This window comes from Ambystoma mexicanum, chromosome 12, assembly GCF_040938575.1.
Source record: "Ambystoma mexicanum isolate Mex_15411 chromosome 12, UKY_AmexF1_1, whole genome shotgun sequence".
Classification (NCBI taxonomy): Eukaryota; Metazoa; Chordata; class Amphibia; order Caudata; family Ambystomatidae; genus Ambystoma; species Ambystoma mexicanum.
Window position 1 is genome coordinate 1,226,668,320 of NC_090936.1, and position 1,153,433 is coordinate 1,227,821,752.

At 48.5% G+C, this 1,153,433-nt stretch overlaps 2 protein-coding genes across 4 annotated transcripts; one reads left to right on the top strand and one right to left on the bottom strand.

Moving 5' to 3' along the window:
- Positions 1 to 62,320: 62,320 nt before the first annotated feature.
- ALDH1L2 (aldehyde dehydrogenase 1 family member L2) lies at positions 62,321 to 898,494 on the top strand. 2 transcript variants are annotated; one of them, XM_069629899.1, is made up of 23 exons: positions 62,321 to 62,421; positions 154,634 to 154,778; positions 197,705 to 197,939; positions 275,574 to 275,739; positions 327,891 to 327,992; positions 419,799 to 419,888; positions 447,489 to 447,623; positions 459,349 to 459,474; positions 543,448 to 543,539; positions 556,374 to 556,518; positions 608,983 to 609,102; positions 664,953 to 665,080; positions 677,401 to 677,551; positions 686,379 to 686,449; positions 686,544 to 686,649; positions 704,801 to 704,888; positions 714,078 to 714,171; positions 740,679 to 740,778; positions 853,256 to 853,354; positions 857,710 to 857,875; positions 859,310 to 859,415; positions 880,585 to 880,784; positions 896,792 to 898,494. In XM_069629899.1, the coding sequence occupies exons 3-23, from the start codon at positions 197,851 to 197,853 to the stop codon at positions 896,845 to 896,847; spliced, it is 2,430 nt and encodes an 809-aa protein (XP_069486000.1). In that variant the 5' UTR covers positions 62,321 to 62,421; positions 154,634 to 154,778; positions 197,705 to 197,850; the 3' UTR covers positions 896,848 to 898,494. The 2 variants fall into 2 exon arrangements, with proteins under 2 accessions (XP_069486000.1, XP_069485999.1); XM_069629898.1 differs by lacking the exon at positions 62,321 to 62,421 and adding an exon at positions 62,631 to 62,832.
- A 139,794-nt stretch (positions 898,495 to 1,038,288) lies between these two features.
- NOPCHAP1 (NOP protein chaperone 1) lies at positions 1,038,289 to 1,124,146 on the bottom strand. 2 transcript variants are annotated; one of them, XM_069629900.1, is made up of 4 exons: positions 1,123,938 to 1,124,146; positions 1,113,999 to 1,114,085; positions 1,093,203 to 1,093,339; positions 1,038,289 to 1,040,085 (listed from the first exon to the last, which is right to left on the bottom strand). In XM_069629900.1, exons 1-4 carry the CDS (start codon positions 1,124,035 to 1,124,037, stop codon positions 1,039,897 to 1,039,899), a joined length of 513 nt encoding a protein of 170 aa, XP_069486001.1. In that variant the 5' UTR covers positions 1,124,038 to 1,124,146; the 3' UTR covers positions 1,038,289 to 1,039,896. The 2 variants fall into 2 exon arrangements, with proteins under 2 accessions (XP_069486001.1, XP_069486002.1); XM_069629901.1 differs by lacking the exon at positions 1,123,938 to 1,124,146 and adding an exon at positions 1,116,502 to 1,116,644 and having other exon boundaries at positions 1,039,325 to 1,040,085.
- Positions 1,124,147 to 1,153,433: the final 29,287 nt, after the last annotated feature.

Here is a 1,153,433-nt window from a genome sequence, read left to right on the forward strand (position 1 = left end):
GTGGACACGCAGGTAGGAGCAAGCGCTAGGGGAACACACAAGATGGGGGCCGAGACACCCTTATCGCACATTTGTAAGAATTTACCAGGCTACGCGGAGCGGATCAAAAAATATCATGACCAATGGGTGACCGAGTTAAAGGGGGAGGGGTTACCTCAGATTTGGCCAGAGGGAGGGTCATTTGATAAAAGTGTTCTAGATACGGTAGCCACATGCATTTTCCTAAAGTACAAGGGGAAGCAGTTGCAGAACAGAAGAGAGGTATTAGACCTATGGAGGTTATTTGAGGAGATACCACCTCCTAAAGCACCAGTGGTAAATCCTGACCTCCCGTCCACCACCGACAACCCGTTGATGATACAGAAAGATGTTAACGACATATTAAGTGTAGCGCCGCCAATGGAGGTAATAAGTTTGTACCCGATACTAAACAAGCCTGTGCCCGCAGAAGGGTACAGTGACCCCACTTATGTACCTCCCCCGACAGCTATTACACCCCACCGACCCACGGCACCCCCGCCATATGAAAGCACAAGGGAGCGCGCCCAGGCAGGCGCACAAAGGGGAGACATAGAGAAACTTACAAATGATTTACAATCAAGACTTTCGATAGCAAAAGATGAGCTCTCAAGGATAAAAGACATATGCGAACGAACAGCATTAGATGCAACTAGAGCAGGGTGCACGTCTAGAGCGCCAGGTGAAAGTAGAAAGCCCGAAGAGGGGTGGAAAAAGGGCGAGATCCTGTTCAGAATTGAGGAAGAACCGACACGAATAATAGAAGTAGGGGCACGAGAGGGAGATGTTGATAACAAAGAAAGGCTTGGGGGGATTAGAGAGGAATTACTATGTGATATAAGGGACGAGCTAGAAGAAAGCGACAGGTTGAGTATGGCGATGGGAGTGGGAAGCGAAGGGGAGGAAGGTACATGTTCGATGAGAACATTGGACGATGAGTGGACTGGGCGATTGAGGAACAGGGTGGGGAAAATGGCATCACTGGGTACGTCAGCGATCAAAGCGTGTCCAAATGAAACGACAAAAGGAAGGCTACAGCTCCCATTGATACATAGGGGAGGAGGGAGGCCTAACTATATCCCATGGGCTCAGATGGATAAAGCCAATCTACTAAAGTTGTTGCCCCCGTTGTCAGGAGGGGCGAGCAAGTGGATATACGCCTTTGAGAAGCACACTGCCGGGGTACCCCTAGCAATAGGAGACGTAAAAAGCTTGCTCGTCTCAGCGGTGGGGGATTAGGCTGAGAGAGTATGGGTTAAGGCCGGTTTCCCGGGAGTAACACTAGACTGCGACCGCCACGATGGAGCCTCCTTTAACACAGTGCGTGCAAGGGTGTGGGATGCCTTGCGGGAAACGTTACCGGATACGCCAGACTTACAGTCCGTAATGCAGTGTACAATGAATGATGGGGAGGAGGCTATGGATTACATTTTTCGGGTCCAAGAGATGTGGAGAGCAGAAACGGGTACGCCCTGGTATCAATCGACATCCTTATTCTATTTTATTATAAAAAGAGGGCTCCCCAAGGAAGTGCAAAAAGCGCTCGATAAGATAGCTGGTATTGAAGCAAAGGGGTGGCCTGAGATCCAAAGCATAATAGTACACCATTGTAAGAGAATAAAGGAACGGGAGAAGGAAGTGGCACAGAAGAGATTGGCAGATGAAGCAAAGCTAGTACAGACAAAGTTGGTGAAGGTCGCAGCGGCTGTAGCCGCACTCCCCCACTGCAGGGAGGGAGACGAGGAGGAGGAGGGGCTGACAGCAATACAAGGAAGAGTGGCAACTAATTGGGCAGGAGCAGGACAGCGGCAGTGGAGCGAGCAGGAACAAGGTGGAGGTCCGCAGTTGCAAGAGTGGACCCCTCGAGGGGGACGAGGTGGGTACAGGGGCCGAAGAGGAGGTGGAACGGGATATGGAGGAATGGGGGGAAATGGATGGCAGGGCCCTAGAGGTGCGCAAGGGAGTTGTTGGAACTGCGGACGATGGGGGCATTACTCTAGGGAGTGCAGAACCAGGCCCAACAATGGGTTCCAAGAAGGAGGACAGTACGGCCACCCCCATCCGGGGAGCCCATACGGTCTTCCCATGGGACAGCAACAACCGAGAAACCCAGGACAAGGTAACTCTGAGCAGCAGCAGGGGCCCCAGTATAGAACACAGGCCCACCCACAAAATAATGACAATATGGCATACACGTCAGGCAACCCTTTCGCAATAACAGCAAACGGAGCCGCTGGCCCAGCACCCTACAACGGAATGTCAGTGGTTTCAGGAAATGTCTTTAATCAAGGGGGGGGCGATGAGACATCCCGCATAGGACAGCCCACAGAGAACACTTGCGTGTCCAGTTCTATCTACAACCTACAATGCCGCAGAGGAACCATTGGTTGGGGCGCAGATAGGAGACAAGCAGTTCATATTCATGGTCGATTCGGGAGCGGAGAAATCATGTATTAGAGAGGGCCGGTTCCCGTTATATAACAGGAAGTTAGAGACGCAGGGGTTCTCTGGGGCTGTAATTGAAGTTCCTTATACAGAAGCATTGGATGTAACGGTGGGGGGTAAAACTGTGAAGGCACCCCTAATGTACTACGAACACTCACCTATAAATTTATTATGGAGGGATCTCCTAAGCAAACTTAACATGACCATATCATTCACTGAGAGAGGTATAGTGTGCTCTACACCCGGGATATGCCCCTTGCGTGCAATGTTGGTAGTGCAAGCCTACACGACCACACTGGAAGTACGAGGACTACCAAAAAATGAGGAAATGTTTATTGAAGGGCTAAAGACATTGGCCCTCATAATTCCAGAACTAAGAAGAATGAACTGGAGGATTCCAGCGGAATTCCTCTTCCGTCCCATAGTGTGCCCTGAAACCGCACCCGGAGCAGCAGTACCATTAGACTTGCACGCTGTACAGGTGTCAGCAAAAAGAATTGCTGTGATTGGAGTGGATAGGGAAGGCTGTGAGTGGCGCACAGTACTATGTACAAATGCCAACATCGCCCTACGGGAGGTAACGGATGAGGATCTCTTCTCAGACACAGATGGGGATGGTGAGATAGTAATGGAAATAGCGATGCCCTGTGACATTGTAATTCAAACCAGGGAAACCCCCGCCCAACTGATGGCAGTGGTAGGAGCACCACCGTCATTCTTTGATGACGACATGAGGCTCGTACCAAAGAACTTGTGGACAACAGGTCCCCATGATGTAGGGCTGTTGCATGGAGTACAACCTGTGGTAATAAAACTAAAGCAAGGAGCAATTTTACCCCGAGTAAAACAGTATCCATTGTCCCGTGAGGCTGAAGAAGGGATAAAAGACACCATCAATGCACTATTAGCACAAGGAATCATAGTGCCCTCGACCTCCCCATGTAACACATGCATTTATCCAATTAAAAAAGCAAAAGGAGGATCTTGGAGGATGATACAGGACTTACGTCCCTTAAACGATGTAATTCAGAAAGAGTTCCCTTTGGTCCCTAATCCTGCATCCATATTATGCAGCATTCCAAAGTCGGCATCACACTTCACAGTAGTGGATTTGAAAAACGCATTTTTCTCAATACCCCTTGCCGAAGAGAGTAGATACCTTACAGCCTTCACACTAGGGGGTAAAAGGTATGAACACTGCAGACTACCACAGGGATACTGTGAGAGCCCGAGCATATTCAACCGCATATTGCATGAAGACTTGGGAAACCTATCAGTTGAGAGTACAATCATTCAGTACGTAGACGATTTGTTAGTGTGTGCACAAGATGAAGAAGTGTGTAGAAAGGACTCAACAACGCTCCTGACACTATTGGCCGATAAGGGGTACAAGGTAGACAAAGAGAAATTACAGTATTGCCTGACAGAGGTCTTATACCTGGGACAGCTGATATCAAAAGATGGAAAAAGAATAATTCCCGACAGGGCAGAAGCGATAAGGTCAGTAGCGGAACCCACAACAGTAAAAGAGATGCAGAAATTTTTGGGAATGTGCAACTATTGCCGAGCTTGGATATTAGATTATGCAGCATACACCAGACCCCTACTGCAAGCACTTAAAGAAGCACAACAGGACAATACAAAGATCAAATGGTCAGAAGAAATGAGCACATCATTTCAATCGTTAAAAACGTTAGTTTCAAGCGCTCCAGTGCTAGCTAACCCTGATTATGGACGCAAATTTTACCTATTTTCACACTGCAAGGGAACACTCATGACAGCTGTCCTGACACAAAAGACATCCCTAGGACACAAGCCCTTGGCGTACTATAGTGGTACTTTGGATGCTGTAATGCAAGGCCATTTCGCGTGTGAGCAATCGCTCGCTGCAGCCGCGTTCGCGATTGAGAAAAGTGCCACAATAGTAATGGGTTGCCCAGTAACATTGTTTGTGGAACATTCATTGTTTGCAATACTTGAGAGGTCAAAAAGCACACTAACAACACAGCGGGCAACAGCATATGAAATAATATTGTCCAGCCCCAACATCCATGTGGTAAGATGCAAAACAGTAAACCCCGCAACATTCATTTCAGAAACCTGCACATTAGAGGACATACAAGCCCACGATTGCGCAACCTACACAGGTGAAAGAGAGGGGGACACAGTGGTGTGTGAGAACGCTCTAAGCGAGGGGGAAGTGTACTTCGTGGATGGGTCTGCATCAATTAATGTGGACACGGGAGAAAAGCATGTTGGGATGGCGGTGGTGAGATTAGAAGACGGTGAGTATGAAACACTAGTGCAGTACCGCCTCCCATCACATTACTCCGCACAAGCAGCAGAACTGATTGCGCTCATAGAAGCGTTACATGCAGCAAAGGGATGCGCAGTAACCATATACACGGACTCAGCTTACATGACTACAACAGTACACGGAGGTCTAGCAAGATGGGGGCGGAGGGGATTTCGGCGGGCAGACGGAACACCAGTACAGCATGCAGAATTGCTGAAGGAATTAATTGAGGCCCTACAAAACCCTACTGCAGTGGCAATAGTTAAGTGCCAAGCACATACGTCCAACACAGACGTTGTGTCTTTGGGAAACGCGGCAGCGGACGCTGCCGCCAAAGAGGCTTCCTATTTTCAGAAATATGAAGTAGGTGAGTACATGATGAAGCACAAAGCGAACGAAGAGCCCCCAGAAGGGTACAATATGATGCCCATATCCCAAATACTAGAATTGCAGGACGGGGCTAGTGAAGACGAAAAGTTGACGTGGACAAAACGAGGGTGCAGCAAGTCGGGAACAGACTTATTGTGGCGGCAAAATAACTCAGGAAAGCTAGTAATGCCAATGAAGCTACTAGAAATTGCGTTCCAGCAACTACACTTCCCTGCGCACAATACCAAACAGCACATTGCAGCCGAAATACAAGAAGAATGGTACGTACCCTGTCTCCAGGAGCACGTGTCTCGACTAGCAATGGAATGCACAACATGTCAGATCTATAACTCAGGAATGACATTACGAACACTCCGGGGAACTATCCCAAAACCCACTGGCCCATTCAGAGAGCTGCATATTGATTATGGGGGAAAGATGTAATAGCGCACGGTACATGATCGTGGTTGTGTGCCCATTTTCAAGGTGGGTGGAAGCAGGCCCGTGTGCACGACCTGATGCCAAGAGCGCTGCAAAATTCCTGGTAAGGGAAGTGTTCCCGCGCTGGGGGATTTGTGATGTAATCCGCTCAGACAACGGCACACACTTTGTGAATGAACTGTTCAAGGAGGTGACAACATTATTGGGTATAAAACATAAATTGTGTTCGATTTATCAACCCCAAAGTAATGGCGTAGTAGAAAAGATGAACGGACTGTTAAAGGGCAGGCTATCAAAACTATGCTTTTCATTGAAAAAGAACTGGATCTACTGTCTGCCCCTTGCACTATTTGAATTGAGAAATCAGCCGAGTAAAGATCACCATTTGTCCCCGCACGAAATCGTGACTGGGAGGCGAATGCACACAGCACACTCCCCGCTACGCGAGCACTCAGATGCACATAGAAGCGCCGCGATATTAGGAGAAGAATTCACGGACTATTTGAAAAAACTAACAAGGGCAGCGCGCGTAATATCAAGGCAGCTCTCCCCACCCTTCACTAGAGAGGAGGGAAACATGACAGGATCTATCACAGAACCTGAGCAGCAACTACAGCTAATGCCAGGCGAACTAATATATGTCAGGAGTTTTGTGCGTCGATGGAATGCACCACGGTTCCACGGCCCATACGAAGTAGTGTTCTGCACGCCCACAGCTGTAAAAGTAAAGGGATTGCGCTACTGGATACATTTGACGGATGTGCGAAGAGCTTATATTAATGTGCAAGAGGAGGCAGATGAGGAGGCACAGACAACAGCAACCAATTTAAGTGAACAAAATGTCTGAAAATAGACTTGTGTGTGTGCGTCAGCAGTGAACACGAATGGGAAAGTGTCTGGAAAAAAAATATATATATATATATTGTTGCATTTTTGTTTGATTATTTGTGTGTTTTTTTTTGGTGTGTTATCCCATTATGTGATTAATGAAATGATCAAATTATAACTTGTTACACCCTTGTCTGTGAATTCCCCTCCCTACAGCCCTACCCACCTCCATTTCCCGTCAACATATAACGGCCCTAATGGTGCCAACAAAACGTTTACATGCATGCACTTAATGCACTTTTGTATCTTAAACAGGAACTACCATGGCATCTAACAGGCAGCCTGCAACGGATAGAATTAGTAGAATGAGAGAAATATTAAATGAGAGATGCAGATATTCGTATGAGTGCGGATTATCTATATGTATTACGATGTTTTTTATTCTAATGTTTGGCTTGGTTACATATTGGTTTATAGCGTTCATCTCTATCGAGATGAACGAGGGGGGAGGGATTAACAGCACTGGGATTAACAACACTACTGGGACCAATGTAACGTAACTGTAAGTGTCAATATGAGGGAAGGTGATTTTCTGGTATGGGACGGAACTAAACTTGTGTGGGGTTATCACACCACACCATCCAACACTGTCATATCTGAAAAGAAAAGGCCACAGGGTGAAATGCAAAACAACACAATGTCCCCACCTGGGATGCAGAGGTTTAATGCTCGTAGTTTAAATGACCGAAACCCATCCGCTATATCATGGTTGTACAATACGCCTACCAGTCAACCAGCCCCCGTCTTAAAAAACAACCTGCAAGAAAAAGTAAAAAACGAAAGTGAAAAAATGCTAGCAGCACACGAAATATTATACGAGGATTGGGCCAAGGGGGGCGGGAATGAGAAAGGGGGGTCTATCCTACCCATCGCCCAGGAAGTTGGGAAGTACATGAGCCACAGACGAAAGAGGGAAGCAGGGAGGAGGAAGTATGATGAGTACTATGGGTTAGGCCTAGATAAGATGGAAGACCCACAACACCCCCACCAAGCAAATAAGTGGTATGCAGATATGAGTGCCATGGCTAAGCAAACAACAAACGAGAGCTGTTATGTTTGCTCCCTCATCCCGCACGCTTCAGGTACACCCAAAGTATTATTACCCAAAGAGTTGCCAATTATAGATGCCCAATGTCTCCTTCATCTCACGTTATGCAGAATTAAGAACACCTTCCAGGCACACAAAGTTTCTTTTCAAATGCTGCAGAACGAGAAAACATGCTACCCAAAAACGGCAGGGGTAGTATGTTTGACAGAACCATTTTTTGTAATACAAGGGACACTTTTTTCGGATAACAAGTGGAAGGATGAAGAAGTAATGTGCAAGGCGGAGGCACTGAGAGGTGTGGCACCAGAGAAATTGCAGTGGATAGAAGAAACATGCACACCGGTATGGAAAGAACACATTTCAAAACTAACTTGGGTAACCGCCATCGAAAAACCTTTCAAACTACAGAGCCAAATAGACTATGAACTGTGTTTCAAAGGGGAGGGGAAGACCTCCATGGGAACAAACAAGAACTGTAACAAGACCCTCACCATCCCTGATCTAAGAAAAGGGACAGCAGCCCTTATGGACACGTACTGGGTATGCGGCAACCAGGCATACCTGCATCTCCCCCCGTCGTGGAGTGGCAGCTGCTCAATGGCCACTCTACACTCAGCCCTAATGGTAATACCGGAGAGCCACATCGACGGGAGCAAAAAGACACAGGAACGCCGGCAACAGAGTGCAGCCCAGCCAACTGCGAAGTCGCAAATGTACGTCCTATCTTCCGGAAGCAAGGGAGAAGTGCTCACCCGTAACAGACGTGCATCGAACTACATATCAAAGGAATCATCAGAATTGTTGGCCCAGATCCCAGATAAATATAGATTATTCAGCTCAGCAGAAACATTCTTTGTCTCACTGGTCTCAAGTGTCCAAACAAGAGCAAATGCAAAATGGCTCCAGATAACACGCTGGGAACTAATTCAGCTGGCGAACGACACTGAAGAAGGGTTTAACGTAATCAAAGTGGAACTAAGAGCTTTACGACTGATGACCATGCAAAACAGGTATGTCCTGGACCTGTTAACGGCGATAGACGGAGGTGTTTGCCGAAAAATAGGGAGTGCCTGCTGCACTTTCGTACCTTCTGAAGACGCGGAAAATTGCTCCCTATCCCATGTGATCGAAGCAGTCCATAACCTAGGAGAAAAAATGAAAATAGAAGGTGGGGCAGAAGACAGTACATGGTTCGATAACATCTTCTCCTGGGTCCCCTCATGGCTTGGAACAACTGTGAAATTTTTGATGCCAGCTGTGGTGTTCCTCCTTTTAATTTTTTGCCTGTGCCAGGTGGGTCTTCGGGTTTGTGCTAACGCAGTACCGAATGGTGCAATGATGATGGTGACAATGGGCAACACCCGGGGTACAATGCAAGCCACAATGCAAGGAAGTACAGGTACAAACAGGGACTGATGACACACCTAGGTATCAACTAGTGCCTAGATACCACGACAAGGATATTATAGACAAACTATGGCACACCACCATCAGAGAGCCACGCATACTAGAATGGTATGAGGAGGTATGGGTAGACTTGGAAGGAGACAGCGGATGTATATACCTGACCTGTACCCCAGATGAATATGCTAGGAGGGGTGAGAGCTTAAGGGGGGTGTGCAGAGCCTGGATGCCCATAAAAGGCACACCAGCATGGGATGAGGCAGTCATGAACGAAGAAGAGTGCAGGAGACTGAATGAGTTAAAGGATTCGTTACGTAAGTAACGAAAGGGGGGAAATGTAGGGGAGGATTGGTCCAAAGGACCCTCCTCGCCCACGTTTTCTCCTCAGGTGAGGACCATGGCTCATTGGGTGACCCCTCATACCACCCGGGCCCAGGTGGTGAAGGGTCCACCTGGTGACGACATTGCCCACACGTATCAATTACATATATATATATATATATATTGATATTAGCTAGGCCCAGAAACCATTTTCGCCTACCAAGGATGGGGTGAGCTCAGCGCACTGTAGCGCGGCCCCCACCTTTGGAGGGTTTTTCGATTAAGCCCTGTTGCCGCAGCTCCCTGGCAGATCCGCTGCAAGCACGTTCCCACGAGCAAGACGGACATGAGCTAGCACAATACACTGACACTGTATCATTTCACCGTCCGCAGTGTATCACTGCTCCCTGAATGGCCTGGTCGGCAGGGCCTGGCTGATGGGAAGGTCTGCTGAACGGTCCTCTGAGAGAAGAGGAAAAGTACCCAGATACGAATGTAAAAAACTACTTGTTGTCTTCTCTCCATACACACCATGTATACCAAAGATACCTGTAGAATTGTGTAGTTAGTATATATAACACCAGCCATGAAGGACCCATACCCCTATAGGGGTGTGCCGATGACAAAAGCATTCCAGGGGAGTGGTCCTAAGATGCATTATTAAAAACAGAACACCCTGCGGTCCCGCGCCATAACTGAACTAATGCTGCTAGAGTACACAAGAAAACGAATGTAACCATACGGGGGGCGCCTGTGAAGGGTGTGCGGGAATGTACTCGTCACGCATGAATGTTTAAAGCCCCTTGCGTGCCACCACCGTCACATACAGTGACGGTTCATTTTCTATGTGCTACACCAACCTCAATGCTACCTCACTTACTGCAATTGTATATGCATATAGCTAAATACTGTAGTTGTAGAACCATAGTGTACGGATAAGGTGCTTAGGCTGGATATAAACTAAGACACCTCCAGCGAAGTGAAATGTATGTTTTCAAGTAATTCAAACAAATATTATAAAGTGTTCTAATGATTGTGATGTTTTCGCCTCTAAAAGCCGGCAACACGCGAGGAAGATACCTTTGTAAGAATGTGCAAGGCCATTTTCCCTCCCACCCTGCAGAGGCTGCCAAACATGAGAGCAGAGGCCCGCGCCGCGCTGCCCCACCTCCCCCAACCAGACTGGAGCCGCTTCAATGATGTGCAACCCCCTCTGCCTCACCCAAGGCCACGGGCCGCCACCTGCATTATTTACAGCACAGCAGTAAACCTCTGCCTGAACCCACACTTCCAAGGGAGCCCCCTCGTAAACCCCACAACCCACCAGATCATCCTAGACTTATGGCCCTGTGCAATCAGGACACCCAACACTGTGGCAACACACCGCGGCGCATTTATAACCACATCTAACAAGACAGGGAGGCTTGTACCGTCCGTCCCATGCCCTGAAGCTTAGCCCCTCAACCTATGACACTGGTCAACAGGACGCTGGTAACCATGCCCTGATGAACGACCATTAGACCCCTTACAAGGTGCATTCCTCCTGTGTTGCATTAACCTGTAGAGTAACCTATTGGAAGATTTACTAAAGAAGATAATATTGCAATGACTGAATGACTGCGGTGTGCATGGCCTAGGGCAGATAAGTCAGGAAAAGACATTCATCTCTGACACTGGCCGCAATGGCACACCAACACCGCCCGGATGAACTCTGCCAACCTGCCAAGCCCAGCCCAACCCACGAGGCTGACCAGTGACGTTCTCCAGCCACGGCCAACCACATCGCAGAAGCACCTATAGTTAGTCATCGCCGCCCAATCCCATTGTATTTGTGCCCCCTATAGTATGTAGGTTCTTATGACGTTTTTTGTAAATATATACGCCTGTCTTTGCTATTGTCAGACAGAGCGCTCTCGGAGTTTGCAGAGTTCTTTGCATGCCCTATTCTGATTGATAAACTCCCATTTAAGCTCACCCGCACTCTGTCTTGGCTTCATTCCCTACCTGGGAGAGTCCTTCATTGTCTCTCATTGCGGGGAGGATCGTGCTTGCTAGGGACGCTCGCTTTCAGCTGGCAGAGAGCCGAAGGGGATGCAAGAGAGGGAGGAAGGCTGAAGAGGAAAAGCAGAAAAACAGAGTGGATCACTGCTAAATGAAATGATACCTGGAGCACTCGCAACAAAGGGGAGTATAGAAACATTGCAACGCGCCGGCCGCCGTGGAGTTTCTGAAACAAAAGCACCCGGCGGTGGCCATGTTGCAAAACCACTAGACCGCTACCCCCTACGTAAGGAAAACGTAACAGCTAATTCAATGGAGGCGAATTCTCCATCTATTCCATACGCGCCACCTCCCCCGGGGTATGACACTTTCACATTCTTCAAATTTCATCTGCCTGTTTATAAAGATATTTGTATCACTCATTGTCCCTCCTACACGAATGAACCCACTGACCCCTTCCTCTCATCAGAATTCAAGAATTACCCACAGCAGACACATTTGATCCTCGTCAAGATTTCTTCTTAAAGAGCTACTGCATTCCCCAACTGCTTCTTCTCTTGACCCTCTACCGTCCTCTCTTAATCCCTCTATCTACCCCTTCCTATTCCTTATCTCACTGGTCTTATTTCTCTCTCTCTCTAGTGCTGATTTCCCTTCCTTGTTCAAAAATAACATCATCCCCATCCATAAACATCTAATCTAAGTCCCTGCACTTCTGCGAACATCCCCCTGATCTCTATGCTTGCTTTCCTGTCCAAACTTCTACTAAACGAGAGCTTCTCTTTTTTACAGCTAATACTCGGCTGCCTCCTCTTCCTTCACCTTCCTCCTCTTCCCTCCTACTCCTCTTACCTTTTCAACCACTGCTAAAAATCTAGGTGTCATCTTCAAATCTTCTTTATGCTTTTCCATTTCTCTAATCTTTGTCGCGCTCGCCCTTTTCTATCCTTCTCTGACACTAAACTCCTCATTGCCTCACTTATTTTTTCTCGTGTTGACCATTGTTCAGCCGTAGTCGGTCTTCCTACTTCTCATCTTACACCACTTAGCTATTTATAATGCTGATATTTGTCTTCTATTCCTTCTTCCCCCTCGTACTTCCATCACTTCCTCTCTTTTATCTATTTATTTTCTTTTTTGACTCTCATCTCTTGTTTCACTTTCTAGTCTTTTTCCTTAAGTGTTTTCATGGTCTTGCTCCTCCCTTTGTTCTCTTATCTCTATAATCCTTCTTGCACTATGGTCGCAGTCTCGATTTCTCCTTGCTGTTCCTGCTCCTCCTAGTGCCTCCTCTCTTTTCTGTTCTTTCTTAGACGTAAACTTTGGAACTCTCTCCTTCTCAACATTCACTCCTCTCCCTCACTGCATCTATTCTACACTCGCCTCAAAACCCATCTTCTCTCTACTCTCGAACGAAATTGTACTTTTCTTTCTTCCTGCATCCTTTCTCATGAATTGCATCGCTCATAATGTTTGTATAGTTATTACCAATTGTGCAGTGCTTTATGTGAGGGGTCAGAAATGTGAGCTGGACACATAGGTATAGTTTTCTCACAAGTCACCATTTTATTAAATGATAAGGGGTGAGACAAACGCCTATCTTTCCCTAGCCTAACAAGGATTTCCCTACCTGACAAAGTAAGGTTAAGGGAAAATGACCTAATGTCCAAAAGTATCTGTCCCTCGCACTAATACATACAACAAAATCAGACAGGAATTATTAGGCTGTTTATACTTCATAAAAAAGACATATAAATTCACACATAAAAGTTATAACCAGGAACCTTGTGACCAGGGCTGGATCCCCTTCCCCTGGATCAATTCAGGATGTTTCAAATGAAAGTTAAATTTCAGGAATGTTCTTTTCACTAGCCAATTTCCACTCCAGGTAGAATATAAAGTTCTTTTCATTCAATATGTCCTTCACTTGGCAAAGTGATTACCTTATTTCCAAAGGGTTTTTCACACTCAAAGACAATTGTTAAAGTTTCAACAACCTTCTGCTTTGCAATCCAAAAAGTCTTTCTCTTCGCACCTTGTTATTAGTTTTCGTCTGATTGAGGGTTTGGTGTGAGGTTGGTGGTTACTTACCTGTGGGTTTAGTTGATGTTTTCCTGATGCAAAGGGACCCTTATGTAGTGCTTGTTGTTTAGGATTTTGGATGGCCGGGAGGGTCCATGTCCTGTGGGTTGTGCTCCGGCGTGGCAGGCTGGAGGTCCTGGGGTGGCAGCCTGGGGCAGAAGGTTATTAGTGCACTGATGGCTGGGAGTGTTAGTTCTGTTTAGAGTGTCAGGTGTGGCAGGCTTGTTCTCCGAGGGGCAGCTCGGAGTGGGTTCGTGTTGGGGTTGGTGTCCTCATTGGTGGTCCATGGTTGTAGGTGTAGGAACATGGGTGTGCTGAACTGATGTTTTGTGGTGCAGGGTGTGTTGATGTTTTAAGTGGGTATTGGTTTGGTGAATGTGAAATGTGCAGGTTGCTTATCGTTTTGAGGTTGTTCCTTAGGCGGCGAGTTGGTATGGTGGTTGCCAGAGGATAACGATCTGGTTGTGGTTACAAGTGTCTTGACACATGGATTCCTTTCACATCATTTCACATATACTGTGGATTTCTATCGGAGCAATTATGTTTGTGGGGTTTTGCAATTTTCAGGGATTATTATGGAGTGCACATCGTGGTGGCCACAGGGTGTGCATTCTATGGTTAGTCGGTTTTGTCCTCTTTCAATTCGTGATTAATGAAAGGGGGGAGAAGTGTTATAATCTGTGATTGTGGGCTGTCATTACTATGGAACGTAAATGGAGTGGAATGCACGCGCCTGCAGGAATGCATTGTATGATTTGAGTGCGTGTGTTCTGAAGAGTCAGTTGATGAGTGCCCGCCGGGTGGGAAGCCGGTGTCTGTTCTCCTATGAACTATCTTGTACTTGGAGACATTAAAGACGTTGTTAATAACCAATTTCTTCCTTAACACTCAATCTACTCCTCACCCTCAGTGCTGGCGGATGGATAGCACAATCAAAGAGCAGCCTACCTTGTCTTCGGAACTGCAAGAAGTGATGAGAGTTCACCTGCCACACTCTCCCTGCGCTTATAAATAAAGCACTTGGAGACCACAGCAGGGAAACCCTCGAACGGGAGAAAACCCTGAGCGGTTTGAGTGCGCTGGTCTGGAGGAACTGGGGAACGTGGCTAGTGAGCGTAGTCTTCCCCTTTACTCGTAAGTATATTCTACTTCTCGTGGATGTAACTAGAATAACAAGAAGAGAATTAATAGAGGGTCTTACAGGAAGGAATATCAGAAGGGAAAAGTGAATGAAGGTACCTTTCTGGGATGCAGGTTTGCTGAACGAGAGAGAAGAGGGATAGGAAGTCTTGCTGTTGGTAAACACGCTCGATTCCTTTAATAAACAGAGTAAGAGAAAGGAGAGGTTTCAAGTGGCAGATTAGAAAGCTCTACTCTATTACTACTCTATTGAGGATTCCATTTACCTAGGTTGGTAAAGACACTGTCCGTGACTTGCGGAGAAAGAGTTGTGGGTAACGTAGTCTTGTACCAAGGATCCTCGTTAGCAGCGAGGAATGCTACCTGAAAAGGCGAAGAGTTATTGCCGGCTAAATAGCAGCAAGACACAAACCTGATCTCCGATAAATTACGAAACCTACTTGAAAAGGGTCTCGGGTTATGCTATGAGCGGGGAGAATCGCGTCTACGCTTAGTGGGCGCGTAGGAGGGAACTGCCTGTAATACAAAGGAAACGGGAGGTAAGGAAAAGTGGAAAGTTGCAGAAAGGTAAGGATTCGGTAGAGAGTTTGTAAACTATCCGATTACTCACGTAACGTGGCTACAGTAAGCAGTAGCAATGCACTGCTGTCCCGGCTTCTGGTTCAGATTAACTGTTTCCGGGTAAGAGGGAGGAGCCTCCTGTCTGCCGTTCTGTAGGTCTAGAATGCAGCTCTCAGTGAGATGCGCCATCTTGGGAGAACGATACGCCATCTTGGGTGTAGCGCGATATATTGATGAGATATGACGCCAGCGGTGCCAAATCGACCAGGTCCGCCGGCGATTCATAACAGTCTGCCCCCTTCCAAGGGAGGCACATCCCGGTTTACCCGGATGACTCCGGTAAAACAAGCGAACCAGGCGCGGGGTGTGGACTGCAGAAGCGGGTTCCCAAGAGCGCTCAGCAATGGAATACTCCTTCCAGTCCACCAAAAACTGAAGGACCCCACGATAGTAGCGGGCGTCACAAATTCCGGAAACCTCGTATTCAGGGCCAGAGTCCCGAAGAATAGGGGGAGGCGCACCAGAGGGTTTAGGATGAAAATGACTCCTCACATCCTGTTTTTGCTGAGATACATGAAAAGTAGGGTGAATGCATCTCCATGACAGCAGTAGCTGTAAACGATAAGCCGCTGCCCCCTTCTTTTCCAAAACTGTGAACGGCCCATAAAATTTGGGTGACAATTTGGAAGGGACCAGTCTTCTGGGCAGGAACTTGCTTGCCAACCATACCCTATCTCCGACATGTATAAGCGGAGTGGGAGTCCTGTGCTTGTCCGCTTGCCTCTTGCTCGCTTCCTGGGCAGCTTGTAGTGCTTCAACAGCCTTAATGTGTCCTTGTTGGATCCCATCCACGAGTCTCTCCAAATTGGGAAAAGGCAGGGATTGAGGTAAAGAAGCAAGAAACACTGATGGATGAAATCCATATGTACAAAAGAAGGGGCTCGAGCGGGTAGCAGAATGTCGTGCGTTATTATATGCAAATTCGGCTAACGGTAGCAGTTCCTTCCAGTTGTCTTGGGCTGAAGACACATAACATCTGAGGCAACCCTCCAGGGTCTGATTAAGACGCTCGTTCTGTCCATTAGTTTGTGGGTGGTAGCCTGAAGTCAGAGCTCGAGAGATCCCTAAAGCATTACAAATGTGGCGCCAGTAGTTGGAGGTATATTGTGGACCACGGTCCGAGATAATCGTGTCTGGTAATCCGTGTAGTGAGAAAATACGGTCCAAGAAAATTCCAGCCATCGTAATTGCTGAAGGTACAGAAGGGAGAGGAATAAAATGAGCCATCTTGGTCAGAGAGTCCACCGTGACCATAATCGTGGTACAACCTTCTGATAAGGGGAGATCCACAATGAAATCCGTTGAAACTATTTGCCACGGTTTAGTGGGAAGTGGCGTTTGAGTCAATTCCCCAATGGGGGTCGGCGTGATGACTTGGTTTGAATACAGATTGGGCAGGAACTGATGTATAGTCGTACGTCCTCTTGCAGCGAAGGCCACCAGAAATGTCTCTGGATCAATTCCATAGTGTTTACAAAACCCTGATGTCCAGCAACACGGGAGTCATGGCACAGTCGTAATACTTCTTTTTGCAGGATTTCCTCAGGAACAAACATCCTTTCCTCCTTGAACAGCAAACCTTTGCTAAACGTAAGACCATGTTGTGTGATAACCTCGGGATTCGAAAGGGCCCAATTCCTGCTTCTGTCTTCCATCTTTTGCAAGAAGTTATGGATAACCGGAATGAAAAGTGCCTTGGGAAACAAAGGTTCTGGTCGAAAGGCTGTTTTCTCCCAAGGATCCCGTCGAGATAGTGCGTCCGCCTTTCGATTAATCCTTCCGGGAATGAAGGTGAAAACGATGCAGAAAGGAGAAAAGAAATGTGCCCATCTCGCCTGCCTGCTATTACATGTTTGCGCGTATTGTAGAGTGCAGAGGTTCTGGTGGTCCGTTCTCACCTCTACAGGATGTTGTGCTCCTAATAAGAGATGGCGCCATTCCTCGAAGGCACGTTTGATTGCCAAAAGTTCTTTCTCGAGGACTGTATAGTTGATTTCTGCTGGGGTCAGAGTCTTGGATAGGTAGGCGATGGGTTTCTCATTGTTTTTCCTATGGTCTGGTTGCAAAAGAATAGCGCCTATGGCGTGATGTGATGCATCGGATTCTACAATGAAACACCTCCTTTGATCAGGAACAGACAAGACAGGAGCGACTGTAAACAACCCTTTTAGGTCTTGGAAAGATCTTTGTGTCTCAGAAGTCCAATTGAAGGTAACTCCCTTTTTTAACAAGTGAGTCAAAGGCATAGTAAGCATAGAAAAATGGGGTATAAAGCGCCTATAAAAATTGGCGAAACCTAGGAATCTCTGGATGTCTTTTACAGATCTTGGTGAGGGCCATTCTGTGATAGCGGACACTTTTGTCGGGTCCAAGCAATACCATGAGGAAATAGTATATATCCCAGGTATGCAACACTTGTCTGATGAAACTCGCATTTCTCCAATTTTCATAATAACCGATTTTGTTGTAGTCGGTGTAAGACTTCACGCACATGTTGAATATGTTCAGATAGAGAATGAGAAAACACCAGGATATCGTCAAGGTAAACAATAACATAATGAAGAGAAATGTTGGAAAAAATATGATCCATAAATCTTTGAAAGACTGCTGGGGCATTTGCTAAGCCAAAGGGCATTACTCAATACTGAAAATGTCCAAAGGGTGTTCGAAACGCTGTCTTCCATTCATCTCCCGTTCGCATGCGAATCAGAAGATACGCTCCCCGTAAATCAAGTTTAGTGTAGATTTGGACACCACAGATCGCCTCCAAGATGTCTGGAATAAGAGGCATGGGATACTTGTCAGGGACCGTGATTTTGTTCAGTCCTCTATAATCGATATACGGACGAAGTTCCGTTGTGTTCTTCTTTGGAATGAAGAACAATGATGCAGCCGCTGGTGAAGTTGATTCCGTGATCAGGCCATTTTGTAGATGAGTGTGAAGATATTCTTTCAAGACTTCTTTCTCTTTGGCTGATAGAATATACATGCGACCGAAGGGTAATGGACAATCAGGAACCAATTCTATCGCACAGTCATCTTTTCGATGAGGTGGGAGTGAAGAGTATTCTGACTGGGAGAAGACTGACTGATACTTCTGGTATTCTGGGGGCACTGAAGATACCTGATTGAGTATTTTGCTGGTAATGCTATCATTTGGGGATCTTTTTGTATGTCCTAGACAGTGGTGAACACAATGTTCCGAACCCAGAAAAAGAGTACCCGCCAACCATTTGATGTAGGGGTTGTGTCTCCTCAACCAAGGTAATCCGAGTATGATCGGATAATGTGCAGTCCGGATTGTATCTAGAACCACTGTCTCCTGGTGAGCAGAGATGTTAAGACCAAGGGAGCAAGTCTGTTCTTTAATGGGACCAGATATTAGTGGACTCCCATCCACGCTTTCTACTGGAATTTCCATGGGTTTCGCTTCTCTAGGTATCCCATGACTTCTGGACCAGGAATCATCTATAAAATTTCCTGCAGCACCACTGTCTATCAATGCGGATACCTTCTCTATTCTGATGTTATTCCAAGATAAGGATATTTCAAGAACGATCATGGTGTTCTCCATGAGATCGGGAAGATGAGATGAATCCATGAGTAGGGAACCGGTAACTGAAAGAAAGCCCTGCCCCGTCGTTCCCTTTACGGTCGGGCTTTGGCGTTTCCGGGCTTCCTTTGTGGTGCCACAGTACATTCCTTCACTGTGTGGGTGGCTGACCCACAGTACATACATAGACCCTGTGTCTTTTGCCTATGTCGTTCTTCCGCCGAAAGGGGTCCTCTGGTAATTCCTAGCTGCATAGGTTCTTCAGACGAGGTACTTTTGTTTGAGGGAGTACTACTTTCGGTCTGCTGTCTGAAAGTGCGTCCTTTTTTTCTTTCTCTATTCCGTTCTTGCAAACGAAAATCCAGTTGTATTACTAATGCAATGAATTTGGACATATTATGTGGTCTAGGTATTCTGGATACTTCGTCCTTGAGTTCCTGCGAAAGACCTCGCCGAAATATGGTGATCTGGGCATCGTCTGCCCAGGAGGTGTCTGCCGCCATTTGTTTAAATTTGGTTATATATGTTAGAAAATCTTGATTTCCCTGTTTGAAATCCAGTAGTTTCTCTTGGGATGCAACGGTAACTTCTTGTCTCCCGAACATATTTTTAACACTATTACAAAAGGTGGGATAAGAGTGGAGAATGGGATTGTTGTTGTTCACAAGAGGTGTGGCCCATGCCAAAGCGGCTCCCATCATTTGTGCAATCATGTGTCCTACTTTATCCCTGTCGGTAGGGAAAAAGGCTGCTTTAAAAGCGAATTGGACCGTGCAGGATTCTAGGAATTCCTTAACCATATGAGGGTTTCCATCGAATCTGCCACAGGGCAAAGGGCCCGGGGGAACCCCCGAACTCTGAACTGACTGTCCTACAGATTGACGTATACTAAGATTTTCCTGTTTGAGTTGTTGCATTTCTGCCGAGAGTGTCTGCATGGCAGAAACTAACTGTTGCACTTGTTGTTCCATGGTGAAAAGCTACACCCGGTTGTACTCTCCACCCGTCAACTCTCAGTGAAGGTGATAATTTTTAGGCGTTGCTATCTGTTAATAACCAATTTCTTCCTTAACACTCAATCTATTCCTCACCCTCAGTGCTGGCGGATGGATAGCACAATCAAAGAGCAGCCTACGATGTCTTCGGAACTGCAAGAAGTGATGAGAGTTCACCTGCCACACTCTCCCTGCGCTTATAAATAAAGCACTTGGAGACCACAGCAGGGAAACCCTCGAACGGGAGAAAACCCTGAGCGGTTTGAGTGCGCTGGTCTGGAGGAACTGGGGAACGTGGCTAGTGAGCGTAGTCTTCCCCTTTACTCGTAAGTATATTCTACTTCTCGTGGATGTAACTAGAAACACAAGAAGAGAATTAATAGAGGGTCTTACAGGAAGGAATATCAGAAGGGAAAAGTGAATGAAGGTACCTTTCTGGGATGCAGGTTTGCTGAACGAGAGAGAAGAGGGATAGGAAGTCTTGCTGTTGGTAAACATGCTCGATTCCTTTAATAAACAGAGTAAGAGAAAGGAGAGGTTTCAAGTGGCAGATTAGAAAGCTCTACTCTATTACTACTCTATTGAGGATTCCAACGTAGTCTTGTACCAAGGATCCTCGTTAGCAGCGAGGAATGCTACCTGAAAAGGCGAAGAGTTATTGCCGGCTAAATAGCAGCAAGACACAAACCTGATCTCCGATAAATTACGAAACCTACTTGAAAAGGGTCTCGGGTTATGCTATGAGCGGGAAGAATCGCGTCTACGCTTAGTGGGCGCGTAGGAGGGAACTGCCTGTAATACAAAGGAAACGGGAGGTAAGGAAAAGTGGAAAGTTGCAGAAAGGTAAGGATTCGGTAGAGAGTTCGTAAACTATCCGATTACTCACGTAACGTGGCTACAGTAAGCAGTAGCAATGCACTGCTGTCCCGGCTTCTGGTTCAGATGAATTGTTTCCGGGTAAGAGGGAGGAGCCTCCTGTCTGCCATTCTGTAGGTCTAGAATGCAGCTCTCAGTGAGATGCGCCATCTTGGGAGAACGATACGCCATCTTGGGTGTAGCGCGATATATTGACGAGATATGACGCCAGCGGTGCCAAATCGACCAGGTCCGCCGGCGATTCATAACAGACGTATAAAGAACTTACCTTGAGTGCGGAACCTACCTTATTACACACCTCAAGTCAGAAGTCAAGGTAAATGGTATTTTCTCTGAAGTTTAATCACATCTTATTTCTCCTTCATAAATAACCCCTTATTCAGGATGGTTGTACAACAGTTCATCGAAACACAGTAGTGGAATGGCCACCTTTTTTCCACCACATTAACATTACTTCAAGTTATCTTCTTCCTGGCCTACTCGCCTGCCAGGACTAACCACTATTTGTCCCTTTCCTGGTTTACTCGCCTGCCATGATAAAGCTCCTACTACTACAACTTGAACTCTGTGGTAAGGTTTGTTCCGAACTTTCCCCACTTAAATCCTCAATGGGGAAAGTGAAACAACAACTGCTTCTTGGTTTAGACTTCCAACACAATTGCTGTACAACTTCCTCCACAAGTATACTGCACAAAAGAACAATTATTCTCATATTGATCTATTTGCCATAGGCAAAGCAGGTCACAGTTCTCTCCCCCTTTATCCTCTTTACAAGAAGGGCTTTTCTCCTGCAATCTCTGATTTCTATTTGTACACCATTTTGGCTATTGGTAACGAGGTTTGCAACTTCCTACCTCGAGATATCTCGTTCTGGGACTGTTACATTCAAATTGCCTTCGTGTCACTATCAGCTTTCTTTGGCTCTGGCAATGCAGGTTATAAAGTCCCCTTATTGGATATCCCTCTTCAGGAAGGTTGTGTTCCGTTTGTTTTATTATTGCCTTTCTTTGGATTTGGCAATGCAGGTTGCAATATTCCCTTATTGGGTATTCTCCTTTTTGACTTTGGCAATGCGGATTACAATATTCCCTTATTTGACATCTCTTAATTGGAGAGTTGCACCCAGTTTGTTTAAATTCAAATGTTCGGTATTCGAAATTACACAGCAGTCTCCTTCAGAATTCCCCAGGGTCACCTGCATCAGGCCAACCCACCGGTTTGTCCTGGCATCTCCTACTGATTCACTGATTCTACTTCTTCGTTCGTTGGGTTTCCTGCAGCGTGAGAAAGCTCCTGTCAGCATACCGCTGCTCACGCTGATCGTCAATGGAGCTTGTACAGCCCGTACGCTCACTAGTGAAAAGCTTACACCGTAACAGATTTCAGTATGTAGTTTCTCTCTCCCTCGGGGTAGCTTGCCTCAATAGTGCTTCTTTCTGTATGTAACAGGAATCCTGACCCCCGTCACTTTCCCTGCATGGCGTCCTACTGTCAGCACAGCAGCAAATCCAATTTCTGTTTCTTCCTGCTGCTCCTCTTTGGCCCGCACCTGAAAGTCCTTTACATGTTTAAATGTCCCGCTGTAACGCTCACCTGATTCCCACGGAGGTGCTGATCCCGGCTGGGCTGCTATCATTTCTTCAATTGAGAAGCGTAGAGCTCGGACGACTCTCAGGACTGGGCTTCCTCTTATCTAATGTCTGACTTGCAGGGTAAGTTTTCTGCAGGTGGAAGAAAAAGGGTTAATCACCGTTTGATGGGATTCCTTCTCCCACCAATCGCCAGTTTCTCCCACAGCCTAGCTTTCTACTTGTCTCGGCGAGATCTCACCTTAGGCGTATAAATGCTGAGCTTCCATCCTGCGTCTGGTGCAGGGGTGCATGGATTCCAGTTACGTCACTAGATGAGTTCAGTGTTGAGGCTCAAGTCTTTTGCGGCCTTAGTTGTGGCACTGGTGCTGGGATGCCGAAGAGCGATGCCACCGTTACTGCACAAGCGGATGCCTGTAAGTATACTGTAGTCTTTAGGCTTTAAAAGATGGGCACCTCAATAATGTCCCTTTTCCTTTGTTTCAGGCCTCAGGATGCTGTGGGCGTAGTTTTCCGTTGCCGCTGCACGTGCCGATGCACGTAAGTATAATGTTCGTTGGCCGCTTTTAATGGCACCTCTAATAATGTCCTTTTTCTAGTTTTCAGGTGCCGGGATGCTGCGGGCTTTATATCCGTTGCCACTGCACGTGCCGATGCACGTAAGTATAATGATCGTTGGCCGCTTTTAATGGCACCTCTAATAATGTCCTTTTTCTAGTTTTCAGGTGCCGGGATGCTGCGGTTGATGCGGCCGCTTCTGCGCGTGCAAAAACTGGTAAGTTAAGATGAATGCAACTGCCTTCACCCGAACCCCTTTTTAATTATGTCCTTTGCCTTTCAGGTGCAGAGAAGCTGCTGAAGAGAAGGCCGCGGTTAGCTCCGTTGCAATCACGGATGGATCAGGTAAGCGGGCGCGGCTGCGAGCAAGTTGCACTTTTCTAACCTTATGTTTATTCTTTGCAGGTTTTGCCGGTGACTGGATTCCGGGATCTGGTAAGTATTGTTCTGTGTCTTTCTTCATCCACAGGTTGCTGCGCGGAAGCTGAAGATGACTCTGGACCTGGAATGCAGGAGCCGACTCGGTGAGCGTCCTGCTGCTGCTGCAGAATAACGCGAAGCACGTGTTTTCCATCGGGCGTGGTTTAAATAGCAGAGAAGTGCTTCCAGTGTGTGTTCTTCCACCGGTTCCACCCAGGTAAGAAAAGAGTTCCTGAATGGAGGGAATAGTTCCTCCCATCCCTGATGGCTGGGGACTTCAGCCAGACTGGATTGTTCTGGGTAAATATGCAGCATGGTCTGCCTCAGGTAAGTCCACCCAAGCATTATTACACTGTTTATCAATATGAGCCCGGCGCCTATGGTGCCGGGACTGAAACCCTTCATGGACCTGGTGCCAAAGGCACCAGGACACGGTCCAAAGGGCCCCTGTAGGGGTCTGCTGGGTCCGGAGTAGTGGAAGACGGGTCTGCTTCCGAGGGTGCTGGGCCAGTCCTGGCCCCTCGGGAGTAGCGCCCATGACAGCACCCCCCCTCAAGGCCCCTCCCAAACTTGTCCTCCCCGGGGGTTTTGGTTTATCGGGAAAGGTTCGGTGAAATTTCTGGACTAGACGAGGAGCATGGACGTGGTCATAGGGTTCCCATGACCTTTCCTGAGGTCCGTAGCCTTTCCAGTCGATTAGGTAGAATATCTTCGATCTGATGATTTTAGAGTCCAAAATGTCTTTCACTTCAAATTCGGGCACCCCATTCACTTGAATGGGCTCTGGAGGATTGGTCAATCTGGTTCCAGGTTGCATGGGTTTCAAAAGAGATACGTGAAATACAGGATGTATTCTCATATGGGTTGGCAATTCTAATTTAACGGCCACTGGATTAATTATGGCCGTAATTGGATATGGTCCCAGGTATTTGGGGTTGAAGGTGCGAGGCCCTTTAAGCGATAAATGTTTGGTGGACAGCCAGACTTGATCCCCAACCTGGTATTGAGGGGCATTGCTTCGGTGTTGATCTGCTCCTTTTTTGTACCTCTCTTTAGCTTGTTGTAGATGTGCAGTCGCTTCCTTAAAAGCTTGGGTAATAACGGTGTGCAATAGATCCACGGCGGGTGTTCCAAGATCTTGAGGTGGAACAAGGTTGGAGGTTCAAGGATGAATCCCATACAAGATGTAGAAGGGACTCTTCCCGGTACCCGAATGAACTGAATTGTTGTAAGCATATTCAGCTATCCAAAGGATGTCCTTCCAGTTACTCTCCGACTGTTGTAGCATACATCGTAAATATTGCTCGAGAGTCTGGTTTGTTCTCTCGGTTTGCCCGTCGGTCTGGGGATGATGGTTGGTCGAAAGTCTTACATCGATTTGAGCTAATCGACAACAGCTACGCCAAAAGTGGGAAATAAACTGGCTCCCCCTATCTGAGATTAGTACTGACGGGAAGCCATGTAGCCGGACGATGTTTTCAAGAAATCCTTTTGCTAGGACTGATGCTGAAGGTAAGCCTTTTAGCGGAATGAAGTGGGCCATTTTAGAAAACAGGTCCACAATAACAAGAATGGTGTTGTACCCGGAACAGGAGGGTAAGTCTATGATGAAATCCATGGAAAGGGTATGCCAGGGACACGGTGGGATGTCTAATGGTTGCAGAAGACCAGCCGGCCTCTTCTTCTGACCCTTGTTTTGAGCGCACACACCGCAGGACATCACGAATTCCTTTATGTCTTTTCTCCACCATGGCCACCAGAAGTGTCTCTTCACCTTTTCTGTGGTTTTGGCAATGCCAGGGTGACCCTCAATTAATGAATCATGATAGCAGGAGATTACCTGTCTTTGTAAATCGGCGTGTGGTAGGAACAATCGTCCTTGGAAATAAGGCAAGTCATTGCTTACGGTGAAATCTTTTCCTTTTTGTAACCAGTTCAGTAAGTCTGGTGAGGTTACAAGTTGTTTAGTTTTTTCTTCAAAATCCTCAATGGATTGTGAAGAAATCAGACCCACGATCATTTGTTCAGGAATTATTGGTACAGGTTCTGGATTGGCAACGTTATCTCCCATTCCAATTCGGGAAAGAGCATCCGCTTTGCCGTTCTTGTTGCCGGGGCGATAAGTGATCACAAAGTCAAATTCAGCAAAGAATAAAGCCCAGCGAAGCTGTCTGGAGGATTGAGCCTTGGCGGTTTTCAGATAATGCAGATTTCGATGATCGGTGATCACTGTGACGGTGTGTCTGGCCCCGAGGAGATAATGCCGCCATGCCTTAAAGGCTGATTTAATCGCTAGAAGCTCTTTGTCTGTGATGGTGTAGTTGATCTCAGGCGCCGAGAACTTCCGAGACCAGAATGCCACAGAATGCAGTTGGTTAGTCTCTGGATCTCTTTGTGATAGGACTGCTCCCATTGCTAAGCTGGAGGCGTCGGTTTCAACGATGTAAGGGAGGTCCGGGCGTGGGTGTTTCAGTATTGGCGCCGAGGTGAATTTAGCCTTTAGCTCTTGGAAGGCTTGTTCTGCTTCTGCGGACCATTCAAAGCGTTTATTTTTTCTTAAGAGGGCGGTGATGGGTTGTACCACTCGTGAAAACTCTGGAATAAATATACGGTAAAAATTGGCAAAGCCTAGCATGCTTTGAACGCCTTTCACGGAAGTAGGAGACGGCCATTTGAGGATAGCGTCTACTTTTCTCGAGTCCATGTGGACTCCTTTGGGTGTCAGAATAAATCCCAAAAATTCGACCTCAGTGACATGAAAAACACATTTTTCGAGCTTGGCAAAAAGTTTATGTTGGCGAAGTTTTTCAAGGACCGCCCTAACATGATTTCGGTGGTCAGCTTCTGAAGATGAGTACACAAGAATGTCATCTATGTAGACGGCAACGCAGACATCAATGAGCTCTCTGAGGACATCATTCATAAAATATTGGAAGGCAGCCGGTGCATTGCATAGTCCAAAGGGCATCACTTGGTATTCAAATAGCCCATACTTAGTGCGAAAGGCCGTCTTCCATTCATCTCCTTCCTTGACCCGTACCAAGTGATAAGCTCCCCGGAGATCAAGCTTAGTATAAATACAGGCGTTTTTTACCTGGTCAAGGAGTTCCGGGATCAGAGGTAAGGGGTACCGGTTTTTTACTGTTATCTGGTTCAGAGCACGATAATCTATACAGGTTCTGATGTCATCTTCTTTTTTTGGTACGAAGAACAGAGCCGAGGATGCAGGGGACTTCGACGGACGGATAAAGCCATTGGCCAGGTACTGGTCTAAATACTGTCGCAGATGAAGGTTCTCAGGCTAGGTAAGGGCGTAAATCCTACTCCAAGGGGGAGTTGCACCGGGTAGCAAATCTATCTGACAATCGTATGATCTGTGGGGTGGCAAGGTGTTAGCCTGTTCCTTTTGAAAAACATCTTGGAACTCTCGATACTCTAGAGGTAATTGTGGACCGTCAGCCGTTACTGACGCTAGGCCAATGTTGGGTCGTGGATAACAAGTTGGTGTGCACTCTGGGAAGTTTATCGTCTTTGCTCGACAATCAATCTGAGGATTGTGTTTCTCCAACCAAGGAATCCCTAGAATTACTTGGAATTGAGGAGCCTTGATCATGTCGAACACAATTACCTCCTGATGCCCGTCTTGGCCTAGTATCGTCACTTCAGTAGTGGTATGGGTCACTGGTCCGGAGGCGATTTCCGTCCCATCCACCGTGGTAATGACGTCTTTAACCACCTTTGGACAAAGAGGTAAGTTCATCCTGGAAGCCAATTTGCGGTCCACATAATTTCCAACTGCTCCGCTATCAATGTATGCCTTAATTGCATGCAAACGATCCGGTTGCTCTGGGTTTACGAGGACCATTGGCATTATGAAGTGCGAGGTCAAAGAACTGGTTTTTACGCTTGGCAAGCGGACCTCTACACTTGTCGGGCGAGGTCGTTTCCCGGCTCAGGCTTTTCAGAACTCTTATCAGAAGCTCCCACTGTCTTCTTACGTGGTTTCACCGGGCAATCTCGAAGAAAATGTCCTGAATTTCCACAATAGAGACATAGTTGCATTTGTCGTCTCCTGTCGCGTTCTTTCTGGGTTAGGGGACCCTTTACAAACCCAATTTGCATAGGTTCGACGGCTTCAACTCCTTTATTGTGACTTTGAGGCTTAGGGAACACTTGTGTTTCAAACCTGGATAGATCCGCCTTTCTGTTTTGTAGTCTGTGATCCAATTGGACCACCAAATCAATGTACTCTGAACAATCCTGAGGAGGATTCAGTACCTGGGCAAGGACATCTTTGAGTTCGCCACGCAAACCCCTGTGAAAAAGCGTGATTCTTTTGTCCTCAGGCCATCTGGTTTCCACGATTAGCCTATTGAATGATGCAATGTAGGCCAAAAGATCTTGATTGCCCTGTCGTAGGGAAAGGAGTTCGTTGTCCAGGGCCTGCCCCTGGGAATGCCTTGCAAAAAGTCTTTCCATATTTGCCTGGAAGGTCGGGAAATCACGAAGGATCGGGTCATCCTGTGTAACCAGAGGGATCGACCAATCAGCGGCACTGCCGCTAAGATACGAAAGCACAAAGGCTACCTTAGTCTGGTCAGTCGGAAAGGCTGCAGGTCTACAAAGAAAGTGCAATCAGCATTGATTTATAAACACCGCAAACCTTTTAGGGTCACCAGACAAGCGTTCAGGCGGTGCCAATGGCACATTTCCGGGTAGGTTGATTTGAACAGGATTGGCTGAGGCCGCTGGGATATAGCTCCCTCCTGAATTAGGTAGCGGGGTTTGCCCTGCTTGTGTCTGTAATAACTGTCTGGCAAGATCATCAGTTCGTTCTTTTGATATTATCAATTCCCTCCTAAGGGCATTAGTTTCCTGGCGGGCAGCATGAACTTCAGCTCTTAATTCCCCTAATAACTGGGCCAGTTGGTCTGTGTCGGAAGTTTCCATAGTGCCTGGGTAGGAGGTTATTGGTGGGCTTCGCGTTCTGTAACGCTCACCTGATTCCCACAGAGGCGCTGACCCCGGCTGGGCTGCTATCGTTTCTTCAATTGAGAAGCGTAGAGCTCGGACGACTCTCAGGATTGGGCTTCCTCTTATCGAATGTCTGACTTGCAGGGTAAGTTTTCTGCAGGTGGAAGAAAAAGGGTTAATCACCGTTTGATGGGATTCCTTCTCCCACCAATCGCCAGTTTCTCCCACAGCCTAGCTTTCTACTTGTCTCGGCGAGCTCTCACCTTAGGCGTATAAATGCTGAGCTCTCCATCCTGCGTCTGGTGCAGGGGTACGGGTTACGTCACTGGATGAGTTCAGTGTTGAGGCTCAAGTCTTTTGCGGCCTTAGTTGTGGCACTGGTGCTGGGATGCCGAAGAGCGATGCCGCCGTTACTGCACGAGCGGATGCCTGTAAGTATACTGTAGTCTTTAGGCTTTAAAAGATGGGCACCTCAATAATGTCCCTTTTCCTTTGTTTTAGGCCTTGGGATGCTGTGGGCGTAGTTTTCCGTTGCCGCTGCATGTGCCGATGCACGTAAGTATAATGTTCGTTGGCCGCTTTTAATGGCACCTCTAATAATGTCCTTTTTCTAGTTTTCAGGTGCCGGGATGCTGCGGTTGATGCGGCCGCTTCTGCGCGTGCAAAAACTGGTAAGTTAAGATGAATGCGACTGCCTTCACCCGAACCCCTTTTTAATTATGTCCTTTACCTTTCAGGTGCAGAGAAGCTGCCAAAGAGAAGGCCGCGGTTAGCTCCGTTGCAATCACGGATCGATCAGGTAAGTGGGCGCGGCAGCGAGCGAGTTGCACTTTTCTAACCTTATGTTTATTCTTTGCAGGTTTTGCCGGTGACTGGATTCCGGGATCTGGTAAGTATTGTTCTGTGTCTTTCTTCATCCACAGTTTGCTGCGCGGAAGTTGAAGATGACTCTGGACCTGAATGCAGGAGCCGACTCGGTGAGCGTCCTGCTGCTGCTGCAGAATAACGCGAAGCACGTGTTTTCCATCGGGCGTGGTTTAAATAGCAGAGAAGTGCTTCCAGTGTGTGTTCTTCCACCGGTTCCACCCAGGTAAGAAAAGAGTTCCTGAATGGAGGGAATAGTTCCTCCCAGCCCTGATGGCTGGGGACTTCAACCAGACTGGATTGTTCTGGGTAAATATGCAGCATGGTCTGTCTCAGGTAAGTCCACCCAAGCATTATTACACTGTTTATCAATATGAGCCCGGCGCCACTGCAACCCTTCATGAGCCTGGCGCCAAAGGCGCCAGGACACGGTCCAAAGGGCCCCTGTAGGGGTCTGCTGGGTCCAGAGTAGTGGAAGACTGGTCTGCTTCCGAGGGCGCTGGGCCAGTCCTGGCCCCTCGGGAGTAGCGCCCATGACACCCGCTCAGGAGTGGGTCATTACAACAACTAGACCGCTCATCGTCTCAATACTAAGAGCATTATGGGACTCGAAGTCCATAATGTTCTTCTTTATTTTACCCTTCTTTAATCCACTCTGTTTGATTGATTTAAAGGATGCACTTTTAAGGTGAAGATTTCAAATGCAGTACTGGTTTTCCTTTGGATCTATAGTCCATACACAATGTAAACTCATAACTACTAGAAGTATTATTATTAACTCCCTCATCATTTTCATGTTTACAAAAAGAGTTTGTATACTTGGCAGTTTGGGAAAGTCTGGGAGGGGAAGCCATACTGTAACAACATGCCATTAAATAATCAGGCACTATGGAAACCTCATCCTCAGAAGAGGATGAACACTGCGTCTCCCCTGGTGGAGTCTCCACATTCCCTTGACAGCCTTGCCCTCACATGTGATCCTCCCGGCTAATACCGCCCTCAGGGTTAGGATCAGGTACCAGCTGCCTTTCCCTGGCCACATGCGAGGAGACTTCAGGCTGGGATTTGGTGATGACTCTGCAGGATTCATGTGATCCTCCCTCCTAATACCGCCCTCAGGGTCAGGATCAGGTAGCGGCTGCCTTCCCCTGGCCACATGGGAGGAGACTTCAGGCTGGGATTTGGTGATGACTCTGCAGGATTCATGTGATCCTCCCTCCTAATACCGCCCTCAGGGTCTGGATCAGGTAGCGGCTGCCTTCCCCTGGCCACATGGAGGAGACTTCAGGCTGGGATTTGGTGATTACTCTGCAGGATTCATGTGATCCTCCCTCCTAATACCGCCCTCAGGGTCAGGTAGCGGCTGCCTTTCTCTGGCCACATGGGAGGAGACTTCAGGCTGGGATTTGGTGATGACTCTGCAGGATTAATGTGATCCTCCCTCATGATGCCACCCCCAGGATTAGGATCAGGTAGCGGCTGCCTTTCTCTGGCCACATGGGAGGAGACTTCAGGCTGGGATTTGGTGATGACTCTGTCGGATTCATCTGATCCTCCCTCCTAATACCGCCCTCAGGGTCAGGATCAGGTAGCGGCTGCCTTTCCCTGGCCACCTGGGAGGAGATTTGAGGCTGGGATTTGGTGAGGACTCTGCAGGATTCATGTGATCCTCCCTCATGATGCCACCCCCAGGGTCAGGATCAGGTAGCGGCTGCCTTCCCCTGGCCACATGGGAGGAGACTTCAGGCTGGGATTTGGTGATGAATCTGCAGGATTCATGTGATCCTCCCTCCTAATACCGCCCTCAGGGTCAGGATCAGGTAGCGGCTGCCTTCCCCTGGCCACATGGGAGGAGACTTCAGGCTGGGATTTGGTGATGACTCTGCAGGATTCATGTGATCCTCCCTCCTAATACCGCCCTCAGGGTCAGGATCAGGTAGCGGCTGCCTTTCTCTGGCCACATGGGAGGAGAATTCAGGCTGGGATTTGGTGATGACTCTGCAGGATTCATGTGATCCTCCCTCATGATGCCACCCCCAGGATTAGGATCAGGTAGCGGCTGCCTTTCTCTGGCCACATGGGAGGAGACTTCAGGCTGGGATTTGGTGATGACTCTGCCGGATTCATCTGATCCTCCCTCCTAATACCGCCCTCAGGGTCAGGATCAGGTAGCGGCTGCCTTTCCCTGGCCACCTGGGAGGAGAATTCAGGCTGGGATTTGGTGATGACTCTGCAGGATTCATGTGATCCTCCCTCATGATGCCACCCCCAGGATTAGGATCAGGTAGCGGCTGCCTTTCTCTGGCCACATGGGAGGAGACTTCAGGCTGGGATTTGGTGATGACTCTGCCGGATTCATCTGATCCTCCCTCCTAATACCGCCCTCAGGGTCAGGATCAGGTAGCGGCTGCCTTTCCCTGGCCACCTGGGAGGAGATTTGAGGCTGGGATTTGGTGAGGACTCTGCAGGATTCATGTGATCCTCCCTCATGATGCCACCCCCAGGGTCAGGATCAGGTAGCGGCTGCCTTCCCCTGGCCACATGGGAGGAGACTTCAGGCTGGGATTTGGTGAGGACTCTGCAGGATTCATGTGATCCTCCCTCCTAATACCACCCTTAGGGTCAGGATCAGGTAGCGGCTGCCTTTCCCTCGCACATGGGAGGAGACTTCAGGCTGGGATTTGGTGATGACTCTGCCGGATTCATCTGATCCTCCCTCCTAATACCGCCCTCAAGGTCAGGATCAGGTAGCGGCTGCCTTCCCCTGGCCACATGGGAGGAGACTTCAGGCTGGGATTTGGTGAGGACTCTGCAGGATTCATGTGATCCTCCCTCCTAATACCATCCTTAGGGTCAGGATCAGGTAGCGGCTGCCTTTCCCTCGCACATGGGAGGAGACTTCAGGCTGGGATTTGGTGATGACTCTGCCGGATTCATCTGATCCTCCCTCCTAATACCGCCCTCAAGGTCAGGATCAGGTAGCGGCTGCCTTCCCCTGGCCACATGGGAGGAGACTTCCGGCTGGGATTTGGTGAGGACTCTGCAGGATTCATGTGATCCTCCCTCCTAATACCGCCCTCAGGGTCAGGATCAGGTAGCGGCTGCCTTTCTCTGGCCACATGGGAGGAGAATTCAGGCTGGGATTTGGTGATGACTCTGCAGGATTCATGTGATCCTCCCTCATGATGCCACCCCCAGGATTAGGATCAGGTAGCGGCTGCCTTTCTCTGGCCACATGGGAGGAGACTTCAGGCTGGGATTTGGTGATGACTCTGCCGGATTCATCTGATCCTCCCTCCTAATACCGCCCTCAGGGTCAGGATCAGGTAGCGGCTGCCTTTCCCTGGCCACCTGGGAGGAGAATTCAGGCTGGGATTTGGTGATGACTCTGCAGGATTCATGTGATCCTCCCTCATGATGCCACCCCCAGGATTAGGATCAGGTAGCGGCTGCCTTTCTCTGGCCACATGGGAGGAGACTTCAGGCTGGGATTTGGTGATGACTCTGCCGGATTCATCTGATCCTCCCTCCTAATACCGCCCTCAGGGTCAGGATCAGGTAGCGGCTGCCTTTCCCTGGCCACCTGGGAGGAGATTTGAGGCTGGGATTTGGTGAGGACTCTGCAGGATTCATGTGATCCTCCCTCATGATGCCACCCCCAGGGTCAGGATCAGGTAGCGGCTGCCTTCCCCTGGCCACATGGGAGGAGACTTCAGGCTGGGATTTGGTGAGGACTCTGCAGGATTCATGTGATCCTCCCTCCTAATACCACCCTTAGGGTCAGGATCAGGTAGCGGCTGCCTTTCCCTGGCACATGGGAGGAGACTTCAGGCTGGGATTTGGTGATGACTCTGCCGGATTCATCTGATCCTCCCTCCTAATACCGCCCTCAAGGTCAGGATCAGGTAGCGGCTGCCTTCCCCTGGCCACATGGGAGGAGACTTCAGGCTGGGATTTGGTGAGGACTCTGCAGGATTCATGTGATCCTCCCTCCTAATACCATCCTTAGGGTCAGGATCAGGTAGCGGCTGCCTTTCCCTCGCACATGGGAGGAGACTTCAGGCTGGGATTTGGTGATGACTCTGCCGGATTCATCTGATCCTCCCTCCTAATACCGCCCTCAAGGTCAGGATCAGGTAGCGGCTGCCTTCCCCTGGCCACATGGGAGGAGACTTCCGGCTGGGATTTGGTGAGGACTCTGCAGGATTCATGTGATCCTCCCTCCTAATACCACCCTTAGGGTCAGGATCAGGTAGCGGCTGCCTTTCCCTCGCACATGGGAGGAGACTTCAGGCTGGGATTTGGTGATGACTCTGCCGGATTCATCTGATCCTCCCTCCTAATACCACCCTTAGGGTCAGGATCAGGTAGCGGCTGCCTTTCTCTGGCCACATGGGAGGAGACTTCAGGCTGGGATTTGGTGAGGCCTCTGCAGGATTCATGTGATCCTCCCTCCTAATACCACCCTTAGGGTCAGGATCAGGTAGCGGCTGCCTTTCCCTCGCACATGGGAGGAGACTTCAGGCTGGGATTTGGTGATGACTCTGCCGGATTCATCTGATCCTCCCTCCTAATACCGCCCTCAAGGTCAGGATCAGGTAGCGGCTGCCTTCCCCTGGCCACATGGGAGGAGACTTCCGGCTGGGATTTGGTGAGGACTCTGCAGGATTCATGTGATCCTCCCTCCTAATACCACCCTTAGGGTCAGGATCAGGTAGCGGCTGCCTTTCCCTCGCACATGGGAGGAGACTTCAGGCTGGGATTTGGTGATGACTCTGCCGGATTCATCTGATCCTCCCTCCTAATACCACCCTTAGGGTCAGGATCAGGTAGCGGCTGCCTTTCTCTGGCCACATGGGAGGAGACTTCAGGCTGGGATTTGGTGAGGACTCTGCAGGATTCATGTGATCCTCCCTCCTAATACCACCCTTAGGGTCAGGATCAGGTAGCGGCTGCCTTTCCCTCGCACATGGGAGGAGACTTCAGGCTGGGATTTGGTGATGACTCTGCCGGATTCATCACATGTATAAGCTCAAATAAATACAAAATAAATACAAATGCATGGCCCTTAGTGCCATTATTGCAGCTGCTCTGGAGTATCAAGAACATTTTTGATCACCTGTCCTTCGGTAAAACGTAAATTGCTGATTCTTCCAGCAAAATTAAATCATTGGCAATTGGAAGAGAGCACAAGGCCCCAGGCAGTGCACTGGACAAATCGGAAAAATAAATAAATGCTGAGCCTTCAATGACGCCAGCGGAAAACTTTGCCATCTAGCTTTATATGTTCACTTTTATAAGACCCCTCCGGCCTGTAAAGCCTTAAGCTGAAGGTAAACATAAGCAGTTGTATTATCATGCCATGTACAATTATACCCCAGGAAAGATTGTTGTAGGCAGTAAAAAGGCTCTAGGCTTTTTAACACAAAATACCAAATAACATTATACGTATTATGATTCCCAACAGCAGGTGTGCTGCTTATCGTTGCTCTGCGCTTTTGAGCCCTTGGGCCAAACAAAGGAAGGTTATCCTTAGCCACCAGTGTGCCACCAGTGTGACGACAGTCTTGCAGTTGCATTCCCAGGTCTGTGCCAGTCGTACCTGTTATGAGATCTGGCTGCTGCTGCACTCCGTTGCCTGATGGCAGCTTCCTTCCTGGCCCAGGTCGCAAAACACCCGGGCGGGTCCCCGGCAACTCAGGTTCCCAAATTAACTCTGTTTACATCCCCTCTCACCTAGGGCGATCCCTATAGAAAACCTTTCTATCCCTTTTATTTTTAGGTGTGTCCCGTCCTTGGGGTACAAGTCCGGGTTGGACATTGATATACCCCAGTGTTTCATGAAATTTAAACCCATGCTCCTGCAAAAATGTTCGATGCATTTGTTGAGTTTTTTTCTTGCTATGTCTACGGCATTGTTAGATATGGCCCTCCCTGTGATGTGGTCGATCGTGGACCTCCTCACGCTCGTACTCGAGTGTCGTTCTCTCACTCATGCACACCAGAAAGGAGAGTCGGCACAAGGAGCTGGGGTGCAACACGTCTTTATTCCTAAAGACCCTGCATCAGACTAACCCCTGGGCGGTAACCCCGCCCCTCAACATACGCGGGTCGCAGCCGGCAGATCAAACATAAACAGAGGACTGTCGTCCATGGATAAGGAAGTGAGGACATCACATCCCCCCGTTACTAAACCTTAAGTCCAACTTAGCTCATTTCCTCAATGAGGCGGTGGGGCTTTTTCCTCGTCCTTGTTGGTCGACCTTCTATTCTTGTCGAAAGATCTGTCCATGTCTCAGGATTCACTTCTCCTTCGGAGTCTTCTCTATCTCCTTCATATGGAGCATCCCATGGCGTGAGCTCATCACTCAGGTTTGTGTCACCTAAGGCTGGGGCTCTCGACACCCTTCTGAAGTGGGATGAGTTCCTTGTTATGGTCCTGCGGTCTCCTTCCGCGGTGATGAGTGATCCTTTCTTGCGGATGATGAGGAGAGGCTCCTCGCTGAATGGGGCTACGTTTTTCCGAGGCTGGGGTTGGCGGACTATCACCATGTCTCCTGGCGCCAAATCATTTGTCTTGGCTTGTCGTTTTGTATCCGCGGCCCTTTTCATGGTTTCCTTCATGCGTGCATCCTTCACCCTCATTTCTGCGTCCCTTGCATAGTGGTCTTCCTCAATGGCCACATGTGGTATTCTTGTTCTTATTGTTCGCCCGAACATCACTTCTGAAGGTGTTTTCCCCATGGTGCTGTGTGGCGTATTTCTGTAGTCTCGCATGAGTTGGTATAACAGTTTCTCGACAGGTTCTCCTGTGATACGAGCAATTTGTGTGGTGCGTTTGATGTTGCTCATGAACCGCTCGACGGTCCCATTGGCTTGTGGCCATAGAGGTGTTACTTTTCTGTGTCTGAAGCCCATGTATTCGGCAAATCTTTGGAAGTCCTGTCCTGTGAATGGAGGTCCATTGTCAGATTTAACTACCTTGGGTACTCCGTACGTTGCGAACATCCGATCTAGGACTGGTATGGTGTGGTGTGCAGATGTTGATGGGACTATCTATAGATCGGGGTATCTTGAATACTCATCTACTGCCACCAAAATGTATTCTCCTCCTTCCATGGGCCCAAAGTGATCGATGGCTATCTCTTCCCATGCCCCTTCAGGTAGTGCGGTCATGTTTAGAGGTTCTGGGGAGGTGTGTGGCTTCACGAGTGCACAGGTGGGGCAGTCTTGTAGCAGTTCTTCTACTGCAGTATTTAGCTGTGGGAACCATATTTTCCGCCTCAGCATTCTTTTGGTGGACACAATTCCTCGGTGTCCTTCATGGGCGAGTTTGAGTACCTTCTGGCGCAGACTGCGCGGTATCACTAGCTTTGTTCCTTTTAGCAGCATCCCTTCATCTGATTTTGCCAGTTCTTCTTTCACAGCTAGGAAGCAGGTGAGATCCCGCTTGACATCTTCGTTCATGTTTTCTCGAATTTGTTTGGCATGCTTCCATTGCCCTGTCTCTAGGCATCGGAGGATGGTTTGTATCCCTTGATCAGTGTTTGATTCACTAATGATGTGATCCATGTCCAGCCCTTGCGGTGTGTTGCTGTGAATAACATATCTTATGTACTGGTCAGCTATGGATGGTTCTGGTCCACACGCGTCCTTCGGGTGTCTCGAGAGGAAGTCGGCAGGGTTCTGTTCTTTTCCGGGTCTATGAGTGATGGAGAATTGATAGTCCTGTAGCCGGAGGGCCCATCGAGCTATGCGTGGTGGCATTTTTGCTTGAGGGTTGCCATAAATGAAGATGAGGGCTTGGTGGTCCGTTACAACTACGAAAGGTTTTCCATATAGGAACAAATGGAAATGTTCACAGGCCCACACTACGGCCAGACCTTCTTTCTCCGCCTGGGAGTAGGCTTGCTCGGTCTTGGAGAGGCTTCGACTGGCATAGGAAATGATATGCTTTTTGTTTTCTTCTCTGTCATCGAGTTGTGTCAGGATGGCGCCTAGGCCTACTGGACTGGCGTCGACAATGAGTTCTGTCGTTCTTTTGGGGTCGAAGTACGCCATATTCTGGGTGTCGGATATGCGATCTTTGATCGCTTGGAATGCTTCTTGGCACTGTGGGGACCATGTGAACTCTGTGTTGAGTTTGGTGAGTGCTCGGAGGGGTTCACTGATGGATGCGAAATCTCGTATATATCTGGTGCAGTAACTCGCAAGGCCCAAGAAGGACCTGAGGTCTGATGTGGTGGCGGGTGGCGGGGCTTCTCGGAGTGCGCTCACTTTTTCCGGGTCGGTGTCATTCCTTTTTCAGAGAATATGTGGCCAAAGAAGCAGAGCGTTTTCTTGCGAAATTCACATTTGTCTTTGTTTAGTGTGAGTCGTGCCTCTTCCAGGGCCATGCACACTCTCATTAGTGTATCATCGTGTTGCTCTTGAGTTTGCCCGAACACCAGGATGTCGTCGCTGTAGTTCAGGCAGTTGGGTACATGTTTGATGATATTGTGAATTTCTGCCTGAAAGATTTCAGCAGCGGACGACACATCGAAACTTAGCCGCTTGTAGCGGAAGAGTCCTAGGTGGGTGGCGAAAGTTGTTATATATCGAGAGCTTTTGCAGAGTTCCAGCTGATGGTACCCTTTGTTAAGGTCCAGTTTAGAGAACACAGTTGCCCCGTTTAGCAGATGTACCATATCTGTTATCCTAGGGGCTTGATGGCGTTCCCTTAGTATGGCCTCATTTGGCCTTCTCATGTCCACACGTATTCGGATGTCTTGAGAGTCCTTTTTGGGTACGGGTACAATTGGGGAGACCCATGGTGTGGGTCCTTCTGCCGGCTCAATGATGTCTGCATCCAGTAATTTTGTTAGTTCCTTTTCCACTTGTTTTTGAATGTTTATGGGTATTCCTCGATAGTGTTGGGCTATGGGTGGGACCTTGGCGTCAATGTGGAGTTCTATTTGCCTGTCCTTCAGCTTCCCGAGGCCTTTGAATAGTGATGGGAACACCTGCTCTATGCTTGCTGTGGGGTCTAGGTATTTGCGTACCATAAGACGGTACAATATGTGTATTAGTCCCATTTCTATTGCTGCCTGATAACTCAGTATGCATCCGCTCTCAGTCGCTGCCTCGAGGACGTGCATGGGTATCTTCTTTTCATGTTCTTTGTATCGGCACGAGGCCATGAAGAAACCTTTACATGCGAGCGGGGTCTTTGATCCATAAGGAAAGATGAGTGTTCGAGCTGGTTGCAGGCGGGGGGCATTAGGTATGCTCTCGTAGACTTTCTCACTGATCACGTTTACGGTTGCTCCCGTGTCAATTAGAAATTCTGCTGCCGTTTGATTCATTTGTATTCTGAGGATTGGGCTGTGCTCTTTTGCTGTGCTGTTTCCTAGAGCATATCGGTATCCTTTCCTTCTTGGTGCTTCCGGGTGTCTTTCTGATTTAGATGTTTTCTCATCCGACGAAGCACTGGACGCGCTGTCAGACTGTGATTGTTCGATGAGGCACCGTACGTATCTTCGTGGTCTTCTCCTTGACCTGGGAAGTGGTGTCCTGTTCTCCCTCCATTCTCTCTTATCATGCCTTCTTTCCGTCTGGTCGTCGTGATGTTTGTGGCGCCCTTGTTCATGGGTCTGGTGTGACCCTCGATGGTTGCGGTAGGGTGTTGTTTGATTTTGTTCTGGTTCTGGCATGGGCTTGTGGCTCCTTCCAGCCCCTCTCATCTTGCTGCGGAAGATCAGACATACGGCTTTGTAGTGGTCTTCACCACCGCACGCGGAGCAGTTTTGTCCTATTGCAGGGCATGTTCCTTCGTGGGGATATTCGTGTCCGCACCGGTAGCAGAACGGATCACTGTTTCTTGCAGTCCCTTCCAGTTTGTTGAGGCATTCGTGTTTTCCATGTGTAATCTTTATGTCGTCCAAACCTTCCACTTGTGCGGCTAGGGCCGCATCCGAGCGAGCCAGTCGAAGGATTTCGTCAAGGCTGCGCGGTTGTTGCAGGAGTCGTCTGCGGAAGTCGGCACTTTCACATCCCACTATGATCTGTGACCTGAGGGCCTCCTCATTTCAGTAATTATTGAAATCACAGTGTTTCATTTTTGCTCGTAGTCTCATGACGAATGCGTCTATGGTTTCACCTTTTTGTTGTTTGGTGGTATGGAAAATGTGCCGCTCATAGTCCACATTGGTGTGAGGTGTGAAATATTCTGTGAGCGTTGTTTTTAGCTTGACATACGTGTCTATGCTGTCCTCGGGAATTTCGTCGAGAATGTCTCGGACATTTGGTCCTACAGCATGATTTAGAAGATTGAGTTTTTGGTCATCTTCTAGTGCGCCTGCCGCTTTCAGGCATACCTCTAAGTCCCTCAGCCACCTCTTCCACCTTGATCCAAGGGTGCCAGAGTCAGTGAGGTCGAAATTTGCTGGTAGCTGTGTTAGGAGGCTGTCGGTCATTTTCTTATGGCCTGTGCTGCTTGGTGTTACTGGGATGGTTAATGAGTCTTCCTCTGAATTACTCATGAAAATGTTTCTGTGGTTATTTGGCTGAGCCGGGTGTGATTGTCACTCTGCAGCTGGGGGGCGCTGTAGTTCAGAGTCTTAGTAGAAAGTCTTGGCGCGGTGGCACCTTGTTGCCAGCAGGGGGCGCTGTGATTTCTATTCCTAGCGCGGTGGCACTTTGTTGCCACCAGGGGGTGCTGCAAATGGGTCCTTAGCTGCTGATGTCGACAGGTGCGTGGTGTGATTTAATTTGTGCCGGAGGGGAGAGGGCTCGCTCTTACCCCTTTGTGTTGGACTGTTGGAGCGGGAGTTTTTCGCCTCCACCGCTCATGCGCGTTGCCGTTGGCGGGAGGCCACTCCTCCACCGCCCGGTGATGTATCCGCGGGGAGCTAGCAACTGCTCCACCCGCGCGGGGAGTCTCTGCTCCACCCGCCGATTTCTTCGTGTGCTGGGCCGGGCCTCCGCAGGCGTTGCCGTCGGCGGGAGGAGTTGTCCTCCACCGCCCGGAAGGGTGTTTGCGCGGTGAGCTGACAGCTGCTCCACCCGTGCGAAACACTCGCCTTCGCGCTCCACCCACCGATATGGGCCCACGTGCGATCGAGGTCCGGGCTCCCAGTGGTGACAGGGGACGTCCCACGAGCAGCGGACCGACGATTTCGGGCACGGCGGGAACTTTGTTTCCCTCGTCGCCAGTGTGATGTGGTCGATCGTGGACCTCCTCACGCTCGTACTCGAGTGTCGTTCTCTCACTCATGCACACCAGAAAGGAGAGTCGGCACAAGGAGCTGGGGTGCAACACGTCTTTATTCCTAAAGACCCTGCATCAGACTAACCCCTGGGCGGTAACCCCGCCCCTCAACATACGCGGGTCGCAGCCCGCAGATCAAACATAAACAGAGGACTGTCGTCCATGGATAAGGAAGTGAGGACATCACACTCCTCCTTTGCTTTCTGGGTAAATAAATGTTTGTGTCTTTCCAGCAGTGTAGGATGTGCGTCAAAGGGGAGCATATATCGTGCATTAACTGTTTCCTCCCCAGCTTCACCAAGTCGTTGCTCCCCAGGTGTATTACTAAGCACTCAGAGGGGACCCTGAATCCCACTAAGTCAGCTAACTTGTCATGTATTTCTTCCCACTGCATGCTCGGGGTGCCCCACCACGAAGTGATGGCGTTTTTGAATGGCAATCCTTCCCCTAGGTCCGCAGTCCATCTTGTTGTCTTTGACACAAAAAGAGTGCCCTACGATCCAGGCTGAACTGTGGGGGCTGTCATCATCTGTCAAAAGAATGTATTGTGTTAGATGAGGTTGGGCCTTATGTATCTTTTGTTTGATTTTTTACTTTCTTTCTTTTTTTTTTCCTTTACAAGTAAACAAGCAACAACAGTACTGCCCCCCGCAATATATCCCTCCCCCTTCCCCCTCTCGAACTACTGACTCATAAGTATTCTGCGTATGGCGTTTGTGTCCCAGTTCGCACTTTGTAGAGGATCAGGGCTCGTTTACGTTAGTGGCATCTCCGTGACTCTGCATTTTCGCTCTCCGTTATTTCCAGTGTACATGGCAATTCTTTCTAGTTAAAAGTTTTCTGTGAGTCCATGCTTTGTTACATAGTTTTCGCTGCACTCATCTGATATTTTTAACTGTAGGGGTCGCCCCTTCTCTTGCCATGGGGCTCGTGACTCATGAGCCTTCCCCTTCTTTGGGTTCCCCTTGTTTCCACTCAGTGTAGTATTGTCAAAAGGGGGGCCAGAAATCGATTGGTCGGCTACTGGCCGGGAGCGTTAGCCCGTATCTAGTTCCCTTTGCTCACACATATTCATAGTCTCCATCCATCCCCCAAACCTCGTAACAGTGTGTTTCCCGCACACCCGGGCTATCAGGTATCTGGCAATCACAGTGGCCATCCCCAGTAGCTTGGTCTCACCTCGCGGGCCTTTCTCAATAAGTGCTAGGAGCCATACTTCCGGTGTATAGTTCCACTTCGATTGTAATATTGCAGACTTTGTTTCCTGGATTCTCCCCCAATAGGGTCTCAACTGAACACATTCCCATGCCACGTGGTAAAAGTCGGCCTCTTACATATTACATCTCCTACAGGCAGAAGAAGACCTATCTGGTTAAATCCTATTTCGTCTGGCCGTTGAATAGTTAACCTGGTGTGGGAACTTTTAATGGATTAGTCCAAACCGGTTATTTATGGATATGGTCGGCATTTGCATGCAGATGGTCTTCTAACGCTCTTCCTCTATTGCCTTTCCCAATGTGCTTTCCTAGATTCACCTATACTCCTGCCCCGCAGTGCCCTACTCCCTCTCGCCATCTTATATATGTTTGACACCAATTTCTTTGTTGACAAACGGTTAAGTACATATTGGAGTATAGGGTGTGGAGTGGGTGATAGGGGAAATTCGGGCCATTTGGATCGGAGAATCTCCCTGATCCTATAGTACATGAGTAGGGTTACAACTGTCCATTCCCCCTTCGTTCGTAGGGTTTCCCATGTGATAAACCGGCCTTTGTGGATCAAATCTCCTAACTCTTGAATTTGTAGCCTCTGGAGGTGAATCTGGAAAGATCTCTCATGTGTGAGCGGTATACTGTGCATGTTGTATAACGGAAGGCTGGGGGAGTAATGGTTCTCTGTGTTGGTCATACATGCCATCTGTTCCCAAGCCTTACATGTCACCACCGTGGTTTGGATCTCGGCTCGAGGCGCTCTCATCGGGGATCACCATACCAGTCCCAGCAAATTATCCGGACTCGCCACTTCTTATTCCAAAAGAGCATGGGGAAAGTTTGAAGCATGGGGTCCCCACCCATTCATATATTGAACCTGTGGCGTCAGATAGTACAGCTTTAGGTCCAGGTATTCTAGTCTGCCCTGGTCATACAGGAGTGTAAGGGTGTCTCCGGCTATCTTGGCGTGCCTGCCTGCCCATATCATTAAAACTTTAGTGCATATCCAAAATCGCTTGGAGGCCAAATAGGTATATTATTAAAGTAACTCCGACAAAATAACAATTTTTGCTAGTGAGATGCGCACCACTTGTGATATGGGTACGAGTATTCATGATTCTACTCTATGTTCTAAGTGTTCTAGCATCTTCACATAATTGTGCACGCAAAGGTCTCCCACACTTGTATTCAAGAATATCCCCAGATATCGTATTCCCTGCGGAATACAACTCTGACATTTGCACTTTGCACTCCTGGAGTCAAGGGCAGTACTTCGGGTTTACTGCAGTTGATTCTTAACCCAGAGAATTCCCTGAATTTAACTATTTCTTGTGTTAATGGGGGAGATTTACTCTAGGGTTTTTAACATAAAGTAAATATATCATCCGCATATAGCGATATAATGTTGAGTTGTGATTGTAGCCTCACGCCCCGGTGTGCATGCATTTCCCTAATATGACAGGTAAGTGGTTCCATTACTAGTGCAAACAATATTGGTGTGAATGGGCACCCTTGACGGGTGCCCCTCGTTGGTTAGATATAGTCGGCCACTATCCCATTCATATACACAGCCGCTTTAGGTGCTGTGTATAGGAGTTGGATCCACCGTATAAATGTTAGGCCAAGTCCCGAGCGTCGGAGCACCTCAAAGAGAAAAGGCCTTTTTAGCATCAAACGCTGCCACTATATAGGAATTTTGGGATCTATATTATGTATAAGCATAAATAGTTGTCTCAAATTATGTTGAGTGGAACGGCCAGGTATGAATCCTGCCTGGTCCGGGAGGACCAGGCCTGCCATATGTCGGAGTAATCTATCCGACAATACCTTTGCGAGAATGTTATTGTCAATATTAACTAATGATAATGGTCTCTAGGACGTGCACTTTCGGTGGTCTTTATAAGGCTTGAGCAGGACCAAGACCAGAGCGGTTCTTGTGGATTCCGATAACACTCCTTAAAATAGTGCATTCTCATACATGTTGTGTAGGCTAGGGAGTAATAAGTCTATGTATATTTTATAGAATTCTGCAGTCATCCCATCATTACCTGGGGCCTTCCTGTTCGGGAGGGAGAGTATTACAATGCAAATCTTCTCCCCAGTTATCGGCGTATTTAATACTCCCCCTTGTTCAGGGTCCAACCATCCCAGGGCCACCATGTCTAAGTATTGTATCATCGTATCGCATTCTATCGTAGAGCGGAACGTGTACAGTTAGTTATAATATTCTCTGAATACACCATTAATCCCTGTCAGATCTTGGATGAGGTTTCCGGACTGGTCTTCCACCTCCATAATAGGTGTTAACTTCCGTTCTTGTTTGATTTCCCAAGCCAGTGTTTTACTGGAACGGTCCCCCTTTCTGTACTTTGCTGCTACAATTGGGTCCCCCATAAATCTTTCCTGCCTTACTGCCAGTGGTGCATTTCCTCCCTTTGTTCTCTCAGGCGATCACGTATATCCCGAGTCCCGCTCCACCTGTGTGTTCTCGAGGTTCTTAATGGACCCTTCTAACCACTGAATGGACCCCTGTATGGCTTTCAGTACACCCCATTCCTTAGACATACAACATTCCCTTACAAATACCTTAAAGGCTTCCCAGATTATGCCAGGGTCTGGGCCCGAGTCTATATTAGTTGTAAAGTAAGTCTTTATATCTAGGCTGATTTCCTCCTGGAATGCCCCATCTTCCAGGGCCGAGGCTTTGAACCTCCAGCGTAGTTGCTTCAGGGCACTCACTGAGCCTGTTAAACGAACTAGGACTGGCGAGTGGTCAGATAGGGTACGGGGGAGTATTTTAGAATCGACGAAGCATCTGGCCACGTTGTAGGAGGTCATAATATAATCGATTCTGGATGAGCTTCCATGTAGCCTGGAGAAAAAGGTATACTCCCTGTCTATTGGGTGGTTTGCCCGCCAAATATTGTGTAAGCCATGATATTCCGCTATGTCTGGCCAGGCCTGCGCCGCTCGTGGTAGGGTTTGCTGTGCTGTGTTGGACCTATCGAGGTCCAGCGAGAGGGCCATATTGAAATCCCCTGCCCAAATTATATCATACCCCGGGAATTTATGTATATGGTTAGCGCATCTGTGATCAAATTCAGGGGAGTCAGTATTTGGTGCATTTATATTTATCAAGGGGAGTTTCAGTCCTAGGGTTTCCCCAGCTAGTATTATATACCGACCTTCCTCGTCCCTTATCCGTTCATGTAGTCTGAAGTCAAGGGAGCTATGAATATAGATGGCCACCCTGCTAGGATGCCTTGTGTACGAGGAGCCGTATCCGTGTATGCCCCAACCTGCTAATCGAGGTGGGGGTGTTTCACGGGCTAGATGCGTTTCCTGTAAGGACAGTATGTTCACCCCATGGTTCTTACTGTAATTTGCTATGAGTCGTTTTTTTCTGGTTTGTGAGGCCCCTTATATTCCAGGACATTATTGAGATCCTACTAGTCACCCTCTCTCCCATGGCGGGTGTCCCCATCGTGTGTAATCGGATGTGCAGCTTCTACTCGTGCTGTGTTTACGGTTCATCCGAGTGCGGTATGCTCCTATCTTTACATTGTCATCTAACAGTGCCTTAGTTGAGTACCTTTCTAGTGCATGTGTCCCTGAGTCTACAATTTTGATACCAGTTTCTTCCCACTTGTGCAAACTCCTTCTTCTCTCGGTCCCCTTCCCCAACCCACCCATGCCAGAAACAGTAACCTACCACCCTCCCACCCCCACTCAACAACATCCCACAATAACAAATTTTCATCATCCTCCCTCCTCTCAATCCACAACTTTGACTGAAACTGAACAATGCTGCAGTATCTGCGGGTTCTGGAGCACTGTGGGCGGCTGTTTACTCCTATTGGCCTCGGCCACTATGTATCACCCTCTGACTCCGACTCTACCCCTGGGTGCACAGTCTTAAAGTGTAGAGGTTCCCTTGTAGTTGCTCATAATTGCAATTAGACGTGGATTAGGCGTCAAGGTGAGCGTCGGGGCGCTCTCCCCGGGTCCGGGAGGTTAATGGCTGACTCCGGTATTCCCAGGATACAATATTATTTTGCCTCAATCGGCCCTCCAGATCCTCATTTTTAGCCAATACTTTCTTGACTGACTGCCGTAATTCCACCACTTCCAGCTGGAGGGTAGCGACTTTGTCTTCTCCATCCCCTATTCTTTGCTCTGCTACCGCCGTGAGGCCACACAATTTGTCAATCTGTATGGCCGAAATGTCCACCTTGCATGTGATGGCATCAGTCTTTGCCCCCAAGTTGTCTGTGCTACTCTTCAGGGCAAAGAGAGTCTGGTTCAAGGCAGTAATATCGATTTGTGTCGAGGTCTGGTTCTGCGCAGGGAGTGATGTTGGTTGAGGTGGATCGGCACGTGCAAATTGGTCAATTTTTGCTTGTTTCTTAGGATTGACCATTATAGCGCTGCATCCAGGTTGCCCTTCGCGTACAGATCGACAGATGAACGTCACTGGTGTACTGAGGTTACAGCCAGACCAGTGGTCTCGTATTATCAAGGGATGTCTCCGAACGCGCTGCTACGTTGTCCCCGTCGTAGACAATGGTGGGATCTTGGATTGCAAATTTGTAGGGCGTCTGATGTCTGTTTCAGCTCCTCCCTCTCGTCTAGGGAGTGTATATCTCCACTGGGTCCATCCGCTGTCCCAGTGAGGGCTTGGTTATAAAGGCATATTTTCTTCCTGCCCAATTGCGTGGGTTCTGTGGTAGCACAGAGGATTGGGTGCCTATCAGGGCATTGTTGTATGTCCTCTAAAGTCCCCCTCAGGTAGGAGTATGAGTCAGTCCTAGATTTATTTGAGGTGAGATGTCCCTGGGTTAATATTCGCTTCTTCTCCCCAATTTTTTCCCTGCACCCTCTCATACATTTAGCCGCACTCTGTGCGCATTCCGAATCGCCACGGTTCTTCCCTGTCTGGTTTCCCGGAGGACCTGGTTCAGTGGTTACGTTGTGGTGCCCAATATAATTTTGGTTTTCAGGGGATATTGACTGCTTTATAGATCAGTGCGCCCAGATTATTGAGGGAGCATTAATTTTATGACCCCTCTGCCATATCCCGTTCTTGCTTGGGGAGGGTACGACCTTCGACTGGATGGGGAGAATGTGGAATAGTTCTTTTCAGTATGACTTTCATGCTGTGAGGCTGTTTGTCGTTGGTAGCTAGCTCCGTGTGGCGTAGGACTGTGCTGTCTCTGTTTTTAGTGGTAGAGTCTCAAATTTAGGCTCCCTGATCCCATGCTTAGTGGCCTCAATTTATTAATTCCCGAGCCCAGCCACACTTCACCTATTGCGAGAAGCAGGGGTGTCTCCTGATCGCCCCTCGTCGGTGTCTCTGGTGTTTGTAGTAATTAATTGGGTTGTAGTCACTGGGGGCCAAAGTCAGTGACCTCCGCATGGTGCCGGACCGCGTGCTGCAGGATCTTGTCAGAGGAGTTGTGGAGCAGCACGGCCCGTTGTGAAGTTTCGAAGGTATCTGTGGGTTCTCTTCCTGTCAGCGCCGCTTTTCCGCTGGTGTTGGGGGCTGAATGGCCTACAGTGAGCGGCCGGTCCTCGCTAATCTGGGTCCACAAGGAGCAGGGGGCTTATACTCATCATCCACTTAAATTGGGTACTGATATCGTTGTGGTCTGGCCCCAAATCGCGGCGGGTTGTGTTATACCCTTTACAAATCATCTTTCCTTGTAGGGCCTTACATAAGCCATGCCAAGTTGATTACAGGGTCCCTCTCATCAGTGCATGCAAGGACAGTATTTGCTGGACCCTAACCTGGGGGCTCAGGTTCGCAGTGTCTGTGGAGGGCCCAGGATCACCTGGCTTCGACAGTTGGCCAATGGACCGTCTGATATTTCCCTCCGGCTGAAGTCTGAACACGCTTAGTCCAGGGCGCACCAGTCACCAGAGTCTCTCCCACGGCGCCCCCCGGATTGATGTGCAAGGAGCAGCAGCCCCATTCTTCAAGGGGTGCAGAGCACAGGGGTTAATTGGGGGAACTTTACAGCAGGAAGGGAACTGATGTCCTCAGGAGTAGCCCTCGAGAACCCGAGGTGCCGGTGTCGTTCTCGTTGATCACCCGTTACGTGCAACTGTGCAGCAGGAGGAGGAAGTGCTGCTCTTAGGTGAACGTTCCCCGTACGTCTGCCCCACCTTTGTACCCGCGCCTGGCGCTATGCGGGCCCTCCGATGTGGGCGAGGTGCAGGCCGCCACGCAGTGTCTGCTCCACGTACACAGGCACAGGGCCCATACTCCGACCGGTCGTCCCAGGAAGTGGCTTGGGGACCATTCCACACCCCTCCAGTGTTGTCTTGTGCGGTCGCCTCTGCTCCCCAGCTCTTTGCGAGTCTGCGTCTGGTTATCTCCGCCTTCAGCAGTCTTTGTCCGAGTCGGGCCGAGGGTCAACTGTGACGTCACCCACGCCGTCCAAAGGAGCTTCTCAGCAGTTCTGTAACCTGCTCAGATGATGGCTTCCACGTTCATAATTATATATATCTGCCCCTGGGGCATCATCAGGGCCGCGGGGCTAAGGATTTTAATAAGGATTTGTCTGCTATCACCGGAGCCTCTCAGGCGGCGGCCAATTTGGTTAGCCGCGCAACAGCGCCCCTTATGTATCTTTTGTAACAGCCCGATACCCAACCCAGCAGCTGTTTCACACCCTGTGGGCCCAGGCCTCCCTTCCATGCTGATGTTCCTGCCACTATTCTAAAAGAGTGGGTGTGTCAAGTACCTGGTCTCGTCACTGCTGGCTTCGTGGCCTTGTGACTTTCCACATTTGCTCAGTGATCCAGACTGCTTAGGGCTGCTAGGATGACACCACCCGTGCCCTTCTGTCACGCCAGTGCCACTGGCGCACACATTGGCAACCATCATGGACGATATGGTACTCGTTTATCTTCATATTACTTTTTAAACAACCCCTACTCACATTTTGGTCATTAATTTCCATTTGTATGAAATTGGTACTTTCCTATTTAATTCAGCTAACTACATGTACCATAATGCACCTTGCTTCAGCTATCAATTCCTGGCCATTCACATTCGTCTGTATTGGAACCACGATCCCCAGAAGCCCTAGCAATCAGTGCTGCTTCCACCATCTCAGGACCAGAGAGGGAGGAGGCAGATTATCTTCAGGTGTGCTGCTCCAGGTGCTGCCAATTAGCCTGCCTCAGTACAGGGCAGGGCTGTATTTAAGCAGCTGCCTGCAGGAGCTCAGTCTCTTGCATCAAGAGTCCTCCCAGCCCCTTTTTGCCTTGGGACTTGAATTTGTATGCTGTTCCTGCTGTTGCATTTTCCTGCTTTGATCCAGTGCTCTTTCGGGGCTGCCTGCCTTGCAGCCTGCTACACTCTGCTGCCTTCAGCCCTAGCCTTCTGGGCCCTCTGCCTCACAGCCCTGGTCCTCTGGGCCCCCTGCCTTGCAGCCTGTTACACTCTGCTGCCTTCAGCCCTAGCCTTCTGGGGTCCCTGCCTCGCTGCCCTGCTCCTCTGGGCTCCCTGCCTTGCAGCCTGCAGTCCTCCGCTGCCTACAGCCCGGGTCCTCTGAGCTCCCTGCCTTGCAGCCTGCTACTCTCTTCTGCTTTCAGCCCTGACCCTCTGGTCTCCCTGCCTCGACACCCTGTTCCTTTGGGTTTGCTCCTTGCTGCCCTACTCCTCTGGGCTGTCTGCCGCCTACTACAGCTCTCAGTCCTGCTCCTCTGGACTCTCTGCCTTGCAGCCTACTGCAGTCCTCTGCAATCCACTACAGTTTTTGTGCACCTTGTGCCATCCGGTACTGCAGCCCTGCTTCCTTGTTTGCAGCCCCCCTATTTCCTGGCTGCCGCTCCCTTGCTCTCTTCCTTGTTTGCAACCCCTTGTTCTTGATCCCTGTCCTTCTCTTCCTTGAGTCCTCTGTCCTCCCCTTTAGTTTACCCATTTCTATTGTGCTGTTTTTTCCTTCATTCCCTTCTGCTAGATTTCTCTTCGACTTCCTTTTCCCTGGTTATTTCTGTTCTTGTCTCTCTTGTGTCTTATGTTGATCCTTTGTACAGAGCTTGACTGTTGGTTTCCGGCAGGCAACCTCTGCCCCTTCCCTTGTCGCGTTTTCTGTGTTACAGACACCTACAGCTGTTGTTCCCAGCCATGAGCAGACAGAGTGGGCCCCTGTAATAGTAATCTGTGCAGAAGGCTGGAGTTTCCAAAGGTCCGTGGAACACTCTTTTCCATTTCTGCATACACCCCAAGAGGGAATCGTTGTTTTGTATCTTTGCATTTCCTGCCCCTTTCTGTTCACAACTACAGTTGCCTACTTTTCTTTCTTGTTGAGTTTCCTGCTGTGTGTGTACTTATCTGTCACCTTACATCATCACAGCCACCCAAACCCTACCCGGGGGACCCGTGCCACTCTTGACAGAGTGCCATCCTTGACACCTTCACCTACGGAAACTGACAGGGAGAGAAACCGGAGACCAGCTCTCCACGCCACGATACAGCTTTCCCGGATTAATGTGACGTGGAGACAGCGCAAGCACTGGCCGGGAAAGCTGGGTGTTGAATGTTCAACATAATCAAGGCACACCAGTTTGTAGATGAGATGTCTGTCAACTTGAACCAAGGTAGAGAGGCAGGAAGAAGGCAGCACAGGTAAGGCAGAGCAACAGTGGCTGGGAGGAGACAGCAGTACAGGTAAGGCAGAGCAACTGAGGCTGGGGAAGGGAGTAATGGCACAGGTAAGGCAGAGGGAGGAAGAAAGAACAGGAGGAAAAGTAGCCCAGGAAGGATGGAAGGTCTGGCGGAACTAGACAAGGAAAGGCAGGGCAGAACAAAGTGGAAAGCAGAATCCTTCTGGGTCCAGCACAAAGAAAAAGGATACGCACCATACGGGGCGTACTGCGACGCATCTGTGAGTGGACTAGGCAGACTTTAAATAGCCTGCTGCTCCTGCATTGCGTTCATTGCAGCGGGCGTTACCCCCATGGCAACGGAGAACGCTGCGTAAGCGCAGCTGACTTTGGGAACCCACACAGGCTACTCGCATGCGCACGGACAAGCCAACATTGCCGCGCACAACACGGACGCGCCAGCGCAATGACTGCCTTTGGGACGCTGTCCCATGTCGCCTGTCTGCCCGTCCCACCAGCCGGTCCTCCTGCGCCGCAACCGCCAACAAGGGTCCATCCTCCAGGTAACATATTTGGTGGGGATTGCCTTGACAATCGCTTTCTTCATGACTGCCTGAAATGGGAAACGGCTGAGTGCTTAACCATCTCTGTGAATAAGGAACTGCCCCTGAGATAGAGGAATGTCACGAGGAAATTGTGACACATACTGGGCAGCTATCTCTATCATCTATGCAATAAAGGTTAATCAGTCCACATTTCCCTTCTTGGTCCTATTTTGATTTGCTTATTAAGATTGTCATGCTCTCTTTTCCCACGTGTACATCCTCCATAGCTAGCCCGTCTTCTGCTGTTGTACTACTGGCTATCAACTCACTGACTCCAAAGGCCCCAAAATATGCCAGTGAAAAAGCCTCCCTGAATAACTTTGTTTCATATGTGTGGGTGCATACGTCCTGCAGTGATGCCATTAAAACTATTTGTTTCTTAAAATTCAGTGGGTATCTCTTATTCTTGGTTGGACGCTCCAGCCCCGCCCATCCTTTGAGGGCGTATTTTCCTAGTGTGCCGTGAGCTGTCTTTTCCTCCTGCTAGTTTCACATAGTGTGCTACTGCAGATAGGTGTGCCCTTACCTGGGATTTCCTCTTTTTCTGGCAAAAGGCCCATTCCACAAAATTGCTAACAACATTTTCATTTATATCTTTTGTGTTCTCCACAATTGCTACTTGTTTCACTGCAGCCAAGCACTTACTGTATTGCTTTGATGTTCTTGATGCTAGCACATTGGTCCATTAACATGCTTGTGGAGGCCTCTGGTTTTCTGTCTGGATGGAAGATCTTATTGGCACCCTTACTGCGGTGCGTTTTTTATGCTGTCTTGTTTTCCTCGTTGCCTCCGCCATTCGGTCTGATCTGGCACCTTTGTTATATGCTGGTCTGCATCTGAATGTTTCCCATTGTAGGCGAGACAAAGCATCTGCAACATCATTCTCTTTACCCACAATGTGTTTTCCCTTTACCTCTATTTTGTTATTCAGAGCAATTTTAGTCATTGCCCTTAGGACATTCAAAACCAGCTGACATGACGTGGTTCTTCTGTTAATGATGCTGACCACTGCCATGTTGTCCGACCAGACAACCAGCGCCTTGTTGCTTAAATCCCTGATCCATAACCACATGGTGATCCAAATGGGGAAGATCTCTGGTAACTTAATGTTTCTGGTTCACTGTTGCAGTGCCATGCGCCTGTGTCTAGAGCCCACCCCGCAATTTCTTTCACCAGAATTACTTCAAAACACTTGCTGGCGGCTGCATCTGTGAATAGCACTCTCCTCTCTTCTTCAGTTAATGGTGTGCACCATATTACTGATCCGTTGAACTTCTTCAAAAACTCTTCCCATGTTGCAAGTCTTTTTTACGTTGTTTCCCAACCTTATATGTTGATGTGGTTTCCTAAAACATTTGGTTTTTAGTTCCAGTCTTCTTAGAAAAATCCTACCCTGTGGTGTAATCCTAGCTGTGAAGTTAAATTTGCCTTCTAACGACTGCAGTTATGTCATTGTCCCTTTCTTTATTAATGCTGTGATTGTCTCCAGCATTCCCTCCACCTTGTCTTCAGGGATCTGGCATTCCCCCTTTTATAGTGTCGATTTCTATCCCTAGAAATGGTATCACGTGTGCAGGGCCTGCCGTTTTCTCGTGGGTCACGGGGATGCCCCATTCTTCGGTTAATATTTCACATTTTCTTAATGTTTGTCTGCATGCGTCAGAGTTTTTGGCCTGATAAATAGGAAATCGTCCAGGTAATGGACTGTAGAGGCTTCTGGCATGGACCTCTGGTAGGCTCATTGCAGGAGGCAGCTGAATTTCTCAAAGAGGGTGCAGGAAATTGCGCAGCCCACGGGGAGGTATTTGTCAAAGTAAAATGTGTCTTCAAACTGAGAACATAACCAGGGTTCTGAATTTGGTTGTATTGGTAGTGGCCTAAAGGTGGCTTCAATATCCGCCTTGGCATGTAGGGCTCCTTTCCCTCCTTTCCTTACTAACTTGATAGTTTCCTGGAAGCTGGTGTAAGATACTGCTGAATCTAGTGCTGAAATACCATCATTCACTGACCTGCCGGGGAGGAAGGGTAGGATAGGTGGTGTATAATCCTGTATTCTCCTCGTTCATTTTTTAGGGACAGGCCCAGCGGGGAACAAATGAAATCGGGGAATTTTACTTTCTTCCATGGGCTACATAGCCTTCCTAGATCTAGTTCCTTCTGTAGTTTGCACCTTACAATTTCCGGTTTATTCCCTGCTGATTTGAGGTGATTCTGGCAAGTTTGGTGAGCTACTCCCTTTAAAAGGGATGATGAAGCATTTTGTCTGGGTATAAATTTAGCCATTTTGCCATTGACTGTACCTTTATTGGTGATCTGCCTATGCGTGTTTCTGCTCTAAGGGTCTTCTTCTGGTTTAACGTGCCTGGATATGTTTTTTGTGCAGTTGGCACTGTGTTTCCCCTCACATTTACTACATTGAGGCCTGTATCTGCACTCCTTCCCCCAGTTGCAAAACTCCTTCTCGAATTTCCAGCATGCTGTTGTGGTTCCACGCTGGGGGCTCCCTCTGGGGGTTGCAGGGTGGAGGGGCGTGTCGCTGGTGTATGGCTTAGCCCTCCAGGGCTGCTTCTTACGAAAGGGCTGGTACCCCTTGTCATGTTGTTGGTAGCTGTCATTGTGTTTCGATGTGTACTGTTGGGAGGTTTTGCCTGCCTGCTGGGCCCTAAGTGTTGCTGCCTGTATTGATTTGTTTTTTAAAATATTCAAAATGCACAGGTTTGCTTCTACCTTACTCTGTCCATTGTCATTCTGAATTCACTATCATAGTTGAGCCAGGCCTCACCCCCGAAGGCCTTGTTAAATTCCACAATTTTGTCCTAGTATGCAATCAATGCTACCCCTTCTTCTGGAAATGTGTCTAGGATTATGGTTGCTAGGATGTGGAAAGCCCTTGCCCAGTTCCTGAAACTTTGTTCCATTGGCACTTTCTTTGCTACGTTTTTGTGCTCATCCTTCTTCTCCTCTTTAGTCACATCATAACCCCTTTTTGGAATTCTAGCAGTGTGAAGATATCGATAAATTCTTTCCTCCATATTTTCTTTTTGCCTTTCTTTTCTATATAACATGCTAATGTTGTTTTGATTTTTTTCTGGGGCTCGTTGACGGCAGTGGCTCTGCCGAATTCTTTATTAAAAGCTCCTTTGCTTTCTATATTCTTAGACCATATCTCACTCTCTCCAACAGATCCCTTCTGGCATCCTCATTAATATACTCACGCTTGGATTACTGCAACAGTTTATTGATTTGGACAACTCAAGGGAATTTGAAATGGCTTTAAACTGTTCACACTGGATGTCACGACTCGCTCCCTTCGCTCCCGTTCCCACCACTTGGGGGCACGATTTGGGGTTTATTCACTACTGGACTTTTCCTCCGAACCTTATGCTACAGTGCTGTGATGAATTGGGAGCGCTAAATTCCTATTTTCCAAGCTACTTCCCTTCCGGATCCATTCCAGGTTTTTGGCAGCCAGCATGCTTCTTTAACCAAATGACTATGCTTCCCAGAATGCCTGGCCCACTGCTCCACCTCCACCCTTGCAGGACAAGGTTGGGTGGAGGATAGGTAACAGCTGTGGCTGCAGGTGCAGCAATCAGCACACCCGAGGCGTGTGCTCGTTAAGCAGCTTTAAAAGCCTCAGTCTTACTTCAGTCCAGCGCTGGTCATCGTTTGCAGTGTTCCTGTTGTGACTAGTCCCTTGTTCCTTGTTCCTTGCCTTTGTACCTAGTTCCTAGTTCCTGTTTTCTTGTTCCTCCGCCCTGAATCTCAGATTCATGCGCTAATTGATTTCTGCTCCCTTGATTCCCTTTTTGTCTTCCTCTGTTTGCAGGCAGCATTTCTCAGTGCTTTCCCCTTTTAGATGCAGCCCAGTTTGTCTGTGTTCTATATTTCTTTGACTCTGTCCTTCGCTGCTGTAAACCCGTTTGCCTTAGCCTTCCTCTTAGTTTAGCTTCCTGTCTTTTCCTTGGAGGGGTAGGGAGAAGTTTGCATTGGTTATTTCGTTTTTCCCTGCTCCTGATCCTTACTTTCTAGTGGGATCCATTCCATGTTTTCCATTGCACTTCTGCATTTATTTTCCCTTTGATTATTAGGTGTGGTGTGCGGTTGTAGCTAGCTCCTGTGTGAATGCTTATGTTTTCCTCACTATTTTGTAATCACTATTCCAACTTGGGTATTTAGTTTTCCTCCCATTGCTGTTCTAGCCTTTCGGGGTCCCAGTTTCATCAACAGGATTCGTGGGCTAGCTGACATTCAAGAGGTTTATCTCGTCCTCGTGAGTACAGTTCTTTAGTTCCCTTATTTAATACCATCAAGAGTGTTAGTACACAGATCCTGTCATTGCTTGCCCTCCACGTGGGTTTAGCGCTGTCAGTACCTGTAACAGCAATTGGGGGTAAGGCGCTTGCCGACTTTCCTCGCGGTCAGGTGCTTACCCCACATCCCTTTTCATATATTGGTTTTGATGTCACACTCTATTTGCACTCCTGGGTTCTAGCATACATGAGTCGTTGTTCCTGGGTGCACATTTCCCTTGCCATATTCGCTGCCTTTGTACTCGCCTGACTAATCCTGACAGAATGACCAGCCCAAAATACCCATTGAAGATGGCAAGTTTAAGAAAGAAAGGCAGCAAGGCCTCTAACAAGTTTGTACAAAAAGCTTCCCCTACGTTTACCTGTGACAATCAAATCACTAGTCCTGACTTAAATGAACTCCTTGTCACGAATGGGCATTTACGTGCAAAGTATTTTTCCCATAGGATGGCACATCCTACATTGCCTGATCCTAGTTCTATCTTTTGTTTTGATCCCGATTCTATGTCAGCGCACGCCTTAGCCGCAGAAAACAACACACTGTTAGACTTATTATACAAGAGTCCCTCTGTTGTTGAACCCCATGATTCCAGTTGTGCTTCACCTCAGATAGAACAGTTTCATGATACAAACATAAAGAATGGAGGGGTTTCTTGCATAACTTCTGTTTTCTACCCTCAGTCTAAAGCATACTCCGTTGCACAGGTACATACTGTAGTCCCTAATGCCAAGAGGTCTAATGTCAATAGTTTGTTTAAGGGAAACACAGACCAAGTTGGTAAGAGAAACTATAAATCACAGAACCTGCAAGCAGTAGAGGACAATGTACAATCGGTGCACATCCAGATTGCTAGTGCAGGATCCAGCCCTGATGCCACTATGCCTCCCCCTGTGCCTACTGATAGTGATGTACAGTTAATGCAGGGCATGCTAAGAGCTAAGCTTGAGGAGTTAAGACAAGAATTCATTTCTTTACAAGAGGAGAATAAAACCTTACACTCTTTACTGAATACACCTCAGACTTTATCTGTTGATGTGGAGGAAGTGAACACTGTTCAGCCCCTGAGTGCAGAGACTTTGGTAAACCATGATATTTGTCGATATGTTAGATCTATTGGGAGTGAAGGTCTTTCGTCTAGCACAGCGCTTAATCTGGGCACAGTTTCTAACAATTGTTCTGCTGTTTGTCAGGGATTGCAGTTAGCTGAAGATTCACAAGCCACTCCTTTACCAGAAATTACCTGTGTAGCAGTTGGTCATAATTCTGAGCTAGCACACATACAAGCTACTGATTTCCAAACACAATCCACAATGGTGGCATACACAGATTCAGTCACTACAGTAGGCTTAGGCCCTGCTCTTGATACAGCTGCTGAGACTGAAGTAGATGTTAAAGCTGATGTGGAAAACGATGTTACCTCTGGGTTCACTCTTCCTTCTGCCAATTCTGATCAATACGAACAGTCAGAGACAGTACAGATTTCATGTTCTGATGGACTCATTCCACAGTATACAGAACCAAAAAACCGTCAGGCGGTTCCTGAACTGTTGATTGATAATCTGCCTCTTTCAGAAGCTAAAACAGAGGAATGGACAATTGACGAAATCCTGATTAACAGAGACTTTACTATGGTGATTCCACTGGTTGATTTTGACTTCTACAAAGAAAGAGACTCTGTGTCACCCACTAAAGAAAGGGACTGCAAGGGTACAGCTCAGTCTTTGGTTACTGGTGCCAAGGAGTCTACTGCCCTAAAGGTGCCCTTCATTCCTGAGCCACCAATGTGTCTGTCAACTTCTGAGACTTCTGTCTGTCCTCCTACAACCATTGACTCTTCTATGATCCAATCCACAGCCCTGCAGTCATCTTTGGCACACGTGTCTTCAACCAATGAACCGCTGCCATGTCTGCCATTTACTCAAGAGCCAGTCCCAAAGACCTGGACATGTTGGTATCCAGCAACCGAGATTGCTTCAGCTTGCATGCCTTCAGCCTCAAGGTTTCCCCTGGCCTGCCTGTCTTCAGCTACAGTGACTCATCCTGCAGATCATCCTTCAGCTTTAGAGCCTCCGGTAGTCCATCAAAAGTGCATGTCTTCAGTCCCGGAATATACTGAGTATTTGCCTTCAGTTCATGAGACGCCTGTATCCTGCTTAGCCTCGCTGCCAATATCAGAGGTATACCTGTCTACACCATCAGATCCTGCTGTATTTTCTTCTGCTCCAGCGATTCCTCCTGAATCCCAACCATTTACTGTCGATGAACGTCTAGCTTGCCTTTCTTTTGCTTCAGGAGGAGCACCAGAATGCCTGCCTTTTCCACAAGACGATTCTCCCAACTGTTTCACTTTAGCATCAGAGCCTCCTAAAGATGCAGCATCAGAGTTTGAGACTTTTGCCAGCTCCCGCTTCAGAGTCATCAAACTGGACCAAGTGGTGAGTCAGAACCACTCACCTGGGTGTACACAGGGGGTGGTGCAGACCGGCATATTACCTACAGGACTTGTGCAACAGAATTCCGCCAAGAAGCACCAGTCGGGTGCTAGTAGCCAAAGGAAGGGAATGACTGCTGCAGTTCAAAATGTGTCTGTTATTGCTCCTTCTGCGAGTCTGCCTGAAATACCAAGTACTGCGTCTATCACTCCTATCAGTATGCCAAACGTCCCTGCTGTTGTATCCCACGTGCAACAAAGTGGCTACACGACTGTCACCAGGAGTACCAGCCTTGTACAACCCATTGGACTTCCAGGTCTCCAAGGCGTAGAACATGTGCAGTCAAACCTTAATCACTTTCAACCACAAGCCTTTTCCCAGATGGATGACAGAAGGAAATCTGAACCTCTACCTCAGCCGCCACCTTCTCTAATGGCTGAACATAAACCTTTCCTGAAGCCAGCAATTTCCTCACCTCCCGCATGTCCACTCTCGGCAGAAAGGCTAACAGAGCTTCTACCATTGTCTAAGGCATGTTGCACCAGCCTGCCTCCCTCCTCAAAGACTTATAAGGGTCCACTCCCAGTGACTGAGCTTCCTGGACCTTCCAACTCTGCTTCTGGTCCTGCAAGTCCTTCATGTCTTTCTTCGAACCATGAGTCTCTTCCTCACCAGAAGCCACCGTTTCCATCAGTACCACCTCCAAAGACAAAGCACTCCTATCATGGAAGTCCATCTGCCTTTGCCCACAAGCCACCATTTCCATCAGTGCCACCTCCAAAGAAAAAGCACTCCCATCATGGAAAGAAGATGTCTCGTGCGGGTGGCGGGCACCCGAAGACGGCCGTAGGAGGGGGTATACTGTCACGACTCGCTCCCTTCGCTCCCGTTCCCACCACTTGGGGGCACGATTTGGGGTTTATTCACTACTGGACTTTTCCTCCGAACCTTATGCTACAGTGCTGTGATGAATTGGGAGCGCTAAATTCCTATTTTCCAAGCTACTTCCCTTCCGGATCCATTCCAGGTTTTTGGCAGCCAGCATGCTTCTTTAACCAAATGACTATGCTTCCCAGAATGCCTGGCCCACTGCTCCACCTCCACCCTTGCAGGACAAGGTTGGGTGGAGGATAGGTAACAGCTGTGGCTGCAGGTGCAGCAATCAGCACACCCGAGGCGTGTGCTCGTTAAGCAGCTTTAAAAGCCTCAGTCTTACTTCAGTCCAGCGCTGGTCATCGTTTGCAGTGTTCCTGTTGTGACTAGTCCCTTGTTCCTTGTTCCTTGCCTTTGTACCTAGTTCCTAGTTCCTGTTTTCTTGTTCCTCCGCCCTGAATCTCAGATTCATGCGCTAATTGATTTCTGCTCCCTTGATTCCCTTTTTGTCTTCCTCTGTTTGCAGGCAGCATTTCTCAGTGCTTTCCCCTTTTAGATGCAGCCCAGTTTGTCTGTGTTCTATATTTCTTTGACTCTGTCCTTCGCTGCTGTAAACCCGTTTGCCTTAGCCTTCCTCTTAGTTTAGCTTCCTGTCTTTTCCTTGGAGGGGTAGGGAGAAGTTTGCATTGGTTATTTCGTTTTTCCCTGCTCCTGATCCTTACTTTCTAGTGGGATCCATTCCATGTTTTCCATTGCACTTCTGCATTTATTTTCCCTTTGATTATTAGGTGTGGTGTGCGGTTGTAGCTAGCTCCTGTGTGAATGCTTATGTTTTCCTCACTATTTTGTAATCACTATTCCAACTTGGGTATTTAGTTTTCCTCCCATTGCTGTTCTAGCCTTTCGGGGTCCCAGTTTCATCAACAGGATTCGTGGGCTAGCTGACATTCAAGAGGTTTATCTCGTCCTCGTGAGTACAGTTCTTTAGTTCCCTTATTTAATACCATCAAGAGTGTTAGTACACAGATCCTGTCATTGCTTGCCCTCCACGTGGGTTTAGCGCTGTCAGTACCTGTAACAGCAATTGGGGGTAAGGCGCTTGCCGACTTTCCTCGCGGTCAGGTGCTTACCCCACATCCCTTTTCATATATTGGTTTTGATGTCACACTCTATTTGCACTCCTGGGTTCTAGCATACATGAGTCGTTGTTCCTGGGTGCACATTTCCCTTGCCATATTCGCTGCCTTTGTACTCGCCTGACTAATCCTGACACTGGAGCCGTGAGGGCAGTATTTGGTTTGGCTAGGAGGGACCATGTCACTGCCTTTAGGAAGAAACTTCACTGGCTTCCAGTGAGGCTGAGAAATAGGCACAGCATTGTATCGCTCACCTATAAATGCCAGAATGCTGCGGCACCACATTATCTCTCTAATAGACTGGTGAAGAAATCATCATGCAGAGTGTAATGCTCATCTGATACTCTTCAGCTCATCCAGCCAAGAACTCGCCTAATCGATTTTGGCGATTGCAGTTTTGAATGTAATGCTCCACTTGAATGGAATACCTTGCCAATGAACATTAAAACATCCCAATCAATTCCTGTTTTTAAAAAACATGTAAAGACGTTTTTCTTCAACCTACCCAAATGGACCTTATACTTAACCTTCTACTGTTTTTCCTCAACTCTTTTGGAGCGCTCTGAGGCCTAACGGCATGTAGCGCCTTATACGAAATAAAATTAATACATTCTGGGCTGTGTCTGTGTAACCCTTCATTTTTGCTCTGCTACCTACCCATGCCTTCAAGTGGTCCCTCTCGTCATCCTCACTATCTGTTCTGTCTGTGTCCTGCTTATTGCTTTTCTTCCTATTTTCCCCTATTTTGAAAACATTTTCTCAATTATTTCCATTTTCACTAGAATGTTTTTATCTTGCTGTACATTATGCGCTTGCAAAGCTTTCTTAATCCTTTTTCCCACTCTGTCCCTTTTATTACCTGTGTTCTTCTTTTTCTCTGTATAATTATTTCCAGAGCAGCTGCTAGCTGGGCTTCTGGTCTTTGAAGATCTCCTCTCCTTTTCTCTTCAGGCCTTCTTGCTGGGTGCCTGTGAGAAACCTGAAGGTGTCTCCTGTCTAGTCCCCGAGGATCTGTCATCCAGGTGGCAAGGACATGGCCATCGCTTTTGGATCCAGTTCCTGGGGGTAGAGCAGTGCAGGAGGATCACCTGGATGAGGGGTCCTTGGGGAGTGGGACACTGACAGGTGAGGCGCCGTATACCCATTCTTTAAACACCTTTTCCCCATCCTACCACATAGTATGCTCCAAATCACTGCCCCCCTTTTCTGACACGAAAACTTTTGCACAACACGAAAGACAACGGATTAACACCAGAGCCGTTTACCTGACATGTCCCAATACAGGGGTTAGGCAACTGATCAGAATCACACACAACTAACGGCCCGTTCCCTTCCCAACAGGGATAAAAGGTGGAACACAACCGCACAACGTGAGAGCTAACTCAGCACGGCAGTTCAAGAGAAGGAGAAAGACGGCGCGAGTCGAGAGGATACCCAGGGGAGAAGTGACCTTGCCCTTATCTACAGAGACCTGCGAAGTCTCAAGAGAAGGAATCGTAAGGCCGCGGACAATAGCCAGAGTGTTTTGCTATCAGATGTCAACGGTACCCAGGCGCCTCCTCCGCTGACAGCCTAGCCAGGGAGAGATGCATGGCCCAATGGTACCGGCCTTGACTCTAATGACAAGAAAGCAAAGCAGTTAATCACAGCCAGTGAGTCGAGGGGCACGCCGATACAGAAACTGAGCTGTGTTCAATGAAAGTAGCAAGCAGCTAATTGATGTTTGAATGAACAAAGAACTATTGATATGAGGAAAGGGGAACGCCAGCATTACAGAATCGAACACCACGTGGGTGTTTGCTTGAGAAACGCTAGCCGATTACCCTGCTGTTGAACTACGGTAACCAGAAGGCCTTAGGAAAAGGGGGTCAAAGTGGTCATAAGGGGGTCTTGTCAAATCCTCCATACAGTCGAAATTCTTTGACCAGCAGAAGATTGGGAAACAAAAGGGGAACGAATACTGCATGGTAATAAGAGTGCACGCCCGGTGTGGTGTCAAGGTGGGCAGGAGTGAACCTGGCGGAGGGATGCTAACCACAGGGGACGGAAGCTGAAGTCCCATGAACATTGTGTTGTCAGGAGTGAAGCTGAAGAAGGGAGCCTGTAAATTGAAGAACGCGTAAAAGAATAGTTACCTGGGCAGCGGTGCATGTCTAAATTCGACCGAAAGACCCCAACCAGCTATGCAGTGCCCATCCGTTAGGGATTCGTTTTTTTCTGCCTACGTATGCAGGAAACAAGAGTGGGGAGAACAAACCGAGGAAGGCAGTTCGCTGCATGTGCAACAAGGTATGGAGGAGCAAAAACACCACTTGGGACGGCGTCAGAGAGCCACGTGCAGGGCATGGACAGCGGCGTGAAAGAAAGATACACTAAGTGGGGAGGTGAAAAAATACGAAAAGATGGCATTGAACTCTGTGCTCAGTGCTGGATTCTGCTTCTGTGCCTTGTGAACCTGCTATTTAAGGGCTAAATAAGCCAAAGGCACATCCTTGTGGTAGGCGTGGCTGCTTGATCCAAGCTGCCCTGCTTTGCATTTCCATAGGCCTGGGCACAATGAGCACCTAGGCGTGCTACTCCTTTGTTTCCATGCCTGCTCCGCTCCCCCTTTGAAGCGGGAAGAGTTGGGCCTCTTGGTGCACCCTGTCCAGCACAGTTGTCCATTTGGCCGTTCCCCCTCCCCCCAGCCTATGGGGGGGGCGGGTGCGCCTGTCAGTCACCCTTTTGGCTTCTTCGTTTTACCCTCTGACCACCAACTCCGGACCTGGGGCTTTTTCTCATCTTAAAAGCTCCTGGGGTGCCCCATTCCGCGGCGCAGGGGCAATGTCCCGGCAAGAGGCCGAGCTGACTGAAAACCAGATGGCAGGCCCCGTCACTGAGAGCGCGTGGGGGCGCAGGTGCGCGCCGCGAGGCCTCGGGGTCACGTCTGAGGTGACACGCCGTCACGGTGAGCGCGTGGGGGCACATGCACTGCGCAGGTGCGCCCCGCGAGGCCTGGTGACACGTACGTCCAGTCAAAGGGGAGCGCGTGGGGCACAGGCCCGGGGTCCCCGGGGTCACGCCCTGGGTGACACGCCGTCACGGTGAGCGCGTGGGGGCACAGGCACTGCGCAGATGCGCGCGTGGGGGCACAGGCCTGGGGGCAAGCCCTGGGCGACACGCCGTCAACTGCCGCGGCTGTCAGCCATCAGGCCCACGCATGCGCCGTGGCGTCAGTGCGCGTGTGCCTGGCACGCGGCCAGCGGGGGCGGGGCGGGCTTGCGTCAGCCGGCGCCGGGCCTCTCCGCCCCTTTCCTCCCTCCCTCCCTGGCAGGGCTCCTTCTCCCCCTCTGCCGCCTGGGAAGCCCGGGCCGTGCGCGAAGCCCCTCAGAACCCCGGCAGCAGCAGCGCGAGCCCCCGCGAGGAGACCGAGCGCCCCCTCCCCGACCTCTGCCGCCGCCATGCTGTGGAGAGCCAACCAGGCCCTGCGGAGGAAGTTCTCCACCGCCACCACGGTGAGTCCCGCCGCGGCTGCCTGCCTGCCTGGCTGCCCGCGGCACGTGTACATGTGCGCGGCACATGCGCCGGGGCTGCTGCCAGTCCTGCCGTGTACCTGACAGCTGTCAATGCTGATGTGTACTCTGTGTGCACGCACCCTGCCTGCTGTCAGCGCCACTCCGTGTGTGCACGCACCCTGCCTGCTGTCAGCGCCACTCCATGTGTGCACGCACCCTGCCTGTCAGCGCCACTCCGTGTGTGCACGCACCCTGCCTGCTGTCAGCGCCACTACATGTGTGCACGCACCCTGCCTGCTGTCAGCGCCACTCCACACGCACCCTGCCTGCTGTCAGCGCCACTCCGTGTGCACGCACCCTGCCTGCTGTCAGCGCCACTCCATGTGTGCACGCACCCTGCCTGCTGTCAGCGCCACTCCGTGTGCACGCACCCTGCCTGCTGTCAGCGCCACTCCATGTGTGCACGCACCCTGCCTGCTGTCAGCGCCACTCCATGTGTGCACGCACCCTGCCTGCTGTCAGCGCCACTCCATGTGTGCACGCACCCTGCCTGCTGTCAGCGCCACTCCATGTGTGCACGCACCCTGCCTGCTGTCAGCGCCACTTCATGTGTGCACGCACCCTGCCTGCTGTCAGCGCCACTCCGTGTGCACGCACCCTGCCTGCTGTCAGCGCCACTCCATGTGTGCACGCACCCTGCCTGCTGTCAGCGCCACTCCATGTGTGCACGCACCTGCACGCACCCTGCCTGCTGTCAGCGCCACTCCGTGTGCACGCACCCTGCCTGCTGTCAGCGCCACTCCGTGTGCACGCACCCTGCCTGCTGTCAGCGCCACTCCGTGTGTGCACGCACCCTGCCTGCTGTCAGCGTCACTCCATGTGTGCACGCACCCTGCCTGCTGTCAGCGCCACTCCATGTGCGCACTCACCCTGCCTGCTGTCAGCGCCACTCCATGTGCGCACGTACCCTGCCTGCTGTCAGCGCCACTCCATGTGTGCACGCACCCTGCCTGCTGTCAGTGCTCCCGTGTGCACAGGTACACACACCCTGTCAATACTGATGTGTTCTTGTGCACGCACCCTGCCTGCTGTCAGTGCCACTCAATATGTGCATATACACCCTGGCTGCACTGTCAGTGGTGCTCTGTTAAGGCACGTGCATCCTGTGATGTCCGTATACAAGTACATTCCCACTGACTGTTCCCAGGCACATGCAGTCTGGCTGCTACCGGCGATGCTGTGTAGAGGTGTGTGCTCCTTGATTAGTGTCAGTGCTGCTGTACAGGGTCATGCCCCTTCACTGCTGCCGGTGCTGCTGTGTAGAGGTGCGTGCTCCTTGATTAGTGTCAGTGCTGCTGTACAGGGTCATGCCCCTTCACTGCTGCCGGCGCTGCTGTGTAGAGGTGCGTGTTCCTTGATTAGTGTCAGTGCTGCTGTACAGGGTCATGCCCCTTCACTGCTGCCGGCGCTGCTGTGTAGAGGCGCGTGCTCCTTGATTAGTGTCAGTGCTGCTGTACAGGGTCATGCCCCTTCACTGCTGCCTGTTCTGCTGTGTAGCGGCGCGTGCTCCTTGATTAGTGTCAGTGCTGCTGTACAGGGTCATGCCCCTTCACTGCTGCCGGTGCTGCTGTGTAGAGGCGCGTGCTCCTTGATTAGTGTCAGTGCTGCTGTACAGGGTCATGCCCCTTCACTGCTGCCTGTTCTGCTGTGTAGAGGCGCGTGCTCCTTGATTAGTGTCAGTGCTGCTGTACAGGGTCATGCCCCTTCACTGCTGCCGGCGCTGCTGTGTAGAGGTGCGTGCTCCTTGATTAGTGTCAGTGCTGCTGTACAGGGTCATGCCCCTTCACTGCTGCCGGCGCTGCTGTGTAGAGGCGCGTGCTGCTTGATTAGTGTCAGTGCTGCTGTACAGGGTCATGCCCCTTCACTGCTGCCTGTTCTGCTGTGTAGAGGCGCGTGCTCCTTGATTAGTGTCAGTGCTGCTGTACAGGGTCATGCCCCCTGACTGCTACCGGCGCTGCTGTGTAGAGGTGCGTGCTCCTTGATTAGTGTCAGTGCTGCTGTACAGGGTCATGCCCCTTCACTGCTGCTGGTCCTGCTGTGTAGAGGCGCGTGCTCCTTGATTAGTGTCAGTGCTGCTGTACAGGGTCATGCCCCTTCACTGCTGCCGGTGCTGCTGTGTAGAGGTGCGTGCTCCTTGATTAGTGTCAGTGCTGCTGTACAGGGTCATGCCCCTTCACTGCTGCCGGCGCTGCTGTGTAGAGGTGCGTGTTCCTTGATTAGTGTCAGTGCTGCTGTACAGGGTCATGCCCCTTCACTGCTGCCGGCGCTGCTGTGTAGAGGCGCGTGCTCCTTGATTAGTGTCAGTGCTGCTGTACAGGGTCATGCCCCTTCACTGCTGCCTGTTCTGCTGTGTAGCGGCGCGTGCTCCTTGATTAGTGTCAGTGCTGCTGTACAGGGTCATGCCCCTTCACTGCTGCCGGTGCTGCTGTGTAGAGGTGCGTGCTCCTTGATTAGTGTCAGTGCTGCTGTACAGGGTCATGCCCCTTCACTGCTGCCGGCGCTGCTGTGTAGAGGTGCGTGTTCCTTGATTAGTGTCAGTGCTGCTGTACAGGGTCATGCCCCTTCACTGCTGCCGGCGCTGCTGTGTAGAGGCGCGTGCTCCTTGATTAGTGTCAGTGCTGCTGTACAGGGTCATGCCCCTTCACTGCTGCCTGTTCTGCTGTGTAGCGGCGCGTGCTCCTTGATTAGTGTCAGTGCTGCTGTACAGGGTCATGCCCCTTCACTGCTGCCGGTGCTGCTGTGTAGAGGCGCGTGCTCCTTGATTAGTGTCAGTGCTGCTGTACAGGGTCATGCCCCTTCACTGCTGCCTGTTCTGCTGTGTAGAGGCGCGTGCTCCTTGATTAGTGTCAGTGCTGCTGTACAGGGTCATGCCCCTTCACTGCTGCCGGCGCTGCTGTGTAGAGGTGCGTGCTCCTTGATTAGTGTCAGTGCTGCTGTACAGGGTCATGCCCCTTCACTGCTGCCGGCGCTGCTGTGTAGAGGCACGTGCTGCTTGATTAGTGTCAGTGCTGCTGTACAGGGTCATGCCCCTTCACTGCTGCCTGTTCTGCTGTGTAGAGGCGCGTGCTCCTTGATTAGTGTCAGTGCTGCTGTACAGGGTCATGCCCCCTGACTGCTACCGGCGCTGCTGTGTAGAGGTGCGTGCTCCTTGATTAGTGTCAGTGCTGCTGTACAGGGTCATGCCCCTTCACTGCTGCCGGCGCTGCTGTGTAGAGGTGTGTGCTCCTTGATTAGTGTCAGTGTTGCTGTACAGGGTCATGTCCCCTGACTGCTGCCGGCACTGCTGTGTAGAGGGGCGTGCTCCTTGATTAGTGTCAGTGCTGCTGTACAGGGTCATGCCCCCTGACTGCTACCGGAGCTGCTGTGTAGAGGCGCGTGCTCCTTGATTAGTGTCACTGCTGCTGTACAGGGTCATGCCCCCTGACTGCTACCGGCGCTGCTGTGTAGAGGCGCGTGCTCCTTGATTAGTGTCAGTGCTGCTGTACAGGGTCAAGCCCCCTGGCTGCTACCGGCGCTGCTGTGTAGAGGGACGTGCTCTCGTCAGTGCTGCTGTACAGGGTCATGCCCCTTCACTGCTGCCGGCGCTGCTGTGTAGAGGTGTGTGCTCCTTGATTAGTTTCAGTGCTGCTGTACAGGGTCATGCCCCCTGGCTGCTACCGGCGCTGCTGTGTAGAGGCGCGTGCTCCTTGATTAGTGTCAGTGCTGCTGTACAGGGTCATGCCCCTTCACTGCTGCTTGTTCTGCTGTGTAGAGGCGCGTGCTCCTTGATTAGTGTCAGTGCTGCTGTACAGGGTCATGCCCCTTCACTGCTGCCGGCGCTGCTGTGTAGAGGTGCGTGCTCCTTGATTAGTGTCAGTGCTGCTGTACAGGGTCATGCCCCTTCACTGCTGCCTGTTTTGCTGTGTAGAGGCGCGTGCTCCTTGATTAGTGTCAGTGCTGCTGTACAGGGTCGTGCCCCCTGACTGCTACCGGCACTGCTGTGTAGAGGCGCGTGCTCCTTGATTAGTGTCAGTGCTGCTGTACAGGGTCATGCCCCCTGACTGCTACCGGCGCTGCTGTGTAGAGGCGCGTGCTCCTTGATTAGTGTCAGTGCTGCTGTACAGGGTCATGCCCCCTGACTGCTACCGGCGCTGCTGTGTAGAGGCGCGTGCTCCTTGATTAGTGTCAGTACTGCTGTACAGGGTCGTGCCCCTTCAATGCTGCCGGTGCTGCTGTGTAGAGGCGCGTGCTCCTTGATTGGTGTCAGTGCTGCTGTACAGGGTCATGCCCCCTGACTGCTACGGCGCTGCTGTGTAGAGGCGCGTGCTCCTTGATTAGTGTCAGTGCTGCTGTACAGGGTCATGCCCCTTCACTGCTGCTTGTTCTGCTGTGTAGAGGCGCGTGCTCCTTGATTAGTGTCAGTGCTGCTGTACAGGGTCATGCCCCTTCACTGCTGCCGGCGCTGCTGTGTAGAGGTGCGTGCTCCTTGATTAGTGTCAGTGCTGCTGTACAGGGTCATGCCCCTTCACTGCTGCCTGTTTTGCTGTGTAGAGGCGCGTGCTCCTTGATTAGTGTCAGTGCTGCTGTACAGGGTCATGCCCCCTGACTGCTACCGGCGCTGCTGTGTAGAGGCGCGTGCTCCTTGATTAGTGTCAGTGCTGCTGTACAGGGTCATGCCCCCTGACTGCTACCGGCGCTGCTGTGTAGAGGCGCGTGCTCCTTGATTAGTGTCAGTGCTGCTGTACAGGGTCATGCCCCCTGACTGCTACCGGCGCTGCTGTGTAGAGGCGCGTGCTCCTTGATTAGTGTCAGTACTGCTGTACAGGGTCGTGCCCCTTCAATGCTGCCGGTGCTGCTGTGTAGAGGCGCGTGCTCCTTGATTGGTGTCAGTGCTGCTGTACAGGGTCATGCCCCTTCACTGCTGCTTGTTCTGCTGTGTAGAGGCGCGTGCTCCTTGATTAGTGTCAGTGCTGCTGTACAGGGTCATGCCCCTTCACTGCTGCCGGCGCTGCTGTGTAGAGGCGCGTGCTCCTTGATTAGTGTCAGTGCTGCTGTACAGGGTCATGCCCCTTCACTGCTGCCTGTTTTGCTGTGTAGAGGCGCGTGCTCCTTGATTAGTGTCAGTGCTGCTGTACAGGGTCATGCCCCTTCACTGCTGCTTGTTCTGCTGTGTAGAGGCGCGTGCTCCTTGATTAGTGTCAGTGCTGCTGTACAGGGTCATGCCCCTTCACTGCTGCCGGCGCTGCTGTGTAGAGGCGCGTGCTCCTTGATTAGTGTCAGTGCTGCTGTACAGGGTCATGCCCCTTCACTGCTGCCTGTTTTGCTGTGTAGAGGCGCGTGCTCCTTGATTAGTGTCAGTGCTGCTGTACAGGGTCATGCCCCCTGACTGCTACCGGCGCTGCTGTGTAGAGGCGCGTGCTCCTTGATTAGTGTCAGTGCTGCTGTACAGGGTCATGCCCCCTGACTGCTACCGGCGCTGCTGTGTAGAGGCGCGTGCTCCTTGATTAGTGTCAGTACTGCTGTACAGGGTCGTGCCCCTTCAATGCTGCCGGTGCTGCTGTGTAGAGGCGCGTGCTCCTTGATTGGTGTCAGTGCTGCTGTACAGGGTCATGCCCCCTGACTGCTACGGCGCTGCTGTGTAGAGGCGCGTGCTCCTTGATTAGTGTCAGTGCTGCTGTACAGGGTCATGCCCCCTGACTGCTACCGGCGCTGCTGTGTAGATGTGCATGTCCCCTGACTGCATTGTATGTAACGGGGATCGGGACATATGGTATGCATATTGTCTGTCATTTTTGCTGTATATGGGCCAGATTAGTGCCCTGTCTGCCCTGCTGCGCACAGGGCATGGCGCGGCGCATACGCCCTGACTCGTGTGCAGAGAGCCTGGTTACTGGCGCGTCCTATTACAATAACTGAATTGCGTGTTGATGTCTTAATAATATCTCGGGTTTATTCATAATATCAACCTCTGAAGGATGGAAGGTTGAGTTGCAGTCAGAGGTAGTCAAGCCTGTGGCCAGAAGGTTGCACGCACACATATCTGCCCGGCCGGTGCATTAGCTCCATGAGGTATCTCATCAGCTGGAGCTATAGTGATTATCAGCAAGCAGTTCTTTTATTTCAAGCCGTAGGAATGGCTTGGCCTGGAGCAGCGTGGCAGGGTCAGTGAGGCAGGAATTGCAGTGCTTGCAGAACACACATTCCCGGGGCTCGCGGCCTCCGGGTATTATTAGTACGCAGAGCATGTGGGGGGGAGGGGGGGGGCGCCGGAGAGTGGGCCGAGGCTACACATCCAATTCAATGTATCATGGCCTCACTCATTCTGCTGGCATTACCGCCGGAATGTGACTACGCTAGGAAGGGTGTTTTCAAGCCCAGTTTTTGGAGTACGTCGTATTGCATGAAGATATTGGACTCATTCTTGTGGTGGTAATAATACCGCTGGGACTTTTTTGCTGGTATAGTGGAAGAGGTGTCTTAGGCAACATGCTAGCGGTATCTTCTCCACATTTCCTTCAGTGCGGAAATTCAGCGGTACAGAAAAGTGGTAGTAAAGGAACGGGAATTACTACCACGTAACTGCCATGTTGAACCCGCCCAGTCAAGCAGAGAGGGTGTAAACAGTGCATGGTCTCAGCCAGGAGCATAGCAATCCACGTGAGAATTTGTGGAGTGCGAAGCTAGCGCTGTGAAGCAAGGAGCACTCTAACGAGGAGGGGGTCCCCTTTCCCTAGGTCAAAAAAGTGCCGGCCCCACACGTGGGCAGTGCCCACCCCGCTCTATCCTTTGCGCACATGCGATGTGCCTGGCAGTGCATGCCCTGCGAGCCGGCCCACACCCGGTGCCGGCCCCAGATGCCCGCTCCGCCCTGTCCTTTGGCAGTGCATGCCCTGCGTTTGCGAGCCGGCCCACACGCCACGTCGAGGCGCCGGCAGGGGAGCTTGACTCAAGCGCGCCTTGGAATTGCATCAGCACACGCCGCGCATGGGAGCGCGACACGTTGCAGGCAGCAGCAGAGGGCCGCACAGCCCGCCACTGTGCACTGAGCCCACCATTGCCCTCTCGGACCCTTCTGCGAAACAGCAACTGCTTTTCCACACTGGCTCCTACGAGGCCAAGGCTTGTTCTGTGTTCCACACAATGGAAGCCTTGCTTTGGAAAGTTAATCCTTTGTTTATAGGTAAGAGCACACGTGGCTGTATTGAGAGAACTTTTTAGACTCCAGTTGAAATCTTTTTTTAAATGAAAAGGGTGTGACCTGAGAGGCCTGTTCTGAGATCTAGTGCCCTCTTATGGGTGGCGAGAAGGCCCGTTGATCTGAGTATCGGGTGTGCTGGTGCCCTGCCCACTATTGGCACACACTCAGCAGTGGGCAGTGTAATGTTGCACCCAGTTTCGCAGCTGGGTCTGCTGTCTCATTGAGCCCAGTTAAATCATTGGAACCGCTTCACTACACTATGGCATTTAATGTGGTATTAAACTGGCCACTAGTGTATAGCCCCATCACACGCCTGAGTGAGAGAGCCTATCAACGAGTTCATAAGATACATTCCTGCCACAGCATGTTCTGATCTTAATACGACTGCTATATTAAAACGCCTGGAGGGCAGGGTGACATATAGAACGCTATGGTATTCTTATAATTCTGTCTAACCGGCAGTAGGCAATGTGGGAGCACCTGGATTCTCGGTGCTTCTGGCGCTTTTGCCAGAGAGAGGCGTCTCTCAGCAGAGCACATGGTTATCAGTGAGAAGCAGCACACGTCGAAGGTCATGCAGCATCTGCTGTCGAGACAGCATCTCATCCAGGTGTGCATATTGCTGCTGATGAGACAGCATCTCGTGCATATTGCTGCTAGGTGCCAGCATCTCATCCAGGTGTGCATATTGCTGCTAGGAGTCAGCATCTCATCCAGGTGTACACATTGCTGCTAGGAGTCAGCATCTCACCCAGGTGTACATATTACTGCTAGGAGCCAGCATCTCATCCAGGTGTGCATATTGCTGCTAGGAGTCAGCATCTCATCCAGGTGTGCATATTGCTGCTAGGAGTCAGCATCTCATCCAGGTGTGCATATTGCTGCTAGGAGTCAGCATCTCATCCGGGTGTACATATTGCTGCTAGGAGTCAGCATCTCACCCAGGTGTACACATTGCTGCTAGGAGCCAGCATTTCACCCGGGTGTACACATTGCTGCTAGGAGTCAGCATCTCACCCGGGTGTACATATTGCTGCTAGGAGTCAGCATCTCACCAGGGTGTACATATTGCTGCTAGGAGTCAGCATCTCACCCAGGTGTACATATTGCTGCTAGGAGACAGCTTCTCACCCAAGTGTACATATTGCTGCTACGAGTCAGCATCTCACCCAGGTGTACACATTGCTGCTAGGAGCCAGCATCTCACCCAAGTATACATATTGCTGCTAGGAGCCAGCATCTCACCCAAGTATACATATTGCTGCTAGGAGCCAGCATCTCACCCAAGTGTACATATTGCTGCTTGGAGTCAGCATCTCACTAGGAGCTGGCAGAATCTCACCCAGGTGTACATATTACTGCGGATGAGACAGCATCTCACTCAGATGTACATATTGCTGCCAGGAGCCAGCATCTCATCCAGGTGTACATATTGCTGCCGATGAGACAGCATCTCACTCAGATGTACATATTGCTGCTAGGAGCTAGAATCTCATCCAGGTGTACATATTGCTGCTAGGAGTCAGCATCTCACCCAGGTGTACATATTGCTGCTAGGAGTCAGCATCTCACCCTAGTATACATATTGCTGCTAGGAGTCAGCATCTCACCCAGGTCTACATATTGCTGCTAGGAGTCAGCATCTCACCCAGGTGTACACATTGCTGCTAGGAGCCAGCATCTCACCCAAGTATACATATTGCTGCTAGGAGCCAGCATCTCACCCAGGTGTACATATTACTGCTTGGAGTCAGCATCTCACTAGGAGCTGGCAGAATCTCACCCAGGTGTACATATTGCTGCGGATGAGACAGCATCTCACTCAGATGTACATATTGCTGCTAGGAGCCAGCATCTCATCCAGGTGTACATATTGCTGCGGATGAGACAGCATCTCACTCAGATGTACATAATGCTGCTAGGAGCTAGAATCTCATCCAGGTGTACATATTGCTGCTAGGAGTCAGCATCTCACCCAGGTGTACATATTGCTGCTGATGAGACAGCATCTCACTCAGATGTACATATTGCTGCTTGGAGTCAGCATCTCACCCAGGTTTACATATTGCTGCTAGGAGCTGGCATCTCACCCATGTGTACATATTGCTGCTAGGAGCTGGCAGAATCTCACCAAGGTGTACATATTGCTTCTGATGAGACAGCATCTCACCCAGGCGTACATATTGCTGCTAGGAGTCAGCATCTCACCCGGGTGTACATATTGCTGCTAGGAGTCAGAATCTCACCCGGGTGTACATATTGCTGCTAGGAGTCAGTATCTCACCCGGGTGTACATATTGCTGCTAGGAGTCAGCATCTCACCCGGGTGTATATATTGCTGCTAGGAGACAGCATCTCACCCATGTGTACATATTGCTGTTAGGAGTCAGCATCTCACCCAGGTGTACATATTGCTGCTAGGAGTCAGCATCTCACCCAAGTATACATATTGCTGCTAGGAGTCAGCATCTCACCCAGGTGTACATATTGCTGCTAGGAGTCAGCATCTCACCCAAGTATACATATTGCTGCTAGGAGTCAGCATCTCACCCAGGTGTACATATTGCTGCTAGGAGTCAGCATCTCACCCAGGTGTACATATTGCTGCTAGGAGCCAGCATCTCACCCAGGTGTACACATTGCTGCTTGGAGCCAGCATCTCACTAGGAGCTGGCAGAATCTCACCCAGGTGTACATATTGCTGCTGATGAGACATCATCTCACTCAGATGTACATATTGCTGCTTGGAGTCAGCATCTCACCCAGGTTTACATATTGCTGCTAGGAGCTGGCATCTCACCCATGTGTACATATTGCTGCTAGGAGCTGGCAGAATCTCACCAAGGTGTACATATTGCTTCTGATGAGACAGCATCTCACCCAGGCGTACATATTGCTGCTAGGAGTCAGCATCTCACCCGGGTGTACATATTGCTGCTAGGAGTCAGAATCTCACCCGGGTGTACATATTGCTGCTAGGAGTCAGTATCTCACCCGGGTGTACATATTGCTGCTAGGAGTCAGCATCTCACCCGGGTGTATATATTGCTGCTAGGAGACAGCATCTCACCCATGTGTACATATTGCTGTTAGGAGTCAGCATCTCACCCAGGTGTACATATTGCTGCTAGGAGTCAGCATCTCACCCAAGTATACATATTGCTGCTAGGAGTCAGCATCTCACCCAGGTGTACATATTGCTGCTAGGAGTCAGCATCTCACCCAAGTATACATATTGCTGCTAGGAGTCAGCATCTCACCCGGGTGTACATATTGCTGCTAGGAGTCAGAATCTCACCCAGGTGTACATATTGCTTCTGATGAGACAGCATTTCACTCAGATGTACATATTGCTGCTGTACATATTGCTGCCAGGAGCCAGCATCTCACACAGGTGTACATATTGCTGCTAGGAGCTGGCAGAATCTCACCCAGGTGTACATATTGCTGCGGATGAGACAGCATCTCACTCAGATGTACATATTGCTGCTAGGAGGCAACAGCTCACCCAGGTGTACATAGTGCTGCTAGGAGGCAGCATCTCACCCAGGTGTACATGGTGCTGCTAGGAGTCAGCATCTCACCCAGGTGTACATATTGCTGCTAGGAGCCAGAATCTCACCCAGTTGTACATAGTGCTGCTAGCAGGCAGCATCTCACCCAGGTGTACATAGTGCTGCTAGGAGTCAGCATCTCATCCAGGTGTACATATTGCTGCTAGGAGCCAGCATCTCACCCAGGTGTACATATTGCTGCTGATGAGACAGCATCTCACTCAGATGTACATATTGCTGCTAGGAGCCAGCATCTCACCCAGGTGTACATATTGCTGCTAGGAGCTGGCAGAATCTCACGCAGGTGCACATATTGCTGCGGATGAGACAGCATCTCACTCAGATGTACATATTGCTGCTAGGAGACAGCATCTTACCCATGTGTACATATTGCTGCTAGAGGCAGCATCTCACCCAGGTGTACATATTGCTGTCAGGATCCAAGATTGGAAACATTGGAATCGCTGGCGGTTCCGGCGGAGAACGGTCTAGTCCTCACCCAACATGGCGCCGGAGCTTATATAATCTGGCTCCGCCCACTTCTCGGCGCATTGTATCTGTTGTTTCACTCTCTCAACGCTCCGACTTTTGGATTATCGCCATCCCGTGTATTACTCTTCTAGTCTTTATTCCCCTTGTTCCTTCCCTGTATCTCTTTTCCTCTATCTTTACTGTTGTCTTCGTGCTCGCTAACTTTCTACTTTTTGTTTGAGGTTGCCGCTGCTAATTCTGGTACGGTGCCTCTCCGCTTCCCTGTTCTTCCCTCGCTCTAACTTTCAATCTACCTTTTTTCTTAACGCCACTGCTGCCTGGTCTGCATCCTTACTCCGGCCGCGAGGCTGCTTCTTCGCACTGTGCTCCGCGTCCATGAACAGGAGCTTCCCAGCTGGTCTCGCTATCGGCTGTTCTCTCAGCCCTTCTGTCTGGTGTTTTCTTTCTTTAACGGGCGCGGAGGCGCTGCGCTTCGCCGCTTCTGCGTTCCCTTGAGCCCCTGTTGCTAATCCTACCTTCCTGCCTTTTCGGCGTGCTGCCTTCCGGCGGGTTGTTCCTTTCCTCTCCGCCGTGGTGGTTCAGCGCTGCTTCTGAATACTTGGGGCATTCCTGCTTTCGTCTCCCTGACTTGGCACAGTAGTCCCTTCTTGTTGTATCTAACTCCTGTGTATCTTTTCTTTACTATACCTTCCCTTAACTACCTTTCTCCCAGGGTCTGATACCCTTCCACTCCGTATCTTGGCATTTGCTTCTTGGATTCCTGCCTTCAGCTACACTGAGTACGTCATCATACCTGGTATCTTGGAACTGCAACCTAAAGATCTGTACCATCTAAAGGACCTGTCTTCTGAACCCATCTACGGACTAGGGTTTTTTCTGCCTTCAGGCTTTTTTCCCTAGAGCTGAGGCTGGCCCCCTGGGGTTCCCCGGTGACAGGTCCACTCCTCTGTCAAGGTGGCCTCCGGAGGGGCCAGACCTTACCTTCACGGAAAGAAGACCAGAACACCGAAAGGCAAGGGGCCAGGGGCTAAGGAGAAGCCAGGAAGATTGAGACGGACTCTTGTGAACTTACCTCGGAGGAGTCCGGTGAGGAGAAAGGGGAGGTGGACTCGGATCTTGACAATTGCTGCTAGGAGGCAGCATCTCATCCAGGTACACATTGCTGCTAGGAGTCAGCATCTCACCCAGGTGTACATATTGCTGCTAGGAGTCAGCATCTCACCCAGGTGTACATATTGCTGCTAGAGGCAGCATCTCACCCAGGTGTACACATTGCTGCTAGGAGTCAGCATCTCACCCAGGTGTACATATTGCTGCTATGAGACAGCATCTCACCCAGGTGTGCATATTGCTGCTAGGAGCCAGCATCTCACCCAGGTGTACATATTGCTGCTAGGAGCCAGCATCTCACCCAGGTGTCCACATTGCTGCTAGGAGTCAGCATCTCACCCAGGTGTACATATTGCTGCTAGAGGCAGCATCTCACCCAGGTGTACACATTGCTGCTAGGAGACAGCATCTCACCCAGGTGTACAAATTGGTGCTAGGAGTCCGCATCTCACCCAGGTGTACATATTGCTGCTAGGAGTCAGCATCTCACCCAGGTGTACATATTGCTACTAGGAGGCAGCGTCTCATCCAGGTGTACACATTGCTGCTAGGAGACAGCTTCTCACCCAGGTGTACATATTGCTGCGGATGAGACAGCATCTCACCCAGGTGTACATATCACTGTTAGGAGCCAGCATCTCACCCAGGTGTACATAGTGCTGCTAGGAGGCAGCATCTTATCCAGGTGTACATATTGCTGCTAGGAGTCAGCATCTCACCCGGGTGTACATATTGCTGCTAGGAGCCAGCATCTCACCCAGGTGTACACATTGCTGCTAGGAGCCAGCATCTCACCCAGGTGTGCATATTGCTGCTAGGAGCTGGCAGAATCTCATCCAGGTGTACATATTCCTGCTAGGAGCTGGCAGAATCTCATCCAGGTGTACATTTCGCTGTTAGGAGCCAGCATCTCAACCAGGTGTACACATTGCTGCTAGGAGGCAGCATCTCATCCAGGTGTACATTTCGCTGTTAGGAGCCAGCATCTCACCCAGGTGTACATATTGCTGCTAGGAGCTGGCAGAATCTCACCCAGGTGTACATACTGCTGCTAGAGACAGCATCTCATCCAGGTGTACATGTCGCTGCTAGGAGTCAGCATCTCACCCAGGTGTACATATTGCTGCTAGGAGGCAGCATCTCATCCAGGTGTACACATTGCTGCTAGGAGACAGCTTCTCACCCGGGTGTACATATTGCTGCTAGAGGCAGCATCTCATCCAGGTGTACATATTACTGCGGATGAGACAGCATCTCACCCAGGTGTACATATTACTGCTAGGGGCCAGCATCTCATCCAGGCGTACATATTGCTGCTAGAGGCAGCATCTCACCCAGGTGTACATATTGCTGCTCGGGGCAGCATCTGAACCAGGTGTACATATTGCTGCTAGGAGCCAGCATCTCACCCAGGTGTACATATTGCTGCTAGGAGCCAGCATCTCACCCAGGTGTACACATTGCTGCTAGGGGGCAGCATCTCAACCAGGTGTACACATTGCTGCTAGGAGTCAGCATCTCACCCAGGTGTACCTATTACTGCTAGGAGCCAGCATCTCATCCAGGTGTACATATTTCTGCTCGGAGGCAGCATCTCACCCGGGTGTACATATTACTGCGGATGAGACAGCATCTCACCCAGGTGTACATATTACTGCTAGGGGCCAGCATCTCATCCAGGCGTACATATTGCTGCTAGAGACAGCATCTCACCCAGGTGTACATATTGCTGCTCGGGGCAGCATCTCAACCAGGTGTACATATTGCTGCTCGGAGGCAGCATCTCATCCAGGTGTACATATTTCTGCTCGGAGGCAGCATCTCACCCGGGTGTACATATTACTGCGGATGAGACAGCATCTCACCCAGGTGTACATATTACTGCTAGGGGCCAGCATCTCATCCAGGCGTACATATTGCTGCTAGAGGCAGCATTTCACCCAGGTGTACATATTGCTGCTCGGGGCAGCATCTCAACCAGGTGTACATATTGCTTCTAGGAGCCAGCATCTCACCCAGGTGTACATATTGCTGCTAGGAGCCAGCATCTCACCCAGGTGTACATATTACTGCTTGGAGTCAGCATCTCACTAGGAGCTGGCAGAATCTCACCCAGGTGTACATATCGCTGCTAGGAGTCAGCATCTCACCCAGGTGTACATATTACTGCTAGGAGTCAGCATCTCTACCAGGTGTACACATTGCTGCTAGAGGGCAGCATCTCAACCAGGTGTACACATTGCTGCTAGGAGTCAGCATCTCACCCAGGTGTACATATTACTGCTAGGAGCCAGCATCTCACCCAGGTGTACATATTGCTGCTCGGAGGCAGCATCTCACCCAGGTGCACATATTGCTGCTAGGAGCTGGCAGAATCTCACCCGGGTGTACATATCGCTGCTAGGAGTCAGCATCTCACCCAGGTGTATATATTGCTGCTAGGAGACAGCATCTCACCTGGGTGTACATATTGCTGCTAGGAGTCAGCATCTCACCCAGGTGTACATATTGTTGCTAGGAGACAGCATCTCACCTGGGTGTACATATTGCTGCTAGGAGTCAGCATCTCACCCAGGTGTACATATTGCTGCTAGGTGTCAGCATCTCACCCGGGTGTACATATTGCTGCTAGGAGCCAGCATCTCACCCAGGTGTACACATTGCTGCTAGGAGCCAGCATCTCACCCAGGTGTACATATTGCTGCTAGGAGCCAGCATCTCACCCAGGTGTACATATTGCTGCTCGGAGGCAGCATCTCAACCAGGTGTACACATTGCTGCTCGGAGGCAGCATCTCAACCAGGTGTACACATTGCTGCTAGGAGGCAGCATCTCATCCAGGTGTACATATTGCTGCTAGGAGTCAGCACCTCACCCAGGTGTACACATTGCTGCTAGGAGCCAGCATCTCACCCAGGTGTACACATTGCTGCTGATGAGACAGCATCTCACCCAGGTGTACACATTGCTGCTAGGAGTCAGCATCTCACCCAGGTGTACATATCGCTGCTAGGAGTCCGCATCTCACCCAGGTGTACACATTGCTGCTAGGAGCCAGCATCTCACCCAGGTGTACACATTGCTGCTAGGAGCCAGCATCTCATCCAGGTGTGCATATTGCTGCTGATGAGACAGCATCTCACCCAGGTGTACATATTGCTGCTAGGAGTCAGCATCTCACCCAGGTGTACATATCGCTGCTAGGAGTCCGCATCTCACCCAGGTGTACATATTGCAGCTAGGAGGCAGCATCCCACCCAGGTGTACATATTGCTTCTAGGAGTCAGCATCTCACCCAGGTGTACACATTGCTGCTAGGAGCCAGCATCTCACCCAGGTGTACATATTGCTGCTAGGACCCAGCATCTCATCCAGGTGTACATATTGCTGCTAGGAGTCAGCATCTCACCCAGGTGTACATATTGCTGCTTGGAGTCAGCATCTCAAAAGGAGCTGGCAGAATCTCACCCAGGTGTACATATTGCTGCTGATGAGACAGCATCTCACTCAGATGTACATATTGCTGCTTGGAGTCAGCATCTCACCCAGCTGTACATATCGCTGCTAGGAGTCAGCATCTCACCCAGGTGTACATATTGCTGCTAGGAGTCAGCATCTCACCCAGGTGTACACATTGCTGCTAGGAGCCAGCATCTCACCCAAGTATACATATTGCTGCTAGGAGCCAGCATCTCATCCAGGTGTACATATTGCTTCTAGGAGTCAGCATCTCACCCAGGTGTACATATTGCTGCTAGGAGCCAGCATCTCACCCAGGTGTACATATTGCTGCTTGGAGTCAGCATCTCACTAGGAGCTGGCAGAATCTCACCCAGGTGTACATATTGCTGCGGATGAGACAGCATCTCACTCAGATGTACATATTGCTGCTAGGAGCCAGCATCTCATCCAGGTGTACATATTGCTGCGGATGAGACAGCATCTCACTCAGATGTACATATTGCTGCTAGGAGCTAGAATCTCATCCAGGTGTACATATTGCTGCGGATGAGACAGCATCTCACTCAGATGTACATATTGCTGCTAGGAGTCAGCATCTCACCCAGGTGTACATATTGCTGCTGATGAGACAGCATCTCACTCAGATGTACATATTGCTGCTTGGAGTCAGCATCTCACCCAGGTGTACATATTGCTGCTAGGAGCTGGCAGAATCTCACCCATGTGTACATATTGCTGCTAGGAGCCAGAATCTCACCCAGGTGTACATATTGCTTCTGATGAGACAGCATCTCATCCAGGTGTGCATATTGCTGCTGATGAGACAGCATCTCACCCAGGCGTACATATTGCTGCTAGGAGTCAGCATCTCACCCGGGTGCACATATTGCTGATAGGAGTCAGCATCTCACCCGGGTGTACATATTGCTGCTGATGAGACAGCATCTCACCCAGGCGTACATATTGCTGCTAGGAGTCAGCATCTCACCCGGGTGTACATATTGCTGTTAGGAGTCAGCATCTCACCCGGGTGTACATATTGCTGCTAGGAGTCAGCATCTCACCCAGGTGTACACATTGCTGCTAGGAGCCAGCATCTCACCCAAGTATACATATTGCTGCTAGGAGCCAGCATCTCATCCAGGTGTACACATTGCTGCTAGGAGCCAGCATCTCACCCAAGTATACATATTGCTGCTAGGAGCCAGCATCTCATCCAGGTGTACACATTGCTGCTAGGAGCCAGCATCTCACCCAGGTGTACATAGTGCTGCTAGGAGTCAGCATCTCACCCAGGTGTACATATTGCTGCTAGGAGCCAGAATCTCACCCAGGTGTACATATTGCTGCTAGGAGCTGGCAGAATCTCACCCAGGTGTACATATTACTGCTAGGAGCCAGCATCTCACCCGGTGTACATATTGCTGCTAGGAGCTGGCAGAATCTCACCCAGGTGTACATATTGCTGCTAGGAGCTGGCAGAATCTCACCCAGGTGTACATATTGCTGCGGATGAGAAAGCATCTCACTCAGATGTACATATTGCTGCTAGGAGGCAGCATCTCACCCAGGTGTACATAGTGCTGCTAGGAGTCAGCATCTCATCCAGGTGTACATATTGCTGCTAGGAGCCAGCATTCCATCCAGGTGTGCATATTGCTGCTGATGAGACAGCATCTCACTCAGATTTACATATTGCTGCTAGGAGCCAGCATCTCACCCAGGTGTACATATTGCTGCTTGGAGCTGTCAGAATCTCACCTAGGTGTACATATTGCTGCTAGGAGCTGGCAGAATCTCACCCAGGTGTACATATTGCTGCCGATGAGACAGCATCTCACTCAGATGTACATATTGCTGCTAGGAGCTGGCAGAATCTCATCCCGGTGTACATTTCGCTGTTAGGAGCCAGCATCTCACCCAGGTTTACATATTGCTGCTAGGAGGTAGCATCTCACCCAGGTGTACATAGTGCTGCTAGGAGGCAGCATCTTATCCAGGTGTACATATTGATGCTAGGAGTCAGCATCTCACCCAGGTGTACATATTGCTGCTTGGAGCTGTCAGAATCTCACCTAGGTGTACATATTGCTGCTAGGAGCTGGCAGAATCTCACCCAGGTGTACATATTGCTGCCGATGAGACAGCATCTCACTCAGATGTACATATTGCTGCTAGGAGCTGGCAGAATCTCATCCCGGTGTACATTTCGCTGTTAGGAGCCATCATCTCACCCAGGTTTACATATTGCTGCTAGGAGGTAGCATCTCACCCAGGTGTACATAGTGCTGCTAGGAGGCAGCATCTTATCCAGGTGTACATATTGATGCTAGGAGTCAGCATCTCACCCAGGTGTACATATTGCTGCTAGGAGCCAGCATCTCACCCAGGTGTACATATTGCTGCTAGGAGTCCGCATCTCACCTAGGTGTACATATTGCTGCTAGGAGTCAGCATCTCACCCAGGTGTACATATTGCTGCTAGGAGCTGGCAGAATCTCATCCCGGTGTACATTTCGCTGTTAGGAGCCAGCATCTCACCCAGGTTTACATATTGCTGCTAGGAGCCAGCATCTCACCCAGGTGTACATATCGCTGTTAGGAGCCAGCATCTCACCCAGGTGTACATATTGCTGCTAGGAGCTGGCAGAATCTCACCCAGGTGTACATACTGCTGCTAGAGACAGCATCTCATCCAGGTGTACATGTCGCTGCTAGGAGTCAGCATCTCACCCAGGTGTACATATTGCTGCTAGGAGGCAGCATCTCATCCAGGTGTACACATTGCTGCTAGGAGACAGCTTCTCACCCGGGTGTACATATTGCTGCTAGAGGCAGCATCTCATCCAGGTGTACATATTACTGCGGATGAGACAGCATCTCACCCAGGTGTACATATTACTGCTAGGGGCCAGCATCTCATCCAGGCGTACATATTTCTGCTAGAGGCAGCATCTCACCCAGGTGTACATATTGCTGCTAGGAGGCAGAATCTCATCCAGGTGTACATATCGCTGCTAGGAGTCAGCATCTCACCCAGGTGTACATATTACTGCTAGGAGTCAGCATCTCAACCAGGTGTACACATTGCTGCTAGGAGTCAGCATCTCACCCAGGTGTACATATTACTGCTAGGAGCCAGCATCTCACCCAGGTGTACATATTGCTGCTAGGAGTCAGCATCTCAACCAGGTGTACACGTTGCTGCTAGGAGTCAGCATCTCACCCAGGTGTATATTGCTGCTAGGAGACATCATCTCACCCAGGTGTACATATCGCTGCTAGGAGTCAGCATCTCACCCGGGTGTATATATTGCTGCTAGGAGTCAGCATCTCACCCAGGTGTATATATTGCTGCTAGGAGACAGCATCTCACCTGGGTGTACATATTGCTGCTAGGAGTCAGCATCTCACCCGGGTGTACATATTGCTGCTAGGAGTCAGCATCTCACCCGGGTGTACATATTGCTGCTAGGAGTCAGCATCTCATCCAGGCGTACATATTGCTGCTTGGAGGCAGCATCTCAACCAGGTGTACACATTGCTGCTCGGAGGCAGCATCTCATCCAGGTGTACATATTGCTGCTCGGAGGCAGCATCTCACCCAGGTGTACACATTGTTGTTAGGAGTCAGCATCCCACCCAGGTGTACATATTGCTGCTAGGAGACAGCAGCTTACCCAGGTGTACATATTGCTGCTGATGAGACAGCATCTCACCCAGGTGTACATATTGCTGCTAGGAGTCAGCATCTCACCCAGGTGTACATATTGCTGCTAGAGGCAGCATCTCACCCAGGTGTACATATTGCTGCTAGAGGCAGCATCTCACCCAGGTGTACACATTGCTGCTAGGAGGCAGCATCTCACCAAGGTGTACATATTGCTGCTAGGAGACAGCAGCTTACCCAGGTGTACATATTGCTGCTGATGAGACAGCATCTCACCCAGGTGTACATATTGCTGCTAGGAGTCAGCATCTCACCCAGGTGTACATATCGCTGCTAGGAGTCCGCATCTCACCCAGGTGTACATATTGCTGCTAGGAGCCAGCATCTCACCCAGGTGTACACATTGCTGCTAGGAGCCAGCATCTCATCCAGGTGTACATATTGCTTCTGATGAGACAGCATCTCACTCAGATGTACATATTGCTGCTAGGAGCCAGCATCTCATCCAGGTGTACATATTGCTGCTAGGAGCTGGCAGAATCTCATCCAGGTGTACATATTGCTGCTAGGAGCTAGAAGAATCTCACCCAGGTGTACATTTCGCTGTTAGGAGCCAGCATCTCACCCAGGTGTACATATTGCTGCTAGGAGCTGGCAGAATCTCACCCAGGTGTACATACTGCTGCTAGAGACAGCATCTCATCCAGGTGTACATATCGCTGCTAGGAGTCAGCATCTCACCCAGGTGTATATTGCTGCTAGGAGACAGCATCTCACCCAGGTGTACATATCGCTGCTAGGAGTCAGCATCTCACCCAGGTGTATATATTGCTGCTAGGAGTCAGCATCTCACCTGGGTGTACATATTGCTGCTAGGAGTCAGCATCTCACCCGGGTGTACATATTGCTGCTAGGAGTCAGCATCTCACCCGGGTGTACATATTGCTGCTAGGAGTCAGCATCTCACCCGGGTGTACATATTGCTGCTCGGAGGCAGCATCTCACCCGGGTGTACATATTGCTGCTTGGAGGCAGCATCTCAACCAGGTGTACACATTGCTGCTCGGAGGCAGCATCTCATCCAGGTGTACATATTGCTGCTCGGAGGCAGCATCTCACCCAGGTGTACACATTGTTGTTAGGAGTCAGCATCTCACCCAGGTGTACATATTGCTGCTAGGAGACAGCAGCTTACCCAGGTGTACATATTGCTGCTGATGAGACAGCATCTCACCCAGGTGTACATATTGCTGCTAGGAGTCAGCATCTCACCCAGGTGTACATATCACTGCTAGGAGTCCGCATCTCACCCAGGTGTACATATTGCTGCTAGAGGCAGCATCTCACCCAGGTGTACACATTGCTGCTAGGAGGCAGCATCTCACCAAGGTGTACATATTGCTGCTAGGAGACAGCAGCTTACCCAGGTGTACATATTGCTGCTGATGAGACAGCATCTCACCCAGGTGTACATATTGCTGCTAGGAGTCAGCATCTCACCCAGGTGTACATATCGCTGCTAGGAGTCCGCATCTCACCCAGGTGTACATATTGCTGCTAGGAGCCAGCATCTCACCCAGGTGTACACATTGCTGCTAGGAGCCAGCATCTCATCCAGGTGTACATATTGCTTCTGATGAGACAGCATCTCACTCAGATGTACATATTGCTGCTAGGAGCCAGCATCTCATCCAGGTGTACATATTGCTGCTAGGAGCTGGCAGAATCTCATCCAGGTGTACATATTGCTGCTAGGAGCTAGAAGAATCTCACCCAGGTGTACATTTCGCTGTTAGGAGCCAGCATCTCACCCAGGTGTACATATTGCTGCTAGGAGCTGGCAGAATCTCACCCAGGTGTACATACTGCTGCTAGGAGTCAGCATCTCACCCAGGTGTACATATTGCTGCTAGGAGACAGCAGCTTACCCAGGTGTACATATTGCTGCTGATGAGACAGCATCTCACCCAGGTGTACATATTGCTGCTAGGAGTCAGCATCTCACCCAGGTGTACATATCGCTGCTAGGAGTCCGCATCTCATCCAGGTGTACATATCGCTGCTAGGAGTCAGCATCTCACCCAGGTGTACATATTGCTGCTAGGAGACAGCAGCTTACCCAGGTGTACATATTGCTGCTGATGAGACAGCATCTCACCCAGGTGTACACATTGTTGTTAGGAGTCAGCATCTCACCCGGGTGTACATATTGCTGCTAGGAGACAGCATCTCACCTGGGTGTACATATTGCTGCTAGGAGTCAGCATCTCACCCAGGTGTACATATTGCTGTTAGGTGTCGGCATCTCACCCGGGTGTACATATTGCTGCTAGGAGCCAGCATCTCACCCAGGTGTACACATTGCTGGTAGGAGCCAGCATCTCACCCAGGTGTACATATTGCTGCTAGGAGCCAGCATCTCACCCGGGTGTACATATTGCTGCTCGGAGGCAGCATCTCATCCAGGTGTACATATTGCTGCTAGGAGTCAGCATCTCACCAAGGTGTACATATTGCTGCTAGGAGCCAGCATCTCACCCAGGTGTACACATTGCTGCTGATGAGGCAGCATCTCACCCAGGTGTACATATTGCTGCTAGGAGTCAGCATCTCACCCAGGTGCACATATCGCTGCTAGGAGTCCGCATCTCACCCAGGTGTACACATTGCTGCTAGGAGCCAGCATCTCACCCAGGTGTACACATTGCTGCTAGGAGCCGGCATCTCATCCAGGTGTGCATATTGTTGGTGATGAGACAGCATCTCATCCAGGTGTACATATTGCTGCTAGGAGCTAGGATCTCACCCAGGTGTACACATTGCTGCTAGGGGGCAGCATCTCAACCAGGTGTACATATTGCTGCTCGGAGGCAGCATCTCAACCAGGTGTACACATTGCTGCTAGGAGCCAGCATCTCATCCAGGCGTACATATTGCTGCTAGAGGCAGCATCTCACCCAGGTGTACATATTGCTGCACGGGGCAGCATCTCAACCAGGTGTACATATTGCTGCTAGGAGTCAGCATCTCACCCAGGTGTACACATTGCTGCACGGGGCAGCATCTCAACCAGGTGTACATATTGCTGCTAGGAGTCAGCATCTCACCCAGGTGTACACATTGCTGCTAGGGGGCAGCATCTCAACCAGGTGTACATATTGCTGCTCGGAGGCAGCATCTCAACCAGGTGTACACATTGCTGCTAGGAGCCAGCATCTCATCCAGGCGTACATATTGCTGCTAGAGGCAGCATCTCACCCAGGTGTACATATTGCTGCACGGGGCAGCATCTCAACCAGGTGTACATATTGCTGCTAGGAGTCAGCATCTCACCCAGGTGTACACATTGCTGCTAGGGGGCAGCATCTCAACCAGGTGTACATATTGCTGCTCGGAGGCAGCATCTCAACCAGGTGTACACATTGCTGCTAGGAGCCAGCATCTCACCCAGATGTACATATTGCTGCTCGGAGGCAGCATCTCACACAGGTGTACATATTGCTGCTAGGAGCTGGCAGCATCTCACCCAGGTGTATATATACATATTGCTGCTAGGAGTCAGCATCTCACCCGGGTGTACATATTGCTGCTCGGAGGCAGCATCTCACCCGGGTGTACATATTGCTGCTAGAGGCAGCATCTCACCCAGGTGTACATATTGCTGCTAGGAGTCAGCATCTCACCCAGGTGTACATATTGCTGTTAGGTGTCGGCATCTCACCCGGGTGTACATATTGCTGCTAGGAGCCAGCATCTCACCCAGGTGTACACATTGCTGGTAGGAGCCAGCATCTCACCCAGGTGTACATATTGCTGCTAGGAGCCAGCATCTCACCCGGGTGTACATATTGCTGCTCGGAGGCAGCATCTCATCCAGGTGTACATATTGCTGCTAGGAGTCAGCATCTCACCAAGGTGTACATATTGCTGCTAGGAGCCAGCATCTCACCCAGGTGTACACATTGCTGCTGATGAGGCAGCATCTCACCCAGGTGTACATATTGCTGCTAGGAGTCAGCATCTCACCCAGGTGCACAAATCGCTGCTAGGAGTCCGCATCTCACCCAGGTGTACACATTGCTGCTAGGAGCCAGCATCTCACCCAGGTGTACACATTGCTGCTAGGAGCCGGCATCTCATCCAGGTGTGCATATTGTTGGTGATGAGACAGCATCTCATCCAGGTGTACATATTGCTGCTAGGAGCTTGCAGCATCTCACCCAGGTGTACGTATTGCAGCTAGGAGGCAGCATCTCACCCAGGTGTACACATTGCTGCTAGGAGCCAGCATCTCACCCAAGTGTACATATTGCTGCTAGGAGTCAGCATCTCACCCAGGTGTACATATTGCTGCTAGGAGTCAGCATCCCACCCAGGTGTACATATTGCTGCTAGGAGCCAGCATCTCATCCAGGTGTACATATTGCTTCTAGGAGTCAGCATCTCACCTAGGTGTACATATTGCTGCTAGGAGCCAGTATCTCACCCAGGTGTACATATTGCTGCTTGGAGTCAGCATCTCACCCAGGTGTACACATTGCTGCTAGGAGCCAGCATCTCACCCAAGTATACATATTGCTGCTAGGAGCCAGCATCTCATCCAGGTGTACATATTGCTTCTAGGAGTCAGCATCTCACCTAGGTGTACATATTGCTGCTAGGAGCCAGTATCTCACCCAGGTGTACATATTGCTGCGGATGAGACAGCATCTCACTCAGATGTACATATTGCTGCTAGGAGCTAGAATCTCATCCAGGTGTACATATTGCTGCTAGGAGTCAGCATCTCACCCAGGTGTACATATTGCTGCTGATGAGACAGCATCTCACTCAGATGTACATATTGCTGCTTGGAGTCAGCATCTCACCCAGGTGTACATATTGCTGCTAGGAGCTGGCAGAATCTCACCCATGTGTACATATTGCTGCTAGGAGCCAGAATCTCACCCAGGTGTACATATTGCTTCTGATGAGACAGCATCTCACCCAGGCGTACATATTGCTGCTAGGAGTCAGCATCTCACCCGGGTGTACATATTGCTGCTAGGAGTCAGCATCTCACCCGGGTGTACATATTGCTGCTGATGAGACAGCATCTCACCCAGGCGTACATATTGCTGCTAGGAGTCAGCATTTCACCCGGGTGTACATATTGCTGCTAGGAGTTAGCATCTCACCCGGGTGTACATATTGCTGCTAGGAGCCAGCATCTCATCCAGGTGTACATATTGCTGCTAGGAGCCAGCATCTCACCCAGGTGTACATAGTGCTGCTAGGAGTCAGCATCTCACCCAGGTGTACATATTGCTGCTAGGAGCCAGAATCTCACCCAGGTGTACATATTGCTGCTAGGAGCTGGCAGAATCTCACCCAGGTGTACATATTACTGCTAGGAGCCAGCATCTAATCCAGGTGTACATATTGCTGCTAGGAGCTGGCAGAATCTCACCCAGGTGTACATATTGCTGCGGATGAGACAGCATCTCACTCAGATGTACATATTGCTGCTAGGAGGCAGCATCTCACCCAGGTGTACATAGTGCTGCTAGGAGGCAGCATCTCACCCAGGTGTACATATTGCTGCTAGGAGTCAGCATCTCATCCAGGTGTACATATTGCTGCTAGGAGCCAGCATCTCATCCAGGTGTGCATATTGCTGCTGATGAGACAGCATCTCACTCAGATTTACATATTGCTGCTAGGAGCCAGCATCTCACCCAGGTGTACATATTGCTGCTTGGAGCTGTCAGAATCTCACCTACGTGTACATATTGCTGCTAGGAGCTGGCAGAATCTCACCCAGGTGTACATATTGCTGCGGATGAGACAGCATCTCACTCAGATGTACATATTGCTGCTAGGAGGCAGGATCTCACCCAGGTGTACACATTGCTGCTAGGAGGCAGCATCTCACCCAGGTGTACACATTGCTGCTAGGAGTCAGCATCTCACCCAGGTGTACATATTGCTGCTAGGAGCCAGCATCTCACCCAGGTGTGCATATTGCTGCTAGGAGCCAGCATCTCACCCAGGTGTACACATTGCTGCTAGGAGTCCGCATCTCACCCAGGTGTACATATTGCTGCTAGGAGTCAGCATCTCACCCAGGTGTACACATTGCTGCTAGGAGTCCGCATCTCACCCAGGTGTACATATTGCTGCTAGGAGCCAGCATCTCACCCAGGTGTACACATTGCTGCTAGGAGTCCGCATCTCACCCAGGTGTACATATTGCTGCTAGGAGTCAGCATCTCACCCAGGTGTACATATTGCTACTTGGAGGCAGCATCTCAACCAGGTGTACATATTGCTGCTAGGAGCTGGCAGCATCTCACCCAGGTGTACATATTGCTGCTAGGAGTCAGCATCTCACCCAGGTGTACATATTGCTGCTAGGAGGCAGCATCTCATACAGGTGTACATATTGCTGTGAGGAGCCAGCATCTCACCCAGGTGAACATATCGCTGCAAGGAAAAAGCATCTCACCCAAGTGTACATATTGCTGCTAGGAGCCAGCATCTCACCCAGGTGTACATATTGCTGCTAGGAGCCAGTATCTCACCCAGGTGTACATATTACTGCTAGGAGCCAACATCCCAACCAGGTATACATAGTGCTGCTAGGAGCTGGCAGCATATCTCTCCTCAAACACAATCCGTGCCAAGGAAAGGCACCACTGTACTCAAACTCTCCTAGGTGCCTGTTTCTCGCTCTCTGTATCTCGCAGATGTCACCCCTTGTCAGTTTTTAGATCTTGCTCTCTTTGTGCCTGTCTCAGTATTTCCCTGAGTGTCTCCTTTTCTGTTGCTCTTCTGTGGCTGGCCTGTGGTGCCCTGTTTGCTTCTCGCGCTGTATCTGTTCCTTTTTAGTTTGGCTGTTAGGTGGCGCTTTAGTGCCACTTATAAGCTGAAACTATTGCGTTAAGAGTACAGATGGGGAGCAGGGGCACATGAGGAGGGGCACACAGCAACTAGGTGTTATTTGGTTATTTGAAAACTGAGATGAATAGGTTAATGAAGTGGCAGTGCACCAACCCCAAATGTTTAAAGGCTCTTAATTAAATATAGGGGTTCAATATGGACTCTGCTGCATTACTTACAAGTGGGTTTCCTTCACTCTTTGGACAAGTGAAACATAGCGATACAAGAAGAATCAGATAGCAATAGTGTGCTGGGCCAATCTAATCACTTTATTACAAATCCAAATAGAAAACATATTTACAGTTCCCATAAGCCAACACAAACCAATTGGGGCACGTGCTTGAGTTTAACCCCTGCAGGGGTTTTGTCAAGACTGAAGCAAAGAAATGATACATGTATACAATTCTTCAAAATTCATTGTATGTGGAAAAGAAAATTACTTTCACCATTTTCCACCATTAGGAATGTTTCCTTTGTGACTTGTTTATCCTATTTCAAATCAACCAGTATCATTTTCTGAGACCAATTCTAAACGCAAACAACAATCCCATCCCAAGAAAATCCAATCTTAGATTGACTACTTAATTCCATAAATAGTCCCACAAACCTCTGTGAGCAAACACAGATTATAAAATCATAAAGAATTACCCAGAACTACTGCAATCATTTCGTGCAAGGTCCCAATGACTTCACTAGTGCCAGTTCACAATTCTGCTATCATAACATAGCAAGGGCTGTCCCTGTATCAGTGGTATAATGGCTTCTTTCAAGAACGGCCATGCTAATCCCTATGGCCATCCTCACCCAAAATGCTTGCTTGAGCTTGCTTTAATCAAGACTTGCGATCAAACATTGCACTCTAAGTGACTGCCAGTGTTTTTTTGAAAACATCTTCTGAGAGTTAATTACTTATTGGGAGCCATAAAAACACTACTGGTGTAATAAATGTCTTAACCAGGTCTACCTTCAGCCACTCGATGTATAATCACATCCGTGTCCATCACTGAAGTCCTGTTAAAAACGAACATTGGCAAAGCCAACTGTGTTGGCATGTGTATAAGTATTGGCTATTAGATGCTCAGGTACTCGTACCATTTTGCACCTGCTACCATCAATGGCCAGTTGATACCACTACGGCTGCGCCTGGCAAGTGCCTTTCCCATGCCTACACAAAAGCCCAAACATTTGCCATGGCTTGTTATTTCTTGTTTCTGCTGATCTATATCGGTCTTTGACTTTCTCTTGTCCTGCCTCTCCCGCTGTGCATATCTGTGACAATCTTACAGCCTAAAACCCATTTCAGACTGCACATCACATAGCCACATTCTCAGAATCCCACTGGGTTACTTTTGGTGGCACTGCATTTTGTGCAGGGGGACCCCGCACATGTGTTCCCATGGCTCGTTTAAAGCATCCTTGACTTGCCATTTGGTAGCAGAGCACAAGCTCAGCGGAGATTCATAACTGCTAAGTAGCACCATGTCATACATGAAACCATCAGCCAGTCCTGGCCTTTTACTTTTGTATACTATGCTGGGTCTTGTAGTTTCTTTTACTCCTACATCCTGTCCCCTTTACCCCATACTTATGGGACATTCCTCCGTCTTGTGGGACGAGACCAGAGCACTTTGTAAAAGCATCAACATTTTGCAAAAATGTTAGTCCTTCCTCTCTTTTACACGGGGTACTGCACGCAGCCGTAACCCCGCCCATCTCAGCTCTGCCCCACGCATCGCCCATCAGTCCTTTTCTCCGCTCGTTCGAGACTGGACGCACTTAGCATCTGCGGAAGGTTTTTTCTTCCAGCTTCCTCCTCTCTGGCTCTCGCTTGCGATCGTGTGATAGTCTGTCTATGCCTTTTCAGCTAGACTTTCCGAATTGTTCTTCCTGTCAGCGACGCTTCGCTAGGGTGGATCCCCATCCTCTTTGTTTAGAGTGTTTGGGTCCTGACCACCGGTGGGACTTGTGTTTTTATTGCGATTCCCTTTCGGTCCGGGTGCTCCAACGTCGGTTAGAGCGGTGGGAGGTGTTTCAGCACACTCCTCCTACGCATTTCCAATCCTTCATCGACGAGAAGAAGAAACGCCCGGTATGTTCTTTGCTTTTTAGGGCACCCCGGCCGGGGGACTCCTTTCCAGGGTCTTCCCGGTCTGGGAGGAGCGTCAATGGCTCTGTTACCGGGGCGTGCCCTGAGGTGCCGCCTGGGCCTAAAAAGTGTGCCAGAGTTTTCTCCGAGGGTCTCCATAAGGGGCCTGTTGACACCGGATCACAATCCTCGGCCCCTCCTGTGGGGGCTGTTAGTAGACCTAGCTCTACTGAGTCGTGGGGTACCTGAGCTCACTCCGAGGCCATCCTTGATTGGAGCTTCCCTCATTTGTACCGGGGTGCGCCCCAAGGCCTCGGCTGGGCTGGTCGGTACCGAACAGAAGTTCGAGGCCCGGCGTGAAGAGGCTTCTACTGGACGCGGGTCTGAGGTCCCTCGTTTAGAGGCTAAGGTGACCAACAGTTCTGAGAGGCCTGTTAGGGCCTTGTCGGTGAAAGGTGTTCCTCATCGTTCCCGCTCTTGCGGTGACCCCAGAGCTGTTTAGGGGGCAAGGAGTGAGGTTTTGAACCGTAATTCCTCCTTTATCGGCAGTGCCGAGGTCCTTCCTGCGAAGGCTAGTTTGGCTATTAGCATGTCACAAAAACATCCTAGGCCACACAGTACCGGCTCGGCTAAGGTTCCTTGTGTTAAGGGTAAAATGAAGACCCCTGACCCACTTGTGGGGACCCCTGCCTCACTTCCACACGTGTCGCAGTTCTCCTCAGGTGCCAACAAAATGGCGGCCATTCCCGCCAAGACCACGGCAGCCATTTTGGATACAACCCTTACAACTACGCCACCGGCTTTAGGTGTAGGGGGTGCTCTTTCAGGTGAACATCAGTTTCCTTGTGCACATCCGTTTCGTCCAGTTTATGACTGGAACGCTCGGATGCCTCTACCGCACAATGTCTCGCTGCCGGCGGCATCGGCGCCCTTGATTTATGTGGACAACAGCGGGGAAGGGCCCTCTTGGCAACCCTCTCCCCTGCGCCCTTGGAATTACCCTCCTCATGAGAGGCCTCCTCCTGTCACGCCTAAGACATCGGCGGAGGACGCCTTTTTCGGCAAGTTTCAAAAACGTATGCGTTCCGACCCCATGAAGGAGTACTTTAAGGGCCTGTTTAGGGAGATATGCCCGCCTGCGCCAAAGGTCCCGGCTACGCTGCCTGTGCCTCCGCCGGCACCGCCTTTACCGGTTGGGCCTCCCACAACTCTTCGACCCCCGCCACCATTGTCCCCAGTGGACAAGGTGATTGTGGTGCCGGATGTGACTGAGCCTGATCCGGACTTATCGGATGATGTACAGGGCGATCAGGACAGCGAAGACCAGCCCCGCTCTATCAGAGCTTTTCACGACCGGGTGCTGGACATGATGTGTCTGTTGAATGTTCCAGTACCCGAGGCACCCGTTCCGCAGGAGGGCGTGCTTTCGGGGACATTCACATTGTCTCCTTCGAAGCGTACCAGCTTGTTCTTGCAGAAGGACGTTTTGGCCGAGGTCCGTAGAGTATGGGAGAAACCACACACTGGACTGTTTGTCAATAAGAAAATTGACGCGCGCTATTGGCTTCATTCTTCAGAAGAGGTGGCTTTAGCATCGTGTCCACCCCTCTCCTCTACGGTCGTGGCTGCGGCCACTTTGCAGTCCAGACCTGCGGCATCCTCCACTTCGACGGCTGCACAGGTCCTGGGCAAAGAGGATAAACTTCTTGACTCCCTTGGGAGGAAGATTTTTGCTAACTCAGCCCTGCAATTGCGGTAGGCCAATGCAGAACTGGTGTTAGCGGGGGCGAATATGAAAATGTGGAAAGGTCTGTCGGAGTTTGAGGAGTTTATCCCCGCTGAAAAGTTTGAGGACTTTAAGGCGGGCTTGTCGGATGCCAGGGTCCTGGCTCAGGATCTGCTGGAAGCGGCGGCTCATCACGTCGACACTTCGGCCCGTGGCCTTATGCTTGGTGTGGATACTTCTCGTCAGGCTTGGCTACACGCCACCAAGTTCTCTAAGGAGGTACAGGATAAGGTTTTGGATCTGCCGTTTGACGGCAAGGAGCTTTTTCATTCCACAACAGATGTGGAGCTGACCAAAACAAAGGATAGCACCCAGACCGCCAAGTCCTTGTCTGTCCTGGTGAAACCACCTTTTAGGACACAGAGACCGTTGTCACAGTCCCAGCCCTCTTCTGGCTTTAAGGGGTTTCTGGATCAAAAATCCTGCAGAGTCGATACCCCTTTGGGGAATTCCCGCCGGAGGCAGCAACGGAGTCGATATTTCTCCCGCTCATCAACCTCCTCCTCAGGTTCATGTGGTGCCGCCACCGAGAAACCAGCAAAATGAGGGTTCTCTGTGCTCGCACGAGACCCCGGTGGGAGGACGCATTGCGTCTCATTGGGAGGCATGGCAGACCATTACCGAAGACCGGTGGGTCTTGTCGCTCGGACGGGCTTCCGCTTACTCCTTTCCCCTACCCCACCCCTCAATCCTCCTTTGCAGCAGTCACCGTCACCCTCCCTCAAGGCCGAGATCCAGAAGTTGCTGGATCTCAGAGCAGTGGAACCCGTTCCCCTAGGGGAGCGAGGGGAGGGCTTCTACTCCTGACTGTTTACGGTGCCCAAACCCAACCAGGCTGGCCTGCGCACCATTCTAGACCTTTCCCAGTTCAATCTTTTCCTAACCCAAGAGAAATTCAAGATGATCACGCCTGGTCAGATAAGGTCCCCTTTACAGATGGGCGATTGGCTGAGCATGGTGGACCTTCAGGATGCATACATGCATATTGTGATCTGGAATCCACACCGGAGATACCTGCGTTTCTCTGTGGGAGAGGAGCATTTCCAGTTCCGAGTGCTTCCTTTTGGCCTCAGCTCGGCTCTGCGTGTCTTTGCGAAGATGTCAGTGATTGCAGCTTATCTTCATCTACAGGGTATCCATGTGTATCCCTACTTGGACGATTGGCTGTTGCGCAGCCCTTGCCCGCTGAAAGCCGCGTGCAATCTTCAGTCTCTCCTCCAGCTCCTGTTCCATCTTGGGCTGTCGGTGAACTGGCGGAAATCTTCCATGACGGTCTCTCAGGACTTGGATCTTCCTGGGTTTTCGCTGGAACACGTTAGACTGCAGAGTTTACCTGACCGGGGACAGAATTCCGGATCTGTTGGCCATGTGTCAGATATTTGCGCAGTTGGAGCTCGTCTCAAGATGAGGCGGACTCAAATGGCTCTTCGGAGTTCTTGGCGTCAGGCCAGTGGATCCGGACTCGAAGATGGTTTTGATTCCGGCTTCCATGAGAACGGACCTGGTGTGGTGGTCATCTCTCAGCAACCTGTCAGTAGTTGCAGGGTTTCAAGACCCCCCCCTGATGGTGACGGTCACGACAGACTCCTCCCTCCTAGGGTGGGGTGCAAAGTTGAATCTTCTTCAGGTCTTGGACCTTTGGTCGCCCCAGGACAAGCTCCTTCACATAAATCATCTAGAGCTTCTGGCGATTTTCCTAGCACTCAAGGCGTTCAGGCCGGTCATTGCCAACAAGGTGGTCCGTATCCGCACGGACAATGTCGTGTCAATGTATTACATCAACAAGCAGGGGGGCACCAAGTCTCCTCCTCTTGTGGATCTGACCATGCAGATTTGGGAGTGGGGTTTCGGCATGGTGTCTGGCTGGTAGCATTACACATCCCGGGCCAGGCGGATGCCCTCAGTCGGCGGACAATGGTCAGCTAAGAGTGGGAATTGAAAGCGGAGATCCTCTCACGGATATTCCAGTGTTGGGGCACTCCGGAAGTGGACCTCTTCGCAACATCAGCAAACAAGAAACATCCTCTGTATGCTTACAGAAATGGGCTGGGAGCCTCCTCTCTGGGGGATGCTCTCGAGATTCCTTGGCACAACATGAGGGCCTATGCTTTCCCGCCTCTTCCTCTGATTCATCGGACGATTTGCAAGCTGAGGAACACGGTGAACTGTTATCTCCTGCTCATAGCCCCGTGGTGGTCGGCCAGGTTCTGGTTCTCAGAACCTCAGCATCTGTCGGTGTGTCCACCGTTCAGGCTACCGGTGAGTCCCGATCTGCTTCACCAGAACGGTCGTCGGCTGTGGCACCCCTTCCCACAATCATTCAGCCTGGCAGCATGGTGCCTGAGTTCAGGTCTTTAGAGCATCTCAAGCTGTCGGCTGATAACATGCGAATAATTCAGACAGCCAGGAAGCCCTCGATGAGGTCTCAGTATAAGAGCAAGTGGCATTGGTTCTGTCACTGGTGCTTAGCCTCACAGCTGGACCCCACGGTGGCTACGATTGACACAGTGCTGTCCTTCGTGTCTCACCTAGCAGAATCGGGCGTTCATGTTCTGTCATGCAGAACCTATCTTTCGGCGGTAGGCGCCTACCTGTCTACGGACCAGTGCTCCTTTTCACTGTCAAATCCGGTGATTAGGAGGCACTTCGCAGGCTTGACGCGTCTTTATTCCCCGGTTCGCAAACCGCAACCGACGTGGGATCTGAATGTGGTCCTTACCGCTTTGTGCCATAAACCGTTCAAACTTATAGCTACGGTGGACCTTAAGCACCTTTCGTGGAAGGTGTCTTTTTTGGTTGCCGTTACCTCAGCAAGACGTGTGAGTGAGCTCCAGGCTCTGTCGGTGGAGCATCCCTTCTTGGTTTTCCACAAGGATAAGGTGGTCCTACGGACAAATTCCTCTTTCCTGCCAAAGGTGGTCTCTAATTTCCATCTAAATCAGTCAATCTCCCTACCGGTCTGCTTTCCAAACCCTGCTTCAGAAGCAGAAAGGGTTCTACATTGCTTGGATGTTAGAAGGGCTCTTAAGTTCTATCTGGACAGAACATCTGAATTTAGGAGCTCTTCTCAACTATTGGTGACCTTTGGTAACCCACAAGGTAGGCAGGCCTCTAGGGCGACTATCTCCAGATGGATCGCAGCCTGTATTACGGAGGCTTACACTGTTCAGGGTCTGCAGCCTCCTAAAGGTATTCATGCGCACCCGGTGCGGGGCAAGGCAGCTGCGGTTGCCTTTCAGAAATATGTGCCCTCGGAGACCATCACATAGGCGGCTACATGGGCCTCCCCATCAGCTTTTTGTAAACATTATCGTCTAGACCTGAGCTCCAGATCTGATGCTCAGTTTGGCCAGGCTGTGCTGAAGAACCTTTTCAATAAGGGTCTTTTTCCATCCACCCATAGTTCCTGTGAGGAGTGCTTGGGAATCTCCCATAAGTATGGAGGAAAGGGGACAGGACGTAGGAGTATAACCAGGTTACTCACCGTTGTGACCACCTTACTCCTAGTCCATAGTCCCCTTTCCTCCATACGCGCGCCCGCTGTCCCCTCTAATAAGGTTCCTCTATTATAGCTTAAAGGTCTCTGACCTGGCGATAGAAATGGACTGATGGGCGACGCGCGGGGCGGAGCTGAGATGGGCGGGGTTACGGCCGCGTGCAGTACCCCGCGTAAAAGAGAGGAAGGACTAACATTTTTGCAAAATTCTGATGCTTTTACAAAGTGCTCCGGTCCCATCCCACAGGACGGAGGAATGTCCCATAAGTATGGAGGAAAGGGGACTATGGATAGGAGTAAGGTGGTCACTAGGGTGAGTAACCTGGTTATTTTCCATTATAAGCATGGGCCTACTAAACCCACTATGCAAAGTGAAAAGCCAGGACTGGATCATGATGTCAACCATGGCATGGGGCTACTTGAAGGTAGGGAGTGTATGGTGTATGCTAAGATGTAAGGCAGGAAGGGGGTTCCTGTACTGAATTATCAGAGGGTGGATAGAAACACAAAATTGATTGTGTGCTTCTTCCTAGCATTGTATGTATTGTCACAAGATTACAGATGGTATCAAGGATGTTACGACCATCTGTCAATGTTTACTATCTTTATTGGGGCAATGTTACATGACCGGGGAAACGCAAAATGTATCCGGATGTTCCCAAGTAAGTAAAAGTCATGATGGTCCTCTTCACAGTGGTTTTGAGATGCGGGTGTGGGAATGTTGGCTTCCTTGGCAGCTAAAGCAAGTGAACCAGTTTGTATAGTTCAAGATGGGAGACTACCCGATGGGAAGAGAGTGAGCTCATCTGGAATTTATAGAAATCTCTCATAGGAACATACCACGTGATTATCAATTAAACAATCATGACAGATATGATAATAACTATAAAATGAAATGAGAATTGGTAAAAATATTTTCTATAGATGCAATTAACAGAAAGGTGTTAGTGACAGAAGTGAAGTTGAATGTTCCCGAAACGGGTAGAGCAATTGCAACAGTGAAACACTAATTTTCTGGTTATATGTAACAAGAATTTGATACCATATTAAGATTATTGGTGTTATTTTGTGTGCTAGATGAACTATGAATATATGTTGAACTGGTACGATTACAGAAAGATGATAACTCATCCCATGAACTCATTGTTTATATTTACATTGATATATATATTTTTTTTTAAAACTTTTTTTGAAAATAGATAATTGAATGCCTCTCATTAACATAAACAAAACATTGTTGATTGTATCACAACATTGTTGATTGTATCACAATACATATAGCTGTGCAGGGGACTGGACATCTGCTGTTTGTCTACTAGTTCAGGATGTGTTACCTTAGCCTGACAGTCATTGGAGGCGTTTAAGGTGACCCCAAACCATCTTCTTGGTCTGAACACGTTGCAGGCTTTCTGAGGGCCCACATCCCCCTACGCACTCAGTAACAGTCTTGTGAGCAGGCGGGTCAGTGGATGTAGCCGGCATGGACAGTTAGAGCTGTAAAGTCTCATCCATCTTCCTTACCCCAGCCTGTACCTCCTTCCTCATCGGGTCCTGCCCACTGAAATCTTAGTACTCTTTCTAGATCAGTGTGGCTAATGTCTTTACTCCTAATGCACTTCCTTTCCTCCTGATGTTCGCGTTTCAGATTTCCTTTCTCCGGTGTACCGCCCTTGAGTACCACTGCCACCTCCTCTTCAGCCTCTCAAATGTCTGCCTCTCCCCTTCCCGATGATGTTTCTTCCTCTGTGTCAATATAAGTCTGTGGTGGTGTTAGATCCTCCTCCTGGTGGTTCACCTCCTTCTCACTGTTGTTTCCACTTCCTTCTGTCTACTCCTGCCCTTTGTTGCCTTCACCTTCTTAATTCCTAACCATCCCTTTTGCTAACTCTCACCCTCTGATGCCAACACCTCTTCCTCCATGCGCTTAGCTCTCGCCACCTCTTCTTCGCTCTCCGTGGATGCCACTTCTTTGCTCTCCTTTGGCTCTTCAGCTCGTGCTTCTTCCACCAGTCTCCAGCCTTCTCCAAACACAAGTGTCCTGCTCCTACAACTGATTGGAGCTAGGACTGGAGCTAAGGGCTTTTACTGAGTGTTCTCCCCCTCTCCCTAGGTGGGTTCTACTAAGGATCTGCGCCTGTGGCTGGTAATGCAGTGAGGATTGTGATAGGCTGTCCTCCCTTTGTACATCTGTGGGGCTGCTTTGGGTTCAAGGGGCTTTGCCAAGTGTATAATTGGGCTGGCCGCCATATTTGGTTTCATTAATTTTCCTCTGACCCTCCCATTTTCTGTCTGTTGTGCTGAGCTCTCTGATATTTTGATCTTGTGGTTTAAAGGGCAGAAATACATTTGGTAATCCTTTGGACCACTTGCATCCATTGATTGTAAAGGAACTAGCCAGGGAACTCGTGCCAGGCAACAATGCAGCTGGGACTCTTTTCCCGCACTGAACTCTCAGCGTTTAGGGAGTTGCAAACTTGCAACATTGCATCTAGGGTTCTACTGAGTTCTTCGCAGATCCCGCACACTCTCGGATAACAGATCTTTGATGTATTGAGAAATGTTGTAACAGTATCTAAACACTCACTATAGTCGATGAGAGCAGAGAAACCCCTTTCATTAAACGGAGAGATTTACCTCACTGTTATAAGCTTGGGTCTGTTCAGGGAGAGCTTCCGGCTCCCGCAGTTCGGGTGGAGGTGTAGCAGTGTTATCACGCAAGGTCGCCCTACAGATTTGGGTAGAGGCAGAGTTGTTGGGACTAGGCTGCCCTACCAGGCCAGTGGACTGGGTTAGCTCTATACTCCCCAGACAGCACTGAGGTGTGGCACTGTTATTGTCACTTGCTATGTGATAGGGACCCAAGGTGGGGTAACCAGGGGATCCTCCCCATACCAACGCCAGGCCCCTCCTCAGCTGGCTCGGGTAGCCATCCGACACCACTAGGTAGGTGGTCAAACAGAGACTAGTCATACGTGGTTGTGTAGGCGAGATATGGGCAAGCCTAAGCATGATTTGGAGAGCTTCATCGCCGTTTCTTTGCTGAATTGAAAGCAAGTAGGTGCTCTTCTGGTTGCAGCCAGCATCCTGTCCCAGTGCATAACAAGAGAAGGCTTGTCTCATGTTTTTGTTTCTTTGCCATCTATCTTTGTTTGAAGTCTGGCTACAGTGTGGCTCCCATTGAGGTGTGATCTGGTCATGCCATGAGTATGGCAGTGAGTGAGGTGTGATCTGGTCATGCCTTGAGTATGGCAGTGAGTGAGATGTGATCTGGTCATGTCATGAGTATGGCAGTGAGGTAGGCAGTAGTTTTGTTGTGAGGGCCTGGTAGGACTTGCAGACAATCTTGAAGATGTATCGGCTGGGGAAGGAGCCACTGAAGTTTGGTTTTCGTTTGGTTGTATTTTAGGTACGTACTGTCATCCACGTTTGGGTCAATGACTGGCATTCCCTGAAGTGGATAAGATCCTGTGCATATTTGCGTTTGTCATATTTATATATTGAGATATTTAGGTTCTTCAAGATTATCCAGAGGAACACCATTTTAAAGACTGAAGGTGACTGGTGAGGGGATGGATGTCCGTACCTGAGTACAAGCTGACTGGCTCTGTTTGGACAGGATTCTGGGTGTCACTGCATAGTGAATGTGCAGAAAGGCTAAAGGGGGTGAGGAGTTTTGTCTTTGTCCATTCTAGATAGAGTAAATTTGAGTCCAGAGCCTCCCCCATTCAAACTGCCTGTCAGTCGTTGGATAGGAATGTGGTGTTGGGTTATGCTGGTACAAGGTTGATCGTGAGGAAAACATAGTCTGTAAGGGAGAGAAGTGAGTGTTAATGGGGTGTGCAGTGTCTCCCCATCCCTTCCACTCCACCACTTGATCGGTGACTAACTAGTTGTTGATGGACCAGCTGTCTTTTGGTTTGAAGGTGGGCTGGAGGATTCACAGGGGGAGGGTGTACACAGAAGCCACTGAAAAGGAAAAGAGAAACGAAATCCTATCTATGAGGAGAGGGGCTCGTCCCAGCTTTACCCTATCTAGGAAGTAAACTTGCAAGGTGTTTCAGAAGCCATGACAATCCTGAAGCATCTTTCTGGAAATATCTGTTTCTATGGTGGCGGCCCATTCACTCTGAAGAAAGGGGTCTCCGACGTTGAGCAGATGGTGCTCCCTAGCCGTCCTATCAGCTTTGAGCCGAGCTGCCAGAATGATCTCATCAGCTTTGCGGTTGCGGTCCATCTATGTGTTTTTCCTGACAACCACCATGTAGTGCGCAGGTGCCTGTGGGTGAACGGGTACCTGCAGACCATGGCGATTCGGGTGCATGAAGCAGCATAGGTGAGGAGAATTGTTTGTGTATGCTCCAGGGTTTTGTGTCCTTACAGGCTGTTCTTACCCAAGTTTCCACTAAGAGCCTTGTTTCTCTGGATGTTGAGCATGATAGGTGTTTTGCAGTTGTGGTGCATGTACGCTTGATATGGGTTCCCATTCTAGTAGGTAGCATAGGTGTTTACCTTGCCATCTGCAATCTAGGATTTCAGAGTTCACGTACTCAGACTCGGGGTCTGGTTGGACAAACTGGTTTAGAATAGTATTTTTGGTGTTGGTTTGGGTGGATCAGCATGGCTGTAGTAGGGACATATGAAAACTGGGTTTAACATAAGGTAGGGTGATAATCGTATTTTCATGGATACTGGGTTGACAACCTTGAGGATGGGGGTCCGACATACAATGAATGTGCAAACCTAACCAGAGATCTGTTTTTCGTGGATAACCATACTTCTGGTCCTTTATTGTAGTTGCATTATGGCTGCCCCTGTACTTCTCTGTATTTCTTGGTCTCTGTTTTACACTTGAAGATATTTTTGCAAATCCTTTGCTCTTCTGAATAATAATAATCAATGCGGCTTCTGTGGTTACCATCGAGGTGGGAGTTGGGATTGAGGGCAGCATCCTTCGGTGTTAGTCTATGTCTATTTCTATGAGTTTGTAACGCGCCGTAAGCCCGCAGGCATCAGGGCGCAGAGAAACCGGTGGTGTAAAATTCACGGATATGCAAGACTTTCCAGATTCTTAGTGTCCTGGCAAACCTGAAAGAAACCATGAATTCTTTAAAACGTATTGGAATAAGAGTGTTTTCAATGCTTTCCTGAAACTAAGGTAGTTTCCATCTTGTCTCAGGGCAACGGGTAGCCTACTCCAATAATTTGCGGCCTTGAACAGAAAAGATCTGCCACGTCCAGATGCCAGTTTATTTTAAGCCAGTGCAACTCCTTTCTTCCTGCTGATATATGATCTCTGTGTTTCGTTTTCTTAATTATGCGACCTGCATCATTTTGCATTACTTGGCATCTTTGTAACTCTCTCTTTTGGTGGCTCCCAGCAGCAAGGCGTTTCCGTAATCTAAGCGAGACAACAGGATTGCTCTCGCGATGGTTGCAGTATTTGCTTCATTTATGAAGGGTCTGATAGCTCTTAGAAGGCGCAAGTAGTACACATTATTTTTGTACATATAATTGACCTGTGCTTCAGAGCCTACTGACGCTTCGACCATCATCCCCAATGTTTTTACTTGGGGCAATACTGGTATGATGGCTTCTTTGATAGGGAAGGCTTTATATTGTGTTCCAAGTTTGGATCTTGCCTGACGGGATCCAAAGACCATTAGTTCTGTCTTGGTATTATTTAGACACATCCAATGTCTTTGCATCCAGATATCAATGATATTATAGACCTCCTCTATTTTAGCGCGGTCAGTGACATAGTCTCCTGTCAAATCGAAAATAAGCTGCGTATCATCGGCGTAGTTTGTAAAAAAAAACACCGATGTTTTCCAGCAGGTCGCAGAGTCTTCTCATATTTAAGTTAAAAAGTAATGGGGACAAACTGGCTCCCTGAGGAACTCCGAACATGATCGGGGCTGCCTCTGAGAATTTGTCGCCCCAATGTATTCTTGCCTTCCTGTCCTTCAGGAAAGAGGCTATCCATGCCAGCGCTATTGTAGAACACCCAGCGATTTTGTCAAGTGCTGATTGGAGTAACTGGTGGTCTACCAGGTCAAACGCAGCGCTGAGATCCAGCAGCATGAGTAACCCGGGTTTGCCTTTCTCTATCCGCTCCAGCATATGAGTCTGTAAATCCAGCATGGCTGACTCTGTGCTGTGAGTTGCCCGAAAGCCCGATTGCTATTCATGGAGTGTGTTAGATGCTTCCACTTGTTTTTGTATCTGATTTGTGGCTATTTTATATAAGATTTTCAGGATGAAGTTCGAGTTAGTGATGGGACGTAAATTGCTTGGATCCTTTGGATCCAAACCCGCCTTCTAAACAGGGGTTATCGTAACATCCTTAATAGGTTTAGGAACTAATCCCTTGGCGAAGGATGCGTTAACTATCCTAGTCAGAGTGGGTGCAAAGAGTTCTTTGTGGACCAATATGATCTTTGTGGGAAGGATGTTTTCCGCACATGATGTTGGCTTCATTTTGGACAGCACCAGTGTGAGGATGTGTGGGTGGGCGGAGAGCGGGACGCACGGCCAGAGGAGCCCGCTGTGCCGCGGGCGTGTGCAGCGCCGAGCGCGGGCGCCGGGGAGGCATCCCTGTTAAAGGGAGAGCCTTGTCGGCGTCCCGCGACAGTGCCGGCGTTACGGCCGCTGCGCCGCGGGTGCTCACAGCCGCAGCGCAGCGTGTGCCCGCGAGGACCGGGTTCACTGGCGCTGCGGCTGGGAGACCCGCGAGCACAGTGTACCTCGGCGGCCTCCGGCGGCGAGGCTCGGGAACTAGAGAGCCCGACTCGTGCCGACCGCTTGACGTCGGAGGTGCGCCAGACAGCTGGGCAAGAACCCATCAGGGGCAACCAACCAGAACCCCCTCCTTACCTCATGCAGGGCAGACGCAGAACGGTAGCCTGGGGCCTCAAGCAGGACGGGCCTCCGGGAGACATGCCTCGAGGGAGACACCATGTTGGGGGGGCGGGGCCAATGGAGAGGGTGTGGCTGACAGCAGGGAGGGGAAGCTAGAGCCAGGCAGCCAGAATAAAGGAGGAGGTGGGGAGGAAGCAGCACTATTCATAGAGGGTGGGTGCCTAGGGTCCCCACCAATCAGACAGGGGGGGAGGGAAGTTGTCCCCGATTGGCCCTTTTTCCCTCCAAACACCAGGTATAAAAGGGACTGGCCTAATGGCGTTTTGGTTGCTTTTTGCAGGGAGAAGGAGAGGAGAGTGAGGGCAACTGGTGGGCCTATCCGGGTCCGTGAGAGTAGGAGACACTCAAAGAGAAGAGGAACTTCTGGTGCCTTTTAATCACAGTGAAGTAACTGTGGGGTCAACCTGGAGTCCAACTACCTTGGTTAAGACATTGTGTAATAAAGGTCTACAAAACTCCACTTCGGCTACTGTCCTGATTTCTACAAGTGGCGTAGTCGCAGGATTAAGGAGAACGCGATGGAGAAAATAATACAGACACTGTCAGAAGGGCAACAACAGTTACAACAGCTCTTCCAACTTCAGGCCCAGCAGGCGGCCGCTGATCGCGAAGCCTTTCAGCAGGCCATACAATTGCAAGGTACCCTGCAGTCCACTTCTCAAGACAAACACCAAGAGACGATAAAACACCTGACAGATGCTGTCACCGGCACCCGAAACCAGCCCATGGTCCCTTCCGCAGTGTTGCAAAAATTCAAGGAAGGCGAAGACCCGGCTTTCTTTTTCACCACATTCGAGAGAATCGCCCGAAATGCTCAGTGGCCGGTGGACCGCTGGGGCCAGTTTGTTGCTCCCCTTTTGTCTGGCATCATGCAAGGTGCCTACCAGGCCGTTAACCCAAACGGAACCACGCCTTACGCTGAAATTAAAAAGGCAGTATTGGACCGGTTGGGACTTGACGAAGAGGCCAACAGAATGAGGCTGCGCGAGACTAAACTCAAACCGGGTGAGAACCCCCGACAACTCTCCTACCGGGTTAAGGACCTCACCGAGAAATGGTTACAAGTACCGGGAACAGGCCTCCAAGATGTCTTAGATAAAGTCACCCTCGAGCAGTTCATTGAGGCCCTACCCCCTCCGATGCAAAGATGGGTCCGACAACATCACAGGCCCACCTTATCTGAGGCGGTGGACATAGCGTCGGCCTACCAAAAGGCAGGGGGAGCGGGTAAACCCTTTGGAGTCGGATCTCCCATTCGCAATCCGATGCCACCGTTGGAACCCCTCCCAACCAAGAGCCTGCGAGGAGGGCTTCCCAAATGGAGAGCAACGGAAGGACGCCCTTCTGGATCCGAGGGGAAGAGGAGAGGTCCCGACCTGCGATCCACCCAGTTGTCCACGAGATACCGACAACCGCAATGTTATGACTGTGGCAAGTGGGGCCATATCGCCCGGTTTTGTCCCCGGAAGAGAGGCACTGAGCCGATGGAGATCGGATTCATGAGGACCGAGCAAGGACCAAGATGCCAAGGTCTCTACGAGATGGACGTCCGGGTAGACGGGAACCAAGCCAGGGCCCTACTCGACAGTGGAAGTCGACAGACGGCGGTACTACCAACCGTAAATGATTCTCCTTACCTCGCCAATGTTAGTATCCCGATTCGGTGTATACATGGGGATGTGAGGACCTACCCCAGGAAATCCATAACAGTAGAGGTGGGCCCTAACATTGCAGAGATGAGAGCTGCCGTCCTCCCCTCCTTACCCGCCTCAGTGGTGATTGGGACTGATCTACCCGACTTCCACCAGACTATCAAGGCCCTAGACCAGGGATGGTGGGAAGAAGCACCCTTTGCCAGGGAGCCCATCCCCCCGAACACCCAGGGACGAGAGAGACCCACTAGGAAAAGAAGGGAAGCTCGCCTTGCTCAGTGCGCATCCATGTATGCCACCCAACGGATAGCCTGGAACCCGGAGGACCATGAGGATTCCATCCGGGGAGAAACCCTGACGGACCCTACCTTAACATTGGCCCGCGAAAGGGCCATCACTGATGGGGACCCAGACCTGACCAAGGGAGCCGGTTTTATATCTAGACAGGGCCTACTCTATCGGGTTTACCAAGAAGAGGGAGGTGCACGGAGGGAACAACTACTCCTACCCAAAACACACAGGGGCATTGCCCTCCAGTTGGCACATAATCACCCTTGTGGCGGCCACATGGCCTCCCTAAAGACACAGCAAAACATTCTAAAACGCTTCTATTGGCCGGGGGTCTATGGGGAGGTGGCGAAATTCTGTAAGGAATGCAAAATCTGCCAGTTGACGAGTGGGGAAAAGCCAGCCAAAGCGCCTCTGCAGCGGATGCCCTTGATCACCATACCCTTTCAAAGGATAGGTATAGATCTGGTAGGCCCGCTCGAGCCAGTCAGTCGTGGATATCGATACCTGCTGGTCATTGTGGGCTATGCCACCCGGTACCCCGAGGCCTTCCCCCTAAAGGGGACGTCGGCTAACCAAATATGTGACCAGCTCATCCCCTACTTCGCACGGGTAGGCCTACCCACCGGAATCCTCACCGATCAGGGTACAAACTTCATGTCAGCTGTCATGCGACAGGTCTGTGAAAGACTACAGATCAGACGTCTACGTACCTCAGTCTACTACCCCCAAACGGATGGGTTGGTGGAAAGGTACAACCAAACAATGAAGAAAATGATGAAGAGGGTAACAGGCCCGGAGGGGAAGGACTGGGATAGAGTCATACCCCTGATCCTAATGGTATTAAGGGACACCCCCCAGTCCTCGACAGGATTCTCCCCATTCGAGCTACTGTTTGGAAGACAGCCCAGAACAATCCTAGATCTGGTTAAAGAGGATTGGGAAAACATTAAGGAAACATCCCTCACCGAGTACGTTGAGGACCTTAAGAACCATCTATCTACTTTAAGGGAACTAGCGGAATCCCATCTAAGTATAGCCCAAGACCGACAGGAGAAGACATACAACAAGGGCTGTCGCCTAAGAAAGCTAGAACCAGGGGATAAGGTACTGGTGTTACTACCCACCAGTACGAACAAAATGTTGGCTCGGTGGAGAGGTCCTTATGTGGTGAGGGACGTGGTGGGACCAGTGAATTACCGGATATACCAACCTGACCGAAGCCCATCATATAAGGTTTACCATATAAACCTACTAAAGAAATGGACCGAGCCTGCACCGGTCGATATTCTGGCCACCCAGGATACGGGGTTGTTACACGCAACCGGCCAATTGGATGCGGTGCAGTGGGGTGAAACACTCACTGAACACATGAAGAAAGAGATCCTGGAGACGCTTAAACCACACCGCAACACCTTCTCCCATTTACCTGGAAGGACCGACCTAATGGAGCATTGTATCGAAACCCTAAACGGACAGATAGTCCGGCTGAGACCCTACAGGATCCCAGAGGCCCGAAGGTTGATCATTAAGAAAGAGATCGAAGAAATGATTAGGTTGGATATCATTGAACCCTCAACCAGTGCGTGGTGTTCTCCAATCGTGCTGGTACCCAAGCCAGACAGGGCTGTACGATTTTGTATGGACTTTGGGCAACTCAACCTGATATCCCAATACGAAGCCTATCCCATGGCCAGGATGGATGGATTGCTGGAAAGGCTGGGTGCTGCCCGTTACCTCAGTACCTTGGACCTGACCAAGGGATACTGGCAGATCCCGCTACGGGAATCTGACAAAGAAAAAACCACATTTGCTACACCCCAGGGGCTCTTTCAATATAAAGTGCTACCATTCGGGTTGCATGGGGCTCCGGCCACCTTTCAAAGGCTGATGGACGTCCTCCTACAGCCCCACGACCAATACGCTGCAGCCTACCTGGATGACATTGTGATATACAGCGCATCATGGAATGACCATCTAACCCATCTACGCAAGGTGGTCGGCAGCCTGGCCCAGGCCGGACTCCACATCAACCCAGTGAAATCGGTACTAGGGACCCAGGAAACCAAGTACCTCGGACATATAGTCGGTGGCGGCGTGATTCGGCCACAGGTGTCCAAAATCGAGGCTATTCAGGGGATCCCAGTACCACACTAACAGAAAACAAATTAGGGCCTTCTTGGGGTTTATAGGGTACTATAGGCGCTTTATTCCAGGTTTTTCTTCCTTGGCTACGCCACTGACCGAGGCGTTGAAAATCGGGGGTTCCCCAGACCTGTCAACCAATCACGTAGCCATACTGGCCGTTGAGGGGCTGAAGCACAGTATATCATCCCACCCGGTGTTGGTATGCCCGGACTTCCGGAAGCATTTTTTCCTGCAGACGGATGCCTCTGGCATGGGGTTGGGGGCGGTCCTGACACAAGAGGTAGACGGGTTCCTGCGACCGATCTGTTTTGTCAGTCGGAAGCTCCTTCCGCATGAGTTAGCGTATTCCACTATCGAAAAGGAATGTCTCGCCATTAAATGGGCGCTGGATTCATTGCGATACTACCTACTGGGGAGGAAGTTTACGTTATATACCGACCATGCACCACTGCAGTGGTTGGCGAGACACAAGGACACCAACCAACGTGTTCTACGGTGGTTCCTGTCCCTCCAGCCCTTCGACTTCGTTACCTTGCATAGACCTGCCAGCTTTCAGCTGGTGGCGGATTACTTGTCCAGGAGTTTGATCCGGCCCGACCGGCCTGGATCTGTGGTGGGGGTGTGTGAGGATGTGTGGGTGGACGGAGAGCGGGACGCACGGCCAGAGGAGCCCGCTGTGCCGCGGGTGTGTGCGGCGCCGAGCGCGGGCACCGGGAAGGCATCCCTGTTAAAGGGAGAGCCTTGTTGGCGTCCCGCGACGGTGCCGGCGTTACGGCCGCGGCGCCGCGGGTGCTCACAGCCGCGTGTGCCCGCGAGGACCGGGTTCACTGGCGCTGCGGCTGGGAGACCCGCGAGCACAGCGTACCTCGGCGGCCTCCGGCAGCGAGGCTCGGGAACTAGAGAGCCCGACTCGTGCCGACCGCTCGGTGTCGGAGGTGCGCCAGACAGCTGGGCAAGAACCCATCAGGGGCAACCAACCAGAACCCCCTCCTTACCTCATGCAGGGCAGACCCAGAACGGTAGCCTGTGGCCTCAAGCAAGACGGGCCTCAAGCAAGACGGGCCTCCGGGAGACATGCCTCGAGGGAGACACCATGCTGGGGGGGCGGGGCCAATGGAGAGGGTGTGGCTGACAGCAGGGAGGGGAAGCTAGAGCCAGGCAGCCAGAATAAAGGAGGAGGTGGGGAGGAGACAGCACTATTCATAGAGGGTGGGTGCCTAGGGTCCCCACCAATCAGACAGGGGGGGAGGGAAGTTGTCCCCGATTGGCCCTTTTTCCCTCCAAACACCAGGTATAAAAGGGACTGGACTGGCCTAATGGCGTTTTGGTTGCTTTTTGCAGGGAGAAGGAGAGGAGAGTGAGAGCAACTGGTGGGCCTATCCGGGTCCGTGAGAGTAGGAGACACTCAAAGAGAAGAGGAACTTCTGGTGCCTTTTAATCACAGTGAACTAACTGTGGGGTCAACCTGGAGTCCAACTACCTTGGTTAAGACATTGTGTAATAAAGGTCTACAAAACTCCACTTCGGCTACTGTCCTGATTTCTACAACCAGACATAATTCCTCCTGTGACAGCTGAGAAACTAAATCTCTCTCTCTCTCCCTTTGAGGTTTTCTCCCTGAGGGGTTTCTAGCAGCTCTAGCTAGTATGACATTATTCCTAGCTTTTAAGATATTAGCGGCAAAGGCTTCTTGCACCCTGTCACAGTCTTCCTTAGAGGGGTTATGTGGTGGTGAGAGCACCTTGTGTTTTTCGATGTCCTTGAGCATTTCAAAAAGTCTACTGGTCGAATTAGGAGCTGCCTCTATTTCTTTGTTGTAATAGTTAGATTCTGCTTCTTTAACTGCCGTTCTGTACGCTTCATCAGAGCGTTTCCAGTCCGCCCTATTTTCCTGGGTTTGGTTCCGTCACCCAGTTCGTTCCTTGGCACGTTTTACTTGTTTGAGTTTGTTGGTTTCCTCATTGTACCATTTACATTTATTGTTGTTTTTTCTAACTAACTTGCTTTTCAATGGAGCATTCTTGTCTACCATCGCCTGCATATGTTTAGTGTGTTTCAATAACATGTGTTCTCAGTCATCGTTGTCTGTAAAAGACTCGAGGATCTGCTGTAAGCATGGTTTCAATTGCTCCGACCCAATGTCCTTAAAGTTTCTGCTCCAAGCTTTCACATGCGGGTTCTCTTGCCGTTTAAATGGGGGACTAGTAGTATCTCGAAAGGGACCAAACTATGGTCAGATCAGATACATGGCTCTGTTTTTACCTGTGCTGATTGTAAGTGATTCGTGCAGATCCAATCCAACTGGTTTCCCTGCGGGGTGGTGGGTTCATTATTTATTATTTGGAAGCCCATGTTGTTCATGGTGCTTGCCAGGGCCATGGCCTCTTTGTCTACTGGGTACCCCCTCTACCGGTTTATGTCCCCCACTAGTAGGGTGGATGAGTTGTCTGAAACCAGTTTACTTATTTGCGAGGATACTTCGTTATCAGTCAGAAATTAAAGAGGGGGGTCTATATACCACAATAATGTTCAGGCAGTCGTTTGGTGTGTGGGCCAGTTTTAATTGAATGGTCTCGCACCCCGTGCATTCAAAATTAGCTTTGAGGAGATGTGATGCCTCCTTGGCTATTACTGCTACTCCTCTGCCCTGTCCCTTTTCTCTATTTTTATTATATAATGTACATCTTTCTGGGACTGCGTTTATACCTACTGGGCCGATGGGGTCCTTCAGCCATGTTTCAGTAATGCACATAAGTTCTATGTCCCTGTCTCTGATAAGATCATGGACGCTATGTGCATGTTTGTTTAATGAACGTGTTTTCAACAGTCCCACTTTCAGGGTTACTGTGTCACTTGTGCGAGCTTTTATCTGACATGACTCCCTGTCTAACTGTTGTGTGAACCTCTCCTCTTTAGCCTTTCTTCCTTTCACATAGGATTGTGCTAGGTAGCTATTTGGCTGCTGCGATGGTTACCCCCTTCCTGCTTACTCACTCCCCCGTTCGATATCACCATTGCAGCGTGCCTAAGGGGTTGTAGATTGTTCTAGGGGTCAAATAAAGCTGAGGTTTTTCTCTGCTAATCACTTAATGGCTCCTGTGCGCGTGAAATACAATACTAACTTGCTTACCTCGGGACTCTCCTTTCACCTTCTTGCACAGACTGAAGCAGATTGTGCCTGCCCGTGCGCGTTGGCGCCGGAAGGGAAATGGAGTTCAGGAACTACAAACCTGCTGGGGATTGTAGTTTCTTACAGCCCTGAACGCGTGTAGAGACGGAAGGTTTCTCTAATTCAGCTTGCATTATGTGCTAGCAGGTTGAGTTCCTAATGCTGACACTTAGCTTCACATGTAAACTGGCACAGAAGATTGGCACAGTATTGCAGTTACAACAAAGTTAAAATAACAGGTAAAAATAATCAAGTGTTTTAAAATACCTCTAAGAGGAAAATGTTACATAGAGCAACATTTTACAATGGATTCTAGATCAGTGTGTTTATCCATAGAAAGGGGGATACCTGTGGAAGTATGTATGATGTCGTTGTCTGTAAACTGTTGAAGTGTGTCTAATTCTGTTTCTGTTGGACATAATAGCAATAGAACTATTGCTTAAATAAATTATGACGGACATGCTCAATTTGTCTATCACTTTGGGGGTGAAATTATGTGGATAGATGGCCTGTGATGCCCGAATGCTTTTGGAGGGCCATCCTGTAATGGGATACGCACTGCAGCTGAAACCATTGACATGCGCCGGAATACTGTCTTGAGGTAGATTTGCGCCAGATCTACGGCTATAGGGATGCTTTTATAGGATCAACGTGGGCCAGTTCGGTATAGGGATCAGCAACTGAACCGATGGTACCAAACCCATTTGACATGGGAGATTGATGCGGGAATCATTGCTGATGGAACATTACTGGCGAATGTTAATGGGCTTAATTCTTAATTGGCCCATTGGTGACTGATGGAGGTTCCTTCTTGCAATCAGTCTACATACCGTGCAACATTGCATAATATGTTAGTTCCCCAGGCATGCCCGCTAACTAGGTTGACTGTCTATCTTTGGTCCTACTGCCCGACCAACGAGCTAATGGCACAAGTCCAGGACTTGCTACTGTTTTTTTTCGGTTGGGGCAGGGGGAACAGCATCTCCTGCGCTCCTTGAAGGTTATGGTGATGTGTTTGTTTAATCTTTAAGAAGTGGATGGCTTACTCTGTTTTTGAGTGTGCTGAGGAATATTGCTTGTAATTGTAATTTGGTTATTTATAACGCGCTTGATGCCCAGAGGTTTCTAAACGAGGACCTGGGGCTCGAACCTGTGTTGCTCTGTGTCTTGCTTCCAAGGAGAGCGCATTTCCCCTGAGCTATCCTGCCGAGACTTGCAAAAGAGTTGTTGTTCTGGGGAAGTAAGGTGAGTGCTGTATTAGGGGTGCCCTTCGTGAAGGGGGCGGGCTCATGCCATGTTTATATGTTGTGGGTTAAAGTGATGAATCAGAGAACTTACGAGACAAGATGCAGACAGAACTAAATTGAAAATATTAAGATTATTTCATTTGTCTTTTCACGATATTGCCATAGAAACCCTTTTCTCAGAACAAATAATCCAGTGAAAGAGGTGCTGGATCTTGGATCACACGGGGGTTCCACCATCTGACAAAGGAGGGCGGCATAAACCTGGGAATCTTTGACATACCCTGCATACAGGAATACTGGATGACGGATAAACCTGCAATGGACGGCTATGACATATCCTTTGTCCCGGCAAAAAAAGGGGCACAGGGGCGCGTTCTCAGGCCTAGTCACAGCGATACGCTCGGGCAGCAGGTTGCACCTTCAAAATACATTGATTACAAATTTGTACCTACTTGTTACGTTACTACGCTGGGAACAATATACGAGCAAAATGGACAAGACCTCATCAACCCCGATGATCATCATGAACACCTATTGGAATCCTCAAGCCATGGACGACAAGACCTTTCTATTGATGATCGAACAGGCCATTGACGAAGCCTACACAGAACATCAGGTTTCAATCGTGATCATATGCAGAGATTTAAAAGCTACATGCCGCCCTCAAGACAAGTTGCTGTGGAGGTCTCCTATACTCCATAGAGAAGAGAAAGGAATAAAGTGGTCAGATCTCATGTCCTCAAGAGACCATTTGAACGTAGGAGACGTATTTTCCCGTCTAGATCGGGCCCCAGCGTGGTAAAGGGACAGCTCCCACACAGACATAGACCACATTTTTTCAACAAGGTCACTAGCCTCCCTAGCCGTTTCATTTGAGGTTCTAAAGTCAACCGCTAGCGACCACAATCTCCTGTCTTTCACGAGGAAATCTCGCTCTGCACAGAAATTGCAAATGACAAATCGAGTAGAATGTAATCCGCAAAGAAATCGTCTTAAATTGTCCGCTAGATCTATAACAGACATAACAACCAACTACCTCAAGAGGACAGAGGCACTATACCCAAACGACGCCCCAGTAGTGCCGGACTACCAGCCACTCTTGGTTCCGTACAAATCCACTGACAAAAAAGAAAAACCACCCTCAAATTCCCGCAACCATGCCTACTGTAAGACTTTGGTAGGGAAAAGACGCGACCTCCGGAAAGTGAAGCGGTTGGCTCAAAAGCATCCCTCCACATTCAATCTCGAACAGCTGCGCTTAGCGGAAAAAAACCTATAAATCTTGGGCAAAGAACCATCGCCTAAGTCTATATCAGCAGGACGTGGATGAAATGCTGAGGAAAGTGAGCGGCCACAACCCTCGTGAGTTTTGGGCCCTAATTAGATCCTTTGACTCAACTTTGGAGGCAGCTCTGCTAAATAACATTGGCGAGGAGATGAAGTTTTTCAAAACACTATTCCAGCAGATCCCAACACCCACGATTGCAGAGAAAGAACGCCAAACAGAACAATGGGCAGACTTGAGCGATAAAGAAGACATAGCAGATGACATTCGTAGACTCAAACCATCTAGAGCCCCGGGACCGATGGCATTACTAACAGTGATCTTAAACAGTATTCAGAGGAATGGGCGACTCTTCAGTGCAATCTTCAAAAGATGTTCAGAGTTAGTCTATTCCAAAATCTTGGACCTCATCCATCGTTGTTCCTATATTTAAAAAGGGATGTAAAGAAGAGCCAAGCAACTACCGCCCCATCGCGTTATTAGACGTGATTGGTAAGGTCTTCGGGACCCTCCTCTTAAAACTATTCCAGCTGTGGGCGAAAACTGCACCTTGCGCAGACCCATTCCAAACAGGATTTACAAAAAATATTGGGACCACCGTGAACATCATGTTCATGAGCGCATTGAAGAGCAAGATCCTTGAAGGGGCTCCTCGAGTCTTCGTGGCCTTCATTGACCTCGCTCAAGCCTTTCACCAGGTCAATCGAGAAACACAATGGAAGAAACTAGGCGTGCGGAAATGCCCTTCCGACATTCTCCAACCCATTCGCGCTCTCCATGAGAACACCAAACTGAGAGTGCGCTTAAGCCAACAGGGTTGGCTCTCTGAGGAAATTCCAGCTGCAAGAGGAGTTAAGCAGGGCTGCCCCCTAGCACCTGCTTCTTCATTGCATATATGGGCGACCTCAAAGACTCTGAGGCTACCATAAGATCTTTCCCGCCCACAATGGGCCCGACACAAACCATGCGCATGCTGTACGCCGATGATTTGATACTAATGGACCACACACCAATCGGCCTACAGCGCCAACTTGACAACCTGGCCTCCTATATACATGTGAACGACTTGCAAATCAATGTTGGCAAAACAAAAATCCTGTTCTTGGAAAAATTACAAAAGAGAAACGAAAGGCTGAAATGGTTTCTCGTAGGTTCAGAACTTGAAAAGGTCCACAAATTCAAATATCTTGGTGTGACCCTCGACTCTTCAAGCACAAACACAGCAATGCAACAAACTCTTTTGGATAAAACGAGAAAGCTGTCTGCCCAAGCGAGAGCTGGACAAAAAAATACAGTTGTTTCTCTTTAGTTCCCACGATCAGATTCTATCGATCGAAGGTGGTGCCATCCCTAACTTACGGCATGGAGGCCATGGCTCAAACACCCGAAAAGCTATGGATCAGGCTTGAGGGCTTCTTTTGGAGATCTGTGTTGGGTCTCCCGAAATCCACATCTATGGTGTTAATTAGACGGGAACTAAGCCTCCTCTCCCTCCAAGCTACCATTGAAAGAAACAGCATGATGCTCTACAGAAAAATGCTGCTGCCCAATTGCCCCTGCATATTAAACATGATTAGAGCAGAAACAACGGGAAACGGGTGCAATATGCTGAAAGCATGGGAATAAGGCTGCAAAGCTGAACCAAATTCAAACAAATGAGGCTGAGCTGATTCAAAATCCCATGAAAATAAAAAGGAAAATGGAAGAACTAGATTGGATAAACACCCTGGACTCCGCTGCAGAGTTCAAATCGACATCCCATCTTCCGCCACAGTCAAGGAAACTAAACTGTGTACAGAACTATCTAAAAAAAGTTTCCAAACAAGTTGGTAAGGAACACCTTCATGAGAGCTTGTCTCATTCTTCTCGAAACCAACGAGATCCTGGCAGTGAGAGGCTTAGCTAACTCAAACAAGTGCCGTTTTTGCACAAAAGACTATCAGATCGAAACAATACGGCACCTGCTTCTCAACTTCCCTGGAACTAAGACCATAAGATCGAAATACCTGTTGGCGCACCTGACCTCTTGATACACTCAAGAAGAACCGGTGTGGTGGGATAGATTAAATTGGCGAAGGAAAAACAACCTGCACAATTGCAACTGTGCCGCTACTGAGACACATTCTTGGGACTTTTAATCATTAAGCAAAAACTGAACTTGTCTCCTACGTAGAGAAAGCGTTTTCTTTTTTATTTTTATTTCTACTTTTTACACTTCTGTTTCTTGCCCTTTCTTGTAAAAATCACTAATCTGATTTAAACCAGGTAAATAAAAATAAAAAATCACTTTCCAGTGAAACAGTACACACATTATATTTTTCGGAAAATGTTTGCTTTGTAGTACTTCATTTATCAGGGCGCTTTATATGCCATATCTAATCAGTAGCATTTGTAAAATCCTTTTGTGCAAAGTTTCCCTCAGTAGGATTTATATGGGGTCCAAAACCCCACTATTGAGTACTTTGGGGCTTTGTGCTCCAGATAGATGTTGCAGTGAGAGGATATTACCCCCTATTTTTTTAAAAAAATTAGTTTTTAGGGAGCAAGGGTAATTCCCCTTACCAATAGTAATATTTTTAGACAAGTGATGTATTTAAAGTCTAATATATGCAGCTTTGCACCTGTTCATGTATGCAAATGAAGGATGCATTTTTATCCTTGGTCCTCTTCAGATCAGGCACTGATCATACTCATGCTCCTTCTTGTGGCCCTGCTCTGAGGTTCCCCCGACCCAAACACATCATTGAGCTGTGTCTTTGGGGGAAGCAGAGGGCAGGCTCCTCCTATGTGTTTCTTACTTTTGAGGTTTTGTTTTAGGGAGCGAAAGGGTGTTTACGCCATTTATCACCCTGTGACGTCATCTTCCGGGGCTCCAGTGGTCCAGGGATGAATATCGGTTTCTAAACCTTCAATCAGCCCCACACCTCTAGCACACCAGAAGGGATCCGAACAGATTGGAAACGCAAGCAAATTATAAACCTCCTTGTCAAATTTTGATAACGTGGACGGAATGTGAGGGTTCCGCAAGTTCGTGGATCGTTGGCTAGTTGCAACACTGTGAAAATACAATTATTACCCAATGATAAAAGGGATTGTCCAGTCAAGGTGGTATAAAAATATCTACTTTATTATTCAACAGACAGTTGTAGCACACTACAAAATACAACCCACCCTGTAAAGGAATGCAGAAGACAGTTTCAAGAAGGAAAAGGGATGCACTCTGGATACTGCCAGGAGGCTAGTCAGTAAAGTAATTAATCGCAATAGTTCAAAGATACTTGGTTTCAACACAAGGGCAGCAATGGGTCACTGGGGGTCTTCGGAGAGAGACCAGGGGGACAGAACCACAATTTACCTTGTGCTTGTAGAGGTTCTTGGTGCTTGACAGCGTTGAGTCAGTTTCAGGGCGCTTTGCAGCTTCTTTGACAGAGTTCAAGACGGGAAACAGCTAGGGGTATCAGGTGGTAGGCAGTGACAGACTGCTGCAGGCTGGCCTACACAGCGGCTCGGGGTCAGGAATCGTTGTCTCAGTGTTGGTTGGCGGGTCCGAAGCACTGGTTGAGTTGTCTCGGGTGGTGCGAGTGACTGCGGTGTGACAACAGTCAAGGGTGCAATCGACTGCAGCTCGAGGGGCTCGATTGGCTTGAAAATGTTGATAAGGCAGACGCTGGTTGATGCTTGTCGGTGCACATCTCCTAGCTTCTTCACTGGGCCTGTGCTTTAAGTCAGACGGGCCAAAGCTGAGGAGAGTGTTGCAGGCAACAGACTTGTCCTTGGTTTGGTTCAGAGACTCTCTGGCACTTCCCACCTAAGAAGCTTGTTTGAAGAGCTTAGCAGGGATCGCTGTGTGCTGGTTCGATACCAGTTCTGGAGCTGCTGGAAGGGTCCTCTGGGTTCAGTATCTCACTCTGTTGCCTGGGAGATGTTTAGGGGAGGGATCTTGCTTACCTCTTGAAGTTCCTGGCCTTACTACACTGGTGGAAGATGTAAGGCAGACTGTACCTTTAGCCAGAGTCCCAATGAGTTATTCTTCCTACTCCTTGCAAAGACTTCAGATGATCTGCCAAAACAGGCTCTCAACCCTCTTTTAAAGCTAAAAGGGCCCCATTGATTGCTGTAGGGTAATTCTACCGTAATGATCCAATCCTGGGTCCCCACCAACAATGTTCTGTTATCCCTGAGGTCATAACCAGAGTTCTTTGCAACAGGAAAGGTAAAGGAGTGAAAACATGTACTACTAAGTCCCACCCATCTTCCTGTCTGTTGTGGATCAAAGGGTCTCCCTGATTAAAGGCAGGTCTCCCTTGAAATTGTAGCGAGAACAGAATTTCTCCATCAAGTCACATGCTCTTACCCTCTGAATGGGGTCCTCCTGCAGGGGTTGTCTACTGTAAACACATGTACCAGACATGACAGCTCATAGTCATTGATACTGAGAGGTGGGGGCTGGCTTTTGGTTGACATACATGCATATTAAAGGTGCTGGAGTTTCCTGTCTCTTTTGTCAGACCTGCGACCCGGCCTCCTGTGGGCCTGCTAGAATTAACTCTGTTTAGTATACGAGGCTGTCACCAGCAGAACTGACAATGGATAGGGCAGATCCATGGAGCCTTTGTTATTTAATTAGGCTGGCCATGGCAGGAGGAAGGTTTTGCCCTCCCCCTTTTTAGATAGCTTGATGTACTCCTGGGTGTCACATCCCAACTAAATGTGACAGGGAGGACTCTGCCTGTAGGCTGTGTCCACCCAGAGTACACGGGTCTATGTGTATGCTGTGCGGTGAGCATAGGAAAATGTGTGCAGATTAGCCCCACACATTTTCCAGAGGTTGACCTACCTTCATTCAATTTCATACAAAATTTCAAAAAAGCCCAGGTGAGCGCACACCCACAGTGTGGATGGTCGAATTCCTTACACACTCCCCTTGTGCTCAATCACAATTCCGTTCTTTTACTTTGCTTACGCCACGTTACTGGAATTCTCTCCCTCTTCGTTCTATCACTTCTTATTTCGTACTTCTCTCAAGACCTATCTTCTTCAGTCTTAAAGGAAACTCGGTGTACATTATGTATAGCCTGTGATTTTACAGTTTTACAAGTTTGCCATAAAGCACTAGGTAAATTACAAAGAAAATACAAAAATCTCTGGGCTGACCTAAAACACCCATGGCATTAAACACAACTTTAAAAGGGACATCTTAATGGCAATATTCGTCCCAGAATTCCTTCTGCACCTGACTTGGCTGATTTTTCTAATCAAGAGTTATTAGAAAGAAGACCTGAAAGGTTCCTCCCAGAACGGCAGGCAGCTGATGGGGACAGACATGGGCCCTCATTACAACCCCGGTGCTAAACCATGGCGCTATTAGCACCATGGTTGGTGCCGGTGTTGTAACGAGTCAACCATTCCAAGGTTGGCGGGGCGGTATTTCCCCATTTCACCATGGCCCTTCCCCATTCCCATTTTCGCCCCATAGGGCTCAATGGGACTGGGGAAGGCGCTAAGTACGGTACCGCAAATTGCGGTACCGTAATTAGCACCGAGGTCCCTTTGCGGCACCCTACTTTAACGGCTGGTAAAACCTCGTAATCAGGCGTTAAGGGTTAACGGCGCCGACACCTTTTACGGCGCTGTTAAACCCTTAACGCCAGGGTCGTAATGACCCCATGGTAAGTATCACACATATGCAGCCTCCTATCTCCAGGAGTAACTGGATTCACATTTGGTGGGGCGCCGGAGGCACAAATCAAAAATATTCCAATTAAACCTCTTCCAAAAGATGATTGACCTCCCAACCCCCTATCATCTGCTTTCAAATAGAAGTACAGCTGACTACCTCTCTGTTTACTGCAAATAAACATGTGTAAATGCCATATTTTAAAACCATACAGAGTTTAAAATGTATTAATCGATAAACCCAGTGTGATCTCGAAGTTTTTACAGACAGTCGCCATCCAAGTTCTTCACCTTCTGAAAACTACTACTCTGGATCCTGTAGATGCTGCACATTAACAACTCTTTATTGCGCTTTCTTTTTGCTCATGTAAGGTGTGAAGACCTGAAAGGTTCCTCCCAGAACGGCAGGCAGCTGATGGGGACAGACATGGGCCCTCATTACAACCCCGGTGCTAAACCATGGCGCTATTAGCACCATGGTTGGTGCCGGTGTTGTAACGAGTCAACCATTCCAAGGTTGGCGGGGCGGTATTTCCCCATTTCACCATGGCCCTTCCCCATTCCCATTTTCGCCCCATAGGGCTCAATGGGACTGGGGAAGGCGCTAAGTACGGTACCGCAAATTGCGGTACCGTAATTAGCACCGAGGTCCCTTTGCGGCACCCTACTTTAACGGCTGGTAAAACCTCGTAATCAGGCGTTAAGGGTTAACGGCGCCGACACCTTTTACGGCGCTGTTAAACCCTTAACGCCAGGGTCGTAATGACCCCATGGTAAGTATCACACATATGCAGCCTCCTATCTCCAGGAGTAACTGGATTCACATTTGGTGGGGCGCCGGAGGCACAAATCAAAAATATTCCAATTAAACCTCTTCCAAAAGATGATTGACCTCCCAACCCCCTATCATCTGCTTTCAAATAGAAGTACAGCTGACTACCTCTCTGTTTACTGCAAATAAACATGTGTAAATGCCATATTTTAAAACCATACAGAGTTTAAAATGTATTAATCGATAAACCCAGTGTGATCTCGAAGTTTTTACAGACAGTCGCCATCCAAGTTCTTCACCTTCTGAAAACTACTACTCTGGATCCTGTAGATGCTGCACATTAACAACTCTTTATTGCGCTTTCTTTTTGCTCATGTAAGGTGTGCAGCACTACAGCTTAAAAATCCCTTTTCTTCAGGTCTACCTATCTGGGTCGTGTCCAAAATGTATCGGTGAGACAGGAACGTCTGGCATGTGCTTGATGGTGGGGGCTCCTCTTAGCTTGCGTGCCTTGCTCTCTCGGCTCCATTTGACACCTTTGAGTATGGGCCGATAATGTCCATTCTGTAACGCATATGGGTTTGGAGGGTCTTGTCTCTTAGCGGTTTTCATCTTTCCTGTCTACGGGTATTTGGCTCAACCAGTTGGGCTCCTCAGTCTGATATCGTACTGTTGCATGTTGTTTGCCCCAGAGTTCAATCCTGCCCCCCAGGTTATTTAATGGCTACATGGAGCTACGGGAGGATGTATTCGTGGCAAGCTTTGGTCTTCTCCATTTACAGGTAAACAGCAAACTCTCTTAAGGATGTAATCGCTGGCCGACATCCCTCCCATCTCAAAGACTCAAATCCAATTCCTCTATGGCTAAGTTTGCTCTTATTTCTTATGTTAATTAACAGTCGGCTGTTCAGCACAGTCTTGCCCCCTTATCATCCATTGGTGTCTCTCTCACTCGGGTGCATTGTTTCAAATCGCATGTCTTTACAATCGACTCTCGTGTTAATTGTCGGCTTCATGTAGCCCTTATCACTATGTTTTGAGGTTTTTATCATCATCTTTTGAAGAAGATGAAAAATATTTTCCACCTTCCGACTTTAGGCTGGATAGTGAGAATACCATATCCCCCCTGCTTCAACACTTGCCCACCTCAAACCTTTCCTACTCTCTTCTGCTCAATGTATCTCTGGTGCTCACAGGTTTGCTCTCATCTCTCCAATCCTTCTCATCTTTGCAGGCTGCCCATACTCTATCAACTTCGTTGTAAAATTTTCTGCATGACCTTCACAGTAGTTGCCTTAAGGAACCTTCATATTTGGGAGAGAAACGCAGGATCTCTGGTGGATCTCTTGCTACCCACAGCTGCAAAGTCTTTCGTTTGGAAAGTGCCAACTTCCCCACTCTAAATTTTCAAACCAAGCACCTTCTCAATGTGGCCGAGTGGCTATGGGATGCCTTCTCTTACTCCTGGACCCTTAAATTCTCCAGGCTTATCTGCCGGCTGGATCATAGTTGTTTTTCAACCAGCTTTTACAATTTATTTATGTTTCTTTTTTTTAGTATTATTTAATTTGTATAATTTTGTATTTCGTTTTGTTTTTATGATTGGCCTTCATTAATGATCCTCCTTACATCTTGTTCAGTGCCTTGTTACCTTCTACATTAACGTGTGTTTTTACTAAATTGAAATTAAATAAAATCCATAATAAGATTGCGATTTAGCTCCTGGCTCATACCCGTCCTACAGAAGTGCAATAGGTAGTGCAATAGGTAGGAGAATCCTGCCATTTGTGGAAGATCCAAAAAACGTGTACATTTCAAAACCTGTATTTAATTGTCAGGATATGGTTGGGGAGCAACTCCTGCGGTGAATATGGGTTCATCACAGCAAAACAGGGTATTCATATCTCAGCAAGCTACACAAATGGTGTCTGGATGGCAAAAACTATAGGTTGTTAGAATTCCTAATCTTTCAGGGATACGGGCCTTCCTCAGGTTCTCTAATCTATTACACATTTTCAGGGACATAGCGGCCAGCTGCTTCTTTGCTACAGCTTGTAGCTGCAGTTATATAGGACAGTTCACTTCTTGGCATTCTCATACTAGTAAGTACTTCTTCCCCCTAGCCAGTCAATGATATTCCTTCCCTCCGGGGTAGACCGGGATCCCACAGTTTCAGCAGGTCCAGGAGGTATAAATTGCAGCACCTCCTTCAGAGCTCATGGGTGATGATTACCACCTCTGCTGCCTCTAATGGTGGTATCTCCCGTTTCCACTTCTCTCTCAGGCTGAGGAAGCAGAGCTCCTTCTAACCTCGCTGAGCCAGTGTGATGAAGCTCCTTGCCTGATCATGCTGGTGTAGGGTGGGGTCGCCGCGCATGGTAGCTGGCACCACAACCGATGTGAGACTGAGACCAGGGTTAGCATGGGGAGGATCTCACATCTGATCCCTCAATGCGATGTGCTGAAGGCAGGCGTACGTCACATAATTAATGGTAGCTTCTTCGACCCCTAGATGAGCGCCATTCTCGCAGTGCTAATTGGCGCCTAACACGGTTGCTGATGCTGCTCTGGATTCCATGCAAACGAAAAGGGGGGATCTGATCTGATCTTGACCAAAGTTCCACCGCTATTAATTAATCTTTTCTAGCACGCTTAATATCGGTGACCAGCCCCCAAAAGCGGGACCTGGATTCGAACCTGTGTTGCTTCTAAGACAAATACGTTCCCCTGAGCTATCTTCCCGAGATGGTCAGCAAGCAGCTAAAGAACAAAAGCGCGTTGGGAACATCAATTTGGCGGACATGGTTCTCGAAGCTTTGGTCCAAGCCCACAGAACTACAACTTCCAAGTGCCCTGTTCCAATGCACCACACTTGATTCCCACACCACTAGAGGTAAACTGTACGGAGAGGCAAAGCCCTATTAAACCTCACAGGCTCAGTAAGTAGGCATGGAGTTCAGAGGAAGAGCTCAGCTGGTGCTGGCTACCGAGGAGTTGAAGACCGGAGACTGGAGCAGAGCCTGGGGAGAGCAGTATACAAGAGGCTGGCTGAGATATCCAGCAGTGTGGGGGTAAGGAGAAAACCGGCAGCTGCAGGGAGGAGCTAGGAGGCTGGGTAAAGGCTGACTCAAAAGGTGGGAATTTACATGACTCAGTGGGCTGGGAGAAAGACCCAAGAGGGTGCAAAAACGTAGTAGGTCCAGAAAGTGGCTGAGACAGCAGAGAAGGGGAATGTGTGAAGATGTTGGGAAAGTTGAAAGAGATTTGGAGTACCTTAAATGTTGTGAGAGATGAGTGCAAAGGGGTGAAGGAGAGGATAATAAACAGATTTTTCAAGGAACTGTTAGTGAGAGATGGATAAGTAAGGAACAGGTGATAGAGGAAAGTGAAGCAGAGTGGTCGGAAGAAGTACTGAAGGACGGGGGAAGAGTGGAGAAACCTCTTGAAGGTGGAGGAGGTAACTGGAAGAAGTGAAGGCGGAACCATGGGTATCCTAAGAGGTGAAGGTTGAGGTAGGGGGGAGGAACTGAAAGGGTGAATGAGAAGACAAGGACTAGGGCAGGAAGTATTCTAACAAAGTGGGGGGTGGAGATAATTAATACGGGTGGTGTTCCCTAAGACCAAAGAGGGCACAACCAAGATGACAGTCAATATAGGGCAACCATTTTTAGAAGCGAGGCTTGAGGCGAGACTGAGCGGAGGAGAGAGAGATTGGAGCAGGTGGCTGGATGAGCTTAACCCTGCCAGAGAGGGAGGAAGTGGGGATCTTAGGGAGAACCTTGTCCAGCTTTAGTGCAGCCTCCTGTCACCCACTGGCTCCATCTTGGAATGCTTGCCGCCCACGTCCCCACTTATACAATCCACCCCAGGCTCCAAGGGCAAAGCAAACACCTGGGACTGGGAACCAAGAATCTCTGAGAACTGGGGGAAGCGGGGTGCAGGAACCCTTACATTTGTGACAGAAAACTCAGGAGAAGTGAGCCAGAGAACTGTGATTAATAGGATGTGGGAACCCCTTCAAACCTGGTACTGTGAGCTCTTGATTTATAGTGTGGATTTGCCAGGGGATGCCAGAACCTTTGTTGGGACACTTTACTTTCAATAGAGACTCTTTTCTTTGGATACATTTTCCCACAGCACTGCCCCAGTGGAGTTTAACTCTGCCACAATTTGTTTATTTTGGTCAATCACGTACATATGTATTAATTAAACCCTTTTGTAACCCAAATCCCTGGTGTTAAGCCAGAATTCCAATTTTGGAGGAGTCTAGGGCCACTCCTTAGCGGCCCTCAATGTTTTGCTGTTTTCTCCTTATTTTTTGGATCACTGACCTATTGTTGGTGACCAACCTTTCTTGCTTTACTTTTGTTGTATTCGGTCCCAGCGGTGCCTCTTGGGCACTGTATATTTTCCCTTTGGTGATTATATTGCACTGCATTGGTTTTAGGGAGCAGGATGGTGGCAGTTGTACTTTAGTTTTGGCTTCCTTGGGGATGCAAGCTATTTTGCCATTTTGGTAACCCAATGTACCCTTTTACCAATGTGTTTTATTTATTTTAAGTTTTGTAATCCTGCTCTCAGCCATGCTTGTATTTTACCGTGTTCTTTGGCCACTGCAACCAAGAGGTAGGCTCAGAATGGCCGTTCTAACCACAAGCTCTTTGTGAGCCTATATAGCAACCTCCATATTGGTTTAAACTGGTTTAGACCAAATGTTGTCTTGTGGAACTCCCTCTCACTTCTGTGGGGGTAGACTAGGCTGAGTGGCAGTCCTGCTGAACAACCAATATGGTTGGTCATCTGACCATTTTCCCCCAGCCCACTCTATTGATTTGTTGGCTCACCTTTGGCTATCCCCTTTTGGCATGAGTACTTGAGGCTCTTCCTAGTCCTGCAGCTTGGAAGGAGCAAGTCTTACCGACCTGCTGAAGGAGTTTCCAGCCATTTGCCGCCAGGATCTTCTGCTTGGCTGTGGGCCGCTTCCATTGCCTAGAATGGTGGCAGGACACCAACACCCCGCTTCTTGGGACTTCTGGATTAGCCCTCACAGTTAAACCTGTATTGAGATAATTTTCTGCTTAGCTGTCATCCTGTGTTTTCCTCCGAGTTGCCGGAAGCCATCGTCCCGTGTTTGCTTCTCTTACCAGAGTCTTTTTCTCTGGATTCTTTGCTCGTAACTCAAAGGTCTTCGTTTTGGCTCTGGGAATCAATGTTGGCTTGGTGTTCATGCCCCTGGGCACCAGATCCTGTAAACTGTCCCTAGGAAAGATGCCTGTAATTAACCGGGTTGTTTCACTTTACTGGAGCCGTGCCTGCCAAATCTGCTCATCTGAGGACTTGCATCTGAGTCCTGGGCATGGTGATTATTAAATATACCCCCCCAGGGGTCCTCTGGTCCAGATCAAGATTCTTTGGAACGGAGCCTCAACACGTTTGCCATTGTCTTACATTGGGGGTCATCCTGCCTTGCTGCAACTGCTCCTGGGGTGTCTTTTTCTTCAGATTGACTGTATGTCTTCATTGGTCTCTTATGGTCTTCTTTGGGGCTGTTTGTCATTGAATCCGCACATACCAGTGACTTTGTCCCAATTACTTCCATGGAACTTTCTACGTGCCTTGGACCTCTCCTACAGTGACTCTGGAGGTACCTTCCTGCCACTAGAAATGTATCTTGTATGTACCCAGATCACCGATCTATATTTGGGAGAGATCAAATGTATATATTTTTCAGTATATTGATGTGGTGTATTGCATTTATTTAGATTTTTAAATATTGCGCTACATGCCCAAAGGCCTCAGAGTGCACATTAAGTCAGACAGGACAAACATGGGTAACAAGTAAAAGTAGTGGGGGAGATCCTATAATCGGAAGAGTTTGAGAAGGCAGTGAAAGTTCAACAATTATTACAGAGCAGAGGTTTCAGTCAGGAGGAAGGTTGAAGAGATGGGTCTTCAGCCTTTTTTTAAACTCAGTTGATGTTTCTGTAGTTCAGAGGACGTTCGGTAGTGCATTCCAGGCAGTTGGACCCAGAATGTCAAAGCTGTAGCCTCCAGCTTTGACCAGCCTAAACCTAGACTGCACACGTCTGAGTTGATCCTTTGATATAAGAGCCTGTGAGGGAACATAGGGCTGAAGGCAGTCAGAGAGGTATTTTGGAGCTATATTACACATTTGTGGGTGAGAGTAAGAACCTTGTGTGTAACTCTGTGCTTCACGGGAAGCCAGTGGAGTTCCTGCCTGGAATCTGCTATGTGAGCCCGTTTGGATAGGCCAGTAATGGCTCGAACAGTTCCATTCTGTGCTATGTGTAATGCCGATAAGTTGGACTGGAAGAATCCGCTCAGGAGACTATTGCAGTAGTCCAGGCAGGATTTAACAAGGGCAGAGGCTAGAATAGAGGCATTGTCATGTGACACAAAAGGCCGGATGTTACAGAGCAGTTTATTGACGAGGCCACATAAGGATCGAGTCTTGGCGACATGCTGATTCAATGTCAGTTCGGGGTGTCCAGTATGACACTGAGGGTCTTCACTTTCTTGGCCACGGGAATGACAGTATTCGAGATAGAAAAGCTGTTATACTCCGCCGGTAGAGTTTTAAGTTTAGGGCCAGAAGCTACAATCAGTAGTCCGGTCTTTTTAGTATTGAGGGCCAAAGAATTGATTGCCATCCAGTCATGGATGGCCGAGTAGATAGAGTTGAGGTTGAATAGATCCTGGGAATACAGGCCCGAGAGTTTCATGACAACATGAGTGTCGTCGGCTGAGTTGGTATAGAGGACACCCAGGCCGTCTAGAAGTCTCAAAAGGGGATGATACAGATATTGAACAAAGAGGGTGAAATACAGGACCCCTGAGGGATGCCATATGTGATGGGTGCGGACCTGGGACATGCCTCACCAAAGGTCACTCTAGCATTGCCTGGGCCGAGGAAAGCGGCGATCCATTGTGAGGCCAGGCTAGAGCAGCCTACTGTGCAATGGAGTCTGTCCACCAATAGGGCGTGATCCACCAGATCAACAGCTCAGCAGCAGCGTGCTCACCTTGGAAACAAGACGACACGAAGCTACACAGGTTTGATCCCCGGGTCTATGCTTAGAAGCCTCTGGGTATTAAGCGCGTTATAAATACGCAACTAAGACATATTCATGTAACGGCGCCTCGATGCCCCCGGGTTGTGTGAGCGCTTTAAAAAATTATTTTTTTTAAATGCGGCGCATAAGTCGAGGAGAATTAATGGTGCTGGTTGGCCGTGATCAACAATGTTTTTAACAGGTTTGCTTTGAGGTCCAACATGGCGTTCTCAGTGCAATTTCTGGCTTGGAAGCCTGGCTGATGTAATCCAAGGATATTATTCAGTTCAATGAAGCTCTGGAATTGTAAATAAGCAACCTTATCCAGAATCTTGAGGAAATTGGGACATTGGTTATAGGGCGGTAGTTTTCTGCAGATAATGGATCAAGGTTGTCTTTCTCCAATGAAGTAATGACTCCTCCCATGTGTTCCTCCCTCATATAGCCACCCCCAGGGTCAGGATCAAGTGGCGGCTGCCGTCCCCTGGCCACATGGTAGGAGCTCACCGCCGGGAAAACGGGGATGAGTCAATTGAATTCATCACACATGTCTGCAGTTTTTATAATAGCAGAGCAAAGAGAACTTGTCTAAAGAACAGTCTTGTGTGACACATATAAGTGATGTTTTTCTTCACATTGGGAAATCCAGAAATGATCCATTTAGTGTGATTCTTCTATTCTGCAAATCAACTGTAACCCCCTCCAGGTCTAAAGTGCCCTAAAAAAGGGCGGTACAAGTGCAATGATAAAGCAAAAATAAAATCAGCTTGCATGCCCATGAAGCATAAGCAGCAAAATGGGAATCGCTTTTCTGCATTGCTTTCTCTGATTGTGAAGGTTGTGGCTGAGTTTTTAGCAGAATGGCCTTCCACTTGCTGCATTTCTTATCAAGCGAGCACCCATACGTGGTGGCCTGAGGCGGAGCTGCAGTGGCCTGGCCTGCTGCGCTCATGCCGTGGGTCCCCGTCAGCTGCTCTGGTGGGTGGGGGGTGGGTGGGGTTGCGCACCGGGTGAAGTACGAGAAGTACTGTTGACTGGCTCATCGTGCTGCTTGTAGCCGTATCTGTGGACTTGGATTTTGATTGTAGCATTGATTCTGCATCTGCAGCTAAGTGCTGTGAACTTGCTTTCGGAGGACCTCAGGAGGACGTCTTTGCGGGGAACACCGTTGTTGCCTGATTCACTGGAAACAAACAAAGGCTTCCCTGCCGGGTTCTGCCCCCTTGGACTTGGACGCCCCTTCTTTGTTTCTACTTAATCCCAGCAGCCGCGTGCACCGGGTGAAGTACGAGAAGTACTGTTGACTGGCTCGTCGTGCTGCTTGTAGCCATATCTGTGGACTTGGATTTTGATTGTGGCATTGATTCTGCATCTGCAGCTAAGTGCCGTGAACTTGCTTTCGGAGGACCTCAGGAGGACGTCTTTGCGGGGCACCATTGTTGCCTGATTCACTGGAAACAAACAAAGGTGACTGTTGTTCATACGGGTGTGCCCAGCGTGTTCGCTGTGCACAGCGTGTTTGTTGTGGTGCTTGTTCTTGCTGAAGCACTGATAAACTGAATACTTGTTTGTTTCTTTTTTTGGTTTAAGGCTTCCCTGCCGGGTTCCGCCCCCTTGGACTTGGACGCACCTTCTTTGTTTCTACTTAATCCCAGCAGCCTGCGCACCCGTGCGCGCACCGGGTGAAGTACGAGAAGTACTGTTGACTGTTCACGGTGCGCGGTGCAGGGTGCAGGCTGCGGGCTTTGGTCTTATTGTATGACTGTATCAAAAGCTTTGTTAGAATTGTATATATCAGGTATTTAACATGGTTAACGGTCTTCGTAGTGGGCGTAAAATTTGTGATAATACTAGTGAGGCTACGAATGACTTGATAGGAAATCATACTATCATGACAGATACGACTGCATAATTTAACAATGAAATGAATCTTTCCAATGAGGTGGGAACGTCTGAGTGTGTTGAAGTACAGGGTGATTTGAGCTATCATTCATCACAATGTGTGGTGGCAACGAAATATTGCCGCTGCAAACTATTCTTAAAACTAATCCTTTACTGGTACCGGAAACCTATAAACTCAAAGAGATGAACCAAGATCTGGGTAATGGGGCTATGTGTGGGGGTCAAGGAGCTCCGCCAAATGGAGAACTATTATCCAAGATGGGTATTATGACTACCATACCTAGATTTTCTGATGTTTCTATTATTGCCCCGGCTATTGAGGCACTTCTGGACAAGAGGATGCGATTCTCCAGAGGGTCTTCGACTCTGGTTAAAGTTAATAAATACTGCATGGAAGATGTACATGTGCACACTGATCCTGGTCATTTTCTTGCGACGCAAGCCCAGGTACATACTTTTTTTGGTGATCACGCTGCAAACAATGAGGTGAATAGGGGGTTCAAAAACCTAGAGACTAGCTCACCTTCAGCAATAGAAAATATCTGTGATTTGGCTGATGCGGCCTCCGGGTCTATTCCGGTGATGCCGCCCTCCCATGCTGAACAACAAACGAGCCTATCTGAACTCGAAGTTGAAGCAGAGCGTAATTTAACGGAGTCCTCTGACATCGGAGTCGACTTTCCGGTCTTGGCTAGGATTCTTAATCTTCTTGATAAAGGACACGAACATACTCATGCGCAAATTATATATTCGCATAGTATGATAACTGAGCTTCTGACTAAGGTTAACCAAATCGAGGGGCTCCTATTCACTTGTGATGCTGTGGCTGCCCTCTTGAAGGGGAAACAAAGGGTGAGCACCCAAATGTCTAACAAAGCTTCCCAAACCCCAGCTGATTCAAGAATGGGGCCTAATGCAACGACTACCTTTGCTGCAGTTACTGCATCTGACTCTAGCAAAGAAGTTGGGGCTGCAGCTCTGGTAATGAATCAGCTAACTGAGATGGTATTGGCAAATGCAGTGGCTATACAACAGATACTATTAAGTATAGCTAAGACCAATCCAATTGAACAATTACCGGGAGTTCCGACCTCCAAGGCCGATGTGATGGCTGGACCACTTCCACAGGTGCCTAGTCCAAATATAGATGCGCCCCTAGATAGCCCTTCGGCATTGACCAACTTAATTGATTTAGAAGATGATGCACTCTGGATCATTAAAAGAGAAAATGGTAGAGGATCAGGCTTATGAACCGGTGCTATCAAGGAAACAAAAAAGACTTCTGTTGAGAGCTACCAAACGTAAGATCAAAGAAGCCAAAAATTTGAAGTTGAGGAATAAACAAAATCCACCGAAGGGTATCTTAGATTCCCTAAAGGTTGATGCAAAGGACTCCTCGCTTGAAGAGGAGAAGATTGATCTCCTGCAACTTAACCAAGAATCAAGGGCTTTATTGAATATTGAAGCCACTCAGAGCCCCGCTGATACGCGAAAGTTGCCGGCGAACAAACTTACTGGGAAAGGGCTTGGAGTAGCGGCTCAGGTAGAAGACCGTTGTGTTGTCAAACAAAAGCAAACTGATCTGGTAACATTTTTTCCGGCCCTATACATGAAGAAGGCTTCCAATAAAATCAAAGTAGCAGGGCCCAGCAAATCTCTGAACAAAATATTGGTGAATAAACCTAGGCAATCTAGATCTAATGAGATGACCTCAAATCCACATATTAGTCAGGACTGTGACCTGACCAACAACTCGTCCACTCAGGAGGTGTCACCCAACAGTGCGGTGAGAGAACTTGTACATAATTTGGTCAATGATGATGGTGTTAAAGTGGAAGTGTAAGGTTCGTCCCATTTTAAGAACAATATAAATATGACTAGGGATAGACCTAATTCAGAAGCTCAGACTCGGGCAAATGAATCACACTTTAATATCTATGAGCCTATGCCCGAGACTGAGGTAATGATTTTAACCCCCGAGATGCCATCTATTATGGGCTCGGAAACAAACCAACCAACTTCTGCAAAAGTGAGCCTAAACCGTTCTGCAATGCTGAAGGCTTTTCAGGTGATCCCAGCACTACATACCATCCGAAGCGATGATATTGACTGGGTGCGTCTGTCCGATAATAATCCAACTCGAATGATTTGTGGCGATCATTCACACATCATTACAAGATTAATTTGGGCGCAGTGCGATGACTTAGAACTTCTGGGCTTATTCCTTTGTCTATTTAATTCTGATGAACTCGCTGAAATTTTCATTGCGACCCTGCCAGAACCTCCACAGATCTCAAACTCAGCAGGAACTCTACCGTTGATTAATGAGGAGGTATTGAAACAATTTATGAATTTTGCTGCTTCTCTATCAGGCATGATGGGTATGGGGCCTTTGAACCCACCTCCAACTCCAACCGTAATGGATAAAAAGTAGGATAAAAATCTTGGGATGACCTTATTGTCATGCAACTCATGTGGTAGTTCCAACTTGAGGTCATGGGACGCTTCGCTTGATAATTGTACTCGCCCAGGGATCTGCTTGATCCAAGAAACTATGATTACGGGTGATCTAGAGTTGGAGGGGTTCGATTCTTATCATCAGCCTGCTGAAAGAGGGACATTAAGCCGCCCGGCTGGAGGTCTTGCTATCTTAATTGATAAAAACTTGAGATTGGAATCCTCTGTTTTGTGGGCTGATGAGGCGTTGTTGGTTGTTGAAATTCTGTGCAAAGATTTACTATGTCAGGTTTTTCTTGTAGTTCACCTGCTTTGGAATAATGTTAGAATTTCCTTTGAAACGATTACCAATCGTTTGAACCTCATCATTGAACTGGCACTGCTCCACAAACCAAGTTTGAATGTAATCATTGGGGGAGACTTTAATTCTGCCTGTGCATCTGTAGAAAAGGATGGGAAACATTGCAATCACGATCTGAAGAAAAAATCTCATGTGAATGGCATGAAGTGGTTGGAATATTTCATGACATGGGATATCCAAATGGTTCCTTTTGAAATAGGAACATATCATCATACTTGGGCGAGAGGTCCTTGGACGTCATTGATTGATTATATCTTTGCTTCCACAGGGTTGTTACAACTTATTGATCCAATACTGATCAGCAACTTATTTAGGGGAGATCATTTTGCTTTAAATGCTAATCTTAGATTGAAAATCGGTAGCCTTGTTGTTGCTCTGATTTTATCTGCTATTGAATTTGATCGAGTCCGATTGTCCGTTAAGTGGACCTCTAAAAGGTGCAAGAAAGTCAGCACTAATATTCAAGAGGATCCCTTACTTATTTTGAGTAAGTTGTTAAGTGGAGTATCCTGTGTTGTAGCAGAGCTACAGAACGCCATAAGAGTTGCTGTACATATGTTACTTATGAGGACCTCTACGGACTCTAGTTGTTCGACCACGCATCGACATCATTATAATCAAAAAGTGGTCGATTTACGAAAAGAGAATCGCCAACTGATTAGGCAACTCGGCTCTCTAGACTTAGCTACTAATGAGTTTCATGTGGCGAAGGCCCAAATTATTATGACCTACAAAAGACAAATAAAAATTCTGAAGCATGAGTTAATTAACACTGATAATCAGAATCTTATTACTCTATTACTACGGAAAAATACTAGACCGGTTTGGGCTACGATTCGTACCTTCATTGGAACCTCAGAGATGAATGAAGAATCAGCAATCTCTGCTGTTATGTGGGTGAATCATATTAAATCCAAGTTTACAAAGTCACGTGGTTTTTGTTTGTATGTAGATAATACGTTATTTAGTCCCACTACTAGGCCCGTGGACCATCGAGGACATACATATGGCCATTATGAAATCTAAAGGCTCCAGGGCTCCGGGGCCTGATGGAATTCCAACATGCCTTATTAAACTCAATCCTGAATTGTGGGCGGGCATATTCAAAATTAAATTTGATCCTATTTATTATCTTGGGCACATTCCTAGTTCCTGGTGTTCGGCCACTATTATCCCGATCTATAAAAAGGGTCCTGTGAATGAACCGGCGAACTTTAGGCCGATAGCGCTGATGGATGCCTCAGCAAAGATTTTTACAAGTATCCTACTGCAATTTATCCATCAGCATATCATTAAGTCTAATCTATTGCCTAAATTTCAGATTGGGTTTCGTCGTTACATGGGATGTCAACTAAATGCCACTATTATTGCCCATGTTTACCAGCAGACCAGATCATCTAATGCAGGGCCAGTTTATATGACAGCCGTGGATCTTACTGCTGCTTTCGACTCGGTTATTAGAGAACTATTGTGGATAAAATTGATCAAATATGGCTTTTCTGTTCAGCTTGTTTCAATCATTACTGCCCTACATAAACAAACAACCTATCGAATCCATCTCACTAAAGCCGGTGCGGTTACTGACAACATTCCCAGTGAAATCGGATTAAAACAGGGCTGTAACCTTGCCGCAGTCCTGTTTAATTTATACCTATTAGATCTGGATGAGCAATGGAAGGCGGCCATTATTTTCCCAGTGAAATTGGGATCATTAGCACTTAACTGGCTAAGTTTTGCCGATGACCTACTGTTTTTTGATCGGACCCCTTTCGGGCTTCAGATGCAGCTGGGCTTATTTCACACATATGCCAGTAACCACAATCTACAAATCAATCCGGAAAAATCCTTCATTATTACGTTTTCTGAAGGACGGAAAAGATTCACCAAATGTGCATGGTGCCTTAATGGGACTTCCATTCCCAGGTCACCTTCCATGCGTTATCTAGGTTACCATCTTGCAAGCACATACTCCCTTGATGGGTGGAAGATGATCTTGAATAATAAAGCGAAATCGCTTACTGTACAGATAAAATTGATACACCATCGTTTGGGAAAATTCTCTATGGTCCCTATGCTCAAATTCTATCTGCAAAAAATCGAACCAATTCTACTTTATGCCCTGAATGTGTGTCTTCATGAACTTGATGGAATTCTAGACGTTATCCAGGGTAAAATGTTGAAAAGTGTTTTGGGTTTGGCATCTTCCACGCCGAATGCCATTGTTTGTCATGAGTTGGATCTGTTACTGCTATCTGTCAAATGGCATTGGCAATCACTCACAAATGATGGGAAAATGTTATCTCCCCCGAAGGACTCATTATATGAAGAGCTAGCGAGTATGATAGAGAAAGGACATCCACCTTCTTTTCTGAAATTCAGGAACAGGATGGAAGAACTGTTATCTAGCGCTATGATTAACCATGATGACCTAGTACTAGGATTACCGTCATGCAAACTTAAATACTGTCGTTATTATTGGTGCTTGTTGATTGAGAAGATTAATCATTATCAATCCTTCTATGAATATGCCAAATTTACCCGGCAGTGGGGTTATCGTTCAAAGTACCAGATTATTTTCCCATGTAATTATGCTAGGAAAACCTATTTGAGATTTCGTTTGAATCAGTTACTCACAAATGAGAAACTGATGTTGTGGAACCAGTATAAAAATAAGGCAAACAGAGGGCAATGCAAATTTTGCAATATAAATATGACAATCGAAACCTTGAAACATCTTACGGTGTACTGTTTGTATTTTGAATCTGATAGGAAACATCTATTTGGCGAACATCTCTACACAGACTCTAACATGAGTAGAGAGACGCTTTGGCAAAGATGTATGTGGGGAATGAGCCAAACGCTCATTCTTAGCTTAACAAACTATCTGCTAATTATCGAAGAAAAATTATCTGAAAAGTCAAGAATTTTAGTTAATGAATACTTTGAGTAGGTAGAGTATATCAGCTGAATTTGTAATTTTGTTCTGGAGATTCAGATCACGAATGTATGAATCGCTAGGGTCTGGAAATTTTTTATGATGGCCAGGGATGAGGAATTGCAACCTTGCTGTTGACTTGTTTCTGTTTTTATTGGTTTTAGTGAATTTTGATTAGAATTAAATATTGACTTCATATTTTTGAAATGTTTTATATTTGATGAAATAGTATGTTGGTATATGGTGCTAAAGATAGTTTCTTATATTTGTGAATTGTATGTTTTATGTTTAATGTCGATGTTCTGAGCGATATGTATTTATATTCCTTTTGAATGTTTTTTTTTGTTTTTTGTTTTGTGTGATTTTAGAATATATAATTTGTAAAGGTTTGTAAAACCATAAACAAAAAAATTAAAAAAAAACCTCCTCTTCTAGGAATCTTCCACGAAACGGCTGTCCGTGTTTAGGAAAGCATTTCCTTTGCAGGAAAGCTGCACGGTAGCGGGCTAGAAGCTACTGTATGATGCCCTAAACCAGGTGCTCTAACATCCTGCGCAGCACGGAGAGGCAAGTGTTGGCTAGCAAGCCCTCTGTAGAGTAACGCATGTGAAAAGGCCGGCCTATAACTCATTCAGATCATTTCAGACTCTGCGAATACCAGACATTTCCACAAAAAAAAGCCTTCCAACAACTATGCTTCCGACAACTGAACTATTTGGCAAGTGGACCAGAACACACACGTTTCATGTCAAGGGTCACAAACAGGCCGAGTTTCCACAGACAGCCTTGTTTCCATAACCAAAATGGAAGGGGGCGCCCACATGGAATGTCGAGTAAGAGAAGGCTCGTGGCCAGTTGTTGGCTTGGCCTGACCCAGATTCGCGGTCCAATGAAGCATCAATTGGTCTTTGTCTTGGGTTTGCGGGGTGTTGCCATGACTGCCAGGCAAACACATCACAGGTTTTGCAGAGATGTAGTGTCTCCTCCAGTATCGCAGGTCGGTGCTTTTCCAAGGCTGGCTTGCTCTCCCAAGGATGTAGGGACGTTCAACGGTGGCTCTTTGTCTCCTGACCACCTCACTTTTCTAGGGCTTTGGTCCCTGGGGCACTCCCCTCCTTGCTATGGTACACCCCTTTTCGGCGCAGCCAGTTTGGCGTGGGCCGGTATTGCGCGCCCCGTTTGGCGCGGCCAGTCCGGCGCAGGGATCTTTTGGCACCAGCATGTTCTGGCGCAGCAATGTCACTATTTTAATAACATTTTATAAATCTAGAATTGGGGCGTCACGAACCCTGGCCTGCAGGGCTGCCAGACCGAAGAGTGAACCACAAGGCCATAGAGATCTTACCATTGTCATATGCATCAGTTACTTATATTATATATTCAATGAAAAAACTTTGTTAAGGGAACGTTATGGTTAACTTGCACTAATAAAAACCTATGAAATTCTGTGAAAAAACGTTGTTAAAGGGACATTATGGTTACAAGTAAAACTGAAAAACCCCTGAAATTCGCCAGTTATGGTAAGCTAAGCAACTATAACTCGCGCCACCACCGTGCACTGCTAAGAATAACACCCATGACATCAAAGATGACATCACAAATATGATTGATGACATCACTGATGACCTCACATGTCTAGCCTCTTCTTTTTTTGTTCACTGATATATGTAGACCAGGTGAGTTTATTCACTGACAGTCAAAAACGTAAAATTCAAAAGGTATTACATTTGTAGATGTTGCTATTATCACATGTTCTTACAGTACTTTCCTTAGACGTCAATCACATCTTATGATGCACATACATAGGGGAAGAAGCAGGCCTGAAACACAGCAATCATTTCTGTGCGTAAAGATAATCATGTTGGTTATACACAGTGGCTCATGATGACTTTCTCTGCCTCTAATATGTAGGTTTTAGTAAAGTGGAATCTGGCAGTCTGGTCAGTAGGTATTTTGCTGGAAGGGGGGAGGTTATTTGATTGTGGTGGTAAATTCAGAGTCTTTTTTTGGGGCAATTTTATTTTGTAGAGTGGTTATTTTATTAGATAGTGCATGTTAAATATCTGAACACCATGCCTTACTTTGAATTTTTTTTTAAATTATCTTTTTATTGGTTACAACATGAATCAACATCGAACCCCCCCTGCACACCCTCTCCCCCTCCCCCTAGTTCCCTAAGACTCGAGATGACCTAACATAGCTACCAGTCTAACTTTTGATGCAGATGTCAGGTGTAGGAATCGGAGACTCTAGTTCTTTTTTGGGGCATTTTATTTTGTAGAGTGGTTATTTTATTAGATAGTGCATGTTAAATATCTGAACACCATGTCTTACTTTAAAAAAAAACATTTTTAATTATCTTTTTATTGGTTACAACATGAATCAACATTGTACCCCCCCACCCCCCGTATGGTGAATAATTCCTTCATACTAGAGTTTGCTTTGGTAATGCGTTTGTTATAGGAGTTTTGTTTTACCAGGCAAATTTCATTTTTGTATTGCAAAGATATTTTGGTTAGCTTAGATTTGTTATCATTGGAAGGGAGTAGTCTCCAAGTGGTTTCACGTTTCCTTTTTAGAAGACGTAAGTCCTTTAACTGGTGGGTGAATCACTTATTTAGATGAGATTTAGGTTTTCTAGGTCTAATTTTGAGTGGAGCAATTTTGTCTAGTGTGGTATATTCTTGGACTGATGTATCAGGGTCTAGGACCAATGTAACAGGGTCTATGTAATGTAACAATGTAACAGGGTCTAGGTTATCAGTCAATGAGGTTAAGGTGGGGAGAATGGCAGGGGTCACTTTGTCCACTGTGATATTCTTTTTGTTCATTGTAGGGCAAGGTGGGGCAGTAGGTAGGGCCATCGGAGGTGGTCTAATAGTTGATAATGTGAAAGACACAAGGGAATGGTCTGTCCACAGTTGCGGTGTGATGGAGGTGATAGTGGCAGTGCAATTGTAATGAGCTGCCAAGTCTAAGGTTCTCCCTTTATTGTGGGTAGGTTCGTTCATTTTTGTGACAAGCCTAATTCTGAGAGAATATTAGCTAATTTTAGGGCATGCTTATCCGCTGGATCGTTAAATCCTAAATTGAAGTCACCTAGTAATAGCAATTGGGTGGTTGTTTTAAGATTAATGTTTTGTGTGTAGTAGTACACGTATGTAGTAAGTGATGCATTATTACCTACTTAGTTTATGTCACAGTACGCGAAAGTGTGATACAGAAGCATTCACCATTTTACTATACAACATTGGAAAGTTAGAAATATTACGTCTCTATGGTGTATGCCGCAGCCAATGCCTATGTTTCTGTATGAGTAGGTTCTTGTACTAGAAACAACCCTGCAATGGAATGTTCTTTGGAGCAATACATTGCATATTCAAGTATGTAATTCATCACACATCTCCAGATGACCCCTGAAAATGTATTGCCAACATTACATTCACAACCCCTTGTAGGGACTTCTATGAAAAGTAAATGCATATGTGATGTCATCAATCATATTTGTGATGTCATCTTTGATGTCATGGGTGTTATTCTTAGCAGTGCACGGTGGTGGCGCGAGTTAAGGTTGCTTAGCTTACCATAACTGGCAAATTTCAGGGGGTTTTCGGTTTTACTTTTAACCATAACGTCCCTTTAACAAAGTTTTTTCAGTGAATTTCATGGGTTTTTACCAGTGCATGCTATTTTCCTACAACTTACTAATATTGTCCTTACCCAATATAGCAATATTTCTTTGTCCATTTTACATAGTGTCACCTTAAAACGTTTCAATTTCCCACCTTCTAGAATCATTTTTAACACTTCTATACACTTTTTCCAACAATTGCAACTAGTTTTGCATCCGTAGAAGTCTACGAACATCTGACTTCATTGCGAAACTTCCGGACAGTTCCACATGACCATACGCTGGTGCGCGGCATGATGACGTGTCCGCGAACCCGTCCGCACTTCAGGATAAAATCTATACTTCGCGGACAGTTCAGAACTGCATTTGCTACTGATCTAGGAACTTTCAACTTCAAAATGTCCCTTGCACAGCTCCAACACCTAGTCTTACTCATCCATTAACAATCTAGTACACGGTACATACTTTTAGCAAAACTGCTATTTATCTTAAAATGGAACCCGCTAATACCATCCCTCCTCCCAAAGACACACCACCACTGCTGTAATCAAGGAGCATGAGAAACACTGCCCCCTACCTTAGAAATAACACATGCGCAACATTTTCCCCTATCCACCTGCCCCTCCATATTAGTGTTTGGTGCCTCTTCCCTCATTTCCCTCCCCATCTTTCGTTCTAAGCTCGCCACATCCAAAAACAATAAAAGAAATGTTCCTTCAGGAACCACTTTTTCACAGTTAAAAAATAGAGCTAAAAAAACATATAGACTCCATCTATTTTATATTTCTCAGTAAAGTACATCCCCATCTTTCCCATCTTTCGTTCTAAGCTTGCCACATCCAAAAACAATAAAAGAAATGTTCCTTCAGGAACCACTTTTTCACAGTTAAAAAATAGAGCTAAAAAAACGTATAGACTCCATCTATTTTATATTTCTTAGTAAAGTACATAGACTCAATAAGATTTTCCAACATTTCTGTTTGCATTTTCTGTTATGCTAATGGAAATATTGTGGCGTTTATCCCCCGTTCCAGGGACTAGAACGGCGGGTACCAGCCTGGCAGCCCAAGTTATCAGCCCAAGCGAAGCAAGGGTGGATAACGAAGTCTCTGGACCATTACCCCACATTCGAGCCCCTGCAATGGGGGATGAAGGCCATTAGCACCCTAGGTTCACAAAGCGGGAACCCGAGGTGCTAAAAAACACATTTTTCTTCCCACACCTTCCTACCGGTGTAGGAAGGAAAATCCTTTTCCAAGGTGGCCACCATAGAAAGGGACGGCAGGGTTCCGTTCAGGGCCCCTCTTCGCTTTCCATGGCAGCCTGCAGAAGGCGAAAAGAGAACCCTATGACCATATTACCACAAGCACATTTTTCTTCCCTTTCAAAACTATCCGAATAACTATTTCGAATAACTTTACCACAAAGTTTAACCCCATGTGTTGTCCCTTGTGGTCATGGCCAGTAGCCAGATTGTCCGGATCATGACCTTATTCCATGACCCGGACAATCTGGCCACTGCCCATGGCCATAGGCTACACCTCATTCACCAAAGGTATATCACTATTTTGTGTACCTACATTATGACACTTGTCAAAACATAAAACACGGGCACATTTGCAAAACCATGTTTTCAGGTCCTTGCCAATGTTCCTTACACAAGTTTGCTGGAAATCCACCCACGTATAATTTTTTCAAAAGTGTCAAATGTATGCACATACAATAGTCCTATAACCGAACCCTCACTTCACAAAATCCATTCTGACTTTACGAAAACATTTATATCTAGATCTATAATCTTTTTACAAACCTTTGTGTAGATTTCTCAAATGGCACCACATTTATAAGCCTTTACAATATTTTGGAACCCCCCCCCCCATCTAATTTTGCCCCCTCTTGACAGAATCCCACCAAACTTTGCAAACTCATTCGGAATTAGGTCAGGAATAAAAATGTTACATTTCATGTATTTTCATTAAAGGAGTAGTGCACTAAAAAATATTATATTCCCAAGCATTCGGGCATGTGTATTTAAGCATACGTTGATCGATCGTAAAAACTTTTCCCATGCACCTTACCGTGGTTTTCCTCACTTTTACATATGCGAAATCAGGTAGCAGGGCGCGGCCATTTTGTGCTAATCTTATCCGTTGATGCATCGCCCTAGGCTCAAATGCCCCTTCGGCACTAAATCATAGTCCCCGCCCCTGAAGCTGACATCACCATTCCTAGCGATATTCTCCGCCTATATCCGTGATGCTACTGAGCAGCGTAGCCAAACGCAGCCAATCATCACCTACGTCCAGACGTCAGTTGACGCAAAACCCGGAATATCAACACACATCCTTTCACAGCACAGCGCGTCCCAATTTTGAATACAAAACACTGTCTTTAAAGGAAACCGCAATACTCTACAATTTAGAATGTGCTTTTATTTCACAATAAAGGCTCTGAGAACATCCGCCGATTTCCATATTCAACCACATTTTTTGTTTCTTTCTTTGTTCTCGATACACATATGTTTAGCTTGAGTCACAGAGTGTTCCTTTGGGTCTAAGCTCATTGGATGGAGGCACCGTGATTCGCAAGGCTTCGCCATCAGCTTGTTGCTACACCACCGTAAATGATGTCAAGGTACTCCTTATTGCCGGTACCGCAAAAGGGCATATGGGCCCGGGGAGATCATCCCAAAACAGAGTGATGCTCATCCAACCAGTGAGGTGCATCATCAACTGCCGGCTGAAGAAGCCATCAATTGGTGTCTGGAAATTATGACATTCGCAGTAGGGCAGGATGTGGCTGTGTAGAAAACATAACAGAAATGTGTCTCAGTAGCCGTTCTTAATACTCCTACGCCCCGTCCCCTTTCCTCCATACTTATGGGACATTCCGTCCTGTGGGACGGGACCGGAGCACTTTTGTAAAAAAGCATCATCAAATTTTTCAAAAATGTGTCCTTCTTCTCTTTTTACGCGGGGTACCGCACGTTGTCGTAACCCGGCCTCCTTAGCTCCTCCCAGCGCATCGCCCATCAGTCCTTTTCTCCGCACGGTCGGGGGAGGATGCACTTGCATCTTTGGAAGATTTTTTTCCTTCTAGTGCCCTTCTCTCCTGCTCCGGTTTGGCAGTCGCGTAGTAGTCCGTCTATGCCGATTCATTTAGAATTTCCTTCTTGTTCTTCTTGGGAGAGACGCTTTGCTAGGGCAGATCCCCATCATCTTTGTTTTGAGTGTTTGGGTCCGGATCATCGGTGGGACTCGTGTTTTTACTGCGATTCCCTCCCGGTCCGGGCACTTCAACGTCGTCTGCAGCGGTGGAAGGAGGTGTTTCAGCGCGCATTTTCAGAGTTTCATCGACGAAAAGAAGAAATGCCGGTAAGTTCTTTAGTATTTAGGGCACCCCCACCGGGGGACTCCTTCCCGGGGTCTTCCCAGTCTGGGAGGGGCTTCATAAGGGTTCCCCCTGAGGTGCATTCCAGGCCTAAAAAAGATACCAGAGTTTTCTCCGAGGGCTTCCGTAAGGGTCCTGCCAAAACCGGATTACAATCCGAGGCCCCTCCTGTGGGTGCTAATCGATGACCAAGTTCTACTGAGGCGGTGGGTACCGGAGCTTGCTTCGAGGTCTCCTTGTCTGGAGCTTCCCATACATACACCGGGGTTCGCCCTGATGCCTCTGTAGAGGCTTTCTGTACCAAACCAAGGTTCGAGGCCCCTCTTGAGGGAGCTGTTACCGGACTCTTTTTTCCGATGCTCCTCTTTCAGAGGCTAAGGTGACCGACAGAACTGAGAGACCTGTCCAGGTCTTGTCTGTGACGTGGATTTCTCATCGTTCCCATCTTTGCGGTGATACCGGTTCTGTTGAGGGGGCAGAGAGTGAGGTCGCTGACCGTAATTCCTCTTACCGGCTCTGCCGAGGTTCCTTGTGTCAAGGCTAAAGTCAAGGCCCCTGACCCGTCTGTGGAGACTCCTGCCTCACTCACACATGTGACGCAGTTCTCCTCAGACGCTGACAAAATGGCGCCCGTTCCCGCGCGAACTACAGTGGCCATTTTGGATTCCTCCCTTACACCTATGCCATCGGCGTCGGGTCCTGTGAGCATGTTTTCAGGTGAACATCGACTTCCTGGGGTGAATCCGTTTTGTCCAGTTTATGACTGGAATGCTCGGATGCCATTACTACACAGTCTCGCTGCCTGCTACATCGGCCCCCTTGATCTATGTTGATCTGGCCGGAGGAGGTCCTTCTTGTCAGCCCTCGCCCTTACGGCCTTGGAGTTAACCCTCTTACGAGCGGCCTCTCCCCACTCCAATCCTTTGGCGGAGGATGCCTTTTTCCGGAAGTTTCAGAGGCTCGTGCACTCTGACCCCATAAAAGAATATTTCAGAGGTCTTTTTAGGGAAATCTGCCCTCCAGCACCTACTCCTGTGCTGATGGTTCCAGCCGTGGCGCCGGTGGTTCCGGCAGCTGTTCCACCTCTACCAGTTGGCTCACCTCCAGCCCTTCTGCCCCAGCACCCCTTGTCTCCATTAGACAAGTCTTCGGGAGAGCGAGATGTGAAGCAGGTCGATCAGGACGCATCGGATGACACGCAGGGGGATCAGGATAGCGAGGACCAGCCCCGCACTTTTAGAGCGTTCCATGACCGGGTTCTGGACATGATGTCTCTTCTGGATGTACCAGTACCTGAGGCACCCTCTCCCCATGAGGGGGTGCTTTCTGGGGCGTTCACCTTGTCTCCTCAGGAGCGTACCGACTTGTTCCTCCCAGAGGGACGTTTTGGCTGAGGTCTGCAAGGTCTGGGATAAGCCATACTCTGGACTTCACGTTAACCGGAGGATTGATGCTCATTATAGGCTTCACACTTCGGAAGAGGTATCCTTAGCGTCTTGCCTGCTCCCTTCCTCCACAGTGGTGGCAGCCGCCATGCTCCTATCCAGACCGGCTTCCGCGTCTTCTAAAGCGGCAGCTGAGGTTCTGGCCAAGGAGGACAAGTTGCTTGACTCCTTGGGGAGAAAGATCTTTGCTAATTTGGCCCTGCAGTGTCGCCAGGCGAAGGCAGAGGTCTTCTTAGCGGCGGCAAATATGAAAATGTGGAAAGGCCTATCTGAGTTTGAGGAGTACATTCCTGCGGACAAGCTGGTTGATTTTAAAGGTGGCTTGTCAGATGCCAGGGTTCTGGCGCAGGATATGCTCGAGGCCGCGGCTCATCATGTCGACACCTCGGCTCGGGGCCTCATGCTTGGTGTTGACACCTCTCGTCAGGCTTGGCTTCATGCCACAACATTTTCTAAGGAGGTCCAGGATAAGGTTCTGAACCTGCCTTTTGACGGCAAGGAGCTGTTCCATTCATCAACGGATGTGGAGCTGACTAAGACTAAAGATAGCACTCAAACAGCCAACTCCCTGTCCATGTTGGTGAAGCCGATGCTCAAAGAACGCCATCTCAGCCTCGGCCCTCTGGTTTTCGAGGGTTTCTGGATCGGAGGACACGCATCGACCCTCCATCTGGGAACTCCTTGTTGGAAACAGCAGCGAGGCTGATTTTTCTCTCGGTCCTCTGCCTCCTCTTCAGGATCAAGCTGCCTCTCTGCCGCGAAGTCAGCTAAATGATGTTTTTCGGCGCTCGCACGAGACCCCGGTGGGAGGGCGCATTGTGTCTCACTGGGAGGCGTGGCAGACCATCACAGAGGATCGGTGGGTCTTGTCCATTGCTCGGGTGGGCTTCCGCTTGCCCTTTCCCCCTACCCCACCCATCAATCCTCCCTTCCAGCAGTCAAGGACGCCCTCCCTCAGTGCCGAAGTCCAGAAGCTTCTGGATCTCAAGGTGGTGGAACCCGTTCCTCTGGGGGAGCGAGGGGAGGGCTTCTATTCCGTCTGTTTACGGTGTCCAAACCCAACCAGGCTGGCCTGCGCCCCATCCTAGACCTTTCCCAGTTCAACCTTTCTCTTCCCCAAGAGAAATTCAAGATGATCACGCCCGGTCAGATAAAGTCCTCTTTCCAGAAGGATGATTGGCTCAGCATGGTGGACCTTCAGGATGCGTATATGCATATCCTCATTTGGAGTCCGCATCGGAAATACCTGCGGTTTTCTATGGGGGAGGAGCATTTCCAGTTTGTTTCGTGTGCTCCCGTTTACGTGTGCTCCCGTTTTCTCTCAGCTCGGCACTGCGTGTCTTTACGAAGATGATGTTGGTCATTGCAGCTTTTCTTCGGCTACAGGGAATCCATGTGTATCCGTATTTGGACGACTGGCTGCTGCACAGCTGTTAGGGAGAATTCTCATTTATGGCTAATTTCCCTTACCTAGTGAGTCCCTCAGCAGCTTTACTGGATTTCTGGGGTTTATTTTTTCCACCTGGTAAGAGTGTGAACCTTTTTCCCACTCTTACATGTGTTTTGCCATGTGTATTTCAACTGTTTCTGTGATCTTGGGCTCTGGAGCCACACAACTCCATGAGCCCAACGTTTTGTGTGTGTTACACAGCACCTTCAGTGCAGTGACACAGGGTTGTCTCTAAGACTTCCCACTGACTCCATTTTTTCTGGGGCTGACTACTGTCCCCCAGAAACAGGTAAAGTTGCCATTTACTTTATTTAGTCATTTAAACTGCAGACCCAGTACACCCCATCTTACATGGAGTACTGGAAAGGGTTAATTCCTACTCCTTTTTGTCTGCACTTCTTGGAGCTTTGTTTCGCTCCCTTAACACTGGCAGTGGTACCTACCCTATCTATTCTACCACGATTATATTATATATACGTGTTACTGTTTTAGGCTATTGTATTAGCCTCGAACTCAAACCTGCTTGACCAAATATTTTTTAATTTGGCTCTGTCGGTTTTTCACCATTTCTTTTTGTTAAAATCCTTCTTGTGTTTTACTTTGCGGGGCAAACCAGGTTTGCCTTCTTTGTTCGCCGACCTTTGGCTGGCTTCTGTCCAGAAACCCTCCTTTGGCGTCTGGTGTCTAGGTGGGCTGAATGTGAGGGAGGGGTGTAGTCACCCCGTGCAGAGGGTCTCATTGGAGACCCAAGTCGCACTTTGTATTGATTGGCTGAGGTGGTTGTCCGGGCCGGACAACCCCCCTGCTGAGTGATTGACAGCCAGGCTGTGTGAACGGGGGATTTTGGCTTAAAAGGGAGGTCTCTTGAGCTCGAAGTCAGTCGCCACTGGAACTGCAAGGAACCGAAGAGAAGCAGAGAAGAAGACGGCTGCTACAACTCCCGAGTCCCGATGAAGCCCTGCTGCAGTCCTGAGCTATCTACCCTTCAACGGCAAGAGAAGACCCAGTCCGGAGTCTTCTTCCCTTGAGCCTGGTGGGATCAACCAGCTCACCTTCTACAGCCAGAGGATCCTCTTTTTGGTCGAAATCGCTGCACAGAGCTGTAGTGGTCCGGATAGCCATCTGAAGAGCCTCTCCTGTTTTAAAGGAGCGCACCTTTTATTCACTGTTGCTTTGCTGCTGCTGGTCTCATCCCTGGGTAGTGCAGATCGCTCCAGACGTCCCCCTTCTTGTCCCCACGACTGAAGCTCCAGGAACCCATCCCTGGGTAGTGCAGATCGCTCCAGACGTCCCCCTTCTTGTCCCCACGACTGAAGCTCCAGGAACCATGAGTCTGCAGGAACTACCAGGAACAACTGCCGTGGCACCAGCTTTTCTTCAAACGAATAAGGTACTGTGTCCGACTTTGAGGAATTGGGGTGAACCATTTTCTCCTCACCAAAGGCTTGTCCTTATATTCCTTCCCTCTTATAACTTTTGCCTCCCCTTTGACAATATCTAAGTACTCCTGATAATCTCGAATTGTGAACTGTTCTAACCTTGTGATCCTCGACAACAGGACCCCTGTCCCATTTGACACTGAGGCAGGCCTATTGACTTTTATCTACGTTTAAGAAAGTATCCTCTGATTCTATCTGCCTTGACAAAGTATTGCCTATGATTTTTGTCCCCTATTTTCTTGTGTTAATTCATGTGCTAAGTGTGTTTTGACTTCAGTAACATTTCTTCTTGCTGGTGCGCCTTTCTTTAGTAAAACCGAACTGTCATTACTGTCAAAAAGTGATCGCGTATTAACTCACAGTAACGTCTTTGTTTCACAACACCGGTCCGTCAAAGCCAATGTACTTACCTTGAATTGAACTACACAAGGGGAATTGGTTGTGTGTAGTATATTTGAAATGTGGTTTTAATTTAATAGAAGTAAAGTATTTTATGAACAGATGGTTTAAAAATAAATGTACTTATATTTCTTAACCAGAAACCTTGAGTCAGTGTTTGCTTGAGTCACAGTAATTGTGGTCTTTTGTGTAATCTCTACTACTGCTCATTTGCTCTTGAGATAAGTCTGGCTGCTCCGCTACTGCTACCACTATAACTGTGTAGTACAGGCTTGTACCAAAGGTGAAATTCTTAATCCTGTGTAGTGGTCCCTAAGGGCACTGCCCAGGATTCTGCCCGTGCCCACTGAAAGCCTCGAGCAACCTTCAGTCTCTCCTCCAGCTCCTGTTCCACCTTGGGCTGTCGGTGAACTGGCAGAAATCCTCCATGACGGCTCTCAGGACTTCATTTTCCTGGGTTTTCGTTGTAACACGATCAATTGCAGAGTGTACCTGACTGGGAACAGAATGCCGGATCTGTTGGCCACGTGTCAGGTGTTTATCTAGACGGAGAGCATGTCGGCCTGGTGGTACCAGACGCTTCTGAGCCTCATGGCTTTGTGCGTGCTGGCTGTGTCTCTTGCTCATCTCAAGATGAGGCAGACCAGATGGCTCTTCGGAGCTCATGGCTTCAAGCAGTGGATCCAGATTCCAAAATGATACTGATTCCACCTTTCATGAGGATGGACCTCTTGTGGTGGTTGTCTCTCAGCAATCTGTCCACAAGGACCCTTGCCCACTATTGACTGTCACAACGGATTCCTCCCTTCTGGGTTGTGGTGCGACGTTGGATCATCTTCAGGTTTTCGATCTTTGGTCGCCACAGGACAGATAGCTTCATGTACATTATCTGGAGCTCCTGGTGATATTGCTGGTGGTAAAAGCTTTCAAAACAGGCATTGTAAACAAGGTGGTCTGTGTCCGCATGGACAATGCAGTGTCCATGTTCTATATCATATCAACAAACAGGTGGGGTACCAGGTCTCCTCCTCCTTGTGGATCTTGCCATTCAGATTTGGGAATGGGCCATTCAGCATGGTATCTGGCTGGTAGCAGTACACATCCCGGACCAGCTGAATGTCACTTCAGATGCCCTCAGCCGACGAGCAGTGGTCAGCTATGAGTGGGAACTGAACACTAGATCTTCTTGGATATTTTTCACTGTTGGGGCACTCCAGAAGTGGACCACTTTGCGACATCGACAAACAGGAAGCTTCCTCTGTATGCCTCCAGGAACGGCCTCAGAGCCTCCTCTGTGGGAGATGCTCTCGAAATTCCATGGCACAACATGAGGGCCTACGCTTTTCCGCCCCTTCCTCTGATCCATCGTGCGCTTTGCCAGCTAAGGAACACAGTTAATTGCTCCCTCCTGTTCATAGCCCCTTGGTGGCCGGCCAGGTTTTGGTTTTCGGAGCTTCAGCATCTATCGGTGTGCCCGCTGCTCAAGCTTCCGCTGGTTGCCGATCTGCTTCACCAGAGCGATCAGCAGTTGTGGCACCCCTCCCCACAATCCTTCAGCTTGGCGGCCTGGCGCCTGAGTTCAGATCTTTAGAGCATTTCAATTTGTCCGCGGATAACATGCGCATTATTCCGGCGGCCAGGAAACCTTCGACAAGATCTCGGTATAGCAATAAATGGCTACGGTTCTGCCACTGGTGTTTAGCTAGGCAGCTGGAACCCAGGGAGGCTACTATCAAACATGGTCCTGTCTTTTGTCTCGCATCTGGCAGAATCGGGCATTCATGTCTTGTCTTGCAGGACTTATTTGTCGGCTGTCGCGGCTTACCTGTCCACTGACCAGTGCTCTTTTTCACTGACGAATCCGGTCATTAAAAGACGCTTTGCGGGCCTATTACATCTTTACCCTCCTGTTTGCAACCTGCATCCAAGGTGGGATCTGAATGTGGTCCTTACGGCCTTGTGTTATAAGCTTTTTGAGCCCATGGCTACTGTCGATTTTAAGTACCTTTTGTGGAAAGTGTTATTTTTGATTGCTGTGACTTCGGCAAGGCGTGTAAGTGAGCTTCAGGCCTTGTCGGTAGTGCATCCTTTCCTTACTTTTCATAAGGATATGATTGTCCTGCGGACGAATCCCTCCTTTCTTCCGAAGGTGGTCTGTGATTTTCATTTGAATCAGTCAATTTCATTGCCTGTCTTTTTACCAGACCCGGCATCAGAGTCCGAAAGGGTTCTGCTCTGTTTGGACGTTAGAACAGCCCTCAAGTTCTATCTGGACAGATCATCTGAACTTAGGAACTCTTTTCAGCTTTTTGTGACCTTCGGAAATCCGCAAGGAAAGCCGGTCTCGAAAGCAACCATCTCCCGGTGTGTTGCTGCCTGTATTTCGGAGGCATATACCATTAAGGTTCTTCGGGACCCAAACGGAATTCATGCTCATCTTGTGGGGGCAAGGCGGTTGCTGTTGCTTCCAAAATTATGTTCCCTGGGAGACCATCGCGAATGCGGCTACGTGGGCCTCCCCATTGGCTTTTTGTAAGCATTACTGTCTGGACCTGAGCTCCAGGGCTGATGCTCAGTTCGGTCAAGCTGTGCGTAGGAACCTGTTTCAGTAAGGAGTTTCCCATCCACCCGTAATTCCTGTGAGGATTGCTTGAAAATCTCCCATAAGTATGGAGGAAAGGGGACAGGACGTAGGAGTATAATAAAGTTACTCACTGTAGTGACTAGCTTACTCCTAGCCGCCTTTCCTCCATACGCCCACCCGCCGTCCCCTCTAATAAGTTTACTCTGTTATTGCTTAAAGGTCTCAGACCTAGCGATAGAAAAGGACTGATGGGCGATGCGCTGGGCGGAGCTTAGGAGGGCGGAGGTACGGCCACGTGCGGTACCCCGCGTAAAAAGAGAACGACACATTCTTGAAAAATGTGATGCTTTTTTACAAAAGTGCTCTGGTCCCGTCACACAGGACGGAATATCCCATAAGTATGGAGGAAATGGGACTATGGACTAGGAGTAAGGTAGTCACTACGGTGAGTAACTTTATTATTCTATTCTAATCGATCCATTACTTATGCACCGTGTCAAAACTAAGGATGAACACACACGAGAAACAATGCAAACTCAGAGAAAACAACGTGCAATGTTGGAGTCAACAATGTGATTGAGAGGTTAGTGCTATGCAGTGTGTTTAGCTCGCAATGGGAGGCCGATGTATAAGTTGACTGAAGAATTCCAATAACACATAGACAGCATTTTAACGTAACATTAGCCTAGAATTGGGCGTTGGTGGAACCTGTGCGAACACAGATGTGGACTCCATGCATTTCGGTGCTGGACTGCCCACGTGCCATGGGACAAATACAAGTACACACCGGTTGTTTCTGAGTCTCCTCACCAATTGCCAAAAACAAGAAGCTACTGCAATGTTAGCCAGCCATCCATACCGGTCCTAAAATGAAACCTTGACTCCTTTGTCTACAAATTTGTCTACAGTAAAACTTGCATAATAATCAGCATTTCCATTCTCTTGGTGTAACGCAGAATGTCTGTTCAGATCAATGATTTTTCATCAAATTAAATGAAACGTTACTTTGTCCAGTTTTGGAATGCTGACCCTTATGTTTGACGTTTTTACATACCTCATTCCATTCCTTTCCTTTCCTTACGAATCCTCCCTTTATTTCCAAGGACAAAAAACAATACAGGCTTATGCCTAGCTTGCTTTTGGTAAATGGAAGCGACAAATTCCCTCGGCAGGACGCGAGAGAGTAGACAACTCAAGGCAATGACCTTGAGGCCCACGGCATAGATTCATTCCCACGTGCAGCACTGTAACATTAGGAATATTTATGAAAAACAAATAAATTGTTTGCTTGCATACAACAATGCTGTGCAAAATTTCCACAGATTTACTTATTTTATGAAAACACTAGGAATTCATAATCCACCTGTCAGCTGAGCACGTCTCCAGTTTTCTGCTAGCGAGCTCTGCGCACAGGGAGCACCAACAGCCCCCACCTTTGCAAAGGCTGCGCACAGCGAACAGTGACTGCCCCCCACCTTTTTCCTCCAGCGCCTGTGTCAAACTAGCCTATTTGTCACGGCTGGTCCACCGCGAAGAGTTATAATTCAAACAGTGTATTGGTTTTGCTTCCACTCATAAGGTCTTTGAAGAGCAGTACCCCTGTAACCCCAACCCCTGCAATCATTTGGAAATGGAATGTGTTTGATATAATGTTTTACAGGGCAGCAGAGTTATCGTTATGCTGAATCTCTATGAAGACTTTATTCTTCTCAATGCCACTCTCATACTCTCACTCCCTTATGGATGTGTACAATAATTATTATAATATTTTGTATTTTGGGGGCCTTGCGCCTTTAGACCCTACCCCCGCACCACCTCAAAATCACCTCCCATACACCTAATATCACGGTCTTTCGCAGTGAAAAACACCCGCTTATTTGCTTCTTGCAGCCATATCCCATCCCATCCTCATCACCCCTCCCCTCCTCAGAGATTATTTGATAAGTTTGACAAGTGCAATGTTGTGTTTTTTTTATATGTTTACTGCGGTGTCCGCGAATCCAAGATCCGACGCACTTCATGCTTTTCACCAACCAATCAGTGGGCGCGTTCGATGTCCATGGACACCACGTTGCCTTCTAAACCAATCGGAGTCCTGTCCGTGGAGCAAACAGGGAAGTGTGTCCGCGGAGCATACATAGATATCACTAATTTTTTGGGACCTACTTTTTGGTCGTTTTAAAAAAAACTACTGGACGGATTTCCACCAAATTTTACAAAAGCACGTTTTTGGAACCAAGACGCCGCTCCTGCTGCAATTTTGGTGAAAATCCATCCAGCAGTTTGGGTTGTGGGCGTGTGCAAACTTTTTTTTCTCCATTCAGTCTATGGGGAAAAAAGAAATTTTGGGACTCCACCCCCCCTATAACTTTGCACCCCTGCCCCCTTGACCAAACTTAGCAAAAACATTCAGAGTCGGCCATATACTTGTTCTGCAAAGTCCGGTGAGGATTCATCCAGGGGAAGCGAAGTTATAAGCCGCCCAAAAAGTGCTCTTCCTATGGGTTTAGCAACTTAACCATAACTACATGGCTGCTGCCGCAGGCCATGTAATAATATATATAATGTTTTAAACTAGTGAGCTGTGCTATTAATGGAATAGCCACCTAATTCTAATTACTATTTGCATGCAATGCTTTTATCTCCATGTTTGCGGGCATTCCTCCTCCACAGCGCATTGAAACCATAATAATGGCAGTAGGCGCTATCCAAATATGATGGCATTGTTGTATTGAATGATGTATGCCAGATGTTGAAGGGGTAAGAATAGGAACATAGACGAGGGACGAGGGATGAGGAATGGAGGACATTCCATTAAGCAGTCTGAGGGCTGAGGGCGGAAGGCGGGAGAGGTGGTTTGGGTAGGAGGTTGGGATGCTGCTTCCATTGCAGAAGGTGGAGCATAAAGTCTTGTTTTTATGACTTCCTGGAAGATCTGGCTTTGAGAGCGTTCCAGTGCAGCAGGGTAAGCAGTAAAAAAGGACCTAAAGTGGGAGGCGTCACAAGAGGTCGGGACTGCTGGTTTTTGTAGATTCAGGGAACCGAAGGTTCAAGGGAGAGTGTGTAGAGGAGCAGGTGGATGCCTCTCCTCTGGTCTCCGCCCCCTCAGCACCGTCCTATTGGAGTAGCAGACAAAGAACTACCTTTGCAGCGCTCCTGCAGCTCCAGGATTCCGGCGACACCACAGAGAAGCCAGAGTGAATCCAAGATTGTGGCGAGACCATAGAGAAGCTAATAGAATTCAAGGTCATGGAGAGACCCAAGAGAAGCCTGCCGGAACCCAAAGTCGTGGAGAGACTTAAGAGGGCTGATGCTCTAAAGAAACAAGAGACTAACAAATCTTTGTTGACCAGAGATCCTGAAGAAGGCAGAACTGTGAGTAAATCCAGGAGGGGTCTGCGGTGTGGGACTGAACCGGCACAGCCTGCCGGCAGTGCAAGCAACAAGGTGGTTAGTCGCCACACGGCCAATCAGACCCTAGCAAGGGCAGGGCCTTACATGGAGGCATAGGGTGCTGTGTTGGGGTGTAAGCGACTGTTCCATCGGGGTAGCTCTTCTGACCTGGCATTAGCATGTATGTTGGCAGAAAGGTGCCAGGCCAGCTTCATACTCTGTCATGCGATGGGAGGGAGCATTAATCCTAGCTCAGCAGCCCTTCAGGTCCTTGGGGACAGACTATCGAAGGGGTGTCCATCCCAGGAGAGGGCACTGGCATGGTGGAGTGTCTATGCGTAGTGGGTAGAACGGAGCCATGGCGATCAAGGTTCTCCGAAAGGGCTCTCCCTTCTTCTATTGGACTGTGCAGGTCTTCTGATGCGTGTAGGAACCCAGATTCTAGCAGGGTGTATCCAAAGGGCGGTGGCTTGAAGGAGAGGATGAAGCATTGTCTATGGGAGGATAGCTCGGGGGCAACATGCTCGCCTTGGACGCAAGACAACACGTAGCACCAAAGGTTCGATCCCCGGGTCCGCGCTTAGAAACCTATGGGTATTAAGCGCTTTATAAATAACCTATCATAATATTAGATGGTAATCTCAATATCAGGGGCGGGGGGCAAATCTTTTTGCTTTCAGTTTCGAACATCTTTAAACTGCAAAGGCCTCTTCCTTCTCTTTATGGCCACATAAAATGGGGCCTAGCTTGCAACGCCAGAAGACATGCTTCAGGCTGTTTTTCCCCCCGGAAAAGCCAGAACTAAAAAACTGCTCCAATGATTTGTTTACAAAATGGCACAGGCTGGGGTCGTAGCTACTTCCCTATTCTCTGGGGGTTAAAAAGTCCTGAAAGTTGTTCTGTGTCCTTTGATCTTAGATCTAGCACACCAGGTGTCCTTTGATCTTGGATCTAGCGCACCAGGTGTCCTTTTTTCTTGGATGTAGCGCACCAGGTGTTCTTTGATCTTGGATCTAGCACACCAGGTGTTCTTTGATCTTGGATCTAGCACACCAGGACTTTTTTTGATCTTGGATCTAGCGCTCAAGGTGTCCTTTGATCTTGGATCTCTAGCACGCCAGGAACATGATTTGCATTAAACATTGTTTTTGACGTGACTTGTGTGAGTTGATACTGAATATTTAAAAGTGGAGTTTCAGAAAGAACCAGAATAGCTTTGGTATCGCAGCCATCCAGTGCAAGACTCAGACAATGTTTTTTCAATGTTATGTCTCTGCCTTAATGCCAGTAAGACTGAGATCCTCCACATTGGGTCGCCTGCTCCCTCCTTTCCTCTCTCTGTCTGGCCGCCCACACTGGGCCCTCTTCCTGCTCCTTCTTGTGAGGCTAAGAACCTTGGTGTCATCTTTGACTCCACCCCCTCCTTCTTTCCTCACATCTCTGAGGTCTCTAAGAAGTCAAACTATCAGCTGCACCTCCTCAGAGGTATTCTTCCTTTTCCCACTTTCCCCCAGAAGCACACTGTCTCCAGAGCCGTGGCCCTCTCTAGGCTGGACTACTGCAACAGCCTCTTTCTAAATCTTCCTGCCTCTACTCTCAGCCCTCTGCAACTCATCCAGAACAGGACTGCGAGACGTGTCCTTGGCCTCAAGCCCAGGGATCGTATCTATCTCTCCAGCCACGAAATATCTGCACCGGCACCAAGTGGCTGCAGGGATCAAGTGCAAGACCCTTTGCATTGTCCACAAGGCTGTTCTGGGTCTTGAGACCGCTCTACCTCCAACTTTCTCTACCTAAACATCTTCCTTCACAAGCTCTCCGCTCATCCACCTCCAACTCTCTGAGGATCAGACGCTTCTCCAAGCAGAGAGTTGGGGGCAGATCTCTCTCTTCGGCTGGGGCCTCCCTCTGGAATGGCCTCTCTGCCTCTCTCAAACTTGAGCAGAACCACCTCTGGTTCCGAAAGCAACTCAAGGCCTTCCTTTTTGCTTCCGCTTTCTCTCTTCCTCTCCACTGCTGATGTCCCTGACTGCTCTGCGCACTGGTCACCTGGCTACCCTCCGAATTCGGGGCCAGGCTCCTGCATGTCCAGTTGCCTTTGCACTTCCTTCAGACTCCCCCAGCGCTTATGGCTCTTTACCTGCAACCCTACAGTCCTCTCTGCAATGAGCCACCCGCTGGCTGCCCTTATTGAGTTACTTGGACTTCTTCTTTCCCCTCCCCCTGGCACTTATTCTCTCACCCCCCACCCCCCCCCCCCTTGCGCGTGCGCGATCTGAATCACAGAAGGCCTAGTAAGATCGTTGTTTTGTTTACAGGCGCGTTATAAATGCCACATCAAATATGATATCATGTCTGCTTTACTTTTGACAGGTCTACTACCAGAATAAACTCCGACTGGCCTTGATTGGACAGAGCCTTTTTGGACAGGAAGTGTACAGTAACCTCCGGAAAGAAGGTCATAAGGTGGTGGGAGTGTTCACGGTCCCGGACAAGGATGGGAAGGCGGATCCTCTGGGTAAGACCACTACCCACGCGTGCTTGGGATCCAGGCCGGCTGCTCCATGTGAATATTATATCATTCAGTGTCTTATTCCTTTATAAACAACACGTGCTGTGACTGAAAATAAACAAGCGAAAGGGGCATGGCAGAGCCTCTATGAGGCCCAGGGAGAGCAATGCGGGCAGCAACAGTCCAGTGCCTCTGAACTTCCGGCCATCTGGGGAGGGGTTGGGGGCCGCGGTAGAGCGCGGCTGGAAGAGCCATCATGCTTGGCTAGACACCGGAAGATACGGCAGGAGGGTGGGAATAAAATGATGATGCTGATCCAAAGGGCTGCACAGGAAATACCGACTGCAATCTTACCTGCGTGTTGAAAGCACACCTGTGCACCTGTGCACACTAGACCTACACGGGCTTAAAAAACGATGACTTCACCAATCCTTGCATGTCAGGAAAGCGTGCAAGGGGCACTTGCAGAATGTGATTTGGATGCCAATGACCTCTCTTGCTGAATGGGCTCCAAAAGAAGTGGCATGGGAGTACTTTCTGGGAGCTGGGCGAAATGGTATTGCATATAGACATTTCGTAATGGTGAGGATGCTGATGGCCCCTGGTGCTTGCCGTACATCACCAGACGCTGTTCAGGACCCCCATTCTTCTATGATTACAATCATTGGTGGTGTGTATAGGGCTTCGTGCCGCACTCCAGCTTCTAAGCGCTCCACTTGGGGGGTGGGAGGGGCATCGTGTTGTTCCCCAGGCACTGAAAGCTTCAATTCTAAAGACCGCCACGATTGGGGAGAGGGGGTGGGGGTCGTAGCTCAGGTCCTCCTCATAAAGAGCCCAAGATGTGTTGCCTCTTTATAGTCCAGAGAAGGGGTGCTCCCATAACTGCCCTGCCTTTACACCACCCCCAAGGGAAGCACATGATTGTGTTGTGTGCTTTTCTGCATTATGTCGGCAGAGGAAGCAGTCTGTGACTTCAGAAACCCGCATCTGAAGGGTTAAGCGCTGGCCTCTGCCGTGGGGCCCGCCTCCGGTTTGAGAGCAGACTTTCCCATTCGCTGTTCAGAGGTAGAAGAGCTGTCCAGGACTGGTGATGCCAACCTGCTGTTATTGGTAGCGACATCATGCAAGAATACTCCTTCCATACCACCTCGTATGGGCACTTGTAAACGCAAATGGTGCTTGCTTTATCGTCTGGCATGTATGGGAGGTGGGCGGGCGCACCCTGCACTTTTTATAATTATAATTGGTTATTTATAACACGATTAATACACAGAGGTTTCTAAGCGCGGACCCGGGGATCGAACCAGTGCTCCGCGCCGTCTTGCCCCTAAGCTATCCTCCCGAGACTTTTTCTACACGTGTGTGCAATAGCCACACAACCGGCTGAGCTATCTTTCAGAAGTCATGACTCGTGTCAAGTGATGCATTCACCCGGGCCACCAGCAGCACCACACAGACTCTCATTAACACCAAAGTGCGTTTCCAGCCTGTTAGGGAGAATTATCATAAATGTGCCAATTCCTCCCACCTTAGAACCCTCCAGCTAAAACTTTGGGACTTTGAACTTTTCAATTCAATGGGCCTCATTACGACCCAGGCGGACTTCGCGGTGCTAAATGCACCGCGAAGCATGGCGGAAAGCCGCCGATAGCGCCATGGGGGTTGGCGGATTTACCGCCCCATTCCGACCTCGGCGGAGCGGTAAATCCCCAATCCCCATTCTGCCCTTCCCCATTCCCATTTTCGCCCCATAGGGTATAATGGGAGTGGGGAAGGAGTTAATTACGCCACCGTAAAATACGGTGGCGTAATTAACAACGAGGTCCCGTAGCGCCATGGTTTTCTCCGGCTGGTAAAACCAGGCGGAGAAAACCTCCATGGCGCTACGGGAACTCGTAGTATGGCGGAGAGGTACGCCATGCACTACGCTGGCGTAATACCCTCTCCGCCAGGGTCCTAATGAGGCCCAATGTGTTTTCTGTGTTTTTCTTTTTGGTTATGATATGAATCATCTTTTACAATTGTGTCACAAAGCACCTTCAGTGCAGTGACACATGGAAGTCTTTCAGATTTCCCAAGGTTTAAATACCTTTTCTGGGATCAACTACTGTTTCCCAGAACAGTGGAGTGAAATTGACTTCACTTAGTCCTGTACATTTCTAGACCAAGCGCACCCTATCTTACAATAGAGTGCTGGAGGGGTTCATTAGAATCCCCTATCCCTAGTTACTCATGTAACAGTCAAATGTTACCCTTTCCTCTCAGAATGGCTGGTGGCAATGGGTTAACAATGAACTACCATAATTTACCCCGACCGCAAACTGTTCGCAGCTCCGGTAACGTTAAATCACGGGATCCATGATTTTCAAGATGGCGTCTGAGCCTCCTTTGTTAAAACGGGTCCCGTCTTCTTTTTTCGCCATGTCTTTGTGGAAAGGTCCTTCTAGATTTTTTCTGTGCGTGCCAAACCTGGTTTGGTCTATTTTTTTAATTCGCCTTTGGTGAGTGAAACCCACCTCTGGCTCCGTGTCTGGGGTAGGCAGGAAGTGAGGGAGGTTCCGAAACTCCCTGTGCTTAGTCTCCTAGGACACCCAAATGCACACTGTGGTGATTGGCTGACTGACTGTCCGGCAAGGACACCCACCCTGCTGGGTGAGTGGCAGCTAGGCTCGAATGAATGGGAGAGAACTGAATAAAAGGCGAGCCTCTTAGCTTGGAAGGCAGAGTCGACCACTGGACGAAGGAACCGAAGAAGAGCTTGAAGAGGACGGCTGCTTCAACTCCTGGACCGTTGGTTTACCCGTTGAAGCCCTGCTACAGGTCCAAATCGCCAAGTTCGCATCGACAGAGAAGCCCTGCAAAGGGCAACTTCTCCCTTTCAGTTGGTAGAACCAATCAACTCCCAAGTAAGCCACCTGGACACCCATCTCGGAGCTAGTTGCTGCAGGAAACCATAGAGCTAGGGAGAGGGACACCAGATTGTGTGCGTTGCTTGTAAGCTGGCCTAAAGCTTTTGGAAGATCTTCTGGACTCCCACAAAGCAGGACTGACTGGAGCCCCCTTAGCAGAGTGGGGGACCCCAGACGTGAGGAAAGTCCACCTTGACAGCCAGGAACCGCGCTTATTGCTATTTGCTGAACCGCAAGGAGCTGAAACGCGAAACAGCCACTGAAGTAAAGTTTGCCAGCTTTGACAGTGCCAGTACAGTGCAGGAGTCCCCTTAAGTCCTCCCTCTTGTCCCCACGACTGAGGCCCAGGAACAGTGAGATCTGCAGAGCTGTACAGGAACAGAAGTCTTCAGCTGGATCTTTTTCTTCTTTACTAAGGTACTGTAAAACTAGCCTAAGAGAACCTTACCTCTTACTGTGGAAGTGCTTGTAACTTCTTCAACTCACAAGTCTAATCAGCTTGTGAGCCTACATTTAATTCTTCTTTTTACCAAAGACTCCTAAGAACTTGTGCAAATACTTTTACATTACTTACCAGAAGTGCTTTATCCTATACAAAGACTTTGGCCTATTGACTTTGGCTTAGCCTATTGAATTGAATGACTCTTCTCTTGCTATCTAATAACTTTTGCCTTTTACTTACTTTTTAAAGAGTATTCTGTGTGTCAACTGTAAGGCATTAATGTCCCAAGCACCGTTGTTACTGAAGTCAACTGTGGGTGTAGGTTGTGTCTGTGGGCCATCCCAAAAGGGCCTTGTCTGATCCAGAAACTCAAAGTGTACAGTATTGAAGTATATTTGTGTTTTACTATTCTATTGCTCCCTTCTGAAGAAGGCTTTATAACTGACTGATACATTATTACTTGATTATGCAAGAAACCTTGAGTGTAAGAGTTTATTTGAATACCTGCAACTGAATCTTTGTGTAACTCCACTATAGCTCACATTTCCCCTCTTCAGATAAGCTTGGCTGCTCAACACGCTACCAAAACTGTGTAGTATAAGCTTATAACAAAGGTTGGGTTACCTATACCTGTAGTCATAGTTGTTTGTAGTGTTCCCAGAGGGTACTGCATATAAACTTTGCCTAACACAACCACACAAGGGTGGAGAAAATGCCAAAAAACGGCTTTGGTGGCCCTTTGCCTCTGTTCTGGCTTGTCCCCTTTCATTGCCAGGGCCGGCCTGAGGCATGGGGGTCCAGTGCCCCGCTGCCAGGGGGTCCCCCGCAGGCACCAGTACCTGCCTCGACTATACTAAGTAACATTGCTGCAAAGAGGGGCTGTGCTACTTCCATGTAAGGGAACGTGTCACTTCTCTACCCCCTGCTGCGACGCTCTGTAGAAACATGACCCCTGCCCCCTCCCATTACCAGAGGCCCCCCAGACTCGTAAGTACTGCTTATCACTCGCTTCCTTCTAACATAGGGTGGGGCGATCTACATGTGATGGCCCATGTAAGAGACTATTGCTTTGGAAACGCTGTAGTTTCCGTGTTAAGAAAGTAAAGCAACCATTTTATTTTGAAAGCGCATGCAAAGCTCCAGTTAGCTGCCTACATGTATGCCCAATAGCCTATATCACACAAAACAGTTTAAAACGAGCTGCCTTATTTTCACATGTTCATATTTAACACACCAAAATGCGTTAACACAAAAAAGACCCCAACCTCTCCCGTCGGTTGTTATGTAAAACGGGGGCTTTCACCCACACTTTACCCACCCACCACCCCTTCCCAGCACAACATACACCAAGTCCAAACACAGGCACACGACTTTCGCCTGAAAAGCTGCAATGACTCCTCTGTGTCTCGCCATGCCTGTCAGCCCTAGAAGGACTGCTTTGTGCGGTCACAGATCTTTTTAAATCGATCTTTTTTTGTTTTCGGTTTAGTGAAATCTGTGTTTTTCACCTAGAACTACCATTTGCCTCACATTACATGTGAAGCGCTCCTTAGTCAAACATTCAAATATTTCACGCATTACCTTGTCTTATGAGTCTTTACGTCTTTAAAGTACATTTTCATAAAACACAGGCAAACCTTTTGCCGTCAGCTGAATTGCATTCTCGTATTTGTAGTCTTCTATTTTTCACTCCTTGAAACACTTGTGTATAGGCGCATTATAAATGCCATATCATATAATTCCATTCAAGGTGTCGGGGGGGGGTGGGGGGGGGCTAATGCCACAATTGTACACCTTTTGCCTAGCATTTTTTTGTAAGGATTTATATATGTGTGTGATTACTTCACTATGGATTTGTATTTCTCAAGTCATCTTCACAAAACAGAGTATTGTTCAAAGCCACACATGGGAGGGTGAAGAGCAGAAATTATGAGAGGGCAAGTGAGTCATGAATATTTGCCTAAAATGTGGCAAGATAGGTTACCGTCCTGGAGACTGGAGGGGTTCTTGTCCCTTGTTAGGACCCTGTGCTGATTTTCAGGCCACAAGTCGAGGATATATGTGGCTGGACAGCATCTGCCCACTTTTTTCAGAGGGTGGACACTACCCCTGTTGGGTGTTTTTGAGGCTGGCATTCAAAACAAAAATGTGCTTTTTCAATATTGGGCTACTGGGATTTCACCCGAAATAGTCCTGTTCCCAGTGGAGAGGCTTACCCACAAGACTACATAAAAGTGACATCAGAGCACATGTCCCTTATTTGGATATTGTTTTCCAGTGAATATGCCATCATCAACAATTGAAACCCCAAGTTCCCAAACACACATGCAAAAGGTCTGGGAGCCCCTCTACCGAGAACGAACACGGCCAAATAACATGTTCTATGAACAAGGGAGCTGTTCCCATTCACAGGTCGAAACAACACAATTCATAGCATGTTTTGCAGCAGGAATAGGGGAATTGCCATATAATTTACAGGAAGGTCCAAACATAAGACATCAGTCTCACAAAAAATTTCCATTTGTAAATGAGGGCCACTTTTTTTTTATTGCTTCCCGAGAACACTTTAGCCCCCAGTCGGACTCTGCCTATCGCGCTTCTCCACCTTGGCACTCTATGCTCTCCACTGCTGCTGTCACCTCTTCATGGCGCTTCCTTTATTGTGCTTCTCCTGTCGTGTTTACATTCCTGTGCTCCTCACCGCCACCATGCTGCCTGGCTCATCATGCAGCCACCTTACCCATTTAAATTCCTTATCCTGTATTTTAAATTCATTCATCTATGGACCAACCTTCCCACCCTTCCCCCACTACGTGGCCAATTATATCACCCACATCTCAACAAATTGGACACTTTGCTTGAATGCCCATCTAAACCCTTTGTTTCCTGCCACCTCTGCCATCTCCCGATTTTCCTCTTTCTCACTCCTCGCCCCTCTCTGCTGTTACTGGAATCCCTTTCCACCTGACATCTGTAGAGGAGCAGGTAGACACGTCATCCCAGACTCCCGCCCCCTCACCTCCATCATACTGGAACAGCAGAAGAGCCCTAATCCCAATACTGCATCGAGTGTATGAGAGAAGGTATGCACTCTTACAACCGTATCAAATGTCCTCTCGCACTGAGAGGGTGGAAGGATGTCTGTACACACCATTGGACATCGAAGAGCTATAAGTGAAATCTGATGAGAGCAGAGTGACATCATGCGGGAAAGATGCAAAGATGCACTGAAATGATATGCAAATACTTAAAGAATGAAGATGTAACTGAAGTAACAAGAGAGACATATGATCGAAAGACGAAGAAATCCTACGCACCAACGAATTAGTGAGTAGAGACAGTTAATGTATATACGCAGAAATGCAAGGTAGATATGATATGTCATTTAGAACATGACTGTAGACAATTTTTGCTAGGCGCGACAAGACAAGGGAGGGAAGACCGAGGGAGGACAAGACAAATGATCTTACTAGGCCTTGTGTCAATCAGATCGAGCATGTGCGAAGCACAAAGTGCAGGGGGGAGTGGGAAGTGCCAGGGAGAGGGAAGTGCAATCAGGGCAGAATTGCTCTGAATATGTGCAGCCAGGGTAGCACGGATCTGGGTAAGTGCAAGGAGGCAGGGGACTGTAGGGTTAAAGTTACAACTACTAAGTGTGCAGTAGGCTCGGAGGTAGTGCAGGGGAGACTGAACATGGTGGAGCCTGGTACCCAGTGGGACTCGGAGGGTAGCCAAGCAACCAGTCAGCGCAGCAGAAAGGTAGGTCAGCAGGTATCAGACATATAGAAGCTTGCTGCAGAAGAAAACATAACATGGCTAAACTGGCCATGATGGAAAGATGGACGTCTGACTCATGTTGAAACCAATCAAGCTACCTCAGAGACAGACCAGGGCTGCAGAGTCAGGAGGATGTGGAAAAACAGCTTTGTGTGAGGAATAAAGAGGAGTCTATTGGCTTGGGTTCAAGGATGCTACTTCAAGGAATAATTGCAAGGCACAAAGGGAGTCGAGAGGATAAGTCATGTCCGTAAGACCTATTTCTCTTAGATTAAGCAAAGAAGAAAACCTCTGCAGTAGCCAAGTAGTGGACAATCAAAGGTGTGAAAACCCTATGCAAGGTGGAGTAAGCAAGTCTCCCGAGGCCTAGAGGAGTAATGACACCCAGTTTAATTAAATCAAATAGCAGTAAATGGAAGGTCGAAATTGACAAAATTGTGGTTTACTCACACATGATTCAGAAGTTGAAAACAAGGGCTGTTCATTAAGCTCCAGATGAAGATAGTGGTGTGCTCACTCCCTTGAATGTCCCAGAACAGACTGCAAGGTCAACGATAAAGAAGCGGCCTCAGCTTGGGGCCTGACCGGTGAGAGATGATGGACTAGTTGGGCAAGTGGGTAGTAGTCTGACGTTGCTCTCTGTACCCGAGTTTCATTTTGCTTACGTACTGCTAACAAGCCAAAAGTCCAAGGTTGGGAAAGAATGCCAACCAATCAGAGGGTCTATGTAGCAACATGCTATACAATGTTGCACAGGCCAACCCGTTGCTGTTATTCTGCTATAATCTGTATTACACGTGTTTAGAGGTGGTTCAAGGTGTGCCTATAAGAAAAGGGCATCCAGTGATATTACTAATTCTTATGATATTTAGGTACATCTGCTCCCTTAACCAATCCCTCCCTTCAATAGGTTTTTACAGTTTGCCACGTAGGAGGATGACGTCATAGCTGACGTACATTGAGGTATAAAACCTTTGTGTGAACGGAATTTGAGTGCGAGTGCGTGAACTGCAGTTTGTTGTTCGCCAGATTGCCCTACTTTATTTTATGCTGATGGTAAAGTAGTACTTTGATATATTCTTTGAGTGTGGCCGGTTATTTGGGGCTGAGATCATTATTGGTAATTCCATCTAGCACATGAGACGCTTCAAGGTGCTAGAAAACTATCAATAACTAGGCAATGTTCCAGAATGCAAAGCCGCCCTGAAAAATGTACTTCTTTTTCCTGGATGGGTCTCCTACCCCGACCTACTCCGTTTAACCTCTCCCTGAACCCCTTCTCTCCTGCTCCCATCCTACGCAGATTGTTTTGATTGATTTATTTATAGAGAGCTTTATGCCAAAGCGCTGTACATTGTAACAACAAATACAGAGAAATAACAACAATTAACATTGTGAGCAAGAATTACAGCATGAATCATTCTATAAAAACAGTGCAAAGAGCAATTAATGGAGGGTGGGGGAGTGAAGTGAGAATTAGTCAAGTGGAGGAAAGGGTAGAGGGTGAAGGGAGAGGGGAGAGAGGAATTAAAGGGAGGGGAAAATCAGGGGGGGAGTTGAGAAGGCAGGGAGGGCTTCATGGAGGGGAATGAAGGAGAAGGGATTTAAGGGAAGTGCGAAATGAGGTGAGGGTAGTGGAGGAGCGGATTGGGAGGGGGAGAGAGTTCCAGTGTAGAGGAGCAAGAAGATGAAAAGAGCGGAAGCGGGAGGAAGCACAGGGGAAGGGGGTACAGTGAGAAGGAAGTGGTCAGCGGAGCGGAGAGAGCGAGAGGTGAAGTAGGAGAGGAGGGAGGAGAAATAAGGAGGAGCAAGACCATGGAGGGATTTGAAAACGAGGCAGAGAAAGTGGAATTTTAGTTGTAGGTGGAAAGGTAGCCAGCCGAGATGAGAGAGCGAAGAGGAGATAGAATCACGGGGGTTAAGGAGACAAAGCGTACGAATAGCACAGTGGTAAATGGATTTGAGAGGGGTAAGCTGAGAGGAGGGAAGTCCAAAGAGTAGAGAGGAGTAGTAGAAAAGACGGGAAAAGATGATTGAGGAGATTAGGAGTTTAGTAGCGTGGAAAGTGAGGGAGGGACGGATTTTGCAAATGTTGTAGAGGTGGAATCGGCAGGAGCGGGAGGTGAGTGAAATGTGTTGCGAGAAGTTGAGAGGAGTCAAATAGAATGCCTAGGTTGCGAGCATGGGTGGAGATAGGAAGATCAGTGGGAGGAAAATGGATAAGAGGGGGGAGAGGGAGGGGGAAGAGTATTAGAGGGGAAGAAAAGGACTTTGGTTTTACCAGTGTTGAGAGAGAGAGAAAGCGGGAAGACATCCAGTTCTTAATGGCTGTGAGGCAGGAGGAGAGTTTAAGATGGATGTCAGGTGTGAAGGAGGAGAATGAGAGAAGGAGTTGAGTATCATCCGCATAAAAATGATGGGAGCTACCAAAGGAGGAGCTAAGAGGGGCAATGAGGGAGGTGTAGAGAGAGAAGAGGAAAGGGCCAAGTACAGAGCCTTGAGGAACACCGTAAGATAACGGGAAGGAAGAAAGGTCTGGCCACCCCATGAAACAGCAAAGGAACGGTTTGAAAGATGAGGGGATAGCCATTTTAGAACAGGGCCTCTGAACCCCAAGGAGGAGAGAGTATGGAGCAAGAGTGGGTGATCAACAGTGTCGAAAGCAGCAGAGAGATCAAGGAGTATGAGAATAGAGGATTGCTTAGCATGACGAGCATAGAGGAGTGAATTGAGAATAGAGATGAGAGCAGTTTCAGTGGAGTGTTTGGGACGGAAGCCAGATTGATAAGGAGGAAGGAGAGAGGAAATAGACACAAAGGAAGAGAGTTGGGAGTAGGCAAGGCATTCAAGGAGTTTGGAAAGGAAGGGTAGGAGAGAGATAGGTCTGTAGTTAGCAGTGAGCAGTGGATCAGCGGAGGGTTTCTTGAGAATAGGAATTATAGTTGCATGTTTGAAGGCAGAGGGAAAGGTAGATGAGGAGAGACAGGAGTTGAAGAAAGAGGAGAGGTAAGGGATAATAAGATGATAGACCTTAGGGATGAGAACAGAGGGGAGAGGGTCAGAGGGGGCAGACGTGGGGTGGGCTTTGGGTAGAAGGGAGGAGATATCAGAAGGGGAAACTGATGAGAAGACAGACATGTTGGAAGATGGAGGAAAGGGGGGGAGGGAGGGAGTCAGAGAGGGAGTTAAGTTTTTGCCTAAGTGTGAAGATTTTGGAGGAAAAGTAGTTGGCAAAATCAGAGGGAGAAAGTGTGGAATTGGACGAGGGATCGGGAGTGGGAGGAGAGAGAAGACGGGAAAGAGTTTGAAAAATCTGACGAGGAAGGGAGGCTTGAGACTGAAGAAGGTTAGAGTAGTAGGCGGATTTGGCCGCAGTACGACAAGAATTGTAGAGTGTATAGTAAGAGAAGAGGTTTGATTAGGAAGCGAGGGAGTTTTGAGCCAGAGTCTCTCAAGCCGCATAGAACGAAGTTGGGAAGTAAGCCAGGGTTGAGAAGGTTTTTGAGTAGGGCGGAAGAGAGAAAGGGGGTAGAGTTGGTCAAGGGCAGTGGTGATTGCAGATGAGAGGGCGGAGAGAGCATCATCGGGAGAGAGTCGTTCAAAGTCTTAGAGAGTAGGAAGAGAAGAAGAGCAAGTGTGGTAGAAGAGGGTAGTATCAAAATCACGTAGGTCACGACGTGAGTAGATTGGTAGGGAGGATTAGTGTTAGAGGGTGGTGAGAGAGGAGAAAGTGAGAACGAGAGTAAGGCATGGTCAGAGAGATAAATAGGAAGAGAAGAGACAGGAGAGGAGGGATAGGAGGAGTTAAAGATGAGGTCAAGAGTGGAACCAGAGGAGTGCGTAGGGGATGAAGGAAGGGGGGAAAGGAGATAGGAATCAAGGATGGAGAGGCGAGGAGGGGAGAAGATTGGGGGGGAGAAGGAAGATGAATATTAAAGTCACCAAGTACAGTTAGAGGAGAGGGGGAGGGAGAAATGAGTGAGAGGAGTTGATCTAGGTCTTCAAAAAAGGAGGAGATTAGGCCAGGAGGCTGATAGATTATCAGGAAGGAAACAGATTGTGTATAGCTGTGCTCGGCCTGCATAGTATGTCTTCAAGATCCTGCCTCCACTTATTCTCACCGCTATGCTTGCCCCTTCAGCCGGTCAATAATGTACCATTAATCACCTGGCCTCTCGCAAAGCAGCTCCTTGAGCAGGGAATGTCCTGGCTGCTGCCCTCTTTGTTATGTGCAGCGTTTCAGGAAGGAGCCCTTTCCTGCGGCCAGGAAATCATGGAAGGATTCTCTTTGGTTTTCCGAGTGGAGAGCAGAATCCGGGGAAGTGGGAACATTGCAGTAAACGCGGGCGGTGCCCTGTGTAGTCCCGGTGGGGGCTGCGTTTCTCATCCCCCATCGTCGCCCTGTATCTTGCTCCTGGCATATTTGACTGCACGCCTCATTGCGTCTGACCTGCTTCCCCGCCACCCGGGGCACACTGGCAGCAACTCCCTCCACCTCAAGGGACTCCTAAGGTTCATTAATCCAAGTGTTCATCCGTATCAAGCCCCCGCGTTCCCCCACTGTGATGGCACTGCGGCAGAATAGCGTGCCATCCTATTCTGATTACATCTGGACTCCGTGCCCGGGCGAGTGGCATCAGCCGGGCCAGTGCCCGCAAGCAAGGTCATGGCAGCAGCCAGGTGCTGGGCGCCTTTGATTGGCTCCTGGGCTTTGTGGCTTCTCTTGCTTTGAAGGGCACCGAGAATCTGTGCTCGGTGGGGACAGATGGGGACGCCCCCCTACGCCCCCGCACTCCTGCCCAGGAGCCAGGGTTCAGCTGCAGAGTCGCCCGAGCGGCTAATTAGCTTCCAGCCCCCCATTAAATCTGGAGATCTGCGCTAACGCTCGTCATCAGACTGGGGGGGAGGTGCAAGATGCACGGTCCTCGGCCATCCTTCTCACTGAGAGGTACTGGGCCTAGCTCTTCTGCCTCATAATGGTCCGGGAGGACGGGCCCCTTTCAGTCGCAGGATACGTCCTAGTGGCACCCCCCCCATCCCCTCTTTCTTTTTCGTTTAGATAGAGCTTTGCTGAGTCAATCACTGATTTCCCTTGCACACTCTGGGTATTCCAGCTTCCTGGTTCACGCCTTGAAGCCCCCACGGGGATATACAAGCACTGAGGCTGCAGCCTTAAGCCTGGAAGTGTTTTAGTGTGGTGGGGGTGGGGGGCATGCAGGGTGTGACAGGTGACATTAATGACAGTAATAACAGTGCCATTAATGAGGAGGCCAGACAAGAGGTAAGGTGAATACACTTTAGCAGGGGAGTTGCTAGGTCTGGAAAATACCCGGGGCTATGCTGATGTCAGAACTGTTGGGACTGGGGACTAGCTAGTCTTTTGGCTGTAGCTCCTGAGATTCTATCCGGGGCTACAACCAAAAGATCAGGGGCTATAGCCCCCTTAGCCCCCCCCCTAGCAACGCCCCTGCTGACTTTAGCCACACGTTTTATTGTATTCTGAGCTATGGTTCAACGAAAACCAACAAACCAAATGATAAAACATAATGAAAAACATAACACAAATATTTTGGGGATCAGGTGAGCGAGGACCCTACTCCCACGTAAGGCCAACTCAAAGCTGACCCCTGCCGCCCTTCATACAAAAGCTTGTGACATTCTGAGGACCCGGCGTGTGAGCTGTGTGCGCTTTATCTTCATTGCTCACTCTGAGGACCCGGCGTGTGAGCTGTGTCCGCTTTATCTTCATTGCTCACTCTGAGGACCCGGCGTGTGATCTGTGTCCGCTTTATCTTCATTGCTCATTCTGAGGACCCGGCGTGTGAGCTTTGTGCGCTTTATCTTCATTGCTCACTCTGAGGACCCGGCGTGTGAGCTGTGTCCGCTTTATCTTCATTGCTTACTCTGAGGACCCGGCGTGTGAGCTGTGTCCGCTTTATCTTCATTGCTCACTCTGAGGGCCCGGCGTGTGAGCTGTGTGCGCTTTATCTTCATTGCTCACTCTGAGGACCCGGCGTGTGAGCTGTGTGCGCTTTATCTTCATTGCTCACTCTGAGGACCCGGCGTTTGAGCTGTGTGCGCTTTATCTTCATTGCTCACTCTGAGGACCCGGCGTGTGAGCTGTGTGCGCTTTATCTTCATTGCTCACTCTGAGGAGCCGGCGTGTGAGCTGTGTCCGCTTTATCTTCATTGCTCACTCTGAGGACCCGGCGTGTGAGCTGTGTCCGCTTTATCTTCATTGCTCGTTCTGAGGACCCGGCGTGTGAGCTGTGTGCGCTTTATCTTCATTGCTCGTTCTGAGGACCCGGCGTGTGAGCTGTATACGCTTTATCTTCATTGCTCGTTCTGAGGACCCGGCGTGTGAGCTGTATGCGCTTTATCTTCATTGCTCGTTCTGAGGACCCGGCGTGTGAGCTGTGTGCGCTTTATCTTCATTGCTCGTTCTGAGGACCCTGCGTGTGAGCTGTGTGCGCTTTATCTTCATTGCTCGTTCTGAGGACCCGGCATTTGAGCTGTGTGCGCTTTATCTTCATTGCTCGTTCTGAGGACCCGGCGTGTGAGCTGTGTGCGCTTTATCTTCATTGCTCGTTCTGAGGACCCGGCGTGTGAGCTGTGTGCGCTTTATCTTCATTGCTCGTTCTGAGGACCCGGCATTTGAGCTGTGTGCGCTTTATTTTCATTGCTCATTCTGAGGACCTGGCGTGTGAGCTGTGTCCGCTTTATCTTCATTGCTCATTCTGAGGACCCGGCGTGTGAGCTGTGTGCGCTTTATCTTCATTGCTCACTCTGAGGACCCGGCGTGTGAGCTGTGTCCGCTTTATCTTCATTGCTCACTCTGAGGAGCCGGCGTGTGAGCTGTGTCCGCTTTATCTTCATTGCTCACTCTGAGGACCCGGCGTGTGAGCTGTGTGTGTTTTATCTTCATTGCTCACTCTGAGGACCCGGCGTGTGAGCTGTGTGCGCTTTATCTTCATTGCTCACTCTGAGGACCCGGCGTGTGAGCTGTGTGCGCTTTATCTTCATTGCTCACTCTGAGGACCCGGCGTGTGAGCTGTGTGCGCTTTATCTTCATTGCTCACTCTGAGGATCCGGCGTGTGAGCTGTGTCCGCTTTATCTTCATTGCTCACTCTGAGGACCCGGCGTGTGAGCTGTGTGCGCTTTATCTTCATTGCTCACTCTGAGGACCCGGCGTGTCATTGCTCACTCTGAGGACCCGGCGTGTGAGCTGTGTGCGCTTTATCTTCATTGCTCACTCTGAGGACCCGGCGTGTCATTGCTCACTCTGAGGACCCGGCGTGTGAGCTGTGTGCGCTTTATCTTCATTGCTCGTTCTGAGGACCCGGCATTTGAGCTGTGTGCGCTTTATCTTCATTGCTCATTCTGAGGACCCGGCGTGTGAGCTGTGTCCGCTTTATCTTCATTGCTCATTCTGAGGACCCGGCGTGTGAGCTGTGTGCGCTTTATCTTCATTGCTCACTCTGAGGACCCGGCGTGTGAGCTGTGTCCGCTTTATCTTCATTGCTCACTCCGAGGAGCCGGCGTGTGAGCTGTGTCCGCTTTATCTTCATTGCTCACTCTGAGGACCCGGCGTGTGAGCTGTGTGCGCTTTATCTTCATTGCTCACTCTGAGGACCCGGCGTGTGAGCTGTGTGCCCTTTATCTTCATTGCTCACTCTGAGGACCCGGCGTGTGAGCTGTGTGCGCTTTATCTTCATTGCTCACTCTGAGGACCCGGCGTGTGAGCTGTGTGCGCTTTATCTTCATTGCTCACTCTGAGGACCCGGCGTGTGAGCTGTGTCCGCTTTATCTTCATTGCTCACTCTGAGGACCCGGCGTGTGAGCTGTGTCCGCTTTATCTTCATTGCTCACTCTGAGGACCCGGCGTGTGAGCTGTGTGCGCTTTATCTTCATTGCTCACTCTGAGGACCCGGCGTGTCATTGCTCACTCTGAGGACCCGGCGTGGGAGCTGTGTGCGCTTTATCTTCATTGCTCACTCTGAGGACCCGGCGTGTCATTGCTCACTCTGAGGACCCGGCGTGTGAGCTGTGTGCGCTTTATCTTCATTGCTCACTCTGAGGACCCGGCGTGTGAGCTGTGTGCGCTTTATCTTCATTGCTCACTTTGAGGACCCGGCGTGTGAGCTGTGTGCGCTTTATCTTCATTGCTCACTCTGAGGACCCGGCGTGTGAGCTGTGTGCGCTTTATCTTCATTGCTCACTCTGAGGACCCGGCGTGTGAGCTGTGTGCGCTTTATCTTCATTGCTCACTCTGAGGACCCGGTGTGTGAGCTGTGTCCGCTTTATCTTCATTGCTCACTCTGAGGACCCGGCGTGTCATTGCTCACTCTGAGGACCCGGCGTGTGAGCTGTGTGCGCTTTATCTTCATTGCGTCCTGGTGCAGTCTTGATCACATCTTAAATCCCTTTTTGGGACTGCCCCTTGATGGGCTTTATTATTTTCTTTTGCATCCCAGAGTGGCATTTTGCCTTATCTCCTGATTTGATGCATTTCGCCCTCATCTTGAGGTCTGTATCAGCATTTATTTTGCTCTTTGATCCCCTTTTGGGGTTTGACCCCTTGAGGGGGGTTAGTCATTCTTCCATTAGCGGTGGATTCCTGGGCTGTGGCTTTCATCAGACTTGATTAGTTTGGCAACCTGCCCATGTGGTTTGGTTATTTATTTGCCTTTGTGTTTACATTCTGCCTTTATCACGTTGATGGATGATTCCTGGGCCAAAGACTAGCAGCCTCAAACTTAAACAAGTTTGGCAACCTGCCCTATTGGTTCAGCTATTTGCATGATTCCTTTGAGTTCTATGATGCTTTTTTGCTTTAGATCATCCCTATGCTCCCGCCTCATTTATTTGGTACCTGCTTTATCTTGAGATTTTCCAATGTTCAATAGGTAATTGTCCTATTTGATCACTATGCATAATTCATTAGTATGTCTATTCAGTGGGAGGGAGGGTGGTTTTGAATTGTGCCACAGTGCTCGAGTTGAGCTGAAGCAGAGGGGGGTGGAGGGGGAAAGCAGATAACTGAGGATTACCCTGCCCTCCACAGATGTAGGCCAAAACTGGCCTGAGGGCAAGGTAGCCCCCTTTGATGCATCAAAAGGCCCCTTGTCTCCGCGTCCGTCCGGATGGCAGGGGGGCCTTTGATGTGGGGTGTCAGGGACAGGGACTACCTTTTGTCACCTGCCCCTGTCTCCTTCTCGCAGCTGGGTCGCCGAGGTGTCTGAGCCCCCATTGTTACTGGGACCTGGTGGCCCTCCTTAGCACCCGCATGCTAGTGGGCCAGCACCTGGAAGGTGCTGCCCAGACCGAACCCACAACAAGCCCACCTCCCCTCTTATGCACCTGGGCCTTCCACGTCCGCAGGGCCCATGTCTATTCATGCGGTCTAGGCCAGGCGGGCCTTGGCACCTGTAACCGGCGCAGGGCAGGCATGTGGCAATGTAGTACCAAGATGCCAGGCGGCACGCACCCCTCAAGGTTCCTTAGGTCAGGTGACCAGGGCAAGCAGCAGGGTTGAGACCTTGAAGATGGGGAGCGAATGCCACTTCACAGGAACTGCATCTCTTCTCAAGGCCAAGTTCAGGAATTCTGCTAAAATGCCCACAGCTAGCACCCCAATAAGGTATAAAAAACACTCGTTTATTCAGGGGAGTTATTGCTTCTTTTGGTTTAAACAGGGACATGCTGCACACTGTTGTATTACGCTTCAATGCAATATAATGTCTCTTCACACACTTTACATGTTCACGGTGTGGGCTGGCCTGTCTTCTACGAGCCCCTGGTGCAGGTGCATAGCGACGGCCCACCTTTAAGGGGCTTCAAAGTGCTGTTCCTCCTTTTTAGTTTAGGCCACTAGGGGGCACTTGGGCCCCCATAAGCTAAACTATTGCATTTGAGTACAAATGGGGTGAAATTGAATAGGAGGAGGGATACACACCGCTCGTAGGTGGTGTTTGGTTATTTACCCACCCATGGCTGCCCCGTGCTAATCCCTATGCCCGTTCCCACCCAGTTCCTGCCCCTCCAACCCCAAAGCACCTCCTCATGGCAACTCCGTGAGATCACTTTAATCAAGCCTTACCATTATACTTTAAAGCAGTCTCCTGGGAGTTAATGAATTAATTTGAGTTGAAAAGAGTTGAAAACCCGCTACTTGTGTATGATATGATATGGCATTTATAACGCGCCTATACACAAGTGTTTCAAGGCGCAACGAGGCAGGGAGGGGGAACAGAGGGAAGACAGACCACGATCATACTACGCCAAGTGTCAAACAGACCGCGCAAGTGCAAGGGAAGGGGGAAAGGGAAAAAGTGCGGGGGGGGGGCGACGGTTTGGGGAAGGTGCAGTACATGAAATAAGAAAATAACGAGATAAATAAAAACGGCCACCTGGTGGCAAGTGCAGGGTGAGTGCAGACATAAGTGCTGGTAGGGGGGCTGTAGGGATACAGAACAGACCCCAGGTGCAGGGGTTGCTAGGGAGGCAGTGCAGGTGTGCAATTGGCGGGGCCAGGGCCAGAGATCAGAAGGGTGGCCAGGTAGCCAGTGCAGTTTCAGCCAGGAATTCAGCAGGGTAGAGGGGGAGAGAAAGCAGAAGCAAAGAGGAAGGTTTTGAGATGCTTCCGGAACCGGAGATGGTTCTCCTCAAGTTTCAGGGAGGCAGGAAGGCTGTTCCAGAGGGAGGCCCCTGCCGAAGAGAGAGATCTACCACCAACTTGTTGCTTGGTGAAGCGACTGACCCTGAGGGAGTTGGAGGCGAGCATAATGTCTTAACCAGGTCTGCCTTCAGCCACTCCATTTATAAGCACTGTGCGTGTCCTTCACTGAAGTCCTGTTAAAAACAAGCATTGGCAAAGCTAAAAGTTCTGGCTTATCTATGAATATTGGGCATCTGTAGGCACTGCTATTAGATGCTCAGGTACTCGCCCCGCTTTGCACCTGCTACACTGGGTAGCTAATACCACTATGGCAGAGGTCTGCAAATGCCTTTCCCATGCCTACACAACAGCCAACACTTATTTATTTATTTATTTATTTATTTATTTACATTGGTTGAGCGCACAGGCAGCCCCTCGTTTTTGCGGAAGGCATAGAGAGAAGTTTCAGATCTGAGGGTACTGGGTAGTGCATTTCATAGCTTAGGTGCAAGATAGGGGAAGCTTATTCCACCTGCTCTGACTCTTTTGATGCGTGGTACCCTAAGTTGGTTGGTGTAGCAAGGTCTGGTGGAGTGTGTTCTTGTTAGGGAGAATTCTCTAACCTAGTGAGTCCCCCAGCAGCTTTGCTGGATTTCTGGAGTTTGTTTTTTTCTCCTGCCAAGAGTGAGACTCTTTTTCTCCCACTCTTGGACATGATTTGTGGTATTCCTTTGAATGTTAATGTGTTTTATGGGGTATGGGGTCCTTTACTCCATAGGGTCTCATGTGTTTTTCCTATATGTGTTACACCGCACCCTCTGTGCAGTCACACCGGGGTGTCATAGTGACCCCCCACCATAGACTCCATACCCTGGGACTGACTACTGTCTCCCAGGGCATGTAAAGTCACCATTGGCTTTACTAGTCCCAAATTACTAACAGAACCAGTACAAACCATCATATTGTGGACGTGCTGGTAGGGGCAATTCGATTGCCACTGGGTCTGTTATTCGAGGGGGCTCTGTCCCGTCGCCCCTCGTCGAGTTTTGGCTGGTGGCAGTGGATACTACTTTTTATATTCAACCGCGAATATATCTCTATGGGATTTTCCCATTGTTCGAGGCTAATACTTTTTTTACATAGCCTCTAACATACCGCCGGTTTATTTTATATTAATTCACCGGTTGGTATTTTCTGCCAGAACTCGGTTTTAAAATGGCGTTTGTGTTCGCCTCTGTAACTCCAAACCAAAGGTCGAGCCCTTTGTTCCACTTTTGGCGGGCTTCTACGCAGAAGCCCTCCAAAGTGGTGCCACTCTGTCTGGGTACCACTGTCTGGTGTGGGAGGGGGTTTAGGCACCCTGGACTGAGTTGCCTTGGCAACTCAAGTCGCACTCTTGTGTGATTGGCCCAAGTGGCATGTTAGATTGACAGCTAGGCTGAATGAATGGGGGTTTCTTGCATAAAAGCAGGGCTTTTTGGACTGGAACTTCAGAAGTCGCCACAGGACCTGAAAATCCGACGAGGGAGAAGCTGAGCCGACCTGCTACGACGACACCACCGGTGGAGCCCTGCTGAACCGACTCACCACTTCCCAACGACAGAAGAGATCTCCCTGCTGGAGAGTCTTCTTCCCTTGACTGGTGGGCACAACCAGTTTAACTTCTTTTCTCGCATCCCAGGACGTCTTGTGGTCGAATTGCCGGTGCCAAGCAACCCGGCAACCGGATAGCCACTTACCACTGGCCCGCGAATAAAAGGACCGCTCCTTTTAATTGAGAACTCTGCGGCTGGTTTCTTCCCTGGCAGTGCAACGGACTCCTGTTTTCCTCCCCGACGAGATCCTCTCTTCCTCCGGACGAAGCACCGACTTGCACCCGCTGCCAGGAACAACTGCCCCCGCTGGAGCGTTCTCACCATTTTAAGGTACCGTGTCCGCCAGGCCTCCCTTTTCTAAAGATTGCTACAAGGTAACAATAATCCCTTAACCTTCTGGACTGGGCTGGCCGCCTTGACCATCTAACTGGCCCCTTTCTGTTGGTCCAACTCTTTCTGAACCTTGTGCAAGACTTTTGGGCACTTTCAACCGTGTGACCTTGGACACATTTCGACCGGAGCCTCTTAAAGTGGGTCCGGCCTTGTTAACTTTGACTTTACGGTTTTAACCTGCCTTTCTCTCCTACTGTGTTCGTCCGAAAGTGTTGGGATCTGTTTCTATCTTTGCTCTGCCTTTCTCTCCCTTTTAAACCGATTGATTAGAGTGCCATCTTCGTTAAGCGCTCACCGCTGTCTGAAAATAAGTGTTGCTTTACTTAAGACTTGTCTAATAATCGTTGAAGGGAGTGTATATCTTTTAGTGACCGTGTTTTTTGAACTGCTAAATATTGGTGCCAGTGTGTTTAACTAGATGTGTTTTTAAATAAATAATTATATCTCTTTTACGCCAAGCTCTGGTCAGTGTTTGCTTGTCCACTGTGTTCTTTTGACTTATTGTGAATACTCTGTATACTGCCTAACTCTTCTTGAGAGAAGTCTGACTGCTCAGCCACAGCTACCAGGTAAATCTGGGTGGTACAGACTGCTACCAATTGGGTTTACTGCCAACCACCTGTAGTCTTAAATCTTTTGCACTGGTCCCAGAGGGAACTGCACAGGTTTCTGCCTAACAATTCTGGTAAGAGTGTCAGAAAGGTATGAGGGGGCTGAGTGTTTGATACATTTGTGTGTGGTTATAAGAATTTTAAATGTGATACAGTCTTTAACAGGGAGCCAATGCACTGTTTTTCTAGCTTGCGTAAAGTGGTCCCTTTTAGGTACATTGAGGGCTGCTCTGAGTGCGTTGTTTTGGGTTGTTTGGAGTCTATTTAGTTTTTTTTTTTTTGAGGTGCCCGCTAGTAGCGCGTTACAATAATCTAGTTTGGCTCCAATGGTGGCTCTGGCAATAGAAAGGCAGTTATCCTTAGTTAAGAATGGTTTAATGGCGGCGATGAGTTTAGTGCTAAGAGCGGAGGCAGAGACAATGGCGCTGACTTGCTTGTCCATAGACAGTGAGGCGTCAATGTGGACTCCTAGCGTTTTGACAGAGGATAAAACTGGGATGACACAGTTGTCAATGCAGAAATTGGAGTAGAGCGAGTCGAGATTGAGTGTGGCCTTTTGACCAAGGATGAGGATTTCGGTCTTGTCTCCATTGAGACATAGCCCATTAGTGGCCATCCAGGCTTGGATGGTGGAGTAGATCTGCTGTAGTGTAGCAGCATCTTGGTGGTAAGACCCTGTAAGGGGAAGGAGCACTTGGGTATCATCTGCATAGTTCTATATGTGATCCCAAGTGCATCCGGCTTGTCAAAGAGAGGTTTAGTGAAAAGATTGTATAGGGTAGGTGCCGTACAGGAACCCTGTGGGACACCACAGTGGATGATGGCGGGCTCTGCATTTGCAGTATTGGAGAACACGTTCATCACACTTCCTTCGAGGAAGGAGGTGATCCAAGTCGCGGCTTGATTGGAGAAGTGCGCAGCATGTGTGAGGTGGTTAGTGAGGGTGTTGTGATCAACCAGGTTGAACGCTGCTGAGAGGTCTAGGAGGAGGAGGACAGGCTTACCGTTGTCTAGGATCTGAGTGATTTGGTTCTTCAGGTCTAGTATGGCGGTTTCAGTACCGTGTCCTTTACGGAAGCCTGACTGTCTCTTTCCTAACAGATGGTTGTTCTCAAGGTATAGCTGGATCTGCATGTGTGCAGCCTTGCCTAGGATTTTAAGGAGAAATGGAACCGTTGTGATGGGTCGGTAGTTGTTAGGTTGGGCAGGGTCTAACGTAGGTTTTTTTTAAGAGCGGGCGCACCCATGCCTCTTTGAGGCTGTCAGGCACTTCGCCTGTCTTGAAAGAGGCGTTAATGAAAGCCGTAAGTAGAAGAGCGAGAGAACACTGTTGGCATTGCCAGTGCTTGTTTGTGGATGGTGGAGAGACGCTTTCCCGTGCTAAATTTCGTCTCTGTAAGCTCTCAAAGTCCTTTGAACTTCATTGTTTCTTAAAGGATCTGCAAATCAACGTGTTTTAGGTGGCGCACACTAGAACCCGGTCACTGATTTGATTAGGTGTGGGCTTGGTTTACCTGCACTAGATGATGGGTTCCTCATGTGCAACTCCACTACAGTCTTCCAGACTACTCGGTCAACATCCCTTTGTGTTTGTGCCTTTTGAAGGTGGAGTTTGATGGGCCATCCCTGATTGGATTGCCACCGACACATTAAAGTTTGCACAGATTCTGATTGGAGGACTTGTGTAGTCCCCAGTCCTCTGTGTGTTTATTCCTTTGGGGACCCTGAGCCATGAAAGGAAACCATCCTGGAACTGCATCCTGAGTAGCTGAAACAAAGAGGGCCTTGCTGAAGCTGTATTGCTGACCTCTGACCCCCACCGGTGAAGACCTGCCTCTCTTCCTACCAATGTGAATCCCACCACAGGCTCTTCCTTTTCTGATCCGACCAGGATCGTTGTATCCTTCATCACTGCAGCCCTGTGTGCGCCGCTAGCAGCTCTTGCGCCACTAGAAGCTCTTGTGCCGCTAGAAGCTCCTGCACCCCCTAGAAGCTCCTGCTGCATGTTCTTCAACTGGAACAGGAGTGGGTTTCTATGCTACCGCTGCTTGAATCTAAATGACTGGCTGCTGTTATTAAGTGCCAGATCCCTCAAGATGCATCCTAGCCTGGACCTCTGCAGTTGCCCTTCTCTGAGTACCCGCCTGCCCCCTGTCCTTTAGCCACTTGTCCTGGTGGTAGCATCACTGGCCTTTTCTGGAGGGCCCGTATTGTAACTTGAAGTGAGGGTCTTCTTCTGTGAAGCTGCAGACCTTGCCTGCATCGACTATGTCACCGGGGTCTTCATGTGCATTTCTTGGATTAGAAACCAGAACCGCAAACTGCAGAAGCCCTGACCCCTAAACTCCACCTTGCACCCTCAAACCGTGGAGTGTTTCTTCAGTGCCCAGCATCCGTTTCCACTTATTTGGCTATATTGGGTCTCAAATTCATTGCTGGTGTCTGTCAGTCTTCAGTACCTCTGTGCTCCGTGTGCAGATTGTCTTCCCAGGTGCCTCCACTGTAACTCCATCTGCTACCAACATTGTGGGTCATCTGTGCTTGCTTCCTTCCAGGGCTTCGGATCATCGAACCTGGCTCCTGATTTCCTTCTGTGAGGGCCCCATCCTCACCAGCCTAAAGGTTGCCTCCTCTGCAACTCTCCCAGAACTCTGATAACACTTGCCTGTATTTTCACTACAACCAGGAGCTGCCTACTGGCTTTATATTAGACTGTGTGAGATATTTAAACTACATTAACCTCCCTGGGTAGGCTCATCTCCTACAGCTTTCACTACCACCTCTTTGACAATTACATATTGATATTCTTCTCCTTTCCGTCCTCCCCCACTGCCACCTCTCAAAACCCCCACCAACTGCCTCACAGCCACCTGCCACTGGATGCCACCACTCTGCCTGCTGCTGAACTCTTCCAAAACGGATATGATATTTCCCCCCACCCCAGCAGCTAACCCCACTCTCCCATTTTCTTCCCACTGGACACCCTCACTCTGTCACCCAAGGCTCACGCCCATGGGTCCTCTTTGACAGCGACTTTAGACTCTAGAAGTTCATTGCAGCTACTACCAGGGCTGCAAGAGTCATCCACAACATTAGAAAAATTTACCCCAACTCTCCCAGCACTCAGCTAAAATGCTACTCTCTGCCCTTGTGCTCAATAAACTCGATTACTGCTAGTGAATACTCCTTGCTCCCCCTCTACTCCGTTTCTCCCCTTAATAAAAGTTCTGAACTTTCTACTCCCAACCTCTACAACCTGCACCCCTCATCTCCGCATACGGCTACCTTCCTGGTTTGCTGCCAGGAGATGCACAGGGCACCCTAGGCAGATTTGGGGCTGATATGCTGATATAAAGGGGCAGACAAGCACATACCAAGGAGGGCAACCAAGCAGGAAGAATGGACAAGGTAAATAAGAGCAATGGAACAGGAAGAAAAGGCAGACTGCAGTGGGGAAAAAGGGATGGGAAGCATGCATTGGGCCAACAATCAGTAATATCAATGGGAATGTAAACAGCTTGGACTTGAGACTGCCCACAGATGTAAGCTAAGCTCAATGCCTCTGTGCAGGTTACTCTAACAGATACCACCCTGCAAGCCTGAGGGAAAGAGCGACAAGAGCAGCTTCTGTGACTGGATCCTAAGGCACAAACAACAAGTGTACTTCAACGTGACAAGCCTATGTGGGTCCAGCTGGAACATAGAGTGGATGCCTTCTGTGGGAACAGCAAGCAGCACACTGTTACATGCACTACACTGTAGACAACAGGTAGAATGAGACAAAGGAAGGAGATGACCTCCTAGGGCATTTGAGCCAGTCTCTGTACAAAGGAATACACGGGCATGGGTGCAGTCACCATAGAACACTTCCAGACACTAGGAGCCCAAAAGGGAAACCGGAATTCATATCACGAAAGCAGTAACTAGGAATGCAGAAAACAGCGCACGCATCTGTGTGAGAAACCAGAAGGTGTCTCACCCACTAGTGTCCGGGGATCTATCATTCAGGTGGCCAGGACACGGCCATCGCTTTTGGATTCAGCTCCTGAGTGTGGACCAGTGCGGGAGGATAACCTGGAGGGGGGTTTTCGGAAATGGGAGTGGTACACCGCAGGGTGAGATGCGGTATCCCCTTTCCTGTAACACATTTAACAATCCTACAGGTAGGATATTTAGGAACTCAACCACCCCCTTTTAAAATACGAAAATATTCTCACAGTCAAGCGCTAAGAGAGAAATCGGAAAACACCCGAGCCATATACCTGACGTGTCCCTATACAATGGTCAAGCCAGGTCAGGCAATTGCTGACCATCACACACACACACACACACCTGACTTCCATTACACTTCCCCACACGGTAGAAAGGCGGAGCCCGAGAGCATACTTTGAGCGAGGCAAAGCACACAAGGAAACAGCAGTTCCAAGATGGCAGTATAACAAGAGGAGAAAGACGGCAAAACAGAAGGGGGATCAGAAGGAGGGAAGTTCCCTTGACCTTTTCAACAATAACCGTTACTCTCACGAAGCATCGCGAGTAGAAAGCATAACACCGGGAAACCAAACTGAGGAATCCTGGATTGTGTGTCGGAGGTACCCAGGGCCATCCCGTGTCGATAATCAAGACGGGGAGAATCGCCAGCTGCAGTGGTACTGTCCGTAGCTCCAACAACAAAGCAGCGTCAGTAAACTTTGAAACAGTATTTTCTTCCTGTATAAGCGCCTTACAAGTGAAGATAAATAAAAATAAATAAATCAACACAGCCGGTGAGTTGGGGAGACCGATACAAGACCGGTCTGTGTTGAAGCCAAGGTTGCAAGCGACAACATAGTATGGTGAGCGCTGGAACGCCTATGGTATGAAACGCGTGTGATTACCAACGCAAGTAAAGTTGAACTGCAGGTGAGTGATTGAACTTTGAAACCAAGATGCAATACCTTTGACAGAGTGGTCTGGCACTGCACACATGCTCAATTGAAGGTCTCTGCAAGGTATCCAGTTGAGCGTTGACAAAAGTTAGAGTGGCAAGCAACTGTGAATCGAAGTGGTCCTGCGACGGGTCAAGCAAAATCATGCGTACAATCGAAAGTCTTTGCTGTTGATACAGTAAGGAACATTTCTAACCAAATGTAGATAGTTGTTTCCGAGCCCGGCAGAAGGAGATCAATTGCAAGCTTTGTGTCAAAGCAGACCTGAGCCCGGCGGAGTGGGATCCGGGCTGAACAGTGAATCACCCGAGAAGATGCGTGAAAATCCTGAACATTGTATTAGTGTATCTGAAAATTGTGTATATGTGAAATACAAAAAGGAAAGGAACTTTATTGTTTGTTGCATCAGGCCCTCTGAAAGAAGAGACTTTGAATGGCAAAGAGACTTTGGCACAGAAGGCCGTCATGCTGAAGTTTTTAACTGCACCCTCGTGCTAGAGAAACCAGAGACTGTGGTAAGCTCGACTGTGCCTCCTTGTCCCGTGCTGAAAACGTGGGGAAGGGAAGCCAATGGCTTGAATATCCTGACATATCATTTCCTGAACACTTTTCTTTTGCATAACATTGTTTCCCACATTATTTGCATTTAGAAGAAAGGATTGGCAATAGGTTTATTAGTATAAGCCCTTTGACAAGACACCACTAGGACTGCGTTATTATTGTTTGATGCTCGTAGCTTGCTCCCATCTTTTAGATGTAGGATTAGAGGCGTTTTTCAAACCCAATTGAAGTTCAATAAACACCCTTGAACTGTGGTCATGTGTCTGTCTTACTGTTGATATCATGCTTTCCTTCCAACTGGCACAAGGTAACTGAGTCAAGGAACTGGCACAAGGTATCCTAGGCAAGGGACTGGAACAAGGTAACAGAGGCAAGGGACTGGCGCGAGGTAACCGAGGCAAGGAACTGGCACAAGGTAACCGAGGCAAGGGACTGACGCGAGGTATCCTAGGCAACAAAATGGTCCAAGGAGCTGGTACAAGGTAACCGGGGCAAGGGACTGGTACAAGGTAACCGGGGAAAGGGACTGGTACAAGGTAACCAAGGCAAGAGACTGGCATGAGGTAACTGAGGCATGCAACTGGTACAAGGTAACGGAAGCAGCAGACTTGTTCAAGGTATCTGAGGCAAGGGACTGGTACAATGTAACCAAGGCCTAGGAGCTGGTACAAGGTAACCGAGGTAAGGAGCTGATACAAGGTAACCAAGAGACTAACTACCATAAACGTTTGGCCCTAGTGTGCGTGGAGCTCAGTACCTTTAACTACCCTTTCTTTTAGTGGTGTCGAAGGAAAACCAAATATACCTTTAGACACACGAAAGTTATAATAGCATCACGTTATACAGATTAAAACAACTGTTTGAATAAATACATGAAAACACAAATGCAACAATTGTCAAATAATTAATTGCTATAAACGTACATCATCAATAACAAATCATAATACACCACCTTATATTAGTTGAAAAACAAGTAACCACCCAGTGTGGAACCTAGCACCAAGAAACCAAATGCAGTCTAACTAATATATTTAAAAAATGTTTAAAAAAATAGGAACTGTGTATATCTCTCCAACACTGGTAGGTGTTATTGGAATTCCTATGACACTGCCCAACATGTTTCAATCCCCAATGTAGCTGTTGGGATTTTCTTCAGGGGCTGAGATAAATTGAAAGTGCAAGGTGCCTCGCAAGGCTTTCTTTCAAAAATTCATTTTAATGTTGGTCTGGTGATGTGTTAATCTGTGGCTCAATCACCAGTAGCCAGTATTTATTCGATTTATTCGAAATGTCTGGGACACTGAACAGTAGCAGTGAACCTACCGTGCTGTAATGCTGGGCAAATAATATCCCATGGTCCCAACAGGACGAGCGGTCTGCGCTGGTCTGTAAACTCAGCTCCATTCACAGTTAACTAGTAGCCGCTCTCATTAGCCTCTTGTGTGCTGTAAGTGCACTGTCGTAACCAAGGTAAGGAGCTGGAACAAGGAAACCGAGGCACGGAACTGGCACAAAGTAACAGAGGCAAGGGACTAGTAAAGGCATACGAGGCAAGGGACTGGTACAAGGCAACCGAGGTAAGGGACTGGTACAAGGTAACCGAGGCAACGTACTGGTACAAGGGAACCGAGGCACGGAACTGGCACAAGGTAACAGAGGCAAGGGACTAGTAAAGACATATGAGGCAAGGGACTGGTACAAGGCAACCGAGGTAAGGGAATGGTACAAGGTAACCGAGGCAACGTACTGGTACAAGGGAACCGAGGCACAGAACTGGCACAAGGTAACAGAGGCAAGGCATACAAGGCAAGGGACTGGTACAAGGCAACCGAGGTAAGGGACTGGTACAAGGTAACCGAGGCAGCGTACTGGTACAAGGGAACCAAGGCACGGAACTGGCACAAGGTAACAGAGGCAAGGGACTAGTGAAGGCATATGAGGCAAGGGACTGGTACAAGGCAAACGAGGTAAGGGACTGGTACAAGGTAACCGAGGCAACGTACTGGTACTAGGTAACCGAGGCACGGAACTGGCACAAGGTAACAGAGGCAAGGGACTAGTAAAGGCATACGAGGCAAGGGACTGGTACAAGGCAACCGAGGTAAGGGACGGGTACAAGGTAACCAAGGTAAGGAGCTGGAACAAGGAAACCGAGGCACGGAACTGGCACAGGGTAACAGAGGCAAGGGACTAGTAAAGGCATATGAGGCAAGGGACTGGTACAAGGCAACCGAGGTAAGGGACTGGTACAAGGTAACCGAGGCAACGTACTGGTACAAGGGAACCGAGGCACGGAACTGGCACATGGTAACTGAGGCAAGGCACTCGTACAAGGTAACGTACTGGTACAAGGTAACAGAGCCAAGGAGCTGGTACAAGGGAACAGAGGCAAGGAAGTGGCACAAAGTAACAGGCAAGGAACTGGCTCTGTGAGGGGTCAGTAATGTGCAGCAGACAGCAGTTTGATTTATCAAAGTATGCCATTTTATTCTTAAAATAATATTAAAAAATGCCTCACTGTCCATACTCTGCTGAGGAATCCCCTGCCTAACCAAAGCTAAGGGAATACACTCATAACAGAGGACTACTGGCCATCACACTAAACAACAAACATACAAAGAAAATATATGGCAGTACAACATGACATGAATACCATTCACAGTTCCTAAATGACCTTCTAATGTCCTGGATGATTTCTCTTCCCCAGGATTCAAAGTCACTTCTGCAAATGTTCAACCAAAGAAAGAAAATGTCTAGAATCTGTTCTTGGTGTTTCACAGTCAAAGTAAAAGTTAATTAAATAAAGTTCCACTGACAGCCAATCTCTTCTCCTGGGTGAAATATCCACTTTCCACTTCTAGCCCAAATAGCACCAATAGTAATCCTGATCACAATGCTTTATCACCTCTTTTGGAAGAATTTCCACAGTTCAAAATAAAATGCATCACACCACACTGTCAACAATATACAGTATTTGGTCAACAGTTAGGACCTCTTGAGTTAAAGGTTTTAGCACCCAAAATGGTGTACTTGTCAGGATGAAATTTTAGTGTTGTTGCTTCCACTTCCAACAACCACACTACTACTTCTTTTACCATGAGAACAGTTAGCTCTTATCTCACAGTACTCCACCTTGTTTAGTCTACTGCAGTGTTGCATCCACTGACATTTAGATATACCACCACAGCTTCACTATTTTGGAACTACTACCACAGCTTCAATGATTTAGACTCTTAGACAGGCTTCAACAAGATATTCTTAAAAGTACTTCAACACCTTCTGGTAGGCAAGGCACTCTTCCACTGAATAGCTCCTTTCAAAAGTGGCAGCCTATTTGCCTCTGTCTGTCTTGGTAACCTGTATTTGCCTTTTAGACTTACTTCTATCTCTTTTCCACAGTGTTTGGCACTACAGCTTGTATCTACTTCAAAATAGTCTTTACAAGCAAGTTATTACCCAGAAGCCTTAGTGCCACTCTCTTAGTTTCAGATAATGCGTGTACACTTCTAACCTAGGTCAATGAACTCTTAGTAACCTTCCAGTACAGTTAGATTGCTTTCCCACTTCAAGAAAGGTTGCTTGGTCTCTTCTTCAATGATTTCTACACTTAAACTTCTCATTCCTTGTAGTTTTCAGAGTTTAAAGATGTTAAAGTTTGGTATAAAATTGTATTCCCTTGTAACTTAAAGGATAGAGTGCAGTCCTCCTTTGGGAACTACATTTAGGCCCACGCGACCACTCCTTGTTATTGTTTTCAAAAGTTAAAGACATTGATAGTGGACTGAATAAGATTAGGTATTCAGCAATGGTCTTTGCAATGTTCACGTTCTTTAATTGGTTACAAGCAACCACTCCTTCAATTAGTATCAGTTGTATAATGGATGTAAGCAGCATTCTTTTTCCGACACGAGTAAACAGTGAGTAAACGGCCTTTTCATTCACACCCGCATGCTACATTTCCCATTATTCGGGTACTTCAGATTTAATAGACAACTTCTACTTGCTTTACTCATACGCAAGTAAATGGGTGGGGGGGCTGCACACTGTTGCTGTCAATTCTCGCACAAGGTATTATAACACAGAGCTTCACTCACTGGCTTCTTCAACACTTGCTCTGCAGATTGCACTGCTTCTACGACCTCCACCTTGACTTCTGCTGCTTAACGACCCACATGCTTCCTCCGTGAAGGTGTCTGGTCCCGCCACACATTTCCAGAGCCCTTCTCGCTCTTGAGACTGAGACAGGCATGGTATCAAGAGAGATGACACAGACAACAGATATATATATATTTCTGAGTCTTGTGGAATCTGCTTAGATCACATGCTGTGCGTAGGCCGACATCTAGTGGAAGCTGCGGAGTATTACAGTTTGTTTTTCAAAACTCGAAAATTGGCGTTGACACAGGGCGTGCCAGTAATACTATCCCTAGTGTGACATCCACTGTACCCAAGATCCCTCACGCATCTAGGATCCTCAGATTGTTTTTTTCCGCCATACTGGTCAGAAGCATTTTGCGGAGTCCCCTGGCCTTAGCCATACTTTTGCTAAAATATTGATTTATTGACATCCTTCCCCATCCCAACGTCGAACTTCGACACTCGACACCGGCTGGAGAAGAAATCGACCGTCGGCTGCTGCACGACGGATTTGGGCCTCGGAAGGCCTCTGGCCTCGGCCCGGGCCTTGGAAGGCCTCTGGCCTCGGCCCTGCAAGTAGGGAGAGTGGGGGGTTGGACATACTCTACACTCTTGGTATATAGGTACACCTGATACATTTCCTACACTTATCAGCCCGCTGCCTCAAGGTGCGTATGGAGGGTACCCCTTTTCAATTCTGCCCCAAGTGCAATCGCAAATACCCTTGGGTCGACAGGCACGCCACGTGCAATCTCTGCTTGCCGAGGGACCACCCCGAAGCGAACTGCAGAGCGTGTAGTAGGTTTAAACCTAAGACACTTAAGGACCGTTCGACGAAGCGTTGGGCCCACCACGCCAGGCAGGCGGCCATGGCAGCGGAGGGTGCCTTCAGCGATGGCAGCGACACCGTGCTTTCGGACGGCGAGGGCATTACGGCGTCGAAAGACAGCCGAGCGCAGGTCCCCGACCTCGGAAGGTCGTCCGACAGGGCGGCTATGGGAAAGACCCCCGGCGACACAGGCGCTTCACACACCACCCACATTAAACACACAAAGTCCAACCGAGACTCGACGACGTCGAGTGCTCGGAAAGAGGCACAAACAGAACGGTCCGAATCGGTGTCCTCTGGGCGTTCGAGATCGCCGCATGACTCCAGGCAATCATCCACTCTTGCCAAGAGTGCCTTGCTCCCTAGGCTAACGGAAGTTCGATCGTCGGAAGACGAAGACGACTTCCACCCCCAGCCCGCACTCCAGGAGTCGGAGCCCGCAGACAAGATCAGCACGGCCCCACGTTCGAGGGACAGGGACTCTACCCCCGAACCTCGACGCCAGGCGTCGAAAACCTCCGGAGCCACAAAGGGACAGGGAAAACACTTTTCCACTCACGGGGAGGGGGGAAAACAGCAGAAGAAGCAGCCTCTGCACTCTTCCACACCTGTAAAACACTCCACTCCTCCTAAACAGGCAGACAAGACCAGGTCTGCTGATATTTCAAAGAGCAAATCTACTCAAGATAAATCTCCAAAACTTTCTGGAGAGTCATTCCCAGTTCCAGAAAATGGTCCAGTGATGACATAGATAGGGTCATGTCAAGGATGTCTTCCTTGGCAGACTTTTACGATAAAAATCCAGACCATTTCCTTTCATATGATCCACAAGGGGCTACACCCTCAGGCTCTAATGATCCTATCCCCCCGAGTAAGAAGCCCCGGTTTGAGACATTGATGAGGTCTTCAGACCCCTTCGAGGTACAACCATACTCACGACCATACTCACTATATCAAGGAGAGACTTCCTTTGGTGAGGACCAAGATTTTGGCATGGTTGAAGAGCAAACCGGGACGGGCTACTATGGGGACGATGAGGACCAAGAAGAGGAGGAGGAAAACCCCGAAACCTACAGAGTAGATTCCCCGGTAGAAAAGGAAGCCCCGGTTACCGACTCCCCTGTCGATAACCAACCCCTCCTGAACGAGGTTCTCGCACGTGCAGCAGAACATTTCCATATTGACACCCACGGTGTCCAGGAGGAGAGGGACTTCGCCGAGGAGTTAGTAGGAGAAAGGAGGCTTGTTGCCCGACCATCCCTATCCTCAAGTCTATTCAGCGAAGAATAGACCCGTCCCTGGTGAACCCGAACCTCACCAGAGCAGTCAATCCCAGAATTGAAAAACTTTTCAGGGCAGCCCAGTCTGACCCTCTCTATATAAGAGGACATCTGAAGCCAGACTCCCTAGTTGTCACTAACACTCGTAAGAGGGCTGGAACACCCTTGTCATCGTCCGAAGCTCCTCCAGACAAAGAGAGCAAAAAACTATATGGTTTTGGCAGGAAAGTAGCCTCAACGTCCGCCTATCAGGCAAGGATTGCAAACTCAACCACCCTGTTGGCCAGCTACAACTGCCATCAGTGGGAAGAAGTCGCGGCACTCATAGCCTCTGCTCCGGAACCCTTAAAAGGCCAGTTAGCTCGGATTTCCGCAGAGGGTAGAGCCGTGTCTGGTTGCATTTTAAAAGCAACCTTTGACGCTGCGGACAACGCAGGCAGATTGATAGCAGAAGGTACTGTTATCAAGAGACATGCGTGGTTACGGCAGTCTGGTTTTAAGGCAGAAACCCAGGCATCATTGTTGGACAAACCGGTGGAGGCCGATCTGTTGTTTGGTAAGGCGGTCGAGGACGCACTGAAGAATGCCAAGGACGAATACGAGACACTCAAGTCCCTTGGCCAGTTAACCAATAAATCCCCTAACCAGAGAGGGAATAGTAATTTTCGTCGCCCACGCGGCCAAAATTCCCAGAGAGGATCTAACTATTCCCAGGGGCAGGGTACACAGTGGAACAACAGCCAACAGTCTACCCAGGGTTACGGCAGGGGTAATAGGAGAGGACGTGGTAAAGGCAGAGGCAGCCCCAGCAAAGGAGGCGGCACGCCTCCACCAAAGCAGTGACGCTCAGTTCAGGGTCCCTTCTCACGCAACCCCAGTAGGGGGGCGCATTTCCAACTTCACCCAGGCTTGGGAAGGGATCACATCAGACAGATGGGTTCTGTCAACAGTATCCACAGGGTACTGTATAGAACTACTGCAGCGTCCCCGAACCATCCTCCACGACAAAGAGTACACTCTTTAGAACATCAGAAGATTCTCCTCGAGGAGATCGCCATTCTGCTAGAAAAGGACGCGATAGAACTCGTCCCGGGGCACCAGGTAAACAAGGGTATTTATTCAACTTACTTCCTTGTGCCAAAAAAAGATTTGACAATGCGCCCAGTATTGGACTTACGGCCTGCCAACAAGTATGTCAAGCTCCAAAAGTTTCGTATGACTACGCTACAAGAGGTAATCCCCCTCCTAAAAAAGGGGGATTACATGGCAACCTTGGATATGAAAGATGCCTATTTTCATATTTCCATGTTCCCAGCGCACAGAAGGTACTTGCGCTTCAAGGTGGACAGTCGGCACTACCAATTCAAGGTACTGCCCTTCGGGATAGCTTCGGCACCAAGGGTATTCACCAAGGTACTGGCAGTGGCGGCTGCACACCTACGCAGGGAGGCAATCCCGGTGTACCCTTATCTGGACGACTGGCTCATAACGGGGGAAACCCCAGTAATTTGCAGGACAAACATTCAAAGGACTATCGACCTCCTCCACGAATTAGGCTTCTCAATCAACGAGAAAAAGTCAAGCCTGGTGCCAAGCACCTCCAAACATTTCCTAGGAGCAATCCTAGATACTCAAGAGGGGTTGACCTTTCCTTCAGAGGAAAGAATTCGGAATATACTACTGCAAATTCCGCAATATCAGTCCGGTCACCAAATAACGGTACGCAAAGCAATGCGTTTACTGGGCATGATGGCGTCATGTATTTACCTGGTCCCCCACGCGCGCCTGCGCATGCGTCCCATGCAGGAATGGTTGGCGAAACAGTGGTCACAGGCAAGTGGTCAGTGGGACAATCTAGTGGTCGTTTCGCCAACACTAGTACAAAGCCTTCACTGGTGGACAAGAGAGAATCTTGCACAGGGAAAACCCTTTTACGATCCCGAAGTACAGGCAGTAGTCACTACCGATGCATGTCTGATGGGGTGGGGAGCTCACCATCTCCACCACACAGCTCAGGGTCTCTGGTCTCCCTCAGTGGCCAAGAACCACATCAACCTGCTAGAGCTTCTGGCAGTATTCAGAGCGCTTCAAGCGTTCGAGCCCCACCTACTAAACCGGTCAGTGCAAATGGACGGACAGCACAACAGCCATGTTCTACCTGAACAAGCAAGGAGGGACTTGTTCGCCAAATCTGTCCAAGCTTGCCCAGAAAATCTGGATAGGGGCACTCAGACGGAACATCTTCCTGTCATCACAACATGTTCCAGGGGAGCTCAATTCCCTAGCGGATGCTCTGAGCAGAGACTCTCTCCCAGAGGAACACAAATGGGTTCTACACAGAGAGGTCGTAGAAAATATCTTCTCTCAGTGGGGTTTCCCTACTATAGACTTATTCGCCACAAGCGAAAACAGACAATGCCCAGGATTTGCATCCAGGTTCCCCCAAACAGACTCCCAGGGGAACGCCCTGTGGATGAACTGGTCAGGGATGTTTGCGTACGCTTTCCCACCAACTCCTCTCATCAGGAAGGTGGTGAACAAGATGAACAGAGAGTCGATGACGCTCGTCCTAGTTGCTCCCATGTGGGCAAGACAACCGTGGTTCCCACACCTACGCAGGATGGCGGTGTGCGACCCCATCAAACTTCCAGCCTGGTACAACCTACTGTCCCAGCACCAAGGTCAAACAGTGCATCAGCAACCCAACTCAATGAACCTGGCAGCATGGCTCCTGAGGTCATAGAGTTTGGACATCTCAATTTACCACAGAGGTGTATGGACATCCTAAAGGAATCTAGGAAACCAAACACAAGGCACTGTTACTTTGACAAGTGGAAGAGATTCGTTATCTGGTGCCAGAGTAGACAAATCAACCCAGTTGATTGCACTCCTTCCACTATTGTTACATACATGCTCCACCTGCTAGACGCAGGATTGGTTTTTAACTCACTGAAAGTACACCTGGCAGTCCTGTCGGCATACACCACTTCCCATAACAAGGTCTTGTGGTGGAAAGTACCAGTAGTTAAAGCCTTCATGGAAGGAGCAAAGAGACTTCACCCTCCTATTTCAAACCCACCACTAGGGTGGGACCTTAATGTGGTGCTATCTAAGCTCATGGGACCCGCTTTCGAGCCCATGCATAAAAGCAGTCTCAAACACCTGACTTATAAAATGGCCTTCTTAGTAGCTATTACTTCTATAAGAAGGGTCAGTGAAATTCAGGCTCTGTCAGTGCAGGATCCCTTCTTTACGGTCCATAAAGACAAACTGGTTTTACGCACACACCCTAGGTTGTCACCTTTATATCTAAATTCCACGTAAACCAGTCCATCGAGCTTCCGGCTTTCTTCCAGGACCCTCAAAGCTCGGCTGGGGTGAAACTACACACCCTAGATGTGCGTAGGGCGGTCCTCTACTATGTAAATAAAACTAGACCGCTAAGGAAAACAGATCAACTGTTTGTCTCCGTAGCTACAGGCAGAGAGGGGGATCCCGTCTCTAAAGGTGCCATCTCGAAGTGGATTATTAACTGTATCCAGCTGTGTTACTCACTCTCTGAAAGAACTCTGCCTTTCACGCCAAGAGCCCACTCTACTAGAGGCATTGGGGCCACTCTGGCTTTCATTGCAAATGTACCCCTTGACACCATTTGCAAAGCAGCTACTTGGAGCTCTATTCACACTTTTACTCAGCATTACTGCATTGACACCCATTCCAAGGCAGATACACAAGTGGGACAAGCGGTTCTAAGACACTTATTTGCTCATGACCCTTCTCACATCCCACCTCCTTCTTCAGGTACTGCTCGCTAATCTATGCACAGCATGTGATCTAAGCAGATTCCACAAGCCTCAGAAGGGATACATTACTCACCGTAATCGTATTTCTGATGCTTGTATCTGCTTAGATTCACATGCGACCCACCCTTCCTCCCTTCTGAGAGAAGGCGCATTGTTGCTTGTAGTCTTACCTTTCTATCTATCTGCTTGGATTATCTGTACTCAAGCTACTCCTCATGCTTCCTCATGTCAGAGAAAATACAATCTGAGGATCCTAGACGCGTGAGGGATCTTGGGTACAGTGGATGTCACACTAGGGATAGTATTACTGGCACGCCCTGTGTCAACGCCCATTTTCGAGTTTCGAAAAACAAACTGTAATACTCTGCATCTTCCACTAGATGTCGGCCTATGCACAGCATGTGAATCTAAGCAGATACATGTCATTTACTGTCAATTCACAAAGAGTGTAAGTTGTAGATTGGGCACACAGAGGTACTAAACCATACCCGCTCACCTTGGCGATAGAAGACTCCAATTGGAAGACCCAAAGCAGATAGGAAGATTTCCCGGAACAAATCCTGACGCCTCCGCCCGAGGTAAAGTAACCCGGGTGAGGAGACAGGACTCCCAGGGAAACCCTCAAATGGGAAGAAAACCCTAGCCGACTTCCACTCGAGATGGTCCGGTAGAAGGCAGTGGATTGGATGGCTCCGGCAGGAACCCTCAAGAATAACCCCGGGAATCTGGTCTGCAGAGTTGAACAAGGGGAAAAAACAGGGAAGAAGGTTTAGAGGAGAGAGCCAGGTAAGAAGAGAAATTAGGAGGTAATGGTAAGATTCTCACCATCCGAAGATGGATCGGGAGTGATTATCCGGAGCTTCGTGGAGTAGAAGAGCTTCGGGAGAATCTAGATAGGGATAGACGGGAATAAGAAACTAGGGTAGAGGCACGAGAACCCCTAAAGATTGGGAAACTTACTCAGCTGGAGGGAAGGCAGAAACGGGAATCAATGGAGAGAGATCCGTGGAACCGGCTGCGAGCGGGATTAGCGGGAATAGCGAAACCGGAGAGACGGCTCTGGAGAGGATCGTAAATACAGGTAAGTCAGAACTGTTAGTTTGATAGAAAAATGAGTTTTAGGAGAGAGAGAGAAATCCAGAAGCGAACTCACGGAGCGCCAAAGGCAGAAGCGACGCAAAGTGCCGGTCGCTTGGTTTCCGTATAAAGGGTCACATGATCTCCATGCCGCACGTGATCGCCTGTTCGCACGGCAAGGGAGCGTGCAACAACTAGACAGCTACTAGCCGGATGAGGAGAACAGGAAACTTCCCGCACAGCGGGATGTGTAGTCAAGGCACCGCACAAGCGGGTCCGAGCCCATAGGGACCACTTGCGGCAATGTGTAACAGTATGCCCCCTCCTCCGGGAGGGCGCCCCGGGTTTACCCGGATGAAGTAGGAAAAAACGCCGTACAAGACGAGAAGCATGAACCCCAGAGGCAAGCTCCCTGTAACGCTCACCTGATTCCCGTAGAGGCGCCGGTCTTGACTGGGCGTATACCGTATCTTCAAAGGTGATGTGTAACACACGGCTGGCTCTTTGGGCTGGACCTCTGTGCACTGTATGTCCGACTCGAAGGGTAAGATGTCTGCAGATAGAAAATATGGGATTAATGAACTGGGTTATTGAATGTCTCTCTCTTCTTCCCTTTCTCTTCTCCTGTAGAAGCCAAAGGTTAACGCTCTCATCTTAGGTAAGTGAACGCCGTGCTCTCCATCTGCCTTGGGGCAGGGTGCTGTAACCAGTTTCTTCACTGGATAAGGGGAGCAGGCCTCTTGACTTCAGAGGACTGCTGTCCGTCGTTTACTGCACGAACGGTAAGTTTCGAGTAATTCTAATGTCTTTAAAAGTCTTTAGGAGTGATGTCTCTTGTTTTGCAGGGTTCCGGCGATGGCGGATGACGGGCTGAAGTGAGTTGAAGATGGAGCCCGTGTGATGAATAGAAGCGCCTGGAAGCACGTAAGTAAGCGCTTGTTGCCTGCTTCACGATGCGCTCTAACTGTCTTTTTATTTTGCACGTACAAGTTCGGAGCGGCTGCAGGGTGCCGGAATACCCACTGGGTTAGATGTGGAAAGGAGTAATGGCACGTGAGTATTAAAGTTCCCCAATGTCTTTAAACGCACCTTGTTTTGTCTTTCAGATGCGGGATGCAGCACCAAAGGCCTCCGGAGCGCACGAAGAGTAGGTAAGCCTTTGTCTTTCAGATGCCGGAATGCAGCGCGAGGCGTTGGTGACAGCCGATGGACCAGGTAAGTGAAGCGCTGTCACTAAAGACCGTAATGCAAACCTGTTCTTTCTTGTCTTTATAGGTGTTGCTGAAGACTGGATTCAGGATGGTAAGCCTTTTTCCTTAGGCCCAGGATCAGATGCAGAAGACACGATGAGCGTTCTGCTGCAGAGGATGCAGAATAACGCAAAGCAAGATTCATCCATCGGGTGTGGTTTAAATAGCCTCCTGTAGTGCTTAGGTGTCTGCTTCCACAGCCACGCCTAGGTAAGAAAAGAGTTCCTGCTTTCCAGAAGAGTTCCAGTGTTCTGAACCTAGGGAGTGGCTCCTGCCCCACCCAACAGGAAAAGTAGTTCCAAACAGAAGAGGATCAGAGGCTCAACTGGCAGGCAAGTAAGCAGCATGGTCTGCTGCAGGTAAGTCCACCCAAGCATTATGAGCCCGGCGCTTCCAGCGCTGGGACTGGGCATATTTATGAGCCTGGTGCCACTGGCGCCAGGACTGGGTCCAAAAGGTCCCAATTGGGACTGGTTGGCACTCGGAACCTGGGTTATGGATCTGCTTCCAAGGGAGTTGGGAAAACCCTGACCTTTTGGAAGCAGAGATCATGACAGTACCCCCCCTCAAGGCCCCTCCCAAGCCGGGCTTCTCCGGGGGTTTTGGCTTGTCAGGAAATGTTCGGTGAAATCTTTTGATTAGGCGAGGAGCGTGGACATATTCAGCAGGTTCCCAGGATCTCTCTTGGGGGCCGTAGCCTTTCCAGTCAATTAGGTAAAATAGTTTAGATTTGGAGATCTTGGAGTCCAGAATGCTTTTGACTTCAAACTCGAGTTCTCCATCAACTAGAATAGGTTTTGGAGATTTAGTTAGTCGGGTTTGAGGTTGCACGGGTTTTAATAGAGAGACGTGGAAGACCGGATGTATCTTCATGTGCGGGGGCAAGTCCAACTTGACCGCTACTGGGTTTACTATGGTAGTGATGGAATAGGGACCAAGGTATCTTGGGTTGAATGTGCGTGGCCCTTTTAGAGGTAGATATTTGGTGGATAACCAGACTTGATCCCCTACTTGATATTGAGGGGCTTCCTTCCGATGTTGATCTGCTCCTTTCTTGTATTGTTCTTTAGCCCTTTGAAGGTGAGAAACAGCTTCCTTAAAGGCTTGGGTGATTGTAGAATGCAGGTAGTCTACTGCTGGTGTTTCAAGATCTTGGAGGGGATCCAACTCCGAGGTTCGAGGGTGACTGCCGTATAAAAGAAAAAACGGGGTTTTCCCAGTTCCCGAATGGACAGAGTTATTGTAGGCATATTCGGCTATCCAAAGGATGTCTTTCCAAGTTTTTTCAGTTTGTTGCAGCATGCAGCGTAAATACTGTTCCAGAGTTTGATTGGTCCTCTCGGTTTGTCCGTCGGTCTGAGGGTGGTGACTGGTCGATAGTCTCACATCAATTTGAGCCGACCGACAGCAACTTCGCCAAAAATGAGAAATAAATTGACTACCTCGATCCGAAATTAGAACCGAAGGAAAACCGTGCAGTCGGACGATGTTTTCGAGAAATTCTCGGGCCAGAGTTGCTGCTGTTGGCAAGCCTTTGAGCGGAATGAAATGCGCCATCTTGGAGAATAAGTCCACGATTACTAGAATCGTATTGTATCCGGAGCATGGAGGTAGGTCGGTGATGAAGTCCATAGAAAGCGTATGCCAAGGGCGAGGTGGGATGTCAATAGGGCGTAAGAGGCCTGCTGGTCTTTCATTTTGACTCTTGTTTTGGGCGCATACTCCACAGGACATTATAAAGTCTCTGATATCTTTTTTCCAAGACGGCCACCAGAAATAGCGCTTGATCTTTTCTGAGGTCTTGGCCATACCGGGATGTCCTTCCATTAAAGAATCGTGATAACAAGAGATTACTTTTTTCTGTAAATCTGTGCTGGGCAGGTATAATCGTTCTTGGAAATACAATAAGTTGTCCTTTACTGCAAAGTCCTTTCCCTGCAGATGCCAATTCTGTATGTCTGCTGGAGTTACACGTTGCCTGGCTTTATCCTTAACTTCCTCTATGGATTGTGTGGCGATGACACCCAGAATTCTTTGTTCGGGAATGATTGGTACAGGTTTAGGGTTCATCAAATGTTCTTCCACTCCCATCCGAGAAAGGGCATCAGCTTTACCGTTCTTTGTACCAGGTCGATAGGTAATTATGAAGTCAAACTCGGCAAAGAATAATGCCCAACGGAGTTGTCTAGAGGATTGGGCTTTTGCGGTTTTCAAATATTGCAGGTTTCGGTGATCCGTAATCACAGTAACGGTGTGTCGGGCCCCCAGCAGATAATGCCGCCAAGCCTTGAAGGCAGACTTGATAGCCAGAAGTTCCTTGTCAGTGATCGTGTAATTTTTTTCAGGAAGCGAGAATTTGCGGGACCAAAATGCCACGGGATGCAACTGATTGGTTACCGGGTCCTTTTGTGATAGAACTGCCCCCATGGCAAGGCTTGAAGCATCAGTTTCCACGATGTAGGGGAGTTCGGGGCGAGGGTGTTTTAAGATTGGTGCAGAGATAAATTTAGTCTTCAAATCCTGGAAAGCTTGATCCGCCTCGGTAGACCATTCAAAACGTTTGTTTTTCTTTAACAGGGCAGTGATGGGCTGGACTATTCGAGAAAATTCGGGGATAAACCTGCGGTAAAAGTTAGCGAAGCCTAACATGCTTTGCACACCTTTTACGGAGGATGGTGATGGCCATTTGAGAACTGCATCGACCTTCTTTGAATCCATACGCACTCCGCTAGGTGATAATATGAATCCCAAGAATTCAACTTCAGTCACGTTGAAAACACATTTTTCCAACTTAGCGAAAAGTTTGTGTTGACGCAATCTTTCGAGGACCATTTTCACGTGTTTCCGATGTTCAGATTCCGATGAAGAATAAACGAGGATGTCGTCAATGTAAACAACAACACACACATCTATGAGCTCTCTGAGGACATCGTTCATAAAATATTGAAAGGCGGCCGGGGCATTGCAAAGTCCGAAGGGCATGACCTGATATTCAAATAGCCCATATTTGGTGCGGAAGGCCGTCTTCCATTCATCGCCCTCTTTCACTCGTACCAAGTGGTAGACTCCTCTAAGATCCAGCTTTGTATATATGCATGCTTTTCTGACTTGGTCCAGGAGTTCAGGGATCAAAGGTAACGGATATCTATTCTTGACGGTGATCTGGTTCAGGGAGCGATAATCTATACAAGTTCTAAGGTCTCCTTCCTTTTTTGGAACGAAGAACAAAGCTGAAGAAGCAGGGGACTTGGAAGGACGAATAAACCCATTTGCCAGGTATTGTCGAAGGTGAAGGTTCTCAGGCTCGGTGAGGGCATAAATTCTACTACAAGGAGGAGTAGATCCAGGTATCAGGTCTATCTGGCAGTCATAAGACCTATGAAGAGGTAGAGAGTTAGCCTGATCCTTCCGGAAAACATCTTGGTATTCTAGGTATTCGGGAGGTAACTGGGGAGTCTCTGAAGAAATTGCTGCCAGTGCAACACCAGGTGGAGGGTGACAAGTAGAGACACATTCTGGAAACTGGACCGTTCTTGCTCGCCAATCGATCAGAGGATTGTGTTTCTCTAACCAAGGTATTCCTAGAATAATCTGAAACTGAGGGGCCTTGATCACATCGAACACAATCTTCTCATGGTGTCCATCTTGACTTACTAGCGTCACTTCTTGAGTGGTATGCGTTACTGGTCCGGAGGCTATCTCCGTACCATCCACCGTAGTAATGACGTCCTTTACAGCCTTGGGACAAAGAGTTAGATTCATCCTCAAAACCATTTCATGATCCCTCTAGTAAATCAAGATGATCCGGTCCTCCATGATTTTCAAGCTTTTCAGCTCAGTATGGAAAAACTGTTCGCAAGACATTCACAGGGGCAGGCCTTGGACAATGAGCTTCTTTCGTTGCGACAAGGTAATCAAGACCTTTTGGCTTATATTGCGTCTTTCAACAGACTGATAGTGGAAACCCAATGGCCTGAGGACAAAAGGATTACGCTGTTTTATAGAGGTCTACGTGGAGAGCTCAAAGATGTGTTAGCCCAAGTAGTGAATCCCCCACAAGATTGTTCGGACTATATAGACTTAGTCGTTCAAATAGATCACAGACTGCAGAACAGGAAGGCCGATCGTTCCAAGTTTGATGCTCGAGTATTTTCCAAACCGCCAACTCCTTCCAAAGGAGTAGACTCCGGGGAACCCATGCAAATAGGGGGCCTGAAAGGTCCTCTTACACAAAAGGAGCGGGAAAGGAGAAAACAGTTGCAATTATGCCTCTATTGCGGAAACTCAGGGCACTTTCTTTGAGACTGTCCGGTGAAACCTGCCAAGAAGGCAGTAGGAGCTGCAGTTACCAAAGTTACAAACTCTGAGCAGGGAAACGACCTCGCCCGACAAGAATAGAGTGAAAACTAGTGAAAAAGGGTACATTAATTAAGGAAATTGTCAGCTTGAAATATTTTTAAAACATGTTTGTTGTTCAGTATTTATAGTCTTGTTGATCAATTTCCAAGCATTTGCAAATGTTGAATATAATCAGGCCTCACGCTGGGAAAGTAAGAAATGGTGTGCTTTGTATGTCTGAAGAATTGATAGGGTAACTGACTTTTTATGCCTGCCTAGTAGCTTGCAGCTTGAAACTTTCACCCCAATATAATTCAGAATTCTCTTCTTTCCTTGTTATTTAGCTGTGGCGGCCGAGAAAGATGGAACCCCAGTGTTTAAGTTCCCTAGATGGCGAGTTAAAGGGAAGCCAATCCAGGATGTGGTTAAGGCATATAAATCCGTCGGAGCGGAGCTTAACGTACTTCCCTTCTGTTCCCAATTCATCCCCATGGATGTGATCGATCACCCCAAGCACGGCTCCATTATTTATCATCCGTCGCTCCTTCCCCGGCACAGAGGAGCTTCAGCTATCAACTGGTAAGAGAAAGCCATTTTTGAACTTAATGTTACCTTTGGTTGTAGAACATAAAGAAAAAAGTGATGGCTACAAAATGAATACGTTATTGGTATAAATGCCTGTGAATTTAGGAATGTATCATGTACTACATATTTGGGACATCCAGTAAATAATACCCTCACTGGACCCAATGAATCCACAACTTTAGAATACACTAAGGAGCTGTGGGGTAGTACATATACATTTGAGTTAGCCTGCAGGCGATCTGATTTATTTAATTTGCATTATTCTGAAATTAATCCTATTCTTTCCTATGTGATTTCTTATTTTTTAAATTTTTATTAATCACTTCTGGGTGACAATATCTTTTTCCGGAGCTTAGAAGCTTCTGGGGCATCCCTTTGTAATTATTTACAGTGCCAGTTGTGGAGAACCAGAAGACAGACTCTGACAACTATGGTCATGGTATAGATGGGGTTATTCATATAAAAGGAAACATGCCTAACTGGCCCTATCGCTATGAGGGAAATTCCCTGCCTTCTAAAACAAAATCATAGTTACTAACTGGCTCTACCGCTTTAGAAAACCTAACTTAAAAGAAAAGGAGGCTTGCACAATAGCCTCGGAAAAAGGCTTCTGCCTGGCCCAGGTCTTGGTGGACTTGTCAGTCTCAACGTTCCGTTGGAATGTCGCTACACGGTGGTCAGTCCTCTTTTGCAGTTCACCGGTTCAAATTATAAATGTCTTCTATAAATGTCTTCTAGACAGTTCTCTCTTCCCCTCTCTTGCAAAATAAATATTCTTCTTCCTTTATGTTGTTCTGCTGTTTACCACTGGTTAAATTCCTCCAGAATCACTTCTGCTTTTTACCAGGAGTAACAATTCCTCCAGGATTACTTTGCATGCACTTTTCTGTATCCCACCTTTGTGGCACTGGGACTCTGCACAGTCCTTTGGCTCTTTGGTAGGATTATTGGTTCTCAGTCCAATCACTTTCATACCCTTGTTGGCTTTCTCAGCCTTGGTATGGAGTACACATATTCCTTCCACTCCCTGATTCACAGGATGTGTGACCATACAATGTTCTCATCACTCTTACTCCATATTACCTGGGTCTTGTGCCAGTTCCAGTTTCCTAGCTTCTCCTACCATAAACATCTTTGGCAGTCTTTGACCCCACAGTTTACAGCCCTTGTTACCGTCCTCATAGTGAGAGCATTTGCTTCCATGTTTGTGCTTGTCTTGCTAGTATCGACACTTGCCATGTGGAGCTCTGGGACTCGGGCTCCTTGCTTTCTCCTGGTCTCTGCATCGGTTGGTGGGCACCCGTCCCACCACTGTGCTCTAGTGTTCACGCAACCTGGAAAGACGGTTTGCTTCTTGTGTAGGCTCCTTTCCTGACCGTAGTCTATTACTCCGTCGGCATACCTGCTTCGTAGCCTCCAGCTATCGGGTATCGCTCCTGCTACGCCACCGCTGGCTCCATGTAGCTCTGCCCGTCCAGGATATGTTTATAGAGGCTCAGCATCTGAGGTCTCTCCATTCACAGTTCTTATTTTATGTATGTACGTCATCACAATAAAAAAGGTGTCCTTCTTCCTTTACGGCGGCCTTCAGATGAAAGTCTGCATTATCTGAAGCCAGCAGGGTGGAAGGAGAATTGCTGGTATTTTTAGTTAAAATCTGAGAACAAACCGTTCTTTCAAGTCCCATGTAGGCAGACAATGTAGGCAGACAATATAGTCCGTTCAGGTAGGTTCTAGTTGGACTGGGAGTCCCTCCCAGTGAAGTATCACTTCCCCAGGCCCTTAGGGAGGGTCTTGCTCACCTCCCTAAGGGCCTGGGGAAGTGAGCCTAGCCTTTCAGGGGGTGTCTTCCCCATCTGAGGATAAGGTTGGAATTGTCCAGATTTGTCACATAGTCTTGAGGCTTACCCTCCAGTCAGAGTGGCATATTTCCTTCCTGAAGCCCTGTTGTGATTCTAAAGCAATGTTTGGGCATAGAATAGCACCTGCCCCCATGAAAGCTACTCCCTATTTTGTCCATTAGCCCTGTAAATCCTTCAGAGCCTATATGTCACCCTAAAGCTTTACTTTAGTCCTGCAAGCATAAGTATGGGGGTGAGGGGGTATGAGCATCCTGTACCTCTGTCGCACAAACATTTGTCTAATACTGGGTGGTGTAAACATATATGGTCCTGCCATAGTTTGTATGCGGTCTAGCACCCCTCACCCATTATTATATGTTGTGTCTTGCCATACCTTTGGTAAAAGTGTAGCAAACCCTTCAGTGATTTGCTTTTACACACTATGAACATGAACGTGAAGCATGAAAATGACAACATGAATGGCTGCTCTGGTTACCGGGCACCCTGCAGTTGTCTAGGCCCCAGCACTGTTGCACTAACCTGAGGAACTGGGCCCAGAATGTCACGGTTTATTACACGGTCACACCTAAGTCAGGGAGCGCCTTCCCCCACAAGGAATGTGGTGCACAATGAATCGCTTTTGTTGATTTCAGATTTGCTTTTGATAAGGCCTCCAACCAGTCTCACACACAACCCCAACAAATACCCAGTGCCACAATGGACTAAGAACCAGGCCGGTGTGTATTAAGAATAATTTATTAATTAATGTATTTAGCCAAATATTACAAATAGATTACATCAGCCACCAAAGTTGTGGCAACACAAAAACACAGTGACTTCCGTAAAGGCGCTAATTAACAAGGGGGGTCCTGGGAGTCCCTCTGCCAGACATTAGTCCTGGATATAAGAGATTTACCCATAGTGTTTAGCTCAGTATCTTTCACAGAGAAGAAATATCCCAAACATATCAGTCTTTGTCCTGCCCTCGGGCAGTCCAGAACCGAAATGCTAGGCAATTCTCCTCTGAACAAGAGTACCAACAGCAACCCCAGACACGTGTTTCGGTCTGGTTGGACCTCATCAGTAGGGTGGAGCCTTGCCTCTCTAAGAATAGTGAGCAAGGGGTCCACATCTGGATTCCCCTAGTAATGTAGGGTGAGACGCAAAGTTACTTAAATATGCAAATTAACAAGTGAGGGTCCTGGGTGTCCCTCTGCCAGACATTAGTCCTGGTTACAAGAGACTTACCCAGAGTCTTTAGCTCACTATCTTTCACAGAGAAGAAATATCCCAAACATATCAGTATTTCTGTAAAGGCGCTAACATAGAGATATGCTGTCACAATCAATTTCTTTTAAATCGCCCACCATGACAGAAGAACAATTAAATACACAGTGATAGCAGATTTGTTAAGCGTTCTCCCAGCAACCCTCACCCTCCAAACATCAATTCGACTTGACTCTTTTGAATGGAAGGCAGTGGCAGGAAGTGGGAACACAATGGGAAAATCGGATTTGTGGTCTAGTTCACAGAAACAATATGGGAGACAGAAAGGTAATGGGATGAACCGTTTTGCAGAGCACAATGGGAAAATCAGTTTTGAATTACTTAGCAGAGCTGCAATGGGAAGAATAGAAAGATATGGGACATTTGTTTTTCTACACCTAAAAAGGACAGGCAGGGCTTAGGGATATTAGTGAGCACACAATGGGAACATCGTTTTTTTGGGTTGGTATCACAGCTGCAATGTGAGAAAGACAATGCAAGTAGGAACAATTTGTTTTGCAGAGTACAATGAGTATACAGGGGCAATTCTGGTTTGCATCTTGTATAGGCAAAGGCACTACTGGGCTTCCCACTTCAGGTATAACCTGAAGGGGATCAACGGGGAATCTTGTTTTGGCACCCTGCGCACACACATGGAAGCAGGGGCGGGGTTAATTCTTTAGGCAAATCTTTATGACTATACCGGCTCACAACACACTTGGAAAAGATTGTTGGTTTTGAATACCAACAATACAGATCCTGTGAATCAAATAGGGGAATGAATTGATTTATTTTGATAAATATGCTAAGGATCTACAAAGGCAAACAGGATCTTTCAATGGGGAGAGGACTGAAACAATGCTGAAACATATGAGGCCTACACACTCTATGGCTTTTTGGGGTTGGTTCTACTTACAGGAGACGTCTGGACTGGGCATCGGGAAGCATCAGTGCATACCGATGAGACAGCCAAGGGGGGTGAGTCAAGAATCTCCTATTTCCTTCAAGGGGTCTCAATCAGTTTCTATGTCTCCTGGCACCTGTCTCCACTGCATGATTAGGGCTCCCTCTGCTGGGATGTTCCCGCCAGATTTTGGCAGCAGGTCGCCTTTTGGAATTAGTGGAAGAAATCCAGTTCTCAAGCAAACTGGCCTAGTTATAGGACAAATGACATCACCAATGTGTTATGATTCTCGCTAAGGGGATTGGCTGATTTACCCATACCCCCCTACCACCTGTGTGCTGAATTGGTCAAGGGGATGGGGGAGTACTTTGGGTTAGCAGTGGGAGGAGAGAGCTTCATCATCCCACTTTGACAGGCGGGCTCGGCATGCTTTTAGGACATAGAAATCGCACTACATGGCTTGTACCCTTAATTTTCACATCTTGACATGTATGAATACAGTTGTGACCACTATATTTCATGGCGAATCAGATGAGACTAGTATGGACTCTCCACGTCCTTTGTGTGCAGAGATACAGTTTTTCTTAATTTACTCAGTATCAGTGAAAAATATGGCACTTTACGGGTGACATTTTAATAATTACCAGCACGATCATACCAACTTTTACATCTCTGGCAATCATGGAAAGGACCAAATCACATAATAACTTTAGTTATGTTTATCCCACCAAAATCGTTTTAGCATGGCTAGAAGGGGTTAACTGTCACCTTTTAATTAAAGCCTAGAATTACTGTTGTGCGATGTACATTGTCAATTTTATGCGATTAAAATTCGATTCTCCCATTTAAAAGCAATGTGCAGGGCCACTCCTCAATGGATAGACCCCCACCTTTTTTAAGTTTCACTTCTCCCCTGTTAGGCACATGACATTAGCAGTGGGATCTGTGTTTATATTAACTTACCCCTTCAAGATCTAATGGCCATACTAATGCACTTGACCTAACCTTATTTGGTCTTTCCCCCGTTTCTGATCTAAGAAGTAATTCTTTTTTTGTATACTTAAGGAATGGTTCTGATGGATGAAGTCAGCCAGGGATGAATCTCCAGGGCAACAGGGAGGCCCTGGAGTTTGGTTTGTCATCTGAAGAAATCACTGTCCCTGTCCCTTGCATCAAACAGCCTGTAAACTCGTACAGAAATGCATTTTAAATGACATAAGGTGCACACTTTATAAAAATCCATGCGAGTTGCTGTAAACTTTTCCGTGTGGATGAGCTTGTGACATTTTGAAAGTCTAGCAAACATTTTGCTGAGCATATTATTACTCTAAATGATGGAAAAACAAAATGACATGCTTTTATCTATTTGCCATGTGAAATGCTTCGTTTCACCTTGACTGCTTGGGAACACAATCTGGTATTCCATTGAAGATACTGTGCACTGCGGTTTCCATATCTGTCGGTGCAGCTTTCCATAGATTAGTCAGACATCATTGCCACGTGTCTTTCTTTTTGATTTGCGTTCCATAGGCCTTATGACCGACATCATTTCTGCGCTGGCCCTTTATTTTGGTGAGCCCACCAATGACTCTGACCTCTTGATTTCTGGCATTGAGGGGCTATTTCACCCCACAAGAAGGATGGATGTTTAGCAAAGGAGACGATGGGGAGCAGTCTGTTTGCCCTACTCCATTGTACATGTGTCATATTTTATTTTCGGTGCTGGTGAATGGGGCAAGTCTTTTTTTGCCCACCCTCATTAGTTGATTGGATTTGATTTTGTTATTTGTATTTCACATATTTCCTTCAGCAGGGGAGAAAAGCCTCACAGAAAACTGTATCTAGGCGCAGATGATATTCAAGGTGGAAGAACAGTGATATAGAAATTATTGGAAGAGGTAGGTTTTATTTTACAACATGTAAAATGGGAATCCATTTTACGAAGATCAATAGGGAGTGATTTCAAATAAGGGAGGATAGCTCGGGGGCCACACTCGCCTTGGAAGCAAGACGACGTGGAGCAACACAGGTTTGATCCCCGCGTCTGCACTTGGAAACCTCTGGGTATTGAGCACATTGAAAATAACCAATCATAATCAAGGGGTCCTATCACTGAGGATCATCTATCACCTTTGTGCACAAAATGGGATGATTATACGACTAAAAGGTGTTTTTCTGTAGACCGTACAGGGTGGTAAAGTACACGTTTACTTGCGAGATATGTAGGAGCAGAGCCATTAAGGCACTTAAAAAGAAGACAGAGGATCTTGAAAAGAATCCTCTGTTGTACTGGCAACCAGTGTTGTGCTTTATGGTGAGATGAAATGGATGTGAATTTCGGCACATGGAACAAAAGTCTTACAGCTCCATTTTTGTTTTTTGTGTAGACGGTAAATGTGTTTTGCCAGGACCCCTGAGTAAATGGCATTGCAGTAATCCAGTTTAGAATTATCAGTTGGCCAACCACTACCGGTCTATTCTTCACTGGAAGTATGTGTTGGTGTAATCCAGAGCGCGCATGTGATCGAGCCCGAGACAGCCATTTCTAACCATCAGGTTCTTACTATATGAATATTATTTTATCTCTGGATTACACCAACACATACTACTAGGCATTCAATCTGTTGCACCTATTGGGACGTAACGGAAGAATTGAGAATATTCATTAAATTGGGTTACTTTATTCGTCGTGAATCCATTTTGGCGAATATATTCCAACCTACTTCTTCCTATCAATTCTGTACGACTGCCTTGAGAACGACGCTCGTCGAAACATGTGTTGGCTGACCTCTTTTGCTAATAAAAATATTATGACAAACTTCCAATGAAATGTATATTGAAACTCTATTTAGTAATAATAACATAAATTTGTTCATATGTATAATCCGTAGGTAGAGCGCACTATGCCAGTCATACATTAGATTATACTGTATATTTTGTGGGTGCTTATGACTGCACCCACCTTTTGATCTTGGCAACGCAGCTTCACCCAAGCTCTAGTTTCAGTGGGCATAGCACACATACTGTGGTCCTTCACCCATACCCTCATTCAGTGTACATCCTAGGGCATTCAATGGTCTCCAGTCAAGTGACCTCACATGCCACAGATCTACTTTCCATGCGATGGAGGTCCAGCCAGGAGCTTCACAGTACAGATATGTAGGCACCAATAGCAGCAGAAACAGAATATTGGGGGAGGATGTTTTCTAATGTTCTGGCAATCTAACTTATAAAGGGTCCTCCTCCGCAGGAATGTATAACCTGCGACAGACGATGGTTTGAGGCCTGCCTCTGGTAAGGACTGAAGCAAGGGTAATGTGGGGGAATGCATCCAAGATTCCCCAAAGGATAGGTGAGGTTGAGGAAAGGACATGGCAGACCTCAGACTTAGTTAAGTCATGGGAAAAAGCCGAACAAAGCTGATCTGGCAGGTTGTACCCTTGAAAGGCGGGCTGACCAATATGGAAATGCAGGAGAGGTGTAACGACCCCTGCCGATTCAAATCCCAGACCCTATGGTGATCCTTAAGTTCTAGAGATCCGTAAGCCCAAGGCTGAATTAAGGCACGTCCCCGGGCAACTCCTAGTTTGATTTGTAAAGCAAACTCTCAGCGAAAAATAAATCCCATTTCTAGCATAGCGAAAGATATTTCTAGCATAGCGAAAGAGGAAATCTAGCAGGGAGGCAAAGAAATCATGTTCCAGGTATTCAATTGTGGAGGAATTTTAGAGCAACAAAAGCAGTACAGAAAGGGCTTGCAAAATCTACTAGCCACTCGCATTATGCAAGGAGATTTTATGAAGGGAGAGTACCATTTGCATGATGCTACTCGCCCTTCAAAAAATCTTGTTGAGTATGGGGATGTTTGAAACTTTTGGCAATTACTGCAAACAAACTGCAGTAAATAGCAAATAACATTTTCACTGTGCACGACTGAACTTTGCCTGGCAGCATTGCGCCATATGTGAAGTGTGCTTATGATGGCATGTGCCGTTTTACAGAATGCACTGGTAAACAATTTTTCTTCTTCTTCCATAAAAGTCAGCAAAATACATTCTGATGTTTGTTAATCTGCTTAGAATCACATGCTGTGCATAGGTCCGACATCCAGTGGTCACTGCGGAGTATTGCATTTTGTTTTTCGTAGTCGAAAAGGGGACGTCGACAAGGCGTGTCTGAAACACTATCCCTATAGTGACGTGCGTTGTACCCACAATCCCTCACGCGTCAAGGTCCCTCAGATTGTTTTTTTCCGCCCAGCTACTGGTCGCCTTTACGCGGAGCTCCTCGAGAGACATTGCAGATTTCATCTTCTCGACCTTTGGTCGTTTTCTTATAATATATAACACATAGATCCCTCCCTCGACGCAGTTGTGAAGCTGTTCTCCGCCGAGCAAGATCTTCGACAGAGGGGACGAGCGGAGGAGATCCTTCGGCATTGCCGAACACGTGGCCTGGTCTCGCAGGCCAAATACAGTAGGGAGAGTGGGGTCGTGGGACATCTCTTGTTTCCTTTCTGAGAATGCCTTTCCCTTTCCCATTCCTTTCCCTTGGGGTCGTTATCACGATTTACTGCCTCAGCTATGGAGAGGACACCCTTTAGGTTTTGCCCGCGTTGCAAGGGCAAATTCACTTGGAAGGACAAGCATTCACGGTGTACCCGCTGCTTGCCCCTCGATCACAAGGAGGAGGGTTGCACGGCTTGTCGGCTTCTTAAGCCAAAGACTCTAAAAGACCATAGGGTCAAGAGGTGGGCGGCCTACGCTATGTCGAAGGCCGATTTCTCACCCGCCGCCGCTACCACCGACAGTGACGAGGAATGTGATAACACGACCGCCGCTACGGAAGTCGTAGACCCCTCTAAAGAGCGCTTGCGCTCTTCGTCGTCTGTCCCCGGCCCCGACGGGCTCGGCTTACGCCCTGCTTATGGGGATGAACACCCCGGCGACACTGACGCACATGATACCACCCATAAGCACACAACCCACAGCTCTTCTTCGTCGAAGACGAAGAAAGCATCAGCGCCCAAGGAGACGCAGGTTCCACCGGCGGCCTCCTCGGACCGTTCAGGTTCGAAGCCCCTCTCGCAACCGCAGCCGCGACCAGCGACTGGGCTTTCGGCAAATAAGGGCGCCGCCCCCAAACCATCGGCCGGCGCGCACCAGCAGAGAGCGCACGCCGCCGTAGAACGATCGACACCCGTAACGTCGAAACCACAGCCCTCCTCTGACAAACTAGTCACAGAGAGCTTGGCGAGGATCGTTGTAGCCGACGCCCAGAAGCGTACGCCTAAAGACACGTCGAGCGCTACGCAAAGGTCGAAAGACAAGCCGAAAAGGGCCGAAGAAGGACAGGGACTACACCCTTCAGTCGGGGGGACCCCCAGCACACCGGAAGGCTTTTCTGACGGCGACGGGAAACTTTCCTCGACGTTATGGGAGAGGTCGAGCCGTTTTCAGGCGGAAGACACTAATTTTCCCCCGCTAGACCGCTCAGGGGTACCCCATGAGACCATGGAAAGGCTCCATCTCTGCATGGAGAGGATGGAGAGGTTCATGAAGACCCAGAACCCTCCCACTCCCAAGAGAACAAGAGAAGGGCCTCAGGAGGACCCCAGGGCTAAATATCCGAGACTATTCAACCCCTCCCAGCAGGACAGAGCCTCAGATTTCCATAATGTGTATGACCTCACTGGTGAGGAGCAATACTTGGAGGAGGAGGATGAATTTGTGGACGATGAAGAGGGACAGAACCAGGAGGAAGGTCTGGAAGACAGCCCAGACATGGTAGGAGAAGGCTTCGGAGAAAATCCAGAAGAAGGGCCTTCACATCCCTGGCAATCCCCATCAGTATATTCGGACACTGATGTCCTGAACCTAAATCCTCCTGACAATTCACCTGTTAGGAACACGTCTCCCATAGACGATCAGCCCACATTCAATGCCCTGTTGCGCAGGGCAGCAGCACATTTCGAACTGGACACTGGGGAGATCTCTCCTGAAATAGACTTTGTGGAAAGAGTAATTAAGGAGAAACCCCCGGTCAGCCATACCATTCCCCTCCTCGCTTCAGTGAAGAGAAGAATCATCCCTTCGCTATCCACGCCCGCACTAATCAGAGGAGTTAATCCAAGAATTGAAAAACTTTTCACTCCTTCACCCTCAGACCCGCTGTACATCAGGGGACATTCTATTCCTGACTCCCTTGTGGTAACTAATACAAGGAAGAGGGCAGGGGTGCCGCTGTCCACCAGCGAGGCACCACCTGACAAGGAGGGCAAGAGATTATATGCCCTTGGAAAGAGAGTCACATCCTCGGCTGCCTTTTCTGCAAGAATTGCGAACAACAATTTCTTGCTAGCTAGCTACGCGGACGCGCAGTGGGCCAAACTGTGCAAAGACGCCGAAGAAGCGCCGGAACCGCTACGGACACGCCTGCTATCAACTATTGGCGAGGGAACCCAGGTCAACCAGAGCATTGTGAAGAACTCTCTGGATGCTGCAGAGACAGCGGGACGTTCCCTGGTTCAGGGAATACTCCTAAAACGCCATATATGGCTGCGTAACTCAGGGTTCAAACCGGAGACACAGGCGTCTTTAATAAATAAACCTATTGAAGACTCAAACCTCTTCGGGAAAGCGGTGGATGAGGCTCTGGAGATGGCTAAAAAAGAGTTCGATACTATCAAAACTCTTGACCAGATCTCTAAGCCCACTACCAGACGCGGCTATGGCAACAAACGCTTTTTTCGTGGCCAACGCCAACAACAGAATCAGCAGCAACAGTACCCTGCCATCAATTACCAGACCAATAGTGGGCAGTACAGCCAAAGAGGCCAGCGCCGTGGCAAAGGGAGAGGTCGGGGGTCTACCCCCAGAGGTTCCCAAGCCCCCAACAACACCAAGTGACGCGAAGATTCGCGTCCCCTCCCATGCAACACCGGTCGGGGGCCGGCTAACATCCTTTCTTCCAGCATGTGAGGGAATAACGTCAGACCGCTGGGTACTTTCCACCGTAGCCCATGGATACTGCATCGAATTCAACAGTTCCCCAACATACAGACCCCCGAGGGGACGACACATGACACCAGAACACCTTGCCATCCTTCTCCAAGAAGTAGACCAACTGCTGGAAAAAGGAGCCATAGAAGCCGTGCCTCTATCTCAGGTAACGGAAGGTATTTATTCAGTGTACTTCCTTGTACCCAAAAAGGATCTAACCATGCGCCCTGTATTAGATCTGCGCCCAGCGAACAAGTTTGTCAAACCCCAGAAGTTTCGTATGGTGACCTTACAGGAAGTGATCAACCTGCTATCACAAGGAGATTATATGACAACACTAGACATGAAAGATGCATACTTTCATATTTTAATGTTGCCAGCGCACAGAAAATACCTCAGGTTCATGATAGAGGGCAAACACTACCAGTTCAGAGTGCTACCCTTCGGCATAGCATCTGCACCAAGGGTATTCACGAAGGTACTGGCGGTGGCAGCGGCCCACCTGCGCAGGTTGTCCATCCCAGTTTACCCTTACCTCGACGACTGGCTCATAACAGGGGATTCTTACGAAACATGCTTCTCCAATACCCAAAAGACTGTAGACCTTTTGTTCCAGCTGGGCTTCTCCATCAACGAAAAGAAGTCCAGCCTAGACCCCAGCCAGATCAAACAATTCCTAGGGGCTCTAATTCAAACAAAGGACGGCCTCGTCTTCCCCTCCAACGAGAGGGTCCAAAACATGCTGTTCCAGATCCCTCAATATGTGGCCGGTCGAGAGGTGACGGTACGCAAAGCAATGCGCTTGCTAGGAATGATGCGTCGTGTATTTATTTGGTACCTCACGCGCGCCTGCGCATGCGCCCAATGCAAGAGTGGCTCAACAGCCAGTGGTGTCAGGCCAGCGGACAATGGGACGATCTAGTGGTGGTCTCGCAGGCCTTGGTTCTCTCGCTACGGTGGTGGACAAAGGAAAACCTGGTAAGAGGGAAACCCTTTGCCACACCCGCGGCGGAAGCCACTCTAACCACAGACGCATCCCTCACAGGATGGGGGGCTCACCTATCCCATCAGACTGCTCACGGAGTGTGGACTCCGAACGTAGCATCCAAACACATAAATCTACTGGAGCTACTAGCTGTGTTCAAGGCGCTAAAAGCCTTCCAGGAACACCTACAAGGCAAAACAGTGATGGTCCTTACAGACAGCACCACAGCCATGTACTACATCAACAAGCAGGGGGGCACCCACTCTCCAGGACTGTCCAAACTGGCCCAAAATATATGGAAGTGGGCTCTCAAACAAAACATGTTCCTACTGTCACAACATGTACCAGGGGAACTCAATCTGCTGGCAGACAAACTCAGCAGAGATTTCCCCCTGCCCGAAGAGTACGAATGGCGACTGCACGAAGACATCCTCTTCGACGTCTTCACGCAATGGGGATTCCCAGAAATAGACCTGTTCGCAACCCTGGAGAACTCACAATGCCAAAGTTACGCCTCCAGGTACCCCCAGAACCAATCCAAGGGGAACGGTCTGTCGATTCAATGGTCAGGGAAATTTGTTTACGCTTTTCCCCTGACTCCCCTTCTCAACAAGGTGGTGCACAAGATGCACCAGGAACAAGTGACCATGATACTGGTGGCCCCAATGTGGGCCCGACAGCCATGGTTCGCTCACTTAATGGAGATGTCTCTATCTCCCCCAGTGAAACTCCCCTGCCCGTACAACATGCTGTCACAAGACAAGGGCAGGACTCTGCATCCATGCCCCCAGAACATGAATTTAGCAGCCTGGCTCCTGAGATCATAAAATTTGGACATCTACAGCTCCCGCAGAGATGCATGGACATCCTCAGGGAAGCCAGAAAAGCTAACACTCGCCACTGCTATTCTAGCAAGTGGAAGAGATTTGTCATCTGGTGCAGAGGAAAGAGCATCAACCCGAATGACTGCTCTCCCACACATATTGTTCTATACCTGACCCATTTATTGGATTCAGGTCTAGTGTTCAATTCCATTAAAGTCCACCTAGCGGCACTTTCTGCATACACCACTTCCCAACTCAGTGTCGTGGTGGAAGATCCCTGTTATAAAGGCCTTCATGGAGGGAGTAAAGAGAATACACCCCCCGATAGCTGACCCAGCTCCCGGATGGGACCTTAACGTGGTACTTACCAGACTCATGGGCTCACCATTTGAACCCATGCACAAAGCATCTCTTAAAGACCTTACTCTTAAGACTGCTTTTCTAATAGCTATCACCCCCATCAGGAGAGTAAGTGAACTACAGGCTCTTTCTGTTCTAGACCCCTTCGTTACAGTTCACAGAGATAAGGTGGTTCTACGCACGCACCCAAGGTTTGCACCGAAATTCATCTCGAAATTCCACGTAAACCAGTCTATAGAACTACCAACGTTCTTTCAAAATCCTTCCAACTTGGGAGAAAAAAGTCTGCACACACTAGATGTGCGCAGAGCGGTCATGTTCTATATGGAAAGAACCAGACCACTGAGGAAGACTAATCAGTTCTTCGTCTCGGTGGCAGCAGGAAGAGAAGGGGATGCAGTTTCAAAGTCCACTATTTCTAGATGGATTGTTCAATGCATCACTCTCTGCTATACTCTTGCTAAGAGAGAACTGCCCTTTAAGCCAAGAGCACACTCTACTCGAGGCACGGGGGCGTCCATAGCATTCATTGCAAATGTTCCCCTTGAGTCCATCTGCAAAGCGGCTACCTGGAGTTCTGTGCATACCTTTACAAAACACTACTGTCTAGATGCACACTCGAGATCTGACTCCCAGGTGGGACAGGCAGTATTAAGACATCTTTTCTCTACTGTTCCTTCTCATAACCCACCGCCAACTCCGGGTACTGCTCGCTAGTCTATGCACAGCATGTGATTCTAAGCAGATTAACAAACATCAGAAGACAATGCATTACTTACCGTAAAAGCATTTCTGATGGTTGTATCTGCTTAGATTCACATGCGCCCACCTTTCCTCCCCGCTCGGATGGAAGGAACATAGACTTCCTTTTATATCTCTCTTTCTGTACTCACTCATGTCTAGAAGGCTCCCTCAGGGCAGAAAAATACAAACAGAGGGACCTCGACGCGTGAGGGATTGTGGGTACAACGCACGTCACTATAGGGATAGTGTTTCAGACACGCCTTGTCGACGTCCCCTTTTCGACTACGAAAAACAAAATGCAATACTCCGCAGTGACCACTGGATGTTGGACCTATGCACAGCATGTGAATCTAAGCAGATACAACCATCAGAAATGCTTTTACGGTAAGTAATGCATTGTCATTCATGAGCATGTGAATCCACTCCAGACCCCATGCTGGAGAAGGAACAAGTTACTTACCTGTAACTATTGTTCTTCAGCATGGGTCTGGCATGGATGCACATGCGAACCCTCCCGCCTACCCCTCTGCGGCTCTTCTCTTGGTCCTACTGCCACTTTACATGCTACCAAATCTGAAAATGGCTGCCAGATGAGGGGCTTAGGTAGAGGGCAGTCATTGGCTGGGGGCAGTATGACCCAGAGACCAGTGATTGGTTATTAGGAGAAAGACAGTTCAGAAACGAAACTGAAACTGTTTTTTTCTGTTACTGAGGATTCCCAGCCTGAAGACCGGCAATATTCACGAGCTTGTGAATCCATGCCAGACCCATGCTGCAGAACAACAGTTAAAGGTAAGTAACTTGTTCCACACTACTGCTCCAAATCATGCAACTGTATGGATAAAACCAGGGGCACAGGGTCCTATGTGGCTGTTTCTCATTTTTTGTTGAGAGTATTTTGACTCCCTATTTTTATTTTTGGGGAGGATTTGCCTATTTTTAGGGAGTTAAATACACCCCTTATTGGAGGGCTGACTATATGGTTAGAAAATGCACTGTGAGGTTTTGGGATATAATACACTGTCTCAGTAGTCATATTCGTGGTACATGTGGAGGGGTTTACATGGTCTCCGAACCGCCCCGCCCCCAGCGCCCAACTCTGAGTTCGCATAACTGTGCCAGGGCTGGTTCTGACTTTTGTATCAGCAAGCCTCCCGCCCTAGGTTGGGAAGCCACGCCAGCCCCCTTTTGACAGGGTCATGACCCTGTCACAACTGTCTTGAAATCTGAATGGGTCTGTAGGGGCACATAAGGAGATGGTAGACCTGAAGATTGGTGCCAGTTCAGTTTGAATGGTGGGGGCGAAATACAAGAGAATGGAGGGGAATGAGAGTTTACGGTTGTTCAGCGAAGGAAGTAGGTAGCTAACTGGAGTGAGGATCACTGAATTTTGAGATTTTAGTGAAAATATAGTAAGCGAAAGCATGGGCCGGGAGAGGGAGGCATGGAGTGGTCTGGGTTGGGAGTACGCAAAGACTGGAAGGTCCTGGCTACCGTGTAGGGGTGCGAACAGAAAAAAGAGGTGCAGTTGATGTTCTAGGAGGAGTTGGCCGAGGAAGAGTCGTTTGTTGTCAGCTGCTTGATGGCTGTGGTATTCAAGGTTTGAGGACCGGGCACTAAAGAGTGAAGGTGCTAGCGACATAGTGTTGTTCAAAGTGGGCAGCAAATGGCAGAGGCCATGACTCGCTTTAGAAAGCATGGCAAGTCGGAAAGGACAAGCTCCTGTCTTCCATTTTGGAATATTCTTTATTAAAAGAAAAAGTGAAAACTTTGTAACTTTCCATAAACTACTGGTTTTCCCTACCTAACACAAACTAACTACGGTGCTCCTCAGTCGTGAGTCCAAAAGGAAGATCTCTCCTCTGTCCAAAAGGAACCTATTCTGTCCCTGCCACTATCATAACTAACTAAGGCACAGGCAAATGACTCCCTTCTTCTGTGGTCTGCTTCTCAGCAAGTTCACTTTAGGAACGTATTCGTAGTGTAAGGCGTAATCCTTCATCACAACCCAAGATCCCCAGGAAGATCTTCACTTTGGTCCCACGACTCGTCAAGGAGTTTCTCAAAGGACTTTTCCGATCCTTCCCACCAATGAAGGCTCCTGCACCGGCGTGGGAACTCAATGTGGTACTGACGAGGCTCATGGGGGCTCCCTTCGAGCCTATGCATCAGGCCCCATTCAAGTTTCTTATGGAAAACCGCTGTCCTTGTGGCCATCACCTCTGGCAGAAGGGTAGGTGAGATCCAGGCCCTATCCTGTAAGCAACCGTATCTGACTTTCCACGAATCGAGGGTGGTGCTGCATATGCACCCCTCTTTAATGCCAAAGGATCCGTCAGAATTCAACCTCAACAAGCCTTTGGTGTTACCTGTTTGTTCCCGAAACCTTTGTTGCCGGCGGAAAGGGCCTTGCACTTGGTGGACGTTCCTTGTGCCCTGAAGTTCAAAGTAACACGGCCGAAGATTTTATAGAAGACTTCACAACTGTTTGTGAAGTTTTGTCCTGTGACCCATGGGAAGGCCTTGTCTAAGGCTTCCATTTCAAGGTGGCTCCCCGGCTGCAACATGTTGAACCGACGGCTGCCCGGCCGTCCGAGAGCCCACTCCACCAGAGCGATGGCTGCAACAACGGCGTTCCTGTCTGGTGTACCCCTACTGGACATCTTCAGGACTGCTACGTGGAGGTCCACGTACACCTTCACAAAATGTTACTGCGTCAACAGGGATTCCAGGGAGGAGTCCAGTGTCGGCCAAGCATTGCCAAGCAACCTGTTTGCTTGTGTTGATCCTGTTCCAGAGGTAAGAGTTATGTTGAGCCTTGCCACCTCCCATGGTTGTGTAATGTTGTACTGCTATGTATTCGTTATTCATGAGCATGTGAATCTAGTGCTAGACTCCATGCTGGAGAAGGTTTAAGTTATTTACCTGTAACTATTGTTCTCCAGCATGGGTCTGGCATGGATTCACATGCAAGCCCTTCTTCCGACCCCTCTACGGCTCTTCTTGGTCATACTGCCAATTTACGTGCTTATCAAAGCAGAAGATTGTTGCCAGAGGAAGGGCTTAGGGAGCGGACTGTCATTGGATTGGATGAACAAGAGGACACTGATTGGTTTAGAGGAGAAATACAATTTTAAAGTGAAACTGTTTTCTCTTTCACCGAGGATTCCCAGCCTGACAATGGGGAATATTCATGAGCATGTGAATTCATGTGAATCCATGCTGGAGAACAATAGTTACAGGTAATATCGTCGCTCACGCCCCAACCCCCCCCGGCCCTTCTCCGCCCACCAAGGGGAACTCTTTTCTATCAGGCAAGGGTGGTGAGGCTGCAACCCGATAGTCCCCCTGGGGGTGGTATAATGCGGGACGATCGCATGGGCAGGGATTCCATTCTTTCCTCCCCAAGGAGAAGGATGACCATCTAGGGTATAGTCCTTATCACACCCCCACACGCTCTAGCCTCTCCTTCCTCTACTAACTACTTTGTAGACAAGCGGACCTTTGTACTGTTGTAAAGTAGAATACCTCAGGGTCCTGGAAAGTCCGGAGACGAAGAAGAACATCAGGAACATAGGTAATCCAAGTACCGGAACAATGAAGAGCAATACCAAGAAGGAACTGCAGTGGCATAGACTTCCATGGAGACATGGTTCCTTTTACACGATAATAATCAAGGAAGGACTGCCTGTCGGAGAGACAGAACCAACCGGGACGAGAGACTGTGAAGCCCAGGAAGCACGAAGGAGACGCAAAGAAGGCCAGGACGTAGCCGAGGGCAGACCGCTCCCAGAGTCAAGAGGACAATGGGACTCCTTTGCCCGGCGGCTTCCAGATGGTAACGTGAGGCTGGCCAATGATGAGGCGAACGCAAGTGGCAGCGTCCAGAACGTCGCTCCAAGGGCTGGGCAGGAGATCTGCGAGGCGAAGGTACTGAGACACGGAGATGCTGCGCAGAACACGAAGTAGAAGCGAGGCCCCAGGAAGAACCGGATGTGCATCTCAGGAGCACAGAAGGTAACAGGAGAAGTATGGGACTGGTAGGTACAAGAGGCAAAAACCCTGTACAAATATAATGAACACGACTATCTTCCTTGTATCGGTACTTGGCAAGCGAGGCAGCCAAGGGGTCATAAGGGGAGGGGAAGAGGACTAAGTGTCGGGGACCCAAACCAAGAGAGTGGTGTAAGTCCTATTCCTCATGTCAGTACTTGACAGGGAAGTGGGCCAAACCAAAGAAGAGAGAAGCCAGGGTTGCGGACCCTCCTAACACTGAGTTGGGTGTTGCAAGAGTGAAACCACCAGGGGAAGGGAGTAATTCCCCCTGGTTGTAAGAAATTGTGTTACAGTTACCAGGAGGAGGGTACCATGGACCAGGAGGAAGGTCCAACACCCCTGGGGAAAGGAGTCATTCCCGTGTGTCTTTTTGAGACCGAGACCAAACGCCAGGAGAGGGGAGGCATTCTCTTGGCCCACCAGAGAAAGTAAATATTGTTTTGGAACTTTATGACCTGGTGGGGGGAGTCATTCCCTAAGGCCTTTTTGAGACTGACCACCAGGAGAAGGGAGGCATTCTCCTGGCCCACCAAGGAAACCTAGTGTGGAACTTTGACCTTAACCCAGGAGAAGGGACTAGATTCAATGTAAGGGCACCTGGCAAAACCCTGAAAAACCCAGGCGGGCGTACTTAAGTAAACAAAAACGAAATTTCAGGGTGAAGAGGTCACACCAATCCTACATATTAACACATATCACAGTCACAAGTAATACATTTCTGAACTGAATGTATTTAATAACATTTAACAAAAAGTGATGGGGATAAAGGACCCAGGAGTATTTAAAAAAGACCAATACAGGTACGTATAATCCAGTAAGCAAGAGCTGGATTTGAATGTGACCAACATGAACAGAAAAACTGCCAAAACTTAGTCAAATGTTTCAGTTGTGCAGTTACAGAATGAACATAAACATGGTTTCATGAACATATGGAAGAAAAGCAAACAACAACAATGCTTGTGCTGTGCATTATTCAGATGGTATGATCGTCGACACAACAGTGTTTCGGCCTAGAAAAAAGCTGTAGGATGCAGCTATGTGGGCAGGCCTTCATCAGGACGTGTGATGGTGTAGTCCCGGGGTCTCTATCTAGAAATAACAAATGGAGTGTAATGAGTAAAGGTGTGACCTCGAAATAAAATCATGATTCATTAAGCTCCCAAAGGATGCTTCATTAAAACAAAGAAAAAGGCTCCACGAGAGTGTAGCCTGGTTCTTACCAGTGGCTTATCCAGTGCATGGATGAGCAGTAATATCCATCATGGGTGTAGATATCTGGATGGCAAAAAGTATGCCAATGAGGGAACAAATATGTACCTAAATCAAAATGATAGGATCTATAAGGATATTGTACAAATCCTAGTACTATTTCTCAGTTCATGGAAACATAGGGAAAGTCTTACCTCAAGCGGTAAGAGGTGTCTTCTTTAGTGGAGACAGCCACTTTGTATAAATGGTGTCTTGTATGGTTGAAATGGTGAAGACTCTCACTGTGCTTCAAGGCTGCTAAACCTGGCTGTCCATATGTGACAAGACCTGTGTGTCAAAAAATGCATGTCTGTGAGGTTATGGCGGTGCGTATGACAATGAAAGCACCAAAACTTGTTATAGAAAAAACTTGTTATAGAAAAAAGTTTGAGCCTCAATAAGAGTGCACTTATTCGGGAGAATGATGGAATTACCATAAATCTAGGCACGGACGAAGCATGTCTACTCAAACTTACTTACAACCCGTTTCTTCCGTGCTCGGCTGGAGCTGAGCTGCACGGCGTCTCCGGCAACGAGAGAATGAAACCGTTTCTGCGGAGACGGCGGGTAAACATACCCGCAAAGCACCCTGATTGGATAGGCCTTGGCGTTCCCCTGCTGGCGCGTCATTTGACGGATGGCAAATGATCAGCTGCCACGTAGGAGGAGGGCCGGGCCTTGAGGGTAAGCAGCAAGAGACATGAGAAACAAAAATGTAAACGTGCCCTGGGCGCGTGTGCTGCAAAAAGCTTGGGGAAGGAATTTAACCTGCACCTAAGCCAAGTGTACCTACTGACGGGAAGGCCAAATGTAAAACGCATGTGCTTCCGCCTCAAAATATCGGCTAACATGTTGAACGCTGCACAAAGAATTCGGTGTGCACGAATGCCCGAGCGTAGGGCAGTGTGCGTGTACTGCATTCTATGCTGTAGTGGAGTTAGGCTGAATGCGAAGGAGCTGGCTATGAGGCGGAGGGATTCCGCAGTGTCGCTAAATAACGAAAAAAGACCCAAACATGGTCAAAATTCTCTTATGTGGTAGGGACAAACTCCAATGAGTAAAAAAGGAGTTTTATGTAATATTATGTGAATATAATGGCATGCCCCACTACTGGACTACATAATGCCCTCAGATATATTGGTTGAGTGTATAAGGGTCATATATTTATATCTCCTAAACCACAAGGCCTTGATTAGCGCTCTGTGTGTATGAGGTCGTGTATAAGTGTAATCACAAATGCATGAGTATAAAAGCACTCCGATGTTTTGCCCCACTTAATGCCTCAATTGTCAATTCACATCAACAGCTTTTTATGACACAATTATAGAACGCTTGTTTTTAACAAATAGATAATTCTCCCCGGCTTGCGTTGGACTAACACAAATATACTAACATGATTGAAACCACATGTTCCTAGGTACACAATGAGTATGCAAAAGTATACATTTTTTATAGGCTATAATGATAGTACATTTTGGAGGATTCAAAATTCAGCGGTACAATCAAACATTGAAACAATGTTTAATTTGCCATGTGTTTTTCAGAACTGACTAAGTCAGAAAAACTGATGTATTTTTCTACATACACACCCACTTCTTAAAATAGAAGACATCCTGTGGGAGCCCAAAGCAGCGTTGATATATGTATCAATGGGGATCTAAGGAGGTACTGATTTTATGCCACCATCACAAGCAAGTCTCATGTAGAATGGTGGGCACCCCTCTTGGGTACACAATGTAGATGTCTTGCTAAGGTGAAAATATCAATAGCTATTCACTCGCTATAGAAGTGTTTCCATTCCACTGAGACATTCAGTCCTGTTTTCACAGTGTCTAATTTATGGACAAAATGCGGTTCGAGCCTCGTAAGGGCTTTGTCCCTGTCTCCTCCTCTCTTTTGTGGATTTAGTTGTTGGATGATGGTCCATGAGATGTCTTGATTGGTGTGTCCTAGTCGGCTGAAATGTTCGACCATGGGCTTCCCGGTATTTTGTTCTTAATGCAAGACCTATGTTCAGATATTCGCTGCTTTACTGGTCTTGCGGTCTTGCCTACGTATAACAGATGGCAGGGGCATTGTATCCCATAGATCACAAATGTACTATTGCAGTTGGTATGGGTCTGCAGATTGTGATGATAATCTGTTACGCTCACCTGGTTCCCACGGGGGCGTCGATCGGAACTGGGCCGCTGTTGTTTCCACCAGCGTGACGCGTAGCGCCGAGATGACTGACTGGACTGGCCCGCTCAGCCTAGTTTGTCTGGCTCGCAGGAATATTCTTCTGCAAAGGAGAAAGGGAATTAACCACCCGTGGAATTGAGTGTCAACCCACCTTCCCCACTCCCGTTGTCTTCCCACAGATCATTCTTGATGTCCCCTGCTAGTCTCACCTTATGGTTTGGAAGGATGAGCTCTCCATCCTGCGTCGAACGCAGGGGCGCGTTGATGACCAGTTACTTCACTGGCGTAGAGGAATTGGTGAGTTCCAGTATTGACTCTAAAGTCCAATTGTTCATAAGAGTTCAAATGTCTGATCTTCACTCTGTCTGATTCCTTGCAGGTTGCCGATTAACCACTCGAAGATTTCCAAATGGCAATTGGTAAGATTCAGGTAAGTCTATTGTGGTTTTCCCCTTAGGGGCCGGGGTACGGCGATGAAGCAGAGTTGACTGCGCCGACCCGAGATGAGGTGAGTACCCCCCGTGGTAAATCAGGTAAGTCTTTGGGGGTAGCTTGTATAGTCTTAGAGAGTCCCCTTGCTCACCTTGCTGTCTTTGTCTCCTTAGGTGTCTGAGGGCGACCGCGAGATGGAGAGAGCGTGATGGAATGCTGAAGTACCGCCAAGCAGGTGAGTTCAGCGCGGTGCTGTAGGAATGCGAAGCGATGCTTCAAAGACTTCTGTCTTTCAGCTCCGTGGCGAGATGGATCAGGATTCAGGTAAGGATTAAAGTTAAAACTCCTGTTCTAACCTTTATCTTTCTTTTCTTCTTGTTTCAGGTGTCCCAGGACTGAAGCGGGCGTGGCTGAAGACTGGAGCTGCTGAAGACACGTTGAGCGTTACGCTGCAGCAAGCAGAATAACGCGAAGCACGTGTGGCTGTCTGGGCGTGGCTTAAATAGCCTTGGAAGAAGTCCCAGGTAAGTATTCTTCCACAGCCCCACCCAAGTAACAAAATAGTCCCTTCAGTAAAATAGTCCCTCCTAAGCCTCATTTGGCTTGGGTCTTCATGCAGCATGGTCTGCATCAGGTGAGTATGCAGCATGGTCTGCTTCAGGTAAGTTACCACTGATGAGCCTGGCGCCCATGGCGCCAGGACTGACTTTATCCTTATGAGCCTGGCGCCATAGGTGCCAGGACTGCACCCAAACAGCCCCTAACTGGGGCTTTTGGGCATGCTCCAAGTGGCATGATGCCTGCTTCCGGGGCTGCTGGGCCTGGTCGGGTTTCCCGGGGGCAGGAATCATGACATAATCCTTATAGACAAAAGTTTTGGTGGGGGTAGTCTAGCGCCATGCCACACAGTTCCCACATCGATAATGTCCAACAACACTGGGAAGATCCCACAGTGTGTTTGGTGTTTTGTTTTCTTTGATGTAAGTGTTGACCAAAGAGTCTCTCAAGTTTTTGTTCTTTTTGAAGGCAAAAATGGGCTTTCTCTCTAGAGTACCCTTATTTTTTATCAAATGCCAGTATTTGTTAATAGTTTGTTTGGTGAGATTGCTCACAGGGCTGTATGTAGTGACGCATTTCTTTTTTCTCCTTTGGTGTCAAGCACATTGTTCTGTCTGTTTTCAGAGCCCTTTTTCTGGCTTGTTTTATGGATTTTTTCAGATATCCCCTCTCTTTTAAACGATTTTGTATGCCGTCGGCATGTTGCTCGAATTTTTCTTTATCTGAACAATTCCGTCTGATTCAAAGGAACTGGGGGTGATAACTAGATAAATGCAGTAAGCTATTCCGGTCAGTGGGTTTCCTGTAAAGTTCAGTTTTGAGGCTGTTTACTGATCTGTGTATGTGCAAATCCAGAAAATCCACAGCCTGGTAGCTCCAATCGATAGTGAACCGAATAAGATCATTGCAAGCGTTCAACCAAAAGATGAAAACGGCCCAAATCTTGTACCAGTCCATATCAGTAAAACATTGTCAATATATCGACGCCACAGAAGTATGTTAGACTTGTAGGGGTTGTTGTTGTTGTATACATGGACTGTTTCGTATTGAGCCATATATAAATTGGCGACATCAGGGGCAAAGGTTGCCCCCATGCTGACACCTTTTATTTGTTGATATAGTTGGTCCTTGAATAAAAAAAAATTCTCTGCCATGCTGGGCTCTACAAGAATTATGATACCTAAATATTTGCTTTTCTCATGTCCAAATTGAACTCTGTATCGCTTTTAAATCCGTATGCCTGCAGCAACTAAAATGTCTTCCAGTCAAATTGCTTATTTCTGAAGGCTTTCAAGACACTCAAGCAAATTGTTGGCTTGACTTGATAGTCCCCGTGCTGGGAAGTTGCCCGCTGCAGCTCAATCAAGCTTTTCCAGGGCCTTCCCTCGAATCTGGAACTGCCATTCCGTTTCTTATCTTCTAGCTCTCATTCTTTTCATGTTTTTCATAGGGAATTAAATAATGTTATTTCTCCTAAGAAAATTCTGCAGATTATGAAATTGGGATAGCAATTTTATATTCTTTTTTTTGTTTTTGCTTTAGCTGGTAAAATGCATTTTATTGTACTGGACTGTATTTGGATCATTTGCCATTTTGTTAAATTTGCTCTTAATCAAATGTTTGTAATAATAAATACAATAAATGGAATCATCTCATATAGGTTTATAAATAATTACATATTTGACGACTAAGACTTGGTGTTGATCAGTGTAACGCTCACCTGATTCTCGCAGAGGCGCCGGTCTTGACTGGGCGACTACCGTATCTTCAAAGGTGATGTGTAGCACCCGGTTGGCTCTTTGGGCTGGACCTCTGTGCACTGTATGCCTGACGTGTAGAGTAAGATGTCTGCAGATAGAAAATATGGGGTTAATGAACTGGGGTTATTGGGGTGTCCCTATCTCTTTCCTCTTCTCCTCTCCTGTAGACCCCCAAAGGTTAACGCTCTCACCTTCGGTAAGTGAATCCCGAGCTCTCCATCTGCCTCGGGGCAGGGTGCTGTAACCAGTTTCTTCACTGGATAGGTAGCGCAGGCCTCTTGAATTCAGAGGACTGCTGTCCGTCGTTTACTGCACGAACGGTAAGTTTCGAGTCATTCAAATGTCTTTAAAGTCTTTAGTAATGATGTCTCTTGTTTTGCAGGGTTCCGGCGATGGCGGATGACGGTCTGAAGTGAGTTGAAGATGGAGCCCGTGTGATGAATAGAAGCGCCTGGAAGCACGTAAGTAAGCGCTTGTTGCCTGCTTCACGATGCGCTCTAACTGTCCTTTTATTTTGCAGGTACGAGTTCGGAGCGGCTGCAGGGTGCCGGAATACCCACTGGATTAGATGTGGAAAGGAGTAATGGCACGTGAGTATTAAAGTTCCCCAATGTCTTTAAACGCACCTTGTTTTGTCTTTCAGATGCGGGATGCAGCGCCGAAGGCCTCCGGAGCGTGCGAAGAGATGGTAAGCTTTTGTCTTTCAGATGCCGGAATGCAGTGTGAAGACCTCCGGAGCGCACGAAGAGTAGGTAAGCCTTTGCCTTTCAGATGCCGGAATGCTAACCTGTTCTTTCTTGTCTTTATAGGTGTTGCTGAAGACTGGATTCAGGATGGTAAGCCTTTTTCCTTAGGCCCAGGACCGGATGCAGAAGACACGATGAGCGTTCTGCTGCAGAGGTTGCAGAATAACGCAAAGCAAGATTCATCCACCGGGTGTGGTTTAAATAGCCTCCTGTAGTGCTTAGGTGTCTCCTTCCACAGCCACGCCTAAGTAAGAAAAGAGTTCCTGGTAACAAAAGAGTTCCTGCCTTCCAGAAGAGTTCCAGTGTTCTGGATCTAGGGAGTGGCTCCAGCCCCACCCAACAGGAAAAGTAGTTCCAAACAGAAGAGAATCAGAGGCTCAACTGGCAGGCAAGTAAGCAGCATGGTCTGCTGCAGGTAAGTCCACCCAAGCATTATGAGCCCGGCGCTTCCAGCGCTGGGACTGGGCATATTTATGAGCCTGGTGCCACTGGCGCCAGGACTAGGTCCAAAAGGTCCCAATTGGGACTGGTTGGCACTCGGAACCTGGGTTATGGATCTGCTTCCAAGGGAGTTGGGAAAACCCTGACCTTTTGGAAGCAGAGATCATGACAGTACCCCCCCTCAAGGCCCCTCCCAAACCGGGCTTCTCCGGGGGTTTTGGCTTGTCAGGAAATGTTCGGTGAAATCTTTTGATTAGGCCAGGAGCGTGGACATATTCAGCAGGTTCCCAGGATCTCTCTTGGGGGCCGTAGCCTTTCCAGTCAATTAGGTAGAATAGTTTAGATTTGGAGATCTTGGAGTCCAGAATGCTTTTGACTTCAAACTCGAGTTCTCCATCAACTAGGATAGGTTTTGGAGATTTGGTTAGTCGGGTTTGAGGTTGCACGGGTTTTAATAGAGAGACGTGGAAGACCGGATGTATCTTCATGTGCGGGGGCAAGTCCAACTTGACCGCTACTGGGTTTACTATGGTAGTGATGGAATAGGGACCAAGGTATCTTGGGTTGAATGTGCGTGGCCCTTTTAGAGATAGATATTTGGTGGATAACCAGACTTGATCCCCTACTTGATAGTGAGGGGCTTCCTTCCGATGTTGATCTGCTCCTTTCTTGTATTGTTCTTTAGCCGTTTGAAGGTGAGAAACAGCTTCCTTAAAGACTTGGGTGATTGTAGAATGCAGGTAGTCTACTGCTGGTGTTTCAAGATCTTGGAGGGGATCCAACTCCGAGGTTCGAGGGTGACTGCCGTACAAAAGAAAAAACGGGGTTTTCCCAGTTCCCGAATGGACAGAGTTATTGTAGGCATACTCGGCTATCCAAAGGATATCTTTCCAAGTTTTTTCAGTTTGTTGCAGCATGCAGCGTAAATACTGTTCCAGAGTTTGATTGGTCCTCTCGGTTTGTCCGTCGGTCTGAGGGTGGTGACTGGTGGATAGTCTCACATCAATTTGAGCCGAACGACATCAACTTCGCCAAAAATGAGAAATAAATTGACTACCTCGATCCGAAATTAGAACCGAAGGAAAACCGTGCAGTCGGACGATGTTTTCGAGAAATTCTCGGGCCAGAGTTGCTGCTGTTGGCAAGCCTTTGAGCGGAATGAAATGCGCCATCTTGGAGAATAAGTCCACGATTACTAGAATCGTATTGTATCCGGAGCATGGAGGTAGATCGGTGATGAAGTCCATAGAAAGCGTATGCCAAGGGCGAGGTGGGATGTCAATAGGGCGTAAGAGGCCTGCTGGTCTTTCCTTTTGACTCTTGTTTTGGGCGCATACTCCACAGGACATTATAAAGTCTCTGATATCTTTTTTCCAAGACGGCCACCAGAAGTAGCGCTTGATCTTTTCTGAGGTCTTGGCTATACCGGGATGACCTTCCATTAAAGAGTCGTGATAACAAGAGATTACTTTTTTCTGTAAATCTGTGCTGGGTAGGTATAATCGTTCTTGGAAATACAATAAGTTGTCCTTTACTGCAAAGTCCTTTCCCTGCAGGTGCCAATTCTGTATGTCTGCTGGAGTTACAAGTTGCCTGGCTTTATCCTTAACTTCCTCTATGGATTCTGTGGCGATTACACCCAGAATTCTTTGTTCGGGAATGATTGGTACAGGTTTAGGGTTGATCAAGTGTTCTTCCACTCCCATCCGAGAAAGGGCATCGGCTTTACCGTTCTTTGTACCAGGTCGATAGGTAATTATGAAGTCAAACTCGGCAAAGAATAATGCCCAACGGAGTTGTCTAGAGGATTGGGCTTTTGCGGTTTTCAAATATTGCAGGTTTCGGTGATCCGTAATCACAGTAACGGTGTGTCGGGCCCCCAGCAGATAATGCCGCCAAGCCTTAAAGGCAGACTTGATAGCCAGAAGTTCCTTGTCAGTAATCGTGTAATTGACTTCAGGAGGCGAGAATTTGTGGGACCAAAATGCCACGGGATGCAACTGATTGGTTACCGGGTCCTTTTGTGATAGAACTGCCCCCATGGCAAGGCTTGAAGCATCAGTTTCCACGATGTAGGGGAGTTCGGGGCGAGGGTGTTTTAAGATTGGTGCAGAGATAAATTTAGTCTTCAAATCCTGGAAAGCTTGTTCCGCCTCGGTAGACCATTCAAAACGTTTGTTTTTCTTTAACAAGGCAGTGATGGGCTGGACTATTCGAGAGAACTCGGGGATAAACCTGCGGTAAAAGTTAGCGAAGCCTAACATGCTTTGCACACCTTTTACGGAGGACGGTGATGGCCATTTGAGAACTGCATCGACCTTCTTTGAATCCATACGCACTCCGCCAGGTGATAATATGAATCCCAAGAATTCAACTTCAGTCACGTTGAAAACACATTTTTCCAACTTAGCGAAAAGTTTGTGTTGACGCAATCTTTTGAGGACCATTTTCACGTGTTTCCGATGTTCAGATTCCGATGAAGAATAAACGAGAATGTCGTCGATGTAAACAACAACACACACATCTATGAACTCTCTGAGGACATCGTTCATAAAATATTGAAAGGCGGCCGGGGCATTGCAAAGTCCAAAGGGCATGACCTGATATTCAAATAGCCCATACTTGGTGCGGAAGGCCGTCTTCTATTCATCGCCCTCTTTTACTCGTACCAAGTGGTAAGCTCCTCTAAGATCCAGCTTTGTATATATGCATGCTTTTCTGACTTGGTCCAGGAGTTCAGGGATCAAAGGTAACGGATATCTATTCTTAACGGTGATCTGGTTCAGGGAGCGATAATCGATACAAGTTCTAAGGTCTCCTTCCTTTTTTGGAACGAAGAACAAAGCTGAAGAGGCAGGGGACTTGGAAGGACGAATAAACCCATTTGCCAGGTATTGATCCAGGTATTGTCGAAGGTGAAGGTTCTCAGGCTCGGTGAGGGCATAAATTCTACTACAAGGAGGAGTAGATCCAGGTATCAGGTCTATCTGGCAGTCATAAGACCTATGAGGAGGTAGAGAGTTAGCCTGCTCCTTCCGGAAAACATCTTGGTATTCTAGGTATTCGGGAGGTAACTGGGGAGTCTCTGAAGAAATTGCTGCCAGTGCAACACCAGGTGGAGGGTGACAAGTAGAGACACATTCTGGAAACTGGACCGTTCTTGCTCGCCAATCGATCAGAGGATTGTGTTTCTCTAACCAAGGTATTCCTAGAATAATCCGGAACTGAGGGGCCTTGATCACATCGAACACGATCTTCTCATGGTGTCCATCTTGACTTACTAGCGTCACCTCTTGAGTGGTATGCGTTACTGGCCCGGAGGCTATCTCCGTACCATCCACCGTAGTAATGACGTCCTTTACAGCCTTGGGACAAAGAGTTAGATTCATCCTCAAAACCATTTCATGATCCACATAATTGCCGATGGCACCGCTGTCGACGTAAGCTTCAATTGCATGTAATCGATCCGGACTATCAGGGCTAATGAGGACCATAGGTATCACGAAATGCGAGGTCACGGAACTGGTTTTCACGCTCGGCAAGAGCACCTCTATTCTTGTCGGGCGAGGTCGTTTCCCTGCTCAGAGTTTGTAACTTTGGTAACTGCAGCTCCTACTGCCTTCTTGGCAGGTTTCACCGGACAGTCTCGAAGAAAGTGCCCTGAGTTTCCGCAATATAGGCATAATTGCAACTGTTTCCTCCTTTCCCGCTCCCTTTGTGTTAGAGGACCTTTCAGACCCCCTATTTGCATGGGTTCCCCGGAGTCTACTCCTTTGGAAGGAGATGGCGGTTTGGAAAGTACTCGAGCATCAAACTTGGAACGATCGGCCTTCCTGTTCTGCAGCCTGTGATCTATTTGAACGACCAAGTCTATATAATCCGAACAGTCTTGTGGGGGATTCACTACTTGGGCTAAAACGTCTTTGAGCTCTCCACGTAGACCTCTATAAAACAGCGTAATCCTTTTGTCCTCAGGCCATTGAGTTTCCACTATTAGTCTATTGAAAGATGCAATATAAGCCAAAAGGTCTTGATTACCCTGTCGCAACGAAAGAAGCTCATTGTCCAAGGCCTGCCCATGTGAATGTCTTGCGAACAGTTTTTCCATACTAAGCTGAAAGGCTTGAAAATCATGGAGAACCGGATCATCTTGATTAACTAGAGGGATCGACCAGTCTGCCGCATTGCCACTAAGGTACGAAAGTACAAAAGCTACTTTAGCTTGATCAGTTGGAAAGGCTGCTGGCCGGCATAAGAAGTGCAACCGGCACTGATTGATAAATACTGCAAACCTCTTTGGGTCACCAGAAAATCGTTCGGGCGGAGCCAGAGGTACATTCCCAGGTAGGTTGATCTGCACTGGATTCATAGAGGCTGTTGAAGGAAGATTTGCCCCTGATGCGGGTAACGGGGTCTGTCCGGCTTGTGACTGTAGCACTTGTCTAGCAAGATTGTCTGTTCTCTCCTTGGAAATAATTAGTTCCCTTCTTAGAGCATTCGTTTCCTGACGAGCTGCATGCACTTCTGCCCTTAGTTCCCCAAGTAACCGGGCTAGGGGGTCAGTATCCGAGGTTTCCATAGCGCCTGGGCGAGAGTTTTGCGGTAGGCTTTGCGTTCTGTAACGCTCACCTGATTCTCGCAGAGGCGCCGGTCTTGACTGGGCGACTACCGTATCTTCAAAGGTGATGTGTAGCACCCGGTTGGCGCTTTGGGCTGGACCTCTGTGCACTGTATGCCTGACGTGTAGAGTAAGATGTCTGCAGATAGAAAATATGGGGTTAATGAACTGGGGTTATTGGGGTGTCCCTATCTCTTTCCTCTTCTCCTCTCCTGTAGACCCCCAAAGGTTAACGCTCTCACCTTCGGTAAGTGAATCCCGAGCTCTCCATCTGCCTCGGGGCAGGGTGCTGTAACCAGTTTCTTCACTGGATAGGTAGCACAGGCCTCTTGAATTCAGAGGACTGCTGTCCGTCGTTTACTGCACGAACGGTAAGTTTCGAGTCATTCAAATGTCTTTAAAGTCTTTAGTAATGATGTCTCTTGTTTTGCAGGGTTCCGGCGATGGCGGATGACGGGCTGAAGTGAGTTGAAGATGGAGCCCGTGTAATGAATAGAAGCGCCTGGAAGCACGTAAGTAAGCGCTTGTTGCCTGCTTCACGATGCGCTCTAACTGTCCTTTTATTTTGCAGGTACGAGTTCGGAGCGGCTGCAGGGTGCCGGAATACCCACTGGATTAGATGTGGAAAGGAGTAATGGCACGTGAGTATTAAAGTTCCCCAATGTCTTTAAACGCACCTTGTTTTGTCTTTCAGATGCGGGATGCAGCGCCGAAGGCCTCCGGAGCGTGCGAAGAGATGGTAAGCTTTTGTCTTTCAGATGCCGGAATGCAGTGTGAAGACCTCCGGAGCGCACGAAGAGTAGGTAAGCCTTTGCCTTTCAGATGCCGGAATGCTAACCTGTTCTTTCTTGTCTTTATAGGTGTTGCTGAAGACTGGATTCAGGATGGTAAGCCTTTTCCCTTAGGCCCAGGACCGGATGCAGAAGACACGATGAGCGTTCTGCTGCAGAGGTTGCAGAATAACGCAAAGCAAGATTCATCCACCGGGTGTGGTTTAAATAGCCTCCTGTAGTGCTTAGGTGTCTCCTTCCACAGCCACGCCTAAGTAAGAAAAGAGTTCCTGGTAACAAAAGAGTTCTTGCCTTCCAGAAGAGTTCCAGTGTTCTGGATCTAGGGAGTGGCTCCAGCCCCACCCAACAGGAAAAGTAGTTCCAAACAGAAGAGGATCAGAGGCTCAACTGGCAGGCAAGTAAGCAGCATGGTCTGCTGCAGGTAAGTCCACCCAAGCATTATGAGCCCGGCGCTTCCAGCGCTGGGACTGGGCATATTTATGAGCCTGGTGCCACTGGCGCCAGGACTGGGTCCAAAAGGTCCCAATTGGGACTGGTTGGCACTCGGAACCTGGGTTATGGATCTGCTTCCAAGGGAGTTGGGAAAACCCTGACCTTTTGGAAGCAGAGATCATGACAATCAGGTACCCTACACAGCCCCACCCCTTTTTATCGTCGTCATAGTAACTTTATTTCGGTTTAGAAGTATAAAATTACATACAAATAGTGCATAGAGTAAAACCATTATAGCATTCGAAGTCTGTATACATCCTTAAAAATGTACAAATCGTTGGATAAAATGGACATGTCTTGCATAATACAAATACAGACGATAGTCTATAAAAAAAAGGCCACTCGGCTCACCCCTCGCCAGAAGCCAGGTAAAGGCCCAGACCCCCCGCCACCCACCAGACCAAGGAAAGGAACACCCGCGACCAGGCCCACGTCCCTCCCCAGCCCGCCACCCCATCCCAGCTCACCTTCCGCATCCCAGCCCTCCCGCCTCCCATCCCGCCCCTGAGCCCTGATTGGAGCCTAGCTCAGTGTGTGTGCCCAGGCCCCCAGACCCACAGAGCCACTCAGCTCACCCCTCGCCAGAATCCAGGTAAGGCCCGAGACCCCCCGCCACCCACCAGACAAGAAAAGGAACACCCGTGGCCAGGCCCGCTTCCCTCCCCAGCCCGCCACCCCCATCCCAGCTCCCCTTCCGCATCCCAGCCCTCCCGCCTCCCATCCGGCCCCCGAGCCCTGATTGGAGCCTAGCTCTGTGTGTGTGCCCAGGCACCCAGACCCACAGAGCCACTCGGCTCACCCCTCGCCAGAAGCCAGGTAAGGCCTCAGACCCCCCGCCACCCACCAGACAAAGAAAGGAACACCTGCGGCCAGGCCCGCTTCCCTCCCCAGCCCGCCACCCCCATCCCAGCTCCCCTTCCGCATCCCAGCCCTCCCCCCTCCCATCCCGCCGCTGAGCCCTGATTGTAGCCTAGCTCTGTGTGGGTGCCCAGGCCCCCATACCCACAGAGCCACTCGGCTCACCCCTTGCCAAAAGCCAGGTAAGGCCCCAGACCCCCCGCCACCCACCAGACAAGGAATGGAACACCCGCGGCCAGGCCCGCTTCCCTCCCCAAAGCCCGCAACGCCCATCCCAGCTCCCCTTCCGCATCCCAGCCCACCCACCTCTCACCTCCCATCCCGCCCCGAGCCCTGATTGGAGCACTAAGGCCAAGGGCAGCTCCAACAGAGGCGGCTCCAAGAAGTGTCAACCGGTGTCTGCAGGGGAAGCAGTGGCCGGACGTCAACCAACATCTACAAGGACCAGTAAGGTAGGAGTGGCCTGGGTCAGGAGTAGAGCAACTACTCTGCCCCAGACTCCAAGCCACTGGCCGAACCAAAAATAAAGAAGATGATTGCATTGTCTGATGCGTAGATTCCATTGATAGGCCTCTCTCCCACTACACAGGTCTCTCAAATTTAGCAAGAGTCCTGTCCCCAATTTGCATTGTATCATGTTCTAGAATTGCACTGATAGGCCTCTCTCCCACTATACAGGTCTCTCAAATTTAGCTGGGGCTCTGTCCCCAAATTGCATTATATGATGTTCTAGATTGCATTGATAGGCCTCTCTCCCGCTATACAGGTCGCTCAAATTTAGCTGGGGTTCTGGCCCCAAATTGTATTTTATGATATCTAGATTGCACTGATAGGCCTCTCTCCCATTATACAGTTCTCTCAAACTTAGCTGGGGTTCTGTCCCCAAATTGCATTGTATGATGCTCTAGATTGCTTAGATAGGCCTCTCTCCCACTATACAGGTCTCTCAAATTTAGCTGGGGTTCTGTCCCCAAATTGCATTGTATGATGTTCTAGATGGGCCTCTCTCCCGCTACACACGTCGCTCAAATTCAGCTGGGTTTCTGTCCCCAAATTTCATTGTATGATGTTCTAGACTGCAGTGACAGGCCTCTCTCCCACCATACAGGTCTCTCAAATTTAGCTGGGGTTCTGTCCCCAAATTGCATGGTATGATGTTCTAGATTGCATTGATAGGCCTCTCTCCCACTATACAAGTCTCTCAAATGTAGCTGGGGTTTTGTCCCCAAATTGCATTGTATTATATCTAGATTGCATTGATAGGCCTCTCCCCCACTATACAGATCTCTCAAATTCAGTTGGGGTTCTGTCCCCAAATTGCATTGTATGATGTTCTAGACTGCACTGATAGGCCTCTCTCCCACTATACAGGTCTCTCAAATGTAGATGGGGTTCTGTCCCCAAACTGCACTTTATGATGTTCAGACTGCACTGATAGGCCTCTCTCCCACTATACAGGCCTCTCAAATTCAGCTGGGGCTCTATCCCCAAAATTTGCATTGTATGATGGCCTAGATTGCATTGATAGGCCTCTCTCCCACTACACAGGTCTCTCAAATTTAGCTGGGGTTCTGTCCCCGAATTGCATTGTATGATGTTCTAGGCTGCATTCATAGGCCTCTCTCGCACTATACAGGTCCCCAAGTTGCATTGTATGATGTTCTAGACTGCATTCATAGGCCTCTCTCCCACTATACAGGTCTCTCAAATTTAGCTGGGGCTCTGCCCCCAAACTGCATTCTATGATGTCTAGATTGCATTGATAGGTCTCTCTCCCACTATACAAATTTCTCAAACCTAGCAGGGGTTCTGCCTCCAAACTGCATTGTGTGACGTTTAAATTGCACTAATAGGACCCCCTCCCACTATACAAGTCTCTCCATAATCTAACTGCGCTTAGCTTAGAACTCTATCAATCCCGGAAACCCACCACAACCTAACTCAGTTAAGTCCCATTCCAACAGACCGTTAACACCCTACCCCCCCGACAGCGCACTCTTAGGAAACACACCCTACCCACCAACAGGAAAGCAACACTGAGCCAGAGAACACCCCAGCGCATCCAGAGAAGGAAAAACCGAGGGCACTGCGACTGCTCAAAATAGCATAGAGGACCAACTACCTTACTTCGCCTGCATTTAAACTGGAAAATGGCCCGACCCAGAAAAGGACACCGAGAAAAAGAACAAGACCGTGCAACGAGAGACACGAACACACAACACCGACAGCACCTACAAGAAGCAGCCCCACTGGAAGGAAACACGCCCAGCACAGCCATAACTGGAACAAAATCTACAAGAGAAAAATCCTTATACCTCACACCTTACCTCGCAACAACCACGGTACACCAACACCCCAACACGGAATCCCCGAAACATGCAAAGAATATCCTGAAACACGTGGGAAAACGATGGGAGCACTCAACAAGAGAGTGGGAGGCCTCCGACCCCATCACACCCTACATCACAAGAACAGAGGGACAACGTCGTTTTCCACCACATCCCGCACAATACGGCGAAGCACTAACAACCAGCAATGCTACCTCACACCCAAGAATCGGACTCAATGAAGAAACCACCGCTGATCTTCAACCGAACAGCATCACAGCAGAAACACCAAGAATAATCAGCCCTGTTACCAACCTATTGGACCGCTTCAATGAAGAAGCAGATGTCGCCGTTCTTCATCCTACCGACATCAACGCGGAAACACCACGAACAGACAACTACAAACTTGAACAACAAATAACCTCAAAACAAAATCTCACCCAGAGAATCCACTGCAACCTAATAAACGCAAGGTCAATGTCCAAACACTCAACTGAAATATACAACCTCCTTTCAGAAGGAGGCATAGACATCCTATTTATAACCGAAACGTGGCTAGACGACAACTACACGATCACCCTCAACAACTGCCTGCCTGAAGACTTCAAATGCATCCAAACAAACAGAAAATCCAAAAGAGGGGGGGGGACTAGCGATCATCCACAAGGAACAACTGGCCATCAAAATGGAAGATCCTCTAAACATCGAGAAATGCGAATCCATAATACTACGACTTTCAGTAAACCCCAAAACTAATCTGAAATTCATACTGTTATACAGACCACCAACCTACGACGTGACTTTCATAGACGCTTTCACAGAAGCAATCACCACCCTAGCCATAAAGTACAACCATCTGATCATCCTCGGAGATTTCAACATCTGCTTCGACGAAGAAACCACAACCACACAAAAATCCCTAACCGCCCAACTAGCAGCCATGAACCTACAACAACTAGTCAAAGGAGCAACCCACTCAGCAGGGCACACACTTGACGCAATCTTCGCCAACAAGGATCTCATCACCACGGCACCCCCAATTCAAATACTTTGGAGCGACCACCTCATCATTCCATTCATAATCACAACGACCGCTCCAACAAAAAAGCAACAAGGAAAACGACCCATCATGATGAAAAGAAATTGGAGAACCATAAAAAACTCCTACCTAACTGAACTCCTAGAACTCAGCAAACCACAAGCATCAACCATGGAAGAAGCAGATCTAGACAAAAAAGTTGCCCTACTTCATACTTGGATCACAACAACCCTAGACGACATCGCCAAAGAAAAGCCCTTCACCCATCACGTAAGAAAACCACAGCAAAGTGGTTCACCCCACTACTCAACGACATGAAAAGAAAAAAACGAAAACTAGAATCTGAATGGAGGACCAACAACACCTCCGCAAACAAATTGAAATGCCTACAACAGATCCGCTCATATAAAAAGGAAATACAAAAAGCAAAGAGGAAACATTAGGACAACCGAATCTTCAGAGCACCAAACTCCCAGAAAGAACTATTCAAAATCACAAACGAAATAAAAAACCCACTGGGCTGCAACAACACGTCAATTCCCTCAATGAAACTCTGCGAGGACCTTGGAGACCAATCCAAAAACAAAATAACTTCCATCCAACACACCATTCAAAACAGACCAAGCGATGACAGCACAAACCCCACCGACACTGACGAGGAACACGCAAATAAGCTACGAAACTTCCCAGAAATATCAGTTGAGGCTTTCGTCAAACTGGTAAACCAAAGCAACAAATCAGGCTCTCCTGAAGACCCCTGCCCCCGACATATACAAAACAATTCTCAAACAAGGAACCACCATGGAATACCACAGGAACTTCCTCAACCTCTCAATCTCAACAGGTAAAGTACCACAGGCCTTCAAATCAGCCTACATCAAGCAGCTACTCAAAGACACAACAGGAAACGTAGAGGACGTATCTAACTATAGACCCATCTCCAACATACCTTACATAGCCAAACTGATAGATTTGTACGTCTACCAAACAACCCAAGAATTCATAGAAGAGCATTGCCTACTAGACCATGCACAAGTTGGTTTCAGACCCATGAGAGGAACAGAATCAGCTCTCCTCTCAATATGGGACGACCTAAAAACAAATGCAGACTCGGACAACAGTACCGCCCTGATTATCCTTGATCTGTCTGCAGCTTTCGACACTGTCAACCACACCATCCTCATAAAGAGATTAGAAGGACTAGGGATAACAGACACTGCCCTACTATGGATCAAATCCTTCCTAACAAACAGAACAGAAAGAGTATGGATGAAACCTTTTAAATCCAAACCCAGAGAATCCACGTGCGGAGTACCACAAGGCTTATCCTTCTCCCCGCTGCTATTCAACATCTACATGCACCTACTGATCAAACTCATCAAAAAACACGCCCTCACATGCTACAACTACGCCGACGATACTCAAATAATCTTCAACATACAAGATACCAGAGAAGAAAACACCACACTAGAGAATTGCCTTCGTGGCATATTCAACTGGATGAACCTCAACCATTTCAAAATCAACCCAGGCAAAACAGAGATAATGATCGTTTCAAAAAAGGGAGGAGACATAAACTACATCCCCTGGCCAAGAGAGCTCGGCGCCACACCAGAACCATCATCAACTGTAAAAAACCTAGGGGTCCTGATGGATAACAATCTCACTCTAGAGCCACAAGTAAACTCGGTAATCAAGAAATGTTTCTTCCTCCTGCGAGCAGCAAAAAGGATCTCACCGTTCCTGTCGTTCGCCAACAAAACACTCACCATCATCGCTCTGATCATGTCCAGAGTAGATTATGCCAACAGCCTATACCTGGGCATGCCCGAACGACTTCTAAAAAAACTGCATACAAAATGCAGCAGCCAGACTCCTCAGGCTACCCCGAAGAGAACACAGCACACCCGCGCTAAAAATACTACACTGGCTACCACTAAAACAACGAATAAAGTTCAAGTCCATGTGCATCATGCACAGAGCAATAAACAAACAAGGCGCAGAATTCCTAAGCGACAAACTACGCCTACATCAACCGACAAGAACACTAAGATCAAGCACCGACATATGCCTGGAACCAAAACCCTACAACAGGAAAAAACTCGGAGGATCCTCTTTCTCCCACCAGGCACCCAAAACCTGGAATGACCTACCTAAGAATATACAGAACACAACAAACCACCTAGCATTCAGGAAACTCCTCAAATCATGGCTCTTCACAGGGTAACCACAACAGAGATGCACCAGAATGCGCAGACATTAAAACAACGATGACAATAACTCCAATCCCAGCCACTCTCAATCTGGACAAACACTCAAACCAAAGAACTAACCACCCAACAGAGCATAAGATATCATGGAAAATAGCCACAAAAAGAAGGCTCCAGAGACTGAACACATACTTGGACACAGACGAAAGCCCTCTAGTGACTCGCCCACTCACACGTACCAGACACACCATATCCAGACCGGCAGAAGCATTTAGATAGAATTGAGAATATTAGCATGGCCACACTTGGATGGAGTTGAGGACATTGGCCTGCGTCGCATCTAGAGGGGACTCTGAATGCTAGCATGCCCGCCCTTGGATGGAGTTGTGAATATTAACATGTCTACATTTGGACAGAATTGAGAATGTCAGCCTGCATCGCATCTAGATAGGACAGTGAGTGTTGGCATGCCCGCACCTAGGTGAAAGCTGAATGCCAACATACCCACACCTAGATAGATTAGTGAAATATAAGCATGCGTCGCATCTAGATAGGACTTCGAGCGTTAGCATGCCCGCACCTATGCGAAACCTGAAGACTAGCACAGGCCACACCTAGAATTGTGGACATTAGCCTGCGTCGCATCTAGATGGGACTGATTGAAGGATAGCAAGCCCGCGCCTAGAAGCAACTTGAATATTGGCGTGGCCCACACTTGGAATTGTGAACACCAGCCTGCACAGCATCCAGATAGGGCTGCAAATGACAGCATGCCCACACCTGGACAGATTTCTAGACGCTAGCTTGCGCTGCATCTGGAAGGGACTGTGAATGTTGGCTTGCCCACGCCCAGATAGAATTCTAGACATTGCCCGCGCTGCATCCAGATAGAGTTGTGGGGGTCAACTGGTGCCACACTGGGACAGAACTGCAAATGCTAGCATGCCAAAGGTCAGGTAACCCACTAACTAATATAAGCTCAAACTCTGCATACTTATCTCACTCAAACTCACACAACCATCTCTCGCACAGCAAGCCGCACGCACTTCAAACACTGCAACAACACATAAGCTGGACCAACAGCACACGCGGCCTATCACAGACCCGATACCCGCACCAAAGCTCAGCATCTGGTGTATACCGAGTCAAAGCTGCCAACAGAACACCACTCCTCTCACTATCCTACTCCCTCTTCACCTTACTAATCCACCCCCACCTTATCATTTACAGATCCGCCAGAGTGCCTGGGGACCAATTCCGTTGGTGACGGTGTGCGGTACAAATACCTTTAACATTTAACATTTATAAAACGGATACAATTCCAATAAATAAATTAGACAATTGGACTCCTTTTGACTCGCAGACATAAATAAGCCTGTAATCAGAAGCATGTCCCCACCCTCCTTCAACACTCCCATATGCACATGTCTTTGCACTACCCCAGCACTCATCCCCACAGGCGGCTTTCAACTCGCCACCCACTCCCAGTGCCACCACCCTCCAGCCACACAATATAGATTAGTTAAATCATTATGTCTCTAGTTCTAGTTCGTTGGCACACTTAGTACAGGCATAAGTCAATTATTTTATCTACATAGTCGTATGGATTCCCCTTGGGAATGTCATTTCCATAGAATTACCCCCTCACAGGCAGTAGTTCCTGCTTTGGGTCATTTTAATTAAGGGCACTCCATTTGATTAGTAGTTAATTTCCGTTTCCTGCACTTTTCATTCTTTATAACTACATCAAAATAAAATGATTTCAATATAGCCGCTATGGGCCACATTACGATTTTGGCGATGTGGCAAAAAACGGTGGTAATACAGTGGTAACAAAGTTACCGCATTACCGCACCGCCGAATTATGGGTTTGGAAGTAAGGTGGAAGAAAAACCTCCAGCAAAATGCTGGAAGTAATTCACCCACCTACTGCCCACAAACAGCCAAATCGGCAGAATTACTGCCGTCAGTAATTCCCGTGAAATCCCAATGGAGTCCTATGGACTTCAATCAATGGGGACTGACACCGCCTACCACCACTGGTAATCCGGCTGTAATTCCTGCAAATTCCCAATGGAGTCCTATGGACTTCAATTAACGGGTACTAACACCGCCTACCACCACTTGTAATCTGGCAGTAATTCCTCCAGACCAAATGGCTGTAACAGTACCACTGAAATACCACCAAAAGTGTAATGAGGCGCTATGTGTTTTAACGTTGGAAGGTGGAGGTAACCTACTTTTAAAACACGCCCTCGTAACCATATGCCTTCTGCCATTGGTTTATTGGAGTCACCTCATGTGTACTGTACTTCTGGCCTCTGATCCAAGCATGAGACGTGCTCTAGCATCTCGAGCATGAGAAAGCTTGCTCACACCTGCTGCCCTGCTTGCGGCATACTCATGGGTGTCTTTTCAGAATGCAAGTTAGATCTAACTAAACATTGTTGAAATTTAGTAAATACACAGCCACGCTCTTCACATTTATTTTTCGATTATGATTGTACACCTGGCTCTATACCTCGACCCCAGGGTTGTGCTGAGAAGGATGCATAGCTTAGTTGAATAAGAACACTTCCAGTGTGTCTTGTTGTGCTTTAGTGTTGTTACCATTTTGTATATCATGAAGAGTTTGTAGGTGAATATATATATATATATATATATATATGTATATATATTTCTGAGGCCATACTTGTTGGAAGCATTGCGCGGAGATCCCTGGCTTTCAGCCATTTTGCTAAAAAGCAATATTAATTTCCCCGTTCTTTCACTCCCACGTCGAAGACATCGAAGATCGACGCCGGTCCGAAGAACAAACAACCGTCGAGAGCTGCTCGACGGACTTTGGGCCTCGGAAGGCCTCTGGCCTCGGCCCTACAAGTAGGGAGTGTGGGGGGTGGAAACATACTCTACACTCTTATTATTTCCTACACACACAAGCCCGCTGCCACAAGGTGCATATGGAGAGTACTCCATTTAAATTTTGCCCCAAGAGCAACCGCAAGTAACCTTGGGCTGACAAACACGCCACCTGTAATCTTTGCTTGCCGAGGGACCACCCTGAGGCGAACTGCAAAGCGTGTAAACTTTTTAAAGCAAAAACGCTCAAAGACTGCTCCACTAAGCGTTGGGCCCACCACGCCAGGCAGCTCGAGGCCATGGAAGTGGTGGGTGCCTTCAGTGACGGCAGCGACGCCACCTTTTCAGACGGCGAGGGCACAGGGGCGTCGAAAGACACCCAAGCGCTAGTCCCCGACCCCGGAGGATTGTCCGGCAGGGCAGTTATGTGGTCCACACTCGGCGACACGAGTGCTAACATCACTACTACACCTAAACACACTAATCCCAACTGGGTCTTGACACGCGTGTCGAGTTCTCGGAAAAAGGAGGCACGTAGAGAGCGGTCCACGCTGTCAGTGTCCTCTGGGCGTTCCAGGTCGAGATCGCCTCACGACAAAAGGCAACCGTCCACAGTTGCCAAGAGTGCCTCGCTTCCCCAAGTCACGGAGGTACGGTAGTCAGAAGACGAATCCGACCTCCACCCCCAGTCCGCACACCAGAAGTCGGTTCCGGCAGCCCAATCGGCGTCTGCTTCCGAGTGCCGACGTGCACACTCGAAAGAGAAAGAGACCTCCCCCGAATCTTGACGGCAAGCGTCGAAAAGCTTAGAAAGGGTGAAAACTTCAGGAAAACACTCTTCTTCTCAAGGGGAAGGGGGTAAACGGCAGAAAACGACAGTACACTCTTCTTCTGCTCCCCAGACACATAAGGACAAACAGAAATCTTCAGATAAGGATAGTTCCAAGACCCCTGTCTCTACACCTAAAACCAAACCTATTCCTCCCTCTCCTCATGGTAGGGGAATAGGAAGCGAACCTTCTCTAGAGGTTGTCATCCCTAGCTTCAGGAAATGGAGCAGCGAAGATATAGATAGGGTAATGAGCAGAATGTCTTCCCTGGCTGATTTCTACTCTAAAAACCCAGAACATTTCCTCTCTTACACTCCAGACAGCGCTACTCCTCCAGGATCCAAGGATCCTCAGCCCCCTAGTAAAAAACCTCGGTTTGAGACTCCAATTCAGGGCCCAATTTCAGACCCTTACTATATACAGCCTTATCAGCATTATAGTGAGTATCCACAACAATATACTGAGGATCCAGACTTACAATTGTTGGACGACCAAACGGGGGTAGATTATTATGGAGATGACGAGGGCCAGGATGGGGAGGAGGAAGATGGCGCAGAAGTCTACAGTATAGACTCTCCAGTTGACAAAGAACCTCAGGTTACCGACTCTCCAGTAGATAACCAGCCCCTGCTAAATGAGGTATTGGCTAGAGCGGCAGAACACTTCCGCATTGACACTCAGGGGGCACAAGAGGAGCTGGACTTCGCAGAGGACCTAGTGGGAGACAAAAAACCCATTGCTCAAGCCATTCCTATTCTCAAATCAATCCAACGTAGAATAGATCCTTCCCTTCTTAATCCTAATCTCACCAGGGCTGTAAACCCCAGAATTGAGAAGATGTTTAGGGCCGCCCAGTCAGATACTCTTTACATAAGGGGTCAACTGAAGCCCGACTCCTTAGTAATTACTAACACCAAAAAGAGAGCTGGAACACCGCTATCATCATCCGAGGCTCCCCCAGGACAAGGAGAGCAAAAGAATGTATGGGTTAGGAAGGAAGGTAGCCTCCACTTCCACTTACCAAGCGAGAATGGCCAACACCACCACTCTGCTGGCAAGCTATAACTGCCACCAGTGGGAGCAGGTAGCTGCTCTCATTGACTCCGCACTGGAACCACTAAAGGGTCAGCTGGCTCAGATCGCGTCGGAGGGTAGAGCCGTGTTAGGTTGCATCCTGAAGACAACCTTTGACGCTGCAGATAATGCAGGCCGGCTCATAGCAGAGAGCACTGTCATTAAGAGGCACACCTGGCTAAGACAGTCAGGGTTTAAACCTGAAACACAGGCGACTCTTATTGACATGCCGGTCGAACCGAATGTCCTGTTTGGCAAAGCGGTAGAGGATGCATTAAAAACTGCGAAAGACGAGTATGATACTCTAAAGTCCCTGGGACAATTGACGAATAAGCCCACTAATTAAAGAGGGAATGGTAATTTTCATCGCTCACACGGCCAAAATTCACAACGGGGCTCCCAATTATACACAGGGACAGGGTACATCATGGGGTGGCAACCAACAGACTACCCAAAGTTACGGCATAGGTAACAAGAGGGGCCTTGGTAGAGGTAGAGGCAGCCCCGGTAAAGGCGGTACTCCTCCCGCAAAGCAGTGACGTTCCTCTCAGGGTCCCTTCCCACGCATCCCCAGTAGGGGGGCGTAATTTCCAACTTCATCCAGGCATGGGAAGGGATCACATCGCACACATGGGTGCTGTCCACAGTGTCCGCAGGATACTGCATCAAACTGCTAGAGCGCCCCCGCAACCACTCTCCACAACAAAAAATACATTCCCTGGACCACCAGAAGATCCTCCTCGAGGAAATCGTCAATCTTCTTGCAAAGGACGCGATAGAACTCGTCCCGGGCAACCAGGTAAACGAGGGTATCTATTCAACTTACTTCCTTGTGCCAAAAAAAGATTTGACAATGCGGCCAGTATTAGACTTATGCCCTGCAAACAAGTATGTCAAGCCCCAGAAATTTCACATGACTACTCTACAAGAGGTAATCCCACTCCTAAAAAGAGGGGATTACTTGGCAACATTGGACATGAAAGATGCCTATTTTCATATTTCCATGTTCCCAGCGCACAGAAGATTCTTGTGCTTCAAGGTGGACAGTCAGCACTACCAGTTCAAGGTGCTGCCCTTCGGTATAGCCTCGGCTCCCAGGGTATTCACCAAGGTACTGGCGGTGGCGGCGGCACACCTACGCAGGGAAGCAATCCCAGTGTACCCTTACCTGGACGACTGGCTCATCACGGGGGAGACCCTAGTAATTTGCAGATCCAACATCCAAAGAACGATCGACCTCTTAGAATTGGGTTTCTCTATCAACGAGAAAAAATCAACCCTGGCGCCAAGCACCTCCAAACCGTTCCTAGGAGCTGTCCTAAACACTCAAGAGGGGTTTGCCTTTCCATCAGAGGAAAGAATTCGGAATATACTACTGCAAATTCCTCAATATCAGTCCGGTGGCCAGATAAGGGTGCGCAAAGCGATGCATTTGCTAGGCATGATGGCGCCATGTATTTACTTGGTCCCCGACGCACACCTGCGCATGCGATACATGCAAGAATGGTTGTCGAAACCGTGGTCTCAGGCAAGTGGTCAGTGGGACGATCTAGTGGTCGTTTTGCCAACACTTGTACAAAGTCTTCACTGGTCGACAAGAGAGAACCTGTCTAAGGGGAAACCCTTTTACGATCCGGAAATACAAGCTGTAGTCACAACAGACGCGTCCCTGTCAGGGTGGGGAGCACACCTCCGTCACCAGACAGCTCAGGGTCTCTGGTCTCACACAGTGGCCAAGAATCATATCAATCTGCTAGAGCTTCTGGCAGTCTTCAGTGTGCTTCGAGCGTTCGAACTCCACTTGTTGAACCTGTCGGTACAGATCTTAACAGACAGTACAACAGCGATGTTTTGCATAAACAAACAGGGAGGGACTCATTTGCCAAATCTGTCCAGGCTTGCCCAGAATATTTTGACATGGGCACTCAGACAGAACATTTACCTGTCATCTCAACATGTTCCAGGGGATTCCAATTCACTAGTAGACGCTTTGAGCAAAGATCCCCTCCCAGAAGAACACAAATGGTGTCTGCACAGAGAAATCGTAGAAGATCTCTTCTCACAGTGGGGTTTCCCCACTATAGACCTATTCGCCACAAGCGAAAACAGACAATGCCCAGGATTCGCATCCAGTTTCACCCAGCCAGAGTCCAAGGGGAACGCCATGTGGATGAACTGGTCAGGGATGTTTGCGTACGCTTTTCCACTAACTCCTCTAATCAGGAAGGTGGTCAACAAGATGAACAGAGAATCGATGATGCTCGTCCTAGTTGCTCCCATGTGGGCAAGACAACCGTGGTTCCCACACTTACGCAGATTGGCGGTGTGCGAACCCATCAAACTTCGGGGCTGGTAAAACCTACTGTCCCAGCACCAAGGTCAAACAGTGTATCCTCAACCCGGCTCAATGAACTTGGCAGCATGGCTCCTGAAGTCATAGAGTTTGGACATCTCAACTTACCACAGAGGTGCATGGACATCTTAAAAGAATCTAGGAAACCAAACACGAGGCACTGTTATTTTGATAAATGGAAGAGATTCGTTATTTGGTGCCAGAATAAGCAAATCAACCCGGTTGATTGCACTCCTTCCAATATTGTCACCTACATGCTCCACCTGCTGGATGCAGGATTGGTATTTAATTCACTAAAGGTACACCTGGCGGCACTGTCAGCCTACACCACCTCCCATAACAAGGTTTCTTGGTGGAAAGTACCAGTGGTTAAAGCCTTCATGGAAGGGGTAAAGAGACTCCACCCTCCAATTTCAAACCCACCACCTGGATGGGACCTTAATGTGGTGCTTTCTAAGCTCATGGGACCTCCCTTTGAACCCATGCATAAAGCCAGTCTCAAACACCTGACGTATAAAACTGCCTTCTTAGTAGCCATTACATCCATAAGAAGGATCAGTGAAATTCAGGCTCTGTCAGTGCAGAATCCTTTCTTTACTGTTCATAAGGATAAACTGGTTCTACGAACACACCTAGGTTCTCACCTAGGTTCTCACCTAAGTTTATTTCGAAATTCCACGTTAACCAGTCCATTGAGCTTCCGGCATTCTTCCAAGGACCCAAAAGCTCTGCTGAGGTGAAACTACACACTCTAGATGTGTGAAGAGCGGTCCTCTACTATGTAGACAAGACCAGGTCGCTAAGAAAAACAGACCAACTGTTTGTCTCCGTAGCAGAGAAAGAGATTGCGTTTTCTAAAGGTGCTATCTCCAAGTGGATAGTCAATTGTATTCAGCTATGTTACTCCCTTTCTGAGAAGACTCTGCCTTTTACGCCAAGGGCCCACTCTACAAGAGGCATCGGGGCCCACTCTGGCTTTCATTGCAAATGTACCCCTTGATACCATTTGCAAAGCAGCTACATGGATCTCTATTCACACTTGTACTCAGCACTACTGCATTGTCACTCATTCCAAGGCAGTTACTCATGTGGGACAAGCGGTTCTAAGACACCTGTTTGCTTCTGACCCTTCTCACATCCCACCTCCTTCTTCTAACACTGCTCGCTAATCTATGCACAGCATGTGATCTAAGTAGATTCCACAAGCCTCAGAAGGGATACATTGCTCACCGTAATTGTATTTCTGAAGCTTGTATCTGCTTAGATTCACATGCGCCCGCCCTTCTTCCCCTCTGAGAGAAGGAAGGCGCATGGATGCTTGTAGTCTTATCTATCTATCTGCTTGGATTATCTGTACTCACGCCACTCCTCAGCTACCTCATGTCTTTCTTTTTTTTTTTTTGTAGATTGCATTATGTTGTACTTATTGTTTTACATAGTTGATTGTTTGGGACTGATGAGCTGTATTGGTGTTTTGATTAATCAGTTCAGGGGTGCACCTTAAATCCACCCTGTATTGCATTATTGTATGTTATCACTGTTTGAATTGATTGTATCGCAAAACATAGAAATAAAGTGTTTTTAATAAAAGCGTCCATCTATTGGAACAATCCATGTTTATCATCCTGGTTTATCGTCATGTGGCTCCTGCACCAGTAGCATGCACATGAAATGTTGACACAGCAGTAGCAATTCTAGCACAGAGTACTCGGAGCATATCTTGAAACAGATGGCGCTTGAAGCTTTGGGCCTCCTACAGCTGTAGCCTCCCGAAATTGCTACCAACCTTGATCCGGATCTAATGTGACAAGCCTTTAGCATCACTTCAGTAAGTGGCATTGCTTACTGGGTATATTGGAATTCCTGTTTGTTTTACAAGAGATGCAGGGGGTGCCTGAATATTTGTCTCGTTTCTTTTTGTGGGAATACCTTGAATTGGTGCCTACTGCTGCTCTAAAGCCTACGCAGCCACCATTGTTGTTTATATCCTGGTGGCAGTGACTTATCATTTGGGAGAAATGTCCACCTTAGTCCTTCTCTACCACCACATTGTCCCACTTTTGAAAAGACATGTGAGCCCCAACATGTGCGGCAATAGTATGTATCGAAGGACATTGCTAGGTCCCAGCAGGTGGTACAGACACAAAAAGCCTACACGAAACCTGTTTGCAGTGGGCGTAGCATCCTGCTTGCCTGCCTTCGCTACACACTAGGCACCAATGTTTGTGCCACACGGACCCGCTTCTGCATTGCTCAGGGTCCCATCAGAATTTTACAGAGTCCAGACAAATCCCCTACCAGTCCCCTCCAACCCCCCAGCATCCCTGCCAGCACTTGCCCTCCGGCTCCCTTCCCCAGACTAGCTCTAACCTGGTTCACCCTGTCCTCTGCACTTAACGTCCCCTCCCCTTCCTTTTTTTCCTGACACTTGCCTTGGTGGCCCTCCCAGCACTTGCCTTCTTGGCTTCTCCGGCACATGCGCACCCCACTCTTCTCCTTCTCCCTCTACCCCCCCAAACCCCCTGCACTTACAACCTTGTTCTTGCACTTGCACGGTAGGATTGTCACATGGCCAAGATGCGTTTTTTTGTTGCTCCATTTTCTTTCTTATGTTCCCCATCCCCATATTTGTCTTGTGGCACCTGGAAACACTTGTGCATATGCCCCATATAAATACCCAATACGTAAATAAAGTAAGTGATGATCCTTCCAGTCTGAGATTTCAGAAGTAAGTGATGCTACTTCCAGTCTGGGAGATCTCAGAAGTAAGAGATGCTCCTTCCAATCGGGGAGATCACAGAAGTAAGAGATGCTCCTTCCAGTCTGTGAGGTCTCAGAAGTAAGAGATGTTCCTTCCAGTCTGGAAGATCTCAAGAGGTAAGGGAACTGTAGGTTGAGATAAGGGTATACGTTTATTGGTTGGCATGTAATCAGGCTATCCTTGAACTGCCATGGTATGAAGAGATATGGATGCAGATGGGGATGGAGGAATAAGTGTTTCGCTGTTTGTTCTTAATGAAATAAAACAGCCCATGTTTTCGCCGCCATGACGTCTCTCGAGTTCTAAGACTTTTGTTCTTGCGAGCCTGCCAAGGCTCCAGCCCACCTTATTTTGCACCAGTAAACGCTCTATCTCACCTTGGCACATTTTGAATAACTATTGTTACGGGGAGGCAGCAGGAGGGGGATGGTTATCTAGCTCCCTTCCAATCTGCCCAATCGTCTGGGTTTCTAAGAATACCTCCCTCGTCATTTGCAGTTGGAATTCGGCGGCCACAACTCCTTTACAAAAAACAGACCTTAACATGCTCTTTAAGGGGGCTGGTTAATTGTTATCCAGGAAAACTGGTTAAGGAAGGCCCCCTCTTTGGACTTTTATAGGTCTATAGCCAGTATTGCCAAGAACGGGGAAGAAAGGGAGACCGGCAGGAGGGTTACTAGTGGCAGTACAAATGGAAAGGTGCAGGTGCTTGCATCTAGTGGAAACCAACACCGAAGTTGCGCTGATCACCACAGTAATTGATATGCTGGATGGTCGTAAGAACCACTCTCTCCTAATCAACATCTGCTTCAATCCCAGGTCGCGTGTGTTTGAGAGAGTTAGTAATGAGATTGAAAACGCTCTGCTCGACTGGGATAAAGAGGATGGAGGGCCTACTGTCCTAGAAGGTGACTTCAATTGCCTGCTGACAGCAGGAGACCATTCAGAGTTGGATCAGAGGGTGACAAAAAGTATTAGTACTGATTGTTGTAGAAGGGCTAATATAGGGCGGGAGTGGTCACTTTTTCTATCCAGATGGGAATTTACTCAGATGGGGGACGGGAAGCTAAAGGATATCCCTACCTGGGCCAATGCATTCACCTCTGTGCAACCATTGATTTTATATTCACAAGAAATGTAGATTGCACTAGGCCCCAACATCTTGAGATAGTTCACACCACTCGGAGCGATCACTCCCTCGTTATGCTTACGATTCGAATGCCCCCCTGGTGGATAAGAAGGAAACTATGGGAGATACAAATATTCTCATAGAGGGAGCAGGGGGAAGACTGACCTAGCGCAGCTCCAATGTGAGTTTAGTAAATAAAAAGTTGGCATCCTGGTGGGAGGGACTTGGCTTAGAGGATAGGAGGGGCATGTGCTTGCCGGAATAGTTTCCGACCTGCCTGGCAAAACTAGGCAAAGTGGGAGAATTGGCCCAGGGACACTCTCTAAAGTTAATCAACGAAGGTCATCGTCACACGATTGATAGGGAAGTGAGTGAGAAGAAGTGACTGTTGACTAAAGAAATTAGGCTGGTGAAAAAACTCAAGGTCCTGAATATGTTACAGGAGTCTATGGATATACCTACACTGAAGCAGAAATACAGGTTGTGGAGTAAACACTAGAAGACAAGGAAATATATCCACAACAATCGGGCCATACTGCTTAAACTGGTACAAAAAAACACACCGGGAATATGGTGAATCATAGATCAAAAACACAGACTCCAATCAGTACTACAAATATTGGAGGTGGCAGAGGAAGACTGGGTTAATTTATTTCAAGTCAATGTTTAGTGATGATCCCCCTCAACTAACTCAGGGGTGTGTGAAGGATGTTCAGCCACATGTGTGGGATGCTACATTTCAGAAGGAGGACCTGGAACTAATCATTATGAATCTTAATAATTCCAGGGCAAGCGGCCCAGACGGTGTGACAAACAAGGTCTTTAAAAATAATCTGCAGTTATGGGCTGACATCTTGGGTAATCTATTTAGGCAGATAGTATCTAAAGGGGTGTGCCCAGATTCATGGCATAGTTCTATTATTATCCCCATTTTTAAAAAGGGCGATAGGGGTTCCCCGGGTAGCTACCGACCTATCTCACTACTAGATACCTCCTCCAAGGTATTTGCAAAAATGGCCCTCAGAGAGCTGAAAACTTGGGCAGAAAAAACAAACCATTTACACCTGCTACTGACAGGATTCAGGAGAGGGGTGGGAACCCTGAAAAGTTGAATGGATCTACATGCCTGTCTCTCTGAGGACAGGGCTGGCATGCATACAAATTTGTACATAGCCACTGTCGATCTCTCGGCAGACTTTGATAATGTCGACCTCTGATGCCTTTGGAAGAAGCTCTCAAAATGGTGCACTGACCCGGGTCTGCTGATCATGATTCCAATGTTATACTCTGGCAACAGAACTAAAGTTAGGCTTAATCGAAGGGGAGACTTGTCCAAAGGCATCATGGTTTCATGGGGCGTTAAACAAGGTTGTGTAGTAGCTCTGACCCTTTTCAACTTGTGCATGGCCGATTTATGGAAGGAAGCCATGACCTGGGGGGAGAAGTACGCACCCAGATAGGGGGAGTTGCGGTTTGGTTGTATTGCCTACGCGGACGACGTGGTCATGTTGGATTATACCCCGGCAGGGCTGCAGCGCTGCTTTAATGGGCAGGGGAATTGCCTCCAAAAGAACCATTTTATGGTAAATACAGCCAAGTCCCTAGTAATGACATGCACTCAGAGGAGGAAGCAAATCGGCTATACATGAACAATTAACGTTTTACCGCTAAGGAAAGCAAATTGTCTTCAATATTTAGGATTCTTAAGAGGAAAAGTAGAACTGGGGAAGGTAGGGGGGAAGAAAGGGTAGGGGCCTGCCTGTCATTGGCCAAGAGAGTGAGAGGCACGTTATGTGAATTTTCTTTACTCCTGCTCATAGAATTCTACCGGGCTAAGATATCTGTGGTGGTGTTGTATGGGTGTGAGCTAACTACTGGCAGGAGTAGGAGGTTCTATGATGTCATGGAAGGAAGGATCCTGAAGAGGGTCCTAGGGCTCCCAGATTTGGTGCCTGTGAGTGCAATTAGATTGGAATTGGGTTTGGATTCGCGGTGGGCTCAACTCACGAAGAGCAGTCTTACTGCATTTTCTAAGATGACAAAAGCAGAGCAACCACACATAGGGCCTCATCATGATTTGGGCTGTATTCCCGGCTGTAATACCGCCGACTGTAATAGCTATAACACCGACCGGCCCAGTGGTATTACCACCGGATCACGGGTTGGGCCTTAACGGTAAATCCCCATTCCTGATTGGGTCCATTGGATCCAATGGGGAATTTTTGGTGCTAATACTGCGGGCTAATACAGCTGGCTGTAATACCGCCGAAAACAGGGATTTTCATCTCCAGAAAAAAGCTGGAGGTAAAACAGCTGATTTAGCGCCCAACTCTTGATAGGGCCAGCCCTTAAATGAGGCAGTAATACCGTTACCACCGCATTTAAGGGCTACAGCCCAACTCGTGATGAGGCCCATAGACTACTTCCTGAACCTTACAGTGGAGAAGGGTTTCAATCCCTTCCTCTCCAAATTTAAAAAAGGTGCGTAAAGTTTATGGCTGAGTTGGAGTTACAGGGTCCGATCTCTGACGCTATTCTAAAGGCCTGGATAAAAAGATGGGATAATATAGTGGACATCAGCAACGTTAGTAGACTGAAAAGACACAAGGGCTATGAAGCAGTGCTCCTACATACAAAGGATCTTAGACTATATTTAAAGAAATTCCTGCCAGCTAAGCTCCGACTGTGGTACCTAAAGTTCAGGCTCAATTGGCTACCAACATTGGAAGTAATGGGGCCCAAGTGGGGTATTCCCCCCCCCCCCACCCCCCGGAGTTAAGAGTCTGCAGACCGTGTGGCCATAAAACAGAATCACTCCAACATTTAGTAATGGACTGTCAAAGCCCAAGGGACAGAAGGATTCTCATTTTGGGGCCCATTGTTCATTCACCAGCCGCCTCATAGCAGGGGGCCGGTGCTCAGGCTCCCGTCTACGGCTCACCTTTCACTTAAGCTTGCCCTGGTAACATTTCTGATTACAGACTTTGAAAGCATTAATGAAGTGATGATGGTAGCAAAGCCTGAAGCTGAGAAAGTGGGAACTGTTGAACTTTCAACTATTGTGATTGATAGAGGCAAACGTTTGGGGATTCTGTGCAAAGTGTGACTGGCATGTGAAGGTAATTTACTAGATGTAGGCAAGTGCATTCATATTAATAGTATTGCTTGGTTTTGTTTTTTCCTTTTAACCTAATTTAATGCAGTCTATTCAAGTTTATTGATTTTTACATTGTTTATGCCTGTGTTTGTAACATAATGTAAGAAGTACCATGTGCACTGAAAACATTTTTCTAAAAATAACAAAAAAAGAAAAAGAAAATGATTGTTAGGAGTCATGCTATTTTGGCTATGTTTAAGATTTTCCTCTCTGCATTTTATTTTATTTTAGCCCCATCTGTGCTTGTGCGTTATGCCTAGCCGATCAGCTGGGACATCAATCTGTCAGCTACTGGGATATTTCACGGGCAGCTTATTTCGTCCCATGGACTTCAAACGATGTCTGCTGTGTTATTGTAACTAATTAATTTTAATGGTTGAGCATTTGCCACCGTGGAAATTGATATCTTGTGCGCTGTGACGGATCTAAGGATCCTGTCCCTTGTTATACCCAAACCAACACTAATCCTGTGACCAAAATCCAATCCGCCAACCCCCCTCCCCCACCCCCCTCCCACCAATTGTTCCTCCTCATGTCCTTCCTAGGCCATGTTAATTATCATGGGTGGGTGAAATGAGGCCAGTAACAGAAAAAAAGGAAAATCAACTACCTCTGGTACTGGGACGAGGAGGCCACATGAAGAGGCCCAAAACCAAATGCAGCACTCTAGTTCTTATGAAATAGGGAAAGCTGCCTTGACAATAAAATTAGAGTAAAAACAGAACTCGGGTTGTTGTAGTAGGCGAAGATATAAGAGTCTCAGTAGCAGAGGACACAGCAGTAATAGTGGTAAGGAGGATCCAACATAAAGAAGGAGTGATACCGAAATCATTGACAGCAGTTGTGAATGCAGCAGCAGGAAAAGCTGTTGCAGTGGTGAAAGAAGAAGAAACGAAGTAAACATTGTATTCTAGCGGAAGACAGAGACACCTCTGAGAAGTTGTAACAGAGGAACCGGCAACTAGAATAATTGTTGCAAGTGGAACGAGAGAATAAGTTTGCCGCGTGGTGTGTTAAGAGAAAAAGGGAAGACTAAGAAAAGTATTTCCCTAGCGGCCTCCCAAAGTGAACTATTGAGAAAGGTGAAGGAAACCAAAACAGTGGAGGGAGGCTGGTTTTCACCACGCAGGAAAAGACGAGTGCTGTGACGGCTGACAAAGACAGAAGGGGAAGCCTTGGCAGAAGCCGAGATTGCAGCAGAAGTGGTACCGGTTCCTGCAGAGCGGGGAACGTGGATGTGTGATGCGGACGGCGGCTGACAGGCGAGCTGGAAGGTTAGGGTGGCGAAAGCCTCAAAACGCACTGCAAGCCTGTAGTTGCCAGGTATAGAAGCAAGGTCTGCTAAATCGGAGGCGGCTCCGCCGCCGTAAGGAATTGCAAATAACCTCAGAAATTTGGAGACTGGCGGGGGACCACTGCCAAAACCCAAGAAGCAGCAGAAAGCAGAGTTCCAGGCCGTGCTGCCACCTTGGTCTTCAAAAGACGCCACCACGCCCCTACAGGACCAAAGCAAGCTGTGCAGCGGAGCCCTACAGAGGGTAAAAACCCACCCTGAAGCAACGAAGATGAATCCTGCAACCCCAGGGTTACACATCGGATTCTGACCGTAACCTGACACGCACACCAATAAAATTAAAGAGCAGGTACGTGTCTGGAAAGCAGGGTATTGGGGCCAGGGAAGGAACGGCGGTGCAATAGAGACAGTGTTTGAATTGAGACCCGATGAGAGAGAGAGAAATGATAGAGCTGGGCAGGTGAAGGTATGCAGCCTACTCGGAAGAGCCCTAACCCCAGAAGGATTCATCTCAAACTAATATAACAATTAAAAACACCCTACAATTCGTTCCAGACCTTTAGGTGGGTCAAACGGATTTATTGAAAGCCTAACCTACTCTTCCTCGTCCCAGTGATTGGGCTAATCTTGATAAACCCCAGGAGTAAAATAAGAGGCATCCAGTCCTCGGCAGGAAGGTACACCAAGACTGGAGGTCAAAGAATTGAAGGGGGGAGTCCGTCAACAAACCAGAGGAAAAGGCAGAAAGGAAAGACCGGGGAAGGGGATTGTCCCCCTGGCATATATAATCCAACGCTAAGATATTGGGTGAAAAAAACATCAGTAGGCTGTAGGAAAGCAGCCAAGTACTGTTTCCGGAAGATAGTTTATGTACTATATTAAGTGTGAGGGTCAGAATACGTTTTGACACAGGACCGTGAACATTTATGTTGGACATCCTGACAGAGGGGTCCACTAGTTAGTTTTGTTGAGGCAGGGAAACCCCTCATAGAGTTGGTGAAGTGAAGCGTTTTTCCCAACCCCTTTATGGTATGATTAAAAACATTCTGAAGCCAACCACCCTGTGTCCGTCTTCCTACTCGGGCGACTCACAGCGCTTTGTTCCTTCATATAAAACTCCCCTCTGGTTCCCTTGGCCTCGGAATTCCTTTTTGCTAGCAATCATTGCCACTGCAGATTTACTCATAATTAATTGTATTTGTTTGAATGACCTACTTAATTGGCTTTTCAGAGCCTGATACTCAGCAGTGCTTTTGTAGTTTAAAATGGCGTTTATTCTCTGCTGACACTTTTACTCTCCTGCCTTCCGGGTCCTGGTGCATGCCTGCCATATGTGATGCCACTCCCTTTGGGTACTACCTGCAGTATTTTATTTATTGGGTTTTTATAATGTGCCTATACACAATGTGTTTGAAGGCGCAGCAAGATAGGGGGGAGACAGGGATGACGAAACCAAAACGGTCCTACTAGGCCTTGGGGAGCGGGAGTGCCAGAGGGTTTAGTGAGTCCCTGGGGGGGCTAGGTGGACTCAGCCCAGGGAGTGCATGGACAGAAGGTCCACGTGCTAAGTACGAGGAACGGGTCTGGAAAGACTCAAGGGGTGTAAGCCCAACCAGGATAGTGCAGGGGAAGGGAGCCCGGAAGGGCAAATACAGGTGGAGGATGGGGGGGCTCGTCCGAGGAGACCAAATGCCGGTCTATACTGGTAGGGGAGGGCCTGGTGCCCTGTAAGAATCTGAAGGAACCAGGCAGCCAGTCAAGAGGCAGAAGGGGAAAGTTAGCAGGGGAGAGGGAAAGGGAAGGAGGAATAGAAAAGGAGAGTCTGGAGAAGCTTCCGGAATTTAACGCGATCCGGCTCAAGTTTGAAAGGGGAAGTGAGACCATGGTCATTCCAGAGGGAGGGACCCGGGGAGGAGAGAGGTCTACCCCCCACTCTCTGTTTGGAGAAGCATTTAATCTGCAGAGTTGGTGCTAGAAGACCGGAGGGCTCTAGCAGGAAGTTGTTTACAGAGAGGGAGTTGGATGGAGTGGGGTCCCAGGGCCCAGAAAGCCTTGTGGATAATGAAGAGGGTTTCGAACCTGATCCTTGCAGCAACCGGGACCCAATGGAGAGATGTTAGGGCTGGAGAGATGCAGTCCCTGGACGTGAGGCCAAGGATATGTCTTGCAGTCCTATTCTGAATTAGTTGATGGGTGCAAAGGGAGGAATTAGGTAGGCTGGGGAAGAGGCTGTTACAGTAGTTCAGCCTGGAGAGTACCAGAGCTCTGGAGACATTGAGTTTCTGGGGGAAGGTGAGGAAAGGGAGAATGCCTCTGAGGAGGTGAAGCTGAAAGTGGGTCTTCTCTGCAAGGTCCATGATGTGAGGAGAGAAGGAGAGAGAGGAGTTGAAGATGACGCCAAGGTTTTTTGCCTCACTGGAGGGTGAGGAGAAGGGGCTGTGAGAAGCCTGAGGGTATTCTCCCAAGTAGACCTTGAGAATCCCTTATTCAGGTGGCCAGGGAAGGGCTGGCGCTCCGAGAGCAAGGGAGGATATTCTGGGTAGGGGAGCCCGGGGTTATGCTCAGGGGAATGCCCAAAGGGAGACGCTGTGTTATACTGAGGAGGAAGGTGAGAGGGACGAACTCTCTGAGGTTTTCCTTGGTTATTCCACTTCTACCTCCCTTCCGTCCAAAGAAGTTCCCTTAATAAGATCCAATCGCCCCCACACCTCTGGTAAACCAACTAGGAGCCAAAACCCTGTTGCTGTCATGATGCCTACCCCCGGGGAACCAGACCAGGTCCAGCAACCCCGGAAGCAGGCATCAAGTTATTTTGAACAAGCCCAAAAACCCCTGCTAGGGGCTGTTTGGGTGCGGTCCTGGCGCCTATGGCGCCAGGCTCATATAGAGAGTCAGTCCTGGTGCCATAGGCGCCAGGCTCATAGAGTGGAACTTACCTGATGCAGACCATGCTGCAAGCTCCAAGCCAAATGAGGCTTGGAAGGGACTATTTTACCTAGGGACTATTTTTTACTCGGTTGGGGCTGGGGAGGAATACTTACCTGGGACTACTTTGGAGGCTATTTAAACCATGCCCGAAGAGAAGCACACGGTTTGCGTTATTCTGCATCCAGCAGCGTAACGCTTACCGTGTCTGCAAGCCTGCATCCAGTCTTCCGCCACGCCCGCCTCGAGTCTGCAGCTCCTAGAAAAAGGGAGGAACAGAAGGAGAAGAGGTTAGAATAAGAGCAAAACCTTCGATCCTTACCTGAATTCCGGATCCACCGCGCCTTCGAGCTGGAAGAAAGAAGCATTTTACGCGCGCCGCCTCGCCTGCAGGGAATAAATAGAGGCAATAGTAACTACCGCTATAGATTTACCTGATTACAGCCTGGGGTACTATTCCTCTTCACGGGTCGGCGCAGTCTCCATTGCATCCTCGCCGTACCCCAGCCCCTAAGGGGAACAAAAGTACAACAAGGTGAGACAAAGGGACAAACAAGGGGAATTCTTCTCACCACAATAGACATACCTAATTTTACCGCCGGAGGTATTATTCCCCGAACTTCATATTTTCTCTCCACATCTGAATAAGGGAGCAAGCAACAGGTTACATTCTGGCCTTATTTTATTGAACTGTGTAGGATAAGCCAAATCCTTACCTGAACTTCGTCAGCTACCACGAGGAACTCTTCGCTGGGGTCAAGCTGCAAACTGCAAGGAATCGGATAAGAGTGAAAGTCAGACATGTGAACTCTTACGAACTACGTACTTTTCAGAGTCAATATTGTTCTGGAACTCACCAATTCCTTCGAGCCATTGAAGCAACTGTTTATCAACGCGCCCCCTGCGCTCAATGCAGGATTGAGAGCTCATCTTTTCAAACCATCAGGTGAGACTATAAGAGGGGACATCAAAGGTGATCTGTGGGGAGAACACCGGGGGTGGAGGGATTTACGTTCAACTCAACAGGTGGTTAATCCCCTTTCTCCATTTGCAGAAGAATATTCTTACAGGCCAAGTAAACAAAGCTAGGTGGGCCAGTCCAGTCCGTCATCTCGGCCCTACGCGTCACATTGGTGGAGACCGCAGCTGTCCAGTTCAGATCGACGCCTCTGTGGGAGCCAGGGGAGCGTAACAGTTGCACTCCAAATCCACAACTCCCAGAATCATTTCTATCCTGTCTTCTACCCGGATATACCCAATTCTTCTTCTTCACGTCCATCTGATAATGAATTCCCGAATAACCAGTCTACCTCGATAAAACAGTACCGTTACCACAATTCCCTCTTATAATTTCACGGAGTCGTGCGCAGAGTCAGTCTGCGTCAGTCCATTGTAATTTTGCCTCAAGAGGAGCTGCAGCGACGTGTTTTCCCCTGAGCACACTAACTGTTGAACTGCTTCTTTAAGGCTTTCAGTGGGCTGGGCCTATAAATCCTTGATTCACGTGCGGAGCACGCGCGTGGAGTCGTGCACAGAGTCAGTCTGCATCAGTCCGCGACTGACAGCGATTGGGCAACAATGACCGCACATACAGGAAATGAAGGGCCGCACACACGAAGAAAAACCATCCAACAACGTTGGATGCAAAATCCGTGGACCGCACTAAAGACCGACTCAGTGCCTGAAGCCTCCAAGGTAAGCGTTGCTAAGCGTGCTTGCTTGCTAACTGAATCATTTATCTCTTCTGAACTCCTGTCCGATTCATTGCCTGTCTCATTGCCCGCCTCATTACTGGAAACGAGCCTTGTCAACTCGCCTCCACTTACATCCACATCCACATCTACATTAAGCACGCTAGTGGACGAAAGGGGAGAAAAAAACAAGGCTCCCTTACCTGGTTGTGGCAACGCCTTGCTCGCTCAGGCACTAACGCATCCAGAAGCCCAGACCAATCAACTAGCGGGAAACGGCGATCCATATCAACCCGCTAGAGCCGAGGTTGCCATCGTGTCAGAAAAGTCCGCCGAGCTCGAAGCGATTACTTTGCCCGAGTACAACACCGTGAACTCTGAAATTCTGCCACCACGCCGCTTATTAACGTTAACGGATATACCTCGTGTAACCTTAAGTCCGTTAGGATCGGCTCTGTCAATCAACCTTCGTCAAACAGACCAAAATCTGATTACCTCTGAAACGGCTGACAGATTTTTCTCTCCATTTGAGTGCACGGATGCAGAGTTAATGGAAGCCTCTCAAGAACACGATGAAAATGAGAGTGCAAATTCTCCAGGAAAAAATACACCTGCTGTCAATAGCACAAACAATGAAGCTGTCGTCGGCAGTGCTCCAGTAATTGTCATATCGAATCACCATAAACACCGACTTGGCGGAAATGAAATAAAGAATTCCCTAAATCTGGAAGGCTGCTGTCACGCTCACCTGATTCCCACGGAGGCTCAGGTCTGGCTTCGAGTGCTGATGCTTCTTCTATGGTGAAGCGCAGGACTCTGAAGATGGACTCACTGGCTCGCAGGAATATTCCCCTTAGGGTCTGGAAGGATGAGTTCTCCATCCTGCTTCTGATGCAGGGGCGCGTTGAAACCCAGTTACTTCACTGGATTGAGGTTTGATGGGAGTTCAAATAAGCTTGACTATTCAGGTAAGGCGCTGTAAGAGTTCTGTAGCAAGTTCAAAAGTTCAAGCTTAATAATAATGTTCATTGTCTTATTGCAGCAAGCGCTAACGCTTATGTCTTTTTCCCCTTAGGGGCCGGGGTTCGGAATGCCGGAGATATGGCGCCGACCCGAAGTGAAACGTGCAGTTCCAGTAAATGACAGTAAGTTCTGGATGAGCGTTCGGGTAATGTCTTTGCATTCGCTCATTCAATGTCTTTGTCTTTTTTCCCCATAGGGGCCGGGGTCCGGAATGCCAGGAAGTGGCAGGACCCGAAATGAAATGGGAATGACCCAACAGGTAAGTCTTAGAAGGAAACTGAGCTTTTCCTATTCCCTTCCTTCTCTCACCTTGTGTTCTTGTCTTTTTCTCTCTAGGCTCTGGGAAGTGGCTGCGGATCCGGATTATCGCTGCTGAAGATGGAGGTGCCCAGGAAAGGTGAGTGAAATGCAGCGCTGCAGCGATCGAAGCGAAATGCTTTTTAAATGATGTCTTCCCTTTCAGGATCGTCGGTGTGAAGTCTCCGTGATGTAGCTTTAGCAGGTAAGGTCTTCTTTCTCTCCAATTCTCTCTTAGCAGGTGACCCAGGATGCTGACAGGCGTGGCTGAAGTCCAGAAGCAGGAGCTGACACGGTGAGCGTCCAGCTGCGAGGCGCAGAACAACACGAAGCGTGAGTTGCTGATCGGGCGTGGTTTAAATAGCTTTGGAAGAAGTTCCAGGTATGTATCCTTCCACCGATCAGGTATGTACCCTTCCCCGACCACACCCAGGGGAAAGTAGTTCCATAGGTAAAGTAGTTCCATTCAGGCCTCAAGAGGGCCTGGATGTAGCAGCATGGTCTTCATCAGGTAAGTGCACCTTAAAACACTTGAACACATGTCTAGCTTTATGAGCCTGGCGCCTAAGGCGCCAGGACAGGGGTCCAACATGAGCCTGGCGCCTAAGGCGCCAGGACTGTGTCCAAAGGGCCCCAGCTTGGGCCCGCTGGCACTTCCCTGGGGGAAATGATGCCTGCCTCTGGGGTTGCTGGGTCGGACCTGGCTCCTTGGAGGTAGGCATCATGACAGTACCCCCCCTCAAGGCCCCACCCAAGGTTGTTCCCTCCGGGGGTTTTGGCTTGTTCGGAAATCTCCAGTGGAACCTTTGTATTAATCGAGGTGCGTGAACATGGTTACTAGGCTCCCACGATCTCTCCTGAGGTCCATATCCCTTCCAGTCAACAAGATAGAAGAGTTTGGACTTTAACACCTTGGAGTCTAAAATGTCTTTAACTTCGAATTCTAATTCCCCTTCAATTTGAACTGGGTCTGGAGGCTTGGACAGTCGGGTCCCTATTTGTACTGGCTTCAAAAGTGATGCATGAAAAACTGGATGAATACGCATGTTAGACGGTAAATCCAGTTTAAAGGCCACAGGATTGATTATAGCCTTGATGGGATAAGGTCCTATGAATCTGGGATTGAAGGTTCGCGGGCCCTTGAGGGGTAAATGTTTCGTTGCTAGCCATACCTGATCTCCTACTTGGTAAGGAGGAGTTTTACTTCGGTGCAAATCAGCGTTTTCTTTATACTTTTTCTTGGCTTGCTGTAAATGAGTTGCAGCTTCTTTGAAGGTTCGGGTTATTGTGGAATGCAGATGATTTACTGCGGGCATTTCCAGGGTCAGAGGTGGATCTAGATCAGAGGTCCGAGGATGGTGACCATACAAAGTATAAAAAGGAGTTTGTCCGGTTCCAGAATGCACTGAATTGTTGTATGCATATTCTGCGATCCAAAGGATGTCTTTCCAATTTAACTCGGATTGATGTAACATGCACCGAAGATATTGCTCGAGAGTCTGATTGGTTCTCTCGGTTTGTCCGTCGGTCTGGGGGTGGTGGCTGGTGGATAGCCGCACATCTATTTGTGCTAGTTGGCAACACTTCTTCCAAAAATGGGAGATAAATTGACTTCCACGATCCGAGACTAATATGGAAGGGAAACCATGTATGCGAACTATATTCTCCAGAAATTCCTTGGCCACAGTGGAAGCTGAAGGCAAACCTTTTAAAGGGATAAAGTGGGCCATTTTGGAGAATAGATCCAAAATTACAAGGATAGTGTTGTAACCAGCACAAGGAGGCAGGTCAGTTATAAAGTCCATTGACAAGGTGTGCCATGGTGCCGGTGGAATATCCAAGGGTTGAAGTAGGCCGGCTGGCCTTTTTTTTTTACCCTTGTTTTGGGCGCAAATTCCGCAAGACAATACAAAAGACTTTATGTCTTTTCTCCAAGAAGGCCACCAGAAGTGGCGTTTGATTTTTTCCTCCGTTTAAGCGATACCAGGGTGTCCTTCCATTAATGATTCATGATGATGGGCAATAACAAGTTCTTGCAATTCTTTACTTGGCAGAAACAACCGCTCCTGGAAGTAGGGTAAGTCATCCTTAACGGTGTAATGAGGACCCTTTTGACTCCATTCCAGTAAGGCTGAAAAGTCTAGAAGTTGTTTTACTTGCGTTTGGATGTCCTCAATAGTTTGCAATGAAGTTAGGCCTAAGATTCTTTGTTCAGGTATGATTGGCACAGGTTCTAAACTCGAATTGGGTCCTTCCATGCCAATCCGAGATAAGGCGTCCGCTTTACCATTCTTGCAGCCAGGGCGATAGGTAATTACAAAATCAAATTCCACAAAGAATAGAGCCCATCGGAGTTGTCGTGAAGATTGAGCCTTGGCCGTCTTTAAATACTGTAAATGTCTGTGGTCCGTAATTACGGTGATGGTGTGTCTTGCCCCGAGAAGGTAGTGACGCCAAGCCTTGAAAGCAGATTTAATAGCCAGTAACTCTTTGTCGGTAATTGCATAGTTGATTTCAGGAGGAGAAAATTTCCTGGACCAAAAGGCCACAGGGTGTAGTTGGTTAGTTTCTGGGTCTCTTTGTGACAGGACAGCTCCCATGGCCGAACTGGATGCGTCGGTTTCCACAATGTAAGGGAGATCTGGGTGCGGGTGCTTCAATATAGGTGCAGAGGTGAATTTGGTTTTCAGGTCCTGAAAGGCTTGTTCCGCCTCAAGAGTCCATTCAAAGCGTTTGTTTTTCTTTAGGAGAGCTGTGATGGGTTGGACTGTTCGGGAAAATTCCGGGATGAATCTTCGATAGAAATTGGCGAAGCCGAGCATGCTCTGAACTCCCTTCACCGAGCTAGGAGATGGCCATTTGAGGATGGCGTCCACCTTTCGCGAGTCCATTCGGACTCCTTGAGGTGTCAGGATGAATCCGAGAAACTCCACTTCTGTGGTATGAAAAACGCATTTTTCGAGCTTTGCAAATAGTCTGTGCTGGCGCAATTTCTCAAGAACTGCCCTAACATGTTTTCTGTGATCGGATTCTGAAGAGGAGTACACCAGGATGTCGTCAATATAAACAATGACACAGATGTCGATAAGTTCCCGAAGAACATCATTCATAAAGTACTGAAAGGCGGCAGGTGCATTGCACAAACCGAAGGGCATCACCTGATATTCGAAGAGCCCAAATTTGGTGCGGAATGCAGTCTTCCATTCGCCGCCTTCTTTTATACGCACCAGGTGATAAGCTCCTCGGAGATCTAACTTGGTGTACACACAAGCGTCTTTCACCTGGTCGATAAGCTCAGGGATCAGGGGCAGAGGATAACGATTCTTAATCGTTATTTGATTTAGGGCGCGATAGTCTATACATGTTCTAAGGTCGCCCTCTTTTTTCGGCACGAAGAACAGAGCTGAGGAGACAGGAGACTTGGACGGGCGAATAAAACCATTGGCTAGGTACTGATCTAAATACTGACGGAAATGTAGGTTCTCAGGTTCCATAAGAGCATAAATCCTACTACAAGGTAGTTGAGCATTGGTTACCAGATCGATTTGGCAATCATAAGACCGATGGGGAGGTAACGTGTTAGCCTGTTCCTTCTGAAAAACGTCTTGGAATTCTTGGTATTCTGACGGTAGCTGTACAGGGGTGGAAGTTGCTGAGGCTAGACCCATAACTGGATTTCTTGGGTAACAAGTTGGTTCACAATCAGGAAAACTCATCTTCTTTGCTCGCCAGTCAATTCTGGGATTATGTGTTTCTAACCAAGGAATTCCAAGAATTACTTGAAATTGTGGGGCCTTGATCACATCAAACACGATTGCTTCCCGATGTCCATCCTGACCCACCAGTGTCATTTCAACAGTGGAATGCGTTACAGGCCCTGAGGCTATTTCGGTTCCATCTACTGCAGTAATGACATCTTGGGTTACTTTCGGGCGGAGAGGGAGCTTAATCCTGGAAGCCAATTCACGGCCTATGTAATTTCCAATAGCTCCACTGTCGATGTATGCTTTTATAGCATGCAACAGCTGAGGCTGTTTTGGGTCCACGAGCACCATTGGCATGACAAAATGCGAGGTCAAAGAGTTTGTTTTCAAGCTCGGCAAGCGGACCCCTACGCTTGTCGGGCTAGGTCGTTTCCCGAATCAGGTGTCAATAAATCGTTATCTGTGGCTCCAACCACCTTCTTAGGTGGTTTAACCGGACAATTTCGAAGAAAGTGACCGGAAGTCCCGCAATACAGGCAAAGTTGCATTTGCCGCCTTCTCTCTCGTTCCTTCTGTGTTAATGGTCCTTTAACACCGCCGATTTACATAGGTTCGGATACGTCGGTACTCTTGGAGTTAGCGTGGGTTTTGATCGGTACTCGGGTTTCGTACTTGAACCGATCTGCTTTTCTATTTTGAAGTCTGTGATCAAGTTGAACCACCAAGTCTATGTAGTCCTCGCAGACCTGGGGTGGATCTACTATCTGAGCTAGAACATCCTTAAGCTCTCCTCGCAGGCCTCGATGAAACAATGTGATCCTTTTGTTTTCTGGCCATCCAGTTTCCACAACCAGTCTATTAAAGGTGGCAACGTAGGACAGAAGATCCTGATTACCTTGTCGTAAGGATAGCAGTTCGTTATCAAGGGCCTGTCCTTGAGAGTGTCGAGCAAACAATCTTTCCATGCTGGCCTGGAAACCCTGAAAATTCTGGAGAATGGGATCATCCTGATTTACCAATGGAATAGACCAATCGGCAGCACTGCCACTGAGGTAAGATAGTATAAAGGCTACCTTGGTCTGGTCGTTAGGGAAGGCCCCAGGTCTGCATAGAAAGTGTAAACGACATTGGTTCATAAAGACGCATATTTCTTGGGATCCCCCGCAAAACGTTCAGGCGGGGCCAAAGGCATGTGTCCAGGTGGATTGATTTGTACCGGGTTATTCAAACCCATTGATGTGGAAGTATCTCCGGAATTAGGTAAAGGAGTGTGCCCTGCCTGGGCCTGCAATAACCTTTTGGCCAGGTCATCTGTTCTTTCCTTGGATAGGATCAGTTCTCTTTTGAGAGCGTTAGTCGCCTGGCGGGCTGAGTGCACTTCTGCCCGTAATTCCCCCAAAAGCTGGGCCAGCTGATCTGTCTCGGAAGTCTCCATAGCGCCCGGGTGGGAAATTGTGGGTAGGCTTCGCGTTCTGTCACGCTCACCTGATTCCCACGGAGGCGCAGGTCTGGCTTCGAGTGCTGATGCTTCTTCTATGGTGAAGCGCAGGACTCTGAAGATGGACTCACTGGCTCGCAGGAATATTCCCCTTATGGTCTGGAAGGATGAGTTCTCCATCCTGCTTCTGATGCAGGGGCGCGTTGAAACCCAGTTACTTCACTGGATTGAGGTTTGATGGGAGTTCAAATAAGCTTGACTATTCAGGTAAGGCGCTTTAAGAGTTCTGTAGCAGGTTCAAAAGTTCAAGCTTAATAATAATGTTCATTGTCTTGTTGCAGCAAGCGCTAACGCTTATGTCTTTTTCCCCTTAGGGGCCGGGGTTCGGAATGCCGGAGATATGGCGCCGACCCGAAGTGAAACGTGCAGTTCCAGTAAATGACAGGTAGGTTCTGGATGAGCGTTCGGGTAATGTCTTTGCATTCGCTCATTCAATGTCTTTGTCTTTTTTCCCCATAGGGGCCAGGGTCCGGAATGCCAGGAAGCGGCAGGACCCGAAATGAAATGGGAATGACCCAACAAGTAAGTCTTAGAAGGAAACTGAGCTTTTCCTATTCCCTTCCTTCTCTCACCTTGTGTTCTTGTCTTTTTCTCTCTAGGCTCTGGGAAGTGGCTGCGGATCCGGATGATCACTGCTGAAGATGGAGGTGCCCAGGAAAGGTGAGTGAAATGCAGAGCTGCAGCGATCGAAGCGAAATGCTTTTAAAATGATGTCTTCCCTTTCAGGATCGTCGGTGTGAAGTCTCTGTGATGCAGCTTTAGCAGGTAAGGTCTTCTTTCTCTCCAATTCTCTCTTAGCAGGTGACCCAGGATGCTGACAGGCGTGGCTGAAGTCCAGAAGCAGGAGCTGACACGGTGGGCGTCCAGCTGCGAGGAGCAGAACAACGCGAAGCGTGAGTTGCTGATCGGGCGTGGTTTAAATAGCTTTGGAAGAAGTTCCAGGTATGTATCCTTCCACCGATCAGGTATGTACCCTTCCCCGACCACACCCAGGGGAAAGTAGTTCCACAGGTAAAGTAGTTCCATTCAGGCCTCAAGAGGGCCTGGATTTAGAGAATGGTCTGCATCAGGTAAGTGCACCTTAAAACACTTGACCACATGTCTAGCTTTATGAGCCTGGCGCCTAAGGCGCCAGGACAGGGGTCCAACATGAGCCTGGCGCCTAAGGCGCCAGGACTGTGTCCAAAGGGCCCCAGCTTGGGCCCGCTGGCACTTCCCTGGGGGAAATGATGCCTGCCTCTGGGGTTGCTGGGTCGGACCTGGCTCCTTGGAGGTAGGCATCATGACAGCTGCCTAAGTGAAAGGCCACTCAAGATGCAGAAAAGCATCACAACTCCAGCACAGCCGATTTCCACAGAGGCGCACAAACCGCCATGCACGCTTAAACGTCTTCATCTACATACTCACTCTAACTCTTTAACGGACTTTGATCATCGAAATAATTGCCAGCACGATGCTGGCTTGGAAAACTCGTCTTTTCGAGTAAATGACATTTCATCAATCCAAAATTGAACCGTTTTCGAACTGGTGCGGCTTTAGCTGATGGAGAAAACTCCTGAGGCTCTGCAGCCTCGCGCATTAACGTAACCCACACAAATTTACGCGTGCAATTAAATACAAAAGACATCTCTAGCACGCCGAGGATCGCGAGCTCACGCACAAAAGCCGCACAGCCTTCGTGTGATACCTCAGTTCTGCCAGTTGTGAAGACCTCGGCACTCAGTGACCTCCTCTCTGAGTCTGTAAAGAACTCACAGTCAAGTACGGCTGGAAAATCTGGTTCCAAATCCAAACCCAGTCTTTCGCCCGCTGCAGCGATGCAAATCTACAATAACGTTTTGGCTGCTTCCTCAACTGCATTGCTACCGTTTATAAAGATGTACGAATCGCTGCACGAAGCCTTTAAACATCAGACCTCTATAATAGACATCTTAAAAGAAAAGATGGACAAATTTGAATCCGTGACAAATTTCCTACAAACTCAGCTATCTCATGAGGCTGAACTGACAACGCGATGGCAAGAGCGGCTGAGCGATCTCGCCGCACATCATCATTGCCAAAAGGACACTTTATCAGACGGCCTGCTCGTAACTGTAAAGTGGATGCGCCATTCTACTTCAATGATGGGCTCAAACTCGGAACCAGTGAAGGCTCTACCAATGTCGGTAGTCGATACCAATAAAATGCCTTCTTCCAAATCAATGACCTCTGTGACAGATTCGACGATACCACATGATTGTTTAAACAAATCACAATCAACCTGTATTTCCCCTGTGATCGAGGTTCCAGATAAAGACACGCGTGGTCTAGTTGACCAAGTTGGAACAACAAACCTGGATGTGGATCTTCAGGACGCCACCCTAAATCCTACGTTGAAGCAACACACAAAAAATGGCATCTTTGATGGTCCTGCAAAATCAATAGAGGTTGCCTCTAAGCCGGCACAAAAAACACCACCTAAAAAGACGTCCCATGATGTTCCATCAGCAAGAACGAAAGATCCCAAAAACCGTCACCAGAAAACGAAGCAAAGAAAATATATCAGAAATGTCATGCCTTTGACTAAACCAGGCCTAATTTCCCAGCCAGAGTTGCCAAACCCTTGTGACCAAAATAGTGCTCCTTCTGATGAAACCTCGGTATCAAAACACCTAAATATTGTGGTTCCTGCAAAAAAAAGACAACGCCTTGAATCGGATCAAGAAAGCTCTGCGAGCAAGTTGTCGGGGTCCGAGATTGATCTCTGTGACCTTTCAACATACTCAGATGACTCTCCTATCGACAAACCAATTGGCCAATCTCATGTGATACCTAAAGGTTCTGGTGTTGTGCCTCTGTCAAATCCTAAACCAGAAGTACAGTGGGACAAGAAATTGGATTGCAGGACGAAGGAGCCTGAACAAGGATCAAGAATACCTGTACTACTGAATCCTAAGCACACGAGATTCCAGTCACACACCTAACCTCGATTCACTTCACAAACTCAACCCACTTCAAACTCTGGCTCAGGAAACCTGCACTGTAAATTGCGATTACAAAATGTACATCTGAAGACTGCGATCTAAATTTGAATCGCTACAACGTGATGAAACTCTTCACTTGTATTCCCTCGCTCCGTACTATCCGGTCTGAAGACATTCGAATTGTGGAGTATGCCACGGAGAAATGCTGCGATCAAGTCCTACTACATATAACCTCAGCATCAGTCAGGAACACCATCCTGAATGGTGCAGAAGACTTTTTAGTCTTCGGGTTTGACATATCTGTCGAACCAATGAGTCCCGGGTCCAACACTCCTACAACAAGTCCAAGGAGTAGTTCCGAAGGAAGTCATGAACAAAGATGTGCAGACCTACGTAAAGCAATGTCAATTCCAAGTAACATAAGACAAAAATCTACTCAAGCGCCCAAAAACGCTAACCACCACAATGCAGCGAACCAGCGTTGGCCATCAGTTATTGTATCTGAATGCAAACAAGAATTCATATCTTGGAACACCAGGGGATTCACCCATTTATTCAACAACTGTGACCTCCAACTGGAAAAAGTATTCATCATCTGTCTCCAGGAGACATGGTTAAGCGACCCACCAATCAGAGATGGCTATGTATCCTTATTAAATCCTGCCATTAAAAGTGGCTTGGGGCGATCGTCTTCTGGCTTATTGATGTTGATCAAAATAAATCTGTGGTGGAGCCTTGTGGATTCATTCAATCCGAATCCATTTGTTCAAGGAGCCTTGCTACAAACTTCTGAAGAAATTCGTTCTGCAAGAAAACATCTGCTTGTTTTAAATGGATACTGGAACCCAAATAAAATAAGTACAAAGACCTTCATAAATACGGTCACATCTATTATTGACAAGGCTCTCTTGAATTATAGGAATCTTATCAATTATATGTGCCGGTGATTTAAATTGCACGTGGTTCAATTATGACTCTAGTTCTGGAAACTACAAATTGCTACCAGACGACGAGTTATCTATACAGGGCCATCAGTGGAGTCTCGCTCTTGGAAACCGCAATTGCAAGATGGTGAATGGAAAAGTACCAGGAGATCAACCACCTCATATAATCTGGTCAAACCATAAAGCACACTCAATAATTGACTATTTTTGGGCCTCTTTTAATCTATTTGAAGGCGAGATGAACTTGGCAATAACTGACATGCCTTCTAGCGATCATAATCTTCTTTTTTTAACTTGTACTGTGGAATGGCACACTGAATGCAAACAATATAAAACTTCAATTTACGTCAACGCGGGAGGGAACCGCCTCCGGATTGACGGACCCAAGATCGAGAAAATAGGTCAAAAATTCCTTCATGACAGCCTTGTTGGTGAACTATGCTCCTTTATTATATGACTTTGTCACAGTAAAAGGTTTGGAGCGCAATTCTGGCACAAAGCATAAACATCCATCATCCATGTTATTGCTGCAAGCAAAAAAGGCCATGAGACGTTACATTCGTGCCTTAAAGACACGTGATTAGTAACAACTCGACTATTCAAAACAAAATCCGCCTGCGTCGTCAGGCATATCGTAACTGGCTAAAATTTCAAAGATTAATAATCGAGCAAGACAAAGCCGAGATCTTAATGAAGGAACTGGTAACAAAGAACTCCCGTGAAATCTGGGTAATTCTGAATACAGGAAATGTCCATCAATCTTCCATGATGTCAAATGTAATTGATGCTGGAAAATGGGAACAACACTTCACAAACATCTTTAGCGATCCCCTTTCGGACACATTGACAGTTCCGAAACTCGAGTTGACTTCATGGGATCTATACATCAATAAAGAAGACATAGAGGCCGCAATTCGGGCCTTAAAAAGATCGCATGCCGCAGGCCCAGACCTAATAACAAATATGATGCTAAAGGAAAACGAGGCGCAATTGGCAACTTTTATTGAATGGTTGTTTCTGCGACTGTCCGCATCGACGTCGATTCCAGACTCTCGGCGAGAAGCAATTATCGTGCCAATATATAAAAAGGGCAATCGGGCTGATCGAACCAACTATCGCCCGATTGCCCTGTTGGACACTATAGGGAACATTTTCGCCTCCTTTCTGCACCAAAAGTTAGCAGCATGGTCTGTGTCCAACCACATCTTCGATATCAGACAAACTGGATTCATCAGAGGTGTTGGCGTAGAAGTCAACTTACTACTACTAAACCTACTAAAACTCGAAACCCTTAAAGCAAAGACGCATCTTTACCTGGCTTTTATTGATTAGCGGGGAGCCTTTGACAGCATCAACCGTGATAAATTGTGGCAAAAATGGAACAACTGGAACTGTCCTCGCAATCTAATCGAACCAATAATAGCTCTACACTCACAAACTGTTGTCCGCATTAGACTAAACGACCAAGGCGCTCTATCCAGGCAAATATAAACGTGCAAAGGAGTGAAACAAGGGTGCCGGTTGGCAGCTGACCTTTTCAAACTGTTCATTTGCGATCTACCAGAGTTTCGAAGAAATGTACGATGTTTTCCTCCAAAATTAAATCACAATGAAATTGGATGCATTGTCTACGCCGACGATGTGGTTTTTTTGGACTGCACCCAAATAGGACTCCAACGGCAGTTAGCAAATCTGCAAGAGTACTTGAACATAAACGACTTGGCCTTGAACATCGAAAAGACAAAGATTGTCATAATCGGTCAACGAGAATCCAAAAAACGGAAAGCTTTTACGTGGAGTGTTGATGGGAAACATCTCGGAGTGGTCAATTCCATCAGATATTTGGGGATTACGTTCAACAAGTCTCTACATGAACACCACTGGAAACTAGAAATAGAAAACCGAATGATCCAATTTACCATCCAAGCTCAGCTGTTGAATAAAAACTACGAAAAATTCACTCTTGCTCCTGTTCTAGCCTTCTATGATATAAAGGTTGTTCCAGCAATCACCTTTGGGTCAGAATCTGGGTGGAATATCGACATCTTATTCTGGCAGAAACTGGAAGGGATCTTTTGGCGTCGAGTCTTGAGGCTGCCCCCATACATTTCGATGATCCAGATAAGATACGAACTGTCATTAAATTCACTTTATACGTGTGTATTGTGGAAATCGTTAATGGCAATGCGCAAGATGAGTCTGACCCCTGTGGCTCCAGCATTCCAAATCTTTTGTCGAAGTCCAGGACTGGGAACATCGAACCTCTTAGAAGAGTGGAAGCAGAGGATGATCTCAACTCTTGCCACTCCCGAACTAAATTTGAACGACCTGATTATGCGTCCACAAGTCACAAAAAAGAAGTTCGAACTCTGGTGCTGGATCCAGAACATTAACCATCGCCAACAAATGTCGACCAGTCTCAACTCAGGAATTGGAGCTCACAAGTTAAATGTGCCAAGTTTGTATCTAACAAACTGCCCCTCTCGCCATCACTGTGATCAAATTCTGAGGCTTCGCCTAAACGCCTTAAAAATAAAAGAGATGCTGTGGCGTCGACATATAAGCAAAGGAAATGACAACATGTGTCGCTTTTGTAATAGCGAAATAGAAACAACTGAACATCTTTTAACCGAGTGCATGCAGATCGTACCAAAATGGATGAAGCACTTAGGTGAATTTATTTCTGCTACAGCAACCAATCGAGACTGGTGGTCCTATGCTTGTGCTGGTCACTGCATCAAACTGAGTTGTGCTGTAGTAGACTTCATGGACTCACTAAGGCTTGATGAAAAAGTGCTGCCTGTCTAAAGACATGTGTGTTCATGTGGGTGTTAGACCTCTTTTATATGTACACGGAATTTTTGTGATTAATGATTTGATGAACTATAAGTTGTAACAAAAGCTTGAAGTCCCAGTGTTCACATTGGGCCTTATCAGGCTGAGGTTTCAAATAAAAAAAATTAAAAAAAATTAAAAAAAAAAAAAACAATATTAGCTATTCCCGTTTACCTCACAAACCCTACCAATCCCGTCCCTCTGTCATTTTCCGAACACCCAGTCTAATATGACCAACAACTATAGTTCCCACAAACCCTCCAAAATGTTCCCTTCCGAGATCACCAAAAACCCCTCTATAACGAGGGTTGTAATTCCATATGGCACCGCTTCCACATCCTATCCTGTAGGACAATAAGATGCACTAATCCCTCCTCTTTCTGACACGAACACTGTTTTACCCCACGAAAGACAAGGGAATGCTAAAACTGTTTACCTGACATGTCTCAACCCAAGGGTCAGGCTGAGTCAGGCAATTAACCAGAATCGCACACACCCGACGACCCTTTCTCTTACCCTCAGGGATAAAAGGTGGAGCACAAGAACGCAATATGAGCAAGGCAGACTACACAACGAGACATCTAATAAAGGACGACAGTTCAAGAGAAGGAAAAAGGCGACAAGAACCGAGAGGGTCACAAGGAGAGAAGTGACTTTGCCCTTTTCGTCTCAGGCCGGCAAAGCCTTTGTAGAAGGAAACATAAAAAAGTGACCAATAGCTTTAGTGTGGTGCAGCTGATGTCAACGATACATGGAGCGTGCCTACGCTGATAAGCAGGACCGAAGGAGACTCCTGCTACTGTGGTACCGGCCTTGATTCCAGATATAAAGAGAGCCTAGCGGTTCATCACAGCAGGTGACTCGAGGGGAGAATCGATAAGAAACCGAACTGTGTTGAATGAAAGTCGCAAAGTGACATATAGAGAAAGTTCAAAGAACTGTACATTGTTAAGAAAATACCAGCTGCAGAGGGGACCGGCACCACGTGGGTGCTGACTCACAAGACTCTGGTTGATCCCATGGTGATTGAAAGTACTGATACCAGAAAACCGTAGGAGAGCCGCCAAGAATAGGTCAAAGTGGTCATACAGGGGTCGAGCAAAATCCTCTGTACCATCGAAAGTCTTTGACCAGCAAACTATTGAAAAGGCTAAAGGGGAGCGAATCCCGCTAAAGTGGTAAAGACAAGAACTTTGTATGGTTGGCAAGAGTGAACCCGGTGGAGGGATGCCGACAAGAGGGGGCTAAGCATGATGCCCTAAAGAATATTGTGAACGTAAGGGTCGGAGCCCGACGGAGGGGGATCCAGGGGTGAAAAGCTGATGCCCAAAACTTGTGAAGTGGCAAGAGTGAACCCGGCCGAGGGATGCCAATAAAGAGTGGCGAAGCCTGAAGTCCCAAGAAACAGTTTGTTGACAAAAGTGAACCGGCAGAGGGATGTCCACGGGAACTGTTTGAAAAGACATTAAGGTTGGTGAAAGTCAAAAGGTGAACTGTTTCTGTACAAAGCCATAGTGAACCCGGCAGAGGGAGGCTGAGAATCGAGGCAGAGATTTAAGAGTGGTCTGCGCCCGGAACAGGGGGACCCAGGGGTGAAGAACCATCAACCTAAAATGTGTGAATAAGCCATAGTGAAGCCGGCGGAGGGAGGCTGAGATTCGCCAGGAGTCTGCGCCCGGAAGATGGGGATCCAGGGGGGGAAGAATTATCACCCCAAATACAAGTCGAAAATAGTTTTTTTTTGTTGTTTTGTAAACCTATCAGGCCCTCAGGAGCAGAGGACTCCACCACCGAAGGTCCTGATATCGAAGGGAACTGTTTTTGGATCCAGGCTGGAAGAGGGGGATCCAGGGGTGAAAAGTCGTCACCCTAAGTGCCATAGGGAAAAGGAACTTACTTTTTTTTTTTTTTTTTAAACATAACCATAACAACGTGTTTATTTTAACCACATGATACACAGCAGAAACATTATTCCTTATGTTTTTGCATTCAACTGCTAAACCATTATTTGGAGATTTGCAAGTACATTGCAAAGTACTTTCTGCGAAGACATCAAATTGCCTTTATTTCAATTTTACAACGTGGACACAGAACATGCCAAATGCTTCAATTTATTTTTCAACTTCAAAGGGTGAATCACTGCAAAATGGTAGTGACAACATATTTGGCATACCTTAGGTCTTAGCAGATAAAACTTGGAATGTAAGAAAGAAAAAGAAAATTGGGGCAACAATTTGTTTAAATATCTGGAAGAGATTACAATCACTAGGGCCTAGGTTTTTCCTTTGGTGTAATCAATCAGGAGTAAAACCACTTGTAGTCTAAGTTAGCATGGCCTAATTTGATAGATAAAACCTGGACATTGTGTTCATGAACATTAAGTTTAACAAGTGAGACAAATTGTGGCAATATTTCGGTTTATTAAAAAAACAAACAAAACCTGTACAAAAACATTTCAAAATAGTCTGCCATGTGTAGCTTGTCAAAATTATCGCCTGGGCCCGCCTCTGCCTCTGCCACGGCCTCGCCCTCTTCCACGGCCACGGCCTCGCCCTCTTCCAGCAACCGCTTCTCTTTTTTTGGATCTAACTTTGGGTTCAACATCCACCAGTAATGTATCAAGAGGCAGGCTGTCAGGTAGAATAAAGTATCGGATATTATTTCCCCGAATACTTAAGGTCTCTAGTTGTACAGGCTCTCTGTTCTTCAGGGTCATTTTTACCGCTTTAAGATGTGTATTCATACTCACATCTACACCTGTAATTGTTCCGTGGACCTGGGTTCCGTTTTTTAGTTCAATAGTAACGGTTTCATGACTTAATTTCATCAAAAACCTCACAAGCTTCATCCTGGCAGCGTTTTCGGTATGAACTGCGGAGAAATGCTCCCGCTTGTAAAGCGGGATAGAAAAAATTGAGCACTGGAGAGTCAAGGCCGCAAAGCACAAGACGGTCCGGCACAACAAAACAAAAGGAACTTACTTTTGTTTGTTATTTTACCGACCTTCGAAGGCAAGAGACTTGTGTTGAAAAGAGCCTTGGCTGTCGAAGCTCCTGAGAAGTTAAAAACAGAAATGTTGTCTCGTGCTGGAGAAAGCTCGAAGTGTGCTATGCTCAGAAGTCCCACCTTATCCTGTGCGCAGAACGTGGGGAAGGGAGTCCCCTGGAAAACCTGCATTCTGACTTATTTATTTATGAACACTTCTTCCTTTATTGAAACCCTATCCCACACTCTATATTTAGTTGTAAGGATTTGGCAAAAGTTTATTTTTAGTATAGGCCCTTTATTTTGACAAGACGCCACAAGGACTGAATTCTTATTATTTGATGGTTGAAGCTTACTCCAATCTTAGATTTAGGTTTATATTAGGCGTGTTTCCAACCTGCATACAGTTTAATAAACACTCTTGAACTGTGATCACTTGTGTCTGTCTTTATGTTGCCACCATGAGTTCCTTACTGGGGCCATGGGGTGCGGCCAGAGAGTAGGAGGGAAGGAGGGAGCTGGAATCCCAATGAGAAGGATCTCCGTCTTACTGGCATTCAGGCCGCGATCATTAGCAGTGCACCATGCCTGAATAGCAGACAGTCAGGAACGAGAGAGAAGGAGGAGGAGGAGGGAAGCTTGAAGGAGAGTTGCGTGTTGTCCGCATAACACTGGAAGTTAGGAGAGAAGGCAGATATCAAGTGGGCTAGGGGGCAATGTATATGTTGAAAAGCAAAGGTGAGAGAATAGAGCCCTGAGGGACACCACAGGTGGAGAGTGAGATGGAAGAGTGAAAAGGGTGCAGTTGTACCTGGGAAGGTCATTCAGAGAGGAAGGAGGTCAGCCAGTCCAGAGCCAGGTCTGTGATACCAAAGGAGCCTATTTATTAGGGTGGCATGATTGACCGTATCAAAGGCAGAGGAAAGGTCAAGAAGGATGAGAACGGATGGAGAGTTGGAATCGAGATTAGAGAGAGGGTCTCCACAGGTGTTCAGGAGTGCAGTTTCTGTCCCTCTGGCAGCTCTGAAGCCAGACTGGTGGTCGTGGAGACAACCAACAGATTCAGTGTGGTGATTAAGCTGGGAGATGGCCAGCTTTTCCAAGAGTTTGCCCAGGAAGGGGGTAATGGAGATGGGGCGGTAGGTAGCCGGGCGGGATGGGTCAGCATAATGCTTTTTGAGGAGAGGGTGCGCAAGGGAGTGACTGGCATGATCCACTGGCAAATAAGTGATTGTAGAAATCGGCCAAGGGAGACAATGTTGTCTTTGATAGTTCTGGAGGAGCAAGGAGTTACCTGTTTGGATGAGACTTTTATGAGACTGTATGATCTGCCCTATAAGTGTAGCGCTTCCCTGAAATGTGTAGACGCTTACCTGTCCCCTAATCTATTCTATTTGAAGCATGCTTGTGCATGCTATGCTTTCATGCTAAGCCCTATCTGTCTCCTTCTTGTGTAGCGCAACTAACATTTCTTTATGGCAGCTGCATTCGCAGGAGAGTTTAAAGTGTGGTTTCAAATGTGTCCTTCCTCACCTTATATTTTCGTTTCTTCTGAGGTACATATGGAGGAGGAGCTTGAACATACTCTCTAGTCTCGCTTTATTACCATATTAATAGCTTCAAAAACATCTTTGTCATTATGTTTTATTAGTAGCTGGCTCTTACAAATGATAAGCATATCAGAATATAGGAACCAATCAGGACATTCTTTGTGAAGGCTTCACACTGCATGCTATCCACCAGTGCTCAGTAATCTGGTGTCTAGCTTGAAACAGCAACAGCACTCACATGCTGACAGACGGGATCAATGTTTTGATTTTAGGAAAGTCAGTCTGAAAAAAAGCAGATTTGCAGAGATAGGCATTCACACTGGCTGATAGGTGCAAGCACTATGGCAAGTAGGGTATTTGCACTAACTGCACACCTGACATGGCACACCTAAATTCAGGACACTGTTTAAAATCTCTTACAACAGACTCCGCCACGGAAGTCACTGCACCCTTCACAAATGCACCATCTCTAAAAGTACATTTGTTTATCATCAAATAATTAAAAACTTTGAAGGATGCCTCTAACAGCATTGCATTGCAGTGCAGCATTTAGTTCACCTACTTATTAGGATCGCAGACTGCTTCCTTTAGGAAAATTATTTTCATAATTTGTCTGTATTATTGCAAAATGCCTAAAAGTGACTCTTTCTTCCCCACTGTAACTTGGGCGCCGTAGATTAAAAAAGCACATTTTCTTTTTATCTTGGAAGAAAAAACATGGTTTCCTTCTCTAGATGGAAAATGGTGCATATTTTGTCGGATGGTGCATCTGAATCCAGGATATCAACAAGGTTGTTCATTTATTTTGGGGCTGCATGTGCAAAAACTACATGAGAAGTATTTCAATCAATATGCTACACTGATTTAAAATAATTCATCTTATACTACATTCTACTGTGTCAAAGAATTAAATCTACTACGAGTTTAGCACGAGCCAGGTCATAGAATCCAGCCAAGAAACAGTAAGCCAAAGCCTACTTTGTTGACTATCCTTAAACGTGTTTATGTCAAAATAAATGGCAATTTTGAAAATATGAACATGTGGGAACCCTGTGATCAAGTTATATGCAAAGAAAAGTGTAAATCACAGTGCTCAAATAACATTCAGTTTTAATGCAAATGACTTGAAACGTGCACAAATCGTATGACAACCCAACCAGACAATAAATGAATAGTTATGTTAACATTTTGAGCAACGAGAGGATGGTTTTAGTGAGGGGTGACTTACTCATAATGCGTGGCGACCTGCCACTGTCTGCTCTTTATGAAGGAGGCAGTATCACAGAGAACAGCTCACATGATCACTGTCTCATGCAGGTCATTCTGGTGCATGACCAATAGGCCATGCATGGCTTGCACGCACAGCTCTGTCAAACGTATTGGAATTTTTCATGTGTTGGAGAATTACTTGTAAAATTGCCTCGTGTCTTGCCCAATTTGTTTTGATCAAAACAGGCTCATAAATGTGCACCCTTTCAAGCAAGTATTGAAAGACTGAAAATCCCCATCCAGAATTTCAATGTATGCATACGGGTTCCCCACACATCTTTGTAGAATTTCTGGTTTGCATACATAGCTAAAGGGGTTCAAACCTGTTAATTGTTCCCCACCCCCGCCCCCACAATCGTGCACACAGCTTTTGACTGTTTGCTTTGCAGAAAGAGGAGAGGGAGGGGGTGGGGGAAGAGGCCCATGGACCTCTGGCACCAAAATAAACACATTGCTCAATTTTGTATCTTATGCAAAGATCTACTGGGAAGCCTCATGCGGGCTACTGGTTGGAGGCCCTGGGCTTAGTGTGTCTGGTGGACACCCTTGAGTGTTTACACCTGAAGACTGTATTGCTTGTTTTCTGATGTCCTTTTATGAATGTCTCATTTAAACTTTCTGGTGTGGTAGACTTGGGCTCCTCGCTCCTCTACTGGCGCATACTATGGAGCAGTTACCATGATGAATCTTGAGGCTGCCCAGCCCTACAGTCATTGAATGTCTCACCCATCATCGAGCGCTGTATTTCAAGAAAGCTTCTATCAGGATGACGCACCTGTAACCCTCATACCTTTGTTACTTTCAGGACCTTGATTCATGGAGACAAGCAGGCAGGGTTTTCAGTCTTCTGGGCTGACGACGGTCTGGACACAGGGCCAATCCTTCTTCAGCGGGCATGTTCAGTGGAACCAAACGACACAGTGGACACACTCTATAACCGTTTCCTTTTCCCAGAAGGAATCAAAGCTATGGTAAGGTTTATGTTATTTGTGTATGTTGTGTTTTCATAGTCCAGATTCTGCCAGACTGGAAGTGGTCTTGGTGTCATCGGATGAGAAGGTGGTTTCTTATTTAAAGAAGTGCCTTCTTGGGGGAGGGGGGCAATGTAGTGGGCGGCTGTGCTGTTATTAAAGTGGGTTAGTGGACGTAGCTACAGTCCCATAGTCCATGGTGTCAGTGGAACCTTGCACAGTCAGTGAGCCGTAGCCCACTAATAATATGCACCTGTTCATTCTCTTGAGGGGAATTGGTTGCACTCATTGTGTGCAGGATTGGGATTAGGATTGGGGTCAGATGGGCACTTGGATGGGCCCCAGTAACTTCAATGATGCGGGTGCCTTTCCCTGGGGCTGTTGGAGGCAGGGGCCCATATGCTTTAGAGGTAGGATATCTGTGTATACTTCTTATATCGTTGCCCATTGGGAAATTAACTCCGCCTGTTACATGTTAACATACACAGTATTTAAATGATTACTATCACCTTGTGAAATCACCAGGCCTCCACCATCCTTTTGACTCTTCAGAATGCTCTTGCATGCAGGCCCAGCGCCACGTGGTCGGTAAACCAAGAGTAAGAACATACACCATTGCATAGAAGAGGTAAAAACATAGGTGTTGGAGGTTATAGTGATGGAACAGAATACTTGAGGCTGGCATGAGGGTTCAGCAGCAGATCCTCATTTATTACAAAGCACAAGAAGGGTTAGAGGAGGGGCAGCTGAATATAAATGATTCTCCAGCATGCTGTCTGGCATGGATTCACATGCTCATGAATATTCCCAGTCGTCAGGCTGGGAATCCTCGGTAAAGAAAAAATCGGTTTCAGTTTCTGAACTGTCTTTCTACTAATAACCAATCACTGGTCTGTGGGTCATACTGCCCCCAGCCAATGACTGCCCTCTACCTAAACCCCTCCTCTGGCAGCCATCTTCAGATTTTTACTGCACGTTCAAGTGTTGGGAGTCCTTGTGCTGTAGCTCTCGAGCTTTTACTGCATATTGCGTGTTTTCAATGAGTTTACTCTTATTTTTTCGGTCAATTCGAGCCTCAAGCTCCACCGATTATTCTTCCGATCAACGGGGACCCGTTTTGGAATTGTCTATGCCCCCCAAGGGCGGATTTTCATTGAATTACACTTCTTGGAGAATTCCGGAAGACCTTTGAGGCCTACCCTGATTCGGAAATGGCCCAGAACAAAGGAGATTCGACGCCTACTGGATCCAAACTGTTCAGGAACTGCCCAGGATGTGGACTGCAGAATGTCGTTAAGGAAACAAGCACTCCCGGTGCCTATACTGCCTACACGCCGAGTATTAGGGAGAATTCTCATTTATGGCTAATTTCCCTCACCTAGTGAGTCCCTCAGCAGCTTTGCTGGATTTCAGAGGTTTATTTTTTCCACCTGGTAAGAGTGGGAGCCCTTTTTCCCACTCTTATATGTGTTTTGTCATGTGTATTTCTACTGTTTGTGTGATCTTGGGCTCTGGAGCTACACCGCTCCATGAGCCCCACTTTTGTGTGTATTACACAGCACCTTTCGTGCAGTGACGCAGGGTTGTCTCTGAGACTTCCCTCTGACTCAATTTTTTTGGGGCTGACTACTGTCCCCCAGAAACAAGTAAAGTTGCCATTTACTTTATGTAGTCATTTAAAAACTACAGACCCAGTACACCCCATCTTACATGGAGTATTGGAAAGGGTTAATTCCTATCCTTTTTGTCTGTACCTCTCTGAGCTTTATTTTGCTCTCTTAACACTAAGACTTGGCTGGTGGCAGTGGTATCTACCCTAACTTTTCTACCGCGATTATACTATATAAACGTGGTACTGTTTTAGGCTATTATATTGGCCTCAACCTTAAACCCGCTTGACCAAATACGTTTTATATCGGCTCCGGTTGGGTTTTTTCGCCATTTCATTTTGTTAAAGTCCTTCTTGTGTTTTACTTTGCGCGGCAAACCAGGTTTGCCTCCTTTGTTCGCCGACCTTTGGCGGGCTTCTGTCCAGAAGCCCTCCTTTGGCGTCTGGGTGTCTAGGTGGGCTGAATGTGAGGGAGGGGTGTAGTCACCCCCTGCACAGGGTATCCTTGGAAACCCAAGTCACACTTTGTCTTGATTGGCTGAGGTGGTTGTCCGGGCCGGACAACCCCACTGCTACGTGATTGACAGCCAGGCTGTGTGAATGGGGGATTTTGGCACAAAAGGCAGGACTCTTGAACTGGAAGTCAGAGTGGCCACTGCAACTGCAAAGAACTGAAGAGAAGCGGAGAAAAAGACGGCTGCTGCAACTCCCGAGTCCCGGTGAAGCCCTGCTGCAGTCCTGAGCTATCTACCCTTCAACAACAAGAGGAGATCCAGTCCGGAGTCTTCTTCACTTGAGCCTGGTGGGATCAACCAGCTCACCTTCCACAGGCAGAGGATCCTCTTCTTGGTCGAAATCGCTGCACACATCTGTAGTGGTCCGGATAGCCATCTGACGAGCCTCTCCTGTTTTAAAGGAGTGCACCTTTTATTCACCGTTGCTTTTGCTGCTGCTGGCTTCATCCCTGGGTAGTGCAGATCACTCCAGACGTCGTCCTTCTTGTCCCCAGGACTGTAGCTTCAGGAACTGTGAGTCTGCAGGAACTACCAGGAACAACTGGCGTGGCACCAGCTCTTCTTCATACGAATAAGGTACTGTGTCCGACTTCGAGGAACTAGGGTGAACCCCTTTTCTCCTCACCAAAGGCTTGTCCTTATCTTCCTTCCCTCTTATAACTTTTGCTTCCCCTTCTGACAATATCTAAGTACTCCTGGCAATCGCGAATCGTGAACTATTCTAACCTTGTGATCCTCGACAACAGGACCCCTGTCCCATTGACACTGGCGCATGCCTACGTTTTAGAAAGTGTCTCTTGATTCTATCTGCCTTGACAAAAGTATTGCCTATGATTTTGATCCCCAACTCTCTTGTGTTAATTTATGTGCTAAGTGTGTTTGACTACGGTAACATTTCTGTTCGCGGGTACTCGTCTCTTTTGTAAGACCGAACTGTCATTACTGTCAAAAAGTGATTGCGTGATAACCCCCGGTAATGTCTTTGTTTCACACCGGTCTGTCAAATCCAAAGGTACGTACCTTGAATTGTTCTGCACAAGGAGAATTGGTTGTGTGTAGTGTATTTGAAGTGTGGTTTTAATTTAATAGAAGTGAAGTGTTTTATGAAGTGATGGTCTAAAAATAAATGTACTTTTACTTTTTAACCAGAAACCTTGAGTCAGTGATTGCTTTAGTCACAGTAATTGTAGTCCTTTGTGTAATCTCTACTACTGCTCATTTGCTCTTGAGAGAAGTCTGGCTGCTCCGCTACTGCTACCACTCTGTGTAGTACAGGCTTGTACCAAAGGTGAAATTCTACTACCACCTGTAGTCTTAATCTTGTGTAGTGGTCCCTAAGGGCACTACCCAGGATTCTGCCTAACACCGAGAAGTCGCATGTGGAGGAGGACTGTGCGTTCTGCAAGAACATGTCCGTCCGGACCATGATGGACCGTCGTAAACGACTCGCTGACTGGATGGAGGCAAAGAGCCCAGCAGCAGGTGAGAATAAGAGGTCTGAGCGGTCTTCTAAGACCTTTCAGGGCACTCCAGAGATGGGGGCCCAACAAAAGGCAAAGCACTGCAAGTCTGCGGGCACCGGGAGTGCCGTTGGTTCGGGCTCCTCGGCTGCCAGGCAAGGCGCGATGTCACCTACGCCATCATCCACGAGCCAACGCTCTTGACTAGGGGTAAAAGGAAGTCTGAGAACCCGGGTAAGCTTCGGGAGAAGCCCCGTTTGATCCCGATGGAGAAAGCCAAGGGGGGGCAAGGCGGTGACCCTCCCCCTCAGGTGAAGGCCTCAGACGCGCCCAAGGTCGTGAAGGCCCTGATTCACCCGGCGAAGGCCTCGATTGAAGGAGTCGTGGCGGCCCTGGTGAAGCCTGTGGAGGCTACCCCAGTGGAGACGAATTTCAAGCTTAGAGTTTCCCTGCCACCCCAGAGGGAATCATCTTTCCAGCCTATCGAGAAGACCCCCGTGAAACCCCGGGACGAAAAAGAGGGGGTGCACGGTAGCCATAACAGACACAGATACCACCTCCGAAGATGAGCTGGCTGGTGTCAAAGCTATCTTGGACAAGAAGTTTGAGGCCTACGGGAGGGATCCCGGCGAGGCGGACGTGGAGAGCAACAGTGGAGTCGACGACGAGACACGGGCCGTGGAGGAAACAGAGGACCCCGTGCCCCAGCCGTCGCTCGCGTCGTAACCGATGCCTACGCCACAGGACAATTCAGAAGCAATCTTGATGGCATTGCAGACCCTGTGTACGGAGATAAGAACAAGGTGGCCCTTACCCCCAACGGACGATCAAGCAGCGCCTGGACCGTCAGGGAGCCCACCGAGCAAGCACAGGCGAATCCAGCCTCCCCCTCCCTTCCATCCTTCACCTTCATCCCCTCCACCAAGGGATGAGAGGGGAACGGAGACAGTGACGACAGGGACGGACGACGACAGTGGTGACGACGGGACGGATCTCCCATCACTCCCTGCCCGGGCCTCCCCTCCCGACAAAATTGGCTCCTTTGACGCCATGATTGCCAGGGCATCAGACCTTTTCCAGCCATGCCCCGAAGAGCAGAAGAAGGAAGGTTTCCTCTACCAACGACGGGAGACCAAGATGAAGACCGTCCTCTCAGTCCCGTTACTGGACCTGTCCCTGCTGAAGAACCCGTCCACGGCCCCTGCGAAGAGGGACCGGTACGAAAAGAAGTGCCAGGTCCCAGACTCAGCTCCTATGTGCCTCAGGGCACAGCCGTCCCCGGATTCGGTGGTCTCTGCATCGTCCAAGAAGAAATCGGCAGAAGTGACGGCATCAACTTCCACTTCCCCACCTGTCGGCGAGGGGAAGAAGCTGGACGCCATGGGACGGGTCATCTCGTTGGCAGCGATGACTATCAAGGTGGCCAATGCCCTCACGATCATGGCACGCTACGACAGGGAGCTGTGGTTCAGGATTGCTCCCCTCCTAGATTTCCTCCCAGACGACAACAGGGCGGAGGCCCTTGAAATCCTGCAGGTAGGCAAGATGGCTTCGGACCACGCCATCACGGTGGCCACGGACATCGCAGACACCGGCTTTCGCCAGATGAGCAACAGCGTTTGCCTTCGCTTGCGCGGTTGGCTCAGGGCCACCGATTTCTGTCAGGACGTGCAGACCAGGGTACTGGACATGCCTTTCGACGAGAACAACCTGTTTGGTAAGGCAGTGGACGAGTCACTGCAGGCCATCAAGGTGGATGTTAGGGAGAATTCTCATTTATGGCTTATTTCCCATACCTAGTGAATCCCTCAGCAGCTTTGCTGGATTTCTGGGGTTTATGTTTTACACCTGGTAAGAGTGCGAGCCTTTTTCCCATTCTTACAGTGTATTTTTTGTGTATGTTGTACTTTTTGTGCTCATGGGCTATGGAGTGTCAACAACTCCCTAGGCATCTTTTTACTTGTGTGTGACACAGCACCTTTAGTGCAGTGACACAGGGATGTCTTTTAGACTTCCCTTGTGAACCCCATTTCTGGGGATGACTACTGTCCGCCAGAAACATGTAAAGTCACCATTGGCTTTACTAGTCCTTTTAAAATACAGATCCAGTACAAGCCATCTTACAATGGAGTACTGGAGGGGAATATCTTTCCCCTGTCCTTCTGTAACTGAAGGGGCACTTTGTGTCCCCCTTCCCGACTCGACATGGCTGGTGGCAGTGGTAACTATCATTTTTACACGGATTCCCGTGTTACTGTTCTGGCTGTGGTGACAGACGTGAACATAAACCCTGCTACCCCATATGGTTTTTATCGTGGGTCCTAGCGTGATTTTTCACCATTTTGTGTTTGAAAGGTCTTTCTTGTTGTTTGCTTTTCGCGCCAAACCAGGTTTGGTTCCCTTGTTCGCCGTCCTTTGGTGGGCTTCTGCAAAGAAGCCCTCCTATGGCGGCTGGGTGTCTAGGTGGGCTGAATGTGAGGGAGGGTTTTAGTAACCCCCTGCACAGGGTCTCCTTGGAGACCCAAGTCACACTTTGTGTTGATTGGCTGAGATGGTTGTCCGGGCTGGAGAACCGCCCTGCTGTGTGATTGACAGCCAGGTTGTGTGAATGGGGGATTTTGTAATAAAAGGCAGGACTCTTGGGCTGGAAGTCAGAGTCGCCACTGGAACTACAAGAACCGAAGAGAGTGGAGAAGAAGACGGCTGCTGCAACTCCTGGATCCCGGTGAAGCCCTGTGCCATGATGCCTACCCCCGGGCATCAGGACCAAGGCCCTCAGCTCCAGGAGCAGACATCCAGACATTTGTTTAAACCTCAGCAGCCCCGGCTAGGCGCTGTCTGGGTTCAGTCCTGGCACCTTAGCCGCCAGGCTCATCATAGAAATCAGTCCTTGCGCCATAGGCGCCAGGCTCATAGACTTTACTTACCTGATGCAGACCATGCTGCAAAAGAGTCCAAGCCTACATGAGGCCTGGATGGGACTATTTTGTTACAGGGACTATTTTTAACTCGGGCGTGGCTCTAGGGAACTTCTTACCTGGAACTAATTTGGAGGCTATTTAAACCACACCCGAACAGCAGCACATGCTTCGCGTTATTCTGTATCCAGCAGCGTGACGCTCACCGTGCCTGCAGCCAGCATCCAGTCTTCTGCCACGCCCGCCTCGACTCTAGAGCTCCTAGAATAAAGAAGAGGAAAAGGACAAGGTTAGAAAACGAACTTATTTTCAAATTCCTCACCTAATTCCGGAACCATTTCATCTCCGGACCTGGAAAGTACATCAGTCCTGCACGCGTCGCTACACCAGCTCCAGCACGGCACCATACTCACCAGTTCTAAAAGCATCTTTCGATCCGGCACTGTCTCCATCATTTCTTCGCCGTAATCCGGCACCTAGGGGACACAAGAAAAAACAAGGTGAGCCAAGGGAATCAACAAATACAACCTCTTACCACCATAGACTTACCTGATTTACCACTGGTGGTATTATTCCATAAAGAGGGAGAAAAACAACACGTTAAAGCATGCAATAGTTACCGGACAGCGTTGGGTAACACAGACTCTTACCTGAACGCCAGCAGCAGCTACGAGACCTTCTTCTCACAAACTCAGTTGCAATTTAAGGAAGGAAGGGGACAAGAGTGAACATCGGGCACATTGAACTCTTTGAACTTGATACTTACCAATCCCGCCAGGGACTTCAGAGTCAATACTTACCGGAACTCTCCCAACGCCTTCAAACCAGTGAAGTAACTGGTATCTACGCGCCCCTGCAAGACACGCAGGATGGAGAGCTCATCTTTTACGAACATAAGGTGAGGTTACTAAGGGGATATCGGAGGTGATTAGTGGGGGAGAGCGAGAATAGTTGGGAGGCCATCACTAAAACGCACAGGTGGTTAATCCCTGTCTCCACTTGCAGGAAAATACTTCTTCGGGTCCAGCAGACAAGACTAGGCGGGCCAGTCCAGACAGTCATCTCTGCACTACGCATTGAAGGAGACTGCAGCTGTCCGGGTCCGATCGACACCACTGTGGGGTCCAGGTGAGCGTAACAGAACGCGAAGCCTCTCTACAAATACTCACCCGGGTGTTATGGAAACCTCGGAAACCGACCAACTGCCCAATTATTGGGGGAATTTAGGGCGGAAGTACATGCCGCTCGCCAAGAGATTAATGCCCTCAGGAGAGAACTGATTGTCTCAAAGGAGCGCACGGATGATCTGGCTAGGCAACTACTGCAAAACCAAGATGGGCAAACGCCCTTACCTGGATATGGGGGAAACCCAACCCCCGTTTCATCAAGCAATCCTGTGCAAGTGGTTTTACCAGGAAATATTCCGTTAGCTCCTCCAGAACGCTTTGCTGGGGACCCCAAAAGGTTCGCCGTGTTTATGAACCAATGCCGCTTACACTTTTTATGCAGCCCGGGAGCCTTTCCAAATGACCAAGCCAAAGTAGCCTTTGTATTGTCATATCTTAGTGGCAGCGCAGCGGATTGGTCCATTCCATTAGTCACCCAGGATGATCCTCTTCTCCGGGATTTTCAGGGTTTTCAAAGGGGCATGGAAAAACTATTCGCCAGACACTCACAGGGTCAAGCCCTGGACAACGAACTTTTATCCTTATGACAAGGTAACCAGGATCTGCTAACCTATATTGGAACATTCAATAGGTTGGTGGTGGAAACCGGGTGGCCGGAGGAAAAACGAATTACATTGTTTCATCGTGGACTTCGGGGAGAACTCAAAGATGTCTTGGCTCAAGTTGTGAACCCACCTCAGGATTGCACAGAATTTATAGACTTAGTGGTCCAGCTAGACCACCGACTTCAGAACCGAAAGACTGATCGAGCTAAGTTCGAGAACCCGGTATTGGTTAAACCCAACCTTGCCCCCAAAGGAACAGATGCATCTGAACCTATGCAGATCCGGGGGGTTAAAGGACCCTTAACTCAAAAGGAAAGAGAAAGAAGACGACAGATGCAGTTGTGTCTGTACTGTGGAACCTCAGGACATTTGCTACGGGTTTGCCCTACAAAACCACCCAAGAAGGTGGTAGGAGTTGCTGATAAAAGCCACATAGAGCCTGGTTCGGGAAACGACCACGCCCGACAAGCGTAGAGGTCCGCTTGCCGAGCTTAAAGAAGGACACTCAGACCTCGCATCTGATCATCCCAATGGTCCTACTTGATCCCAGGCATCCATCACGTATGCACGCAGTAAGGGCATACATAGATAGCGGGGCCGTAGGAAACTATATGGACCACGAATTGGTGTCAAGGATGAATCTACCTCTTTGCAAAAAGACAGCTTCGGATGTCATCACCACAGTTGATGGAACTGAGATTGCCTCGGGGCCTGTAACTCATTCCACTACAGAGATGACACTGTTGAGTCAAGATGGGCATCGAGAGACTATTGTGTTTGATCTAATCAAAGCCCCACAGTTCCAGATAATACTGGGGATGCCATGGTTGGAAACACATAATCCTTGTATAGATTGGCGAGAGAAGAGAATAACCTTCCCGGATTGTGCACACACCTGTTACCCGGAGAAAACTTTGAACAAAGGCCTGGCCTGGCTACAGTCGTTAACCCAATCGTGCAGTTACCTCAGGAAAACCAAGAATTTCAGGATGTTTTTCAAAAAGAACAAGCCAATATATTAACTCCTCACAGATCATACGATTGTCAAATACTTCTTCGGGTCAGCAGACAAGACTAGGCGGGCCAGTCCAGACAGTCATCTCTGCACTACGCATCACGTTGAAGGAGACTGCAGCTGCCCGGGTCCGATCGACACCCCTGTGGGGTCCAGGTGAGCGTAACACCCTGCTGCAGTCCTGAGCTATCTACCCTTCAACGACAGAGAAGATCCAGTCCGGAGTCTTCTTCCCTTGAGCCTGGTGGCATCAACCAGCTCACTTCTACAGCCAGAGAATCCTCTTTTGGGTCGAAATCGCTGCACTGAGCTGTATTGGTCCGGATAGCCATCAGAAGACCCCTGTTTTTAAGGAGCGCACCTTTTATTCATCGTTGCTTTGCTGCTGCTGGCTTCATCCCTGGGTAGTGCAGATCGCTCCAGACATCCTCCTTCTTGTCCCCACAACTGAAGCTTCAGGAACCAAGAGTCTGCAGGAACTACCAGGAACAACTGCTGTAGCACCAGCTTTCTTCATCCGAATAAGGTACTGTGTCCATTTAGTCGTTCTCTCCGTCCGACCTTGAGGAATCGGGGTGAACCCTTTTCCTTTCCGAAGGCTTGTCCTTTCTTCCTTCCGTCTTATAACATTTGCTTCCCTTTGACAATATCCAGTATTCCTGGCAATGTTAATCTTGAACTATTCTAACCGTGGGATCCTCAACAACAGAGCCCCTGCTCCATTTGACACTGGCGCAGGCCTATTGACTTTTATCTGCCTCTTAGAAAACGTCCTCTGATTCGATTGCCTTGACAAAAGTATTGCCTATGATTTTATTCACTATTCCCTTGTTTTAATTCTATGTGCTAAGTGTGTTTGACTTCGGGTGCATTCCTTCTTGCGGGTACCCTTTATTTTCGTAAGACCGATGTCATTACTGTCAAAAAGTGATTGTGTATTAACCCACAGTAACATATTTGTTTCGAAACACAGGTCTGTGAAATCCTAATGTACTTACCTTGAATTGACCTGAACAAGAGGAATTCGTTGTGTGTGTTATATTTAGAGTGTGGTTTTATTTAATAGAAGTGAAGTGTTTTGTGAACAGATGGTTTAAAATAAATGTACTTATATTTTTTAACCAGAAACCTTGAGTCAGTGTTTGCTTGAGTCACAGTAATTGTAGTCCTTTGCGTAATCCCTATTACTGCTCATTTGCTTTTGAGATAAGTCTGGCTGCTCAGCCATCGCTACCACTTTACTGTGTAGTACAGGCTTGTACCAAAGGGGAAATTGTACTATCACTTGTAGTCTTGATTGTATGTAGAGTTCCCTAAGGGTACTGCATATGATTCTGCCTAACAGCGGACAACGAGACAGCCCGGGCCTTGGGTTCTCTCCATGAACGACGGCCGCCCTTTCGGACCTCCGGAGGCAAGTCTCAAGGTGCCTCCAAAGGATTTGGCGGCAGTTCCTCATCGTACCGCCAGGCGGCCTGCTCCACGTCAGAGGAAGCCTACAGAGGCCGCAACAAGACCAGAGGACACCGTCGTCGTCGCCAAGGTGGCAAGGCCTCAGCGAAACGAAGATTGAACCGGCCGTGACGTCGGGGCCCCCACCCGAGCACCCTGGTGGGAGGCCGGCTGGCGAAATTCTTCAGCGTGCGGGAGGCCATCTCCACCGACGGTTGGGTGCTAGATGCTCTGGCCCACGGGCACACTGGAGTTCCAAAGAAAGTGTCCCCGTTTACTACCTGTGGGCAGGAAGGAAAACCACGTGCCACAGCTGCTTCTGGAGGTACGAGCAATGCTAAAAAAGGGCACGATAGAACTCGTCCCGAAGAAGCTCCGGGACCCTGGAGTATACTCGCTGTACTTCCTCGTCCGAAAGAAGACCGGCGGCTGGTGGCCCATCCTAGACCTTCACCGCCTCAACAAATACATCAAGTCCCAGATGTTCCGGATGGTCACCCTTCAGCACGTGCTGGGACAACTGGAGGAGGGCGACTTCCTGTCGTCACTGGACTTGGAGGATGCCTACTTCCACATCCCCATACACAAGAGGCATCGAAAGTTCCTACAATTCGTGGTTCAAAAGCGGCACTACCAGTTCAATGCGCTGCCCTTCGGGTTGAAGTTGGCGCCAAGGGTCTTCACCAAGTGCCTGGCACCTGTGGCGGCGCGGTTGCGCCTGCAGGGGATCCACATATACCCCTACCTGGACGATTGGCTCATCCAAGTCAAGAGAACTCGCCGTTGATGACACAGCGAAGACCGTCCACCTGCTCACGGATCTGGGATTCTTGATCAACTTCGCGAAGTCCCACTTGGTACCGTTGCAGGATGCCCTGTTCCTGGGAGCGAGACTCGGCACAGTGGCACGGTTGGCTTCAACGTCGGAGGAGAGGACGAAGGCCATCCTGGGCAAGGTACAATGGCTGTTGGAAGTGGCCAGGGTGAGGTCCATCAAGTCCCTACTCGGCATGATGTCATCGTGCATCTACCTTGTGCGTCTGTGCAGGTTGCGGATACGGCCACTGCAGGAGTTCCTTGACGCCTGTTGTATGCAAGCGGTGGGCAGCTTCGAAGACCAGATCTCCCTCAATGAAACTTTCCGTCAAGCGATCTGGTGGTGGGGCACCCGCGCGCATCTCGGGGTGGGCATGGACTTCCAGACCCCAGCGCATCAGGAAACGGTGATGACGGACGCCTCCCTGGAGGGATGGGGAACGCACATCGGAGATCTCAGCGCAAGAGGCCTTGGCTTGCAGAGGAGAGGTCCCTGCCGATCAACATCCTGGAGCACAGAGCCGTGTTCGGGGCCCTCAGGTCTTTCCTTCCGTCCCTCAAGGGCAAAGTGGTAAGGGTCTTCACCGACAACACCACCACGATGTTCTACATCCGGAAGCAGGATGGCACCAGATCCCCAGCCCTATCCAAGGAAACGCAGGATCTGTGGCACTGGGCCGTTGCCCAAGGGATGTTCCTGGTACCCTTCCATCTGGCAGGAATAAAGAACACCATTGCCAACTCACTCAGCAAGGAGCTGTGCTCTTGCCACGAGTGGGAGCTTTTGGCAGGACCAGGCGGATCTCCTATTCCGATGATAGGGCAATCCCCAGATCGAACTATTCGCAATGGCGACGAACACCAAGTGCCGGAGGTTCGCCAGCAGGCTTCCCCAGCCGGGGAGCATTTGCGATGCATTCTCATTCCCCTGGGACGGCCTGTTCCTGTATGCGTTCCCACCATTGCCATTGCTGCTGCGACTCATCAATCAACTCAGACGGTCCCGGTGCAGGATGATTCTCGTCGCACCGGCGTGGCCGAGGCAGATTTGGTTCCCGGACCTTCTGGACATGTCAGCGCCCCCCCCCCCAGTCAAACTGCCGACGGACACGAATCTTCTCGCCAGAGAAGGATGCGCCATCCTACATCACGACCCAGAAACGCTAAACCTGCAGGCCTGGCTCCTGCAGCACTAGTGTTCGGAAGGTACGATATCCCGGCGGACTGCAAGGAGGTGCTAGAAAAGGCCAGGGCGTCCTCGACTCTTAAGTGCTATGGACATAAATGGAAGAGGTTCTCTGTCTGGTGCCATGCACAGAACATCAACCCTCTGCGGATCACGGCCCCGCTAGTGCTGCCGTACACCCTGTCGCTGGCCAAGGCGGGGCTGGTTCATGCCTTCTTCAAAATCTGTCTGGCTGCGATCTTGCGTTATACCAGAACTCCGGGGCAGTCGTCGCTGTGGTCTCATCGCCTGGTGAAGGAGTTCATGAAAGGACTGTTCTGCTCGTTCCTGCCGGTCAAGGCCCCGGCCTGGGAGCTCAACGTGGTGCTAACCAGGCTCATGGGTCCGCCATTCGAGCCGCTGCATTCGGCACCGTTGAAGTTCCTATCGTGGAAGACTGCGTTTCTTGTGGCCATCACCTCCGCACGACGAGTGGGAGAGATCCAGGCCTTCTCCTGTAAACCTCCATATCTGACATTCCACGAGACAAGGGTAGTGCTGAGGACACACCCCTCCTTCATGACCAAGGTGCCGTTGGACTTCCATCTCAACGAGCCCTTGGTGTTACCGGTTTTCTTCCCGTCGCCTTTGTCGCCAGCTGAGAGGACTTTGCACTCGCTGGATGTGACTAGAGCGCTGAAGTTCTTACGTGGACCGCACAAAGAATTTTCGGAAGACATCACAGCTGTTTGTGAATTTTGGACCTGTGAACCAGGGGAAGGCCCTCTCGAAGGCTTCCATTTCCAGATGGCTCTCCGGTTGCATCATGCACTGTCACCGGTTAGCAAACCGACCGTTGCCTGGCTGTCCGAGAGCCCATTCCACCAGAGCGATCGCTGCTACTACGGTGTTCCTGTCTGGTGTGCCCCTGCTGGACATCTGCAGGGCTGCTACGTGGAGGTCGACACACACCTTCACGAGATTCTACTGCGTCGACCGGGATTCCAGGGAGGAGTCCAGAGTCGGACAGGCAGTGCTGCGCAGCCTGTTCGCTTGAAGGTGAGCCTGATGAGGAGGTAAGAGATGCTTAATGTAGAGTTGTTGAAATGCTTAATGTTGAGCCTTGCCACCTCCTGTGGTTGTGCATGTGTGTACTGCTATGTATTCTTGTAATTGTAAATGTAATTTTCAGTGCTATGCGAATGATACCCAGCTCATTTGCAGGCTACCCTCGGCCTCCTCCTCTCCTTCCCTCCTCTCTGACTGTCTGCTATCCAGGAGTGGTGTGCCGCCAATGACCTCTGCCTTAATGCCAGTAAGACTGAGATTTTACTCATTGGCACACCCACTCCCTCCTTCCCTGCAGCTCTCTGGCCGGCCTCCCTTGGCCCTCTTCCTGCTCCCACCTTGTAAGACTATTGTTCTCTGTGTTTTGAGAAAAGATCACGCTGAGACGGAAAGTAGATGGTTCTGTAACATATACAACTTTTATTAACTTCAGTTCTCCTTGTATTTATGAAAAAAAAGGATACGTCTTTTCTCCTCGAAAGATTCTGACTTGAAAGTATTTCGGTAAGGCAGAGGGTTGTCTCAGGTAAGTCTTTATATTAACACTCTATAGTGACATACAGTTCTCCTCACAGTCTCTGTTAGCCTAAAACGCCTTTCCTTCTTTAACCTCTTTTGTTATTTCTTCTGGCCTCGGTATTCTATTAATCTTTTCCTTTTATTTTACTTGTCTTTTGCTTAACAGTATCTTTAGTCTTTAAGTTTCAACTTGTCTTTGTTCAGCCACTCTTTATCTTTCTAATTAACTCTTTTCTTTCATCCGAATTATCCTTGCACTTTTCTTCTCATACTCTGGTCTTCCCTTTTCTTTCACTCCCAGAGAGACGTTCGTCTAACTACTTCTATCACTGTGTTGCAGCATTTAAATGTCTCTTCCCCCCTCCATATGAATGTCTATTCAGCCGGGTCATATGCTCGGGGATTGGCAACCCCTGTCTTTCTCCGCATCGATCTCTCTTACCTCGTCGGCTGCGAGGGAAAAAACACTCCGTCCCTCCGATCAGCTGTTTACTGTAGCTCCGCGTTGCCGAGGGGGCCCGCCTCTCACCTCATTTGTCTTCTCCCAGTCAGCGGCTACGGCTTCACTCGGCTGGATTTTTCCTTTCGTCGCGGCGTCTCCGTGTGGACTCCGCCCCTCACCTCTCCTTCTGCAATAACAATACCATCCTTGGATCGAGCGTTTTCCCCTCTCGACCTTCTCCCCGTGCTGGAAGATGGCTCTACGCTCGTCCTCTTCAAAAACTGCCTCTCACCTCGGACGGCGTCTCATCAATTCAGGGAGGTTCATGCTCTCTGCACCCCGCTTCAGCGTTTCAGTCCGACGCTCCACGGGCTCATTAACACACTTTGAAATAGGCGCAGCGGCGCAACATAAGCTTTGTTTCCTTATAAACACTTAACTTGTTTCTTCTCAGCAGGAGCTTTTAGTAAGCCCATTCGTAACTGTCATTTTCCAGCTCCCCCTTCACCAATCTCCTAGCAACCAACAGAAAACAAAGCAAAAGTTCAGCACTTGAATCCCCGCTGTAATTGGTTAGAAAGCCTGTCAATTAACCTCCCCAGCTGGCAGAAACATTTAACCCTTTGGGTGCCCTGTTTATCCTGCTTATGCTGATATTGCCAGAGCCAGCGCCTGACGAGGGAACTCCTGTGTACTTCAGAGCGGATTCATCACACACCTGCAAGGCTAAAAACCTTCGACTCGACACTCTCCTTCTCTCCTCACGTCTCCGACGTCTCTAAGAAGTCACACTACCAGGTAGACCTCCTCAGGTATTCTTCCCTTCCTCTCCTTCCCCCAGAGGCTCACGGTCTCCAGAGCCCTGGTTCTCTCTAGACCGGACTATTGTAACAGCCTCTATCTAAATCTGCCTGCATCTACTCTCTGCCCTTTGCAACTTATCCAGAACAGGACTGCAAGACTTGTCCTTGGCCTCAAGCCCAGGGATCGTATCTCTCCAGGACTGAAATCTCTGCACTGGCTACCAGTGGCTGCGAGGATTAAGTTCAAAACCCTCTGCATTGTCCACAAGGCCTTCTGGGGCCTGGGGCCGCAATACCTTCAACTCTCTCTTCCCAAATATCTTCCTCCTCAAGCTCTTCGCTCATCCGCCTCCAACTCCCTCAGGGTCAGTCGCTTCTCCAAGCAACGAGTTGGTGGTAGATCTCTCTCTTCGGCAGGGGCTTCCCTCTGGAACAGCCTTCCTGCCTCCCTGAAACTTGAGGAGAACCATCTCCGGTTCCGGAAGCATCTCAAAACCTTCCTCTTTGCTTCTGCTTTCTCTCCCCCTCTACCCTGCTGAATTCCTGGCTGAAACTGCACTGGCTACCTGGCCACCCTTCTGATCTCTGGCCCTGGCCCCGCCAATTGCACACCTGCACTGCCTCCCTAGCAACCCCTGCACCTGGGGTCTGTTCTGTATCCCTACAGCCCCCCTACCAGCACTTATGTCTACTCTTACCTGTACTTGCCACCATCTGGCCGTTCTATTATCTTATTTATTCTACTATCCCATGTACTGCACTTTCCCCTCTTCCCCCCCACACTTATCCCTTTCCCCCTTACCATGCACTTGCGCGATCTGAATGACACCTGGCCTATTAAGATCATTGTCCGTCTTCCCTCTGTTTCCCCCTACCCTTGCCTCGTCTCACCTCGAAACACTTGTGTATAGGCGCGTTACAAATGCCATATATCATATCATATTAATGAGCATGTGAATCCATGCCAGACCCCATGTGGGAGAAGGAACAAGTTACTTACCTGTAACTGTTGTTCTCCAGCATGGGTCTGGCATAGATTCACATGCAAACCCTCCCTCCAACCCCTTTGCGGCTCTTCTCTTGGTCCTAGTGCCACTTTACGTGCTACCAAATCTGAAGATGGCTTCCAGAGGAGGGGCTTAGGTAGAGGGCAGTCATTGGCTGGGGGCAGTATGACCCAGAGACCAGTGATTGGTTATTAGCAGAAAGACAGTTAAGAAACTAAACTGATTTTTTTCTTTACCGAGGATTCCCAGCCTGACGACAGGGAATATTCATGAGCATGTGAATCCATTCCAGACCCGTGCTGGAGAACAACAGTTACAGGTAAGTAACTTGTTCCTTCTCTTTAAAAGAATTTCAGTGTCCAGGATCAACTGAATAATTGTGCAAGTGTTCATGAAACCTGGAGCTGTTTGTTGTTAGGTTAAACTGATTTATGAACCAAAAGGAAAAGAAAAAGCCCCTCACAATTCTTAAGGATCATAGGGTAGCCAGCACCCCTCTGAGTTGTGGTTGTTTATGATCCTCTCGTACCCAGGGGAGCCTTCCCATCTCGAATGAATCCTCTTGGTTCAGATGCTTGAGGAGCCCTCCAGGCTCGGATTCTACTGGGGCAAGTGTTATTATTTTCCTTTGTGGGTTTGCCAGTCATACTAAAGTCCATGTTATGGCTTCTGACTAGCTTCTATCGGCATCTCTCCCTCCCTCTTTCTCTATTTGGGCCTTTAGGCTCTGCCCCTACCAATCCCTGGCCCAGATCCACCAGGATTTCCCCTTTCCTGGTTCTTGTCCCTTGGCTGCATCTAAGCTCGGGAATCATTGCCATCAACACTTGTCTTGCATTATCCATTCTCGCTTTTGCCCTTTTTGGCTTGGCCAATGCTTGCTCTCCTTTGGGATCTCTTTGCTCACTTTCCCTCTCCTTGGCTTGTCCAGTGCTTGCTATTTCTACTCTTTGTCCCCATCCTCCTCATCTCTGACCCCTCTTAATCCATTACCTTCTTCAATGTCACCTTTCCTTCTTCCTTCTCCTCCGTCACTCCTGCAACTCCTGCCTTTGCTGTTCTTCACTTTCCTCTCTCCACCTCACTCCTCTAACCTCTGCTGTCCATCCTAAAATCTCCATGGCATGTCTTCATTCCTCCTCCCTGATCTTCCTCTTTCTTCTCCTGGCACAGCAGCTATGCCCTCACATTCTTTCCTCCCTCCCCCTTGATCGTCCCCTTCTCCTGCATGAACCGGTCCCTTGCAATCTCTTTTCACCACCTCCTTCCTCTCACTCCTCTCTAGGGCACATCTGCAATCCAACTTCCCCTCTCGCTGACTGAGGGTATAGAATCCCTTCTATACCACCAAGACAGGTTCCAGATCACTGATTGCCAGCAGAGGTCGTATGGCTTCCTGCTGTGATCTACACTGGGGTTGGTGGTTGAGGGGGCTATCAATCCAGGTGGGAATCGTTCCATGTGACTTGAACTTGTGTTTGGTTAGAGAGGGCTCCCCACCACTGCCCAGTTTGCCACCCTTTCTGCAGGTAAAATATTTGGAGGGAATTTTGAAGTGTTGGGGCTGCCTCTTTCCCTCTCCTTTGGGAGTCTAGAATGTGTGCCATGTCTCTGCTTGTAAGGAAAATAAATCATGCTTAGTAAGGGGGGCCATGCCACAGGATTTAAAGGGTAAGTTGTCCCACAACACTATTCTGGTTGCACCAATGGGGACAACGTTCATTTCACTGTATATTGGAGTGTTATTGGGTTCCCTGCCCATACTTCCCCAGTGAGGAGATTGGCTGGATGTTAAGGGCTCCCCCTGTGCCTATTTCCTCCTCATTCCGGTTTGGAAAGTCCTGGATCCTGTGAAATTAGCATCACGGAAGGAGACACAGAAGACAGATTCAATATGTAACAAAAAGGCTTTTATTAATGATAATGTCAGGATGGTGTCAAGCCTAACTTGCCCTATGCTAAGGTGGGATTTCCCTATCTAAAGCAACTAAGGATAGTCTTTGTCAGTAAGTTCAACTGAAAAGTATGTCTGTGTCCAAAACCTATGCTTGCCCTCACAAATAAGACAAAACAATGTGTATGGAATGTCAACCATAAACTAAACAGTGTTTTCGTAAAGGAAAGTTCTGAGCTAATTCCAGCTCGTTTCCCCAAATGTCAACAAGTCATCACCATGTACAGATTTCATTCTTTTGGAGTTAAAGTCATAAAATTCCACACCTTTGTAAATATTAGGATTTCCTTCCCCAAGTTCAATATAGTTCCAGGGCAGCACGCCTCGGGGTTCCCTTCGCCAGGTTCAATGTAGTTCCAGGGCAGCAAGTCTCAGGATTCCCTTTCTTCAAGTTCAATGTAGTTCCAGGGAAGCAAGTCTCAGGATTCTCTTCCCCAAGTTCAATGTAGTTCCAGGGCAGCAAGTCTCAGGATTCCATTTCTTCAAGTTCAATGTAGTTCCAGGGAAGCAAGTCTCAGGATTCCCTTCCCCAAGTTCAATGTAGTTCCAGGGCAGCAAGTCTCAGGATTCTCTTTCTTCAAGTTCAATGTAGTTCCAGAGATTCAAGTCTCAGGGTTCCCATCGCCAGGTTCAATGTAGTTCCAGGGCAGCAAGTCTCAGGATTCCATTTCTTCAAGTTCAATGTATTTCCAGGGCAGCAAGTCTCAAGATTCCATTTATTCAAGTTCAATGTAGTTCCAGGGCAGCAAGTCTCAAGATTCCCTTTTTTCAAGTTCAATGTAGTTCCAGGGCAGCAAGTCTCAGGATTCCCTTCCCCAAGTTCAATATAGTTCCAGGGAAGCAAGTCTCAGGATTCCCTTTCTTCAAGTTCAATGTAGTTCCAGGGCAGCAAGTCTCAGGATTCCCTTCCCCAAGTTCAATGTAGTTCCAGGGCAGCAAGTCTCAGGATTCTCTTTCTTCAAGTTCAATGTAGTTCCAGAGATTCAAGTCTCAGGGTTCCCATCGCCAGGTTCAATGTAGTTCCAGGGCAGCAAGTCTCAGGATTCCATTTCTTCAAGTTCAATGTATTTCCAGGGCAGCAAGTCTCAAGATTCCATTTATTCAAGTTCAATGTAGTTCCAGGGCAGCAAGTCTCAAGATTCCCTTTTTTCAAGTTCAATGTAGTTCCAGGGCAGCAAGTCTCAGGATTCCCTTCCCCAAGTTCAATATAGTTCCAGGGAAGCAAGTCTCAGGATTCCCTTTCTTCAAGTTCAATGTAGTTCCAGGGCAGCAAGTCTCAGGATTCCATTTCTTCAAGTTCAATGTAGTTCCAGGGCAGCAAGTCTCAGGATTCCCTTCCCCAAGTTCAATATAGTTCCAGGGCAGCAAGTCTCAGGATTCCCTTTCTTCAAGTTAAATGTAGTTCCAAGGCAGCAAGTCTCAGGATTCCCTTCCCCCAAGTTCAATATAGTTCCAGCGCACCAAGTCTCAGGATTCCCTTTTTTCAAGTTCAATGTAGTTCCAGGGCAGCAAGTCTCAGGATTCCCTTCCCCAAGTTCAATATAGTTCCAGGGCAGCAAGTCTCAGGATTCCCTTTCTTCAAGTTAAATGTAGTTCCAGGGCAGCAAGTCTCAGGATTCCCTTTCTTCACGTTCAATGTAGTTCCAGGACAGCAAGTCTCAGGATCCCATTTCTTCAAGTTCAATGTAGTTCCAAGGCAGCAAGTCTCAGGATTCCCTTTCCCAAGTTCAATATAGTTCCAGGGCAGCAAGTCTCAGGATTCCCTTTCTTCAAGTTCAATATAGTTCCAGGGCAGCACGTCTCAGGATTCCCTTTCCCAAGTTCAACATAGGTCCAGGGCAGCAAGTCTCAGGGTTTCCTTTCTTCAAGTTCAATATAGTTCCAGGGCAGCACGTCTCAGGATTCCCTTCCCCAAGTTCAATATAGTTCCAGGGCAGCAATTCTCAGGATTCCCTTTCCAAAGTTCAACATAGGTCCAGGGCAGCAAGTCTCAGGGTTCCCTTTCTTCAAGTTGAATGTCAAAAGATGTTACAAAAAGAAGTATCTTGAAGCTTTGTCTTTAAATTGAGTTTCAACAGTTCTTCACAGCTCAGGGTTCCCTTCCCCCATTTCAATATTCACCATTGTTAGTTTTTCTTTTGACACAATAGCAGGTTTCCTTGTTAGCATAAAGGGGTTCTCTCGGTCCACCCATTACAGGTCACACAACCAGGAACCTTGAATTCTCTTCCAGCACTTCATTATTCAAGCTATAGGAGTTCTCTTAATATAGTTCAATTTTCAATAAACAATTCAGTATTCAAGGTTAGCAGTTTTGCTGTTTCATTCAGTTCAATATTTAATAGTAGCAGTTTGCCATTTCATTCCGTTCGGTATTCAATAGTAGCAATTTGCTCATTTTCATTCCGTTTGTTGTTTAATATTAGCAGTTTACTTATTTTTATTCAGTTCAGTGTTCAATATCAGCAATGTGCTTATTTTCATGTTTAACAATCTTTCTTGTTTTTTTTTTTTACATACTACATTTCTCACGTGGCTCCCCTTTTTGTAAAATGCTATTTTGCTCACAATTCACCTACTCACGTAGCTCCCCTTTTTGTAAAAGGCTTTCTTTCCTCATGCTGAGACTCTCAAGAACATATCTCTTGATATGCAACCACTCTGTTACTTAGTATTCCTTAACTTCTCATTTCATCATTATTCATTCATAAAGCCTTGTGAACGTGTATTTGCTCACGTGCAATTATTCTGCTACATTCTATTCCCTCGTGCCTTTCACATACCAGGTCTTCCATCATCTGAAACTCATCAGTTGTATTCTTGGCTTTCAGCTGGATTCTGTTGCAATGTTTTTTTCCTCTGAGATCAGGGCATCGCCAGCGTCCCTAAGACACTCCTGGGCTCCCTTCTCAGCACAGGGGAACAAGCATTACTTCATAATTACTTCATAAGGGATCGGCACGCCTCTCGGTTCCCTTCTCTGGACTTCTCCAGCTCCCTGGAGACATGGCTCCCTCGCCACGCTATCTCTCGCTGCCTCACTGTGCATATTCGCGGCTTCTTTGTCTCGTTCTCCACTGACTGATCCTGGGCAACTCTGGCATCTCAACAGCTCTCCAGTCCCGCTCGCCTTCCTTCCTGTTACTGCTCATTTTATACTCTGCTGAGACTTTGATTGGTTGCAGGTGGGCATACTTAGTTTCAATTGCCTGACTTTGCCTGAACATATTAGTGGGACATGTCTGTTCAGTATACTGGTGTGCCTCTTTTGTCCCAGTACCAAAGTGGTGAGAGTAAGAGGTTTTCATTACTTTCAAATGCTTCTTCCTCATCTTAGTACCAGAGTGGGAAGAGTGTAGAGTGTTTATTACTCTCAGTTGTTTCTTCTTTATCTCAGTACTATCATGTACCCCAAGAGGGGAAACAAGGAGAACTGATCTACAGTAACCCATAGATGTCAGGAGCTAGTTAAACTGGTTGCCACTAGGATAAGGGGGAAACTGTGTTGCATCAAAAGGTACCCCATTCCCAATCCTTCGCCTTTTTCTAGTACGTCTGGGTTGATAATATCTCCTGTTCGTCTCAGGGACATGGGGAACAATATCTCATAAGTACCTCTGGGAAAGAGTTTCTTTTCTGAAAGAAGAATGTGGAATACTGCATCTCACTTCCAATCCCCAAGGACCCTCCACCCAGGTGATCCTCGCTCGTCCACCCCCAGGGTTGGGATCCAAAGGCGATGGCTCTTCCCTGGCCACCTGCGTAGAGGATCCAAGGCGAGTAGATCTGAGGAGGCCCGCAGGTTTCTGACAATCCACTTTGAGTTTTCAGACTGTGGGAGCAGAACATTATGGCACATGTTGTTAGGGAGAATTCTGTTCAAAAGGCTAATTTCCCTCACCTATAGAGCCCCCCCAGCAGCTTTGCTGGATTTGAAGGGTTTATTTTTTTCTCCTGCTAAGAGTGAGACCCTTTTTTCCCACTCTTAGACAGATTGCTAGTGTCTGTTTCAGGCTATTTTATGTGCTTATGGTCTATATTTTTTTTCACCCTCATAGGAATTCTCTTTTTAACATGTGTGGTACACAGCACCCTCCGTGCCGTACCACAGGGGTGTCGTAGCGACCCCCAAATATAGACTCCATACCCTGGGACTGACTACTGTCTCCCAGGGCATGTAAAGTCCCCATTGACTTTACTAGTCAATAATTATGAACTAAACCAGTACAACCCATCTTACTATGGAAGTACTGGAAAGGGTTAATAGTTTTTCCCTAGTGTCCATTTTCGAGGGGGTACCATACTGTCCCTCTCTCAAATGTTTCTGGCTGGTGGCAGTGGTTACTACCGTAAATATTTGACCGCAAATATTTTCCTATGGGATTTTCCCATTGTTCGAGGCTACCACTTTTACTGACAGCCTCTAACATACCGCCGATTTATTTTAATATTAACTTTACTCCGGTAGGTTTTAATTGCCATAACTTTAATAATATTTATTTCTTGTGTCTTTCTCTATAATCCTAACCCAGGTCGGGGATCCTTTGTTCGTCCTTTTGGCGGACTTCTGCACAGAAGCCCTCCTCGGCGCCACTGAGTCTGGGGTAGACAGGATGTGTGGGAGGGGGAATAGGCACCCTGGACAGGGTTGCCTACGCAACCCAAGTCGCACTCTGCCCTGATAGGCTGGGGGGTTCTCCCGCCAGGAGAGCCACCCCACTGTGTGAGTGACAGCTAGGCTGTATGAATGGGGGTCTTGCTGCATAAAAGCAGGGTCCTGAGGACTGGAGGACAAGACATCGCCACTGGAACTAAGAAACCGAAGAGGAGAGAAGCTGAAGACATCTGCAACGACTGAACCACCGGTGAAGCCCTGCTGCAGATCCTCACCACTTTTCTCCAACGACTTGAGAAGATCTTCCTCTGCAAGAGTCTTCTTCCCTTGAGCTCGTGGGGCCAACCAGTTCGCCAATCGCCTTCCAGGACCTGCCCTGGTCGAATCGCTAGTGCCCTGCATTCGGAGCCCGGATAGCGAGGCACCCGTCCACCAGGACCGCGATTAAAAGGAGCATACCTTTTATTTGTTTTGGCAGCACTGCGGCTGATTTCATCCCTGGGCAGTGCAGTAACTCGAACCTTCCTCCAGAACGAGATCCTCTCTTCCTCTGCTGGATCTCCCGGACTGCAGGAACTGCCAGGAACTACCGCCACCGCAGGAGCCTCTTCTACTTTAACGGTACATTGTTCCGCCAGGCCTCCCGTTTCGTTGGCTATCGCTAAAGGTGTTTTAAATCCTTTACTTACCTACTGGGTTGGCCGCCCCTCTCATCTAACATTGTCTTTCACCTTCTGGAACCGCCTTTTCGAATCGTTAAACAAAGACTTGACTGCAGCTACTAGCACAGTTTGATCCTGGGCACATTGCCCTGTACCATTGACTCTGGCACAGGCCTATTGACTCTGGCTAAATCTGTTACAACTGCCTTCTCTAGATTGCTTCTCAGCTAGAAATGTGTTGGTGCGCCTAACTCTTATAACCACCTTTTTCCTTCCCCTTTTTAAACTTGTGAAGTGCCATTTTGCTTGGTTTTCACCTCAGTATTGCATATGCTAAAGTACTGCCTTGCCTAACTTGTTCACAATCTACTTGGGAAGTGTTGCTGGTGTGTTGAAGAGTCTAAACCTGTATAACTTGTCCTTTACCTCCCTTTTGAGAAATTGTTAGAGTGCCATTTCTGCTTGGTTTTCACTGTGCCGTTTTGCTTAGTTTTCACTCTTGTTCAAACTTGTCTAAAATTTAAATAGGGAGTTATGTATACTTTTCTAGACTGATTAAACTTACTTTAATAATAGTGATTTGTGTGTGAACATCAGAGTGTGTAAAATAAATATATATATATATATATATATTATTTTTGATGCAAAGCTTTGGTCAGTGTTTCCTTGTTCCATAGTATTGTAGTCCTAATGTGTAAACCCTGAATACTGCTCATCTCCCTCTTGAGATAGGTCTGACTGCTTAGCCACAGCTACCAGCTAAATCTTTGTGGTACAGACTGATACCAAAGGGGATTTCTTGCATATACCTGTAGTCTTAATCTTCTGTAGTGCTCCGTAAGGGAACTGCACAGGATTCTGCCTAACACATGTTATCCCAAACATCCCTGTTTTGAACTGGTCTTGTGGCAATGGGGAATACAAGGTCCTGTGGTCTTTACATGGAAGGTTCTGCACCCTGCCTTCGTTTTGGGAGCCCCTTGCACCTTTTATCCCCTATATCCCGAAATCCAAAATGGGCTTTTTGTTGTAAAGCATGTGGGTTTTGACTGGTGTCGCAGATGGCCACAAAAACATACAAACTCCCAAAGACAGTTCAGGGGTTTTTATTGATATGATGAAACTGGCTCTAAGGGGTGTTCCTCTCACTAGTCTAGAGCCAACGAGACCCTCTCTAACCCAGGTGTCCCTGCTCGATCAGGTGAGCATCTACGGACTAGTAACACCTACTACCTCATTTCTGCCTGTTTCGATGTGATGGCTGAAAGGCAAATGCATTATCTATTTATATTTGTAGCTTTTTAGGGACTTCTTAGGTGTCACATACACTACTTCCTGGGTTAGTTCTAGAAATCGTGTGTTTCCTTGCAGGCACCCCAGCCCCAATCAGTCTTTTCCCTCTTGCGCCTTGTCATTCCTTTTCTTATGTGCTTCTGTCCCTCTCCTGTCCTTCTACTTTCCTCCCTCTGGCTCCACCCACCTTCTCTTCACCCTCTCTGCTACTTCCTCCTCCAACCCTCCGATGTATCTTTCAGTCACCTAACTCCAGCCTCTGATCTTCTTCCTACTCTCTCACCTACAGCTCCACGTGTTGGCACTACTAGTCTTCACTCTCTCCACAGCTCTCCTACACTCCCTCTCTCCACACCCTACTACTCTCCCTCTCCACACAACTTCTACTCTCATCCACACCACTACTCCAGCTCTCCCTCTCCACATTACCACGACTTCACCCCTCCTTCTCTTCAGTCACCCTCCTTTCACTCCCTCAGCTGCCCCTCAATCACTACCCTTCTCACTCCCACACCTTACGTGCACAATCACAACCCAGAACCACTTTCTCTCACCAACCAATATCTCCCCTTCTCTGAAAATGGGCCCCACACTCCTTTCTAATGTTCTTCCTCCTTCTGGTCTCTTGGTCTGCCACTTCCTCCTCCTCTGCCCAACCCACACCTTCCTGTTTTCAGTCCTTCCTTATATCCTCCCACTTATGCCCCCATTGGTTCTCCCCTTCTGTCCAATCTTTCCAGCTATTCCCAGCGCAGGAGGTGTTTCAAATAGTGCATAAAAGGGGGTAAAAGCTCTGCCCCTTTTTCACATGTGGGTCAGTCATGAGTTGCCAATGACAGCTCTTTGTAGCATCAGTTCCAATTAGTGTAAAGTCCGCACGGGGCAGTTCGTAAGCCAGAATTGCGTGGGCTCGGCCCTGTGGCCTTGGCGTAAGTAAAAGTAGGCTCTGAATGGACTGGAGTGCTGAGTTGGTAAAAAAGCTATGCGGGCTATTACGCAGGCTCGCTTTAGTGAGGGTCACATAGTACTGATGCTTTGTCAGTTTTCTGTTCAGGGGCACCGTGCCCGCCATTGTCTTTCCCATCTCTCTGTTCTGCAGCGTGCAGGTTTCTTTGCCACCGTGCATGCTGGTAGTTATACAAGAAACAGAGAAGACTTCATAAATATCATGCAAGACCAGTATGGGGTGATCAACAGTGGTAATGCCTTCCCAACTGCCACCCCCACCCCTTTCTGGGGTAGGGATGGGTCTTGCTTTCCACCCTGCTAGGGCTGCGATCCTAGGATGGGAGTGATCCCTATCCCCTCTTGATTGGGCCACACTCCTAACCCTGTGACACTGGACCTTGTGGTGGTTGGGAAGTTTCACTTTTATCCTCTTTGGACCATTAGAAGTGTGGGAGGCCCCTGGGGGAATCCCCCCATATACCACCTCCTGGGGTTGCATCACGTAGCAGGCAGCTTCCCCTGGCCTCCAGAGTTTCCCCAACGGCTCTGTACAATGTGAATTTGTCAAAGTAGTCAGAGTCCATCTTGACAAGGAGAATATTTTGCAGAGAGAGGGTTCAAGTGCAGGTATTACCTGGAAGTTGGGAGGGTGTTGCCTGGAGCTGTGCAGAACAAACATTCCTCTCTGGAAGCCACTGTGTCCTTGACGTGTTTAAATAGCTAGAAACAAGCAGACCCAGAGAATGAAAGCTCCAAACCTTGGAGAAAAACTTGCAAGGGGGAAAAACCTCTAGTACCAGGTAAGAGGAAAAGCAGGTCTTGGAATATGACAGAGGACAGAAGTCAACTGGGGCTTGAGCAAGCTGGGGCAGCCTGGGGTTGAAAAGGTGCAGAGTCCTACAGGGCAGGACTGGTAAGAGACGCTGGCCTGGAGAAGAGCAAGGATGAAGCTGTAGCAGAAAACGGCAAAGAGAAGAAGGCAAGGCAGCGACTCGTAGGGAGGGAAGAAACAAAGGCAACAAACACAGAAGTATTGCGATGCATCGGAATGCCTATATGGAGCTGTGACGAATCAACTTCCGGGGCACCAGTGGTCTAGGGATGAATATCGGTATCTAAACCATCAATCAGCCCCACACCTCTATTACACCAGAAGGGATCTGAGCAGATTGGAAACACAAGTAAATTATAAACCTCCTTGTCCAATTTTGGTAACGTGGACGGAATGGCAGGCTCATCTCCGCAAGGTCGTGGATCGTTGGTTAGTGTAACGCTCACCTGATTCTCGCAGAGGCGACGGTCTTGACTGGGCGACTACCGTATCTTCAAAGGTGATGTGTAGCACCCGGTTGGCTCTTTGGGCTGGACCTCTGTGCACTGTATGCCTGACTTCAAGAGTAAGATGTCTGCAGACAGAAAATATGGGATTAATGAACTGGGGTTATTGGGGTGTCCCTATCTCTTTCCTTTTTTGCTCTCCTGTAGACCCCCAAAGGTTAACGCTCTCACCTTAGGTAAGTGAATGCCGAGCTCTCCATCTGCCTCGGGGCAGGGTGCTGTAACCAGTTTCTTTTTTTTTTTTTTTTTTTTTTTTAATTTTTATACGGTTTATTCAACCTTTTAAAAAAAATTTTAACAGACAAATCACGTCCAATCAACCACATATCCTTTTAAAATCCATTTCTCTCACCGCCGTTCTGTACACAGTAAAACAAGTGGCCTGAGTCTTGACGTTTGGACTACAAGGGCTCATTCGACTCCAGGCACTTCAATTGATTCCTTCAAATCCAATCTTGTTTTTATGACCTGGAGGAAGGTTATCAAATTGAACAGTACAGTTCGGTTGGAGGCTTCAAAGAACATTTCCCACCAGTTTTCCAGACTCCTAGAACTAATATTATGAATAATCGGTGAAAAAAGCCGTCCTCGTTCTTTCCCAAGGCTCGGGCATGACATGATCAAGTGGTTTAGAGATTCCATATCAAAATTACAGAAACGACACCTTCGATCAATATTTGCATACTTAGGCCAGGAGCCTAATCGCTCTTTTGTGTTTAGAGCTTTTAGTCTGAATCTCATGTACAAGGCTCTGGCATGCTGATTTGGCAGATGGGTTAGATAAGAGTGGCGTTGATTGAAGGCTTTCGCTTCACCTGGGACTTCCTGCATTAGCTTACATTTTGTTCTTTGCTCACAGGTCTTGATCCAATCTAACCGCCAAATCTTCATCTTTGCTGCATCTGGGTTTTCCACTAGCAAGGCAGAGGTAATATCGTACTCGCCTAGCAGGTCTTGACAGAGCTGATTCCACTTTGCGAGTATTGTATACTCTTTCGCACTGTCTGGTCTATGCATGATTTGGAATTGGGGTGTCGGAGTCTTTAGCATCGTTTTACGGTATAGGCTTAGCAGATTCCACATTACTCTGGCATGTATTGAAATTAAGCCAAGCTCATACCGTATACAAACAGTTGCTATTCCCCTCGGTAGATGTAGTACACAAGACCAGAAGATGTTTTCTAAAGAGTTCCATAAATCATTAGAGCAACCGAAGGCGTTTTCTCCTCCGTAGATCAGGCTCGGGACCACTTTCTGTTGAAAAAATAGGATAGTCGGCTTCAATGAAAATTTGCCATATTTGTTGTTACCAGTTTCTTCACTGGATCGGTAGCGCAGGCCTCTTGACTTCAGAGGACTGCTGTCCATCGTTTACTGCACGAACGGTAAGTTTCGAGTAATTCTATTGTCTTTAAAGTCTTTAGCAATGATGTCTCTTGTTTTGCAGGTTCCGGCGATGGCGGATGACGGGCTGAAGTGAGTTGAAGATGGAGTCCGTATGATGAATAGAAGCGCTTGGAAGCACGTAAGTAAGCGCTTGTTGCCTGCTTCACGATGCGCTCTAACTGTCTTTTATTTTGCAGGTACGAGTTCGGAGCGGCTGCAGGGTGCCGGAATACCCACTGGGGTTGATGTGGAAAGGAGTAATGGCACGTGAGTATCAAAGTTCCCCAATGTCTTTAAACGCACCTTGTTTTGTCTTTCAGATGCAGGATGCAGCGCCGAAGGCCTCCGGAGCGTGCGAAGAGTCGGTAAGCTTTTGTCTTTCAGATGCCGGAATGCAGTGTGAAGACCTCCGGAGCGCACGAAGAGTAGGTAAGCCTTTGTCTTTCAGATGCCGGAATGCTAACCTGTTCTTTCTTGTCTTTATAGGTGTTGCTGAAGACTGGATTCAGGATGGTAAGCCTTTTTCCTTAGGCCCAGGATCCGATGCAGAAGACACGATGAGCGTTCTGCTGCAGAGGATGCAGAATAACGCAAAGCAAGATTCATCCACCGGGTGTGGTTTAAATAGCCTCCTGTAGTGCTTAGGTGTCTCCTTCCACAGCCACGCCTAGGTAAGAAAGGAGTTCCTGCTTTCCAGAAGAGTTCCAGTGTTCTGAATCTAGGGAGTGGCTCCTGCCCCACCCAACAGGAAAAGTAGTTCCAAACAGAAGAGGATCAGAGGCTCAGCTGGCAGGCAAGTAAGCAGCATGGTCTGCTGCAGGTAAGTCCACCCAAGCATCATGAGCCCGGCGCTTCCAGCGCTGGGACTGGGCACATTTATGAGCCTGGTGCCACTGGCGCCAGGACTGGGTCCAAAAGGTCCCAATTGGGACTGGTTGGCCCTCGGAACCTGGGTTATGGATCTGCTTCCAAGGGAGTTGGGAAAACCCTGACCTTTTGGAAGCAGAGATCATGACAGTACCTCCCCTCAAGGCCCCTCCCAAACCGGGCTTCTCCGGGGGTTTTGGCTTGTCAGGAAATGTTCGGTGAAATCTTTTGATTAGGCGAGGAGCGTGGACATATTCAGCAGGTTCCCAGGATCTCTCTTGGGGGCCGTAGCCTTTCCAGTCAATTAGGTAAAATAGTTTAGATTTGGAGATCTTGGAGTCCAGAATGCTTTTGACTTCAAACTCGAGTTCTCCATCAACTAGGATGGGTTTTGGAGATTTAGTTAGTCGGGTTTGAGGTTGCACGGGTTTTAATAGAGAGACGTGGAAGACCGGATGTATCTTCATGTGAGGGGGCAAGTCCAACTTGACCGCTACTGGGTTTATTATGGTAGTGATGGAATAGGGACCAAGGTATCCTGGGTTGAATGTGCGTGGCCCTTTTAGAGGTAGATATTTGGTGGATAACCAGACTTGGTCCCCTACTTGATATTGAGGGGCTTCCTTCCGATGTTGATCTGCTCCTTTCTTGTATTGTTCTTTAGCCCTTTGAAGGTGAGAAACAGCTTCCTTAAAGGCTTGGGTGATTGTAGAATGCAGGTAGTCTACTGCTGGTGTTCCAAGATCTTGGAGGGGATCCAACTCCGAGGTTCGAGGGTGACTGCCGTACAAAAGAAAAAACGGTGTTTTCCCAGTTCCCGAATGGACAGAGTTATTGTAGGCATATTCGGCTATCCAAAGGATGTCTTTCCAAGTTTTTTCAGTTTGTTGCAGCATGCAGCGTAAATACTGTTCCAGAGTTTGATTGGTCCTCTAGGTTTGTCCGTCGGTCTGAGGGTGGTGACTGGTCGATAGTCTCACATCAATTTGAGCCGACCGACAGCAACTTCGCCAAAAATGAGAAATAAATTGACTACCTCGATCCGAAATTAGAACCGAAGGAAAACCGTGTAGTCGGACGATGTTTTCGAGAAATTCTCGGGCCAGAGTTGCTGCTGTTGGCAAGCCTTTGAGCGGAATGAAATGCGCCATCTTGGAGAATAAGTCCACGATTACTAGAATCGTATTGTATCCGGAGCATGGAGGTAGATCGGTGATGAAGTCCATAGAAAGCGTATGCCAAGGGCGAGGTGGGATGTCAATAGGGCGTAAGAGGCCTGCTGGTCTTTCCTTTTGACTCTTGTTTTGGGCGCATACTCCACAAGACATTATAAAGTCTCTAATATCTTTTTTCCAAGACGGCCACCAGAAGTAGCGCTTGATCTTTTCTGAGGTCTTGGCCATACCGGGATGACATTCCATTAAAGAATCGTGATAACAAGAGATTACTTCTTTCTGTAAATCTGTGCTGGGTAGGTATAATCGTTCTTGGAAATACAATAAGTTGTCCTTTACTGCAAAGTCCTTTCCTTGCAGATGCCAATTCTGTATGTCTGCTGGAGTTACAAGTTGCCTGGCTTTATCCTTAACTTCCTCTATGGATTCTGTGGCGATTACACCCAGAATTCTTTGTTCGGGAATGATTGGTACAGGTTTAGGGTTGATCAAGTGTTCTTCCACTCCCATCCGAGAAAGGGCATCAGCTTTACCGTTCTTTGTACCAGGTCGATAGGTAATTATGAAGTCAAACTCGGCAAAGAATAATGCCCAACGGAATTGTCTAGAGGATTGGGCTTTTGCGGTTTTCAAATATTGCAGGTTTCGGTGATCCGTAATCACAGTAACGGTGTGTTGGGCCCCCAGCAGATAATGCCGCCAAGCCTTAAAGGCAGACTTGATAGCCAGAAGTTCCTTGTCAGTAATCGTGTAATTGATTTCAGGAGGCGAGAATTTGCGGGACCAAAATGCCACGGTTTGCAACTGATTGGTTACCGGGTCCTTTTGTGATAGAACTGCCCCCATGGCAAGGCTTGAAGCATCAGTTTCCACGATGTAGGGGAGCTCGGGGCGAGGGTGTTTTAAGATTGGTGCAGAGATAAATTTAGTCTTCAAATCCTGGAAAGCTTGTTCCGCCTCGGTAGACCATTCAAAACGTTTGTTTTTCTTTAACAAGGCAGTGATGGGCTGGACTATTCGAGAGAATTCGGGGATAAACCTGCGGTAAAAGTTAGCGAAGCCTAACATGCTTTGCACACCTTTTACGGAGGATGGTGATGGCCATTTGAGAACTGCATCGACCTTCTTTGAATCCATACGTACTCCGCCAGGTGATAATATGAATCCCAAGAATTCAACTTCAGTCACGTTGAAAACACATTTTTCCAACTTAGCGAAAAGTTTGTGTTGACGCAATCTTTCGAGGACCATTTTCACGTGTTTCCGATGTTCAGATTCCGATGAAGAATAAACGAGGATGTCGTCAATGTAAACAACAACACACACATCTATGAGCTCTCTGAGGACATCGTTCATAAAATATTGAAAGGCGGCCGGGGCATTGCCTGATATTCAAATAGCCCATACTTGGTGCGGAAGGCAGTCTTCCATTCATCGCCCTCTTTTACTCGTACCAAGTGGTAAGCTCCTCTAAGATCCAGCTTTGTATATATGCATGCTTTTCTGACTTGGTCCAGGAGTTCAGGGATCAAAGGTAACGGATATCTATTCTTAACGGTGATCTGGTTCAGGGAGCGATAATCGATACAAGTTCTAAGGTCTCCTTCCTTTTTTGGAACGAAGAACAAAGCTGAAGAAGCAGGGGACTTGGAAGGACGAATAAACCCATTCGCCAGGTATTGATCCAGGTATTGTCGAAGGTGAAGGTTCTCAGGCTCGGTGAGGGCATAAATTCTACTACAAGGAGGAGTAGATCCAGGTATCAGGTCTATCTGGCAGTCATAAGACCTATGAGGAGGTAAAGTGTTAGCCTGATCCTTCCGGAAAACATCTTGGTATTCAAGGTATTCGGGAGGTAACTGGGGAGTCTCTGAAGAAATTGCTGCCAGTGCAACACCAGGTGGAGGGTGACAAGTAGAGACACATTCTGGAAACTGGACCGTTCTTGCTCGCCAATCGATCAGAGGATTGTGTTTCTCTAACCAAGGTATTCCTAGAATAATCTGAAACTGAGGGGCCTTGATCACATCGAACACAATCTTCTCATGGTGTCCATTTTGACTTACTAGCGTCACCTCTTGAGTGGTATGCGTTACTGGCCCGGAGGCTATCTCCGTACCATCCACTGTAGTAATGACGTCCTTTACAGCCTTGGGACAAAGAGTTAGATTCATCCTCAAAACCATTTCATGATCCACATAATTGCCGATGGCACCGCTGTCGACGTAAGCTTCAATTGCATGTAATCGATCCGGATTATCAGGGCTAATGAGGACCATAGGTATCACGAAATGCGAGGTCACGGAACTGGTTTTCACGCTCGGCAAGAGGACCTCTATTCTTGTCGGGCGAGGTCGTTTCCCTGCTCAGAGTTTGTAACTTTGGTAACTGCAGCTCCTACTGCCTTCTTGGCAGGTTTCACCGGACAGTCTCGAAGAAAGTGCCCTGAGTTTCCGCAATATAGGCATAATTGCAACTGTTTTCTCCTTTCCCGCTCCTTTTGTGTTAGAGGACCTTTCAGACCCCCGATTTGCATGAGTTCCCCGGAGTCTACTCCTTTGGAAGGAGTTGGCGGTTTGGAAAATACTCGAGCATCAAACTTGGAACGGTCGGCCTTCCTGTTCTGCAGTCTATGATCTATTTGAACGACCAAGTCTATATAATCCGAACAGTCTTGTGGGGGATTCACTACTTGGGCTAAAACGTCTTTGAGCTCTCCACATAGACCTCTGTAAAACAGCGTAATCCTTTTGTCCCCAGGCCATTGAGTTTCCACTATTAGTCTATTGAAAGATGCAATATAAGCCAAAAGGTCTTGATTACCCTGTCGCAACGAAAGAAGCTCATTGTCCAAGGCCTGCCCCTGTGAATGTCTTGCGAACAGTTTTTCCATACTAAGCTGAAAGGCTTGAAAATCATGGAGAACCGGATCATCTTGATTAACTAGAGGGATCGACCAGTCTGCCGCATTGCCACTAAGGTACGAAAGTACAAAAGCTACTTTAGCTTGATCAGTTGGAAAGGCTGCTGGCCGGCATAAGAAGTGCAACCGGCACTGATTGATAAATACTGCAAACCTCTTTGGGTCACCAGAAAATCGTTCGGGCGGAGCCAGAGGTACATTCCCAGGTAGGTTGATCTGCACTGGATTCATAGAGGATGTTGAAGGAAGATTTGCCCCTGATGCGGGTAACGGGGTTTGTCCGGCTTGTGACTGTAGCAATTGTCTAGCAAGACCGTCTGTTCTCTCCTTGGAAATAATTAGTTCCCTTCTTAGAGCATTCGTTTCCTGACGAGCTGCATGCACTTCTGCCCTTAGTTCCCCAAGTAACCGGGCTAGATGGTCAGTATCCGAGGTTTCCATAGCGCCTGGGCGAGAGTTTTGCGGTAGGCTTTGCGTTCTGTAACGCTCACCTGATTCTCGCAGAGGCGCCGGTCTTGACTGGGCGACTACCGTATCTTCAAAGGTGATGTGTAGCACCCGGTTGGCTCTTTGGGCTGGACCTCTGTGCACTGTATGCCTGACTTCAAGAGTAAGATGTCTGCAGACAGAAAATATGGGATTAATGAACTGGGGTTATTGGGGTGTCCCTATCTCTTCCCTTTTTTGCTCTCCTGTAGACCCCCAAAGGTTAACGCTCTCACCTTAGGTAAGTGAATGCCGAGCTCTCCATCTGCCTCGGGGCAGGGTGCTGTAACCAGTTTCTTCACTGGATCGGTAGCTCAGGCCTCTTGACTTCAGAGGACTGCTGTCCGTCGTTTACTGCACGAACGGTAAGTTTCGAGTAATTCTATTGTCTTTAAAGTCTTTAGCAATGATGTCTCTTGTTTTGCAGGTTCCGGCGATGGCGGATGACGGGCTGAAGTGAGTTGAAGATGGAGTCCGTATGATGAATAGAAGCGCTTGGAAGCACGTAAGTAAGCGCTTGTTGCCTGCTTCACGATGCGCTCTAACTGTCTTTTATTTTGCAGGTACGAGTTCGGAGCGGCTGCAGGGTGCCGGAATACCCACTGGGGTTGATGTGGAAAGGAGTAATGGCACGTGAGTATCAAAGTTCCCCAATGTCTTTAAACACACCTTGTTTTGTCTTTCAGATGCAGGATGCAGCGCCGAAGGCCTCCGGAGCGTGCGAAGAGTCGGTAAGCTTTTGTCTTTCAGATGCCGGAATGCAGTGTGAAGACCTCCGGAGCGCACGAAGAGTAGGTAAGCCTTTGTCTTTCAGATGCCAGAATGCTAACCTGTTCTTTCTTGTCTTTATAGGTGTTGCTGAAGACTGGATTCAGGATGGTAAGCCTTTTTCCTTAGGCCCAGGATCCGATGCAGAAGACACGATGAGCGTTCTGCTGCAGAGGATGCAGAATAACGCAAAGCAAGATTCATCCACCGGGTGTGGTTTAAATAGCCTCCTGTAGTGCTTAGGTGTCTCCTTCCACAGCCACGCCTAGGTAAGAAAAGAGTTCCTGCTTTCCAGAAGAGTTCCAGTGTTCTGAATCTAGGGAGTGGCTCCTGCCCCACCCAACAGGAAAAGTAGTTCCAAACAGAAGAGGATCAGAGGCTCAGCTGGCAGGCAAGTAAGCAGCATGGTCTGCTGCAGGTAAGTCCACCCAAGCATCATGAGCCCGGCGCTTCCAGCGCTGGGACTGGGCACATTTATGAGCCTGGTGCCACTGGCGCCAGGACTGGGTCCAAAAGGTCCCAATTGGGACTGGTTGGCCCTCGGAACCTGGGTTATGGATCTGCTTCCAAGGGAGTTGGGAAAACCCTGACCTTTTGGAAGCAGAGATCATGACAGTTAGATGCAACACAGAGAAAATACAACTATTACCCAATGATAAAAGGATAAAAGGAACTGTCCAGTCAAAGTTTTATAATAATATATACTTTATCATTATTACAACAGACATGTCATGATCTCTGCTTCCAAAAGGTCAGGGTTTTCCCAACTCCCTTGGAAGCAGATTCATAACCCAGGTTCCGAGTGCCAACCAGTCCCAATTGGGACCTTTTGGACCCAGTCCTGGCGCCAGTGGCACCAGGCTCATAAATATGCCCAGTCCCAGCGCTGGAAGCGCCGGGCTCATAATGCTTGGGTGGATTTACCTGCAGCAGACCATGCTGCTTACTTGCCTGCCAGTTGAGCCTCTGATCCTCTTCTGTTTGGAACTACTTTTCCTGTTGGGTGGGGCAGGAGCCACTCCCTAGGTTCAGAACACTGGAACTCTTCTGGAAAGCAGGAACTCTTTTCTTACCTAGGCGTGGCTGTGGAAGGAGACATCTAAGCACTACAGGAAGCTATTTAAACCACCCCCGATGGATGAATCTTGCTTTGCGTTATTCTGCATCCTCTGCAGCAGAACGCTCATCGTGTCTTCTGCATCTGATCCTGGGCCTAAGGAAAAAGGCTTACCATCCTGAATCCAGTCTTCAGCAACACCTATAAAGACAAGAAAGAACAGGTTAGCATTACGGTCTTCAGTGAAAGCTCTTCACTTACCTGGGCCATCGGCTGTCACTAACGCCTCGCGCTGCATTCTGAAAGACAAAGGCTTACCTACTCTTCGTGCGCTCCGGAGGTCTTCACACTGCATTCCGGCATCTGAAAGACAAAAGCTTACCAACTCTTCGCACGCTCCGGGGGCCTTCGGCGCTGCATCCCACATCTGAAAGACAAAACAAGGTGCGTTTAAAGACATTGGGGAACTTTAATACTCACGTGCCATTACTCCTTTCCACATCTAACCCAGTGGGTATTCCGGCACCCTGCAGCCGCTCCGAACTTGTACCTGCAAAATAAAAAGACAGTTAGAGCGCATCGTGAAGCAGGCAACAAGCGCTTACTTACGTGCTTCCAGGCGCTTCTATTCATCACACGGGCTCCATCTTCAACTCACTTCAGCCCGTCATCCACCATCGCCGGAACCCTGCAAAACAAGAGACATCATTACTAAAGACTTTAAAGACATTAGAATTACTCGAAACTTACCGTTCGTGCAGTAAACGACGGACAGCAGTCCTCTGAAGTCAAGAGGCCTGCTCCCCTTATCCAGTGAAGAAACTGGTTACAGCACCCTGCCCCTAGGCAGATGGAGAGCACGGCGTTCACTTACCTAAGGTGAGAGCGTTAACCTTCGGGGTTCTACAGGAGAAGAGAAAGGGAAGAAGAGAGAGACATTCAATAACCCAGTTCATTAATCCCATATTTTCTATCTGCAGACATCTTACCCTTCGAGTCAAACATACAGTGCACAGAGGTCCAGCCCAAAGAGCCAGCCGTGGGTTACACATCACCTTTGAAGATACGGTATACGCCCAGTCAAGACCGGCGCCTCTACGGGAATCAGGTGAGCGTTACAGAACGCAAAGCCTACCACAAAACTCCCGTCCAGGCGCTATGGAAACCTCGGATACCGACCGACTAGCCCAGTTACTTGGGGAACTAAGGGCAGAAGTGCATGCAGCCCGTCAGGAAACGAACGCTCTAAGAAGGGAACTGATTATTTCCAAGGAGCGAACAGATGATCTCGCTAGACAATTGCTACAGTCACAAGCCGGACAGACCCCGTTACCCGCATCTGGGGGAAATCTTCCTTCTACATCCTCTATGAATCCAGTGCAGATCAACCTACCTGGGAATGTACCCCTGGCTCCGCCCGAACGATTTTCTGGTGACCCAAAGAGGTTTGCAGTATTTATCAATCAGTGCCGGTTGCATTTCTTATGCCGGCCAGCAGCCTTTCCAACTGATCAAGCTAAAGTAGCTTTCGTGCTTTCGTACCTTAGTGGCAATGCGGCAGACTGGTCGATCCCTCTAGTAAATCAAGATGATCCGGTCCTCCATGATTTTCAAGCTTTTCAGCTCAGTATGGAAAAACTGTTCGCAAGACATTCACAGGGGCAGGCCTTGGACAATGAGCTTCTTTCGTTGCGACAAGGTAATCAAGACCTTTTGGCTTATATTGCGTCTTTCAACAGACTGATAGTGGAAACTCAATGGCCTGAGGACAAAAGGATTACGCTGTTTTATAGAGGTCTACGTGGAGAGCTCAAAGATGTGTTAGCCCAAGTAGTGAATCCCCCACAAGATTGTTCGGACTATATAGACTTAGTCGTTCAAATAGATCACAGACTGCAGAACAGGAAGGCCGATCGTTCCAAGTTTGATGCTCGAGTATTCTCCAAACCGCCAACTCCTTCCAAAGGAGTAGACTCCGGGGAACCCATGCAAATAGGGGGTCTGAAAGGTCCTCTTAACACAAAAGGAGCGGGAAAGGAGAAAACAGTTGCAATTATGCCTCTATTGCGGAAACTCAGGGCACTTTCTTCGAGACTGTCCGGTGAAACCTGCTAAGAAGGCAGTAGGAGCTGCAGTTACCAAAGTTACAAACTCTGAGCAGGGAAACGACCTCGCCCGACAAGAATAGAGGTCCTCTTGCCGAGCGTGAAAACCAGTTCCGTGACCTCGCATTTCGTGATACCTATGGTCCTCATTAGCCCTGATAATCCGGATCGATTACATGCAATTGAAGCTTACGTCGACAGCGGTGCCATCGGCAATTATGTGGATCATGAAATGGTTTTGAGGATGAATCTAACTCTTTGTCCCAAGGCTGTAAGGGACGTCATTACTACGGTGGATGGTACGGAGATAGCCTCCGGGCCAGTAACGCATACCACTCAAGAAGTGACGCTAATAAGTCAAGATGGACACCATGAGAAGATCGTGTTCGATGTGATCAAGGCCCCTCAGTTTCAGATTATTCTAGGAATACCTTGGTTAGAGAAACACAATCCTCTGATCGATTGGCGAGCAAGAATGGTCCAGTTTCCAGAATGTGTCTCTACTTGTCACCCTCCACCTGGTGTTGCACTGGCAGCAATTTCTTCAGAGACTCCCCAGTTACCTCCCGAATACCTAGAATACCAAGATGTTTTCCGGAAGGATCAGGCTAACTCTCTACCTCCTCATAGGTCTTATGACTGCCAGATAGACCTGATACCTGGATCTACTCCTCCTTGTAGTAGAATTTATGCCCTCACCGAGCCTGAGAAGATTCACCTTCGACAATACCTGGATCAATACCTGGCAAATGGGTTTATTCGTCCTTCCAAGTCCCCTGCTTCTTCAGCTTTGTTCTTCGTTCCAAAAAAGGAAGGAGACCTTAGAACCTGTATAGATTATCGCTCCCTGAACCAGATCACCGTTAAGAATAGATATCCGTTACCTTTGATCCCTGAACTCCTGGACCAAGTCAGAAAAGCATGCATATATACAAAGCTGGATCTTAGAGGAGCTTACCACTTGGTACGAGTAAAAGAGGGCGATGAATGGAAGACGGCCTTCCGCACCAAGTATGGGCTATTTGAATATCAGGTCATGCCCTTCGGACTTTGCAATGCCCCGGCCGCCTTTCAATATTTTATGAACGATGTCCTCAGAGAGCTCATAGATGTGTGTGTTGTTGTTTACATTGACGACATCCTCGTTTATTCTTCATCGGAATCTGAACATCGGAAACACGTGAAAATGGTCCTCGAAAGATTGCGTCAACACAAATTTTTCGCTAAGTTGGAAAAATGTGTTTTCAACGTGACTGAAGTTGAATTCTTGGGATTCATATTATCACCTGGCGGAGTGCGTATGGATTCAAAGAAGGTCGATGCAGTTCTCAAATGGCCATCACCATCCTCCGTAAAAGGTGTGCAAAGCATGTTAGGCTTCGCTAACTTTTACCGCAGGTTTATCCCCGAATTCTCTCGAATAGTCCAGCCCATCACTGCCCTGTTAAAGAAAAACAAACGTTTTGAATGGTCTACCGAGGCGGAACAAGCTTTCCAGGATTTGAAGACTAAATTTATCTCTGCACCAATCTTAAAACACCCTCGCCCCGAACTCCCCTACATCGTGGAAACTGATGCTTCAAGCCTTGCCATGGGGGCAGTTCTATCACAAAAGGACCCGGTAACCAATCAGTTGCATCCCGTGGCATTTTGGTCCCGCAAATTCTCGCCTCCTGAAATCAATTACACGATTACTGACAAGGAACTTCTGGCTATCAAGTCTGCCTTTAAGGCTTGGCGGCATTATCTGCTGGGGGCCCGACACACCGTTACTGTGATTACGGATCACCGAAAGCTGCAATATTTGAAAACCGCAAAAGCCCAATCCTCTAGACAACTCCGTTGGGCATTATTATTTGCCGAGTTTGACTTCATAATTACCTATCGACCTGGTACAAAAAACGGTAAAGCTGATGCCCTTTCTCGGATGGGAGTGGAAGAACACTTGATCAACCCTAAACCTGTACCAATCATTCCCGAACAAAGAATTCTTGGTGTAATCGCCACACAATCCATAGAGGAAGTTAAGGATAAAGCCAGGCAACTTGTAACTCCAGCAGACATACAGAATTGGCATCTGCAAGGAAAGGACTTTGCAGTAAAGGACAACTTATTGTATTTCCAAGAACGATTATACCTACCCAGCACAGATTTACAGAAAGAAGTAATCTCTTGTTATCACGATTCTTTAATGGAAGGACATCCCGGTATAGCCAAGACCTCAGAAAAGATCAAGCGCTACTTCTGGTGGCCGTCTTGGAAAAAAGATATCAGAGACTTTATAATGTCCTGTGGAGTATGCGCACAAAACAAGAGTCAAAAGGAAAGACCAGCAGGCCTCTTACGCCCTATTGACATCCCACCTCGCCCTTGGCCTACGCTTTCTATGGACTTCATCACCGATCTACCTCCATGCTCCGGATACAATACGATTCTAGTAATCGTGGACTTATTCTCCAAGATGGCGCATTTCATTCCGCTCAAAGGCTTGCCAACAGCAGCAACTCTGGCCCGAGAATTTCTCGAAAACATCGTCCGACTGCACGGTTTTCCTTCGGTTCTAATTTCGGATCGAGGTAGTCAATTTATTTCTCATTTTTGGCGAAGTTGCTGTCGGTCGGCTCAAATTGATGTGAGACTATCGACCAGTCACCACCCTCAGACCGACGGACAAACCGAGAGGACCAATCAAACTCTGGAACAGTATTTACGCTGCATGCTGCAACAAACTGAAAAAACTTGGAAAGACATCCTTTGGATAGCCGAATATGCCTACAATAACTCTGTCCATTCGGGAACGGGGAAAACCCCGTTTTTTCTTTTGTACGGCAGTCACCCTCGAACCTTGGAGTTGGATCCCCTCCAAGATCTTGAAACACCAGCAGTAGACTACCTGCATTCTACAATCACCCAAGCCTTTAAGGAAGCTGTTTCTCACCTTCAAAGGGCTGAAGAACAATACAAGAAAGGAGCAGATCAACATCGGAAGGAAGCCCCTCAATATCGAGTAGGGGATCAAGTCTGGTTATCCACCAAATATCTACCTCTAAAAGGGCCACGCACATTCAACCCAAGATACCTTGGTCCCTATTCCATCACTACCATAGTAAACCCAGTAGCGGTCAAGTTGGACTTGCCCCTGCACATGAAGATACATCCGGTCTTCCACGTCTCTCTATTAAAACCCGTGCAACCTCAAACCCGACTAACTAAATCTCCAAAACCTATCCTAGTTGATGGGGAACTCGAGTTTGAAGTCAAAAGCATTCTGGACTCCAAGATCTCCAAATCTAAACTATTTTACCTAATTGACTGGAAAGGCTACGGCCCCCAAGAGAGATCCTGGGAACCTGCTGAATATGTCCACGCTCCTCGCCTAATCAAAATATTTCACCGAACATTTCCTGACAAGCCAAAACCCCCGGAGAAGCCCGGTTTGGAAGCGGCCTTGAGGGGGGGTACTGTCATGATCTCTGCTTCCAAAAGGTCAGGGTTTTCCCAACTCCCTTGGAAGCAGATTCATAACCCAGGTTCTGAGTGCCAACCAGTCCCAATTGGGACCTTTTGGACCCAGTCCTGGCGCCAGTGGCACCAGGCTCATAAATATGCCCAGTCCCAGCGCTGGAAGCGCCGGGCTCATAATGCTTGGGTGGACTTACCTGCAGCAGACCATGCTGCTTACTTGCCTGCCAGTTGAGCCACTGATCCTCTTCTGTTTGGAACTACTTTTCCTGTTGGGTGGGGCAGGAGCCACTCCCTAGGTTCAGAACACTGGAACTCTTCTGGAAAGCAGGAACTCTTTTTTCTTACCTAGTCGTGGCTGTGGAAGGAGACACCTAAGCACTACAGGAAGCTATTTAAACCACACCCGATGGATGAATCTTGCTTTGCGTTATTCTGCATCCTCTGCAGCAGAACGCTCATCGTGTCTTCTGCATCTGAACCTGGGCCTAAGGAAAAAGGCTTACCATCCTGAATCCAGTCTTCAGCAACACCTATAAAGACAAGAAAGAACAGGTTAGCATTACGGTCTTCAGTGACAGCTCTTCACTTACCTGGGCCATCGGCTGTCACCAACGCCTCGCGCTGCATTCTGAAAGACAAAGGCTTACCTACTCTTCGTGCGCTCCGGAGGTCTTCACACTGCATTCCGGCATCTGAAAGACAAAAGCTTACCAACTCTTCGCACGCTCCGGAGGCCTTCGGCGCTGCATCCCGCATCTGAAAGACAAAACAAGGTGCGTTTAAAGACATTGGGGAACTTTAATACTCACGTGCCATTACTCCTTTCCCCATCTAACCCAGTGGGTATTCCGGCACCCTGCAGCCGCTCCGAACTTGTACCTGCAAAATAAAAAGACAGTTAGAGCGCATCGTGAAGCAGGCAACAAGCGCTTACTTACGTGCTTCCAGGCGCTTCTATTCATCACACGGGCTCCATCTTCAACTCACTTCAGCCCGTCATCCACCATCGCCGGAACCCTGCAAAACAAGAGACATCATTACTAAAGACTTTAAAGACATTAGAATTACTCGAAACTTACCGTTCGTGCAGTAAACGACGGACAGCAGTCCTCTGAAGTCAAGAGGCCTGCTCCCCTTATCCAGTGAAGAAACTGGTTACAGCACCCTGCCCCGAGGCAGATGGAGAGCACGGCGTTCACTTACCTAAGGTGAGAGCGTTAACCTTCGGGGTTCTACAGGAGAAGAGAAAGGGAAGAAGAGAGAGACATTCAATAACCCAGTTCATTAATCCCATATTTTCTATCTGCAGACATCTTACCCTTCGAGTCAAACATACAGTGCACAGAGGTCCAGCCCAAAGAGCCAGCCATGGGTTACACATCACCTTTGAAGATACGGTATATGCCCAGTCAAGACCGGTGCCTCTACGGGAATCAGGTGAGCGTTACAAGACAGTTCTAGCACACTACAAAATACAACCCACACTGTAAAGGAACACAGAGGACAGACAGTTTCACGAAGGAAAGGGAGGCACTCTGGATGCTGACAGGATGGTAGTAAGTAAAGCAATCAGTCTTAACTGTTCAAGGTTATTTGGTTTCAGCACCAAGGGAGCAAGGGGTCGTAAATGTTACTAGTTGCCTTCGGAGAAGGACGCAGGGGATAGATTAACAGTGTACCTGGTGCTTGAGATGATCTTGATGCTCGACAGGGTCGAGTCAGTTCCAGGACGCTTTGCAGCTTCTGCGACAGAGTTCAAGATGGGAGACAGCTGCGGTTATCAGGTTGCAGGCAGTCCGGCAAGCAAGGCCGTACTGACGGCTGCAGGCTGGCCTATATGGCGGCTCTGGGTCAAGAATTGTTGAGCTGGTTGGCGGATCTGGAATGCTCTGCGAGGCGTCTCAGACGGCTTTAGTGACTGCAGCATGACAACAGTCCGTGGTGCAACTGGTCGCGGTTCGAGGGCTCGACTGCCTTGAAAATGCCCTTAAAAGATGGGTGCTGGTTGATGCTTGTCGTGGTACTCCTCCTAGCTTCTTCGCTGGGCATGTGCTGTGCTTTAAGGAGGTCTGGCCAAAGCTGCGGAGAGTGTTTGCAGGCAACGGCCTTGTCCTTTGTTTAGAGACTCTCTGGCACTTCCCACCTAGGAAGCTTGCTGGCAGAACGTAGCAGGGCACGCTGTGTCCTGGCTGGCTACCGGTTCTGGAGTTGCTGGACGGGTCCTCTGAGTTCGGTATCTCCTTCTGTTCCCTGGGAGATGTTTAGAGGAGGGATCTTGCTTCCCTCTTGGAAATCCTGGCCTTCCTTCACTGGCAGGAGCTGTAAGGCAGACTGTAACTTCAGCCAGGGTCCAAATGAGTCCTCCTTCTTACTCCTTTCAAAGTCGTCGTATGATCTGCCAAAAGAGGGGATCAACCCTCATTTAAAGCCAAATTGGCCCTGTTGATTGGTGCAGGATACGTCTACCTTAATTGACCAATCCTCGGTCCCCACCAACAATCTTCTGTTATTCGTGAGGTCATAACCAGAGTGCTTTGCAACAGGAAAGGTAAACGCGTGACAACATGTACTACTAAGTCCCCCCCATCTTCCTGTCTGTTGTGGATCAAAGTGTCTCTCTGGTTAATTGAGCTCTCTGTGACTCCTGATCAAAAGCGCAGCTCTCCCTTGAAGTTATGGTGAGCATAGACTGTTTGTCCATCAAATTGTCAGTATGTGCTGCCACCAGCAAGCAGACAAAGGCTAGGGTGGATCCATGGAGCCTTTGATATTTCATTAGGCTGGCCATGGCAGGAGGAAGGTGTTGCCCTCCTCCTCTTGCTACTTTCATGTACTCTTGGCTGTTACATTCCAACTGAACATGACAGGAGGACTGCACCTGTAGGCTGTGTCCACCCAGAGTACACGTGACTGTGTTTGTTGTGCGGTGAGCATAGGAAAATGTGTGCAGTTTAGCCCCACACATTTTACGAGGTTTATCTCCCATCATTCAGTTTCTTTAAAAAATATCAAAAAAGCCCAGATGACTGCACACCCGCTGTGCGGATGGTCGAATTCCTCTCAGGAGCTGGATATATCGCTGAATCAGATGAGCCAGTTCACCACGGAAATAAATGTCCACCATATTGGAATGGGCATCCAGACAGCCAGCACAGGCATATTAGAGGTCCTTATTCTCTAACGGATTCTGAAACAGAAATGGTGCTGGCCGCCATGGCCCCAAAACTGCAAAAAGCTGGGCAGATGATGTCGAACCATGCAAAGAGGGGGTGTAGGTTTTGTGTGTTTGCCGTGATGAAGTGGCTTTGTGGTCATCATTCACATGACCTATGAAGGACATCCCAGGCTCTTCAAGCCAGCTACAATACTTCAAACGGTAAGCCAGGTCAACCACCTCATTTGGAAAAGCCCAGTATTCAAGAATTAAATTTCCCAGAATTCCTATTTTTATCAGAAGGAAAACCGCGACTGGATCCAGGAGAGAAAACTATAGATTCAGGGAGGAGGACTATCTTGATACCCAAAGCAGGTCCCCAAAGCAAGATATGGCCTTTACAAACGTCTCAAAAGGCCAGTCATCAACGCCAGGCAGTAAAGGACTGCAACTCCCAGAACACCTCTGTTGCATAGAGAAATCCGGAGTGAATCTGGAAAGTGCCCTTGTTAATTCCAGGAAAGGAAGTGCTTTGTACCCCACAGAAGCACCTCCCGCACCACAGACATTACACTTAAGCAGAAACTGCTCTCCTCTCCCAGTCACTACCCAGAGAGGTTGTGAAAAGCACAGCCCCTCTACGTGCAAAGACCAGATTCATAGTTCAGGCTCTCCTTCTTTACCACACTGAAAGGAAATCTAAGCAAAGGAAAACTGTTTTCTGGACACGCACACTCACAGGGGAGTCAGCCAGTAAGACGCAGAGAAAGAGCGCAGTAGCCTCAACCCAACCGGCATCAAACAAACACATAAAAAGATGCAGAATGTCATCTGGCGTATTTAAGGAATTCCTTCAATGAGACGGGACTAAAAGGCATCCCAGTTTATGAGCATGCTCAACGAGGTCACAGGACCTCGTCAGCCTCACAGGCCTGTTTGGCGTTCAACTGTTTCCTCTTTCTACTGGTTCTTCTTCCTCCCTTTCACTTCCAACTACCACTTCAACTCTTGAATTTCTGGCGGCCTCCTAGCTCGCCGACTTCTCCTTCCGGATGACGCTCCCCCCGTCCTCCTTTGCTGTATAGCTTAAGTAGCTGGCACTGCCCCAGCGTAATGTCAGTTCCATTGACCAGAGCTAGTCTAACACTATTCATGCTTGACTGTGGTGTTCTTGGGTTTTTCTTCGTCCCAGTACTTATCATAGTGAGACTGTTTGACACCTTACCATAACACATAGTCTCGGACTTTATCGTATGTAATGACGGGTTGGGTGTTATTACCCTGTGGGGTCAGGAGATAAAGGGGCCGTGTCCCAGCCTCACGTCCTGTTCCCAGGAGGGGAGTCCCTCCCCATGAGATCCTCCCGCATGTTACCACCCCTAGGGAGACTATTGGTTAGCAGCCTCACCTCTCTAGCCTCGGCTTTATTCTATTTGAAGTATCCCTGATGATCGTTAGCCGTACCTGCCGCCTGCCAGAACCCCTGGTTAACGTGCCCTGGCTGCATCCAAAGGTAACTTTGCAATCCTACAACGGCTGCCGCACCTCTTTGTGCGACCATCATTGCTGCCCATGTGCCCACAAGCATACATGCCCATCACGTTGTTACTGCCCGAACTGTGTATGTATAATCTGCTGTAATACTTGTATACCGGTGTTCGACTCCAACCATAAACAGCATCATGCGCCGTATGATCCTTCCTGTACAGTTTTGAGGCATGCACTCTACCTCCTCTACCAGTGTCATACAATATGGCCCAACCCACTATTATCCGCGCACGCACTGCCTCCACTCTAACTACCTCCAGCGGTCACAGTAATCATAAGCGCCTCGCCATAGTGTGCTTGGACTGATATCTGTCTTATCCATACTAATTACCTTTTGTCATGCACCGCCCCTGGAAGTGCTGGCAGAAATGGAAGTACACGTAATAGGGTGGTTCAGAGTCCCACAGTAACGCTCTAGTCTATTTCCAAGATGGCTGCCAACTGTTTATGTACAGGGATCTGGATACAATCTTTGCGTCGTATCGTCTATGGTTCCCACTCAGAGCTTCTGTGTTGTTCCAGCGACTTGCTCAGTTCAACGCTCCGCTACTATTTCTCTATCTGTACAGTTCTCCCAACGCTCTGTACTCTGTACACTCGGTGATTATTTAATCCCTTGAGGTATTGTGGTATTGTGGTTTGTTTACCTTTAAATTTTCGTCCTGCTTACTTTTCACGTTTTTCTCCCTTACTTTCCTTGGTTGTTTGCTTTTCTTTTATTTCCGTCTCCGTAGCCCTCCGTCTTCGGAGATCTACTTCTGCCTTGCACGGCGTTCTTCCTTCGCCGGACTGGATTTCTGTTCCTCGCGACGCCTTTACTCCGTGTTTGCCTCGCATACCGGCGTCCACCTTCATTTCTTTTCTATTCCTCGGCTCTGGTATTCCTCCACCTCATCGGAGCTACTTACTTCTGCTTCTTATTTTTCCTTTTCGGTATCCTACTGTAAGACTCTTTTCCCTCCTACCGCTAACCTCCAATCATACTATTCTTACCATTAACTTCCTATCATACTGAACTTACTGCTAGCTTCCTTCTATTCTACAATTATGTGAAGACTAGCCCAGAACTTAACCTTTTGTGGGACTATGAATCCCAGAGTTCTTCATTACTTACCAAGACTGGGTTGTTACGGAGAACGCTGTCAGCAGATTTCTCTTCCTGCGGGAATGCGATTCCCAGAGTTCCTCATTACTTACCAAGATCCGGATTATCACGATTCAAAGCAACTCCATCGGAAGATAGCATTTGGACCCAACTGCCATACCCCATCTACCATAGTTTATTCAGCCAGGAGGCTTTTTCCCTGATACTTTGGGTCCTGCTCCCTGGGGTTCACCTGGTCTGGTTTACGACTCCCAGTCAAGGTGGCCTCCGAGGGAGCATGTCCTTATCTTCATCAGAAGAAAGAGAAGAAGCTCATTGAACAGAGGAAACCGCGAACAAAGAAGGCATCAGAAACATTGGACAGTTCCATAGAGGAAACAGGTGAGGAGGAGTGTGGGGGATTCCTACAGGAGCCTGACACCTTTGTCTGAAAAGGGATGTTAACCTTCCTCCTGCGCAGCTCCTACTAGCCAAATCTATACTAAGTTGCTTTTAGTTTGCAACCACAAAGCAATCTTTCTCCCGCATTTGCAATGTTGCTTCTACCTTTATCATAGCAGCACAAATTGTCTTGAGTGTGCTTTAAAAAACTGTTTTAGCGATATGCTATTGCAAACCCATTCTAGCCTACAGCAGTAAAATTGTTTTTAGTGTGCTTTAAAAAACTGTTTTAGCGATATGCCACTACAAACCCAGTCTAGCCCACAGCAGTAAAGTTGTTTTTAGAATGCGTGAAAAATTGTATTAGCTTTTTTCCACGGCAAAGCCCTCTTGAGCTAAACTATCATTAGCCTATCTTGCAAAGCTGTTCCTAGTCTACGGCCACTGCAAAACTGCCTCAACATACCCTCAGCAAAGCTGTCTCCAGCTTGCCACTGCAGAGCTGTTTTTAGCCTGCCACCTTAAACTGATTCCAGCCCACCTCTACTAAGCTCAAGCTATGCAAAGTGACTACTCTAGCTCGCTGTTGTAGTTAGCTATATTATGCTAGTCATGATATTGATACTGCAACCCTCATGCAATCTTGGTTAACCGCAATCATGTTTCCCTTCAGTATTGTTCAAAATAGAGTACCTTGCATTGGGAATCATTTTGTAGCTTATAAGAATCGTTTGTCTAAACCGGCCTGTTCTCGGCACTTTCCAATTACGTGTCCCATCCATTCTTACCTACAATACTACCATTTCCAGCAGTCACCACACACCACTGTACCACTAGCCTTAATAACCCTATTTACTCTAGCACCTCTCATACCAAGCCAACCGCAGCAGAGATCACGCAAATCCCCCCTATAACTGGTAACCACCCTTCCCAACCCATTTTGGGAGAGACCAAATACCTCCGTCTAAGATCCCGCACTCGATGGCATGGTTATGGAAGCACGGCATACCCTAACTCGTATAGACAGACCCCAACGTTAGGCTCCCTCTGCCCCCATCTGCCTAAAATCACACCCAAACAATCCCACCCTATCTCGTGCCCTAAGTCAGCCACTGAAACAACTGTCCCTAAACAAAAACCCATTACCAACCTCAAAGGGGCAGTCATCAATGCCCGCTCCATAGGAGCGCATGCAACCGAAATTCACGATCTTATACTTGATTCTCATCTAGATCTCCTTTTTCATTGCCGAATCCTGGCCACACCAAGCCTCAGGCCCTCAGAGCGGATATGACTCACTCCCAGGGAGGCGGAGTTGCTATTATAGCCAAGACTAATCTCCAACTGAGGTCATGCCCCATTGAAAGTGTTGATGGTTACGAATTACTTTTAACCAAACTAGCTATCAACGAAAAAACCACTATTAACATTGTTGTCATCTACATGCAAATAGCCATCCTGAAATAGATATCCCCCTCCTGCTCGCCCCACTACTCAAACTCAATACCAAATGCATCATCCTCGGAGACATAAATCTAGGATTCAATGATAGTCGCGACATCAAAGCAGAAGCCCTTCATTCAGCTCTTAAGGATATGAGCTTTACACAACATATTAACACCCTACTCACATCAAGGGCAGAACCCTAGATTGGATACTTACGCACAACTCCACCATTATTGTTGATTCTATATCTCCACTCAACTGGACAGATCATTTCAACATCCAGTTCACCATTATTATTGATGAACCCCTCCCCACTAAACAAAAATCTACTCAAACTTATGAAGCTAGAAATCTTCGTAAGCTCACACCAGATAACATTAGCCCTTTACTGAGTACAGCTTTAGACTCGCCGTCAATCACCAGTGACAACCCATGTCTCCTAGCAGACATTTATAAAAACTGTCTTACTTCTACCATCAATGTGGTAGCACCCTTAACCACCAAAACGAAGCGTACCGATAAACGTTCATGTTTCTGGTTTAATGATGATTTAGTCGATCTTAGAAGAAAGAAACGCGCCCTGGAACATGCCTTCAGGAAAAATCCAATACCAGAATCAAAAAAATACCTTCCTAGTGTCTAACATAAACTACAAGTCAGCAATAATTTCAACCAAAGCAAGTGCCTATAATACGCGGATTAACAACGCAGCCTCTGATTCCAAAGAGTTATTTTCCATCTTGAGAGAATTGGAAAACCCAATCCCCATTACTAACCCTACTAAACCGAGCAAAGAATGGTGCACCACCATACAAGATGCTCTAGCAACCATAATTAAATTGTTACAAACTAAAATTACTACCAAAAAGGACCTGCTACCAATGGCAAACACCCTCTTAACCCCGTTACTAATACCAGCCCACTATTCGCCTTCACTCCAGTCTCCCAAGAATTCGTTTGTGACACCATCTCCAAACCTAAAGCTTCTAACTGCAAAGGAGACTCTGTCCCAGCTCACATAGTTAAATTATGCGCCCATGCACTCACACCCATTATTACTAACTTCGTAAATGCCTCATTAAAAGCCAATCTGGTCCCAGCAAGTACCAAAGAAGCCTGGGTCACCCTGTTGCTAAAGAAGCCTTCTCTAGACCCGACTGTACCTACAAATTACCAGCCAATAACGACAGTCCCCTTTCTACTCAAAATCATTGATAAAATAGCCTATAATCAAGTACAGCCCCATCTAGAAAACAACCAACTTCTTGGCTCAAGACAATCTGGGTTTAGGCCAAACCACAGCACCAAAACGGCTCTACTGGACCTCAAAATACAAATGGACACCATTAGAGACTCAGGCAAACTATGTATCCTCCTGCTATTAGACCTTTCTGCTGCGTTCAATTTGGTGAATCATGATAAACTTGTGCCACACTAGCTAATGACTTTAACTTCTCCACGGATGCAACTATGTGGATTAAATCCTTCCTAGCTGACCGAACCTCTAAAGTCACTATAGGCAAGGAAGCAGCTGACCCCATCCCCATCCCCATTGGAGTGCCACAAGGCTCTTGCCTTTCACCCACAATTTATAACGCATACACTAAGCTCCTATTCTCAGCCTTAGATGATATGGGTGTCATCTACACCAACTTTGCGGATGACACCCAGATCCTCATCCCAGTCTCAGGTAACTACACCCACGACACCTTACTCATTAATAAAATCTATGCTATTATCCAAAACTGGATGGCTCTAAATAGCCTTTGTCTCAACGATGAGAAGACCGAAATTATGATTGTGGGCTCCCAATCTAACATTAGTACCCTCCACCCTGACTATATATCCATCAACATCGATGGTACCACCATACCAGTCTTGAAACAAGTAAAAACCCTAGGAGTTTACTTGGATGCTAATCTTTCCATGACTAAATACATCAGCAGCCTCTTGTCCACTACAGCATACACAGCGAAATTAATTTTGCTAAGCAGACAATTCCTCACCCCTACTAACTGCGTTACCTTTGCCAGAGGGCTGATTCTCTCGCGACTTGACTATTGTAATGTTTTACTATTAGGTACCTCAAAATCTAATTTCAAAAAATTACAACTGATACAAAATAAAGCCCTAAGAGCAGCTCTAGGCATCAGGAAATCAGACCATGTGTCTAAGATCAGGAAAGATCACCACTGGCTACCTGTTGCAGAAAGAATCATCTTTAAAACACTCTGCATAACCTACAAATGCCAACAGGACACATCTCCCAAGTACTTAAATGAAGCCATTCAAAAAAAAGTATTCACAAGAACACTAAGGTCCAACAACCTCCGATTTATAGAGACACCCTGTTACAAGAATACTAAAGCAGGGGGCAACAGCTTCCAATACTTAGCCCCCAAACATTGGAATGCCCTCCCCAACAGCATCAAAGAAGAAGGTTCCTTCTCTGGATTTAAAAGAACACTCAAAACTTGGCTCTTTAAATAGAAGAAAGGATAACGGTTTTGAGTGGGTGTAAATATGCTTCATTCAACCTGTACCATCCATCTTTGTGTATCTGAATGTAATCCTGTTTTTGAATGTCTGCACTGTGTAATATGTGAATTATTGTAATATGCTAATTTTTGCTCTGTAACCACGCCGTGATACCTAAGGGTTTGGGCGTGTAACAAATGTAATAAATAAATAAAATGGAAATGGGCTACTCTCTGGGGAGAATTGACATCATCTGGTGTATTTACACAATGGGCAGTGCTTGCAGCTCCACCCAAATAGTCTAAACTAAACAGTACCATTACCAGTAATTGTCTATTCCTTTCCATTCCTAATAAATACATAACAAATTCATTTTTTGTGGGGGTGTCCTAATTTATTGTGAGGCCTTGCTATGGGGAGTAGTGCAGAATAACCTGATAAATCATGTGTGTGTGTTACCTATCTTGTTACTCTAGGTGGAAGCCGTGCAGTTAATTGCGGATGGCAAAGCACCAAATATATCGCAGCCTGATGACGGGGCCACATATGAAGGAATCCAGAAGAAAGACAATGCAAAGGTGGGTGAGAAGCGTTGCGCTTTGTGATAACACTAGTGCTGTTCACCACTGGTAAAGCGCCCAAAGCCAGGGGTGGACATTGCCTTTTCAGTACCCCTTGCACAAATACCTGGAATGCTTGGATTTACACTTCATCAAACATTTTTCCCAGTAAGAAGTGCAGTGTTTGAAATGCCCTCCAGTTATTGTGAATTAAAACACTGTTCAAGTTAAGTAGATAAACACACAAACACGTTTCTGGAAAAGTAGCTGTTATTAATTATGATCCAGTGGCAGCAGTTTTTTCCCATGCACAAGTGTGTTTGATAACTTGAAACTATAATTGATTCAAAGCCCTCGATTAATGGAAATCATGTACACTTCCAACTTCTTTTTAAATAACTGCAGTTGTGAAACATTGTGTTATCTGGGAAGTCTGATATGGGCCATGAAAACAGTGGGTTTTGGCTGTGGTGTTCCAGAGTTCACCTGCTTTACTCGCAAAATGTCAGTTGTGTCAGATGTTGGAGAGCCCTTGGGGTGGAAAACTGGGGGCTTGTCCTGGATCGGTTTACTATTCCTGAATGTAAATGCTTTGTCAGGTTCGTGTTTCCTGTTGCACCCTCTCCATGATGTGAATGAGGCCTCTGATCTGCATGCAGGAGCATTGCAGAGTCTCCATCATTTCACAGCCCTCTTATCAGCCCGTAGAAAGAGCGCAAAACAGATGGGTGAATGAGCTCAAGAAGTGTAGCTTGCACAGTATGGTGGTACCTTCCTTTTCTTTCTTGCTTCAGTGCAGATTTGACTATCTGAGTTTCATTGCACTTTTCACACATTGGTTCTGGCTGAGCTAGCATTGCCCTGGTTGCTGTAAATTGTGGTCAGTGAGTGAGTTTTTTCCGCACTGTGTGTTTTATGGTTCCATGATGCTGATGGGTTCCAGTTCATGCTTGACTGGAGCGTTCTTGAGTTCTTCTTCATCCCAGTACTTACCATAGTCAGACTGTCTGACACCTTACCATAACACATAGTCTAGAGCACCAGGAGTCATCAGCTATACCAAGGCATCTGCAAATTGTAGTTTTCCAGATACTTTGGATCATGCCTCCAATGAGCCCTCACCAGTAATTATGCTGGCTAGGTCTACTGGAAGTTGGAGTCAAAACAACTAAAGTTACAGACCCCTGAAACTCATGCCTGCTTGGACTCCCACTGGTTTCTTGGCAGGGCTGTTCCTAAAGCAGTCATCAAAGCCCGTCCCAGCCTCCTTCCTCCCTTCTGAATTTTGCCATTGTTTAGCCACAGCCACACCTGACCCAGGCTCACCCGACCGAATATTGGCTCCTTTTCAACTCTGCAAGGCCATTAGGTGGTGTGCCACGGGATAGCACCACTTTGTTGTTTTCATAGGGGGGTGAGATATCAAGACTCTGGTGTCTGAGGCTCACGTGCTTACTCGTTCATGGACTGCTGTATTTCAATCTGCTGCTTTTGCACCCAGGGTTCAGATAAGAGGTTTCATACCCGGAGTGAAATTACTGAGGCTGGGTAACTGCTAGAAGATCCTGTAAGCATTGGTCCAGTCTGAAAGTTGTATCGTTGTTGTTACCACATGACTATTTCTAACTGCCTTCTTCCTGCAGTAGCCATCTTGGGTGGGGCACACATCTCCATTATTAGTCTCAATTTTCATTCTTTTATTGGCTCAAAATCGAACCTTACCCAATTAAAAACAAACATCAAGTGCTACATAAATGTAATACAATTAAAGAGAAGAAAATTATTTCATAGTATAAAAATAAACAGATAAGACAAAATGTTAATAATAAAATATTCACAATTACACCAAATAAAATTCTATTATTTAAGTAAAAGTACATTTAAAAATCTAAGAACAGCATGTTTCCAAGAGACTTGTTTACCAGCTAAGATACTAAGCCAAAGTTCCTGAGCAGGAACACTTCTAAACTGAAGTCTGAGGTTATTTACTAAATGAAACAATGATTGTAATGTATTAGGGGAATTACAAAAACAATATAGTCTTGCAGACCTTTCTACTTTGTTACGTGCCCCTATTATTTCATGCTTAGGGTTGAAGTTTAATCAAAGCCTAAAAATGTGGGTTCTCCAACGAGCATCTGGAAACGTGTACATGTAATCCGGTACAGAATTTATGGTTTTTCATTTGCTGTTATTTGAGAAAACAGTTTATAATGTTTAGCTCCCCTAACAGTGGCAACCCTGTTATCTCGCCACAGTTTCGTTTTTAACCCTTGAGGGGTTTGACTAGAGCTTAGTTCAGGAGTAGTTTCAAGCAGATTTAGCCTATTTACAGAACTCTTGACCCAGACATTTCTCATTATTACCTGTGATACATCGTTGTAATATCAACCACAAAGATTGCCCTGTGGATATGATTATTTTCCTATATAAAGATACCATTTTCCATTTAGCCACAGCGTCCAGCGAAGTCAAGTCTAGCTCAAAGTGAGTGACAGTACTCGGGGCCGCCATCAGCAGAACAAGACAATTTAGTATTTAGATCTGTTTCCGCTCCATACTTTAAAGCAGGGATTACCTTCCCCTTATAAAATCTTATCCCTGGTAAAAAGGAGAAACAGCCACATTGCATGTTAATAATACGTGCCTGGGAAGCCAATGTGCCTGCCTTGTGCTTTAAGGTCAAAAGAGGAATTGAATGACTACAATGTCCATGCAAAGTAAAACCCAAATACACGAAGGAATCAAGCACTTCCATTTTTGAATGATTTAAATGCCATCTAAACAAACCATATGATCTCTTCTTTGGCCGTTTTAACATTATGATTTTAGTCTTTTTTATATTAATTGCAAGTTTGTTTTGCATGGCATACTCTTGAGTGCAGTAAGCTTCCGCTGGAGCCGATAGGTGTCAAATCGAAAGGGCAAGGTCTTCAGCGTATAAGAGCCAGCTTATGTTAGTGGTTCCTAGTCGGGGGCGGAAGGTGCGGGTCTTAACTCCAATATCTGAAATTAGTCTCCATTCTAAGTGTGGCATTGACCTTTGACTTTTGTGACAGTTATGCTTGGTGTCATGAGGAAGGAGGAACAGACCACTCACATACATGTGACAATTCATAGTGTTTCTTTTTAGTTAACAGATTAAGGTTGGTAGAGAAGAATTTACAAAACAAGTAGAGAATTGGCTACTTGGCAGGGTGCTGTTGCTGAACCAAAAAGGTTCTGGGTAAATCGACAGTGCACTATCTGGCATTACTCAATACAGTGTAAAAATAACATAAATAATAAAAAATAAGTGTGGTGCCCAGGACAACACCCCATATTGTAGGAGTAGTCTCTTCCCAATATTCGTCTGGTCCCCTTCATTCGATTCCCCAAAATAATTCCTCGGTTCCTTTTCACGTATGTCCTATAGTCATGGTGGGGCAGGACAGATGGGAGATCTGGCCAACCTGCAAGGGAGATTTTCAGGTAAGTGTTAGGATGGAGAGGTGAATGAAATCCTGTGAAAAGAACCTCTGCTAAGGACACCTATAATACCAAGTCCAATATACAGTCCCTGTTCCAGTTCCCAGTTCCTCGGTAGCAAATGTCTCCACCTAGAAGCGTCCTGCGGTGCACTCCGCAGCAAACATCTTGACTTCACCTTGGGGGGATGATTGAAAGATGTAATACCCTCCAGGAATCGGTAGCTGCTTTGACACTCTTACTTTGGCAAGACTCTGCAGTTTTTCTCCCTTTTGCTTTCGGGTGTTCTCCTGCCGGGGCAATGCCGTTGAGCTTTTCTCTATTGCCCTCTGAGTTTCCTTGGGAAGCACTTTCTCTCTCCCCCTACCAGAATCCATTTTAGGCTGTAGTAATTGTAACCCAAGGAGAACTAGACAAGTCTAACAAACTGTAATGAAAATATCCTAGGGTATATTCTGATTTACACAGAAGGGTTATGTTGTTAGGGAAAAGGTATGCACTGCACACAGAAGATGCAGTGCTGGTCAGAGTGGATGCGCTAAAACAAATACTGGTCTAAGGAATCAAAAAGTTGGCCTGTCAGGCCAGACCTCGCACAGTGTAGGGGTGGAACCCTGTCTCGTCTGAATGGTGTTTCTCGCTACTTCCCCATCTTGCTTCCTAGTTTGGGTCAGGTTTCTCTGCTTCTCCAACACAATTTTTTCTTAACCGTACCCTAGAGTAGGTTGGGGAAAAACTCATAAGGAACATTGGGGAATAACTGATCAACGCAAAGGGAGGCTCTCGGGTAACCGTGCCAGGACATGAGGGATAAATCAAAGGTAAGAGCAACTAATATGCACAGTCACTAATCCTCTAGCTGTGTGTTGCACCCCTATTGGGGGAAGACCTTTCTGGGGGAAGACCTTTCAGCGTACCCTTCTTGCCCTAGGGATGTCCTTTTGCTCATAACAGGGCAAGACCGAAAAGTGTCCGCCTCTTGTGCTACAGGTCTTCTTGGATAGGTTTTCCTCCCTGCCCCCACATCCTGTCCTTTTCAGGCTGCAGTAATTATAACACACCACCCACACCCACCTCCTATCAATGTTGCACACTTTGTTTCAGTTCTGGTGGCTTGACAGCTGCCACCAGAATCTGGGCTAGATCCACCTTCAGGCTGTTTTCTTCCTATCTTCAGAATCCTCTGGCTCTTGCCAGCTTTGAGTCCAGGCTCCCAGCAGGCTTCTGACCATAACCTCTCCTAGAAAGCCTTCGCTCTTATAATCTGGCCTACTTGTCTTAGCCAACTCTTGTTTCTTATCTCCCACTATGTGGCCTATTTGGTTAAACCTTGAAGAGGAAGTGCCAAGTGTCATCCACACTCCAGCTGCCCCCTTCGTAGTACCCGGAACGTTCACACCAAAATTTGTGACGTATGAAGAACAGATAAACCAGCAGAGAGACGCAGGTGGGCTCTGCCCAGTGCCCATCAGATTAACTGCACCTATTGAAGTACCGACACCCAAGCAAACCTGGACAGTAAGATACCCACTGAGAATTCCATATCTACAGACACGACAAAAGGATGTTTGTCAGAATGGAATACCCGAAGAAGCCAAGAAGACACTAAAACAAGACGACTGGTGACGTCATGAGATATCGGACTGACGCACATATAGAGCATATAATGGCCTAAGAATGCTGATAAAGAGATGAAATACCATGGATAAGTGACATCTTGAGCCCAAGGTGAAACACTTGATTTCAAGGTGAAGAAACTTATGCCATATGCACGACTGCATAATTATAATCCTTCTCTTCAGGGACATCCATGTTCTTCCAGATGGTTGCAGAGAAATATTCTAGAAATGATAGGGAAGCCTAAATAAGCCAGCATCAAAGATGGGTAACTTGAAGTTCTTCGGGTGCTCTGTGCACTTTAAGGTGACGCGTTCCTCCAACATAAAAACCTTATACCTTGCCTTATAAGTCTCTGTCCCTCAAAGGATGCCTTATTCTAACAATTAGAGTTCAAAGATGATGGCCAATGGAAAGTCCAGACCTACTTTTATAAGTCCTTTAGCTTCCAGGGTAACCCTAAGCAACAACAAGAGTGCTCCAAGTTTGACCAACAAAAGTGTTTATAGCCTGATCATGTCCATCCCTTTTCTAGAACACAAACGTACATCAGAAGTCTTCCTACGCAGACCTCGCCTAGATTTACTCACAGTTCTGCCTTCTTCAGGATCTCTGGTCAACACAGATTTGTTAGTCTCTTGTTTCTTTAGGGCATCAGCCTTCTTAAGTCCCTCCATGACCTTGAATTCTGGTAGGCTTCTCTATGGTCTCGCCACGATCTGGGATTCGCTCTGGCTTCTCTGAGGTCTCTCTGGAATCCTGTATTATTTTCTCAACCTAACTTTCTGGACAGTAATGCATATTTCGAGGGGATTGGGTCCTCCGACGTATTCCATATCTATGACAGGTAATCACCACAGCTGTGCTGCTTCGGAAACTTTTCCGGCGTCTGCATCCTGCGTCGATGACGTCGATGCGCCGACGTCGAGGACCTCCTCCGACGTCATCCGATGTGATAAGTAGGACGCACGACGCCTGTAGCCTCAGTTCCGTTTTTTCCGCGAACGTGTTGCTTCGTGTTTCTCGGTTCTAAGCCTCGACTCTTTGGAGTTCTGTTCTTTCTGGTTCTTCGAACCTGTTCGTTTGTGTATTTCTTCGACGATGTCTTCCACTTCGTCTTCAACCCCGCGTCCGGGCTTTAAGAAGTGCGGGGTGTGCGGGTCCAAGATGTCGGTGACTGACTCGCACGACGCCTGCCTCTGGTGCCTCGGGGAGGCCCACGACACGGATGACTGTATCGACTGCCAGTCGCTCACGTCCAAGGCCTTACGCGAGCGTAAGAAGAAATTGTCGGTAGGTCGGGTGTCCAAGCCCCGGAAGTCGAAGTCGGCGGGGCTTTCGACGGATGATTCGAGGGGTGACTCTCCGCGTCATCGTCGGAAGTCTCGTCGGTCTTCTTCTAGGAGTCGGTCTCGCCACTCCTCCGCCTCTTCGAGGCATTCTCGGAAGCGCCGACACCGGTCGCCTTCCAGGTCCTCTTCGGAGGACTCTGCCCGGCCCGTCGGTTACCCCTCTAGCCGTGCGAAGCCGGAGGAATGGGCTTCCTTCGGGAAGAAGATGTTGGCGATTCTTGAGTCGCAGGGTACTCAACCGTCCGCGCCCCCGAGTGGGGTCGGCCGTGTGAGGTCGAGAGCCACCGCTCGCAAGAGTGGTCGGCGCGAGTCACGGGAGAGGTCCCGTTCGGACAAGGAGGCTCGTTCTCGCCGTACCCGTTCCAGGTCTCGGTCCTCGACGCGATCGAGACCGTGTGCACCTGTGATGTCTTCGAGGAGGACATCGACGCCTGTGGCGTCGAGGGCGTCGACAGGCTTTCTCGAGGCTCCGGCTCCGAGGAAGTCGTCGAAGCCGTCGACGATCAGGTCGTCGAGGGACACGCTCGGGGCTCCGGCTTCGAGGGCTGTGTCGACGCCACCGATACTGGAGGCGCTGCATCTGACGTCGACGCCGATTTCCTCGACGTCGACGCCGATCCTCTCGGCGCCGTTGCCGGTTTTCTCGACGGCGGCGCCGATTCGCTCGACGCCATCGACGCCTTTTGTGTCGGAGGTGCCCCGTGTCTCCTCCTGATGTGCAATCCCGGCTCCTCAACATGCCCTTTGACGGTGAACACCTTTTTGGCAGCAAGGCTGACGAGAGCCTTGAGAGGTTGCAGACCTCAAAAGCTGCAGCGAAGTCGTTGGGCGCTGCAGTTCGCCAACCTCCGCCTTTTCGTCCTAGGGGACAGCAGTGGAGGGGTGGTTCCTTTCGCTATTACTCGTCCTTCAGTAAAGCGAGAGGGGCTGGCAGTCAAAGAGGCCAGCGCAGGGGTACCAGAGGTGGACGACAGGGTACCCGTGGTGCCAAGGCCGCTCGGGCAGTTGCCTCTTTGCCCTCAGGTAACGCCGCAGCCGCTCCTACTCAGTCATGAGGCCATGTCCCATGGTTCGCCGGTTGGGGGAAGGCTGGCGCAGCATCTTGTAGAGTGGCAAGCCATTACTTCAGATGTGTGGGTTCTGGAGATCATAGCCCACGGCTACTGTCTTCCCTTTCGGCACAGGCCTCGCGACAATCCACCGGGGAACCTCTCTTTGAAGTGTCCGGATCCGCTCCTTGCGCAGGAAATTCAAGCCCTGCTGGTGAAAGGCCCTATAGAACTGGTGCCTGTAGCGGAGAGGAACAAGGGATGGTATTCCCCTTATTTTTTGATTTCCAAGAAAGACGGGGGATTGAGACCCATCATGGACTTGCGCGGTTTGAACAAACTCCTCAGGAAGGACAAGTTCAAGATGGTTACTCTCTCTCAAGTCCTCCAGGCCCTTCAGCTTCAGGACTGGTTGGTGTCACTCGACCTCAAGGATGCTTACTTCCATGTGCCGATCCATCCCAAGCACAAGAAGTACCTGAGGTTCGCGGTTGGCGACTCGCACTTTCAGTTTCGGGTCCTGCCGTTCGGATTGACCTCCGCCACGAGGGTTTTCACCAAGCTCATGGTGGTGGTGGCAGCGCATCTCAGGCAAGGGGGGATTCACGTCTACCCCTACCTGGACGATTGGTTGATCAGGGGGAGCTCTCCCGAGCAAGTCCTGGATCATCTGTCCGTCACCTGCCACTCCCTTCACAGGCTGGGCTTCTCCCTCAATTTAAAGAAGTCCCATTTGACGCCAACGCAGAGGCTCCAGTACATCGGAGCAGTGCTCGACACTTCCCTGGGGCAGTGTTTTCCTCCCCAGGTGAGGGCTCTTCACATTCAGCAGATGGTGCACAAGTTTCAGCATGCCCAGACGCTCCCAGCGTTCGAGTTCTTGAGGTTGCTCGGCCTCATGGCATCCTGCATTCTTTTGGTGCCAGAGGCTCGCCTGCGCATGAGATCTTTGCAGTGGGCACTCAAGCTGCAATGGTCGCAGTCCTCCGGCAGGATGTCGGACCCAATTCAGGTGCCGCCCTCGGTCGCCCAGGACCTTCTGTGGTGGGCCGTCGAAGGCAACTTGATGAAGGGGGCTCCATTTTGGCTTCCCTGGCCGGAGGTGACGATCGTGACGGATGCATCCCTCACGGGATGGGGAGCTCATGCCAACGGGCTGACAGTCAGCGGTCGTTGGTCTCCGTCGGAGTCCAGACTCCATATCAATCTGTTGGAGCTGAGGGCCGTCAGGCTAGCCCTGAAGGCTTTTCTGCCGACTGTGCGAGGAAGGAATGTCCTGATCCTGACAGACAACACGGTGGCCATGCACTACCTCAACAAAAAAGGGGGGGCAGGGTCATTTCCTCTGTGCAGGGAGGCGATGCAGCTCGAGTTCTGGGCCATCCAGCAGGAAGTTTCGGTCTCGGCAGTTCATCTGGCTGGAGTCGAAAACGTGGCGGCGGACGCTCTGAGCAGGCAGAGCGCGGTCTCTCACGAGTGGGAGTTGGCTCAGGAGATTCTCCTGGAGATCTTCGCCCTTTGGGGGACCCCTCAAGTGGATCTCTTCGCCTCCAGTGTCAACCGGAAGTGCGAGAGGTTCTGCTCGCGGGAATTTCCTCCAAAAGGAGCCTTAGGCGACGCGTTCGTGGTGGATTGGTCGTTCCCGCTGCTGTACGCGTTTCCTCCAGTCCCCGTCATCCCGCAAGTGCTGCAGAGGTTACGGAAGTTCGGTTCCCGGATGATCCTCATTGCTCCGGCGTGGGCTCGGAGGACGTGGTACCCGGACCTTCTCGACTTGTCCATCTGCCCTCCACGTCGTCTTCCCTACCGAGACGATCTGCTCTCACGGGAGGGGGGTCTGGTTCTCCATCCAGAGGTCAGATCCCTCAACCTTCACGCTTGGCTTCTGAAAGGTTGAGGTATAGGGATTGGGACCTCCCTGAAGACGTGATGGAGGTGTTGCTTTCGGCCCGAAGGCCAGCAACTAAGTCTCTGTACCGTTGCCGTTGGCGTAAGTTCTGCGACTGGTGCAGAGTTCGGAATGTGGATCCTTTTGCATGTGACATCCCCATGGTTCTGTCCTTTTTGCTTTCTTTGGCCCACAGGGGCTTGCAAGTGGGTACCATTAAAGGTTACCTGGCGGCGCTGTCCATCTTTAAGCGCTCGTCTGATGAGTGTTCTTACTTTAAGATCCCTTTAATTTCACAGTTTCTGAAAGGGCTCACTAATGTGTTCCCTCCGTCACCTTTCCTGGTGCCTGGTTGGGATTTAAACCTTGTTCTTAGGTTTCTTATGGGTGCTCCGTTTGAGCCTTTACATTCTTGCCCTTTGAGGCTGTTAACTCTGAACACTGTGTTTTTAGTTGCGGTTACTTCCGCTCGCAGAGTGAGTGAGTTACAGGCACTTTCAGTTAAGCCACCCTTCACTGTTTTCCACAAGGACAGGGTTGTCCTTCGTGTTCGTCCTTCTTTTCTTCCGAAGGTAGTGACGGAATTTCATTTGGCCCAGAAGGTTGTTCTTCCGGCATTCTATCCTCCTCCGCATCCTGGTAAGGAAGAGGAGAGACTCCATAGGCTTGATCCTAGGAGAGCTTTAAGCTTTTATGTTTCACGCATGTCCCGGGTCAGAGTGGACGATCAACTCTTTATTGGTTACGCTGGTAAGCGTTTGGGGCAAGCTGTGACGAAACAGACTTTGTCCCGCTGGATTATTTTGGCCATCTCGGAGTGTTACCGCTTGGCGGGTAAGGACCTACCGGCTGGCTTGCGGGCCCATTCTACCAGGGGTATGGCTGCGTCTACTGCCCTGCAGAGGGGTGTTCCTATTCGCAACATCTGTGATGCAGCCACCTGGGCTTCAGTACATACATTTGTACGGCATTATTCCCTCGATTCCATCAGAGGGCAGGATCTGGCCTTTGGCAAGGCGGTCCTTTGCTCTGCTATTTGATTGGCTATTCTAAGTTTTGTTTATAAATTCTTTCCCTCCTCCTTGCTCTGGTACTGCTTTGGGAGTCTGTCATAGATATGGAATACGTCGGAGGACCCAATCCCCTCGAAGAACAAGTTACTTTCTTACCTGGTAACGTTCTTTCGATGGGATGGTCCGACGACGTATTCCATATCGCTCCCGCCCTGCCTTCCCCGCTGCAGAATTTCTTTTGCGATTGCAGCTTACGTTCCGCAAGGCTTTGTGTCTGACTGGCAGTTGACTTATGTCACACGTTCTGGGGGAAAAAACTACAACTGAGGCTACAGGCGTCGTGCGTCCTACTTATCACATCGGATGACGTCGGACGTCGGAGGAGGTCCTCGACGTCGGCGCATCGACGTCATCGACGCAGGACGCAGACGCCGGAAAAGGTTCCGAAGCAGCACAGCTGTGGTGATTACCTGTCATAGATATGGAATACGTCGTCGGACCATCCCATCGAAAGAACGTTACCAGGTAAGAAAGTAACTTGTTCTCCTCGCCTGCCCCCTCAGTCAGGGTCCTTTTCAGGAAGATGGTATTTGTCTCAGTGTTTCTTCTTTTGTCTACTAGGTTCTGTAAGGGTGCAGAATAAGGCAACTGACAAGGAGATGTCGTGGTGGTTGGCAAAGACTTTAATTGTATTAAAAAACCTCACTATCCCTAACTCTAAGAGGGGTTTCCCTGTCCCAAACTAAAAACTAAAGGGGCTGTCGGAATGTCCGTAACTGAAGAAAGCACTGTTGTAGGTCAAAACCTTACATCTGTCTCTTACACTACAACTAAAGAGTCTTAATCAAAAGTAAAGTTCTCTTACCAGGAGAATGACTCCCTTCTCCTGGTGTTTAAAAGGAAAGTCTCTTCAGGACTCCAGGCGATACCAGGGGTCACTGGGTTTACACACAGTTCTAAACGTGGCCAGCAGAAATGACTCCCTTCCTCTGTCTTCTCTGGCAATGTTCAAGCTGGATCCAGGGGGAATGACTCCCTTCCCCTGGATAGTGGTTTCAACAAAGTTCCAATTATGTCCAGGGGGAATGACTCCCTTCCCCTGGATAGTGGTTTCAACAAAGTTCCAATTATGTCCAGGGGGAATGACTCCCTTCCCCTGGATAGTGGTTTCAACAAAGTTCCAATTATGTCCAGGGGGAATGACTTCCTTCGCCAGGATGTTTAGTAACTTTCACAACAGTTCCAAGCTTTCGCTCATCCTTTCTTGTTAGGCCCACATGGTTCACTCTCCTGCTAAGTATTGCCACAAGAAGGATGACTTGTAAGCTGATATCGGTTACTTTGGTTTGGGTCCCAGACCCTGGTTTCTATTCTTCTTTTATTAGATGCACTTGGTTCACTCCTCTGCCAAGTACTGCCATGAGGAACATGGCCCATGTCAATATAGGATACACCTTGGTTCGGGTCCCAGACCCTTTTTCTCTTCCTTTCTCACTAGTGAAGGCAAGCGTCCCCAGCCAGCACGATCCTCCCCACAATGAGAGACAATGAAGGACTCTCCCAAATCGGGAATAAGGCCAAGACAGAGTGCGGGTGAGGTTAAATGGGAGTTTATCAATGAGAATATGGCATGCAAAGAACTCTGCAAACTCCGAGAGCGCTCTGTCTGACAATAGCAAAGACAGGCGTATATATTCACAAAAAACGTCATAAGAACCTACACACTATAGGGGGCACAAGTTCGATGGGATGGCGATGACTAACTATAGGTGCTGCTGTGATGCGGTTGGCTTTGGCTGGAAGACGTCACTGGTCATCCTCGTGGGTTGGGCTGGGCCTGGCAGGTTGGCTGAGTTCATCCGGGCGGTGTTGGTGTGCCATCGCGGCCAGTGTCAGAGATGAATGTCTTTTCCTGACTTATTTGCCCTAGGCCATGCACACCGCAGTCATTCAGTCATTTCAATATTATCTTCTTTAGTAAATCTTCCAATAGGTTATTCTACAGGTTAATGCAACACAGGAGGAATGTACCTTGTGAGGGGTCTGGCGGTAATACGTCAGGACATGGTTACCAGTGTCCTGTTGACCGGGGCCATAGGTCGAGGTGCTAAGCTTCAGGGCCTGGGACGGGCGGTACAGGTCTTTCTGTCTTGTTAGAAGTTGTTATAGATGTGCCGCTGTGTGTTGTCAAAGTGTTGGGTGTCCTGATTGCACAGGGCCATAGGTCTAAGATGATCCGGTGGGTTATGGGGTTTACGAGGGGGCGCCTTTGGAAGTGTGTGTTCAGGCAGAGGTTTACTGCTGTGCTGTAAATAATGCAGGTGGCGGGCCGTGGCCTTGGGTGCTGCAGAGGGGGCTACAAATCTTTGAAGCGGCTCCAGTCTGGTTGGGGGAGGCGGAGTAGCGCAGCGCGGGCCTCTGCTCTCATGTCTTGGCAGCCTTCGCAGGGTGGGAGGGGGAATGGCCTTGCACGTATTTCACAAAGGTATCTCCCTCGTGTGTTGCCGATTTTAGGTAAAAACATCACAAACATTTGAACACTCTATAATACTTATTCAAATCATTTTGAAACATACATTTAAACTTTGCTGGATGTGTCTCGATTATACCCAGTCTGAGCACCTTATTCATACACTATGTTTTAACAACTATAGTATTTAGTTATATGCATATACATTTGCAGTAAGTGAGGTAGTATTAGGGTTGGTGGAGTACATAGAAAGTAACCCGCCACGGTGCGTGGCGGGGGTGGCACATGAGGGGCTTAGACATACACGTGTGACGAGTGCATTCTCGCACATGTGCCCTTGGTATGGTTACATTCGTTTTCTTGTGTACCCTAGCAGCATCAGTTCAGTTGTGGCGCGGGACCGCGGGGCGTGGGGCTTTCAATGATACTTATGAAGAATCACCCCCCGGAAATGCTTTTATCATTAGCACACCCCTGCAGGGGTGTGGGTCCTTCACGGCTGGTGTCATGTACGATAATTACACAATTTCACAGGTTTCTTTAGTAGGAGTGGTTGTATGGAGACCTCGGGGTCATCTTCGACTCCACACTCTCCTTCTCTCCTCATATATCTGACGTCTCTAAGAAGTCACACTACCAGCTGCACCTCCTCAGAGGTATTCTTCCCTTCCTCTCCTTCCCCCAGAAGCTCACTGTCTCCCGAGCCCTGGTTCTCTCAAGGCTGGACTACTGTAACAGCCTCTATCTTAATCTGCCTGCCTCCACTCTCCGCCCTCTGCAACTTATCCAGAACAGAACTGCGAGACTTGTCCTTGGCCTCAAGCCCAGGGACCGTATCTCTCCAGGACTGAAATCTCTTCACTGGCTCCCAGTGGCTGCGAGGATTAAGTTCAAAACCCTCTGCATTGTCCACAAGGCCTTCTGGGGCCTGGGGCCTAAATACCTTCAACTCTCTCTTCCTAAATATCTGCCTTCACGAGCCCTTCGCTCATCCGTCTCCAACTCCCTCATGGTCAGCCGCTTCTCGAAGCAACGAGCTGGGGGTAGATCTCTCTCCGCAGCAGGGGCCGCCCTCTGGAACAGCCTTCCTGCCTCCCTGAAACTTGAGGAGAACCATCTCCGGTTCCGGAAGCACCTCAAAACCTTCCTCTTCGCTTCTGCCTTCTCTCTCCCTCTCCCTTGCTAAACCTGCTAAACTCCCCACTGAAGTCTGCACTAAACCTGCATCTGGGCCACTCTGTGACCTCGGTCCAGGGCCCAGCCACTCTCCACTTGCACTGCCTCCCTGGCTCCTCCTGCACTGTGGGACTGTCACTGCATCCCTACAGCCCCCTTCCCAGCACTTGCTCTGCACTTACCTCGCACTTGCCACCAGCTGGCCCTTTTATTTATTATTTATTATTTATTATTTTATTACGCTACTTACCTTGTACTGCACTTTCCCCCCCCACCTCCTCCCCCTGCACTTTCTCCTTTTCCCCTTACCTCTGCACTTGCACGATCTGAATGACACCTGGCCTAGTAGGATCGTTTGTCTGTCTTCCCCTTGTTTCCCTCCCTCCCTGCCTCGTCGCGCCTTGAAACACTTGTGTATAGGCGCGTTACAAATACCATATCATATCATATCATATCATGGAGAGGATACATGTGTTAAAAGTGGTTTCTTACATTCATATTTGGGTACCTGTCTGCTTTCAGCAGATGACCATTCTACAGATCTTCCCATCGCCCAGGCCTTGCTGACCGGGTCATTGTGGGAGCAGTGATACACTGCGGAAGGTGAACTGTTACAATGTTAATGTATTACGCTAGATCTTGCCCGTCTTGTTCGTGGGAACGGGCTTGCAGCGGATCTATCATGGTGCTGCGGAGACAGGGAGGACTGAAACTTTCCGAAGGTGGGGGCCGCGCTACAGCGCGCTGAGCTCACACCATCTTTAGCACACAAAAAATGGTTTCTGAGGCCTAGCTAAATTTAATACGTGCGGGCAATGTCTTCAGCAGGTGAGCCATCCACCACCTGGGCCCTGGTGGTAAGGAGGGGACGCCCGATGAGCCATGGCCCTCACCTGGGGTGGAGATGCAGGCCAGGGGGGGTCCCTTGGACCACCCCTCTCCTACACTAGGCACACTTGGTTGTCTCTCTTTCCAAGTACTGCCACGAGCAAGATGCTTCCTGTCGCTATTCCTGTGCGGTTTATCCCTCTCCCACACCTCCAAGCCCCTACAGGTGCCTGTGAAGTGCCTGTTACCTTCGTTGGCTCCAGGACTCTTGGCCACTTCTTCTTCGCAGCTTATGTCTTCTCGTCGGGCTACGTGGGCGTTTGACTTCTGCTGCTTTTGCTCCGCTTACCCTCTTCATGGTCTCTTCACCGACGGTGTAGGTGCCGTTACTTGGCTGCCCGGTCCACCTCCCAGAGGTCACGCTACAATCTTCGAGGTTTCAGACACGTCCTTGACCTTCTCCACAACACCAGGCAGAGGACTCCCATCATCGGCCTCTTGCCTTTGGGGGCGGACTGCTCTCGGCTTTCCCACCGCATTCTCGATGTCTTCTTTGAACATTCCAAGCTGGACTGTCATTCGTGCTGGTATGCAGCTCTCTTTCTTGAAGTCCTTTGTCTGTTTTTATTGATTTCTCAGAACGTTTCCCTGCGGAAGCCTATACCATTCCTGTATCTTCTCTGAGCCATTCTCATGGGTCCTTGTGGCCATCTCTTCTCAGTACTGGCCTTGTTGGTAATCTTCATGCTTTTTCGTGTCAGTACTTGAGTTAGTCCCACTATCTGTATTGTTAGCAATCTTCCTCAATATCAGTAGAAATAACTGGTAAAATGTTACAATAACAAATAGAAGTGGTATCAAGGGAAGGTCGGTGGAAATGTGGTAATGGGCTTGTGCCGACTTTTATCCAGGCGGTCGTCCTTATCCCCAGGAGATGAGTCCCTCGCCATGAGGTCCTCCCACTTTGAACAACCCCTATGGGGAATATTGGGTAGTGGCCTCACCTCCTTACCCTCATGAGAAGAGGCTTCCCCATAGGGAGAAGTGACAACATCTAGTGAATCGTTGCAGTTGTGTGGCAGGACCTCCTCCAGCATCCCCTTGCTAGAGCATGTGTTCCACGGCTGCTAGTAGGTGAATTATCGTTCCCATGTGCTAGTCTCCCCAGGTATCTGGGGAGTGGATGAAAGCACATCTCCTTCCACCCAGACCTTTCCCCATGTCTGGCGTTTACTACCTCCTAGATGGTCTTGTTGCTCTTTTTTTTTTTACATGTCCTTGTTGATCTTTTGCTATCATGTTACATTTGAAAGTGGCCTTTATTACCTCTCTTTTGTCATTGTTTGGGCCCTAATAGAAGCATACCTTGTTTAGTGGTAGGCTCTGAGCTTTTTTGGATCTGCAATGGCTTTCAGGCGCCTCTGCAGTCGTCTGTAGTGTTAAGCAAAATTTTAATGAGTGGGGCTTGCCATCTGTCGATTGCATACGTAGTGGTTCTCGTGCTGCAAATTGAGTGTTCGGAAGAGTTTCTCGTGGATTACTTGGTGTTTGCTGTTCCGCAAACTCCATTGATTCGTCTTTATTTTTGTGTTCAAGCCTGTTAAAGTGCTACGATTTAGGTTTAACTGAACAATCTTTCTTCTGGGCATTTAATATTTCTTCTGTAGCATAAATTAGGAAGTATTTACAATTGTCATGTTTTGTGTTCGACTCTGACCTTCTGGTCATTGCTGGAATAGTTTTGTCTTGGATCATCTTTTCAGATAAAGATTCTTCGAAGGGATTGTGTCCTCCGACGTATTCCTTATCTTTGATAATACGTTTCCAGGTTGCTGGCCTCGGAATTTTTTTCTGTAGAGGGCGCTGGGCGTCGACCTCCGCCGAGTCGATGTCCCTCGACGGCCACCGTATCGCCGCCGACGTCACCATGCCCATAAATAGACACGCGCTGCGTCCGTTGCTCAGTTCCGTTTTTCAGCGCTTTGTGGGGCCTCTGAACGTCGTTGCTCAGTTCAGTCAGGTTTATCTAAATCTATTTTGACGAATATTCCTTATCGTTCTCGATGGCTTCCTCATCAGAACCGACGATGCCGCGATCCGGCTTCAACAAATGTTGAGACTGCGGTCAAAAAATGTCAATAACTGATCCACACAGGGTCTGTTTATGGTGCTTGGGGTCCGAGCACCATTGTTCGGAGTGTGAGGACTGCATGTCCATGACGGCGAAAGCCCTGAAGGAGCGAAAGGGGAAGCTCGAGAGAGGTAAGTCAGCCAAATCCTCCTCGAAGGTTTCGTCGGCTGAGTCGAGGCATTCGTCTCCACGCCGTCGAAAACACTCCCATTCTAGATCTCGAAGCAGCTCCCACCATTCGTCGAGATCTAGACGCTCAAAAAAGAGACATCAAAGGTCCCATTCCTCGTCGTCTTCGGTGTCCCCAGAAAGAGTTTCCTGTCCCACCAAACACAGTTCTCAAGCTGAGTGGGAGGAATTCAGAAAGAAAATGTTAAGCGTCTTCGAGAACGCGGCCTCGACCCCCTCGAAGACAGCTGAGGGTGATACCCAGGGTGAAAAACCCAAAAAATCAAAATGGCTGCGAGTCGCAGCACTCGGCGAAACATTCCACCCGAGAGCGCCATGAGCCATCGGGTAAGAAGGCACCGTCTTCGACGCCGTCGTCGAGGGTTCCTTCGACGCCGTCGTCGAGGGTTACTTCGACGCCGTCGTCGAAGATTCCTTCGACGCACGGGTCGGCGCCATCGACGCCGTTGTCGAAGGGTTCCTCGACGCATCGGTCAATCGACTCGACGCCATCGTCGACGCCGACGTCGACGCCGATGAAAGAGGACCAAGGCTCCACAACCAACAGTGTTTTCAAGGGCCTCCGGCACGACGCCGAGACCGTCGTCGATGCCCTCGAATAGGATCCCGATCCTCTCAAATTCTTCGAGACCCCTTCCAGTTTTTTCGACGCCATTTTCAGCGCCTTCGAAGCCGGTTACATCGGCGTCGACGACTTCCACATTTTCTCGTCCAATAACGACGAGTTTGGCTCCTTCGGCCCTAGAGATGGGCTTTACTCCATTTCAGAGATCAGAATACCCTGGTCTTTCTTCAATTTATGAAGAAAGAGAAGACTCTGACCAAGAAACTTTTGGTTTACAGAGATCCACACTGCCTGCTGCAGAGGATTTCACCTCTGAAGAAAGGAGGCTGAAGGAACTACAGGACTCACTTCATGAGGCCAGTGGACTTGACACTTCCCCAGAAGTGGAATTTGTAAAGCCAGACCCAGGGGAACATGCCGAAACACCATATAGAACCCTGATGGCAAGAATAATTGAGTTTATGGGTTGGTCTGCGCCTTCACCTGTTTTCCAACAGGATGATCTAACGGATATATTGGACAAAGGCCCACAGGAGGACCCGGTGGTCCCCTTCCATGCAGCCCTACGAAGAAAAATTGCATCCAATTGGGAGACTCCCGAAGTCATCCCAGCAGTCAATAAAAGACTGTCGACGAAGTATAGGGTAGCGGCTGCTGACCCTGAATACCTGTCAAAACACCAGACCCCAGAGAGCCTGGTGGTTCAAGTGGCAACTTCATCCAGCAGTAGAACTGCTTACCCTACTGTCCCACAGGACAGGGATGACAAGAGGTACGACTCTATGGCAAAGAAAGTCTTCTCTGCCTGTAGTACGGCGTTGAAATCCATCAACGCTACCTGTACGCTCGCCAGGTTCAGTCACACATTATGGGAATGTGTTTCATCAGCGGCTGACTGCATACCTGATGGAGAGGAGAAGGAAGCCTTCCTTAACATCATTCAAGATGGCAAAGATGCCATGTGCGAGTCTCTTCAAACTGGCATTGATTCCGCTGACAGTATCAGCAGGGCCATGGTGGCTGGTACAACAATCCGTAGGCATGCGTGGTTGCGAAAGTCTGGCTTTGCTCTAGATGTACAGGCCAGACTTTTGAATATGCCCTTTGACGGCTCTTCGTTATTCGGAAAAAAGGCTGATGACAGTCTGGAAAAGTTACAGACTTCTAAAGCAGCAGCAAAATCCTTAGGAGCTGCTATCCGCCAAACTCCTTTTCGCCCCTCAGCAACCTCTGGGAGAGGAAAGTCCTTTCGCTATCATTCCGCATTCGGAAAAGGCAGAGGACAGCCGGCTCAAAGAGGCCAAAGAAGATCCACCCGAGGTGGACGGGTCAAAGGTACTAAGACCGCAGCAGCAGCAGGTGCCTCTTTACCCTCGGCATCTGCATCAGCCGCCTCCAAACCACTCTGAGGCCTTCGCACACAAGACACCTGTAGGGGGCAGGTTAACTCACCATCTGACGGAATGGCAGGCTATAAAGTCAGATGCTTGGGCGTTGGAGACAGTTGCCCAAGGTTACTGCCTACCCTTTCTACACATCCCTCAGAGTCATCCACCGGGGAACAGCTCCCTAAACGTTCCAGATCCGCTCCTCTTGCAGGAAATTATGGACCTGCTAGAGAAAGGTGCCATAGAACCGGTACCTGTAGCGGACAGGAACAAGGGCTGGTACCCCCCCTACTTTCTGATACCAAAGAAGGACAGAGGACTGAGACCCATCCAGGACTTACGAAAATTGAACAAGTTCCTGAGGAAGGACAAGTTCAAGATGGTAACTCTCTCTCAGATCCTTCAGGCCCTCCAGCTCCAGGACTGGCTGGTATCTCTGGATGCATATTTCCATGTGCCAATCCATCTCAAGCGCAGGAAATACCTGAGGTTCGCAGTTGGCAACTCTCATCATCAATTTCGAGTTCTGCCATTTGGGCTGACCTCCGCCCGAGGGTCTTCACCAAGCTGATGTCGGTAGTGGCGGCGAGTCTAAGGAGGAAAGGGATCCACGTCTATCCCTACCTGGACGATTGGCTGATCAGGGCCGTATCTTCGGAACAGGCCCGGACCCAGCTAGATTATATCTGCCTCTTCGTTCACAGACTGGGCTTCTCCCTCAATTTCAAGATGTCACAGATGATACCATCTCAGAGACTCCAGTTCATTGGAGCGGTCCTGGACACTTCCCTGGGAAAAGCCTCGCCACCAGAGGTGAGGGCTCAAGATATTCTACAGATGGCCACCAAGTTTCAGAATGCCCAGCGTCTCCCAGCCTTCGACTTTTTGAGGTTGCTAGGCCTCAAGGCATCCTGCATCTTCCTTGTGCCAGAGGCTCGCCTGAGAATGAGATCTCTTCAGTGGGCACTGAGAAGTCAGTGGTCGCAATTCTCAGGGAGAATGACAGATCTCCTCCGGATTCCGGACAAGGTAGCCCGCGATCTTCAATGGTGGGCCTATCCAGAGAACATCTTGAAAGTAGAACTGTTTTGGCAACCATGGCCGGAGATAACAGTAGTCACAGATGCCTCACTCACGGGGTGGGGAGCCCATGCCAATGATTTGACCATCAGCGGTCGTTGGTCTCCATCAGAGTCCAGACTACACATCAACCTATTATAGCTGAGAGGGATCAGACTAGCGCTGAAAGCTTTCCTGCCATCAGTACAGGGAGAAATGTCCTGATAATGACGGACAACCCGGTGGCCATGCACTACCTCAACAAAAGAGGAGGCGTAGGATCACTGCCACTGTGCAGAGAGGCAATGCAGCTCTGGTTTTGGGCAATTCGGGAAGGAATCTCTCTATCGGCAGTCAACCTAGCCGGAGAGAAGAATTTGACAGCGGACTTCGGAGCAGGCAGAGCACAGTCTCCCACAAATGGGAGCTAGCTCAGGAAGTCCTTCAAGAGATCTTCGCCCTTTGGGGAACCCCTCAGGTGGATCTGTTCGCCACAAGCACCAACAGGAAGTGCGATCTGTTCTGTTCAAGGGAATTTCCCACGAGAGGAGCTCTAGGAGACGCGTTCGTAGTGGACTGGGAGTTTCGACTCCTCTACGCGTTTCCACCAGTCCCTGTTATTCCTCAAATGATCAGGAGGTTGAGAAGATTCCGGAAAACCATGATCCTAATTGCCCCGGACTGGGCCAGGAGAACATGGTACCCGGACCTTCTAGATATGTCCATTTGTCCTCCAATCCGTCTTCCACTCAAAGAGAATCTTCTCTCGCAGAAGGGAGGTCAGGTTCTCCATCCAGACACCAGAACCCTCAACCTTCACGCTTGGCTTCTGAAAGGTTGAGGTACAAGGATTGGACCTCCCTGATGACGTCATGGAGGTGTTGCTTTCGGCCAGAAGACCAGCAACAAAGTCTTTATACCGCTGCCGTTGGAACAAGTTTTGCAGCTGGTGTAGGGAAGAGAATATCGACCCTTTTTCATGTGGTACACCAACGGTGTTATCGTTTCTACTCTACTTGGCAAACTCAGGCCTTCAAGTTGGCACTGTAAAAGGCTATCTCGCAGCGCTTTCTATCTTCAAGCGCACTGCGGAGGAACCATCGTATTTCAAAATTCCTCTAGTGGTACAATTTCTCAAGGGTCTAACTAATGTTTACCCTCCAAAACCATTCCAGGTTCCATTATGGGACTTAAATTTAGTCTTAAACTTCTTAATGGGTACTCCATTCGAGCCACTTTACTCTTGCGCATTGAGATTTCTCACACTTAAAACTGTCCTACTTGTAGCACTAACATCTGCTAGGAGGGTGAGTGAGCTACAAGCTCTCTCCTGTAAACCCCCACATACAATCTTCCACAAGGACAAGGTTGTCCTCCAGGTGAAGCCTAATTTCTCCCAAAGGGGGTTTCTGAATTCCATATTACTCAGAAAATTACCTTGCCTTCATTCTACCCTCCTCCCCATCCGGGGAAAGAGGAGGAAAGGCTACACAGGCTGGACCCTAGGCGAGCTCTCAGCTTTTACATCAGTAGAATGGCTAGGATCAGGCAAGCAGACCAGCTGTTTGTAGGATACTCAGGTCACAAGTTGGGACTACCCATAACAAAACAAACCATCTCCAGGTGGATTATCTTGGCCATCCTGGAATGTTATGGACTAGCAGGGAAAGAGCCACCCCAAAACCTCAGGGCTCATTCAACCAGGGGTATCGCAGCTTCTTCGGCTCTCCAGAGAGGGGTACCAGTCCGGGACATATGTGCGGCTGCCACATGGTCGTCCGCACATACATTCACAAAATTTTACAATCTGGATTCCTCCACTGCTCAAGAGACCTGATTTGGCAAGGCCGTATTACACTCGGTCCATCCCTAAAGGGATACATAACACTATCACTCCCTCCTCCAATTACATACCATTGCTATGGGAGTCTATCAAAGATAAGGAATACGTCGGAGGACACAATCCCTTCGAAGAACAAGTTACTTCTTACCTGGTAATGTTCTTTCGACGGGATGTTCCTCCGACGTATTCCTTATCGCCCCTCCCATCCATCCCTGCAGTGATAACTTCCCTTGTGGTTGCAGCTTTCGCTCCTTCAAGGTTACTAACCAATTCAGGCATGTCTTTTCTTATACTACAAAACGGAACTGAGCAACGGACGCAGCGCGTGTCTATTTATGGGCATGGTGACATCGGCGCCGATACGGTGGCCGTCGAGGGACATCGACTCGGCGGACGTCGACGCGCAACGCCCTCTACAGAAAAAATTTCCGAGGTCAGCAAGCTGGAAACGTATTATCAAAGATAAGGAATACGTCGGAGGAACATCCCGTCGAAAGAAGGTTACCAGGTAAGAAGTAACTTGTTCATCTTTCTGAACTAGTAAAATACTGCATCTCTGAGGGGAGTGCAATCCCAGGAAACCCTACTCCATCCACTCAATATCGGGTAGTGGCTGTACCAACCCTGTCCCCTGTTGCTCTTCCCTCTCACAGAAAAGGATGGGGAGTGTCTCCAACTAGCCATTGTGATGAATCCTGCAGAGTCATCACTAAACCCCAGCCTATGATCTCCTCCGATGTGGCTTGGGGAAGGCAGCCGCTACCTGATCCTAACTGTGGGGGTGGTAACATGAGGGAGGATCATATGGGAGGAGATGGCTGTCAGGGGGAAGTGGTGACTCCATTGGGATGAATGCAGTATTCGTCTTCATGTGAGTCCTATAATTCCCAAATGCCAAATGGCATGCTGTCACTGCACAAGTCCCTCCCATGAAACTATCCAGTTACTCTGACTACTACCTTTCTCTTGACACCCACCTCTCTGTTCTCTGAATCGCCTTCTGTGTGTTTGCTTATTTGAACTGCCTTCCGGATGTATTATGCCCACCCTAATACTATGCTATTTGATCATGTAATCTACATTGTATGGAATTAATTCTATGTATTTGTTATTATGTCTAAGCTCTTGTATATTCTTCATGTATATCATGTACCTATGTACCCCGTAACTAAGTTGAACATATTCTTATCTTATGCGCCCTGATGCCCAGGGGTATGGTGCGCATTATAAATAAATAAACAAACAAACAAACATACTATGAAAAGTCATCGAAACTGAATAAGGCTTGTACCTTGGGAGTTCAGGAATTAGGTACAACATCCTCTAATTGTCATGATTATCTTTTAGGTAGAGGTCCTAACCCCAATATTAAAACAGAAACCTTTCACACAACATTCCCTAACTCTGACAGCTCTCAGTTCATAAAGACCAAAACCCCTATGGACTTCAGGATCCATAATGCTTGTGGCACTGGGACGAGGACGAAGGGCCCAGAGTTATTAAGGATCAAATATGCTATTGACTAGAATGTGCGGTCTAGTTGTTATAGCGCATAACACCTGAGTGGGACATGTAAACTCAGGCATGAGTTGCCGCTGAAGAGAGATGAGGGAGAACTAGCTGAAGGAGAGGCAGTTCGGAGTCCTGAGATTGCTGTGGAAATAGAAGGAATGGAACCAGCTGAAGCCGACACAAGAAGTGAAGGCGTGTGACATTGCAGAGTGCACGCAGCAGGAAGCGGCATCGAGAAGAGAAGGCCAGCCGAAGGGGAGACGAGCCTCCAACCCGATGTGTGGTGCTTTGGTGTGCGAGAGGATGCAGAGAACCAACGGAGTGGGCAGAGCTCAGAAGAAGAGTTGTGCAGTCCGCTGTAGACACAACGGAGCGGACAGGGTGTAGACGTTTGCTGCAACAGCAAACAGGGAAGCAGAGATATCAAAGAAGACTGGTGAGTTGCTTCTTTGACTGGCTGCCTGGTTCCTTCAGATTCTTACAGGGCACCAGGCCCTCCTCGACCAGTCTACCCCTATACTTGGTCTCTTGGTCACCCGTGACCCCACCTTAACCTGCACTTGACCTCCTGGGCTCCCTCCCCCTGCAATAACCTGTCTGGGCCTGCACCCCTTTGAGCCCTCCCAGCACCGCCCCTCGCACTTAGCACATGGAACTTCTGATCAGCCAACGCCCAGACCCTGTGTTCTTGAGACTACAAGCTTCCTTTCAGCTATGGTGGCTTTGCGGCTACCACCAAAATATGGGTTAGAGCAACCACAGGTCTTTTCTCTTGCTCCTTCCCTTCAGTATCCTCAGGCTCTGTCCAGCTTCTGGGCCCAGGCCCCCAGCAGGCTGCTTCCTGACCAGGCTACCTCACAAAGGGCCTGTTTGACTTGGCCATCTCCTGGTTGCTGTCTCAGCCACTCTTGCTCCTCTTACTGGTACAACAATGACTCTCTGGAAGGCCGCCCAAACTCCTGCAACACTAGCTTGCTTCCCGGCTCAAGTGGTTCAGTATTGGCAGTGATTGATTGGTCCACCCCTTTTCTCTTTAACACTGGGTCTGGGCATTGGCTGGTGTGCCACGGGCCCGCCTTCCTCTTCCCATCATCATGTTCCTGCAGTAAGTGTTCCCGGATTGGTTGAAGTCCACAAGAGCTTGATTGGTTTTCAGCACGCGGGCCCAGGGCTGTAAAGAGTTTGTCATCTTGGGTTCTGGTAAATGCCTTATGGACTTCGGATGAGTCTGCAATTTGGTGTTCTTGGTAGGTGGTGTGTGTTTCTTATCCTTCTCTGTGCCCACATTCAATGTGCGTGTGATCCACTCCCTGTCTAGGGGTTTGGAAGTCTGTTTCTCCGTAAGTTCCGGTCTGTGCTCCACTACAGGCTTCCCTGACCCAAAGTGTGTCCCGCTCGATGACTCTTTTCATCTGCTGGAATTAAGCAACATGGTTACGTTCTTCCTAGAAGTTGGCTCACACATTTTACCACTCTATAAATGCATGGTTTGGGGGCCCCTGGCATGTCCGCACCCTTCGCCTGGCATAGTCAGAGGCTCCTGGTTCCTAGAAAGCACAAGTACTGGAAAGGAGAAGTTCTTACTGGTGGTAGTGTGGCTCCGGCCATTAACCACCCTGGCCTGCAGGGTCCCCCACATTCCCTCTAAGGCTTCCCTAATGTAATAGTTGAGCAAATAATGCAAAGTGAAAGTTTGCACCCCAGGGGTCTCTAAAGAAAGCCAGACAGCATTGTGTATTGGAATATGAGGTGGTAGCAGTGGGAAGCAGGTAGGTTGGCGTAGTACAGGTTGCCAGTATTGGCTTGTGCTGAAGTTTCTAAAATGTGAGTGGTTTTGGCGATGGCATTGCCCAATAATTTAAGTAGGAAAGGAAATTGAGGTGGGGTCTCTATGGCTTAGCAAGTCAGTATTTGCGGGCGGGCCTAGGCAGTGTCTGGCGCTTCCTCAGGATCCAAGCTCCTATGGTGCCTTCAAAAGACCTGGGATCCGGATAGGGTAGGGGGCCCAACATCTGGTGCCCAGGATGAGGCTCGAGGTATGCATAGAGGGGGGTCGTCAATGGCAGAAAGTATGAAAGGTGTCCCCAAACATTGAGCAATTGAAGAAGTTGGGATCAGCGAATTAGGAGGTCTAGCCATATTCCTATTCCATTATCCCTAGTGTGTCCCATGACGTCACCAGGCTTCAGGAAGGGGGAGGGAAAGGTCAGCTTTCACTCCTTACTGAGCACAGGGCAAAGGGGGCCTGGGGAGCGAATGGGGGTAATGTAAAACTCTCAGGCATTTTCTCATGTCACTTGATAGTATTGTCAACAGTATTTGTATTAAGTTGTTGTTGTCTTGAAAATTGTAATAAAAATTGAGGTTTTTTTCCTACCTGGAAAGCAATTCCGGAAAATGTATTTTAAAAGGTGTTGTAAATATAATAATTATGCATTAAAAAACAATTAAAACAAATTTCTGATGCTTGTTAATCTGCTTAGAATCACATGCTGTGCATATGGTCCGACATCCAGTGGTAACCGCGGAGTATAGCATCTTGTCTTTCTATCCCTATCCCTATTGTGACGTGTAGTGTACCCAAAATGTCTCATGCGCCGAGGTCCCTCAGATTGTTTTTTTCCGCCCAGATAACTGGTCGGTCTATAGCGGAGCTCTTCATAAGAGACATTGTTTATCTTTATTCCGACTTTGACGGTTATTTCCCCTTAAGTCACTTTGACTGCGATTCAAGCAACTTCGGCGAAGACTGCGTGAAGTTTCTACAGCAGTGGATTTCGGCGTCTAAGATCCGGCGGCTGAGCAATCCACTTGGCCGGGCCGTCTGGCCGGCCTACAGAGTAGGGAGAGTGGGGTTGGGGTGGCCATTTCTTTCGTTATGTCTCTCCTCTTTCCCCTTCTTTCCCCTCTAGGTCTGGTTATCTTTGTTTATACCTTTTGCTATGGAAAGGACTCCATTTAGGTTGTGGCCTAAGTGTAGGGTCAGGTACCTGTGGAAAGACTAGCATTGAACTTGTAATCCTTGTCTACCTCTAGATCACGACGAGAAGCGGTGTGTGGCGTGCAAGCTCCTTCGGCCTAAGACCCTTAAGGAGCGCTGTGTAAAACGGTGGGCCGCGTACAGTATGTCGCAAGCTGAACCCTCTTCCACCACCGCTACACCCGCCGGACGTGACGGGGGGTACTGATGATGACCAGACATCTGTATCGGATGTCATCGACCTTGAGGTGGACTGTTCTAGGTCCACCACGCCTGTCCCTGACCCCTCTAGGTCTGAGGTAAATCTCGCTTTGGGGACAACACCCGGCAACAGGGGCGTACAGAAACCACGAAACACGAAGCACACAACCCCACCACCGATTTCGACGGTTCCGTCAAAAAAGGTGAAAGCGCCAACAGGACTGCCAAAAATTTCAACAGAATCCTCTGATCTGGCAGATCAGTCTTCCCCTCGTCCGCAGCAGTGTCTTGCGACTGGGCACTCGAAAAATAAGGGCGCTACCCCTAAATCGGGTTTACACGCCATAGTGCGATCATCCGGCGGCCCCGGTAGGGCGGGAAACTTACTCCTAGGCCTCCTAGCCTTTCCACAGGTGAAAAATCTACCGCTAGGAATTCTGTTGCCACGGTAGGCGGTAGAGCTACCGCTGACCCATTGACTCACGCCGATTCGGCAGAGATTGAGGATAGGATCGCAAGGATTACTTTGGCGGTTGGGCTGACGCCTAAGATGCAGTCGAAATGCGTGGAATGTGCAGCGGAAAAGTCTAAAGACACGCCATGGTGCCCCACTACTCGCAAAACCTACGAGGACAGTCAAGAGCCTCTGTCCAATACTCTTGGGGACAAATTTTGACGCCAAAGAGAAGAAGACAATGTTTTTCCACCTTTGGGCCCTTCTGGTTCATCTAAGTGGACAGGGAGAAATTCAAAGGATGCATGGACCGTCTAGAAAGGATTGTCTCACATTCTGAGCAGCCTTCTCCTAAGAGATCTTGTGAAGACACTATTTTGGGGTCAGCTTCATGTTTCCAGGAAAATGTTGACTCTCAGTCTTCGGCTTCTGCCCACCATGAAGATGTGGTCCAGATGGACACTTAGCAGGACATCTACGACGAGGAAAAAGGCCCTTCCTTCCTGCAGGACTACCCTGATGACCAGGCGGATGCCACAGAGAACTGTGAAGAAACCCAGCAAATGGAGACTGAGCCTTGGGCGCTCCCCATGCAAGATCAGGACACTGCTGTCCTATGCCTGGATTCTCCTCCCACCACTCCGTCCCACCAGGCCTCGCCTGTAGACGATCAAATGGCCTTCAATGCCATTTTAAGGAAGGCAGCAGAGCACTTTCAGATCACCACCCAGGAGGCGGTACCCGAACAAGACTTTGTGGAAGACATTCTCAAAGAGAAACCCCCCTCAAGCCAAGCCATTCCCCTCCTAAACTCTGTTAAGAGAAGGTTGGCCCCCTCCCTGGTCACGCCAGTTCAAACCCGGGCAGTGAATCCAAGAGTGGAAAAATTATTTACACCATCTCCTATGGACCCTCACTATATTAAAGGCCACGCCACCCCCGACTACTTGGTAGTCACTACCACCCAGAAACGAGCAGGGGTACCCCTTGCTACAGGGGATGCACCTCCGGATAAGGAATCGAAGAGGTTGCACGCCTTAGCTAAGCGTGTTACCTCGGCAGCTGCATAAACCACACGCATAGCGAATAACACCACGCTGCTTGCCAGTTATGCAGACGCACGATGGAACCTCGTACAAGAGGGTCTCCAGAAGGTTCCTGAATCCGTTGGGTCCAGACTTTTCATCATCGTGGCCAAGGGCAGGCAAGTAAATCAGAATGTAATCAAAAACACTCTGGCCACTGCTGAGACAGCAGGCAGATCCATGGCCCAGGGCACATTACTCAAGCGGCAGGCTTGGCTGCGCAACTCAGGGTTCAAGCCTGAAACACAGGCCACTCTTATTAATAAACCCATAGAAAAGACCAATCTCTTCGGGACAACGGTTGACGATGCTCTGGAGACGGCCAAGAAAGAGCATGAGACTCTTAAATCATTACAACAAATAACTCAGAAGCCTTCCCCCCAAAGGGGAGGCGGTTCTCGTCGGTCCTTTCGAGGGCAATCCTGTGCAGGTCAAAACAACTACAACACGTGAAACTGGAACTCTGGACAAACACCCAGAAGCCCTGCCAACTACCCACCTAGGGGTCAACGACACGGCAAGGGCAGAGGCCCCAACCCCAGAGGAGCCGCAGCCTCTGGTCAGAAATGACCAACGGATCCAGGTCCCCTCCCATGTCACCCTGGTCGGGGGGCATTTAACATCTTCTCTCGCGGCATGGGAGTGGATAACTTCAGACCAGTGGGTTATAAAGACGGTCGCCCACGGGTACTGCGTGGAATTCTCCCAACCACCACAGTTCAGACCGCCACATTCACGACGCCTCTCGCCGGACCATCCGCAGATTCTGAATCAAGAGGTGGAAGCGCTGCTGGGAAAGGACGCCATAGAAGCCGTCCCTATTCTTCAGGTAAATAAGGGTATTTGTTCAGTGTACTTCCTAGTACCCAAAAAGGTCCTCACCATGCTCCCTGTTCTATACCTGCACCCTGCGAACAAATATATAAAACCTCAAAAGTTTTGTATGGTAACGCTACAGGAAGTGATCACACTGTTGAAACGGGGGGACCACATGGCAACATTGGACATGAAAGATGCATACTTTCATATTTCAATGTTGCCAGCGCACAGGAAATATCTAAGGTTTATGATAGAGGACAGGCATTACCAATTCAAGGTGCTCCCCTTTGGCATTGCTTCGGTGCCAGGGGTGTTTACAAAGGTCCTGGCAGTAGTTTGTTTGTTTTTATTACTTATATTGCGCACCAGACCCAGGGGTAACCGGGCGCATTTTATAATACAACTTAAAGCTTAGTTACAAGATCACATGGCAAATAGAGCAACAAGAAACATATAAGGTAATAATATACAACAAAATATACAGGAATATACAGCAGGCGAAAATGAGGGAGCATGTATTTACAGTCCTAATCAGAGACTCCTGGGGATTGAATAAGTCCTGGCAGTGGATGATCTATTGTGTGTCTGCATTTTTGATCCACGTTATGAGGTTGTGTCGGAAAGTGAGGTAGGGTTGGTCGGTCTTCAGGGTGGATGGTAGGGAGTTCCAGAGTTGAGCTGCTTTCACCTGAAAGCTGCAGCCACCGACTTTAGTCAATTTAACTCTAGGTATAGATATGTTGTTGGAGTTAGCAGATCTGGTGAGTCTTGTTGGTTTTAATCTCGTGAATCTCTCAGATATGTACTGCGGTGCGGCGTTGTTAAGGCATTTATGGACCAAAGAGGCGACTTTTAGTTGGACTTTCTCCTGAGTAGAGAGCCAGTTATTGGCTCGTCTGAATTTGGTGATGTGGGCTCTCCTGGGAATACTAAGTGCTGCTCTAAGCGCGTTGTTCTGCAAGATTTAAATTCTTTTGATAACTTCCTTATTAGATCACCAGATGTGCTGCGCAGTAGTGGCATCACATCTGCGCAGACTATGCGTCCCGGTTTACCCTTACCTCGACGACGGGCTCATAACAGGGGACTCTTACGACACATGCTTTTTAAACACCCAGAAGACCGTAGACCACCTGTTGAGTCTGGGATCCTCTATCAATGAGAAAAAGTCCAGTCTAGTCCCCAGTCAAGTAAAACAATTTCAGGGGGCTCTAATCCGGACGAAGGGTGGCCTCGTCTTCTCCTCCAACGAGAGGGTTCAAAGCCTGCTTTTTCAGATCCCTCAATATGTAGCCAGTTGGGAGATGATGGTACGCAAAGCCATGCGCTTGCTAGGTAAGATGACGTCATGCATATACTTGGTTCCCCATGAGCGCCTGCACATGCGTCCCATGCAAGAGTGGCTCAACAGCCAGTGGTAACGCAATCTACTGAAAAATTGTCCAGAGGTTATTTTATTTTTAAAGGTATCAAAATGTATTTAATAAGATACATTATTTTCAAAAATGAATTAATCATTAATTAATACACACACATTAAATTACATTAACATTGCAAAGGAGCACAAAACACCAGGTGATAAAAACCTAACACAACCTAACACAACCATCATTCGCCAACATAAATTAGCCCCACAAGAAAATGGGATTCGTCACAACACGGTGCCCCCAATAGTTTTCTTTCCATTTATGGTATAAACAATTGCATGTTGGTAGCTCAAGACAGCAAGTATAGATAGCAGTTTTTTGTATATATAAATGTGGTATTTTTGTGTTTTTTAGTGGTAATACTGTATCAAGTGGTCCTCCTGATGAAGACGTTATTCCATTCATATTTTTTTAAAAACGTCGAAACCGGTAGAGAAGAAGATCCGGGGATGGGACTTATCATTTTTTGTTAAATGTACCCACACCGTGGAATAGAGCACATTTTTGGTCAATGGTTGTGCTGACACACATTTGATGTGGACAAGATGAAGTATTCAAGACCATGTGGGGCTAATTTATGTGCTACCACATATGGATTGTACTAAAAAGTTTAGTCAAATAAATGTTTTTACTGTGAGTGAATGAGGTTGATTGTTTTGAGTTGTAAATGATGGATTGACTGTTGGCGAATGATGGTTGTGTTAGGTTTTTATCACCTGGTGTTTTGTGCTCCTTTGCAATGTTAATGTAATTTGATGTGTGTGTATTAATTAATGATTAATTCATTTTTGAAAATAATGTATCTTAATAAATACATTTTTGATACCTTTAAAAATAAAATAACCTCTGGACAATTTTTCAGTAGATTGCGTTACACTAATACCCTAGTCCAGGGTGCGGGGTTTTCCTGCGCCTTTCAGTGTGCTTCAACAGCCAGTGGTGTCAGGCCAGCATACAATGGGAAGATCTCGTAGTTGTCTCGCCAGCCCTCGTTCTCTCTGCAGTGGCGGTCAAGGGAAAACCTCTTGAAGGGGAAGTTCTTCACCACCCCCAAGTGGAAGCCACTCTCACGACAGACGCATTTCTCATGGGTTGGGGGGCTCACCTGCTTCAGCAGACAGCGCATGGAGTGTGGTCCCCACAAGTAGCATCCAACCATCTAAATCTGCTGGAGCTATTAGCGGTGTTCAAGGCACTGAAAGCCTTTCAGACGCAACTACAAGGGAAGACAGTTCTGGTCCTGACAGACAACACCGCAGCCATGTATTACCTGACCAAACAAGGGGGCACACACTCTCCAGGGCTATCCAAGCTGTCCCAAAACATTTGGATGTGGGCTCTCAGACACAAGATGTTTCTGTTGTCCCAACACGTTCCAGGGGAACTCAATCTTCTGGCAGACGTGCTCAGCAGAGATTTCCCACTGCTCGTAGAATACAAATGGCATCTGCACGAAGACATCGTCTCCAAAGCCTTCGCAGAATGGGTCTTCCCAGAGATTGACCTGTTCGCAACTCAGGAGAACGCCCAATGCCAAGACTACACCTCCAAGTACCCCCAGAACCGCTCCAAGGGGAACAGACTCTGGAACCGCTCCAAGGGGAACAGACTCTGGATAACATGGTCAGGGAAATTTGTTTACGCTTTACCCCCCCCCCCCCCCCGACGACTCCCCTACTCAACAAGATAGTACACAAGATGCACCAGGAACCAGTCACCATGATATTGGTAGCCCCCATGTGGGCCTGCCAACCCTGGTTCTCTCATCTAATGGAAATGTCCCTCTCCCCACCAGTCAAATTACTCTGCCCATGTAACATGTTGTCTCAGGACAGGGGGGAGTCTGTGATGCTGGAAATGCATCGGAAGGACAGGGCCTCTGTATCCTTGTCCTTTACTGCTTTTCATCATGTGTTCTGTCGTGTTTTCAGCGCAGGAGTTCATGTGGGACTCCTGGCGGTGCAGCTCTCTTTCTTTTGGTTTGGTGAACGGACCTGTGGGATACCCTTATGGCACCCATGGGTCGGGGGTACAACCCTGTGCCCCTAGTGTATGTTTTTGGGCACATGTGGGTGGCCCACAGAGCAGGGTATGGGCTGGTGGCAGCTCCATGCTGACTTTGACAGGTGCGCGGGTATCCTCCATTTTGGGATACCCCGGCCCTGCCAATTGGGATCAGTTGATTCCTGATGGAAAACAAGATGGCCCCGGTGGCCTCTTGCTTTCTATTACCCATTACCTTGTTTTCCCAAAGTCCTGGGAAGCCCTGACTCTGTCCCTTCCCCCTGACTGGCTGTTGGGTGGAAGTGCCATATATGGTGTTGTTGTGAAGGCCCGGCCAGACTAGCTGGAGCCTTCCTGGTGATGTATGTTGTGGGTACCTCCTGTGGGTGGGACCTGGGTGAATAGAGTGTGTGACAAATATGCATACTGTGTTGTGGGTGTCTAGTATCTGGTGGTTGACACAATGACTGAGATAGCCCTGCCTGAAATGCAGCTTCGAGTGTTGAATGGCTCGGTACTTGTCCCAATACACATAACTTGTTTTGAGTGTCTGGAGAGAAGTGAATGGCCTGAATACCTTGTGTGCCTGATTGGCTGCCTGCCTGCATGAATGCCCGTAGTCGTGATTGGATGCTTGAGTGTGACCCAGCGGAATGAATGGGAGATCAACAGTATATCTGGGGACCTCTCAATGCTAGGAATCGTGTTCAGAAGCTGAAGTCCACTACGACGAGTAACTGGATTAACTGACGCTTGACCTTGAAGCCCTGCTGGACGAGAAGAATTGCTGTTGCTCTCCTTCACAATCTGAAAGCTGCTGTGCCTCCAAGGACTGGCCCAGAGAGGACCTGGTAAGGCGCCCTCTTCCCGAGCTACGAGGGACCATCGTGCACAGCTGATCTGTGCCAACGCTCCCTGGTAGACAGACCTACGACAGGCTGCCGACCCGATACGGGGACTGCTGCGGAACTCCAAGGAGAAGCACTCGGACTGTTGTCCGCCACTGTCGACGACCGCCGTCGCCGACCGGAGCCGCCGTGCTCCCGTTTGCCTAAGAACTTCATTGATCATCGGACGCTCTCGTCTGCATCGTCACCCGCTTGTCTCCCGCTGGAGAAGGCCCGACCGTCGAGGCGCTGAGGAGCATCCACCGGTGGGTTTCCCGCCACCTACAGACCGCAGAGACGCTGACGACTTGACGCCCTTGCTGGGCCACAGTTCTTCATCATCTCTTTGCGGTCCAGAACTATTGTCACCGAGGTGCCCCGCACGCCTCTTCCTTGCAGGACGCCAACGCTCTGTCGTCGACGTGCACCGCTAGGAACAAAGCTGCCACTTCCCTGCCATAGTTCACCCTGTTCACCGTCGGACGTTCGACGACCCGTTGTCAGGATCCAAACTTGAATCTTCTTGCAGGAGTGATGCTGGCCCACCAGACCCCCCAAGTATGCCGGCTCAACAATCTCATGAAGTCTATAATTATCAAACTGGCAAACCCAAGGGGAAAGGGGAATGGAGAACAAAACAAAAGCAGATCTTCACTGGTTTTCAATGTTGATCGCTCGACAACTGATTAATCTTCTGGAACTGGATTACTGGAAATACGGTTCCTCAGTGTCTGTGAAAATCTAAACACAAATGATACACTATTAATATTACTCTATTCTGATTTAAATTTCTAGTATGCTTAAATATATGTTATCAAATTAAATGCAAATACCTGTAGCCTATGCTCGATTGCTGATAGGCTTAATTATATATTATTATTTTAGTATTTATCTTCTTAAACTATATTTCTTTTCTGCTGTGTTACTTCTCATCTTCATAGTCTCATAGCTCATAACAAGTTATAAAGAATTAGCTTGACTGAAGAATAGTTCAAAATAATCTTTTAAAGATGTTTTTTCTGTTTCTTGAAAAAAAAGTTCTTATTTGTCTTCCTTTTGTAGTCGATTCTCTGAAGAATGATAGACTCTGAATATTTAAATTTAAATAGTTTGCTTCACCTTTAAAATGATGATAATGATGCTTCAATTGCCATCCATAAGTAGCGATACACGTACCTTCTATTCTGATGAAGATACGCGCATCGACAATGTAACAGTGCTCTTGGATTGAAATGCCGCCCACGAAACCGCGCACGCAGAAGAAGAACCGCGCGCTCAGCAACGAGATGAGATGACTTCGTGGCTGCGCGAAGCAGAAGATGAACCGCGCACTCCGGACCGCGGTGAGATGACTCCTGGAACGCGCGAAGGTGTAGATAAAAGCCCGGGCTCACCAAAAACTAAGAAAAACACGACGAACTGAAAAATCGCCTTCAATTAAACTTTCACGCAACGAAGCGCACAAAAAATATGCATACGTCACTATCAGGAAGTGATAAGAATAATATGGACGCACGCACGGGTACGTTAGCGGGTCCTTTACATTAAAGTTACCCGTTACGAGATACGCGCGCACACTAATAATATTATTATAGATGCGCAACAAGTTAGTAATGTTAAACACAAGGGAACATAAAATTAAACACTGGCTGAACCTGCTCACGTTAAGCATATATATATATATTTAGATATAGTTAAAACTCTACTAAATAAGAAATGTAAATGCAGCCGCAAATACAATAAAAGAATGTTAACGTTTCTCAGAAAAAACGACACGAGGAAAAGAGCACAAAGAAGTTCATGTCCTCATATAATTTCAGTTTTCAAAATACTTAGCAGGATAACTTCTTGACTTGAAAATTGTTGATAAATTAAAGTCACTTAGTAACAATAAGGAGTTATTCCAAAATTTGACTTAGCTTGCTTCATCTGTGATGATCTTGACTCTATAACCAGCTGATGATTTTCTTCTCTGTAGTTTGTTCTTAACAGGCTGTTACTATAGATTCCTAATGATAAAAGTTTTCAGAGCTAAAGTACTGCAACCTTCCTCTAAGGGAAACTGGAATGAAAGGCAGTTTAGAATCTTGGTGAATGTTCCAAACTACCTCACAGCACTTCTCCTCCAATCACTGTTGTGGAACAGACCCTCCATCTTGGCTTGGGAAGCTAGGCACTTCCTGAATAATTTTACATTAAGGAAACTTATTTAAATAATAAGATGTTAACTTCAGAACCAACACCAAACACCACTCAACCATTACTCCAACATTTATATGTGATGATGAGATCTCCTACAAGAAAGTTTTCTAGTGTAATGTCTCCTTGAAAATGTGGAAATGTGCCATGGAATCCTGACACCCGTGACTCCTGCCTTAAAGGGAGGGCACTCAAGAAGGGCCGTCGATTCCCCGACACCGAACGCCAAGTTCCCCGACACCTCTCGACGATCCGTGGCTCCCGCCTGAAAGGGAGGCACTCAAGAAGTATCGGTCGGTGCATCGTCAGAGAACTCTACTCCACCAGGTACATTGGGGGGGGGGTAAAAACTTAATAGGAAGACGTAAGACTATCGAACATTATATGGACTGAGCTTGTGCTATATATCTTTATTTACAGGTTGCCCAGGTGGGGGGGGGGATCTCCACACAGGACTGTGCCTAGTGGTAGGGGTCACCATTCTGCCTATTGTTTCAACCATCCTACGTTCCTGCCTATCTCTATTGCTGGTTTCCTCGTTATTAATCTGTGTGACATTTGTAACCGTACAGTTGATGCACTTTAATGAGATTCGATAACATTAGTGGTACCACTCTAGACGTGTATATATTTATCATTATTGACTTCCAAGTACAAAGTGCGTTATTGTGATCGTGTACATACCTTTGAATATTAATTCTATAAAGACTGTGTTTTCAGTAATACAGTGTGTGGACATTCCTTTGTGGGGGTTTGGGGACTACACTGTACTTAAGAACCAGCCCGCATCACCTCCTGAGAAGCTAGGCCTTGATTGCTCGACTACGTTACCAATAATAGAGAATCTTGGCTGGGGTCCTCTGTGCCTCTCCTCTACCATATAGAGAGCAGAAGTACAGCCATCCCCTACCAGTCTTTACAGAGTCCCTACACCCATGCCCACAAACTCTGAAGTTAGCAGCCTGGCTCCCGGGGTCATAGAGCTTGGACACCTTAAGCTCCCTCAGAGATGCATGGACATTCTCAGGGAAGCTAGGAAACCTAACACCCGCTATTGCTATTCCAGCAAATGGAAACGGTGTGTCATCTGGTGTAATACCAAGGGCGTCAATTCCATTGATTGCTCACCCACACCCATCGTGCTGTACCTCACTCATTTGTTAGATGCAGGAATGGTGTTCAATTCCCTAAAGGTTCATCTTGCTGCTCTCTCAGCCTACAGCACGTCACAACAGAAAGTGCATGCTGGAAAATACTGGTGATTAAAGCCTTTAGGGAAGGGGTTAAGAGAATCCATCCCCCCCATGTCTCACCCAGCACCTGGATGGGATCTAAATGTGGTTTTAACCAGACTCATGGGATCTCCCTTTGAGCCAATGCATAAAGCAAGTCTAAAAGACCTTACAAGATGGCCTTCCTAGTGGCTATCACTTCTATTAGAAGGGTTAGCTAACTACAGGCCCTTTCTGTCCTAGACCCTTTTGTTACAGTCCACAGGCATAAGGTAGTTCTGCGCACTCATCCCAGACTTGCGTCTAAATTCATCTCGAAGTTCCATGTGAACCAATCGATCGAACTACCCACTTTCTTACAGAACCCCACGAGCATGGCCGAAAGAAGCCTACACACACTAGATGTGTGCAGGGCAGTCCTGTTCTACCTGGAAAGAATGAAACCACTGAGGAAAACAAACCGATTTTTCATTTCAGTGGCAGCTGGTAGAGAAGGGGATCCTGTCTCTAAATCAGCTATCCCAAGGTGGATTGTCAAATGCATCACACTGTGTTACACTCTTGTTAAGAGAGAACTGCCCTTCAAGCCTAGGGGCACTGGGGCTTCCATAGCATTCATTGCAAATGTTCCCCTAGAATCAATTTGCAAAGCGGCAACCTGGAGTTCTCCAGCATGGGGTCTGGCATGGATTCACATGCTCATGAATATTCCCCGTCGTCAGGCTGGGAATCCTCGGTAAAGAAAAAACCAGTATCAGTTTCGTTTCTGATCTGTCTTTCGCAGTAATAACCAATCACTGGTCTCTGCGTCATACTGACCACAGCCAATGACTGCCCTCTACCTAAGCACCGCCTCTGGCAGCCATCTTCAGATTTTTACCGCACGTTCATGTGTTGGGATCCTCGTGCTATTGCTCTCGAGCGTTAGTGCTTTTTTTCGCGCTTTTTCACAAAAAACTTCGATTCTTTCGGTCAAAAGAGCCTCAAGCTCCACCGATCCTACATCCGATCAACGGGGACCCGTGTCGGATTCATCTGTGCCCCTCAAGGGTGAAGATTTCGTCGAGCTACACTTCGGAGGACTCCAGAAGCTTCTCAGGCCCGGTCTCGGAGATGGCCCAGGAGAAGGGAAGGAAGCTCGACGCCCGGAAAGCTGTTCAGGGTCTGCCCTGGATGCCAGCTGCAGAACGTCTTCAAGGAGGACGAACACTCTTTCTGCCTTTACTGCCTTCATGAGGACAAGACGCACGTGGAGAAGGACTGTGCGTTTTGCGGCAACATGTCGGAACGGACCATGAAGGACCGCCATCAACGTCTCGCCAACTGGCTGGAGGGTAAGAGCCCGTCTGGCGAGAAGAAGAAGAAATCCGAGCGGTCTTCTAAGACCTTTGAGGGCGCCCCGGCGACGGGGGCCCAACATAAGGCCAAGCACCGCGAGTCCGCTGGCACCGGGAGCGCCGAACGGTCGGGCTCTACGGGCGCCAGGCAGGGCGCACCCTCCCCGGCACCATCAACCAAGAGCCAACGCTCTGGGTCGGGTAAGAGGAAGGCCGAGCACCCGGCGAAGCTCCTGGAGAGGCCCCGGTCGAGCTCTAAGGCAGAGGAGGAGCGTGGCAGTGCCCCCTCCCTCAAGGATAAGGCGGTGAGCGCACCTAAGGTGGTGAAGGCCTTGATCCATCCGACCAAGCCCTCTATCGAAACGGTCGCGGCGGCCCTGGCTCAGCCTGTGGTGGCTGCACCAGTGGAGGCGACCTCAGGGCCCAGAATCTCCCTGCCTCCTCGGAGGGAGTCTTCCTTTGTGCCCATCAATAGGACCCCCGTGAAACCCTCCGTGGGGAAGAAGAAGGGGGGGCAGGGCGTCGTCATAGATTCGGCCTCAACCTCAGAAGAGGAGCTGATCGAGGTCTTAAGCCACGGCCTAGGCGTGGAAGAAGGCCAGCCCGTCGGAATGGACCCCGACGCAGGTGACGACGACGACATCGTCGAGGATACCGACGGGGCCCCTGCTCGCCCGTCGGATTCCCCTCTGCCAGCGCCGCAAGACAACTCGGCGGCCATTTTGTTGGCCATACAGTCCTTATGCTCCGAGATAAGGACGAGGCTACCGTTACCGACGGAGGAACCTCTCCCGTCGGGGGATCCAGAACCGGGACCTTCTGGTGTTCCCCCTACCAAGAAAAGAAGGATCCATCCACCACCTCCTTTTCAACCGTCGCGCCCCGTCCAGCCCTCCTCCCCGTCCACCCGAGGGGATGATACGGGGACTGACACGGCAGTGACGGGTACGGACTACGAGGCATACGACGAGGATTTTCCGTCGTCGCCTCCCACCAGGGCTTCTCCGCCCGACGAGATCGGATCTTTCCACTCCATGATCTCCAGGGCTTCCGAGCTTTTCCAACTCTGCCCTGAGGAGAAGAAAAAGGAAGGCTTCCTTTATCAGCGGCGCGAGGCCAAGAGGAAGACGGTCCTCGCAGTGCCTCTGTTGGACGACATTTGGGATGAGGGCCTTTCCCTCCTCAAGAACCCTTCCACGACGCCAGCTAGAAGAGACCGGTACGAGAAAAAGTACCGGGTCCCGGACACGGCCCCCCTATGCCTCCGGGCGCAGCCTACCCCGGACTCCGTCGTCTCCGCGGCAGCCAGGAAGAAAGCGGGGGGGGGGTGCGGCCTCCACATCGACTTCCCCGCCGGACGGCGAGGGAAAGAAATTGGATGCTATGGGACGTAGAGTCATCTCGTCGGCAGCGACGACGATTAAAGCGGCCAACGCCTTGGCTATCGTGGCCCGCTACGACAGGGAGCTCTGGTACAAGATAGCTCCCCTGCTGGATTTTCTGCCGGACGACAAGAGGGCGGAGGCCCTTGAGATCCTGCAGGAAGGAGAGGTGGCGTCGGACCACGCCATCACCGTGGCGACGGACATCGCCGACACTGGGTTCCGCCAGCTGGGCAACGGCGTTTGCCTTCGACGTCGTGGATGGCTCAAAGCTACGGACTTTCGGCAGGACGTCCAGACCAGGGTCCTGGACATGCCCTTCGACGGGAACAACCTGTTTGGGAAGACAGTGGACGATTCCCTTCAGGCCATCAAGGCGGATACTGAGACGGCCCGGGCCCTTGGAGTCCTGCAGCAACGACGAACGCCCTTTCGGAGCGGCGGAGGCAAGGGCGCCTCCAAAGGTTCCGGCGGCGGTTTCGCTTCCTACCGTCAAGCGGCCCGCTCGTCGTCGCAAGAGGCCTACAGAGGACGAGGCAAGTCTAGCGGACCCCGCCGTCGTCGCCAAGGAGGTCAAGGCGGCAAGGCCGCGTCCAAGCAGGATTGAACCGGCCGTGGGGTCGGGCCCCCACCGAAGCACCCCGGTGGGAGGCCGGCTGGCGGGCTTCGTCAGCGTGTGGGAGTCCATCTCCACCGACCGTTGGGTGCTGGACGCCCTGGCCCGGGGCCACGCGCTCGAGTTTCAAAGAAGGTGCCCGCGCGTCCCCCCCGTGGCCAGGAAAGAACTTCACGTCCCTCAACTTCTCCTGGAGGTAAAGGCGATGCTCAGAAAGGGCGCCATCGAACTCGTCCCAAAGAGGCTTCGGGGCTCCGGAGTCTACTCGCGATACTTCCTCGTGAAGAAGAAGACGGGAGGATGGCGCCCCATCCTAGACCTGCGACGTCTGAACAAGTTCATCAAGGCGCAGAAGTTCCGGATGGTCACCCTCCAGCACGTCCTGGGTCAGCTGGAGGAAGGAGACTTCCTATCGTCGTTGGATTTGGAGGATGCCTACTTCCACATTCCCATCCTAAAGGGGCACCGAAAATTCCTCAGATTCGTGGTCCAAGGGCGTCATTACCAGTTCAAAGCCCTTCCCTTCGGACTACGGTCGGCACCCAGGGTATTCACCAAGTGCCTCGCACCGGTGGCGGCGCAGCTGCGCCGCGAGGGGATTCACGTCTACCCCTACCTGGACGACTGGCTCATCCGCGCCAAGACGAGGGAGCTCGCCGTGGTCCACACGGCAAGGACCGTCCAACTCCTCACGGACCTGGGATTCTCCGTGAACTACGCCAAATCCCACCTGGTGCCCGCGCAAGTCGCACTGTTTCTGGGAGCGAGGCTCGACACAGTGTCCCTTCTGGCCTCCCCGTCGGAGGAGAGGACCAGGACCATCTTGGGCAAGGTACAACGGATGTTGGTGGCCGACGCGGCCAAAGTGAGGTCCATCAAGTCCCTCCTCGGGATGATGTCTTCCTGCATCTACCTCATTCCCATGTGCAGGCTCCGGATGCGCCCGTTGCAAGAATTCCTGGATGCGCGCTGGATCCAGACGACGGGCAGCTTCGAGGAAAGGATCAAGCTCGACGAGAGTTTCCGACGAGCGATACGGTGGTGGGGCACCCGCGCGCATCTGACGGCGGGCATGGACTTCCAGACCCCAGCCCACCAGGAGACTGTGACCACGGATGCCTCCCTGGAAGGGTGGGGAGCGCACACCGAAAATCTGCACGCAAGGGGACTCTGGCTCCCGACGGAGAAGTCCCTGCATATCAACGTCCTGGAGCTCCGTGCAGTGTTTTGGGCCCTCAGGTCCTTCCTTCCGTCCCTCAAGGGCAAGGTGGTGAGGATCTTCACCGACAACACCACCACCATGTTTTACATCAGGAAACAGGGCGGAACCAGGTCCCCAGCGCTGTCCAAGGAGGCGCAGGACCTGTGGCATTGGGCCGTCGCCCAAGGGATTTTTCTGGTGCCGTTTCATCTGGCAGGGATAAAAAACACCATCGCCGACTCACTCAGCAGGGAGCTGCGCTCGTGCCACGAGTGGGAACTACGGCAGGATCTGGTGGATCGCCTCTTCCGACGGTGGGGCACACCCCAGATCGACCTGTTCGCGACGGCGACGAACACCAAGTGCCGGAGGTTCGCCAGCAGGTTTCCCCAGACGAGGAGCATGGGCGATGCTTTCTCGTTCCCCTGGGAGGGCCTGTTCCTCTACGCGTTCCCTCCCTTGCCTCTGCTAATCCGGCTCGTCAACCAGCTCAAGAGGTCACGGTGCAGGATGATCCTCGTCGCACCTGCGTGGCCGAGGCAGATATGGTTCCCGGACCTTCTGGACTTGTCAGCGTCCCCGCCGATCAAGCTGCCGGCGGACGCGGATCTACTCTCCAGGGAAGGAGGCGCCATCCTCCACCACGACCCGAAGTCGCTGAACTTGCAGGCCTGGCTCCTGCAGCGCTAGAGTTTGGAGGATACGACATACCGGCCGATTGCAGAGAGGTTCTTGCAAAGGCCAGGGCGTCCTCGACTCTTAAATGCTACGGACACAAATGGAAGAGGTTCTCTGTCTGGTGCCACGCACAGAAGATTAACCCTCTACGGATTACGGCTCCCCAAGTACTGCCGTACCTGCTGACGCTGGCCAAAGCTGGTCTGGCACACGCGTCCATCAAGATTCATCTTGCTGCGATCTCCCGATACACCAGAACCACGGGGCGGACGTCCTTGTGGTCTCATCGTCTGGTGAAAGAGTTCATGAAGGGACTGTTCAGATCGTTCCTGCCGGTGAAGGCTCCGGCCCCGGCGTGGGAGCTCAACGTGGTGCTGACCAAGCTCATGGGACCTCCGTTCGAGCCTCTGCACTCGGCCCCGTTGAAGTTTCTATCGTGGAAAACAGCTTTTCTTGTGGCCATCACCTCCGCACGACGAGTGGGAGAGATCCAGGCCCTTTCCTGCAAGGCCCCGTACTTGACTTTCCACGACACGAGGGTAGTGCTCAGGACGCACCCCTCCTTCATGCCCAAGGTACCGTCGGACTTCCATCTCAACGAACCCTTGGTGTTACCTGTGTTCTTCCCGTCGCCTTCATCGCCGGCTGAGAGGACTTTGCACTCGCTGGATGTAGCTAGAGCGCTGAAGTTCTACGTGGACCGCACGAAGGGTTTTCGGAAGACGTCACAACTCTTTGTGAACTTTGGACCTGTCAATCAGGGGAAGGCTCTCTCGAAGGCTTCCATCTCCAGATGGCTCTCCGGCTGTATCATGTGCTGTCACCGGTTGGCAAACCGACCGCTGCCTGGCCGTCCGAGAGCCCATTCCACCAGAGCGATCGCAGCTACCACGGCGTTCCTATCTGGTGTGCCCCTGCTGGACATATGCAGGGCTGCTACGTGGAGGTCGACGCACACCTTCACGAAATTCTACTGCGTCGACCGGGATTCCAGGGAGGAGTCCAGGGTCGGCCAAGCAGTGCTGCGCAACCTGTTCGCCTGAGGTGAGCCTGGTGAGGAGGTAAGATGCTTAATGTTGAGTTGATGTGATGCTTAATGTTGAGCCTTTGCCACCTCCCGTGGTTGTGCATGTGTGTACTGCTATGTATTCTTTATTCATGAGCATGTGAATCCATGCCAGACCCCATGCTGGAGAAGGAACAAGTTACTTACCTGTAACTGTTGTTCTCCAGCATGGGTCTGGCATGGATTCACATGCGAACCCTCCCGCCTACCCCTCTGCGGCTCTTCACTTGGTCATACTGCCACTTCACGTGCTTCCAAATCTGAAGATGGCTGCCAGAGGCGGTGCTTAGGTAGAGGGCAGTCATTGGCTGTGGTCAGTATGACGCAGAGACCAGTGATTGGTTATTACTGCGAAAGACAGATCAGAAACGAAACTGATACTGGTTTTTTCTTTACCGAGGATTCCCAGCCTGACGACGGGGAATATTCATGAGCATGTGAATCCATGCCAGACCCATGCTGGAGAACAACAGTTACAGGTAAGTAACTTGTTCCTTCTGTACACACCTTTACAAAACACTATTGCCTAGGCTCTCATTCTAGATCTGACTCTCAGGTCGGACAAGCAGTATTAAGACATCTTTTCTCTACTGTTCCTTCTCACAACCCACCTCCAACTCCGGGTACTGCTCGTTAGTCTATGCACAGCATGTTATTCTAAACAGATTACCAAGCATCGGAAGACATGCATCACTCACTGTAAAAGCATTTCTGATGATTATATCTGCTTAGATTCACATGCGCCCTCCCTACCTCCCCGCTCGGGGTGGAAGGAAGATAGACGTCTTACTACTTTCTCTCTTTATGTACTCAAAATAGGCTTCGGCTCCCTCATGGCAGAAAAATACAATTGGAGGGACCTCGGCGCGTGAGGGATTTTGGGTACACTATACGTCGTGATAGGGATAGTGTTACAGACACGCCTATGCCGACGTCCCCTTTCGGTCCCCGAAAGACAAGATGCAATACTCCGCTGTTAGCACTGGATGTCGGACCATATGCACAGCATGTGAATCTAAGTAGATTTAATCATCAGACATGCTATTACAGTGAGTAATGCATGTCATAGTCACATATCTAATCAAAATCAAATATTTCAATGCACATAACAGCCCCTTGGTTCTTTTGAAGGAAATCAATGATTAGTGTTATTAATTTTTGCGATGTGAAGCACAAACATGTTCTCCCCACTTTTAGTAAGAAAATTGAGCAGGTGGCGTAGAACAGGCTAAATGATCAAGCAGTCTTTAGGCGTTGACATAGCAGGCACACAACATACGTGCATTACAGTGTGCAATCGAGGAAATCCTGCTGCGAGGGCCGAATTCTACATTATATCTGTGCTGTACCCCAAGGCCCGTCACAGCGTCTCTCTTGCCATCTTTGCGGAGTAGGTGGGAAAGGTGGAGCCTTGATGTCCGATTGCTCCATCTTCTCAAATGAGACGGAGGCATCACCCGTCCTATCAAAACTAATCAAGGTCTGCCCCCCCCCCCCCACATTCTCTGAAATTAGGACCTACTCCAGCATTTGAAGGGTTAGTCACACCACCCACGAACTTGTAATATAGATGAACTTTGGAAGAGTCGTAACATACCTCTTTCGGGGGATTATCTAACTGATACGAACACCCTCAACTTCATTTACTCCACCATTCAATCTTGGATGGCAGACAATTGGCTCTGTTTAAATAGTGAAAAAAAACCTAACTCCTGCTGATTGGGTCTCCATTCACATTGAGCAAACTCGCCAAGGAGTATCACGCATTCCCTATTGACAACATCCCCATCACAGTCTCCCAAGCAATTAAGACACTGGGCGTGTACCTTGAACCTAGCCTTACCATGGACAGGCAGGTCAATGCCATCGCCTCCTCTGCAGCGTATCACTCTAAACTAATCAATGCTGTCAGGCCATTCCTGTCCCAACAGAACTGTATTACCATAGCGAGAGCCATCATTGTCTCCAGACTGGACTACTGCAATGCCCTCTTTATTGGAACCTCCCAAAGAAACCTGCCTAAACTCCAGATAGCCCAGAATAAAGCCTTAAGGGCCGCAACAGGCATCTCACGCAAGGAGCACATTTCAGGGGTCAGGAGGCAGGTACACTGGCTACCTTTCAAGGAAAGGGTTGTCTTCAAAACACTGGCCCTAACCCACAAATGTCTTCACGGACTCGCACCTAGGTAGCTAGCGCAGAGGATCTCCAAACAAACAGCTTCCTTACCCTCCAGGTTCACCTAATGCAACCGCATAATGGTTCCTCACACGCGTAGAGTGAGTGCTGGGGGCTCGAGCTTCCAAACAATGGCTGCCTCCCTCTGGAACAACCTCCTAGACCAGATCAGATCAATCGACCCTCATGCTGCCTTCCGCAAGGCTTTAAAAACTAGGCCCTTTGTCTAAAGGGCTTATCCCTATGAGCGATATTGTGCATTTGTTACTTCTCTTCAACCACTGAATATGACACACTATGATATGCAGAATACTGTACTATGTAATATAGCCTTGTAAGCAACTGTCTTGAAGCTTTATTCTTGGGCTGCTTATTGTAACCCTCAAGCAAGCCTTCTTAAGTATCCGTTATAGGGTCTCGATGCCTGTGGGCTGCAAGGACTCTCTACAAATCCAAAATAAAATAAATAAACTGTGTCATGACCTTTTATGTACAAGTGTCATGGTGTACAATCTACTTTTTTTCTCAAGAATATTTTAAGTGCTGTCCATGGCATATAAACATTCTCAAAGCAACTAATTGTGCATGTTGTCTTTAAATACAATAACATTTTCATTCTTACTGGCATATTGGTTGCGCTTTAAAATGTACCATTTGATACTTCCCACACCAGACGACCCCTGTGGGTAGAATAGAGGGGGCGGAGCCTTCAATTTAGCCTCGCCGAAAAGTAGGCTTTATTGCGCCCTTGTAGGTGAGTGATGTCTCTGCAGTGACGTCAGAGCGACGAGTTATAACAAAACAATATGTTGCAAAAATGAAACCCTGTCTTCTTTCCATCATACGTCCCCGCCCCCTCTGTTGGGAAAGGATGGCATGTCACAGGTCTGTATCTGACGAGGTTATCGCCCACAGGGCCAGTAGTGGTGGGAAAGAGCAGTACTGTCATTCTTCATATAATCATACGAGGTTGGTGGAGTCAGTCTGGGGAGCCCAGGCATAGCCCGGATCGGAGGCAGTTTTTGGAGCCCGGTAGGGCTGAGCCCAGGCATTGTCTGAGTCTTGCAGCTGAATCTAGTCTCTGGCATCAGCTCGCGTTTTTAGCCACACCCCAATGAGGCACGTGCGCGTCTATGAAACCATTTTACTTTTGCATCATGGGAAATAGCCACAAAAGGAGGCCCCCAGAGACTGATCACATACTCAGACCCAGACGAAAGCCCTAAATGACTCATCCACTCCCCCCGGACGTACCATATCCAAACCGGCAGACGCATTTAGATAGAAAGTTTGAGAGGCGTCTGCTACACCAGCCCCAGCACCCAAGGAGGAGAATAGACACCCAACCCACATTAATCAATACATCAGCATTAGAACACCTACAGAGCTGGCTAGAATAGAACGGCGAGGAGCAATCAGAACACTTACAAAGCGCATTAGAACATCACAGGGAGCGCCCCACGCAAACCAAACCCTGCCAGGCGTAGCCCTTTTGCCCACCCTGATGAAATTGGGAGGATTGGCGAGTGCCACACTCGGACAGATTTCTGAACTTCTGTTAAACTTCATACAACCGACTAACAAATAACTCAGCATTTCTGCAGACTTATCTCACTCAAAAATCTCACACAACCATCTTTCGCACAACAACCCGCACGCACTTTACAATACCGCAACAACACATAAGCAACACCATCAGCACACGAGGACTGACATCGATCCAATACTCGCACCGAAGCTCAGCACCCGGTGTATACCGAGTTGAGGCTGCCAACAGAACACCACTGCTCTCTCTATCCTACTCCCACTTCAACTACTAACCCATCCCACCTTCTCATTTGCAGATCCGCCAGAGCGCTTGGAGACCAACACCGTTGGCGACGGTGCGCGGTACAAATACCTTTAACATTGTTAACGTGAGTTCTATTGCAAGGAAAGTATTCTGCAGCGGCGCCACAGCAAGGGGTAAAGCCCCTCAGGGGTATCTTCACCCCGGGTTGGGATGCCTGCCCCCTGCATGTGCGGCTGGGATGCTTAAGGTGCAGCGGTTGGGAAATAGACTAGTGATCATCCACGATAGTAGCAGTACTGGGCAATGTGGGGGCGTGGAGTGTGTTGACAGGGGGGGCGTCTAAGCAGTTGCTGCCCGTCCATCACCAGTGCCTAGAGGCCCTTTCAAGATCACTGCACACGCCATTGACATGATGTTGATTACAGCGGCCTCTTGAGGGCCCTGCATTCCTGTAGAGATCACAGAGCAGGGCCCCCCGACGGGGAAGCCTTGCGGCAGGCGCCTGCAGCTGACCCCACATGCACCCGCCCCACACACTCCAGCTGGGACCCCTGAGCCGGGCTAGATGCCTCCCGGGATGCTCGTATCCAGGACACCTGGATTCTACATCCAAGTCCTCCTCCATTTGGCGTTAGGCAGACTGCGCTGGACACGCGCCCATTGCTGTTAGACTGTTCTCTTCTGCCCAGATATCCACATGATCACTCCAGTTACATACAGAGTTGAATGCAAGTTATTTACCGACCCACGCATACCCGCTCACACATCCATCCCACTCCATAACCCACCCACCCACTCCAACAGAGAGGAGAAGAAAGGAACAACAGGGCGACAAATGGGCAATGCTGCAGGGCCTCCCATAGCGAGGCAGGGTAACTGCTGGTACCATCCGGCAGGCCCAGGAGAGGGGCAGCTCCTTCCCCCAAGCCTGGCCCCTCTCCTCCTCTTATGCAGAGACACCAGAGACACGCAGTCTCTCCCACTACAAAGCAAGGGAAGAGTGAGGTGTGCACAATCACCTCACTCTTCCACAAAGCAACAAGGTGCTAAGCCAGAGGAAACCCGCAGTCAGGCAGGGAGAGCACAATGACCTACCCCCCCCCCATCCCTCCAGGGAGGCCAGACAGTCGACTACTGCCGGCCTGGGGGTTGGGTTTCAGCCCCCACAGACACACTTCAAAGACCCAGGGCTACTTCTGGGTCTTATAAAAAGAGCTGCACAGCTCACACAAAACTGTTTGTCGACCCTGAACAGGGGCCCAAACAGTTCGCTGTTAACTCAGCGTCTTCCATTCTCTTTCTTCTTTTCCACAAAACCCTCCCACCCTAGAAAAGAATGGAGAAGAACAAACATGAAGGAAGAGAAAAACACGACACTGTACGGTGACCACAACAAGTCGTGGGACAAGACGGCGGCATGGGCCAGAGGGAGTTACCTCACGACCCGGCGCCCAAAAGTATGATATCATAAGGATATGCGATTGTTTTTGTTTCCATAACCATATCTGTAACAATAAAATCCTACGGCCTGTTATTGCTAACACTTGTAACCTGTGTGCTCTAACTTCTTCTCCAGGGGGGGTTGGGTCGGCTATGGTACTTGCATGCATATGGGCCCAGCAGTTATGGGGCACCCGAAGTCGTGGGAAGAAGTTGGCGGCACAGGCCAGGTAGATGCCACTGGCCCGGTGCCCAAAAGATAAGTTGTTTATCATTGTGTGTTGTTTTGGCTAAATACATTTACCCACATGTTTAATGATATTACTGTTTGCAATAAAATCCACAGCCTTTTATTGCCAACCATAAGATCAGACCATTGTGCTGGGCAGTACTGATGTGCTGGAAGACTTGAGTACCTCCCAGAGAAAGTGGATCTTTCGGGGAGCAATGGTGGGAAAGAAACTGATATTGAGGCACTGGAAAACCTCTACTCCTATTACAATCGGAATGTGGATTGCTGAAATGCATATTTTGGCTGATATCGAAAGGGTTTTGTACCTAAGGGAGAAGAAAAGTGCATTGTTCAACAAGATATGGGGTAAATTTCTTTTAATGTATTGGGTCTGATTTTAGATCAGATGTGACTCTGTGGGTGGGGTTTATATATAGTTGGGTATGCAGTTTAGAGATTATGTATATTGTTCTTTTGTTATTTGTTTTATTTTTCTTACTACTGTAATTTTGAAAATTAAAATAAAATTTCAACAACAAAAAAAAGATCAGCCTCTGGTCGTCTTTTATACCACAATACCAAGATAACCGGTCAGCCGGCTCTGGGCTCCACAGATTATGTGCTCTGATTCATCTTGTGGTGTGGCGCTTGTGACTGGGTTGTGTCACTGACTGTCCAAGGCTACTCCTGCGCCACCCCTGCGTATCCCCCACCTGCCCCTGCCCCTCCCACTGAGACGAGAACTGGGGCCTCTCTTGAAGTCTCACTCCAGCCACTTTCCTGTGGTGCTTGGAAATGATTCGATTGCGTACGTTTCTTTTCGTCCACAGCTTCCTACTGGGAATAAAAAATGTGTTAAAGCCTGTTTACTGCTGCTCCATGTTCCACCCAGGGGTGCACAAATCACTGTAGGGCAAAATAGGAACTGGGCCCCCCCCCATGCGAACCCCCTGACGGCCTTGCCACAGACATGGTATGCACAGTGCGCGTGACGACCCTGCTGCCTGGAGGGGGCGCTGTCCAAAACCCTACCTACATCTGTAACCTAGACTAGGAACAAGGGGGTGGCAGCCTCTGTATCCTGGCGCCCCAAAGGGCCCAGCCCCGTCAATACTAGGAACAAGATGGTGGCAGCCTCTGTATCCCGGCGCCCAAAGGGCCCAGCCCCGTCAATACTAGGAACAAGGGGGTGGCAGCCTCTGTATCCCGGCGCCCAAAGGGCCCAGCCCCGTCAATACTAGGAACAAGGGGGTGGCAGCATCTGTATCCCGGCGCCCAAAGGGCCCAACTCCGTCAATACTAGGAACAAGGGGGTGGCAGCCTCTGAATCCCGGCGCCCAAAGGGCCCAGCCCCGTCAATACTAGGAACAAGGGGGTGGCAGCCTCTGTATCCCGGCGCCCAAAGGGCCCAGCCCCGTCAATATTAGGAACAAGGGGGTGGCAGCCTCTGTATCCCGGCGCCCAAAGGGCCCAGCCCCGTCAATATTAGGAACAAGGGGGTGGCAGCCTCTGTATCCCCGCGCCCAAATGGCCCAACTCCGTCAATACTAGGAACAAGGGGGTGGCAGCCTCTGAATCCCGGCGCCCAAAGCGCCCAGCCCCGTCAATACTAGGAACAAGGGGGTGGCAGCCTATGTATCCCGGCGCCCAAAGAGCCCAGCCCCGTCAATACTAGGAACAAGGGGGTGGCAGCCTCTGAATCCCGGCGCCCAAAGGGCCCAACTCCGTCAATACTAGGAACAAGAGGGTGGCAGCCTCTGTATCCCGGCGCCCAAAGGGCCCAGCCCCGTCAATACTAGGAACAAGGGGGTGGCAGCCTCTGTATCCCGGCGCCCAAAGGGCCCAGCCCCGTCAATATTAGGAACAAAGGGGTGGCAGCCTCTGTATCCCGGCGCCCAAAGGGCCCAACTCCGTCAATACTAGGAACAAGGGGGTGGCAGCCTCTGTATCCCGGCGCCCAAAGGGCCCAGCCACGTCAATACTAGGAACAAGGGGGTGGCAGCCTCTGTATCCCGGCGCCCAAAGGTCCCAGCCCCGTCAATACTAGGAACAAGGGGGTGGCAGCCTCTGTACCCCGGCGCCCAAAGGGCCCAGCCCCGTCAATACTAGGAACAAGGGGGTGGCAGCCTCTGTATCCCGGCGCCCAAAGGGCCCAGCCCCGTCAATACTAGGAACAAGGGGGTGGCAGCCTTTGTACCCTCCTGGCGCCAAAAGGGCCCAGCCCTGTCAATGCACCAACGATTGACATGTTTGCAATTTTTCTTTTTATTGTGATTTCGTACAGTCAACCTTACACAAACTCCTACAAATATACAACACCTTGAATCAATACATCTCAAATAGATAACGATACTATAACATGATATTATAAGCAATCCACATGAACATATTCAATAAGATTCTCTACACCAGTCTATTAATACAATAAATAAAGGCACCAACTCAAGAAAACTAGGAATGGCAGGAATATATGAAGCCCCAATAACACGCCTGTACACAAGTGTCTCTAAGCGCGAATTGATAAGAATAATTCCTCATCACACCATGGCGTGTTTGCACCTAATCCTCGTGAACCCTATGGAATTGAGAAATCTCACTGCTGCAATTATTCATGGCGTCCCATGAGCACTTGTTCGTCTTTCCTGGCATTCTAACGGGGTTAGGCGCACATTTGCCTTGTGTTCTGTACTGCAGGGCAGTGGGTCACACGGTGGACCCTCGATTCTCTAGAATGCAGAGCTGGCTTCTCCAGCAGGAGTTGGGAATTTGTTTGAGATAAGAAGGACGAGTTCCCAAAGACTTAGCACACACAGAGAAGCTACTATACAGTGTATAGGAGCGCATTGCCCCAATAGTCGCAATCCAACAAATGCCTATTAACATTATTCTGCACTGGGCAGCTTAAGGCAGCTTTCTGGTGCCAGGCGGATAGGCGAGTCCTGAGAGGCTACTCTCTTTGAGGTGGCAGGTCAATTGGTGCCAACGATTGAGTGTAGTGTGGATGCACTATTAATGTAGGAGGTATATGTGGGGTTCTCCCCCAAGAAAAAGTGTAAAATAATGTATGGAAATGCTCCAGTTTACGGTGAAATATGGACACGTTCAGTAGATGCCATTTCACCAAGAGTGCACAGGAGATTTTTGATACATTTTCATGATGCCAGTGTCCGCAACATATGGCCGCTTTGCCACTGCAGGTCACTTTTTTTTATTCTTTATTGCTTTCATTGATTTACAGTTTTTTGCAAAAGAATAACGTTGTTTCTTTTTCAGCTTCAATGAAATGATAAGAATACAAGATGCATGAAACCACAATGGAATGTTGCATGAAAGAAAAAAGCACCTATTCCTCTGCTTTTTTCTGGAGTATTTTATCCATAAACGAGACGACCGCTAACACAAGTGCTGTTCTTGCATCCCACCGTTCCTCTGCGTCAAGCGATGGAAACTGCTGCATCAGATCAGCTGCCAAGTAGTTTCCTGCTCTCCACAGTAAGGCCTGAGCAGTATAGCAGAAGAGGTTTCCCTCTACAGCATCGGTGCCTCTCGTGTTGTGACGATTTCGTGTGTTGGTAAAAGGTTCAAATGTGTTCTAAGGACATGTTTGCAGTTAAATCTGTTTGAGCCTTTGTCAAGTATCCTGGAGAAGCATTTCGTTTTCCTGCTTCAGCTCCTAAATGTGCAGTTGTTTGGTATCGAGATGCACTGGCAAGGGTGAGTATTCAATCGGTCTCTCCTAGTTTCTTTTTTACCCTCGTCTGGTTCAGTTTTAAGTCGTCTTCAGTACATTAGTTTTCCCTCAATTCGTATCTGTTATTTCTTGCGCAAGTTTGTACAGTTACGTTGGACTCTTCCATTAGTTCTTTATTAATGATGGCCACGGTTAGGGGACGAGAAGGCAAAAGGCACTTCCGAAACAGTGCTAGGCTGTTCCAGTCCAGCACAGCCTTTACAGATGGAAGACTGAGCTCCGTGCGCATGGTCGAGATGGGCGTTGACATCGGAACCCTTAAGACCCTTTCCCTAAACTGTCCCTCTAGCAGAGGCCATACTTCATCCGGGATGTTTAGCATCGCCTCTGCACCGTATGTCAGCGAGGAGCCACTTTTCATTTGTAGTAATTTACCACCGGTAGCATTGAAAAACGGCCAAACTTTCTATTCATTGCTATGGCTTGGCTGGCCCAGGTCTTGGCTTTCTCTCGGAGGTGTTCCACCACTAGGGTTCTACTGCACTGTTGTTTAACCAGACTCCCAAATATTTAAAAGATTTCACTTGTTCGTTTGGCGTATGACCCAGGAACCATTTCAGATTTTCTTTTGGCTTTTTGTTCTTTCAAAAGCACATTATTTTTGTTTTCTCTGGTTTTATCTCCAAATCGTTATTGTCAGTATAATTTTGGAGATTACTCAACTGTCGCTGAAAGCCCACTGGAGTTTGATCTATGATGATCAGATGGTCAGCGTACAGTTTGCCGGGTTAGATGGACACCTCCTATAGTTGGTGGAAAAGATCTGACCGCAGCCTGTGGCTGCTTCATGTCAGCCAGAAAGAAGTTAAACAAGGCCGGGGCGATAGAGCATCCTTGCCTCACGCCTCTAGCTGTAGGGATTTCAGTCGATAGAAGCCCAGACCGGTTCAGTCATACTTTCATATGAATGTAGTGCTATAAGGGGTTCCAAAATGGATTTTGGGCAGTCTTTGGACGTCAGTTTTTCCCACAGTTGCGCAGCTCAGTTCAATTCCAACGCAACCCAGCCGGCAGTGGAACCCACCTTGAATTGAGGCGAAATACCATAGGAAGGGGCTGAATTGAGGGTCGTGAGTTTATGGAACACTGACTGCTGTGCTGGGCAACAGCCACACTCACCTGCTCAGACGCCTGAGCAACTTCTCACCAGCGACCGAGCCACAGAATGTCTCGTTAATAGAGAGTGCCTGACAAATACCTTGAACATTCACACAGCGGACCGTCATTACTGATCAGTGGCAGACCCGCACGTGAGGAAGGGGCTGGAATGAAATCCCTGTATATGCACTTTACTATTTGTAGCACCTCCCAGGTGGGGAAGGAAGGGCAAGATTGGCCTGGGGAACCAGGAGGGGAGAGCCAATGGAGGTAGGAGGGGGCAGGATAAAAGGGGCAATAGGAAGGTTAGGACGATTCGGCTGAGGTCAGAGGAGGAGGCGGCAGACCAAGAGAACAGCAGACAAAGATATGAGGTGTGAGTGCGTGAATGGTGTGTGCGAGTGTGAGTGAGAGTGGCAAAAGGCAGAGTACGGAGTGATTCAAAGGTGAGTAAGGGAGTGAAAGGAGAGTGATTGAGGAGAAGGTGGGGTGGAGTAGTAGTGCTATGGAGGGTTGTTTGGGGTTGATCGAACTAGTTTTGCAGAGGTGGAGTAGTAGGGGTATGTAGTCATAGTCACTGAGGTGAAAGTATTGGAGTGGAGGTGGGAGGCGCAGTAGTGTGTACGAGAGGGTAATCGAGGCATGAGAGGAGAGGGTGGAGGTATCTCATAGTGAGGGACAAGCAGTAGAGGGAGAGTGGGAGAAGGGGGGGGTGGGAGGAGATTACTGAAGCAGGGAGAGAGAGTAGAATATTAGGGAAAGGCATGGTAGGGTGTGAACGAACAGGCGAGTACCCCAAAGTGATTGAAAGGTACAACCCAACCAGGGTCCTTCTTGATATATGTTCGCCTTTAGACCATCACCTATAGATAGCTTTTACATAGTAGGGATTACCGATCACTAGTACCAGTCTGCAGTTGAAGGATCTGTGGGTTAGGCTGGGATTGCCCATTTCTAGTTCAGAGAGAGAGGGATGGTCAATAAGCTTGTTAAAAACTGAAATAAAAACCCTTAAACTGAATCTGGGAGTTGGTATGTTCTTGAGGCCGTTTGTCTATTTGTAAACCCCCTAAATCTGCCAGTGACCTAACTGAACCACATCTCTGAGACTGTACACGCAGCCGCAAACCCTGATGCCAACAGAATCCGTGATAAAGGGCGCTAAGAAAGCGGCTTTAACTCACCTGTGGTGGAAACTGTTTAAACTGCACTGCAGCCCGCTCTAGATATCGCATTAGTACCCTGCACGCTCTGTCCACGGTAAATACTACACGTGGATTGGCCCTTTTCCGAGCCATACCACACGGTATTCCCGTGGACGTACGAGCGTGCTGGCGTTTATGCCCGGCAGGAGGGGGGCGTGGCAGCACCTTAGCCAATGAGGAGGCTCGAAACGGGGCAATCCACCAGCCGAGCCTCCCCAAGGCTGGAGGCTGCCTTCGTCCCCTGCCGGGGACTCAGGTAAGGTGTTTTTTTCCCCTACACCCCCCTCCCCTGCAAGCTATGCCCTCCCTGCCCTCCCAACCCCACTTATCTTCATTTTTCTTTTTCTCGGGAGCGAACGCGCTGGGAACACTTCTGTTCCCAGCGCGTTTGCTCCCGATGGCCGTCACGGAAATGGAAAACGGGCTACGTTTTCCCTTTCCCGGCGGCCATTTTATTTGACTTTTTTTGTTTCGAAACGCAGCAGCGTTTCGGAACAGAAAAAAATGCCATAGTACCCCGGTCTAACGGACCGGGGTACTAATGGCTATAGGACCCTCGGTGGCCGGCCAATACCGCCCACGGTAATGCCCCTGGGGCTTCGTTAAGGCCTTTGCTACGCTTGGGCGGACCCCGGGGGCATTACCTGGGGCGGTATTGGCCCGACGCCTCGGGTCTTATTGCCACAGTGACACCTCATCACATGCCCCTTGATAGGCCACAACGGGCAGACATTCATACAGAAGCTAAGAAAAAAGGCAGCGAGGCAACCATTAGCAAAGCACCATACCTCTTATAACCCCTTGCCCATACGAGCTGCCAAAGGCTTTTTTTTATCCCCTTTTGGGACATGCCTCCCAGCGACTGTCCTGTGGATGGAAAAACATAGCAGAGTTTGAAAAGGACGACTTCTGTTGCCAGAATTCAGGAGTCCGGAGTACTGGGAGAACTTCAGGAATGATGACATTCCCCTGCAGCCCGCTGTCCTCTGGGTGACTGTCCGTGTCTCCTCCTCAACACCTCGCCGGTGAGCTATGTGAGGGGTCAGTAATGTGAGACTCAATACTGTGTTTAGTTTTCTAAAGGTTTGACATTTTATTTCAAATACAATTATAAAGTACATGCTAACTAAACCTACTCTACCAGGGGATTCCTTACCTAGTCTAGGATCTAAGGTAAACCTCCCAACATACACAAAACTAACCCTCACACTAAACAACATAAACATTCAAAGCAACATAAAACAACATAAATAAAAGGTTACCAAACCACCATTGTCTTGGATGAGTTCTACTTGTCCTGGGCAGATCTTGCTCCCCCAGGAATGACCCAAAGTCAATCTCTTCCAAGAAAAATTAAAGTCTTGAAAAGTTCTAAAGAAACAAAAGTTCACACAAATAATAATCCACTGGTAACAGTTCCTTCTTCGTTTGGTGAAAAGATTCCTATTCCAAGTCACACAAAGAAAACAGCACCAATGTGTTTACTGGACAAACTCTTCCACGAAAAGATGGTCAAAGTTGAAGACAAAAGTACCACTTCTGTTAAACAATAACTCTTCTGCTTACAACCTCGGCTGTATCTTTTACATAGTTTGTCAGGAGGCTTCTGCATTGGGGTTGCTCTCTCTCCAGCAACTCCCTTCTAGTAATGATACTGTGCGAGCAGGCTCCCTTGCCCCAGCGTTGACTTCTGCTTCTGTTACCTTGAACTGCTACAGTTCTGAAAAGAATGTTGACAACCACAGTTCTACTTCTGCTACTGCAACTTTACATTTTAGGCAACTTCAAAAAGACTACAACCTCTACAGTTTGGCAAGGCACTCTTCTCCCTTGAATGATAAGAAAGGGCAGACTCTTTGTCTTTCCTTCTGTCTTGCAGCTACCACAAAATATGTCTTTAGCTTCCAGACTATTTCTTCTTCACTGGAATAGTCTCTGCGTTACAGATTTTAAATATCAACTTTTGAACAAGTACCCAGCTCCCTTCCGCAGCTACATATATACCCTTTCTCCCCAGTAGTTACTCCACAGCTGTAGTGCCACTCTTTCAGTCTTGGATAACCTTGTCACCCTTATACTAAAGGACTCTGGGTTAACAACAACTTCAGCGACTCTATCATGATGGTATGTTGTTCTTAAATGAGCTGGATTCACAAGTTTTGGTCTGTTGGCTTGGTTAATACTTGTTCTTCCGCTTCAGCCACTTCTACAACTTCTACTTTATTGTTCAGGATGTTACAAGATGCAAGTTTCTTAATGGAAACGAAATTAGGCATAGGTGATTTCGTTTTTTACCTTGAACTGCCACTTCAAAGGATGCACGTGACCACCTTTCAGTCAGCGTTTCCAAGGTATTACGGAAACACAGTTTAATGAGCGACCTGTTTGAACATCGAATCGTGCTTGTAACATTTTGGGAAAGTCCATTTTGCTTTAATAAGTTTACCGGCAGCGTTCTTCTCCTCAATAGGAGCCATGGGGCAGCTCGGCAACCCGCTACTTCTAACAATTGGGAAAAGAGATGCCTTTTCTACACGAGAGCACTTCAGTTTGTTAGCATAAGCGCATTTTACATTTCCCTTGTTAAGAAGACTTCCCACTTCTGCGAACAATTTTACTTGCTTTGATGTATGCGGGAGTGTGAATAAATATGGCTACAATTACGAGCAAGGAGTTTCTTTTGATTTGGAGTACAGAGCTTTCCCTTTAGTGACTCCACAATCACAACAACCGCGCGCTGCTTCTGCTTCCCAGCTTGGCTTCTTCTACTGCTACTGCTACGGGCACTCTTGGGATCCACACCCCTTTGCTGCATGGGTGTGTCCGATCCGGCCACTTCTGCACCCCAGTGGGAGGCCGGCTATCTCAATTTGTCGATCAGTGGCGAAAGATCTCAAATGGGTGCTAAGTGTCCTCCAACAGGACCATGCTTTTGAATCGCAGGACAAATGCCCTCACATTCCTCCTATCACACGACAAGAACAGCATGCAGTACAGCTGCTAAAGGTGCTTCAAGCCATGCTAAGCAAAGGGACAATATAACTAGTCCCTCAGTGCCTCCAGGGCTCCGGAGTGTACTCCAGACATTCTGGTAAGAAAGAATTCAGAAGGGTGGCAACCAATCCTAGACTTGCGAGATCTCAACAAGTTCTTCAAATCCCAAAAGGTCTGGATAATCACGTTGCAACACGTGCTCGTCCAGCAGGAGAAAGGAGATTTCTTGGCGACCCTCGACTTGGAGGATGCTTACTTCTACATCCCCATTCATTGCAAACACCTTGGCCCCAGTGACAGCGCATCTGTGCCGCAAAGGAATCCACATCTACCCTTACCTGAACGATTGGGTCATCTGATCCCGCACTCACCTGCTGACAATCCAGCACACCGCATAAACCATCCAGATCCTGACTTCGCTAGCATTCTTGATAAACCCTCAAAGTCCTGCGTAGTGCCATCTCAGAATGCACTATTCCTGGGTCCCCGACTCAACAGACTGTGTCTAGCTACTCCCTCGGAACAGAGGTTGACAGCCATTCTGGGAAATGTTCAACAGCTATCGGCTGCTTCCGTTGCAACAGTCTGGTTAATCAAGCCCCAGCTGGGGATGATGTCCTCTTGCATCCATCTATTCCCTTTTTGCAGACTGCAGATGAGGCCCCTTGAAGAATTTCTGGATGCCAGATGCCAGCAAATCACGGGCATGTGGCCCAACAAGATCGCCCTCAATCGGGCCTTCTGTCAAACCCTACAATGGTGGTCAGTTTGCCTTTATCTCTCACAGGGCGTTCCTTTTCTGGTCTCTGCGTATCGGGAGACAGTCACGACCAGCGCCTCCCTAGAGGGTTGGCTGGTCCACACGGGACATTCTCACGCCAGGGGGCTCTAGCTCCCAGAAGAAATTGCCTAGCACATCAATGTCCCTCATCTCCGGGCAGTCTTCTGGGCCGTCAGATTTTTTCAGCCTCAGCTTCAAGAGAAAGTGGCGCAGGTCTTCATAGACAACACCACCACCATGTTTTACATCAGGAAGAAGGGCGGGACGTGCTCCACCGCGCTCTCCCTGGATGCACAGAATCTGTGGCACTGGGCCATTGCTCAACGGATGTTCTTAGTCCAATTTCACCTGGCAGGCGTTCAGAACACCATCTCAGACTCTCTCAGCAGGGAGCTGCGGTCCTGTCACAAATTGGTGCTTCAGCCAGTACAAGTGTCTTCAGTGAGTGATGTCTGCCTCAAATCGACCTCTTTGCAACAACTCCCAATGCCAAGTGTCAAAGTTTTGCCAGCAGGTATACTCAGCCAAGGAGCCTGAGGGATGCCTTCTCGATCTCTTGGGAGGGCCTTTTCCTGTATGCTTTTCCACCACTTGCTCTGTTGCTACGAGTGATCATCACACTCGGACGTTCCCACTGCAAAAAGATCCTCATTGCACCGGCATGGCCCAGGCAGATCTGGTACTCATACCTTCTCCATCTGTCGGTGGTCCCACCCATCACAATGTCTCCACTTTCATACCTCCTTTCCAAACATTGCAAGAACATTCTAGCCAAAGCCAGGGCTCCCTCTACACTTGCTTGCTACAAACACAAGTTGAAGCGCTTTACAGGGTGGTGTCAGCCACCGAAGATTTCTCTCCTCCCATAACTAGCCTTGTCCACGCGTCTATCAAGCTCCACTTGCTCGCCGTATCCCAGTACACCCTGACTCCAGGCAAGCTGTCCCTGTGGATGCACAGGCTTGTGAAGGAGTTCCTCAAAGGCCTCCTTTTCTTCTAGGGAAGGTCTCCTGTCCCGGTGTGGGAGCTGAATGTGGTACTGTTGAAACTGATGGGGTCTCCATTTGAACGTATGCATCAGGCCTCTTTGAAGTTTCTGTCATGGAAGGCCGCCTTCTTGGTGGCAATCACCTCAGCCAGGAGGGTGGGGGAGATACAGGCTCTTGCCTGTAAGCCTCCTTATTTGTCCTTCCACTCCACTACGGTAGTTCTGGGAACTCATCCTTCTTTCATGCCAAAGGTTCTGTTGGACTTTCATCTAAACGAGCCTTTCGCTCTACCAGATTTCTTCGCAAAATCCTTCTTCCTCTTCCTTCTTTGCCTGCTGAAAGGGCGTTGCATTTGTTGGACGTTGCGCATGCCCTGAAGGTTTACATTACCCTCACGAAAGATGTTCGAAAGACTAACCAACATTTCGCCAATTCTGGACCTGTGGGACCTGCGAAGGCCCTGTCTAAGGCTTCTATCTTCAGGCGGTTCTTCGTCTGTATCATGCATTGCCATAATCTGGCCAACAGACCGCTTCCAGGCTGTTCAAAATCCCATTCTGCCAGAGCCATCGCAGCAATGATGGCGTTTCTCTCCAGTGTTCCCCTGCTCGACATCTGCAGGGCGGCTACGTGGAGGTCTGCCCACACCGACAGGGATTCCAGGGAGGAGTCCCGGATTAGCCACGCAGTGCTGCACAACCTGTTTGTTTGAGGCGAGTACGTTCCAGGGGTAAGCACATTGCTTTTGTGAGCTTTGCCACCTCCTGTGGTTGCATATATGTACTTCTGTGTAATCGTATTCATGAGTATGTGAATCCATTCCAGACCCCATGCTGGAGAAGAACACTACTTCTCCAGCATGGGGTCTGGCATGGATTCACATGCTCATGAATGTTCCCCTTCGTCAGGCCGGGAATCCTCGGTATAGAAAAAAATCAGTATCAGTTTCGTTTTTGATCTGTCTTTCTTAGTAGTAACCAATCACTGGTCTCTAGGTCATACTGCCCCCAGCCAATGACTGCCCTCTCCCTAGGCCCCGCCTCTGGCAGCCATCCTCAGATTTTTACCGCACGTTCAAGTGTTGGGAGTCCTCGTGCTGTAGCTCTCGAGCTTTTGCTGCGTTTTCGCGCTTTTTCAGGAGATTTTTCTCATTTTTCAGTTAAATAGAGCCTCAAGCTCCACCGTTTCTACATCCGATATACGGGGATCCGTGTCGGAGTTTTCTACGCCCCTCAAGGGTGAAGTTTTCGTCGAGTTACGCTTTTGGAGGATACCAGAAGTTCCGAGGCCTACCCCAGACATGGCCCAGGAGAAAGGAAGCTCGACCCCGGGATCTGTTCAGGACCTGCCCTGGATGCCAGCTTCAGAATGTTTTCAAGGAGGACGAGCATTCGTTATGCCTCTACTGTCTCCATGAGGACAGGACGCACACAGAGAAGGACTGTGCGTTTTGTGGGAACATGTCGGAGCGGACCATGAAGGATCGGCACCTCCGTCTCGTCAACTGGCTGGAAGGGAAGAGCCCGTCAGGCGAGAAGAAGAAAAAGAAGTCTGAGCGGTCTTCTAAGTCCTGTGAGGGTGCCCCGGCGACGGGGGCCCAACAAAAGGCTAAGCACCACGAGTCTGCGGGCACCGGGAGCGCCGAACGGTCGGGCTCCTTGGCTGCCAGGCAGGGCGCATCCTCCTCGGCGCCATCAACCACGAGCCAACGCTCTGGTTCGGGTAAGAGGAAGTCCGAGAACCCGGCGAAGCTTCTGGAGAGGCCCCGGTCGATCTCGAAGATTCCGGCAGAGGGGGAGCGAGGCTCGGACCCTCCCCCCAAGGTGAAGGCCTCAGGCATCCAGAAGGTGACGATGGCCTTAATTCACCCTGCTAAGACCTCGATTGAGGATGTCGCTGCAGCCCTGGCTCAGCCGGTGGAGGCGACACCAGTGGAGGCGCCCTCAGGACCCAGAGTCTCCCTGCCACCGCGGAGGGAGTCGTCTTTCAGGCCCATTGAGAAGACCCACACGAAGTCCTCGTTGGAAAAGGTGGGGGAGGGGCTGGTGGCCATCGTGGATACGGACACGACCTCTGAAGAAGAGCTCATCGAAGTCGTGGAAGAGGCCCAGCCCATTGGGAGGGATCCCGACGAGAGCGACGGTGTCGCCGACAAGGCTCCTCAAGAGCCCTCGCGCCCGCCGTTTCCGGCGCCGCAGGACACTTCGGCAGCCATTTTGTCAGCGATTCAGTCCTTATGCTCGGAGATAAGGACAAGGTTGCCCCTTCCCCCGATGGAGGTACCTGAGCCAGACCCGACGGGGGCACCGGAGCCAGACCCGACGGGGGCACCGGAGCCAGGACCTTCAGAGAGTCCACCGCATAAGAGGAGGAGGACGCATCCTACGCCACCTCTCCCACCTCTGCGGCCTGCTCTGCCTTCCCCCCGGTCTACTACCCACGGGGATGATACAGGCACGGACACGGCTACGACAGGTACAGATGCCGACGGAGGCGACGACGGGACGTGTCCCCCGTTGCCCTCTGCTCGGGCGTCCCCGCCCGACGAGATTGGATCCTTTCATGCCATGATTTCCAGGGCATCCGAGCTTTTCCAGCTCTGCCCAGAAGAGAAGAAGAAAGAAGGGTTCCTTTACCAACGGCGCAAGGCTAAAAGGAAGACGGTCCTCGCCGTACCGCTTCTTGATGACATCTGGGATGAGGGGCTCGCCGTCCTCAAGAACCCTGCCACGGCGCCGGCAAAGAGGGACCGGTACGAGAAGAAGTACCGGGTCCCCGACGCTGCCCCCTTGTGCCTTCTGGCGCAACCTACCCCGGATTCGGTCGTCTCGGCGGCGGCAAAGAAGAAAGCTGGGGGGGCATCGGCCTCCACATCAACTTCCCCGCCGGACGGCGAGGGCAGGAAGTTGGACACGATGGGACGACGGATCATCTCATCCGCAGCAACGACTATCAAGGCGGCCAACGCCCTGGCTATCGTAGCCCGCTACAGGGAGTTGTGGTTCAAAATGGCCCCTCTGTTAGACTTCCTTCCGGACGCCAAAAGGGCTGAGGCTCTTGAAATCCTACAGGAGGGTGAGATTGCTTCGGACCACGCCATCATGGTGGCAACGGACATCGCCGACAGCGGTTTCCGTCAGTTGGGCAACAGCGTTTGCTTGAGACGACGAGGATGGCTCAAGGCCACGGATTTCCGCCAGGACGTACAAACCAATTTTTTGGACATGCCCTTCGACAGGAACAACCTGTTTGGGAAGGCGGTTGATGAGTCCCTTCAGGCCATCAAGACAGACACAGAGACTGCCCGGGCACTGGGAGTGCTCCAACAACGACGGCCGTCCTTTCGGAGCTCCGGAGACAGACAAGGTGCCTCCAAGGGATCCGGCAGTGGCTCCTCCACATACCGCTAAGCGGCAAGATATTCGTCCCAGGAAGCCTACAGGGGACGCGGCAAGTCAGGTGGTGCCCGTCGTCGTCGACAGGGAGGTCAACGAGGCAAGGCGGCCTCCAAACAAGATTGAACCGACCGTGGGGTCGGGCCCCCGCCGAAGCACCCCAGTGGGAGGCCGGCTGGCGAGGTTCGTCAGCGTGTGGGAGTCCATCTCCACTGACTGTTGGGTGCTGGACACCCTGGGCCAAGGATACGCCCTCGAGTTACAGAAGAAGTGCCCTCGCGTTCCACCCGTGGCCAGGAAGGAAAATCACGTCCCTCAACTACTGTTGGAAGTAAGGGCGATGCTCAAGAAGGGTGCCATCGAGCTCGTCCCAAAGAGGCTTCGGGGCTCCGGAGTTTACTCAAGGAACTTCCTCGTAAAAAAGAAGACAAGATGATGGCGCCCCATCCTGGACCTACGACGACTGAACAAGTACATCAAGGCAAAGAAGTTCCGAATGGTCACCCTCCAGCACGTGCTGGGACAGCTGGAGGAGGGTGATTTCCTGTCGTCGTTTGACTTGGAGGATGCGTACTTCCACATCCCCATTCTAAAAAGACACCAAAAGTTCCTCAGGTTCGTGGTCCAAGGGCGGCATTACCAGTTCAAGGCCCTCCTGTTCAGATTGAAGTCGGCACCCAGGGTGTTCACCAAGTGCCTCGCACCGGTGGCGGCGCGGCTGCGCCTACAGGGGATCCACGTCTACCCCTACCTGGACGACTGGCTCATCCGGGCAAGGACGAGGGAACTCGCCGTGGAGCACACTGCGAAGACCGTCCAGCTGCTCACGGACCTGGGATTCTTCATCAACTTTCCAAAATCCCACCTGGTTCCGTCGCAAGTCGCCCTGTTTCTGGGAGCCAAGCTCGACACAGTGGCGCGGCTGGCCTCACTGTCGGAGGAAAGGACCAAGACCATTCTGGGCAAGATGCAGCGTCTGCTGGCCACGGACATGGCCAGGGTAAGATCTATCAAGTCCCTCCTCGGGATGATGTCCTCCTGCATTTATCTGGTGCGCCTTTGCAGGCTTCGGATGCGCCCCTTACAAGAGTTCCTCTACTCCCGCTGGGTCCAGTCGACGGGCAGCTTCGAGGACAGAATCCCTCTCAACGAGACGTTCTGTCAGGCAATCCGGTGGTGGGGTACCCGCTCCCATCTGTCGGCGGGCACGGACTTTCAGATCCCAGCTCACCAGGTGACGGTGACGACGGACGCCTCCCTGTAAGGTTGGGGAGCGCACTCTGGAGATCTTCACGCGAGATGCCTTTGGCTCCCGGAGGAGAAGTCACTCCACATCAACATTTTGGAGCTCCGCGCAGTGTTCTCGGCCCTCAGGTCCGTTCTTCCGTCCCTCAAGGGCAAGGTGGTGAGGATCTTCACCGACAACACCACCACGATGTTCTACATCCGGAAGCAGGGCGGAACCAGATCCCCGGCCCTATCCAAGGAAGCCCAGGATCTGTGGCATTGGGCCGTCGCCCAAAGGATGTTTCTGGTGCCTCTTCATCTGGCAGGAATAAAAAACAAGATCGCCGACTCACTCAGCACAGAGCTGCGCTCGTGCCAGGAGTGGGAACTACGCCAGGATCAAGTGGATCGACTCTTCCGACGATGGGGCGAACCCCAAATCGATCTCTTCGCGATGGCGACGAATTCCAAGTGCCGGAGGTTTGCCAGCAGCTTCCCCCAGCCGAGGAGAATGGGCGATGCTTTCTCGTTCCCCTGGGACGGCCTATTTCTTTATGCATTCCCTTCGCTGCCGTTGCAGCTCCGGCTCATCAACCAGCTCAAGAGGTCCCGGTGCAGGATGATCCTCGTCGCACCGGCGTGGCCGAGACAGATCTGGTTCCCGGACCTTCTGGACTTGTCAACGTCCACACCAGTCAAGCTGCCGACAGACGCAGACCTTCTCTCCAGAGAAGGAGGTGCCATTCTTCACCACAACCCTGAGTCGCTGAACTTGCAGGCCTGGCTCCTGCAGCACTAGAGTTTGGAGGGTACGACATCCCGGCCGACTGCTGAGAGGTTCTTGCAAAGGCCAGGGCATCCTCAACTCTCAAGTGCTACGGACATAAATGGAAGAAGTTCTCTGTCTGGTGTCGTGCACAGAAGATTAACTCTCTGCGGATTACGGCCCCTCAGGTACTGCCGTACCTACTGTCGCTTGCCAAAGCTGGACTGGCTCACGCCTCCATCAAAATACATCTGGCTGCAATCTCCCGATATACCAGGACTACGGGACGGGCGTCCTTGTGGTCTCATCGCCTGGTGAAAGAATTCATGAAGGGACTATTCCGATCATTCCTGCCGGTGAAGGCTCCTGCCCCGGTGTGGGAGCTTAATGTGGTGCTGACCAGGCTCATGGGGGCCCCATTCGAGCCTATGCATTCGGCGCCTCTGAAGTTCCTGTCATGGAAGACAGCTTTCCTCGTGGCCATCACCTCCGCACGACGAGAGGAAGAGATCCAGGCCCTATCTTGCAAGCCTCCATACTTGACTTTTCATGACACGAGGGTGGTGCTGAGGACGCACCCCTCCTTTATGCCCAAGGTGCCGTCGGACTTCCACCTCAACAAGCCCTTGTTGTTGCCAATTTTCTTCCCGTCGCCTTTGTCGCCGGCCGAGAGGACTTTGCACACGCTGGATGTAGCTAGAGCGCTGAATTGTACGTGGACCGCACGAAGAGTTTTCGGAAGACGTCACAGCTGTTTGTGAACTTTGGGACTGTGAATCAAGGGAAGGCTCTCTCGAAGACTTCCATTTCCAGATGGCTCTCCGGCTGCATCATACACTGTCACCGGTTGGCAAACCGACCGCTGCCCGGCCGTCCGAGAGGCCATTCGACCAGAGCGATCGCTGCTACCACGGCGTTCCTGTCTGGTGTGCCCCTGCTAGACATCTGCAGGGCTGCGACGTGGAGGTCGACGCACACCTTCACAAGATTCTACTACGTCGATCGGAACTCCAGGGAGGAGTCCAGGGTCGGCCAAGGAGTGCTGCGCAACCTGTTCGCCTAAGGTGAGCCTGGTGAGGAGGTAAGAGATGCTTAATGTTGAGTTGTATTGCTTAATGTTGAGCCCGTTGCCACCTCCCGTGGTTGTGCATGTGTGTACTGCTATGTATTCTCTTATTCATGAGCATGTGAATCCATGCCAGACCCCATGCTGGAGAAGGAACAAGTTACTTACCTGTAACTGTTGTTCTCCAGCATGGGTCTGGCATGGATTCACATGCGAACCCTCCCGCCTACCCCTCTGCGGCTCTTCACTTGGTCATACTGCCACTTTACGTGCTACCAAATCTGAGGATGGCTGCCAGAGGCGGGGCTTAGGGAGAGGGCAGTCATTGGCTGGGGGCAGTATGACCCAGAGACCAGTGATTGGTTACTACTAAGAAAGACAGATCAGAAACGAAACTGATACTGATTTTTTTCTATACCGAGGATTCCCGGCCTGACGACGGGGAATATTCATGAGCATGTGAATCCATGCCAGACCCATGCTGGAGAACAACAGTTACAGGTAAGTAACTTGTTCCTTACCTGTAACTCTTGTTTTCCAGGATGGGTCTTAGTTATTCACATGCAAACCCTCCCTTCCCCTGACTCTTCATGGTTCATACTGCCACTTTCTGTGCGCGACCAAATTTGAAGATGTCCTCCTACACTCCACACCATGGGTGGAGCTTAGGAGGACAAGTGTCATTGGCTGGGGCAGTATGACCCAAAGTGACAATTTTCCTCGTCTTGACTTCGCCTTACAAGCTCACCGAACTATGGGCGGAGTGAGGAAGGAACGGTGTGCCGAATTCTAAAAATGCAGATCGCGGTCTCCCTCCCTTCACCCCCAACAGACTGATTCTGCGGGTGACTGCGGAGAAAGTAAGATGGTGGCCGCAGTGTCCTGGAGCTTCTTGGCGATCGCCTTGGGAGGAGCTGTAGTAGAGAAGAGGGTTTTTTGCTACCAACAAGTACCAGGCAGCACTCGATATGGAGAGAGCAACTGCTGCATCCAAGTGAGCTGCTGAGCTTTTGATAGTGGCTCTGGGGCTCGGTAAACATAGAATGCAGCAGACTCATCCAACAAGTGAAACGCCTATCGGCTGCATTGGTGTCAAACTCAACTGGTCCTAAAAAAGCCTGCGCGGAGTCATGCAATGACTCTGCTTAGGTCTGGTGCATACAACACTTGGAGGCAACGTGAGTACAGACCTCGGCACCATCGCAGGGAGCCTTTGGGCTTCGACAGCTCGAGGCGCAACGTTACACACAGCGGTTATCTATCCCCAGCATTCCAGCTATCTACAGTGCTCCTCCCGCCTGACAGTTCTCCTCCCACTTGACGCCCATGACCCCTCGCCACTGCCAGGACGGAGCAGAAGCAGAGCGCGGATCCACAGAGCGGCGGCCTCTCAAGGGAGGCTGTATGGATCTGAGCGGTGCGGTGTGATTCCACTCCCCCTCACCCCCCTCCACCCCCTGAGCTCCACGGAGTCAGAGAGGGTCGAAGTTAGCAGGCAGCGCATTAAGCAGAATTGAAGCCCTACCCTGAAGGGGCCCTGTGAAAGTTCCGAAGTTGGTGGGGGTGAGGTTCCCCCACAGCTCCACACAGCTAATACAGTCCCTACAGTATGGCAAGTGCTCAGGCAACACCCGGTCCCGCTCCGCAGCACCGCAGAAAATTCAGTTACCAGGCCAACACAGGTGGGGGGGGGGCGCTTCATCCGGGAGGACTTACAGCATCTACTGCCAGTGCTGCCCTACCTGAACGGGGCAATACTCTATAAGAAACCTGGGCTCAAAGCTCATACCAACCATTCCCATCCCAATCCCCATCCCCCAACAGTGGAGCAAATAACCACAGCCAATGCCAGCCCTGCATGATAATTCCAATATAAGCATACCAGTCCGGCTGAAATAGTGGGCATCTCTGATTTGACCAGCGGGAACACTCGTATCTACGCCTAGTTCTGCCCAATTCAACCTGAACTGCATTGGGCGCAGCTGGTTTCACAGGCACGGAGTTCCAGTCAGCCGCATCCATCCACCCAGCCCCACGATTTCTGGTGGTTCTGCGGGAACAAGGCACTCGAGCTCCAGCAACACAACTGGACTAGTACCAGAGCGCCCTCGGAAGCGCAATAGGGTTTCGACCTGCAGTGGCCCACAGCTCAACTATCGAAGGAGGAGGATGGGTGGATCGCTCTCTCGCTCAGACAGATTCCTCGTGGCCCTGAATAGAAGGGCCATCATGGAAGCCAGGGCTGTGGCTTTAGCCCTCTGTTGCTCCTAGCACCCTACGCCAACGACGACAGGCATACCCTGGGAGACTCTAGGGAGATAGTTGAAGAAGCAAAAAGCATGAACTACTGCTCACAGCTCAGAGTCGGGACCCCCTAGGAGTAATACACAAGGGAGGTCCTGCAAGGAAGTCCCGGATCCCAAAGTTAGCAGGGTGAAAGGGGGGAAAACACAGGGGGAATGGACATTTCCACATTAAAGAACCAACCCAACTCGGAAAGAGCCAAAAAGGGGATCAAGCAAAATCAGTCTGCAGAGCTATCAGGGGCATCAAACAGCGCTTCTCTCGCACAATCTGTGACTAAGTCAGACCTGCAGGATTTACTAGCAGCCATGACGAGGGAATTCCAAAAGGACACTGAAGAAGACATGAGCAAAATATCTACGCTGGATAAGCGGTTGGCAGCAGTCGAAGCAGAACAGCCGAGGTCGAGAATAATCTCTGCGAACAATCATTCGAAGTCGAGGAAAATAGGGACAGGATCGCCGCCCTCGAGGCTAAATGCGAGGCGCTAGAATCTAAACAAGAGGACGCCGAAAATCGATTAAGGCGAAACAGCATACGCTTATGGGGAATCCCTGCCTCAGTGGCCGATGCAGACCTGGAGAGCTACACAAAGGACCTATTTAGATTTATAATCCCACTACCAGATGATGCCCCGCTTGAAATATACCGAGTTCATCATACGAGAACCTGGCAAACTCTCTCTGCCCCTCAGAACGTCCTAGAAATTTTTCATTTTTTCAAGGTGAAGGAGGAAATAATGCGTGAATCCAGGATCTCTAAGCACATTCAATTCAGGGGGGCGACAATATTAATATTCCAGGACCTAGCGAATGCCATTCTCCTAAAATGAAAGTTACCTTATCGCTGGGGCTTCCCGACCTCCCTAAATTTCACCTGGGAAGGCAAACAGAAACAAATACACTTGTTAAAAGAAGCAGTAAAGTTCCTGGGGACGGGAGTGGAGAGTGGAGAATCGGAGTTTCAGGTCCCAACGCCGAAATCCTGCGGAAGCAGACGAGTAGCCACTCAGATCCCCCAAACCGGTACACCCAACAGTAATTACACTACTAGTTGAGTTAACCAGACCAGGGGAAAAGGGGAAGTGGAAAAAATAACAAATGGTCAGGATAACACTGGAGTCCTCAACTGCTTGACACCTTGGAACTCTGGATAACTGCAAATGACACAGCAATAATTAAATTCTGAATTGAAACTCGCTAACCATTTCCAATATGTACCTTCCCAGAACCCTTTGTTACCTGACAGTCTCTGTTTCTTTACTGAGAGACTCTTGAAAGAATGAATCCTTTTTGTTAACTTTGCTTTCCTCTGCTGAATTCTCTATGACTTCAAACTCCTCCTAAGCTATCTGGATAACTTCTGTGTAGTGATGAAATTTCTGTAATAGAACACAAGAACTTGTATTGAATGCTTGCTGAGCACAACTAATAGATGGTTATCAGATCAATTGCTACTTCTGCTAAATTCTAAAAGTGCTTTTGATTTGCTGTGTTCTCTTGTAGTTCTATTGCCTTGGTTTAGGGTTTACTAAGAAAACTCTCCCCTGATTTGTCTCATTGTCTCTCAGTGCTCATGAAACTAAATGGCTTTGTGAAAACAATTTGAATCTAGTGATGCCTTGTGAACTTCTTCTTTACTTGTATGTAGACTAATTACTTCTTAAGTCTATTTTCAAAATTTAGATTCACTTCAAATACATGCGCTTTTTTTGACAACACTGCTGAATTATTATTAAACTCGCGCGCACACGCTTCCTGGATTTGCACGCCGCCACAGGATCGCGCAATGTAGATGACCGCTGCCTTCTTCACCAAACAGCTGTTCACTGACAACACCGACGAATCTCCTCCGATCCAACGAAAACCGTACTACGCGGCTGCAATGAACTTCCACGCCGCCTTATGCCACTAGGTCCTTTCGTCAAACGCAGCCTGCACGTGACGCATACACAAACGCTTCTGTTTACACTGCAAAGCCTTCTTGAGTCGCGCGCAAGCTGATATTCAGTTACTTCAACGCTGGCGCGCACACAGTTTAGTTTTCTTTTGATTTTTCTGGAGCTCAAATGCACTGTGACCATCCATGAACAGAACTTGAATGAAAGGCAGTTTAGAACCTCTCCTGAGGTTCCAAACTGCATCACAATAATTCCAGTGCAATCACTGCTGACCAGGAAGTGTTCCATCAAGAGTTGGGACAATAGTTGCTGGCTGATATAATGTTAAGATTAAGGAAATGTCTTTACGAATTGATCTTTCATAGCTACAACAACCCACAAAATTAGTAATGCCTAAGAATTAATTATGCCTAAGCTGCCTTCTATTACCCAGGGACCTGACATAGAGAGAGAACCAGCCTCCCAGGATCCGACCGAGAAACCAACTACGAGCGCCTGGACGGGAGTAAATGGGAGACGCCGCATTTGGTGCCCTTACTGGAAAAACAACAAGAGCCCGGACTGAGGGGGGCACTATAACTACAATTGTTGGGCTTGGAACCCCTTGGGGGTTCCCCATGGGACAGAAATCACTGGACGGCAGCGTGGAGTAAGACAGGAGGTGGTCTTCCTTCCCTTCAGTGGTGGCACCCGGAGTGATTGATTGTCTTGCAATTGGAATATTATGGGAAGCCACCCCAATCCCAGCTCTGGGCGCCAAAGGTCGAAACAATGGTATACACTGAGCCTGCAATTTGGGTGAATTCCTTCCATGCATTCAAGTTATGCTGTATAATTTGCATGAGGCCCTGTTGGCCTTCAGTTTGTCGGTGGCGGGAATGAGCCGGACACCCTGTTGGTTTTGAGGGCTGATCCCGACCTTTATAGTTGAGGGGAGGGCGGGGGGAAGGGTAGGTGAGAGGGTGGGCAAGGGGTGAACGTTTTTTCAGGAGAACTCAGGAGATCAAGTGGAACAAAACATCAACACATGATAAAACAATCCGACACACATGGTCAAAGCAAACTGATCTCTGACAAATAGGAGAGCTTCCCGGTAAAAGCAAATAGAAGCATGTACACCATTGGGGATCATGGGCTCTAACGGGGAACGTGAAATACGAATGCTGACATGGAATGTTCAGGGACTCAACTTCCCGGGCAAAAGGAGGTCAGTAGAGTGGGGTTGGGCCAACTCTCAGCCGACATAGTATGTCTGCAGGAGACCCATCTGCTTCAGGCCGACGAACACCGAATTCAATTTAAGAGGTTCAAGAAATCCTACTTTGCCACATCGGGGAGTTAAGGGGGGGAGTGGCCATCCTGCATAGTGAAAACATTCCTTTAACCCAAATTACAGTGAAAAGGGATCCTCAGGTCAGATTCCTTCTGGTTAAGGGCAATTTTCTGGAACAGCCGCTCACCATAGCAGCCATTTATTCCCCAAACAATGCGCAGGAGAGATTCCTGCTCGATATAACCCCAACGATTTTGGCATTCGCGGAGGGACACCTCCTAGGAGGGGGGGACTTAGTCCCAGACCCGCAAGTGGATAAAACTCTCCCGCCCTACTAGAGCGGATTTATCCTAGGCACTGGGGCTTGCTAACTTCCTCAGGGAAACAGAGACAATCGATATTTGGCGGATTGATAATACGGGCTCCGCTGACTGTACCTTTTACTCTAATGGCCACAAAGGCTTCTCTAGAATAGACTTGATCTTGATGCCAGGCGCCCTATTCCCCTGCCTGGAGAAGGTACAAATCCATACGAGACTATTATTCGATCATGCCCCTGTCATAGCGGATCTACGGATATAGGGTTCACCAACCCCCCACCCCCAGAAATACTGGAAACTACAAGACCCTACCCTTCTAGATGCAGTCATCAAAAGAGAACTGGGGAGATCCTTACCCACTATTTTCGTGAGAGCACAACTAGAGAGCCTCTATAGCCATGATCAGGGACGCCATGAAGCTGGTAGTACGGGGGGTACTGATCAGTGCAATTGCAGAGCAAAGAAGGGTCTTACAACTCCAAAGTATTTTGGCATACAAGCTAAAAAAGGTCCAAGTAGAAATAACATTTTAAAGCTTAAGTGGAATGATGGTAACATGCGATTTACTGAGTCTGAGAAAATGGAAATCATGGTCGAGCATCATGGGGAAATCGTGGAGGGAGCCCCTATCACACCCGAAATTCAAGCGCATTACTTACATCTCAATAGCGCCTCTCCCCCGCGGGCGAACCTGACCCTCTAGAGCGGCCGATTTCGGTGGAAGAAACTGCAGACGCATTACAGTCCCTGAAATTGAGCTCCGGGCCCTGACAGGCTCACAGCCAAATTCTATAAGACATATCTGCATATCCTGTCCCCACAGCTCACAGCCTTATTTAATTTATTTATCACTACAAAAACTATCACCCCATCAATGGCAGAATCACTCACCATTCTCCCCTCTAAACCAGGTAAAGACCCGGAGATTTGCTCCTCCTATAGGCCAATCACATTGATGAATAGTGATGGAAAGATTTTCTCCAAGATTTTGGCTACTAGGTTGAGCAACGTCCTCCCAAAATTAATAGAACCAGATCAGACAGGCTTCATCCCTGGCAGAAGCACCCATGATAACATTAGAAGCACTATTGACCACCTGATAGAATCCGCGTCCAGAAAGGGGGAGAAACTGGCAGTTATATCGCTGGATGCCCATGAAGCATTTTATCTACTGGACTGGGGATACATTAGGGAAACACTCTCTCACTTTGAGTTTGGCCCTAGCTTTGTAACCAAGATAATGTCCAATTAAAAAATCCTTCCACGCAATTAGGAATTAACGCGGCAAGATCAGACAAGATTTGCATAACAAGAGGGACTTGTCAGGGTTGCCCACTATCTCCACGTATATAGGCTCTATCAATGGAACCGTTCACCCGCAAGCTGCGACAAAACGTGAATATAAAGGGCCTCACAGTCGGTAAGCAGGAATATAAAACAGCCATGTACGCGGATGATGTCCTCCTTACAATTATGAAAATAGACAAATCAGTGGGAGCCCTATGGGGGGAAATCGAGGCTTTCGGGGAGGTTTTAGGATTTAGAGTAAAGTATACTAAATCGGCCACGCTAGCAGTTAACATCTCACATAAACAAAGAGAATCTCTTGCCACAAACATCCCCATCTCTTGGGCAGACTCCTTCATTGTAAACTTGGGAGTGCGGATTCCCAACAAATTCAAACAAATATACCAACACAACCTCCCACCGCTGTTCATGGAGCTACAAAAAGATCTAGAGCAGTGGGAAAAACAGGAAATCTCTTGGCTAGGGAGGATAACCACGGTAAAAATGAATATAGTCCCCAGGGTGATCTATCACTGTACAGCCCTCCCAACAAACATCCCAGAAGGAGACCTAAAGAAATTGCAGAGAAGTATATTGAAATTCATTTGGGTGGGAAAGAAACTGTGTATTGCCAAGGAAATAATGCTCCGTTCCAGAGTCTTGGGTGACCAGGGGGTCCCAGATGTGGCCAGATACCGCCGAGCTGCTCAGCTCTCTCATGCATTTTCCTGGGAAACCAGGGTAGACCAACCTTGCTGCAAGCACATCGAGGAAGCATGGTGTTCGGGTCCCCTGTCCTCCCTCCCACATATCGCACCTTTGTGATAAGCAGTGTTGGCGAATGCACAGACTGTCTGTCCATCCCACACCTTTTTTTGAAGTATTTTGCTGGTGATATATTGACTACTTTTCAAGTTGCTGGCACTTCTTCCCTCTATGTAGCAGGATCACCCATGAGGTTTCCCAGGCAGGGTTCCATTGATAGTTTCCCCATGGCTCTTGGCTTGCATATGACAGATACATTGTTGAACAATATTTAGTTTTGCCTTTTTTCTGTTATTGTCCAGGCTTTGGAGGTAACAGCCTTCTATATCCCCTATCTACGCTTGTGCAGTCCATCTGTGGGGGGCAGATTGTTCTATTCGATAGCTCAATACTGTTTGGGGATTAACCTCTGCAAGGGATTACTGCTCTGGGTTTTGGGCCTTCTCCCGGATAGGTTTTTTCCCTGTTTAGATCCCCTCTTTCAGGACTGGACCTTTGTGGTTTAGCATATTGGCCTTGCTGCAAGAAGTGATGGATGGTCCCTCTTTTGCTTCCTAGGAAGGCAGCAGCATCTGCATTGATAATGATTTTCCTTGCATATAGTTATCAATAGATTTTTGCATTTCCGCTGGTTATGCCTCCCCTTAGCAGGTTGGAAGGTTTTTGACAGCAATCGTGGGTTTCGTGCATAATTGCTATGCCCCATATTGTGCAGCGGGGTGGGTGTGCAATAGAAAATGTGTGCCAGCCTCCTGCATTAGAGCTTAGCTGGGCTGGGTGAGGGTGCTCGTTTTGCTGTGCAATATAAAGTTTGAAATAATGTTGTTTTTCTTTTGAAATAGCATGCCTGTTTTGCATACCAGTCCTCCATTGACCCAGGTGCTTCTCTTTACTCTGGCGCAGTTTGAGTTTGCCTTTACGTGACATTGCAGCCATGATGCTCTGGTACAGGTTATTGGAGCTGGATGTATCATCAATTGTATAGGGCTGGGATGTGGAAGATTGGACTATGAGTTAATGTACTGATCGCCCATCGGTAATCTTCATTACTTTGCGTCCTTATCTTCCGCCCCCCCCCCGGTCTATTGCGAGCTTGGAACAGAGTCTGGACTTGAGGCACACAGGAAGTGGGTAGGTGGAACATTTCTTGTACCACTGCCCAGAAGGGGAAGCACTGTTAACGTACATTTTTAAAAAGATTTAACCATTTGCTAACAGAGCTCTGGCTTAGGGCTGACAACGCTCACTTGTATGAGACTGGGACGAGCAAGACAAGAATCCAGTCTCTGTTCTCACCTTACACATTCTCTGCAAATCATAATGATATTGTTGTATCCTCAGTGTGTGGACCTTGCACTAGTCTTTACACTGTCCCCCTGCCAGCCCACCTCACATCTTACAGGCAGACTTGTTTCTGACCAAACCATGCTATTCCTTTGTTAGCAAATCAAGCGTGCATGAGACCCTGGTTTACTAGATTAGTACCTGCTCCCATACCCTGAGCACAGGCCTGCCAGAAAGCATCCTAACACAGAGGCACATGTCTATCATCAGGAACCTTGATGGACAGATGACGGCTTTCTACTGCATTCAACCGTATGGTGGCCACAGAACTTAATACAGCACTTCAAGTGGGGGTGGGGTTCCATAGCCATCTAGCAACCCTGACCCCAAGTAGAAAGATTCCAGGTGATATTGGTAACAGCCTGTCAGCAAAATGAACCAAAAACAGAGGTAAAAATAGTAGAATAGGCGGCACACTTATGTGTATACGAATAATATATACGTCCTGTCGCACAGGTGTTAGAATGGATTTCTACACTCTGGCCTGGTGGACAGATGTTTAGGAGACCCCCCTTGTTGGAGAACAGGGAAAACCTCTTGGAGTTTAAGCCACACCAATCAAGGCAGTGAAACTCCAAGGATTATGCTTAGATGGTTAGTTATCGAAATATGCTATTTGTTATAGGCCTAGAACAACACATGAAAAATGAATATTTGGCAGGTAAAGCATCACACACCACTATCCACTATAGAACAAATGTACAGTCACATTAGTCAGTGCACATAAATCAATGACTTCACCAAGACCTGCAAAGAAAGAAGGTAAATAATATAGTTAGCACCGACACGCCAGTCCATCCCTAAAATGAATGGGGGTTTCTGCCCAATGTTCCACGTGTGTGTAAAAACTCACAGGAATGAGTAAAGTTCACAAAGTTCCAGTAGTTTTCAAAGACTGGAAAAAGTTAGAGGTTTTCTGAAGACGTGAGGTAGGATTCAAGTCAGGTAGGGATCTGATATTGCTAACAAAACTGTTCCCAGCTTTCCGATGTCCTAGCAATCTCAATCCTAAAATAAAAGGACAACCAGTAATGATATTTACCCCATTTATGCAATGAGCCGATGTGTAATTCTTGGAGAAAAGGACCTCTGAAGAAGATATGGCATAGTTTCTGATCGAATAGTCATTAACATAGCAACAGAAAACAGTGAGATGGTCCTTCTTTTATTTTAGGATTGATGTTGCAATGATACTGATTTAAGGCGTGTTATTGACACAGTCCTCTTATCGTTCCTTCCAGCTAGATTGTACGGATCTGCATCATTAATTCAGACATTACGAGACAAATTGCCAAATATGAATTCATCACGCTGTTTGGGCTGGACGGGGGAAGCTTTACTACTTCAAATGTTTTAATTACCAATGATCCATATAAAATATTTCCTTTGTTTCTAGCCTACTGCACGTCTGATGAAGGCCTGATGATAGAGGCCAATTCAGCCATAATTCTTTAGTGGGGATTGTACCAAGCCTTGCTAGCTAGTTTTTCAGGGTCACTGATCACCTCCCATACAGGGGGCAATGTACAGTGCGAGGTGTGGAGTGAGGAAGAGGTACATAGGACATGAGTGGATACCCCGCTATAAAAACAAATGCTAAAGTCACTGCTGCCACTTTAACCCCTGGTGCTTTAATACCATTGCTTTCACAAGCTAATCACACTCACTTGCTGTGGCAAGGCATGCTACCTACAGGAACACAGTGAAGGCGAGCGTCCCCCAGATAGCACGATCCTCCTCACAATGAGAGACAATAATGGACTCTCCCAAGATGGGAATAAGGCTAGGACAAAGTGCGGGTGAGTTTAAATGGGAGTTTATCAATCAGAATAGGGCATGCAAAGGACTCTGCAAACTCAGAGAGCGCTCTGTCTGACAATAGCAAAGACAGGCGTATATATTTACAGAAAACGTCATAAGAACCTACATGCTATAGGGGGCACAAGTTTGTGGGGATTGGGTGGCGACGACTAACTATAGGTGCTGCTGCAATGTGGTTTGCCGTGGTCGGTGGACGTCACTGGTTACCCTCGTGGGCTGGGCTGGGCCGGGCAGGTCAGCTGGGCTCATCCGGACGGTGTTGTTGTGCCAGCCGTGACCAGTGTCAGTGATGAACGTCTTCCCTGGCTTTCTGCCCTAAGGCCACGCACACCGCAGTCATTCAACATTGCAATATTATCTTCCCCGATAAATCTTCCAATAGGTTATTCTACAGGTTAATGCAACACAGGAGGAATGCACCTAGAGTGGGGTCTTTTGGTGATACATCAATACATGGTTACCATCGTCCTGTTGACCGGGTATCATAGGTCGCGAGGTTGGGTCTCAGGGCACGGGACGGGCTGTCCGAGTTATCATGTCTCGTTAGAAGTCATTATGAATGTGTTCCTGTAGTGTTGCTATAATATTGGGTGTCCTAATTTTACAGGGGCCATTAACCTAAGGTGAGCCGGTGGGTCGTGGAGCCTAAGAAAGGGCGCCTTCGGATCTGTGTTTAAGGCCGGGGTTTACTGCTGGGTTGTAAATAATTCAGGTGGCAGGCCGTGGCCTTGGGTGCTGCGGGGGAATGTGAATGTTTGAAGCGGCTCCAGCCGAATTGGGGGAGGTGGAGCAGAGCAGCACAGGCCTCTGCTTTTTCGTCTGGCAGGCTTCAATGGGAGGAAGGGGGAATGGCCTTGCATATGCTCACAAAGGTATTTTCCTTGTGTGTTGCAGATTTAAGTGGAAGAGACATAAACATTCACATAATATACAATACTCATTGAGTCTTTTCAAAGCTTATATTTTTTACATTGTTAGTGCCTTTCACATGGCCATTTCAAACGCGTTACCTATACGCTAAGTATTTAACAACCACAACATTTTGTTACATTTCTATACATGTGCGGTAAGCGAGGTAGTAGTAAGGTTGGTAGAGCACGCAGGAACAACCCGCTAATAAGACTGACGGCAGTGACACATAGTGAGCTTGGACATACATATGGTGCATTTTCGTGCACCACTTACATGAGCTCCCAATAGGGTTGTATTTGTCTTCCTTTGCACACTAGCAGCATTAGTTCAGTTATGGCATGGGCCCTTGGGGTGCAGTCTTCTCGGCGAAACATATAACATGAAAACCCCCGGGACACTTTTACCATTTGCGCATAGCTACGGGAATGTGCGTACTTCATCCCGAATGTCATGTAAGCACACCTTCTGCCATCTTCATGGAGGTTACAGGTTTTTTAGTCAGAAAGGTCATGGAGAGAAGGGTTTCATCACAAGTAGTTTGCTCATTAGTTTTTGGGGGCTCTGCTTTTGTCAGGGGATCATTTTACAGTTCTTTTCCACCCCGGCCCTGCTGGCTGGGTCATACTGAGAACAGTGATACACTGCGGAAGGTGCATGTTACAATGTTTGCATCTAGCGCTAGCTCATGTCTGTCTGTTCGTGGGAACGGGCTCTCAGCGGATCTGCCAGAGAGCTGCGGCCACAGGGATAAGTGAGACTCTCCAAGGGTGGGGGCCGCGCTGTGGTGCACAGGGCTCAAACCATCTTTATTTCACAAAATGGTTTCCAGGGCCTAGCTAAATACAGCATGTTTGGTCAATGTCTTCAGCCAGTGGCCCACCCACCACCTGGGCCCTGGTGGCAGGGGGAACCCCCGACGAGCCATGGACTTCACAAGGGAGAGGGGCTGCAGGGGAGGGGGGTCTCTTGGACCAATCCTCCCATACATTTCCCCCCTTTTGTTACTTAAGTAACGAATACTTTAAATCCTCCAACCTCTTGCATTCTTCCTCTTCAACTACAGCCTCATCCCATGCAGGGGTGCCTTTTATGGGCATCCATGCCCTACACACTCCACGCAGGCTTTCTCCTCTTCTAGCATATTCGTCCGGGGTGCAGGTCAGATATATACAACCACTGTCCCCTTCTAAGTCCACCCACACCTCCTCATACCTTTCAAGTTCACGGGGCTCTCTAATTGTAGTGTGCCATAGCCTATCTACTATATCCCCGCTGTGGTATATGGGCACCATCTGTTATCTTGGCGTGTTATCTGTTCCTGTTTGTACCTGTACTTCCTGCATGTTTTGTATCGTACCGCGGGCGTTGCCCATTGTCACCATCATCATTGCACCATTTGGTACCGCGTTAGCACAACATCGAAGACCCACCTGGCACATACAAAAAATAAAAAGGAGGAACACTACTGCCGGCATCAAAAATTTAACAGTCATTCCCAGCCATGATGCTGTCGAACCATGTGCTTTCTTCTGCTCCACCTTCCATTTTCATTCTTTCTCCTAGGTTATGTACTGCTTCGAACAAATGGGACAAGGAACCATTATCCGCGTCTTCGGAAGGTACGAAAGTGCAGCAGGCACTTCCAATTTTTCGGCAAACACCTCCGTCCATTGCTGTCAACAGGTCCAAGACATACCTATTTTGCATGGTCATTAGCCGCAGTGCTCGCAGTTCCACCTTTATTACGTTGAATCCTTCTTCAGTGTCATTCGCCAGCTGGATCAGCTCCCAGCGTGTAACTTGGAGCCATTTAGCATTTGCCCGTGCCTGGATGCTAGGGATGAGTGAGGCAAAGAAAGTTTCTGCAGAGCTGAATAATCGATGTCTATCCGGGATCTGTGCCAGTAGCTCTGATGATGCTTTTGATATGTAGTTCGATGATAGTTTGTTTCTTGACAGCACCTCCTCCTTGTTACCGGAAGACAGGACATATACTTGTGACTCTGCAGTTGGCCGAGCCTCATTCTGCTGAGGTCTTTCTAGCATTTTCTTGCTCCCATCAATGTGGGTTTCCGGTATCACCATTAGTGCAGAGTGTAGGGTGGCCAATGAGCAGCTGCCACCCCAGGATTGTGGGAGGTGCAGGTATGCCTGGTTGCCACATACCCAATAAGTGTCCATGAGGGCCGCTGTCCCCTTTCTCATAACTGGGATGGTGAGGGTCTTGTTGCAATTTTTGTTTACCCCCATGATGATTTTCTCGTCTCCCTTGAAACACAGTTCATAGTTTATTTCTTTCTGTAGCTTGAAGGGCTTTTCAATGGCCGTTACCCAAGTCAATTTTGAGATGTGCTCCTTCCAGACTGGTGTGCAAGTTTTTTCTATCCACTGCAGTTTCTCTGGTGCCACACCTCGCAGCGCTTCGGCTTTGCACATTATCTCTTCATCTTTCCACTTATTTTCTGAAAACAGTGTCCCTTGTATTATAAACAATGGTTCCTCCAAACATATCACTCCTACCGCCTAACATGTCTTCTCAATCTGCAGCATTTTAAAAGTTACCTCATGTGCCTGGAAGGTGTTCTTAATCCTGCACAACGTGAGATGAAGGAGACATTGGGCATCGACAATAGGCAACTCTTTGGGTAGCAATACTTTGGGTGTACCTGAAGCATGAGGAATGAGGGAGCAGACATAACAGCTTTCATTTGTTGTTTGCTTAGCCGTTGCACTTATGTCCGCATACCATTTATTTGTCTGGTGGGGGTGTCGCGGATTTTCCATTTTGTCCAGCCCCAACTCGTAATACTCGTCATATTTTCTCTTTCCCGCCTCCCTTTTCCTTCTGTTATTTCTAAGCTATTTCCCAGCTTCATGGGCGAGGAACAGTGTGGGCCCCCCTTTCTCCCCTTAGCCCCCTTTTCCCCAGTCATTGTATAATGCTTCACATCTCACTGTCATTTTTTCATTCTCTTTCTTCATACTATCTAGCAGTGTGTTTTCTGTTGCTGGAGTGGGCACGCTGGTGGGGTTGTTGTACAACCATGATAAAACAGAGGGGTTACGATCATTTAAACTATGGGCATTCTAATTAGACGCTTTTGGCGGGGAAGTTGTGCTGTTTCGCATTTTTTCCTGCAATTTTTCATTTGGCGAGATAGCAACATTGGGTGGTGTTGTGTAATAACCCCACACCAGTTTAGATCCGTCCCATACCAAAAAATCTCCTTCTTTAGTATTTACAGTTGTTGTTTCATTTGTCACATTAATCCCGTTATTCCCTCCCCCCTCGTTCATCTCGATAGAGATGAACGCTATAAACCAATAAGTAACCAAGCCAAACAGTATTGTAAAGAATAATGTATGCATACAGACAACCCACACTCATATGAATATCTACATCTTTCAGCTAGAACTTCTCTATATCTAACAAATCTACTCGTTGCAGGCTGCCCGTTTGTTGCCATGGTAGTTCCTGTTTGAGATATAAAAGTGCATTAAGTACGTGCATTTAAACATTGTTGTTGGCACTATTTGTGCCAGGAGGTCATGGAAGGGAGAGGGGGGTGGGAGATGTACAGAGAAGGGAGCAGACAATATACATATTTTTCACATCGTTATTTACACTTGAAAACATTATTATTTTTTTTTAATTTTTCTCCATCGATAACCTGTAATATCTCTTTCGTCATCGTTTTTATCTGTCAGTTACACTCCTCCATTCACTTGTTCACGTTCACTCATCATTTTCATCATTTTTGTTTGCTGTTGCCTGTGCCTCCTCATCCACCTCTTCCTGTACACTATTATATGCCTTTCGCACATCTGTCAAATGTATGCAGTATTTGAGCCCCTTTACTTTTACAGCTGTAGGGGTACAAAATACCACTTCGTACGGCCCATGGAACCTTGGGGCATTCCACCGGCGCACAAATCTCCGGACATAAATGAACTCTCCTGGCATTAATTGTGCCTGTACTTCATGTTCTGCATGGGACACTGTTGTGTTTCCTTCTTCCCTTGTGAATGGTGGTGAGAGCTGCTTTGAGATTGCACGCGCTGCCCTAGTTAGCTTCTTCAGGTATTCTGTGAACTCATCTCCCAATATCGTGGCGCTTCTGTGTGCATCTGAGTGTTGGCGTAGTGGGGAATGTGCAGTGTGCATCCGTCTCCCTGTCACAATTTCGTGCAGGGACAGATGGTGGTCCTTGCTCGGCTGATTCCTCAGCTCAAACAGTGCAAGGGGTAAGCAGTAGATCCAGTTTTTCTTCAGCGAGAAACACAATTTAGATGGTCTCCCATTCAATAGTCTGTTCATCTTTTCGACAACGCCATTACTTTGAGGATGATAAATCGAGCACAATTTATGTTTTATTCCCAATAACGTGGTCACTTCTTTGAAGAGCTCATTCACAAAGTGAGTGCCCTTTTCTGAGCGAATTACGTTGCAAATTCCCCAACGCGGGAACACTTCCCTTACTAGGAACTTTGCAGCGCTTTTAGCATCAGGTCGCGCAAATGGGCCAGCTTCCACCCACCTCGAAAATGGGCAAACAACCACTATCATGTAGCGTGCCCCATTACACCTTTCCCCCATGTCTGCATAATCAATGTGCAGTTCTCTGAAGGGCCCTATAGATTTTGGAATTGTTCCCCTGAGTGTTCGTAGCGTCATTCCAGAGTTATATATTTGGCACGTTGTGCACTCCATTGTCAATCTAGATATGTCCTCCTGGAGACATGGCACGAACCAGTCTTCTTGTATCTCTGCTGCAATGTGTTGTTTGGTGTTATGCGCGGGAAAGTGTAATTGCTGAAATGCTATCTCTAACAGTTTGACGGGCATTACTACTTTTCCTGAGTTATTTTGTCGCCATAGTAAGTCTGTTGCCGATTGGCTGCACCCTCTTTTTTCCCACACCATCTTTTCATCACAACTGGCCCCTTCCTGTAGCTCTAGTATTTGTGATATGGGCATGGCATTGTATCCTTCTGGAAGCTCTTCGCTCGTCTTGTGCTGTAATAGGTACTCACCTGCTCCTTGTCTTTCAAAATATGAAGCTTCCTTGGCAGCAGCGTCTGCTGCCGCGTTCCCCAAAGATACGTCTGTGTTGGACGTATGTGCTTGGCACTTCACTATTGCTACCACTGTTGGATCTTTTAGGGCCTCAATCAATTCTTTCAGTAGTTCAGCATGTTGCACTGGGGTCCCATCTGCCCTTCGAAACCCTCTCCGCCCCCACCTGGCTAGACCTCCATGTACTGTTGTCGTCATGTAGGCTGAATCTGTATATATTGGTACTGCACATCCTTTAGCTGCATGTAATGCTTCTATTAGGGCAATAAGTTCTGGTGCTTGTGCTGAGAAATGTGATGGAAGGTGATACTGTACTAGTACTTCATACTCACCTTCTTCTAGCCTCACTACTGCCAATCCCACATGTTTCTCTCCTGTGTCCATGTCAATCGACGCTGACCCATCCACAAGGTACACCTCCCCCTCGCTCAGGGCATTTTCGCACACCACCGTGCCCTCCCCTGGTTCTCCTGTGTAAGTTGCACAATTGTGTTCTTGCATGTCCTCTAGTGTGCATGGTTCTGTGATGAATGTTGCCGGGTTTACTGTCCTGCACCGTACCACGCAAATATTGGCACTGGACAATATTATTTCATAGGCAGTTGCTCGCTGTGTGGTCAGTGTACTTTTTGATCTTTCAAGTATCGCAAATAATGAGTGTTCCACGAACAACGTGACAGGGCACCCCATTACTATTGTGGCACTTTTCTCAATGGCGAACGTGGCGGCGGAGAGAGATTGCTCGCACGCGAAGTGGCCTTGCATCACAGCATCCAATGTGCCACTATAGTAAGCCAATGGTTTGTGTCCTAGGGAAGTCTTTTGTGTCAGTACAGCTGTCATAAGGGTTTCCTTACAATGTAAAATGTGCGCTTATAATCAGGATTGGCGAGTACTGGAGCACTCGAAATCAGCTCTTTTAGTGACTTAAACGAGTCACTCATCTCTTCTGACCACTCTATTTTCCTGTTCTCTTGCTGGGCCTCCTTGAGTGCTTGCAGTAATGGCCTGGTGTAGGCTGCACAATCTAATATCCATGCTCTACAATAGTTACACATTCCCAAGAATTTCTGCATCTCCTTCACTGTTGTGGGTTCTCTCACTGACCTTATTGCTTCCACTCTGTCAGGGATTATTCTTTTCCCGTCTCTTGATATCAGCTGTCCCAGGTACAGCACCTCTGTCTGACAGTATTGCAGCTTTCCCTTGTCCACCTTGTACCCTTTATTCGCCAGCAGCGTCAAAAGTATTACTGAGTCTTTCCTACACGTCTCTTCACTCTGTGCGCAGACGAGCAGATCGTCCACGTACTGAATGATCGTGCTTTCAACTGATACATTTCCCAGGTCTTCGTGTAGTATGCAATGCTCGTATCTCTTTCCCCCTAATGTGAATGCTGTCAGGTATCTGCTCTCTTCTGCCAAGGGGATGGAGAAGAATGCATTTTTCAAATCAACCACTGTGAAATGTGATGCCGTTTTTGTGATGCTGCATAATATCGAAGCAGGGTTCGGAACTAAAGGGAACTCTTTCTGCATGACGTCATTTAGGGGGCGTAAATCCTGGATCATCCTCCAAGCCCCTCCCTTTGCTTTTTTGATCGGGTAGATACAGGTGTTACATGGGGAGTTTGGAGGCACTATTATCCCCTGTGCTAACAATGCATTTATTGTCTCTTTTATCCCTTCCTCAGCTTCGCGGGACACTGGATATTGTTTCACTCGGGGCAAAATTGACCCTTGTTTGAGCTTTATTACCACTGGTGTCACTCCATGCAACAACCCTACATCCTGGGGGCCTGTTGTCCACAAATTGTTTGGCACCAGTCTCATGTCATCGTCAAAAAAGGACGGTGGCATTCCCACCACTGCCATCAAGTGGACGAGAATTTGTCTAGTCTGAATCAAAATGTCACAGGGCATTGCTATTTCCATTATTATTTCGCCATCATTTTCCGCATCAGAAAAGAGATCCTCATCAGATAAGTCCTGTAGGGCAATATTAGCGTTGATGCACAGTACAGTGTGCCATTCACACCCATCTATGTCCATCCCAATCACTGCAATCCTCTTTGCTGATACCTGGACGGCATGCAGGTCTAAGGATACCACTGACCCTGGTGCTATGTCTGGGCGCACTATTGGGCGGAAGATGAATTCTGCGGGTATTTTCCACTCCAACTTTTTTAGCTCAGGGACTACTTGGGCCAGCTTTTTTAAGCCTTCGATGAACATTTTCTCGTCCACTGGCATGCCACGTATTTCCGGTGCCGTTGTCCAAGCCTGCACTACCAGCATTACACGTAATGGGCATATTCCTGGTACGAGCACACTATCCCTCTTTCTGTAAATGATATTGTCATGTTAAGCTTGCTAAGAAGGTCCCTTCCGAGCAGGTTTATTGGCGATTGTTCATAATACAGTAAGGGTGTCTTTACCGTTTTACCCCCCACTGTCACATCCAAATCTTCTGTGTAAGGAACTTCAATTACAGCCCCAGAGAACCCCTGCGTCTCTAACTTCCGGTTAGATAACGGAAACCGGCCCTCCTGAATACATGATTTCTCCGCTCCCGAACCCACCATGAATATGAACTGCTTGTCTCCTATCTGCACCCCTACCAATGGTTCCTCCGCTGCATCGTAGGTTGTAGATAGAACAGGACACGCAAGTGTTCTCTGTGGGCTGTCCTATGCTGGTTGTCTCATTGTCCCACCCTGGTTGAACACACTTCCTGAAACTACTGACACACCACTATAGGGGGCTGGTGCTGGGGCTTCATTTGCATTCGTTGCAAAAGGGTTGCCTGGGGTTTAGTGCATAGTGTCGTTTTTTTGTGGGTTATTCTGTGTTCTGTATTGATGCACTTGCCTTTGCTCTGGGTACCCCTGCTCTTGTTCCCTTTGTTGTTGCCCCATTGGGAGACCATATGGGCTTCCCACGTGAGGGTTGCCATAGTGTTCTATCTCTGGAAATCCGTTGTTTGTTCTACTCCTGCACTCTCTGGAAAAGTGCCCCCACCTCCCGCAGTTCCAACAGCTTCCCTGCGCACCTCTGGGACCTTGCCATCCATTTCCTCCCATTCCCCCGTACCCTTGTCCACCCCCTCTTCGACCCCTGTACCCACCTCGTCCCCCTCGAGGGGCCCACTCTTGCCACTGCGGACGTCCACTCTGCTCTTGCTCGTTCCACTGTCGTTGCCCTACTCCTGCCCAATTCGTTGCCATCCTCCCCTGTATTGCTACCAGCCCCTCCTCCTCCTCTTCTCCCTCCCTGTTGTGTGGGAGCGCGGCTACTGCTGCAGCGGCCTTCACCAGCTTCGTTTGTACTAATTTTGCCTCGTCTGCCAATCTTTTCTGCGCTATCTCCTTTTCCCTCTCTTTTATTCGTTTACAGTGGTGGACTATTATGCTCTGTATTTCGGGCCATCCTTTTGCTTCAATACCTGCAATTTTGTCAAGTGCTTTTTGTACCTCTTTAGGGAGCCCCCTCTTTATTATGAAGTAGAATAATGATGTTGATTGATACCAGGGCGTGCCCGTTTCTGCTCTCCACATCTCTTGGACCCGAAAAATGTAATCCATAGCATCTTCCCCATCATTCATTGTACATTGCATTACTGACTGCAAATCTGGGGTGTCTGGGAACGTCTCTCTTAAGGCGTCCCACACCCTGGCACGTACTGTGTTAAAAGAGGCGCCATCATGGCGATCGTAGTCTAAAATTACTCCCGGGAAGCCAGCCTTTACCCATACTCTGTCAGCTTGATCCCCGACTGCTGATACTAGCAGACTCTTCACATCACCTATTGCTAGAGGTTCCCCGGCTGTGTTTTTCTCGAATGCATATATCCACTTGCTTGCCCCTCCTGATAGCGGGGGCAATGACTTTAACAAATTGGCCTTATCCATCTGAGCCCAAGGTATGTAATTTGGCCTCCCTCCTTCCCTGTGTATTAGTGGGAGTTGTAACCTCCCCTTTGTTGTCGTATCTGCACTCACCTTCATTCCGTTTTTTCCTAGTGGTGCCATTTTCCCCAACCTATTCCTTAGTTGCCCTGCCCACTCTTCTTCAATGGTTCTCCCTGAACATGCGGCATCCAACCCCTCACTTCCTCCTCCCATTGCCATGCTTAGTCTTTCACTTTCCTCTAAGTCTTCTCCTATATCACACAATAGCTCCTCTCTACCTCCTGTAGTCCTTGCCTCATTGTCAGTGCGCTCCTCCCTCCCCTCTAGTTCAATTATTCGGGCTGGTTCTTCTTGTATCCTAAACAATATCTCCCCCTTCTTCCACCCTTCTTCAGTGGTTTTGATGTGGGCTCTGACCTAGCAGCATTAATCGCAGTCTGTTCACATATACTTTTTATCCTCGAGAGCTCATCTTTTGCTATAGAGAGCCTGGACTCTAGGTCTTCTGTTAGTTTCTCTATGTTCACTATTGGTGTACTTACCTGGTCTCGCTCTCTATGACTCTCATACGGTGGGGGTGCTGTTGGCCCTTGAGTCGTAGTGATTGTTGTTGGGGGTACATATGTTGCGTCACTGTATCCTTCTGCGGGCACTGGTTTATTTAGTATTGGGTACAACCTAGTTATATCTACCGGTGGCTCCCCTTCTGGCAACACCTTGTCATCTTTTGGTATCAGTAATGGATTGTCAGTGGTAGATGGCAGATCAGTACCTAATTCCCTTTTCTTAGGTGGGGGTACTTCTTCAAACAATCTCCATAGGTCTAATATTTCTCTCCTATTATGTAGCTGCTTCCCCTTGTATTTCAAACAAATGCATGTAGCTCCAATATCTAGGACACTCTTGTCAAATGATCCCCCTTCGGGTCATATTTGGGGTAATCCTTCCCCCTTCAGCTCTGTGATCCACTGATCGTGATATTTCTTAATGCGTTCAGCGTACCCAGGTAGATTCTTACAAATATGTGATAATGGTGTTTCTGCCCCCATAGTTCGTGTTTGCTCGATACTGATGGATATTTATATATATCTTTATATAGATGTATCACAAGTATTTGTGTATTACCGCGCGTGGGGACCTGCGTGTGTTTACGCCACCTGTACAATATAAGAATGGCCGCACACAGCCTCTATTCTGTATACTTTAGGGGGCACATACAAAAGCAAACCACACTTCGTACACCATCAATATCTTCAGCAACTTTACCCAAAGAATCAAAAAGAAACAATCACTTTACCGCATTGCGCTCTTCCTTGTAAAATTTCTTCTGGTCACACTTACCATAACCACACCATAATTATGCACTTATGACCAACTTTACACATTCTTCCTGACAAATATGTTCTGGCACATACGATGCTTACACACCCATAGGCAACACTCTATTCATAGCTCAATTTGTAATCTCTTTCCTCCCTTGCTAGCTGTCCCTTTCCGTCTTAATCTGATATGAATTCGTCTTGTAGTTTTGATATAAACTCGTCTTTCTACTTAGATTATCTTCTTTTTTTTTTGTACTAACCCTGTTTTTTCCCCGTAAACCCAGAGAGAAGAATAGAAAGAATAGCAGTCACTAATGTATTCACCGTGTCTCCCTTTACCAAACACCTTTATCTCATTTTCCACTTCTTCATATATTCCCAGTACTAGTCAAGATAGCACTATGCGGCGCCGCTTTCTACCCCCTCGCGGAGCTAGGTTCCCGTCTCTTTATCTCTTTTCACCTCTTCATCCTAATGGCCATATGCAAAGAAAAAGTAAAGAAAGTCTAGAGTGGTTCTTAGTAGTCCCCAAGTGTCCCCTTTCAACCAGCCTCGTTCCCTGTCCTATTTTTCCTCCCCTACTCCCTTTATGGTCGCTCGCACTGAATACTCACGTGCCCGTCTTGAACCGAGAGTCTCCGAAACTGGGTCCGTCCAGGCAGTGTTGCTGTACGCTCAACGGTCAGCCCCGGCGAGCGGTACTCAAAGGGGATTTCTCAACCGGGATCCCGTACCCTCTCTCTGTTGAGTGCGCACTTCTGAGCGTACCGGTCGCCGTTGGCGGGCAGCCTTCCGGAGCCGGCGCACCGCGCGTATCCCTTTTCGACCGGAGATTTTCGTGCCAAAGTGGACGGTAGGGATGGATATGGATATATATATATATATATATATAACATATATTAAGAGAACATAATCATCACGCTGTCGGGGTCACCACTGAAGGCGAGTGTCCCCCAGATAGCACGATCCTCCCCACAATGAGAGACAATAATGGACTCTCCCAAGATGGGAATAAGGCTAGGCCAAAGTGCGGGTGAGCTTAAATGGGAGTTTATCAATCAGAATAGGGCATGCAAAGGACTATGCAAACTCCGAGAGCGCTCTGTCTGACAATAGCAAAGACAGGCGTATATATTTACAGAAAACGTCATAAGAACCTACAGGCACAAGTTCGTGGGGATTGGGTGGCGACGACTAACTATAGGTGCTGCTGCAATGTGGTTTGCCGTGGTCGGTGGACGTCACTGGTTACCCTCGTGGGCTGGGCTGGGCCGGGCAGGTCAGCTGGGCTCATCCAGACGGTGTTGTTGTGCCAGCCGTGACCAGTGTCAGTGATGAACGTCTTCCCTGGCTTTCTGCCCTAAGGCCACGCACACTGCAGTCATTCAACATTGCAATATTATCTTTCCTGATAAATCTTCCAATAGGTTATTCTACAGGTTAATGCAACACAGGAGGAATGCACCTAGAGTGGGGTCTTTTGGTGATACATCAATACATGGTTACCATCGTCCTGTTGACCGGGTATCATAGGTCGCGAGGTTGGGTCTCAGGGCACGGGACGGGCTGTCCGAGTTATCATGTCTCGTTAGAAGTCTTTATGAATGTGTTCCTGTAGTGTTGCTATAATATTGGGTGTCCTAATTTTACAGGGGCCATTAACCTAAGGTGAGCCGGTGGGTCGTGGAGCCTAAGAAAGGGCGCCTTCGGATCTGTGTTTAAGGCCGGGGTTTACTGCTGGGTTGTAAATAATTCAGGTGACAGGCCGTGGCCTTGGGTGCTGCGGGGGAATGTGAATGTTTGAAGCGGCTCCAGCCGAATTGGGGGAGGTGGAGCAGAGCAGCACAGGCCTCTGCTTTTTCGTCTGGCAGGCTTCAATGGGAGGAAGGGGGAATGGCCTTGCATAAGCTCACAAAGGTATTTTCCTCGTGTGTTGCAGATTTAAGTGGAAGAGACATAAACATTCACATAATATACAATACTCATTGAGTCTTTTCAAAGCTTATGTTTTTGACATTGTTAGTGCCTTTCACATGGCCATTTCAAACGCGTTACCTATACGCTAAGTATTTAACAACCACAACATTTTGTTACATTTATATACATGTGCGGTAAGCGAGGTAGTAGTAAGGTTGGTGGAGCACGCAGGAACAACCCGCTAATAAGACTGACGGCAGTGACACATAGTGAGCTTGGACATACATATGGTGCATTTTCGTGCACCACTTACATGAGCTCCCAATAGGGTTGTATTTGTCTTCCTTTGCACTCTAGCAGCATTAGTTCAGTTATGGCATGGGACCTTGGGGTGCAGTCTTCTCGGCGAAACATATAACATGAAAACCCCCGGGACACTTTTACCATTTGTGCATAGCTATGGGGATGTGCGTACTTCATCCCGAATGTCATGTAAGCACACATTCTGCCATCTTCATGGAGGTTACAGGTTTTTTTGTCAGAAAGGTCATGGAGAAAAGGGTTTTATCACAGGCAGTTGGCATATTGGTATTTAGGGTCTCTACTTTTGTCGGGGGACCATTTTACAGTTCTTTTCCACCCCGGCCCTGCTGGCTGGGTCATACTGAGAACAGTGATACACTGCGGAAGGTGAATGTTACAATGTTTGCATCTAGCGCTAGCTCATGTCCGTCTGTTCGTGGGAACGGGCTCTCAGCGGATCTGCCAGAGAGCTGCGGCCACAGGGATAAGTGAGACTCTCCAAGCGTGGGGGCCACGCTGTGGTGCACAGGGCTCAAACCATCTTTATTTCACAAAATGGTTTCCAGGGCCTAGCTAAATACAGCATGTTTGGTCAATGTCTTCAGCCAGTGGCCCACCCACCACCTGGGCCCTGGTGGCAGGGGGAACCCCCGACGAGTCATGAACTTCACAAGGGGGGGGTGCAGGGGAGGGGGGTCTCTTGACCAATCCTCCCATACAACAGCCCTAGCTGGGTTATTGTGAACTAGACTAGTGGCTATTTGCCATTTGAACTGGCCTTTTGGTACTGCAGAAATGTTATCTAAATATGTTTATATTTACCAATTGGCAACTGAATTGGTAAAAATTGTGTTCCTCGAGCGCTGCTTCGCATCCAAAATTCCTTTTGTAAGAATGCATTTTACAAGTTAGCATAAAGGAGTGGTTTATGTTTTTAATAAATCGTGTTTATACGATTTGAAAATTTAATTATGAATAAACAACTGTTCAGCTCTGTTTTTGGCCAAGTACATCATCAATTGTTCAGTATCTGCCTAGGCGTGTTATAAATGCCATATCATATCATATATAATTCTAACATATGCTTGCGGATATCGGCTCACGTTGCAAGAGGTTTTAAGTTGCCCAATCCATTTGCTGTTGAAAGAACTCATGTTTTTAAAAATCTGTCAGATGCCTTTCCCAGAATCTTTTGCTCTTCCCATTGGAATGCCATTTGGACAGTGTCTGCCATTAATGCGTTCACAGCTCATCGGTATGTTTGTGGTGTTAACTTTGTACTTGAAGCCTGTTAAATTTTGAAAATAATGTTTACATACGTCACCTTTTGATATCCTAGATCCCCTGGGATCAGCCTGCAACGATGCTCCACAACTGGATCCGTGGACACGATAAGGTGCCCGGGGCATGGACTCTGATTAATGACCAGGTATGTGAAATACAGTTTATTGTTGATATTTGATGGATTTTAGGAAATGGGCCTCATTAATGTTTATTTGTATAAGGCACAGCAATCACTTTCAAGACAAACAGCATTTCCTCCTTCGCCATTGTTTTCTCGTCTGTTACGTGCTAGACGCTGAGCTGTTACCTGACTTTGTAAATTATCATTCTTCTGTTAATTCATTACTCCTACGTCCCGTCCCCTTTCCTCCATACTTATGGGACTTATGGGACATTCCTCCGTCCTGTGGGACGGGACCGGAGCACTTTGTGAAAGCATCAAAAATTTTGCAAACATTTTACTCCTTCCTCTCTTTCTAAGCAGGGCCCGGCACGGCCGTAACCCTGCCCATCTCGACTCCGCCCCGCGCATCGCCCATCAGTCCTTCTCTGCTCGTTCGGGACCGGACGCACTTGTATCCGCAGAAGATCTCCTTCCCTTTTTTCCTCTCTGGCTCTCACTAGAGATCGTGTACTAGTCTGTCAATTTCGTTCAAACTAGACTTTCCAGATTGTTCATCGTGTCACTGACGCTTCGCGAGTGCGGATCCCCATCCTCTTGTTTAGAGTGTTTGGGTCCAGACCACCCTTCGGACTCCTGTTTTTATTGCGATTCCCTTTCGGTCCGGGCACTTCAAAGTCAGTTGGAGCGGTGGGAGGAGGTGTTTCGATGTACTCCTCCTTCGCATTTTCAATCTTTTATCGATGAAAAGAAGAAACGCCCGGTAATTTCTTTACTTTTCAGAGCACCCCGGATGGGAGACACCTTTCCGTCAACCGCTCTGTCACCGGGGATTGCCCCGAGGTACCTTCTGGGCCTAATAATTGTACCAGAGTTTTCTCCGAGGGTCTCCGTAAGGGGCCTGTGGATACCGAGTACGCTTCGAGGCCCCTCCTGTGGGGGCTACTTGTAGACCCAGTTCTACTGAGTCGTGGGGTACCGGAGTTCGCTCTGAGGCCTCTTTATCGGCTTCCCTCAAAAGTACCGGGGTGCGCCCGAGGCCTTGGTTGGGCTTGGTGTTACCGAACGGATGTTGGAGGCCCGCGCTAGTAAGGCTGTTTCCGGACATGGGTCCGAGGTCCCTCATACAGAGGCTAAAGTAACCAACATTTCTGAGAGGCCCGGCAAGGCCTTATCGGTGAAAGTTGTTTCTCAACGTTCCCGCTCTTGAGGCGACGCCAGAACTGTTGAGGGGGCAAGGAGTGAAAGTTGCCCCTTTACCGGCATTGCCGAGGTCCTTCCTCTGAAGGCTAGTTTGGCTATTGATATGTCGCAGAAACATTCCAGGCCTCATAGTAACGGCTCGGCCGAGGTTCCTTATGTAAAAGCTAAAATTAAGACCCCTGATCCACCGACGGGGACCCCTGCCTCACTTCCTCTTGTGCCGCAGTTCCCCTCAGATGATGGCAAAACAGTGGCCGTTCCCGCCACGACCACGGTGGCCATTTTGGGCGCTTCCCCTACAACGACGCCATCGGCCACAGGTGTAGGAGTTGGTTCTGCAGGTGAACATAAAATTCCTTGTGCGCATCCGTTACGTCCAGTTTATGACTGGAACGCTTGGATGCCCCTTCCGCACAATGTCTCGTTGCCTGTGGGTTCGGCACCCGTGATTTTTGTGGACACTTCGGGGGATGGGCATGTGTGGCAACCCTCCCCTTTGCGTCCCTGGAATTATCCTCCTCATGAGAGGCGCCTCCTCCGGTAGCTCCAAAACCGTCTCCGGAGGACACCTTTTTTGGAAAATTTCAGACGCTCATGCGTACCGACCCCATGAGAGAGTATTTCAAGAGTCTTTTTAGGGAGATATGCCCGCCTCCGGCTCCACCCGCTCCTCCGGTGGCTCCGCCGGCGCCGTCCCTGCCTACGGTGCCTCCCCCGACCCTTCCGCCCTTGCCTCCATTGTCCCCCGTGGACAAGGCAGTGCCTGACACGATTCAGCAGGATCCTGACTTGTCGGATGATGTGCAGGGCGTTCAGGACAGCGAAGACCAGTCCCGCTCTATTAGAGCTTTTCATGACCGGGTACTGGACATGATGTGCCTATTGGCTGTTCCAGTGCCCGAGGCACCTGCTCCTTGCAGAAGGACATTTTGCCCGAGGTCCGTAGGGTCTGGGAAAAGCCACACTCTGGACTTTTCATCAATAAGAAAATTGAAGCGCGATACAGGCTACATTTTTCGGAAGAGGTGGCCCTATCATCTTGTCCGCCCCCCTCCTCCACAGTGGTGGCTGCGGCCACTTTACAGTCCAGGCCTGCAGCATCCTCTTCTACGACAGCTACTCAGGTGCTGGGGAAGGAGGACAAGCTCCTCGACTCCCTTGGGAGGAAGATTTTCGCTAACTCGGCCTTGCAGCTCCGGCAGGCTAATGCGGAACTGGTGTTAGCGGGGGCGAATATGAATATGTGGAAAGGTCGGTTGGAGTTCGCAGAGTTAATTCCAGTCGAGAAGCTGGAAGACTTTAAGGCGGGTTTATCCGATGGCAGGGTCTTGGCACAGGATCTACTTGAGGCCACGGCTCATAATGTCGACACTTCGGCTCGGGGCCTTATGCTGGGAGTTGATACTTCTCGACAGGCGTGGTTGCATACCACCAAGTTCTCAAAGGAGGTCCAGGACAAGGTGTTGGACCTGCCGTTTGACGGTAAGGAGCTTTTCCATTCCACAACGGATGTGGAGCTCACCAAAACGAAGGACAGCACCCAGACAGCCAAGTCCTTGTCCGTCCTGGTTAAAGCTCCTTTTAGGACCCAGAGACCGTTGTCGCAAAGCCGGCCCTCCTCTGGTCTCAGGGGGTTTCTAGACCACAAATCCCGCAGAGTGGATACCCCTTTGGGTAATTCCCTCCGGAGGCAGCAATGGACTCGGTTTTTCCGCTCCTCAGCCTCCTCCTCAGGTTCAGGTGGTAACACCACTGAAAAGCCTGCCAAATTAGGGTTTTCCGCGCTCGCACTAGACCCCGGTGGGAGTACGCATTGCGTCTCATTGGGAGGCATTGCAGACCATCGCCGAGGACAGGTGGGTCTTGTCAGTTGCTCGGGCGGGCTTCTGCTTACCCTTACTCCCTACCCCATCTTTCAACCCTCCTTTCCAGCAGTCAGGGTCGTCCTCCCTAAAAGCCGAGGTTCAGAAGCTTCTGGACCTCAGAGCTGTGGAACCCGTTCCCCTTTGGGAACGAGGGGAGAGCTTCTATTCCCGGCTGTTTACGGTGCCCAAACCCAACCAGGCTGGCCTGCCCACCATCCTAGACCTTTCCCAGTTCAATCTTTTCCTACCCCAAGAGAAATTCAAGATGATCACGCCCGGCCAGATACGGTGGTCCTTGCAGATGGGCGATTGGCTCAGCATTGTGGACCTTCAGGATGCGGACATGCATATTCTGATTTGGAATCTACACAGGAGATATCTCTGTTTCTCTGTGGGAGAGGAGCACTTCCAGTTACGAGTGCTTCCTTTTGGCTTCAGCTCGGCGCCGCGTGTCTTCACGAAGATGATGTCGGTGATCGCAGCCTATCTTCGTCTGCAGGGTATCCATGTGTATCCGTATTTGGACGACTGGCTTTTACGCAGCCCTTGCCCATTGAAAGCCGCCTGCAATCTTCAGTCTCTCCTCCAGCTCCTGTTCCACCTTGGGCTGTCGGTGAACTGGCGGAAATCTTCCATGACGGTCTCTCAGGACTTGATTTTCCTGGGTCTTCGCTGGAACACGATCGACTGCAGAGTGTACCTGACCGGGGACAGAATGGCCGATCTGTTGGCCACGTGTCAGATGTTTGTGCAGTCGGAGAGCATGTCGGTCTGGTGGTTCCAGAGGCTTCTGGGCCTCGAGCCTCGTGTGTTTTGGCTCTTCCTCTTTCTCGTCTCAAGATGAGGCGGACTCAGATGGCTCTTCGGAGTTCTTGGCTTCAGGCTGTGGATCCGGACTCCAAGTTTAAACAATTCCGGCTTCCATGAGAGCGGACCTGGACTGGTGGTCGTCTCTCAGCAACCTGTCGGTGGGGGCGGGTTTTCAGGACCCAGCCCCGATGGTAACGGTACGACGGACTCCTCCCTTCTGGGGTGGGGTGCGACGTTGGATCTTTGGTCGCCTCAGGACAAGCTCCTCCACTTAAATCCTCTGGAGCTTCTGGCGATCTTTCTTCGCTCAAGACGTTCAGACCGATCATTTCCAACAAAGTGGTCCGTATCCGCACCGACAATGTGGTGTCGATGTATTATATCAACAAGCAAGGGGGCACCAAGTCCCCCCCCCACTTGTGGACCTGTCCATCCAGATTTGGGAGTGGGCGGTTCGTCATGGTGTCTGGCTACTTACAGTACACATCCCGGGCCAGCTGAATGTCACGGCAGATGCCCTCAGTCGGCGGACGATGGTCAGCTACGAGTGGGAGCTGAAGGCGGAGGTCCTCTCATGGATTTTCCTGCGCTGGGGCACTCTGGAAGTGGACCTCTTCGCTACGGCGGCAAACAAGAAACTTACTCTGTATGCCTCCAGAAACGGGCTGGGAGCCTCCTCTCTGGGGGATGCTCTCGAGATTCCATGTCACAACATGAGGGCTTATGCCTTCTCGCCTCTGCCTCTAGTTCATCGGACGATTTGCAAACTGAAGAACACGGTGAACTGTTCTGTTCTACTCATAGGCCCGTGGTGGCTGGCCAGGTTTTGGTTCTCAGAACTTCAGCACCTTTCGGTGTATCCGCCTATCGGGGGTCACCGGTAACCTGATCTTCTTCACCAGGGGGAACAACAGCTGTGGCACCCCTCCCCACAATCGCTCAGCTTGGCGGCATGGTGACTGAGTTCAGGTCTTTAGAACATCTTAGCCTGTCTGCGGATAACATGCATATTATTCAGGCAGCCAGAAAACCCTCGACTAGGTTCCAGGTCAGAAGCAAATGGCTCAGGTTCTGCCATTGGTGTTTAAACAAGCAGCTGGACCGAAGGGTGGCTACAATTGACACGGTACTGTCCTTTGTATCCCACTTAGCAGAGTCGGGAATTCACGTTCTGTCATGCAGAACTTATCTTTCGGCGGTTTCCGCCTACCTATCTACGGACCAATGCTCTTACTCTCTGTCTAATCCAGTGGTTAAGAGACATTTTGCAGGCTTGACGCGCCTTTATCCTCCGATTCATAGTTCGCACCCGTCGTGGGATCTAAATGTGGTCCTGACGGCATAGTGCCATAAACCTTTCGAACCAATGGCCACGGTGGACCTCAAGCACCTGTCGTGGAAGTTGTCCTTTTTGGTTGCCGTTACTTCACCAAGGCGCGTGAATGAGCTCTAGGCTTTGTCGGTGGAGCATCCCTTCTTGGTTTTTCACAAGGATAAGGTGGTCCTACGGACAAATCCTGCTTTCCTGCCGAAGGTGGTCTCTGATTTCCATCTGAACCAGTCAATATCCCTGCCGTTTTTTTTCTCTGAACCCTGCTTCAGAGGCGGAAAGGGTTCTGCATTGCCTGGATGTTAGAAGGGCTCTTAAGTTCTATCTGGACAGAACATCCGAATTTAGGAGCTCTTCTCAACTGTTGGTGACCTTTGGTAATCCACATGGGAAGCAGGCCTCTAAGGCGACTATCTCCCGATAAATCTCTGCCTGCATTACGGAGTCTTACACCGTCCAAGGAATGAAGCCTCCTAAAGGTATTCATGCACACCTGGTGCGGGGCAAGGCAGCCGCAGTTGCCTTTCAAAAATATGTCCCCTGGGAGACCATCGCAAAGGCGGCTACTTGGGCTTCCCTATCGGCTTTTTGTAAGCATTATTGTCTAAACCTGAGCTCAAGATCTGATGCTCAGTTTGGTCAGGTTGTGCTGAAGAACCTGTTTCAGTAAGGTTTTTTTTCCATCCACCCATAGTTCCTGTAAGGAGTGCTTGGGAATCTCCCATAAGTATGGAGGAAAGGGGACGGGACGTAGGAGTATAATCAGGTTCTCCAGCATGGGGTCTGGCATGGATTCACATGCTCATGAATATTCCCCGTCGTCATGCTGGAGAACAACAGTTACAGGTAAGTAACTTGTTCCTTACTCACCGTAGTGACCACCTTACTCCTAGTCCATAGTCCCCTTTCCTCCATACGCCTGCCCACCGTCCCCTCTAATAAGGTTTCTCTGTTGTTGCTAAAAGGTCTCTGACCTGGCGATAGAAAAGGACTGATGGGCGATGTGTGGGGCGGAGCCGAGATGGGCGGGGTTACAGCCGCGTGCCGGGCCCCACGTAGAAAGAGAGGAAGGACTAAATAATTTGCACAGGACGGAGGAATGTCCCATAAGTATGGAGGAAAGGGGAATATGGACTAGGAGTAAGGTGGTCACTACGGTGAGTAACCTGGTTAAAATTGCTTATTGATTTTTTATAACGCGCCTATTACGGTACCTGAGTTTGGTTTCTAAGTGCGGATCCACGATTCAAACCGCTTTTGCTCTGCGTGGTCTTGCTTCCAAGACCAGCGCGTTGCCCCTGTGCTATCCTCCGTTCACTCTGTGATAAAACTCAAGTATTAAAATAAGTGGTCATATTATTATAATTATTACTGATAATAGAAGTAGTACTACGGGACATTCCTTCATTAATAATAAAACATGTTACAAAGTTTGTAGTGTTAGTATCTTAATTTGCTTCAACAATAGCACAAATAAGATAAAAAAATAATTACATTGTTTTCCCGAGGAAAACATGATGACTTGTAAACTACGAACCAGACATAACAATTCACTTTCCCCCGCAATTCCCCACACACCCCCAACACACCATTTCTTACTAACCAAGAATCAATTATCAATAGACAATGGCTACTGGTGAGTGCAAACGTTGAGGTCTGCTTTTACCATTTGTCATCTTTATTATTATTATCAGTGCAAACAGAAGAAATCTGAGGATTAATAATTAACAGCGTTTCCGAGTCTCATGCTTGAGGCTAGCCAATGGGAATTGAGAGACCATTGGACCCCGGGAGCACCACACAATCTCCTTGTCTGCATCCCATGTAATTATACCCATGAACTATATTGGAGATAAACTAACATCGCACTGATGACAATGCAATAGAAAGTTAGCCAAGATCAAACGGTTTGTGGGGCCAGGTCTGGGGAACACACTGGATTTAAGAAGACGTCTGCAGCAGTTCAGAATTTAAACAGTCGCAGGCCGCAAACTCTTATCCTCATGAGTTATCGTGTGTCTCAGAAACCAGTATCAATTCCTCTTTATCCTGTAGAAGAGAAGCTGTCACTAGCAGGCATCGTTGACCACTGCAGTCCATGATCTGTAAACATGACAGTCAGTGTTGAAGTGAACTCGACTGGTGGAGCTGTGTGGCGGCAGCCAGACTACTTGGGTCATCCAGGGATCCTAACCCGGTCGAACACCAAGAAACGTCTGGGGAAATGACTCAGTCCAATTTGGTCATCAATCTGTCAACTAGACAATTAACTAGTCAAGAGATTTCTGTGTTAAACAAAGGATTATCTTTCACACCCGGTATGGGTACAGACTTTGTACATTTCCAAATTGATCTGTACAAATTCTTGAGAAAATTGAAATTACATTTTGTTTTTTTTGCAATTGAGGTCCGTTCATTTGTGCCTAAACCCACACTGGACCCCCTTAGTACTTACACCATATCGGATATTACCAATACTGAGGCTATCTTCCAAGATCTAGGTGTTAATACCAGACATTTGGAAATCGGGGAACTCAAACCTAAACCCAAATTTACACCCCAATTAGGGATTGACAATGTGATAAACATTCCATAAGGTAATTACTAAGGACATTCATGCATATCTGGACAAATCATATCACAACAAAAAGAAACGCATATCCAATTTGAGTAGAGAAGAATCAAAAGCTCTAGAGGATCTAGCTAAAGACAAATCAATAACAATCATGTGAATGGCAATACAATTCCGAGATATACGGCCTGAACTGAACTTGCTGTTTGTAAGAATACCCAATCCTACTGATCAGTGGGCCTTGAAAACGACCAGGTGGTCGAAATACGTGTCGGCTGTTCATCACTAAAAATGCAATTATGAATTCCATACCTATCTGATTTGTTACAGTGATATACTTGTGTAGCATTGTTTAAGTCTACAATTGTTAGGTGTTTGAGCGCGAGTTACCTTCCCAAATCCATAATTCATTACTGACAACAGGTGCCTAAGTTGTGGTCCTGCAGCCACTTCGACATATCACAGGCACCGAGGGTGGTGGCGCCAGGTGTTTCACTAGGCAGCAAGGACCATTACGACATTCAGACCAGTGCGATGAAACACTAGATCATCTTCAGAATGTCAAGAAAGGACACTTAAAACATCAAGAACTGTGAGTGCCTTTTCCCACTAGGAGGATGAGATTCCTGGCGAGAGAAGGAATGGCTGAGAACCACGGTTCAACCCAAGCCCCTACATTTTGTTCTTCTAAATAAGTCAGTGTCACACCCCTCATTCCTAGCCACGGAAGCCAAATGCAGTTGACACCTCCCACCTTGGTTGGCACAGGCTCCTGAGTTACACCTAACCTGACCATGTAGCAAACACTTGTCTCAACCCTTGATTCTTAGATAATCAACACCCTTTTTGGTAAGGGTACAGACTCCTGTGTCTTAGATTCATACACCTTCACTGAATAAGCAACAAACTAAAGCACATAAAGCATGAATGACTTGAAGCCATGGATGACTGACACCTACACATGTGAACATAATATTGACCACAATACTCTTCTTAACTGGCAATGCCTCAAGAGCGTGACTCAACCCCTCCTACTGCGGTCAGAACATGATATAGAATAGAGGTTGGCTTGAAAACGTAATGGATTGATACAAACATGAAATGGGCTTAATGAGCAGCCACAAATAAACATAGCGTTACTTCACGACATGCATTGAATGCTGCTCCTGTATTCTGAACGTTCCGTTCTGTGATGCCTCTTATAGTTCAGACTTCTAGGTACTAACACCGCGTGCGTTTGGGAAAGGCACGCAAATTCACACAGTGGTACACGATAAGTTCAGCAATGATTTCAAGAAACAATAACATTGCATATTCAAAGTTCCTGACCACTTAACTGAGGCCTGGAGAGGTTCGCCCGAAGCAGAGATATTCCTGCGTTGTACGTACTCGTGCTGTGCTCCTGCTCCGCTTCAAATGCGAATGGAACGCTGCTTGAAAGGCAGCGTTTCACCGCCGGGCCCGGGTCCTGCTCCCTCCGTCCCATGCCTGCCACAGCAACAATCACCAACAGGCAGCACAGGCCGAGGGATGCCTCAAATAGCAAGTGAAACACACCTGCCTCTCTCCGGACCAACGACACCCCAGAGGCTCATGGGAACTGTAGTTTCTTGCCTGATTTCGCCCAAAACAACCTCCCAGGACTGCATTTCAGGCCCCTTTTCCTCACACACAGTAACTAAATTCCTCGGCTGTGAGTTGGCTGTTGGTCTTCAGCCGTGACACAAGGCAGTATTGAGTCTGGTCCCCCGGTCTGGTTATTATCGCCATTAGCAGGGGGCTCCTGGGGAAAGGGGTGCTTTATATGTTCGACAAAACGTTTTTGCCCTGAGCATGACTACCTTGAAGTACGAGCAGCTGTTCAAAAATGCAGAACATTTAGAAGAAAGAAAAAAGCTTTTTTCAAAATAAAGAAACCACAATCTAGTATGATTATGGTGCAGGCTCCGTGGGGGAGGAACGGCAGGGCAGGGAAGGGGGACTGCTCAATTCTAGGTATTTAAAAAAACAAAGGAAAAGGGTAGGCACTCAAGGGAGCTTTATGGAGCAGCATGCAGCCATACTACTGTGAGGTGCTATGAACACCCAACATAATGGCGGCATATGTAACTAACATAACTTTGATTTAGTTACTCCCCTAAAATCTTATCGTCCATCTAATCTTGGTTTACGGATGAACTCAGAGTGGCTCGTCTCGAATTTGGACTGGCTGAACGCAAATGGTGGCGCTTCTGCGGTGCAGCTGAGAAGATGGCCAAAGTCTATCATAAATCTATCTTTGCTGCTAAACAGACTTTCTTTACTCAGAAAGTTACCAGCGCTCTGAAGCAACCTAAAGAGTTGTTTACCATTGTCATCTACTGAGAATTCTTCACCGACTGTGACTGCAATCCCTTTGCGATTCCTTGGCCCAGTTCTTCATTTCTAAAATTAATACTATTCGGGCCGATATAGCGACATTGGTGTTCCGCTAATAATAATGTGCTGGATGCCGAAGTTAGTGGCCCTGCACATGTGTGGTCTGATTTCCCAATATTCTCTGTCGATGGCGGTAGAGAAAGCTGTTTTTCAGCTCAAATCAGCTTCTCCCTCTGACCCTACACCCCTGGCAATCTTCAAGGATATTATCCCCGTTTTGACTATCTGGGTTTCCCAGTCAGTTAATTGTCCTGCCAGTCTGGGTCTATTCCAGTGGAGTTAAAGCAGGCCATAGTTATTCCCCTCATTAAGAAGCCTTCACTGGATCCTACAGTGCCTGCTAACTTCCGTCCCATCTCACTTTTCCCTCTGTTCATGAAACCTTTGGAATCTTTGGTCTCTCCTCTTCTTTCCTTCTTGGAAGGCAATGAGTTTTTTTTACCCCTTTCAGTCAGATTTTTGTCCGGGACGAGGCATGGATAGTGTCCTGGTTTCTTTTGTCGATGACCTGGCCAGGCTGGTGGACGGCGGTGGAATGGCTGCGCTGATATTGTTAGATCTTTCGGCAACCTTTGACACCATCAACCACCTGATCTTGCTGTCTCATGTGGCTTCAGCAGGCCTCTCTGGGTCTGTTCTAGCCAGGTTTTCTTCCTTCCTGACTGACGGGGGCCAATCTTTCACCCTCCTCTTTCACTTCCGTTTCCTGTCCTTTATCTTGCGGTGTCCCGCAGGGCTCCTCCTTGTCCTCTTCACTTTTTTTAACATCTACACACTGCCTTTGGTCCGCCTGATCCGCTCTTCGGCTTCAGGTGCTACTTTTCCCCCACTTAGTAAACCCCGCCCACCTGGTGGCTTCCTGGTTGCCACTCTTTTTCCGTACCCAGGGAGCCCTCTAGCATCTTTTCCTTTGCAGATGGGGAGCAGGTGGTTCTAGGTCACCTGGCCTAAGCCCTGCCCATGCCTTCCAGGTTGCCGCTCTTTTTCCCCCCCTTAGCAAGCCCCGGCCACCTGGTACCTTCCTGGTTGCCGCTCTTTTTCCCTACTTAGGGAGCCCCCCAGTCTCTTTTCCTTTGCAGATGGGGAGCAGGTGCAGATGGATCTAGGTCACCTGGCCTAAGCCCCGCCCATGCCTTCCAGGTTGCCGCTCTTTTTCCCCACTTAGCAAACCCCACCCACCTGGTGCCTTCCTAGTTGCAGCTCTTTTTACCTACTTAAGGAGCCCTCCAGCCTCTTTTCCTTTGCAGATGGGGAGCAGGTGCAGGTGGATCTATGTCATCTGGCCAAAGCCCTGCCTACCTGGTGCCTTCCAGGTTGCCGCTCTTTTTCCCCACTTAACAAGCCCCACCCACCTGGTGCCTTCCTGGTTGCCGCTCTTTTTCCCCGACTTAAGGAGCCCTCCAGCCTCTTTTCCTTTGCAGATGGGGAGCAGGTGCAGGTGGATCTAGGTCACCTGGCCTAAACCCTGTCCACCTAGTGCCTTCCAGGTTGCCGCCCTTTTTCCCCACTTAGCAAGCCCTGCCCACCTGGTGCCTTCCTGGTTGCCTCTTTTTCCCTACGTAAGGAGCCCTCCAGCCTCTTTTCCTTTGCAGATGGGGAGCAGGTGGATCTAGGTCACCTGGCCTAAGCACCACCCACCTTCTTAGCCCTGTCTCTTCCTTCCTGCTCTTAGATCAAGGGCATCACTCGCCCGGGTGTCCTAAGCGAAGGGCAGACAAAGAAAAGGGCAATTCCTGTTTGGACCTGTTCAGACCAGGAGGATCCAGGGCCCAACCCCCCTGCTCAGACAGCAGGTAAGCATGCACCAACATCTGTTTACTCCCTCTGTCCCCACATGCCATCCCCACCCCCTCTGGTCCCCCTGTGCTGTTCCCTTGTGTCCCCCACCCTTCTTGCACACAGGTGTTTCCTGTTTTGCTTGATTCTTCTACCCTGCTCCACCCCTACCCCTACAGCCTACTTCAGCAGGAGTCTGTCCTGATACATTCTGGTTTCACCATCACCGTCTTGTGGCCAATGCTGGATTTAACTTTTATGGACTTCATTGATTCACTGCGCGTCACCCTTTCACAACTCTCATGCTGGACTTCCTTTGCATCTTGTACTCATGGTGGCCCTGAATCATGCTGTTCCCATCTTCATCTTGTATCCTGGCTTGCAACATTGTGTTACTACTGACTTCTGCAACTGTATTCCCTCTCCCCTCTTGCTTCTCCACTCTTTTTGACTGCTTACTCTGTATTCTCTCCTCCACTCCCTTTCTCCTTTTTCCTATCTCCTCCCCTTACTTTCTTCTATGCACTTACTCTATCAGAATTGTCCCTGTACCTAGTATGATAGCAACCCCGTCTGTCTCCTCCCCCCTTCCTTTACTTTTTCTCCCTCACACCCCCTCCAGCACTATATCTGAAATGTCGTCAGGCCTAGTACGATAGTCGCTTGTTTTGTTCCTCCCCTCCCTTTCTGCACCCCTCTCCCTCACCTTTTGTTTTCTCCGGCTCTACCAGAAATGTGAGGCCTACTACCAGAAATGTGAGGCCTAGTACGGTAGTCGCCTGTCTGTTTCAATTTCCTTCCCACTCTCCCCCTCCCTTCTTAATCTACGTCTTAGCTCTTGCACTATCTGAAATGTCGTCCGGACGAGTACGATAGTAAATTTTGCATCCTTACTGTTCATGGCCTGTAAGAATGTCATTGTAATTTTCCCTTGTTCCTTCCCTTGCCTTGAAGCGCTTTGAAACACATTGTGTATAGGCACTATATAAATAACTCTTATGCCGATGATACCCAGATCCTGGTTTGATTAGATCTGAACCAGGCAGAGGTGTCCTTGTGCTTGAGCCAGTGTCTGGTGGCCGTCGGGTTTGTATGGGTAGGAACTGGCTGAAGTTGAATGGGAACAAGACTGAGGTCTTGGTGGTGGGTTCCCCTCCTAATCCGGCTCTTTGGACTCCATCCTTTTAGCCTGCTGCAGTGGGTGACTTCCCTCTTCCTGTGTCAGCTGCTAAAAATCTTGGGGTTACTTTATCATCTATCCTGTCTATGGCCGCTCAGGTCGGAGCAGCCTGTAATGCAGGCCATTTTCATCTGAGGATTTTCGCAGGCTTCTGCCCTTTCTGCGTGTCATCTCAGACCTCTGGTGTTGGCCTCACTAGTTTTGAGCCCTGTAGACTATTGTAATTCTCTGTTTTTGGCTCAGCCAGTGGGGCTCATCCACCGGTTGCTGTTGTTGCATAATGTGGCTGCTAGCGTGGTCACTAATATTCCTTATGGTGCCCATATTACTCCAGTCCTGCGTTCCCTCCACTGGCTTCCCATTGCCAGGCGTAAAGAATTTAAGGCCCTTTGTCTAGTTCATTGGGTCGTCTGTCGTCAAGGTGCAGACTACCTCTAGGATAAATTCCCTCCATACCTTCCCACCCGAGTTCTTCGCTCTGGGAATGCCAGCCTGATCTCCGTCCCGAGGATTCGCCTCTATAGAGTGGGTGGCCGTGCCTCTTCTCTGGGTGCTGCCAAACTCTGGAATGTGCTCCCTCCGGCCTTGAAATGTACTTCTAATTTCCTGCAATTTAGGCGTCTCTTGAAAACGTTCCAGGACCCGGAGGTGATAGACACATCTACCACGGCTCCAGGCACAGAAGGAAGACTGATACAAAAGAAGAAAAAAAAAACAGTGAACTGCTTACCAGAGTCCGTTTTTTGTTTCTACTTCCCGGATCCCCACCTCCGCCAGCGCACAGCATTTAATCACTGGTGCTAGCGCACCCGCGCGCACACCCGGAAGTGGCACGCAAGTGGGCTGTTGGGCTTGGAGACTCTGGAGCCACATTGCTTTTCGCTGCTTCGTTTGGACTAAAGTTGAAAGTCCGTTTTTTGTTTCTACTGCCCGGATCTCCGCCTCCGCCAGCGCACAGCATTTAATCACTGGTGCTAGCGCACCCGCGCGCGCACCTGGAAGTGGCACGCAAGTGGGCTGTTGGGCTGGGAGATTCTGGAGCCACATTGCTTTTCGTTGCTTCGTTTGGACTAAAGTTGAAGTGAGTGAGTCTGCAAGAGGAAGCACAAGTGGACATTTGGCTGCGTAACACGTAGCCGCTTGGCAAAATATTGCAGGCCATGCGCTGTGGGACTTTCTTTGGGACCTGTTTGGGAACTGGGACTGGCCTGGGACTGGGACTGGGATTGGGTTTGGGACTGGTATTGGGATAGGGATAATAGGAGATTTCGATTGAAATACTCACTTCCTCTTTCTCTATTGCTTCACAGAGTCCGTTTTTTGTTTCTACTGCCCGGATCCCCGTCTCCGCCAGCGCACAGCATTTAATCACTGGTGCTAGCGCACCCGCGCGCGCACCCGGAAGTGGCACGCAAGTGGGCTATTGGGCTGTTCGGCTGGGCGGAGGTGCGGAGTCAGTGAGTGAGTCCCCTCCTCTGTCCTATTTTAGGGGTTAGACCCTAAATAGGCCATCATGGCAACGGTGTTGCGCAATGGGAAAATATGTGCTATAAAAACCCCCGGGCCAATCCCGGACGTAGATACAAAGGCCGCACAGAGTGACGGTATTGAGACAAAATCTAATACGGAGGTGGTTGTTAATCACGAAGCTATGACCTTGGGTGAAGGACACATTGATCAGAAAATCATGACTCCCTCCCGGGCTATTACTACCCAAGAGGAGATCTTAGAGGGGGTGAAAGTGGAAGAGGAAACAAAGGTAAATATGGCTGCAATTAAACAGGAAGTGGAATTTGCCTATATGCACTCGCAAATACAAACATAAATGGGTGTGCAATTCTTGGGGGAAGAGGATATCTCTTTTGTGCCGGCGGGTCTCTCATTTGAGACCCAAATCCCTGCTCAGTCAGGTTTTCTAAGCGTAAATGACCTACTTGATCAAAAAACAATTGAGGGGACAGAGAATATGCAAGAGGAAATAAATATTGATGTATCCATGATGGGGCAAGCAGTAAGAACGGAATTGGGGAGGCGTGCTAGGCTCTCAAGAGGCCCCTCGACACCTGTAAATGCCTCCAAAAAGGGGATTGATCAAGTCCATCTATTTAAGACACTTCTGAAATTGAGTTCAGCTACATCATACAGATTTTTCTCCTCAAATGCTAAATTCCCGCTACCATCTGCCTCAATTTTCACAGATACCCAGCAAGGTTGGGGGGTGGAAGAGAATAATTTTCTAGAGGTGCAGGGAACCACCATACCAAAGGGGAATCAGCCGATCCCTGTACTGTCAACCCATACTAACACTCCGCCAATTTTGGGAGCCTCCCTTACCAGTTCGCCCATTAATGACAGGAATGCCAAATTTGAGGAGTCACTACCAGTATTATCTAGAATATTAAACCTCCTCGATAAAGGCCATGAGCTCACCCATTGGGAGATAAAAGATCTGAAAAGGGTTGCTTTTTATACTCAATTAAAATTAACTAGAGTAGAAGGTTTTCTCATGGGCAAAGATGAAAGGATGGTGTTCTCAAAAGGGAAAGAACCCATACAAATCCCAAAAACAAATTCTTCACAAAGCACTCAAACCCTGGTTAGTGGAAAGGAGATTGTGAGCTATGCTAGTGTGATACCTGTGGGGATTGCAATGAACCTACTAAAGGAAAATAAAAAGAACGATGAGAAAAAAGAACAGAAATTGGAGCCAGAAGGGGAAAAAAGGATCATGGAGACCTTGAAAGAACTATCAACGAAAATGTCTATCTTAGAAAAGGGCCTGTTAGATCTACCGGGAAAACGGTACCTCTAATCCCTGTGAGACCAGTAACATCCATTCAGGACGAACACCCCTTCTCCCCTCTCCACCTGACAGTCCATCGGCACTTGCAAAATTGTTGGAATCTATTGATGGTGCAGGGGCACCGCTCGATGAGACTGAAAAGCAAAAGGAGGAGGGGAGTCTGATGGGGAACGGCTTCTTCCTCTCAAGAAAACAGAAACGACTGGCTTTAAAGGCAAGCAAAAGGCTGATGAAAAAGGGACGGATGCCTGCTAGACCCGAACCCCGCAAGCCAGAATCGAAGGCTTCCCCGAATGAAGTTGCACTATCTGATTTAAGACAACTCAATGAGGAAAGTAGGATGGCCTTACAATTAAATGCAGCTGACATCTCAAAAGAAAAAAAAAAAAACAAATGGAAATAATGTAAATTGAAAAAACATGAAAAAAATGGGGAAAACAAATCCGACTCAGGGAAGTTTTCAGACCAAAGATAACTGACAAAACTATCGGAACTGACAACGAGAAAGTACAACCATTACATATGGATGGGGAAAATAAAGAGATAAAACAGTCACAGCTGTCTAACTTCTATAAGGTTCTGGAGAAGTCGACTGATCGGCAGATCTTACCACAAGACCTCTCCAACCGTTTGGCAGAAAACCCTACCACCTCAGCAGAATCCAATAGATTGGGTTTCTCCTCCCTACCTCCTACACCATTGGAGTTGGTTAAGACCACTGGTGAGGATGCGATTGAGGTGAAAACAAATCTCCATCATGGGACCCTCCTATTAGATGGAGCCAAGAAGGAGTGCCCAAAACTACCCCTGAAAGAAGTTCAACAAATCCGGTCTGGGGTTGATGGGGCCATTGCAAATCTTCCTGACACCATAAAAAATATTATGATGGACCTCCTTCCCGACTTGTCTCGGTTCTACAACAAGGATTTGGTGGGGGGTGGACATGAGACAAAAGAAGACAAACCTCGGACCACGAATGAGATACCCACTATTTCTCTAACTAGGGAAGGCGGAACGGAAAATGCTCCGCCGTCACAGTGGGAGCAACCAGAAAGAAATCCCATCCAATCGTCCCCGAGGCATGGACCTCTTTATCCTATCGAATCCCATGACTCGAGGAACCCCATTCAATATGAATCAGCTAGACCCCTACATGTGAAGGTGAGCGATCTCAGGAATGTACCGTGGTGAGACATTTAATTCCCGGAATATCCGAGTATCCTCCTCTATAATCTCTGTGATATTGGTGGCCCTTCCTCGCTGAATAGGCCACGCATGCTCTCACTATTCAATGAGGTCCCCCGACTTAGGATGATTGGAACAGCGGACATTTGTCTGGTGGACTTCATCCATCCCTCTCGCCATGTCCATGTCCGCATTGTTCCCAATTCACAAAAGATTTTTGATATGATCATTCAGGAGGTGGAACAATTTAATAAAATGGGCTATGACATCCTGATCTTTAGTAATGGTAGGGAGAGGGGAAGTTCTCTGGAAATAGAAAAAGTAAGCCCTAATCCCTGTAGGAATGAGGTAGAGATACGAAAAGAAAATACTCAAACTGTTAAAGGAGGGGAGGGGGCAGGATTTGGCCTGGTTAGCCCAAACACTTAGAGACTCCATATCGTAAATGCAAAAAATGAAACAAAGCCTTTAATGCCACTAAAGTAGTGGCCGATTGCAAATTCCTCTCATGGAATTCAAGAGGCCACTCGAATCTGATGAACTCTGGGGAACTGTGTGCAAAACTTACATCATTTAACATATTTTGTATACAGGAAACGTGGTTGACTGCTCCGATACAACTTGACGGTTTTATATGTACACATCTTCTGGCTAAAGCGGGATCACGTGGAAGACCCACGGGTGGGTTGTTCGTCGCAGTCAAACTCGAATTAGGTACCTGTATTTTGGAATCGATTGAATTAATGAATTTTGCACTTGCCGTTGTAGTGAAACATGGAAGTAACTCAGTTTCTGAATTGATGCTTGTTTTAAACATCTACTGGAATACTCAAGTATCTCTGGGTAATGCCATCTCGCACTTGAACAACTGCCTTGCCGCCATGCTGCTTAAATACAGAGGAATTGACATTATAATTTCGGGTGATTTTAACTCTGAAATCAAATACGGGCACGGAATTGGTAAAAAGATGGGCATTCACTATTAAGGCCCACGCTTACCATGGAGAAGGGGGTCGCTGCTGCCTGTTCTATCAAACAAAAGATTATTAATGGTGAAATTTGGAGGAATTTGTTTGAATATTGGGGACTGGACCATGTTAATGGTATATTCAATTCCTCTTTGTATGAGCATACTTGGTCGAATGGACATTATAAATCACACATTGACCACATCTTTATGTCAAAATCTATATCAGCACTGTGCTCGGAATTTCATATAAGTGACACTAATATGAGTGACCACAGATTCTTGGAAATTATTATGGTACTAAATAACAGAATCTCTAAACAAAGACCAATGCAGATAAACTCGATAGTGTCATGTGGTGGAAACCGCATAACTTGGCATGAAGGAAACGTTGACAAACTTAATACAGTTTTCGTCAAAGACTTTAACAGAATGTCTTTGTCCGCCAAAACACAGTGTTATTCGGTCTTGCATTTTACTGACCTTATCAAAAATCTGATAGGGAGATCAGTTAAACCTAATAGATACGGCTCTTTGAAACCAACACATTCACATATGTATGATCCACTTTGCAAATCGACAAATAAGATCTATCCTGAGAACCAACTTGACTGAGATAGAAAAAAAGAGGAAAATTACACAAATTAAACAAAATAAAAAAAATTGGATGAAAAATCATAAGTGTGTACTGCAAAATAATGATAATATTGCTATGTTAGCAGCTCTAAAGGGAACATCAGGTCGGAAATTTTGGGGATTAATAAATGCGCTTGAAAAAAGACAGGTAGTACTCCAATCTGTTAATGTACAGTCGGATACCTGGGGAAAACATTTCTCAACCCATGACGTATGAACTCTTACTTATAAAAGAGGGTTCTTGGGGTTTCAATTTCACGATCAATAATATTGAAGCCCAGATTAAGAGGTCGAACAACTCAAGAGCGGCTGGCCCAAATGGGCTGAAACACACCTTGAAGAAAACACACACCTTGAAGAAAAAAACGGAACATTAGGCAAAATCACTGTTTATACTCTTTAATTCTCCAGCATTGGATCTTTCATGGATTCACATGCTTTGAATATTCCCCGTCGTCAGGCTGGGAATCCCCGGTACATTATATAGACCCTTTCCCGTAGGAAAACTTTTTCGACGCTTATGCGTCCTATCCACCTCGTTTTGTATCATGCGTGCCCGTGCCGTCAGGACGTCATGATATAAATACAGGCCCCGCCCCCGCGCTCCCTCAGATTTCAACCGTCTTTCAAAGCAGTGGGATCTTCGTGTTACTACTAGTGATAACTAGATTGTTTTTTTTTGTCTGTTTCGCGTAAGCGAAGTTCAAATCTGGAGAATTATGTCTGGAAAGGCGTTATTTCGCCCATGTGCAACCTGTGGCCTCAAAAAGGTTTATGAAGGAGACGGCCACATGGACTGTATCTACTGTCTCCACCCGCACCACACGGCGGATACATGTGAGATATGCCAGGGTTTCTCCCAAAAAACCCTTAAGGACCGTAAAAGAAGGCTGGTCGACTGGCTTAATGACGGAGCGGGTGCCTACCCGGCTTCGGAAGTTGGCTCCACGGCCTCCAGGAGCAAGTCGGAGCCTCCATCGAAGAAGGTGCGGCCAGCAGAAATTCGCCCTGAGGACAAGCATAAGGGGAAACATGCTGGATCCTCCTCATCTCATAAAAAGCCCTCCTCCTCCTCATCATCTAAGACGGAGAGGCTGGCGCTGTCTAAATCCTCCTCAGGGGACCGTCCCAGGTCTTCCGTGAGTCGAGAAGCTTCAGCCGGGAAGTCGGCATCAAAATCGACAACGAAGTCTAAAGGCTCGACGACGACGACTTCCTCGTCGACCTCGGTGTCATTGACGATGCCTATTACCGTTCAAGCAGCAGCGGTTGGGATTCCTTCGTCGACGGAAACTCAGTCTATGGCTTGGCTGCCTGAGGTCTATGACCCGATCCCCCCTGAGGTCTTACTGCAGCCAGACACGGCCTGCTCGGCGGAAGGGGAAGGTGACATGGTTCTGCAGCCATTGGATTTAGGCTTACGGCCTTCCACGTCGACGACGACGGCGACGAGTGCGAGCGGGGGTATGGTACCTATATCATCCACGTTGCTGAACCCCCAGACAGTTTTGTCTCTGGATGTGCTTAATACTCTTCAGAAGCTACTACAGCGGCTGGATACCCAGTTCCCTCAACCTGGGACGTCATCGTCACTTCTGTCTGTACCTTCCGTCGACGAGCAAACTTGTACGGCTCGCTCGTCGACGAATCACCCATCGGCTCCCCAGGCGGTAAAAGATCGTCCTCGAGCTCAGGAGGAGGGTGAGTTGTCGGAGTCCGACTCTATACATGATGACTCTGGGTCAGACATCTCCCTGTCACCGTCGAGGGACCCGACATGGAATTCGGATGTAGAATTGGAGTCTACGAGGAGCCAGACACAGCCATCTCCCCCTGATGATGTGGGAGCCTTCCATGCAATGATGGGGAAAGCGTGTTCCGAATTCGGCTTGATTCCTGAGGAGCAGAGGAAAGACTGTTTCCTTTTTGGCCATATGGGTCAAAGGAGAAAATCGGTATTTGCCATCCCAATCCTTGACCACGTGTGGCAAGAAGGTCTCAAAACGATGCGCCATCCGTTCTCGGAACCAGCCATAAAGGGACGGATCGAGAAAAAGTTTAAAGCTCCGGAGTCCACTCCAAAATGTCTAACATCACAGCCTTTGTCTGACTCGGTGGTGTCGGCGGCAGCAGCTAGGAAGGCCAGGGTCCAGCAAAAATGTTCAACGCCACCGGAAAGCGAGGCTAGGAGGCAGGACGCATTTGGAAAGAAGGTGCTCTCGGTCGGAGCGACGACAGTAAGAGCAGCCAATTCCTTAGCGATCGTGTCACGATATGATAGGGAAATGTGGCACAAATTAGCCCCTATCCTAGAACACCTGCCAGACGAACACCGAAAAGCAGCTATGTTACTGGTGCGGGACGGCGAGGAGGCCTCGAACCACGCTATTAATATCGCAGTGGACCTAGCAGAGTCTGGTTTCAAACAAATCAACCATGGAGTAGTGCTTCGTCGACAAGCGTGGCTCAAATGTACTACTTTCCGTCCTGAAGTACAGTACAAAGTCCTGGACATGCCATGCGAAGGGGAGCACCTGTTTGGCGAAAAGGTTGATGAAGCGCTGAAAGGGATGAAAGAAGACACGGATACTGCTAGGTCCCTCGGCGCCCTTCAAACGGGTAGAAATTTTCGCTCTTTTCGCCCTTTCAGAGGTGCTTCTGGAAACTCCCGCTTTGGAGCCTCGAGGGACCGTGGATTTAACAGGCCCTCGTACTCTTCACAAGGGTTCAGACGAGCGTCCCAGTCGGCACGTGGAAGCAGGGACTATCAAGCCTCCAGGCGGCGAGGCTCAGGTCCGTCGTCAACGAAGAACAAGCAAACCAGCAACCAATGACGGCCTTCGGAACGTCCTGGGGGGTCGAGTCTCTCATCACTTCGACCGATGGAAATGCATCACCAAAGATCGATGGGTCCTAGACACGATTCGCATGGGTCATGCGCTGCAATTCAAAGACAAGCCTCCGCGTCTTCCTCCTTTATTCTCGACACAGCCCCACCTCCAAATCCTACGACAAGAGGCGGAGCTTATGTTGCGAAAAGGGGCGGTAGAGAGAGTTCCTGTGGCACAGGAAGGCCAAGGAGTTTATTCCAGGTTCTTTGTTGTCAAAAAGCCAAACGGCAAATGGAGGCCCATTCTCGACCTGAGGGTACTCAACAAGTGGCTAAAGAGCCAAAAATTCAAAATGCTAAAACTCCAAGAGGTTATCAGATCGGTGCAACCCATGGACTATCTCTCTTCACTAGACCTTCAGGATGCTTATTTTCACATCCCAATACGCCCACGACACAGGAGATATTTAAGATTCGTCGTCGGGAGAAAGCATTTTCAGTTCAAGGTCCTCCCGTTCGGGCTCAAGTCCTCCCCCAGGACGTTCACCAAGTGCTTGGCCCCTATAGCGGCCCATTTAAGGAAGGATGGTCATCATGTCTATCCATATCTAGACGACTGGCTAATCAGAGGGTCATCCAAGGAACAAACACGAGACAGTCTACGAGCCACAATGTCCATCTTACAGGAACTGGGCTTCGCAATAAACTTCAACAAGTCCTCAGTAGAGCCTTCGAGGACCTTGGTCTTTCTAGGAGCGGAGTTTCATACGCACACAAGCCTGGTGAAACCATCCAGCGAAAGAATTCAGAAACTTCAAAACAAGGCGTCGGAATGGAGCGGCGGTACCAGAGTCTCTGTGCGCAAGTACATGTCCCTGCTAGGGACCATGTCGTCCTGCATTCCGTTAATAAACAACTGCCGTCTGTTTATGAGGCCTTGCCAGGAATTTCTAGCGGACCGTTGGGCACAGAGCAGAGGTCGCTGGTCCGACAGACTGGTCGTCGACGAACAACTAGTTCAAGCACTCGGCTGGTGGAAAGTGTCTACTCACCTAACGAGAGGGATGCCTCTACTGGAACCAGAGTTCCAAAAGACGGTGGTGACGGATGCATCGCTGAGCGGATGGGGAGCTCATCTGGATATGTTACAGGTACAAGGCCAGTGGTCTTTGCAGGAGTCCTCCCTGCATATCAACCTGCTAGAACTGAGAGCAGTGCGATGGGCTCTGAAGTCTTTTCTTCCGCAACTGAGGGACTCGGTGGTGCGTGTCATGACGGACAACACCACTACGATGTTCTACTTGAGGAAACAAGGAGGGACACGTTCCAGGTCCCTATCGACAGAGGCACAGAAAATCTGGCATTGGGCCCTTCAACACAACATACAAATCTTAGCATTTCACCTACCAGGAGTGAAAAACGTGGAAGCCGATGCCCTCAGCAGAGAAATGAACGAAGTTCACGAATGGGTGCTGAACGACCAACAACTTCAACAAGTATTCAAGGAATGGGGACACCCTTCCATAGACCTGTTTGCAACGAAGAACAACAAGAAATGCCATCAGTACGCAAGCAGATGGCCTCAGCAGGGCTCACTGGGGGATGCGTTCTCATTCCCATGGACGAACAAATTCCTGTACGCATTTCCTCCTTTTCCCCTTGTCAGGAGGACGTTGCAATGGATCCTCAGGTACCCATGTCGGGTAATTCTGGTGGCCCCATACTGGGCCAGACAAGTGTGGTTTTCAGACCTACTACACTTAGCGGCGGCGGAACCGATGAGATTCCAGAAGACCCCCGACCTTCTGTCTCGACAGGAGGGTGTCGTTTGGCATCACGACCCGGACAGCCTCAAGTTGACGGCCTGGCTCCTGACTTCGCCGAATTTGGTCGGCTAACGATTCCGGAGGACTGTCGACGTATCCTGCAAGCGGCAAGAGCACCTTCCACAAACGCCTCATACGCGTACAAATGGAAAAGGTTCTGTCAATGGTGTGAGGATCAACCAGGTTTGGCCCCGCAATCGATTAGGCCGGAACAGCTCCTTCCATACTTGCTGTTATTAGCTCAAATGGGCCTGTCGGTGTCGTCAATAAAAGTACACCTAGCAGCCATTTCCAGGTTTACTCGTCGACGGCACTCGGCACCATTGTTCAGCGACCGCCTGATTAAGCACTTCCTTAAAGGCCTCTTTCGGAGTTTCCCTCCAGAGAAGAAATTTCCACCGGAGTGGAGCCTCAATCTGATCTTAACGTCTCTTATGAAACCTCCGTTTGAGCCAATGTCATCATCGTCTCTGAAGTTTCTGTCGTGGAAATTGGCCTTCCTGGTGGCCATCACTTCAGCCCGACGTATCTCAGAAGTGCAGGCTCTAATGGTGGACCCACCATACTTACGATTTTTCAAGACCAAGGTAGTCCTAGCCACTAACCCACAGTTCATACCAAAAGCTCCTTCGGTGTTTCATAAACACTCTTCTATCGTGTTGCCTACGTTTTTTCCGGAGCCATGCTCGGGAGCGGAGCGCATGCTACACACATTGGATGTAAAAAGGGCTCTCAAGTTTTATCTTCATCGTACGCAACCGTTCAGAGAAACGAGACAGCTGTTTGTGGCCTATGGGTTGGGTGCTAGAGGAAAAGCCATTTCAAAGCAAGGACTTTCAAGATGGGTGTCATCTACCATCTCGTACTGCCATTCCAAGGCAGGGAAGCCTCTTCTACGACGGCCAAGAGCTCATTCAACTAGAGCAGCGGCATCGTCGACGGCACTGTGGGCCGGAGTCCCTCTAGGGGACATCTGCATGGCGGCTACCTGGGCGACTACACACACCTTTACCCGCCATTACTGCCTGTCGCAGCAACATGCCGAAGACACCCGGATGGGACAGGCGGTGCTTCGACACCTATTCCAGTAAGGTAAGCCCCGGCTGCGGGGTGGCATCCTGTGGAATTTATGACTGTATGTGGTCCGTTTTTTCCCTATGTAAACTATTACTGATGTATACATAATCTTAGGGAACGGCCTTTTGCGAAGAATGTATAGGGGTTTGCATGCACACCTCCTCTTGGGGGTAGTACTGCTATGTAATCTATTCAAAGCATGTGAATCCATGAAAGATCCAATGCTGGAGAAGGGAATAGTTTCTTACCTGTAACTCCATTTCTCCAGCATTGGTATCTTTCATGGATTCACATGCGCCCACCTGCCTCCCCTGATCATGCAAACCGGTTCCCCCACTACTTTGGGGGCCGAAATCTGAGGGAGCGCGGGGGCGGGGCCTGTATTTATATCATGACGTCCTGACGGCACGGGCACGCATGATACAAAACGAGGTGGATAGGACGCATAAGCGTCGAAAAAGTTTTCCTACGGGAAAGGGTCTATATAATGTACCGGGGATTCCCAGCCTGACGACGGGGAATATTCAAAGCATGTGAATCCATGAAAGATACCAATGCTGGAGAAATGGAGTTACAGGTAAGAAACTATTCCCTTCCATTATACAGACCAAGACAATTCCCCAATCATGGAGATTATCCTACATTGTGCCAATATATAAAAGAGGGGACAGAACCTGTCCGACAAACTACCGCCCGATTTCAATTATGGACGCTGATTCCAAGATCTTTGCAAGTCTAGTACTACAGAGAATTGAGGAATGGGCGAACCAAAACAATATCTCCCAGCAGTTCGGTTTCTGTAAAGGGATGGGAACTGAAATAGGCGGGCTGATTATTTGTTTACTTTTAGAAAAGGCTTGTAAAAAAATGGCAACACCTATCTACCTGGCTTCAGTAGACCTGTCGCTCGCCTTTGACAAGGTGGACAGGGTGAGACTGTGGACTAAATTATCCCAAATGGAGCTGCCGTCACATCTGCTGACAATTCTTATTAATCTCCATGAAGACTCGGCAATTCAAGTAAGATTTAATATGTCGGGTGATCTTTCCCAAATAATTCACACTAAGAATGGCCTCAGACAAGGGTGTCTATTTGCCCCCACTCTTTTCAGTCTTTACACCACTGATGCTGATCTCCCTCTCACAAATTTGTCCCTGACCTCTCCACAAATTGAGGGCATTAAAATATGTTGGAATGCCTATGCGGATGACCTGCTTTTGGTCGATAGTACCCCAGTGGGTTTACAGCGAAAACTTAGTGCCCTTTCTATATATGCACAAGAAAATGAACTGGTGATAAATGAAAAGAAGTCTGTCATCATATCCTTTACCTCCAGGAAGAGAACTATAAAATTTAAATGGCGAATAAATACATGTCTGTTAGCAAAAGTAAGTTCACTCTGTTATCTGGGGTTCCCTATATTTGGAAGCATTTCGATATACTTTTATTGGAATTTCTACCTGGAGAAAACAGATAAGCTCATCCTCCAAATGAGAAAGATCTCGGCTACATTTTGTAAATTCTCTATCACTCCTCTGATTAGGTTTTACAACTTGAAAATTGTTCCGAAACTGATATACGGCATGGAAATCTTACCTTTTGAAATATATATCGTTTGGTCCAGAAAATGGAATCAAAGATCTGGCGAAAAACTATCTTTTATCTGCCCCATTGTGTTCCGATGCCTGCAATTTGCTACGAATTAGGCCTTATTTCATTAACCATGAGAGTAAAATGGAAAAAAATGGATTTATATCGGAACCTAATGATATCTAAAAATAATTCCCTTTATACATTATTGGGCGGTAGACTAAGAGGGTGATCCAGTGATTCAGTATGGATGCTAAATTTACAAAAAGACTGCGTAAACCTTCTCAATACCATAGATGTCTCTCATGAAATGCTATTCACTAATCCAATGGAAGTGAAAAAACGGCTACAGTGGTCAGATTGGGCCACTACTACGGAAAAAGTGGCTTCTTCAAAGATCTATAAACAACTGGTCACAGAGGGGAAAAAGCTAGGCACTCTGGAATCCTATTTAACCAAATTCCCTGACCCGGTAAGGAGAGCAATCTACTTACGCTTCAGTTTCAATGTGCTCCCTACTGGGGAAATTCTCGAGATCAGATCTGCCATGAGCCTAAAAATTCCCTGTCGCTTTTGTCGTTGTCCTGACACGACAGAATCACTTGAACATCTTCTCCTAAACTGCTCAATGATAGTGCAACAGACGTTACACGTGTTTGGAAAATTTGTCCATGATCCCTCTAGGGTCCACACTGAATTAATATGGTGGTACATGCTACACGGAAAGTCAAACACACTAAAGCTAGCAGTGGTCACCTTCCTAGTAGAAGTGTGTGGTTTGGCTACCGTAGAAAGAACAAATTAACAATTCTAAAATTTACGCTGGAAATTTAATTACTCACTAAAGGACAAACAAGGCCTTTCTTTTCTTCTTTGATCTTCGACTGTTATTTACGAAGTCTGAAAGATGGAAATGCTGTGTGATCTTCCGTTTAATTTTTTATGTCTTTGTTTTTATGGTCTATAATATGAACTGTATAATATGATTAATGAGTTTTATATTTGGAATAATGTTGCAAATGTATTTTCTTCTTCCTTTGTAACACTGTGAACATTTTATTCTAATATTTTGTAAAGGTTTAACTGTGTTTAAACCAGATACAAATAAAAAAAAAAAAAAAAACGTTCTTTTTTGGACCATACTGGACTACCTAGTTATGTTTGATGTCTTAGCGCCAAGATGCTTTCGGGCATACGAGCGTTCTATAAAACATTTTAACATAATGTGTGCGTTCTCTATTCCTGCTCTGATGGGGTTAATTAAGATGCATCATGGAACACATTCACACATCACTTGTGCAAGTAAACATTACCTATGGCCATTTCATCTGTTAATAAAGTTTGTGGAGCTAGAAAGAGTTTCTGTGGCTTGTTCTTTCTGGGGAATAAAGGTCTGACAGAAGAATGGCTAAACGTTGAAACTAATTTTGTTGTGAAAAAATGAATGCTGGTTGGTTGTCTATGTTAACACGTCTTCTGCTAATGCCACATAGTAATTGATGAATACATATGTTGTCATCGCTTCACATCTTCCCTCCTGTGTCCCTCTTAACAGGTAGTCACATTCTATGGATCCTCCTTATTTGAAGGTGCAACCCCTTCAGGACAACCATTGGAAATCAAAGATGCTCCGAAGCCTGGGATCATATCAAAAAATGGCCTTGTTCTTTTTGGCAATGACGGGAAGATGGTGAGTGATCAACTAGCCTACAGCCAAGGACCTACATGCAATCAGCAGCGGGCTGATGCTGAGCAATGGCAAATGTGAACTACATATGAAGCGTCAATATGCAGCCCAGACTCAAATCCAAAGTGAAAAGTGTTCATTCATAGTTTATCTGAGCGCATTAATGTGAGTACTGCTAGCACATGTTTGTTCCACGCTGCAATCATTTTTGATAGTGCATCCTTGTTCACATCTCACGGCTGTAGGAATGGAATCTGTACCTGATCATGGCTGTAGGAATATCTGTACCTGATCACAGCTTTAGGAATGGAATCTGTACCTGTTCACAGCTGTAGCTGTAGGAATAGAATCTGTACCCGAGCTCTCACTCAGACGTATCTTGGGAGCCAGGGCGTTCTTTCACTAGCAATCCTATGTGTTCAAAGTCATGAATAAACGTAGGAGTTGAGTTCATAGCAAGGTGACTTCCCACTATAGGCCCCAATGGATGGCTCACATTAAAAGAGAGGGAGAGGGTTCTCAAGTGTACCTCTTCTTAGAATGGACATAGTTTGGCATGCCTTAGCAATCTTGTCTCTAGCGAGGGAGAGTTGCCAATTGTACCTCTTCTTAGAATTGACATTGTTTGGCATGCCTTAGCAATCTTGTCTCTAGCGAGAGAGAGTTCCCAAGTGTACCTCTTCTTAGAATGGACGTAGTTTGGCATGCCTTAGCAATCTTGTCTCTAGCGAGGGAGAGTTGCCAATTGTACCTCTTCTTAGAATGGACATAGTTTGGCATGCCTTAGCAACCTTGTGTTTAGCGATGGTGAGATCCAAAGTGTACCTCTTCTTAGAATGGACAGAGTTTGGCATGACTTAGCAATCTTGTCTCTAGCGAGAGAGAGTTCCAAAGTGTACCTCTTCTTAAAATGGACACAGTTTGGCATGCCTTAGCAACCTTGTGTCTAGCGATGGAGAGATCCTAAGTGGACCTCTTCTTAGAATGGACAGAGTTTGGCATGCCTTAGCAATCTTGTCTCTAGCGAGAGAGAGTTTCCAAGTGTACCTCTTCTTAGAATGGACAGAGTTTGGCATGCCTTAGCAATCTTGTCTCTAGCGAGAGAGAGTTCCAACGTGTACTTCTTCCCAAGTGTACCTCTTCTTAGAATGGACATAGTTTAGCATGCCTTAGCAATCTTGTCTTTAGCTAGAGAGAGTGCCCAAGTGTACCTCTTCCCAAGTGTATCTCTTCTTAGAATGGACATAGTTTGGCATGCCTTAGCAATCTTGTCTCTTATGCATAATGCAAGCACCTGAGATTTTACAGAAGCTGAAGGCTGTGCAGGGCTTTACAGTCGTCCATCTTTAATACAGTCGCAGGATGTGAGATGCACACTGAATCAAATGACATGAAATAAGCAGTATTTCTTTTAGATAAATGGTTTGGAGGAAAAGTGCCGAATGGGCGCAGGTATTTTTGTTGGGGTTTTATAGTGCAACATTACCTTCGGCAATGCATACATTCAAGTAGGGTTTGAAAAGTAGTAAAGAATCATTAGCATGTTCATTCCAGCTTGAGTGGTGCTAGGGAAGAAATCTGACAACCTTTTATGCAAATAAAGTTCATTGGCAGTAGCGAGACACTCTGAGGTAGAGGCCAGGGTATACTATAACCTCATTCAACTATTCCTCCCCACCACCGCACAAGGATAGCATACTTGGTAGAGAAGCTAGAGGAGCACATGTCCTGGTCCAACCCAAGAGAGAAGGGGTGGGGATCCAGAATACAAAAAGGGATCTTGGAGGCCCCACCATCTGTGCTCTAGAGTTAGGTTTATCGTTCTCTTTCTGAGACTCTTACCTGTGATGTATATCTAATTCACTAGATAGAAATACTGTGGATAAAAGGTAGTGTGCTGATTTCACAGGTTTCCAAAGATGCCAGAATAATGATTGTTACCGTTTATCAGCAACTTATTTAATTTTAATTTTATTTGAAGTTTTGTAGCCTGTGAAGAGGCAGTGCAGGCTTCTTAAAAGCCTGGGGTAGGGGCGGACTAGAAGGGAGGCAGAGTTATGTCACTTAATCAGTCACAATGCAACTGAGCAAGCAAATTCGTAATTCATTTGAAAGCCATAAAGCAATATTCTCATAAGGTGTATACAAGAGAAGGTGGTTAAGACGAGGCCTAGCATGCATGTTTCAGTAACCCCCACTCTGGAAGTCTTTTGAACTTTTTGTGATTCTGTTCTGTCCTGATTTTCATCTGAGCCTTCCAGTTTATAAGTGAAAGTGAGAGTCCCCCAAAAAGGCATTAAAAACTCCACAATGAGAGTCAATAATGGACACACCCCAGATGGGAATGAGACCAAGACCAAGTGCGGGTGAAGTTAAAAAGTTTTATACAACCAATATAGGGCAAGCAGAGAACTCTGCAAACTCTGCGAACGCTCTTCCAAACATCAGAAAACATCTACATTTTGTTACAAATCCACGTCATCTATGACGTGGGAACTAGGTATTACATGAATGGATGAGATTGGGCAAAGGAGAATAACCAGTATAGATTCTGTAGGGTCGGCGCTCCTGATTGGTGAGACTCTGCATGGTGTCGTGATGATGCTTGTGGGTCAGATGGGCTCATCGGGGTGGAGTATTAGGTCAGGAGCTGTCCGAGTTGATGCATCTCGGCTGCACTAACATTTTGCCCTTGTGGCCACACATACACATTCACTGTTAACTTCTGCTTTAGGTTGTCTTATAAATCCTAGAAGTTGTTAATCTAACATCACACGAGAAATAGCACATGACTCTAGGTACTCTCAATGCATCATCATAAAAACATTATTCGAAAAGGGGCAGCTTCATGAGTCCAGGTGTCTTATCAGGGGGCATGTGTCAGGATACCTTTATCATTCTGCTGTGTTAGATCTAATAGGAGACATCTTTATAGCATGTTAGTACAAGGGTGAATAAACTGCCACCATGGTCAGTCGAGGTTGGGGTGAACTAGAATACTATCGGGTCAGGGGGCACATAGCTAGTACATCAAAAGGCGGTGGGACGTGGGGGCTTGCTGCCCATAATTCTTTCAACCGAAGCCTTGAGGTACAAAGTGAGTTTATGGTAGCATCGTGTGTCAGGGTGTATTGGGGAAGGCAAATACCATGTGCGGGTTCAGCAGGAAGGCGAGGAGGTATATCTGTATTACTCCACATCAGTAAAACAAGGGGCCTTCAATTGCTAGCCCAGCCTGGGGAAGGAGGAGGGCGGGGGCTGAGTGAACGGCTCTTCAGGGGAAGGGAAAGATAGCCCTGTGGTTCCTCGCACGTCTACACTATAGGGTTGCATGCACATTATTTATAAATGAGACGGGATTATGCCAGTATAATTACATATATATTGAAGATCATGCACGCTTATGAACATTCTATGTATTACACATTTTCGTGTATCATGAGTAACATGATTGCAAAATAACTTCTATCACAAAGGTCTTGTTAACATCACATCATTCACAGGGCTATGGTTTTGCACTTGGCGCGGGACACACAAGAAAAGCTGACATTAAAAGATGACGTAGAAACAGGTTGGCGTATGTATTAGCATAGAAAAGAGTCTGCAACATTCTGCTTATAATCTGGTTTGTGCAACATAATGTTCAAAGAATAATCCAATGCTTCAAAAAACACTCAATTAATACATTCGACACTCATTACTTAAAAAAACCCGTACATATTGCAACACTTACTGGTCTACTTATAAACTTGTATATTTTTAGGAAATCGTAGAGGTTATATGGATATCACACATTGCTTTAAAATATTGGGCAACAACAATAATTCTTGATTAGTAATGGCAGGTTCAAATACAATATATATATATATATATATATATATATATATATATATATATATATATATATATATATATATATATATATATATATTATAACTTTGCGTGTGGGGGATCTGGGATGGAAGAGGGCAGCCTTATTTCAATATGAACAATCAATCTTGTGGGCTTCAGACTCATTTATCGTCCTTACAGATGGCTTAGCAGCATGAGTGTAACTGGGTGGCACACAGGCTTAGCATACATGTCTGGCACTTCAAACGAACAACAAGATTGGGGGTTATTCACAATATATATTATAGATGCAGGGGTCTGTGAGAGGACAGGACAAGTTTTATAGAGGCAGCTTTGCTTTTCTCAGACCCCAACTTTGGCCCGGTCATTGTCAGGTCAGTGATGTACTGCGAAACGTGAAATATACAGTCCTGTGAGAACAGGCCGCCAAGGGGAGGAGGGTGAGGAAAGTGCTGGCTCGCTGTGCGCGGTCAGGTGGGGAGAGCTGCGGCCCTGCAGGCCACTTGTGCCACTGAGGCCTAGATTATTATGTTCAAAATGGAGTCTGGATGTATCTAAAAATGGAGTCGGTATCATGCTATGGGATGAGCCGTGCGGCCCCACGCGTCGACCCGCAGCCATCCCCCATCTCGGGCCCAAGTGGATAGATGGCTGCCGGCGAGTCGTAGGCCTCACGTAGAAGAGAAATGTAGAGGGAGAGGGGTCCTAGAGACCTTTCCTCCCATACATAAGCCCCATTGCTGCAATGGTGCGGCCATCGTGATGATTCCATCTGAACTTCAGGGTGGAGGTTACATTGAGGTTGTCAGATCTTGGATGCTAGGTTGCTAACTGCTGGAGCTGGATTTCAGGTAGGCTGGTCCAACGTTAAAATGGGCTGTGTGTACAGTATGTAGTGTCTTGTGGATCCTCTTATATCAGGAGCCAGTAGTGCACTCAGTGCTGGGTTACTGAGTCCCAGGGTTTCATGGTCCATTCCATTCTAGCTGCCTTGCTTATTAGTAGTTGCAGTTAATGGATGAGGTGTTCGAGCCCCTTGTAAATCAGGTTGCAGTAATCCAGTCCAATGAGTACCAGGGCTTGGATAATCTGAGATTGTATGGTGTGGTTCATTTTCGTATCTACATGTAATGGAATTGTCTTCTCTCTGCTAACATATTGATCTGTGGGATGCATGAAAATCCCTTTCAAGAGGATGCCCTAATTCTAAACTGCCTGGTTTTATGTGGAGGAAGTTTCCTCCACGCAAAATCATTACCACTTGCAGTACCAAATGCGGTATTTACCCCATTTGGTAATTACCGATCCCAATGGAGTCCTATGGGATTCCAAAATGAGGAACAACTGAATAGTCCACATGGCTCTAACTCATGCAGTCCAGTCCCTTCCTGTTACCAAGTGCTTACTGCATGTGCATATCACTCAATAAATGTAAAACTAGAATCCCAATAACATATCAATTCATTCCTTCTTCAGAAGTAACTGTGACGAATCACAGGAATTTGTTCCTTCTCCCCCAAGGGGGAGGCTTCCCCTGTGAGGCTAGGCTGGTAAGCCTGCTCCGCAATACCCTAGGCAAGCGGGACCTCACCGGTTCATGTGAAGAACTCCCTAAAGAGTCTCATAAGTTTACCTCTTCAATCATGCACCACAAGGACTTATATGATGAAGGAACCAATATGTGTTATTGTGAAACAGAAATGATAAATATCCCTTTTAACGGAAGAACTATATTTTACTGACGAAGATGATGAATAATGAAGACTAATGGCATCAAGAGGTCACAAAAGCATGCAAGGCAGGAGAAGTTGAGCCGGGGAAGGTCCATGCCTACATCACCTCTGTAAGGGGAGGAGACTGGGAACTCAGGAGAACCCACAAGTTTCAAATAGGCTCTCGAGGTGGAGTCGCAGAGGTGGACACGCAGCGTCCTATCTACTGGAGAGAAAGTGGAGAAGTTGCGTAGCCAGAGAGCCAGTGGTGGACTGGAGGTCCTAGCAAGCACACTGATGCTGCTATGCGGATGAGACAGTGTAACAAATCTGTACCGGAGATACCAAAAAGCTGTTAGAAAGGAAGAGACTGAGAACGAGAGGTCAAAAGAGGAAAAGGCTGCGGACGAGTGAAAAAGAAAAGCGAACCCGAACTAAACAGAAACCCAGCGCGTTATCCCAGAGAGAAGCAGGTAACGGGGAAAGCAGGAGAGCCGGGAATGACACGGGAAATCATTATATAAACATTAATACTCGTCCCAGCCAATATAATGATAATATACCATTGAGAAGAAGAGAATGAAAGTAATAATATGAACATTCATAATCATCCCAGTCCATATAATGAAAATATACTAGTAGGAAGGAGAGAAGTGAATAACAATCTTTATCTGAATATTCACATTCATCACAGTCAAGACACCCAGGAAGTACCCTGGAGAGAGAAAGAAGATCGTTATCAGAGTACTCGTCACAGTGGAGCTAACGAAAGTATAATATTAAGAATAAGGAGAGAAGGAAAATCGTTCTGAAACCTTTCCCACTCATCTCAGTAATGACATTGATAATGTAATCGAAAAAGGGAGAGAATAGGAGGATAATCATTCTAAGAGTAATCGTACTCGTCCCAATCGGAGCAAGGAAAGCATCACTTTTCAAGGGAGGGAACCTGTACGAGAATGAAAACTCAAGAGAATCTCAGAAAGCTTGGATAAATCCACCCTGGGAAAAGGGAAGAATAGCTCTTGGAAATATAATTAAGAAAGAAAGTAAGCAAGATATAATGGACTCTGACAAGAGAAGAGATATCCGTACAGAGCTGAGGAAACCACTTGTCGAGAGGAATAACAGAGTAAGGAAGTGCTAAAAGAACTATGCAAACTAATTAAGGAAGTTACAAAGTACTATTTAAAGATCAATTATTGAATATAACTTTGCAAGGAGCAAGAACCCAGGAGAAAGGGAGCCATTCTCCTGTACTTAGTTATTAATATAGTGGTAGGATCAGTTAGGGTTAGCTTGAGACAAAGGACAGAGGCCCTCATTACGCCCCTGGCGTTGGACCATGGTGCTAATAGCACCATGGTCCATGCCGGTAACTTACCGACTCCGCCATGGCGGAATGGGGAATTACCGCCCCATTCCGAGGTTGGCGGGGCGGTAATTCCCCATGCCGCCATGGCCCTTCCCCATTCCCATTTTTGCCCCATAGGGCTCAATGGCAATGGGGAAGGCGCTAAGTACGGTGCCGCAAATTGTGGCACCGTACTTAGCACCAAGGTCCCTTTGCGGGTTGGTTTTTAACGCCTGCAAAAAGCAGGCGTTAAAATCTCCAACCTGCAAAGGGACCTCGTAATCGGGCGTTAAGGGGTTAACAGCGCCACCACCTTTTAAGGCGCCGTTAACCCCTTAACGCCAGGGTTGTAATGAGGGCCAGACTCTTTTAAGACATTCACTGATGACTGACAAGCACCTTATTTATTTATTTTGATTTGTAGAGCGCACTACAGGCCCAAGGCATGAAGGTGCTATAAAAGGAACTTAAGAAGGCTTAATTCAAGGTTACATGAATGCCGCCCAGCAGAGGTAATCTTAGTACAAGATACATGGTTAAATATACAGAGATAGATACGGTACAGGTTACTTAGTTACAGATACAGAGGTATATGCAGGATAAATACGTGCAGTGTCATACAAACAGCCTGGTTTTGATGTCCTTGCGAAAGGCCGCATGAGAGTCAATTAGCCTGATATGTGGAGGGAGGGCGTTCCAGTAGGTGGCAGCCAAAGTTGGGAGGCTGGTACCACCAGCACAAGCTCTGTGTATTTTGGGAATGGTTATCATGTTAGAGTATACAGTTCTGGCTGGCCTGGAAGCAAGGCGTTTGGACCAGGTAAGGGGGGTGTCTGGTCGTGGAGACACTTGTGCGTCAAGGCAAGGGTTTTGAAAATGATCCTTTCCTTAACTGGTAGCCAGTGGACCTGCCTCCTGAGCCCTGAGATAGGATCCCTGTGTGATAGACCTGTGGCGGTCCTAAGGGCGTTATTTTGAACTAGTTGCAGTTTAGCAAGATTTTTGCCTGAAGTTCCTACAAGAAGGGCATTACAGTAGTCCAGTCTTGATCCAATTATTGCCCTGGCAATCGTGAGCAATTCTGTTGGGATAAGAACGGTCTCACTGCATTAATAAGTTTGGAGTGGTAAACTGAGGAGGATGCTATGGCATTAACCTGCCTTTTCATGGTCAAGATGGGTTCCAAATAAACACCCAAGGTCTTAACCGCTTGTGAGACAGTGATGGGGATATTGTCAACGGTGAAGGAGCTGTATTGCTTGTCCAGCTTGCCCAGGGTGGACAGGGAGCCAATCAACAGAAGTTCGGTTTTCTCACTGTTGAGGCATAACCAGTTTTCTGCCATTCAGGATTGGATCGTTGAGTAGATGGAATTGAGGGTGTTCAAGTCAGACAGGTAATCACCCGAGAGGGGGATGAGCACCTGGGTGTCATCAGCATAGTTTGTATATGAGATGTCCAGAGTGTCCAGGATTTTGAACAGAGGCCTTGCGAAGAGGTTGTAAAGGGTGGAAGCAATGCATGAACATGCAGGGAACCCCCATAGAAGTAGGGAGAGATGGGAGTTAACCTTTTAATTGAATAAACATCTATTCAGAAATGTCTAATAAGTCTGTGTACATCTTTTGACCCGCCACATAATCCATTGGATTAATAAAGCCAATTTACATTATTCTGTGTAACAACATACAATCTTTAAGTAGATATCAAGATTTATGAAATTGGAATTCAGTGTTCCCACAAACTAACTTGAACAGCACTAAATTGTTTCAGTTGCCCTAATCTTTATTCTTGAATCTGAGCGGCTCCTACTGTAGATGTTTTGAGGAACTTCTCTCTCTTGTTCCATGCCCTACTCAAGTAATGAGCAACAGCAAAGATTACATCTGGGTGTTGCATCTTTTCACAGAACATTACTGCTGCTTGGATATCGGCAATTCAGTGATGTATTATTTTTTTTAATTGTTCTTTTAGGCAGAGTTTTACATTTTCTCTGCCTAATATTAGCATATGCTGGGAATGTGAATAAGAAGTGCCCTAATGTTTCCCTCCATTCAGGGCAAAGAGGGCACAGTGATGAGCCCCCGGCCTTCCAGGTGCATGTGAATGTCCCCAGAAGCAATATGTCTGCTCTTAATTTCAAAAGAAATATGCCTGAGTAAGGTGCTTTAATAATAGCTAAGTATTCTCCTTGCACATGTCATGTTTTATGCCTAGATACTACACTGTTGTTACGAGGCCTATTCAACAACAGGGAAATATTCCATTCCATTAATTCCGATTTCAACAGGGTCTAAGAATTTGCTGCTAATGTATTTGGCGTAGTTCACCAGCTCATTAGACCAAGCTTCTTACAAGGAAACTCCACGTGACGTTACCAGGGCAGAGTCCTCCTACCTCCTATCGTAGATATTCATCATCAAATCTAATATCGCTTCTCTAAATGTATCTAATACTGGGGAAGTCCAAAGCTGAAGCCAGTAAAAGAGGATCAGTCTTTATGGTGGAAATCAAAGATAATCAAAACTGTATTTGAATTACCATCAGTGTTTTCGTCTGAAAGGAACGGGCAACTAGTAAAATGTAGGGGAGGACTGGTCCAGGAGACCCTCTCGCCTGCGTTTTCTCCCCAGGTGAGGGCAATGGCTCATTGGGCGTTCCCTCGTGCCACTCGGGCCCAGGTGGTGGAGGGCTCACCCGCTGGAGACATTGCCCACACGTATTGATTGCCCACACGTATTGATTGCCCACACGTGTTGATTGCTCACACGTATTGATTGCCCACACGTATTGATTGCCCATACAAATTTAGCTAGGCCCAGAAACCATTTTTTGTCTAGTAAAGATGGTGTGAGCTCAGCGCACTGTAGCGCGGCCCCCACCCTTGGAGAGTCTCATCCCTGTTGCCGCAGCACCCTGGCAGATCCGCTGCGAGCACGTTCTCACGAACAAGACGGACATGAGCTAGCGCAATACGCTAACATTGTAACAGTTCACCTCCCGCAGTGTACTAGCCCTATCAGCATGACCCGGCCAGCAGGCCTGAACAATGAGAAGAACGGTAAAATGGTCATCTGATGGCAGACAGTCTTTATATATATGTATATATTAATGTCAAGACCTCTTGCAAAGTATGCTTTCTTCCACAAAATCTCCTATATTACAAACGCCTGTAGAATGTATTAAAATGAGAGAGCATGCTCCCATGATATAAGCAATGGCGAGCTCACACCATTACAGGTGGATGCTAATAATAAAGGAACGCTCCAGGGATCTGTTTGTTGCGTGTATCACTGGGCAGCCTACCTCCCATGGTTTTGCGCCATAACTAAGCTAATGCTGCTAGAGTACACGAGAAAGCGAATGCAACTATACTATGAACTCATGTAAAGGATGCGCGAGAATGCACTTATCATGTGTGTATGTCTAAGCCCCTTATGTGCCACCACCGTCACGTACAGTGGCGAGTCGTTTTCTATGTACTCCACCGACCCAACTACTACCTCATTTACTGCGAATGTATATGCATGTAACTAAGATACTGTAACTGCTAGAACATAATATACAAATGTGGTGATCGGACTGGGTATAATCGAGACACATCCAGCAAAGTTAAATGCATGTTTTAAAGTGATTTTGAATAAGTATTATAGAAAGTGTTCAAATGTTTGTGATGTCTTTACCTACATTCGGCAACACACGAGGGAGATACCTTTTTGAATGCGTACAAGGCCATTCCCCCTCCCATCCTGCGAAGGCTGCCAAGACATGAGAACAGAGGCCCGCTCTGCGCTATCCCACCTCCCCCGACTAGACTGGAGCCACTTCAAAGATTTGTAGCCCCACTGCAGCACCCAAGGCCGCGGCCAGCCACCTGCATTATTTACAGCACAGCGGTAAACCTTTGTCTTAACTCCCGCGCCCCCTCGTAAACCCCACAACCCACCGGACCGTCTCAGACTTATGGCCCTGTGCAATCAAGACACCCAGCACTTTGACAACACACAGCGAAACATCCATAACAACTTCTAACAAGACAGAAAGACCTGTACCACCCATCCCAGGCCCCGAAGCTTAGCCCCTCGACCTATGGCCCCGGTCAACAGGACACGGGTAACCAGGCCTCGATATATTACCTCCAGACCCCTCACAAGGTGCATTCCTCCTGTGTTGCATTAACCTATTTAATAACCTATCGGAAGATTTACTAAAGAGAATAACACTGTAAATGACTGAATGACTGCGGTGTGCATGGCCGAGGGCAAGTAAGTCAGAAAAGGCATTCATCTCTGCCACAGGCAGCATTGGCACACCAACACCGCCCGGATGAACTCAAGCCGACCTGCCAGGCCCAGCCCAACCCACGAGGGTGACCAGTGACGTCCTTCAGCCAAGACCAACCACGCCGCAGCAGCACCTATAGTTAGTCGTCGCCACCCAATCCCAATGAACTTGTGCCCCCTATAGTATGTAGGTTTTGATGACGTTTTTTGTAAATATATACGCCTGTCTTTGCTATTGTCAGACAGAGCGCTCTCAGAGTTTGCAGAGTTCTTTGCATGCCCAAATCTGATTGATAAACTCCCATTTACGCTCACCCGCACTCTGTCTTGGCCTTATTCCCATTTTGGGAGAGTCCTTCATTGTCTCTCATTGCGGGGAGGATCGTGCTGTTTGGGGACGCTTGCTTTCAAAAGTCAAATCTGAGTTGGCTAAGTGAGTTCAAACTTTCACAAGTGAGTGATTAGCTGTGCTGAGTACTGTACTCTTTATTCCTGCATTTGATAACTCTACGTTTCCCTTTTTTCAGCTCATGGTCCGAAATCTTCAGTTTGAAGACGGGCGGATGATTCCTGCTTCCAAATACTTCTCAACTGGTGACACAACTGCATTAGAGCTCACAGAGGATGAAAATGCCATGGCACACAAAATCAAGGTACGTCCTCTTGAAACAAGGCATGACGTTAATTCTAGAAAATCTTAAGTAGATGTATTTGTGTTAAATTAAAAATGGTACATTATAAAGAGAAAAATGCAGATGATCATTTTCATTTCATGCACAAAAGAAACAATGGGCCTCGTTACAGGTCAGGCGGTCCGGAAATAACACCGGCGGTAAACCCGCCGCCACTGTTAATTCCGGACCGCCCGATCCCGGTCAGGTCTGACCTGGCAGGTTTAACACTGCCCGCCTGTAGGCGGACGTGGAAACACCGGCACCATCACGAGATGGTGCCGGTGTTTCCACTTCCCCATTCCCATTTAGTCCTATGAGACTCAATGGGACTGGGGATTTACTGAATTCCGCCTCCGGAATTCCCTGGACACCAGGGTCTTAATGCCCTGGTATATCTGGGAGTCACAGAGGCGGAATGGTAATACGAGTCCGGCGATAACCAGGCGGTTTTACCACCTCGGTTACCACCAGACTCGTAATGTGTGTTAGTTCTTAAAGTTAAACCAACATTTTAGAAAAGACAATATTATGATGAGAATACATCAGAGTTCATCTTAATCAATGCCAGGTGCTGTTTGCTGTGCTCTCACCTAGCAAAATATTCTATTATGTAGCACAACCTTTACCAAATAGACTTTGATACTCAAGGACAGAAAAAGGAGCTGTATAGAAGAATATTTTGTCGCAGTGCTATTCAAGTGAATAGTTTTTGAAGTGTGAATTGATGGTGGCATGGACTTAAAGTTTCTAGGACCATGTTCTAGACCCCTTATGGTGCAGTGGATCAAATAGAAGTCTAAAGGCAAGATTAAAGTAACCATACTAGTTTTATTGCGCTGCAAAGACCACGGTGGGAGCAGAAGGAAGCACCAAGTTAAAATATGTCTCTGTAAAAACATAGTCAGTGCAGAAAACAGAAAAGTACAGGTCCTGAAGTCTTGGGGTCTACCGGTGTTAAGCTCATCACCCCGGGTTAAGATTTAACAAATGTTTCTAGGATAGTGTCCACAAAATAGTCTCTTAGTTCTTTTGACAGCTCGCCACACCTGGTGGCACCTTTTCACAGAGAATGATGAAGGTGGTTGTCTGGTGGCTGTTGATTTCTCCAGCATGAGGTCTGACATGGATTCACATGCTCATGACTAGTCCCTGTCGTCAGGCTGGGAATCCTCAGTAAAAGAAAAAATTGTTTCACTTCAGCTTTTAAACTGTATTTCTCCTCTAACCACTGTACTCTGGGTCATACTGCCCCCATCCACTGACAGTCCTCTCCCTAAGCTCCACCCCTGGTAGCCATCTTGAGATTTTTACTGCACGCTTCAGTGTTGGGAGTCCTCTTGTTGCTCTCTGAGCTATTGTTCATATTTCTGGGGTTTTTTCGATAGTAGATTTTGACAGATTTTTGTCTTATCGTTCGACCAGAGGTCGATTACCGGCAGCAGGGACCCGCTGTCGGCAAAGATCATACCATATCGCAGATCTTTCATCGAGTTTCGAGAAGGCCCAGGCTTGAGCCTACTTCGCGCCTTTTCACCATGACTGAAGAAAAGAGATGCCGCTTCAAACTCTACGCGGTGTGGATTGAGGAATGTGTATGTCGAAGATCAGCACCATAAATATTTGTATTGCCTGCATCCGGACCATGATGAAGAGAGATGCAAGGTCTGCCGGGGTTTTTCGAAAAAGACGAAGAAAGACCGCTTCAGCAGGCTGGCGGCTTGGTTGAAATCGTGTAAGGCCTCTGACTCTGCTTCAGTGCACAGTCATGCTTTCCCCAGGACCGTTCGATCCCTCAAACGACTCCCTCGGAAAAGAGGTTGCTGTCCTTTATGGAAGCCCCGCCCACGGGCGTCCAAAAGAAGTCCAGGCTGCATGACGTTGATCCTGCTGGGTTCGCCGCGGGTCCAAGCGTGGGAAGGACAAGGTCGCGGTCACCAACTACTTTTACGGCAAGCCTACCTGTAAGGGGTGCTCACTCTAAAAGAGAAAGTCCTTGACTCTGTCAAAACTCTGCTTACCATCGGCGGATAAGACATCGAAGGAAAGATTCAAAGGTGCGCATTTGCTGCCCCCCTCGGTGACGCGGCCAGAAAACGATCAATGAACCCGTTGCCATGGTGCGCCCGGACCAGGAGGGAAACAAGCTGGATGCAATGGAAAAGAGGATCATCTACACTGCTGCCATCACCATTAATGCCGCTAATGCCCTATCCATTTTGGCACGCTATGACTGGGAGGTATGGTATAAACTGGGCCCTATTCGGGACTTCTTACCTGATGAAAGTGGAAGCTCTGGCGCTGTTCCAGGAAGGGGAAGTGGCCTTGGTGGCAGTAGACATCGCCGACATAGGTTTCTGGAAAATAGGCAACAGAGTGTCTCTTTGGCTGGCAGGGATGGCTCAAAGCCACCAACTTCAGACCGGACGTTCAGTCCAAAGTGTTGGACGTGCCATTTGGTGGTGAAAACATCTTTGGCAAGACCATTGATGAGTCTCTGCATCTTTATAGCATGTTAGTACAAGGGTGAATAAACTGCCACCATGGTCAGTCGAGGTTGGGGTGAACTAGAATACTATCGGGTCAGGGGGCACATAGCTAGTACATCAAAAGGCGGTGGGACATGGGGGCTTGCTGCCCATAATTCTTTCAACAAAAAGGAAACGGAAATGGCACGTTCACTGGTTACCCTGCAGCAATGTTGGTCATTGTCCTTTCGTTCCTCAAGGGGAAAGTCTGGCTTGTCCTCCAAGGGATATAACACCCCTTATCGGCAACCTCCCCTCTCCATAATGCAAGAGGCGTACAGAGGTCGCTCACAGGCATACGGCAGCAGAGGATGGCGTTGGTGCTGCCCGTAGGCCCCCAACACTGAAACAGGCCTGAATCGGCCGTGGACTCGGGGGGCCCCCCTGCTTTTGAACCCTAGTGGGACTCTGGCTGGCAAGGTTCATCGGCACGTGGAAGAACATCACCATCGACAGATGGGTGATGGATGCTCTTGGACAGGGGCATACCTTGGAGATCCAATGCAGGTGACCTCGTATTCCCCCTATGGGTCGACAAGAACAGCACGTGGTGCAGCTGCTGCAGGAGGTCCATGCCATGTTAAAAAGGGGGCAATAGAGCCTGTCCCCCAGTGCCTCCGGAGATACTTTCTGGTCCGAAAGAAGATAGGAGGCTGATGTTAGACGCTCCTCTGCACATCAGAACACTACACATCAGAACACTGCTAGCACCCCCACAACACCTTCCCCGGGTTCTCACACTACTCCCCCCAGGTTTCGAGACTCACGTGATTTGGTTACCCCACAGGACCAAAAGCTTCGTACCGGGTACAATGTATGTGCCCGGTTGCAGCCCTTCCTGCATTGGCAGTTGCCATGGAGAGCACACAGCAGACGGGGCGGCAGAACGCTTCCGCATCGAACAGTCGTCCGCTCACGTGACTCAGAGCGGCGTTTCCCACGTGACGATGGAGGGCGTCACGTGACCCAGAAGCGCCCAGTACATAACGCTTGATGCACGGAGCACTCACCGCTTCTCAGCTGTCTTTCGACTCTGTTTGGCGCTACGTCTGACTTTGGATCAATCACCTGGACTCCCTCGGATTATCCTTTGTACCTTTGCTTGGAACTGTTGATTCATTGCTGAACCTCGGCCCGTCCCTCACTTGCCTTCGGATCATCCCTTTGGACTTTGTTTGTCTTCACTACGCCATGGCCCTTTGAGGGCTCACGCTACGCCTCCAGCCCTTGGTTCAGGTGGGCTGTCCTGTACCCACGTGTGACTCTGGTCCCCGTTGTTCTGGGGACTACCTTTCATCTGAGTCTCGAACCTCCTTCACTAGGTCTCCCGGGTTTTCCAACCACCGGATAGGTAAGATTAGTCAGACCCTGTGATTCTTGTATTCAGTTGTGTTTGCCTGGTACTTAACCCCATTCTTTCTACAGCAGCATCGGTTTTCCTGAGTTTTCCGTGGATCCGGGAAGCAACCAAAGGTCGCACAGCGGGGTTCTTTTAGGTTCCCCTGTGCGTCACTTGGAGACGGAGGTATCAACGGTCTACACAACACTCAAGTCAGAACAGCTGATCCTGGACCTGAGATGCCTTAACAAGTACTTGTAGTCCCAGAAGTTCAGGATGGTCACGTTGCAGCATGATCTCGGCCAGCTGGAACAAGGCGGCTTCCACATCCCCATCCACCGGAAACACCGCAAATTCCTGCGGTTCATGATACAGGGACGACACTATTCGTTAAAGGGGCTCCCCTTCAGCCTAACAGGTCTTTACAAAGCGCTTGGCTCTGGTGGCGGCGCACCTTCGTCTCGAGGGCATCCACGTCTAACCTTCTCGAATGGATTGTGTCATCCACCGTATTACACATCTTTGACATGTAATATCCACAGCTGTGCCCTTCAGAAACTTTTTCAGCATAGGGCATCCTGCGTCGATGACGTCGGGTCGATGTCCCTCGAAGGCCACCGTCGAGGGCGACGTCACCGGATGTTATAAATAGGATGCACAGCGCCCGTAGCCTCAGTTCTGTTTTTTCCCCAAACGTGTTGCTTCGTGTGTTGCATCATTGAGATTTCTTTTTCCTCGACCCCTCCGACTCTGCGGTCTGGCTTCAAGACCTGCCGGGATTCCAAGTCAAAAATCAATCACTGACCTGCATCGCATTTGTTTGTGGTGTTTGGGGGAGAGTCACGACACAGACGACTGTTCAAATTGCCAGTCGTTCACTGCCAAGGCCTTGCGGGAGCGGAACGGGAAACTCCAGGTAGGTAAGGTTTGTAAGCCCAGTAAATCCCGTAAATCCAATTCGTAATCCAAAGGGGTGTCCACCGACGACTTGAGGGGCGACTCTCCTTGTCGGGAGGAGGCCCGGGGTTCTCGATCCCTGAGTGGTTCCCGCCATTCTTCTTCCTCGTTGCGGCATTCGCCGAAGCACCGTCACCGATTGCCTTACCCGTCCTCCTCGGAGGATGGAGCCGCGAGGAAAGTGGCATGCCCGACGAAGTCCTCGACTCCGGAGGAATGAGCTGCCTTTAAGGAGCAAATGTTAGCAATATTTCAATCATAGGGCACGGGTCCGGTCGCGCCTTCTCACGAAGCTGGCCAGGATCGGTCTCGTACCGTGGCTCGTACGCCTTCGGGGTCGGGTCCGCGACTCGCATCGGGAGCCTTCGAGGTCCCGTTCGGACTAGGTTTCGGTAGGTCGCAAGAGACGTGCTTCTAGGTCTCGGTCCTCGTCCCCAGCGAGACCGCAGCAACCTACTAAGGGCACGAAGCCAGCATGGACTCCGCCGGTGCCGTGTCCGTCCGACTCGGACGTCAACGCTTTGCTGTCTTATCAGCCCACGGCGCCGTTGGCACCAATGTCGATGCCGAAGCCTTCGGTGCTCACGACGCTGAGGTTGTCGACGCTCTCGCATCGAAGTCTTCGGCACCCTCGACGCCTTCAGGGATTTTTGCCCAAAATTTGCCATTGGAGTACCCAGATGTGGTGGATCCTCCTAGGAAGGCTACGGCAAAGTCTGTGAGGCCAATATTGGACTTCAGGCCCTCTTCTGTCTCCAGGCCTGGGTTTCAACTCCCTCTGGACGACATATATGAAGAGGAAGAAAAGGTCTGATTTTGAGGACCCTGGTGAACTTGATGTGGCTCCATTTTATTCTGGAGACAGTCAGTTGGAGGAGTTGAGGCAAACCCTCCATGATGCCAGTGGGTTGCACACTTCTCCGAAAGTGGAATTTGGTAGGCCTGAGCCTGGGGCTCATGCAGAGTCTTCATACAGGAGGCTCATGGCTCGGGTCTCAGAGTATCTGGGCTGGTCCAGTCCTCCTGAAGACTTTGTGCAGGATGATCTAACGGACATCTTAGATCAAGGTCCGTCCTCTGACCCGGTGTTACCATTTCATCTCACCTTACAGAAAAGGGTGGCCGCTGCTTGGCAGTCACCGGAATCTCTTCCGGCTGTTAATAAATCTTTGACAAAAAAGTACCGCCCTTTCGTTAACACCCACAGCTATTTATCGACCCCAGCTATTTATCCACTCACCCCACTCCAGAGACTTTGGTGGTTCAGGCGGCCACGGCCACCTCGGGCGAGCACCGTTATACGCAGATTTGCTTGGTTGTGGAAGTCAGGTTTTGCTCCGGATATGCAAAGCCGTCTTTTGAACATGCCAACATGCCCTTTGATGGCACACATTTGTTTGGCAACAAAGCTGACGAGAGCCTTGAGAGTTTGCAGACCTCAAAAGCTGCGGCAAAATCAGCGCAGCTGTGCGTCGACATCTGCCTTTTCGTCCTAGGGGCCAGCAGTGGAGGGGAAATTCTTTTCGTTACTACTCCTACTTTGGTAGAACGAGAGGGGTTGCCATTCAAAGGGGCCAGCGAAAAATGACATGTGGTGGTTGGGGAACTAGAGGTGCCAAAGCCGCTCAGGCAGCTGCCTCTTTACCTTCAGGCACTGCCAAAGCCGCTTCCAAACAGTCATGAGGCCATCTCACAGGGTTTGCCGATTTGGGGCAGACTGTCTCAGCATCGAGCCATTACTTTGCGTGGGTTCTGGATACCATAGCCCACGGCTACTGCCTTCCCTTCCTACTGCGGCCTCACGACAATCCACCAGGGAAACTCTTTGAAGCTTCCGGATCCGCTCCTTGAGCAGGAAATCTTAACCCTGCTGGAGAAAGGTGCTATAGAACTGGTGCCTGTAGCGGAGAGGAACAAGGGATGGTATTCCCCTTATTTTTTTATCCCAAAGAAAGACGGGGGGGGGAGATTGAGACCCATCCTGGACTTGCGTTGGTTGAACAAACTTCTCAGGAAGGACAAGTTCAAGATGGTTACTCTTTCTCAAGTCCTCCAGGCCCTTCAACTTCAGGATTGGTTGGTGTCTCTGGACCAACAGGATGCTTACTTTCGTGTGCCGATTCATCCCAAGCACAGAAAGTACCTGGGGTTTGCGGCTGGAGACTCGCACTTTCATTTTCGGGTCCTGCTGTTCGGATTGACCTTCCCAACAGCTCCAGTACATCGGGGCTGTGTTAGACACGTCCTTGGAAGTGCTCGCCTCCCAAGGTGAGGGCTCATCACATTGTGCAGTTGGTGGACAAGTTTCAACATGCCCAGCGTCTCCCGGCTTTCGAATTCTTAAGGTTGCTCGGCCTCATGGTATCCTGCATTTTTCTGGTGCCAGAGGCCTGGCTGAGGATGAGATCCCTGCAATGGGTCCTCAAGAATCAGTGGTCGCAGTTCTCGAGCAAGATTTCGGATCCTGTTCAGATTCCACTCTGTCTCCCAGGATCTTCTGTGGTGGGCCATCAAAGGGAATTTGATGAAGGCGGAGTCGTTTTGGCAACCACTGTAGTGGTGGATGCTTCCCTCACAGGATGGGGCGCTCATACCGACTAGTTGACCGCCAGCTGTGGTTGGTCTCCGTCGGAGTCCAAACTCCACATCAACCTGTTAGAGCTGAGGGCCATCAGGCTAGCCCTGAAGGCTTTTCTGCAGTCTGTGCAGGGGAAGACTGTCCTGATCATGACGGACAACACAGTGGCCATTCATTACCTCAACAAAAAAGGGGGGTGTAGGGTCACTCGCGTTGTGCAGAGAGGCAATGCAGCTCTGGTTCTGGGCCATCCAGCAGGGAATTTGGATCTCGGCAGTTCATCTGTCCGGAGAAGAAAATTTGGCGGCGGATGCTCTGAGCAGGCAGAGCACGGTCTCTCACGAGTCTGAGTTGGCTCAGGAAGTCCTTCAGGAGATCTTCGTTCTTTGGGGAACCCCGAAAGTGGATCTCTTCACCACCAGTGCCAACTGGAAGTGCGAGAGATTCTGCTCAAGGGAATTTCTTCAGAGAGGAGCCTTAGGGGATGTGTTCGTAGTGGATTGGTCATTCCTGCTGCTGTACGCGTTTCCTACAGTCCCCGTCATTCCTCAAGTGTTTCGGAGGTTACATTCCCACATGATCCTCATTGCTCCGGATTGGGCCAGGAGAGCGTGGTACCCGGACCTTCTAGAAATGTCCCTCTGCCCTCCACGCCGTCTTCCCTACTGAGAGGATCTGCTCTTGCGCGAGGGGTGGGGGAACAGGTTCTCCATCCAGAGGTCAGGACTCTCAACCTTCACGCTTGGTATCTGAAAGGTTGAGGTATAAGGATTGGGACCTCCCACATGACGTGATGGAGGTGTTGCTTTCGGCCAGGCGGCCTGCAACAAAATCCCTGTACCGTTGCCGTAGGCGTAAGTTCCGCAACTGGTGCAGAGGTCATAATGTTGATCCTTTTCAGTGCTCCATTCCTATGGTTTTTGTCTTTCTTACTTTCTTTGGCCCACAGGGGCCTTCAAGTGGGTACCATTAAGGGTTACCTGGCGGCGCTGTCTTACTTTAAGATTCCTTTGATTTCTCAATTTATTAAAGGACTGACTAATGTGTTCCCGCCGTCCCCTTTCCAGGTGCCGGTTTGGGATTTAAATTTGGTTTTGAAATTTCTCATGGGTGCTCAGTTTGAACCTTTGCCCTCTTGTCCTTTGAGATTATTGTCCTTCAAGACTGTGTTCTTGGTTGCGGTTACTTCCGCTTGCAGAGTGGGTGAATTGCAGGCACTTTTCCTCTAAGCCACCCTGTACTGTGTTTCACAAGGACAGGGTTGTACTGCGGGTACGTCCTTCCTTTCTACCAAAGGTAGTATCTGAATTTCATTTGAGTCAGGAGGTGGTTCTCCCATCTTTCTATCCTCCTCATCCTGGTAAGGAAGAGGAGCGACTCCATCGGTTGGATCCTAGGAGAGCTCTGAGCTTTTACATTTCTAGGATGTCCAGGGTCAGAGTGGACGATAAACTCTTTGTAGGATATGCTGGACACCAATTGGGCCAGGCTGTTACCAAACAGACCTTGTCCAGGTGGATTATCCTCACTATTACGGAGTGTTACCGATTGGCGGGTAAAGACCCTCCCGAAGGGTTGCACGCTCATTCCACTAGGGGCTTGGCTACTTCCACCGCCCTCCAGCGGGGTGTTCGTATTAGGAGTATTTGTGATGCTGCTACATGGACTTCGCTTCACACCTTTGTTAAGCATTATTACCTGGATACAATCCATGGTCAGGATATGGCCTTTGGGAAGGCGGTTCTTTATTCCGCAATCTGATTGGTTACTCAATTCTTTTCCCTCCTATATTTACTGGTAGTGCTTTGGGAGTCTGTCAAAGGTGTGGAATACGTTGGAGGATACAATCCATTCGAAGAACAAGTTACTTACCAACTGGTAACGGTTTTTCGACTAGATGTTCATCCAACATATTCCACATCGCCCTCCCAGCCTGCCCCTCTCGAGAATTTCCTATGCGATTGCAGCTTATGTTTATGTGCAGTCAAGCAGGCATGAGACTGGTGCCACACGTTCTGAGGGAAAAAACTTAAACTGAGGCTACAGGTGCCGTGCGTCCTATTTATAACATCCGGTGACGTCGCCCTCGGCTGAGCCCTTCGAGGAACATCGACCCGACGTCATCGACGCAGGGCGCCCTCTGCTGAAAAAGTTTCCGAAGTGCACAGCTGTGGACATTACATGTCAAAGATGAGGAATAAGTTGGAGGAACATCCAGTCAAAAGAAAGTTACCAGTTGGTAAGTAACTTGTTCATCTGGATGATCGACTTGTCCGATGCCGCTCCCACGCGTTGGCGAGCGAACACACAACGAGGACCGCCTGTCTGCTGATAGATCTGGTATTTTCCATAAATTATCTTGCTTGGAGCCATTGCAGAACGCTCAGTTTCTGGGTGCCCGACTTAACATGGAGAGGGTGGTAGCCATCCTGGGGAAGGTACGGCGCCTGTCGTCAGCACGGTTGGAGCTGTCCGGTCTCTGCTGGGCATGATGTCCTCCTGCATCCACCTCGTCTGACTTTGCGGACTGCAGATGAGACCTCTCCAAGAGTTTCTGGATGCAAGGTGGGTTGCAGGTCTCAGGATCGTGGACGGACAAGACCACCCTCAACAAGGAGTTCCAAGGGGTGATACGGGGATGGGGCATGCACTCTCACCTCTCAGAAGGGGCTCCGAGAACACCATTCCATTCTTGCTCAGAAGGAAGCTACGTTCTTGCCACAAGTGGGAGCTACGCCAGGACCAAGTGGATCTTCTATTCCACTAATGGGGTCTGCCCGAGATCCACATCTTCCTGACGGCGACAAACTAGTGTCAGAGGTTCGCCAGCAGGTTCCCGCAGAGAAAAATTATGGGGGATGCTTTCTCGTTCCCATGGGAGGGACTCTTCCTTTACACCTTTCCTCGGCTCCCACTCCTGCTACGAGTGATCAACACTCAGTGTCACTGCAGGATGGCCTCGGCAGATATGATACACAGACCTGCTACGTCTGTTGATGGCGCCATCCATCAGGCTACTGCTACTTCCAGATGTTTTTGCCAGAGAAGGAGGAGCAATTCTACACCACGACCCAGCGTCGTTGAACCTCAGTGTCTGGCTCCTGCAGCCCTAGAATGTGGGCATTATTCTTTGCCAACGGAATGTAAGGACATCCTGGCTAAAGCCACGCCTTTTCCACGTTAGTGCTGCAGCCATAAATGGAAGCGATTCTCTGTATGGTGCTGGGCGCAGAAGATCACTCCCCTGCCTGTTACGGCACTGCAGCTCCTGTTATACCTGCTTTCCTTAGCAAAGGCTGGACTGGCTCACGCCTCTATCAAGGTGCACTTGGTCTCCATATCCTGTTACACCAGGACACCGGGTAGGCCTGCCCTGTGGTCTCACAGACTCATCAAGGAGTTAATCATGGGCCTCTTCAGAACATTTCCACTGGTGAAGGCTCCGCCTCCAGCTTGGGAACTCAATGTGGTATTGACTAAACTCATGGGGGAACCCTTTGAACCAATGCATCAGGTTCACCTGAAGTTTCTCCCATGGAAGAATGCTTTCCTTGTGGCGATCACCTCAGGTCGGGGAGATCCAGGCCCTGTCCTGCAAACAGCCGTACTTATCCTTCCACGCTACAAGGGTGGTACGGCGCTAGTGTCACCCGTTAGTCCCCAGGAATCTGTCATCCAGGTGGCCAGGACACGACCATCACTTTTGGATCCAGTTCCTGTGAGTGGACCAGTGCGGGGGATCACCTGGGTGAGGGGTCTTCCAGGAGTCGAGGTAGGACACCAGATGGCAAGATGCGGTATCCCATTCCCTGTAACACCTTAACCCATCCTACCAGGTACGATACTTAGGAACTCAACCCATTCCCTTTTCCAACACAAACACTTTCTCGCAGACAGCTCACTGTGAGGGAAAACGGACTAACACTCGAGCCGTATCCCTGACATACCCCAATATAATGGACAGGCAGGGTCAGGCAATTACTGCTGACCCTTACGCACACCTGACTTCCATCACACTTCCCCAGACGGATAAAAGGCACACTCTGAGCAAGGCAAAGCACACGACGAAGCAGCAGTTCCAAGATGGCAGGTTAATACAGGCGAAAGACGGCAAAACCGAAGAGGATTGCAAGGAGGGAAGTGCCCTTGACCAATTCAATGAAAGACCGTCACTTTCATTAACCTTCGAGAATAGGAAATGTAAGACCAGGAATCAAGGCTGAAGAATCCTGCATTGTGTGTTGGAGGTACCCGGGGCACTCCTGCGTCGAAAGTCAAGGCGGGGAGAATAATTTGCCGCTGTGGTACTGTCCTTGGCTCCTACAACAAAGTGGCGCCAGTGAAGTCAGCACAACTTGAAAGGGGTCCCTAGGGGACCCTGACATCTATGGAAACAAGGCGGGACACCACACACGATAGAGACGCCAGACACGAGGTTGTATTCCCAAAGCTAGGGTTTTATTGCAAAGCAAAAGTCTCAGTTGGCCAACTCGGTCTCACGCCCCGCGACGTGTATCTCTAGACCTCGAGGGACGCAAGAGAGTGAATTACGTACATCAGTTACATATATACAAAATGCATATCAAACAATCAGCTATGACATGTATAACACCCCTCTTCATTGGGTTTCTTTGAACTTGGTGTGATGATGGACATCTCTGACCGCTATGACACCTTCAAACATCTATTCTAGTAACAATTTGCAATTTGTGAGTGCGTAGGCATCTTTCGTTTATTGAATAGAACAAGGCGCTTCTGTTCTTGGAAGCGAACTACATACAGAGGGAGTTGCATTCCAGACCTTGCTATCTATCAGGTGCTATTCGTGTCCTGGGAGCCGACATGCTCTTAGCGGGCTCAGCAAAGGGGGGCCGTTAGAAAAGCATAATTCAAGCCTTTAGCGGTATTATTCTAACATATTCTACCATATAACGAGACTGGCTGGCAGCTGTGAAATGATTAAATGCCCTGCAGCTCTGCTTCAAGGCTACATTAAGGAGGGAGCCGGGCATTCTTCCTGGCGCTGCCTACGTTTGTGTTTCAGCGAAACTCTTGTTATCCTCTCGGCCCTGTGGCCTTGTCCTTTTCATATACAGACAACAATGTTCCACAGTCGAGCAGTCTAAGCGAAAAATATACTGCGAAGCAATAGGAACAGAAAGCAATGAGCAATGGTTAGAAAACAAAATGGTTAGAAAACAAAATGGCGTTTCTTGTTACATCAAAATGGCCGTTCATTGGAAAACTCGAAAACCTATATTCTGTTGTATCGTGCATGAGACGGTTGGCCCACGGCCACCAAAATTCGTTTGCGGTCTCAAATTAGATTTCTAGACTGACAAACTGGTGAGTTGGGTAGACTGATACCAGACCGGCCTGTTGAAGCCAAGGTTGCAAGCGGCAACATTGTATAGTGAAAACTGAAGAGAACAGGGTATGAGGCATATGTGTCAAGCGACGCAAACACAATTAAATAGCAGACGAGTGATTGAACTTTGAAGCCAGGACACGATACTGTAGACAGTGGTCCGGCACCACGTGGGTGCTCATTCTAAAGTTTGTTAGATATCGATCCGAAAGGTGGCAAATGTGAAGAGTGATAAAGGATTGTGAAATAGAAGTGGCCCTTCAATGGGTCAAGCAAAACCCTCTGCACATTTAAAAGTCTTCAATAATTGATGAAAAAATATTTAAGGCAAGTATGTGTAAAATTATATTGGAAATAGCAATTAGTCCGAGCCTGGCGACGGGTGACTAATTGAACATTGTGTTAAAAGGGATCTGAACCCAACAGAAGGGGATCCGAGATCTGAGCCCGATTTAGAGGGATCCGAAATCCGTCCCAGACTGAGGGGGATCCGAGGTGAACCGTGAGTCACACGAGAAATAATATCTTACAAGAAATTGTATGCATGAATAATTTACGAACATTGTTTTTGAGAGGATCTGAGCACGGCTGAGAGGGATCTTAGGTGAAAAGTGAATCGCCTAAGAAATTGAGTACTTTTGAAAATCTGAAATAGGAAAATAACTTATTGTTTGTTTGTCACATCAGTCCCTCTGAATGAAGAGGGTTTGAAAGGCAAAGAGACTTGGGCATGGAAGGCCTTGATGCTAATGACTGAACTGTATTCTCGTGCTAGAGAAGCCAGAAACTGTACTAAGCTTGAGTGCACCACCTTGTCCCGTGTTGAAAATGTGGAGAAGGGAGGCCACGGCCTGAACATCCTGACATATCATTTTGTGAACAATACTTTCTTTTCCGTAACATTTTTTCCCACACTATTTGTATTTAGTGGTAAGGATGGGCAATAGGTTTATTAGTATAGGCCTTTCTATTTTGACAAGACACTACTAGGACTGCGTTATCATTATTTGATGGTCGTAGCTTGCTCCCATCTGTAGGTTTAGGGTTAGATAGGCATTTTTCAAACCCTTTAAGTTCAATAAACACCCTTGAACTATGGTCACTTGTGTCTGTTTTAATGTTGATCCAAAAGAAAGGGCTAGCTCATAACAGGCCCACGCTGTGCCCTTAAAAGAATTGCAGCTGTTTGTTAAATGTTAGTGATGTTCACAAGGTTTTCAAAATAAGTCCATGGATCTCAATTTAAAAATGTCCAATCACTTTAATTCTATGAAAGGCAGTGTGAATCCAAAGTGTGTCCCAAAAAAATTGCCAATGCATTTCGGAAACTATGTTCGTCATCAGGGCTGGACACTATAAACATAACATAACATTTCGCCAGAATGTGATACATGAAGATGAATCAAAAACAAATTGTTAAAATACATGCCCCACAATTGTTGATAGCACCAAGCAGTTGATACAAAAATAAAGGGAGAAATAAAAAGTTGGGAAACCTAGATTCAAAACATAAACAAATCCATCTTCCAAAGAAAATTCATCATTGTGAGCTGACAGACCCACTTTTTAGTTAGGAACAAAATGCTTACCTGTCTGTGTGAAAGCTTTAAAGTATCTAAAGGGAAACAAAAACATAACAAAAACACTAACGTATAACATGAGTGCAATGTAGGATCTATGGTCAATGGTAAAAAAAGTAATAAAATGTATCTATATCATGTGAACCGGTTTTTACCTGGAAGCATAGTCATCCAAGTGACTATCTGAAATAGCCAATCTCTCTCTGTTGCTAATTGGAAGAAAATAAAAAATCGCTGATGGAGTAACCCGCTATTTATAGGAAAGTCCATCTAATGTGCGATTTGTGAAGAATGTGGTCTTACCTACCAAGGTCCGGGTCTCGGTTTCTTGGCAACATGTTAGAGAAAGCTTGGGGCTCGAGCCTCTCCATACTGTTTATCATTCTCTTGCCGCCACGTCTACGCAGTAACGTCACATGCGCCTCGTGTCCCGCCCATCCTGGGGACAGAGCGCACGGGAAAGGCAACCAATGTGCGGCTAGCATAATCTCCAAAAATATGCAGATGGATACCCAAAGTGAAACGGTAAGTATGCATATAATGATGCATAAACAAATTGCAATAAATAATTTGAAAAGGGCCCAACAGCGGGCCAACCCATATTCTCAAATAGCCCGTGCTGTAAGGTCACGGAAGATGTGGCAACAGCGAGTTAGAATTAGTAGTAAGTTCCAATCTGGGCTGATCTTATATGACGTTGTGGGCTAATATAATCCAATATAAAGTATAGCAGAGCCCCACACACCTCTGACTCTAGATTGCATGAATGTGTCCATAAAGAATGGGCTAATTCTCGGTTAATGGGCTGTAGTTGTAACCCTCTAGGTACAACACAAACCCAAGCGTGATGCAATAATTACAAAAATAAATAGCCAAAATCAATTGCAAAAACAAATTGAATCTGAGGAATACAAATCAATCAAAACATAAGGATAAATCTCACGGCTAAAGATAGCACATAATAGTTGGTCTCTTAGTTAATGCCTTTTGTGTCTTGCTGTTGATACTATGCCTTCTTTACAACAGACTCTCACTGACATTCTCTTTGCCGTTCCTTCTTCAAACCAATGGACCACCCATATGGTCTCTGTCCTCTCCCCTTTCTCGGCCTCTCCCATTACTGGCAGCACCAGATGGGAAGTGCACTTGGTGCACTCTGCATCTTCCAAATGCACCATTAATGTCTATCATAATGGCACTATCCTGGCCCAGAGCTCTCAGCCCAACCTTCGCCTTCTTGACAGGCGTCTTCCTTCTCTCTTTAAACGCCCCCTCTGTTAGGCAGAAACCTGTGCAGTTCCCTCTGGGACCACTGCAAAAGATTTAAGACTACAGGTGTTTTTTCAGTAAACCCACTTGGTAGCAGTCTGTACCACACAGATTCACTTGGTAGCTGTGGCTGAGCAGTCAGATTTCCCTCAAGAAGAGTTAGGCAGTATACAGAGTATTCACAATAGGTCAAAAGAACACAGTAGAACAAGCAAACACTGACCAAAGCTTGGTGTAAAAGAGATCTAAGTATTTATTTAAAAACACATCTAATAAAACACACAGGCACTAATATTAAGCAGTTCAAAAACACAGTCACTAAAAGATATACACTCCCTTCAACGATTATTAGACAAGTCTTAAGTAAAGCAACACTTACCTTCAGACAGCGGTGCGCGCTTAACGAAGATGGCACTCTAATCAATCGGTTTACAAGGGAGAGAAAGGCAGAGCAAAGATAGAAACAGATCCCAACACTTTCAGAAGAACATAGTAGGAGAAGAAAGTAGGTTAAAACCGTAAAGTCAAAGTTAACAAGGCCGGACCCACTTTAAGAGGCTCCGGTCGAAATGTGTCCAAGGTCACACGGTTCAAAGTGCCCAAAAGTCTCAAAATCAGTTCAGAAAGAGTTGGACCAAAAGAAAGGGACCAGTTAGATGGTCAAGGCGGCCAGCCCAGTCCAGAGGGTTAAGGGATTATTATTACCTTGTAGCAATCTTTAGAAAGGGGGGCCTGGCGGACACAGTACCTTAAAGTGGTGAGAATACTCCAGCGGGGGCAGTTGTTCCTGGCAGCGGATGCAAGTCGGTGCTTCGTCCGGGGGAAGAGAGGATCTCGTCAGGGAGGAAGACAGGAGTCTGTTGCACTGCCAGGGAAGAAACCAGCCGCGGAGCTCTCAGTTAAAAGGAGCGGTCCTTTTACTCGCGGTCCAGTGGTAAGTGGCTATCCGGTTGCCGGGGTGCTTGGCACGGGCAATTCGACCACAAGATGTCCTGGGATGCGAAGAAAAGAAGGTAAACTGGTTGTGCCCACCAGTCAGGGGAAGAAGACTCTCCAGCCGGGAGATCTTCTCTGTCGTCGGGAGGTGGTGAGTCAGTTCCGCAGGGCTCCACCGGTGGTGTCGTCGTAACAGGTCGGCTCAGCTTTTCCCTCGTCGGATTCTCAGGTCCGTGGCGACTTCTGAAGTTCCAGTCCCAAAAGCCCTGCTTTTATGCAGCACACCCCGATTCACTCAGCCTAGCTGTCAATCAAACATGCTAAGTGGTGAGCCGGCCGGCTCACCACTTGGGCCAATCACACAAGAGTGCGACTTGAGTTACCAGTACAAGGTGCCTAAACCCCCTCCCACACCCCCTGTGGTACCCAGACAGAGTGGCACCACTTTTGGAGGCTTCTGTGGAGACGCCTGCCAAAAAGTGTAACAAAGGGCTCGACTTGGGTTGGAGTCACAGAAGAGAACACAAACGCCATTTTAGAATCGAGTTCTGGCAAAAAATACCACCGGCGAATTAATATTAAATAAATAAACCAGCGGTATGTTCGAGGCTATGAGAATTAAATAATTAAAGTTGGTAGCCTCGAACAATGGGAAAATCCCATAGAGATATATTCGCGTTCGAATATAAAAAGTAGTATCCACTGCCACCAGCCAAAACTCGATCAGGGGGGACGGAGACGTGCCCCCTCGACTAACATACCCCGTGGCAATCGAATTGCCCCGACCAGTATGTCCACAATATGATGGTTTGTACTGGTTTCTGTTCATAATTTGGGACTAGTAAAGCCAATGGTGACTTTACATGCCCTGGGAGACAGTAGTCAGTCCCAGGGTATGGAGTCTATGGTTGGGTGTCACTATGACACCCCTGGGTCACTGCACTGAGGGTGCTGTGTAACACACATAGTAAAAACACATGAGTCCCTATGGAGTAAAAGACCCCATAGCCCATAAAGCACATTAACAGTCAAAGGAACCCCTCAAATCGTGTTCAAGAGTGTGAAAAAAAGAGACTCACCCTTGGCAGGAGAAAAAAACAAACTCCAGAAATCCAGCAAAGCTGCTGGGGGACTCACTAGGTTAGGAAATTCAGCCTAAACAGAGAATTCTCCCTAACACCCTCTCCCTCCACCCGTCCTTCCCTCCCCCCTTCCACCTCCCCACTGGTGACTCCCCACCCTTGTACTCCCCCTCGCAAATCATTTAATGGGAGCAACCAATTCGACTTAGCCACCCTCAATTCTCGCTCTGCTATCAAACACGCCTCTGACATCTGTCACCTTCTTGAAGACCTTGACGTCCTTGCTCACACCAATAAGTGGTTCAGGGCCAGCTGAGCCACGGCTTTTGACACTCTTCTCCCTGAAGGATACAAGATCCTGTCCAATCCCAGGCCCTCACGGACTGGTGGTGGAGTGGCTCTGATTTTCCCTGAGTGGGTTCCTGCCTCCATCATCCTCACCCAATCCTACTCATCTTTTGAAAGCCTAGCCGGTAGGCTGTCTATCTCACCTACTTTCTCTCTTACTCTGGCTACCATCTACAGAACCCCCCGGACCATCCTCCCTTTTCCTCTCAGAATGGGCCGACCTGTCCTCCTCTCTTCTTGCCTCCTCCCCCAAACTTATCTTCCTTGGGGACTTCAACATCCATCTTGACTCTCTCGATCGGGCCACTGCTCTCTTCCGAAACCTTTGCAACACTCTTTCCCTCTCAATCCTTCCTTCTGGCCCAACCCACTTGGCCGGTCACATCCTTGATGCTCTCATCTCAACAGACATCCCTCTCTCTAACCCTCTCATTATCCCTCTCTCCTGGTCTGACCACTCTCTCCTCTATTTGCACCTTGACCTTCCCTGTCCCCAGATGCCTCCACCAGCACTGCTAGTCTCCTTCTCCGTCGCTGCATTTGCCTCTTCCTTCATCCCTCCTCCACCCCCTTCATTTGACTCTGCTGCAGAGCGGAAGTGGCTGGCATCTAGCTCATCCTCTTTCAAACTGGTCTGCCGCCTACTTCAAAGGTAATACTGCCTTTCCATCTGCTCCAAGAAGAGGGCTCATGTCCAAGCCTGTATCTCTGGAGCCACCAACAACACAGCTGAACTCTTTAAAATCTACATGGCACTCGCCAACCCTAGTGCAGTATCCTCCTCTCCTCCCTCCCAAGCCTTCTGCTCTGCACTGGCCGCCCACTTCGAATGGATTGTGTCCTCCCATGTATTCCTCATCTGAGATATATCCTTACCTTCAGCTTTACTGCTTCGGAAATTTTTTCTCTCTCCACCAGAGGGCGCTCCACTTGAGGCGACGGCGTCGATGTCCCGCGGCAGCATCCGTCGAGTGTCGACGTCATCCGTAGTATAAATGCCTCGAGCGCGCCTGTTGGCCTCAGTTCCGTTTTTCCGTTAGCTTTGCTTCGGATCGAAATAAAACGGCGCTTCAGTCTTAAGCGATTATGTCGTCTTGCTCGAACCCATCTACTCCGAAAACGGGGTTTAAGAAGTGTCTAAGGTGCGGCAGAAAAATGTCGCTGACCGACCCTCACCGTAACTGCCTCTGGTGTCTCGGGTCCGAACATCGGATCGATGACTGCGGTTCGTGCCAATCCATGACACACAAGGCCTTGAAAGAAAGACGAGGCAAACTGGCGGTGGGGGAGGAATCCTCGAAGTTTTCTTCGAGAGGGAAGAAAGACTCGGCTGAGTCAAAGGCAAAACACCATAAAAAATCATAATCGAAGAGTAGATCAAGGAAGTCCTCTTCTTCTTCGTCCACAAAGGCGAAAAAGAGACAACACCGATCTCCCTCTTCTTCTTCCTCGACTTCAGAGGAAGTTATTACTTGTCCAACTAAACATGACCCCCCTAAAAAGTGGGAAGCATTTAGAGAGTCCATGATGAAAATTTTTGAGAACGCGGCCCAGACCCCCTCAAAAATGTCTGTTGAAGGTCATGCCTCTAGTCACAAAAGTGACAGAGGAAGGTCTAAAACTAAGAAGTCCGACAAGAAATTGTCAAGGGTGTCTTCTAGGGACTCTTCCAAGACACCTAAAAAGACAGACTCTACGAAAAAGACTTTCGACGTCGATAAGTCATTAAAGACTTCAACGAAATCATCTTCGAAGCCTCTGTTGAAGGCTGTCAAGTATAAAGGGTCGACGACCCAACAGAAAAAAGTCACGTCGAATATTTTATCAACGACCTCGAAGATTTCTTCGACGGCGTCGAGTGTTTCGAAGACTACTTCGACAACATCGACTGCCTCGAAGATTCCTTCGACGCCATTTGTAGTGCCTTCGAAAACATCGAAGAATACCTCGACAACATCGAAGGTAACGGCCACGACTTCGACGCCATCAACTCTTCTGTCGACGTCGACACCAGGGTTGAAACATATTCCTGAAAAAATATTTCACCCTGAAAACAGACATGATTTTTTCCATACTGTGTCATCTGTATATGGAGAAATGTCATCAGAAAATGAAGAATATGAAGAACAAGATGAACCTGAGGTTACATTAGCAGGGGTAAAATATGGGACAAGAGATGTTCCAGAGGAATTAATAAATCCTCAATCAAAAATGCAGGATTTGTATGAATGTTTACAGTCTGCAAGTGGAATAGACACATCTCCTGAATATGATTTTGAGAGGCCAGATCCAGCAGAACATGCTGATCTGGGTTACAGAAAACTTATGAATAGAGTAACAGAGTTTATGGGGTGGGTTAATAATGCACCTGTATACCAGGATGATGACATGACAGGTATTTTGTCAGGAGGTCCTCAACCAGACCCCATACTTCCTTTTCATATTGCCCTGCAAAGGAGAGTAAATGCTGCTTGGAAAAGACCGGAATCTAGTCCAGCAGTAAATAAAAAATATGTGGCAAAATACAGACCTTGTAACTCTGACCCAGAGTATTTGAGTAAACACCCTTCTCCTGAGAGTCTGGTAGTTCAGGCAGCCACATCAACAAAAAATGCTGCATACCCCACTATTCCCCCTGATAGGGATGACAAGAAAATATATACTTGGTCGAAAAAAATCTTTACATCAGGGAGCATGGCTCCGAAGTCTACCAATGTATATTGTACATTGGCTAGATTTAATTATACTCTGTGGGACTGCATGTCAGCGGCAGCTCAACACATCCCGGAAGGAGAGGAACGTGATGGTTTCCTATCCATAATTAAGGATGGTAAGGAGGCTTCAGGAGAATGCCTTCAAGCAGGTTTGGACACTGCTGATAGTATCAGCAGGTCCATGGCGTCTAGCGCAGTGCTACGCAGATTTGCGTGGCTAAGGAAGTCAGGTTTTGCACCAGATGTTCAATCTAGACTCCTTAACATGCCATTTGATGGCTCGAGGTTGTTTGGCAGCAAGGCGGATGAAAGTTTGGAGAAGCTGCTGACCTCCAAGGCAGCGGCAAAGTCACTTAGTGCCGCTATACGACAACCTCAGCAACGCCCCCACACAGGCTCATCTTCCTGGAGGGGTCGTCCCTTTCGTTTTTACTCCTCATTTGGGAGAGGAAGGGGACAGGCCAACCAAAGGGGGCAAAGAAAATGTCCTCGGGGGCGAGGAAGAGGCGCTAGATCTGCCCCAGCAGCAGCATCTGTCCCTTCAGCTGCTGCTGGAGCTGCCGCAAAACCACTCTGAGGTTTTGACTCACAAGACCCCAGTGGGAGGCAGGATCTCACAGCATCTGAAAGAATGGCGGGGCATTACTTCAGATGTTTGGGCACTGGAAACAGTATCCCAAGGTTACTGCCTTCCTTTTCTAAAGAAACCTCAGAATCACACACCGGAATACAACTCTACCAAAAATCCAGACCCGCTCCTGTTGCAGGAAGTTTTAACCCTGCTACAGAAAGGTGCAATAGAACATGTACCTGTAGCGGAGAGGAACAAGGGTTGGTATTCCCCATATTTCCTCATTCCAAAGAAGGACAGAGGATTGAAACCCATTTGGACACAAGAGACTTAAACAAATTCCTCAGGAAGGACAAGTTCAAGATGGTGACCCTTTCTCAGATCCTTCAGGCCCTCCAGCTCCAGGATTGGATGGTATCATTGGACCTTCAGGATGCTTACTTTCATGTGCCAATCCATCTCAAGCACAGAAAGTACCTGAGTTTCGCGATTGGCAACACTCACTATCAGTTTCGAGTTCTGCCTTTCGGGTTGACCTCCGCCCCAAGAGGTTTCACCAAGTTGATGGCGGTAGTGGCAGCGAGTCTCAGAAGAGGGGGGATTCATGTATACCCCTATTTGGACGATTGGATGATCAGGGCACGTACTCCAGAACAAGTCCAGGATCATCTTTCCAAGACTTGCCACTTCCTTCACAAACTAGGGTTTTCTCTGAATTTAAAAAAGTCAAACATGATACCATCACAGAAACTCCAGTTTGTAGGAGCAGTCTTGGATACTCGTTCGGGCAAAGCCTCACCTCCCGAAGAGAGAGCTCACCACATTCTGCAGATGGTGACAAAATTCCAGAATGCCCAGTATCTACCAGCCTTCGATTTTCTCAGGTTGCTCGGCCTCATGGCATCCTGCATTTTTCTGGTGCCAGAGTCCAGGTTGAGGATGAGATCCCTCAATGGTCCCAATTTGGTCCCAATTTTCAGGGGAAATGACAGATCTCTTACAAGTTCCAACCAGAGTAGCTCAGGACCTACAATGGTGGGTTTGCAAAGAACACATCCTCAAGGGACAATCTTTTTGGCAGTGACGGACACCTCACTCACGGGGTGGGGAGCCCACACCAACGATCTGACAATCAGCGGTCGTTGGTCTCCATCGGAGTCCAGACTACACATCAACCTTTTGGAGCTGAGGCCTTCCTGCCCTCTGTACGGGGAAAGAATGTCCTGATCATGACGGACAACACAGTGGCCATGTACTACCTCAACAAGAGAGGAGGAGTAGGGTCACTGCCACTGTGCAGAGAGGCAATGCAGCTCTGGTTCTGGGCAATACAAGAAGGGATCTCTCTATCTGCCATTCACCTAGCAGGAGAGCAAAACACAGCGGCGGACGCTCTGAGCAGGCAGAGCACAGTCTCTCACGAGTGGGAGATAGCTCGGGAAGTCCTTATGGAGATATTCGCCCTTTGGGGAACCCCTCAAGTGGATCCGTTCGCGACCATTGTCAACAGGAAGTGCGAACTGTACTGCTCAAGGGATTTTCCCCCGAGAGGAGCTCTAGGAGACGCATTTGTAGTAGAGTGGGAATTTCCTCTTCTATATGCGTTCCCTAAAGTCCCTGTGATCCCTCAGGTAATCAGGAGGTTGAGAAAGTTCAGGAAAACCATGATCATAATTGCCCCGGATTGGGCCAGGAGAACGTGGTACCCGGACCTTCTCGACATGTCCATCTGCCCTCCAATACGTCTTCCAAAAAGAGAGGATCTTCTCTCGCAAGAGGGAGGTCACGTTCTCCATCCAGAGGTCAACATACTCAACCTTCACGCATGGCTTCTGAGAGATTGAGATACAAGGATTGGGACCTTCCGGATGATGTTATGGAGGTGTTGCTTTCGGCCAGAGCGCCAGCAACAAAATCTTTGTACCGGTGTCGTTGGAATAAATTCAGTAACTGGTGTAGGGATAAGAATGTGGATCCTTTTGAATGTGACATTCCAATGGTATTTTCTTTTCTATTACATTTAGCTAATCTGGGGCTCCAGGTTAAGACAATAAAAAGATATGTGGCAGCGCTATCTATCTTCAAGCGCTCATCAGAAGAAAGATCTTATTTTAAGATACCCTTAATAATACAATTTCTAAAAGGTTTAAACAATGTTTTTCCACCAGTACCTTTTCAAGTTCCTGTGTGGGATTTAAATTTGGTACTTAAATTTCTGACATGTGCACCCTTTGAGCCTTTACATTCTTGTCCGTTAAGGCTTCTTACATTCAACACTATACTTTTAATTGCATTGACATCAGCCCGCAGAGTAAGTGAGTTGCAGGCACTTTCGAGTGGTCCTCCTCACACCATCTTTCATAAAGATAAAGTTGTCCTTCGAGTTAAACCATCTTTTCTGCCAAAAATAGTTTCAGACTTTCATCTGTCACAGAAAATAATTCTACCTGCATTCTACCCTCCTCCTTACACGTGCAAGGAAGAGGAAAGACTGCATAGGCTAGATCCCAGAAGGGCTCTAAGCTTTTACATCTCAAGATTGTCAAAGATACGTCAGTGTGATCAACTTTTTGTGGGATACACTGGCCGTAAATTGGGACTAGCCGTAACCAAACAAACATTATCAAGATGGATCATTTTAGCCATAACAGAGTGTTATAAGCTAGCCGGAAAAGATCCCCCTGAGGGCTTAAGAGCCCGTTCAACTAGAGGCATAGCAACTTCAACAGCACTTAAGAGGAGTGATCCTGTGCAAGATATTTGTGCAGCAGCTACATGGTCATCCATGCATACTTTCATCAAACATTATGCTTTGGACTCAACTACATCTCAAGGAGGTTTATTTGCCAAATCTGTACTACATTCGGTACATGACTAAAAGGCATCTGTACTCCCGCCTCCAATACAAAACTGCTTTGGGAGTCTATCTAAGATGAGGAATACGTGGAAGGACACAATCCATTCGAAGAACAAGTTACTTACCAACTGTAACGTTTTTTCGATTGGATGTTCCTCCGACGTATTCCTCATCGACCCTCCCATCCTACCCCACAGTACAGTTTACGTGGTTTACACTCTAAATTCTTTCAAGGCTTGGGTCAATAAGAGGCACGCCTTTGTTTGTAATACATGAGCTCTGACACGAAAAAACAGAACTGAGGCCAACGGGCGCGCTCGAGGCAATTATACTACGGATGACGTCGACACTCGACGGATGCTGCCGCGGGACATCGACGCCGTCGCCTCGAGTGGAGCGCTCTCTGGTGGAGAGAGAAAAAATTTCCGAAGCAGCAAAGCTGAAGGTAAGGATATATCTAAGATGAGGAATACGTGGGAGGAACATCCAATCGAAAGATCGTTACAGTTGGTAAGTAACTTGTTCGTTTCCAAAACTCTAGACCTCCTGTCCTCTGTCTTCTGTGCCCCCTCTCCACCACCTCACCCCCCACCCCCTCTCGCCTCCCTTGGCCAGCCCCTTTCCACCCCCCATAATCTCCTCTTTCTCTCCCATTGCACCAGATGAGATCTCTAGAGTCATCCGCTCTATGAAAGTCTCCTCTAAACAGGTGCTTCCCTGCTCCTCCAGAACCATCAAGGACAACATTACCTCTCTCGCTCCAGCCTTGCCTGACCTCTGCAACCACTCATTTGCAACTGGCTCTTTCCCCAACCCCTCAAGCACTCTCTTGTGCATCCTCTCCTAAAAAAGACATCTGCTGACCCTTCTTGCCCGGCTAACTATCGCCCTATCTCCATCACCCCTTTCTTGGGCAAACTCATGGAGAAACTGGTCATCCCCCAACTGATCCTCTGCACCGAATTGGCCGGCTGCCTCCACAATCACCAGTCCGGTTTTAGGGCTGCCAGAGGGACGGAAACTGCTCTCCTGAACACCCGTGAAGGCATACTCTCCAGCCTGGATTCCATCTCCCCCTCTGTTCTGATCCTCCTCGATCTCTTTTCTGACTTTAACACGGTCAGCCACTCCATCCTCATAAACCGTCTCTGTGATACCCTAGGCATCACGGACAGGGCACTGACGTGGCTTCCCTCCATCCTTTCAAACAGACCCTCCCAAGTGCAAATGGTTCCTTTTCTCTCCTCCACCAAACTCTCCACCTGTGGCGTCCCCCAGGGCTCCATTCTATCACCATGGCTCTTCAACATATACCTGACCCCTGTTGCCTACCTGATCTTCACTTTCACACCTCGTTTGCAGTGTTATGCAGATGACGCACAGCTCTTTCAAGCTGCCATCCTCTACCTCCTCCTCCTTCATACCTGACTGCCTGGCTGCTATTCTGGCATGCTGCTCTGCCAATGATCTCTGCCTTAATACCAGAAAGACCGAGATTCTACTCATTGGGACACCTGCTCCTTGTCTCCCCCCACCGCTCTCTCTCTGGCCACCCTCCTTGGGTCCATTCCCTTAGCCACCTGTGAGGCAAAAAACCTTGGGATCATCTTCGACTCCTCTCTCTTTCTCCCCACACATCATCGACCTTACCATGAAGTCCAACTTTCAGCTCCACCTTCTCATGGGCATTGTACCTTTCCTCACCTTTCCCCAGAAGATCAATGTTTCCAGAACCCTGGTTCTCTCTAAGCTGGAGTACTGCAACAACCTCTTCCTTAATCTGCCTCTTTCCTCCCTTTGCCCCTTCCAACTAATCCAGAATAGGACTGCGAGACTTATACTTGGCCTCAAGCCCAGTGACCGCATCCCTCCTGCCCTAAAATCTCTCCACTAACTCCCGGGGACCGCAAGGATCCAATTCAAGACCCTCTGCATCACCACAAGGATGTCTGGTGCCTGAGACTTCTTTACATTCAGCTTTCCCCTCCCTAAATGCCTCCTGACCCGAGTCCTTCGGTCCTCTGGGTCCAACTCTCTGCAGGTCAAACATTTCTGTAAGCAGAGAGTGTGAAGTGGAACCCTTCCTGTGGCTGGCTCCTCCCTCTGGAATGGCCTCCCCACCCCCTCATACTTGAGCTGGATCTTCAAAAGTTTCGGAAACTTCTCAAGACTTTCCTTTAGTCCTCTTCCTTCCCTCTCCCGTGATAACTCTCCCTCTCTCTCTGCTGCCATGACTGGGGACTGGTCCCTTCAGAGTCATACAGGGGCCAGTCCCTTTGCATCATTTGCCAGCACTTGCCCTCTTGCTCCCTTTCCTGGACTAGCCCATCATGGTCCACCCTGTCCACCACACACATCGTCCCTTTCCCCCTGGCACTTACCTTCTTGGCCCGCCCAGCACTTCCCTGCCCCTTCCCTGGGGACAACCCACTCCTGCACATCTCCCCCTACACCCACCCCTTGCACTTACCACCTTCTCAAGTCAAGCACTTGCAAGGTAGGATTGTCACAAGGCCAATATAGCCGTTTTTTTATTTTTATTTTTGTTGTTATTCCCTTGCCCCTAACCAACCCAACCCCCCTCCATCATGTCTTGTGGCGCCTGGAAACACTTGTGTATAGGCACCATACAAATGTCCAATTAATAAAATAAATAAATGAGTGCAAGCCTTCAGTGTCTTTCCTGTTCACCTTATATAGGATGGCCTCCCAGAATAGGATTGATTTGGGAAATCCATCTTAACACGGTACTTTCTCATGCTTCGGACTGCTCACGTTCAATGGCTTTAAGGTTTAAGGTTCTCATCAACTTTTAGGGTCATGTGCCATCTGGATCCCTGTGCCCCTTAGGTCCATGTGCACTCTGCGCCTCTTGCGTTCAAGGGCTTTCAAGATTCTATTAACTGCTCTGGTTCAGTTCATGGCAGCATTTCTGAATGTTGAGTCTCTAGGTAAGTCTGTGAGACTGCTTTATAGACCACTGACTCGTTATTCCTGAATCCCCCCAACCGCTTTTCCGTTCGGATTACACCGCACACATAGCGTGCTGCCACCATCTTGCTCATCTCTTCTTCTCTGTCAGTGGTGTGTCCACCTCTATTGCTTTCCTGCTGGGTATGCAAGCCCACCGGAATTAACTCGAGCAACCTTCCTCCACACACTGCCATTCGCTTTTAGCAGCACATCCTCTCTGCAGTAAGATAAACCATCACCAGCCATTCTAACATGTGGATCTTTCTAAACCTTGGGTCAGCAGAGGGCCTTAAACACTATTACAAGTTCTGCTATTTCTCTCCTGCATCAATGTTCAGAGTCTTCCTTGGCCAGCATTCCACACGGACAATGCTCACTCCGAGGACCCAAGCACTTAATCAAACTGTTTTGGTTTAAGCCTGTTTTTGTGATTTTGCCATTATGTAAATGCATTACAGTCATGAGTGTGGGGTCTATCACAAGCGTTGCAGCCCCTTCCCATTCGTTATTCTTGACTCGCCGCTTTGTTGCTGGTCTGTGCTTGGGTGTAAAGCTATAATGCTGCATTGGTGGGTGTGGGTTGAAAACTCGTGTTACAGGCCTCTCTCCTCGGAGGCTATAATGCTGCATTGTTGGGTGTGGGTCGATAACTCGTGTTACAGACCTCTCTCCTCGGAAGCTATAATGCTGCCTTGTTGCTTAGATAAGGAAGGCATATAGAATATGGCACTGAATAGTGTGATTGTGCTATCTCGTTTTTTGCTGGTGCCACAAGCCTCTAAAACAAACATTGAGTCCCAGGAGCATTCCCTCCCTCCCACAGCGGTTGCTATATCTGCATGGCACCAGTGGATGAAGGGGCAAGAGTGAAGTCTACTCCTTTCACATGCTAGATTGGCAAGCAGAGAAAGAGAGCTACAGATCATTTCATTATTCAGTCAGTGGGCCAGTAACCGTGTTTAATGCCTGCCTTCACTGTGTTACTTGCTACCGAAACATGAACATTGTAGTGTTCCAATAAAATGGGGGACTTTTACTGCATTGCTCTGTGAGACTAGGGCGCCTTATATTTGACCCTCTATACTGGATGCTGTCAGACGCAAGGGAGAGTTAATTTATGGAACTGCTTTTCAGCCATCGAACTTGTGATTGTCAAAAGATGAGTTGAAGGAGAGATACAAATTACCGTCTGTGATGAGTGGTGCGAGGAGTCTCAGTCTGCAATACACAATTCAGCTCCCAAACAAGAGTATGGAGCCATGACACTTTGTAATTAAAACATATCTGATTTTCTTACTTGGTCGCTTTTCAAACTATCCGTATTTAGGTGCAGGTCAGAAGACTCGGAACGGCTTGGACCCTGGCGAGTGAAGCGCATTGACCTCAGTCATCCTTGTTCAGGGAAGAGGCTCATTCCCGGTCCCTCAGCTGGAGATACTAACTTGGGTAATGCCAAGATAAGACAATGGGTGCAAAGGAGGCCGATGAAGAACAACTCTTCCACTGCTGAGCCATTCGCCTTCACTCAGTAAAACAATTCAATATATCAGTAAACGGTGGACAGAGACCTGCCCATATCTCAGAATGAGGGCTTTCCATTCGTATCATCTTACGAGAAACCTAATACAGCCCCTTTTCGGTGTCTGAGCATGAAAAGTGCTAGCTGTGACAGCTTGGGTGCATTTACCTGTAGATGGTGTGCACGCAGCCTAGCCTGGCCCTTGTCCTCATGCCAGAGAGACTTGATTCCAGCGAGACTGGGAGGCTTTATACAGCATGGAAAGTGAATAACCGCCATCGCCCATATAAGCTCTGCCCGTTAAAAATACCTACAATGTGCCTCCCAGTTTTTAGTAGTTTATGCCTTGTGTCACAGTTGGCCTGAATTGACTCACTGAGTTTCATTAAAGCACACAATAGCGGTATAGTGGGATTGTTTGCAAAAATGGGTATAATTGCAGAACAAATGGGTAATGGTTGTTGAACAAAAGAATAACTGGCTGAAAAAGGAGTCTGGGAAGTGGCGCTAGGGCTGTCCCTCTCTCTCTTGCCTCCCCTGGGATTCCCGTCCTAGCCCAGACGTCCTTGGCTCCAGTTTCTACCGCACGGTAACCCCTACTGTCTGTTTGCTAAATTCATCTGAAGGTGACTTCCCTGAGATGCTGCTGTCCGTCTCCCTCAGAGACTTTCTACCTACTTCTACACTACCACAGATGTTGGTTCTAGATTGTGGTGTATATGTGCCTCCTGATCTGATCTCCCCTTTCTCTTTACTACTCTACTTGTTCCCCTACCTTTTCTTCCCCACAACACTTAGTTATCAGTACCTTTTCTCCCCGTCTCTCTCTCCCCTTCTCTCTACCTTCTCCACACTACTACAAATCTGCCTGCTCTACTCCTAGAACTACTCCCTTTATGATTACTACTATCACTCTAACTACCAAGACCAAGTTGTCTACTATCACTGATCCACTACTACTATTTCCACTACTCTTCTTGAAACTCAAATATGGTGCCTGCTCACCCCTTTACTATTCTCCATTCAGGGAACTCTGTGATATGGTGCCCTGCTCACCCCTTTGCTATTCTCTAATCTTGAAACTCGGGCATATGGTGCCCTGCTCACCCCTTTACTATTCTCCTTTCAGGAAACGCTGGGATATGGTGCCATGCTCACCCCTTCGCTATTCTCTAATCTTGAAACTCATGCATATGGTGCCCTGCTCACCCCTTTACTATTCTCCATTCAGGAAACCTGGATATGGTGCCCTGCTCACCCCTACGCTATTCTGCATTCAGGTAACTCAGGAATATATGGTGCCTGCTCACCCCTTTTTCTGTTCTCCATTCAGGAAACTCTGGGATATAGTGGTTTGCTCACTCCTTCGCCATTCTCTATTAAGGAAACTCGGGATATGGTGCCTTGCTCCCCCCTTCGCTATTCCCTATTCAGGAAACTCAGGAATATGTTGCCCTGCTCACACCTTCACTATTCTCTAATCAGGAAACACTGGGAAATGGTGCCCTGCTCACTCCTTCTCTATTCTCTTTTCATGAAACTCCAGGATATAGTGCCCTGCTTTCCACTTTGCTATTCTCTATTCAGGAAACTCAGGGATTTGGTGCCCTGCTCACCCCACCACTATCTCTATTCAGGAAACGCTGGGCTATGGTGCTCTGCTCACCCATTCTCTATTCTCTATTTATGAAACTCTGGGATATGGGCCCTGCTCACCCCTTCACTATTCTCTATTGAGGAAACACTGGGATATGGTGCCCTGCTCACTCCTTCTCTATTCTCTATTCAGGAAACTCAGGGATATGGTGCCCTGCTCACCCCTTCGCTATTCTCTATTGGGTAACTCAGGGATATGGCGCCCTGGTCACCCATTGAATATTCTCTATTCATGAAACTCCAGGATATGGTGCCCTGCTCACCCATTCACTATTCTCTATTCATGAAGTTCCTGGATATGGTGCCCTGCTCACCTCTTCGCTATTCTCTATTCATGAAACTCCAGGATATTCTATTCTATATGCTCTATTCTATTTGATTTTTGTCAAGCGCTAGCTCGCCCGCAGACCTCAGAGCGCTAAATTGTGCCCTGATCAACCATTCACTATTCTCTATTCAGGAAACTCTGGGATATGGTGCCCTGCTCACCCCTTCGGTATTCTCTATTCATGAAACTCCAGGATATGGTGCCCTGCTCACTGCATTACTTATACACGCTCTCACTACTCCCACCCCCTTCACTCTTCTATAACACACCCAACTCCTCCTTGCACCCCACTGCTACAGCCTTCCTACTACTCTCACTCTATGTTAACACTCACTCCCTCTCACACTAACTACTATCTCCCACACTTTGTTCAGGTTGTCTCACTCCCAACCCCCCTCCCCACTTCCTGCACTACACACCACTGAGGCTACTCTCTCTGAAATACCTCACCTTTTCAATATTCGCCTCTCAGACTCTTCGCTCTGCGGTCCGTCCTCTGCCTAGTCTCTCTCCAACTCCAGCTGCGACCTCGCCCGTAAAACCCACACTCTGCCTCTGCCGCTGTCTGCTTTTATAGTGCAGGAAACTGTATGCAGGGACCGTCTCACCTCCCCATTGGTTGAAGTGCCCAGCTAATTTCCTTCACCAATCAGTGCCTTCCTTTTCCCCAGGAAGAGGGCTACACAGCTGGTATGCTGTAAAAACCCTCCTAAGCCCCTCCCCCTTTTCCAGCACAGTTTTACAAGCAGTTTGGTGTTTCTCTGCCATACTGTGGGCTGAAGGTTTGATTTCTGTATTGCTGGTGAGATTTCTGCCCTGCTGGACCATTGGTCTGCTTGAATGGCTGCAGTTCTGGGATTGTGGATGTTTGGCTTACGTCTGGGTTTTCCTAGCAGCCTGCAGGAGAATTCTTGGAGTAGCGATCCTGAAAAAACAAAGAGAACTGTGGCCAGCAACTGTCCCGAGAGGCATTGAGAGTATATGGGTGGCATAATTGTTGTCACTGTTGGCACGAGGGGGGGGGCGGGATTTTTCGAGGCCTGGGGTCCCCAAAATTCCCACTTTGCCGACCTGGGGCAGGGCGTGTTTTGAGATTGGTTTTAAAAAGCCTCCTGCTCCAGATTGAGAAAGGTCCCCCTGACCACTTTAACAGGATCAAGACCCGGACCCTATCACACCCACTAGCCAAACAAACGTACGAAAGAAAGGAGTGTCCACTCAGTTAATGAGCACCTCACTTGGACTCGTATTGAACAATAAACATGCTCAAAGGGGCGCAAGATAACAGATTTCCACCAAGCTCCATTATATTGGGGGGGCCTGTAGTCCACTAGCCCACATCTAACTTCATCCACCCACCCCCATGACAGAGATAATGCTTGGGGATGAATGGGCACCCCCAGAGGCCATACTCTACTGCATTAACTCTCACTCAAACCCAGTAGCCTTTTGCAGTCCTCTCTTTCAAGACACCTTAAGCTCTAACAGTAAAGACCTCTAACCTAGGGCTTTCCCAATTCAGATTCCACTCTCGCAGGGTTGCAGGCTTATATTATTCTCAGAGAAGACAGATCTGAAACCTGCGGAGGTGGCATAGCCATCAAAGCCAAATAAAACCAAGCAATGAGACTAGTCGCCCCTCGGCGCATCAATTCCTGTGAATCCCTTACTGCCAAGTTACCCATATCAAATTCCCAAACCATCACCATCCATCGAATATATATTTCTGATGTTTGTTAATTTGCTTAGAATCACATGCTGTGCATAGTCCGACATCCAGTGGTCACTGCGGAGTATTGCATTTTGTTTTTCGTAGTCGAAAAGGGGACGTCGCAAGGCGTATCTGAAACACTATCCCTATAGTGACGTGCAGTGTACCCACAATCCCTCACGCGTCGAGGTCCCTCAGATTGTTTTTTTCCGCCCAGATATTGATCGCCTTTACGCGGAGCTCTTCGAGAGAAATTGCAAGAACATTTACTCGACCCTTTGGTCGTTATTTAACATTATACATTAGAACCCTCCTTCGACGTCGTAGCGGAGAAGCTGTTTCGCCGCCGAATAAGAACTCGACGGCGGTGACTTCGACGGAGGAGGTCCTTCGGCGCTGCCGAACATGTGACCTGGCCTCGCCTGCCTAAGACAGTAGGGAGAGTGGGGTCGTGAGACATTTCTTGTTCTTTCTGAGAATGCCTTTCTCTTTACCCTCCCTTTCCTTCGGGGTCGCTGTCACGTCTAACTGTATCCTCAGCGATGGAGAGGACTCCCTTTAGATTTTGCCCGCGCTGCAAGGGAAAACTCACTTAGAAAGACAAGCACAAACAGTGTAACCGTTGCTTGCCCCTCGACCACAAAGAGGACGGCTGTGCGGCCCGTAAGCTTCTTAAGCCTAAGACTTTAAAGGACCACAGGGTCAAAAGGTGGGCAGCCTACTCTATGTCTAGGTCTGATTCCTCACCCGCCGCCGCCGAGTGTGACGAGGATAGTGCTAACCCGATCTCCGCGTCGGAGGTCGTACAGTCCTCTAGGGAGCGTTCCCGCTCCTCGTCGTCTGTCCCCTGCCCCGACAAGCTCGGCTCACGCCCTGCTTATGGGGATGAACATCCCGGCGACACGGACAAACACAGAAAACACAAACACAAGCACACAACCCACAGCACGTCTTTGTCAAAGACGAAGACAGCCCTAGTGCCAAGGGAGACGCCGGGCCTACCGGCGACCTCCACCGACCGTAAGGGTCGCAAGCCCTCGCTTCCACCGCAGCCGCGACTAGCGACTGGGCTACCTACAGACAAGGGCGCTACCACCAAAACATCAGGCGACGTGCCTCGCAAGAGCGCTATCGTCGCCGAAAAAGACTTGGCACCGCCCAGTACGATGCCAGACGAACCCTCCACGGAGAAACTAATCGTCGAGAGCTTGGCGCGTATAGTTTCCAAAGACAGCCAGAAACGGACGGCGAGTGACACGCCGAAAACCGCTCACAAGGTCAGGGAAGCGCCGAGGATGCCGGAAGAAAGGCAGGGATCGCTCCCACCGTCGAAAGAAGGCCCTAGCATGCGAGGAGGATTCTCAGAAGGTGAAGGGACCTTATACTCGACGTTATGGGACAGACCTAGATGGATACCGGCAGAGGGACCTCCTTTTTCGTCTCTAGACCATTCTGGTTTACCATACTGGACTCTTGAGAGATTCCAGTCATGCATGGACAAGCTGGACAGATTTATGTCCACTCCTGAAAACAAGACACCTAAGAGACCAAGGGAGGCGCTTCAGGAGGACCCTAGGGCTCAATATCCCAGATTATTTAACCCCCCTCCAAGAGGACATGAATACTTATGACCTCACTGAGGAAGACCCTCACTTCCAGGAAGATGAGGAGTTCTTAAATAGTGAAGACCAACAAAACCTAGGAGCAGAAGAAGGTTTTGAGGAAAACACTGACATGGGTGGGGGGTGCTTTGAGGAAGACCCAGGTGAAGGTGGCTCACAGCCCTGGAAGTCACCAGCAGAGTTTACAGACCCTGACATCTTAAACCTTCCCTCTCCTCAGACCACACCGGTCAGGAATCCATCTCCAATAGATGATCAACCCACCTTCAATGCGCTACTTCGAAAGGCTGCAGCGCATTTCAAGATTGAGACTGGCGAAGTTACCCCTGATACTGATTTTGTGGAAAAGACCATTAAAGAAAAACCTCCCACTAGCCAAACCATTCCCCTCCTCGCCTCAGTTAAGAGACGGATTACTCCATCGCTGTCCACACCTGCACTGGTAAGAGGAGTCAATCCCAGAATTGAAAAATTGTTTACTCCCTCTCAGTCAGTCCAATTATACATTAGGGGTCACTCAATTCCGGACTCCTTGGTGGTTACTACCACAAGGAAAAGAGCGGGGGTTCCGCTGTCAACCAGCGAAGCACCCCCAGACAAGGAAGGAAAAAAGCTCTATGCCCTGGGGAAGAGAATTACAACCTCGGCAGCTTTTTCAACCAGGATTGCCAATAATAATACACTACTGGCAAGTTATGCTGATGCCCAATGGGGAAAATTACGGCAAGACCTCGAGGAAGTTCCTGAGCCCTTAAGAACTTGCGTATTGGCCACAGTAACAGAAGGAACTCTGGTTAACCAGAGCATCATTAAAAACACTCTTGATGCTGCAGAAACAGCTGGCCGTTCCTTAGTACAGGGAATTCTTCTGAAGCGTCATGTCTGGCTCCGCAATTCCGGTTTTAAGCCAGAAACATAGGCGTCACTCATTAACAAACCAATAGAGGAGTCTAACCTCTTTGGGAAGGCAGTGGACAACGCACTGGAGACTGCAAAGAAAGAGTTCGACACTCTCAAGACCTTAGACCAAATCTCAAGGCATCCCAATAAGCGAGGATTTGGCAACAGACGCTTTTTTCTAGGGCAACGCCAACAACAGCAGCAACAACAACAGTACACTTCAGGCAACTGGTCCTCTACTCAGGGAACCAGTGGCCAGTACACGCAAAGAGGACAGCGCTGTGGCAAGGGCAGAGGTCGGGGCCCCACTCCCAGAGGCTCCCCGGCTACCAACACCAAATGACCCAAAGATCCGGGTCCCCTCCCATGCATCATCCGTCGGGGGCCGGTTAACATCTTTCCTACCAGCATGGGAGGGAATAACATCAGACCGATGGGTATAGTCAACTAAAGCCCACAGGTACTGTATAGAATTCAGTCGGTCCCCCAAGTGCAGACCCCCAAGGGGACGACGCCTGTCATCGGAACACCTCGCCATTCTTCTTCAAGAAGTGGAACTACTGCTACTAAAAGGAGAAATGGAGGTCGTGCCTCTATCACAGGTAATGGAAGGTATTTATTCAGTATACTTCCTTGTACCCAAAAAGGACTTAACCATGCGCCCTGTACTAGATCTGCGCCCAGCGAACAAATTTGTCAAACCTCAAAAATTTTGCATGGTGACCCTACAGGAAGTAATCCCCCTACTTTCGCAGGGAGATTACATGACAACACTGGAAAGGAAAGATGCATACTTTCATATTTTAATGTTGCCAGCGCACAGAAAATACCTCAGGTTCATGATGGAGGGCAACACTACCAGTTGAAAGTGCTACCCTTCGGCATAGCGTCAGCGCCGAGGGTATTCACGAAAGTACTGGCAGTGGCAGCGGGCCACCTGCGCAGGTTGTCCATCCCAGTATACCCTTACCTCGACTATTGGCTCTTAACAGGGGATTCTTACGAAACATGCTTCTCAAATACCCAAAAGACTGTAGACCTTTTGTTCCAACTGGGCTTCTCCATCAACGAGAAGAATTCCAGCCTAGATCCCAGCCAGATCAAACAATTCCTAGGGGCTGTAATTCGAACAAAGGACGGCCTCGTCTTCCCCTCCAACGAGAGGGTCCAAAATATGCTGTTTCAGATCCCTCAATATGTGTCAGGTCCAGAGGTGACAGTGCGCAAATCAATGCGTTTGCTAGGAATGATGGAGTCATGTATATATTTGGTACCTCATGCGCGACTGCGCATGCGCCCAATGCAAGAGTGGCTAAACAGCCAGTGGTGTCAGGCCAGCGGACAATGGGACGATCTAGTGGTGGTCTCGCAGGCCTTGGTTCTCTCGCTACGGTGGTGGTCGAAGGAACACCTTGTAATAGGGAAACCATTCGCCACCCCCGCAGTGGAGGCCACTCTAACCACAGACGCATCCCTCACAGGATGGGGGGCTCACCTATCCCATCAGACTGCACACTGAGTTTGGACTCCCGAGCGTAGCATCCAAACACATAAACTTGCTGGAACTGTTAGCCGTCTTCAAAGCACTGAAGGATTTTCAGGCACACATACAAGGGAAGACAGTGATGGTCCTCACAGACAGCACCACAGCCATGTACTATCTGAACAAGCAAGGGTGCACTCACTCTCCAGGAATGTCCAAGCTGCCCCAGAACATCTGGAAGAGGGCTCTCAAACACAACATGTTCCTGTTGTCACAACATGTACCAGGGGAACTCAATCTGCTAGCAGACGAACTCAGCAGAGACTTCCCTCTTCCCGCAGAGTACGAATGGCGGTTACAAGAAGACATCGTCTTCGAGGTCTTCACACAATGGGGATTCCCAGAAATAGATCTGTTCGCAACTCTGGAGAACTCCCAGTGCCACGATTACGCCTCCAGGTACCCCCAGAATCAATCCATGGAGAACGGTCTATCGATACCATGGTCAGGGAAATTTGTTTACGCTTTTCCCCCGACTCGCCTTCTCAACAAGATGGTACACAAGATGCACCAGGAACCAGTTACCATGATACTAGTGGCCCCTATGTGGGTCCGGCAGCCATGGTTCGCTCACTTGATGGAAATGTCTCTATCTCCTCCAGTGAAACTTCCCTGCCCGTGCAACATGCTGTCGCAGGACAAGGGCAGAACACTACACCCATGCCAACAGACCCTGAACTTAGCAGCCTGGCTCCTGAGGTCATAGAATTTGGACATTTACAACTCCCTCAAAGATGCATGGACATCCTTAAGGAGGCTAGAAAACCTAACACTCGTTACTGCTATTCCAGCAAATGGAAAAGATTTGTCATCTGGTGTAGAGATAAGGACATCAACCCAGTTGACTGCTCTCCCACACAGATTGTTCTTTACCTGACTCACTTATTAGACTCAGGTCTGGTCTTTAATTCCATTAAAGTTCATCTAGCCGCATTTTCCGCATACACCACTTCTCAACACAAAGTGTCATGGTGGAAAGTCCCAGTTTTTAAGGCCTTCATGGAGGGAGTAAAGAGAATACGCCCTCCTATAGCTAACTCAGCTACGGATGGGTCCTAAATGTGGTACTTACCAGGCTTATGGGCTCACCCTTTGAACCCATGCACAAGACATCTCTTAAGAACCTCACTCTTAAAACTGCTTTCTTAATAGCTATCACCTCCATTAGGAGAGTGTGTGAACTACAAGCGCTCTCTATACTAGACCCCTTTGTAACAGTTCACAAAGATAAGGTGGTTCTACGCACACATCCTAGGTTTGCACCAAAATTCATTTCTAAATTCTGTGTCAACCAATCAATAGAACTACTTACGTTCTTTCAGAACCCTTCAAGTTTGGGAGAAAAGAGCCTTCATACACTAGATGTACGCAAGGCTGTCATGTTTTACTTGGAAAGAACTAGACCTCTGAGAGAGACTAATCAGTTCTTTGTCTCAGTGGCAGCAGGAAGAGAAGGAGATGCAGTTTCAAAATCCACTATATCTAGATGGATTGTACAATGCATCACTCTCTGCTACACTCTTGCTAAGAGAGAACTACCCTTCAAGCCAAGAGCACACTCTACTCGAGGCACTGGGGCTTCCATAGCATTCATTGCAAATGTCCCTCTGGAGTCCATTTGCAAAGCGGCAACCTGGAGTTCTGTACACAGCTTTACAAAACACTACTGTCTAGATGCCCACTCTAGATCTGATTCCCAGGTGGGGCAAGCAGTATTAAGACATCTCTTTTCTACTGTTCCTTCTCACAACCCACCTCCAACTCCGGGTACTGCTTGCTAGTCTATGCACAGCATGTGATTCTAAGCAGATTAACAAACATCAGAAGACAATGCATTACTTACCGGAAAAGCATTTCTGATGGTTGTATCTGCTTAGATTCACATGCACCCACCCTTCCTCCCCGCTCAGATGGAAGGAACTTAGACATCCTTACCTTTCTCTCTCTTTTCTGTACTCTTGTCTGATAGGCTACCTCAGGGCAGAAAACATACAAACAGAGGGACCTCGATGCGTGAGGGAGTGTGGGTACACTGCACGTCACTATAGGGATAGTGTTTCAGACACGCCTTGTCGACGTCCCCTTTTTGACTACGAAAAAAAAATGCAATACTCCGCAGTGACCACTGGATGTCGGACTATGCCCAGCATGTCAATCTAAGCAGATGCAACCATCAGAAATGCTTTTACAGTAAGTAATGCATTATCATATATATTTCTGAGGCTTAGACCACATGCTGTGCAGAGGCCGACATCTAGTGGAAGCTGCGGAGTATTACAGGTTGTTTTTCGAAACTCGAAAATGGGCATCGACACAGGGCGTGCCAGTAATACTATCCCTAGTGCGACGTCCACTGTACCCATGATCCCTCGCGCATGTAGGACCCTCAGATTTTTTTTTTCTGCCATACTTGTCGGAAGCATTGCGCGGAGTTCCCTGACTTTAAGCCATTTTGCAAAAATCAATATTAATTTCCCTGTTCTTTCACTCCCACATCGAGACATCGAAGATCGACGCCGGTCCGAAGAACAAACAACCGTCGAGAGCTGCACAATGGACTTTGGACCTTGAAAGGCCTCTGGCCTCGGCCCGGGCCTCGGAAGGCCTCTGGCCTCGGCCCTGCAAGTAGGGAGAGTGGGGGTGGAAACATACTCCACACTCTTTATTTTCCTACACACACTAGCCCGCTGCCATAAGGTGATATATGGAGAGTATTCCATTTAAATTTTGCCCCAAGTGCAACCTCAAGTACCTTTGGGTTGACAAACACGCCACCTGTAATCTCTGCTTGCCGAGGGACCACCCCGAAACTAACTGCAGAGCGTGTAAGCTTTTTAAAGGAAAAACACACAAGGACCGCTCCACTAAACGTTGGGCCCACCACGCCAGGCAGCTCGAGGCCATGGAAGCGGTGGGTGCCTTCAGTGATGGCAGCAACGCCGCCCATTCGGACGCCGAGGGAACCGGGGTGTCGAAAGACACCCAACCGCTAGTCCCCGACCTCAGAGGATTGTCCAGCAGGGCAGTTATGGGGAACACACCCGGCGACACGAACGCTACCCATTCTTCTTCTACACCTAAACACACTAAGTCCAACCGAGACTCGACACGCGTGTCGAGTTCTCAGAAGAAAGAGGCACGTAGAGAGCGAATCTACCGAATCGGTGTCCTCTGGGTGTTCCAGGTCGAGATCGCCGCACGACACACGGCAGCCGTTCACAGTTGCCAAGAGTACCTCGCTCCTTAAAGTAAAAGAGGTTCGTTCGTCAGAAGACGAATCCAACCTCCATCCCCATGTCACACACCAAAAGTCGGCTCCGGCAGCCCATTCGGCATCTGCCTCCGAGTCCCGACGTGCACACTCAAAAGAGAGAGAGTACCCCCGAATCTCGAAGCCAGGCGTCGAAAGATTCCGAAAAGGCCAAACCGTCAGGGATACACTCTTCCACTCACGGAAAAGGGGACAAACAGCAGAAAAAGTCTACACTTCCAACTTCTGCACCCCAAGTACACTAGGACAAACACAGGTCGTCAGATAAGGACAAATCTAAGACCCCTGTCCCTGCCACCACACCCAGGCTCACCCCTCCCACTCCTTACGATATGGGATTAGAAGATGAACCTCAACGGGAGGTTGTCATCCCCAGTTCCAGAGAATGGTGCACTGAGGACCTAGACAGGGTGATGAGGAGAATGTCTTCCTTAGCTAATTTTTATGAACACAATCCACAACATTTTCTTAGCTATACCCCTGACAATGCTACTCCTTAAGGATCCAAGGACCCCCAGCCTCCTAATAAGAGATCTCGGCTTGATACTCCAGCTCAGGGACTGTCTTCAGACCCTTACCATATTCAGCCTTACCAACAGTATGAGGATGACCCAGCCGTTATGGTGCTGGACGACCAAACTGGGGTCGAGTATTATGGAGAGGACGAGGGCCAGGATGAGGAGGAGGAAGATGATGCAGAAGTCTACAATATGGACTCCCCGGTTAACAAGAAACCACAGGTTTCTGACTCACCTATAGATAAACAGCCCCTTCTAAATCATGTCTTGGCTAAATCTGCAGAGCACTTCCATATAGATACGCAGGGGGCGCAGGAAGTGAGGGACTTTGCAGAGGAGCTAGTGGGAGACAAAAGACCCATTGCTCAAGCCATTCCTATTCTCAAATCAATCCAACGTAGAATGGATCCTTCCTTTCTCACTCCTAATCTCACTAAAGCTGTGAACCCCAGAATTGAGAAGATGTTCAGGGCCGCCCAGTCAGACCCTCTTTACATAAGGGGTCAACTGAAGCCCGACTCCTTGGTAGTCACTAACACCAGAAAAAGAGCAGGGACACCTCTATCATCATCGGAGGCTCCCCCAGACAAGGAGAGCAAGAGAATCTACAGGTTAGGAAGGAAAGTAGCCTCCACTTCCGCTTACCAGGCAAGGATCACCAACACCACCACTCTGCTGGCAAGCTATAATTGCCACCAGTGGGAGGAGGTAGCTGCTCTCATTGACTCCGCACCGGAACCACTAAAGGTTCAGTTGGCCCAGATCGTGTAGGAGGGTAGAGCCGTGTCCGGTTGCATTCTGAAGACAACCTTTGACGCCGCAGATAATGCAGGCTGGCTCATAGCAGAGAGCACTGTCATTAAAAGGCACGCTTGGCTAAGACAGTCAGGGTTTAAACCCGAGACCCATGCAACCCTTATTGACATGCCGGTGGAACCGAATGTCTTGTTTGGCAAAGCGTTAGAGGACGCACTGGAAACTGCCAAAGACGAATATGATACTCTAAAGTCCCTGGGACAGGGCCCTGGGACAATTGACGAATAAGCCCACTAATCAAAGAGGGAATAGTAATTTTCGTCGGTCACGCGGACAAAATTCCCAGAGGGGCTCCAATTATACACAGGGACAGGGTACATCATGGGGTGACAACCAGCAGACTACCCAAAGTTACGGCAGAGGTAACAAGAGGGGCTGTGGTAGAGGTAGAGGCAGCCCCGACAGAGGCGGTACGCCTCCCGCAAAGCAGTGACGTTCCACTCAGGGTCCCTTCTCACGCATCCCCAGTAGGGGGGCGCATTTCCAACTTCACCCACGCATGGGAAGGGATCACATCGGACAGATGTGTGCTATCCACAGTGTCCGCAGGATACTGCATCAAACTGCTAGAGCGCCCCCGCAACCACCCTCCACGACAAAAGATACATTCACTGGACCACCAGAATATCCTCCTCGAGGAAATCGTAAATCTTCTCGCAAAGGACGCGATAGAACTCGTCCCGGGCAACCAGGTAAACAAGGGTATCTATTCAACTTACTTCCTTGTGCCAAAAAAAGATTTGACAATGCGCCCAGTATTAGACTTACGCCCTGCAAACAAGTATGTCAAGCCCTAAAAATTTCGCATGGCTACTCTCCAAGAGATAATCCCCCTCCTAAAAGGGGGGGGGGAATTACATGGCAACATTGGACATGAAAGATGCCTATTTTCATATTTCCATTTGCACAGAAGATTCTTGCGCTTCAAGGTGGACAGTCAGCACTACCAGTTCAAGGTGCTGCCCTTCGGTATAGCCTCGGCTCCAAAGGTATTCACCAAGGTACTGGCGGTGGTGGATGCACACCTACGCAGGGAGGCAATCCCAGTGTACCCCTCCCTGAACGACTGGCTCATTACGGGGGAGACCCCAGCAATTTGCAGATCAAACATCCAAAGAACGATCGACCTCCTCTTCGAATTGGGTTTCTCTATCAACGAGAAAAAATCAAGCCTGGTGCCAAGCACCTCCAAGCAGTTCCTAGGAGCTGTACTAAGCACTCAAGAGGGGTTGGCTTTTCCATCAGAGGAAAGAATTCGGAATCTACTACTGCAAATCCCTCTATATCAGCCCGGTCACCAGATAAGGGTGCGCAAAGCGATGCGTTTGCTAGGCATGATGGCGTCATGTATTTACCTGGTCCCCCACACGCGCCTGAACCCATGCAAGAATGGTTGGCGAAACAGTGGTCTCAGGCAAGTGGTCAGTGGGACGATCTAGTGGTCGTTTCGCCAACACTAGTACAAAGCCTTCACTGGTGGACAAGAGAGAACCTGTCAAAGGGGAAACCCTTTTACGATCCGGAGGTACAAGCTGTAGTCACTACAGACGCGTCCCTATCAGTGTGGGGAGCACAACTCCTACACCACAGAGCTCAGGGTCTCTGGTCTCACACAGTGGCCAAGAATCATATCAATCTGCTAGAACTCCTGGCAGTCTCCAGAGCGCTTCGAGCGTTCGAACCCCACCTGTTGAACCTGTCAGTACAGACCCTAACAGACAGTACGACAGCAATGTTTTACATAAACAAACAGGGAGGGACTTGTTCGCCAAATCTGTCCAGGCTTGCCCAGAAAATATGAACAATGGCACTCAGACGGAACATTTACCTGTCATCTGAACATGTTCCAGGGGATCTCAATTCACTAGCAGGCGCTTTAAGCAGAGATCCCCTCCCAGAAGAACACAAATTGTGTCTACACAGAGAAGTCGTAGAAGACATCTTCTCACAGTGGGGTTTCCCCACTATAGATCTATACGCTACAAGCGAAAACAGGCAATGCCCAGGATTCGCATCCAGATTCCCTCAGCCAGACTCCAAGGGGAACGCCCTGTGGATGAACTGGTCAGGTATGTTTGCCTACGCTTTTCCACCAACCTCTCTCATGAGGAAGGTGGTCAACAAGTTCACAGGGAATCAATGACACTCATCCTAGTTGCTCCCATGTGGGCGAGGCAACCATGGTTCCCACACCTACGCAGACTAGCAGTGTGCGAACCCATCAGACTCCCGTGCTGGCCTTCTTCCATGAACCCCAAAGCTCTGCTGAGGTGAAACTACACACTCTAGATGTGCGAAGAGCGGTCCTCTATTATGTAGACAAGACCAGGCTGCTAAGGAAAACAGACCAACTGTTTGTCTCTGTAGCTACAGGCAGAGAAGGAGGTCGCGTCTCTAAATGAGCCATCTCGAAGTGGATAGTCAATTGTATCCAGCTATGTTACTCCCTTTCTGAAAGAACTCTGCCTTTTACGCCAAGAGCCCACTCTACAAGAGGCACGGGGGCCCATCTGGCTTTCATTGCAAATGTACCCCTTGACACCATTTGCAAAGCAGCTACTTGGAGCTCTATTCATACTTTTACTCAGCACTACTGCATTGAAACTCATTCAAAGACAGATACTGAAGTGGGACAAGCGGTTCTAAGACACCTGTTTCCTCATGACCCTTCTCACATCCCACCTCCTTCTTCTAACACTGCTCGCTAATCTATGCACAGCATGTGATCTAAGCAGATTCCACAAGCCTCAGAAGGGATACATTATTCACCGTAATCGTATTTCTGATGCTTGTATCTGCTTGGATTCACATGCGCCCGCCCTTCCTCCCCTCTGAGAGAAGGCGCATGGATGCTTGTAGTCTTATCTATCTATCTATCTATCTATCTATCTATCTATCTATCTATCTATCTATCTATCTATCTATCTATCTGCTTGGATAATCTGTACTCACGCTACTCCTCATGCTACCTCATGTCAGAAAAAATACAATCTGAGGGTCCTACACGCGTGAGGGATCATTGGTACAGTGGACGTCACACTAGGGATAGTATTACTGGCACACCCTGTGTCGACGCCCATTTTCGAGTTTCGAAAAGCAAACTGTAATACTCTGCAGCTTCCACTAGATGTCGGCCTATGCACAGCATGTTAATCTAAGCAGATACACGCATCAGAAATACGATTACGGTGAGTAATGTATTATATATATATATATATTTCTGAGGCTTGTGGAATCTGCTTAGATCACATGATGCTGTGCATAGGCTGACTTCTAGTGGAAGCTGCGGAGTATTACAGTTTGTTTTTCGAAACTCGAAAAAGGGCGTCGACACAGGGCGTGCCAGTAATACTATCCCTAGTGTGACGTCCACTGTACCCATGATCCCTCACGCGTCTAGGACCCTCAGATTGTTTTTTTCTGCCATACTGGTCGGAAGCATTTCGCGGAGTTCCCTGGCCTTAGCCATACTTTTGCCAAATATTGTTAAATTTACCTATTTCTCCACCCCAACGTCGAGTCACCGAACTTCCACACTCAACGCCGGCCCAGAGAAGAATTCGACCGTCGACAGCTGCACGCCGGATTTGGGCCTCGGAAGGCCTCTGGCCTCGGCCCGGGCCTTGGAAGGTCGGTGGCCTCGGCCCTGCAAGTAGGGAGATTGGGGGGTGGACATACTCTACACTCTTTTGGTATATAGGTACATTCTTATATATTCCTACACTTACAAGCCCGCTGCCACAAGGTACGTATGGAGGGTACCCCTTTCCAAGTCTGCCCCAAGTGCAACCGCAAGTACCCTTGGGTCGACAGGCATGCCACGTGCAATCTCTGCTTGCCGAGGGACCACCCCAAGGCGAACTGCAGAGGGTGTAGTAGGTTTAAACCCAAAACACTTAAGGACCGTTCGATCAAGTGTTGGGCCCACCACGCCAGGCGTCAAGAGGCCATGGCAGCGGAGGGCGCCTTCAGGGATGGCAGCGACGCCGTGCTTTCGGACGGCGAGGGCATTATGGTGTCGAAAGATAGCCGAGTGCAAGTCCCCGACCTCGGAAGGTCGTCCGGCAGGGCGGTTGTGGGGAAGACCCCCGGCAACACAAGCACTTCCCACAGCACTTCCACAAAACACATGAAGTCCAACCGGGACTCGACGCGCACGTCGAGTTCTCGGAAAGAGGCTCATAGAGAACGGTCCGAATCGGCGTTCTCGATCAAGATCGCCGCATGACTCCAGGCAATCATCCACTGTTGCCAAGTGTGCCTCGCTCCCCAAGGTAACGGAAGTTCGATCGTCGGAGGACGAAGCCAACTTCCATCCCCAGACCGCACTCCAGGAGTTGGCGCCCGCAGTCCGCGTTACGGCGGCTCCCGAGCCCCTACACTCGAAGGATAGGGACACTACCCCCGAACCTCGACGCCAGGCGTCGAAAGGCTCCGAAGGGGCGAAAAAACAGGGAAAACACTCTTCCACTCACAAGGAGGGGGAAAAACAACAAAGGAAGCAGCCTCTGCCTACTTCCATACCTTTAAAACACTCCACTTGTCATAAACAGACAGACAAGTCCAAGTCTTCTGCTATCACAAAGACCCCTGCTCAGACCACCAAGTCTAGTCAGGATAAGTGAGAGAAACTTCCAGAAAGAGTCATCCCCAGTTCTAGAGAATGGTCTAGTGATGACATAGACAGGGTCATGTCAAGGATGTCATCATTGGCAGATTTTTACGCAAAAAACCCTGAACACTTTCTCTCTTACACTCCCGACAGGTCAGCACGCTCAGGCTCTAAGGATCCTATACCTCCAAGTAAAAAGTCCTGGTTTGAAACACCAACACGGTCTTCGGACCCCTTCTATGTACAGCCCTACTCTCATTATCAAGGAGAGACATATTTTTGAGAGGATCCAGATTTGGGCATGTTGGAAGAACAAACTGGTACGGGCTACTATGGGGATGATGAGGACCAAGAAGAGGATGAGGACGACCCGGAAACCTACAGAGTAGATTCCCCGGTAGAGAAGGAACCCCCGGTTACCGACTCCTCTGTCGACAACCAACCTCTCCTGAATGAAGTTCTGTCTCGAGCAGCTGAACATTTCCACATTGACACCCAGGGTGCTCAAGAGGAGAGGGACTTTGCCGAGGAGTTAGTGGGAGAAAGGAGGCCTGTTGCTCAGGCCATCCCTATCCTGAAGTCTATTCAGAGGAGAATAGACCCTTCACTCGTAAATCCTAACCTCACCAGAGCAGTGAACCCCAGGATTGAGAAACTTTTCAGGGCAGCCCAATCAGACCCACTGTATATAGGGGGGCATCTGAAGCCAGACTCCCTGGTTGTTACAAACACCCGTAAGAGGCCTGAAACACCCTTGTCATCGTCCGAAGCTCCTCCGGACAAGGAGAGCAAGAAACTGTATGGTTTGGGCAGGAAAGTAGCCTCCACTTCCGCCTACCAGGCAAGGATTGCCAACTCCACCACCCTGTTGGCTAGCTACAACTGCCATCAGTGGGAAGAAGTCGCGGCACTCATAGACTCCGCCCCAGAACCCTTAAAGAGCCAGTTGGCACGAGTTTCGGCGGAGGGAAGAGCCGTGTCCGGTTGCATTTTAAAAGCAACATTTGATGCCGCGGATAACGCCGGCAGATTGATAGCAGAAGGAACTGTTATCAAGAGACATGCTTGGTTATGGCAGTCTGGATTCAAAGCTGAAACCCAAGCATCATTATACGATAAACCGGTGGAGCCGGATCTGTTGTTTGGTAAGGCGGTTGAGGACGCGCTGAAAAATGCCAAGGACGAGTATGAAACACTCAAATCCCTAGGCCAACTAACCAATAAACCCCCTAATCAGAGAGGGAATGGCAATTTTCGTCGCCCACGCTGCCAAAACTCCCAGAGAGGATCTAACTATTCCCAGGGGTAGGGTACACCGTGGAGCAATAATAACCAACAGTCTACCCAGAGTTACAGCAGGGGTAATAAAAGAGCACGTGGAAAAGGTAGAGGCAGCCCCAGTAGAGGAGGCAGCACGCTCCGTTCAGGGTCCCTTCTCACGCAACCCCAGTAGGGGACGCATTTCCAACTTCACCCAAGCTTGGGAAGGGGTCACATCAGACAGATGGGTGCTGTCCACAGTATCCGCAGGGTACTGCATAGAACTGTTAGAGCGTCCCAGAAACCATCCTCCACGACAAAAAATACATTCCTTGGACCACCAGAAGATCCTCCTCGAGGAGATTGTCAATCTGCTAGCATAGGACGCGATAGAACCCGCCCTGGGACACCAGGTAAACAAGGGTATTTATTCAACTTACTTTCTTGTGCCAAAAAAAGATTTGACAATGCGCCCAGTATTGGATTTACGGCCTGCAAGCAAGTATGTCAAGCCCCAAAAGTTTTGCATGACTACTCTCCAGGAGGTAATCCCCCTCCTAAAAAAGGGGGACTACATGGCAACATTGGACATGAAAGATGCCTATTTTCATATTTCCATGTTCCCAACGCACAGAAAGTACTCGTGTTTCAAGGTGGACAGTCGGCACTACCAGTTCAAGGTACTGCCCTGCGGGATAGCTTCGGCTCCAAGGGTATTCACTAAGGTACTGGCGATGGCGGCAGCACACCTACGCAGGGAGGCAATCCCGGTGTACCCTTACCTGGACGACAGGCTCATCACGGGGGAGACCACAGTAATTTGCAGAGCAAACATTCAAAGGACTATCGACCTCCTCTTCAAATTAGGCTTCTCAATAAACGAGAAAAAGTCAAGTCTGTTGCCAAGCACATCCAAACAGTTCTTAGGAGCTATCCTAGACACTCAAGAGGGGTTGACCTTTCCTTCCGAGGAAAGAATTCGGAATATACTGCTGCAAATTCCGCAATATCAGTCCTGTCGCCAGATAACGGTACGCAAAGCAATGCGTTTGCTGGGCATGATGGCGTTATGTATTTACCTGGTCCCCCACGCGCGCCTGGGCATGCGTCCCATGCAGGAATGGTTGGCGAAACAGTGGTCTCAGGCAAGTGGTCAGTGGGACGATCTAGTGGTCGTTTCGCCAACACTTGTACAAAGCCTTCACTGGTGGACAAGAGACAATCTGTCCAAGGGGAAACCCTTTTACGATCCCGAGATACAGGCGGTAGTCACAACCGATGCATGCCTGACGGGGTGGGGAGCTCACCATCTCCACCACACAGCTCAGGGTCTCTGGTCGCACTCAGTGGCCAAGAATCACATCAACCTGTTAGAGCCTTTGGCAGTATTCAGAGCACTACAAGCGTTCGAGCCCTACCTGTTAAATCTGTCAGTGCAAATCCGGACGGACAGCACTACAGCCATGTTCTACCTGAACAAGCAAGGAGGGACTCGGTCTCCAAATCTGTCCAAGCTTGCCCAGAAAATCTGGATATGGGCACTCAGACGGAACATCTTCCTGTCATCGCAACATGTTCCAGGGGATCTCAATTCCCTAGCGGATGCTCTGAGCAGAGACCCCCTCCCAGAGGAACACAAATGGTGTCTACGCAGAGAAGTCGTAGAAGATATCTTCTCTCAGTGGGGTTTCCCCACTATAGACCTATTCGCCACAAGCGAAAACAGACAATGCCCAGGATTTGCATCCAGGTTACCCCAACCAGACTCCCAAGGGAACGCCCTGTGGATGAACTGGTCAGGGATGTTTGCGTACGCTTTTCCACTAACTCCTCTAATCAGGAAGGTGGTCAACAAGATGAACAGAGAATCGATGATGCTCGTCCTAGTTGCTCCCATGTGGGCAAGACAACCGTGGTTCCCACACTTACGCAGATTGGCGGTGTGCGAACCCATCAAACTTCGGGGCTGGTAAAACCTACTGTCCCAGCACCAAGGTCAAACAGTGCATCCTCAACCCAACTCAATGAGCCTGGCAGCATGGCTCCTGAGGTCATAGATTTCGGACATCTCAATTTACCACAGAGGTGTATGGACATCCTAACGGAATCTAGGAAACCTAACAAGAGGCACTGCTACTTTGAAAAATGGAAGAGATTTGTTATCTGGTGCCAGAATAAATAAATCAACCCAGTTGATTGCACTCCTTCCACTATTGTTACATACATGCTCCACCTGCTGGATGCAGGACTGGTTTTTAACTCACTGAAGGTACACCTGGCAGCCCTGTCAGCATACACCACTTCCCATAACAAGGTGTCTTGGTGGAAAGTACCAGTAGTTAAAGCCTTCATGGAAGGAGTAAAGAGACTTCACCCTCCTATTTCTAACCCACCACCAGGATGGGACCTTAACGTGGTGCTATCTAAGGTCATGGGCCGCCCATTCGAGCCCATGCACAAAAGCAGTCTCAAACACCTGACTTACAAAACGGCCTTCATAGTAGCAATTACATCTATAAGAAGAGTCAGTGAAATTTAGGCTCTGTCAGTGCAAGATCCCTTCTTTACTGTCCATAAAGATAAACTGGTTTTACGCACACACCCTAGGTTCTCACCTAAGTTTATTTCAAAATTCCACGTGAACCAGTCCATCGAGCTTCCGGCTTTCTTCCAAGACCCACAAAGCTCGGCTGAGGTGAAACTACACACACTAGATGTGCGTAGGGCGGTCCTCTACTATGTAAACAAGACCAGACCGCTAAGGAAAACAGATCAGCTGTTTGTCTCCGTAGCTACAGGCAGAGAGGGGGATCACGTCTCTAAAGGTGCCATCTCTAAGTGGATTATTAACTGTATCCAGCTGTGTTACTCACTTTCTGAAAAAACTCTGCCTTTCACGCCTAGGGCCCACTCTACAAGAGGCATTGGGGCCACTCTGGCTTTCATTGCAAATGTACCCCTTGACACCATTTGCAAAGCAGCTACTTGGAGCTCTATTCACACTTTTACTCAGCACTACTGCATTGACACTCATTCCAAGACACATACACAAGTGGGACAAGTGGTTCTAAGACATTTATTTGCTCATGACCCTTCTCACATCCCACCTCCTTCTTCAGGTACTGCCCGCTAATCTATGCACAGCATGTGATCTGAGCAGATTCCACAAGCCTCCGAAGGGATACATTACTCACCGTAATCGTATTTCTGATGCTTGTATCTGCTTAGATTCACATGCGACCCACCCTTCCTCCCCTCTGAGAGAAGGCGCATGGATGCTTGTAGTCTTACCTTTCTATCTATCTGCTTGGATTATCTGTACTCACGCTACTCCTCATGCTACCTCATGTCAGAAAAAATACATTCTGAGGGTCCTAGACGCGTGAGGGATCATGGGTACAGTGGACCTCACACTAGGGATAGTATTACTGGGACGCCCTGTGTCGACACCCTTTTTCGAGTTTCGAAAAACAAACTGTAATACTCCGCAGCTTCCACTAGATGACGGCCTATGCACAGCATGTGAATCTAAGCAGATAAAAGCATCAGAAATACGATTACGGTGAGTATATATCCACGCCCTATTGGCACATTTGAGGACATATCTACTATCCTCTCGGAAAACTTAAAACACACATCACATGTACTTCTACTAGGGGACTTGAACCTGGGATTCAATGACCCCAAAGACACACTAACTACAGCTATAGCAAATGTCCTTACTGAGCTAGGCCTTATACAAAGAGTGACACTACCTACGCATGAGAAGGGCAGAACCCTTGATTGGATGGCTGACTATAATTGTGTCACTACCATTGCAGCCATCACCCCCCAGATATGGACTGGCCACTCCCTTATAGCTTTCACACTCAATTCCAAAACTCCCACAACTCAAGATAAACTCATAGCAACCCCTACCCTAACAAGAAAAAAAAATAAAACATAACTAGTGACAAACTACTACCCCTAATACTCCCCACCCTAAACTCACTACCAGATACATCTCATCCTCTGACCCTGGTAAATGAATACAACTAAGTTATGGCAGTAGACTTAGACGCTATTGCCCCTTTAAAAATGAGGAATAGCAAACCTAGAGCACATCTAAATGCCTGGTTTATGCCATACCTAAAAACACTAAGGGAAGAAAGATGTAAAAGGGAAACGCTCTGGAGGTTAGTGCCATCTGAGGCGAATAAAGCCAACCTTATCAGCATATCCACTAAATACAAAACTGAAATTCGGCGCTCCAAAAAGGAACCTTACAACAACAGGATCCTGCAAGCGAACTCAGGGACCAAAGAATTGTTTACAATCCTGAAAAAACTTGATAACCCAATCCCTGTACCAGATAATTGTGTCCAAGTTAAGTCACGGTGCTCTGACATTCAGAAGGCCCTTACAGACAAAATTGCTTCCCTCCAAGTCAAAATATCTAAGAAAAAACTTAACAAATCAACTACCACACCACAACCTTGTACACCACCCACTCTATCCAAACCTGTACAACGTTTCAACTTTTCTAGACTATCAATACTTGAGGTTGAAAAAATCATCCTCACGCTTAAACCTTCCAATTGTCATGGCGACAAATATCCGGCCCAAATTATAAAAGGCGCAGCTAGAGACTTAGTACTGTTAATCTCCAAGCTTATTAACGCGTCATTTACCACGGGCACCATCCCAAGCAACCTCAAGGTATCCTGGGTCCTTCCACTCCTCAAGAAACAATCGCTTGACCCTTCCATACCTACGAACTACAGGCCCATTACAACGTTGCCATTCCTCCTAAAAATACTAGACTGGGTGGCTTACCTGCAAATTCAGAAATTCCTTGCGCAGAACCAACTGCTTGGCGTCCGGCAATCAGGATTCAGGCCACAACTTGGCATGTAAACTGCACTTATCAACCTTCTAGCCCAGATCGACGAACTGAGAGACAAAGGTAAATCAGGCTTATTACTCCTGCTAGACCTCTCAGCAGCGTTTGACCTGGTGGACCACAACATCCTCTGCAACCATTTAGATTCAGCAGCACACTTTACTCAACTAGCCATAGCCTGGATTCAATCATTCTTTAGCAATAGAACCATGAGAGTCTTCTCTACCACAGCAGTAGCAGAGCCCATCCCCATCACCTGTGGAGTACCTCAGGGGTCTTGTGTCTCCCCTACTATGTATAATATATTTACCAAGCCCCTTTTCGAAGATCTGGACGGATCGGTGTCACCTACACTAACTATGCAGATGACACCCAGATTCTCATGCCACTTAAAGGGGATTACGATAAGGATTTGGCCTTGGTGAATAGACTATACCTCATCACCCAGGCATGGATGGCACTCCATGGTCTATGCCTGAATGATGACAAAACGGAGCTTATCATTCTGGGGACCGGGACTAATATTAACAAACTCGGCCAGAAATACACTTCCTTTGATATTGACGGCAATACGATTAAGGTCGCTAAGGAGGTAAAAACTCTAGGTTCCTATCTGGATTCTAGCCTCACCCTAGCTAAACAAGAGAACGCAATGGCATCGACTACGGCTTACACATGTAAGCTGATTAGATCTGCCAGGCCCTACCTCTCAACAAGTAGCTGCACCACATTGGCCAGAGCACTTGTGTTGTCCAAACTGGACTACTGTAATGCCCTATACATCGGGCCCAATAAATACATCACTAAAAAAATTGAAACTCTACTAAATAACGCCCTGAGAGCAGCTTTAGGAATAGCCAAAAAAGAACATATCTTGGTAGTAAGGAGGCAAACAAATTGGCTCTCCACTATCGATAAAATTAGGCTAAAAACCGCTTCATTGACCTAAAAGTGTCTTAACAACACAGCACCCCGCTACTTAATAGACAGAATCAATAGAATAGAAAACCTACTCTTCGACCCACCAGAGCTGCTTACACCAACTGCCTGACAGTCCCTACTTTCAAATTGACTAAAATTGGAGGTAGTAGCTTCTCAGTTAAAGCGGCCCAACTCTGGAACTCCCTGTCCCCCCTCTAAGGGCGGTCCAAACTTACGCCAATTTCAGACTCCACATTATCAACTGGTTCAAAGAAAATGACGATTGACACTAGTACCCCTTTGCCTTTGAACGCCTACTGCCTTCCTGTATATATGTTGTTACCATAGATGCACTGTGCATAATTTTACCTTTGTATATATACCAATATCTATGCATCTTGTTAATTTAGCTATTTTAACAAGTGCACTTCTTCCTGTCATCACTATTTGAATATACCTCACGTTGTATCCTGTATTGCTTTTGTAACCTTGTAAGCTGAATATCTTCTTGTCTCTGTGCCCTGATACCCTTGGGTCTGGTGCGCATTATAAATCAATAAACAAACATAAACAAACTCTGTCTTTCCCTCCACTTACTCTCCGTGCAACACACCTTGGTGGGAGCAAGCATATCCTGCTGCGTTGACTGGCCAACCTGATGGGGGTGTTTGAGTATTTTGTCCTGGCTCCCTTCCTAATGGTTGTGGTGGGTAACCTAGATGGCCTGCCCGATCCATAATCGCCTGTGCACCCTTGAAACCTCAACCTAACAGCCTAGTGCCAGTGAGGGGTATCTTAACTGCTACTCCTTCCACAGGCACCCGTTAGCACCGGGCAGCACACGTGAGCCACCACCTTACTTGCAGGGGCCAAGCCTTTTTTTTCCAGCCTGGAAATAGACATTGTAAAGTTTAAGGCTTCCCGGGCTCAGAGAAGAATGAAGGCACCCTCATGCCTATGTCTCTTACAAAGCCATCCTTCCCTTGGGTTTTCCACTTGCCCCTCCCTCTGCCGCTGAGCAGTTTGTCTGGGAGCATTTGCCTCCTGACCTCCCTGAAGATTGACGACAAGCAACACCTTCACAAGTACACTAAAGCACATTTAAAACTCACTGACCCTCTCTTTACCACCCTAGACCCCTTTATCTCTGTGAACTGGGAGATTCCAGCCCTTTAAGACGAGGTAGCAATACCCTTGAGATGAATGGGGATGCAGAAATTATTCAGACATCCATCGAAACGACTCGGGTAGTTGGCAAAAAGGATAACTGTTTTAATATCAATTATCTAAAACAGGGAGTACAACTGACATCCACTCGATCTTATCACTCACTCAATGCATTTGAAAAAAAAGCTTGTTTTTACAACAAAAACTCATCATAGGTGACGTCAACCTATGTATTTACTAACATCATCCTACTTGGCAAACTTCAAAAACCTAGATGTTCCCGTAGACCCTATCACAATAGCCAAGTATACGTTCCATACTAGTCTAAGAAAGTGATAGGCTCCTTAACATCAGGTCGGGCAACTAAGCCCTCCCCTTAAATAGGTCAGTATGAACGTCACTAAATACACAACGTCCCATTGATTACACAAACTATAGGGCCCTTAATTACATGGCCCCCTACCATTGGTTGGCACTCTAAGCTCTGTCAGTACTCTTCCACCTACGTTTGTACTCTTCCACCTACGTTCGAGGCACGCAGACTGGGCTTCCAGGTGCTTTTGAGCTAGTTTTAACCATAGCTTCCCAATTAGCATAATCATCTATCATCACCTCATTGGTCTGCTGTCAATTAGGACTTTCAACTTGTCCTTGAGAGTGTTCTTTGCTCTGTAGAATTCAGGGGAGTGAAGGCACGCTCTGCCTCCATGCGTTGGCGTGGTCGTCATGTTTGTCCAACTTCATCCTTCCACGTGACTTAAGACCACAAAATTGAGCTCTAGTGTATTTAAAATGCTATTTTCTAATAATCCTCTGACGTCTTTCTTGTTTTTGTCTATGCCTTCAGAACAGGAGTTTTGTTCTTTCACGCGATTTGTACCCAATGTCTGCCCACCCCAGCCTGATACAGCCTTGGCTTCTTGGGGCTTATCCAGCCTCGCCTTTCTGAGATACACTCTTGTTAATTCAATTGCTTTTTTACCGCGACACATTGGAAAAAAGGCCTTTCTTTTTCGGCTCAGCTCTGCTAGAACACGTAGTGGTAACATCCATTATTTACTTACTCCTATATATGTTTACTTTGGTGCATGCCACAATCTATTCTCCATTTAGCTAGCCTCAAGAATACTTTGTCTGCTTGTGTTTCTTTGTATATGTACATGTGTAAAATTACTTGATATCTTCATCAGTTCTGTAGCATAAGTTTCTTAATCTTGAGCCCAAGATGTTACTTATCTTTGATACTTTCTTGATGCCTTATAGAATATCTTCATTCTCTTGTCTCTGCATCTCTTCTATGTACGTCAGTTCGGTTTTGTGTGTGACATCACCATTCTTATCTCCCTGACATTTGCTCTGTTTCTTCTTGGATTTCATTCAAATGTCCATCATACTGTCTAGTATGCAGGTATGGTTTTCTCAATGGAAATCTTGCTTCCAGGATTCTCCTTGGTATCTGTATTGTATTTTTACTGGTACTGCACGTGTCTCACACTCTGGTTCCCAACATATAGGCAATAAGGGCAAAGTGGTTGAAGTGTGGGTATTTGGCTCCTTCACCACACTCCCCCCTCTGGGCGATTCATCGTCCACTCTCCCATCATCCTTCACGTCTAGGCATCCTTGTCTGAAGAAATGCTTTTTTGGGATCCATATCTTTATGACACCCTTCAGGCATCCAGCTGATTTCACATGCTCATCCTTGTTCCAAGTCATGCATGCAAACCAGCTATCATCAGCAATGTCTTCCACTTCGTCTATCATCTGGACGTGTAGCTTCGTCAGCATCTCTATGGCCTCTGTCAAGGTGCCATTCTCATCATCATGAGAAGGTATGAACGTGCAACATGATTCCCCGATTTTTGCACAAAAACCTCCATCCATAGCTGTAATCATGTCCAGGACGTATCTATTCTGAAGAGTCATCAGTCGTATGGCTCTCATCTCTTCTCTGATAGCATTGAATCCCTTTATGGTAGTGTTGATTGTCTGCACCAATTCCCATCTGGTAATCTGCAGCCATTTGGTATTTGCTCCAACCTAGATTCTTGGCATGAAGATCAATGTGAATACCGACGAAGTATGGATAAACAGTCTATGTTCATACGGGATGGAGTCAACAACTTCTATTGACTTGGCTGAGAAATAGTTCTCTCTCTTCATTCGATTCATTCTCTTCATTCGATTAATCAGCTCCACAGATCTCTTCTTCCTCAGATGAGCATCTGCTTTTGGAAAACTGTCAAGATTTAAGTCACGTTTAGGAATCACCAACGCTGGAACATGCACATTCACTAGTGAGCATCGCCCTCCACAGTCCTCGGCAGCTTTATATACGGTCTGGACCCATAAGCCCAGTAGTGATCCATAATTACTGCTGTTCCAAGTTTCATTCCTGGTACATCAAAGATTCGACCACAGTTCTGGTTCTCTTTTCTTGTTCCATTATTTCTGAAGCACAGCTTTGCACTCTCCAAAGGCACTATCTGTAAAGGCCCTTCTCTATCTTCGACCAAGGTCAGTAGCTTAGCAAGTCTTAGCCATAGTGGCTTGCATCCATTCTGCACTATGTAAATGGTTGGTTGATAACAACCAATGACCACCCAGGCTCTGCGGATCACCACTCCTTCTTCCCATCCATCAGGTGATAGTACTGATCCCCAAATTTGCATCTGGCCTCTGTTCTTCCATCTACGAATTTCTTCTGCAGATTTTCCTGGACTCTCAAGTCTTTTGTACACTTCCCATCTGATTCTAGCTCCTTTCACTCCAGGCTTTTACATATGGTCTCGGCTGCCTTGTAGTTGCCGCATCTGTACCCTCCTTCTGTATAGGAGACAGGAATCTTTGCTCCATTTGTGTCTATATAGTAAGCAGTACGCACTGTAAGTGAAAGCAGTAGCACCATGAACAAAATGCAGGTGTAAATTACGTATACGTTTGCCCATTTACAACAATAGCTTCTTGCACATGATGGATGTCTCTCATGATCTGCCATGATGATGTTGCTATTGATGCTGCCCATTCTTACTCTTTTTTTAAGGAAGGAAAAAAAAACTTTAATTGGGCAACAGCATGCAATACTCTGGAAGCTGCTGAGTCTGCTCCACAAGTTTCCCAATCAGCTGGCTGCTACTGGACGATCAACAAAAGTTCCCAATGAAGATAACGAATCGTCCTTTCACCAGACGACAAGTGAATGCCTTTCCAGCAAGAAGTAGACAACTACAGTTATTAGACTCTGGACCTCTTACTCTGAAGGTCTCATTCACTTCTCAGTGTTACCTCAGAATAAAGGTTCACCTGTGTTATTATGTCTCTCAGTATTTCATTAAGTGCTGCGTTATTCCTTAGGTCTGTCAAGAAAGTTCAAACATCAGTTTGTCTTCTAACGAAATGCAGGCACTCCTCAATTAAGAAATAGAACACTACTCCAACCAGTCTATGTGAATTATCAGCTGATAGGGGCATTTGTGTTTTCCCCACTGTACTCAGGAAGCTGAAGAATTTGCTCTATTATGGCTGCAAGCAATCTCATGATTGGATCATTCTTGGGATCTTGCAGGAACAGATGAACGCTAGTAGTTCTCCCCACAAGTGCTGGGTAAATGCGCAGAATTAACAAAAAAACTGGAAGAACGATCCGTGGAACGTGGCCATCAGGCATTACCATGCGCGCCACCGAAAAGAAATTCAGTGAGAAAGGAATCTGGGAACTGTTCCCTCTTCCATTCGTCAAAAAGGAATTCCAAATCTGGCATTTTTCCTTCTCGATCAAGACTTAAGCATGTCTCAGTCCAATGTCAACAAACTCCTGTGGCTCAAGAACAAATAGCTTCCCTTAACTTAGTGACTGAAAAGAGTGTCCTGAAAATAAGCCACAGTCCAATGTACTCTTTATCTATTTATTCAACAGCTTCTGCGTCCTTCTTCCTCGTCATAGACCTAGTCTGCATGTGCTGTGGTTCTTCCCTGATGCTTGCTTCCGACAGGGGGTGGGAGTGAAGGGGGTTCTCCAGCATAGATTTTCACGTCTCCAAGGAAGATCCAAGTGTGCCTGCCTTGCACCTTCACTGCTGACTGTGTTACGTCTTCCACAATGAATGGCACGTTGAAACAGGGTTTGTGCCACCTACTCGTAAAATTGCGGATCAGGATCTTATCACCTGGGAAAAGTTTGGGAAGATGTACTTTTTTACATCCGGTTGCTGTAGCATCTCCTTCTGTGTTCCGTGCCCCACACCCCTTCCGCTTGTGCTGATCTGAAATGACAGATACTTGTAGTCATACACGTAACATAATCACATAACTCCTTTCCTAACAATTCTGCTGTTGTCTGGGCATCACTTCTAGTTCTAGATGGAGGTGTGAGGAGTGTCTTCATACGCCTCCCTGTCACTATTTCATGGGGGGTAAGATGGTGGTCGGAACCCGGTTGATTTTTCAACGCATACAATGCCTGTGGTAGGGAATGCAACCATCCTTTCTTCAAGGTAAGCTTCAATTTGGCTATTCTTTCCTTAAGCAGGCTGAGTCTCTCACAGACCCTGTTCGCCTGCGGGTGATAAACTGATGAAAACTTGTTCTTTATACTAAGGAGCAAGCTTATCTGTTCAAAGACTTCATCAACAAAATGAGGGCCATTATCTGATCTCAATACTTCACATATTCCCCATCTTGGAAATACTTCTCGTACTAAAGGTTTTGGTGCACAGGTGGAGTCTGGATGCATACATGGATCAGCCTCAATCCACCTCGAGAAAGGACATACCATTACAGTCATATATCTGTATCCATTGCATACTTGCAGCATATCGACATAGTTGATGTGCAAATGCTGAAAGGGACCATTATGTCTCAGAATAACTACTCTAATTGTGCGCAGTGTGTGCCCAGCGGTAAACTTTTGACATACAATGCAGGTCACTACATAACATGCAAGGTGTTCTACCAAATTCGGTACAAACCATTCCTCCGCAATTGTTGCAGCAAGGCACTCTCTAGTGACGTGCGCAGGGTAGTGTAGCTGTTCAAACGCCACCCTTAATAAGGCTACAGGCATCACCGGTTTACCAGTGCTGTCTTGTCGCCACCATACTTCAGAAGGTTTTAAAGAACACCCTCTCTGCGTCCACAGGTCTTTCTCATCCTGAGGCGCTTCCCCTTGGATCTCTATCAGCTGAGTCTTAGACAGATTACTATAACAATCAGACACACTTATCACCACCACCATGCTTTCATTCACATCAGGCGTGTCAAACGACATAATAATGTCTGAACATGCAATGCGTTTTGCTTCCTCATCTGCTGCTTGATTTCCACGTAAGATAAAGTCTAACCTTTTAGTGTGTGCTGCGCACTTAACGACTGTGATGGCTACTGGGAGTTGTAGTACTTTAATGAGTCTGTTCAATAAGGCTGCGTGATGCACTGGAGTGCCGTCCGCTCAGATGTAGCCCCTCCTTTTTCAACGTGCTAGCCCTGCGTGCCCTGTCGACGTCACATAGACAGAGTCACTGTACACCGTTATTTCCTGGTCTGCGTGTCACTCGGGCGCGACAATCAGCGCCACTAATTCTGCAGCCTGTGCCAAAAAAATAGACGGTAGTTGTGCACTTATAAGTACTTCAAACTCTCCATTGGGAGTGTGCTTCACCACATCGGCACCTGTATATCTTTGTCCATCATTTTGATCGATTCTAGAAGAACCGTCAATAAAGAGAATCTCCCCAGCTGCCAACGCATTTTCCTTCACTCTCGGGAGTTCATCATGGAATTCCTCATAGTTCAAGCAATCATGTGCAGGTTCGTCTTCTGCCAGTGATTCTGCTACAAACATGGCAGGATTCACTATTCTGCATCAAACTATTTTAATCGCTGGATTCAATATGACCACCTCATAGGCAGAAGCCCTTTGAGAAGTCCACGTGCCTTTAGGTTTTTTCAAAATGGCAAACAAAGCATGTTCAACAAATAACATCATGGGACATCCCATTACTATACTGGCAGCCTTCTCAATGGCGAACGCGGCGGCTGCCAAAGATTGTTCACAAGTCAAGTGACCCCTCATTACTGGGTCTAGAATCCCACTGTAATATGCAAGGGGCTTGTACCCCAAGGTGGTTCTCTGTGTGAGTACAGCTGTCATAACAGTGCCATTTGTGTGCGAGGAAAAAAATAATTCCTCAGCATAATTTGGAATCCCTAAAACTGGAGCTGTGAAAATTGCCTTTTTCTATTCCTCAAACCCTTCTTCCATTTCCTCAGTCCAAACAATATTTTCCTGATTTGCCTGTGCTTTCTTCAGGGCTTGCAACAAGGGCCTTATGTATGAACTGTAATCAAAGACCCATGCTCTTAAATAGTTACACGGTTCCAAAAATCTTTGCATGTGTTCTATCATGTGAGGTTTTGCTGTTTTCAAAGTAGCCTCCACCCTCTCAGGAGTAACTTTTCCCTCATGCGAAATTAGCTGGCCTATAAACAGTACTTGTTCTTGACAGTACTGTAATTTCACCTTGTCTACTTTATATCCTTTCTCTGCAAGGACAATCATCAATTGGACTGAATCGCGTCTGCACTCTTCCTCTGAGGTGCTGCAGACCAATATGTCATCCACGTATTACAATACAGCACTTTCTAAATCAATATTGTTTAAGTACATCTGTAGGACCATATTGAAAATCGATGGAGACGCACAGTACCCCTGGGGCAGGCGAATACTTTTCAGGCCAGTTTGTCTGAAAGTAAATGACATCAGATCTTGCCAGTCTTTATGCAATGGGATTGAGAAAAACGCATTTTCCAAGTCAATCACAGTGAAATATCACGCCTCAACAGGGATATTACATAAGATTGTCGCAGGATTAGGAACTGAAGGGAACTCTTCCTCTACAATCTGGTTAATTGGGCGAAGGTCTTGCATTAAACGCACACCCCCCACCCTTATTTTCTTTTCACAGGGTACACTGACGTATTACAGAGTGACTCTGACATCACTAAGATACCTTGCTCCATCATGGCGGATATCGTCTTAAAAATACCTTTATCTGCCTCTCGAGACATGGGATATTGTTGTGCTCGAGGTAAAATTGCTCCTGGTTTCTATTTAATCTTTACTTCTCCAACCCCCTTCAATAGGCCTATGTCATAGGGGCCTGTTGTCCATAATGAAACTGTCACTTTCGCCATGTCTTCATTGAAATACTCAAGGCGTTTCTGTGCTAACATCATTTTCTGAGGAACCTCTTGTTTAATTGCTCTCACCTAATACAAATCAATTACAGTAATACTCATCTCGAATACCACTTCGTCATCTGATGGATGATCTCTAAACATATCCTCATCAGTGATGTCAGTCTATAACCTTCCCCAATGAAAATCACTGTGCACCATCGTCTGCCTTCATTATCAACTCCATCAAGCATAGCTGGCTCTCCTCGCACTGCAGCTGCCTGTAACTCTAAGAGATAGATTCATCCTTCCTCTTCATCCATAGGTATCTTTGACCTGAATAAAAACTCATCAGGTATTTTCACTGTCTCACCCAATAAACCTGGCAACCATGTTAAGATAATGCGCACGCCATACTGAAAAACGTCTGGTTATAACAGTACTCCTCACATGGCCATTTGTCCTGCAAATGCCATAATAAATTCACTCACATTTAAATAATCCATTTAAATAATCCATTCAAGGCATAGTGTTGAACACACTATGCCTTCATCAGTGGACAAAATCGTTATGTTCAATTTTGTCATCAAATCTCAACCTAATATATTGACAGGTGTCTGCCTTGAATATAACAATGGGACAGACATGTCACACTCTCCTATAGAGACTGGCAATTCTTCATTAAAAGGAACTTCTCTTGTAGCACCTGTGAAACCTTGAGTATTCATGGCATTTCCAGACATCTGTCACGCCATTTACCTGGAGACCGGGGTCCTCTGCACCTACTCGCTCTCCTCTCTCTTGGCGGATCTACCCGCACTTTCGCCTGCGGGGATCCGCCATGGGGAGAGCTTCTGGGGTTCCCGTCGGGAGTCCTCTGCGCATGCGCGGGAGACCACGGTCTCGATTCCGCGCATGTGCAGTAGATTGGGCTCTCTCCACGGCGAGTGCTCCCGTTCCGAGCCTCGCTTTGGATGTGCCGGCACCCAGTAACGAGACGGCTTGCGTTTCAAGCCTCTCTCGGGTGCCGGCCATCCTATAAAGCGAGCCTCGATCAGGGGCAAGTCGCGTCTCAACGCGGTTTGCCCAGATCGTGTTTTCGCTCATTTTTGCCACCTACCTGTTCCGGCCCAGCTCAGTCTCCTGCTCCTGCCTGAACCCTTCCCTGGGTTCCTGCCCCTGCTGCTTATCTGGTCCTTCTCCCTTGGGGTCTTGGTGTTCCACTGGGGTCCCAGATTTCTACCCTTAGGTGCTGTTTCGTTTTTTTCCCTGGGTTCCCCTTCTCTGTCCTGTTCCTGGGTTTGTTTCTCAGTCCTGTTCCTGGGTTGGTTTCCCAGTCCTGTTCTTGGGTCTGGTTTCCACACGCCTGAGCCATCACCTGTTTCCTTTGGGGCATTGTGCCTCCCAGCTGCTTCCAGTCGGATCTTCCACCTGCCTGCCATCCTTGTTTCTCCAGTGGTTGCGGTTGTCCAGCTCTACCACCAACTACAGACTTCACAGTCTTTGGGCATTCGACATCTGCCTCTCCTGGCACATACAACTCCAATCAAGTTTGATGGAGACCCCCGACGTGTAGCAGAATTCTGCAATCATTGCCGAGTCCATTTTCTCTTCAAACCATCTCATTTTACCAGTGACAAGGCCAAGATTGGATATATCCTGGGGAATCTATCTGGAAACGCTCTTGCTTGGGCCACTCCATTGGTGGCCACCAATAGTCCAATTTTGAATGACTTCATGGCCTTTGAAAAGGCTTTCTTGGAGGTGTTCCAATCACCAAACCTGGCTTCCGTAGCCCAGAACCAGTTGATGGACATGAGACAAGGAAGCGCTGACATAATAACTTACATAAGCCGCTTCCGTCAACTGGCGACCGACTCTCATTGGCCAGAAGTAACACAAAGTACCTTGTTTCGTCGAGGATTGAGAGATGAATACAAGGACGAGTTACTCCATATTCCCGAGACCCTCCAACGTCTTATCGAACAAGTGCTCCGGATAGACCAGAGGCTTACGGAGCGAAGGGCAGAGAGACGCTGGTCCGAGAAGTTTCATTCCAAGATGCCTAACATACCAGTCGGATCTTTTGGTTCTCCGGAGTCTGGCTCTGAACCTATGCAATTAGGGGCCATGAGAGGTCCTTTGTCTGAAGAAGAAAGGAGAAGAAGAAGAACCCTGCGCTTATGTCTTTATTGTGGAGCGGCTGGGCATTATCTGGGTACATGCCCTCTACGCCCTCAGAAAAAGAAGGCGGAAAACTAGGAGACCTGTTGCGTAATGGAAGGGCAGCAACAGGTCCTGCTTCTCTCTCAGGCCTTTCCGCATCTTGTTTCTCTTCTCACCCCATGCAACCAGCTGTCTTATTGACCCTGAAGATCAGGATATCTTTGCCTGATAAGACTCTGGAAGTTTACGGATTGCTGGATAGCGGAGCTTCTGGTAATTATATCGACGAATCATTTGCCAATAGCAACGGTATACCCCTGCTCTCCGAACAAACAGCCCTACCGGTTGAGGTCATCGATGGTTCACCTCTGTCCTCTGGACCCGTCCATCTTCATACCGTGGGATTGGTGCTGAAGATTGATGATCACCTGGAGACTTTGGCCTTGGACGTGATCAAGTCACCCATCTACAAGTTGGTTTTGGGATTACCATGGTTGCAATGCCACAATCCGGTTATCAACTGGGGAACTTGTACCTTGTCTTTCTCTTCCACCTTCTGTTCCCAGAATTGCAACCTGCCAACCCAGACTCTTGTCTCTTCAACACTTTTGGAATCAATTGGCAGAAGTCCGAAACTTTGTTCCATATCTCATGTTCCCCAGGAATATGCCGCTTTTGGACATGTGTTCTCGGAACCAGGAAATATACCATTGCCCCCACATCGCTCATTTGATTGTTCAATTGATTTGTTGCCAGGCGTTGAGATTCCTCATGGAAGGCTGTATGCGTTAACCCAGGAAGAGAGGCAAGTGCTACAAGACTACTTATCGGAATGTTTAAGTAAGGGATATATAGCCCCTTCGAAGTCACCTGCGTGCTTTCCATTATTTTTCGTAAAGAAAAAGGAAGGAGCTTTACGACCTTGCATAGACTATCGTCAATTGAACGATATAACTATAAAGTACCGCTATCCCTTACCCTTGATTCGTAACATCCTGGAAACCCTCCACACAGCTCGGATCTTCACTAAGCTCGACTTACGCGGCGCTTACCATTTGGTTCGCATTAAGGATAGGGACGAATGGAAAACCGGATTTAAGACCCCCTTTGGACACTTTGAGTACAGGGTGATGCCTTTCGGTCTAAGTAATGCCCCAGCTGTCTTCCAGAGATTCATGGATAACATCTTCAGTGATTTAATAGGAATTTTGGTTTGGATCTACTTGGACGATATTTTGATTTTTTCCAAATCTCTTGAGGAACATGTGAGACACGTTCGTGAAGTCCTTCTCCGTTTATCCTCTAACCAGTTGTTTGCCAAGGCGGAGAAATGTTCTTTTCATCAACACAGCATTGAATTCCTGGGATATGTGATCAATCATACCGGTATTGAGATGGATCCCAAGAAGGTTCAGGCCGTCCTAGATTGGAAGCAGCCACATGATGTAAAATCTCTGCAGCGCTACTTGGGTTTTGCAAATTTTTATAGGCGCTTTATCCCTCACTTTTCCCAAACTACAGCGCCACTCTCTAGGTTGACCAGCAGCAAGACTGTTTTCAAGTGGGATTCTCTAGCTTCACAAGCCTTCGCCACCTTGAAGACGGCTTTTACCACCGCCCCAATTCTGCGTCACCCTGAGGACGAATTACCCTATATTGTGGAGGCAGACGCTTCCGATTTCGGCATTGGAGCGGTCCTTCTGCAGTGTGATCCTAAGACCTCTGTCGAACATCCAGTAGCCTATTACTCACGTAAATTGAATTCCAGTGAAAGGAACTATGCGGTTATTGAGCGGGAATTACTTGCCATAAAGATGGCTTTTGAAGAATGGAGACATCTCCTGCTTGGGGCACGCTTTTCTGTAGCGGTCCGTACAGATCACCGGAACTTGCAGTATTTACGTTCCTTACAGTGCCGTACGCCTCGCCAGGCTAGATGGGCTTTCTTTTTTTCTCCGTTTCAGTTCCGAACCTTCTGCAGCAATCATTGGTGTCAGAACGAGACGGTTTGCTGTTTTTCCAGAAGAGGTTGTACATTCCGGTGGGGCCTATCCGTGATGGCATACTACATGGTTTTCATGACTCTTTGATTGGGGTCATCGAGGAATTAAAGCTACGCAAGAACTAGTGTCTCGACAATTTTGGTGGCCGGGGTGGGCCAGTTCTGTCAAGAAGTATCTGGAGAGCTGCCCCGTCTGCGCCCAGATGAAGGTACCGAGAAGAAGACCTCTAGGACTGCTTCTTCCTACGGAACTGTCACCGTACCCGTGGCACACCATAGCCACAGACTTTATTGTAGACTTACCTCCCTCCGACGGATGTACCTGCATAATGGTTGTAATTGACTGCTTTACGAATTACGCTCATTTCATTCCCTTTAGCAAGATACCCACGGCTTCTCAGATGGCATCAGCCTTCATGCATGAAGTATATCGCTTACATGGCCTTCCAGAAAAGATTATTTCTGATCGGGGATCGCAGTTTGTGTCATCTTTCTGGAGTAGGGTATGTGGCCATCTTGGCATTCACAGGGCTATGAGCTCTGGTTCTCATCCGCAGACCAATGGCCTCACCGAACGGACTAATCAGACTCTAGAGGGGTATCTTCGCTGCTTTGCCAACGCTACTCAGTCCAACTGGAAGGCGTGTCTGGACTTTGCTGAAGTTTCGTACAATAATTCCATCCATTCCTCTACTGGAATCAGTCCGTTCTATTGTTCTTCTGGCCAGCACCCGAAATGGATGCCCTTCCATCCTGTACCCTCTAGTACGGTTCCATCTGCTGATAACCTGGTGTCTTCCATTCAGAGACAACATGAAGTGGCACGTAAGACTTTGAAGTTAACAAGGAGTCGTATGAAGGTTCAGGCTGACAGAAGGCGATGTGTGGAACCAGATCTCCAGGTGGGGGATAAGGTTTGGTTATCATCTAGGAATTTGCCACTTCACAATTTGCCGGTTAAGCTGGCTCCACGTTATTTTGGCCCATTTAGGATAACCAAGCGCCTGTCCTCCGTAGCTTTTCGCCTTGACCTCCCACGTTGTTGGCATATTCACCCAGTCTTTCATGTTTCCCTTCTGAAACCTCACGTCAATGACACCTTTGGTCGTTCCCCTCTTCGCCCGGCCCCAGTTTTAGTTCAGGGTGTCCCCGAATTTGAGGTTCGGGAGATTTGTGATGCCCGCTATCGTAGAGGGGTGCTACACTTTCTAGTGGATTGGAAGGGATACTCAGCTTGTGACCGCACTTGGGAACCACAACAGCATGTACACGCACCTCGCCTTGTGTGTGCTTTTTACGAGAAGTTCCCTTGAAAGCCTGGGGCCCCGGGTCTTCCTGGGAGGGGTCATAGTGTCACGCCACTTACCTGGAGACCGGGGTCCTCTGCACCTACTCGCTCTCCTCTCTCTTGGCGGATCTACCCGCACTTTCGCCTGCGGGGATCCGCCATGGGGAGAGCTTCTGGGGTTCCCGTCGGGCGTCCTCTGCGCATGCGCGGGAGACCACGGTCTCGATTCCGCGCATGCGCAGTAGATTGGGCTCTCTCCACGGCGAGTGCTCGCGTTCCGAGCCTCGCTTTGGATGTGCCGGCACCCAGTAACGAGACGGCTTGCGTTTCAAGCCTCTCTCGGGTGTCGGCCATCCTATAAAGCGAGCCTCGATCAGGGGCAAGTCGCGTCTCAACGCGGTTTGCCCAGATCGTGTTTTCGCACATTTTTGCCACCTACCTGTTCTGGCCCAGCTCAGTCTCCTGCTCCTGCCTGAACCCTTCCCTGGGTTCCTGCCCCTGCTGCTTATCTGGTTCTTCTCCCTTGGGGTCTTGGTGTTCCACTGGGGTCCCAGATTTCTACCCTTAGGTGCTGTTTCGTTTTTTCCCTGGGTTCCCCTTCTCTGTCCTGTTCCTGGGTTTGTTTCCCAGTCCTGTTCCTGGGTTGGTTTCCCAGTCCTGTTCCTGGGCTCGTTTCCCAGTCCTGTTCTTGGGTCTGGTTTCCACACTCTGCCTGAGCCATCACCTGTTTCCTTTGGGGCATTGTGCCTCCCAGCTGCTTCCAGTCGGATCTTCCACCTGCCTGCCATCCTTGTTTCTCCAGTGGTTGCGGTTGTCCGGCTCTACCACCAACTACGGATTTCACAGTCTTTGGACATTCGACATCTGCCTCTCCTGTCAGTGCTTGCACTGTCCTGACGCCACGCAAATCAGGAGAGTGCGTCCCGTGGCGTTGGGAGTCGGTCCATCTTCCACCTTGTTAAAACCTTGGGTGGCGGAGAGGCCGGTTCCTCACGTCATACGCTCATCGTCAGTCTGGCTGCCACGTCAAGATCTTCTTCCAAGTCTTCAGGTATGCTTCACTCACGTGATACCCATCTTAACAACATCGTACATTTTTCCTCTCATATACATGAGCATGTTACACCCGTATCTACTAAAAAAGAAAAGGATTTGCCTCCTATATTGACATCAACCCTCGGTTCCTCTTGAGGATTGGGCGTCACTGATCGTATCTAACACTTCAAGTCTCCCAGTGAACTTTCCTATTGTGGATACATTCTCATCCCGTACCTGTGAAAGGATTCCCTCCATCAACAGTGACACCCTCTATTCTAGGAGTCATTAACTGTCCCGTGCTTGTGCCTTGCTGTATCTATGTGGGTGAATGCTGTGACTGTCCTTGTGGTGGATTCATTGTTGTCTGCTGTGTTTGTACATCTTGCTGCATTCTCGGCTGATTCTGAGCAAACCCATCTCCATTCTGTTGCGTGTATGCAGGCGGGTATGCTGTCCCTTCTCTTGAGAACTGGCCATTTTGTACGAGTCCTTGACTTCTACATGTGCAAGCAAAGTGCCCTGACATACCAAATGTCCAACACATAGGAAGTCTCCTAACTTGGTCTCCCTGCATATTTTGACTATCATTCTGCGTGTTTTGAAACCCACCTTGATTGATCTGGAAGTTTCCTTGATTATTCTGGAAGCCTCTACCTCGAAAGCCTCCCCTTCCCCGTGATGCAAATCCATTATTACCTTGATCGAACTGCCTTTGATTATTCACCTGCGACATGCTAGCTGCTTTCTGTGAACCTGACCCGTCTCCACTAGTCAACATTGGCCCTTGAATGGCATACTTGGACAATTATTTCTGCGCTGTCTTTGCCTCTTCACCTTTCCTAACATTGTCTTTCTTTTGATTCTTCTCTTGCAAAAGTCTACAATAATGCGAGATGGTCAGCTGTATTTCTGACCATGGCTTTGCTTCCATGCCCACCAATTTCTTGAGCTGCTTCTGCACTGACTCTGGCCGCCCCTGGCACAATATATGATAGAATACAGGTATGGATTTCCCCCAAGCCTCGAGTGTCTCCAAAGCCCACTGCTCTTTGAAATTCTGAATGTAAAGAAGAGGATCATCCCCTTCCTACATCTTTTTCGCCATTATAGCTCCCATGTCTGACGTGTCCGTATACAGTACTCTAAGCGATTTCCAGACTGCCGCCCTACAGTTATGGAACGGTGCTCCATCATGAGCAGTGTTTACCGTAGTAACACTAGAATACCCTGCTCTTGACCAAACGTCATCAGCCCTTTCCCCAAGGATAGCGATTAGGAGACCTTTAACATCCCCTATAACTAATGTGTTTCCTCCTGTCATTTTCTTAAATTCATGTATCCATTTTCCAGCACCGGAAGTTAAACTCAGGAGTTTACACCCTAGATTATCCTTATATATCTGTGGCCAAGGTATATATTGTGGTCTTGCTCCTCCTTTCTTGAACAAAGGAAACTGTGAGATCCCAAACTTACATTTGTCTCCCATCGTCTGTCTGTCCATAGCAGAGACAATAGTTACGCACCGCTTTCTCCCTGGCAGCAACCTTAACCTGCTCACATAAGCTGGCGAGTCCCCCCTCTCACCATGGGATCGCCCTCTAGGTTGATTTAGCTGCCTCAATGATTCTGACGCCCGAGATATGGGTAGGTCTAGATCCAACCATCTTACTTCCTTATCCATTGAAAAACACCCTTCAGGGCCACATGCGTTACCTCCATCCTCCCCACAGAAGGTTCCTCTGTCTTTGTCTGACATGTCCTGTCCCCAACTTGTGTGGCTTCTCTCCTCTTCGTCTCTATTCTGAGTTAGTCTATCTAAAGACAACTTGTTAGGCTCAAAACTACATGAGCCTCCCTCTTTATCATATAACTACGAACTCTCGAGTCGGTCATTTATGCCCTTTCATTTCAGTACCATTTTTGGTCCTCATATCATGATAGACTTTATCAATTGCATCCCCAATACTTCTAGACTCAAACTCATGCTCTAGATTTGCCCTAGACGGACCTGCTATTGGCTCATGTGTCGGGAAGCACTCTTCTAAATCCTCCCATGCCACTACTGGATTAGGATCCATTACTTCCTTTTCGTGCCCTCAGCCTTCTCTTTTGTTCCATTTCATCGTCAAACTCTCTTCGCTTTCTTGCTTCTTCTCTTACTCTTTCTTCCTCTTTTCTTTTCATGTCACTTCTCTCATTTGCCCTTCGTATCTCTTCATCTCTAAGTTTTGGCATCCTTTTATCCCTTAATTTCTATTCCTCTTCCTCATTCTTTTCCTTTCTAGTCTTTCTCGCTCTTCGATTGACAACTGCCTTTTGTCATATTTCCTTTGTTCGTCTGCTCTTTCCTGCTTTTTCGGTTGCTCATCTTGATACAACTGTTCCCGTCTTTGTCTGTCTTTCCTTTTTGCTCTGTCTTCTTTCAATCTTTCCTCTCTCTATTCTTTTTGTCCTGTTCGTCTCGATCTTCCCTTTGTCTTACGTCCTCGATGCTCTTACTATTTAGTTTGAGCAAAATCTGACCACCCAGCCATTTGTTCTGTATGAGCGCTACCTCATCAGTCTTATCTCTTTTTCCTTTCCATCTCTTTATTTCCCGTCCTATAACTAAGGATGTACTTGGTCGATCTGTTTTCTCCTTGTCCTGTCCCTCGGGTTTTTAGAGATCACTTCTCTTTCAGGAATGTTCTCTGGGCCCTCGTCGCTGCTTTGCACAGGAGACTCATATGCCGGATTGCTATACCCTGTTGCTGATTTAAGTTCTCTTAATGGGTACAAACCGTCATCTTTCTTAATATCGCCGTCTGCTTCAGGTGCAGCGGGGGCAGCAAAAGGCTCCTCACCCCCCTCTTTGCATATATTAAGAATCCAATCCTCAGGAGGCGTGTCTTCCCTTTCCTCCTGGTACATCTTTCAGAGATCTAAACTCGCTAGTCATTTATCTAATTTTTTTCCTGTGTATGCTGCATGCAAATATGTCGTCATATGCTGCAAAACTGCATTAGATAGTGATCCCTCTTGTGGCCATGGCATGAATATTTTATCTGCTGTGCCCTTAACCCATTCTGCACTGTACTGCTTAAGTTTGGGTGCGTGCTTTGGCAACTGCTTGCAGAGATGTGTAAGTGGAGTAATATCCATCATTTTGACTTGTCACACTTGACTGTCAATACTCACCTTCACACTTTGCAAATTCAAAAATACGTTTCAGAAAAACAAAACAATACAAGCGTGCACCAATCGTCGCAGGCTCCAAACCCTCTACATCACGTTTTTTACTTCAATCTATTTTTTTTCACTAAATAACATCAATTCAATTCCAACAAATAAATAATTGATTCTTAAATCTCGTGTTTTCCTTTTCATGTCTATCAATCAATTCTTCTTATACACCCAGAGGGGTGAGGGCAGGAGGGCAGGAGCCCCCCCAGCCCCACAGCCCAGCAGAGGATCCACAGCAGGACCCAGGTACGGAGCGTGCCACTGTGCAGGGCCTGCCTGACCCTGTCCTGAAGAAGTGCCTGACTCGCCCATGCCGGGCGCATCGCGGCACGATATCGAGGCTGAACCTCGATTTGATTCGAAAGAACCGCCGGCAGGCGGAATCGCCGGCGGCCAATCCTAAGGCCATACAAAGGCCTGTTCTGCGCCCAGGTTCCCCCACTTCTCCTATACACCCAGAGGGGTGAGGGCAGGAGCCCCCCCAGCCCCACAGCCCAGCAGAGGATCCACAGCAGGACCCAGGTACGGAGCGTGCCACTGTGCAGGGCCTGCCTGACCCTGTCCTGAAGAAGTGCCTGACTCGCCCATGCCGGGCGCATCGCGGCACGATATCGAGGCTGAACCTCGATTTGATTCGAAAGAACCGCCGGCAGGCGGAATCGCCGGCGGCCAATCCTAAGGCCATACAAAGGCCTGTTCTGCGCCCAGGTTCCCCCACTTCTCCTATACACCCAGAGGGGTGAGGGCAGGAGCCCCCCCAGCCCCACAGCCCAGCAGAGGATCCACAGCAGGACCCAGGTACGGAGCGTGCCACTGTGCAGGGCCTGCCTGACCCTGTCCTGAAGAAGTGCCTGACTCGCCCATGCCGGGCGCATCGCGGCACGATATCGAGGCTGAACCTCGATTTGATTCGAAAGAACCGCCGGCAGGCGGAATCGCCGGCGGCCAATCCTAAGGCCATACAAAGGCCTGTTCTGCGCCTGTCATGCGCATGGCAGCGCGGAGTGGCCATCAACTCGGCTCAACTTACACCCTACCCTCCACCAGAACCCTCTCGCATAAGGAGAACGTACTGTAAGTTCCTGCAAGTACCGGGACATTACTGCATGCATGTACTTTTAGCCACCTCTACTGAGATGGTCTATGGTCACTACTACCAGTCACACACCCTTTGGTCGTATTTAGACCACACTACTGTGTTGTGCCTATGGTCGTATCTAGACCACACTACTGTGTTGTGCCTTATGGTCGCATAGTGACCACACTACTGTGTTGTGCCTCATGGTCGTATTTAGACTACACTACTGTGTTGTGCCTTATGGTCGTATTTAGACTACATTACTGTGTTGTGCCTTATGGTCGCATAGTGACCACACTATTGTGTTGTGCCTTATGGTCATATTTAGACCACACTACTGTGTTGTGCCTATGGTCGTATTTAGACCACACTATTGAAACAAGGCGGGTGCCTAGTTCATACCTGTTACACGCCAGTGCCTGCCGACGGCCAGACCCCCGGCATCACAACCCTATCAACTACCTTTATCTAGGGGCTACATAGACCATCCCAACCACGGTCACCTTAACCAGGTATTACTCAGCGTTTCCATAACATTCTCGACCCCACCATTTAGCATGTATCTACTCACCTCCATCTTGCTTGCCTACGTCATGACCAGCCTCAATATCACATTTCCGACCAAGATGGCTCCACACCTACCCAACATGCCAGCCCTACCCAGGCGTAACAACCAAGTACCTTACTCAGATTTAAACGCCTCTCAGACACTATCTTCCAGTCACCCTCGCACCACCACAGAAAGGAACTTAGGACTTAGAGCTAGACTAGCCAAAATCCATGAACCACTTGCCCGCTCACTGTCCACTTCACATAACTCTAGATCGCTGCCACCGCGACCTATTACCTCCACACAACCCAGTAACCCACTACAAACCCTTCAGAACTCCCGCAACCAGGGTACCCCTAAACTTACACAAGACAAGCGCCATACTACTACCTCAAAAAATATAGCTACCATCTCTAAAAACAAAGCTAGCCCCAATATCAAGGGAGCCTTGATCAATGCCAGGTCGCTAGTAGCTCATGCTACAGAAATTGCAGACCTAATACTCACCGAAAACCTTGACTTCCTCGCCATCACTGAGACCTGGCTACACCCAGCAGCAGGCCCTATGCTTATGTTGGCAGTCCCAGATAACTATTCTATCCTGAGACAAGACCGCCCTAACTCTAGAGGAGGTGGTGTCGCCTTTATCCACAAGTGCAGTCTTACCATGAGACTAACCACCTCGACCGACGCCCCCTCTTGCGAATCACTAGCAGTCAAAATACCACTCACTAACTCCCAAACTCTTAACATCTACCTGATCTACCGTCCGCCAGGCCCCATCGGCACCTTCGATGAAGACCTTAACTCCATCCTATCCAGCAACCTCAAAAGCTCCACTCAAGCCCTCACCTTAGGAGACTTTAACTTGGGCTTCAATGACTTAGAAGACCATTCCGCTAGTACCATAGCTAATACTCTTACTGAATTAGGCTTTGTGCAAAGATGTATGACACCTACGCACACGAAAGGTAGAACACTTGACTGGGTGGTCGACCATAACTGCCTAGTGAACATCACTAACATCTCACCCCAAGCCTGGACCGACCACCACTTGGTATCATTCATGCTCTCCACCGACAGACCCCCACCCCCGCCCACCATCAAGGCCCCACCCACTCTCACTAGAAACAAGAAGAACATGACAGTAGAAAGACTTATCCCTGACCTCCTCCCCATTCTCAACTCACTTCCTGATAACTTGGACCCTGAGTCCTTAGTTGAAGAATATAACAAGATTATGGCCACCTCACTGGACCGCATCGCCCCCCTTAAACTGAGATCCAGTAAACCGAAAACGCACCTCAACAAATGGTACTCACCATTCCTCAAAAAACTAAGACAGCAAAAAAGAAACTGCGAGGCCATCTGGAAAAAATCCCCTTCAGTCTCTAATAAACTAAAACTCTCCAAACTAGCCGCACTCTACAAAAAAGAAATCTACCTGGCCAAACGAGCCTCCTTTGACTCTCGTATATCCCAAGCGAAATCTAACATGAAAGAACTTTTCTCCATCCTCAAAGAAATAGAAACCCCCATAGCACCCCTTGACACGTGCACCAAAGATAAAAACTGGTGCTCAGAAATTCAAAGTGCCCTAGCCAACAAGATTGCGACTCTTCAAAGTAAAATCACTAGCAAAAGAGCATCCCTGAATGACACCCTCAACTCAATAATTCCGGACAAACCGACACCCACTAACCTAGCCCGCTTCCAATTCACCAAAGTCAACATACTGGAAGTCGAAAAAATTATCCTGTCCTTGAAACCGTCTAACTGCCAGGGAGATCTATGCCCTGCACAGCTCATTAAAGATGCTGCCCGCGACCTCTCCCCTTTCATTACAAAATTGATCAATGCCTCCTTTGCCACTGGCTCCATCCCTACTAACCTAAAACAATCCTGGGTACTACCTCTACTGAAAAAACCTACACTCGACCCAGCCACACCCACAAACTACCGACCCATAACTACTGTTCCCTTTCTACTAAAAATTCTGGACAAGGTTGCCTATGTACAAATACAGAAGCACTTGGAAGAACACAACCTCTTAGGCTCTAGACAATCTGGATTCCGTCCCCAACACGGGACTGAAACCAAAGCGCAGATCGATTCGCTCAGAGACAACGGACAAGCCGCCCTACTCCTCCTCCTCGACCTATCTGCAGCCTTCGATCTGGTCGATCACTCCGTCCTTTGCTCACACCTCCACTCCTCGGCTCATTTCTCCAGCGAGGCCATCACCTGGATCACATCCTTCCTTAACGGCAGGACTATGAGGGTCTTCTCTCCCACGGCGGCAGCAGACCCTATACCCATCACCTGTGGTGTTCCTCAGGGCTCTTGTGTCTCCCCCACATTATATAACATATTTACCAAGCCCCTTTTCGATGATTTGGATCATCTTGGTATCACCTACACTAACTATGCAGATGATACTCAGATCCTCCTTCCGCTTTCAGGAGATTATGGAAAGGATTTGGCCTTGTTAAATAGGGTGTACATCATCATCCAGGCATGGATGGCTACTCATGGACTATGCCTGAATGATGATAAAACAGAACTCATCATCTTAGGCACCACAATCAGTATAAAGAAACTTGGCCCGGCTTATAAATCCTTCATGATTGACGGGAACAACATCAAAGTCGGACTGGAGGTCAAAACATTGGGATTCTATCTAGACTCCAATTTTTCCCTCAAAAGACAAGTGAGCTCCCTTGCATCCTCCACGGCTTACACGTGCAAATTAATCCGTGCAGCCAAACCTTTCCTGTCCGACACTAGTTGTCTGACACTCGCCAGAGCCCTCATACTGTCTCGCCTTGACTACTGTAACGCCCTCTACCTAGGATCCACCAAGGCCATCACCAATAAACTGCAAACCCTTCAGAACAACGCTCTCAGAGCAGCTCTGGGCATCTCCAGAAGAGAACACATTACAGGATTCAGCCAACAGAACAATTGGCTCCCCACCAGAGATAAAATTCTCTTAAAAACGGCATCCCTCACCCACAAGTCTCTCAACAACGCAGCCCCAACCTACCTGATCAACAGGTTCCACAAACTATCCTCCTCAAGACCCATCAGAACCGCATACAAAGATTGCTTATCTGTCCCCCACTACAAACGGGCCACTATAGGAGGCAACAGCTTCCCGGTAAAAGCTGCCAAGTTCTGGAACTCCCTGCCTCCAAACCTCAGAACAGACTTGCCTTATCAGAACTTCCGTTCCAAGTTAATCTCCTGGCTGAAACTGGAGACCCACTAAAACCAGGTAGTGTCCAGCGCTACACGCACACATCGTAACCACGTGTGCCTCTTGCTTATCTGTATATTACATTACGGCCTGCTGGCCTACTGTTGATTTGTATATATTGTATATAACATTTGTGCACCTATTTTGTATTATGTATTTTCCTCGTGTAGTGTAACCAAGCTTCGAAAATTCTTGTAAAGTCTGTGCCCTGATACCCCCGGGTACGCTCGCGCATTATAAATAATAAAACAAACAAACAAACAAAACAAATTCCTCTATTATTTTTTCACCATATTCAGTCACATAATACAAACAGACAAACGGACATACTCGACCGGCCACATATATCTCAGTCTTATCCTCAAGACCGATTGAGATGTGAAGCGCCCTCTTTAAACTTGTCTTTAAACAAGTTAGTTGCCTACGTCATCCGCAAATGGGATTTTAGGTACTATTCCTTCTGTTAGGTCTTCAAGATGCAGGACACTGGGCGTACTCCATCGTGGCGTCTTCCCTCACGATTTCTCTTAATTGCTTGGCCTCTCCTCAAGTCAATTACTTTAATATTCAACGCTCAACGTTCTCAAGTTGTTTTACCCCAACCTCCGTCCGTTACTAATTTTTCCCTTATCACTTTCTCCACTCACTGCCCATTCACAATTGTGCCACCTCAGTCAGTTTTTACTCATCATTCGCTTTTTCGACTTCCTACTCTCGGGATCGTCCGCCTCTTTATCAGCTTCTTCAACCTTCCGTTCATTCAGCTTCCTGTAGACGCCGGGAGGGGATTCTGCCTGAAAACAAGGGACCCGTCTCACCTAGTGCTTGCAAGCCTGATTTTTTACCAAATGCTTCTGCTATCTACAGGGAGCTTCATGTCCTTTCAGCCGAATGGAAAAGGACGTCCAATATTTCCAGGACCCCTAAGCTTACTATCTCGATGGATTTTTAACCATCATCTCTGCTACCACATGAACTGGGAGACTCCAGCCCTTTAAGACGAGGTAGCAATACCCTTGAGATGAATGTGGATGCAGAACTTATTCAAACATCAATAATCGAAACGAATCAGTTAGTTGGCAAAAAGGATAACTCTTTTAATATCAATTATCTAAAACAGGGAGTACAACAGACATCAACGGACATCTGCTCGATCTTATCACTCAATGCATTTGAATAAACAGCTTGTTTTTTATAACAAACACTCGTCATAGGTGACGTCAACCTACGTATTTACTAACGTTATCCTACTTGGCAAACTTAAAAAACCTAGTGGCTATTGTGATAGGGTCTACGGCAACATCTAAGTATACGTTCCATACTAGTCTAAGAGAGTGATAGGCTCCTTAACATCAGGTCGGGCAACTAAGCCCTCCCCTTAAACAGGTCACTATGAACCTCACTAAATACACGACATCCCATTGGTTACACAAACTATAGGGCCCTTAATTACATGACCCCCTACCATTGGTTGGCACTCTAACCTATCGGACTCCATGGGAATGGGGGTTTTACCAGCGTCTCCGCCACCTGTAATATACCGGTAATACCTAGGTATCAGGCGGCAGAGACGGTGCGGTAGTCCCCCGGGAACCCGTTGGAATTACCGGTGGCCTTGTAATGAGCCTCAATGTCACTCTTTATGAAATACAGTTAGGATAATTTAAATCCTTATATCTTTTTATATAATGGCTTTTTGGTTACTTTGCAACATGTCCAAGACAAGCCGGGGATTCAGCTTTGCGAATTTTACAGTTTTTATGTGATTTTACTGGTGCATTTTTGCATTTACTGCAAATGGTTACTAAAGGTAGCTAGCGCCCTAAGATGGCAGTGCCACAAACCTTTTTGTTATTTGGCCTTCTTCCTGCCTTCACTGGTCAGGGAATGCCATAGGTGAAAATTCCCCTTCCTGGGCAAAGCTGTGACTGTGGCGGGCAAAAGGGCTGTGTATGTGAGTCCCAATCCGCAACCTTTGGTGCCTGAAAGTCTGTTGCTGCGCAGATGTGATGACTCGTGGTTGTCCTTGATTGGACAACCCTGGGCTGTTTGAATGTTACATATCCTTAGCATTTGTGGCTTTGGGCTTGCTCCCAGCCTGATACTTAAAACGAGGGCTCTTGCAACTGTTCCTCTGATCAACATGGAGACAGGACTTCTATGACGAAGAACAGCCTGCTGATGACCCGTGCAGCCGACCTGCATCAACGCCAGTGATTGACCCAGTGAAGCCATGCTCCTTTGCTTGATCTCAGAAGTCCCTTGTTGGTGCTTCGACCCCTGGACTGGTTGGAACAACAAGTCTCAACCCCTGCTTGAGGATCCATGCCTTCTGAGCCTTCAGTAGTGTCCCTGGATCAACCAGTGGACTTACCAGCTCTCTCCTGGGTTACCTTGCTGCAGCTGTCGTCGTTCTGAGCATAGCCTTGGAACTTTGCAGATCTTCAGCTTGTGCCACAAGTCACCTTCTCCTGCATTTTCAGACATCTCACTTCAAGGAAGCTGTACTGGACCTGCTCCTGTGTTCGCTGCTGTACGATCGCCTGCCGCAGCTTTGACCGTGGTGACCTTCGTTGGATCTTGTCTTCTTCATGTCCCTGAGGTGTCCCGTGGCTGTCTCCTGCATTTAGGTGTGTCCGGAACCGATTATTGTTCACAGTTACAGACCGAATCCAAAATTCAGAGGTACAAAGTATCCTTTTGTCTAGACGACCCTAGCAGTGGGAACAGAACAAAGAACCTAGATTGAACTCTGGAACCTACACAAGTAGAATCCGGAACATCTCGAGCCGGGGAAAAGTCTACATACCTCTTACTTTCTCCCCAGGACTCACATAGGGTAACAAGGGTGTAGAGTCCTGACCCTAACTCATTCTGACATGCCCTCTAGTGTTGGAACCTGGGTTAAGGATCCCTTCCGGTTTTATGCCATATAATCGCTGGAAATAACATTGAGGGTGACTCGATGTTTTTTTTAAAGGCACTAAGCACCCTCCCCAACGTATCTTAGGACTGGTGCAATTTATATAAAGCCAACACTTAAATGGCCACAAAGAAGCAGTGTCCTTCTCCCGATCAGCCCCACTTCTCACCTTTACTGCCCTGGCCTCTTAATATGCAATTCGATTCACCTGGTGGTAAATGTATATATATATTATGCATGGTTTTGAGTGACAATACTTCCTTGAGATTTCTTTATGCTTAGTGCGTTATAAAGGACCAATAAATAACAGTACTTTTATTTCTGATGTTTGTTAATCTGCTTAGAATCACATGCTGTACATAGTCCGACATCCAGTGGTCACTGCGGAGTATTGCATTTTGTTTGCTCATCCGGACTACCTTGATTGGGTTTGGCTAGACTTCAGTGTCTCCCTTAACATAATAGGGTGGTCTTCCAAAATGTACAAACGGGGCTGATTTTGGAAATTCATCTGATCACTTTGGATTGTTCAAGTGTTTGTTTTTCCTGAATGTAAGGTCCCCCAATGAAGTAGATGCAGTGAAGCATCTTCCTGCCCCATGCAGTGAAGCATCTTCCTGCCTCGTGCAGTAGATGCAGTGAAGCATCTTCCTGCCTCGTGCAGTAGATGCAGTGAAGCATCTTGCTGCCTCATGCAGTAAATGCAGTGAAGCATCTTCCTGCCTCGTGCAGTAGATGCAGTGAAGCATCTTCCTGCCTCGTGCAGTAGATGCAGTGAAGCATCTTCCTGCCTCGTGCAGTCGATGCAGTGAAGCATCTTCTTGCCCCATGCAGTGAAGCATCTTCCTGCCCCGTGCAGTAGATGCATGAAGCACCTTACTGACCCATGTAGTAGATGCAGTGAAGCATCTTCCTGACCCATGTAGTAGATGCAGTGAAGCATCTTCTTGCCCCATGTAGGAGATGCAGTGAAGCATCTTCCTGCGCCATGTAGTAGATGCAGTAAAGCATCTTCCTGCCCCATGTAGTAGATGCAGTGAAGCATCTTCCTGCCCCATGTAGTAGATGCAGTGAAGCATCTTCCTGCCCCATGAAGTAGATGCAGTGAAGCATCTTCCTGCCCCATGAAGTAAATGCAGTGAAGCATCTTCCTGCCTCGTGCAGTAGATGCAGTGAAGCATCTTCCTGCCTCATGCAGTGAAGCATCTTCCTGCCCCGTGCAGTAGATGCAGTGAAGCACCTTACTGACCCATGTAGTAGATGCAGTGAAGCACCTTACTGACCCATGTAGTAGATGCAGTAAAGCACCTTCCTGCGCCATGTAGTAGATGCAGTAAAGCATCTTCCTGCCCCATGTAGTAGATGCAGTGAAGCATCTTTCTGCCCCATGCAGTAGATGCAGTGAAGCATCTTCCTGCCTCGTGTAGTAGATGCAGTGAAGAATCTTCTTCCCCCATCTAGGAGATGCAATGAAGCATCTTCTTGCGCCATGTAGTAGATGCAGTGAAGCATCTTCCTGCCTTGTGCAGTAGATGCAGTGAAGCATCTTCCTGCCTCATGCAGTCGATGCAGTGAAGCATCTTCTTGCCCCATGAAGTGAAGCATCTTCCTGCCCCGTGCAGTAGATGCAGTGAAGCATCTTCCTGCCTTGTGTAGTAGATGCAGTGAAGCATCTTCTTTCCCTGTGTAGTAGATGCAGTGAAGCATCTTCCTGCCCCATGCAGTGAAGCATCTTCCTGACCCATGTAGTAGATGTAGTGAAGCATCGTCTTGCCCCATGTAGGAGATGCAGTGAAGCATCTTCTTGCCCCATGTAGAAGATGCAGTGAAGCATCTTCGTGCGCCATGTAGTGGATGCAATAAAGCATCTTCCTGCCGCATGTAGTAGATGCAGTGAAGCATCTTCCTGCCCCATGTAGTAGATGCAGTGAAGCATCTTCTTCCCCATGTAGGAGATGCAGTGAAGCATCTTCCTGCGCCATGTAGTAGATGCAGTAAAGCATCTTCCTGCCCCGTGTAGTAGATGCAGTGAAGCATCTTCCTGCCCCATGTAGGAGATGCAGTGAAGCAACTTTGTGCGCCATGTCGTAGGTGCAGTGAAGCATCTTCTTCCCCCATGTAGGAGATGCAGTGAAGCATCTTCCTGCGCCATGTAGTAGATGCAGTAAATCATCTTCCTGCCCCATGTAGTAGATGCAGTGAAGTATCTTCCTGCCCCATGTAGTAGATGCAGTGAAGCATCTTCCTGCCCCGTGTAGTAGATGCAGTGAAGCATCTTCCTGCCCCATGTAGGAGATGCATTGAAACATCTTACTGTCCCATGTAGGAGATGCAGTGAAGCATCTTCTTCCCCCATGTAGTAGATGCAGTGAAGCATCTTCCTGGCCCATGCAGTAGATGCAGTGAAGCATCTTCCTTTCCTGCCCCATGTAGTAGATGCATTGAAGCATCTTCATGCCCCATGTAGGAGATGCAGTGAAGCATCTTACTGCCCCATGCAGTAGATGCAGTGAGGAGTCTTCCTGCCCCATGCAATAGATGCAGTGGAGCAACTTCTGCCCCATGCAGTAGATGCAGTGAAGCATTGTCCTGCCCCATGCAGTAGATGCATTGAAGCATCTTCATGCCCCATGTAGGAGATGCAGTGAAGCATCTTCCTGCCCCATGCAGTAGATGCAGTGAATCATATTCCTGCCCCATGCAGTAGGTGCAGTGAAGCATATTTTGCACCATGCAGCAGATGCAGTGAAGCATCTTCCTGCGCCATGTAGTAGATGCATTGAAGCATCTTGCTGCCCCATGTGGTAGGTGCAGTATAGCATCGTCCTGCTCCATGCAGTAGATGCAGTGAAGCATCTTCCTGCCCCACGCAGTAGATGCAGTGAAGCATATTCTGCCCCATGCAGTGACACACCTTCCTGACCCATGTAGCAGATGCAGTGAAGCATCTTCCTACCCCATGCAGTAGATGCAGTGACACATCTTCCTGCCCCATGCAGTAGATGCAGTGATGCATCTTCCTGCCCCATGCAGTAGATGCAGTGACGCATCTTCCTGCCCCAAGCAGTAGATGCAGTGAAGCATCTTCCTGCCCCATGCAGTAAATGCAGTGAAGCATCTTCCTGCCCCATGCAGTGAAGCATCTTCCTGACCCATGTAGCAGATGCAGTGAAGCATCTTCCTGCCCCAATGCAGTAGATGCAGTGAAGCATCTTCCTGCCCCTTGCAGTAGGTGCAGTGAAGCATATGCTGCGGCATCTAGCAGATGCAGTGAAGCATCTTCCTGCGCCATGTAGTAGATGCAGTGACGCACCTTAGTGACCCATGTAGTAGATGCAGTGAAGCATCTTCCTGCCCCATGCAGTGAAGCATCTTCCTGCCCCATGCAGTAGATGCAGTGACGCACCTTACTGACCCATGTGGGAGATGCAGTGAAGCATCGTCCTGCCCCATGTAGCAGATGCAGTGAATCATCTTCCTACCCCATGTAGTAGATGCATTGAAGCATCTTCCTGCCCCATGTGGTAGGTGCAGTATAGCATTGTCCTGCCCCATGCAGTAGATGCAGTGAAGCATATTCTGCCCCATGTAGCAAATGCAGTGAAGCATATTTTGCCCCATGTAGCAAATGCAGTGAAGCATATTCTGCCTCATGTAGCAGATGCAGTGAAGCATCTTCCTCCGCCATGCAGTAGATGCAGTGAAGCATTTTCCTGCCCCACAATATAGTCTGTTTTCTGCAAAGTAGCCTGTAGAGTTTTTGTCAGATGGCCTTGTACGTCAGGCTAGCTGTTGCGAAGAAGTAGCTGGTGACTACTGTATCTGCTTTCAAAGTCACCACTGTTATACCCCTTCTCAGAAAACCCTCCCTGGATAGTACTGAACATTCTAACATCTGCCCTATTCCTCTGCTTCCTTATTTATTTAAATTGCTTGAGCAACCCACCCGTCCGTTCTCAACTTACCTCCTATCTGTATTTCATTTACTTACTTTTCACCAGTCTGGGGTCCGCCCTGGTTTTTCACAGAAACCTTCTATCCTAAACTCGATTTTACAGGCACGCCTTATCAAACAATCATAGATTCTTGTTTTACTTGATCTCAGGGCTGCCTTTGAGACGGTGCACCACCCTACCCTTCTTTCCACACTTTCCTCTCTAAAATGATCTGTCACTGCCCTTCAGTGGTTCTCTTTTTACTTATCTAACCATTCTTTTGCTGTCTCGTGGAAAGGATCTCTCTGTTTCTCTGTCTCTCTCCTCTCTGCCTTGCCTCTCGCCTCCATCTTTCTCCTCTCACTCCCTCTCACTCTCCTCTCACTCTCTCTCACTCTCTCTCCCCTACCCCCACACACACCTATTTCTCTTTGGAGTCCCCCCTGGATTCTGTTCTGAGTCCCCTCTTATTCTCTCGCTATACATCTCCTTTGGGTATGCTAATTCTTAACCACGGGTTCTAGGTGCACTTGTACGGCGATGATGCTCACTTTTTTTGTTTCTTGTTCATGATTTACTGACTACGTCCACCAGCAACGTTCTTCCTGTCTTTCTGCCATCAAAACATGGATGGCCTCCCGATGTCTCAGTCTAAATCCTAAACAGGCGGAAATCCTGTTCTTCTCTGCTTCTATCATTCCGCCCCAAGTACATCCTTCCCCCTCTGCAGCTTCCCGTTCGACATTTGACTCCCTCCTTTCTCTTCAGCCTCAAATGTCTACTGTTGTCCGTTCCTGCCAATTACATCTTTGCAACATTAGGAAAATCCACTACATCTTGAATGTTGCCTCCACCAAAATACTTTTCCAAATAATTGTTCTTTGACGCCTTAACTATATACATCGGCCTCCCAAAATTTACCATTTTGCCATTAAGCTCAATTCTTTATTCCGCAGCCAGGATTCTCTTCTTTTTCCCCAGTTTCTAATATTTCTCCTTACCTGTTGCGTCTTCATTGGCTCTCGTGAAACAACTATGTGAATTTCAACACTAATGTCTTGTCTTTAAAGGCATCCTTGCACTGGCTTCTCCTCCTTATCTCGGTCCATTGGTCACCCTGTACCAACCCTCCCGAAAGGAATCTGGGCACCTTTCTGCAGCGCAATTATCGGACCCATGCAAGGGTCACAAGGGAGCAGGATGACACATTGGCGAGCTTCACTTAGTCATTTGTTCAATCTTGTTTTTCACCAACAAACCGGTAGACCACTTCAAAAGCAGCGAGTCTGTCGGCGATCAACTGGTGCAAACAGCTTCTGTAGTGGCTGTTGTTGTCCTCACTGATGTTTATTTATTTTTATGCATTCGGTTTCTTTTTGCCTTTTAAAGTGCCTACATTATAGTGTTGAAGTTGTCCTTTTAGATCAGGAAAATGTGACCCTCCCAGATGCCTTGTTCTGCACTTTAATCTCTACTTTTGCTTGCTCCTCTCTAGGCCATTTGGAAAGGAATCTTAAGCAATGTTGCGATCATTGAGGACTCTACAGACTTCTTCAAATCTGGAGCTGCGTCCATGGATGTGGTCAGGTAACTCTACTTTCATCTGCCTAATGAGATCTCCAGTTCCATGACTAAAGAGCTTCCACTGTGCAAATTACCGGATTATTAGCTTAATTGTGTAAATTGGGAAAATGGACAATTAATAGAGTTAATATTAATGTAGGGAATTGGTGCCAATATTAGGGCATGTACATGCATAAGGAAAAACATCAACGGTAATGTGAATATTCACTGTAGAATCGAGGGGTTATAGGTTAAAGGTGCGAATGAAAATGTAGAAGGCGTGGGTGTGCCAATATTGAACACAGCTGCCGAGGCGTGTGCCCAACTTTGTCAGACCGACCTGGGTGGTAGGGCACATTCTCAAGAGAAGTTGCTGGCTCATGGCATGAACGTCAAAAGTTCAAACCTCTGAGAAGGGATCAGGTCAATATGAGGCATAACTGAGAAGTCTTGCGTGAATATATCCTGGGGCAGCTCTTGAGTTAGAGTTCTTTTTGAAAGAAAAATGTTTTTAATTTATTTACAGAATATTACAAGTTAAACAAAATATCACACAAACTCATAACAGCGTATATACAAGTTCACTCAATGAAAAACAAAGGAAAAGAAAGTTCTGACTATTTAACATGCCATCATCTTGTAGCACTCTGAGCTATGTCTGTCACTCTACCGTGGACATGCCAGTCACCTGCTTTATAGGCACGCTGATGTGCAAGGTGTTCCACAATCAGTGGTATCATAGCACCAAACTCATAGCGTTCAAGCCGGGAGGCGCAGCAGGCCATAAGACAAGGCCACAAGCTAAGGCCTTCATTGATCGTCTCTGCCAGCCTCAGCCGGCAATGCCACGATGTGCCTCGCCTCCAACCGCCCTCACCTGGCATCAGGAGCAGCGCTGATACTACTAGGCATAAAGGTAAGCCATGCTGGTCAGTACCGACGCCTGCACTGGCTTATATTTGTCATTGCTCTGTAATATTCTCTTTCTACTGTACTTGTATGCTGAACCCTGTGCTATCGGCCAGCCACCTCACCAAGGACCCGCTTTGCTCCACTACGGAGGTCCCCTCTGCAAGCGCTCTGATGACTGCTGCAAGCTCAGCGAACAACCCGCTCCTTTGCACATGTCGCCCGCTAACACTCTCCCACCACCTCCCCCCTTCCTCCAATCCCAGTCAGATCCCTCTCACCAGCGTACGCCCTGGTGGCCCCTCATCATGCGAGCTCCCACGCTTATTGCAGTAGGTGCTTGCCTCTCCCTGACCTTACGACCAATGCACTGCATGGCGAATCCGCAAGTTGGCACTGCCCTGCCTACAGGCCCCCCAAACCCTGATCAATAGCCAGGCCAAACCATATCCAGGGAATACCGCCAACAAGTTGCTCCCGCTGCCTTTAACCTTTGCAACAATACTTATGAACTCCACCTGCACGTGGCCTGTATCTCGCAGGGCCATCCTGAGTAACCTCAACCTTCCCCGTCCCACTCCCCCTCCCCTCCTCCCACTGCCCCAATCACAGCCGAGCAAAATGACACCCAACGCATTTGCACCACTAACCTCCAGCGCCCCAGCCACTTTGGCTACCACGCCACCCGCAACACTACTGCACCTCAGCCTACGCAGATGGCCTCACATGGCGGCTCGCGCACACCAACCCTACTCTCCACTTGCTGCTGTACACTCAACAGGAGTAAAGCCTTGCTCATCAAGGCCCACCACCTTGCCAGCCCCAACTACTACAGCGAAACCACAGAGCACGCCATCAAGCACTGCGCTCTGGAAACTTGCGGACCACAGGCATTGCACACCACAAGGAGCAAACAGCACTGCTTACCCCCACCCTTCATGTGTCTACCAATCTAGACAACCTGGATGGCTGTTAGGAAAGATTCCCATTTTATTTGAAGATTTCCCTCCAGTTGTGTACCCCTCAACTTTTTGCTGCTGTTTTACAAAATATACTCACTTTGCCAGTGGAGCGCAGCCTTCTGCTGCACTCCTCTGGGCTTTTGCTCACTTTTTATGGGGAAAATGACATGCCCTTAAGACAGTCAGTACTGGGCGACTTTATTTCCCCTAGTCCTTTTTAATGTTGCAACTTTTCTGCAACATGTTGCAAGTGCACAATGTACCTTACTGTACAGTGCACTTGGGTCTTCCTGTCATTTCCCAGGGCGCTAGACACCCTCGAAGGATTTTTTAGGAGAAGTGCAGATGTGCCTTGGACAGGGCTGTGTCAGCTTATCGTTTCATATATTTTGAACCCTTTCCTGCCAGGTAAACCGTGTTTACCGCGTTTGGCACAAATAAGTGGACTGGCTCCAAAATGGCCATGCCACGAGGTTCTTTGTCCTGTCCTTTGGCCATCTTGCCACTTTGCCTTCCCCAGGTCGAACAGACACGGTCAGTGCTTATTTGGGCATGCATTCTCACGCGAAACGACAAGCTTTTGCGGGCTTCGGCATGCCTTGTGTGTGTGCTTCCAGGATGTGGGTTGGACTGTCTGGTTCCAATACACATCCAGGGTGCCAAAGAGCCTGGTGTGCTCTGAATGACTGGGACCACTCTGGTTCGTGGTTGGTCCACGTATGGTGTGCCTGTTTGTGAGCAGATCTCCCATTGGGTCCTCTTTGTTTTGGCGCAAAGGAGATTCTGGATAAGAGAAGGCCCAAAACAGCCATAGCATGTTGGTCTCTGGAGGTCTCACTGAACAAAGGATAGGATCCAAGTATCTTGAAACTAAGAAGCCGAGTCAAGGAACCGCTGGTGAACCGCTGGAAGGTTTGGCACCCTGAGGCCACTGTCGTCCCGCTGGACCCCTCTGCATCTGATCGAACTAGAAGGTCTGCAAAGACGCTTCAACCCTTTTTAATGGTGGGACTAACTATTCTTTTCACCTTCATCAAACCCTGCAAGTAAGCCTTCTCGGAAGTGTCCCTGGGCCAACCGGTGGGCTGACCAGCTTACGCAGGACCTTTGCTCTGACACTGCCGCCGGTTTGAGGAGACCCTTGATACTTGGCACATCGCTAGCTCTGTGTTCACGGCACTCTCATACCTAATTTCGTACTCTTGGCATTCCCAGGTCTGGAATAAAGAGAGAGCACCCAAACCGGAGTACTCGCAATTGCCATGTCGCCCAGCCCTAGTGACGAACTTCGCAGGTGCACTGCTGCTCTGCCCCCTTTGCCCTGAAGACTGCTACAGTGAAACTGGCCTGATCCATCCACCAGGAGCAGAGAAATCGCCACTGTTCCGTTTGGGAATCACCGCTGTAACTTCACTGCTGAAAGCCGCAGAGTCGCACAATTACCGCAGTTGAACCTGTAATAGAAGTGGACTCGACTGCCGAAGTTTGGACCGGAGCGCGCCAGGGGTCAGTGAGTACTTGCAACCCTTACCGGTCGCCCCTAACGCATGATATGATATGATAAGGCATTTGTAACGCGCCTATACACAAGTGTTTCAAGGCGCGACGAGGCAGGGAGGGGGGAACAAGGGGAGACAGACAGCGATCCTACTAGGCCAGGTGTCATTCAGATCGCGCAAGTGCATGGGTAGGGGGGACGGGCAAAGTGCAAGGGGGAAAGGGAGAGGGGAAAGTGCAGTACAGGGTTAGTAATGAACAAGATAAATAGTAAGGGCCAGCTGGTGGCAAGTGCAAGATAAGTGCAGACAAGTGCTGGGAAGAGGGGCTGTAGGGATACAGAGACAGTCCCGCAGTGCAGGGGTTGCCAGGAAGGCAGTGCAGGGGAGAGTGGCTGGGCCAAGGACCGAGATTGGTGAGTGGCCCAGTTGCTGATTCAGTACAGTTTCAGTGATTTAGCAGGGGAGAGGGAGAGAGAAAGCAGAAGCAAAGAGGAAGGTTTTGAGGTGCTTCCGGAACCGGAGATGGTTCTCCTCAAGTTTCAGGGAGGCAGGAAGGCTGTTCCAGAGGGAGGCCCCAGCTGCGGAGAGAGATCTCCCCCCAACTCGTTGCTTGGAGAAGCGGCTGACCCGGAGGGAGTTGGAGGCGGAAGAGCGAAGTGCTCGAGAAGGAAGATATTTAGGACGGTAGAGTTGAAGGTAATTTGGCCCCAGGCCCCAGAAGGCCTTGTGGACAATGCAGAGGGTTTTGAACTTAATCCTCGCAGCCACAGGGAGCCAGTGTAGCGATTTCAGTCCTCGAGAGATACGGTCCCTGGGCTTGAGGCCAAGGACAAGTCTCGCAATCCTGTTCTGGATGAGTTGCAGAGGGCGGAGAGTAGAGGCAGGGAGATTTAGATGGAGGCTGTTACAGTAGTCCAGCTTCGAGAGAGCCAGGGCTCTGGAGACAGTGAGCTTCTGGGGGAAGGAGAGGAAAGGAAGGATACCTCTGAGGAGGTGCAGCTGCTAGTGTGACTTCTTAGAAACGTCAGAAATGTGAGGAGAGAAGGAGAGTGTGGAGTCGAAGATGACCCCGAGGTTTTTTTCCTTGCAAGTAGGAGCAGGAAGAGGGCCAAGAGAGGCCGGCCAGAGAGCTGCAGGGAAGGAGGGAGTGGGTGTGCCGATGAGTAGAATCTCGGTCTTACTGGCATTAAGGCAGAGGTTGTTGGCGGCACACCATTCCTGGATAGCAGAAAGACATTCAGAGATGAGGGAAGGAGAAGAGGAGGCCGAGGGTAGCCTGAAAATGAGCTGGGTATCATCCGCATAGCACTGAAAGTTGGGGCAGAGAGCAGCGATGCGGTGGGCGAGAAGTGCCAGATACTGGTTGAACAGCCAGGGAGAGAGGTTAGAGCCCTGGGGGACACCACAGGTAGAGAAAAAGATGTCAAACGGGAAAGACCCAAGTTGGACCTGGGAGGGTCGATTTGAGAGGAAAGAGGTCAGCCAAGCCAGAGCCTGACCAGTGATACCCATTTTTATGGATGAGTGGCCCCTGAGGGCCGCTCTCCTTTCCACAGATAGCCCAAGCTATCGACTTATTCCCAACTCTTGGTACCTGCTCTGCCCTCTTGGGGAGACCCTCCACAAATAGTGGGAACCTATTCTGCATAACCTCACCCACCTTCCTGAACTGCTACAGACCCTAGAAGAAACCTGTTTTCGCCCATCTGCAGTACCGCGTGCGCCAGCATTGCCAGTACATTTGAGCATTAGGCTCCCCTCTTCTTAGAGATTAGACTGCCCTTCAGTTAGGATTGTGATTATTGCAGAACTGCCTTAAGACTCTTTGCACTTCCCTTTCTAGGTTGTGGACCCAATTTGTGCATTAACCCAATTGGTTTGAAAGTGTTATTGTTAATGACTATTGTGTTGAAACTCAAAGGCCTTGAATAAATGTATTTGTATTTTTAATATATATACACCTGACTGAGAGTGATTTGTAAGTGTCCATTACTCTGTGTGCTCATTGAGGTCTTTCAGGCACCCTCACCCCTCCCGAGACCTGGTCTTCACAGTCTGCCAATGCTACATTGATTAATCTGCCTTGTCCAGAAGGTTACCCTGTTCCAAGAAACTAGGCCGGCCTTCTGAACCTCTGCCCACCAGGTCAGAGTTCAGAAATCCATCTCAACAGTGACCACCGGCACGCACAGGGAAGAATTCAGAACACACCTGGCTCGTGTAGCACTAGGTACCCACAACCTGTCCTACACTCCCCCCTTGCCGGCTCAGCACATTGGGGCTATACCAAGTCCACACCTTGTACACTCTGTGAGCGCATCACTCACCATGCCGGATGCACTTCCACGCCAACCGATTACTCACTGCCCCCGCCAATATGCCAATACACAGCGCACTATCTGCTTAAAATACTGCACTGCCTACCGGGCAAGATTTCACTTTGCGCCGGATCCACCCAACACCACCACTCCAACCATTCCCATGCATGCCAACGCTGCCTCGCTCCCCCTTTAGCCTCAGGCCCCTACTCTGCATTGCGCACTACTCAACACCAGATCCCTGGTTGCGCATACACATGATATCCTTGATCTAATCACCTCAAACAACTTGGACATCCTCGCACTGACGGAAACCTGGCTGACAGCCACTTCTGGCCCTGAGCGCTCCATAGCTGTCCCTAGCGTCTATTCCCTACTTCGATGTGACAGAACTCTGAAAGAAGGGGTGGTGTAGCATTGATCTACAAATGCACCATCCTCCTACACTCACTCAATGCTGCCCCATTCCCATATCAACCAAACTCAAATGCTCTCCCAATGCCTCCATCCCTCAACACCTTATCTACCAGCCTCCAGCCTGCTGGCTTCTTTAGAAGACGACCGCTCCCAACTTGCACTAACCAATCTTAAGCCTTCCACCCAACTCCTAATCCTGGATGGCCTTAACATTACTACAACGACCCTCTGGTTTTAGAGGCAGCCGCACTAGCGAACACCATGGCAGCCCTAGATTACACTTGGCTGATTACCAACCCCACACATGCCCAGGGCCGCACACTCGACTGGATTTTGGCTCCCAAAAGTAACTCCACCAACCTCACCTGCCTATGGTCTGACCACAACACTATCATCTTTACCATCCCCTCTCTGAGCCAATATAGTCCTACAGGCTCTCCCCCTACTATCATGCCAGCCACCATCATGGCTCATAGCACCCATAGCCTAACCAGTGCACGCATCATCCCTCTACTCAGGCACCCATCCCACTCTCCAAGGATACCGCCTCCTTGGTTCAATTCAACAACACCTTGTTCACGAAAACCTTAGACTTCCTGGTTCCCCTCAAAGCCTGGAAACAAATGAACATCCAACACCTCAACTGGGTCACCCCAGAGCTTAGAGACACCTGTGCAACAAAAAAAAAGAGCAGCCAAAGTTGCCTGGCACAAAGTACCCAGCAGCACGGACAAAGCCTGTTTCTCCAACATTTCCCGCTATTATAGACAAACCTCTTCATGATGCCAAAGCAGCCGCCTACAATGACAGAATTTCCAAGGTGTACTCCAGCTCTCATGAACTATTCGCCATCCTTCGAGAGCTGGAGACCCCGTCACTGCCTCCCACCACCATCCACAAAGACAACACTTGGTGTAATACCGCCCAATACACCCTCACTAATAAAATCACGCTTTTGCAAGAGAAGATCGCAGCCAAATGACACAGTACTTTGGCAGCCCGGCCTCCTATCACACCACCTGAAGGACCTAGAAATATTCCACCCTTCGAGTTTCAACCCAACTGTGTCTCCACTCTTGGCAACAGGTAATTCCTGGCAAGTGTGAAAAACCAGAGGGTGTTTCACAACCTAGTCCCCTGGGATCCCGTACTCCGGTGGCCAGGGAAAGGCCATCACTTTTGGATCCTGACCCTGGGCGTCGACAAGCGAGGGAGGATCACCTGGGTAGGGGGTCCTCAGGGAGTGGGGGAGAAGCACCTGATGGCGAGACATGGTATCCATCTTTTTCTACAACCCATTTAACCCTATTTCTACCTATTTTATGGGTAACTACAGCTCCCATAATTCCTCCCCACTTCACACTGACAACACTACAGAGCCGAGGAAGATGAGGAATGAGGCTAGGAAGATTACCTCTACTGACTTGCAATGGCTCTGTCCCTTTAATGAGACCAGGCAGAGTCAGGCACGTAATCCTAACTACATACACCTGCCACTTGTTTACACTCCCTGTCAGGATACAAGGTGGCGCACACAGGCGCACGGTGAGCCAGGCTGGGTACGAGAAGGAGCAGCTCTTCCGGGGCTGATGCGAACAAGGCTATCGAAGTTGGAAGGCTATGGGCTGATTGGAAATTGCGGAGAACGAGAGAGAGCCAGGCGAGAATTCCAGACTTGCGGAAAGCCATAAGCATTCCAAGACTGAAACCGAGTGAGAAGGGAAAATATCCCCTTATCGTACTTCATGACGGCGCGCTACCCTCCCGGGTGAACAACGGAGTTTGGCAGGAGCAGAGGAGGCATTGGTAACAGACTTCAATGCTACATGAAAGGCGTTGAAGAAAGAAACCCAATTAACACAACCAGTGAGTTATCGAAGGCAACAAAAGCCCGGTTTGTGTTAAAAGCAAAGTTGACTGTTACAAGGGTTGAAGGTTGCAACGTGTGCCGATAAAAAGCGTAATGGAAAAGACAATTGCTGAATTGTGATGTAAGTATACAAAGTAACAGAGTGGTCCTGCGAGGCGGAATCACACATTCGAAAGTCTCTGTGGAAATGTTTAAGTTGTGATTAAGTGGGAAATGAAGGCAAGAAAGTAACCGCGATCCCGAACGAGAGTTGATTGAGTGAAAAGCAAAGTATATGAACTTTGAATATGCCAAGAGGGCAAAGTATATGAACATTTAAAGATGCTAAGAGGGGAAAGTAAGAAATAATAATTCAAAAAAACTGCAATAGCAAGAGGCATTGGTGTTGCGAGGTGAAGAAGATTGCTGATTGTTAAAATGTTTAAAGAGAGGTTGAAGTGGTCGCGTAGAGGTCTATTTAAAATCCTTGCAGTTTTGAAAGACTTCGACAGTTAAAAGTTGGATAGAAAAAACATGGGGAAGGGAACCCCCACAAAGAGAAAAGAGCCTGGCGGTGAGAGACCCATGTGAGAAATGAAATAACAAATGTAAGTGTGAAGAGAAAGATAGGCTCAAGCACGACGGAGGGAAGCCTATGTTGAATTGTGGTAAAGTGAAAGTCAAGAGTAGAACTGTGCATTTGTGGCAAGGTGGACAAAGCCTTAAGAACTTATTATATTCCATTTACACATTTGTCATTTGAGAAGAAGGTCAAGGTTAGGTTGTGTTAGTATAGGCCTTTTTTATTTTTGACTTGGACTTGTTTGTTATTTGTTTAATTGTCAAGACTACTTCCATTCTAGAGTTAGGGCCAGTTAGGAATTCTCCCAACATTATCAAGATACAAAGTAAAGGTTTTTGAAACTTGCATCTATTGTGTCTGTGTCTGCTGTTGATACCATGCCTTCCTTACACCAACCTCTATAAGAAAAGATTGCACCGAACCACTTCTTCCTCTCCTTAACTACTTGCTTCGTCCCACTGTCCCTCAAAGAATCGTAGATCTCCCCCCTCCCTCGACCTGTCCACCCCCACCAATTACCGACCTATCACTACATTTCCATTCTTGCTGAAAATCATCAATAGTCACCTACTTACAAATCCAAGAATTCCTAGAATATCACTGTATTTTAGGCACCCGGCAGTCAGGGTTCTGCCAAAAACACGGAACTGAGACAGCCCTATTGGATCTCAAGAATCAGTTAGATGATGCCATCGTCCAAGGCTACATCTCTCTTCTCCTCATACACCTTTCCGCAGCGTTCGACCTCATCAACCACCAAACACTCTGCCGCCACCTCACATCCTCAGCTCACTTCTCCACTGACACAGCAAAATGGGTTGCTTCTTTCTTTAGTGACAGAACCTCTCGGGTCTTTGCCGGCAAAGCCTCCGCACAGCCTCCCCAAATGCCTTATGTCTCCCCTACCCTTTACAAAATATATACAAAATCACTTTTTGACCACCTTGATTCGTTAGGTATCTCATACACCAACTACGCAGACTACATGCTCATCCTCCTCTCTGGCAACCACACTCAGGACTCGCTCAGGGTAAACACAATCTACAAGACCATCCAAACCCGGATTGGCACACACAGCCAGCCTCTGCCTTAATGACTAAAAAACTGAGCTTCTTATCATTGGCCCCTCCTTGCGCCTAGCAAAGCTTCACCAGGCGTATAATGTATTCCCATCGATGGTCACATCATCCCTGTGGCCAATGCAGGGAAACCCCTTGGCGTGTACTTGGACTCCTCGCTCAGCATGTCGCGCCAAGTCAATCATATTGCCTCCACATCAGGATACGCCACAAAGCTCATCACCGCAAGCAGACCATTTTTAGCCACCAAAAACCGGCTCGAAATTGATCGGTTCCTCACCTGCTCAAAACTTGACTACTGCAACTCATTGCTCAGTGGCACCTCCACCACAAACTTGAGCAAACTACAAACAATACAGAATAACGCACTGCAAGCAGCACTCACTAGACATCGGGAAGCTTGACCACATCACAGAAGCCAGAAAATCTGCTCATTGGCTCTGAGTAAAGGACAGAATGAACTTTAAGATTCTATTCATCACACATCGGTGTCTTTCTAGCAATGCCCCTTTTTTACGCAAAAAGTCTCAACAGACACTCCCCAGCAAGGCCCCTAAGAGCAGCCTACAAACATTCCTCGCCACCCCCAGATTCAATCGTAAGAGATCAGGGGGACGGTGGGGGAGGCGTCCAGCTTCCCAGTCGGCGCTTCCACTCTCTGGAACGAGCTCCTGAACCATCGTACAATCTCTTTAGGAAAAAGCTTAAAACCCACCTTTTCAACTGAATCACAGTTATCGCCTATGTTGTACTCTTCCTATGCCTTATCCTTTGCTTGACTGTAACCACGGGCCTGGCGGCTTTTATAAATGCCAAAATAAATAAATAAAAATAAATGACATTACACGCACCCTTTCAGACCCAGTAACAATGACATCCTTAAATGGGAGAACATATATATTTTTTCCTGATGAACTGGCATGTCATCATTTTTTTAATGCATTAAGGTTTGCCAACCAGTCCACAGGGTGTTGTCAGCAGTGACATAGCGGTAGCAATGATGACGCCCTACCGGCCTCTTACAGAACTGCATGATTGCAAGTACTTAATTTAGTTCAAAGAGATACCACGGTCTGAATCATTGATTGTGTGCTTACTGTGCTTTAAACTTCCAATCAGAAAAATACATGCTTGGGTCACAGCATCACATGGCAGATGCAACATGAGGGGGGCATGCAGAGGCACTCCAGTGCTGCAGATTCCATAGAATCCCCTTTAGCCATCACTTTGAAAACCCATTGTTCTTGGTGTAGTCATACAGGAGGATAAACACAGAGAAGGGTGCATCAGTTTGATAGGCCATTGCACCACATTTTTTAGTATATGGCTCCTAGGAAGTGCTGCTTTTTTGTAATTATGCCACCCTAGATTGGTTTTAGTAAGTAGACTTGTGGCAGCTTCACTAGGGTTGCAGGCCAATTTACTGAATTTTTATTACAATGTACCTTATTAGTAGCCATTGGGACACTAATGTATTTTTTAAGGCCTGCACTCTGGTTTTTTGTTTTTGTTCCTCTCCTTTTTTGGGCCTTTCCTTTATTTGGGGAAACCAGGGGGCTGGCCTAAAATGACCATTCTAACCCCAACCCTGCACCCTCTACTGTGGTTTGAACTGCTATAGGCCAGTCTAATACACATGCGGTGAGGGTAGACATGGTTCGATAGCTTTTTAGAGTGCCCCGGTTAGTGATTGGAGGGCTGGCTTAGGCCAACCCTTGAGTGTTTGGAGTTATCTAGGGGGACTCGGCTCCTGCTTCTGTTGGGAGTCTGCAGGCTTACTTCTTACTTGCTGGTGCATTTTGCTGCAAAACTGCTGCTGCTGTTGAAGCAATTTTAAAACCAGGTCTGGTCTTACTTGTTCGTTCTGGTGTCCTTCCCCTGTGCTTTGGTTTTAGTTTTCGTTTTCGGCTGCTGGACGTCCGTCCTGGGCTGTTCCCATCTTCCCCTTATCCTCCACATGGGTGGGCTTAGCTCATTGTGCGGAGACCATTTCTATGCTGCCTTACCACAGCCTTAACAAAATACTGCTTTGGTCGTGCATCTTGGGGTAGGAAGATGTCATCTAGAAAGGTTGCAGGACACCACTGTCCCACCTCTGTGGTTCATCTGGACCATCCTTGATCGCCTCCTTCTTTTCTCCTGGATGTCTTGGGTCTTGAACGTGAGACGTGAACTCTTCTTGAGGGTCTTATCAGGCATCCCCCACAGTAGGTTGCTGCCTTATTCTCACCTGTGGAGGAGACTAGATAACTACCTTCCTTTCCCCATAACCACGGACTGTACCTACACAGTTGGTGCAATCGATTCCTATGGGGAGATTTAGGGCTTAACCTGTAACTGGATACGTTTCTTGGATCCCTCTTGGATTCAGAGAGTTTTAGGCCAAAGGCTAGAATTCTAGCCTGTACCACTGATTCTCTAATGTATTTTTGAAGTTTAACATTGCACTCCTGTCTATAGAAAGGTCTGCTACTATGTTACACTTGTGTTTACTTTTGTACATTTGTATGTATAGAAGTTTAATGTGACATTATGAGTCTGGTACTATCAGTGTAATTGTATCCCGGCCTTTGGTGGCTTTAGGGTTTGTGTTTTAAAGTATCTCCCTCTGCATGTTCTATTTAGTGTATGTGACTATGCACTAACAGTTTAGGAATGACTGTGACTGTGTTTCTATATTTGGTCTTGATCATGACAGTATTCATGTCCACGGTTCCCTTTTCTTCCCAACCATTAGTCCTATGTTGGTTCTGTCACCATGTAGTTTTGGAGGCGAGGCGGGTCGCCTTAGTGGACAATTACCACTTTTATACGTACACTGCTATTACTATGGGTTATGTTTAACACAAAGTTCTTATTTGACATAATAGATATTCTGTGTGATTTTACACTAAAGTGTATGGTTTTCAGTATACAAGGGTGGTCTATTCTTTGGAGGTAACTGTGGTGGGTTAACACTACTTCACTACTAGCCTTCCTCACTCATGTTAAGCCTGACTGCTCTGCCATAACTATCCAGAGAGAGGGTTTGGGATTTTCATTTGGTTGGAAACTCTCTTTTGCCTTTACATTAGATGGTTTCCCATCTCTCACCAGAGGTCTGCGGAAAAGACTCCCTGCCAGTAACAGTCTTTATCAAGAGGCCTGGTTGCATTTAGTGAATCGCACAATAAAGCAGTGTATAGTGTGTGGATGATGTCTTCACGAATGCTTTTAATCATGGATCCCTCTGTCCCCCATAGACTTGTTGAAGAAATTAAACAGCAATGTGACGGGTTAGAGCTACAAAACGAAGACGTGTACATGGCCACCAAATTCGAAGATTTCATACAGATGGTTGTGCGAAAATCAAGAGGTGAAGACAAAGAAGAGTTTGTTGTGAATTACGTAAGTAGACAAACTTAAAGGTAATTCATTTTTATATATATTTTAAACTACTTTTCTATGTTCAATATTCAACCCTTTAGTTAATGAATTTTATTTTGAGCAGGACCCCAACCTACATTTAAAAATCTTTAGTATTTTCCTGCCTTTTTTATTTGTTTCCTGCCTTTGTTTGGATTAGTCTGGGCCACCTCCTTTTTTTTTATGATGTGTTTCTTAGGATTTTAATGTGTGCGCTGACCCGTTTTTTTCCCCAAGTAACCAACAATGATGATGTATCTAACGTGGACATGCCTGGCGCCTGCTATCCCAGTTGTGGAAATGGGGCTTAAGCTGACCAGTAGCGGCACCTAACATGTGTGTATCGACACTCTAACCACTGCCCCTCCCTATGCATCAGTTGAACTTTTTTCTACAGTGACAAAGGTCCCCTTGTGGGATTCGGGGGTGCCTAGAGGAATTACCATAAAGCCCTCTGGGTCACCTCCACAGCACTCCCTTCTCTTAGTAGGGAAACGGTCACATGGCTCCTGTAATAGCAGCTGCCGCATCCCATCTCATCCAGGGTTCTTCCATAGATGTGGGTGGGGGGACACAACTCCCATAATCCCTCAGAGTTACTCATGGAAAGCCCAGACTGGGCCGGAAAATGATAAATAACAGTCCTAGGGCTGGGAGGATTGCGGGCCAGAATGAGTCAACCCGCAGAGGTGCTCTTTAAGACTTGGGGAAAATAGCACAGGAGAACCATACCCCTTTCCCATAGGTGGTGAGGAAAACCGAATAGTTAGCCTCCTTCCCTCTTCAGGAGCCTGTAACATCCAATCTTTCCTGCTAGTAGCAGGAAAAGCCCAAACCTCTGGGGAATCCATAGTTAACACTACCAAGTCCTCTCCCCAGAGTCCCCAGGGCAGTGGGCATTTATGGCCAGGGGAGCACAGAAGGTCGCTAAAAAGCCAGTATCTACAGTGATTGCAGCAGATGAAGGGGATGGAGGGGGTTGGGGGAGGTTTCGGGCACTGTAGTGGAATCCAAGATGGCTACCTCACCTCTTATAGCGTTGTCCCAATGAGACCAACCCCCAAGCATGCATGGGAATGTAGGGCCAACAGCCAATCTGACCTGAGCCCTTATTCTGGAAGCCAGCACAGAACATAGTCCGTCTCTGTGTTTGAGGAACAGGTGGACCGCATTGGAGGCGAGCTGGCGATCAGGGTAGCCTGGAGTGGATCCCAGAGCAAGAGACAGGAGGAGCAGTGGAATTAATGGAGGCAGGAAGGGATAGAGTAGCGGTTTAGAGAGCAGGGCCTATATCCCTTGTGGGTACCATATCCCTAGAGGTGGCTGGAAGAGAATTATTGAAGGACGGTGTTAGAGAGTTGGTGATTGAAGGTGGGGGGTCCTCAGAGGAAGTGGTTAGGGGTTTGTTGGAGGAGCTGGTAAAATCCAGGCAAGAGTTTCTGGAGTTGTTACAGGAGGTTGGATGCTTATAAGAGAAAGGTGGAATGTTGTTGGATGACGTAGGAGGGTGAAAGAAGGGGCTACAGGAGTTAATGGAGGCGAGGAGCAACAAGAAGTATGCTGAGAAGTTATTAAAATGGAAAGTAGGAGGAGATTGGACAGGAGGTGGAGTTAAGGCGTTGGTGAAACAACAAAAGGTGGAGGGTGGCGAACAGAAGAGGCATCTGGGTAGTGGGTGGGAATTAAGGAGGTGGTTGGACAGAGGAAAGATGTTGACAGGAAGCCGTTGCAAGAGAGTGAGGTCGAGAATCAGAAGGTGAAAGAGGTATTTAGTGAGGTGGTTGAATGATTGTGGAAGGCAGAGAGGAAGGAAGTTGGCAGATAAGACACAGAACTGAACTCCAAAGTAAGAAACAAGGGAGTAAGAAGGAGAGCAAGCTGAATGTAGAGGCAATCAGGAAGACATTTGAAGCTAACACAATGTTCAGAAGAGTGGTGGAAATAGGGCAGGAGAAGCTTGGAAGTGAGTGCTCAAGGAGGAGAACAGAGTAGGGGCAAGCAGTGCCTCAGGGAAGCAGGGAGCCTCTAGCGGTGTGTTGTGGTTAGGGGAGAGGCTCTGATCTAAAGAGGCGGATTCTAAGGTAGGAGGGCGTACAAGAGTGAGCCATGACAGCGAGGAGGGTTAGCTTGAAAGAGTAAGAGCAGGCCTGCAGACCAATCCGTGCTCCTTACTGGACCAGAAACCTTGCTTTATACAAAGTACACCAGAAGGCATCAGGAGGGAGCGACCACCACACAATATTTGTACAGGACTTCTGGGTCCTACCTTGGAAACGGGTAGTGACCCCACCAATCTGTGCACAGTAAGGAAGGAATGTATTTTTTTAAACTTTATTATTAATTTTATAAATCTATAATAAGCCAAAGTTACATAATTCCAATAACATCAGATGGTGCAGTTGGGCAAATAAAACACTTACAGCTGGTCATATCCCCCATCATCTCAGAAGTACATGAAGTAATACAAAGAATATAAAAGGGCCTCTTCTTGCTATACCCCCTTTTATAATGACAAACGTCGTAGCTGTATATTGCATGTGTCTCAGGCTAATGTTGAAAGGCGGTGAAAGATGGATCATCCCATTGTTCACAGTTCAGCACATCACCTCTGTTAAGTGTTAAGCTACGCTGGGCGATTCTTTTACTCAGCACTCAGTCTCCAAATCGATCATGCGTTCACCATTTTCACTTCACGCTTCTTGTAAAGTAGCCAAGTAGTACCTACCCCCCACTAATAAAGAACTAGAGGGACAACATTCCACCAGAAACTCTGTCAGCCTTGGGCGTCATGCTGGTGGATAAAACACCTCACTTTCCTATGCAGCCTATAGCTCCTTTTCCACCTGTATGACGTCAATGGCTGCCTCGCTTTGTGTTGTAATTAAGTATATAAAGGACCCACAGTTTTCATGGTGATTGCTATAGACCTTTATTAGTCAATGAAATAAAGATAAAACCTAACTTTCCCTATCTCTATGAGAGGTTTCCCTGCCTCTACTAAAATAATAAGGGTTCTGTCAGAATTTCTGTGTAAATCAATAGTCCACTGTACCCTATCAAAATCCCTACTTCTGTCCCTTTCACTTAAAAAACTAAACTTGAGATAAAGTAGACCTTCTTGGTCCAGAAGAATGACTCCCTTCTTCTAGACTGGGGATAAAAGTTCAATTCCAGGTCCCTGCTTCTTCTTAGGCGACTGACTCCCTTCCCTGGGTCAAGATTGTCCTCCTACACAAAAGACAAAGTTCCAGCACTTCTTTATGTCAGGCACAGCGCTTATCTTTTAACACTTTGTATCAGAAAGTCATTTCAGCTTTGGTTAACAGGGGAATGACTCCCATCTCCTGGTATATGGATTTTATAGTTCAACACAACCAGGGGGAATGATTCCCTTCCCTTGGCCTTGGTTACCCAGAGGATTACTCCCTTCTTCTGGTATATTGACTTCAGAGTTCGCTACAACCAGGAGGGATGACTCCCTTACCCTGGTCTCTTTTCACATGGTTGCACAATTCAACATCAGTAGGGAGAATGACTCCTTTCCCCTGGCCTCATTCACTTTAGTTTCACTGTTCACTACTGTCAGTCTTTCACTTTGAGGGTCCCAGACGCAGACTTCCCTGTCTCCAGACTTGCTTCACTCTCCTGCCAGGTACTGCCACGAAGAAGATGACTTGTAGGGATCTTCTTTTGTGGGCGCGGGACCCAGACCCTTATTTCTCTTCTCCTTTGTATTTGGGTACTGTAAGTAAGGCATGGTATCAAACAGTAAGAGACACAAGTCACCACAGTTCAAGGGTGTTTATTGAACTTCACCTGTGTTTGAAAAACGCCTGTCTAATCCTAAATCTAAAGATGGGAGCAAGCTACGACCATGAAATAATAACGCAGTCCTAGTGGTGTCTTGTCAAAATTAAAGGGCCTATACTAATAAACCTATTCCCAATCCTTACTTCTAAATACAAATAGTGTGGGAAACAATGTTATGCAAAAGAAAAGTGTTCAAGAAATGATATGTCAGGATATTCAAGCCGTTGGCTTCCCTTCCCCATCTTATCAGCACAACACAAGGCCGCACGCTCGAGCTTAGCACACTCTATAATAATAAAATAATAATAATAATAATAATAATGATAATAATTAATAATAATAATAATAATTTGGCATTTATATAGCGCTACGAATCCTCAGGTATCTGAGCACTGCTTGTTATTACCCACGGTGTGTGGTGCTATGGCTTGTTTAGCACGAGGATGCAGTTCAAGAATTCAGCATCCGGGCCTTCTATGCCAAAGTCTCTTTGTCATTCATAGGGGGTCATTACGACCAGCCGGTCCGGTAACAACGGTGCCGGTAGGCTTACCGGCACCTTTGTTACCGGACCGGCAGAGTAAAAGTTTGCGGGCCGGATGTACCTCCCGCCCGCCAGGTCTGACCTGGTGAGCGGAACAGCTCCCGGCCGCAGACTTTCACGGTAGCAGTGGCACCGTTATTAACGGTGCCAGTGCTACCGGCATCCCCATTCCCATTTGAGTCCTATGGGACTCAAATGGGAATGGGGACTTACATTTTCCGGCGCCTGACTTAACACTGGGGTTGTAATATCCCGGTGTTTCCGGCAAGCCAGGCGCTGCAACAATTCACAAGTCCAGCGGCAGTCTACCAGTTTTACCGGCACGGCTACCGCCGGACTTGTAATGAGGCCCATAGTCTCTTATTTCAGGGCCCGATGCAACGCGACAAAACATGAAAGTTCCTTTCTTCTCAGTATTTTCACTTATACAACTTCTTGGGGGATTTACTGTTCACCCCAGGCCCCCCTCTGCCGTGATCAGACCCACTTTAACACCAAAATCTTCAGTTGGTCTCCCTCTGCCGGGCTAGGACCAGACTCATGTATTTTTCCATTTCTCTTTCATAAAAATCGAACACTTTCGACTGTGCGCAGGATTTAGCTTGACCCGCTGCAGGACCACTTCTATTCACATTTATTCGTTCACTTTCAAATGATCTCCCTCCGCCGGGCTCGGATCAATTGTATCTACTTTCGTCACCCCTCAGCTGGATACCTTACAGAGACTTTCGATTGAGCACCCATGCGGTGCGGACCACTCTGTCAAAGGTATTGTAGTTTGCTTTAAAGTTAAATCACTCATCAGCAGTTGACTTAATTTGCGTCTCTTATCACTCGCGTTTGTTGTTCATTCCAGCACTCGCTGGAATGAACAGTGTTGCTGCTTGGAACTTTGGATTCAACACAGACCGGTCTAGTATCCGTCTCCCCAACTCACCGGATGTGTTGCTTTCACTGAAATGGCTTTGTTCTTGGAGCCAAGGACGGTACCACAGTGGCTGGTGATTCTCCCCGCCTTGATTTTTGACGCGGGAGGGACCCGGGTATCTCTGATGCACAATGCATGATTTTTCAAACTGGTTTCCTGGTTTTATGCTTTCCCTCGAGGTTTCGGGAAAGTAACGGTTCCTTGTCGAAAAGGTAATGGGAATTTCCCTCCTTGCGATCCCCTTCAGTATTGCAGCCTTTCCTCGCTTACTCAGCTGCCGTCACAAACCTGCTGTTTCCTCGTGTGTTTTACCTCGCTCCGAGTGCGCTCTCGTGCTCCGCCTTTTATCTGTGTGGGGATGTGTAATGGAAGTCAGGTGTGATTGATTGTCGATAATTGCCTGACTTCGACTGACCATAGTATTGGGACATGTTAGGTACACGGCTCGGGTGTTAGTCTGTTTTGCCTTAGAGCGGGCTGTCAATGAGAAAGGGTTTGTGTTGTAAAAGGGGGGGCTAGAGTTCCTAAATATCCTACCGGGTAGGATGGGGGTAAAGGTGTTACAAGGAAGGGTATAGTGTGTTTCACCTTCCGGTGTCCCACTCCCACTACCTGAGGACCCCTCACCCAGGTGATCCTCCCGCACTGGTCCACCCCCAGGAACTGGATCCAAAAGTGATGGCTGTGTCGTGGCTACCTGGAGGACAGATCCCTGGGGACTAGTGGGTGAGACACCCTTTGGGTTCTCAGAGTACTTTGAGCCATTTTCTCCCAAGTACTGCCACTAGGGAGACAGCTTGTGGTGTTCTCTTTTTCCTGGGTCGTCGACCCTTCCCTGATAGGGGCTTTACTCGACCACCAGCCAGAAGCAGATGTCCTCCAATCTTTACAATTCTCTCTTCAGGTTCTCAAGCCCTCTCTGTCCCCTCTACGGGTTTGTATGTGTAACTTTCACAACTTCTCGTTGGGTCACAGACCCTCATTGGCGTCTTTCTATGCCTCACGACCCTTGTGACGTATGGATTAGGCCCCGCTCTCCGCCCTACGTCCCAGCCGGTCCGACTGTCGGCCCAGTTACCTTTAGGGACACCTGTGAACGCCAGTGGCTCTTTTGGGGACTGCATTTGGCCGTCGAACCCTCCTCCGCAGTTGTCACTCTTGCGTCTGCTTCTGTGACCTGTGGCTACAGGCAATGTAAGTATGGCTCTTGGACCCTGCGGTCCACCTTCTTATGGAGCCTTTACCTTTGCCTGGCTTCACAGTCAAAGGACAGACCGACATCAGGTCCTGGAGAAACACTTTCTGCAACTCGACAGCTTCTTCTGCTCTCTGGTCTCGGCTGTCTCTTTGAACCTGCACCTCCGTTTCCATGCCTGCAGTTGCTCGAGCTGGCTTGACAACATAGTAAATCCTTCTTTCGTTTTTATCGTAAGTGGATATAGAAGACAAGACTGTTCATTCAACCTCCTCCTCGTCCCAGTACTTGTTAAGTAGGTCTCCCTTAGGTAGTCCCTGCTCTTTCTCGTCGCAGTAGTTCAATTTTCGAACTTACAGATATACATAGAAGTATGGGACAGAGAGTTGAGTAAAATGGGATAGGAAGGTGTGCATGGTATGGGTGGAGGGTTGTCTTACTGCGTTCTCCCGAGATGTTCTCCTTTATCCCCAGCGGGGAAGTCTCTTCCCATGAGATCTTCCCGCTGAGTACCACCCCCAGGAGGGCTATCGGGTAGCGGCCTCACCACCCTGGCCTCATGGGAAGGGGCTCCCCCGCTGGGAGAAGTGACACAATTCCGGATTCGTCACAAATGTTATCCCTCTAGTTCTTTTTTTTATAACTTTGTGGTAAAACAGCACTTTGAGCGTACAAAATGACACAAGGGTTACAGGAACACTTTCAATAATGGTGTTGGGATATTCACAATGGTGTCATCTATCTATATTCATAAAAGTCACAATTTGTTGATCCTTCTACAATTCCACACCTTTTCACCAGTCTGCACCAAATCTTGCATATACCTGTTAGGAACCTCTGGACATTACTGGCTACATGACATTTGGACACACCACCCCTTTCCCCCGATTTCAGCAAAAGTCAAAATGTGTTTGTGGTTTGGCGAAGCGTTGTTCCTTATACAATTCCACACCGTTTCACCAATCTGCACCAAATTTTGCATAGTTACCGGTTAGGACCCTCCGGACGTTACTGGCTACATGACATTTGTACACCCCACACCTTTCCCAGGATTTTAGCACCTTCACACATGAGACGGTGGACTGAAATCGGCGAAACAGCAATGTGGTCGTAGAAGGACTTGTCTCGACACGAGGAACAAAACTCGAGGTCCTTATGGGACCTCGAAAACCATTCCCGCCACCGGCAATCTTCGACAAAGTTTTGTCTGTCCAGTTGGGCTTACCTCATGGCTGTATCATACGAGGAAGAGCCTGTTCGAGGCCTGTGCCTGCTGTGGGCTGAAAAATATCTGTGGAGGATCACCACGACGGCTGCCTCTACTGCCTTCATCCTCACCATGTCCTCCAAGACTGCAAAATCTGCCAGTCATTCTCCAACAATACGCTGAGGGATCATCATCTTGTCATGTGGCTCGAGGACGCCGGCGGGGCCTCTGACTCCCTGCATCTGTATGGAGTCATGCATCATTACAGCAGGGCTGGACGGCCCAGCGAACCACCTCTAGTAAGAGGCTAGGTTGCATGAGGTCCAGGCCACCAGCAAGAGAAGACCTAAAGAAACCTCTGGTGACAAGCCCAGATACTGGCACAAGGTCCGGTCTTCACCAAAGGTCAGTGCCCAAGGGGTGTCGCCAAGAAGGAGAGCCAAGGCCTTTTCCTTCGCCCAAGGAAGCGCTGTCATCTAAGTCCACATCAAAATCTGGTGGCCACTTTTCGCCTTCCGTGCCAAAAGCTGGCCCGTCGTTGAGACGGGGCGAGTACGTAATCGCCGATGACCAAGTCTCCCTCCAGGTCGTCTACCCCAAGGCCGTTGACGGCGTCCACTGGCACCCCGTCAACAGCCGTGACCAGGGCTACTAGGTCATCAATGAAACCGTCAACGCCCACGACTACGTCACCAATCTCAGCGACGCATCTACGTCGACGGCTGTGACACCCTCGCTGACTGCCCCGTCGATGGGGAAAAAGTGGATCTTCCCATAGAATTGTTACCACTGCCATTGTGACGAACATCGCTGACACCCAAACCAGCACATTTATAATGTGCCTGTACACAAGTGTTTCTAGGCGCGACAAGACAAGGAGGGGAAAACAAAGGGAGGACAAAACAACGATCTTAATAGGCCCTCTGTCATTCAGATCGCACATGCGCAGGAAGTGGGGGGGACAAGTGCAATAGGGGGGTAGGGGAAGTGGAGAACAGCACAAGGGAGGTGAGAGGGAGAAGTGCAGGTAACAGAGTTCCTGAATCAGAAGATGCAGCCAGCGGGTGGCTAATAAGTGCAGAGAGTGGGTGGACTGTAGAGTTACAGATACAGACCACAAGTTCTAGGGGGGCCAAGAGGCAGAGCGAGGTGCAACTGGGCAGGCAGGGACCTGGTCCCAAGTTCATAGGGTGGCCAGGTAAACCAGGTGCGTTTAACAGAAGGGTCATCAGCAGGGGAGAGGAAGAGAGAAAGAGGATGCAAAGAGGAAGGTCTTGAGTTGCTTCCGTAACCGAAGATGGTTCTGCTCAAGCTTGAGAGAGGCAGGGAGGCTGTTCCAGGGGGATGCCCCAGCCGAAGAAAGAGCTCTGCCCCCAACTCTCTGCTTGGAGAACCAGCTGACCCACAGTTGGAGGTGGATGAGTGGAGAGCTCGAGAAGGGAGATACTTAGGAAGAGAGAGTTGGAGGTAGAGCGGGCCCAGGCCCCAGAAAGCTTTGTGGACAATGCAGAGGGTCTTGAACCTATTCCTTGCTGCCACTGGGAGCCAATGAAGAGATTTCAGAGCTGGAGAGATACAATCCCTGGGCTTGAGGCCAAGGACAAGTCTTGCAGTCCTGTTCTGGATGAGTGGTACAGGACGGAGAGTAGAGGCAGGAAAATGTAGAAGGAGACTGTTGCAATAGTCTAGCCTTGAAAAGACCAGGGCTGTGGGTACAGGAGGAAAGTGAGCAAGGGAAGAATCCGATCATTCACATGCAGATGATTTTGTTTTGTTGTATTGTCTCTGCTTTTATGTCACAACTTTGTAAACTTTTTTAGAATACATTTTGTTTTAACAAAATGTGTGCTTCAATCATGTTACACTAGCCTTGGTTTTTTGTCAACATCCACCCAGCGCTAAAGGGAGAGGTAGCCTTGACTCACTTTGCTGTAAACAGATTTACTATACCCTCACGAGTCAGGCCACCCGTAACCAAAAGAGAGGGTCCCCTTGCCCGCTCTTTCTAGAACAGTAACGTATTCCATACTGCAGGTTGATTTTCGCCATTGGTATATTGCTTGTACATTGCTTGTGCATTATTGTGCTTTGTATACCATGTAACACTTCAAAGCTAGAGCCGGTAATCCAATGGGAGAAGGAGGGAGAGTGTACGAGGGGCAACAGAAAACAGAAAGGTGTGGGTTGTTTAGGTGAAGTCACCGGAGGAGAAGGTAGCGGACCAAGAAACCAGCAGTAGGAAGAATGGTGGATTGGAGGGTGGAAGCGAATTGGAGAAAAGGTGAGAAAAGGTGAGGTATTGTTCGGTGAGAACATGTAGTATTGTGTTGTGAATGTGCGTGCAAGGTACTCACCACAACTCAAGTGTTAGAGGGAGTTTAGGGAACGACTAGAAGGAGGCTTGGAGGACTGGTAGGAGCAGTGTAGGGTAAGGAGTAGTAACATTGATGGTGGAGGCAGGCAGTAGGAGGCGAGAGAACTATTGGAGGGACAGAATTAAAAGATGTAGCGAGAGAATGTGGGTGGTGTTGGAAGCAAGAGAGCAGCTGCAGGAGAACAGCAGGCAGGGAAAGGAACATCAGGGAGTTTGAGGAAGAGACCAAGTCGGGTAGAGTATCTGAAATGCACAACCCTATACCCGTAAGGGGATTGCCCCAGTAAGGGTCAATAAGCTCTCGATACTAACCCGGGGAGTATGGACATCTGGGTTATGGAGGTCATTGAATCTTCTAGATGAGAGTGAGAGATGGCCGTTAGGGCCCTGACATTTTTTAATTAAAATCCCTTGATCCATCCCTGGGAGTTGGCCTGTTCTTTATGCCATCTGCGACAGTAAATGCATTTCTCTTTTACTCTTGCTAAATGGCACATGCATATTAGCCAATGCATTGTCTCAGCGAAAAGGTGTGCCCATCCTTCTATATCTCTGGCATAGGAGACACGGCAGAGAAGAGGAGGTGGTAGACGGGTACATAGTTCAGTGCTAGGAATCCTAAATGGTCTACATTTCGTATGTCCATACCATGGGCCATGTGAATGGTTGAGCCATACTACTGTCTTGGCAAATGAATGGTGCACAGCCATAGCGGTTTGCACCACTTATCTTTGCACATGTCAAGCCTCTAATGGTTTCAGTGTTGGTAACGCACTGTCATGAACGAGAAGGATTCAGACTCAAGGATGACATTTCAAGGGTGTTTAACTAAAAATAAAATTCCTATCTATCGCTACTGCTAATAGGGATTTTCCAAAACTAAACTCAGGGTGCTTGTACATCGTCCAAATCAAAAGTAATCCTCAGTCTAAACCTAATTGCTAATGTGCTTTTTACCAAGATTCAGTACTCGGGTCTCTAGGGCTCCCGTAACCCTACTTGTCAGTTTCTTTATTTTTATTGGTTTCTGCTTGCCTCCCTCCACCCTTGGCAACCCTGGTACCTTCTTTGCCTTCGGGTGTGCTCTAGCGGGATGGCGTTCTAACTGGGATGTTGCTGTTCACCCTTCTCCACGGTGTCACCGGCACGTAAGCCTCAGCTTCTCTTCTGCCCAATTCAGCATTCTTGCAGTCCCCACGTTCCAAATGGAGGATTCATCCTCTCAGTCGGTCCTGGCCTCTGCGTAGTTTCTCTGATCCCAGACCTCTCCACAGCTGCAGTGTGGACATGCCATCAGGTAAGGTGGTTCTTGTGTCACCGTCTCTTACTTGGCTGTATCGCCTTTCTCGTTCCCAGCCTTCCGGCGTCCCTGCCTTCTCTCCGCTTCCCTCCACGCTACTGCTGGCTCTGTTGTCTAGCCCGGCTCTGCCCCTCTAGGACTTGTGTACGTCAGAGGCTGGTCCTGTGCGTAGTATTCGTCCTCCTCCATTCAAGGTTCCTTGTCCCTTTATTCACACCGCCATACTTCAAAGGGATGCTTTGCATCAGTTAGTGAGTTCAAGGGAATGCCAGTATTACATTAAACTAATGATGTAAAAGAAATGTCAGTTTATGTTGGGTACAAAACCGAAGTAATGTCAGTCTCTTCTTTAGCCATAAATGCAAAGTATTCTTCAGAGGGAGTCCTTGTCCCGTAGTCTCTCCCAGTGAGGTCCCTCTTTCTCTGACGACTATGAGGGGTCTTACTTAGTGGGCTCCCCTCCCTAGCCTCAAAGGGGCTGGGTGCCCCCTGGGAATTGTCCACATTTGTCATAACTCCTTCTTTAACCGTGTAGACCAATACCACTTTTCCGGTTGTTTTCAGTCCATGTCTTCACAGCTGAGGGGAGCTGCTTTAATGGTGGGCTGCTGCCATTCACTGGGGCCAGGTTCTCAGCATGACCCCTACAAAGCCATCACTGCTCAGCCTAGATTCTCTCCAAGCCACCCCCTTCTTTCTCCTCTGGCTACTGTTTGGCCACTTCAGGTTCTGGTCTCCTGGATCTCCTTTCACTTCCCTACTCTGCTCCCTGGACCTTTCAGCTCGGCCAACTCATCTTCTACTGAATCACCTCTTCCTCCTCTCTTCTTGACACACTACCTTTCTCTCACTAGTATTCCGTCCTAGCCTCCACCCCCGCCTGGAGGTGTATACCTCTTTTTATACTGGTGTTGAGTTAACAATTGGGACAATGAACCTTGCGATTTCTGGTTCTGTTTCACTTGTAGCTTCATATCTTGTGATTTACATTGTCTCAGTAGTGCTACCTCCTCCCCTGCCATGTCTGGTGGGCTGTGTTACCCCCATGTTTTAATGTATTAGTCTTTTGTTGCAATTCGCCCTGGACCCTGCAGTCAGAGGTCATAAAAGCTGGCTCCACCATGTAGGCATTAGACAGCGTGTCATGATGACCTACTGATCGAACTCTTGAGTCCTCCACCATACCCTAGCATTGGCTCACAAGCTGAAGGTGACCACTTGCTATGTGTGTGTGTCTTCACTGCAAAGTGATTGCCTTCAGACTTCAGTCCGTGCTCCATGACGGTATTTGTGGTCTGTTATTTCTTCCTGTATGGAACCATGACCGGAGACTGGAAACTCCAACAAGCCACCCACTTTCTATGATACTGTGAAACTTCAGATGAACCCATAGATCTTCATATAGGGTATTTTTCCTAGGGTTGAATATCATGAGTGAGAGGAGCTTCCAATCAACCTGCGACCTGAGTGACGGGAGACCCAGCTCAAATCTTAGACTGGCTATTGGCAGACTTGTTGGTAGGGACAATGCTTTTTTCAAAATCCTGCCCTCAATTGTCTGCCAATCTATAACCCATGTCAGGGGTTTGGCCTCTAAGCCATACAGGAGAACCGGGATGATCTTAGCTGTATAAAACCAGATCGCTGGTAGGACGGAAAACTTACAGTACTGTTTAATCATCTTCTGTAACTGCGACGTCAATTGGGTACACTTTTGTAATATCTCTGCCCATATGAGCCTAGCTCTCAATATGGCGTATAAGGCGAAACCCAAATAAATTACTTCCTCCACCACTGGAATCTGCTGACCACCCACCGTCCAGCAAAAATCTCTGATCCCTTTTTCTCCAAAAATCACCACTCTTGACTTTTCCAGATTAACAACGAGGCTATTTTCCTTCATATATTGATCTAAAGCATTCAACAACCTCTGAAGGCCCACAGGTGTTTTATCCAGGAGGACAATATCATCCGTGTACATAAGCCACTTTATTGCGTTTGAGCCAATCTTTGCACTGCCCAATGTTGCGGACTCGACCGCCTGGTCAAAATCTCTGAGGAAGAAGGTGAAGAGGAAGGGGGCAACGATACAACCCTGCTTCACCCCCCTTTTTACAGGGATATGTTCGGACAGGAAGCCTTCTAGATTTAATTTCACTTGCACAGTGTTTCCTTCATGCGACGAGGCTAATATGTCAATAAGTGAGATTGGAGCACCCCTACTTTTAAATTCAGACCACAATCTGTCTCGATTCACCAGGTCAAAATCGCTTGATAAATCAGTGAGATCAATGAAAGCGCTGTATAAACGTGGTGTTTTCCCACCATCTTGATTATTGCAGAGGGAAGATAGCACTATTCCATTTAGGGACGTGGAGTGGCCTTTCCAAAACCCAGTCTGTTGTTTCGGAAGAATGTTATTTACATCGGCCCAGTGTCCCAGGTCTCTCAATAATAGACCGGCAAACAGCTTACTTTCCACATCAAGGAGAGTAATGGGTCTATGGTTTTTTGGGTCTTTACGATCCCCCTTTTTAAAAATGGGAATGATAATGCCCGTTTTCAAGGACTCTGGGATTTTTTTATGCTTTAATGTTCCTTGAAACAGCATTTTCAAAAGTTTAGCCCACCTCTTTCGATTTCCCTTTAGAACTTGGTATGTTAGGCCCCTAGGCCTTGCTGCTCTAGATGATGAGGATTTCCTTATTAGGTCGAGAATGTCCGCTTCTCTGATGTCCAAATTCCATTGACCCTCAGATGTACAAAACATTGTCTCCCCTTTCAAATTAGAATATTTTTTTAGAAGGTAATTTACCCACTCTAGTTCCGGCACACTGTTTGACAGAGCGCTAGCTTGGTCAAATGTTTGTGTATTGATCAGTGACCCGAGATTTCGTGAGTTTTTATTGAGGAAAGTCTGGAGCATAAACTCTCCATCCTTCTGCAAGCAAATCATTTGCTGTTGTTTAGACCAGTGTTTGTAATTGTTTTTAATGGCCTTGAGTTTCGCTTGGCAGAGTTTTATCAACAATATCCCTCTTTATATCATTTACTGACAAGCACATCTCACGTTTTTCAGCCAAGTACTTTCATCGAATATATGTTTGTGATCTGTTTTTCTTCGAGATGGCATAGTCTGAGGTGCCTCAACTGACCACAGAAAGTCATGGAAAGTATAGGGTTTACAATTTTCTATTAGATCGTTGTCGCTGAGGACCTGCTCTGCTTGTTCCAGGGCTTTGTCTAGTTGTTCACCATCTCTTCTGTATTTCACCAGGCGATTTCTTTTATTTTTTATTTTATTTGTTACTTGTTTGATAAGAAAATATAGTCCAAGATGGATTCTGATGGCCCTCGAGACCATGTATTTGCCGGTGGAATATCCCCTTCAAAAGACCCATTTACAACTTTTAAGTCCCAATCCGTACAGAAGGATATCCAATTTTTCCCATTTAGTGAGATCCCCTTGAATGTTGACACCCCTTCCCCTTGACTGCTTTCCACACACTGGGAATTTAGATCCCCTGCTATCAAGACATGTGCATCTGAGCGGTGTAGTTTTATGAGTCAGCACACCAAATAAAGAATCCAAGAAATCTGCAAGCTTCGAACACGCAGGGTTCCAGTACAAATTTATGGCTGCTATATACTTCATCCCCTTAGAATTTGGCGCCACAAATTTGGCTGCCAAAATCCCCTCTTGTTTGCAGGGGATCGGTATTACCTCATTAAAGAGGATGGTTTTGCATGCCATCATTAAGCCACCCTTCAGCTTTCTCTTCCCTACCGTCGTTGCTGGTTGTGTGAGTATTGTGAATCCCTCTAAATCCGGCGAGTTGACTAACCAAGTCTGCTGGAGGAGAATACTTCTGCTCTCATTATTGGGTTTCTGAAGGAACTGGAACCCTGTGTGTTCCAACTTAACACCCTTAGGCTCTCCTGACTAAAGCTGAGTCTCTTACTCCCAATTTCTGACAGACCTGTGTCATGATCTCAGGCAGCAGGGACCACAGAGCTGCCTTGTCGCCGCTGGCCAAACTTGCTCAGATGATGTTGATTATTTGACTTGAACTTTGTTTGACTTTTCTCCTCCAATTGGGCCATCCTCATTTTTGTCCCCTCCACTCAAGTGTAGGGGTAGGGATTCATAAGTGGCACTGCGCTCGCCCCTATCTTGGATGTGAAGCCTACTTCCACTAAATGGGTCAAACATCGCTCTGGAAACTTGACATACTCGATGTCTTTAGATGCAAAAAGATACAACTCTGGTATTCGTTTAAGAAGTGCGAGGAGTGATTCTCTATTCAAGTATTTGAAGTTCATTTTCTCTTTTTGACCATGAAACCAGAGTCGCGGGGCAGCGAATGGAGTGCGATTTCACTTTTCCAATTACTTTGTCACATACTACTGATGGATTTCCTTTGTCTGTCCTCATTTTTTGCCCTTCCTGCATCTGATTTGCTGGATCCTCTACGTGCAGAGTCAAGCGTTGTGAGTTACTTTGTACCAAAATTACTGGGATGGATCCAGTCAGGGCATCACTGCTGGATTTGGGCTCTTCTGTCAGCTTCATGATCTTCTTTTGCCCCTGGAGAAATATCAGAGCTATTTGATTTGAAGTGGCTCCTGACTGGGACTTTGAAACTTTCTCTGATTTAGATCTTGGCAGAAATATAGGTGCCCATTTTAGCGGTTTGCCAGGTGTTTTTGGCGCTACAGTACCCAAGGGAAATGGGACTAGGGACTCCAGATTTTTTGCAACAGCTAAATCAGTTTGTATGCCCCCCGTTTTCTTGTGCACTGTACTGGGATCAGACCTCACCATGTCACTTGACTCATCTTTATTATTTCCTGTAGAAGGCAATCCTTGTTTCTCCATTTTGTGGGCTCCTGGTTGTTTATCCCCCTGTGCTGCCTTTTCCTTAGATTTTTTAGATGGATTTCTCAAGAGCGTTCTTGATGCTTTTTTGGTCTTGATGTTTTTCGATTTCTTTTCCTGTGTAGTTGGTTGTTGGTTTTTCTGTGCCACATTTTTTTGTTACTTTTTCCTCATCCTCCTACGTCTTCGGTAGGATTGTTGCAAACTTTCCTTCCACATGGTCTCTCCTTTTCTAATGTCCGTTTGCTTTGGAGCTGGCTCTTCTTCTATGCAGATCACATCGTCCTCTGGGGCAATGTCTGCCAGCTGAGCTAGATGACAAAATTCCTCCATCACTGATTGAGACAGAGGAGTGTCGTCGCAAATAGAAGGGGATCAAGTTTGGTTTGGCACAGTTAGCAAAGGCTGGTCAGCCACCTCTACATTTTCTTGGATGCGGATACATTTTAATAGCAGTAATTTGGTTTCCTTGCCTTCCATACTTATACTGCGGAGCATAGTGTTAGTATCTGCTAACTCCGTGTTTTATAGGGCCAAAGCATCTGCAAGCCTTGAAAGTGTTGGTAGAATTGCACTATTTATACCATTGCTGAGACCCACTAGTGATGACTGAAACAAATCAATGTCTTTGGACATTTCTAATAGAACACCACTATGTACTTGAATGTCTCTTTTTGTTGCCTCAAAGACCCCTACCAAGGAATTTAGCACAAAGTTCAGGGCAGTTAAGGTAATCTCTCTTGCCATGGGCTCTTCCGTTGGAATTCTAGCTGGAGGGGGAGATCTGCATACATTTCTTTGGAAACTAGGGGCCGTCTGGACCCCTGATTCCCTTTTGGTATTTTCTGTGGAATTTAGCAAAGGGCCTGGATTTGGTACGTTGTGTATTGAAATTGAGGAAAGATTGCTGCCCTGAGACAGATCTGAACTTGCCATTTGTTGTGTAGCATTTCCAGTCTCTACCATGAGGTTTGATTTCAAATACACGTGTACTTGTGAGCCCTCTCCAAAGTCACATAAACTTCTCTGCCTTCCCCTTTTGAAGTAGTGGTCTATTGTCCCCTTGATATTTGAGGCTGTTAGATAAAATCTTTTCCTCTTTTCAGGGTTGAGACCAGGGAGAAAGTTCCATCCCCAATATCCTCACCTGCTTTTTGTTTTGAATGTGCAGAGTCATGTATTTGTGTGTCAATGGTTATCACCTGGTCCGCGGGGACACTCGGTTGAAGCTGTGAATTTAGGCCACCTTCAAACGTTGGTGATTTCTGAGTGGGAACCTCTTCCCATTCTGGGGCCTTAGATCTTCCACCAGTGGGCCGCTCCTGAGATTGTATCTATTTAGCATGAGGAAATTTGCTAGTGGGGTATGGAAACTTACAAATGACCTGCTTTTACAGGTGGGATCAAAGGGGGGGGGGAGTCTCCCGTCCGGACGTTAGATTGTCTGTATGATGCTTGAAAAATCATCTCCCTATGCAACTTTGTGAAGACTTGTGGTGATTTTTCTTTAACAGAAGTCGTGTTTTTTTTTCTTTCTTTTTTTTCCCTTTTCCCGCCCAAGCACACGTCAACGTGAAAAGGCCAAGGTACATCTGTTATGCCAGAATGGTATATTCGCTGGCTCTTTCGCCAAGTCCCACCGGGTTCCCCACTTGCCCAGAAGCCAAACAGTGGTCTAGAGTAATGGTGGATTTACAAAAGTATTTAACGTCCTGTTCTGATGTGATGATTTACGTGAGTATAATGAGACGAGTACTCGCACCTCTTCAGGTTCCAAGTCAGTCCCGCGTCCAGCTAAACAGATCAAACAGATGATAGCCATTCTCGCGGCAGGTCTTAACGCTGCAAGGGCTGCTGGGTCCTCAATTTGTAACAGCTTCCTCTTTCAGGCAGGGGGCGGGACCGGAGTAGCTTAAAGGCGCAGCATGGAGCCCTTGCTTCTTATGTGTTCGTCGTTTTCACAGTCTCAAACGAGGCAAGATGTGGATTAATGCAATCCGAACGCGAAGCACAGATCAAACAGATGATAGACCTTCACGCGGCAGGGCTTCACAAATCTGGCACCATTACTCTTTGAGGTTTCCACCAGGGTGAGGGAATGTAAATCCTGTGCAAAAGGTGTTCATAACTTATAAAGTACCTAACTCTGTGTGGCTTAAGCTGATTTTTCCTTTTTAAGGAAGGGCAATTTGGGGGTTGACATAGGGAGGAATTGGCGAGCTCTGGGAAATCCTCCCTAAACCACTTCCTTGGGTCACATCACTGAGCAGGTTGCTCCACCGTTTTCCAGAGCTCCCCAACCATCCGTGTTAGCTAACAAAGAGGAGACCTTGTCTCACCACTGATTGGATGAGGCCAACACACACACACATATTCCACTTATAGCCTGAGGTCAAGGAATCCTGTTGCTCTACCTGAACGAGGAGGGGGATATTCCAACCCTCCAGGGTTTGGTAGTTCCTATTTAACAGAATACTTGAAACAATGGGAACAACTACAACACCTTGATGTTCTCTCGTGGAGGTGATGGGAACTCCTGCAGAGTATATTGGAATGATACCTCGAACAGAGGAGAGAGGGTGTACTGCAAAGTGTCAGGGTGGGGGAAAAACTAAAAACAAGTGTAATGTCCTATTCTAAGGGGACATGGTGTCCCAGGCTGAAGTTTGTGTCCCTATTGTAAATCACAGGCGTTCATGGTCACCTCGCCCTGTGGCTGCCATCACTTACTCTCAGGAATATTTAAAGTGCCCCAGCATACTTCTTTCTAGGTCTTGCCAGTTGCCCCTCCTGGGCTTTGAAGTTATAGGCACAGAACATACCTACTATCCAGAACGTCTGAATCCCCCTGGGTTTAGTGAAGTATTGTTGGACTTGGAACCAAGAAACATGCTAGACAAGCATCTTACATTTAAGCAGTTTTATTAGCTAGAAATGCACACAGATTGGGACACTTCAAAGAAACAGGGCTCTTCCTGCAACAAAAGGTCATGATGATCAAAAGAAAGGTTCCTAAGTGGGCCTCGTCAGCTTTTGTTAGTCCCAATAGTACTTGCCGGTCCTTACATTTCATGAGGGGTTACATTCTCTTGGCATTGTAGGCTTTAGAATTCCAGAACCCTGCTTCTGTTTGGTAGCTTAGTGCAGCCTTCCTCCAACCTGAACTCCAATACTAAGTCAGCGTCCGAGTTTGTCCCACATGTGCATCAGTCAGTCCAGGTGTCAGTGAGGGAGGCTGGAAAAGACAGTTTTCCCTGTTGGATAGCCTTTCATCTGCTCCCTCGTCACCTCTCTACTTCTGAGGTAAGCATGGTACCAGTTTGTGCGAGTGAAGCAGTGGAGAGAGTGTTTGTGAAGGTGACGGTAGTAGTGAGGGAACAGTGGGGGAGAGGAGTGAGGGTAGTAGGTTTATTGAGAGGGAGTGGGTGTTAGGTGAGAGTGGGGATAATAGGGAGAGTTGCTGGAGTGGGGTGCAAGCAGAAGGGTGCAGGAGAGAAACAGGTGCTAAGAATAGTGAGAGCAATTGTATTGGGAGAGTGAACAGGGTACCATATCCCTGAGTAGGAGGTAAGTAGAGAGAGGTGAGAAGAGGAGAGTCATAGTAGTGTGGAGCCAGGAGAGTAGTAGCAATAGTGAATAGAGGGGATAGTAGCAGCAGTGTGGAGAAGGTGGGAGTATTAGTGGAGCAGTGCTGCATACGATCAGAGGATGGAGGTAAGCAATAGAGGGAGAAAGAGGAAAATTAGAGGGCTCGAGAATGAAGTGTTTGGGCGTGTGAGGAGAGACTGAGTGGAATAGAGGGGAGAAGAGTAGGAGGAGGTGAGGGAGAGCAATAGGGAGACCTAGTGAGAGAAACAACAGGGCGTGGAAGGTAGAAAATAGTGTCCACATAACCTACCAGCATCGTTGATGGTGTAGGACCAGTCTAGGAAGTCCTTGAGGGAGCTTAGACGGATACATTGTTTGCCTTTAGGCCCTCACTGATAGAAAAGTTAGAACTTAAATTGTAGGGAGAAACAATCGGTATATACTGCCATGGGGAGTAGGGACCCCGGAGTTAGGGAGGGACTGGTGCAGTTCAGACAAGAGAGATGGGGGCGGCTCTTAGCAAGAACCTCAGATTTGTTACATTTAACAACCTGCCTATTGCTACATTGGTTAATGTACCGATCTGCACATTCTCACCTGAAGCTCCTTTTGTTTTTTTATTTTTTTAATCAAAAATTAAAAGCCAAATCCTTTCAATTATCCTGGAGTCTCTGTGAGTTAAGGCTGTCTGTGACACAGGGATATAACACTTAGCTTGATTCTTTTGGTGCCATCAGAGTCCCAGAGGTGTAGTGCCTGCATGCTCCTTGGCACACTTATTCTCGGTGAAGAGGGAGTCTGGATCCTGGGACCACCTCCCACCCCCTCCCATCAAGTTCATGACAAGACAGAAGGCCAGAAAACACTGCAACCAGCCATTCTATTTCAGACGTAACCCTGAATACACCAATGATCGATAAATTCACTGAGAGGCATTCTCTCAGCCAGTCATACAGACCAGGTGCAGTACAAATCTATCCATGCTTGAATGAAGAGCCGCAGGCCATGGTCAGAGACACCCATATAGATAGCCTGGACTAAGTACCAAGAAGCCATGTTGCTGACGTCATTAGAGACACCACGACATAGCAGCGTTGGACATGAAGCACACGTGCAATCTGCACCGTGCGGCACGAACACTCTTAATACATGAAGAACACGAGCGTACAGTTCTATAGTTAGAGGACAGACACATATACTTACTGTCATTGCTTTTATTATTTTTTCCATTTAGCAAAATGCAGCAATGCAGAAACCACAAGGCACAAGAGATCCGGAGCAAAGCTTGCAGATGCTTAACGCAAATAAACTTAAGGAACTGCAGGAGCACCTATAGGAGCTGACAGAGCCAAGTGAGATTAATGTATGCAGAATATAGCATAATGTGGACAATGTAGAAACCACATTATAAGGTTTAGGAAAATTACAGCAGGCCTCAAATCATTGAGCAGGAGAGGAGCTGAGCCAAATCAGGCTGCACTCAGAGCAAGACGTGAGGCCCACAGCCAAGTACAAGAGATATGGAGACATTCCAATCCCCAGACGACAAGGGGACCAGCTGCAGGAAAAGGGAATAAATCCTCATTATTCGGGGCTGCAAAGCTCAATTTTACGGTCTCCAAACACCTGATATAGCTGAAGCAGACAATGGACAGTGATCGGTGGTGAGAAAGGAGAGCCGATCCCAGGCAGCCAGACACGGACTGCAACAAATGTGCAACAAAGTACATGGTCTCATAGGCAAAGGTGGTGCACACAAGTTACAATACACACAAATAATCGTTCACATCACCTTGAGAAGGTGCACAGTGAGCTGAGAACCATTTTGGGTCCCAGGCCTGGGGACGTCCGCTCTAGCCAATTACAGTTTGGTACACTAGGGGTGGGTAGCAACGAGCAAGGGCTAATGGTAAGTCCCTCAATGAAATTAGTTAGTAAATTGGGGATGGCACAGGCCAACCACCTGACATGTAAGTGCCAGTAGAATAACCCATATAGGTTATTAAAGCCTCAACACCCAATCCACGATCACAATAGGTTTCTGGAGAGAGGCCCACGCTATGACAAAGTGGTGACGTTTCTTTGGGGTAAAACTGGCCTGCGAGCCAGAGGGAGCTGAGCTGTGCATGAGTATTTCTGTGTTCCTATGCTGATCCCTGTTGATCTTATTTGGAATAAACTGCGGTATGAACTTGCCGTTGACAGAGTCCTCTGTGTATACTGGGGAGGGAGTTGGGCTCTCCTAAATCTGCGGATTTCCAGCATCGCTCTGGCATACCTGCGAGTCTGTCCCAACATCTGGGATATACCTCCAGCTTGCTTCTTGAACACAAATATAGTCTTAGGGATATAGTGTGAGGCACAATTCTTGGCTTGGCTTGTCTGTTTCTGCGTAGTTCAGAAATTATCACCCTGTGGACCACAGTCGCCTTCTTACACTCCTTGGTAACGCAGGCACCTACCCCCTTCCCCCACACCCCACCAGCTCTGCCCATACCATTACTTTGACCAGGATTTCCTTTGTTCTTGCTGGGTTATTGTTAGGTTGAAGTTATCATCACACAATAGTCCCTCTACAGGGCTTGAGCTCTCAACAGACTCTGTCTTCTCCTGTCTGGCTCCTGGTACCTGCCATGATCTGAGAGAAATGCCAGCACAATTGTGATAATATCTCCTCCTCGCTTTCTGACCGTAGTCTGCCTCTGTAGGGCTATTGCTTTCTCCTTTCTAGGGTATGGACACTCCCAAACAGATGCCCTCAGCAGTGGCTGGTGACTTCCTTCTGGCTCTCCAACTGTAGCTTGTTCTCCTTGGAATGACAGTGTAACAAATTCTGTTTCCCTTTATCACTTTCTATAGGGCTTTGCATTACCTAAATTACCCAATAAGGTATGGGATTGTTTTGGCCATATTCTGACCTGCTGCAGATTCCAGGATTTATTTAAAACTCCCTGTTCCTGTTTTCCCCTGGTATGCTTTGTATCTACCCATTTACACTGGCTAGTGTGGTTTCTGTCCCTCCCCCTAGTTCTCACTAATGTTTTGATGGAATGAGCTAATGCGGGATGATGACTTGAAGCCACTCCTGCCATTTTGAGGTCAGGTGTTGGAAGCAGGTGTAGATGTGCGCAGCTCCATTATCTCCTGCAATGTCCGTGACGGTCTCGGAGCTTGCCAGTAAGCGATTACACTTTGCGCGATCAGCATAGTAATGCCTCAGGATCACATTGTTGTGGTGATGAGATACGTGCCTGCCATAGCACTCTTCCTGCATCTAATTGTAACAAGCTTCTGCCTGTTTATTCCATTCCTGAAATGTAGTAGTGAGAGGATCGTCCTCTTAGGCTATGTAGCGCAAGTCTGAAATAAACAATAGAGGATGGGCAATGTGGTTTGTCCTTTCCCAGCAACATTTCTAAACAAATGGTGGCCACCTAGCTCTGAACCTTTTACACAGGGAGTCCTTGTGGGAGGGACCTTGGGGAGATGAGAGGGGCCCTGGGAATTCCTCCTTTTAGCACCTATGGGTAGCTCTTAGCAGTATGCCTGGGCCTTCCCGACTCCAACAGTCCTCCCTCCCCCGATCCTTTCCAGATGGCCGACCAAATGTGAATTCAGGTAGTTGTTGAGGGACTTTTTGTTAGACACCTTGAAGGGTGGTACCTCGCGACCTATTAAAAGGTAGTACTTGTGATTTAGGAACTGTATATTACAGTCGTTGCATCGAAGTAAGCTGCTACGGAGACATAGAGACCCTCCACTCGGTATGTACAAACTAGTATTGGTTGGCTGAGCTTACACTTGCAATTCCAGAGAATTTTAGGCTGAAGGTATTGTTGTTAACTTGTTCCAGAAAGATATCAAGATCAGTTTTGGTTCCATTCCAGATTATTAGCACATCATCAATGCACCGGGTCCATTTGACTACATGATTTTTGAAAGTTGTTAGTGGGTAGATAAACAGATCTTCAACCATTCCCATAACCAGGCTGCCAATTGGGCACATCTCCTACCGTAACTACTGGCCGTACGACTGTAACCTTCCCAAAATATGGTTGCCGTGCTAAACACTAAGGAAGAACTTTTTTCTTCCTTTCTTTTACACAGGCTGATTCTCCCAGACACGGTTCACTCGGCAAACTGAGGACGCTTTAGCATGAGGTAAGACCTTTCTACCCACCCACCCATACACGGGGGGCCCTGTAACTTTGTATCCTATCACATTTTTCACACGTGCTGCACAACTGTGCGCAGACATATCCACTTGTTTACTATTTCTAATTCCGAATTGCCTCTGGATGGCAAAATGTACACTATATGCGTGTATGTAACGGATTACTGCTACTAAATGCTCCCTACAAATATTTTAAATAAACATGCCGCAAGTAACATAGGGGAATAAATAAGGAAAGGAATACTATTCTATCACTAATACAGTAAATGGCGAGTCCTGTGTTGATACAGGCTTTAAACCACGCAACTTTTGCATATTAAATAAGCAATGGGGGTCATTCCGAGTAGGGTGGTAAGGATGTTAAATAAGCAATGGGGGTCATTCCGAGTAGGGCGGTAAGGGTTAACGGTCAACGGTAACGAGACCGGTGCCGTTAAACCCTTACCGCCCTATTCCGAGTTCCCTTTGCGGGTTGGTACTTAACGCCTGCTTTTTGCAGGCGTTAAAAAACCAACCCGCAAAGGGACCTAGGAGCTAATTACGGCACCGTAATTTACGGTGCCGTAATTAGCGCCTTCCCCATTCCCATTGAGCCCTATGGGGCAAAAATGGGAATGGGGAAGGGCCCATGGTGAATGGGGAATTACCGCCCCCGCCAACCTTGGAATGGGGCGGTAATTCCGCCATTCACCATGGCGGAGTCGGAAAAATAACAGCGTCAACCAAGGCGCTAATAGCGCCTTGGTTGACGCCAGGGTCGGAATGAGGCCCAATGTCTTAGACCTTCAGATTACACATAAACCTCGTACGGCATTACTATGTGAACAGAGAATTACTGAATAGGACTAGATCTATAATGTAACATAGGCTATGTTCTCTGAAATCTATATAATCAAGTAATTAATGGGTTTGTTTCTAATTTTCACAGAGATGGGATTGAACCCATGACTTACCTTTCCCTTGCATTATGCTGCTATTCATCGACATGAATATGGGTAAGACCCTATAGTATGATCCTACCACCTTATCGTTCATATATCTTAGTCACTGATGAGTAAATACTTACCTCTTTTTTGATCTATCGTGCATAGCGGACTGTAACCATTCTAAACTTCATTAATCAGAGTCCCCCTCCACCTTCCATCCCCCTTCCCATTTATTTTTCCATTTTGTTATGACTGCGTGTTAAGCATGAATTAACTAAACCATGGAGCACTCTGTATATTCACAAATTTTCTTAATGTTTTGAGCACCAGAAACTTAGTCAGTGAATATATGACAACTGATTATTGCAAGTGTTTTTCATGAGTGCCCTAGCATGGCCTTTTTATTTATTTTGTTCTTTTGTTTTTTGTACATTTAGCCTGGATTTGAAAAAGGCAATATATCTCTGCTGAAACACATGTCATCCACAAAGGCAAAAAAACTCTAAAATCTTCAATTAAAGGAGTTTCAAACTTTATCTCATGATGTGTTCATTCTCTAATTTCGCGGCACACCAACAAGTGTAAGCTCACCCAACCAATACACATGTGAATTCATCAAGATTGGTTGAAGTGTTGGTGTCACTTGGTAAGAAGTGGTAAGAAGGTCTGAAGCATTGGACCAGCCCCTGTGGTGCAATAAGAGGCAGCGATGCTCATTGTTAAGTCAGAATCCCTATTTTGGGGGATTCAAGTGCAGCTTTTTGGAACCCCTCTACTTTTTTCTTTTTTCTTCTGTCTTTTTTTGGTTCTCTGGTTTTTCATTTTGCAAGTCCCCCTGCCATTACAACCCTTTATACTTTACATGGCACATGGTATTGGGTCGTCTCCAAGGCACCCTGTCCCAGAGATGCCTCTCGGGCCCTCCATTGTTGCCCTCAAGTTATTTTATCACCATGCACAGTTTGTAGGGAGTAGGTTGGTGGCAGCTAGACTTTAGCTTTGGCTTTACCAATGGTGCTAGCCATTTTACTACATTGGTAGCCCAGTATACCCTTTTGATAGTCATTGGGGTCAATGGGTTTTTAAATCCTGCTCTCTGCCATTTTGTGTTTAAGGGCTTCCTTTGCTCAGGGTGACAACAAGGTTGGCCCAACATTGTTCCACTGGCCATGTGGGCTCCTTGTGAGCCCACAGTGGCAGTCACCATCTTGGTCCTCACTGATTTAGGCCAGTATAGATCTCTGGTTTATCCCTCACTTTCTATCAGGGTGGCTTTGGCTAAGTGGCAGTTCTAGAAGCCGCATAGAATGGTTGGTCATCTGATCCTTTACTCCAAGCCTTTTTCTGTGATTTGCCGGCTGGCCTTTGGCCCTCCCCTTTATGCAAGGGTATCTAGGCTTTGTCCTGCCCCTGCTTCTCTCTCTTGCTGGTTTGTTTTTGCAACTTGAAGGTAGCAGGTGGACTGAAGGCGTTTCCTTGCCATTTATGAAAAACTTGCTAAGTGCAGTGGGTTGGGCATATCCCCGTTTGGGTTTTTGGCCTCTGGAAGTCCAGTCTGTGCTTCCATAAGACCCCTGCTGGCTCTCCACATCTGCTGGGTTGAGCCCTCCACTCTGTAACAGTTTTCTGGGCCATTTACCACTGCATTACATTACGTTTCCCAGCAGAATCTTCTGCTTGGGTGCGGGTCGGTGCTAGTGCGCAGGAGCAGTCTACGACTGCACCACCCACCATTTATTCATCATAGGACGTCTAAGGGTGCCTCCAGCTGTTATGACCATGAACATATGGTTTACTTCTGTGTTGCCTTTATCTTTTATTCCACTCAGCCACTGTGAGCCGTCATCTACGGTTCTCACCTCTTCCTCACTGAATTTTCCACTTCTGACTTGAAGGGCGACGCTGTGGGAAAACCCTTTGTTCCTTTACTGGGCCGCTGGGATTGTTGCATGCTCAGGGTGCAAGTCCCTGGGAACCGAAAACTGGAATCCACACCATGTAAAGGAGCTTTCTTTCAGGATTGTTTTGTGCTGCTATTGACGTTTCCACTGAAACTACCTATGTGTACCTACCTGGGCATCATAGGGTGGGTGTTTATTCAAGCTACTCACCCGCAGTTGTCCCTTTGGTCTGGGGTAGGGATTCCTGAGTGGCAAGTCTTTACCGCAATTCCCATTGAGTTCCCTGCTGCTCCTTCCTCTAGGGCTCTAGGCCCATCTTTCGAGCTCCGGCACACTTATTTGGGGTCTGCTCAGGCTTCACTTGGGTTGCTCGCCGTGTGGGGTAGATCAGACTTATCTTCACTAAAGTGGAGGGTCCATTGACTGCTCCCATTCATTCCTATGGAACTTTGAACCGGTTCGGGAACTCTAAAATTTACTCTGGGATACTTACCTACCCCTGGACATTTTTCCTGGATCCGCTAAGTGTTAGTGAGCTCCGGGACAAATTTGAGAATTTTAGTTCTTTCCGTTGATTTTTCATTCATTTTTAAAATCATGCTCTGCATTTCTACAATGGGATTGTATGTTAACATTGTGACTAACCTTGGTAACTAACTATTTTTCTCTGAAATGTATGAACAAGGTAACAACTAAAGAGTTGTATTAATTCTTCAAAGCATTTAGCTTTGGTTTAACATTGTTTCCTAGCCTCGAAGGCTTTGATGTTTCATCAGGTGTGCGGTGGCATTATTTTAAGTATAATGTCCTAGGGGGGGATCAAAACAATGTGGAGTAGTGTTATAGGCCCTAAGGATGTTTTGATCATTTTTCTGGTCGGTGAAAAGTGCCAGATTCCATTTTCTCCCAATACTTCACCTATATGTGTTGGGGTTAGGACAGTTTTCTAAAGTCTGCCTAAGGGCTTCATAAAACCATGCAAGTAGGCAATACAGAATCTCCATCTCTCAGGGGGTCATTATGAGTTGGGCGGTAAGGGATTACCGGCACCAGTAAGGGGACCGGTGCCGGTAATCCCTTACCGCCCAATTCCGAGGTCCCTTAGCGGGAACCGCAAGAGACGTGTAGTCGGGCCACACGTCCCTTACGGGTCCCGTTAGGGGACCTGGCCGCTAATTACGGGCCTGCTATTAGCAGGCCCGTAATTAGCGGCTTCCCCATTCCCATTGAGCCCTATGGGGGCTCAAATGGGAATGGGGAATGGTTGGTTCAATGGGGACTTACCGGTCCCTCCGGTGTCGGAATGCACAGGTAGTCCACATTGAACCAGACCGGTGCCGGACCCAGTATTGGAGGCAGCCATGGCGCAAATTGCGCCATTGCTACCTCCAATCTCGGAATGAGGTCCTTAGTATAAGGCTGTGCCACCTGAGATGTTGGTAGCATGGACAGAGCAGCCAGGCTTATTTTAGGAGGGAGAGAGGGCTGTAGGAAGGTACAAAGAACCTATAGCATACATATGGTCCAAAGAGAGAGAGAGAGACGCGCACACACACACACACACCACACCACACACACACACACACACAACACACTTGGGCAGATAGTACTTACCTTTCTGAAGATTTCTATCACAATTCGCAAACACAATGTAAAACCAATACAATACTTCTGGTAAGTAAACCACAGTGTAAAAAGAATTGCAGTATGCCATTCAAGGTAAGTAAAAAACACTTTGTAGTACATTTTGTAGATACTTTTTAGAAGAGTAGACCCAATTCAAAGGTAAGTAAGAACTCGCCAATTACTTGTCAGAAGGGTAGTATACCGTTCAAAGGTGAGTAATAACTTTGTAATACTTTGTTTAAGTTTCTTATGACAGAAACAACACCAACACAAGGTTAAGTTACTTAGCAATCTTTTCACAGAGCCTAGGCTTGAAGAGTGCTTCCCTATCTAGTTCTGAGTCTCTTTCAGGGTCAGAATAGGGGTAAAAAAGGCAGCCACAAGCTGTAAAAAATTCAAGAGTACCTGTGGCAGCAGCAGTCGATTGGAAAGGCTCCCAGCAAAGGATTATTTGTTACTTCTCACTGTTCTGTGATTTTGGTACCTTTTTCAGGACACCAGATGAAGAACGGTTGTCTTCCTAATTATTTTCTTCCCTTTCTCGGTCCAGTACTCTGGAGTGGAATAATGCCTCTGGAGGTCTGGAAGGAGTCCACCAAAGTTTCAGAGAGATTTGTTCTTTGGAAGACAATGCACAGCAATCTGGCTTGAGGTCCCAGGGTATTGGAGGTTTGAAACCCAGAAAGGTCACAGCTCGTCGTGGGATGGCTCGAAATGCAGGTCATCATAGGACTGATTGGTCCCACCAGTCCAAGGGAAGGAGACACCCTCTTCGGGTCTCCTCTGTCACATGCAAGAAAGGGTCGGCTCAGCAGCGGCCACTCAGCAGACCTCTCCGGTTGCTCGACATAGCTACTGGTTCCTTCTCTTCTGCTTCCTCATCGGATTCAGCTCCAGCGGTCGACTTGTCTTCAGCCTCAGAATCCAAGCTATTTATCCAGGAACCCAGCCAATCAGCACTCATGCTGCATTCAAACATTGGGGGATGGCTGTCCTTTTGGGACAGCCAGCCTTCCAGTTGGAACTGGTTCCAGGCAAGCATGCCAGAAGACAAAGGACTGCAGAGTTGCAGACTTGTTTCCTGTCTTCATAGACACTCTGGTGCCTCGGTGGGCTACACAAAGAATCGCGTTGAAGACAAAAGTCAAACTAGGATCTCCCCCACCCAGCATGGCAGAAGAAAGGCCAAGAAAGAACAAACACACAACAAATGGCGAAGAAAGAATACAATCACCATGCTGGGGTAGTGGTGACGCTTCTGTACATTACTGTCGCTGTGAACACAGCCTGCGGGTAAAAATGACACAAATGTTGGTAGAACACGGTAAAACAAGTCCACTGCCACCAGCCATTCAGGTATGCTTATCACCGTAACAGAAATGTTACAGGAGCAGTGAGAAAGGGGATAACAGTGTTTCTCCAGCATGGTGTCTGGCATGGATTCACATGCTCATGAATATTCCCCGTCGTCAGGCTGGGAATCCTCGGTAAAGAAAAAATCAGTATCAGTTTCGTTTCTGATCTGTCTTTCTTAGTAGTAACCAATCACTGATCTCTGGGTCATACTGCCCACAGCCAATGACTGCCCTTTCCCTAAGCCCCGCCTCTGGCAGCCATCCTCAGATTTTTACCGCACGTTCAAGTGTTGGGAGTCCTCGTGCTTTAGCTCTCGAGCTTTTACTGCGTTTTTGCTTTTTCAGGAGAATTTTCTCATTTTTTCGGTTTTATCGAGCCTCAAGCTCCACCGTTTCTACTTCCGATAACGGGGACCCGTTTTGGAATTCTTCTATGCCCCTCAAGGGTGAAGTTTTCGTCGAGTTACGCTTCTTGGAGGATTCCAGAAGATCTGTGGCCTACCCCGACATGGCCCAGGACAAGGGAAGCTCGACGCCCGGATCCAAGCTGTTCAGGAGCTGCCCAGGATGCGGATTGCAAAATGTTTTCAAGGAGGACGAGCATTCGAGATGTCTCTACTGCCTTCATGGGGACAAGACACACGTGGAGAAGGACTGTGCGTTCTGCAAAAACCTGTCGGAACGGACCAAGCAAGATCGTCGTTCCCGCCTCGCCGCCTGGCTGGAGAACACAGCAGATGAGAAGGCGATGAAAAGGTCTGAGCGGTCTTCTAAGTCCTGTGAGGGCACCCCGGCGACGGGGGCCCAACAAAAGGCCAAGCACCGCGAGTCCGTGGGCACCGGAGTGCCGAAAGGTCGGGCTCCTCGGCTGCCAGGCAGGGCGCGACTTCCCCGGCACGATCAACCACTAGCCAGCGCTCTGGTTCGGGGAAGAGGAAGTTCGAGAACCCGGGTAAGCTTCTGGAGAGGTCCCGGTCGATCTCAAAGGGAGCCGAGGGGGAGTGAGGCGATGACCCTCCCCCCAAAGCAAAGGCCCAGGACGCACCTAAGGTGGTGAGGGCCTGGATTTAACTGGCAAAGGCCTCTGTCGAGGTTGTCGCAGTGGCCCTGGCAAAGCAGGCAGAGGCAACGCCAGTGGAGGTGGCCTCGGGGCCCAGAGTTTCCCTGCCACCGCGGAGGGAATCCTCTTTCCAGACCATCGTTAAGACCCCCGTGAAGACCCCGGCGCAAAAAGGTGGGGGGCCAAGGCCACTTCGGAAACAGATTCATCCTCCAAGGAGGATCGAGTGGAAACCGTGAAAGGCCTCAACGAGAGGTTCGTAGGCCTCAACGAGAAGTTCGAGAAGGTTCGATCCCAGGGGAAGGTTCCCGCTGATGTGATCGAAGATAGCGACGATGGCGACGATGTGGGGCAGCCATCCCGCCCGTCGCAGCCATTACCCAAGCCCCAGGATAACTCGGCGGCCATTTTGTTGGCGATCCAATCCTTATGTACTGAGATAAGGATGAGGTTACCACGGAGGATCCAGAACCAGGACCGTTGGGAAGCCCTCCGAACAAGCGGAGGAGAGTCCACCCCGCACTGCCCTTCGTGCCCGCGAAGCCTGTGGTCCCCTCATGCCCCTCCCGGACCCTCAGGAGGATACAGTGACGGATACAGCGACGGGAACAGACGACGACGGCAGCGATGATATAACGGACATCCCATCATCCCCCCCCACCTCCCTCGGGCCTCTCCACCCTACGAAATTGGCTCTTTTCACGCCATGATAGCCGGGGCATCCGAGCTCTTCCAGCTCTGCCCTGAGGAACAGAAAAAGGAAGGTTTTCTTTACCAACGGCGAGAGGCCAAGAGAAAGACGGTCCTCGCGTTGCTGTTGCTCGACGACATCTGGGACGAGGGGCTGGCTATCCTGAAGAACCCTTCCACGACACCCACCAGGAAGGACAGGTACGAGAAGAAGTACCAGGTCCCCGATGCCGCCCCTTTGTGCCTCAGGGCCCAGCCCACGCCGGACTCTATCGTCTCGGCAGCGGCCAAGAAGAAAGCGGCGGGTGCGGCGGCCTCAACTTCCACTTCCCCGCCGGACAGCGAGGGCAAGAAGTTGGACTCCATGGGACGACGAGTCATCTCGTCGGTGGCGACGACGATTAAGTCGGCCAACGCCTTAGCGATTGTGCCCGTTACGACAGGGAGCTTTGGTTCAAGATAGCTCCTCTGCTTCCTACCGGACGACAAGAGGGCGGAGGCCCTACAGATTCTGCAGGAAGGTGAGGTGGCTTCGGATCACGCCATAACGGTGGCAACGGACATTGCCGATACCGGTTTTCGCCAACTGGGCAACAGGGTTTGCCTCCGGCGATGAGGATGGCTCAAGGCGACAGACTTTCGCCAGGACGTCCAGACCAGAGTGTTGGACATGCCGTTCGACGGCAACAACCTGTTTGGAAAGACGGTGGATGAGTTCCTCCAGGCCATCAAGACAGACACGGAAACAGCCCGAGCCCTAGGAGTCCTTCCGCAATGGCGGCCCTTTCGGAGCTCCGGAGGCAGACAGGGAGCCTCCAAGGGACCCAGCGGTGGCTCTTCCACTTACCGCCAGGCGGCTCGCTCCTCGTCCCAGGAGGCCTACAGAGGCCGCGGCAAGCAAGGAGAGTCTTGCCGCCGTCGGCAAGGAGGCCAAGGCGGCAAGGCCTCGTCCAAGCAGGGCTGAACCGGCCGTAGCGTCGGGCCCCCAACAAAGCACCCCGGTGGGAGGCCGGCTGATGAAGTTCGTCAGCGTGTGGGAGTCCATCTCCACTGACCGTTGGGTGCTGGACACCCTGGCCCGCGGACACTCGCTGGAATTTCAAAAGAAGTGTCCTCGCATTCCTCCCACGGCCAGGAAAGAGAATCACGTCCCTCAACTGCTGTTGGAGTTAAGGGCGATGCTCAAGAAAGGTGCCATCGAGCTCGTCCCCAGGAGGCTCCAGGGCTCCGGAATATACTCAAGATACTTCCTCGTCAGAAAGAAGACAGGCGGTTGGTGCCCCATCCTGGACCTGCGTCGGTTGAACAAGTACATCAAGGCACAGAAATTCAGGATGGTCACCCTCCAGCACACGCTGGGACAGCTGGAGGAGGGCGACTTCCTATCGTCACTGGACCTGGAGGATGCTTACTTCCACATCCGCATTCTAAAAGGACACAGAAAGTTCCTCAGATTCGTAGTCCAGGGGCGTCACTACCAATTCAGAGCCCTGCCGTTCGGATTAAAGTCGGCACCCAGGGTGTTAACCAAGTGCCTCGCACCTGTGGCGGCATGGTTGCCCCTGCAGGGGATCCACGTCTACCCCTACCTGGACGACTGGCTAATCCGTGCAAGGTCAAGAGAACTCGCCATCGAACACACAGCAAGGACCGTCCGCCTGCTCACGGAGCTGGGATTCAGCTTCAACTACCCCAAATCCCATCTGGTCCCGTCGCAGGTGGCACTGTTTCTGGGAGCGAAGCTCGATACAGTGAAGCGATTGGTATCTCTGTCGGAAGAAAGGACAAAGGCCATTTTGGGCAAGGTGCAGCGCCTGTTAGCCACGGATGTGGCCAGAGTGAGGTCCATCAAGTCCCTTCTCGGGATGATGTCCTCATGCATCTACCTCGTGCCCCTTTGCAGACTTCGGGCGCGTCCACTACAAGAGTTCCTCGATGCCTGCTGGATTCAGGCGGCGGGCAGCTTCGAAGAAAGGATACCGCTCGACGAGGAGTTCTGTCGGGCGACTCTATGGTGGGGTGCCCGTGCGCACCTCACGACAGGCATGGACTTTCAGACCCCGGCGTATCAGGAGACGGTAACGACGGACGCCTCCCTGGAGGGATGGGGGGCCCACACTGGAGATCTCCACGCAAGAGGCCTCTGGCTCCCGGAGGAGAGGTCTCGCCACATCAACATCCTGGAACTACGAACCGTGTTCTGGGTGCTCAAATCGTTCCTTCCGTCCCTCAAGGACAAAGTGGTGAGGATCTTCACCGACAACACCACCACTATGTTCTACATCCGGAAGCAGGGAGGCACCAGATCCCCAGCCCTATCCAAGGAGGCCCAGGATCTGTGGCACTGGGCCGTCGCCCAGGGGATGGTTTCTGGTTCCCTTCCACCTGGCAGGAATAAAAAACACCATTGCCGACTCACTCAGCAGGGAGCTGCGCTCGTGCCACGAGTGGAAACTACGCCAGGACCAGGTGGATCGACTCTTTCAACGATGGGGCAAACCCCAGATCGACCTGTTCGCGACGGCGACGAACTCCAAGTGCCAGAGGTTCACCAGCAGGTTCGCACAGCCGAGGAGCATGGGTGATGCTTTCTCGTTCCCTTGGGACGGCCTGTTCCTGTACATGTTCCCTCCGTTGCCGTTGCTGCTCCGTCTCATCAACCAGCTCAAGAGGTCCAGGTGCAGGATGATCCTCATCGCACCGGCGTGGCCGAGACAGATCTGGTTCCCGGACCTTCTGGACTTGTCAGCGTCCCCACCTATCAAGCTGGCGGCGGACGCGGATCTTCTCTCCAGAGAAGGAAGCGCCATTCTTCATCACGACCCGGAGTCGCTAAACTTGCAGGCTTGGCTCCTGCAGCACTAGAGTTTGGAGGGTACGATATCCCAGCTGACTGCAGAGAGGTTCTTGCAAAGGCCAGGGCGTCCTCAACTCTCAAGTGCTAGGGACATAAGTGGAAGAGGTTCTCTGTCTGGTGCCGTGCACAGAAGATTAACCCTCTGCAGATTACGGCCCCTCAAGTACTGCCGTACCTACTGTCGCTAGCCAAATTCTGGTCTAGCTCACGCCTCCATCAAGATACATCTGGCCGCCATCTCCCGATACACCAGAACTATGGACGGGCGTCCTTGTGGTCTCATCGCCTGGTGAAGGAATTTATGAAGGGACTGTTCCGATCGTTCCCGCCGGTGAAGACCCCTGCCCCGGCGTGGGAGCTCAACGTGGTGCTGACCAGGCTCATGGGGGCCCCATTCGAGCCTATGCATTCGGCGCCGCTGAAGTTCCTGTCGTGGAAGACAGCATTTCTCGTGGTCATCACCTCCGCACGACGAGTGGGAGAGATCCAGGCCCTATCTTGCAAGCCTCCATACTTAACTTTTCACGACACAAAGGTGGTGCTGAGGACGCACCCCTCCTTCATGCCCAAGGTGCCGTCGGACTTCCACCTTAACAAGCCCTTGGTGTTACCTGTTTTCTTCCCGTCGCCTTCGTCGCCGGCTGAGAGGACTTTGCACTCGCTGGATGTGGCTAGAGCGCTGAAGTTCTACGTGGACCGCTCGAAGAGTTTCCGGAAGACGTCACAACTTTTTGTGAACTTTGGACCTGTGAATCAAGGGAAGGCTCTCTCGAAGACTTCCATTTCCAGATGGCTCTCCGGCTGCATCATGCACTGTCATCGGTTGGCAAACCGACCGTTGCTCGGCCGTCCGAGAGCCCATTCGACCAGAGCGATCGCTGCTACTACGGCGTTCCTGTCTGCTGTGCCCCTGCTGGACATCTGCAGGGCTGCTACATGGAGGTCAACGCACACCTTCACAAGATTCTACTGCGTCGATCGGGACTCCAGGGAGGAGTCCAGGGTCGGCAGGCAGTGCTGCGCAACCTGTTCGCTTAAGTTGAGCCTGGTGAGGAGGTAAGAGATGCTTAATGTTGAGTTGTTGTATTGCTCAATGTTGAGCCTGTTGCCACCTCCCATGGTTGTGCATGTGTATACTGCTATGTACTCTTATATTCATGAGCATGTGAATCCATGCCAGACCCCATGCTGGAGAAGGAACAAGTTACTTACCTGTAACTGTTGTTCTCCAGCATGGGTCTGGCATGGATTCACATGCGACCCTCCCTCCTTCCCCTCTGCGGCTGTTCACTTGGTCATACTGTCACTTTACGTGCTACCAAATCTGAGGATGGCTGCCAGAGGCGGGGCTTAGGGAAAGGGCAGTCATTGGCTGTGGGCAGTATGACCCAGAGATCAGTGATTGGTTAATACTAAGAAAGACAGATCAGAAACGAAACTGATTTTTTCTTTACCGAGGATTCCCAGCCTGACGACGGGGAATATTCATGAGCATGTGAATCCATGCCAGACCCATGCTGGAGAACAACAGTTACAGGTAAGTAACTTGTTCCAACCCCTCAGCACCCCACATAAGGTGGGGGGTCCTGATCTCACAAAAGGAAAGCTAAGAAGGATAAAACGTATCCCTCCATCCTTTGGAATATTAGTTCTCACAAGGAAAATAAAAGAAAATACAAAGGTAAGCCGAAGGACTCCCATCAACACTGCACAAAAGATGCACTGTGCTGCAACAGTGAAATGTAGATGCCCAAAAAGTTGTAGGAAAGTATGACTCATAAATAAGGTATGGAGAGACACACATGACTCCCATAGCCAGAGTAAAACAAGGGGTGAGTTGGGGAAAATGTTCCCAATCGACCAGGAACATAGATAAAAAACACATAACTCCAAAAAAAGTGCTAGGGGTCTCACAAGTGAGGGAGATTTGGCATTAAATGAAAAATCGTACCCAATGTTCGTCCCCCCCAACCCCAACCCCCCCAGTTGAATCAAATCCACCCCTAGATGGATCTCTTGTTGCAGTCGGGTACACCTACTGTAGAGTCCACCAGCAATCTTTTTGTAACCCTGACTTATATTATTTTGAAAAATCATGATCCTTAGTAAACTATCGGGCCTACAATTATTACTCTGTATTTTTCTATTTTTGAAAGAATAAGGGGTCTGAATCAGCAGACCCTCAGGAGCTGTTTCAGCTCCTGAACCTAAAATAGTCTTGTTAACAGGACCTTCAGTAAAGGGCCCCAATGATCTAGAGAGGTCTCCATGATTCCTATCCACCTCTCCGTCTGGAGCAGGCTGGGTCTCAAGTTTCATAACTGGAGTCTTCATGGTTTAGGTTCCTACTTCCTCATAGATTTGCCTTTGTCAGAGGTTGCACTCATAAAATGAGGACTTTTTGTTGGGTCCTCTGTACTGGATCCAAAAGTTTCATCGTGGCCCCCAGAACAGGAGACCGTAGGCCTCACAACAGTCCTACCCATTTCTCCTATGTGAACAGGTTGGGTGACAGGCTTTGTTACAGGAATGCTAGGGGGAGAGCTAATCGTAGTCTCCCTCATTTTCTGAAGTTTGGACAGTTCTTCAGGCCTAGAGGCTCTTCTCTTGGCACTCTAAACAAATGAAGGAGGAGAGTCTAACCTCTCTCCTAGAATATGTGTTGGGTTATTGACCCAAGACCTAACTTCTTGTCATTTGGTTTGCTGGCTTCGTTTTGAAAGAATTAGAGGCCTGGGTCCAAACTGCAAATTTGCAAAAAACTAAGATCCTCCTAATATGTGGGAAAAGGGTGAGCAGGGTGAAGCTAGATACCTTCTTTGTTAGTGTAGAGTATGTGAATCATTTTCCCTATCTTGGTCTAGAGATGAGTGCGAAGACCACTGGTATCCAGACTTTCCATCAAAGAAGTTCCCAACAAAACCTTTTCGATCGAAACGTATCCATTGAAAAAATATGCGTTGAATGCATATATGTGTGGGGTAAAGTGTTAATTTTCATTGGGGTGGGTTTTAAGGGTAAAAAACAGGGGGTTGAGGGGCCCTCCAAAAAGAAAATACAAATTTGATGCAAACATTTTTGATTGATAATTTTCAATACAAAAACCTAAGTTGGAAAGTTTTCGATGGAAAGACCATAAACCGAGACCACTTACTCCTACGTTATTGCAAATAAAAAGAGGAAACCAGTTCAGCGGACTCATCTTTTTTATAACTTTGCCCAGCAGTCTGCCGGATACTACCTTGAGGGCATACTAATCCTTTATAAGCAGTGCTTCTGTCCCGCGATCCTATCTGGCCTTGAGGCGCTGACTATGAAGGATTTGAGATGGTTAAATTGCTTAGAGGGAGGGTTCTGGAGAAAACTACTAAGGCTGCCACCATCCATCCCGATGGAGGTACTATTCCTTGAGCTAGGCTTAATCTCATTGGAGTGACAGGTTGAAAGAAAAAGGGTAAAGTTATAGTTGAAGGCGAAAATGACACCCTCATGCCCTATTCTGAAAATCTTGGGGTCAAACTGTGGGAAAAGTAGACATTATAAATATGCCTCGTTTGACGATTTAGTAACAACGACCTTCCAGGCGATACGCTGGTACCCAAACTGGTCTATCAGGGGTGGATACCAATGGTTAAAATCTACTTTCAAAATGAAATTAGACTTCTATGACTGGAATAAGAACTACAACCACATTGCCACCTTAAAGAGCTTGAACAACGTCTCTAATGTGGTTCATAGTTATAAGAGTCCTCAACGGTATATGGTATTGTGTCCTAATCCGGAAGTATGCTGGTTAATGTTGCGACTTCCAATTAACCAACGTCTGATACTAACCGTATTGGGGTCACAATTGGGAATTCCGGTGGCAGACAGAAATTGGTGAACTTGCAAATGTAAAGACAGCTTGGAAACTGCAAGGCATCTATTGACTGAGTGCCCAAATCTGAGTACAGTATATATGTGCATCTATGAGAGCTTTGTACATAGATACGATAATATTAAATCAACCGACGTCTGGGCTTATTGTTTGAACTCTCCTACAGTTGCACTATATATCGCATTGCATAGGGTATGGCGTAATATAGTCAAGATGTTGCCTACTGGAACCGTAGCACCGTAACTTTGTTATGCATTATGATCAATAGATGGTAAGATACTGAAGCTAGTGGTCGGACCATACAACTGTTTGAACAACTGACTATATGTTTAAATGAAACACAGTTTTGCATAATGTGCAAGTGGGTATTTTGAACAGTTAAAAGGTTTTTAATGTAAGGTAATAGAGTATGAACTAAAAAGATTGTGCCCCTCTGATTAAGATCTACTTACTATAATATTGCTGTTGCTTTGCGATGGGTTTTAGGTTTATAAAAGGAATTTTCAATATATATATATATTTCTGAGGCTTGTGGAATCTGCTTAGATCACATGCTGTGCATAGGCCGACACCTAGTGGAAGCTGCAGAGTATTACAGTTTGTTTTTCGAAACTCGAAAATGAGCGTCGACACAGGGCGTGCCAGTAATACTATCCCTAGTGTGACGTCCACTGTACCCATGATCCCTCACGTGTCTAGGACCCTCAGATTGTTTTTTTCCGCCATACTGGTCGGAAGCATTTCGCGGAGTTCCCTGGCCTTAGTCATACTTTTGCAAAATATTGTTATATTTACCCATTTCTCCACCCCAACGTCGAATAACCGAACTTCCACACTCGACGCCGGCCCGGAGTAGAATTTGACCGTCGACAGCTGCACGACGGATATGGGCCTCGGAAGGCCTCTGGCCTCGGCCCGGGCCTTGGAAGGCCTCTGGCCTCGGCCCTGCAAGTAGGGCGAGTTGGGGGTGGACATACTCTACACTCTTTTGATATATAGATACAATCTTATATATCCCTACACTTACCAGCCCGCTGCCACAAGGTGCGCATGGAGGGTACCCCTTTCCAATTCTGCCCCAAGTGCAACCGCAAGTACCCTTGGGTCGACAGGCACGCCATGTGCAATCTCTGCTTGCCGAGGGACCACCCGGAGGTGAACTGCAGAGCGTGTCGTAGGTTTAATCCGAAAACACTTAAGGACAGTTCGATCAAGCGTTGGGCCCACCACGCCAGGCGTCAGGAGGCCATGGCAGTGCTTCCGGACGGCGAGGGCAATATGGTGTCGAAAGACAGCCGAGCGCAAGCCCGCAGGGCGGCTATGAGGAAGGCCCCCGGCGACACAAGCGCTTCCCACAACACTTCCACTAAACACATGAAGTCCAACCGGGGCTCGACGTGCACGTCGAGTTCTCGGAAAGAGGAACATAGAGAACGGTCCGAATCGGCGTCTTCTGGGCGTTCTCGATCTAGATCGCCGCATGACTCCAGGCAATCATCCACTGTTGCCAAGAGTGCCTCGCTCCCCAAGGTAACGGAAGTTCGATCGTCAGAGGACGAAGCCGACTTCCTTCCCCAGACCGCACTCCAGGAGTCGGCACCCGCAGACCGCGTTACGGCGGCTCCCGAGCCCCTACCTCCACGTTTGAAGGATAGGGACACTACCCCCGAACCTCCACGCCAGGCGTCGAAAGGCTCAGAAGGGGCGAGAAAGCAGGGAAAACACTCTTCCACTCACAGGGAGGGGGAAAAACAACAAAGGAAGCAGCCTCAGCCTCTTTCCACTCCTCATAAACAGACAGACAGGTCCAAGTCTTCTGCTATCACAAAGACCCCTGCTCAGACCAGCAAGTCTAGTCAGGATAAGTTTGAGAAACTTCCAGAAAGAGTCATTCCCAGTTATAGAGAATGGTCTAGTGATGACATAGACAGAGTCATGTCAAGGATGTCATCATTGGCAGATTTTTACGCAAAAAACCCTGAACACTTTCTCTCTTATACTCCCGACGGGTCAGCACCCTCAGGTTCTAAGGATCCAATACCTCCAAGTAAAAAGTCCCGGTTTGAAACGCCAACACGGTCTTCGGACCCCTTCTATGTACAGCCCTACTCTCAGTATCAAGGAGAGACATCCTTTTGTGAGGATCCAGATTTGGGCATGTTGGAAGAGCAAACTGGTACGGGCTACTATGGGGATGATGAGGACCAAGAACAGGAAGAGGAAGACCCTGAAACCTACAGAATAGATTCCCCGGTAGAGAAGGAACCCCCGGTTACCGACTCCCCTGTCGACAACCAACCTCTCCTGACGAAGTTCTGTCTCGAGCAGCAGAACATTTCCACATTGACACCCAGGGTGCTCAAGAGGAGAGGGACTTCGCCGAGGAGTTAGTGGGAGAAAGGAGGCCTGTTGTTCAGGCCATCCCTATCCTTAAGTCTATTCAGAGAAGAATAGACCCTTCACTTGTAAATACTAACCTCACCAGGGCAGTGAACCCCAGGATTGAGACACTTTTCAGGGCAGCCCAATCAGACCCACTGTATATAAGGGGACATCTGATGCCGGACTCCCTGGTTGTTACAAACACCCGTAAGCGGGCTGGAACACCCTTGTCATCGTCCGAAGCTCCTCCCAACAAGGAGAGCAAGAAACTGTATGGTTTAGGCAGGAAGGTAGCCTCCACTTCCGCCTACCAGGCAAGGATTGCCAACTCCACCACCCTGTTGGCCAGCTACAACTGCCATCAGTGGGAAGAAGTCGCAGCACTCATAGACTCCGCCCCAGAACCCTTAAAGAGCCAGTTGGCACGAGTTTCGGCGGAGGGAAGAGCCGTGTCCGGTTGCATTTTAAAAGCAACCTTTGATGCCGTGGATAACGCCGGCAGATTGATAGCAGAAGGAACTGTTATCAAGAGACACGCTTGGTTACGGCAGTCTGGATTCAAAGCTGAAACCCAACCATCATTGTTAGATAAACCGGTGGAGCCGGATCTGTTGTTTGGTAAGGCGGTCAAGGACACGCTGAAAAATGCCAAGGACGAGTATGAGACACTCCAATCCCTAGGCCAACTAACCAATAAACCCCCTAATCAGAGAGGGAATGGCAATTTTTGCCGCCCACGCGGCCAAAATTCCCAGAGAGTATCTAACTATTCCCAGGGGCAGGGTACACTGTGGAACAATAATAACCAACAGTCTACCCAGGGTTACGGCAGGGGTAATAAAAAAGGACGTGGTAAAGGTAGAGGCAGCCCCAGTAGAGGAGACGGCACGCCTCCACCAAAACAGCGACGCTCCATTCAGGGTCCCTTCTCACACAACCCTAGTGGGGGGACGCATTTCCAACTTCACCCAAGCTTGGGAAGGGATCACATCAGACAGATGGGTGCTGTCCACAGTATCCGCAGGGTACTGCATAGAACTGTTAGAGTGTCCCCGAAACCATCCTCCACGACAAAAAATACATTCTTTGGACCACCAGAAGATCCTCCTCGAGGAGATCGTCAATCTGCTTGCAAAGGACGCGATAGAACTTGTCCCGGGACACCAGGTAAACAAGGGTAGGGACACTACCCCCGAACCTCCACGCCAGGCATCGAAAGGCTCAGAAGGGGCGAGAAAGCAGGGAAAACACTCTTCCACTCCCAGGGAGGGGGAAAAACAACAAAGGAAGCAGCCTCAGCCTCTTTCCACTCCTCATAAACAGACAGACAGGTCCAAGTCTTCTGCTATCACAAAGACCCCTGCTCAGACCAGCAAGTCTAGTCAGGATAAGTTTGAGAAACTTCCAGAAAGAGTCATTCCCAGTTATAGAGAATGGTCTAGTGATGACATAGACAGAGTCATGTCAAGGATGTCATCATTGGCAGATTTTTACGCAAAAAACCCTGAACACTTTCTCTCTTATACTCCCGACGGGTCAGCACCCTCAGGTTCTAAGGATCCAATACCTCCAAGTAAAAAGTCCCGGTTTGAAACGCCAACACGGTCTTCGGACCCCTTCTATGTACAGCCCTACTCTCAGTATCAAGGAGAGACATCCTTTTGTGAGGATCCAGATTTGGGCATGTTGGAAGAGCAAACTGGTACGGGCTACTATGGGGATGATGAGGACCAAGAACAGGAAGAGGAAGACCCTGAAACCTACAGAATAGATTCCCCGGTAGAGAAGGAACCCCCGGTTACCGACTCCCCTGTCGACAACCAACCTCTCCTGACGAAGTTCTGTCTCGAGCAGCAGAACATTTCCACATTGACACCCAGGGTGCTCAAGAGGAGAGGGACTTCGCCGAGGAGTTAGTGGGAGAAAGGAGGCCTGTTGTTCAGGCCATCCCTATCCTTAAGTCTATTCAGAGAAGAATAGACCCTTCACTTGTAAATACTAACCTCACCAGGGCAGTGAACCCCAGGATTGAGACACTTTTCAGGGCAGCCCAATCAGACCCACTGTATATAAGGGGACATCTGATGCCGGACTCCCTGGTTGTTACAAACACCCGTAAGCGGGCTGGAACACCCTTGTCATCGTCCGAAGCTCCTCCCAACAAGGAGAGCAAGAAACTGTATGGTTTAGGCAGGAAGGTAGCCTCCACTTCCGCCTACCAGGCAAGGATTGCCAACTCCACCACCCTGTTGGCCAGCTACAACTGCCATCAGTGGGAAGAAGTCGCAGCACTCATAGACTCCGCCCCAGAACCCTTAAAGAGCCAGTTGGCACGAGTTTCGGCGGAGGGAAGAGCCGTGTCCGGTTGCATTTTAAAAGCAACCTTTGATGCCGCGGATAACGCCGGCAGATTGATAGCAGAAGGAACTGTTATCAAGAGACACGCTTGGTTACGGCAGTCTGGATTCAAAGCTGAAACCCAAGCATCATTGTTAGATAAACCGGTGGAGCCGGATCTGTTGTTTGGTAAGGCGGTCGAGGACACGCTGAAAAATGCCAAGGACGAGTATGAGACACTCCAATCCCTAGGCCAACTAACCAATAAACCCCCTAATCAGAGAGGGAATGGCAATTTTTGCCGCCCACGCGGCCAAAATTCCCAGAGAGGATCTAACTATTCCCAGGGGTAGGGTACACTGTGGAACAATAATAACCAACAGTCTACCCAGGGTTACGGCAGGGGTAATAAAAGAGGACGTGGTAAAGGTAGAGGCAGCCCCAGTAGAGGAGACGGCACGCCTCCACCAAAACAGCGACGCTCCATTCAGGGTCCCTTCTCACACAACTCTAGTGGGGGGACGCATTTCCAACTTCACCCAAGCTTGGGAAGGGATCACATCAGACAGATGGGTGCTGTCCACAGTATCCGCAGGGTACTGCATAGAACTGTTAGAGTGTCCCCGAAACCATCCTCCACGACAAAAAATACATTCTTTGGACCACCAGAAGATCCTCCTCGAGGAGATCGTCAATCTGCTTGCAAAGGACGCGATAGAACTTGTCCCGGGACACCAGGTAAACAAGGGTATTCATTCAACTTACTTCCTTGTGCCAAAAAAAGATTTAACAATGCGCCCAGTATTGGACTTACGGCCTGCAAACAAGAATGTCAAGCCCCAAAAGTTTTGCATGACTACTCTCCAAGAGGTAATCCCTCTCCTAAACAAGGGGGATTACATGGCAACATTGGACATGAAAGATGCCTATTTTCATATTTCCATGTTCCCAGCGCACAGAAAGTACTTGCGCTTCAAGGCGGACAGTCGGCACTACCAGTTCAAGGTACTGCCCTTTGGGATAGCTTCGGCTCCAAGGGTATTCACCAAGGTTCTGGCGGTGGCGGCAGCACACCTACGCAGGGAGGCAATCCCAGTGTACCCTTACCTGGACGACTGGCTCATCACAGGGGAGACCCCAGTAATTTGCAGAACAAACATTCAAAGGACAATCGACCTCCTCTTCGAATTGGGCTTCTCAATAAATGAGAAAAAGTCAAGTCTGGTGCCAAGCACCTCCAAACAGTTCCTAGGAGCTATCCTGGACACTCAAGAGGGGTTGACCTTTCCTTCCAAGGAAAGAATTCGGAATATACTGCTGCAAATTCCACAATATCAGTCGGGTCGGCAGATAACGGTACGCAAAGCAATGTGTTTGCTGGGGATGACGCCGTCATGTATTTACCTGGACCCCACGCGCGCCTGCGCATGCGTCCCATGCAGGAATGGTTGGCGAAACAGTGGTCTCAGGCAAGTGGTCAGTGGGACGATCTAGTGGTCATTTCGCCAACACTTGTACAAAGCCTTCACTGGTGGACAAGAGATAATCTGTCCAAGGGGAAACCCTTTTACGATCCCGAGATACAGGCGGTAGTCACAACCGATGCATGCCTGACAGGGTGGGGAGCTCACCATCTCCACCACACAGCTCAGGGTCTCTGGTCTCACTCAGTGGCCAAGAATCACATCAACCTGCTAGAGCTTCTGGCAGTATTCAGAGCGCTTCAAGCTTTCGAGCCCTACCTGCTAAATCTGTCAGTGCAAATCCGGACGGACAGCACTACAGCCATGTTTTACCTGAACAAGCAAGGAGGGACTCGTTCGCCAAATCTGTCCAAGCTTGCCCAGAAAATTTGGATATGGGCACTCAGACGGACCATCTTCCTGTCATCGCAACATGTTCCTGGGGATCTCAATACTCTAGCGGATGCTCTGAGCAGAGACCCCCTCCCAGAGGAACACGAATGGTGTCTACACAGAGAAGTCGTAGAAGATACCTTCTCTCAGTGGGGTTTCCCCACTGTTAGGCAGAAACCTGTGCAGTTCCCTCTGGGACCACTGCAAAAGATTTAAGACTACAGGTGGTTGGCAGTAAACCCAATTGGTAGCAGTCTGTACCACCCAGATTTACCTGGTAGCTGTGGCTGAGCAGTCAGACTTCTCTCAAGAAGAGTTAGGCAGTATACAGAGTATTCACAATAGGACAAAAGAACACAGTAGAACAAGCAAACACTGACCAGAGCTTGGTGTAAAAGAGATATAATTATTTATTTAAAAACACATCTAGTAAAACACACTGGCACTAATATCAAGCAGTTCAAAAACACGGTCACTAAAAGATATACACTCCCTTCAACGATTAGTTAGACAAGTCTTAAATAAAGCAACACTTATTTTCAGACAGCGGTGAGCGCTTAACGAAGATGGCACTCTAATCAATCGGTTTAAAAGGGAGAGAAAGGCCGAGCAAAGATAAAAACAGATCCCAACACTTTCGGAAGAACACAGTAGGAGAAGAAGACAGGTTAAAACCGTAAAGTCAAAGTTAACAAGGCCGGACCCACTTTAAGAGGCTCCGGTCGAAATGTGTCCAAGGTCACACGGTTCAAAGTGCCCAAAAGTCTTGCAATAAGTTCAGAAAGAGTTGGACCAAAAAGAAAGGGACCAGTTAGATGGTCAAGGCGGCTAGCCCAGTCCAGAACATCAAGGGATTATTGTTACCGTGTAGTAATCTTTAGAAAGGGGGCCTGGCAGACACAGTACCTTAAAATGGTGAGAACGCTCCAGCGGGGGCAGTTATTCCTGGCAGCGGGTGCAAGTCGGTGCTTCGTCTGGAGGAAGAGAGGATCTCGTCAGGGAGGAAAGCAGGAGTCCGTTGCACTGCCAGGGAAGAAACCAGCCGCAGAGTTCTCAATTAAAAGGAGCAGTCCTTTTATTCGCGGTCCAGTGGTAAGTGGCTATCCGGTTGCCGAGGTGCTTGGCACGGGCAATTCGACCACAAGACGTCCTGGGATGCGAGCAAAGAAGGTAAACTGGTTGTGCCCACCAGTCAGGGGAAGAAGACTCTCCAGCCGGGAGATCTCCTGTGTCGTTGGGAAGTGGTGAGTCAGTTCAGCAGGGCTGTGTCGTTGTAGCAGGCCGGCTCAGCTTCTCCCTCGTCGGATTTTCAGGTCCTGTGGCGACTTCTGAAGTTCCAGTCCCAAAAGCCCTGCTTTTATGCAGCTCACCCCCATTCACTCAGCCTAGCTGTCAATCAAACATGCAAAGTGGTGAGCCGGCCGGCTCACCACTTGGGCCAATCACACAAGAGTGCGACTTGAGTTACCAAGGTAACTCAGTCCAGGGTTCCTAAACCCCCTCCCGCACCCCCTGTGGTACCCAGACAGAGTGGCACCACTTTTGGAGGCTTCTGTGGAGAAGCCCGCCAAAAAGTGGAACAAAGGGCTCGACCTTTGGTTTGGAGTTACAGAGGCGAACACAAACGCCATTTTAAAACCGAGTTCTGGCAGAAAATACCAACCAGTGAATTAATATTAAATAAATAAACCGGTGGTATGTTAGAGGCTATGTTAAAAAGTATTAGCCTCGAACAATGGGAAAATCCCATAGAGATATATTCGCGGTTGAATGTAAAAAGTAGTATCCACTGCCACCAGCCAAAACTCAACGAGGGGGGACGGGACAGTGCCCCCTCGAATAACAGACCCAGGGGCAATAGAATTGCCCCTACCAGTTGGTCCACAATATGATGGTTTGTACTGGTTCTGTTAGTAATTTGGGACTAGTAAAGCCAATTGTGACTTTACATGCCCTGGGAGACAGTAGTCAGTCCCAGGGTATGGAGTCTATGGTGGGGAGTCACTATGACACCCCGGTGTTACTGCACGGAGGGTGCAGTGTAACACACATAGAAAAAACATATGAGACCCTATGGAGTAAAAGACCCCATAGCCCCATAGCCCATGAAACATTCAAAGGAACACCACAAATCATGTCCAAGAGTGGGAGAAAAAGAGTCTCACTCTTGGCAAGAGAAAAAACCAAACTCCAGACATCCAGCAAAGCTGCTGGGGGACTCACTAGGTTAGGAAATTCAGCCTAAACAGAGAATTCTCCCTAACCCCCACTATAGACCTATTCGCCACAAGCGAAAACAGACAATGCCCAAGATTTGCATCCAGGTTCCCCCAACCAGACTCCCAGGGGAACGCCCTGTGGATGAACCGGTCAGGAAGGTTTGCGTACCCTTTTCCACCAACTCCTCTCATCAGGAAGGTGGTCAACAAGATGAACAGAGAATCGATGACGCTCGTCCTGGTTGCTCCCATGTGGGCGAGACAACCGTGGTTCCCATACTTACGCCGATTAGCGGTGTGCGAACCCATCAAACTTCCGGGCTGGTACAACCTACTGTCCCAGCACCAAGGTCAAACAGTGCATCCTCAACCCAACTCAATGAACCTGGCAGCATGGCTCCTGAGGTCATAGAGTTCGGAAATCTCAAATTACCACAGAGGAGTATGGACATCCTAAAAGAATCTAGGAAGCCAAACACGAGGCACTGCTACTTTGACAAATGGAAGAGATCCGTTATCTGGTGCCAGAATAAACAAATCAACTCGCTTGATTGCACTCCTTCCACTATTGTTACATACATGCTCCACCTGCTGGATGCAGGACTGGTTTTTAACTCACTGAAGGTACACCTGGCAGCTCTGTCGGCATACACCATTTCCCATAACAAGGTGTTGTGGTGGAAAGTACCAGTAGTTAAAGCCTTCATGGAAGGAGTAAAGAGACTTCACCCTCCTATTTCAAACCCACCACCAGGATGGGACCTTAACATGGTGCTATCTAAACTCATGGGCCCCCCATTCGTACCCATGCATAAAAGCAGTCTCAAACACCTGACTTATAAAACGGCCTTCTTAGTAGCAATTACATCTATAAGAAGGGTCAGTGATATTCAGGCTCTGTCAGTGCAAGATCCCTTCTTTACTGTCCATAAAGATAAACTGGTTTTACGCACACACCCTAGGTTCTCACCTAAGTTTATTTCAAAATTCCACGTGAACCAGTCCATCGAGCTTCCGGCTTTCTTCCAAGACCCACAAAGCTCGGCTGAGGTGAAACTACACACCCTAGATGTGCGTAGGGTGGTCCTCTACTATGTAAACAAGACCAGACCGCTAAGGAAAACAGACCAGCTGTTTGTCTATGTAGCTACAGGCAGAGGGGGGGATCGCGTCTCTCAAAAGGTGCCATCTCTAAGTGGATTATTAACTGTATCCAGCTGTGTTACTCCCTTTCTGAAAAAACTCTGCCTTTCACGCCAAGAGCCCGCTCTACAAGAGGCATTGGGGCCACTCTGGCTTTCATTGCAAATGTACCCCTTGACACCATTTGCAAAGCAGCTACTTGGAGCTCTATTCACACTTTTACTCAGCACTACTGCATTGACACCCATTCCAAGACAGATACACAAGTGGGACAAGCGGTTCCAAGACATTTATTTGCTCATGACCCTTCTCACATCCCACCTCCTTCTTCAGGTACTGCTCGCTAATCTATGCACAGCATGTGATCTAAGCAGATTCCACAAGCCTCAGAAGGAATACATTACTCACCGTAATCGTATTTCTGATGCTTGTATCTGCTTAGATTCACATGCAACCCACGCTTCCTCCCCTCTGAGAGAAGGCGCATGGATGCTTGTAGTCTTACCTTTCTATCTATCTGCTTGGATTATCTGTACTCGTGCTACTCCTCATGCTACCTCATGTCAGAAAAAATACAATCTGAGGGTCCTAGACGCGTGAGGGATCATGGGTACAGTGGACGTCACACTAGGGATAGTATTACTGGCACGCCCTGTGTCTACGGCCATTTTCGAGTTTCAAAAAACAAACTGTAATACTACGCAGCTTCCACTAGATGTCGGCCCATGCACAGCATGTGAATCTAAGCAGATACAAGCATCAGAAATACGATTACGGTGAGTAATGTATCATATATATATATATATATATATATATATATATATATATATATATATATATATATATATATAATGTAAAGCATTTTTATATGTATGATATGAATTTGTTTGAATGATTGTTTTCATTGTGACTGAAGTATTATTTATTTGTTGAAAGTCAATTAACTAATAATTTTAAAAACCTAATAATTTTACAAGGGATCTCGACTGTGAGAGAGACTATACCTAATGTTTTAAGGTTATGGTCTAATAACACAGCGCCAAGCTCTGGAGCCTGTATATTGACATAAATCTTTAATTTCTGATCAGTTAGTTGGAACTCCTCCACTATTTGTGGAAGCTTCAGCTGAAGGTGGGTTCATTGGAAGGACCTCCTTCTCTTTTGGCCCACGAGTGGGATTCCTAGGGGAAGCAAGGGGTTTTAAGTCGTTGTGCTCTTCAGAGTTAGAAATCTTTTTCATGGTCTCTGGAGAGAGGACCGTAAGGGTGGCCTCTCCGTCTTCCACAGTGAGAGCACTAGTCTTCTGACTAAGTGGCTCAGGTAAACTGACAGGAATGGGTCATTTCTGGACCTCCTCCACTATAAGTGGATTTCTAGGGGGTCCTGTCACCTCAGCAGGTGCTGGAGGTGAGATCACAGGAGTGACCAGGATAATGGCATTACACCATACTGGTGGGTTGACAGGAACACTTAAGTTCTTTCCAACCTGCTGCACCACCTCCTCTCGGGAGAGAGGGTCTTTTAGGGATTTCAGCTTTTGGGTTTTCTGAACCACCTCCACAGTATGTGGGTTTTCAGGAGGTTCAGTCACCTCAACAGATGTTGTGGGGTCACAGTTTGACTTGGAACTTTTTCGGCTTAGGGGCTTGAACCCCAACAGAAGCCATGGGTTATGTCCCCCGGTGCCCTCCAGAGTTGCATGACCTGCCTTTGGTCTCTGGGTAAAGGTCCCCTAAGGTGGCATCTCTGACTTCTTGGTTAAGAGCCCTTGTCTTTTCACAAGGGGACTCAGCTGAGTCTAAGACCACAGCTTCTCTGCCACACTCACTGGCAACAGATAAGGCAGAGAGCATGCAGATGTGGTCACTAGACCCATTCTGGGTCCCAGGGGTCTTAACCTTAACATTTATCTGGGACACATTGGATTGGGGTTCAGTTACGTTTGTTTTTCCCATGTTATGCTTCTTTCCCTCAACAGTATGAGGAGCCCCAGCATCCTTGTGAAAAGGCCCTTCTGGATTCCCACAAGTCAGCAGCTAGTGCTAGTTTCTTGGGGTCAAGTTACCCTGAGCCAGCCATGTGCTTTCTCAGTTCTGGGAAACTGGTATCAAAAATGTTTTCTAGCAGGAGGGAATTCTTCTTACTATAACAAATAATCAATTTCTGGTCTTCCATCCGCCCATCTAAGATTTTTAGACATTCACTCACCCAGTGGTCCATTGGACACCATCCATTGTCTCATGTTCCCTTAAGGGGTGTAGATATCGGAAAGGAGTCATCCCATATTTAACTATGAGAGCTTGTTTCACCACATTATAGTTACTTCTCTCAGCCTCATTTGTATCCAAGATCATGTTGTCGTCATTCCTGGGAAGCCTAAAAAGAACCCAGGGGATTTTTTCACTCTCATTCAGACCAATCCATTTACGAGTAAGGTCAAAGGTTTTTCGTCGCTCAGCAGTATCACTCTTCAGGTCATACTGACTCACCAGCCCTTAGATCCTCGAAGAATCAGACAGAGAAGACCCTGAAAAGAAAGTAGAGTCCACAAACTTTGTTTCCATAGACATGTTATACTTCTTTTCTATTTCTCTGAGGCTTAAGTTATTGTTCCATAGATATTTCATGAGCCATGTTAGAGGGGAATGCAGAGATTGGAGAAGGATAGTGGTGTGTATATTAGCTTCTGCTATTTCATCCTCCTCATCATATTCTTCATCCTCTGAGAAGTTTTGACTTATGTCTAACTCTTCATCATCCTCACTCAAATCAATATTTGTTGTAGGTGATGCAGGTTTTTGGGAGAACATTCTGTTGTCCCGCAACCTTTGTATAAGCAGGCTTCTCCGGTTGCTTGAAGGTGCTGCAGGCGTCTCTGGTCGTCAGCTTCTTCGGATCTTCAGTTGCAGTGGTCGACTCTTGGTAATACTTACCATGAGTGGTTGTGTCGCTCCTTTGATGCTGGAGTGCTGATTCCAGTGTTTGGGTGTTCAGGCCTAACGCTGGTGTGCATTCGGGGAGCTTTCCCCAAAGTCCCTGAACTGTTTCTGACCAACAAAAGCTTGCTACTTACTTGTAATTGAAGAATCCTTTGGAACTTTGCCTTTTCCTCAGTTGTGCCTTAACTGCTTTTCCCTCCATTCTGACTTTGAAAACCTCCTACCTAGATCGGGGTGGACTGCTAAAGCCTTTGGGCCTTTAAAAAGTAATACAAGTGTTGAAAAGTGTTTACCTGCTATACTTGGTGATGTTCTTCATTTTATTCCTTCATCAGAATATCCTGAGTTCTTCTAGCAGTGGTTTTGCTTACCTTTGAATTGTATTAATTGATCTACTAAGTCTTTACACTGTGGTTTACTCACCTGTATTATTGCATTTGTTTTCCTGGTCTGTTTATTAGCTTTGAAGTAATACTTACCTATCTGAAGATTTATCATTGCCTTGTGTACATGTAAAATAAATAACTATTTTGCTATAACTCCAGTGTGTAAGTGTTTCTTTGGACCTATGTATGTTCTAAGGTATTTATACTAACCTACAGCTCGCATCTCCCTCCGAAGTTAAGCATGGCTGCTCTGCCAACTACCAATACCTTGAGTGCTACAAGCCTATATTAGAAGTTGGAGCTCTGTATGCCAAGGGGACAGTTTTATAAAGTCCTTCCATAGGTGAACTTTAGAAAAACTTCCCTAACAGTTGGATGCTGAACACCAAGTCTAGGGCCTACCACATATACCAGGTTGGGGCTTTAGGCCATTGTACACAACTGTCCAGGCCCATATTTAATCACCTGTTTGTTATGTTGTGTAGTTCCCTTACTCTCCCCACACCTTGTTGTTTAATGTGGAGTGCTCACCTCTGGTCTAGTGCCCACATATAGATATTGGGGCTAGGAGAGTCCTTGTAAAGACATTCGTCTTTTTATAATATACTTGGTATCTTGTTAATACTTTGTATTATTTCGAAGTTTTTTGAGTGCCTTAAATAAAGTATATATTATTCAGTATATCAGCGCGGTGCATTTTCTAGGTACAAAAACTGCTTCAAAACACTAACATGACTAGAGATTGGGCAAGCAGTGCCAGCACTTAAAATCCGGTTGATCGATCTATATGTGAACTTTTGGCTTAATTTAGGTCACCGGCTGTTGAAATTACTACATTTCTGAGGAGCTTGTATCCCGGACTTAACTCCACTTTTGTTTACTTCCTTGGTTAGGCTTCGCGGGCGGTTAACAATATGACTGTGAATATGCCATACCAGTGCTTCATAAATGGCCAGTTCATGGACGCGGAGGATGGGAAGGAGTACGAGACGATAAACCCCACAGACGGCTCAGTGAGTATTTATTTGTTCCGTTTGTTAACATTTTAAAAACGAGCATTAGCAAAGTCAGTAGATTTGGGAGTTTTATGTCCAGTGCAAGCTCACAAGTCCCATAAATTGTCATGCCACAATTAGAAGACTGCAATAAAAGTCACAAAACAATCAAACACTTCAAACAAAGTAGGCAAAGCCAACTCTGCTGTGTCAATCCTGGCACTTCTGGGACACTTGCCATTAGATTGGAAGCATAGGCAATCCATTGGCACTTAAGAATATAGTGTCAGTGCTCACCTTTGACAAAGTTACAATGCTGGAAAAATACAAAAGAGGGGAATAATGGCACATCGGAGAGGTAAATGTGTTAATATATATTTGTATCTAGCAATATCCCCGCTAGGACTGTCTGCTAGTTTTCCTTAAAGTGACACCTATGAGCCAAAACCTAATTATTTATTTTTTGTTGTTGTTTTATATTCTACCTCGATCACCAGAAAATCCAGTTTCAGAAGGCTTGCTGTTAGATGTTACTTATACTCTGTTTGGTTTGGGGGAATGAAGGGCTGAGCTGGTTCGACCGGGCTATCAAATCCATGAAACACAGCATTGCCCTGTTCGCAAGGCGAGCACATTACACTTGAGCTAATGGAGGCACATTTGTCGTGGGGCCACATTCTTCTAACCCCACTTCCCACGTGTGATAGTGCTGACATGATTAGGGGATTTTCTTTTAAAGCAAGCATTGAAAAAAGCAATAGTTTGGGACTTTTTTCGTCATTAAAAACATCCCTGCCTTAGGCACCATGGAAAGTTATGCTGAAGCAAGGAATTTGTAGGTGCAGAGGACCGGACAAGCGGCATGGGAAAGGGGCATGGGTAGAGTTCCAGTAGGTGTGGAGCAGGAGAGAAGCTATAGGAAGAGAGGGAGGAGAGGACCTTGAGGACAGACACAGGAGGGAAGGGCCATTGAGGCGGAGGCCAACAGAGGAGCACCACAGGACGATTGAACACAAGAAAGAAGAGGTGCAGTGCAGAGGGGCACAAAGCATGCATCAATGGAATAGAGAGATGTTGCACAAGGGGAGGCGAGACATGGGAGGGAACATGAGGAAGGAACGAATGAGCACAGGAGGGAAGGAACAGAAATTCGAAGGAGCACAAATATGGCCATTGTGCAGACTGATAGGCTCACATGCAGCTTAATCAATCTATGGACTGTCATCCTCAGGCTCCAAATTGCTGGGGGCTTTTTGGTTGTCATTTAATGTATGTATTCGACATTTGTAAGGCGCCTCTATGCACAAGTGTTTCAAGGCACCACAAGACTAAAAAGGGGGGAACGGAGGAGGAACAACAACAATAAATGGTCCCACTAGGCCTTATGACATTCAGACCATGCAAGTGCAGTGACAGTAAGTGCAGGGGGAGGGGAAAGGACTGGGCTGAAGGGCTGGGGGAAGGGGGAGTGCAGATGTACAGGAAGGCGGAGCCCTAGGGGCTGGGCAAGTACTGAGGGGTTATCCGGGAGGGCAAGTGCAAGGGGAGGCAGGGTAGGGGTCAGCAGTGCAAGGACAGGGTGGACCAGATTCAGGTTGGCCAGCGAGGGGTGCCCGAGGGTTAGTGCTGGGGAAGACTGTGAGATGAGCGCCTGCCCCTGTAAGGCACAGATGGGAGCAGGCACCAGTTGCACCGGTAGGGGGACATTAGCAGGTGAGGGAGAGAGAGAAGGAGGAGGAGAAAAGGAAAGTCTTGAGCGATTTCCAGAATTTAAGGAGGTCCGGCTCAAGTGTGAGAGGAGCAGGAAAGCCATTCCAGAGGGAGGCTCCTACCGAAGAGAGAGATCTACTTCCCACATCTGATCTGCAGAGAGTTGGAGCCAGAGGACCTAAGGAGGTATTCAGGGAGAGAGAGTTGGATGTAGCGGTGTCACAGGCCCCAGAAAGCCTTGTGGATGATGCAGAGGGTCTTGAATTTGATCCTTGCATCCACTGGGAGCCAGTGTAAAGATTTTAGGGTAGGAGAGATGTGGTCCCTGTGCTAGAGGCCAAGGATACGTTTTGCAGCCCTATTCTGGATTAGTTGAAGAGGCCAAAGGGAGGAAAGAGGTAGATCGAGGAAGAGGCTGTTATAGTAGTCCGGCCTAGAGAGAACCAGGGCTCTGGAGACATTGAGCTTCTGTGAGAAGGTGAGGAAAGGCTTAAGTCCTCTGAGGAGGTGGAGCTGAAAGTTGGACTTCTTGGCAAGGTCTGTGATGTGCGGGGAGAAGGAGAGAGAGCATTCGAACATAACCCCAAGGTTTTTTGCCACGCAGAGGGTAAGGAGAGGGTGCCCAAGGAGGGAGGCCAGTGAGTAGGAGGGAAATGGGGAGCAGGTGTCCTAATGAGAAGAATCTCTGTCTTACTGGCATTAAGTGTCATGATGCCTACCTCCAAGGTGCCAGACAAGACCCAGCTACCCCAGAGGCAGACATCATGTCTTCAAGGGAAGTCACAACAGCCTCAAGTAGGGGCTCTTTGGACTCAGTCCTGGCACGTTTGGCGCCAGGCTCATATCGGGCCACAGTCCTGGCGCCACAGGCACCAGGCTCATAAAAGGGACTTTGTGTTAAAGGTGCTTAGTGTTAACTTACCTGATGCAGACCATGCTGCAACATCCAGGCCTTCTGAGGCCTGAATGGGACTACTTTATCTTTGGAACTACTTAACCACACGGGTGTGGTCAGGGGAGGAATACATACCTGAGTGGAAGGATACATACCTGGAACTACTTTGAAGGCTATTTAAGCCACGCCCAAGCAGCAACTCACGCTTCGCGTTGTTCTGCATCTAGCAGCTGGACGCTCACCGTGTTTGCTCCTGCATTCTGTCTTCTGCCACTCCTGCCAGCATCCTGGAACACCTGCAAAGAGAGAAGAGAAGAGAAAAGGGTAAAGAAGAGTCCTTACCTGCTAAATCCGCATTCCGGAGACATCTCGCCGACGGTCCTGAAAAGGAAGACATCCATTTAAAAGCACATCACATCGATCGCTGCAGCGCCGCATCTCACTCACCTGTACAAGGTACCACCACGTTCTACGGTGACATCTGGACTCGCAGCCACATCACCGCGCCTAGATAGAAAAAGACAAGAATAAAGGTGAGAGGGGAAAGAAAACAAGGAAACCTTAATTTCCATTACAAAGCTTACCTGTTGGGTTATTCCAACTTTATTTCGGGTTGGTGGCGCATCCTGGCATTTCCGGACCCCGGCCCCTAAGGGGAAAAAGAGACATCAGCGTTAGTGGGCGCATGAAAAGACGTTACCCAAAGCCCATTAAAGACTTACCTGATTTCTTCTGGATTGATCTTTGTTTCGGTTCGGTGCCGCATCCAGGCATTTCCGGACCCTGCCTAGGGGAAAAAAGACATCAGCGTTAGTGAGCGCATTGATACAAGGACACTGAGAGAACTCTCATCAAGCTCACCAGAGTCTCATTCTTCGGTTCCACAGCTCTTCTCGGAATAGTTTCCGCACCTGAAAAAGAGACAACGAACAATTATTATTGCGGAATCATATTCATTAACAGAATCCTTACGGTACTATACCGGGAAAACAAAACTTGAACTGTCTACAATCAAAATCCCAGTGAAGTAACTGGATACAACGCGCCCCTGCATGAGAAGCAGGATGGAGAGCTCAACCTTTCAAACCCTAAGAAAGATATTCCTGCGAGCCAGACAAGCCAGATTCGAAGGTCCGGTCCAGTCCATCTTCCGGGTCCTGCGCTTCACCATAGAAGAAGCAACAACACTCCAAACCAGTCCTGCGCCTCCGTGGGAGTCAGGTGAGCGTAACATTAAGGCAGAGATCATTAGCAGAGCACCATGCCTGGATAGAGGTCGGGTAATCCGGTATGAGAGAGGAAGAAGAGGAGGTAGAGGAAGAAAGCTTAAAGGAGAGCTGTGTGCCATCAGCATAATGCTGGCAGTGAGGAGATAAAGTGGGCTAGAGGAGCGAGGTAGATATTGAAAAGCCACTCCGATAGGATAGAGCCCTGAGGAACGCTGTAGGTAGAGAGTGAGGTGGCGGAGAGGAAAGAGCCCAGTTGCACTTGGGAAGGTCGGTTACAAAGGAAGGAGGTCAACCAGTCCAGTGCCCGGTCTGTGATGCCTATGGTATCACGGAGATGATTTATTAGGCTGGCATGATTGACTGTGTCAAAGGCAGAGGAAAGATCAAAAAAGGATCAGAACGGAGGGAGAGTTGGAATCAAGATGTGAGAGCATGTATTCATGGGTGTTCAGGAGAGCAGTTTCTGTGCCTCTAGATGCTCTGTAACCAGACTGGTGGTTGTGGAGACTGCCAGTAGATTTGGTGTGGTGGTGTCACAGATGTCGGAGTTATCTGTAATGTCCAAGTCACTTCCCACTTCTGTCTCCTCCCCTTCATCCTCACCTGAGGAAATATCTTTGGGAAGCTTCTTCTTCTTTCTTTGATGGATGATTTCTTTTTCAGGAGATACAGTCTACCACGGAACGACGCCACAATGGTTGCGGAAATTTCCAGAAACCAGTGGCCCCGGAACCGTGATAGCCAATGGGGAAAAAGCCACGCAGGCAAAAAACCCCAGGACGTCTTGCCGAAGAGAAGGTATCCTGCAGACCCTGAAGATCGGTGAGTAACACGAAGACCCAGAACAGGTAAATGCCGGTGTACCAGGAGGACAAGGACTGAAGGAGGGAATCCAGGAGAAAGCGCTGTGACTCTAGAGGGGGCGCGAAGAAAGCGCCAAAAAGGAAGCGGCCCGACCAGAGAGGAGAGTCGAGAACGCCGTGGCCTTCCAGAGAGAAAGCGAAGCGAGGAGAGAGAGCGAGGTGAGAGCGGGACAGAGAGAAAGCACCGAGCAAGCCCGGCGAGCCGTACAGGAGGAGGAGAAAGAGAAGGAGCGTAGCGGGGGGGCGGCGAGAGCCCAGAAGGAAAGGAAGGGCTCAGCAGAACCAAGAGAAATGACCAGGAGCGTAACAACAGCAGGGTAGCGAATAACTCCAGTTGCAACGCGGCGAGCTGGAAGCAACTGAACGCTAATATGCTGGGGGCGGCCATATTGAAAAAAGACTGACCGCAACCCAGAAAACGTATCAAACGTAGTGGGACAATCCATGGCGGCCAAGTTTCCATCGGTCCAAATGTCTGACAAAAAAGGGGCGCATGACAGTATGCCCCCCTCCAGCGCGGGAGACACCCGGTTTACCCGGATGGGCACGATAGAACTTCCTCACCAGACGGGGGGCATGAACATTGGAACTGGGCTCCCATGAGTCTTCAGATGATGGGTAGCCCTTCCAGGAGAGCAAAAATTCCAAACGTCCCTGATTATAACGGGAGTCTTTGATGTTGGCTACTTCATATTCTTCCTCCTCTGGCCCTAGTTCCTCCGCCAAGCGACCCAGAGGGGCAGTAGGAATGTCAGTTAAGGCCGGATGTAACTGGGATGCATGGAACACAGGATGGATCCTCTTCATGCAGTTTGGCAGCCGAAATCGAAAGGCAACAGGATTTATTTTTGAAGTCACAGTATAGGGTCCCACAAACCTATGTGACAACTTAGACGGGTGGATCCACCTGGGAAGAAATCTGGTGGACAGCCATACCCTCGAGCCCGTCTCAATGGTGGGTGCATCAGCGCGTTTCTGATCTGCCAGGCGCTTGTATCGGTCGCAAGCTTGAACCAGGGCTGCTTTGGCAGTTCTGTTTGCCTCCATAATCCGCTGCAATCGGTCATCGATCGTGGGGCATACTGAGGCGGAGCCTGAGACCGGTAAGAGACCCCTAGGATGTCTTCCAAAAGTATTGAAAAGGGGGCTGAGTCCCGTGGCAGAATGGGTGCAATTATTATAAGCAAACTCTGCGATGAGCAACAGGTCATACCAGTTGTCTTGTGTGTTATTGGTGTACCATCGAAGGTATTGCTCCAATGTTCCGTTCAATCTCTCTGTTTCTCCGTTCATTTGAGGATGGAACCCAGAGGACAACGCCCGTTCTATTCCCAGCTTCTGACAAAGAGCTGTCCAAAATTTAGAGGTAAATTGACTACCCCGGTCAGAGATTATTTTAGTGGGTAATCCGTGCAAACGAAATATGTCTCGCACAAACACTTCTGCCATCTGAGAGGCAGAAGGCAAGCCTGGGAAGGGGGAGAAATGAGCCAACTTCGTAAGTGAATCTATAGTGACCATGATACACGTGTGGCAACGGGATACTGGAAGGTCCACCACAAAGTCAGTGGACATTTGTTCCCAAGGGGTTTTGGGCAGGGGAATCTGTTCCAGAAATCCAATGGGTTTTTTGTAACAATTTTTACTTCGGGCACATTGAGCACACGTTTGGACATATTTCTTGATGTCTGAGGACATTCCATGCCAAAAGAATGATCTTCGAACTAGATCTTCAGTGTTCTTCATACCCCGATGTCCTGCAGTGGGGTGATCGTGACCTTCTGCTGTAGGTTGACCTTCGGCACAAACAATTTCTTATCCATAAAGCACAAGCCTTCTCTCATGTTTACTTGGATGTGGGGTGAAGGAGAAGCCGGAAATGGTACTTGTGCGGTAGCTGACCTGACTTGAGAGAGAAAAGACGAGGTGGAGGCAATGAACACTCTGTTAGGAAATAGTCTTTCTTTAAGGCACTGAGAAGAGTCTTCCGCGGTATATCGACGAGAGAGTGCATCTGCGATCACGTTCTGGCTGCCTGGTACGTAAGTAATCTCGAAGTCGTATTGGGCAAAGAAATGTGCCCACCTCGCCTGACGAGAGTTGGCACATTCCATATTCTGCAAAGTTCTAAGATTCTTGTGATCCATTCTAATGAGAAAAGAATTTCCTCCTCCTTGTAAGAGATGCCTCCACTCCTCACAGGCTAGCTTGGTGGCTAATAGTTCTCGCTCAATAACGGAATAATTCCTTTGGCTGACCGTGAGAGTCTTCGAAAAGATATGCGATGGGATGTTCCACTCCTTCCTCTTCTTGCAAGAGAACGGCCCCCACTGCATTGGCAGAGGCGTCAGCTTCTACAATAAATCTTTTGGCTTGGTTAGGCTGAATCAGAATGGGAGCAGAGCTGAATCTTTGCTTCAAGGCAAGGAAGGCCGTCTCAGCTGCAGGAGACCAAACAAAGGGTTGGTTTTCTTTCTTCAGAAACGAGGTAATGGGAGCTACGGTAGCAGAGAAATTTTGAATGAATTTCCGGTAGAAATTAGTGAAACCCAGGAATCTCTGTACTTCCTTTATGGTTTTCGAGGATGGCCACTCCAAAAAGGCTGAGACCTTCTTAGTGTCCATCTTTATGCCCTCTTGGGAGAGTATGAACCCTAGATACTGGACAGACGAGACAAGGAATTCGCATTTACTGGGTTTCACTAGAAGGTGGTTCTCTTGCAGACGATGAAAAACTTCATGGAGATGAGTGGAGTGTTCTTGGGGGGGGGTCTTAGAAAATACCAAAATGTCATCTAGGTAAATGATTACAGAACGGAACAGCAAGTCTGAAAAAGTGCAATCCATGAATCGTTGAAATATAGCTGGGGCATTCTCCAGGCCAAAGGGCATTACTTTATACTCATACAGACCATAGGGTGTTCTGAACGCTGTTTTCCATTCATCTCCTGCCCTGATGCGCAAGAGATGATAGGCATTTCTTAGGTCTAACTTAGAAAAAATGGTGGCACCTCTCACAGCTCCAAGTATGTCTGAAATCAGGGGCATCGGGTATCTATCCCGAATAGTAACCTTGTTGAGCCCTCGGTAGTCGATGCAGGGTCGAAGTTCCGTGGAGTCTCTTTTGGCGATGAAAAACAGAGGAGCACCCGCTGGAGATTTTGAGGGTTGGATAATACCATTCTTAAAGTTGGCGTCCAAGTATCCTCGGAGTACCTCCTTCTCTCTTACGGAAAGGGAGAACATTCTGCAGAAGGGGACCAGAGCGTCTGGTACTAAATCTATAGCACAGTCCTCCGGACGGTGCGGGGGAAGATCATGTTCTGCCTTTTCCATGAAGATCTGATGATAGATCAGAAACTGAGGAGGGATCAGATGAATAATTTCCGGTTGTGCTTCTACAGCCTGCAAAATTGCCGGCTGATAGCCCGAAGATGGTAAGCAGAATTGTTGACAATGGGATGAGAGGAAACTGAGGGTATTCTTAGACCAGTCTATGGTAAGGTTGTGTTGGCGGAGCCAGGCTATCCCCAGAATGATGTGGAAATTAGCTGCTCGGATAATCTTGAATGAAATGTCCTCCTTGTGCTGTTGAATGGTTAGTTTGATCAGTTCCGTGGAATGGGTAATGGGACCTGAACAAAGAGGAGTTCTGTCTACTCCCTCCACCTTCAGATTTTCCTGGTTCTGAATTCGCCGGATACCCATCTTCTCGGCCCACAAGGTGTCCACGAAATTGCCAGCAGCTCCGCAATCTATTAGGGCTAGAGTCTCCACCGATTGATCCCTCCAGGACAAGTGTAGGGTAACCACCATCAAGCGGGTGTCTTCTGACTGCATAAAAGGCGCGATAGACAGCGATACATAGGGACTTTCTGTAACTCTTCGAACCGTGGTCCCCCCTAGGTTCGAGGCAATTCGTTTCCCGACTGCCTTGGAGGGACTTCTGGACAGTTGCGAAGCAGATGTGAAGGAGATCCACAATACATGCAGAGACCCGACTCTCTGCGTCTCTTCCGTTCTTCCGGAGTAAGTGGAGACCTCATGGATCCAATTTGCATTGGATCTTCCTTGCTTAAGGTTGTTGACGTAGGTGAGGGAGGTAGTGAGGGTGGCAGGAAAACCTGTCGTTCCTTTTCCTCTCTTCTTCTCTTGTCTACGTTCGTTGATCGGATGTTCAATCTGTAGGACTACTGACAAAAGTTCGGAGAAAGAGGCAGGACGAGGAACTCTGGCCAATTCATCTTTTAGTTCCTCTTTGAGACCTCTGCGAAATATAGTAAATTGTGCTTGCTCCGACCCGGTTGATTCAGTGGCTAGTCGATTAAACTTCGTGATGTAAGACAAAAGGTCCATCTGACCTTGGTGTACCTCCAGCAGTTCTTCGCAAGCCATGAATGTAATTTCCGATCTTTCAAAGGTCTGTCTTAGCTTGGTAAGGAATGCTTCCCAGTCTTGCAGAACCGGATCATTTCCGGTGACTAACAGGTTGGCCCAGGCCAAGGTGTTTCCGGACATATTGGAAACTGCAAACCCTACCTTGCTCAAACCTGAAGAGTATGCAGTGGGCCGGAAAGCAAAATACACATTGCAGGCTTCAATGAATTCTTTAAGTAACTTGGGCGTGCCGTCAAATCTACCAACTGACAGAGGCATTGAAGGGGGATCTGAACGTGTTTCCTGGTTGGCCACCAATTGACGGAGTACATTGTTCTCCACCTTAAGATTCTGTACTTCTTGATTAAGATTGCGAACTTCCAGATTAAGAGATTGTACTGCAGTAACTAATTCCTGGACTTGTTCTGGGAAAGCCATTTCAGTATGTGTTTGGCGTTGCAAACTGTCACAGATTTCGAATTTATCTGTAATGTCCAAGTCACTTCCCACTTCTGTCTCCTCCCCCTCCTCCTCACCTGAGGAAATATCTTTGGGAAGCTTCTTCCTTCTTTCTTTGATGGAGGATTTATTTTTCAGGAGATACGGTCTACCACGGAACGACGCCACAGTGGTTGTGGAAATTTCCGGAAACCAGTGGCCCCGGAACCGTGATAGCCAACGGGGAAAAAGCCACGCAGGCAAAAAAAACAGGACGTCTTGCCGAAGAGAAGGTATCCTGCAGACCCTGAAGATCGGTGAGTAACACGAAGACCCAGAACAGGTAAATGCGGGTGTACCAGGAGGACAAGGACTCAAGGAGGGAATCCAGGAGAAAGCGCTATGACTCTAGAGGGGGCGCGAGGAAAGCGCCAAAAAGGAAGCGGCTCGGCCACAGAGGAGAGTCGAGAACGCCGCGGCCTTCCAGGGAGACAGAGAGAAAGCACCGAGCAAGCCCGGCGAGCCGTACAGGAGAAGGAGAAAGAGAAGGAACGTAGCGGGGGGGGCGGAGAGAGCCCAGAAGGAAAGGAAGGGCTCAGTAGAGCCAAGAGAAATGACCAGGATCGTAACAACAGCAGGGTAGCGAAAAACTCCAGTTGCAACGCGGCGTGCCGGTAGCAACTGAACGCTAATATGCTGGGGTCGGCCATATTGAAAAAGACTAGACCGCAACCCAGAATATGTATCAAACGTAGTGGGACAATCCATGGCGACTAAGTTTCCATCGGTCCCAATGTCTGACAAAAAAGGGGCGCATGACAGGTAGATCAGTTGGGGGATGCCCAACTTCTCCAGGAGTTTTCCCAGGAAAGGGGTAATGGAGATAGGGCAATAGTTAGCCGGGGAGGAAGGGTCTGCAGATTGCTTTTTTAGGAAAGGGTGCACACAGGAGTGCTTGAGGGGTTGTGGTAAGGAGCATTGGCAAAGGAATGGTTACAGATGTCTGCCAAGGCAGGGGAGAGAGGGAGATGTTGTCCTTTATAGTTCTGCAGGTGAAGGGGAGTGCCTGTTTAGTCTAATCCATGAAAGTCTCCCCTAATCTAGAGACTTCATCCACTGCAAAGGGATAGGAGGAGAGTAAGGATGAGGGTGAGAGGTGGCCAAGAGAGGCAATTGCGGGAGGGTTGGGGAGACTAGAGGAGAGTGAGGACTGGATGTTCTGTGTTTTGGTGGACACGTGGGAGGCCAGTGCAGTGCAGAGGGCCTGGGAGGGAAGACAAGACTGCAGTAGGATTGGCAAGTCCCTTGCAGATTTTGAAGAGTTCAGGCGTGTTATTGGTGGCTCCAGAAATGCAGGCTTGGATATGAGCCCTCTTCCTAGTGTGGATGGAGAGTCGATATTGCTTTTGAAGCAAGTGGCAGGCCAGTTTGTCTGAGGATGTTCTTGAGTCCTGCCACTTCCGCTCAGCCGCTCTGCACTTGATTGATTGATATTTATTTATATCGCGCACATACGCAGATGTTTCAGAGCGTGACAAGGCAAGGGCTGTAAACACACGAGTCAAATCTTTTTCGCCCCTCTCCAACAGACCCGCTTTATATCCGGGGACATGCCACTCCCGACTCCCTAGTAGTCACAACTACAAGGAAGAGATGTAGAGTACTCTTGTCTACGGCTGAAGCAACGCCAGATAAGGTTTGCAAGAAGTGATATGCCCTTGGTAAGCGCATTACAACAGCAGCAGCTTACTCCACAAGGCTAGGTAACACCACCACATTGCTGGTTAGTTATAGCGATGTCCAGTGGAGTTTACTCCAGGAGGGCCAGCAAGAAGTCCCAGAGCTGACACGATCACGCCTGCTGGCGGTTGTTTCAGAGGGGAAGCAGGTCAATCACAGCATCCTCAAAAATACCCTAGATGCTGCGGTAACAGCGGGACGAACACTGGCCCAAGGTACCCTGCTTAAAAGGCACACATGGTTGAAGAATTTGGGTTTTAAGCCTGAACCACAGGCCTCCCTTATTAACAAGCCTGTTGAAGACACTAACCTTTTCGGAAAGGCAGTAGATGAGGCTTTGGAGACCGCTAAAAAGGAACATGAAACCTTAGTCTCCAAACCAAATTACACAAAGACCCTATCGGCAGTGAGGGGGTAGCCCTCGCTGCTCCTTTTTGGGGACAATCCTTCCCACGTTCCCCCTCGTAATCAATACGGAACAAGAAATACACCTTGGTCCTCCGGACAAGGGGCAACTGCTACGGGACAATTTCAGCCAAGAGGGCAGCACTGTGGCAAAGGAAGGGGTAGAAACTCAACCCTAAGATGCTCCCCGGCGTCAGCTCAAAAATGACTCGCCAGTCCAGGTCCCCTCCAATGCCTCCCCAGTCGGGGGACAAATAACATCTTTCTTTCATGCATGGGAGGGAAGCACCACAGACCAGTGGGTGCCAAGACCGTCACCCATGGTTACTGTATCGCGATCAGTCGACCACCTTGACACCGACCACCAACTTCCAGACGCTTATCGCCAGAACATCTGAAGATACTGCTGCAAGAGGTGGAGAGCCTGCAAGAAAAAGGCCCGATAGAAGTCGTCCCCATTCTACAGGTAAATGTGGGTATTTATTCAGTGTACTTCCTGGTACCCAAAAAGGATCTCACCATGCGCCCTGTGCTAGACTTGCGCCCATTGAACAAGTTTGTCGAGCCTCAAAAGTTCGAATGACAACATTGCAGGAAGTAATCCCTTTGCTAACACAGGGGGCTTACATGGCAACATTGGACATGAAAAATGCATACTTTCATATTTCAATACTGCCAGGGCACACAAAGTACCTCAGGTTCATTATAGAGGACAAACGCTATCAGTTCAAGGTCCTTTCCATCGGCATTGACTCAGCCCCATGGGTATTTACAAAGGTGTTGGCGGTAGCAGCGGCTCACCTGCGCAGGCAGTTCATTCCAGTCTATCCTTACCTCAATGACTGGCTAATAACAGGGGATTCATACAGAACATGCCTATCAAACACCCAAAAGACGGTAGATCTACTCTTCAGTTGGGATTCTCAATCAACGAGGAAAAAGTCCAGTCTAGACCCCAGCCAAGTCCAACAATTTCTCGGGGCCCTAATTCGGACAGAAGACGGCCTCATCTTCCCCTCCAACGAGAGGGTTCAGAACATGCTGTTCCAAATCCCTCTCTATGTAGCCAATCCCGAGGTGACTGTACGCAAAGCCATGCGACTGTTAGGGGTGATGGCCTCCTGCATTTACTTAGTCCCACACGCACGTTTGCGCATGCGCCCCATGCAATAGTGGCTCAACAGCCAATGGTGTCAGGCCAGCGGACTATGGGATGATCTAATGGTTGTCTCGGCAGCCCTCGCTCTCTCTCTGCAGTGGTGGTCGAAGGAAAACCTCTTACAGGGGAAAACCTTACCACCCATGCAGCATAATCCACTCTCACCACGGACGCATCTCTCACTGGGTGGGGGGCTCACCTCCATCACACGGCGCACAGCATTTGGTCTGCAGCCGTAGCATCCACCCACATAAACCTGTAGGAGTTGTTAGCAGTGTTCAAAGCCCTGAAAGCTTTTCAAACACAACTACAGGGGAAAACAGTACTAGTCCTCACGGACAGCACCACGGCCATGTATTACCTGAACAAACAGGGGGGCACGCACTCTCCAGGGCTATCCATACTGCCCCAGAACATATGGAAGTGAGCTCTCAAACACAAGATGTTCCTCCTGTCGATACACGTTCGAGGTTAACTCAATCTTCTGGCAGCCGTGCTCAGCAGAGAATTCCCACTACCCACAGAGTACGAATGACGATTACACAAAGACATTGGGCCTCATTACACTATTAGCACCTTGTTCCATGCCGGTAAAATACCAGCACCGCCTTGGTGGGAAGGGGAATTACCGCCCTATTCCAAGGTTGGTGGGGCGGTAATTCCTTCCCCATTCCCATTTTTGCCCCATAGGGCATAATGGGAATGGGGAAGGTGCTAATTACGGCACCGCAAATTGCGGTACCGTAATTAGCTCCCTGGTCCCTTTGCGGGTTGGTTTTTAACGCCTGCAAAAAGCAGGCGTTAAATTCCCCAACCCGCAAAGGGACCTCGTAGTAAGGCGTTAAGGGTTTACCGGTACTGGTAAAATACTGGTATCTGTAAACCCTTACCGCCTACCCTGTAATGGGGCCCATTCTCTCCAATGTTTTCGCAGAATGGGGCTTCCCAGAGATCGACTTGTTTGCAACTCTGGAGAACACTCAATGCCTAGATTACGCCTCCAGATACCACCAGAACCACTCCAAGGGGAACTGTCTCTGGATAACATGGTCAGAGAAATGTGTCTATGCTTCCCCTAGTTCCCGACGCCACCCCCCACCCCCCAACTCCCCTTCTCAACAAGATAGTGCACAAGATGCACCAGGTACCAGTCACAATGATTCTAGGTTGCCCCAATGTGGGCCTGCCAACCCTGGTTCTCCCATCTGATGGCGATGTCAATCTCTCCACCAATGAAAGTACCGTGCCCATACAACATGCTCTCACAAGACAGGGGGGAAACACTCCATCCATGCTCGCAGACTCTCAAATTAGCGGCCTGGTGTCATGCCTGCTGGACATATCTCTGGACCAGGAACGACCTCTCCATACAAAATGAGTAACGCCCATAGAACCACTAGACCATTCTACTCAAAATGGAGGTTGTTCGATGCATTGCCCGGAAAACGACGTCTGCATTTTTAACGTCGTTAAAATTCACGTGACTTAGTTCCGTCACGTGTATCACGGCAATGCGTACATAAGCAGCGTGGAAACTCCGATCGCTGCTTCTGATTAAGTCAATTTTGGCGTTTTGTAGCTGAACTCCGGACCTGCATTCTCGCATTCCCTTAAGCAACTTCTTTGGCCTTTTTTGAGCGTGTTTTCCTCCACACGCTAATTCCTGGAGCCGTGTATCCTGTTCGCGTACCAAATCTCCACGCGGACGCGGTCTGCAAGCGCGGCTGTCCTGAGCTGCGGGTATCCTGTTCGCGTGCCAAATCTCCACGCGGACGCTGTCTGCAAGCGCGGCTGTCCTGAGCTGCGTGTATCCTGTTTGCGTGCCAAATCTCCACGCGGACGCTGTCTGCAAACGCGGCTGTCCTGAGCTGCGTGTTTCCTGTTCGCGTGCCAAATCTCCACGCCGACGCTGTCTGCAAGCGCGGCTGTCCTGAGCTGCGTGTATCCTGTTCGCGTGCCAAATCTCCACGCAGACGCTGTCTGCAAGCGCGGCGGTCCTGAGCTGCGTGTATCATGTTCGCGTGCCAAATCTCCACACGCGGACGCTGTTTCCAAGCGCGGCTGCCCTGGGCTGCGTGTATCCTGTTTGCTTGCTAAATCTTCACGCGGAAACGCTGTCTCCAAGCACAGCTGGCCTGGCTGCGTGTACGCTGCCGCGTGCAATCCTGCACGTAGTTTTCTGAACTTCTTTAAACCTTTGGTGCCTGTGACAGTTAACAGGTGAAATTATAATTTTGTTCTTCGTGGGAAAGAAAGTATTTCATGAACTATTGGAAGGTGATTGTGCACAGTACTTTGGACGCTATCCTGTGGTGCACCAACCCGGTATCTAGCGTGAGCCTCGTGCCGTTCGGGATAAGTCTCCCTTACTAATCTTCCCCTTCCTTTATCGTTGTTTCAACTCCTGATTTTCTTCAAGAGACTTTCGTTGAATTCTTCAGTTTGGCCATAAGGTTAGTGTTTCGAGTTAATGCTAATACTGTGCTATCATAGTGATTTGAGTTTGGGACAGTTTCTTATGATACTTTATCTATCCTAGGCATATCTTACGATACAATACCCACGCCCTTTCCAGTGATCCATCTCTCTGCCTGTTTTATCAGTCAGAGAGTTGTATCATTTGGAAGGTCTAATTTGACCTACCTACAATCAAGTCGTGTGAAAAAGGATCCGGAAGAGCCCTACCAATTGTACCCTTTTTTGGTTACCGTACCCTTTTCAATTGATACATTGGTGATTTATGACACCTGGCTCCTGAAGTCATAGAGTTCGGGCACCTCCAACTTCCTCAGAGATGTATGGACATACTTAGAAAAGCAAGAAAGCCTAACACCAGACATTGCTACTCCAATAAATGGAAACGCTTCGTCCTTCGTCATCTACTGCAATTCCAAGAGCATCAATCCCATAGACTGCTCTCCTACTCGTATTGTACTATACCTGACTCACCTACTAGACTCGGGTCTGGTTTTTAATTCCCTGAAGGCACTTTCAGCTTACACTACGTCCCAGAAAAGCATACTCCTACGACCCATCCCCTTTCCTCCATACTTATGGGACATCCCTCGGTCCTGTGGGACGGGACCGGAGCACTTTGAAAAAGCATCAACATTTTGCAAACATTTTAGTCCTTCCTCTCTTTCTGCGCGGGGTACAGCACGCGGCCGTAACCCCGCCCACCTTGGCTCCGCGCATCGTCCATCAGTCCTTTTCTCCGCTCGTTCGGGACTGGACGCACTTGCATCTGCGGAAGTTTTTCTTCCTTTTTTCCTCCTCTCTGGCTCTCGCTAGCGATCGCGTAATAGTCTGTCTATGTCGTTTAAACTAGACTTTCCAGATGGTTCCTCCTGTCATCAACGCTTCACGAGGACGGATCCCCATCCTCTTTGTTTAGAGTGTTTGGGTCTGGATCACTGTTGGGACTCCTGCTTTTATTGTGATTCCCTTTCGGTCCGGGCACTTCAACGTCGGTTAGAGCGTTGGGAGGAGGTGTTTCGACGTACTCCTCCTTCGCATTTTCAATCTTTCATCGACGAAAAGAAGAAACGCCTGGTAAGTTCTTTACTTTTCAGAGCACCCCGGCCGGAGACACCTTCCCGGGTTCTACCCGAGCCGGGTGGAGCATTGATTGCTCTATCACTGGGGCTTGCCTCGAGGTGCCTTCTGGGCCTAATAATTGTACCGGAGTTTTCTCTGAGGGTCTCCTCTGGGGGCTGCCTTTAGACCTAGTTCTACTGAATCGTGGGTACCGGAGCTCGCTCTGAGGCCTCTTTGTCGGCTTCCCTCAAAAGTTTCGGGGTGAGCCCCGAGGCCTTGGTTGGGCTTGGTGTTACCGAACACATGTTCGAGGCCCGCACTGGAAAGGCTACTACCGGACTTGGGTCAGAGGTCCCTCGTACAGAGGCTAAGGAAACCAACATTTCTGAGAGGCCTGAGAAGGCCTTATCAGTGAAAGCTGTTTCTCACCGTTCCTGCTGTTGTGGCAACGCCAGAACTGTTTAGGGGGCAAGGAGTCGAAGTTCCTCCTTTACCGGCAGTGCCGAGGTCCTTCCTGTGAAGGCTAGTTTGGCCATTGGTATGTTGCAAAAACATTCCAGGCCGCATAGTACCGGCTCAGCCGAGGTTACTTGCATAAAGGCTAAAATGAAGGCCCCTGATCCACCGACGGGGACCCCTGCCTCACTTCCACACGTGCCGCAGTTCCCCTCAAGCGACGGCAAAATGGCGGCTGTTCCCGCCACAACCACGGCGGCCATTTTGGGCGCTTCTCCCACAACTAGGCCATCAGCCTCAGGTGTGGGGAGCGGTTCTGTAGGTGAACATAAGGTTCCGTTTGCGCACCCGTTCTGTCCAGTTTACGACTGGAACGCTCAGATGCCTCTTCCGCATAACATCTCGCTGCCTGTGGGTTCGGCGCCCTTGATTTATGTGGATACTTCAGGGGATGGGCCGGCTTGGCAAACCTCTCCTGTGCGTCCGTGGAATTATCACCCTCATGAGAGGCCTTCTCCGGCAGCTCCAAAGCTTTCTCCAGAGGACGCTTTTTTTGGCAAATTTCAGGTACTCATGCGTACTGACCCCATGAGGGAGTATTTCAAGGGTCTTTTTAGGGAGATAAGCCCGCCCGCGCCTCCGGTGGTCCCGCCGGCGCCGCCCTTGCCTACGGTGCCTCCCCCGACCCTTCCGCCCTTGCCTGCGTTGTCCCCGTGGACAAGGCGGTGCCTGACATGGTTCAGCAGGACCCTGACCTGTCGGATGATGCGCAGGGCGATCAGGACAGCAAAGACCAGCCCCGCTCTGTTAGAGCCTTTCACGACCGGGTACTGGACATGATGTGCCTATTGGATGTTCCAGTGCCTGAGGCACCTGCTCTGCAGGAGGGCGTGCTTTTGGGGGCGTTCACCTTGTCTCCTTCGGAGCGTACCGGCCTGTTATTGCAGAAGGAAAAACCACACTCTGGACTTTTCGTCAATAAGAAAATTGACGCGTGATATAGGCTGCATTCTTCGGAAGAAGTGGCCCTATCATCTTGTCCGCCCCCTCCTCCATGGTAGTGGCTGCGGCCACTTTACAGTCCAGACCTGCAACATTCTCTTCTACGACGGCTACTCAGGACCTGTGGAAAGAGGACAAGCTCCTCGACTCCCTTGGGAGGAAGATTTTTGCTAACTCGGCCCTGCAGCTCCGGCAGGCCAATGCAGAACTGGTGTTAGCGTGGGCAAATATGAAGATGTGGAAAGGTCTGTCTGAGTTCGAGGAGTTCATTCCGTTCGAGAAGCTGGAAGAATTCAAGGCGGGATTGTCCGATGCCAGGGTCTTGGCCCAGGATCTGCTGGAGGCCGCGGCTCATCGCGTCGACACTTCGGCTCGGGGCCTTATGCTGGGAGTTGATACCTCTCGACAGGTGTGGTTGCATGCCACCAAATTCTCAAAGGAGGTGCAGGACAAGGTGTTGGACCTGCCGTTTGATGGTAAGGAGCTTTTCCATTCCACAATGGATGTGGAGCTGACTAAAACAAAGGACAGCACCCAGACAGCTAAGTCCTTGTCCGTCCTGGTTAAAACTCCTTTTAGAACCCAGAGACCGTTGTCGCAAAGCCGGCCTTCTTCTGGTTCATAGGGTTTCTAGATCGGAAATCCCGCAGAGTGGATACCCCTTCGGGTAATAACCGCCGGAGGCAGCAACGGACTCGGTTTTTCTCCCGCTCCTCAGCCTCCTCCTCAGGTTCAGGTGGTAACACCACTGAAAAGCCTGCCAAATGAGGGTTCTCCGCGCTCGCACGAGACCCCGGTGGAAGGACGCATAGCGTCTCATTGGGAAGCGTGGCAGACCATCACCAAGGACAGGTGGGTCTTGTAAGTCGCTCGCGCGGGCTTCCGCTTGCCTTTACCCCCTTCCCCACCCTCTCCTTTCCAGCAGTCGTGATCGTCCTCCCTAAAAGCCGAGGTTCAGAAACTGCTGGGCCTCAGAGCTGTGGAACCTGTTCCCCTTGGGGAGCGAGGGGAGGGCTTCTACTCCCAGCTGTTTAAGGTGCCCATACCCAACCAGGCTGGCCTGCACACCATCCTAGACCTTTCCCAGTTCAACCTTTTCCTACCCCAAGAGAAATTCAAGATGATCACGCCCGGCCAGATATGGTCCTCTTTGCAGATGGGCGATTGGCTCAGCGTGGTGGACCTTCGGGGTGCGTACATGCATATTCTGATCTGGAGTCCACACAGGAGATATCTCTGTTTCTCTGTGGGAGAGGAGCACTTCCAGCTTCGAGTGCTTCCTTTTGGCCTCAGCTTGGCACCGCATGTCTCCACGAAGATGATGTCGGTGATTGCGGCCTATCTTAGTCTGCAGGGTATCTATGTGTATCCGTATTTGGACGACTGGCTCTTACGCAGCCCTTGCCCGTTGAAAGCCATGTGCAATCTCCAGTCTCTCCTTCAGCTCCTGTTCCATCTTGGGCTGTCGGTGAACTGGCGGAAATCTTCCATGACGGTCTCGCAGGACTTGATTTTCCTTGGTTTTCGCTGGAACACGATCGACTGCAAAGTGTACCTGACCGGGGACAGAATGGCGGATCTGTTGGCCACCTGTCAGATGTTTGCACAGTCGGAGAGCATGTCGGCCTGGTGGTTCCAGTGGCTTCTGGGCCTCATGGCCTCGTGCGTGTTGGCTCTTCCTCTTGCTCGTCTCAAGATGAGGCGGAGTCAGATGGCTCTTCGAAGTTCTTGGCGACAGGCTGTGGATCCGGACTCCAAGTTGATAATGATTCCGGCTTCCATGAGAGCGGACTTGGAGTGGTGGTCGTCTCTCAGTAACCTGTCGGTGGGGGCGGGTTTTTTGGACCCAGTCCCTATGGTGACGGTCACGACGGACTCCTCCCTTCTAGGGTGGGGTGCGACGTTGGATGTTCTTCAGGTCTCGGATCTTTGGTCGCCTCAGAACAAGCTCCTCCACATAAATCTGGAGCTTCTGGCGATTTTCCTAGCGCTTAAGCCTTTCAGACCGATCATTGCCAACAAAGTGCTCCGTATCCGCACAGACAATGTGGTGTCAATGTATTACATCAACAAGCAAGGGGGCACAAAGTCTCCCCCTCTTGTGAACCTGTCCGTCCAGATTTGGGAGTGGCCGGTTCGTCAAGGTGTCTGGCTAGTTGCTTTACACATTCCGGGCCAGCTGAATGTCACGGCAGATTCCCTCAGTCACCAGACGATGGTCAGCTACGAGTGGGAATTGAAGGCGGAGATCCTCTCAGTGATTTTCCCGCATTGGGGCACTCCAGAAGCAGACCTCTTCGCGACAGCAGCAAACAAGAAGCTTCCTCTGTACACCTCCAGAAATGGGCTGGGAGACTCCTCTCTGGGGGATGCTCTTGAGATTACATGGCACAACATGAGGGCTTATGCTTTCCCGCCTCTGCCTCTGATTCACCGGATGATTTGCAAGCTGAAGAACACAGTGAACTGTTCTCTCCTGCGCATAGCCCCGTGGTGGCCGGCCAGGTTTTGGTTCTCAGAACTTCAACCCCCGTCGGTGTGTCCACCGATGAGTCTACCGTTGAGTCCCGATCTTCTTCACCAGGGGGGATCAACAGCTGTGGCACCCCTCCCCACAATCGTTCAACTTGGCAGCATGGTGCGTGAGTCTTTAGAACATCAAGTCTTTAGAACATCTCAACCTGTCTGCAGATAACATTCACATTATTTAGACAGCCAGGAAACCCTCAACTAGGTCTCAGTACAGGAGCAATGGCTCAGGTTCTGTCATTGGTGTTTACACAAATAACTGGACCCAAGGGCGGCTACAATTGACACTGTACTGTCCTTTGTGTCCCACCTTGCAGAGTCGGGAGTTCACGTTCTGTCATGTAGAACTTATCTTTCGGCGGTATCTGCCTACCTATCTACGGACCAATGTTCTTACTCTCTGTCTAATCCAGTGTTTAGAGACATTTCGCAGGTTTGACACGCCTTTATCCCCCGGTGCGTAATCTGCACCAGTCGTGGGATCTGAATGTGGTCCTTACGGCGTTGTGCCACAAACCTTTCGAACCAATGGCTACGGTGGACCTCAAGCACCTGTCGTGGAAGGTGTCCTTTTTGGTTGCCGTTACCTCAGCGAGGCGTGTGAGTGAGCTCCAGGCTTTGTCGGTGGAGCATCCCTTCTTGGTTTTTCACAAGGATAAGGTGGTCCTACGGACAAACCCTTCTTTCCTGCCGAAGGTGGTCTCTGATTTCCATCTGAATCAATCAATCTCCCTGCCGGTCTTCTTCCCGAATCCTTCTTCAAAAGTGGAAAGGGTTCTGCACTGCTTGGATGTCAGAAGGGCTCTTAAGTTCTATCTAGACAGAACTTCCGAAGTTAGGAGCTCTTCTCAACTGTTGGTGACCTTTGGTAATCCACAAGGTAAGCAGGCCTCTAAGGCGACTATCTCCAGATGGATCGCTGCCTGTATTACGGAGTCTTACACTGTCCAAGGGCTGCAGCCTCCTAAAGGTATTCATGCACACCTGGTGCGGGGCAAGGCAGCCGCAGTTGCCTTTCAGAAATATGTCCCCTGGCAGACCATCGCAAAGGTGCCTACTTGGGCCTCCCCATCAGCTTTTTGTAAGCATTATTGCCTAGACCTGAGCTCCAGATCTGATGCTCAGTTTGGCCAGGCTGTGCTGAAGAACCTTTTTCAGTAAGGAGTTTTCCATCCACCCGTAGTTCCTGTGAGGAGTGCTTGGGAATCTCCCATAAGTATGGAGGAAAGGGTACGGGACGTAGGAATATAACCAGGTTCTCCAGCATGGGCTCTGGCATGGATTCACATGCTCATGAATATTCCCCGTCGTCAGGCTGGGAATCCTCGGTAAATAAAAAATCAAATTAGTATCAGTTTCGTTTCTGATCTGTCTTTCTTAGTAGTAACCAATCACTGATCTCTGGGTCATACCGTCCCCAGCCAATGACTGCCATCTCCCCAAGCCCCGCCTCTGGCAGCCATCCTCAGATTTTTACCGCACGCTCAAGTGTTGGGAGTCCTCGTGCTTTAGCTCTCGATTTCTTTGCAGCGTTTTCATGCTTTTTCAGGAGATTTTCTCATTTTTTCAGTTTAATCGAGCCTCAAGCTCCACCGTTTCTACTTCTGACAACGGGGACCCGTTTCGGAATTCTTCTACGCCCCTCAAGGGTGAAGTTTTTGTCGAGTTTACACTTCTTGGAGGATTCTGGAAGATCTGCGGCCTACCTCAACGGACAAAGGAAGCTCGACGCCCGGATCCAAGCTGTTCAGGTGCTGCCCTGGATGCGGATTGCAAAATGTTTTCAAGGAGGACGAGCATTCGTGATGTCTCTATTGCCTTCATGAGGATAAGACGCACGTGGAGAAGAAGGACTGTGCGTTCTGCAAGAACCTTTCGGAACGGACCAAACAAGATTGTCGTTCCCGCCTCGTCGCCTGGCTGGAGAAGGGCACAGCAGGTGAGAAGGCGAAGAAAAAGTCTGAGCGGGCTTCTAAGTCCCATGAGTGCACCCGGCGACGGGGGCCCAACAGAAGGCCAAGCACCGCGAGTCCGCGGGCACCAGGAGCGCCGAAAGGTCAGGCTCTTCGGCTGCCAGGCAGGGCGCTACTTCCCCAGCACGTTCAACCACGAGCCAGCGCTCTGGTTTGGGGAAGAGGAAGTCCGAGAACCCGGGTAAGCCGCTGGAGCAGACCCGGTCGATCTCGAAGGGGGAGCGAGGCGCTGACCCTCCCCCTAAGGCGAAGGCCCAGGACGCGCCCAAGGTGGTGAGGGCTTTGATCCAGCCGGCAAAGGCCTCTATCGAAGTGGTCGCTGCAACCCTGACGAAGCCAGCTGAGACTACGCCAGTGGAAACGGCCTCTGGGCCCAGAATATCCCTGCCACCGCAGAGGGAATCCTCTTTCCAGCCCATCGTTAAGACCCCTGTGAAGTCCCCGGTGGAAAAAGAGGGGGGGGTGGCCATTACAGACTCGGAATCAGCCTCTGAGGAGGAGCTGGTGGAAACCGAGAAGGGCCTCAACGAGAGGTTCATAGGCCTCAACGAGAGGTTCGAGAAGCTTCGATCCCAGGGGGCGGTCCCTGCTGACGTGATCGAAGATAGCGACGATGGCGACGAAGAGGGCCCAGTGGAGCGGCCATCCCGTCCGTCGCAGCCATTACCCGAGCCCCAGGATAGCTCGGCGGCCATTTTGTTGGCAATCCAATCCTTGTGTACCGAGATAAGGACGAGATTACCACGGACACCGACGGAGGATCCAGAACCAGGCCCGTCGGGAAGCCCTCCGAACAAGCGGAGGAGAGTCCACTCAGCTCCGCCCTTCGTGCCTGCGAGAACTGTGGACCCCTCATCCCCCTCGCCGGACCCTAGAGAGGATACGGCGACGGATAAAGCGACGGGGACGGACGATGCTGGCGGCGATGACACAGCGGACATCCCATCATCACTCCCGCCACCCCTCCCCCCCCGCGGGCTTCTCTAGCTGCCGCAATTGGCTCTTTCCACGCCATGATAACCAGGGCATCATCGGAGCTCTTCCAGCTCTGCCCTGAAGAACAAAAAAAGGAAGGGTTGGACTCCATGGGACGACAAGTCATCTCGTCGGCGGCGACGACGATTAAGGCGGCCAATGCCTTAGCAATCGTGGCCCGCTACGACAGGGAGCTCTGGTTCAAGCTAGCTCCCCTGCTAGACTTCCTACCTGACGACAAGAAATTCTGCAGGAAGGCGAGGTGGCATCGAATCACCCCATAACGGTGGCAACGGACATTGCCGATACCGGATTTCGGCAACTGGGCAACGGAGTTTGCCTCCGACGACGAGGATGGCTCAAGGCGACAGACTTTCGCCAGGATGTCCAGACCAGAGTGTTGGACATGCCGATAGACGGCAACAACCTTTTTGGTAAGGCGGTGGACGAGTCTCTAAGGCCATCAAGACCGACTCGGAGACGGCCCGGGCCCTAAGGGTGCTTCAACAGCGATGGCCCTTTCGGAGCTCCGGAGGCAGACAGGGGGCCTCCAAAGGATGCAGCGGTGGCTCCTCCACTTACCGCCAGGCGGCCCGCTCCTCTTCCCAGGAGGCCTACAAAGGTCGCGGCAAGCAAGGGGGATCCCGCCGTCGTCGCCAAGGAGGCCAAGGCAGCAAGGCCGCCTCCAAGCAAGACTGACCCGGCCGTGTTGTCGGGCCCCCACCGAAGCACCCCGGTGGGAGGCCGGCTGACGAAGTTCGTCAGCGTGTGGGAGTCCATCTCCACCGACCGTTGGGTGTTGGACACCCTGGCCAACGGGCACTCGCTGGAATTCCAAAAGAAGTGCCCTCGCATTCCTCCCATGGCCAGGAAGGAGAATCACGTCCCTCAACTGCTGTTGGAGGTAAGGGCGATGCTCAAGAAAGGTGCCATCGGGCTCGTCCCCAAGAGGCTCCGGGGCTCCAGAGTGTACTCAAGGTACTTCCTTGTCAGAAAGAAGAAAGGCGGTTGGCGCCCCATCCTGGACCTGCGTCGGTTAAACAAATACATCAAGGTGCAGAAATTCAGGATGGTCACCCTCCAGCACGTGCTGGGACAGCTGGAGGAAGGCGATTTCGTATCGTTGTTGGACCTGGAGGGTGCTTACTTCCACATTCCCATTCTAAAAAGGCACAGGAAGTTTCCTCAGGTTCGTGGTTCAGGGACGCCACTACCAATTCAGAGCCCTACCGTTCAGATTAAAGTCGGCACCCAGGGTTTTCACCAAGTGCCTGGCACCAGTGGCGGCGCGGCTGCGCCTGCAGGGGATCCACATCTACCCCTACCTGGACGACTGAATAATCCGCGCAAGGACAAGGGAACTCGCTGTCGAACACACGGCGAGGACTGTCTTTTTGCTCACAGAGCTGGAGTTCGCCATCAACTACCCCAAATTCCACCTGGTTCCATCGCAAGTAGCACTGTTTCTGGGAGCGAAGCTCGATACAGTGGGGCAATTGGCCTCCCCTTCAGAGGAGAGGACCCAGACCATCCTGGGCAAGGTGCGGCGCCTGTTAGCCACAGACGTGGCCAGGGTGAGGTCCATCAAGTCCCTTCTCGGGATGATGTCCTCATGCATCTATCTTGTACCCTTTTGCAGGTTTCGGATGCGTCCGCTACAGGAGTTCCTTAACGCCCGCTGGTTTTCCGGCGTCGGGCTGCTTCGAGGACTGGATCCCTCTCGACGAGGAGTTCCGTCGGGCGATCCTATGGTGGGGCACCCGTGCTCACCTCACTACAGGCACAGACTTTCAAACCCTGGCGTTTCAGGAGACGGTGATGACGGAAGCCTCTCTGGAGGGTTGGGGGGCCCACACCGGAGATCTCCACACAAGAGGCCTTTGGATCCCGGAGGAGAGGTCTCTCCACATCAACATTCTGGAGCTCCGAGCAGTGTTCTGGGCTCTCAAGTCTTTCCTTCCGTCCCTCAAGGACAAAGTGGTGAGGATCTTCACCGACAACACCACCACGATGTTCTACATACGGAAGCAAGTGGGCACCAGATCCCCAGCCCTATCCAAGGAGGCCTAGGATCTGTGGCACTGGGCCATCGCCCGGGGGATGTTTCTGGTTCCCTTCCACTTGGCAGGAATAAAAAACACCATTGCCGACTCACTCAGCAGGGAGCTGCGCTCGTGCCACGAGTGGGAACTGCGCCAGGATCAAGTGGATCGGCTCTTCCAACGATGGGGCAAACCCCAGATCGACCTGTTCGCGACGGCGATAAACTCCAAGTGTCAGAGGTTCGCCAGCAGGTTCCCACAGCCTAGCAGCATGGGCGATGCTTTCTCGTTCCCCTGGGACGGCCTGTTTCTATACGCGTTCCCTCCGTTGCCGTTGCTGCTCCGTCTCATCAACCAGCTCAAGAAGTCCATGTGCAGAATGATCCTCGTCGCACCGGCGTGGCCGAGGCAGATCTGGTTCCCGGGCCTTCTGGACTTGTCAACGTCCCCACCAGTCAAGCTGCCGGCGGACACGGATCTTCTCTCCAGAGCAGGAGGCGCCATTCTCCATCACGACCCACAGTCGCTGAACATGCAGGCCTGGCTCCTGCAGCACTAGAGTTTGGAGGATACGATATACCGGCTGATTGCAGAGAGGTTCTTGCAAAAGCCAGGGCGTCCTCAACTCTCAAGTGTTACGGTCATAAATGGAAGAGGTTCTCTGTCTGGTGCCGTGTCTGGTGCTCTGCGGATTACGGCCCCTCAAGTACTGCCGTACCTACTGTCGCTGGCCAAAGCTGGACTGGCTCACGCCTCCATCAAAATACATCTGGCTGCCATCTCCCGATATACCAGGAGTACGGGACGGGCGTCCTTGTGGTCTCATCGCCTGGTGAAGGTATGAAGGGACTATTCCGATCATTTCCACCGGTGAAGGCTCCTGCCCCGGCGTGGAAGCTTAATGTGGTGCTGACCAGGCTCATGGGGGTCCCATTCGAGCCTATGCATTCGGCGCCTTTGAAGTTCCTCTCATGGAAGACCGCGTTCCTCGTTGGCATCACCTCCGCACGACGAGTGGGAGAGATCCAGGCCCTATCTTGCAAGCCTCCATACTTGACTTTTCATGACACGAGGGTGGTGCTGAGGACACACCCCTCCTTCATGCCCAAGGTGCCGTCGGACTTCCACCTCAACGAGCCCTTGGTGTTACCAGTTTTCTTCCCGTCGCCTTCGACGCCAGCCGAAAGGACTTCGCTGGATGTAGTTAGAGCGCTGAAGTTCTACGTGGACCGCAAGAAGAGTTTTCGGAAGACGTCACAACTGTTTGTGAACTTTGGGTCTGTGAATCAAGGAAAGGCTCTCTCGAAGACTTCCATTTCCAGATGGCTCTCCGGCTGCATCATGCACTGTCACCGGTTGGCAAACCGACCGCTGCCCGGCCTTCCGAGAGCCCATTCGACCAGAGCGATCGCTGCTACCACAGCGTTCCTGTCTGGTGTGCCCCTATTGGACATCTGCAGGGCTGCTATGTGGAGGTCGACGCACACCTTCACAAGATTCTACTGCATCGATCGGGACTCCAGGGAGGAGTCCAGGGTCGGCCAGGCAGTGCTGCGCAACCTGTTCGCTTAAGGTGAACCTGGTGAGGAGGTAAGAGATGCTTAATGTTGAGTTTTGGACGTAATGCTTAATGTTGAGCCTGTTGCCACCTCCCGTGGTTGTGCATGTGTATACTGCTATGTATTCTTTTATTCATGAGCATGTGAATCCATGCCAGACCCCATGCTGGAGAAGGAACAAGTTACTTACCTGTAACTGTTGTTCTCCAGCATGGGTCTGGCATGGATTCACATGCGAACCCTCCCACCTACCCCTCTGCGGCTCTTCACTTGGTCATACTGCCACTTGGCGTGCTACCAAATCTGAGGATGGCTGCCAGAGGCGGGGCTTGGGGAGAGGGCAGTCATTGGCTGAGGGCAGTATGACCCAGAGATCAGTGATTGGTTACTACTAATAAAGACAGATCAGAAACGAAACTGATACTGATTTTTTCTTTACCGAGGATTCCCAGCCTGACGACGGTGAATATTCATGCGCATGTGAATCCATGCCAGACCCATGCTGGAGAACAACAGTTACAGGTAAGTAACTTGTCCTTACTCACCGCAGTGACCCCCTTACTCCTAGTCCATAGTCCCCTTTCCTCCATACGCCCACCCGCCGTCCCCTCAAATAAGGTTCCTCTGTTATTGCTTAAAGGTCTCTGACCTGGCGATAGAAAAGGACTGATGGGCGATGCGCGGGGCGGAGCCAAGGTGGGCGGGGTTACGGCCGTGTGATGTGCCCCGCGCAGAAAGAGAGGAAGGACTAACATTTTTCCAACATTTTGATGCTTTTTCAAAGTGCTCCGGTTCCGTCCCACCGGACGGAGGGATGTCCCATAAGTATGGAGAAAAGGTGACTAAGGACTAGGAGTAAGGTGGTCACTACAGTGAGTAACCTGGTTATTTCCTCACTATGTGGTGTGAGGGAATTGTGATCCTGAGGGTCAAACATTTTGATTACCTTGGAATCCATTCTGTAGTGTTTTGTGGCTAAGGGTCTGCTAAACAACTTTTGCTTATGAGACGGTCACTTAGGGGCATTCATCGCTTCATCACGCAGCCACCTGATATTAAAAACATTTAAGAGGGCATTCAAAGAGAAGGAATTGCACTTTTGAATAACCTTTTGGCCCTTCCGAATTCAGCCCCAAACTCCACTGTTCATAACGAAATAGGTTTCAATTTCATCAAGCCTTTTGTGACTCAGGGTTTGTACCAATTCAAACGCTGCACTTCCCAAACTTTTATTGAAACACCTATTGCGTAAAAGAGGTGTGGGGAACACGAACCAGCCGTATTGAGTGAGAAAGTGAGTTGTGAACTTAGACTAGGCACACGTTGTGGGTAGCAGAGGCAAGAGAATCTCTAGAGATATCCAAACCTGTCAACAGACGGTTTATGGTTCTGCCTAGTGATCGAATAAAAGACTACCTGACCTGGACCGACAATAAACAAATGGCATAGTTTCCAAAAGTCCCAATTCGAATGCATTTTGTTAAGTGGGACTTTAACAAATTGCCCGTTATGTCAGGCAGAACCTGAAGACCTGGTACACTGCCTATTCTTTTGCCCTGGATATTCTATATTGAGGTAAAGGTCTCCCTCTAAAAGGCAGTTGCTTTGTGCAGTACCACCGGCACTATATTTTTACTTAAAGCAGATTCATCCCTTATAGCCTGGGCAGTTTCTACGTATATCTGGAGAGCTTGGAAAGTGTGTGAGAAAAAAATGATTCCAGGAATTTAAAATGCCTCTATCTTTGTGCATCAATTCTCACCAAGCATTGACACTTTTTGTGGGTTACCAAAGTTTTATGTATTTATGTGTGTTGTTCTTATGTTGAAGATTATGACTGGATTTTATAACGGCTATTCTAAAACTCTGTCAATGTTTTTATGATGTCTTTTTTATTTCCTGGTGGATACATTGTTTATTGATGCATGATTTAATTATTGGTGTACTTTGGTGGATATTTGTATTCTAATAAAGGAATTTGACTAGCTGACTGGTAATGCAACATTAAAGTTCTTTTTTCAGTCCCTGGATGATTCTGAGCACTAGCTCTCGCTTTTAGACTCTCACCAGACAGGTCAATCCTCTATTTGGTTCTAATGTAGGCTTGGAATACCTGGGTGTCTTTCCACTACCGCTGTATCCCTGACTTGATTGATTTGAGAACATGTGTATCTGCGCTAACACCCTGTGGGGTATCTGAGCGCTAGGGATACAGATTGAAAAACAATTAATGTATAAATCAGGAGGGAAGGAAAGAGGGGCTAGAAGACAAAGTTCTTTCGTTTTTTTCTGAACTCTAGCAACGAGTTCATGCCTCGCTATTCAAGGGTCTGAGCATTCCAAAGGGAAGCCGGCAGAATGTCTGAGAAAATTGTACTGAAACCAGAAACCTATTTTTGGATCTCTGCTACGACTATGAGAAATGCCATTGAATTATATATTCAGAAGCTTTTCCCAGTTATATTTTATGTACCAGGGTCATTGCCTTAAACATTAGCCTAGCTTTAACAGGTAGGCAGTGAGGTTTTCATAACACTAGAGGCCTGGGAGACCTTCGGGGCATATTAGTCACAATACTGGCTGTAGAATTAATGAAGACAAGATTTCGGAGGGAGAGAAATGGGTGAATTTGTTTCTGCATCATCAGATTTTTGGAGGCGCTGAAGACCGTATTAGCCTGAGGGAACATGAACGTTTTTGCATCAAATATGATGCTAAGTGATTTGGCTTTGATAGCTGTAATAAAAGACTCCTGTGTTAAACACACGTGTGTATAGTCTGCTTGCATTTTAGCTCTAAGCTGGTCTAAACCGGCCAATAAAAATTCTGTTTTTTACTGCTTCACACTAAGCCGGTTTTCATTCATCCAGGATTGAATCAGGTTGAAGACTGACTTGATAAGAGTATGCGTTTGTGATCTGTGTGTCATTGTATAGTTATGGATTGTGCAAGCGTTTAGTGCCCAAATTAAACAGTAGTGGCGACAGATAAGAGCCCTGTGGAACACCGCAGGAATGAGGAGACGATAACGATTCAAAACCTTTGACTTTGACTATGTTGGGTGTGTCTGTCGGGAATGAGAACCAAGTTTGTGTTGTTGGCTCAAGCCCTAAGATAACCCAATTTCTGATGTTTGTTAATCTGCTTAGAATCACATGCTGTGCATAGGTCCGACATCCAGTGGTCACTGCGGAGTATTGCATTTTGTTTTTCGTAGTCGAAAAGGGGACGTCGACTAGGCGTGTCTGAAACACTATCCCTATAGTGACGTGCGTTGTACCCACAATCCCTCACGCGTCGAGGTCCCTCAGATTGTTTTTTTCCGCCCAGCTTCTGGTCGCCTTCACGCGGAGCTCCTCGAGAGACATTGCAACCCTCGACCTTTGGTCGTTTCTTCTACGAAGATTAATACAGCACTCCCTCGACGCAGTGTAGCTGTTCTCCGCCGAGCAAAATCGTCGACGGAGGGTCGAGCGGAGGAAATCTTCAGCGCTGCCGAACACGTGGCCTGGCCTCGCTGGCCACTTACAGTAGGGAGAGTGGGGTCGTGGGACATCTCTGGGTCTTTCTGAGAATGCCTTTCACTTTCCCCTTCCTTTCCCTGGGGGTGTTTATCGCGATTTATTGCCTCTGCTATGGAGAGGACACCATTTAGGTTTTGCCCACTTTGTAAAGGCAAATTCACTTGGAAGGACAAGCACTCACGGTGTAACCGCTGCTTGCCCCTCGATCACAAAGAGGAAGGGTGCGCGGCTTGTCGGCTTCTGAAGCCTAAAACTCTAAAAGACCGTAGGGTTAAAAGGTGGGCGGCCTACGCGATGTCGAAGGCCGAAGGTTCATCCGCCGCTGCTACCACCGACAGTGACGAGGAACGCGATGACACGACCTCCGCCACGGAAGTCGAAACCCCCTCTAAGGAGCGCTTACGCGCTTCGTCGTCTGTCCCCGGCCCCGACGGGCTCGGCTCACGCCCTGCTTATGGGGATGAACACCCCGGCGACACTGACGCACACAAAGATTCACATAAAGATAAGCACACAACCCATGGCTCTTCTTCGTCTAAGTCGAAGAGAGCTTCGGCGCCCAAGGAGACGCAGGTTCCACCGGCGGCCTCCTCGGACCGTTCGGGTTCGAAGCCCCTCTCGCAACCGCAGCCGCGACCTGCGACTGGGCTTTCGGCAAACAAGGGCGCCACCACCAAACCACCGGCCGGTGCGCATCAACAGAAGGCGCATACCGCCGTACACCGCTCGATACCCATAGCGTCGAAAACTCAAGCTTCCGCCGACAAGAATGTCGCCGATAGCTTAGCCAGGATCGTTGTAGCCGACGCCCAAAAGCGTACGCCGAAAATTTCGTCGAGCGTTACGCATAGATCAAAGGATACGCCGAAAACACCCGAAGGAAAGCAGGGATTACCCCCTTCAGTCAGGGAGTCTCCCTACACACCTGAGGGTTTTGAGGAGGGCGACGGGACACTTTCCTCGACGCTTTGGGAGAGGTCGAGCCATTTCGAGGTAGACAACTCGAGTTTTCCCCCGCTAGACCGCTCTGGGGTACCCCATGAGACTATGGAGAGACTCCACCTCTGTATGGAGAAGATGGAAAAGTTTATGAGTACCCAAGCCCCTCTAACTCTCAGAAGAACTAGAGAAGGGCCTCAAGACGACCCCAGAGCCAAAAAACCGAGGCTGGTCGATCCCCTGCTGGACACAGCCTCAGACTTCCAAGACGTATATGACCTCACTGGGGAGGAACAATACGTCGAAGAAGAAGATGATTTCATGGACAACGAAGGACAGAACCAGGAGGAATGTCTAGAAGACAGAACAGACATTATAGAAGAAGGCTTCGGGATTAGCCCAGGAGAAGGACCTTCGCACCCCTGGCAATCACCATCAGTGTGTTCCGACACTGATGCCCTAAATCTAACTCCTCCGGATAATTCTCCAGTTAGGAACACGTCTCCAATAGACGATCAGCCTACTTTCAATGCACTGTTGCGCAGAGCAGCAGCGCATTTCGAACTGGACACGGGAGAACTCTCTCCAGAATTAGACTTTGTAGAAAGAGTCATTAAAGAAAAACCCCCGGTCAGCCAGACCATTCCTCTCCTCGCTTCAGTTAAAAGGAGGATCACCCCGTCGCTGTCCACTCCCGCTTTGATCAGAGGGGTCAATCCACGGATTGAGAAACTTTTCGCTCCTTCACCCTCAGACCCGCTCTACATTAGAGGACATTCCATACCGGACTCCCTAGTTGTATCTAATACTAGAAAGAGGGCAGGGGTACCACTTTCCACCAGTGAGGCACCCCCTGACAAGGAGGGCAAGAGGCTATATGCCCTTGCAAAAAGAGTTACTTCCTCGGCTGCCTTCTCAGCAAGAATTGCCAACAACAATTCCTTGCTTGCGAGCTACGCAGACGCGCAGTGGACCAAACTGCGCAAAGACGCAGAGGAAGCACCGGAGCCTTTACGTACACGCCTACTGTCGACTATTGGCGAAGGAACACAAGTGAACCAGAGCATTGTAAAAAACTCTCTGGACGCGGCAGAAACAGCAGGACGTTCCCTGGTACAAGGAATACTCCTAAAGCGCCATGTATGGCTGCGCAACTCAGGCTTTAAACCGGAGACACAGGCGTCTTTAATAAATAAACCTGTCGAGGACGCTAACCTCTTCGGAAAAGCGGTAGATGAAGCCCTAGAGATGGCCAAAAAAGAGTTCGACGCTATCAAGACTCTTGACCAGATCTCTAAGCCCACTACCAGACGCGGCTATGGCAACAAGCGCTTTTTTCGTGGCCAACGGCAACAACAACAAGGTCAGCATCAGCAATACCCTGCCACCAATTACCAAGCCAATAGTGGACAGTACAGCCAAAGAGGCCAACGCCGGGGCAAAGGGAGAGGTCGGGGATCCACCCCCAGAGGCTCCCAAGCCCCCAACAACTCCAAGTGACGCGAAGATTCGCGTCCCCTCCCATGCAACACCGGTCGGGGGCCGGATAACATCCTTTCTTCCTGCATGGGAGGAGATAACGTCAGACCGTTGGGTACTTTCCACCGTAGCCCACGGATACTGTATCGAATTCAACAGTTCCCCATCCTACAAACCCCCGAGGGGACGACGGTTGACGCCGGAACATCTTGCCATCCTTCTTCAAGAAGTACAACAACTGCTGGAAAAAGGAGCCATAGAGGTCGTGCCTCTATCTCAGGTAACGGAAGGTATTTATTCAGTGTACTTCCTTGTACCCAAAAAGGATCTAACCATGCGCCCTGTATTAGATCTGCGCCCAGCGAACAAGTTTATCAAACCCCAAAAGTTTCGTATGGTGACCTTACAGGAGGTGATCCCGCTGCTTTCGCAGGGAGATTACATGACAACATTGGACATGAAAGATGCATACTTTCATATTTCAATGTTGCCAGCGCACAGAAAATACCTAAGGTTCATGATAGAGGGCAAACACTACCAGTTCAAGGTGCTACCCTTCGGTATAGCTTCAGCACCAAGGGTATTCACAAAGGTACTGGCAGTGGCTGCGGCCCACCTGCGCAGGTTGTCCATCCCAGTTTACCCTTACCTCGACGACTGGCTCATAACAGGGGACTCTTACGAAACATGTTTCTCCAATACCCAAAAGACGGTAGACCTTTTGTTCCAACTGGGCTTCTCCATCAACGAAAAGAAGTCCAGTCTAGACCCCAGTCAAATCAAACAATTCCTAGGGGCTCTAATTCAAACAAGGGACGGCCTCGTCTTCCCCTCCAAAGAGAGGGTCCAAAACATGCTGTTTCAGATCCCCCAATATGTGACCGGCCGAGAGGTGACGGTACGCAAAGCAATGCGCTTGCTAGGAATGATGGCGTCGTGTATTTATTTGGTACCTCACGCGCGCCTGCGCATGCGCCCAATGCAAGAGTGGCTCAACAGCCAGTGGTGTCAGGCCAGCGGACAATGGGACGATCTAGTGGTGGTCTCGCAGGCCTTGGTTCTCTCGCTACAGTGGTGGACAAAGGGGAACATGGAAAAAGGAAAACCCTTTGCCACACCCGCGGCGGAAGCCACTCTAACCACAGACGCATCCCTCACAGGATGGGGTGCTCACCTATCCCATCAGACTGCTCACGGAGTGTGGACTCCGAACGTAGCATCCAAACACATCAATCTACTGGAGCTACTAGCAGTATTCAAGGCGCTAAAAGCCTTCCAAAAACACCTACAAGGCAAGACAGTAATGGTCCTTACGGACAGCACTACAGCCATGTACTACATCAACAAACAGGGGGGCACCCACTCTCCAGGCTTGTCCAAACTGTCCCAGAATATATGGAAGTGGGCTCTCAAACAGGACATGTTCCTACTGTCACTACATGTACCCGGGGAACTCAATCTGCTGGCAGACAGACTCAGCAGAGATTTCCCTCTGCCCGAAGAGTACGAATGGCGTCTACACGAAGACATCGTCTTCGACGTCTTCACACAATGGGGATTCCCGGAAATAGACCTGTTCGCAACCCTGGAGAACTCTCAATGCCTAAGTTACGCCTCCAGGTACCCCCAGAACCAATCCAAGGGGAACGGTCTATCGATGCAATGGTCAGGGAAATTTGTTTACGCTTTTCCCCCGACTCCCCTTCTCAACAAGGTGGTGCACAAGATGCACCAGGAACAAGTGACCATGATACTGGTGGCCCCAATGTGGGCCCGACAGCCATGGTTCGCTCACTTGATGGAGATGTCTCTATCTCCCCCAGTAAAACTCCCCTGCCCGTACAACATGCTATCTCAGAACAAGGGCAGGACTCTGCACCCATGCCCCCAGAACATGAATTTAGCAGCTTGGCTCCTGAAATCATAGAGTTCGGACATCTACAACTCCCGCAAAGATGCATGGACATCCTCAGGGAAGCCAGAAAACCGAACACTCGCCACTGCTATTCTAGCAAGTGGAAGAGATTTGTCATCTGGTGCAGGAGTAAAAGCATCAACCCTATTGACTGCTCTCGCACACATGTGGTACTATACCTGACCCATCTCTTGGATTCAGGCCTAGTGTTTAACTCCATTAAAGTCCACCTAGCGGCACTTTCTGCATACACCACCTCCCAACTCAAAGTGTCGTGGTGGAGGATCCCAGTTATAAAGACATTCATGGAGGGAGTAAAGAGAATACACCCCCCGATAGCTAACCCTGCTCCCGGATGGGACCTTAATGTGGTACTTACCAGACTCATGGGCTCTCCATTCGAACCCATGCACAAAGCATCCCTTAAACACCTTACTCTTAAGACTGCTTTTTTAATAGCTATCACCTCCATCAGGAGAGTAAGTGAACTTCAGGCTCTTTCTATTCTAGACCCCTTTGTTACAGTTCACAAAGATAAAGTGGTTCTACGCACTCACCCTAGGTTTGCTCCGAAATTTATTTCTAAATTCCACGTAAACCAGTCTATAGAACTACCAACGTTCTTTCAAAATCCTTCCAATTTGGGAGAAAGGACTCTGCACACACTTGATGTACGCAGGGCGGTCATGTTCTACATGGAAAGAACCAGACCATTGAGGAAGACTAATCAGTTCTTCGTCTCGGTGGCAGCAGGAAGAGAAGGAGATGCGGTTTCAAAATCCACTATTTCTAGATGGATTGTTCAATGCATCACTCTCTGCTATACTCTTGCTAAGAGAGAACTACCCTTTAAGCCAAGAGCACACTCTACTCGAGGCACGGGGGCATCCATAGCATTCATTGCAAATGTTCCCCTTGAGTCCATCTGCAAAGCGGCTACCTGGAGTTCTGTGCACACCTTTACAAAACACTACTGTCTAGATACACACTCTAGATCTGACTCCCAGGTGGGACAGGCAGTATTACGACACCTTTTCTCTACTGTTCCTTCTCATAACCCACCGCCAACTCCGGGTACTGCTCGCTAGTCTATGCACAGCATGTGATTCTAAGCAGATTAACAAACATCAGAAGAGAATGCATTACTTACCGTAAAAGCATTTCTGATGGTTGTATCTGCTTAGATTCACATGCGCCCACCCTTCCTCCCCGCTCGGATGGAAGGAACATAGACTTCCTTTATATATCTCTCTCTCTCTTTCTGTACTCACTCACGCCTAGAAGGCTCCCTCAGGGCAGAAAAAATACAAACAGAGGGACCTCGACGCGTGAGGGATTGTGGGTACAACGCACGTCACTATAGGGATAGTGTTTCAGACACGCCTAGTCGACGTCCCCTTTTCGACTACGAAAAACAAAATGCAATACTCCGCAGTGACCACTGGATGTCGGACCTATGCACAGCATGTGAATCTAAGCAGATACAACCATCAGAAATGCTTTTACGGTAAGTAATGCATTCTCATACTGTGGTGATAGATGGCATCAAAAGCTGCTGATGAGTAAGAGTGTCGGGAATCCTATTTAGCATAAGTGTTCCTCAGCCAGCCCAGCACAGACTGGTGCCCAATACTTCAATCTCCTCCTTCAGTCTTTTCTTAGACTTGGAATGAATGTTGGACTCTCTGGCCCAGCAGTGATTCAACGTCACTGGCTAGGCAGGATTGACCCTTGGGCAGTGTCTTGCAATTTGATTTCACCCCCAGCTAGGTTGGTTCTTTGCAGTTTGATGTTTAGCTTAGACTTTGTTGTCCAGCATGCATCATATTGTGCTTCTACTGATAGACATTAAGGGCCTCATTACATGGTAAGCGGTGGACCAAGGTGCTAATAGCACCTTGGTCCATGCCGGTAAAATACCGGCACCGCCTTGGTGGAAAGGGGAATTACCGCCCTATTCCAAGGTTGGCGGGGCGGTAATTCCCCCTTCCACCATTTCCCTTCCCCATTCCCATTTTTGCCCCATTGGGCATAATGGGAATGGGGAAGGTGGTAATTACGGTACCGCAAATTTGCGGTGCCGTAATTAGCACCAAGGTCCCTTAGCGGGTTGGTTTTTAACGCCTGCTCAAAGCAGGCGTTAAAGTACCAATCCGCTAAGGGACCTCGTAGTAAGGCTGTAAGGGTTAACGGTCACCGGTACCATTACCGGTAACCGTTAACCCTTACCGCCTTCCGTGTAATGAGGCCCATAATGTGCTTCCGTTCCAGGTCTGCATCATACTTTAACTTTTCTCATTAGGCTTTCATCAGGCTTCCTTTTCCGTTTTATCTTTCAGTGATTGCTAGACTTTGCATAAACTTAGTTTCCCAGCATACTTCTTATTTTACTCTTTCCACAATATCTATCGAACTTGGGATTTGGGCATTACTTCTTAGCATGTATTAAATATTCAAGTCTCTTCAATTGAAATATGGAACTGTGTGTCCTAACAGCCTTCCGTTCTCCATCTCCCAGCATTTGTTACTCATTCTCCTTTTCATGTTTGTCCTGGGTGGTGGGTTGTGTTCTCCATGCTTGTTGCACATCAGGAGAGAGCAGGGCTGTATATCAGAGGGAACAGGAAGGCACAATGGGGTGAGGAGGATTCGAGAGGCAGCATAAACCAGGCACCTACCAGGCTGCTCTTGCGTGAAATACAGGAACTGCAGAAGCTAGCTGTAAGGAAAGAGACACTGAGCGGAAGAGAAGGCAAGCACGTATACTGGATAACAAAGATCGATCGGGATAAGGGATGCACAGGAATATGATAAGCAAGTCTCCTGAGAGTTTAAGATAAGATCTGGGGATTAATAGCATTAATTACTTTGGGCAACCATCATATTGCAGAGTAATACCTTGAACAAGCTTAAGACCACACACACACATTAAGACAGGTAAGACTCCAATAGATTAGGTGAAAGCAATAGAAGTCTGATATCTGATCATACCATAGATTAACTCAGTGGTTGTACTGCACACAGACAATGTATTGAGGCATTACAGTGAACCAAGTGGAAAACCATAGTGGATAGAATAACTAGATAAAGGATAGGCAGAGAGAAAAGACTAGCGGTACAGTAAGAACGCATGGGTGCACTAGCAGAAAGAGAAAACCATGAGCCGGGATTCAAAAACAAGTAGCGGGGGTTGCGGAAAGTAGATCAGCAACGCTGCCACAGGAACTGGAAATCCCAGCGGTCTAGAAATATTTAAGTAACCTAAGGGACCAGGAACATAGAAGACAGGAGGCCACTGCCAATTCAGAATATGGGCCTCATCACGAGTTGGGCTGTATTCCCGGCTGTAATACCGCCGACTGTAATAGCCCTAGCACCGACCGGTCCGGCTGTATTACCGCCGGATCACGAGTTGGGTGTTAACGGTAAATCCCCATTCCCAATTGGGTCCATTGGATTCAATGGGGTATTTTCAGCGCTAATTATGCGGGCTTATACAGCCGGCGGTAATACAGCGGAAAACAGGGGATTTTCACCTCCATAGAAAGGCTGGAGGTAAAACAGCCCATTTAGCGCCCAACTCGTGATAGGGCCAGCCCTTAAATGCGGCTGTAATACCGTTACCACCGCATTTAAGGGCTAGAGCCAACTCGTGATGAGGCCCACTGTGTGGAATTACCAGGACTTTCATGGCATTGAAGATCAGGAACATAAAACTATGGACAGGAGTTTAGGGAAGAAGCGAGAAACTTGACAACGGACTCCGTGAATATGTGGAATTGCTGAATGGAGAGATGTTGCTGGAATGCAAGAAGGTGGGACTGCCAGGAGAATCACAGAGGAGACTGTGTGATGAATGGGGACCACCAGAATGCACAAAACAAAATTATCTTAACGAGGGTGGCAATCGTATACATTGGCATCAGCAAAACTTAGTCGGCTAACAGGGTCGTTATAGACCACCTCCCTCGATTTATCCTAGAGAGAACCGATGGGGTGAACAAAGATGAAATGGTAATAGCTAATTTTGCAACGATGATGGCTACCCTCCGTATGCAGGTTTTGATGAACCAGAACTACAAATCCAGCATTGAAAGATCAAATAATCAGGGACTTAAGAGGAAAGGAAATTAAAAGGCGATTAGTTTAGCCAAAAAGAAGATTCGTTGTTATAGCTCACATTATTGATCTGCGTAACAATGCAATTGTGGCAAAGTCTGTTTCCTTCATGATTCGGGAGGTTAAAAAGAACTATCAACAATGGTTAAAACAGCACAAGCGGCTGTGCGAAATTGAGCAATGGGAAAACAATGCCAATCTAGCACATACCAAGAATACCTGGGGGATATGGCAGATATTGCGAAGTGGAAAAAAGAGACATATCAATAAACTGCATCTCAGAAGAACAACGGAGCGCTCATATAAAAGCTTCCCTTGGTCGTTATGAGGAGGTTCATTAGAAAGTTGGGAATGTAAAGCGTCAGTATTAGATCTAGTGCTTTATTATAGAAAAGCTTAACAATTCTCGGGGGGCTGGTCAAGGTGGGGCTTGCAACCTATTGTTACAAATGGAGCCAGAACTATGGGCAGCGGCACTCCATCTACTATTCACACAAATAGGTAAACTAGGCTTGATACCTAAGCCCTGGACTATAAGCCATATACTTAGTGTACAAAAAAGGCACCTGGGACAACCCAGCGAGTTTTCGATGTTAGCTATGTTAGACACCCCCTCAAAAATGTTTGCACAAGTGTTGCTTTTTTAACTAAACGCATGGATATCGGAAAATAAAATATTGCCTCCGAACCAAATAGGTTTTAGAGCAAAAGCACGTATAGCCCATGACCTACGAATCTTGATTTCAGCAGTAGAACATGCATGGCAGCTCAGAGAGCTCAATGGCTGCTGCGCATTCATTAACTTCTCTGCTGCGTTCGATGCAGTGATGCAGAACCGTCTTTGACAGAAACTAAACGCATGGAATATTCTGATGTTGCTTTACTCTGATACGCATGTCCGTTTGCGGTGGCGTGCCGATGCTGTCCACCAGTAGTGGAGTGAAACAAGGCTGTATTGTGGGGGCAGCCCTCTTTAATCTGTATATCTGCAGATGTGGGGGAAGCGTTTGGAAACATCAGTGCCTATGCAGTGAAGTTGGGAACCACTGCGATTGGCTGGCTCGCCTATGCTGATGATGTGTTGCTATTAGACTGCACGCCTCCCGGCTTGCAGCAAATGCTTGACGCTCTTGCCCTGTACTCATCTGCTAATGGCTGACCATTAACATTGAGAAGAGCAAGCTGATGGTCTTCCCTGTTAAACAAACCCCCAAGAAATAGTTGTGGGAGTTGAGGAATAAGATGGTAGAACAAGTTCACACGTATAAATGTTTGGGTGTTTTAATTGATGATAAACTTAAGTGGAACTGTCATCTCGCTGTCTAGTCTCTGCAAATGCTCTAAGTGTTTTTATCGGGAGAAATGTGGGGTACTCAACACATGCCATATTAACAATTTATACAGCCACAATTAGAGCCATTTTGTTATACGCAGTAGCAATATGGGTACATAAATATTGTGTACGGCTTGGAGCCTTTGAAGCGATGTTACTCCGCAAATTGATGCGGATGCCTCAGAATACTTTTACCCAGAGTTTGACTTGCAAAGTATAATGTTGTCATATACTAGCCAATGCGTCATGTTTTTTGATAACTTGTGCAAATTACAGAATGACACTATAGTTGTTACTTACATTCAGGCATATCTGAGTTTGGAGGGTAGTTCTATCATTGATACAGTGGGCATAATCAAAATCGTGCATGGGAAATGGATTGTTGGCTACACATCAACATCAGATAATGTGGACTTAAATCTTGGTTGAAAAGGAAAATGTGTGAATATTTTTATGAATATAATATGATCGAACTCTCATCCAAGGTGTATAGTGGACCTTATTGCCAATCCAGGCTCACTCGAAAAAACTTGCCAAAATACTTCTTGGCTTATGCCAGTGTCAACACCTTCTGCACTTACCTGCTAATGACATTTAACTCCTCAGTAACATTTGAAACTAAGGGTGCAAGGCTAGGTGTGCCAAAGGCAATACATCTGTGCCGGCTATGCGGAGGTGATGAGATTGAGTCACTTAAACATTTGATAGTTGATTGTGAAAGCTTGGCCAAGCTGCAATATAGGTTTTTAAAATCGTATAATAACATGGTTGATATTAACAATATTGCTGATGTATGGTGCAAGTTCATGTTAGTTGATGATATTAATCTTATATATTTTATTGTGTCCTTTTATCTGAAAATTGTGGACATTTTTAACAGCCTTTTATGGCCTGCTGCAATGTGATTTTATTGGTGCTATTTTTTGTAACTATGGTTGTTGTTGAATTTATGTTGTCTGTATATATATTTCTGAGGCTTGTGGAATCTGCTTAGGTCACATGCTGTGCATAGGCCGACATCTAGTGGAAGCGGCATCGAACCAGGGCGTACCAGTAATACTATCCCTAGTGTGACGTCCCCTGTACCCATGATCCCTCACGCGTGTAGGATACTCAGATTGTTTTTTTCCGCCATACTAGTCGGACGCATGTTGCAGAGTTCCCTTGGCTTTGGCCATTTATTCTTACAATTACTGTTAAAAAACGTTCCGCGTTTACTTCCACCTTGCGCCGAAGATCGACATAGGTGAAGATCGAGGAAACCAGCCGTCGAGGACTGCCACGACGGATGTCGGGCCTTGGAATGCCTCTGGCCTCGGTCCTGTACAGTAGGGAGAGTGGGGGGTGGTCATAACAGGCTTCTTTTCACCTTTTTTCCTGCATATACCCTCCCGCTGCCATTTTATAACATATGGAGAGTGCTCCATTTAAGTTCTGCCCAAAGTGTAACAGGAAGTTTCACTGGGTAGACCAGCACAATACGTGCAATCTGTGTCTCCCACGAGACCATCCCGAGGCTACCTGTCGAGCTTGCAAGCTCTTCAAGCCAAAAACCCTTAAAGACCGCTCGACTTAACGCTGGGCCCACTACGCCAGGCAGCTAGAGGCCATGGAAGTGGAGGGAACGTTCAGCGATGGCAGCAACGCCGCCAAACCGGATGGCGAGGGCAGAGGGGTTACTTCGACACCCACGCGCAGGCCCCCGTCCCCCGACGGACTAGCCGGCAGCCACGTTGTGGGGACAACACCCGGCAGCAAGAGCGTGATACATACTACCTCCACTAATCACACCAGCCGCGGCCGTGACTCTACACTTGTGTCGAGCGATCGGCAACGGAAGACACCAAGAGAGCGGTCTACCGAATCTGTGTCCTCTGGGCGTTCCCGTTCGCGCTCTCCTCATGACAAACAACAACCGTCCACGGTTGATAAAGGTGTTCCACTTTCAACAGTCCCGGAGGCCCGGTCGTTGGAAGACGATTCCAACCTCTATCCTCAGTCAAGACACGTAGCGTCTACACCCGAGATTCGACGTCCTTCCTCCTATACAACATCTGAATCTCGTACCACCTCCGAATCTGGGAAGGGGGATAAATAGCATAAAAAGTCTTCTGAACATCCATATTCATAAAGATAAACAGAAGGCCGCTAAATCTATTGGAAAGTCCAAGGTCCCTGACCCTACCACTAAAAGTAAAGTCATTGCTCCCACTGCTCAGGGTATGGGCATGGAGGAGGAACCAGAACACGTTATTCCTAGCTCCAGAGAATGGAATTCAGCTGATATTGACAGGGTCATGAGAAGGATGTCATTTATGGCAGACTTCTATGGGAAAGACCCTAATTACTTTCATAGCTATGCTAACACCCTGGCTACCTCTGCCCCTTCGGGCTCCAAAGACTCTCAGCCCCCGACTAAAAAATCCTCCTCTGATGCCCCGGTGCAGAGCTTGGTCACAGACCCTTTGGTGATCGAATCTTACCACCCTGATGTATATTGTGAAGAAACTGAACCACAATCGGTGGAAGACCAGACAGGGGTCTCTTATTATGGGGATGACGAGGACCAGGATGAGGAGGAAGATGAGGCTGAGGCATACAATCTCGACTCCCCGATTCCCAAAGACGCCCTGGTGCATGACTCGCCGGTAGATAATCAACCTTTCCTCAATGAGGTACTAGCTAAAGCAGCAGCCCATTTTCACATTGACACACATGGAGTCCAAGAAGATATGGATTTCGCAGAAGAGATCCTAGGAGACAGGAAAGCCAGCGCTCAGGCCATCCCTATATTAAAATCCATCCAGCGTAGGATTGATCCCTCGCTCATAACCCCTAACCTCACTCGTGCGGTTAATCCACGAGATGAGAAACTATTCCGGGCCGTACCCTCTGACCCCCTGTACATTAGAGGACATTTAAAACCGGATTCCCTGGTTGTAACAACCACCAGAAAGACGGCAGGTACTTCCGAAGCACCTCCTGATAAGGAGAGCAAAAAACTATACGCTGTGGGTAGAAAGGTTGCCTCCACCTCCGCCCATCATGCACGTATTGCCAACAGTGCCACTCTTTTGGCAAGCTACAATTGCCACCAGTGGGAAGAAGTAGCCGCTTTAGTATCTTCCGCACCAGAACCCCTAAAGAGCCAGTTGGCTCATTTGGCAGCAGATGTAAGGTCTGTATCAGGATGCATACTAAAGACAAACTTTGATGCAGCAGATAATGCAGGAAGGTTAATCCCCGAAGGCACGGTTATAAAATGTCACGCTTGGCTAAGACAGTCAGGGTTCAAACCTGAAACCCAAGCCACCCTCATAGATATGCCGGTAGAGCCGAAGGTACTATTCGGCAAGGCAGTGGAGGAAGCTTTAAAAACGGCTAAGGACGAGTAAGAGACCTTAAAATCTCTCAGACAACTCACAAATAAACCCTCAGGACAGAGGGGAAATAGTTTTCGTCGCTTTCGGGGCCAAAGCTCCCGGATGAGGTTCAAACTAATATCAAACTCAAGGAACCTCATGGGGCAACAATCAGTTCCAATCATCACAGGGCTTCCCCAGAGGACAGGGCAGAAGCCGCACTAGGGGTAGAGGCAGCCCCGCCAGAGGTGGTACGCCACCCAGTAAACAGTGACGTTCCGCTTCAGGTCCCCTCCCATGCATCCCCAGTAGGGGGCGCATTTCCACCTTCACCCACGCATGGTAGGGGATCACTTCGGACAGATGGGTGCTGTCCACAATATCTGGAGGATATTGTATAGAGTTATTAGGGTGCCCCCACGACCATCCTCCGCAACAGAAGGTAGATTAGTTGGACCATCAGAAAATCCTCCTCAAGGAGATCGCCATTCTGCTTGCAAGGGACGCCATAGAAATCGTCCCAGTCAACCAGGTAAACAAGGGTATTTATTCAACCTACTTCCTTGTGCCAAAGAAAGATCTAACAATGCGCCCAGTATTAGATTTGCGCCCTGCAAACAAGTATGTCAAGCCACAAACATTCTGCATGACTACACTGCAAGAGGTAATCCCCCTACTAAAAAAGGGGGATTACATGGCAACATTGGACATGAAAGATACCTATTTTCATATTTCAATGTTCCCAGCGCACAGAAGATTCTTGCGTTTCAAAATAGACAACTAGCACTACCAGTTCAAGGTGCTACCCTTCCGTATAACCTTGGCTCCAAGGGTATTCACCAAGGTATTGGCAGTGGTGGCGGCACACCTACACAGGGAGGCAATTCCAGGTTACCCTTACCTGGACGACTGGCTCATTACAGGGGAGTCCCCCCTAATTTGCAGATTCAACATCCGAAGGACAATCAACCTCCTCTTCCAATTGGGCTTCTCAATCAACGAGAAAAAATCAAGTCTGGTGCCAAGCACCTCAAAACAGTTCCCAGGAGCTGTCCTAGACACCCAAGAGGGGTTGGCCTTTCCATCAGAGTTAATAATTCGAAATATGTTGCTGCAAATGCCTCAATATCAGGCCGGTCGCCAAATAAGGGTGCGCAAAGCGATGCGTTTGCTAGGCATGATGGCATCTTGCATTTACCTGGTCCCCCACGCGCGCCTGCGCATGCGACCCATGCAGGAATGGTTGGCGAAACAGTGGTCTCAAGCAAGTGGTCAGTGGGACGATCTAATGGTCGTTTCTCCAACAGTAGTACAGAGTCTTCGCTGGTGGACAAGAGAGAATCTTACGAAGGGGAAACCCTTCTACGATCCAGAGATGCAGGCCGTTGTAACAACAGACCTAGCAGGGTGGGGAGCCCACTACCTTCATCATACATCTCAGGGTCTCTGGTCTCACACAGTGGCTCAGAACCACATCAATCTGCTGGAACTTCTGGCAGACTTCAGAGCGCTTCGGGCATTCGAACCCCTCTTATCCAACCAGTCAGTGCAGATCCTAACGGACAGCACGACTGCAATGTTTTACCTAAACAAACAAGGGGGCACTCGATCTCCCAATCTGTCCAGGCTTGCCTAGAAAATTTGGAAATGGGCACTCAAACAGAACATTTACTTGTCATCCCAACGTGTTCCAGGGGAACTCAACTCGCTAGCAGATGCTCTGAGCAGAGATCCCCCCCCAGAGGAACATGAGTGGTGACTACACGAAGAAGTCGTAGGAGACCTCTTCTCTCAATGGGGTTTCCCCACTATAGATCTATTTGCCACAAACGAAAACAGACAATGCCCAGACTTTGCATCCAGGTTCCCCCAGCCAGGCTCCAAGGGGAACGCCCTATGGATGAATTGGTCAGGGATGTTCGCCTATGCTTTCCCACCAACCCCTCTGAGGAAGGTGGTGAACAAGATCCATAAGGAACCAATGACGCTCATCCTGGTTGCTCCTATGTGGGCAAGACAACCATGGTATCCCCACCTACGAAACCGGCGGTGTGCGACCCCATCAAGCTCCCGTGCCAGTACAACCTGCTCTCCCAGCACGAGGGGCTAACAGTGCATCCTCAGCCCAACTCGATGAACTTGGCAGCATGGCTCCTGAAGTCATAGAGTTCGGACATCTCAATTTACCCAAGAGATGTATTGATATCTTGAAAGAGTCAAGAAAACCTAACACGAGGCACTGTTACTATGACGAATGGAAACGATTTGTAATTTGGTGCCAGAATAAGCAAATCATCCCAGTTGATTGTACTCCTTCTAATGTTGTCACCTATATGCTCCACCTACTGGATGCAGGGTTAGTGTTTAACTCACTTAAAGCTGACAGGTGCACTTTATCAGCCTACACCACTTCCCATAACAATGTGTCATGGTGGAAAGTGCCAGTTGTCAAAGCATTTATGGAAGGGGTAAAGAGACTCCATCCTCCAATTTCTAACCCACCACTAGGTTGGGACCTTAATATGGTACTTGCTAAGCTCATGGAACCTCCCTTTGAGCCCATGCACAAATCTAGTCTCAAACATCTGACTTATAAAGCTGCCTTCTTAGTAGCCATCACATCCATAAGAAGGGTCAGTGAAATTCAAGCTCTGTCAGTGCAGGATCCTTTCTTTACTATTCATAAGGATAAACTGGTTTTACGCACTCTCGCTAGGTTCTCACCTAAGTTAATTTCCAAATTCCATGTTAACCAGTCTATTGAGCTACCGGCCTTCTTCCAAGAACCCAAAAGCTCTGCTGAGGTGAAACACTAGATGTGAGGAGGGCTTTCCTCTACTATGTAGACAAGACCCGACCGCTAAGAAATACAGATCAATCGTTCGTCTCCATACCCCCAGGCAGAGAAGGAGATCGCATCTCTAAGAATGCCATCGCTAGGTGGATAGTCAGTTGAATCCAACTGTGCTATTCCCTTTCAGATAAAACACTGCCTTTTACGCCAAGTGCCCACTCTACAAGAGGTACGGGAGCCACTCTGGCTTTCATTGCAAATGTACCCCTTGACAGCATTTGCAAAGGAGCTACATGGAACTCTTTTCACACCTTTACTCAGCACTACAAGTGGGACAAGCGGTTCTAAGACATTTGTTCGCTCATGAACCTTCTCACATCCCACCTCCTTCTTCTAACACTGTTTGCTAATCTATATACAGCATGTGATCTAAGCAGATTCCACAAGCCTCAGAAGGGATACATTACTCACCGTAATCGTATTTCTGATGCTTGTATCTGCTTAGATTCACATGCGCCCGCCCTTCCTCCCCTCTGAGAGAAGGCGCATGGATGCTTGTAGTCTTATCTAGCTTATCTGCTTGGATACTCTGTACTCACGCTACTCCTCATGCTACCTCATGTCAGAGAAAATACAATCTGAGGGTCCTACACACGTGAGGGATCATGGGTACAGGGGACGTCACACTAGAGATAATATTACTGGCACGCCCTGGTTCGACACCCCTTTTCGAGTTTCGAAAAACAAACTGTAATACTCTGCAACTTCCACTAGATGTCGGCCTATGCACAGCATGTGAATCTAAGCAGATACAAGCATCAGAAATACGATTACGGTGAGTAATGTATCCCATACAAAGCATTTTGGCTAAAAGTATATCAATAAACCTTTGAAACCTTTCCTTGCTCAGTGGCGTTGGATCAGAAGTTACTTTAGTGCCCCTGGGATCCTGGTAACCTAGAGTTGCTGAAGCTCATGCTTCCATCCCTGACAATACCAAGCATTATTTTAAGGTTAGTGTACTGGTATATGGTGTACACATTACTGCTACCAGAGACACTGGTGCTAGCATGACTGTGGTGGATTCCACACTGGTAAACCCAGAGTCTCTGGCCAGAGCTTGTCTGAGGCCAGCCAAGTTGGCTCAGGGCCCCCTCTTAGCATCCCAGTAATGCCTATCAATCTAGCAGTAAATTAAGGAGTGGTTAGGATTCCTGTAAGTGTTTAGAGGCAAGTCCCAGTTAGAGTTCTACTGGGCAATGCCCCCAATCATGGATAGCCACTAGACGGAACATCTATACCCAACAACAGACATTCAGGCACCAGAATGTGCACTCTGACCAGACAGTACCAGCACTCACATCCGGGCTCCCACACAAACTCCCCTTTATCCGCGAAGGCAGCAGCTTTCCCAAGGAAAGGGCATGCCATATATGCCATTTCCTGACCTGAGAAGGCTGGAAGAAGGCCAAAGAACAATATGGCCAAAGGACAAGCGAAAACATTGTAGTATGGCCATTTTAAGGTGCTAGCCACCTTTAGTCGCCCTTTGCTGTAAATGCAAAAGTGCACAAATAAAAGGTATAGAACACAGTAGAAAAATATCCGTTAAAAGTTAAAAGGATGCAAAGTACCCTAACCACACTTCACTTTAGAGTGATGAGTACATTTGTAACATTGCAAAAAAGACAGTCTCTCAGTACTGACAGTCTTCGGGTCTAATCAGTTCCTCCATAAGAATGAGCAAAAGGGCAAGGGAAGCAAAGCGGAAAGCTATACTTTTTTACTTATCTCCAAAAAGTCAGACCAGGAGTCAAAACAAAGCATAAATAAAGGGTGCCCCATAAGGTTTATAGGAGGAAAGCAGCAAAAAGAAAATCTTTCCTAACAGTGGTGAACAGTGAAGAGCTGCTTTGAGAGAACAGTGACCAGAGTTGAGAGATAAAGCAGACTCCCCAGGAGTAGGAGTGGGATGACTATCGGGAGTGATCAGAAGAGTAAGAGTTGGAGGAGACTAAGAGAACATGCTAGGTGAGAGGGACTTGAGCGGAAGTGTCAAGGAAGTGCAGGAGATGCTCAAGGACAGGGAGAAAGAAAAGTAAGGTGTAATATAAGGTCCCCCAGGTCTGAGCTTGAACGAGTTTGGGTTTAGACGCTGTAGATCCAGGACCCCTCACCACCTCCCTAGTGAGGGAGATGAGTGGCCTAGAAAGGACATTGTAAAGACCTTGGGGTGGCCTCAAGTATCCAAGCCTTAGTATAAGGCCTGCTCTAGTGTGCCTCCCACCGCATAATCATCAGCCTCTGGTACAAACTGGAGACCTGTGAGGAGAACTCCCCTCTGCCCCGTAGCTGCACAAGAACATCGCCAAGGAAGAAACCCGTGAAGGGAATTATCCTCAGAAATTGTTTGTTTGATTTTGGACACTGAGCACATAACCCATTATTTGGTTTGTGTAATGTTAATGCCCATGAAAGGATCAGGACCCGGCTCTAAATATAAGTAAAAAATACGTTTGTGTTGCCTTTTCTTGAACCGTCCAGAGACACTGATGCATATTTTGGGCACGTCTGTCCTAACCACATTTGAGCTATTTTATGCACACTCTTCACCCTAGAATCTCCTTGGTTTGCTCTCTTAGCCCCAATTAAGAATTGTCGCGAAACCGATTGGACGCCTGGCTCATGCCTGATGCGTTTATGCATCAAGACCTAAATCATCGAGATGTAAGGCCTGGATCCTGGAGGGGAACCTTCACAAGACCAAAATCATTGTATTCCCTAGGAAAGGAAAGAACCAGAGCAGCACATTCAAACTATTCCTTAGTGGCACAGAGGTTCAGCAGGTTCTGGACTGCACTTTCCTCACTCTCAGACTATCAGACTATGCGCATCTGGCAGTTATGAACTGCCAGTGAAAGCCCTCTGTGCATTGCAAGCGCCCTGGTGCCATATCGGGAGCAGTAACCAGAACTCCCCCCAAAAATCCCTCAAGCAATATCTTACAGAACTGTGGCAGTTTGGCAGTAATGCCACAGAGATTCCCAGAATAGAAAACCAAAGACAGGAGGAGAAAATCGCTAGCAACCTAGAAAAGGCGCTTGTACTCGAAAGCAGAATGAGGATAGCACAAACAGGTAGAATGCAATAGATCACTGGGGCAAATGTTTAAAGTGGAGAGAGTGAAGACAAAGATGAAGAGGGAGAAAAAACAAGGGGTAGGTCATGAGAATAGGACTTGGACAGAGAGGAAAAGAAAACATGTGAAAGAGTGAAGAGGTGGGAAAGGGAGAGATTGTTAATGCTAAGGGCATATATTTCCATCTAGATTTCCGTCGGAAATCATTGAAACCCCACCCACTTTTGTACTTAAATTACACCGTTAATATTTTTCTTGAATGGTTTGGTTGGATGTCTTCACTGTGAGTAGAAGTTTATTATGACATCCTATGTATAAGCATTGTTTTATCATTTGTGTTCCAGAAAAGCTTCCAGTTCAAAATCACATTATTATGCAAAATTACTATTTGCACTGTAGTAAGAAATATGTTTCGAAGGGATTGTGTCCTCCGACGTATTCCTTATCTTAGATATAAATCCTTCAGCTTTGCTGGCCTCGGAAAATTTTTTCGCCAGAGGGCGCTGCGCGTCGATGATCGCCGAGTCGATGACCCTCGACGGCCTCCGTGCCGACGTCGACGTCATCCTGCCTATAAAGGCCGCGCGCAGCGTCCGTTGCTCAGTTCCGTTTTTCCGCGCTTCGTTGTGCCTCGGAACACCGTTGCTCAGTTCTCGTCAAGATAACGTATATAATAACTACTATTTACCTCGATATCGATGGCATCCTCCTCCGACCCGACGACCCCTCGGTCCGGTTTCAAAAAGTGCCGAGACTGCGGGAAGAAAATGTCGTTGACGGACCCTCACAGGGTCTGTTTGTGGTGTCTGGGAATCACGCACCAGAGTTCGGAGTGTGAGGAATGCCTTTCCATGACGGCGAAAGCCTTGAAGGAGCGTAGGGGGAAGCTCGAGAGAGGTAGGTCAACTTTAACTTCCTCGAAAGCTTCTTCGGTAGAGTCGAGACGTTCGTCTCCTCACCATAAAAAACACTCTCGATCTAGATCACGAAGTGGCTCCCACCACTCGTCGACATCGAGACACTCGAAGAAGAGACGTAGGAGATCCCCTTCGTCATCTTCGTCGAGTTCTCCTGAGAGAGTTCATTGCCCCACAAAACGCAGCTCGCAAGCTGAGTGGGAGGAATTCAGGAAAAAGATGCTAAGCGTCTTCGAGAAAGCGGCCTCGTCCCCCTCGAAGACAGCTGAGGGTGATACCCCGGGTAAAAAACCCAAAAAATCTAAACGCCGCGAGTCGCAGTACCCGGCGGAAAAGTCAACCCGAAAGCGCCTCGAGCCATCGGGAGATAAAGCATCATCGACGCCATCGTCGAAAACTCCTTCGAAACAGAGGTCGGCGCCATCGACGCCGTTGTCGAAGGATTCATCGGCGCATCAGTCGATCGAGTCGACGCCGACGTCGACGCCGATATCGACGCCGGTGAAGGAAAGAACCACGGCTACTCCACAGCCAACGGTTAGACAAAAGACCTCCGACTCGACGCCGAGAACGTCGACGTCGTTCTCGAGCAGGACTCCGATCCTTTCGAGTTCTTCGAGGCCTAGTACACATTTCTCGACGCTTTTCACGGCGCCTTCGAGTACTTTCACGTCGGTGTCGACGACATCGACGTTTTCAAGGCCTGTGATGATGGCTCCTTCTGCATTGGAAATGGGGTTTATACCATTCCAAAAACCAATGTATCCCCCTTTAACCTCGATTTTTGAGGAAAGGGAGGATTCAGACCAAGATATTGATTTACAGAGGACCACATCACCAGAGCCAGAGACTTTCGCCTCTGAGGAAGGAAGATTAAAAAATCTTCAGGATGCACTTCAGGAAGCTAGTGGCTTGGACACTTCTCCTGAAGCAGAATTTATCAAACCAGACCCAGGAGAACATGCGGAGACTCCATATAGAGCTCTGATGTCTAGAATCATAGAATTTATGGGTTGGTCTGCACCTTCTCCTGCCTTTCAGCAGGATGACCTCACTGACATACTGGACAAGGGCCCACAGGAGGATCCTGTGGTTCCATTTCACTCTGCTCTACAGAGAAGGATTTTGACAAACTGGGAAACGCCAGAAATTATCCCGGCAGTAAATAAAAAACTGTCAACAAAATACAGGGTGGCTAGTTCTGACCCTGAATATTTGTCAAAACACCCTACTCCTGAGAGCTTGGTTGTACAGGCTGCAACCTCATCAGGCAGCACATCTGCATACCCCACTGCTCCGCAGGATAGGGATGACAAAAAGTATGATGCCATGGCTAAGAAGGTTTTTTCTGCCTGTAGCATGGCGTTAAAGTCTATTAACGCGACCTGTACGCTCGCTAGGTTCAGCCACACCCTTTGGGAGTGCGCTTCATCAGCGGCTGACTGCCTCCAAGAAGGAGAGGAAAGGGACGCATTTTTAAACATCATCAGGGATGGTAAAGATGCGATGTGCGAGACCCTACAAACTGGCCTAGATTCTGCTGACAGTATCAGCAGGGCCATGGCGGCAAGTACCACAATCCGCAGGCATGCGTGGTTGAGGAAGTCTGGTTTTGCCTCTGACGTGCAGACCAGGCTTTTGAATATGCCCTTTGACGGTTCTACCCTCTTTGGAAAGAAGGCGGATGACAGTTTGGAGAAACTGCAAACGTCCAAGGCAGCAGCCAAGTCATTGGGAGCTGCTATCCGTCAGAATACCTTTCGTCCTTCGGGATCATCGTGGAGAGGACGGTCCTTTCGTTACTATTCCTCATATGGAAGGGGCAGGGGACGACCGGCTCAAAGAGGCCAAGGAAGATTTACCCGTGGTGGACGGGGTAGGGGAAAGAAAGCCGCACCCGCAGGAGCAGGAGCCACTTTACCTTCGGCAACTGCATCAGCCGCTTCAAAACCACTCTGAGGTCTCCCCTCACAGAACACCAGTAGGGGGCAGGTTAACTCACCATCTGACGGAATGGCAGGCTATTACGTCAGATGCTTGGGCTCTGGAGACAGTGGCCCAAGGTTACTGCCTGCCCTTCCTACATATCCCTCAGAGTCATCCACCGGGGAACAACCCTTTGAAGCTTCCAGATCCGCTCCTCTTGCAGGAGGTTTTAGACCTGCTAGAGAAAGGTGCCATAGAACTGGTACCTGTAGCGGAAAGGAACAAGGGTTGGTACTCCCCCTACTTCATAATACCGAAGAAGGACGGAGGACTGAGACCCATCTTAGACTTACGGGAATTGAACAAATTCCTCCGAAAGGACAAGTTCAAGATGGTGACTCTCTCTCAGATCCTTCAGGCCCTCCAGCTTCAGGACTGGTTGGTATCTCTAGACCTCCAGGACGCTTATTTCCATGTGCCGATCCATCCCAGGCACAGGAGATACCTGAGGTTCGCAATTGGCAGCTCTCATTATCAATTTCGAGTTCTGCCATTTGGGCTAACCTCCGCCCCGAGGGTCTTTACCAAGCTAATGTCGGTTGTGGCTGCAAGTCTAAGGAGGGAAGGGATTCATGTCTACCCTTACCTAGACGATTGGTTGATCAGAGCTGTATCTTCGGAACAGGCTCAGAGACAACTAGATTATGTTTGCCACTTCCTTCACAAGCTGGGCTTCTCCCTCAATTTAAAGAAGTCACAGATGATACCATCACAGAGACTCCAATTCATTGGAGCAGTCCTGGACACTTCCCTGGGAAAAGCCTTGCCACCAGAGGTGAGGGCTCGAGATATTCTGCAGATGGTCATCAGATTTCAGAATGCCCAATATCTCCCAGCCTACGACTTTCTGAGGTTGCTAGGCCTCATGGCATCCTGCATATTCCTCGTGCCGGAGGCTCGCCTGAGAATGAGATCCCTCCAGTGGGCACTGAGAACTCAGTGGTCACAGTTCTCAGGAAGGATGACAGATCTCCTTCGGATCCCGGTCAAAGTAGCCCGAGACCTTCAGTGGTGGGCCTGTCGGGAGAACATCCTGAAAGGAGAAATGTTTTGGCAACCATGGCCGGAGATAACAGTAGTCACGGATGCCTCACTCACGGGGTGGGGAGCTCACGCCAACGACTTGACCATCAGCGGTCGTTGGTCTCCATCGGAGTCCAGACTACATATCAACCTGTTGGAGCTGAGAGCCATCAGACTAGCGCTGAAGGCTTTTCTGCCGTCTGTACGGGGAAGAAACGTCCTAATAATGACGGACAATACAGTGGCCATGCACTACCTCAACAAAAGAGGAGGCGTAGGCTCACTACCACTGTGCAGAGAGGCGATGCAGCTCTGGTTTTGGGCAATTCAGGAAGGAATCTCTCTATCGGCAATTCACCTAGCCGGAGAGAAGAACTTGACAGCGGACGCTCTGAGCAGGCAGAGCACAGTCTCTCACGAGTGGGAGATAGCTCAGGAAGTCCTTCAAGAGATCTTCGCCCTTTGGGGAACCCCTCAAGTGGATCTGTTCGCCACCAGTATCAACAGGAAGTGCGACAGATTTTGCTCAAGGGAATTTCCCCCGAGAGGAGCTCTAGGAGATGCGTTCGTAGTGGACTGGGAGTTCCCACTTCTGTACGCGTTCCCTCCGGTCCCTGTCATTCCTCAAATGATCAGGAGGTTGAGAAGGTTTCGGAAGACCATGATCCTAATTGCCCCGGATTGGGCCAGGAGAACGTGGTACCCGGACCTTCTAGACATGTCCATCTGCCCTCCAATTCGACTGCCATACAGAGAGGATCTTCTCTCGCAGAAGGAAGGTCAGGTTCTCCATCCAGCCATCAAGACCCTCAACCTTCACGCTTGGTGTCTGAAAGGTTGAGGTACAAGGATTGGGACCTTCCGGATGATGTTATGGAGGTGTTGCTTTCGGCCAGAAGGCCGGCAACTAAAACTCTATACCGCTGCCGTTGGAACAAATTTTGCAGCTGGTGCAGAGAAAAGAATATTGAACCCTTTTCTTGTGGTACACCTATGGTGTTGTCATTCTTACTTTACCTGGCTAATTCAGGCCTACAGGTTGGCACAATTAAGGGCTATCTCGCAGCGCTATCAATCTTTAAGCGCACTGCAGAGGAGCCTTCATACTTCAAAATTCCATTGGTAATACAATACCTAAAAGGATTAACTAATGTTTATCCCCCGAAACCTTTTCAAGTTCCCTTATGGGATTTAAACCTAATTTTAAACTTCCTAAAGGGTGCCCCTTTTGAACCACTACACTCTTGTTCATTGAAGCTTCTCACCCTCAAAACTGTTTTGCTAATAGCATTGACATCTGCTAGAAGGGTTAGCGAGTTGCAAGCCTTATCGTGTAAACCTCCACATACAATCTTTTACAAGGACAAAGTTGTTCTTCAGGTGAAGCCTAACTTCCTCCCGAAGGTAGTCTCGGAGTTTCACATCACTCAGAAGATTATATTACCTTCTTTCTACCCTCCTCCTCATCCGGGGAAGGAGGAAGAGAGACTGCACAGGCTGGACCCTAAGCGAGCCTTGAGCTTCTATATCAGCAGATTGGCTAAGATCAGACAAGCAGACCAACTCTTTGTAGGTTATGCAGGACATAAGTTGGGCCTTCCAATAACAAAACAAACCATCTCCAGATGGATTATTTTAGCCATTCTGGAGTGCTACAAATTGGCAGGAAAGGAGCCTCCTCAAAATCTAAGGGCTCATTCTACCAGGGGTATCGCAACATCCTCAGCCCTTCAAAGAGGGGTGCCAATTCGAGATATATGTGCGGCTGCCACATGGTCGTCCGCACATACATTTACCAAATTCTATAGCCTGGATTCCTCCTCTAGTCAAGAAACTAGATTCGGCAAGGCTGTGTTACACTCTGTCCATTCTGGAAGGGTAACATAACTTTTATTACTCCCGCCTCCAGTCACAATACCACTGCTATGGGAGTCTATCTAAGATAAGGAATACGTCGGAGGACACAATCCCTTCGAAGAACTAGTTACTCTTACCTTGTAACGTTCTTTCGATGGGATGTTCCTCCGACGTATTCCTTATCGACCCTCCCATCCATCCCCGCAGTATGACTTCCTGTGGGTTTGCAGCCTATGCTCCTTCAAGGTGATTAGTCTAATCCAAAAACATTACTGGGGACTACAAAACGGAACTGAGCAACGGACGCTGCGCGCGGCCTTTATAGGCAGGATGACGTCGACGTCGGCACGGAGGCCGTCGAGGGTCATCGACTCGGCGATCATCGACGCGCAGCGCCCTCTGGCGAAAAAATTTTCCGAGGCCAGCAAAGCTGAAGGATTTATATCTAAGATAAGGAATACGTCGGAGGAACATCCCATCGAAAGAACGTTACAAGGTAAGAGTAACTAGTTCTACTTACTTGAAGATAGTGATGCCTGTGTTTATTAAGATACACTTTTTGATTTGTAACTCAAAAGCTATTTTATTACAGGTAATTTGCAAAGTGTCCTATTGTTCGGTGGCTGATGTTGATAAAGCTGTGGCGGCCGCCAAGGATGCCTTTGAGAACGGAGAGTGGGGCAAGATGAACCCAAGGGACAGAGGCAGACTCCTGTACAAGTGAGTAGCGGATTCATTTTATCTAAAACAAGACCAACTGCTGCATGTGGAGTTTGAGCTTCTCCAGCATGGGGTCTGGCATGGATTCACATGCTCATGAATATTCCCCGTCGTCAGGCCGGGAATCCTCGGTATAGAAAAAATCAGTATCAGTTTAGTTTCTGATCTGTCTTTCTCAGTAGTAACCAATCACTGGTCTCTGGGTCATACTGCCCCCAGCCAATGACTGCCCTCTCCCCAAGCCCCGCCCCTGGCAGCCATCCTCAGATTTTTACCGCACGTTTAAGTCTTGGGAGTCCTCGTGCTGTAGCTCTCGAGCTTTTGCTGCGTTTTCGCGCTTTTTTCAGGAGATTTTCTCATGTTTTCGGTTAAATAGAGCCTCAAGCCGTTTTGGAGTTTCTACGCCCCTCAAGGGTGAAGATTTCGTTGAGTTACGCTTTTGGAGGATTCCAGAAGTTCCGAGGCCTACCCCGGACATGGCCCAGGAGAAAGGGAGCTCGACGCCCGGGAAGCTGTTCAGGACCTGCCCTGGATGCCAGCTTCAGAACGTTTTCAAGGAGGACGAGCATTTGTTATGCCTCTACTGTCTCCATGAGGACAAGACGCACAAGGAAAAGGATTGCGCGTTTTGTGGGAACATGTCGGAGCGGACCATGAAGGATCGCCACCTCCGTCTCGCCAACTGGCTGGAAGGTAAGAGCCCGCCAGCCGAGAAGAAGAAAAAGAAGTCCGAGCGGTCTTCTAAGTCCTGTGAGGGTGCCCCGGCGACGGGGGCCCATCAAAAGGCTAAGCACTGCGAGTCCGCGGGCACCGGGAGCGCTGAACGGTCGGGCTCCTTGGCTTCCAGGCAGGGCGCATCCTCCCCGGCGCCATCAACCACGAGCCAACGCTCTGGCTCGGGTAAGAGGAAGTCCGAGCATCCGGCGAAGCTTCTGGAGAGGCCCTGGTCGATCTCGAAGTTTCCGGCAGAGGGGGAGCGAGACTCGGACCCTCCCCCCAAGGTGAAGGCCCCAGGCGTACAGAAGGTGACGTTGGCCTTAATTCACCCTGCTAAAACCTCGATTGAGGATGTCGCCGCGGCCCTGGCTCAGCCTGTGGAGGCTACACCAGTGGAGGCGCCCTCAGGTACCAGAGTCTCTCTGCCACCGCGGAGGGAGTCGTCTTTCAGGCCCATCGAGAAGACCCCCACGAAGTCCTCTTTGGGAAGGGTGGGGGAGGGGCTGGTGGCCATCGTGGATACAGACACGACCTCTGAAGAGAAGCTCATCCAAGTCGTGGAGGAGGCCCAGCCCATCGGGAGGGATCCCGACGAGGGCGACGACGAGGGCGACAGTGTCGCAGACGAGGCTCCTCAACAGCCCTCGCTCCCGTCGTTTCCGGCGCCGCAGGACACCTCGGCGGCCATTTTGTCAGCCATCCAGTCCTTATGCTCGGAGATAAGGACTAGGCTGCCCCTTCCCCCGACGGAGGTACCTGAGCCAGACCAGACGGGGGAACCGAGCCAGGACCTTCGGAGAGCCCACCACTTAAGAGGAGGAGGACGCATCCTAGGCCTCCTCTCCCGCCTCTGCGGCCTTCTCTGCCTTCCCCCCGGTCCACTACCCACAGGGATGATACAGGCATGGACATGACTACGACGGGTACGGATGACGACGGAGGCGACGACGGGACGTGTCCCCCGTCGCCCCCTGCCCGGGCGTCCCCGCCCGACGAGATTGGATCCTTCCATGCTATGATTTCCAGGGCATCCGAGCTCTTCCAGCTCTGTCCCGAAGAAAAGAAGAAGGAAGGGTTCCTTTACCAACGGCGCGAGGCTAAAAGGAAGACGGTCCTCGCCGTACCGCTTCTTGATGACATCTGGGATGAGGGGCTCGCCCTCCTCAAGAACCCTGCCACGGCTCCTGCGAAGAGGGACCGGTACGAGAAGAAGTACCAGGTCCCCGACGCTGCCCCCTTGTGCCTTAGGGCGCAACCTACCCCGGATTCGGTCGTTTCGGCGGCGGCCAAGAAGAAAGCAGGGGGGGCATCGGCCTCGACTTCAACCTCCCCGCCGGACGGCGAGGGTAGGAAGCTGGATGCGATGGGACGACCATCAAGATGGCCAACGCCCTGGCCATCGTAGCCCGCTACGACAGGGAGTTGTGGTTCAAGATCGCCCCTCTGTTGGACTTCCTTCCGGACGCCAAGAGGGCTGAGGCCCTGGAAATCTTACAGGAAGGTGAGATTGCCTCGGACCACGCCATTACGGTGGCTACGGACATCGCCGACACCGGTTTCCGTCAGTTGGGCAACAGCGTTTGCCTGAGACGACGACGATGGCTCAAGGCGACGGATTTCCACCAGGACGTACAGACCAAGTTATTGGACATGCCCTTCGATGGGAACAACCTTTTTGGCAAGGCGGTTGATGAGTCCCTTCAGGCGATCAAGACGGACACGGAGATGGCCCATGCACTGGGTGTGCTCCAACAGCGACAGCCGTCCTTTCGGAGCTCCGGAGGCAGACATGGTGCCTCCAAGGGAGCCGGCAGCAAGGGTGCCTCCTCTACGTACCGTCAAGCGGCAAGATCTTCATCGCAGGAGGCCTACAGGGGACGCGGCAAGTCAGGTGGATCCCGCCGTCGTCGCCGAGGTGGTCAAGGAGGCAAAGCGGCCTCCAAGCAAGATTGAACCGACCGTCGCGTCGGGCCCCCGCCGAAGCACCCCGGTGGGAGGCCGGCTGACGAAGTTCGTCGGCGTGTGGGATTCCATCTCCACCGAACATTGGGTGCTGGACGCCCTTGCCCTGGGGCACACCCTCAAGTTCCAGAAGAAGTGCCCCCGCATTCCTCCCGTGGCCAGGAAGGAAAATCACGTCCCTCAACTCCTGTTGGAAGTAAGGGCGATGCTCAGGAAAGGTGCCATCGAGCTCGTTCCAAAGAGGCTTCGGGGCTCCGGAGTTTACTCAAGATACTTCCTCGTAAAGAAGAAGACAGGAGGATGGCGTCCCATCCTGGACCTGCGACGACTGAACAAATACATCAAGGCACAGAAGTTCCGGATGGTCACCCTCCAGCACGTGGGACAGCTGGAGGAGGGCGATTTCCTGTCGTCGTTGGACTTGGAGAATGCATACTTCCACATCCCTATTCTAAAGAGGCACAGAAAGTTCCTCAGGTTCATGGTCAAAGGGCGGCACTACCAGTTCAAGTCCCTCCCGTTCGGATTAAAATCGGCGCCCAGGGTGTTCACCAAGTGCCTAGCACCGGTGGCGGCGCGGCTGCGCCTTCAGGGGATCCACGTCTACCCCTACCTGGACGACTGGCTCATACGGGCAAGGACAAGGGAGCTCGCCGTGGAACACACTGCGAAGACCGTCCAGCTGCTCACTGACATGGAGTTCTCCATCAACTTTCCAAAATCCCACCTGGTCCCGTCGCAAGTCGCCCTGTTTCTGGGAGCACAACTCGACACAGTGGCGCGGCAGGCCTCACCGTTGGAGGAAAAGATAAGGACCATCCTGGGAAAGGTGCAATGTCTGCTAGCCACGGACGTGGCCAGAGTGAGGTCTATCAAGTCCCTCCTCGGAATGATGTCCTCCTGCATTTATGTGGTGCGCCACTGCAGACTTCGGATGCGGCCCTTGCAAGAATTCCTCGACGCCCACTGGATCCAGACGACGGGCAGCGTCGAGGACAGGATCCCGCTCGACGAAGCGTTCCGTCAGGCGATACGATGGTGGGGTGTCCGCTCTCATCTGACGGCGGGAACAGGTTTCCTAGCCCTGGCCCACCAGGTGACGGTGACGACGGATGCCTCCCTGGAAGGTTGGGGAGCGCACACCGGGAGTCTCCACGCGAGAGGCCTATGGCTCCCGGAGGAGAAGACTCTCCACATCAACATCTTGGAGCTCCGTGCAGTGATCTGGGCCCTCAGGTCCTTCCTTCCGTCCCTCAAGGGCAAGGTGATGAGGATCTTCACCGACAACACCACCAAAATGTTTTACATTCGGAAGCAGGGCGGAACCGGATCCCCTGCCCTATCCAAGGAAGCCCAGGATCTGTAGCATTGGGCCGTCGCCCAAGGGATGTTTCTGGTACCCTTTCATCTGGCAGGGATAAAAAACACCATCGCCGACTCACTCAGCAGAGAGCTGCGCTCGTGCCACGAGTGGGAACTGCGCCAGGATCAAGTGGACCGACTCTTCCGACGATGGGGTGAACCCCAGATCGATCTCTTCGCGACGGCGGCGAACTCCAAGTGCCGGAGGTTCGCCAGCAGGTTTCCCCAACCGAGGAGCATGGGCGATGCTTTCTAGTTCCCCTGGAACAGCCTGTTCCTTTATGCGTTCCCGCCATTGCCGTTTCTACTCTGGCTCGTCAACCAGCTCAAGAGGGCCCGGTGCAGGATGATCCTCATTGCACCGGCGTGGCTGAGGCAGATCTAGTTCCCGGACCTTCTGGACTTGTCAGCGTCCACACCAGTCAAGCTGCCGACGGACGCGGATCTTCTCTCCAGAGAAGGAGGCGCCATTCTTCATCACGAACCAGAGTCGCTGAACTTTCAGGCCTGGCTCCTGCAGCACTAGAGTTTGGAGGATACGACATCCCGGCCGACTGCAGAGAGGTTCTTGCGAAGGCCAGGGCATCCTCAACTCTCAAGTGCTACGGACACAAATGGAAGAGGTTCTCTGTCTGGTGCCGTGCACAGAAGATTAACCCTCTGCGGATTATGGCCCCTCAAGTATTGCCGTACCCATTGTCTTTGGCCAAGGCTGGCCTATCTCACGCTTCCATCAAGGTACATCTGGCTGCCGTCTCACGTTACACCAGAACTACAGGACGGGCGTCCTTGTGGTCTCATCGACTGGTGAAGGAATTTATGAAAAGACTGTTCCGATCATTCCCGCCGGTGAAGGCCCCTGCCCCGGCGTGGGAGCTCAACGTGGTGCTGACTAGGCTCATGGGGGCCCCATTCGAGCCTATGCATTCAGTGCCGTTGAAGTTTCTGTCGTGGAAGACAGCATTCCTCGTGGCCATCACCTCTGCCCGACGAGTGGGAGAGATCCAGGCCCTGTCTTGCAAGCCTCCATACTTGACTTTTCATGACACAAGAGTGGTGCTGAGGACGCACCCCTCCTTCATGCCCAAGGTGCCGTCGGACTTCCACCTCAATGAGCCCTTGGTGTTGCCAGTTTTCTTCCCGTCGCCTTCGTCGCCGGCTGAGAGGACTCTGCACTCGCTGGATGTAGCTAGAGCGCTGAAGTTCTACGTGGACCGCACGAAGAGTTTTCGGAAGACATCACAGCTGTTTGTGAACTTTGGACCTCTGAATCAAGGAAAGGCTCTCTCGAAGACTTCCATTTCCAGATGGCTCTCCGGCTGCATCATGCACTGTCACTGGTTGGCAAACCGATCGTTGCCAGGCCGTCCGAGGGCCCATTCGACCAGAGCGATCGCTGCTACTACGGCGTTCCTGTCTGGTGTGCCCCTGCTCGACATCTGCAGGGCTGCTACGTGGAGGTCGACGCACACCTTCACGAGATTCTACTGCGTCGACCGGGATTCCAGGGAGGAGTCCAGATTCGGCCAGGCAGTGCTGCGCAACCTGTTTGCCTAAGGTGAGCCTGGTGAGGAGGTAACAGTTGCTTAATGTTGAGTTGTTGTATTGCTTGATATTGAGCCTTTTGCCACCTCCCGCGGTTGTGCATTTGTATACTGCTATGTAGTCTTATATTCATGAGCATGTGAATCCATGCCAGACCCCATGCTGGAGAAGGAACAAGTTACTTACCTGTAACTGTTGTTCTCCAGCATGGGTCTGGCATGGATTCACATGCGAACCCTCCCGCCTACCCCTCTGCGGCTCTTCACTTGGTCATACTGCCACTTCACGTGCTACCAAATCTGAGGATGGCTGCCAGGGGCGGGGCTTGGGGAGAGGGCAGTCATTGGCTGGGGGCAGTATGACCCAGAGACCAGTGATTGGTTACTTCTGAGAAAGACAGATCAGAAACGAAACTGATACTGATTTTTTCTATACCGGGGATTCCCGGCCTGACGACGGGCAATATTCATGAGCATGTGAATCCATGCCAGACCCATGCTGGAGAACAACAGTTACAGGTAAGTAACTTGTTCCTTATGCTGTTTAACTTCTCATTCAGTTTCTACAAGTGAATAAGACCTAGCGTACAAAAGCAGGAGGAGAGCCAGGGATGCTGGACATCATTGGAGGCTGGACATTTGTTGGAGAGTAGCTCTGACTTTAGCGTGCCCATGTAAATTTCCTGGGGTTTACAGTCCTGTCGTCTGCCAGGGCCCAACCTCTTTAGGGTTGTTAGGAAATACTTTCTTTTTGTTGTTTTCCTCCCATAGACCTCAATGGCACCCCCCCAGTGTTCTTACTTGTTTTTTAACCCGGTCCTGACTTTTTACCCTTATATTTTTTATATATAAATGGCTTTTTGGTTATTTTTGCAATGTGCCTAAGGGAAGCTAGCTGGTGGCAGTAGTGATATTTGTAGTTTTTGAGTTATTTTACTCATGCATGAGAATGTCTACTAAAAGTGGCTAAAACCCGAGGATGGCCATGCCACAAGGTTTTTCGCTTGTTCTTTGGCCTTCTTCCTGCCTTCTCCGGTCAGGAAATGCCTTATATGGAAATCCCTTTCTCAGGGAAAGATGTGGCTTTCGTGGCTAAGCCGTGTTGTGTGTGAGCCAGAGAAGGGGGCTGGGAATGTCTAGTCCCAATCCAAATCTTAGGTGCCAGAAAGTTGTTTGCTGCTGGGCAGATGTGGTAGCCAGTGGCCATCCATGATTGGATAGCCACTGGCTGTTTGAATGGTGCAGAACCATACTATTGGTGTGCTTAGGCTTGCTCACAGCCTGAATCTTGGATAAAAGGAGGGCTCCGACTGTTGGGGAGATCATTGTTAGAACCAAGACTTCTATGAAGAAGGGGAGCCTGCTAACAACCCGAAGACAACCTCTGCAGGTGACCAGCATCAACTTGAGTGTTGTCCTGGTGAAGCTCCGCTCCTCTGTACTGATCTCAAGAAGTCCTTTGTTGGTGATTCAACCCCTGGACCTGTCGAAACAACAAGTCTCGAACCCTGCTCGAGGATCCCTGCCTTCTGAGCCTTTGGAAGTGACCCTGGACTAACCAGTGGACTGACCAGCTTTCTCCTGGGTTACCTCGCTGCAGCTGTCGTCGTTCCGAATAGAGCCTTCGTACTTTGGGGATCATCAGCTTGTGCCACCAGTCGCCTACTCCTGCAGTTTCAGCAGTCTCACACAAAGAGAAGCTGTGCGGGGCCTGCACCTGTGTTTGATGCTGTAAAATCGCCTTTTGTCACCTGACCTTGGTGACTCCCGTTGTAATACCGTCCCTAGGTAGAAGCACACCTTACAGGGGGGGGCTGTACCTAGGTTGGCGATGGCGTGCCGGCTATCTAAAAGAAAAGAGAGAGGAAATTATACCTATATTCAAAACACCAATTATTGGGGTGTAGGGTTAAAAAGACATACAATAGCCCACAAAAAAGAAGCAGACCATTACTGTCTAATTTTGTTCACATTCTGAACATTCCAAAGGAGAATCTATCATGGATAGAGAGTGCTTATACTCACCCACAGAGCAATGTGTTCAATGGATGTGTGATGGGTGCTATTTGTTGTCTAATATTTCTTGCCAACCACAAGAAATGAGCAGTGTCTGTAATGCTCAATATACCTGCCACAAGATAGGTATTTAATTTAAACAGCGTATCCCGGTTACTGTAAGGATATCTAAACAGAAAGGCGTTGACCGGTTCCTCTAAGATTATATCTAAACAGAAAGGCGTTGACCAGTTCCTGCAAGGATATCTAAACAGAAAGGCGTTTACCAGTTCCTGCAAGGATATCTAAACAGAAAGGCGTTGACCAGTTCCTGCAAGGATATCTAAACAGAAAGGTGTTGACCAGTTCCTGTAAGGATATCTAAACTGAAAAGCGTTGACCGGTTTTGAAGAATTCGGTAGTTGGAGTCATCATCTTCAGGACCAAAAGGTTGAGTGGAGATATCTTTCCCTGTGATCCATGACTCTGGATCAGACAGCCATCCCGTGACCTGGCGGGTGGGTGGGATAATGAACACTTGTTCAACTAGATACCATAAATGTAGAGGGTCAGTGACTTGTAGGCTTTAAATGCCAGCAGACAAATAGTTTCAGAGAACCGGGTGCTACCATTTTAGACACTAAAAAGACTCCGCCCAGGGGTTCTTGAGGTCTCCGCATTTACACCCCACATTCATACGTGATTTGCGAATCTAAGAAAAATTGTCAAACTAGATACCTTAGGGCCCAATGCTTGTGTCTGGGAGGCTCCAAAGGAACGGTATTAATGCTTGCCAGAATGTGAGCTGCAAACTCATTGAGGGCTTGTCTTGCTGCATGGGAGACAGAAAAAGAGAGACAGGCTGCGCGATAGTGAGTCCGGGATGGCTGCGCCACCTTTATGGCTCCTGCTTGCCTGCAGATGCCCTAATTGGCATTGTCTTGAGTCGTGAGTGCCTGGCCTCGGCCACTGGTAACAGCTGTGCATTTGTGTGCACTATGTTAGAGAGCGCATCTAGGTAGCCCATAAGGTGTATAAAGTGGCTGGTGCTGCAAGGCCCAAAAACCGTACATTGGTTATGGGGACGGCGCAGCGATAAATGTGTAGAGACTGCTTCGTCCCCATAACGCAGCACCATTACATTAAATTAGAGCTTTGTGTGCTCCAGATCTCCTTTTTGTGTGTCAAGACATGTTCTAGATTTAATGGTGTAGCAGAATAGTACATATTTTTCAAAATTGCATTGCTGTCCCTTACTATCAGTGTGTTCCGTTGTTATACTGCATCAAACTTTTTTTTTTTTTTTTTTTTTTTTTAAGTTATTTAGGCTTGGCAGACAATTATCAAAAACAACATAACAATGTATCTGTACATTCACTATATCGACTGACAGTGTACGTATACTTGGGCACAGAAAGCCCTGATAATGGGAAAAGGAACTGTAAGCTTGCGCCGGAGAAGCTCAGGAGTGTGCTGTGCTGTAGAGTCCTGCCTTGTCTCGTGCTTAAAAACGTGGGGCAGAATCCGGCCATAACATCCTGACTTATCATTTTGTGAACAAGTCTTTCTTTTCTTATGAATATTATATATTCTATGTAACATAGCGCTAAGGATTGGCAATAGGTTTCTTAGTATAGGCCCTTTTTGACTAGACTCCACTTGGACGGTATTATTATCATTTGATGGTCGTAGCTTGCTCGCATCTTAGAGTTAGGTTTAGATTTAGGCGTTCATCACACCCATTTTTACAGTTTAATAAACACCCTTGAACTGTGATCACTTGGGTCTGTCTTACTTTGATGCCATGCCTTTCTTACAGCACTTTACAGCAAAAATGGTGTTTTAAGACGCATCAAGACAATGGGGGGGGGAATAGGGATGAGGAAAAGGTATAAAACAAAAACGTTCTTAAAAGGTCTTGAAACATCCAGAACATGCAAGTGCTATAGCATGAGAGCAGGGTAGAGGGGGGGAGCAAAGTGCAGGAAGGGGGTTAGGGAAGAAAACATACAAATGACTAGGTTGTGCGATGATGTGGAATGTGCAAGTGCAGCAACATGAAATAAAGGGGGAGGTGAGGAGGGGAAGAGGTACATTAAATACAAAACAGGTTAAAGTGCAGGAACAAGTGGGTAAACTGCATTGAGGAAAAACCAGACATGCAAGTATGAGTGATTGCAGACTGGAAAAGCCATGCTTCGTAGCATGACAGGCTACATCAGGCATACAGACAGCAGGTGCAACAAGAAGGTAAGGGAGCAGTATATTAAACACAGAGGACAGCATACAGACAAGTGAAGAGTCGAGGATTAGGTACAAGAAGGAAAAGCACAACAATGGAAAGCCACAACCTCTAATGCAGGAGCTACAGCAAGAGTACAGTAACAGGAAGCTAAGCATATTTAGGGCTACAATACAAGGTGGATGGGGTTACTTGGATTTTGTTGCTGTCTTTGGCACAGTCGGGCCTACAGACTGTCACTGTGAAGGTACTTAGCCCCTCCATATGTTTTTGAGAGGTCCCACGAACAAGACTCTTTCTTCACAATCCTCAGTTATGCAGTTTTTAAGGGTTTGTGCAATCAGTTTCCTCCATGCCAGTTTGTGGTTCCAGCATGGGATATGAATTTGGTGTTAACGTTTCTTATGGGTGCTTGGTTTGAGCTCCTTCATTCTTATTTTGTTAGATTACTCACCCTTGCAGTGATTTTCCTGTTCGCCATGAACTCTGGCCATTATCTGGGAATCCTCCCTATTTGTTTTTCTCTAAAGAGAAGGTGACATTGAATGTGAGAGCCTCTTTTCTTCCAAAAATGGTCCTGGATTCCCATCTCTCTCAGAAGATCCATCTACCTGAGTTTGTTGCTCCACCCCATCCTTGCAAAGCAGAGGAACGGTTCCATCGCCTTGGCCCTGTGTGGACTCTCAGCTACTGCGTCTCTCCAGTGAGTGACGCCAAGAAAGATGACCAGCTTTTTGTTGGTTATGCTCATGCCCGCTCTCATAGATGTGGAATCCGTAGGAGAAAAATCCATCAGAACGAACATTACAGAGAGGTTAAGTAATTTATTCTTCTCTGCATCTCTGAATGCTGTGATCTGGCTGGGAAAGATATGCCTGAAGGATTCAGGGCTAATTTTACCAGAGGTCTGGCTGCTACCTCTACCCTAGTTGGGGGTGGAGTGGTCCCTGTCTTGGACATTTGCCATGTGGCTACGTGGGCTTCTCTACATTCACTCTCAGGGAAGGAAGCTTCTTTTGGTAGGGCAGTCCTCAGGAGGCTTCTGGTATAGGTGGCGTCCTCTTGCTCTCCTCCTTCCTCGAGATCCATGTACTCCCCCCAGATTCCTCATCACCCTCCCGGCCTGTCCCACTTGGTGGATCGATAGTACAACTTGAGTTTAGTATTCCCTTAGCATCAGAGTGGTAGGGAAAAAAGGTTTAGCTGATGTCATGGGTGGCCACGCCTCGATATATACTGGCCCGATGTCCTGTCTGTCGCTGGGCGCGTAGAGGCATCGGGCAGAGCCGCGTTGAACCTTCTGTTGGCCGAAAGGTTTTCAAAGATCAGCTGCACTGAGATACGAATAACATAGATAAGGAATCCGTGAGAGGAACTAGAAAATTACCCAGAGGTAATTAATGTGTTCTTTACACTCTCCCTATAATTCTTGATTGTACTGTTCTTTCTATAGCCATGATATCCAGGGTTTAGGTCCTTTGTCGGTTCTACCAACCATTTAATGGTCCCTGGAGCTGTGCTGTAGATGCTCTGGTCGTGGAAACAAAGTTTCTTTTTTCTTTCTACATTGTGTATCAGTTTTAATAAAATCTTTCGTAGTAAGGAAGTAACAAAAACAATTACAACAGTCAAAAGAATAAAACGGTCGAGACCAAATTTATAAGAAAATCAGATAAAAACATAGTGAAAAAAGACCAGCATAATTTACACAACTTAATCCAAGCTACATTCATCCAACACCAAAGATTAATCTCCTAGAGCATTCTATCAAACCTGATATCAAAGAAATGTATCAACTAATTTACATTCAACGCCAAAAAGCCTCAAAAGCTAATGTTTAACTGTAATGAACAAAGCAACTAAAAATCTGCACTCGGAACGTCCACGTAAAATCCCACTCAATACAAAGATGCACACTGGCAAACCCAACAGGATCACAGATCTCCCCTCACTCCATTTTGAGGGCCCATGACGTTAAATGTATCAGATAAAAACAAAAACGAATAAAGAGCAATGGTTTTATGATAGTCACATGAATTGTGGGCCAGAACTTTCTCCGTAGTGATTGTTGTGTTTCTCTCGTACAGCTCTCTGTGCCTGTGTATGTCTGACACTTTTGCTTCACCTCTTTTCTTTTGCAACCTTTCATGCCTGAGGTAAGGTGCTGCAGATGAGATGCCTTTGTGGTCAGGTTCTCCGTCAGGCCATGTTTTTCATTCTTTTTATCATGCCACTGATGCATGGTTATCGGTTTCTGGCAGCTCCCAAGTCCTGCTGGTCACTGGTGTTTTTTTCCCTGCTGGCTAGATCTGATCATATTTTTCGATTGTGACAGCGTTGGTGATTTTGGTACTGCATTTGCTTCATGGTATCAACGGCCATCCCCTCCCACTCCTCACCCAGGAAACACATCCGTAATGTGTGTTAAGAAGTGTTGGCATTAATGTACATTGGAAGTAATTGGTCCTTTTCTTTTACATGTTCCATTTTGGTTGAAGACTCGCAGACCTGATGGAGGAGCACCAAGAAGAACTTGCGACGATCGAAGCCATCGACTCTGGAGCCGTGTACACTCTGGCTTTGAAGACCCATGTAGGAATGTCTGTGCAGACCTTCAGGTACTTCGCTGGATGGTGTGACAAAATTCAGGTAAAATCAACGTTTTAGAAGTTACTCATTATTGCTTTTAATGATTTCTAAGAGCGTTGCTTGTTTCTGCAAGGTAACGAAACAAATACAAACAGTATGGGGAGTAAGTGTACACTCTAATTAAATGATTATGACTTTAGGGAGCAGTGTAGGAACAGAAGGAAAAGCGTGGAGGAGCAGGGCTTCCGCTCACACATGTTGTCTTTGCTTTGGGGTGATCTGCGTATCCCTTGAGCTGCTGTGATGGTGGCCTGGTGGTTTTCCTACAGATTTGGGTGTCCAGGTAGGAAGAGGTCTTATTAATTTACCCGCTAACGCGCCTTGCTTGGCTGAGGAATTTGCTTCTGTTGCTATGCAAATACTCTGATCTACACGCCTTCCAGAAATTACCTGCTGCTGAGCAGAGCATCGCCATCGCATGCAAAAAACCTGCCAGCCGAAGTCTGGCCGTGGGCAGAAGAGTTGCATACTGCAGCTGGTACAGAAATTGCTTGGCTCAAAGTGAGCCCTAGCTGATCTGCAATTGTCACTCCCACACCATCTACAAGATTAAAACGCATGCAGGAAGGTCAGCACCACTTGAAGAACACTGTCTCGTTGCCTTGTCTGCCCCATATCACCTTATCGCACGCCAGTCAACACTCCGATCAAGCCCAGTATGTCTTCTCTTTTACATGGCTACCTATCAGTCACCTATAACAGAATGAGTCTGTTGCTTGACCCGGCAGCCACAGCCTTCTAGGTAGGTGAGGACAGTCCACGCTACCGTCTCAGACATCAGTGGATGTCAAGTAGTTTTTGCAGGGCGTCCATCCACACAAATAACTGCACTGTGCTGGTCAAGTCCCACTGCAAGGACTGGTGCTGCCCCTACTGCATTTCCCTACCCAGACAATGCTAAACTCCAGGGCCACATCGAGTGCTGTGCGACCAGTTGGCCTGTAGCAGCAATTGAGCCATCCGCAACAAACCAGTCGAGACCCACAGGTGCAACACATGTTTTAACATCTCAAAACCTTTCATTTGAGTTTGTGTTTTGCAGAGTGCAAAACAATAAAGAACAATGGGCCTCATTACACGGTAGGTGGTATGGGTTTACCGGTACCGGTATTTTACCAGTACCTGTAAACCCTTACCGCCTTACTACGAGGTCCCTTTGCGGGTTGGTACATTAACGCCTGCTTTTAGCAGGCGTTAAAAAACGAACCCGCAAAGGGAGTGGGGTGCTAATTACGGTACCGCAATTTGCGGTACCGTAATTAGTGCCTTCCCCATTCCCATTATGCCCTATGGGGCCAAAATGGGAATGGGGAAGGGCAATGGAGGAAGGAGGAATTACCGCCTTCCCGACCTTGGAATAGGGCGGTAATTCCCCTTTCCTCCAAGGCGGTACCGGTAAATTACCGGCATGAACCATGGCACTAATAGCGCCATGGTTTACCACCTACCGTGTAATGAGGCCCATATCTTTAACTTGCTTCTGATTGGCACGATTTTACTACCGGCTTCATGGAGGTACCTGCAATAGCAGCAACATCTCGTTTGACAAAGTCCTCAATCAATGTATCGCCCCCCTGTCCAACTGTAGGAACACAAAGTTACTGTGGAACGTAGAATGGCAAAGGTAGGAAAAACCAGTGGTTGGCACATGGATGGAGCACATAGGACCGGGTTGTTATCTCCAAGTTCTAGATCTCACTGGGCAGCCAATGTATCGAGTGTATTGGTATCTTAATCTGCAGTATTTCCAGAAGTGTAGTGACTGGAAAAGGTGTTCAGGAAATAGTGTGCCTTCGTTTAACAATTCCCTCAATCTTTTGAGGGTCCCCCTAACTAGTCGTCTGTTAGCCTTATATTCACCTCTTCCTACCTCCAACCCATTTAGGGAAAGTGCTTCTACCACACCTCCTCCTCTGTCCCTTCTCCACCTCTGATCTTTCCCCTGGTTCACCTCCCTCCTGTTCGATGTTGTCTCCCTTCACCTCATTCCTTCTCCTGCTATTTGCTTCTTCTTGATGTTGTCCTTCTCCACCTTGCAGTTTCTGCTCTTTACTCCTTCCTCCACTGCTCTGTCCTTTCCGTTCTTCACTGCTTTCCTCTCCCTGCACCTTCCTCCTTCGTCCACCTCACTGGCTGTCCTCAGACACCTTCTCTTGCTCGGCCTCCTCTCTTCCAAACAGCCTCCCACTGACTGTCTCCATTCCCTTTTACACCTTGGGTTATTGGCAAATTGAGAAACCAGTGCCTGACTGGGTAAACCTGGGCCCGTACTCTGTGTTCTTTTGTGATTGTTTGACGGTCAGCAGGCTCCCCCTACCCCCAAGGTGTACCAGGCAATGATTACGTGGTTCTTTGTCGACCCTGCTCTGCAGGTGGAGTCTTGAACTAGTATAGGTCTGCTATCTTGGGATCAAGTGGTCCTGTTGTGTATGCCACCTGATCCCACCATGGCTCACCTGTGCTGGTGAGTGCAAGTCTTGCTCCATGTGCGACGCTGTCCCTGCTGTCAGTCTCCCTGTTGCTCCCTTTGGGGAGTTCTGGTAAGCAGCCAATCATGGTGATCATGCTCACTACATATTTCTTTCTCCCGGATTCTCCTATGCCCTTGCAGTCCGAGAATCGTGCTTTCCATTGCCAACTCTCAGCAAAACAATCTCTGCCTGTAGGTTTGAAGGCAGAATGCACGAAACCTAAATCTAAGACTTTCACAGGGGGAGCATGTGAATGGGCTGTGGTACGGTGCTGAGCAGAGTGAGAGGCACTGGGAGTTCCTCCATGTACTGTCTGAGTGTCAGCATTACTTAGGCTGTGATAAAAGGCTGGGCATGTGTGAGAGGCCCCTTGGGATCCTCCATATACTGCCTCTGGCGTCAGCATTGCTTAGGCTGTGATACAAGGCTGGGCACGGGTGAGAGGCCCCTTGGGATCCTCCATGTACTGCCTCTGGCGTCAGCATTGCTTAGGCTGTGATAAAAGGCTGGGCACGGGTGAGAGGCCCCTTGGGATCCTCCATGTACTGCCTGTGGCGTCAGCATTGCTTAGGCTTTGATACAAGGCTGGGCGCAGGTGAGAGGCCTTGGGAGATCCTCTGTGTACCGCCTCTGCAGTTAACATTGCCTAGGCTGTGATACGATGCTGGGAACGAGTGAGGGGCCTTTGAAGCTCCTCAATGTATCGCCTCTCCGGCCAGCATTGCTTGGGCCTTGATACACCTGTACTTAGTTGTAAAATTAAGGACCTGATCAACATCCCAGGGGATTAGGGGGGATGAGGTACATAAATAAAATTAGCTAATATCGATTGTTCGTTATCGAGCGATTAATTTTTCACCCAGGGTGCTGCATTATTGAATACTATTGGTGACAATTAGTAACAACAGTAATGAAAATGGCTGATATCACGGCAGAAACACTAATGACCAATCCAAACAAAGCAAAGTTGAAGCTGTAGCAAATGAATTGGATCCGCACCATTGAACAATGTAAACAGCATAAAAGCTATTATGAGATTGCAAAAATAGACAAATCATTTAAAACACCAGAGCAATATCTATTGAAATTTACTACACCTGAATATAGACAAATTTATTTACGTTTTCGATTCAATGTGATTAAAACAAATCCAAATCAAATAATGGAACAACGTCGCCCGATAAAAGAAGAGCAGTCGTGCTGCCGATTTTGCAATATTCCTACATGCAAGGAAACACTATACCATTTGCTTACAGAATGCAATACTCTCATTATCAAGCGACATTTGCTCTTCAAACCTCATTTTGAACAGTATTTTATTTTAACATCTCAATATCTATGGGAAAGATTATATCATTCAAAGCTAACTATGGTTCAAGTGGCAATAGCTAAGTATGTAAAACAACTGGCAATAGAAACATGGTCTAAGTAAATAGATATTTGTTTTGTTTTGTTAGTGAGCTGCAGTAATAATTGCAAGATGTAGATGAATTATGAATTATTTTTTAGGGTTTCTGATATTTTATAAGATGTAAATATTGTTATTTTATGATTTCTCAACTTTTGTGAAAGGTTCTTATGGACTTAAACACAATAAAAAAAATAAAACAAACCAAAAAGGGGATACCATCTTCTCCAAATATGCCCCACTGAAATTCAAAAGTAATAGACCTTTTAAATCCTGGTTCACGCCAGACCTTATTCCTCTTAGGAAGAAGGCCTGCCAAACTGCTAAAAAGTGGAGAGCACTTAACTCTTGTGTAAATATTGGGAACGCAGCGGCACTTTAAAAACTATAAGCAAGCTCTTTTTAGAGCTAAAAGGGACTTCTTCCATAGTTAAGTTAGTAATTCTGGTAATCAACCAAGAGACCTGTTTGCAGTAGTCACTAGACTCTGAAAACCAGGCTCTATTGCATCATCAGTTGAGCCTTCGCTAATGCAGGCAAACAGATTCAATAGATTTTTCAAAGAAAAAATTGAAATGATACAAGAGAGTATTAGGGCAAAGACGGGGGAGATTCAGATAGCCTATAGCAAGACAGATAAATTAAGTCTGAATGCTCAAATAGATGCAGTGGTAGTTGAATGTAATACAGGATGTATGAAATGTGACTTTCAACCAGTGAAAGAGGAATATGTTCAGGCTCTGATATTGAAGCTTAAACCGACCAACAACTCTACACTGCCTGCATGCTCGGCTAGGAATATGGCGAAATAAATTGCTCCGTTTGTGAGTACATTGGTCAATAAGTCACTGACCGAGGGTATAGTACCCAGAGAACTATATATACTCCAATTTAAAAAAAAAAATCTATACCCAGCTGAACTAAAAAACTATCGCCCGGTTGCAGACCTATCTTTTCCAGGTAAAATTCTAGAGAAAGTGGTGACCTCGCAATTGCAAACGTTTGTTGAGGAGGAGATACTTCTTGATGGTTTGCAATCAGGCTTTCTGCCCAAGTATGGGACAGAGACGGCCCTGCTGACCGTGTAGATGAGCTGTTAGGCTGCGGAAATAGGTGGACTCACTCTCTTTGTGATGCTGGATCTGTCCGCAGCCTTTGGCACATTCAAGCATAGTATTATACTGGAGCGCCTATCTATGCCTGGCAATGTCTCTGACCAGGCTCTGAAATTGCTTGCCTCTTTTCTTGATGATAGACATCAACAGGTGAAATCTGGCGGCTATATGTCAGATTCTATTATGACGAGTTGTGGAATACCACAGGAGTCTTCACTCTCCCCGTTGCTATTTAATCTATGCATGCAGCCTGTGATTAATATCCTGAAACGTCATGTAATGAGTTATCATTCTTACACTGGTGATACTCAAATATACATTAAGAGTGATAATATCGAGGAGACTTTTGTCAAAGTGAATCAAAGACTGGAAGATTTGAATGGTTGGATGGCGAGAAACCAAGTCCAGCTGAACACAGCAAAAACAGAGCTGATCCTGTTTGGACCGGTGAAGCAGGTAGCAGCAGCAAGAGTCTTTTGCCCCTAGCATTCTTGGGGGGGAAAACTTAAATTATCCACCAAGATTAAGAACCTAGGATGCATGTGGCAGGAGAATCTAGGTAGCGAGGCGCAGGTAGGGGCAAAGTTCCAATCCGTCCACTACGCATTACGCATGTTACGGCAAGTGATTCTATACATTCCTAAAGAAGACTATGCGGTAGTGATCGGAGCTATGACAAATACCAATCTAGACGATTGTAATAGTATTTTGATGGGTATTCCAGGTAAACAAATGAATACACTCCAGGAGGCCCAAAATGCAGCAGTCAGGCTGATTAGTAGTTTGAAAAGATCCGATCATGTCTCTCCCTTACAGAGGTTGCTCCACTGGTTGATGGTCGAGGACCGTATCAAATTCAAGGTTGCCTGTATGATCTGCAAATGCCTAAAAGGACTGGCCCCGGAGTATCTAAGCAATACACTCCTACCTTATAATCCAGCAAGGAATCTTAGGTCAAGTAATCAATTACTGATAAGTAACCCCCGGTCGACATTTGTCACCAGAGGGGATAGGAGATTTTCAGTCCTTGGACCTGAAATATGCAACAGTATACCGCAAAAGATTAGGGAATGCCAGACAATTGTTCAGTTTAGGATAGAGCTGGAAACCTTTTTGTCCTGCTAATACTCTAGCTGCTTCGACAACATAAAGGGACACACTAACAAAATAATCATTGATTGATTCTGTATCTTCATGTGATTTCAAGAATGTCAACTGCGCCCTTATACAGTTAAGTCTGTCGCGGACGCGTTATAAATACAAAAAATCAAAATCATACAAGGTGATGCACAGTTGAGAGGCCATTGGAGCTCCTCAATGTATTGCCTCTCCGGCCAGCGTTGCTTAGGCTTTGCTGCAAGGTGATGCACAGGTGAGAGGCCCTTGGAGCTCCTCTGTGTGCCGCCTCTGCAGTTAACATTGCCTAGGCTGTGATATGATGCTGGGAACGAGTGAGAGGCCCTTGGAGCTCTTCAATGTATCGCCTCTCCGGCCACATTGCTTAGGCCTTGATACAAGGTGATGCACAGGTGAGAGGCCCTAGGAGATTCTCAATACACCGCCTCAGCATATAGCATTGCCCAGGCTGTGATACAATGCTGGGAACGAGTGAGAGGCCCTTGGAGATCCTCTATGCACCGCCTCTGGTATTGAAATTGCTTAGGCTATGATATGAGGGTGGCATTCCTGAGAGGCCCCTTGAGAGCCTCATTGCATCTCCTGTGCAGTTAGCATTGCTCAGGCTGTGGTACGAGGCAGGGAATGAGTCAGATCCTCATTGTATCTCCTCTGGGCCGGCATTGCTTAGGGGGCTGTGGTAGGAGTCTGAGAACAGGTCAGGGGCCCTTAGAGATCCTCCATGTACCGCCTCTGGGATCAGCATTGATCAACAGGTACTTTATCCAGCCCCTCGGGTGCTCCACAACATGTCCCCAATGTCCCTATCATTACCTTGTTGCACCTCTCAAGTGCACCTTGCAACTGAAACATGTTGTACAGATGATGTGCATTTTCATAGGTCAGTGGGGATTGAGACCTGTCTCGCTCTGGTACTCGCAACCGTAGCCAAAGGGGAGCTGCATTGAGGTTGACTTCTGAAGGCTGCACTTTCATTGTTTACCTAGACACTACAGTGGGCAATCGTCGTTCTGAAGCTTGCACACTTCAATACACATGTTTGAGATTGCACTGTGCCTGTGCAGTCACTACAAGATGGTGATGCCCAGAAGACTGCACCAAAAAGGTATAGATTGTTCTTTGTGGCCGGCTTAGGTAAAGGTACTTTTTAGGGCAGAAGATGTGACTGTCTAGTTAAGTTGCTCACCTTGGAACCTGGAGACGTGTTCTCATCCTGGCTGACCATGTAACCTGAAAACAGTGGCTTCAGCACTTGACCATGTATCATGTGATTCTGAAAATCACTTTGACTTTGTGCGCAAAAATATTATAAATAAATGTGTCATAAATCATTGTGCATACATGTCTCGATTCAAATTACAGACGACTAAATATACAAAGTGCATAAGATCGACTTTCATTTTGCATTTGGTCTCTTTAGACCAACTTATTTAAACTTGTTTTTTGAATCACAGGAGTTGACCCTCTATGCCCCCCCTTTTTTTACTCCCTAGCCCCTAGCAGTCCTACCTATTCTACATGACCACCCTTACTCATTTCTTTGAGTGATAGTCTGAGACCACTCCCACGCATAAGTTCCCTTTTGGGCACTCCTTCTCCCTGGTTTGTACTTATGTTCTACTTTAATTCTTTTGTCTGTGCCTTTGTTTTGGGCACATCCTCTCTGATCTTCTTGCCCCACCGGTGCCTGTTTCAGTGAATGTTAATAGCAGTAAAATGGGCTTGTCCGGTGCTTTGTGCAATGCCTGTGATGGCATGTGGTTGGGTACATGTGGAATGCTGTTAAGGAAACTTAAGTGAGTGGGCTGCGTTTGTGGAGTGTGGGCAGCCAACATGTGGATGGTCCGGTGGGTGTCCCCCATGCCATCTAATGTACATATAACTGGAACATAAACCAACTAGTAAACTAACCTTACGGGTAATTGAGGAGTCCTGCATGTTTATCCAAGGCTGCAGATTGCAGTTCTACACACTTCCTGGGTTCTTTCTGTAATGGGCACTGAAAGGAGACGTCATTGAAGGTAAAAACAAGACCTGCTGCCTTTTCCTGTGCCACCTGTTAATTCTTAGTGTTTGTATATTGAGTTCAGGGTCGTTTCGTGGCTATTCTCCTTTTTTAACCCTCTAATTTGCTGATTGTTTTTTCAGTACATCTGGAAAGGGGAGATAGGTCTTTCTGTGTCACACTGCTGCACAAACAGCAGAGTTCTTTCATTGCCACTTTATACCGCTGGTGCACCGTCTCCTATTTTAGTATTGCCAGTGTGCCCCATCTCCTATTTTAGTATTGCCAGTGTGCCCCGTCTCCTGTTTTAGTATTGCCAGTGGGTCCGGTCTCCTATTTTAGTATTGCCAGTGTGCCCCATCTCCTATTTTAGTATTGCCAGTGTGCCCCGTCTCCTGTTTTAGTATTGCCAGTGGGTCCGGTCTCCTGTTTTAGTATTGCCAGTGTGCCCCGTCTCCTGTTTTAGTATTGCCAGTGGGTCCGGTCTCCTGTTTAGTATTGCCAGTGTGCCCCGTCTCCTGTTTTAGTATTGCCAGTGGGTCTGGTCTCCTGTTTAGTATTGCCAGTGGGTCTGGTCTCCTGTTTTAGTATTGCCAGTGTGCCCCGTCTCCTGTTTTAGTATTGCCAGTGGGTCCGATCTCCTGTTTAGTATTGCCAGTGTGCCCTCTCATAATGCACTTCTTTTTTCTAGGGTTCCACGATTCCCATTAACCAGGCCCGGCCAAACCGTAACCTAACATTCACCAAGAAAGAGCCAATAGGGTAAGACAGACCATTGATTATCTTATTTCTCATCATAACATGGACTATCAATTGAGCATTGATTATGAAATTCATTCTCTTTATTCTCTCCAAGGGTTTGTGCAATTGTCATTCCGTGGAATTACCCACTAATGATGCTGGCGTGGAAAAGCGCAGCGTGTCTGGCTGCTGGTAATACGCTGGTTCTCAAGCCAGCCCAGGTAATTCACATCTGTTGGTACATTTTGTTAAAGTTATTTTTTAGTGAATTGCACTGTTTGAGGTAATGCAATGTAACTAGGTCTTGGATAGTGAAAATCCTACCGTTTTGATGGCCCCTGGGAACTCGATTCTGCAAGAGAAAAGGATGGAATTAATGGGAACACAGGGACAGGCAAGATGTGAAACCCGGGAGTGTTGATGTATGTAGATCGAAATAACCCAGCGTGTTTGTGCTAGTTAGTTCCTAGGTGAAATGCATAAGAGCCTGTTGACATACGGAAGCCCTATTTGGTGGTATGCTCTATTTTGTACTAACAAGTTTCCCACAGCAACCATCGGTGTTTCTAGTGGGTTATACAGTGATGGGATGGTAATCAAAGTGAAAAGTGGTGATTGTGTGATAGGAATGTGGCACAGTCCCCTGCCTAACTTTGAAGAATGACAGTTGGTTGTCAAAGGGACGGGCGGTACGCCAAGCTAGTTGATGCTGGACCTAAAGTAGGTGTATGAGGTAACCGCTAGACCACCCTAACTAGATTCCCACTCAAAGGCAGGGGCTAGTCTGCAGTGAGTGGGAAAATGCATCTTTCTTTCAGTACCAATGCCAAGGGAAATATTTCTCATTGTGAGCACTTGCGCAGACCGACACAAGCAATCTAAAACTGACTTGCGTTTTTATGTGAGGGAAAGAAAACAAGTACCAGTCTTCTGCTCATGCTAACATTGTACGTCGCAAATTCCCCACAATGAAAGAGTTACAATTTAAAACAAACCGTTTCACATACTTACCAGAGGACTTTCTCACTACATTTACATTCTGGGAAGGCTGAGAGACCAAGGAGGAAGCAGGCACTGACGGCAGAGTTTCAGGGTGATGAGAAGGAGACCTCCACATGTCCACGGCAACGTGGAAATCCAAAACGGCAGCAGGTCTTAATGTACCTTCAGCCCATCCCCTTCCAGCACACATAATGTTTGTCACATGGCCCAATCACAGGATAGCACAATCCACACTGCACATGTACAAACCATGCCCGTTTAAGGGGAGGTGGGATCACTTTATAAAAAGCAGCTAGTTCAGTTCTGAAATCTAGGTGTTTGAAAAGCAGCTAGAGATAGTTTGCGCGGATAGTAGGAGGATAGAGTTGGAGATTAAAGGGAAAGTATTGAGGAGAATGGAGGAAGAGAAGAGTTACTATCTGGAGGAAAGGTTTGGACTGCTGAGGGAAAATATTGAGAATATTGGTGAAGATGGTACCATCTACAGAAAGAGAGATTGAGGAGGTTGCAGGAGAAGAGTCATCGGGTATAAAGAAGGCATGGCAGTTAAAAGGTGATAGAACCATTACCATCTGGGAAGGATGACAGAAGAATACTAAAGGGGCACATAAACATACTCAACCTAAAAAGGTGGGAGGAGAGCAGGTCACCCGTGTCGATACTAAAAGCAGGAAGGTTCTGGCAGACCAGGGAAGACTTCAGAGGTGGGAGGAGGAATTAGAAAGTGCTATCACTTTAACGGACAGGAAGACTACTTAACATTTCTTCTTTGATTAATAATTTCTACATCATCAAATAGCACCATGCATGATGTTTTCAGGCAAGGTGAACTCTTACGTCCCGTCCCCTTGCCCCCATACTGTATGGGCGTTCCTCGCGAGGGACGGGAGACAGAACCTTTTTCACCAGAAATAACTTCCTCTTTAAATTTAGAGGTGCACGGGGGCGCGCTCCTGAGAGCATGCGCTCGCCTGACTGCGCCCACCGGCGCCACTCCTCAGTCCCCTTTTCTGTGTCGATGGGAACGGGCCGATTTCACCAGCGCTCCTGGGTTTGGCTTCGGCCATACAATCCAACACGCTCTTCCCCGGATATTCTTCTATCTTGTCTTTTCTTTCTCTTCTAGATACTTGGTCCTCCGACGCCACGCTCCTCCCCGGTGCATGTCGACTTTGACGGGCTTCAGCAGGTGTCCAGCCTGCGAGGGGCTCTTTCCCACATCAGACCCCCACGCCCTTTGCCTCTGCTACCTTGGCCCCGACCATGGCTGGGAAGGCTACTCAGCGTGCAACGCCTTGACACCTCGGGCACTGAAGAACAGGCTAGCTAGGTGGAGAGAGCTCTTCCAGACGTCACATCCTAAGAACCAAACTTTGATCGCGGCCTAAGGTAAGGTCTCTTCTTCGGAAAAGAGTCGCAAAGGCGACTCTTTTCCAAAGAAGTGCCCGACCGGGAGGGGCCTGTCAGGCTCTACTACCAGCACACGTACCAAGGCTAGTCCAGCTACTCGGCCTTTCGGCCGAGGGGTCTCCAGAACCTTCTGGTATCGTTGCTATGGGGCCGCAACAGGTACTGGGGTTACTCTCGAGGGGCAACGCCCTAGTACCGGCATCATGTCTGAGGGGGCACCTTACGCAGCACTGCCGGCAGTTAGGCCGAGGGCTCTACGCCTTCCAGGCCTCGGCCTGAGGTGTGGGATAAGCCTTACGATCCAACACCATGCGTCTTGGACGGGGCTGGTTCCAGCGAGCCAGGCACCGCGGCTTCAGCACGTGGCACGCAGCTCCACAAAATGGCCAATGTGCCAGACAAAATGGCCGCTCGTCCAACGCCTCCTCTAGCAGAGCGGGTTGAGGAACGAGTCACAAGGTGGGACTGTGGTCAACCAGGTACGTGGCCTACAGCGTATCCATCAGCAGCGCAGGGCAGGTTCTCCCTGAATCCCAGACAGAGTGCGCCCTGGCACCAGCAGCCCGTGGCCACTCCATCAGTATCTCCTGCCAATTCCTCAGCCTCCGAAGACCGGTTCTTCGAAGGGATTCTGGCGCTGATGCGAACGCCTCAGACGGGACATATCCTTGAGAATGCCATCAGGGACATGCTCCCTCAGGTCACGCCACCAATACCTTTAGTCATTCCTCCGATGGCTCCAGTGCCTCAGGCCCCAGCGCTTCACGCGCTTCCTTTGCCGGCTCCCAGTCCGGCCCCAGCACCACCGTCATTTCCGGCAGTTCTACAGGCTCTGGTTCCCACACTGCAGCCCACGGCACCCAGTACCGCTCCACCAGTTCTGGATCCTCCGAGCACTCAGGCAGACACAGACGAGGAGGAGTACCTCGACACACAATCGTCAGCGAAGGCCTTCCACGAACGCCTTGCGACCCTGGCAGAATACCTGGGACTTCCTCAGCCCGAGGTTGAGCAGCCCGAGGAGGGGGTCCTGGCAGAAGTCCTCACGCTAAGGCCCCCCTCCAATACGGGGATCCCGATGCAGAAGGAAGTTGTTGCCCTGGTCAAGAAGGGGTGGCTCAAACCACACTCGGCCCAACCTGTCAATCAGCGCCTTGACGCCAAGTACAGGCAGCTAGAGGGGGACACATCCTCAGCTGCACTCCTCAGCGATTGGTGCAGCATCACTCTATTCTAAGCCTCAGTATTCCTCTGCCACCTTGTCCTCGGCACTGCTAGGTAAGGAGAAGATCTTGGAATCGTACTGGAAAAAGCTGTACTCCAATGCCTCCCTGCACCTGCACGTGCGTCAAACCAACGCCAATGCCATGCTGGCAGCTGCTAACCAAAGGCTCTGGTGTGAAATCGTGGACTTCCTCCCGGAGCTCCTGCCTCAAAGCCAGGCTTCTTTCAAAGCGTGACTAGGAGAAGCCAGGCTCGTAATGTCCGACATTATGGAGTCTTCTGTGGCCCATATCGATACCTCTGGCCGGGCCATCTACATCACCATGGACATGAGAAGGATGGGCTGGCTCTGGGCTACGAAGTTCAACCCTGACGTCCAGCAACACATATTGGACCTTCCATTCAAGGGTAGTGACCTCTTTCACTCCTCCATGGATGAAGAATTAGAAAGAAGAACATCTTACAGATCGCTAAGTCTTTACCTATTTTACCAAGGCCACGGCCAAGGGGTACACCTTGTCCAACCCACGCTCCGACAAGGGGCAGGTGCCTGGAGGGTTCTGAGGCTTTCAGGAACGGAGGTCCAGGCAACTGGACCATTCCCAGAGTCAGCATCGGAGGAAACAACAAAAAAGGGGGGGAGCAAGGGGTTTTTCCAATCCCCCTCCTCCTCAGCAGCCTCAGAGGGAAAAAAGGCATGACACGCCCCTTCGGTCCACGTGTCTCCTGTGGGGGGCAGGCTTGCCTCTCATGTGCAATTTTGGCGCCAACATTTTTCTGACCCCTGCATCCTATCTGTAGTCTCCACGGGGTGCCGCCTACCGGTCCCACCCTCTCCTCTCCTCCCCTCCTCTCCCACAGATTGGGACACCAACTCTGTTGGCGGAAGTCTGGTCGTTCGTCGAGAGCCAGGCAGTGGAAGAAGTCCCAGCCTCCCAAAGAGGATTGGGTTTCTATTCCAGGATTTACGACATACAGAAGAAGAACCAGGCTGGCCTGAGAGTTGTGTTGGACCTATGCACCGTCAACCTCTCCTTACCTCTGCACAAATTCAAGATGGTTACGCCAGCTCTCATTGCAGAAACACTGAACAGGGGAGACTGGATGTGCTCCATGGATCTGAAGGACGCTTATCTACACGTCCCAATTTGGCAGCATCATCGGTCCTTTCTGCACTTTAGGATCATGGGCTGCCATTTCCAGTACAAGGTTCTACCCTTAGGCCTCAACTGAGCCCCCAGGGTATTCACCAGACTAATGAATGCGGTGGCGGCTCTCCTAAGGGCCCATTGCCACCACATCTACCCATACCTTGATGACTGGCTCGTCAGGGCCTCCTCTCCGGTGGCGGTTCTTCACACCTCCTCTGCTCTTATGAACACACTCCACGACCTGGGGTTTACTATCAATCTCAACAAGTCTCCGCTGCAACCCGCACAGAAGCTGACCTTCCTGGGCTTCATCTGGGACACCGTCTCCGAGAGGGTGTTTCCCTCAGAGGACAAGATCACGGCTATCAAGAGAGCTACTACTCACTTCCTCTCCAGGACCGTGACTACGGCCTGGTGGTACCAACACCTAATGGGCATTATGGCGGTGGTCCTTCTGGCCGTCCCCCACACAAGACTCAAGATGAGGATGAGGAGGCTGCAGCTGCACTTCGCAGCTTCCTGGAATCAGGAGAGATCAGAAGAGGGGCTCACAATCGGAGCCTGTGGACATTCCCACATCTCTCCAACTGGACCTCCTCTGGTGGTACGCAGACTTTAACGTACGGCGGGGCAAGCCCTTCCGCCAGCCACTCCCTCAGGTCACTGTCACGACGGACTCCTCCCTCGAGGGATGGACAGCCACTCTGGACAGGGTCCATGGAGTCTGGACCCGTCAGGAACAGGAGTCCCACATCAACTGGCTAGAGTTGAAAGCCATATGGCTGCCACTCAAAGCCTTCCTCCCCCTCATAGAGGGCAAAACCGTACCTATCCAGACGGACAACTCCACCAGCATGTACTATGTGAACAAGCAGGCTGGTACCAGATCCTCTCCACTTTGCAACCTCGCGATCAGCATGTGGGAGTGGGCCCTGGAGAACAACATCTACCTCATGGCTGTCCACCTCCCGGGGGAAGCCAACCTGGAGGCGGACAGACTCAGCAGACTGGGGGTGGACAATTACGAGTGGCAATTGAACGACCTGGTACTGGAGGAAGTCTTCCGTTGATGGGGGCATCCCCAAGTGTATCTATTTGCCTCCCACGTCAACAAGAAATGCCAGCAGTTTGCCTCCTGGCAGGCGCAGGGCCCCGGCTCCCTGGCCGATGCCTTCCAGCTACAGTAGAACTACATCAGGGCGTACGCCTTGTCACCCACCCCACTGGTCCACAGAGTGATCTGCAGGATAAAGTAATCGTGTCACCTCAGCATCATTTTGATAGCCCCCTGGTGGCAGGCGAGACCATGGTTCTCCCAGTTGCTCAGCCTATCAGACAGGCCTCCCATTCACGTACCGTTGGGCCCAGCTCCGCTCCTGACACAGCAGGGGCGGTAGGGTCCTCCACCCTGCTCCTCACAAGCTAGCCCTTGCAGCGTGGTTCCTGAACAGGTCACTCTGAAACACTTGAACCTATTGCAGGCTAACCTGGAGATCATACAGGACGCCAGAAGCAAAGATACCAGGAGCCAATACAAGAGCAAATGGTCTAGATTCTGTCGTTGGGCCAGCTCTTCAGATGATGTCCACTCCTTTTCGGCACACCTCGCACACTCCGGAGTGCAAGTCGACACATGCCGCACCTACCTGGCAGCCATAGGTGCCTAAAGAAATTTAGAGGAGGGTCTGTTTTGCTCCTCTAACCCGGTGGTCAAGTGGCACCTGGCGGGCCTCCACAGACTCTACCTGCCTATAAAGAGGCCCCACCCAGCCCGGGACCTCAACGTGGTATTGGGCGCACTGGCCCACAAACCATTTGGGCCAATGGCGTCCGCTGACATCAGGTGGGTAATCCTAAAGACCGCTCTGCTTGTGGGCATCACCTCAGCGCGCAGGGTCAGCGAGATCCAGGCCTGTGTGGCCTCCAAGCCCTACACCATCTTTTACAAGGACAAGGTGGTCCTCCGAACGCACCCGACCTTCCTACCCAAGGTCACATCCGCCTTCTACCTTAACGAGGAGATCGGTCTACCTACTTTCTTCTCCGATACCAAGGTTGAACCTCAGAGAGCGTTGCATTGCCTCAATGTCAGACGCGCTCTGAAGTATTACTTGGACACGACCAAGGATTTCCGCAAGTCGGATGCCCTTTTTGTCACCTTCGGAGGTGCCAGGCCAGGGTATCAGGCTACCAAGACCTCCATCTCTAGGTGGATGGTCGCAGCCATAAAGGAGGCCTATGAGGGGCAGCACAAGCCAGTTCTGGCTAATCTGTATGTTCATGCTATCATGGCAAAAAGAACAGCTATTGCATTCCAACGCCATGTTCCGTGGCAGGTCATCAGTAGGGTGGCCACCTGGGCCACCCCCTCGGCTTTTTTGCAAGCACTACTGTCTGGATGTCGCCCCTAGATCAGATGCGGCTTTCGGGCAGGCGGTTCTGAGAAACCTGTTTGCTTAAGGAGGGTCTCCTCTCCACACTAGGGATCCACTCAGTTGTAATCGCCCATACAGTATGGAGGAAAGGGGACGGGACAGAAGAGTAATTAACAGTTACTCACCGTAGTGACTAACGTACTCTTAGTCATAGTCCATTTTCCTCCATACGTCCCACCATCCTCCCCCCCTAATAATGCTGGTGCCATTAGGCAATGTTGCATATTGTCGATGCGTCAATGGGGACTGAGGAGTGGCACCAGTGGGCGGAGTCAGGCGAGCGCATGCTCCCTGGGCCGTGCCCCTGCACACCTCTAAATTTAAAGGGGAAGAAGGTTTTTCTGGTGAAAAAGGTTCCTTCTCCCGTCCCTCTCGAGGGACGTCCATACATTATGGAGGAAAGGGGACTTTGGACTAAGAGTACGTTAGTCATTGCGGTGAGTAACTATTAATTTCTGCCACACTTTATAAATGTCACAGAAAATAGAACTCCTCGTCAGATTCAAAGAAACGCGGCTTCTTCTAAGCTCGCTTCTTTATAGCACCATAAATCTGAGTTTACAACTTTGTCAGGATGACTGCTTGGAACTTCTGCTTCCACCTGGTTAACTCTCACCCCAGGTTCACCTCTATGAAGATTCACCATGCAGGTCTACTCGCTTGCCTGATAGTGTTCCACACTCAGCAGTGCTTATGAAGTCCTAAATATACTGACAACCAAAGGTTTTACCACAGCTTCAGCAGTTTGAAATCTTGTGACTTTGAACAACTTTTCAGAAACAACACGATTCAAATTAGTGCCCCTCAACACTTCCAAGTAAGCAAGGCACTCTTCTTCTGAACATTTAACTTCCAGAAGGGCAGCCTCTTTGCCACTCTTGTCTTTCTGCCACACCAACAACCAAAATGCTTTGTGTTTCTACCTTTCCTCATTTTGGCTTTGGCAATGTGAGTTTTATACCAGCTTTGAGAGAACACTCAATATTAAGATGCTTCACCCTTTTACACCCCTTCTCTTCCTGCCACCCAGAGCAATTCAGTGGTATGCCTTAGTCTCTTCTGGCTTTGAACAATGCTTGTACCTTTCATTAGGTTTTGGCAATGATTGCACCCTTCTTGGGACAAAGCTTGCACCGCTTTTGACAAAGGATAATGCTTGCACCACTCTTGGCTTAAGATAATACTTGCACCACTCTTGGCTTTGGGTTATGCTTGTTCCCTCCAAAAGTGCAGTCACTTTACTGTAGTGCTACAATGTTCTTCTGCTTTACAAATGATCCTTCTTATTAGTCTTCACTTTCAGGATCACTTTTTAAGCACATGCAATAAGTATTTGAGCCTCTTTCAATAGTTCAATATTCAATTAAAACTGTTCCAGCTGTTTCAAGTCTACGCAAATGCTACTTAGTTTTCTGATGCTTGTTAATCTGCTTAGAATCACATGCTGTGCATATAGTCTGACATCCAGTGGTAACCGCAGAGTATTGCATCTTGTCTTTCGTGAATCGAAAGGGGATGTCAACATGGGCGTGCCTGTAACACTATACCTATGTGACGTGTAGTGTACCCAAAATCCCTCATGCGTAGAGGTCCCTCAGATTTTTTTTTCTGCCCAGCATACTGGTCGCCTTATGCGGAGCTCGTCCAGAGACATTGCTATTGTTATCCTCGACCTTTGGTCGTATATTGTAAAGTTATTAATTATTATCCTACCATCCATTCCATCAACGGCTGTCTCCTGATCTACGCCGAAGCCGGTTACACGGACCTTCAACGGACAGTGTTTCAGTCGGCGCTGTCGACCATGTGGCCGGGCCTTCTGGCTGGCCTCCACAGTAGGGAGAGTGGGGTCGGGGTGGACATTTCCTTTTCTGAGAATGCCTTTCCCTTTCCTCTCTCTTTGTTCCATGGGTCTCTTCGTCACTATATTTTTACTCGGCTATGGAGAGGACTCTGTTTAGGTTTTGCCCTTCTTGCAAGGCCTAATTTCCTTGGAAGGATAAACACCATATGTGTAATAGGTGTTTGTCCCTGAATCACGACGAGACGGCTTGTGCGACTTGCAAGCTCCTGCGTCCAACAACACTAAAGGAGCGCTGTGTTAAGCGGTGGGCGGCCTACGGAATGTCGCAGGCCGGGTCTAGTTCTCCCGCTGCCACAACCGCCGATTGTGACAAGGGGCTAAGTGACGAACAGGCCTCCGATTCGGAGGCCATTGACCTCTCGGCGGGGGAATTCTCGCTCTGCGTCATCCATCCCCACCCCCGTCTGGCAAGACTCAGGTCTTGCTATGAGGACTGTACACTCCGGCGACAAGGACGGACACACACTCTCTACACACTAAAGACACAACCCCCGGGACGACTTCGACAAAACAGTCGAAACGACCCATAGCGTCAACGGGCACACAGAATGTTTTGGCCGTGCCCACCGGTCGTCTGTATCGGCAGTCCTCCCTGCACCCGCAGGTGCGCCTTGCGACCGGGCATTCTAAATCGAAGGGTGCTGTCCCCAATACTCAGGAGACCGTCGAGACGCATCGGAAGAAGGCGTCCACGGTCGAGAAGGCCCTGTTTCCGCTGAAAACAACCGCAGGACTGTTCTAGACACCCTTCCGCCTCTGAAGAGGTTGCCGAAAGCATCGCTAGGATTATTTTGGCAGATAATCAGAGGCAACGGTCCAGGGATTCGTCGATACCTAAGGACCAGCCTAGGGATTCATCGAAATCCAGGGATAGGCCGAAGGATTCATCGGAACCCACAGAGAAGCCTAAGGACAGACAAAAGGACTTGCATCAACCATCGGTCCCCCAAAAGGGCTTTTTCGTAAGGCGCAGGAGGGATTTCTTCGACGTTAAAGGAGAAATCTTGACAATCTGCGACGAAAGATCCATAACAAGAGCCTTTTCCACCCGTAGACTCCTCTGGTGCATCTATTTGGACCAGGGAGAAATTTGAGGGATGTATGGATAGGTTAGAGGGGTTTGTACAACTCTCAGAGAAGTCCACGCCCAAGAGGCCTCGGGAAGAGGGTCCCTTTCCCCCTGTGGCTAAACTTCAAAAAGTCTTTGATCCTTCTCAGGAAGAAGAAGAATAAATATATACTTATGACCTCACTGAAGATGAGGTTCCTGTGGACCAATACAATCAAGATGAATATCCCTTTGCTGACACTGAGGATGCTCATATCGACCCCACAGAGGGTTGGGGGGATAACCCCGACCTGGGTGATCCTCAGCCTTGGCAGTCACCCAATCCAACACCAGAACCTGATGCTTTGTGCATGGATTCCCCCCGACTACACCCACTCGACAGGCCTCCCCGGTTGACGACCAAACGGCGTACGCCATATTAAGGAAAGCAGCAGAACATTTCCAGATTTCTACCCAGGAAGCTGTACCAGAGGCTGATTTTGTCGAGGACAACTTAAAAGAGAAACCACCGGCCAGCCAAGCTATTCCTCTGCTAAACTTGATCAAAAAGCGGTTGGCCCCCTTTATTTACACCTGCCCTAACTAGAGCAATAAATCCTAGAGTAGAAAAATTGTTTAGACCCTCCCCCTCTGACCCTTTTACATCAGGGGCCATGCTACTCCACACTCACTGGTGGTAACTACAACCAGAAAGAGAGCGGGGGTTCCCCTATCAACTGGGGAAGCACCCCTGGACAAAGAGTGCAAGAGGCTGTACGCTCTGGGGAAGAGGGTCACGGCTTCCGTGGCATTTTCCACTTGCATAGCAAATAGCATGACTTTTTTGGATAGGTATGCCGACGCACAATGGACCACGCTAAGGAGGGCCTTCAAGAAGTCCCCGAACTGCTGCGGGCTAGCTTGCTCTCCACAGTAGCAGAAGGCAGACAAGTTAATCAGAGTATTTTAAAGAATACTTTAGATGCGGCAGAGACGGCTGGCAGGTCCTTGGCTCAAGGTACCCTCCTTAAGAGACACGCATGGTTACGAAACGCTAGTTTCAAACCAGAAACTCAAGCTTCACTAATAAATGAGCCGGTGGAAGAGATTAATCTATTTGGAAAAGCAGTAGACGAAGTGCTCGAAACTGCTAAGAAAGATCATGACACCCTCAAGACCTTGGATCAGATCACCCTGAGGCCTTCCCCAAGGAGGGGGAGCGGATCGAGACCTTACTTTCGTGGCCAACGTTTCCCTCAGAACACATACGGCTCTGCAAATAATTGGCCCTCTCCCCAAGGAACCACCACACCATATCCCCCAAGAGGTCAACGAGGTGGAAAAGGAAGGGGCTGGAATTCTACCCCTCGAGGTTCCCCGGCCTCAGGCCAAAAATGACCCGCAGATCCGGGTCCCCTCCCATGCCTCCCTGGTCGGGGGCCGGCTAACATCATTTCTTCAAGCATGGGAAGGGATAACTACAGACCAGTGGCTACTCAAGACCGTTGCCCACGGGTACTGTATAGAATTCTGCCGGTCCCCCCAATTCAGACCTCCACGTTCGAGACGCCTGACGCCAGAACATCTGCGCATCCTGCTACAAGAAGTCAAGACCCTGCAGGAAAAGGGCGCCATAGAAGTCATACCTCTTCCACAGGTAAACAAGGGTATTTATTCAGTGTACTTCCTTGTACCCAAAAAGGATCTCACCATGCGCTCTGTACTAGATTTGCGCCCAGCGAACAAATGTGTGAAACCTCAAATGTTTCGTATGGTCACCCTGCAGGAGGTCATCCCCCTGCTCAAACAGGGGGATTACATGGCAACATTGGACCTGAAAGATGCATACTTTCATAATTCTATGTTGCCGGCGCACAGAAAATACCTCAGGTTCATGATACAAGACAAGCACTATCAGTTCAAAGTGGCATAGCCTCAGCACCAAGGGTATTTACGAAGGTACTGGCAGTGGCAGCAGCACACCTGGGCAGGCTATCCATCCCGATTTATCCTTACCTCGATGACTGGCTCATAACAGGAGACTCTTACGAGACATGCTTGTCAAATACCCAAAGGACTATAGACCTTTTATTCAGCCTGGGATTCTCCATCAACAAGAAGAAATCCAGCTTAGACCCCAGTCAAGTTGAGCAGTTCCTAGGGGCTCTAATTCGATCAAGGGACGGCCTGGTCTTCCCCTCCAACAAGAGGGTCCAAAACATGCTGTTTCAAATCCCTCACTATGTAGCCAGTCGAGAGGTGACAGTATGCAGGGCTACGCGACTGTTGGGAATTATGGCGTCATGCATTGATTTGGTTCCTTGCTTGCACATGCATCCAATGCAGGAGTGGCTCAACAGCCAGTGGTGTCAGGCCAGCGGACAATGGGACGATCTAGTGGTTGTCTCGCCAGCCCTCGTTCTCTCGCTCCAGTGGTGGTCAAGAGAGAACCTCTTGACGAGAAAATCCTTCACCACCCCGCAGTGGAAGCCACTCTCACTACACCCGCATCTCTCACAGGGTGGGGAGCTCACCTGCTTCAACAAACAGCGCACAGAGGGTGGTCGTCAGACATAGCATCTAACCACATAAATCTGTTGGCACTATTGGCCGTTTTGAAGGCACTGAAAGTTTTTCAGACACAACTGCAAGGGAAGACGGTCCTGATCCTCAGACAGCACCACAACCATGTATATCTAGACAAACAGGGGGGCACTCACTCTCCAGGGCTGTCCAAACTGTCCCAGAACATTTGGAAGTGGGCTCTCAAACACATGTTCCTGTTGTCTCAACATGTTCCAGGGGAACTGAATCTTCTTGTAGACGTACTCAGCAGAGATTTCCCACTACGCATGGAGTACGAATGGCAATTACACGAAGACATCGTCTCCAACGTTTTCGCAGAATGGGGGTTACCAGAGATCAACTTGTTCGCAACTCTGGAGAACGCTCAATGCCAAGACTATGCCTCCAGGTACCCCCAGAACCGTTCCAAGGGGAACGGACTCTGGATCACATGGTCAGGGAAATTTGTTTACGCTTTTCCCCTGACTCCCCTACTGAACAAGATAATGCACAAGATACAGCAGGAGCCAGTCACCATGATATTGGTGGCCCCCATGTGGGCCCGCCAACTCTGGTTCGCTCATCTGATGGAGATGTCTCTCTCTCCCCCAGTGAAGCTACCTTGCCCATACAGCATGTTGTCACAGTACAAAGGGCAGACACTCCACCCATGCCTGCAAACATTGAACTTAGTGCCCTGGCTCCTGAGGTCATAGAGTTCGGACACCTGAAACTCCCTCAGAGATGCATGGACATACTTATGGAAGCGAGGAAACCTAACACCCGATATTGCTATTCCAGCAAATGGAAGCGTTTCATTATCTGGTGCAATTTCAAGGGCGTCAATCCCATTGACTGCTCCCCCACGCACATTATATTGTACCTGACTCACTTACTTGACTCAGGCCTGGTTTTTAATTCCCTTAAGATTCATTTAGCTGCTCACTCCACCGACAACACGTCACAACATAAGGTGTTGTGGTGGAAAATACCAGTTATTAAGGCTTTCATGGAAGGGGTCAAGATAATTCATCCCCCCATTTCTAATCCAGCTCCTGGATGGGACCTGAATGTGGTATTAACCAGACTTGTGGGTTCTCCATTTGAATCTATGCATAAAGCAAGTCTCCAGGATCTTAGCTATAAGACAGCCTTCCTAGTGGCTATCACTTCTATTAGAAGGGTTAGTGAACTACAGGCCCTCTCAGTTCTAGACCCTTTCGTTACAGTTCACAGAGATAAGGTGGCTCTGCACACTCACCCTAGATTTGCACCTAAATTTATCTCCAAATTTCATGTGAACCAATCCATAGAACTTCCTACTTTCTTCCAGATCCCTACCAACCTGGCTGAAAGAAGCCTACACACCTTAGATGTCCGTAGGGCAGTCATGTTTTACTTGGACAGAACTAAACCACTGAGAAAGACAAACCAATTTTTCGTTTCAGTGGCAGCTGGTAGAGAAGGGGATCCTGTCTCTAAATCAGTAATCTCAAGGTGGATTGGCAAATGCATCACACTGTGTTATACTCTTGCTAAGAGTGAACTGCCCTTCAAGCCTAGTGCGCATTCTTTTCTGGGCACTGGGGCTTCCATAGCATTCATTGCAAATGTTCCCCTAGAGTCCATTTTCAGAGCTGCAACCTGGAGTTCTGTACACACCTTTACAAAACACTATTGCCTAGGCTCTCATTCTAGATCTGACTCTCAGGTGGGACAAGCAGTATTAAGACATCTTTTCTCTACTGTTCCTTCTCACAACCCACCTCCAACTCCGGGTACTGCTCGCTAGTCTATGCACAGCATGTGATTCTAAGCAGATTAGCAAACATCAGAAGACATGCATTACTTACCGTAAAAGTATTTCTGATGATTGTATCTGCTTAGATTCACATGCGCCCACCCTTCCTCCCCGCTCGGATGGAAGGAACATAGACATCTTACTACTTTCTCTCTTTTCTGTACTCACTCACGATAGTCGTAGGCTCCCTCATGGCAGAAAAAATACAATCTGAGGGACCTCGACGCGTGAGGGATTTTGGGTACACTACACGTCACGTTGGGATAGTATTACAGGCACGCCTATGTCGAAGTCCCCTTTTGATTCTCAAAAGACAAGATGCAATACTCCGCGGTTACCACTGATGTCGGACCATATGCACAGCATGTGAATCTAAGCAGATACAATCATCAGAAATGCTTTTACGGTAAGTAATGCATGTCATCTTCACTATTCAACAATTGAGTTTGCATTGTCTGACAATTACCGTTTGGGCTTACAAGGCTTTCACTCACATGCAAGTGATTCTCCTTGGCTACAGTTGCCTGTCTTTGTTCGTGCAAGGGATCAGAATGCTCAGTAACACTCACTGGCTTCTGTCTTTGCTCCCTTCCCATTCCGCAGGGCTTCAACTGCTTCTGGCTTCTTTTAACATGCACTCTTCCTCAGTGAGGGTGTCTCTGTTCCCGCCACGCAGTTCCGGGGCTCGTCTCGCTCCTGGGGCACTCGGCTGCACACCAACTTGCAGCCACAGTCTCCGGCGCCCTTCCTGCTGTGCAATCTATGCAATCAGGTTCACATGGGGAAAAGCAGTTTTCCTTCATGCTCTCCGCTGCTCAAACCTCTGCACTTCAGGGGGGAAAGGACCCTGTCAGGACCAGAAGATGAAATCTGTTTCACATTGCTCCCGGTGCCCTCTTTCCACCACATGCTCTCCTTCTGTTACTGCTACTGCTGCTGCTACTACTCCAGCTCCACCTCCATCTAATGATCTGCACCTGAGGGGGCCTTTTATAGCTTCTCTGCCTCCCTCAGGTGTGGATCATTATGCTTAACAAGCTCACCACTCCTGCAACAATGCTCGTGAGTCCTCTTCCTCGTTCCAGTACTTAGAGAATTATGCCACTTGTAGTCCCTATCATAATCACCAAAGGATGGGTGTCTCCTTCATCGTGGATCTAGGGAGCAACAAAAATCAAAAGTACCAGAAAAACCTGGTCACACGGTCAAATACTAGTATAAGCACAATAAACTGAAAAGTTCGACTTCTGTGTGCATACGAAAGGGGATAGGCTGGGTCAAGAGAAATGAAACATATACATATTTTATTAGTCAAATATAAACAATTAAAAAAATCTTAATAACATATAATAGATCGTAAAATCAATACACATATATGGTTAAAAACTATTCAACTTGAATACATACCTAAAACTATAGAGATGAATCTACTTACCACGAGAATACAATAATGGGATGCTGTAAATATATGACTAAACCCAGTTTAACCCTGCTGCAGTTAGGGTTTATATTGGTATTCTTAATAGATTATGCTGTTCAAAAGATTGGGCCATGTCCACAACCATTTAAAGTGCAAATTTCAAAAAGTACTGAATCAGCAATAGTGGTAACAGCACTTGAATTGTTGAAATATTAAGGCATTCTATAGAATAATAGGTAGTTTCAAATAACCTTAAAGTGCAAAACATCATAAAGTGCAATATTCTGTGGTAAAGAGCATACAAAGTGCTAACTGTCTACTACTAGTACCTTGTACAATATAATAATTCATCTGTTTTTCAAGGTATCAGATTAAAATGTATTTTTCGACTAACGTAAATGTTTAGTTCATGCCACTCAAAAAAGAGAGGAGTGAGCTGACAATCGTCTTTATCAGGACATATGTGAAACCAATACGTTTTAATTAATTAGTTTGAGAAACGTTTGTAAAATGTAATAGACGTCTTATTTATCCTCAATTCAATGTATTTCTGTCGAGGTAATCTTCATCTGGAATCATTTTTTAAATTTTGTTCATTAGTGATCCACTTCTTCACTTATCACCTCCAAAGGTGGTTCATGAAATGAATGCGCTGTCCAACCACCATGGGGAAAATTGCAGACACTGCATAAGTCAATCTCCATTGTTGTAGTGAGGGGCACATCGAAGAATGGTGTAGATCCCCCCCCTGTAATTTCAATAGGAGATATGATGTAGATCAGCCCAAATCGACTGGCCATCAAGCGCCAGACTTGAATAACTGCCTCAGCAATTGGCCGGAAGACCCGATCTCAGAGTGGCAACTATGTGGACCGCCGAGTTATCCCAATGCAATAAAGTCGCAAACGCGGTAAAGTCCACGATTAAGTTCGATGTAATCATGAAATGCCGTAGTCCCTATCAACAAAATTAGGGGTTTTCCCGGTCTTCCTGACTTGCTTCCCCCCTCATGTGATCCTCCCGCATGAACACCTGCCCCAGGGTCGGGATCAGGAAGCGTCTGCCCTTCCCTGGCCTCATACGAAGGGTCCAAGGCCAGGTTTTTTGGGGAAATCATTGCTGACTCGTCACACTTGCCAAAGAACGACATGCTGAGCAAGATTCGTTCTACTCAATCATTGCTCATGCAGTAAAGACTTAGGGCCTCATTAGGACCCAGGCGGTAAGGGGTTTACGGCGGTGTAAACAGCGCTGACCCTTACCGCCTGATTCCGAGGTCCCTTAGCGCCATGGAGGATTTAACACCTGCTTTTAGCAGGTGTTAAAATCCATGACGGTAAGGGACCATGGTGCTAATTACGCCACCGTAATTTACGGTGGCGTAATTAACGCCTTCCCCACTCCCATTATGCCCTATGGGGCAAAAATGGGAATGGGGAAGGGTAAATGGGGATTGGGGACTTACCGCCCCGCCAACCTCGGAATGGGGCGGTAAGTCCGCCAACCACCATGGCGTAAACATAGTTTACGCCATGGTGGTAAAGGTACGACCCAGGCGGTAACTTACCGCCTGGGTCGTAATTGTCACGTTAGTCGGGTTCCCTTGCAGGCTCGTTTGTACTACATCTGTAGAATCTCTACATCTACTTGTGCTCTTAAATAGCGCACAATCGTATATTTGGAAGTCCTTTCTGAGCTAAAGGCATGCACCTGAACATACATGTTTGTGTGAATCAGTGGACAGTACCTTATTAATACTGAATTCAATACACAACTAATATCCAAATAACACCTAAATCTCCAACCAGAGCGTTATTCATCATTCTCCAAGGCCTTCATATAAAATGACACTTAGGTGATAATTCTGAGGTATGCGGTGATGGGAACTCTGTAATGGTTTCAGGGTATGGAGGATATTAACCTTCATAGTATTCCAGGAATACCACTACAGATAGTCCTCCAAGAGATTTCAGCCTAAAGTCTGCCTATTTTTACCTCCACTACACAGGTGACGGTAAAGATTTCAAAATGCCTATGAAGTATGTACAATGGTTTTTGCTGTACAGAAGGAAAGTGCAAGCTTGTTGCTTCAATAGTCCAGTATGTAAATGTGTCCATTGTCAGAGGTAACCATTGGTGATAATTGCATTCTTGGACTACCACTATCGGTATTCAAGAAACAGCACTTCTGCCAGTAATACATTCTTTTTGCAGAATTGCTACCAGTATGGGTGGTATTTAGTGCCTTTGGTATTTCTGCAAAAAGAAAATGCTAAACGGATAATGTCCAACCAAAGAAGAATCAACTGCTTGCTCTGCCTGGTCCTTTTTAGGGGGGGCAGAAGCCAATGTCAACCGTGGCATGTAACCTTGTGTGGGCATTATTTGCATTCCACCTGTATATGTGAACCCACTATAATAACCAATATCCTTCCCCTTTTTCTGTATTCAGGTTACTCCTCTGACAGCCTTGAAGTTTGCTGAATTGACCGTCAAAGCTGGGATTCCTAAGGGCGTGATCAACATTTTACCTGGCTCGGGTATGGTTCTGAACGTACTTATCATTTTTTCATTTAATGTTGATCTCAGATTTATTCTGTGAATGGTGTGCATAGAGAGTGACTGCAATGATTTTCCATGAGACACAAAGCGGAACAAGAAACAAAGTTGTGCGTGCCAACTTAAGGCCAGAATTGGTGCAGGTCTGGGTGCAGCCCGGTGCCTCCACATGAATGATGTGTTTGGCAGAGGAGTCCTGCACATGATTGAAAGCGCTCACAGTTCAAGAGAGCACTGACCTTATTTCATACACCTGTCAATGTCCTGAGGAAAGGGACATCATATATCCAAAAACTAGAAGTAACGTTGACCTCAGATCTATCTAAATAGGCCTCAATGACTGCAGCCGCAGGTCCTGATCCATGAAATTCTTGTTGCGGGTTAAGGCTGCCAACATTTAATAGGCTGCTAATCACTTCTCTGTCTGTAGAGATTTGAATGTGTAATTAAGTTAGTAAGTAATTTTGTGAGTTTATTAACAGCCTGATGTTGCAATTCGTCCCTACATCGTGTAAGGCAATGTTAAATCTGCAGCTGGGTTGGTGTTGCTTTGAGTTTGATAACTTGCAGAGAATTCTCATACTTGTTAAAATGTATTAAAATGTTAACATTGCGTTTTGAGCCTGGAAAGAGTTTGATATTGCATTGATGTCTGACCCACGTACTAAACTGAAGTGTAATCTATGGAACGTTTGGCATTGCTCTGGGCAACCTTTCAGATCATCTTTTTTCTGCCTGTAATGCAATCACAGAAGGGGGCCCCATCTGCAAATCGGACGTGGTTCTGTTTGTATTTATTGTGCCCTTTGGCCAAAGCAACAAGACCATAAAGAGTGGTAAGATTAAAAGGTATTGATGACAAACTAACCAGAATTAAGGAAAGTACATGGGAGGTGCAGAAAAATGACTGTTTCGAGAGAGACGAAGAAGGTGAGCTTTTTTTTTTTCAACTTTATTTAACATGTTTTCACATGTGAGAATAAACTTGTAGGTAGTACAATAGAATCAGTATCTACATAACAGTTTGAAAGATGTGAATGAAAAGAGGAAGGGTGGCGCTCCAATGTTTTGGAACAAGTAGAAGGAAAGAATGAAAACGGTCGGAAGCGGGGGTGGGGGGTCTGGGAAGATTGGTGGCATGAAAAGCTAAAAAAAGGATGAACACAGCCAATGTTAAAAAGAAAGAAATGGCAGGAGCATGTAGTGCTGGAGACCTACACAGAGAAGGAAAGGGAATAGGATATCAGTATTAGAGGCGTTAAGGTGTAGAATGTGGGAAGAACTTCTGAGACAATAGAATTGAGAGAATCAGTAAATGAGGTGAAGGAGAAGAAGAATGAAGTGTCCTCACTATAGGAATGATAAGGTAAGTTATAGGCAGATGAAGAGTAGAGAGGGATAGTATAGAAGAGGAAAAAAGCAGAGGTCCAAGTACAGTGCCTTGGTGGATCCCATAAGGGAACAGGCAGGAAGGGGAGGTTTGTCCATATCAAGAGACAGAGTCGGAGTAGTTGGAGAGATAAGAGCACAGCCATTCAAGAACGTAGTCAGGGAGCCCGAGTGAAGTGAGAGAAAAAAGAACAGAGTGATCCACGGTGTCAAAAGTTGCCTAGAGATGCAGAAGGATAAGAGTGACAAGCAGATGGAGTAGCATTGGAGACGTGGAGGAGAGCAGTCTAAAAGGAGCGGAAAGGGGCGGAAGCCGGACTGAAGGAGAGACAGAAGAGAATGTAGATTTAGATAGGATGATACCTGTGAATGGACCGTACGCTCAAGTAATTTGGAGCGATGGGGCAGAAATTGTGGAGCGTGGAATCAAGATAGTTTTTAAAAAATATTTCATGGTGTGCTTAAAAAGGATGGGAAACAACAGTTTATTAAGTAGACAAGTAAGATATGAGATGTTGATAGGCTAGAGGGAAGATTCAAGAGGGTCAAGAGGGGAAGTGGAGGGATGATCATGCAAGAAAAGGGTAACCGGGTCAAAGCCTGTGACTGGAGAGAAAGATGAGAGAGTGAGAGAGCCGGAAGCACTCAGCCGGGCATACCTTGGATGCTGTTACCTCAGCAGACATCCCCATCTTCCCCCCCTCTTATTACTCCTCTCTCATGGTCTGATCATGCTCTCCTGTCCTCTCACCTGGACCTCTTAGGTCCCCCGGCTAAGCCTCTGCCTGCACTGCCAGTCTCCTTCTCCGTCATTCGACAGATGAAGCGAGTGTCAGCTCTTGGCACTTTCATTCCCCCTCCAACTCCTGCCATGGACGCCCACACTGACTTTACCCTTGCTAATCTTCACCTCTCTATCACCAACATCCTGGACATCCTTACCCCCGTCATGAGTATCCGCATGAAGTCTGCCTCCAAGCACAACACCTGGTATGACTCTGACCTGGCCTCTCTGAAACACAAATGCAGAGTTGCTGAGCAGATGTGGCGGGCTTCAGGCACTTCCTCTGACAGTCTATCCTGCCGTCTGCTCTAAAGGCAATACAGACTCTCCACCCGCTGGAAGAAGAGGGCCCATATCCAAGTCGCATCTCTGGGGCCACTAACAACACAGACGTACTGTTTTAAATCTGCAAGGAACTCGCCAATCCTACCGCAGTCTTCACTTCTCCCCTGCTATCCCTGGCCCTATGTACTTCATTGACCTCCCACTACTTAACCAAACCTCAGGACATCCTGTCCTCACTCTCATGTACACCCCTCCCTCCTCACTCCCCAGCTCTCAGGCCTCCCTTGGCCCCCCTTCCCCTTTCCCACCCCTCATCCCTTCTCTCCTACTTTTGTCTCTCTCGCCCATAGCACCGGATGAGGTCTCTAGACAAGTCCTCTCTATGAAAGTCTCCTCCAAACAGGTGCTCCCTTGCTCCTCCAGAACTATCAAGGACAACATTGCTTCCCTTGTGCCAGCCTTGCTGATTTCTGCAATCACTTTTTTGCCACTGGCTTCTTCCTGCTGCTCGTTAAGCACTCCCTTGTGCATCCTCTCCTCAAAAAGCCCTCTGCCGACCCTTCCTGAATCTGTTGGTTATCTCCACGACCACCAGTCTGGCTTCAGATCAACCAGAGGCACTAAAGCTGCTCTCCTGAACACCTGTGATGACTTGCTTTCAAATTTCAGTTCCAACTCTCCATCCGTTCTTATTCTTCTGGATCTTTCCTTGACCTTTGACACAGTCAATCATACCACCCTGACAAATTGGCTCTGTGACACTGTTGGCATCACAGGCCTGGCACTGGACCAGTTGACCTCATTCCTCTGACCGACATTCCCAGGTTCAATTGAGCCCTTTTCTCTCCCCTATCACACTCTCCATCTGTGGCGTCCCTCAAGGCTCTATCCTCTCGCTGTGGCACTTCAACATCTACCTTGCCCCTCTGGCCCACCTGATCTCCTCCTTCTCTTCTCAGTTCCAGTGTTATGCAGACGACACAAGGCTCTCCTTCAAGCTTCCCAACACTGCCTCCTCTTTCTCCTCTCTCATCCCTGACTGTCTGACTGCTATTCAGATGTAGCGTGCTGCCAATGATCTCTGCCTTAATGCCAGTAAGACTGAGATCCTTCTCATTGGGACCTCAGCTCCCTCCTACCCTCTGGTCGGCCTCTATGGGTCCCTTCCCCTCAGCTTCTTGTGAGGCAAAAAACCTGGTTGTCATCTTTGACTCCTCTCTCTTCTTCTCTCCTCACATCGCGGACCTTGCCAAGATGGCCCACTCTCAGCTGCATGTCCTCAGAGGCATCCTCCTTTTCCTCGCCTTCCCACAGAAACTCAATGTCTCCAGAGCTCTTGTCCTCTCAAGGCTGGACTACTGCAAAAGCCTCTTCCTCAATCTGCCTAACACCTCCTTTCGCCCCTTCAACTAATCCAGAATAGGACTGCAAGACTTATACTTGGCCTCAAGCCAGGGACTGCATCTCTCCTGCCCTAACATCTCTCCATTGGCTCCCAGTTGCTGCTAGGATCATGTTCAAGACCCTCTGCAACATCCACAAGGCTTTCCGGGGCCTGGCACCCCGCTACATCCAACTCCCTCTCCCTAGATACCTCCCTGCTAGAGCCCTTTGGTCCTCTGGCTCCAACTCTTTGCAGATCAGACGCTTCTCTAAGCAGAGGGTGGGGGGTAGATCTCTCTCCTCTGCAGGAGCCCCCTCTAGAATGGTCCCCCTGCCCCTTTCAGGCTTGAGCCAGACCTCCTTAAGTTCTGGAAGCTCCTCAAGACCCTCCCTTTCGCCACTTCCTTCTCTCTCCCCCTCTCCTGCTAATGTCCCCGTCTGCCGCAGGGAATGGCTGCCTAATTTCCCTCTGAGTTCTACAAGGCACCAGCCCACCCAGTTCACCCCCCCTTCCTCGCACTTAGCATGTGGACCATCACCCCTGCATCCCATACAATCCCTGGCACTTGCCCACTTGATATCCCCTTAGCACTCGCCTAGCCCCTGTGGCCCTTTGACCCGCCCTCCTACACCCTCCTCTTCCCACCGTTGCACATTGCATTTTGCGCAAACTGGCACTCCCCCCAACGCCCTCGTACTTCTTGTTACTGCACTTGCACGATCCGAATGTCACAAGGCCTAATAGGATAGTTAATCATTATTGTTATCTTTCTCCCTTGTCCCTCCTCCCCTCTTTTTGTTGCTGTCTATTGGCGCCTTGAAACATGTGTTGTATAGGTGCCTTACAAATATCCAATAAATAAGGGAGAGGGAGAGGGAGAAGGGAGGGTGGCGAGGTGGAAGGAACAGGGGCAGTCCAGCATGAAATGCTCGGTCCACATCCCTTCTTTACAAGACCACAAGAAACTCCAAACATGTCAGTAAGATGCATCTTGAGTCTGTAGGCACACCAAGCACAGGACCTGCTCCTAGACATAGACATCACAGGGCATACTCTTTGCACTTCTGACAACTGTGAACACCTACATGAACCAGAATCACTTAAAGGATCATTCATTTCTCAATGTACTCTCTGTGTATTGTAATGCATCAGAAGGAAGACTCTTGATACACGTGCATTATGTTGATTGCTATAGATTTTCATGAACACAAAATGGGTTGGAAAAATACCTATCTTGCCTTATCGCCATGAGGGGTTTCCCTGCCTCTACAAACCGAAGGATGTCAACTGTCAGGATGTCCAAAAGCAAAAGAGCTCTGCATCCTGTACCAAAATGCTAACCTGACCCTTACATATCAAACCTATGAAAACGTGAAAAGGGGTAAAGTCTATGGCGAGCAATCGTTTTTCTCTCCACAGTTTCAACACAAAGTTCCAAAGTGAAAACGTGTAAAAAGAAACAAGTGATTAAAGTTCCCCACTCCTCAAGAGGAGTCCTCCATTCCCAAGTTTTAGCACAAGCACAGTTCTTTTCCTCTACACTTTTACTTTCTTTTACAGTTCAAACAACACAATTTATTTCCCAGGGGCTCCCTTGCCCTGGAGCTCCCAAATTCTCAAGAGGTTACTTCTCTCTTCTTAATTCTCACAGTCAACTACTCTGCCTGGTATACCCTCCTGCCAGGGCTTTCACTTCATTCCAACAAAAAGATTTCATCCACTTCGGGGGAATTCCCTTCCCTTGAAACACACATCTTCTGTTTTCCACTTTAAAGGCAAATGGGTCTTCCCTTATTTTCTCATACCTGCGTCTGAGTCGCTTAATCACGGTGTGTTCATCATTATTCAAATGTCCTGATTCTTTCAAACTCAAATAGTTCACACACTTTCACTTCTCCTTATTTATCTCTAGGGTTATCGAGCCACTCGCATTCTTGTACGTTATTGCTTTTAGCTGTCTCAGTGTTTCAGATCCCCAGCTGACATTCACCCAGCTTGTTAACAGTGTGCGGCAAACTCTTTGGAGCGCCCCAACATCCCATACTCCTCTATCGGGCTCACTGGTGTTCGTCGGCAGCTCCAGCGTCCCTCACAGCCTCCCGTTCTCCCAGTGGTCGGCGTTCTGACGCGGAAGTCGTCCTCTTCGCGCTGCAGTCCACGCTGTGCCTTCGAAGTTCTTGGCAGCTTCCCCTGCATACGGCACCTTGGCTGCGGTCCTTCCCTCTGAGTCTCTCCGTCTGGCACTGCCAACAATTCTCCCACTCAGCTCTACAAACTGCTTCTTCTCTGTGTCCCGACCGGCTTTGGGATTTAAATGTCTCTCCCCATTTTGGCACTTCTATTTTTAAAGAGTGTGCCACCTCCTAGACTCAAAAAACAACTGAAGTGCGTCCCTAGTTTTGGACTCCATACTGCTCCCATGCTCTTCCTCGTCTCAGTTCGTTCATGAGGAGAGTGGGAAAACGTCTTACAGTTTTCTCTAGGTGTATTGATTGCCTCTATGTTGCAGTCAGACATATGTGTTGGGACATTTAAAGAGTGTGTGTTATAGCCTTAATGAAAGGGGGATACCAGGTTCCTGCTAGTCGGTCTCCTTCCCTCCCATGAGGGCTACCTACCCCATGTGATCCTCCCTCGGAAAACCACCCCCAGGGTTGGGATCCGGTAGCGCCTTGCCCTTCCCTAGCCACATGGGAAGAGGGTTTCCGCTGGGAGGTAGTGATGACATTGCTATATTCACCACAGTATGTGTTATTGGCTAAATTGTAGCAACTTTATTCTAACCACTCAAGGATAGAGTCCCTAAAAATGTTCAGCTGGAAGTCAGAATGGGAATAAATGGTAATTTACGCTTGTGTAAATTACATGCAATTCATGAGCACAAGCAGTGAATGCATGAAAGTGCGTATGCACCAAATCTTAACTTTATGCACTAGTTAGAGCAACCGCATATGCCTAAGGCCTACCAGGAGGTGTTCAGGGTGGAACCAAGATGCGTACACTGCAAATTAGAATAACACACAGATAGTTTTAACTTGATGGCTATTGACACATTTTCCAGTGTATTGTTACGACTTATCAACATCTATTACTTAGATGCAAGTCGTTGAAAAAATGAATGACAGAACGCTAAAATATTCTGTGTCACACACTATAACATTGTATAGGAAGGAAAGACCTTTAAACCAAAGATTTTCTACTACTATATCACAGATGCTCTTAACCTGGTTATGCTTACCGCTAGTTATTTGTACACTACACGTTGTAGGAGGCATAAGTAATCCACGTAAGAGAATCAACACACTTACTTACATAAGTAAGCTTAGACATGTCACCTATGCATGCGTAGGTCGAAATAATTCTTTAAAAAAGTACACGCATGACCTGTTGATTATACATTACTCATGTATGGAGGATAGCACAGGGGCAACGTGATAGTCTTGGAAGGAAGACACACAGAGCAGCAGAGGTTTGAATCCCGGCTCTGCGTGTAGAAACCGAACGTAAGCATGGTATTGGACGTGTAATAAAAACCCCAATTAAATAAATAAATCAGCTTGTTTTTTATTTTATTGATAGTTTTCTGCGATTTTAAATGTATCTGAATGCTCTTAGGAGACTCTGCTGACAAAACACATTGCACATAAATTAACGTATTGATTGTAAATGTCTTCTGTACACCAAAAGCACAAAGCTGCGTTCATAGGGATTCCCATTGCATGTTGGAGCACAGTCACACGCTCAGTAGTTTCTTCACATGATGTAGATCACCAGTTTAAATTCAAGCTCCCAAAAGAACTACACCTAAGTTCCCTTACACTGCAGAGCAGCTGAAAGGCAGGGTCAAAGTCCTTATAAAAGGCAGGGCCTGTGGCATAAAGCGGTCGGAGGAAGAGCTTGTTTGGATCTGTTTCAAGAGGTGAATGGAAGGAGGTTGCGAAAGATCAACCGATGGGAGACTGGAGGAGAGCCCCTGGAACTTGGGGTGAGCCGGAGACGGGAACATGGAGGGGAGGCATACCCGATACATTGAGTGTCAAAGGACTCGGCTGGATGGGATGGGGAAAGTCCCAGGGATTTGAACGAGAGATCCAGAGGAGCAGTAGACACAGAGAAGGAGAATGAGAAAGAGGAAAGAAATGAGGAGATGGTGGAAGAGTGGTTGAAAGGTGTGGAGAAATGGAGAAACATCAGGAAGTAAAAAGTGAAGTGGCGGAACATCAAGGAGTTAAAGGAGGAAGGGCTAGAAAGGATGGAGAAAGAGTGGGGCATTACATCGGAGAGCCAGAAGGATAGTGAGAATGTGAAAGTGGTGAACCGTCAGACACCAAAAGTTACAAATAGGAAGGAAGGGGTAATAGGACGAGCTCTTGGCAAGTCACACAAGGGGATCAGGAGAATGACAGCTCGAAAGGAAGAAAGGTCCTAGGGAAGGCCCCTATAGGCACACTACTTGAGGTGAGATTCTAAGGGAAAGGGGGAGACTAGAGCAGGTGGCTGGAAAGCCTGGGAGGTAGTAAGAGGCTTAGGTGTTCAGACCTCAGGGCAGTCTCCATGCTCCCTTCAGCTCCTCGCGTTGGCTTAAGGACAGGTCCACCACGATACCACCTACAGAGGCCATGAAAATACTCCAGTTGGAAGCAGAGAAGTACAAAGAGGCCCCTCTAATGAGAGCAATTCAAAGGGTACAGGAACCTCTAAAGCAGAGACCAGGAACTAAAGGGAGCGAAAAACCAAGAAGATACGGGAAGAAAGGTGCAGGAACCCATTAAACCTGAGACTGAGAACCAAGGAGAAGTGACCCCGCGAAGATTATGGGAACCCCCTAAACCGAGACTATAACCATATTGGTTATTGCCTTAATCTGCAATGGGAGACCTGGCCCTGGATTAGAGATCTGGGGGAGTTTACAGCCATTTCTTATGTTGTCTTGAAATACTGCCTACAACCTGACAGCTTGGCTTAGTTAAAAGCCTCTGTTTATTAATGTGGCCCTACATTGTATACACTTCCTAATAAACGTTTGTGCATCACAACTGTGCCTCAGGACATTCTTGTCAATCCTTGTCAGAAACGTGACAGTTTTTGCATGACTTTTTTTCCAATGCAAACAGACCGGTGACTTTACCATACCATCCTAAAACTGCCGGCTGAATGGGCTGTACCAGGGGCATACTTCTAATCCTTAGTAATGGCAAGTTACAGGCATGGCTAGTTCATTCTTTAAAAAATACACCCTGTGCATTTATTCTGAACAAGGATTGTTACTACTGATTGGGACAATATACTCACTGTGGCCAACTGTTTTTTTTATTTCTCATACTATAGGTGGTCTGGTGGGACAGCGTCTTTCCGAGCACCCAGATATTCGTAAGCTTGGCTTTACCGGTTCAACCCCCATTGGAAAACAGATTATGAAAAGGTGAGGCATGCACAACTATACGCTAGATCCAGTCCTGCTTCATTACTGTTCATACCTCGAGGTAGCCACAATAAGAGGGCATGCCTGTGGCGTTATATGTCTTGGACTGCATACGAGTAGACAAAGTTCTGAGGCATGCGTGTGGGTAGTGTTACAGCTGAATCATCACCCGACAACTTGAGGGGCTTCAGGTGGACTGGGTAACAGAATATGGGGGTTCTCAAATCAAAGAGCAATTCTTGCTTGCTTAGGGACTGTAGTCCATCTGTTCCTAACTTCCCTTGGGCTCTGTCTCTTGGCGATCAAATGATAGTCACTCACAGCCCATGGGGTTTTTAGTGTCCGCTGAACTCCTTTCCTGGCCTGGTTGGTGCTGCTCCCTCTTCCAGTGCTGGTCACCACATGGGCTTGAGGGGCCCTGGGTCATATTGCACAATACCACACCTGATGGAGTCTCTGCCAGAGCTTTCTGGGCCTGAGTTGCTGATTTATGCTCCGGGAGGTTGCTGTTGGAGTCTGCCACTGCTGTTGCCAACCTTTGTTGCTTGTTTGGTATCCCCTCCACAAGACTCCTCTACACCCCTCCTCAACATCCTGGCCTCCTCTGCTCTCCCCTCTTGGTCCCAATCTCTTCTGTCCTGTGCTTCTGTCCTTTCTCAGCAACAATTAGCCCCTTTTCACTACCCCGCTTAGCTGTTTGTCATCCCTCACCATTCCTCTTGCGTCTTCTTCTGAGACCTCTGATTGGCTGCCACCCTTTGCGTCTCTCACTGTTATTTCCTCCCTCGTTACTTCTCTCCCAGCCTCCTCCTCCTTAGATTCTGTTTTTCCTCCCACTCCTTCACCTCTGCTGTATTTCTCCATTCTGTCTTTTACTCTTTTATATTCCTCCTCCCCCCTTGATCAAGTCTGTCTCTGCTCTTTTCTGAGGTCTTCTCCTCTGCTTATCCAGGTCTTTCCACTCAGCCTACAGGTACTTCAAACTGCCAACTCCGCTTGTTGTCGCCCTCTCCAGATCTTTCACCTCTGCGTTAAAGTGCTTCACTCCTCCAAATACTATTCCCTATTCCAAGTCTTTCCACTCTCCTTTCCTTCCTTTCTCTTTTCCTCCTCTTTTTGCCTCTTCTACACCTCCGCCTCCTCTACACTCTGCTTCCTCTATGCTTTGCACAACTATCGCTTTCCGCTCTGGTGCTTGCAAATGAACGGTGCTCAGCTATGGGGCTTTAGGTACCTATCAGAGGGATTAGCTTTTCAGATTTGAATTGTCCTTTGTAGCTGCTCCTGATTGGACTGTACTTCCAGCCATGGTTTGGAAGCCTGAAGCTACAGGGCTTCTAGAGGATCCTGAACCGCCATCTGCGTCCCTTCTGGACTTCGTGGTCCCTGACACATAGGGGATTGAACTCAGTAATCCTTCCAACATGGTCGCTTGATGCGGAACGCTGCTTGCCAGTCTCTGCGCTACATGCTCTACGTTCTACAAAACAGACACGCCCCCGCGGCTCTGCGCGTCTCAACGCTACTGTTCGCCGTAGCTGGACGTGTGCTGCCAGAGTTCGCTCGGGGCTAATTTCCTGAATTCTATTTCCCGGTTCCTTGATTCCTCCTCCTTTCCTTTCATCCTTCAAACTTTACCGAACTTTCCTGGATTTTCACCCGCGCTCGAGTCACGGCTTCCGTGCCTCCGTGCGCGGACATTGTTCCTTCCTGGTTCCGTCCCGGACAAACTGAACGAAGCAGGCTGGAATCCGAAGACCCGCGCGCGGGCTTATACAAATCCTGGACCGTGCGAAAGAAGTCACAAAAGAAGGTTGCAAGCAAACAGGAAAAACAGGAGAGAAGGGGAGAGACTTGTGACAGATTGAGACGCCTAAAAATCGATACGGATACAGGGATGGAAGCCGCGGTTCAAGACCTCATGCGAGGCATGCAGGAACTCACCACAGAAGTTCAAAACCTTAAAGCTGAGAACGCTGCCTTAAAGCAGCTGGTATTGTCTCGTGATTCTGCTTCCAAGGAAAGTGTGTTATTGGGAGGAGTGGTGGACAAATATGATGGCTCTCCAAAGACCCGTCATGCCTTCCTTGATTCATGCTTGGTGCATTTCACCTTCAAGCCCTACTACTTTTCCACCCCTAGAGCAAAGGTGGGGTTTATGATATCACACCTCACTGGCAACGCATTAACCTGGGCAACTCCTCTAGTCAATTCGGGCGACGCCCTCCTGGATGATTACAATGGATTCGTGGAAGCCCTAAAGGCCATGTTTGATCGTCCTGAGCAGGTTTACAGCGCTCAAGAACGTCTACTTGATTTTCGACAAGGATCCCAGGATATGCTTACCTATGTCACCCGTTTCAAACAACTTATGAAGGAAGCTGGTCCCAAGAGGCTAGCTTCACTCTCTTTCGCAGAGGCTTGAATGAAGAAATAAAGGACGAGCTAGCCAGGGTAGCTCGCCCTAATTCCTTCCAGGCCCTCTTGGACCTTTCCCTGCAAATTGATTTTCGAATCCAGCAAAGAAAGGCGGAGAAAAAGAAGTCGAAATCATCATTCCAAAAGGCTGTCATAGACCACCCTTCTAGCCCAGAACCCGCAGTTTCTCCGACCTCAGATCCAGAACCCATGCAACTGGGGGCATTCCGTGGACCCATTACCCCACAAGAAAGGATGCGCCGTATTCACACTGGTCTCTGCATGTATTGCGCTGCCGATAAACATCTTGTCAGAGAGTGCCCTATTGCTCCTCCACGGCATTCGGGAAACGCCAGCTCCCGATCCTAGATGGGGCACAGTTTCGGGAGAACGATGTCTGCTCCACATCAATTCCTTCCTTGAACTCGCCTGGACCAAATAAGCTTGTGATTCTTCAGGCCTTTCTATCGCCTTCCAAGAAATAATCTTACCCCTTTCTGGCATTAGTGGATTGCGGAGCCATGGGTATATTCATAGATCATGATTGGGTCACTACTCACAACATTCCACATGAAACTCGAGAGACAATGCAACCCATAGATGCAATTGATGGAAGTCCCCCATCTTCAGGACCCATAACCCTTAAAACTAAAGAGATCCTACTCTCTATAAATCACCATCAAGAGAGGATCAAATTTGACATCATAAGATCTGCCCACTATCCAATGGTTCTAGGCATGCCCTGGTTACAGAAGCATAACCCCTACATCAATTGGGCAGCAGGCTCCTTGTTTCTTGGTTCTGAACATTGTATGTCCCACTGTTTATTCCTAGATTCCTTACCAAAGTCCTCTGAAAACTCGCAAGAAATCCAGCAAAGTCTAGTCACTGTCTCTAACATCATCCAAATTCCCAGGGCCTATCAGGCTTACACAGATGTATTTTCGACTGCCATAGTTCAAGCTCTTCCTCCTCACAGACCTGAGGATTGTGCCATCGATACTGAACCTTCAGCATTGATCCCTTTTGGGAGAATGTTTATTATATCAGAACCTGAAAAGAGGTCCCTCCGGGAATACCTGGATACTAACTTGGAAAATGGCACCATACAACCATCCAAGTCCCCGGCGGGCGCTTCATTATTTTTTGTTCCCAAGAAAAATACCAAGGAGCTTAGACCATGTCTAGATTACCGTGGCCTTAACCGTGGCCTTAACCAGTGTACTCTCAAGGACCGCCTCTCATCTCGGATATCCTGGAAGCAGTAAGAGGTGCAGTAGTATTCACAAAATTAGATCTCAGGGGTGCCTGCCATCTAATTCGTATAAAGGAAGGTGACGAATGGAAAACAGCCTTTAGAACACCTTTTGGCCATTTTGAATACCTGGTTATGCTCTTCGGACTTGCTAATGCCCAGCGGTCTTCCAACATTTTATGGACCGGTGTTTTCTGACATGCTGCTCCTCTTCGTCATTGTATATCTGGACGACATACTGATATACTCCAAGGACCATATGAAACATGAAGAACACGTAAAGGCAGTTTTACAACATCTACGTGAACATAAACTCCTGGCCAAACCCCAGAAGTGTCTTTTCCATGTATCAACTGTTCACTATCTCTGATTCGTTCTTAGCCCTAAGGGGATTGGAATGGACCCCTCAAAGGTAGATTCCATTCTATCCTGGCCCGTTCCAACTACTATAAAACAAATTCAATCCTTCCTGAGGCTTGCTAACTTCTATCGGAAATTTATACCAGCCTTTTCAGAGATTGTACATCCTATTTTTACATTGCTTAAGAAGGATACCCCCTTTCAGTGGACCTCAGCCCAAGATACAGCTTTCCAACGGTTGAAGTCGGAGTTTACACAAGCTCCCATTGTAGCTCAACCCAACATTGATCGCCCTTTTCTTGTGGAAACTGATGCCTCCAACTACGCCATCGGGGCAGTCCTAAAGCTGGAACTTGATGATAAGTTTGAACACCCCATCGCCTATCTTTCTCGCACCTTGACTTCCAGTGAAACTCATTATTCCGTCCTGGAAAAGGAACTGCTAGCCATCCGCCAAGCCTTCACTGATTGGCGTCATCTTCTCCTGGGAGCTAAACACCCGGTACAGGTCCACACGGACCATCGGAATCTTCAAGTACTGCAATCCCTAGAATGTAGAAACAGTCGTCAAGGCCGTTGGGCCTTCTTTTTTGCTCAATATCTGTTTCAAATCCATCATGTCCCTGGAACACACAACATAATAGCCGATGCCTTATCCAGACGTCCTGATTACGAAACCCTTGAAGATCGGACTTTTCCTAAGATGTTTGTTGCCCAAGCTATCACCCTCCTGGAAGATATTCGAATTCCAACTCAGTCCTCTGAAACCTGGAAGGAGTTTTAGAGAAACAATGGATGGAAACGTCCAGACAGGGGATGGATATCTGTTCAAGGACAATCGCTTGGTCATCCCCATTCCTGGACTGCGGCAAAAGATCACCAGCCTATGTCATGATACTTTTCATTCAGGACACCGTGGCATCACCAACACCCTCTGTTTAATACAAAGACAATTTTGGTTGCCGAGGATGAAAGAGGATATCCGGATCCATATCCAGGCATGTGCAGTTTGCAATCAGAACAAACATGATAATAAGAAACCGGCAGGTCTACTGCTTCAACCAGCAATACCAACAAGACCCTGGGAATTCATTGCCACAGATTTTATTGTGGAACTACCATCTTCCAGGGATACACAACTATCATGGTTACCATTGATTTGTTCACTCATATGGCTCATTTTACACCTTTATACAAACTGCCATCCTCATCTGAACTCGCCGGAATCTTCCTGGAACACATATTCCGGCTTCATGAGTTACCCTCCAAGATCATTTCTGACCGAGGACCCCAATACATATCCCAGTTCTGGAAACAATTATGTCGTATACTGGGAATCCAACGTGCCTTGTCCTCAGGTTATCACCCACAGACCAATGGAGCCACTGAATGTGTAAACCGAACTCTGGAACAGTATCTTTGTTGCTTCGCCACCAAGGTCCAGGATAATTGGTCACTCTTAATACCTGTGGCCGAATTCGCTTACAACAATTCGGATCATTCGGCTATCAACACCAGTCCTTTCTTCTGTAGTCAAGGATTTCATCCTTCAGTTCTACCTTCCATTCTCCCACACCCTACCCCAGTTCCTACGGTTGATTCCTGGATTGAAACCCTTGTTAATGTACACAAAGAAGCAAAGGAACCCTTAGAAAAGGCCCGAAAAGACGTTAAACATCATGCCGACTCTAAAAGAAGACCTGGGCCTTCTTACTCAGTAGGCAATAAAGTCTGGTTATCCTCGAAACTCCTTCCTCGACATCTGCGACCAAATAAACTGGCTCCCAGGTATTACGGGCCCTTTTCTATAAAAGAAATCGTCATTCCAGTGGCCTTTCGACTTCGGCTACCAGAATCATGGAAAAGGATCCATCCAGTCTTCCACACTTCTCTGTTGAAACCATATGTTCAGCCCTCTCGAACTGCTCCAAGATCTACCCCAGTGATTATCAATGACCAAATCGAATGTGAGGTTTCCAGAATCTGACTCTAGATACCGACGTGGTCAACTACAATATTTGGTCGAATGGAAAGGATACCCTCCCAGTGAGCGCACTTGGGAACCCGCGTCAAACGTGAATGCTCCCAGGCTGATTCAAAGATACCATCTTATACATCCGGGCAAAACCGGAGGGAGCTGGGCTTCAGAGGAGGCATACTGTCATGAACCGCCGTCTGCGTCCCTTCCGGACTTCGTGGTCCCTGACACATACGGGATTGAACTTAGTAATCCTTCCAACATTGCCGCTTGATGCCAGTCTCTGCGCTAAACGCTCTACGTTCTACAAAACAGACACACCCCCGCGGCTCTGCGTGTCTCAACGCTACTGCTCGCTGTAGCTGGACATGTGCTGCCGGAGTTCGCTCGGGGCTAATTTCCTGAATTCTATTTCCCAGTTCCTTGATTACTCCCCCTTTCCTTTCATCCTTCAAACTTTACCGAACTTTCCTGGATTCTCACCCGCGCTCGAGTCACGGCTTCCGTGCCTCCGCGCGCGGACATTGTTCCTTCCTGGTTCCGTCCCGGACAATCTGAACGAAGCACGCTGGAATCCGAAGACCCGTGCACGGGTTTATACAATTCCCGGACCGTGCGAAAGAAGTCACAAAAGAAGGTCGCAAGCAAACAGGAAAAACAGGTGAGAAGGGGAGAGACTTGTGACATCCTGAGCCTTTCTCTCAATCTCCAGCTTAACTTCAGGTTTTAGGGTTTCCCGCACACTTCTTCTTACAGTCTCAAAGCCAGTACATCCCTGGCCTGCAGGTTTTGTCGGGAATTCTCAAGGGAAAAGTGCCAGGTGCCAGCTCTCATAGTTTCTGCAGGAGTAGATGATGCTAGCCCTCCAGACCCCCTAGAACCGCCCGTCCAACAATCCTTGAATTTAAAATTGCCGAGCAAGCAAACCCGAGTAGAAGTGGATAAAATAACCAAAGACCGGTCTTGTCTTGCTTGAAGCCCTCACTTTCGGATTTCTCTTCTAAGAACAACAGCTGGAGTGACCTAAAAAGAAACACATAAAGCTATACATTCACTGCTCTATGGTTCTACTATTCACTAACTTGCAATCTTCCCAAGGATTTCCTATCTACCTGTTGCCTTTGCTAAAAGGCTTATTCCTGTTGATGCTGGAGATGGCTCTCTTCCTTTTGATAGTCACTTGTAAAACAATTTTCTGTCTTGCTATTCATAGGTTTGTCATGGTGCTGCCTTGCAGTTCATAAACAGAGCACTATGAAGTTTTAAAGAACCTTTTACCAGGTGTCTGGGTATCCTCTCACTTTTATTTTTTTAGAATAAAAGCCTTAAATTGCTCTATTCAAAATAATTATCTTCCTGACTCATTTTGTTCTTGACAAAGAAAACCGTTGTGTATTTACTCTGCGAATAAACGTAGCAAGTTCAGTAATTGGCGCGTTGCAGCCTCTCAGAGTATCTCATGCGTTGTTCATTTTCCTCAGCTTTTGCTTCCTGCTTCAGCATACTACGCACACGCACGTTACTACGCCCTTTCCTCAAAAGGCCTAATGAAAACCTTTCTGCGCTTAGGGGAGCCGCGATGCTCCTTCTGAAAATCACACGCGCCCTCTGTTTCTTCTCAAACACGCGAAAAAGTGTTAATTGGTTACCCGCCGGCACCTCGCGCAATGGTTAGTTACATTTACTTTACTGTTCTGCAATGTCTTTTGATCACGCACATGGATTAGTTCAAAACACGGCAGTATCTCGTGCAATGTCTAATTGGTTAATATGCAACTGAAATGCTTCCTTACAACTTTAAACACGTCTCTATTTAAGATAACCTTTTCTGCAAACATCAGAAACAATATTTTCCTTTTAACTATAAACAACGTCTCGAGCTAAGCATTTAACATCAGATCTTCATATTGGTCTATTGACAGACAATTGTCTTTCTTTACTTCACTCAATTTTTAGTTAGAAGTTCACTTATCTCAAAAGTGCCTTTGCCTCCCTACTGGTTCTCTGTCTCCTCTGGTTTTCAAACTACTTTGACTGTATATTTTTCTTCAATATTTTCTGGAGCTTTGATTGCTGTGACCTGCTCTGGCTGTAGCCTGAATGAAAGGAAGTTTAGAAACTTTCGCAGCAATTTCCCAGCTAATCAATGTGACCTATTGCTTGCTCCATCTTGGACTGGGAAGACTCCACTAAAAACACAGACTCACATGGCAACACAACCCCTGTGTCTCATGCCTGCCTTGAATCTCCTGACCCTTCTCTTATAATGGACTGTGAAAACCTGACATAAAGGAGGTCCTGAGCTTCTGCTCAAGGTTCTGCCACTGTTATTTATGCTTCTGGAGGACACTTTTCCCCTGGCATCTGGCAGGGTCATCGAGGAGGGGTTTTCTGCACTTGCCTATCCATTCCTCCCAAGGTCCTGGTCTCAATTGCCACCTTCACCTCTCTGAACCTCACATACGCTCCCTGCCATGCGCTCATTCCACCTCCTCCCCCTGCCTAGCGCCAACCGTACTTGCTGGAACCTTCCTGGTGTGGCGATATCAATCATGTTTATTGCTTCCTCCTCCGCCTGATATCTTGTGCATGGTGTCTCCTCTTTATTCTCCTCTAGCATCTCCTCATGTTCTTTACTCTCTCCCTTACTTCCACCAGCTACTTCTGAGAATTATCCTGCCTCCTGCTTATTTTCCCCACACACCTCAGTCTCACTCTCTCTTCTCCAGCCCCCTCTCGAAAATCTCTTTGCCATCTCCTAAAAATGTCTCCTCCTCTCCTCCACCTCCTACATAACCCTTCTGATAATATCCAAATTCCTGGTGTTCTCCCACCTCCTCCTTCACGTTTACTCCAACCTCCTGATATTTATTCCTAAGCCACCTCATGTATATCCTCTTCAACTTTACTTTACTGTCACAATTCTTCAGCCCTTTCACAAACTCTCTTCACTATCACAGACCTTCTACAGACTTCCTCTGCACTGCCACCAACCTCCTTTCTCCAGGATGGGGTCTGGCATGGATTCACATGCTCATAAATATTCCCCATAGTCAGTCTGGGAATCCTCAGTAAAAGAAAAAACTTTCACTTTCACTTAAAAACTGTATTTCTCCTCTAAACCAATCACTGTCCTCTGGGTCATACTGCCCCATCCAAAGACAGTCCCCTCCCTAAGCCCCGCATCTGGTAGCCATCATCAGATTTTTACTGCACGCTTCAGTGCTGGGAGTCATCGAGTTGTACGTTTTTTCTGAGTTTTTTTCGCCAAAAAGTTTTGATTTTTGTTTCCAAGAGTCTGTGTGCTCTTTTCCTCATCTGCCGGAAACAGGGATCCGTTGTCGGTGAAGTTTGGCGGCTCTCAAGGGCAAACATTCATCCAAGTTTCTGGAAGGCAGTCTTGGGCCTACTTTGCACCCTCAGACCATGACAGAGGATAAGGTGGGATGGACCCTGTTCAGGCCCTGCACCAAATGTGGCCTGCGGAATGTCTTTGTGGAGGACAAACATCTACAATGCCTTTACTGCCTGCACCCGGACCAGAAGTCGGTGTAGTGCGAGATATGCCTGGGCTTCTCGAAGAAGACGACGAAAGACAGGCATAGCAGGCTGTCGGCATGGCTCAATTCGAACAAGGCCTCTGCCCCATGCTCCGAGCCGTGTCATGCCTCGCTCAGGACCAGCCGGTCCTAATTTATTTATTTTATTTTGTACATTTGTTTAGCCCATGTTCATCGTGGCGCTGTTACTTGTAGGGAACTTAGTTGCAGGGAGGTACAACATTTTTTTTTTTACAGTTTACATATTTTACATTGGTAGCACATTAATACATATTTTACATTGGTAGCAAATTAATACAGTCAGCTAGTTTCAGGTACATTTGCAGGTTTATCAAGAGATGTGGCGAGTAGTCCCCGGGGACTGAGGTGTTGATCAGGCGAACAGAGTGTTTTTTATGGCTTTGCGGAAGGCACTGAGTGAGGCTTCGGCACGAAGCGTCATAGGAAGGGCATTCCAGTGTAGGGATGCAAGGTGTAGTGGAAACTAGCGCCTCCTGCCCTGGCTCTTTTTACTCTGGGCACAGTGAGCATGTTTGCGTAGAGTGTTCTGGTTGGCCTTGTAGATGTGGCGGGGTGGATTCTTTGTGATAGGTAAGCCGGTGCAGAAAGGTGGATGCATTTATGGGTAAGAGTCAAGGCTTTGAATATAACCCTCTCCTTTATTGGGAGACAATGGGCTGATTTTCTAGCGGCCGAGATGTGTTCTCTATTAGAGATACCTTGGGCTGCACGCAGAGCACTGATTACTTGCAGTTTTTCTAGATGTTTTGTGGAGGTCCCTAGGAAGAGTATGTTACAGTAGTCTAACCTAGAACCGGTGATAGCTCTGGCTATGTTGGTGCAGTTCTCTTTGGAGAGAACGGGCCTGGCAGCGCTAATGAGTTTTGCATGGTAGGCTACAGTAGAGGCAATTCCATTGACTTGTCTCGTCATGGATAGGTTGAAGTCCAGATAGACTCTGAGGGTTATCACTGTGTCAGATACTGGTATTTTGATGGAGTCAATGGTGAAGTGGCTGAACTGGGTGTCAATATTTTTGAGAGTTTCAGTGGATCCTACCAGCAGGAGTTCTGTCTTGCCTGAATTGAGGCAGAGTCTGTTGACCGCCATCCACGTTTGGATGGTGTTGTAAATGGTGTTAAGCATCGTGGAGCCTGTGTCATAGTTGCCTGTGAGTGTGAGGAGGATATGAGTATCGTAAGCGTAGTTGGTGTAGGAGATGCCCATGGCATCAAGGATGAGAAAGAGGGGGCGTGTAAAGATGTTGTACAGAGTAGGGGAGAGGCAGGAGCCTTGGGGTACTCCACAGAGCATGATGGTGGGTGAAGCTGAGACTAGATCAGCGAAAACATGCATGGTCCTACCTTGTAGGAAGGAGGTGATCCATGCAGTGGCGTCAGGGGAGAATTTGGCTGTGGAGGTGAGGTGGTGGCTTAGGACATTATGGTCTACGAGGTCAAATGCCGCAGAGAGGTCAAGAAGTTGGAGCAGGACCAGTTTACCTTGGTCTCTCGCATCGTCCATCTGGTTTTTGAGGTCAAGTAGAGCGGTCTCTGTTCCATGCCTTGGGCGAAACCCAGATTGTCGTAACCCTAGGAGTTTGTTCTCTTCTCTGAAGTGTTGTACTTGTAGGTATGCTACTTTATCCAATATCTCAAGTAAGAAAGGGACGGTGGTGATGGGCCTGTAGTTATTGGGTAAGGTGGGGGTCAAGTGTGTTTTTTTTTTTTTTCATTTTCTTTTTTTAGGAGGGGACTTTCCCAGTAGCAAACGAAGCGTTGACAAAGGCTGTTAGGAATGGAGCGAGAGTGTCTGCACAGTCCTTGATAATTGCGGCCGGGCAGGGGTCACCCTTACAGTTGGAAGGCTTTATAGTTTTCATGAGGTTGACCATGTCCTGCTCCTGTATGGCCTTGAAAGATAAGAGGGGAGAGGTGTCAGGAGAAGAGGGGATGGCGGGGGTGGGTTGGCTGGTGAGCGTGTGTTTGGTGTTCAGGATTTTAGTTTGTAGTGAATTCAGCTTGTTACGCATGGCTGTTTGGATGTTGTCACACCATGTCTTATTTTTGGTGAAATTTTGGGGGGGTGTGTGGGGGTCTCTAGTTCTCTGAATATGGAGAACATTTCTTTTGTGTTAGACTTGGCGTCAGAGATTCTGGTTTCGAAGGATTTCGCTTTGGCGTGAATGATGGCTTTCTTCTACTCATTTGAGCGTGCTTTAAAGTCTTGTTTGTCTTTGTCAGCGTGGGTGGCTGGCCAAAGTGTTAGGGCGGCACGTTTGTCAGTATGGAGTTTGAGGAGGTCTGGGGTGAACCATGCATCGGTGTGGCTAGTGGGTTTTGTTTTTCCAGGTTTAAGTGGGGCGATGGAATTGACCGCTGCTGTGATAGCGGTGTCGTAGGCTTGGGCAAGGGCTTCTGGGTCATTGGAGAAGGGGGGTCTGAAGGCTGGCCCCTGGAGGAATGGTAGAAGTCTTTCTTTCGTGAGTTGACAAGCACTTCTTGTTAGTGCGGGAGGTAGGGGAGAGAGGGGGGAGAGGAGGTACTGGCAGTGTTGATGCCAAAGGTGATGATGTGTTGATCAGACCATGGGGCAGGGGTATTGCCTGTGATCAATAGAGGGCAGTTGTGTTGGGCGATCCATTCTAGTGTTCTGCCTACCGTGTGGGTGGGGTCTGTGATAGAATTTTTTTCATCCTAGGGTCTCAAGGGCTGTGTTGAGCGATTTGGCTGCGGGGTCTTTGGTGTTTTTCAAGCCTAGGTTAATGTCACAGAGTAGGATAGCTTTGGTTGTTTTTTTAAGATTGTCTGCCCAGAGGTGGTTGAGGGAGGTCTGAAAATCGCCTATGGGGCCTGGATGCTAGAAGACACGAGGATCGATTTCCAAGTACTAGGGTTTATTGCAAAGCAAAAATTCTCAGTCGGCCACTGGGTCTAACGTCTCGCAACGTGTGATCACCCAGACCTCGTGAGACGCCAGAGAGCGAACATTCTACAACAGTATCATATATATGAAAAGACAATCATACAATCTCTTTGTGACACATCAAAACTGCCCATAATGTATTTTCTTCAGCTAGGGTTCGATAATTGACAATTATGACACATCATGACACGTTTCTTTCTTAATCTATATTACTTGGTTTAGCAACAGTTGCAATTTGCAGTAAGCAGACATAGTTCTTTGTTATGAATAACACAAAGCTCTTGTTTTGCGAGGAAATTGTGTTCATAGGAGAGACACATTCCAAAGCATGTTATCTTCTGGTTTCTATTCGTGAACTAGGGGACAGCCTGATCTAAAGAGGATCCCGAAAGGGGGGGCCGCAGGGGAAAGTACAATTCATTGCCTTAACGCCCTGTTTCTACAGTTTCGGTGAGACCGGCTGGCACCTGGCTTGGTGATTAAATGCTTCTCTGCTCGCCTTCAAGGACTTGTGAGGGAGGTAAACAATGTATTCCTGTACTGTTTGGCATTTTGTCTGGGCCGGTCTCTCAACATGTAACTTGTGGCCTTGCTTTGTGTATGAGCAGAATGAAATGAAATGCATTTTGCAAAGCATTTGAACAGAAAGGCAAAGAAAGCAAATGGCGGATCTAGGGCACAAAATGGACGCTCTATAGTTATGCTGACGATTCTGTATTGGCGATGTGCGGCATATGATGTGATTGGTTTTCGCCCAACATAATATACCATCTATGCTTTGGTAGGGTAATTTCTGGACTCACATGGAGGGCGGTAGACAAGGTGCATGGTAATGGTACAGTGGTGGGAGATGCTGAGTTTCAACTGGAGATAGTATTATTGTTCATGGTTTTGTCCATCTTTCTGATGGAGAGGGAGTCTTTGGTTATTAAAGCAACGCCTCCACCTTTGGATGACTGTATAGCATGGTGGGAGTGCAAGGGATAGGGCAGGGCCCGAGGCTTCATGTAACCAGGTTTCAGTAACCATAAGGAGGTCTAGGTTGTGACTGGTGATGAGGTCATGTATGTCTAAGGCGTTAATGGAGCGGGCATTGATCAGGGCACACTTGAGATGGGGTCCTTGGGTGGACGTGGCTGGGTGGCTATGATGGGTGGATGTGGTGGTAAAAGAGGCGTCGGTGGTGGTGGGTATGGCATTTACAAAATTAAGGGTCCCGTTGCCAGGGGTCATAGAGAAGGGCATAGTAGCATAAAGGTCAATACATTGTGGGATGGGGTAGATAAGTGTGGTATCACAGAAATTGCACATTACCGCTCAAAATGGGGGTAGAAGAATGTGGCATCACAGAAATTGCATTGACAGAAATTGCATTGGGGGGGTCCCATTTTCAGGGGTGGCAGACACAGGTATGGTGGTATTCAACACATTACTGCTAAAATTGGGGTAGAAGAATGTGGCATCACAGAAATTGCATTGACAGAAATTGCATTGGGGTCCCATTTTCAGGGGGGGCAAACACAGATATGGTGGTATTGAACACATTACCGCTCAACATGGGGGTAGAAGAATGTGGCATCACAGAAATTGCATTGACAGAAATTGCATTGGGGTCCCATTTTCAAGTGTGGCAGACACAGATATGGTGGTATTCAACATATTGCAATTGAAAGTGGGAGTCCTGATTTTGGTTAGATGAGAGGTGCGGGTAGGCTTAAGAGCCTCCTCCTTAAGTCAGATTTGAGAAGGCTGGTGGTCATTGCTTGCAGGGCGGAGAGTGCGTTTGTGATATGGACTGGTGCCTTGCTTCGCGATTGCAGGCGGCCGTAGCGAGCACTCGTGGGGGGTGGCTGTGATAGGAATGGGTGCGCATACGTGCGGGCGCGCAATCTCATTTGCCTGGTGGCAAAGGAGGCGCTGTTAAGGAGCTGGTGGGATTGGGGTTCCTTACCTTGTGGAAAGATCAAAGACTAAAGAGTGGTCTCCCTCTGGAAAGAGGTCCAAGTCCTTTGAGGTCGCCCCGCCCATCGGGGTCCAAGATTAGGCTAAGAGCCACAAGTTTTAGTCCACCGGGTTTGCCGCTGCTGCGGGTCCCAGTTTGGATAGGCCGTGATCACTATTGCCGTCCACCTCAGGAGCCAGCCATCCATCGAGCTCCTCTTCAAAGAGGAAGTCATCCAACCCCGCCAAGTTATGGGAGAAATCAGATAAGCGCAGGGCGGAGGATGAGAAGGCCATGCAGCCCAAGCAGGCTCAACCAGCACAGCCGAAGTCCTCGTCGACCACTTCAACATCTGCTGTGGCAGCCACGGCGGCTGCGGGTGCCGATCCTACGAGGGTGGCTCCCACAGTTCAGAGAATATCCCTACCCCTGCGGTGCTACACGACACGGCCGCAGAGGCATTACCGAAAGCTGCCAGCATCCCTGGTGGGGGAAAGACACCGGTCCAGGTCCCGGTCCAAAGCCCTCAGGGAGGAAAGGTTGGCGTTCAACCAATGGATGTCTCATCCACGGACAACGACCAATAGTCAGTTCATACGGTCCATGAGCAGGCCGATGGCGGCGCGTGGACAAGCGCTCCTTCGTTACATACTCAACCAAGGGACATTTCCATCGACATTCTGTTGACACTCCACGCCTTGGTACCGGAGATTCAGAAGAGGTTTCCCCCAGCACTGGCTCCTGTAGTGCCACAGGCTCCTGATCAGCCTGTGCGTAAAAAGAGAAAGCGTCATCTGACTCCCCCACATCAACCATGTCGGGACCCAACTCCCCAGGTGGACACGGGTACTGGTACGTATACGGCCACGGGTACCGACGAGGACTTAGTCGCGGCAGACGATGAATCACCGCATTTGGATGCTCCTCATAGTCTCTCCACCAGTCGAGGTGGGATCATTCCACTCCATGCTCCCCAGGGCCTCCGAGCTGTTCCAGCTGGTACCAGACAAAACCAGAAAGGAGGGTTTCTTGTATCAGAGGCGAGAGACGAAGAGGAAGTCTATCATAGCAGTGCCTTTTCTGGATGACATTTGTGTGGAGGGCCTACCCCTCATGAAGAACCCATGCATGGCTCCAGCCAAGCGAGACTGGTTGGATAAGAAGTACAGGGTCCCGGGCTCTGCATCCAAGTGCCTGTGGTCGCAACTATCACCAGACTCCGTAGTGTTGGCTGACGCAAGGCAACGTTCGGCTAACCCGGCCTCATCGTCGTTAGTTCCCCGGACAGGGAGGGCAAGAGGATGGACGCCATGGGAAAGAAAGTCATTTACACGGCGGCATCTGCAATAAAGACGGCCAACGCCATGGCTATCCTGACCAGGTAAGACAGAGAGTTGTGTTACAAGCTGGGCCCGTTCCTGGAGTTCCTCCCCAATAACAAGAAGATGGAAGCTCTCGCCCTCTTTCAGGAAGGGCAAGTGGCGTCGAACCATGCCATTACGGTAGCGCAGTACAAGACTAAATGGTCCGAGGATGTTTGAGACTAATGTGGTGGTGGCGGCGCTGCTCAGGTTGGTGGGCCACTATGTCTACGTATACCTCGATGACTGGCTGGTTCGAGCGGATTCTCCAATGGGAGTGGAACACAGCAGCCAGGCTGATGCAAACGCTCTACGAACTGGGGTTCTCCATCAACCTCAAGAAGTCGCAGCTCCAGCATACTCGGTCCTCAACCTTCTTTGGTCCCATCTGGGATACGAAAGCAGAGTTGATATTCCCCACCGCGGACAAGGTTGCAGTTATCAAAGTTGATACAGGGCATTTCCTAAGCAGGGCGATGACCTCGGCATGGTGGTACCAGCACTTGCTAGAGATTATGGCAGCTTTCCTCCTGGCTATGCCTCATACCATGCTCAAAAAACCTTTTCCAGACTCATGGAGCCAGTAAACTGGTTCCCAAGCGGCATTATTCAGCATACCAGCACATTTTCACCAGGACCTACGCTGGTGGAGGATGGACACCAATCTTATGGCAGGCAGACCATTCAGGCAGCCCACATACACCATTACGACAGACTCCTCCCTCAAGGTCTGGGGAGCCACTTTGAACACTGACAGTGTGCACTGCATATGGTCAAGAGAGGACAACGACAGGCACATAAATTGGCTCGAAATTATGGCTGTATGGCTTGCTCTGAAAGCTTTCCTTCCGGTTATCAACTACCAGTCTGCATTCAGATGGACAGCTCCACCTGCATGTACTACCTCAACAAACAGGGTGGCACCAGATCTCCTCCCCTGCGCAGGCTAACCATCGACATATGGAAGTGGGCTTTGGCGAACAACATTTCGATCCCGGCCATCCAGCTGCTGGGGGAGTCCATCCTAGAGGCGGACAGGCTCAGCAGACTGAAGGTCGACAACTACGAGTGGCAATTGAACAAGAGGGTCGTGAGGGAGGTCTTCAACAAGTGGGTTCATCCACAAATAGACCTATTTGAGGGGATTGGGTCCTCCGACGTATTCCATATCTATGACATGTAATCACCACAGCTGTGCTGCTTCGGAAACTTTTTTCGGTGTCTGCATCCTGCGCCGATGACGTCGATGCGCCGTCGTCGAGGACCTCCTCCGACGTCCGACGTCATCCGATGTGATAAGTAGGACGCACGACGCCCGTAGCCTCAGTTCCGTTTTTTCCGCGAACGTGTTGCTTCGTGAATCTCGGTAAACGCCTCGACTCTTTGGAGTTCTGTTCTTCTGGGTTCTTCGAACCTGTTCGTTTTTGTGAAAATCCTTCGTGTGAAGATGTCTTCTACTTCGTCTTCGACCCCGCGTCCGGGCTTCAAGAAGTGCGGGGAGTGTGGGTCCAAGATGTCGGTGACGGACTCGCACGACGCCTGCCTCTGGTGCCTCGGGGAGGCCCACGTCACGGATGACTGTATCGACTGCCAGTCGCTCACGTCCAAAGCCTTGCATGAACGTAAGAAGAAGTTGTCGGTAGGTCGGGTGTCCAAGCCCCGGAAGTCGAAGTCTGCGGGGCTTTCGATGGATGATTCGAGAGGAGACTCTCCACGTCATCGTCGGAAGTCTCGTGGGTCACCTTCTAGGAATCGGTCTCGCCACTCCTCAGCCTCTTCGAGGCATTCTCGGAAGCGCCGACACCGGTCGTCTTCCAGGTCCTCTTCGGAGAACTCTGCCCGGCACGTCGCTTACCCCACCAGCCGTGCGACGCCGGAGGAATGGGCTTCCTTCGGGAAGAAAATGCTGTTCTCGAGTCGCAGGGTACTAAGCCGTTTGCGCCCCCGAGTGGGGTCGGTCGTGAGAGGTCGAGAGACACCGCTCGCAAGAGTGGTCGGCACGAGTCACGGGAGAGGTCCCGTTCGGTCAAGGGGACTCGTTCTCGACGTACCCGTTCCAGGTCCCGGTCCTCGACGCGTTCGAGACCGTGTGCACCTGTGATGTCTTCAAGGAAGACATCGACGTCTGAGGCGTCGAGGGCGTCGACAGGCTTTCTCAAGGCTCCGGCTCAGAGGAAGTCGTCGAAGCCGTCGACGCTCAGGTCGTTGAAGGACACGCTCGGAGCTCCGGCTTCGAGGACTGTGTCGACGCCGCCGATGCTGGCAGCACTGCATCTGACGTCGACGCCGATTTACTCGATGCCGATCCTCTCGGCGCCGATGCCTGTTTTCTCGACGCCGGCGCCGATTCACCCGACGCCCTCGACGCCTTTCGAGGCCGGGGTGTCGGAGGTACCCCGTGGCACGGGGGAACCCCCTAGGAAGGCTCTGGTTAAGAGCAAGCACTCTCGGGTGCCTTCTTTTCACCACCTGGAATATATTTCAGAGGCGGATGAGGATTCTGATGGCCTGGTTCCTAGTCAGGTTCCAGATGAAATTGTCTCGGGCCATAGTCAGTTTGACGATTTTAGGCAGTCACTGCATGATGCCAGTGGACTGGACACCTCTCCGGAGGTAGAGTTTTGTAGGCCTGAGCCTGGCTCTCATGCCGATTCCTCGTACCGACGCCTTATGGCTAGGGTTTCTGAGTACTTCGGATGGTCTGCTCCCCCAGAGGAGTTTGTGCAGGATGATCTCACGGACATCCTTGATGTTGGTCCCCCAACTGACCCAGTACTGCCGTTCCATATGGCTTTACAGAGAAGGGTGGCGGCGGCTTGGACTGCCCTGGAGAGTCTCCCGGTGGTGGCAGGTCCTTGTCGCCAAAATACCGTCCAGCCAGTAGCGACCCCTGCTACTTGACCAGGCACCCACTCCGGAGAGTTTGGTGGTGCAGGCGGCCACGGCCCCGGCAAAGCAGGCGTCGTACCCTACCATCCCTCCTGATAGGGACGACAAACGTTTTGATGGCTGGGCGAAGAAAGTGTTTTCTTCTGGTGGTATGGCGCTTCAGGCGGCCAACTCCATTTGTGCCTTGTCTCGTTTCACACACACTCTGTGGAACTGTGTTGCGTTAGCGGCTGAACATATTCCCGAAGGGGACGAACGGGATGGTTTCCTTGCTATGGTCCAGGATGGTAAGGATGCCATGTGTGAGTCCGTTCAGTCGGGTTTGGACTTGGCTGAATGCGTCAGCAGGTCCATGGCGGCGAGCACCGTGATACGCAGGTTTGCGTGGTTGCGGAAGTCGGGGTTTGCTCCTGATGTGCAGTCCCGGCTCCTCAACATGCCCTTTGACGGTGAACACCTTTTTGGCAGCAAGGCTGACGAGAGCCTTGAGAGGTTGCAGACCTCAAAAGCTGCAGCGAAATCGTTGGGCGCTGCAGTTCGCCAACCTCCGCCTTTTCGTCCTAGGGGACAGCAATGGAGGGGTGGTTCCTTTCGCTATTACTCGTCCTTCAGTAAAGCGAGAGGAGCTGGCAGTCAAAGAGGCCAATGCAGGGGTACCAAAGGTGGACGACAGGGTACCCGTGGTGCCAAGGCCGCTCGGGCAGTTGCCTCTTTGCCCTCAGGTAACGCCGCAGCCGCTACCACTCAGTCATGAGGCCATCTCCCATGGTTCGCCGGTTGGGGGAAGGCTGGCGCAGCATCTTGTAGAGTGGCAAGCCATTACTTCAGATGTGTGGGTTCTGGAGATCATAACCCACGGCTACTGTCTTCCCTTTCGGCACAGGCCTCGCGACAATCCACCGGGCAACCTCTCTTTGCAGAGTCCGGATCCGCTCCTTGCGCAGGAAATTCAATCCCTGCTGGAGAAAGGCGCCATAGAACTGGTGCCTGTAGCGGAGAGGAACAAGGGATTAATTTTTGATTTCGAAGAAAGACGGGGGATTGAGACCCATCATGGACTTGCGCGGTTTGAACAAACTCCTCAGGAAGGACAAGTTCAAGATGGTTACTCTCTCTCAAGTCCTCCAGGCCCTTCAGCTTCAGGACTGGTTGGTGTCTCTCGACCTCAAGGATGCTTACTTCCATGTGCCGATCCATCTCAAGCACAAGAAGTAGCTGAGGTTCGCGGTTGCCGACTCGCACTTTCAGTTTCGGGTCCTGCCGTTCGGTTTGACCTCCGCCCTGAGGGTTTTCACCAAGCTCATGGTGGTGGTGGCAGCGCATCTCAGGCAAGGGGGGATTCACGTCTACCCCTACCTGGACGATTGGTTGATCAGGGGGAGCTCTCCCGAGCAAGTCCTGGATCATCTGTCCGTCACCTGCCACTCCCTTCACAGGCTGGGCTTCTCCCTCAATTTAAAGAAGTCCCATTTGACGCCAACACAGCGGCTCCAGTACATCAGAGCAGTGCTCGACACTTCCCTGGGGCAGTGTTTTCCTCCCCAGGTGAGGGTTCTTCACATTCAGCAGATGGTGCACAAGTTTCAGCATGCCCAGACGCTCCCAGCGTTCGAGTTCTTGAGGTTGCTCGGCCTCATGGCATCCTGCATTCTTCTGGTGCCAGAGGCTCGCCTGTGGATGAGATCTTTGCAGTGGGCTCTCAAGATGCAATGGTCGCAGTCCTCCGGCAGGATGTCGGACCCGGTTCAGGTGCCGCCCTCGGTCGCCCGGGACCTTCTGTGGTGGGCTGTCGAAGGCAACTTGATGAAGGGGGCTCCATTTTGGCTTCCCTGGCCGGAGGTGACGATCGTGATGGATGCATCCCTCACGGGATGGGGAGCTCATGCCAACGGGCTGACAGTCAGCGGTCGTTGGTCTCCGTCGGAGTCCAGACTCCATATCAATCTGTTGGAGCTGAGGGCCGTCTGTGCGAGGAAAGAATGTCCTGATCCTGACGGACAACACAGTGGCCATGCACTACCTCAACAAAAGGGGGGGCAGGGTCACTTCCTCTGTGCAGGGAGGCGATGCAGCTCGAGTTCTGGGCCATCCAGCAGGAAGTTTCGATCTCGGCAGTTCATCTGGCCGGAGACGAAAACGTGACGGCGGACGCTCTGAGCAGGCAGAGCACAATCTCTCACGAGTGGGAGTTGGCTCAGGAGATTCTCCTGGAGATCTTCACCCTTTGGGGGACCCCTCAGGTGGATCTCTTCGCCTCCAGTGTCAACCGGAAGTGCGAAAGGTTTTGCTCGCGGGAATTTCCTCCAAAAGGAGCCTTAGGAGACTCGTTCGTGGTGGAGTGGTCATTCCCGCTGCTGTACGCGTTTCCTCCAGTCCCCGTCATCCCGCAAGTTCATCGGAGGTTACGGAAGTTCGGTTCCCGGATGATCCTCATTGCTCCGGCGTGGGCTCGGACGTGGTACCCGGACCTTCTCGACTTGTCCATCTGCCCTCCACGTCGTCTTCCCTACGGAGACGATCTGCTCTCACGGGAGGGGGGTCAGGTTCTCCATCCAGAGGTCAGATCCCTCAACCTTCACGCTTGGCTTCTGAAAGGTTGAGGTATAAGGATTGGGACCTCCCTGAAGACGTGATGGAGGTGTTGCTTTCGGCCCGAAGGCCGGCAACAAAGTCTCTGTACCGTTGCCGTTGGCGTAAGTTCTGCGACTGGTGCAGAGTTCAGAATGTGGATCCTTTTGCATGTGACATCCCCATGGTTCTGTCCTTTTTACTTTCTTTGGCCCACAGGGGCTTGCAAGTGGGTACCATTAAAGGTTACCTGGGGCGCTGTCCATCTTTAAGCGCTCGTCTGAAGAGTGTTCTTACTTTAAAATCAGTTTAATTTCACAGTTTCTGAAAGGGCTCACTAATGTGTTCCCTCCGTCACCTTTCCTGGTGCCCGGTTGGGATTTAAATCTTGTTCTTAAGTTTCTTATGGGTGCTCCGTTTGAGCCTTTACATTCTTGCCCTTTGAGGCTGTTAACTCTGAAAACTGTGTTTTTAGTTGCGGTTACTTCCGCTCGCAGAGTGAGTGAGTTACAGGCACTTTCAGTTAAGCCACCCTTCACTGTATTTCACAAGGACAGGGTTGTCCTTAGAGTTCGTCCTTCTTTTCTTCCGAAGGTAGTGACGGAATTTCATTTGGCCCAGAAGGTTGTTCTTCCGGCATTCTATCCTCCTCTGCATCCTGGTAAGGAAAAGGAGAGGCTCCACAGGCTTGATCCTAGGAGAGCTTTAAGCTTTTATGTTTCACGCATGTCCCGGGTCAGAGTGGACGATCAACTCTTTATTGGTTACGCTGGAAAGCGTTTGGGGCAAGCTGTGACAAAACAGACTTTGTCCCGCTGGATTATTTTAGCCATCTCGGAGTGTTACCGCTTGGCAGGTAAGGACCCACCGGCTGGCTTGCGGGCCCATTCTACCAGGGGTATGGCTGCATCTACTGCCCTGCAGAGGGGTGTTCCTATTTGCAACATCTGTGATACAGCCACCTGGGCTTCAGTACATACATTTGTACGTCACTATTCCCTCGATTCCATCCGAGGACAGGATCTGGAAAGGCGGTCCTTTGCTCTGCTATTTGATTGGCAATTCTAAATTCTTTCCCTACTCCTTGCTCTGGTACTGCTTTGGGAGTCTGTCATAGATATGGAATACGTTGGAGGACCCAATCCCCTCGAAGAACAAGTTACTTTCTTACCTGGTAACATTCTTTCGATGGGATGGTCCGACGACGTATTCCATATCGCTCCCTTCCTGCCTTCCCCGCTGCAGAATTTCTTTTGCGATTGCAGCTTACGTTCCGCAAGGCTTTGTGTCTGACTGGCAGTTGACTAATGTCACACGTTCTGTGGGAAAAAACTAAAACTGAGGCTACGGGCGTCGTGCGTCCTACTTATCACATCGGATGACGTCGGAGGAGGTCCTCGACGATGGCGCATCGATGTCATCGACGCAGGAAAAAGTTTCCGAAGCAGCACAGCTGTGGTGATTACATGTCATAGATATGGAATACGTCGTCGGACCATCCCATCGAAAGAACGTTACCAGGTAAGAAAGTAACTTGTTCTTTGCATTGCACACCTCCAAATTAGGAGTACTATTAGGAAAATATACCGAGGGTTCCCACCCTGAGGACGGGGGAATATTCTAAGCATGTGAATCCATGAAAGATACCAACGCTGGAGAAATGGAGTTACAGGTAAGAAACTACTCCCTTGTCCCTCGATATTCCATGATAACATCAGGTATAATGGATAAACTAAAGCAGGCCGAACCGCAAAGGTTACGGTGAGAAAAACAAGATCAGTCCTGCTTTGACACACTGATGCACGTACTCTGTAGTGAGCCGGTATTAAAAGTTCCTAATTTCAACAAGGAATTCACACAGATGCGTCTAAGGTGGGTCTTGGAGTGGTCCTTTCTCAAGAATATGTTGGGATGGAACATCCTGATCCTGTATTATACATTAGCAGAAAGCTCTTTCCTCGTGAAAAATATCGATGCTACTATTGAGTTAGCTGCTCTTGCCACTAAGTGGGCTATAGTATATTTAAAATACTATTTAAATGGTCGTAGGTTTAGACTATTACTGACCATTCTCCTTTAATCTGGCTAAGCTTGAAGAACGATGCCAATCCCTGCATTATGCGTCGCTTTTTAGATCTCCCCTTTCTGATTTTCCATTGAACATAGGAAGGGAAGGCAACAGGGGAATGTAGATTTTCTTTCTAGATTTCCTCAAGGTGAAGATGACGAGCCAACTCCCTTATGGGAATGGTAGTATGTGACGATTCAAGGGATCTCGTCACTTCTCCCCACGGGGGAGCCTTCTCTGTGAGGCTAGGGTAGTGAGGCTGCTACCCAATAGTCCTCCTAGGAGTGGTGGAAAGCAGGACCTCACAGGTAGAGACTCCCCTCGTGAGGCTAAGGGCTCCCGTTCTGTGAAGGAACTGCCTAACCCTCTTGCCCTTGCACCCGTAAAAACCCAAAGGTCTGCAGAGAGTGCAACTGAAAGCACTACTGTGTGCTACTGTTACATTTCTTAACTTTATTTTGGTTGTTCAACCAAAATAGTACATTCAGTTAAATAGAAATACATGGGGGCAATACATAATCAAACAGAGAAAAAAGAAGTTAAAACGGATATTATCATAAAATCAATCACTGCAATAAAATTCATTGGTACAACGGTATTGTAGATTAGAAAAACAGTATGAACACTAGTTGAAGTATCGTAAGGAGAGAAACTTCTTGTAGCCTCACCTACTTTCCAATAATCACAGTTGGCACAACACTATTTCACCAGGAATTGCGCTTTAAGCAGCCATGGTCTGTGGATATAAAAGCAGTTGAATAAACAACATGAACATTTGCACACTGGCTCAAGAACCTCACAGCAATACATGATTGGCAGATCTTAGACTCTTTCAAAATTGTTTTTAAATACATTTTTCTTAGATGGGTGGTCTTAACACAGAACAGTAAAAAATGCATTAAGTCTCACTGCCCACCTAACATTTCCTCCCTTCCTTCCTTGAGACTTGACACAACTGAGACAAAGAAGAATAAGAATGGTGACATACCTTTTTCTAAAAGTACTGGGAATCGGTGGCCACGAGAAAGCATGAAGAGTACTCATGGAAACATCCAAAAGTCTATGACACTGCGCTGGGGGCACAGCTCTGAGAGAGAAAAGTAGAGGAAGGACTGAAAGAAGAGAGAAACCGGCAAGGAGCCTGCAAAGCCTGGGAAGTTTGAACCTGGAAGCAGAGATGTTAGTCCTCGGAAGAGATGACCCGGAAGAGCCGGCAGAGAGTCGACTCACTCCAGTGCTGGGGAAGTCGAGGTGGTGGCGTGAGCTCTGGAAAGTGGACCGTCTGTTCTGACGACACAGAGAGTGCTAGCCCCTGGCCTTCATGGAGCCACGTAGGCAAGCCAGAAAGAAGCGGTAGTCGAACAGCAAACCACACGCGACCCTGGGAAGAACCGGACACGCATGTCCAATCCAAACAAGATCATGGGAACTATGGGCGACTCACGTGTGTTCGGGGTAGACCAAAGTGTCAAGCCTCTGGAGCGATCTCCCTCGTCACATTTGTGACATCCAAAGAACCAAGAGTCAAAAAAGCCTTGCGAGTAAACCCTGTCGTCACAGTAGTGATATTCAAAGGTCCGAAATTCAAGAGTGCATCAGCAGGAATCTCCCTTGTCACAGTGATAATCCAAGTAAGACTAAATAGGATTCTAGACCAGAGTTATCTGGAAATAATCTTTGTAGCGTCCTACAACAGGGAAGAATTGCTAGAACTGCAAAGCAAGCTTCCAGAAGCCCTTTGGAAGAAGTGAAAAGGCTTTTGAGGACTATTGTGAAAGAATATCTCAAGCCCGCCTTCAAAACTGTGCAAGGTGGGTCAGGAGAAGGGCGTCCTTCTCCTGACCACACTCTCTTTGTTGAATCAGAAACTAGAACAAATGATTGATGAGAAAGAGATAAAGACTGAGCCTGTTCACCAGTAGAAGGGAGTCATTCTCCTGGTACTATTTTCATTTGGATTCTGAACTCTTTTGTAGATTAGAGGTAGGGTTAGATTTGGTTTTTGGACAGAGAACTGCCTTTTTATTTGGATACACATCCTGATGATGAGCACCCAGGTTGATATTTGTTTTGGCATGGATAACCCTTTAGAAATAGGGGAAGGTTGGATTGTTTCTTTATATTTCAAATAAGTTGTTGAAACATGCCATCCCTTTGTCCGATTCCTTACTCCACCACGCCACAGTAAACAGAGTCCTGGGCTGGGGCATGCCTTTTGGTAGGCACATTCCTGGGGCATGCCCATGGGTAAACACGATCCTGGGTCATGGCCTCAGGTAGACACAATACTGCAGCATGTCGATGGGTAGGCACAGTCCTGGGGCATGCCCACTGGTAGACACAATCCTGCGGCATGCCCACTGGTAGACACAATCCTGGGTCATGGCCTCGGGTAGACGAAATCCTGGGGCATTTCCATGGGTAAACACAGTCCTGGGGCATGCCCACGGGTAGACACAAACCTGGGGTATGTCCATGGGCAGACACAATCCTGCGGCATGCCCACTGGTAGACACAATCCTGCGGCATGCCCACTGGTAGACACAATCCTGGGTCATGGCCTCTGGTAGATGCAATCCTGGGGCGTCCATGGGTAGGCACAGTCCTGGGGCATGCCCACGGGTAGACACAATCCTGGGGTATGTCCATGGGTAGACACAATCCTGCGGCATGCCCACGGGTAGACGCAATCCTGGGTCATGCCCACGAGTAGACGCAATCCTGGGTCATGCCCACGGGTAGACACAATCCTGGGTCATGTCCACGGGTAGACACAATCCTGGGGCATGCCCTTTGTTAGACACAATCTTTGGGTATGCTCATGGGTAGACACAATCCTGAGGCATGTCCATGGGTAGACACACTCCTGGGGCATGCCTAGACACAATCATGGTGTATATCCATGGGTTGACACAATCCTGGCATATGCTGGTAGGTAGACCCCATTCTGTGTTCTGACTTTGGGTAGGAACCAAACTATTCAAAGTTTAAGCTCATCCCAGATATCACTTTTACGCCCTCTATGGGCCTTTCTTCTTAAACACTTCCAGGTACCCCTGCTTGATTCTTCTCTGTTCAAACCATCTAATGTGTGCAGGAAAGTGAAGATTATGTTTGTAAATTTAAATGTTGGGTTCCTTTAAATATACCAGTGATGATAGTTATGTTTCCTTCCCTCCACAGCTGCGCTGTGAGTAATCTGAAGAAGGTTTCTCTGGAGCTCGGTGGAAAGTCGCCACTTATCATATTCAGTGACTGTGATCTGGACAAAGCTGTGAGAATGGTACGTATCCTACAAAGGTTTGCGAGCCAATGAGCATTGTCCATTTGAGAACAGCATCGAGCAAGGAGGCAGTAAAACTGAGCTGGGTGGGCTTTTGCCTGGGTGCCCAAGCTGCATCGTTGCATGCATCTTAGATTGGCCATATGTCTCCCATTCTAGGTGCTCGTTCATGGGGGGCAAGAGCTTGCCATGACTCTCAATATTTGAATCAAGCATGTATTCCCAAGATATAGCCAATGCTTGACTGGCTTATGAACCCTTCATCTGCATGACCTGAAATCGGTGTCCTTTTTCACTTTTGCAGTCCAAAGATTTACAGGGGCTCCCTTAGCATGCTTAATGGGTATATAGATTTGGTCCAGTCTGAGGTATATGAAAGACTCATTTTACAGAAAAGAACCATTTTGTCAAGTCAGCATATTCTGTTCACACACATATGTGCTACTAAAGCAGAACGCATGTTAATGTTGTACCTCGGTTATGTTGTTACATTAATTTCAATGATCTGATATGATAGTTTATATTATATAGCGCCTATACAAAATGTGTTTCAAAGCACTTTAAGGCAAGGGCAGGAACAAAGGAAAATACAATGACATTCTTACAGGCCATGAACAGTAAGGATGTGAAATTAACTATTGTACTCGGCCTGACAACATTTTAGATAGTGCAAGAGCTAAGACATAGATAAGGAAGGGTGGGGGGGGAGTGGGAAGGAAATGGAAACAGACAGGCGACTACCGTACTAGGCCTGACGACATTTCTGGTAGATCCGGAGAAAACAAAAGGTGAGAGAGAAGGGTGCAGAAATGGAGGGAACGACCAAAACAAGCAACTATCGTACTAGGCCTGACAACATTGCAGATGGTGCTGGATGGAGTTTGGGGAGAAGAAAAAACCAAGTAAGGGGAGGGGGGATGAGACAGATGAGGTTGCCATTATACTAGGTCCAGGCACAATTCTGATAGTGAGTGCATAGAAGAAAGTAAGGGGAGGAGATAGGAAAAGGGAGAAAGGGAGAGGAGAGAACAGAGAGCAAGCAGTCAAAAAGAGTGGAGAAGCAAGAGGGGAGAGTGAATACAATTGCAGAAGTCAGTAGGAACACATAATGTTGCAAGCCTGGATACAAGATGAAGATGGAAACAGCATTATTCAGGGCCACCATGAAAAAGGGTGGCGCACCGTGAATCAATGAAGTCCATAAAAGTCAAATCCACATTGGCCACAAGACAGTGATGATGAAACCAGAATGTATCCGGACAGGGCCTGTAATGGTCCCATCATGCTGTACAGGTTGCAATGATAACGGGAAGGACTTTAGAAAACAAGAATTTGATAGTCTAAGTACACTTGATATATTGCTGTCAAATGTGGGTGCAGAGACCCAAGTAAGATTGATTAAAGAAATGCATTTGGCGCTTTTTCACAGAACACTGTCTCAAACCCCAAGGGGACTGAATGGATGCCTTTATTTTTTAGAAGTCCATGCGGCGCCTAGTCCTTCATGTCAGTGATATCTCCTTCCCACCAGATTGTATGATGCGCAGTCCCCTCTTCACAGCCTGTTACTTTACTTACTGTGGCATCTTCGTCCGCATGTATTCATGTTGCCACTTCTGGACCAATGGCAATCCTGCCAATTTCCCGAATCAGGTTAGGGACGTCTGCTTGCAATCCAAAATGTGTGTGGTCTATGCTCTGCCCCTTTCTTTATGTGTTGCTGTGCACTGCGCTGCAAATGTATAGTGCATAGACCAATGCAAGCTGGTCCACCTCCACAGGGAGCTGATTTCTGTGTGTAGACAAACCTTGATAGTCTATTATCTCAGTAGCAGGTCTAATCTTATAATAATTAATACTTCCAAAATGCTTGTTAAAAACACAGGTTGACTTAATTAGACTTAAAAATGTAATAAGTAAAAACTTTCAAAGTTCAAGTATTCTTAGTTTATAACCGGGAGAATGCGGTATTCCCACCAACCACATGGCCCTGATCCTCCTTCCCAGAGTTAGCCCACCTTTCCTTCCTTTGCTCATTCCCTATGTACTTTGCTAAAGCATATACAGATAGAGATGAGGAGGGAATGCAGAGCAATACTGAGTAACTATTGGAACGACTTTCACCAGTCTGCTGGTTCACAAACAGTAATTGGAAGAAACAAGATAAAACAAATGAAGGACTTGACAAGAGGCCAGGCCCTCCTTGGAGGATCCGTGAGAGCCAGGCTAAGCCTGACATGCAGGTAGGAGCTGACCGGAACACTGAGAGGAAGGAGATAGAGTCCAGGGACGGTCCAGGATGGATGGACCACACGGCCCGCAAGCGGACCAAGACTCCAGACACCCCAGAAGATCTGAGGACTGCGAGGGTTCGAAAGCATGTCAGTCTGGAAAGGAACAAGACTGCCAAGCCACCGCAGTAAAAAACAGGCTCCAGAAAGTTACTGGAGTGCTGCAAATGAACTCTGCTGCCTTAAGGGAGCCAGCACTCGCGTAAACCATACCACAAGGTACGCAGGAAGCTGATAAGTCCCTGAAAGCTCAAGGAGATGGGGGCAAAGCTCGGAAAGGAAGGTCTGGGATCCTAACGAACTGGGACAAAATCAAGAACGTACATAGTCGTACTAAGGCTTGGCAGGAGAGTAAACTAAATCTACAGAAGGGAAAAGTAAAACTGGAATTGCGGGTCTGGGATTCGCAATGCAAATAAGGAGAACTGGAAGGTAGTGGAAAGTCCACACAGTACTTGCTAGGTTAGTGAACCAAGTCTGTACGTCCCACTACAGCCTGGAAAGTGCATCCAGGCAAATGAATTTCGTCCCAGTACCTGGTGAGAGGGAACCAGGTCTACACCCAAAGGTCAGGGACCCACTACAACTTGGAGAGAGCACCCAGGCAGCGCTTTTCCATCGCAGTACCTTGTGAGAGGAAGCCAGGTCTACATCCAAGGGTCAAGGGCCCATTACAGCTTGTTTGTTTATTAATTTGTAAGGCACACCAAACCCTTAGGTAGCTGGGCACAACAGGTACTTAAAGCTTAGTTACACAGTGGAATAGTTAGAGTAGGCCAGGAAGAAAAATGCAAACAAAAATACAAATACAGTGAGATGGTACAGTATGTTACATACATAGGGCAGATACATAGGAATATATAGCAGAGTTTTAACCCGGAGGGATCATTTGTCGTTAGATCGCAGCCAGTTTGGGGTATTGCGCCTAAAGCTGAGGTAGGACATGTCAATTCTGAGGGCTAGTGGTAGTGCGTTCCAGGACTTTGCAGCTTTCACAGGGAAGCTACTTCCTCCAGATTTTTTTAACTTGAATCTTGGTATCTCTAGGCAATGGGAGTTAACCTCTCTGGAGGGGCTGGTCGAGGTTCTCCTAACCATTCTCTGTTAGGTATGGGATTGCTGCCTTTTTAAGGCACTTGAATGTCAGTGAGACTGTTTTGAGTAGACACCTGTCACTAATCTTTAGCCAGTGATGTTCTCTTCTCAATTTGGAGACGTGTTCTCTGTTAGGTATATTTAGGGCTGTTCTGAGGGCAATATTCTGTAGCGTCTGGATTTTGTCGAGGATATATTTGTTAGCTCCTAGATAAAGGGCGTTACAGTAATCCAATTTTGACTATATTAGAGCGTTGGCGAGGATGATGCAGCTGGCTTTGGTTAGAAATGATCTGCAGGCCCTAATAAGCTTGCAGGTGTAGGCGGTAGAAGATGCCATTGAGTTAACCTGTTTCCTTAGCGTTAAAGTGGAGTCGAGGTAGAAACCTAGTGTTTTTACCTCTTTGACTACTTTAATTATGTTACCATCTGTGTTGAAAGCGGAATAGTTGGAGTTCAGTTTTTTAGGTGGGCATCAGAACCAAGAATCAGGATCTCTGTTTTATCGTCATTCAGGCAGAGACGCTGGGATGCCATCCATGCCTGAATGAGGAGGTATATTTTATTTGCCAAGGCCATATCCTTGTCAGAATTGCCGAAAGGGGAATGAGGATCTGGGTGTCATCCGCATAATTTGTGTAGGTAACAAGTATCCAGGCCATGCTGCTTAAGGACTGGGTAATTTCACCAGCAGAAGGGAGTCATTCTCCTGGTACTATTTTAATTTGGATTCTGAACAGTTTTGTAGATTAGTGGTAGGGTTAATTAGGTTTTTGGACAGAGGACAGACCTTTTTAGTTGGACAAATATCCTGACGATGAGTACCCGAGTTGATATCCGTTTAGGCAGGGATAACCCTTTAGAAATAGGGGAGGTTGGATTGTTTCTTTATATTTCAAATATGTTGTTGAAACATGCCACCCCTTTGTCCTATTCCTTACTCCACCACGCCACAGAAAACACAGTCCTGGGCTGGGCCATGCCTATTGGCACGCTCATTCCTGGGGCATGCCCACTGGTAGACACGATCCTGGGTCATGGCCTCGGGTAGACACAATACTGGGGCAATCGATAGGTAGGCACAGTCCTGCGGCATGCTCACGGGTAGACACAATCCTGGGGGAAGGCCTTGGGAAGACGCAATCCTGGGGCATGTCGATGGGTGTTTGGGAGAATTCTCATAAATGTGCTAATTCCCTCTACCTTAGAGCCCTCCAGCTCTTTTGCGAAACTTTGGGACTTTGAACTTTTCATGTCAATGTGTTTTTCTGTGTTTATTTCCTTTGGATATGGAGTCTAACCAACTCCATAGGCATCATCTTGTTTATTTGTGTCACACAGCACCTTCAGTGCAGTGACACAGGGAAACCTTTTAGGCTGTCCCAAGGTTTAAATACCTTCTCTGGGATAAACTACTGTTTCCCAGAGTAAGTAAAGTGAAATTGACTTTACTAGTCTTTTTAAATTCCTAGACCCAGCACACCCTATCTTACAATAGAGTGCTGGAGGGGTTACCTAGTATCCACTGTGTCTAGAAACTCATGTAGCAGTCAAATGCTACCCTTTCCTCTCGAAATGGCTGGTGGCAGTGGTTTAGATCAAACTACCATGATTTTCCCGACCGCGAACGGCAGTAATGAAAAATCGCGGGAGCCATTTTTTCAAGATGCCGTCTTTGTCCCCTTTGTTTAAACAGGTCCCGGTCTTCTTTTTTCACTGTTTCTTATTTGAAAGGTCCTTCTAGAGTTTGTCTCTGCCCTTTTTTTCCTATGCCTTTGGCGGGCTTCAGGACTGAAGACCGCCTCTGGCACCGGAGTGTCTGTGGTGGGCAGGAAGTGAGGGAGGTGCCCGAAACTCACTGTGCTTAGTCTCCTAGGAGACCCAAATGCACTCTGTGGTGATTGGCTGGCTGACTGTCCAGCAAGGACAGCCACCTTGCTGGGTGAGTGACAGCCAGGCTGGAATGAATGGGAGAAAACTGGATAAAAGGCGAGTCTCGAGGCTTGGAAGGCAGAGTCGACCACTGGAACTAAAGAACTGAAGACGCGCTTGAAGAGGACGGCTGCTGCAACTCCTGTACCGTTGGTTTCCCCGGTGAAGCCCTGCTGCAGGTCCAAATCGCCAAGTTCACCTCGACAGAGAAGCCCCTGCAAGGACGACTTCTTCCTCTGAGTTGGTGGGACCAATCAACTCGACACTAAGCCATCTGCATATCATTACAGAGCTGGTTGTATTTTCCTCAGAGTGCTGCAGGAAACCGAATAACCAGGGATAGGCACACTAGTTTGTGTGCTTATCTACAGCTATCGGAATTGATTTCCCAGCTTTTTGACCAGTCCCAATGCAGTGCAGGAGTCCCCCGACGTCCTCCATCTTGCCCCCACAACTGAGGCTCAGGAACAGCGAGATCTGCAGGAACTGCCAGGAACAGAAGTCTTCAGCTGCATCTTTTTCTTCATTGTAGGGAACTGTGAAAACCCGACAGAGAGAACTTACCTCTCACTGCGAAAGTGCTTGAAACTTTGGTAACTTGCAGGCCTAGACAGCTTGTGACCCAACATATGAATCTTTCTTTTACAAACTACTTCTGAGAACTTTGGCAAAGACTTTTCTGTTTAACTACCAGAACTGCTTTATCCTATACTAGACTTTAGCCCATTGACTTTGGCCTAATCTATTGCATTGAATTGACTCCTCTGGTGAACTCAAAGTATTTGCACTGTCTACGAATAACTGTAAGCTTCTTTTTATTAACCTACGCCTTTTTGCTCCTACTTCAAAGTACTCTGAATGCCATTTTGCTCCTCCTTCAAAGTAGTTTAAATGCCTCAGAAACGTACAGTGTAAAGTACTGAAGTATATTTGTGTGTGAGATATATTGCCTACTTCTAGTGAATGTTTTATAACTGACTGTGAAATAAATGAAACCTTGAGTGTAAGAGTCTATTTGAATACTTGTGATTGTAGACCTCTGTGTAACATCATTACAGCTCACATTCCCCTCTTGTGATAAGCCTGGCTGCTCAGCAACGCTAACAAAACTGTGTAGTACAGACTTATACCAAAGGTTGGTTTTGCTTACACCTGTAATCCTATTTGTGTGTAGTGGTCTCCAAGGGTACTGCATACAAACTGCCTAACAATGGGTAGGCACAGTCCTGGGGAATGTCCATGGGTAGACACAATCCTGGGGCATGTCCATGGTAGACACAGTCCTGGGGCATGCCCACGGGTAGACAAACTCCTGGGGCGGTATGCACACGGGTAGGCACAGTCCTAGGGCATGCAGTCCGTAGGTAGGCACAGACCTGTGTCAGGGACCCACTACAGCTTTGAGAGAGCATCCAGGTTGTTCTTCTTCAGTGCAGTACCTGGTGAGAGGGAACGGGGTCTGCACCCAAGGGTCACGGATCCACTACAGCTTGGGAAGTATCTAGGCTATTCTTCTTCGGCGCAGTATCTGGGAAGAGGGAACCACATCTGCGCACCTGGGTCAAGGACCCACTACAGCTTTGAGAGAGCATCCAGGTTGTTCTTCTTCGTCGCAGTACCTGGTGAGAGGGAACCAAGTCTGCACCCAAGGGTCAGGGATCCACTACAGCTTGGGAAGCATCCAGGCTATTCTTCTTCGGCGCAGTATCTGGGAAGAGGGAACCACATCTGCACACCTGGGTCAAGGACCCACTACAGCTTGGAGAGAGCATCCAGGTTGTTGTCCTTCAGTGCAGTGCCTGGCGAGAGGAAGCCAAAGCTGCCAGCCAAGGTTTGGGACCCCAAGGAATTACATTGTAAGCCTGAGGAAGGCTGAAGAAGGCAAGACATTTCTCCAACAGACAAAAAGTGGCTAAAACCACATTGGGTAAATCTTAACAAAAAAATGTTTTTATTTGTATTTATTGTTCACTTGTAAGGCACTTATACAGAAAGCAAATACTGTTTCAAAGTGCTAACAGGGAGGGAATGATAAACAATTAGAAATTTCAATACAAAAAAAAAATAATATATATATATATATATATATATATATCTCTGAGGCTTGTGGAATCTGCTTAGATCACATGCTGTGCATAGGCCGACATCTAGTGGAAGCTGCGGAGTATTACAGTTTGTTTTTCGAAACTCGAAAAGGGGCGTCGAACTAGGGCGTGCCAGTAATACTATCCCTAGTGTGACGTCCACTATACCCATGATCCCTCACGCGTGTAGGACCCTCAGATTGTTTTTTCCGCCATACCAGTCGGAAGCATATTGCAGAGTTCCCTTGGCATTAGCCAATTATACTTATATTAGTGTTAAAGATTCCCCGTTCTTTCCACCCTACGCCGAAGATCGACGCTGGTGAAGATTGAGGACACCAGCCGTTGAAACTACATGATGGACTTTGGGCCTCGGAAGGCCTCTGGCCTCGGACCTGTACAAGTAGGGAGAGTGGGGGGTGGTCATACAGGCTCCCACATTTATTTCCTGCATATACTCGCCCGCTGACAAATGAATACATATGGAGAGTACTCCTTTCAAATTCTGCCCGAAGTGTAACAGGAAGTTCCCCTGGGTAGCTAAGCACAATACGTGCAATTTGTGTCTCCCACGAGACCATCTCGAGGCTACCTGTCGAGCTTAAGCTCTTCAAGCTGAAAACACTTAAAGACCGCTCCACTAAACACTGGGCCTACTACGCCAGGCAACGAGAGGCCATGGACGCCGAAGGGGCCTTTAGCGATGGCAGCAACGCCGACATATCAGACGGCGAGGGCAGAAGGGTGACTTCAGACACCCACGCGCAAGCCCCCGACCTCGGAGGACTGGCCAGCGGTCCAGTTATGGGGACAACAACTGGCGGCAAAAGCGCAACCCACACCACTCCCACTAAGCACATCAGCCCCAGTCGTGACTCGACACGCGTGTCGAGCATTCGGCAACGGAAGGCACCGAGAGAGCGGTCTAACGATTGTGTCCTCTGGGTGTTCCTGTTCGTGATCGCCACATCACAAAGACCAACCGTCCGCGGTTGGAAAAGGTGCCGCACTACCAATAATTGTAGAGGCTTCATCATCGGAAGACGATTCCGACCTCTAAATGCTCCCAAGTCTAAGCGTGTAGCGTCTACTCCCGAGATTCAACACCCTCCTTCTACCACCTCCGAATCTCGACGCAAAGCGTCAAAGACCACCTCCGAACCTCGACGCAATGCGTCAAAACCCTCGGAAACCCCTAAAACCTCCGGAAAACATTCCTCTAGTCACGGGAAGGGGGATAAACAGCACACCATAAAGAAAAACAGAAGGCCCCTAAAGTGATAGAAAAGTCCAAGGTCCCGGACACTACTCCTGAGGGTAAAATTGTCCCTCCCACTCCTCATGATATGGACATGGATGAAGAACCAGAGCAAGAGATGTTTATTCCCAGTTCCAGGGAATGGAACTCAGCCGATATTGATAGGGTAATGAGAAGGATGTCTTTTTTTGTTGACTTCTACGAGAAAGACCCTAATTATTTCCATAGCTATGCCAACACACCAGCTACCTCTGCCCCTTCGGGATCCAAGGACTCTCAACCCCCTACTAAAAGGCTCCGCTCTGAGGCTCCGGCGGAGGAATTGGTTTCAGACCCTTTGCTAATTGAACCTTACCATCCAGAGTCATATGGTGAGGAGACAGACACAGATGCTGGAAGACCAAACAGGGGTTGCTTATTATGGGATGATGAGGACCAGGAAGAGGAAGATGAGGCGGAATCCTACAATCTTGACTCCCCTATTCCTAAGGATCCCCCGGTGCATGACTCACCGATTGATAATCAGCCACTCCTCAATGAGGTAATGGCTAAAGCAGCAGCTCATTTTCAAATAGACACACAGGGTGTTCAAGAAGATAGGGATTTCACGGAAGAAATCCTAGGGGACAAGAGAGCCATTACCCAAGCCATCCCAATATTAAAATCAATCCAGCGTAGAATTGATCACTCGCTGGTAACCCCAAATCTTACTCGTGCAGTGAACCCACGAGTGGGAAAATTATTCCGGGCTGCACCCTCCGATCCCATGTATATAAGGGGTCAATTAAAACCTGACTCCCTCGTAGTAACAACCACCAGAAAGAGGTCAGAAACACCACTAGCTTCTTCAGAAGCACCTCCCGATAAAGAGAGCAAGAGGATATATGCTCTGGGTAGGAAAGTTGCCTCCACGTCAGCCTATCGGGCACGTATTGCTAACAGTACCACTCTTTTAGCAAACTATAACTGCCATCAGTGGGAACAAATTGCAGCAGACGGAAGGTCTGTGTCTGGATAAATCCTTAAAGCAAATGTTGATGCAGCAGATAATGCAGGAAGATTAATAGCCGAAGGCACAGGCAATCAGGGTTTAAACCCGAGACCCAAGCCACGCTTATAGACATGCCGGTAGGGCCGAACTTTCTATTCGGCAAGGCAGTCGAAGAGGCACTAAAGACAGCTAAAGATGAGTACGAGACCCTAAAATCTCTTGGCCAACTCACAAATAAACCCGCAGGTCAAAGGGGAATAATAGTTTTCGTCGCTTTTGCGGCCAAAGCTCCCAGAGGGGTTCCAACTACTACCAAAATCAAGGAACCTCATGGGGCAACAATCAGTTCCAAACATCACAGGGATTCACCAGAGGCCAGCGCAGGGGCCACACTAGGGATAGAGGCAGCCCCACCAGAGGTGGCACGCACCTAGTAAACAGTGACGTTCTGCTTCGGGTCCCCTCCCATGCATCCCCAGTAGGGGGGCGCATTTCCACCTTCACCCACGCATGGGAGGGGATCACTTCGGACAGATGGGTGCTGTCCACAGTGTACACAGGATACTGTATAGAACTATTAGTGCACCCCCACGACCATCCTCCAAGTCAGAAGGTACACTCGTTGGAGAACCAGAAAATCCTTCTCAAGGAAATCGCCACTCTACTTGCAAAGGACGCCATAGAACTCGTCCCGGGCAACCTGGTAAACAAGGGTATCTATTCAACCTACTTCCTTGTGCCAAAAAAAGATTTGACAATGCGCCCAGTATTTGACTTAAGCCCTGTAAACAAGTATGTCAAGCCCCAAAATTTCGCATGACTACTCTCCAAGAAGTAATCCCCCTCCTAAAAAGGGGGGATTACATGGCAACATTGGACATGAAAGATGCCTATTTTCATATTTCCATGTTCCCAGCGCACAGAAGATTCTTACGCTTCAAGGTGGACAGTCAGCACTACCAGTTCAAGGTGCCGCCCTTCAGTATAGCTTCGGCTCCAAGGGTATTCACCAAGGTACTGGCGGTGGCACACCTACACATGGAGGCAATCCCAGTGTATCCTTACCTGGACGACTGGCTCATCACGGGGGAGACCCCAGTAATTTGCAGATCAAACATCCAAAGAACAATCAACCTCCTCTTCGAATTGGGTTTCTCTATCAACAAGAAAAAAATCAAGCCTGGTGCCAAGCCCCTCCAAGCAGTTCCTAGGAGCTGTACTAAACACTCAAGAGGGGTTGGCCTTTCCATCAGAGGAAAGGATTTGGAATCTGCTACTGCAAATTCCTCGATATCAGCCCGGTCGCCAGATAAGGGTGCGCAAAGCAATGCGTCTGCTAGGCATGATGGCGTCATGTATTTACCTGGTCCCCCACGCGCGCCTGCGCATGCGACCCATGCAAGAATCGTTGGCGAAACAGTGGTCTCAGGCAAGTGGTCAGTGGGACGATCTAGTGGTCGTTTCGCCAACACTTGTACAAAGTCTTCACTGGTGGACAAGAGAGAACCTGTCAAAGGGGAAACCCTTTTACAATCCGGAGGTACAAGCTGTAGTCACTACAGACGTGTCCCTGTCTACCTGACAACCTTTACAATACCATCCAAGCCTGGATGACAGACAACGGTCTATGCCTCAACTCTGACAAAACGGAACTCCTACTGGTAGGCTCTCCCGACACCCTAAACAATCTAGATGCCCAATTCAGTCACTTCACCATTGATTCTATTAAAATTCCAGTCTCCGAATCTGTCAAAACCCTGGGAGTTTATCTGGATTCTAGCCTATCCATGGACAGACAAATCAATGCAATTGCCTCTGCAGCGGCATATCATGCCAAACTTATCAATGCAGTCAGACCATTTCTCTCCAAAGAGAACTGCACTAACATAGCCAGAGCCATCACCGGCTCTAGGCTAGACTACTGTAACGTACTCTTTCTAGGAACCTCTAAAAAAACCTAGAGAGACTTCAAGTAATACAGAACAACGCGCTCCGGGCAGCCCAAGGTATTGCAAAAAGAGAACACATCTCTGAGGCCAGAAAACTAGCCCACTGGCTCCCAATAAAAGAAAGGATATTATTCAAAGCCCTAACATTGACCCACAAGTGCATCCACCTCACTGCACCTGCATACCTCTCACAAAGGAGACACCCTGTCTCCTCCACCAGGCCAACCAGATCACCCTACACCAACATGCTCTCAGTACCTCTAGTAAAAAAAGTAAAAGGGGGCGGATCCAGCTTCCCTTACCTTGCGCCCTCGCACTGGAATGCCCTACCACACACTATCCGTAGAGAGGACTCCCTCACCACCTTCCGCAAAACACTGAAGACTACCCTGTTCACTTAAGGCTAGACATTCTAGCATGATTATCCCATGTATATCGTATCATATGTTCAAAAGCAATACTTGTAACAACAGTACGTCATCCTGCAACATTTACAATGTGTCAACATCCGCTATTTTACCTGTACCATGTAACTAAGTTCATTGCAAGTAACAGCGCCTCAATGCCCCTGGGCTGCTTGTGCGCTATATAAATGTAAATAAATAAATAAATGAATAAAGGGTGGGGAGCACACCTCCTCCACCACACAGCTCAGGGTCTCTGGTCTCACACAGTGGGCAAGAATCATATCAATATGCTAGAACTCCTGGCAGTCTTCAGAGCGCTTCAAGCGTTCAAACCCCACCTGTTGAACCTGTCAGTACAGATTCTAACAGACAGTACGACAGCGATGTTTTACATAAACAAACAGGGAGGGACTCGTTCGCCAAATCTGTCCAGGCTTGCCCAGAAAATTTGGACATGGGCACTCAGGCGGAACATTTACCTGTCATCTCAATATGTTCCAGGGGATCTGAATTCACTAGCAGACACTTTAAGCAGAGATCCCCTCCCAGTAGAACACGAATGGTGTCTACACAGAGAAGGCGTAGAAGACATCTTCTCACAGTGGGGTTTCCCCACTATAGACCTATTCGCCACAAGCGAAAACAGGCAATGCCCAGGATTCGCATCCAGGTTCCCTCAGCCAGACTCCAAGGGGAACGCCCTGTGGATGAACTGGTCAGGGATGTTTCCCTACGCTTTTCCACCAACCCCTCTTTTGAGCAAGGTGGTCAACAAGATGCACAGGGAATCGATGACGCTCATCCTAGTTGCTCCCGTGTGGGTGATGCAACCGTGGTTCCCACACCTAGGCAGACTAGCAGTGTGCAAACCCATCAGACTCCTGTGCTGGCACAACCTACTATCCCAGCACCAAGGTCAAACAGTGCATCCTCAACCCAGCTCAATGAACTTGGCAGCATGGCTCCTGAAGTCATAGAGTTTGGACATCTCAACTTACCACAGAGGTGCATGGACATCCTAAAGGAATCTAGGAAACCAAACACGAGGCACTGTTATTTTGATAAATGGAAGAGATTCGATATCTGGTGCCAGAATAAGCAAATCAACCCGCTTGATTGTACTCCTTCCAATATTGTCACCTACATGCTCCACCTGCTGGATGCAGGGTTGGTATTTAACTCACTCAAGGTACACCTGAAGGCGCTGTCCGCCTACACCACCTCCCATAACAGGGTTTTGTGGTGGAAAGTACCAGTGGTTAAAGCCTTCATAGAAGGGGTAAAGAGACTCCACCCTCCAATTTCTAACCCACCACCAGGATGGGACCTTAATGTGGTGCTTGCTGAACTCATGGGACCACCCTTTAAACCCATGCATAAAGCCAGTCTCAAACACCTGACCTATAAAACTGCCTTCTTAGTAGCCATTACATCCATAAGAAGGGTCAGTGAAATTCAGGCTCTGTCAGTGAAGGATCCTTTCTTTACTGTTCATAAGGATAAACTGGTTCTACGAACACACCCTAGGTTCTCACCTAAGTTCATTTCTAAATTCCACGTTAACCAGTCCATTGAGCTTCCGCCCTTCTTCCAAGAACCAAAAAGCTCTGCTGAGGTGAAACTACACACTCTAGATGTGCGAAGAGCGGTCCTCTACTATGTAGACAAGACCAGGCCGCTAAGAAAAACAGACCAACTGTTGGTCTCCGTAGCTACAGGCAGAGAGGTGCTATCTCAAAATGGATAGTCCATTGTATCCAGCTACGTTACTCCCTTTCTGAAAGAACTATGCCTTTTACGCCAAGTGCCCACTCTACAAGAGGCACTGGGGCCACTCTGGCTTTCATTGCTAATGTACCCCTTGACAACATTTGCAAAGCAGCTACTTGGAGCTCCGTTCACACTTTTACTCAGCACTACTGCATTGACACTCATTCCAATTGGGACAAGCGGTTCTAAGACACCTGTTTGCTCATGACCCTTCTCACATCCCACCTCCTTCTTCTAACACTGCTCGCTAATCTATGCACAGCATGTGATCTAAGCAGATTCCACAAGCCTCAGAAGGGATACATTACTCACCCTAATCGTATTTCTGATGCTTGTATCTGCTTAGATTCACATGCGCCCGTTCTTATTCCCCTCTGAGAGAAGGTGCATGGATGCTGGTAGTTTTATCTATCTATCTGCTTGGATAATCTGTACTCACGCTACTCCTCATGCTACCTTATGTCAGAAAAAATACAATCTGAGGGTCCTACATGCGTGAGGGATCATGGGTACAGTGGACGTCACACTAGCGATAGTATTACTGGCACGCCCTGTGTCGACGCCCATTTTTGAGTTTCGATAAACAAATTGTAATACTCCGCAGCTTCCACTAGATGTCGGCCTATGCACAGCATGTGAATCTAAGCAGATACAAGCATCAGAAATACGATTACGGTGAGTAATGTATCTCATATATATATAATCAGTAACATTGAAAGCTGGTTAGTTAAGTTGCTAAAAGTAGTTAAAGTGCAGAAGAGAAAAGATAATACAGAGAACTTTAATAAAAAGTTCAGGAGGAACAGACAGCAGAAGGAAATACTGTTTTTCTCAGACAAGTAATAGAGTGAGAAATCTTAGACTATGAGCAAGGAGTTCATGGAAGAGAGTTTGCAGTAAAGATCCTGCAAGAGAAAGAGACTAAAGAACAAAGGAGTTACTGAAATCCAACTGCAACAAATAAAGGAAGCCTATCAGCAACTGAGCATAGGCAGCAGGTATTTAGGAGGAGGGCGGCAAAGTATTAAGTATTAATTACAGAAAGCTGAACAGATAATAATCTATATATTGTTGTCTTCTAGATAATCACAGACACTGAGGCATTGAATCCAGTACCTGAGGGCGTCAGTGAGAACCAGTGAAGATCTGAATTTTCTCCATTCACCTTGGGTTTGGCAGCTTAACTGCTGAGAGACTGTTGGGCAGGCAGACTTAGGGAGTCTGGTGGGTCAGCATCACTCCTGCAGGAAGATTCAAGACTGGACCTGACATTTAAATGTTGCTCTAAGTGTAACCGTAAATTCCCCTGGGTGGACAAACACTTAGTTTGTAATTTGTGTCTCCCAAGAGGCCACGTCGAAATGTCTTGTCAAGCGTACAGACTCTTCAAGTCTAAGACGTTAAAGGTCCGTGCCACGAAACGCTGGGCCCACTACTGCAGGCAACTCAAGGCCATGGAGGTAGAGGGAGCCTTTTGCGATGGCAGCGACACTGTACTTTCAGATGGCGAGGGCATCGGAGTAGCTTCAGCTACTCAAGCGCAGACCCCAAACCCGTAGGACAGGCCGGCGGCCATGTTGTGGGGCCTACACCTGGCAGCGGCAGCGCTACAAAAGCACACACTACCAAGCACATAAGCCCCAGTCGACATTCGACAGACGAGTCGAATACTCGACAACGTTCGACACCCCGAGAAAGGTCCACCGAGTCCCGGTCCTCCGAATCTCAAGATCGCAACACGACAGGGTTCAACCATCGAAGGACGGCAAGGGTTTCACTCGAAAAACTCCTTCCGAAGGCTGATCGTCCGTGGACGAAGCTTTGGCTCCCACACTCGAAGTTCGACGTTCATCGTCCGATAAAGCAGCAGGCCCAAAGAAGTCTGTGAAACACTCCTCTGGGCCTCAGGGTGGGAAAACCATCATAAAATGTAATCTAGTATTCTCATAGGGACAAGAGCCCTCCTAGGGAGAAGACACCACAAAAGGGAACATTATCCAAGCCCATAGAGAAACCTAAGGACTCTAGACCTAGAACTTTACCTCCCACTGATGAGGACTTGGGTGTGTCCCCTTAATCTATTGTGATCCCAAGTTCAAAGGAATGGTCTTCACAGGATATTGATAGGGTTATGCGAAGACTGACCTTCATGGCTAATTTTTATGAAATAAACCTGGATTACTTTCAAAGTTTCCACTCCACTCCTCCCACCTCAGCCCCTTCCGGCTCTCAAGCCTCTGCCTTATCCACTCAACCCCCTTCTAAAAGGTCTTGCTCTAATGTCCCCTTACAAAGTACGGTTATAGATCTATATGACCCCGAATTAGAACCAGAAGACCAGGAGGATCTCTGTTTTGTGGAAACATCTGACCCTCAACTTAATGAAGAGGATACAGATGAACTTTATTATGGGGATGATGAAGACCAAGAGGCACACTAGGAGGCTAACATGTACTCCACAGATTCCCCTCTTAATCAGGACACCCCAGTGGCCGATTCCCCTGTCGATAATCAACCCCTCCTCAATGAAGTCTTAGCCAAAACGGTGACACACAGGAGGAATAGGAGGATAGAGACTTTGCTGAACAAATACTGGGGGACAAAAAGACAGTAGGTCAGTTTATCCCACTACTAAAATCGATCCAACGCAGAATACAGCCTTCCTTAGAAGCACCCAATCTCACACGGGCCGTTAACCCGCTTTTGGAAAAACTATTCAGGCCTGCACCATCAGACCCCTTATGTATAAGAGGCCAATTGAAACCAGACTCATTGGTTGTTACCACAACAAGAAAGAGCGCAGGCACCCCCTTGCTTCCTCTGAGGCCCCACCGGATAAGGAAAGCAAAAAGATATATGCCATGGGCAGAAAGGTCGCTTTGTCTGCGGCCTATCAAACTAGAATAGCCAACAACGCAACACTTTTGGCAAGTTATAATTGCCATAAGTGGGAGGAAATTTATGCGTTACTTTCGTCCGCCCCGGAGCCACTTACATCACAACTAGCTCAAGTGGCAGCAGACGGAAGGGGCGTATCTACCTGTCTCCTCAAATCAAATTTCGATGCAGCTGACAATGCCGGAAGAGTCATTGCAGAGGGGACTATTATAAAGAGGCATGCATGGCAAAAATACAAGCCACTCTAATAAACATGCCAGTGGAACCTAATGTGATCTTCGGCAAGGCTGTGGAAGATGCACTTAAGACAGCAAAGGATGAGTATGACACTCTAAAATCTTTAGGTCAGCTCACAAACAAGCCGTCTGGTCAAAGGGGTAACAGTAATTTTCACCGTTTTTGGGGCCAAAATTCACAAAGAGGATCCGGCTACAATCAAGGCCAAGGTTCTAATGGGAATAATCAAGGACAAGCCTTCGAAGGCTATCCCCGAGGACAACACAGAGGTCGTGGTGGTCTGGGCAGAGGACCAGCTCGAGTTGGCACCCCACCTCAGAGCAAGTGACATTCCGCTCCAGGTACCATCCCATGCATCTCCAGTAGGAGTACACATTTCCAACTTCACCCACGCATGGGAGGGTATCACCTCAGACAGATGGGTGCTGTCCACGGTAGCAGGGGGCTACTGCATAGAACTACTTCAACATCCTCACGACCACCCCCCAAGACAGAATATCCACTCAGAAGAACATCAGCAAATCCTTCTAGAAGAAATTACTACGCTTCTATTAAAGGACGCCATAGAAGTGGTCCCAGCCAACCAGGTAAACAAGGGTATCTATTCAAATTACTCCCTTGCGCCAAAAAAAATCTAACAATGCGCCCTGTATTAGATTTACGCCCTGCAAACAAGTATGTCAAGCCACAAAAGGTCTGCATGACTACGCTACAAGAGGTAATCCCGCTACTAAAAAGGGGGGATTACATGGCAACACTGGATATGAAAGATGCCCATTTTCATATTTCAATGTTCCCAGCGCACAGAAGATTCTTGCTTTTCAAGATAGCGAACAAGCACTACCAATTCAAAGTGCTGTGCTTTGAAATAGCCTCGGCTCCAAGGGTATTCACAAAGGTACTGGCGGTAGTGGCAGCGCAGAGGAGCAATCCCAGTGTACACTTACCTGGACGACTGGCTCATAACAGGGGAATAACCTCTGATTTGCAGACAAAACATCCAAACAACGATCAATCTCCTCTTTCAGTTGGGCTTCTCAATCAACGAGAAAAAAATCAAGCCTAGTGCCAAGCACTTCAAAACAGTTCCTAGGAGCTGTCCTAAACACAGAGGAAGGATTGGTCTTTCCTTCAGAAGAAAGAGTAAAAAATGTGTTACTGCAAATACCACATTATCAAGCCGGCCGCCAGATAAGGGTGCGCAAAGCAATGCTTTTAATAGGCATGATGGCATCTTGCATATACCTAGTTCCTCAAGCGCACCTGCACCTGTATCCCATACAGGAGTGGTTGGCAAAACAGTGGTCTCAGGCAAGCGGTCAGTGGGACGATCTAGTGGTCGTTTTGCCAACACTTGTACAAAATCTTCGCTGGTGGACGAGAGAAAACCTAACGAGAGGGAAACCCTTCTACGACCCACAGATACAGGCAGTGGTCGCAACGGACGCCTCACTGGCAGGGTGTGGGGCTCACTACCGTCACCACACAGCTCAGGGTCTGTGGTTTCACACTGCAGCTCAGAACCACATCAGTGTGCTGGAATCTCCGGCAGTGTTCAAATCCCTTCATGCATTCAAACCCCATTTAAGAAACCTGTTGGTGCAGATCCTAACAGACAGCACCACAGCAATGTTTTATATCAACAAACAGGGGGGTACAGGTTCTCCAAATCTATCCAGACTTGCACAGAAAACCTGGAAATGAGCACTCAGACGGAAAATGTTCCTGTCATCCCAACATGTTCCAGGGGAACACAACGCTCTAGCAGACTCATTGAGCAGAGATCCCCTACCAGAGGAACACGAGTGGCATCTACACAAGGAGGTCGTAGAACACCTCTTCTCTCAATAGGTTTTCGAGGGGATTGGGTCCTCCGACGTATTCTGTATCTATGACAGGTAATGTCCACAGCGGTGCTGCTTCGGAAAATCTTTGGCGTCTGCGTCCTGCGTCGATGACGTCGATGCGCCGTCCCCGAGGACATCCTCCGACAGCCGACGTCACCCGATGTGATAAGTAGGACGCACGAAGCCCATAGCCTCAGTTCCGTTTTTTCCGCGAACGTGTTCGCTTCGTGAATCTCGGTACACCTCGACTCGTTGGAGTTTGCTGTTTTCTATTCTCGGTTCGTTGAACCTGTTCGGTTTGTTGTGAAGACCTGTTCGTGGCAATGTCTTTCTCATCTTCGACCCCGCGTCCGGGCTTCAAGAACTGCAGGGACTGTGGGTCCAAGATGTCGGTCAGGGACTCGCACAACGCCTGCCTCTGGTGCCTCGGGGAGGCCCACGATACGGACGACTGTGTCGACTGCCAGTCGCTCACTGCAAAGGCCTTGCGGGAATGCAAGAAGAAGCTGTCGGTAGGCCGGGTGTCTAAGCCCCGGAAGTCGAGGTCTGCGGGGCTTTCGACCGATGACTCGAGGGGTGACTCTCCGCGTCGTCGTCGGAAGTCCGGTGGGGCTCCTTCCAGGAGTCGGTCTCGCCACTCCTCCGCCTCTTCTAGGCATTCCAGGAAGCGCCGGCATAGGTCGCCTTCCCTGTCCTCTTCCGAGGACTGCGCCCGTCGGCGGGTCGCTTATCCCTCCATGCAAGCGACACCGGAGGAATGGGCTTCCTTCGGGAAGCAGATGCTAACGATTCTGGAATCGCAGGGCACCGGTCCGTCCGCGCCTCCGAGTGGTGTCGGTCGGCACCAGTCGAGAGACACTGCCCGTACGCCTTCGGGCTCGGGTGGTCAGCACGGCTCGCGGGAGAGATCCCGCTCGGACAAGGGTAGCCGTTCTCGCCATGCCCGTTCCAGGTCCCGGTCCTCGACGCGCTCGAGACCGCGTGATCCTGTGCCGTCTTCGAATAAGACATCAACGCCTGTGGAGAGACACGCTCGGAGCTCCGGCTTCGAGGACTGTGTCGACGCCGCAGATGCTGGAGGCGTTGCAGCTGACATCGACGCCGATTCGCTCGACGTCGATGCCTTTTCTGTCGACACCGGCGCCGACTCGTTCGACACCCTCAACGCCTTTTCTGTCGTCGCTGGCGCCGACTCGTCCGGCGCCCTCGACGCCTTTCGAGGCGATGGTGTCGGAGGGGCCCCGTGGCATGGGGTTTGCCCCTAGAAAGGCTATGGCTAAGGTCCGGCACTGCTTTGGTCCGCAGAGGTCTTCCTCTCCCCGCCTGGAGTACATTTCAGAGGGTGATGAAGGCTCTGATGGCGGCCTGGTTCCGGTTACGGTTCCAGATGACCTTATCTCGGGCCATAGCCAGTTTGATGACCTGAGGCAGTCACTGCATGATGCCAGTGGACTGGACACCTCTCCGGAGGTGGAGTTTTGTCGGCCGGAGCCTGGCACTCATGCCGATTCGTCATATCGGCGCCTTATGTCTCGGGTTACCGAGTACTTGGGTTGGTCAGCTCCCCCAGGGGAGTTCGTTCAGGATGATCTCACGGACATCCTTGATCTCGGTCCACCCACTGACCCGGTTTTGCCTTTTCATATGGCTCTGCAGAGAAGGGTGGCGGCGGCTTGGACTGCTCCGGAGAGTCTCCCGGCAGTGGGCAAGTCTTTGTCGCGAAAATACCGTCCAGCCAGTAGCGACCCCTGCTACTTGTCTAGGCACCCCACCCCGGAGAGTTTGGTGGTGCAGGCGGCTACGGCCCCGGCAAAGCAGGCGTCGTATCCTACCATCCCTCCGGATAGGGACGACAAACGTTTTGACGGCTGGGCGAAAAAAGTGTTTTCTTCGGGGGGTATGGCGCTTCAGGCGGCCAACTCCATATGTGCCTTGTCTCGTTTCACACACACTCTGTGGAACTGTGTTGCATTAGCAGCTGATCATATTCCCGAAGGGGACGAACGGGATGGTTTCCTTGCTATGGTTCAGGATGGCAAGGATGCCATGTGTGAGGCCGTTCAGTCGGGTTTGGACTTGGCGGATTGTGTCAGCCGGTCCATGGCGGCGAGCACCGTAATGCGCAGGTTTGCGTGGTTGCAGAAGTCTGGGTTCGCTCCTGATGTGCAGTCCCGGCTCCTCAACATGCCTTTTGACGGTGAACACCTTTTTGGCAGCAAGGCTGACGAAGAACCTTGAGAGGTTGCAGACCTCCAAAGCTGCAGCGAAATCGTTGGGCGTTGCAGTTCGCCAACCTCCGCCTTTTCGTCCTAGGGGACAGCAATGGAGGGGAGGTTCCTTTCACTATTACTCGTCCTTCAGTAAAGCGAGAGGAGCTAGCAGTCAAAGAGGCCATCGTAAGAGTGCCAGAGGTGGAAACAAAGGTACTCGAGGTGCCAAGGCCGCTCGGGCAGTTGCCTCTTTGCCCTCGGGCAACGCCGCAGCCGCTACCACTCAGTCATGAGGCCAGGTCCCATGGTTCGCCGGTTGGGGGAAGGCTGGTGCAGCTTCTTGTAGAGTGGCAAGCCATTACTTCGGATGTGTGGGTTCTGGAGATCATAACCCATGGCTACTGTCTACCTTTTCGGCAGAGGCCTCACGACAATCCACCAGGGAGCCTCTCTTTGAAGTGTCCGGATCCGCTCCTTGCACAGGAAATTCAAGCCCTGCTGGAGAAAGGCGCTATAGAACTGGTGCCTGTAGCGGAGAGGAACAAGGGATGGTATTCCCCTTATTTTTTGATTTCGAAGAAAGACGGGGGATTGAGACCCATCATGGACTTGCGCGGTTTGAACATACTCCTCAGGAAGGACAAGTTCAAGTTGATGACTCTTTCTCAAGTCCTCCAGGCCCTTCAACTTCAGGACTGGTTGGTGTCTCTCGACCTCAAGGATGCTTACTTCCATGTGCCGATCCATCCCAAGCACAAGAAGTACCTGAGGTTCGCGGTTGGCGACTCGCACTTTCAGTTTCAGGTCCTGCCGTTCGGATTGACCTCCGCCTCGAGGGTTTTCACCAAGCGCATGGTGGTGGTGGCAGCGCATCTCAGGAAAGGGGGGATTCACGTCTACCCCTACCTGGACAATTGGTTGATCAGGGGGAGCTCTCCCGAGCAAGTCTTGGATCATCTGTTCGTCACCTGCCACTCCCTACACAGGCTGGGCTTCTCCCTCAATTTAAAGTCCCATTTGACACCAACGCAGCGGCTCCAGTAATCTGAGCAGTGCTCGACACGTCCCTGCGGCAGTGTTTTCCTCCTCAGGTGAGGGCTCTTCACATTCAGCAGATGGTGCACAAGTTTCAGCTTGCCCAGAATCTCGCAGCGTCCGAATTCTTGAGACTGCTCGGCCTCATGGCATCCTGCATTCTTCTGGTGCCAGAGGCTCGTCTGCGGATGAGATCTTTGCAGTGGGCACTCAAGCTCCAGTGGTCTCAGTCCTCCGGCAGGCTGTCAGACCCTGTTCAGGTGCCGCCCTCAGTAGCCCGGGACCTTCTGTGTTGGGCCGTCGAGGGCAATCTGATGAAGGGGGCCCCATTTTGGCTGCCCTGGCCGGAGGTGACGATCGTGACGGACGCATCCCTCACGGGATGGGGAGCTCATGCCAACGAGTTGACAGTCAGCGGTCGTTGGTCTCCGTCGGAGTCCAGACTCCATATCAATATGTTGGAGCTGAGGGCCGTCAGGCTAGCCCTGAAGGCTTTTCTGCCGACCGTGCGCGGAAAGAGTGTCCTGATTCTAACGGACAACACGGTGGCCATGCACTACCTCAACAAAAAGGGGCGGGCAGGGTCACTTCCACTGTGCAGGGAGGCTATGCAGCTCGAGTTCTGGGCCATCCAGCAGGAAGTTTCGATCTCGGCGGTTCATCTGGCCGGAGACGACAACGAGACGGCGGACGCTCTGAGCAGGCAGAGCACGATCTCTCACGAGTGGGAGCTGGCTCAGGAGATTCTCCTGGAGATCTTCGCCCTTTGGGGGACCCCTCAAGTGGATCTCTTCGCCTCCAGTGTCAACCGGAAGTGGGAAAGGTTTTGCTTGTGGGAATTTCCTCCAAAAGGAGCTTTAGGAGACGCGTTCGTGGTGGAGTGGTCATTCCCACTGCTGTACGCATTTCCTCCAGTCCCCGTCATCCCGCAAGTGCTGCGGAGGTTATGGAGGTTCGGTTCCCAGATGATCCTCATTGCTCCGGCGTGGGCCCCGGAGGATGTGGTACCCGGACCTTCTAGACTTGTCCATCTGCCCTCCATGTCGTCTTCCCTATCGAGACGATCTGCTCTCACGGGAGGGGTGTCAGGTTCTCCATCCAGAGGTCAGATCCCTCAATCTTCACGCTTGGTTTCTGAAAGGTTGAGGTATAAGGATTGGGACCTCCCTGAAGACGTGATGGAGGTGTTGCTTTCGGCCAGGCGGCCGGCAACTAAGTCTCGGTACCATTGCCGTTGGAGAAAGTTCTGCGACTGGTGCAGAGTTCAGAATGTGGATCTTTTTGAATGTGACATTCCCATGGTTCTGTCTTTTTTGCTTTCTTTGGCCCACAGGGGCTTGCAAGTGGGGACCATTAAAGGTTCCCTGGCGGCGCTGTCCATATTTAAGCACTCGTCTGAAGAGTTTTCGATTTTAAAATTCCTTTAATTTAGCAGTTTCTGAAAGGGCTCACTAATGTGTTCCCTCCGTCACCTTTTCTGGTGCCAGGCTGGGATTTGAACCTTGTTCTTAAGTTTGTTATGGGTGCTCCGTTTGAGCCTTTACATTCTTGCCCTTTGAGGCTGTTGATTCTAAAAACTGTGTTTTTGATTGCGGTTACTTCCGCTCCCAGAGTGAGTGAGTTACAGGCACTTTCAGTTAAGCCACCCTTCACTGTGTTTCAGAAGGACAGGGTTGTCCATAGAGTTTGTCCTTCTTTTCTTCCGAAGGTGGTTTCGGAATTTCATTTGAGCCACAAGGTTGTTCTTCCGGCGTTCTATCCTCCTCCACATCCTGGTAAGGAAGAAGAGAGGCTCCATAGGTTTGATCCCTGGAGAGCGGTGAGCTTTTATATTTCGCGCATGTCCCGGGTCAGAGTGGACGATCAACTTTTCATTGGTATCGCTGGAAAGCGTTTGGGACAAGCTGTGACGAAACAGACTTTGTCTCGTTGGATTATTTTAGCTATCTCCAAGTGTTACCGCTTGGCGGGTAAGGACCCTCCGGCTGGCTTGCGGGCCCATTCTACCAGAGGAGTGGCTGCGTCTACTGCCCTGCAGAGGGGGGTTCCTATTCATCACATCTGTGATGCAGCAACCTGGGCTTCAGTACATACTTTTGTACGTCACTTTTCCCTTGATTCCATCAGAGGGCAAGATCTGGCCTTTGGCAAGGCAGTTCTCTATTCCGCTATTTGATTGGGCATGCTAAATTTGTATTCTAAATTCTTTCCCACCTCCTTGCTTGGTACTGCTTTGGGAGTCTGTCATAGATATGGAATACGTCGGAGGACCCAATCCCCTCGAAGAACAAGTTACTTTCTTACCTGGTAACGTTCTTTCGATGGGATGGTTCGACGACGTATTCCATATCGCTCCCTCCCTGCCTTCCCCACTGCAGAATTTCTTTTGCGATTGCAGCTTGCGTTCTGCAAGGCCTTGTGTGTCTCACTGGCAGAAAACTGGTGGCACACGTTCTGGGAAAAAACTATAAGTGAGGCTAACGGCGTTGTGCGTCCTACTTATCACATCGGGTGATGTCTGCCGTCGGAGGAGGTCCTCGGGGACGACGCATCGACGTCATCGACGCAGGACGCAGACGCCAAAGAATTTCCGAAGCAGCACAGCTGTGGACATTACCTGTCATAAATATGGAATACGTCGTCGGACCATCCCATCGAAAGAACGTTACCAGGTAAGAAAGTAACTTGTTCTTCCCAACTATAGACTTATTCGCCACAAGCGAAAATCGTCAATGCCCAGACTTCTCATTCAGGTTCCCCAGCCAGGCTCGGGGAATGCCCTATGGATGAACTGGTCCGGGAAATTGCTTACGCTTTTCCCCCCAACTCCTCTCATGAGGAAGGTGGTGAACAACTTACACAAGGAACCAATGAGGCTTATCCTAGTTGCTCCTATGTGGGCATGACAACCGTGTTATCCATATCTGTGCAAACTGGCGATCCCTTCAAGCTCCCGTGCCAGTACAATCTACTCAACCAGCACGAGGGACTAACAGTGCACCCACAACCACACTCAATGAACTTGGCAGCATGGCTCCTCAAGTCATAGAGTTTGGGCATCTCAATCTACCGCAAAGATGCATGGATATCTTGAAAGAATCAAGAAAACCAAACACTAGGCACTATTATTATGACAAATGGAGATGATTCGTAATCTGGTGCCAGACTAAGCTGATCAACCCCATAGATTGTACTTCTTCTAACCTATATGCTCCACTTGTTAGATGCAGGGTTAGTGTTCAACTCCCTAAAAGTCCACCTGGCGGCCTTGTCAGCTTACATCACTTCACATTATAAGGTCTCATGGTGGAAGGTACCGGTCATCGAAGCATTTATGGAAGGGGTAAAGATACTCCACCCTCCAATTCTAACCCACCACCAGGTTGGGACCTCAATGTGGTACTCGCGAAGCTCATGGGACCCCCATTTGAGCCTATGCACAAGTCTAGTCTCAAACACTTGACTTATAAAACTACCTTCTTAGTAGCCATCACTTCCATAAGAAGGGTTAGTGAAATCCAAGCATTGTCAGTGCAGGATCCTTTCTTTACTTAAGGACAAGCTGGTTTTACGTACTCACCCTAGGTTCTCACCTAATTTCATCTCCAAATTTCATGTAAACCAGTCTATTGAGCTACCGGCTTTCTTCCAGGAGCCCAAAAGCTCTGCTGAGGTAAAACTCCACACACTAGATGTGAGGAGAGCGGTCCTCTACTACGCAGACAAGACCAGACCACTAAGAAAGATAGATCAACTGTTTGTCTCCATAGCGCCAGGCAGAGAAGGTGACCACATCTCTAAGAATGCCATCTCTAGACAGATAGTCAAATGTATCCAACTGTACTATTTCCGATCAGATAAAACACTGCCTTTTACGCCAAGGGCCCACTCCACAAGAGGTACTGGAGCCACTCTGGCTTTCGATGCAAATGTCCCCTTAGTATTTGCAAAGTAGCTATATGGAGCTCAATACCTACTTTCACTCAGCACTACTGCATTGACACTCATTCCAAGAGAGATACACAAGTGGGACAAGCGGTTCTAAGACATTTATTCGCTCATGAACCTTCTCACATCCCACCTCCTTCTTCCACTGCTCGCTAATCTATGCACAGCATGTGATCAAAGCAGATTCCACAAGCCTCAGAAGGGATACACTACTCACCGTAATCGTATTTCTGATGCTTGTATCTGCTTATATTCACATGGATGCTTATGAGCTTGTCTGATGCGTATCTGCTTGGATACAACTTTACTTACGCTACACCTCATGCTACCTCATGTTGGATTAAAAAAAAAACGTTTTCTGTTATGCTACAGTTTGTTTGTTTTCAGTGTTCATTTGTTGTTTCTGGCTAATGCTTTATACATTGGGTTGTTGCATTTTTTTGGAGCAGTAACATATTATTTATTTGTTTGGATATTATGCAATTTTGGAGCAGTTAGATACCAGTAGGCGTATTCTAACTGTCTATTTCTTGATATATTTTAGTGGTATTGATTTATCTGTTTGGATATTGTTAAATCTTGGGACAGTTAGATACCAATTGGCGTATTCCAACTGTCTATTTTTTGATATATTTTAGTGGTATTGATTTATCTGTTTGGATATTGTTAAATTTTGGGACAGTTAGATACCAATTGGCGTAGTCTAACTGTCTATTTTTTGCTCTAATTTAGTGGTATTCATGTATGTGATTAATTGTTGTAGAATCTTTGGGCAGTTAGATAGCTTTTGGAATATTCTAACAGTTTATATTTTTTACTACAAGTTTATTGAGGTTTAAGTACAGTTTAGTTATCAAATTTTGGTTTTAAGAACATTAAATAAGCGTTTGTAAGATTTGATGGTAATCTCTGCTTTAGAGTAATGGTACTATCATTACATTCAAACCATCCACATTTCTTTTTTATATATTCAGTGTAGTGCCCTGAATTGGCTGTGGCTCCTGCCTGGTAGATTATACCTATTGTGAAGGTTTTCTTACCAAGTGATATTTGACCATGTGTGAATCCAGTCAGCTTGCAGTTGTTTTTGGTACCATCTGCATTGTAACGTAGAAGCGTTAGTATTACGTATTTACAATGTGTTTGTATTACTAACGTGGAGCGATTATCTGAATTGCAGGTAGAACATAATCTACCATGGTTTGCATTTTGTATAGGTTGCTGAAATGAAATGGATTCACAATTAGGTATTGATATATATACAAAGTGTTCATTGGGGATTTCTTCTTGTGTCACATTGTTGCAGAGAGTGCATGTATGTTTCCACATGTATGAAATCTGGAAGATTTCATTTATAGGTATGTTTTTGTTTTCCAGTACTTGCAGTAAGTACATTAGAAATTCTTGTGGATCTTCCTGTGAGTTTATAGTGAATTTCACCATTCCAGCACAGTAGTCCAATTGTTGTCTTATTCCATAAACACTATACGTGTTGTCAGGATACATTTGCATACACAATGGGTCTGTACTTTGTAAGTAAATGTTGCCAACAATTGGTGGTAATTGAAATAGAATATTCATTGCTACATTTGTGTAGCAACTTACACCAAGTATATTTGACAGTTTAAATGGACCAGGTAGTTCTGTATCTGACTGCTTTTTTTGGAGTTTGTCTTCCTTCTTTGAAGAAGTACCGAGTTTACTTTCCCTAATTGATTCTTTTTTGCTTGTGGTATTTGATGAAGTATTACTTTCTTTTACTCTCTTTGGAGGATTTGCAGTGACATCCTGTTGCTTTCCTGTTTGATTTATTTTTCTTTTATAACGTTTTACTTTTTGTGGAACAGAATTTGTGTTTAGATGGGGAGTGTTTAGTGAGCGAAGTCTATTGTATTCTAAAATGCAAGGAATATCAATGTTTATTTTACTTGCATCAAAGTTGATTAGAAATAGACCGTCAAGTGTACGTAAGCGTGATAGTGCTACGTAGCTCATGCCTTCTTTAAAGACTGTGTTACCAATATCTATCATTGCTTTGTCTAGGGTAAGACCTTGTGATTTATGAATCGTGACTGCGTATGCAAGAGTTAGAGAAAATTCTTCTCTGCGTACATACATGTATTTGAAGAGAAGGTATCGAGCTGTTGAGCGTCCTATCCTTTTAACTTCTCAAAGTTTGTCAAAGAGTATATTGACAAACTGAATTTTGTTGTCACGTGGGTATGTTTGAAAGCCAAAAACTGTGCCCAGTGCTCCATTAACTAGTCCTTGGTCCACGTAAAGGTTACATTTAAGCATTGCTCTGCAATTTAAGGATATTTTTAATATCTTTTCTAAGCCTGCTGTGTTTGAGATTGATTTTTCTAAACTATTTAGTCTTGTTGTGGCTTGGTCACACATAGGTAGTGTCATACCATGTACATCTAGTTTGTCTGTGGCGCTAATTTCCATTATTGGTTGCATTTCTTTACTTAACATTATTTCATTGAATTTGAAACAGCTTGCAAGAGTTGGCATTAAGGCCATACAATTGACATTTATGTGGGCTAATTGTTCCATAACATCTGTAGCACATGCATTATCGCCATAAAGTGCATTATTTTGCCGGGTTTTCAATATTGTTTCTGCTTCTTTAGAGAGTATACCAACTCTGATACTTTTTAAGATGTTGGCATAAGTGAGATCTGCAGATTGCCGCATGTTTTCTGTTAATTCTCTGTATTGGAAATGTTGCCAAAGGTTGACATTTCCAAATCTGCAACAGTTTTACGGCAGAGTTTGTGTCCTAATGTTTTAAAAATAGGCTCACCTTTTACTGGTGTCAGTTGAAGAAGATCTCCGAAAACAAAAATGTGTTTTCCTGCAAAGAGCTCTTCATAGTTTGTTTTCAGTACTACTTGTAATCTGAGGTGAATCAAAGCCAACATTAGGTTGGAGACCATGCTCACTTCCTCTATTAGTAGCATTTTCATGTGTTTCAATACTCTGCGTAGTTCCATTGCAGCTTCTGCAGAAAGTTTTTAATAGTCTAATTTGTTCTGGTGTTCTACTGGCAATAGTAGTAATCGGTGTAAAGTGACACCAACTATGTTGTAGGCAGCTAAACCTGTGGGGGCAGTGACAACAGCTGACAGTTTGCTGTTTGTCAATTGTTGAAGGAATTTACTGATGATTTTGATTAGGAATGTTTTGCCAGGACCAGCTTCACCACTGACGTACAGTAGTATAGGTTTATAATTATGGCAGGAACATTCTTTTTCATATTGTACACCATGTGCAATTTGTTTTGTTACTTCTTCAAAAATGCTACGTTGTTCATTGTTTAGTTTTGATTGTAAGTCTTCTTTATCTTCATACTGACACATGGTGTTTTCTACTTCTATCATAGCTAATTCTGCCTCATTTATTATTAGTGGTTCTCCAAGTGGTTCTTGGCTTCCTGTTACAGAAGGTTGACTACTGTCAGGAGTGTCTTTATCTTGTTGGACCTGGAGTTTTGTATTGTGTAAAGTTTACATCAGTTATAGTGCTTTCATTTGCTTTGAAAGCATCTTCACATGAGTCATAGTTTTCTAGTATTTCTTCTTCTTTTCTCCATGGTTTAAAGAGTTGTAGCAGGGACATGTAATATACTTCTTTATGTTGAGGAGTCTTCAATGCCAATTTGATATGATTAATTAAATTTGGTTTAGTGAGTTTAACTAAGCTGCCTTCACAGTTTGTCACTCTGTATTTACCTTTTTTTTTCATCAGGTTTTATATTATTTTTGTATGTGTAGTTTTGGGCTATGTGGTATAGACACATGGTTTCCAAAGTATTACTTCTGTTTGGGTAGTATGTGTCCAATAAATTGTTTTTTAAAATGTCTTGGCTTGGCTGTTGGGATCGTGTTTGGCTATTATTTCTATATCTTTGTATGTTTTTAGAACTCTTTTTCTAGATTTAGCTGGACCAAGACTTAGCCATACTATATTTTCAGATTTACCATACAATGCAGTACCAGTTAAACGATCAGCTGCTTCATATGATCCACATTTTCTATGGGAGAGCATTTTTATGCCCAAGCTGTATAATTTCTGAGACACTGTTTTATCCAGGTCATTCCAGAGGTCTTGGAGCTCTGTCTTTTCTGCTTTGGTTAAGTATGCTGTGACATATTGTGCAACTGCAGTAGAATTGTCTGCAATGTACTGCACATCTATGTTTGCATTCCATAAGTGAGCAATGATTGCATTATAATCATTGATATATTTTTCTTCTTCTTTTCTTTTTATGTAATATGTATTTTTAGGTGACTTGCCTTTAACACTATGTCTAACTGAAGACATGAGGTTGTTCACTTGACCTGTATTTGTAACTGGTCTAGGGAAACCAAATCGGCATTTGGTGTAGTATTTCCCTTTGTTTTTGTATTTGCGACGACAATATTTGCCACATTTATGTCTTTGAAATTGTAAAATTTGTGCATGAAGATCACTATTTGTGGATTCTGATGGAATTTCACAAGTGACATATTTTTCAATAAACTGTAAAACAGTGGCATCACTGTCTTGACCAAATTTAGGAGCATCTTTAATCCATAAAAGCATGTGGATATGTGGTGCTCATCTGGCTTGGTATTCTTTTCTCCAAAAGAAGTGTTGCACTTCTCCAAGGGGAGGAACAGTTTTATTACAAATAAAATGTAGCATAGCAATGAAGCGATGGTGAAAATATCTTGAAACATTAACAGGATCCAAAGAACAAAGTTCTCCTGGTGTTAGTATATCTATGTTTGTTTTGTTTTTATTTGATATGCGTAGGAAATCATGTAAATCTTGCCATGCATATTCTGCACAACTTAATGTAACAAACCAAGTGGGTGGGCCAAGGTTTCTGATCATACAACGTACATCTCCATGACGTCGAAACCAGTACTCTTTAGTACCACGCATATTTGCTAATAGATTTGTAGTATTTGATTGTAAAACCTCATCCTTTTGTTGCACTTTTTGTAATAATTGTGTAGCTGTCATATTTTGAAAGTGTGATCCCGATTTTAATATGTGTGCAACTCCGAAACATAAAGTTGCTAGTTCACTTTCAAAGAGTAGGTGGAATATGTATTCCACATTTTGTCTAAATCTAGGATCTTCAGAATACATCTGTAATGAGCGGTATTCTGAAGCTGATATTTGAATAGGTCTATGATCATACCTTCCTCCTTTGCAAGTAGGAAAGAGTAGAGGAAAAGCATGTGCTTCTATACTTTTTTCCCATATGCTGATTGGTGATCCTTTTGTTTGACGCATTTGGTACGTTTCTAGTGCATCTTCTATGGTGTCATTAGAGTGCAAAGGATGAATTGTATAATGGTCTAAAGTATTTGATATTGTAGCAGGATCTAATAGCTCAAATTGACCAGCTTCTTGTGGCTCTTGAATTATTTCAGTTGTATCTTTGAAGTTTTCTTCAATATTAATTTCTTTGTAATATTCATTATTCTCTTTAGGATATTGTAAGGCTTGTCTAACTTTATGTAAATCTACCAGCTGTTGCCATATTTTTTTGTCTTTTGTAGGTACTCCATTTACTAAGATAATTAAAGATTGCTGCATTGGACGTTGCACTCCTAGAGTATGCACATTTTTTAGATCTAATGGTAAATAAACTACTTTTCCACGAATGCCTTTTACCAATTCAGAGGGTGGTAATTTTGCTGTTTTTGGTTGAAGGCGTACTATTGCTTGAAATGGGTGTACTGTTTGAATTATGATGCTCTCATAAATGAAGTTGTTGTAGGGGTTTTGGTAGTGGGTATAATTCCAAATTATTTGTGATAGCACGTGAAGGAGTTTGGTTGTTGTCAAGTTTTATAGTGCAGTAACTGCAAAGTATTAAGGGGTCACCTATTTCGTATTTGTTTTCTGCTACAAGGTAGAGAGCTAATTCAAACCATTTCGAATCTTCATTGTCTTCTATTTTATATGATAGGTCTACAGTTTTTGTGTTACTTTTATAAAAAGTTCTGCGGCAACGTACACATACATGGTTTGGTACTTCAGCTGATGTACTTTTAAATTTTAGTATTTCTTTTTTGTATGTGTTTAGCAAAAGGTTGCCATGTGTAGAATTGTTGCTAATTTGGTTTACAGCTATTTCATTCTGTAAATGGCTTTCACTTCCAAAATAATTTTTCTGGATATAGTCAATTTCTTGAAGTAGGTCTTTCGCTGTACCATGTAGAAGAATGTTATTTAAATGTGCTAGTGCTAAAGCAGGACATTTAGCATAGTACAGTTTATAGACTAGATTTCTTATAGTTGAATGATGTGTTGATATTCCTTTGATATCATGGAAGGTGGTTTTACAAGTAGGTCCTGTAATGCAGGCCAATGAATGTCCTTGTAGTCCGGTGTATTTGCGCACTGGACAGGTATCCATATTTTGCAGTAGTTTAATTTTGATTTTGTCTTTGCTTTTTACATATTGATTGAGGAATTGTTGGAAAAGACTTGAAAAATTGTTTGGGAATGTTACATATTGACGTGCATGGCCATTTGTACACTAGACGTTCTGATTCAGTTGAATGGGGGGGGTAATTCTAAGTTTTCAGGGCATATTTTTGTAAGGAGTACTTCTTGTTCCATTATTGTATTATTAACTTTTTCATAACCTCGACCACTGCTATGTATGGCAATTGTATTTGTTTGCTTTTGTTTGTACGCTTCTTCATTACAGTATGGTTCTGTGCTCGTAGTGTGACTCCATTCACCTCCGCAGATACTTAAGAAGTTCTTTCTGTTGACATTTCGTTTATTGAGAAGTCTTTTTTGTAATTCAGTTATTAGTTTTGTTAGTGGTTTCATTTTGTTTAACACTAAAATAAATAACTTTCTTTTGAGAAGAATTGCACTATCTATCAACGCTTCAAAAATTAATTTTCTACGATAGGTTTTAAGCATTGAACTTGATTTCTCTCCTGTTTTTATAAGATTTTGAAGGACTTTGTAACAGAACATTTTGGCTAAAATACTTTTCTTGGTATGCTTACTTTGCACTATATTAAGATTTAAAGAAGCAGTTTTATCTGTAGTGATAGCTGATTTTCTGTTAATTGTTTTTTGGTTTGTTTTACATTTTAATAGAGGAGGCAAAGTTTTTGTACTTGAAACTTGTGTTTCACTAAATGACTGTATTAGCTGTTTTGTTTCAACTTTTTTTACAAATTCTGCTAGAGATGGATGCTTATGTTGGACACTTTTATTTTCATTTTCTCTAATTCTGCGTTGCTTTCTACGGACTTGATTTTTGGTAGGCATTCTTTAGGGTCTGTTGAAAAAAATTAACAAGGTATGGGTTGGGTGTTCTGCAATGTATGTGTGCTGTGTGCATGAGTTTTTGAGTAAGATGATGTATGTAATGTTGTCTGATTGTGCATTGGGAACTACAACTAGTGGGGATGTGTATTCTTCAATTAATATGTTACTAAAGTCAGGTTCAGATGACAGAAAAAAATAAGCTAGTGGTGTGGAGAAGTACAAATAGTAAATCTAATGTATACAATTAAAACAGTTGTTTGTTCTATAATATGAAAATTCTAGCGGTTGAGTTGGTTGATTGTTGATTGATTGAGTGATTGTGTGTCCAAAAGTAAGAATTTGTGCGTCATTCTGGCTGTAAATCGCTGTGTAAGACATGTGGATTTTTGGACAGAATGGTGCACAATCTCTATATTTAGGCACAGAAATAGCATGAATTAACTTTACAGTATGTTTGAGTAATAATACAAATATTATGGTGATATTCTACTTACTTTTTTTCTAAAATGAACAGGTTAATTCTTAGTTCTTTGTTCTTCAAATTCGGCTGCTTCTTTTCTGGAGAATGGTCTTCACTGCAATTGTAAAAGAAACAAATTAGTAATTTTGTTTGTATATAGCACTGTTTTTCATTTAGATATTGATTTTTTTAATTGAAATCCTCAGCGCCTTCCTTAAAACCATTAAAACTATCTTATTCACATAAGATACGTCGCACCAGTTCAATACATATGATATGTTCTTAATGAACAAATTGTATTGCAATGAGTAACTGTAACAAACAAAACATCTTTGGTATGTCTTGTGAAATTCATAATGTACCACTGAATACCACTATTTCTGTAACTAAGCTGTTCTAGATAATAGTGCCTTAATGTCATGCTTAAATTAAAGTAATCAAATAAATAAATAAATGTAATTGTATAAGTTATTTTTTGAGATTTGAACATAGAGTGTGCATGCATGCAATTTTGTTTGAATATATGTAGTCTATAAATTTCATTTAAAAAATGTTAGTTTAACATGATTTGATAGTGTGTGTATAAAGAAAGTAAATAGTATAAAGGTTTATAAGTGATAGTTGATTTTAGGAAATAGGAAAAAAGACAGAAGATTCATTTTACAGATTACACAAGCTAAAAGTCAGTTTGAAAATGTGTTCATGTACTGTACAGAAAATATGCATACCTGTAGTTTGTGTTCATGCATATGGATATGAATGGAGCTGCAAGTAGAAATCTGGTACATGCTGCTTGCCAATGATATGACACTTGTACTCAGAGAGATTCACAGTACATTTGCAGTGCTGACCTATGATGATGCAGTTAGATGTAGAGGTCTTGAATGTGATTGGTGCATGGTCATGTGATTTCTTAGCTACATCCAATGAGGGAATGGCACAGAGAGTGAAGTGGAAATGGTAGAAGGGCTGTTCATGTTACGATATGTCCGCGGACATGGCGGTAGTTTGCGGACATTGGGAGTTACATCTGGGGATTTTTGGGTTCAGAAGTCATGCAAATGAGAATGAGCACTGAAAGGGATTGGTCAGGAAAGTTTAGTGGGTGTGTTGTGCCAGGAGAGAGTTTCTCAGATACTCTTTTTGCTGAGAGAACAACAGATAGCTATGGCTGTGTGTTTCAGAAAACAGATTGTTTGGATTTTGGGAGATTCGTGGATACATTGGTTGAAGGTGAATGCAGAAAGCTGTGGAGTAGCTGTAGATCTTGGATTCCCCCTTGTGGAAGTACACTGGCATGGAGTACGTGGAATGAAGTGGTTGGACTTGCTACCTCTCTGTGCTACTTTGGAAACAGAGCAACATCCAGACAAAATCGTAATTAATTGTGGAGGGAACAGTTTAGGACATGTGTCTGGAATTTCTTTGCAATTTGCTATGAAAGAAGGACTTGGGAAAGTCATGGACATGTTTCCTAATTCTCAAGTAATATTTTCACGGATTGCGCAGAGACAAATGTGGCTTCGTTCTTCTTCATTTGGTCCACAAATGGAAAAAGCAAGGCGCAATGTTAATAAGGTTGTTTCTAAGAGATTTTGGCATGTCCTCTTTTCACAATAAAAATATTATGTTTCGTAGTACATACATTTTTCGCAGAGATGGAGTCCATCTTACTTATGCTGGCAATCAGATTTTTCTGAGAAATGTACAATATGCATTGCGACCTTTTTTAGAAATACAGCATCCATTTTGAAGTAGGTGTTAAGTATTTATATTTTTGACATACAAACACCTCCCAAAGGCTCTTTTCAGAGCCACCACTTCCTCCCAGAGAAAAATGCAATGGTTACAATAGGGTAGCACCCCAATTTTTTTAATGTTCGCAAACTGTCCGCGGACTTTTAAGAAATACAAAGGGCCCTGCTTTATTTATCTTCTATTTTTTAACTGTGAAAGGCGGCTCTGAAAAGAGCCTTATTTTTTTTGATTTTTGTAATTTTGTATTTTTTTTTGGTTTTTTAGACACAACTGTCACGCTCACCTGATTCCCACGGAGGCGCAGGTCTGGCTTCGAGTGCTGATGCTTCTTCTATGGTGAAGCGCAGGGCTCTGAAGATGGACTCTCTGGCTCGCAGGAATATTCCCCTGTGCGTGAAAAGGGAGTATTACCCACTGACGGAATAATGCTCAAGCCTCCCACTCCCTTCCAACCCTCCACGATACCCTTCCTCGATTCCCCGTGAAGTCTCACCTTAGGGTCTGGAAGGATGAGTTCTCCATCCCGCTTCTGATGCAGGGGCGCGTTGAAACCCAGTTACTTCACTGGATTGAGGTTTGATGGGAGTTCAAATAAGCTTGACTATTCAGGTAAGGCGCTGTAAGAGTTCTGTAGCAAGTTCAAAAGTTCAAGCTTAATAATAATGTTCATTGTCTTATTGCAGCAAGCGCTAACGTTTATGTCTTTTTCCCCTTAGGGGCCGGGGTTCGGAATGCCAGAGATATGGCGCCGACCCGAAGTGAAACGTGCAGTTCCAGTAAATGACAGGTAAGTTCTGGATGAGCGTTCGGGTAATGTCTTTGCATTCGCTCATTCAATGTCTTTGTCTTTTTTCCCCATAGGGGCCGGTGTCCGGAATGCCAGGAAGCGGCAGGACCCGAAATGAAATGGGAATGACCCAACAGGTAAGTCTTAGAAGGAAACTGAGCTTTCCTATTCCCTTCCTTCTCTCACCTTGTGTTCTTGTCTTTTTCTCTCTAGGCTCTTGGAAGTGGCTGCGGATCCGGATGATCGCTGCTGAAGATGGAGGTGCCCAGGAAAGGTGAGTGAAATGCAGCGCTGCAGCGATCGAAGCGAAATGCTTTTAAAATGATGTCTTCCCTTTCAGGATTGTCGGAGTGATGTCTCCGTGATGCAGCTTTAGCAGGTAAGGTCTTCTTTCTCACCAATTCTCTCTTAGCAGGTGACCCAGGATGCTGACAGGCGTGGCTGAAGTCCAGATGCAGGAGCTGACACGGTGAGCATCCAGCTGCGAGGAGCAGAACAACGCGAAGCGTGAGTTGCTGATCGGGCGTGGTTTAAATAGCTTTGGAAGAAGTTCCAGGTATGTATCCTTCCACCGATCAGGTATGTATCCTTCCCCGACCACACCCAGGGGAAAGTAGTCCCACAGGTAAAGTAGTTCCATTCAGGCCTCAAGAGGGCCTGGATGTAGCAGCATGATCTGCATCAGGTAAGTGCACATTAAAACACTTGAACACTTGTCTAGCTTTATGAGCCTGGCCCCTAAGGCGCCAGTACAGGGGTCCAACATGAGCCTGGCGCCTAAGGCACCAGGACTGTGTCCAAAGGGCCCCAGCTTGGGCCCGCTGGCACTTCCCTGGGGGGAATGATGCCTGCCTCTGGGGTTGCTGGGTCGGACCTGGCTCCTTAGAGGTAGGCATCATGACAGTACCCCCCCTCAAGGCCCCTCCCAAGGTTGTTCCCTCCGGGGGTCTTGGCTTGTTCGGAAATCTCCGATGGAAGCTTTGTATTAATCGAGGTTCGTGAACATGGTTACTAGGCTCCCACGATCTCTTCTGAGGTCCATATCCCTTCCAGTCAACAAGATAGAAGAGTTTGGACTTTAACACCTTGGAGTCTAAAATGTCTTTAACTTAGAATTCTAATTCCCCATCAATTTGAACTGGGTCTGGAGGCTTGGACAGTCCGGTCCCTGGTTGTACTGGCTTCAAAAGTGATGCATGAAAAACTGGATGAATACGCATGTTAGACGGTAAATCCAGTTTAAAGGCCACAGGATTGATTATAGCCTTGATGGGATAAGGTCCTATGAATCTGGGATTGAAGGTTTGCGGGCCCTTGAGGGGTAAATGTTTCGTTGCTAGCCATACCTGGTCTCCTACTTGGTAAGGAGGAGTTTTACTTCGGTGCAAATCAGCGTTTTCTTTATACTTTTTCTTGGCTTGCTGTAGATGAGTTGCAGCTTCTTTGAAGGCTTGGGTTATTGTGGAATGCAGATGATTTGCTGAGGTAATTTCCTGGGTCAGAGGTGGATCTAGATCAGAGGTCCGAGGATGGTGACCATACAAAGTATAAAAAGGAGTTTGTCCGGTTCCAGAATGCACTGAATTGTTGTATGCATATTCTGCGATCCAAAGGATGTCTTTCCAATTTAACTCGGATTGGTGTAACATGCCCCGAAGATATTGCTCGAGAGTCTGATTGGTTCTCTCGGTTTGTCTGTCGGTCTGGGGGTGGTGGCTGGTGGATAAACGCACATCTATTTGTGCTAGTTGGCAACACTTCTTCCAAAAATGGGAGATAAATTGACTTCCACGATCCGAGACTAATATGGAAGGGAAACCATGTATGCGAACTATATTCTCCAGAAATTCCTTGGCCAAGGTGGAAGCTGAAGGCAAACCTTTTAAAGGGATAAAGTGGGCCATTTTGGAGAATAGATCCACAATTACAAGGATAGTGTTGTAACCAGCACAAGGAGGCAGGTCTGTTATAAAGTCCATTGACAAGGTGTGCCATGGTGCCGGTGGAATATCCAAGGGTTGAAGTAGGCCGGCTGGCCTTTTCTTTTGACCCTTGTTTTGGGCGCAAATTCCGCAAGACAATACAAAAGACTTTGTCTTTTCTCCAAGAAGGCCACCAGAAGTAGCGTTTGATTTTCTCCTCCGTTTTAGCGATACCAGGGTGTCCTTCCATTAATGATTCATGATGATGGGCAATAACAAGTTCTTGCAATTCTTTACTAGGCAGAAACAACCGCTCCTAGAAGTAGGGTAAGTCATCCTTAACGGTGTAATGAGGACCCTTTTGACTCCATTCCAGTAAGGCTGAAGAGTCTAGAAGTTGTTTAACTTGCGTTTGGATGTCCTCAATAGTTTGCAATGAAATTAGGCCTAAGATTCTTTGTTCAGGTATGATTGGCACAGGTTCTAAACTCGAATTGGGTTCTTCCATGCCAATCCGGGATAAGGCGTCCGCTTTACCATTCTTGTAGCCAGGGCGATAGGTAATTACAAAATCAAATTCCGCAAAGAATAGAGCCCATCGGAGTTGTCGTGAAGATTGAGCTTTGGCCGTCTTTAAATACTGTAAAATTCTGTGGTCCGTAATTACGGTGATGGTGTGTCTTGCCCCGAGAAGGTAGTGACGCCAAGCCTTGAAAGCAGATTTAATAGCCAGTAACTCTTTGTCGGTAATTGCGTAGTTGATTTCAGGAGGAGAACATTTCCTGGACCAAAAGGCCACATGGTGTAGTTGGTTAGTTTCTGGGTCTCTTTGCGACAGGACAGCTCCCATGGCCGAACTGGATGCGTTGGTTTCCACAATGTAAGGGAGATCTGGGTGCGGGTGCTTCAATATAGGTGCAGAGGTGAATTTGGTTTTCAGGTCCTGAAAGGCTTGTTCGGCCTCAAGAGTCCATTCAAAGTGTTTGTTTTCCTTTAGGAAAGCTGTAATGGGTTGGACTGTTCGGGAAAATTCCGGGATGAATCTTCGATAGAAATTGGCGAAGCCGAGCATGCTCTGAACTCCCTTCACCGAGCTAGGAGATGGCCATTTGAGGATGGCGTCCACCTTTCGTGAGTCCATTCGGACTCCTTGAGGTGTCAAGATGAATCCGAGAAACTCCACTTCTGTGGTATGAAAAACGCATTTTTCGAGCTTTGCAAATAGTCTGTGCTGGCACAATTTCTCAAGAACTGCCCTAACATGTTTTCTGTGATCGGATTCTGAAGAAGAGTACACCAGGATGTCGTCAATATAAACAACGACACAGACGTCGATAAGTTCCCGAAGAACATCATTCATAAGGTACTGAAAGGCGGCAGGTGCATTGCACAAACCGAAGGGCATCACCTGATATTCGAAGAGCCCAAATTTGGTGCGGAATGCAGTCTTCCATTCGTCGCTTTCTTTTATACGCACCAGGTGATAAGCTCCTCGGAGATCTAACTTGGTGTACACACAAGCGTCTTTCACCTGGTCGATAAGCTCAGGGATCAAGGGCAGAGGATAACGATTCTTAATCGTTATTTGGATTTAGGGCGCGATAGTCTATACATGTTCTAAGGTCGCCCTCTTTTTTCGGCACGAAGAACAGAGCTGAGGAGACAGGAGACTTGGACGGGCGAATAAAACCATTGGCTAGGTACTGATCTAAATACTGACGCAAATGTAGGTTCTCAGGTTCCGTAAGAGCATAAATCCTACTACAAGGTAGTTAAGCATTGGGTACCAGATCGATTTGGCAATCATAGGACGGATGGGGAGGTAACGTGTTAGCCTGTTCTTTCTGAAAAACGTCTTGGAATTCTTGGTATCCTGACGGTAGCTGTACAGGGGTGGAAGTTGCTGAGGCTAGACCCATAACTGAATTTCTTGGTTAACAAGTTGGTTCACAATCAGGAAAACTTATCTTCTTTGCTCGCCAGTCAATTCTGGGATTATGTGTTTCTAACCAAGGAATTCCAAGAATTACTTGAAATTGTGGGGCCTTGATCACATCAAACACGATTGCTTCCCGATGTCCATCCTGACCCACCAGTGTCATTTCAACAGTGGAATGCGTTACAGGCCCTGAGGCTATTTTGGTTCCATCTACTGTAGTAATGACATCTTGGGTTACTTTCGGGCGGAGAGGGAGCTTAATCCTGGAAGCCAATTCATGGTCTATGTAATTTCCAATAGCTCCAGTGTCGATGTATGCTTTTATAGCATGCAACAGCTGAGGCTGTTTTGGGTCCACAAGCACCATTGGCATGACAAAATGCGAGGTCAAAGAGTTTGTTTTCAAGCTCGGCAAGCGGACCCCTAAGCTTGTCGGGCTAGGTCGTTTCCCGAATCAGGTGTCAAAAAATCGTTATCAGTGGCTCCAACCACCTTCTTAGGTGGTTTAACCGGACAATTTCGAAGAAAGTGACCGGAAGTCCCGCAATACAGACAAAGTTGCATTTGCCGCCTTCTCTCTCGTTCCTTCTGCGTTAATGGTCCTTTAACACTGCCGATTTGCATAGGTTCGGATACGTCGGTACTCTTGGAGTTAGCGTGGGTTATGATCGGTACTCGGGTTTCGTGCTTGAACCGATCTGCTTTTCTATTTTCAAGTCTGTGATCAAGTTGAACCACTAAGTCTATGTAGTCTGCACAGACCTGGGGTGGATCTACTATCTGAGCTAGAACATCCTTAAGCTCTCCTCGCAGGCCTCGATGAAACAATGTGATCCTTTTGTTTTCTGGCCATCCAGTTTCCACAACCAGTCTATTAAAGGTGGCAACGTAGGACAGGAGATCCTGATTACCTTGTCGTAAGGATAGCAGTTCGTTATCAAGGGCCTGTCCTTGAGAGTGTCGAGCAAACAATCTTTCCATGCTGGCCTGGAAACCCTGAAAATTCTGGAGAATGGGATCATCCTGATTTACCAATGGAATAGACCAATCGGCAGTACTGCCACTGAGGTAAGATAGTATAAAGGCTACCTTGGTCTGGTCATTAGGGAAGGCCCCAGGTCTGCATAGAAAGTGTAAACGACATTGGTTCATAAAGACGGCATATTTCTTGGGATCCCCCGCAAAACGTTCAGGCGGGGCCAAAGGCATGTGTCCAGGTGGATTGATTTGTACCGGGTTATTCAAACCCATTGATGTGGAAGTACCTCCGGAATTAGGTAAAGGAGTGTGCCCTGCCTGGGCCTGCAATAACCTTTTGGCCAAGTCATCTGTTCTTTCCTTGGATAGGATCAGTTCTCTTTTGAGAGCGTTAGTCTCCTGGCGGGCTGAGTGCACTTCTGCCCGTAATTCCCCCAAAAGCTGGGCCAGCTGATCTGTCTCGGAAGTCTCCATAGCGCCCCGGTGGGAAATTGTGGGTAGGCTTCGCGTTCTGTCACGCTCACCTGATTCCCACGGAGGTGCAGGTCTGGCTTCGAGTGCTGATGCTTCTTCTCTGGTGAAGCGCAGGGCTCTGAAGATGGACTCTCTGGCTCGCAGGAATATTCCCCTATGCGTGAAAAGGGAGTATTACCCACTGACGGAATAATGCTCAAGCCTCCCACTCCCTTCCAACCCTCCACGATACCCTTCCTCGATTCCCCGTGAAGTCTAACCTTAGGGTCTGGAAGGATGAATTCTCCATCCTGCTTCTGATGCAGGGGCGCGTTGAAACCCAGTTACTTCACTGGATTGAGGTTTGATGGGAGTTCAAATAAGCTTGACTATTATGGTAAGGCGCTGTAAGAGTTCTGTAGCAAGTTCAAAAGTTCAAGCTTAATAATAATGTTCATTGTCTTATTGCAGCAAGCGCTAACATTTATGTCTTTTTCCTCTTAGGGGCCGGGATTCGGAATGCCAGAGATATGGCGCCGACCCGAAGTGAAACGTGCAGTTCCAGTAAATGACAGGTAAGTTCTGGATGAGCGTTCGGGTAATGTCTTTGCATTCGCTCATTCAATGTCTTTGTCTTTTTTCCCCATAGGGGCCGGGGTCCGGAATGCCAGGAAGCGGCAGGACCCGAAATGAAATGGGAATGACTCAACAGGTAAGTCTTAGAAGGAAACTGAGCTTTCCTATTCCCTTCCTTCTCTCACCTTGTGTTCTTGTCTTTTTCTCTCTAGGCTCTTGGAAGTGGCTGCGGATCCGGATGATCGCTGCTGAAGATGGAGGTGCCCAGGAAAGGTGAGTGAAATGCAGCGCTGCAGCGATCGAAGCGAAATGCTTTTAAAATGATGTCTTCCCTTTCAGGATTGTCGGAGTGATGTCTCCGTGATGCAGCTTTAGCAGGTAAGGTCTTCTTTCTCTCCAATTCTCTCTTAGCAGGTGACCCAGGATGCTGACAGGCGTGGCTGAAGTCCAGATGCAGGAGCTGACACGGTGAGCGTCCAGCTGCGAGGAGCAGAACAACGCGAAGCGTGAGTTGCTGATCGGGCGTGGTTTAAATAGCTTTGGAAGTAGTTCCAGGTATGTATCCTTCCACCAATCAGGTATGTATCCTTCCCCGACCACACCCAGGGGAAAGTAGTCCCACAGGTAAAGTAGTTCCATTCAGGCCTCAAGAGGGCCTGGATGTAGCAGCATGGTCTGCATCAGGTAAGTGCACATTAAAACACTTGAACACTTGTCTAGCTTTATGAGCCTGGCGCCTAAGGCGCCAGGACAGGGGTCCAACATGAGCCTGGCGCCTAAGGCGCCAGGACTGTGTCCAAAGGGCCCCAGCTTGGGCCCGCTGGCACTTCCCTGGGGGGAATGATGCCTGCCTCTGGGGTTGCTGGGTCGGACCTGGCTCCTTAGAGGTAGGCATCATGACAACGACACACTGGGAGAGGAGGGGAAAGGAGAGTAAAGGGGGGGACACCAACCTCAGGGATAAGAAAGGGCGAGCTGAGAGAGGAAGATGTACAGTGGGTTTTATTTGGGTAGTGAGCAGGTCTTCTCGTGCTCTGAGACGATAGTCTCAAAAGCACTCCGAAGTCGCTCTCCCCTGCAGAGTACTGTGTCACAGTACATACATACAACTGTGACCCTCGAAAGGTAAGGGTCATCAGAATTCTGTATGGCCTGTGAGGCAGCTTGAGGAAGACGCTGTCCCACAGAGGTGGTCCTTGTGGTGACAGGATCAGAAACGGAGGATGAAGTAGAGGAAATCAACCTACTACATTCTTCGCAAGGTACACCCTTGCGAATAGCCCCAGAGTGAAATGACTTCAGGTGTCACTTCATGGTCGTGGTCCCAAAGCTGTACGAACCGTACTTCCCGCGATTGAGTATCATTTTGCACTCATTGCAGATAACACGGTTCGCACAAGCCTTAGGACCAATCCCATAAATGGAAAATAACCGCCACACCCAAGACTCACGTCTAGTGCGGGTAGTAGGGATTTCCTCTACCTCATTCTCGTCATCCTCTTCTTCCTCCTCTGCATCCTCACTCCTGTTCCCCTCTTCAGGCCCTTGGGAAAGTGGTGGTGGTGGAGGGGTTGGGGGTGGTGCTGAAGCAGGTGCAGCACCAGGTGGCAGTTCTGCAGCCAGGGATGCCATCTCGATGGTGTAATCAGCAAGTTGCTGGAGAAATAGCTGTGCTCTGAAGAATAGCCAGAAACACAATGAGAATAAGCTTATAGGGGTGCTTGTACGCGGTTCGCTGACATGCGCGATGTCCGCGGACAGATCGAACACAAAAAAGGGTTCAAAAAGTTTCAAAAGATATGTAGAAACTCAGGATTACTATGCGGGACTTGTGCCATGATGAGTTTTTATGGAAAAATATTGTGGATTACTCAAATGTACTTTTACATTGTTCGGGGACACGAACAGTGTCCGCATTCAGAACACGCAATCAGCATGGGCGCGGTCACATGATCCGCGAAGGAAGCTCCTGTCCGCAGGAGACCAAATGCACAGACATTGGTTTGCGCATGCGCGTTGATGTTCTACGGACAGTGTTCGGGTCCTGAATTAATTAAAAGTGCGTCACACATCAAACGAACATTTTTGGACATCGCGTGTGTTCTAGAACAGTTTAAACTTGCTAGCAAACACTACGGACAGATATAGTGTTCTTTATGACACTTCCATTTTCGTTTGATTACGAACTTTTCAGGACATCAATTGTATTTTTAGAACAGTTTAACTTGCTAGCGAACATTACGGACAGGTATAGTGTTCTTTAGGACACCTCCATTTTCGTTTAATTACGAACATTTCAGGACACCAATTGGGTTCTTAGAACAGTTTCAACTTGCTAGCGAACAGTACGGACAGGTATAGTGTTCTTTAGGACACCTCCATTTTCGTTTAATTACGAACATTTCAGGACACCACTTGTGTTCTTAAAACAGTTTCAACTTGCTAGGGAACAGTACGGACAGGTATAGTGTTCTTTAGGACACCTCCATTTTCGTTTAATTACGAACATTTCAGGACACCAATTGGGTTCTTAGAACAGTTTCAACTTGCTAGCGAACAGTACGGACAGGTATAGTGTTCTTTAGGACACCTCCATTTTCGTTTAATTACGAACATTTCAGAACACCCGTGCTGTCCGCGGACATCTACATTGTTTTTAAAAAAATAAAAAATGGGAACTAATTACAACACAATATAAAAATTTAACTTTATTTCACATATATTAATAATTTATGACAGAGAAGGTGAGGCAGAAACAGAAACAAAAACAGGAGAATTAGGGGTTTCAACATGATTGGTATCAGGTGAAGAAGGGATGGAAGTCTCATCAAAACGTTTTGGATTATGGAGAGGGTTTGGGGATAACTGACTGGGATATGGTGAGGAGGGACAAGTACATGTGGGACAATGGTATGTGGTTTTTGTTTTGAAAATGATCCTCAACAAAAGTTTTCAAATTATTAAAATTGGTCAATAATAAATCCATTTTTTCTTTTAAGCTGTCAAGTGTGTTTTCCATAACAGTTTGTTCAGACATATTTTCTATTTTGGTATGCTCTGTACACAAATAAATATATATGTTAAATATATATAAAATAATAACAATTAAATGATTTATATTGTAAAGTGTGTACCATTAGCTTCACTATTTTCTGACATTTCGTCACGTGGGAAGTGCTCCTCTAGCTATTCCAGAGTACTAGACATTTCTGTGAGAAAAAAAATATATATTTTTTAAATTTAATACAGAAAGTTTATAAAGATATGAGTAAAATGATGTATACTTACTATTTCAGGTAAGATATGTTCTGAGTACTCTGTAGGTCTGGTCTTGGTCTTAGTTGTGGAGTGTCTGTGAGGTAATTATGTTGGAAGCCAATTTATCTTCTCTTGGTATATTCCATTTTAGAACATTTTGGGCCTCATTACACGGTGTGCGCTAAAAACCGCAAATTAGCGGCATGGCGCTATTAACGTGTCCGCCCTCTCAAGAGGGTGCTAATGGCGTACCATTATGAGTACGCGGACACGAGCATAGCGCCATGCCGTTTAATGACCCTACCGCCATGCCGCTAAAGTCCCCAAAAAGTCATTTACCGCCTTCCGCGAAAGTGCAGATAGCACCCCTGCCCTCGCGCCATTAGCGGTCAGCGCTGACTGTTAAATTGCGGAACCGGAAATAGCGTCATCGCACAGGAACGGGAAAGAGCACGGCGGCCATCTTTAAAAACACAATCCATTGCCATCCTCTGCACCCTGGACCTGTTTTGAGTTGGGAGCTGTGCAAATTCATCTGGGACACCTGCATCATGCCCAAGGCTTTGAAGAAAACCAGTGACAGGCAGCGCAAGGAAAAATATGCCAATGAGGAATTGGTCATGTTAGCACAGACCCTTGCAGAGCATGCAGAGGTAGTCTTTGCAAATGACATGCTCCGGCCAACCTTGCTGAAGAAAAAAGCCATCTGGGAGGAGGTAGCTCTCAAAGTCAGTGCTGTGGGCACCAGCACGCGCACCGTGCGCGAATGCAAGAAGAGGTGGGACGACCTCAGGCTGCGGGTGAGGGGCATCCTGGCTGAGAACCACCGCATTGCCAGTGCCGGTGGAGATGGCTCACCAATCCGGATGAAGGAATGGGAGGAGACATGCGCAAACATGATTGCCGTTGAATCCATTGAGGGAGTGGGCATCATGGAGATCGGCGTGGCTACCACTTCAGATGGAGGTGAGTGTACACATGACAGGATGCGGTGTGAATGTACTGTTACCCCCATATGTGAGCACAGAGTCCTCTCATGCATGGACACACCCACACATGCATCTATCCCTCACCATGTCAGTGTCAGACCCAAACACGCACACATGCACACATCACCAGAGGCAAGTCCCAAACACAACCATGCATGGATGAGGCACTGAACTGGCACATCACCTGCATCCACAACCACTGAGTCCCAATGGCCACAACTGCATCATTCATGTAATCTTCATTAAGTAAAATGAATCGCAACCAATGATATCCCCCTTCTCGTCCCTGACAGGCTCACATACAGATGGGGAGGATGCCGCTGATGCATCAAAGGCACCAGCTACATGCAAGAGGCCAAGGGCACAGGAGCCGGAGGATACCCCAACAACATCCAGGGGCAAGGGGGGAAGGGCACACCTGACGAGTAGGAAACATCGTCATGGTGCCACTGCCAGGGCAGTAGTAGCTGCACCACCACCTGCGGCCCCACCACCGGAGGTGAACCCACTGGCACCAATGCCAGCCACCGAGGGCCCACCATCAGCTGCGGCTAGCTCCGCTGGTGAGGCAGCCGTCACGGCCCCCCTATCCGATCCGGAGGACACCCTAGGCCAGCACATGGAGATGCACACCCCAAGCCCCCCTGGTGCCCCAGCGCCTGTACCATTCCAGACCCCTGGGTCTGATGGGACTGTTGAGGACACCAACCCTGCAATCATGTCCCCCATGTTACCATCACCTGCTGCAGTGGATGCGTCGGAGGGCACAGCATCCAGTGCACGGTCACCCAGCACTGCCCCCCAACTCACCACCATCCTGCAGCGCCAAAACGAGCTGACTGTGCTGGTCGGCCAGCATGTTGAGGAGGCTGCCAATCTCAGAGAGAACATTGTCGAGGCGGCGAGGCACTGCACTGAGCGGATGGACGCCAACACCGACAGGCTATGCAATGAGATAGCGAGGCTCAGGGAGGTCCTTGTCCGCATGGCTGACACTATGGACCGCCACTTTTCCCAACAAGGCCTGTCTGCCGTGTCCTCATCTTCCGGGTCGAGACAAACAAGCCCCCTCCGGTGCTCATCGCGCACCACCAGGCGCACGTCTGGCAACCCTCAAGATCCTTTCAAGGACAATGGAAAATAGGGGGTTGATGGAGATTCCTCTGTATGCATTGTCCAGGAAATACATGGCAGACACATGAGGGACTGTTGTGGGGGGTGGTGTGAAGGGTGTTATGGGTCTGTTGTGGGGGGTGGTGGGAAGGGTGTTATGGGTCTGTTGTGGGGGGTGGTAGGAAGGATGTTATGGGTTTGTTGTGGGGGGGGTGGGAAGGGTGGTTGGATGTTTTGGGCCTTGCACTTGTACACCTTTATGTCACTCAATACACTGGTTTCTGATCAAAACACAGGCTTGGACATCTTCATTGTGTGTGTGTACTTTATTGGAGATAGGGTCCATTGCGTGCTTCAAAACATACACCAGTGCATTACCCCCCATATCCATGTGACAGTACGGAAACATGTTCCTCAGAATATTTGGTTGATCAGATGCTGTCTCACAGCACGTCCCTCCTGGCCATCCCCTCTTGCAACACCTGCATCCCCTTCACCTCCGTCCTCATTACCATCATCATCCTCATCAGGTGCTTCTATTTCAACGTCAGGGGGCAGTGGCACATTCCGTCTGATACACATATTGTGCAGCATGACACATGCCATGGTGATCTTGCCCACCTTCTCATGTCCATACAGGAGAGCACCACCAGACCTGCTAATGCACCTAAAACGTGACTTCAAAAGTCCAAAAGTCTGCTCGATCACGATGCGGGTACGGTTATGTGCACGATTGTATTCCTCCTCGTGCCTGTTCTGTGGGTTCCGTACAGGTGTGAGGAGCCAGGTCTTCAGGAGATAGCCTGCATCACCTGTATGGGGGAATGAACGGGGTCCTGTTACTGTTCACCTCAAGATCGGCCTGTTCACATCACACAAATTGACATTGCATTGTGATTCAAGTACTGAATTGACAGCATACATGCAGATGGTCTGTGTGACAGCAACGTGCAAGGGGGAGGTCGACCCTGCAAGTAGAAAAGCCACATTAATGCCTCCAACAGTAATTGACATGTCCTGGGTGAAGCCAGGTCTGAGGTGTCCCTGGCCCATCCAAATTTGGTACCACACTGCTAGTGTACTGACATCCTGACACCGATGTTGCCATGCTGTGAAGCATCACTTCAGTGGTGCCATAGGTGTGTGGTTCAGTGCTATGTCTAGGGGTGATCCCTTTGCATACATTCAAGGGCGCGTTGCTGGATTGATGTTGTGCTGCACTGAATCTGTATTACTGTCTTGACGCCATGTTGCTGATTTGTGTAATATGTGGCATGGCATGATGTGCAATGTGGATGGCTGTGTAATATTTTGCAACCTGCATTGTTCTCAATGTTGTGCACCTTCGAATTGCATGTGGGTTCTTCTCAAGTACATCGTGGCCTTCCCTGAAGGACATTGGCGTACATCTGTATGTCCATTTTCCCTACGGACGCCAGTCAACACCCAGTTGGAGTATGTATCTCTCCCCCCCCCCATTCACACCCAGTTGGAGTATGTATCTCTCCCCACCCCATTCACACCCAGTTGGAGTATGTATCTCTCCCCCCCCATTCACACCCAGTTGGAGTATGTATCTCTTCCCCCCCCCATTCACACCCAGTTAGAGTATGTATCTCTCGCCCCCCCATTCACACCCAGTTGGAGTATGTATCTCTTCCCCCCCCATTCACACCCAGTTAGAGTATGTATCTCTCGCCCCCCCATTCACACCCAGTTGGAGTATGGATCTCTTCTCCCCCCCCATTCACACCCAGTTGGAGTATGTATCTCTCCCCCCCCCCCCCAAATCACGCTGCCATGTGCTTGCCCTGCTACTCACCAAGTAGCCACGAACGTTGTCCGGTGTGTCGCTCCATGTAGCGTGGGATAGTTGAGTTCCGCAGAACCATGGAATCATGTGTTGATCCTGGGAATCTGGCACAGCAATGTGTGATTATCTTGTTGGCGTCACATACAATTTGGACATTGATAGAGTGGAATTGCTTCCTGTTTCGGTACACTGCTTCATTGTGATGTGGGACCACCAATTCCACATGGGTACAGTCGATGGCCCCGATGCAACTTGGAATGCCTGCCAGTGAATATAAGCCAACTTTTGCGTTTGCAATCTCCTGGGCAGTCTGTGGCATGGATATGTGTTCAGATGCATGCTTCAGGAGTGCATCGAGTACCTGGTTCAGCGTGCGTGAGAATACTGGTTGTGAGATGCCATGCATCTGTCCCACTGTATGCTGATAGGTACCTGTGGCCAGGAAGTGGAGCACACTCACCACCTTCAGTAGCGGGGGGGTGGCAGTTCTGATGTCTATGAGGCTCACAATGTCGTCGTGGATCATGTCCACGATGCTGGTGATGGTAGCCCTGTCCAGTCGGTACAGGGTGTGTATCTGCTCAGGGGTCAGGTTGAATGGACTGGCTCTGATCCTGGGTATTGGTGGGTGCCTCTGTGGTATGATTAGGTGCCGTTGTGGTGCTTGCTGTGCCTGTCTTGCCCTCCACCTCCTCCTCCTCCTCCTCCTCCTCCTGTGTCTCCCTGTTGTTGTAGCAGCTGCGCTGCAATGAGGTCCTCCAGGCCATGTAATGCTGCCAGTATTGGAATCATCTTGGTGTGGGAAGGGGTGTGGTGTGCTCCTTTTTAGCTGCCACAGTCTCCATTGCCTCCACCTGTGCTGATTTGGCCCACCTGTGGCAGGTGGGAACACTGCTCATTTCCCTTAACGGGTGGTCCGCGATGCCGGTATTAGCACCATGGCGGTAAGGGGTTTGGGGGGATTTACCATGCCGCTATTAGCATGTGCACTGGCCTTGTGATGCTGTGCTAATAGCGGCATGGCTTAATTAACGGGATGGAGGGTCGCGCGCACGCGGCCTGCACGCTATTAGTGGCACCGTAATTAGAGATGCCGCTAATAGCGGTGTGCCGGGTCGTGATCCACATGGGGATTTAACGTTACTGGTAATATCTTACCATCCGCCATCCGTGTAATGAGGCCCATTGTATTTAAATGAATGGTTAGTGCGGTACATATATGGGTTACATTTCTTATGTATTGCTACATATAATATGTATGTGTACTACTTTGCAAATTTTTTAAATGTTATGTTGTAATATAACAATTAAACATACCTCCCCCACCCTACCCCCCCAGACTTTTTAGGTAGTGGTACTGTTGTCCGAATATGTCCGCGGACATCAAAAAGGTTCACGGACATCACATTCAGTAGAAGTGGTTCAGTATGTTCCATATTACATGTACATAAAGTCAATGTTACTATTGTTAAGCTTTGCTACTAAAAACCTATGAAATTCAGTGAAAAAACTATGTTAAAGGGACGTTATGGTTAAGTTGCGCTACTAAAAACCTATGAAATTCAGTGAAAAAACTTCATCAATGACATTTGTGATGTCATCTTTGATGTCCTGGGTGTTAGTCTTAGCAGTGCACGGTGGTGGCGCGAGTTATGGTTGCTTAGCTTACCATAACTGGCGAATTTCAAGGGTTTTTCGGTTTTACTTGGAACCATAACGTCCCTTTAACAAAGTTTTTTCCCTGAATTTCATAGGTTTTTAGTAGCGCAACTTAACCATAACGTCCCTTTAACAAAGTTTTTTTCACTGAAAATATATATATATATATATATATGGTAATGGGGAGGACAAACCTACTATGCCTTGTGAGTGTTCAGAACGTGCAAGTGCAGAAAGGAGAGGGAATGGGATAGGTGCTGTGATGCTCGTGGGTGAGCAGCAGGTGAAGTGCAATGTAAGATAAGTGCAAGCCACCAAAGATGGTGGGTGAGCCGAGGCAAGTGCTGAGGATCAGAAGCTGGGATGATAAGGTGTGGGAGGGCGGGGCCCTGAGGATGCATAACGGCCCTGTGTACCAATCCGACGACTTTGAGACTAGCAGAGGAGAGAAGGGGGAAGGAAGAGGTGAAGAGGAGGGTATTCCAGAATTTAAGAAGCAAGTCCTGCTGAAGACGAAGAGGGAGGAGAAGGCTGTTCCAAAGAAGGGAGCTTGCTGAGGAAAGGGATCGACCACCTGCCCTCTGATTAGAGAATTACTTCACACACAAGGAATTGGTGCCAGAAGAGCGCAGAGGTCTAGAGGGGGAATATTTAGTAAGAAAGAGTTGCAGATAGCCTGGTCCCCGGTCCCAGATGGCCTTGTGGATGATACAGAGGGATTTTAATTTAATTTGTGAAGCCACCGGGAGCCAGTGAAGACTTTGTAAGGCAGGAGAGATGCGGCCCCTGGGCTTAAGGCCAAGGATAAGTCTTGCTTCCCTATTCTGGATTCGCTGGAGGGGTTGCATAGAGGTAGATTCAGAAGAAGGCTATTGCAATAGTCAAGCCTAGAGAGAACCAGGGCCCGGGTAACATTGAGCCTCTGGGGGATGGTGAGAAAAGGTAGAATTCCTTTGAGATGGAAGAGTTGAAAGTGGGACTTCTTGGCAGTGTCCAGTGTGTGCGGGAGGAAGGAGGGAGAGAAGTCTGAGATGACTCCAAGGTTTCTGGCTTCAGAAGAGGGAGCCGGGTGAGAGCCCATGGAAAAGGCCAGAGGGGAAGAAGTCTGGCACAGGAATCCCAATAGGAAGGATCTCTGTTTTGCTGGCATTGAGGCAGAGATCATTCGAAGTGCACCAAGCCTGGATGGCAGAGAGGCAGCCGGGCATGATCGAAGGAGCCAAGAGTGTCCGCGGGAAGTTTGAAGAGCTGTGCGTAACACTGGAAGTTGGAGGAGAAAAAGAAGATGAGACGTGCCAGCTGAGCAAGGTAGATGTTAAAGAACCAAGGCAAGAGAATAAAGCCCTGGGGGACGCCACAAGTGGAGAAGTAAGTTAGTGAGGAGAAGGTGCCTGGGATGAGTGGTCAGTTAGGAAGGAGGTCAGCCAGTCCAGTGCCCGATCCGAAATACCAAGGTTGTCACAGAGCCTTTGTATGAGGATGGAGTAGTTAACTGTGTCAAAAGCAGAAGAGAAAAAAAAAAGGATAAGGACAGCAGGGGAGCTGGAGTCCAGGGATGCAAGTAGTTCTTAAGAGCAGTTTCTGTGCCTCTGGTTGCTCGGAATCCAGATTGATGGTCGTGGAGACCGCCAACAAGTTCAGTGTGAGAGTTGAGTTGGGACTTCTCAAGTAGTTTCCCCAAGAAGGGAGTGATGGAATTGGGGCGGTAGTTGGCTGGACAGTAAGGGTCCCCGGATGGTTTGTTGAGGAGGGGACGTACAAGGGAGTGCTTGGGGGGGAGGAAAAAGAACCCGTAGCAAAAGAGTGGTTACAGAGGTCAGAGTGCTGGGACGAGAGAGCAAATGTTCTCTTGATGGTTCTGGATGAGCAATGGGCAACCTGTTTGGAAGAGAGAGTTAGGTATTGGTTAGGTTCCCACCTAAATGGCGCTTGTGCGTAGGGTAATAAGCATCTTTGTAGTTGTCATCCTCTCGTTCATTGTTCATTTGTAAAAAGGTCTGGAGGTCCAATTGTTTATTGCCTTATACCATTGTGGTTTTATTTCTTATTCATTTGATCACCATAGGTGCTGACACGCGTTTCGACAAACAGACAATCTTTATCAAGGCTTAGGTTAAGGTGTCTCAACTACAAAGATATTTATAACCCTATGCACAAGAGCCATTTAGGTGGGAACCTAACCAATACCTAACTCTCTGACGCAGGGCCTTTGAGCACTATCCCTTTGGTTCCTGCAACCGGCAGCCTGCGCAAACAAACCCACTATTTCATTGGGAATTAGGCGCAGGAACCTACAGTTCTAAGTGCTCTCACCATTCCCTTGTTTGGAAGAGTCCTTCATGGAGCTGACCGCTAAGGTGACTTCTTCCGGTGTGGAGAAGGAGGAGGGTGAGTGGCCATGGGAGTGAGGGGTGGCTTGAGAGAGTGAGTGACAAGGCTGTTCAGGATGTCCTGAGTTTAGGTGGTGAAGTGAGTGGCAAGTGTGTTGCAGAGGGCCTGAGAGGGAGTATGGGAGGATGATACTGCTTAAGGGTTGGCAAGTTCCCTGCAGATTTTGAAAAGTTCAGCCGTGTTGTTGGATGCGCCAGAAATCGGCCTGCCTGATGTGTGGGCCCTTTTCTTGGCATGGATAGAGATTCTGTAATGCCTTTGAAGCAGGCAGCAGGCCCGTTTGTCAGAGGGTGAACCAGAGGTTTCCCATTTCCGTTCTGCAGCTCTGCACTTTCATTTCAGGTCTGCAAGTTCGGAATCGTACCAAGTGTTACGCTTACAGGTGGGTTTCAAGCGGATCCTCAAGACTGGGGCAAGGATGTTAAGGACGTTGGTGATGGACAGGTGGAGGTTGCTGAGAGAAGAGTCAGTGGTAGAGTCAGAGTTGAGTGGGTAAGGGGGAAATGAAGGTGGAAGTGAAGGCAGCAGCTGACACTCATTTCATCGGACGATGATTGTGAACAAGGTTGGCAGGGCTTTTGGCGGAGTTGTCATAGGGCCATAGGGACCCAGGTGGGAGGAGAGAATAGAGTGGTCAGACCAGGAGAGAGGGGTGACAGAGGAGGTGAGAGAGAGAGGTCGGAGTGGATTAGGGCTCCAGAGTGTGTCCGGCAGAGTGGGTTGGACCAGAAAGAAGAATCAAGAGGGATAGAGAGCTGTAGAGGTCAATGAAGAGAGTGGAAGCTGTGCACGGGGGTCCCAATTGGATGTTAGTCACATGTTGGAAGTGGTAGAGAGTTTGGAGGAACAGATATCAGCCAACTCGGAGGGGAAAAGAGAGGTAGCGCCTGGAGGCCAGTAGATGGTAGCAATGATTAATACGGTAGAGGGAGAAATGACCAATTTGCATACTAGGCTCTCAAAGGACAAACCGAGCTAAGTAGGTAAGATGGAAGAGGAAACCCACTCAGGGAAGATTAAGGCAAACCCACCGCCAGCCCGGTGAGGTTGAGGCTTGGAGGTGATCTTAAAGCCGTCAGTAAGAGAGATTCAAAGGAAGTGACTGAGCTGGCATTTAACCAAGTCTCAGTGAGTGCAAGTATGTCAAGATCAGTGTCTTCAAGGAGACAGGAGATTTCAGCAGTGTTTGTTGGCTGAGCGTGCATTGAGGGTCGCCAGGTGGAGACGGTCACTGCCTTTGAAAGTTTATTGGGGTGGAGTACAGGGACGTGGTACTTCAGTCAGAGGTGGCAAAGCAGGGAGGTAGAGGGGGGAGAGGCAGGAGAAGGAAGGATGTGGATGAGAGATGGCAGGATCCGGTGAAAGAGAAGGAAGTTGGCCTGTGGGCCCTGAACCAGGATGGTGCCAGTGAGGTAGACATTAATGCAGCAGTGAGATGAGAAGAAGCCCGCCAAGTGGACTTCCCACTTGGTGCCAGCATTAATGGGAGAGGATGAGAATGGGGAGAGAGTAGACATGAGATGAGGAGTCTGTAGGTCTGGAGATGGGACAGAGAAGAGGATGTCAGTGAAGACTTCTCTGGATGATGTAGTGTCATAGGTGTCGGCGATTGGGAGACCAGGGTTTGCACCCAGGATGTCTCTTGTGCTTTTTCTGTCCAGATATTGTGAGAGGGGGTGGATAGGTGATAGTGTAGCAAGTACAGAAGATTGTAGAGCTGGAGAGGCCATCTCAGAGCCAGAGGATCCTGGTGTTGTGTTCGAAGTATTCCACTATTTCTCCAGCATGGGGTCTGGCATGGATTCACATGCTCATGAATATTCCCCGTCGTCAGGCTGGGAATCCTCGGTAAAGAAAAAATCAGTATCAGTTTCGTTTCTGATCTGTCTTTCTTAGTAGTAACGAGTCACTGATCTCTGGGTCATACTGCCCCCAGCCAATGACTGCCCTCTCCCTAAGCCCCGCCTCTGGCAGCCATCCTCAGATTTTTACAGCACGCTCCAGTGTTGGGAGTCCTTGTGCTTTATCTCTCGAGTTTTTTGCTGCGTTTTCGCTTTTTTTCAGGAGATTTTCTCATTTTTTCGGTTTAATCGAGCCTCAAGCTCCACCGTTTCTACAACGGGGACCCATTTCGGAATTCTTCTACGCCGCTCAAGGGTGAAGTTTTCGTCGAATTTACACTTCTTGGAGGATTCCGGAAGATCTGCGGCCTACCTCAACGGACATGGCCCAGGACAAGGGAAGCTCGACGCCCGGATCCAAGCTGTTCAGGTGCTGCCCTGGATGCGGATTGCAAAACGTTTTCAAGGAGGACGAGCATTTGCGATGTCTCTATTGCCTTCATGAGGACAAGTCGCACGTGGAGAAGGACTGTGCATTCTGCAAGAACCTTTCGGAACGGACTGAACAAGATCGTCGTTCCCGCCTCGCCGCCTGGATGGAGAAGGGCACAGCAGGTGAGAAGGCGAAGAAAAAGTCTGAGCAGGCTTATAAGTCCTGTGAGGACGCCCCGGCGACGGGGGCCCAACAGAAGGCCAAGCACCGCAAGTCCGCGGGCACTGGGAGCGCCGAAAGGTCGGGCTCTTCGGCTGCCAGGCAGGGCGCTACTTCCCCGGCACGTTCGACCACGAGCCAGCTGGAGCGGACCCGGTCGATCTCAAAGGGGGAGCGAGGCACTGACCCTCCCCCCAAGGCGAAGGCCCAGGACGCACCTAAGGTGGTGAGGGGTTTGATCCAGCCGGCAAAGGCCTCTATCAAAGTGGTCGCAGTGACCCAGGCGAAGCCGGCTGAGACTACGCCAGTGGAAACGGCCTCTGGGCCCAGAGTATCCCTGCCGCCGCAGAGGGAATCCTCTTTCCAGCCCATCGTTAAGACCCCCGTGAAGTCCCCGGTGGAAAAAGAGGGGGGGCGCAGGTGGCCATTACAGACTCTGAATCAGCCTCTGAGGAGGAGCTGGTGGAAACCGAGAAGGGCCTCAACGAGAGGTTCATAGGCCTCAACGAGAGGTTCGAGAAGGTTCGATCCCAGGGGGCGGTCCCTGCTAACGTGATCGAAGATAGCAACGATGGCGACGAAGAGGGCCCAGTGGAGCGGCCATCCCGTCCGTCGCAGCCATTACCCGAGCCCCAGGATAGCTCGGCGGCCATTTTGTTGGCAATCCAAACCTTATGTACCGAGATATGGACGAGATTACCACGGACCCCGACGGAGGATCCAGAACCAGGCCCGTCGGGAAGCCCTCCGAACAAGCGGAGGAGAGTCCACCCCGCTCTGCCCTTCGTGCCTGCGAGAACTGTGGACTCCTCATCCCCCTCGCCGGACCCTAGAGAGGATACGGCGACGGATACAGCGACGGGGACGGACGATGACGGCGGCGATGACACAGCGGACATCCCGTCATCACCCCCCCACGCCCACCCGTGGGCTTCGCCAGCCGACGAAATTGGCTCTTTCCACGCCATGATAACCAGGGCCTCTGAGCTCTTCCAGCTCTGCCCTGAAGAACAAAAAAAGGAAGGGTTTCTGCACCAACAACGAGAGGCCAAGAGGAAGACGGTCCTTGCGGTGCCTTTGCTCGACGACATCTGGGACAAGGGGCTTGCTGTCCTCAAGAACCCTTCCACGACACCCGCCAAGAGGGACAGGTACGAGAAGAAGTACAGAGTCCCCGATGTCGCCCCCTTGTGCCTCAGGGCCCAGCCCACGGCGGACTCTGTCGTCTCGGCAGCGGCTAAGAAGAAGGCAGCGGGTGCGGCGGCTTCAACTTCCACTTCCCCGCCGGACAGCGAGGGCAAGAAGTTGGACTCCATGGGACGACGAGTCATCTCATCGGCGGCGACAGCGATTAAGGAGGCCAATGCCTTGGCGATCGTGGCCCGCTACGCTAGGGAGCTCTGATTCAAGATAGCTCCCCTGCTAGACTTCCTACCTGACGACAAGAGGGCGGAGGCCCTAGAAATTCTGCAGGAGGGCGAGGTGGCGTTTGATCACGCCATTACGGTGGCAACAGACATTGCGGATACCGGATTTCACCAACTGGGCAACGGAGTTTGCCTCCGACGACGAGGATGGCTCAAGGCGACAGACTTTCGCCAGGACGTCCAGACCAGAGTGTTGGACATGCCGTTCGGCGGCAACAATCTTTTTGGTAAGGCGGTGGACGAGTCTCTACAGGCCATCAAGACCGACTCGGAGACGGCCCGGGCCCTAGGGGTGCTTCAACTGCGACGGCCCTTTCGGAGCTCCGGAGGCAGACAGGGTGCCTCCAAAGGATCCAGCGGTGGCTCCTCCATTTACCGCCAGGTGGCCCGCTCCTCTTCCCAGGAGGCCTACAGAGGGCGCGGCAAGCAAGGGGGATCCCGCCGTCATCGCCAAGGAGGCCAAGGCGGCAAGGCCGCCTCCAAGCAAGACTGACCCGGCCGTGTTGTCGAGCCCCCACCGAAGCACCCCGGTGAGAGGCCGGCTGACGAAGTTCGTCAGCGTGTGGGAGTCCATCTCCACCGACCGTTGGGTGTTCGACACCCTGGCCAACGGGCACTCGTTGGAATTCCAAAAGAAGTGCCCTCGCATTCCTCCCGTGGGCAGGAAGGAGAATCACGTCCCTCAACTGCTGTTGGAGGTAAGGGTGATGCTCAAGAAAGATGCCATTGAGCTCGTCCCCAAGAGGCTCCAGGGCTCCGGAGTGTACTCCAGGTACTTCCTAGTCAGAAAGAAGACAGGCGGTTGGCTCGCCATCCTGGACCTGCGTCGGTTAAACAAATACATCAAGGCGCAGAAATTCAGGATGGTCACCCTCCAGCACGTGCTGGGACAGCTGGAGGAAGGCGACTTCCTATCTTCGTCGGACCTGGAGGATGCTTACTTCCACATCCCCATTCTAAAAAGGCACAGGAAGTTCCTCAGGTTCGTGGTTCAGGGACGCCACTACCAATTCAGAGCCCTACCGTTCGGATTAAAGTCGGCACCCAGGGTTTTCACCAAGTGCCTGGCACCAGTGGCGGCGCGGCTGCGCCTGCAGGGGATCCACGTCTGCCCCTACCTGGACGACTGGCTAATCCGGGCAAAGACAAGGGAACTCACTGTCGAACACACGGCGAGGACCGTCCGGTTGCTCACGGAGCTGGGGTTCGCCATCAACTACCCCAAATCCCACCTGGTTCCATCGCAAGTAGCACTGTTTCTGGGAGCGAAGTTCGATACAGTGGGGCAATTGGCCTCCCCTTCAGAGGAGAGGACCAAGACCATCCAGGGCAAGGTACGGCGGCTGTTAGCCAAGAACGTGGCCAGGGTGAGGTCCATCAAGTCCCTTCTCGGGATGATGTCTTCATGCATCTATCTTCTACCCCTTTGCAGGCTTCGGATGCGTCCGCTACAGGAGTTCCTCGACGCCCGCTGGTATCAGGCGTCGGGCTGCTTCGAGGACAGGATCCCTCTCGACGAGGAGTTCCGTCGGCGATCCTATAGTGGGGCACCCGTGCTCACCCTACTACAGGCACAGACTTTCAAACCCCGGCGTTTCAGGAGACGGTGACGACGGACGCCTCTCTGGCGGGTTGGGGGGCCCACACTGGAGATCTCCACGCAAGAGGCCTTTGGCTCCCGGAGGAGAGGTCTCTCCACATCAACATTCTGGAGCTCCGAGCAGTGTTCTGGGCTCTCAAGTCGTTCCTTCCGTCCCTCAAGGACAAAGTGGTGAGGATCTTCACCGACAACCTCACCACGATGTTCTACATACGGAAGCAAGGGGGCACCAGATCCCCAGCCCTATCCAAGGAGGCCCAGGATCTGTGGCACTGTGCCGTCGCCCAGGGGATGTTTCTGGTTCCCTTCCACTTGGCAGGAATAAAAAACACCATCGCCGACTCACTCAGCAGGGAGCTGCGCTCATGCCACGAGTGGGAACTGCGCCAGGATCAAGTGGATCGGCTCTTCCAACGATGGGGCAAACCCCAGATCGACCTGTTCGCGACGGCGACGAACTCCAAGTGCCAGAGGTTCGCCAGCAGGTTCCCACAGCCGAGGAGCATGGGCGATGCTTTCTCGTTCCCCTGGGACGGCCTGTTTCTATACGCGTTCCCTCCGTTGCCGTTGCTGCTCCGCCTCATCAACCAGCTCAAGAAGTCCAGGTGCAGAATGATCCTCGTCGCACCGGCGTGGCCGAGGCAGATCTGGTTCCCGGACCTTCTGTACTAGTCAACGTCCCCACCAGTCAAGCTGCCGGCGGACGCAGATCTTCTCTCCAGAGAAGGAGGCGCCATTCTCCATCACGAACCACAGTCGCTGAACTTGCAGGCCTGGCTCCTGCAGCACTAGAGTTTGGAGGGTACGATATACCGGCTGATTGCAGAGAGGTTCTTGCAAAAGCCACGGCGTCCTCAACTCTCAAGTGTTACGGTCATAAATTGAAGAGGTTCTCTGTCTGGTGCCGTGCAAGTACTGCCGTACCTACTGTCGCTGGCCAAAGCTGGTCTAGCTCATGCCTCCATCAAGCTACATCTGGCTGCCATCTCCCGATATACCAGGACTACGGACGGGCGTCCTTGTGGTCTCATCGCCTGGTGAAGGAATTTATGAAGGGACTGTTCCGATCGTTCCCGCCGGTGAAGGCCCCTGCCCCGGCGTGGGAGCTCAACATGGTGCTGACCAGGCTCATGGGGGCCCCATTCGAGCCTATGCATTCGGCGCCGTTGAAGTTCCTGTCGTGGAAGACCGCATTTCTCGTGGCCATCACCTCCGCACGACGAGTGGGAGAGATCCAATCCCTATCTTGCAAGCCTCCATACTTAACTTTTCACGACACGAGGGTGGTGCTGAGGACGCACCCCTCCTTCATGCCCAAGGTGCCGTCGGACTTCCACCTTAACGAGCCCTTGGTGTTACCTGTTTTCTTCCCGTCGCCTTCGTCGCCGGCTGAGAGGACTTTGCACTCGTTGGATGTGGCAAGAGCGCTGAAGTTCTACGTGGACCGCACAAAGAGTTTCCAGAAGACGTCACAACTTTTTGTGAAATTTGGACCTGTGAATCAAGGGAAGGCTCTCTCGAAGACTTCCATTTCCAGATGGCTCCCCGGCTGCATCATGCACTGTCATCGGTTGGCAAACCGACCGTTGCCCGGCCGTCCAAGAGCCCATTTGACCAGAGCGATCGCTGCTACTACGACGTTCCTGTCTGGTGTCCCTGCTGGACATCTGCAGCGCTGCTACGTGGAGGTCGACGCACACCTTCACAAGATTCTACTGCGTCGATCGGGACTCCAGGGAGGAGTCCAGGGTCGGCCAGGCAGTGCTGCGCAACCTGTTCGCTTAAGGTGAGCCTGGTGACGAGGTAAGAGATGCTTAATGTTGACTTGTTGTATTGCTTAATGTTGAGCCTGTTGCCACCTCCCGTGGTTGTGCATGTGTATACTGCTATGTACTCTTATATTCATGAGCATGTGAATCCATGCCAGACCCCATGCTGGAGAAGGAACAAGTTACTTACCTGTAACTGTTGTTCTCCAGCATGGGTCTGGCATGGATTCACATGCGAACCCTCCCTCCTTCCCCTCTTCAATTGGTCATACTGTCACTTTACGTGCTACCAAATCTGAGGATGGCTGCCAGAGGCGGGGCTTAGGGAAAGGGCAGTCATTGGCTGTGGGCAGTATGACCCAGAGATCAGTGATTGGTTACTACTAAGAAAGACAGATCAGAAACTAAACTGATACTGATTTTTTCTTTACCGAGGATTCCCAGCCTGACGACGGGCGATATTCATGAGCATGTGAATCCATGCTAGACCCATGCTGGAGAACAACAGTTACAGGTAAGTAACTTGTTCCTTCTCTGCACGTCTGTGTGCCGTGTACGGTTTCGTTCCCCGGATCCAGGTTTGCCACCCACAGGGTGGGGGCAGCACTGTTCAGTCACCGGAGCTGAACTGATTGGGGCTCAAATGCGCTCACGGGTCCGGGCACCCAGCTTCGCCTGGCCCATGCTTGCCTTAGACCGTTGCTCCGGGGCTCGCGCCAGCAGCCTGCAGGTCCACGCCTTCACCCACAGCTGGTATTCCTTTAATAATCCACAAACTGCTTCATCTCACCGTTGCACGTCGCAGGGGCCCAGCACGTCCTGCAGTCTTCACGGTTCTTATAATGATGTGCAGTTTTATAATCAGTGTCCGATCAGTCCTCGGTGGGCAGTTGGTGTTTCCTCTTCGTACCGCCACGGATCGCCGAGTGTCTATAAATTCCTTTGTCCTCCGACCGTGGCCATTTTGCTGCAACTTCTTCAGGACCTAGATTTCTTCATTTTCCCATAACTTTCACTGTGATGATCGGAATTAGCTCTAAAGTTGTACGTTGCATGCAGCGTCCATTCACACAGTTTTATATCCACTTTAATGGTTTGCACGCCTCCCCCATCTGGTGAGCTTCTCAGGATTGTGTCCGGATCAGCAGGAGCTACGGAGACTTCCAGCTTATCCCCTGGCTAGTTAGCCACGCCCCCAGTAAAGGCAGAACCTTGACATTAGAACCCGCGAGGAGTGTGCAATGTTGAGGTAGAGCTGCAGAACGATTCTGCACACATTCTGCACACATACAAATTTATTTAGAGAGCTTGCCTTTTTGATTTTGTTTTTCATTTTCTGAACAGAAGCTTCACAATGGCCCAAATGGGCTTACGCTTACTTTTTGGTGGGAAGGATGAACACTGCTCCTGCAGCTTCAGAAGCCGATTGATGGCTGATCTCACCACGATGTTGATTCCTTCCCTTCAGTGTTGGAATCGAATAACTTTTGAATATAGAAAGTATTCTGCCAGTGTTCTGAAATAATTGCCTGCATTTCTACAGTTGTGCTTTGAGGTTCAACAGTGCTTAGTAATTGTAGTGAATGCTATGACAAATACCAGTTGGTACAGTATTGCTAAATCTAAGAATAACTGTGGTACTGTATAGTACTGTAAATATGGTGTTGATTGTTGGAGTAGAAATTCCAGAGTTCAAAGTGAGCCTTATTTATATGTATATATTACCCCAAACCTAATCTTTATTTAATAAAATAACTGGGTAGCACATAACGCAGTGTATAGACATTCCTTTGCGGGGACTTGGGAATTCATTTGAACTAAGGACTAGCCTGCTTCACCTCTGTAAGGAAGGCATGGTATCAACAGTAAGACAGACACACGTGACCACAGTTCAAGGGTGTTTATTGAACTTCAACACAGGTGTGATAAACGCCTATCTAAACCCAAATCTACAGATGGAAGCAAGCTACGACCATCAAATAATAATGCAGTCCTAGTGGAGTCTTGTCAAAATAAAAAGGGCCTATACTAAAAAAAACATATTGCCAATCCTTACTACTAATTTACAAATAATGTGGGGTGATGTTCACAAAAAAGAAAGAAGTGTTCACAAAATGATAAGTCGGGATATTTTTTTCAGCATATGGCAAGGCAAAGCACAAACTCTGGCTTCTGCGGCACGAGGATACAGTTTGTTTTTCACAGTTCAGGACCTTCTGTGTCCAAGTCTCTTTACTTCTTGCAAGTCTCTTGACTCAGAGGGCCTGGTGTACAAAAGAATAATAACACGCAAAAATTCCTTTCCTTTTTCCGTATTGAATTTGAATAGCAGACAGCTACCAGACTTCGAGAGCATATGAGACTTGTTCTATATCAAGTCTCTTAAAAGAGTGGAAGGAAAACCTGTCTGCCACCAATGCCACAACACTATCCTGTTTGGTGCCAGAATAGGTAGACAACTTTGAATTAATTCCTTAAGAGCTATATAGTCAACAAGAAGATCTAAAAGATTGAATTACCGCATTCCCGGATGTATTCTCGGAGAAACCAGGAAGAGTGAAATACATTAGAACACCTAAGGGAAAAGTGGTTAATCTGAAACCATATAGACTTCCGTAAACCCGCAAACAGATAATGGTTGAGAAAGTGAATAAAATGTTTACAGCAAACATTATCGAACCCTGATCAACCTCATGGTCCTCCCCTATCGTATTGGTCATCAAACAGACCATCCCTGGAGCTTTTGCACAGCAATGATTATCCCATGCCACACATCGATGACCTAATTGATAAAGTCTGAAACGCCACCTTTGTATCAACCGTAGACTTAACAAAAGGGTTAAGCTTACAGACCTGATAAGGAAAAGACATCTTTCTCGACAGCCCTAGGACTGCTTCAGTACAAAGACCTCGCTTTTGGCTTACACAGGGCTCCAGCCACTTTCCAACGGCTGATGGATAAAATATTACAGCCCTACTCTGATTTCTGTGGAGTTCATATTGACAATATCATTTATAGTAAAACTTGGGAAGACTACCTTTTCCGTCTCTTTACCTTTATGAGAGCACTCGGAGAAGCTGGCCTAACTGCCAATCCATCCAAATGCAAACTAGCCCAATCCGCTGTGAAATACCTTGGCTTCTTTGTAGGGAATGGTAGTGTGCAAGCTCAGCGTGAGAAAGTGAAAGCCGTATTAGATACACCTAGAACTAAAACTAAAAGAGATCTCGTAGCATTTTTAGGGTTAATCGGTTATTACCGTAGATTTATTCCAAACTTTTCGGACAGGACAGTTAGGCTGACCGATGAACTAAAAAACACTGAACCACAGAAAATGCATTGGACTGATGAGGATGATTTGTTACAACAACCTAAAACAAACCCTGTGCCAGTACCGTTCCTAAAAGTAGTAGATTTCTCAAAAGAATTTGTATTGCAGACAGACGCCCCCCTTACAGGGCTAGGAGCAGTCTTATCACACATTTGCATCACATTGGAACAACCCATCTTGTTTACGAGTCGCAAACTTTTCCCACATGAAAGAAATTACTCTTCAAAGGCCCTTGCCATCAAATGGGCCATTATCCATTTCAGATACTACCTCCTAGGAAGAATATTCACACTTGCCACGGACCATTCTCCACTAGTTTGGATTAGCCAACAAAACAACTCTAACCCTCGAGTCATGCATTAGTTCTTATACCTGCAACCCTACTGTTTCACTGTGGAGCACCGAAAAAGTAAAGACCAAAGGAACTTGGATTTCCTCTCTCGGTTCCCCTGTGAAACAGATGCAGCTACATCGCATAGGGGATGGGTATGTGAGAAACCTGAAGGTGTCTCACCCGCTAGTCCCCGGGATCTGTCATCCAGGTGGCCAGGGCACGGTCATCACTTTTGGATCCAGTACCTGGAGGTGGACCAGTGCGGGAGGATCACCTGGAACAGGGGTCTTCGGGGAGTGGAAGTGGGACACCGGAGGGTGAGGCGCGGTATCCTCTTCCCTGTAACACCTTTTCCCCATCCTACCAGGTAGGATACCTAGGAAATCACCCCCCCCCCAGCCCCGTTTCCTGACATAAACATCTTCTCACAGACAGTTCACTGTGAGTGACAACGAGTAATACCAGAACCGTATACCTGACATGTCCCAACACCCGGGTCAGGCATGGTCAGGCAATTACGGCTCATTACACACACCTGACTTCCATCACACTTCCACACACTGATAAAATCTGCAGCACGAAAGCACACTCTGAGCGAGGCGAGACACACGAGGAAACAGCAGTCCCAAGATGGCAGTTTAAAACAAGAAGAAACACGGCGAGACCGGAGAGGGTTGGAAGGAGGGAAGTACCCTTGACCTTTAAGGACCGTTACTTTTGTGAGCCTTGGAAAGTGAGAAACCGAAGACCAGGAATTAAGGCTGATCAAACTTATACAGCGTGTTGGAGGTACCCAGGGCTCTCCTGTGTCGGTAACCATGGTGGGGAGGAGCAATTGTTGCCGTGATACTGGGCCTCATTCAGACTGTGCCGTTCCGGTAACAACAGTGCCGGTAAGCCTACCGGTACCGTTACTACCAGACCGGCAGAGTAAGACTCTGCGGGCGGGTGCTGTCCCACAGAGTTTCACAGAAGCACCAGCACCATTTTTAATGGTGCCGGTGCTTCCGTGGTCCTCATTCCCATTGAGTCCTATGGGACTCAAATGGGAATGGGGATTAACAATTTACTGGCGCCTGATTGATTGATTGATTGTTTATTTATATAGCGCCTATACACAATGTGTTTCAAAGCGCTTCAAGGAGGGGGGAACATAGGAAAATACAGTTAGATTCAGTAAAAGTCCTTGAAACAATACAGAATGTGAAAAATAACTATCGTAATAGGCCTGTCGACATTTCTGATAGTGCAAGTGCATAGAACAAGTAAGGCAAGAGGTAATTGTAACGCTCACCTGATTCTCGCAGAGGCGCCGGTCTTGACTGGGCGACTACCGTATCTTCAAAGGTGATGTGTAGCACCCGGTTGGCTCTTTGGGCTGGACCTCTGTGCACTGTATGCCTGACTTCAAGAGTAAGATGTCTGCAGACAGAAAATATGGGATTAATGAACTGGGGTTATTGGGGTGTCCCTATCTCTTCCCTTTTTTGCTCGCCTGTAGACCCCCAAAGGTTAACGCTCTCACCTTAGGTAAGTGAATGCCGAGCTCTCCATCTGCCTCGGGGCAGGGTGCTGTAACCAGTTTCTTCACTGGATCGGTAGCGCAGGCCTCTTGACTTCAGAGGACTGCTGTCCGTCGTTTACTGCACGAACGGTAAGTTTCGAGTAATTCTATTGTCTTTAAAGTCTTTAGCAATGATGTCTCTTGTTTTGCAGGTTCCGGCGATGGCGGATGACGGGCTGAAGTGAGTTGAAGATGGAGTCCGTATGATGAATAGAAGCGCCTGGAAGCACGTAAGTAAGCGCTTGTTGCCTGCTTCACGATGCGCTCTAACTGTCTTTTATTTTGCAGGTACGAGTTCGGAGCGGCTGCAGGGTGCCGGAATACCCACTGGGGTTGATGTGGAAAGGAGTAATGGCACGTGGGTATTAAAGTTCCCCAATGTCTTTAAACGCACCTTGTTTTGTCTTTCAGATGCAGGATGCAGCGCTGAAGGCCTCCGGAGCGTGCGAAGAGTCGGTAAGCTTTTGTCTTTCAGATGCCGGAATGCAGTGTGAAGACCTCCGGAGCGCACGAAGAGTAGGTAAGCCTTTGTCTTTCAGATGCCGGAATGCTAACCTGTTCTTTCTTGTCTTTATAGGTGTTGCTGAAGACTGGATTCAGGATGGTAAGCCTTTTTCCTTAGGCCCAAGATCCGATGCAGAAGACACGATGAGCGTTCTGCTGCAGAGGATGCAGAATAACGCAAAGCAAGATTCATCCACCGGGTGTGGTTTAAATAGCCTCCTGTAGTGCTTAGGTGTCTCCTTCCACAGCCACGCCTAGGTAAGAAAAGAGTTCCTGCTTTCCAGAAGAGTTCCAGTGTTCTGAATCTAAGGAGTGGCTCCTGCCCCACCCAACAGGAAAAGTAGTTCCAAACAGAAGAGGATCAGAGGCTCAGCTGGCAGGCAAGTAAGCAGCATGGTCTGCTGCAGGTAAGTCCACCCAAGCATTATGAGCCCGGCGCTTCCAGCGCTGGGACTGGGCACATTTATGAGCCTGGTGCCACTGGCGCCAGGACTGGGTCCAAAAGGTCCCAATTGGGACTGGTTGGCCCTCGGAACCTGGGTTATGGATCTGCTTCCAAGGGAGTTGGGAAAACCCTGACCTTTTGGAAGCAGAGATCATGACAGTACCCCCCCTCAAGGCCCCTCCCAAACCGGGCTTCTCCGGGGGTTTTGGCTTGTCAGGAAATGTTCGGTGAAATCTTTTGATTAGGCGAGGAGCGTGGACATATTCAGCAGGTTCCCAGGATCTCTCTTGGGGGCCGTAGCCTTTCCAGTCAATTAGGTAAAATAGTTTAGATTTGGAGATCTTGGAGTCCAGAATGCTTTTGACTTCAAACTCGAGTTCTCCATCCACTAGGATGGGTTTTGGAGATTTAGTTAGTCGGGTTTGAGGTTGCACGGGTTTTAATAGAGAGACGTGGAAGACCGGATGTATCTTCATGTGAGGGGGCAAGTCCAACTTGACCGCTACTGGGTTTACTATGGTAGTGATGGAATAGGGACCAAGGTATCTTGGGTTGAATGTGTGTGGCCCTTTTAGAGGTAGATATTTGGTGGATACCAGACTTGGTCCCCTACTTGATATTGAGGGGCTTCCTTCCGATGTTGATCTGCTCCTTTCTTGTATTGTTCTTTAGCCCTTTGAAGGTGAGAAACAGCTTCCTTAAAGGCTTGAGTGATTGTAGAATGCAGGTAGTCTACTGCTGGTGTTTCAAGATCTTGGAGGGGATCCAACTCCGAGGTTCGAGGGTGACTGCCGTACAAAAGAAAAAACGGTGTTTTCCCAGTTCCCGAATGGACAGAGTTATTGTAGGCATATTCGGCTATCCAAAGGATGTCTTTCCAAGTTTTTTCAGTTTGTTGCAGCATGCAGCGTAAATACTGTTCCAGAGTTTGATTGGTCCTCTCGGTTTGTCCGTCGGTCTGAGGGTGGTGACTGGTCGATAGTCTCACATCAATTTGAGCCGACCGACAGCAACTTTGCCAAAAATGAGAAATAAATTGACTACCTCGATCCGAAATTAGAACCGAAGGAAAACCGTGTAGTCGGACGATGTTTTCGAGGAATTCTCGGGCCAGAGTTGCTGCTGTTGGCAAGCCTTTGAGCGGAATGAAATGCGCCATCTTGGAGAATAAGTCCACGATTACTAGAATCGTATTGTATCCGGAGCATGGAGGTAGATCGGTGATGATGTCCATAGAAGGCGTATGCCAAGGGCGAGGTGGGATGTCAATAGGGCGTAAGAGGCCTGCTGGTCTTTCCTTTTGACTCTTGTTTTGGGCGCATACTCCACAAGACATTATAAAGTCTCTGATATCTTTTTTCCAAGACGGCCACCAGAAGTAGCGCTTGATCTTTTCTGAGGTCTTGGCCATACCGGGATGACCTTCCATTAAAGAATCGTGATAACAGGAGATTACTTTTTTCTGTAAATCTGTGCTGGGTAGGTATAATCGTTCTTGGAAATACAATAAGTTGTCCTTTACTGCAAAGTCCTTTCCCTGCAGATGCCAATTCTGTATGTCTGCTGGAGTTACAAGTTGCCTGGCTTTATCCTTAACTTCCTCTATGGATTCTGTGGCGATTACACCCAGAATTCTTTGTTCGGGAATGATTGGTACAGGTTTAGGGTTGATCAAGTGTTCTTCCACTCCCATCCGAGAAAGGGCATCAGCTTTACCGTTCTTTGTACCAGGTCGATAGGTAATTATGAAGTCAAACTCGGCAAAGAATAATGCCCAACGGAGTTGTCTAGAGGATTGGGCTTTTGCGGTTTTCAAATATTGCAGGTTTCGGTGATCCGTAATCACAGTAACGGTGTGTCGGGCCCCCAGCAGATAATGCCGCCAAGCCTTAAAGGCAGACTTGATAGCCAGAAGTTCCTTGTCAGTAATCGTGTAATTGATTTCAGGAGGCGAGAATTTGCGGGACCAAAATGCCACAGGATGCAACTGATTGGTTACCGGGTCCTTTTGTGATAGAACTGCCCCCATGGCAAGGCTTGAAGCATCAGTTTCCACGATGTAGGGGAGTTCGGGGCGAGGGTGTTTTAAGATTGGTGCAGAGATAAATTTAGTCTTCAAATCCTGGAAAGCTTGTTCCGCCTCGGTAGACCATTCAAAACGTTTGTTTTTCTTTAACAAGGCAGTGATGGGCTGGACTATTCGAGAGAATTCGGGGATAAACCTGCGGTAAAAGTTAGCGAAGCCTAACATGCTTTGCACACCTTTTACGGAGGATGGTGATGGCCATTTGAGAACTGCATCGACCTTCTTTGAATCCATACGTACTCCGCCAGGTGATAATATGAATCCCAAGAATTCAACTTCAGTCACGTTGAAAACACATTTTTCCAACTTAGCGAAAAGTTTGTGTTGACGCAATCTTTCGAGGACCATTTTCACGTGTTTCCGATGTTCAGATTCCGATGAAGAATAAACGAGGATGTCGTCAATGTAAACAACAACACACACATCTATGAGCTCTCTGAGGACATCGTTCATAAAATATTGAAAGGCGGCCGGGGCATTGCAAAGTCCGAAGGGCATGACCTGATATTCAAATAGCCCATACTTGGTGCGGAAGGCGGTCTTCCATTCATCGCCCTCTTTTACTCGTACTAAGTGGTAAGCTCCTCTAAGATCCAGCTTTGTATATATGCATGCTTTTCTGACTTGGTCCAGGAGTTCAGGGATCAAAGGTAACGGATATCTATTCTTAACGGTGATCTGGTTCAGGGAGCGATAATCGATACAAGTTCTAAGGTCTCCTTCCTTTTTTGGAACGAAGAACAAAGCTGAAGAAGCAGGGGACTTGGAAGGACGAATAAACCCATTCGCCAGGTATTGATCCAGGTATTGTCGAAGGTGAAGGTTCTCAGGCTCGGTGAGGGCATAAATTCTACTACAAGGAGGAGTAGATCCAGGTATCAGGTCTATCTGGCAGTCATAAGACCTATGAGGAGGTAGAGTGTTAGCCTGATCCTTCCGGAAAACATCTTGGTATTCAAGGTATTCGGGAGGTAACTGGGGAGTCTCTGAAGAAATTGCTGCCAGTGCAACACCAGGTGGAGGGTGACAAGTAGAGACACATTCTGGAAACTGGACCGTTCTTGCTCGCCAATCGATCAGAGGATTGTGTTTCTCTAACCAAGGTATTCCTAGAATAATCTGAAACTGAGGGGCCTTGATCACATCGAACACGATCTTCTCATGGTGTCCATCTTGACTTACTAGCGTCACCTCTTGAGTGGTATGCGTTACTGGCCCGGAGGCTATCTCCGTACCATCCACTGTAGTAATGACGTCCTTTACAGCCTTGGGACAAAGAGTTAGATTCATCCTCAAAACCATTTCATGATCCACATAATTGCCGATGGCACCGCTGTCGACGTAAGCTTCAATTGCATGTAATCGATCCGGATTATCAGGGCTAATGAGGACCATAGGTATCACGAAATGCGAGGTCACGGAACTGGTTTTCACGCTCGGCAAGAGGACCTCTATTCTTGTCGGGCAAGGTCGTTTCCCTGCTCAGAGTTTGTAACTTTGGTAACTGCAGCTCCTACTGCCTTCTTGGCAGGTTTCACCGGACAGTCTCGAAGAAAGTGCCCTGAGTTTCCGCAATATAGGCATAATTGCAACTGTTTTCTCCTTTCCCGCTCCTTTTGTGTTAGAGGACCTTTCAGACCCCCAATTTGCATGGGTTCCCCGGAGTCTACTCCTTTGGAAGGAGTTGGCGGTTTGGAAAATACTCGAGCATCAAACTTGGAATGGTCGGCCTTCCTGTTCTGCAGTCTATGATCTATTTGAACGACCAAGTCTATATAATCCGAACAGTCTTGTGGGGGATTCACTACTTGGGCTAAAACGTCTTTGAGCTCTCCACGTAGACCTCTGTAAAACAGCGTAATCCTTTTGTCCTCAGGCCATGGAGTTTCCACTATTAGTCTATTGAAAGATGCAATATAAGCCAAAAGGTCTTGATTACCCTGTCGCAACGAAAGAAGCTCATTGTCCAAGGCCTGCCCCTGTGAATGTCTTGCGAACAGTTTTTCCATACTAAGCTGAAAGGCTTGAAAATCATGGAGAACCGGATCATCTTGATTAACTAGAGGGATCGACCAGTCTGCCGCATTGCCACTAAGGTACGAAAGTACAAAAGCTACTTTAGCTTGATCAGTTGGAAAGGCTGCTGGCCGGCATAAGAAGTGCAACCGGCACTGATTGATAAATACTGCAAACCTCTTTGGGTCACCAGAAAATCGTTCGGGCGGAGCCAGAGGTACATTCCCAGGTAGGTTGATCTGCACTGGATTCATAGAGGATGTTGAAGGAAGATTTGCCCCTGATGCGGGTAACGGGGTTTGTCCGGTTTGTGACTGTAGCAATTGTCGAGCAAGACCGTCTGTTCTCTCCTTGGAAATAATTAGTTCCCTTCTTAGAGCATTCGTTTCCTGACGAGCTGCATGCACTTCTGCCCTTAGTTCCCCAAGTAACCGGGCTAGGTGGTCAGTATCCGAGGTTTCCATAGCGCCTGGGCGAGAGTTTTGCGGTAGGCTTTGCGTTCTGTAACGCTCACCTGATTCTCGCAGAGGCGCCGGTCTTGACTGGGCGACTACCGTATCTTCAAAGGTGATGTGTAGCACCCGGTTGGCTCTTTGGGCTGGACCTCTGTGCACTGTATGCCTGACTTCAAGAGTAAGATGTCTGCAGACAGAAAATATGGGATTAATGAACTGGGGTTATTGGGGTGTCCCTATCTCTTCCCTTTTTTGCTCACCTGTAGACCCCCAAAGGTTAACGCTCTCACCTTAGGTAAGTGAATGCCGAGCTCTCCATCTGCCTCGGGGCAGGGTGCTGTAACCAGTTTCTTCACTGGATCGGTAGCGCAGGCCTCTTGACTTCAGAGGACTGCTGTCCGTCGTTTACTGCACGAACGGTAAGTTTCGAGTAATTCTATTGTCTTTAAAGTCTTTAGCAATGATGTCTCTTGTTTTGCAGGTTCCGGCGATGGCGGATGACGGGCTGAAGTGAGTTGAAGATGGAGTCCGTATGATGAATAGAAGCGCCTGGAAGCACGTAAGTAAGCGCTTGTTGCCTGCTTCACGATGCGCTCTAACTGTCTTTTATTTTGCAGGTACGAGTTCGGAGCGGCTGCAGGGTGCCGGAATACCCACTGGGGTTGATGTGGAAAGGAGAAATGGCACGTGAGTATTAAAGTTCCCCAATGTCTTTAAACGCACCTTGTTTTGTCTTTCAGATGCAGGATGCAGCGCCGAAGGCCTCCGGAGCGTGCGAAGAGTCGGTAAGCTTTTGTCTTTCAGATGCCGGAATGCAGTGTGAAGACCTCCGGAGCGCACGAAGAGTAGGTAAGCCTTTGTCTTTCAGATGCCGGAATGCTAACCTGTTCTTTCTTGTCTTTATAGGTGTTGCTGAAGACTGGATTCAGGATGGTAAGCCTTTTTCCTTAGGCCCAGGATCCGATGCAGAAGACACGATGAGCGTTCTGCTGCAGAGGATGCAGAATAACGCAAAGCAAGATTCATCCACCGGGTGTGGTTTAAATAGCCTCCTGTAGTGCTTAGGTGTCTCCTTCCACAGCCACGCCTAGGTAAGAAAAGAGTTCCTGCTTTCCAGAAGAGTTCCAGTGTTCTGAATCTAGGGAGTGGCTCCTGCCCCACCCAACAGGAAAAGTAGTTCCAAACAGAAGAGGATCAGAGGCTCAGCTGGCAGGCAAGTAAGCAGCATGGTCTGCTGCAGGTAAGTCCACCCAAGCATTATGAGCCCGGCGCTTCCAGCGCTGGGACTGGGCACATTTATGAGCCTGGTGCCACTGGCGCCAGGACTGGGTCCAAAAGGTCCCAATTGGGACTGGTTGGCCCTCGGAACCTGGGTTATGGATCTGCTTCCAAGGGAGTTGGGAAAACCCTGACCTTTTGGAAGCAGAGATCATGACAGTAATGGAAAAGAAGGAGAACAAAGCAAGCAGTAACATTACTATGTCTGACGACAATTGATGTAGCGCAGGTGGTATACAAGAGGAGGGGTGGGAGGGGGACGGGGGGTTATGAGTGGGGAGAAGGAGATGGACAAGGCACTCTACTGAGCAAATTTGTCAGTGACAAATTTAAAAAGCAGGGAGGGGGGAGGAGGGAGACAGACAAGCTGCTATCAAAAGTCAAGGGAACAGATGAGGAGTAATTGCTAGGAGGGAGAAGGCTGAGAGGAGGGAGAAATAAGTAGGATGCGGAGTAGGAAGATAGTAGAAGAGGAGGGAATTATGGAGGGGGGAAAGGGGTAGAAGGCAGGAGGGGGGGCATGGGGGTACACAGACACTCACGGGGGGTATGGGGGTACACAGACACTCAAGGGGGAGCATGGGGGTACACAGGCACTCACGGGGGCATGGGGGTACACAGACACTCATTGGGGGGCACGGGGGTACACAGACACTCACGGGTGGGCATGGGGTACACAGACACTCACAGGGGAGGATGGGGGTACACAGACACTCACGGGGGGCATGGGGTACACAGACACTCACGGGGGTCGGCGATCCGGCATACCCTGGTGGACAGTGGTAGACAGGGCCTTGGGAGTGGGCCTTGTGAGGAGGGCCGGCCAAGCCTGCCGGCCTTCCCATTGGCCCAGATGAACAGGGCTACAGCCAATGTACAGCTTGACTTCCCAGAACGCAGGGGTTGTAAAACCCTGCTGTTACCAGCAAGCCAGGTGCCGATAAATATTGCAAGTCCGGCGGCAACCCAACGGTAGCACCGGCAGGGTTACTGCCGGACTTGTAATGAGGAACACTGCCCTTGGCTCCTACAACAAAGCAGCGTCGGAAAAGACAGCACAGCCGGTGAGTCGGAAAGTCTGATATCAAGAACCAAGGTTTCAAGCGGCAACATAGAATAAGGGAACAGTGTGGGGGGCATTTGTAAGGAGTCCAAAACAGGCCAAGGACAAATCTTGCAGTCCTGTTCTGGATGAGATGCAGAGGGCGGCGAGTAGAAGCAGACATATTTAGAAAGAGGCTGTTGCAGTAGTCCAGCCTAGAGAGAACCAGAGCTCTAGAGACAGTAAGATTCTGGGGGAAGGAGAGGAAAGAAAGAATACCTCTGACGAGGTGCAGTTGGTAGTTTGACTTTTTCGAGACGTCAGAGATGTGAGGAGAAAAGGAGAGCATGGAGTCGAAGATGACCCCGAGGTTCTTAGCCTCACAAGTGTGAGCAGGAAGAGGGCCAATGGAGGCCGGCCAGAGAGTGACAGGAAAGGAAGGTGCAGGTGTGTCGATGAGGAGAATCTGTCTTACTGGCATTGAGGCAGAGATCATTGGCGGCACACCACTCCTGAATAACAGACAGCTAATACACATCACTTTTTCCCTATGTGTGCAATATTTTCATTTCACTTGTACATTACTTTTCCTTAGTTCAGTATTCAATACTTGGTAATTCTCTAGATACTTAATAATGTCCTTATGTTTTTTGGGTCTTCAGACCCCTTCTTTACATGTATTTATCTGTTTGACCCTCCCGTTAGCCCAGAATAAGCCCCGGAGTGGCCTGGTACGAGTGCTCTCTCCCTGTCACTCACCGGTATGTGGCAGCTCCTCAGGGTGCTTGCACGGTCCTCTTCTGCTTTCGTTCGCTCGACTGCATTGTATCGGGAGCAATAGCGAGCCGCACTTGCCTCTTCTAGATGTGCGCGCTGCCTCCTGCAGTGTAGTGGCAGCTTCTATGTCCCCCAGCTCCGACTGGGGACACATGGCCTTGAGCGCTGCAGGGCTCTGGACTCTCTTGCGGCTTTCTCCAACCCTGGTGTCCTTCCTGCTCTCCTGCAGCTGCTGGCATTCTTTTCACCAGCTTGTCCTCTCCAGCCAGCTCCACAGCATCCTGGCTTCCCAGACGGTTTCCCTCTCTCCTGTGGGTCACTCCCTTTTATATGCACCTGTAGACTCTTAAGGTGTTCCAGGTGCAAGTCAATAGCCCGACTACAATTCGCTCTATCATTGGGACATGCCTGACTTTCAGAATGGTATTCTACAGTCCTCTTCCTCGTGCCAGCACCAAAGTGGTGTGCATAGGTGGTAGTGTGCATTCCTCCTAGTCGCCTCTTCTTTGTCCCAGTCTTAATGGGAAACGTGGAATGTGTAACAAAGGGGAAGAGTGGTAATACGTTATCCAGTGATAATAGTGAAAACAATTACAGAGAATACAATAACAGTGAATAGAAAACAGAGAAAAAATCATTGAAAAAGTTTACAAATATATATAAGGGGTGGGCTAAAGGACTAAAAGGGGTGGGGAGGGGGTTGGGATGGGGTTAAAAGAATAGGGAAATGGGCGGTTAGTGGGACTCCTCCAAATAGAAGAAAAAAAAACATCGATTTTCTTTTCTGTTTTCTATTCACTGTTTTCAGAAATCGCATAGATCCGTTAATACTCTCTGAAGGCCGGGGAAGGGTAGGATGTATTTGGCCCATTTCTTGATCTACCCAGAGCAGGTGAATGTAGGTCTGGTCTGCCCATTAGAGAAGATGTTTCCCTTCTTTTTTTTTTGTTCCTTTATAGGGACGCTTTACCTGAGGCTTGTCTGGTAAATAAAGAAGGGAGGGGGTTTGACAATACCCTATAAAGACTTCATGGACTGAGGGTTCATCATGGAATGAAAATGGATGATACCATGCCACATCTGTGGGGTCCTTCTCCCCCCCTCACCCCCTCATATGGATTTTACAGTATTTTGGGATATTAGTCTGCTTTTCCCCTTGGTCGGCTTCACCCCCACAACACCGCTCCCAGGGAAAGAATCAGAAGAGGTTTGCTGTGCCCTGGCCCCCTCAAAGGAGTCTCAGTTTGCGGGTTTTATGCAAATTGGTGTAAATTCATCTCATAGTGCTGCCTGTTGGGTTGCACAGACACACTGGATACCCCAGTAGAGGTTCTTGTGAGCTGTTCTTTCTTTGATCAATCGCTGGGTAAACTGGTATTTGTAATTTCCTGATGCAAATGGAAATAAACTGGCCAGCATTTGGAAATGGAGGTATGGCGTGATTAAAAGTGGTACCATTCTTAATCCCACAAGCTCATGGCATAGGGACAGCGATTGGGCCCTCCCAAATGCTATGTTCCCTTCTGAGGTAGGACTGGCTTTGGCTTTCACCCTTGCAAGCCTCCCACCCTAGGCTGAGAGGGCTCCCCATCCCTTCTTGACAGGGTCAGGCTACTCACTATATCACAGCTAACTGTGATGAGGTTGTGTGTGTGGTAAAAGTGAATTGTGAGAGTGATATGATAAGGCATTTATAACGCGCCTATACACAAGTGTTTCAAGGCGCAGTGAGGCAAGAGAGGGGGAACAAAGGGAAGACAGACAGAGATCCTACTAGGCCAGGTGTCATTCAGGTCGCGCAAGTGCATGGGAAGGGGGAAGGGAAAAGTGCGAGGGGGAAGGGAGAGGGGAAAGTGCAGTACATGTTATGTTATGTTATTTTTGCTTGTACTGCGCCTAAGCCCGTAGGCATCCAGGCGCCGAGAGACAGGTATAATGTCAGAACTGCTATCAGGAAATCATACTAATTAAAAAGATATGTTTTCAATTGTTTCTGGAAAGCAAGGAGATCCATAGTCTTACTTAGGGATGCAGGAAGCGCATTCCATGCCTTTGCTCCTAGGGTGAAAAAGGCCCTGCCGAGCCCACGAGATCTTTTCACTCGATGGTGTACTAATAAGAAATCTTCAGCTGACCTAAGATCTCTTTTGGGCTGATAAATACTAACAACATCCTTCAGATAAGTATGAGCATTCCCAAAGATGCATTTATGGCAGATAGTTAGGAGTTTAAACTGGATTCTGGTTTCCACAGGAAGCCAATGTAGTTTTTTCCTAGCTGCCGTAGTGGGTTCTAAACGTTTCATCTGGAAGATGATGCGGATGCTTTATTCTGGACTTTTTGTAGTTCTTGTTAGGAAAGATTTCATATTGTAGGTAATTTTCCTTCCATGTGGCAACCCCTAAACTTTTTGCTGTTGTTTTACACCCTGATCTAGACTTTGCCAGAGAAGCTCAGCCTTCCGCCGCACTCCTCTGGGCTTTCGCTCCATTCTTACGGGGAAACTGACATGCCCTTAAGACAGTCCGTACCGGGAAACGTTGTTTTCCGTAGTTCTTTTCTCATGTTGCAGCTTTCGCGCAACATGGCACAAGAGGGCACTGTCAGCTAAGTTACTGCACTCTTGGGTCTCTAGTCATTCTACAGGCCCTAGAAACTCTTGATGGAATTATAACGAACTGTGCAAGTATGTCAGGGACGGGACTGGTGGCAGCGATCGTTTCTTTGTGTTTTGAACTCCCTTTTGCTCTGTTAACCGCGCTTCTCGTGTTTGGCCAAAATGGGTGCCCTGGCTTCCAAAATGGCCAGACCACGAGGTTCTTTGTCCTGTCCGCTGACCGTCTTGCCTCTTCACCTTCCCCAGGTCGAGCCGACCCAGGACCATCCTAATTTGGGCATGTACTTTCCCGCGAAAAACAGATGCTTTCGCGGGCTTCTACAGGCCTGTTGTGAGCCTCCAGGATGTGGGCTGGGATGTCTGGTCCCAATACACATCCTGGGTGCCAGAGAGTCTAGTGTGTCTTGAATGCCTGGGACTACCGTGGTCCGTGATAGGTCCACGTATGGTCTGAGTGTTTTGTGAGCAGATCTCCCATTGGGCCCTCTCCTTTTTGGCGCGAAGGAAACCCTGGATAAGAGGAGGCTGGAAACACCACTACCAAGTCGATCTCCTGAGTTCTCACGAACAAAGGATAAAGGAGCCAAGTATCCTCCAACTAAGAAGCTGAGTTGAGGAATCGCTGGTGACCCGCTGAAGGTTTGGCATCCTGCACTGCTGTCGTCCTGTGAGACCCCTCTGCCTCTGATCGAACGAGAAGGCTTGTACTGGCGCTTCGACCCTTTAGAATAGTGGGAACAACTATTCTCTGCATCTTTACCAACTCCTGTACGTAAGCCTTCGGAAGCGTCCCTGGGCCATCCAGCGGACTGACCAGCCTACACAGGAAGCTGGCTCTGACCGCCGCCTGGCTGCTGCTGCTGAAATCCGAGCCCTTGACACTCTCACACGCTTCGTACACTTGGCGTTCCCAGGTCTGAAGTGAGAAGTGTACATTGGGCCTGGAATACCAGCGGCTGCCGAGTTGCCCTGCTGTGGTAACAAACCTGTGCGTGTTCGCTGCATTTGTGACACCCTCGACCCTGACTCCTGCTGTCGCGGAATCTACACGGCATCGAGACATCCCTCTGATCGCATCTGAACCCGCCAGTACCGAAACTGAACCGGAGAAGCCTGGGTCTGCCTGCATCGGGGACCGGTGAGTAGTCAATACCCTAACCGGTCGCCCTCCTGCAGAAGCCTGTGGCTTTCCACCGCTGTTGTAAATAGCACCCCTTTCTCCGTACTCGCGCCCTGCTTCTGCCCACAAGTGGAGGCCGCGCTTGAGTAGCGGAGGTCTGTTCATCATCGTTTTTTTCACCTCTCCAAACTGCCTGATTTCCCTGAAGAGACTCTCCTTTGCCCGTTGGCACCCGCGTGTGCAGGTACTTTTGAGCAGAAGGCTCCACTCTTCGTAGGGCTAGGACTAGTTAGGTGTCCTCTGATGTCGAACTGGGTCTAACGATTACTTGCACTGCCTGTTTTCCTCCCCATTTAGGTGGTCTACATATTTCGTGCTTCTAACTCTTTAGACCCCTTGGTCTTGTAAATATATTGTATTGATTGTGATGTGTTGGTTTACTTGAGTTTTATCGTGATTCTTTACTATGGTCGATGTTACAAAGGCCTTGTAATAAATGTGTCTATATTTTTAATATAACACCTGTCTGGAGTAATTTGTAAGCGTCCTTGCTTTGTATGCTCATTGCGGGCTTTCCGTCACTCTCACCCCTCTTGAGACCTAGTCTTGACCGCCGCCATCGCTACCCTGATTGGTCTGGCTTCAGTTCAGAAATCCATCGTAACAAATTGGTGTACAGCGGTGGGATATGACTGAAGGTATCCAGTGTTGCGCACGAGCGAAAGCATTTCAAGTTATTCCTACCAGGACACGTAGTGAATTGTCGTAGTATAACTCTTAAAAGGCCATAGTCCTATCTAACAGTATGGAAACAAATACCTTGTTAACTTTAAATGCTTCTAAATCCGAAACATTGAAAAAGATGTGTGCTGAGAGAGGTGTCTCCTCTTAAGGCACTAAATTGGATATGATCCAAAGAATCATGACGTGGCAAGAAGCTATAGCTTCCGAGGACAGTGCAGAAGGAGGTGGGGCTGCTCTCACTGGTAGAACTGACAGTTCTGCCGCTGCACTGGTCCACCGCGACCCTGAGGACAGGGAGGATGAAATGTCCAATGTTTCCTCTGACAGTGTCGATTGGGGAGGCCATGCTTGAATTCAAGAAGCAAGAACTGCTGTTTAGGCAGAAGGAGCTTGATTTCAATATGGCCAAACTAAAAATCGAACAGGCAGAAAAACAGAAAGACAGGGATCGCCAGTTGGAACTGGCCAAGCTTCAAGTTGCCAGTGGATCCAAGGGTCCTGGACATGGGTCTGGGGCCTCCTCTCATCCAAGGTTTCCAAAAGATCTACTCAGTGTGTATGAGGAAAAGAATGACATTATGCACTGGCTGAATACATTTTAGTATGGGTGTGAAGTTCAACAAGTTGATAATGCTGATAAAATTGCCGGGTTACTCAGCAGACTGCCCCATTCTGGCTGCATTGCCATTATGGAAATGTCGAAGGCTGAGCGAGCAGATTTTGCAATGTTGAAGCGAACTCTCATTTTAAAGTTTGGAAAGACTCCTGCCCAATATTTAAAACGATTCCGAGAGTATAAGAAAAAAGAAGGTGGTACTTGGGTATCTTATGTAACCGAATCCTTAAAAAACTTGACTGGCTGGATCGAAGGTTATAAGGTTTCTACCTTTGAAGGTATGATAAGTCTTGTCATGCTGGAACATATTTTTGCATCTTCTTCCCCTGAGCTTAAGCAGCATTTGGCAGATTCAAAGGAGATAGATTCTAAGAAGCTTGCCATTGCAGCAGAGTTATGAGTGTCACATCGAGTGTCCCATAAGGACAAAACTCATCCTGGTAAGCAGGAGGAAGGGAAAAAGTCCAAAGATAAGGAGGGCGGAGAATCTGATAAAATAAGGTTAAGACACAAGAGAACTCACAGGGTAGTGGAGGTCAGCCTCCGAAACAGAACTCTGGTTATAGTAAGCCTCCCTATGTAAACAGACCCAATGGATCTTGTTTTGCTTGTGGAGCAACTGACCACGTGACGGGGGATCCCTGGTGTAAGGTTAAACCTTTGGGGGTCCACTCCCCTAATCTGGCCTTCTCCTCCTACGAGGGAGAAGAGATTACAGGAGCATCCTTCTCCTCAGACTCCTTCCCCAGTGGATAGAAGCCGAGGTAGTTTTAGTTTGCCTAGGTTCCTGGGAGCCTAAAGTCACAGAGGCTTATGCTAGGATTCCAGATAACACCAAGCACTACTTTAAAGACAGTGGGCCTCATTAGGACCCAGGCGGATTTCGCGGTGCTAAATGCACCGCGAAGCACGGCGGAAAGCCGTCGATAGCGCCATGGGGGTTGGCGGATTTACCGCCCCATTCCGACCTCGGCGGAGCGGTAAATCCCCAATCCCCATTCTGCCCTTCCCCATTCCCATTCTTGCCCCATAGGGTATAATGGGAGTGGGGAAGGAGTTAATTACGCCACCGTAAAATACGGTGGCGTAATTAACAACGAGGTCCCGTAGCGCCATGGTTTTCTCCGCCTGGTAAAACCAGGCGGAGAAAACCTCCATGGCGCTAAGGGAACTCGTAGTACGGCGGACGGGTCCGCCGCGATTAGCGCTGGCGGAAACCCACTCCGCCTGGGTCCTAATGAGGCCCAGTGTGCTGATCAATGGAGTCGATACTCCAGCTCTTAGGGATAGTGGGTGCAGTCGAACTGTAGTGGATTCTACCTTGGTAGACTCAGTGGAAGTTGCCAGAGCTACTCTGATGCCCACTAAGTTGGCTGACGGCCCACCTCGCATGTTTCCAGTAATACCTGTAAATCTTACTCTCAATGGTACAGCAGTCAGGATTCCAGTGAGCATTCAGAGGAACGTCCCAGGAAAGGTCTTGTTGGGCAACGATCTCAGAGCTTTAGGGCTCGTGGGAGACACTGCTGACAGACCCTGCACACGGTCTCAAACACGGGCAGCATTGGCCAAGACCAATGCACTGCCCCAGCCAAAGGGGAAACCCAAGGCTAAAGGAATAAAGAAACCAAAATGAGGGAAAGAAAATATTCCCTCGAACTCACCTACCACTGCGGTGGAGGAAGTTGGTCAATCGCCCGGACCTGACTAGGAGGCGGCGATACCTGAAGTATTTGACCCCAATGACCATCCTGAACTAAAAGGCTTGTTAGTAGAAGGTGGTCCTGACAGGGAAGAGTTCAGTAAAGGCCAACGTGAGTGCCCATCTCTGGAAGGCCTAAGGAGACAGGCCTGCTCTCAGCTTGAGGGTGAACCTCCTGGGAAGCATCGGATTTATTGGGAAGGTGGACTCCTGTACAGTGAGCCCACAGAGTCTACAGAAGGAGACCATAGGAGGTTGGTGGTTCCCCTTGCTGTAAGACCCTTCCTCCTGCAGCTGGCGCATGAAGTGCCCCTTGCTGGTCACCTTGGTATTAAGAGGACCAAGCAAAGGTTATCCATGCACTTCTCCTGGCCCAAGATGGGGGTGCAAGTAGAAAGTCACTGCAGGAGTTGTGCCTCCTGCCAGTTATCTGGTAAGAGTGGCTCAACAATCCAAGCACCATTGGTACCACTCCCAGTTGTGGGAATACCATTCAAAAGGGTAGGGATCGACATCGTTGGTCCCCTTGACCTGCAAACATCCTCAGGCAATAGGTTTATCCTGGTGCTGGTTGACTATGCTACCAGATACCCTGAGGCCATCCCATTGAAAACTGTAACTGCGGCATCTTTACTAGGGTTGGCTTCCCTAAAGAAGTTGTGTCTGACAGAGGCAGCAACGTTATGTCAAAGTATATGCAGGCTATGTGGAGGGAATGTGGGGCCACCTACAAGTTCTCCAGCATGGGGTCTGGCATGGATTCACATGCTCATGAATATTCCCCGTCATCAGGCTGGGAATCCTCGGTAAAGAAAAAATCAGTATCAGTTTTGTTTCTGATCTGTCTTTCTTAGTAGTAACCAATCACCGATCTCTGGGTCATACTGCCCCCAGCCAATGACTGTCATGATGCCCGCTCCCGGGGAGCCGGTTCAAGCCCTGCGTCCCCGAAAGCGGACATCCAGTCCCCAAGGAAGGACCCAGCAACCCCATATAGGGGCCCTTTGCACAGTGTCCTGGCGCCTATGGCGCCAGGCTCATAAAAGACATCAGTCCTGGCGCCATAGGCGCCAGGCTCATTATGGATGTGCTTGGGTGCACTTACCTGATGCAGGCCATGCTGCAGGATCCCGGCCTCCTTGAGGCCTGAAAGGAACTACTTTACCTGTGGGACTAATTTACCATCCGGGCGTGGTCGGGGAAGGATACATACCTGATTGGGGGAAGGATACATACCTGGAACTTCTTCCAAGGCTATTTAAACCCCACCCGAACAGCCACATGTGCTTCGCGTTGTTCTGCATCTAGCAGCTGGACGCTCACCGTGTCTGCTCCTGCATCCTGACTTCTGCCACGCCTGCCAGCATCCTGGATCACCTGCAAAGGAAGAGAAGAAGAGAACAGAAGAAGGAAAAGTCCTTACCTGCTAAATCCGCATCCCGGAGACATCTCGCCGACAATCCTGAAAAGGAAGACTTTTATTTAAAAGCTCATCGCGTCGATCGCTGCAGCGCCGCATTCCACTCACCTTTACTGGGTGCCTCCATGTTCAGCAGCGATCATCCGGATTCGCAGTCACGCCCAGCGCCTAGGGAGAAAAAGACCAGAACAAAAGGTGAGAGAGAGAGAAGGGAATAAGGAAAGCTAAATCTCCATGTTAAGACTTACCTGTTGATTCATTCCCTCTTCATTTCGGGTCCGCGCCGCATCCTGGCATTTCCGGACCCCGGCCCTTAAGGGGAAAAAGAGACATCAGCGTTAATGAGCGAAAGAAAAGACATTACCAAAAAACGCTCATTAAAGACTTAGCTGATTTCTACAAGGATTCCACCTCTCATATCGGGTCGGTGCCTGTTCAACGGCATTCCGTACCCCGGCCCCCAAGGGGAAAAAGAGACATCAGCGTTAATGAGCGAATGAAAAGACATTACCAAAAAACGCTCATTAAAGACTTACCTGATTTCTACAAGGATTTCACCTCTCATCTCGGGTCGGTACCTGTTCCCCGGCATTCCGTACCCCGGCCCCTATGGGGAAAAAGACACTAGCATTAGTACATTAATGCATGGACACAAGGGGAACCTCTTATAAAAAAAAAAACTTACCTGGAAGCCAAGCAAGTTTGGTTCTCACCAATCCGAAAATCCAGTGAAGTAACTGGATACCAACGCACCCCTGCATCAGAAGCAGGATGGAGAGCTCGTCCTTCCAGACCCTAAGGTGAGACGCTACGAGGAATCACAGAAGGGTTTCGAGGAGGGTGAGAGGGGAAAGTGGGAGGCTGATTGCATTACCCCGCAGACCGTTAATCCCCTATTTTCGCCTACAGAAGGATACTTCTGTGAATCAGACAAGCCAGATTTGGGGGCCCGGTCCAGTCCGTCTTCCGAACCCTGCGCATCACCTTAGAAGAGGTCACAGCAGCGCGAACCAGGCCAGCGCCTCCGTGGGAGTCAGGTGAGCGTTACAATGACTGCCCTCTCCCTAAACTCCGCCTCTGGCAGCCATCCTCAGATTTTTACCGCACGCTCAAGTGTTGGGAGTCCTCGTGCTTTTGCTCTCGAGTTTTTTGCTGCATTTTCACGCTTTTTCAGGAGATTTTCTCATTTTTTCAGTTTAATCGAGCCTCAAGCTCCACCGTTTCTACTTCCGACAACGGGGACCCGTTTCGTAATTCTTCTGCGCCCCTCAAGGGTGAAGTTTTCGTCGAGTTTACACTTCTTGGAGGATTCCGGAAGATCTGCGGCCTACCTCAACGGACATGGCCCAGGACAAGGGAAGCTCGACGCCCGGATCCAAGCTGTTCAGGTGCTGCCCTGGATGCGGATTGCAAAACGTTTTCAAGGAGGACGAGCATTCGCGATGTCTCTATTGCCTTCATGAGGACAATACGCACGTGGAGAAGGACTGTGCGTTCTGCAAGAACCTTTCGGAACGGACCAAACAAGATCGTCGTTCCCGCCTCGCCGCCTGGCTGGAAAAGGGCACAGCAGGTGAGAAGGCGTAGAAAAAGTCTGAGCGGGCTTCTAAGTCCTGTGAGGGCGCTCCGGCGACGGGGGCCCAACAGAAGGCCAAGCACTGCGAGTCCGCGTGCACCGGGAGCGCCGAAAGGTCGGGCTCTTCGGCTGCCAGGCAGGGCGCTACTTCCCCGGCACGTTCGAACACGAGCCAGCGCTCTGGTTCGGGGAAGAGGAAGTCTGAGAACCCGGGTAAGCTGCTGGAGCGGACCCGGTCGATCTCGAAGGGGGAGCGAGGCGCTGTCCCTCCCCCCAAGGTGAAGGCCCAGGACGAACGTAAGGTGGTGAGGGCTTTGATCCAGCCGGCAAGGGCCTCTATCGAAGTGGTTGCTGCGACCCTGGCGAAGCCGGATGGGACTACGCCAGTGGAAACGGCCTCTGGGCCCAGAGTATCCCTGCCACCGCAGAGGGAATCCTCTTTCCAGACCATCGTTAAGACCCCCTTGAAGTCCCCTGCAGAAAAAGAGGAGAGGGCCGGTGGCCATTACAGACTCAGAATCAGCCTCTGAGGAGGAGCTGGTGGAAACCGAGAAGGGCCTCAACGAGAGGTTCATAGGCCTCAACGAGAGGTTCGAGAAGGTTCAATCCCAGGGGGCGGTCCCTGCTGACGTGATCGAAGATGGCGACGATGGCAACGAAGAGGGCCCAGTGGAGCGGCCATCCCGTCCGTCGCAGCCATTACCCGAGCCCCAGGATAGCTCGGCGACCATTTTGTTAGCAATCCAATCCTTATGTACCGAGATAAGGACGAGATTACCACGGACCCCGACGGAGGATCCAGAACCAGGCCCGTCGGGAAGCCTTCCGAACAAGCGGAGGAGAGTCCTCCCCGCCCCTCCCTTCGTGCCTGCGAGACCTCTGGACCCCTCGGCCCCCTTGCCGGACCCTAGAGAGGATACGGCGACGGATACAGCGACGGGGACGGACGATGACGGCAGTGATGACACAGCGGACATCCCGTCATCACCCCCCCGCCTCCCTGCGGGCTTCTCCAGCGGACGAAATTGGCTCTTTCCACGCCATGATAACCAGGGCATCCGAGCTCTTCCAGCTCTGCCCTGAAGAACAAAAAAAGGAAGGGTTTCTGTACCAACGACGAGAGGCCAAGAGGAAGACGGTCCTCGCGGTGCCTTTGCTCGACGACATCTGGGACGAGGGGCTTGTTGTCCTCAAGAACCCTTCCACGACACCCGCCAAGAGGGACAGGTACGAGAAGAAGTACCGAGTCCCTGATGCCGCCCCCTTGTGCCTCAGGGCCCAGCCCACGCCGGACTCTGTCGTCTCGGCAGCAGCTAAGAAGAAGGCAGCGGCTGCGGCGGCTTCAACTTCCACTTCTCCGCCGGACAGCGAGGGCAAGAAGTTGGACTCCATGGGACGACGAATCATCTCGTCGGCGGCGACGACGATTAAGGCGGCCAATGCCTTAGCGATCGTGGCCCGCTACGACAGGGAGCTCTAGTTCAAGATAGCTCCCCTGCTAGACTTCCTACCTGACGACAAGTGGGCGGAGGCCCTAGAAATTCTGCAGGAAGGCGAGCTGGTGTCATATCACACCATAACGGTGGCAACGGACATTGCTGATACCGGATTTCGCCAACTGGGCAACAGAGTTTGCCTCCGACGACGAGGATAGCTCAAGGCGACAGACTTTCGCCAGGACGTCCAGACCAGAGTGTTGGACATGCCGTTCAACGGCAACAACCTTTTTGGTAAGCCAGGAGGCCTACAGAGGTTGCGGCAAGCAAGGGGGATCCCGTCGTCGTCGCCAAGGAGGCCAAGGTGGCAAGGCCGCCTCCAAGCAAGACTGACCCGGCCATGTTGTCGGGCCCCCACCGAAGCACCCCGGTGAGAGGCCGGCTGACGAAGTTCATCAGCGTGTGGGAGTCCATCTCCACCGACCGTTGGGTGTTGGACACCCTGGCCAACAGGCACTCGCTGGAATTCCAAAAGAAGTACCCTCACATTCCTCCCGTGGCCAGGAAGGAGAATCACGTCCCTCAACTGCTGTTGGAGGTAAGGGCGATGCTCATTAAAGGTGCCATCGAGCTCGTCCCCAAGAGGCTCCGGGGCTCCGGAGTGTACTCAAGGTACTTCCTAGTCAGAAAGAAGACAGGCGGTTGGCGCCCCATCCTGGACCTGCGTCGGTTAAACAAATACATCAAGGCACAGAAATTCAGGATGGTCACCCTCCAGCACGTGCTGGGACAGCTGGAGGAAGGCGACTTCCTATCGTCGTTGGACCTGGAGGATGCTTACTTCCACATCCCCATTCTAAAAACGGCACGGAAAGTTCCTCAGGTTCGTGGTTCAGGGACACCACTACCAATTCAGAGCCCTACCGTTCGGATTAAAGTCAGCACCCAGGGTTTTCACCAAGTGCCTGACACCAGTGGCGGCTCGGCTGCGCCTGCAGGGGATCCACATCTACCCCTACCTGGACGACTGGCTAATCCGGGCAAGGACAAGGGAACTCGCTGTCGAACACACAGCGAGGACCGTCCGGTTGCTCACAGAGCTGGGGTTCGCCATCAACTACCCCAAATCCCACCTGGTTCCATCGCAAGTAGCACTGTTTCTGGGAGCGAAGCTCGATACAGTGGGGCAAATTGGCCTCCCCTTCAGAGGAGAGGACCAAGACCATCCTGGGCAAGGTGCGGCGCCTGTTAGCCACGGACGTGGCCAGGGTGTGGTCCATCAAGTCCCTTCTCGGGATGATGTCCTCATGCATCTATCTTGTACCCCTTTGCAGGCTTTGGATGCGTCCGCTACAGGAGTTCCTCGACGCCCGCTGGTTTCATTCATCGGGCTGCTTCGATGACAGGATCCCTCTCGACGAGGAGTTCCGTGGGGCGATCCTATGGTGGGGCACCCGTGCTCACCTCACTACAGGCACATACTTTCAAACCCCGGCGTTTCAGGAGACTGTGACGACGGTCACCTCTCTGGAGGGTTGGGGGGCCAACAACGGAGATCTCGACGCAAGAGGCCTTTGGCTCCCGGAGGAGAGGTCTCTCCACATCAACATTCTGGAGCTCCGAGCAGTGTTCTGGGCTCTCAAGTCGTTCCTTCTGTCCCTCAAGGACAAAGTGGTGAGGATCTTCACCGACAACACCACCACTATGTTCTACATACGGAAGCAAGGGGGCACCAGATCCCCAGCCCTATCCAAGGAGGCCCAGGATCTGTGGCACTGGGCCGTCGCCCAGGGGATGTTTCTGGTTCCCTTCCACTTGGCAGGAATAAAAAACACCATCGTCCACTCACTCAGCAGGGAGCTGCGCTTGTGCCACGAGTGGGAACTGCGCCAGGATCAAGTGGATCGGCTCTTCCAACGATGGGGCAAACCCCAGATCGACCTGTTTGCGACAGCGATGAACTCCAAGTGCCAGAGGTTCGCCAGCAGGTTCCCACAGCCGAGGAGCATGGGCGATGCTTTCTCGTTCCCCTGGGACGGCCTGTTTCTATACGCGTTCCCTCCGTTGCCGTTGCTGCTCCACCTCATCAACCAGCTCAAGAAGTCCAGGTGCAGAATGATCCTCATTGCACTGGCGTGGCCGAGGCAGATCTGGTTCCCGGACCTTCTGAACTTGTCAACGTCCCCACCAGTCAAGCTGCTGGCAGATGCGGATCTTCTCTCCAGAGAAGGAGGCGCCATTCTCCATCACGACCCGCAGTCGCTGAACTTGCAGGCCTGGCTCCTGCAGCACTAGAGTTTGGAGGGTACAATATACCGGCTGATTGCAGAGAGGTTCTTGCAAAAGCCAGGGCGTCCTCAACTCTCAAGTGTTACGGTCATAAATTGAAGAGGTCCTCTGTCTGGTGCCGTGCACAGAAGATTAACCCTCTGCGGATTACGGCCCCTCAAGTACTGCCGTACCTACTGTCGCTGGTCAAAGCTGGACTGGCTCACGCCTCCATCAAAATAAATCTGGCTGCCATCTCCCGATATACCAGGACTACGGGACGGGCCTCCTTGTGGTCTCATCGCCTGGTGAAGGAATTTATGACGGGACTATCCGATCATTCCCGCCGGTGAAGGCTCCTGCCCCGGCGTGGGAGCTTAATGTAGTGCTGGCCAGGCTCATGGGGCCCCATTCGAGCCTATGCATTCGGCGCCTTTGAAGTTCCTGTCATGGAGGACAGCATTCCTCGTGGCCATCAACTCCGCACGACGAGTGGGAGAGATCCAGGCCCTATCTTGCAAGCCTCCATACTTGACTTTTCATGATACGAGGGTGGTGCTGAGGACGCACCCCTCCTTCATGCCCAAGGTGCCGTCGGACTTCCACCTCAACGAGCCCTTGGTGTTACCAGTTTTCTTCCCGTCGCCTTCTACGCCGGCCGAGAGGACTTTGCACTCGCTGGATGTAGCTAGAGCGCTGAAGTTCTACGTGGACTGCACGAAGAGTTTTCAGAAGACGTCACAACTGTTTGTGAACTTTGGGTCTGTGAATCAAGGGAAGGCTCTCTCAAAGACTTCCATTTCCAGATGGCTCTCCGGCTGCATCATGCACTGTCACCGTGTAGAAATCAAGACCCGGACCAGGTTGGGATTGCTGAAATTATACTTTATTCTTGTGACTTTAACCAAAGAAAGTGTAGTCCATGAACTCCTTGAGAGTTACTTCACTCTTAGGCAGCCTTCCAGGGACGTGACTTAACCCTCCTAAGCCTCCTTGGTGTCCGGATAGGCCCACCAGTTGTTCCTTCTCTCCTCGTCCTCTCCATATGACTAGGAAAATCAACAACAAACAGTGGATTAGTTCCCGGGCTTTTATGTGATGTGAGTGACTTACTTCCCCCCCATGGAAACCTCCCCTGTCAATCTGGTTTCCCATTGGCTGGTATTGCCGTGTCCCGTCTCCTTTAAAGGCTGCCGTTTCCTTCCAAAGCGCCTGATTCCCCTGCCTGTCAGGAGAGACCTGTTCCCAGGCAACTCCGTCCCGTGAGCCCCTCCCCCCCGTTTGGAAGACTCTCCCTCCTGCCATGTGGGTTCGTGCATCCGGCTGTTCCAGAGCGCACCGCCTCGCCGAGCAAGCCGTCTCTCCCTCCGTTCCCTTCCCGGCGGTGAGAGATGCTCGGTGGGCTGTGTGGGTCGGCTCTTTGCGACTACCCGCGTTTCCTGTGGGTTCGCCGCCACGAGCCCGGACCCCGGGCTGTAAGCCTCGACGTCACCCATGGCGGGTTCAGGTAAGGCTGGGCGGGAGGGGGCCGCGCTTTCCGTCTCGCGGCCCGCTGCCGCAATCCTGTGAAGTCCCGGGAAGGACAGGTGGGATGGGGCTGCGCTCTCCACATCGTGGCCCGCTGCCGCGACCCCGCAGAGTCCCGCTACCCCTCCCGCTACCCCTTCCACTCCGGGTCCCACCTCACACACCGGTTGGCAAATCGACCGCTGCCCGGCCGTCCGATAGCCCATTCGACCAGAGCGATCACTGCTACCACGGCGTTCCTGTCTGGTGTGCCCCTGCTGGACATCTGCAGGGCTGCTACGTAGAGGTCGACGCACACCTTCACAAGATTCTACTGCGTCGATCGGGACTCCACGGATCCTGCGCAACCTGTTCGCCTAAGGTGAGCCTGGTGAGGAGGTAAGAATTGCTTAATGTTGAGTTTTGGACGTAATGCTTAATGTTGAGCCTTTACTACTTCCCGTGGTTGTGCATGTGTGTACTGCTATGTATTCTTTTATACATGAGCATGTGAATCCATGCCAGACCCCATGCTGGAGAAGGAACAAGTTACTTACCTGTAACTGTTGTTCTCCAGCATGGGTCTGGCATGGATTCACATGCGAACCCTCCAACCTACTCCTCTGCGGCACTTCACTTGGTCATACTGCCACTTGGCGTACTACCAAATCTGAGGAGGGCTGCCAGAGGCGGGGCTTAGGGAGAGGGCAGTCATTGGCTGGGAGCAGTATGACCCAGAGATCAGTGATTGGTTAATACTAAGAAAGACAGATCAGAAACGAAACTGATACTGATTTTTTCGTTATCGAGGATTCCCAACCTGACGACAGTGAATATTCATGAGCATGTGAATACATGCCAGACCCATGCTGGAGAACAACAGTTACAGGTAAGTAACTTGTTCCTTCTCTTCAGCATACAACCCCCAGACCAATGGTCTGGTGGAACGGTTCAACAGAAAGTTAAAGAGTATGATTGGGGCTCTGGAAGAACCTCAAAGAAGAAAATGGGATCTTCTTTTACCATGCTTACTGTTTGCCTACCGAGAGGTACCACAGGAGGGTGTTGGCTTCAGCCCCTTCAAACTTCTCTTTGGTCACCCTGTGAGGGGACCCTTAGCCATAGTCAAGGAGGGATGGGAGATGCCCACTCCCCCTGTTACTACCAACGTAGTAGACTATGTGTTGGGGCTCAGAAGACGGATGGTACTTCTGATGGGTCTGGCTAGTGACAAGTTAAAGGCAGGACAAGCGCTGGTGATACACTGGTACGACCAGAAAGCTTCCCTCATCAACTTTACACCTGGTCAGCAAGTCCTGATCATGAATCCCATAAGGCCTAGAGCTTTACAGGACAAATGGTCAGGCCCTTACACAGTGGTGGAGCCCCTGAGTGAGGTCAACTATTTAGTGGACCTTGGAAGACCTGGACAGGCTCCAAAAGTGTTCCACGTAAATAGGCTGAAAGCTTTCGTCCCAAGAGTCGAAATCGCAGCACTGCTACTGGCTTCAGATGTTGAGGAAGAGGAGTCTGAACCTCTCCCCGACCTGTTCCAAAGCGGTCCTTCAGATAGCTCCTTTGAGGGTGTCCGAGTGGCCCCTCACCTGACTTCTGATCAGCAGGCTGAGGTGAAAAGCTTGCTTAGGCAATTTTCCCCCCCGTTTTCGCAGTCCCCTGGTTTGACACCTTGGTGCAAACATAACATAGACACAGGAGACAACGTTCCTACCAAGAGTAGAGGATACAGGATGTCAGAAAAAGTACGGTCTTACATTAAGACAAAGGTCAACAAAATGTTAGATCTTGGGATGATTGAACCCTCTAGTAGTCCTTGGTCCAGCCCTGTGGTTTTGGTTCCAAAAGCAGGCACTTCTGAATTGAGGTTCTGCGTGGATTACAGGGCTCTGAATGCTGTCACCAAGACAGATGCACACCCCTTGCCTCTAACAGATGAGCTGGTGGATACCTTGGGTGCCTCCAAGTACCTCAGCACGTTTTACCTCACTGCGGGCTATTGGCAAATAGCCTTAGCAGAACATGCCAAGGAGAAGACCGCGTTTTCCACTACAGACGGTCTTTACCAATTCAGGGTAATGCCATTCGGGTTGAAGAATGCACCTGCCACTTTCCAGAGGCTTGTGAATCATGTGTTGAATGAGTTGGATGAATTCTGTCTTGCATATCTGGATGATATAGCAGTTTTCAGCGCCACCTGGGAAGACCATGTGAAACACCTCGGGATTGTGCTACAGGCTCTTCAGAAAGCACACCTGAACATAAAGGCTAGTAAATGCCAGATTGGACAAGGCTCAGTGGTTTACCTTGGACATGAAGTAGGTGGAGGGAGGATACATCCTCTTCCCAGTAAAGTACAAGCAGTACAAGACTGGCCTACCCCCACTACACAGACCCAAGTGAAAGCCTTCTTAAGACTCACCGGGTATTACCACAACTTCATGGCAGACTATGGCACCATAGCTGCCCCTCTGACTGCCCTCACTACTCTGAAGAAACCCAAGAAGGTAACTTGGACCGACAAGTGTTAGAAGGCCTTCAACGGCTTAAAAGACTCCTTGTGCCAGGCCCCTGTCCTTAGGGCCCCTGATTATCAAAGACATTTTATTGTGCAGACAGACGCCTCAGACACTGGGATAGGAGCTGTACTATCGCAAGTAGATGAGAAGGGTAAGGAACACCCTATTGGTTTCATTAGTCGCCAGCTTAAGGACAGAGAGCTCAGATGGTCCACAGTAGAGAAAGAATGCTTCTCTGTTGTGTGGGCCCTACGGAAGCTGAGGCCGGGGCCCTACCTCTATGGGACCCACTTCACTGTGCAAACTGACCATAAGCCCTTAAAGTGGCTGATGAACATGAAGGAAGAGAATCCAAAGTTGCTTAAGTGGTCCATAAGTCTACAAGGCTTTGACTTCACTATTGAGCATAGGCCAGGTGTCCAACATAGCAATGCTGATGGGTTGTCCAGAATGTTTAAACGACCTGAACAAGAGACTCATCCAGGGGTGGATTAGTTCCCCCTGTCCTTAGTCTGGGAGGGGCGAGTGTTAGGAAAGATTTCATTTTGTAGGTAATGTTCCTTCCATGTGGCAACCCGCAAACTTTTTGCTGTTGTTTTACACCCTGATCTAGACTTTGCCAGAGAAGCGCAGCCTTCCGCCGCACTCCTCTGGGCTTTCGCTCCATTCTTACGGGGAAACTGACATACCCTTAAGACAGTCAGTACCGGGAAACGTTGTTTTCCGTAGTTCTTTTCTCATGTTGCAGCTTTCGCGCAACATGGCACAAGAGGGCACTGTAAGCTAAGTTGCTGCACTCTTGGGTCTCTAGTCATTCTACAGGCCCTTGAAACTGTCGATGGAATTATAACGAACTGTGCAAGTATGTCACGGACGGGACTGGTGGCAGCGATCGTTTCTTTGTGTTTTGAACTCCCTTTTGCCCTGTTAACCGCGCTTCTCGCGTTTGGCCAAAATGGGTGGCCTGGCTTCCAAAATGGCCAGACCACGAGGTTCTTTGTCCTGTCCGCTGACCGTCTTGCCCCTTCACCTTCCCCAGGTCGAGCCGATCCGGGGCCATCCTTATTTGGGCGTGTACTTTCCTGCGAAACACATGCTTTCACAGGTTTCTAGAGGCCTGTTGTAAGCCTCCAGGATGTGGGCTGGGATGTCTGGTCCCAATACACATCCTGGGTGCCAGAGAGTCTAGTGTGTCTTGAATGCTTGGGACCACCGTGGTCCGTGATAGGTCAACGTATGGTGTGAGTGTTTTGTGAGCAGATCTCCCATTGGGCCCTCTCCGTTTTGGCGCGAAGAGAACCCTGGATAAGAGGAGGCTGGAAACACCACTACCAAGTCGATCTCCTGAGTTCTCACGAACAAAGGATAAAGGAGCCAAGTATCCTGCAACTAAGAAGCTGAGTCGAGGAATCGCTGGTGACCCGCTGAAGGTTTGGCACCCTGCACTGCTGTTGTCCTGTGAGACCCCTCTGCCTCTGATCGAACGAGAAGGCCTGTACTGGCGCTTCGACCCTTTAGAATAGTGGGAACAACTATTCTCGGCATCTTCACCAACTCCTGTACGTAAGCCTTCAGAAGCGTCCCTGGGCCATCCAGCGGACTGACCAGCCTACACAAGAAACTTGCTCTGACCGCCGTCTGGCTGCTGCTGAAATCCGAGCCCTTGACACTCTCATACGCATCGTACACTTGGCGTTCCCAGGTTTGCAGTGAGAATTGTACATTGGGCCTGGAATACCAGCGGCTGCCGAGTTGCCCTGCTGTGGTAACAAACCTGTGCGTGTTCGCTGCATTTGTGACACCCTCGACGCTGACTCCTGCTGTCGCGGAATCTACACGGCGTCGAGACATCCCACTGATCGCATCTGATCCCGCCAGTACCGAAACTGAACCGGAGAAGCCTGGGTCTGCCTGCATCGGGGACCGGTGAGTAGTCAGTACCCTAACCGGTCGCCCTCCCGCAGGAGCCTGTGGCTTTCCACCGCTGTTGTAAACAGCACCCCTTTCTCCGTACTCGCGCCCTGCTTCTGCCCACAAGTGGAGGCCGCGCTTGAGTAGCAGAGGTCTGTTCATCATCGTTTTGTTCACCTCTCCGAACTGCCTGATATCCCTGAAGAGACTCTCCTTTGCCCGTTGGCACCCGCGTGTGCAGGTACTTTTGAGCAGAAGGCTCCACTCTTCGTAGGGCTAGGACTAGTTAGGTGTCCTCTGATGTCGAACTGGGTCTAACGATTACTTGCACTGCCTGTTTTCCTCCCCATTTAGGTGGTCTACATATTTCGTGCTTCTAACTCTTTAGACCCCTTGGTCTTGTAAATATATTGTATTGATTGTGATGTGTTGGTTTACTTGAGTTTTATCGTGATTCTTTACTATGGTCGATGTTACAAAGGCCTTGTAATAAATGTGTCTATATTTTTAATATAACACCTGTCTGGAGTAATTTGTAAGCGTCCTTGCTTTGTATGCTCATTGCGGGCTTTCCGTCACTCTCACCCCTCTTGAGACCTAGTCTTGACCGCCGCCATCGCTACCCTGATTGGTCTGGCTTCAGTTCAGAAATCCATCGTAACAAATTGGTGTACAGCGGTGGGATATGACTGAAGGTATCCAGTGTTGCGCACGAGCGAAAGCATTTCAAGTTATTCCTACCAGGACACGTAGTGAATTGTCGTAGTATAACTCTTAAAAGGCCATAGTCCTATCTAACAGTATGGAAACAAATACCTTGTTAACTTTAAATGCTTCTAAATCCGAAACATTGAAAAAGATGTGTGCTGAGAGAGGTGTCTCCTCTTAAGGCACTAAATTGGATATGATCCAAAGAATCATGACGTGGCAAGAAGCTATAGCTTCCGAGGACAGTGCAGAAGGAGGTGGGGCTGCTCTCACTGGTAGAACTGACAGTTCTGCCGCTGCACTGGTCCACCGCGACCCTGAGGACAGGGAGGATGAAATGTCCAATGTTTCCTCTGACAGTGTCGATTGGGGAGGCCATGCTTGAATTCAAGAAGCAAGAACTGCTGTTTAGGCAGAAGGAGCTTGATTTCAATATGGCCAAACTAAAAATCGAACAGGCAGAAAAACAGAAAGACAGGGATCGCCAGTTGGAACTGGCCAAGCTTCAAGTTGCCAGTGGATCCAAGGGTCCTGGACATGGGTCTGGGGCCTCCTCTCATCCAAGGTTTCCAAAAGATCTACTCAGTGTGTATGAGGAAAAGAATGACATTATGCACTGGCTGAATACATTTTAGTATGGGTGTGAAGTTCAACAAGTTGATAATGCTGATAAAATTGCCGGGTTACTCAGCAGACTGCCCCATTCTGGCTGCATTGCCATTATGGAAATGTCGAAGGCTGAGCGAGCAGATTTTGCAATGTTGAAGCGAACTCTCATTTTAAAGTTTGGAAAGACTCCTGCCCAATATTTAAAACGATTCCGAGAGTATAAGAAAAAAGAAGGTGGTACTTGGGTATCTTATGTAACCGAATCCTTAAAAAACTTGACTGGCTGGATCGAAGGTTATAAGGTTTCTACCTTTGAAGGTATGATAAGTCTTGTCATGCTGGAACATATTTTTGCATCTTCTTCCCCTGAGCTTAAGCAGCATTTGGCAGATTCAAAGGAGATAGATTCTAAGAAGCTTGCCATTGCAGCAGAGTTATGAGTGTCACATCGAGTGTCCCATAAGGACAAAACTCATCCTGGTAAGCAGGAGGAAGGGAAAAAGTCCAAAGATAAGGAGGGCGGAGAATCTGATAAAATAAGGTTAAGACACAAGAGAACTCACAGGGTAGTGGAGGTCAGCCTCCGAAACAGAACTCTGGTTATAGTAAGCCTCCCTATGTAAACAGACCCAATGGATCTTGTTTTGCTTGTGGAGCAACTGACCACGTGACGGGGGATCCCTGGTGTAAGGTTAAACCTTTGGGGGTCCACTCCCCTAATCTGGCCTTCTCCTCCTACGAGGGAGAAGAGATTACAGGAGCATCCTTCTCCTCAGACTCCTTCCCCAGTGGATAGAAGCCGAGGTAGTTTTAGTTTGCCTAGGTTCCTGGGAGCCTAAAGTCACAGAGGCTTATGCTAGGATTCCAGATAACACCAAGCACTACTTTAAAGACAGTGTGCTGATCAATGGAGTCGATACTCCAGCTCTTAGGGATAGTGGGTGCAGTCGAACTGTAGTGGATTCTACCTTGGTAGACTCAGTGGAAGTTGCCAGAGCTACTCTGATGCCCACTAAGTTGGCTGACGGCCCACCTCGCATGTTTCCAGTAATACCTGTAAATCTTACTCTCAATGGTACAGCAGTCAGGATTCCAGTGAGCATTCAGAGGAACGTCCCAGGAAAGGTCTTGTTGGGCAACGATCTCAGAGCTTTAGGGCTCGTGGGAGACACTGCTGACAGACCCTGCACACGGTCTCAAACACGGGCAGCATTGGCCAAGACCAATGCACTGCCCCAGCCAAAGGGGAAACCCAAGGCTAAAGGAATAAAGAAACCAAAATGAGGGAAAGAAAATATTCCCTCGAACTCACCTACCACTGCGGTGGAGGAAGTTGGTCAATCGCCCGGACCTGACTAGGAGGCGGCGATACCTGAAGTATTTGACCCCAATGACCATCCTGAACTAAAAGGCTTGTTAGTAGAAGGTGGTCCTGACAGGGAAGAGTTCAGTAAAGGCCAACGTGAGTGCCCATCTCTGGAAGGCCTAAGGAGACAGGCCTGCTCTCAGCTTGAGGGTGAACCTCCTGGGAAGCATCGGATTTATTGGGAAGGTGGACTCCTGTACAGTGAGCCCACAGAGTCTACAGAAGGAGACCATAGGAGGTTGGTGGTTCCCCTTGCTGTAAGACCCTTCCTCCTGCAGCTGGCGCATGAAGTGCCCCTTGCTGGTCACCTTGGTATTAAGAGGACCAAGCAAAGGTTATCCATGCACTTCTCCTGGCCCAAGATGGGGGTGCAAGTAGAAAGTCACTGCAGGAGTTGTGCCTCCTGCCAGTTATCTGGTAAGAGTGGCTCAACAATCCAAGCACCATTGGTACCACTCCCAGTTGTGGGAATACCATTCAAAAGGGTAGGGATCGACATCGTTGGTCCCCTTGACCTGCAAACATCCTCAGGCAATAGGTTTATCCTGGTGCTGGTTGACTATGCTACCAGATACCCTGAGGCCATCCCATTGAAAACTGTAACTGCGGCATCTTTACTAGGGTTGGCTTCCCTAAAGAAGTTGTGTCTGACAGAGGCAGCAACGTTATGTCAAAGTATATGCAGGCTATGTGGAGGGAATGTGGGGCCACCTACAAGTTCTCCAGCATGGGGTCTGGCATGGATTCACATGCTCATGAATATTCCCCGTCATCAGGCTGGGAATCCTCGGTAAAGAAAAAATCAGTATCAGTTTTGTTTCTGATCTGTCTTTCTTAGTAGTAACCAATCACCGATCTCTGGGTCATACTGCCCCCAGCCAATGACTGTCATGATGCCCGCTCCCGGGGAGCCGGTTCAAGCCCTGCGTCCCCGAAAGCGGACATCCAGTCCCCAAGGAAGGACCCAGCAACCCCATATAGGGGCCCTTTGGACAGTGTCCTGGCGCCTATGGCGCCAGGCTCATAAAAGACATCAGTCCTGGCGCCATAGGCGCCAGGCTCATTATGGATGTGCTTGGGTGCACTTACCTGATGCAGGCCATGCTGCAGGATCCCGGCCTCCTTGAGGCCTGAAAGGAACTACTTTACCTGTGGGACTAATTTACCATCCGGGCGTGGTCGGGGAAGGATACATACCTGATTGGGGGAAGGATACATACCTGGAACTTCTTCCAAGGCTATTTAAACCCCACCCGAACAGCCACATGTGCTTCGCGTTGTTCTGCATCTAGCAGCTGGACGCTCACCGTGTCTGCTCCTGCATCCTGACTTCTGCCACGCCTGCCAGCATCCTGGATCACCTGCAAAGGAAGAGAAGAAGAGAACAGAAGAAGGAAAAGTCCTTACCTACTAAATCCGCATCCCGGAGACATCTCGCCGACAATCCTGAAAAGGAAGACTTTTATTTAAAAGCTCATCGCGTCGATCGCTGCAGCGCCGCATTCCACTCACCTTTACTGGGTGCCTCCATGTTCAGCAGCGATCATCCGGATTCGCAGTCACGCCCAGCGCCTAGGGAGAAAAAGACCAGAACAAAAGGTGAGAGAGAGAGAAGGGAATAAGGAAAGCTAAATCTCCATGTTAAGACTTACCTGTTGATTCATTCCCTCTTCATTTCGGGTCCGCGCCGCATCCTGGCATTTCCGGACCCCGGCCCTTAAGGGGAAAAAGAGACATCAGCGTTAATGAGCGAAAGAAAAGACATTACCAAAAAACGCTCATTAAAGACTTAGCTGATTTCTACAAGGATTCCACCTCTCATATCGGGTCGGTGCCTGTTCAACGGCATTCCGTACCCCGGCCCCCAAGGGGAAAAAGAGACATCAGCGTTAATGAGCGAATGAAAAGACATTACCAAAAAACGCTCATTAAAGACTTACCTGATTTCTACAAGGATTTCACCTCTCATCTCGGGTCGGTACCTGTTCCCCGGCATTCCGTACCCCGGCCCCTATGGGGAAAAAGACACTAGCATTAGTACATTAATGCATGGACACAAGGGGAACCTCTTATAAAAAAAAAAACTTACCTGGAAGCCAAGCAAGTTTGGTTCTCACCAATCCGAAAATCCAGTGAAGTAACTGGATACCAACGCACCCCTGCATCAGAAGCAGGATGGAGAGCTCGTCCTTCCAGACCCTAAGGTGAGACGCTACGAGGAATCACAGAAGGGTTTCGAGGAGGGTGAGAGGGGAAAGTGGGAGGCTGATTGCATTACCCCGCAGACCGTTAATCCCCTATTTTCGCCTACAGAAGGATACTTCTGTGAGTCAGACAAGCCAGATTTGGGGGCCCGGTCCAGTCCGTCTTCCGAACCCTGCGCATCACCTTAGAAGAGGTCACAGCAGCGCGAACCAGGCCAGCGCCTCCGTGGGAGTCAGGTGAGCGTTACAATGACTGCCCTCTCCCTAAACTCCGCCTCTGGCAGCCATCCTCAGATTTTTACCGCACGCTCAAGTGTTGGGAGTCCTCGTGCTTTTGCTCTCGAGTTTTTTGCTGCATTTTCACGCTTTTTCAGGAGATTTTCTCATTTTTTCAGTTTAATCGAGCCTCAAGCTCCACCGTTTCTACTTCCGACAACGGGGACCCGTTTCGTAATTCTTCTGCGCCCCTCAAGGGTGAAGTTTTCGTCGAGTTTACACTTCTTGGAGGATTCCGGAAGATCTGCGGCCTACCTCAACGGACATGGCCCAGGACAAGGGAAGCTCGACGCCCGGATCCAAGCTGTTCAGGTGCTGCCCTGGATGCGGATTGCAAAACGTTTTCAAGGAGGACGAGCATTCGCGATGTCTCTATTGCCTTCATGAGGACAATACGCACGTGGAGAAGGACTGTGCGTTCTGCAAGAACCTTTCGGAACGGACCAAACAAGATCGTCGTTCCCGCCTCGCCGCCTGGCTGGAAAAGGGCACAGCAGGTGAGAAGGCGTAGAAAAAGTCTGAGCGGGCTTCTAAGTCCTGTGAGGGCGCTCCGGCGACGGGGGCCCAACAGAAGGCCAAGCACTGCGAGTCCGCGTGCACCGGGAGCGCCGAAAGGTCGGGCTCTTCGGCTGCCAGGCAGGGCGCTACTTCCCCGGCACGTTCGAACACGAGCCAGCGCTCTGGTTCGGGGAAGAGGAAGTCTGAGAACCCGGGTAAGCTGCTGGAGCGGACCCGGTCGATCTCGAAGGGGGAGCGAGGCGCTGTCCCTCCCCCCAAGGTGAAGGCCCAGGACGAACGTAAGGTGGTGAGGGCTTTGATCCAGCCGGCAAGGGCCTCTATCGAAGTGGTTGCTGCGACCCTGGCGAAGCCGGATGGGACTACGCCAGTGGAAACGGCCTCTGGGCCCAGAGTATCCCTGCCACCGCAGAGGGAATCCTCTTTCCAGACCATCGTTAAGACCCCCTTGAAGTCCCCTGCAGAAAAAGAGGAGAGGGCCGGTGGCCATTACAGACTCAGAATCAGCCTCTGAGGAGGAGCTGGTGGAAACCGAGAAGGGCCTCAACGAGAGGTTCATAGGCCTCAACGAGAGGTTCGAGAAGGTTCAATCCCAGGGGGCGGTCCCTGCTGACGTGATCGAAGATGGCGACGATGGCAACGAAGAGGGCCCAGTGGAGCGGCCATCCCGTCCGTCGCAGCCATTACCCGAGCCCCAGGATAGCTCGGCGACCATTTTGTTAGCAATCCAATCCTTATGTACCGAGATAAGGACGAGATTACCACGGACCCCGACGGAGGATCCAGAACCAGGCCCGTCGGGAAGCCTTCCGAACAAGCGGAGGAGAGTCCTCCCCGCCCCTCCCTTCGTGCCTGCGAGACCTCTGGACCCCTCGGCCCCCTTGCCGGACCCTAGAGAGGATACGGCGACGGATACAGCGACGGGGACGGACGATGACGGCAGTGATGACACAGCGGACATCCCGTCATCACCCCCCCGCCTCCCTGCGGGCTTCTCCAGCGGACGAAATTGGCTCTTTCCACGCCATGATAACCAGGGCATCCGAGCTCTTCCAGCTCTGCCCTGAAGAACAAAAAAAGGAAGGGTTTCTGTACCAACGACGAGAGGCCAAGAGGAAGACGGTCCTCGCGGTGCCTTTGCTCGACGACATCTGGGACGAGGGGCTTGTTGTCCTCAAGAACCCTTCCACGACACCCGCCAAGAGGGACAGGTACGAGAAGAAGTACCGAGTCCCTGATGCCGCCCCCTTGTGCCTCAGGGCCCAGCCCACGCCGGACTCTGTCGTCTCGGCAGCAGCTAAGAAGAAGGCAGCGGCTGCGGCGGCTTCAACTTCCACTTCTCCGCCGGACAGCGAGGGCAAGAAGTTGGACTCCATGGGACGACGAATCATCTCGTCGGCGGCGACGACGATTAAGGCGGCCAATGCCTTAGCGATCGTGGCCCGCTACGACAGGGAGCTCTAGTTCAAGATAGCTCCCCTGCTAGACTTCCTACCTGACGACAAGTGGGCGGAGGCCCTAGAAATTCTGCAGGAAGGCGAGCTGGTGTCATATCACACCATAACGGTGGCAACGGACATTGCTGATACCGGATTTCGCCAACTGGGCAACAGAGTTTGCCTCCGACGACGAGGATAGCTCAAGGCGACAGACTTTCGCCAGGACGTCCAGACCAGAGTGTTGGACATGCCGTTCAACGGCAACAACCTTTTTGGTAAGCCAGGAGGCCTACAGAGGTTGCGGCAAGCAAGGGGGATCCCGTCGTCGTCGCCAAGGAGGCCAAGGTGGCAAGGCCGCCTCCAAGCAAGACTGACCCGGCCATGTTGTCGGGCCCCCACCGAAGCACCCCGGTGAGAGGCCGGCTGACGAAGTTCATCAGCGTGTGGGAGTCCATCTCCACCGACCGTTGGGTGTTGGACACCCTGGCCAACAGGCACTCGCTGGAATTCCAAAAGAAGTACCCTCACATTCCTCCCGTGGCCAGGAAGGAGAATCACGTCCCTCAACTGCTGTTGGAGGTAAGGGCGATGCTCATTAAAGGTGCCATCGAGCTCGTCCCCAAGAGGCTCCGGGGCTCCGGAGTGTACTCAAGGTACTTCCTAGTCAGAAAGAAGACAGGCGGTTGGCGCCCCATCCTGGACCTGCGTCGGTTAAACAAATACATCAAGGCACAGAAATTCAGGATGGTCACCCTCCAGCACGTGCTGGGACAGCTGGAGGAAGGCGACTTCCTATCGTCGTTGGACCTGGAGGATGCTTACTTCCACATCCCCATTCTAAAAACGGCACGGAAAGTTCCTCAGGTTCGTGGTTCAGGGACACCACTACCAATTCAGAGCCCTACCGTTCGGATTAAAGTCAGCACCCAGGGTTTTCATCAAGTGCCTGACACCAGTGGCGGCTCGGCTGCGCCTGCAGGGGATCCACATCTACCCCTACCTGGACGACTGGCTAATCCGGGCAAGGACAAGGGAACTCGCTGTCGAACACACAGCGAGGACCGTCCGGTTGCTCACAGAGCTGGGGTTCGCCATCAACTACCCCAAATCCCACCTGGTTCCATCGCAAGTAGCACTGTTTCTGGGAGCGAAGCTCGATACAGTGGGGCAAATTGGCCTCCCCTTCAGAGGAGAGGACCAAGACCATCCTGGGCAAGGTGCGGCGCCTGTTAGCCACGGACGTGGCCAGGGTGTGGTCCATCAAGTCCCTTCTCGGGATGATGTCCTCATGCATCTATCTTGTACCCCTTTGCAGGCTTTGGATGCGTCCGCTACAGGAGTTCCTCGACGCCCGCTGGTTTCATTCATCGGGCTGCTTCGATGACAGGATCCCTCTCGACGAGGAGTTCCGTGGGGCGATCCTATGGTGGGGCACCCGTGCTCACCTCACTACAGGCACATACTTTCAAACCCCGGCGTTTCAGGAGACTGTGACGACGGTCACCTCTCTGGAGGGTTGGGGGGCCAACAACGGAGATCTCGACGCAAGAGGCCTTTGGCTCCCGGAGGAGAGGTCTCTCCACATCAACATTCTGGAGCTCCGAGCAGTGTTCTGGGCTCTCAAGTCGTTCCTTCTGTCCCTCAAGGACAAAGTGGTGAGGATCTTCACCGACAACACCACCACTATGTTCTACATACGGAAGCAAGGGGGCACCAGATCCCCAGCCCTATCCAAGGAGGCCCAGGATCTGTGGCACTGGGCCGTCGCCCAGGGGATGTTTCTGGTTCCCTTCCACTTGGCAGGAATAAAAAACACCATCGTCCACTCACTCAGCAGGGAGCTGCGCTTGTGCCACGAGTGGGAACTGCGCCAGGATCAAGTGGATCGGCTCTTCCAACGATGGGGCAAACCCCAGATCGACCTGTTTGCGACAGCGATGAACTCCAAGTGCCAGAGGTTCGCCAGCAGGTTCCCACAGCCGAGGAGCATGGGCGATGCTTTCTCGTTCCCCTGGGACGGCCTGTTTCTATACGCGTTCCCTCCGTTGCCGTTGCTGCTCCACCTCATCAACCAGCTCAAGAAGTCCAGGTGCAGAATGATCCTCATCGCACTGGCGTGGCCGAGGCAGATCTGGTTCCCGGACCTTCTGAACTTGTCAACGTCCCCACCAGTCAAGCTGCTGGCAGATGCGGATCTTCTCTCCAGAGAAGGAGGCGCCATTCTCCATCACGACCCGCAGTCGCTGAACTTGCAGGCCTGGCTCCTGCAGCACTAGAGTTTGGAGGGTACAATATACCGGCTGATTGCAGAGAGGTTCTTGCAAAAGCCAGGGCGTCCTCAACTCTCAAGTGTTACGGTCATAAATTGAAGAGGTCCTCTGTCTGGTGCCGTGCACAGAAGATTAACCCTCTGCGGATTACGGCCCCTCAAGTACTGCCGTACCTACTGTCGCTGGTCAAAGCTGGACTGGCTCACGCCTCCATCAAAATAAATCTGGCTGCCATCTCCCGATATACCAGGACTACGGGACGGGCCTCCTTGTGGTCTCATCGCCTGGTGAAGGAATTTATGACGGGACTATCCGATCATTCCCGCCGGTGAAGGCTCCTGCCCCGGCGTGGGAGCTTAATGTAGTGCTGGCCAGGCTCATGGGGCCCCATTCGAGCCTATGCATTCGGCGCCTTTGAAGTTCCTGTCATGGAGGACAGCATTCCTCGTGGCCATCAACTCCGCACGACGAGTGGGAGAGATCCAGGCCCTATCTTGCAAGCCTCCATACTTGACTTTTCATGATACGAGGGTGGTGCTGAGGACGCACCCCTCCTTCATGCCCAAGGTGCCGTCGGACTTCCACCTCAACGAGCCCTTGGTGTTACCAGTTTTCTTCCCGTCGCCTTCTACGCCGGCCGAGAGGACTTTGCACTCGCTGGATGTAGCTAGAGCGCTGAAGTTCTACGTGGACTGCACGAAGAGTTTTCAGAAGACGTCACAACTGTTTGTGAACTTTGGGTCTGTGAATCAAGGGAAGGCTCTCTCAAAGACTTCCATTTCCAGATGGCTCTCCGGCTGCATCATGCACTGTCACCGTGTAGAAATCAAGACCCGGACCAGGTTGGGATTGCTGAAATTATACTTTATTCTTGTGACTTTAACCAAAGAAAGTGTAGTCCATGAACTCCTTGAGAGTTACTTCACTCTTAGGCAGCCTTCCAGGGACGTGACTTAACCCTCCTAAGCCTCCTTGGTGTCCGGATAGGCCCACCAGTTGTTCCTTCTCTCCTCGTCCTCTCCATATGACTAGGAAAATCAACAACAAACAGTGGATTAGTTCCCGGGCTTTTATGTGATGTGAGTGACTTACTTCCCCCCCATGGAAACCTCCCCTGTCAATCTGGTTTCCCATTGGCTGGTATTGCCGTGTCCCGTCTCCTTTAAAGGCTGCCGTTTCCTTCCAAAGCGCCTGATTCCCCTGCCTGTCAGGAGAGACCTGTTCCCAGGCAACTCCGTCCCGTGAGCCCCTCCCCCCCGTTTGGAAGACTCTCCCTCCTGCCATGTGGGTTCGTGCATCCGGCTGTTCCAGAGCGCACCGCCTCGCCGAGCAAGCCGTCTCTCCCTCCGTTCCCTTCCCGGCGGTGAGAGATGCTCGGTGGGCTGTGTGGGTCGGCTCTTTGCGACTACCCGCGTTTCCTGTGGGTTCGCCGCCACGAGCCCGGACCCCGGGCTGTAAGCCTCGACGTCACCCATGGCGGGTTCAGGTAAGGCTGGGCGGGAGGGGGCCGCGCTTTCCGTCTCGCGGCCCGCTGCCGCAATCCTGTGGAGTCCCGGGAAGGACAGGTGGGATGGGGCTGCGCTCTCCACATCGTGGCCCGCTGCCGCGACCCCGCAGAGTCCCGCTACCCCTCCCGCTACCCCTTCCACTCCGGGTCCCACCTCACACACCGGTTGGCAAATCGACCGCTGCCCGGCCGTCCGATAGCCCATTCGACCAGAGCGATCACTGCTACCACGGCGTTCCTGTCTGGTGTGCCCCTGCTGGACATCTGCAGGGCTGCTACGTAGAGGTCGACGCACACCTTCACAAGATTCTACTGCGTCGATCGGGACTCCACGGATCCTGCGCAACCTGTTCGCCTAAGGTGAGCCTGGTGAGGAGGTAAGAATTGCTTAATGTTGAGTTTTGGACGTAATGCTTAATGTTGAGCCTTTACTACTTCCCGTGGTTGTGCATGTGTGTACTGCTATGTATTCTTTTATTCATGAGCATGTGAATCCATGCCAGACCCCATGCTGGAGAAGGAACAAGTTACTTACCTGTAACTGTTGTTCTCCAGCATGGGTCTGGCATGGATTCACATGCGAACCCTCCAACCTACTCCTCTGCGGCACTTCACTTGGTCATACTGCCACTTGGCGTACTACCAAATCTGAGGAGGGCTGCCAGAGGCGGGGCTTAGGGAGAGGGCAGTCATTGGCTGGGAGCAGTATGACCCAGAGATCAGTGATTGGTTAATACTAAGAAAGACAGATCAGAAACGAAACTGATACTGATTTTTTCTTTATCGAGGATTCCCAACCTGACGACAGTGAATATTCATGAGCATGTGAATACATGCCAGACCCATGCTGGAGAACAACAGTTACAGGTAAGTAACTTGTTCCTTCTCTTCAGCATACAACCCCCAGACCAATGGTCTGGTGGAACGGTTCAACAGAAAGTTAAAGAGTATGATTGGGGCTCTGGAAGAACCTCAAAGAAGAAAATGGGATCTTCTTTTACCATGCTTACTGTTTGCCTACCGAGAGGTACCACAGGAGGGTGTTGGCTTCAGCCCCTTCAAACTTCTCTTTGGTCACCCTGTGAGGGGACCCTTAGCCATAGTCAAGGAGGGATGGGAGATGCCCACTCCCCCTGTTACTACCAACGTAGTAGACTATGTGTTGGGGCTCAGAAGACGGATGGTACTTCTGATGGGTCTGGCTAGTGACAAGTTAAAGGCAGGACAAGCGCTGGTGATACACTGGTACGACCAGAAAGCTTCCCTCATCAACTTTACACCTGGTCAGCAAGTCCTGATCATGAATCCCATAAGGCCTAGAGCTTTACAGGACAAATGGTCAGGCCCTTACACAGTGGTGGAGCCCCTGAGTGAGGTCAACTATTTAGTGGACCTTGGAAGGCCTGGACAGGCTCCAAAAGTGTTCCACGTAAATAGGCTGAAGGCTTTCGTCCCAAGAGTCGAAATCGCAGCACTGCTACTGGCTTCAGATGTTGAGGAAGAGGAGTCTGAACCTCTCCCCGACCTGTTCCAAAGCGGTCCTTCAGATAGCTCCTTTGAGGGTGTCCGAGTGGCCCCTCACCTGACTTCTGATCAGCAGGCTGAGGTGAAAAGCTTGCTTAGGCAATTTTCCCCCCCGTTTTCGCAGTCCCCTGGTTTGACACCTTGGTGCAAACATAACATAGACACAGGAGACAACGTTCCTACCAAGAGTAGAGGATACAGGATGTCAGAAAAAGTACGGTCTTACATTAAGACAAAGGTCAACAAAATGTTAGATCTTGGGATGATTGAACCCTCTAGTAGTCCTTGGTCCAGCCCTGTGGTTTTGGTTCCAAAAGCAGGCACTTCTGAATTGAGGTTCTGCGTGGATTACAGGGCTCTGAATGCTGTCACCAAGACAGATGCACACCCCTTGCCTCTAACAGATCAGCTGGTGGATACCTTGGGTGCCTCCAAGTACCTCAGCACGTTTTACCTCACTGCGGGCTATTGGCAAATAGCCTTAGCAGAACATGCCAAGGAGAAGACCGCGTTTTCCACTACAGACGGTCTTTACCAATTCAGGGTAATGCCATTCGGGTTGAAGAATGCACCTGCCACTTTCCAGAGGCTTGTGAATCATGTGTTGAATGAGTTGGATGAATTCTGTCTTGCATATCTGGATGATATAGCAGTTTTCAGCGCCACCTGGGAAGACCATGTGAAACACCTCGGGATTGTGCTACAGGCTCTTCAGAAAGCACACTTGAACATAAAGGCTAGTAAATGCCAGATTGGACAAGGCTCAGTGGTTTACCTTGGACATGAAGTAGGTGGAGGGAGGATACATCCTCTTCCCAGTAAAGTACAAGCAGTACAAGACTGGCCTACCCCCACTACACAGACCCAAGTGAAAGCCTTCTTAAGACTCACCGGGTATTACCACAACTTCATGGCAGACTATGGCACCATAGCTGCCCCTCTGACTGCCCTCACTACTCTGAAGAAACCCAAGAAGGTAACTTGGACCGACAAGTGTTAGAAGGCCTTCAACGGCTTAAAAGACTCCTTGTGCCAGGCCCCTGTCCTTAGGGCCCCTGATTATCAAAGACATTTTATTGTGCAGACAGACGCCTCAGACACTGGGATAGGAGCTGTACTATCGCAAGTAGATGAGAAGGGTAAGGAACACCCTATTGGTTTCATTAGTCGCCAGCTTAAGGACAGAGAGCTCAGATGGTCCACAGTAGAGAAAGAATGCTTCTCTGTTGTGTGGGCCCTACGGAAGCTGAGGCCGGGGCCCTACCTCTATGGGACCCACTTCACTGTGCAAACTGACCATAAGCCCTTAAAGTGGCTGATGAACATGAAGGAAGAGAATCCAAAGTTGCTTAAGTGGTCCATAAGTCTACAAGGCTTTGACTTCACTATTGAGCATAGGCCAGGTGTCCAACATAGCAATGCTGATGGGTTGTCCAGAATGTTTAAACGACCTGAACAAGAGACTCATCCAGGGGTGGATTAGTTCCCCCTGTCCTTAGTCTGGGAGGGGCGAGTGTTAGGAAAGATTTCATTTTGTAGGTAATGTTCCTTCCATGTGGCAACCCGCAAACGTTTTGCTGTTGTTTTACACCCTGATCTAGACTTTGCCAGAGAAGCGCAGCCTTCCGCCGCACTCCTCTGGGCTTTCGCTCCATTCTTACGGGGAAACTGACATACCCTTAAGACAGTCAGTACCGGGAAACGTTGTTTTCCGTAGTTCTTTTCTCATGTTGCAGCTTTCGCGCAACATGGCACAAGAGGGCACTGTAAGCTAAGTTGCTGCACTCTTGGGTCTCTAGTCATTCTACAGGCCCTTGAAACTGTCGATGGAATTATAACGAACTGTGCAAGTATGTCACGGACGGGACTGGTGGCAGCGATCGTTTCTTTGTGTTTTGAACTCCCTTTTGCCCTGTTAACCGCGCTTCTCGCGTTTGGCCAAAATGGGTGGCCTGGCTTCCAAAATGGCCAGACCACGAGGTTCTTTGTCCTGTCCGCTGACCGTCTTGCCCCTTCACCTTCCCCAGGTCGAGCCGATCCGGGGCCATCCTTATTTGGGCGTGTACTTTCCTGCGAAACACATGCTTTCACAGGTTTCTAGAGGCCTGTTGTAAGCCTCCAGGATGTGGGCTGGGATGTCTGGTCCCAATACACATCCTGGGTGCCAGAGAGTCTAGTGTGTCTTGAATGCTTGGGACCACCGTGGTCCGTGATAGGTCAACGTATGGTGTGAGTGTTTTGTGAGCAGATCTCCCATTGGGCCCTCTCCGTTTTGGCGCGAAGAGAACCCTGGATAAGAGGAGGCTGGAAACACCACTACCAAGTCGATCTCCTGAGTTCTCACGAACAAAGGATAAAGGAGCCAAGTATCCTGCAACTAAGAAGCTGAGTCGAGGAATCGCTGGTGACCCGCTGAAGGTTTGGCACCCTGCACTGCTGTTGTCCTGTGAGACCCCTCTGCCTCTGATCGAACGAGAAGGCCTGTACTGGCGCTTCGACCCTTTAGAATAGTGGGAACAACTATTCTCGGCATCTTCACCAACTCCTGTACGTAAGCCTTCAGAAGCGTCCCTGGGCCATCCAGCGGACTGACCAGCCTACACAAGAAACTTGCTCTGACCGCCGTCTGGCTGCTGCTGAAATCCGAGCCCTTGACACTCTCATACGCATCGTACACTTGGCGTTCCCAGGTCTGCAGTGAGAATTGTACATTGGGCCTGGAATACCAGCGGCTGCCGAGTTGCCCTGCTGTGGTAACAAACCTGTGCGTGTTCGCTGCATTTGTGACACCCTCGACGCTGACTCCTGCTGTCGCGGAATCTACACGGCGTCGAGACATCCCACTGATCGCATCTGATCCCGCCAGTACCGAAACTGAACCGGAGAAGCCTGGGTCTGCCTGCATCGGGGACCGGTGAGTAGTCAGTACCCTAACCGGTCGCCCTCCCGCAGGAGCCTGTGGCTTTCCACCGCTGTTGTAAACAGCACCCCTTTCTCCGTACTCGCGCCCTGCTTCTGCCCACAAGTGGAGGCCGCGCTTGAGTAGCAGAGGTCTGTTCATCATCGTTTTGTTCACCTCTCCGAACTGCCTGATATCCCTGAAGAGACTCTCCTTTGCCCGTTGGCACCCGCGTGTGTAGGTACTTTTGAGCACAAGGCTCCACTCTTCGTAGGGCTCGGACTTCCTTCTAGTTAGGTGTCCTCTGATGTCGAACTGGGTCTAACGATTACTTGCACTGCCTGTTTTCCTCCCCATCTAGGTGGTCTACATATTTCATGCTTCTAACTCTTTAGACCCCTTGGTCTTGTATATATATTGTATTCATTGTGATGTGTTGGTTTACTCGAATTTTATCGTGATTCTTTACTATGGTCGATGTTACAAAGGCCTTGTAATAAATGTGTCTATATTTTTAATATAATACCTGCCTGGAGTAATTTGTAAGCGTCCTTGCTTTGTGTGCTCATTGCGGGCTTTCCGTCACTCTCACCCCTCTTGAGACCTAGTCTTGACTGCGCATCACTACCCTGATAGGTCTGGCTTGTCCAGAGGTTACCCTGTTCCAAGAAACTAGGCTGGCCTTCTGAACCTTTGCCCCTCCAGGACAGAGTTCAGAAATCCATCTCAACAGTTCATGAATATGAGCTTTGCTTGCCCCACTTAGTAGCGCATTACAATAGTCTACACATGGCAAGATAACGGCTCTTACAAGTTTAGTGCGATTTTCAACCGAGATAAATTGCGCAACCTGCCTGAGCACTTTAAGATGATAATTTGTGCTCTTAGTAATGGCTGTGACATGAGCTTCACAGTCTAGGCTATTTTCCATGAAGGTGCCCAGAGTTTTAACTTTCTGCACAACCTTGATATTACTGCCATCTATCCTGAAACTTACATACTCTTGGTCCAACTGGGTTACTGCCTGGCGGGGACCAAATAGCATAAGTTCAGTCTTTGAGGCATTCAAGCAAAGCCCATTTGTAGACATCCACTGCTTTATCAGTAAGTACACAATATTCACTGTTTGTTGGTCAGCCTTGTAATCACCAGTGATATTGAGAATCAACTGAAAATCGTCAGCGTAGTTAAAAAAGAAAATCTGGAAAGATTCTAATTCACTACAGAGAGGGAGAATGTAAATATTAAACAATAATGGGGATAAACATGCTCCCTGGGGAACACCACAAGTTATAAGTTGTGATTCGGAAGCGTTATCCCCCCGTTACATGGGATAGTAGAATAAGATAAGTAAAAAGGCCAACAGGTGGCAAGTGCAAGCTAAGTGCTGGTAGGGGGACTGTAGGGATACAGAACCAGTCCCCAGCTGCAGGGGTTACCATGGAGGCAGTGCAGGCGAGCAACTGGTGGGGCCTGGGCCCGAGATCAGAAAGGGTGGCCAGGTAACCAGTGCAGTTTCAGCCAGGAATTCAGCAGGGGAGAGGGGGAGAGAAAGCAGAAGCAAAGAGGGAGGCCCCTACCGAAGAGAGATCTACCGCCAGCTTGTTGCTTGGAGAAGCGACTGGCCCTGAGGGAGTTGGAGGCGGATGAGCGAAGAGCTCGAAGGAAGAGAGAGTTGAAGGTATTGCGGCCCCAGGTCCCAGATGGCCTTGTGGACAATGCAGAGGGTTTTGAACTTAATCCTCACGGCCATTGGGTGCCAGTGCAGAGATTTCAGTCCTGGAGAGATACGATCCCTGGGCTTGAGGCCAAGGACAAGTCTTGCAGTCCTCTTCTGGATAAGTTGCAGAGGGCGGAGAGTGGAGGCAGGCAGATTTAGATAGAGGCTGTTACAATAGTCTAGCCTAGAGAGAACCACGGCTCTGGAGACAGTGAGCTTCTGGGGGAAGAAGAGGAAAGGAAGAGTACCTCTGAGGAGGTGCAGCTGGTAGTGTGACTTCTTAGAGACGTCGGAGATGTGAGGAGAGAAGGAGAGTGTGGAGTCGAAGATTACCCTGAGGTTTTTAGCCTTGCAGGTGGGAGCAGGAAGAGGGCCAAGAGAGGCCGGCCAGAGAGCTGCAGGGAAGAAGGGAGTGGGTGTGCCGATGAGTAGAATCTCAGTCTTACTGGCATTAAGGCAGAGGTCATTGGCGGCACACCACTCCTGGATAGCAGGCAGGCAATCAGAGATGAGGGAAGGAGAGGAGGAGGCCGAAGGTAGCCTGATAATGAGCTGGCTATCATCCGCATAGCACTGAAAATTGGGGAAGAGAGCAGCGATGCAGTGGGCCAAGAGTACCAGGTATTGGTTGAACAGCCAGGGAGAGAGGTTAGCTCCCTGGGGGACACCACAGGTAGAGAAAAAGATATCGGAGAGGAAGGACCCAAGTTGGACCTAGGAGTGTCGGTCGGAGTGCAGCAAACCTATCACCCTAACAGATGTTTTGGCCTACAACTCCCATATGCCCCAGCCAGCATCTGAAGGGTAACAGGTTAGTTATAGCAGAAGGTAGCTTTTCTTTTCTTTTCTTTTGATATTGCATAAGGACTAACAGTTTGCAATTTCTATGCTGCCTGGATAGCAGAATATAGTTTGTCTTCTATGTATATATTTAAAAAGAAAACATGCTGCAAACCCTTGCAGAGGTCTCCCCCTTCCCTTTGAAGGGCTTTACATATTCAAGAAATCTTTTTTAGGGAGAGACAAGGCCTGCACTAACGTTTTCCTCCAAATCAACCACATATTCAGATGCTTTGAACATCTCCAAGTCACTAAGGGGGATTCACATTTATTAAGGAGCAATTTGTCCAGCTCTGGTCGTTATGGCCCCAGACTTCAGCGGCGCCTCTGTAATGTTGTGGTTTCAGATGTGTTCACTATTTTAGTTGTTAAATAGACGGCACCAGCAGCGATTAGATGTATTCATGACATTTCAGAAGATTCATCCATTTATTTCTTAGGGGTGGAAATGTTGATTTGTTATCGAGGTCTTTTTTTGTTGTTTTTGTGTAGTTAATGATTTGTTGCACTTTTTTTCTCTTTTCCTTCATATTGTATTTTGCTCTGTTTGTGTGTAAGGTGTCTTCTTAAACCAACTGCACAGTAAATAAAATGAAAGAAATAGATGGCAGCGGCTTAGTGATAGGTTGAGAAATTGAACCTGGTAATAAGATTACAGATGATTTCTTTTTCTGAAGGGCATGGGCGCCGTGTTCTTCAACAAAGGCGAGAACTGCATTGCGGCCGGACGACTGTTTGTGGAAGAGTCGATTCATGACGAATTTCTAAGGAGAGTGGTAAGAGAAGAAACCCGAATGCCTAGTCTAATTCACATTCTGTTTTATCAGCTCATGCAGAGTCATTTGCATTGCTAACAATTAGGATTATTTACAGAGTTCCCCGTTTTTATTTTGTGTTGTAATAATATTTACATTTTATATTTCTAAACTTGGATGAACGAACCCTTAACCAAGTAATTGTAAAAATATGAAGTATGCTGTGTTATGGTGATTTGAATTTCCTTTCAGACGCATACGCCTCTGCATTCTGGGTGTGCGGCTTCTGTTCGAACCGCATTGCAAAGAACTCTTTCTAGGTCTTAGGCAAAGTACCTATACACCTGCAAGTCTGACGTGGACAGTGGGCTTCAGCCATTCCAAAAACCTCGCGTTTTTTATTTTCCCCACTTACGTGACTTTTCTATTAATGCCACATACTTCAGCCACATTTTTCTGGTTCAAGTGAATTTTCTACCACAAATTTCAAGGGGAAGTTTTGCGCTTGATTCAGTCAATCAGGCAATTTGCGGATAGGCGCGTAGAAACATACATGCTTGCAAATTGCATGTGTGCAGTTTGCGCCCATGCACATATGTCTTAATGGGAAGGGGGGAGACTGTACCTCCATTATCACCCACTTTGAATATTCAAGATGATTGCATCTAGTAGAATGGCAGGGCAGTGCAAATGAGCGATGTCTGCACGGTTTCACAAACATGTAGTAAGGTGCTCGCTCCGTTAGCAATTCGCCCCCTGTTAGGGAGAATTCTCCTTCTAGGGCTAATTTCCCTCACCTAGTGAGTCCCCCAGCAGCTTTTCTGGATTTCTGGAGTTTATTTTTTCCACCCGGTAAGAGTGTACATCTTTTCTTTCCACTCTTACATGTGTTTTGGCCTATGTGTTGTTACTCATTGTGTGATCTTGGGCACTGGAGCACACCACTCCAAGTGCCCCTGTTCTTGTATGGGTTACACCTCACCTTTAATGTAGTAACCCAAGGTTGTCTTTAAGATTTCCCCCCTGACTCCATTTCGCTGGGGCTGACTAATGTCCCCCAGAGAAAGGTAAAGTTGCCATTTACTTTACATAGTCATTTTTACCGCAGACCCAGTACACCCCATCTTACATGGAGTACTGGAAAGGGCTAATCTGTACCCCTTTTCTGTCTGTACCTCCCTGAGCATTGTTTCGCTCTTTTAACATTTAGACTTGGCTGGTGGCAGTGGTATCTACCCTAACTTTTCTACCGCGATTATATTAGATAAACGTGGTACTGTTCTTGGCTATTATATTAGCCTCAAACATAAACCCGCTTGACCAAATCATCTTTCTTTTGGCTCCGGTCGGGTTTATTCGCCATTTCTTTTTGTTAAAGTCCTTCTTGTGTTTTACTTTGCTCGGCAAACTAGGTTCGCCTTCTTTGTTCACTGTCTTTTTGGCGGGCTTCTTCAGAGAAGCCCTCCTCAAGGCGCCTGGGTGTCTAGGTGGGCTGAATGTGAGGGAGGGGTGTAGTCACCCCCTGCACAGGGTATCCTAGGAAACCCAAGTCGCACTTTGCCATGATTGGCTGAGGTGGTTGTCCCGGCTGGACAACGCCCCCGCTGCGTGATTGACAGCCAGGCCGTGTGAATGGGGGTTTTGCGGATAAAACACAGGTCTCTTGGGCTAGAAGTCAGAGTCGCCTCTGGAACTACAAGGAACCAAAGAGAAGCGGAGAGAACGACAGTTGCTGCAACTACCCCGTCCCGGTGAAGCCCTGCTGCAGTCCTGATCTATCTACCCTTCGACGACTAAGAGAAAATCCCGTCCGGAGTCTTCTTCCCTTGAGCCTGGTGGGGATAACCAGCTCATCTTCTTCAGCCAGAGATCTCTGCCGTGGTCGAAATAACTGCACACTGCTGTGGTTGTCCGGATAGCCACCTGCTGAGCCTCTCCTGTTTTTAAGGAGCACACCTTTTCTTTGTCGCTGCTGCCGGCTTCATCCCTGTGTGGTGCAGACCCCCTACAGACGTCCTCCTTCACAACGAAGCTCCAGGAATCGTGGGTCTGCGGGAAACCAACAGGAACAACTGCCAGGGCTCCAGCTGCATCGTGGAAATAAGGTACTGTGTTCTACCCGAGGAAACTGGGTGAACCCTTTTTCTTCATCTTCAAGGCTCGTCCTTGTCTTCCCTCCTTCTTATAACTTTTGCTTCCGAACATTGACAATATTCAAGTACTCTTGGCTAACGCTGAATCGTGAACTGTCTAAAGGTGTGATCTTCGGCACAGGCCTCCGGTGTCATCTAAACCTGGCTCCGACCCTTTGACTTTTGAACTCCTGTTTCTGAGTGTTTCTCGATACTGTCTGCCTAACCTAAATATTGCCTGTGATTTTTGCCTCCAACTCCCTCTGGGTATCTCAGGTGCTAAGTGTGTTTTTGCCCCGGTAGCATTTCATGTCACGGATACGCATTTATTTAGTAGACCGAACTGTCAAAAAGTGATCGCAATTGTATTCGTGGTAACGTGTTTTGTTCATAACACCGGTTCATTCAAACACAGGGTACTTACCTTGAGACCTACTGTACAAAGTTAATTGGTTAGTTGTAGTATATTTAACGTGTGGTTTTTATTTGAGTTTAATAGAAGTGTTGTGTTTATAATGAATGGTTTAAAAATAAATGTACTTATATTTTTCTACCTGAAACCTTGAGTCAGTGTTTGCTTGAGTCACAGTAATTGTGGTCCCTTTGTGTAATCTCTGCTACTGCTCATATACTCTTGAGATAAGCCTGGCTGCTCCGCCACTGCTACCACTCTGACATAGTAGTGCAGCCTTGTACCAAAGGTAAAACTTGTATTGCCACCTGTAGTCTTAATGAGGTGTAGTGGTCCCTAAGGGCACTGCACGGGATTCTGCCTAACACCCCCTCTGGTCATTTTCTGGTCATTAGCAATTCTGCACTTAACATTTGTCTGACGAATGCGGCTTAACTCCCGGCAAACCCTCCTGCCCCCCATTTCACACCATTATAATGGAGGACATGCAAAATCGATATTTGTTCAATTTCCGTCATTCCATGTAAACCTGATCTTCCAGGGAATCCTACCTGGTGACTTACGTTTTTTTGAGAATCTCATCATCATCATTTGCAAAATGAAAAATCTTAAATGCTCATGCCGCTAACAAGATTCTTGGTTAATCACCCGGTGTACGCAATTTGTAGGTGTCACACACTTAATTTGCATGTGCCACAATTTGCGCACGAAAATGTATGACATAATAAGGTACTACCTGTTGGGGCACTGGTTTTTAAATGCGACAGTAAAACAAGCTGAGTATAGGGAGCTGACCGCCTTTGTGACACTTATCACAATGCACACAGGGACTAAAAACTTGGTCTCCATACTGCATAAGCCGACTGAGTCTCGGGAGGATAGCTCAGGGGCAACGCGATCGCCTTGGAAGCAAGACGACGCGAAGCAACATAGGTTCAATCCCTGAGTCTGTGCTTAGAAACCTCTGGGTATTAAGCGTGTTATGAATAACCCATTATATATTATATACTCGACTCAATGGCAAAGCAACGCTGGGCGAATATGAAGATGTTGGAGGGTGTGTTGCCACGCAACATTCCAGAGGAGCACTGGGGAAATATATGGGGAAATACACCTAAGCTGGCTCGTCGATGCAACTTAGGAGGCATGGTATACAGTCCTGATGCAATAGCATTATACAGCGAAGGTGTTGCAGGCAATGTTCCCTAAGGTTGTATCAGTATGTTGGAGAGGGTGTCAAGATCAAGGGGACTGGGCCCACATTTGGCGGTCGTGCCCGGGGGATGAGCAGTTTTGGTTGGAAATTACCTCTCAAATAAAGGAAATGCTCGCATTTGACAAACAAATTGGTGCACAGGAATGTTGATAGAAGCATGGCTGGTGCTTGCTCAGAAGTGCAAGCAAAAATAACCGCCAAGAGAGTTTGACTGGCTCCAGAATGTGTGCAGGATATTACCGCTGTAGTGGGTTACATATAGAATCCAAGGGAAAGGTGCTCAATTTCCAAAGGATAGGGGGATAGTGCAAATCTACCTCCAAAGGGACTTTAAGGAACATAGGTGTCCTCACAATCTACTCATTTCAGACATCATATAAGGGGGAGGGGCGCGGAATTGGACACCAAGCTGTGAATGAATCTGTTGTTGTCACTTGGGGGTTGGGGGGTGACTGTTAGGTTATTGTAATTTATACCACGCACCGCTGCCATTTTCACGGTCTCCAGCGACTGCCAAAAATACTGTGCATGTAAAATCATTTTGCAGTCCAATGTCAGAAGCAACAGTGTTATATTATAAGTGTGATGTTTCCAATGTACATTAATGCACATATAGGTGGAAGAGATCAAAAAGATGAAAATTGGGGACCCTCTGGACCGATCCACAGATCACGGCCCACAAAACCACAAAGCACACATGGAAAAGCTGTTGGAATACTGTGAGACTGGGGTGAAGGAAGGGGCGACGCTGGTGTACGGAGGAAGACAAGTGCCGAGGCCTGGTGAGGAGACACGGGGGGCACAAATGAGGGAGGTGGGTGGGGCCACAGATCATGAGAGCAATATCCAGGTCCCCGATATGAAAAGCAGGCCCTGTGCTTCTTTGCCATTCTTTAACCCTTCCATAACGATTCATCAGTCCCACCCATGCCAGAGACTTCCCAACCAATCCTTTTGCAAGGACCTGAAATTTCATTAGAGACGTAGTTTGGCACACAGGTTGTCTGAGCCCCTGCAGTCCTGATATGGAAAATAGGCCCCCTCTCCCTACTTCAACAAACCCTATGGATGGTTAAATGTCTTTTTAATGCAGAAAATTCATTGCAGACTTTTTTTCCTGCATGTTTTTTTAACTGATTTGTTTTGCCACAACATTTGGGAGGCTGCGCACCCACCCCATCTCATATTGCCACACCCAGCCTGTCTGTGTTTTGCAGTAAAACTCTGGTAAAGTGTGGTCAAATATTCAAGAGTGAATCCTTTGCATTAAAAAAGACTGGATACCCATAAGGGTTTGATTATCGCGATCTTCCAAATGCCCAGAGCCTATGTCTTCAAATTCTCTGAAGATCTGAGACAGCACTTGGCTTTCCTGCCATCACACTGGTTTTCGCGACTCAGCTCTGTCCTGACCCTGCAAGAAACACAAAAAGTAATTCCCTACATCTTTGAATAGGAATACGTGAACAACAATAACCTCACAGGAGTAAAGGTGGACTCCTCTGTGGCTGCACTATTCTTGAGAATATGTGTATTAGCTATTACGACATAGCTCATTATTGACCTCATCTCAGTCAATCAGAATGTTCAGAGTGCAGGCAATAACTATAGGCATCGCTGCATTCAGAACATTCTAAATTCAAAAGCAGAAAGGCAAATAACAATGCAATTGCTCAGTGAGATTCCTTTAATCTAGACACTCCCTCTCATTTGCTGCAAGGTCCAATTGAACACACGCGAAACAGTTTGATTTTGCATGATGCCTGATGCATGCTCACATTAAATCAGCGCCGGTTAAACCAAGACTGCAATTAAAAGGCTTAACTTATGAAGTCAAACTTATTTAAATATTACAACTTAAAACTAAATCAGTTTATTTTCTTTACTCATTATTAAAATAATGTTTTTGACTTTACCACCAAAACTCCCAAACGATTTGCTAATATAATAGCCTTATAGATATTAGGAGAGGTCATTATCACTTGGGATAATGACCCTTCCTCAATTTATGGCCCTCCCCCGGTCTATAAGGCTATACTAATTCATGTATGTAAATGGTTTACGAATAGTTCATCTGTTATTATTCTTTGAGTTATAAAGCTTTTGAAATATGTCAAGTGTGATAAAAATCCACTTTATACCCTTTTCCAAAGTACACAACTTGGTCTGTATTTGCATTGCATTTATTTTCTGTTCTGAACCTCGTCCTTTTCTAGGCTTCTTCATGGAACCGACGGTGTTTACAGACGTCGAGGATCACATGTACCTCGCAGAGGAGGAATCGTTTGGGCCAATCATGGTCATCTCCAAGTTTAAAGATGGGTATGTGGCGAATGATGCTGACAAGCAGAAGTAAAGCAATAGCCATTCACTGGGACAGTGATGTAACAAAATATAAGACTGATTAACTCATTAAAAAACACCACCACTCTATAGTAAGCTATTTGATAACTATGGCGGAGATAATGGGCATGGAAACAGGCTGCAATAACTCAACCAATCATTGGCCAATCAATAAGGATGCCCCTATTTTGTAACTTTGCATGCATACTCTTACGTCCCGTCCCCTTTCCTCCATACTGTATGGCCGTACCTTCCAAGGGACGGAAGAGAGAACCTTTTTCACCAGAAAAAACCTTCTTCCCTTTTAAATTTAGAGGCGTGCGAGGTGCGGCCTAGGGAGTAGGCACTGCCCTGACTCCGCCCTCCGGCGCCACACCTCAGTCCCCTTTTCCGCGTCGACGGGAACAGGCTGAATTCACCAGCGCTCCTGGGTTTGACTTCGGCCATGTAATTCCATGCACGGATACTTCTTCTCTTCGTCTTTTTTTTTCCTTGTCTTATCTATCATTCAGGTACTCGGTCCTCAGGCGCCACACTCCTCCCCGGCGCATGTCGACTTCTACAGGGTTCAACAGGTGTCCATCCTGCAACAGACTCTTCCCAACTTCAGACCCCCACGCCCTCTGTCTGCGTTGCCTTTGCCCAGACATTGGTTGGCAATCATGTTCGGTGTGTGACTCGGTCCTCAAAGGCGCTTAAGAACAGACTAGCCAGGTGGAGGGAGCTCTTCCAGAAGTCGCCTCCAGAGGATCTCAAGAACTTTGTGAAGCAGCGCACCAGGCCCAAGGTAGGGCTGATATTTTCCAGCACAACCCGCAAGGGAGACTCCTTCCCAGGGACTCTCTCGCACGGTAGGGACCGGCCAGGTCCTTGTACCGGCACGTACACTGAGTCTGCTTCAGCTACGGGCCTTCGGATCGAGGGCTCCTCTGATCCTCCTGGGCGCAGTGTTGAGGGACCGGAAGGTTCTTTTACTGGGTCTACACCCGAGGGGCTCCACCCTTTTACCGGCACCATGGCAGAGGGGCTACGCTCTATTACCGACAATGCATCCGAGGGGCTAAGCCCCATTACCGGCAACACGTCCGAGGGGGCGCCTAAACGTAGTTAAGGGTGTCACGCCTACCAGGCCGAGGCACAAAGAGCAGGGTAGGCCTTGTGATCCACACTCAAGCGTCTTGGACGAGGCCCGGCCCAGCGGGCAAAGCACCACGTCACAGGCACGTGGCAGGCAGCTCGACAAAATGGCCACCGCGGCAGAAGGAGGCACCCGCACGACGCCATTCCATGAATGCAGCGAAAAACGAGTGTCAAGGTGGTACTGGCCTCAACCAGGTACGTGGCCTACAGTCTACCCCTCAGTTGCGCAGGGCAGATTTCCGTGGTGTCCATATGGACAGGGTACGCAGCGGCTCGAGCAGCTCCCTGCTATCCCGTCGGCACCCCCTGCCACCTCTTTGGCCAGTGAGGAGGTGCTCTTGGAGAAGTTCCTCGGCCGTATGAAGTCACCTCAGATGGGGGCTATCATCAAGGACGCCATCAGGGAAGTCATTCCCGCCATGCCAGCTGCACCACAGACGCCTCCCGTGGCTCCAGAGCCAGCTCCGCAACCTCTGCCGCCTCCTCAGCCTCCGGCTGCAGTCGCTGTACCCCAGATTCCAGCACCAACTACTCCTCCTCCTCCACGATCCTCCAGATACGCAGGATATGGATGAGGAGGAGGATCCGGACACGCCATCCTTATCCAGGGCCTTCCACGAACATCTTGCTGGATTGGCGGAGTACCTGCGCCTTCTCCAACCCGCGACGCCCCTCTGCCAAATCGGAGATTCCTGTGCAGACCGATGTAGTATCCCTGGCCAAGAAGGGCTGGCTCAAACCCCACTCGGCCCAGTCGGTCAATCGACACCTGGACGCCAAGTACAGGCAGGTGGAGGGGGATACACTCTTGCTTTCGGCCATCCTCAGCCACACTCTTCTGTGATTGCTGCGGCATCACTATACTCCAAGCCCCAGTCATCCTCGGCCTCTTCCTCTGCGACACTGCTAGGCAAGGAGGAGAAGATCTTGGAGGCATATGGCAAGGAACTATTCCAACGTCTCTTTACATCTACGTCAAGCCAACGCTGATGCCATGCTGGCTGCCGCCAACCAGAGATTATGGCGGGAAATTGCAGACTTCCTCCCGAAACTCCCCTCTCAGGGCCAATCACGCTTTAAGGCGGGGCTAGCTGAGGCCAAGCTGGTGGCGCATGACCTCATGGAATCCACAGTGGCTCATATCGATACCTCAGGCCGTGCCTTCTGTATTGCCACGGACATGAGAAGGACGGCCTGGCTCCGGGCAACAAAATTCAACCCGGATGTCCAGGAGCGCATTCTTGATCTACCTTTTGAGGGGGGGGGCCTCTTTCACTCCTCTATGGACGAGGAGCTGGACAAAAAGAAAAATAGCTCACAAACGGCAAAGTCTTTATCCATTCTTACAAAGACCATGCCCAAATTGTACACCCAATCTCAGCATCGCTCGGAAAGGGGTCATATATATGGAGGGTTTTGCAGCTTCCACGAACGCAAATCCAGGCACCCGGACCGCTCGCTGTCTCAGAGCCGGCACAAACAACAAAAAAGGAGGTGGGGTATAAGGGCTTTTTCCAGTCCCCCTTCTCGGCGTCAGCCTCCGAGGGAACTAAAGCGTGACACGCCGCTTCGGGTCCATGTGTCTTCGGTGAGGGGCAGGCTTGCTCTCCATGCACATTTCTGGCACCAGAATTTCGAGGACCCCTGGATCCTCTCTGTAATATCCACGTGGTACCGCCTTCCTATCACAGCCTCTCCTCCCTCCTCCCCTCCACTCCCACAGGTTGGGACAGAAACTCTTTTGGCGGAGATCTGGTCGCTCGTAGAGAGCCAGGCAGTGGAGGAAGTCCCAGCCTCCGAGCGAGGCTTTGGCTTTTACTCCAGGATTTTCGCCATTCAGAAGAAAAACCATGCGGGCCTGAGAGTTGTGCTGGACCTTTCCAATCTCAACCTCTCCCTACCCCTGTAAAAATTCAAGATGGTTACGCCAGCTTTCATAGCGGAGACATTGGACAGGGGAGACTGTATGTGCTCCCTGGATCTGAAGGACGCGCATCTGCACGTCCCGATTTGGCAGCCACATCGTTCTTTACTGCGGTTCAGGATCATGGGCCCGCCATTTCCAATACAAGGTGCTACCCTTTGCCTCAACCCAGCCCCCTGGGTATTTACCAGGTTAATGAATGCAGTGGCAGCCCTCCTCAGGGCCCAGGGCAACCACATCTACCCGTACCTGGACGACCGGCTCGTCAGGGCCACATCATCGGAGGAGGTTCCCTTCCTGGGCCTCATCTGGGACACAAGCTCCGAGAGAGTCTTTCCCTCGGGGGACAAAATCACAGCCATCAAGAGAGCCACTACTCACTTCCTCTCCAGGACAGTGACCTCGGCCTGGTGATACCAACACTTGTTGGGTATAATGGCAGTGGTCCTATTAGACGTACCCCACACAAGACTCAGGATGAGGAGATAACAGCTGCACTTCACAGCCTCATGGATTCAGGAGAAGGGCTCCCAAGCGGAGCTGGCCAGCATCCTTTTCTTCACTCGTACCTCACATGGTGGTCCACAGACTGCAACCTGCGGCAGCGCAAGCCCTTCCAGCAGCCGGCCCCTCAAGTCACCATTAATACTGACTCTTCTCTAGAAGGCTGCGGTGCCACTCCTGGAGTCTGGACCCAGCTGAAGCTGAAGGCCATCTGGCTGGCTCTCAAGGCCTTTCTCCCTCTCATTGGGGGCAAATTAGTACTTATCCAGACAGACAACTCCACCAGCATGTGTTATGTCAACAAGCAGGGGGGTACCAGGTCCCCTCCACTGTGCAACCTAGCGATCAGCATGTGGGAAAGGACACTGGGGCACAACATCTACCTCATGGCTGTCCACCTCCCGGGGGAGTCCAACCTGGGTGGACAGGCTCAGCAGACTGGGAGCAGACAATTACGAGTGGCATTTGAACGGCCTGGTACTGAAGGAGTGTTAGGCAGAAACCTGTGCAGTTCCCTTAGGGAACACTGCAAAAGATTTAGGACTACAGGTGTTAGCAGTAAACCCACTTGGTAGCAGTCTGTACCACCCAGATGTACCTGGTAGCTGTTGCTGAGCAGTGAGACTTCCGTCAAGAAGAGTTAGGCAGTATGCAAAGTATACACAATAGGCACTCAGACACAATAATACAAGCAAACACTGACCAGAGCTTTGGTATCAAAGTATATAATTATTTATTTAAAAACACACTGTTTGAAACACTCCAGCACTCTTATTGTAAAATATTCTAAACGCAGTTACTATTGTAATATATACACCCCTTTTTCCTTATCAGATAAGTCACAGTAAAACACCACTTATTTTCATACAGAGGTGAGCGCTTAACTAGATGGCACTCCAATAAGTTTGGTAAAAAGGGGGGGGCAGAGTATGGAAAGGTACACCACTCTTAAGATTTTGGAACACTGTTCGCAAGGCAGAAGAGCAAAAGTCACTGGTGAGCCAAAGTCCAACGGCTGGGCCCACTCTGAGAGAGAGCAGAGCACAAATGCGCCCAAGATCACACAGTTACACTCGGCTTAGATAGTCTTGCAGAGAGTTCAAAAAGAGTTTAGAGAGGCTCAGAAAAGTTTAGCCAGGGTGGCCCAGGCTAACCCAGGTTCGAAAGCCGGGGGCTAAATCTACCCCGTACAGTCGGTGGCAAGGGAAGCCAGGCGGGACACGGTACCTTAAGTGGGAAGGATCCTCCAGCGGTGGCAGTTGTTACTGTCAGTGGGTGCAAGTCGCGTCGTCGTCCAGGGGAAGAGAAGATCTCGACTTGGAGGAAAGATGAAGGTCGTTGCACTGCCAGGGAAGAAACCAGCCGCAGAGTTTTCCGGTTAAAGGTAGTACCCTTTAATTCACGGTCGTGGTAAAACGTGGTATCCCGGTTGCCGGGGTGCTTGGCACAGGCAAGGCGGACAAGAGATAAGTCATGAAGGCGAAAAGACGGTGAAACTGGCTATCCCCACCAGTCAAAGGAAGAAGACTCTCCGGCGGGAGATCTCCTCTGTCGTTGGGAAAAGTGGTGAGACGGTACAGCAGGGCTCCACCGGTGGTGGCGTTGTGGCAGGTCGGCTCGGCTTCTCCCTCGTCGGATTCTTAGGTCCTGTGGCGACTTCTGAAGTTCCAGTCCCCAAAGCCCTGCTTTTATGCAGAAAACCCCCATTCACTCAGCCTAGCTGTCACTCAAACATGCTAAGTGGTGAGCCGGCCGGCCGGCTCACCACTTGGGCCAATCAGGACGGAGTGCGACTTGAGTTGCCTAGGCATCTCAGTCCAGGGTGCCTAAATCCCCCTCCTCCCCTCCTAAGTACTCCAGACAGAGTGGCACCACTTTGGAGGGCTTCTGTGGAGAAGCCCGCCAAAAAGTGGAAAAAAGGGCTCGACTTGGGTTGGAGTCACAGAAGAGAACACAAATGCCATTTTAGAACCGGGTTTTGGCAAAAAATACCAACCGGAGAATTAATATTAATTAAATAAACCGGCGGTATGTTCGAGGCTATCGTAATTAAATAAATAAAGATAGTAGCCTCGAACAATGGGAAAATCCCATAGAGAAATATTCGCGGTTGAATATAAAAAGTAGTATCCACTGCCACCAGCCAAAACTCGATCAGGGGGGACGGAGACGTGCCCCCTCGACTAACAGACCCCGGGGCAATTGAATTGCTCCAGCCAGTACGTTCACAATATGATGGTTTGTACTGGTTCTGTTCAGAATTCAAGACTAGTAAAGTAAATGGTGACTTTACATGCCCTGGGAGACAGTAGTCAGTCCCAGGGTATGGAGTCGATACTGGGGGGTCACTATGACACCCCTGTGTTACTGCACTGAGGGTGCTGTGTAACACACATCACAAAAACACATGAAGCCCTATGGGGTAAAAGACCCCATAGCCCATTAAACACATCTAGAGTCAAAGAAACACACTCAAATCATGCCCAAGTGTGAGGGTAAAAGAGTCTCACTCTTGGCAGGAGAAAAAAATAAACCCCAAAAATCCAGCAAAGCTGCTGGGGGACTCACTAGGTTAGGAAATTCAGCCTAAACAGAGAATTCTCCCTAACAAGGAGATCTTCCTCAGATAGGGCCTCCCCCAAGTGGATCAGTTTGTCTCCTGGGACAACAGGAAATGCTAGCAGTTCGCCTTGTGGAAGGGTCATGGTACCCGGCTCCCTGGGAGACGGGTTCCAGATACAGTGGAACAGCATGATGGTGTATGCCTTTCCGCCCACACCCTGGTCCACAGGGTGATCTGAAAGATAAAGGAGTCTTGTCACCTCAGCATCATTCTGATAGCTCCTTGGTTACCGGCGAGTCTGTGGTTCTCAGAGCTTCTCAGCCTATCGGACAGGCCACCTATTCACCTACCGCTAGGACCAGTTCATCTCCTGGCACAGCAGGGGGGCAGAGTAATCCACCCCGCCCGCACAAGCTAGCCCTTGCAGGGTGGTTCCTGAGCACTGAAACACTTGAGCCTTTCACAGGCTAACCTAGAAATCCTTCAGGGTGCCAGAAGCAAAGCTACCAGGAGCCAATATAAAAGCAAATGATCTAGGTTCTGCCATTGGGCCGACTCTAAGGAGATCGGCCCCCTTAAGTGCACTTTGGACGATGTGCTCTCCTTCTCGGCACACCTTGCCCACTCTGGCGTACAGGGACCACTGCAAAACGATTAAGACTACAGGAGTAAGCAGTAAACCCAATTGGTAGCAGTCTGCACCACCCAGATTTACCTGGTAGCTGTGGCTGAGCAGTCAGACTTCTCTCAAGAAGAGTAGGGCAGTATATAGGGCATACACAATAGGGCCAACAATACAGTAGGACAAGCAAACACTGACCAGAGCTTTGGCATTAAAAGTATATAATTATTTATTTAAAATACACTTTATGAAAATACACTGGCACTAATATATCAAGCAAGTTCAAACACAGTCACTACAAGTATATACACCTCCGTAATTAATTATTTGACAAGTCTAGGTTAAAACATCACTTATTAGCAAAACAGAGGTGAGCGCGTAACCATAGATGGCACTCCAATAATTGGTTAAAAAGGGAGAGAAAAGGCAGAGTGGGGAAATAACACAGTACCAACACTTTTAAGAAACCACAGCAAGTCAGGAGAGGCAGGGTCTACCGCAGAGCCAAAGTTCATAGGCCAGGCCCACTCTTAGAGATAGCAAGGCTAGATGTGCCCAAGATCACACAGTGGAAATGCACTCAAAGTCTTTGCAGAAAATGTAAAAAAAGGTCGGACCAGTTCAGAAAGGCAAAGTTAGGAGGCCTGGGGCCAACCCAGATGGAAAGTCAAGGATTTACGGGACACCTTGGCCAGTCCGTTGCAAGGGAGGCCAGGCGGACAAAATACCTTAAATGATGAGAAAGCTCCAGCGGTGGCAGTTGTTCTTGGCAGCGGGTGCAAGTCGTGGCTTCGACCAGAGAAAGAGACGATCCTGACAAGGAAGAAAGCTGGAAGTCGTTGCACTGCCAGGGATGAAACCAGCCGCGGAGTTCCCGATTAAAAGGTGCGTCCCTTTTATTCGCGGTCAGTGGTGAAGTGTGGCTATCCGGCCGCCGGGGTGCTTGGCACGGGCGATTCGACCACGAGACATCCTGGAAGGCGAAAAAGGCGAACTGGTTGGTCCCACCAGCTCAAAGGGAAGAAGACTCTCCTGGAAGAAGATCTCCTCTGTCGTTGGGGAAGCGGTGAGTTCGTTACAGCAGGGCTCCACCGGTGGTATCGTCATTGTAGATGGCTCAGCTTCTCCCATCTTCGGATTCTTTAGGTCCTGTGGCGACTTCTGAAGTTCCAGTCCCCAAGGCCCTGCATTTATGCAGCAAATCCCCCATTCAACAGCCTAGCTGTCACTCAAACATGCTAAGTGGTGAGCCGGGCAGCTCACCACTGGGCCAATCAAACAAGAGTGCTACTTGAGTTGCTTAGGCAACGCAGTCCAGGGTGCCTATTCCCCCTCCCACACATCCTGTAGACCCCAGACAGAGTGGCACCATTTGGAGGGCTTCTGTGCAGAAGCCCGCCAAACAGTGGAACAAAGGGCTCGACTTGGGTTAGAGTTTCAGAGACGAACACAAACGCCATTTTAAAACCGAGTTCTGGCAAAAAGACCCGACTGGTGAATTAATATTAAATAAATAAACCGGCGGTATCTTTAACATTGCACCAAAAAGTGGTGCGTTTAAAATCAATGGGAAAATCCCATAGGGAATATTCCGGTGGGAATATTTCGCGTGGTAACCAATGCCACTGCCAGAAATTCAACAAGGTTGGACTGCACAGTGCCCCCTTGGAAACAGACCCAGGGGTAATCTAATTACCCCCTTCTAGTACTTCCACAATATGGTGGTTTGTACTGGTTCTGTTCACAATTTGAGACTAGTAAAGCCAATGGTGACTTTACATGCCCTGGGAGACAGTAGTCAGTCCCAGGGTATGGAGTCTATGTTTGGGGGTCACGATAACACCTGTGTTACTGCACTGAGGGTGCTGTGTAACACACATACCAAAAACACATGAAGCCCTATGGAGTAAAAGACCCCATAGCCCATAAAACACATTCACAGTCAAAGGACATTCTCAAATCATGCCTAAGAGTGGGAGGAAAAGAGTCTCACTCTTAGCAGGAGAAACAAATAAACCCCAAAAATCCAGCAAAGCTGCTGGGGACTCACTAGGTTTGGGAAATTCGCCTTAACAGAGAATTCTCCCTAACAGTGGACATACGACGCACCTATCTGGCAGCCATAAGGGCTTACAGGAATTTGGAGGGTGGCTTATTCTCCTCCTCCTCCAACGCGGTGGTCAAGCGACACTTGGCGGGCCTCCACAGACTCTACTCGCCTATTAAGAAAGCCAATGGCGTCCGCGGACATCAGACTAGTCACCATTAAAAACGCTCTGCTGGTGGGCCTCACTTCGGCTCGCAGAGTCAGCGAGAAACAGGCTCTGGTGGGATCATAACCCTACACTACCTTTCACAAGGACAAAATGGTCCTGCGAACGCACCCTGCGTTCCTAACCAAGGTAGTCTCCTCTTTCCATCTTAACGAGGAGATGGTCTTACCCACTTTCTTCGCTGACACCAAGGATGAGCCTCAGAGGGGCTTGCACTGTCTGGATGTCAGACGCGCTCTGAAATACTATCTGGACAGGACCAAGGACTTCTGCAAGTCGAATGCCCTGTTTGTCACCTTCGGCGGGTCCAGGGCCGGTTATCAGGCTTCCAAGGCCTCGATAGCAAGGTGGATGGTCGCGGCCATCAAAGAGGCCTGTGAGGGGCAGCACAGGTCATTGCCAGCGCACTTGCATGCCCACGCGGTCAGAGCCAAGGCCACGGCCATTGCGTTCCAGCGGCATGTGCCGTGGCAGGTAATCAGAAGGGCGGCCACCTGGGCCTCCCCTTCAGCTTTTTGTAAGCACTACTGTTTGGACGCAGACTCTAGGTAAGATGCAGATTTCGGGCAGGCAGTTCTAAGGAATCTGTTTTCGTAAGGAGGGTCTCCTCTCCACCCTCGGGCAATATTCATTTGTAATCGCCCATACAGTATGGAGGAAAGGGGACGGGACGTAAGCGTAATTAATAGTTACTCACCGTAGTCCATAGTCCCCTTTCCTCCATACGTCCCACCATCCTCCCCCCTAATTATACTGGTGTCATCAGGCAATGATAACAATTGTCAACACGTCAATGGGGACTGAGGAGTGGCGCCGGTGGGCGGAGACAGGCAAGCACTTGCTCTGAGGGCTGCGCCCCAGCGCGCCTCTAAATTTAAAGGGGAAGAAGGTTTTTTCTGGTGAAAAAGGTTCTGTTTCCCGTCCCTAGCGAGGGAGGCCCATACAGTATGGAGGAAAGGGGACTATGGACTAAGAGTACGTCAGTAACTATTAATTTCCCGGACAACATACAGCATCTACTATTGCTGATCCTTACTGCTAATTACAAATAGTGTATGGTAGTGTTCATGAAAAAGAAAGAAGTGCTCAAAAAATTATATGTCAGGATGTTCAGGCCGTTGGCCTCCCTTCCCCACGTTTTCAGCCGGGACAAGGCAGTTCAGTCGAGCATAGCACACTCTCGGGCTTCTTTCAGCACGAGGACACAGTTCCATTACCAGCATCAGGGCCTTATGTACCCAAGTCTCTTAAATTATCAAAGTCTCTTGATGCAGAGGACCTCATGTACCAATACAAACAAAGATCCTTTCACCTTACAAGCTCTCCAGTTAGGTGATTTACTCTTCACCGCGGATCCCCCTCAGCCGGGCTCAGATCCTTCCTCGTACACAGAAAAAGGTTGATTATTGATGCACACCTCAAATTAAATGGCAATGAAACATATATTTAAGAGATGCTGTAGATTAATTTTAGGTGCGGGGGAGGAACTGAGGCCATGGCACAAGACCCCTACAAACAAGAGACAATTGGAATGAGGATTCAACGAGGGAACCCTCCCGTCCCCTGCACACTTTAGGATGTTTGGACTAGGTCCACTACTGTTTTCTCATATTAATACAAAAAACATATAAACCAAAGAGTTCAGTTGTGTGTTTTTATAGCAAAAGTTTATATCTAAAGTGTCAAATACACAATATTTCAAAAGGAGAAACATTTACAAATTCAAGAAGCAAAGCAGTGCAATAGTAGGTCACAATAAATTTGAAACAATGTTAGAATCCAATTCATGTGGCGACGCGTTTCGAGGATACTTTCCTCTTCTTCATATGGCCAAAATTGAATTCTTCATACAAAAGGAAAGAAACAAAAGGGAGAACATTTGTACAAGTTTTTTTATACCTTGAGGTAATTCATTAAACTGTGCATTTCAGTGTCATCTGTGAGTCAGAGCAGACTACATTGTCAGAGTAATTGTAATTAATCTAGTGCCACAAGGGCACATTCATTCCCAGTTAAATTCAGGGTGAGGGGAGAAGAGGTTCAGAGAGACGTTTCTAGTCCAGTTCAAGAGAAGTCATCGTTCAAAAGTGTTTAGAAAGACTGTAGATAGGTAAAGGAGCCATATAGGACAAGATATAAGAGAGTTTAATTACCAGTAAGCAAAGTGTTCAAGGGCATCAGGTGCAGATAGGGATCCTTGGTGGTGAATCAGACAATGTGTGGATCCTCCACGGGAAATATAGTTTGCTGTAGTCAAGAGGAAAACACAGCTGCAACAAGATTGAGGAGCAAGTGTGTAAAAATCAAACTATGATGAGAGGTAAGTTCAACCCTAGGCACTAGACGAAATGTAGTACCTGTGGAATGTACAAGAGGAGTAGCAAGTGCTGGAGAAAATATTCGAACGGCGTGGAAGCCTGATATATTCGGGGTTCATTCACGTTAAATATTGTGTAACTTCTGTTCAACGTTCATCAAGAGTCAGCAAAGCACTCTATAGAATATGATATAAGTGCGAGCTTGAGAGGAATACTAAAACAACATATATTGATACAGTACTATCCACAACTAAAGTGTTGGCTGATGAAAAAAATATACCTTGTGGTATACGCTTAGCAGTTATGGTGCGCGAGCTGTCAGGCACAGCGTGCTGGCAATGCGCTTTCTTCAGTGGGTGGTTTGTAAGGATAGGAATTCAGGCAAAACGAATACAGTGCACATGTGCACTACGAGTCTCAATGCGCAGATGATGATCTGTGAAAAAGTGTAACAGAGAATTAACCCGGATCGAGGTTAAGAAAGTACTTAAACTAGAAATCTCAATGGGATAGACAATGCCTGGTAACGTGCGCTTACCTGCACAATAGGAGACCAATCGCAAAGACAGCTGCCGCCGGTCAACGCTTCCTAGCAGCTATGGAGACGGCGCGCAATGTGGAAGAAAAGGTTGGAGAATATGAAGATAGAGAAGGGACTAAAGCAGTCACCTAAAGGATCGGCCATTTTAGAATGGAGTAGGTAGTCATCGGGTGAGCCCGCCGAGGAAAACCACATTGTGTCAAGAGGAGTGAAAGTATATGTAGAATAAAATTGATGAAAATAAAGATAAAAATAAAGGGAAAATAGAAAAAGTATGAAGAGAAAATGTGAACAATACTATTGAAAAATCCTGCAGAGTCAACAAAAAGAGACTATTCAATGGGGAAGTAGACAGATTAGGAGGTGCCACTGAAATACAGAAACGTCAAAATGAAACGAGCTCCATCCGCCAGAGTCCAAATGAAAGTGGGAATTTTAACCACTCACAAGGTTAATTCGCATAGTGTATGGCTGAAGGGTGGACAAAAGAAAATAAGTACAGTTTGTATACATAAGTTGTCGTCCAACATATAACACAAGAATTCATTATATGTATATACATATATATACATTTTAGTTCAACCTTCAGTGGATTATGTATTAAAAGGGTATCAAGAGAATAATACAAGTCATTGCAAAATACAATCGGATATTACTTGTTTGCAGTTAAAATTTCCTTCCTCATACACAACCAGTCTCCCTCATCCGGGCTTAGACCAATTCCAGTTCGTATTAGCTATCGAAGACTTTCGTATTTGCACAGAATTTACCTTGACCCGTTGCAGGACCACTCCAATTTTACAATTCAGATTTCACATGTGCCACCTCTCAGTTGGATACCTAACGGAGACCTTCGAATAAGCACACACATGGTGCTGACCATTCTGTATATGGTATCTATCTTGGCTTCAAAATTTCAGTCACTCCTTGGATGTTCAATTATATTTGTGTTGCCCATCACACGCTCCACATGTTGTTTCTTCAGATTAGTTCATACAAAGTTGTCGCTTGCAACCTTGGTTCTAACAGAGACCGATCTGTTATCAGTCTCCCCGACTCACCGGCTGTGCTGACTTTACTGGTGCTGCTCTGTTGTAGGAGCCAAGAACAGTACCACGGCGGCAATCGCTCCTCCCCGCCTTGGCTATCGACGCAGGAGTGCCCCGGGTACCTCTGACACACAATGCCCATTTCTTCAGGGTCTTATGTTTCGTATTCTTGAGGGCTCGTGGAAGTAGCGGTTTTCCTCTGAAAAGGTCAAGTGCACTTTGCTCCTTGCAACCCTCTCTGGTCTTGCCATCTTTATCCTTGTATTAAACTGCCATCTCTTACAAACACCACAATCTTGCTTTCGCCTTGATGGTACTCACGGGTCTTCGGGTTCAGTGGTAGTCTTGGAGAGGTAAGAGGCGCCCGCCCCCCCCTCCCCCCGGAAGTACAGAGACCATAAAACTAGTCTGTGTGACCAGGGGGCTACCGCCTGGGAAACCCTTGTGGGGAAGAAAACCCAGATTCAGATGGCGAGATGGAAGTCCAATGAAGAAGAATATCAATCTTCCACGTGAAGTAGCAAAGATTAGCAGCAAGGTTATCCAGTAGAATAGGAGTCCAATGGAAAAGGTTATCGATCTTCACGTGGAGTAACGAAGATTGGCAGCAGGGTTATCCAGAATTGAGGAGTCCAATGGAAGAGGAAATACAGGAATGGACAGAGAAACGGTAAGGTAAGTGGACAAACGTCAGGTAGGAAGCAGAGTGGAGACGCGAGAAAAGAAGGCAAGCGCGAGGTAGCACGAAGAGCCAAGATCGGCGAAGAAATGCAACGAGAAGGAAGGTAGGGGAGACGATCTCCGCGCAGAGTGCGTGGAGAAAAGAGTAGAATGAAAAATAGCCGAAAGTTAGAAATGAGTCGAAAGCGGCAGAACGCCGAAAAGTAGAAGGGAGTCGAGGGCGGAGCAAGCAGCACGAAGCCGAAAGTAGAAGGGAGCCGAAAGCGGCAGAAGGGGCACGTCTCCGGAGGCAGAGACGCCGAGAGCAACGTAAACAGCGAAAAGCAACAAACGAGAAAGGAAAACCTTTGGAAAGGTTTGAGAGGGAGCGTAGCTAGCGGAGCAATGCTAAACGTAGCAGTAGAGTAGCAACGCAGTTACCTGTCAGTTCTTGGGGCTTAAGTACGAACGAATGGTAAACAGCGTGCTTCCCGGAAGCACGAAAACTAGACCTGAAATGTTAGTAAGTGGTAACACTGTCAAGCAGGCGCCATCTTGGATTCCACTGAGAATATCGCAGATTATGCATCTTCCAGTGTGTCCATAGGCTTCTAGGATTTCTTCTGACAGTATGCCCGCCCCCGTGGGGTGGAAGGACCAGGTTTCCAAGGATGAGACCTATGGAACCTGTGTACTAAGGTAGGGGCATGAACAGAGGAGGCTGGTTCCCAAGTTCTATCGGAAGGTCCATAGCCCTTCCAATCGATCAGATATTGTAAAGTTCCCCGATGATAACTGGAATCCGCTATAGCTGACACCTCATACTCTGGTCCTTCGGGTGTGTCGAGTGGAGGAGGAGTGAATGTTCTTAATCTGTGGAACCTGTCAGACACATGAGCTTTTAGTTGAGAGATATGAAACACATTATGTATCCGGGACCAGGATGGAGGTAATTGAATCCGGTAAGCTACCTTGCCAATGGCCTTGGTTACCTGAAAAGGGCCAAAGAATTTGGGGGCTAATTTGGAAGGTATTAGTCTCCTTGGGAGATATTTAGAACATAACCAAACAAGATCCCCCGGCTGGTAAATTGGTTCCTGGGTTCTCTTCTTGTCAGCTTGTCTTTTGGTTTTTTCTTGGGTATCCTTCAATACGGTACGGGCAAGATTATGTCCAGATTGAATGTTGGCCACCAATTCTTCAATAGCAGGTGAATTTGTTATCCGGGGTGAAGTGGTAGGTATTATTACAGGGTGAAAACCATAAGTACAATAAAACGGAGACATCTTGATCGCTGAATGTTGAGAATTGTTGTAAGCGATTTCTGCATAGGGAAGCAGCTCATTCCAGTTGTCTTGTGTAGCGTAGATAAAGTATCTGAGGTATTGCTCCAAAGATTGGTTTAGCCTTTCAGTCTGCCCATTACTTTGTGGATGGTAACCTGAGGTCAGGTTCTGTTGTATGTTTAGAGATTGACATAAATTCTTCCAAAATGTCAAAATGTGTTGCGGTCCCCTGTCGGAGATAATGCTCTTGGATAATCCATGCAAGCGAAAAATAGTCTGTAGAAAACAGGATGCCATTTGAGCAGCTGTAGGAAGTTTCACCATGGGAATGAAGTGGGCCATCTTTGTCAAAGAATCAATGGTTACCATTATGGTGGTATTGCGGTTAGAAGGAAGTAGATCTACTATAAAATCGGTAGAAATCCTTTCCCAAGGTTGGTTGGGTATGGGAGGTTGGATTAACTTTCCTACTGGTAACTTCCTAGGTGTATTTTCTTGAAGACGTGTCACAAGAAGCTACGTAGTCTTTGACATCAGTAGACAACGAAGGCCACCAGAAATGACGGCTGATCAATTCTTGTGTGTTGGCAATACCACGATGACCCGCGATCTTGTGGTCATGGCACATGTGCAACAACACTTGTTGTTGAAGGGACTCAGTAGGCACATACAGTTCTGTGTTGTGATAGTACAACCCTTGTTCTTCCTGGAGTTGGAACTTTTGGAAATCAATATCGTTGATTTTATTTACTTGACTACGGACTTCTTGAAGGAATGTGGAGACTACAAAAACAAAAGTGGCTTGGGGTAATATTTTCTCATGAATACAACCTTCTTCTGATTGGAGGCTCCGAGACAAGGCATCAGCCAATTGATTATTGGTTCCTGGGATGTGGGTGATGACGAAGTCAAAGGAAGAAAAAAAATAACCCCAGCGGGCTTGGCGGCTGTTTTGACATTCGTAATTTTGAAGGACCTTCTGGTTTCTGTGGTCGGTTCTGATAGTGATGGGATATTTCGCTCCAATCAGAAGATGTCTCCACTCTTGCCATGCCTTTTTTGTAGCGAGTAATTCTTTTTCAAGAACAGTGTAATTCTGTTCTGAGGAGGATAAAGTTTTTGACATGTAAGCTATGGGGTGTTCTTTGCCACTTAGAGAAGTCTGTTTCAATACACCTCCAATAGCAGAATGGGAAGCATCGGTTTCAAGAATGAATGGCTTGGTTTGATCTGGTAATCTTAAAATGGGCGCTGATGAGAAGGCCATCTTGAGTTTGTCGAATGCTTGCTGTGTCTCCGTAGTCCAGAAGTATTTTTTTCCTTTTTGTAAGAGTGTAGTTAAAGGTTTGATGATTTTAGAGAAGTTGGGTATATATCTTCGATAGAAATTTAAGAACCCCACAAATCTTTGAATCTCTTTTACCCCTTGCGGGGCCTTCCATCGCAGAATGACTTGTACCTTTCAGGGGTCCATGGAGGCCCCTTCTGCAGAAAGTATAAATCCCAAGTAGGGAATACTGTCTTGATGAAACAAGCACTTCTCCAATTTGGCAAAGAGATGGTTGTTTTGTAGACGATGTAAAACTTCGGAAACATGATTTATGTGTTCATGCAGATTGTTGGAGAAGATCAGAATATCGTCTAGGTAGACGATTAATGAATGAAGTAACAAGTCTGAAAATAACTGGTCTACAAACCTCTGGAAAACAGAAGGTGCATTCGCTAACCTAAAGGGCATCACGCAATATTCGTAGTGCCCAAAGGGTGTGCGGAACGCGGTCTTCCATTCGTCTCCGCTTTTGATCAGAATTAAATAATAGGTCCCTCTTAAATCCAGTTTCGTAAAAATGGAAGCACCCCTTACGGCTTCAAGGATATCTTGGATCAGGGGCAAAGGGTATCGGTCTTTATGGGTGACCTCTCTTACAAACACCACAATCTTGCTTTCGCCTTGATGGTACTCACGGGTCTTCGGGTTCAGTGGTAGTCTTGGAGAGGTAAGAGGTGTCCCCCCGGAAGTCCAGAGACCATAAAACTGTACTCTGTGCGACCAGGGGGCTACCCCCTGGGAAACCCTTGCGGGGAAGAAAACCCAGATTCAGATGGCGAGATGGAAGTCCAATGAAGAAGAATATCAATCTTCCACTTGAGGTAGCAAAGATTAGCAGCAAGGGTATCCAGTAGAAGAGAAGTCCAATGGAAAAGGTTATCGATCTTCACGTGGAGTAACGAAGATTGGCAGCAGGGTTATCCGGAATTGAGGAATCCAATGGAAGAGGAAATACAGGAATGGACAGAGAAACAGTAAGGTAAGTGGACAAACGTCAGGTAGGAAGGAGAGTCGAGACGCGAGAAAAGAAGGCAAGCGCGAGGTAGCACGGAGAGCCAAGATCGGCGAAGAAATGCAGCGAGAAGGAAGGTAGGGGAGACAATCTCCGCGCAGAGTGCGAGGAGAAAAGAGTAGAATGAAAAATAGCCGAAAGTTAGAAATGAGTCGAAAGCGGCAGAACGCCGAAAAGTAGAAGGGAGCCGAGGGCGGAGCAAGCGGCACGAAGCCGAAAGTAGAAGGGAGCCGAAAGCAGCAGAAGGGGCACGTCTCCGGAAGCAGAGGCGCCGCGAGCAACGTAAACAGCGAAAAGCAACAAACGAGAAAGGAAAACCTTTGGAAAGGTTTGAGAGGGAGCGTAGCTAGCGGAGCAATGCTAAACGTAGCAGTAGAGTAGCAACGCAGTTACCTGTCAGTTCTTGAGGGTTAAGTACGAACGAATGGTAAACAGCGTGCTTCTCGGAAGCACGAAAACTAGACCTGCAATGTTAGTAAGTGGTAACACTGTCAAGCAGGCGCCATCTTGGATTCCACTGAGAATATCGCAGATTATGCATCTTCCAGTGTCTCCATAGGCTTCTAGGATTTCTTCTCACACCATCTCGGAACTGCTGCTTCCTTGTGTGTTTTGCCTTGCTCAGAGTGTGCTTTCATGCTCTGCCTTTTATCCATGTGGGGAAGTGGGATGCAAGTCAGGTGTGTGTAATTATCAGTAATTGCTTGACTCTGCATGGCCCTTGGTTTGGGACAGGTCAGGTATATGGCTTGGGTGTTATTCCGTTTTCTCTGAGTGAGCTGTCCATGAGAAAGTGTTTGTTTCGGATAAAGGGGAAGGGGGTTGAGTTCATAAGTATCCTACCTGGTAGGATGGGGAAAAGGTGTTATCGAGAAGGGGATACCGTGTCTCACCCTCCGGTGTCCCATTTCCCGAAGACCCCCGATACATGTGATCCACCTGCACTGGTCCACCCCTAGGAGCTGGATCCAAAAGCGATGGTCGTGTCCTGGCCACCTGGAAATCAGATTCCCGGGTGCTAGCGGGTGAGACACCTTCTGGTTTCTCACACTACCTAGCACTACTTCTATGAGCGGGTTTCCCTATCTATGAAACTAAACTATCGGTGCTTGTCGGTTGTCCAAAAATCAAAATGAGTCATCAGTCCAAAATCTAACCGCTATCTGGCACTACCACTTTTAGAAAATGCAACAGAAAAGTAGGCCAGTATCGTAGCCTCTCAACTCATGCTTCTTCTGGCCAATCAGACTAGGGTTGTTCCTCAAATAGTGTCCATCAGTCTAATGTGGGCCTCACTAGATGATCACCATAAAGTTTTCAATCTTCTCTTCAGATCTGTCATAACAAGTTTTAAGTCTTCCTTAAAGGGTGAAATTATTGTCTTAGTGCGAATCCACCAACTTGGTTTCAGTCCTTCAATTGGTTCTTGATTCAGAATTAAGTAGATGAACCTTCCAGGTTCCCAGTTTTCCCAGTTTTGCAAAGTGTTACTTAATTTTCTCTGTCTCACCAAGCCTTCTGGCCCTCTGATTCACTCAACTCAGCACGCTCTCTTGGGCATCTGCCCATGTCAATCAAGCAGGTTTCTCAGGCTCCTGTAACCCTTTTCTTTCTCCAACCTCTTAGCTAACTTGCGTTCGTTAAGCCCCTTTTGCGGCTGTTTAATGCCAGGACGTATGCATCTGTCCTTCCCTCTCCCTGGCGTTCCCTTCTTGGGAACACATGCTTCCTTGTTTCCACCTGGCTCTGCAGTTTCTGTCCAATGATCTGGGATTTGACTTCCCATTTGTGGTCCTGTCTTGGCGTTGGATACCGGGGTCTGGGCCTACCACAGTTGCTGCGTGGTTATGCCACTAGGCAAGATGCTCTCGCTAACATCCTCGCTCCTCTGAGTGTTTTCGCCCTTTGGAATGGAGGTCCTCAGCTATCTCTCTTCCCTTCACTTCTCTCTCCACGCTACCGCGGGCTCTGCAGCCTAGTGTGGCTCTGCCGCTACAGGACGTTCCAAAGTCAGAGGCTTGCCCCTGCGTATGATTCCTCCTCTTCCATTCCAGCCTCCTTGCCTCTTTATTCTTGCCTCCGTAGTTCCACGCTGTTGGCTTGAGTAAGGTTAGTGTGTCGGGTATGCCAATCGACAGGAAGACTATCAGTCTTTTCCATTCCCATGTAGGCCGATACAGTGTTCTGTATAGGGAGTTCCTTGTAGGAATGGGATTCTTTGTCTCCTAAAGGGAAGTGTCTCTCAGTGAGATCCCACTTTCCCAGACCCCTAGGGAGGGTCTTGCTTAGCAGGCACACCTGTTGGACCTCCCTAGCCTCAAAAGGGGTTGGCTCCCCCCTGTGGAAGAAGGGACGAATTTCCCAGATCCGTCATGGCAGCTAAAGATTTACTATTCGGTTCCATGTGTTAACTAAAATTGTTATAATGAAAACAATTTTACCGACACTTAAAAAAATACAGAATTATTTTCATTTATTTTTATTTGGTGGGGTCCCCCACAAACCCCCGGTTTTACAATGATTATAACCCCAACACGCCCGCCCCCTTTTTAATCCCCCCCTCCCCCAAATATATATTTTCTATAAATTCAGTTTTTTTTCAATATTTAAGTTTAGGAAAAAATGTTATTAGTTATTATATTTTCAGTAACATCACGGGATACTGTACTATTCCGCAGTGTAGCCCACACAGAGTTCTCTGCAAACGCGTGCATGACAATGCTTGCGATATTGCTCAGATTGCGGTAGTTTGCAAAGAACTTCAGAAAAGCCAAACGACCACATTTGCGGATAGCCCATGAACAGTGCTCGAAGCTCCCCCACAATCAAGATAGAGAGAAAGTAAACTAAGTAACAACTACTTATTAACATTCGCTTCTACCAGACTCACTGAAACAGCACAGCTACTCTGGCTCTGCAGATAATGCGGATGCTGGCAATGGCCTGTATGGAATCCAGGGTGGTGGACTGGCCACGTAAAGACCAAAGGTCCAAATTCCTGATCAGTTAATGAGCTCAGGTGGATACATTATGCACACCCTCACTAAGTGTCCAGCCCCCAGAGAGAGGGTAGAGGGTTATACAGGCCTGGGCTTTCAGTCTGACTGTATCAGAGTTTGGGTACATTTGTAGCAAGTGGTTGGTGATAATGGAAGGACGTCGTGTCTAGAAGGGGAGAAGGTGGTGGGTGGACATCAGGAGTAGGTTGGCGAGTAACAGGAGGAAGTGGCAGTAAAAGTCTCAGTAGAGCGGTGAACAGCAGGAGGATGTGGTAGAGAATGACAAAGAGGTTGGGAAAGAACAGCTGGATTGAATAGCTATCATAGGAAGGTACAAGGAGGCCAGCAGTGTCCATGCAGGGGGTAAGCAAAAGATCCTGACCTGAAGGGGTTGCAACTACTTTGGGAAGATGAACAAGCATGTGCAGAAATATCAAGGAGGGACAGACACAGAACAGAAAGAAGCTGAGGTGGGTAAAGGCTGGAATCCAGGGTAGAGGGAGGTGATGATGCCCCACTCAAGCAGCTTATGGTGGGGCAGAAAGGAACTGCTCCCTTTGTTCTGCCTCAGCTTTGCAGAGAGGTCGGCCCTATAAAAGCAGTTGCTGTGAGAAACCCAGCAATGTTTTACAGGAGCGGCCCAAGTGAGTGAATAGCAAGAGAAAAAGGCGTGGGAACCCTAGAGCCTGACAAAGAGAAACTTGTAAGACAAAAAGAAGTGGGGTGCGGTGCAAGAAACCTTGAAGCCAGAGACCAATCTGACATAAGTTGATTTGGATCTGTTTGGAGGTTGGCAGGGTTGGTTGTTACAATTACAGTTAAACGCCCACATTATGGCTACCATGTAATCAAACATGATAGAATTTTATGCAACAATTGGCTTTGAAGGTCGAATTACTCAGCCTCTCACACCCTTTTGTGTTGCAGTGATGTTGATGATGTGTTGCGGCGAGCGAACAACACCGAATATGGCTTAGCCTCTGGCGTGTTCACAAAAGACATAAGCAAGGCTATGTACGTTAGCGAAAAGCTGGAAGCTGGCACAGTTTTCATAAATACGTACAACAAGACTGACGTTGCAGCGCCCTTTGGTGGATTCAAGCAGTCGGGATTTGGTAAAGATCTGGGTAAGTATGATTGTAAGATAAGACAGATGTGCAAAGAGAGCAGGGGAGCAGTGTGTATAGAAAGTGGTTCTCATATTGAAACAAAAAGACTCTCAGGAAATGTAACAGTGTTGACCAGGTAGGAATGATGCAACAGTGGTGTTACATTATGATATTAGGGTTTTATACCACTTTCCATAGCCTCTTTGCACTCTGGCAGGGGAGAAGGCGGGGGGCAGGGGACTGGGTTGGTTAATGGAGAGAGAGGGAAAATGCAAGATAGCTTTTTTGCTGTGTGTAGTTTGGAAGTACTGGGATAATATGTGGGAGGCTGTTTCTAAATGGTTTGTGTCAAGAGCACTTCAACTATACCGCCACAGGGAAACCTCATGTTCCCACAGCCTGAGGATGTGTTGATCAAGATTGTGATATATAAGTTGGTATTGTGTTCTGGTGCTTAATGTCTGTTGGGAATTCTTTTCAATTGCCATGTGTGGGTGACTTAGTTGTTTTGTTATTTGTGTGAACATGTTGACACATGGGGCAGTCAGTAGAGACCTCTTTGAAGCATACATCCAGTGTGGTTGCGTCGACGACCAGGTGAGACACCTCACATAGGGTAATTGTGAGGAGCACTGCTAGGCTACCCTGGAGTGGGCTGGTGCTCCTGGCAGCGGACATCATGCAGTGCATGGTCCTAAATCACATTGGAGAAAGATGGAAAAGACCTATGGAAGCAGATCGGGGGGTACTATTGTAACCAAGGGACCCCCAGACCACTCACTACCCAGAAAGTGTTTTGAATGGATTGTGTCCTCCCACGTATTCCTCATCTTATGATGTTCGTATCCCAGCTTCAGCTGCTTCGGAAAGAATTTTCACCAGGGGGCGCTGTGTTCGAGACCGCGGAGTCAAAGTCACTCGAGGGCCGCCGTTGACGTAATCCGCTATATAAAGGGCTTGAGCAGCGCCCGTTACCTCAGTTCAGTTTTTCCGACGCAAATGCTTCGTGTAACGAACGGCACATCAAGAATTTATTCGACAATGTCCTCGTCTTCAACTCCCTCCACACCCAAGGCAGGGTTCAAAATATGTCTGAAGTGTGGCAGGAAGATGTCTATAACCGACCCCCATCGGAATTGCCTCTGGTGCCTCAGCCCAGACCATCGGGTTGATGAGTGCGGGTCCTGTCAGGCCATGTCAAATAAGGGTCTTAGGAAACGCAGAGGTAAGCTGGCGGTGGTGGAGGAGAAATATAAGTCTTCGAAAAGACAAAAGGATTTGGGTGAATCCGGTAGAAAATCTCGTCACGAGTCGAGGAGGTCGAGATCGGAGAGTCGCTCGAGGAAACCTTCCTCGTCTTCGACTAAAAAGTCAAAAAAGCAACGTCATAGTTCTTCCTCCTCGTCCTCTTCTGAGAGGAAAGTAACTTACCCATCAAAGCCCAATTCCCCAGAAATATGGGAGGCCTTCAGGGCTTTGATGCTTAAAATATTCGAGAAAGCGGCCCCTCGAAGTAGCCGCGTGGTGGTCATGCCTCAACTCACTCTAAAAGTGACGGAGGAAAATCAAGATCTAAACACGCAAGGGTTGAAAAAGAGTGTCTTCAAGGGAAAGTTGCCCGACACCTCGCACTAAATCAAAGCCTACGGTGCATAAATCGGGGCTAGCGGAATCAGCATCGAGGTCGAAGCCAAAACTCGACACGACACCGTCGACGACCATAGCGTCGAGACCGCTGACAAAGATGACGTGGACACCTTTAGCTGTATCAAAGCCTCCTTCGACAGCATCGAAGCCTCCTTCGACTCCATCGAAGCCAGCGTCTTCCCTATCGACGCCTTTATTTAGGCCTTCTTTCATACCAAGACCCAAGTCGACGTCATTGCCCATGCCTAGGCAAATTCCACCTTCTTTGCCTAAAAAGACTTTCCACCCTCAACCTAGACAGGAATTTGTTAGATCCATGTCATCTATATATGAAGAACATTCCTCTGAAGAGGATGTCACTCCAGCTGGAGTTAGATTTGGAGCCAGAGAGGTTCCTGAAGAACTAGCGGACCCACAATCTCAAATAACAGACCTTTATGACTGTCGCCAAAATGCCAGTGACTTAGACACTTCACCTGAAGTGGATTTTGAAAGGCCAGATCCTACAGATCATGCTGATCCCAGTTATAGGAATCTTATGGGAAGGGTCATAGATTTTATGGGTTGGAAAGCAGCTTCCCCAGATTATGACCAGGTTGACATGACTGACATCCTGAGTGAGGGTCCCTTAAAAGATCCTGTTCTCCCATTCCATAAAGCACTGCAAAAAAGGGTAATGGTAAATTGGAATACTCCTGATTCAATTGCAGCAGTAAATAAGAAACTGGTACCAAAATATAGGCCAGCTTTATCAGATCCAGAATATTTATCCAAACATCCATCTCCTGAAAGTCTAGTGGTGCAAGCTGCAACCTCCACTGGGCAATCAGCTTACCCATCAATACCACCAGACAGGGACGATAAAAAAGTTGATGCTGGGGCCCGGAAAGCTTTTTCTTCGGGCTGCATGGCCCTGAAATCAACTAATGTCACTTGCACATTAGCAAGATTTACTTATACCCTGTGGAACAGCAGGTCATCAGCGGCTGAACGTATCCCGGAAGGTGAGGAACGGGATGGTTTCATGGCTATAGTGAAGGATGGTAAAGAGGCTATGGAGGAATGCCTTCTGTCAGGACTGGACACTGCTGATAGTATAAGCAGGTCCATGGCATCTAGCACGGTCTTGCGCAGATTCGCATGGCTCAGGAAATCTGGTTTTGCACCTGATGTGCAGTCTAGATTACTTAATATGCCTTTTGGCGGCTTGAGGTTGTTTGGCAGCAAGGTGGACGAGAGCTTGGAGAAGCTTCAGACCTCGAAAGCAGCAGGAAAATCACTTAGCGCTGCTATAAAGCAATCTCAAATCTCAACAACACTCTTATGCAGGCTCATCTTCCTGCAAGAGTCGCCCCTTTCGCTTCTATTCCTCTTTTGGAAAAGGGAGGGGGCAGGCCAGTTGAAGAGGCCAACAGAAAAAATCCCTTTTTTGGTGGAAAAGGGAGAGGTGCTAGATCAGCCACAATAGTGGCCATTACCTCCTCAGCCACTGCTGCAGCCACTGCAAAGCCACTTTGAGGTCTTAACCCACAAAACCCCGGTGGGAGGCAGAATCACTCGGTATCTAGACGAATGGCGGGGCATTACGTCAGATGCCTGGGCACTAGAGATAGTGACCCATGGTTACTGTCTTCCTTTTCATGAAAGACCTCAAGATCATCCACCGGGAGCCAACGCTGTAAAAATTCCAGACCCGCTCCTTGTGCAGGAGATTTTAACCCTGCTAAAGGAAGGTGCAATAGAACATGTACCTGTAGTGGAGAGGAACAAGGGTTGGTACTCCCCCTATTTTCTCATCCCCAAAAAGGACGGAGGATTGAGACCCATCTTGGACTTGAGAAGCTTGAACAAGTTCCTCAGGAAGGACAAGTTCAAGATGGTGACCCTTTCCCAGATCCTTCAGGCTCTTCAGCTTCAGAACTGGCTGGACCTTCAGGATGCTTACTTTCATGTACCAATCCATCTCAAGCACAGAAAGTACCTGAGGTTTGCAGTTGGTGGTTCTCATTATCAGTTTCGGGTTCAAGCATTTGGGCTGACCTCTGCCCCAAGGGTTTTCACCAAACTGATGGCGGTGGTGGCAGCAAGTATCAGAAGAAGGGGGATTCACGTCTACCCTTATCTGGATGATTGGCTAATCAGGGCGAGTTCATCCAAACGAGTTCAGGAACATCTGACCTTGACCTGCCACTTCTTACACAGTCCGGGCTTCTCTCTCAATTACAAGAAGTCACAAATGATTCCAAGTCAAAAACTCCAGTTCATTGGAGCGATCCTGGACACTTCCTCAGGGAAAGCCTTGCCTCCCGAGTAAAGAGCTCACCACATTCTACAGATGGTAATGAAGTTTCAAAATGCCCAACATCTACCGCCTTTCAACTTTCTAAGGTTGCTAGGCCTCATGGCATCCTGCATTTTTCTGGTGCCAGAGGCCAGATTGAGGATGAGATCCCTTCAATGGGCCCTCAGGACTCAATGGTCCCAGTTTTCGGGGGAGATGTCAGATCTTCTACAAGTCCCGACCAAAGTGGCTCAAGATCTCCTATGGTGGGCTTGCAAGGAGAATATCCTCAAGGGGGTACCTTTTTGGCAACCATGGCCGGAGATAACGGTAGTGACGGATGCCTCACTCACGGGGTGGGGAGCCCACACCAACGATCTGACAATCAGCGGTCGTTGGTCTCCATGGGAGTCCAAACTACACATCAACCTTTTGGAGCTGAGAGTAATCAGACTAGCGCTGAAGGCTTTTCTGCCCTCTGTACAAGGAAAAAATGTCCTGATAATGACGGACAACACGGTGGCCATGTGGCGTAGGATCACTTCCACTGTGCAGAGAGGCAATGCAGCTCTGGTTCTGGGAAATGCAAGAAGGAATCTCTCTATAAGCAGTTCTCCTCGCCGGAGAGCTAAACACGGCGGCGGATGCTCTGAGCAGGCAGAGCACAGTCTCCCACGCGGATGCTCTGAGCAGGCAGAGCACAGTCTCCCACGAGTGGGAACTAGCTCAGGAAGTCCTTAAAGAGATCCTTGCTCTTGGGGGAACCACTCAAGTGGATCTGTTCGCGACCGGGGCCAACCGGAAGTACGAACTGTATTGCTCAAGGGAATTTCCCCCAAGAGGAGCTCTAGGGGACGCGTTTGTAGTGGACTGGGTATTTCCACTCCTTTACACGTTTCCTCCAGTCCCTGTGATTCCTCAGGTAATCAGGAGGTTGAGAAAGTTCAGGAAAACCATGAACCTAATTTCCCCGGATTTGGCCAGGAGGACGTGGTACCCGGACCTTCTGGACATGTCCATCTGCCCTCCAATACGTCTTCCACAAAGAGAGGATCTTCTCTCGCAAGAGGAAGGTCGGGTTCTCCACCCAGAGGCCAAGACACTCGGCCTTCACGCATTGTTTCTGAGAGGCTAAGATATAAGGATTGGGACCTCCCGGATGACGTAATGGAGATTTTGCTTTCGGCCAGAAGGCCAGCAACAAAATCCCTGTATTAGTGTTGTTGGAACAAGTTTAGTAACTAGTGCAGGGATAAGAATGTGGATCCATTTCTTTGTAATACTCCAACAGTACTTTCTTTTCTCTTACACTTAGCCAATTTGGGGCTCCAAGTTGGAACTATAAAAGGTTACTTGGCAGAGCTATCTATCTTTAAGCGCTCCTCAGAAAAGGTGTCCTATTTTAAAATGCCTTTAGTCATTCAATTCTTGAAAAGGCTTACAGATGTATACCCTCGAACACCTTTTCAGGTGCCCATCTGGGATTTAAATCTAGTCTTAAAATGTCTCATGTGTGCTCCTTTCGAACTTTTACATTCTTGTCCATTAAGACTGCTCACTCTTAAGACAATTCTGTTAGTGGCTATAACATCAGCCCGCAGGGTAAGTGAGTTGCAGGCACTGTCTTGTAAGCCTCCTCACACCATTTTCCATAGGGACAAGGTTATTCTAAAAAATCGAACCATCTTTCTTTCCTTAAATAGTGTTGGATTTTAATCCGTCACCAAAAATTGCCTTACCTTCCTTTTATCCTCCACCTCACTCTAGTAAAGAAGAGGAAAGGTTGCATAGACTGGACTCAAAAAGGGCTCTCAGTTTCTATATTTCAAGATTGGCAAATCTCCGACAATGTGACCAACTATTTGTTGGATATACTGGGCACAATTTGGGCCTTGCAGTATCTAAACAAACTCTATCCAGATGGATAATTCTAGCAATCTCTGAATGCTATAAACTAGCTGGGAAAGAGCCTCCAGATGGATTAAGGGCTCATTCAACCAGAGGCATGGCAACTTCCACACTCTTCAGATGGGTGTCCCGGTGCAGGATATTTGTGCTGCGGCCACCTGGTCGTCAATGCACACCTTTGTAAAGCATTACTGCTTGGATTCTACTACATATCAAGGAGGACTATTTGCAAAAGCTGTCCTTCATTCAGTCCATAATTAAAATTTCTAGTACTCCCACCTCCAAAATTACCACTGCTATGGGAGTCTATCATAAGATGAGGGATACGTGGGAGGACACAATCCATTTGAAGAACAAGTTACTTACCAACTGTAACGTTCTTTCGATTGGATGTTCCTCCCACGTATTCCTCATCGACCCTCCCAACCTACCCCTCCGTACAATTTACGCCAGTTGCACTCTAACGTCCTTAAGAGCCTTAGGATTTAAAACCTGATCAGCTGATGCGACCATGAACACCGTAAAAACAGAACTGAGGTAATGGGCGCTGCTCAAGCCCTTTATACAGCGGATGACGTCGACGCCTGATGGTGGCCCTCGAGGGACTTCGACTCCGCGGTCTCGAACACAGCGCCCCCTGGTGAACATTTTTTCCAAAGCAGCTGAAGCTGGGATACGAATATCATAAGATGAGGAATACGTGGGAGGAACATCCAATCGAAAGAACGTTACAGTTGGTAAGTAACTTGTTCTTCTAAGTGAATTATTTTATCAACATAATTTTGCTGAGGGTTTGGAGTGCACTGAAATAAAGGATATTCAAGTTAACCCAGTATGAGACATTCCTGCTTGCTGAAGGATGGTAGTCAGTCCCTCTCTTATCGGCACACCCGCACCTCTCTTTTCCGCCACTCTCTGGCCAGCCTCCCTTGGCCCTCCTGCTCCCACCTCTGAGGCTACGAACCTCAGGGTTATCTTTGACTCCTTTGACTCCTCTCTCTCCTTCTCTCCTCATATTTCCGACGTCTCTACGAGGTTGAACTACCAACTGTACCTCCTCAGAGGTATTCTTCCTTTCCTCTCCTTCCCCCAGAAGCTCACTGTATCTAGAGCTCTGGTTCTCTCTAGGCTTGACTACTGTAACAGCCTCCTTTTAAATCGGCCTGCCTCTATACTGTGTCCTCTGCAAATCGTCCAGAACAAGACTGCGAGACTTGTCCTTGGCCTAAAGACCAGGGATTGTATCTCTCCAGCACTGAAATCTCTCCATTGGCTACCAATGGCTGCAAGGATCAAGTTCAAGACCCTTTGCATTGTCCACAAGGCCTAGTGGGGCCTGAGACCAAAATATCTCCAGCTTTCTCTTCTGAAGTATCTTCCTACTCAAGCACTTCGCTCTTCCACCTCCAACTCATTGAGGGTCAGTCGCTATTCCAAGCAATGAGTTGGGGGCAGACCTCTCTCTTCGGCTGTCGCCTCCCTTTGGAACAGACTCCCTGCCTCTCTGAAACTTGAGCAGAATCATCTCCGTTTCCGAAAGGAGCTCAAGACTGTCCTCTTTGCTTCTCCCTTCTCCCTTCCGCTACCTTGCGGATCTCCTGTCCGATACTGCACTGGTTACCTGTCTACCCTCTGAACCATGGGCCCCGGTTCCTGACCTCCCAGTTATGACTGATTTTCTATACTCTGGCCTGGTGGACAGATGTATAGAAGACTAACCTATATTGTGACAGGGACAACTCTGGGAAGCTGTAGCCAAACCAGTTTAAGGTAGCAGTGACAGGCGGTCTAGGCTAAGTTCTTCAGAGGGGTAAGAGTGTAAAGGGTCCACAATGAGGTCACACAATGGGAGTCACAAATTGCACTTAGACAGGATGTATAAAAATACAGTTATTTAATTATGGCCAAAACACACTAAGAAAATGTATACAAGCAGGTAGACTTATTAACCAATACCATCAAACTAAAATACATATATATAGTCACAGGTTCAAGTGCATAATACAAATCACAATACTCCTGCAAGGGAATTAATAGGTGAGTATCACACACAAAAAGGTACACAGAGATGATTCCTAACTAATATTGTCCAACCCTAAGTTGTCTGGGGCCTTGTGCCCTATTGTTCAGGATACAATTGCACAGAATTTAGGATGCAGGAAAAAATGTAGGTAGGGTCTCTGGAGTCCAGTGATGAATTCTTAGAGTCAGGGGTCAATGTAGGCAAGTGCCCAAAATTTCCCCCAACAGTCAGAAGTCTTGCCAAGGCAAGTAATGGCAAAGCCAATAGTGTTAGAATAAGGGTTATTATAAGTCCGTTGACTTATAATGGGAGTCTAGGGGTATGTTAAAAGCGCAGTAATTTACCCCCCTCACACCGAATCTTGCCAAGTGTTTTCAGAACAAAGGATGGGTGTCCGGGCTTGCTTTTCCCGCTGAAATCCGTGATCCTCGATTTTCATGGGTTGCAGGTTCGAGTGATTCTCCGGTTAGGATCTTTTGCTGGTGCAAGCACTCTTGGTGAAGAAATGCAAAAACAAACGATGCAGCACCCTTCTCGGGACTGGAGGCATGACAGAAAAGCAGGTTTCGGACGGTGCACACCGTAAACAGCGATGCAACAGGACTCAGTAGCCGCGGTCGGACTTTTCGGTCTTTCTCGGGTCCCCTTGGAGCTAGGACGCAGAAATTTCACTGAGGATGTCGTTGCAGTGGCAGCTGACAGTGTGCCAAGTTTTAGGCAGAACGGCGACGAAGATAACCCGGTACCCCAAAAACGTAGCTGGTCAGCCACAGGACGATTCCCAGGCACTTCCGAAGATGGTTTCTGTGCTGGGCACTGAGTAGGCTTCAGGAATGGATGGTCCCTCCACTCCTGGGGTCGTAGCACCTTTGCAGGCCTACTGAAGATAACAACACAGACAGGGCTCCACCAGGACTGTAGCAGAAGTTGGTTGCCAGGCCTCCTTTAGACAGGTTACAGGTTTCTTTGCCGGTCTCCTCAGCTGGACGGATACTTGGCTCCTTCAGGTTCTTCCAGGATCTCTGAGAAATGCATGCAGGGGCCCTCTTCTTATCCTAAAAGCCAGGTAGGAGTCGAAACTCCCACTAGCCAATGGCAGAACTAGCCCACACACACACCCCACAGTGGTCCAATCAGGACCACTGGTGGGAACACTCATGCATACCACTCAGACACAGAAACCAGGCTGTGTATTATGGTCAGACTGACCCAGCCCACATCCTGTCTGCAAACACACAAAGCCCTCCAGTAGCCCGCCAAAAGCTCCTGCTTTCCCGGGCACTGGAAGTCCTCATAAGGATCTTCCTGGAATCTGAGGCCAGGAAGAAGGCTAAACAACAAGATGCAAAAAGAATGGGCAAAAAACCTTGTGGCACATCCATTTTTTTGACCAGTAGCCACAGTAAGTAGCCAAACGCGCTAAATGCGGTTAAGCTAAAACGAAATTCCCCAAAAATTGGGGAAAAGTGCTGCCACCAGCCCATCTTTCAAGCACATCTAGAGTAACCATAAAATCCTCTGAGTGTTCGTCTAGGGCAAAACAAGAATGCACCCCATTGCCCTGCAGTGTAAGCTGCTTTGTGCAATGAGAAAAAGCTACCACAAGTGATACAAAAGTAACCACAAGTAGCAACATAGTCACAAGACTAAGGGAAACACTGTTTCCCAGTACTGATAGCCTTAAGGACATATCAGTTTCCCCATAACATGTGAGCAAAGGCCAGTGCAGTGAAGCTTAAGGCTTCACTGCACTGAAAAAAAAGTACAGGTCAGATTGAAAAATAAAAGCAAAACATTTGGGTGGTTCCATAAAGATGGAAGGAAAGGTGCAGTAAAGAGAATCTTTCCTAACACTGACCCCCCCTGACCGCCCTCCCCCCGGCATCCCTGAACTTGGGGCTGTATCTGAATCCCTACAACTCCCCCATATGTTCTCTTATCTATCACCTGTTTTTCTGCTCTTAACCCTTGCACTGCCACCTGCTGGCCGCACTTCTTGTTTCAATGTCTGATCCTATGTCTTGCCCTTGCTCCTTCTCCCCTTCCCCTGGCACTTCTCCCCCTCCCTCTCCGTTGCACTTGCACAATCTCAATGTCACTGGGCCTAGTAAGATTGTTGTCCTGTTCCCTCTTGTTCCCCTCCCCCACCTCGTCGCGCCTTGAAACACTTGTGTATTTGTATTTATTTTTATTTATGTAGCGCTTTAATCCAAATATAAAGTATAGGCGTGCTATAAATAAAATATCATACATATTTTCTTTGGCTCCCTCTCCCTGTATACCAGACCTGGGGGCTGTTCTGTCCCTCCCTCCCTTCATAACAGCCCTTCCCCTTTGCCGCTCCTCGTGGCCAGTGCAAACGAGCACTCACCCTGTATAGCCCCCCTGCTGTATTCCCCCGCTCCTGCCTGCTGCTACTAAATCCCCTTTAATGTTAAGCCCCGGGTTGCTCCTACAATTACCTGGAACTAGCCCACTAGTGCCTGCATCCCTGGATTGCCATCCCCTCCCCTATTCACTCGTTCCCTATTCCTATGCTGTACCCACTCCTCCCGCACTGGTCCACCCCCAGGAACCGGATCCAAAAGCGATGGCCTTGTCCTGGCCACCTGGATGACAGATCCCTGGGACTAGCGGGTGAGACACCTTCTGGTTTCTCACAAGCAGAACAACATGTAAGGAAGGAACAAGTGAAGGAGGATGGAAGATGAAAGAGAATTGAAAAAGAGGGTGCAAAAAGGGATCAAGTTGAGAGAACAAAAGGAAGGAAAAAGAGAAGGTAGCAAGACAGGAGGGATGGCTTAGAGCGCAGTGACAGAGACAGGAAGGACAGGAGACTAGGGGAGGCACCAGTCACCAAGCTCCTGCCTAAGCTGCAGGAGGCGCCTCCGATATTGGGTGGCTTCACCCCATGTCTCCAAATCTAACACTCCTCCCTGCCCCTCCACCAATGACTTTGCCACATTTCACACACTTCATTAAACAGTCATTCTGGCAAACCACAGTCAAATCATCATCACCTCCACCTTCTAGCAGTCACTGCCCGTCTTTAAGCACCAGCAACTAGCTTCAAACACATCCTTCTCAACTTGCAGGATTTTGGTTTCCGACAAAGGCTTAGAGTAGAAAATGGTTCTCTTTACAAATGCGATGACTTCCATGCTTCCTAAAATGGAGCTCTATGCCTCTTCTCAATCTCAACACAGCTCTTGACAACGTAGACTTTAAAAGCCTTCTATCACTCTCCCCTTCACTGCCTCCCTGGCAACCCCTGCACTGCGGGACTGTCTCTGTATCCTTACAGTCCCCCTTCCCAGCACTTGTCTGCACTTATCCTGCACTTGCCACCAACTGGCCCTTATTATTTATCTTGTATTTTACTAATCACTTTGTACTGCACTTTCCCTTCTCCCTTTCCCCCTTGCACTTTTCCCGTCCCCCATACCCATGCACTTGCACGATCTGAATGACACCTGGCCTAGTAGGATCGTTTGTCTGTCTCCCCTTGTTCCCCCCTCCCTGCCTCGTCGCGCCTTGAAACACTTGTGTATAGGCGCGTTACAAATGCCATATCATATCATATCAAATCATCCTGTGTCAAAGACTCTTCCCACCCCGTGTTCCCCTCATGCATGGCAAACTACTTAGTAGCTGAGACTGGAATCCTTCCCATCTAGTCGCTTGTTGAGTCCCTAAAGGACTCACATCTCACCCATCCTTTCTCTGCGTACACCTTAGAATCTTCAGTAACCACAACCTCAACAGCCATCGATCAGTTTCCAGTTGCACTAATCTGTCCTCCAGCACATCACCAATCAAATACAATCTGTTCCAAATCACGGAAAGCTGTCTGCCACCCCTCAAAGTGTTGATGGGTCTCAAACATCTTGCTCCTGTGTGGCTCCAAAACAGGACTGCTGTCCCTCGGTGAAAGAGAGTCCTACTTCCTATCCTTTCCATGGACCCATGAAGTGATGATTTCAAGTGTGCCTCTGTGTCCTAGCTCCCGAGACACAAGATGACTTCCATGTACATGTAAAGGTATACAGCACTTCATTGACACTCTCTACCAAACCTTGAAGTCAAAAGCAGGGCTGCTCTACTATGTTAAAACCCACTGAGGTTTTCAGGATATCCACAAAAAGGTGTGAATATGTTTACATACAATGGGGCTTAATTTGAGTAAAATATACATTTCATGGATGAAATACACCTTCAGTCGCCCCTTGACTCCCATTCACAAGGTCCTGTTACCGCTTTGATCGATTCTGGGTTTTTCCTTAGCAACCATGGAGCAACTCACACTGGGGGCAATCAACTGGATTTAATTTTTTCAAACATCTCTGGAGTGCAAGTCTCTGAGCCATTGCCTATGCTATGGTCTGATCACTTCCTTATCCCGTTCTACCTACCTCATGCTTACCCTAAGCCCCTCCCCTTCTGAAATTACAAAGTTTCTGGTCTACGGTCCCTATTGACATGCTCTCCCAGGCTGTTTCTGAGTCCATTTCTCATCACAAAACCAATGGCTTGAATGCCTGTAATGTCTTGGTCGCAGCTTTTACCGATTCTGCAGATGCCCTAGCCCCAGTTCAGCTTTGATCTTTGTGCAGTGTTCCCTCTGCTCCTTGATATTCACCAGCACTGCGGCTACTGAAACAAAATTGCAGCCGTTCCGAGTGGAAATGGCAACTATTACCTAACCTTGAAACCAAACTGGCTTATGTTTCTGTTAGAAATCATTACCAAAAGGCGGTTAAATCTGATAAATCTCAGCATTATGCTGACCAAATTCTTGATGCTCCTCTAAGGAGCTCTTTCTAGTAGCCAAAGAGCTCACTATCCCTGCTCAACCTTGCGCCGCGGCCTCTCGCGCTCAGTCTCGCTGCAGTCCCATAGCTGCTTTTTTCAAAATAAGATGTGCACTATTAGAGATAACATTTGTGCTGAGTGAAGCATCACGCCCAAGACCATTGATTTTCTCTCTCTTCTGGCCTCTAGTCGTTCCAACCTGTTTCAGTTGCCTCCATCTCAAACAGCGTGGTTACTGAGGCGCTTCTCAAACTCAAGTCGGCCTCTCCTATGGATCCGATTCCTCTGCATATTTTACAGGATCCGGTGCTGAATCGGATTCCCTCTATCACTGAGGCTCTTCAATTCTCCTGTAGTACGGGATTCATTGCCCCTCTCTGAAGCACGCAGTTGTCTCCCCGCTGCTTAAGAAGCCCCATTTAGATACTGAGATGGCCGAAAACTATTGGCCTATATCCCTCCTCCCTGCTATGTCCAAACTGTTGGAAGCCATTGTTCCTCCCCAGCTCTCTACTCATTTTGAGGTCAACGACATCCTTCACCCCTTTCAGGCGGGTTTCCACCCTGGGATGGGGACTGAATCCGTTATGGTGTCTCTCACCCTACTCGATCTCTCCGCAGCTTTCGATACCGTTGATCATCCAAGATTGCTGCAGTGTCTTCTGGAGGCCGATGTCTCAGGAGTACCTCTGAAATGGTTCTCCTCCTTCAGGTGGCGTCTCTTCCGCCTTTTACTTCCCTGTGCACAGTGGTTGACTTCAGAGTCCCCCAGGGATCGGCACTCTCCCCTCTGCTTTTTAATTTATATATGCCTGCTCTGGCTCGCCTGATTGCCAGTTTCGGTGTTCACTTTTACATGTATGCGGACGATGCACAAATCTTTTTTCGTCTCAATGCTCCGACTCAGTCCCACGACCCTTCTGAAAGATTGTTTTTCTGCTGTCTGCCAATTGATGTCTGACAATTGGCTAAAACTAAACAGTGACAAGTCAGAAATATTGTTATCGGAAAGTCGACCACCGGTTGGATTCCAAACTATTAGCCTAGTTGTCTGGGGTCTTGTCCCCAACTTGCCAGCGTAGTAAAAAGCCTGGGCGTCAAGATCATGCCGTCTGGCTCCAGAGAGGCACAGATCTCTGCAGTATGGCGCGGCGGGTCTGCTAAACTTAGGGTACTGAGGAAGGTGCTCCCATTCCTTCCGAGCAATGCTAGGAGTAAAATTGTCACTGTCGCCATTATGGGTGCCGTTGACTATTGCAATGGCATTTATCAGGGTCAACTAGCGGCTTTACTCCAGCGACTCCAAATCCTACAAAACGCTGCTGCCAGGCTGGCCTTGAGTGCCCCTAGATTTGCTCACTCTCAAGACCTTCTGCGACGCCTTCACTGGCTCCCAGTTAAGTCTCAGGTACAGTTTAAAACCTTTTATATTGTTCACCAGGCCATCCATGCCACAGGGGCCTCGTTTCTTCAGTCAAGGTTGGCTCTCTATCAACCTAAGCGAGACCTTTGCTCGGGTGTTTCTGCGGACTGTTCCCTGATTCCGGGACACCTGGCTGGGTGGCAGATCCTTTTCAGTAATGGCCCGCAGCTGTGGAATGTGCTTCCGCCACATGTTAGGATTCAGAATCTATCCCCCTTTCGTAGGCAGCTGAAAACTTGCTTGTTTTGAGAACGCTCACCCTACCTCTCTGGCAGTTCGCTGCTTCAGCGCCTTGATGCCTCTGGGTCTTTGCCCGCTCTATAAATTAGCATACAATACAATACAGGGGAATTGGGGTTGTTTTACCGCGGCAGAAGTAACCGCGACAGAAATGACCGAATGAGAAATGTATATATTACAAAATTGTTTGTACATTTCCTATTCAGTCATTTAAGGTAAAACAACCCCAAATCTCAACAAACCCTAACCCCCTTCCTACCCCACCCACACCCCAGCCCCTTACTTACCTTTCCTTCAGTCTCCCTGGTGCCTGCGACGGCAGATCCCTTTTACTTCCGTGCCACAGGGTCCTTTTTTTTGTATTTTTCTTTTGGGTCAGCTGCAGGGGTGTCCCCCGCAACCACGCTCACTGTATAGTATAGTGAGCAGGGGTTGCCGTGGACACCACTGCAGCCTGTTAGTTTTTCTTATTTTTTTTTTTTTTTCTCTACCCCACCAAAATATACATACCATAAAAAAAAACTTTGGTAGTTCGAACTTTTTGTGGTATGTATATTAGGTCTTTTGGTGGGGTAGGTAAATTGGATTCGGTCATTTTGGCCGATTCCATACAGTAAAGGGGACCGCCCCTGTTTGCACTTCAGGCGGGCACTTTGGTCTCCTTCATGCAATTTTGTTCATTTTCATTACGAATTGCTAAAAGAAAAGTGTTAAATCTGGCAAAAACAGGTTAACCAGCGTTTTTGGAACTTTGTAGTAAAAAAGGTGCAAATGGCTCCCACATTTTACACTGGGGCAGGCAGCCCTAGATAAGGGGTGTATCAGCTACGTTTACTCTCTAAAAATAGGGAAATATTCACAAAAAATAAAAATGGGGAGTACAATTACACCCAACAAAAAATAGGAAACCTGCACGCAGAACCTCGAGCCCCTGCTTTTACCCTCAAAGGTTCAAAGATATGTTTGGACCAGTAGTGCATGTAGTACCACAGGAAGAAACTACTACTATCACTGCCTGACCGGAAGAAGTAAACATGTATCTTTTACTATGCATGAATAAGAAGGTGCAAAGAATTACTAAAAAAAAAATATGTTTTCCAGTTAAAAATTTATTTATACTCGCATATAAAATACTCTCAGTGGGAATTCGACTTACATTTTTACTCCCCCAAATCTTTTCTGGAGCTGTGGGGGCAGGCATTTACAACAAATTCCTATGGAAGGCACTGGTTTTGGATTTTGCAGTCTGAGAGCCGGGGTAGGTGTAAACCTGAATTCTGTTCCATGCCCCAGCTCATCCTGCAAAAATGATGCAAAAATGCTAGAAGTGTTAAACGGGCACAACACCGGTCATGCCACTTTTGTACCAGATTCTAAGACTTAATCTTCCAGGAACTTGAAAAATGCAGGTAAATGATTTGAGTGGCACAATCCTGGGTGGATATCCATTTTCTCTGGGTGGAGGAGCCTAATCCTAAAAGTCAGTGAACTTAAGAATTAAGTTTGCCAAAAATATGTAGAAACTATTTTTGGCATTGTTTTAGAAACCGGTCTGAAGGAACTGAACATTATGTTGGAGTTATTAACCGCAAACATATTGTGTACAATTTGAACAAAGTACTGTAATTCAAGCAACAGTTGTAGATCATTAAAGAGCACATGACAACACTTGTTTCTCTTGTGTTCTTTAGGTGAGGATGCCCTGCACGAATACCTCAAAACCAAGGCGGTCACTGTGGAGTATTGAGATGGCCCTTTGATCACTTCATCGACTCACATGGACCATTGGATGAAAGGCTACAGGTTTTCCTTTCACTCCAGTCAGCACTTGATGTCACCGCCAGGATTCTGATTGCTAAAAGGCCAAGCAGAATTGCAAAATAGATTGGTTTTCAAGCCATCGCCACGAATCATGTGCCTCCATATTTTTTATCAAGTCGAACTAAGAATTGTGCATGATTATTTTAAATCTTTTAACACAACTGGTCATACGATGGTCTTGGGATAACACGCTATGCATCCGAAATGTTGGAAGTTAAAACGGGACCTTAAGCAGTTGCCTGTTTCTCCATTGACCCTCAAAACTGTGTTTGCAACAACTTCTCATTGATACAAGAGACTGGCTGTGACATGAAAAAGTTGTAAACGTTTGGAATAAAGTGCACTTAGTCTGATCGTTGTATAGCTGCGGGCAAATCTGGACATCGGTGTAAAATCATGCTTGCTGTGCAGAACCAACTGAACATGTGTTCTACCTTCATCCCAATAAGGATCTGTGAGGAAGGGAACAGGCAGCACCCAAACAACATTCAAGTGGAACATGTGACCAGGCCCCTCAAAACCTTTTGGAAAATGTCTGGTGAGCTACTGTAGACTACAATTCGCCCAAGTTCTGAGATTTCTGATCGTTTTTTTAATTGAAAGGTTGATAGGTTAAAATACAGACCCTGGCATGTGTGACTATTTTATCAAGGACACCAAGATATTATCAATATCAAGGGCACCATGAACTTTAAACAAAAGAGAATGTTCGGTCCTGTAACCTTGCAAGCAGGTCTCCAATGTACATCCTACTGAAGAATTACAGAGCTCACCAAAGCAGCATTCTTCACTTGGCCACCATCGTAAGTTGAGCAGTCCTTAGCCTTGCAAGCACGCTCTAATGTACATCCTACTGAAGAATTACACAGCTCACCGAAGCAACATTCTTCACAAGGCCACCATCGTAAGTTGGGCACCCTTAGCATTGCAAGCACACGCTACCGTACATCCTCCTGAAGAATTACAGAGCTCACCAAAGCAACGTTCTTCACTTGGCGGCCATCGTAAATTGGTCACCCTTGTTCCTAGGTCATTGCACGCATGGGAAGTATTTAGAAAAGTCCTAACCAAGGATAGTCTGGGAATGATTACAGTGAGCCTGGCGTGGCTTTCCATGTGGATCCCTTTCAACACTTTGGAGCTATGCCCTAAAACCCAAAGAGGAACAGAACAGTTTCAACTGACCTCACCTTTAAAATGATTTGGGCTGCAGCAGTCACTGTTCACACTTGGCAGTGGAAAAAATGTGTCCGTTTTCAACATTGAGGAAATTTAAGTGTATTCATCTCGCACATTCAGTTAAAAAAAGAAACTATTGAAACTTTTCTCCTGACCAATTCCAATGTTGATCAGGATTTAACTTCAAGCTCTAAAATCTAAAATGTACAGCATGGGGAAGAAACCAAATGTTCCCGTTAAAGAAGCACTCCAGCTATGAGTATTCAAGACTCTCCACATGATACATTTGATTGGTCTCCCCTGAAGCTGCTAAATTATGAGTACATGTTACTAGTATTTTCTGATAACCATCATGTTCAAAGAATAAATAAATGTATTATCAGATTATACTGACCTCAAATGTCTGCATTGTATTTATTTACTCAATGTTGTATAATTTGTTGTCTTTAGGTGATTGATGTGCTTGTGCCTTTAAATGGCACAGAAGGTTTGGCAGAAGGTTTGGCGTCTTTCACATTTACATCACCAGTTCAACACCCACTTGTGTAAGTGATTCATTATTTCTATTATGGTAAAAACCTTAGCCATTTTCTATTGTCACAGATGGTCTCAGTAACACACCAACCTCCAAAGCCATTACAAGGGTTTTTGTTGCATTTTGTGAAAAGAGCTCTTAGTGCCATCCTTCTCTGTCTAATCTAGAGGAAGCAAGACCCTCCCTAACTCAGGCGTCCCTTACTTCCCGCGTTAGTATTTATTGGTTGTTGACCCCTCTTGTATAGGTCTATCTTGCTGTCCGTGAGGGCCTAAATGCAATCGCTGTATCTATGTAACCTTCCTCTGGGACTTCCTAGTTGGAACCTACACTATCCACTGATTCGTTGTAGAGGGGTTGTGGAAATGCGCCTTAAAGAGACTCAGCCTGAGGGCATGGCTTGAAGCGCCATCAATGTGGTCACTCCATTGAGAGCCTCTTTGTGAGGCCCGGGATCAATTACCAGTGAGATGTCGACTCGTGGGCTGACATGAAGCGGGACCCTGGGGGAAATGCCCAGGAACTCGCCTGAGCCTACAGCCCCAGTGTTTGGCTTGCAGAGGCTCCGGCAGAACCATCGACCACGAAGGGCAAAGATGGCGCCCGCCGCGCCTACGGTGACCCGAATCAGTGAAGGCAGACGCGTCCACGAGTAGCCGACAGCAGCATCAGGGAGGCAGGCACAGACCTGAGAAGCGACCACCTGTGAGCGCTAGAGCGGGCAGAGCCGTGCAATCAGGGGTCCAGCGATGAGATGTGGCTTCAGGTGCCGGTAGGGACACAGTGGCCCTCATTACAACTTTGCCAGTCCGGAAGCGACGGTGCCGGTAATCTCACTGGCATTTTTGTTTCCGGACCGGCAAAGTACACGTCGGCCCTGGTGGGCGAAACGGCACCCACCCGCAGACTTCATGGAAGCACCGGCACCGTTAACGGTGCCGGTGCTTCCATGGTCCCCATTCCCATTGAGTCCTATGGAACTCAAATGGGAATTACAGGTCCGCCAGTTACCTGCCGGTTTTACTGGCACTGTTACCGCCGGACCCGTAATTAGGGCCAGCATCTCGGGACACATCCATCGGCTCCCCGGGCAGCAGCGGTGTGAAGGCTCCCACTCCAAGCCTGCTCTGACAATTGCTTGCAGTCTCCAAGCGAGTTTGCAGCCTATGTGAAGAAGGTGTAGGAAGATTAGACAGTCAGCCCATATGCCCATTTGCTACCCGGGCAGCTGCGGTGAGAAAGCTCCCGGTCCCGTCTGGTATCTGGCCTCATCATAAGTTGGGCGAAGCAGCAAAATGCGGCAGTAACGCTATTACCGCCGCATTATCAGTCCACTCTACTATGAGTTAGGCGGAAAGTTGCCCAGCTTTACCTCCAGCTTTGAGGTGGAGGAAAATCTTGCGGGTTTCTGCCCATTTGTGGCGCTATTACTGCAGCTCAAATTGCGCCGCTGTAATAACGCCCAGCATGTCCCATAGAGTCCTATGCCCTCTTGAAAAAATGTGGACTTACAGCCTTACCGCAACTTGGCACTAATAGTACCGGACCGAGTTGCGGTAACGCTATTTGCTTTGGCAATATCCCGGCATACCGCCAAGCGTCTAATGAAGCCCCAAGTCTTTTATGTTGGACATTAAGGCGGAATTCCGGGATTGCATGCCGGAGCTGGCAACGAAGCTGGATCGCCTTGATGGCCGGGTGGTGGATGCAGAGCAGAGGCTTGGGGAGGTGGAGGACCGAGCATTGGAGCAGGCTGGGGTGCTCGCAGACCTTCAGTGCAGGCCCTAGTCCCTTGAGGGGGAGAGCGAAGCCATGACATTGAAGCAGGAGGACATGGAGAAAAGGGCGCAGAGAAATAATTTGCGCATCAAAGGGGTCCCATCCTCGATACCGGACCAAGCCCTGGGTGAATACATGGGGAATGTTTTTCAGATGCTTCTTCCATACCACAAACGTGCCACCCTGCTGCTGGACCGCACACATAGACTGAGGAGTCCTGTCTCGGTGAACCCCGCGGCAGATGTCATCACAAGAGTACATTTTTTCACAAGCAAGCAGGACACCATGGCTGCAGCCCGCTCGCAGGGGAAAATGGTATATGAGGAGGCATCCCTACAGATTTTCCAAGATCTGGCGATGGTGACCGTGCAGAAAAGAGCCCTGAGACTGCTGACCACCATTCTCCAAGACAAGAAAATCCATCACAGGTGGATCTTTGCTGCCACACTGCAATTCTCCATAGCTATGATAGTTTATTCATATAGCGCCTATACACAATGTGTTTCAAAGCTGACACCACAAGGACAATTAATTCCCTTGAGGAGGAGGAGGACCTATGGGAAGACGTGGCAGGCGGCTAACAGTGACTCCTCTCCACAGAGGTCGACACCCCCCACGGGCGGGGGGAGGAGACACAAAGCCTCACTGCACCCCATGGTCACACATAGGAGTCACAGACCCAGATGGCGGATGATCCCCACCAAGGTCCTCCCTCCGTAGCAGAGAATGCAAATTTGCAGCAAACACCTACCCCCACCACATGCTGAAATTCACAACACTCAATGTTAAAGGCCTGAACTCAACGTCTAGGCGAAGATCCGTCCTACAGCGACTGGTGGACCTGAACAATTCTATAGCATTCCTACAGGATACCCACCTGACCCCACCAGGACTTCACCAGATTACAAAGTAAGCATTTTCCAAAGCAGTTCATGGCCTCTTGTGGCACCAAGAAAGGGGGCACAGCGATCGTTCTTGCAAGAGGGGTCCCATTTGTGGAACTGGAGACCCAGCAAGGCCTAGACGGAAGATACTTGGGGGACAAAGGTATGTTGTTTGGGCAGCTGTACACCCTGATTGCCGTCTATGACCCGAACGAGAGGCAGGAGGTATTCTTGCAGACGCAGGAATCGGAGCTGGCTCCTTTTGTCGAGGGCCAAATGGTAATAGGGGGTACTTTAATGGGGTACCGGACCCACTTGTGGATAGGACCCACCCGCTGTAACCGAGGGACTACAAAATTGTGCTGGGGCTGCTACACCTCTTCAAGGCTCTGGGGGTGGTTGATGTCTGGAGGCTGAGGCATAGGGAGCACGGGACTATGCGTTCTTCTCTCATGTTCACCTCACCTCCTCCCACATAGACTTGCTCCTGGCGAGCCCCCAGTTGATGCCATTTGTAGGCAAAATAGAGATGAGGACGCAGCCCTTATCAGACCATGCCCCAGTACGGCTAACGGTGTGGATCCATGACCCATCCCCCACCCCAAGCCCTTGTGGAAACTATATGACCCAATCCTTAGTGACTTGGCCGTCCGGGATGGGATAGCACAGCCCGTCAGGAACTATTTTCGGGAGAATGAAGTGGGGCCAACCCTGATCGCGACAGTGTGGGATGCCATAAAGGCGGTCATCAGGGGGGAGCTCAAAGCCCATGGAGCGTGTCAGGTCAGCCCGAATTTCCTGCAGGAGTGACGATAGCCCACCATACCCCCTAAGCCTGCCGGCCCAACAATCTCTCAAGTAACAACTATCAAGCTGGCAAACCCAAGGCGGAAGGCGAAGTGGAGAAAATAACAAATGCAGAATCTTCTACTGCCCTTGACTCCTGATCTCTTCTTGATAGGACTCCTCTGTAGAAGACCTATAATAAATTGCAAACAAGTTACTCACTCCAGTGTACTGCTACCTTAGCTCTAATAACTATTTTGAACCCAAAACTCCCCTCAATACCTGCTGCCTATGCTTTCAGGCTGATAGGCTTGTGAATTGTCTCTGGCAGATTACACTGATGCTTTCTCTATTCATGTAGAACACATGCTACTGGATTACAGACTGGTTGCTCTTCTGCTGCTCCTTGCTTTGAAGATAAACTACTTGTGTCTTTGTTTAAAAATGAGAAAATATTCTTTTAAACTACTGCCTCAGTTCATTTTACGAATATTTTTTCTAACTTATTTACAGCTACCAATGTTGCGCTGTCTTGCGCTACTGAATCAAGTCTGCTTAAGGTTCACTGCAGAACTCTGCTTGCTGTCTGCAGTGCGGACGAGAACTTCAAATGAAGGAAAAATGTCTGTCGCTGCTCCGCCAGCTGTATGCGTCAAGTCTAACAGCTTCAGATTACTTTCGGTCAAACTGTAACCGAACGCAAAGCGAGACGCGCACGCGATGTTGAAAGGTCCCTTCCCCTAGTGCGCGCCCAACGGGAAACTCTCGCTCTCGGACTCCGGACGAAAACACAATACGCCACTTCTAAAGGTTAGCTGTTAGAACACTTAGCTTGTTTAGATTAGTCTTACGCAACGCGGACTGACCGTATGCCACTGTGAGTATTTATTACACGCGCAGATTTCCATTCAACTGCCGCCGTTCCTGTTCCTGGTTTCCTACGCAGTGCTTATTTGACCCTTTAACATTCTATGTACACTCCACAGCGTTAACGCTGCGCTCAAATTTTCTTTACTTGCCAAAATTCTACGGAAACAAATATCAATTTTTTTCTTTCTTGAGATATGGTCTACTGAAAACTTTAGAATAGGAATCAAACTGCAGTTATCTTTGTCTTGTCTTCAGTCTCAGCAGACTGATCTCTTCTTCCTGGGAACTGCTTGCAGTGAAAACTGCTGCCTGAACCTTCTCAAATATTTTTTCTGGTTGTTTTTCATAGATTACTTAACATTGAATAAGACTACTGACTTCTATGTATCCCGGGATTTCTTGGCCCGGTAGGTTGGCTCAGTGTCAACGTGCTCGCCTTGGAAGCAAGACATGAAGCAACACAGGTTCGATCCTCGGGTCCGCCCATAGAAACCTCTGGGTATTTAAGCGTGTTATAAATATGCAACTAAGACAACAACAAAAACAAATTCTGTAACAGCGCCTCGATGCCCCAGGGCTGAGTGAGCGCTTTAAAAAAATGCTAATAAAATATGGAGAGTTTTAACACTTTATTTACAGGAGCTTAAAAAGGCTACGACCTGCTCTGAATTAAACTAAAATGAAAGGCAGTTTAGAATCCAACAAAGAATTCCAAACTGCATCACAGCCAGCCTTAGCCATTCAATGCTGTAGAACTGAGCCTACATCCTCTGGGGAAACAAAGGCTTCCTGAAGAAAGAACATTAAGAAAAAATTCTCCCAGCCCAATACAACCACCCAGAACCATCTTAGACCTTAGACAGACCTCCCCTTGTACACCTCCAGAAGGAATGCTTGAAACACAAACTGCAGCATGTACCCCTGACAGTATGGTGTGGAAAGTGAGGAACCCTGACAGTACCCCCTCCGTAAAGCCCTGTCCCAGGGCCTGGGTTACTTGGCTGTAAACGATGGAACCGTCTAAGCAATCTAGGGGCATGTATATTCTCACTCTTCTCCCAAGACCTCTCCTCTGGCCCATAACCCCTCCAATCCACCAAATATTACAGTTGTCCTCGAACCACCCAGGAGTCTAAAATGGCTTGCACCTCATATTAATTTTCATCCTCAGAAAATGCCAGACAAGGAACCTCACGAATCCTTGTGTCCCCTCTACAAACCTTTAGCAAATTAACATGAAAGGTAGGGTGCACCTTCCAACCCGGTGGCAATTTCAAATTAACGGTAACTGGTGACTAAACCTTTTCTATCTCAAAGGGTCCAATATAACGGGGACTAAACTTGTTCCTCCCTTTCAATACTAGATTCTTGGTAGACAACCACACCTTATCCCCCACCTGATATTCTGGAGCCTCCCTGCGTTTTCTATCTGCAAATTTCTTATAACTCAATTTACTTCTTTTCAGTGTTCATACTGCCCGCTTCAGTTTCTGTCCCATTGCTCTCAACCTGTTCTCAACATCCGGAACCTCCACCGCTTCCGACACCACTCCCCTTAAAAAACGTGGACGGAATCCATGATTCACAAAGAATGGTGACATAGAAGTTGAGTCCTTCACTGTATTATTGTAACAGAATTCGGCCAGCCATAATAATTCGAACCACCCTTGATATGCACCCAAATAACACTGTATGTTCTTCTCCAATTCTTGGTTCACTCTTTCCATTTGACCATTACCCTCAGGGTGATAGCTGGTAGTCAGATTAATCTCAATCTTCAACTCCTTGCAAAAAGCCTGCCAGAATTTGGAGACTAATTGAGCACCCCGATCTGAAATCACCTGACTCGGCAAACCATGAAGTTTCACCACAATTTGCATAAATGCCTGTGCTAAAGACGTAGCTGTAAGCTGTAGTGGCACCTTTAATTGGAATGAAATTACTAACCTTGGAAAATACATCCACCACCACAAGTATAGTTGAGCACCCCTTATCCGGTGGTAAATCAACAATATAATCCATGGATACTGTGTGCCAAGGGCGCGGCAGAATTGGAAGAGGCATCAGAAACCCTGTAGCCCTCTGATGATCTGACTTGGCTCGGCTACAAATTTTACAGGTCTTGACATAATTTTCGGGTTCTTCTCACATTCCCTTCCACCAGAATTCCCTTTTGCAATAATTCAAGAGTCTTCTTAAAGCCAGGATGCCCAGCTAATGGTGGATCATGACAAGCCTTCAACGCCTCTTCACGCAAGTCCTGCGAAGGTAAAAATGATCTTGCATCCACGCAGGGTAAGCCTTCCTTGACCAAACGCACTGGATCCTCGGCTTCCCATTCTCTGAGCTGCTTCTAAGACATCAGTTGCTGAATTCGTTCCCGAAAATCAATCCCCCTCTGCACATCTCCAACAATGAAATTCTTTTCCGCCAAAAATGACATTGATGCACACGAGTCATTCTTTATACTTCCTGGGAAACATCGAGACAAAGCATCCGCCTTCCCATTATGACGTCCAGGCTTAAACATAATTACAAAGTCATAATCAGCAAATAATAATGATCAGCGTAGTTGCCTTGGCGTCAAACTTCTTGCAGAACGAAGAAATGTCAAATTTCTGTGATCAGTCAAGCCCGTGACCCGATGTCGCCCTCCCAGTAGATAATGCCTCCATTCCTCGAAGGCTGCCTTGATGGCCAAAAGCTCTCTATCTGAAATGTGTATAATTTCTTTCTGCCGGAGAAAATCTCTTTGAAAAGAATGCCACCGGGTGAAGATGACCAGTTGTTGGATGAAGTTGGGACAATACAGCTCCCATTGCACAATCGGAAGCGTCCGCTTCTAAGAAAAATGGCTGATCAACATCTGGATGCAGTAAAATTGGGGCAGTAATAAACCTTTCTTTCAAAATTGAAACGCCTTTTCCGCCTCCTCACTCCATTCGAACTTAACTCCTTTTTTCAGCAACCTTGTGATTAGAGTAACAACTGTGAAAAGTTTTGAATGAAACTACGATAAAAATGTGCAAAGCCAATGAAATTCTGTATATCTTTCACTGAAGTAGGTTGCTGCTAATCTTTCACCGCCTTAATCTTGGTTGAGTCCATCTCATGACCATCCTGAGACAGCACAAATCCCAGAAATTCCACACGATTCGTATGAAATTGACTTTTTTCAAACTTGGCAAACAGATGATTCCCTCACAACTTAATCAAAACCTTCTTGACATGCTCAACATGCTGATCTTTTTCCTTAGAAAAAATCAATATATCATTGATAAACGCCACTACAAAAACCTCTAAATATTTGCGTAGTACCTGATTGATGAAAAACTAAAAGGCGGCCGGAGCGTTGCAAAGACCAAATGGCATGACTTGATATTGGAAGAGTCCGTAGCGAGCCCTAAAAGCAGTCTTCCACTTGTTGCCTTCTCAAACTCTCACCAGATGATCGGCTCCTCTAAGGTCCAATTTTGTAAATATCTTTGCTCCTTCAATCCTATCTAGAATAACTGATATCAAAGTTAACGGATAGCGATTCTTGATTGTAATCCTATTTAATGCTCTATAGTCGATGCATGTCCTCAAAGTTTTATCCTTTTTAGGCACAAAAAATAAGGGTGATGCCGCTGGTGACTGCGAATGTCGAATAAAGCCCTTAGCAAGATTCTCCTCCACGTATTCTTTTAAGTGCTCGTTCTCCTTATCTGTAAGGGCGTAAATTCTACCACATGGAATTGGTGCTCCATCCTCCAGGTCTATTTTACAGTCGTATGGGCGATACAGAGGTAACTCACACGCTTCCTGTTTGCTGAAACTCCAGATAACTTTCAGGCAAAACCCCAGCTAAGTCTCCTATGATATGCCCCTTCACTACCCCCGCTGCCAAATAAACCCATTGCGCCTCAAAAATTCCTTCCTGATCTCCCTCCTTAGCCTCCACCGTGCATTGCTCTCTACAATATTCCGACTTCAATTCCACTGTTCCTTTTCCCCAATCAGTCATGGGATTGTGTAAAGTAAGCCATAGCATTCCAAGTATAATCTGTAACTGTGGTGCATCTATGAGTTCAAAGACAATAGCGCTCATTACGAGTCCGGCGGTAGCCATGCCAGTAAAACCGGCATGCTGCCGCCGGACCCGTAGTGAATTGCCGAACTTGCTGGATTTACTGAGGCATTACAGCCCCGGTGGTCCGGCAAATACGGCGCCGGCAATTCTGTTAATCCCCATTCCTGTGGAGTCCCATAGGAATGGGGGCTGCGGAAACACAGGCACCATGTGGTAATGGTGCCAGTGTTTCCGCGTCCATCTGCGGGCGGGTGCCGTTCCGCCTTACAGGTCAGACCTGGCGGGAGGGACGGCACCTGCCCGCAGAACTCGTAGTTTGCCGGTCAGGAAACCAGTGCCGGTACGGTTTTACTGGCACCGTTAATTCCAGACCGGCAAACTTGTAATGAGGGCCAATATCTTCACTATGTCCCTCTTCAATCCTCGTTCCCAACTGACCAGTCATTTGTGTAATCAATCCCAAGGTAAGTTGTGTGCCATCTACTGCCCGTACCTGCTCTGGAACCCCCTTCTTAACTATGGAATTTCCCAGTTTGCCTGCCAATGCAATATCCATAAAATTGCCAGTAGCTCCTGAGTCGATCACACACGGACCTCCACACGTAAGCTTACCTTCCCAGATCAAGGAAGGATACATTGAGGGTGATATATGGTACCGCTGTCTGAATAGTATTAGCCACCAGTTGTCCTCTTCCAGCAGTTGGCGGGAATCTCTTCGGTGTGCGTGGGCATCTCCCTACAAAATGAGTACTGTCACCACAGTATAAACACAGATTTTCCTTACGCCTCCTGTCCTTCTCCTCTTTGGTCAGAGGTGCCCTAGCTTGACCTTCCCGCACCGGACCCCTTACCTCACTCACAACCTGATTTGTTCTTGTTCGCTCACTTCTACTCCAAACCCTACCCTCAGAATAAATTCTCTGCTTTTCTGACCTTCTCTCACCCAATCTAACATCCAGTTGAATGACTAAGGAAATCATATCTTCACTTGAGGTCGGTCGCTCTATTATTTTTGCTAATGCATCCTTTAGGTCTTCTCGTAGTCCCCTATAAAAAATGTAAGATCTCTTTTCCTCTGGCCATCCGCTCTCTAAAACCAATGCCCTGAACTGAGTAATATAGGCCACTAACTCTCGATTTCCTTGACGTACATCTAGTAACTCCCCATCAACACTCTGAGATGACGTCCTCCTATCAAACATCTTACCAAATTCAATTTTGAATTCCATCCAACTATGTAACTTGGCAGCTCCCTTTTCCACCAAAGGAACCGACCATGCAGCCGCTTCTTCCGTTAGATAAGAAATCAAGAATGCAACCTTGGAGGTTCCAGTGGGGAAAGACTCTGGTCTTAACATAAAGTGCAACTCACATTGCATAATGAATGACTTATATTTCCTTAGATCTCCGCCAAATCTTTCTGGAGGCGCTAATGGAGTGGGAACAAAAGATATACCTGGAGAAATCTTAACCCTCCTATCCTTCTCTGCCAAACCCATCACCCCCTCCAAACTTCGTTCAGGATACAAAACTAGGGGTTCCCTGTCAGTTTCCAAACTCAACCTTGAGGTCCCTGCTGAAAACGTCTTGTTTACTAAACCACTTAATTCCTCCATCTTAATACCTAAGGACAAAGTTTCCTTTCTTGCCTCCTTCATTTCCTCCCTCATTTCTATCAACATCTTCCCTAATGCCCCCAAACTCAAACCAGACTCTGGGTCCATCTTCACTCAGGCAGGATTAGTTACATGGGCCTTTCATTCTGTCAGGTCAGCCCAAATTTCCTGCAGGAGTGACGATAGCCCACCGGACCCCCTAAGCCTGCTGGCCCAAAAATCTCTCAAGTAACAACTATCAAGCTGGCAAACCCAAGGGGAAAGGGGAAGTGGAGAAAATAACAAACGCAGAATCTTCTACTGCCCTCGTCTCCTGATCTCTTCTTGATAGGACTCTTCTGTAGAATATAAATCACAAGCCAGTTACTCACTCTCTAGTGTACTGCTACCTTAGCTCTAATAATTATTTTGAACCCGAAACTCCCCTCAATACCTGCTGCCTATGCTTTAAGGCTGATAGGCTTGTGAATTGTCTCTGGCAGATGACATGGTGAATCTTTCTCTGTTCATGTAGAACACATGCTACTGGATTAGTCACTGATTGGTCTTCTGCTGCTCCTTGCCTTGAAGATAAACTACTTGTGTCTTTGTTTTCAAAATGAAAAAAATAGTCTTTTAAACTATTGGCTCAGTTCATTTTATGAATATTTTTTCTAATTTATTTACAGCTACCAATGTTGCGCTGTCTTTCGCTACTGAATCAAGTCTGCTTACTAAAGGTTCACTGCAGAACTCTGCTTGCTGTCTGCCGTGCGGACGAGAACTTCAAATGAAGGAAAAATGTCTCTTGCTACTCCACCAGCTGTACACGTCAAGTTGAAAAGCTTCAGATTACTTTTGGTCAAACTGTAACCAACCGAAAAGCAAGACGCGCACGTGACGTTGAAAGGTACCTTCCTCTAGTGCGCGAAACAAAGGCTTCCTGAAGATAGAACATTAAGGAAAAAATTCTCCCAGCCCAATTCAACCACCCATAACCAGCCTAGACCTTAGACAGATCTCCCCTTCTACACCTCCAGAAGGAATGCTTGAAACGCAAACTTCAGCATGGACCTCTGACAGTTTGGTGAGGAAAGTGAGGAACCCAGACAGAGCGGCCTACCATAAACACTGATTGAAACGAAAACCCTGCTAGAGAAGGGAGTTTGCGGAGGCGGAGAATAGGCATAAAAAGTGGACACTGCCCAGGCTCTCTATAAAACAAAGCAGGGATATTACATGGAGGGCAACACAGCCAACAAGTTTCAGGTCAGGAAGCTGGCCAAAACAAAGCAACTGAACATGATGGTAGGACTGCAGGCCACAGAGGGCATAGTGCAGTATTCAAAGGGGGCTAAATTACAACTAGTGGAGGCCCACCTGAAGGACACAATGTCTGCCTCTATCTGGCCGCTTGCGGAACAGACGCAATACATTGCAGAGGCGGCCCACCCTTGACTTGCTGACATAGATCGAGAGAACCTAGATTTACCTATTACAGCGTAGGAGATAGATGTAGTGATTAAATCCTTAATGTCTAGAGCCCTGGGCCCAGATGGATTCACGCCTCTAAGATTTTCCGGGTGCAGTTTATGAACCCCTTAACTAAATTTTGTAACTCTTTCCGGCAGACCGGGAGGACCACGGCATCCATGCAAGAATCGTCCACCATTCTCTTGTTGAAACCGAGAAAAGACCCCAGGGATTGCGCCCCTTACAGGCCTATCTTGCTTTTAAATATTGATGCAAATATATACTCAAATGTTTTGGCCAATCGGGGGGTCCTGCCCAGAATGATTGCTGCAGATCAGACCAGGTTTATCCTGGGCAGAACAACAAGGAACAGTATGCGCCAGGCCCTGAATTTGGTAGATGTGGCAGCATCAAAGCGAAGTAAAATGGCACTCCTGGCTTTAGACGCCACTAAGGCCTTTGACAAGGTTGACTGACTCTTCATTAGGCTGACTCTCAGGCATTTCATTTTGGCCCCCTATTTCAGACAGTGGGTCTGGCCAACTACCACCCACCCAAAGCATCCCTAAGGGTTGCCCAGAGGCAGGCAGGTCCCATTTCACCGACCAGTGACACTAGGCAGGGGGGCCCCCTGTCCCTGCTTATCTTTGCCCTCATCATGGAGTCCTTTGCCCAGCGAGTCCCGATAACCCTGCCATTGAATGGGTAACGTTGGGGAGGAAACAATATAAGGTGTCTCTCTATGGGTGAAGAAACGGGAGGGCATCCTGCGCACCCCAATCTTTCATGACCTGGATTTTGGCCTATGCCTTCGGTCCGCTGAGTTCAGCATATGACTGCGGGGCGGGCCTAGGATGCCTCTCCCAGCTCTTTGAAAATGGGGTACCACTAATCTATGTTGACTGCAAGGAAAAGTTTGCCCTAACAAAAGCAGATCAATATGGTTATGCCCAAATCGGGCCTTAGGTCGTCCATCCTCTTGTGCAGCAAGGGGCAACTCGAGAGCAGGGGGCCATTGGGTTATTCCTACTATAAGTTTGCAAAAGGGGGCACCATATCGAGATTATCCCAACCTATGCAGGGAGACATGTGGTCTCTTCGGGCTCGCTACATGGCCCAATGGGAAGCAGATCTGGGACACACCATTGAGGATGTGGGTGGACATCTGGTCACAGAACTATTCCTCCTCCAAATGTGTGACCAAAAAGGAGTGTGCCTTTAAACTGACATATGTGAGCTCAAATATTTGAGAGGCTTCACAACATTAAGAACTCCCTGGACCCAGGGTGCTGGTGACGATGTGGGGCTTGAGGGACATATTTCCACATGTGGTGGGAATGCCTGTGGGTCCAGGCTTTTTGGGATAAGTTGACGACAATAATCGAGGCCATAACCCAGACACTGCTTCCCCTGGAGCTCATGGTAATGCTCCTGGGGGCACCAGTTCCGGAGATTTACAGCCAGGCTGCCTACACACCATCTTTTGGTGGCGAGGATCACCCGGGCCTGAAATGCTCCTGAAGGCCCGCTTATCCCCCAGAGGTGGTCCAAGATCTGGGACACTTTGGTAGCGGAAAAGCTCACATCGGCCAAGGAAGGGTGATGTGTCGCTTTACAGAGTCTTGGTCCCCCATACTGGAATATGGCCTAGACTTCCCGGCACAAGTATATAAGCCACATCAGGTGGCAATTTTTCTACAGATCGATGACTGACTACAAAGGGGAGCCGGACCAGATGAGGGGAAGTGGGGGGGGGGGCGGATTTGGGGCTTTAAGATTTATTTTTCTTCTGTCTGGTGCTCAAAGAAGCAGTCTTTCATTTTGTCTATTCAACCATACTTAAAGTAAATTAAACAAAAGAGAAACTCAGCTCCGGTCTATCTACTTCCTTTCACGCTCTGATCTTCCCCTCCCTGAGTCTGACTGCTATTCGACCCTCCACCCGCAACTCTCCTTCGAACTCCACCCACAGCCTCACATAGTTCTTCCTCCTCGGTCCCCCCGATCTCCCTCTCTCTTTTTACACTCTACATCCCTCGCCAATGTTACTCTTTCCTTCTCTCTACCCTCGCCAATCCACTACTCCTCTCTTTTCCTCTCCACTACTACTCTTCTCTACTCCACTGCTAATCCACTCTCCCTTCACTGTCAACTTTGAATCACTCGCTACTCTTTCTCTAACACTCTCTCTCTCCCACCTTACATGCACACTCGCAACACAGTAGCACTCGCTCTCAGCAACCAATAGCTCACCTTCTCTTTATATCACCACCACACTCCTGTCCATTGCCCTTCCTCCTTCGATTCCTTTGGTCTGCTACTTCATCCTTCTCTGACCTCACCAGAACAACCTACCCCTTTCTGAATCTGTGTCCATCCTACTCACATTGGTCATCTTCTCCGGACCACTCGTGCCCAGTCTACCGGCCCCGGGAGGGGTTTCAAATGCAACAATACATAAAAGGGGTCTAAGCCCTGCACCATTATGCCTCAAGAGTCTGCTGTGCGGGGATGATGACATGACGTGTTGGAAAGTGTTGCAGTTCATATCCGGGAGCCACACCACGGGCAAGTCCAAGATAAGCATTTTTAAAATAGTATTTTTTAATTATTGTGTTTCTGGTTTATTATAAACCTTACACAAAAACAGAAGAAATTCATATAAAACCACATACAGAAATAAATGCAGTTGAAATCGTGCATACAAGGTAAGACAAAAAAACACAGTAAATCTGGCTTAAATAATTGAAAGTGTTAACAATACATTACAATGGGTAACAAATATATATTTAAGAGTAAATTCATCCTTGAGGAAACCTTATATATAATAGAAATGAATAAGATCAGCAATTCTAAAATGTTCTTATATTACACCAGACAGAATAATGCATTTCATCCGATTCCTCACTCTCTGGCTGATTCAACACACAATTCATCCAACAAGTTATAGATCAATTGCTTTTTAGACCCTCAAGATGCCTAATCGGTGCAATGGCTAATGAGGTCAGTCTAGCGGAACGTACACACATCCGAAAATTCATTGATGAAAGAAAAACTGGTTTGTGTACAAAAGAGCCAAAGTGCACAATACGCAAATCCAAAAATGCAGGACATTCAGTAGTCAAATGTAGTAATGAGTCTATGTTCAAGGCACAATATCTACAGATTGTGTCCGTGTTAGTTTTATTACAAATTGACATAATCTCTTATGTCAAAAGCAAGTTAAAACGAAATCGCATAAAATTGGAATTCCATTTAGGGTTTAGGAATTTCATCAAATATTGTTCAGTTACACCCAGTCTGAGAGCAATCGCACCTCCAAAGAACATTTTTCACGTAGTTAGGATTTTCAACTTGGACAGTGGGCTCTAAGGCTAAAAAGGTCAATATTCTTGGACATTTTCCCATAAAATCTCATATACCTTTTTTTTGTTTCTTTGACGAATAATCACAAAGTCACTAAAAAGAGAATGTTCATGTGGATCTAAGAATTTCCTATATAACGGCAGTTTCTTCCATATAATTTGGCTGTTTAGGGAAATTAGACCTAGCTCAAAATGTACAAAAACCAATGGTGCACACTTTGGAAGGTTCAAAACTTTACGCCAAATAATGCCTTCAATAAAACTCAGGTCTATATCTGAAAATTGTTGTGAGGTGTGTAACCCATAAATTAAGGTCGGAAATTCTTTAGCTCTGTAGAACTTACAAGCCGGAGTGAGAATCTGCCATATTTAATAAAGAAATGTCTTGATACGTGAGGATAACTGGAGAACTTTCTGTAGTAATCCTTGCATAATAAGATCTATATTGGACCTAGCTGAAATAGAAAACCCCCAAACATACTAAATGATTTCCAATGTCAATCTTTTCTCCTCCAATTTCCCAAGAAAAGCCATACGATTTTGTGTTAGAAAAGCAGAAAATATTAGTCTTAGATGGATTAAAAGGCTACTACCTGCAGCATATTGATGGAAGGCGTCTAGCAGTCGTTGTAACACAATCTGGGTTTAATCCATCAAGACTATATCATTGGCATATTCAAGCCAGGACATTTTTAACAACTCTACTTTAGGTGAAATAGCTGCTAAGCAATCGCCTTAGTGTGATAGATATTAAATAAATAGGCGTACAATAGGCAACCCTGTTTTAAAGAGCCGCTTTGTAGGATTCTCCTTTCAGTTCCAGGCCATGAATGGCCGAGTTGCAATGAATCCTGCTAGCAAATGGCTCCATGGAGAGTGCGAAAATGAGAGGAGAGAAGGGGCAGCCTTGTCTAGTGCCTCTGGTAATATTGCGTTTATCTGATCTGGCTATGTTCAGCCTTGGGTTTGTAGAAGGATTCTGGTAGTTAGCTAGTGCCCATTTTACAAAGTTCGGGCCAAATCTGTAGTGGAGGAAATTTTCTTTTATATAGCCCCAGTCCAACATGTCAAATGCTTTGTGTGCGTCTAAGGAGAGGACGATCAGCTCCGAACCCATCCTGTTTGCAGACTCAATTATATCTATGGTTCTTCGGTTGTTGTCCTGGGTACTTCGGCCCGGGATGAAGCCGGTTTGATCCGGGTGGATTATATCCGGGAGTATTGGGGCTAGTCTGTTTGCCAATATTTTTGCAAATAGTTTGGCATTGTTGTTTAGTAGCGCTATGGGTCTATATGATGCGCATTGTGTGTGGTCTTTCCCTGGCTTCGTGTCACACTCACCTGTGTCTCTGCAGGAGCGATGGACGAGCCTCCCTTGACCCCGAGTCTTCACTTCCCCTGTTTCACCCGGAGGAATACCTGTCAAATACAAGGTGTACACTCAGACCTGAATTCACCCGATTCCCCTGGACCCTTTCCTTCTCTTTACTGTGTGCTGTGATGTCCCCCTATGGGCTTACCTTGATCTTTAGTAGGGTGTGCACTCCATCCTGCATTTGCAGGGGCGCAATTCACTCATATGATTGGTGCCAATGTCTGTAGACTGAGTTCAGATGCCAAACGCTGTTTTATGCCTTCACAGCGAGGCCGAGAGTTCAAGGTGCCTGTTTCTTCACTGGCTAGAAAGTCCTTCCCACAAGTGAACGTTGCGCAGAGAATGTTGAGTGTCCAAAATTGTCCGTATTGTCTTTGTCTTCCAGTATTTTTGTGGGTGAGTAGCACTGCGTGTAGAAGCTAGCTGATGGTAGGTTTGTGCAGCGCCTTCAATTCTAGTGCGCCTGGTAATGTCTCTCCCTTTCCCTTGCAGGAGAAATGATGTGGTATTAGCGCCTCAAGTCCGGGTTCAGCGCTACTGGAGACTTGGTGGTTAGGTAAGTTTCTTACAGGGGTTTGTGCGCTCGTGCAACTAACCTGGATTCCAGTGTCGTGGGAAGATTCGGTGAGTATGCGCAGCGTTACTGATGTGTGCGTGTTAACGCTGTTCTTCTTTGTTCTTACAGGTGCCGGTGTAGAAGTCCCCTCTTGACTGGAGATAGCTGCGGAGTGGAGTAAGAACCAGGTAAGCTGAAGCTGAATGATCCAGAGCAGGTAAGCAGAAGTAGGATGATCCAGAGCAGGTAAGCAGAAGCAGGATGATCCGGAGCAGGTAAGCAGAAGCAGGATGATTCGGAGCAGGTAAGCAGAAACAGGATGATCCAGAGCACGGCAAGTGTGTTGCTGATACAGCTCACAGTAAGCAACACGAAGCACTGGAAGAATCTTGGGTCTGGTTTATATAGCCAGCCACACCCAAACACTAGAGAGCTCATGAGTTATCATGCACTTCCTGTTTGGCAAGAGGAAGTGGTATCCAGGAAGTTACTACAAACACTAGGAAGGAATGAAAGGAGGGATTTGTTATGGGTTCTTTGTGTGCTTTTGCCAGGCCTGCCAAGCCTCCACCCAGCTTGCCCCAACTACCTGCCCAATACCCATGACACTTCAGGATAAGGACCGTTGTTTACTCCTCCATGGAGGCGGTGGTGGAACCTGTCACTAGGAACGAGTTGAATAAGCTTGCTAGTCGCGGCGCCAGCTTGTAGGCAAACTTCGAGGGGATTGGGTCCTCCGACGTATTCCATATCTATGACAGGTAATGTCCACAGCTGTGCTGCTTTGGAAAATCTTTGGCGTCTGCGTCCTGCGTCGATGACGTCGATGCACCATCCCCGAGGACCTCCTCCGACGGCCGACGTCACCCGATGTGATAAGTAGGACGCACGACGCCCATAGCCTCGGTTCCATTTTTTCCGGGAATGTGTTCGCTTCGTGAATCTCAGTACGCCTCGACTCGTTGGAGTTGCTGTTTTCTATTCTCGGTTTGTTGAACCTGTTCGGTTTGTTGTGAAGACCTGTTCGTGGCGATGTCTTTCACGTCTTCAACCCCGCGTCCGGGCTTCAAGAACTGCGGGGACTGTGGGTCCAAGATGTCGGTCACGGACTCGCACGACGCCTGCCTCTGGTGCCTCGGGGAGGCCCACGATACAGACGACTGTGTCGACTGCCAGTCGCTCACTGCAAAGGCCTTGCGGGAAAGCAAGAAGAAGCTGTCGGTAGGCCCGGTGTCTAAGCCCCAGAAGTCGAGGTCTGCGGGGCTTTCGACGGATGACTCGAGGGGTGACTCTCCGCGTCATCGTCGGAAGTCCGGTGGGTCTCCTTCCAGGAGTCGGTCTCGCCACTCCTCCGCCTCTTTCAGGCATTCCAGGAAGCGCTGGCATAGGTCGCCTTCCCCGTCCTCTTCCGAGGACTCCGCCCGTCGGCGGGTCGCTTATCCCTCCATGCAAGCGACACCGGAGGAATGGGCTTCCTTCGGGAAGCAGATGTTAGCGATTCTGGAATCGCAGGGCACCGGTCCATCCGCGCCTCCGAGTGGGGTCGGTCGGCACCGGTTGAGAGACACCGCTCATACGCCTTCGGGCTCGAGTGGTCGGCACGGCTCGCGGGAGAGGTCCCGCTCGGACAAGGGTAGCCGTTCTCGTCATGCCCGTGCCAGGTCCCGGTGTCATGATGCCCGCTCCCGGGGAGCCGGTTCAAGCCCTGCGTCCCCGAAAGCGGACATCCAGTCCCCAGGAAGGACCCAGCAACCCCAAATAGGGGCCCTTTGGACAGTGTCCTGGCGCCTATGGTGCCAGGCTCATAAAAGACATCAGGCTCAGGCCAGGCTCATTATGGATGTGCTTGGGTGCACTTACCTGATGCAGACCATGCTGCAGGATCCCGGCCTCCTTGAGGCCTGAAAGGAACTACTTTACCTGTGGGACTAATTTACCATCCGGGCGTGGTCGGGGAAGGATACATACCTGCTTGGAGGAAGGATACATACCTGGAACTTCTTCCAAGTCTATTTAAACCCCACCCGAACAGCCACACGTGCTTCGCGTTGTTCTGCATCTAGCAGCTGGACGCTCACTGTGTCTGCTCCTGCATCCTGACTTCTGCCACGCCTGCCAGCATCCTGGATCACCTGCAAAGGAAGAGAAGAAGAGAACAGAAGAAGGAAAAGTCCTTACCTGCTAAATCCGCATCCCGGAGACATCTCGCCGGCTTCCTATTCTCTGAGCTGCTTCTAAGACATCAGTTGCTGAATTCGTTCCCGAAAATCAATCCCCCTCTGCACATCTCCAACAATGAAATTCTTTTCCGCCAAAAATGACATTGATGCACACGAGTCATTCTTTATACTTCCTGGGAAACATCGAGACAAAGCATCCGCCTTCCCATTGTGACGTCCAGGCTTAAACATAATTACAAAGTCATAATCAGCAAATTATAATGATCAGCGTAGTTGCCTTGGCGTCAAACTTCTTGCAGAACGAAGAAATGTCAAATTTCTGTGATCAGTCAAGCCCGTGACCCGATGTCGCCCTCCCAGAAGATAATGCCTCCATTCCTCGAAGGCTGCCTTGATGGCCAAAAGCTCTCTATCTGAAATGTGTATAATTTCTTTCTGCCGGAGAAAATCTCTTTGAAAAGAATGCCACCGGGTGAAGATGACCAGTTGTTGGATGAAGTTGGGACAATACAGCTCCCATTGCACAATTGGAAGCATGACTTGATATTGGAAGAGTCCGTAGCGAGCCCTAAAAGCATTCTTCCACTTGTTGCCTTCTCAAACTCTCACCAGATGATCGGCTCCTCTAAGGTCCAATTTTGTAAATATCTTTGCTCCTTCAATCCTATCTAGAATAACTGATATCAAAGTTAACGGATAGCGATTCTTGATTGTAATCCTATTTAATGCTCTATAGTCGATGCATGTCCTCAACGTTTTATCCTTTTTAGGCACAAAAAATAAGGGTGATGCCGCTGGTGACTGCGAATGTCGAATAAAGCCCTTAGCAAGATTCTCCTCCATGTATTCTTTTAAGTGCTCGTTCTCCTTCTCTGTAAGGGCGTAAATTCTACCACATGGAATTGGTGCTCCATCCTCCAGGTCTATTTTACAGTCGTATGGGCGATACAGAGGTAACTCACACGCTTCCTGTTTGCTGAAACTCCAGATAACTTTCAGGCAAAACCCCAGCTAAGTCTCCTATGATATGCCCCTTCACTACCTCCGCTGCCAAATAAACCCATTGCGCTTCAAAAATTCCTTCCTGATCTCCCTCCTTAGCCTCCACCGTGCATTGCTCTCTACAATATTCCAACTTCAATTCCACTGTTCCTTTTCCCCAATCAGTCATGGGATTGTGTAAAGTAAGCCATAGCATTCCAAGTATAATCTGTAACTGTGGTGCATCTATGAGTTCAAAGACAATAGCGCTCATTACGAGTCCGGCGGTAGCCATGCCAGTAAAACCGGCATGCTGCCGCCGTACCCGTAGTGAATTGCCGAACTTGCTGGATTTACTGAGGCATTACAGCCCCGGTGGTCCGGCAAATACGGCGCCGGCAATTTTGTTAATCCCCATTCCTGTGGAGTCCCATAGGAATGGGGGCTGCGGAAACACAGGCACCATGTGGTAATGGTGCCAGTGTTTCCGCGTCCATCTGCGGGTGGGTGCCGTTCCGCCTGCCAGGTCAGACCTGGCGGGAGGGACGGCACCTGCCCGCAGAACTCGTAGTTTGCCGGTCAGGAAACCAGTGCCGGTACGGTTCTACTGGCACCGTTAATTCCAGACCGGCAAACTTGTAATGAGGGCCAATATCTTCACTATGTCCCTCTTCAATCCTCGTTCCCAACTGACCAGTCATTTGTGTAATCAATCCCAAGGTAAGTTGTGTGCCATCTACTGCCCGTACCTGCTCTGGAACCCCCTTCTTAACTATGGAATTTCCCAGTTTGCCTGCCAATGCAATATCCATAAAATTGCCAGTAGCTCCTGAGTCGATCACACACGGACCTCCACACGTAAGCTTACCTTCCCAGATCAAGGAAGGATACATTGAGGGTGATATATGGTACCGCTGTCTGAATAGTATTAGCCACCAGTTGTCCTCTTCCAGCAGTTGGCGGGAATCTCTTCGGTGTGCGTGGGCATCTCCCTACAAAATGAGTACTGTCACCACAGTATAAACACAGATTTTCCTTACGCCTCCTGTCCTTCTCCTCTTTGGTCAGAGGTGCCCTAGCTTGACCTTCCCGCACCGGACGCCTTACCACACTCACAACCTGATTTGTTCTTGTTCGCTCACTTCTACTCCAAACCCTACCCTCAGAATAAATTCTCTGCTTTTCTGACCTTCTCTCACCCAATCTAACATCCAGTTGAATGACTAAGGAAATCATATCTTCACTTGAGGTCGGTCGCTCTATTATTTTTGCTAATGCATCCTTTAGGTCTTCTCGTAGTCCCCTATAAAAAATGTAAGATCTCTTTTCCTCTGGCCATCCGCTCTCTAAAACCAATGCCCTGAACTGAGTAATATAGGCCACTAACTCTCGATTTCCTTGACGTACATCTAGTAACTCCCCATCAACACTCTGAGATGACGTCCTCCTATCAAACATCTTACCAAATTCAATTTTGAATTCCATCCAACTATGTAACTTGGCAGCTCCCTTTTCCACCAAAGGAACCGACCATGCAGCCGCTTCTTCCGTTAGATAAGAAATCAAGAATGCAACCTTGGAGGTTCCAGTGGGGAAAGACTCTGGTCTTAACATAAAGTGCAACTCACATTGCATAATGAATGACTTATATTTCCTTAGATCTCCGCCAAATCTTTCTGGAGGCGCTAATGGAATGGGAACAAAAGATATACCTGGAGAAATCTTAACCCTCCTATCCTTCTCTGCCAAACCCATCACCCCCTCCAAACTTCGTTCAGGATACAAAACTAGGGGTTCCCTGTCAGTTTCCAAACTCAACCTTGAGGTCCCCGCTGAAAACGTCTTGTTTACTAAACCACTTAATTCCTCCATTTTAATACCTAAGGACAAAGTTTCCTTTCTTGCCTCCTTCATTTCCTCCCTCATTTCTATCAACATCTTCCCTAATGCCCCCAAACTCAAACCAGACTCTGGGTCCATCTTCACTCAGGCAGGATTAGTTACATGGGCCTTTCATTCTGTCAGGTCAGCCCAAATTTCCTGCAGGAGTGACGATAGCCCACCGGACCCCCTAAGCCTGCTGGCCCAAAAATCTCTCAAGTAACAACTATCAAGCTGGCAAACCCAAGGGGAAAGAGGAAGTGGAAAAAATAACAAACGCAGAATCTTCTACTGCCCTCGTCTCCTGATCTCTTCTTGATAGGACTCTTCTGTAGAATATAAATCACAAGCCAGTTACTCACTCTCTGGTGTACTGCTACCTTAGCTCTAATAATTATTTTGAACCCGAAACTCCCCTCAATACCTGCTGCCTATGCTTTAAGGCTGATAGGCTTGTGAATTGTCTCTGGCAGATGACATGGTGAATCTTTCTCTTTTCATGTAGAACACATGCTACTGGATTAGTCACTGATTGGTCTTCTGCTGCTCCTTGCCTTGAAGATAAACTACTTGTGTCTTTGTTTTAAAAATGAAAAAAATAGTCTTTTAAACTATTGGCTCAGTTCATTTTATGAATATTTTTTCTAATTTATTTACAGCTACCAATGTTGCGCTGTCTTTCGCTACTGAATCAAGTCTGCTTACTAAAGGTTCACTGCAGAACTCTGCTTGCTGTCTGCCGTGCGGACGAGAACTTCAAATGAAGGAAAAATGTCTCTTGCTACTCCACCAGCTGTACACGTCAAGTTGAAAAGCTTCAGATTACTTTTGGTCAAACTGTAACCAACTGAAAAGCAAGACGCGCACGTGACGTTGAAAGGTACCTTCCTCTAGTGCGCGAAACAAAGGCTTCCTGAAGATAGAACATTAAGGAAAAAATTCTCCCAGCCCAATTCAACCACCCATAACCAGCCTAGACCTTAGACAGATCTCCCCTTCTACACCTCCAGAAGGAATGCTTGAAACGCAAACTTCAGCATGGACCTCTGACAGTATGGTGAGGAAAGTGAGGAACCCAGACAGAGCGGCCTACCATAAACACTGATTGAAACGAAAACCCTGCTAGAGAAGGGAGTTTGCGGAGGCGGAGAATAGGCATAAAAAGTGGACACTGCCCAGGCTCTCTATAAAACAAAGCAGGGATATTACATGGAGGGCAACACAGCCAACAAGTTTCCAGTCAGGAAGCTGGCCAAAACAAAGCAACTGAACATGATGGTAGGACTGCAGGCCACAGAGGGCATAGTGCAGTATTCAAAGGGGGCTAAATTACAACTAGTGGAGGCCCACCTGAAGGACACAATGTCTGCCTCTATCTGGCCGCTTGCGGAACAGACGCAATACATTGCAGAGGCGGCCCACCCTTGACTTGCTGACGTAGATCGAGAGAACCTAGATTTACCTATTACAGCGTAGGAGATAGATGTAGTGATTAAATCCTTAATGTCTAGAGCCCTGGGCCTAGATGGCTTCACGCCTCTAAGATTTTCCGGGTGCAGTTTATGAACCCCTTAACTAAATTTTGTAACTCTTTCCGGCAGACCGGGAGGACCACGGCGTCCATGCAAGAATCGTCCACCATTCTCTTGAAACCGAGAAAAGACCCTAGGGATTGCGCCCCTTACAGGCCTATCTTGCTTTTAAATATTGATGCAAATATATACTCAAATGTTTTGGCCAATCGGGGGGTCCTGCCCAGAATGATTGCTGCAGATCAGACCAGGTTTATCCTGGGCAGAACAACAAGGAACAGTATGCGCCGGGCCCTGAATTTGGTAGATGTGGCAGCATCAAAGCGAAGTAAAATGGCACTCCTGGCTTTAGACGCCACTAAGGCCTTTGACAAGGTTGACTGACTCTTCATGAGGCTGACTCTCAGGCATTTCATTTTGGCCCCCTATTTCAGACAATGGGTCTGGCCAACTACCACCCACCCAAAGCATCCCTAAGGGTTGCCCAGAGGCAGGCAGGTCCCATTTCACCGACCAGTGACACTAGGCAGGGGGGCCCCCTGTCCCTGCTTATCTTTGCCCTCATCATGGAGTCCTTTGCCCAGCGAGTCCCGATAACCCTGCCATTGAATGGGTAACGTTGGGGAGGAAACAATATAAGGTGTCTCTCTATGGGTGAAGAAACGGGAGGGCATCCTGCGCACCCCAATCTTTCATGACCTGGATTTTGGCCTAGGCCTTCGGTCCGCTGAGTTCAGCATATGACTGCGGGGCGGGCCTAGGATGCCTCTCCCAGCTCTTTGAAAATGGGGTACCACTAATCTATGTTGACTGCAAGGAAAAGTTTGCCCTAACAAAAGCAGATCAATATGGTTATGCCCAAATCGGGCCTTAGGTCGTCCATCCTCTTGTGCAGCAAGGGGCAACTCGAGAGCAGGGGGCCATTGGGTTATTCCTACTATAAGTTTGCAAAAGGGGGCACCATATCGAGATTATCCCAACCTATGCAGGGAGACATGTGGTCTCTTCGGGCTCGCTACATGGCCCAATGGGAAGCAGATCTGGGACACACCATTGAGGATGTGGGTGGACATCTGGTCACAGAACTATTCCTCCTCCAAATGTGTGACCAAAAAGGAGTGTGCCTTTAAACTGACATATGTGAGCTCAAATATTTGAGAGGCTTCACAACATTAAGAACTCCCTGGACCCAGGGTGCTGGTGACGATGTGGGGCTTGAGGGACATATTTCCACATGTGGTGGGAATGCCTGTGGGTCCAGGCTTTTTGGGATAAGTTGACGACAATAATCGAGGCCATAACCCAGACACTGCTTCCCCTGGAGCTCATGGTAATGCTCCTGGGGGCACCAGTTCCGGAGATTTAAGCCAGGCTGCCTACACACCATCTTTTGGTGGCGAGGATCACCCAGGCCTGAAATGCTCCTGAAGGCCTGCTTATCCCCCAGAGGTGGTCCAAGATCTGGGACACTTTGGTAGCGGAAAAGCTCACATCGGCCAAGGAAGGGTGATGTGTCGCTTTACAGAGTCTTGGTCCCCCATACTGGAATATGGCCTAGACTTCCCGGCACAAGTATATAAGCCACATCAGGTGGCAATTTTTCTACAGATCGATGACTGACTACAAAGGGGAGCCGGACCAGATGAGGGGAAGTGGGGGGGGCGGATTTGGGGCTTTAAGATTTATTTTTCTTCTGTCTGGTGCTCAAAGAAGCAGTCTTTCATTTTGTCTATTCAACCATACTTAAAATAAATTAAACAAAAGAGAAACTCAGCTCCGGTCTATCTACTTCCTTTCACGCTCTGATCTTCCCCTCCCTGAGTCTGACCGCTATTCGACCCTCCACCCGCAACTCTCCTTCGAACTCCACCCACAGCCTCACATAGTTCTTCCTCCTCGGTCCCCCCGATCTCCCTCTCTCTTTTTACACTCTACATCCCTCGCCAATGTTACTCTTTCCTTCTCTCTACCCTCGCCAATCCACTACTCCTCTCTTTTCCTCTCCACTACTACTCTTCTCTACTCCACTGCTAATCCACCCTCCCTTCACTGTCAACTTTGAATCACTCGCTACTCTTTCTCTAACACTCTCTCTCTCCCACCTTACATGCACACTCGCAACACAGTAGCACTCGCTCTCAGCAACCAATAGCTCACCTTCTCTTTATATCACCACCACACTCCTGTCCATTGCCCTTCCTCCTTCGATTCCTTTGGTCTGCTACTTCATCCTTCTCTGACCTCACCAGAACAACCTACCCCTTTCTGAATCTGTGTCCATCCTACTCACATTGGTCATCTTCTCCGGACCACTCGTGCCCAGTCTACCGGCCCCGGGAGGGGTTTCAAATGCAACAATACATAAAAAGGGTCTAAGCCCTGCACCATTATGCCTCAAGAGTCTGCTGTGCGGGGGTGATGACAGCCCGTGTTGGAAATTGTTGCAGTTCATATCCGGGAGCCACACCACGGGCAAGTCCAAGATAAGCATTTTTAAAATAGTATTTTTTAATTATTGTGTTTCTGGTTTATTATAAACCTTACACAAAAACAGAAGAAATTCATATAAAACCACATACAGAAATAAATGCAGTTGAAATCGTGCATACAAGGTAAGACAAAAAAACACAGTAAATCTGGCTTAAATAATTGAAAGTGTTAACAATACATTACAATGGGTAAAAAATATATATTTAAGAGTAAATTCATCCTTGAGGAAACCTTGTATATAATAGATATGAATAAGATCAGCAATACTAAAATGCTCTTATATTACACCAGACAGAATAATGCATTTCATCCGATTCCTCACTCTCTGGCTGATTAAACACACAATTCATCCAACAAGTTATAGATCAATTGCTTTTTAGACCCTCAAGATGCCTAATCGGTGCAATGGCTAATGAGGTCAGTCTAGCGGAACGTACACACATCCGAAAATTCATTGATGAAAGAAAAACTGGTTTGTGTACAAAAGAGCCAAAGTGCACAATACGCAAATCCAAAAATGCAGGACATTCAGTAGTCAAATGTAGTAATGAGTCTATGTTCAAGGCACAATATCTACAGATTGTGTCCGTGTTAGTTTTATTACAAATTGACATAATCTCTTATGTCAAAAGCAAGTTAAAACGAAATCGCATAAAATTGGAATTCCATTTAGGGTTTAGGAATTTCATCAAATATTGTTCAGTTACACCCAGTCTGAGAGCAATCGCACCTCCAAAGAACATTTTTCACGTAGTTAGGATTTTCAACTTGGACAGTGGGCTCTAAGGCTAAAAAGGTCAATATTCTTGGACATTTTCCCATAAAATCTCATATACCTTTTTTTTGTTTCTTTGACGAATAATCACAAAGTCACTAAAAAGAGAATGTTCATGTGGATCTAAGAATTTCCTATATAACGGCAGTTTCTTCCATATAATGTGGCTGTTTAGGGAAATTAGACCTAGCTCAAAATGTACAAAAACCAATGGTGCACACTTTGGAAGGTTCAAAACTTTACGCCAAATAATGCCTTCAATAAAACTCAGGTCTATATCTGAAAATTGTTGTGAGGTGTGTAACCCATAAATTAAGGTCGGAAATTCTTTAGCTCTGTAGAATTTACAAGCCGGAGTGAGAATCTGCCATATTTAATAAAGAAATGTCTTGATACGTGAGGATAACTGGAGAACTTTCTGTAGTAATCCTTGCATAATAAGATCTATATTGGACCTAGCTGAAATAGAAAACCCCCAAACATACTAAATGATTTCCAATGTCAATCTTTTCTCCTCCAATTTCCCAAGAAAAGCCATACGATTTTGTGTTAGAAAAGCGGAAAATATTAGTCTTAGATGGATTAAAAGGCTACTACCTGCAGCATATTGATGGAAGGTGTCTAGCAGTCGTTGTAACACAATCTGGGTTTAATCCATCAAGACTATATCATTGGCATATTCAAGCCAGGACATTTTTAACAACTCTACTTTAGGTGAAATAGCTGCTAAGCAATCGCCTTAGTGTGATAGATATTAAATAAATAGGCGTACAATAGGCAACCCTGTTTTAAAGAGCCGCTTTGTAGGATTCTCCTTTCAGTTCCAGGCCATGAATGGCCGAGTTGCAATGAATCCTGATAGCAAATGGCTCCATGGAGAGTGCGAAAATGAGAGGAGAGAAGGGGCAGCCTTGTCTAGTGCCTCTGGTAATATTGATTTTATCTGATCTGGCTATGTTCAGCCTTGGGTTTGTAGAAGGATGCTGGTAGTTAGCTAGTGCCCATTTTACAAAGTTCGGGCCAAATCTGTAGTGGAGGAAATTTTCTTTTATATAGCCCCAGTCCAACATGTCAAATGCTTTGTGTGCGTCTAGGGAGAGGACGATCAGCTCCGAACCCATCCTGTTTGCCGACTCAATTATATCTATGGTTCTTCGGTTGTTGTCCTGGGTACTTCGGCCCGGGATGAAGCCGGTTTGATCCGGGTGGATTATATCCGGGAGTATTGGGGCTAGTCTGTTTGCCAATATTTTTGCAAATAGTTTGGCATTGTTGTTTAGTAGCGCTATGGGTCTATATGATGCGCATTGTGTGTGGTCTTTCCCTGGCTTCGTGTCACACTCACCTGTGTCTCTGCAGGAGCGATGGACGAGCCTCCCTTGACCCCGAGTCTTCACTTCCCCTGTTTCACCCGGAGGAATACCTGTCAAATACAAGGTGTACACTCAGACCTGAATTCACCCGATTCCCCTGGACCCTTTCCTTCTCTTTACTGTGTGCTGTGATGTCCCCCTATGGGCTTACCTTGATCTTTAGTAGGGTGTGCACTCCATCCTGCATTTGCAGGGGCGCAATTCACTCATATGATTGGTGCCAATGTCTGTAGACTGAGTTCAGATGCCAAACGCTGTTTTATGCCTTCACAGCGAGGCCGAGAGTTCAAGGTGCCAGTTTCTTCACTGGCTAGAAAGTCCTTCCCACAAGTGAACGTTGCGCAGAGAATGTTGAGTGTCCAAAATTGTCCGTATTGTCTTTGTTTGCCAGTATTTCTGTGGGTGAGTAGCACTGCGTGTAGAAGCTAGCTGATGGTAGGTTTGCGCAGCGCCTTCAATTCGAGTGCGCCTGGTAATGTCTCTCCCTTTCCCTTGCAGGAGAAATGATGTGGTATTAGCGCCTCAAGTCCGGGTTCAGCGCTACTGGAGACTTGGTGGTTAGGTAAGTTTGCACGGAGGCTTTTGGTAAGTATGCACCGTGGAGAGAGAGAGCGCAGTGAAATAAGTGTCCGCATTATTGGAGCGAGCGCAATGAATAATGTCTCTTCTTTCTTACAGGGGTTTGTGCGCTCGTGCAACTAACCTGGATTCCAGTGTCGTGGGAAGATTCGGTGAGTATGCGCAGCGTTACTGATGTGTGCGTGTTAACGCTGTTCTTCTTTGTTCTTACAGGTGCCGGTGTAGAAGTCCCCTCTTGACTGGAGATAGCTGCGGCGTGGAGTAAGAACCAGGTAAGCTGAAGCTGAATGATCCGGAGCAGGTAAGCAGAAGTAGGATGATCCGGAGCAGGTAAGCAGAAGCAGGATGATCCGGAGCAGGTAAGCAGAAGCAGGATGATTCGGAGCAGGTAAGCAGAAACAGGATGATCCAGAGCACGGCAAGTGTGTTGCTGATACAGCTCACAGTAAGCAACACGAAGCACTGGAAGAATCTTGGGTCTGGTTTATATAGCCAGCCACACCCAAACACTAGAGAGCTCATGAGTTATCATGCACTTCCTGTTTGGCAAGAGGAAGTGGTAACCAGGAAGTTACTACAAACACTAGGAAGGAATGAAAGGAGGGATTTGTTATGGGTTCTTTGTGTGCTTTTGCCAGGCCTGCCAAGCCTCCACCCAGCTTGCCCCAACTACCTGCCTGATACCCATGACACTTCAGGATAAGGACCGTTGTTTATTCCTCCATGGAGGCGGTGGTGGAACCTGTCACTAGGAACGAGTTGAATAAGCTTGCTAGTCGCGGCGCAAGCTTGTAGGCAAACTTCGAGGGGATTGGGTCCTCCGACGTATTCCATATCTATGACAGGTAATGTCCACAGCTGTGCTGCTTTGGAAAATCTTTGGCGTCTGCGTCCTGCGTCGATGACGTCGATGCACCGTCCCCGAGGACCTCCTCCGACGGCCGACGTCACCCGATGTGATAAGTAGGACGCACGACGCCCATAGCTTCGGTTCCATTTTTTCCGCGAACGTGTTCGCTTTGTGAATCTCAGTACGCCTCGACTCGTTGGAGTTGCTGTTTTCTATTCTCGGTTCATTGAACCTGTTCGGTTTGTTGTGAAGACCTGTTCGTGGCGATGTCTTTCACGTCTTCAACCCCGCGTCCGGGCTTCAAGAACTGTGGGGACTGTGGGTCCAAGATGTCGGTCACGGACTCGCACGACGCCTGCCTCTGGTGCCTCGGGGAGGCCCACGATACAGACGACTGTGTCGACTGCCAGTCGCTCACTGCAAAGGCCTTGCGGGAAAGCAAGAAGAAGCTGTCGGTAGGCCGGGTGTCTAAGCCCCAGAAGTCGAGGTCTCCGGGGCTTTCGACGGATGACTCGAGGGGTGACTCTCCGCGTCATCGTCGGAAGTCCGGTGGGTCTCCTTCCAGGAGTCGGTCTCGCCACTCCTCCGCCTCTTTCAGGCATTCCAGGAAGCGCCGGCATAGGTCGCCTTCCCCGTCCTCTTCCGAGGACTCCGCCCGTCGGCGGGTCGCTTATCCCTCCATGCAAGCGACACCGGAGGAATGGGCTTCCTTCGGGAAGCAGATGTTAGCGATTCTGGAATCGCAGGGCACCGGTCCGTCCGCGCCTCCGAGTGGGGTCGGCCGGCACCGGTTGAGAGACACCGCTCATACGCCTTCGGGTTTGAGTGGTCGGCACGGCTCGCGGGAGAGGTCCCGCTCGGACAAGGGTAGCCGTTCTCGTCATGCCCGTGCCAGGTCCCGGTGTCATGATGCCCGCTCCCGGGGAGCGGGTTCAAGCCCTGCGTCCCCGAAAGCGGACATCCAGTCCCCAAGGAAGGACCCAGCAACCCCAAATAGGGGCCCTTTGGACAGTGTCCTGGCGCCTATGTTGCCAGGCTCATAAAAGACATCAGGCTCAGGCCAGGCTCATTATGGATGTGCTTGGGTGTACTTACCTGATGCAGACCATGCTGCAGGATCCCGGCCTCCTTGAGGCCTGAAAGGAACTACTTTACCTGTGGGACTAATTTACCATCCGGGCGTGGTCGGGGAAGGATACATACATGATTGGAGGAAGGATACATACCTGGAACTTCTTCCAAGGCTATTTAAACCCCACCCGAACAGCCACACGTGCTTCGCGTTGTTCTGCATCTAGCAGCTGGACGCTCACTGTGTCTGCTCCTGCATCCTGACTTCTACCACGCCTGCCAGCATCCTGGATCACCTGCAAAGGAAAAGAAGAAGAGAACAGAAGAAGGAAAAGTCCTTACCTGCTAAATCCGCATCCCGGAGACATCTCGCCGACAATCCTGAAAAGGAAGACTTTTATTTAAAAGCTCATCGCGTCGATCGCTGCAGCGCCGCATTCCACTCACCTTTACTGGGCGTCTCCATGTTCAGCAGCGATGATCCGGATTCGCAGTCACGCCCCAGCGCCTAGGGAGAAAAAGACCAGAACAAAAGGTGAGAGAGAGAAGGGAATAAGGAAAGCTAAATCTCCATGTTAAGACTTACCTGTTAATTCATTCCCTCTTCATTTCGGGTCCGCGCCGCATCCTGGCATTTCCGGACCCCGGCCCCTAAGGGGAAAAAAAGAGACATCAGCGTTAATGAGCGAATGAAAAGACATTACCAAAAAAAGCTCATTAAAGACTTACCTGATTTCTACAAGGATTTCCCCTCTCATCTCGGGTCGGTGCCTGTGCCCCGGCATTCCGTACCCCGGCCCCTATGGGGAAAAAGACACTAGCATTAGTACATTAATGCATGGACACAAGGGGAACCTCTTATCAAAAAAACTTACCTGGAAGCCAAGCAAGTTTGGTTCTCACCATTCCGAAAATCCAGTGAAGTAACTGGATACCAATGCGCCCCTGCATCAGAAGCAGGATGGAGAGCTCGTCCTTCCAGACCCTAAGAAGGATACTTCTGCGAGCCAGACAAGCCAGATTTGGGGGCCCGGTCCAGTCCGTCTTCCGAACCCTGCGCATCACCTTAGAAGAGGTCACAGCAGCGCGAACCAGGCCAGCGCCTCCGTGGGAGTCAGGTGAGCGTTACACCCGGTCCTCGACGCGCTCGAGACCGTGTGATCCTGTGCCATCTTCGAAGAAGACGTCGACGCCGTTGACGCCGAGGTCGTCGACGATTTCTCTCGAGGCTCCGCCTCCGAGGGGGTCGTCGACGCCTTTGGCGCCTAGGTTGTCGAGAGACACGCTCGGAGCTCCGGCTTCGAGGGCTGTGTCGACGCCGCCGATGCTGGCGGCGCTGCAGCTGACGTCGACGCCGATTCGCTCGACGTCGACGCCTTTTCTGTCGACGCTGGCACCGACTCGTTCGGCGCTCTCAACGCCTTTCGAGGCGGTGGTGTCGGAGGGGCCCCGTGGCATGGGGTTTGCCCCTAGAAAGGCTATGGCTAAGGTCCGGCACTGCTTTGGTCCACAGAGGTTTTCCTCTCCCCGCCTGGAGCACATTTCAGAGGGTGATGAAGGCTCTGATGGCGGCCTGGTTCTGGTTACGGTTACGGATGACCTTATCTCAGGCCATAGCCAGTTTGATGACTTGAGGCAGTCGCTGCATGATGCCAGTGGACTGGACACCTCTCCGGAGGTGGAGTTTTGTCAGCCGGAGCCTGGCTGTCATGCCGATTCTTCATATTGGCGCCTTATGTCTCGGGTTACTGAGTACTTGGGTTGGTCAGCTCCCCCAGGGGAGTTCGTTCAGGATGATCTCATGGACATCCTTGATCTCGGCCCACCCACTGACCCGGTTTTGCCTTTTCATATGGCTCTGCAAAGAAGGGTGGCGGCGGCTTGGACTGCTCCGGAGAGTCTCCGGCAGTGGGCAAGTCTTTGTCGTGAAAATACCGTCCAGCCAGTAGCGACCCCTGCTACTTGTCTAGGCACCCCACCCAGGAGAGTTTGGTGGTGCAGGCGGCTGCGGCCCCGGCAAAGCAGGCGTCGTATCCTACCATTCCTCCGGATAGGGACGACAAACGTTTTGACGGCTGGGCGAAGAAAGTGTTTTCTTCGGGGGGTATGGCGCTTCAGACGGCCAACTCCATATGTGCCTTGTCTCGTTTCACACACACTCTGTGGAACTGTGTTGCGTTAGCGGCTGATCATATTCCCGAAGGGGACGAACGGGATGGTTTCCTTGCTATGGTTCAGGATGGCAAGGATGCTATGTGTGAGGCCGTTCAGTCGGGTTTGGACTTGGCAGATTGTGTCAGCCGGTCCATGGCGGCGAGCACCGTAATGCGCAGGTTTGCGTGGTTGCGGCCGTCTGGGTTCGCTCCTGATGTGCAGTCCCGGCTCCTCAACATGCCTTTTGACTGTGAGCACCTTTTTGGCAGCAAGGCTGACGAGAGCCTTGAGAGGTTGCAGACCTCCAAAGCTGCAGCGAAGTCGTTGGGGCTGCAGTTCGCCAACCTGTGCCTTTTCGTCCTAGGGGACAGCAGTGGAAGGGAGGTTCCTTTCGCTATTACTCGTCCTTCAGTAAAGCAAGGGGAGCTACCAGTCAAAGAGGCCATCGTAAGAGTGCCAGAGGTGGAAACAAAGGTAATCGACGTGCCAAGGCCGCTCGGGCAGTTGCCTCTTTGCCCTCAGGCAACACCGCAGCCGCTACCACTCAGTCATGAGGCCAGGTCCCATGGTTCGCCAGTTGGGGGAAGGCTGGTGCAGCATCTTGTAGAGTGGCAAGCCATTACTTCGGATGTGTGGGTTCTGGAGATCATAACCCACGGATACTGTCTTCCTTTTCGGCAGAGGCCTCACGACAATCCACCTGGGAACCTCTCTTTGAAGTGTCCGGATCCGCTCCTTGCGCAGGAAATTCAAGCCCTGCTGGAGAAAGGCGCCATAGAACTGGTGCCTGTAGCGGAGAGGAACAAGTGATGGTATTCCCCTTATTTTTTGATTTCGAAGAAAGACGGGGGATTGAGACCCATCATGGACTTGCGCGGTTTGAACAAACTCCTCAGGAAGGACAAGTTCAAGATGGTGATTCTTTCTCAAGTCCTCCAGGCCCATCAACTTCAGGACTGGTTGGTGTCTCTCGACCTCAAGGATGCTTACTTCCATGTGCCGATCCATCCCAAGCACAAGAAGTACCTGACGTTCGCGGTTGGCGACTTGCACTTTCAGTTTCGGGTCCTGCCGTTCGGATTGACCTCCGCCCTAAGGGTTTTCACCAAGCTCATGGTGGTGGTGGCAGCACATCTCAGGAAAGGGGGGATTCACGTCTACCCCTACCTGGACGATTGGTTGATCAGGGGGCGCTCTCCCGAGGAAGTCCTGGATCATCTGTCCGTCACCTGCCACTCCCTTCACAGGCTGGGCTTCTCCCTCAATTTAAAGAAGTCCCATTTGACACCAACGCAGCGGCTCCAGTACATCGGAGCAGTGCTCGACACGTCCCTGGGGCAGTGTCTTCCTCCTCAGGTGAGGGCTCTTCATATTCAGCATATGGTGCACAAGTTTCAGCTTGCCCAGAATCTCCCAGCGTCCGAATTCTTGAGACTGCTCGGCCTCATGGCATCCTGCATTCTTCTGGTGCCATAGGCTCGTCTGCGGATGAGATCTTTGCAGTGGACAATCAAGCTCCAGTGGTCTCAGTCCTCCGGCAGGCTGTCGGACCCTGTTCAGGTGCCGCCCTCGGTAGCCCGGGACCTTCTGTGGTGGACCGTCGAGGGCCATCTGATGAAGGGGGCCCCATTTTGGCTGCCCTGGCCGGAGGTGACGATCGAGACGGATGCATCCCTCACGGGATGGGGAGCTCAAGCCAACGAGTTGACAATCAGCGGTCGTTGGTCTCCGTCAGAGTCCAGACTCCATATCAATCTGTTGGAGCTGAGGGCCGTCAGGCTAGACCTGAAGGCTTTTCTGCCGACTGTGCGCGGAAAGAGTGTCCTGATTCTAACGGACAACACGGTGGCCATGCACTACCTCCACAAAAAGGGGGGGGCAGGGTCACTTCCGCTGTGCAGGGAGGCGATGCAGCTCGAATTCTGGGCCATCCAGCAGGAAGTTTCGATCTCGGCTGTTCATCTGGCCGGAGACGACAACGAGACGGCGGACGCTCTGAGCAGGCAGAGCTCGATCTCTCATGAGTGGGAGCTGGCTCAGGAGATTCACCTGGAGATCTTCACCCTTTGGGGAACCCCTCAAGTGGATCTCTTCGCCTCCAGTGTCAACCAGAAGTGCGAAAGGTTTTGCTCGTGGGAATTTCCTCCAAAAGGAGCCTTAGGAGACGCGTTCGTGGTGGAGTGGTCATTCCCGCTGCTGTACGCGTTTCCTCCAGTCCCCGTCATCCCGCAAGTGCTGCGGAAGTTACGGAGGTTCGGTTCCCGGATGATCCTCATTGCTCCGGCGTGGGCCCGGAGGACGTGGTACCTGGACCTTCTAGACTTGTCCATCTGCCCTCCATGTCGTCTTCCCTACCGAGACGATCTGCTCACACGGGAGGGGCGTCAGGTTCTCCATCCAGAGGTCAGATCCCTCAATCTTCACGCTCGGCTTCTGAAAGGTTGAGGTATATGGATTGGGACCTCCCTGAAGACGTGATGAAGGTGTTGCTCTCGGCCAGGCGGCCGGCAATAAAGTCTCTGTACCGTTGCCGTTGGAGAAAGTTCTGCGACTGGTGCAGAGTTCAGAATGTGGATCCTTTTGAATGTGACATTCACATGGTTCTGTCTTTTTTGCTTTCTTTGGCCCACAGGGGCTTGCAAGTGGGGACCATTAAAGGTTACCTGGCGGCGCTGTCCATCTTTAAGCGCTCGTCTGAAGAGTGTTCCTATTTTAAGATTCCTTTAATTTCGCAGTTTTTGAAAGGGCTCACTAATGTGTTCCCTCTGTCACCTTTTTTGGTGCCAGGTTGGGATTTGAACCTTGTTCTTAAGTTTCTTATGGGTGCTCCGTTTGAGCCCTTACATTCTTACCCTTTGAGGCTCCTGGCTCTGAAAACTGTGTTTTTGGTTGCGGTTACTTCCGCTCGCAGAGTGAGTGAGTTACAGGCACTTTCAGTTAACCCACCCTTCACTGTGTTTCAGAAGGAAAGGGTTGTCCTTAGAGTTCGTACTTCGTTTCTTTCCGAAGGTGGTTTCGGATTTTCATTTGAGCCAGAAGGTTGTTCTTCCGGCGTTCTATCCTCCTCCACATCCTGGTAAGGAAGAGGAGAGGCTCCATAGGCTTGATCCTAGGAGAGCGTTGAGCTTTTATATCTCGCGCATGTCCCGGGTCAGAGTGGACAATCAACTTTTCATTGGTTACGCTGGAAAGCGTTTGGGACAAGCTGAGACGAAACAGACTTTGTCTCGTTGGATTATTTTAGCTATCTCCGAGTGTTACCGCTTGGCGGGTAAGGACCCTCCGGCTGGCTTGCAGGCCCATTCTACCATATTCGTCACATCTGTGATGCGGCCACCTGGGCTTCAGTACATACTTTTGTACGTCACTATTCCCTCGATTCCATCAGAGGGCAAGATCTGGCCTTTGGCAAGGCAGTTCTCTATTCCGCAATTTGATTGGGCATGCTAAATTTGTATTCTAAATTCTTTCCCACCTCCTTGCTTGGTACTGCTTTGGGAGTCTGTCATAGATATGGAATACGTCGGAGGACCCAATCCCCTCGAAGAACAAGTTACTTTCTTACCTGGTAACGTTCTTTCGATGGGATGGTCTGACGACGTATTCCATATCGCTCCCTCCCTGCCTTCCCCGCTGCAGAATTTCTTTTGCGATTGCAGCTTGCGTTCCGCAAGGCCTGACTGGCAGAAAACTGGTGGCACACGTTCTGGGGGAAAAAACTACAACTGAGGCTATGGGCGTCGTGCACCCTACTTATCACATCGGGTGACGTCGGCCGTCGGAGGTCATCCTCGGGGACGGCGCATCAGCGTCATCAACGCAGGACGCAGACGCCAAAGATTTTCCAAAGCACCACAGCTGTGGACATTACCTGTCATAGATATGGAATACATTGTCGGACCATCCCATCGAAAGAATGTTACCAGGTAAGAAAGTAACTTGTTCTTCTTATAAAATTGCGTAGAAAGCCCATCCGGCCTCTGGGTCATGTTTTTCAAGGAGCGGATCGTGTCTCCCACTTCTTCCACAGTTATCGGGCGCTCCAGAGTTCCCAGTGATGGGTGTGGTGGGGCTTTCGGAACAGAGGCCAAGAATTGTAAGAGGAACGGCACAGCTGTTGGAGGCCCGGTCATGATCTCCTCGTGGTGCTGCATCATTAGCTCCAGTTTCTCTCCCTCTGCGTGGTGCAGGGTGCTGGAACTGTTGGCCAGGCTTTGGATATGGTTTCTTGATTGCAGCTTCTTCAGTCTATGCGCCAGGAGGCGGTTTGCTTTGTTACTGTTTAGGTAGTAGAATTGTTTGGCGTATGTCAAAGCTTTGGCCACCCGGTCCGCCATGTGCATCTCTAAGGGTGCTTTCGCTCTTTTGAGTTCTCGACCTACTGTCTTGGCTGGACGCTTCTTTAGGCTGCTCTCCAGTTCCACTACCTTCTGCTCCAGCCTGTTTTGTTGTAGCTGGTTTTGCCGACTGAGCCTTGCTGTGGCGTCCATTGCAACCCCACGGATGAATGGTTTAATTGCGTCCCACAGAGTTGCCATAGGAGTGTCTCCGGTAGTGTTCTCATTAAAGTAGTTTGTAAGCATTTCAGCGAGTTCTGCGCTAATGGCGATGTCGGATAGGATCTGAAGTTGAATTTTCCATTGTTTTCGCAGAGACTTCGTGAATCCCCGCATCCGGAGGCTCAAGGTGACTGGGGCGTGGTCCGAGATGGCAATGTGCCCGATTTGGATATCCTCCACACAGGGGGCGATGGGACTTGCGGCCAGTAGCAGCTCGATCCTCGAGTAACCCTTGTAGATGTGCAAGAAAAATGTATAGTCACTTGCTCCCTGGTTGCGTAATCTTCACATGTCGATAGTTTCCGGTTCCCTTAGAAATTCAGGCAGGGCTTTGCTGAAGTCTTCCCTTGATGGTGGGAGCATTTTATCTAGATTCAGGACCGGAGGGACGTGTAAGTCACCCCCGATCAGTAGGTGTCATTTGGGTAATTAGGCTATGACTGGTAAGAGCTTACGGAGGAAGTGATCTTGCTCCTTATTAGGGCTGTAGAGTGCCAGCAGGGTAATGGGCAGTTCTACTAGGAGGCCCCTTAGTAGCAGGAAACGCCCTTCTGGATCCCTCTTGACTGTGACCTGGGTTAGTGGCAAGTTGCGGCTGAGTAGAATGGCTACCCCTCTTTTTTTCTGGTTTGCTGAGGCGAAATAGCATTTCGGGTAAAGTCGGAAGTTTAGCCGCTTTTCGTCCGACGCTAGGAGGTGAGTTTCTTGGAGGCATATAATGTCGGACCCAAGTTGGGAGAGTCTCTGTTCCACTGTTTTCCGCTTCCTGGGGGGCATTCAGGTCTTGCACATTCCAGGTCCTTGGAGTATTTTATCTTGGGGACCCATCGTCTGAACCTATGAGGGTGTGCTCGGTTGTCTCCTTTGGTCGTGTTTCGGTCTTGCTTTGTGTTCCTTTCTCCTGTTCTGCTACTCCTTCTCCGATTTCCCCCCCCCCTCCCAGGACTTCCCTCTCTCCCCACTCCCCCCTCCAAGTCATAACAGAAGTTCCAGCAGACTAGCCTTCAGCCAACGGGGCAGACTGCGCCTCTGGTTCTTTCAGTGAAGCATAAGACAGCCGTAGGTCTTCTCGGGCCCAGAAAGCACAGGAGTTCAGAATGGAGCCTGAGCCCCCCGGGATACTCCTGAGGCTGCAGTGTTTAATCCGTTGAGTAGGGGACCGGCTAGAGAGCCTGAAGACTTTGCAAGTTTTCATCTGGTGCAAGTTCTGGTGCAACTACCCCCTAATGTAATTCGTTCTGCATAGGCAATAGGTGTGCTGGGGGCTCGGGAACTCAGTAGACCCGAATGCTTGGAAGAGCGGCTCCCCTGTTCAGCGGGTAATGTTCTTTTTATTTTTAGTGGGGGGGCCTCAATCTGCGACGACTCTTGACGCAGGTCCAGGAGTTTAGGGGCTCCCGCTGTCCCTCCTGTGTGTTTAGCGTGGGTCTGTCAGGTTCATCAGGTCTGTCTTCCAGGCACATGAAGCGTTCTGCCTCTCTGGGGGAGTGAATGTGTCGGGGCTTACCTTCCCATTTGAAGGATAGAGCGGTAGGAAAGCCCCATCGGTATGGAATCTTCCTTTCGCTGAGCCATTCAGCCATCAGTTTCAGGGCTTTCCTCTTTGCCAGAGTGGTTGCTGCTAGGTCTTGGTATAAAGATATTGCGGCGTCTCAGAAGTGTATGCAGGCCGAGCCTCTGGCCTCACGCATGATTTCTTCCTTGATTTTATAGAAGTGAACCCTTACTAGGACATCTGGAGGGGAGGCAGTGCTTTGCTTGGCTCTTGTCCTGTGCACTCAAGTTCTAACAGAGCTTCATCTGGGAGGGTTAAGATAAAGCAGAGAAGGTCATTCACATAGGCCCCCAGTTCCTCATCAGAGATGGCCGAGGGGATTCCCCTCCGGCGGATGTTGTTGCGCCTTGGTCTGTTTTCCGCATCTTCTTGTTTGAGCTTGAGGACGTTGCACCTGGCCTCCAGAGCTGCAAGTATATCTGCCCCCTGCCCAATTTCAAAATTTTGTTAGAAGAGTGTGGTTTCTATTTCCCCCACCCGCTTGTCTAGGGTTGAGATCTTACTCTAGCTCTTCGTTCCCTTTTTGATATTCCTTGGTGATAGCTGATAGGAGTTCTTGCAGGTCCCCTTTGGTAATTGCTCATGCAGATTGGTCACGGCCAGGTTCTGTGAGTGGACCCGGACCTGTGCCTTTGTTGCGCTCTCCTCTTTGTTTTCTCCGTCATAGTTGCCAATAGCAGGGTGGCAATGTCCGTGTGTTTTGTGAGCTTTAGATTTATGGACATTGTGTGCTGGCTGCTGTGGTGGCACCCCAGAGGACCCTAGGCTGCTGGTGTCCTGAGCTGTAATTCGGTGGTATGGGCCTCCGGGTTTCCCACAGTTGTAGTCCCCCTACCCCGAGCCCCTGCTTGAATGGTGCCTGTTTACTCTCACTTCTCTGCCAGTGTGTCTTGATATGATATGATATGCCATTTATAACGCGCCTATACATGAGTGTTTCAAGGCGTGACGAGGCAAAGGAGGGGGAACTGGGGAAGAAAGATAACGATACTACTAGGCCAGGTGTCATTCAGATCGCGCAAGTGCATGGGAAGTGGGAAAGGGAAAAGTGCGAGGGTACAGAGAGAGGGGAAAGTGCAGTACATGGGATAGAAGGATAAGAATAAATAACGGCCAGCTAGTGGCAAGTGCAAGTTAAGTGCAGGTAGGGGGACTGTAGGGATACAGAAACAGTCTCCAAGTGCAGGGTTGCCAGGGAGGCAGTGCAGGTGAGCAACTGGCAGGGCCGGGCCTGTGAGCAGAGAGGGAGGCCAAGTAACCAGTGCAGTTTCAGCCAGGAATCGGCAGGGGAGAGGAAGAGAGAAAGCAGAAGCAAAGAGGAAGGTTTTGAGGTGCTTCCGGAACCGAAGATGGTTTTCCTCAAGTTTCAGGGAGGCAGGAAGGCTGTTCCAGAGGGAGGCCCCTGCCGAAGAGAGAGATCTACCACCAGCTCGTTGCTTGGAGAAGCGACTGACCCTGAGGGAGTTGGAGGCGGATGAGCGAAGAGCTCGGGCAGGAAGATATTTAGGAAGAGAGAGTTGAAGGTATCTCGGCCCCAGCGACCAGGCCTTGTGGACAATGCAAAGGGTTTTGAATTTAATCCTCGCTGCCACTGGGAGCCAGTGTAGAGATTTCAGTCCTGGAGAGATACGATCCCTGGGCTTGAGGCCAAGGATAAGTCTCGCAGTCCTGTTCTGGATAAGTTGCAGAGAGTAGAGGCAGGCAGATTTAGATAGAGGCTGTTACAATAGTCCAGCATAGAGAAGACCTGTGCTCTGGAGACAGTGAGCTTCTGGGGGAAGGTGAGGAAAGGAAGAATACCTCTGAGGAGGTGCAGGTGGTAGTGGGACTTCTTAGAGACGTCAGAGATGTGAGGACAGAAGGAGAGTCTGGAGTCAAAGATGACCCTGAGGATTTTTGCTTTACAGGTGGGAGCAGGAAGAGGGCCAAGAGAGGCAGGCCAGAGAGCTGCAGGAATGGAGGGAGTGGGTGTGCCGATGAGTAGAATCTGTCTTACTGGCATTAAGGCAGAGGTCATTGGCTGCACACCACGCCTGGATAGCAGACAGACAGTCACAGATGAGGGAAGGAGAGGAGGGGGCCGAGGGTAGCCTGAAAATGAGCTGGGTATCATCCGCATAGCACTGAAAATTGGGGCAGAGAGCGGCGATGCAGTGGGCAAGGAGTGCCAGGTATTGGTTGAACAGCCAGGGAGAGAGGTTAGATCCCTGGGGGACACCGCAGGTAGAGAAAAAGATATCAGAGAGGAAGGACCCAAGTTGGACCTGGGAGGGTCAATCGGAGAGGAAGGAAGTCAGCCAAGCCAGAGCCTGACCAGTGATACCCAGGTTATCACGGAGGCGGTTGAGCAGAATGGCATGGTTGACAGTGTCAAAGGCAGAAGAGAGATCAAGCAAGATGAGGACACAGGGGGTGTTGGAATCGAGGTTGGAGAGCAGGTCTTCACGGATGTTCAGGAGAGCAGTTTCCGTGCTTCTGGCGGCTCTGAAGCCAGACTGATGGTCATGGAGACAACCAACAGATTCAGTGTGGAGATTAAGCTGGAAGATGGCCAGTTTCTCCAGGTGCTTGCCCAGGAAGTGAGTGATGGAGATTGGGCGATAGTTAGCCGGGCAAGAGGGATCAGCAGAGGGCTTCTTAAGAAGAGGGTGCACAAGGGAGTGCTTCAGCGGAATGGGAAAACTCCTGTGGCGGAGTTAGTTTATAGGAGGCACCAGATCACCCTAGGTAGGATTTGGCTGCCGGATTGCCTGAGTAGTCACTAGGTCTTCCGTCTCCCAGACGCTTTCCCCTGGGCTGGGACAGTATGCAGGGGATCGGGCTGCTGACTCTCCAGGAGCAGGTGGGGTGCTGCACAGTGGGGGTAGAATTTGCTCGGGGCACCCGTGGCTATGAAGAGCAGCAGACTCCTTCCTTGGGACCCCTGCTGGGAGAAATTAAGTGGCGGCGGACAGATGTAGTCTTCCGGGGATGTTGGGAGTGGTGAGAGCTTGCCCCCCGCTGGTGATGCAGTTGTTGCACTATGCGGCACTGTGGGGGGCTTGCTGGGTTAGGACTGGTGCCCAAGTCCCTTGGGATCATTGGAGCTGTAAATTGTGGGCGAGGTTTTACACCCCCAGTTCTGCCAGGAGTATAGAGCCGTGCAGGGTGTCCACAGGACTACATGCGGCCAGGTGGGATGATCCGACCCTCTGCTTGGGATTGTGCGATGCGCGCTGTGGCGGAAGCCACCCTATCTTGGATGGCCCCTCCGGGCTAGATTAGGAGCTTGAGCGGCCCCAATGCCACATGGATAGCCAGGAGCTTGTGCCACCTCCTTGCGCCGGCCCGGGCTTCCTGGCACGGGTGTGAGGCTGCCCAGCGGGTGTTGTGGCTGAGGGGAGAAATCGTGGTATTGACGAGGGGAAGAGTCACCTTCAGAGTCGCCTTCAGCTGGCCCCAATCTCCACAATGTTCGGAATACTCCTACCGCCAGCCCGCTCCTAAGATCGGATGTGTGGCGGCAGGAGCTCCTCTGGTTTGCAGTGGGGTTCAGATGAAGGAGTTGCTGAAGGTAGGGAGGGAGCGGGTCTAGGGGCTCTCTGGGTGTCTTCTCTTTGCACCCGCTACCAGAGTCTGCTGCCGCAGGGTCCCCTCTGCCCCCGCTCTGTTTGAGAGGGCAAGCCAGGCGCCTCGCACGGTGGCAAGTTGAGCTGCCGGGATGAGGGCCGCTTGGTGGGGGTTGCAAGGCGCTAGTGTGGGACCCCAGAGCTCTTGAAGACACAGGCGCTCCCGTTTCGTGTTGATTGGCTCCGGCAGGGTGGGCATCCCAGGAGAGCAGGCATTCATCGACAGGAGGGTCAGCGTCTAGTCATTGGATGGCCTCCGTGCGGACCGCTTCTCAGGGCTCTCCCACCAGCATTGCACCTGCCATTTTGGGTGCACTGCGTCCAGGAGGAACTCGGCACTAACCATGGATTGCGGACGGACTCGGCAGCCAAAAATGGATGGTTGTGTGCAGCAGCACTTCCGCTACAGGAATCACTGTCAATCTCTACTGGGAATACAGATTCACTGGGGCATATTCTGTTGGATGCGTGGCCACGGCCGGGAGCTCTTACTGAGCCAGACCAACCGTCATGGCGCTAAGCCACGCCCCCCTATCAGTAACTATTTACTACTCGTTTGCTTTCTTTCGCGTCTCATCAACATGCGCGCAACCTTCAATTGTGAGATACACTGTTGCGGCTTCAATCTTTCCTTGACTCAAACCGGCCTTTCGTCTTTCGCTAAACTCACTGGGTGTGTGCATTCCTTTCTTGTCTCTGTGGCTTTGATTCACGAGTCAAGGTTGATACCACAGGCTTGGCCTTGCCTCCCCAACTCGTTCATCCAGGAGGTGTTAGGCAGAAACCTGTGCAGTTCCCTCTGGGACCACTGCAAAAGATTTAGGACTAGAGGTGTTTGGCAGTAAACCCACTTGGTAGCAGTCTGTACCACACAGATTCACTTGGTAGCTGTGGCTGAGCAGTCGGACTTCCCTCAAGAAGAGTTAGGCAGTATACAGGGTATTTACAATAGGTCAAAAGAACACAGTAGTACAAGTAAACACTGACCAGAGCTTGGTGTAAAAGAGATATAATTATTTATTTAAAACCACATCTAGAAAAACACACAGGAACTAATAGTAAGTAATTCAAAAACACGGTCACTAAAAGATATACACTCCCTTAGAAGAATTTTAGACAAGTCTTAAGTAAAGCCCCACTTATTTTCAGACAGCGGTGAGCGCATAACGCAGATGGCACTCTAATAATTCGTTTTAAAAGGGAGAGAAAAGCAGAGTATAATATGAAACAGGTCCCAACACTTTCATAAGAACAAAACAAGAGAGGAAGGCAAGTAAAACCGTGAAGTTAGAGTTCAGAAGGCCGGATCCACTTTAAGAGGATCAGAACGAAATGTGTCCAAGGTCACACGGTTGAAGTGCACAAGAGTCTTGCAAAGGTTCAAAAAGAGTTGGACCAAAAAGAAAGGGACCAGTTAGAAGGTCAATGCGGCCAGCCCAGTCCAGAAGGTTAAGGGATTATTATTACCTTGTAGCAATCTTTAGAAAGGGAGGCTTGGCGGACACGGTACCTTAAAGTGGTGAGAATACTCCAGCGGGGGCAGTTGTTCCTGGCAGCGGATGCAAGTCAGTGCTTCGTCCGGGGGAGGAGAGGATCTCGTCGGGGAGGAAGACAGGAGTCCGATGCACTGCCAGGGAAGGAACCAGCCGCGGAGTTCTCAGGTAAAAGGAGCGGTCCTTTTCTTCGCGGTCCAGTGGTAAGTGGCTATCCGGTTGCCGGGGTGCTTGGCACGGGCAATTCGACCACAAGACGGTCTGGGGTGCGACGAGAAGAAGGTAAACTGGTTGTGCCCACCAGTCAGGGGAAGAAGCCTCTCCAGCCGGGAGATCTTCTCTGTCGTCGGGAAGTGGTGAGTCGGTTCTGCAGGGCTCCACTGGTGGTGTCGTCGTGGTAGGTCGGCTCAGCTTCTCCCTCGTCGGATTCTCAGGTCCTGTGGCGACTTCTGAAGTTCCAATCCCCAAAGCCCTGCTTTCATGCAGCATACCCCCATTCACTCAGCCTAGCTGTCAATCAAACATGCTAAGTGGTGAGCCGGCCGGCTCACCACTTGGGCCAATCACACAAGAGTGCGACTTGAGTTACCAAGGTAACTCAGTCCAGGGTGCCTAAACCCCCTCCCACACCCCCTGTGGTACCCAGACAGAGTGGCACCACTTTTGGAGGCTTCTGTGGAGAAGCCCGCCAAAAAGTGGAACAAAGGGCTCGACTTGGGTTGGAGTCACAGAAGAGAACACAAATCCCATTTTAGAATCGAGTCCTGGCAAAAAATACCAACCGGCGAATTAATATTAAATAAATAAACCGGTGGTATGTTCGAGGCTATGAGAATTAAATAATTAAAGTTGGTAGCCTCGAACAATGGGAAAATCCCATAGGGATATATTCGCGGTCGAATATAAAAAGTAGTTTCCACTGCCACCAGCCAAAACTCGATCAGGGGGGAGGGAGACGTGCCCCCTCGACTAACAGACCCCAGGGCAATCGAATTGCCCCGACCAGTACGTCCAAAATATGATGGTTTGTACTGGTTTCTGTTCATAATTTGAGACTAGTAAAGCCAATGGTGACTTTACATGCCCTGGGAGACAGTAGTCAGTCCCAGGGTATGGAGTCTATGGTGGGGTGTCACTATGGCACCACTGTGTTACTGCACTCAGGGGTGCTGTATAACACACATAGTAAAAACACATGAGACCCTATGGAGTAAAGGAGCCCATAAAGAGTCTCACTCTTGGCAGGAGAAAAAAACCAAACTCCAGAAATCCAGCAAAGCTGCTGGGGGACTCACTAGGTTAGGAAATTCAGCCTAAAGAGAGAATTCTCCCTAACAGGAGGGTTGCTGGCGTCCTTGACACACAGTGCAGGCTTCTACTTGTCTGGGATTTGGCTTTCTATGCGTATCTTTCACAGTTTCCCAGAACAACCTCCTGCAGAGATCTTCAAGGATTCCCTACCCTTCGCTCTGGAACCTGGATCGGTCGTTCTGCTCTGGTGGGTTCGCCTTTGCCCCGGAAGATCATCTCCTTCTCGTGTCTCACCTTGCTCAGAGTATTTCTCTACGTTCTGCCTTTTATCCATGGTGGAGGAGCTAATGGGTATCAGATGAATGTGATTAAGGTCAAGTGCCTGACTTTGCCTGACCTGATTAATGGGACATGTCCAATGAGATATGTGTTAGCCTCTTTACTCTGTCATCCTCTTCCTCGGCCCAGTGTTTCTGTAGAAAGGGGGGGTTGGAACGTTAGAGAATCCTATAAAATAGGATGAGATATAGGCACGAGAAAGGGGTAATACCACGTCTCACCATCGGTTGCCTCACCCCCACTCCCCAAAGATCCCTCACCCATGTGATCCTCCCACACTGGTCCACCCCCAGGGTCGGGATCCAAAGGCGATGGCCGTGCCCTGCTCACCTGAGAGAGAGAGAGAGATCCCCGGGGTCTAACAAGAGAGACACCCTTTCATTTCTGAAATACCCTTCCCCTATGCGATGTAGCTGCATCTGTTTCGCAGGGAAACCGGGAAAGGAAATCAACGTTCCCCTGTTCTTTACCTTTTCGGTGTTTCACAGCAAAACAGTAGGGTTGCAGGTCTAAGAACCATTTCATGACTCCAGGGTTAGAGTCCTTTCGTTGACTTATCCATACCAAAGGTGAGTGGTCAGTGATGATTTTGAATTTTCTCCCAAGAAGGTAGTATCCAAGATGGAGAATTGTCCATTTGATGGCAAGGGCTTCCAGTTCCAACACAGAGTAGTTCTCTCAGGGGAAGAGTTTACGACTGAATAGGATGGGGTGTTCTAATCTATTGTGTATTTGAGATAATACTGCTCCTAACCCTGTGAGGGAGGCATCTGTCTGTAATAAGAATTCCTTTGAGAAGTTTAATATTGGATTCTGGCATAAGGTTTGTTTCAGGTAATTGCAACAAGCATCGTCCTCGTCAGTCCAACACATTTTCTGGGCTTCCGCATTTCTTAGTTTATCTGTCAGTCTGGCTTTTCTATCTGAACATTTTGGGATAAACCTACGATAATATCCAATCAAAACTAGGAATGCCTGAAGATCTCTCTTGGTCTTGGGTATGGGAGCATTGTCATGATCTCTGCTTCCAAAAGATCAGGACTTGCCCGACTCCCTTGGAAGCAGACCCATAACCCCGGCTCCGAGTGCCAGCCAGTCCCAATTGGGACCTTTTGGCCCCTGTCCTGGCGCCAGTGGCACCAGGCTCATAAAGATGCCCAGTCCCAGCGCTGGAAGCGCCGGGCTCATAATGCTTGGGTGGACTTACCTGCAGCAGACCATGCTGCTTACTTACCTGCCAGTTGAACCCCTGATCCTCTTCTGTTTGGGACTACTTTTCCTGTTGGGTGGGGCAGGAGCCACTCCCTAGGTTCAGAACACTGGAACTCTTCTGGAAAGCAGGAACTCTTTTCTTACCTAGGCGTGGCTGTGGAAGGAGACACCTAAGCACTACAGGAGGCTATTTAAACCACACCCGATGGATGAATCTTGCTTTGCGTTATTCTGCATTCTCTGCAGCAGAACGCTCATCGTGTCTTCTGCTTCTGATCCTGGGCCTAAGGGAACAAAGGCTTACCATCCTGGAATCCAGTCTTCAGCAGCACCTGTAAAGACAAAGAAAGAACAGGTTAGCACTACGGTCTTCAGTGGCAGCGCATCTCTTACCTGGTCCATCGGCTGTCACCAACGCCTCGCGCTGCATTCCGGCATCTGAAAGACAAAGGCTTACCTACTCTTCGCATGCTCCGGAGGTCTTCGCACTGCATTCCGGCATCTGAAAGACAAAAGCTTACCAGCTCTTCGCACGCTCCGGAGGCCTTCAGCGCTGCATCCCGCACCTGAAAGACAAAAGAAGGTGTGTTTAAAGACATTGGGCAACTTTATTACTCACGTGCCATTACTCCTTCCCACACCGAATCCAGTGGGTATTCCAGCACCCTTCAGCTTCTCTAAAGCTCCGAACTTGTACCTGCAAGATAAAAGGGACAGTTAGTGCGCATCGTAAAGCAGGCTACAAGCGCTTACTTACGTGCTTCCAGGCGCTTCTATTCCTCACGCGGGTTCGATCCTCAACTCTCATCAGCCCGCCATCGCCGGAACCCTGCAAAACAAGAGATATCATTACAAAAGACTTTTAAGACATTTGAAGTGCCCAGAACTTACCGTTCGTGCAGTTAACGACGGACAGCAGTCCTCTGAGGTCAAGAGGCCTGCACCCTTATCCAGTGAAGAAACTAGTTACGGCACCCTGCCCCGAGGCAGATGGAGAGCTCGGCGTTCACTTACGTAAGGTGAGGGCGTTAACCTTTGGGGTTCTACAGGAGAAGAGAAAGGGAAGAGGAGAGAGGCACCCAATAACCCCAGTTCATTAATCCCATATTTTCTATCTGCAGACATCTTACTCTTCGAGTCAGACATACAGTGCACAGAGATCCAGCCCAAAGAGCCAATCGTGTGTTACACATCACCTTTGAAGATACGGCATTCACCCAGTCAAGACCGGCGCCTCTGCGGGAATCAGGTGAGCGTTACAGAACGCAAAGCCTACCGCAAAACTCCCACCCAGGCGCTATGGAAACCTCGGATACCGACCAGCTAGCCCAGTTACTTGGGGAACTAAGAGCAGAAGTGCATGCAGCCCGTCAGGAAACGAATGCTCTAAGAAGGGAACTGATTATTTCCAAGGAGCGAACAGACGATCTCGCTAGACAATTGCTACAGTCACAAGCTGGACAAACTCCGTTACCCGCATCAGGGGCAAATCTTCCTTCAACATCCTCTACGAACCCAGTGCAGATCAACCTACCTGGGAATGTACCTCTGGCTCCGCCCGAACGATTTTCTGGTGACCCAAAGAGGTTTGCAGTATTTATTAATCAGTGCCGGTTGCACTTCTTATGCCGGCCAGCAGCCTTTCCAACTGATCAAGCTAAGGTAGCTTTCGTGCTTTCGTACCTTAGTGGCAATGCGGCAGACTGGTCAATCCCTCTAGTTAATCAAGATGATCCGGTTCACCATGATTTTCAAGCTTTTCAGCTCAGTATGGAAAAACTGTTTGCAAGACATTCACAGGGGCAGGCCTTGGACAATGAGCTCCTTTCATTGCGACAGGGTAATCAAGACCTTTTGGCTTATATTGCGTCTTTCAACAGACTGATAGTGGAAACTCGATGGCCTGAGGACAAAAGGATTACGCTGTTTTATAGAGGTCTACGTGGAGAGCTCAAAGATGTGTTAGCCCAAGTAGTGAATCCCCCGCAAGACTGTTCGGACTATATTGACTTAGTCGTTCAAATTGACCACAGACTGCAGAACAGGAAGGCCGATCGTTCCAAGTTTGATGCTCAAGTATTTTCCAAACCACCAACTCCTACCAAAGGAGTAGACTCCAGGGAACCCATGCAAATAGGGGGCCTGAAAGGACCACTAACACAAAAGGAGCGGGAAAGGAGAAAACAGCTGCAATTATGCCTCTATTGCGGAAACTCGGGGCACTTTCGTCGAGACTGTCCGGTGAAACCAGCCAAGAAGGCAGTAGGAGCTGCAGTTACCAGGGTCACAAACTCTGAGCAGGGAAACAACCTCGCCCGACAAGAATAGAGGTCCTCTTGCCGAGCGTTAAAACCAGTTCCGTGACCTCGCATTTCGTGATACCCATGGTCCTCATTAGCCCTGAACATCCGGATCGATCACATGCGATTGAAGCTTACGTCGACAGCGGTGCCATCGGCAATTATGTGGATCATGAAATGGTTTTGAGGATGAATCTGACTCTTTGTCCAAAGGCTGTAAAGGACGTCATTACTACGGTGGATGGTACGGAGATAGCCTCCGGACCAGTAACGCATACCACCCAAGAAGTGACGCTAGTAAGTCAAGATGGACACCATGAGAAGATCGTGTTCGATGTGATCAAGGCCCCTCAGTTCCAGATTATTCTAGGAATTCCTTGGTTAGAGAAGCACAATCCTCAGATCGATTGGCGAGCAAGAACGGTTCAGTTTCCAGATTGTGTCTCTACTTGTCACCCTCGACCTGGTGTTGCACTGGCAGCAATTTCCTCGGAGGCTCCCCAGTTACCTCCTGAATACCTAGAATTCCAAGATGTTTTCCGGAAGGATCAGGCTAACTCTCTACCTCCTCATAGGTCTTATGACTGCCAGATAGACCTGATACCTGGATCTACTCCTCCTTGTAGTAGAATTTATGCCCTCACCGAGCCTGAGAATCTTCACCTCCGACAATACCTGGACCAATACCTAGCGAATGGGTTTATTCGTCCTTCCAAGTCCCCTGCTTCCTCAGCTTTGTTCTTCGTTCCAAAAAAAGAAGGGGACCTTAGAACTTGTATAGATTATCGCGCCCTGAACCAGATCACCGTTAAGAATAGATATCCGTTACCTTTGATCCCTGAACTCCTGGACCAAGTCAGAAAAGCATGCATATATACAAAGCTGGATCTTAGAGGAGCCTACCACTTGGTACGAGTAAAAGAGGGCGATGAATGGAAGACGGCCTTCCGCACCAAGTATGGGCTATTTGAATATCAGGTCATGCCCTTCGGACTTTGCAATGCCCCGGCCGCCTTTCAATATTTTATGAACGATGTCCTCAGAGAGCTCATAGATGTGTGTGTTGTTGTTTACATTGACGACATCCTCGTTTATTCTTCATCGGAAACTGAACATCGGAAACACGTGAAAATGGTCCTCGAGAGATTGCGTCAACACAAACTTTTCGCTAAGTTGGAAAAATGTGTTTTCAACGTGACTGAAGTTGAATTCTTGGGATTCATATTATCACCTAGCGGAGTGCGTATGGATTCAAAGAAGGTCGATGCAATTCTCAAATGGCCATCGCCATCCTCCGTAAAAGGTGTTCAAAGCATGTTAGGCTTCGCTAACTTTTACCGCAGGTTTATCCCCGAATTCTCTCTAATAGTCCAGCCCATCACCGCCTTGTTAAAGAAAAACAAACGTTTTGAATGGTCTACCGAGGCGGAACAAGCTATCCAGAATTTGAAGACTAGATTTATCTCTGCACCGATCTTAAAACATCCTCGCCCAGAACTCCCCTACATCGTTGAAACTGATGCTTCGAGCCTTGCCATGGGGGCAGTTCTATCACAAAAGGACCCAGTAACCAATCAGTTGCATCCCGTGGCATTTTGGTCCCGCAAATTCTCGCCTCCTGAAATCAATTACACTATTACTGATAAGAAACTTCTAGCTATCAAGTCCACCTTTAAGGCTTGGCGGCATTATCTTCTGGGGGCCCGACACACCGTTACTGTGATTACAGATCACCGAAACCTGCAATATTTGAAAACCGCAAAAGCTCAATCCTCTAGGCAACTCCGTTGGGCACTATTCTTTGCCGAGTTTGACTTCATAATTACCTATCGAACTGGTACAAAAAACGGTAAAGCTGATGCCCTTTCTCGGATGGGAGTGGAAGAACATTTGATCAATCCTAAACCTGTACCTATCATTCCCGAACAAAGAATTCTAGGTGTAATCGTCACACAATCCATAGAGGAAGTTAAGGATAAAGCCAGGCTACTGGTAACTCCAGCAGACATACAGAATTGGCATCTGCAGGGAAAGGACTTTACGGTGAAGGACAACCTATTATATTTCCAAGAACGGTTATACCTGCCCAGCACAGATTTACAGAAAAAGGTAATCTCTTGTTATCACGATTCTTTAATGGAAGGACATCCCGGTATGACCAAGACCTCGGAAAAGATCAAGCGCTACTTCTGGTGGCCGTCTTGGAAAAAAGATATCAGAGACTTTATAATGTCCTGTGGAGTATGCGCCCAAAACAAGAGTCAAAAGGAAAAACCAGCCGGCCTCTTACGCCCTATTGACATCCCGCCTCGCCCTTGGCATACGCTTTCTATGGACTTCATCACCGATCTACCTCCATGCTCCGGATACAATACGATCCTAGTAATCGTGGACCTATTCTCCAAGATGGCGCATTTCATTCCTGTCATGATCTCTGCTTCCAAAAGGTCAGGGTTTTCCCAACTCCCTTGGAAGCAGATCCATAACCCAGGTTTCCGAGTGCCAACCAGTCCCAATTGGGACCTTTTGGACCCAGTCCTGGCCCCAGTGGCACCAGGCTCATAAATATGCCCAGTCCCAGCGCTGGAAGCGCCGGGCTCATAATGCTTGGGTGGACTTACCTGCAGCAGACCATGCTGCTTACTTGCCTGCCAGTTGAGCCTCTGATCCTCTTCTGTTTGGAACTACTTTTCCTGTTGGGTGGGGCAGGAGCCACTCCCTAGATTCAGAACACTGGAACTCTTCTGGAAAGCAGGAACTCTTTTCTTACCTAGGCGTGGCTGTGGAAGGAGACACCTAAGCACTACAGGAGGCTATTTAAACCACACCCGATGGATGAATCTTGCTTTGCGTTATTCTGCATCCTCTGCAGCAGAACGCTCATCGTGTCTTCTGCATCTGATCCTGGGCCTAAGGAAAAAGGCTTACCATCCTGAATCCAGTCTTCAGCAACACCTATAAAGACAAGAAAGAACAGGTTAGCATTACGGGCTTCAGTGACAGCTCTTCACTTACCTGGTCCATCGGCTGTCAACAACGCCTCGCGCTGCATTCCGGCATCTGAAAGACAAAGGCTTATCTACTCTTCGTGCGCTCCGGAGGTCTTCACACTGCATTCCGGCATCTGAAAGACAAAAGCTTACCAACTCTTCACACGCTCCGGAGGCCTTCGGCGCTGCATCCCGCATCTGAAAGACAAAACAAGGTGCGTTTAAAGACATTGGGGGAACTTTAATACTCACGTGCCATTACTCCTTTCCACATCTAACCCAGTGGGTATTCCGGCACCCTGCAGCCGCTCCGAACTTGTACCTGCAAAATAAAAAGACAGTTAGAGCGCATCGTGAAGCAGGCAACAAGCGCTTACTTACGTGCTTCCAGGCGCTTCTATTCATCACACGGGCTCCATCTTCAACTCACTTCAGCCCGTCATCCGCCATCGCCGGAACCCTGCAAAACAAGAAACATCATTACTAAAGACTTTAAAGACATTAGAATTACTCGAAACTTACTGTTCGTGCAGTAAACGACGGACAGCAGTCCTCTGAAGTCAAGAGGCCTGCTCCCCTTATCCAGTGAAGAAACTGGTTACAGCACCCTGCCCCGAGGCAGATGGAGAGCACGGCGTTCACTTACCTAAGGTGAGAGCGTTAACCTTTGGGGTTCTACAGGAGAAGAGAAAGGGAAGAAGAGAGAGACATTCAATAACCCAGTTCCTTAATCCCATATTTTCTATCTGCAGACATCTTACCCTTCAAGTCAGACATACAGTGCACAGAGGTCCAGCCCAAAGAGCCAGCCGTGTGTTACACATCACCTTTGAAGATACGGCATTCACCCAGTCAAGACCGGCGCCTCTGCGGGAATCAGGTGAGCGTTACAGCATCTTTTTCTTGCTGGGGCTGTACACTACCATTCCCTACAAAGAAGCCTAGGTATTTCACTGCTGACTGAGCCAGCTTACATTTTGTTGGGTTGGCAGTTAGCCGGCCTCTCAGAGGGTTCTCATAATAGTGGACAGATGGAAAAGATGGTCTCCCCAAGTTTTACTATAAATGACTGTCGTCAATATAGGCCCCACAAATATCAGAACAAGGCTGTAATATACTGTCCATGAGTCATTGGAAAGTCGCTGGGGCCCCATGCAACCCAAAAGGAAGGACTTTGAATTGGAATAGCCCTATTGGCGTTGAGAAAGCTGTTTTTTCCTTATCAGGTCCATGCACAGGGACCTGCCAATATCCTTTGGTTAAATCTAGGGTTGACAAGAATGTGGCATTTCCCAGATACATGGCATAGGATAGGCATCAAAGGCAGAGATGGCGTTGACTTGCTTAAGGTCTATGCAAAACCTCCAGGAGTGATAGGGTTTAGTCACCAACACAATAAGGGAGGAGTATGGGCTTGAGGAGGGCTCAATGATATTTGCCTTTAAAACATTTTTTATCCCGTCAATCACTATCTACTTTTGTGCTTCTGGTAGTGTGTATGGCTTCAAATAGACCACTTTCCGCTTTGGAGTTCTGATATAGTGGTACGTACCATGTACTCTCCCTTGTTTCTCACAAAATACTTGGGGTATGCAGTAATAAGGTTGTTCAAATCCCTTTGCTTATCTTTAGGTTGTTCTTTGGGAATATGTTTTAAATTGTCAATCTCCTCGGGTACCAAACAAGATAGTATAGAGGAGGTAGTAGCAGAAGGATATTCTTTCCATTCTTTCAGGAGATTTACGTGGTAGAGGTGGGTCTTTTGCCTTCTATTAGGTTGGGCTATTTTATAGGAACAGGTTCCTGTTTGCTCTAGTACATCATAGGGCCCATGCCACTTTGAAACAAGTTTATTTTCAGAGGTAGGTAAAAGGACTAATACTTTGTGACCTACTGAAAATGACCTTAAATTTACCTTCTTGTCATAGGTAAGTTTTTGTTGGGCTTAACTTTCTCCATATGAGTGTAGACTAGACTTCGGCCGAGTTTCATGTGCTCTCGCAATCGGGTAGCTGTCTGTGAGAGGGGTATTGGCACCTCTTCTCTTTCTTTCCAGTTGTCCCTGAGCATCTCTAAGACATCTCTTGCTTCTCCACAGTAGAGTAACTTAAAAGGGGAGAACCCGGGGGGGGCGCTGTTGCGCCGAAGCAAGATGGCCGCTTGAGTTTAGGCTCCAGACTGCAAGGGCACTTTTCCCCCGATTTCGCCTTGCAAACTACAGCTGGATCACCCGTTACTGTTGGGACGGCTGCATGAAGCTGCATTCTACCGTCTGGCTGACTTTTGGAGCCGAGGACCCATCGGCAGAACAGCGCTACTGACACCCGATCCAACTCGTGGCGGGGCTCCGTGGAGTGCGGACCTGCGGCGCCACCTGACTCCCCGGCGTGCTTGGCCTGTGTGGGGGAGGGGCATCAGGTCACTCTTGGCGAGCTGAACTGCTGGACTACCCACGTGAACAACTGGCGTCCTCAAGGGTGCACTGCACTGGACTTCCCCCAGAGTTGCGGAGCCTTCGCTTGCCGCTGTGGGCTGACCTTGAGCCCAGCTGGTGTTATTTTTTTTTTTTCTCTCTTTTTCACAATAACATCCACTGTTGGATCCGAGGGAATCATCTCCCGTGCGCTCCTGGCCCAGCAACAAGTCTCACCATTTGCACTTCTCAATAAGGACCGTGAATTGTTCCTGGACAAGTAATATATAGTGCGCAGTGTGCGTGTGGAACTTTCGGGGGCTGAGTGACCTTTCTATGTCTGCCCAGGAACTCGCAACCATCACCCCTTCCCAGCAGAACATGTAGCTCTCTTGACTGTCTCAGGGGGAGGTTGGCCACGTGGGAGCAGAAGTGTTTGGTTACTGTTGAACTCATCTCTAAGCCGGCTAGTCCTACCCAGTGCACTCTTGCGGCATTGACCTCGGCGCTTGCCACGGACATACCTGGCAGGATTGGGTCCCGCCCTTGGCCTCCCACATCATACCTACACTGGTCCTGCTATACTGTGCCAGCTCCATTGCTGCTACGACTGGTGGTGGCCCCCCCTGGAAGCGGCCACTTGTGACCCTTTGCACAGGTCTCTCCACCCTGTGGTGCTGGGGTTTCCATCGTGGCGAGGGCTGTGCCCAGGGGCTGTCGTATAGCCACACTGAACCCTGATTTGTAACCTGTAGGTCCGATGCTGTGAGCGCCGTGTGGCACAGAAACTAGTGGTTCCACGTGCACCGGCTGGAAATAGGTGCTTCCCTGATTGCGGACACTTGCAGTCTCTCCAATTTACAGCCCACGAGCTATACCGCTCCTATGTTCGTGGCCGCTGAACAATTCCACTGCTGATTCTTCCACCTGCACCATGCCTGTAAAGGCTTAATTCTTGAGAACAACCATTGGCCACGCGCAGGCAGGCTCGAAGGAGGTTTGGGAGCGCAACTCTACCCGGAGAGGGACATAGACTCAGCAATCCGAAAGCCCACGCTACCACTAACCTCGAGAGCCCCGGTCCTGCCGCTATCACCCCCGCTGCTGATCACCTGCATTCTCCCTGCCTTTGGGAACCCTACCCCGGTCCTCACCATGACTAAGGGGGCCGGCGCCGGGAAAAAGCAAAGTTCCCTAAACATGTTCACTAAAACGCCATCCAGGTTGGCGCCCGACGCCCCCGAGGAGGCGGCTCCCGCCTCGGCCCCCTCGCCTTCAGACGACTCACAGAAGATGCTTGAATACATTCGGGATGGGTTCACTACACTGCATACCAAATTGGACGACATGAACGGACCATCTCTTCCATAAAAGCTCACATTGACAAAACGGACGATCGAGTCTCTGAAATTGAAACTAGAGTGGGTGTCACTGAAGACGACCTGGGCTCCCTCCGCGCTGCGGTCTCCACACTTACCAACCGAGTATCGGCTGTCGAGAAGAAAAATGATGATCTCGAATCCCGCTCGAGACGAAACAACCTACGTATCGTCGGAGTACCCGAGGATAACATCACTGAACCCATAGAGAACTACGTGGAACGCATCCTCATGACACTCCTAGATTCCCCTAAACTTTCTCTGCAATTTGCAATCGAAAGAGCACACCAATCCTTGTCTGCAAAACCCAGACCTGGTGCTCCTCCCCGGACCATTATAGCCAGGATCCTAAACTTGCGGGACCGTGATGCCCTTCTACGTGCGGCAAGGATCAAGGGAGAACTCCTTCTGGGGCCGGCGAGGATCCACCTTTACCCTGACTACTCGGTGGCGGTTCAGCGGGAGCGCCAAACCTTCGTGGCCGTGAAGAAAAGGCTCGGAGACTTAGGAGTCAAATACTCCATGCTGTTTCCCGCTAAATTAAGGATCGAACACTCCAACAAAACTTTCTTTTTCACGATTCCAGAGGAGGCATCCAGGTTTCTCGATGAGCATTTCCCTTGCTGATCCCTCGACACCACAGTGAACTTCAGCCTATTGTGTATCTGCCTTACATCGGCCTCTGCTAGACATGGGCCGTAATTAGCCTTGCTCACTGTGGTGGTTGTGTCGTCCATGACTGCTCTGCTTTCTCTTCTCTGAATGTGTTGCTTCTTGTCAAGTTGATCCTCTGTTCACCAACCCTCTTGTGGCATATGTTTCAATTGGGTTTAGTAACTTCTACCACGTTTATGCTGCCCCAGCTCTTGGTACATGCGGTATGTTTCGTTAGATCCTGGAAAGGATACCAGGGGCCCTGTTTGGGTCCTTGCCAAGCAGTGTCCTCTATCACCCTTACAGAAATACATTTCCCGGGTGTTTCAGCCCTGTTAGCTCACCCAGCACTCCTTGTCCTACTACGGAGCGGGTTCTTGCTATGCTTGACTATTAGGAGTACCCTACCATTGCACCATTTTATTGTGGGTTATTCTGCTTAGGCCAGTTTCCCCTGTTGTAGAACTGTTGTAATTGAAATGTTTATAATTGAGATGTCTCAGGGCTGGAGGCTACAAAAATGCATTAAAATGATGTTACAGTCCACCGGTCTCCACCATAATCCTCCACACATGTAACCTGAACTAAACACACTTGTTAATTTAACTGTATTTGCACTCTACTTGCCCTCGTACAGTCCGTCGCGCCACGCCTAGGACTGCTAACAGCCCCCCAGGCGCTGATGCCGAGTTGTTTGTTGACGCTTTGTTGTGGGTTGGGTTTCGTCCTTCTGTTTGGGGGAGGGACGTGGGTGGGGGAAAGGGGAGGGGACGTTTTAGTTAAAACAAGTTTTGACAGCCACCGGAGACGCTGCACGCGCCACAGCATAACACATTGCATTTGCAGACATGAGGCCACATACATCCAGATCGTACATATCACACTTACGGATAACCCCTTCACAGTAATTCAAGCACTAGCGCCCCCGAGTTATGGCTAGCACCGACTTGACCTTTATGAACTGGAACATCCGAGGGTTAGGCAACCACAAAAAGATGCGGCAGATTCAGCTCTATGCCGAGCGCCACGGAGTTAAAATCCTATGTCTGCAGGAAACCCACGCTCGATCTGAGCAATGCGAGCGTTTTGCTAAACAATGGGGACCCCAGAGGTACTATACCAACTATTCCACCCAAAGCCGTGGCACCCTCACCTTAATACACAAGAGTCTGAAATGTACCTGTCACCACTCCCACATAGTTCCACTTGGTAGGTATGTATTACTCTCTGGCACGCTACAACATCAGGAGGTGGTCATCCTGAATATATATGGCCCCAATGTGGACGACCCCGATTTCTATCTGCACCTGGCCACTCTACTTGAAAGCTACCCCCTGATTCCCATTTTATGGGGCGGGATTTTAATACAATAATGGATGTTACCCTAGATAGATCGGGCTCTAGACCTCGCCAACTGTCTAAGGCAGCATATGCCGTCCTTACCACACTTCCTCGACTGGCACTGGTGGATGTCTGGCGTCTGATGAACCCTGATTCTCGTACATACTCCTTTTACTCCTCAGTACATGATTCCCACTCTAGAATAGACAGATGGCTCATTACAGACATGTTGGTCCGATGCCTATCTCACCTGGCTATACTCCCCAGGACACTATCAGACCATTTGCCGGTACTTATTTCCTTAAACTGGGGACCAGACGCCAACAAGACCAGGCAGTGCAGGATGAGTCCTCATTCGCTTCTCAACCAGGTTTTCGCGTCCGAGCTGGAATCCTCCATTGAGGAATACTTCGAGATCAATACAAACTCTGTGTCAACACAGGCTGTGCTCTGGGAATCCTTCAAGGTGCACACTAGAGGGGTCGCCATCTCCAAAAGCTGTGGAATCCTGAAGGGCATCCGTGCCGATATTGCCGTTAGCGAATCGACCCTTGCTGTCCTCGAATCCCAATACGCTGCGGATCACTCCCCAGCCACCCTAGCGGCGCTCGGAACGGAGCTGGACAGGTTCCGTGCCCTTGCTGCACGCGAGGTTAAGTTCCTGGACTCCCCTCAATTGGCGAGGAAAAACGGTGAAGGAGAAGGGCCTGGACGAATGCTGGCTAGACTGTTGCGCCGTGAATTTGGTGCCCCTAACATCCCCGCCATAACTAGGCCTGATGGCTCACTCGCCACCTCCTCACAGGACATCAACTCTGAGTTCCATTCGTTCTACACTTCCTTATATTCGGAAGCCGATGGTCCCCAGGTCCCCGAAATTGACTCTTACTTAGATAATCTTCCCATTTCGGTCCTTTCGGCTGACGCGAGCAGCTTCCTCGAGAGACCCCTAGCATTGGAGGAACTTGTCGAAGCCATTGAGTCGCTGTCATCTGGCAAGGCCCCCGGCCCCGATGGGCTCCCTGCGGACTTCTATAAACAATACAAAACTCAACTAGCACCACACCTACTGGCCCTGTGGGAGGAATCATGCGACAAATGAATACTACCCCCGTCTCTCCGTGAGGCACTGATTACAGTGCTCCTCAAACCTGGCAAACCCCCCACTCAGTGCGGTTCATACCGACCACTCTCGCTGATAAACAGTGATGTTAAAATATATGCGAAACTGCTAGCCAACCGCCTAGCCCCGTTCATGCCCCACATCATCCACCCTGACCAGTCGGGGTTTGTCCCTGGGAGATCCACTTCCCTAAATCTGCGGAGGCTCTTCAATGTGATCAGCAGGATCACCCCGGCTACACAGGCGGTTGCGGCCACGCTGGACATGCAGAAGGCATTTGACTCGGTCTTGTGGAAAGATCTATGGCGGGTCCTCGAGAAATGCAAGTTCGGCCCCAACTTCCGATCCTGGATTAAGCTGCTCTACACCGCCCCGTCGGCCAGAGTCCGCACGGAAGACAGATGCTCCGTCCCCTTCCGGATATCCAGAGGCACACGCCAAGGATGCCCCTTTTCCCCACTCATCTTTGCCATAGCCATGGAGCCCTTTGCAGACATGGTCCGGAAATCACACTCGCACAGGGGATTGCGCACTGCCGGCCAATCCGATATAGTTTCCCTCTACGCTGACGATGCCCTCCTATACATTTGTTCCCCTGAAACCAACCTTGCCCCCATACTGGCTGATATAGCCCGTTTTGGAGACATATCGGGTCTGATAGTAAATTGCTCCAAGTCTACCTTATTTCCACTCACAGACTCAACGCAACCCCCCCCGGACCTGCATGGGTTCAACTGGTCTCCGTCTGGTTTCACTTACCTGGGGGTGGTGGTCTCCCGACACACGGCGCAACTACGCGTCGACAATTACCAGAACTACCTCACTAACCTGGTGACAAAAACCTCTCACTGGACTAGGCTCCCCGTCTCACTAGCAGGCAGAATTGGAATATTTAAAATGGTTGTATTACCCCAATTGCTTTACCGATTTACGAATCTGCCTGTGTGGCCCGGTGATGCTTTCTTCCAAACACTGCGCTCCCTCAGCAACACCTTCCTCTGGCACTCGGGCGAGGTCCACCTCAAACTGTCCACACTGGCCGCCCCCAAGGCGCTTGGCGGATTCAACGCACTGGATTTCCTCAGGTACTAGGTGGTGGCCCAATCTCAATTCGCTGCACACTGGTTCAACACCATCAAACCCCCCCACATGTTCGCCTAGAGAAGCTGACGGTCAGTGACCGAGTGATTGGATCTCTGATACTCAAACCGATCCCCCCCGACTCAGAGTCTGCAGATCCTGTTCCTAGCACATCCTTGGCATTAACCAAACTTTGGGCAATGATCAACACTACCCACCCATTTCACAGGGATTTGCCATTATGGAACTTCCTTCCCAATATCCCACACATTCCAAAATCAGTAGTGTCTCACTGGGCGGACGCCGGCTTTCTGATGCTCCGCGATGCTTTTGAACAAGGAAACTTTATCGAGTGGCCTGATCTCCCCGTTTTACTCAAATTCCGACCCTCGGTGTGGCTACAATACTCCTCACTCCGTGAGAGTCCCAAATCCAGGTATCCCGATTTCCCTGCCCTGCCGCCTGACGAGCCTATAGTCGGTGAGCTTTGTTCTTATCTCTCTTTTAGGGGTAAGGTATCGAGACTTTATTCCTTACTACAGACTAGAGCAGCCCCCCTTCACCAAGCTAAGACGCAGGTGGGAGGAGGATCTCGGGGTCGAAATGACTGACGAGAGATGGTCGCAAATGTGTGCTCGAACCCATGATGTGTCCTATAACACCAAATTTAAACAAATTCAATTCAAGGTTCTGCACAGGTTCCACCATACACCCATGAGACTTCATCGTATGTTCCGCGCTACCCCTCCTACATGCCCCAGGTGTGGCATTGATCAAGCCTCCTATATCCATATGTTATGGGACTGTCCCCACCTAACCCAATTTTGGCTGGACATCTGCTCCACACTGTCTGACATCCTGGAACACACTATCGCCCCCACCCCACTGCACTGCTTGTTCCATGACCTCCCTCAATTGGCCCGCGATTCTAAGAAACTAGCAGGCCTATGCATGCTGTTAGCAGTTCGCTGCATATTACTAAGCTGGCTACGCCCTAGGGCGCCTACCTACACACAGTGGCTCAGATCAGTCACGTGGGCACACGACACTGAGCAATCCTGGAACGCAATGCAACACCCGCATTCCAGGCCGAGGGATATTTGGCGTAGATTCCGTGAATATATGACCGCCATGGCCTCACCATCAAATTCTCTGTCCTCCTCTCCGGTGGGCACCCCGTAGTTGCATACTCCTTTGGTACAGTGGTTAGTACTTTGTATGTTGCCTGTTTTTTGATGTTGTTTCAGTCTTCTCATTACGGATTGCCTAATATGTACATTGCTTGTGTCTTAATGATGGCGCCGTGGGGCTCCCTCTGTTGTCTGGTAAGCTGTCAATTCAAATAAAAAAAAAAGTAAAAAAAAAAAATGGGGGGGAGAACCCGATGGATGCCTGAGGGGTCTTTCTCACTGCAAACAGGGCCCAACGGATCATACGATCCCAATCTTTCCCACCCTTGTCTACTAACTTTCTCAGAATCATTCTGAGAGTCGTTGCCTCCGGTTTCCCAGAGGCAACGACCTCCTGCAGGGATCTTCAGGGTTTCCCTACCTTTCACTCTGGTCCCTCGATCGGGCTGCTCCAGTGGGTTTGCCTTCGCCCCAGAAGATCTGCTCCTTCTCGTGTCTCACATTGCTTAGAGTTTGTCTCTTTGTTCTGCCTTCTATCCGTGTGGGGTAAGCTAATGGGTATCAGATTTATGCGATTAAGGTCAAGTGCCTGACTTTGCCTGACCTGATTAACGGGACATATCTAATGAGATATGTAAGTGTTAGCCTCTTTACTCTCAAACATCCTCTGATTCGCCCCAATGTTTGTGTGGACAGGCGGGGGTAGTTGGGACGTTGGAGAATCCTAGAAAATAGGATGGGCTATGGGAACAGGAAAAGGGGGGAAATGCTGCATCTCACCATCGGTTGCTTCACCCCCACTCCCCAAAGATCGCTCACCCAGGTGATCCTCCCACACTGCTCCACCCCCAGGGTCTGGATCCAAAGGCGATGGCCGTGCCCTGGCCACCTGTGATCCCCAGGGTCTAGCAAGCGAGGCACCCTTTGGTTTCTCACACATTCCCATCTAACTTGAGTAATATCTGTCCTCTCATCCCCTTGTTTTGCATTATAATCCCTTCTTTAGCTCTGTCCTTCTCTTTTTGTTTCTTAGTTTCCTCCTCTATTTCCATCTGTCTAGTTCTTCGCTCATCACGTTCTTTCTGTTTGTTGCGTGCAGATATATTTTTTCGTTCCTTAATCTTACTTTCTTCCCTGCTGTCTTCACTATTGTAAGTGGGAGGTGCATACGTTGGATTAACATACCCCGCTGCTGCCTTCAATTCCTTTAAAGAATCGATTCCCTGTTTATATTCCGTTTTACTGTCTTTTTCAGGAGGAGTAAGGGAAGCTACGGGCGTTACGTCCTCCTCTTTATGCTGATTAAGCATCCACTCCTCCTCGGGTGGGTCTTCTTTATCATTCTGATACTTTTTCTATGATTCTAAAACAGCTAGCCCCATTTTTAAAATCTCTGATATCGTTTCTCTTTATTTCTTGTTTTCAGTTCTATCCATTTTTGCTGGCCTATTGTTCTATTATTGCCATCCCAAGAACCTTTATTTAACTTTTACTATTGTTTCTCAACTTTTAACCTTCTCTGATTGACGCTAGTCGCTTGATTTTAAGGCTCGATATTCAACTGATTTTATTTCTTATTGTTTTATATTTCTTAGTTTATACACAATGAAAGTTTTACACAGACGTATTTATAACCCCAAATAAACTTGCACTTTTCTTTTTCTGTGGCCACCTTCCTTTACTATCCCTTAGTAAATGTATCTCATCTCACTATTTACTCCATCTTGCAGTGTAATGCACATTCTTCTTAATTGGCACTTTGCCGCAGGAATCCCTATCATATACTGAGTTTTGAGTTTAATGCATATTTTTTGGTCCCCTTGGAGCCCAAAATTAAGCTATCTATCTTTTAAAACACAAATCCCGTTATCATATATTTACACTTAGACTACAGCCTCTCCCCTTTATTTGCCACGTTCAGTGCTCTACTTACAGCCGTGACTCAGCTTGAAGCCCTTGGCATCGACTCCTCCCCAATCAACTAGTGTGCCTTCAGTCCATGGGGCACCTGCAGGGACCGGACAGGTATTTTGTCAAAGCGGCACCTGTCAACTACTTCTTTCCACACGTGTCTTTGCGAGCTGCTTTCCACAGGAAGCTGCACGATTTTCTGGCTAATGGCTGAAGATGTCAATCGTCCGAGAGTCCAGATCTGGGCCCAGGTCGACTGGACCTTTAACCATCTGCACCGCTACCAAAATATGCAGTAGCACCTTGGAGTGTATCTCATGCGCAGAAATGAATGATAATACATTACCTCAGACCCAAATAACCGGGCAGACTCAAAGAATATGGCAAAGTACTACTTTATTGTCAGCTCAGATAAAGTAGGGAAATCTGGCAAGTATAACAAGTCGCAGCTCACACACTTTCAAAGCATTTCTGTTACACAAAAGACTATATCTAGAATGTGAATTGTAAGAGTTGGAGTAGCAAGGGTATTCTAGTGATTGGTGATGTTTGGAATGATGATGAAATGGTTTCCTTTGAATATCTGGCTGAACAATTTGGACTAAATAGGCGGGAGTTGAGAAGATATAAAATCTTACAGGATTTGATTTCTGGTAGACAACAGATGATGGTAACACGAATAGTACAGAAACTAGATATTTGTACATTGTCCTATGTAGGGCAACAGAAGGTGTCTAGTTTCATGACGTTTATGCCTTTGGAACGTCTTTGGTTAGCATCATGGGAGAAACTCAGATTGTCTTGGTCGGAGAAGTTGGGGGAGGAGATTTCAGAGAGGAAATGGGAACAATTTTGGAGATTTCCAGTAAAGGCAAAACTCGACTTGAACCTATGTTACATTCATCAGAGAGTGTTGGGTAGGGTTTATTGGACTCCGGTTTCGAATGTGCGACTTGGGGCTGGTAGGAAGTGATCGTTGTTGGGGCTGTCGGAAGGAGAGGGGTATGCTGATACACATGTTATGGTACTGTGATAGGGTGAAGGAATATTGGACAGTGTTAGGATTGATGCAGTTTGGAGCATTACATTTCCACAAACTTTTTCGTCGGTGGTCCTGCAATCCATAACATGCAGACGCGATATTGATTATGTAACGAGAATCTGGATTTGTAGAGGTGTGCTTGTGGCAATTAGGCAGGTCCTGAAAGTTTGGAAAACGAGGAAGAAGCCTCTAACTGAGGATTGGCTCTATGATATGATGATTCTTTCAAAAAATGAGAAATGTTTGCTTTATAAACAATGCAAGGAAATGGTTTATGAGGATAGTTGGGGTCCCTTTAATGAGTTCTATGGAAATTGACCAGTTAACATTGAGGTGTGCTTTAGGAATTTTGACTTGTATTATAAGAGGGGGATTTAGGGGTGGGGTATGTAGTTGTTGTCTTTTATATATTCTTGTCCATTGTGTTGTTTGGTCTGTTTGTTAAGTCTGGTTGTGCTTTAATAGTATTTGAGCTTGGTTATTTATTGTTATTGATAGTAGATATACTGTTGTGATCTCATGTTTTTAATTGTAAACATTGGTTATTGTAACTGTGCTTAATTCAAGCTCAGTTTTGGTTGTATGATTTGACTGTTCATTGAAAATCATAAATAAAGTGTTTAAAAAAAACAAAAGACTATGGGCCTCATTACACGTTGTGCGGTAATGGAATACCGGTACCGGTAAATCTTTACCGGTACCGTTAATTCCTTAAGCCAATCACGACCCGAACCCACCGCTATCTGCGCTCCCGTTAATTACGGTGCCACTAATAGCGACAAGGCCGCGGGCGTGCGACCCCCAGGCCGGAATTAGCGGCATGGCGCTAATACCAGGCCATCACAAGCCATGCGGACATGGTATTAGCGGCATGTAAAACACCCAAAAACCCCTTAACGGCATGGCGCTAATAACGGCATCGAAAAGCACCCGTTAAGAGACCTGAGCAGTGTACCCATCAACTACAGGTGGACACAATCAGCACAGGTGCATGCAGTGGAGACAGGCAGCACAAAAGAGCACACCACACCCCTACCCACACCCCTTCCCACACCAAGATGGTGCCAATAGCAGCAGCATGACATGACAGCCTTGACTACATGATAGCAGTGCAGCACCAACAACAAGAGCCCACACCAGAGGTGACCCGTAACAGGTACCCATTCCTCACACCATACAGGCAATGCCAGCGATCCACTGAGGAGGTGGCTCCCAACACCTGTACGGAACCCACAGAACCAGCAGGAAGAGGACAACAATATAGTACATCCCTCCAATGACAGTGCTCCGCTGCCTAAGCGGCCTGGGTGTGGCACTCCTGTACGGCCGTGTCAAAGTGGCAAAGACAACCATGGCATGTGTAGAGCATCACACAATGTGCATATGATGGAACGTGCCTATGCCACCTGAAATTGACATGCACCAGAAGAGTATGATGTGGCTGAGGATGAGTGCGGGTGGAATGCCCCGGCAGGACATGAAAGAGGCAGTGCCAAGGAGGCACACGATGTACATCAGCATCTGATTCTGTAATCTCATCATGCACCAAGGTGAAATAGCATGGACGTAGATGGGAATTGTTGCCCTGGTGCATGTTTCGAGGCCCACAAAGGACCCTGTCCACAATGAATGACACATACACAATAATGGAGACCACGCTTGGGTTTCAAACTCTGAACAGTGTATATTGAACATATTGTGGTACGAAAGTGCATTACCCAAACTCCCAAAATACACCCTTACCCCCCTCCCCCCTCAACACACCCAAACAGACCCTTACCCCCCTCCCCCCTCAACACACCCATACAGACCCTTACCCCCCTTCCCCCTCAACACACCCAAACAGACCCTTACCCCCCTCCCCCCTCAACACACCCAAACAGACCCTTACCCCCCTCCCCCCTCAACACACCCAAACAGACCCTTACCCCCCTCCCCCCTCAACACACCCATACAGACCCTTACCCCCCTCCCCCCTCAACACACCCAAACAGACCCTTACCGCCCTCCCCCCTCAACACACCCAAACAGACCCTTACCCCCTCAACACTCCCATGTGAGTCTCATGACGTGATTGTGACCATCGCCACATGTGGCACACGAATCCTGGTGGCCCTATTTGCCAGTGCCTGCATCGTCATCTGGTGGTTGTGAAGCCGTGCGCCGCAGGTTCCGCATAGACCGGCGCAGGGAACTAGTCTGGCGTGAACTCCCAGACGAGGAGGGGCCTGGTTCTTCCTGGGCCGTGAGTGGGCACCGACGCTCAATAGCGTCTGCTATGCGGTTCATGGCCTGCCGCAGTTGGGCCATTTCACTGCAGATTCGGCTGGTGCATGCCTCCATGCCCTCCCTTGTCTGCTGTGCCAATGTAGCAATGTCCTCCCTCAGGCGGACTGTCTCTGCCACATGTTGACCTACTAGGCCACTCATCTCGTTCTGCCTCTGGTAGATGCTCGAGAGGTCATGTCGCATGGTGGGTGCTGGTGGGATGGCTGATGCACCTGGTCCCATTGCACTTGCATCAGGAGAGGATATCTGGGGGCTCCATATACCTTTAGGGGTGGGTGAATCTCCATGACTACCCGGACCTGAGGAGTACCTCGGGCTTGCCAGTAAGGGCTTGTTGGTCTGGGGCTCTGGCTATCAGCATCAATGGCAGGTGTGTCCTCCTCATCTGAAGTTGGGGCCGTGGCTGCTGCTTCACCCGTTGAGCTGTTGGCAGCAGAGTGCATTCCCTCGATGCTGCCCTCACCTGCTGGGAGACACACTTCCGTGGGTGCCACGACGGGAGCAGCCATGGCCTGTGGATGCGTGCAACTGGTGTTCCGGCTGCTTCTGTCCCTGTGGTCATGGACACTCGTCCTGGCTGCCCTTGTGGATGTGGCGGTGTCCCCTGTGGCATCCCTCCTTGCTTTTTTGCTGGATGTGGGAGCAGGTGTGGAGGTGCGTGCCTCCTCAGTGTCAGTGTGTGATCCTGCAAGGGTGAGAAATGTTGACAACCATCAGTAATGGGTCGACCTGCCTTGAGCAAAATGAATACGTCATGGCGTTCTATGCATTCCGGGCTCTTCAGTGTGGATGCAGGTAATGGGGATGTTGGGTGGGTCATGCATGAATGGGTCTGTGTTGTTTGGGCATGTGGTGATGCATGCATGTCTGTTTGTGGCTGGAGCCACGGCATTGATCTGGACACATGATTGGGGGGAACATCACACTTCACTGTGCATTGTTTGATGCATACACTCACCTCCATCGGACGAAACAGCCACGCCATGCTCCATTTGTCCAACTCCCTCAATGCATTCCACCCCGATGGTTGATGCGCATGTCTCCTCCCACTCGGTGAGCTTGATTGGCGATTCACTGCCTCCTCCTGTGCCCGTAGCCAGGTTGCGGTTCACGGATAGAATGTTCCGCACACAGAGCCGGAGGTCATCCCACCTCTTTCGGCAGTCTTTGACTGTGCGGGTTGTGGTGCCTACCGCGCTGACCTTGTGGGCTACCTCTTCCCAGATGGCCTTCTTCTTCACAATGGTCTCCCGACGCATGTCGTTGTTGAAGACGACATGAGCATTGTCTGCTAGTGTCTGCGTTAGCATCAGGAGCTCCTCCTTGCAAAACTTCTCCTTGCGTTGCCGCTCAGACGATTTTTTAATGGCCTTGGGCATCTTCACGGTGTCCTTGGTGTATTTCCCAACGTGGTTCCTGGTAAGGTGTCCTGGATAAGGGGGATGGCAATGGATTGTGTTTTTAAAGATGGCCGCCGTGCTCTTTCCCGTTCCGGTGCGATGACGCTATTTCCGTTTCCGCAATATAGCGGTGACCGCTATTAGCGGTGACCGCTAATGGCGGTCACCGCTATTTGCGGAAACCGCTATTTGCATGTGGCGGCAGGGCGGAAGTGCTAACAGCGCTTTCGAGGATGCCGTTAAGGGACCTTTTGGGGACTTTTGCGGCATGGCGGTAGGCTCATTACCGGCATGGTGGTAGGCTCGTGCCCGCGATCTCGTAATGGCATGCAATTTGCGGCCTCTTGCGAGGGCGGACACGCTTTTTACGCCATGCCGGTAATTGCCGGTTTTTACCGCATACCGTGTAATGAGGCCCTATATCTCGATGCACATCAGTTATGATGTCATCCTACGTGGCAAACCACAAAACCTATCAAGGCCAGGGATTGGTATGGGGACCATATATAGCTATAGTATGTGTAAGTGTTAATAACATCATTGGCTGCCCCTTATCTGGTGGGCACTGTTAGGGAGAATTCTCAAAATGTGCTAATTCCTCCCTACCTTAGAGACCCCCAGCTCTTTTGCTGAACTTTGGGACTCTTTACTTTTTAATTCTGTTTGTTTTCTGTGTTTATTTTCTTTGGATATGGAGTTTTAAACAACTCCATAGGCATCACCTTTTTCTTGTGTGTCACACAGCACCCTCAGTGCAGTGGAACAGGGATGTCTTTCAGACTTCCCAAGGTTTCAATACCTTCTCTGGGACTGACCTCTGCCTCCCAGTGAATGTAAAGTTAAATTGACTTTACTAGTCTTTTTAAATTGCTAGACCCAGCACACACTGCCTTACAATACCTAGTGTTCCCTATGCTTAGAAAACTCATGTAGCGCTCAAAACCTACCCTTTCCTCTCAGAATGGCTGGTGGCAGTGGTATTACCATGATTTCCCCGACCGCGGCCCGTTTAAACGCTCTGGTAGCTGAAATCCACCGGAGCCATGTTTTTCAAAATGGCGTCTGAGCCCTCTCTGTAAAAACAGGTTCCGGTCGCCATTTCTTTTTGGAAAGGTCATTCTAGTGTTTGTCTCTGTGCGCCAAACCAGATTTGGTCCCTTTCTTTGTTTGCCTTTGGCGGGCTTCTGTACGGAAGCCCCCCTCTGGCGCCTGAGTGTCTGGGGTGGACAGGATGTGAGGGAGGTGCCCGAAGCTCCCTGTGCTTAGTCTCCTAGGAGACCTGAATGCACTCTGGCATGATTGGCTGGCTGTCCAGCAAGGACAGCCACCCTGCTGGGTGAGTGACAGCGAGGCTGGAATGAATGGGAAAAAACTGTTTAAAAGCAGGTCTCTGGAACTTAGAAGGCAGAATCGACCACTGGAATGAAAGAACCGAAGACGAGCTGAAGGAAGACGACTGCTGCAACTCCTGGACCGTTGGTTTGCTCGATGAAGCCCTGTTGCAGGTCCAAATTGCCTGAAACTCCCTCGACAGAGAAGCCTCTTCAAGGACGACTTCTTCCCTGGAGCTGGTGGGAACAACCAACCCGCAAGCCACCTGGAAACCATCTCCATGCTGGTCGAATTTTCTTCAGAGTGCTGTTGAAAACCGGATAGCCAGTGAGACGGATATCAGTTTGTGGACTTTAAGGCACTCGCACCTTATACCAACTTTTTGCCAAGCTTGTGGATCCTTCCCCGTGCAGTGCAGGAACCTCCCAATGTCCTCTCTCTTGTCCCCACGACTGAGGCTCAGGAACAGCGAGATCTGCAGGAACTGCCAGGAACAACTGCCTCAGCTACAGCTTTTCTTCATTCAAAGGGCACTGTGCAAAAGTGTTAGAGAAATCCTCTTTGCCGCGGTGAAAGTTTGTGAAACTTTCCCAACTTTGGAGTCTTGTTTGCTCCTAACCCGACATATAACACTTTTTCGTGCAAACTACTTCTAAGGTCATTGGCAAAGACTTAACCGTTTACTACCAGAACTGTACTATCTTATCCAAGACACTGATCCATTGACTTTGGCCCAGGCTTATTGAATTGAACTGCCTCTTGTAGTGAACTGAGACTCTTTGCCCTGCCTATGAAAAGTATTGTGTTTGATTCTTATAACCTTTGTCTTGCTACCCCTTTTGAAAGTTTCTGAAGTGCCATTTTACTCCCACTTCAGGGGAGCCTAACTTGTTCTGAAACGTTTTGGTTGGGTGCTGTGGTGTATTATAGTGTGATATTGAGCTGCTTATTCTAGTAGAATGTTTTCTAACTAAAAATTCTAAATACATTAATATTGTTTTACCAAGAAACCTTGAGTGTTTGTTTGAACCACTGTGATTGCAAGTCCTTTGTGTAGCATCTTGTACTACTCACATCCCTCTTGAGATAAGCCTGGCTGCTCAGCCCTTCTACCACAAAACTGTGTAGTACAGACTTATACCAAAGGTGTGATTGTGCTTACACCTGTAGTCTTAATTGTGTGTAGTGTTCCCAAAGGGTACTGCATGTAATTCTGCCTAACAGGCACACCTTCAACTACCTCTAAAATACATACTGTACTGATTATAGCAAATTACTGACAGCGGATTGGCTTCTGGAACACTGTATAGCAGGCTGCTTCATAGCCACTCATGATTGATTTGGGTACTCTCTCAAGCTTGTCTTTCGTCTTAGATTTGGGCTTAGTTTACGCGTTTTTCCATCCTGCATTTATAGTTCAATAAACACCCTTGAACTGTGATCACTTGTGTCTGTCTTTACTGTTGCCACCATGAGTTACTTACAGTAGCAGGCTTACCCCCTAGTCCCAAAGGGGGGGTTGCTCCCCCTTGGGGAAAGGTGACGAGCTGCTGGGATAATAAACACCCTTGAACTGTGATCACTTGTGTCTGTCTTTACTGTTGCCACCATGGGTTCCTTACACAAGGAATAGGTGCCCAATGTGTCTTTTGCCATAAGCCCTGCCTCTACCGATCTACCAGTAATGCTAGGTGAAAGTATAGCTAGGTCCCCTTCGCTTGCACATTGTTTCTGGAAGAAATCAGTCATTTTTGATCTGGTTAGTAACAGCAGAGCCGGGGCAGTTCGACAGGTTCAAGGAGAAGGAGCAACCTCTGCACCCAATGGCAGCAATGTTTCTGTTAAAGTCTACCGTTTGCCAGATGCAGGCACTACAATCGGAGAGCTATTCTGGTTGACCATTTTGCAGCGCAGGTTATACATATACTTGTCAATAATGCTCAGGCCAACAGGGCAGAAGAAAATCCAAAACGGAACACTTGCCTTCAGCAGCCTTCAACTGCACTCTGTGCGCTCCGCGTTGACATGCAGTTGTTCAAAGGATGTGAGTCACCTCAAACCAGATCTGTGCTGCAGCCCTTGCTGTAAAGCTCTGCCGACAACTGCACTGTGTGCACTCCAAGGTAAGCGTTGGAATGGCTCTGGATTCCTCATCAGGGAGCCGCTGCATGGCAGATTTGTAATAGTCCATGTTAGGGAGCTCTGTTGCAGCTGCTCGATTATGGCGTGCGCTGATGGCCTGCAGCGTTTCTTGCAGCCACGTTGTCTGCAGCTCCATATAGTGGTGCCTTCTCTCTTCCCACTGGTAACTGGAGTGGTCTCCCTGGAATCTCTGGTGGGCTGTTATGTTACGGGCAGTCTGCTCAGACGGTTGATGTATATTGTTGCCTGCAATGAAAAGAAAGAAACCCGCCAACGTCTTGGTGAAGAGATATGGAGTGATCCACAGTGGTACTGCCTAAAAACATGCATGCACTTAAGGAAGGGACTGGAACTGGGGCCCTCCCAACTGCCGCTTTCCTGCTCTTGGGTTGGAAGGGCTATGGCTTCTCCCTTGATAGGCATCCCAACCCAGGCTGAGAGGGATTTCCCTTACCTTGGGAACAAGACATTGTCGCACAATATACAGAAAAATCACCAACAAAATTCTTGGCAATACAATTTATCTTTTTTCCAACAAGGCTACTACAGAAAGGAGAGAGGTACATATTTGTAAGGTTGTATGTGATATTATCGTTTTTAAAACATTGTGTTATAGAAATGTCACAGAAAAAATAAAGAGTGCTTAAATATTGTGCCCTCATAAAAAAATAATGGCACATTTAGAAATAATGCTCTGAATACATTATGGGAAATCATCGATGTGCGGGGGGTGTGTGGTCAGGACATAACCCTCCAGTGTACCTGCGGCTGCCCAAAGTAATCCTATTAAAAATCCTATGAGCAGAGCTCAAATTCCGGTGCTCTGCACATTTGAGAACCGAAGTATCGGGGGAGCATAAATATCACCTCTCTGGCAGGAATGAAGCGCTCCTGGATCCGCTTTTGGCGCCTCTGAAACTCTTGCACAAAAGCACAGGCAGTCGCGCCAAGATGGCCATCACCGGCCTTCACCAGTAGTCGGCTGATCACAGCAAACGCCGGCAACCCGGACTAGGCAAAGGGACGGGAATCGCACAGTGCCCCCTGCAGATCAGGAGGATACCCCCGCTCGGGGGGCAGAGAGGTGAAGGCAGAGGATCGCCCACAGCAGCGGAGGCAACGCCGCTGCGGGGGCGGCCCACACATGGTATTGAGGAAGGAGCCGGAGGGGCTTTGCCAGGCCTCCCCCCACCAACGGCCAGGCACCTGCACTTTTCCAGCGCCCCCCTTCTGGAGATCGTGGGAAAGAGCATTGAGCACAGCGAGACACAGGGCCTGGGTCGGCCCGACACAAAGGGGGTGAGTGGCCCTCTCCCCCAGCAAAAGGACAGTGTGCCCTCGCAGCCCAGGAAAGAAATGAAGAGTGCAATGTATCGGACGGCGCTGCCGGGGTGGCTCAGAGCATTTGAGCCGCCCCTCCAGCTCATGCAGAAATGGTAAAGCTCCAACACCTCCACACACAGCAGACAGCATCAGGGACCGGCTGAAGCTCTGCAGGAGCACACTTAGAAGCACCCCCTATCAAGGGAGCTGCAAAATGGTGAGGCGCTCATGCAGCGGGGTCTGCTCCTCTGACTCGGGGGTGAAGGTAAACGCAGCCACACATTGGGAGCATCAAAAAGGGCACAGCAGTAGTTGGCAAGTTGGGATTCCACGGTACTTCACCCTGCACTTTACCCGGGATCATACAGAGGGGTGGCTGAGACAGAGGGGCCTTCACAGCATAGTCTACCAGCCATGAAACCAGTGTGGTGAAAAGTACAGGGTCAAGAGATGCTACACAACTGGGCAGCTATCAGCATCCCCCCAGCGGAGGCACAGCTCTGACTTGACAGTCTAAGCCCACATGGGTGGCCCCACAACTTCAGGCACGTGGGCATAACAGGGTGGCCAAGCGACGCCACACAGAAATACCCTGGAGGTCTCTCCTTTGCTGTCCACTCTCGCACTAATTCTATTTACCGGCAGAGAATCTGTGGGAAACATGGGGGTGCGGACGGGACGGCAACTGGAAATGGACTCCTACACAACCTCAGCCATGCGTTCACAGACTCGCCGACAGAACCGCCCAACAGCGAGGACAGAGTCTGTGTCGACCGTAGAAAGAAGAATTTCAGAGGTCCTGCTCGCACTGCAAAATTCTAGGACGGCTCGGGTGCTGCAAATCGGAAACATCGGGGAAGAGCTGAACCTGCTGCATGCCAACATGCACATGGGATCTGAAAAGCAAAAAGACGGACATTAGGATCACATCAGTTGAGACAGAAGTACCTACACTTAAAAAATAAGGTCTCCCAACTTATACATACAACAAAAAATCGCTAGCAGCAGAGCGGAGGATGCAGAAGGCCACTCCCAAAGAAATAATGTGCGCATAATAGGTCTCCCTGAGGGCGAGGAGGGGGTAATGCATGGAAGTTTTCTTGGGAGTCATGGCTGCAAACAAACTGGGATCCAAAGGCCTCTCTGAGTGGTTCGACAGTGGAGCGGGCTCAGTGTCCCTGCGCGCAGACCACCGCCTGGTACTAGGCCCCAGCCAGTGATGGCACGAGTATTTAACTACAGATATTGGGATGCAATCTTACAAATGGATTGGCGGTGTGGCTCGATACGCACGGATCATGGTTCTGACTTGATTGTTCCAGACGATACGAAGCAAGTTCAGCACCAGAGGCAAAACTTAGAAGAAATAAAACAGACTTTGAGAGACAAGGGAGTGCAGTACATGCTGCTCTACCCAACCCGACTGAAGATAATACAGGGCGACAGGCACTGGTTCTCCAGCTCTCCACAGCAAGCATGGCATTGAGGGGAGCTGCACTGCAACATTGTCAACAAACCATTGCACGCACACATTCCCCCCTCCCCAGAAACCCTCAATTGTGAAAGTGGTGTAGTGGCTGGTAAGCTATTTTTTTTTTAGGGTTTCTTGGGGACCTAATAGGACAATTTCCGTCTTTTAGCCATTGAGGCAGAAACCGTTGGCTGCCATCCAGGCCTGAATAGTGGAATAGGCTATTTTAGAAGTGGTTGTACCCAGGTTTCCTTGAGGCTAGGGGGAACCAGTCCTGAGGCAAAGGAGGCATTTATTAATGTAGTGAGAAACAGGGCCAGTGTGACAGCACAGTCTTTGATGATCTTAGCTGGGCAGTCATCACCTTTGCAATTAGATGGTTTGAGGTGTTTCAGAAGGGTGAGAACTTAAGGTTCAGCGACGTCCATGAAGAATTAGAGGAGGAAGTCCTGGGCAGAGGGGTTAGTGGTGGGTGCAGCTGTGGTTGTGATCAGTGCGTTCTTGTTGGTTAGGATTCTGCTATGCCTATGCTATGCCGGTCAAGTTTATTAAGCATGGCGGTTTGGATATTAGAGCACCATGATTCGTCTTTGGAGATGACCTGCGTGGAAGGGGCTGGTGATTCTAGTTCCCTGAAAATGGCAAACATCTCTTTAGATCCAGATTTTGCATTGGCAATCCTAGTGTTAAAGGAAGCGGTTTTGGCGAAGATGATTGCCTTTTTGTATTGGGCAGCTATTTTGTTGAATTTCAGTTTAGTGCATTCAAGTGAATTGGTTTGCCAATTGGAGAGGGCAGTGCGTTTCGTGGGACGGAGTTCCAGTAGCTATGGGGTGTAGCAGGAGTCTGCATGCCTAACCGTTTTGGCTTTCCTGGCTTACAGTGGGGCTATGGCATCGACTGCATTCTTTAGTGCAGAATTGTATAGTTCAGCTAGAGCTGTAGGGTCATTGGACAAGGGAGGCCTGAAAGCAGCAGTTTCTAGATAAGGCAGTAGCCTCTCTTTGGTTAGTTTACGTGAGCTCCGAGATATAGCGGGCGGTAGGGGAGTGGTGAGATGTTTTTGTTTTGATGGCATGGAGATGGATAAGTGGATGACATGGTGGTCAGTTCAGGGGCATGGGGCTATGGAGCTGATGGATGGGGAGCAATTGTGGCCAGCTATCCAATCCAGGATGCAGCCTTTAGAGTGGGTTGTGTTTGTGATCGATTGTCTGAACCCCAGAGTATCTAGGGCTTTGGTGAGAGATTTGGCTTGAGAGTCTTCTGGATCGTTGAACCCAAGGTTCAGGTCTCCTAGTAGCATGGATTTAGAAGAGATTTTTAGATTGTGGGATAGGCGGTGGAGGAGGGTCTCGTGGAAATCAGCCATGGGGACAGGGGGTGACGGGGGGGGGGGTTCCGAGATGGCTAATAAGTCCAGATTGTTAGAAGTGAGCATGTCACAGATTTCCAGGGCGTGTGTTGGGAGGGAGCGGGCATTAATGAGGGCACATTAAAATGAGGCGAGGTTTGGGGGAGTTCTTGGGGAGGTGGCTGCTAGTAGCATTGAGGGTGGTAGTGGCAGAGAGGCTGGATGTGTGAGCTATATTTAATGTGGATCCAGAGTGGATGGAGGTAATGATGCCAGGGTTTAGCCTGGCGGGTGTCAGGTTCGTAACAGCATTTGAGTGCAAGGGATTTACAAGTGTGACCTTCATGAGAGTAAGGGCAACATTTGGATTCACCAGGCAGGTGGGTCAGGTCATATGCAGTGGGATTGTGATCAGCGGAATCTGGAGTAGGTATAACAGGATTGGCGTGTACAGTTACATTAGTGCATGAATGGCCAGCAAGGAGGTAATCGGATACTACAGTGCTACATCCTGCATTGGTGCTTCAGTGGTGTGGTCGTGGGAGGTGGTAGTTTGATGGATGGATTTGAAGAGTCTCAGGACTTTTTTAGGTGGTCTGTGGGAGGTGGCTTTGGCTGGTTCAACACAAGGTAGTTGGCTGGAGATGCCAGCAAATGAGAATATGGGGGTGTACTGGAGGGCGGAGCGACCTCTGAACGGGCCCATGAGATTCAGAGCTCGCCCTCCGGCACCTTAAAACGAGATAGCTGCACCCTGAGGAGGATGGGGTGCAGGATTCTCTTACTCCAACACCAATCAATAAGGACAAGTCAATGGTTTGGCAAAGGGAAGTCCGTTTAATGACAAGTAAAAATAAACGGGGAAACAAATGGTAATCAACAGTGATGCGATCGCCTGTCTCGCTTTAACTTCCAAATTCTTCATTCAGACAGCAACAGTTATAGCAGATTTTCATCATCGCTGACGTGTTACACTCATAAGTTTGTCATGCAATTCTATTGGTCGGAAAAGGTAACTTAAGTATAGGTGCTATATCTGTATATGGTAACAGAGCGTGAGGATTGGATAACTCTTATCGGGTGGGCGTCTACGCCCATCCCTCTACATCACTCGTGATAGACGTCAGTACAAGTACAACGTCTTATTGATTATACAGCTATAGGACCCTAGATTATTTGGTCCATTGTGATTGGGTGGGTTACACGCCTAGGCATAAATCTCCACTTTAATTAGTAGAATGGACACCCAGATGCGGAGTGCCCCAAGATTCACCCTGCCTCCCTTCCATCAATCAGCACTTTTAGGGATATGTGTCAATTAGTTGGCTGAGGATGGCCTCGAAACTGTAGCTTCTTATCAGGAAAAGTTATGGCATCCTCAGGTTCTGGGTGACATCAGACGTTGGTACCTCTTCGCCCTTGGCTGGTCACGTGTCTGTTCACCGTGAATCTGCTTCATTTTCCTTCTTTTCATGTATTTGATTCTTCCGTAGCCTCGCCACCTGCCTGGGGCCTCCTTATCTCGACCTTCACTGGCTGGCTGCTATGCTCTGAAGTTTGGATTCTTCGAAGGTTGCCGCTCTCCTCCCTTCTTTGAGTTGACCTCGAATTCCCAGGCATGAGCCGCTGAGTTTCGATTCCGCTCTTTTCTTTTTGGCTTTAGCTGGAATATGAATCCTGGCCTTGTTATCCCCTTGCAGCCTGGGCTTAATTCTGCTTTCACAAAATGGAGTCGCACTTGTATAGTGTGCTTCATTGAGGTAGATATATAATTAGCGCTTGCCGCTCTATTCTTCTACTAAGCATTGCCAGCAGTACCGTTTCTTTGGCTTCTTGCATTCCAAGCATATTTACAGGCATTTTAGTCAGTTACGTGTAATCATCCTTCCTTCAGGGTTATGTTCCTTGTGCTGCAACGTTGATTCTTCTTTTAAGTCTGTCGCACCATTATTCAAAACTTTTCGTCTTGTGTGTCATCCTTTAGACGTTGTTTCGTGCATCTGTGAGTCTGTCCGGGCCCGTGTGTCGTCACCACTCTCCTTCTATTATGGCTGTATGTGTCTCTTCTGGGACAGTCTGCAAGTAGTCTTCATTTCGTGTTAACTGCTGGTACGGTTGTCTTAGTGGGTACCGGGCTGCCCAAAGTTGTCTAGTTATAGGCACTTCAACAGGTATTGCTCTTCAGATGGGCACTGGGCAGAATCCCAGAGCTGCTCTATGTTGGCTCATTTGTTTCTCATACGTCACAAACCTTGGCGAATATGTTCCTGGTACCTCGAACTGGGGGGCTGGGGTGCAGGCCATGTTTGGGACCTCCTCTACAGGGGTACCTGGGTTCATAAGTGTGGTGAGCCTGTAATCTTTCCTTAGTTTAGGCATGGAGACCATTCTTTTTAGGTGAGTGAGGATGGAGGTGGTTGGGGCGGGGTAGCAACTAGGGTGGGAGGGGCTGGGTTCTCTGTGCACTGATGCCGTGATAGGAGGTAGAGGCATAGGGTGTTGTTGGTGTGCAGTTTGACAGGTTTTTTGTTTAATGCTAGGCGCGTAGTGAGCCCAAGGGATGTGTTGTATGGCTTGGCAGAAAGAGGGTGAGTGATGCGTGGAGCTGTGGTTTGTTAGGGTATGCAGGAATGAGTTAACTCATTTCCGCGATGTGGCATCTGTATGTGGTCGGCATGGTGAGGCTGGCGTGGCTGTGTTTGGTCACTGAGACTTGGGTTCACAGGCCAAGTAGGCGATTTCTAGAGGACGTGACTCTTGGGCGAGAAGGGCAGTGAATAGGTAATTTAGGGGCACGCAGCATTGTTAGTCTGCGGGTGTGCGGGCAGAACAGATGTTACATGTTACATGTGCAAAACACATGTAAAATCAATTAGAAGCACATCTAATGTCGCTTTAAAGGCACGGCAAGGCAAGGCTACATGTCCCGACCCCAACTCGCCTTCACTTTCTCAAACCACGCTTTTGTCAAATGTGTTTTCTGTAGTAGTGCTACTTGCACCCCCTACCTTTTCAGGGAACCCAGTATTTCCCTCCTTTTCTTAGCTTGGCCATCCCTCGTACATTCCAGGTTATAATTGTGAGTGTTCCCATTTTAAGTGAGTGAGCTGGGACCCTTGAACCCCTTTCACTTTCCCCTTCCCCTTCCTCAGACCTGTGGTCAGGACACACCCATCGCTATTGGATCCAGTTCCTGGGGGTGGACCAGTGAGGGAGGATCACCTGGATGGGGGGTCCTCAGGGAGTGGGACACATACTTGTGAGACGCTGTATCCCCCTTCTTTCACCACCTTTTCCTCATCCTAACACTTAGGATATTCCAAACCACTGCCCCCCCCCTTTTTTCCACACGAACGCTTTCGAACAACACAAAAGACACCGGACTAACACCAGAGCTGTTTACCTGACAAGTCCCAATACAAGAGTCCGGCAATCGACCAGACTCACATACACCTGACAGCCCTTTCCCTTCGCCACAGGGATAAAAGGTGAAGCACAAGAGAAGCAAGGCAGACCGCACGACGTGAGAGCTAACTTAGCACGGCAATTGAAAAGGAGGAGAAAGACGGTGCAGACAGAGAGGTTGACAAGGAGAGAAGCAACCTTGCCCTTTCTGCTGAGGTTTCACAGGCCTTGTTAGAAAGTATAAAACAGCAAAAAATAGCGAGCATGTGTTGCAGCAGATTTCTATGGTACGCAAGACCCACCTCCAATGATAACCAAGCCGGGGAAGGAGGCTGGATCTGAGGTACCAACCTTGACTCCAAGGATAAAGAAAGGCAAGCGGTTCATCACAGCGAGTCGAGGGGAGAATCAATAAGAATCCGAACTGTGTTGAACGAAAAGTAGCCAGTGGCTAATTTGAACTTTGAAAGAGTTAAATATACAATTGAGGAAAGAGGGAGAAAACCAGAAACAGAGGAGGCCGGCACCACATGGATGCTTAAGCAGGAAACTCTGGGAGATTACCTAAGGGTAGAAACTACTGTAACCAGAAGCCCTTGGTAAGAGGCAAAAAGAGGTCAAAGTGGTCATACAGAGGTCCTGTAAAATCCTTTGTACCGTCGAAAGTCTTCGACCGACAGATGATTGCAAAGCTAAGGGAAATTAATCCCGCTTGGTGAAATGAGCACATGAACAGTGTGTGGTAAAAGTTGGCGAGAGTAAACCCTGAAGAGGGAAGCCGACAATCGGAGACCAAGCCTGAAGTGCTGTTTAAAAAGACATTAAGCATTGTGTAAGTAAGGGGTATTGGAAGACCAGGAGGAGTGAATTGTCCCCCTTGTCAAGGGGGTCCGAACTAGGTTGAGGGAGATCCAGGGGTGAAAAAATCACCCAAACTTCATTGAGAAAGGAACTGTTCAATTGGTTGGTTGAATACGGCACTTGAGGAGTTGGCGCCAGGAAGTGGGGGACTCGGGGTGAAGCCATCACCCAACGTGAACTGTGTAACAGAACCTTTTGTTTGTGTTGGTTTGTTGGATACATCAGACCTCGAAGACAGAGACTTTATAATGCAAAGAGACTTTACCATCGAAGTACCTGATAGTTGGAACTGAACTGTCGGCTTGTGCCGGGAAGGTTCAAGCATGTGTTGTACTCCAAAGTTACACCTTGTACCGTGCTAAAAACGTGGGGAAGGGAGACCTCAAGGCAATCATATCCTGACTTGTTATTTGAACACTATTTCCTTTACTTTGATACCCTACCCCACACTCTTTCTGTAATTAGTTGTAAGGAATTGGCAATAGTTTTTTCTTGATAGGGAAAGCACAGGCTGACCTACCGGAAGTGGTAGTACAGTGGGAGATAGTTGTTTAAATACCTGGGCATACAGGTGCACCACAATGCTGCAGACACATTTCAGTATAATGTTGGCAGGGCAGTGATGAACTTAGAGGACCGGATGAAATTCTGCAGAAAGCTGCCCCTCTCGCTTATGGGGAAAATAGTGATTTGTAAAATGGTCATTCTTGCGCTGCTCTTATACCTATTCACAAATTTCCCATATCTGCTTAGGCATCCCTTCTTTAGGAAATTGGATAGCATGATCTTGGAGTTCTTATGGGCTGGGGGCAGGCACAGGATGTCCCTAGACATAATGCGAAGGATATACTCGGATGGGAAGACCACTTCCCGGAAACCCTTCTAGGCACAAACACAAGTCAAAGGACATTGCTGGTCCAAGGCGCTAACCAACATCAGCACCACCGCTGCCTCCACCTCGGGAAGTGACCCCAACAGGGGATCCTGCCACGGATACAGCGACAGACACCAATGAGGCCGATGACTTTGTGCCAGTGGACGGATAGCCAGCAGGCGTGGATGACCCGTGCAGGTCCTCTCTGCCAGATGAGGTTGGCTCCTTCCACTCAGTGATATCCAGGGCCTCTGAACTTTTTCAACTGGTGCCTGAGGAGACGAAAAAGGAAAGGTTCCTTTATCAACGCGAGTCCAGGCAGAAGACCATCATGCCCCTCCCCTTGTTGGATGATATCTGGGATGACGGCCTAGCGCTTTTGAAGAATCCGAGCACCGCCCCACCCAAGCGGGACAGGCTAGAGCAAAAATACAGAATCCCGGTCTCTGCCCCCAGGTGCCTGAGGGTGCAGCCTTCACCTGACTGTAGTCTCAGCCACCACCAGAAAACGCTCTGCAAACCCGTCGTCCTCGTCCATGGTGCCCCTGGACCAGGAGGGGAAGAAGCTGGACGCTATGGGGAAGAGGATTATCTATACGACTTCCAGCACCATTAAGGCCACTAATGCTGTGGGCATTTTGTCCTGCTACGACCGGGCACTATGGTATAAACTGGGACCTATTCTGGACTTCCTACTTGACGACAAGAAGGCAGGAACTCTTGAGCTGTTTTAGGAGGGGGAAGTAGCCTCAGACCAGGCCATCACAGTGGCAGCGGACATCGCGGACACCGGATTCCATCAGATGGGAAACAGAGTGTCTCTTTGTCGGCATGGATGGCTGAAAGCCACCAACTTCAGGCCGGACGTTCAGTCTAAGGTCTTGGACATGCCATTCAATAGGGAAAACCTATTTGGCAAGATGGTCTATGAGTCTCTTCATAGCATCAAAACTGACACAGCGACGGCATGTTCACTGGGTACCCTGCAGCAACAACAAACTAAAGGGCCTTTAGGGCTGAGCACGTGAACCTCTCTGACACCCTAATATTATTATGAAAACACTGTTAAGAGAGGAACTATACTTCAATGGAGTGGAGCTAACAAATAGATATCTGTCCCTGCTATCGTAGGGAAGGTGCAGCGCCTGTCTTCTGCGCGGTCGGCGACAGTGCATGCCGGCAAGTCTCTGCTGGGCATGATGTTCTTCTGCATCAACCTCATCCTTCTTTGCAGACTATACAGGAGTCCTCTCTGGGAGTTTCTGGATACGAGGTGGCTGCAAGTCTCGGGATCCTGGATGGACAAAATCACCCTCAACGAGGGGTTCCGACGAGCTACACAGTGGTGGGGTGTGCGATCCGTTATCACGCAAGGGGCCCCATTCCAAGTCCCTCCTTACCAGGAGACGGTCACCACAGACGTTTCTCTGGAGGGTTGGGGGCTTACCCCAGACACTTGCATGCCAGAGGCCTCTGGCTGCCAGAAGAAAAGACCCTTCACATCAACGTCCTGGACCTCTGGGACGTTTTCTGGGCTCTCAAATCCCTCCTTCCGTCGCTGAGGGGAAAGGTGGTAAGGATCTTCACGGACAACTCCACCACCATGTTCAACTGCCGGAAACAGGGCGGGATACTCTATCCAGTGATTTCCAGGGAGGACCAGGATCTGTGGCGTTGAGCCATTCGTCAGGACATGTTTCTCGTCCCTTTTCACCTGGCGGGCACCAAGAACACCATCACAGACTCACTCAGTAGGGAGCTACGTTATTGCCATGAATGGGAGCTTTGTCATGACCAGGTGTATCTTCTATTCCACGAATGGGGTCAACCCCAGATCGACCTTTTTGTCACAGCGACACATTCCAAGTGTCAGAAGTTCGCCAGCTGGTTCTTGCAGCCAAAGAGCATGGGGGATGGGGTCTCGTTCCCGTGGGAGGGACTTTTTCTAAACGCTTTTCCTCTGTTCCCACTACGAGTGATTAACACACTCAGTGTCACTGCAGGATGATGCTGGTGGCTCCGGCGTGGCCGTGACAAATCTGGTATCCAGACCTGCTAAGGCTGTTGTTGACTCCGTCCATCAGACTGCCACTACTTCGGTACCTTCTCTCCAGAGAGGGAGGGGCGATTCTGCACCACAATCCAGCGTCGCTGAACCTCAGGGCCTGGTTCCTACAGCCCTAGAGTTCAGACGTTATTCCTTACCTGTGTAGTGTAAGGACAACTTGGCCAAGGCCATAGCCTCTTCATCGTTGACGTGCTACGGCCATAAGTGGAGGCGTTTCTCTGTGTGGTGCCAGGCTCAGATTACCCCTCTGCAGGTCACAGCCGCACAGCTCCTACCATACCTGCTTTCCTCAAAGGTCTCTTCAGGACTTTTCTGCCGGTGAAGGCTCCTGCCCCGGCTTGGGGACTTAATGTGGTTTTAACTAAGCTCATATGGGCACCATTTGAGCCAACGCTTCAAGCCCCACTCAAGTTTCTATCATGGAAGACTGCTTTCCTCATGCCGATCACCTCGGCCAGGAGGGTCGGTGAGATCCAGGCCCTCTTGTGCAAGCAGCCGTACTTGTCCTTCCACGCTTCAAGGGTGGTACTATGTACACACCCCACCTTTATGTCAAAGGTGTTGTCAGATTTCCACCTCAACAAGCCTTTGGTGTTGCCCGTCTTCTTTCCGAATCCATTGTCGCCAGCGGAGAGGGCCTTGCATTTGCTGTACGTTGCTCATGCCTTGGTGTTTTAACCTAGTGGTTCGGGCTGGGCTGCTACCATTGGTGGCGGCAGCTGACTGATTTGCATATGGCTGGACCCCTTTTGCAATGGCGCAGACGGGCTAAAAAACGGTGATGTGGAAGGTTGCCCAGAGCAATGCCAGTGGTTCAGATTCATTCGAAACCTTTCACCCATCACTTTTGTGGTCGCAGTTTGTCTCACCATGTGAGAGTGGGTATGCCCAGACGTGGGTCCCTTGCTTGCTGCACCATAGGGAACCAAGCTGTACCTCTCCGAGGAGGTCCAACAAGGCCAAAACATGTCTGGGGTTGCTTGTGTTTCTGTGCAGAGGGGACCTGGCCTAGCGGTTCGGGCTGGGCTGCTACCATTGGTGGCGGCAGCTGACTGATTTGCATATGGCTGGACCCCTTTTGCAATGGCGCAGACGGGCTAAAAAACTGTGGTGTGGAAGGTTGCCCAGAGCAATGCCAGTGGTTCAGATTCATTTGAAACCTTTTACCCATCACTTTTGTGACCACAGTTTGTCTCACCATGTGAGAGAGGGTATGCCCAGACGTGGGTCCCTTGCTCGCTGCGCCATAGGGAACCAAGCTGCACCTCACTGAGGAGGTCCAACAAGGCCAAAACATGTCTGGGGTTGCTTGTGTTTCTGTGCAGAGGGGACCTGGCCTAGCGGTTCGGGCTTGGCTGCCACCATTGGTGGCGGCAGCTGACTGATTTGCATATGGCTGGACCTCTTTTGCAATGGCGTAGACGGGCTAAAAAACGGTGGTGTGGAAGGTTGTCCAGAGCAATGCCAGTGGTTCAGATTCATTCAAAACTTTTCACCCATCACTTTTGTGGCCACAGTTTGTCTCACCATGTGAGTGAGGGTATGCCCAGACGTGGGTCCCTTGTTCGCTGCGCCATAGGGAGCCAAGCTGCACCTCACGGAGGAGGTCCAACAAGGCCAAAGAATTTCAGGGGTTGCTTGTGTTTCTGTGCAGAGGGGACCTAGCCTAGTGGTTCGGGCTGGGCTGCTACCATTGGTGGCGGCAGCTGGCTGATTTGCATATGGCTGGACCCCTTTTGCAATGGTGCAGACGGGCTAAAAAACAGTGGTGTGGAAGGTTGCCCAGAGCAATGCCAGTGGTTCAGATTCATTCGAAACCTTTCACCCATCACTTTTGTGGCCACAGTTTGTCTCACCATGTGAGAGAGGGTATGCCCAGACGTGGGTCCCTTGCTCGCTGCGCCATAGGGAACCAAGCTGCACCTCACGGAGGAGGTCCAACAAGGCCAAAACATGTCTGGGGTTGCTTGTGTTTCTGTGCAGAGGGGACCTGGCCTAGCGGTTCGGGCTGGGCTGCTAACATTGGTGGCGGCAGCTGACTGATTTGCATGTGGCTGGACCCCTTTTGCAATGGTGCAGACGGGCTAAAAAACGGTGGTGTGGAAGGTTGCCCAGAGCAATGCCAGTGGTTCAGATTCATTTGAAACCTTTCACCCATCACTTTTGTGGCCACAGTTTGTCTCACCATGTGAGAGAGGGTATGCTCAGACGTGGGTCCCTTGCTCGCTGCATAGGGAACCATGCTGTACCTCACTGAGGAGGTCCAACAAGGCCGAAACATGTCTGGGGTTGCTTGTGTTTCTGTGCAGAGGGGACCTGGCCTAGCGGTTCGGGCTGGGCTGCTACCATTGGTGGCGGCAGCTGACTGATTTGCATATGGCTGGACCTCTTTTGCAATGGCATAGACGGGCTAAAAAATGGTGGTGTGGAAGGTTGTCCAGAGCAATGCCAGTGGTTCAGATTCATTCAAAACTTTTCACCCATCACTTTTGTGGCCACATTGATGTTTTAAGTGGCACACACAAAAAGCTTTCGGAAGTCTTGTCAGCTGCTTGTCAATTTTGGACCTGGAATCACAGAAGGGCCTTGTCGAAGGCGTCCATATTCAGGTGGCTCTCTGGCTGCATCATGCACTGTCATCGACTGGCTAGCAGGCCGGTGCCGGGCCAGCCAAGAGCCCACTCCACCAGAGCCATCGCAGCAACAACAGCATTTCTTTCTGGTGTGCCTCTGCTCGACATCTGCAGGGCTGCTACGTAGAGGTCCATGCACACCGTCACACGGTTCTACTGCATCGACAGGGATTCCAGGGAGGAGTCCTGAGTCAGCCAAGTGGTGCTACGCAACCTGTTTCTTTGAGGTGAGTCTGTTCCAGGGGTGAGTGTTTATTGCTTCTGTTGAGCCTTGCCACCTCCCGTAGTTGTGTATATGTACTGCTGTGTAATCGTTATTCATGAGCATGTGAATCCATGCCAGACTACATGCTGGAGAAGGTTTAAGTTCCTTACCTATATCTATTGTTCTCCAGCATGGGTTTGGCATGGATTCACATGTGAACCCTCCCTCCTGATGGCCAGGAGCTTAGGGAGAGGACTGTCATTGGATGGGGGCAGTATGACCCAGAGGACATTGATTGGTTTAGAAGAGAAATACAGTTTTAAAGCTAAAGTGAAACGTTTTTTCTTTTACCAAGGATTCTCAGCCTGATGACGGGGAATATTCATGAGAATGTGAATCCATGCCAGCCACATGCTGGAGAACAATAGTTACAGGTAAGTAACTTAAACCTTCCTGTTCTTTAAGATTACTCACCATTAAGGTGATTATCCCGGTCGCCATCACTTCTGCTAGATGGGTGAGTGGACTCCAGGCTTTGTCTGTAACCTCCTTACTTGGTTTTCTCCAAGGAGAAGGTGACTGAGAGTTAGACCCTCTCTCCCGAAAGTAGTCTCGGAATTCCATCCCTCTCAAAAGATCCATTCATCCTGTAATTTTTCTTCCGCCTCACCCTTCCAAGGCAGTGGAACGGTGACTGGGAAATGCCAATAGAAAACTGAAGCAGGACAGCAAGTGAACAGGGAAAGTGTTCATTAAGAAATCTTTGTTTGGTAGATCTGTCCTCAACTAGCAATGCCCCAGTCGATTGCAGGACAGGAAGACGTGGGCAGAACCGGCTCTGCACTGGGAGGCTGGGCGCTGCTGGACAGGCGTGAGCAGGGTTTAGACTGCAACCTCACGGGGAGTCGCCACGGTGGGGACAGCTGGGACGCCCGGTGTGGAATCCACACACCCGCAGCAACACCCTCCACTGGCAGAAGGGCAGGCGACTCGCTGGCAAGATGAGCCAAGCAGCCTGGAGGACTTTATATGCTGGTATGCGAGGCGACAAGCCCGTGATCCGGGAAACCCATTAACAGAAGAGGCATCTGGGAGAAGAACTACACTCCGGAACACCTCTAAAAGGTACAGTTTAGGATAAAGTGGTGTAGGGGCTTAAGAAAAAGATAACCCCAGGGATAAGAAGACATTTTGTTTGTTGTTGAATGCTTAAATATGAAAATTTCCTATCTGAGTGGGCTAACTTCTGTTCGTCCCCACTCTCTACCATCTCAAACGTGCTACTACTAGGTGACTTCAACATCCACCTAAACTCCCCTTTACTGACCTCTGCTCCTCCCTATCCCTCTCCATTCTTCCCTCTGGTGTCATGTTTCCACACTATGTTCTTCACTCTGTCTGGGGTTTTGGTAACAGCTGGCGTTTCAGGCACTTGTTGAGGAGGTGTGCAAAGAGAGGTCTGTCCAAGTATTGAGTTTGTTCTGGGTTGAGCTTGGCTTGGGTGGCTGTATTGAGTTTCAAAGTGCGTTTTCCTTAATTCCTTTTTCACTGGAGGCCTATGTTTCCCCAGGCCAAGATGGAGGCTTTACATCACAACAGTGATTGGCTTAGGCAATTGTGTTGGCACTTGGAACCCTCAGTGGGGTTCTAAACTGCCTTTCATTTTAGTTATCACCAGAGCAGTTCATAGCCTTTGTAGCTCTAGTTAATAAAGTGTTTCAAGTTCCCCAGAAAGCCTTAGTTTCATTTTTTGTAGACGAATCTCCTTAAGGGCCAAATCGGAGTCTATGCAAAAGAAGAAGATTGCAGCAGAAGATTTCTGAAGAGCAAATTTGTGTGGGAAGAGGAATCAGCAACAGATTCAGCTAAGTGCTTCTAGTCTATCTTGTGTGAAACTGTGTTTAAAGGAACATTGTTTATTAGAAGATGACAAGGTCGTCTTCCGTATTGACCGTTGCAATAGGAGGAGGCCGCAGTATTTACAGCACAGTGTTCGACATTTTTCGGAGTGAATCATTATTTTTTTCTTTTCAAGTTAAGCAAGCAGACTTGGTGTTGGAAGCAGAGGAGGCATCTGTAATTGGATAGAAGTAAGTGAAGTCAAGGAAAGACATAGCTCACAGTGAGGCATGAAGTCTCTATGATAATTTGAAAGGAAAAGAAAAGAGGAAGCTCAAAAGAAAAGTTTCAAGGGGTAAAGACTTAACTAAACATAGACTCATTCAAATCCTATTGAAGGTACTGTCTGAGAGGAGGAGAAGTTTGAGTTGGAGAGTTACTGGAGCAGAGCACAGTTTAACAGATAAAAGACTTTTCACAGTTTACCACAGACAACAAATCAATCAAGAGCCTAATGGCAATAGAGCTTAGGCAGCAGGTATGAGAAGAAGCTGGGGGTGGTAAAAGTTAGCAATAGAGTGGGTTGAGTCAGAATTAAGAGTAACACAATGTGATTCATTCTTTTAGGTCCTCTATTGACCAGCCCACATCTTGAGAAGACAGAAGTCAAGGGCAGCAGAAGATTCTGCATTTTTTATTTTCTCTACTTCCCCTTTCCCTTTCCCTTTGGGTTTCCCAGCAAAATAGTTTTAAATTACAGAATTGTTGGGCTGGCAGGCTTAGGGGGTCTCGAGGTCTATCATCATTCCTGCAGGATACTGTGGGCAGATCTGACACTGGCCCTACCCATTCTGCTGGACACACGCTAGATGCCATCATCCACTCCCACCTCACTCTCTCTTCTCCCCCTTTCCCCCACCCCTCTCCTGGTCTCACCACTTTCTCCTCTCCTCCCACATGGGTCCCTATGGCCCTGTGACAACTCATAAAGCTCTGCCAACCTAGTTCACGAACATCTGTCTGATGAAACGAGTGTCAGCTGCCACCTTCTCTTCCACCTTCATTGCCGCTTGCCCTCTCAACACAGATGTTTCCGCTGATTCTGTCCTCAGCAACCTCTATCTGTTCATCACCAACACCCTTGATATCCTTGCCCCAGTAATGAGTATCCGCCTGAAACCTGCCACCAAACATAACACCTGGTACAACTCCAATCTTGCCAACCAAAAACAGTGTTGGCGGGCTGCTGAACAGAAGTGGCACACTTTGGGCTCTCCCTCTGAAAAACTGGCCTGCTGCCTGATGCAGAGACACTACAGACTCTCCCATCCGTGCCAAAAAAAGAGCCCACATTCAGGCACGAGTGTCCAATGCGCCCAACAACACGGCTGAACTCTTCAAAATCTGCAGGGAACTTGCTAACCCATCCACAGCATCTTATGCTCCTACTCCTTCCCAGGTCCTCTGCAATGACCTCGCCTCTCACTTCACTTCCAAAACCCAGGACATACTGAACGGCCTTGTCATGCACTCTCCCAACCCTCCCCACTTTGCCCCCCTATTATTCACCCTCCCCCTTCATCCTTCCCCTCCTTCACTCCAGTCTCCCCTGAATAAGTCACCAGAGTTGGCAACTCCATGAAGATCTCGTCCAAACAGGTTGCTCCTTGCTCCTCCAGAACCATCAAGGAAAATATCGCCTCTCTCGCCCCTGCTTTGGTGGATCTCTGCAACCACTCCTATCCTACTGGTTCTTTTCCATCTTCCCTCAAGCACTCCCTTGTGCACGCCCTCCTTAAAAAACCCTTGGCAGACCCTTGCTGCGCAGCCAACTACTGCCCCATTTCCATCACCCCCTTCCTGGGAAAACTGCTTGAGAAGCTCCCCGCCCCTCTATTTCTCATACCGAACTTGTTGGTGGCCTACATGACCACCAGTCTGGGTTCCAAGCATCCCGAGTCACGGAAACTGCTCTTCTGAACACTCTGTGAAGAATTGCTCGCATCTATTGACTCCAACTTCCCTGCTGTTCTCATACATCTTGATCTCTCTTCTGCATTTGACACATGAATCATTCCATCCTCATAAAAAGGCTCCATGACACCCTTGGCATCTCGGAGCGGGCACTGGACTGGCTTACCTCCTTCCTAACTGACCGTTCCTCCAAAACCATTCTGGGCCCTTTCTCCTCCCCTTCTCCCTCCGCTACCTGTGGCGTCCCCGGGGCCTCCATTCTTTTTCCTTGGCTCTTTAACATATACCTTGAGACTCATTTCCTCCTTCTCTCCCAACTTCCAGTGCTATGCTGTCGATACACAACTTTTCTTGAAACTTCCCACTGACGCCCTTGCACCCTCCTTCATCCCTGACTGCTTCTCTGCCATCCAGGCCTGGTGCACTGCCAATGGCCTCTGCCTCAATGCCAGCAAAACAGAGATTCTCCCCATTGGGTCCCCTGCACCATACTTCTTCCCTGCACCCTGGCCTTCCGCCATTGGGCCCCCCCTGCCCCTTCGCACTGTAGCTAGGAATCACAGAGTCATCTTAGACCCCTCCCTTTCCTTCATTCCTCATATTCAGGACATTGTCAAGAAGTCACACTTTCAGCTCTTCCTTCTCAAAGGGACTCTACCCTTCCTCACCTCCCCCCAGAGACTCATTGTTACCCGTGCTCTGGTTCTTTCCAGGCCAGACTACTGCAATGCCTCCTTCTTAATCTTCCTTCCTCCACCCTGCGATCCCTCCAGCTAACCCAGAATAGGGCAGCAAGACTTATCCTTGTCTCGGGAGGATAGCTCAAACGTGCTCGCCTTGGAAGCAAGACGACACAGAGCCACACTGGTTCGAATCGCTGGGTCCGCGCTTAGAAATTTCTGGGTATTAAGCACGTTATAAATAACTTATCTTCTGATGCTTGTTAATCTGCTTAGAATCACAAACTGTGCATATGGTCCGACATCCAGTGGTAACCGCAGAGTATTGCATCTTGTCTTTCGGGGACCGAAAGGGGACGTCGGCATAGGCGTGTCTGTAACACTATCCCTATCGTGATGTGTAGTGTACCCAAAATCCCTCACACGCCGAGGTCCCTCAGATTGTTTTTTTCCGCTCAGATAACTGGTCGCCCTATAGCGGAGCTCTTACTAGAGACATTGTTTATCTCACCGAATTGTCGGTTATTCCCCATTAAGTCACTTCGGCCACAAGAACATCTTCGACAAAGTCTACGGGGGATTCGTCTACGGCTGTGGATTTCGGCGCCTAGGATCCGGCGGCCGGATTTTCCACGTGGTCGGGCCCTCTGGCCAACCTATACAGTAGGGAGAGTGGGGTCAGGGTGGCCATATTGTCGGTATGTCTTTCCTCCTTTCCCCTCTTTACCCTTTTGGTCTGGTCATCTTTCCCTTTAGCTATGGAAAGGACTCCATTTAGATTCTGCCCTAAGTGTAGGGTCAGATATCCTTGGAAGGACGAACACAGGACGTGTAACACCTGTCTCCCCCTAGAGCACGACAAAGTGGTGTGCGGCCTGCAAACTCCTTCGGCCTAAGACCCTTAAGGAGCGCCGTGTAAAGTGGTGGGCTGCGTACGGTATGTCGCGGGTGGAACCCCCCTCCCCCACCGTCACACCCGCTGAGAGTGACGGGGGTACTTCGGATGACCAAACATCCGTTGCGGATGTTATAGACCTTGAGGCGGACGCTTCTAGGTCCGCCACACCCGTCCCAGACCCTTTAAGGCCAGACTCTGGTCTCGCTACAGGGACAACACCCGACGACAGGGGCATACAAGCGCATCGCACTAAGCACACAACCCCTATACCGGTCTTTGTCGAAAAAAGGTGAAAGCGCCAACAGGGCCAGCGAAAACTTCGCCGGTTTCCTCGGATCGCCCTGATCCAAAGCCTTCCCCCGCATCCGCAGCAGCATCTTGCGACTGGGCAGTCCAAATCAAACAAGGGCGCTACTCCCAAAACTGTACACGTCGAAGCGTGGAAATCCGACGCTTCAACAGTCTCAAAGGCCGCGGTAGGCCCAAACACTACGGCTAGGCCTCTACCCAAAAAAAACCGACTGCTAGGCCCTCTAGTGCCGCGGAAGGTAGTTTGCCTGCCGGTAGACCATCGGAGCCACTGTCTCACGCCGATTCGGCGACTATCGAAAGCAGCATTGAAAGAATTACAGCGGCGGTGGGTCTTACCCCTGGTTCCGCCTAAAGTTAAGGGACAAGCCGCAGAAAAAGTTTCAGATGCGGATTGGGATCCTGATTCTTACGACGCTTACGAAGATAGCCAGGAGCCCCCCTCTCTGACACCCTAAAGGACTCTTTTCGACACGGCAGGGTGGAAAACGTTGTTTCTCCACGCACAGACCCGTTTGGGTCCTTTAAATGGACTACAGAGAGGTTAGAGGGGTGTATGGATCGGCTGGGGAGGATTATCGGATTTTCTGACCATCCTCCGCCCAAAAAGGGCCCAGATGGACCCTAATCTCCAAATTGAAGATCAGTCTCATGCCTTCCAGCAGGAAGACGTTGTCCACATGGACACATACAGGGACATTTATAATGAAGAAGGGGAAGCTTCATTTCTTCAAAGTTATGAGGAAGAACAACAGGATACTACGGACAGCTGGGAGGAAACCCAGCAAAAGGTCAGGACCCATGGACACAGCAAGATCAGGACTCTGATGTTTTGTGCCTGGATGCTCCTCCGTCCACCCCGGCTCGCCAGGCCTCTCCTGTAGATGACCAAATGGCATTCAACTCCATGTTGAAAAAAGCAGCTGAATACTTCAAGATTTCCACTCAAGAGGTGCCTGAGCAGGATTTTGTGGAGGATATCCTTAAGGAGAAACCTCCATCTAACCAGGCCATACCCCTCCTCATCTCTGTGAAGAGAAGGGTGGCGCCCTCATTGGTATCACCAGCTCAAACCCGGGCAGGGAACCCAAGAGTCGAAAAATTATTTCGACCTTCCCCTTCTGAACCTTCATATATCAGAGGACACGCTATCCCAGATTCATTGGTAGTGACTACCACTCGGAAAAGGGCAGGGGTACCCCATGCCACGGGGGAATCACCGCCGGATAAGGAATCTAAGCAACTGTATGCCCTTGGCAAACGTGTCACGTCAGCAGCCGTATACACTACGCGGATTGCTAATAATACAACACTATTGGCAAGCTATGCTGACGCCCAAGGGAACTTGCTCCAGGAAGGCCTCCAAGAGGTTCCCGAACCCGCCAAATCTAAGCTTCTCTCCATTGTAATGGAGGGAAGACAAGTTAACCCCTTTACTACCATGGGTTTTCCCCCCCAGTGCCAAGGCCTTTTTATTGATTTTAGTATTTCCCAACGCAAACCATTCCAACATTTTCCCCTTTATTAACCCCTTAAGAGCCACCAACGAGCCGGCTCGTCAGTGGCAACCTGGAGGGATTTCCACTGACGAGCCGGCTTGTCGCTGGCACTTAAGGGGTTAACCAGCATGTGATCAAGAACACCCTCAGCACTGCGGAAACTGCCGGCAGGTCTCTGGCCCAAGGGACCCTACTGAAAAGACACACTTGGCTGCGTACGTCAGGTTTTAAACCGGAAATTCAAGCCTCCCTCATCAACAAGCCCATTGAGGACTCTAACCTCTTCGGCAAGGCGGTGGATGAGGCTTTGGAAACAGCCAAGAAGGAGCATGAGACTCTAAAGTCTCAGCAACAGATCACACAGAAACCTTCCACCCAGAGGGGTAATAACTCTCAGCGGTCCTTTCGAGGGCAAGCCCGTGCTGGTCAAAACAACTACGGCACAGGAAACTTCAACTCAGGACAGACTTCTGGAAACACTGCATACTACCCAGCAAGGGGTCAGAAACACGACAGAGGTAGAGGCCCCAATCCCAGAGGAGCCACAACCTCTGGTCCGAAATGACCACCAAATCCAGGTCCCCTCCCACGTTATTCCAGTCGGGGGGGGAGCGATTAACATCTTTCCTTATGGCATGGGAGGGGATAACTTCAGACCAGTGGGTCATAAAGACGGTCGCCCACAGTTAATACGTGGAATTCGCCCGACCTCCACAATTCAGACCGCCACGCACACGGCGCCTTTCACCGGACCATCTGGAGATCCTGAACCAAGAGGTGGAAGCGCAGCTGGGAAAGGACGCCATAGAAGCCGTCCCTATTCTTCAGGTAAACAAGGGTATTTATTCAGTGTACTTCCTTGTACCCAAAAAGGATCTCACCATGCGCCCTGTTCTAGATCTGCGCCCAGCGAACAAGTTTATAAAACTCCAGAAGTTTTGCATGGTAACACTGCAGGAGGTGATCCCATTGCTGAAACAAGGGGACTACATGGCAACATTAGATATGAAAGATGCATACTTTCATATTTCAATGTTGCCAGCGCACAGGAAATACCCAAGGTTCATGATCCAGGACAGGCATTACCAATTCAAGGTGCTCCCCTTCAGCATCGCTTCGGCGCCGAGGGTGTTTACCAAGGTTCTGGCACTAGCGGCAGCACACCTGCGCAGACTATCAGTCCCAGTTTACCCTTACCTCGATGGCTGGCTCATTACGGGGGACTCGTTCGACGCTTGTTTTTCGAACACCCAAAAAACAGTAGATCTCCTGTTCAGTCTGGGTTTCTCAATCAACGAAAACAAATCCAGCTTAGTCCCCAGTCAAATAAAACAATTTCTGGGAGCTCTAATTCGGACGAATGACAGGCTCGTCTTCCCCTCCAACGAGAGGGTTCAGAACATGATTTTTCAGATCCCTCTGTATGTAGCCAGTCGGGAGGTGACGGTCCGCCGCAACATGGCGGACCGTCACCACCCGACTGGATAACATGGTCAGGGAAATTTGTCTATGCTCCCCCCCCCCCAACTCCCCTTCTCAACAAGATAGTGCACAAGATGCACCAGGAACCAGTTACCATGATACTGGTGGCCCCCATGTGGGCCCGCCAACCCTGGTTTGCTCACCTGATGGAAATGTCCCTCTCCCCACCAGTGAAACTACCCTGCCCATGCAACATTTTGTCTCAGGACAGGGGGGAGACCCTACACCCATGCCCACAAACTCTGAACTCAGCAGCTTGGTTCCTGAGGTCATAGAGTTTGGACACCTGCAACTCTCTCTGAGGTGCATGGACATACTCAGGGAAGCGAGAAAACTGAATACACGTTATTGCTATGCCAGCAAATGGAAATGTTTTGTCATCTGGTGCAATCCCAGGGCGTCAATCCCATCAATTGCTCACCCACACACATTGTGCTGTATCTAACCCATCTGTTGGACACTGAGTTAGTCTTCAATTCCCTAAAGGTTCATCTGGCTGCTCTGTCAGCCTACACCACATCACAACAAAAGGTGTCGTGGTGGAAAATACCGGTGATTAAAGCCTTTATGGAAGGGGTTAAGAGGATTTATCCTCCCATTTTTCACCCCGCTCTGGATGGGATCTGAATGTGGTTTTGACCAGGCTGATGGGATCTCCCTTTGAGCATATGCAAAAAGCAAGTCTGAAAGACCTGACTTCTAAAACAGCCTTCCTAGTGGCTATAACTTCTATCAGAAGGGTTAGCGAACTACAGGCTCTTTCTGTTCTAGACCCCTTTGTTACAATCCACAAAGTGTTAGCTCACTTGGTGTCCACGGGGGCGTTGATCCGGACCGGCCTGATGTTACTTCTTCCAGTGATACACGGAGCGCCGAGATGACGGAGTGGACCGGGCCACCCAGCTTGGTCTGTGTGGCTCGTATGAATACAATTCTGTAATGCAGAAAGGGGGAATTAACCACCTGTGAGGTTTAAGCTTAACCCCACCTTCTCCCCATGAATTACTTTGAGACTCCTTTAGATTCTCACCTGATAATCTGGAAAGATGAACTCTCCATCCTGCTTCAAGTGCAAGGGCACGTAGATGACCAGTTGCCTCACTGGTGTGGGAGGTTGGCGAGTTGCAGATGGTGTTGACTCCGTAGAGGTAATAGTTATAAAGAGTTCAAAACGTCCGGAATTCACTCTGTCCAATTCCCCTAGGTTGCCCTTATGGATCTGGAAAGAGTTCACGTGGCAACCAGAGATGCGCAGGTAAGTGTTTATAAAAGCTGTTTCGGAATAAAGAGGGAAGCTTGCTCTAACCTGTGGTCTTTTCCTTTTCAGGCATCCATTCGGAGGAAGATCCGTGGATTGAAGCGTTTACCGCAACCGGGTAAGTCTGTAGCGGAATGTTTCCCCATAGGGGCCGGGGTGCGGCGGAGATGCGGAAGAGGTCGCGCCGACCCGAGATTAGGTGAGTATCCCCGGTGATCTCAAGTAAGTCTTAATATTTGCCTTTGTTGTCTTAGATAACTCTCTGTTGCTCACCTTATTGTTATTATGTCCATAGGTGATGAAGAGCGGCCGCAAACTGAAGATGGGCGTGAAGGAATGCTGAAAATGGCAACAGGTGAGTTCAGCGCGGCGTTGCAGGAGGCGCGGCAAGATCGTCTAATGGATTCTTTCTTCCAGGTCCAAGTCGGGAAGATGCAGGATTCAGGTGAGTATGAATAAAACTCTTGCTCTAACCTTTCCTTCTGCTTTCCTTGCAGAGTTCAGGAGCTCCGGAGTGTAGACGGGCGTGGCTGAAGACTGGAAGCTGCTGCAGGCACGGTGAGCGTTACGCTGCTACTGCAGAATAACGCGAAGCACGTGTGGCTTTCCGGGCGTGGCTTAAATAGCTTTGGAAGAAGTCCCAGGTAAGTATTCTTCCACTGCCCCACCCAGGTAAGAAAATAGTCCCTGCATTAAAATAGTCCCTCCTAAGCCTCATTTGGCTTAGGTCTTCATGCAGCATGGTCTGCATCAGGTGAGTAAGCAGCATGGTCTGCTTTAGGTAAGTTATCATTAATGAGCCTGGCGCCTATGGCGCCAGGACTGACTTTGTCCTTATGAGCCTGGCGCCAAAGGCGCCAGGACTGCACCCAAACAGCCCCTAACTGGGGCTTTTAAGCATGCTCCAAATGGCGTGATGCCTGCGTCCGGGGCTGCTGGGCCTGGTCTGGTTTCCCGGGGGCAGGCATCATGACAGCACTCCTCCTCAAGGCCCCTCCCAAAGTCGTTCCTCTCCTTGGCCGCGGTTTGTCTGGAAATTCCCGGTGGAACCTCTTCACCAAACGAGGTGCATGCACGTGGTCACTAGGTTCCCAAGACCTTTCCTGCGGACCATAACCTTTCCAGTCAATTAGGTAAAAGAGTTTAGATCTCACTCTTTTTGAGTCCAAAATATTCTTGATTTCGTATTCGGTTTCTCCGTCTATGAGGATAGGTTCAGGTGGGTCGGTTAGCCTAGTTCCCGGTTGCACTGGTTTCAAAAGAGACACGTGGAAGACGGGATGGATTCACATATGAGCAGGTAGTTCCAACTCGACAGCCACCGGGTTAATAATGGCCTTGATGGAGTAAGGCCCCAAATACCTGGGATTAAAGGTCCGTTTTCCTTTGAGAGGAATGTGCTTAGTAGATAACCACACTTGGTCCCCTATCTGGTAGTGTGGTGCTTCTCTTCTAAGCTGATCAGCGTTTTTCTTGTATTTTTCCTTGGCTTTTCGTAAATGTTCTGTTGCTTCCTTAAAGGTTTGAGTAATGACTGTGTGAAGATGATCTACTGCGGGCATCTCTAAATGCTGGGGTGAATACAAATCCGAGGTTCGAGGATGATGTCCGTATATGGTAAAAAAGGGACTGTGCCCAATTCCTGAGTGTACTGAATTATTGTACGCATATTCAGCGATCCATAGGGTGTCCTTCCAATTGCCTTCAGACTGATGTAGCATACAGCGTAAATATTGTTCGAGAGTCTGATTAGTTCTCTCTGTTTGGCCGTCGGTCTGGGGGTGGTGGCTAGTGGAAAGCCTTACATCTATTTGTGCCAGTTGGCAGCATTTTTTCCAGAAATGCGAGATGAATTGACTTCCTCGGTCTGAAATTAACACAGATGGAAAACCGTGTAGACGAACAATGTTTTCAAGGAAATCCTTGGCCGGGGTTGAGGCTGAGGGTATCCCTTTTAAGGGAATAAAGTGGGCCATTTTAGAAAAAAGGTCCACTATTACTAGGATAGTATTGAAACCGTTACACGGGGGTAGATCCGTGATAAAGTCTAATGACAAGGTGTGCCAAGGAATCGGTGGGATATCCATAGGCTGTAATAGCCCAGCTGGTTTTCTTTTTTGACTTTTGTTTTGGGCGCAGATGCCACAAGATAGGACAAATGACTTAATATCTTTTCGCCAGGTGGGCCACCAGAATTGTTTCTTGATTTTAGCTTCGGTCTTTGTTATACCGGGGTGCCCTCTAGTAACGTATCGTGATAATGAGAGATGACTAGTTCTTGTAGTTCTTTTTGTGGCAGAAATAGACATCCTCTGTAATATGGTAGTTCATTGGTGATGCAGAAATCTGGGCCTTTCTTGGCCCAATCTTGTAAGGCTTGAGGATCAAAGAGCTGCCGGACAATCCCTTGAATGTCTTCCAGTGTCTGTACTGAAGTTATACCAAGAATTCTCTGGTCAGGGATTATGGGTACAGGTTCTAGGGTCACTTCAGTCTCTCCCATTCCTATTCGGGATAAGGCGTCCGCTTTCCCATTTTTACAACCGGGCCGATAAATTATTACAAAATCAAATTCGGCAAAAAACAATGCCCAACGGAGTTGACGTGAAGACTGGGCTTTGGCTGTTTTTAGATATTGTAAATTTCGATGATCGGTGATAACCGTGATGGTGTGCCTGGCTCCGAGTAGATAGTGTCGCCAAGCTTTGAAGGCGGACTTGATAGCTAACAGCTCCTTATCAGTAATGGCATAGTTTAATTCAGGAGCCGAGAACTTTTTTGACCAAAAGGCCACTGGGTGAATCTGGTTTGTTTCGGGATCTTTTTGAGAAAGGACGGCTCCCATTGCTAAACTGGATGCATCAGTCTCCACTATGTACGGGAGTTCAGGACGTGGGTGTCTTAGGATGGGTGCAGATGTGAATTTGGCCTTTAATTCTTGAAAGGCGCTTTCAGCTTCGTCTGTCCATATAAAGCGTTTGTTTTTTCTCAAGAGTGCTGTGATGGGATGAACAATCTGCGATAAGTCTGGAATAAACCTGTGGTAGAAGTTGACAAAACCAAGCATGCTCTGTACCCCTTTGACAGAGCTTGGCGAAGGCCATTTGAGAATTGCGTCCACTTTTCGTGTATCCATCCTGATTCCTCCCGGGGTTAAAACGTATCCTATAAATTCCACTTCAGTGGTGTGGAAAACGCATTTCTCCAATTTGGCATATAGTTTGTACTGGCGTAGCTTTTCTAACACTGCTCGGACGTGCTTGATATGATCAGATTCTGATGAGGAGTATACTAAGATGTCATCAATATAAACGACGACACAAACATCGATAAGTTCTCTGAGGACATCGTTCATGAAGAACTGGAAGGCTGCCGGCGCGTTGCATAATCCAAAAGGCATCACTTGGTACTCAAATAATCCATACTTCGTGCGAAAAGCAGTTTTCCACTCGTCGCCTTCTTTAACACGTACCAAATGATACGCCCCCCCGGAGGTCTAGTTTAGTATATATGCGGGCTTCTTTTACTTGGTCAAGTAATTCCGGAATTAAAGGCAACGGATACCGATTCTTAATGGTTATTTGGTTCAGTGCGCAATAGTCTATGCACGTTCTGAGGTCGCCTTCCTTTTTTGGCAAGAAGAACAAAGCAGAAGATGCTGGAGATTTAGATGGGCGAATAAAACCGTTAGCAAGGTATTGGTCCAGGTATTGACGTAAATGAAGATTTTCGGGCTCCGTAAGGGCATAGATCCTGCTGCAGGGAGGTTGTGCGCCTGGTATGAGGTCAATTTGACAGTCATATGATCTGTGTGGGGGCAAGGTATTTGCCTGTTCTTTTTGGAAGATGTCTTGAAACTCTAGATACTCTGTAGGTAGTTGTATGGTAGCTGGAGTTACTGAAGCCAGGACCGTGTTCTGAGATTTTCTTGGGTAACAGGTGTGCGCACATTCTGGGAAGGTAATTCTCTTCTCTCGCCAATCGATACTAGGATTATGTTTTTCCAACCAAGGTATCCCCAGTATTACTTGAAAATGCGGAGCCTTGATTAAATCAAACACCAAAGTCTCTCGGTGCCCATCCTGCACCAGCAATGTCATTTCTGTGGTGGAGTGAGTTACGGGGCCTGAGGCAATTTCCGTTCCATCAACTGTGGTAATGACATCTAGAGTGGGTTTCTGGGCAAAAGGCAGGTTCATCCTGGAAGCCAGTTCACTGTCCACGTAGTTTCCTATGGCTCCGCTATCTACGTACGCTTTTACTGCGTGCATCCGAGATGGCTGTTCCGGATCTACGAGGATCATTGGAATGGTGAAATGCGAGGTCTGAGTGTCCTTCTTTGAGCTCGGCAAGCGGACCTCTACGCTTGTCGGGCGGGATCGTTTCCCGAGTCAGAGTTTTTATCCGCAGCCCCCACCACCTTTTTGGGCGGATTTATGGGGCAGTTCAGCAAAAAATGACCGGAATTCCCACAATATAGGCATAGCTGCATTTGTCGCCTTCTATCTCTTTCTTTCTGAGTTAAGGGTCCTCTCACCCCTCCGATTTCCATGGGTTCTGAAGTCTCTGCCCCCTTGGGGCTGGTATGAGTTCTGACCAAGACTCTGTTTTCAAACCTGGCTTTATCGGCCTTCCTATTTTGAAGTCTATGATCAAGTTGGACCACCAAATTTATATATTCGGTACAATCTTGAGGCGGGTTCACGATCTGGGCCAAGACATCTTTGAGTTCTCCTCGAAACCCTCGATGGAACAATGTGATTCTTTTTACTTCTGGCCATTCAGTTTCCACTATTAATCTGTTAAAGGTTGCAATGTAGGAAAGAAGATCCTGATTCCCATGTCGTAGGGATAAGAGTTCGTTATCCAGGGCCTGACCCTGGGAGTGTCGAGCAAATAGTCTTTCCATGCTTGTTTGAAATCCCTGGAAATCCCGAAGAATGGGGTCATCTTGATTAACTAGAGGAATGGACCAGTCTGCTGCGCTGCCGCTGAGGTATGACAGCACAAAGGCTACCTTGGCTTGATCATTCGGAAAACTGCAGGTCTGCATAAGAAGTGTAAGCGGCACTGATTCATGAATACGGCAAACCTTTTTGGGTCTCTGGTAAAACGTTCGGGTGGAGCCAATGGAACAGCCCCTGGTAAGTGTATTTGAACAGGGTTGCTCGATGACACAGGAGCTGGACCTGCCCCGAGGCCAGGCAGTGGCGTTTGCCCAGCTTGGTTTTGCAATAACTGTCTGGCTAGATCATCCGTTCGTTCTTTCGAAACTATCAGCTTCCTCCTAAGGGCATTAGTTTCCTGGCGGGCGGCATGCACTTCAGCCCTTAGCTCCCCTAATAATTGGGCTAAATGATCCGTCTCTGAGGTCTCCATAACGCCCAGGTGGCTTGTTGTGGGTAGGCTTCTCGTTCTGTTACGCTCACCTGGTGTCCACGAGGGCGTTGATCCGGACCGGCCTGATGTTACTTCTTCCAGTGATACACGGAGCGCTGAGATGACGGAGTGGACCGGGCCACCCAGCTTGGTCTGTGTGGCTCGTATGAATACTCTTCTGTAATGCAGAAAGGGGGAATTAACCACCTGTGAGGTTTAAGCTTAACCCCACCTTCTCCCCATGAATTACTTTGAGACTCCTTTAGATTCTCACCTGATAATCTGGAAAGATGAACTCTCCATCCTGCTTCAAGTGCAGGGGCGCGTAGATGACCAGTTGCCTCACTGGTGTGGGAAGTTGGCGAGTTGCAGACGGTGTTGACGCCGTAGAGGTAATAGTTATAAAGAGTTCAAAATGTCTGGAATTCACTCTATCCAATTCCCCTAGGTTGCCCTTATGGATCTGGAAAGAGTTCACGTGGCAACCAGAGATGCGCAGGTAAGTGTTTATAAAAGCTGTTTCGGAATAAAGAGGGAAGCTTGCTCTAACCTGTGGTCTTTTCCTTTTCAGGCATCCATTCGGAGGAAGATCCGTGGATTGAAGCGTTTACCGCAACCGGGTAAGTCTGTAGCGGAATGTTTCCCCATAGGGGCTGGGGTGCGGCAGAGATGCGGAAGAGGTCGCGCCGACCCGAGATTAGGTGAGTATCCCCGGTGATCTCAAGTAAGTCTTAATATTTGCCTTTGTTGTCTTAGATAACTCTCTGTTGCTCACCTTATTGTTATTATGTCCATAGGTGATGAAGAGCGGCCGCGAACTGAAGATGCGCGTGAAGGAATGCTGAAAATGGCAACAGGTGAGTTCAGCGCGGCATTGCAGGAGGCGCGGCAAGAGCGTCTTATGGATTCTTTCTTCCAGGTCCAAGTCGGGAAGGTGCAGGATTCAGGTGAGTATGAATAAAACTCTTGCACTAACCTTTCCTTCTGCTTTCCTTGCAGGGTTCAGGAGCTCCGGAGTGTAGACGGGCGTGGCTGAAGACTGGAAGCTGCTGCAGGCACGGTGAGCATTACGCTGCTACTGCAGAATAACGCGAAGCACGTGTGGCTGTCCGGGCGTGGCTTAAATAGCTTTGGAAGAAGTCCCAGGTAAGTATTCTTCCACTGCCCCACCCAGGTAAGAAAATAGTCCCTGCATTAAAATAGTCCCTCCTAAGCCTCATTTGGCTTAGGTCTTCATGCAGCATGGTCTGCATCAGGTGGGTAAGCAGCATGGTCTGCTTTAGGTAAGCTATCATTAATGAGCCTGGCTGAGCCTGGCGCCAAAGGCGCCAGGACTGCACCCAAACAGCCCCTAACTGGAGCTTTTGGGCATGCTCCAAATGGCGTGATGCCTGCTTCCGGGGCTGCTGGGCCTGGTCTGGTTTCCCGGGGGCAGGCATCATGACACAAAGATAAGGTAGTTCTGCGCACACATCCAGATTTGCGCCTAAATTCATCACAACGTTTCATGTGAACCAATCAATCGAACTACCCACTTTCTTCCAGAACCCTACTAGCATGGCCGAAAGAAGCCCACACACACACACTAGATGTGCGCAGGGCAGTCATGTTCTACCTGGAAAGAACTAAACCACTGAGGAAGACAAAACAATACTTTGTTTCAGTGGCAGCTGGTAGAGAAGGGGATCCGGTCTCTAAATCAGCTATCTCAAGGTGGATTGTCAAATGCATCACAATATGTTACACTCTTGCTAAGAGAGAACTGCCCTTCAAGCCTAGAGAACATTCTACTCGGGGCACTGGGGCATCCATAGCATTGCAAATGTTCCCGTGGAGTCCATTTGCAAAGCGGCAACCTGGAGTTCTGTACACACCTTTACAAAACACTATTGCCTAGACACTCATTCTAGGTCTGATTCTCAGGTGGGACAAGCAGTACTAAGACATCTTTTCTCTACTGTTCATTCTCACAACCCACCTCCAACTCCGGGTACTGCTCGCTAGTCTTTGCACAGCATGTGATTCTAAGCAGATTCACAAGCATCAGAAGACATGCATTACTTACCGTAATAGCATTTCTGATGATTGTATCTGGTTAGATTCACATGCGCCCTCCCTACCTCCCTGCTCTGGGTGGAAGGAACATAGACGTTTTACTACTTTCTCTCTTTATGCACTCACTCACTATAGCCTTGGGCTCCCTCATGACAGAAAAAATACAATCAGAGGGACCTCGGCACGTGAGGGATTTTGGGAACACTACACATCACATTAGGGATAGCGTTACAGACACGCCTATGCCGACGTCCCCTTTCGGTCCCCGAAAGACAAGATGCAATACTCCGCGGTTACCACTGATGTCGGACCATATGCACAGCATGTGAATCTAAGCAGATACAATCATCAGAAATGCTATTACGGTAAGTAATGCATGTCATATCATATCATATATCCTTGGCCTCAAGCCCAGGTACTGCATCTCTCCTGCCCTACAAAGCCTTCACTGGCTCCCGGTCTCAGCACGGATTAAATTCAAATCCTTCTCTATCATACACAATGCTATCTGGGGCCGGGGACCACTTATCTTCAACGCTTCCTGACCAAATACTCTCCTTCTAGACTCCTCTGTTCCTCTGGCACCAACTCCCTGCGTGTTAAGCGCTTTGCTAAACAGAGAGCTGGTGGGCGATCACTTTCCTTGGCTGGCTCCCTCCTGTAGAACAGCCTCCATCTCCCTCTGCGTCTTGAGCAAGACCTCCTTAAGTTCTGAAAAAGCCTCAAGGCCTTCTTCTTTACCTCTTCTTTCTCCTCATCTCTTCCCTGCTAATCTTACAGCAGTGTGACTGATGTGCAGGGCCCTTGTGTCCTTGGGGTCTTGACCCACATCGCTCATCCCAGCCGCTGTCTTTCTACTGCAGTTACTTGGGCTCACCCTACCCATGGGTGGTTGCACTTACGTTCTTCTCCTCTTAGCAGTTACCCCGAGTGTCATGAACCATGGACATAGCCCCTTCTGGTCTTCCTGGTCCTGGTCCAGACGGAGAGTGTGCTCCTTGATACTTCCAACATGGCCATGCCCAGTGCCGTGTTCCATACTAGCCTGTACGTCGGACACGGCACGTTCTATAAATGGGCCACGCCCCCGCACGTCTCAACGCTATCTCTAGGTAGTGTCTCGACGTGTGTGTGCTGCCCGGCGTTACCCTTCCAAGTTCCTGGCCAACTCCCTTATTCTTACTTCCCTTTTCCCCCGTTTCCAGTATCTCTTAACTTTCTTCGATCCTCTTCCTGGACGTCCTGGAATACGTGACTTCCTGGAACTTTGAACGCTCCTGCTGGAGTCAGACTCGACTCGCGTGCACTTATACAAGTCCCGGTCCGGCCGGGAGAGGGAGTCCTCCGCGGAACGCCACAAGAAGAGAATTCAGGTGAGCCGTGGGGAAACCTTTGACAGATTGAGACGCCAAACGATCAACACTGATACCACTATGGAGAAAGCGGTCCAGGACCTCATGCGCGGCATGCAGGAGCTAACAACCGAGGTACAGAACTTAAAGGGAGAGAACGCAGCCTTGAAACAATTAGTGCTGTCACGTGACTCTGCCAATAAGGAAAGCGTGATACTGGGTGGAGTGGTAGACAAATACGATGGCTCGCCAAAATCCTTACGTGGATTTCTGGATTCCTGCTTGGTGCATTTTACATTCAAGCCCTATTATTTTTCAACTTCCAGGGCCAAGGTGGGCTTCATAATCTCCCACCTTACAGGGAATGCGTTAGCTTGGGCCACTCCCCTAGTGAACTGTGGAGACGTCCTCCTGGACGATTATGATGCATTTATCCAGGCGCTCAAATCTATGTTTGACCGCCCCGAACAAGTGTTCAGCGCCCAGGAACGCCTACTTGATTTTCGGCAAGGATCCCAGGATATGCTAACGTTCGTTACCAGATTCAAACAGCTGGTAAAGGAGGCTGATTGGGGCCCTAAAGCGAGTTTCACCTTATTTAACAGGGGTCTAAATGACGATATCAAGGATGAATTAGCCAGAGTGGCTCGCCCCAGTTCGTTTCAGGCTTTGGTAGATCTAGCCTTACAAATAGACTTTCGTATCTAGGAAAGAAGGGCTGAAAGGAAAAAGGCTAAGACTGCCTTTCAACGAATCCCTCCGGAGTCGACTGTGAAATCCGATCCTGTCTCAACCCCTGATAACGACTCCGAACCAATGCAAATAGGCGCCTTTCGTGGGCCAATTACTCCACAAGAAAGGATGAGAAGAATTCACACCGGCCTGTGTATGTATTGTGCCTCAGACAAGCATCTCGTTAGAGAATGTCCGTTAGCCCCTCCACGGCATTCGGGAAACGCCAGCTCCCGGTCCTAGATGGAGCGAGGTTTCGGGAGAAAGATGTCTGCTCCACATCAATCACATCCTTGAACTCTCCTGGACAGAATAACCTGGTGGTGCTACAGGCCTTTCTATCGCCCTCCAAGCACAAGACCTATCCCATACTGGCCCTGGTGGACTGTTGAGCTATGGGAATTTTCATTGATCAAGACTGGGTTATCAGACATAAAATACCATATGAGTCACAGAACATTAAACAGCCGGTAGAAGCAATTGATGGGAGACCTCTCTCTTCAGGACCCATAACTGTAACGCTCACCTGATTCCCGCAGAGGCGCCGGTCTTGACTGGGTGAATGCAGTATCTTCAAAGGTGATGTGTAACACACGGTTGGCTCTTTGGGCTGGACCTCTGTGCACTGTATGTCTGACTCGAAAAGTAATATGTCTGCAGATAGAAAATATGGGATTAATGAACTGGGATTATTGGGTGCCTCTCTCCTCTTCCCTTTCTCTTCTCCTGTAGAACCCCAAAGGTTAACACCCTCACCTTAGGTAAGTGAACGCCGAGCTCTCCATCTGTCTCAGGGCAGGGTGCCGTAACCAGTTTCTTCACTGGATAAGGGTGCAGGCCTCTTGACCTCAGAGGACTGCTGTCCGTCGTTAACTGCACGAACGGTAAGTTCTGGGCACTTCAAATGTCTTAAAAGTCTTTTGTAATGATATCTCTTGTTTTGCAGGGTTCCGGCGATGGCGGATGGCGGGCTGATGAGAGTTGAGGATCAAACCCGCGTGAGGAATAGAAGCGCCTGGAAGCACGTAAGTAAGCGCTTGTAGCCTGCTTCACGATGCGCACTAACTGTCCCTTTTATCTTGCAGGTACAAGTTCGGAGCTTTAGAGAAGCTGAAGGGTGCTGGAATACCCACTGGATTCGGCGTGGGAAGGAGTAATGGCACGTGAGTAATAAAGTGCCCAATGTCTTTAAACGCACCTTCTTTTGTCTTTCAGATGCGGGATGCAGCGCCGAAGGCCTCCGGAGCGTGCGAAGAGCTGGTAAGCTTTTGTCTTTCAGATGCCGGAATGCAGTGCGAAGACCTCCGGAGCATGCGAAGAGTAGGTAAGCCTTTGTCTTTCAGATGCCGGAATGCAGCGCGAGGCGTTGGTGACAGCCGATGGACCAGGTAAGAGATGCGCTGCCACTGAAGACCGTAGTGCTAACCTGTTCTTTCTTTGTCTTTACAGGTGCTGCTGAAGACTGGATTCCAGGATGGTAAGCCTTTGTTCCCTTAGGCCCAGGATCAGAAGCAGAAGACACGATGAGCGTTCTGCTGCAGAGAATGCAGAATAACGCAAAGCAAGATTCATCCATCGGGTGTGGTTTAAATAGCCTCCTGTAGTGCTTAGGTGTCTCCTTCCACAGCCACGCCTAGGTAAGAAAAGAGTTCCTGCTTTCCAGATGAGTTCCAGTGTTCTGAACCTAGGGAGTGGCTCCTGCCCCACCCAACAGGAAAAGTAGTCCCAAACAGAAGAGCATCAGGGGTTCAACTGGCAGGTAAGTAAGCAGCATGGTCCGCTGCAGATAAGTCCACCCAAGCATTATGAGCCCGGCGCTTCCAGCGCTGGGACTGGGCATCTTTATGAGCCTGGTGCCACTGGCGCCAGGACAGGGTCCAAAAGGTCCCAATTGGGACTGGCTCGGAACCGGGGTTATGGGTCTGCTTCCAAGGGAGTCGGGCAAGTCCTGATCTTTTGGAAGCAGAGATCATGACAGCACCCCCCCTCAAGGCCCCTCCCAAACCGGGCTTCTCCGGGGGTTTGGGCTTGTTAGGAAATGTTCAATGAAATCTTTTGATTAGACGAGGCGCGTGGACATATTCTGCAGGTTCCCAGGATCTTTCTTGGGGACCGTAGCCTTTCCAGTCAATCAGGTAAAATAGTTTAGATTTGGAGATCTTGGAATCCAGGATGCTTTTGACTTCAAACTCGAGTTCTCCATCAACTAGAATAGGTTTTGGAGATGTAGTTAGTCGGGTTTGAGGTTGCACGGGTTTTAATAGAGAGACGTGGAAGACCGGATGTATCTTCATGTGAGGGGGCAAGTCCAACTTGACCGCTACTGGATTTACTATGGTAGTGATGGAATAGGGACCAAGGTATCTTGGGTTGAATGTGCGTGGTCCTTTTAGAGGTAGATATTTGGTGGATAACCAGACTTGATCTCCTACTTGATATTGGGGGGCTTCCTTCCGATGTTGGTCTGCTCCTTTCTTGTATTGTTCTTTAGCCCTTTGAAGGTGAGAAACGGCTTCCTTAAAGGCTTGGGTGATTGTAGAATGCAGGTGGTCTACTGCTGGTGTTCCAAGATCTTGGAGTGGATCCAACTCCGAGGTTCGAGGGTGACTACCGTATAAAAGAAAAAACGGGGTCTTCCTAGTTCCCGAGTGGACAGAGTTATTGTAGGCATATTCGGCTATCCAAAGGATATCTTTCCAAGTTTTTTCAGTTTGTTGTAGCATGCAGCGCAAATACTGTTCCAGAGTTTGATTGGTCCTCTCGGTTTGTCTGTCGGTTTGAGGGTGATGGCTGGTCGAAAGTTTCACATCAATTTGAGCCGACCAACAGCAACTTCGCCAAAAATGAGAAATAAATTGACTACCTCGATCCGAAATTAGAACTGAAGGAAAACCGTGCAGTCGGACGATGTTTTCGAGAAATTCTCGGGCCAGAGTTGCTGCTGTTGGTAAGCATTTGAGTGGAATGAAATGCGCCATCTTGGAGAATAGGTCCACGATTACCAGGATCGTATTGTATCCGGAGCATGGAGGTAGATCGGTGATGAAGTCCATAGAAAGCGTATGCCAAGGGCGAGGCGGGATGTCAATAGGGCGTAAGAGGCCGGCTGGTTTTTCCTTTTGACTCTTGTTTTGGGCGCATACTCCACAGGACATTATAAAGTCTCTGATATCTTTTTTCCAAGACGGCCACCAGAAGTAGCGCTTGATCTTTTCCGAGGTCTTGGTCATACCGGGATGTCCTTCCATTAAAGAATCGTGATAACAAGAGATTACCTTTTTCTGTAAATCTGTGCTGGGCAGGTATAACCGTTCTTGGAAATATAATAGGTTGTCCTTCACCGTAAAGTCCTTTCCCTGCAGATGCCAACTCTGTATGTCTGCTGGAGTTACTAGTAGCCTGGCTTTATCCTTAACTTCCTCTATGGATTGTGTGGCGATTACACCTAGAATTCTTTGTTCGGGAATGATAGGTATAGGTTTAGGATTGATCAAATGTTCTTCCACTCCCATCCGAGAAAGGGCATCAGCTTTACCGTTTTTTGTACCAGGTCGATAGGTAATTATGAAGTCAAACTCGGCAAAGAACAGTGTCCAACGGAGTTGCCTAGAGGATTGAGCTTTTGCGGTTTTCAAATATTGCAGGTTTCGGTGATCTGTAATCACAGTAACGGTGTGTCGGGCCCCCAGAAGATAATGCCGCCAAGCCTTAAAGGCGGACTTGATAGCTAGAAGTTCCTTATCAGTAATAGTGTAATTGATTTCAGGAGGCGAGAATTTGCGGGACCAAAATGCCACGGGATGCAACTGATTGGTTACTGGGTCCTTTTGTGATAGAACTGCCCCCATGGCAAGGCTCGAAGCATCAGTTTCAACGATGTAGGGGAGTTCTGGGCGAGGATGTTTTAAGATCGGTGCAGAGATAAATCTAGTCTTCAAATTCTGGAAAGCTTGTTCCGCCTCGGTAGACCATTCAAAACGTTTGTTTTTCTTTAACAAGGCGGTGATGGGCTGGACTATTCGAGAGAATTCGGGGATAAACCTGCGGTAAAAGTTAGCGAAGCCTAACATGCTTTGAACACCTTTTACGGAGGATGGCGATGGCCATTTGAGAATTGCATCGACCTTCTTTGAATCCATACGCACTCCGCTAGGTGATAATATGAATCCCAAGAATTCAACTTCAGTCACGTTGAAAACACATTTTTCCAACTTAGCGAAAAGTTTGTGTTGACGCAATCTCTCGAGGACCATTTTCACGTGTTTCCGATGTTCAGTTTCCGATGAAGAATAAACGAGGATGTCATCAATGTAAACAACAACACACACATCTATGAGCTCTCTGAGGACATCGTTCATAAAATATTGAAAGGCGGCCGGGGCTTTGCAAAGTCCGAAGGGCATGACCTGATATTCAAATAGCCCATACTTGGTGCGGAAGGCCGTCTTCCATTCATCGCCCTCTTTTACTCGTACCAAGTGGTAGGCTCCTGTGAGATCCAGCTTTGTATATATGCATGCTTTTCTGACTTGGTCCAGGAGTTCAGGGATCAAAGGTAACGGATATCTATTCTTAACGGTGATCTGGTTCAGGGCGCGATAATCTATACAAGTTCTAAGGTCCCCTTCTTTTTTTGTAACGAAGAACAAAGCTGAGGAAGCAGGGGACTTGGAAGGACGAATAACCCCATTCGCTAGGTATTGATCCAGGTATTGTCGGAGGTGAAGATTCTCAGGCTCGGTGAGGGCATAAATTCTACTACAAGGAGGAGTAGATCCAGGTATCAGGTCTATCTGGCAGTCATAAGACCTATGAGGAGGTAGAGAGTTAGCCTGATCCTTCCGGAAAACATCTTGGAATTCTAGGTATTCAGGAGGTAACTGGGGAGCCTCCGAGGAAATTGCTGCCAGTGCAACACCAGGTCGAGGGTGACAAGTAGAGACACATTCTGGAAACTGAACCGTTCTTGCTCGCCAATCGATCTGAGGATTGTGCTTCTCTAACCAAGGAATTCCTAGAATCATCTGGAACTGAGGGGCCTTGATCACATCGAACACGATCTTCTCATGGTGTCCATCTTGACTTACTAGCGTCACTTCTTGGGTGGTATGCGCTACTGGTCCGGAGGCTATCTCCGTACCATCCACCGTAGTAATGACGTCCTTTACAGCCTTTGGACAAAGAGTCAGATTCATCCTCAAAACCATTTCATGATCCACATAATTGCCGATGGCACCGCTGTCGACGTAAGCTTCAATCGCATGTAATCGATCCGGATGTTCAGGGCTAATGAGGACCATAGGTATCACGAAATGCGAGGTCACGGAACTGGTTTTAACGCTCGGCAAGAGGACCTCTATTCTTGTCGGGCGAGGCCGTTTCCCTGCTCAGAGTTTGTGACCCTGGTAACTGCAGCTCCTACTGCCTTCTTGGCTGGTTTCACCGGACAGTCTCGAAGAAAGTGCCCCGAGTTTCCGCAATAGAGGCATAATTGCAGCTGTTTTCTCCTTTCCCGCTCCTTTTGTGTTAGTGGTCCTTTCAGGCCCCCTATTTGCATGGGTTCCCCGGAGTCTACTCCTTTGGTAGGAGTTGGTGGTTTGGAAAATACTCGAGCATCAAACTTGGAACGATCGGCCTTCCTGTTCTGCAGTCTGTGGTCAATTTGAACGACTAAGTCAATATAGTCCGAACAGTCTTGCGGGGGATTCACTACTTGGGCTAACACATCTTTGAGCTCTCCACGTAGACCTCTATAAAACAGCGTAATCCTTTTGTCCTCAGGCCATCGAGTTTCCACTATCAGTCTGTTGAAAGACGCAATATAAGCCAAAAGGTCTTGATTACCCTGTCGCAATGAAAGGAGCTCATTGTCCAAGGCCTGCCCCTGTGAATGTCTTGCAAACAGTTTTTCCATACTGAGCTGAAAAGCTTGAAAATCATGGAGAACCGGATCATCTTGATTAACTAGAGGGATCGACCAGTCTGCCGCATTGCCACTAAGGTACGAAAGCACGAAAGCTACCTTAGCTTGATCAGTTGGAAAGGCTGCTGGTCGGCATAAGAAGTGCAACCGGCACTGATTAATAAATACTGCAAACCTCTTTGGGTCACCAGAAAATCGTTCGGGCGGAGCCAGAGGTACATTGCAAGGTAGGTTGATCTGCACTGGGTTCGTAGAGGATGTTGAAGGAAGATTTGCCCCTGATGCGGGTAACAGAGTTTGTCCGGCTTGTGACTGTAGCAATTGTCTAGCGAGATCGTCTGTTCGCTCCTTGGAAATAATCAGTTCCCTTCTTAGAGCATTCGTTTCCTGACGGGCTGCATGCACTTCTGCTCTTAGTTCCCCAAGTAACTGGGCTAGCTGGTCGGTATCCGAGGTTTCCATAGCGCCTGGGTGGGAGTTTTGCGATAGGCTTTGCGTTCTGTAACGCTCACCTGATTCCCGCAGAGGCGCCGGTCTTGACTGGGTGAATGCCGTATCTTCAAAGGTGATGTGTAACACACGGTTGGCTCTTTGGGCTGGACCTCTGTGCACTGTATGTCTGACTCGAAGAGTAATATGTCTGCAGATAGAAAATATGGGATTAATGAACTGGGGTTATTGGGTGCCTCTCTCCTCTTCCCTTTCTCTTCTCCTGTAGAACCCCAAAGGTTAACACCCTCACCTTAGGTAGGTGAACGCCGAGCTCTCCATCTGCCTCGGGGCAGGGTGCCGTAACCAGTTTCTTCACTGGATAAGGGTGCAGGCCTCTTGACCTCAGAGGACTGCTGTCCGTCGTTAACTGCACGAACGGTAAGTTCTGGGCACTTCAAATGTCTTAAAAGTCTTTTGTAATGATATCTCTTGTTTTGCAGGGTTCCGGCGATGGCGGATGGCGGGCTGATGAGAGTTGAGGATCGAACCCGCGTGAGGAATAGAAGCGCCTGGAAGCACGTAAGTAAGCGATTGTAGCATGCTTCACGATGCGCACTAACTGTCCCTTTTATCTTGCAGGTACAAGTTCGGAGCTTTAGAGAAGCTGAAGGGTGCTGGAATACCCACTGGATTCGGCGTGGGAAGGAGTAATGGCACGTGAGTAATAAAGTGCCCAATGTCTTTAAACGCACCTTCTTTTGTCTTTCAGATGCGGGATGCAGCGCCGAAGGACTCCGGAGCATGCGAAGAGTAGGTAAGCCTTTGTCTTTCAGATGCCGGAATGCAGCGCGAAGACCTCCGGAGCATGCGAAGAGTAGGTAAGCCTTTGTCTTTCAGATGGCGGAATGCAGCGCGAGGCGTTGGTGACAGCCGATGGACCAGGTAAGAGATGCGCTGCCACTGAAGACCGTAGTGCTAACCTGTTCTTTCTTTGTCTTTACAGGTGCTGCTGAAGACTGGATTCCAGGATGGTAAGCCTTTGTTCCCTTAGGCCCAGGATCAGAAGCAGAAGACACGATGAGCGTTCTTCTGCAGAGAATGCAGAATAACGCAAAGCAAGATTCATCCATCGGGTGTGGTTTAAATAGCCTCCTGTAGTGCTTAGATGTCTCCTTCCACAGCCACGCCTAGGTAAGAAAAGAGTTCCTGCTTTCCAGAAGAGTTCCAGTGTTCTGAACCTAGGGAGTGGCTCCTGCCCCACCCAAAAGGAAAAGTAGTCCCAAACAGAAGAGGATCAGGGGTTCAACTGGCAGGTAAGTAAGCAGCATGGTCTGCTGCAGGTAAGTCCACCCAAGCATTATGAGCCCGGCGCTTCCAGCGCTGGGACTGGGCATCTTTATGAGCCTGGTGCCACTGGCGCCAGGACAGGGTCCAAAAGGTCCCAATTGGGACTGGCTGGCACTCGGAACCGGGGTTATGGGTCTGCTTCCAAGGGAGTCGGGCAAGTCCTGATCTTTTGGAAGCAGAGATCATGACAATAACCCTACAGACAAAAGAGGTCCGTCTCTCCATAAACCACCACCAAGAGCAGATTACATTCGACATCATCAAATCAGCCCATTACTCTATGGTTCTGGGTATGCCCTGGCTTCAAAGACATAATCCGTACATTAATTGGACAGCAGGGTCATTGTTTCTGGGCTCTGAGTTTTGTATGTCCCACTGTTTATCCCTGGATCTCTCCTTAACACCAGCTATTGAACATTCAGGAGAGCAAAAAACCTCACTCATGGTTTCCAACATTGTACAAGTCCCAGAGGTCTACCAAGGATACACTGATGTCTTTTGGACTGCCATAGTCCAGGCTTTACCGCCTTACAGACCCGAAGATTGTGCCATTGAGACAGATCCCTCGGCACTAATTCCCTTTGGCAGAATGTTTATCCTTTCAGAACTTGAGAAAAAGGCCCTCAGAGAATACCTGGACATCAATTTGGAAAATGGCACCATAAGACCCTCAAAATCTCCAGCAGGTGCCTCATTGTTCTTCATTCCTAAGAAAGATTCCAAGGAACTCAGACCCTGCCTTGACTACCGTGGTCTAAATCAATGCACCCTCAAAGATCGGTACGCTCTGTCTCTGATTTCAGATATCCTGGAAGCTGTCAGAGGCGCCGTAATATTCACGAAGTTGGACCTCCGGGGTGCCTATCACTTAATCCGAGGTCACTTTGGTCACTTTGAATATCTAGTCATGCCCTTTGGATTAGCTAATGCCTCTGCAGTTTTTCAACGTTTCATGGATAGGGTGTTTTCTGACATGCTTTTTCTCTTTGTCATTGTCTATCTAGACAACATTTTGATTTATTCCAAGGATCCCTTGAAACATGAAGAACATGTCATGGCGGTACTACAACGGCTCCGTGAAAACAAGCTCTTGGTTAAACCTGAGAAATGTCTTTTTCACGTGACTTCAGTTCATTACCTTGGATTCATCCTCAGCCCAGAAGGAGTTGGATTGGACCCTTCAAAGGTAAAGGCCATACTGGCCTGGCCTGCTCCTACATCGGTGAAACAGGTTCAGTCTTTCTTGGGACTTGCTAACTTTTATCGAAAGTTCATTCCTACCTTTTCTGAGCTCGTCCAACCGATCGTTGCTCTGCTGAAGAAGGATGTTCCCTTCATCTGGTCTTCCTCGCAACAGAAGGCTTTTCAACACTTGAAGACAAGATTCACGCAAGCCCCCGTCCTGGCTCAGCCTGACTTAGATCGCCCTTTCATAGTGGAAACGGATGCCTCCAACCATGCCATAGGAGCAGTCTTGAAACAGGTGCTTGAGGACAAGATGGACCACCCAGTGGCTTACCTCTCTAGAACCCTAAAAACCAGCGAAACCCATTATTCCGTCCTGGAAAAGGAGCTGTTGGCAATCCGCCAAGCCTTCACAGAATGGCGACATTTACTCCTGGGTGCTAGATATCCAGTCCAGGTCCGTACGGACCATCGAAATCTACAAATTCTCCAATCTATGGAGTGCAGGAACAGTCGTCAGGCGCGTTGGGCCTACTTCTTCGCCCAGTACCAATGCCAAATCACTCATGTTCCTGGATCACAAAACGTGATTGCGGACGCCTTGTCCCGATGTCCTGACTATTTAACCACTGAAGATAGGACCTATCCTACAATGTTTCCCAACACAATCTTTATAGCTCAAGCGATCAACCTCTTGGAAGAGATTCGAGCCATAACCCAGTCCTCTGACCTCTGGAAGGACGTCTCTAGGAAGAATCCCTGGAACTTAAGAATCAAGGAAGGATACTTATTCAAGGACAATGCCTTGGTCATTCCCACACCGAAACTTCAACATAAAATAATAACTCTCTGCCATGATACTTTTCATTCTGGACATCGTGGTGTAACCAATACGCTCCGTCTTATACAAAGACAGTTTTGGTGGCCGGAAATGAAATGCAAGGTACAAGAGTACATCAAGACCTGTACTGTCTGCAGTCAGAATAAGCACGACAATAAGAGACCGGCGGGCCTTCTATTGCAACCTACACTGCCAACAAGACCATGGGAATGTATAGCTACAGACTTCATCGTGGAATTACCACCTTCCCGGGGTTACACGACCATCACGGTAACCATAGACTTGTTTACTCATATGGCACATTTCACGCCTCTCTATAAACTTCCTTCCTCTTTAGAGCTCGCAGGAATTTTCCTAGAACACATTTTCCGTCTTCATGGACTCCCTTCCAAGATCATATCGGACCGAGGACCGCAATATATTTCACAATTCTGGAAACATCTCTGTCGTGTTCTAGGGATTCAACGCGCTGTTTCATCTGGATATCACCCACAGACCAACGGGGGCACAGAACGTGTTAATCAAACCCTGGAGCAATATCTTAGTTGTTTCGCAACCAAGGTACAGGATGATTGGTCCCTCCTTATACCCTTGGCCGAATTTGCCTATAACAATTCAGATCACTCAGCGATCAACGTTAGCCCCTTCTATTGCAGTCAAGGTTTTCATCCCTCCGTGTTACTTTCAGTTCTACCACATCCAACTCCAGTACCTTCACTTGATTCCTGGATTGAAACTCTCCTCAACATCCACAAGGAAGCCAAGGAACAATTGGGAAAGGCCCAGATTCGCACTAAGCGATATGCTGATTACAAAAGAAGACCAGCACCCTCCTATTCTATTGGTGACCAGGTCTGGTTGTCCTCGAAACTATTACCACGACATCTACGCCCTAACAAGTTAGCCCCCCGATATTATGGTCCATTTTCCATAAAAGAAATCATCAATCCTGTTTCTTATCGGCTCAAGCTACCCGACTCCTGGAAGAGAATACATCCAGTTTTTCACACTTCTCTACTCAAACCCTACATCCACTCCACCCGGAAAACCGGCAGACCCAGTCCTGTGATTGTGGACAATCAGCTGGAATATGAAGTATCCAGAATATGTGACTCCAGGTACAAACGGGGTCGGCTCAATACCTGGTCGAGTGGAAAGGCTATCATCCTAGCGAGAGAACATGGGAACCACTATCCAACCTAAACACCCCTCGATTGCTGAGAAGATTCCATCTCATACACCCTGGCAAGCCTGGTGGGACGGGGTTTCGGAGGAGGCATGCTGTCATGAACCATGGACATAGCCCCTTCTGGTCTTCCTGGTCCAGACCGAGAGTGTGCTCCTTGATACTTCCAACATGGCCGTGCCCAGTTCCGTGTTCCGTACTAGCCTGTACGTCGGACACGGCACGTTCTATAAATGGGCCACGCCCCCGCGCCTCCGTCTCAACGCTATCTCTAGGTAGTGTCTCGACGTGTGTGTGCTGCTCGGCGTTACCCTTCCAAGTTCCTGGCCAACTCCCTTATTCTTACTTTCCTTTTCCCCTGTTTCCAATATCTCTTACCTTTCTTCGATCCTCTTCCTGGACGTCCTGGAATACGTGACTTCCTGGAACTTTGAAAACTCGCGCTGGAGTCAGACTCGACTCGTGCGCACTTATACAAGTCCCGGTCCGGCCGGGAGAAGGAGTCCTCCGCGGAACGCCACAAGAAGAGAACTCAGGTGAGCCGGGGGGAAACCTTTGACACCGAGAACTTCTCCATGAGCACCACAGCACCCCTCCTCCTACCCCCACCTCCTCCACACTTGCACATTCTGAACACTCACAAGGCATAGTACGTTTGTCTCCCCTTCCCTTTATTCTCACTACTGGTTTGTATTATTAATGCAATTATGTATCCTTACTGTATTTCATTGTCTACCCTCCCCTTTCCCCACCCTGTGGGCACTTTGAAACAGTTTTGCTAATTGTATAAGCGCCTAATAATTGACCAATAGATAAGGGGACAAAAAGCAGGTGGTCCTCTTAATACCATTCTTCCTCACCCTATGATTCTCTGAAATAACATTGATAACATAGAAGTGCACAGCTAGTCTGCCACAGACAACCAAACATTAGTTCAACAGTTGTTTATGTAGAACAAGGCTGGGGTACGACTGGAACACAGTAAAGGATCTGTGCACATAACAGATTCATACAGGACTGAATACAAGTCTTGCATAAACCAAGAGACCTAATAGAAAGGGACTAGGAAAGACCAGTGGAAGAGGATTGTCCCCCCTGGCGTTGCTAAATCCACTGGAGGGAAAAGACCACATTTTCCCTAGTGATTAGAAAACAACAAGTGAGAGAATCTGACTTGAAACGTTGTGACTCCTTTAAGGGATTATTTTGAGTGACGGGACTTTCACTTTGAAACTTGGTGCAACCCAAGTGAAGGAAAGCTGCAGGAATGCATCCAAGTATATATTAGTAGGTTTTTGAAACATTCGAGGGTCAGGTTAGGTTTTTGACACAGGACAGTGACTATCATTGTGGACATCCGTACCAAGACTGGTCCATTAGTTTGTTTTATTGAGGCAGGGAAACCCCTCATATAGATGGGGATCGTGAGGGGTTGAGGCAGGGAAACCCCTCATACAGATGGGGAAAGTGAGGCATTGAGGCAGGAAACCCCTCATAGAGATGGGGATAGTGAGGCGTTGAGGCAGGGAAACCCCTCATAGAGATGGGGATAGTGAGGCGTTGAGGCAGGGAAACCCCTCATAGAGATGGGGATAGTGAGGCCTTCTTTCCCACCCCTTTTATTATTTGAATAAAAACACTTTGAGCAAACTACCTTCCTGTGTCAGTGGCCCCTTACTCCAACCCCTCACACTCCACATCACAATAACCAGATCAAATATGAAAAGTGGGCTTAACCAAATGGGTTTGTAATAATGTAGGACAATCCAGCCATAAGGAACACCTACAAAGGGAGATGGGGAGAGAATTCCACAGCTGTGGATCTGCTACTGAAGGCGCTTGCCTAGGTAGTTCATTTAGCAGGAGCGACGGTCTTCATATCCAGTCATGCCTTTACTCCGTCTAGCGCTACAGAAGATCCCTTTCTCTGGGAAATATGCTCTTCTGTTGAGCAACCAGACTAAGTGTGAACTTCCAGTGTCCTTTCCCGAAAGAACCACAGACGGGAGCATTGCGAAATAATCTGATATCACACTTTCTTTTTATCTACTCAAGCACAGAAACTTGGTAAAAACTGGACAAAGATAGTTTATAGATAGGGGTGGAAATGGGGATAAGAATCTAAAGTAAAGCCTAGTGAAGGAACTGAAGAAAGAAGTGTAGGAGAAAGTCCTGAAGATGATAGGGAAGCGACACTGAAAAAGGCGACTGATCTATCTCAATCGCAGACAGCAACCTTGATGTGCAGTTACTGCACTGCCTCAACAGGTCCCTGTGTTAGGAGACACAGAACGTTATGCCACCTCTGCAATTTCACAAACTGAGACGAATACCCTGTTCAGCCGAACCAAACCTTTGTGTTTTCACATACGGTGGATTAACTTTGCTACTGTTGGAAGAAGCATGCCCCGCCAGAGTGAGTCAAGATAAAATCTACATGCCAGTCCCTTTCTATGCCACCTCCAAAGCAGACGAACTAGGCCATGTTCAATTTGCATTCAACGGATATCGCACTAACATGATCAACCAAGTAAAAAGCCATCAAGATTTGTTTCAAGGTGTGGGTTGCCTCACCAACCAAAAAGTCAGGCTGCACCTCGATCACACAATTCAACTGAGGAAGTAGAACTAGTACTTGAAAGACTAAGAACTGCTGCCATCATTGAGTCATGCCTGCCACCATGGGTATCACCCATAGTTTTAGGAGATTTCTGGGCATGGTTAACTTTGGTGGTAATTCGTCCCCAATTTAGCCACCCTGCCCGAACCTCTGCCAGTCCTGAAAGAACAGATGTTTGAAAACATCAAACAAGCACTAATGGAAACAATAATGGCTTTCTTTAATCCCAAAAATACACCCGATATGATCATGGATGACGAGCGGTGCTCGTCCAAATTGACCAATAAGGTTTCCCCTACCCAATAGCATTTGCGAGCAAAGCTCTCACCCAGATGGAAAGGAGTTACTTCCAAATGGAAAGAGAAGCTCTCACAGTGGTGTGAGGGAATCAAGCATTTTCACATTTACGTTTTTGACCAACCAATTACGTTCATCACAGACCATAACTCCTTACTACCCATTCTGGAGAGTTCAGCCCTGCATCCTTACATTAGGCTGGAAAGATGGCACCCGCAACTTCAGGACTATGGAGCCAACAACACTTCAGGGCAGCTGTAGACAACCCAGATGATTATCTCACCCGAAAACTGACAAAATGACACTTGTAATGAAGTGGGGGCCCTAGTCAACATGATCATCTGACTTGCAGTCTCCAAGACTATGTCGCTACAAGACAAACAATGCCCATTGCAGCATGAGAAAAGTGGTAGAACAGCTACAAATTGGACAATGGCGGTAGTTTCTCACTGATTAAGCACATTGCACCGCAGAGACACAATCCATCCTACAGGGACTCTGGAGGGTCCGGCAAGGAATGGGTACTTCCGAGAGCCACCAGAGTTTTTTCCACCATCACTTGTGAAAAGAGTTGTAAGAATCGCACATACACCCATACACTGTGCCTCCCTTATGATGCTCCACCATGGATAGCAACCAATAGGAAAGGAACCATGTTTGCGACAGACACAGAGCAGCCAAGGAGAAGGAACAAGAAATTGCAGCCCATTCAGGGGGATTAACAAACCAAGACGGAGAAAATACTCATAAACCAATAACGGTTGAAGGACATGAAGACAATACAACAGACGAGGGAAGAAGTTGAACTCCAACACAGAGAAATCTCAGAAGTCATCCCTCATATGTTCCGATATCCTCACCGGACTCAAAATGCACCTGTAAATTGAAAGATTATTCAGTTGCGTATTGACTGAACGAGGACACAAGGCATTGTTGCTAGGATAACACTGCAATGATTGTTTAACCAGATTAATCATGTGTTTATTTTAATTAATATTAAGGAGGGATGTTGTAACATCACGTTGCAGCTTCTACTTCGCTGGCGGACGTGACGTTCAAGCCAAATAAAAGGAGATATCGCCTTCCAGACGCAGTCACGGTTAAGCAGTCTGCCTGTGTGAGCCTCTGATTTCACAGTGCGGCACTGGCCAGATTCTACTGGCTAAGTCCACTCTGCTAAGGATGTAGGAGCGCAACACACTCTACTCAACTCCCAGCCCACTTGCCCTTCCTCTGCCACCTTAGCCCCAGCTCCCGCCAGAGTCATAGGCTGCAGTATCTGTTCATCCATGTGTTGCAGCTTCTCCACTCCTCCCCTGGCTGGAAGGGTCTGGGCAGCAGATCTTTTGCAGGGCCTATGACCTGCCACACTGTGGGTCCAGGTGGGGCTTGGAGACCAGTAGTCTCACATCTGGTAAGGTCAGACTCTGTTGTTCTAGGCGAAATGCTAGTAGTCGGTCTTGTTGCAAGCAACATTTACGTGGTTCTCCAGAATCCTGGTATCCCTTCTACCTCTGCACCCCAGGTAGTTGCAACTGTGTCTTGCTAGTGGAGTACAGAGAAAAGAATTGAGGTGCAGGAATAGTGTCTGGACTATCCTCCTTTTGTCGAAGCCTGATGCACAGTTCTAGGACAGATCTTGCAGGGCCTGAATGGCATCAAAATTGATCTGCAGAATTGATCATGCACCAGAATTCATATGCACCGGATATGCTGCAGAGACTGCAAATCCGGCATAGTTCTATTTGTAACCGAGAGGAGAGAGGGGCATTTAAGAGCAGAATGGCTAGTGGTTACACTTTCCATATCCGAGGCAGCACAGATGGGGGCAGGAAAAATATATTTAGTGGGGCACAGGAGTGAAGGGTATGAGGCTGGATTACATTAAGATGGCCATGAACCACCTGGAGAATTCTAAATGCTACGAAAAACTAACAGCCAACCCGACATCTAAAATAACACAAGATTTGACAAATTACATAGATGCATGGCATCAACAAGGATTAATATCAGACGAAGAGAAAATGCACCTACGTCTAATTAAACCAACAATCCCAACTATATACTTTCTCCCGAAAGTTCACAAGGAATATGAGACCATTCCAGAAGGGAGGCCTATAGTAAGTGGCATAGGATGGGCGACGGAACCACTAGCACAATACATTGACAATATAATAAGACCTGAAGTAATCAAGATCAAAGCGTACCTGAAAGATACAACAGCGGCTATTAAAATCGTTGAAGAAATTGAGTGGCAGGACACCTATTTATTAGCAACATGGGATGTTAAAGCCCTTTATACATCGATTGAATACAAATTGGCCCTGGAGGCAATAGATTACACCTTTAAGAACAGATCTGCGTCCTATTTTAACTATGCATGCATGCTTAAGGAAATGCTCATGGCAACATTAGAGAACAATGTCTTCATCTTTGACAATCAATTTTTCCGCCAGATTCAGGGGGTTGCAATGGGTGTTAAATACGCCCGGCCCTCGCAAACATCGTGATGGGAATGTTTGAAGACTTATTCATATATCAACTACCAGATTTCCAAAACAAGACAATCAAATGGCTAAGATACATTGATGATGTACTGATTATTTGGAATGGGACAACAGAAGAACTAGAGTCTTTATTACACCAAGCAAATGATAACCAATTCGGCCTTGAGTTCATTGGACAAAGTAGTAGATCAGAAATACATTTTTTGGATCTAACCATCTATGTATCCAACAAACAACTATATACAAAAACCTTTAGAAAAGAAACGGAAGTCAATTCGACACTTAATGCGACAAGTTGCCACCACAAACCAGTTATCCACAATATTCCCAAAGGGGAGTTCATGCGAGCAAGACGGAATTGCACAGAAGCATCTAATTTTGAGAGCGAATGCCAACTGTTATCAGAAAGATTCAAAGTCAGAGGATATTCAAAAAAATCAATCACAGCTGCAAGAAAAAAAGCCAAGAGCATGACCAGACAACTAACACTGTCTCAAGAGAACAAAAGTACACAACCAGACAGCAATATTCATTTTATTACTGAATATTATGCAAACAACAAAGAAATCAAGAGAGTCCTAAAGAGAAACTGGTACGTACTAAAATTGGACCCACACATATGTCAATATATACAAGACCACCCAACAATAATTTACAGGAAAGCAAAAATTTTGAAAAATATGTTGAACCCATCCATGCTGCCAGAAAAAGAAAAAGAACAAGAAGCGACAAGACCACAGGCATGGCTACACCAACCACAGTCAGGCTTCAGGAAATGTGTTTTTTGTTCAATGTGCCAATATGCGGTACAAGAAACGGATGCTTTCACAAACCATGAAGGTGTGAAAATAAGAATCAAAGAACAAATAAACTGTAGATCCAAATATGTGATCTACGCGGTGATATGTGTTTGCAATCTGCTATACATTGGGAGCACTATTCGAGAGTTAAGAACTAGGATCAGGGAACACATTTCGGCTATAGGAAGTCGACAAAAACCTCCCGCGCTCCGTACATTGGCAAAACCAGCATCAAATGCATAATAAGAAAGATCTAAGGTTTACTGGTCTCAAAAAAATTAAGATGGGCAAACGTGGAGGTAATCAAGAACTATGCCTACGGCAGGAAGAAGCCAGATTAATCTGCCGTTTTAAAACAGTAGAACAAGGACTCAATTCAGACAATGAAATGATTCATTTCCTGTGATGTAACAGCAATGAAAAAGACAGACCAGAATAACAAGTGTATTCATCAATGCATATCTGTATAGAAACTATATCACCGATTACAATGATGTTTTAATGTCTAAAGTTTTACTTTTAGCCAACGAGTAACATTGAATGTTTCCAGCAATGTATAACATGTCAGATGTCATTTACAATTATTATTTTTCAAAATATAGGGTCATCAAGGAAAAAACTGCACAAGCCTACAGTCAGGAAAAAACAACTCATTGCAAGTACCAACGCAGTGATATAAAAAGGAATAATAAACTGGATTATACAAATATACCAATTTCCTGGTTCATGTAGAGATCCCATGGGTTGATTGAAAAATAGTCAGGAATTAAATAGACTTAAAAACAGTACGACTGAAACGGAATAAAGAAGTCTGGGACGGAAGACTACCACAATTTAATAAAAAAAAAGCGTATGAAATAAAATGGAAGACCACCTTAACCACAATGCACCACTCCCAACACGGAAGCTGGTCTAATGTCAACAAACTCTAGGATAAGATCGAATGAACATAAACCCCTCTCCCCCCGCCCCTCATTGGCTAACCTAAAAACTAGAAGAGATAATACAGTTTTCCAAATAATTAATATTTGGCAAATACATCGACTTTCGAATCCGTAAACTAGAGCTAACACGTTGTAGAGCATAACTTATGAGAATAGCCCAAAGTATGGCCGCCGAAAATGAAAGTACAGAAATCAAAGAAGGACTAGAGGCGTAAGACTGCATATGAACAAGGAGCCGCCTCCGGTCAAGATGGGAACCCCGACGCGTGAGGCGAGATTCAGGATAATTTGGAGGTAAGCCCTTAAGATGGGGAGGGAAGACCACCCGGTTTTGAAGATGCACGCTTCACACAGAGGCAGGCATGCTCCTTACCGAGAGACTAAAACAAACCCTTTTTAACTTGGGTAAACAAACTCGTGTAAGTGGGCACAATTGTAAACACGGAAATTAAAGGGAATTCAAGGTGTTTTCTCTCGTATAACAAGAGGGAGAAACACATGATCATGATTATCGCTAGTAATTGCAAATATGAGTGCGCAATAGACGGCGCAAGCGTGTCTTTCTCCAGTAAACAGGAGGGAGAAACACACAACTAGTGTTATCGCTATTGTTTTTCAAAACATGAATGTGAAATAGATCATTATTTGAGCATAAACGGGTGACAAATATGCTCAGAATTAAAATCAAAATTAAATTATTGAGTTAAATGGAGGTATCAGAGTAGGTAACAGCAGCCGAAATGGACTAATCGATTTTTCTATCTAGGAGGGATCAAGCTGTAGGACTTTGGTTACTTAATACGACTAAAAATCATTTCCGGAAAGGGGGACTCCAACCTTGATAAGCAAGGGTAAGAGATGAATCTCGTTGTGTCTTACTGTTGATAAATAACTTAATATAAATCCAACCTACTCTCTCTGCAACATTTACAATCTATTGATTTCTCTTTCATTTCGCTACTATAATGGACCTACCCATAACTACACGAGGTGTCATACGTATGTGTCACTTTTCAGGTGTTTATTGTATTGAGGGATATATGTATAAGGGTAACAATACCAACCAGGGTCACCACCTCACCGGCACAAATGTGGAATCAAATAAGAAATTATGTAACATATCTACTCAAAATGGTACTTTATTTTGTGTTTATGTTTCTATAAAAAAACAGCCCGGAATTGAAAAAGGCGCTAGATAAAACGCCGAAACACGTGTCATCCATAAAGGGCGAAATACATACTGAATAAACCAAGAATGAAGGAACTTGATTTTGTGAGTTTAATTTAATACACAAGGAATTTGGCGCAAGAAGGTGCGGGCACAAACAAACGTTTTCTCATAGCGAATAAACGGAGTGGAGGAACTCTTATGTCTCCGTGCTGACCCACACACCTGCGACAACGGAAAAATAAAGGAAGTATAACAAAGATAAATATCACATAAGAAAGAGATCATCAGCTCCATAAGCATCTATTAACAAGTCGCGAGAGTACACCTTAACATATCTCCACACAAAAAAAATCCTCTACATCTGCATCTAAAAAACAAGGATTTTGTCAATTCCCATCAAATGGTCAGGTGACACAAAGATATACAGTACATTCAGCAAACAAAAATGGAAATGTGCTTCAGTTTCTGATTATTATTTGATATCATCAGTTGTTCTAGTCCTGTACATATCCAGGACGTTGTCTCAACATGTTTCTGTTCTTGGAAGATTAACTCAAAGAACTTTCATCAGGAGAGTATCAAAATCACGAAAATCCAACTTAAAATCATAAACTGTTATGTGAGTAGAACAGTATAGTGTACACATTCAACCTGTAGATAAAAAGAGAGAGGGGGACAAATAAGGAGCTAAGAAATAGCTAAGGTACATTTGTCAAATGCCCCAAAAGGGGAACCAAGAGAACCAAGCATAGGGTTATTATTACCTTTCGTGGTGCTCGTGGGGGCTCACAACATAAATGAATCAAGTTGCAATCAGCTAAAATATAGCTGAAGACCTGTAATGAATACATGAAAAACCTAAATCAATGTTTTTCACAGGAGCTAAAAAAACGGGGTTCGAGAAATTACAGTTAGTCACAGCCACTAGAAAAAAATATATTGTTAAAGTAGAGCTCACCTGACTGAAAAACAGTTAATGAACTTTACGTAAAGACCTTCAACTGGCTCTACTCAAAGAAAACTGCCTGCACCCGCTATTCGGAAGTAGATAAATCTGCAGTCTGAGGCCAATATAGTATCTGCAACACAAAACACAAAGGAAGGCTCCTGGATGAAAAAGCATCTCAGAACGGTCTCATCATTTAGAGAGGGGGCACGACGCCACACAATAAACCCTGTGGGTGATCAGCTTTGAGAGCTACATGGATCAGTGATAGAGTAGCAAAAAAGACCTGCAGAGTGAGGGAAGACCAAGGTAGACAACTGATGTTATCAAATAATAATCAGAAACTGAAGCACATTGCCATTTGTTTGCTGAATGTACTGTATATCTTTGTGTCACCTGACCTTTTGATGGGAATTGACGAAATCCTGTTTTTTTAGATGTTGATCTTAACAGAGATTATGTATAGGAATGTATGATTTTGGTTATTAGATGTGGGATTTAAAACCTCTTTATGTGTATTTAATTAAATATTTAATAATTTTTTAAGTTACCAGATTGCGGTGTTTAACCGGTCTGAGGGTAAAGGAGGGGGCAGTCGGAATATTGTCAACAGATATGTCGCAGGAAAGCCCAAAGGAGATGCGATTGCCAAGAGACGAGGTGCAGTGATTAAAGAGTAGTGAGCCATGCAAAGGGGGGGCATAGCGGATGGCGTACAACTGAGAAATAGGTTCTCTCTACAACAGCCATCTTAGAGTCTGTGTATTCCAGCTTTGTAGCGGTAATATAGTACGTACTCTCAGATGTGTACAATTCTGCCTCCTGTACCTTAGTCTGACAGACTTTCCGTATAGCTAGATGTGACAGGGTCAGGGTCTTGCATCCAATAAAGAATCCACAGGAAACCCTCCAAACCATGTGTTCGACAGCTCTTGGAACCACTGTCTTTTCCACCATGCATACTTGTATTTTTTTCTGACCAGAAGAAATTGCTCTTCCTTTCACATCATCATCCATAAACCACTGCGCCAACAGCCGAGCGGGAGAAAGACGACTGATGGCTGTCAAAACACCCACGAATATGCTGCCTTTACCAGACAGAGGCCATCTGGTATCCCTGGGGCACGAAACCAGAAAGAACAGCGGCAAATGAGAAGAGGGCGTGGCCAACTACACAGTTTGAAACATTTCACTGAAAGGCGATATTAGAGATCAATGGGATGGGTAGGAGGTCACTATCGGGGCAGGCAGAGTGAGGAAAAACATCCACTCAGCTGCAAGGAGTTTTGATGGACCAAGAGACCAGGCGACAGAAGGTGGAGAGTTGAAGAATTTGTTAAAGTGTTGGAGGAGAGTGAAGGTAAAGTACTTTGTGTGAGAGGTACCAAGCTTGAGAGCCTGTAGTAATTGTTGTGTGTGCCAAAGTATGTGAAGAGATAAGTGAGTGTGAGAGTAGGGGGTGGTGAATGTAGATCGTGAAAGGCGAGAGTAGTGGTAGAGAGGATGTAGGTGTAGTGGGCAGAGGTTTGAGAAAACAAAGGAGTTTATGCAGACCCAAAGGAGGAGGGATAGTCGAGCAAGAGTGGGGGAGGGGTACAGAGTACCTAGAAAGATCAAGCAGGAGGAAGGAGAAGGTGGAGAGCTAGAGAGAAGGAAGGAGAAGACACAGAGAAGGGGAGGAGTAAGATCAGGAAGAGGAAAGACAGGATGCCGTTTCCACAGTCTTGCATTCTCCAACATCGCTGAAACCCACGTTGGGGAAACATCAGAATAGAGAACGCTTGGCAAGTTCTCCTCTACTGGCACACAAGGCTGTCACAGTTCTCGCTTGACCCACTCCCCCTGGTTTCACCCTTAACTGTTTATGTAATGAAGTCCTGGCATAAAAATACACCAGGTAAAGATAAAGATGTGTGCAATACAATATTAGTATAATAAATCCCTGGACAAAGAATACCAGGTGAAGTTGAATATGTACAAAGTAACAGAATCCTGGCAAGAGAGTGGACCAGATAAAGATAAGGATGTGTGCAACAAACTATTTATACAGTACAGTCCTGGTAGCGAGCGTGTACCAGATGAAGTCGTATTTGTGCAACAAAGTATTTAAATAACGAAGTCCTGGCAGGAGAGTATACCAGATGAAAGTTAAGAAGTCCTGGTAGGAAGATGCACCAGGTGAAGGTGAAACGAGTGTGCAATGGGACCTGGCTGAAGTATGCACAGGTGGAGATTGATATTAAGAATATTGTAAAGCCTTCCAAGGAAAGGTCCTTGGTTCAATGAACTATTGGGAAACTATAAAAAGAGGGAAGTCCTTAGGAGAAGACCTATCCCGAACAGAACTGTAAAGTATTAAAGGAAGAAGCGGCTTGGGAAAGGGAGCCAATTCTTGACAAGTGTTTAACGACTTAAAGTTAAGGAGCCTAGGGAAGGAAGCTAATCACTGGGGAAAGGAGCATTGTTCATGGGAAACGATTTTCTGTGGAATTGGAACTTTTTGTGTTGAACTTGAACATTTGAGCACTTGGAAATGTCAGGAAATAACCGCCTTTACACCTTTAGAGTTTATTTAGAGTGTGAGGCCCAGAATAGGATTACGGACACAGGACAGATCTTTTGTTTGGACATCTTGACACTGGACAGAGACTGTAGTTTTGGTTTGAGGTAGGGAAAATTCCTCCTAGAATAGGGATAGTGAGGCATTTTCCAAACCTACTTATTTTAATAAAGGTCTATAACCAAGAACATGTCTCCTCTGTGTCCACATCTCATTCCAGGCTCCTCACAGTATCCATGGAGCAATTGAGCTCTAACCTGAAGTACTGGGGAACTCCATAGAAATGACGGTCATAGTGATGCCGGGCCCGCCAGAGGAAGTGCTCATAGGTACAGAATTTCCACATTTTGAACAGTGCTGCAGTCCCTTCAGTCTTGCGAGATAAAGGTGGACAGAGGAAGGAGAGGGGACGGCTTTGGGGAAAGGTGTGAGGTACATGACCAGGGTTGACCCTGCCAAGGGGGAGCAGGATCCCTCCTGACCTGGGGTAGGAGGCCTACCTGGGTGTATTGCACAGTCAAACCTACCCAGTTAGTGGGGTGAGGGAGTTTGGGGTGGGGAGTCCATGACCCCCCTAAGTGTGCAATGTGTTGTACAAACTGCGCCTTTTATTCTGGCCATAAGTCTTTTTCCGTTCCTTTCGGAACTACGGCATCTAGAAACTACTGCACCAACAGCAAACAAAGCCAAACAGGAGAAGGACGACAGCTGTGAGTATCCACTGGCGACTGCCATAACACCTGCATATAAGCCGGCTTCATCGGATGGAGAGGGGCCACTGCAGCAAGCGTTGGCAACCCGAGGTGAGAAAGAGAAGGGGGCGATACCAACTACAAACTTTGAAACTTTTCGCTGCACAAGCCCAGCGCAAGCGAAACCCAGCTCCCCTTTTGGATTTATTTCAGAGGTAGTCTATGTTCCATGATTTGCATTTTAAGGTTGCCTATCACAGATCAGTAGAGATGTGTTCCATTTCCTTCCCCAGATGTCAGCCATCAGACACAATGCATCATTTCCACAATGTAATTAAAGCAGAGTAACGTAACAGAACATAACCGAACAGAACATGATTAGATAAAACTCTACAACCTGACATGTTGAAGGTCCAAAGGTAACCTCCTCACAGTCAGTGGTGTATACAGATGAGGACTGAGGTACCATTGGACTGAGATACCTCCTCATGGTTGGTGGTGTATACAGATGAGGGCTGAGATACCATTGGACTGAGATACCACTGGAATGGGATACCTCCTCATGGTTGGTGGTATATACAGATGAGGACTGAGATACCATTGGACTGAGATACCGCCTCATGGTTGGTGGTGTATACAGATGAGGACTGAGATACCATTGGACTGAGATACCACTGGAATGGGATACCTCCTCATGGTTGGTGGTATATACAGATGAGGACTGAGATACCATTGGACTGCGATACCTCCTCATGGTTGGTGGTGTATACAGATGAGGACTGAGATACCATTGGACTGAGATACCACTGGAATGGGATACCTCCTCATGATTGGTGGTATATACAGATGAGGACCGAGATACCATTGGACTGAGATACCGCCTCATGGTTGGTGGTGTATACAGATGAGGACTGAGATACCATTGGACTGAGATACCACTGGAATGGGATACCTCCTCATGGTTGGTGGTATATACAGATGAGGACTGAGATACCATTGGACTGAGATACCGCCTCATGGTTGGTGGTGTATACAGATGAGGACTGAGATACCATTGGACTGAGATACCACTGGAATGGGATACCTCCTCATGGTTGGTGGTATATACAGATGAGGACCGAGATACCATTGGACTGAGATACCGCCTCATGGTTGGTGGTGTATACAGATGAGGACTGAGATACCATTGGACTGAGATACCACTGGAATGGGATACCTCCTCATGGTTGGTGGTATATACAGATGAGGACTGAGATACCATTGGACTGAGATACCTCCTCATGGTTGGTGGTGTATACAGATGAGGACCGAGATACCATTGGACTGAGATACCACTGGAATGGGATACCTCCTCATGGTTGGTGGTGTATACAGATGAGGACTGAGATACCATTGGACTGAGATACCACTGGAATGGGATACCTGCTCATGGTTGGTAGTATATACAGATGAGGACTGAGATACCATTGGACTGAGATACCGCCTCATGGTTGGTGGTGCATACAGATGAGGACTGAGATACCATTGGACTGAGATACCACTGGAATGGGATACCTCCTCATGGTTGGTGGTATATACAGATGAGGACCGAGATACCATTGGACTGAGATACCTCCTCATGGTTGGTGGTGTATACAGATGAGGACCGAGATACCATTGGACTGAGATACCACTGGAATGGGATACCTCCTCATGGTTGGTGGTGTATACAGATGAGGACTGAGATACCATTGGACTGAGATAACACTGGAATGGGATACCTCCTCATGGTTGGTGGTATATACAGATGAGGACTGAGATACCATTGGACTGAGATACCGCCTCATGGTTGGTGGTGTATACAGATGAGGACTGAGATACCATTGGACTGAGATACCACTGGAATGGGATACCTCCTCATGGTTGGTGGTATATACAGATGAGGACCGAGATACCATTGGACTGAGATACCGCCTCATGGTTGGTGGTGTATACAGATGAGGACTGAGATACCATTGGACTGAGATACCACTGGAATGGGATACCTCCTCATGGTTGGTGGTATATACAGATGAGGACTGAGATACCATTGGACTGAGATACCTCCTCATGGTTGGTGGTGTATACAGATGAGGACCGAGATACCATTGGACTGAGATACCACTGGAATGGGATACCTCCTCATGGTTGGTGGTGTATACAGATGAGGACTGAGATACCATTGGACTGAGATACCACTGGAATGGGATACCTGCTCATGGTTGGTGGTATATACAGATGAGGACTGAGATACCATTGGACTGAGATACCGCCTCATGGTTGGTGGTGTATACAGATGAGGACCGAGATACCATTGGACTGAGATACCTCCTCATGGTTGGTGGTATATACAGATGAGGACTGAGATACCATTGGACTGAGATACCTCCTCATGGTTGGTGGTGTATACAGATGAGGACTGAGATACCATTGGACTGAGATACCACTGGAATGGGATACCTCCTCATGGTTGGTGGTATATACAGATGAGGACTGAGATACCATTGGACTGAGATACCTCCTCATGGTTGGTGGTGTATACAGATGAGGACTGAGATACCATTGGACTGAGATACCACTGGAATGGGATACCTGCTCATGGTTGGTGGTATATACAGATGAGGACTGAGATACCATTGGACTGAGATACCTCCTCATGGTTGGTGGTGTATACAGATGAGGACCGAGATACCATTGGACTGAGACACCTCCTCATGGTTGGTGGTATATACAGATGAGGACTGAGATACCATTGGACTGAGATACCTCCTCATGGTTGGTGGTGTATACAGATGAGGACTGAGATACCATTGGACTGAGATACCACTGGAATGGGATACCTCCTCATGGTTGGTGGTATATACAGATGAGGACTGAGATACCATTGGACTGAGATACTTCCTCATGGTTGGTGGTGTATACAGATGAGGACTGAGATACCATTGGACTGAGATACCACTGGAATGGGATACCTCCTCATGGTTGGTGGTATATACAGATGAGGACTGAGATACCATTGGACTGAGATACCGCCTCATGGTTGGTGGTGTATACAGATGAGGACTGAGATACCATTGGACTGAGATACCTCCTCATGGTTGGTGGTGTATACAGATGAGGACTGAGATACCATTGGACTGAGATACCTCCTCATGTTTGGTGGTATATACAGATGAGGACTGAGATACCATTGGACTGAGATACCACTGGAATGGGATACCTCCTCATGGTTGGTGGTATATACAGATGAGGACTGAGATACCATTGGACTGAGATACCGCCTCATGGTTGGTGGTGTATACAGATGAGGACTGAGATACCATTGGACTGAGATACCACTGGAATGGGATACCTCCTCATGGTTGGTGGTATATACAGATGAGGACCGAGATACCATTGGACTGAGATACCGCCTCATGGTTGGTGGTGTATACAGATGAGGACTGAGATACCATTGGACTGAGATACCACTGGAATGGGATACCTCCTCATGGTTGGTGGTATATACAGATGAGGACTGAGATACCATTGGACTGAGATACCTCCTCATGGTTGGTGGTGTATACAGATGAGGACCGAGATACCATTGGACTGAGATACCACTGGAATGGGATACCTCCTCATGGTTGGTGGTGTATACAGATGAGGACTGAGATACCATTGGACTGAGATACCACTGGAATGGGATACCTGCTCATGGTTGGTGGTATATACAGATGAGGACTGAGATACCATTGGACTGAGATACCGCCTCATGGTTGGTGGTGTATACAGATGAGGACCGAGATACCATTGGACTGAGATACCTCCTCATGGTTGGTGGTATATACAGATGAGGACTGAGATACCATTGGACTGAGATACCTCCTCATGGTTGGTGGTGTATACAGATGAGGACTGAGATACCATTGGACTGAGATACCACTGGAATGGGATACCTCCTCATGGTTGGTGGTATATACAGATGAGGACTGAGATACCATTGGACTGAGATACCTCCTCATGGTTGGTGGTGTATACAGATGAGGACTGAGATACCATTGGACTGAGATACCACTGGAATGGGATACCTGCTCATGGTTGGTGGTATATACAGATGAGGACTGAGATACCATTGGACTGAGATACCGCCTCATGGTTGGTGGTGTATACAGATGAGGACCGAGATACCATTGGACTGAGATACCTCCTCATGGTTGGTGGTATATACAGATGAGGACTGAGATACCATTGGACTGAGATACCTCCTCATGGTTGGTGGTGTATACAGATGAGGACTGAGATACCACTGGAATGGGATACCTCCTCATGGTTGGTGGTATATACAGATGAGGACTGAGATACCATTGGACTGAGATACCTCCTCATGGTTGGTGATGTATACAGATGAGGACTGAGATACCATTGGACTGAGATACCACTGGAATGGGATACCTCCTCATGGTTGGTGGTATATACAGATGAGGACTGAGATACCTCCTCATGGTTGGTGGTGTATACAGATGAGGACTGAGATACCATTGGACTGAGATACCTCCTCATGGTTGGTGGTATATACAGATGAGGACTGAGATACCATTGGACTGAGATACCTCCTCATGGTTGATGGTGTATAGAGATGAGGACTGAGATACCATTGGACTGAGATACCTCCTCATGGTTGATGGTGTATAGAGATGAGGACTGAGATACCATTGGACTGAGATACCACTGGAATGGGATACCTCCTCACGGTCAGTGGTGTATACAGATGAGGAATGAGATTTTAAAAGATGTGATTTGGTGAAGTCTGAAATGATATAAATGAGGCAGTTATTTCTTTTTTTGTCAAATCCACTTTCTATACCTGAAAGACCCCTACCAAGGCCTTTGAAAATGGTTAACTGCCATAAACCATGTAAACTGATCAATAACCTAGGCTAGGCATAATGATGGGCAATGGATTTAGGCTGGAACACTGCGTCATTGCAACAGTCAAAATTCAGGAAAGGTCTACAAACCTGGCTCTTCAATCAACGGAATAAAAGTTGAACCTAGACCCATCAAGCAGCGAAAACAACACTCCTCAATAGTTGGGATTTTCATGTGCAGACAACCTACAGGAACAGCATAACAGCATACGTGCCCCCTGACCTTCTGCCTATAACATATTGCGTGGCACTCAGGAAACTAAAGCGACTGAAAGGCATCACATCAAGGCACTGCAAAAACCCAAAGAGAACGCCTTCCATGGCTCACAGGATATCCAAACCTCAACACAGGACATCTTCATGCATCAACCATTAAAGCCAAACCCCTCTCACCATGAAGCAACCAATAGTAAAACCAATAATTTGAAAGCCCTATGTAAACCTGAAGAACACCCCCATTTGCCTAACCCTCAATTTCTCTCCAAACACACATGCTAAGTAGCCAATTGCACACCGCTTTAAAAAATACCCCCCATACTTCAAACATTACAAACTTACACCTCTAACTACAACTGACATACTCAGCCCCTGGCCAACACACGGCCACACTACAGGCACAAGTCCACCCCTCTGGACACAAAGACTTCCATGCCTTCTAGAATGCTTACAAGCACGCAGAGCTCCAGGTACTTCCGAACTGCAACCTCAACACAAAATGACTGCAATCTTGCCTTTTCCTCTCTTCCCAACCAACCAAACCCACTCTCTTCCATATCCACCTGAAGACCTTGCAAATGGCAGCGGTGCACGGTACAGATCCTAATAATATACTCTGCCTCAGTCTCTTTCCTCTTATTGCTGGTCCCTCGGATGCCGCTCACTCGCCTCCACCCTTTGATGTTACCTCCTCAGCTTCGTTGCCGATTCTCCTTTCCACCCACTTCTACTCTCTCCTGCACTTTGCTACTATTACTACTCAGACACCCTCCTTCCACTCTGTACTATTTACTTTAGTCACTCCTTAGACTAACTATTCACACCACACTTGCCACACAAACATGCCCACTCGCACTGCAGTACTACTTCCACACAATATCCAATACCTCACCTGTCTCAAAAATCACCTCCACACGCCACCCTGCCTTCCTCCCTCCTGCTGGGCTGTTTGTCGTCCAGCTTCACTGACCTCACCAGAATATCCCACACTTCCTGTGGCTCTTTCTTTATTTCCACTCCCTCTGGGGATTGGGCCCCTTTCCCTGGCCAGTATGGCCCATCTTCCCCACTTCCGATGACTTGGATGTAGTAAATCTTTCAAAATGGGGACTAACCCCTGCATACTTTTGCAACGGAACACACAATTGCAGCTTGTGAAGGCAATGTTGGTGTTCAAGGTACAGTCCCTATAGGGACTGAGGGTTTAGGCTCCCCTTTCTTCCCTGGTGGTCAAGGGGGACAGTTAATGCTTGCACCCGCTCGCTGCTTCCCTCATCGGCCTGCGATCCTTCACTGCCACGGTCCCTCGGCAGAATGCCAGATCAGGCTACACAGACAAATGTTCACACTGCGGTTTCTCCGTTGATTCTGTGAAGACTCTCAGGCTAGCTGAATGCAGTATTTCCTGGCAGAGGTCTCTGCTGGGTGGCTGGTGCGGTTTCTCTACAAGGAAGAGAGAAAAACTGGCAAGCAACTGATATGGGAGGCATGGTCTCGGGTAAGTAGGTGCGGCCTGAAAAAAAGACATGCTGCATGGGTCTTGCGGGGGACTTTATGAGTGACCCTCTCACCTGACACCATCCCCCTGTGGGCTAGGCTGGAACTGCATTACTCGCTGGAAGGCCTCCCACCGCAGCTGACGTTATTGTATGTGCCCTCTTCTGTGGACAGTTTGCATTTAATATGTCAGTGTTATTGGACCCAATTCCTATTAGTTGGCTTAATTGGTATACACCATGCTTCAAGGGACCAACGTCTCATGCTCGGTCAAAGGTTTACGCTTTATATTGCGCAACTTCTTTTACGCTTTTCAGGTGGCTCATAACATGTTTGCACTCTGGCTCCATTCCACATCTGTTCTCCAGGGCGGGTCTTAGTAAAGCATCATGTACATGCGATATACTCTTCCACCAGGCATTCAGCCGATGTTGGTGAAGTAGGGTGTGTACAGCGGTTAGAACGTGCCATTCCATCAGCCCCGCATCTCCCACAGCCATCATCATGGAATTCTCCCTCCTGAAGACCTGCATGTACGGTTCTAGTAGGTTGGTATTTACTTCCTTCCTCCCTATTCCCCTTCTCCCATTGTGGCTCACCATATTCAACATTATACACAGTCTATACTTGGCATACCAAAATTACAGACCTGGGATTTCACCCAAAAAATAATAATTTCCTGACAATTCTGACCACCACACTCCAAGGGCTTCCCGAGCACATCTTGGGAGCCATCACACAACCATGCTTCCACTAATTGTTATACTTCGTCACTGAACTAGAAAACAACATCATTGGAAAATGCCAGTTACCACAAAATTCCCTCTTTCTAGGTTGGCATTCTGCCTGATCTCCTACCTACAACCCCTAATTATACCATCATATTCCCTTTACCACAATGCCACCATATCTTCCCAATTTGTTAGATATCCTATTCCTGCTTTTCTCCACTCCCACCATGCATTGCAGAAAAACGATGTTGCACATAATGCAGTGTGAAGGGTCCTTTGCACAATGATGGAGCACTGAGAAGGTCCAGGTTGGGCTTACGGGGAGGTATGACGAGTGTGGGCCAATGTCAGGGATGTGGTCAGTGGACTCAGGAATGGAGGGGTGACAGGAGGGAAGTGGAAGGGATACCTTGAATTGGGGAAAAGGGTGTGGGTACTGTGGTTTCCCGCAGAGAAGCAGGAGAGGGACAGAGTTGGGCGAGGGAGGGGAATGTAGCACAATCATGAATCCATTTCTTGGCTCCTGGCAATTTTTTTAAATGTTTTTATTTTGCATTTTTAAAGCACTCGCACAGCCTGCGGGCATCAAGGCGCTGTTACAGGATTTTTTTTTTGTTTTGTTGTGTAATTGTTTTTGTCTTAGTTGCGTATTTATAACACGCTTAAATACCCAGAGGTTTCGAAGCGCGGACCCAGGGATCGAACCGGTGTTGCTTCGTGTCGTCTTGCTTCCAAGGCGAGCACGTTGCTGTCGAGTTATCCTCCCGGGCCGAGAGTTGCGAAAATAATTCATTTTGCAAACAGCACATAGAACCCCTGTTTTCCTTACAAGCTATTGTCTGGTTATCATGGACTGGTCCTACTGTTACCGGTACTATAAGTCTACTACAGTGTTGATTGGCCCAGTATAAAATCTTTATAGCATTATTATAAACATACCAATATAAAAACCAACAGCAGAAATGACACCCAAACACATTACACCCTCCAGTAACATCCTGTTGGTTGTCTCCACGACCATCAGTCTGACTTTAGAGCTGCCAGAAGCAAGGAAACTGCTCTCCTGAGCATCCGTGAAGATCTGCTCTCCAACCTTGATTCTAACATCCCCTCTGTCCTCATCCTACTTGACCGCTCTTCTGCCTTTGACATGGTCAACCATACCACCCTGCTCAACTGTCTCCGTGACAACCTGGGTATCACCGATCAGGCTCTGGCCTGGCTGACCGCTTTCCTCTCTGATCGGCCAGCCCAGGTCCAACTTGGGTCCTTCCTTTCATCTAGCTCCCTTTCTACCTGCAGTGTTGCAACCAATACCTGGCAACTCTTGTGCACCGCATTGCCATATTCTGCTCCAATTTTCAGTGCTATGCAGACGGCAACTCATTTTTCAGCTTCCCTCTGCCACTTCTCTCATTTCTGATTGCCTATCTGCCACTCAGGATTGGTGCGCCGCCAATGATTTCTGCCTGAACGCCAGCAAGACGGAGATCCTCATCAGCACACCTTCACCCTCCTTCCCTTTCACTCTCTGGCCGGCCTCCCTTGGCCCTCCTCCTACCCCCTCCTGCGAGGCTAAGAACTTCGGGGTCATCTTTGACTTCAAGCTTTCCTTCTCTGCCCACATCTCTGATGTCTCTAAAAAGTCTAACTTCCTACTGCACCTCCTAAGAGGTACTCTGCCTTTCCTCTCCTTCCCCCAGAAGCTCACCGTCTCTCAAGCCCTGGTTCTCTCTAGGTTGGATTATTGAAACAGCCTCTTTCTAAATCTGTCTGGTTCTACTCTCCGCCCTTTGAAACTTATCCAGAACTGACTGCGAGACTTGTCCTTGGCCTCAAGCCCTGGTATCGTTATCTCTCCAGCCCTGAAATCTCTTCACTGGCTCCCAGTGGCTGCAAGGATTAAACCCAAGACCTTTGCATTGTCCACAAGGCTTTCTGGGGCCTGGGTACAAAATGCCTTCAGTTGTCCCTCTGTAAATACCTTCCCTCACGAGCTCTTCGCTCCTCCACCTCCAACTCCCTCAGGGTCAGTCGTTTTTCAAAGAAACAAGCTGGGGGTAGATCACAGTCTTTGGCTGGGTCCTCCCTCTGGAACTCCTCCCTGCCACTCTGAAATCTGAGAACCATCTCCGGAAGCACTTCAAGACCTTCCTCTTTGCTTCTGCCTTCACTCCTCCTCTTCCCTGCTGATCTGTTCTGTCTCGGCATTGTGCACATGGCAATCCTTTGCACTTGGGTCTGTATCTGTAACCCTACAGTCCCCCCAAACCCCGTTTCTGCACTTATCAGACTCTCCCTGTCTTGTTGCCTTAAACCTAGCACTTGCCACTCGCTGCACTTGCCACTCGCTGGCTGCAATACCACAGTTTGTTGCTTTTTATTATTTACGTTTATTCTTTTTCTCAGCACTTTCCACCCCCCCATGCACTTTCCCCTTTCCCACGCACTTGCGCGTTCTCAATGTCACTGGGTCTAGTAAGATCGTTGTTTTGTTCTCCCTTGTTCCCATCCCGTTCCTCGTCGCGCTCTGAAACACTTGTGTATGAGCGCGATACATATAAAATATCAATTCAATATCAATACCTACCAGAAGCTTCCGTTGCAAAACACTGTTTAGATCAAAACCACTATTGCTTAATGGAAGTCCAGTTTTAGAGGTAAATTACCATTTCAAATGTGTTGTGCCCCACCCCAATAGAAAAAAACAAAATACAAGAAGTACAGTTCAGTTCCTTCATCTCTTCACAGGTGATATTGTATGCAAATATGTGCTCTGTAAAGCGCTTTGAATTAAGGCGCTATATAAATAACACATCATTATTATGTTTATTCAAGAATAATCCAGAGCTGCCAAGACTAGCGATCCCGCCCTCCACTTCTGCCATTGCGAGCTGTGTAACGATCCAGTCTTGCGCCACCACAATCTTCATTGAGATCTCTGCTTTGGGTCCTCATTAGCTGTTTTTGAATTTGTAACTCTTTATTGCAAGTGTTGTTTTTCCAATAGTTTCCCTGCGGCAAGGATTCTTCCTATGTGTTCCCTTTCTCAGATCTCTGAAGCCATTCCACGCTTCTCTGAGTATTGAAGAACCGGGCTCTCCCACTGAACATCACTGAGTTTAGAAGAAAAGGTAACATGTATCAAATAGCTGGGAGGATAGATCAGGGCCAATGTGTTTGTCTTGGAAGCAAGACAACGCATACACATAGCAACAGAGGTTTAATCCCAGTCTCATGCTTAGAAACCTGTCCGGTATTAAGCGCATTATAAAAGAACAGTTATAATTAATTATAACTATTCCAGAGCTCCAGTTTGGCCAAGTGACATAGTTCTCGTAGTTTCTGTACTCCCTGGTGAAGTCTGGGACCAGAGAGACCTTCAACCCAGCAACCATTCCAAACCTACATGTCTCACCAATTGCAGCAACACATCTAGGTCTTTGGAATTAAGGAACACAAGTATAATTACTCTTGAAAACCAGTTGGTGTGGGAGGTCTAGTTAACAATGTTTTTTTAAAGATGCTGTAAGAACACTGGCTTTGATATGATAGGATAGGTTATTCAGAACACGCTTAATACCGAGAGGTTTCTATGTGCAGACCCGGGGATCGAACCTGTGTTCCTCCGTGTCCTCCGTGTCGTCTTGCTTCCAAGGCGAGCCCGTTGCCCCTGAGCTATCCTCCCGAGACAAAGCGAGTTATAAAAGCTTTCCAGACTTTTATCCCGGTGAAGAATAGCAGTCACGCCCATGCTGCAAAATGCCTGTCAAAAAAAGTGCACTAATCTCAATTCCCAGGAGAATTCCTATAGATTTGAAGCGTACAGCTCATCTTTGCCCTCTCCATGTAGGCAAGTAAATGACTTGGATTCAAACAAAGGAAACAAAAGACCTATTTGAATCCAGCTGTGGTCCGCAATTCATTTTGGTTCCTATCTGACATTTTCTTTATGCATTTACATGTAGCAAATTGTCAAGGTTCCTTCTGCAATGCAACAACGCATGACCACTGATTTATTTAAGAACATTTTTATTTAAAGTTTAAGGAAACTTTTATAAAAAGTACATATCACTTCATTTGTGAAATGAAAAATAAACAGAAATCCTCTTGATGTGCTGCTTCAAGAACTTTGTACTATTGAAATGTTAAAAAAGAAAATACTGCAAGATTTTCTGGTCAGCCAAAATCCATCCCAGCAAGTTACTTGGAAAAGACAGACAGCAACAATCCAAAGTTAGCAAAGGGTCTTGCACATGATTACACGATTTTTGCAAATATTAGAACAAACCTTGACATGAAAGGTGAACCAATGTTAGTCTTACTGTAAATGAAACGATCATACATTTATTTGCTAGAAAAATAAATCTGAATGGAGCAGTCGATGGTCTTATACAAATCAAGGCAGATTGCCCTTTTCACCGTCTAAACTCTCAGGTTCAAATCTTATTCTGCACCGTTCTATATGTTCACAGTTCATTCAAAAGCGCCATTAAAATGATCCATTATGTTAACATTTTAGAAGTACATTTTTATTTCTGGATGGAGAAGATTTCCTAAATGTGAAGGAAATTGGTTTATACAAAAGGACATTTTCTTTCATTATATACAGGTCTTCCATGGAATGCATTTATTCCAATGATTTCTACTATTTTCTTAGAATGTAAATGCTGGAAAATGATGCCAGTTTGTTTCTCAAACAATTTAGACGGCAGCTATGGGGACTGCGAGGCTGAGAGTACAGATCATCTGCTACGGGAGTGGGGACAAAAATGCAACATTCCTTAAACCCTGTGATGCCAACCCTGAGGCGTCTGCCTTCAAAAGGCTGTGAAAGTCCTTATTCCTACAAAAGAACGACCAATCAGAAAGTAGGGCATGATCTGCTAATTGTGAACTTTAAAGTTTAAATCTCATTTAGGCCAAATTAAACCAGAGTATCCATTGAAGCAAGAAATCTCAATGAAGTAAAAATGTATAGTGGTAAACTGGTCAATATCGCGTTAATTCCAACAAAAAGGGCGCTATGGCATAACAGGCTGTGCACTAGATCTGTGTACCACCAACGGTGGCAATTTTATTTTCAAACAACTGTTTTGGTCAATTCAACGCCAACATAGATCATAGGTTGGACAGCTCATGCCTGTTGGTAAACACCAATACATTTACAGGTGAGCAAGACTATGCATTTGTTAAGATAAAACATCCTATTTTCCTTAAACAAATTGTGAAACAGTTTTCGCTAAACCAGGCAATTAAACAAGATGAGTCTAGGGGACATGTTGAAGAAATTACGCATGGATCTTTTGATTCCGGCAGAAAAGGCAACATGTTTAAATGAAAACCTCATACGACAGAAAACGGGCAGATCGTGAATTATGTATTAAACCTCGATTCACAACAGCCATAACACATGAAGCTATAGGTTACAGCGTTTGAGTAATAAAAGGCTAGCGTAGCTGTTTTGGACATTATTGACAGCACCGAATAAGACTATCCATAACTGGTTTATGAAACCTTGTTCATACGTGAAACAAATGGGGGCAAAACTGTTCAGTGATTTCCTGAAATAGATGACCAGCTTTCGGAACAGAAAAACCTAGCAAGTGAATGAAACGCCAGGTTACAACTCTTCATTTTTACTTTCTAAAACTTCTATTTTGCCTCTCTTTACGTTCGGTTTGGGCAGTCGAATATTGTCCAGGGTCACCTCGCCAGCAACCAAGTCGTCATCAGACTGCGACTCCACGTCATCAGAACTCGATTCCACGTCACTTGCATCCGAGTCGCTCAATTCCACCAATGCCACGTTCTGCAAATTGAATAGCAAAGACAGTAAATATCCAGTGGTGCGACAATCCCAGTAACTTTATACAGAAGCCCAAAGGGCCAGGAAATTTGACGTGCACCTAATATTTCCAAATCACTGCCAGTTCCAGCACTAATGGTGCATTGTAGTGTGGCGTAAACTCCATAGCTGGGAAAGAATACGAAGGTATCAAACTTAAAACCTCAGAGACACATAAGCATGCATACATTATATTTACAGGGTAATTCATAGAATTTCGCAGAAAAGTGTCGCAAGCGGCTGGCGCAGAGTGTCCGCGTGCGATTGACTGCGCCAGGCACGTGCGCTAAAACCGATTTCCGCTCACAGCGTATTCATGGATTTTAGGTTCCCAAACCAGCCGTGGCGCAGAGAATCGCAGCGACCCTGCAGCAGCGCCAGTAACGCCCCCAAGAACGCCCTCGCGCAAGGAAAAGCCTTCAAAATCGCTAAATCATCGCAAAGGGCTGCGCTAACCCTGGACCAGTTCACCGGGCTGGCAAACAGCAAACGCCAAGTGGGGAACGTGTATTTCAGGGGTGCGCGGGAAGTTCCACACGCGATTGGCCCCGTGCAAGCAGGGTACGTGTATTTCAGGGGTGCGCGGGAAGTTCCACACGCGATTTCAGCAGGGTACGTGTATTTCAGGGGTGCGCGGGAAGTTCCACACGCGATTGTCCCAGTGCGAGCAGGGTACGTGTGTCCATGGGTGCGCGGAAAGTTACACACGCGATTTCAGCAGGGTACGTGTATTTCAGGGGTGCGCGGGAAGTTCCACACGCGAATGGGCCAGTGCGAGCAGGGTACGTGTATTCCATGGGGGCGCGGGAAGTTCCACACGCGATATCATCAGGGTACGTGTATTTCAGGGGTGCGCAGGAAGTTCCACACGCGATTGTCCCAGTGCGAGCAGGGTATGTGTATTTCATGGGTGCGCGGGAAGTTCCACACGCGATTGGCCCCGTGCAAGCAGGGTACGTGTATTTCTGGGGTGCGCGGGAAGTTCCACACGCGATTGGCCCCGTGCAAGCAGGGTACGTGTATTTCAGGGGTGCGCGGGAAGTTCCACATGCGATTGTCCCAGTGCGAGCAGGGTACGTGTATTTCAGGGGTGCGCGGGAAGTTCCACACGAGATTGGCCCCGTGCAAGCAGGGTACGTGTATTTCTGGGGTGCGCGGGAAGTTCCACACGCGATTGGCCCCGTGCAAGCAGGGTACGTGTATTTCAGGGGTGCGCGGGAAGTTCCACACGCGATTTCAGCAGGGTACGTGTATTCCAGGGGTGCGCGGGAAGTTCCACATGCGATTTCAGCAGAGTACGTGTATTTCAGGGGTTCTGGGGAGTACTACACGTGAATTGGCCGTGTGGGTCCTCCCAGGTGTACGCTCCACAACCTCCACGGCCCCTGCAGGCAGCCCACACCACGGGGGACTACCCTGCACCCCTGCTCATGTCCCGCAGGCAGCCCATCCACCATGGGCATGCCCCCCAGCCAACCCACATGTCACCTTGCACTACTGATCAACAATGCATGTCTCCCACCACCCCCACCCCCCAGCAGTACAGGGGCACCCTCCACCAGGCCCCCACCCATGTCTCCCACCCACCCCTACCCCCCAGCCACCATGGGCAGCCCCCACCAGGCCCCAACTCATGTCGACCACCACCCCCACCCCCCAGCCACCATGGGCAGCCCCCACCAGGCCCCCCCACTCATGTCTCCCACCACCCCCACCCCCCAGCCAGCAGGGGCACCCTCCACCAGGCCCCCACTCATGTCTCCCACCACCCCCACCCCCCAGCAACCATGGACAGCCCCCACCAGGCTCCCACCCATGTCTCCCACCACCCACACCCCCCAGCTACCATGGGCAGCCCCCACCAGGCCCCCACTCATGTCTCCCACCACCCCCAACCCCCAGCAGTGTGGGGCAGCCTCCACCAGGCCACCACTCATGTCTCCCACCACCCCCACCCCCCAGCCACCAGGGGCAGCCTCCACCAGGCCCCCACCCATGTCCCCTATCACCACCACCCCCCAGCAGTGCAGGGGCACCCTCCACCAGGCCACCACTCATGTCTCCTACCCACCCCCACCCCCCAGCAGTGCAGGGGCAGCCTCCACCAGGCCCCCACCCATGTCCCCTATCACCCCCCACCCCCCAGCAGTGCAGGGGCACCCTCCACCAGGCTCCCACTCATGTCTCCCACCACCCCCACCCCCCAGCAGTGCAGCGGCAGCCTCCTCCAGGCCCCCACTCATGTCTCCCACCACCCCCAGCCAGCAGGGGCACCCTCCACCAGGCCCCCACTCATGTCTCCCACCACCCCCACCCCCCCAGCAGTGGAGGGGCAGCCTCCACCAGCCCCCCACCCATGTCCCCTATCACCCCCACCCACCAGCAGTGCAGGGGCACCCTCCACCAGGCCCCCACTCATGTCTCCCACCACCCCCAGCCCCCAGGGGCAGCCTCCACCAGGCCCCCACTCATGTCTCCCACCACCCCCACCCCCCAGCCACCACGGGCAGCCCCCACCAGGCCCCCACTCATGTCTCCCACCACCCCCACCCCCCAGCAGTCCAGGGGCAGCCTCCACCAGGCCCCCACTCATGTCTCCCACCACCCCCACCCCCAGCCACCATGGGCAGCCCCCACCAGGCCCCCACTCATGTCTCCCACCACCCTCACCCCCCAGCCACCAGGGGCAGCCTCCACCAGGCCCCCACTCATGTCTCCCACCGCCCCCACCCCCCAGCCAGCAGGGCCACCCTCCACCAGGCCCCCACTCATGTCTCCCACCACCCCCACCCCCCAGCAGTGCAGGGGCAGCACCACCAGGCCCCCCACTCATGTCCCCCTGCACCCCCCAGCATCCAGGGGCAGCACCACCAGGCCCCCCACTCATGTCCCCCTGCACCCCCCAGCATCCAGGGGCAGCTTCCACCAGGCCCCCACCCATGTCTCCCACCACCCCACCCCCCAGCAACCATGGGCAGCCTCCACCAGGCCACCACCCATGTCCCCTATCACCACCACCCCCCAGCAGTGCAGGGACAGCCTCCACCAGGCCCCCACTCATGTCTCCCACCACCCCCACCACCCAGCCACCAGGGGCAGCCTCCACCAGGCCCCAACTCATGTCTCCCACCACCCCCACCCCCCAGCCACCAGGGGCAGCCTCCACCAGGCCCCCGCTCATGTCTCCCACCACCCCCACCCCCCAGCAGTGCAGGGGCAGCACCACCAGGCCCCCACCCATGTCTCCCACCACCCCCACCCCCCAGCAGTGCAGGGGCAGCCTCCACCAGGCCCCCACTCATGTCTCCCACCACCCCCTCCCCCAGCCACCAGGGGCACCCACCACCAGGCCCCCACCCATGTCTCCCACCACCCCCACCCCCCAGCAGTGCAGGGGCAGCCTCCACCATGCCCCCACCCATGTCCCCTATCACCCCCACCCCCCAGCAGTGCAGGGGCACCCTCCACCAGGCCCCCACTCATGTCTCACACCACCCCCAACCCCCAGCAGTGTGGGGCAGCCTCCACCAGGCCCCCACTCATGTATCCCACCACCCCCACCCCCCCAGCAGTGGAGGGGCAGCCTCCACCAGGCCCCCACCCATGTCCCCTATCACCCCCACCCCCCAGCAGTGCAGGGGCACCCTCCACCAGGCCCCCACTCATGTCTCCCACCACCCCCACCCCCCAGCCCCCAGCCACCAGGGGCAGCCTCCACCAGGCCCCCACTCATGTCTCCCACCACCCCCACCCCCCAGCCACCACGGGCAGCCCCCACCAGGCCCCCACTCATGTCTCCCACCACCCCCACCCCCCAGCAGTCCAGGGGCAGCCTCCACCAGGCCCCCACTCATGTCTCCCACCACCCCCAGCCACCATGGGCAGCCCCCACCAGGCCCCCACTCATGTCTCCCACCGCCCCCACCCCCCAGCCACCAGGGGCACCCTCCACCAGGCCCCCACTCATGTCACCATCCCCACCCCCCAGCAGTGCAGGGGCAGCACCACCAGGCCCCCCACTCATGTCCCCCTGCACCCCCACCCCCCAGCATCCAGGGGCAGCTTCCACCAGGCCCCCACCCATGTCTCCCACCACCCCACCCCCCAGCAACCATGGGCAGCCCCCACCAGGCTCCCACCCATGTCTCCCACCACCCCCACCCCCCAGCAACCATGGGCAGCCTCCACCAGGCCACCACCCATGTCCCCTATCACCACCACCCCCCAGCAGTGCAGGGGCAGCCTCCACCAGGCCCCCACTCATGTCTCCCACCACCCAGCCACCAGGGGCAGCCTCCACCAGGCCCCAACTCATGTCTCCCACCACCCCCACCCCCCAGCCACCACGGGCAGCCCCCACCAGGCCCCCACTCATGTCTCCCACCACCCCCACCCCCCAGCAGTCCAGGGGCAGCCTCCACCAGGCCCCCACTCATGTCTCCCACCACCCCCAGCCACCATGGGCAGCCCCCACCAGGCCCCAACTCATGTCTCCCACCACCCCCACCCCCCAGGGGCAGCCTCCACCAGGCCCCCACTCATGTCTCCCACCGCCCCCACCCCCCAGCCAGCAGGGGCACCCTCCACCAGGCCCCCACTCATGTCTCCCACCACCCCCACCCCCCAGCAGTGCAGGGGCAGCCTCCACCAGGCCCCCACTCATGTCTCCCACCACCCCCTCCCCCAGCCACCAGGGGCACCCTCCACCAGGCCCCCACTCATGTCTCCCACCACCCCCTCCCCCAGCCACCAGGGGCACCCACCACCAGGCCCCCACCCATGTCTCCCACCACCCCCACCACCCCCCAGCAGTGCAGGGGCAGCCTCCACCAGGCCCCCACCCATGTCCCCTATCACCCCCACCCCCCAGCAGTGCAGGGGCACCCTCCACCAGGCCCCCACTCATGTCTCACACCACCCCCACCCCCCAGCAGTGTGGGGCAGCCTCCACCAGGCCACCACTCATATCTCCCACCACCCCTACCCTCCAGCCACCAGGGGCAGCCTCCACCAAGCCCCCACTCATGTCTCCCACCACCCCCACCCCCCAGCCACCATGGGCAGCCCCCACCAGGCCCCCACTCATGTCTCCCACCACCCCCACCCCCCAGCAACCATGGGCAGCCTCCACCAGGCCACCACCCATGTCCCCTATCACCACCACCCCCCAGCAGTGCAGGGGCAGCCTCCACCAGGCCCCCACTCATGTCTCCCACCACCCCCACCACCCAGCCACCAGGGGCAGCCTCCACCAGGCCCCCACCCATGTCTCCCACCACCCCACCCCCCAGCAACCATGGGCAGCCCCCACCAGGCTCCCACCCATGTCTCCCACCACCCCCACCCCCCAGCAACCATGGGCAGCCTCCACCAGGCCACCACCCATGTCCCCGATCACCACCACCCCCCAGCAGTGCAGGGGCAGCCTCCACCAGGCCCCCACTCATGTCTCCCACCACCCCCACCCACCAGCAGTGCAGGGGCAGCCTCCACCAGGCCACCACCCATGTCCCCTATCACCACCACCCCCCAAGCAGTGCAGGGGCAGCCTCCACCAGGCCCCCACTCATGTCTCCCACCACCCCCCAGCAGTGCAGGGGCACCCTCCACCAGGCCCCCACTCATGTCTCCCACCACCCCCACCCCCCAGCAGTGCAGGGGCAGCCTCCACCAGGCCCCCACCCATGTCCCCTATCACCCCACCCCCCCAGCAGTGCAGGGGCAGCCTCCACCAGGCCCCCACTCATGTCTCCCACCACCCCCACCCCCCAGCAGTGCAGGGGCAGCCTCCACCAGGCCCCCACCCATGTCCCCCATCACCCCCCAGCAGTGCAGGGGCAGCCTCCACCAGGCCCCCACTCATGTCCCCCATCACCCCCACCCCCCAGCAGTGCAGGGGCACCCTCCACCAGGCCCCCACTCATGTCTCCCACCACCCCCACAGCAGTGCAGGGGCACCCTCCACCAGGCCCCCACTCATGTCTCCCACCACCCCCACCCCCCAGCAACCATGGGCAGCCCCCACCAGGCTCCCACCCATGTCTCCCACCACCCCCACCCCCCAGCCACCATGGGCAGCCTCCACCAGGTCCTCACAATCCCCAATCATGTGCGTCATGGTCAGCCTCCACAGCCAAAAAGCCCAACCAAGTAACCCATTCACCCACATGGAAAAGGAAATTACATGTTACACCCCCAATGTACATAAAGCTAATGAACCCATGTCCGTCACACACAATGGTTGCAATTGAATGGGAAAACACCCAACATGACATGCATGAAAGCAATGAGATGATACCACACAGTGAAGTATGAAAACAAAATTGTATTAAAAAAATAGGAATGCAAATGAAATGAAACTAACTACAATGGGAATGAAAAAAAGATAAGCTGCATGTCTGTTTAAAAAATAAAAACACCAAATCCTAATCCAAAAAAAATGTAGTCCAAAGTCAAATGAAAAATAAAATCCAATGAAGAACTATGTACAAAACATCCAAGGGTCCATGAGCCCAACTGAACAAAGGAAACCTACAAAAAACCCTAACTAAAATGCAACTATATACAAAAAGTGGAGCAGTGTCCGTCGACTCCAAATCATAACAACAAACAAAGGAAACCTAAAACTAAACAACTATATACAAAGGCGGCGGGCAAGTCCAGCGGCTCACTCCGTGGTGTTCCGGGCCAGGGCATCATCGAACTCCTGTTCGATGTCCCGGAGGCGGTCCTGTTCCATGGCCCAGAGGGTCCGCAGGGACGACGCCGTGTCCTCCTCCAACCCCCTGCGGCTTGCCTCGAGGCACTCGGCCCGCCTCAGGGCCCTCCGCATGGAGTTCTCCGCCCTGACCATTGTGAGCCGTGCCTCTTCCGCCTGCCGTCGCTCCGCACCTATGGCGTGGCCCAACCGCTGCCACACGGAAGACACTCTCTGTCCTGGGTCCTCCTGCCCTCCGGCCGATGCCTGCCCCTCCGATGTCGAAGGCCCCGAGCCTTCATGGCTCCCACCATGTTGTTGCTGCTGCTCTGCCTCTGCCCGTGCACTGCCTCCTGCTGCCTGCACATCCTCCGCCGGCTGGGGTGCAGTTGTTGATGTGGCCACCCCTGCTGGACGTCCGACTCCCGACTGTGGCAGGGATGCCTCCTCCACCAGCCTGGCCGCACCGTCAGAGGCAGCTCCACAGGGCACCCAGGTGACTGATGGGTGGGAAGATGGCACAGAGGACGACTGGCGCGTAGGGGGTCCAGTTGAGGAGGGGTTCGGAGCAAGCCCCATCAGACGGAGGAATCCGGCCTGGGTGACCTGTGCCAGCAGGCTGACGTGGTCAACGAGCCATTCGAGATGACGTGCAGACTCTCCATGAAAAGACTGCAGGTCACCTCGCATGGCCCGTTGACGCAACGCCACACCAGCCAGGACAGGCTCAACCCGGACCTGGATGGCCACGTCCGCAGGCAAAGCAAGGCCAGTTGACGTCAGCTCATCCCCTGCCTGAAAACGGGTCTGGACGTAGGCATCCCTGCTGGTGCAAGATGATGCAGGGACAGGATCGGGGACAGGATTGCACACAGGCACCTCCGCGGCGGCCTGTGCTGCCTCCTGTCCCTGGTCCTGCACTGCACCACTAGCACCAGTGGGATCCCCACCTCCAGACCCCGTCTCTGGTGCTTGCACGGCCTCCTCCTCCACCAAACCCCCCACCAACCTGGATGACTCCGTGCCATCTTCCCCTGTTGGGCCCTGTGGGGTCCCAGCTGCCCCTTCTGCTGCCGAGGAGTCCAACTCCAACCTCCGCCTCTTGGACCTCCCCCCGGCAGCTGCGGCCTGGGACGCGGCACCGGACTCCTCACTCCCCGACGAGATGACAACATGGGAGGGGAGCCGGGCCTTGCGTCTCCGGCTGGCGGTGGGATCCCCGCCGCTGTGCTCCACAGCACCTTCTCCGCCCTCTTCATCAGTTGACGCTGTAGACAGGGAGAAACAAAACACAGGCATCAGGGCACTGTACAATGGACACATACACACATGACAGTTGCACATGAGTGGCATTGGCAAACCTCAGACATGTCATCACAATCCCCAACACACGTCATTACAACTCGCACACATGAGCCATACCACAGCCATATCGCAACTGCCACCACCATCCCTACACATACAACTGCATGAGCAGCCAAAGGGGAGCCAGACATCACATGCAACACAGGAAGTGCACCACACATGTACACACACCACCACACTTGCATGCATGTGTACACCTCTGCCAAGTGTCGCAGTGTTCAGACGGGCATCCATGTCACATCTGCCAATCAGGCTTCCACATACCGCTGTCACATGCATCCATGTTGCATCACTGTTGCACCCTTGTCAAATACACACACATGCACATGTACACAGTGCTCATACATGCAGCCGAAAACAACATGCATGCGTGACATCACGGACATGTCTACTTACATACACATTCATACAAACATGTGTGCACACACAACTGCATTTGGCATGCAAGCCTACACACACAAGCACCATCCATGTCTCACACATTACAGCCCTCGCATGTGTCAGCCCCACGGCCCTGTACACCCCCACCCATACTCGACCCCATACAAACAGATGGGCAACCTGCACACTACCGAATAATCACCACACGCACTGCTCACAATCAGGATGCATGTACACTCACCGCTCGACTCCAGACGGGTCTGCTTCTCTAGGACCTGGACGTGGAGCGCTGGGGATATGCGTTCCAGGACCCTCATCTGTTCTTCCGACAAGTGGCCCCGGCGCCCCTTGGCATCCGCTGCCTTCAAGAGGCGCCGGGCCTTGTTCAGGGTCCTGGACCTGAAGTCCTCCCAGCGCTTCCTGACATGTTGTAAGTCCCGGACTGTCATCACCTCCGCGTTGATGGCAGTCACGATGTCAGTCCAGATCCGAGTCCGTCCTTCCTTGTCGGCGCGGGAACTTCCAAAGAGGGCATCATACTGCCCCAGGACTTGCTCCACCAGGACACCAACTTCGGTGGCACTGAAGCTGGTGCCCCTCTGCCTCTCTGGCCGGGGGTTGTCAGTGGTCACAGATGGCGTTTGCCCCGACATGACAACCCCAGAGGCAGGAGTGGGTGGGCAACTGGGTCCTGGGGCTGGGCTGTGGAGCGATGGAATCCCAGTCGGGAGTCTTCAGTTCCAGCAGGGGTGGTCACAGCAACAGCACCCCTGGCTGATGTGCAGGCAGCAAATGGCAGTGCACGTGGGCAGCAGGCAGTCAGGCAGCAGCAGATGGCAGGTGGGAGCGTGCTCGGGGCTCTGGGGGGCAGTAGTTCGGCCTTCTGGGCAGGAGCATGGTCTTCCGTGTGCTTACGCGTGGCCAGCTTGATACGGAGTGATTTGGCACGTGAAAATCCTGCACGTCAGCGTGAAAATCGAGGAAAGGCCCTTGGCGCGTAAGCGCGTCAGCACGCATACGCGATTCTATTGGACCAAAGTCCCTCAGCGCGTAAGCGCGTCAGCACGCATACGCGATTCTATTGGACCAAAGGGCCTCAGCGCGTAAGCGCGTCTGTGACGTGACCCGCACGGGTGTTTCCCACACAGCACGTGATGACAGAGCACACGTGGAAAGACTGCACGTCAGAGTGTCATCGCGTGTAATTGGACAAAAATGCACGTACACGCGATTGGCCTATGTACGTGTATATCAGGGGTGCGCGGGCACTTACACACGCAAGTACGTCAGCGCACCTGTATCCCGGGGTGCGCGGGAATTTCCACACGCTATTGGACTGGGTACTGGATTTCAGGGGTGCGCGGGACACACGCTCGCCTACAACACGCGCAACGCAGAAATTTGCGCGCAAACAAAATAACAAGCTCAGACCCAGGATGAACATACCGTTCCTAGCAGCAGTGGGCGTGGGCTACCAAAGGAGGAGGAGGAGGATAGTCAGGGCCAGAATATTCACACCCAGAACCAGCCTTTTCGGGATGCCTGATGACCAGGTGTATGGGAGGTACAGGTTTCCACCACACATAATACTGGACCTGGTGAGTGAGTGGGAGGATGACCTCACATCACCCACCCTGTGCTCCCAAGCACTCAGCACCCTGGAGAAGGTCCTCAATGTACTGCACTTCTTAGCCACTGGATCATTTCAGCGGACAAGTGCCATAGTGGGTGGGTTATCACAGGCCACCCAGTCACGCTGCCTACACCAGGTCTTGAACATCATCACTGCACGCCCATCAGTCCGCAGGCACATATACCTGCCCAGAACACCTGCAGAAAGGCATGCTGCCGCCCTGGATTTTTATGGTGTGGCACGATTCCCCAAAGTGCTAGGTGCCATTGACTGCACCCATGTGGCTCTACGTCCCCCCAGGGCATCAGAGCACATCTATAGGAACCGCAAGCACTGGCATTCCATCAACGTGCAGGTAGTATGTAATGCCAAGGGAATCATCACCTCAGTATATGCCAACTATCCCGGGTCCACCCACGACAGCTTCATTTACCGAATGTCCACCCTAAGCCGGGACCTAGAAGCTGGCGTTACATGGCTGCATGGCGATACATGGCTGCTTGGAGAGTATGAATGCCACTGCACATGCATGCATGTCAGATACTGAGCAAGGTCACAACCCCACCAATGATACCAATCACCACCTCCACAGGGGACAGTGCCTACCCTCTCAGCCCCCACATGATGAGGCCAATTCGGAACCCCACCACGCCACCCCAGGTAAGATATAACACAGCCCACATTACAACCCGGGGCATAGTGGAGCGCACATTCGGAGTGATAAAGTCACGCTTTCGCTCCCTTGACCGTTCTGGCGGGCAGGTGTTGTACGCTCCCCCAGTAGTGTGCAGGATCATAGTGGCAGCATGTGTCCTGCACAACGTTGCAACACGCCGGGGCCTGGCCGTGGACATGGTGGTGCCCCCACATCCCCAACCACATGCACAGCCGCTGCGCATGGGAGGGGAGGGGAAAGGGCACGGGGGAGGCAGCCCGTACACAGCTAGTGGCTAATTACTTCACATAGTAATCACACCCCTGTGGAGTGCACACTGCCCTGGCACATTCCATCTGACAATCAATGATGACTCAACCTGACACTGATCCTGAATGTCTGGAGAATCAACCGTGAAAACCATATCAGCCTGAGATTGTTCACCTGGAAGTGTTACAATGTGTGCATCCCTACCCACACAGACACCACCAATGCAGTTTTGTGAAGAAACACATCCAAGCAGCTAAAATGAATACCCACTTGCAAAATGCAACAAGAGGACAGTGCCATGTCAGCCAACCCATCCCCAGCACCGCCACACGACACACCGTGCCATGTCATGCCATTTGCAGGTAAACAAAGTAATCCTCACAACATGACACTAGTGTCACAATGTACAGTGTCCCTAATTTAAACTTGCAACACCTGAAATGCTCACAGTAATGCAGGACCAACAACAAACCTGAGCAGGTACTACCATTAACATGACATCACAAATGTAAGAAATTAGTAGTCTCACCACCTGGAAATGCCTGCACTCCCACCACTACCAACTGTGCAGTGTTGGCGCCATGTACAGTAGTAGGTGCACTGCTGCCAACATGGACCCCATCTCCAAACTAGAGGGCCTTGTGTAGACATGAGGAAGGGACCTGCAAATTGGGAGGTAGACACAGATGATGAGTTACACATCAATGCAACATGCAGTGTACAACACAACAGCAATATGCACTAGGAATGTATACACAGTATTGACTAGACTACCCACACATGTAGTGGGAGTCCAATGTCACCATGTACGTCAATGTCACTTGGGCACACCCTTTGCAAGCCCATGGAAACGGGAAGCAGGAGGGGTGTGTTTGACTCAAACCCAAGCATCTGAACCAAATACATGACAAGCCTGCATGTGCCCAGCCACAATGCAGCATATGCCCACAGGAACCACGGAAGGCAACAAATTGTCCCAAAAAAATTGGGAAAAATAAATTTAAAAATAAAAATCAAAAATGGCCATTGATGGGCCCGGGGGGGGGGGTTTGGGAGGCCACCCAGGAGGTCCGAGGACAGGGTGCACACCAAAACCCACCTGTGTGGATCCTGGGAAAAAAAAAACACCTCCATGGGCTCATGGCCCACACGGCTACCCTATTGTGGGAGTATCACTGCTGTCGCTATTATCACCCTGTGCAGCTGCATCCGGAGGTGGTTGCACTATGGGAGGCAGCCCACGCAAGGCCCTAGTCTGCTCCTCCATGGCTGCAAGCATGCGGGTGTGGTAGGTCTGGTTCTGGAGGATGAGTGTGCGGAGGTCCCCATGCAACAACTCACGGGATGCCCGGACCTCCGCCCTCGTTGCCTGCATCTCAGCTGAGAGCGTACAGGTGAGACGCTCCAGCTGCTGTTCTGTCCTTTGGTGTGTTGAAGCCTCAAGCTCAACAAGAGTCGTCCTGAGGTGAAGGAGCTCCTGCCTCAGGGCTTCCCTGTGGCCCTGGGACTCTATGGAGATGGCCTCCTGCAGAGTCGCCAGTGCCGCCCGCCTGTCCCTGTTGGACGCCAACATGTCCTCCCTGTGTGACTGGCAGATGGAGTCGGTTGCCTGCTGTAGTCGCTCCATCAGCCTTTCAGGGGGGACAATGGAAGTGGCCACCCTATCCATGGCCTGAGCCATCATCTCGGATGATGCTGCCTGTTGGGTTGCCATACCGTAAATGGGTTGCTCCCATGCGGTATTGCCAGGTGGCGTACGGCCACCACGTCGGCGGGCACCACACCTGTCTGGGGCAAGGCGAAGTGCGCCTTGCTGTGCCGGCACTGCCTGAGGCTGCAGGACTGCATTCCCCCTCTGATCTGCTGGCCCAGGAACAGGATCAGATGTCGCAGAGTGTGACCCTGCATCCGTAACCACCAAAGGCGTAGCTGCCAACACTGACATCCCCATTGAGGGTTCTGACCCTGGTGCAGGTGGGTGGGACAGAACAGAATCCCTCCCTGGAACACTCACCTGCGACGGCACGTAGGTCTCATCATCCGAATCAACACCCGAGTACAGCTCGGGGGAGGTGCAGCCAGAGACACCCCTTGAGAGCACGACCTGCAGCACTTGTGGGTTCTCACCCACCACCACACCACGTCCCTCACTGGTGGTTGGTCGGCCCTCGGACCCCTCCTGGGTCTGCACCATCTCCACAACCCCAGCAGTATCAGGTGCGTCTTCCCCTGCAAAGACATAAAAACAAAGAAATGGAAACAGGCATTAGCACCATGGCACACAATGAGGGCTGAGAAGCAAGAGAACCAGTACTTGATTGACACATGTCCCACATGACTAAAACCCTCCCATGCATGCACCCTCACTGCATATGAAGGGCAGGCAAATGGCACACACTGATGACACCAAGATGGAAGATGAACACATTTTCTGCATGCTGCCTGGCAGTGGCATCACACAATGGCCTGTGATTGCCAGGTGAAACACACATGCCATCACACAGATGGCATGTACCATTGCTATTGAGTGAAGATGGAGAGGAGGGCAGCACCTATTCATTCAGTCCAGTTCCCGCATGTAATAGCTTTGCTAATTCAAACAGGTCAGATTTTTCACCTGGAGCTGCCAGTCCAAAATGGTCCAATTGCACAGGGACATGTGTGAACAAATGATATCCAGGTAACAAAGTCACTCCACTTTACCATAGCCATGTCAGACATGTGACTAGAGGACTGCGAAATGCCTAGTAAAAGTGGTGGAATGCAAACAATCTGCCTGAATGAACAGTGAAAAATAAGCAACAATGTTGTGGCAAGGTGACACTTCAAGGGCAACTGGCGTGCAGTTGGGCTAGATGTCTACTGTTGGCAGAAGGGATACTGCTATGGCCTAATGCAGCTGCGCAGGATGTATTGCATGAAGCACATGGCTGACCCATACGACTCAGGCGCACACACTCTCACCTGGCACACAAACAGAAGCCCTCACACACACACCATGCACATGGATGACACACACATGCATGTGCACTCACCGGACAATGCCTCGTAATCAGGCAGATCTCCCACGCCTTGGATCTGTTCCTCCGTGACGTAGGTCCCAGCGACTGACTCATGTGGAGTGAGTTCCATGTCTACTACTGGAGACCCACCTCCAGTCACTAGAGTTGCGGCATGACTTGAGGCCAGCTTACTCTTTGCCCTGCGCTTTAGGTCATTCCAGCGCTTATAGCAATCATTGGCTGTGCGCCTCACGATTCCAAGGGCACTTACGATGTCCGCAACGGTCTGCCAGTGCCTGGCGTTGTGCAGGTGTGGTCTTGGATCCTGCAACAATGACCATCTCGTTATCATGTGCGGACACATACTCGACAAGTGCATTCAGTTCGTCATCCGTGAAGCTGGGCTTCCTGGACGGGCCGGACTGTGTAGCCGTGTCTGGGGCATCAGCCTGTGCCGGACGAGCACTCTTCCTCTTCCGCTTGGAAGGTGGTGGTGATCCCGAGTGTCCTGTGCCGCTCTGGACACTAGGGGCAGGAGCCCTGGTGGACTCTGTATCAGGAGTGTGGGATTGCACACTCAGCATGGGAGTTGGTGCAGGCATTGGCTCAAGTGTAATGGTGTCAGGGGGAATGTCAGCAGGATGGACTAGGACCGACACTGTCCTGGCTGGGTGTGTGAGAGCTGGGGTGGATGGAGCCGCAGCTGCCCCTGCAGCCTCTCCGCCCTGCCTACTTGGGGCAGCAGATGACCTTGCTGCCCCAGATGCACGTGGCATGATGACATCAACGTGCACCAGCGCACGTGTCATAGGCCTGCTGACCTGGAAGTCAGCCATGGAGTCAGCCAGGTCTGGTGCCACAATGGGCTGGTCCAACAAGGGCTGAGCATGGATGGTGTCAGCCACATCAGCCTCAACAGGGGGGGGGGGGGATTATGGGTGCCCTTGACTGGTCCTCCACACATGGGGGGACAGGCTCATCCTGCAAGTAACGACCACGTCCCCTACCGGATCCACCACGGCCACCACTTGTGGCTCTTCCACCTTTGCCACCCTTACGGAATCCTCGCCTCCCAGCCATGGCACTGATGTTAATGTGCGTATGGGAGTGGCTGTAAACTATTGTCCTGGGCAATTGGGGGTCAAAGGGGTTGGGTACCAGATGGTAATTGTACCCTAGTGCTCTAGCAAGGCTGAATGTAACCCCTGGGGAAAGATGACGGGTCACGCTACGCACAGGAGCCCCAAAAAAGGGAGATGAGGTGCACACAACCCCTCCTAGACCACGTGTGCAGAAAGAAAAACCTGCACTACGCTGTGGCACCCAGTAACACAAGAATGAACGTATGCGTGTCACACGCAGCTTAGAATGACCTCTGAAGGGGTAGGCTACACACGGGGCAAGCACAGATGTTAGATACGTGCGTGACTCACCGTCTGCCAGGTAAAAGAGCGTGAAAAAGGAGCGCGTTTGGTTGGCAACACCCCCGCCAAAAGAAGATTTGTACGCTGTCCGAGGAGACAGGACAACAGTAGAAGGGAACACTGTTTGAGGGAACAGGCCCAGGTAAACCAGTAAAAGAGAAAAAGCTGTCAGAGGTAACAGGGAATACGAACTTGAAACGCTGTGAAGTAAATCGCGTGTGAAACGACAAGAAGTACAGAATTCACCCACTCGCTCTCCACGAAAAGCACGTACAAGGAAATGGTGTTCTACACGTACCTTTTATACAGGCCCACACGTCCAGCGTCACTTACGCGGCGTGTACGCGCTAGGGCCATTTCCACCAATTACACGCTTTGTCACTTCTGCGTGTAGGGCCATTTCCACCAATTACACGCTTTGTCACTTCTGCGTGTAGGGCCATTTCCACCAATTACACGCTTTGTCACTGCCGCGTGTACGCGCTAGGCCCATTCCCACCAATTACACGCTTTGACACTCGGACGTGTCTTTCATTTTTTTCACACGCAACATTTTCAAACGTGTGCCCAATTCAACGTGCATGTGACTTCATAGACGCGCTTACGCGCTGAGGGCCTTTGGTCCAATAGAATCGCGTATGCGTGCTGACGCGCTTACGCGCTAAGGGCCTTTCCTCGATTTTCACGCTGACGTGTAGGATTTTCACGTGCCAAATCACTCCGTATCAAGCTGGCCACGCGTAAGCACACGGAAGACCACGCTCCTGCCCAGAAGGCCGAACTACTGCCCCCCAGAGCCCCGAGCACGCTCCCACCTGCCATCTGCTGCTGCCTGACTGCCTGTTGCCCACGTGCACTGCCATTTGCTGCCTGCACATCAGCCAGGGGTGCTGTTGCTGTGACCACCCCTGCTGGAACTGAAGACTCCCGACTGGGATTCCATCGCTCCACAGCCCAGCCCCAGGACCCAGTTGCCAACCCACTCCTGCCTCTGGGGTTGTCATGTCGGGGCAAACGCCATCTGTGACCACTGACAACCCCCGGCCAGAGAGGCAGAGGGGCACCAGCTTCAGTGCCACCGAAGTTGGTGTCCTGGTGGAGCAAGTCCTGGGGCAGTATGATGCCCTCTTTGGAAGTTCCCGCGCCGACAAGGAAGGACGGACTCGGATCTGGACTGACATCGTGACTGCCATCAACGCGGAGGGGGTGGCAGTCCGGGACTTACAACATGTCAGGAAGCGCTGGGAGGACTTCAGGTCCAGGACCCTGAACAAGGCCCGGCGCCTCTTGAAGGCAGCGGATGCCAAGGGGCGCCGGGGCCACTTGTCGGAAGAACAGATGAGGGTCCTGGAACGCATATCCCCAGCGCTCCACGTCCAGGTCCTAGAGAAGCAGACCCGTCTGGAGTCGAGCAGTGAGTGTACATGCATCCTGATTGTGAGCAGTGCGTGTGGTGATTATTCGGTAGTGTGCAGGTTGCACATCTGTTTGTATGGGGTCGAGTATGGGTGGGGGTGTACAGGGCCGTGGGGCTGACACATGCGAGGGCTGTAATGTGTGAGACATGGATGGTGCTTGTGTGTGTAGGCTTGCATGCCATATGCAGTTGTGTGTGCACACGTTTGTATGAATGTGTATGTAAGTAGACATGTCCGTGATGTCACGCATGTATGTTGTTTTCGGCTGCATGTATGAGCACTGTGTACATGTGTGTGTATTTGACAAGGGTGCAACATGGATGCATGTGACAGCGGTATGTGGAAGCCTGATTGGCAGATGTGACATGGATGCCCGTCTGAACACTGCGACACTTGGCAGAGGTGTACACATGCATGCAAGTGTGGTGGTGTGTGTACATGTGTGGTGCACTTCCTGTGTTGCATGTGATGTCTGGCTCCCCTTTGGCTGCTCATGCAGTTGTATGTGTAGGGATGGTGGTGGCAGTTGCGATATGGCTGTGGTATGGCTCATGTGTGCAAGTTGTAATGACGTGTGTTGGGGATTGTGATGACATGTCTGAGGTTTGCCAATGCCACTCATGTGCAACTGTCATGTGTGTATGTGTCCATTGTACAGTGCCCTGATGCCTGTGTTTTGTTTCTCCCTGTCTGCAGCGTCAACTGATGAAGAGGGCGGAGAAGGTGCTGTGGAGCACCGCCAGCCGGAGACGCAAGGCCCGGCTCCCCTCCCGCGTTGTCATCTCGTCGGGGAGTGAGGAGTCCGGTGCCGCGTCCCAGGCCGCAGCTGCCGGGGGGAGGTCCAAGAGGCGGAGGTTGGAGTTGGACTCCTCGGCAGCAGAAGGGGCAGCTGGGACCCCACAGGGCCCAACAGGGGAAGATGGCACGGAGTCATCCAGGTTGGTGGGGGGTTTGGTGGAGGAGGAGGCCGTGCAAGCACCAGAGATGGGGTCTGGAGGTGGGGATCCCACTGGTGCTAGTGGTGCAGTGCAGGAGCAGGGACAGGAGGCAGCACAAGCCGCCGCGGAGGTGCCCGTGTGCAATCCTGTCCCCGATCCTGTCCCTGCATCATCTTGCACCAGCAGGGATGCCTACGTCCAGACACGTTTTCAGGCAGGGGATGAGCTGACGTCAACTGGCCTTCCCCTGCCTGCGGACGTGGCCATCCAGGTCCGGGTTGAGCCTGTTCTGGCTGGTGTGGCGTTGCGTCAACGGGCCAAGCGAGGTGACCTGCAGTCTTTTCATGGAGAGACTGCACGTCATCTCGAATGGCTCGTTGACCACGTCAGCCTGCTGGGACAGGTCACCCAGGCCGGATTCCTCCGTCTGATGGGGCTTGCTCCGACCCCCTCCTCAACTGGACCCCCTACGCGCCAGTCGTCCTCTGTGCCATCTTCGCACCCATCAGTCACCTGGGTGCCCTGTGGAGCTGCCTCTGACGGTGCGGCCAGGCTGGTGGAGGAGGCATCCCTGCCACAGTCGGGAGTCGGACGTCCAGCTGGGGTGGCCACATCAACAACTGCACCCCAGCCGGCGGAGGATGTGCAGGCAGCAGGAGGCAGTGCACGGGCAGAGGCAGAGCAGCAACATGGTGGGAGCCATGAAGGCTCGGGGCCTTCGACATCGGAGGGGCAGGCATCGGCCGGAGGGCAGGAGGACCCAGGACAGAGAGTGTCTTCCGTGTGGCAGGGGTTGGGCCACGCCATAGGTGCGGAGCGGCGGCGGGCGGAAGAGGCGCGGCTCACAATGGTCAGGGCGGAGAACTCCATGCGGAGGGCCCTGAGGCGGGCCGAGTGCCTCGAGGAAATCCGCAGGGGGTTGGAGGAGGACACGGCGTCGTCCCTGCGGACCCTCGGGCCATGGAACAGGACCGCCTCCGGGACATCGAACAGGAGTTCGATGATGCCCTGGCCCGGAACACCACGGAGTGAGCCGCTGGACTTGCCCGCCGCCTTTGTATATAGTTCTTTAGTTTTAGGTTTCCTTTGTTTGTTGTTATGATTTGGAGTCGACGGACACTGCTCCACTTTTTGTATATAGTTGCATTTTAGTTAGGGTTTTTTGTAGGTTTCCTTTGTTCAGTTGGGCTCATGGACCCTTGGATGTTTTGTACATAGTTCTTCATTGGATTGATTTTATTTTTCATTTGACTTTGGACTACATTTTTTTGGATTAGGATTTGGTGTTTTTATTTTTAAACAGACATGCAGCTTATCTTTTTTTCATTCCCATTGTAGTTAGTTTCATTTCATTTGCATTCCTATTTTTTTAATACAATTTTGTTTTCATACTTCACTGTGTGGTATCATCTCATTGCTTTCATGCATGTCATGTTGGGTGTTTTCCCATTCAATTGCAACCATTGTGTGTGACGGACATGGGTTCATTAGCTTTATGTACATTGGGGGTGTAACATGTAATTTCCTTTTCCATGTGGGTGAATGGGTTACTTGGTTGGGCTTTTTGGCTGTGGAGGCTGACCATGACGCACATGATTGGGGATTGTGAGGACCTGGTGGAGGCTGCCCATGGTGGCTGGGGGGTGGGGGTGGTGGGAGACATGGTGGGGGCTGCCCATGGTTGCTGGGGGGTGGGGGTGGTGGGAGACATGAGTGGGGGCCTGGTGGAGGCTGCCCCTGGTGGCTGGGGGTGGTGGGAGACATGAGTGGGGGCCTGGTGGAGGGTGCCCCTGCACTGCTGGGGGTGATAGGGGACATGGGTGGGGGCCTGGTGGAGGCTGCCCCTGCATTGCTGGGGGGTGGTGGTGATAGGGGACATGGGTGGTGGCCTGGTGGAGGCTGCCCCTGCACTGCTGGGGGGTGGTGGGAGACATGAGTGGGGGCCTGGTGGAGGGTGCCCCTGCACTGCTGGGGGGTGGGGGTGGTGGGAGACATGGGTGGGAGCCTGGTGGTGGGTGCCCCTGCTGGCTGGGGGGTGGGGGTGGTGGGAGACATGAGTGGGGGCCTGGTGGAGGCTGCCCCTGGATGCTGGGGGGTGGGGGTGCAGGGGGACATGAGTGGGGGCCTGGTGGTGCTGCCCCTGCACTGCTGGGGGGTGGGGGTGGTGGGAGACATGAGTGGGGGCCTGGTGGAGGGTGCCCCTGCTGGCTGGGGGGTGGGGGTGGTGGGAGACATGAGTGGGGGCCTGGTGGAGGCTGCCCCTGGTGGCTGGGGGGTGGGGGGAGACATGAGTGGGGGCCTGGTGCAGGGTGCCCCTGCACTGCTGGGGGGTGGGGATGGTGGGAGACATGAGTGGGGGCCTGGTGGAGGCTGCCCCTGCACTGCTGGGGGGGGGGGGTGGTGATAGGGGACATGGGTGGGGGCCTGGTGGAGGCTGCCCCACACTGCTGGGGGGTGGGGTGGTGTGAGACATGAGTGGGGGCCTGGTGGGGGGTGCCCCTGCACTGCTGGGGGGTGGGGGGTGGGGGTGATAGGGGGCATGGGTGGGGGCCTGGTGGTGGGTGCCCCTGGTGGCTGAGGGGTGGGGGTGCAGGGGGACATGAGTGGGGGCCTGGTGGTGCTGCCCCTGCACTGCTGGGGGGTGGGGGTGGTGGGAGACATGAGTGGGGGCCTGGTGGAGGGTGCACCTGCTGGCTGGGGGGTGGGGGTGGTGGGAGACATGAGTGGGGGCCTGGTGGAGGCTGCCCCTGGTGGCTGGGGGTGGTGGGAGACATGAGTGGGGGCCTGGTGGAAGGGTGCCCCTGCACTGCTGGGGGGTGGGGGTGGTGGGAGACATGAGTGGGGGCCTGGTGGGGGCTGCCCATGGTGGCTGGGCTGTGGGGGTGGTGGGAGACATGAGTGGGGGCCTGGTGGAGGCTGCCCCTGGTGGCTGGGGGTGGTGGGAGACATGAGTGGGGGCCCGGTGGAGGGTGCCCCTGCACTGCTGGGGGGTGGGGGTGATAGGGGACATGGGTGGGGGCCTGGTGGAGGCTGCCCCTGCACTGCTGGGGGGTGGGGGTGGTGGGAGACATGAGTGGGGGCCTGGTGGAGGGTGCCCCTGCTGGCTGGGGGGTGGGGATGGTGGGAGACATGAATGGGGGCCTGGTGGAGGCTGCCCCTGCACTGCTGGGGGGTGGGGGTGGTGGGAGACATGAGTGGGGGCCTGGTGGAGGGTGCCCCTGCACTGCTGGGGGGTGGGGGTGGTGGGAGACATGAGTGGGGGCCTGGTGGAGGGTGCCCATGGTGGCTGGGGGGTGGGGGTGGTGGGAGACATGAGTGGTGGCCTGGTGGAGGGTGCCCCTGCACTGCTGGGGGGTGGTGGTGATAGGGGACATGGGTGGGGCCTGGTGGAGGCTGCCCCTGGTGGCTGGGGGTGGTGGGAGACATGAGTGGGGGCCCGGTGGGGGCTGCCCATGGTGGCTGGGGGGTGGGGGTGGTGGGAGACATGGGTGGGGACCTGGTGGAGGGTGCCCCTGCTGGCTGGGGTGTGGGGGTGGTGGGAGACATGAGTGGGGGCCTGGTGGTGCCGCCCCTGCACTGCTGGGGGGTGGGGGTGGTGGGAGACATGAGTGGGGGCCTGGTGGAGGGTGTCCCTGCTGGCTGGAGGGTGGGGATGGTGGGAGACATGAGTGGGGGCCTGGTGGAGGCTGCCCCTGGATGCTGGGGGTGGGGGTGCAGGGGGACATGAGTGGGGGCCTGGTGGTGCTGCCCCTGCACTGCTGGGGGGTGGGGTGGTGGGAGACATGAGTGGGGGCCTGGTGGAGGGTGCCCCTGCTGGCTGGGGGTGGTGGGAGACATGAGTGGTGGCCTGGTGGAGGGTGCCCCTGCACTGCTGGGGGGTGGTGGTGATAGGGGACATGGGTGGGGCCTGGTGGAGGCTGCCCCTGGTGGCTGGGGGTGGTGGGAGACATGAGTGGGGGCCCGGTGGGGGCTGCCCATGGTGGCTGGGGGGTGGGGGTGGTGGGAGACATGGGTGGGGGCCTGGTGGAGGGTGCCCCTGCTGGCTGGGGGGTTGGGGTGGTGGGAGACATGAGTGGGGGCCTGGTGGAGGCTGCCCCTGGTGGCTGGGGGGTGGGGGGTGGTGGGAGACATGAGTGGGGGCCTGGTGGAGGGTGCCCCTGCTGGCTGGGGGGTCGGGGTGGTGGGAGACATGAGTGGGGGCCTGGTGGAGGCTGCTCCTGGATGCTGGGGGTTCAGGGGGACATGAGTGGGGGCCTGGTGGTGCTGCCCCTGCACTGCTGGGGGGTGGGGTGGTGGGAGACATGAGTGGGGGCCTGGTGGAGGGTGCCCCTGGTGGCTGGGGGTGGTGGGAGACGTGTGGGGGCCTGGTGGAGGGTGCCCCTGCACTGCTGGGGGGTGGGGGTGGTGGGAGACATGGGTGGGAGCCTGGTGGGGGCTGCCCATGGTTGCTGGGGGGTGGGGGTGGTGGGTGACATAAGTGGGGGCCTGGTGGAGGCTGCCCCTGGGAGACATGGTGGGGGCTGCTGGGTGACATGAGCAGGTGTGCAGGGTAGTCCCCTGTGGTGTGTGCTGCCTGCAGGGGCCGTGGAGGGTGTACAGGGAATACCTGGGAGCACACAGCCAAATCGCGTGTAGATTTTCCCGCGCACCCCTGTAATCCGCGTACCCTGACAAATCGCATGTGGAACTTCCCGCAAACCCCTGGAATTCACGAACCCTGCGTGTGGAACTTCCCGCGCACCCCTGAAATCCACGTACCCGGCCAAATCGCGTGTGGAAATTCCCACGCACCCCTGAAATCCACGTACACGGCCAAATCGCGTGTGAGACTTCCCGCGCACCCCGGTATACACGCACACGTATTTTTTGTCAGCGGGTGTCCGTGTTTGTGGGTACCCCTTTGCACGTCATTTGTCCTGGAGGGCCACAGTATGGGACATTCATCATGGCAGTATACAGGTGCTATTTGTTGGCGCACCTTTTGGCGCACATTTCTTACAGGCGCAGAGACGCTACCGCCTGCTTTCTTGTGGCGGTCGTGTTTGTGCCTGTGCGCTGGTTTGAGCGTGCGCTTTTTTGCCCTATTCTATTCCATGAATACGTGTTGTAGGCGAGCGTGTGGGCATTCCGCGCACTTGTGCCCTGTACTTCCACCGTGACGCCCACATTTTGGCAAGTTGTTCCCCATTCCGAGTGTTACGCCCCGTGTTCCGCCTACTTTTGTTGCGTGCGCCGCGCTATGTGCGATTTTCGCTGTGGCCTGTGCGATTTTCGCTGTGACCTGGCGCACACAGTTAGATGGCCTGTGCGCCAACGTGCGCCGCGCACTTTATCGCACATCCGATGGTTTTCTCGCGCACGGCCTTCCATGAATCGATGTGCGCTGCTTTTCGTGCGATTTTCGCACTTGCACTGCGATTTTCGCTATTACACTGCGATTCGCACGTTTTTGGCCACTTGTGCCGCGCTAATTATTCCATGAATCGGCCTCTTAGTCTTTTCAGAATTGGTGTAAACTTGAACGCTTGATTTGGGAATCGCATTAGAACTTGTGATGAAGCATTGAAGCTTTACGCAATACAGGAAATATGACATTTTTGATGCAGGAGTCAAGTTCATGTTCTGGGTTAAAACGGCAATTTGCAAACCCAATGGAACTAAAATAAACTTTGTGCCCCAAGAGCTTTCCAAGACTTCTGATAGTAATTGTGCATAGGTTACATATATGGCCTACGCAAGATAAATCAGGCTGAAGCAGGTCAGTGGTGGCTGGTCTCCTGATAAAGGGATGTGACCTAGTAATTCGGGCTGGACTGCCCTTTTTGGGTGCTACCAGGCCACATTTCCTTATGGTCTTTCCCCTTCCGCAATGGCATGGCAGGATGGTTGCCAAGAGCAACTAGTTGTTATGATTTATTAAAAACCTTCCAGCCATCAACTGTCAGTTTTACACTACACAATCGGCATCTGCATTCCTGAAAGTGGATAATTAACTGCAGTTAGAATATTAAACCCATATAAAAAAGTCATAGGATGATTTTGATCATATTATACGGTGAGATTCTGACCGTATAATATAATATGATCAAAATCATCTTATGACTTTTTATATGGATTTAATATTGAGAATAGAAGAATTAATGCACAGGAAGGAAGGGGGGCGGGGCTTGCAGACTCATCACACAGGATTTGCTCCAGAGACTGAGTGAGTCTCTGCGCTGGGTGCTGACAAGAGCAGCTTGCTGAGTATGTGGGAGAGCAACAGAGAAGGGGACCCCAGAGGGGCAGCGTGCTCCGGTGAGGATCCCATGAGCCCAAAGTGGCGGCATGCTCTGGTGAGTAGGCCTCATGAGCCCAGAGGGGCAGCGTGCTCCGGTGAGGATCCCATGAGCCCAGAGTGGCGGCGTGCTCTGGTGAGTAGGCCTCATGAGCCCAGAGGGGCAGCGTGCACTGGTGCGGATCCCATGAGCCCAGAGTGGCGGCGTGCTCTGGTGAGTAGGCCTCATGAGCCCAGAGGGGCAGCGTGCTCCGGTGAGGATCACATGAGCCCAGAGTGGCAGCGTGCTCTGGTGAGTAGGCCTCATGAGCCCAGAGGGGCAGCGTGCTCCGGTGAGGATCCCATGAGCCCAGAGTGGCGGCGTGCTCTGGTGAGTAGGCCTCATGAGCCCAGAGGGGCAGCGTGCTCCGGTGAGGATCCCATGAGCCCAGAGTGGCGGCGTGCTCTGGTGAGTAGGCCTCATGAGCCCAGAGGGGCAGCGTGCACTGGTGCGGAGGGCCCCATGAGCCCAGAGGGGCTGCATGCTCTAGTGAGGAGGGCCCCATGAGCTGAGCCCACAAGAAAGATACCCCAGACAACCTTGGCCCAAGAGAAAAGAGGCGGGCTGGGGGGGGGGGCGGGTCGAAATAGAAGGATTGAGCGCTAGAGCGACCGAGGCAGGAACATTTCCTGTACGTCTCTTTGGTTGCCATCCTTTATACATAATCTTAAATTCAAGAACTACATTTCCAAAGAACCTTTATCTTACAGCCTTCCTGCCCCAATTTACATGCAATCGTTTTCATTTTTACTGTTGCTTAATAAAACCCTTTATTGATATTCCTGCATCAGTTGTTGCGTGTTCTCTCCGCCATGTGACAAGATATTGACCCATCAATACATAAACTGCAGCAAGCTTTGAATACAAAGTCCACCATCCAGAACCTTCTGTGATAATTGTGGTCAGGGGTAAAGCCCCGCTAATCGACTGTGTGCAGGGCTTAAAGCGGGCCAGTCAATCATGCAGCGTTTTCAGAAAAGTTTGTTCCATTGTCAGAATTATAACCTATACACAGGATAACGTACATCCAAGTGAACATAAACTACTTGCCTTCAGGCCCAAAGCTTTATATGTCAGGGAAGAGTTCTGCGAAACATGAAGCACTTGCTTTATGCAGGGCCCAAAACTCCAAGGTAGTCCAATGATCTTGAAATATACTTGGTCGGGAGTACAATATTTCATATTCGCACCTAGGGGAGGGGAGCCAACCAGTCAGGAGACAGAGAATGCAGGTCTCAATCCAAAACCACTGACCGCGTTCTCTCCAGACCTCGGGTGACTCTCCATCATTGCTAACATTTACTTTTCCAGACAGCCACCAGTTCGGCCTGCCTCCCCAAGCCAGCCCTTCTCTCCCCCCACAAGCACCAATACGGATTACTGTGACCCCCTCCCCATGCAACCCCATTTGCATCATATCCTCCCAGCTGCGTCCTCTCCGTCATCTGACCTGCCGCCATAATAACAGTAGAGACGTAGTCCCTTTTTTGTTTTCGTGGAGGTAGCAATCTTTGCCTTGTTGTTGTTCCACTGGAGGTTGGGCATGTTCAACACTCGCAGAACCCAGCTCCAGTGCAAACTAGTGGCAATAGCGCTATACTGCGCACTGGGTGAGCAGACAGGGCCGGTACCCGGCTCTCGCAGCGCTCGGATTCTTCTATTAGAACATTGGCAGACAATGCGCCGGGAGGAGGAAGTTATGGCTGGTGCAAGTCCCTTGTACCAACCTTTCAATGTTTCCTCTATGTCTCTCCTAGTTTTACACTGAACATTTTACTCTCATTGGGTGGAATGTTCAAATAGCAGCGGGATCACAGGTTGGGCGCTAAACGTTACTCCCCATTGGACCCAATAGGGAATTTTCCCTGCACGTTTTCCCCCAGCTCTAAGCTGGGGGTAAACACGCGGAACTCGAGATTGGGCAGAGCGGTAAATGCGGCAGCAACACTGTTGCCGCCGCATTTAAGGGCTACCGCCCAACTCGTGATGAAGCCTTATGTCCCAGTGGCACCGATTGGCGTCATAGACGCTGTAACTCTTCTGGCATACGCCCCTCTCGTTTGAGGCCCTTCTTGTCAAAGAAGTATGAAATCTATGACAAAGAAGGAGAACAGGGATCCTTTAGCTTGGAACCATTTAGAACCCAGAGAAGAGAGACTTTCCAGAGGAGTTTTATGCTGAAGTCGAAGACGTGCAGGGGCTGGCTGGCCTCAGACCTCCAGGAGGGCAGTGGTCTGGACACCTCCCCTCACCTAACAGCTTTCCAGGCTCCACTCCTGTTAAGCCTCGGGCATTCAGGCAGACACTTATGGATAACGTGGTTGATACACAGACGTTATCTGCTCCATCCAGACAGATTCATTTGAATTGACGTACGTTCTGGATGAAGGCCTTTCAATGTAGCAAAATTCAAAATTGTCTATGCAAAAAACCTATGTTTTCTTAGACCTAGGGAAAACTAGGAACTAACAAAGTGTACAACCTTTGGTCGATATGATACCCTGGCCACAGAAGTGGCAGTGTTTGTTTATTTGTTTGCAAATATTTTTATGTGATTTTAGAAGACGAATTGCACAATGATGAATGTGTTATGATTAAAATGCAGTTGTCTACAGGAGACATGGCTAACACAGAAACCAGAAATGGATGGATATTCTACATTTGCCGTACCTGCAAAACAGGGCCTAAAAGGCCGTCCCACCGCTGGTCTACTTACAGCAATAAGATCAGGTATTGGATTGGAAGTAATAGAACATAAAAATACTTGCGATCAATCCCAAATTCTAATAATATCCTGGAAATATATAGACAGTAGTAGTAGAGAAAAGGAAGAGCGCATACTACTAATTAACACGTACTGGAACCCAGAGTTGAGTAAGGACGAACTGTATCTGGAAAATCTTACAAATATTCTAGATGAAAATACGGAAAACCAAACGTGTAATCACACTATAATCACAGGGGATTTTAATGCCATATGTAAGAACATTGGAAACCAACGACCACATTTATCAAAATCTGCGCCAATCTTGAAAAGAGGTGAACAACTCGAAAGAATATTGAGTTCAAGAGACCTGCACAACCTGCATTGGATACGATCGGATAAAAACCTGATGATCCCGTCTTGGCAAAGAATGGAACAATCTGGGACATTAGACCACACATTCGTGTCCAAGGAGCTGCTGGGGGATATAGTCAGTTTCGCGATAGTAAGGACTCAAAATAGTGACCACAATTTACAGCATATAAGGTGGGCGAATCCACAGAAACCCCAACAGCTCTTCAACCAAGAATTAGACGTGAACATCAAGGAATCCAGGTTAAAATTGACGGAGAACGCAATAAAGCAGATTTCTGAAAAATACTCCAGGATAAGGGATGGGGAAGTTAATTCAATAAAAAAGAAGTCCGCGAAGACGATGGATTATACACTTCTGCTAAATAAATACAAGAAGACGACAAATAAAATCAAAAAGATCTCAATGAATCATCTTCATGTCTATAACCAGGAACTAGTAACAAGAAGAAGAACTGTACGAAAATTAAAGCGGATGGCGATCAGATCTGACACACAAGAGGCACATGAAAGTTGGAAGAGCGCCAACAGGAATTATAAATCCTGGATAATTCAAAAAAGGCACTCCCTTTACCAGGCAGATTCGGAGTCAATGTTAAAAACTTTATGTGGGAAAAAATCAAGAGACTTTTGGACCCTTATAAAGGGAACTATGACGTCATCTACTACCGCCCTACAAAACTGTGTAGGAGAAGGGAGCTGGATCTCCCACTTCTCCAACCTATATGCTCCACTGCCCGATGTAGAGAATGCCTGCCTCCGAAAAAGGAAAAAGGGGACTGACTTGCCGTGGGAGATCACAACAAAGGAAGAAGTCATCCTGGCAAAAATTAAAAAACTTAACAACTCAAGGGCCCCGGGGCCGGATGGGATCACAAATTGTGACCTAAAACAACATCAAGAAATATGGGCTCCCTTGATCAGTAACATCTTTAAAACCTGCAACCAGGAGCAAAATATACCAGCTTCATGGAGAAAAGCAATAGTGGTTCCAATATTTAAACGTGGAAATCGAGAAGATCCATGCCACTACCGCCCCATATCCTTGTTGGATGTCATTGGGAAAATATACGGTGGCCTCGCCTTGGAAGCATTTCAAATGTGGCTTAAAGCCAATAATGAGGGAGACCCATTCCAGACAGGATTTGTAAAAAATGCAGGAACATCGATCAATATACTAATGCTAACAACAATCAAGGCCAAGGCAATGCAGACCGGGCAACCCGTATACATGGCATTCGTGGACCTGGTGCAGGCTTTTGACCAGGTCAACAGGGACAAACTATGGGAAAAGCTGGCCACTATGAAATGCCCTCCAGCTATTATGGGCCCGATTCAAACATTGTACCAGGACACATCTATCAAAGTAAGGCTTGGGCAAGATGGTCTGTTGTCGAGGGAAATTCCAACTTCCAGGGGGGTGAAACAAGGCTGCCCTTTGGCCCCGGCTCTATTTAACGCATACATCGCTGACTATGCTGAACACGAGAAGGCAATAAGATGCTTAGCTCCTGTTATTGGGGGTGAGAAAATATCGCGCTTGTTATATGCAGACGATATCATTCTGATAGATAACACGCCGATAGGTCTGCAAAGACAGCTGACGAATCTGATCATATATCTAAAGCAGAACAATCTAAAGCTAAACCCAGAAAAAACCAAAATAATGGCCTGGGAAGGCAAGAAAAAGAAGAACCAAAACAAACAGAACTGGTTCGCGGATGGGCTAAAACTGGAAAAAGTAAAAGACTTCAAATATCTCGGAGTCACGATGTCAATCAACGAGTCAGAAATAACAATGCAAAACCTGCTATGGACAAAGATAAAAACGTTAACAACACAAGCAAGGATGATTGACAAAAAATATGGGAAATTTTCATTACTGGCAGTCATCAACTTCTATAAGGCGAAGGTGGTCCCCGCAATCCTCTATGGAGCGGATGCAATGTTCCTAATACCTGACACACTGTGGACTAAACTAGAGAGCTATTTCTGGAAGAAAGTGCTTAATCTGGCACAATCTACTCCTATGCCATTGTTAAGGAGAGAGCTATGTCTCGTGTCACTAAAAGCGATTCAGGAGAGAAACATGCTGATGCTATATCGAAAACTCCAATTGAAGAATAAATCAAAACCTTTGGAGTTGGTAAATAAGGAGATGTTAACGAACAAGATCCGGGCTCTAAAAGATTGGAAGCTGAGAAATACGAAGCTATTGAAAGATCTAGACGTCGCAGATGAGACACTTGAAACAAACCCAGTCAAGATATCAAAAAAACTATTTGAAGCAGATTGGATCAGGACAGAGGACATAGCGCGATCATATAAGCTGACGAAAGATTTCCCAACGACCCCGAAAAAACTATATGATACAAGAGGTTATCTGAAAAAGTTCCCGGATAAAAGGCTGGCCAGAACATATTTAAGATTTCGATTAAACCAACTATATACTAAGGAAATCCTATTTATAAGGAAATTGTCACCGGACAATAAATGTAGATACTGCAAATCAGAAGAGATAGTAGAAACTAGTCGACATCTTCTACTCAAATGCGAAGGTACCAACACATCGAGAGCAGCCTATATAGGAAAAATAATGCAATCGTTTTCCACACTGACAGAGGATGACTGGTGGCAGGCCTTTAACGAAGGAGAAAATAACAAAAATGTGATTGCAGTGGCCTCCTTCTTTGAAAACCTTAGGCTAATATCTAAGTAAAAGTAATAGGAAGAATTTCCAGGGGAAGAAAAAGAATACCATCGAAGTAAAAGACTTCAAGTGTGAAAACGTATGAGTACACGAAGAGACTTAAAGGATTATATAAATAAATAATGCAAGGAAGTTTGATAATAGAAATTGGCTGGAGACCTTGAGAACAACTAGAACTACGCAAATAACCCAACAGGTCAGGCAGCGGAATAAACAGTACGGGTCAAAATGGAGGATGGAGGACAAGGAAGGGACTTTCTTTTCGCGCCTTCTTTTGGATCACTTAAGGCTGAAAGGGACCACTCTGGAACCTATGGAGCTATTGGCCTTTTTTTTTATTATTTTACTTTTGAAAAAATTGTTTGTACAATTAAATCAAATAATAAAAAAAAAAAAAAAAAAAAAAATGCAGTTTTCTGCAGAGGCGAGTCCCTGGCCTGAACATCTGTCAAGCAGCGACGTGGCCGTCTCTGCACACATTTGACAAGCATTGCTCCTCTGTCGCTCAGAGCCCTTGAAATTCTGAGACGATAAAAGTCTGCACAGGTGCGTAAAAAACATTTAACAGTTGAGACTCAGCAAATAGCCCTGACAGATTCTGCAGTTTTACCAGTGCAATTAAGGGGAGAACAGGCAATCTTCCGGCATGTTGCATTTGGAACGTGCAAGTGCATAGACAGTAACAGGGAGGGGGTGGTTCAAGTGCACCCAGTTGGTGGAGACTGGGGTAAGTGGGTTATTTCTAAGTGATGTGAAGGTGGGTGGGTGTCCGGGTGGGTGGGTGTAGGGTGCCCTGAGGCAAGTGCGAGAGAGGACTGGTGGGGGTGTCTGGGACCAGTGAGACTCTTGAGGTATAACAGGCGGCCAGTCAGCATGCTGTAAGGAAAAGGAAGGAGAGCGGGAAAGAGCAGAGAACTAGGTTAGCAGGGTAGAGGGAGAGCGAAGGAAGAGGAGAAGAGCAAGGTCTTGAGTAATTTCCGGAACTTAAGGTCAGGCTCAAGGCAGTAGGGAGGCTGTTCCAGAGGGGGGTACCTGTTGAGGATAAGGATCGCCCTTCAAATCTCAGGTTGGAGAACCGGCTCACTCGCAGAAGTTTGGAGGTAGATGAGCGCAGGGCTCCTGAGGGACAGTATTTAGATAGGAAATCTTGGCAGATAGCTAGTATACAATCAGTTTTACGGTCCCTCAGCGTCCCAGTGCTAGGGTAAAAGGGTAGAACTGAGGTCAAGGGGCGCAGTGCCTCGATATATACTAGCCCCGATGTCATGTACGGTGCAGGAGAGCTGATGCAGCATTGCACTGCGGCCCCTGCTGGCAGAAAAGTTCCATAACAGCTGCGCTGTGGATAGGACGTTATAGCTGAGGAATCTGTGGGAGGAACACTGATCAAAATGGCATAAACAAAAAAAATAATAATAAATTGCTGACCAGCAGCAACTGGTCACCTCTATACCAACAATTCAACTCAACCTGATTAGATCAACCCACAACGCATGACAGTGGATTACAACACACTCCATGATCACCTGACCGTCACCATGGGCTATTCAGGGATCTGCAACTTTTGGCTCCCCATAGGTTTTAGACCATTTATTTATTTGAATGTTTGTTTAGCCCTACACAGAGGGTCTTTGAGCGCCTTACATGTTTCAAATAATAAAAAGGTGGGAGTTGAAAAAATGTTAAAAATGTTTTCAGGAAGATTCATACAACTCCCATCTGTCCTGGCTGGCACAATCAATGGAGGAAGCATTGGAGCCGTAGCCCATGGATCACTGCAAGTCGCATACCTCTAGGTTAAAAGGATCGAATTACACTTCAAACAAAACAGACCTCATGAGTTAGATGAGGCCGGTACCTCACCACTCCTGCCACAATATCCTGCAGCATTCCACCCTGCACACATGCACCCCTTGATATCAGTCATCGTGCAACCCCCAACACTTGTCCCAACGCTATGCTGATGATGCTCAGCTGGCATTTAGACAGAGTACGACTCCTAGAGTCAACCAAACAGGACCTCAATGCCCAACAAATTCATGTGTGGGTGACCTTGAGAAATGTTTGCTTTAACAGCAACAAAACTATCCATCTATACGTTGTTTGTATTGCGCCACTCGCCCGCCGGCCTCAGGGCGCCCACAAGACAGACACACACAGAAGAAAACATATAAAAGCACTAGCAGGCCTATGGATAATATCTTGGTCGTAGCGGGAGTCTAGTAGCAACTCAATTCTCCCTCCACCAAACAATACTGTTTTCAGTTGTTTTTTTTTTTTTTTAATCAGAGTTATGGCAGCAAAACTCCTGAGATCAAAGGGAAGTGCATTCCAAATGGCTGGTGCCCAGGCATTAAAGCTGGCACCACCAATCCTCTTAAGTGCCACACAGGGCTGATAGAACATCATATTGCTGTTTGAGCAGAGAGTCCGCCTAAAAGGAGCTTTCTTTATCCTGGAGGAGAGACAGAGCCCCTGAATTTGATTTGTTGCTCGACTGGAAGCCAATGTAGCTTCCTACGAGAAGTAGATCTTGGAGTGACAACGCAGTCCACATACTGCGGACGCCACCGTTCTGTGCTACTTGGAGCCTTTTTATGTTAGCCATTATGTTAGCCTTAGAGGTGCCCACCAAAAGACTATTACAGTAGACTAGCTTCGCGTTTATGATTGCTGCAGCAATCGGGGCTCTATTGGCCTCTGAAAGGTATGGGTCAATCTGCCAGAGAAGGTTTGTGTAATAGGAGCAAGATGATTTGAGATATGAAACATGTCTCTTAAAAGACAAGCATGAATAAAAAAAATACAATTTAAAAAAAAAAAATGGCCACCGACACCAGGTAAGTTTCTGCTCCCTAGCATTCAGTTTGTTTCTGGAAGCCTCGCCGACTCCAGAAATTGTAAAGGCGTAGAAAGGGAGGCGCTTATTCCCCCCCCCCCCCTTCTCCCCACGGAATGGACAGACATCCTCCGGGAAGGAGATAGCACGGCAGAAGAGCAGGCGCCTACGAACCACCAGAAGCTGACCAGAGGACGGCCGCGTAGCCGAGGACAGAAAGCACTGAGTGGAGGGAAAGGAAGAGATGGCACCCCAGCGGGATCGCAACGAGGACCGGAGGGCCCCCAGATACGGCCTGGACTAGCGGGTGTTCCTGAGGGTGCAACGCAACAGCCCCAATAAGAGGTGACAAGGGAGGCAGGCGAAAAGGGAGGAAGAACCGAGGCGGTGTGCCCAGAGCAGTGGAAGGAGTTTGGACAAAGCTTGACCGGACCGGACACACACCGGTCCCGACGGCGGCGCAAGGAATAAAGGAGGAAAAAGGCTCAGGCGAACCGAGAACAGACGCCAGAGCCAGGAGGGCGCAACCCGCAGACCAGGTAGAGTCGCCAGAGCACCAGGAAGCCAGCGGTCGGTGCCACCGGGGCAGAGGAGGAGCACCCACCCACGCGGAGCGGAGGCAACCCTGAGGAGGTGAAGGTGAGCCCCGGCCACCAAACGGAGGACCAGATAAAGGAGGAAATCACGGGAGGAGAGTCCCTGGGTGAGGAGAAGGCGCCTAGTAGGGGAGTTCAGGTGCAGGGCCCCCAGGACACAACCCCCACCCAGCTCAAGCCACTTGCGGGGGGAGAGGGGGGAGCGGGGCAGTGGGGAATACACGAAGGAGCGGATACCCCACACTGGGATGCCCGGGGACAGCCCCACAAAGCCAAATCAGCTCCCTTACGCTGATAGGGGATACCAAGACACCGAGCAGGAAAGGCGAGGTGCTGAACCATGCCAGCGAGGAGCAGGCAACAGAGGCATAGAGGCACGGGCATCAAATGACCCAAGGACCTACCTCAGGGGAGGGGAGTGGAAGAGAACAGGCTAGAAGATGGGGCAAGTCACTAAGTGTTCCCCGAGACCAACAGCCAGGGACTACACGGCAACAGACAGCCCTGAACAGAGAACTGAAGCTCAGGCCAGCAAAGGCGTTGCAGGGGGGGGGGAGACGTCAAAAACCTGCTGCAAGACTGAGGACCAGGAGAGCAAGAAGGCCCGGAGCCGAGGGGCAGTAACCCCCCACACATAGAAAGGAGGGTCAAGGAGAGATCCCCAAACCCCATAGGGGGAAAATCAACCCCAGACAGGGTGAAAGGCACGACAAGGCACCAACACACCCTGAACCCCACACAGAGGAAGGGGGCCAAATCGCCTGGAAGATGCCGACCAAAGCACCAGGGCGGCTGGGGCAAGAGAACCACCCAGAATCGGGACGTGGATAACAGAAGGTTAGCCAGAGGGGGCCCAGTAAACAGGGATAAGACAGAGCGACCCAAGGTGAGGGCCAGTACAAAGAGAGGACAAGGCAGGGTAGCACAGGCAACAGACAATCTTGGAACCCCAGAGGAAAGTGGACAGAAAGGCAATAGCGTGACGGCGAAGAGCCCAGCCCCCACTAAGGCCAAGGAGACAGGTCATCAGGCATCTGAGGAAGGGGACATGGAATCACAGGATCCAATAACCTTTAAGGTGAAAGCCTGCCCGGTGAAATCAGGCATTACTGGGGTAGAGACCCTGGGCACCCTCCCCACTCTATGGCCTGCACATGAAGCAAGAGAGCAGGGCAAGGGAGGCTCGAGCCGACAGAGGGAGACGACAGACACTGGGGCGATGAGGCGAACGCTTTTATGACTGAATAAGACTTTCGAGGTGAAATGCAAGCACTGCAATCTACCCTAGCAGAAACCTTCCAGGATCAGTTCCAACGGATAAGATCGGAATTAAACTCAGCACTAGGGGAAAGGCGGCAAGAGATGGGCCAACTAGAAGAATGGACTGACCTGTTAGAAAGGGGGCTCCAGGAGGTGGACAAAGAGGCCACAGCGAACAGCAAGGCCATAGAACACCTCAATGTAGCCACACAGAATTTGGAGCTCCAGCTGGTGGACCTAGAGAACAGGTCAAGGAGAATCAACATCAGAATAAAATGACTCCCGGAAACTGTAATGGACAAAGACCTGAAAGGGACGACACAAAAGATCTTTGCAGACCTCCTGGAGGAGACAAATCCAGAAGTGGTGGAACTGGACAGGGTTCATAGAGTCGGTCGGCTGAACAAGGGACCAAATGCTAGGCCTCGAGATGTGCTAGCGACATTCGTGAGATATGGGCAAAAAGAGGCGGTTCTCAGAGCGGCCAGGCAACAAGAACCGCTGTGCTTCCAGGGCCAAGAAATAGCTTTTCCAACATATAGCAAGTACTACATTTATAAAGACAAAACAAAAGAGTTGATGGCTGGAAGGTTTAGAATAAATCTTGACCTCTGGCATTGCTCTGGGCAACCCTCCAGACCATCGTTCTTCACCTGCCAAGCCATTATAAAGAGGATACCCAATAGTAAAGGAGCGAGCCAAGAAGAATATTAAGTATAAGTGGACCTTCCCCCTTTGGTCTGATTTTCGAGTGGGAGGGGCCTCAGAGAGGGTAACGTCATTCCAATAGGCAGCTGATATTCTGCATAGACCCCAACCTAGCTTGGCATAAGAAAGGGGACAAGTTAACTAGGAAGGGAACAGGTGGGGGAGCAGTAGCGTCCCCACAACTGAGGGACAAATTCGAGAGCGCTGGACTGAGGGACTTATGGAGGGCAGTAGAGGGACAAAAAAAAAGGGTGTACATTTCTATCAGGAGTGCATTGTACGCAATCCAGGATTGAATACATATGGGTGTCGGCACGACTAGTGGGGAGGGTAGAAGATGTGGTCCCCCTGGGGATAATGGACCACAAGGTGGTTTCTATGTAACTAAGGGGGAAGGCGCGCAAATCGGAGGTATGGAAATGGAGGCTCCCAGGGGAGCTAGTGAGGAACCCAGTGATGGGGGAGTAAATTGAGGGGATGATCAGGATGTTCGAGCCTAATAGAAGCTTGGATACGAGTCAAAGCACCAGGTAGGACGCCTTCAAGGTAACCTTGAGAGGGGAGTCATAGCCTTAAAGGCTCAAAGAGAAAGGGAGCTGAAGGCCCTAGAGGCACAACTCTTGGGAGACGTGGAGGAAGCGCGCCGGAGGGCAGCAGACTACCCCTCAAGGAAAACGCTCAGAGCACACAGAAGTGTGGTGGGGCACCTAGAGGTCCTTAGAACCAAGCAAGCTGAAAGCGCATTGTTAGCGAGGCAGAAATATTACGGCAAAGCGAACAAGGCAGATTCTCTCTTGGCGCGGCTCCTGAGGGAATCTCAGGGACAGAACACAATAATAGCTATAAAAGACGAAGGGGCAGAACGCATTAACCGCACAGAAGAAAATCAGGAACGGATGGCCAGGTATTATACCGCCCTATACACATCTCAAAATCCGCAGAACCAGAGGCAAATCGCGTTACTTGAGAATGTACACCTGCCCAAGATATCTTCATGGGGGCAGGAGGAGCTAGGGCGGGCAATATCAGAGGAGGAGGTGAGGAGCACAATTAGGCAGATTCCCCCGAACAAGGCTGCGGGCCCTGACGGGTACACGGTCGCCTTCTGTAAAAAGGTATACCACATATTAAGCCCTATCCTGGCACAACTATTCAACTTTTAGGTCAACGGGACAAAGAACATCCATGGAGGATGCGAAAATTACCCTCATGCCCAAGCCTAACAAGGACCCCATGGATTGCACATCATATAGGCCTATCGCCCTCATAAATATAGAGGCCAAAATATTCACCAAAATATTAGCAAAAAGATTGAAGGCCACCTCCCCCCCCCCCCCCCAACCAGTCTGAGCTTGTCCTGGGCAGACAAACGGAAGACAATATTAGAAGAGTGGCACACTTGGTGGGGGAAGGCACAGAAAACATCCACCCTGGCGGTCCTCCTAGCGTTGGATGCCGAGAAGGCTTTTGACCGGGTGGATTGGCCGTTTCTTTTGGGTAATGGAGAAAATGGGTTTGGGGGGTGACTTTCTTAAAATGATTCAAGCAAATTACCAGAACCCGAGGACCCGTCTCTTGGTGAACGGTCCATGTCGCGACCTATAGCCTTGAGCAGAGGAACTAAGCAGGGGTGTCCGCTCTCACCACTTTTGTACACGTTGTATTTGCAGCCCCTTTTACAGGTGATAAGGGAGGAAGGGGAGATTCAGGGCATCATATTCGGGGCCACTCAACAAAGTTACTGCGTTCATCGACGACATGTTACTATCCCTCATTATCCCCAAAGAGGACTTAGAAGCCTGTAGGGACCTATTGGTGACGTTCGGGGAGGTATCGGGGCTGAAGATCAACCAGAATAAGTCTGAACGTCTAAACCCCTCGCTGGGCAGGGAGGAGGCCAGGGAATTGAAAATGGCGTCACCCTTTTGTTGGAGCCGTCATCAATTGATGGCGCCAATAAAGCAGGGAGGTCTAGCGCTTCCCAACTTTCAACTTTTTATGAGGCGACACCACTGAGGGTAATACGCAAATGGTTTTCGCAGAGTGAGGGGAAACACTGGACCCACATGGACAGAGCGGTAGCCCAACATTTGGAAGAGGTCTTACGGCTCCCGTGTCACCTATGGACAAAATATATATACATGAGCACCATCACTAAAGCACTAGCGGATACATGGGACAAAGTGGTAAAAAAGCAGAGGATCACAACATTCCCATCACCGTTTACCCCAATTTTTCACAACAAAGGATTCACACCGGCATTAGAGAAGGGGGCCTTTGATATGATATGATATTTTATTTCTATCGCGCTCGTACACAGGTGTTTCAGAGCATGACCAGGCAAAGGGAGGGGAACAGGGAAGAGAACAAAAACAACAATCTTACTAGGCGCAGTGACATTCAGAACGCGCAAGTGCATGGGGAAGGGGGAGAAATTGGAAAGTGCAGAGCATAAGAGAGGACAAGATAAATAATAAGTAAATAAATACAGTGATCCAAATCAGCGGTACTGCAGCATGTGAGGGCCAAGTGCAAGGTTAGTCAGATAGGGAGTATCTGATCAGTGTAGACAAAGAGTGGAGTGGGGGGCTGTATGGGTACAGATACAGGCCCAAGTACAAGGGGTGGCCAGGGGGCAGTTCAGGAGGGTGGCAGGGTGAGCAGGTACCTGGGCCCAAAGGGCAGAGGGTGGCCAGGTGCAGCACTGCTGAGAGAGAAAGCAGATCAGCAGGAGAGAAGAGGGGCAGAGGCGAAGAGCAAGGTCTTGAGGAGCTTCCGGAACCGTAGATGGTTCTCCTCATGTTTCATGGTGGCAGGTAGGAAGTTCCAGAGGGAGTCCCCCGCAGAAGACGGAGATCTACCACGAGCTCGTTTCTTTGAAAAACAACTGACCCTGAGGGACCTGGAGGTAGAGGAGCGAAGGTCTCTAGAGGGGGGGGCATTGACAGAGGGATAGTTGAAGAGAATTTGGACCCAGGCCCCGGAAAGCCTAGTGGACAATGCAAAGGGTTTTGAATTTAATCCTTGCAACCACAGGGGGGGGTATTTACAGAGGGATAGTTGCAGGGAATTTGGACCCAGGCCCCGGAAAGCCTAGTGGACAATGCAAAGGGTTTTGAATTTAATCCTTGCAACCACAGGGAGCCAATGAAGGGATTTCAGAGCTGGAGAGATACGATCCCAGGGCTTGAGGCCAAGGACAAGTCTCACAGTCCTGTTCTGGATTAGTTGTAAAGGGGGGAATAAGATCAGGGGCGTATTCCAGGATAACAAAGTAAAATCCTTTTCAGAATGCAAACAAGACTTGGGGCTAGGGAAAGGGGAGAGACCGAGATACTACCAGTTGAGACACTGGGTAATGAATGTCAAAATTAGAGCAGCGGCAAAACCCCCCCCACCCCCAAAGTCACCCCTTTTGAGAGGCTAATTTCGAAGCAATACAGGCTACTAGGCAAGGCCTCTGACCAGCAAATATGGCCGTACATGACTAGATGGGACCAGATGATGGGAAAAGAGATCACCGTTATGCTCACCTGGTCTCTGCGGAGGCGTTGGGGCACGGTTGCATCCCTCCCTGAAGTTAGATCACCCCCTTCTGGTTTCGTCCCCTGCGGATCAGCTATAGGCGGCGACAATCGGTGGCCCTGCTCCTGCGTGGATATGGGAAAACGGGACTGCGCTGATAGGTGACTGTGGTATCTCCAAACCCCTTCGACCCAAGGTGCGATTTCTGTGGGCACGTACCAGCCCATAAGGCTCACCTGGTAAGTGTGAATGATGAGCTCTTCATCCTGCTACTTCTGGCAGGGGTGCTGGTTGATGGAATCGAGTTCCTTTACTGATTGCTGAGTAATAGTCCAGTCCAGCTGCGACTAAGTTCCTCTTTCTGCTTTCTCTCAATGTCTTTTCCCTCTTTCTTCTTCCTCTCAATGTCTGATGTTATTGCTCTCAATGTTGTTGTTTTTCACTGAATAACGTTCCCCTCTGTTTTCTTCCAAATAGGTGGAAATGCGGCCTAACAGCTGTGGAGGGGCGGAACGCGACTGCGCGGAAGATGGATGTGACCGCGATGTCCAGCAGCAGGTGAGTGATGGCTTTAGGGAAGGTGCAAGGTTTAATGGCAGCGTGCCCTTAACGTAATGTCTGTTAAGTGTCTAACCTTGTCTTTTGCAGGTGCTGCGAGTTCAGATGTGGTGCTTCGTGCCGCGGTGCCAAGATGATGTTGTCTGCGCTCCGAGATGTTTGCAGGTGAGCCGCGGCGTCAGGAAGAAACATACAGGTGAGAGCAGGATCCTCCAGATGGTAAGTTCTGATGAAGATGGCAGGATCTCTACAGGTAAAATGAATCCCAGGCGACGGTGAGCGTTACGCTGCACGGAGGTGCAGAATTAACACCAAGCGTGTGCCATGAGGTTGGGCTGGCTTTTATAGCTGAGCTCTTAAGGTGACGCCCCCTAGCAAAGTCCTACATGCCACACACTCCTAGAAGTTGCATGTGCAGATGCAGATGGAGACCACATCCGGACTAGTTACACACAAATGAGAGTATTCCTGCCCATAATAAAAGAGTTCCTGTTCCATTCCAAGGGACATGCGTGAACCATGATGCCCCCTGCTCCCTCCACTCGATGGTGCCGCTCCTGTGATCCTGAGCAAGTGGCCATGACAATCACAAGGGAGGATTGGGAAAGGCTCTGGAGAAGGATCCCGGGTGTGGCAAAGCCAGTACAGCTCCAAGAAGCCTGGTACAAATATATATTTGGTTGGCACTACACCCCATCCCGACTACACAGCATCTACCCAGAAGTATCCAAGAAATGCTGGAGGGGATGCAGAGCACATTTGGTGGGAGTGTCCCAAAATAAAACCATTCTGGAAGGAGATCCATCAGGCCAAAGTGCAAGCCTTCGGGGAGGGGGCTGAAGGGAACCCTAAGATCATCCTCTTAGGAATGAGGGGGCGGGAACAGAGGGGAGAAGAGGGGAAGGGATAAGGCAAGAGTGGTGTTAACGCTGGCAGCAATGGCGGTATAGCTCAGAGATGGAAAGGGTCGAACATCCCGACATAGCAGGACTGGCTACGGAACGTATGGAGCTGATGGCGCTAGAATGGGCTTCATATGCCATGAACAATAACCTAGGAACATTTGCAACGGAATGGGGAGAGGCCCTGGCCTTCCTGAAGGGAGACTATAGGATCCAATGGTGCCCACAACGATTAAAACTCCTGGACTTGGACTAACAGCCCTCATGGGGACCACGCCACTCCCAAACAAAGACAGTAAGCTGCCGGCCAGAGAGACGGCAGGGTGGAGGGAGGGGACGGTGAGCAGTGCGGAGGGGGGTGGAGTTTACCATGTTGTAAAACAATGAAGAGATGTTTATTAAAAAAATGAAGACTCCTAATGTTTTGTCAGATTCTGAAACTGTAATGGCATTACCATTTGCCATAATACATTTGTACTGAGGATCTAACCTTTTAAACTTTTGTTCAGTACCTACAACAAGCAACTCGGTCTTTGACGCATTAAGAGCTAGTGAGTTTACCGCCGTCCATATCCGTATGGCTTCAAACACTTTATTTACTCTATTGGCATCTTCACTGTATACCCCAGTTAGTTTAAAAACTATCCGAGTGTCATCGGCATAGTTTTCAAAATGGACACCCAGAGAAACAAGTAAATCACAGAGGTTTTGAGAACATGTTAATTCCTGAGGGACACCATAGATCAAAAGTGTTCTTAATGATTGGGCATTTCCTGTGGCCACTGTGGCCATTCTTGGTCCCAGAAAAGATTTGAACCACCTAGCCGCTAGGGGAGTACATTTCCCAACCTCAATCAATCTATCTACCAGTGGTGCACGGTGGATCAAGTCAAATACTGAGGAGAGGTCCAGCAATAGGAGCAAGACTGCACCACCTTCATCAACAACACCTGCAATATTGGACTTTAAATCTAGGAGGGCAGTCTCCGTCCCATGATTTGTACGAAAACCTGATTGCTTGATTCCCAGGATATCGTTTTGCTCCACAAAATGTTGGTATTGTGTACAAGCAATTTTGTCGATGATCTTTAGAATGAAAGGGACATTCACAATGGGTCTATAGTTCCCTGGGACTGCTGGATCAAGATGATCCTTCTCAATCAATGATGTTATCCAACCCTCCTTTAGGTCTTCTGGAACATACACTCCTTGAAAGGAGTGGTTCACAAAGTGAGCGACCCATGGGGCAAGTATTTTTGCAAAATTCTTGAAATCGTGTAGCCGGTAAAATATCCCCCTTACAAGGGGTGGCTTTCATGCCATGTATAAACTCTGTGACCGTCATTTCAGTTACTTCTCTAAACGAGAAGAACACAGAGTTTACATCAGTTTTAATATTGATACTATCAAAGGAGTATCAACAGGGGGTAACTGGCTAACCTGGTCCCCAATAGCCTGTTGGTGTTGCACTGTTTTTTGAATGACACCATCATGGATGGACTGACACCAATCGTTGTCTTCAAGAATACAAGTCTTAGCTGTCACTCCTTTTAATTCCTGTAGCACAGTAAACAACTCTTGGGTTTCGATTGTGCCTGTTCAACTCTCATATTTACATTATTTTCTTTAGCTTCAAACACTTCCTCTTTGAAAGCTCTTGCTGCCTGCTTAAAACTAAATTCATTCTATTAAACTCACCTGTAGATAGCCTCTGACAATTGAAATAGCTAATGCACTGGAGACTACGGCTATCCCAAACTACACTTCAAGCGAGTTGCTCTCAAAATTCTTTCCACCCTGACTGTCAGGTGATTTGGCCGGCAGAATCACAACAGTTTGAAAAAAGATGCAAGGATGGGTTCATCCATCTGCTGTGGGTCAGGTGTGCACGGCACAACCAGAGAGGCGAGTAGAGTGACTGTCAATAGAGGGGTAATCAGCTCAAGGTCACCAGGCAGTATGGTAGGCAGGAATTCTGAGAAGCAGGGCACAAGTCCCAGGGCCCGCTGGAGGTCAGACAAAAGTGAACTTGTGAAAGTATTAATGTAGCCAAACTGGAATACTGCAACAGTCTCTCTACGTTTCAGACATGTGAAATTAATCTGTAACAAAAACAATGGTTTTGGACCTTAAATACAAGAATCGCATTATCCGGTTTTAACAACGAATGGATGACTCCCAGTTGAGCAGAATATTGAAGGAGGGAGTGCTGGAATAACCGTGACAACTATCTGGCCACCCTCCTCCTTCCATCAAGATCCGTGAGATCAGCTTTACCCCAGAACCTTGGTGCATCCCCTTTGAGAAAGTATAAAAGGATCTAGACTTTTCTCCTCTCGAGGTCTGGGGAAAATTCTCAATTGACCAGAAAATAAGAATCTAAAGGAACTATGCTAGCCTCTGCAGAAACCCTCAAAAAAAGACATGAATGCCTCTCTATGTTGCCCTTGTTCCACCTTCTAGAGACAAGGGAAGGTTAATCCCACTACTGTGGATGGTGGCATTTCTACTATCCCCATTCATTCATTCATTCATTCATTCATTCATTCATTCATTCATTCATTCAATACACCCTGCCTCCCTGTCAGGGAGATTTATCATTTCAGTGCTTCCTCCCCTCTCCTAGTGAGACCCGCAGCATTTTTTGCTCGACTTATGGAACTTTTCTCAAACCTGAATGATTAGAGCTTTTTTCCACTCATTCATTCCTATGGGCTCCCTTTTGGAACTTTATTCTTTGTGTTTTACTGTCCTATGGAGTCTACTTTCCCCCACATCTCTTTTAAGGCATCTGTATTTTACTATTGCAGCACACAACTCCTTCTGGGCAGTGTTGCTGGGGACCCCTTGGGTCCTCCTTTGAGATTCTTTCTTTATCCTTACACCTAAACTATATGGTCTGAGGGATTGGCACACACCACCTTCAGTGGAGTGCCAAAGGGATACCTAGCATCCCCCTTCTCTCTGCGCCTGTGACTTTTATGTCACAGACAATCTACTAGTTATGGCGGGTGGCAGGGGACGTGTTCTAATAGCTATTGTGTCATTTTCTACAGCAGGCTATGTTCATAGCCCCGGTTATCCACAATAGGGGCACCCAAGTATTGACTTGGTGGCTTCTTTCTTTTTCACCATTACTAGCATGGTTGTTCTTTTCAGCCCTGGGAGGGGGGGGGGCTGTGTGAGTGTTTTGCCCTTGGCAGGAACCCTTGGGTGGCCCCGCCTAGGCTCCAGTGTGTCTAGGCAGGCAGGAAGTGGGGGGGGGGGGGGCAGGAGGAATGTTTTCCCCTCCCTTGCCCTTCGTCTGCCTGAATGGAACCAGCTCTGCTGGGGGTCTCTGTCCTGTTTGGACAGCCACCCCCCCCTTTCGGTAAATTGCTGAGAGAGATTGCAGAGGAGTGTGTGGGAAAACTGAATAAAGGTGAGGTTCCAGGGGTGAAAGGCAGGAAACTGAAGTCACCGAAGAAGACGACCAGAGACGCATGCAGACCAGTTGCAATACTTTAATCAGTCTCATCTCCGAGGGGCTGTGCCTCTCCAGAGCTCCAGAACCCCAATACCAGGAGACCTCCGACCCAACTGAAGTGCATAGTCATGGAAAGGCTGAATCCACCCAAGTCTTTGCTGAGCTCCAGGTGAACCTCCAGAGACAATCCAACCTGTCCAAGTGCCCTCAACAGAGTGCAGGAATTCGGGAACCGAAGAAGATTGATCGGGCAAATCGTCTCCTTTGTTGGTGCTACAGAAAGGAGCCAAAACCGCAGAGCGACCAGAGAAGTTGCAGAAATCCGTGCCAGAGGTCCTCCCTCAACACTGCTGCTGAGAGATCCAGTCCATTGTCCTACCTTTCGTCATCAGACCAAGGAATCTGACGCTGGTTCCAGTGCTGCCACATCAAGGAGAAAAGGAATCCGAGGTCAGGTCAAGTGCTGCCACATCAAGGAGAATCCAGCCATGAAGATTTTTTCTAACCACAGGTACTGTCGGGAGAAAGGGTATTGCTTACCTTGATTCGAAAAATAACTCCATATCGTTGGAGTGCATGTAGAGGTGTCCAGGGCAACCCCCCCCCCTTACCTCAGACCCAAGTTCATGCTTGTGTCCCTTTAGCAAGTCTTTTAACAGGGTCTCCAATGTTGGTTGTATCCTCTTGTATCCACCAAAGTTTTGAATGTTCTGCTGCTTGTCAAGACTTTGAGATCTCTCTGAACTGCCTTTAGCTAGGGTTGCGTTTTGGACCTTAAAAGACTTGCTGTCCGAAGAAACAGCCTCTAGAACCTTAAGCCTGGCTAGTGTTACACTAACCAACTATTTTCCTTCCCAAAAGTCACTATATTGTGTGGGTTTGCAGAGTAAATGTATTTACCGTATTTCTTATAAGTTTCGGGGTATTAATGAGAATACGATAGAACTGTCATTACTGTCAAAGGCTGTAACAATTGTCACCGCGAGCAACTACAAACAGTGGCCTTTGAAAAGTATTCTAAAGTGTTTTGGTTGAATGTGCTGAGTATTTAAAAGTTGTTCTTGTTATATATATATATTATAGGAGGGGGTGCCAAAACGTCTTTTTTTCCCCCCATAGACTGAATGAGGGGAAAATGTTGCGCACGTCTACAGCCCAAACCACTGGATGGATTTTCACCAAATTTGCGGCAGGAGCTTGGTCCCAAAAGCATGCTTTTGTACATTTGGTGACAATCCGTCCAGTAGTTCTCTTTAATAACGACCAAAATGTACATCTTGGTCCGCGGACAAGATACCGATTGGCTAATCTATAGCGTCATGCCCGCCGACATGTGGCGCATTCACTGATTGGATGTTGAACGGCGTGACGTGCGTCAGATTCTTTCGCTGCGCCCGCCATCTTTCATTCGTGTTTTGGTGTATGCGACAATGCCGCTAACACATATAAAACACATCATTGCACTTGTTAACCTTACGCAATATTGTTTCGGAAGGTGAGGGTTAATGAGGCTGCAATGGGATGTGGTAGCAGGAAGTCAAAAAGTGGTGTTTTCTTGTCACCAAAGTCATACGGTAAATTGAAAGTTGCTGCTTAATATAGTGTCCACTAAGTACAAGGGAAGATTTAGTGCGTCTGTTACAATGCATTTAAAATAATATTGCAGTCAGAATGGCGTCCTAGAGTTTGAAATCTGAGGCAGCCACCTGCACTGTTTGATGGAAACAGCGGTTGTGCAAGTGTATGGGAGTAGCAGTTCTCATGCATGCATTCAGATATGTTGTTGCAAAGTCAGAATGTATTTTCATTCTGAGTGAAGGTCACTTTGGTTTGCTCTTTTGGTTGCGAGCTCAGTAGGCCCACGCATCTGACTGAACCCATAAGGGTCAATTGTTTAACCTTGAGCGAATGGGAAAATTGAGTAAGAATGCAGGTAGTGCAAGTTTGGAAAAAAATACCATTTGATAAGGTTATGTATTCAAAACGTTTGTAAGACTCATAATATCAACTGAAGAATATTCTTTCCTGCAAGTACATCGCTGTCTGAGTTTAACGAAGACAATGGAGACTGTAAATATCGTGTAAGTTTACTTTTGACGACTCTACACCGGAACGAGTTTTAATGTTTTATTACCAGAACAACCATTTTGGCATTCTATCTGAGGTACTATCTTTCTGTGTAGTTGTCTTTTCTTTTTTTTACTTATGGAGAGTGCAGATTCTCGCCGTTTGAAGGCTATCATTAGGTTCACCCATGTTCAACACTATTATTTCTTTAAAATGTCATGTACGACCACATCCATTTGTGTATCAGTTTCCACGTTCTTTTTGTCTTTTTTGAAATTGTTTGGTAAAGGTTGGGTATTGATACGTATTTTGTGTTACGTTATCCGAACAGCTACATTCTGGCGTACTGTGATTGCCATGGATTCCAGATGCCAAGTGACTGCTTCTTTGCACGCCAGATGCACATACTCGTGACCGGGTGCCTAACCGTCACTGTATTGTGGGACGACCGGCCTGGCCCCATTTGTCCATACGCTGGAGTGGCCATTAGGAGTAACATAACATCCTTTATGGTGGTGTAGGTCGAAGTTCATGGCGACGTCTTGGAAATCAATGTGCGACCGACGCGGTTGTTTTATCGAAAGCGAACACTTTGTGTATGCGAAAAGATCAACGTGTACCTCACGAAAAACATTTTTGATGACGACCAAAGAAACAAAGTAACTATTTGATTGAAAATGGGAATAGTCCGATGGTCTCGGACAGTTCATTCTGAAATTAAAGTACTTTACAAATTCTAAAATGTTAATGTTTTCTTTTAAAAACCAGTTTATTATTTCAAAATGTAACATGCTACCTTGTATGTCGCTGTGTGTTCATTTGCAGGTTCTGCGTTATGGCACGTAGGTGCTTATGGGCTCATTTGGCTACGCTGGAGAGGAAGGTCATCCAAAAAAGTATACAATATCATTAGGGTTGGTTATGTGACGAGTTGTGGGAGTGTTTTCGTATTACACAAGTGTCATAATGTAGTTAAAAAACATAGGGGTATACGTTTATTGACTGAGGGGTAGCCTGCAACCATGGGGAGTGGGAGAATGTCGGGGTCATGGTATAAGGTCATGATCCGCATAATGTGGCTACTGGCCATGACCAGAAGGGAGAAAAGATAGGATTACAGTGGCCATGTCCACCTGGGACTGGCTTTGTGGTAAAGTTGTTTGATATTTGGATACATTTGAAAGGGAGGAAAAAAAGTGCTGGTGGTAATATGTTAACAGTGTTTCCTTTTTGCTTTTTGCAGGCTGCCATGCAAAGCGAAGAGGGGCCATGTATGGAACAACCGCCTTCCCTTTCTATGATGGCCATCTCGGAAAAGGATTTTGTTTTGTAATCCGGGACGCCACAGGCATCCCATGTTAGAACGACAAATCCTCTTTTTTAGTAGCACATGTTACTGCTTTGCAAATCTAGATTGTTAATGGCAAATGTTATTGCGTCTATGTCCTTTACTGAGAAATATAAAGTAGATGGAGTGTATGTGAATTGTTGCTCAATATTTTTAAACTGTGAAAGGTGGTTCTTAAAAAGGAACATTTCATTTGTTTCCGGATGGCTTTTTTTTTTGGGAACCGCAGCTAAGAAGGAAATTTGTGGACAGAAATGAGCAAAGAGGCACCAAACAGTAATATGGATGAAGGGGGGGGGGGGTCAGAAGGTAGGTGGACGGGGAAAAATGTTGTGCGTGTGATTTGTAAGGTAGGGGCAGTGTTTCTCATGCTCCTTCATTACAGCAGTGGTGCTGTTTCTTGGGGAGGAGGGATGGCCTTAGCGCATGTCGTTTTCAGATAACTAGTACTTTTGCTAAAAGTGCGTACTGTGTACTATATTGTTAACGAATAAGTGTTCGAGGTGTGCAAGGGAAATGTTGAAGGTGGAAGTTCCTACATCAGTAAAAAATGTATTTCCACACTGTCCACAAGGCATACATCTTATTGTTAAGTGTGTATGGATTCTCGGATACGTCATTGTGCTGTGCGCCAGCATATGGTCATGTGGCATTCTCCGCAATGTGTGCAATGAAGTCAGATGTTACATTATGGTTATGTGCTACTACTACAAACCGATGAACTTTAGCAAAAAAACTTTGTTAAAGGCATGTTATGGTTAAGTTGCGCTACTAAAAACCTATGAAATTCAGTAAAAAAAAAAAAAAAAAAAACTTTAACGGGGCGTTATTGTTCCAAGTAAAACCGAAAAACCCTTGAAATTCGCCAGTTATGGTAAGCTAAGCGACCATAACTCGCGCTACCACTGTGCACTGCTAAGACTAACACCCAGGGCATCAAAGATGACATCACAAATGTCACTGATGACATCACGTGTGCATTTAGTTTTCATGAAAACTCTGTAGAAGGGATTCTTACTATAATGTTGACCAAAAAGTGTCAAGGATAATTGGAATAAATATCATGAGCTAATTAGTGCATTAAGCAATGCATTGATATAAATAGCATTCTATTATGAAGTTCTATCCAGTATACTAATCTACTCATGCAGAAACATAGGCATTGTGTGCAGTATACATGAGAGGTGCAATATTCATAATTTTGCCATGTTGAATACTGAAATGATAACTACTTTCTTATTAGAGTGTTGCGTACTGTGAAACATGTAACAAATAGCTAATAAAACCCACTCAATAAATTGCATTATTGCAGACAAATCACAAAGAGACAACAACACATACAAATATGAGTATATACAGGGAAATTGAAGTAAGGAAAAAAGCAGAAGTAGTAGCAGAAAGAGTTCATAACCTAACTGATTGTCTTTATGTAGAGAAATGATTGCTCCGTTTCAAAGCTGCTACTTGCCCTATGCATATGTATCACATTATTTCACTTGACCCTAAGGATATTAGTGCGAGTACAATGTGTACAAATATGAGCATATACAGGGAAAGTACAGTAATAAAAAAACAACAGAACGATCAGAAAGTGCTGATAACTCTACTGATTATCTTCATGCACAGAAAAGATTGCTGTCTTTCAAGCCTGTGTCTTCCCCTATGTCTTTCAAGCCTGTGTCTTCCCCTAAGGATAAGCCTACAAATATAGTACCTTTTCAATTTTTAATTCCTGACTGTTCCTGAACAAAATCATGTGGCCTAGATATGCGACTAAAGGAGAAAAGGGGGAGCCAGACATGTGATGTCATCAATGACATTTGTGATGTCATCTTTGATGTCCTGGGTGTTAGTCTTAGCAGTGCACAGTGGTAGCGCGAGTTATGGTTGCTTAGCTTACCATAACTGGTGAATTTCAAGGGTTTTTCGGTTTTACTTGGAACCAGAACGTGCCTTTACAAAGTTTTTTTTACTGAATATATATTATATATTTTACTATACATTTGAGTGTTTCTTTGATGTGGTTTACTAACTGGGTTCAGTGTACTAACCTACAGCTCACATATGCCTCTTAAGATAAGCCTGACTGCTCTGCCACTCTACCACGGTTCCAGCAGTAGTACAGACTGATACCAAGAGTTGGAGATCTACAAACCATTGGGACGGTTTTATGAAGTCCTACCTTCCAGAGGATTTTGGGAAAACTCCCCCAACACTCCCCCATCCCCCAGATAATGTATTTACTGTGCGTCCCCACACCACCAGCAAAAGCGATTTGAGATGGAGTACAGTACAGGCATATGAATGAATGCCCACTGTTTGCTATTCAGACTTATCGAACATGGTGACTTATGGGTTTGCTAATCTGAGATTCTGCTTGATGAACAAGCCGCTTTGAATACATGAGGTTTGTATGCACATGTGAGAAAAGTCTTCTACTTGGTTCTGAAACTACCAGGGCAGTGATTTATCAGGTTAGGAACCTCCCCGGGCCAGTGGATGTTGGGCTTCAAGGAGTTATGTAAAGGGTCCCTTATTCACGTTGCATGTGTGTCTGGTCCATGGCAGGGGACACATGGTCTGTCACCCACCCCCACTGGACAATCAGGGCAAGCCAACCCTAGAGGCTTAAGCCCTGATTGACACTCTTATAAAATAGTTTGCAGGTCAGTGGAAACGCTGTCCCTCCCCAAATGAGAGCCTAAACCTTGCCTCAACCAGAGCCAAACCTCCAATACTAAAAAGTGAGGTTTTCCCTTTAAAAGGAGAACCACTCTGTGTGATCAACGAAGGTAAAAAGTACACTGCTACTCCTGCCAATTCATCTGGCACATCAAAGGAAGTTTGTTTGAAGGTCTGCAGGAACCACAATGAACACTTCCGCCCATGGATACAATGTTTAGAGAATGCCACTTCCCAGATGTGAAGAAATTCATATAGGAAGCAGCATTACAACTATGTTCCCTGGCAATAGAATCTTACGCTGGCAGGCACTAAGCTACCACTGAATCAAACAATATGTGAAGCTTAGCCAGCGTGTTTCCAACTAGTAATTGTCACACTGGAAACACCACAGCGCCAGTCTGCTGCAGGCGCCCCAAGTCTGGTGCAGGGAGCCTCAGGGAAGGCCAGAACATAAACTCTAATACGGCAAACAGGACAGTTATCTCCAGTTCAGAGCAATGTGGTCGAACCCCAGAGCCCAAAGCTGCCCAGGTGCACTAATCATTGCTTAGACCCCCACTGAACACTCCGAGGTGCAGACCCTCGTAGTAAATACTAACCAGTGGTAAGTGGCAGCCTCACGAGGGGAGAGGATCCTGAAGGAGTAGATGGTGAGGAGTGAACAGAAAGAGGTAATCATAAAATAGATTATCGCAGAAGGGGTAACATGGAGGCAAACGAGAGGTGGTGGTACTAAAAGACCAAGGTGGAGGGGCTAACATCTAAAGGCAAAAGGTGGGAGAAAGAAAGAAGGGGAGGTAACAGTAGTGGAGGTGGAGCAATCAGAAACAAGACAGGTCCAGGAGGAGGAGCCAGCAATAGGACCTAGACGTTGAGAGGTGGTGGTGAGGAAGACAGCAGCCCAGAGTAGGGGATGGCACCAGAGACCAGGAGGTGCAGCTATCAGGTGAAGAGAGTGGTACATAGAGGGTAGGTGGAAAGCGAAGAAGGGAAAAGAGCAAGGGTGAAGGAGGCCAGAAAATAGGACAGCAAGCATAGGAATGTTCCAGAGGGCCAGTACAAACCTAGGCAAGACCAGGTGGTGAGAGGGAGAGGGAGGTTATGATCAGAGAGGCGAAGAGGAAGAGTTCTAGGGTACAACCAGCCCACCATCAGGACCCCTCTCTGGTTCTCCCTCCCAATCGCACCCACTAATCTGTCTGCTCACAGACTGGTTCCTCGGAGGTGAAGTAACACACAGGTACTGTACAGACACGGGCATTGGCTCAACGGGGAGAAATGTATTTGAATAAAATAGCTAACAAACAATATTGACATCGGTGTCCCCCTTGATCCCCGGTGTCCTACGTGACAATTCCTGTTGCAATCTGCCATACAAATAAATATGTGGAAAAGAACAGTCATCTGTGACTTAAGAATACGACTGATATTGCCTTTGCTCTGGCTGGTTGCCTCCATGAACTGCAAGAAGTGAGCATTTCTAGCCATTTTCCATTCCCTACCTGAAGATGCATTTAATAAGAAATAATGCCGTTCCGTGATACTGATTTTTATTTATATGTAAACTTTATAATATTTTACAGTACCTCTGATGCATGTACAATATGTATCCGGGAGATCCAGGTAAATAAGCTGGTCAGTGGTAGTTCAATTTCAAATGTTCTCGCCTATACACAAGTGTTTTGAAACACTTGTGTATAGGCGAAGTTATAAATGCCATATCATATCTTGTAGTACTAGTGTACTCCAGAAGGCCAATGCTTTCTGTAGACCTTTTCTAGTACTAGTACGGATGCCATGCTCCATGAGGCCAATGCTTTCTGTAGACCTTTTCTAGTACTAGTACGGATGCCATGCTCCAGGAGGCAAATGCTTTCTGTAGACCTTTTCTAGTACTAATACGGATGCCATGCTCCAGGAGGCCAATGCTTTCTGTAGACCTTTTCTGGTACTAGTACGGATGTCATGCTCCAGGAGGCAAATGCTTTCTGTAGACCTTTTCTAGTACGGATGCCATGCTCCAGGAGGCCAATGCTTCTGTAGACCTTTTCTAGTACTAGTACGGATGCCATGCTCCATAAGGCCAATGCTTTCTGTAGACCTTTTCTAGTACTAGTACGGATGCCATGCTCCAGGAGGCAAATGCTTTCTGTAGACCTTTTCTAGTACTAATACGGATGCCATGCTCCAGGAGGCCAATGCTTTCTGTAGACCTTTTCTGGTACTAGTACGGATGTCATGCTCCAGGAGGCAAATGCTTTCTGTAGACCTTTTCTAGTACGGATGCCATGCTCCAGGAGGCCAATGCTTTCTGTAGACCTTTTCTAGTACGGAAGCCATGCTCCAGGAGGCCAATGCTTTCTGTAGACCTTTTCTAGTACGGATGCCATGCTCCAGGAGGCCAATGCTTTCTGTACACCTTTTCTAGTACTAGTATGGATCCCATGCTCCAGGAGGCCAATGCTTTCTGCAGACCTTTTCTAGTAGGGATGCCATGCTCCAGGAGGCCAATGCTTTCTGCAGACCTTTTCTAGTATAGTACTAGTACAGATGCCATGCTCCAGGAGGCCAATGCTTTCTGCAGACCTTTTCTAGTACTAGTACAGATGCCATGCTCCAGAAGGCCAATGCTTTCTGTAGACCTTTTCTAGTACTAGTACAGATGCCATGGCTCCAGGAGGCAAATGCTTTCTGTAGACCTTTTCTAGTACTAGTACGGATGCCATGCTCCAGGAGGCCAATGCTTTCTGCAGACCTTTTCTAGTACGGATGCCATGCTCCAGGAGGCCAATGCTTTCTGTAGGCCTTTTCTAGTACTAGTACGGATGCCATGTTCCAGGAGGCCAATGCCTTCTGTAGACCTTTTCTAGTACTAGTATGGATGCCATGCTCCAGGAGGCCAATCCTTTCTGTACACCTTTTCTAGTACTAGTACGGATGCCATGCTCCAGAAGGCCAATGCTTTCTGTATACCTTTGGTTTCCGTGTGCTCTCCGCGTTTGGTGCATACACCGGGCCGATCTTAAAAGATAAGCGAGCCGTTCCGATATTCAACACCTGATCGATGGCTCTAGCTTTGAGGCCAATGCAGCAAGCAGCCACATCTGCCTATGAGATGCCTATTGATGCAAGATGGAAACACACTGGAACAGGCTAGAAGGAGCGTCTTATTATTCAAATACTCCATGTTTCAGAGACCAACAGATTTCTTCTACAGATTACAAGATGTAAGAATACTCACCATCTCTATAATGTCTGCAGGAGCATCATCTATATTTTCTATATCAAAATGGTTCATGGGTGCTGTGGCCATTTCTGTTTTGAGCTTCTCATTTGCTTGGGCCATCTGGGGTAGGAAGTCCTGCACTCTGTTTAACACTGAAAGAGAAATGATTCAATCAATCAACACCTCACGACAGGCCTTTATCACGCAATATGGCCCAGACAGAAAGGAGACCACAATAGCCAAGCAGATGCACCTGCAAGGAACACGTGGTCAAAGAGGCTTTAATAAATAGAATTATACCTCACACAATACATTTCTAGCATGTATTTTGAGAAATAAATGCATTTGTTTCTTAATGTCCCAGGAACAATGCATATTTGTGTGCTTAACACTTAAAACAGCAAAAACTAGCACAAAATGAAAAGCTTTTAGATGGCCAAATATATGAAATCTTAAACTATGCAGCGTCACTATATCCGGGCATCAATTAAGATGTGCATCACTGCCAAACTGACAGAAAACTACAGACTTTGTGAAAGGTTGGGGTGTAACACATGTATAATCTTTAGTTTTATTAACATGGTCATCCGCTTTGTATAGCAGGCATCATGAATACAGTGTTGTGCTGGTCTGACTCGTAAATACTTCTTAGCGTACAATCCCCTACTGGGACCTAACAAAAAGGTAAAAAGAAATCCAATTGGGTTTTGCCGCATCAGAAGCACCTTAAATTGAGATTTAAGCATTACTTTTCTGTAATGCTAGTTTAATGGACTTTGGACTAAATTCTAGTTCTAGTTCCAATGAGTCCTCTGAAGAATTCCTTATCTTCGATATATTTCTCCTGCTACAGCAGATCTCGGAATCTTTTCGACAGCAGGGGACCCTATGCAGCATTAACATCTAAGTCCCTCAGGGCTCATAATCATCAAAGGAGGATGGGACGTGGGCCTCTCTAAGAAGCTCACACTGCCCCCCCAGGACATCAGTTCCCTTTTCCTCCTAGCGCTTCTCGGGAACTATCTTCACCCCTCTGAAATGTTCTCATGTATTCAATCAAAAAAGGGAAGAGGAAAAAAAATAATAATAATAATCTACTTTCTTGACAGAATGTCGACACCAAAATCATATGGCTTTAAAAGACATTATGACTGTGACACAAAAAACGACGATAATGGATTTTCATAAAGTGGGTCTCTGGTGTCTCATCAGTGCCAATCATCGGGCAGCCGATTGTGGCTCGTGCCAAAAGAAGACGCCAAAGGCACGAAGGAGAGATGGTCTAAATTAGCCCCCAGGCACTCTACATCCAAGTCGCCCAGCACTAACCCTTCAAAATCAAAGTCGTCTGAAAGTGAGAAGCTCCGAAATGACCAAAAAGTTCCCGGAATGACCCAAAAAGAGAGCTAAGAAACAAAGAAAAAGATCAAAGTTCTCAAAAAAAGGAGAAGGCACAGACACTCCTCTGTGGACTACTAACCTTGTTTAAAGACATATGGTCCCTATGGTTAATAACGATGTAACAAATGTATTAAGTCTCCCGCCAGCAGCCACCCCGCTTGTGGGCACAATAATGGGGGTACAATTACCTATAGCATCACTTGAAACTACATCTCTAATAAGCAAGGCGGCCCACTGGAGAATACCCATTTACTGGGTCACTGCATTAATCCTAATTCTATACTAATGGCCAGGAGAGTTGGCTGGGTGGAAACAATTCCAAAATCGGACTTTTGCATCATGCCAAGTAGCGTCATATGGACTTTGCTCCAAACTTGGTAAATTTTTGTCGAGACTCACAGCTAAGACCGCCCCCTCTCCCCTCTTTTTTTATCCCAAAACAGAGAGTCAAGCAATACCAGATCCACTTGGTCATGTCTCGAACAATGCAGTCCAATCTGGTAGCGATGAGAAAGGTGCTATGAGCAACACGAAAGAGATTCCAAGAATGGGAAATACAGCACTGGAGGATAGATTTCATATTCTAACACCGCTAGAAGAAATAGATGAACTGCCGGATGAACCTGATATATCGAATTCGGAAATTCGAATTCTACCTGTTGTAGTTCCGGTCCCGGATGTCCCTGTCCTGGCTACTAACGAAATACAGACTGATGGTGACAGTAAAATTGTTGAATTGAAACAACGGTCCATAGTTTCATGGAACATAGCAGGTGCTAAAGACAAGTTAAAAGCACAAGAGGTAAAGAGTTTACTGGTTGAATATGACATTATTTTAAATTTACTACAAGAAACATGGGGGGGGGGAATAATTGGTTATTGACTTACCATGTCAGAGCTAAGAAATGGAAAAGAGGAAGATATTATGGGGCCTAGCTACTCTTTCAAGTGTTCATTATGTCCTCAGCGTTGGGTATCGCATATACATTCTCAATATATAACAGCCCCACCTCTGAGAACTCGGTTGATTATAGGGTAATGGCCCCTTGGAGGTCCTTTTCGATTTGGAGGAAGATGCTGTATTGAATATTCCCACCCCCGAAATGCTGGATCCGAGAACTTGTGGGGAAGGCTTAAAATTCTGGCACTGGCTAATGATCAATGAATGGTAGTTTCCTGATTATTTACCAGTGGCCTTGACGTTTAGAGGTCAAGGTGCAGTTCTACTATAGACTATTTTCTGGAGATGACCAACATGTGGGGCAATATTGAGAAATTCCGAATCCACCCTGACTTATTTAGCGATCATTTTGCCCTCGTTCTAGGTGGAATAGGGAGGAACAAGAGAAATCTATATTCAACACCTGTCTGAGATTACATGTAGAGGGTGCACAACAAAGCGGCTGAGACGTAATAAAATGGACAAAACACGAGGTACAAGCCCAAACATTGGGAAAGAAGCAGCCTAGTTTCCAGATCCTGTTAAATGATGGACAACCCAGTGGTGATTGTTCACACATGGATGAAGCTTACGGCTGATATACGTGAAGTATTTGTAGTTTAGAGTGGTACTCAGAATGAGGAGAAGAAAGCGTGATTTGATAAAGATTAAGAGACGCAAGGAAAAATCTGCTGAGTTCATTGAAACAAGTAAACACACCAAAGGGGGAGATTGGAACAGCCAGAACGCAATACAAACGAGCTATCATGAAATGGATAGTAGAACTAGATACAACCGCATGGAATAAGCTGGAGCTGGCAAGTAAGGATACAAATTTTAAACAAATGTTGGGAAGCAGTAAATAATGGCCCAGCATATAGGGAGAATATGACTGGATTACAAACTGATGACCCTGATAATAGCAGGGTGAAAGAAATCCTGAATCTGGGATAGGGGAGATCCGCACAAGATACTCCATGTGAAGACGATGGAAGTTCACTAAGAGTAAATACTGAAGCTCCACTCCCATTTAAGTTTATGGAGGTGACTAAGGCTATCAAGCTATCTAAGCGGGATAGAGAGCACCAGGCACGGATAGGATACCTGTAGATTACTATTAAGATTATACGGAAGAGTGGGGACCCATCCTGACTATATTGATTAATGCAATATATTACTTTCTAAAACCATCCTGGAGGACTGGAGACGTGCAATTATTGTCCCAATATTTAAAAATGGATGAAGAGAAAGACCAGAATCCTATCGGCCGATCTCATTACTAAACACTAGTTGCAAGCTATTTGGTTGATGTCGCCTGAATAATATGGAAGAGTGGGTCACTTCCCAAGCCATATTGGCTCCTATTCAGCTTGGGTTTCGTCCGACACTAGGAACTATGGAGCGAGGGCTAATCTTATATATGGTATTTGCCCATTGCCTGTATTTCAAACAAGAACCTGTCAAGGACCTAGGCACTGCTCTCGATAAAGTTAATCTGAACAAATTATGGATCATACTTGGGTCCTATGACTGGCCAGTAAACATCATAGACATTCTTAGGTTTTACACCCGAATATTGAAGCTTGCATCACACCAGAGAGGACATTGCACACCCTGGTTCCCCATATGTTCAGAGGTTAGACAGGGGTGTGTATAAGCTCCATCCTTGTTCTCCCTGTATATTAATGATTGCAATACAGACGTTCCCAAGACAGGAGGGATGTAGATTGCGGCATTAGTTTATGCCGGCAATGCTATCCTTATTGCGTGCACTCAAAGAGCCTTATAACTTTTAATTAATAAGTATACGACTCTTATGTGGGAACGTGATCTGCCAGTAAATTCGTAACAATCTGCAGTCATGGTATGTTGTCGAAGGAAGAGAACATGTCTAACTACATGGTGCAATGCAACCCCTATCCTGAGGGTTACCCCCTTTGATTACCCCGGGATTCGTTTCTTAGATTGCTTTACGGCAGAGGCTCATTCTACCAAGCAAGTATCTCTAATGAAACAGTGCATTGTAGGCATCTATCATTTCACAAAACAAGATAAACAGCAAGCGCTAAATATCATCAACACTATTTGCTAGAACAATAGGGGCCGCCAAGTACGGAGCTGCAGTGTGGGGCCTTGCAGACCATGCTAGCTAGAAAAAAATTAAAAAAGAGAAGAAAATGCTTTTCTAGAGCATTTGCTGGCTCTGCCCCAAATTATGCAACGCACAATTAAATAGGCCTAGGTTTTATACATGATGAATTGGCTCAGAGCACGGCCCTTCCATGGATCAGGATCTGGACTAACCCAAATTCGACATTTACCCAACATATGTTTATTTGATGACTAAACAAGAGATAGAGGAGGTCGAATGGTTCACAAATACAAAAGTGACACTGGGAAAGATCAATGCAACCCCTGCTCTGCTTAATAGTATTGCCAGCAGGGATATAAAGAGAGCTTAAAAAGGAATGAACCACGGACGCTACAGAACCCAGACCAGCAAATAGACGATGTTTGATCTTAGCTAGTGGGCAAATAAAAGATCACTTAACCTGGTCTGATAATGAATCCCAGAGATGCTGATAACCTGAGCACGATTTGAATGCTTACTGCCGCGTGAAGCTTTATGTAAGAGATCAGGTTGAGGTATCGAGGCAAGGTGTCCGATGCACTGGGCAGAACTAGAGAATATGGCACATTTGTTATTTTTTTGCCCGGCATATGAATCGTTTATGAAAAAGGTTACTGCTTCCACCTTTTATGGCCAACAGATTTCTGCACTAGCGTCCAGTGCTTTGTTTTTTATTCAACGTAGAATCTCCACTCGAGGCTTGGCCATTATCCTTGAATATGCAAGGAGCCTGGAGACTATGGGAAAAGGAATGGAAGGAAAAAAGTTGAAAGTTCCAGAAATTCTTTTTAGTTACACAATAGTCTTGAGGGTTTACAGTATGTACTAGAGTTATAAATTCATTTTATTATTATCATCATACATATTTGAAACTGTTTTTAGATTTGTTAGCTATTTTTAAATAAATGGTCGTCAATTTTAATATGCTCGTTATCAAGTATTTTACATGTGATTATATCATTTTTTAAATTTTTTTATTTTAGTAAAATAAAGGGGACATCAAAACCATATCATCTTACTAATCATTTACATACAATCATCCTTGTAGATCTTGTCCTACATCATGCATCATGTCTCACATGTCATACCACTTGTTCCATTAAGCTCCAGGTTTATTGTTCCTCAGGTTTTTCAAGGAGCATCGAATTAATTTTGGCCAAAAAATTCATTAAAGCGTACGATGATTTACCCTTTCAGTTTGCAAACCTCAACCACCAATCTTTGTCACTGAGTGATGGTGTCTAGTTCACAACGACTTAAGACCTGGGCAATATAGAGTCAGATGTTTTAAGGTTTCTTTACATCTTTCACAAAACTTGACAATTTTGGTTCCAACCACTTCTGTCTCAATCTCACGCTCTCCTTTGTGTCGAATAAGTTCAAGCGAACCTTTAACGTAAGTAGTTCTATATTTCATGCTAAGGGATTTCTCAAGTTATTGCGGTAGAGTATTCCGGTCTTTACCTTCTTACGCTGCGTCTTTCATCAACCTATGTTGGTTTCGCCTATCAACTGTAGTTGTCCAACCTAGTTCCCATCGTTTTTTTTTTTATTACTAGATTTGGATTCCTTTTCAATGTGTCACTGTCAGTATTCAGGTCAGTCAAGTGTTTTTCACATTGTGCTATCCATTTGGTCGGAACCGAGTCTTTGCTACATTTTCCTATATCAGCAAGAATATCAAACTGTGGAACACGTTTTTCAACAGTGATCTTCCTGTACGTGGATAACATTCCATGCTATTCTTGCATTGATTGACACAAGACCTAGTTCATATCGAAGACATGATATTGGTAATCCCTTCCGAAGTTTTAGGATTCTGCTCCAGTACGTGTTCTCTAGCTAGTTATATAATAATTGTGCCGTGAATTAATTTGCTATTGCGTTTTTATGTAGAAGAATTTCTGAATTTTTGACTGACTGACTACTCACCTGACAGACTTGTATGTTTCCCTTCAAAATCTGCCTGGCACAAAAGTGAGAGGAATTCCTCTCAAAATGATGGAAATCTTTCAGAAAGCGCAAGGAAATAATACACTGGTAAAATGAAAAAGAGGGCACGCACCGGAAGGAAGGGATTGAGGAGCGGGGGAAGAAAGGACACATTGTAAAATAGCTACAGATAATCGAGAGGTAACTAATATCTCTGTGCCTGTTACTATGCATCCTCAAGAGCAGCCCCCTACAGAATTATCCTAGAAAGGAAGCTCTTCAGCCGCATCACGGCCTTGAGGAGGTGTACTGAAAAGATTAAGTACAACTTAGGAAGAGTCAAAGATGGATATAAGGGGAGTGTCGAGAAAATGTATAGGAAAGTGGGTGGGGAGGAAGGTGTATCGCTAGATATACTACATGTCAACGAACACACTACAAGTGGTTATTTCACATACAGCTGTCCAGATACGGTCTTATTTTTCCTTCGATTCATCGTGGGTTTCTTCCCCACAGAGGCCAGCCTTAGAATATCAGAAATCCACACCTCCAAAGTTGGTCTCATTTGAGACTTCCAAACTCAACCTTTATGTGCTCCTCCCTGTGCAAGTGCCCGAGTGGCAGATGCTCAGTGTCTTCCAACGAGCCAAGAATAGACAGTCAATCTGGGCTTAAACACAAGGGACATCCTTCCCTTTTCTGCAGGTCCAAAACATGCACGAGGGATGCCCTGCCAGTGCCACAATACCCATTATCCACCCTGAGCATGTTGTCCTGGCATTAGTAAATGCTCTGAATGGTCTTTTGCTGAATCAATCTCACTCTGGAGCCCTGCAAGCATTCCTGCAATTATTCAAAGCTTAATGGTGAAGTACCAGCGATTACCTACCCAATATCATCTTCGCTTTACTCAGAGCGGAGTACAATCAATCGCATAGTGCCGAGAGGTATATGTAGTATGGCGGGTTGGCCCGCCACTAATAACCACACTGGAGACTAGAAGTTGTGCCAACTGTGTTTATTTGAAATTACAAATGGTTGGTCTAATGGATTCACGGGTAGGTCTCCGGGCTAAGCGGGTTCTTGGGGAATTTGGCAGTAGGGACCCCCCCACTACTTATTTCCCACCAGTTTTCCCCATCCCTAGCCCAGGTGTCCTTAACAGGGTGTTAGTATCTCGCCAATGGGGACACCAATCTGTCGTTTGCTATAATACTATTGGGGTTTTCCCTAAAGCGTTGGCTAACTCACTCCCTGGGGTTTTTGTAGAATTTCCACAACTTATCCCGTTTAGTACTTTAAAGAAGTCGATAGGGATGGTGTCTTCTTTTGCCCAGTACCACTCTCGCTTCTTCCACACCCGTTCTTGCCGGACCCTGCACTACTCTGGGGTTCCTAAATGTTCTCCTCCCACCATGTTGCTATCCTTCCAATCTCTCACTCCGCCTTTCTACCTCCAACCTTTGATCTTACTTCTCTTCTTTCTCCTGCTCTTAAGATCAATCTGACCTTCAACGCCCTCTGCTGAAACCTTTGCGGTTTTAATTTACTCCCTCTTATAATACCTCCTGGCATCCTCTGCTACTACTGCCTCTATTCTTATTGCTAATCCTCCCACTACTCCTATTCTCCCACTCCCTGTCAACACTACCACCACTCGGTTACCACTACTCCCTTTGTACTGTGCCTACCACTGCCTAAGACGCACTACCGTTCACTACTATCATCTACCTGCTACTCCCTCTACCAATATACTACTCCCATAACGGCTACCACCTCCACTATGACCTCCGCCCTGCTACTCCTACTCTACACACTCTTCACACTCTTCACTCACACACAAATACTCCACAGATCCCCTCTCTCCAATAGCTTCCACACTCAGTATGTTCCCTAGTCTCTCTGCCGTCCTCCACCACTTCCTGTCCTTGCCCGACTAAAGCACCCCACCAACTCCCAGGATTGGATTTACCCTGACCAATGGCTAACCTGTCTCTTGGGGCTAGCCCCGCCCCCTTTTTGTGTGCCCTTGCAGCATTTCTGGTATGGACGGCCCAATCATCTGCCGCCCCTTGTTTTAAGGCCTTAATATTTCCATTCACTGGTGGGCTAGCAGAAGTCTATATCACGGCCTCCCTGGAGGCCTTGAAATCATTACAGTCATCCCTGACGGCTTAGTTGGCTTCCTACTAGGAGGAGAAATCCCAGCTGATGAAGTGTAGGTTCGCTGTGCGCTGGTTCCAGCTAATGCTGCCACTGCATCCTGGGGTAGAGATCACTGCCCCGCTGCGGTCCTCCCTCAACCGTGTTGTGGCATCCACGGCACCCTGCGACATTGCCTGGGGGTGGGGGGGGGCAATCGCTGGCATCTCGTCCTGTGGCTCGCGCCAGTGCTGCTGCCAATGTGCCGGTTGGATTTCCCCCTGCAGCGCCACCGCCACACACTCAGGTAGGGTGGAGGTTGGGGGCTATGAGGGGGTCCACCTTCACTCTGGCACCAGTCGGGTTGGGGCAGGCTGCCCCCACCCCTTTGATAGGGCCTGTAAACAGTAGACATTTAAACATTTTATGCCAGCGGTATGCCTTGGTTAGGTGCAGCAAATTAGCCACCAGCCATTTCGGCACAGCTCCCACTCATGCACGCCCTGTTGGCTGTCCGTACTGGGGTGGCAATGCAAACAGTTATAACCGATCGCCGAGACCTATCTGCGCCGGGATATTACTGTTTGCTTAAATGTATTGTCATGCAAATCACTAAGAAATGCAGTGCTTTGGGTGACAGTATATTTAAGCCAAACGCCACACGCTTAGTACATGCAACTGTAAGGGTTACATGTACTGAGCGCATACTGAACTGAGAGGTTAGGAGGATGAATGCCAAAAAGCAAGAGAGCCAAAGGACAGGACGTAAACCACGTGTGATAGCCATTTTGAGTATTTGGTACTCCAAAATGGCATTGTGCAGTAAAAATCAAACAAATAAAACACAAGGGTGCAGGGGAGAGCATCAGAACAAGATGAACAAAAACAAAGAATGTTGCAGTGAAAAAGGGATACAAAGTAGCACACGCCACTGTAAGGTGGTGTGGGCTACTTTACGACAAAACAGAAAGCATTGCCAGCCTTAAGGGCCCTTCAAGGTCCCCAAAAGAATTGAGCTGAGCAGGTAAGTGAAGCTAAAAGAAAAAAGCCAATGGTGGGAAAACGCAAAACGAGAATTCTTACCCAGCACGCGCGTGTCAATAAAGGATGCAAGAAAAGGCGCAACCATTGAAGCTTGTGGAATTTCATCGGTTACAGTGGAGGGAGGTTTGTGGATGTAGTTCCATCCCTTGGTTCTGTAGTTACCCATGTTTTTGTAAACCACTGCCCTTGGCAGCCATCTTTCTCCTGTTCAAGGATAGGAAACGGTCATGTATAGTCATGGCCCTTCTCAAGCTTTGCCTAGAGCCCAGGTAGGGCTGCTGTGTGATTTCAACTGGTGAGAATTGATTTAGGATCCAGACACCCCAACCCGAGTGATGCCCAGAGTGTTCTGAGCCGATTATCCAGGACTGCACCGGACTTTGCCATCCATGAGCTGCACTACCACCATCTATTGCAGAGGACCTGGCATTCATTTCCTTGTAGTACCCCCTAGAATTGCGGACATAAGAGGCCAGTTTTTATGACGCACTAAAGAGGTTAATGATCATTAAATAGAACTAACGTACATGACAGCAGCTCATTAGATCTCTGACCCAGACATTATTCAGAAAATTGTGAATCCCACTGCATTGCGAGCACTCTGCCAGAACCATGAAGTTTACAGAGAAAGGCAGGATGTCCTGAAAGCATCCAATGTAGCACTTGGGAGATTGTTCCATTCTTCCAATTAGAAATGCATTTAGTATGGACGTAACCAGCCAAGGAGGACACGAAAGAACAGGACTGGAAAAGATGGTTACGGTATGTTCTGACACAATCAACAGCAGATCCCTCAGGCTTTCATATTATGTTGCCCGACACACAGTGAGATATGAAGAAAATCAGTGCCCCCCCCCCCCTCCTAGAATCCGCAGGACTGAACCAATACATGCATGCTTTCTTCACAAGATTGTTGCCCGAGAGGGCTGTATGCGTGGCAACTCTGTCCCTATGCCGGCCATAAGACACAGAACGCTCATCACCTTTCATCGACAATGTCATGTGTTTGACGCATGCTTTGGTAGGATGACAACTTCTGGCTAAAACAAGGAATTGGGCTATCTAAATGATCAATCAGACATTGGTTGTGTACAGAGGTTTTGGGATTTAGAAGAGAACAGAGGGTGATGGAGCCCATGGTATACTGTTTGTACATAAGGAGGGGTTGCTGGTGGGCCTATTGCTTGGATGTTTACTCGCAAGATCTGGTGTGCAGTGGAGTCGGATCTATGTTGAAAGACCGCATTCAGAAAAGCTCCAGTTACAAAACATCAGAGCCGACTTGCTCGCATTTTGTTCCAAGCTTTTCGGAATATCTATATTTGTCCCCCCCATTACATTTAATCTAAAGGGGGACACCCATGCAACCCCAGCAGCACCTAATGCAGAACTAGGGGAGCTGGGGACACCCCAGCAGCACCTAATGCAGAACTAGGGGAGCTGGGGACACCCCCGCAGCACCTAATGCAGATCTAGGGGAGCTGGGGACACCCCTGCAGCACCTAATGCACCCCTTGTTCGTTATTATGGGCTTACATTTTTTTTTTTACCAAGCCGAACGCGCATTCAGCTTTTTATTTACAAGCTTTTTCGACCCAGAAAAGCGAATGATTCAAGTTTAAAACATATGCACATTCACTTTGAACTAATTACATTCAGTAATGTTTACTTATCCAGGAGAAGATTAAGTGGGATGGACTATGTAGAACTTCTATAATTTTTTTTTATTATTTCTTGAAGGCTGGCTTTGATCATGTTATTTTATTACTGGTTATATAATTGCACGGAGTTGCAAGCAGAGTTGACAGTCTGCCACAGTGGTTCGTGAGAGGAGCTGCAGCGACCCGGCTTTCTTCGTTTGCTCCTGTGTTTGGAGTTCCGCGGAGCATAGCTTGGAGCAGGACTACCGTGCTCCGTTGGCGTGCTGTCGCTTTAATTAGCCCAGCCTCAGCCTCAAGCTACACCTTCAAAAACTCAGAACGCGCGGAGTGCCGCACAGAGTTGCAAGCAGAGTTGACAGTCTGCCACAGTCCTCTGCGGGACGCAAGAGGCGCAGAGGAAAATGGCTTCCACAACTGGTCCTCACACCCGAGCTAAAACCCAGCAACAACGGCGGGCTCTAAACCCATGGACGTTGGCCAAACCCGGAAGTACCAAGCCAAAAAGGTAAGAGACGAGACTGTAAGCACAAAAAACAGCAGTGTACTTGAAATTGCTCCTGTCAAATCAACACTGATACCTTCTTTTTCTGCGCTTGCTGCAGCTACTGTAATGGCTGCCGGTCACTTAAACGATGTAAGTGGCATAATAGTGAGCAAAGACAGAAGTGGTGGAACTCTCAGACCAACCAGTCTCGACCTCAGCTACCCCGATTTTAGTAAATCAGGCTTCCTCAAAAGAGGGGCACTTTATGATGTATGCCTCTGCTGCGTTGATAAGACAGACAGAGGTATCAATAAAATAAAAGAGCGGGGTAGACACATACACCGCTAGACCAACAGCTGAAAAGAAACCACAGAAAGGGTTATAAGCGGAAAGATAAAAATGATAATTGTAAAACAATCAACTATTCATGAATACCTGAATAACAAGTTGGTTGGAGTAGCAGAGTAGATACAGAGCCTAAAAGGACAATGCAAAGGACAATAAGGAACTAGCTTTACTGAGTTAAGGACTCCCCTTGAACCCCTAGGGAATGCACAACTGACCTGGAAGGAGATGGTTGTGGAGCCAAAAGAAATCCAGTTGGAAAGGACACAACAACAGGAGAAAATGATAAACAGGGAAGTTAGTGAGGGAGGAAACACTCAAACGGCACGAGGGACGCACTAGGTACGGGTTGGTGCAGGTAACTGGAAACGTCCTGAACTGCACTTGTAAAATAAGATACAAATCCAGCACAATGTCCAAGGAAACAAGTAATTTTCTTCACAGCGGGAGTAGGCGGTGTTTATCCAAGAAGCAACAATCACAGGAATTAATGACAACTTGAAACGAAGACACACTTACTGAAAGCAATTAGTGTCAGGCGATGATTGTTCCGATGCAGCCCTTATGGAAGGAACCAAAAAGATACAGAGCATAGGAAAACGACTTCTGACAGCCGTCAACAATCCAGGAAACGTTCCGAGGCGTAACAGCGTGTAGAACCAAAGTCAACAGGGCAATCCGTGAACAGTCCGAGTGGAAGGCAAAGTCGAAAACCAGGGAAACTAAGTTGAAAGGTTTGAAGAAAGAATTTAGCTTGAGGGCTAAACACGTAAGAATACGTGTAAACTACAATTAGCAGCACCGAGCCCAAAGAGGAACCAGATTAAGAAGGCAAGGGGCGGGGCATCGATGTATGCGTTGTGCGTAATGCGCGTGTCAGCTGACACGGCCGATACTGATGCCGACGTCCATACAGTCTCCATGGAAACCGATAACGCTGCCACAGCGATGTCTTTCCCGGACAGTGTAAGCCGGTGTAACTGCCGAGGGAGACTGGCGAGAACAGCGCTGCCGGAGCGTAACATTTTCGAAATCACAAACAAAAAAATAATGTTCAGAGGAAAAAAAGAATGGCAAAGCGGGGCGTCGACGCCCATTTATTACACAACATTGCAAGATAATGCGAGCACTCCACTATCAGCTAGTGCCTTGAAATCCTCTACGCCTTTTCAACTACGAGATTTATTGAACATCTCTAAAACGGACTCCCCAGAACGGTTGGCTTCCAAAACTTGACTCCTTAGCGGGGGTAAAAAAAGAAAGACCATCACTTGGTGAATCAAATGAACATGCAAGCCCAAGAGCAGTCGACAAGCATCAGGAGGGGGACAAAAAAAAAAATCTAGCCCATCAGTAGCTGCAGCCATCCAAATTCACAACAATGTTCTGGCCGCTTCTTCATCAGCGCTCATCCCGTTCATCAAATTGTATGAATCAGTGCACGACACAATAAGGGTCAAACAACGTTACTAAACAATGTTTTGACTAAGCTAGGAAATCTAGAAGCCTTTACTGATACTCGCGAACAAAGGATGAACATTGAAGCGGACCAAACAAGGCAATGACAGCGTCAACAACTGGAACACCTTAATAAAGACCAATCGATAAAAGATGACCTAATGGGCGCTCTCCTAGAATCACTTAAATGGGTGCAGCAATCTGACGCAATGGCAGCAGCTTTGCTTCAATGTCCTTGTAAAGTGCCACCAACCATAGCCCAGGAAAATATGACATTACACTTCACCTCAACGAATCCAATGGACTTGGTCACAAAGAGGCCACAAGCAGGACTTTATCCAACCGTTGTAGTCACAAACGATTGACATACAGCTGAAATAAATGCTGTCAAACCTGCTCTTCAGACTAATTGTGTAAAGACCAATCAGAGCGTACAGTTGTCTAAGGACAACATGCCGCAAGTTTGGGCAGCAACTCACATTCAAGAGCCTCCGGTTGGCCCGCGAAAAGAGTTAGTCTCAAGGGCGAATTAAGAATTTCAAGCTGATCAAAAGATAAATGAAAAACACACAAGTGAAAATGATGATGCTAGTGAAAAAGAAAAAAGAAAAAAAATCCATTCTCCTCTTTTGGAATCTTCTAATGGACATAAAAATAAAAAAAGTTACCAGTCATACCTCAAGAACGTTTATAAGAAACTTACTAACTCCTACGAAGATTGGTCTATTTAAACACACAATGGTACAAAAAGAATGGCGCCTGGAAACGACGTGGCCAATAAATCAAACCAAGTTCTGGAAGTTTAAAAAAGTAGTGCAGGAAAGTAACGTAAAAAAACAGAGGAGAATCGAGTCTGCTGACCAGACGGCCACTATCTTGTCCTCTTCTATAGACTTATTTGACTTAACATATTCAGTGGACGAAACAACTGATGCTGCAGAGCCTGTTATTTTAGGTCAGTATAAAAGTCAAAAACAACTTTAAACAAAATGACCGGACATGCAAGTAGGAAAAGCACAGACCTAGGAGTACAAGATCTCCCCGGAAATCAAGAAAAAAAATGGCGACAACAAGTCTGGTGCGATTTGTAAATTAAGTCCGAAACTGACCCTAAATCAAGTGCTAAAACAAACGAAAGAGACAAGAAAAACACCTCCCAACAGACAGATGGGAAAGGAAAAAAAAACGGTGGAAACAGACTACAAAACATTCACGAGGATGACAATGAAGTAAACTTAAAATCGAGGAAACGTGATGAAATTATTCAAATGTATTCCATCTTTACGTACGGTCACCTCGGACGACATCACCATAGTAGAATATGTGTCCAAAAAAACATCACACGAAGTGCTACTTCATATCAAGTCTCAAGTAGTGTGGGAATCTGTACTAGATGCTAAGGACGATCTGCTCTTTTGTGGATTTGACCTTTTTCCTCGAACCAGAGATAGAAACACAGGATGATAAAACCCCAAGCTTTCATATACAATCGCCCTCAAAAAATTTGCAGAGAAGAGAAGATCTGAGAAAGTTGATGTCAATGGAGCAAAAATAATTAAAAGAATTTTCACCAACATCCAGAACAACTAGCCATGGTAAATTTACTTCAAATACACAGCTTTCCAAATAGCTATGATGCATCAGCGAGAAATCTCCCGTAAATTTGTTATCATGGAACACAAGAGGTTTCCAGCACCTTTTTAATGATTTTCCCCTTCAACCTATGTGTCTACAAGAAACGTGGCTCAGAGATGCTCTCTCGCGTGATGGTTACACTATCCTATTAAATCCTGCATGGAAAAACTGAATGGGATGCCCATTCTCTGGGTTGTTAACAATGGTGAAAAACTCCAAAATGTGTCAGTCTTAGATTCCTGTAATCCAAACATGTTTCTCCAAGGAACCATTATAGAGCTGAAACACCCTAATAACGATGATCCAACTCATCTACTTTTGTTAAATACTTACTGGAATCCAGAAATGATCAGTGAAAGGACATATTTAAATTCAGTACCCTCAGTAATTGACGACAAAATGGGAGCTCTGAACAACTTGAAAATAATATGTGGCGACCTGAACTACTCGTGGTTCAGACAAGGAAAAAAAAAAAACTAATATACCAATTCCTTTTGAAAACCTTTCAAATAAAGGGCAGAAATGGAAGTCCGCACTCAAAAGTCGAAACTGCAAAATGGTAAATGGGAAGGTTAAAGGAGATCTACCTGCGAAAGCCACCTGGCACCAAAACCAGAGCCAAAAGATCCTCGATTACATCTGGGTCTCCCAAAACGTAGTCGATGATATTGAGGAAGTGTATTGACAACTACAGTGAGTGACCATAATGGGTTGAATCTCACATGGTCTCTGGAAAGTAATCCCCTGCCCGTGAGTCACATTGAAACTTTGTGCACAAATGCAGGAGGAAATAGACTGAGAATAAAAGGCCACCAGATAGATGATCTAAGAACACAGCTGCAAGAAACATCCCCAGAACAAGCAATAAATTATGTCCCGTTATTGAAGCAACACTGTATACAAACTAATTTAAAAGGAATTGCAGGAAATACGAACAAACACAAATACAGTCATGCTGTACACCTTGAAGAAAAAAAAATCATGCACAGAGATAAGAAAGTTAAAGAAAAACCAAGGAAGAGAAAAGGAAATCACCATCAAATAACAGTGCCAAAAATATCGAAATTGGGTAAAATCAATGAAAATAATTCAAGATCAAGAACATGTCGAACAAATGATGGAATTGATGGTGAAACATAAAATCGAGAAATCTGGTCGATCTTAAATAATGGGAGCACAAAGAGTAATCAAGCTCTGTCCAATGAAGTACCAGCTGCAGCCTGGGAAAAACACTTTAGTGAGGTGTTTAAAAGTCCAATAACAACTCCAAGACTTAGACAAACTGAAAACAAAATTGCTTGGGATGTGTGGGAATCATCCATTGACATCAAATTTGCAATTCGACATCTGAAAAACTCAAGAGCTGCTGGCGCAGACGGCATCACAAATGTGATGCTAAAAAAATAACAAAGAAAATTGGGCGAGATTCATTGAGGAATTATTCATAAACATTGCTACCTCAAGGACAATCCCAGAATCTTGGCGGACCGCACTGGTGGTACCGATAAAAGGAACTCTGGCGGAGCCAGCTAACTACCGCCCGATTGCCTTACTTGACACTATCGGAAAGATCTTTGCCTCCTTTTTGCAAAAAGAATTAGCAAACTGGGCCTGTAGAGCCAGTAGTGGAGACTGTCGACAAACCGGTTTCACAAAAGGTGTGGGCACAGAGGTCAACTTGGTGCTCTTAAACCTTTTGAAACTAGAAACCCTGAAAGGAAAACATAAGTTGTTCCTTGCGTTTGTGGACATGCAACAAGCCTTCGATAGTGTAAACTGTGGGCTGCTAGGGAAGAAATTGACAAGGTGGAAGTGTCCGCTCGAGCTACTTAATCCAGTGAAAGCCCTACACACTGAAACAACCATCCGAATTCGTTTAAACCAGCAGGGAGATTTGACAAATGAAACTGCAACACTAAAAGGGGTAAAACAAGGATGTCCTTTAGCTGCGCAATTGTTCAAACTATCTATTGCCAACCTGCCATTTGCTCTTAAAGAAGTAAATTGTTTTCCACCAAGAGTAACTGATAGACAGCACCCAAATAGGGCTGCAACGGTTACTTATCGAAACTGCACAAGTATTTAAGTGAGAATGATTTGGACATAAACACTTTAAAAACAAAAATAATGAAAATGGGCCTGCAAGAAGGAGTAAAAAATAAATATTTTAAATGGACGGTAGCGGGCGTATTTATCAGCACGACAACAGCTACTCGCTATCTTGGACTGAAATTTAATACATCAATCTGTGAATGGCCATGGCATCAAGATCTTATGAGCAGAATGACCACTTATGCAATTCAAGGTGCCAAACTACATAGGGAATATGGAAAATTTTCATTGTGGCCGATCTTGACTTTCTATATTACCTTTGGTGGAGAAACAGCTTGGAATTTGGACAGACACCTGGCAAAGACTTGAAGGTCTTTTTTGGTGTAGAGCGCTTTGCCTGCCGAGATATGTCTCAATGACACTCCTGCGACACGAACTTGCATTAAATTCCTTATACAGCACAATAGTTTGGAATTCGTGTGCACTTGGAGGAAAACGATGCTAAGTATGCCTTCTCCTGCATATAAAATATTAGTCCCAAGAGTATCTTCTGAATAAAACAGCTTGTTGAAATGTTGGAGAACTAAATTAATGGATACTCTAAATTCAGCAGACATTTTAAAAAAAGTGTCACTAATAACGGATCCGCAGCTGGTAAATAAAAAGCTAAAACTATGGTTCTGGATTCAAAACACAGAAACGTGCAAAATTACGATCTGCTTTAAAGGATGGACCCGTGGAAATCGGGCTTAATAGTCAACCGAAATATCTAACACGATATCCATCTCGGTATCATAGATATCAATTCTTAAAGCTGAGGCTTAATGCGTTAAAGACTAGAGAGATGCTGTGGCTAAAAAAATATAAAGACACAAAAGACAATCTATGCAGATATTGTAAAACAAGTAGAAACATTACAGCACTTGATATCAGAATGTTTAGCTATCATAAGTCAAAGAGCCCTGTTCTTGGGGTTCGCGGCCCCACTGAATGGGAATGTAAATGATTGGTGGACTCAGGTGCTGTCAGGACATAACATCAAACTTTCTTGCGCAGTTTTTGATTTCATAGATGCAATACTATTAATTAATGTTTAACAGGATCCCCTCTCTTCTTCTTGGTTTTTGTTTCTGTTTCGCTTTGCTATATGAAAATGTTTCGTTTTGTAATAAAAGTTTATATGGACTGTAAATTATAATAAATTTTATTTTTTTAATTATGCTTTTTGATTACATGCTGTGATGCCATTTGCATTTCTCTGTAATAAAGCTGTGGAATCCAAGTGTGATATAGATTTGGCTATGGATATAGGTGTACGGTATAATGTGGTGCACTGTTCCATTTCAGAGATGCAATAGTGTAGGGCAATGCCCTTGATACGCTCTGGGGGAGTCAGTCGACCCCAGAAGCTGATGTACACTCTTTGAGTCGACACTACCAATGGGCTTGTGATCACTGGCTCTTGGCGAGTACGAATTGGTGTGCTCGATGTCTCTATACAATGGAGATGGCAAGTGATCTTTTATGGGTTGGCTAGTAGCTTGCAACTTCAACGATTTCCCCAAACCCACACTACAAGTTGATAGAAGCATATTTGAATGAATTATTATAGATGACAGACCGCTATGAAATACCCAGGAATGCACCACTGTTGCTGCTGGCACTCATACCTAGAGAGAGAGGACCAGAACAGGAAGCTGCACATACCCGCTCCTTGCTCAGGAGCAAACGACATCCTGAGATCCTCAGGTGGTGAACAGGGCCAGAGTTATGGCAGAATGACGGGCAGTGCTTCTGGATCCTCCCTTATGGCAGCACATGGAATGGTAGAGCAGCGTAGGTTGCTACCCCGGTGCATGACAGAGGGGCAGGGAGGAAGCCGGCAATAAAAGAGCGAGCATGCTGCACTCTACTCTGCAGCAGCTGCATCATTAAAGAGCCAACCAAGGGAGGGGAGTGAAGTATGTGCTGTCCTGTGCTACCTAGCCACACCCATAGCTTTACTGGGGGGTTAGTGAGGGTGTTAGGAAGCTGTGTCCTCTCACGTTAGCACGTAATCCCTGCTTTCCACATGCCCTTCTCTGTGGAATGGATACGCAATGCTTCATGTGCGAGTGCTGCACCCAGGCGTGGTTTATGCTCAACCAAAGACCAGGGATTCAGCAAATTCCCAAAAGGTCCAATAAAGCAAAATTCTTCTACAGCGCCAAACCCCAAAACATCCCAAAGCCAGAGCTGTAGTGTTCAGGGATTCACTCCAAACAAGTGTAAAATAGAAGGGAGGGAGTTCTGCTGCAGCAGGGCATTGTGGGAGGAGCTTTGTGTGGGATGGAATTGTAGGAGGGAACTCTGCTGTGGCAGGGCATGGTGGGAGCAGCTGTGTGTTGCATAGAATTGTGGGAGGGCGCTCTGCTGTGGTAGAGCACTGTGAGAGGAGCTTTGTGTGGCATGGAATTGTGGGAGAAGCTTTGTGTGGTAGCTTTAATGGGGAAAGGTTCATGAGTCACAGAGAAGTCACTCTGAGTAAAATTACTTTCCAAACAATTATTTTTAAAACTAATCTGTGGATTTATTTCTTTATTGTGTAAAGTATTTTTTTATGATATGGCATTTGTAACGCACCTATGCACAAGTGTTTCAAGGCGTGACGAGGCAAAGAAGGGGGACCAGAGGGAGGACAGAGACAACGATCTTACTAGACTAAGTGTCATTGAGATCGCGCAAATGCAGAAGGGTATGTTTCATCGGCAGAACAGGTGAAAAGTTTAGGAATGAGGACGAAGACGACGACCAGGGGTCACGATTTCCCACCTCGCTCCTTAGGAGGGTGAAACAGCGCCGGCCACTGTCTATAATGTCTGTACTAGCCACTAGCCAGCATTGCTTTCTTTAGGTACGAAACTTGAAAACTGCTACCCTTGTATTAATCAGCGACCAATACAACATAACCAACATCAGAAACATGCTCTTGAAACTGAACACCCATTTCTCTGCCACAAATATGCAAAATCATAATTCTGTAACCAAACACATATTTTAAAGGATGCAAGATTTGAAGACATGTTTATGCAGGTAATGTTTTCTGTATGTGCAGTCTTACGGGGTAGTACTTGGAAAAAGAATAATTGAAAGTTGATCAATAACATTGGGCAGAAATGTGCACAGCATGCAATTTTCTGCGCATATTAGAAACTTCTTTTTCTAAATATGCTTCACAAAAGCAAGTATGCTTAACATGAAGCCATGCCAACATTCACTAGTTTCATTTGATTTGCCTTCACCATTGTTAACCATACTTTATCATGAGCCGGTTTCAAATTCCACACCACGATGAAAAAAACAACTTAGGTTTCGTGTGATATCGTGGTAATTTCATGTTTTTATTTATGTTTTTTACTTGCTATAAACCATCATTGGGAGATTAAATGCAGCGAGTAAATAAGCACTGTGTGAACCCAATTCCAGTAAACCGGGTGGGACAGAACGGGCAACCACAAACAAAAAGTTGATTTAACAAAAACTATACATTTGTTTTTTTCATTTTCATTTCATTATAGGTAAATCAAAATAAAGATAAAACACTTACGGCTGCTCCTGGGAAGCGCAACTATCTCTGGTGCCGTCGCTTTTTTCTTGCAGAGTTTGGAATTAATGAGCAGCTTGTCGTGAAGATCTAAGTGCAAGGCAATGAAGGGTGCAGGTTAGCTTTTGTCCTCCTCCTCCTCTTGCATACAGTGACTTCAGGACCCCCCCCAACCCCTCGCATTCAAACTTCAGGACCCAAGGTTTATGAAAGCCATCTCAAACTAAAAGGACATTTACTAGGCATCCCCGTCCTAGCGCAATGGATTACCAGCCAAATAGTTGAAACTGGATGGTAATTTCTTTTCTTATTTATTGATCTACGTCACTTCATGTGATCGCGAATCCTTTAAACACATAGGAAGTGAGATACAGGGCAAGTCTGGACAATCACACACATCTGATGGCGGACTTATAACGCGCTGGACAGCGGAAAAACATCAGATGGCCCTCTTACGACACGCTGTACAAGATCTTCTAAAAGTTATCAGATGATCAATTTTCTGATTTTAACTGGGCAAACGCATTCCATGCACGCAACCTAACGGAGCAGTAGTATGGACCCATAGATGAGCAGTGCAGTCCCGATCTCCAAAGGAAAACATACAGATCCCCAACAGAAAAGTTACAACATCCATCATGTACTATGTACTCTCGGGCTGTAACGAAGGAGAACTATAACACTGGATCTCTAACCAAGGGGCTTCGTAAACCCCGCTCTAGTTCAGCGGCTGCACTCCATTCCCAAGGACCCAACATGTGGTGCTATATAAAACTTCAATAAATTACTAACATTAGTTACCCATAAGTCCAATATCCCTCACTGCTGAAAAGGTTTTTTAATGTGGTTTCCACGAATATTGGAGGTTGTATATATTGGAGGTTGTCTATCTCAAGTTGATAGTCTGTGATGGCTTAATCGAGAAAAAGACACTGACAGAAGGTATCCAGACAATACAAGCAAGTAAGGTATTGCCACCTGCCATTCCGGTCCCTATGTAGATTCAGGTGTGCATGTTATGGTATGTGAAATACACAAACATATCATAAATCTTCATCGACATGTTAAGTAAAATGGATAAAAGCATTATTTGAAAAAGTTACTCCAAATCCCAATAGTTTATATAAAAGTAACTGATCTTCATTAAAAGAATTCCTTTAATTCTACTTAATTCCTCAACTACCCAGATTCATACTCATTGGGGAGGAAGGATAGCTCAGGGGCAACGTGTTTGTCTTGGAAGCAAGAGAAAGCAGTGCAACACAGGTTCGAATCCCAATCCTGCGCTTAGAAACCACTTGTTGGGATTAAGCATGTTATAACAATTATAATTACATTTCAGTGCCTAAAATGTGAATGGCAATAATGTCAACTTTTATATCTGGAAAAACATGTCGGCTCTACAGATCTATGTGATCAATGAACGTGCGCAACTGCGACACCGAAAATGCTGACGCCAGTTACGGCATGACGCAGTGATCATATGGATCACTGTGCCCGCTTCCCCTGGCCTGCATTACCCCTCCCAACCCTCCCACTCCACTTACCTTTAGGACAGCATACAAAGAAGTGTGCCACCCGCACTCTGCGATTCCTGCTGTGTCAGCTCCTCCCACTAATGTGGGTTGGAGCTGACGCCGCAGAGTGCTTTTCTTTTTTTCTTACGTGTCCCCTGCTTTCCAAAATGGTAAGCAGGGGACACCCCTGCAACCCCTGACCCCCATTACTGTGCACAGAAGAGCGGGGGATACCCCTGCAGCCCCCGCTCTGCTTGGGCGCAGTAAATGCCACCCTCATTTTGTGCGCCTCCAAAGTCGCAGTGACTGCGGGGGTGCACAAATGAGGGCGTCATTTTTGTACAATACCGGCTCTACAGCTTTTAAAGAATACCCCGCTGGTGTAATATGCATGTACCTTATTTTTCAGCTTATCAATTTAAGGGCCCATGGCTCGTGCTGAATCCCACATTTGGGGGTAGGTTGTAATGTAGCCCCATAATCAGTTATATGTCACTTATGGAACATTGCTTGTATATATGCATAATCCAGGGGAGAAAGATATTCTCATGGCTCTCTCCCAACAGTCACTGCATACGGCAGGTAGAGCGAGCGATGCAGTATGACAACCCCCCCCCCCCATAACTAAACTGGTTTGGCTTCCCTTGTCCGCATTCATCACATCTCAGTATCACGAGAGAGGGTTCTGTCTGAACACACAGTGGGGTAAAGCATACACAGTGGTGGGTGCGCCCCACTGGCCAATGCTAAACTAGAGCAGGCGATGTGCATGGCTAAAAGCGTCTAAGAGAGGTAGGCGGTCACTCTGATATATTTCATTCTGTGAGACATCAGAGTTCACCCCACAAGCTACCAAGGTGGAAGCCATCTCCAAATGGGCAACGCTCACTATGCGTCGTCTATGGTCTTTATACTAGACATACAGCCTACTGTAAATATGTTCCATGTAAAGCGCGTTGGTGACAGCGCTATATAAACAACATCCTTACCATTGTTAGCGGGGCACCCGCCACTGTCAATGTGTCTCATTCCACGAACGGGCAACTGGAGGTTTTACTCGGGTGAGGGTTGGTACACGATGCCTTTTAACATCCTCCAATAATTCAGATGATCGGGATAGGCTTCATGGGATAGGTTTCATTGGAAATAAAGTTCAGTGTTATAGTTCACAAATCGCAGCAAACATCACAAATAGCGGAACCACTTGGTGCATCATTCAGTCCCTCCAGAGTGTGGTTTGGCTTATTGTGTTCAAGGGTGCCGTGTAGGAATTCACCAAATCAAACCAGGAGATTCCTTGTATGTTTGACCAAGAAGGAAAAAATGGGGAGCACAGGGCGCCCATCTTTTGCCCACATTCACTTAATGATCATTGAGAATGATAACATTTTTGACGATGTTCACCAAAAGGGTGTCAGCACGAAGGTCAGCCGCTGGGCTCAAGGACGTTCCATGATGTATGTTTGTCTGTTTTGATCAAACATGGTCGATACCTTATACCCATCACATGTCAGTAATATGGAGCAGTTCCCTCAAAGTCTCAGAAACAATCCAATACTGCAGATTGTATCTCACGGCTTTTTGGTAGTGCTACCAAAATGCCACAATGAGCAACATCATGATTGTTAAGAAGGCCGTCCTAATCCAGATGTCTCCCATCAACTGGAGGCCCAGAAAATATACCGTCCGTTTGCTGGACATACCGGATGAACCAATACTGTGAGAAAAAGTATTGAATTGTGTAAAATAAGGTGGGACTAGTACAGTGCCTTCTGATGTCGGGTAGTCAATCGTCTGGAGGGTGGAGTCGGAAATGGGTGAATTCTATGCTGCCTGTTTGTTTTGCAATATACTCAGTAATAAACTCTTTTGCTTGCCTATGAAAATGAAGACTATTCCTGTTTTGATATTCATGCATTTCACACACCAGCAATAATCCAGGAGAATCAGACAGAGGAGAAAGATACATAACCTCAGGACAGGCCTACGAACAAGTAAACAGCCCAGCCAGCACCACAACTGCACTATGAAGGCAATGATAACTATCCAAAACCACTGAATTCATAAGAACCAGCAACTCCATGACCTAGCACAAGGAATGACACATGGTACTTTTTGGAAACCTGGATTGGTCATGGCAACCTCCCTTCCCCTGAAGCAGTAACCCACATCCCAAATAAAGCAAACACTGTTACCTTTAACTGGCATGCATGCTGCTCCGCAAACAGGCAAATGATGGCACACACTACGCATGCCCATTCAGGGGCGTTGGGAGCAAGCATTTGTGTCTTGCAAATGTGAGAGACCTGGGGGTGTACTCCCAAGAAAACCTCAAAAATCCCTTATTCAGATGGCCTGGCTCTCTCAGATCCCAACCCTGGGGGTGGACGAGTGAGGGAGGATCACCTGGGTAGGAGACCCCGGGGTTATGCTCGGGTGAATGCCTCAGGGAAGGCGCGGTATTATACCAGTGAAAGGGATGAAGGCGAGGAGGATGAAGTCCCTTTGGCTTTTGTTGGTTGTTCCACATCTACCCCCCTTCCACCCAAAGAATCAGCCTTATCCAAATCCAACGACCCCTACCATATCTGGTAAATCCCCTAGGAGTCCAAAGCCTGTTGCACTCGAAAACCACAGCTCACAGAATCCCTGTCTTCCTATTTCCTACCCAAATACTCCCCATCATTCTTTTCCACATCCCTCTCATTATATTTTCCCAAACTCCCAGTCTACTTTGACAAAATACTTCTGTTCCCACAATCCCCAGTTTATTTCACGATAATAATCCTGGTCATTCACATTTGTTTCACAAACCCTACCAATCTCACCGTTCTGAGTTTTCCAACCCCCCTCCCCACAGTACGAGGGCTTTAATTCCATTTAACAACTTTTCCCCATCCCACCCTGTAGGGTACTTGGAAACTCTACCACCCCTCTTTTCCAACACAAACACTTCCCTGTACAGTGAAAAGCAACGGACTAACAACAGAGCCGTTTACCTAACATGTCCCAACACCAGGGTCAGGCAGAGTCAGGCAATTGATAATCACACACACCCAACAGCCCTTTACCTTCCCACAGGGATAAAAGGCAGCGCATGAGAGCATGCGAGGAAACAGCTACACCAAAACGGCAGTTCAAGCAGAGGAGAAAGGTGGCGAGACCTGGAAGGATGAACTCCCTGTGCCCTTTTCAACTCAGAACCGCAAAGCCTCCGAAACGGGAGGTAGAAGACTGGGTAGTACAGCTGATGTTTGGAGCAGCAGATGACGGCGCACGGGGACCTCCCGCATTGATAAAGGCAGGGAGGCACGATAGCTGCCGTGGTACAGTCCTTGACTCCAGCAAAAAGCCAAGCCAACGGACCCGATACAATCAGTGAGTCGGAGGGAGCTGATGGTGAAACGAATTGTGTCGAGCCGAAGGTTGCAAGAGGCAACATTAGATGAATGCAATAGAACAAAAGAACTTGTTTGTGGTTGAACTTTTGGGGGAAGCCCAGAGAAGGGCCAGCTCCAGAGTGGTCAGGCACTGCAGAAGTGCTCATTCTAAGGACTCTCGCTGGACCCTTTTGCGTTGAAACTAAGTACCAGAAGGCCCTAGAAAAGGATGGTGTGAGATGTCAGAGTGGTCCTACAAGGGTTGCTTCAAATCCCTTGTACAATTGAAAGTCTCTGACGCATTGCCGAAGGAAAGCTAGGGAAAGGGAACCCACCCTTTCTGATGAGTTGAGGCAAACCATGAACATTGTTGGAAACGTATGAACTGTGGTAAAGATGGCTATGTGAACCCGATGGATGGATGCCAAAAAGGGAAAGTCAATGAGGGCGAATCCCGTATTGTGACAAAGTAAAGTCAACTGTATAATTTGCAAACGTGAGCCCGGTTGAGGGATGCCTGCAAGTTGGGCTGGAGAGTAATGCGCTCATGAACATTTTAAACAAGAGTGAACCTGGCCGAGGGTTGTCCGCAGTGGAAGTTGCAAGCTGCATTTGAAAGGCCGTAGTGAACCCGACGGAGGGAGGCCCAACTTGCAGGAAGGATCCGAGCCCGGCGGAGGGAGATCCAAGGGGCGAAAAGCAATCGCCCACGGTACAAGATTACCAAAGGAACGTTTGTTTGTATATTGTTTTGAGACTTTGTAGAAGAGAAGAGACGAGACTTGACCCGTGAAGGTTCTGGTATTGTTGAACTGAGATTGCGTGCCTCGTGCTGAAGAGGCCCAGGAGTGTGCTGTGCTCAGCAGTCCCGCCTCGACCCGTGCTAAAAACGTGGGGAAGGAGATCCAGCTATACCATCCTGATTTATCATTTTGTGAACACTTTTTTCTTTCTGGTGAACATTACCCACACTCTTTTTGTAACTTAGCGCCACGATGCCTCCGGGCTGTTGCGCGCTATAGAAATGCGAATAAATAAAGGATTGGCAATAGTTTTTTTTTAGTATAGGCCTTTTTTATTTGACGCCACTAGGACTGCCTTATTATTTGATGGCTGTAGCCTGCTCCCATCTTAGATTTAGGTTTAGATTTAGGTTTAGATTAGGCATTTATCTCACCTATTATAAAATACAACAAACACCCTTGAACTGTTGCCACAAGTTCCTTACATAAAGCACTGGCTCCTATCACACAACTATTGTTTCTGCTGCTACTCTCTGCCTTCAACAGCAACTCTGTACCATGGTAGCTGCTGCTGCTCCTCCTTCACAACTGGCTGCGCTTCTAGCACATGCAGCCCGCATTATCCGATTTGCCACACAGCTGACAGTTTGTTTCTGGTTGGTGACAGCTCCTGGCATGCATGGCTGCTTCTGTTCTGGGTTTGCCTGCTTCCCCTTCTCATATTCTGTCAACAGCTGCTTCTAGCCTTCTTCTCTTTTCTGTCTGATTTGCTAGTGGGCATCACATCTTAGCACTTTCCTGGCATTGAAGCTTCTGCAGTTCAGGTACTGGTGTGAATGGGACACGAGTCCTATGCAGACCTACCCCATCTGGTCTAAAGTAGGCTTTTCTGCTTGGCATTTCTCCGTTGTGCATGATCTGCCAATGTAGGCAAACGTCACCTCAGAACTTGAAGAACCTCTCAGCCTAGAAGCTTGTTCCCCTCGCCTTCTAGCGGTGCTGCCTTCTGGGCCTGCTTCCTAGCTATAGGATCACCTGAGGAAAGGAAAGAGCAGTTAGTCCATACTATAGAGTCCATTCCTAACGGTTTTCCCTTCATAGCCCCACTAACAGATGGCTAAGCTTCATACTATTTGGGTCCTTCAATCACTTGCTCCAGGCCCATTATTTATTTATTTCATTTATAAAGCATGCTAAACCCGCAAGCATGAAGGCGCTGTTACCATCAAAGACTTGCAATCAAACATAGAAATACATTTTATTTTTAAGAAAACATAGAAAAAATGCCAATAGGATCGGACATATAAAAACATTTGGGAGGCATCTCGATTAAGCAAACAGCCAGGTTTTGAGGGCTCTTTGGGAACGCCTGGTACAAGTGTTCAGGTCTCAGGACAGGTGGATGAGAGTTCCACCGTTTGGCACAATGGAGGGTAAACTCACGCCTCCAGCTTTTGTACATTTGAATTTCGGATTGCTAAGGCAGTGTGCATAGGGGGTCCTGGTTGACCTTGAAGAGACAACTTTAGTTATTTTTTGAGAGAGGTATGGTGGAGCAGAGTTGCAGAGGCACCTGTGAGTGATGGACAAGAGTTTTAAAAAGAATCCGTTCACGAATCAGGAGCCAGTGTAGAGCTCTTCTAGCAGCAGAGATGTGCTCACATTTGGGAATGTTGGAAGCAGCTTGGAGAGCATTCTTCTGTATGAGCTGCAACTTCTGGAGGTCTTGGGAGGAGGTGCCAGCGATGGGACGTTACAGTAGTCAAGCTTGGAGCCAATAATTGCTTGTTCAATGGTTAAACGGCTGTTGGCGATAACAAGGGCCTGGAAGCATTATCAATTTCAACGTGCAGGCTGCGGAGGAGGTGATAGCATTCATTTGGCAGGTCAGTGAGAGGGTGGCATCAAGGTAGACACCAAGGGGCAGATTCACAGACCGTGTAACATTATAAAATGGATCTGTGAATTAGGCCCCTAGTGTGACTAAATAGGAGAGAGACGCAGAGGATTATGGTAGAGTAGGCAGAGTGTAAAATGAAGGAGGAGGGAATGTGAGGAAGGCCAGGAGGGAGTCTCTAATTTAGAAAATGTTTGCAGTGAAGTATTCAGCTAGGTCTTTAGCTGTGAGAGTGGAGTTGATAGTCATAGGTTTAGAAGGCGCAATTTCCGGGTGCCCTGTAGCCAGCGAGGATGGTTGGAGTGAGTCAATAAGGATTAGGTAGAATTCCTTTTTCGCTGTCTCAAGAAGGACTTGAGAGAATTCAGGGCAGAGAGGTAGAGTTGCGGGTGCTCATGCAAGTGGGTACGCCTCTATTTACGCAGCAGCCGATGCTCATCAATCTGGCTTCAGAGCGGCCAGAAGCACGGAAACTGCTCTTCTGAACATCTGTGAGGACCTGTTCTTGAACCTCGACTCCAACACTCCGTGTGTTCTCATTCTGCTCGATCTCTCTTCTGCCTTTGACACTGTCAACCATGCCATCCTGCTCAACCGTCTCCGTGATGACCTGGGTATCACTGGTCAGGCTCTGGCGTGGCTGACCTCTTTCCTTTCAAATCGACCCTCCCAGGTCCAACTTGGGTCCTTCCTCTCTGACATCTTTTTCTCCACCTGTGGTGTTCCCCAGGGATCTAATCTCTCTCCCTGGCTGTTCAACCAGTATCTGGCACTCCTTGCCCACCGCATCGCCGCTCTCTGCCCCTACTTTCAGTGCTATGCGGACGACACCCAGCTCATTTTCAGGCTACCCTCGGCCTCCTCCTTTCCTTCCCTCATCTCTGACTGTCTGTCTGCCATCCAGGAATGGTGTGCCGCCAATGACCTCTGCCTTAATGCTAGTAAGACTGAGATTCTACTCATCGGCACACCCACTCCCTCCTTCCCTGTAGCTCTCTGGCCATCCTCGCTTGGCCCTCCTCCTGCTCCTACCTGCAAAGCAAAAAACCTCGGGGTCATCTTCGACTCCACACTCTCCTTCTCCCCTCATATATCTGACGTCCCTAAGAAGTCACACTACCAGCTGCACCTCCTCAGAGGTATTCTTCCCTTCCTCTCCTTCCCCCAGAAGCTCACTGTCTCCCGAGCCCTGGTTCTCTCGAAGCTGGACTACTGTAACAGCCTCTATCTTAATCTGCCTGCCTCCACTCTCCGCCCCCTGCAACTCATCCAGAACAGAACTGCGAGACTTGCCCTTGGCCTCAAGCCCAGGGACCGTATCTCTCCAGGACTGAAATCTCTACACTGGCTCCCAGTGGTTGCGAGGATTAAGTTCAAAACCCTCTGCATTGTCCACAAGGCCTTCTAGGGCCTGGGGCCTAAATACCTTCAACTCGCACTTCCTAAATATCTTCCTTCCCGAGCCCTTCGCTCATCCATCTCCAACTCCCTCAGGGTCAGCCGCTTCTCGAAGCAACGAGTCGGGGTTCGATCTCTCGCCGTGGCAGGGGCCTCCCTCTGGAACAGCCTTCCTGCCTCCCTGAGACTTGAGGAGAACCATCTCCGGTTCCGGAAGCACCTCAAAACCTTCCTCTTTGCTTCTGCTTTCTCTCTCCCTCTCCCCTGCTAAAGTCTCGACATGAATCTGCACCGAATCTGCAACTGGGCCACTCTCACCGACCTCGGTCCTGGTCCCAGCCACTCTCCTCTTGCACTGCCTCCCTGGCAACCCCTGCACTGAGGGACTGTCTCTGCATCCCTACAGCCCCCTTTTTCCCAGCACTTGTCTGCACTTACCTTGCACTTGCCACCAGCTGGCCCTATTTATTTACTTATTCTACTTACTTGTACTGCACTTCCCCCTTCCCCTTTTCCCTTCCCCCTACCCCTGCACTTGCGCGGTCTGAATGTCACCTGGCCTAGTAGGATCGTTGTCTGTCTTCCCCTTGTCCCCCCCCCGCCTCGTCGCGCCTTGAAACACTTCTGTATAGGCGCGTTACAAATGCCATATTATATCATATCATGTCCGTGCAGAGAGAGAGTATGAATCGGGTCACCTGTGGATGAGAATACAGAGACTTAGGGGTGAAAGTTAGCAGTGGGAAGTGACAGGGCCCCCTTGATTTCCTATCACACAGTACTTGCTCAGCATTTTACAGATGCCACTGACGTGACTGCTGTGCTGAGTGCTCTATGAGGAATCTGGGGTTAAATTTGCATGCTGGGATTTGTAGTCCCGCAGTAGGGAATGGAGAACTACAAGTCACAGAATGGCAAGACCTTGCGGATGGAAACCCGCGCTTTCATTTCTTGTCCCCTCACGCCACGTCATGCCACTAGGGTTTGTGTAAGGTGCGCGCCTTTACCTGCGCTGCCCACAGACAGCAGCTCTTTCGAGGTCCTGCAGGCGGCGCTGCCCGCCGGGTCCGGCTCGGAGCCTCCCCTCTCACCGCTGCGAGACGCCATTTTGAGCAGCGCGTGGATAGACTCGAGCAGTGTGCTTCCAGGGGCTGCTTCCGCTTAGAGGAACGGACCTAGCAACGTGGCCTCCGCACGTTGCGTGCAGGCCACGCCCACCAGGTAGTTCCCTCAGCTTGTATTTTACTACCGTGCTCAAGTCACGTGCTCCAAAATATTTCGTGTTTCTTGAAATGTAAAAATTTTAACGTGTGGCAGTGAGTCGCACAATCATGTTTTTGTTTTTCTTCAAGCCGTTTTAGTGCAAATTAAAAATAACTGAGAAAACGAGTTACGAAAATACAGTGGTGCACAGAAAAAAAGTAACACACAGTGCCATAACCCAGGGAAGATGCATCATTTAAACTGTGAAAGCTTTAAATCACCCCAAGTGGGGGCCAGGGATTCCCCCACTGCATTACAACACAAGTGACTGTAGATCAATCATTGAAATACAGTCCAAATAGAGACTGTACTTGGCAGGGGGGCTAAGTGGTGATGGGCGGGCCACTTCAGAAAATAGGTGGGGCAAATTTGGTCTGGTGTTGGGACCAACTATCAAATAGTATACTTTAAAGCGCAATATGCAGAGAGGAAATGGAAGCCTTTCTTGAAAGTAGCCGCTTTAAGTTTTACTGCGTTTGATCAAGTTCATTTTTCTGAACAAACAGTAAAACATTAACACCGCCAGTTTTGGGGAAAGGCTTCCAATGTTACAGAGTGAATTCATACATACCAACATTCTCAACCACCTATGAGGGAGATTCTGCTCCCGAAAGCGGGAGAAAGGAATCTTTTTTATCTAAAAATCGGGCGACTCCTGCCTAAATCGGGAGGGTTGGCATGTATGTGAATTGATGTTACGCATGCGCGACACAGAACGAGGGCGTGCATGCGCGTTTGAATAAAGAGGAGCCTGTGCTCAGCAGTTGCCGCCGGGACCCCGTAGCAAGCAGACCTGAGTCAGCGAGTTCTTTAAGGTACTGGTGCTGGTGATCTGACTACAGAGGAGACCCGGGGCTTTGATAACTCATCAACATTTGCATCGAGAACGCCGATGAGTGGTCAGAGACGCTCCTCCCTCTTTCTTGGTGAAGCACTTGCAGGTGTATGTCTGCTAGTGGAGGGACACTGGTGCTGTAGGTGCCAACAGGCTATTGTGAGTAACCTGTCTTCCACGTTTGTCCATCTTTTGCCTGGGAGAGTTGGGCTTGCTGCAGGACTGGGTGGTGGTGAGGCCTGTGAACTTTCTCGCCCTGGTATAGGGTAATTGTTATGACTCGCCACCGCGCTCCCCGTCTCCAAGCATCTCCGATTTGGCAACGCTGGAGGTTACCATGGAGACATGGTTTTTCCGCTGCCCGTTCTTCGTGTAGTCACATGACACGGCGACTATGTGCACTACGCGTAAAGTAACGCCTCCTCCTCCTTCAAATACGATTGCCAGAGGTTTAACGCTGCTTCTAATTAGCGTTTTTTCTTACCATTACTTCGATCCAGTTTTTCTCCACTTGTGACCTCGGAACGTTCTCTCGACCTTTCTACCAGATTACACTTGGATACCAAGTCTGACTACGATTGGCCGTTCCATCGGCTTGCCGCACTTGCAGTGGCTTCTCGGCAGTTGTTCCGCCTGCTTGCCGAGCCCCCTTGCTACCTTCATTCTATCAAGCAAGCCATCCTTCCGGCTTACCTCACTTGCAGCGGTTACCTTAGCAGCTGTCCCGTCTTCCTGCTGAGCCCCTACGCTGCCTGCATTCCATACGGTAAGCCTGTCTGCCTACCCGCCTCTTCGGCTGTTAAGTCTCTGTGCTGTTAAATACTCTCATACCAAAACATTACAGCATTGATTCTATTTTCGCTCTGCTACACTACGTAGCCCACAACACTTACCATTGTCTTGTCAACCTCTGCTTATGAGAAGATGATAAACGCATGAACTGCCTACCTTGACCAACTTCAAAACTACCCAGGGAACTATCTTCTGAACTACAGTGTTTGGGACGCTTTTCACCAGCAACTGTGCACCTTCTGGACGCTCTCCTGTAGTGCACCATCCCGGATCTAGGTTGCGACCCTCGTGCCGTTCGGGGTAGTTTTCCTATACTAACCTTCCTGTTTGTTATTTTTTCCTTCCGTTGGTTAGTTCATTTCCTACCTGAAAACACCTATTGGGTAAGCATTGGGCCATTGGGGTTAGTCTTCCTGGGAATTAATAGGTTATCATTCTTACTTATCTTTTCTTTGTTTCCAGTACTCTTGGTCCCTGACTAGCCACCATATTTTCCATAGAGCCCTATCAAACCATCTTCCAGGTACTATTGTTTGGTCTGATCTTGAATCAATGCATTGACATCCAAAGTCAATTACGTTTAATCGTGTCTTTGTTTATTTCTTACAGCCTGGGTTTGGCAGTGTGGATTTCCCCGCTCTTTTGGGTAATCAATTCCTCTGGCTGTTTTGTTATACAGCAAAGGGGTGTGTTGCCTTAAAGAGTTCCTCGAGTTGAGGAGGTCCGGTTCTGGATTGTACCCTTGTGCACTCCAACTTGGACTGAATACTTACCGGAGCTGCTCCCTCTTCAGTTATATCCTAGGTTGAGCAACGCCCCGCCAGTTCAGCAACTGGTGAGTAACAGTAATCTTCTGCACCATCATCCTTACGCATCACGTAAAGGGTGGGCACGCCTTGATGTGATGCGTAAGCATGATGGGCCTAGTGCAGACAACTACGCCAGGACTGGTTTCTTCTCCTGGACGCTGGTGCAGACTTGCGGCCTCTGTGGACATGAGAGGTGCCTGTGCGATCCGCAGCGATGGTTGACAACGATGATGGGTCTCAAGGGGTTGGGGCCCCACCTCCAATTGGTGCGCAACTCCCTGTCAGGCCGATTCCCAGACAACAGCGCACACTGGCGCCCATACCAGAGTTTGAAATGTCCGGCCCTCCATTGAAACTGGGCCCGAAGTAGCTTCTGTGGGTCAAGAAACTAAAAATGTACTTCAGAGCCACTGGGGAGACAGAGGATGATGCGAAGGTAGCGACGCTGCTTTATGCGGCCGGTTCTGACGTCCATCAGATCTTTGAATCACTGAACTCTCCTGCTGCCACTTACCAGGCTGTAAAAGACACCCTCAAGGAACATTTCCTGCCCCTGTCCAACCAAGACTTTGATCGGTTTGTGATGTGCGGCAAGAGGCAGCATGAAGACAAATCTCTCGACAATTTCTTCGGCAGACTGCGGCACCTGGCCAGCTCGTGCCAGTGGGAGAATAAAGAGGGGATGGTCAGGAACCAACTCATTCAAGGTTGCAGTTCAGGTGAACTACGGCCCCAGGTGCTCCACGAACCAGAGCTCACACTGACGCAGATCCTTGATATGGGCAGGGCGTATGAATTGGCTGACAGTTGCGCCTCTAGAAGGGACGCAGCAGTTAAGTCCGGGAAGGGTGAAGAGGCATATGCCGTTGGGCGTACAGCGAACTATGGGCCCTAGCGACCAAGATGGACCCAAAAGAAAACCGAGTCATTGCACAAAACTGACTTGCCACAGCAATTTCAGAAATGTGGGTACGATCTCCCGCATTCCGGCGACTGCCCCGCAAAAACGAGGGTGTGTGGACGATGCAGCACTGCCAGGCATTTTGCCAGAATGTGCAGGGCGGCAAACCTAGTAACTGTCTCGAGAGGCCAGAGCAGATCCAACAATAGTGGCCTAAGCAAACAGAAAAGCATGGCCGCCGTGGAACAGGATCTCAAAGAGCTGGAAATCGCTGAAGAAGAGGAGGAAGAAGAAGAGGTATTCTTCTTTTCGAACCTTGATTCCATCTCTAAGAAGCGTCGGCAGCCCACGTGTGTGGTTGACATCTGTGAGACCCCCAACCCGGTCCTAATAGATACGGGTGCATCAGTGTGTTTGTGATGGCCACGCGACACTATGAGGCATTTCCTGGACTGCCAGCATTGACTGAAACCAAAGCCAAAATATACTCGTTCAGGGGTGAGCATCCACTCCCCCTCCAAGGGGTATTCACAACGTCCATCACTCATGCCAACCACTCAATTAAGAAAGAAAGGCATGCAGGATAGCAACAAAACTAAAGAACAGCAATCAGACATACCTGAACAATATCAAACGGGCCGGCATCAGTGAAGTAACTGGACCGCACTCGCCCATGAAAGACAACCCGCCCCTGCAAAGAAGGCAGGACGGAGAGCACGTTTAATTCTACCACAAGGCAGAACCTTCCCCGCAGACCACATCAGGGCAAAGCTGAGAAGCATACCAGCGAGTAATCAGGCTGGGTGGCGTCCCTGTGGATACCAGGTGAGCGTTACATCCAGCTATATGCTAATCAGTCTGGTACTGCCACCAATGGTAGCAGCCCAGCCCGAACTGCTAGGCCAGGTCCCCTCTGCACGGAAACACAAGCAACCCCAGACATGTTTCGGCCTTGTTGGGCCTCCTCACTGAAGTGCAGCTTGGTTCCCTATGGTGCAGCGAGCAAGGGACCCACGTCTGTGCATACCCTCTCTCACATAGTGAGACAAACCTGACCACAAAAGTGATGGGTGGAAGGTTTTGAATGAATCTGTCCCACTGGCGTTGCTCTGGGCAACCTTCCACACCACTGTTTTTTTTAGCCCGTTTGCGCCATTGCAAAAGGCGTCCAGCCATATGCAAATCAGTCTGGTACTGCCACCAATGGTAGCAGCCCAGCCCGAACTGCTAGGCCAGGTCCCCTCTGCACGGAAACACAAGCAACCCCAGACATGTTTCGGCCTTGTTGGGCCTCCTCAGTGAGGTGCAGCTTGCCTCCCGGTCCGTGACATCGCCTGTGGACTTAACTAGCAAGTCGGATTTTTCAATTGTGCCTTTGCCTTTACCATCTTTGCACATTATATCACCTTCTGATGCTACTATTGTAGATGTGGATGTTGAATTGTTGCCTGATGAAATAGGACCAGTGCCAGACAAAGTAGGAGTGTCGGTCGCTGATCTATCTAATGTTATACCTGCTTGTCTTTCACCTATAAGTAAGGACGAGGTTCCAGATACCCATAGTCTTTCACAATCCCTGAGCATGTTTGACCATTCTATGCATGACTCCCCTAATGTGTCGCTCTCTTTTACTCATCCGACTCCTCTGAGAACGCAATCTCCCTTTTGTTTACCTCATGTTCCGTTATTGCTGCTGACTCCTGTGAAAACTCAACCTCTGTTATTGGAGATCACGTTAGTGGCGATGAATATGACGATTCTTGCATTGTCCAAACTGCTTGAAACGTTAGATACAAAAATCACTCATCAATCCAAACAAATAGACCAAATTCTATGACAAGACAGGAGGCTCATATTATGCATTACAATCTTTACTCTGAAACCACAGCAGCAAAGAAAATACTTTTACAAACAAAAAAAGTTTCCACAACACAACTAGATAGAGTTCAATGTCAATGTATGGGGAACTCCCCAATCCATCATGGAGGACAGGTCATGCCCTGCAGGGGACCAATGAGCAGGGACCCTCTTCTATATATGTCCATTACTCTAACCCCAACCCCTCTTTCTTTGCTGCTGAAATCCACAAGCTAAGTCACTCCTCCTAGTTCTTGACTTCGTGTTGAATTTATGGAGTTTAGAGTGCTATTTATTTATGTTATTAATGTTATTTTGATGAGTTTGGGGTTTTATTACACTGTACTGTGGAAATGGTCATGTATTTTTCATGTTCCGTTGGTAACTGGCTGAGTGCCCTGTTCGTGTGCGAACGCTGACCTGCAGGTCACATTCATGCTTTGTAATGCTCCGCTGGGAGCCTTCTGCTTCTGCAGTGTTTGTTTATATTTCTTCAGCCCTGAGAGGCCTTCTAATCAGGCTGCGGCTATGTGTGAAATTCTTTCCCTCCAGGCAGTGTTATTTTTAGCAGCTGCCCCAGCCCCAGAGCCAGCGCACGTTTCCCACAGGTGGTTTGGGAACGCTTGAAATTCTTTTCACTTGAGAGGAAGTTTTGTTTTTGTTTTTCTACAAGTTCATTATGTAAGCGGCAGTAGGAACCTGCGCGCATTTTTTCCATGACTGTATAGGCTGCAGTTTCTTTTACTCATTAACTTCCCGCACGTCGCGTGTGTGTGTTTTTATGTTTACATGCGCATTGTCATTAGTTGCATACAGGCTAAGCCTGTCCTGGGGATCCGGCTGGGGGGGGGGCAGTTTGCTAGGCCCTCCTTTGATGGGAGTAACTTCCATGAGCATTCCTGAAAAGGGCAGCTGTGTCCTCTTTTTAGAGTGAAACGCTTGTATTTCTACATTTAATTTATATAGTTCTATGGTGGTGAGGGATGTTTCAGCCCACAAGAGGCATAGCTCAAGGAGAGGTTTGCAGGTTTACCAGGCCGAGGGGCCTCGGTTCGCTGCCCGCCTTTGGCGGTATACACATGTGGATGCGAATGGGTATTTATTTATAGGTATTCACATTAATGTTTATATTTATTCATATGATATATATATATTTAAAATTGATATTTTATTTTGTGTTTAAATTGATATTTTCAGTATATATTAACACCAGTTCGCCTACTGAAGGGTGCTTTGCCTTCTTGGTAAGTGCTATACCCGGTTTAGCTTCAGGTTCTGCCTGAATTCTATGGGGAGGTTAACAACTCGTATACTGCTGGTTTCCACACCCTGCGGGGGTGACCAGTTTCAGGTACTCTGGAGGTGCTCTGGAAAGGTACCGTCACCTGCTCGGTGGCAGGATTGGCTTGTGTTTCTGCGAGGTGATCCCTCGTATACTGATGGTTCCACACCCTGCTAGGGTGAGCAGTTGAGGTACACTTCATCAGTGTATTCCTCACTTAAAGTTGGCAACTTTGTCGGTGTGCTGCATATGGCGTTGGTGATTACCTTAACGGTTTGTGTGCCATAACCTGGTTGGTTTCAGGTTTCTACCTCAGTTCTAATGCAAGGTTACCCCTCGTGTACTGCTGGTTATCACGCCCTGCTCGGGCAAACAGTTGAAGGCACAATTGCTCAGGGTATTCCTCCCTTATGGTTAGCAGTCTGTTTAGATGCTGCATATGGCAGATGTCATTATTTCGGTAAGCACACCGTAGCCTGCTTGGTTTCAGGCTTTGCCTGGATTCTGCGGCGAGGGACCCCCTCGTGTACTGCTGGTTGCCACACCCTGCTAGGGTGAGCAGTTAAGGTGCACTTGCCCAGTGCTCTCTTTTGCTAAACATTATGTTTAAGTGATGAATGGAACACATTGGAGTGTTCAGAATTGTCAGTGGCCCGGATAGCTCGGTAAGTAGCAGCTTATAGAAGGGCCGGGGGGGTTTGGACCCCTGTGAGGGCGTAACCCCTCTTCTTTGGATATTTTATATGTCTATTTTATATAATTTATTAAGTACTTTAAAGAAAAGAGTGTGTGGAGGTTGTGGTAAAACAGACCCATGTGGGGGGTTGTACCTTCCTCTATAGACACTGGTGTTAACCTTCGTCTTTTAGTTAAACTTCTGTCGCCCTTTACCGTAGTTAGTTTCAGGACAACTCAGTCCTTCCTTAGGTCTTGCTTTCCCCGATATCAATTGCTCCACCCTACACCTGTGCTGATTAAGCTGCTGTATTTTCTCCCATCATGAGGAAGAAACAGATGATGCGTTATGCCTCTGTTGAGGTCTGCAGGGCTGGAGGCTCTCTATAGTGGGGACGGGGTTTCCCTTACTATTTGTCCCATTGGACATTCTTTTTACTATTGAACTGTTGGTGGAGACAGGGTCAGCTCGTGGGTAACTGTTCAGTTTTGTTGCATGGCAAATTGAGCAACCGTTTTCTACTTGGAGAAAGTGTTTGGGAAACACTTGATGATATCAGATATACGAGTTGCCAAACAATAACTTTAGGGCGCTTGCCCCATGGGTTTTCCTCCCAAATCTTGGCCTGTGGTTCAACTAACCGTCTGGCAGTGTGTTGCACTTTCTCCTCTGCTCGAGGAGTTCAGGCAGGCTTTTGTACCCTCAAGAGCGTTGCTTAATCTCTTTTGTTGTGTATATATATATAGACATATACATTTTCTACAGTGCACCGATTAGGGTGCTGGTTTTTTCTCATCCGTACTGACCCTACTGATACAGGTTCCTAATTTTGGAGAGGTCTAAATAAGTATTTTATCCTGCTGAGATCGATAAGTGAACACTTCACGTCACACACCGTTCGTAATAGTGATATGCACCACTCATATACCTGAGGGTTCGTAGTACTGTATAAGTACTGTTTGCTATGGACAATGTGCTTCATTTTCTTTTTTCCCTGATTCCCTTAGTGGCCAGTCAGCCTCACACGAATACAGAGACTCAGATCTCGGGTTGGAGGGGACAGTGGTCCCAGATTTCTTTCACAACCTGTATTTACGAGGCATTGATCATTTTTCCATGAGATCTTTCCCCCTCATTCCCATGCTCGTCATCCTTGGGGGATATTGTATCATGATATACACCACGTGGAGTATCGCCCGATGGTTTTTCCGGTTTTTCTTTTACAGGAGTTCAGACTCAGGGCCAGTGCAGACTCGCACTAAGCACTTCCCTCCCGTCAGTTACTTTCCTTTGCGCTATTCCTGGTATTTCAACAGGTTAAGCGGAGCCTGTCCACGGTCAGGGGGTTGGTTAGAGTGTATTTATTTCTCTTAAGGGTGTTAAAAGCGGGGTTGTAATGTGGTCCTCAGGGTAGCCTTCTTCTGGGTTGCAAGGTTTTTCCCTTGGTTAAGTGGGGGAAGGTTCTCCTCATTTGTGAAGGCTCAATATTCCCCTTGGTGAGATAGAGGGGTCTGGGAGTGATACTAATCTCCCTTCCAAGTTATTATGACCCTCTATCACAATGTGTTCCAGCGTCTCTACATTAACTGTCAGAAGGTGTCTGCCAGTACGATTCCCAGAGGGCTGGGATATTTATATTCAGTTAATGACTTGCTTCTCCTAGTCACCTGCATGGCAGATGGACCTTTGGGTTTTCACAAGAGTTTGTTTTTACAATAAGGTGCCAGCTCAGGGTGCTGTGAGCTTCAAGGCTCTCCAATTTGACTGAAATAGAGGTTAGTCCCTTCTGGTGTGCAGCTTCAGTTTAACTATTTAGTGATCGCTTCTTTGCAGTTTAGAGTCTTGCTAAGACTTGGAATTGGATGTCACTATGATGGTAGCGATTGGATGTAAGATACATTTTTTCTCCTTGCCAGGTTTGGCCTCTTAAGGATCAGGTTTGTAAATATCTGCTTCTTGTCATGGTTGCAGAGTTCTTCTTCAAGTGTTCGGAAGGTCTGACGGTCTCCGGTTGGCGGTTTGACAGGTTTAGCTTCTCAGGGGGGCCCCTCTCTTCCATTCTGCTTCGGCCTCCAGAGGACATCCCTCCTTAATATACACATATGTCTGAAGACAATTGTGGGTTAAGTCTATGGTTTTTCAGCTCTGCTCAGGATGGGTCATCCTGTTACAAATTTATAAAATGATTTTTACTCCCATTTTACCTTTTGAAGATTTGTCTTTCCCTCTTGGTTCCCCAGTGTAGTTATGTGACATGCCCTGATCCTAATGCAATATCTTCCTTTAATGCATGGGATGGAACCTAAAAGACTTTCCCCCTTTGGGGTACTTTTTCTTTATCTCCAGGAGAGCTCTGTGCTTATTTTCTTTGGTTTGCTTTCTAGGTTCCCAAAGATGATATTAATTTAAATGTTTTAAATGTTTTATTGGACAACAGAGGCGTTTTTTTACAGAGGAGTTTTTGTCCTATCCTATTAGTAGGAAAACTTTGTTTAAGGGTTTTTTCCCCTCTTTAACCAGTTGGTTTTGGCGGCCTGTAAAGAACACTGGAATTGGCACAATTTCCTGTTTTCTTGCATTTGACGATGCCTTATAAGACAGTTTTCGGGCAAACTAGTCTTGGTCAATTCTCTTGCGATCAGCTGATTGATTTCATGAAAGCATAAAAATGTTTTTTCCTTTCCTATTATTTTATTATATTTTATTATATTGGCTCTATTGTATGGATCATGTTGTACTAATAAGATGCAAGGGCTTTGAACTTGCATAATATGAGCCTCCTGTCTTGTCATAGAATAGCTAATCCCCCACACTAACGTGAGATGGGGGTTTAGATTCTATTAAAGACAAGGAGGCGATTATTATCCCACCCACCCACCCTGGATATGATGTGATATGACAATTGTGACACGCATGTACACAGGTGGTTCAAGAGAGAACATTCTTTGGTTTGTTGTTTTTCCCAACCACCCACCCTTCTTGTTTGTTGTTCTTACAGCCACGAGTTGAGGTTCTCATCAGGAGTGTGGCTCGCAGTAACAAGTTGTGGAGTGCGTGATTTTGGATGAGAAGTCCTATCCAGAAGAACTTCGGCATAGATTCAGGCTGCGGGAAGGTGGAGATCTCCAGTTTCGTTGGATTCTTTCTCCGCGCTACGCAGTTCAACCGTTTCATTGGACTTCTGGTGCAAGACAGCTGCAGAAAGAGGGGTTGGGGTTAGAGTAATGGACATATATAGAAGAGGGTCCCTGCTCATTGGTCCCCTGCAGGGCATGACCTGTCCTCCATGATGGATTGGGGAGTTCCCCATACATTGACATTGAACTCTATCTAGTTGTGTTGTGGAAACTTTTTTTGTTTGTAAAAGTATTTTCTTTGCTGCTGTGGTTTCAGAGTAAAGATTGTAATGCATAATAATCGCCTCCTTGTCTTTAATAGAATCTAAACCCCCATCTCACGTTAGTGTGGGGGATTAGCTATTGTGTCTTGGATGGCTAACCGTGACAGAGATGAGTCGTCCAACACTGGGATTGCTCTGCCTCATACCGGCAATATGCCGATGGAGACTAGTGGTCCTCAGAGTTGTGGTTCTCAACCCTTAATGGAAGATGGTCGACCTGTAGTAATAGGTGAACAGAGTGTGCTCCCTATCTTTCTTCAAATAATACGTCCTTGTGGGCACAATAGTATGGAAAATGAAATCAATACTACCAGTCGTGGACTTGATAACCCCTGTCATTCCACAAAAGCTCCTTTTGCAAACCGCCAGGAGTGTACTACATGTGTGATTCGAAAGCTAAAATGAGAACTCAAGTGGGCAAGCTGGTGGCTAGAAAAACATAAAATCAAAAAAGTTTGAATTCTCGCCAAAATCTAGTGTTAAGCAATTTGTGCAACGAATACAAACACCTAAGAAGTTGTCCACTTGGGTGAGTGATGCCGTGCTTAGTAAGTTTACACATCTTGCATGGAAAAAGCATGAAGACAACACTAAATATACAATAGCAGGTACTAATTATCCTCCTTTAGATGAATTGGTAAGAGCAATAGTTGCTTCTCAAAAAGATGAATCTAAATAGTCCATCCTTCCACCCAAGCCAATATCTTCTGTTTGGACTAGAGGACACTGGAGTCAAATAATAGTGAATCACTGTTGAACACCAGTGTCCTGCCCCAAATTACAGCTGAAATCCATAAATCTATTGAGGATTACTTAATTCTGAAACACGTGAAAGTGGGACCGTCTGTTCTACACCCAAGGAGTGAAAGAAAGGATTCTGAGAACAGATCCCTTGACATGGATCGACATCTGGAGCTCCAAGGTATAGTTGCCAGTGGAGAGCAGAGTTTCGATAGAGGCCAACTGATGCAATCATGTGAAAGTGACTTTCGTAATCATAAGAATTCCAAATTATTGCAGACATCAAACAAGTACCATCGACTTATATTGAAATGTCGACCAGACTCTTTTTCTGCTTATGGTTTAAGCAGAACAAGTGAATTGGCCATATTAGAAGATGTTGGGAGTTTGCAAGATGTCACCACAGTGGACATTGAACAGGTGGAATTTGTAAATGATAATGATTTGTCTGTGGTGAGGTTGTGGTTTTGCTCAAGTGTAATCAGAAATGTTATTTGGCAAGCCAGGATGGAGTTATTTGCTTTAGGTTTTGTTTTAGTGCAAGATCCTATAACTTCCAATGCGGCAAATAGTATGGAACAGTTTAAAAACACTGAATTCTAACTGCCAAGTGGGCAAGTGAGCACTTATGGGTGTTCTAAAAATGTTGGTACTGTTTGTAATGCAAATCACCTGTCTTTAGGAAGTGCTGAAAGTTCTCATCCATAACTATTTTCCGCTTCTCACCTTAGCACAGTTACCCTTGCCAGCTGGAACACTTGTGGTTTTTCTCATTTATATGGAGCGAGTGCCTGTTCATTAACAGTTTTTGATATAGTAGCTATGCAGGAAACATGATTGACGGAGCAGCTGGTGTGGAATGACCACAACATTATTCTCCATCTGACCAAAGCAGCATCAAAAGGCTGCCCATCATCAGATTTGCCGGTGGCAGTTAAGATTAGCACAGGTGTTGAAATTCTACCATGGGTGTCACCAAATTTGTATTTACAAATGGTTAAAATCATATACTCGGAAGGTATAATCGCCCTTATTAACATTTATCGAAATCCAGTGGCGTTGGCTGATGCAAAAGTTTTCACAGATCTTGAGTTATTGTTGAATATATCTATCCAATCACCAGAAGTTACTAACACCATCTTAGTGGGCGACCTGAATTTACAGTGCTTGTCCTCTCGTAAAGGTATAGCCAGTCTGCCCGGTAGCAGGTGGAGATCGCTCATGAAAGAACGGCAACTATATATGCTTAATGGTTCTCTCTTGAGTGACATCCCCCCCAGAGTATGTGGTGCAGAGGCAAAAGCAAGTCTATCATCGATTACATTTATGTAGACAAGCACACGTTCAACAAGGCTGTACAATTTGAGGTGATTAGACAAGAGCATAGTGATCATGAAATGCTAGCATTACAATGATCTCATGATCCACCTGGCTGCAACTCAACACGTAGCAGATATAATGGGTCTATGATTGTGAATAAATCAAGAACTCGGTTTCGGTGGAACGAGAATTCTTTGCAACTGTTAAATGACAAAATCATAAATAAGAGTTTGTCTGAGCATTTTGTGGGTGAACCATATACTTCTATCCTCCAGCTATACAAAACATATCCTAGTACATCCATTCATGGGTATTATAAGAATAGATCTAACTTTGATCCGGAAGTACAAAAACAAAAAGCTATTTTACGCAGGCAAGAAAGACTAGCCCTGCTTCTTCCTAGGCCTGAGAGATCTAGAACTATTCAGTCATGCAAATGTAAATACAAGAATTGGTTAAGAGCATATAAAGTGTGTCAGTATCAATGTGATGGCAAAGCCATGTTAACTGTGATGTTAAATACAAATTCATCTCAGATCTGGACTCTGCTTAATTTAGCCAGTCATATAAAACAGACTCCAGTTCAAATCAAACGAGTAACGGAGAGTCAATGGATGTCATATTACTCCAAAATGGATGCTCGACCTCTAGAAAGCATTTGGCAACGTAGCATCACGAGTAGAACTGAACCAAAATTGCAAATACTAAAGGAGGATGTTTTGCAATATATCTTGAAATCAAGTAATTCTAGGGCACCAGGCCCAGATGGGTTAAACGACATGAAGTTTAAAAAACATCCGCACCACTGGGTGACCATTCTTCATAATATTGTTTCAGAAATACTGAAATCTAACAGCATTCCAGAATCTTAGTGTCGCTCTGTTATCGTGCCCATTTTCAAGAAGGATGATCGGTCCTGTCCTTCTAATTACAGGCCGATTGCCCTATTGGATGCACTGCGAAAAATGTTCTCTCGATTTATTCTTAGAAAATTTAACAGATGGGCAATTGAACATGACAAGCGTGATCCATATAAAACAGGTTTTATTGCAGGCATGGGAACGTCAATCAATCTTTTAACAATTACATCCATTATATCCCATTTCTCGGCAAAGAAACAACCTGTTTATTTCGCGTTTGTCAATCTATGTGCAGCATTCGATTCTGTGTCTAGAGAACTGGTGTTGGAGAAATAACACTGATTACATCATTGCTTTGATAGAGGCCCTCCACACCAATAATAAAATACAGGTTAGATTGACACTGGAAGGTGAGCTGACGTCTTGGATTGAAACGTACAGAGGGCTGAGGCAGGGTTGTATACTTGCCTCAGCACTCTTCAATTTTTTCATTTCAGACATTGGCGAGTCCTTTGAAGACATAATAATTGATGCACCAAGATTAGCATCCAAGGCCATTCCAGCTTTGTTATATGCGGACGATTAAGTTTTGATATCCAAGACGCCGTAGGGTTTACAAAGATTATTAGATGCTTTGTCACTTTATGCGCAAAAAAACCTCTTGACGATAAATCTTGAAAAAACCAAAGTCATGATCAACTTTAACAAAAGAGGCAAGGCAAGGTAACCAAGATGGGGCCTGCAAAACACAGAATTGGAGCTTGTTCACCAATATATATATATATCTTTGGGTGGTTATTGCTGACCAGAATGATGGGGAAGTTTATGTGTCAAGCCTGAAAAGCAAATTAACCATGTCAATTTCATAAGCAATTATTATTCAGGCCAAGCATGGCAAGTTTTCAATAACACCAGCTCTTAGGTATTATCAGCAAAAAGTTACACCAATTCTATTGTATGGATCTGAAATTAAGGCAAATATATGTGAAGTTGTGTGGCAAAGGTTTGAGGGTAAATTCTGGAGGCGCATCCTTAACCTACCTATATGTATCCCAACTGCATGTATCAGACAAGAATTAGGTTTGATATCCCTGTACATGAGATATATATGGCAGATGAACATTTTTCCGAAAGTGCCTTTTAGTATCGGACTCAAGAATGCTAATAAGTGTCCTTTCAAAACATATGTTTTCCTCTAAAGATTTGTTTGTGTGAAAGTGGAAATCAGTTGTTGTTCAAGCACTGGCAGAAGCTGATGTTTCACTAAACAAACTCATACAGAATCCAAACAGAGCGAAAATTTAATTTTTCTAGTACGACTGGATTAAGACGAGAGAGAAATGTCAGGGGTTCAGAGACATTACAATGAACCCCTTTCAGCACAAAAGATATGATGTGCTTGAGCCATATATAGCTAAATGTCCATCACTTGTGCATAGAACAAACTTCTTGCGTTTAAGATTTAATTTATGCCTCACAAAAGAAATTCAGGCGAGACATAGAATTATTAACCATCAGGAAAATGTATGTCGATTCTGCAAAATTTCTACTCAGACAAAAACTTTATGTGACCTGTCCGTAGACTGTGACATGTTAAAATCAATTTGCGTCCAATATTTGAAACATCCACTTTGTATTTGTATTTGTATTTTATTTATTTGTAAAGCGCACAAGGCCCAAGGCATCCGGGCGCATCTCTTAGGTTACAATATGGTATGAAAATACAGAGGCATAACAGAAATTTAGCAAAAAATGACAACGAAGATTAAGTACATACATATTTATTACAATATAGCTGGCTGCGTATTTACAAAGGGGTGAGGCTGTAGGGAGTCAAGGGTGGTGGCTAGTGAGCAGACGGGGGCGAGTCTTGGGCAGATAGCCAAGTTTTGGCCATGTTTTTGAGGGTCTGGAAAGATGGGTCAGCTCTTAGAAGGTGGGGGAGTAAGTTCCAGAGTTTGGCCGTCATTACTGGGAAGCTAGCCCGACCAGATCTTTGAAGGTTGAAGCGAGGAATGGAGAGGCAGTTAGTCTGAGCACTTCTGAGGGGTCTGTTGGAGGTGTGGATGGAGAATCTGGTCGCCAAGTAGCTCGGTGCTTGGTTAGTGAGGCATTTGTGTGTGAGAGCAAGTGTTTTAAGGGATATTCTTTGCGCTACTGAGAGCCATCGGATGCTTCGTCTGGTGTCCGATATATGTTGGTTTCTGGGAATATTTAGTGCAGCTCTAATGGGATTATTTTGGATGATTTGTAATTTATTGATATTTCAAAGGTTAGTACCCAGATAGAGGGCATTGCTGTAATCGTTTTAGACATCACCAGGGTCCTGGCTAGAGTAGTACAGTTGGTTGAAGTTAAAAAAGGGTGACTGGCTGTGATAAGCTTACAAGTGTAAGCAGCAGCAGAGGAGACTGCGTTAGTTTGTCTGGCCACGGATAGGGTGGAATCAATGTATGTGGATAGTGTTTTAGTGTCCTTGGAGACCTTAATAGTATTAAACAGGGGGTCAAGTCTGCTAAGCCTTTGGTGAGAACCGAGGATGAAGAGCTCTGTCTTTTTGTCGTTCAGACATAGTCCGTGTTGCGCCATCCATGCTAGGATGACTTGGTAGATGGAAGTAACAGCAAGAGAATCAGTGGTATGGTCTCCTCTGATGAAGGAGTTTGCAGAAACCACGCCTGCTTTATTATGGCAAATTATATTTAGTGGACTTATGACATCAGCCAGAGTGGGTGCAATTGGGTTCTTGCATGCGTTCAAAATGGAGCCATGAAGAGTCTTGTTCATAGATGGATGGTCATCTCGAGTAAAGGAGTGTATCTCAACATTGGAAATTCTATTTTAAAAGATGTGGCGTAGCTTGACAATTGACGATGATCAAAGGTGGTTGAGTATCAACTATGTGTGTAACTGGTGTTCAACAAATATCGTTGGTTTTAATAATATAAATGTGATATCACCGGTTAAATAAATGATTCAATGTGTTCATGATTATGTAATGTAAATGAAATTATTTGATGTCTCGTTTTTTCTTTTAATGTTTATGAGAAAAATGTTGTAAAGTTGATGAAAATCAGCTAAATCAATAAAAAATAAATCATAGCATACCAGGACATAGCAGAGTCTGGGGCAGTACTCTGGGCGGCCCAAGAAACTTCAGTGGTGGGGAGCAACAGGGGAGAACATTTAATGTTGGTTCTACCACAGTTAGTCCACTCTTCTATAATCTCTGGTGCACTAACTGGCTGGTGAGACTATGTGTGCCTGTCCAATCAAGTGTTACGAGACTGGGGGAGGGCCAGTGCAGCAATAACCTATTCTATGTGACAGTATTGGGGCCACAAGCAGAGGAGCGCCAGAGCACACCAATTTGTCCCTATACATATTAAACTGCCCTATTCTAAGGGTGCAAATGTAATCACTTATAAGCACTCCAATTTTTGCACTTGAAGTCAGGGTGAGATTACATTATTTGCCTGGGATCACAGACGCTAAACAGCAAAGCAGCGATTTTAACCCACTCTGCAATTGGGGCACGCCCACCTTCTTCCACGCTTTACTTGGACCAAATATTTAACTTTTGGGTGTCAAGGCGTACAATAATACTGTCCTATAGAGTTTACTTGCAAAATACACAAATTGCATAGTAAAGCATCATGACAACATGTAAATCCTTATGGCAGCATGTTGAGCCAAAATAGTCCTGAATGGAAATCTATAAGATGCAAATGGCAAAATATCTATTTACCCACTTTATTTTCAGTGTTTTAAGACACACAATAAAAGTAGTTGTGTAATAAACTCACTAAGGTTTGGAGATTCGTCACAAACCTCCAGCGTGTTATGTATGGTTTTAAGAACATGCAACTAAGGACATCAAAACAAACTTATGAAGCTATTAGACTTTATGGGTATGAATACATTTTCAAAGGGTGCTTTATTGTGTTGCTCGCTTTAACTGTCATCGATTTGCAAGGTGACTGGTGGTCTTTCAATTGGAAATTCACCATCATGCTTAAGAAAGGCTATACTGCTGATGACAAAAGAAACCTGTTGTCGAGTTCATTACGCGCAGCCTGTGTGTCTCAGGGGGGCTGTGACTGGGAAAATGGCAAGTGCTTGATCATCCGAGCCAAGCAGATTGTAGATTTGCATCAGAAGAAACAAAATGCGCGAACAGGACCATGTTCCTGATCCTTTGAACTGTTAAAGGCTCAGGGAAGCACCACCGCTGAGCTAACATTTTAGGGGCTGGGGGAGGGGCTTCAGCCCGGTCAGTTCAATGACATTGCGCGCCTGCTACTTGGTGTGAGAGCGTGTGGTGCCCAACATGCCAACATTTTTAGTTTGGGCTATTATTTATTTATGTTAGCATTCATAGCAGCGCACCAAACCCTCAGGCATAAAGCAAGCTCATATTAGCAAACCACATGCAAGTGGTATTTCATACATAGACAGACACAGCCACGCCTCATGGTACGGGGGCTACATCAGGTATACATGAGAGCAGCAGTCAAATCAGGTACGTATGTAGTCTGGCGGAGCCACACCTCATGGTACGGGGGTTACATCAGGTGTACATAAGAGCAGCAGTCAAATCAGGTAGGTATGTAGTCTGGCGGAGCCACGCCTCATGGTACGGGGGCTACATGTCAAAACTCAAAACTCCTTCCTCTGGACCTCGGGTACCCCTTCAGCTAAGCAGATACTCAAGTCTACCTCGATAGTACCAGGAATCCCAAATACGAGAGACCTCATACTCCACATCAGGATCTACTTGAAGATGTTTGTAATTAGAGACAGGCTGGCGTGAGGCATTAGGAACAAAGGACTTAAGGAGCGAAGAATGAAAGACAGGGTGAATGCGTTTGAGATTGGGGGGAAGCTTGAGTTTAAAGGCCACTGGCTTGATCTTGGCAAGGATGGGAAAAGGACCCAGAACATGAGGAGACAGTTTAAAGGGATGTGCCCATCAAGGCAGGAATTTTGTAGAGAGCCACACTTTAGAGCCTACTTCCCAGTCTGGGCAGTCCTTGCGATGTCGATCTGCCTGCCGTTGGTAGGTCCTCCGACTGGCCTCAAGGCTTCTTCTTGCTGATTCATGAGCTTCTTTGCCAGCGTGGCATCGATGGCGGGTAGGTTGGTTTGACCCGGCAGGGTTGGAAATATGCTGCAGGGATGGAATCCATATGTACAAAAGAACGGAGACACTCCGAGGGCGGTATGTTTTGAGTTATTGTAGTTGAACTCCGCCGTTGGTAGCAAGAGTACAAAGTCATCTTGTTGTAGGGTGCTGTAGCAGCAAGGATACTGTTCTAGGGTGGCGTTTAGTCGTTCTGTCTGCCCGTTGGTTTGGGGATGGAAACCCAAGAACAGTGCTCTTTCCATTCCTAAACGTTGACACAGGGCTTTCCAGAATTTAGATGTGAATTGACTGCCTCCGTCGGAAGTTATTTTGTCTGGTAAACCGTGTAGACGGAAAACGTCCCGCACGTAAACCTCTGCCTCTTCGCCGCTGTGGGAACCCCTGGGAGGGGGGAGAAATGGGCCATCTTAGTGAAGGTGTCCACAGTGACCATTATGCAAGTACATCACCTGGGCTCCAGTAGGTCAACTATAAAGCCTGTCGACACATGACCCCAAGGGCAAATGGGAAGTGAATCCTGCTCAAGTAGACCGATGGGTTTGCCGGGGGAGTTCTTGCTTTTGGCACTCATAGGACAGGCTTTCACTTACCCTTCCACTTCATGTGATTAGGCCAGTAGAATGATCGGCGGATGAGGTCTAACGTGCCTGACTGTCCCCTGTGCCCTGCTGTCTTGTTGTCCTGACACCAAATGAGTATTTTTTTCCGGCGCAGTATCCCAGCGGGTACGTATAAGCAGTTCTTCCAAAACCAAAGACCTTCTCTTTCCTCAAGCTGTTTAGTTGGCATGCTGGGGATCGATCGTTGCTCCAGGATGGTGGCTTCTCTGACCTGCTGTAAGAAAGTATTGATGTGTGCCAGAACCCTGTTTCTGGGGAACAAATGCTCCACTGGGTGGTTATGAGTAGGCTTCAAGGAGCCATTATGGGAGAGGGCATCAGTCAGCGTGTTTTGGCTGCCAGGCAAATAGGTGATCTAGAAGTTATACTGTGCAAAGAAATGCTCCCACTTGGCTTTGCAGGACTTGATACATTCCATAGGCTGCAGAACCCTGAGGTTTTTGTGATTGGTTCGGATGAGAAAAGGGTGGATGCTGCCTTGTAGAAGGTGGCGCCATTCTTCGCAAGCTTGTTTCATAGCCAAAAGTTCCTTTTCCAGAACTGAATAATTGCATTGGCTAGTGGTGAGAGTCTATGAAAGATAAGCAATGGGGTACTCAACCCCGTTATCCTCTTGTAGTAAAGCTGCCCCAATGGCTGCTGCCGAGGCGTCTGATTCCACAATGAACGGTTGGTTCTGGTTGGGTTGTCTTAGGATGGGAGCTGAACAGAAGAGTTCTTTGAGATGTCTGAAGCTCCTGCCAGCCGGCACAAACCAGTTAAGGGGCCCAGAACTCTTCTTAAGAAGAGAGGTGATAGGCAAAACCACTTCTGAGAATCTTGGAACAAAACAGCGGTAAAAGTTTGCCAAGCCCAGAAACCTTTGAACCTCTTTAACTGAAGCTGGGGCAGGCCAATCCAGTATGGTTGACACCTTGCTCTTGTCCATGGTGATGCCTTGTTCTGAGAGAACGAAACCCAGGTAGGGTATTGATAAAACCCTTAAGATACACTTCTCGGCTTTAGCCAGAAGGTGGTTCTGTTGCAGACGGTCAAGGACCTCCTGGATGTGCTAGTGGTGTTCCTGGGGCGTAGATGAAAAGACCAGGATATCATTCAAGATACACGATAACGGAAATTAACTTAAGATCTGAAAAGATCCTATACATGAACCGCTAGAATACTGCTGGGACGTTGACCAATCCGAACGGCATCGCCTTGTATTTGTATAAACCAAACAGAGTACGGAAGGAGGTTTTCCATTCATCTCCCTCCCTTATCCTGAGCAAATGGTAAGCGCTCCGAAAGTCCAACTTGGTGAATATCTTTGCTCCTGTACAGCCTCGATAATGTCAGTGATCAAGGGCATCTGTTAGCGGTCTCTTATCGTGACTTTGTTTAAACCCCTGTAATCGTTGCATGGTCTAAGTTCAGTGGAGTCCCGCATGGGTATAAAAAAAAGTGATGCCCTGCAGGTGACTTGGAATGTTGTATGAGACCATTATGAAGATTAGCATCCAAATATTCCCTTAAGGCTTGTTTTTCAGCAAGCGAAAGAGAGAACATGCAACCGAATGGAACCAGTGCATTGGGAATCAGATCAATGGCGCAGTTCTCAGGTCTGTGAGGAGGTAGTTCTATCGGAACCCTTTCAGTAAACACCTGGTGGTAACTCACCCACTCTTGTGGAAGCGCATGCACTTCGATGGAGCCGTCAGTTACAGCCAACATACTGTGAACCTTGCTGTATGCCATGGGTGGAAGGCAATGCTGCTTGCAGTATGTAGAGTCAAAACCAAGTTGGTATTTGGTCCAGTCGATATGAGGGTTATGTTTCCTCAACCAGGTAATTCCCAGTATAATCGGGAAGTGGGCAGCCTAGATATTGACAAACCTTATGTGCTCTTTGTGTTGATTAATCAGTGGTGTATGATGGGACCTGAAGAAAGCGGAGTACCATCCACACCTTCCACTTTCTGTCCTTCCTTGCAAATGATCCTTTGCAGACCCACCTTGTCAGCCCAGATGGTATCGACGAAGTTCCCTGCCGCTCCATAATCCAGCAGTGTCAGGACCTCGATTTGCTGAGACTTGATGCAGACCTGGACCGCCACCACCATCCGGCCGAGAGTCATCAGGAACCCTAGAAGAGGAGACAGTCAAGGAAACATAGGGACTAGTAGTAGAACAAAACCCCCGGTGACCCGTCCCTTCTAGGGTGACCGTTTCCCGATCTGCACGGAGGGACTTTGGGGCAGTCTCTGAGGAGGTATTTCTCAGATCCACAGTAAGCACAAAGACCTCTTTCTCTTTGTTGTCTTCTTTCTTCAGCCATGTGTGGAGCTCTGGCCGCTCCGATCTGCATAGGTTCGTCTCAAGGAGTGGGGGGAGAGGAAGCAGTAGTGGGGAAGGAGTGAAGAAACACCCCGATGCTTTCTTCTTTCGCTTCTTCTCTCCTAGAGTCGATACTTAATTTGAAGTACTGAAGACAATAGGTTGGAGAAGGATTGAGGCCGAGAAGAGCGCGCAAGCTCGTCTTTGATCTCTTCTCTTAACCCGCGTCTGAAGATAGCATACTGAGCTTGTTCGGGCCAACCGGCCTCAGCTGCCAGGGTCTTGAACATAGAGATCTAGGACAGCATGTCTAACGAACCCTGGCGGGCGTTGAGCAGGTCCTCACACGCTGTGTAAGTAATCTCGGGGCGTTCGAACGTCTGTTTGAGAAGGGTCCAGAAGCCGTCAAAGTCTTGCAGGATCGGGTTGGCATTGGTAACCAGTGGCATAGCCAGGCCATGGCATTGCCAGTCATATTAGATATGAGAAAACTGACGCGAGCCTGGTTGGTAGAGAAGGATGTGGGCCTGAATGTGAAGTATACCGTGCCGGCATCTAGGAATTTCTTTACCTTGTTAGGAGTGCCGTCAAACTTGCCCGAAGGTAGTGCCATCGGGGGCAATTCCAGAAGGTGATGTTCTCGCGTAGTTATCAACTGTCGAAGAACTGCATTTTCAGACTTTAGAGATTGCACTTCTTGTGACAGTCCCTGGACTGCTCCCAGAAGTTCTTGGACTTGCTCCACCGTAGCCATGTTTTGGCATTGAAAACTGTCAGAACTCCTTCCCCTGACGCACTGCCCTCTGATTCCTCCTCACCTGATTCGCTGATATCGGAAGGGTATACGTCCAACCGACGTCTGTAGCTGTAATCCTTCTAGCAAAGTCTGTGGTACCTCCCCGTGTCATATGTTAGCCCCGGGCTCACCTGTTTGCACTTGGAATTCTTCTCCTTAGTCACAGGAGGTTTGTCCTTTTTCTTGGTGCGAGTGTCTCTGAGATAAGGGCGCATGTCTCCAGATGCCACCCTGCCAGCCAGGGCTGGATTGACAGGCACCGGAGGGTACCGTCCGATTAGAGGTCTGAACAGTGTCCGTCCCGGAAGGATTCCTGGAAGGAGCCAAGGACGAGGTACCAGGAAGGAGGAATCTGACCGCACGCAAGGAGCCAGCAACAGAAAAAGGAAAGCAAGGAGGTAAGGAACGGGAAGGAGAGAGGCTGCCTAAACGAGGATATTGGAAATGAGGAAACAACAACGTGCTGAGCTCAGAGTAGAGCATTGAGACGCGCCGCAAAGTTCGAGTCTGGCACCTATCTGCCGTGATGAAAACAGGATCCCATAGACTAGACCGCAGATGCGGCTGGAAAGACGTTGGTCGCCATGTTGGAAAGAAAAATGGACACCACCAGACGGTGTTGTGTTGATCACGATCTCCAGAAGGGGCATGCCCCCTCCGAAAACCCGCCCCATCGGGTTTGCCTGGGTGGATCAGATGGAATCTAAGTAGCAAACGGGGGGCATTGATGTTGCCAACGGGTTCCCACGTACGATCACTTGGCGGATAGCCTTTGCATTCCACCAGATACTGCAGCCGACCCCTCCTATACCTGGAGTCACATATCCTGGATACCTCATACTCAAACTGATTGTTGACAAGGACTGGGGGGGGGGGGCGAGAAGCGGACCTGGTGGACTGATGATATGGTTTCACAAGGGAAGATTGAAAAACCGGGTGGAATCTCTTCCATGTTGCTGGAAGGCGGAGTTGTAGAGCAACTGGGTTGACCACTTTACTTATGGTAAATGGGCCTTAGAATCGAGGAGCCAATCTATTAGGTCTTAGTTGCCTTGATTCCACGATGTCCAGAGAATAAGGTGTCATGGCAGAGGTGTATAATTTTTTCCTGAGAGAATGTGTAGGAATGGCCAGATCTGTGCCCTTAAAGAGGAGTCCGTCTTCGGACGTCAGAGAGCATCGGTTGATATCCACATAGTCCTTCCACAGGGTAGATTGGGGAGTTGCAATTCTTATGTCGTCTATCAGTGTCTTGACTTGAGCCACGACTTCCGAATCCGGCAGTAGTCTGGGAAAGATTGGTGCTTCACAAGGTGCATAGTCTGGTCTCCTAGAGAGCGCGTCTGCTAGGATGTTTCCCTTGCTCAGAATGTGTTGTATATGGAACTGATATTGAGCAAAAAAAATAGGCCCATCGTGCCTGTCTGCTATTTCTGCATTCCATGGACTATAGCACCTGGAGATTTCTGTGAGCAGTCCTTACTTGTACAGGATGTTGGGCTCCTAGAAGTAGATGACACCATTCCTTAAAGGCCTGACGGATGGCAAGGAGTTCCTTTTCAAGTACGGAGTAATGTGTTTCGCTGGGGTTCAATGTCCTGGAAAGGTAAGCTATGGGTTGTTCCTGCCCTTCTTTGAGCTCCTGTTTCAACACTGCCCCTATAGCGTATTCGGAAGCATCGGTTTCTACCAGGAAGGGTTTGGTAACATCTGCTTGAATCAGGATGGGTTCCTGGGTGAACTTGTCTTTTAGAGTCCGAAAGGCCCTGTCCTGTTTGTCGCCCCACCGAAAGGGGATGTTTTTCTTCAGTAGTGACATGATGGGTTGAACAATAGAAGAGAAGGTCAGTATACATTTCCTATAGAAATTTGCTAGGGCCAGGAAAGATTGGATCTGTTTGACCGTGGAAGTAACAGGTCAGGAAGTGATTGCAGTAACTTTGCATGGGTCAATTTCTATTCCTTGGGGACTTATAATTAATCCCAGATATCGCACGGAGAACACGTGAAAGATACATTTCTCTGGCTTTGCGACTAGATGATGTTCCTGCAGGCGTTGCAGAACCTGCGTAACGTGTTTCTGATGTGCAGCTTGGTCTTTGGAATACACCAGGACATCATCTAGGTAAACTATCACGAATAGGAATAACATGTCAGAAAAGACCCGGTCCATGAAGCGCTGAAAAACAGCGGGAGCATTGGAGAGTCCAAAGGGCATGACTAGGTATTCAAAATGACCAAAGGGAGTCCTAAATGCTGTCTTCCATTCGTTGCACTCTTTGATTCTGATCAAATGGTAAGCTCCCCTTAAATCTAGTTTGGTGTAAACTACTAATCCACAAAGGACTTCAAGGATATCTGAAATAAGTGGTGGTAGAGGATACTGATCCCTTATGGTATATTGGTTCAAACCCCTATAATCCAGACAAGGACGGAGTTCTCTAGAGTCTTTTTTGGGAACAAAAAACAAGGAAGCACCCGCCAGTGATTTGGAAGGGCGGATTGTTCCGTTTGTCAGGTTGGTATGGGCTTTCTTTTCCGGCTCAGATAGGATGAACATCCGTCCAAAAGGAATGACTGCATCTGGAACAGTGTTGATGGCACAGTCCTCTGGTCTATGGGGAGGCAATCTTTGTACTATAGCTGTAGAAAAGACATCTGAGAACTGATGGTAGGCCTCAGGGACTTGGATAATGTTACAGACAGTGATGTTTTTGTTTTCGTGAGGTTCGTTGGCTGTAATTGACTTAGGACAGGACTTGGGAGATAAACAATGTGATAAACAGTATTCCGATCCCAGGAACAAGGACCCCGCTCTCCAGTTGATGTAGGGATTGCGTTGTTGTAGCCAGGGCATTCCTAAAACCACGGGATAGTGAGCTGCCCTTATGATATCAAAATGCTGGATCTCCTGATGGTTATTTATAGAAGGTATGAGTGCTGTGGACCATTCAGTTATAGGTCCAGAGGATAAAGGGTGTCCATCAATCCCTTCGACAGCTTGTACCACATCCTTAGGTTCATTAGGTAGATGTCAGGAAATGCCCTGGTAATCGACCCGTTTCCATAAAGTCACATAGAACTAGGTCCTGCTTTCGGATTAAACACCCCATCCATAGCTCCCGATTGGTTAGGAGTCCGTCTCGTACTTCACAAAACTCATTGGCACCTATGAACAGCAGCCGTTTACTTCAGAAACGGCGTTGGTCGTTACCTTGGAGACGCGCTCCTTCAGCGTTCCTGCAGTCACGTGTTTTCACACGTTAGTCTTGTTCATGGTATCACGTGACTGCCTCCCTACTTATGCTCCACCTTTTCCTTGTTTCCCTGCTTCTGAATTTGCATTCTACAGCCTTGCTACCTTGCCTTGTTTTGCTCTATGCTTTTTTGAACCTGGTTACGTTTCACAGAACCCCTTTGTCTTGCCCCTTATCTGCTGCCTGGAAATCCTGCTGCCGACTCGGACCGTCCACAACCTTCTCTCTCCTGCTGGATTGTGCTTCTGCTGCCCGCAAGTTATCGACTGTTCACGGAACTACATCTTCTACCCTTACCTGCTGCTTGATTAACTTGTTGCCGACCCGGATCTCTCACGACTTGCTCCACCTACTGAAATGGTACTTCTGCTGCCCGCACGGTAACCGACTCGTAACTCTTGACCATTCTCATCCTGCATCCAAACTCACGCTCTTACGAACTTACCTGCTGCCTTCGGCTCTAATGTTTTCTACATTTACAAGAACTGTCAAACGCCCGCATTCCGGGGGGTGCCACGTGCTTGCTGGGACTTGGAGTCATGTTCGGAACATAATTAGGCGTCCTCGTTCCGGCGGGTGTTAGATGGAAGTGGAACGTGCTTGCTGGGACTTGGAGGTATTCCTGAAACAACATTAGGCATCCTTGTTCCGGCAGGTGCACAGTGGATCATTGCTTCATGTGAACTCAGACTTTCCACTGGTAACCATCTACCTCAGTTCCTCTTTCATCCTCCTTTTCCCTTCCCTGGTCCTATGGTGCGATGGTAAGACCTTTTGTTCATGTTGTCCTTTCTCGTTTTCTATTAAGCACAGAATTATTGGTTACTCAACCCTTCTACCATTATATCTTGTCATAGGATCGTCCATACTCAAGTCAGGAACAGTGACCTTGTGTTGGGGGGTTGATTCTCTTAACAAGGTACTTATTTGCAATCTTGGTGATTAGCCATTTCTGTATTAAACTTGGTACTAATCTTGACCTTCCCTTGCAGGTCAGCGGTATACTGTGACGTCCATCCATCTTTGGGTCAATTAACTCCTCAGGCGATTGTTTTCTCATCCCTGAGGGGTGCATTGGCAGAAAGAACTTGTCGGCTACACGACGAGTTCAACTACTGGAACAGAGCTCCCACCAGGGATTCTTCAGAGTTCTGACATATTCAGAAGCCTCTCATTAATGGACGTTTCCACAGACCCACTGAACACTCTGGCCCAGATAGTGGCAGATCTTAGGGCAGATATGACAGCCGCTCATGAGGCCACTCAACGGAATTTACAACAGTTCCACGCCAGTATGCAACCCCCGGGAGCCAGCACTTCGGGTACGGCTGCACCCGTGATGGCTGCCCCTACCGGATCATCCCCGAGACAGGAGGGAGGTCCCGTTTTCATGGCGGCTCAGTTTCCTCTCGCCCCGCCTGAATGCTTCCATAGGGACCCAAAACAATACCGTACCTTTATCAATCAATGCAAATTGCATTTTTCTATGCCGGCCATCGTCGTTTCCGGACTCCACCACTAAATCAGCTTTTTTGCTATCTTACTTGGGTGGTACGGCGGCTGTTTGGGCGAATGCTTTATTGGAACAAGAGAGCCACTTGCTTCACGATTGCGATGCCTTGATTACGGCCATGTATGTACACATTGGGTGGTCCTGTCCTCAAAGAATTTCGGGTACTGCACGTGGTTTAGGGCAGTAAGTTATTTAACCTTCCTAGGTTTCCCATGTCAAGGTCCAAGGATCCCTAACATGAGGTGAGAAAACAACCATTAGCAATTAGTAGGTTTTCTATGGGAACCTTTGTTTTATTTCTTAAGTGGCTTTTTTTCTTTTTTAATATTTATAAAAAGCAGGCATTCAGTTGAAATCCAATGTAAAAATGAAAAAGCATGAAAAAGCATGGAAATACACAGTGAAGCACCAGGATTTTAACATTGCATGATTCAGTCAAAGGCTGGTCTAAGGCTGTGTTTTTTTTAAACAAAAAGAAGAGGTTTGCAATTTCCAAATTCAACCTTACATAAATCAACATTTACAGTGTGCAACAACTTCTTGTGTTTTTAGAAAAAGTTGGTAGGAGGTGTGTACATTATTATTTCATAGCAAAACATATCCTCCTAGTATCATTACTGTAGAGTATTATATTTGAATTCATTTTTTTAGCATATAATACTCTGTTCAAGTGATTAACATTTTGTTCAAGTGATTAACATTTTCTGTGTTGAGGTAGTTCAGAAATAGTGGTGGCCAGCCTAGGCTGGTCCAAGACCGAGAGAGACTGGTCCGACGTCTGTTTATAAAGTAAAGAGAGTTCAATGTGTTTCTTAGATGTGGTCTTACAACACATTGCCACAAGAAACACTGACGTTTCGATTGATAGAGATTCTCAATCTTCTTCTGGGGCCTTATATGTTCAGGTCTCCTTAAGGGAAAGAGAGGAAAGAAAGACCACTTAGAGTGGGATACCAGAGTGTTTCTGTGAAAGTCACATAGTGTTGAAAGGAAGTATAGTTAAAAAGGCACTAGGTTAGTGCTGTTAAACACACACTTAGTGAAGGGCTGTGGGCCCTGGCAGTCTAGCAACTGACCTGTCCCCTGGGGCAGTGTGGAACCTCCTGTGTCTCCAGAGGTAGGTGGGGGTACAATGTTCAATCAGAATATGCTGGGAATGTCCCGTGCAGATTTAAGTTGTTGATGGCAGCCTTGTATGAATCAGGGTGCCTGGTAAGTAAACCCTGCAGAAGAAGGAGAGACGAAATGGAGGCCACCAGTTAGGATGCTGTGGTAGCTAAGGGAAGCAGGGGCGGATGGTGGCACCTGCAAATAGTACGGCTGGAAGGCCTAGGTAAACCAGGCCCTGATCTGGTAGGGGGGCCTGGAGATCCTCACCTGTATGATGTAGGGCATAAGTTCGGCTCAAGCGCGGTCGCCGTGCACAATGTATTGTGGCCGAAGTCCGCGATACAATGGGAAGGAGCTGTGTCGGGCTGTAATAACTGCGCATGTGCGCGCGGTTAGCGTTAGATGCTCCGCGCATGTGTGGAGCCTCGCGGCTCGGTGTTGCGGCTTAACGCATGCGTACATGTCTGGTAGCCAGGGTCCGGCGTCCATGGTAACCTAGTTCGGTGAAGCGCTCGAAATAAGCGGCGCACAAGCACCGACCTGATGTCAGGTTCAGGTAGGGGCGGGGAATATATACATGAGAGGGGAAGGGAGGCCGATCTATTGCGATACATGTGGCGGCCTGCTGTGCTGGGAAAGTGTCATAGCTTGCACGGCCGGTATGCTGGATGCAAGCGTAGTGCGTGGAGCTAGAACTGGGTGCCTGGATGATGAGGGCACTGTAGGTAGACACCTACTGAATAAAGGTGTGAGTAGTTAGTCAAGGGTAGCTGTGGACAAGTCCCTGCGTAACTACATGCTGGCGAGGACTTGAGGAGGCTAGCCTGGAGGTGTTCACGTGGTGTTTTGGTTGTCCATGGGGGCAACCTCGTTCAGACCTGTAGTCAAGGTTTTTAGTTTAAATATCCACCAGGATTCTTTATAGTTAAGTGAGTTGGCAATGTTGGTGGTACCTGTGACCCGATCGATTACCCACCATTTGAATGAATCATGTGGATGTTGTAGTTCCATG

Excerpts from the sequence above, each read along its gene's own strand:
- ALDH1L2 (XM_069629898.1), top strand. The coding sequence starts at position 62,779 with ATGCTGTGGAGAGCCAACCAGGCCCTGCGGAGGAAGTTCTCCACCGCC. Across the intron at positions 714,172-740,678 it reads GGAAAACAGATTATGAAAAG|CTGCGCTGTGAGTAATCTGA; the intron begins GTGAGGCATGCA and ends TTCCCTCCACAG. Across the intron at positions 859,416-880,584 it reads ATCTCCAAGTTTAAAGATGG|TGATGTTGATGATGTGTTGC; the intron begins GTATGTGGCGAA and ends TTTGTGTTGCAG.
- NOPCHAP1 (XM_069629900.1), bottom strand. The coding sequence starts at position 1,124,037 with ATGGCGTCTCGCAGCGGTGAGAGGGGAGGCTCCGAGCCGGACCCGGCG. Across the intron at positions 1,114,086-1,123,937 it reads GCTGTCTGTGGGCAGCGCAG|ATCTTCACGACAAGCTGCTC; the intron begins GTAAAGGCGCGC and ends CCTTGCACTTAG. Across the intron at positions 1,040,086-1,093,202 it reads CTGCAGACATTATAGAGATG|AACGTGGCATTGGTGGAATT; the intron begins GTGAGTATTCTT and ends TTCAATTTGCAG.